General features: G+C 34.4%; 1 protein-coding gene and 2 pseudogenes across 8 annotated transcripts; all 3 read left to right on the top strand.

Moving 5' to 3' along the window:
• Nucleotides 1-50,301: 50,301 nt before the first annotated feature.
• On the top strand, nt 50,302-820,768 carry UNC5D (unc-5 netrin receptor D). Of its 8 annotated transcripts, none has more exons than XM_074287224.1 (17): nt 50,302-50,776; nt 451,615-451,833; nt 491,507-491,650; nt 513,937-514,040; nt 660,915-661,095; nt 661,767-661,934; nt 666,828-666,992; nt 697,881-697,913; nt 713,828-714,013; nt 718,225-718,602; nt 726,681-726,765; nt 747,544-747,712; nt 752,056-752,283; nt 771,787-771,936; nt 781,968-782,132; nt 786,805-786,983; nt 813,253-820,768. In XM_074287224.1, the coding sequence occupies exons 1-17, from the start codon at nt 50,488-50,490 to the stop codon at nt 813,455-813,457; spliced, it is 3,048 nt and encodes a 1,015-aa protein (XP_074143325.1). In that variant the 5' UTR covers nt 50,302-50,487; the 3' UTR covers nt 813,458-820,768. The 8 variants fall into 8 exon arrangements, with proteins under 8 accessions (XP_074143325.1, XP_074143327.1, XP_074143326.1 ...); XM_074287226.1 differs by having other exon boundaries at nt 713,828-713,974; XM_074287225.1 differs by lacking the exon at nt 697,881-697,913.
• LOC141554868 (pleiotropic regulator 1 pseudogene) lies at nt 71,660-123,845 on the top strand (annotated as a pseudogene).
• Nucleotides 820,769-1,049,919: 229,151 nt separating the features above from the next.
• LOC141552679 (influenza virus NS1A-binding protein pseudogene) lies at nt 1,049,920-1,051,005 on the top strand (annotated as a pseudogene).
• The last annotated feature ends 102,428 nt before the right edge of the window (nt 1,051,006-1,153,433 follow it).

Raw genomic sequence — 1,153,433 nt, forward strand, 5'->3', positions numbered from 1 at the left:
GGTTCTTACTAAGTGCTAAGTAGGTACTTAACAATTCTCTAGTTCCGGCCTTTACTGGGAGTTTCACTTGTGAACTCCTGGGGGTGGAGCTTGCATGCTTAGGAGGAGCAAGTTCATTGGTTGAAGTAATTTTCCCCAGAAGCCCTTGCGTTATCCCACGCCCATTCTCTGGGAAGATAAAAGAGAGCAGCACTCGAGAGATAGGGGGTCTCTGCTCTAGGTCAGAGTTGAGGCGGCTCTCTGGAGGAAGAAGTCTCTCCTCTAGACCAGAGAGTGATCGGCAGTTTCTGGAGACAACGGCACATTACAGTGAAGGACTGTAAAAGAGGATGAATGTTTGAGGGAGTGGGTGGTCAGAAGCACAATACTAGGGTGGAGGGAAAGGAGGAAAGGAAAGAGAAAAGTATAACTGCAGGAAAACAATACAGAGCTAGTAATTTTAATTGTGAATGTGAATGTAATGGACTCTCCCATAAAATGAATGCAGATAGCAGACTAGATTAAAAGCCACAATCTTATAATTTGTTATTGACAAGAAACACATTTAAAGTAAAATGATTCATTAAAAGGCTAGAATACAATATATTATGCTTCAGCTGAAGTAAAAAAATCTGGGAAAGCTATTCTTATCTCAAATCAAACAAAAGCAAAAATATATCTAATTAAAAGAGATAAGGAAGGAAACTACATCCTGCTTAAAGGTACCAAAAGTAATGAAGTAATATCAATACTAAACGTATTTGCACCAACTAGTATAGCATCCAAATTCCTAGAGAAGTTAAGAGAGCTGCAAAAAGAAATAGATAGCAAAACTATACTAATGGGGGATCTCAACTTTGCTCTCTCAGATCTAAATAAATTGAACCACAAAATAAATAAGAAAGAAGTTAAGAAGGTAAATAGAATTCTAGAAAAGTTATATATGATAGACCTTTGGAGAAAATTGAATGGAAAAAGAAAAGAATATGCATTTTCTTTACAGTACAGAAAACATTTTTTAAAAAATAGCCATGTATTAAAATATGAAAACCTCAAAATCAAATGCAGAAATATAGAAAGGAGTGGGTGAAATGACAAATCATACACACAATTGATAATTTCATCCAAGAGAATAACAATAATGAGACAACATAAACAAAATTTGTGGGATGAAGCCAAAGCACTTATGAAAGGAAATTTTATATCTTGAGATGTCTACTTCCATAAAATAGAGAAAGAGAAGATCAATGAATTGGGCTTGCAACTAAAAAATCTAGAAAAAGAAAAAATTAAAAACCTCAGTTTAATAACAAATTTGAAATTCTGAAAACAAATGGGGAAATTAATAAAATTGAAAGCAAGAAAACTATTGAATTAATAAACAAAACTAAGAGTTGGTCTTAAAATAAATAAACTTTTAATTAATTTGATTAGAAAAAGGAAATAAAATTGTGAATACATCCAGCCATTATGGAGAGCAATTTAGAACTATGCTCAAAAAGTTATCAAACTGTGCATACCCTTTGATCCAGCAATGTTACTACTGGGTTTATTTATATCCCAAAGAGACCTTAAAGAAAGGAAAGAGACCTGTATGTGCAAGAATGTTTGTGGCAGCCTTCTTTGTAGTGGCCAGAAACTGGAAAATGAGTGGATCCCATCAATTGGAGAATGGCTGAATAAATTGTGGTATATGAATATTAGGGATTATTATTGTTCTGTAAGAAATGACCAACAGGATGATTTCAGAAAGGCCTGGAGAGACTTACATGAACTGATGCTGAGTGAAATGAGCAGGACTTCAACAACAATACTATATGATGATCAATTCTGATGGACATGGCCATCTTCAACAATGAGATGAACCAAATTTGTTCCAATAGAGCAGTAATGAACTGAACCAGCTACATCCAGCAAAAGAACTCTGGGAGATGACTATGAACCACTACATAGAATTTCCAATCTCTCTATTTTTATCCGCCTAAGTCCAATTTCAAAGTCCAATTCTTTTTGTACAGCAAAATAAATGTTTGGACATGTATACATATATTTTATTTAATTTATACTTTAACATATTTAACATGTATTGATCAACCTGTCATCTGGGGGAGGAGGTGGGAAGAAGGAGGGGAAAAATTGGAACAAAAGGGATGCTGTAAAATTACCCATGCATATATCTGGTAAATAAAAACTATAATTAAAAAAAAAAAAGAAAAAGGAGAGGAAAAAAAATCAAATTGTTGTATCAAAAATGAAAAGGGAGAACTTTCCACCAATGAAAAAGAAATTAGAGCAATAATTAGGAGTTATTTTGCCAACTATATGTCAATATATCTGATAATCTAAATGAAATGGAGGAATACTTACAAAAATATAGATTGTCCAGATTAATCAAAGAGGAAATAAATTACTTAAAGTGTCCCATATTAGAAAAAGAAATTGAACAAGCCATTAATCATCTACTTTTAATTTTTTTTCAGCACTAAATGGATTTACATGTGAATTCTAATAAACATTTAAAGATTGATTAATTCTAATTCTATACAAACTATTTAGAAATATAGGGAAAGAAGGAATCCTACCAAATTCATTTCATGATACAGATATGGTACTGATATTTAAACAGGTAGAGTGAAATTTATAAGAATTCAAGCTATTTTCTATACCACCTAACTACCAAATTGTAAGGATTAGAAAATTGGTATAACTCCAATGTAGATTGCTTGGAGGAGCAAAGATAAGAAGAATCCAGGTTTGTTGTCAAGTATTTCATTCCAGTGACAGTTTTTCTGAGGTACTTTGATATTCATTGAGCAAGACACAGGACAGCAGTTTGATAAAATACCAGTTATTATTAAATGTTCTAGACTAGACAATTTACCTATTTATTAAATACCTCTAGAAAGTAATGTAGCCCTAAAATTGTAATACATCACAACCAGTTTTTCTTTTTTTTAAGTTAGACTTTGATAAATAAGACAGGAAAAAAGTGATCAGCAGTCAACTTAGCCAACATTATGGTGAGGACATCTAAAGCTCTAGAGAAACTTTGTGTAATGGATAATAGCATGAAAGATGGCATTTCTATTGGAAATGATAGCATATTGTAAGGCAAATACATTGTTTTGAATTTAGAGAAACCTGAATCCAGTGAAGGTGTAAAACCCAAGCCAAAAAGCAATTATTTTCCCACCACATATTCATATGAAAATTCAGCATATAGAGAATAACCTTACTGATTTCAAATACTGATAGCTCAGGTTTGGGAATTCAGGACTAAAGGGATAAGGGTAGTGATGATCAATTTGTGCCATTGGTCAGTTTAGGTATGATGAGTTTTGAGAATGTAGTAATTTCTGAGAAACCTTAGGGCTATCTGGCCTTGGAAATGTCTGTTAGTCAGTAAACCATTGAATTCCATGATGAGAGCTACTCCACCTTTCTTCAGCACTTTTTAAGAAGCCACAGAGTTCCGTAATTTATGTGACCCCATTCCTAGCACTCCTCAATTGTACTTCTAAGCCATAAAATTAGCATATCTGTGACTTGAACCTGAACTTTGTTTCTCTTTTCTAGAAAATTATTGTCTTGTTTTTGGCTCTCTTTGCTAAAATTCCCTGGGAACTTTAGTCTGCTATCAAGCAGAGTAATAAATATTGGCTCCTTCCTGGAGATAAACTGAGTTTTCAAATTCTTTCATCAGACCTGTGACAATGACCTGGGGACCCTAATATAGTTGGGACATCTTCTGCCTCTACCAGTATAGCTGTAGATCATTTAATAATTCAGGAAGGACCTAGAATTATCAAAATATGAATAAAATTAATTTATAACATCATAGGAAGAATAGATGTACTAATTTTCAGAAGGTATCATTAATGCTTATGTGTATGATGCATTTTCTGTATTTAATTGACTGGAATATGATAATACATTAATCAATTATTTCTATCAATTAAAGTGTGCTATTGGTTTTCTCTTTTTTTTGTTCTTATATCAACAATTGTTTCATTAAATTGTGAACTGTGTGACTAAAAACTGTTAGGTTTTTTTCCCTTTTCATTTTTTTGTTTTCCCAGAACTTAGCACAATGTCTGCATATAGGAGGTACTTAATAAATATTAGTTGACTTGGTGACTTGTTTAATGAATAATTGTACACTCATTGATACTATTTATGCCTCATGCTAGTTATGAATTTTTGCTACCTAAGAAAAATTTTCTTATGCATGTGATACACCCTGCATAAAATTTAGACATATAGTCATTGAATCATGATGTTAAGAGAAGCTTTGAATTGTGCTGTTCTCATTATTTTGAAGTTAGAAAAGGAACCCAAAAGATTGGGGTCACAAACTTCAATAAGTACTTCAGGAAAATAGGAAATGGTAGCAAATGACTTAGATTCCATCAATCTGAAGTTATATCCAACACAAGTAGTGTAATCATCAACTGATGGGCGTTGAGGTCCCTTTAAGATTCCTTTCTAATTGCCCAACCCATGGCTCACCATGATTCACAAATCCTGGTCAAAGGGAATATCCAGGCCCAGCCCCCATCAGCTCAGCTTCCCCCAGCCATCAGCTAATCTGAACTAACTGAAAAGCTCTACCCCCCAAGAATTTGGGGGGTACCGCCCATCATCTTCTAGGTATAAAAGAAATGAGCCAGAATGCTCTCTTGGCAGGAGCCCTCCCAGCCAACACATGGTATCCTTCCAACCATGTAAGGGTGTAGTGAGCTGTCGTCTCTAGAAGCTGCCGGATCACTCTCTGGGAAGAGATCTGCTGTGTCTTCTACTCAAATCTCTCCGACAGATTCTTCTTCCTGTAACGAACCGTTGTCTCCAGGCAGTTGCTGTTAACTCTTGTCCAAAGAAGTGACTTCCCTTCCTGCAGAGAGCCCCGTCAAGCCTGATGCAATTCAAAGTCTTCCTCTTTCTCTGAGAGTCCTCTTCTTTTATTCTCCCAGAGAATGGGCGTGGGATAATGCAAGGGCTTCTGGGAAGAACCACCCCAGCCAATGAGCTTGCCCCCTCTATCAAGTCAACCTGAGTTCTCACCTTGTAACCGTCCAGAAAACCTGAGTTCTCACCCAGTAATCCTAACATAAGGGTTCCTGCCCTCCCAGCAGCCACCTCTGACCTTGGTGCCTTTCTAACTGAACTTTAGTTCCAAATTTCTACAATAAATCTTTTATTTATCAATTTAGGTTTTGGGGCCTGCAAATTCATTTGACAGGGGACACTGCACCTCATGGGATTATCTTATTATCTATGTGTGAGAAATGGGGTTCCCCCTTTCCTTTCCTTCATTAGTTGGTGGCCCGTATAGGGACCCTGAAAATTGTTACCCCGAAAACTAACCTTAACCTTTTCAGGTCTTTCAGAACCAGTTTTCATCCTTAGCAGTTCAAGCAGCTTCCAGGAAAAATATCTGTGTTCCTACCCTCGTCTCACTCTATCTCTAAAATATAGGGCACCAAGACCAGGTTTGGGGTGCAAGACAAAAGAGTCCTGTGGAGACTGCATTTCAGGCAAAAAGTTCTCTTTGCGTCTTACTCTAGAGGCCACTTCTAGAGCCAAGGCATTTCTAATCCCTTTATCTCCCCAGAAAAGCCTGCCCTGAGGCTGCAACTCCACCACACTGGAGAGCATCTCTTCACCCCTCCCTCCCCACATGGCCATCCTTCTCGGGTCCCAGGCCAGAAGTCTGCTTGATCTCTTCTGGGGGAGAAATCTGTATTTGATCCCCTCTTGCACTCCACTGTAGTGGTCAGGCTGTAGCCACAAGGAGACAGTCAATGGATAGGGGCCAATTTGGAGATGAGTCTCTACCCAACTGTGTGAGCCTTCACCTTCACCACCTGAGAAGCACTGGGTAAGATAACATCTCTCCCTTCCCCCATTCTCTCTCTTTTCCAACCTCTCCCATGTGGCTTAACCTGCTATTTAAATGCTCCCATCCTGTACCCTTCTTGGGGTACAGTGGGGAGATTTGGGGACTCTTCAAGATCTCTAGAAAAGTCTCCTATTCACTTTTAAAAGATGCTCTGCCACACCTCTGAAATCCCCTCCCATAACTTCTAGCTAGCTCTCTCTAAAGAAGCCAAGGCTTCCAGTGCTCTCAGAGAACTAGATTTGTCTTATATCTTTTAAAATTATTTAAACGCTCCTTAACTACTTTTAATTTAGCACCTTTCTAGAATCTTTCTCTGTTCTGGTGTGGGACAGTTCTTTTTTACTGTCTCAGTTTCCTTAAACTGTCTCTTTTGCCTCAGTTCCTCTGGCTTTAGTCCAGGAAGTCCAGGGATATAGAATAGGAATAGACTCTCCCTCAAGCTGCCTTTTAGAGAATGGCTAAATTAACATCTGAATTCTATGTAGAGTTCCAATCTCTCTCTAATCGACCAATCCCCAACTTGCTTCAGGAGTCACTTATGTCTAATTAGGGCCTGACCTTTCTAAATGCCCCAAACGCCCCCACGCCCTAATCACTAGAAGATGGGTGGGAGTAGGGTTTTTGTCCTCAACTCAGCCACTATTCTCTGCATTAAGTACCTGCAGTCTGAGGCTAGCTGCCTTCCCCTCCCTCTGCCTCTTCTAACAGAGTAGGGAGGGGTCACGTGGGATTTCTCTTCTGAAAGGAAGGTTTTGAGGTGGGCCCACTCATTAAAACTGGGGGACTTGCATAAAACTGTTTGACTATTGTTCTGTATGAGAAAAACTTTTAACTATTGCTGTATAAACCTGTTTAACTATTGCTGCATAAAACTGTTTGACTATTGCTATTTCAGGAAATTTACTAGTCTATTATGTATAATCTGATAATTTCTGCAAATAGTGGAGGAAGGAAACTGAGATTTCAACTGGTCACAAAACTGGGAAAAACTGATGTCTTTTTCAGTTCAGGCTCAATTGGAAACTATTTTACTCTTTGCTTAAAAATTTGCTAGACTATGATTTGCTGAGTTATGTTTTAACTTTGAAATCCCTTATTCAGTCTTTGGGATTATTCTTTAAAAACAACCAAAAATCAGACACCTGTCCAAGGACTGGCAGCCTCTCTGATCTGTTTCTCCACTCCTGCTATCCCAGTTCCTTAATTATTTCAGAATTTTGATATCAGGACTCTAATGGTTTGGGGTGGCCTGTCTTGGTCTAATTGCATAATTTACTCAGAAATCTGTCTGAGAGAGAGAGAGAGAAAGAGAGAGAGAGAGAGAGAGAGAGAGAGAGAGAGAGAGAGAGAGAGAGAGAGAGAGAAGCTCTCAAACTCCATTTTTTGTCTCTCGGAGCCCCTGACTTGGGGTGCCTTCTCAGGGCAGCAGGACTGCCTTGAGCACTGCTACACAGCAGAGGCTGAGATAAATGCACAAATGACCACAGACTTAAAGACTGTACATCTCTGGCTGAGATGCCCCCCAACTGCCAAGAATCAAACAGGGAGGCGTGTGTCTCTCTGAATAAGGAGTGCTGTTCTATGCTAATAATTCTGGGGTTATCAGGGAAAAACTGGTCCTTGCCACAAGTCCTTGCATTTTCTAGTTTTAATTTCCCTGCCTCTTAGTTCTACAAAACCTCCCCCTGCCTCTTTATCAGAATACTTAATAAGATCTTATATTTCAGAATAGCAGAATGCCTCTCCCATTCCAAACTATGGGAATCTCTTATGAAGATGCTGTCTCCACTGACTATGTTATCTCTCTAGAAACCTACTCCAATATTGCTCTCACCTCTATTTCAGTTTTTTCTGTTCATGAGGTAACACAAACCCCCACCCTCTATCAGCGAGGTGGGACAGCTCAATTTCCTGGGACTTGATTGACACTGTCTGGAGCTCTACCTCAAGCCAAGCATTGCTTATTGAGAAATCATGGCACAGCTCTGGCAAAATAAAATGTTTTTGTCGTATCTCTCTCCCTTAGTGACGACTAAAGGGAATGAAGGCTATAGAGTTGGGGTCCAGTTACTGCCTCTCAATAAACTCCACTGAACAGATTAACCTATCTCCACCCACCTTGGCAGGCTTCCCTGCTGTTAGGACACACCCAGCAAAGCTAGCCCATTTGAAGAGAAAAGATTGGGAAAAAGAGCAATATTCAAACTTAACCTGAGTTTCTGTGAATGCCATCCATACTTTGGTAGGATTTATCTCTAAAAGTTTTACTGCTAACTTCTTGAATTCTCTTATGTGGAATTAGACATTCTGTATATGATTATATTTGCATTAGGTATTTTAAAGCAAACTGATTTATATCTACTTGGATATGAACTCATTGGGGACAAATTCCTTATTATAAATATAAGGTTATGATAAATATTTGTTTAGAATTTATGTTCTTGCATTTTTTTCCTCATGTAACTGGTTTTAAGATCAGAGCAATAGTCAATAGAAATTGTTAATGCAATTCAATTATGTCATACCTTGCTGTTTCTAGCCTGAATATATGTAATCATTGTATCCTAAATGCTTGGGCAAATAAGCCTTTAGCCTGGTCTTCTGTCTGCTACTGGACAACTATAGAGATCTGTAAGAACAAAACTGATTTCTAACACCTGTTGGTTTATCTAGTTAACCTGAAACTCTCAGTTCTCTTCTCAGGGCAACTCCTGCCTCAAGACACTCAGAAAGAAGCAGAGATGCTCTTTTAATTCAAATCTCTTCTAGACTTAAGCCTTAGAAGACCCCACTCTCTGCCCTGAATTCGAGCAGGAGGAACTGACTTCTCACCACCACAGAACACCACAAGGGTTGAACTGGCTCCCCAGCGTCCTGCTCCCTAGTAGGAATTTGAGGTCTGGCCCTATTTCCCTTTTATCTCAGGACAGCTTGAACACCTCAGGGGCCAGTAAGCTGGGTAGGCTATGCTGATACTTTTCACCCCTCCTCCATAAAGAGTGGGGAAACTAGGAAGGAAAAGATTCAGGATTTTTGTTTATTGAATAACTAACTCTCTTCAAGAAAAAACAGCAGTTTTTCCAACATTTCCAAGAGCTTAAACCACATTCTTATCTTGATCTGCAGCTTTGACAACTGGGGATACATATCCATCCCTAGACCCTGACTTACAAAAGAGCAGTGGTTCATTAAATCTACCAGATATCAAGGCCTATTGCCTCCCCTGACTTCTGAGTCCACACCCTTAATCCCAACCCCAGGAGAAATTAGCTATCCTGGAAATTAAGGGTGAAAGGGCTAGGCTACAAATAATCTTTCTCTCAGCATTTTCTCCTATTTCTCTTTGATAATTAGGTGGGCCATCAGACAAGCAGCCCACAGAAGGGACCTGATGCATTTCTTTCTAAAAGCCCCATTCTCCTGAATGTCACCATTTCTACCCTGGATGACACCCCACTTTTAATCTGTTCCCAAGATCTGTTTTCTCTAGGCTTCACACTTTGGATTCTCAGCTGGCCTTTCAGCCTGGAGAACATTGACTGGGGACAACTGATCGGGACACCCCCTCAATACCCTGGTGCCATCCCCCACACCTCACGCCTCACCACCTGGCAAGGAACCCCAAATCTCTACGACCCTTGTCAGCTCAAAGCAGTTAAGAGGAGATCGACGCCCCTTCCCCCACAGGCAGCGATGGTGGCGATGGTTTGAGCAGGGAACAAGACGAGGGGACCTCTCTACTTTGAAGATCTTTGGAGAAAATCTTCAACCTTGCCTTAAATGAAGGACACTGCCCCAAATTTTCTTTTTTCTTAAATGAATTAAGTCTCAACTGTTTAAGGGGGAAACTGATGGGGGTTGAGGTCCCTTTAAGATTCCTTTCTAATTGCCCAACCCATGGCTCACCTTGATTCACAAATCCTGGTCAAAGGCATCCTTTGAATATCCGGGCTCAGCCCCCATCAGCTCAGCTTCCCCCAGCCCTCACCTGATCTGAGCTAACTGAAAAGCTCTACTTGGGGGGGGATACCGCCCATCATCTTCTAGGTATAAAAGAAACAAGCTGGAACACTCTCTTGGCAGGAGCCCTCCCAGCCAACACATGGTATCTTTCCAGCCATGTAAGAGTTCCTGCCCTCCCAGCAGCCACCTCTGGCTCTGGAGTCTTTCTAACTGAACTTTAGTTCCAAATTTCTACAATAAACCTTTTATTTATCAATCTAGGTTTTCGGGCCTGTAAATTCATTTTACAGGGGACACTGCGCCTCATGGAATTATCTTATTATCTATACATGAGAAATGGGGTTTCCCCTTTCCTTTCCCTCATTACTCCTACCACCAATTTAAAAAAAAATCCTTAATAATAAAGAATTCAGCTGAATCACTACCTAGGGCCCAGAATTATGAGTGAATGAATGGTTTAAAGAATCAACCCCTTGCTTCAAGCTTTGAGTCAGGAGACTTCAATCCTCAGCTCTTTTCAACCTAGAGAGAAATACTGTGGCTTAGGGGTAAAACTAAACACTAACCATCTCTTGGAGTTCTTCTGTTCTCTTAATATTCAGCTCAAGCACCATCTTCCATTTAAAGCCTTTCATGATCACAACTCCCAACTATTAGTGTCTTCCCTCCCAAACTACTCATTATTTACCCATAGTATAAAGTTCTATTCACTCACTTTATATTTATGCTTTATACATTTTTATTTCTATTTGCTATTGTCTCCATTGTCATCTAAATTACTTGTGAGTATAAATTGTTTTATTATTTATTCTTGTATACCTAGCACATAGCATAATCATGGGTGTATTTTAATTTTAATTTTGATTAATTGATCGATCTCTGTGAAGATGTCTCCTAGATCTTTATTTTTTGTTCTGCTGAGTTCCAGCTCCACATATCTAAGGGCCTATTAGATATAATACACTAGGTGGCCTCTCTACATCTCAAATTCAGCATGGGCAATTAAGAATTCATCCTCTTTCCCCCAAAACTTACTGCTCTTATAAACTCCTCTATTTTAGGGGCAATAATGCCTTTCTATTATTTCAGGTTTGTAACCTCCAAATCACTTTTTATAGCAAATCAGGTGCTAAATAATTTTATTTCTTCTTCCATAGCATCTCACTTTATCCATTCATATGGCCATGACCCCATCTTAGTTCTTCATCACTTATTCTCTAGATTATTGCAACAACCTTCCTAATTGTTCTCAATAACTAATAGCTATTTATTTCTCCAATCCATTTTCTACATAACTCTCAAATTGATTTTCTTTTCTTTTTCCTTCTCCTTTCCTTTCTTTTTTTTCATAATAATGAAAGCAAAAGGAAAATAATAGGCTCTCACATTATGAAATATAAAATAAGCAGACCTCATCAAACATTTATTGGTTAATAGCTGAGCATGTAATTAAATATTATTAAATATGCTCCATGAATTGACAAATATCAAAAATTTTGAGAAAACTGGATAGAGTTATGTAAATTGATGCGAAGTATGTAATAGTAAAAGAATCATTTACATCATCACTAAAGTAATATAGTGGAAAACAATTTAGAAAAACTCCCAAACTATAACTGATGTTATGAACAATCTTTACTTTTAAAGAGTGGTGGTAGAGAGGATTCTGGGAAGAAGTCAGAGTAAGTCACAAAATTCCAAGCTGTCCAGATTTCCCTCAAAAACAAAACAAAATTGCTCCTCAAGGAGAACATAAACTGGTGAAAAACAAATAGGACTTGTGACTGAATGTCTGGGTGTTCCTTGGACAATCTGGGAAGACCTGAAGAAAGTCAGATTTAACCTGTAGGAATTGTAAACACCTTCAGGCTACCTCCACAGAAACAGCTACTATGGATCCCTGGGGCTAACTGGGTTCAAAGACAGTCTCAGCCACAACAATAGTCAATTTCACCTCCCTGATGGCTTGGGAAGTTAAAGGTCTGAGTCTGAAATGCCCACAGCCACCCTGTCCAACGCTTCTGCATTGTCAGGGTGTGATGGAGCCTTTTTGACCCGAGCTGCCTCTCTGCTGGCTGTGGGCATTTGCAGGAGGTTGGAGCTTTTGGTCAGAGAAAGTGAAGTTTCAGGCACCTTCCCCTACCCCATGATTCCAGGTGCTTCAACTAATGATTTTCTTTAAAAAAAAAAAAAATAAATAAACAGGGAAAGAAAAAAGGACACTACCATAGACATGAACTGTGGGAATAAGAAAGATTGGAGTTCATCTTCAGAAGAGAAGACTGAATTAAAAAATATCTTTTCTACCCCAAAGAGTAATATCAAATGACTACCAGCCCAGAAAGAATTTATAGAGAGTGTGGGACAATATTGTCCATAAAAACAATCAGAGACTCTCAGAGTAAGAAAAAGCAAAAAGGGGTTTATTACAATCCAGCTAGAAAGAACATCTTCTGTCTGACAAGGTATTTGTCAGCAAAGAAGTGCAAAACATAAACTGGGAAACAAGATTAAATATGTTCTTGAACACAGAAGCCATCCCCCCAAGTTCCGACCCCCTAGGTTGCCCTTTTTTCTCCCATTGTTTGGGGGAGTCCAGGCTTACATTCTAATCTTCGAATTCTAACCCCAAAATCTAAACTCTGAAAAAAATATAAGTCAATAATAACATTATATACAAACAGATATAATTCAAAGCCATCATCATCTTTAAAAGAAGTTCTTAAATGCTAATTATGAAGTGGTAAGAAAACAGAAGGGGACAATCACCTGTAACTTTTAGTTATAGTTCTATTTACTATTTTAAAGTCTCAAGTCCCAATTAAGCCTATTTTCCCATGAGACTGTCTCAGTTACTTCTTCACTTAGAGGAATTAAAAACTTTCACAATCAAATGAGAGAGTTTGAGGTAAAACAATTATTAACATTAATACTAAATGTATGTTATATTACATAGAGAGGTCTGTGTGTATTGTGCTATGATGTTCAAGTTCGTGTCAAATAATTTTTCAGGAATTGAAAATTTTTGAACTGATGAAAACAATTCAAACCATATCCACATCTTGACCATTTATCTCTAAGAATTTTTATTTTTCTCTGAAGTTAGGCGGGCTTTTCAATTAGCTTAGATCAGATGAGGGCTGGGGGAAGCTGAGCTGATAGTGGGGCTGGGCCCTGATATTCAAAGGGTGCCTTTGACCAGGATTTGTGAATCAAGGTCAGTCATGGGTTGGGCAATTAGAAAGGAATCTTAAAGGGACCCCAACCCTCATCAATTGCTTGCACACTCTAGAATCTTTGTCTATATCTTGCTATTGGAAATTTGAGGGCACAAATAAGACTAGAGAGGGAATGAGATATGAATATCATACAGAATAACTTCATAATTTTGTCTCCCACTATCATTGAGATTTCAGCTTTCCTTATTGACACAGATAGTTTAGATGTTTGACAGCTATAATAAAATCCAGACATGATGATCATTACGAAGTCATCTGCAAGTAGTGATGTAATAAGGACTCAGTGTCTCCCTGATCTTTGTGAGGCACGGGCCACCTGGCCTGGGAAAATTCCTAAAAATGATTCCCTCCCACCTGTATCTGCCCTGGAAAAACTATTTGGTTTCCATTGGGAATCTCCCACTCCCAAATGATCTATAATCACTTTGGTCTGGAAAACAATCACTACCCTTTATTGAATTGAAAATTAGTCCCTCAAATTCATCAGAAGATTACTCCCTAGCCTGGTTCATAAAAATCCAACATAATCAAAGGTTGTATCCCAAATCTTTGCTAAAATTCCTTTTAGGATTTGGCCCACTGAGGAAGTTGTTCTCAGTGTAAACCCATCTTTGCCAAAAACCTACTTTTGCTAAATTCCTTTGGAGTTAGCCCTCTGGGAAGTTGTTTCTCAGTGTAATAAACCCATTTTTTGCCAAAAACTTCGCACGCAGTTCACGTCTGCAAATTATTTCCCAAAAAAACTGCCACACAGGCCTGGGGACCCCATTGCTGGTAGGGTAAATCTCTCACACTCATTTCTCACACCTCAACAGTAGCAGCTGCAATTAATTTGAATTGCTGATTTGTTTTTAAGAAAATAAAATGACCAAAATAACTATATTTTTCAACCTATAAATTCCTCAATAAGGCATATATTCTAGGAGATCATTGAAAATAGAAAAGCTCCATATCACTGTAATATTTATAGCTACACTTTTTGTGATAGCAAAGAACTCCAAACAAAGTGCATGATCATTGATTGGGGAAGGGCTAAATAAATTGTGGTAAATGAGTACAATAGGCTATTATTGCACTATATGGAATATACAGACATATAGGGGAAAATGTATATGACCTGATTCAAATGAAATAGACTAAATCTGGGAAACTATTTATAAAATAACTAAACAAACAAAATAAATATAAAGTTAGTCAATTAGTTTACAGGTATATTTATTCAGTGCTTACTATGTTATAGGCCCTGTATTAAGATATAGGAATGAAAAGAAAGGCAAACAAGCAGTCCTCACAATCTCTGCTCCCAAGGTACATACATTCTAAATGAGGAGAGAACATGTAAAATTCTATATATGCACAAATTAGATATAAAAGGTATTATGAAAGAGGAAGACATACATAATTTGAGGTACCAGATAAAGTCTTATGCAAAATGCGTTTCCAGTTGTGTTTTAAAGGAAGCCAGTGAAAATAAGAGTTAGAAGTCAGGAAAATGCATTGCAATCGTGAAGGATGGCCAGTACAAAGTTTCAGAGATAGAAAATGGAATGTTCTGTGTGAGGAACAAGTAGTGCAGGCTAGCTGGATTGTAGAGTATGTATATTAAGAAGTGTATTAGATGTGTGAAAGGACAAGAAAAGGCCAGCTCATCAAGAGATTTAAAGACCAAAGGCAGGATTTTAAATTTGTTTCAAATGGGAACCAATGAAACTCAGTGATTATGAAGGAAATGTAGAAAGAGTAACTGAGGCAAAATAATTTTTAAATGAATGTTGCAAAATTATATAGAAAAGCTTGGAAGTGACTCCACAGGTTTTGTGATTAATATTGCTGATGTTTTCCTCTTTTTTTTTTTTTTTTTTTTTTTTTTTGAGAAACAAGTTTTATTATTAGGAATGGACTTCTAAGAGGAAGGAAAAGTTGGCAAATTAGGAGAAATTGAAGTGATATAAATACAAAGTATACCAATTAAGTTGACCAGAGTAATAACAACTTTGGCTATGGCAGCGGCTATTTATATCACCTGCCACATGAAACTAAGTTTCCTGAGACAATCTATAAGGGCAACATGGATTACAGAGTAGATACTGGGGCTGAAGCAATTGGAGCAAGAATTCTAAAACCTAATCCTGGAAGATATTAAAATGCTGCCAATTGATGAGTAAGGAAGAAAAGATTCTTAATCCCTTTTCACTGTTCTGATCCTACTTTTACTTTTTTTGAAAGGTACCAGACACTTTTTATCCCTATCCCTTTTTTCTAGAAGCAAGCTGGTTTCTCTGTAAAATTGTATGACCACACCCCAAAATCTGAGGGAGAGTTAGGAGGAAGACATTTGAAAAAAAGTATATGGAAGTGGATGGTTGTATATTAGAGTGTATATACAGCAAGCTTCCATTTTTACCATGTTTAATACATTATGTGATTGATTGTATTGCATTGCCTAGTATGAGTTCTGTGAAGGGAGTTGGGGGTGGAGATTGGTCTTGTCAAGAAAAAAGAAATCTAGGCCATAGTTTTGTAAAATCTGGACTTCTGAATGAAAACCACATGAAAACACTTGAAGCTCTTTAAGCTGCTCTTTCTTGTTTTTCAGTCAGATCTATTTATGACTACATTGCTGTAACTTCTTTCTGAATAGCCTACAAAAATGATACAGTAGAAACAGTACTGCTTCTGAAATTAGAGGATCTAGATTCAAATCTTATTCCTGTTCTTCTGACCAGTATTATCTTGACCAAATTATTTTCTCTCTTTTGATTTCAGTTTCCTTTTCTAGGAAATGGGAAGGGGGTAAACCAAATGACTTCCCAGATCCTTTCCACTTCTAAATGTATGATCTCTCTTGAGCTAATTTAATTTTAGCGCATATTATCTTTTATTTGAAATCTACTTGTCTAAAGTACAGAGCACACATCAGAATATATTTAATATTCTCCTGCACATATTTTACAAACTGGAATATAATATGGTTCCTCTTTCAAAAGGTACCATCATTTCAACCTCTGCAACTATGTACAAGGAAGAAGACAAAGTAGAAATAAATTCTTATGGAGAGAAATTGTATCACAAAAGCCCAAATTCTAGATGATTCTTTTGATAAAGTTCAGTCTATTCTATAAAGGGGTTTTAATTTTTTTCTATCATAATCATTCATTTTATATTTAATCTGTTATATATTTATAATTTTCTATATTTTCCTATAGAGTGGGGAATAATTTAAAAAATCATTTTGTATTTTGAAGAGAATACTTTCATGGCTAATCTAATCCATAGGTTCTATCAGGGAAGAAGGAGGCAATTATACTTAATATAATCCTACAATGAAAAAACATTGACTCCTGCCAACAGGTTAATCTTCACTCACTGGTTTTGTCAGTGAGCCAAATCTGATTTTTATGAGGGGATTAAGAATCAAAGTTTGTGAATCTTAAATATGTATGTATGAATGTACAAGAATATATGTATATCAATATATTATACATACATATATGTATGTATATATATATATATATATATATATATGCACATACACATATTAAAACATAAAGGCCTCCATTTATTAGGACTAGAAAACATAGAAGCTACATGCTTAAAGTCAGGTATATACAATATGCTCCTGCAACAACCTGCATGAATGAAAACCGTCCCTGAATTCAAAGTTGGGATCTCCTTGTTTTTTCTTGGGCCAGTCCAATCTTCTTGGAGAGGAATCCAGCCCAAATTAAAGAACAATAATTAAGCAGGAATTATAAAATTCATTTGGAAATTGAATAAATATTCAGATGTGCAGCTACAGTATGTTATTCCCTCCAGATGCCCTAATTACCTTACAATGACTACATTCACCCTGATATGACATCTAGTTTGCCCTGATGTCCTTGTTCTAGTGATAATGAAAAGGTAAAGACAAGAAAGGACAAGACATTGAGTGATAAGAATTGCATCCATGTGAAGGGGAATAGTTTTAGAATTGGAGACCAACAAATCTTATGCCCCCTTTTCCCACTACCTCCCAGTACTTTCATTGTTGGCATTGCTGAGCAGTCAAAGGATTTAAATTATGACTGATATACTATGATTGATCTTTTTATGTCAGTGTTTTTATAAGAAATTTAGAGTTTTCAGTTAAACAACTTTAATGAAGAGAAAATATGCTATTATTACACCTCAAAAGGGAACCACAGAGTTATACCATTCTATTCTTTACCTCACTTCCTCCCTCTTCCCTCAAGACAAATATCCTGCACCTGATTTTATAATATTTATCAAGTTGTCATTTGATTTAAAAGATCATATGGATCCTAATAGATGCTTAAAAAGGTCAAAGAATTCACAAAGAGCAGAATACCCTAAAGGAATACAGGGAAACAGGAAGAAAAGGAACTATAATTATTCTATAGCAAGCTCCAAGTCTTTCATATACTATGTATGCAAAGGTCAGTATGGTATATGGCAAAGAGTAGAGTAAAAAGTTAGAAAGAATATGATATTTGAATCATGGATACAAATCTAGGTTCTGACATTTCAGACTATGAGCAAATCATGTACCTTCTCTGAGTCTTAATTTTCCTCATGTATAAAAGGGGCATAATAATAATTATACTCGTATTCACTGGTTCTGTCATTAGGAAAGTTTATTGTAAATCTTAAAGCACTTTACAATATGTACTATGTATCTGGGAGTGGGGAAAGTTGATAAATAGAACCATACATAGAATGACTATATATATATATATATATATATATATGTATATATACATATATATATATATATGTGTATGTATACACAAATACACATACATGTACATTTATATTTACCTATAGCCATATATATCTGAATCTGTTAGCCATCCCACCTTTGGGATGGAGGGAAGAAAAGAAATTAAATTTACAAAATAACATCTCACACACGTGTATATTTACATATAGATACAATAATATTGTACATAAAAGATTTTCAGTTTGCTATGTAATAATTTTTCATCATACTGTGTTATAGAAATGCTTATTTTATCCCACAAATTAGAAATAAAATAAATAAAAATTAAAAAACTAAAAGTGTGTTTATTATTAACATAGATGTTTTAGAAATTTTTAAAATTAACTATGTACTCAAATGTCTTGGACATTATTTTTAAATATTTTATCATCTTATTTAATATTTTATTTTTCCAATTATTTGTTAAAGCAATTTTAGAGTTTTTTTTTCAAATTTTGGTCTCTAAATTTTCTTACCTCCCCCACTATTCCTCCCTACTGAGAAAGCAAGCAATTTGACACATGTACAGTAAGAATATAGAGAAAAAAAGAAACAAAAAACTTAAATAAGTTAACTAGTCTGTATTCAGGTTGTAAGAGCACCTTTGATTTTTAAGTTCTACAAAGTTTATAGCTTTGATCGCTATATTGCTGAGAATAGCTAAGTTATTCTTGGTAAATCATCTTACAATATTGCTGTTACTGTGACCAATATTCTGATTCTCGTCATTTCACTATGCATCAGTTCATATAACTCTTTCCATGTTTTTATTGTTGTTGTTTTTCCCTGAGATGATTCTGCTAATTATTTCTTAAAGTATTCCATCACAATTATGTACAACTTCTTCAGCCTTTCTCCAAATAATGGGGAATTTTCTAATCCTTTGCTGTCACTAAAAGGGTTACAAATATTTTTGTACACATAGGTCCTTTCCATTTTTGTGGGGGTTTTTATCTCTTTGGGATATAGACCTAGCTGTCTTTATTAAGTTGTATTTTGGTGTTTAATTTTTCCATATCCCCTCCAAGATTTATAATTTGTCTTTTCTTTCATATTAGTCAATCTGATAGGTATGAGATAATAGGTCAGAGTCATTTAATTTGCATTTCCTTCATCAATAGTGATTTAGAGAATTTTTATGTGACTATAGATAGCTTTGATTACTTTCTCTGAAAACTGTCAAATCTTTTGACATTTATCAAAAAATGACCCTTCTTATATGTTTGGTAAATCAAGTCTTTATCAGAGAAACTCACTATAAATTTTTAACAGTTATGATTACCAACTATGTATTCCATCCATCCTATCCCCCCATTTTTTATTTTATTTTTCTCTTTCATTTTACCCTTTCCATTCTCAATAATGTTTTGCATCTGACTTTTACCTCCCCAAACTGTTCTCCTTTCCCTGTTTCTTTTATCCTCTTCCCTCCCTACTTTCCTGTAGGGAAAAATAGATTTTTTTCTACCCATTGAGTGTGCATATCATTTCTTCTTTGAGTCAGTTATGATGAGAGTAAGTAAGGTTCATATGTTTCCCTCACTATTTCCTCCATTTCCTCCTTTGCTTATAATGTCTCTTTCAGGCCTCTTTTACGTGAGATGCATTTTACTTCTCCTAGTACATTCTTCTTTCTCATGCCTTAATTTAATTTATTTTTAAAAGATAATCATACTGTCACATTCAAGTCACACCTCTGCTTTCTATATATTCTCCTTCAAACTGCTCTAAATATGAGAAAGATTTTAGGAGTTATAAATTTTCCCATGTAGGGAATATGAATAATTTAACCTTATTGAATCCCTTATGGTTTCTCTTTCTTGTTTATTTTTTATGCTTCTTCGCATCTTGTATTTGAAGGTCAAATTTTCTATTCAGGTCTGGTCTTTTTTATCAGCTTGAAAGTCCTTTATTTCATTGAATGTCTATTCTCCTTCTCTCTCCTCGCTGCCCCTGCAAAGATTTGTACTCAGTTTTTATGGGTAGGTGATTCGTGGCTGCAATCCTAGCTTTTTGCTCTCAAAAATATCATACCTTTAAAAATCATTTTCCAAGCTCTCCAATCCTTTAATATAGAAACTGCCAAATTATGTTATCTGGACTGATTCTATAATATTTCACTTATTTATTTTTGTCTACTTGCAATATTCCCTCCTTGACCTGTGAGCTCTAGAAATTGGCTACAATATTCCTGAGAGTTTTCATTTTGGGATATCTTTAAGAATGTAATCAATGGATTCCTTCAATTTCTATTTTATCTTCTGGTTCTAAAATGTCAGGGCAGTTTTTCTAGATAATTTCTTGAAAGATGATGGCTTGCCTCTTTTTTGATTATGTCTTTCAAGTAATCCAATAATTTTAAAATGGTTTCTCCTATTTCTATTTCCTAGGACTATTGTTGTTTTTTTTTCCAATGAGCTAAATCAGTTTGTCTTCTATTTTTTCATTCTTTTAATTTTGTTTTATTATTTCTCTATTTGTTATGTTCATTACCTTCCATTTTTAAAATCCTAATTTTTAAATAATGTTCTTCAGAGAACTTTTTTGCCTGCTTTTCCCATTTGGCCAATTGTGCTTTTCAAAGCATTTGCCTCCTCAATGTTTTGTTGTTGTTGTTATTATTGTTTTGTATTTCTTACTATGTGGCCTATTTTATTTTTAAGTGATATTTTATTCAGTATTTTGTGTGTATGTATCTCCTTTACCGAGCTGTTGACTCTTTGTCCATGTTTTTCTTGAATCACTCATTTGTCTTCCCATTTTTTTCCTTATACCTTCATTTCATAATCCTTTTTGAGGTATCCCATAGCCTGGGACCAATTAATATTTTTCTTGGAGGATTTAGATGTTAGGGTTTTGACTTTGTTATTTTCTTCTGAGAGTGTTTTTATCTCACTTGTTACCATATTAACTTTCTTTGCTCAAAATTATTTTCTGTTATTTGCTTACTTGTTCAGTCTATTTCTTGACTTTTAAATCTTCATTAAAATAGTTCCCTGTTTCCAGGGTAAGGGTCACCTGTCTTAAGAATAAGGATTTTGTGCAGCTGTAGTTCAGAGATGCTTCTAGGAGCATGTAGGTTTTTAGTTCTTTTAAGGTATCATGACATAAAAATATAGAGACTTAATACTCTTCTGGTCTGTGCTCTAATCTGTGGGTGGACAAAAATACTCCTTTCTGCCCCAAATTGTGAATCCATGCTCCACTACAGTTGTAAGTTCTTGCCTCCTCTCTGCCAAGGGGTTGCCACTTAAGAATGTGAATAGATCTGAATATGAGCAAAATAACAGAGTTCTGCCCCCAGTGCTAACAAAGAAACCCCTGTACTCTTTTTCTGTTCAATCCCCTTGCTATCTGTGAGCTGAGTTCTCCCATAGAATGCATTGTTTTGCTGATTTAATGGTTCCTTAGGATTGCTTCTTGTTTGCTTGGGCCTGGGTCTGAGCTGAACTGTGCTATAAGCTTATCCTGGTGTCACAGACCTTCTCATTTGCATTTGATTGGAAAATTATTTTGTCTTTTTTATAGATTTTGTTGCTCCAGAAATTGTTTTATGGCATTATTTAAGGAGATTTGAAGGGGCTTGGGAGAGATTTCCACCATATTGATTCTATCTTCCCCTTGAATTTTTTTATTTATTTTTTGCCTTTTTAAAATTTAATTTCATTTTAATGCTATTTTATTTTTCCAAATGCATGCAAAGATAAGTTTCCAACATTCACCTTTGCAAAGCTTGTATTCTATTTTTTTCTCCTTTTCTCCCTTTTCTCCTCTTTCCCCAACACAGCAAGTAATTCAATATAAGTTAAACACAATGCTTATAAACATATTTCTATATTTGTCATATTGTACAAGAAAAATTCATTCAAAAAGGAAAAAAATTATGAGAAAGAACAAAACAAGCAAACTAACAACAATATAAAGGTAAAAATTAATCCACATTCAGTCTCCATAGTTCTCTCTTCAGATGTAGATAGCCCTTTCCATCCGAATTCTGTTGGAATTGTTGTTGAAAAGAGCCAAATCTGTTAGAGTTGATATCACATAATCTTGTTTTGTGTAAAATGTCCTTTTGGTTCTGCTCATTTCATTCAGCATCAGTTCATGTAAGTCTTTCCAGGTTTTTTCTGAAATCAGCCTGCTCATCATTTCTTATAGAACAATAATTATTTTCCATTACTTTCATATACCATCATTAATTCAATCATTCTCTACCTTATGGGCATCCACTCAATTTTCAGTTCCTTGCCATTACATAAAGGGCTGCTACAAACATTCTTGCACATGTTGGTCCTTTTTCTTTTTTTATGATCTCTTTGAGTTACAAATTGGGTAGTGAAAATACAGGATTAAAGTTTATGCACAATTTGATAGCTCTTTGGATATAGTTCCAAATTGCTCTCCAAAATGGTTAGATCAGTTCACACCACCAACAATGCATTACTTACCAAGTTTTTCCACATCCCTCCAACATTTATTATTATATATTCCTGTCATTTTAGCCAATCTGAGAAGTGTGAAGTTGTCTTAATTTGCATTTATATAATCAAAGTGATTTAGAGCATTTTTTCATATGACTAAAATGGCTTTAATTTTTCTTTCTGAAAATTGTCGATTTGACCATTTATCAATTGGGGAATGGTTTGTATTCTTATAAATGGAGTCAATTCTCTATATATGTTATAGATATATTTAAATGAGGCATTTATTAGAAGTACTGGCTATAATTTTTCCCCAGCTTTTTACTTTCCTTCTAATCTTGGCTGCATTGGTTTTGTTTGTACAAAATCTTTTTAATTTAATGTAATCAAAACTATCCATTTTTCATTTCATAATGTTCTCTACTTCTTTTGCCACAAATTTTCCTCTTTGTCCACAGATTTGAAAGATATGCTATCTCTAGTTTTCCTAATTTGTTTATAGTATCATCCTTTATGTCTAAATTACAAATTATTTTGACTTTATCTTGTCATATATAGCATTCTAGATGTTGGTCAATACCTAATTTCTGCCATAGTATTTTCCAGTTTTTCCAGTGATTTTTGTCAAATAATGAATTCTTATCCCAGAAACTTGAATCTTTGGATTTATCAAACACTAGATTACTATAGATATTGACTATTGTATCTTGGGAACCTAATGTATTCCAGTGAATCAACATTATTTTAAAAAGTCTTCACTGGTAATATAACTTCTATCTACCTCCCACTATAAGCAACCATTTTCCTGAATTGTTATCCATCTTCTCTATGAATATGTATGAGACCCCAAAATGAGAGATTAAGTTAATTCCCATAATTTAAACATATCTAATTTCTTCATCCCCTTGATTCTTTTTTGAACCAGAAACACAACCCTTCTCTCATAATAATAAAATGAGGCTATCCCTAATTTATTTTTCTGATATTCTGAAAACAGATGTGTATCCATCCTTCTATGTTAGATTCTATAGAAAACTCTATGCTTAGGCAGCCACAGATTTGTTCCTTTTTGACAGATACTATTCTATAACTTTTCAGACTCTGCTTCTAAGGCCTCTCCATTACAAAAGTCTTCCACAGTTAACACCTCTGTTGTTCTTTTATAGATGCCCTCTCAGCCCCATGTCCGAGCTTTTAATGTGCAGGTGGGTTCTATGGCCTTTAAGAGGGGAAATTTAATAATCCCTCAAACTGTCTAGTTTCCCTTGAACTAGAGAGGAATAGTCTCTAGGGCCCTTGAGCTCCACTTGAAGCTTGAAGGAGGTAGTTTTAGGATAAATAAAAGTAAGCACACCTTTACATACTTTGAGGCAACAAGGATGTGCAATTTTGTTAGTATGGGTACTTGTGCCAGTCTATACTGATTTCAGACTCTCATTGATAGCCCTTTAGGATCATTGAAAGTAAAAAGTCCACAAGTCTGTGCCCATGTGATGAGATTCTCTGGCCTTAGCAAAGATTCTTCTCAGAGACTCAATCACTGAGTTCTTTCTCAAATCCTTTTGAGCTTATAAGACCTGTTAGTGCTAATACTGCACTGGCAAAACCTTTGAGAACCCAGGATCATCTGTCCATTAATAAAAAAACATGAACAACACCTCAGTGAACTGGTTCCTGAAACAGGAGAGAATGAACATATGGAATTTGTTAATCCCAAAATACTATCAATGTCAAAGTGGAATCAGAGTTAAAGGCTATAGATATTCTTAGGAGAGAGAGATCAATATGGGGTTATTAGAAAAAGTTAAAAATTATTTTCTAGCAATTGACTTTCTATATAAAAAACAGAGTTGCATAGTAGATTTTTGGCTTGCATTTGTATTAGAGAGATCTGAATTCAAGTGTGTGCTTGAGTCAGCTTGATTCAAGAAAGTGGATTATTAAATTTTTCAGTGTGAAAATTTATACTTTAGAAATCAGCAAACATTACAAATCAGAGTTTGGTTTATATTTTATTGATTGTTCAGACTTAAATTGATGGATAAAATGTTGATAATTTAGATTAAACTTAAAGTAGTGTTTTATATAATTCCCACCTATCCTAAAAGGTAGATTTTAAATATTTACTTACCAACATAGTGTTATCTGGATTCCAATATTAGTTTGTATCCATGGACAAATGACTTGAACCTCTTAATGTACCATATAGCTTTCTAAAATTCTAAATTACAAAGGAGTTGTTAATCTTAATAGGTGGATTTTTTTTGATATTGTTGCTGTTGTTTGCTTTTTCTGGGAAAATGATTTATTAGACTTAATGGGAAAGTATAAAAGCTATTGTAAGATATCAATGTACACTTAGAAGCCATAAAATAGAGGCATCAATGGGTGTGATATTTCTCCGTTTTATTTTTTGTGCCTGATTTGATATGTTTTCTTGGTAGAACAGGCAATGCATGACCTCATCCACTTCATCTGAAGAAACAGGACCAACAAACTTTGTCAGTAGTGGTACCAAGGAACTTTGAATCTTTTCCATCATCTGAACCTCACTGTTTCTTCCATATACAACAGTGAAATCCTCCATCCTATCCATCTCCACTTCCAATCCCAAAATGATACTCCTATAAAGGAAAGTAGATATCACAGTCACCCAATAGATATTTTTGGTGTCGCCTTCAGAGAAATAATATTGACATAGTCCTTATTATTTAAATACCTATACACATTTTATATATAATATAAAATAAATAGATACAATTGTTTTATAATGAAAGGAAGAGAGACAGACAGACACATACATACAGACACACAGAGAGAAACAGAGAGACGGAGGGAAAGAGACAGAGATGGAGGGAGAGACAGAGACACGGAGACACAAACAGAGACAGAGAGAGAAAGAGAGAGAGAGAGTGTGTGTGTTGAGTAGCTAAGTTATACAATTGAGCCCTGGAGTGAGAAGAACTTGAGTTCAAATTTATCCTCAAACATCCTCAAAATCCTGTTTGCCTTAGTTTCCTCATCTGTAAAATGAAATGAAGAAGGAAATGACAAGCAACTGTAGTATCTTTGCAAAGAGACTCCCAGATAGGATCTTGGAGAGTCAGATATGACTGAAACAACTCAACAATAACTATATGTATAGAAATGTGTGTAGGTGTATATATACACCCTTGTTCCTATACATAAGGATGTATATATAGTATATACAGAGAGATGTAGTTGTATATTTGTATAAGTACATATATAGTTATGAAATGTTATTTATGTATATATAGGTAGTTATATTTTTATAGATAGACATATGTGTGTTTAGATATAGACATATATAGAAATAGAGATATAGAGTCTAATTCTTAAGAGGATCAGAACTTACCCCTCTATCTAAATAGATGAGAGCAATGCTGGAAATAAACTTCCCATCTCTATCCACATTATTTACAGAAGAAAATCCAGGCATTCAATCAAAAGAGTCTTATCCATTTTTCATAGTGAATATTTTCTCTTGTAGCTGAGCACCTTGGATTACTCAGCATTAATTCCATGTGGGTAATTAAATAACTATATTGAAAGGGGGGAAAAACAGCAGATGTTGCATATTCAAGGAATGTCTTTTCTGCTCTATTGATAAAAACAGTATTACTTTAAAATGGAGAGCCGTCATGTTCACCGTGCATATCCCTCTTGTATTTCTACTTTGTCTCGCCTACACTGTATATAATCTAAATCTTTTATTTTATTTTATTTTATTTTTAATTTCTGTGAGTTCCTTATGCATCTCTAATCTAAGGATGCCTTTGAATTTCCTGTTTGGAAAGCCTTTTTGGATTAACAGCAACTGAAAGAGTGATATATTTATATGTCACGCCATCTAGCTGTGGTTTGTATTTCACATTTCCAGAGAACAGAATATTTGCCTGTAAGTATATATGTACATAATAAATGTTTCTAGGTGAAAAACTTCACAGTATTGTAGAAAGAATTCTGCTTTTGCAACCAAGAACTTTGAGTTTGGGTTCTAGTGTGTATATTTACTAGCCATAGACAGGTCAATTAAGCTTTTGTAGACTCATTCTCATCATCTATAAGGTGGAAAGAAGGAAACAAGAATTTACTAAGCACCTACTGTTTTCCAAGCACTGTATTAAAAATAATTTACAAATAATATAACATCACTTCCAAAGGACCTATGATGAATATTGCTCTCTCCATCAAAAAAGATCTGATAAACTCTGGATATAAATGAAGTATTTTTTTTTTGCACTTTCTTATTTTTCTTCTTTTTTCTCTTATTTTCTCTTTTGTTTCCAACATGACTAATATAGAAATGTGTTTTACACATGTATACTTGATATCATTTTGCTTGACTTCTCAATGGGTTGGGGGGAATAGAGAGATTTAGACTTCTTTTTTAATGAGTGCTAAAAAACAAATAAATAACAAACTCTTTTCTATGGGATACTTATAATAATTGGGGTAAATAATGCTATTATTATCCCCATAATCCTCACAGTTAAGGAAACTGAGGTAAAGAGAAGTTAAGTGACTTGCTCAAGGTCACACACCTTGTGTGTGTATTTAAGTGAAATTTGAACTATGGAGTCTTCCTAGCTCTAGGTTCAGTGACGATCTACTATACAATCAAGCCTCCTTCAGTCCCCAAGTAAAACCTGAATTGGGTTATTCACAATTTTGGAGTAAAGAAAACAATTTTTAATGGTATGGCGCTATACAAATGTGATAATTCTCTAGATTTGAGCTTTTCTCTTACTTTTTTTGTGTTTTTTCAGGAACTTCCCTCTTAATCATTCAAATACCTATGTACTTTGTCCCTTTTTATGCTGATAATAATAACATAGTATAGCATCTGTTTCTAAAATTATTGTCCAAATTTGCTCTCACAGAAAGGAGGAAAACCACCTAAAATGAAATCACAAAGGGTTGAACATGACCTAAACGACTGAACAGCAAAAAAAGTAATTTATTAAAATAGGGTAGTAAAAGCATATTATAGCAAGTATAATTGAATAAAAATCCAAAGACCAAGAGAAAGACTGAGGTCTAATCAAAACAGGGAGGCATAAGTAGGTTACCTGTATAGTGACTATATCATATAACTTCTAATGCTTTATTACCAGGAAAAACTATCTTCTTTTCACTGTTGATATTCATTTGCAAAAGGGGGTCAGACTCATTAAAGCTAGTCCCTTATTCAGTAAAGAATAATTTTCCTTCTTGCTTTTTCTGTTTTTTTCTTCCTTTCTTTTTTTTAAATTTTTTTTTAGTTTTATATTTTGAATTTCATATTTTCTCATTTCCTTCCACATCATTGCCACTCTTCGAGAAGATAAACAATATGAAATCAATTATACATGTAAAATTATGTAAAATAAATATATTTTCATATTAGTCATATTGCAAAAAAACAAAGCAAAACAAAAAACAAAAAAGTGATTAAAATTATATTTCAATTTGCACTCAGATTTCATCAGTTCACTCTTGGGTGGTGTACGGCATTCTTTTTTTCATCAGGAGCCCTTTGGAATTGGCTTGAATCACTATATTGATCTGAACAGTAAAGTCTTTCACAGTTGATCATCATTACAACATTGCTATTACTCTGCACATTGATCTCCCAGTTCTTCTCAATTTACTTTGCATAAGTTCATATAGATCTTGCCATTATTTTTTCTGAAACCATCCCTATCATGTCTTATAGCACATTACTCCATCACAATTATATGCTGCAATTTCTTCAGCAACTTCAGAATTTCCAATTTTTGGTACCACAAAAAAGAGCTGCTATAAATAATGTATATAAATAAGCATTTTTCTTTTATCTTTTTGGGGTGCAGACCTACTAGTGATAATTCTAGATCAAAGGGTATGCACAGCTTTATAGCCCTTTGTGCATAGTTGCACATTATTCCTCAGAATGGTTGGAACACTTTACTACTCTACCCATAAATCATTAATGTTCTTTCCGCCCTTCATTCTCTTCAACATTTATCATTTATGTGTGAGTTAATTCCTTCGAGTTGTTTTAATTAGCCTTTCTCTAATCAATAGTTACTTAGAGATTTTTTTCTATATGACTATAGGTAGCTTTGATTTTTTAATTCTGCATATTGGCCATTTATATCTTTTAACCATTTATCATTTGGGGAATGACTCCTATTTTTTATAAATTTGACTCTGCTGTCTGTTTTTTCAGAATAAATTTTTATATTAATTCATTTGCAAAATGTTTTATCTCTTTCAATTAGGTTCAATTTTGATTTTACTTTGTCTGAGATCATGATTGCTTCTATGCCCCATTCATTTCAGCTGAATAGATTATGCTTTAGCCTTCCCTTTCAATTTCATGTATATATCTTTCTATTCCAAATGTATCTTCTATATGCAATGAATTGTTGGATTCTGATTTCCAATCCATTCTGCTCTCTACTTCTCTAATATGGATTAGCTCATCCCATTCACAGTTACAATTTCTAACTATATATATTTCCCTCCATAACACTTTCTTCTGTTTTTCCTTTTCTTTCTCTTTTTAAAGTCATAGTCATCCTTAAAAGTCTATCTTGCTTCCAATCATTGCCCCACCCAATTTTTCTTCCCCTTCATAATCTCTCAGTGTCTCTTAACCCTTTTTCTCTATTATATTCTTATTGGGTAAGAACGATTTCTCTCTCTCTCTCTCTCTCTCTCTCTCTCTCTCTCTCTCTCTCTTTCTCTCTCTCTCTCTCTCTCTCTCTGTCTCTCTCTCTCTCTGTCTCTGTCTCTCTGTCTCTGTCTCTCTCCTTTCTCTCTCTCTCTCTCTCTGTCTCTGTCTCTCTCTCTCTGTCTCTCTCTCTGTCTCTCCTTTCTCTCTGTCTCTATTTTCTGTGTGTGTGTGTGTGTGTGTGTGTGTGTGTGTGTGTATGTGTATATATCCTTCTCATTTTGAACCAATTTTTATGACAATGAGGTTCAGGGATTGTCTGCCACTTCTCCCAACATTTTCCTATCTATTGAAAAAGCTACTGCTTATGCACCCTCCTTTATACCAGAAAATTTGTACCATACTTCTTCCTTCTCATTTCTCCCAGGGCATCCCTTTTTCCTACACCTCTTTTGCTTTTTCCGAGATCATCCCAACATAAACCATCAACTCATACCCTTGCACTCTGTCTATGCAGCCTTCTTTTAACTGCTTTAATAATAATAAAGTTCTTAGGAGTACACATGTACCATCTTCCTTCCCATATAAAATAAGTCTAATGAATCCCCTATGATTACTTTTTCATGTTTATATTTTTGTGGTTTTTTTTCTTTTCTTCTGTTTGAATGGAAAATTTTCTATTAAGTTCTGTTCTTTTCATCATGAATGCTTGGGAGGAGGCCAAGATGGAGAAATAAAGGCAGGAATTCCCCTGAACTTTCCCAAGTTCTATTACAAATAACATTATATTAATTCCTCAAAATGAATTGTAGACTGGCAGAGCCAATAAAAGGACTTTCCAACTTAGAAAGTCAACAGGAAAGGTATCTCACTTGGGTAAGAATGGCGCAGTTCAGCACAGGACAATCCAGGGTAGGCAGAACCCTGGCAAGATATCAGCAGGCCTTAGGGGTGACTGAATTCACTCTGGCGTCAGGAGCTATCAACAAATCAGTAACTGTAAGGGAATTGAGGAATGATCAGAAGACTGCAAAGGACCCTCTGCTGGTCCTGGATACAGAACTCTGTTGCATTGCATAGATGTGATTTCAGGTTACAGTTCCAGGGGGAGGAGGAATACTAGCAGGAACAGGGGACCTATTTGCAGTTATAGGGCCAAAGGGAGTGTTTGCAATCACTCACAGACTAAATCAAAGGCCAGGAGAACACTGACCACACCTCTCCATAGATCATACCCTTTGAAGAACTGAAAACTTACAGACCCCCAGAGCTAGCTGTGAGAACAGAACAACAAAAATCATGATATTTGGGAAAGTTCCAATTCTACCCCAGGAGCAGAGCCATACCTTAACATCAAGTTAAAGGCAAGAAACAGGCTTGTAAAAGGAAAAAACAAAAAACCTGACACAAGAAATTTATTATGATGACAGGGAAGATCAAAATACAAATTCAGAAGAAGCTAACAATGTCAAAACAACTATAGGCAAATCCACAAAAGGAAAGACATGAATTGGTCTCAGCCTTCCAAAAAGTGACTGGAAGAACATAAAAATAATATTAAAAATAAAAGAGGTGGAGGAAAAATGTGAAAAAGAATGAGAATAATTTAAGAAAATTATGAAAACATAATTGACAGATCAGTAAAGGAGGCATGAAAATACTGAAGAAAATTATATCTTGGAAGTGGACTAAGATGGTGGAGTAAAGCTCACTAGATATTATAGATACAGTGGGGTGGGGACACTCCTAACAGATCGAGAGCAGAAAAGAGTTCTTGTGGTCAGGTTCATACAAGGATCTCTGAAAACAGCTATAAAAATCCCTGAAACTTGGGACAGTACACCCTCCACCCTGGAAACAGAGACCTACTTTAACAAGTTAAAAGTCAAGTAATAGGTTAGGAAAATGAGCAGAGAAGAAAAGATATTTCTGACCATTTAGATATGGTGACAAGGAAAATTAAAACATGCAATCAGAAGAAGATCACAAAATCAAAGCTTCTACATTCAGCACCTTTAAGAAAAATAAGAATTATAACAGAAACTCAGCATGGACCCACATTTAACACCACATACTAAGATAAGATCAAAATCGGTCCAAGATTTAGGCATAAAGAACGAAATCATGAATAAATTAGAGGAACATAGGATAGTTTACCTCTCAGACTTGTGGAAGAGGAAGGAATTTGTGTCCAAAGGAGAACTAGAGAATATTATTGATCACAAAATAGAAAATTTTGATTACACCAAATTAAAAAGTTTCTGCACAAATAAAACTAATATAAACAAGATTAGAAGGGAAGTAACAAATTGGGAAAACATTTTTACAGTTAAAGGTTCTGATAAAGGCCTCATCTCCAAAATATACAGAAAATTGAAATTAAAACTATTTCCACTCATATGAAAGTGTTCCAAATCACTATTGATCAGAGAAATGCAAATTAAGACAACTCTGAGATATCATTACACACCTGTCAGATTGGCTAAGATGACAGGAACAAATAATGATGAATGTTGAAGGGGCTGTGGGAAAACTGGGACACTGATGCTTTGTTGGTGGAGTTGTGAAAGAATCCAACCATTCTGGAGAGCAATCTGGAATTATGCCCAAAAAGTTATCAAAATGTGCATATCCTTTGACCCAGCAGTGCTACTGCTGGGCTTATATCCCAAGGAAATATTAAAGAAGGGAAAGACACCTGTATGTGCCAAAATGTTTGTGGCAGCTCTTTTTGTAGTGGCTAGAAACTGGAAAATGAATGGATATCCATAAATTGGAGAATGGTTGGGTAAATTATGATATATGAATGTTATGGAATATTATTGTTCTGTAAGAAATGACCAGCAGGAGGAATACAGAGAGGCTTGGAGAGACTTACATCAACTGATGCTGAGTGAAATGAGCAGAACCAGAAGATCACTGTACACTTCAACAATGATACTGTATGAGCATGTATTCTGATGGAAGTGGGTATCTTCAACATAGAGAAGAGCTAATCCAATTCCAATTGATCAATGATGGACAGAATCAGTTATGTTGTGGTCCATATTCATTTCCCAATATTCTTTCTCTGGGTATAGCTGATTCTGTTCATTATAGATCAGTTGGAACTGATTTGGATCCTCTCATTATTGAAGAGAGCCACGTCCATCAGAATTGATCATCATATAGTATTGTTGTTGAAGTATATAATGATCTCCTGGCTCTGCTCACCATCAGTTCATGTAAGTCTCTCCAAGCCTCTCTGTACTCATTCTGCTGGTCATTTCTTATGGAACAATAATATTCCATAACATTCATATACCACAATTTATTCAGCCATTCTCCAATTAGTGGGCATCTCTTCAATTTCCAGTTTCTAGCCACTAGAAAAAGGGCTGCCACAAACATTTTGGCACATACAGGTCCCTTTCCCTTCTTTAATATCTCTTTGGGATATAAGCCCAGTAATAACACTGCTGGATCAAAGGGTATGCACAGTTTGATAACTTTTTGAGCATAGTATAACTCATTTATTTCTTTAACTTTTCTAGGAATTCTTGCAAGCCTTGGGTTCAATTAAAGTTTTTCTTTGACTTTTTCAATGTAGCTCTTTTTCCTATTGTTGTCTTCTTCTAAGTTTCTATCTTGGTTTTCCCTGCCATCAAAATAGCTTTTTTATAGTGAAATTCTTATTTTGTTGTTGCTGTTGTCTATTATAGTTTGCTCATTTCTCCAGATTATTTATTTACTTTGAACTTTAAATTACAATTGAGCTCTGCTCACCTAAGGACAATGATGCACTGTTGGGGGGGTTCTATTTTCAGAGCAAGTTCTGGGGGTCTGCAAGTTTTTTTTGGTATTTCCAAAGTGATGCTATTGTGGGAATAGTATGGTCATTGCTCTCTTGTCTTGATCCAGGAAGCCTCCTGTTACATTGAAACCACAAGTTTCAGTGTTCTTTTTGGGCTCTGGAATTGTGACCTGTACTACTACTCCCTTTTAATCAGTCACAGGTACTCCTCTCTCTCCTAGAATTATGACCCAAAATTGCCAGTCACTACCAGCTGCACACAGTGCCAGCAGAGGCTCTTCTGTAATCTCTCCCTGACCAGTTGCCCGATCCTCTTACCACTTCTGGACTGGGCCACCTCCAAGATTCACTATTCCTTATTTCTGAAGTTGGAGTCCTTCTCAATTTGCCCAGTTTACTTCTTTACTGCAGACTCCAAAATGACTTGCTTATTATAGTCCAAGTACATAACTTAATCTCCTCAAGATGTTTTCTGTGTAAGTCATCTACTTTCAACCAGTGGTCAAAGTACTACAATATTTAAAAGTTTATTAAGGGATTATTTACTCATTAAAGATAGCTGATTGTAGGTCATCTTACATAACAGTAATTTCTAAGTTGAATATATTGTAAGTTACACAGAGACAAGGACAATGTTATATTATTTAAATAAATAATATACAGGTAGCTCCTGAATTTGCAAGACTGAGGACCAAATTGTAAGTGACCCTCTTATAGGACAGACAGCATAAGGTTTTGCCTGAAATAGACAGCAACTAATCATTTTAACTACCACATCCATAGTCAAAATGTTATCAAAACCATGCAGGCATAAATAGCAAGCAGTTTATATACTAAAATTTAAGTTATACAACTAAGTCACAATTTTAGTTTTTTCTCCTTTTACTATATTGATTTCATAGAATTTATAATCAGTTTCAATATTGCCATTTTCCCTAATAAAATGTTCCACTGAATCTTCATTAATATAATCATAAACCAAACTGGATTATTTATTGTATCTCAGACTCATCCCAAACTTTTTATGGTTTCTTATAATTACTATGAATATCATTCTTGCTAACTCTACCTGTTGAACTTGTACTTCTCTTATAACTTGACCAATTGATTTATTCTCTATAAACTTTTTCCTGATCCCTATAGTATATATATAATAATCTTTCCACTATGGCTCATGAAAATGAAACCGAGAGTTAGGAATGATACATAATTCACCTACAATCACATGGCTATAAAATAATATTAATACTAACAGCTAATTTATATAGAACTTTGTGGTTTATAAAATGCTTATATCTTATCTCATTTGAGCCTCATAACAATCCTGGAACATAAAAGCTATTCTTATCCCAATTTATAAATGAGAGATTAGGACTGAAAGAGGTTTTAAGTGACTTACCTTGTTATCATCATATAGCTAGTAAGAGTCTGAAGCAGGATGTAAACTCAGATCTTCCAGACTCCAATCGAGGGTTTTTTCCTACTATGCTACAGTTCTAATACAGTACTTTATTTGTACTTATCTTTAGTACTAATTGTATGTCATCTTACATAAGAGTAATTTCTAAGTTGAATATATTGTAAGTTCCACAGAGACAAAGGTAATCAATGTCTTAGTTAAGCAGAAATTTGATTATTTGTTGAATTGTTTTGAATGATTTTGGTAATGATGATGAAATGACAACAACCTTTGATCATAAAAAAAAAAAAAGTGAAAGAGTCCAATAAACTGTTCCTTTTTTTTTTTTTTTTTTTCTTGATTGTGTTATCCTGGTGCACTGCAATGGCCAGTACTTGATTGTGGTCTCTTAGTGAGATTTCTAAAGTTTTTTTTTTGGTTTTTTTTTTTTTTTTTTTGGTCTACAACTGGGAAAAGAATCCTATACTAGGGAGAAGTCCATACTTGAAAGGAATGAAGTCATTACTGCCTCTGGCAAAATGAGTGGTACTGTGGGAAACATTTAATTATGAATGGGACTATTTTAAATTTTATTTTCAGTGAAATACTACTTAGCATGAAAGGCAGGTCTTTTTATTTCAAAAAGAATGGCAAGCATTAAGTAATTAATGTTTTAAATCTACTGCCTGAGACTTAAGACATAATAAATAATAATCATAGGATTCCTTGCTTTATATATGAGGGAAAGTGAAGTAGGTTATAGGATTTAAACTAGGAATATTTGCTAAAACTAGGATTAGAAAATTGGACCATGCTTCACTGAACCTAAAAGTTTTCCTCCTTTTTACTTTTCAGACATTGAGATGGAATGCTTGGAAAACATTGAAACTCAACATTAAAGATACCATGCCTCTAAGAAATAGACTAGTTGATCAGTGGCATAGGTTAGGTTCACAGGACAAGATAGTGAATAAAAATAGCAATCTAATCTTTGACAAACCCAAAGATCCCAAATTTTGGGATAAGAATTCATTATTTAACAAAAACTGCTGGGAAAACTGGAAATTAGTATGGCAGAAACTAGGCATGGACCCACATTTAACACCACATACTAAGATTAGATCAAAATGGGTCCAAGATTTAGGCATAAAGAACGAAATCATAAATAAATTGGAGGAACATGGGATGGTTTACCTCTCAGACTTGTGGAGGAGGAAGGAGTTTGTGTCCAAGGGAGAACTAGAGACCATTATTGATCACAAAATAGAACATTTTGATTACACCAAATTAAAAAGTTTCTGCACAAACAAAACTAATGCAAACAAGATTAGAAGGGAAGTAACAAATTGGGAAAAAATTTTTACAGTTAAAGGTTCTGATAAAGGCCTCATCTCCAAAATATACAGAGAATTGACTTTAATTTATAAGAAATCAAGCCATTCTCCAATTGATAAATGGTCAAAGGATATGAACAGACAATTTTCAGATGATGAAATTAAAACTATTTCCACTCATATGAAAGAGTGTTCCAAATCACTATTGATCAGAGAAATGCAAATTAAGACAACTCTGAGGTATCATTACACACCTGTCAGATTGGCTAAAATGACAGGAACAAATAACGATGAATGTTGGAGGGGCTGTGGGAAAACTGGGACACTGATGCATTGTTGGTGGAGTTGTGAAAGAATCCAACCATTCTGGAGAGCAATCTGGAATTATGCCCAAAAAGTTATCAAAATGTGCATACCCTTTGACCCAGCCATACTACTACTGGGCTTATACCCCAAGGAACTACTAGAGAAGGGAAAGGGTCCTGTATGTGCCAAAATGTTTGTGGCAGCCCTTTTCATAGTGGCTAGAAGCTGGAAGATGAATGGATGTCCATCAATTGGAGAATGGTTGGGTAAACTATGGTATATGAATGTTATGGAATATTATTGTTCTATAAGAAATGACCAACAGGAGAAATACAGAGAGGCTTGGAGAGACTTACATCAACTGATGCTGAGTGAAACGAGCAGAACCAGAAGATCATTATACACTTCAACAATGATACTGTACGAGGATGTATGCTGATGGAAGTGGATTTCTTCAACATAGAGAAGAGCTAATCCAATTCCAATTGATTAATGATGGACAGAACCAGCTACATCCAGAAAAGGACTGGGAAATGAATGTAAACTGTTATTTTTACCTTCTGAATCCAATTCTTCCTGTGCAACAAAAAATTCGGTTCTACACACATATATTGTATCTAAATTATACTGTAATATATTTAACATATATAAGACTGCTTGCCATCAGGGGGAGGGGGTTGGGGGAGGAAGGGAAAAAATCTGAATAGAAGTAAGTGCAAGGGATAATGTTGTAAAAAATTACCCATGCATATGTACTGTCAAAAAATGTTATAATTATAAAATAAAATTAAAAATTTAAAAAAAAAAAAAAAAAAAAAAAAAAGATACCATGCCTCAATAGCTACAAGAGGAAGCATCATGTCCCATCCTATAATCTGGGGCTGGACAAAGTTTATTATACTAATTCAAAACAAGGAAATGTACATTATCAGCCCCTTCCTGACTCAAAATTCTATATCTCAGGGGAGAAAAAAAAAGTCCTGCTCCCCTTTTACAGGGAATGGAAAAACATCAAATGTACTTACATTGTGTGAATTCACTTTAATTCAGCAAAACTGAATTAATTCAACATGCCCATGGAGGCCAGTCTTTAATTAAGATCAACTAAGACTGTTTCTGACTCCTCCCCAACCCCTCCAACATATTTCCAGTTCCCCCAAAGGCTGAGACTAATCAGTGGGTAGAACAATGAATAGGATGGCTCAGTCTTGGTGCTTTCATATCTTAGGGGTACTCTGTTTGAAAATATCATCTCTGACTTTTTCCTCCATCATGGACTTAGATTTTCCTATATTTTAACGAGTGCAGAGACATAGTGCTTAATGGATTTTGCCTCTGTTACTTAATCTATGTCTTTGGTTTTGGGGTTGAAGATAGGCAAGGATATAAAAAAAGAAACCTTAGCTCACTTATAGGCTGTTCTATAACTACATTGTTCTTATTGGCTTTGTTCATATGTAAATATAATTCTATAGGGAGGCCTGAAACATTAATTCACCTTTAGAAAGCTTACTAGTTAAACAGGAAAGTAAAAGTGATATAATATAGATATGTTTGTGATGTTTAAATATTTAACTTGCTACCAAAAGTGTCAGTGTATAAAAATATGTATCTATGATCTCCAATGAATTTTTATCATCACATGAAACATCCTATATAAGTATTCTTATGTTTACCTTCACATATATGCAATTGCATGTATTTGTGCATATATATATGCACTGATGACAGATATATAACTATGATTTATCATCTATCTAGCCATCCATCCACCTCACTTTTGGATCAAAATTCTGATTTCATTGATATAGGGTACCCCCAGAAAGAAGCTTTTTGTCTAGCAGCTTTTAAACATTATGTATAAGAGACAGGAAGTCTTAATTCCAAGTCAGAGTCAATATCTGTACTGTCTTTCATATATATATATATATATATATATATACATACATACATACATACATACATACATACCTATACCTATATGTATATCATCTTATGTGCATATGCTGGTGGCACATCTGTATAATACATGTTTGAATATATAACATGTCTTGTAGATACATATGGATATTATATTATATGTATTACACACACACATATATAAAACTCATGCTTGAACTAATAGTTGTTCATTTGGGGTAACATTTACATTTTACACCCATACAACTATGCTAATGTCAGTCAGGTATACAGTTTTCCAGTATCTATCACTAGAAATGTCGGGAATACAATATGTAACTTTGCTTAACCTCTGGTAGACCTTTTCTTCTCTTCTTGTGAGAGGATGGTGGTGACACAAGGTGACTGAGAAGCAGATGCTGTTCTCTGACCTCTCTGAGATGCTGCTGCATTGTCTGACTGACCTCTCCCTTCTTCCCTCTGCCTCCAATTTATTTTCCCAGCCCACAAGTAATACCTGTGTAAAGGCTGCCCTGCAACTGCCTCAAGAGTCACAATCCACAGCTGTGGAGGCTCTCTGAGAATTGACTTGCCCCTTACAGAGCACTTAGGCATGGTCCTTAACAATCAAACAAGAAATGACGATGTATCTTACAATGTTTCTTGCAATCAAATACATTTGTAATTATAAGATACTACAGAGATGTGAGTTATTAATAATATGATTTTATTTAATTGGATTTGTACTAACTTTTCATAAAGCAATATAGCTCAGGATTCTGTTCTGTTGAGAAATGGAAGAAACCTTTGATCCATTTGAACTAGTACAAGACCTCATTCAGAGGTTCTTAACAAATGTATTTTGCTAGAGTGAGTGCTGAATTTCCAACCAGAAATATCTAAGTTCAAACCCCATCTTAGATATTTACTAGTTAGTTGTGTGGTCCCCTACCATGACACCTGACCCAAGTAATCATGATTTCTTTTTTGTACTGGGGGAACTCAGAAGCACAATGGATAGACTGCTAAGTCTGAAATCAGGAAGATGTCAGTCCAAACTTGGCCTCAGATATTTACTATCTATGTGAACCTGGACAAGTCACTTAAATCTATTTCTTTCAGTTTCCTCATGTATAAGATGAACTAAAAAAAAAGGATAAATCACTTTAGTGTCTTCCCCAAGAAAACCCCAAATGGGGTCATGAACAGGTAGGCATATTGCAAATAGTGAATTATAGCAACAATAAACAGGGTTAGCATGAGGATCAAATGAGATAATGCCTACAAAATGCTTTGTCAACATTAAAACCCTATACAAACATAAACTACCATCCTTATTTTTATTAGTAGTACTTGTATTGAACAGGTGCTTGTATTATACAACAGGTAGTCGTAGTGAATAACCTTCATGTGAACTAGAGATAAATTTACTCTTTTTTCATCTTTAGTTGGCATTTAGTTAGCTATTTTTTCAAGTGACTTAAGCTAAACCCTGTGGAAAAAGGATGACTTCACCACTCTCATTCTCATATATTTTGTTCTCTTGTTAACACATTGTTCCAGAGGAATAGTTGGGTAGCATAATTAACTCTTTGGGGTCTTGGCCTTTTTTTTCTTGACAGTAATTCTTTATATAGAAATAAATAACAAACAAGAATGGACAGAATAAAAAGGTCTTGGTATTATTGTTTGATTATTTTTTTTTCCAAATAGGTAGAATCTCTTCTCTTTCTCCCACATTAGTCCACCACTGAGGAAAAATTAATAAATGTAAACTCTTAAAACAAATATACTTTGTCAAATAAAACAAATTTCCAAATCAATCATGTACAAAATGTATGTCATATTCTGCATATTTATTCGATCACTTTTCTGTCTGGAAATGAGCAATATCTTCATCATTGAAACTCTGGAATTATGGTTTATCATTTGCCCTGATCAAATTTGTTGTCTTTCATTTTTTAAATGTTGTGGTATTTTTGTCTTGGTTCTACTCACATCAATCCATATCTCTTGATCTCAAGAGACAAAGAACTGGAAGCTTAAAACTCTTTTTAAAAAAAATGAAGACTCCCTATAAATCCTCAACATTTTTGCACATACTTCTATCAGTCTATTACCACCCAAGCTTTGTTTATAGGGTCAGAATTGTAATGAGTTACTTAGGTGAGGAAAAAAGAAAAGATGCATTCTAGGATCATGTAGTCCTAACTATAGAGAATATCTAAGCCAATGCCCTCATTTTCAGATGAGGAAGCTGAGGACCAGAAAAATAAACCATCTTCAGAACTTTACCCCTAGGATCACTGTCACACTTATGTCCACCTTTTGTAAGATCTTGGACAGGCAGTACAAGAGCACTACCATCTTTAACAAACTTGTTAATGGATGAGTTGGCAATATTTTTGTAACTTGTCTCTAGATTTCGAGTTCTATGATTCCAATCCCAATTAACAACCCGTCAATGATTCCTCTGTCTATTTCTATCTGAAGACAGTGTTAGTCTTACAGGGAACCATATAAACCATTAATAATAATAAATGGCAACTAAAAACTAAAAAAAAAACTATAATAACTACAAGCATACTAATACCATTATTTAATCACACTTTGAGAGTGATGGCATGTTTTTTCTCATGACTTGGTAGCCATAGGTGGAGTTTCGAAGGTGCAGATAAAGACATATGCTCAAGGCAAATGTGGAGCTTGCTTCTCCATCTATTAAAAATAGAGGTCTCACGACCACCCTCATCCCTGAACCTAGATGAACTGGACTGATATAACTCAACAAAAGCCAACTTTGTGCATTTGCTTTGGTATTATGGTTTTCTTTATTCTGAAAGCTATGTGATATAATGACCATACAAAGTTGCATATTTTAAAAGAAAGAAAATAAGATCTATTTTTCATCAATCCCTAAAAAAAAGGGAAAAAATGCATATGGGGGAAAGACTTTAGCTTTGTATGTATACATAGTAGCTGAAGTTACTCCACCATCACCTTCTTATTATTTTAAAATCCTTTTATTCATCTGTGCCAGCAGCTGTGGCAGAACTCCATGAGGCTGACTTCCAGGAATAATCCCTAGGGTACCAAACAGGGAAGGCAAACTTTCCCTTTCAGGGAAAACCTGTTTATTTTGAGTCTTATCTTGCAGCCCTGCTGCCCTTTTTAAACAAATGGATTGGATTTGTGCACTTTATTGCTGCTTCATAGCCCAATATCTAAAATAGACTTCTCTAATTTTGCGTGTGTGAGAGAGTTTATTTAACAAATGATCCCATATTGCCTTTAACAGGAAGGTTGTTAACCTGGATTATTGTACACAGATAGAACATAGTCCATGGAGCTCTCATAGTTACCTCCTTTTTAAACTTTTTTTTTTTCCTCCTGCTGCTTCCAACAGCTTCATGAATCATGAGATGGGCCCTGTGCACACAGTGATGTATAAAATTCGGCCTGCTCGGCTCACTGCGAGAGGCAAGGATGTCTGAAATGAGCTACTCCAACTGAAACAGACCTTCCCGGAGAAATGACTGGCACTGAGTATTCCACTGGAAATATCCCTTGAACAATAGCTCATTTAATTGTATCTGTGAGTTTACCAATTGAAGTTGCCAGCTGTTGCCCTTTTGCCCACTTGATTTTTGGTTCCCCCTTTTTGTATTATCATAATTATATGATTAATAGCGACAGCAGCTTTCATCTGAAGCATCAGGCAGTAGCAGAGCTGGAAATGGACAATTATTTGGGCTTTTGGTGGTGATAGAGAAATGTTAAGAAGATGGAGATACACAATATAAACACCTGAAAGTTCTGAGCTAATAGATTCAGAGCAAAAAAAATGGGTCTTTGAGGGAAGCTGCTACAACCCACTTTCATTTTAGGAAAACTGATAGGGATGTTAAGTTACTAGTCTGTAAAATCATGCCAGAATTAAGTGGCAGAACCAAAATTTAGGCTCAGTTCTTCTGCTTTCAGATTCAAGACCCTTTCTATTGGAAGAGAGGCCTTCCGAAGTGCCTTTATTCTGCTTCTAGCATCACTTTTTATCCCGGCAAGGGCAATCTATAAGTAAGCAAATCATTTTAGACAAAGCAGCAATACACCCTGAAGGAAAGAGAAAAGCTTAGGTGTGGGCAAAGCCACCATCAATAGCACCTAGATCATCACACCTACTCAGCCTAATACCTCTACCACCACCCCAACCTCCTCACCCCCCAGGGCATCATTTTCCTTAACTCTTCACTGTTCAATTTAATCCCTTTACAAATCTCATTCTGCAAGCTCCACTAATACCTCTTTCTCTCTCTCTCTCTCTCTCTCTCTCTCTCTCTCTCTCTCTCTCTCTCTCTCTCTCTCTCTCTCTCTCTCTCTCTCTCTCTCTCTCTCTCTGTCTCTTGTCTCTCTCTCTCTCTCTCCCCGTCTCTCTCCGTCTCTCTCTGTCTCTCTCTGTCTCTTGTCTCTGTCTCTTGTCTCTGTCTGTCTGTCTGTCTCTGTCTGTCTCTTGTCTCTCTCTCTCTCTCTCTCTCTCTCTCTCTCTCTCTCTCTCTCTCTCTCTCTCTCTCTCTCTCTCTCTCTCTCTCTCTCTCTCTCTCTCTCTCTCTCTCTCTCTCTTCTCTCTCTCTCTCTCTCTCTCTCTCTCTCTCTCTCTCTCTCTCTCTCTCTCTCTCTCTCTCAAAACTCCAACTGACACTTGCTTAGTAGATAAGGTGTCAAAAACCCAGAAAGGAAAGTTCTATACCAAACTCTTTAGCATTGTCAAATGAGTCAAGATCAGCAATAAATATGATTTTATTAATGAAAAAAGCACTAAAGAAAAGATACTACCATTTTAAAATTTCTGTTGTACTCAATAATATTATTTACTAAACCTTTCTTCAGCTTACCTCTTATGTAAAAAAAAAAATGTGAGTTGTTTCAAAGAAAGAGCTGTTTTAATTTTCTTTCAGAATATAATTGTTTCTAGCACATTCGTTTTTCAATAAATTTTTGATTTATTATGGTGTGTGTTATTATATGCTGTGTGATTTTGGACAAGTTATTTAACTTTTATTTGCCTTAGTTATCTCAAGTGTAAAATGGGGGTAGTAATAGCACCTATCTCCAAGAGTTGTACTGTGAAGATCAGATGAGATATTTGTAAATCACTTATCACACAGTTCCTGGCACACAATAAATAGATACTATTATAAATGCTAGTTGATATTATTGATTACCTTTTCAGACTTATTTCATGTTATTTTCTTTCAGAGATCTTATAACTTATATAACTTAACTCACATGCTGTACTCTATACATGACATTCCATTTTCTATCTCCATGCTTTTTTGCATGGACCTCTCCCTCTTCACCATGACCTGTTGAAATACTCATCTGCCTTTAATGCTCAGTTTAGGGGATCCCCTACCCACCACTTCTTTCCACCATTATTTATTAATGTTTCTTCTATTCAACCAAAATTACTGTACATATTTTTCTGTATTTATCTGTGAATATATTATTTCTCATAGTGGAATGTAAACTTTGAGGGGAAACATAAGTTTTTGGTGGTGAAGGTGTCAAGGAATAATTTCTCTTTTTTATCTTTTCCTTTTAGCACCTGGCACATATTTTGTACATAGTAGATGCTTAACAAATACAGATTGAACTGAATTGTGAACTTTTAAGCACAATAAAAATGAAAATTGCATTTTTTACTGGAAATTTTGGGTTTTCATTTTCACCCATTTATTAAAAAAAGAAATAACTATATATCACAGAATATTGGCATTGGCAATATCCTTATAATATCCCTAAAACTTTAATATCTTCCTATTTTGCCTTCTCTTAGATCCAACCTTTTACTTGGCAAATACTCAGTAGTCATAGTGAGAATTTACCATCCTACCTCCCTACTTTCCTCCCTACCACTCCACTTTCTTTCTAAACCTCTGCTTAGTTGTCTGGGAAGAAGATAACCCCCAGTATGCCCCTCCCCCAGCTTCCAGGTTTTTTGTGTATGTTGTCTTACCCCATTAGATTGTAAACTCCTTGAGAACAGGTTCCCTTTCTTTTTCTCTTTTGTATCCCCAGCATTTAGCAGAGTTCCTAGCACATAGTTGGCACTTAATACATGCTTATAGAATATCTCTTTCATTTTCTGCCCCCCCAATAATCTTTCTATCATGTATTTATCTATATTTTACTATCACCATGCTTTGTCTTTCTATCTACTATGCTTTCATAATTTATCTTTCCTCTCTCTCCTCAGTCTCTATCTCTGTCTGTCTCTTGCATTTCTGTGTCTGTCTGCTTCTCTCTCTCTCTCTCTCTCTCTCTCTCTCTCTCTCTCTCTCTCTCTCTCTCTCTTCTCTTTCTCTCTCTCTCTCTCTCTCTCTCTCTCTCTCTCTCTCTCTCTCTCTCTCTCTCTCTCTTCTCTCTCTCTCTCTCTCTCTCTCTCTCTCTCTCTCTCTCTCTCTCTCTCTCACACACACACACACACACACACACACACACACACACACACACACACACACACTTTCTTTACAATAGTCATGATTCTGGAATAAGCATAGCCAGTTTTGTTATGTGGAGCCTAAGTGAATTAAAGTCTCCCAAATTCTGATGAAATCAGAAACCTTCCTTCTCCATGGTCACTGAGTGAAAAAATTGAGAAATGGAAGTCACCAAATTGGCCCACTTATAGATAAAAATGCAACTGTACTACTTCTATATATTTTATTTTTTACTGTCTTACTGCTTCCAGTTCCATGGCTAAGTTCCCTCAAACTTTACTCAAGTACTGGAAAGTATGTTTTAAATTCATAATGCTTGTGACAGAACTATTCTAAGGATATCTAAGAAAAAAAAAATTGGTGGATTTCTCAAGCCATTGGAATTTATCATTTCTTTATAGATCATGGTCCTTGGATCAAAAGGCTTAGCATTGAAATACTTTATTGATCACCTAGTCTTTTATTTTACAGATGTAATAAAGGATGCTCAGAAAAGAGAAGTGACATTTTTTTAAGCTAATGAATTTTTAAACTAAGTTTACAGGCAAGAATTCTTCCGTCTCTGATTTCAATTAATATCTCCCCATGTCACCTGCACTCTATAATATAGTTTTATTTAAGACTTATTAAGAAGGAACCAATCTGTATGGGTTAGAACCCATAAACTAATACCTCTAATGGAATGCCCCACTCACAACTTCCCATTCATAAAACAATTGGTTCAGCTCCTCTCCTATACTTTTCTTGAAATACTTTATATTATAGTTATTTACGTTACTTACTTTGTCTATCTGTTAGACTCTAGGTTACATAATTTCAAATTTCTATATTTTGTTTTTACTTTGTATCTCAAATAGAATTTGGTAAAATGTTTATAAACAAAATCCTGCAAATAATCTATTAAGAGGTATTTATTAATTGACTATGCATCAAGGATTGTGCTAGGCACTACAGAGACCAAAGGAAAACAGCCCTTGCCCTCAACAAGCTTATAGTCTATTGGTAAAAATACTTGCACATGGTTGTTGTTCAATCATTCCAACTCTTCATGAATCAATGGACCATAGCATGCAAGGGCCTTCTAACTTCCACTATCTCTCAAAGTCTGTCACAGTTTATGTTAATTGTTTCCATAATACTATGTACCTATCTCATCTATCCTCTCTTGCCCCTTTTCCTTTTTGGCTTCCAATTATGATCTTTTGAATAAGTTTTGTGTTCTCATTTTGTGGCCAAAGTATTTGACTGTAGTCACCATCTGCACTATTCTTTGATCCCAATAGTATAAAATCTGACAAGGCTTCAATTTCTTCTCTCTACACTTGTCAGGTAGTGGTAGGATCAGTTCAAAAGATTTTAGTTTTGTTTGTTTTTAATGTTAAGCTTTAAGGAAGCTTTTATACTTTCTTTTTTCACTCTTATCTAAAGGTTTCTTAATTCTTCTCTTTCTGCTTATATAAATTAAATAAATAAGGTGACGATATATAGCCTTGGCAAACTCCTTTTTTCATTTTAAATCAATTATTTGTTCTCTGTTTGGTTCTAACTACTGTTTCTTGGACATAGAGATGCCTCAGGAGATAAGTAAGATGATCTAGGATTTCTATTTCTCTGAGGACTTGGAATATTTTGTTGTAATCCATACAAGAAAAGGCATTAGTGTAGTCAATGAAGCTGAAATCTATTTTCTCACTGAAATTCCCATGCTTTCATCATAATCTATCGAATACTGGCAATTTGGTCTCTAGTTCCTCTGCCTCTTCAAAACCAAGTCTGCTTTCCTATAATTTTCAGTTTACATGTTGATGAAATATAATTTACAGACTTTGAAGCATAACCTTGCTGGTTTATGAAGTGAGTACAACTGTTTAGTAATTTTAAATGCAAATATATTTGGAGTGAATATAAGCTTATTTTGATAGGTATGTACTAGACACTGAGAGAATTAATGCAAGTTTCATGTGCAAAGTTCAATCTTGTAGAAATTTTAAGATTCTAAGAATGGGTTGTGAGGAGGGAATATATTTCAGATATGTAGGATAGTTAACTAGAAGTCAAGGAGAGAGAAGATAGTATTGCATATGAAGAAAGGTCAAAAGTATATAGAGTAAGGCTAAAAGGTTATCTGGGACTAGAATTTGTTGGATTTTTAAATGCCAAATTACAGAATTTGAGTTAGAATCTCAGAATTTGAATTAGGAATGGCCTCAATGATCATCTATCCCAACTCATACATAGAGTAAGTATTACTATAAAACCTATACAGGTTTTTTTATACCCATTCTCTGCTTCAGAACTTTACTATCCTGGTTGCCTTCATCTTAACAGTCTCTTCATTTTAAACCTTGATACCTACAACTGTATAAAATATTCCAGATGGGGTAATCACTTTCTCTTCCTACAAGTTTTGACCTTCTTTATCAAGCCCAAGTTCACACTAGCTTTTTTTTAAGCTACTACATTATGACCATGCTAATTCACATTAAGATTGTAGTCTACTAAAAACACTAGATTTTTTTCTGAACAATGTTTCTAAACATTCCTTATCTATCTGATACTTGTGTGAATGGTTTTTAACTTACTGTTATATAACCTGCCAAGCTCCTTTAGGATTTGGATTGTATTATCCAGTGTGTTAGATATTGCCCAAATTTGAAAATTTGATAAACAGCCATCTATATATTTTTCAAATCACTGATAAAAAATTTTACACAGCAGTGGGTCAATATAGATCTCTGAAATTCTTTGATGACCTCTTTACAAATAGACATTGAACCATTAACAGCCACTCTGAGTCTGGCCATTCTTCAAGCTTTGAAGACACTTGATTTTTTTATCTAATTTATTTCTCTCCAACTCCATCTTTCCCTTGGCTAGGAGTAAGTAATTCAGTCAAAAAAATGAAATAAGGTTACTCTGGCATCATCTATTGCTGATTAGTTCATGTTGCCTCTTTGTAATCACTGCTTCCTTTTTGAGATTTCTTAAGCCATCTCTTAGCATCTCTAAAATTTGCTGGAACAAAAAAAAAGTGTAGACTCTGTCCTTTTGTCTTTTTAAAAAAATAAATACAGTTGTCCTACTCTAATATGGTGTCATCTCATCTGTCTTTCATAATCTTTTAAATGTCATTTATAGTGGCTCAATAATCACACTTTTAAAAATTCTTTTGGCAACTGAGGATATAGTTTATTTTGGCCAAATTTCTTTATCCTAGTGGCAACAGAGAGAATAATTCACTTGACTTTATTGCATAAAGAAAGAATGTGGTTAGAAAAAGTATCTGCTTTAGAAAAATCACTATGGAGATTATGTATTGAATGTATCAGAGAGGGGGAAAGACTAAGGTAGAGGGAACAAGTGCCATTTTAGGTGATAGAACCTGTTCCAGTAGGTACTATAAATACATGTATGTCTTCAGATCCATAGGTCAATGGTATCAAACCCAAATTGAAATAATCCCTGCTGGCTGCAGTTGGTTTAAAAACCCACAAATTACCATTATCAGTATTGTATACTATTTTATTTATTACATTATATTTTAATCTTTTTTTTTTTGCTTCACTCTGGAGCTTTGTTGGCATGGTATATGAATCTAGTACTTCTGGTCTAGATCACCCTCTCCAGAGATCATAGTGAAGGCTTAACCTATGTATGTGGGTGTTCTAATGAATTATTTAGCAGTCACTTCATACATCTTTCTTCCTTCATAGAAAATCCAAAGGTTATAATCCATCAATGACAGTGTTGGATAACAAAAAGTATGTATTTCTTGTAATTTGATTTTATCCCAAGGTGTTTTAGGCAGAAGCTTTATCAAATACACTTGCCCCATAATGAAGAGGAAGCAGTGACTCTCAGTAGCACCTACAAAAGAGAATCTATCTTGCTCACTACTTCTAGAAAATTTCCATCACTGTAATTACCAAAAAAAATTTTAAATGCTTGTCTTGAAGAGCAGGATAAGTAAAAGCTAGGACACACTTATTTTCCAAAAGAATGAGATGATTTCAGTATAATCCATGAGGTTTTCTTCACAAAGATAGTCTTGTTGTTTGCCATTTATGGAATACATTTTGTCAGGATTTTTCAGAAAGGTCTGATGTTCCATAGCTCTTATAGCTCTTTCTCCATAGATTCATTGTCAGGACCACTGCTCATCCTTTTGTTCTGACTTCTTCTATTAATAACAATTGCTAGTCAAAATCACCTGACCAGTGAGTCCTTAATATGATCCATCAGTTCATGAAATATCAGTACATGACTGAACAACTGAGCAACAAAATATTCTAGTATGCAATTCCACTCTATCCTCATTTTCCTGGATCATCTTGGAGGAACAGAGTGAAGCCTTATGAGGTCTTAGATACTTCTTCTAAGATTCTAAACAGATTTTCAGCTAATCCCCTGTATGTTGCTGTTTGTAACTTTTAGATGTTCTGCTTTCTTGACCAAGCCCATTTTAAAAGCCAATAGAAGATACAGGAAACAATTGGCTCATTCTTGCTGACATTCACACATCTCTGTGGCACTCAGGAGAGGGGACTGCATGTGTGCTTAACAGGGGGAATCAATCTTCCTGCCTATCATCCTCTCTTGTCTTCTGAACAAAGTGTGTTAGTGCAATTACCTCACCCAGACCAATTACCTCACTGTAAACTGTCTTTTCCCCTGAGAAAGTTGTTTTTGAGCAGGTAGTGTTTTGAGATGGGAGATAGATTCTTCTTTTAAAAAAAAAATCTCACTTGTATATTTAACAAAACTGAGTGAAAATAACAGGGAAATGGCTAACTATAATAAATTCTAACAAATGTTCAGGGGGAAAAACAGAAAAAAAGAAAGAGAAAAAGAGAAAGAGAAGAAGGAAGGAAGGAATAAGGAAGGAAAGATAGAAAGGAAGGAAGGAAGGAAGGAAGGAAGGAAGGAAGGAAGGAAGGAAGGAAGGAAGGAAGGAAGGAAGGAAGGAAGGAAGGAAGGAAGGAAGGAAGGAAGGAAGGAAGGAAAGAAGGAAGGAAAGAAGGAAGGAAGGAAGGAAGGAAGGAAGGAAGGAAGGAAGGAAGGAAGGAAGAAAAGAACATAAGGAAAGAGAAAATCAAATTATCAAAAGCTAGTTTTTTCTTTTAAGATCAAAACCACACGAAGGTAATGTTTTACCCAGCTGTACCTTTGGCACCATTTGGATAACAGTATATGTGGCTAGTTAATAGAGCAATGTAATATGGCCTTGGCCCATTTCTCAGCATTTTAAATTTCTTCATGGGAAGAGGAAGCGGAAGAGAAAAACAAGAACAACAACAAGAAGAAATACCTCTGAAGCAGTCCTGGATTAAAAATACAAGAAATACAAGATTAAAACAAAACAAAACAAAACAAAACAAAAAAAAAAAAAAAAAAAAAAAACAAACAGCAACAACAACACAAGAGTTTTAATCTTTAAACAATAGGCGGTTAACCTTTTTGGTTTCCTTTAATTATATATAGCAAGCCAGCCTGATTGGTGATCTCATTGGCACTAGAGATTAAATTGAAAGGTAATATCCAAGATTTCGAGTTAAGAAATAAAGGTAGTCCTTATAGATAAGAGGAGTATCTGTTGAAAAGTGGGAAATTCGGAAGTGATTTTTGGTCCCTCAGGGAGAGAGAGTTTACGGTAGTAAGCAGAGACAATGCTCAAAGTTCATAAAACAAATGGAGCCGACTTTGAGAGGGAAAATTCATACCCCGTGTCAAAAGTGAAAAAGCTAGAGACAGCAGGGCATCCTTTCCCGCCCCCACTGCATCCCCCAGTGAGCGGACCACCAGGTTTTCTTATTACCTCAGTCTCCTTCCGCAGTCCTTTCCCCCTTCATTTATTCCTCAGGGCTTATTACTTCTTGTAGGGTATGGGAATAACCTGAGGAAAGAGAAAACTGTTAGGTAGGAGAAGAGGAAGGAACTCTTTTTACTGGAATGAAAATAACTGTCCTACGCACCTGACCCTCCCTAACTACATAAAGGTTGGGGTACCAATTTCTGTTCCTTTTCATCCTCTTCCTCCTCCTCCTAGCCAGTCCCGCCCAGGCCCGGCTCATTGGCTGCTGCTACTGTGGGGAGGAGAAGAACTTGGGGGAGAAAAGGGGGGCTCTCATTAGGAATGCGGACTCCTTCCTCCGCTCCCGTAGTCTGAAGCCCAGCAGCAACGTGCGGAAGCTGGGAGATGCTCAGCGTTGCCGAGTAGGGGAAAGGCAGCAGCAGAGGCGGGCGGCAGCTGTAGCGGTGACGGTTTCCCCGCGCAGGGGAAGGGATGGGGGCAGCGCTCCTTTTGGGTCTTCAGCCAGCATCGAGCTCGGGTGTCCATGTCCTGTAGCCTCAGGGAGAAGCTGAGGACCATAATCACTGGAGAGCTAAGAGAGCATTCACACTCTTCCATTTCTTCATCTCTCTCTGTTTGTCTTGCTCTCCTTCCCGTTCTCCCCGAAGGAAAAAGCAGGAGTGCTGAAGAGGAGTCAGGAGGAGGAGTACAGAGCATGGGGGGAGCAGCCCGCGGAGGAGGAGGTGGCGGCGGAGGCAGCTGTCCAGCGGAGCTCTGCCGGCTCCTTTTGCTGGGGCTTTGCTGCTGGGTTGCAGGCGCTGCGGCTGTCCGAGGTAAGGGAAGCGATGGGGAGGCAAAGGGAAGGGATGGAGAACCCTGAGAAGGGAGCCAGATCTGAACATGCAGCGTGTTCTTGACAAGTTGGGTCCCGCAGCTCCGGGAGCAGCTAAGCGGCTTGCGAGTGCAACCAAGGCTGTCGGTCCGAGGGGACGGACAGACCCTAGCCTCAGTGCCCAAGTTTGCCATCTGCGGCAATCCTACAAGTTGCAGCAGCCTGAACATCTGCCCAACCCTCTCTCCGCGACCCTTTCATTTCACCCTTTACTTTCCTTCCCAGTCTGGGGAGAAGAATCACTGCAGAGAAGGTAGCCCTAAAAACTCCTGTTTCCCGACCCTGGTTCTTTCTCTTCTTCTGATGGGAAAAAACGTACGGTACGAAGCCCTGCGAGGAAAAAGACTCGGATGCTCCCAATCTCCTTGACCCCTAGTTGAGCTACCCAGGACTTTCTACAGAGAAGAGGGGAAGGAATGGGGGTTAGTTAGCTTTGGATAGAAAGGTGGTCTGAGAGGATGACTTACACTCCAACCTGAACACTCCCCTAGATTTGGTTTTCTGATTTTGGGCGAAGGTAAACGGAGCTTCCAGAAAGCAATGTCAATGCAGGAGTTCCTTCTCGCCGCGCCCCTCCCATATCTTGTTCATCCCCTGTTCCCCTCCAAAGGTACAGCATTCTTTAGGGCACCCTATCCCCCCCCCCCCAAGCTTAGCAGAGGTTTTCTCCGAGGTTGGGTGTGTGCCTGTGTTCATTGGATGGTTCCCTGCCTGGTTCAACAGACCCTGCCAGGCAAAGAGAGGACCAGGCAATTGGCCTGCCAGCCCAGTGACCTGGCCTTTCTTTTCTCCGTATTCAACCCCTAGTGGTCTTGTCACCCGGGATCTCAGTCCTTGCTGTGTAGTCCCGCCGCCTTATGGAAAGGCAGAGAAACCTCGGCATTTCTCGAGCTGGAGATGCAGACACCTTTTGCTTGGAACTGTTGGGCTCCAGCTGTGTGTCATTTTGCAACTGGTTTCTGTTCCACCTTAGGGAGGACATGGAAAACCAACTTAAGGGCAAGGCAGGGATCAGTTTAATAAATGAGCAGCTTGGGGTAATAAATAGCTAGGTTTTCTATGCTTCCTCTCCCATCCAAATAAAATTACTAGGAGTCTACTTTTCTAATGTCTCTTTTCCCTTCCCCTTCTCCCCCCAAAGCGAGTTCGGCTATCGATTAGGCTTAGAAAATGTTACTATTAGAAATAAATTGTCCTATAGTTGTCTGGTGAGTGATGGAGCACAGCTATCCCCTCGCCTTCTCTTTTGTTTCACTAAACCTCATGTAAATAGCAGGGACGTTGGAAGACCAGCCACAGTGGTGGAAAGGGAAAGCCTGAGTACAGAAGAACGGATATAATACATTTTTTTGTTTGTTTGTTTTTGTTTTTGTTTTTCTAAAGCTCTGGCTTGAGTCTAGGTATTATTTCCTAGAATGGAGAGGAAGGAGGAAAAAGTGTTAGATCAAGCTAGCAAATTTATAATCTTTTGCATTACATATTAAAAAGTTTTGTTTGTTTGTTTTTAATGGAGCAAGCTTTTAGAAAAGCAAAGAAAGTTAAAAGAGTACCTCTGACACTACGGAGCATGCAAAAGTACAATTGCTGCAAAAAAACCAGAATGCTTTAGCCATTCTATTCACTATGGGGGGATAAAAATAAAGTATGGAGAATACTTCTAAGGTTTCTTTCCCTCTCTTAAAAAAAATTGGTATTCTGTGGCGGAAATTCTACTCTTTACCTTGTTTTTGGTTTGTCATAGAGTCCCATCTGCTCTAGCCATTTAACTCCAGTAACTGACCCCTTCAGCATTAAGATCATGGTTTGTGAAATTGTCTTCAAGAAAGCTCTAAACAAGGGCAGGGAAGGTATCCAAGAACCTCCTGGAGTGGAGTTTTCACTGACTGAAACTCAGGCTAGCACCTCTTATCTTCAAGCTGTCCTTTAAAGGGCTTCTGGAAAACATACTGCACACTCTACAGGCTTTTATTTACAACAAATGTCTTGCACAGATCATAGTAATGTTCAGGCCACATGGGATGGAATGATAACTCTGACTAATAATTCTCTGGTAACATTTCACTCACTGGGGCATGTAGCCCATTCTTCTTGGCCTATGTCAGAGATCCCTGAAGAAATTAGCAAGGAGATAGCTTCTGAAAAACACAAAGCTATGGTCCATTTGGTTCTTAAACAATCAAGCACCTGTGCAATGTATTCTATTGGTGTTTTCAGGTCAAAGATTATGTCTGTGTTCTTCAGGGTCTCTGAAGCCCCTGGTGATTTCCCAATGGTTTTATATCAAAGAAAGGAACACACTTTTTTGATGTTAACAAGGAGGTCATTACACTTGTGTGAATCTTGATAAACAAAGGTCTGTCATTAAAGGTTGTCCAAGAGAAATGCATTTTGTTCTGAGACCTCTATGAACTCCAAGGTATATGCCCATTGGGACTTTGTCTTCGCCAATGACCAATAATAGAATACTAGAAACAGTCAAGTTGGGTTATATGATCTCTAAGGTCCTTTTTGCCTCTACTAATCTGTGAAGCTGTGATTCTATGACCCATTTCCCCATTTCATTTGAGGAATGTTTTGACAAAGAAAATATCATTCAATGGCATTTCTCGCTTGTGACCTTTGTTATCTTTACCCAACACAATATCTGCTTGCAGATTTTTTTTTCTTTTTGTCCCACTCCTTTTGCTTTTTTTTCCTTTTCTTCCCCAGTTAGTTAATAAATATTTCATTGAGAACCTATAGTAATATTTTTAGATTGTTCATATTAATTGGTTTTAAAGAAGCCTTTGGGAGGAGAGATAGGATGCATTGAAGATAGGAGCACAAGAGAAACATACTGCTTTTCTTCCTTTGTTAGTATGAGAATTGCCTAGTCAGGTTCCTATGACTGCCAGTCAGCATGCTGAAGATGCATATTAGTTATTTGTGACTACTATGTATTTAACACTTTCCATCTTAAAAGCAGAATGTTTAAAAGTTATTTCTGACCTGCCAAGTGTTAATTGAATCCATGTCTAGTTGTCATGCTGATTGTTTTTGTTCATCACTTTAATATATGTGTGTGTTTTAATCAGATTCACTGGTACATCTAACTATGATTCCTGTACTGTATTTAGAAAACTGCATCAAAGGCAGCCAATTCATTGGACATAGAGAAGAAAAAAACCTAGGCAGTCAGTATAGTTTATAATTACTTTATTTTAATTAGGTTACCTATTTCATCACTTTTCCCTCCCCCATAGGGTTCCATATGTACAAAAATTGATAATCCCTGTACTGTTTAATAATTTTTCAATATTTCATGAAAATCAGGATTCTGATGATATGCACACTATGTCTACATACCCATATCATAGCTCCTGCAATTGTTTTTCATGAATTTCTATGACTAGAAACAAAAGCAAAAAAAGTGGCCAACCTTCTGAAAAGCTTCAGCTGTGCACTGTATGTATGCTATTGGTGTTTGTAGGTCAAAGAGTATTTTCTTCAGGGTCTCTGAGACCCATGGTGACTTCCTTTGGTCTTATATCAAAGAACAGTTGCATTTCTGTGATGTTGCCATAGAAGTTATTAATTCAGATGATACACAATATCCATTTGCAGTGAAAACCTGAAGTTTTGGAGGTTTTTTTTGAATTGGGAGGACATCACAACACTTCTGTTTGATGATTATAACTCAAAGTTGTAAGTATAGCATGATAAGATACCAGAGAAGAATTTTTTGGAGGATGAATGAGGTTGACATCTAAAAATACACAAGTACATCAATCCATTTAGCTTTGTTTATTCTTTCATCTTTCCATGTTTAATATCTACCAGTTATCTTACTCCCATTACACTAAATATCCCTTTCTTGTGGGGCTATGTGGGATTAAAGTTTCTGCATATTTGATTATGCCGAATACTTTCCAACCCCTTAGAAGGTTTTACATCCTAGCAGCCTCTAACTTTCCCTACTTTTATCAGTGACTGCATTCTAAATCAGGATTTCTTTGAGCTCCTTATACTTTAAGAATAAGAACTTTGTCTTTAATTACATTCTTTTACATCCTGACATCTTACATAGGAATTGCCTCTTCCTCTGCTATTTCTTATATCTAATTACTTTCTTTATGGTGATTTAATTTCATCTAATGTCATGAGGAAACCAAACCCCATACTTTTCCCAGATATTGTGCTTCCTTCTAAAGGGGATGACATCTGAAAATGTGAGGTGGATCCTATGAAGTTTCCACAGAGAAATATCATTGAAAGTGTTTCTGCTATTTTTTATAGTACTACCTTACAGTTCTTAAGTTGTATTCATCTCTTCCCCACTTTTCAACACTGACCTTAGTTTATGTTCTTAAAACAATGCAGATTCATTGTAACAGAAAGTATGATAGGAGAGACAGAATTGATAGAGAAAGAGATGAGCATCAGATTCCCAGTTCCCAACAGTAAATTTTCTTCATTAAATCTTGATCATCCAGGGAAGTGAAGTTGATGTTAACAAAAGTTTTATCTTGAACAGAAATACATGTAAGATTCTTTTGAGTTCCATAGCATACAATAAAGTGTGTGTGTGTCTGTGTGGGGGGTAGTACAATGTGAATTGTAGGATTATATACTTGCATTATCAAAGAACTTTAGGTGCACTATCTTACTATACTCAGATCACTCCTGATCTATTAGGGCATATATCCCATTAAATTAGATTGTTCATTTTGACCCACCTGTAATGGAATAATACATTTCCTATTCTTTTCTCTTTGCCTCTTTGTACTAATGCCAGCATAGAAGTAATGTGAGTCACTTTCTCCAAGTATTCTACACCATATACTCTAATTAGGGGATGCCCTTCCATGACCAGCTTATCTACTTCCTAATTCACAGGATTGTTGTGAGGAAAATACTTTATAAATTATAAAGCACTATATAAACATTAGCCATTGCTATTAAAATAGCATTTATCAGATATCTCTCCTGCAGTCTTGTGATACCCAATTATGGCACAGTGGTGAGCCTTGGTTCTCCAAATACATTCTAGAAAAGTGTAAGCTGAAAATATTTGGAAGTACTTCAGAGGGACAGGCTGAATATCTTTGGTCCAACCGTGATAGCCTAGTGAAATAAAATGGAACTTGTCCCGAGAATGCTGGTTACAGAATGATAATTGTTGTTGATGTTGGTGTTTTTGTTTTGGGGGGATGACAGGTAGATGACTCATGATAATCAATTACTAAGATATAGAGGAAGTTCCATTCTGTGTCATCAGGGGCACTGAATCACTCATACAATCCCTAATTCTTTATCTATTAAAGTATAAATTAACATTATTATAATTGTCACTATTATCAATACACATGTCGTGATAAATAGAAAGAGTTACCTATCTCATTGCTTACTGAAATTTGAAAGTATTAGTGTTAACAGGGAAAACTCAATAGATCGGATTGTTTCAGGTTTTATTTCTTTTTTTTTTTTTATTTTAACTGGTGGTTATAAGAAAAGAAAAAAATGTCAAGAGAATTGCATGTGAACATCAGACAGTAGATATGTGTATGTATGTATGTATGTGTATAGATAGATATAGATAGATAGATAGATAGATAATCAGATGGTAGAGGGTTATATAAAAGATTAAAGAAATCCCTAGATGTATTCAGAATGCCCTCAGAGGTTGGCCATGTGGTATAAAAAGAAGCACTTGATCAGCATCCAGGGTGATGCACTTTAGACTTGGAGTAATACTTACAATTCCGAATTCTGCTTCCTAATAAAACCTCTGTCTCTCTCTGTCTCTCTCTGTCTCTTTCTATTTATCTGTCTCTGTCTCTGTTTCTCTCTCTCTCTTCATTTTCAAATTTCAATAGGAAATAGTACTCTCTGATTGAACACTCTATCCGTGCAGTGGCAGGTCCCTGGGGACTATTTGTTGTATCTCTTATATTTTTAGGCTTATTTGCTGGGGAAATATGGAGCATGAGATTTGAGAATAGATTGTTAACACCAGAGGCTGCTGTTTCTGCTGTTTTGGGTACTCCTGCTGCTGCTCTTGCGAGGCAGATGGCTTGATTCATTTATAGAAAATAGATATTCGTTCCATTTTGCATTTCTACTTTCCAAAGAACTTTTAATTGTTTGTGCCACATTGCCTCATATGGTCTTATTGTGTGTGTACACATATACATGCTGTGTGTATAGATAATTTTCAGAATTAGACGGGTGTTGATGTACTCAGTTTGTACTGTAGCAGAAGTCCGTGCAAAACTCAGCCGTGATTTTGGAAAGTGCTTTTTAAAAGGAGGCAAGGAATGTTTAGAGTTACAAGTTTACTCAGGAAACTTTCCTCTCACTATGTTCTTTGTCCCTTCCTTCCACTTTCCCTCAGTGAACTCATAAGCAAACCTTTTGGAGTTTTTGTTTTTTTCTCTCCCTTTTTCCTTCTCCTTCTCCCCTCTATAGTTCCTTCTCTTGCCATTGGCAAAATGTTCCCAAATACAAGGATCCATGCAAAGTGGGATAGAGAAGATTTAGAATTCATAGCAATAGAGAGAGATATCATCTGAAGTCTTTATCTCTCACTTCCCCAAATTTAATTTGTCCCAGATGTTCACAAGAGGATCTACTTTTGTGAGAAAATCAGAAAATAATGGCTTCTAAGGCTGGAAAATGTTCAGTAACTTTGGACAACTATTTTTTCAAAAATGAGGAAAATGAAATACTATACATGATAAGTAACAAGTATTTATCTTGGATTTTGACTTGCTCCAATTTTCTAGTTGATATAAATGGTATCTAGAGCTAGTTTGTCATAGGGGATAGAGAGCTGGCATCTAAGTTAAGAATACGTAGAATCAAGTTTCATCTCTCAGTGTTCTTTTGTTATTGTTTTCTGTCATGTTTATCAATTTATGAACCCATTTGGGATTTTCTTGGGAATGATATTCAAGTATTTTTCTGTTTCCTTCTCTAAATCATTTTATAGAGGAAGAAACAGAGGCAAATTGGATAAAGTGACTTGCTCAGAATATTGTCTGAGGTCAGATTTGAACTTAAGAAAGATGAATCTTTCTGAATCAAGCCCTGATACTCTATCCACCTTGCCTCCTAGCTACCACAAGTGTTGTAGGCACCTTTTTTAGAGTATAAATTGTAATAAAGGTATTGATCTATATTAGTAGAGGAGATTCCTATTCAAGAGGGCACTATTCTGGTGAAAATCTTATATCTATATCATGTGCCTATTAAAAAAAATAAGGGAAATTTCTTGTTGGATTAGAACATCTTGGAGAAAGTATTCTCTGTTGATTGCCAATCAGCCCCTGAATTTGTGAGAATCCATCAAAATGCATTGTGATAAACGCATTGTGAGAAAGCATCCCGATAAGCATATTTGTATAAAGAAAAGACTTTATGGAAAATTCAGCTGTTGTTTGGATTAAAATTTCTCATTTGGGATGAGTTCAGAGGGAAATGGCATTATAGAAGATGGGTTATAGGCCTGCAAATAGAGCCAGGAAATGAATCCAAGGCAAAGCAGTCATTATGATTACTTGAAGTGTCCATCAAGCTCTTGGATAATGGTATTTTGAATATTATCTTCCACAATTTAGAGTTCGGTTTTGATCTTTCAGTAATTTGGAGATTCTTAACTTCTGTGTATGTGTGTATCGTGGTCTTTTGATAATCTTCTGAAGCTCATGGATCCTTCTAAGAATAATATTTTTACAAATATAAAACAAATAAAAGAAAAGGAATATATTTGAATACTTATAATATATTTAGATTGAAGGTGGATTATATTTAAAGATAAAATGTGGAAGACAGCTTATAATTGTTTGAAAACCATTGGGGACTTATTTACTTCTCTGATGTATGTGTTTTAATATTGCTTGAGGGAAGGAATTTATAGATATTAAAATCTTATTTGTAGATTAGAATTATAGAAGTTGTAAGTGGTGGCATAGGTATCAATACTTTGAATTTAATATACTATAACATGTTTCATTTACACAGGTAGGCTCTAACCTTTTCACCCCTGATAAGGGAGTTTAATGAATCTCTGTGTGCTTTCTACCATCTGGTGATCATCCTTCTGGGGATGAATTTATCTGTGTGTACTGAATTCAGTTTTCATATGCAATCCTTCATCATGCTTGTTCTTCAATCCTTTTTAGTCTAGTGGGTACCTGCTAGAGTTTGCTTCTCTCTAAGCACAATGTCAAGATACCTAGGTCACCTCTACACCTTAGTAATTCAAATAAGACTTTAATGGAAGTTCAATAAGATAGTAGCAAAGTGAAAGGGCTCCTTCTTGGGAATTGATGTCAAATTGTGATTGGCTTACATAACCTCATTTTTACAGATTTATAGAACCTCATATGCAGTCGGTAGACACCATAAGGTAAATTTTTAGACAAGAGAATTCTGGATGTATTCTAAATGTATTCTAGATGTAATTCTAAATGTACAAGAGAGAAAGTAGGTAGTTCTGTTTTCTAAAAAAAAAAAAATGTCTTCAGAAAAAAAAAAAATAACTTGTTCATAGTTGAAGTTAACCTAGTTAATCTCTTCACTGAAATGGAGAGGGTATTTTACCATTGAGCCTTTTTAAAGAACATTCATTAAGCCAGTTGCATTTGGGAGGCTCTGTCAGTTATAGAAAAATGACTAGAATGAAATAATTCAGATTTATTATATAAGTAATAATAGTTCCATCTTTCATTTTTATTTTGTTCTGTTATATATATTAAGCTATTTCTTGAAACAAACAAACACTTAATTCATCTTTACATCCTGGGAGAGAGCTATTATTATGACTATTTGAAGGAAAGAAGAAGAAGAGTGAGTTGGATCTTGGGATGAGGGTAAAAAGAGTCTGGGGGGACACAAGAAATAAATTGTTTTCAAATCTGAAAACATCTTGTTTTATCTTGTTGCTCAGGATGTTTTTTTGTTGAATACCATTCTAAATAGCAACCAGTGCTGTGAATAAAAAGGGCCACAGAGAAACTGTTGAAAGTGAATGGGGAAAAATAATCATTTTTAGTATGTAAAAACGGCATAGTAAAATGGAAATTTTGTTTTTAATAAGTTTGAGATTGATATATAAAACATTTCTAAGATAAATACTAAGTAGTAGTGGTTTCTTTTTTTTTAAGCAAAGAAATTGAGGTAATTTATTCAGATAAGTGTGAACATAAAATTATTCATTCCTTCCTTTTTTAAACAACTTTAGAGACCTAAAACTTTGCACAAAAAAAAAACAAAAAACTGGTTTGCATAATGTATTTCCTCAGTTTGTTTTACTTTTTAAATAGCTTGTTTTGTTATCAATTTGTGTGCTTCTTTTCTTTCACTGTACTGTTATAATAAAAGATTAAAGTATACTAAATTGGGTTTGAGTAATACTGCTTTCTGGCTTTCAAATAACAACTTCCATGAAGTGTGTCCTAAGGAATTATTTCACTTTTTTTTTTTTTTTTAATGAGACAAAGCTGTTGACTTTTCCTATGTCAAAAGAAAACTCTATAGTACAAAAACCTACCAATACAAATCAAAAATAGGAAAAAAAATACTTCTCAGAAATTTTGGTAGGGTAGGGAAGTTAGGTGGGGAGAGTATTCTAAACAAAGGATCATTTTAGTTTGCTTAGAGACTTGAAACTACAAATTGTCAAAAGGGAAAACTTCTACTTATGACCATTTAAAAGTCTCAGAAGGTTCAGAAGTTTATCAGTGCATTATATGGGTAGGTAGTATTAGGGGTTTTCTTTTAAAAGACAGGACATAGCATTTTCCCAACCCTTAGAAAAGCAAGAGCTCATATGGTTTTTGTTTGATTGTTTTGTTTTGTTTTGCTTTTATTTAAAAGCTCGATGTATATATTGCACCTATTTTCAATCAAGAAACATTCCTTAAATACTTATTATGTTCCAGGTTGTGCTAAGCCCTGAGGACACAAGGATCTAAAGAACCCCTCTAAGAGTTCACTGTCAAATTTCTTATTTCATCTACTGAAGAACTCCAATTGGTTATATAGAGTAGAATTGTGTCCTCAGTCTCTGATGGAAGTTAACATTCAAAACAGGAAAAACATATGCATATATACACATATATTGTGTATACATGACAGAGAAACAGAGACAGAAGCAGATAGAGACAGGCAAAGAGAGACACGGAGAAATTTCATTATAAGTTCTTGAAGAAGTCCCTTTCATGTTATGCTTTATTTATAATCTTAAGATTATAAATACTCAATATAATATCAAAAATTTATTCCATTCTTTTCAATCATTCTTCAAGCAGGACAGAGACCAAGCAAAATTGTGAAGTTGGCAAAGTTTCACTTTACAATCACTTTTTTTTTTTTTTACAATCAATAAATGTCTCCCCAAGTTAAAACTCTCTCCTCTCCCTGCCTCCCTTTAAAGATGTTATATAGATTAATGTCTGATCTTAATATAGTATTCTACTTAATTCAATATTTACATTTTAACATATTTAAGCACATTCAACTGTTCTGTTCTGTTACTGGATTTTTGTTAATAGTAGCTAAAGAACATTTGTGAGGATTTTGAAAGTACTTTAGGTCCTGACTATTAATGTCCTTCCTATATACCCCCCAAATTGTATTTATATTTTGTCAAAACTTATTCATAAGTTTCCTTAAGGTGGGGATTGTTTCATTTTTGCCTCTATGTCCCCACACTTAGCATAGTGCTTGGCACACACACATGTGTATAATAAATAAATGTTGATTCATTGATTCAAGTGTCAACTTCCAGCCCTGCCCCAGAGCTCCTTGAAGCAAGTGCAAACAATGAAAAGAGCTTGTTCCTTATGACCTGATCTCTCTTAAATGAATGTCTAGCTCACAGTTTAATCACAAGAGGGAATTGATCAGGTAGCAATTGGTCTTGTTTGAGTTATGGGAGTTTAAAGACTTTTCACTAGGTGGCACATGGTTTATTGGCCAATATAGGAAAATAGGACATTCTTAAAAAGCAATAGACTCAGAATCCAGACCTAGGCTCAGAAAATGCTTAGCGTGTGGTGTATTGGAAAGGGAACTAGAATTGCAATCAGAAGAAATGGGTTTGTAGCTCAGCTTTTCTCTTTAATAATTTGCTGATTTCGTGTAGATAGCTCATTCGCTATAAGTCTCAGTTTCTTCTACAAAATTAAAGGACTGAATTAAATGATCTTTAAGTTTCCTCCCAGCTTAAATATTCTATTATTCTGCTCTAGCTGACATGACATGACTGATTCATTTTGGCTGATTCATTCACTTTATAGATGAAGAAACTGAGGAAGTGACTTTCCTAGTATCATACAGAAAGTTGGTAAAGAAAAAACAGTAGCTGATTGTAGACCAAAGCTTTCTAATCCATCAGCCTCTTGTTCAATGACTAGGTCAGTCAAGAAACATTCTATGAATTTGCTTATGCTTCCCTATAATCCCCAAATATAAAATAGTGAATTTTGTTTCAGTTTCATTTCTTCCTTAATCCTCCACTAAAGACCATTTCTGCTAAATTTCACTGAGCCAGAAGACTTTGGCCAAGAACTGAGGAAAGGGCTGCCTGTATAGTTTCTAAGGACTAGCAATACAAATTTCAGGGATGTTCTTTATCAGAGGGCTGGCTATCATAGTGTGCATTTTGGACATTGTAAGGACTAAGACCAAAAGGATTTCAGTTTTAATTGTTCAAGAAAGTAACCACATAGAAGAAATTACAGATATTTGATGCAGATAATATCTTCTATATTTTGAGGTACACATATTGAATTGAAGCACAGCATGGCATAGTAGAGAGCCCACCTCAAATACAGGAAAAGCCGAATTTAGTTCTCACTTTTGACATAGTTCCTGGGTGAGTCTAGGTCAGTCTCAGCTTCTCAGTGGTTCTGGGTAATATTCTATGACTATAACTGGCAAAGAAGTTGCTGACATATTGGCAAAAGGAATTTCATTACCCAGGTGTTCCTTTTATCAATGAAATCACAGGTCCAGTCCCTGTCCCTATAAATATTGAATTATTGCCCTTAAATACTAATTGAATGAAAATTATAGACTCTAGAGAGTACCTGGATTACAGAACTATCATTAATCCAAAGCACTATATAGCACTTTATTTTTATAGCTTTAAAGTACAAATTATGTAATATTTTATATTATGGCCATTTGTAAGGGATAAAGACTGAACATGCGATTTCATTGGTATAGAGAATTTCTGGGTGAGGAAATTTCTCTTCTAGTGCAGGTTTGTACCTTTTTTGACACTTATTACCTTAGAAACTTCATAGCTAAAAGGTAAAGGGACTTGACCAGGATCCTGCAGATAGAATTTGTCAGACCACCTTCCAGACTGTGCTACATTTAACAGTCTGGGGTCTGATCCTCCAACAGGAATGAATATAAACTATTGAGAAGGGATCAGGGCTAATCTAAAATGTGTATCTCCCTCCAATGTCTGGCATTGTTCTCTTCACAAAATAAGTGCTGCTTAATAATTGTTTATGTAGGATTGCAAATTGATTTATTATCTGCAGACTCTATCTTGTGTATGCTAAAATTAGACTCAGGCACAGCAGTTTCCATCCTACTCTGATACGTGATAGATATATGATATATAGTACTGGGCAAGTCATTTAACCTGCATAAGCCTCAGTTTTCTAATCTGTAAAATAGAGACAATAACATCATGCATGAGGTTAAGATATGCAAAAAGGCTTATGAATCTTAAATCTCTTTATAAATGAGTTCTTAAGCTCTTATCTGTCATGGTAAAATCTATGTACACCTTTTAAAAACAAATTTTTTTAAATAATTTAAGGAAATACATTTAAGCATTAGAAAATAGTGAAAACATTTAGATAGATGATTGATAGATGAGATTTAAAATATGTATATAATATCGGTATGTATGTAAATAGGTATACATATGCATATACATATACATATATAGTATGTATTTAATAGTGTGTATATATTACTTATATATGTATATATGCAAGTACATAGGTATTTAGATAAATATAGATATATAGGTATACATGCAAGTATATATATGTGTGTATATGTAGGCACATATATATACATACATACTATATATATATATATATATACATGCGTATATGACATATGCATGTATACAGGTATATATACACATACACAGAGATACACATACATACACACACACATATATATATGTATGTATGTATGTGTGTAGTATATCTGTGTGAAGAGATATATCTATTTGTGAAACATTTTATGTTATAATGATTTGTAAGGTGTGTCTATATTTTGCAAACATATTTTCTGCCACCCAAATTAACTGATTCCCTTAAATCCAAATCATAAATCCCAGGTTAAGAATGTCTGATATAAATGTTAGCTATTAATTTATATTTATCATTATCAGCATTAAGAACATAACAAAATATTTTAATTTTCAGAATCCTGTTAATATTCTATCTAAAACCTATTTAAAGCACTGGATTCAACAGTGCTAATAATCTTTTGCATTAGTGTCCTGAAACAAAATATGTAGCTTCTGATAACTGTCATTTCAACATGAGTTAATAAATGATATTTACAAATTTCTTAATCTTCCATATTAGCCTTCAGAAATTATGTTCTGCTGTGTGTTTGTGTGTATGGAGATTGCATATGTTGTCAACTGTTTCCAGTTTCTGAACATGCAGTTTCTGTATGAGGTAGAGTGGACCAGCTTTGATGGATTGTTGAGCCTGATTGTTGAGCAGTTACAAAGGGATGCAGTGGTCATTTAGAGGACACTAGGTGGTGCAAATTTTTAATATTCATCTTATGCTGTGCTTTCTGGTAAAGTCTATTCAGTGGTGACTGAACAAAACTTATTCTGTAACGTTGAAAGACTAAACTGGTTGGGATAAACTTGTAAGAGTCCTTAAGTCTGCAAATTCTTGGGCTTATCCTACCCCCAGTCTCTCTTTTCTTATCAAGAGAAAAGAAAAAAACTTGAAATTTGTGCCTGTCTTGAGAACAAGTAATAACTATTCTTCTCATTTGAACCTCAGCATGTAGAGTCAGCAAAGTACATCATAGTGATTATTCCTACAGGAGCCACCTTGCTGGAGAAGGTATTAGACACGTGGCATTAAGGACTTGGGATTCTTAAAGATTAGACACCAAAATATTCAGGCTTTAGATATTTTTAGCAATGATTTGAGGAAGAAGCTTATTGGGAGAAAGATGGACAGTTGAGTTGCTCCCAGCCACTTGCCCAAGACATTTCTCAGATGAAAGTGTTCGGGGGAGCATCTGTAGTACTGTCACACAGAATTAGGTGAGGAAGACTGCCGACAGGTGTTTTGAACACATGTGGGAATTAGGATTTCACAGCATAAACTGATATTTAATTGTTGGCATGTTTTTAAACACTTTTATTGATTCATATTAGTTGAAAAGATGAACACTGAAAGTTTCAATTAACTGCTGTTGATCAAGACAATTAAAAAAAAATTCTGACAAGGGACACTAGAAGTAGTTTTGATTGATGTGTCATTTGTGTAAATGCAGTAGAAGGTTCCTGGAGCAATAGTCAAGGTTATTTCAAAGAAGGCATTTATAACAAAAGGGTATGGCAAACAGCTACTGATTCCTTGTCCCTGTAGGGCATCTTTCAGTATAGGATCTCAAAGGACTTTATAAATACTATCAAAGTTTCACAAATCCCTTCAAACAGCTAGGATCTTAAGCATTATCTGCATGTCACAGAAATGGGAATTGAAGCCCAAAAAGGAAAATTGGTAATAGAATCTTCTAGGAACCCCAAAGTGAAGAATTATCCCACAAAGACCTCTATATATCAGATCTAGATGAGCTGCTAACTAAATGTAATAAAAAGTGGAGTTTCTTATATTTTCTTTTAAGCACACTGCCTGATTTCTGTTGCTTACTGATCTATCTTTGGATTTTAGAGTGTATTTTCATGACAGGATCAGAAGCTATCCTTTTGACTATCTTTTCCTCAAATTGACATTCAAATAAAGGAAAGTCCCATGGATACCACAGCTTGGAGGCTCTGGGCCACCAGGGAGCCAGATGAAGTCATTTGCTATTTAGAATAGTATTTGAAGGGTAGGTAGAGGTTGCAAATAGGAGGGGGTAAAGGGGAGAAGGAGTGGAAGGACATCAAAGCCATACTTTGTCTACTCTCATTTTTCTCAAAAGCAGCATTAGGAAAAGTGTCCTTGGTTGCTCAAAGCCTCAACATGAAGATTTTCTAATCGTGTCAGTTAAATGTTGGACATAAACTCAGAAATCCTGATTTTGAGTCCCTGTTTTTTTAAAAATCACATGACAATGATGATGATGGTGATGGTGGATTTCCTTATCTCTAAAATTAGAATTTAGGTTTATATAAACATGATTTCCTTTCTACTTTAAGTACCATAGCATCTCAGTTCTTTCAATCATAATGTACTTTTGAGTAAAATGCCTATAACTTCTGCCATCCCATGGGTCATCTTAGAAATATCACCCTCAAGTAGAGATTGGGATTTCGAAGGTTAGGAAAGGGACTGATGGCTAGCCACACAAAATCTAGCCTATTTACAGAGATGTGACAAACAAGCTGAAGGCTATTTAAATTGGACATCTTATAGGCACCTAAAGTCAACATGTTAAAATAGAATTCATATTTTCCCCAAAACCCAACATTTAAAACTTCCAATTCTAATTGAGGACATCACTATTCTTCCCCTTAGCCAGTTTCACAAGCTTTGAATGATACCTTCTTAGTTTCTACCACCAAATTCAATCAGTTGTTTAGTATTATTATTTGTGTTGCCTCTATAAGTATTTTTAAAATACATACATATAACATAAGAGAATGGTTGAATGGCTAGTAAGGTGAGGAATCAGGAAAGTTAGAAAGCAGATCATGCTTAAGTTGTGCTTTCTTCTTGTATTTGTTCCCCAGAGACTAGCACCAAAATAGCCACATTGTAGGTTTTTAATAAATCTTTTTTTAATTGTTTGATTGATTGAAACTATGGATTCATTCAAAGATACTGAGGTATGAGGAAGAGAATCCCAGGTAAGTGGATTATTCAGACCCTAAGATCCACAATACCTTTTATATCTGTGAGCTTTTTTGACTGATAGTTTTATATATTGAATGTAAACTAGGGATCTACAGATGCAGAGGTAAAGAGGAAAAGGATTTCCAGCTTGGGGAACATTCAGACTAGAACATCCACAATAACTTTTGTATTTCCCCCCTTCTCTCAACTCACATGGATGTTATCATGCTACAAATCTTTATTATGTTTCACTTGGACTATCTCAGTAGTTTTATAATTAGTTTTTCTACAATCAGTACCTCTCCTTTTCCATTTTAGCAAATGCACTAAATCAGATTAAGGGTAATCAACAGGACTTAAATCCATCAGTGAGTTAAGATACTTTTCCCATCCAAATGGACAGATGAGATCAATTTGTTCAGCAAGGCTGTGGTGAAATTATTGTGAAGTCTTATGAAGTCTCTGTGAAATGCTGAGAGTCTGGTCAGGCATAGAAGCTGGTCATGCATTGTATCCTAGTCAGATGCTGGTCATCTTGACTTTTCTTGCTACTTGTCCTTTGATGACTAGAAGAGAAAATGAGGGTGATGACTTTGTGAAACTGCATTTCACTCAAATCCAATTCATTTGCATATCAAGGCATCATCACATAATGAAAGATGAAAAATAATGACATCTGTCTTCTTCAATCTATCTTTCATGAAACAAGGTATGACCATGTCATTCCCCTACATAATAAACTTTAGTGGTTCCCTACTACTTCTATGATCAAATACATATTAACTCTTCAAAAGCTGGACTCCAATTTACTTTTCAAGATTTATTTTATACTACTTCTCTTTAAACACTAGCTTTAAATTGAATTGGCCTTCATGCAATTTTCCTTCCTTCTTGTATTTGTTAAATTCAGTGAGAGGAAGCTGTAATGAGACTGTCTTCCCATTCTTGCAAGGATGGTATTAGCAAATGAGGGTAACTAAAGGCAAACTGGGTGTTCCAGATACAACTTGTATCACTGGCTCTGTGGCAGTACGTTCAATAAATTGACTTCTTTCTGTTTGCCTCCATCAGTACATTTCTTCTAGTACCTGTATATTGTAGACTTATTAGCTTCTCAAGAGTAACCTTTTTATTACTGTTCATTTGTTTCCATCACTTTTGAATCTCCATGACCCCCATTTAAGGTTTTCTTCACAGAGATACTGAAGTAATTTGCCTTTCCTTCTCCAGATTATTTTATAGATGAAAAAACTGAGGCAGACAGCATTAACTGACTTGCCTAGGGTCTTATCTACTGAATCGTGTACTTGACCTCAAGATCATGTACTAAAGGTTTAAACAAAGCTTGTAAACAGGAGTTTTATAAATGAATTTGAGGTCATAAAATTATGATTTATTATCAGCTAATATTTTATTTGTATATCTATTTTTTATACTTACATACCTAGTATCATGTAAAATTTTTTCAAGCTAAAAGATATCAGAAGTGGAAAAAGTTTAAGAAGCTCTGGTTTAGAATACATACACACTACTAAAGTTTGCAAATAATTTTTCTTCTCAATAACCCTCTGAGGTCAGTCTTTTCTTTCTTTTGCATAGTACTCTGAAGGATTTGGGTACTTAAGGAGCTGTTATCCATCTCCTTGACAGTGGCTTGGATTCAGGCAGGAGCAGGCTCTTTAACTCCAAAAGAACACATTTATAAAGCTATAACCTAGATCATTGTGTTAATAAAAAAATGAACTTAAATCATTTTATCTCTCAGGATTAGGCAGATGAGTGAATAGAATTATTATACTGTTATTCAGAATATATTCTTTTTACCTCCCCACCATAATTCCCCCAGAACAATCTTGTAGCTTTGAACGATTATTAATAGTTTTGATTCTCTTCATAATTTGTTGATTTACTCTTTATTTGAGAATGATTCAGAAGTTCAAATAATGGAAGCTATTCACATTTTTTTTAAAAAGGAAGAGAAACAAACATTTATTAACTACTTGTTATATACCACATAAACTGTGCTCTGAATATTGAAATACAAACAAAAAGAAGTCATATTCTGGAAGAAAATGCACAAAAACTGAAAAGGGGTGGGTTAGGGACACAATGAAGGTACTTTGTGTGAGGCCATGGTGCTGAAATCTGGCAACCAGGATTAGGACCAAGAAGGAAATAATGGCAGATTAGGTCCCTTTACAAAGTGAAGGATCAAGAAATAATTTACCAATGGGTAATTGGGGAGAGAGGATTTACAAAGGGATATTTTAGTTTGAAAAGTCCATAAGGGGATTGGATGCTCCAACTCAAAGAGTTTCAGGTTCCGAGAGAATTAGTAGAATGAGACCACAGCAGAAGCATACTTTTTAAGTCCAGAAGACCATTAAGAACAGGGCCAGTAAGGAAAGATTAAGGTTTTTAAGATTGAAATTTTCTTTACTTAATTGGAAATTTCAATTTTCCTGACTTCTTAGATGCCATATAAGTCTGTCTTATATAAGATTGTCTTCTTTTTTATTTAATTTTTATTTTATTTTATAATTATAACTTTTTTGACAGTACATATGCATGGGTAATTTTTTACAACATTATCCCTTGCACTTACTTCTGTTCAGATTTTTTTCCCTTCCTCCCGCAACCCCCTCCCCCAGATGGCAGACAGTCTTATACATGTTAAATATATTACAATATATTCTAGATACAATATATGTGTGTAGAACCGAATTTCTTGTTGCACAGGAAAAGATTGTCTTCTGATTAAATAAGGTTGTGGTCTTTATGTTGAGAATAAATACTAAGGATTCTACAGAAAGCTCAAATTCTATTCTATTTTCTTTTTCCTTCTCCCTCTCCTTCTTTTTCTTCCTCTCCCTTTCTTTTCCTCCTTCTCCCTGTCTCTGTCCCTCTTCCTCCCTCTATCCCTCCTTCCTTCTCTCCCTCACTCTCTCTTTTCTCACTCTGTCTCTCTGTCTCTGTCTCTCTCCTCTTTCTCTCCTTTCTTTTTCTCTACCTTCTATCTCTTTTCCCCTTTTCCTCCCCCTGTCTTCACCATTTATAATTGAAATAGAAAGAAAAGCACTAGTGGAATTTTCAGAGGCAAATTTAATTAAGATTAAAGGAGTTCCTCTTCCAGTCTCCTATTCACAGTGAGTTATTAATAAAACTTATCTTTTTTCGTATTTAAAACATTGTTTCTTTTTCCACTTTTAGATTGGAAGTTCAATGTTAGACCATCAGACCATGTAGAATATGGAGACCCAAACTTACCTAAAATGAAAATAGCAGAGTAGATTGCATCTGATAAAATATACAGCAGCAAATTGTATTCTAAAACAGAAAAACATCTTTTTAATACACATACTCTCCCAGCAATAGCTTTGAGTCATGAATATTATCATCTTCAAAGTAATAAAATTGTATGTTTACCCAAAGAGCAGAGGAGAAACACATGGTATGTATAAGTAGCCTTTAACATATTATTATATCATTATATAATGATTTGCATCTATACATAAAGCATCATAAAGAGAACAATTCGAGAAATATATAATAGGAAAATTAATTTCCTGCAAATATTAATATTTATATAGTCTTAAATATAAATCCAGTAAATATAAGCATCATTATAATAATATAATATAAATATTTAATGAAGTAGGTAATACTCATGTATAAAAAAGAAAATACCTATGGAAAGACAAAAGTACCAGATAAAGACTTCTAGTGAGCTAAGTAGATACTTTATGGACATCTGATAAAAGAATTTAAAAGAATAATTTTCCTCCCCAAAAAGGTTTATGGATAAGTTATGATCTGCATCCCTAGAGGTACTACTAACTCGAATGAGATGACTGGTTCATTGATAAATTGAGGTTTTATTGTGATTGTGATGAAGATGATAGCTATGTTAGTTCATATTGTACAGAATAGCTTGTGTAGCTTACTTTCTAATGTTCAACTTCCTGCTTCCTCTTCTAACCAGAATACATGTAGAGTGTTATAAACATACTTTCTAAAATACCACAGACATTCTCCATTCTATGATATGTTAATATACATATATTTCTTTAAAATATAATACTCTATTTTTCTCAATTGCATTTTAAGAGGATTTTAAACTTTTTTCTAAAAACTTTTTTTTAGTTTTTAGAGTTCCAAATTCTATCCCTCCTTCCCTCTCCCATCCTTCCCTGAGAAGGCAAGAAATATGATGTTATATATGTTCAATAATGTAACATTTTCATATTAGTCATTTTGTACAAGAAAACTTGAAGAAAGAAAGAAAGAAAGAAAGAAAGAAAGAAAAAAAGAAAGAAAGAAAGAAAGAAAGAAAAAGGAAGAAAGAAAGAAAGAAAAAGGAAGAAAGAAAGAAAGACAAAGAAAGAAAGAAAGAAAGAAAGAAAGAAAGAAAGAAAGAAAGAAAGAAAGAAAGAAAGAAAGAAAGAAAGAAAGAAAGAAAGAAAGAAAGAAAGGGAAAATTAGTATGCTTCAGTCTGTATGAAGAAAATGTCAATTCCTTTTCTGAAAGCAAGTAGCATTTTTCATTATGAGTCTTTTGTGATTATCTTGTATCATTGTATTGATAAGAATACCTAAGTTATTTACAATTCTTCATCTTACAATATTGCTGTTTCTCCTGATTCTGTTCACTTCACTTTTTATCAATTCATGTAAGTCTTTCTAAGTTTTTAAAAATTATTCATCTTGTCATTTTTATATTACAATATTAGACAATTACAATCACATATCAGTTTTTTCAGTCTTTCCTAAATTGATAACTCTCCTCTCAATTTCCAATTCTAAGTCACCATAAAAAGAACAATTGTAAATATTTTTGTACAAGTAAGTTTTTTCTCTTTTAAAACTTCTCTTTGGGATATAGACTTAATAGTGCTATTGCTAGATCAAAGATTATGCACAATTTTCTAGTCCTTTGGGTATAATTCCAAATTGTTTCCAGAATACTTGTGTACATTTAAAACTACACCAGCAATGTATTATTGAACCAGTTTTCCAACATCCTCTTCACATTTTTCATTTCTCTTTTTTATTACATATGACATTTTGATAGGTGGGAGGTGGCATCTCAGAGTTATTTTAATTTAAATTTTTCTAATCAATAGAGATTTATAAATGTTATGACACATAGGATAATCACAAAATATGAGAGCTGGAATGTATCTTTAAGGTTTCAAAATATTTTCTTTTGTGATTAAGGACACTGAGTCCTGCTGTTTAGAAGCTAAGAGTACTTTTTAAATTAAATTCATTTAAAAATATTTCACCATTTATTTTGTTTTTCAGTATCTTAATTCTGTTTATGTGTACATGCATATGTGTTTTTAGATTGAGCCCTAGACTGCTTTGCTGTATTTGCTAGTTATAATAAAATGGGAAAATCAATGTTCAGAGGGGACCTTGTACATGACATTGCTTTTAAAGAGTTGCTTAGCCTCTTGAAATAACTTTGTAAACAAGATATTCCTAAGAGGCTACTCACCAAGGTGAGTTGACGTTATTTTTATCTTTTAATCAACTTTCCAACAAATGTAAATTTTGTCATTGATTGTGAAGACATCATTGTAAAATGTAAAATTTTCAATCACAATTTCTCAGACTGGAAAATGATTTCTACAATTTGGGTTTTGTTGTTTAGCTATTTAGGCCTCATATTAGTCAGATGTCTTGATCATCTGTGGGTGAGGTTTGATAAATGAAAGAAATCCATTTCCTTTTTCTTCCTCTCTGTCTTTCTCATTCTTCCTAATTTGCTTTCTTCTTCTTTCCTTTCCTTCCTCCTTCCATTCACATCTCCATCTCTGAGAGGTAGCATAGCATAGTAAAGAGTGAGTTTCTGTTTTATAAGATCTCCTGCAACATTTCTATCCATCCATCAGTTTTATGTCTTCAGCAAGTTACAACCTCTACACGTTCTAGACTGATGGTGTCAAACTCAGAAGTGAATCCCTGAGGGACACATATTAATTTAGAAAACCAAAAATTAACATTAACTATGTTATAATATGTTTTAATTTATTTTGATAAGCATTTCCCAAGTACATTTTAATCTGATTTGGGCTGTATTAGGATTTTGCTAGTTTTACATTGTCTTTGCACAGCAAATTTGACACCTCTTTTCTAGCAATTCTAAGAATATAGATTGCAGAGAAGATACTGACCTGCATAAGTAAATTTCTCACCAGAGAATTCTCTGTACCAGTGAAATCATATTATCAGTTTATATGCCTAGTTGATCTTTATCACCTTTATCACTTTATCATATTATTAAAATAGATCAGGACTCTATTTTGTCATTTCAATATGTTTCCTAATCTCTTTCCCTTCCTTCCTTCCACTGTAATTGCCATATCGAAACAATATAGGATAGTAAATAGCATCAGAAACTCTATTAACATGAGCAACTCATTTAACACAATAGAGCTTCAGCATTTATACCTATAAAAGGAGAATACTAATAGCAGGAGTGTTTACCCTATAAGATTTTTGTGAGGCTCAAATGAAGTAATGAAATAATGAGTGAATGAATTTTTTAAAAAGTTTGCTCTGAGAATACAAAAACAAGCAAGCAAAACAATTCTTGACCCCAAAGAGCTTACAGCTTACATTATAATTAAGGAAGACACAAAGGGAAACAAGATTTGGGAAAATGGGACATGAAAGATTATATATATATATATATATATATATATGCTGGAATGTCTTGTGTATGACTAGAAAGTGACATGCTGTGGTGATCCTGACAATAAGCAAAAGAAAGGAAATATTCAATAATCAGAAATTTCTAGTGGCAGGAGTTTCAGTTCTTTAATTTTTGTGGGAAAAGACCAAAGAACAAAATTATATAACCTAGAGACATCATCTGATAAGGGGCGATTTTATGCAGGACTATGTAAGATCAAACATAAACTCTGTAATCAGAACCATATAAAGCACTTTAAAAACTTTAAAATACTATGTAAATATTGATCACTGTTATTATGTTAACCACTAAGGTCCTCTGTCTCCTCTTATCCTATCCATAGAATCAAAATTTAGAGGATAGATAATTCCCTTTCTTTAAGCATAATGCATTGTTAAATACTTACTTTACTATATCTTTTGAGACCATTTCCTCCCATCTAACCCATCTCCCATCATAGATCCAAGAACAACAAAATCTTTGAAAGACATTTTTATATACTATTTTACTAGTTTTATGCTTATGGCTAGTTCCTGTGCCTTGCCTCAAAACCAGACTAAATTACTTTTTATTTTTATTAAGAGTAAATAAAAGAAAGGTCAAAAGCTGGAAAAGGAAATATCTATGCTGTGCATCCAAGGAATAATTCTTTATTACAACAACATCCATTGAAGTAAGAGTAATGAAGCTACCTTGTCTGGTGGAAATATTGAACTTGAGTTTATACTATATCTTTTAATATTAATGTGAATTATTGCTCTGAGTTCCTTTCTTTATGATAGTGATAGAGATGAGGGGGCAGTGGGACTCATGACCTAATTACCCACCTTAAGGTAGAGTTATTTATCATTTTCTATATGATTCAGAAATATGAGAATATTGTATCACTCATTCCTCAAAAGACTCAGCATTCAAACTAGAGCAAAAAAGATTTTGAAAAATACCTATAAATTCATAAATGTACATTTGGCATTAGAAATATGATATCTAAAATTACTATAACAAAAGACAAAAGTGATGTGGTTATACCAATCATTCAACTGGGAATTAGAAAAATTGGATTAAAAGTGTAGCTTGCCTATTAGTTATACATTTCAATCTTTACTTCATTTCAAGGCCTCAGTTTCCCTGAGGTTTTATAATCCTTTCCTTCCATGACTAAGTATTATAATATCATAAATTTAAAATCATTAGAGAACTGAGAGATAATCTAATCTTATACGTTCATTATATATAAAAACTGAGGATCAGAGAAAGGATTATTCAAGAATACACAAGAAGTAAACGATTTATATCAGATAGGGAGTCAGGTCATCAGTCCTGAAATAAATCATACTTAGAAGTGGAGAGGAAAAAAAAAAGAAAGAGGACTTTTACTTGGATATAAAAAGGATCATGAGTCTGAGTCACCCATATATCTGAGTACATGGATATCTACCAAGAATACTTGCAGAAAGAATGTTTATACTTTAAGGAGGAGAAAGGGGAGAGGGGTCATATGGGAGAGAAGCCTGGACGTGAAGCCCCAAATACTCTTGGAAGTCTAAGCAAGAAAACCCACCTCCTTTGAGTTGTTTTACCTTCATGACATTATGAGTCATAAATCTTAATGAAAAAAGCAAGGACATTGGAAAGCTGTGGCTAGCTCAAGCTAGCTCTATTTATAAGATAAATAAGCCATAAAGATTCTCAAATTGAGAATAAGCACTCATAGAGCAGGAGTATAAAGACATCACTAGGTTTATTTAGAGGGAGAGGAGAGAATAGTACATTTGATATTAACAGTGTTAAAATTAATTTCCCTGTCAATCTTTTTCTTATAAATTAGAGATGTGACTTCAAGTGAAAATATTCCAGGATAAGGTAATTTCTTGATTTAAAACTGAAGTTCACATTTAAGTATAAACTGCTTGACTTAAGAACTTTACCAAGATTGCATTTTGCCACTAACGTTTCTTGAAAGGTAGATGAAAGAGAGGAGATGAAGAGAGTTCCTTAAAGACTTTGTAAAAGGATGCCATGGAGATATGGAGATGGGGAAAGGACCTAGCAAAGGAAGGTCTGGGACATCAGTGACATCCTTCACCAGCTTTATGAGCTTGCTTGGAGAGGGTCAGTTAATACCAGCCAAGTGTCAGTAGCACAAGGAATGGGCTTGAACTAACAATTCCTTTAGATCCCTATAGACACAAAACACATTTTTTCCTTTGCCTCGTCTCTAATGTTTAGCTTTCTTGCTGTAGTTTCAGAGTGCTATATATAGTACTTTAGGTAGTGACTTCTCTCCATCTCACTGGTAGTTCATTTTCCCCTTTTATTCCAAGAGAACACTTTAGGCAGACTGATTGTCTCCCTCCCCTCCTCCCGGAAATAGAGGCGTGCTCTTTAGCACTTCTACCCTTTGGAAATATAAAATCACAAAAGAGTTTTCATATTTTCAAAGGGCAGAAGTGACTTTAGCAAGAGGAAAAGAGTGCAAAAACCTGAATGATCTTTTTTAAAGTAATATAATGAAAATATGTATAAAGTATATCCTCTGGTCTCCTATGAATGAATACTGATGGAGAAGGAGGTAGAAAGTATACTCTGAAATATTGATTTCATGATCTGTTTCATGATTGGTTGCCTGTTTTTGTTAGAGAAGAAAAAAATGGATTTGTTGTTGTTTGTCTCCCCATGCCTTCCAAAAATAAATGTAGCTCCTCAAGATGTGAATTCAGAACCTTCATTTTTTTCCTCTTTTCCATTATTAGCCAACTCTTGACTTCCTAGTAAATGCAATCACAACAATCAAGAACCTGGGAGGACTATTCTTGACTGAGTTTTGCCTTCTGAGAAACAGGTATCATGTCTCCTGAAAATGGCAGAGAGAAAGGTATACCTGTTATCTGAGCCACAAATAAATGAGCTACTAGACAGTAACGTTATCTTAGGTCTCTGCTGCACTATCACACAACTTCAGAACAGTTCATCATCTTGGGGCTGCCATATTTCACTTCTCAAAGACACTTACTATGAGAGTACAGAAATAAGGAAATAACTCAGGAGTTATTGGCAGCACCAGGCTATGACATTCCATGTTAGAATAGGCTATGAGCAACTCTTTTCCAAAGTATATTATGTCTTTCAAAGTATGATCTCTTTCAGTATGTTTTCTTCATATTCTGTTCAATTATTGTTCATGTGTTTTAGTATACTTATTCCATATAAATGGAAACTATTATTATCATTACCAATTATAATGATAAAAATCACCACTGCTATAAGCAATTGTTTTTCTTAGTCATATCTGTAATGAAAGCATTAATCACAGTACCAGAAGAGATAATTTGATGGCACATTCTCTTGTGACTATCCTCCTAGCAGCTGACTTCATCAGAAGAAATTTGTTTCCTGTGTTACCTTGAGTTAGGCCCTGGTCGATATGCTAACAGCATTGTCACTTTAGTGACTTGGTGGAATCATAATGACTCTCCTTTTAAATCTGCCTTCACAGGCGACTTTGCTTCAGAACAGACTAGAGTCCTCTGGGCAGTAAAGTCAAGCTTTTTCTTGAGTTTATTGCAGAGAGACAATTAATTGTGAAACCATGTAAGAGTTTATGATGCTGCTTCAGATGGACTTGCCCATCAAAGGACCACTTAAAATTCATGCAGAGTCGCAACTGTGAAGGAATACCTAAGACTCATAAATAAGGCAAACCTATCTTAATTTATTGCTGGTACCTTCTCTACCCATTGAGCCATTCAGAACCTTGCACAATTGATGTTTCTTTCCTCCAGTTATTTCAGTAAAAAATGAACTCTATTTTATGCCACACAAGCATACTAATAAACTAGTGTTTTGCTGCTTATAAAGGCAAACTGTCACCTGTTAAAATATGTAACTGTCATAGAAAGATAAAAAAGGATCATTTAATCATGATGAACAATGTGTATGTGGCATAAGTAGAATCCCAAAGGTAAACAGCAGTTTATTATGTTTGGGCCAGTCAGAGCTATTCTTCAGGGGAGAGAGGGGTTTCACTGAACCTTCTTGTCTTGCCCTTTTCTGGAGGGAAACCATAGCCAGCATTGATAATGATTTGTCACTTTTTTTAATGATATCTGGTTAATGGTTCAGAATGTGAACAGCAATTGTTGCAGAAGGATGCATAGCATTGTTGTAATTGTTGTTGTAAGGGGTGGGGTAGATTTTTTTGAATACACTGATTATATAACTGAATATTATGCTGTTTTGAATTATTATGCTGTGTAATGAATATTATGCTCAGTCTCAGTAGTATATAACTTGATAATGGTTACCATTTGATTTGAAGATTTATGGTGACAATGGTAAGATAAAAGAAAGATTTTTAAGGTACTATTTAGGATTCTTGAAGCTCAATGTTAACAGTAGATTTGGACAATACAAACTTGAATCCATATTTGTCTCTGCCAATTCTAAATTGTGTGACCTTAGATAAATATAATCAAATTAAGTCAAATGAACATTAATTTATTATGCATTTACTGAATACAGGGTATTGTGCTAAATTTCCGGTAAGTCACTTAAGCTTACTTTATATTGCCTCATTTTATTCAGTATAAAATGAGAAGGTTGAATTAAATTCTCACTTATACTCCTTCTAACTCTACAATCCTATGATTCTAAATAATAATTAATCTAGTGCTTCTTAGTAAATATAGCATTTTACTTTTCAAGAGAGAGCTGATAGAAGGGTCTTGAACTTTTATAATTGCTCTATATGGTCTAAGTATCATAGACAAAGAACTAGAGGGAAAATTAAAGATTATCACACTCAGAACCCCTCATTTTACAAATGAGGAACTTGAACCCAGATTCTTTGACTCCCAAGGTAGTTTGTTTCCTATAGTACCAGGTCAGTATAACTAAAGGAAAGTTTGAATGGCAAAACAATATTTATCACTGAATATATGTGCATTGGGAAGCTAATACAGTGCTGACTTTGGAGTCAGAAAGATTCCTGAGTTCAAATTTGTTCTCAGATACTTACTAGCTGTGTTATCCTGGGCAAGTCACTTGCCCCTGTTTACCTCAATTCTTGATGTGTAAAATGAGTTGAAGAAGGAAATATTAAACATCTTGGTGTCTTTGACAAGTAAATTGGAAATGGGATCATGAAGAGTTGGATATGACTGAAACTACTAAACATTTTTATTGTAGTATTTTTATTTATTTTTAATACACATTCCTTTATGAATCATGTTGGGAGAGAAAAATCAAAGCTAAAGGGAAAAACCATGGGAGAGATTAAAAAAAAAACAGCAAAAGAGTGAGCATAGCATATGTTGATTTACATTCAGTCTTTTTCTGGATACAGATGGAATTTTCTGTCAAAAGTCTATTGGGATTGCTTTGGATCACTGAACCACTAAGAAGAACCAAGTCTTTCATAGCTGACCATCACCCATTCCTTACTGTTATTCTGTACAATGTAGTATTCTTGGTTCTGCCTGTTTCACTCAGAATCAATTACTGTAAATCTTTCCAGGTCTCTCTGTAATCAGCTTGTTCTCCATTTTTTATAGAGCCATAATATTATATTACTTTCATCTTCTATAATTTATTCAGCTATTCCCCAAGTGATGAGCATCCACTCATTTTCCAAATCTTTGCTACCACAAAAAGAGCTTCACCAAACATTATTGCACATGTGGGGTCTTTTCCGTCCATTATGATTTCCTTGAGATACAGACCCAGTAATGGCACTGCTGGGTCAAAGGGTATGCACAGTTTTATAGCCCTTTGAGCATAGTTCCAGATTGCTCTCCAGAATGGTTGGATCATGTCACAACTCCACCAACAAAGTATTAATGTCCCAGCTTTTCTCACATTCCCTCCAACTACTAAACATTATTATGCATTAGCACTTACATAAGAATTATTGACTCTTAGAATTCCAAAAGAGCTTTAGAAGGCATCTAAATCTACTAGAGTGGAAATCTTTTGTATGACATCCTTAACCATCCTTAACCTACTCTACACTTAAAGAGAAGCATTGGTAGTGGGATAAATATTTTTAAAATTTTATTTGTTTTTGTGTTTGTTGTTCATATTCCTGAAGGGTCTTAGGAACAGGTACTCTTAACTAGGTGTTCATCTGATTTCTGCTACATAATGATCAAGTCCCTGAGATAATATTATTTTACATTAAAAAGGTCATATAGTATGGAGATAATCCAAGTACATAAAGAGTGAGACAAATAACAAGCCATTCTCCATAATGCAAATGCCTTTCCTCTCTCTTCCAATGTATCTATTCTTCTCCTTTTCAATGAATATTTGTTTACATTACATACAGTCTGCTGAATAAACACTGAATATCTTAAAAATGTGTAAATATTTCCCTAATGGCTGGTCTTGCTTTTTTAAATATTTGGCCTTATTATTGAAAATGCAATTTAGAAATGATTTAAACACTTTAATATCTATATGACTAAGGAAAACACTTCCAACTAAGAAAGAATAATCCTTCTCATTAACCAAAAAATGCTAATATTTGTTTGTAGTAGGAAACTTGGTTCTCCACTAAACCTGGGGAGGCTAAGAAAGAAGTAGGAGAGCTAAGCCATATTTCACTTCCTTTGTGGAGATTCCAGATGGTGTGGTCTCCAAAAGGAGAAATTAGGATCCCTTAGGTTTAGATGGCTGTACTCTTCCAATAGCTTCACTGTTACTTTGCCTGGAGAAAGTGAAAATAAAATCCTCTGCTTTCCTTCCTTACAAAGAGATTGAAGACTATGTTGATTGTGTCTGCAAATAATTTTGAAAGACAAACATCATAAAGATATTATTTTTAAGGCCAAGTGTTATGGGGATTTCAGCAAAATGACACAATAATGAAATCAATCAGTTGCAAAATCATGTATGTTTCATTTAAGATTCATGAGCATAAAGATTCCTTATTCCAAAGGTATGCATGGAGATTCAAAAATAGAACCTGGATTTAAAAATAAGGCTTATTAATAGAAGAATGAATGAAAAAGAATTCATTAAAAGGATTGAAACTTAAGAATTCCCCAAAAGACCAGGTTTCATCAATTAACTCACATATTAGAGATTGTCAAATGAAATATTTTATTTTGAAGTAAATTGTTATATTTTAATTATTATATTTAAAATAAATTTGTATAAATATGGGAAATTTTAGTAACAATATCATTTAATATTAATATAGGATATTATAATATAATAAACTCATTTAGAAAATATAGTATGAACTAGGTAGGGCTCAACTTTCTAATGTTAAATGTTTATTATGTGCTCTACTAGTGAAGCTATGAAGCACTGGAGTGTAGAAACAGAAGACTGAGATATTCCTTAAAGAGTTTGCATTCTAATGGAAAGGGCTAACATAGTAAATGGTTATTAGCTAGGGAAGGGTGTTTTGGTTTTTGGAAGGCTTGGAGACACAGAATGGGCATTTGGTGAATTGATTTACAAATGCTTTCCAATATCAATGATAGTATTGATTTATTTGGTTATGAATCCAGATGTTAAAGGAGAGAGGAGAAAACTTTTTAAGCATCCTACTAGACATTAATTATGTAGAATTAACAGAGAAAGTTACTGAGAAGATGTTTTCTGGAGGTAGAATGGAGCAGAACAATATTCTTTACTTTTTAAAATTAGAAGTAGGTAATAAGAAATGAATATAAATTTGTCAAAATTTAAAAGAGGATGAGGGAAATTCACAAAATAATGGGATCTCAGACTTATGTCCTGAAATCTAGTCTAATTGATACCATATCAAGGATCCCTTCTACAACTATAAATGCTTACAGGCTGGGGAATCTCAATGAAAGTAATAAATGCAGTGTCAAAGGATGTTGAAGAAAGGGTGAAACTAGATAGCATAAATTCAAGAAAATTGATATTAGTCCAAAAGGAAAATTATGCCACTTGAGATTTGAGCAAAACTCTTAGGTTTTGTATGCCTGTCTGGCTATGGGATAATCTTACCTTTTTTTAGTCCCTCCTCACTAACTCCTTCCCCCATACATTTTTAGTAAAGAGCTAAGGTATCTTCTTTTATCTTTTATTCTCTTTATGGTTCACATCATTTGATGATAATCTTCAAATAGAAAGTTGAAAGTGACTTCATACTTGAAGCATCTATGCTGAGAATCTAGATTATACTGAAATTGTCAATATAAACAAAAGTCCATTATACACCATACAGCTACAAATGCTGATGTTTTAATTCCGCATAGTGAGGTAGATGCTATTTATTAGGGAAAAATCCCTTTGCTGTGATGATTTTTATGCTCAAAATAATAAAATCTCAGTGTGAGGAAACTTCAGAAATTATTTAATCTGGCATGAATCAGAATCTTCTCTACAATATATTTGGGGAAAATAGTCCATTGAAAAGTCTCTGCTCAGAGTTTCCATTCCCGCTCTGGTTACCTCCTGAACTAGAAGAGAAGGAAAAGAGGGGAGACTTTGACACTAAGTTCTCCCTCTTGCAGGTGCTATCAGAGTAATTAAGCAATGAAGTCAGTTTTATGGAGGTACAGAAGCATTCTGTGCACACCCTTGTCTTCAGATCTTTGAAGAGGACCCATGACATAATTGTGGCTGATCACGCAAAGCCAATAGAGTGGGATGAAGAGAGTCACAAGCCAAAGATGTCTGCCAAACGTCATTCAGAATATGGCCCTCTATTGTACATGCCTATATTGGAAGAAAGTCTTAAAGAGTTTCAGAGTCTCTGCGTGGAGGCAGGAGTATCTCACCAGTCAAGTACAAGAACTTGAAGGCATATTCACCAGGGCCTTTTATGCCCTTGACTGTAGCTACTCAGCTACTCAGATTCACATACTACCAAGGGACGCTGCTGCACAATTCTTAGCTGTGGTCATATGTCATTCAGATTCCAGGCTGGAGCCCAAATTTGTTTTAGCTTAAGTAGGTAGTTTTTTCCCAATCATCTGGGCTTCCTGAACCTTCACAGATACCTGACTTAGCTATGGCCATGATGGAAACTGGTAGCACTAAAAATGCTGCAATGGTGGCCAAAAAGACCTTTCCCATGCTTAAACCATAGTGCCATCCTCCATGGAAACTGTACAGCCATCAGCAGATGGGTTCTGTCTTGCTATAGAACCTGGTGATCAGTAATTTGTTACAGGTTTGTTGAGAGGATTATAAAGATTTGGAACCTGGCTAGTGGCAGTTAAAACTGTCATTGACTGGACATATTAGTACTGTAGAGGGGTGATGTCCATACATCTTATCCTATGGTAAAGATGAGCAGGTGAAATGCTGGGCTCTTGAGTACAATAAATTCCACTGCTTAATATCTGGAGAACTAGATACAAATGTGTAAGGTCTTAAGTGCAAAACTGCGATTTCTTAATGTGATCTGTGTTTTTCCAGCTTGTGTCATAGCTTCCTGTAATGATTTGTGGTTCTGCAGCTTGACACTTTAGTGTAGCCACTGTATTGGGTTGCCCCGCTAGTGTATGTACATTGGTTTGTGTCTTTACATCCCATACCCTTGCAGTTGAATTTCTACCACAAGTTACAAGTGCATGCAAATCCAACACATACACTGCACTTGGATGTCCATGATAATATCTGATAGCTTTATTGTATTCAAGAGCCCAGCATTTCACCTGCTCATCTTTACCATAGGATAAGATGTATGGACATCACCCCTCTACAGTACTAATATGTCCAGTCAATGACAGTTTTAACTGCCACTAGCATCATTCAGAGTATGGCCCTCTATTGTACATGCCTATATTGGAAGAAAGTCTTAAAGAGTTTCAGAGTCTCTGCGTGGAGGCAGGAGTATCTCACCAGTCAAGTACAAGAACTTGAAGGCATATTCACCAGGGTCTTTTATGCCCTTGACTGTAGCTACTCAGCTACTCAGATTCACATACTACCAAGGGACGCTGCTGCACAATTCTTAGCTGTGGTCATATGTCATTCAGATTCCAGGCTGGAGCCCAAATTTGTTTCAGCTTAAGTAGGTAGTTTTTTCCCCAATCATCTGGGCTTCCTGAACCTTCACAGATACCTGACTTAGCTATGGCCATGATGGAAACTGGTAGCACCAAAAATGCTGCAATGGTGGCCAAAAAGACCTTTCCCATGCTTAAACCATAGTGCCATCCTCCATGGAAACTGTACAGCCATCAGCAGATGGGTTCTGTCTTGCTATAGAACCTGGTGATCAGTAATTTGTTACAGGTTTGTTGACCATGATGCTATAATTAACAGTTTAGCAGTGAAAGCAGATGGAGTGCTAGTAACTGGAGCAGTTAATACCACTATGCATCTTTGGGACTGGATAAATGGATACAACTTCCAAAGAGTGCATACAGCTCTGAAGCCTGGATCTTTGGACAGTGAATCAAGAAATACTGGCATGTGCTTTTTGACCAGTCTGGAAGTTGATTACTCACTACTTAGGATGACAAAATCTTTAAAGTCTACAGAGATGATACAGCTTAGCTCAAGGATGAAGAGATTCATCCACTCAGCTGAAAACCAGATATGATCAAGAGAAGAAGATTCTGAGGTGGTGAAGTCTGCATAATTGGGCCATTCTTTTCTTTTGATTGTTTCAAGTTCATTAGATTATATTATGCTCTACAGGCTTCTATGAAGCAGAAATTCAGTAGAGTCCATTACCACTTCATCCCATTTTACAATAAATTCCCTTTTTCTTAAGCAACAGAAAAAGAAAAGAAAAAAAAAAAAGGAAAAAAAATGGTCTATCATCTTTTTTTGGGGAGGAATTTTTTTTTGGTGGAAATCAGGGTTAAATGACTTGTCCAGGGTCACACAGCTCATGAGGCCAGATTTGACCTAAGGTCCCCTTGACTCCAGGACCAATGCTGTATCCACTGTGCCACCTTATTGTCCTCAATACATTGTTTTCAATTTGTGGTTGTATACATATCATATTTATGTTGATATATGTTATAGAAGGCCATCTCTATTAGCTATAAGTAATAAAATGGTAATAAATTTGATTAATTTGCTTCTAGAATTTTTGCCCCACACTTTATTGTGTGTGTGTGTGTGTGTGTGTGTGTGTGTGTGTGTGTGTGTGTGTATGTGTGATGTGGACTCTTCTGGCAATCTAATAAAGACTTAGGTTCTCTGTTGGAGCTTAAATGAAATTCAAATTCCATTACCTATTTCCCTCCTTTTTTTTTCTATCTTTGTTTTTACATGATCTGAGATCAGGATTCCTACCTCTGCTTTTATGTCCTTCATCTGAAGCATAATATATTCTGTTCCAGTCCTTTACCTTCACACTATATGTGTCACTATGCTTTAAATGTGTTTCTTGTAAACAACATATTGAAGGATTCTGACTTTTAATTTAGTCTGCTATCTGCTTCCATTTTATGGGGGAGTTCATCCCATTCACATTCACAGTTAAAATAATTAGTTTTGTATTTTCTGCCATCTTTTGTTATACTTTTCTCTTTCCTATCCTCTTTCCATCCTCTCCATTATTTTGCTTTTGATGATCATCTCCCTCAAACAGTCCTCCCCCTTTACAGCCCCTCTCTCTTTTTTACACCTTTCCCCTAATTCTTCCATTTTCCCTTCTATTAGTCTTTCCCTTTCTTTTCCTCCTTTCTCTCCCACTTTCCTATAATGCTAAATATATTTGATATTTTATCTTTGAGCCAAATCTAATAAGAGTAAGATTCACACAATGCTCATCCCCCTCCCTTCTTTCCCTCAATTATAATAAATTTTCTTTGCCTCTTTTCATATTTTCTATTTTTTTCATTTTTTTGTTTTTGAGTGACTGATTGTTAAAATCTTATTGAGTCATTCACTTCCACTTGTTCGATTCTAATTTTTAGTGTATTATTTTCTTCAATTACCTTTTTTACCTCCTTTTGCAATTGGCCAATTGATTTTTTTTTTTTTTGTTCAATGCATTCTTTTTCCATTTTTTCCATTTCTTCTTGCAGTTATCTCATTTCATTTCCCTATTTTTCTTCTCCCTTTTAAGATGTTTTATACACTCTTCAAAGAAAGCCTTGTGAAATAGGGACCAACTCATATCTCTCTTTGGGGCTTCTTCTGGAGTTGCTTTGCCTTTAGGAACTTCAGGATTTGAGATCTGTTCTTCTCTCTTCATAAAAACTGTCTGTAGTGAGAATTTTTTTTTTTTATTCATTTTTTTAAGGCTTGAGGTCTGTTCAATGCAGAGGAGCTACAGATGTTTTAATTTGTCCTGGGGTAGTTTTGCTGATTGATTCCAGTGCTGGGTAAAGGCAGCTAGGCCCAGTGTTCTTCCAGTGTTCAGTGGTTTACAATTTGTCTCTTTCAAAAGGCAAATCTGCTAAACCACCTGCTTGCAACCAGGACAGAGTGGCCTAGGAGGCTCACAGAAGATTCCCAGGTGTGGGGAAGCTCCAGTTTCTTGCCCCAGTCTCCCTATGTTGCCCTCTGAGCTCGGCAGACTGTCTCTCTGCCCAATTGAAACAGACCTGTTCTGAAGTTTTTCCAAGGTATCTTCTTCTAGAAATGCGTTGTACTCCAAATATTTGTGGATTCTTTGACTTCAAAATCAATTTAGAGGCTTAATCTGCTGTTGGTTTGAGAGAAGATTAGAAAGGTCACAAAGAGTCCTGTCTGCTCTCCACTGTTTTGGCTCTGTCCCCCTAGATTACTTATAATTATTTTAACAGAAATGGATTAGGGTTCCACTTTGCATACTTCTAGGCCATTTTCCTCTCTTCAAAGTCAACTAATGTGTATCCAGAAATTGAAAATCTGATCCATAAAATCCAGTATAAATCCAGTTACTGACAGATATGATAGAAAAAACACCACATCCCTGTTTGACTCAATGAACAAAGACCTGTCTCTGTAATCAGAGCATGGGAATGGGATCTCAGTTTGAGTACTTATAATCTATGAAACCTCATATAAATCTTTTTTTATTATTTTTTAATATTTTTTTAAAATTTAAATATAAGAATCTGCCTGAAACTCTATTTCTGTAGGAGCTAGACCTTCCTTAGGCCATTTCATCTGTCTTTCAATGTAATTACAATTTTAATATTGCCTTTTTATCTTTATGCCATAGTCATTTTCCCTAAAACTTTGCCTTTCCTTTTTTCTCCCCTTGAGGCAATTGGGGTTAAGAGACTTGCCCAGAGTCATACAGCTAGGATGTGTTAAGTGTCTGAGGCCAGATTTAAACTCAAGTCCTCCTGACTTCAGGGCTGGTACACTGTGCCACTATGCACTGTTCCACCTAGTTGCCCCTGCTTTTCTTTTTGAAGTTTTTGTTGGAACAAAGGAAAAGCAATGCTTTGTTCAAAAAAAAAAAAAAAACCCAACTTTTCCATTTTTATAATGGTCACTCTTCCTTACATGGTTTTTATTTGATTGATTACTTTATTTCTGATGCTGAATGACCTTTTGTTATATACAAATAGCAATAATAAGACCTTTCAAAACATTGATTGTATTATGTACTTCATTCCATGGACTGGTAGCCTGGTATGTGTGTGTTCTGTGTGTGTGCATGTGTGTGCACATGCATGTGTGTATGTGTACCTGATTATTTGCATAGGAGATAATGGTGTGCTTTGGTGTTTTGCTCAAATTAAAAATAAAATCTTTGTGTCCTGTCAGATATTGAGTTATAAGATGTGAACCCAGGCTTTGCTATTCATTTGTATTTTTATGAACCTCTTAGTTTTGTACAAGTCTATAGCAGACACCTGTTTCATGGCCATTTAAAACAGTGCCTCATAATGTACAGTAAATTTATAGACCATCAGCTCTTCAAGCTGCCAGCTTATGCCACTGTACTTGTGGCTGCAATAAAAAAATAGCTATTTATTTCTTTAACTTTTAACATTGAAATGTGCCCCAAAGGTATATTACGATATATTTCAGGAAATGGCTGACTGCCATTTCTCATCAATAGAATACATCCATTTGGGTTAGTCATATTTTTAAAATACACATACCACAAAACCCCAAGTGATTCATCAAGTTAGATTAATGACTTTTATACTTCTATTTACATGATGGGAAATTGGATCTTGTCATCTCTTTGACCAACTAGATTTGAAAAACAGATTTTGTGTAGATATTTAAAAAAACTTAGTTATTAAGATAACATTCAGAAACTTTTAACTACTTGTATGGGTAAAAACTGTTGGGTTGGCAACAATAAGGATAACAACTCTTTTTAGCTACATGTATTCTTCAGTCTTACCAAGGTATAACATATGGTCAATTTGCCCACCACTGAAATACAATCATGTCTCAGGGAAAACTCAGCATCTGTGGAATGGAATCAGATAATGTTATTTTTGGCTAAAAAGTACCAACTTTTGCTTTTAAAAAAGCAACAATTAGGTGACTGTAGATGTTCACACATATAGCAAGTAAAGAGCTATATTTTTTTTTTTATTTTAATAGTTTTTATTTACCAGATATATGCATGGGTAATTTTACAACATTGACAATTGCCAAACCTTTTGTTCTAATTTTTCCCCTCCTTCCTCCCCCTCCCCCAGATGGCAGGTTGACCAATACATGTTAAATATGTTAAAGTAGGGGCAGCTAGGTGGCACAGTGGATAGAGCACCAGCTCTGAAGTCAGGAGGATCTGAGTTCAAATCTGACCTCAGACACTTAACCCTTCCTAGCTGTGTGAGCCTGGGTGAGTCACTTAACCCCAATTGTGTCAAAAAAAAAAAAAAACTATATATATTAAAGTATAAGTTAAATACAACATATGTTTATATGTCCAAACAGTTGTTTTGCTGTACAAACAGAATCGGACTTTGAAATAGTGTACAATTAGCCTGTGAATGAAATCCAAAATGCAGGTAGACAAAATTAGAGGGATTGGGAATTCTATGTAGTGGTTCATAGTCATCTCCCAGAGTTCTTTTGCTGAGTATAGCTGGTTCAGTTCATTTCTGAAGAGCTATATTTTTAAAGAAAAAAGGTTATAGTAGATTATCAGCAAAATATATTTTCTCTCAAAAAATTTTAATGGACCTCTTTTCTCATTGATATGGAAGCTCCCCCTACTGGTAAAGACTGAACTTAACCCATGTTATCTCAGGGGTTTTCAAATTACAGTGCAGATTGAATTATCTGCCTATTTTTGTATAGCCTTCAAGCTAAGAATGGGTTTTACATTTTTTAAAATAAATGTTTATTAGATTTAAAAATACAGAAATGATTCTTAGCTCCTGGGACAAACCTTTTCTCTAGAGATCCTACCAACTAATTAGAGGCTTTATTCTAGTTCTTGAAATTTAGTGTGGATACTAGTGATAGTCAAGCCTGCCTTATTTCCAATTCATTTGTAGCCTCATTGATATAATTATGCTACTCACTGAATTAAAAGTTACTTTCCACATATTTTGCTTTTATCTTTATATAGTGATTAGTTACATTCCCTCCTTTATTAGAATGCAAACTTCTTGAAGGCAAGGACAATTGTTGCTTTTCTCTATTGATTATCAGCACTTAGCACAGTACCTGATACATAGTAAACATTTAATAAATGCATATTAATTGTTATTCTGATGGATTATACTTGTGTCCACCATACTTTTTCTTTGAGTCACCCTAATTTTGATTCATCTGAACTGATTATCATTTTTTAGCAGAAATAAAACAAAGCCAAGAGAATATTATTACTTTTTCAAATGAATGATAATGATGATGGTGGTAATGGTAGTGGTGGTGGTGATGATGATGATGATGACAAGAAGCAGTGTGTAATGGGCAGGAAATTAATTTTTTGCCATGTAAATCAAATCACTACTAGCTCTTCAACCACCATCCCCCCAGGATCCTGAACCTAATAGCTTTGGCAATAACAATGTCCCCATAACCACCAGCCCTGTTTCTAGTGCAGTTCCTATTGACATCATTGGAGGGAGAAATCATAGTGGAAAAGGGCCTATGTTTTTAATCACTATCAGAAATAATTGCTGAGCAGCTGTTACTAACAGACTGAAGAGCACAAGAGTCTTAGGAATAGCAATGTAACCCAAGCCACCAGTGCTGCTCCCAGTCCAGGTCTCACAGCCAGTATCAGGAAACTATTGCAGTGCAAAAAGAATCAGCCATCTCCACTAAATTACCAATGAACTTCCACTCACAGGGCAGGAAAGCCAACCTGCCCGAAGCAGTAAGGTACCCTGAGGGAGAAACAAGAACTAGCATATGCCAGGAAAGTCAAACCACTAGCACTGTAATTAGCATCCCCATGGATCCTGGTGGAGACAGCCCAGGACCCTGAACCTAAAAGCAATGAGTGCCCACGGAATTATCCTGAAAAGCAACCTCCTGTGGAAATAAAACCTGACAACTACTCCTGCAGGTGCTGTAGCCTCATCAATAAGAGACCTTTCTAGAAATGTCAAATGATTTAGTCTCAGAAATTGATGTTATTTCTAATGGAAATGACATTCATGATGAAGTATTACTTTCTGTTTTGTTGCTGCACCAGAAGAACAATGGGTCCTTTCCATCTAACTTGTTTTTGAAATCTTCCATTTGTGTTGTCTACCCCATTAGAATGGGAACTCCTTGGGAGCAGGCACTTTTCTGACTCTTACATTTATAGCCTAACACTCAACATAGTACTTTGCATATGATAAAGTACTTAATAAGCGCTTCATTCATTCATTCATTCACTCATTCATTCCTACCTCTGACATCTATATGATGCTGGACAAATTATTGAACCTAAAAGGATTTCAGGCAACATTCTAAGGATATGCATATGAGTTACTTATTTTAATTGGTAGAATTAATTTCCTCTTTGGAAGGTACCTTCATGAATGACATCACAGGCTTAGGAGCAAAAAATAGATATTTATACATTTTATAAAATATAGCATTATAAAGTCAGAAAAATGTGCTTTTATTATCTTATCTGAGCCTCTTAAAACACTTTTATTGACTTTACAAGTGAGGAAATAAAGATGGAGAAGTTAATTGACTTGCAATACAGTCCTATACCTAATAAGTGTCAAAGGTAGAAATTGCATCTGCCTTAGCACAATCAGCCTACCACTTCTCTGGAAATATGTAGGGTTTCTAAAAAGAAAAATTCTAAATTGATTAGCCAAAGCCAATTAAATCAATTATGATAACTGCACAAACGTATATATCTTCTGAATGAAATTGGATTATTCTGGTACTCCGCATAACTTAAGTAGATAAGGGCATCAGCGCTTTGAAGGGCACTCAGCTTCTCAGCTGGCTGGAAAAAAAAATAATAAGTTCAATGGCTGATATTTATATTTCACTTTAGGATTTACAAACCACTTTATATTATCCTAGTTGACCCTCATAGCAACCCTGTGAGCAACAGTGTGACTATTATTCAAGTGTTATAGATGAGAAACTGAAAGGTTAGTTGTTTGCCTAAAGTCTCTTTTCTTCCTAATGAGTATGTAGTAGATTCAAGATTGAGAGTTATTATAGCTTTGGATTAATTGTTTTTTTCCATTACACCACAATTGCTTCTCATATTTTGCTATGGGTGGAGGGTTCATGATAAGAGGATAAGGGAGTGGAAAGGGAATAAGCATTTATATGTTCCTTACCATGTTCCAGAGGCAGTCCTAATTTCTTTTTTTTTTTTTAACCAAAAAACAACAACAACAACAACAACACACACACACACACACACACAAAACAAAACACATGCAAATATTATCTATTTTGATCCTTAAAGAACCCTATGAAGTAGGTACTGTTATTATCTTTATTTTGCATTTGAAGAAATTGAGGCAAAAAGATGTTATACTCTTACAGAGTATAAGGAAGATCATGATTAAATATAAAGAGGCAGGAAATTGCAGAGGGTGTTGAGGGTATAGGGAATAAATATTTTTGATTGTGGTATAGTATATATAGAGAAGAGAAAAAAAATGTCATAAGGCTGGAACATTTCTCAAAATAATGTTTTCAAATGCATAACATTAAACATATAGAATTACAAAAGAAAACCATTTTATTGAAATACAATCATCAAATCCTATTTTAAAAATAAATTAGAAAGATACCAAGTTGAGTACAAATAAGCTCATAGATTACCATTCTCCATTAAAAGGGAGTATATATCCTGAGATATGACAATATATAAAGTTCTAGATTGTTGAGTATTTGAATTTGTAGAAAGGCAGGAATGTGGAGAGACAGAGTTCGTACCAGTGTTGAAAATGAGGAGAAAAAATAATTTATTTTTCTTTTCAAGTGGTTTAAGAGAGCTCTAGAAGGATTTTCGTTAGGCCATTTCTTAGGTCCATCCCTGAAGTAGTACATCACTAGATGCCAAACTATCTGAGAAAGGGAGAGAAAATGGCAATCTGGGCTCCAATCAGTTTATAACCTGTTTACCCAACAAATATTGGCAAAGATTCAGTAACTGGTTTTCAAAGAGCAACTAACTCTTTGTGGGTGTGTTGGTGTTTGCCAGTGGATAGACTTGACATATGGACACATGGAAAACCTGTTTTTCAGCCAGGAATATTACCCCCCAAATCCCTTTGCTAGTGACATCCCTGTGTGCTACAAAGTAGTTTGTCTTCTAGGGGTATGATTAGAACATTAATTCATTGCTGTAGTTATCCTTACACACATATGGAGTGACCAGCTGTCAGGATGCAGCCTCACAGAGATGAGATTATTTTCTAAGATGCCCAAGTGTTTGTAGTATCCACTGCCTGCACCTCCATCAAAAGAAGCATACAAATCTACCCCCCCTTTTTTCTCCATGATTTTTTCTTAGCAAAGGTCCATTCTTGCAATTTTTACATGGCTTCATTCTGATTCTGACCCAAGCTCTCAACACTAGAGTAAAGACGGCTTTAAATTGAATTCGAGTTTTTTACCTCATTAATCATCTTGATCTATGTGTTTTAAAACTGGTTTCCCATCATGCTTATTCTTGCTCCCCCCAGTCAGAAAACCTCCACTTTCCCTAATGCATGATGATGCCAAACATAACTAAGAATTTTTAAGCTAGGAATACTTTTGAATCCCCCCCCACACACACACATTCCTCCTTCTTCTACTATGGGGAAAATACAAAGGACGATCCAACATTGGATATTCTTACAATGAGAAAGAGGCAGCTTTATTTTCCTCAGAGATTCCAGATTAAGGCTTCTTAACTGTTTTGTATTTTACATTACCTTTTGGAAAATGGAGGAAGTTCTTGGCCCCCTTCTTTGAATAATGATTTTAAATGCACAAAATAAATACTTAGGGAGCAACAAGATAGTGCAGTAGATACAATATCAGCCCTGAAGTCAGGAGAACCTGAGTTCAAATCCAGCCTCAGACATTTAAGACTTCCTAGCTGTGTGACCCTGGGCAAGTCATTTAACCTCAGTTACCTAGCCATAATAAACACCATGTTGCTCAACAACAACAACAACAACAACAAAATAATAATAATAATATTGAGGAAGGTAATACAGAATAGTGGATAGAGTATGAGACAGAATCAGGAAGCTCTGGGTTTAATATCTTTTACTTTCAGAATGGACAATCTCTCTCAGCTTCAATTTTTTCATCTGTAAAATGGGGATACTTATATAAAGTGAGTAATAGTTTGGTCTAATTGATAAGAAGTCAATTAAAATTCATTTATTAAGCATTTGCTATGTAGAGGCATTGAGTTCTGTGTGGGGGATAAAAGTTAGTCAAGTTTAAAGCTTACCTATAAAACTAAGTTTTTTGGGGATATTCTAAAAGCAAAACAAACAAACAAACAAAAAACATTCCCTCAGGGAGCTAACATTCTAAAGGAGAAAACAACAACCAAACAAGCATGCAAATACAAGATTTATGCAGGATAAATTGGAAGTAATCTTAAAGGGAAGTTCCTAGCAATGTGGCTCTTAGAAGGGGAACAGGAAAGATATTTTTCAGAAGTAGAATCTGAGCAGAACCTAGGAGGAATACAAGCAAATCAGAAAGCTGAAATAAGAAGGGAAGGTGTGCCAGATATGGGGACAGACATTGACAATTAATAGAATCAGAAGATAGGGTAGCATGTGTGAGAAACGGTTCCTGGATTATAAAGTGAGTAGAAGTGTAGGAAGGGGCCAGATTGTGAAGGGGTTTGAAAAGCAAACAGAGCATTTTATATTTGAACATGGATGCAATAATGAGACACTGGTGTTTATAGTGTAAGGCAATAGCGTGATCCGTTCTGAAATTCAGTGATCTTTGTCAACTGAATATAAACTACAACATATACAATATAAACTATAATATATACAATAAGTACTACAATATGTACAATAAAATGGAAGATAAACTACAGTGGGGAGGGATTTAAGCAAGGAGGAAAGCTAGGCACAAGTCCTACCTGAGATATGTTCTTACTGTGCAATCCTAGACAAGTTGCTTACCCACTCATTGTGCCCACACAACTTTCTAAGTCTATAAATTGCAGAGGAGATTACATTGGTGGAAAAATTTCTTAAGAGGAGTAACCTATAACAATGAAATCATAGATTCAGTACCATCCCCCACAGAACTCCCTAAAAAAATCTTTTCACTTCTTTACAGGGTTATCATTAGTCAGGTAGATGGTATCATAGATAGCTAGAACCAGAGTAAGGAAAAACTGAGTTCAAATTTGACTTCAGACATTTACCTTTATTCAAAAAGCAGACCTCTAAATGGTTCCTATCTGTAAAAAGGGGTTATAATGGCTACTCTCCAGAGTTATTGCAAGGATCAAATGAAATAGTATTTGAAAAGTAAAACACTCTATAAATGCTAGCTGTTATTATGGTAAGAAGGAAAAAATGAGATAAAATATTTAAAACATTTTGAAAACTTTACAATAGTATATAAATTCCAGCTGTCATTATCATCATCATCAATAATATTCAAAAACATTAATAATCACATTTTCCCTCAGTTACAACTCCAAGGAAAGAAAGAAAAAACAAACACAACAACAATACTTTCATATCTTTTTAAATGAAGTTCTGCTTTGTAAACTGTGAAACACTATGTAAATATGGGCTATTATTATTATTTATGATGATGATTACCATGGTTCTTCTAATATAAGAGTTTTATTTGTAGGAAAAAAAAGCATAAAAATAGAAATACTGCTACTTTATCTTGATCATCCTCAGTTGAGAAGTCTAAAAGCTGGAATAAAAAAATCTTTCTCAAAGTACCTTTGTTCACTGAACTTAGATTGCTCTTATCACAGATAAAAATCCCTAGGAGTAAATTGGTGCTTTCTGCCTTACAAATGTAAATCTTAAAAACAACAACTATTCTCTATCTTCATTGTAGAAGGACTATAAAATGGATTCAAGGAGAAGCTGGAAAGAATTAAATATAAGATGCTGAGGGTTTCTTGTGAGAGTGAGGTATTAGATATTTAAGTGGAATAAAACTACACCATTGATATATAACCCTGTCCCAAGCCTCATTGGTGTGGGACTCTTGCATTATTAGGGCAGATGAAGACCCTGCCCTATCTGAAGAGCAAGAATAAATATAGTGGGAAGCAAGAACTTCAGTTCTTAGGCAGTTTCCTTTTTGGGGACTTTTCAAATAGAATTCCCATGTTAATTAATAGCATGCCCCAAGTTAAGTGTTTTGGTTCCATTTTCAAGACCTTTAAAAACAAGATTGAATTCCATCTTCCTGGGATGGTTTAATTCCAAATCTACATGGGTCAGGGTATAGGGAGGGTGGAGTGAGGATTCTAACTCCCTTCTAGTGTTCAGACTTTTTGATATATTCTTTCTTAAATGCTATTTTATTTTTCCAAGTACATGCAAAGATAGTTTTGAACATTCACCTTCACAAAACTTTGTGTTCCAAATATTTCTACTTGTCCTCCCCCTCTCCCTACTCCCTAAGATAGGAAGCAATAAGATAAGATGCTTAGATACTGAACTTTCAGAACATTAGTTTTGGATAGAAAGAGGGGTGTGATAAGATGGTGGAGGGAAAAGAGATTGGCTTCCAGGCATTTTGGTCTTAGACCTAACTTTGTCATCTTTGTTATTTGCTTTCTTTATCCATAAAAGGGGATAATGGTGCCTGGAAAATAAATACTGTGAAATCAAATGTGTTAATTTAACATACTTTCATAAACATTATCTAAATATCAACAAATTCCTGTAACACTTACAAATTGAACACAGTGCTTTCTTTGTAAAAATAGTTAAGGTAGTTCTTAATTCTCAGTTTAAAGATAAGGAGAATGAGGATCAAGAATCAGTAGCTTGACCAAGATCCTACCCAAGATCTTCTGATTTCCATCTAAAATCTCTTTTATAGCACCACGCAATACCACACCTCTTATAATTAACCATGTAACTTTGGACAAGTCGGTTATCCAAAAGCAAATTTCCTCTTCTGTAAATGAGAAGGATGTCTGTGGAGCACTAATGTGGTACAAATTAAGGAGTTCTGGCTCTGTAGATAGAGGAACTGGGTTAAAATTCCACCTCTGATGCTTTCTCCACTGCTTGCCAACCAACTTATCAATGTGATAATAGATCATTTAAACCCCTAATTGCCTTATCAGTGGAATGACAATGCAACAAAGATAGGGGAAAAAACAGAAATCTTCTAAAAGGGATTAGCACCTGAAGAGGGAAAGGTGCAGCAAATACTGGAAAAGGACAAAAAGAGGTCAAGAGCAGGGTAATGGCAAAAGAAGCATTATTTTTCCTTTGGACATTGCTAGATCATAAAGATATGATGCTTTTTTGCTTTCTACAAAGGTCCTAGCTGCACAAGCTGTTTCTCAGCAGGGGATCCCTTAATATTTCTTACTACCCACTCCACAATTCTACCTTTCCCTCTCTCCCTCAAGTGGTCATCCAATCTTTGATTAAAGATCCCCACTATGAAGGAGTCCACTACCTCCTCTGGGATCTCCTTCCATTTTTAGATATCTTTAGTAATTGTTATAGTAATAATTCCTAAAAACATTCAGTAATACTTGGACGAGGAGCCATCAATCCCATGGATTTTTCTAGTTGAGAAAATTAACAATATACCTCGTTCATGTAACACAGTGCCTTGTACACTGATTTTGAGAGTTAAAAGGAAGCTTAGTGACCAAAGCATATCCCTAAAAGCATCCCTACCACGATGTTCTCCACTAAGGGTTATCTAGTGTCTGATTTAAGATGGCTATGGAGAGTGAATTTCTAACCCAAAGAAGCAGTCCATAACATTCTTGGATAGATCTAATTGGTAGAAAGGTTTCCTTATAGCCAACTTAAATTTACTTCTTGGCAAATTCAGACCTCTGATTTTGGATTGCTTTCAAAAGTCTAATCTTTTTTTCCACATGACAGCCCTTCAAATATTTGAACAATGATAGCATGTTTCCACTGAGTCTTCTCTTCTCTAAGCTCAATATCCCCAGTTCCTTCATCTGATAAATGCTTGTTGGATTGTTTTAGGTATGAGTTTGCCTAAATAACCCTTGAGATTTATTCCACTTCTGGGATCCTGTATGAACAAGAATAAAGATGATGATATTTGTATAACTTTCCAGGACTCTTGAAAAGTGCTATAGAAATAGCAGTTATTAACTTCTGATTTAACCAAAATAAAAGTCTGTTGAATGAAAATTCTCTCTGCTGCCTATGAAAAATACCCAGCTTGCAGGATCTCAGATATCCACTCTTGCTTGTTATATGGCGCTTTCCATATTGTCAGTCAACCAAAACAAGTCACTGTAAACCAGACAGACACCCTTTGTAATTCATTATCAGTCTTTACTGATGAGATGCAGTGATAAGGTAGACCACAGAGCCTGAGTTCCAACAACTTCCAAAGAACTTCAATGTCATATAGACTCCTTTCTCCATTAAGCTCTTAATAGTAAGCACCTGATGCTGATGGAGTTGACAACTTGATACTTTTTTATTGACAGAATGTTAAATAAGGGAGTAAAAAATTGAGTCAAGTAGAAAAAACAAAAGAGGAGGAAAAGAGAGGGAGGGAGGGAAGGAAGGAGGAAGAAAAAGAGAGAGACAGAGAGACAGAGACACAGAGAAGAGAACATTGGTGAGTAGTCTTGTTAGGTGATATGAGTTTGTGTACATTTGAGAATGGGGAAGCTCAGGATAGTTGAATATTAAGACTCAGCTACCTCTTGGATTTTGTTCTGTACTTGTAATACAAAGAGAAGAGCATAAAAAAAAAAAAAAATCAATTTCTTATGGGCTGTAAATTGCTCCCAGGCTGCCTCCCCCTTCACAGAGTAAGAGGCACTTGCTTGTATTGTATTGTAGTTTCATGTCACAACAGTGATTGATGAGGTGGGATTTCAAGTGTAGAAAACAGAGAAATCAACATTCTCTTAGGTGGCTATTTCCTGGTTGCATCTTCATGGATGTTGGTTTGGTCCTCTCCTACTCCCTATATGTTTCTCTGCTTATGATGAACAACTAGCTCTTCAATGACCTTGCTTTCTTATAGAAAGATGGGGTCTTGCGGAGGCCAACTGCCATTGCTGCAGGCTTTCCCATAGGCAAAAAATCTCAGACTCCTAATTAACTGTAGAAAAACTCAACTGTTATAGAGAGAAGAGAAAGCATCACTGGTCTCAGCTTTATAAAATCATGACATATACTGGGAAAAATAATAGTGGAGATTGACAGCAGGAGTTAATACTTTTAATAATTCAAGCACAAATGTCACACATGCAAATATTATACATATTTGAGTGAATATAGTCATACATGTATGCTTATGTGTCTACATGTTTATGTATATAATATGTAAATAATATATAAAAATATCTTCCAAATGATATGAACTGTTTCTGTAGATTTCCTTTCATATAAATCTACAGAAACAGTTCATATACTTTGGAACACAGAAAAAGATAAAGAATATAACCTTTCCTTGGTCTCTGCAAGAGGTTTGGATTAGAGAACATGGTTTTGAATGTGTGAAATCCAGGCAATTAGATATACCTTTAAAAAACAATTCTCCTTATTTTGGGGAACATTGTGGTGTAATCAAAAGAAAGCAAACTGGTCTGAAGGAAAATGACCTGAGTGTCAATTCCCCAAATATATACTGTTTAGTTGTGCCCTATATAATTTGGGTCTCAATTTCTTTATGGGAGAGGAAATTATTTCCAAAATGGGGCCTAGAGTTCCCTACAACTCTATGGATCATCAAGTGTTTATTAAGTAGTTATTATATGACAAATACTGTGCTAGACATTAGTAATATAAGCACAAAGAAGGAAAACATATCTAAACATATCTATTCAGATTGGGTTTTTTTGTAAATATGTTATTTGTAATAAGTAATATACACATAGCTATTTGTAATGTACCTACACAAAGGGATATAGATGTAGGAAAAGTGATCCCACCCCACTCTCATAGCGATAACTACTTCTGCTACATTTGTCCAGCATAAATTAGCCTTGCATACTCAAAAATTGCTTATTAATAAGGGTACATATCAAAAAAAAATTTCAGGGATTAATTATTCAAGACCACTCTTGCTATCCATTTCTAGTCATCATCAAAGAACAACATACTTACCCAAACATCCCCTAATGTCCACCCTAATGACACCCTAATGTTGTCGAGATCCATATTACTAGAATATTGTCTGTATAATTCCTTCTTTCCACATGTTTAATGAAATATCTATAAAAAACCAGAAAGGGATTATGTGAATTAAATATAATACATCTTTTTCTCTTATTATAGAGAAAAAATTGCCTTGTGATCCCTCTTAAATAGAATTTTTATCCATATTGCCTTCTTACATATTGCTTCTGTTTGTCACAGCTCTCCCTTTCTGGCCTCGGTGTATATTATATATATGTGATGTATATATGTGCTATAAAAACTGCCGTTTATATTTTTAACTCTGAAAGATGCCAATTTTGATAACTTGAAACAATATCTCTCACCTCTTCCATACATGTTTCTGTTCCCACATCATTATATTGGAATATAGTATGAGTAGCCAGGTGTTTTTTGGCTATAGCTTGGGGCCTAAAGTAAGAAAAACCTGAGTTCAGATCTGCTCTCTCTCTGTGACTTAAACCTGTTTGCCTCAGTTTCCTCATCTGTAAAATTAAGTGGAGGAAGAAATGAATGTCAAAGCAATCTATTATCATTGTTAAGAAAAGCTCATTACTATCACATAGTTAGACCCAACTAATAACAATAAAAACAAAGGTGTTAAGGTCAAGTAGAAAAAAACCCCACTATCTGAAAAGCAGGGTTCAAATAATAGGTCTGCTTCTATTTGTGGAGCCCCAAGAAGGTCAATTCAATTCTTGGAGCCTTAGTTTCCCCAGAAAAATGAGGATAATAATTTCATTATCAGTCTCACAGGCATGGGAAGAATCTTTTGCAATCCTAAAATGCTATGAAGGTTAGAATTATTATTAAAAGGGGCTCATCAGTATTGACTGCCCATGCTTTCTAATAGATCACTACAAATAATTTCATTTCTGCCTTCCCAACTTGATGTCCTAATATCAATCAACTAACAGGGAGCTGAGGACTTCAAACAGAATTAACTGAACTTTCTAAGTAGACTGATTATTGATTAGGCTTTCAAAATTATAGTGAGAGATTTTTTTTAAAAAAAGAATTCTCTACTTCTTCAGGCATATTTGTGATTGCATTAAGATATCAATAACTTTATCTATTAGATTTTTCAGTTTAAGTATGACAGTGCTTCATAAGCCCCTCATTTTGCTCTTCCTTATCTAAAAACTAATACCTAGAATAGTTCATTTTTCTACCAATTTTCAATTTGACTTTAGAAAATGAAAGTTTTCTTCAAAATAATTAAGACCAAAAAAATAGGTTGAACTGCAGAAATGCAGAGAAGCCTTCCAGGGTAAAGAAGAATCCATAATTTTCCCTAATTTAATACAAATGGATTTTGAAAATTATAATCAAATATTTTTTAAAAACTGTCAAAATTCGTTATTAAGAATCTTATAACATTCTTAAATGTAAATTTCATATAATACATGAATCTGAAATCAATCTTTGAGAAAAAATGAAAATAAGTTCTTGAGATCAGGCATCATTTCATATTTTATTCGTGTCCTTTGGTGCTCAAAATGGTTTTTGGCTCATAGTTTATGCTTATTTGATTAATTGATTAATTGCTGCAGAGCTTCAAATACAGATACATAATGCAGCCAAGATGGTGTACTGACAAAGAGTTTTAGATCATTGCAGAATGCACATGATCAAGTTTCTTCTGAAGTAGGAGGTAGAGCTTTTAAATGTCCTCTTCTTGCTTCCCTTCCTTCTGATTGGTCACTTTCTACCTTTCCCTCTTCTTGCTTCCTGCCCCTCTCTTCCTTCTCATTGGTCACATTTATCTTTCCCTTCTCTTCTAGTGAGGAAGAAGTATCTTGGTCCTCCTCTGGCCGTTTTTCCACTACTTGAGTCAAGTGAAGGAATAGAAGCTTAGCTTTTCTCTCATTCTTAGTCTTTTCTGCCCAATGGATAAAAGACAAGACCACCTGACCTTATTGCTCTGCATTCTTCTTTCTTTCTTTGCCCTGCTCCAACTCTTAGCATGGATGTACCAGAGGAACTGAGATACATACAGCCCCTTTCTTTTTCCTTCCTTTACTTTGTCAATATTATTCCTCTTTCATCTATAATTCTTTCCCTCTTTTTTCATTCTCACTTCTCAATTCCCCCTCTCTCCTCTCTCTATGTGTCTCTTTCATCCTACCTTATTCCCTTTTCTCCTTGTTCTCCTTTCCATGAGCTGGGCCTCTAGCAGAAGTCCCAGATTTTTTGCAAGGTGATTTGCTGAGGGACACACAGCTAATAAGTGTTAAAGTATCTTAGGCAGCATTTGAATTTGGTCTTCCTGACTTCAGGGCCTTTGCTTTATCCACTGTGCCACTGGACCCATAATTTCTATCTGTATGACCTAGGACAAGATTTGGGACAGATAACTCTGTATTCCTTCTAAAATCTTATAAGTTGTCTGCATGGTGTTAGAGAAACTGCATCAAATGTTCATTGCTGATGAGCTACAGAACTCAATTTTTGGCAGCAAAAGAGGAAATCATGACTTCCAAAGCAAAATTAGATATTCAAGTGGTAGGAGTACACAGAAACCTTAAAATTATTTAGTTCACAATTATGTTTGGTATGTGATGAAAGTATAAATTATTTTACAAATGAATAAAAGAAAACCCCCCAAATTTAAGTAACTTCTCTATATTCATACATTTAAGTGGAAGAGTTAGTATTAAATTCTGAAAGCTCTAATCTATACAATCAGTGTATCCCTCCTAAGTTAGCGGAATCATCCCATATTTAATATTGCATATTGATTTTATAGAAAATCTTTTTGTTTTACTACTATGATATTTCGTCATTTTGCAATTTTAATAAAAAAAATTGGATGCATTTGTTGGTTAAAAATGATTATTTTAAAATAGAATTGTGTAGAAAACACAAGCTTATTGTTTTAATTCAAATTAAACCCAGTAAATATTTATTAAATACCTATTAAGTCAAGCACCATGCTAAGCTTTGGGAATACAATTAATAGAAAAATAGCCACAACTCTCAATAAGTTTACAATCAAAAGAAGGAGAGTCAAAATGTAAAAAAAGTTAGGAAAGGTGGGAGAGGAGGAATATACAGGGGTGCATTATGTTCCATGGAGTTGAAACCAAGCAGACAGCAAAGCAAAGTGATTGCTTTAAAATTGCTTTTTAAAAAATTAGTTATTCTTACCCCCATCAATAATCAATTAATTTATAAATCATTTAGCCTGATAATTTTGCATGTATTGACTTCAATTATTACTGGGAGATAAATATAGGTTAGAGACTTGGGATTTCATTGTTATAGGAAACATCTGGGTGAGGAAATTTTCTCTACTAATGAATCCCCAACCATAGAAGAAGACAACTTTTTCTTCAATTTTTAGGCTTAGGGAATTGCCTAGAGCACTGTTTAATTGACTTGTCCAAGACCTATCCTTCAGGATGTGTCAGAGACATAACTTGAACACAGGTCACCCCTCATCTCTCTATCTATTTTACCTTTCATAATATATAAATAAATATTTTAAAAATAATTATTTTCCAATTTTTGCTGTGGAATTAACATGAAAGAAATAGGAATTAAATAAATATGCAGTATATGCAGGAGAAATAGTATAACTTTTTTCAATAAAATATTTCACCAAGTCTCTCCAGTTGTTGATGTGAAGAAGATAAAAAAAAAAAAGGCTATATGATAATATAATCTAGTTGAATTAATAAACTAGTTGAATAACAGCCCCAAAAGAGGAGTAATTAACAAGGATACATAAATATGGAAGAATTTCTCTTTTGGAAAACCCTAGTGATTTTTTACAGGAATACTTAAAAAAAATTTTAGTGACATCGATGAAGATACAGATAAAACATTTCTCTACTTTTCAGATAACATCAACTTGAAAAGGATTGCTAATATGCTAGGATTTAAGAGATCCTAACAAACTAAAATAAAGATCTTAAGTGAGCAAAATGAACCCTATCAAATGGCATGATATAAAAATATGGCCCCTGTTTTATGTATTCTGGGCAGGCCACTTGGTTTCCTCTGGTTTGGGAAATGCACGTGGAAAGGTAGGCATTTCATCTGAATTATTTTTGTTGTTTTCAGTAATGCGCCACTTTATTTTTTGTAATTAGAAAATCTATTATATTATACTTTAGAGTACACAGATATCTCATATTTTTATTTAATTTTATTTTAATTTTATGGAGTTAAACAATCATTTCAATAACAGAGAATAATTTTTTTATAAGGATTAAGTGCATATGAAACTGAATCCATGCCTGGGTTAAGCCTGCCTGAACTAGAACAAAGGTAAAGGTAAAGTTCAATACTTAGGTGAAAAAAATCGGCCTCAGAAATACAAAATACTTAAAAGTGACTAAATAATACTTCTAAGGAAATGAAATAGCTGGTTCAGTAAATGGGAAGCAGAATGGTACAGGAACTGGATGTTTTACTCCAGAGGAAAAAAAAGAGTTATGAAGGACATCATAGTTGTTTTAAATATTCAAAGAAACTGGCACGTGGGATAAGAATGAGATTTGTCCATTGTAGCTGGGAGAGGACAGGATTGGAAAGAGTAGTTACCTTTTAAAACAAGTTCAGGCTAAATATTAAAAACAAAAAACAAAAAACAAAAAACAAAAAAAAAAAACTTCTTAACAACTGAACCATAAACCAGAATGAATTAGGTTATTAATTTTTTATTACTAGAGATTTTCGATTAGAAATATATATTCAGAAATATAATTTTAGAAATTTAGAAATATTTTAGAATAAATATTTGAGTTGGAATAGGTGGTCTCAGTGGTACCTTTCACTCTGAAATCTTATTATAGTACCTATTCTATTTCTGCTCATTTTCATTTCAACATATGGGTCTCACTTCCAGAGAAGTAACAATTACTTCTTGGTTTCAATGTTTAGTCTATGAGTTAGATCCTAAAATTCCAGCACATGAGTCCCCAGTAGTGTTATTATCTTTAATAATTAGCCAGTAAAGTAATTCAAAATAAAGACATTTACAAAAATAACATAATAAGAACAATAGCTAGAGCACACTTCTTCCAAAAATATACTCTCCTGCAAATACACACAGTTTTTTGTCAGAATCGTGGGCACAAATTTAGAGCACAATTATACTGAAGCACATATGTAGGGAATGCATGTGGCCAAGGAAATTCATACTTTTTGTACTTGAAGGCTATGTTAGTTCTTCCTTATGGAATCATCTGAATCTCTTCAATTCTTGAGAGGATCTCTTTTCTGCCATTAAATCTCACATTGTTTGAAACTAATTTTTTCTGAGAATGACTACCTCTATGTGTCCATATCTGAATGTTTGGGCTCTTTCAGCTGTACTTCAATCTCTTTTGAAGTGAAAAACTTTTAAACTGATGGTTGGTAAATAATTCCACTGCTATATGAAGTGGCTTATGGAGGCAATATTCTTGTATAGGCATGGAGGTCATACTCTACATGGTCAATGTTCAAATCAATCCTAATATCTCCTAATATCTAAATCAAAGAAACATTTAAAAGCTTTGTAAAGGAAACACTTCACATAAATACATCTTTATAAGTCAGTTCAATTACCTTTGTTATCTGACCTTATTTACTATGACTATGTGTCTAAGGCATATAGCAGTCACATGACAAGGCAACCAGAATCATTTGGGGAAAGACCAGTTTTCCTTTCATAAAATAATTCTGTGGTTAGTTCTAAAATTAAAACATTAAAACATACTTCTAAAACATCAAATTTAAATTAAAGCATTACAGTCACCCCTTTCACATCATTACTGTCCCCATCATGGTTTCAGTATATTGGCATAAAACATTAAATGGGAATTTTTTGCGGGGCATGAGTTGTGGGAGCCATAGATGACATGCAAAGGCCTATAGATGACATAGAGCCTGTGAGTCTTATTATAGTCATAGGCTAAATATTTAACCAAATTTTTACAATAAGAATCTGTAAATACCACATATAAGAAAAAGAAAGAAAACATAGATTTCTCTTCTATAAAGAGAGCACCAAAAATTTTTATATATATTTTCCAGATCTCAGGGGTGTCATATCTTATTCCCCACTATGTGGAAAAGATAACTGTAGTTCTTAATACAATTTGTGAAGAAAATGCATTAAGGCAATATCTAATAGGCATTAATTAATATAAAATAAAAATACTTACTTTTATACTAGGTAAATATTTTAATAAATTGTATCTTTTAGATTAGTGACTTAAAACATTCTCATGACAGAGATAAATGACAACTTAAATGATGGGGGGGAATCAAACTCAGTGTCAAAGTGGCATTAGTTTCTAAGAAGTTACAAGTAATAAGAAGCACAAACATCTGTCTCCAGTAATATGTCATTTTACCTGGAGATATTTACTTGAATATACCTAATATATTTACATTATAAGTGGACTTATTGTTTCCCTTACTAAAACAAAAATATCTTGAGGCCAGTTTCATATTTGTCTTTTTATTCCTGATGCATAGCAAAGTATATGATAAGAGCTTTATAAATATTTGTTAAATTGAAGATTAGGAGAATAGATTGATTATAAAGAAATCCATGATGAACTTCAAACTCAAGGATTCTGGGAATCTTTTATATAATCTCCCAACAGATAGCTGAAATAGATGTTATAGATAGGAATGAGTAAGCTTTATAGGGAATATTTACTTTTAAAATTCAAAGAGAAAATGAAACTTCTTAAATCAATTGTGTTTATTCATACCCTGACTAAGAAAATAGTTCTTCAAAACCAGTGATCAGAATGGAGTAAGAACAAGAATGGACATATAGATAGCAAAGCTTTTAAATGGTAGGAAGTGGTAGAGTATTCTCCTAAGGGAAATGGTGGAAACTTCTTTACTTAAAATGGTTCAGCATAGACTGGACAGAGCCCTGGGGAAAATACTATATTGCCTCAGGCAGAGAATGAACTACATGAATTTATCCTTCTTTTCCCCTTCTACATTTCTGGTAATGAGCCTATCAGCATTGCAAAAGAGTTTTATAGCTGTCTAACTGGAGTTTGGATTTCAGGAGCAGCTGAGATGGCAATAACATAGTTAAGAATCTCTCCACCTGACAGGTTGTGTGATTCAGTAGAAAGAATGCTTCATTTGGAATCAGGAATCCTGGAGTCTAATCCCTAATCTAAAATTAATTGTGTGGTTGTGACCAATTTACTGCTTCATCTTTATGAGCCCCAATTTTATCGTCTGTTAAATGGGGGTGATATATTACTTTTCTAACATTTTGTTATGAAGAAAACACTTTTTAAAAATTCAAAGCATTATATAAATATAAGTAACTACTATCAAAAAAGAGAAGCAATGCAATTTCATAGGGGAGAAACAAATTAGAGGGGACCAAGTCTTTAGAGAAACATGAAAAAAAACAAAAACAAAAAAAAACAACTACAGAATTATTAACTACCATAGTCATAGTTAAATCTTTTTTGACAACTGTTAAAAAGCATTATTATCAGAAACCAGACCCCATTTCACTCTGTCAATATCACAGAAATAAACTCAGCACATATTTCAAGAAAGTGTGAAGATAAGTGTCTAGAGTGCTTAGAAGGAAAGACTCATAACCAGTTACTTCTGGCCATATTGGAACCATTAGAATATCAATGTCCAGGAAGTCAAATAGAGAGATTGGGCTGCTTGAGCCTGAGTCTCAGAGACCAGGACAATGAAATAACTTGCATTGAACTTGGTATTTTCCTTATGGCTTCATTGATGAGTCTGAAATTGAACATTAAACTTGTTTTTAATACCAGGAAGTTGTATCACTTCTTCTTTTAGGATTCTAGATTCTCTCCTGATGATCTTGGAAAAAATAGATCTACTAAACATTTAAATATGAGTACCTACCCAAATTCCAAGATACTTAAGGACTATTTTTGAGAATTTAAATCTGATTTTAATGATAGAAAACACTCTGAATGAGAAGTTAAGTGGTCTGGATTCCATTCTATTTACTTCTTTAACTATTTATATGATCTAGTACAAAGTGATTTGGGGTCCCTCTTTGGGATTTATTTTCTTCCTTTATACTGAATTTGTTAGTACAAATGATTTCTGAAGACTGTTCTACTTGATAATGCCACCCAATGTTTTATGATTGTTTTATTTATCTGTTATTTGAAAGGCATATAAATCAACCATGGTGCCACTAATGCCTTTTCCACTTTGTGAACACTTAGCACTTTGTTTAGTATGTTTCTAATTATTTCCCAAGCTGGCAGAATATTTTTTGTTTTTTGTTTTTCCTGTAGGTTATTTGGGCCCATACCTATACACTATTATGGTATATTAAAATTATCTGTGTTGATTTCTTATCTTCTTATTAGATTGTAAATTGCATGAGACAGGGACTAGGATATATCTAAATTATTTTATCTAACATATTACCCAATATAATGTTCTGCTCACAATAGGCACTTAATATATTTTTGTTGAATGAATGAATGGTGGAATTACCATACATATTTTATGAATTTTTAAAAAATAGAAATGTCATATAAAAACATTTTATTGCAAATGAGAATCATTAATATTATTACTTAAATTATTATTTTTATTTCATCTCTGACTTGGGTACTTGTTAATTACAATCATCATATATAAGTTCCTAGTGAAGCTACGTCAGAAAGGATGAATTTTGCCTAAAAAGGAGATTCTTAACATGAATTCTATTATCTTTAGACTATATACATAATTATGTGAATATATTTATATACACATAGGCACACACATTTTTCATTACATATGCATATACATATATGTATGCAAATATACATATATCTCAAAATATACTTGTTTTTGGTATAACAGTTTTTCCTTATCTCAGTGGATTTATAAATCAATTAAAGGACAATCTTCAGAAAGATCAGGGAATGTGAAATTATCATGGGGAATTTTGAGAAAAATACATTAGAACTCAGAATCCCCATGAAAAGCACTGTCTTTTGCTTCTTTTTGTATCCCCAGCACTTAGCACAGTGTCTGGCATATCACTAATTATTGACTGATTAATATGACTAGGATTTGGATTTCTTTCCTAATGTTGTGTTTCTTTTCTTGTTTTCTGTCTAAGATGGAATAGGAAGTAAATCCTTTCCATATAGTCAGGTAAGAAAGATTTTTTTTAAACTTTACCTACACCTCTAATTAGTTTTTATCTCTTATGTTAAATTTTACTGACTCTGCTGACTTTTACTTAGTTACAAAGCCCATTAGGGAATCTGTTAGCCCAGGATGAGCATTCAGTGCATATTCAAAGCACAGGCTATTTGTCTGTTTGCAGCAACAAAGTTTTGCTCCAATTATTGTAGTGATACATGGATAGGCAATGGACAGTGTCTCCTAGGATGTCAAGGTAACATCTTCACTTTAAATAATTCTTTCTAAATGGATTGTTTTCTAGTGACTTACAAGCAAATAACCAAAATAACAAGAAAAAACCCCCACAAACCCTCAAACCCCAACTTCAATTCTATCATTACCCCTTTCGGGGTAGATGGATAGAGGAGGCTTGAGATACTGTAAAAGAATGCACAAATTGTGGTCAGAGAAACAAGCCAAATCCTATTTATGCTATTTGGAATCTGTGTGACCTCATGAACTCATTTCCCTTCTCACTCCTTCATATTCCTCATATGTAAAAGAATGGAGATGGAGTTGGTATAAATTCTGCTATTTCAGTGTCCATGACACAGTAGACATTGATAGAATTAAAGAAATTAAAAGCTGCAGGGGATCTTATCAGAAATCAAGCCTAACCTCAATTTTTAAATGAGTAAATCTGAGTAAAAGAGTAGAGACAAATTCCCCAAGATCACTCGGGAATATAATGGCAGAGCAGTACCATTTCATGTCTTTCAATTCCCAGACAAGAAGTTTACCACAATATATAAATATATTGATATAATTAATATAAATTGATTAAATATAAATTAAAATGGTTTATTTTGTAAAGCTGGATCAATCAAAAGAAATTTGGGTAGATTATCAAGTGAATAAGAATGTAAAGAAATAATATGGGAGGGAGAGAAGGTTTCAAAAGGAGAATTTGATCTTTCAGATTTTAAATATATTGCATTTGCTTTTTAAAAAAATTTTTTTCTTAAAATTACATACAGAGGCAAGTTATTAACACTTCTTGGTATTGAACCACATACTACTATTAAAAAAAAAACCAGGAAAGTAGAATTTAGAATTCTTATAGTAGGCTTTCAGAATTTAGAGTTCCTAGCTCATGAGAAATCCACATAATCAAGAATACTTTTTATCTATGCAAAATAATGCCATGGGTTGTTTTCTATTGGTCTAACTTTTAAGAATTGGGATGCATTAAGACCTCAAATTGACAGCAGTATTGCTTACTTTGTGAAGGCATGTAATAATAGAGTTATCTAACATTACAACAATCTTGACTTGGGATTGTTGTAGGAAGATCAGAGAACTCTGGACCAAATTTAATTCACCCAATTAGCATAAAATTTTGAATATAAGTACTCCAGGTCAAGAATTCTGTACTTTATCAGCTTAGCACTGTTAAGTTATGAACAGAAAAGAAGGGAATGCACCTAGATAGAACTTGGCAAAGGACCAATCTGTAAAATACTTTCATAGCAGGAATAAAATCTCACTACCATTTTCTTTTTTACAACATTAGATGTTCCCTGAATTGAAAGCAGGAGACAAAAGCCGGAAGCCTCTAAAATGCAATGCTGAGCAATTACGTTGTTATCAAATGAAAGAATTGCGCATTTCATGTTAGTAATATACATATTTTCTTTCCAGAGATGCTGTGCAGGCTCATGGGGGCTTTTAGAGGATTTTTACAAGCTGCTTTGAAACATATACACTTCTGCATGGGTTATGGTCAACAAATATAGCAGAAGCAATGTAATTTGTGTGTGTGTATGCATTTGAGAATATATGTAAAAACATAAATATGGGTATTCTCTGGATGTGTGGCCTTAAGTCAGGAGAATTGAATTTCAGTCCATTTTCACATTCTTTTCATTCTTTGGCAAGACACCCTAAAGGTAGTATAGACATTCACCTATGTATTGGCAGGTGGATTACTGAAAGGAAACTCCTGTGAATTGGCTCAGCACCGAGTATCATATAAACATAAAGGGAGGGTAATAACATTTAAAGAGGGATGAAGCTTGATTTTAAGAGATGTCTTCTTCTGAATTCTTAAGATAGTAAAAAATTCAGTTTCAGAAAGAAACCTGAGATAATCAAAGCCAGTCCTCCCAATGACTTACTGGACAAGCCCTCTAGAAGAGAGAGATGGTGCAATATTACCCTAAACCAACCTGGAGGCATTTAAGAGAAAACTCTTGTTAAGAAGCTATTTCTTATATTGAGTTGAAAATAGTCTTTTGGAAGCTCTTCTTGCTCAATATTCCAAGTATTATGCCCTCTGAACTTTGGCAAATTAATCCTGAACTCTTCAAATATTTTAAAACAGTTATCCCATCTTCTTTTAATTCCTTCTTCTATTCATACTAATTAGATTTATTTCCTTCAATCTCAATTTCCTCAGATGCTATTGTTTCAAATAATCTTGTCATCTGGCTATCTTTCTCAGTATTCTATGTCAGTCTGAGATTTTACTTTTTTTAAAAATTTTCTTTCTTAAAATTACATACAGGGTATAGTGTAGCTGTAGTTCTTTGCAGTCTAATATTTAACATTTGCTTCATCTTAAAGCAGTCACTTCCCTTTGTGAGGCCTAGTTCATCTGTAACAACAAGGGAATAATACTCATGTTACCTTTGCTGCAGATTGTCATGATAGAAGCACTTTATAACCCTTAAGGTATATTTAATACATGAGTTATTGATATTGTTTCCTAAACACAGTCAGTCTTTTCAATAAAGTAGTGCTAATGGTTGGAATTTTGATGTTCTTTTTTAGCATCTCTCAAAAATTATTTAGAAATATTCTAGAAAAATTTTATGGGTAACCGCTTGATAAACAATTGAGAGAAGTGGAAATAAAAATGACACCCTAGAAACATCTTTTATTCCACAAACAGACATGCTAATGTACCTCTTATTTAATCTTGATCACTACTACAAATGAAATTGGAACAAAAATATAAATGGTCAGCGAAAACATTTTCCTCCAGAGTCTCATTTCACTTTAGTAAAATTCCCTAGTTGGACTTCATTAACAATCCGAATTGTTTGTCCTTGTCATGGCCCTTTTAATTTTGTTTGGTACATTTTGGGGCCCTTTCATGTTAAAAAACAAAGGCTATTAGTCTTCCCTTCTCGGGGGAGGCATATTGATCTCCTCATGAGGAGGTTTGGCTTATAAAACAAGTACAATCCAGCTAAAATCCTTTGATTGGCAGGGAAAATTGCCTTGGACTTGACTTTTCTTCCTACAGCCCCACAAGAGGATCATTTTGATGCTGTCTTATTTCCCACTAATATAAAAACAAAACTTGCTGCATTTCCCAATAGCTGCCTATCTGTTACAGATGAGGTCCCCAGAGGAGACACTTCCTTGTTAGTGATTTGCATTTTTGACAGCCGTTTTTCCTCCACTTAAAACTGTGTAGGGCAATATCTGTTGACAAAAACAGAAAACCCTTTTTCTTGACTTGACTTTACTTCAGTTGTCAGAATTTTTTTTCCCTTCCCCCACTCCCCTGCAAAGGGGAGCAAAGGAAACTGAGAAAGGTAAGAATTGACTGACATGCATACTATTTTAGCTAATTTCATAATAACTTAATCTATGTCAGACAAAGCAAAATGAATCAAAGCCTAAATGGAAATGACTTTTTAATGAAAATAGTTCAAGCATGCTACTTCCAGAATTTGTGTGTGTGTGTGTGTGTGTGTGTGTGTGTGTGTGTGCATACATACAGCTATTTCAGTGAACAAATCAGTAGAACAAAGAAAAGGAATGAATATTAAAATGCTGTAGTGATTTTCCAAATCAGGGTTATGTTTTTCTTTTTAGCTTTATATATAAAATGCTGTATGCAAATTATAAGGGATAAAATAATTGTTCTCTCCTTGAACTATGGTCACACTGTGACCCATCAGACTTGCTCTATTTACTGTTTCTGTGGCATAATTATGAAGACTTAGCTGCTTTCCCAAACAGTTACAGATGTAGGGGAAAAATAAATTACTTTTGTATGCCAGCCCTAGAAGTCTTGCTGTTGTAATATAATGTAATCGGCCATGAACAAAAGAAAGTTATTATACTCATTTATATTGGTCTGAAAGCCACAGAAATGTATTAAATTCATTTAAGCTGAAGGAGCCAAGCAACACCATTGATGGTTTCTTCTAGAAACAACATGCTTCACCCTAAAGGTCATATTCATCTGATAGGAAAGTTTAAATCCTTTAAAGCTTACTGAAGACTTAGGTTTATCTGCTATTTATTGAAAAATAGTATGCAACAAATCTGGAATGAGGAAAATTTTGAGTCACTTGGGTTCTGGTATTGGTTCTTACATGGTTCTGACAAATCATGACCTTGGGACAAGTACTATTGACATGTTATCATATCTGACTTTTCATGACCCCATTTGGGCTTCATTATGGTTCGCCATTGTCTTCTCTAGCTCATTTTACAGATGAGGAAACTTAGGCAAATTGGATTAAGTGATGTAATAAGCAATGTGTCTGAGTCTAGGCACTCTATCTACTCTATCATCTAGCTGCCCCTATTCTTGATATTAGTCCCCAGTTTGTAAAAAGTTGGGGAGATGAAAGAGGAGGAAAATAATACATACTTTGGCTGATCTAACCTAATTAAATGATCTGTTAAGCAAATTCTCTGGGGATACAAAGACAAAGAAAAAAAGCCCCTATTTTCAAGAAATTTGCATTTTACTACTTGGTTCTTCAAAGGAATATAGTAAAGACTACTATGTGAAATGACTGAAAAGGTTTATTTTTATTTTTGTTTTTCTTAAATGAGTTTAAAGTAATTAAAGTACTTTACATTAAGGTTTTCTTTTTCTTTAGTGTTTATATTTTGTAAAGTAGTTTATGTTCACATCTTTATGATATCACCAGATTGTCTCCTGGGCAATGAGCTATGTGACCTTAACCAAGTTATTTATCCTCTCTTGGCTTCAATTTCCTCATCTGTAAAATGAGGGGGCTGGGTTAATTGATCTGTCAGTTCCTTCCAACTCTACATCCTCTGATCATTGACCTTTATCTTGAGGGCCAGTTGCAAGAAGGTCATTTGAAAAGGATCCATTTGTTTAGTGCTTTCAGGTACTATGATTTCACCAGTATTGCTACTTTATTACAAATTTTCTTGAAACACAATAGAAAGCTTTTTAGGACTACATTGACTGAAGGATTCCTCATTCAGTAGCCAACTTGATGAGGAGCCTTTCTAGACCTGGTAAAACTAGTTCTTGGACAACAAAGATAAAATGTATGCTATCTTTTTTCTTTTTATTCTTTCTAATTTGGTAGGTTTTTTGTTCTGAAAATATAGCCTTCAAGTGCACACACACACACACACACACACACACACACACACACACAATCATCATCATCATCATCATTTGTTTTGTTTTGTTTTCCAAAAGTCAGAATTTTTCACATAGGATTCTCTTTACAGAAGGAATTGACAAGTTTTACAAATATACATTTACATAAGTCTAAAGTGCCATTTATTTGTTGAACATTTTAAAAATAGGAATGATTAACATCATCAGCCAATCAGGTTAATTCAGTGTTTTTTGTTTATTTGTTTTGCTTTTTTAGCAGATATTGCCATATCAATCTGGCACTATTCTACCTTTATGGTTTCATCTTATTCTACTCCATTCCATCAATTTCAATTTGTCATTAAACTAGATTACACCAAAACATTCTTCCTCTATACTTTTGCTCACACTGTTTCTGGTGACTGGAACGTACTGCCTGTCAAACTTTATTCACCATAATGACAGAATTATAGAATATGAGAGATAGAAAAAACTTTGCAGCTCATCTAGTTCAACCACCTCACTTTAGTATTAAAAAATTAACTCCCATAGACTGTCCCAGGAAGTGGCAGAGGGAAATAGGGACTGAAGGTTAACTGGTGATTTTCTTGGTGAAGAAATAACTCTTCACCAGTACAAACCAGGATATTTTCAGCAATCTGCATTGTTAGAGAACTAGAACACTTGTAAGTTAAATAACTTGTCCTTGATCATGCAGCCAATGTATCTGAGGCAGGACTTGGAATTCAATTATTTTTGATTTCAGTGCCAGATATCTATATTTTACAACATACTGCTTCTCTGGCAGGAGCAAGACTAAAAATCAGTTTTCAAATGCATAGGCCATCATTCCTTTCATAACATCATCTTCCTTTAAAGTCCAACTCACCGGATATCTCTTCTATTTATGAAGTATTCACAAAGATACTTAGCCCAAACCTTGCACCTCAAACTTTTCTTTGAACTCTTCTAATTTACTCACCATGTATAGTGTACTATAATTAAATTCTAATGCCTTTTGTTATGGAATGAGATTAAAAAGTACTTGAAGGAAGGGACAATATTTTATCTGAACTTTGTATCTCCTTTGACAGTTAAAATCTTATGAATATGATAGGTGCTTAATAAGTGTCTTTTAAATATATAAATGATTGAATAATATTACTAGAACACTTCTAGTGTTCATAGATTTAGGGACTTGGAAGATATCTGGATCATGCTCTACTCCATATGTAAAGAAAATACAATTGTAATATCTATGTATTCATCCATCATTGTTTGAAGATTTCCAAAAAGAAAAAAGTCATTATTTTTGAGGTAACCCAGATATTTTATTTAACAATAATTTAATTAATGTCAAATATCATCAATGGGAACATAATAAGAGTTGGTAAAAATGATACTATAAGACACCTCTATGTATTATTATTATATGTATATGTTTCTGAAATTTTGAGTATCAATTTTGAAATCAATGATATATTCTGAAGACTTCTATTTTCTACTAGTTTGAAGAAGAAATCTAATCTGTGTTTTACGTTGTTCACTCTTGGATCTTTCTAAAGGACTTGGATGAGAAAGTGAGAGAAATTCTAGTTAAGTCGATACACATTTCAGTATTGACACGATACTTATTATTCTGTCATTAGATAATTATTAATTAATTACTAATTATAGTCTTTAGTAGGACTATAAGATGGGTGTCCTATAAGCAGTAGCTTTTTTTTGCTTTGTTTCGTTTTTAATGTGAATAAATATGAAAGGATATATAGGAGAAGAGGAGAGAGAATGTCTATATTCAGGGAGAATTATTTGAATTGTGGTAGGACTTTAAGGAAAGAAGACAACATAATGTACAAATAATAATTCTCAGTGAATTTTAATTTAATTAACCTTGCAAATACCATATTTATTATTCTTTTTATGGGGAGGGAGAATACTGTTGGATAAAAATTAAGCTTAGCTTCCTACATACAAACACATATGCACACATACATCTATGCACACACATATATACACATAAATATACATGCATAAATGTCATGCAGAGACTTTACAATTAATATTGGTTTTCTGTCAGAACAGAAACATTGATTTCATTGGAAAAGACAATAGAGGGGAACCTCCTGAAATTTTCATCTGGAATGCATGAAAGGACAAGTCCTAATTATTGACTTATGCAGGGGTTTTAAGATCTGGTATTGAGAGCTATGAAAATTCAGTACTTAAGAACAATAGAAACAACCTTTTCCCTACCAATTTGATTGTTAACTATTTTATTAATTAAATCACATCTTTATCATGGCTTTATTTTCCCAATCTATAAAAGAAGTGTATATTTGTGTATAGAAAACATATAAGGTCCTTTCATATTCTGAGTCTAAATTTGTGATATGTATATATATATTAAATGTTCATAGCTAGAATCTATATATGTATGCACATATAGATAAACAGATGTATCTACATATATAATGCATGAAAACCTCTGTCATATAGAATTTCGAATACCATGTTATAGGGTATGTAGATATAGATTATGTAAATATTATAACTCTATACCAGCTGGGCTAGGTCACAGCAGGTAAGACCAATTACCATGGATCCTATTTACAACTCTCTTGTCAACTCTAATTATTTCTTTAAGATGATTTTTTTAATTCATTAAAGTTACTATATGAATTTAAAAGCTCAAATCCTGCTTCATCTACAGGATACCATGTTGACTTTGGTCAAGTCCCTTCATCTTTCTGAGACTCCACTTTTTCATATATAAAATGGAAATGATAAGTTAATTATCCTGTCTAACTCAAAGAACCATATAATTTAGAATTGGAATCATAATGGAAATACTTCATTCACAAATGAAGAAACAAATTCCTTTAGAATAGAGGGGATATGTCTAACTCATAGAATTATAGAAATTAAAACAGAAAGGAAATTTGCAAGCCATATAATTCAAACCCTTCATTTACAAGTGAAGAAACTTGGGCCTTGTAAGATAAAGTGACATATTTGAAGCCACATTGGTAATAAGCATCAGAGTTATGATAAGAGCCATAGTCTTTAATGGCAAATATATGTTTCTGCCATATAGTCTATACCATGTGGTTTCTCACAGGTTATTTAGAATAAAGTATTTTGTAAATATTAAAGCACTAGATAAATTATTGCTCTTAAAAAATTCAGATTGAATTCCCTAATTTTTATATAGTGGCTATAATCTAGTCCCAAGGTCTCCTTTATCTACTCCATTTCTTTCTTTCTAAGTGGTGGACAACCTTTCCAGAACTCCAGCAATATATCTCAGAACAAGGAAGCTATACAATGTAATAGAGAAAATGTTCTGGATATGAAACATAACTCTTATGCTTATTTCTTTGATCTCACACAGATATTTTCCTGTCTAGATTTCAGTTACTTTATCTAAGAAATAGGTACATTTGTCTAATTTATCTCTCCAATTCTTTTCTATCTCTAACCCTGATAATCTTATGAATCTTGCCTGGAAAATGATAGGAGAAACAGGAAGAGGTACACCCCAGAAAGAGCTTCAGGTATATAGAATGTCTATTCATTCTTACCTTTTCAATTCTATTCTAAATTAGGTTTAATTAGTAGGTTTTCTCAGTTTTGGCACATTCCTGATATTTATTATTCTACCTGATGGTTAGATTAGATTAAATTAATGAAAATTATAGTATTATAGAATTTATACCTAGAAAATAATTAGATTAATTAATTAAGAATTAATTAAGACTTAATCCAGCCCAGAAGATGTATCTTCTGAACTTCAGGCCAATATAATAGAGTACTACCTAGTTGACCCCAGTTACTATATACATTTTGTACAAAGCATTGTGTTCCATGCTAAAGATGGATTTTTTTAAACTCTTACCCTCAGAGAATTATAATCTGGTGAGATGGGTGATAGTAGTTGGTGGCTTACATGTTCACAAATAAGCAAATACAAAGTAGGTACTACTTGCAAGGAATACCCAAATTCCTTCATTGGAGAAAGAAAGACTTTGCAAAAACAGAGTGGAAGAGGACATATAGCCCAGAGAATGGAGTTAGCTTGAGAATGATTTGGCCACTTGGAAGAGATTCACAAAGAGATGTGAAACTTTCAACAAAGACATAGCCTAGATTATCCTATTCTATAATAGGCCACATATATTACTATCCACACATACACATGCTAGCCTATGAGTTCACAGTTAGAAAATGCTCTAAGCACAGTAATTCAAAAGATGCACTGGTCGTAAGAGGTGTGTTTTGGGAAAGAGTGGAGGACAGTGGGAGCTGGTAAGTTACTAGGAGAAGAGGACATGATTAGGAAAAGAAATAATGAATTTGAAGGATATTGGGCAAGTTTTGTAAGAGGCAGTTTTCTCCATTACCTATGGGGTTGATGGAATTCATTAGCAATAGATGATGATAGAATATCTGTATATTCTATCAGTGAGGGAATATGGGGTTAATTGAATCTGAAAAAGGGCTAGATCCACTAAAGAGCTGAGAGCAAAGGGAGTAGTGATGTGAAATAAGTCTTTTTTTGCCTCATAAAATGGTCTGGGTTAGATAGGAATTCTGAACATTGTCTCCTGATTTTCTCAGGGGCTAGGCTCTGTCTTCTTTTGTTGGCTACCTATCTTAAGGAAACATCAGTCACTGGAGGTTGATTAAGGCTAACTAATGTTAAGCTCTATACTCCCTAAAAAATAAAACTGGTAGCTTGTCTATGTTTCGATATACAGTTAGGGCAATTTCAGCCACCACACAGGTTAATTGTAGCTTTTGCCTAGAAAGATTACTTATCTATTTTGGGGATCAATATTGTGAGTTAACATTGTACATGATAGTGATTGTACAGCAGCTGTTATTATTTACTCCCTGAGCTTTAATGTTCACAACTGTAAAATAAAGACTGAACTAGATGACTTCTGATGTCCCTTCCAAGTCTGAATCTGTGTTCCTATGTCACATCAATGATCCTTGAATCAACACAGCTGGAATATATACTGTCTGTATATCTTCTAATCTTGTTTCCAGAGTAACAAAAGAACCACCTTAAAAAAAAAATTACAACTGAGCATTTATGCAAGTGCTATACCCTGTTCAATCAGCATTTCATCCTCAGAGGTAAAGTCATGTTCTCCAAACCAACATTGTTTTTCAATTAATTAAAATCAGTTAAGAACAATTTAATTGAATGCAGTCACAATCACCATAAATCACTATGATGACTTGCTGTCATTCCAGCCCTTCTGCAAACCCCTCTTGTGGCACAATCCTACACATCTTACAGGAGTATTCAAAATGTTTAACTAGGATGATATAATTGTCAAATATGTAATTGTGCTTTTACTGCCACTATCATTCACTGCTACTTGAAAATGGCAGGTCTTACTGCTCTAGGCTTGGCACACATTTAAGTATCTGTCCAGAATGTGGTCTTTGCTGAGATCAAACAGCATCAGTTTTCCTCAGTGACTTTAAAGTTTAATGCCCTATGTATCAGTAAATGTCTTCCTTTCGCTTCATGCTTCATTTCAAGTTTGGAAAGAAGGTAGCTTACTTCAGATCAGTCTGCGGAACTCAGAATCATTAGGTGTGGAAATTGGATACAGAGAGCTTTTGAAGGGGCTAAGGAAAGGGCTTGTCACAATGGGTAATATTTTAAAATGCAATTTTACAGATAGAATAGCCTTCAGAACAATTGATTAGTATTTCTGAATACATGTGAACTGAGACACAAGCTCACTTCTGAAAGATAGCACCAATGGAACGATTCCTTCAGTAACAAAGGAAAGTCTTTCCTCTCCCTTCTCCTTTCCTTCTCCTTTCCTTTCTTTTGTCACTCCTGTTTGGACACTATGAAGACTCCTCCTGCTAATGAGAGCTTCCATTAATATTTAATCATTACCTAATTGTTCTTCACACTTTAGTTTGATTTCCTGAGTAACTGCCTTATAGTTTCCTTCAGGTTTTCCCCACAAAAGAGCCTAGACATTTTCCCTTCCATTTGACTTGTTTGATTATTAAGATTAAATTATCAAAACTGTTGGATTCTATATTCAGATAACTAATTCAACTATTCAGCAAATATTTACTAAGGACCTGTTATGTGCATGGCATTGTGCTGTGTGCTGTGAATTTAAAGACAGAAGATGGAAAATTCTCCACCTTTAAGAAGCTTAATTTGTGAAGTATAAAAGGGCATAGGTTGTCAGTAATCATCTCCTTAATAGGACTACCTTATTGATCACTATGATTAGTTCAAAGTTACTTAGCTTGCTTAGTACTGGACTCTTCTCAAGCTTTTAAATAAATTAATAAAAAAGAAAGTAAACTTACCATTTAGCATCAATTATATTAAACTTCAATTTCTTCTCAATATTGGAAATAATTTTGACATATGTTTATTATGTTTAATCCCAGCATTTCAAAAGATCCAGCCCCACAGGATCTAGCAGGCAATAAGTAACTATTAGGGTCCTACTATGAGTCAGATACTGTGCCAAGTACAAGGGATACAAAAGAAGGACAAAAAATAAAGAAACAAAACAGAAAAATACCCTGCTTTTAAGATCTCACAGTTTTCTCAAGGAAAGAATATGCAAAATAATTGAGTACAAACAACAATTATGTAGGATAAATTGGAGATGATAAATGGAAGGAAAGGGCTAGCTTAAGGGAGATCAGGTAAGGTTTGGTGTAGAAGGTTGCTCATGAAGGAAGCCTAGAAATCCATTACACAGAAGTAAGGAGGGAGATAATTCCAGGTATGGGGGACAGTCAGTGAAAATGCATGGAGTTAGAAAATGAGGTCCTTTGTTCAAGGTACAGCAAGTGGTAAAATACCTACCTGGATATCAATGATATTCCAGCAAATATTGTGTATCCCTCTCTCATCATTTAGAACATGGTTCATGGAGATTTTTTCTAAGTCATCAAGCATAATGATACTTTTAAATATCAAAAGGCATTTTCACTGTGATTCTGCATTTGTCTCTGCTGAACTTCAGTAACCAAGAAACATTTGAGCATATTGTATACTGCACATCAAATTTCCTCTTCCATGAAATGAAAGAGAAATATGTCCCATGTGATGGAAAATTACTATAATTATCCCATTCATATTGGAGTGCCATGATTGCTCATAGGAAAAAGAAAAGACAACCTTTCAAGCCAGAGATGGCCAGATTATTCTGATCATGTTCATATGACACTGCTTCTTGGTGAGTTTTTACTAAAGTTTTCATTCACCAAATAGCTGAATGGTTCAAGTGACAAACAGCTGTTCTTTGGGTTAGATCTTGTCTTGTAACTTGCCTTGTTCAAATATATTCTATTATCAGTGACCCTTCCAGGTAATATTGGAGGACCATTTTTGATCATTTCTGAAGAGATATTAGAAGACTCATATGAATAAATGTCTGCATTTTCTAGAAATTATAGATGGATGATATTGATACCAGCTATTCTCCAAATATTCATTCCAAAGTAAATCTAATATGATTCTGGTTATATTCAGAAATATAGCATGTGGTAATAAAGAAGCGGTAGTTCCATTGTACTCTGCCTTGGTTGGAACATGTAGGAATATTTCATTTATTTCTGGGCATTACAATTTAGGAGATACATGAATAAGCCAGGTAATGGCCAAGCACTATTCAACAGAATAGTGAAAGGTCTTAAGTCTAGGTCATAACAGGATAAATCTAAGGAAATGGAGATGTTTCACCTGAAAAAAAGAAGCTTCAGAAGGAATATGATAATTGTCTTCATTATTATTTGTCATTCATTATTAAAATATTATCTTGCTCCATTTGACATAAGAAGATACAACCAGGTTCAATGTGTGAAAATTAAAAAGAAAGAAATTTAGAAATGCCATAAAGATAACAAACAAAAACAAACTTTCTAATCATTACAGCTGACCATTGACCTTCCTTGAGAGTTTGAATTGTTCTTCACTGCACATCTTTAAGCAAAAATTGGATGATCAATAGTAATAAATACTATAGTAAGTTTTTTCCTTGGATGAGGCTGGACCACGAAGCTGTTGAGATTCTTTTTGATTCCAGAATTATATGATTCTAGCATAGTTTATTAAACCTTGTATGTGGACTTAGAAAAATCACGATTATCACTTGTACACAAAAAAGAGTTTAGTAAGAGCATCATCATCTCAATACAAATTCATTTCTCGTTTTAACTTGTTAGACTGGTAGATATGGTGAATAGTAATTGTAGCAAGGCATGTAACATATTATTGTGGCACTTTTAGGGACAAAGCAGAAAATGAAGGCAAGTGGTGATGAAATAATTTACTAGATTTGAAGTTGTTTGGGTAACTGTATCCATAGAATACTGTTACAAATGCTAATTGAACAGACTAACAGTAATAGTGATGTCTAGTAATATGTTAAAAGGTCTCTATTTGGATCTGTCTTCATCAAAACCAATATAACTTGGATAAATACATGGAATATTTATAAAATTTGCAGATGATATAATTTTGGGAGTGATAATGAAGATTGATGACTAGGTTAACATTAAAACAATAAAAAAAAAACCTAAAGGCTCAGAACAAAATAATTTATCACACTCATCAGTTAATCAAAAATAATTTTTAATCCCAGAATGGGGAGTGTGTAACTAATATTAGAGAGAGTGAAGCTCCTTTAATAGGAAGGTAAAGTGGTTTGATCTATAGTGTACATTAAGGATATTGTTTTGGTAATTATATAAGGGTAGGAAAGAGATTTGGGAAGATTAGAAATAGGGAAACAATTAGGAAATCATTTCAATTGCCAAACAAAAGATTTATAAAACACAAATTAGTGTTTTGACCATTTGAGTAGAGAAATTGGGAGCACTATAAAAGATGTAGGGAATATATGAGATAGGGTGAAGAAGGATGAAATTAGATGTCAAGAAGTAAGAGATAGGAACCAATTCAGGAAGTAATATGAGTTCTTTTGTGGGTATAATGAGCTTGAGATATCTAAAATTCAATAGAATATTGAATGGAATATTCGAATGGAGATATCCAGAAGAATGCTGAGGTAATCCAAAAAGTGATGAGGGTATGATATTGAATTTATACATCATCTGCATGAAGATCATAAATGAAAAGTAAGTCCTGATGTATTCAACAAAAGAGTTAAGAGAGTCATGACAGAGAGAATTAGGACATTGATGAGGATCCTGTAGAAGTGATTGAGAAGGATTAGTCAGGCAGGCAGAAGGGATCAGGAGAGATCAAATTCATAATAACCCAGAAAGGACATCGGGTGTCCAAAAGGAGAAAATAGTCAACAATGTTAAAAATCACATAGGGCCAACAGAGATGAGGATGAAGAATGAGAAAAGACAGTTGGATCTAATAATTATAAGACTCCTGACAACCATGTACTTGTGAAGTTAGAAGCAAGATTAAAAGGAGTTATGAAATAAATACTAAAAGCAGAGACATAATCTTGATGAAAAATATATGTATAATCAAAGCTATGTTTGTTATTTCAATCACAATGTTTGTGAAAGTTGAACTATAAGGATAGCGGAACACTGCCGAATTGATGCTTTCAAATTGTGGTGCTGGAGAAGACTTTTAAGGGTATTTTGATGTCCATACATTAATACTATGGCATATGGATAACAAACAATAAGAAAGCTACATATAGACAGAAAGATTAACACAGAGAGAGAGAGAGAGAGAGAGAGAGAGAGAGAGAGAGAGAGAGAGAGAGAGAGAGAGAGAGAGAGAGAGAGAGAGAGATTGAGAGATGGATGAATTGGTCTATGGAAGGCCTAGCTCATATAAGAACTAATTTGAGGTGTTGATTGGAAAGTCAAATACTGAAGCTTAAATACTCTGGCCACTTGATGATCAGATGAGATTCATCAAAAGTTTCTTGACGGGAAAGATTAAAGACAAAGAGATTGTTTAGGACAAGACAGATAAATAGTATCATGGAAACAATGAGCATAAACTTGAATAGACTTTGAGAAATAGTGAAAGATAGAAGGTGTTGGAGCACTATGGTCCATGGGATCCCAAAGGATCAGAAAGGACTGGACAAAAAGTAAACAGGAGATAATAAAATAAAGAGAAAGTATGAAGGCATTTGATTTCAAATAAGACCATTTATAATAATTTGCCATTAATTAACAATCAAATAGGACCATAACAAACATCACAGATCATAGAGCCAGAGTTTCCAGAGATCTCAAAAGTTATACAGGTCAAGACCTTAATTTTATGGAGAAAACAAAACAAAATTGAAGACCAGGGAGCTTAAGGTTGTTGCCTAACTAGACCTAGAGCCAAGCTCACTCTTTTAATAAATATTATTGCCAAGATTAGAACCTTGCTCCTTAGACTCTATAAGTAATCTCTCTTTCTATTTAATATACATTTATTTATCTCCTATTTTGTACAGGTATTAATGGCTCAGGACATGTAAATGGCAGTTAATATTTGGTGCAAATTCAGTGAAAATAGACAATTTTCTTTATACTGGCTTGTTCAGCTAATGCAAAATGTATGGAGATGATTGTTTCATTTATTTTTTTTTTAATTCTCAGTATACTGCTTACTCAATATTTTGGAAGAAATTGGATGAATTCTCATAACTATAAAAAAAGTGTTTTGCACTGTTATTTGATTTAATGATTCTTGGACATTTGACTTACAGGATGCTTAATGAGAATCTAAATAAAAATTAGTCCTAAATCAAATTATTGAATATCCTTTTTTGTGAATAACACTTTGCTATGTTTGCAATATAATGTGGAAATAAGGGACTGTTATTATTTTTTTTTTCTTTCTCCCTCCCCCCTCCTTAACCATTTTTAAATATTTCCCTTTTGTCAGATGAGTTAACAGCATTTGGGACATCTAATTGACAACCATTTAATCACTGAAATATAATGTATAATCTGTTATCTAATGTTTTCAAAGAAAATGCCCCCATATAACACAAAATACCTATACTGACTTATAAAAACCTTACTACAACTTTAACATATAATTTTAGAATCTTGTTCTTGAATGATCATTATTATAATGGACTTTACAAATATTAAGATCTAGTCAAATCTCTTGTTTTATAGTTTAATTGGCTCTAGAGCTATCAAATGCCTTTTTTTTTTTTTTTTAAGATTTCTCAGCTGTTTGATAAGCAGATAGAGGTAGGAGCAGTACTTAGGTATTTTAAGGCACAGTGTTGCACTCTTTCTACTTATACCAGTGACTACACTGTCTATGAGTATAAGTCCCACTTTTAATAGAGTTTCATGGACTCCTATTTGTCAGTGGTTGGGCTGTTAGGAGATACTAATTGAGAAAATATATAATGATAAAAGTTTGCTTTGTTTCAGGTACAATTTTAAACTTTACTTTTAAAAATATATAAATGTAGATTGAATTCAACAAACATTTATGGGATGCCTACTGTTTATATATATATATATATATATATATATATATATATATATATATATATATATATATATATATATATATATATATATATATATATATACATATATATATATATTTTGTTAATCACAACTCTCCCTGTATATGTGCAAAAATTAGTAGTACCCATATTGTGACATAGTATTTAGTCAGTCTACAGATGGTAGGCTTGCTTATTACTCACAGTGAGTCATTAATAAGATGGCTAGGGTACACATGGATTTGTAGACTTCAGAGTCCAAGCTGGGCAGGTTGGAAACATTGTATTATACCATGCTGCTTCCAAATTTTCAAGTGTAGGGTTATTCTGCATATATCATTCAGTATTTTATAAAACCATTCTCTCTGCTGCAAGCCCATCTGTGAGAAGTTACCCATTTGGAGCTAAATAAGCCTCTCCGTGAATGGCCAGATGAGTCTGCCTAGATGTCAAAAATTGTTAAGGGCTTATAGTCCTAACTAAAGTGTCAAAACACTTTGAAAGAGGGCTTTTAGTAATGCGAGTGACAAATCACCTCTGACATAACTCACAGAAGGAACAAAGCAGTGAATCCATTATAAAGCTTTGAGAACTATATTTTGGTGACTTTCAAAGCCGGAGAAAAGAAGCTCCCACTTGGGAAAGAGTTTCTGCTAATTGGCTTAGTGGCTTTGAATGTCAGTGGTGATTCTCAGAATTTGGCCATTGTCCACCTGACACCACACATTCAATAAATGTCAATTGAATTATATAACATAAATATATATGGATATAAAGAATTCTGAATAATAATAGTTAACATTCATATAGCACTCACTATGTGACAGGCACTGTACTAAGCACTTTGCTTTTATCTCATTTGATTTTTACAGAGAGGTGCTAGCTATGATTATCCTCATTTTACATATGCAGAAACTGAGGCAAAGGGTAAGTGACTTTTCCTGGGTAATATAGCTAGTATGTTTTTGAGGCTGAATTGGAACTGAGGTCTTACTGACTATAGATTCATGTTTCTATCCATTTAATAATCTAGCTTTCTCAATATACAATGTAATACATAGCAGTGCTTGGTACATTATAAGCTCTCAATGAATGTTTATGTACTCATTTATATAAATTGTCATCCATCCATTCTTTGCAATACATCCATTATGGTGTTCTGTGTCAGAATGTGTATACTCACATATGTGTAGATATAGATACATAACACATATATATATATACATATACCTATAAATATATGTCTATACACATTTATGTCATATATATATATGTTGTATATATTCTTATATACACATATATTTTTGCCCTTTGGTGTCCAAAATAATTTATTTGTAATCTTAGGTCTTGATAAGGAAAAAACTTCTATCTAAAAGATATCATGACCAAGGCTCTCCTCAAAGCATATCTATCTACTCTTTCCTTTGGCCTCCAGAGAAATTTGGTGATTTCATTTGGTCTTGTGTTATCACTTCTATATTGTCAGTGTGAAGTGGCTTAAGTTTAAGGCTGTAGTGTCCTAAGGTATTCAGTCAGGATGATAAAGTACAAATTTTTCCCTGTAGTAGAAGTGCAGTCGCATCATTACTTGCTATTATAATTTACCTACAAGACCAACTCTAATGTCTCATTTATACAAACCTGAGCATGTATTTCCCCCTCTCTCCCACAAGCCTTGACATTGTTGACTCATTACAGTTTCCAAGCTGTATTTTTAATTTGCTTTGCTGCTTGTCAGTAATAGACCACATTTTGTTTTCCTTGTTGCATGAGCTTCAGCCAAGAATTCTGAATGGTTGAATGTGAAACTGTCTGAATCCTTGAGATAATAGGCACTTGGATAAAGGGAGGATTAACCTCCTTCCTTCAGTAAGGATGTATATTTCCATGTGGAATATGGTGCACTAGGATATGAATTTCTGAGATTGTAAAGACCTTTATCCCTTGTGTCCAAATAGATTTTCTGCCTTTTTCTATTTGAAAATGGCTCTATACTTGAAAGAATGACCAGATCCTGCTGAGACAAGATACTCTTAAGTTAAAGATAGGAGTCAAAACAAGGGTCTTTATTGATCCCATTGTGAATGGAGCACTGAGAGAGCCTTTTCCAAGGAATTATCCAGGGAAATCCTGGGTTGTTCACCTTCTTCCAAAGGGTTCATGCAATAAAAGGTAGTAATTAGATAACAATATGCAGTTTGCTTTCAAATTATAATTGCTCTATTTAATCAACTCCTAGTGATTCAGGACCTGATTGTAGAGTAGGTGGATGATTCAAATTTGCCAAATATCCTCCTATCACTTTCTGTCTATAAACCATGAGTCATTTTTCTGCCCATCTTAAAGTAGATAAAGAACTAGGGTTAAGGCAGGATAGGGAAGAAGTTAGATTTCATTGGTGGTGATGTTGTTGACTAAAATCTTTTACAAAAGCTTTCATTTGAGACATAGTTAACTAACTGAATAAAGTATATTTAGGATTTCTTTGTAAAGTCTTATTGCCCATGATTATCTTAGGATGACTGAGAATTTTACAAAGAAATATTTTCCTCATGATATAGGTAAAATTGTATTTAATATATTGTACTTATGATGAAACATATGTTTAGATTTTGTTGCAAAGATAGTGACTACACAGAATAATCTTCCCACATGAAACTATTTCTCTGCTCAAGGATTTGTCCCCAGATGATATGAATCCAATAAAACATTCCATTGCATTGTATAACATAATTTATACAATCATTTCCCAGTTGATGGGCACTAGAGATTTTTCAGATATATTCAAGATATATGCATAAAAGTAATTGCAGTGTCCTTTTGTGATTAAGAGAAAGACCTTAACAGTTAACAGAACATAAAGATAGGCTTTCATTGGAAGAGTTGACTTGAATAGAATAGTTTTCAAGTACAAAGGAAAACCCATTCAAAGACAGAAATGATATTTGATATTGTGTATGAGTGATTATAAATAAGCCAATATGACTACTACACAGTGTAAAGAGGGGAAAACAACATAAGTAGTTAATATTATTGATAAACAATAGATAAACGATGTTAAAATATAGGTGTTACTTATATATCACTCATTCACATATATTATATTATTATGATGTTTATAACTGAAGATACTGATCACTAGATGTACACAGCAAGACAAAACAAACTTTTTGCTCCATCCTGAGAGCACCATTTGACAATAGAGAAGGGGGGAAAATCACAAGAGTCTACTACATATGTCAGTAACTATGCTAAAGTAATTTACAATTATTTTCTCAATTAATTTGAAAATGCCATTTTTGTTGAAATAACATTCTTCACATAACATATATTGAAATGGATGAATAAACTATAAGATAAGAATTGAAATACATTTTCTTCTTTTGGTCATAAATAGATGAAATTTTCATCTTTATTAGAAGTGTAGTTACTATGACTCAGTGTTCTTCCCAAAGTAGAAGAAACATTTATATCATCTAAGCAAATAATCTTCCCCTCTCTTTTAGGTTTGACCATAATTCTTAGCACTCATTAAAAACAGAAGAAAAAAAAAAGGCATCTGTGGTGGAATAGAAAGCACATGTTACTAAGAAGAAAGAGATTTAAATTTTAGAATTAGAATTGTCTCTCTTTAAGTTACTTAAATTCAAATGCAACTTAACTGAACAAACCCCATTAGCCTGGTTTTTCTTGTAAAATACTTGGATATTTGGAAACACCTAGATTGTAGGTTGAAAGTTCTCTACTGAAAGAATTATAGAATCTCAGAGTTGGAAGATATTTTATATTCCATCTTCTAACTTGCTTCCTAGTGTAAGAAGTCCTTTTTTTCTGTTATGATATAAATACAGTCATACTGTAATGAACAGAGCATTGGTTTTGGAAGCCATGAATCTGAGTTCAAGTTACAGCTCTGCCACTGTCCACACATCTGACTTTAGGCATCTAACTTCTCTAAATTTCAGTTTTCTTACATGCAAAATTGGACCAGAGGCAGCTGGTGCTTGATGCTGGTGCTAATAGTATCAATGACTAAAATAAATGTTCTTAAAGAACATTCCATATCTAATGTTATATGAATTTATGTTTTGCTTTTGTTTCCACAAAATGCTCTCTGCAATGGCAATAGCTTCTTAGAATGAAAAGTAGTGTTTGTTAAGTGTATGTCATACATGCTCACCTTTCCAGCTTCTAAAGATTTTTCTGTTGTAGGCATTTTTGACACCTTATACTGGTTGTATCAATCTGTTGCTTTCACCTAATGGATTCTTGGAATCCGAAAGGGCAAGGAGGAAGGGTTGAAAGTATATTTTAATCCCCTCTTTGACCCAGTGTTCTTATTTGAGCATTTGATAATGATGTGAACAGGGAATAAGTGGATGTTTATGCCCTAATTTGCAATGCATGTTGTGTCTGCGTCTTTAAATAAAGTAAAGGTTAATATGTTGATTTCCTATTTATAGTTAAGTTAATGCTTTTAATTTCTCCTAATCATGGCACAAGGTTTTGGATCAGTCTCTATGATTTTTTAGATGATCTTTCTAATTCACTATAATGTTTTGATGAGTTTAGTACTCTCAGATGAGGCTTGATTGGCAGGCTCAGGAATTTCTATTATTCTAGGCCATTATATAATGCTTTATTTCAGAACAAATATATTAATCTATATCTTATTCATGCTCAGGTTTGATTATAAACCAACCTGGTATAAAAACTAATATCTTGATAAGTACTTCTATAGACATTTCAAAGTAAGAGCCAAGTGTGAGAACTAAATGAAAGGCATAAGTTCTTCTTATTTCCAATGACCTATGATTGCCAGGGCCCTATGACTTCTGACACAAATGTAAATAGAAAACAGTAAAAGTTGAAAAGAATTGTCAGGGATGTGTCTCTTACTGACCTCATGACAGAATCATCACAGCCTAGACTCTATATATTCAATACATAGGACTCCAGGAAAATTATAGTAGCCCACTGTACAAAACTTTTCCTGGAAACACTTAAAATACATTTATCTAGTTAAAGCAAAAGAGATTCCTAGACTCCCTTGACTTCACAAAAGATGTCTTACTAGGACTTTTTTTTTTTCCTTTTTCCTTCCTATTAGCAAATTCATATAGGGCTCATAAAGGAACTCCAATCCAAAGCCTAAACTATATCTAAATGAATATGTTACATACAGGCAGCTTCAAAGTAGAATAAATTTTAGTATCTGATAAGAGGTATTTACAGCGATTGATTCTGTTCCCATTGTTCAACTTCCCTGATCCCTGATTTGGCCTAGGCACCTTAGGAAAAATGATACACAGATTTTTAATACATAGATTAATATAGAGCATTGCATGTGGTGCTGAAGTCATTTTTATGAATGTTCCCCTTTTTTTTTTAACAAATAAAAGTTATATTAGGTTAGGGGTATGTTGTGAAAGAACCATAGCCCAGAAAATTAAATATAATTAAAATGTTTCCTAATAAGTCAAAATAGTTACCATTTCACCATGTGGGCTCCAGGTATGTAATATATTATAGTTTGTCAATTATTTTTTCAAATATTTTTGATGGCAATTTAGCAATCATATTTATGGTTCTTTTTATACATTGAAATTTAATTGATCTGGGCCTAGTGATATAAAGTATTTGAGGGAAGCTAGTTACTTTCCTATCATATCCTCATTTGTATTATTTCCTAGTTTCTGTTAAATATTCTGTTTTATTCGTCACAGTTTAAGAAATCATTGCTTTTTCTGTATTTTCAACTAGCTGTTCAAGAGCATATTGAGATTTTCTCACAAGTAGTGAGAAAAGCCAATCCAAGTCTCCATGGATAGGCTTTATGAATACCTGCCAAAGATATTGAATTAAAGAGGAAATTCTAACTTATGACACTAGTTGAACTACATAGACTCTGAAGTCCCTACCAACTCTGAATTTCTATCATTTTACTTACCTTTAAAAATGCAGTATAGCCATTACTATCTTACATAAGTTTTACATCTATCTGTCTTTCCATTTTTCCTTTTTTATATATTTTGTGATTAGGGAGTATGATAGTACATATTTATTCTTGGTGGACAGAAGACTAATGGTAATTATTAATAGGACAGACATTGCTTTTGTTTGCTTGTATCATGCACTATGTAATTGTACTCTTTGATATGATTTCATGAAAGTAGTGATAAAGAACTATTTTGGTTCTTTTTCTCATTTACATCATCTTTCTCAAAATTAATTTTTCTCCATATGGGTCTACCATTTTTATTGAATAGCATCCATGCAACTTGTTTAGTCTACATCTGAACCAATTCAGACTCATCAACCCTTAATGGACATAATGGGACAGAAAACATGAATTCCAAGTGTCTTTGATCAAACAAAGCATTATTATCAAACTTTAGGGAATCATTTTTTCAGGCTCCAATTCACTGCCTATATTTCCTGAATTCCACATGACTTGTTTTTCTATGTCCCTGTTCTGTTTCTTTCTTGTCTCTCTAAACAAGATGTTTTATATTGTCAAGCCTGATTTCAAATGAAATATTAGTAGGCTATTTGCCCAAAAAGTTTTGCACTATTTAGATCAACTCTAACATTACTTCAGGAACCATTCCTGCTTCATACTACACTAAATATTTTTAACTCAGTTCACTCTTCCAGTCCAAACTCTTGCAAGAGTTTGTGGCTCTCATCAGCCATAGAACATCTGGGGTCTGCTTTTACCCTCTATTCTCTTCCTCCAGGTAGGAGCAGAATCTGTTTTCTTCTTTCAGTTGCATTCCACCTTAATGATTAAAGTTGGTGGTTGTGGCTTGTGGTTATTGTGTGCAAAGATGCACATTCAATTAAATATGTAAAACTAATATTCAATATTATACAGGCATGTTACTTAATGAAAATGAATATTGTATGATGAAGGGAAGTTGAAAATTTACTCGGATTTTTCTATCACATTAGTGACTTGCCTGTTACTTAAAGTGAATACTAATTAATTCAGGAAATGGCTGATAACATCCCACACCTGCCCCTGTGTGGTGTTTCTGAAATAGGCTATTTTCTTTTAGAAGCTGATTTGTTTGTATCACCCTATCATCATGAAAAGAATGCTTACTTCTGAACTGCTCAAGTTTCTCAAAATGGAAGCCAACCTTAGAAATCTTGGAAATCACAGTTGAAATAAATCATGATACTAATTAAACTATCAAAATACACAATAGATAAGAGAGGAAAGCAGAGAACTAGAAATCAGGGCTAGTTCAACTAAATAAACAACTATCTAAGAATTCACTAGCATAGCCTATTTATTGGTAATGATGCCTAATTTAGTTGTAATAGCTAGTATTTATCTAATATTTTAAAATTTATAAAATGTTGTGCATATATTATCTCAATTGACCATTACAACAATCATGGCAAATAGATGCTATTACTATACCTATTTTCCAGACGAGGAAACTGAAACTTGCTCAGGTTCTCAAATCAAGTCAGTTTCGGAGGTAAGATTTAGTTCCAGTTATCCTAAGTTCAAGTCTAACAGTCTTTCTATCAAGCCACCCAATTGACTCTAAATAAGCCTCTGAACTTAAAGGTTATCAGACTAACTTAAGATCAATTAAGCAAACATGTACCACCTGTGCAATAGAAGAAAAAATGAAATGAATGACTTTATATATGCAGTTTAAATTCCTGAGTATATTAGCATTTTTAAAAAAAAAATTCATTCATCTCAGTTACTCTTCATATTATTGTGTGTCATTGGGAAAACGGGGGGTTATCTCTTGTCAACAGAACAGAATGGATGGTCATTTGAAAAAATAAACTCAGAATAGGAATTGGGAATGGGGAGATTCAGGGATATATTACTTGAAGGCAATGAGATTATTTGGGGCACCATCAGCCAAATGATAAAGTAGAAGTCCAAGTACAAATGCAACTCAAAGGTCATATTGAAAAAGAAGTAATAAAGAACTTGTAGAAGGTATGGAGTAGGTCAAGAACAAGAAAAGGAAGCAAACATCTAATCCGGGTGAGTAATGGTTTAAAGATTAGACAGAAAGGAAGAGAACAATAAAGCAGTCATGCATATTGATAATAAAGAAAGTTCTTGACACCTAAATCCTTGATATTGTCAAATGGTTTAACTTCAGAAAAAATATATATATTTTTTTACCAGTAGAAATGACATCAAAGAGGAAACATAACTATCTATTTTGTTACTGTAGCCTAAGGACCATGCGACCTATCCATTTGACTTGAAGCTAAAACATCTAATGTGTGTTTTCTCTCCCATTAAAATAAGAACTCTTTGAGAGCAAGGACTCTCTTATTTTTCTTTTTGTATCTCCAGCCCTTGTTACAATGAGTGCTTAACAAATGCTCCACTCATTCATTCCTTTATAGGCTTCAGAATTCATAGATTTAATGATTTATTGAATGTTCATATAGTCAGGAGTAAAGATAGTTACACAAACTAAAGGCTCAGGCTAAGACCGGGATGGATTTTAATTCTAAAGCAAGGTTTTGACCCAGATGCCTCCCTCTTATACATTTCCTACCAGGAAAAGGATCTCCTTAAGTAGCATGCAATATAAGCTCATTTATTATGGCTCTGTGACATGTCAGTTAATTTTTAAGTTGTCTAATTTGTCTCTCTCAATGATTATGGTGTCTCTTCTTATGGAAGTAAAAACATTTCTTTCTTATTCAGCTATCATTTTGTTTATATACTCTGTGGAGTCTTATTGGAATAATGGTACACATTGAAATTTGATGAAAAAAGTAACTAACATATAAAAATTCTGTTTGTGAAATGATTTCCATTGCTTCTTTTGCCTATTTGTCTGAAAATATGAAGCTAAAAGGCACCTTAATAATCAAGTGGTTCAATCTGTTCATCTTACTGAAAAAGAAACTCAGTCCTAAAGTGGTTAATGCCTTGCTGACCATTATTTAGAAAGTACCAGCAAGAATCAGGTCCTTTGACTCCAAAGCCACAACTCATTATACTTTATAACATTTCAGTGATAAACATTTGACTGCCTGGCAAGGTTTCCTGCCTAAGAAAAGTGGTTTTTTGTTTGTTTTTGTTTGTTTAATTTTGTCTTTACTGTGTAAATGTCTATTTTGTACAAAATTCATTTTTATGTTAGATTGTAGGGGAGAACTAAACTGCTTAATTGATCAAGACTCTTCTTGGAAGAGACTGTCTGGGCTCCACCTACAGCACTTTAACCTTCCCCAATCTGCAGTGATAGGTGGAAAATGACAATATGAGTTAAAGTTCTGAGATCCCAGATGGTCAGTTGGTTTCACAAGTACACTGTTGCAATAATCATTGTTAGAAGTGTGAACTAAGAGACTAGGATGTTTTAGATGACAGCTCTTCTACTAACTACATGAAAAATAATTCACAGAAGATTAAGATAAGAGGATCTTTGATGGATTAAAGGCTATATTTCTGTGCCCCCTCCCCACCCAGTGAGATTGTGAGTTTGTGGGTGAATACAGTTCTTCATATATTTTAAGGACATTTAAATATCAGAATTGTCTCTTTCTTTTTAATTAGTGGGATAACAATAGAATTTCTTTCTGTCTGCCTGACCCTAGGGATGTGATCTTCATTTGATGTGTGTATATTAAAAAGAATGTTTAAAGTCACTGAAGAGAACCATTGAACTCTTTTTCTAATAAAAGTTCTATTTATTTTCAGTTGATGTTTTAGTAGTTGTAAATGAGAGAATAATGTTTGATTCTTTTAAATCCTTTCTGAACACAGAAATTTCTTCAAAATGTATTCTCTGTGTATAATGTTGAGAGACAGACAGAAAGTGGAAAGAAAGATGGAGATAATCAATGTGCTCATGTCTGTACTTGGGAAAGACAATTAGCAAATTTATCATTTGGGATTCTATTTACTTGCCTTTTATCAAGCCAAATCATTTGTTTGAAGTGCTTATGAATTTCACAAATGGACTCCAGATTAATAATTGTAGTCAGGACATAATATGTGATTTAAATTATCGTAATTCACAATACAGGTATAAAAAAGTACCACAATTAATTCATGTATTCTTTGTTTTTCTTACTATTTGGTTAGACTGATTTAGCTGTAGCCCATGTCTTCAAGGCAGATAAACTGATTATGAGATGAAATGTTGATGTAAGACCTCAGATATCAAATTTTAATTTAATAAGGTCAGTCTGTCCCAAAGGGTTAATTTTCTTCCAAGGCAGTCAATCTCTATCCAGAGATGTATTTTCTCTTTCAAGACACAAGGGCACTGCTCTGAAACATCCCTTTTAAGGTGAACTGATTCTTTCACAATATATTTCTTGGGGTTTTTGTTTGTTTGTTTGTTTCCCCTCCTTAGATTAATTTCTCCTTGTCTCTTTCTCTATCATTTTTTTGTTTCTTTCTCTGTATGTCTCTCATTCTCTATCTCCTTATTTCACTTTCTCCCTGCTCCCTCTCAACTTCTGTTCACTTTAATATTTTTCTTCCTTCCTCTTCTTCATACTTTCTCTTTGCTTCTCTTTCCTTTTTCTTCTTCCCTCTTTCCAATCTCTGTCTCTCTCTACTCCTTTGTCTCTATCTCTCTCTTTCTGTAACTCTGTCTCTGTCTCTGTCTGTCTATCTGTCTGTTTCTTTCTCTCTCTTTCTCTGGTATTTGGGTTCATCTTTATCCCATGCATTTCCTGATAAAGGCATTTAAGTTATTTTGTAGAGACAAATAAATGGGGTTCTTCTATAGTGGAGATTTCTTATATTTTATGTCATTAGCACAAAGGTGCCAGGAAGCTGAGAAGCTGGATTTTTTTTTTTTTTTTTTTTTTTTTTTTTTTTTTGGTTCATGCACAGAAGATTCATAGTGTTGCGTTGGGGAGAGTGATTCCATAGGAGAGTCAAGGCTACAAGGCAGTGGGGAAGCAAACAAAGAGTGTTTCACAGAAAAGAAAAAAAAATAACATTGCCCCTTCACCACAAAAAAACCAGAGCATTTCCTGGACCACAGAAGATATGTAGAAGAGAACAACAAAAGAAAGGCTAGTTATGCTTTATCTCATTCCTCCAAGAGATCATCAGGAGAGAGGTGACATTTAAGGAACAATGTAAAGCTGTGCATTTTGCCACTTCTGTTATGCTAGCTAGAAACTCACAGTCTAGCTAACTAAGAATAGAAACCATATATATCTTGATTTATATAAAATTGTACCATAAAATTTCTCCTCATTGATGGCTGGTTATGGGTCCATAAAATATATTATAAAAAGAGCTCTCAGTGTCCAGTGGGCCTTATTCATAAGATTGATAACCTGTGGGTTAAAACTTTTGTTCTGATTTTTATTTATAACACTAATAAAGATTGTTGGAGTAGCTTCTGAGAAAGTAAAGTTGGACTCACCTACCAATTCTCTATGGTAGGCTCTGTAAACTCCCTCTTTAGCTGTAGAGAATACATCTTCCTATGATGAAGAGAATTCAGAAGCAATTGAGATATCTCACACATTGCTAAAGAAATTAGTCATATTGTAATACACTGAGAACCATATGGCAGAACCCCAATTCAGCAATTCACCTTTCTTGTCACACCTTATCAAATAGGAACTTGAATCAATTTAGACAGTGTCTGTGTATGCAAAAATGGAGAAATGAATGTGAGATGTTTGAGGTAGGCAGGAGCCTAGAGGATATCAAGTCCTATCATTTCATTTTAGATGGGAAACTGAAGCTCAAAGATGCTAAACTAGTTGCCCATGTTCACATGATCAATAAACTCTACATGGCAGTTTAGAACTTAATTTTCCTTGTTCCTACTCTGATATCATTTCTGTTCTCCCACTTTAGGGTAGAATAATGACTCAATCTTATAGTTTCTTTGGAATTGACAACTACCAGGTGAAGAAACTAACTACAGAAGCATATTGCCATCTTCTCTGCAATTTACAATCCTAGAAAATTGCTAAGAGTATTGAGAATTTAATTGACTTTCTCAGGATCACAAAGTAAGTATGTGTCTGCGATGGGACTTAAACCCAGGTCTTTGAGATTTTAAACAGCTTTCTAGCTATCTTACCTGACCCCTTTTAAAAGAGGAATTCAGTGAAGGGCTTGAAAAGTTTTTTAGTGTTTTGCCTAACTAGTACAGACTCTCCAACTCTGCCCTGCCTAGGGAAGTAATCTTCATCTTCTTAGGTATAATAATCAAATCAATAAAACCAGTACTTCCAGAAAAGTCATGCAAATTAAATTTCCTTTTGGCCAACTCATTATATCTTAGATTCATCAAACTCAAACACCATCTTGTGTTCAGCAGCTTTCATGAGTTTCCTCCTATTGGGACATAAGCATGGAGATAGCAGAGAGAGCCTAACTTTTGTATTTTTGTACCCAGAACTTAGAATCATGTCTGGCATATATTAAGTACTTAATAAATAAATACTTATTCTCTCACTCATTCATCACATATTTATTCTGAAAATTTGCTTTCCCCTTTAAGAGCAAATTCTATTCTCATCACAAGAGGCTTGAACATTCTGGTAAAAGGAAGTGTAGGTGAATGTCAGTATTCAAGGTCAAGCATTAATTAATTAATCCAATAAATATTTATTAGCTTCTCTGATGCATAAGAAACCCAACCCCCAGACCTAATCAAGTATCCAGAAAAAAAAAAAAGCAAAATATACAAAAAATTATGAATATTACTTTCCTGGAAGTATTTCAAATCTAGTAGGTACTAAAAATAATATGTTTTCTAAGCCATAAAGAATTGGAATTTTTATCATATAATGCTTTGGGTTGGCATAGGGAAGACTCTGTGACATTGTGCAGTCAATGTGATAACTTGGGGGTCTACTCTTGTACTTTCTGACCCTGGGCAACTTGCTGAACCTGTAGGCAATTAATTTTCTTAAGACTAAGTTGCTGAGCAAATCCTGATCTATAATGGTAAAAAAAAAAAAAAAAAAAAAAAAAAAAAAAAAAATCTTCATTGGGAGCTATGTTGATAAAAAACATTTTAGCCTTCACCTATATTAAATGAGAAAAGTCTCATGATTTGCCTAAATTTTTTGTTGTTGCTGTGTTGTTAGTTTTTACTTATTTTCTACCTTGGTACAATCATACCAAATGAAAATGATAATGACAACTTACATATATATGGTGCCTCCTTTTAGCCAGGCACTGTGATAATAAGTATTTTACAAATATCTTCTCACTGATCAATTTTGATGAGTTGACTTTTTTCAACAATGATGTGATTCAGGCCAATTCCAATAAACTTGTGATGGAGAGAGCCATTTACAAACAGAAAAAGGACCATGAGGACTGAATATGGATCACAGCATAGTAGCTTTACCTTTTTTGTTATTTTTTTCTTGTTTTTTTTTTTCTCATTTTTAAAATTTCTGATCTACTTTTTCTTGTGCAACATGATAAATGTGAAAATATATTTAGAAGAATTATACATGTTTAATCTATATTGGATTATTTGCTATCTAGTAGAGGGGAGGAAAGAAAAGGAAGGAAGAAAAATTTGGGACAAAATTTTTCAAGGGTGAATTTTTTAAAATGTTATTTTTTATTTATTTTAACACTCATTGCTTTATGAATCATGTTGGAAGAGAAAAATGAGAGCAAAAGAGAAAAAAAAAACAAAGGAAAGAGAAAAATACAGGAAAAAAAAAAAAAAAAAAAGAAGTGAACATAGTATGATTTACAATTCAGTTGCCTTAGATCTTTTTCTGGATTCAGGTAGCAATTTCTGTCCAAAGTCTATTGAGATTGCTTTAGACTGAACCACTGAGAAGAACCAAGTCTTTCATAGTTGATCATTACAAATTTTTTTCTGTTATTGTGTACAATGTATTCCTGGTTCTGCTTGTTTCACTCAGCATCAGTTCATGTAAATCTTGCCAAGCCTTCCTAAAATCGGCTTATTCCTCATTTTTTATAGAACAATAATATCTCATTACCCAACTTGTTCAATTCCCCAATTGATGGGTATCTACTCAATTTCCACAAAAAGAGTTGCTACAAACATTTTTGTACTTGTGGATTCTTTCCCCTCCTTTATGACTTCTTTGGGATACACACTCCATAATGGCACTGCTGGGTCAAAGAGTATGCACAGATATGCCCTTTGGGTATATATAGTTCCAGATTGCTCTCCTGAATGGTTGGATCATTTCACAACTCCATCAATAGCTCATTAATGTCCCAGTTTTCCCACATCCCCTACAATATTTATCATTATATTTCCTGTCATCAAGGATGAATGTTGAAAACTATTTTGCATATATTTTGAAACTAAAAACTATTATCAAAAATTTTAAAAATAAAATAAAATATTCCCCCTAAAAACAAATATCTTACTTAATCTACTCAATGATCTTTGAATGTATCATATTATTATCCTCACTTTATTTGAAAAAACTGAAGTAATTAGAGGTTAAATGACTTGATCAGGGTCACACAGCTAGTAAGTATCTAAGCCAGATTTGAGTTAGGTCTTTCTCATTTCAGGCCTGCAACTCTATCCACTGTGTCATCTAGATAGCCATGCCTGAAATATTTTATTCAATAGAATATTACATTCAATACTAAGGGACTATTTTAGGAAAGACAACAAGCTAAAAAAGAAAACATGTTAACATGACCAGGATCACAAAAACACTAGAGATAATACCATAAGTAAATCCATTGAAGAAATTATCCATCTTTAGTTTGTAAAAGAGAAGAATATGACCATGATCTCTATTTTCAAGTATTTGAGGGGATATCATTTAAAAGATGGATATGCTTAAAATGTTGGAACAATGGGCAATAATTGCAGAGAGGCAGATTTTGAATTGATATAATCAATACATTTTATACCATATAACACTTAGACCTTTCAATTGCAAAGAATTGATTGCCAAAGTTTCCTAGTGAAATCTGGATAATTGTTGGAAAAAGTCCAGGATGACTTCTTGATCAGTTTTGGGCTGGGCAAGATTGGTGACTTCTGATATTCTGGTAAACTCAGATAGTTAGTAGCAGAATTGGGGCTTAAACCTATGAAGTTCTAAGCAACACAGCTAATGAAGAGTAGATTTAGGTCTTAAAGCCATGTCTGCTGATTCTCTTCTAAAGTCTTTACTACTATGACATACTATGATGTATTTCCCTTACCCTCCAATGCTGTTTTTGATTAGTTCATGTCACAGCTGAAAACAGGTTGAAAATACTTATGGTACCTTCCTCCTCCCAAGGGAAATGATGAAGTAGGTGGTAGTCCCAGAAGGAGGAAAAAAGGAGAATCATACTAGAAGATGCCACAAAAGTGATTTCACATGAAGAGGTGGTCAGAAGGAAAGAGTTTGGACTTAAAGGAATAAGAGCAGAGGCAAGAGCGAGCAAAATGACTCAAAATCAGTTCAAGTTCAAAAATGACTGAGCAGAGACTTCTGCATAATTCCATGAGCTCTATCTGCTAGGCAAAAGTAGCATCATTCCATTTAGATCTAATCTAGATGCGTTTCTGCCAGAGCACTATCATTTCTTTAGAGTGTTTGAAAAACAAAATACATTTAGGCTTCTAACCCTCCGTCTGAAAACCTGAAATATACATAGGCTTGCTCATATCATTCAAACTTTGATTACCATAGAGTGGTGGAGCTGGGGGCTGTAATATAAAAACCTATAAAATTGAACTTGATATGAACCATGACAGGCCTCCTTAACGTGCTGATGCTCTAGCTTTCAAGTGGAATCTTTCACTGTATTACTCCAAATGTGGATGAAGTGATAAGTGAATTTTAAAATGATTGTATAAGTGAAGTGCATTGTCATTCTGTAAAGCATTTTGCCCTGGGGGATCAGAAAAAATAGAACAGGCTCATTTCCTTTCTTCAAAGTGCCTAAGGTTTTAGAATTAGAAGAAAGTTTTTTTGGATATGTGTGTGTATGTGTGTATTTGTGTTTATGTTCGTGTGCACTGTTGCATTTCTTATAATAAAGTATTTTTGTTTCAGTCCAGACTATTTGACAAATATACAAAGGAATACGGTGGAACAGGAAAGAAGAGATAGAAGAAGAGAGAGAGAAGGAAAGACAGTCAAACAGACAGGCAGAGACAGAGATATAGGGAAGAAACTATAGAAAAAAGGAGAGAAGAAACATCAATTTAGAAACTGAGGGTATGTGAAAATGCATTCCCTGTTTTACAGGTAAGCATACTGAGATCCAGTGAGGTGAAACAGGTTTGCCAATATCACATAGTTATTAAATATCAGTGTTAAGCTTTGAAGCCTAGCACTTTGCATTCAATTTAATGTTCTTTCTATTTTATCAGGGAAGAGCCAATAAATTGATTTATGCGATAAATTTGGAGTAGGGATTTGAGAAGGGACAAGAAACATCAAGGGAGAGCCAGAAAGAGGATAAATACCAAAGCTCAAAAAAAAAAAAAAAAAAAAAAAAAAAAGCATAAGAAGGAAATAGAGGAAGGGGAAGGTAGAGAAAGGCACAGAAATAATGTGAGAAGGAAATAATTTGCTAAAATCTATGTATAGATCTATTTGGAATCTATCTATAGATCTATTAAGCAAAGAGAACATTGAATATTTCTTAATTTTTTTTGCCCCCATCAGAAGATCACAATTTCTCATTTAAAAAACAAATGATGAAATCAGCTTGGGAATAATCAGAAACTTAAATACTTATTTTGGGTAGAAGACTATTTCTGTCTATTCCTAACTCACCATGAAGATTTAAGTTTGTGTCCCCTAAACTCATATGGCAGCCCCAGTAAAACTTAGACTGTAATTCATAAGTGGATCATCTACCCTGTGATGGAAAGGCTGGTTTTCTAATTCATACCTAAATGTTCTAAAATTACCTGAGATATGAATGACTATAATGACCAGACCTTTAAATCAATAAGTATGTAAACTTTTGGGGGTGGAGCTAGGAAGTTGCTTGAATTCTCCCAGTTTCTCTCAAAAACAACATGAAACCCAAGCCTCTGAATAGAGTCTGATGGAATAGAATTATTCTCCAGCTCAAAATAGATTGGAAAACCTTCAAGAAAGATCAGTATCACTGAGATGAAAGGGGTTTTCAGCATAGCTCAGACAGATACAGGAAAGATTGTGAGAGGGTCTTAATCACTGCCCATCAGCAACTGAGGCTCTCAGTCCTGGCTCAGGAGAGGAGTAGATCAGTGAGGCATCCTCCAGTCCTAGCTCAAAAGGTAAATTCAGAGAAACAAGGCTGTTTCCTGGAAAAAGCAGATAAATCTACCTTCAGCAAACACAAGAGGACCCTCTGCTCAAAGCCAAGTCTCAGAGCTACTCAGGAAGCTTGGGACAGCTTCCCCTTTAGTGTAGCTCAACCATAAAAGTAAAAAAGGGGAAAATACAAAAAGAAAAGGAAAGGAAAGGAGCAAGAAAAGAAACTTTGACCATAGAAATTCTACTCTAGTGACAGAGAAGACCAAAACACCAACTCAGATGAGGACAAAATATAATGAACTGAGGATGAAATCTCAGAGTGATATGAATTGGTCTCAAGCCCAAAAAGTCTTCTTGGAAGTGCTCAGAAAACACTTCCAAAGGTAAATAAGAGAGGTAGAACCAAAAATGAAAAAAGAAATGAGAGGTATATAAGAGTAAGAAAATAGATTGGAAAAGGAAGGCAATTATTTAAAAACTACAATTGTTCAAATGCAAAAAATAAATAAATAAATAAAAATCCACTAAAGAAAACAATACCTTCAAAACTAGAATTAATCAAACAGAAAAAGAAATACAAAAGCTAATTGAATAAAATCACATGTTAAAAACTAGAATGGGGCAAATGGAAACTAATGATTGTATGAGACATCAAGACAATCAAACAAACTAAAATCAATGAAAAAAATAGAAGAAAATGTAAAATACCTTAGTGGGGAAAAAAATCCTACCTGAAAAATAATTAAAAAAAAACAAAAAACAATTCTACCCAGTGGTCATAATTAAAAAAACAAAAAAAGAGCCTGGATAGCATCCTTCAAGAGCTATTCATAAAAACTGTCCAGATATTCTAGAAATGGAGAGGGGAATACTAATTGAAAGAATCCATCAATCATCTCTGGAAAGAGATCCCAAAAGGAAAACCCCAAGGAAAGTTGTTGTAAAACTCCAGAACTACAACCTTAGGGAAAAATAAATTGTAAGCTGTCAGATAAGAATTCAAATATCAAGGAGCAACAGTCAGTATTACCTAGGATATGGAAATGAGAATGAACATCATCTTTCAGGGGAGGAGATGGATCTTCAATGAAGTGAGAGACTTTCAATCACTTCTTTTGTAAAATCAGAACTAAATAGAATATTCAATGCTCAAACACAGCAGTCAAGAGAAACACAGAAAGGTAAACAAGGGAAAATATATATATTATTTAGAGGTTAAAATGTTTACATCATTAGATGGAAAAAATATCTATAACTCTTGAAAGCTGTTTCACTTACTGGAGCAGACAAAGGGGATTATCATATGAACAGAAAGTGTGGTTGTGAATATATTCTGATGTGATACTGTCAGAGAAAAAGCCATTAAGGGTTTCGAAAAGGACTATACAGGGAGAAGAGGAAAGGGGAGGTATAATGGGAAAAAATTAGATCACATGAAGAGGCACACACACAAAAATAATTATTACAATCAAGGGAAAGAATGAAGAGGATGAGCATTATCGGAAGCTTGATCTTATCAATTTTTGCTCAAAGAGGGAATAATTTAATTATTCCATTGTATATAGAAATGTACCTAACTCTTATAAAAAGGACAACAAAGAGAAAAGAAAAGGGAGGGGCTACCTAGAAGGGAGAGCACTGGCACTTGAGAGAAAAGGTAACAGAGGGCCCTGGGGTGAAAGAAGATAAGGTAATCCATGGGGAGGGTTAAACAAAACACAATTAAGAGAAGGGGGAGGGGTAATAGAAGATGAGATAATAGGTAAGGTGAGTCAAAAAACCCAAGACACTACTAAAGACAGAATGTAAAGAGATAACAAAAGTATATGCAAGGAAGAAAACAGGATAAAGGGAAATACAGAATTGGTAATTATAACTAGGAATGTGATTGGGATGAACTCTGCCATAAAATGGAAGTGAATAGCAGAGTGTATTAAAAAAGAGAATCCTGTAATATGGTGTTTATAAGAAACAGAGAGACTTATACAGAGTAAAGGTAAAAGACTGGAACAGAACTTACTATGCTTCAGATGAATTAAAAGAAAAGCAGGGGTAGCAATTCTGATCTCAGATAAAGCAAAAGTAAAAATAAATCTAATTAAAAGAGATAAGAAAGGAAAGTACATCTTAATAAAGAGTACCATAAACAATGAAATAGTAATGATATTATATACATGCACCAAGTGATAGGACATTCAATTCCTAGAAAAGATAGTAAGCTAGTTATAGGAAGAAATAGATAGCAATATTATATTAGTAGGGCACCTCAACCTGCTCTTCTTGGAATCAGACAGACCTAACTACAAAATAAACAAGAAGGAAACTAAGGAGGTTAATAAGCTCCTAGAAAACCTAGATATGGTAGACCTCTGGAGAAAATTGAATAGAGATAGAAATAAATATGCCTTTTTTTCATCAGGATATGGCATCTACACAAAAGTTGACCATGTATTAGGGCATAAAGACTTCCTATTTAAATGCAAAAAGGCAGAAATAGTATAATGCTTCCTTTTCAAGCCCATGATGCAATAAAAATTACAGTTAGTAAAGGTCCAAGGAAAAAGGGGAAGAATTTATGAATAAAGAAGAGTTAAAGAACATTATAAAAGCAAAATGGACAACTTTGATTACATTAAATTAAAAAGTTTTTGCACATAAAAAACAACAGAATCAAGATTAAAAGGGAAGTACATTCTTTACAACCAGCATTTCTGATAAAGTTGTCATTTCTGAAATATATATGTAATGGTTTTAAATTTATAGGAATACAAGTCATTCTTCAATTGATAAATGGTCAAAGGGTATGAACAGGCAATTTTCAGATGATGAAATTAAAGCCATCTATAGTCATATGAAAAAAATGTTATAAATCACTTTTCATTAGAGAAATGAAAATTAAAACAACTCTGAGGTTCCACCTCACATTTTTCAGATTGGCTAAAATGACAGGAAAGGTAATGATAAATATTGGAGGGGATGTGGAAAAACTGAGACACTAATACATTGTTAGTGGAGTTGTGAAATGATCCAACCATTTTGGAGAGCAATTTGGAACTATGCCCAAAACACTATGAAACCGCATATACACTGGCCCAGTAGTTTCATTACTGGGTCTATATCCCAGGAAGTATAAAGCAGGGGAAAGGACTCACATGTGCAAGAATATTTGTAGCAGATTTTTTTTTTTTTTTTTTTTTTTTTTTTTTTTTTTTTGCAGTAGCAAAGAATTAGAAAATGAGTCAATGCCCATCCATTGGAGAATGGCTAAGCAAGTTGTAGTAATGGTATTATTATTGTTCGATTAAAAATGTAGAAGCTGATTTTTAAAAATCTTGGAAAGATTTGCACAAACTAATGCTGAGCAAAACAAGCAGAACCAGGAATACACTGTATAAAATCACAGCAAGAATGTCGATGATCATCTATGAAACATTTGGTTCCTTTCAGTGGTTCAGTGATTCAAGGTAATCCCAATAGACTTAGGATAGAAAATGCCATCTTCATCCAGAAAAAGAAAGAACTAGAGAAATTTAATTTAAATCAATAAGTTATGTTCTGTTTTTTTCCTCTTCACATGGTTTTTCCACTTTTTTTCTGATTTTTCTTTCCCAACATGATTCATAAAGCAATGTGTATTAAAAATAAATAACTAAGCAAGTAGATAGATACATAAGTAAAAGTTTAATGAATCAATGAATAAAAAATGAATTGATATGTACCTTAGTCCAGTTTTTGGTCACTACTTCAGTCTAAATAGATTTCTCTAGGTTTTCAGGAAATCATGATATATATGTACTTTCACACATATATACATACATATTTACACACATATACACATGAACACACATGTGCCAGGTATGTGTGTTTAAGTGTGTATATATATATATATGTGTGTGTGTGTGTGTGTGTGTGTGTGTGTGTATGTGTGTGTGTGTATGTATGTGTATATTTATATATATACATATATACACAAAACCAAATATTGATAGATATTTTTATCAGTTCAATTAGGTGAATGCAGAAAATTAGGTTGAATAACAGCTTTGTTACAAAGTTCTCAAGTAAATGTCTTTCAACATAAATCTCCAGGATAAAATTAAAGATTTATGATTAAAAAAAAAAGTCTGATAATTCATTTCAATTGATAAAAAAATTTGGCATATGACCCAAAAATGAAAATAAAAATCACTTAAACTGCTTTCTTTATATGGAGACAGTCCTTGGGCTTTATTTGTCACCTATGTATTTCATTAAAGTCTCAATTTCAAAAACAAATTATTTTAAAAGCTGGGTGAATGTGATATCTTAGCTTATAATTTTTACTATGTGGAACAAAGACTTGATTTTTGAAAGATTGATGAAGAATTAAATGGATTTTTTTTAAAATCATTACTTAATTGGCTTCTGTCAAATGACTTCCATTTAACTGTTTTTCAAAAGCTTTGGATCTAGAATGGAACCTGTTGTTACCCTTACAGGAAAATTTGAGCCTATTAAATTTTACTGTTATAATACTCTTGTACTTTATTATATAGGAGAGGTATGACCCACTCTTGCTTTTTCAGATATAGATCCATTATCATCTGATTTTGCATACATCATAAGACAACAGTTTCCTGAGACAGGTATATGCATGTTTTTAATAAACTTCAGGGTTTTTTTTTTTTTGTTGTTTGTTTTTTTTTTTTTTTATAAATGAATAGATTAAATGTTCATGCTTAATGGGCTAATTCATAACTTAAGAAACAATTATTAATGGCCTACTAAGTACAAGGCAATGTGTTTGTCACAAATATAAAAACAAAGACATGTATATAAACATTAAGATAATGTGAGATACAATATGATAAGAGCAAAAGTAAAATCTGGACAAAATGCTCCAAGAAAATCTAATAAGGGACAATTCCATTCAACTGGATTTCTCAGGCAAGATTTTATAGACTAAGCTGAGCCTTGAAAGAAAAGTGTTTTTCAAATAGGGACCCTGGTTACATGTACACAGAGCTGGGGCATTTTAGCATGAGCCTGGAAGATATAAATATTTAAAAAGTAAAAATGCAAATAGTTCTGTAAATATAGATTTTAATAAGACTACAGAGGGCCCAAAGATATATTATAGGGAACCACTGAAGGCATTTCACTGGAGTAATGAGATATTTGGGGAAAAATGATTTTATATAATATATATATATATATATATATATATATATATATATATATATATATATGTGTGTGTGTGTGTGTGTGTGTGTGTGTGTGTGTGTGTGTATATACATATATATATATATATATATTTAATACCTCATTTTTGAGGATGTTAAATAAATAAAGTATTGTTGAACTGAGAAGGCATGGTTATTTGTAATGTGAACTAAAACCAAGGTAATTAGATAATGTAGCAAGTTAAGCCAAAGGACAAGCCTTCTGGAAATGATAGATTTCATTTTCCAAGTAACAGATATTTTTATATTAAAATATGATGAGAGTGAATCTAATTAAATGCTGGCATTCCTGCACATCTCCCTAACCATTCACAATCCCCAGTTATTATTTTCATGAGCAGCCCACAAGATGAAACAAGCAAGGGAATTCAAAGCATTGGGCTAAAGGATGCTATCTGAGGCAGTTGATGATACAGTAGAGAGCACACAGGACCTTAATTCAGGAAGACCTGAGTTCAAATCTATCCTCAGACATATACTAACTGTATGATCCTGAGAAAGTCATTTACTCTCTGTTTGCCTCAATTTGCTCAACTTTAAAAATAGAGATAAAATGGCATCTCCTTCACAGGATTACTGTGAGGATCAAATGAAATAATATTTGTAAAAACAGTGCTTAGAACATTACCTGGCACACAGTAGGTACTACATAAATGCTTATTCCCTTTGTTTACTTTTATCAAGTAATAGCCAAAGAATCAAAAAGCCAATGAAGAAATATATGATATATTTTCATGTTACAAATAATATGTATGTGAACTGATAAAGTAGTTGATGTGGGAATATATAGTCAGAAAATTCACTTATTAATTTAAAGTGAGGGAATATAGATCAAAAGGTACTAAATGAGTTTGGTCATATGGTAAGAATGAGGGTCGACAACTCAGCTTGAGAAGATATACTTAGTAGTGTTGGGAAAAGATAAGGCCCTCTAAATGTTTGGGGAAGCTCTGAAGAAAAACTTGTAGAAAAGCACAGACAAGAGTTTCATATGATGGGAAGGTATTGATGAGTTGAGGCATGTCTAAAAAAAAAGGAATAGACAAATAAAGTAAAATTATAGACCTCTCTGAGTATTTGAATTAATCTATGTTATGCCCTTTGAAAGCTTTATTATTTCCAAATGAAAGATGTAATGCATCATTGATATCTTTATGAACATATTTAGTATGTCAAAACATGGAACACCTCCAGACTCCTTAGAGACTCCTTGACATACTTGAGGTCCTTACTCAGAGAAGGTTTAGAACTAATTTGAAATCTCAAAATTCAGGATAGTGGAATGGAAAGAAATTAAAACTTGGAGTAATAATAATATTTGGAGACAAATTTAGTCTGTGTTGCTAACTTATTATGTAACCTTGGACAGATTATCTCTCTCATCTCAATTTTTTCATCTGTAAAATGGACATCATAGTTACCCTACCTGCCTTCTAGGGTTGTTGTGAGAACAGCACTTTGCAAGTTGTGAAAGGAAAAAAAAAACAAACCTAGAGAAATTTGAATAATGTGATTATTATTCCTTGCTGCCTGTATTTTAGGGCATCCTAGACATTATAATATTTGGATACCCTTCCTTAAATACATGCAAAATGTGTTAAAAGAAAATACAACCCCCCCTCTATAAAATGGTATGTTTTAAAGACAAGATTGATGCAGTTACAAGGCCCTTCTGACTAATACTTTAGTTTTCTTTTCTACCTCTTCTCAGCAGTATATAAAGTTAACTATAATCTTGAATTTAAATTGATGCCTTCTTTCTTTCTGCTCAACTAACAGCTGCCTGAACAAATGCCAATGAAGAAGTAAAGTCCAATAACATGAAAGGCTTGATTCTGTCAGGAATGGCATTTACATTCTTTTCATAGTTATTTTTTTATGTATACATCTATTATTCTCCAAGTAACATTCGAAATGCTGACCCCATCATATGAGTGTAATGATTTAGAAATACTGCAGTGGTTATAAATTTTGACTTTTAGTACATCAGAGACTTCAACTGCTGAATGATATGAATTTGGGCTTCCTTTCTGATATGTGCTTGAGGAGACATCAGTTTATTTGATACATTTATATTCTTTGCCCCACCTTTTATCATGCCATACACCTTTTTTCCCCTATCATCCAGTGGTGTTTAAGACATCATTTTTTGGTAATATTTACCAAGATTTTACTGGTGTCTCGTAAATAACAAGCAGGTATGTTTTTTGAGATTTTATTAATGAAAAACACATTAGATAGAGTCTCACTTGATTATTGCTTTAAACTGCAGTCTTGTTTGTCATACTGAAATAGGAGAAAACAATAACAGTACAATTGTGGGGCCACCATTGAAGTGTTTCTTAGGCAGTTAATCTATTTGAGAGAACTATCTGGACTAGGCATCTATATTGACATGAGATTTCAATAATTACATGAAATTGTCCTTTTTTCCTATTAGGTTAAAAGAATTTGCCCTCAATTTGTGTGTAAATCTGTCTCTATAATCAGCAGTAGATGCATCACTTGGCAAGCACTGAATTCTATTCAGTCCTTAAAGAACTTCCTTTGGAAAAATCATCATTTCCTTTATCTAGAAAAGTTAGCTGGGGTTTCCTTACATAAATTTTAGGTTCTGATCTTCTTTTAGAATATGTTAGAGGCTAACACTCATTCAGCATTCATTTTCCATGAAAATATAATAAAACATTTCTGTGTTGAATTTAATTATATCTCTCCCTCTGTTTTGAAAAACTTTTTAAAAATTGACTTAGCTAGATTTCAATAATTTAAACATGGAAATCTTATTTTCAGTTCTTAGAGAATTTAATACACATATATATGTATGAGCATAGAATATACTTATATATTTATATATGTAAATGTAAGACATATTATGTGTATAAATGGTATATATACACACATATACAAATATATGTATATAATTTGTATTACTCAATAATAATAATTTAAAAAAACACCAATAAATAACATTTCTATAGTGCCTACTATGTAGCAGGCACTGTGGCAAGTGCTTTAAAATTAATACCACATCTTATCTTCACAGGTACCCTGGCAGGTAGGTGCTATTATTATCCTCACTTTATATATGAGAAACATGAGGCAAAGAGGTTAAATCACTTGACCAGCCTTACACAACTAGTAAATGTCTAAAGCTATTCACTCTACCACCTACTTGTGAAAATGAACGTTTTTAAGAGGCTATTATATTCCAGGAACTGAGTTAAGTGCTAGGGACACAAAGGAAGGTAAAAGTCAATCCCTGTCTCCAGGAGCTCGTAAAATGAAAGACAAAATGTAAATAACAATGTTCTAACAACCTTATATACATATAACCTGATAAATTAGAAGTAATCAAATGAGGGAAGACTCTATAATTAAGAATTATATCTCCTGTAGAAGATAAGAATTTAGTCATGACTTGAAAGTAGCAAAGGAAACCAGGAGAGAGATGAAGGAAGAGAATATTTGAGGAAGAATCCATCAACAGGCAAAGAAAATATCCAGAATCATTATATGTATTGTTATGATTAAGGAACAGCAGGGCTACTGAATCTGGATCACAGAGTACCTGGCAATGTAAGAGGTAAGAAGACTGGAAAAATACGGGAGGAAAGGGTTTTATAGCAGAATAGATGATTTTATATCTGATCCTGGAGTTGAGAGGAAGCCACTGGAGTTAAATGAGTGGGGGAGGAGAGAGTGAAATAGAACAGTGATTTAGGAAGATTACTCTGACAGTTGAAGAGAAGATGGATTTGAATGGGGAGGCACTTGTAGGGTGTGTGTATGTGTGTGTGTGTGTGTGTGTGTGTGTGTGTGTGTGTGTGTGTGTGTGTGTGTGAGACATTTTTCTTCTCTTAGGGTAAGTTCCTCATTTACAAAATGCAGAAATTCTCTGATTCTCTGATTTGATGATCTTATGGAAAATATTGTCATATGGAAAAATTATAATCTTCCTTTTGATCATAAACAAAATAACTCTTTGAATTGTTATGATAATAATCTGCATGTATATCTTAAAATTTTGGATGAAAATGCATATAAAAAAGGAAATGCAAATCCTTGGCAAGCACCTTTCTCTATGAGACCACATTTTCATAGTTCACAATTGATTGAAAGATCCTGGGGCATTTATTGTTGTTAGTGTTACTGATATTAAGAACTTTGGTTAGTATTCTGAGACATAAGAGTATCAAAATGGAGGACTAGACAATTTCCCTTATCTTTTGACCTCTTAAGCTTCTTTTAAATAATAATTATGCTCGAGAGATAAAACAACTTTCGCTATCTTCATGGTCTAACACTAAGAACACTAAAAAAAGGAAACAATATGATGAATTACTAAAAGTATGTTAATTAATTATCCATTTACTTAACAACACCAATGAAATACCACACTGGAATAGGAATGTATAAGCTAACCTATAAGCATGAAAAGAATTAAATTCTGTACCCCCTCTCTTCTCTGGATTGTGGAAAGACAAAAAAACAGATTTTTGCACAACAGAAGATAGCAGTGTAGTAGTAGATGTGCTGCTACAATGCTTAGCGGAGATGGAATAGGAATAGATGGAAAATGAGACTGGACATCGACTTATGTGGATCTGAAGCAAAGAGAACTAGCATCTAGTTAAAATTGGTTTCTCCTCCCCCTAACCCAAAAATCAAAACATAAACTGCTTGGAGTAGGGAAAGCTGAGATGATTTGGAGAAATAATCCCTGGGAAAACTTACATCAAAGGAGGAGAAAAAAGTGAGACATGGCAGAATATAAGGAGGAAAAAAAAATCCTGAAATTCCAAAGATCTTCCTCTCTCTACCTGTGTGTGTGTGTGTGTGTGTGTGTGTGTGTGTGTGTGTGTGTGTGTGTGTGTGTGTGTGTCTGTGTCTGTCACACACACACAGATACACACATCTTTGTAAAACCAGTACTTTTCTGGTAAAAAATATATGGCCACAGATCATAGAACTCAATAAACTTGATTTTATTGTGTATTATTTGACTATTCTAGTCATTATCCAAAAATTAAAAAGACAGTGCAGAAATAATGCGCTAGACCTAACATACTTTCAAGCATAACTTGTATTCAACAATTTTTTAAATAAATTATTCAGAAATATGTTATCAGAAAAAAATGGGCTAGTCATGAATTGATAGTAGGGACAAAAGACACAGTGCATGACTAAATCATCCACTGATTATTAAAAGGAAGTATGGATGGCTTCCAGCATAGTGGAAAAAGTCTATATGGGCCACACTTGTGGGAGAACATAATCAAATATAATAGACTAAGATGGTCAAATTCAGACTGGGTGACTGATGGTTGGTATTGTATAGAGATTTTTGTTTAGGTATGGGTTAGACTAAAACCCAGCTTCTTAAACTGTGGATCATAACCTTATATGGATAACCAAATGTGGAGTTTGTGAAATTATGATTTATTATTGGTAGTATTTGATCTAAGTATCTATTTTATATACATACATGACTAGGGTATTATAAAAATTTTATAGGTGAAAAGGGGTCACTAATAGAAAAATTTTAAGAAGGTTTTAACTAGAATACCTCTGGTCTTTTGCACCTCTGAAATGAGATATTTTGCAAATGCTTGGACAGGTAGCAATCTATACCATTGGAAGGAGTATTCATATTGAAAATCATCTAATAAAGATATCCTTTGATTTCTTATGAAGGTATAGGCTCTCAGAAGCTTTGTGAATAGAAATACAAGCTTTGGCAGGTTTACCCAAGCTGAGAAGGTGGTTTAGGTACAGTAGTAAATTGCATCCTTTTTCTTTTCTTTAAGAACCAATCAAAGTGATATCCTCATTTAAAAAGGCTCATAACATTAATCTACTTGGCTACAATAAACTAGGAAGACCATATACCTAGATAAGGGACATTTCAAAGATCTGACCATAGATCTCTTCTGTAGCATCAAATATTGCAGCAGACACACCTCACCCTTCTCTGCCCCCAGTCACATAACAAACATAGATCAAGATGTATAGAATTAGAATGGCTCTATTCTGATGAACAAATAATAACAATAATAATAATATATCATATCATTATTATTACCTGTTATTGTCATATACTCTAAGCAGAAACCTACTATATTTCTGAAGCTAGCCTTTTGACCACAGTTCATTAAGTTGGGTGATTGAACTTCACCTTTTATGTTAAAATGATAATGATATTAATAATAATAGTAATTATTATTTTTATTTTATTTAACTTTTTCGTTTGCCATATGGCTTCCTCACTGGAATTATATATGGTACATAGATGAGAAGAACTGAAGAATGTGGGCTCTATGTGTATATGTTTATGTATATATAGATGTACATATGTATGTGGGAGTGGAAGGGGCAATAAATCCTCCCTACTTTCAAAGAAGTTACTTTTTATTAGAGGATGGAAGAGGCCTTTTCAACAAAAGGCCTATATTAATACTTAAAAGGATCCATCATGGTAGAAATGTGGAAAGAGAATACTCTTTGGAATTCCTCCATGCTTTCTCATCGTATATGATCCTTGTTCACGTTCTTCCACATATATTATATATTACTTACATATTATAGTCTTTCTTAACTTTTAATAGTTTAGTTTAATACTAATGTGGAAGACAAGTTAGGTAGGTAGAAAGCTAACTTTACACTTTCAACATGTGTCCCTTAGATGTAGACCATTCTCTTAAGTTTTCATGACTTCCAACCAAGAAAATAGTTATTTGTTGGTCTGTATACATAGGAAAAAAAACAAACAAACAAACAAACAAAAAACAGATTTTTTTTTTTATAAACCAGAATTCACAACATTAAAGTAATTCTTTCCCTCTTACAAAAACAAACAACAACGAAAACAAAACCTAAATTGCAACATTTGAACAGTCTAATTGTTACCTCTCCCATCTCCGTTAGACTACAACATGTCAATTATCTATGAATTTAAGAGGTGGAGAAATAACTGATAAGTCTGTCTGGTCAGGTTTCTTGCAGACACAAACGAGGAAGAGTATAGATGCTATTACTAGGGAAATGATGCAGTGGCACAGGTAGATGAATATAAAAGGCAAAGCTTAAGTCATATTTATCCAATTCAATGACCTGAGGTCAAAAGACCAGTCTCAGAAAGAAGCTCTTTGCTCAGTTCAGTTGACAAATGTATGATTTATTTTCCCAATCTCTTTTTATTTAGGAAGAGGGGAGAAGGGCACAGTATCAAATCCTTCTGTTTTGCAATATCCTTTATGGCATGGCTTTGAAATATCAATAAATAATTTTTTCCTCTTCAAGTCTCTGAAATCACTCTTACATCATGCCAAAGAACTTAAACTACAAATTAGGATATTAATTCGCTGTCCATATAAGTCTTTCATAGCATTTTTGAGACACAAGGGAGTTCACAGATAGGCATTTTGTAAATAACATAATGTTGTGTGGAACATGTCCAACATGAAATGACCTCTCTGACTAACCTCAGAATACAAGTTAGGTCAGATTGTGCCTCCTAGACAGAGAACAGATTAATTCATGTTCTCTAATAAATGAAAGTTGTTCTTATTCATTTGTGATGGAGTAGATTCACTACTGACAGGCAATGCAAGAATTTATGAAATTATTTGCTAAATTACCTTCTAGATTAAAAAAAGAAAGAAAGAATCACCTAAAATATATGTAGAAAAAAAAAAGCGACTCAGTGGTCACATGAGAAGTGTTTTAGAGTCATGTACTGACAGGAGGTATGGGCATGGGAGGGACAAGAAGTGGTAAGAAAAGCATCCACCTTATTGAATCTGTCAAATCTGAAAAGCTTCTTATCCCAGCTGGAGCAGGACTTTTGTTCCCACCACACTTGTCATCTACTAAGATCTTACAAAAGTAAAAGAGAAAAATATGGTCAGATGAAAATAGGTTTGGGGGATTTTTTTTGGTTTAATGATCTCAAAATATTTCTTTCTTGTTCAATCTCTTCTTGGTTTAATTGCTTTCTCTTGAACCTTTTGTGCCTTCTTGTTCAGCTATTTAGATTTGAGAAGACAGGATCTGTATGCTTTGGCTTTTATTATATTTTTAATTTAAACTGTACTAATTTCTATTGTCCTCAAAGCAACCATGTTAAATAAACAATGAATCAGGAAAAGGGAAAGTTTACTATAATTTGGGATGAATTTTGAGAGTATTTTCTCCTTTATTTTGAATAATTGTATAGTGAAAATTAGCAGAATATCTCACATTCTGTTTCAATAATATCATAAATTAAATTAATTTTGATGAATATTGGTGCTCTACCAAGGTATATATGGTATAGGTATATGTGAAAAGAGAAATATAATACGATACATAAGATTTATATAAACTATAGAATATGTTTGATATATAAAATATATTTGGCATATATATTATATATATATGTGTGTGTGTATATATATATATGTGTGTATGTGTATATATAATTTATAAGGTATTCATGGAAAAATGAGAAATTTATAAAACACTCTAAAAAGCTTAAAATGATATATAAATGTCTTTATCATCATTATCATCATCATCATGTGTTTGGTATGACACTAGATATAACATAATCATGGAAAAGAAGTGATAGGACATGGGCACTGTCTTCTGTCAGTGTAGAATTTTGCATAGCTTAATGGTCTAAAAAACTTCTTATTTGGCAGGAAGTAATCTATGGTTTCCTTTCACACTTTCAGCCACTATTGTTGCAAATTTATATCACTGCTAAAAATGTATGTAGTGTTGTAGTGTTGGTCTGGATATTTTTATTTTCTTTTTGTATTTGATTTATTTATTTAATATTTCCCCCAGTTATATTTAAAACATTTTTTACATTTGTTTTTACATTTGTAAGTTCTAGGTTCTCTCCTTTATCCCTACCCACAATTAAAAAACCATAAGTGAAGTTATACAAAACATTTCCATAAAACTCATGTTGTGAAAGAAAACATAGATCTCCTATCCTAATGAAAATAAAACCCCTCAAGAAAAATAAAGTTTTAAAAGAAGAAAGATAGAGAAAGAGAGAATGCTTCAATCTGTATTCAGACACAATCAGTTTCTTCTCTGAGCATGGATAGGATTTTTCATCATAAGTTATTCAGAGTACTCCTGGATCATTGTACTGCTGAGAATTTCAAAGTCGTTTACAGTTGGTCATTTCAAAATATTGCTATTAGTTTGCATACAGCATTATTTTACAGATAAGGAAATGCCAGATACCCTTTTTATATTACCTATCATCACAAAATTAGGAAGTATCTGAAGCATGTTTGAAATTTAAATCTTCATATTCTGTACTCAGAACTTGCTATGCCATTTTGCCACATGAAATAAAAGAAATTTCCTTTCTTTAATGTTTAAGATTTACAAAGCACTCTCTCAGAGGTACAACTTTTATCATTTTGAAGATGAAAAAATGTTGTCTCAGACAGTTATCATTTACTATGGCCATGAAGGTAAGAAGTAGGATTAGAAGAACAGAGGTCTTGACTTTGAAATCCAGGATTATTTTCTCTCTGCCAAGTGCCACAAAAAGAAATAAGCAACAATCCAGAATGTTCATATTTTTGGGGTAGGATAAGGATAGCAGGCATGTGTACATATACTGTACAATAATTATGTGTATATATACTGTACAGCCTCCCTAGCAATAGCCATGAAGCAATCGAAAAAAATTTTAAGGGTATGCCTTGAAAACAGTACCCTATTTGACATTGTCTTTGAGAAATTTACCTTCAGATAAACTAAAACAAAATAGAAATAAGAATGAGAATAATAAATATAACTTGATTTATCAAATATATAATATTTGTAAAACACTTAGCAGAATGTCTTATACATAAGTACTAAATAAATTTGTATTCCTTTACTTCCTACCTCTCATATCCTTATGATGGTTTTAAACACATTTCTCGTTTCACCACCAATGGCATTGGAGGTAGACATGCTACAAACAATCTGCATTGTTTCTGCTTATGAAAACTGAATGATGTTTTCCTGGTCATTATGGATTTTGGTTCTACCAATCATGGGCTCTTATTCTCTTGACCTCAAAAGGTATTTTTTCTCCATTGTTCTTAAAATGTAAAATATAAATATACAATTCAATTTCTTTCTTCTAGATTAAATGGCATAAGATTGTAGCAGAGTGCTACTTTATGCCATTGGCTTTTATAACTTTGTTAAATGATTTTCAATTGATTATTCTACTTCCAATATATAGATCATTGTGGGGTTTTGGAGAGAAACATATGTGAGAAAGGGTAGTGATATTAGCATACATGAATGATTATAATTATTATACAAATAAGCAGTGACATTCTTTTGTTTTAGTATATATTTTAAATCTTCATTTATTTATTTATTTTTACAAAAAATGTATGAATAGGTAATTTTCCAGCATTGACAATTGCAAAACCCTTTGTTCCAACTTTTCCCCTCCTTCCCCCCACCCCTTCCCCCAAATGTCAGGTTGACCAATGCATGTTAAATATATTAAAGTATAAGCTAAATACAATATATGTATTCATGTCCAAACAGTTATTTTGCTGTACAAAAAGAATCAGACTTTGAAACAGTATACATTTAATCTGTGAAGGAAACCAAAAATGTAGGCAGACAAAAATAGAGGGATTGGGAATTCTATGTAGTGGTTCATAGTCAACTCTCAGAGTTCTTTCAGTGGATGTAGCTGGTTCAGTTCATTATTGCTCTATTGGAACTGATTTGGTTCATCTCATTGTTGGGGAGGGCCTCGTCCATCAGAATTGATCATCATATAGTATTGTTAATGACATTCTTTTTTTAAAGAACATAGTCTATAATCAAATGATGTAGTTTCTGAAACTTGAAATAGGATGTCAAAGATTTTAGATTTTATTGGTTAGATAATCTCATATCCCGTAAATATCACAGTCATTCTAGTCCTCATTGATTCACTTTAATAACAAAAATTAATCAGATATTCCCACTTTATTGCATGCTTTTTTTCTGTTCTTCCTGAGCTTTCTAATTACATTTTGATATTATTCATTATTTCCATATTCAAAGCCTTTCCATTTGGATATAACCCTCTGCCAAATGTTGCTTGTCTTTGAGACCAAAAGGTTAAGGATACTGATGATAACTCATCAAAATTGCAATTTTGTAGAAAGACCATTTATTCCGTTTCTTTTTTCTGATGACATTTGTGGATTCAGAATTTAGGTAGTAGCCATCATAAAAACAATAAATCAAAGCACTTAAGGAAGACACTGAATGCAGTGAAGTACCAAAATTGATAGTATAGACAGAACATTGCTAGAGAAGTATATAGGACTAAATATTTAGCGCTAGATGAGAATTTAAAGATTTTATTCAGACCCCTCATTTCTCATGTTATAGATTAAGAAACTGGCCCTTTAGTGGGGAAATGATTTGCCTAAGATCACAAAAGAAGTAGTAAATGGCAAAATTGGAATTTGAACCTAAATCCCTTATTGGGGAAAATTTATTAGTTTGTGGATTTTGGTTTCTAAAACCAGCAGTTTTTTCAATTAGCACAGAAAGAAATCCACTCAGTACAAGCTGCAGTCTTTTGTGGAAGAAGCCCTTTTAGGTTGAAACTTGGCACGGGGGTGGTACAGGAAAACAAGCACTTAGAAGGCAGCATTCCCTTTGCTTCATACATAGTGTACTTTCTATGACTTTATATCACACATAATGACTTACACATAGCAAGAAATTAATAATAACATATGTAAGTTTTCTTTTTCTTAATTCATTCTCTTCATTTGTTTCTAAAGAATAGAGGAGGAAAATCAAAGATGCATATAATGGACAATTAAAAAAAGCTGCAAGTAAATCCCAAGGGCATCAAAACATTATTTTTATAATATTCCTAGCTGAGCCCATTCACTGTATAGAAATATCAGCAAAATATTCTAGGGCCCTTCTTTGTCATATGACATAATAAACATCGAGAGCTATGGACTCTTGTATATTTGGACTTAGATAATCATACCATGTAACTTTTGAATATTTTAATTATATTTTTGATATGCCAAATAGCTATGTTGACATATAAATAATATTTATGAGGAAGTTGAGAGTGCTTTAAATATTGTGAAAGTGCTGACTTTGACACATTGGGGATAATGATGCAGAAACAGTAGTCTCTTTGTAAACTGTTTAATAGCAACAATTTTCTAAATCAAAGCAATCTATCCTTCCCCATTTACAATCTCATCCCCAACTACTAGTCTCATAAAGGGCTTTACAACAGTGAATCTTGTGCTTCTCTGAATGGCTATCTGGAATTTAGGGGCTTGAAACTATGTGCTGTGTTTTATCTTTTCCATGAACAGAAAAGCTCTTAGGAGAAATTAGTGGTAGAGATGGGGGAGGAGTAATGTATGTATTTATTTATGTTAGTATTTACTTTTTTCATCTTTGCTTTTTGCAGACATGTTATTATTAAGACATACAGGATTTATTTAAGAAGCCCCATATGTTAAGGATATGAAATGATCTCCTAGTTTATGTTACAGTGTTTAATGCCCCAGATAATGTTAGATCTTAGTATAAGTAGGTTTTCCAGTTTGTATACAAAATAATATAATTGTAATCTTTGGATGTTTCTGGCCTATTGGATAATTTGGATGTTGTAGGAGCAAAATGCAAAAAGGATTACTGCAATGCAAGTCTATTACTTTTAATGTAACACTCATGGCAGAGTTTAATCTGTATATTAACTTTTGTATTTGCTAAGTCCAAGACATTACCACAGAAAACATTTTTCCCCCAGTGGAGACATGAATGCTTTCTATTCTAATTATATTTGATAGTAGCCAATAATGTTTGGATTTCATATTGCCTATATTTATTCATGACCTACTGTATCTTCTGCTAATGTGCTTCCTCTTAAACCTTCCCTAATACTCTTTTCTTCAATCAGAGTAGGAAATAAAGTATCTTATATACATTATAAGATTGAAATTCCAATGTTTTTGGAGGTCACACTAAATTCATTCCCAGGGAGCCAGGGATGGGATGTTGACTCCTGACTAGAGGATTATGTACTGGCTTTTGAAATACCTCTGGAGATAGAACTTGCTTGAGCTGCATTTTCTTTTCTGCAGTTCAATATGAAAAAGTTTCTTGGGTTCTGCCTAAATTTTCATTTACAGGAGGCTGATATCTTTCAATCACAAAGGAAATACACTGCATTATGTTTGAAGTATTTGTCATCTTTGGCAATATAAGACACAGAAAGACTAGTAAATCCATTTTAAGTACAGGCTAGATGCTCAGCAACACAATCTGCTGTCTTTATATTCTTGGGACTTCCCTTTAAAGTTTTTAAATATCCTCATGAGTACTCACAAAATAGGAAAAAAAAATTAGAGACTATACATTAGATTTCTTCTTTAAAAATGGGGGATAAAAGAAATGCGCACAAAAGTGTCTAGTAAAACTAATATCATCCATAGTTAAAAATGGGAATTTTATGACTCTAATTTCATCCTGTCAGAAAAATTAAGTTTGAATAGCAAATTCAACTGTTTGTGAAGATTGTCAGACCAGTGGAGGTTAAAAAAGATTTGTGCTTTTAATTTTCACAGTTAACTATAGAATCTTTGTGTAGTCCATCTTTCCTCCATGAGAATTTCACTTGCTTAGTTGCTGAATTCATTTGGAATCATTTTCAGGTTGAAATCATTGAAAGGGGCTAGTTCCTCTTAGTTCAAAATGCACCCACATTTCTTGCCTTTTAGTTTATTTAGATCCCTGGGGGAAAAAACGCACTGAATCTTAACTCAGGATGTAGTAAGCAAAATTTGTCTATGGTGTCAGATTTTTTTTAGTTAAGCTGAAAAGAACCAGCAACACTTGGTGTAGAATTACCTTTAAATTAAGAGGCTGTTATAGTGATAACAATTAATTGCAAGTATTTTTAAGTAACAAGAATTTATTTTAAATTGGAAACCTTTGTACATTAAAAACACCTTGGAATATTTTTACCTAGAATATTGAAAATTTAGAAATCTAAAGGTATATAGTTATTATTAAATATATAGTCTTTTCTTCTCTAGAGAATGGCTGAAAACAAATCAATACAAAATTGATATTAAGGCATATTTAATAAGCAAAACTGCAGAGTTTAGGGAAGAAAATTATGTGTGGAATTCAGAAAGATACTTTGCTCAAAAATGTTAGAGAACATAGATCTAAGAGGAGGAATATGGTTTGGGACAAAGAATATGGATTTGGAATCAGGAAACCTGTTATGATGTCTACCTCAAATAATTACACAGTATGACAATGGGAATACATCACATCTCTGAAGACGCATCTGTAAAATGTAGTGAGTGATATTTTTGCTAACTAACTCACAGAGTTGTTTTGATGAAAAACACTGTTTAAGTCATAAAGTGCTATGTAAATATGAATTCTTATTAATTTTATGCTGCAGCTATATTTCATTGGTACATAAAAACATGAAAAATTGAGTATAAGCATTTTAAAATTTGAGATTGTTGTTCTTTTGTGTGAAAATCCTATGACATAAGCAATCCCTGAAGTGATACCTAAATGAGTGTAATATTATTTCTTTAGACATAAGTCTGATATACAAACTAATTGTAGAGGAAGAAAGAAAAAATTTAAAAGCATTGAAAATGTCAGTCTATTTTATATAATCATATACATAATTCTAGTTAAACAAAAAAGAAAGTGAAGCTTCTACCTATCTGTAATTTGTCATTTAAGTATCTCTGTGGTAAATACATCTAAGAATGTGACAGATTAAGCGAGTGTATATTTAAGATCCTATTTGTTCTTCTAACTCTAGAGACATAGTTAAATATTGTTCCCTCTTTTAATCCTATTTTAAAATGTGTATGTCAGAAATATTCAAAATTATATAATTTGTAAACTGAAAGGTTTTAGGCAAAGTTTTTCTGCTATTTTGTGCTTTCAATATGATTCCATAAAGCAATTGTTTGTTAAGGTATTCTATACTAAGGACTATATTATATAGTAAGGACTATACATATCCCCCCCACACACACACACATACAGAAGAATATGATAGATACTAAGAAACAAATTCAATTTGAAATAGTTCATATCTTCAATGAGCTTGCATTCTGTTGTAAAGAAAGGAAAATAATAATGCATATTCATGGAAGCAAATTTATGCATAATATAAGCACATACAAACACAAACACACAGATATGCATAATTGTTGTGGATGGACTCTGATGCATCAGTTTTGTTAACCAAAAAAAGAAAAAAGGAAGCTTCAAAGGGCACAATTACAAAATAGCAATGGAGGAATGGTATTGAGATGGATAGATTAGAGGGAACAGGGAATGGAATGAAGGATGGGGAAGGGAGCTTTGTCCTAGTCATTACATAATTCTTTCTGAAAAGCAAAGATTTTGTTGATCTGATTATCAATCTGGAGGAAAAAAATAAGAGTGATAAAGAGATAGGGATGAAAATGGTATGTTTGCAATTTCATAAAATATATTAAGTTACTTTTCTCACTTTATAATCAAGGAAGGGGTTAATGGGGTTCTGAAGCTAGGTTACTTAAAGGGAAAAGAGGCATATTTGAGGTTTTATTCTCTGAGATAGTTCTCCAGCCATCTTTGCTTCAGAACTCTAATCATGCTCTTGCAATAGACTTCAAGCTCCTTAAAAGCAGGTATTATTATTATTATCATCATCATCATAGTTGTTGTTGTTTTGTTTTTGTCACCCCAGTTCTTGGTACATAGTAAGAGTTTAATATATGCTTATTTATTTGTTAATTGACAATGTTTATTAGATCATCTTGCCCAGGTTTGGGGAAATGGTGGCTTTTAGAAAAGATTTAGACACATCATTTTTTTCAATACAATGCTTCACAAAGTCAAAATGATGGATGTTCATTCAAATTCTGCCTCAGAAACTTACTAGCTGCATCACCATATGCAAGTCCTTTACTCTCTCTCCAATCCTAACTGCTTCATGTGAAAAACTAATATCGTTAACAGCACTTATTTCACAGGGTTGTTTTGAGAGTAATGAAGAATAATATTTTAAAATTATGTTGAATCCAAGAACTATAAGAACACAATTACAAAACACTTCTCACATAAATAAAGTCAGATCTAAACAATTGGAAAAATATCAATTGTTTATGGGTAGGCCCAGTCAGTTCTGCTTAAATTGGTCTATTTGTTCAGTGCCATATTAATCAAAGAGCCAAAATAGTATTTTATAGTACTAGAAAAATAATAATAAAGTTCATCTGGAAGAACAAAAAGTCAAGAATAGGAAAAATTTAAAGGATAGCAATTTAGCAGTACCAAACCTAAAATTATATTATAAAGCAGCAATTTTCAAAAACATTTGGTATTGGCTAAGAAATAAGAGTGGTGGGTCAGGAGAATAGATTAGATATACAAGATACAGTAATGAAGGCCTATAGCAATCTAGTATTTGATAATCCCCCAAACTCTAACTTCTAGAATAAGAATTCAGTTTTTGACAAAAATTACTGGGAAAACTAGAAAATAATATATTAGAAAATTGCCATAAACCTACATCCCATACATCTTACCAAAATAAAGTCAAAATGAATACATGATTTGGCATAAAGGATGATATCACAAGCAAATTAGAAGAACAAGAGATAATTTACCTATAAGATCTTTGGAGAAAGGAGGAATTTATGACCAAAGAAGAACTAGAGAACATTATGACTTTGATTACCTCAAATTTAAAAGTTTTTGCACAAACAAACCCAACAGAAACAAGATAAAAAGGGAAATACAAGACTGAAAAAAAATCTTTACAACCAATATTTTTAATAATGGTCTTATTTCTAAAATATATAAGGGACTGTGTCAAATTTCTGAGAATACAAGTAATTTCCCAATTGTCAAAGGATATAATAGACAATTTTTAGATGTTATATGCAAAAAAATGCTCTAAATCACTATTGAGTAGAAAAATGAAAATTAAAAAATTAAAAAATCAGAACAGTCTGAGGTACCACTCTATACTTCTCAGATTGGCTAAAATGACAGAAAAAGATAATGATAAATGTTGGAGAGGATGTGGGAAAACTGGGGCACTAATGCATTGTTAGTGAAATTGTGAAATGTTCCAAACATTTTAGAGAACAATCTAGAATTATACCCAAAGGGCTATAAAACTGTCCATACCCTTTTACTCAGTGGTGCCATTACTGAATCTGTATTCCAAGGAAATCATAAAGAAGAGGAAAATGTGCAAAAATATTTGTAGCAGCTCTTTTTGTGGTAGCAAAGAATTTGGAAAATGAGTTAGATGTCCATCAGTTGAGGAATAGCTGAACAAGGTGTGGTATATAAAGAGACTGGAATATTATTGCTCTATTAATAAATGATGAACAAGCTGATTTTATAAAGGCTTGGGAAAATTTACATGAACTGATAGTGAGTAAAACAAGCAGAACCAGGAGTTCATTGTACACAATAAGAGCAAAATTGTGCAATTCAAAGCAATCCCAAATTGACTTTGGACAGAAAATGCCCTCTGCATTCAAAAAAAAAAAATTAAGGAAACTGAATGTAAATCAACATATGCTATGTTCACTTCTTTTTTCTGATTTTTTTTCCTCCCTTGGTTTTTCCCTTTTGCTCTGATTTTTCTCTTCCAACATAATTCATAAAATAATGTGTCAAAAATAAACCAAAAAAAGAAAAAAGGAGAAAAAATAAACTACTTCAAAAACATTAAAGAACTATATTAATACTAACTTTTATTATCATTATAATTCCAATAATAATATCACTGAGAGAAGAAAATTATTTGGTACAGGCATGTAGGATTGAGCTCTGCCTGCTAGAAACCAACATTGTCCTCTAATTTGGGTCATCTCTAGAACTCAATACTATATAGGCAATACTACTGGGGAGAACCAAGCAGTACAAGTAATACAGATACTAAAGTCAAACGATCTGATACAACTATGGATTGAAATTATAAATCTGAGACTAGTATCATGTCCCAAGTCACCCCTGTTCCCATAATCTGTACCAGCAGAACCATTGTGACTACTGTTCCCAATCCATCAGATTCCCATGCTTGGAATTCTTGTTTTCAATATTGTTTTCCTAGTTTCCTTCAAAATATAGCTCAAATCCCACCTTCTATAAGAGGCATTATTTAGTCCCCTCCAGCTCCTATAGCTTTCCCATTTGAAATTACCTCCATGTACTCTATGGACAATACACAGAGTATACTATTTATTTACAGGTTGCCTTCACTGTTAGAATGTGATTAACTAGCATTAATGGAAAGAGTAATGGACTTAAAGTATGAACAAACTAAGTTTATATCTAGCATCAAAGTCTTACGAACTGTGCCCTCAGATCTTATACCACATTTAACTTTTAAAACTTTTGGTTATAATTTCTAAAATGGAAAGATAGATAGCAGATACCTTACATTGTTGTTAATATGTTCAAGTGAGAGATAATAAAGTACTTTTTAAATTTTAGAGTATTATATATCAGCTATTGTTATTGGTCTGTCCCAAACAAGGAGGACTGATATGTATGTGGGAGTGGGTGGGATTGGGAGTACGAGTGGGGTAGTGGAGATGTTGTGTGTGTGTGTGTGTGTGTGTGTGTGTGTGTGTATGTGTGTGTATGGGTGTGTGTGTGTGCACTATGTTAAGAAAAAAAATCCATAATAAAAATATAACAACTATAATAATTACATGTTTACGTATATAGTATTTTAAAGTTTGACAACATTTTACAAGTAATAACTAATTTTATTCTCACAGCTACCTCAGGAGATTAGGTGTTGTTCCCTCCATTTTCAGATGAGGAAACAGGCAAAGATCAGACGTGACTTACCCACATCTGCCTGCTCAGGCAGATCTGATAGATCACATAATTTGTAAGTGTGTGTGGATCTGAACCTCTCTTCCTGATTCTAAATCAGTTTTCTATCCACTGTATTACCTGAGTGCCATGAAGACACGTAGATGAATATCAATGTCAGAGGAAACAAATAGAAGGAACTTGGAATGATTAACTTGAAGAAGTGAATAGTTGTGGAGTCATGATAGCCATCATCAATCATTTGAAGTCTTGTCATGTGTGAGAGGGATTAGATTTGTTCTGTATTGCTTCAAAGGACCATTGGGTGTTAATTAAAGGGAAGCCGATTTTGCTTGTTAATGATTAGGAAGGTTCAAAAATAGCATCCTTTTTATCAGAATTTCTTTCCTAGAGCACTATGTCTAGATGTCTCTCCTTTGCCCTTATCTCATCATACTTGTTTCATATTTTTGTGTCTATATGCCATAACCTCTATTAGACTGGAGACTCCTCGAGGGCAAGGGCAATGGCTTATTGTATCTTCAGTGTCTGGTACACAATTGATGTATAATAAATTTTAATTGAATTGAATTTTCCACAAGGCAAAATGATAGATCTACCCAAAACAATCAGTGTTAGGAGCCAAGGTAGTAGGATATAATAAAGCAATCAAGACTGAACACTGGGTTTTAAAATTTACAGATAACCATTTCTTGCATTTTCTTTTCCTCCAAAACAAGTGGCCTTGTCAGCTTTGCAGTTGAATGGCAAGGTTATAAAAGCAATGAAATTAAGGACCTAGGTAGTCTCCTTTCAGGCTGAGTTTGAGACAAGCTAAGACTTAAAATAAGTCACTCCTCTGTATTCATCAGCTGAAGCTGAAGCTTGTTTTTTGCTATTTAGCTCTGACTCCCCCATGACTCAAAACACATAATTCTAAACCATACTCCCCACAGTAGGAAGAATTTGATAGGGGGAAATGGGTTGCTGTGTTAAGGATTCACCTTCATGTCCTTATTCACTTGGACTTCTCTGTCTGCTTCTCTATTTCCAGGGACACTTGAATCCTGCCTGTCCAGATCTGATAGATCATTCCAACCTTAGATAACACTCTAGTCTGGAATTGTCTGCCTAGCTTTGGATGTCAGCCTAATTCTCTTTGCCCTATATACCTCTCTGTACTTCACCCAGTGCCTTTTTGACCTGTGATTCCTGCCAGATTCTACTTGCTTAATTGGGCTCTTGGTCCTGGCCCCTCCTAGGCAGCCTTGCCCAGCTGCTATCCCTACTGCAGCATGGTACAAGATGCCAAAACAACCATTCAATTTGGTTGATTTTGTTCAGGGCAAACAAATCAGTCCAACTGGCTGGTTGGTATCTTGTAAACACCTGGTTTGTTAACTGAATTGTTTGTCTTTCCAAAATTTGCTTTGGCTCACGTAGACAGTCTAAATATCTGTACTTTTCCTTAACACCAGTCCAGCACAGGAAGCCACAACTAGCTAATTTATTCCTTCCCAGTAACAATCCCTTCAAGATTATAGAGAGAAACTTTCTTATATTCCTCAGCTGTTCTAGTGAGAGGACTCACACACAGCTGGTTGCTGATATTTTTTTTTTAACATGATTATGAACTCTCCTGCTAGTAGACTGATTCTCACACCCCATTTCACAGGAGATTAAAAGACTTTAAGGAGACAGCAATAATTCTAGGACACCACTGTCCTTGTTCAAATGTAAACCTGCGACTTGAGAGACCCCTGTAGTTTTATAGATACTTTAAGAGCATGATTGTCAGTTAAAGAAGCAGACCTAAGGGTACAAAACAAAATTTTTTTAAATAATTCCCCCCATTTATAGAGTCTTAAAATTTTAGAGCTAGAAACGACCTTGCAGATCATTTGGCTGAACCTCTTCATTGAAACAAGGAGGGAACTGAGGTTTATTCAGAAAAAAAAATGATTTAAGGTCACACAGCAAGGTAAATGCAGGACTATGAATAGAACACAGACAATTTTAATTTAATCCATTAGTTTTTTGAAATGAACAGTTTCCCTTTTTTTCCTCCCTTCCCTTCTCCCTCCCTCCCTTCCTTTCTTTCTTTCCTCCCTCCCTTCCTTCTTCTTTCCATTTCTGTCTCTGTTTGTCTCTGTCTCTTTTCTTTCACAATTTCTCCCAATCCTTTACATTGACTAATGGAAAGCTTTTAAGGGAATTGCATTTAAGTCTTAAAGGATGATTTTTAAATGCGTGCTTACAAATATCTGTTTTCAACTCTTGAAGGTGAATCTCAGCTAATCAATTGAAATGTCTGTCTAACTGAGGAAGAGGAGAGGAATAGTAGCAGTAGCAACTTTGATCTCCTTTTTGCTACACATTATCATTTCATAAAATTACTAGGAAATAACACCTAGATTTTCAGGGCTTAAAGTTGAAAAAGGTGTTTCATTTGCTAAAGATGAGTCATGTAGAGTTTATTCTAAGGATTCATTCTAAGAGTTAGCAAGAAGGAAGAAAAGATGAAAATGAGGGAGTGAAGGTGAAGATCAGAGTATGGTCTAGTTTGGATAAAATAATAGTTATGTAAATAAATTATAACAAAGTTGGGTAGGTAGGCTTGAATGGTCTTGAAAGCCAGGGTTAACCACTGTAACTTTATTCCATGGAGAAATAACTGAAAAATTACAGATTTTGAGTAGAAGAGTGATAATTGTCCAATACATTAAGAATACTACATAGATACTAGCACGGATGAACTATAATGGGAATAATATAAAGTTGATCTTTGGGAAAAGTAAGATTTCAAGCAAAAGACCATGGTTACTAATCAGGATCATTGTTGGAGACACCTTAGATGTCATGGAATCTAACTCCTTCATTTTACAGATGAGGAAACTGAGGCTGAAAGAGGTTCTGTGATGTGCTCCTGATTTACAGACTCAATGTCTATGGTAGAATTCAAAAACAGGTCTTTTTGACTCCAAATTTAGCATTTTAATTGCTGTGCCACCAGGATTGTAAGCTCCATAAAAGTGATTATAATGTCTTTATCTGTGTCTATGTTTGTATGTGTGTGCATATACATATACATGTGCATGTGCTCACCATTTGGATAAATATAGACAGAGGTCTGAGTGTGGGTGGAGGGGGAGCACTTTGCATATGAATTGCCAGCCTTCTTTAAAGAATAGGTCCTTTTCATTGCTGGCACGCCATACTTCAGAACCAGAATCAGCAGGAAAAAAAAAAAAAAAGACCTAGTGTATATTTTTTTTGACTTTTGATTTATAAAATTGACATTCACAAATAGTTTTTAAAATTTCACTAAGTAGAATATTTAATTAACTTGAATAACACCTAACTCATCCTGGAAAACAAAGATATAGAAGTTATTCAAATTGACTCATTTAAATTAAATATATGTGCATTAAGCATGAATAATATAAAAGAGAAGACAGTATACCATAGTGGGTGAAAGGCAGGTTTTTGTGACAGGAAAATAGGTTTGGGAAGACTTCTATCTCAGATACATAGAACTAAGTGACCATGGACAAATCAGTTAATCTCTTGGTACCACAGTATAAATTATTGAGAAGCTCCAATTTGTACAGGGGAAAAAAAATCTATACATTGATAGTTCCCCACACCAATGAAATGGAAGATGTAGACTTTGCCTTCATTTCTTGCAATATAAAGAACATCCTCAAACTCAAGGTGCTTATGGTATAATAAGGGAGAGAAAACATATATGCAAATAACTATGACAAAGGAGAGTGAAGTAAGTAAAAAAAAATAAAGGCAAAAATACTTACGAATTTCAGGATAGACCATTTTCACTTATGGATGAGATGAGGAAAATGTGAAGAAATGATTCACTTAATATGCAGCACATGGATTGAGCTTAAAAGGAAAAGTTATTTTGTCTCTATAACCAAACTTTAGTCTTTGTCAAGGGTATTAAAAAAAGATGTGATATGAGGCTTGTATTATTATCAATCAACCAAATACCAAGCATTCATCAAGAATCTACTATGTGTCCAACAACCAATTTTATCTAGATCAAAAAAAAAAAGAAAAGAAAAAAACTTCTTTAGGAGAAGTTTTTATTCTAATGGGAAAAACATAAAATCCATATATAAGCATATACAGTATGCATGCACACATACACATACATATTTATGTTTATGCAATGAGTGAATGCAAAATATTTAAAAAACAAGTTAGTCTGGCAAGGAAGGAGCTAGTCTTTAGAGGAATCAGGAAGGGCTTCCTGCAGATGATGCTTTAAAGTTACAAGAGGCAGACATAAAGGGGAAGTCCATTGGCAGAATGAATGAAAAATGCATTTATTAAGCACTTACTGTGTGCTAGGAACTGTGATAAGTATTTTATACAAAGATAAAAGGCTAAATATTCCCTTCTTTTAAGGAGTTCAGCACTGGAGTTGGGGAAGAAAGGATAATACATAAAAGAAAATTCAGCTTTGGGGAAGGTGGCATTCCTTGGTATGCTAAAGGTATATTGAAAGGATAGATGGGAATGCCCCCAAAACCATGTATTGCAGGGGTTCTCAAATTATGGCCTGTGGGCCAGATGCAGCCCTCTGAGGACATTTATGCGGCCAGCCAGGTTATGGCAAATGGGCTGAGGGGCGGAGACAGAGTGTGAGGTTTTGTTTTTACTATAGTCCGGCCCTCCAAGTCTGAGGGACAGTGAACTGGCCCCCTATTTAAAAAGTTTGAGGACCACTGATGTATTGCTTAATTAGTTGAAATGACAGTTCATGGTAATTACAGGGAACAGAAACAGAGAACATGGTGAGACTTGGTGATCTCTCTCTCTATCTCATCTAAAAGAAAGGACTTTCTTCTCATTAAAGACAAGTGTCAAGTACGCCCATGAAAGGAAGGGATGCAGAAGCAAAGAGGTAGTTACCCCACAGTGGTGGTGATTTTTTGCTTCTTCCTTCAGGATGTGTCTGTCACCTAGACATCCAATACATAATATTTTTTGTGAGAGAGAAAAAAACACGATTTATTGGATCACAGTGGAGGGGAGGAAGTAATTTATGATGAGGCTAGAAATACAGTCCAAGTCCAATTTTAGAAATGTGGAAACTGAGGAGATGTATTTATTAATTTTACCTTTCTGAGCCTCAGTTTCCACATTTCTAAAATGAAAGGACTTTAACTCAGGTCTTTTGGTACAGCATTTGAAAATTATATTTGTTTCAAAATATCAATATTGGGCATACGCACATGTACATATATATATATATATATATATATATATATATATAGATCAGATCAATAATGGACATATATATATATATATATATATATATATATATGCATACACAGGCACATGCACACCATAAGCATCATATGATCAGATTTATAAATAGTCTCAAGTGATTGTAATCATATAAAATACTGAAAGTATGTCTTTTGGTTTAGATATTTTCTCTCCACAGTGTGGCTATATAGGCTCTCTATGCTTGTCCATGAATTTTTTCTCTCCAAGACATTCATTTCATCTCTGGTCACTCACTGGTCCACATCTATACTTTTACAGCAGCATGTATCTCCTGAGTTTTGTTTTTTGTTTGTTTTATAGTTCCTATTCCATCTATGGGAATAACCAGCCCTGTCCAACTCAGGAAATTCCTCTGCCTAGCATAGAACTTTTGCTTTTACAGCAAATGCTTTAATTAGTGAATCTCTGAGCTTTAAATTTGGCTAAAATGTTCTTGCTTCTAAATTGCTTTTCTGTGAATCACATTAAATTAGAGTTACGACAGATTCAATCTCTGAGTTTGGACTTCACTGGAGTCATGGATTGTCCTGATCAACTCATGCCACGGTCTCTGAATGAGGAGAATGTTTAGGGTTCTCTATTCTGTTTTGTTTAATGTGGTGTCTATAGGTTACCAGTCATTTATAGGAAATAAAATAGTTCTGTCTGCTCAACAGATTTGCATTTCAACTGCAATTGCCTGATAAATCTACTATATATAGCCTGCATTATTAATTTCTTCTTGATGGTAAAATATTTCACTAGCATGAGATCCTATAGGACATCTGTGTGGGCATTGTCATGAGTGCCGATAATAAAGGAACTATATATTGTTGGAATATATGAGAGGCATCCTCATAGCCATTTGTATAAACATATATCTATATCTACATGTTGATTGAAATATGATAAATGACAAACTATGGTTATTCAAAACATATAGCATAAAATGTCTCTTTTCCCTGGCTGGCCTATCCAATTTTTTTTATTGGAATTTGTTTTCTGGATTGTTATTGCTTTGAGGGTTTTATTTTCATAAAAGTCTTTAATTTTTTTTAATAATGGAAATTCCATTTAATAATAGAAATAATGAAAAGAAAAACATCTGGGCTGATGTTTTTGGTTTTGTTTTAAAGAAAAATAAATGCAGTGAATCACAAAGATTCTAGGAATAATTATAAGGGATATGATCAGTTGGAGAAGGAAAAGAATATTCAGCAGTTATTCTACTTAAACAGGAGATAATAAAATGAACACATGGGACTTATGATGGTTCTATTCCTGTGATGTATTATAAGATTCTGAAGACATCACAGTCTTTCTGAGTCTCAGTTCTTACATCTGAAAAATGAGTACCTCTGAACTATCTTCCAGGCCTAGAAGATAAATTCAAAATGGTGATAATCTCTGGGCCAAATGTTGGTACCTATAAAATAACAGGCTTTAAAGAATTAATAATTAGAATTAAAATTCTAAATCTAAACTTTTTTTTTTAATATGACATGTTCTACCCTGAAATTACCAAACTATGTCTACAAAACAGCAACATTAGATTTAAAGGTAGAAAGATCCAATTATTGATCTTTTTATTTTCCATATTAAATTCCAAATAACTGTGTAGTGAAAAAAAATGCATTTTTCAGTCTAACTGTTGATTTTTCTATAGACACACAATGTCTAGCTGACAACTCAAATAATATTTTTAGAATATTTTTGATTTGATTTTGGAAAAAAATATGAGTGAGAGGAAGGAATGCAATGGAACAAGGGTCAATTGAAATGATTGGTTTCTGCCTTTTCCCTTTTATTTTCACTAATAAGATAGAAATAAAAGACCATTATCCATTGAGTTCAAGTACATTCCAGTATCTTCTGAACCATAGTTCACAGAATGATATAGAGTAAATCATCTCCTATCTCAGTGTTAGCTGTTTGTGTTTTCCTTAGAATTAAAGGAGGCTTTTCAGAAACATGAGCAGTTTTGAATGAGACATTTTGGCCCTTCTTGCTTAATTTATGTAGCTAAACCTTGAGTGGACACGATTTAGTTTCTAAATCCTTGGTCATAATGTTATATATGTTTTGTGACAACTGAGTGATGCAGTGAATAGAGCACTGGGACTAGAATAAGAAATATCTGAGTTCAAATATCATCAGACACTTGCTAACTCTGGGCAAATCACTTAACCTTGGCTTGTATCATATATAATATTTTACAAGTTTCAAAATACTTAAATGTGCTTAACAGAGTGCCTGACATATACCAAGTGCTTAGTAAATGTTTATTCCCTTCCTTTCACTCCTTCCCGTTCCTTTTACCATTCATGAATATGTGTATAAACCTATAAACTTCCTTGCATCAACTTTCAGTAACAACAGACTACACTAAATGAGGCATGGAATCAAAATATCGGCAGTAAGTAGACTGTTACCAATGTCCTGCTCTTGATTGATAAACAATTTGAGTATGATATTCAGTTCTGGAAACCACATTTTAGGAAAGCTGTCGATATGCTGTAGAGAACATGGAGAAGAATAAGTAGGATGCTGAGGGTTCTGAAGTTCATGCCATACATTAGGAATGATTGAAAGAACTACACATATTTAAAATGTAGAGATATGGCCTTCAAGAGATGTCTTGCTTTAAGCATTTGAAGAGAAGTCATTTACAAGAGGTACTAATCTTTGTCTCTTTGGCATCAGAATACAGTTTGCTCACCTGTCAAATAAATGGTTTGAACCAGATAACTTTTAAAATTCTATCCAGCCTTCACTCTATGATCCTACACAGAGAGAGGAACTTTCTGGAAAGGCTTAAATGTTTATGGCTAGGTTAAGGTCAGATGGCCAATGATCTTTTCATGTAAGTTTGAACTTTACTATTTAATCTTTTAAGCCACTGTTCATACATGAGTATAAATGTTGTTGTCAGATTTTGACAAAAAAGGCAAGAAATTATTCTGAGGAATGTCTACAGAGGTAGAAAAGAAGGGGAACAGAACAGAATAGGGAGACTGGAAGCAGTAAATTAATTTCCCTATTCACAAAGTTATTAAAAGTCAACTCTAAGTCTCAACACATTTAAGTAAACTCTGTATCTAGACATGACATCTAGAACTTGATACAACTATGAGTTTGTCATTAGCTGCTCATAACAAAATTAAAAGTTAAATGAGTAAGATGTTAAAAAAATTCTGCACATTAAAATTTAACAGATTGTTACTCAACAATTACTTTATTTATAATAGTTTAATTCTAGGGTTAAATGTTCTTCATTTTGGCTTCTAGACCAAGTTTGTTCAGAGCTATTGATCTATTGAGCCTTGCATTTGCAATGTCTTTATTGTGTCAAATGCAGAAGAGAAACAGAGGAATTCCTTGTTAATGGACTTTCAAGTTTCTGAGGAGTAATTTAAGCTATAAAATTGTTTAATTTTTTTTATTTGAGTTGGAAGGTACAATAAATTTTAGCAAGGACAATCTGCTCATTTTGCAGACAAGGAAATCACATGGGTACTAAATAGGAAATATGTGATTCAAACCCAGGTTTAATCTTCTACTCTTTCTACCCTACTATCTATATATCACTGTAATATAGTTTTATATATATATATATATATATATATACATATATATATATATATATATATATATATGTACATATAGATATATATATATATATAGTGTAATACATGTATATTCACATAGAATTAGGCTTTCTACATCACACAAATACATATAAATACCCAAATATACATATATATACCTATCTCTGTTTCTAACAATATCTCTGTCTGTATTACCTATCTACCATAATCTGAATTTAACCAAGTAGCTGCCACTGTAGCAGCATTATTCCATTTGAGCTGTGTTCTTTATCAAAGGTCCTGACAGTATGAAGATGCTTCATTTCTTCTTGTTTTATTTTTCTCTCTGTGCCATTGGCTATTCTTGGGTAAAGATGCATATGATTTGTGTACCAGAAGACTAAACCAGTAGCTAGAAGGAGAAAGAGAATATGAGAAAAACTAGGAGCCCTGAAAATCTACAGGTTGAAATCTAATTACTGTTTGATGGCAAAGAAACATTTATGATGAGAATGTATTGGAAAACAATTGAAAAAGAAAATAGGTTTCTTAGTGCCAATTAGTATCATTTCAGATACATTTCATGTTCTCCAATGTGGCAGAGTAGACAGGTTGATAAAAGCCTAATAATCACCTAAAATTAATAGAAATTATTTTCTCAGCTTATGTCATAATAGAGATCATCAGCCTTATGCATTATTCTTTATACAATTCCTAATGGGATAAGCTGGAAGAAATCATTTTAGATCTATAGATACTTGACATTCTTGTAGTGACTCTAATTTACCAAAACAGGAAGCAGTGACAAAGGACCTTAGGTCTCTTTATTTCCAAGGTTCCAGCCACTGATACCTTATACTCTCCAAGCAAAAAAAGCTATGTTTTATGACATGGCGGTTTATGCGATATTGAGGAAGGAAGTAGTCTCTGCCATTTCTCATAGGTCTCTTTACTTGCACAAATGAAACCCAATAGCTTAACATTTTGACTTTGCTTATAGTCAGTCCTTTGTGACATAAGATTGAATATAAAGACCTTCATGCATATATTTGTGTGAGCCAATTCTTGTCCTAAGCATCCTTCCACCTCTTATGTAACTTCTTCTTTCCCCTTCCTCTTACTTTTTTTTATTTAAAAAAAATCCCCTGCATATTTTATTCAGTATCTAGTATCAAATCAAAGAACAGATCCTTGGGTAACAGGGATCATCACACTTTAAACATATCTTCTGAACAATTGTATTAATATAAAGGTAAAATAATCCATTAATATACAGGAAAAATCTATAGTATTGAGAGTAAAAGAATGTATTTGAAATACATTTTTTCTTGATCTTAGATAACTCATTAATCTTTTTCAGAGACTCAGTTTATTCAATTATAAAATGGGTGCTTCATACCAAATGATTTTTAAGCTCCTTTCCAGTTTTGAGTCGTTTGGTTTTCCTTAATTAGAATTTTAAAAATTCTCATTGAAAGGATTTTTTTTTTTTATTTTACAAAAATGCTGGTTACAGTGAGAAGTTCTTTCAATAATGTCATAGACCATTAGACCTTGAAGGAGCCTCAAACCACCAGCATTTTACAGATTAGTAATGATTTGCAATTGAAATTAACTTGTCTTAAATTACAAAGGCCTTAGAGTTTTATTTGACTTCTTGAAGAGGAGGGACTATCTTTTTCCTCTTTTTGTATTCCTGTTGTTTAGCCCAGTGCCTGGCACACAGTGAGTACTTAATAAATGTTTATTGAATTGAGTTGAGAATGAACATTGTACATATAACTGGGGGATATATATGTTTGAATTGTACTTTGCTGTGTGATCTTGAGAATATCACTTCCCTTCATCTCTGGGACATACTTTCCTCATCTTTCAAGTGGAATTCTTAAGTCTTGCAGTGAAAAAGCTCCAGGATTTTATGAAATTTTCAAATAAAATAAAATACAATTTCCACAATTAGTTGTATACACAAATGCTATTTCAGAACCTAGAACAACTATTATTCACCTGAGTTCGAGAGGATAGATGGAAGTTGGATCAGAAATATGTCTTTCATTAATTTCTAACTGAAAATTTTTCCTTTCTGTTATGAACAGAGGCAACAAGCATAGTGCTTCAAAGGGTTCTAGAGGCTTTATAAGGCATTCATGAGCTCCTGACCTAGAAGACTCCCTTATGTCTATATACTTCATTCCCTAAATTTGCTGAATTTGAAACTTAATACTTAGGGTTATTCACTTGGATTGAGCCAATGTAAGTATTGTATCCCCTGTTAAAAATGCAAATATAGTAACTACTCTCTAGGTAATACTCCCTGGTTATTTACTCTTGCATTGAATGAGTTTATCAAATTATTTCTTTGAAGTACTCTTTAAACGTTCCTTTAGTATTGGGAATGGTAAGAATTATGAAATAAGCAAAATATGACCAGTGAATGTCATAGGATTTAGATATCTGGTTCAGGAGGAATATCCTTTTACAATGACTCATTGTTCTTACTACCCATTTACCTTGGACATTTGCCAATGTCTTATTGCCTTCTTATGAAAATGGAGAAGGTGAGGAAAGTTGCTGAGAGTCAGAACAGACACCTAGTCTCATTGCAAATACTGTTTAGGGAACCAAGGAATCATTTTCTTTGATATATATGGTATCACACTCCAAGTACTTGCTTTTTAAATTTTCTAAAACAGGTGGAACAAAGGGTGTGTGTGTGTGTGTGTGTGTGTGTGTGTGTGTGTGTGTGTGTGTGTGTGTTTGTGTGTGTGTGTGTGTTTGTGTGTGTGTGTTTGGGAAGGTTAGATTTCCTTTTTAGGCAAAATTAGAGTATCCTGATGCAATACTAGAAATTGGAAATGTCAAAGTAGAATTCACATGGAACCTTAGAAGACCACCTCTGGTGCAAATATATATCAGACATGCAGGTCAAGTAAAGTCAGGTCATGACCCTGGTGCCCCAGGATGATTTGTCTTCATGGAGTGGCAACAGGGATTCGACTTTACAGGATAATTATAGGGGGGAAGCCAAGATTTTTCTCTCTTTTCCCAAATGTTAGTCAGATGGTTAGTCATGACCAGGCTTTGAAAATTATTCCTAGGGGTTATTCTCCATTAGAAAAGCCATTTTTAGTTAATAATTTAGTTAGTCATGGTGTGCTAATTAAGTAATCTAAGGTGATAGAAAAGAGAGCCTTATAATGACCAGGAGGAACCATTATTTTTTTTAATTAATTTTATAATTATAATTTTTGACAGTACATATGTAATTTTTTTTACATTATCCCTTGTACTCACTTCTTTTCCAAATTTTCCCCTCCCTCCCTCTACCCCCTCCCCTAGATGACAGGCAGTCCCATACATGTTAAATGTGTTACACAGTATAACCTAGATACAATATATGTGTGTAAAACCAAATTTCTTGTTGCATGATAAGAGTTGGATTCCAAAGGTAAAAGTAACTTGTGTAGAAAGACAATAATGCAAACAGTTTACATTCAATTCCCCAGTGTTCCTTCTCTGTGTGTAGCTGATTCTGTCCATCATTGATCAACTGGAATTTGATTAGCTCTTCTCTATGTTGAAGATATCCACTTCCATCAGAATACATCCTCATACAGTATCATTGTTGAAGTATATAGTGATCTCCTGTTTCTGCTCATTTCACTCAGCATCAGTTCATGTCAGTCTCCAGGAGGAACCATTATGACCTCTGAGCAGTATACCTTAGTAAGTGGGCCAATGGTCTTTACAGCAGTTAAAGTTCATTTGGGCATTCTGGATCTTTTCCTGTTCTCCGAGAAGTTATAATTCTCAAAAAATGTTTGTTAATGCTATTGTGACATAATTGAAAGGACCTTGAACTGTGGATCAGCCTTTCTACTTTCTTCTTGGGAGACTTTTGATAAATGATTTCATCAACTACCACACCTGTTGAATGAGTGCGCTAGTGATGGAGTGGAAGAATAATGGACTTGGAGTTAAAGGACTTGGATTTGAATTTTGGTTGTCCTACCTAATATCTCTGTGATCTAAGACTTACACTCTCCATTCTTTTTCAGTTGTTTTAGTCATGTCCAACTCTTTGTGCCCCATTTGTAGTTATTTTGCCAAAGATACTGGAATGGTTTGCCATTGCCTTCTGCAGCTCATTTTACAGATGAGGAAACTAAGGCAAATGCGGTTAACTGACTTGCCTAGGTCACTTGTAATTATCTGAGCCAGATTTGAATTCATGAAGTTTAGTCTTTCACAGAGAAGCCTGGCACTCTAGCCACTGCTGCCCAAACTTTCTAGGCCTATTTCATTTCTAATGAAAGGGATGTAGACTAAATCAAAACTTCTTAACCTGTGGGTTATGACTCTCTATGGCATCCCAAAACTGAATGTGGAGGTCATAAAATTATGATTTATTATCAACAATTGCCTGATTTGTATATTTATCATACACATACACACACACACACACACACACACACACACACACACACACACACACACACCTAGAATCATGCAAAAATTTCTCAAATGAAAATGGGCTGTGAGTGGGAAAATGTAAGAAGTCCTGGACTAGATAGCATAAAAGGTGACTTCAAAAAGTATATAAGCTCAGCTTGTATAATGTCTCAGATAGCTACCAGTTCTAACATTCTGTAGTTCTCTTATTATTATGAATCTGTGTCATGATGGTGAATGGACCTGACCCACAACTATGGCAGACAAATTAATGTAGAATAAAGTTGCATTTCTTTTATCAGTGGTGTCCAACATATATATAAAGATCCCTGCCAGTCACACATTGACTTAGTTTTTAAGTGTGACATTACCTCCGTTTTATTGAATTTTTATTTATTTTGTTAAATATTTTCCAGTGATGTTTTAATCTGATTCAGCTGCACTGGGGAGCATTGTGGACTTTTTGTATTCTACATCTTCTCTAGACAAACATGAAGATTTGGTGATTAGATACTCATACTAAAATCAAAATAACATTTAAGCACATCTTTCATCAGTCTTGGTATAATGCAGAGAACTCACTTCAGAGTTAAGAAGATGTAAGTTCAGGTACCACCAGTGTGTAACGAGCTGTCGTCTGTAGAAGCTGCTGGATCGCTCTCTGGGAAGAGATCTGCTGTGTCTTCTACTCAAATCTCTCCGACAGATTCTTCTTCCTGTAGAGAACCGTTGTCTCCAGGCAGTTGCTGTTAACTCTTGTCCTTAGAAGTGACTTCCCTTCCTGCAGAGAGCCCCGTCAGGCCTGATGTAATGCAGAGAGTCTTCTTCTTTCTCTGAGAGTCCTCTCTTTTATTCTCCCAGAGAATGGGCGTGGGATAATGCAAGGGCTTCTGGGAAGAACCACCCCAGCCAATGAGCTTGCCCCCTCTATCAAGTCAACCTGAGTTCTCACCTTGTAATTGTCCAGAAAACCTGAATTCTCACCTTGTCACTGTCCAGACAACCCCAGTTCTCACCTAGTAATCCTAACATCTCCCCCTTTCTTTTGATTTAGAACATAGGACAGTCATGACCTTGAAACATAAATCCATCAATATGGGAAGTATTACAGATAATTACATAAATTACATAAGCATATAGTAACATAGTAACATAACACATGCTAGAAGTATATAACATAATCAAATAATCATAAATTGAAAATTTATAAATGTCCATAAGTCCATTGTCCATTATTCTCATCTTGTGTGAGGAAGTCCAATGATTCCTGCTGGTTTTTAAAGTTCTTTAACAGTCTTCTTGTTATCCATGCTCTTTCAGTGTCAGATGTTTCTTAGATCTTCTCCTTTATTTTGAGGTCTTTCTCTTTTTCTGTCTCTCTCTGGTGGACAAGGCGAATATGACTCGTTGGCACCCATCTGATTCCTTCTCCTGCTGAAGAAATACAAGCAAACCCTCTCTCCCAGGCAGTTAACCTATCTAATTTCCTTCTATTTACCACTTTCTAAATCTCTTCTCATCATCTGACAATTACATTGGAGTTGTTTGCACTGAACACAGCCCTGTTGGTTTAAAAGGCCTGTATTCTCCCCAAGTGTAATCCATTTTTGCAATCTGATTGCCTTTTGGCTGACTGATTGGGTAATCCCTTTCTGCCATGTGATTGCTTTTCTGCTGGTTGATTAAATCAGAGTCCTGGCCTTCTAAAGGTTCTTTGGGTGTAGCATTAGCTGCCATCATACGCCACGTCTTTTTTGCCTGGGGCCCTGGACCTGGGCCCCTCATCCCGTTTCCCTGAATTATTCTACACTCTGATGCCCAATGGAGTCCTCTGTTGCATTTTGGACATGGGGTTTTAGGTCTTCTCTCACCCTGTCTTCTCACTGTATCTCCATACCTACACTGAGCTCTTAGATGTCCAATTTTTCCACATTGAAAACATCGCCGAGTTTCTCTAGAAGGCCCTTGCCAGGAGGGACCCTGTCTTTCCACATTCATCATTGCCCGGGTGTAAAAAGCATTTGTTCCCACTGTAGCACAGCGTCTTATGATCTCCTCTAAAGGAGCATCTTTGTCTAATCCCCATATAATTCTTTTGCAAATCTCGTTGGCATTTTCCTTAGCCAGATGTCTGGTCATTATTTCTGTAGCTGAATTTTCTCCAATAGTTCTTTTGACAGCAGTTTGCAAACGTCCCACAAAATCTGCAAAAGGTTCATTGGGACCTTGCTGTATTTTAGTGAAAGCCTCTCCACGATCTTTCTGTCCAGGAAGGACACCCCAAGCTTTTATTGCAGCCTTAGCAATTTGCTCATATATTGTCATGGTATAATTAATCTGTTCCGAATTCTCTCCATACTGACCTTCACCAGCTAAGTGCTCAAAAGTGAATTGTGTGTTAACTCCTATTTCCAAATTGCATCTGACTTGAATTTTACATAATTCATGAAATTCCGCAAGCCATAATAAATTTTCTCCAGGTTCCAGACATGTCCTTGCTATGGATTTCCAATCATTCGGGGTTAGGACTTCATAAGACAAACCATCTAGTAACATTTTGACATAAGCTGATGTAGTCCCATAAAGGGTACAACCTTTTTTCAAATCCTTAATTTTATTCAAATCTAAAGGTGCATATCTTCTCATTTTATGACCTACAGAATCAATATTTTCAATCACAGGATATGCATGTATAAAATCACTTATATCCTGTCCTTCTCTCTTAGCTTTAACCAATGCTTTTTCTAATCTTGTCATAGGCTTAGGCTGCTTCACAGGCAATTCTGTTTGTGTTTCTGCCTCTTCCTCTCCTCCTTCTTGCTCCACCCATGAAGGGTTAATTGAGGGAGGAGATGGGAGGTGCTCCTGTTGCTCAGAATTGTACTTAACTTCATTGTTATCTGATTCATCCTTTTCACCTAGTTTAGTTGACACTTCCCCATTTTGCTCCTTCATCTCTTCCTTTAGAATAACATTGTTTAAAGCCATTTGGATTAAATTGTAGGTATGAATTGTATCTTTGGAAACTGAGTTTGACCTGGAATTATAGTGTTCACCTAATTGCTTTCCTACTAATTCCCATTCATCTGGATCCAATTCTTCTTCCAGAGAAAAAGAAGGACATATAACCTTCACAGTTCTTAAAAGTTCAGTAATCTCCTCTAAAATTATAATCAATCCTTGGCTTTTCATAACCTTGATAATGCTCTCTAAACATTTTCCTTGAACAGAAGGTGTTTGCCCCATTTCACTATAAGAGATTCCTGGTTTAGCCCTTAACAAGTTAAGTTCCTTATTTATCTATTAGCACGCTCACTTAATCTTTAACAAAGTTTCCTCGTTACTCACGGTTCTGGGTCAGAGAGACTGAGATCTAGATTGGAAGCTTTTCCACTGGAATCAGGACTGTGTCTGTCCCTGTTCGGGCGCCAAATTGCAAAGGTCTGGTCTAGCTCCTCTTGTCAGGATAAGTAAAAGTCCTTGCCCCACGTTGGGCGCCAATTGTAACGAGCTGTCGTCTGTAGAAGCTGCTGGATCGCTCTCTGGGAAGAGATCTGCTGTGTCTTCTACTCAAATCTCTCCGACAGATTCTTCTTCCTGTAGAGAACCGTTGTCTCCAGGCAGTTGCTGTTAACTCTTGTCCTTAGAAGTGACTTCCCTTCCTGCAGAGAGCCCCGTCAGGCCTGATGTAATGCAGAGAGTCTTCTTCTTTCTCTGAGAGTCCTCTCTTTTATTCTCCCAGAGAATGGGCGTGGGATAATGCAAGGGCTTCTGGGAAGAACCACCCCAGCCAATGAGCTTGCCCCCTCTATCAAGTCAACCTGAGTTCTCACCTTGTAATTGTCCAGAAAACCTGAATTCTCACCTTGTCACTGTCCAGACAACCCCAGTTCTCACCTAGTAATCCTAACACCAGTGTATTCTAATTGTGTGGATTTAGATAAGGTACCCATCTACCCATTATCCAAGAACTTAAATTGATGAATTTTTGCTAATCATCAATCTTACAGGGAGTTCCAACTTCCTATTTAAATTGCTGCTCCCCTCCTCTTTCAAAAAAGTCCTTTTGTTAAATTGAAATTTATGTTCCCATTTAGTTATTTTGTTCCCTTTTATTTTTCTTGTTTCTAGTTTTCTTGCTCTTTTAATATGGACAAGGCCTAACAAAGTTATTGATTTTCACTTAAATGTAGGTTGAATGAAAATCCTAGATCTAATGTTTCTGGCTCTGGACTAGATTTCTACCAGTAAAGTTTAGACCTAGTCAAGTCATAATATAGAGATGGCTAGTAAAGATGTTGAATCTGATAAAATAGTCTTAAAATACTATAAAATTTTTTTAGCCTGACACTTCCCTTCTAATTCTTCCTTGCCTAAGAAAAAAATAGGTTGAATTTAATTACAGTAGTAAGCTCTCTATCATGGTATTCTAGCTCAAATTGAACGGCTGTCTTTCAGTAATGCCATAGAAGATATTTTTTCCCCATGATGGATACTTGCATTAAATTACTTTTAAGTTCCCTTTTAACCCTAAATTTTATAATATTGCTGATCAGTGATACCAATTAAGGCACAGAGTTTTAGAGTAAAAAGGCTTAAGAGTACCAGCTCTGAGGTCAGAAGGACCTGAGTTCAAATCTGGTCTCATACAATTAACACTTCCTAGCTGTGTGACCCTGGGCAAGTCACTTGCCACAACAAAATAAATAAATAAAGTAAAAAGATTCAGGAAAATAAAGTCAAAACCTGACATATCAACCTTATGAAAGTGCTAGGAGAGAGCAAAGCATTTTTGTAAGTAAAAATAAAAAAAGAAGGCATTAAAATTGTGATTTTTTAAAATGTTGCTTGGAATAAAAGTTTGAGGTACCATTTATGAAGGGAAAAAATAAAAATCATGAAGGCCATTAACTGTGTTTTGTACACAGTTATATGATAATTCTTAAGAAAACACAAACCACTTAATGTTTTCTTCTTTTCTTTCTAACATATAAAATAGTATTAACCAAACTGAATCATTTTCTTTTTTCTTTCTTCTTTCTTCCCCCCCCCCCCAAGGCTGGGGTTAAGTGACTTGCCCAGGGTCACACAGCTAGGAAGTGTTAAGTGTCTGAGGTCAAATTTGAACTCGGGTCCTCCTGAATTAAAGGCTGGTGTTCTATCCACTGCTCCACCTAGCTGCCCCTAAACTGAGTCATTTTCAAGGGCTCCTCAGATTACTTAAAATTCAGGGCAATTCAGTTGAGATAAAAAGTGGCTTCAGTGATCAAAATAAATATCCATGACTGTTGGTATCTTATCCATTATTTCACTCATTCACGAGGACATCACATTTAGTGAAGGAAAAGTGTTGTAGAGACAAATCTCATTCAAGTGTGATATTATTAATAGGTGATATTATCTTTACCTTCCATCCTTGAACATTCTATGACTCAATCAAATATGAAAATATTGGACTCTAATAGTAAGGGCTTTCTTTGTGTTTTAGCTCCAAGGGTATAGAAGGGAGTTGGAGTAGTGGAAGAATGTAACTGGCTGGGAGGTAGCAGCCAGCTCAGCCAGCCAAACTCAAGGCATGACCTACAGTTATACTCATATCAAGTCTAAGAAAGAGGAGAAAAAATTATGATATATGATTTTATGTGTATCTGTGTATATATCCAAACATGCAACATGCATGTACACTATTCTTTCCACAAAGTTCCTACTTCAAACAAAATAGAATCAGTCATAGAAAGATAGGATTAAAAGTAGTCAAGGACTTTAAAGATGATTAAACTGACACTTATTTTATTGATGAGAAAAGGGCATTTCAGAAGGGGAAAATTAATTTGCCCAAGGTCACATGTTATAGGTTCCAGAGCTAGATAATTTCGATTTAGGTCTTCTACTCTATATCTAGCTTCTTTCACTACTCCATTTGATTCTTCTGTATTCTTTTAAAATCTGATTGAGGCTTTGGCCTTCTTCGCTTGAATCAAATGGGAAAAAAAAAAACATTCATTGAAAAACACTTTGCAGAATGTTTGTTCTCTGTTAAAGAAGAGGAATTCTTTATGTGTCTTTTAACAGTGACCATTCATTTCTAAGAGAAAATTACAAAATTGAGTGCTGAAACAAGTCTGATGATTGCTCCGTGGCATATGGCTAAATGAGGATAAAGGAAAAAATATAGTTTGTAGTAACAGATGGATTTGAACTATACTTGGGTCTGTTGAACATTTTTTAATATTTAATTTACAATGAATCTTTAATATAACATTTAAATAAGTATTCTGTCATATTCTTTTTAAATGTATGAAGCTTTTTTTCCAATATAATTGTGTCTAGAAGAGCATATGAATATTGAGTGGTTAAAATTAAAACCGTCATTGGGAAAAAATATATAATTTCCTTGAAATTTTTATGGTTCACTTATATTTGTGCCATTTAGAATGTTGTATATTTTTTTAACAGTCTGTCAGATTCTTCTTTATTTCTTGCAAGCTTGAAGGGGGGGAAAGAGAATGCAGCAATGAAACTAACTTTAAGCTCAGAAAATGCAGAAAAGAGGAAAGTCATAATTAGATTGTTGAACCATTTGTGTTTATTGGTCTGGAGCCAAATGCAATAATAGTTTTTAAATGTCAGAAATGATAGTTGGATTATAATCATAGTGGCTATCCACAGTGGAGATTCAGAGTGTAAATAAAGTCACTTAGTAAGCATTAAAACATACTCGTCAATCACATCTTAAGAAACCCATGCATAATTTCCACAGAATTACTTACAAGACACTTGTTAAAACATTTCATACAAAGTTTATTTTTATTTTTTAAAGGAGAGTATTAAACAGGAGTTTCTGAGAATTGGGTAATTAAAGCTGGATTTTGATTCATACCTCATGCTGCTTTGCCATTGGATTTCTATGTCTTAATCATGATGGTAACATTTGGGTCCCATTAATGTGGCAAAAAAAGAAAGGAATTTAAAACAGTGTGATTCTAGGCCAATCAATGTATGTTAAATGACATTTTCTCTTGCATCTAATAATACTCTTTATTTTGGCTGGGAGCAGGGTTAGTGTGTTGTTGTTGTTTTTTTTTTAATATAAGAATATTATGGAAATATGCAGGCATGTTGACAAGCCTCAGCCTAGAATGGAAGACAAGAGATTGATTTAGGAAAAGGTATCTTTCCTGAATAAGAAGAAAAACAAAACAAAACAAAACAAAACAAATAAAACTATACCTTGAAAGGGACTGTTTTGTAGTTAGACCACTAAAAGGGATTAGAAGAATTTTCAGATGGCATAATTATCCTCATTTTGAATATTTTGTATACATTATTATGTGTAGACATGTTGTCTTCCCCAATAAAAGGTAAACTTCTTGAGGGCAGAGGCTGTTCCATTTTTGTTTTTAATGTCCCAAAACCTGGCATCATTCTTGTTATATTATGGGTATTTAATAAATCTTTAATAATTGCTTACTTTGTCCAGATATTGTCATGTCCTACCCTAGTTCAAGAAGTCTGTTTTTCCTTCTTGATTCAAAATAAAGAAAAATTCCTTTGTTTTTCTTTTAATACCTTTCTCTATTTTCCTTTCTATTGTCATACTATTTTCTTTCACATACTCTACCAAAACTGACAAACCTGCTGTTCCATATTTATAGTGTATCAACATTTTCCTTGCTCTTGCCCAAGGATTGTGACCTTGTATACATTCCTTGTGCAGTGGAAAGAGTGCCATGTCTGAAGTCAGGAAAACTCACCTCCTGAGTTCAAATTTGGCTTCAAACACTTACTAGCTGCATGATACTGGGCAAATCATTTAACCCTGTTTGCTACTATAAAATGAACTGCAGAAAAAAATGACAAACCACTGCAGTAATTTCTTTCTTATTGTTTTATCTGTTTAAAACTTAAATGGAAACTAGAAAAACAAAACATGTAAGGGAGAATTTAAAATATGAAACAATAAATTTCCTTTTAGAGAAAGTCTGTATAAAAAATGCTGAGTTATATTCAGAGCTATTTTATCTTTATTTTCTTCTACATTTTCTTTTGTTCCCTGATGTATACTTTTTACTTTATTCCTTTTCTTCTTCCCTTCCCCCTAAGAAAACTACAATTATCTATGGATATATACACACATATATGCATATTTAGATATATACATATATATTTATACATGCATAGATCTCTATAATCATGCACGTATATACATGCATTCATACGTGTCCATGTAAGGCTGTGCTATGTATATTTATATTCTGTTTCTCTAAAGGTGAATAAGTCCATGTCTTTCTACATTTTTTCCGCATGCATGAACTCATCATTTTCTATAGCACAGCAACATTCTAACCTTATACTGTTTAGTTATTTTAAATAATTTAAAACAAAATTGATTAATATAGTTGACATGTAGTGCAACTTCACTATTTTTCTTTTTGATTGAATCTATTTTAGCTTCATCTTTGGCTGAGATCAATGATTACTAGCTCTACTTTTTTTGGCTAATGAATTCTACTCTACTCATTATGTTTGTGTGTAACTCTTATTTTTTATCCTTGCTGATTCCTGGGTTTTACTTCTACCTGTTACTTTGCTTTGCTATTACTTAATCTAGCCACCTCCAATGATCCCTTCCTTATCCTTTACCCCATCATTTTCCCTCTTCTCTCTTTATCCTATCTCTATAAACCTTTCTATATCCTCTTTATCCTATTCCCTTCCATTCTTATCCCTTCCCATCTTATTTTTTTTTACAAATTTAGAAAACATATATATATATATATAAACTATCCTCTGAAAGGAACTGTTTTGTGGTTACACTGTTAAAAGGGATTAAATTAATTTTTAGATGGTAGAATTATTCTTATTTTCTTATTTTGAGTGTATATTGTATACATAATTATGTGTAGACATGATGTCTTTCCCAATAAAAGCTAAATTTCTTAAGGGAAAAGGCTATTCCATTTTGGTTTTAATGTTCCAGTACCTGGCATAGTTCCTGGTCTAGAGGAAGAAGAGAGTAGGATTCTAGAACTATTAGATCTCCTCCCCCATCTAATTCATGTGTGTCAGTTTTTCTGCTTGTACCTCATTTGTATAGCATATTTACTCTTTTTTAAAACTTTTTCCTATATAGTTTTGCTTTTTAGAATCACGTCATACCCAGTTCTACCCCTATTTTCCATTTGTTTTAGTCAGGTGATCATTTAACATTACCAAGTAGAAGAGCCTTTTTTGTGTTTTAGTATCTTTCTTTGAAGATGAGTCACACAGTCTTCTCTATTCCCACAATAACTTTCTATGGTTGTGTTCTTTCTCTTTTCCCTGCTCATTAAAAAAAAAAAATAGCAGATTGTTAAGTGTTATCACCTCTAGTCCTGGGGTATGGAGGATGGTGGCTCTGGCTTCCTGTCCTCCTTCTGTTTTCTTTTCTGGTCAGGAATGAAAACCAAGAACTACACTCTCCTGAGATAGCTGGCAGACAGCAGAGCCCCTGACTCACTGTTTTTGCATTAACTAGGTGGACACTGATTCCTTCTTGCCCAGGGCCACCTATAGACAGCACAGTGGGGCTGGTGTTTGTTACCAGTACAGGTTCCCTCAGTCTTCCCTCACTCAGATCCCTGACTCTCCATACTGTTTGGGAGATGAAAATTTCTGTGGCTGGAGCCAGGCTACCTAACAAGCCTGAGGGCTCCCTACTTGCTGTTTCAGAGAAACAAATCTGGAGGTATTTACACTTCATACAGACCAACCTGTTTGGTATCTTTCTTCAGACCTTCTCAGATTCTCTCAGGAGGACCATTTTTCTACCCAACTCAATTTTTACTGCTTTACTTCTGCTGTTAGGAACTCTTTTTTTTTCCATATTTGTGGGGGATATCTGAAGAGCTTGGGATTTTCTGACTTACTCTACTATCTTCTCTGAATCCTCTCCCCACTCCAGTATTTTTAGTAAGAAAACATGTAAAGGGGTCATGAAGAGTTGGACCCAGCTGAAATGACCAAAAAAAGATTTTTCACATATAATTCACTCCCTAAAATATCATATGAATCATAGCAGCTTATCTGTGTCTTTAAGTGATACTGAGTAAACCATTTGATGGGAAACTTATGGTGAAGTAGAGAGGCAGTTACCTGCTTTTGAAACCCATCTATGAATGTCAAAGCAGGTAGTAGCCTTGCATAGCTGGAAAAGCCATGCTACCTCACAGACTCAGTTTCTACTATATAAAAAGGGAAACACTAATGTACTTCCTAATTCATAGCCTCCTTATGAGGAAAATATTTTGTGAAATGAATTATGATACATGATGTAAACATAAGCTTATAAAATCAAGATCCGGGTCCTAGTTCCAGCTTAGGGGAGTCACTTCCCCTTTACAAAACTGTGTATTCATATCAAGAATATAAGTTTTAGGCTAGATGATCTATATGGTTCCTTTATAGTATAACCTTGGGAACATGACCAGATAGGATGGGTCATGATTACTAAATGAGGTGAAGCATTTCCCTTTACTGTTTATCATTTAATTGATAATGACCCCATAAGGTTTTTTATTTGACAAATATGATATTCTGTTGCATTCTTGATAGTAAATATATTTAAAAGGCTTTTGACTGTCTTTTTTCCACCTTTTCATCTTTGTTTTTCAATTCCTTCCTTTCATCAATTCTTCTTTCCTCCCTTTATCACTTTTCTCCTTTTCCTTTCTTTGCTTTTTTTCTTTGCTCTGCCTTCACTTATCCTGCCACTTTCCTTACCTTCCTTTCTTTTCCTTTTTGTTTCCTCCTATTTCTTTTCTCTTCCAATAGCGGCAAACTTAGACAGAATAAAAGCAAGATCACACATTCACTGTCATCTTTCCCCATTCTACCTTTCTAACCATACCACTACTCATTTTCATAAATATGACATTCTAGCTATTCCTTAAACATGTCCTGTGTTTGCCTTCTTCTGTCACCTTTATTCCAACATTCCCTCCAGCCACAATAGACCTCCTCCATAAATCCACTTGTCTAGTTCTAATGAGACTATCTCCTCCATGATGATTTATTTGATGTCCCTAATTAGAGTTGTTCCCTCCATCTTTTGAATTATTTTACCTTTGCACCTCTTATATTCATCTTCTATAACAGAGTAATTTGTGTGATTTCATCTCCATTTTAGGAAGATATGCATTTATGCCATATTATATTACAAGCCAAAATCTTCAGGATGGCAGAGGTATTGTCATATCTAAACCAGTTATATCTCCTATCATTAAGCCCAGGTCAGATGTTTTATGAACATTTATTGAATTGAACTGAGGGCAAAAATCTTGTATTCACATATTTTTTTCAGCATGTCTGTTATGTGCAAATAACTATATTATTGGTTTATATCCCTCCCCCAGGGTACAAGGTAAGTTTTTTTTGTCCTTGTAGGTACTTAGTAGATGATCATTAAATACATGAATGAATACATTTAATGAGGATTCCATCCAATTCAATATATTTAGCTCCTCATCCAAACTTTGAGCCAACCAACAGATACAAAACACTATTTCAAGTATAGATGAAATATTGTATGGACTGAACTGGTCCTTATGTTTCTTTTTCCTTGTTTCTTAAGTAAAGTTTTTTTTAATAGGGACTTAGTGCCTATTTTAAAATATTAAAAATTGTTAAGTGAAGAAAGACTTATGAACCTTCTGTTTATTCAGAACCCAGAATTAGGAACAAGAAGTAGAACTTACAAAAAGGCTTGACACAAAAACACACTTTTTAAAAATGATAATTTTCCTAAAGTGAAATGAACATCCTTGGGTATTCTACTTAAATCCAAGTAAAGTCTAGATGATCACTTACTGGTTATGTTATAGAAGGGATACTTAATAAATATGTCTTGGATTCCATGGCTACTGAGATCCCTTCTAACTTTAAAATTATTTTGTTATATTATTAAAGAAAATGGAGTGTTAAAGCACATGCCATCCTGTAACTCAAATACATTGACATCGGCTCCCAAATTTGACATCACCTCACTTGGTGGTCCAGTAGGTAATCTACCTGCTTTCTGCTTTGATGTCATTCTTTGTCAAAATAGACAGAATCACCCATGTTCACCCTATCTTGCTTCTGTTACAAATGAAATGACAGACTCTTTTTGCTATTTAAACAAACAAGACTACAAAGTGAAATGAATTCAGATTTATTTGTGCCCCACTGTTCAATGACATTAGAGCACCATATGGTGTAGCACTGAATGATTTCAAACATACTGGGAAATGTTACCTACTGTACAGTACAATAGGCTTTACTTTCAAAAATATGTAGCAGCAAAATGGGGTGTTTATTTATCTTTTTCTTCCCCTGCCAAGCACATTTTTAACACAGCTTTTTTTTCCCTTTTTAATAAGGCAGCTTTTCTGTTAATGAGATAGTTTGGTGGTATAGTGTGTAAGTATTCTGGATTTGAAGTTAGTAAAAACTGAGTTAAAATTCCAGGTAAGACATTTACTGAGTATGTGACCCTGGATAACTCAAAATTATCTTTAAGCCTCAGTTGTCTTATATGTAGAATGGAAATAATAATAGCACCTACTTCCTTGGGTTGCTATGACTATCAAATGAGATACAATATGTATTGTAATTTGCAAACCATAAAGCTTCATATAGTGATCATAACCATACATCACCACCACACAATTTGAAGCAGCTTTGTTGTCCCAGTTGAGTTGGATATATCCATGAATTTGTGAAGATTTTACTTAATAATTCTAGTACAATAAAGCAGACAAATAATGCATCCAAGGGCACTTGAACAAGTTAGAAGATGCTTTGATTCTGTTTGTCTTCTTTGGAAGTATTTTTTTTAATGCATTGAGGATTAGGTTTGGGCTTTCACTAAAAAAGAATCAAGACTTGAGGGATGAGCTGTTCAGTCATTCAGTCATATCTGATTCTTCATGACTCCTTTTAACGTTTTCTTGGCAAAAATACTGGAGTGGTTTGCCATTGGACTCCATGGCTATTGAGATCCTTTCTAACTTTAAAATTATTTTGTTACATTATTAAAGAAAATGAAGTGTTAAAGCACATGCCATCCTGTGACTCAAATACGCTGACATCAGCTCCCAAATTTGACATCACCTCACTCGGTGGTCCAGTAGGTAATCTACCTGCTTTCTGCTTTGATGTCATTCTGATGACATCATCAAATGTCATCATCTGATTGATGGTTTTCTTCTCTATTTGGGGAGGAGTTGTCCTTCAGTTTGTGATTTAATTTGTGGTTTTCTTGGTAAAAATACTAGCTTGTTTTTCAGATGAAAAATTTGAAGTAAACAGTGTTAAGTAACTTGCCCAGGGTCACATAGCCAGTAAATGTGTGAGTCCAGATTTGAACTCAGGAAGATTCATATTACTGATTCCAGGGCCAGAATTCTATCTTTTGTACTACCTAACTATCCATGACTTGAGGAGACAGAATTTAAATATATGCAGCTGTATACATCCTAGAATTTGAAACTACTGAGTTATCCCAAGGTGCCTGAGTTTAAACATATCATTATTTTTGTGTTATCATCATGTGGAAAAAATAATGATGATGGATTTCACAGCACTGGCATTTCCTTATCTTGGCTAGGTACCAGGAGTATAAGGACCCAGATGATCTTTCATCTTCCACTGTGTTTTATTTTTCTAAATGGGTTGTATTTTATTTTTTTCTTAAGGACAAACCAAGTTGGGGAATGAACAATGTGGATTTAAAAGGCTAATTTTTTACAGGTTTGATTTGTTTTGAATGATATTGTAAATGCTATAGAGAAATAATGCATTTTTGGGTGACATACTGGCACTTTAGTACCAATCTCAAATATGTATTAATGATCTTGCACTCCAATTCAGAGAAATTGCCATCACTGCTCATTTTGTTTTTTACTGTAAATGGCTCTTTTGCTTTTTGGTACTTGAAGTAATTCACTTAAATGATGACAGAAAGCGTCCAACACAATTCACCGAGTGTTCCCAGCCAGGTGTCTGTTCATGATGATGTGATATTAAAGGTGGTGAATAATTTTGATATTCTGCAGTCAAATTATCTAGTATTAGACATAAAAAAAGAATGGACAAAAGTAATGAGAAAGGAAAACGTATAATGTATGTTGTTGGGATGATAGCTGTAGCTTAAAGTGTGTGGAAGGGAAGATATTGCCAGACAACAAGCATTGACTAAACTTGTGCCAGGCTTTGTGAATGATTCCATTGTGGAGAGATTTGAATGCATGGTAAAAAAGAATTTGAATTTTTAGAAAAGAATGCTAGTCGTTTCATTCCATTGTTAGAGGGATACTTTGAACCAGGAAATGGAGCAATTGCTAACTTAGAATGATGTCAACTCTTTACTCATCCTCATCTACCTTCCATTGATTACAGTGATATGTAGACTAAAAAGCTTATTGATTTGGTCTGATTTAGTGAAATGACTAAAGTATATGTTTTTAAAGAAATGCCCACTTTAAATTATTCATGTAATTTATTTCAAAACTTTTAAATTGTGCTAATGAAATAGGAATTGTTTCTGATATCTCAAATAATAGATCACAATAATTTGTAATCAGAATATCAATTGTACAATGATTCTAAAATTCTCGAGATCTGATCTTTTAGTAAATAAACATTTCCCTTCAATTTTACATACCTTAGAATAAAATAAGCAGATCCAGGAATGTAGTATACATGATGAATTTAAGTACGTAAATAAAAAGAATAAAAATAATACTTAACACCAGTGTAATTATAAACAATAAACTTGGACCTTTGAAAGTAGGATGGAAATGGACTCTCTCTCTGCCTTTACTAGAAAGGTGGGGACCAGGAGTATGGAATGTTGCATAAATAGCTGTTCTATGATTTAGTTGGGCTTATTTTATTTTATTTCTTACAAGGCTCAAGGAGGGTGGAATATGTGTATAAAATTACTATGATACATAAAAGTATCTTTTAAAAATTTCATTTTTATCTTTTCTTATTTTTAAGAGCTTCCCCTTCTTGATAATGCAAATATAAACTTTAGCCTAATCTTTCACAATATTTGTACAGTTTCTATAAGTATATAAAATAAATTAGTTTCTTCATAGGATAAAATAAATTGAGAACAATACAAAGGGATAGGTAGGATCTCAGAAAGTTCATTAATGAATGTTTTTCTATTTTTTGGGTGGGGAGAGGGATGGAAAGTAGTTGTATTCCCTGGACTATATGTGCTTTCATTGTATGCTCCAGCTATAGAAATATCATATCCTTTGGGAAGCAGGTATAAATTATCAGTCATAGATACTTAGTAAAAAGTCCTTCCTGATGTTAAATACACTGGTGATATCCACTCTTACTGTGTGTAGTATAAACAATTCAAAGAAATAGCATATCTAGTAAATTACACATTTCATATTTTGGGATGCTGATGTTATGGTTTAACCTATGTTTAAATGGAATAACATATTCTTCATTCAATACAATAGTAACAAATAAGATTAATGGAGTTGGCTTTGCGATCTATATTCAATTTTAACAGTGGGAATTCCATTTGTTAGAAATGTACCTTTTTTTTTTCCTTTTAGAAAGCAATAGAATAAAGAAAAGGTCACTAAGTTTCCTATCTCTCCCCTCATCCACTCCTTATCTACACTTTCCCCAACACAAACTGTTGATTGTGCTGGTACTACTTGGAGCCTGTAATTCCTAAACTATAGAAAAATTACTCAACAGTTGAATCTGTTCTGTTCAGGAGTAGTTTTGAAAACAAAATGTTTTTATTTTAATCTCTTTAAAATAAATAGAATCCCAGCACAATGTTTGGAACAATAATAAAAAGAACCTCTGAATCCAGAGATTCTTGACCATTTCTACCTCATGGATCCCTTTGACTGTCTTGTTATACCTGTGGATCCCTTTTCAGAATTATTTCTGTTGAAAGAGACAGAAATTTCAGTTAAAAATTATGAAAATAAAGATGTATTTCTCCCCTAAGCTCAAGAACCTTTCAAAATCTATTTTCAGATAGATTTAAACTGAACATCATGCTAAAAATCCCTGTCTTAAACATTATTATATTTTTCTTTAAGATGAAGTTTCAAGGAACAAAATATTTAATTGAACTGGGCCTTGTTGTAGTCCTGGAGCTTTTTATCTATAGGTGAAATGTTAGATTGGATTAGCTTCCATGTACCATCTCTGGTTGCAAAGCTTTATTTCATAATGGAAAGAATACTGGGCTTGGAGATTGGAGACCTGAGTTTGAAATCAAATTTGGTTAACTGCATTGGTAACCATTGTAATGCTGGGCAAGTTTCTTCACTATCCTGAATGATCAATATTCTCATCTATAAAATGGAGAGAATAATTCCTGTACTGTTTAAATCACATGATTATTGTCAGTTAAGAGTTTTGCAATCCTAAAGTACTGTAAGTTTGTAAGATATTATAGTGTCAATTGTATCCTCATATTATGAAAAACCTTCCTTTGTTTCTGGGAAAATCACAGAAGTGAAATGGAATAGAACAATCAATAAACAAACAGTTTAAGTCTGAGGTACAGAGCCCTAAGAAACATATTCTCTTGAGAGTATTTCTTAAAATAAATCCACATGAATCATTGGCATTTCTCTGTGTTAGTAGCAAGAGATAAAAACATAAATTCCATATAAATAAATATAGATAATATAAAATAGTTGGGAGTCTACCTGCCAAGACAAATCCAGAAACTATAAGAACACAATTACAAAAAACTTTCCACACAAAGTTAGATCTAAACAACTGGAAGAATATCAAGTGCTCATGGGAAGGCTGAACTAATATAACAAAAATGACAATTTACCTAAATTAATCTACTTATTCAATGTCATGCCAATCAAACTGCCAAGAAATTACTCTATAAGGCTTGGGAAAAAAATAAGAAAATTTATCTGAATTTCAAGGGAATTAATGAAAAAAGATATAAAGGAAGATGACCTATCTGAACCAGACCTAAAATTATTTTATAAAGCAGAGATCATCAAAAACTTTTGGTACTGGCTAAGAAGTAGCGTAGTGGTTCAATGGAATAGATTTAAATTCACAAAATACAATAGTCAATGACATAGTAATCTAGTATTTGATAAACAGAAACATTCCAGGTTCTAGGATAACAGTTCATTATTTGACAAAAATTTTGGGGGACCTTGGAAAACAATATGGCAGAATCTAGACACTGACCAACACTTAATGCCCTATACCAAGATAAGGTGGATGGATTCATAATTTAGACATAAAGAATGATATTGTAAGCAAATCAGAAAAACTAGGGATAATCCATCTCTCAGATCTATGGAGAAGGGAGAAATTTATGGCACAAAAGAACTAGACAACATTGTAAAATGAAAAATGGATAATTTTGATTATTTTAAATAAAAACCTTTTTTTACAAACAAAACCAATGTATCCAAGATTAGAAGGGAAGCAGAAAGCTAGGGAATTTTAAAAAACTTTTTTAGTGTTTCTGATAAAGGCTTTATATATGTATGTATGTATGTGTGTGTGTGTGTGTGTGTGTGTGTGTGTGTGTATATATATATATATATATATATATATATATACATATATATATATAATTTAGAGAGAATTCTGAAATATATAAAAGATTGACTCAAAATTATAATAATGCAAACCATTCCCCAATTGAAAAATAGTTAAAGGATATGAACAGACAATTTTCAGCAAAAAAAATTAAAGCCATTTCTATTCATATGAAAAAATGCTCTAAATGAGTATTGATTAGAGAAATGCAAAGTAAGACACATTTGGGATACTACTTCATACCTTTCAGATTGGTTTAGATGCAAGAAAAAGATGATGAATGCTGAAAGGGATGTGAGAAAAATGGGAAAATAATACATTATTGGTGGAGTTGTGAACTGACCTAACCATTCTGGATATAAATTTGGAACTATATCCAAAGGGCTATAAAATCGTGCTTACTTTTTGATACAGTAATGTCTCTACTGGGTCCAGTAATGTCTCTACTGGTCTCCAAAAGAGATCACAGAAAAGAGAAAACTACACTAATGTGCAAATTTGTTAATAGCAACTCTTTCTGTAGTGGCAAGGAACTGGAAATTGAGTGAATACCCATCATTTGGGGAAGGGCTCAACAAGTTATGGGATAGTAATAATGGAATATTATAGTTACATAAGAATTGATGAGCAGGCTGATTTCAAAAAAGCTTGGAAAGACTTTAATGAACTGATGCTAAGTGAAATGAGTAGAATCAAGAGGACATTGTATATAGCACCAAGATTATGTGAAAATGAACTGTGATGGATTTGGTTCATTTCAACAGTGAGGTTACTCAAGATAATTGCAATAGACTTATAATTGAAAGTGTCAACCACTTTTAGAGAGAAAACTATGAAGACTGAATGTAGATCAAAGCATAATATTTTCACCTTTTTGCTGTTGTTGTTTGCTTGTTTTTGTTTTTTTTTTTTAATTTCTTTCTCATTTTTTCTTCACTTTTGATCTGATTTTTCTTCTGCAGCATGACAAATGTGGAAATATATTTAGAAGAATTGAACATTAGCCTATATTGGATTGCTGTTTAGGTGAGGAATGAGGGGAGAAGGGATGGAAAATATTTATAATACAAGGTATTGCAAAGTTCAATGTTGAAAACAATCTTTGCATGTATTTGGAAACATTAAAAGCTGTTTTTTAATTTAAAAAAAATCTCTGATTTAGTCTGATTCTGATGCAGGGATACCATAAAGATTTTTCTTTAAAAATAGTTTATAAGTCCCACTAAGATGTTGTTGGATTGATTTAAGAAGAAATTTCAGAAAAAGAATAAATAATGTGTTATAAGAATCTACAATGCAAGTTGACTCAGGAGGATTCATTTAAGAATGAATGTCTGAAAAATTAAAGAGAAACGATTTTATTGAGGGTAGGAAGGGAAAGTTGTCTATATAGATTTATGTAGGTACGATGACTAATTTGAGTTTTTAAAAAGTCATTTCAAAATATGGAAGCAAAGACAGATGAAAGAAAATGAATTATTTGAGTCATGCTAAAGTTTCTCATGAATAGACTACTTATGAAAGCTAAGGACAATAATCAGAGTGGTGGTGGTGGTGGTGATGATGATGATGATGATGATGATGATGACGACGACAACAATGGCAATGATCATGTTGTTATTCAATATATTCTGGAGGCGAGAAGGTCAAGGAAGGCAAAAATAAACACTTCTGATATGGATAGTAAAAGGATAACATGAATAAGGAAATATAAAGTTTCTCAATATTCATTTTCCTTCTCTCTCTCTCTCTCTCTCTCTCTCTCTCTCTCTCTCTCTCTCTCTCTCTCTCTCTCTCTCTCTCTTTTTTGCTCAAGAGAATGTATAACCATTGAATTGGACAAAACTGAGTAAATATGGCTAAGAAAGAGTTGCTCTCTAAAAATAATTAAGGAGATAGTAAATTAGCACTTTGTTCATGATAAATTTGGGTCATCTGGTTCAGATGACATACATCCAGAATTAGCACATGTGGTACTTAATAGAATACTTGGAATATCACAGTAATAATTGGTTCCTCCTATCCTCCCCAAATTTAATTTTATTTCATGTGTTTGTTGAAGCCCTGTCACTGATTCATGAGAGAATATGAAGAATGGAAGAGGAAGAACTGGATTTGAGAATGACAAGTGTTCCTATTTTCATAAAAGAGAAGAGAATGGAATGTGCAAATTATAGGCCTCTGAGCTTGACTTACTAACAAAAATGTATTATTGTACAATATATAATTGTAATCTATTATTAATGGTATGGTTAATGACTATCTAGAAGATGAAGCAGTAATCATTAAGAGCTAGCAGTGTTTCATCAAGAACAGGTCATGCCAGACTAAGCTTATTTCCTTTTAAAAATAAGTTTATGAGGCTAATAGAAAAGGGATTGTTATGAATATATCTAGGTTTTAGAAAAGTATTTAATGCCATCAATTTTGATTTAGAAGAGATGATACAATATTAGCTAGATGAGAATAATTAAATGTAATAAGAACTAGTTGATCTGCAAGAACAGATTGATGTCAAAACTGTTTTTTTTCCTATGTATTTAACTTCTGTGTCTCCTCTCTGTTTATTTCCTAAATGCTTAATATGGATATCTTTGATATTTCTTTGAACTCTTTTTCTCTTTTAATATCCCATTCAAGTCTCACTTACAACTCACTTTCAAGCAGAGAATTCCAACTTAGTATCATCACCAGTCTATAGGGTATCTGATTTCACCATTTCCGTCAGAGCTGTAATAGTTGATGGTTTTCCTATACCATTGTATTTTACTTTCCTTTGTACATTGTATATTCCCTTTTCCAAATGTAAGTCCTTTGAGGGAATGTAGTGTTTCTTTTTTGAGGTATTTTCTACCCTTCATATATAACAAGCAATTAAGAATCATGTTTGTTGGGTTTTTCCCCCCAAGTGAAAATTTTTATATCTTCTTTTTCTTTCAATTACATGTAAAAGCAATTTTCACATTCTTTATTTTTTCTAGTTTTGAGTTCCAAATTATCTTCCTCCTTCTCTTTCCATCCCTTGAGAAGACAAGTAATTTGTTTTAAATTATAAAGGGGAAGTCATTAAAAATGATTTTCATATTAGCCATGTTGTAAAAGAAAACACTTGCATGTGTTCACACAACACACACATATCAGAAAAACCCCAAATAATTTTTTTTAAAGTATGCTTCAAATTTGCATTCAGACTGTATTAATTCTTTCTCTAGATGCAAATACCATTTTTCTTCGTCATTCTTTTGGAATTGTCTTGGGTTACTATATTGTTAAAAATTAAGTTATTCATACTTGATCATTATATAATATTGTTTTGTATAATTGGACAATGTAATGTAAAATTTGAAAAACAGATGTAATCTTATAATTATGGGTCAAAAATAAATTTCTTAAGTAAAACAACATGATGTTTAGGTGGCAATTAACCAGAAAAAAGATATGGAGATTTTAGTTGTCTCCTAGTGAATCATGTACTGGGCTTGAAATAAGGAAGACTCATCTTCCTAAATTCAAATCTGGCCTTGCTAACTTGCTAACTGTGTCATCCTAAGTGCATCATTTAACCTGTTTGCCCCAGTTCTACATGTTTAAAATGAGTTGGAGAAAGACATGGCAAACCACTCCAGTGTCTTTGCCAATAAAATTCCAAATGGGATCAAAAAGTTGATACAATTGGAACAATTCAACTACAATAACAATACTCAGTATAAGCAAGCCAAGAGAGCTAATGTGATCTCCAACTGCCTTAAGAAGTATCCAAAAATCATCTTAATTACTTTGTTCTGTATTATTATATACATTTCTGGACAGAAGACTATTTCCAGAAGGACACAGATAAGCTGGGGAAGACAATCAGGGTGGTGAAGAACCTTAAGTACCTGACATAAGTGGATTAATTGAACTGGCTGAAGATATCATTTTGGGGAAAAGAAGCCTTGGGGGTGGGATTGTGGGTGTGGGAGTGAGTTTTTAAGTATGAAAAAGCTTGTAATAGCAATCTTTAAATATTTGAAGAATTGTAATTCAGAAAAGACATTAAAGTTGTTCTGCTTGGCCACAGAGAACAGAATGTGAAACAATGAGGGGAAGTTATAAAAAAGCAGATTTAGTTTCCTTAGAACTATCAAAAAATGTACAATGAATTGATTTCAACAATACTTACGAAGCGGCTCAGTTTTTAAGTAATTAAGTGAATTATAAGGAGAAATAAGCAAGAAATATGTAAAAATGGGAGAAATTAATTTTTTCCTTTCAGCCATAGATACATCTATCAAATAATAATAGTAGTAGGAGTAGGAGTAGGAGTAGAAGTAGGAATAGGAGTAGTCAAGAAAGAAGTTTTAAGGGTTTGACTAGAAATTTATCCTGACAAATTTCTCAACTGTCATTGCCTTTGCCTTTAAGAATCCAGGTCCCATGCCATGCTGTCATGAAATATCAGGAGAAAAGACTTTATTGGGGTATTGTTCACAACAAAATATTAATGTGGATGAGGGGGGGCAGGGGGAAGAGACAACAAATAAACAAAAAAACTCAATGATCAAGTTCTACTTGTGGCATACTGGTATTCATCACCTTCTGAAATGAAAGTAGTACCATTTGTAGAAATGCATCCAGTTTCATTTGTGTGGACTGTGGCAACATAAGTTACCATTTGTATTATGTCTTCTAGCAGCCTTTGGGTGCATTTAGTGTGGAACTTGCTCCCTTTGAAATCAGCCATCCACAAAGCAAGAAGTGATCAATGTATGTCTGCAGAGCTTTAGCTTGAGGTTGTAAAGTTGAATTGTTTTTGTAATTGTGACACCATGGGAGAAATGTCCACATCTGGCTTCTGGACCATTGATTCTGGCTCCCCCACTAGCCTAGAATTATAATTCTCCACTATGGAATTTCAAGGGCAGATTACATTTCCTGTTTCCTGTTTTTGTTCTGGTTTCATTAGGTTTAAATGGAGAAATCAAGGTGTCAATGTGAACCTCCTTGCCTATTCTGACTCATTGTTCTCATACGACAGACACTGGCACGATCAGCTTCCTATTTTTTATCTAATTGGAATGATCTTGTGAGTGAAAACATCAGAGTGATGTGGGAAATGCAAGCATCCAATTCCTGCACCTGGATTGTAAAGGTCTTCTGGGCCAATGGGATGACGGCAGATGAAAAACAGATGATGGAATCCTTAGTCAAGGCAAGGTGCCCTGGCCCAGATTTGGACTGTGCCAGTTCTTAAGGCAAATCTTTAATACAGCTCTTATTCCACCCATTCACCTGCATCATAACCTAAGCCAAATTATCTTTTTTCTTGCTGGGTTTTTTTTTTTTTTTTTTTTTAATAAATTCTGGGCATTAACATTATGTGCCCTCATTAGTGAAGAGGCCTCCCAGTAGGGGTGCACATTCAAGGGAGGTCTTTTTGCAGTAAGACAAGGGTGCTTTATCCAGGACTCCTTTAAAGTCTAATTTCCTATCCTTATGTCTAGAGAACAATCATTAGTTCTTTGTGTACTGTCTTTTAATTTGGATAAATATGAGTGATTAAATTAGAATTAAGATATAGAGATGAGTTTAGTGTTAAATTAGATGTTTGGGTTAGAAAGGGCCTTTAAGATTGCATAGCCTAGCCCGAACACTAGTTTGTAGAGAAGGAACCTGAATCTCAGAAAGGACAAGTGCCTTGCCCAAGTTCACACAACTAATTAGCAGCAGAGTCAGAACTAGAACCTGAGTCCCTTGAGTCCAAGGTTAGTGTTCTTTCCACTACTCCCTACTGCTTTCCAAATTGCTTTTATTTTAACTATAACTTTCAGAAATGGGAGCCAAACAAGAGTTTGCTTGTGAGAAAGCCAAAACCTATCTACATGGAATATCTCAAGGGAGTCTTGGGAGGGGGAAATACCACATTTGGAGCTTTATAGCTGAGAACTACAGCTGAATTTAATTGTGATTTAAAGGAAGGGAGTGAAGGAAGGAGAGGGGAGGAGATGAGATGGGTGAGTGAGGGGATAAAACCAACCAAGAGCTGAGATTTGCACAATGTTTAAAACTATGGGCATAAAGCAGACACAAGAGAAGTGTTGCTAGTTGCAGAAAGAGTAAAGAAGCCATTTTAAACAAAAGAAAATACAAGTTTAAGTTATTTCTTAGATAGTCTTTGGCCAGGCTGTGCCTTGTTATATTGAATGCAAGCTCATTTATAGTAATTGTGAAGAGAGAGGAACTAAGCCAGTGATATAATTTGTATAAGAGGGATCTCCCCATTTTTTCAACTGCTTTATCTGTCCCTTTAAATGTACAGTTGAAAACTTTCTGTAACATCTAGTCTTAAAGAGTTGCTTGAACACTGACTGAAAGGTTAAGCAACTTGTCCAGAATCTCACAGGCATTATGTATTAGAAGAAGAAATATCAGTTGTTAAAGGAGTTTTCCTGTTTTCAAGGCTAATTCTTTATCCATGAAAGCACACTCTCAGCATCATAATGGAGTGTGATTACAAGTATTATTCTGCACACTGCACAGGTAAAGTGTGGTATTTAATTAGGAGGTTTGCTGATATGTGTTCAGAAGATGCAACAAAAGAGGTGTTACCTAGAAAAAAGATAATTCATTCAAATGAGTCATCATTGTCCTGAAGGTGTTCCTTTAGGATTAACTTTTGATTTTATGAGCTCTAAGATTCCTTCTCATTAACTGAAGCCTTACTCCTGTGGCCTATGCCAATGGAGTACAAGATGTAAGAGGCCCCATTGTAATGAGAAATTCTTGTACTGTAAACTCAAATTTAATTGAGATATAAACAGGGATGCTATGAGACAGATACCTGTTTCTGGATTAAGGTAGACACATCTTCCTGAATTTGGATTTGGTCTCAGATATTGCTAGCTCTGCACTGGAAGGGCTATAAATGTCATTTAACCCTATTTACCTCAGTTTCCATGTCTATAAAATGAACTGGAGAAGTAAATGGCAAGTAATTCCAGTATCTTTGCCAAGAAAACTCTGAATCAGGCTCAATGAAGATTCATACATGACTAAAAAACAAAAAACTGAACAAATATCCTTCTTCCAGTCGAATCCCTACTATCTTCAAACTCCCTGGCTTTTAGGCCTTGTATTAAGGGGTGGTCACACCTTCAATACCTATTCTCATTATTCCACCACCTATCCCACCTCAACTGAATGACCATGGTGGAGAGATGTTATGAAAGTGCTAGTGGGGTGCAGTAGTATGCATGCTGCTCCACCCTGCCTTGTGTTAATTGTGTGATAGAGTTAGCAATCTGCCTTGGAGGTACCAAGAGATGTTTCCTTCTGGAGAAACTTAGATTTCAGTGAGCTCCAGAAGATTAGATAAAGAAAATTTATAGGATCATCAATTTATAGCTAGAACAGAAGAACTTTGGATGTTGTCTAATTCAATGCCCTCCTTTTTCCATATGATGCAATGGAAACCCATAGAGTGAAGCAATTTGTTCACTGTCATATATGGTGGAATCGGGGCTGAAACTTAGAGCCCTTAAGCAAATATAGCAATTTTTTATTTATATTACAGCAGAAGTAGGTTCTTAAGACATGATGAAGAGGGAGAAAGAAGACTTAGGAAGGGCAAGGATTTCAATAATTAGCATTTGAAGCAGATCCCATTAGCTGTTTCTAGGATCTGATGTGAGCCAGGTGACTCCCTAAGGTTGTCAAGACAGATGGATATTTTTTGGAAAGTGAAGAAGACTAGTCTATTCTAACCAATAAGAAGAGCTCTGGGAGAGGGGACATAGTAGCCAAGGATGATTTTACACAGGCCCCTGATGGGATATCTTAGGGCTTTCAAAGGGGGGAGAGAGAGAAACAGAGAGAGAGAGAGAGAGAGAGAGAGAGAGAGAGAGAGAGAGAGAGAGAGAGAGAGAGAGAGAGACAAACACAGAGACAGAGACAGAGAGACACGGAGACACAGAGAGAGACAGACAGACAGACAAAGAGAGAGAGAGAGGCAGAGAGAGAGAGAGGCAGAGAGAGAGAGGCAGAGAGAGAGAGACAGAGAGAGAGAGACAGAGAGAGAGAGAGAGAGACAGAGAGACAGAGAGACAGAGAGACAGAGAGAGAGAGAGACAGAGAGAGAGAGACAGAGACAGAGACAGAGAGAGACAGAGAAATAGAGAAAGAGATGGAGAGACTGAGATTATAGGAGAAATGCCACCTCCCAAGATATAGGTATGTAGGATGTAGCCCAGATTGACTCATGCTAATTCCACCTGTATGAGCAGATGCTAAATAGCAATCTGGAAATACATCAAGTTAAGGTTGTCAAAAGCCTATTTTCTGTCATCTGTGGCCCAACTATAACTCAATCCAAAAAGATTTTTTTTTTATTATGTCTATCTATCAGGTGGCCATTTTTCACCAAGAATAGCAATTCCAGATCATTATCTCTTAAGATATAGAGGAGTCACAATTTTCAACCTCTATGAGGTTCATACTCTATGAATAAAGAATTTATACTAGTAAACATGGGTATTTAAGTGGAAGTCCCTTCCCAATTATGAATTTATGATCCTAAATGATGTTTTAACTGTATTTTTTACATTATAGGAATGGAACTCTAAACCTTAAAGTTTCCAAGATCAAAAGCTTTACCATAAAATCTAATTCTACATGTGGGATGAGATTCTTGGATCAAATTTTTCAGTGAATCAAAGAAACCATTAATGTTAATTGTACTTATTAGCCACCTGAACTACAGCATGCTTAAAGTTGTGGTGCATAGGATTCTTATTTTTGTTGTTCTCATCACCTCCCATGAGGATATATAATTTCTCTTAATAGTGAGTAAAGGAGAGACAGAGACACAACAACAGAAACAAAGAGAGAAAATAGATTTCAGCCAAGATGATATTTCCTAATATAGGCAGCAAGTTTGGGACAGGATCATAATAGAGATTCTTACCATACATGATAGCTTCTTTCCAAATTCTCTCTTCCTTCAGTTAACAACTGTGCTCTACTCTCACCAGCTCTACCTGCCTTTCACATAAGCTCCATTTCTTCCCCGGAAAGATGATGCTGAGTCTCTGTGGATAATTTAATGGTTTTGACTCTAGGCCATTTGCCTTACAGAATATGATATTCCAGCCTTTATGATTCTTTATTGTAGAACTTGCCAGATCCTGGACAATCCTGTCCATTGCCCCTTGACATTTGAATTGTTGTTCTCTGTCAGTTTGCACCATTTTTTACATGAGATTGTAGTTCTGGAGTTTCACAACAATATTAGTTTTGCTTTACCTTGTGGATCTTCTAAAGGTGATTGATGGATTCTGTGAATGAGAATTTTTCCCTCTGTTTCTACAATATTGGGGCAGTTTTCCTTCTCTTGAAGAATGCTTTCTAAGCTACATCTTTGGTCATGGCCTTCAAGTAGGCCAATAATTTTTAAATTGTCTCTTTTATATCTATTTTTCAGGTCAGCTGTTTTTCCAGTGAGATATTTCACATTTTCTTCCATTTTTTCATTCTTTTTAGAATGTTTGATACTTGCTGTCTCACAGAGCCATTAGCTTCCATTTGCCCTGTTCTAGTTATTAATATGTGATTTTCTTCAGTTGGCTTTTGTATCTCTTTTTCCATTTGGTTAAATATACTTTTTAAACGAGTTGTTTTCTTCAAACTATTTTTCCCCTTCCTTTTCCAAGCTGTTGACTCTTTCATGCACACCTCTCATTTCCTTTCTCATTTTTTCTTCTATCTCTCTTATTTGTCTTTTAAAATCTCTTATGAGCATTTCCAAGAAATCTCTTTGGGCTTAAGACCAATTCATATTACTCTTTGAGATTTCTTCTGTGGAATTTTGTCCTGGTCTGAATTAGTGTTTCAGTTTTCCCTGTCAACACAGTAGCTTTCTATGGTCGTTTCTTTTCTGTTTCTTGCTTATTTTCTTTCTTTTTCTTTTAGTATTTCCTCTCTCTCTCTCTCTCTCTCTCTCTCTCTCTCTCTCTCTCTGTACTTTTATGGTGGAGCTCTGTTCCTGAGGTAAAAGGAGGCACTGTCCCAAGCTTCCTGTGGAACTCTGAGCTTTGCCTTTGAGCACAGAGACCTTGTGTTTGCAGGGGATATAGCTTTGCCTGCTCTTTTCAGGAAACAGCCTGGTTTCCCAAAGTTGCCTTCTGAGTTGGGACTAGAAGCTGTCCCCCTGATTTGCTTCTCTACTGATCCAGGACAAGGGGTCTGAGTTACTGATTTTGTGTGATTAAGACTCTCTCACTGGCTTTTCCAGACTCTATCCAAGTTGGGCTGAATACTTTTTCACCCCAGTGACACTGACCTTTCTTGAAGTTTTTCCATTCTATCTTGAGCTGAAGAGGAGTTTTATTCCATCAGATTCTTTTCAGAGGTTTGGTTTCATGTGGTTTTTGAGCAAAAGTGAAAGAGCTCCAACAGCTTCCTGGATTTACTCCACTGTTTTGGCTGCACCCTGTAGCAAAATCCACTGTGCTCATCTTGAATCAACTAATCATCAAATATGTGTTTTGCCTCTCCTACACAAAGATTCTGAGCTCCAGCCTCTGTTGAGAGCAAAAAAAATATGTGATCATATCTGCTTTATTGAATCTCCCCTAATCTATATAGAAAAATAAGGGTTTTATATAAAAAATTAAGTACCAACACCTTAAAAATAGTAATTCAAGTAGACAGTGCTTTTTTTCAAAACTTTTGTGAGGTTGGTAGAGTGGGAAGTATTTTCTCATCTTATGGATAACTAGATATCCGAGAGGTTATTTGACCATAGATAATAAGATTATATGTTTAAAATTATAAGGTTCTTTAGCAGTTACATAGTTCTAAGAGCATAGTACCATAGAGTAAGAAATGGAAGGTATATTATAGGCTATATAGTTAAATACTCTCATTTATATAGCCAGATGGTACAATAAATAGAGCACTGGTAAGAAATATCTGATTTCAAATTCAGCCCCAGACATTTACTAGTTGTAGTGAGTGAGAGAAATCTCTATTTCTCTCAGTTTCCTCATTTATAAAATGCAAATAATTATAGCACCTACCTTTCAGTATTGTTTTAAGGATTAGATAAAATACTATTTGTCAGGTGTGTAGCAGAGTAGCCACATATATGTTTTATACATACTATGTCCAATATAAAGGAAAATTATTTATTATTATTATTGTTATTATTTTCAGATGAGAAAACTGAAGCCCATAGAAATTGTTGTCTCTAAAAATATGGGGATCATAATAAAAATCTACATTATGGAATTTTGTTAGGCCCAATTGAGATAATGTGAAAAGTGATATGTGTGTGTGTGTGTGTGTGTGTATTAGTTGTTATTTCTGTTATTGTTATTAACATCATTATCACTGAATAATTTGTCAAAGACTAAATGAGTAGTTATAGTCTTAAATATAGTCTGATTTAAAATTTGGTGTTTTAATTGGATATGTTTTATTTCTAATGTTTGTTACATATTTCTGCTACACTCTCATTTTTTAAATATCAAAAATCTATATTCTCTCAATCTTATTTCCTCCTCATTGAAAAAGAAAAGACAAAGAAAAAACAATCTTATAATAAATAGAAGTAGTCAAAGAAAACAAATTCTCACATTGATCATTTCCAGAAAATATATGTCTCAGTCCTGGGCCCATCACTTTTCTTTTGGAAGTTGGGTAAAATGTTATATCATGAATCTTCTAGAGTCATGATTGGTATTAGGCTTAAGTCTTTCAAAGTTGTTTATCTTTACAATGTTGTTATTATTGTAAACTTTTTTTTTTTTAATTTTAGTTTTGTTCACTTCACTCTACCCTGGTTCATGCAAGTTTTTCCATGGTTCTTCAAAAATATCTCCTTCATTAACTTTTGGAGAACAATAGTATTCTATTTCATTCATATACCATAATGCATTCATTCCCTAACAGAAGGGACACCCCTTTGCTTCCAGTTCTTTGCCAACACTAGAAGGGCTGCTATAAATATTTTTGCACATATGGATCCTTTTCTTTTTTTCTTTGATCTCTTTGAAGTTTAGACCTAGCAGTGCTATAGCTGAATCAAAGTATATGCAGAGTTTAATAACTTTGGGAGCATAGTTCCAAACTGTTTTCCATAATAAATGGACCAGTTCCCAGCTTTACCAACAGTACATCAGTATATCAATTTTCTCACAGCCCCTTCTGTCTCTGCAAATATTTTAGTCAACATTTTTTTTTTCAATCTGATTGGAATAGATAGCAACTTAAGGTGTTTTTAACTCTCTTTGAGAGTTACCTATGCTCATACCATCAATAGTGGGATTAAAATCCAGTCTCTAAGATACTTTCTATTTTATGAGGAAAGCAGTTACTGTCAACAGCTTCTTCCACTATACCAAGCTGCCTTGGATGCTAAGTGTTCAACAAATAGTATGGACACATTCTCTTGGAAATTCAAAATCTAGTAGTTATATTGACCTAAAATTTAGCAAAGCTTCTGATAAAGCAGTTTATGATATTCATGGGAAGACATGGAAAGATCGGAACTAGATAATATAACTAATTCTGTGGATTCACAACTGTAAGTTGGATTTAAAGAACAATCATACAGTATCAGTGTAGCAAAGGTCTCCTGTGAGTTACCCCAGGATTTAGAGATGGCCCTCTATTGTCTAACATAGTTATCAATGATATTGATAATGGAAAAGGTGACACCTTATCAGTTTCATTGATGATACAAATCTTGAAGACATAGCTAATACACTGTAGTCAGGAATAAAAAAAATCCTTGACCTTTAAAGCATTAGAATGAATTTTAAAAGATGAAATTCCAAAGGGAAAAGTTAAGGTCACATATGTATGTGTGTTATAGAAAAAAAAAAATCAACTTCATAAGTACAAGAAAGGAGTGGAATGGTTAGATAATAGTTTCTCTCTCTCTCTCTCTCTCTCTCTCTCTCTCTCTCTCTCTCTCTCTCTCTCTCTCTCTCTCTCTCTCTCTCTCTCTTTTTAGGTTGGGATTAAGTGACTTACCCAGGGTCACACAGCTAGGAAGTGATAAGTGTCTGAGACCAGATTTGACTCTGGTCCTCCTGAATTCAGGGCTGGTGCTGTATCCACTGTGCTACCTAGCTGACCCATAGATAATAGTTCTAAAAGAGATTCAGCAGTATTAGTTTGTAAACTCAACATAAGTCACTTGTGTGATATTACATCATAAAAGCTGAGGTAATCTTTGGGTTCATTCAAAGGCATGACTTTCACAAATATAGGGATGATAAAGCTACTATAATCTGATAGTCCTCCTCATCGGACCTCATTTTCAGCATTGTGTTCAGTTTTGAATAACATGGGTTAAGAAGTTCATTGAGAAATTGAAGAATGTCCAAAAGGGGCAACTTGGTAGATGGAAAAGCCTTGAGTTCAGGCTCCATGTTGTGTAAGTTGGAAGTTGAAAGCACTGGAAAAATCTAGAGAATATAAAATAATAGAGTGGGGTTTAAAGAAATCTGATAATTCTTTTCATGTATTTGAAGAGCTCTCATGTAGATGAGATATTAGATTCTATCTGTTTTCATGGGCAGAACAAAGATGGATGAAAGTTGCATGTTTGCCTATTTAGACAAATTTAGGTTTAATGTAAAATGAAAACACAAAGTCTTAATAATTGCCATTATCCTAAAACAAAATGGGTTAATCCCCTTCCCCAAAAAAGTGTTCTCACCCTCTCTCTGTCTTCCTCCCTTTCTATCCCTGTCCCCTCTCTTTATCTCTGCCTGTCTCTGTCTCTCTGATCTTTCTCTCTTCCTGTCTCTCTTTCTATCTCTGTCTCTATCTCTGTTTCTCTCTATCTGTCTGTCTCTCTCTTTCTCTTTCTATAGGGGAAATGGTGGTCTTGGTCTTGTTGAACATCTTCACTCAGAGACTTGAAAGCTACTTCTCAAATATATTATAGTATATATCTTTTGGATATGAATGATGTCTCTTCCAGTTCCCTCAAATTCCAAAAAGTTGCTGTTGCTTTGAAGTCCAAAAACACTTTATAGAGCTTGTGGGACTTGAGCTTGCCCTTTCACTCTCTCCACAATAAATAACAGCAAACATTTACCAGTGACTTAATCTGTGCCCAGTACTGTTAGGCTCTGAAAATGGGGAGGAAAAAAACAGTTCAGGTTCCTTGACCTGAAAGGAGGTTCAACATCATTTACCTAAGCACTTCCTTTCTCCAGTTTTTACAGAACCCTTGAATAGTGGGGATTTTAATAACAGATCTTGAAAATCCACAGGAAAAAGGAGAGGTATATGTATGCTATCTATGTTAAAAGGTCCCTTCTAGCTCTGAGAACTTATGATTCCCTAACTCACTGATTCAGCCTGGCTGTAGCCTATTACAGCCACCCACAAAGCTGCTAATCCTTCTCCAATTCTCAGACGTGGCTCTTTATTCTTCACTCTCATTATTTAGGGTGAGTTTCTTAATTCAAGAGAAACTGATCTATTTTTTAAAAGTTTGATTAAGTAGTCATTAAAATGCCTAATCTCATGCATCTTTTTGCCAGTCTGAAGCACTGCCATTAGTTTAGACAGCACTTATTAAATTCCCAGCCCTGCCAAGGCACTGTGGTTGCATGAAATATTGAATTTTTGCTACTTTGATTCCAACATAAAACCTTCATCATAAAGCATGCGGCCAGGGTATGCTTTGCACATTGGCCTAGAATGAAATGAATAAAAGTAGGCATTCCTTTCCTTCTCATTGCCCTCCTTGTCATGCATTTCTGTTGCTTTTGTTTCTGAGTTGATGTGGCTCAGGATTAATGACAGCATGGTATCTTTGAAGCCACAACTTCTTAATAACAGAAATTAAGATTACAGAATTTTACAGGAATCTTGTTAGTCTCTTGAGCTTTTAAAAGGACATTGTAATAGTGGCTCATTTCAGACCAACACTTTCAAGTAACCAATGTCCAATATCTATCTACAGTAAATTCTGCACAAAGCAATCTCAAATAATCTTCCAGAGTTCTTCCCAGTTCTGCACTGAGTAGGATAAAATACATCAAGGTGAATTAAAAGGCATTAAGGAGTTCTGAGTTTGAGGCCCTGTTTTTCTCCCTACAGCTGTTGATGACACTTTTGATACCTAATGCAGACCAGACAACTGTATTTTTTATCCAACTTTGAAGTGACTATGATTTCCTTAGACATAATAGAAAAGAGACCTAAGATGAAATTCAACATTATTTGCTGCAAGTCAGCAAAATATAGTGGAAAAGGCATTGGAATAAATGTCAAAAGATGTGTTCTAGTTCCATTTCTGCAACTAACAAGCAATGTGACCTTGACTAAATCTCCTCCCTTTTTTAAGCACCAATTTTCTTTTCTGCAAAGTGGGTGGTAATAATCTTTGCCTACATCAGGGAGTTGTATCAGACAAGAAGCAAAAAAAAAAAAAAAAATGATGAGTAGGAAAATGCTTTGTAAACTGTAAAACACTACATTGGTAGAAGGTGACATGTTATAATTAGCATAATAATAATTAATATTAAAGACATAATTTTATTTAATATCCCAGGAAGTTTGAAACAGAGAAATTTATTTTAAAATCTCTGGCTCAAAATTAACTTGGTCATATGCCTTGAGTATTGTCTTGCTTTATAAATGCATGCTGAATTGCATCAGGATACATAACATATTTCTTCTTGCTGATATAGGTTCTAAAAGTGATTTTATTTTCAAAAACTAAAGTTTTCCATTCACCTTAAAGTTTATTGGCTCAAGTATTTTATCTTCTGTATTGTCTTGAGACAGAGCTTTAATATTTCATTGGTAATAAATTTCAGAAGATGAATAAGATTCCAAAAGGAGTTTTTTTTTTTCCTTGTATATTTATAGTGATTCCAGCTGAAGTTGGCTTGCAGTATTACACCTCTTAGAGCTCCAGTGCCATTTGCCAATTTAAACATTGCTTATGTATAGAGCCAAGATCTCCTGGTAGAGTGCTCACAACTATGTGTGGTGGCTGTGGTTTTGATGCCTGTGAATTGTAAGTAGGCTAGAAGAATATATCATGTTTTCAGACTCTTGATCTCAAGGTAATATTTTGGCAATAATCCCACCATTTTCACTAACTTGTAGTCAAAGTTTGATTGAAATTCCATGGGATTCTCTCCTGGCAAACTGGACAGACCTTCTGTTCAATAAGAATTAGTCTTTGTTTCAGCCCTCCAGCGACTAGGAAGTAGGAGAATAATGAAGAATAAAAAATCTTTTGAAGTCAATTTGGCATAGCCATGCTGAAACTTGCCAAGAATAGCCCGGACCAGATTTTCTTTTTCTTTCAGTTCTCTCCTCTCTTCTATCTTTCCATCCCCCTCCTCTGCTGTCCCATGGGTAGTTTAGGGGAAAAAAAAGAAAAAAAAAAAAAAAAGATTTTGAGTTTGACAATTCAGGGATGAGTATTGTAAAACTGCTGTGTATTTAGCTGAACATCGGATATTTTAGCTTTGCAAATAGTATGTCATTTTTTTTTCCCTTTTTTTTCTCATGAGTGAACTGGCCTACTTAGGAATCTGTTCACAGCTATGTGGCCACTGAAGGTAAAAGGTCAATTTAAAAGATGAAGTCATGTATTCTACATTGTTTCCGTCCTTCATGGTGCTTAACAGAACTGAGAATAAAAGTTCAACTTATTTCAAGCCAACATATATACATATGTATGTGTGTGTGTGTATACATAAAAGCATTCACACATATACATATTCAAATACGGCATGTAAAACATGTGTATATAAATTGCCCACTATGTGCAGACAATGATAACAAGGTTAAAAATGGACATGAGATCAGAGGTAAGAATAATTAACTTACAAATTTATTCTGAGAAAAAAAATTGTTGTCTTTAATGCTCTTCATCAATATGTTACAAAATAAATGGATTACATTCAAAATACAATACATTATAAAGTTTAGAGAGGAAGTTAATATCAGCTCAGAAGAATGAGGGAAGTTTTTATGTAAAGTAGGAATGCAGAAAGGTGAAAATGAAAAAGGGAAGATGTTCCAGTTAATAATGTGAGTAAAGAGAGAGGAAATATTCTAGGCAATGAATAATCTAGTCCAGCAGAGAATCTTGGGGTACATGGAAAGGAACAGCATAACATAAAGTTGAAAATGTGAGTTAGTGAAATCCTTTAATTCTGAGAAAAGAAATCTAACTTTACTTACTTGAACATAAGGACTCACAGCAAATTTATTAGCAGGGGAGAAATATGATTAGATAATTGACAATAGATACTTTCTGTTTAACTGAACCTCATAACCTACATATTAAGTTTCTCTTCACTCAAAGAGCCAAAGTGAGTGATAATGAATGGAAAGCCCATTTACCACAAAATTATATTCAGGATTTCAAGAGAAAGGCCTCCAGAACATTGGTTGAATCCCCTAAGTGAATTTATGGAAGAACTTGGAAAAGAGCCATCTAGGAGGGGAAGTCATGGATATTTGCATTGCTGGAGGGAGTACACAAATTGATGAGATTGAGGTCAGAGATGTTTTGAAGTAGTGCCATGCCATGTCATCCAGGTGTAGATGCACAAAGATAAGACTGGACTCATTCCCAACCACCTGTACCATATCTGTTTCCTGTTAACTTGCAAACCATTTCCATTTTCTTTCTATTAACAACTAAACTGATGGAGTCAATCTTCTGGGCCAGTGTTTGCCCCTTATTTAAATTCTTATCTTTTGTTTTGACTCTGCAGTTGCTGGCCTGTTTCCCCCAAGCACTTTTGTCTTAATGAAATGCAGAGTCCTTAATCAAAGATACAGATGGTGGCAGTTGCATAAACCCAAACTGGGACATCAAGAAGAAATAGGGGAGCCACTGACCCAAATTTAAAGATCCTGTTAATTAGCAAATGCAGAGTTTCAGAAATTTCATCCCATATAATTTTTTTTTCTTTTAATTTGAAAACCTGGACAGAAATATTTAACCTCTCCCCAGGGGGTGTTTTAACTAGCAGAATTGAGGTAATCATCATTGGAGTGGGTAACCTTACAAGGTTATGCATGACAAGGTCCAAATAGTATTGGAAGTCTTGTCATTTAATGCTTGGTTGTTAGCTTTTTATGTAATTAGTAAACTGCACAGGAATTCTTCTGGACAGGTGCTGAGGTAGAAATGGTCAACAGAGCATAGTTGTAGATGTGGAGCTAAAAACTCACACAATCAAAGAAGTTGGGGAAGGGGGGATGGAGGAAAAGGATGCACTGAGAACTCCAATGTGAACTCAGAATAGTGCTGGGCAAGAAGCCAGTGCTAACAGGCTGCCGTCTTAGTGAAATTATCTTGGCTCTGATTGTGCTGTGAAATCACAGAAATTAGAGATGGGAGAAGGTCTATTGTCCATCCTCTTCCTTTCTGGCAATGTGGAGATTGTTCTTTCCAGTTTAGTTACCAGTGCTCTTAGTTGCTTTTTAGTGATTCTTGTAATAAGGTATTGATCTCTCTTGGTACAAAAGTTCTTTTGATTTTCTCCCGTTGTCATATTGTACAAAAACTCATATTTTATCTTCAAGGATTCCCTCTTCCTCACCCCCGCCCTGGGGGAAAAAAAATCACTCTAGTTGCCAAGCTTAGAAGTGAATTGTGGCTTTAAGAAGGATCATGTCCTTTAATTTTAATATTTTTTCCTCCTTTTCACAATTCTGCTGAATTAGCTGTAAGTTCCTTGTTCAGACTTATAAGCATATATGTAATGGAAAAGGAGAATGGGTATACTCTTGGTTGGATTATTTTATTTTTCTCAAAATTTTGCTTTCTCAAGCTAACTCCAATTAGATCTTTTTTATCTTGATTTAATAAATTGTTTTAACTTCCAAAAGACCCTCCTGTCTTGAATACACTTTCTTCTTACTTTTAAAATCACTGGATACTTTCAAATCCCAGCTCATATTTCAGTTTTAAAGTGGACCCTTTCTAGTTCCTAATAGTTACCAGTGACCCCATCCATAAAATTACCTTGTCTTTTTACATGTCTTTAATTTACTTCCACATTTTTATTTCATCTCCCTTAAAATTAAGACCATAGATTGCCTGTCATCGGGGGGAGGGAGTAGAAGGAGGGGGGGATAATTTGGAAAAATGAATACAAGGGATAATATTATAAAAAATATATAATAAATAAAAAAATTAAGACCATAAATATCTTGCATATGACTAATTTTTATTCCATCTTCAAGCAGCCCCTCTTATAGAGCTTGGCACAACAGGTATTTAATAAATAATTATTTATTAATAAATTCAAAATATACAGATTCTTTCTGGAAAATTTCTTCTTCATGTGATGGTCTAGCATATCTTAATATTTGAATAGGAAGTAGAAGGCAGGAACCTTAAAAAAGTGACACTATGTAGGAAATCAAGTTGGAGGAAAGTCAGAAGAAAGTTTAAAGAGTGGCATTAGTATGATAGAAGATGCTTTTTTACCCAAAAAATGCTAAGAATTCTCTAACTTTCAACTGTCTCACCTTTGGAGAATTGATAGATTACAATTGGCCCTAGCAACTGCACTGATTAAATAATAATTATTAGTCAGAATTATAAAGAAGATTGTCATTTTAAATATCAATTCCTGTAATTTTTGTGTTTTTTTCACCATGCCACATTATTTCCAGTAAAACATGTACTCTGTGATTCAGCAGTCTCATCTCCTTGTTATTCCTCAGTGAGATTCTTCCTATTTGGGGGCATTTTCACTGACATTACACACTTATATGTGTAATGTTCTCCTTAGTCTCTTTGTCATCCTTGAAGTACCAGCCAAAATCCCACCTTCAACAGGAATCTAGCAATCTATCTTAATCCTAATCCCTTCCCTCTGTAAGGGATATATCTTATATATAGTTTATTTATATATAGTTGCTTGCTAGTTGTCCCTCCGTTAATCTCTGAAGTCCATGAGACCAAGAAATATCTTTGGCTTTTCTTTGTATCCAACAATATCAAAGCTCGATGTATAGGGTTGTCTAATAAATATGTAATGATGGAAAGGCAGTATGCACACGTAGATACATATGGGTGTTTACACATACAGACATGTATATACATATATATATACACACATATACATATATGTATATACATACACACATACATATATTAAAAACCATAGAAAGATCTCTGGCATTTTAAATAGTTTCTTTGTGAAGACTCAATAGAAGAATGTGAACAGGAGTCATATTAATGAGAAAACATAGATGAATTGTGATCTATACTAGCAGATTCAGCACTCATGCCAGTGAAATCACTAAGTTATTGAAATATTGACATATTTGGTCCAATTCTGAAGTAGAACACATCACATTCAAATCAAAGGAAATTAAAAAATAATAATAATAATACATGTACTACACACTGCTGAGATTAAACCAATCCAGAACAGAACAGAAAGGCATCTTCTTCAATTTTAGAAGCATCACTTTAAGAATACTATCTCTGAAGTCAAGAGGACCTGAGTTCTCAAAATCTTTCTCTAACACATAAGAACTCAGGCAAGTCACTAGAGATTTATAAGCCTCAGTTTCCACATATGCAAAATGGAAGAATAGGAGTAAAACTTATTGGAGGTCTTCAAGGAGAGGCTATCAGTACTCATTGGTTAGTTAGAATGGGGATTACTTCCCAAATTTGGGTTGGACTAGAAGGTCCCTTCAGATTTTACTAATTCTAGGTCTATGAGTCTAGGGTCCTATGATTTTTTAAAAATTCTGTGTGTGAGCATCAATCTAGAAATGTATCATTTCCTGTTCTGGAGAGGAACAAACACAAATAGGATATAAATAAGAAATTCATTCAGCACAGTAAGCTTGTAAATCATTTGTTTGCATTCTCATCACAGTGCCCTCTTTTGTTTTTTAAGTCTAAAACTAACTGGTTTTATCTGTTAATTATTTCTGTAAAAGGAAATAACATTGTGAAAAGGAAATCTAAAGAGGAAAAAAATACATGTAACTTTCCTTGTGTATGTATGTGTATAGGTAGGGTGGATTTTTATATTATATGTGTGTGTGTACATAGATATATAGGTAGATAGAGAGATAGATAAATGGGGCATGATTGAATTATTAACAAAACCCAGCTGTACCAGGTGTTCCAAATCTCTGACCTATGAAAAATTGTTTGGATTCCCCTCATTTATCTTGTTTGAACAGCAAAGAAAATTTAATTGAGGATATGGCATTGAAAAGTATCTCAGGTTACTCTTCATTAAGATGGCAAATGGTGGATTTTTCCATATTAAATGTATAAATCAGGAAAGGCATTAAATTTGTGAGATTGGAAAGGGACAAAATAACTTTGCTTTCTTGTTGAAAATATTGGTAGAGGTAGAGAGTATCTTCTTCCCCCTCAGTCTAATTTTAGATGCTGGAGGTGGGAAATTACATCAGTAAACCATTTCCTTAATTGTGCAAAATAGGAGAATTGGAAAATTATATGTGGTGAAATAAAAAGTTTGTTCCATGAGAATGACATGTAGGTGGAGTAGGTGGTCACATATATGGTATCTGTGGGGAGAGCCTTTCTGTCCCCCAAAATATATGCTTGATCTACTCAAAAAAAAGACTTCTTCCATCTGCTTACTGATTCCTGAGATTTCTTTAACAGGGGACAAAGACTTTTCTTTCAGAAAAAGTCCCCCCCCCATTTTACTTAAAATATAAAAACCTTCAATAGAGTTAAAATATTACTGCAAGGAGTACATAGCCATTATTATTTCCTTACTTTGACACTCCTAAGGACTAGTTATATCATTGGCCTAGATACACATGTCAAACTATTCCCATCCTTTCATCTTATTTTGCTATTGATGATCTCCCATAAATATACCATAAAGAATTTACTCAACATGCAGAAGATTCCCTAAGCCTTCTAACAGTTATGTGGGTAATAATATAGTATATGGGTGGTCCATTACTTGCTCTAACTAATTGATTAGTCCATATCCTTTCTCATTATTGTTATTATTTGTTTTATCTTTGGTCTTTTTAATCTTTTTAGATATTTTGCCTTGCTGCTTATGTATCATATTCCCAATGATTTTTGACTCATTGGTAATAGTGATGTTCCTCTATTACAAATAGTATCACCAGATTAATATTTGGCATGAATTTTGGCAATATTTATGAGATCATTGGAAGCATTGTAATTTTTTTCAGATATTCTACATTTCATTTGTATTATAAGTCAACCATATTTTTCAACTGGATTCATTCATTCAACAGTATTAAACTGTACTGGATATTGTGCCTTCGATGTCAAAAATCAAACAGCCTAAGTACTCCAGGAGGTCACATTCTAATAAGAGCAAAGAAAATAAGCATAATTAAATAAAATCAAAACCTTTTTAATAACATATGAAATAGGAAAAATGATAGCAGTTAGTGTATCAGGATTGGTTTCCTGTAAGTTGCATTTAACTCTCACTCGTGGTAGATACTAGGAACTATAAAAAGTAGAGATGAGGATAAAGGTGGTAGTCTCTAAAATTATGTGAAGAGGTGAGATGTAAGTAGTAAGAAAACAGTATAAGTATAAGAAGTATAAGAAACAGCAAGCAGAACACTTTGACTAGATTGCTAACTAGAGAACACTGTGGGTAGTATTTGAATTCAAGAAAACTTTATTTGAAAACATGCCTTACTTATTATGTGAGCTTGGTCAAGTTAATTAAGCATTTCTTCATCTATAAAATAAGGATAACAATAATCCTGATAATTTTGTTGTGAGGATAACATGAGATTGTACATGGAAAGTTCTTTGTACATATTATACTGCTATATAAATACTATATTTGTCAACTATGCAGAGTTTGTGAGAAACATACGGTAAGCCTGGAAGCTGGACTGTGAAGGGTTTTAAATGCCAAAGAGAAGTTTTATTAATGAAACTCAAGAAGTATTGAAGAGAGTACCTATTGTTCTCCACCAAGAATTGTTATTGGCATTCTATCTAATAGCCAAGTCTGTTAATAGCTAATGTTCTTTATATCTAGGAATATTTCCAGTAGAGAATGATAAAACAATTAGAATCCAAGAACCCTAAGAAAAATATAATTTTCCTTGAGATAGAGAAAAATATCATTTAAATAGAATTATTTAATCTTGTAGATTATCAAAAAGGTTTCTAACTTAATGACAATCATTAAAATCCATTGATCAATCAATAAACATTTACTATGAAAAGCACATATATATATATATATATATATATATATATATATATATAAAGAGAGAGAGAGAGAGAAACTAATACAATTTTAAATTGAAATTCTGAAACACAATACTCTTTTTGTAAAAAGAGTAGAAAACATTATCAATTAGTATCTGTTTTTAAAAACTGATAAATCTTTCTTTGTAGTCACCAGTGAAAAAAATCTATGTTCAGTTCATCAGAAGTACAGAAAAGGAAAAGAAAATCTTCCAACCTTGCAGATATTATTATATCAGGCTGTTGAAAAAGTTTTTCATTCACACTTTTAGGAAACTCTAAATAGTAGAATTCAGTTCAATGGAGAGAGATTAGAAAGTGAGAAATACAGATTGCAGTGTGGTTTTGGAAAAAGAGTAAGAAAGGCCAATGGTGTCACTCAGAATTCTGTAGTCAATATGGTAATTGGCATTTATATATAGTCACCTTCTAGAATTCATAGCCAGACACTGATGGTGTGAGGTTAAAACATTTTCTTACCCAAGTTTCCCTTAAACTCTTTTCTGTTTATGGAACTAGTACCTACCTCTATTTATGGAAGTAGTTGTCTCAGCCAGGAGATGAGCTATTGTAAATCCTCAAACGGTTTTTTGAACATGAGTTAAATGACAGACAGTAGGACCAAGAAACCCAATAATAGAATATAACAGAGTTTGGGTTCAAGTAAGACAGAAAGACTTAGGTATAGTAGAGAAAAGCCAAGAACAGCTGAGAAGAGTTCAGAAGAAGAGGAACATTTAAAAGAATATAAGAAGTAGTTGAAAGCAGACCTCATTTTGTTATAAGCTTTTTTACTTCCTATTGTTTAGCCTGAATGAGAACAAAAATCTTCATAATCATTGGTTGATATAAGCATCAATGAGAAAAAATCTTCATTGATACTATCTGACAAACCTGACTGAAAGAGCTAAGAATTCCTGGGAGAAAACCATAATCTTGCCTGCAGGCTGAAGATGGCTTAAAAAGTTAATAGAAGCAGTTTAACTAAAGAACTTTGTTTTAAGATTTAGGTGACTAGAATTGATTTGAATCAAAAGTAGTACCAGCTTTAAATGGTCATGTATATCAACATGGAGAAGATGGCAGGTAAGAGTGGTAACTATTGGCAAGAAGCAATGCCCAAACCTGGCAGGGAGCAGGTTCACCTACTAATGTGATAAGTAGAAAAAATCTTAAGCATTGAGGGCCTAGTTTACTTCTCCATGTGTTTACCCTGGTTGTCCATGTTCCCTGTGTGTGTCTTTCCTCCCAGAAGTTCCCTGGCTACATATATTCCCCATATATTAAAAACCCCATGCATGGGTAAGCCAAAGTAGTATGAAAAATGACAATACTACCTAAATTAATCTACTTTTCAATGCCATACCAATCAAAGTCCCAAGAAAATATTTTACAGATCTAGAAAAAAAATTAACAAAGTTCATTGGAAGAACAAAAGGTCAGGAATTTCAAGGGAATTAATGGAAAAAAAATGCCAGTGAAGGTGGCCTAGATGTGCTAGACCTAAAACTATAATATAAAGCAGAGATCATCAAAACCATTTGGTACTGGCTAACAAAAAGAGTAGTTGATCAGTGGAATAGATTATATTCATAGGACAAAATAGTTAATGAGTATAGTGATCTAGTATTTGATAAACCCAAAGACCCCAGCTTTTGGGATAAGAACTAACTATTTGATAAAAACTGCTGGGAAAATTGGAAACTAGGATGGCAGAAACTATTCATTAATCCACACTTAACATCATCTACCAAGATAAGGTCAAAATGGGTTCATGATTTATTTATAAAGAGTAATATTATAAGCAAATTAGAAGAACAAAGAATAGTTTGTTTACCTCTTAGATTTGTGGAGAAGGAAGGAATTTGTGACCAAAGAAAAACTGTATCTCATTATTGAAAAGAAAATAGGTAATTTTGATTATATTAAGCTAAAAAGTTTTTGTACAAATCAAATTAATACAGACAAAATTAGAAGTAAAGCAATAAATTGAAAAAATATTGAAAAAAAAAGGGTTCTTATGAAGGCATCATTTCTAAAATATATAGAGAATTGATTCAAATTTGTAAGAATTCAAGCCATTCTCCAATTGATAAACGGTCAAAGGATGTGAACAGACAATTTTTGTATGAAGAAATTGAAACCATTTCTAGTCATATGAAAAGATGCTCTAAATTACTATTGATCAGACTAATGCAAATTAAGACAACTCTGAGTTACCACTACACACTTCTCAGATTGGCTAAGATGACAGGAAAAGATGACAAATGTTGGAGGGGATATGGGAAAAATGGGGAACTAATACATTGTTGGTGGAACTGTGAAGGGATCCAGCCATTCTGGAGAGCACTTTGGAACTATGCTCAAAGGGCTATCAAACTGTGCATACCTTTTGATCCAGCAGTGTCTCTACTGGGTTTATATCTGAAAGAGATCATAAAGGAGGGAAATGGACCCACATGTGCAAAAAATATTTGTAACAGCCCTTTTTGTAATGGAAAGAAAATGGAAACTAGGTGAATGCCCATCAGTTGGAGAATGGCTGAATAAGTTATGGTATATGAATGCTATTAAATATTATTGTACTATAAGAAACAATTAGCAGGATGATTTCAAAGAGGCCTGGAGAGACTTACATGAACTGATGCTAAGTGAAATGAGCAGGAGCAGGAGATCATTGTACAGGGCAACAGCAAGCTTATACAATGATCAATTCTGATGGACTTGGCTTTTCTTCCCAATGATCTTGTGATGAAGAGAGCCATCTACAACCAGAGAGAGGACTGTGGGAACTAAGTGAGAGCACAATATAGCATTTTTCACTTCTTTTGTTGTTTGCTTGAATTTTATTTTATTTCTCATTTTTCTTCTTTTTTGGTCTGTTTTCTTGTACAGCAAGATAATTGCATAAGTGTGTATGAATATAATAGATTTACATATATTTAATTTATATTTATTACATATGTTTAACATATATTGGATTACTTGGAATCTAGGGGAGAGGGAGAAGGAAAGCGGGGGGGGAATTGGAATACAAGGTTTTGCAACAGTCAATATTGAAAACTTATTCTTGCATATGTTTTGAAAATAAAAAAATCTTCAATATAAAATAAAAAAAAAACATTCCATGTGTGATCTTCATGATAGTCTTTCACTGAATATATATGTATTTTTAGAATAATCAATTCAAAGTTTATGGTAAAATATTTTTATACTTGCTATTAATTATTTAAATTCCTTTGCTATGAACTAAATGACAGCTAGGTGGTAGAGTGCCAGATCTGTAATGAGGAAGATGAGTCTTTCTAGGTTCAATCTGTCTTCAGACACTAAATACCTGGGTGATTCTGGTCAAGTCATTCTGGGCAAGCAACTCTTGTTGCTTCAGTTTCCACATCTGCAAAATGAGCTGGAGAAGAACATAGGGAAAATACTCCATCATTTTTTCTAACCAAGAAAACTTCAAATGAGGGGGAGAAGTGCACAGAGTGGAAGATGACTAAAAGGACTGAATAATAATAGCAAATAAACTAAATGTGTCATCTGGTTGACCTGTATGAGGAAAATTCATGATTTGGACCTTGTAAACTATACCTGAGACAATTTTGGTCTGTGAAATAAGTACAACCAGAGAATCTTTATGCTTAGCCAAGAATGAGGGACACTCACAAGTCATATCAATAATTATTTATTAAAAGTCTGATATATCCTCACCTTTACTTTAAAATACCTATTTTTCTTCAAAGTTTTACTCAAACAAGACTCTCTGAGGACTTTACTGATTTCCTAAGTGGCTAATAGCTCTCTTCTCAATGCTTTATATTTATCTTTCATATGTCTTCAATATAAATGAATGTGTGTTTATATCATATGAGTATGCATTATATAACATGTGTATATATATGCATAGAGATTATATTAATGTAGTTGGTGATTCCCTTTATAGAATATTAGCATGAAATAATTTATTTTGTCTTTAGGCACGGAGTCTGATATAGTTCTTTGCACTTAGTAAGAACTTGATAAGTGCTTGTTGATTTATCAATTTATTTGTTTGGGGGCCTGCATTATGGGGCATTCCCTATACATTGGAAATACAAAAGACCAACAAAATCCAGTCCTTAGCCCAGAAGGACTTCTAATTACCTGATTTGTTCTAAGGAAACTTTTTGTAACCCTAGAAGTTGTATATTTTGGGGAATTCTGTGAATTGATATTATGCTTAGCCCATCAATTCCATCATAAAAATGATGTCTAAGAATGTATTATAAGAAACTCTCTCCTATTGCCAAAGGCACCAACATATTTTAGGAGTAGTAGCTTTGCCAATCAGTTCTGGGCTTTTTGTTGATTGTGGCATTCATTTGTTAAACATATGTTGCCTTGACTTCTTTTGATGTCACATATAATTATTAGGGGATAGGTTGAGAGATATAGTTCAGTGAATCAATTCTAATAAAGAGAATCTCTAGAAGATACTGTGCTAATTTCCAAAATTCCTGAGAGATTTCAGTTCATTGTTTTTTTACATCATAGATTCTTGATCAATGTTCATTGAAAGATTCAATGAATGAATTCACTTTTCTCCTCTAAGAGTTGATGATGCTATTATTGTAAAATAGATACTAGCTACTGGTTCTAAGTCTGACATTAATCTGCTATGTGGTTTGGTTCAAGTCATTTCTGTAGCATAGAAAGTATTTATTTGGGGATTTTCAGCTCTATTTTTCATCTAATATGAAATCTATAGTATGCAATGAAAATTTTCTCTCACGAAATTCATATTGATATTGTAAGGACAAAAGGATTGTGAAATAACTGACTTTTTTTCTGAAATAGGTAGAATCAGGATTCTTTGAGTCTTGAATGCTGAATTGTTATTTCTTCAAGGGTCTTTTGAGGCATTAAGAGACAAATAGGGCATTATTTGCACTCTGGCCAAATATATCACTGATTATAAATGAGTAAGAATCTCTAGTACCACTATTTAACCCATAGAAAAGGTCATGGTTTTTCTTCTCTCTTTTTATAATGAACAGAGATGAATACTTCCTGCTGAGGATAGGCATTTTCTTTTTTCTTTACACACTGAAAAAATAACACTATAGTATTTGAGAACTATAATGCACCATATCAAGAAAGTTGCAACCACAGTTCAATTTCTTAATAGAATGTTGGAAGTTATTGTCTCAGTTGGTAAGAAACTCAGTTTTGTTGGATGCTAAAAAAGGATAATCAAAAGCTGAATCAAATATTATATGAATATGTATGTGTACCTTGAAGAATTTGTGTATATTTACAAATCCATGAATATATATATATATATATATATGACAAATATGTGGGTGCATAGATGGGTGTATATATACATATGCACAAAGATATCTATATCTATATAGACATATGTATGTATGTACATATACACATATAGTACAATTGTGGATTTGGAGAAAACCTGGTTTTAAATTCTACTTCATATACTTAATATCTGTCTAAGACTAGGCATGTCACTTAAACTTCTCATCCTAGTTGCCTCATTTGTAAAATGGGCATAATGATATATCTGTAATATTTAAGTCATTGGGTCATTATAAGCATCAAATGAGATAATGTATGCAAAAGTGCCTTGTAAACCTTAAAGCACTATATCAATGTCAATTATAATCACATTACACTTATACTTAAAGGCCTCTTGCCAGTTTAGAAAACCGTTTTATTATATTCAATTCCTCTCAATGCTTTTGACCTATCACGAGGGCTCACCACTATTCTGAAAAGTATTATATTGAGGATTCAAATGATTTAGGGTAGCTCAGTTTATATAGTATTAATGATATTATAGGTAGATAAGTGAACAAAACACTGAATATGCAATTGGAAAAATTCATTTTCCTGAGTTCAAAGCTGGTGTCAGACCCTTAGTAGCTGTATGACTCTGGGCAAGTCACTTAATCCAGTTTGCCTTAGTTTCCTCATCTGTAAAATGTGCTGGAGAAGAGAATAGCAAGCCATTCCAGTATCTTGGCCAAGAAAACACCAAAAATAGGTCACAAAGCTAGACACAATTGAAATGACTGAAGAACAATAATATAGCAAAACACTTTCATTTTAAGAAACTTTATGTGAGATGTACTAGAGATAAAACTAGCCTGCAGAAGGTTATTCAATAAATTATGTATACTAGAGGCATTGAGTAATTGTGATAGGTATAGGTAGTTAATAGGTAGATAGATAGATGATAGATAGATAGTTATTGGTGAAAGGAGTCCAGGTATCTAGGAGTTATTTCAGTGAGTATCTATCTATCTATCTATCTATATCTATATCTATATATATCTGCAATCACAGATCTTTGAAATCTTGAAATATCGCTAAGTATACACTCTCATATAGAGATACAGATAGAAAAAATAAAAATAGAGACAGAGAGATAGAAATACAGAGTAATAATATATTAAGACTCCAAAAAAACCTTTGGTTTTAGGAGTACATGAATCTTTAGACATCTGATTTCATTGATAGAGAGAACTTCTGTTGTAGAAATTCCTATCTTTTCTACTTTTCACTTTTGGAAATAATCGACAAACTTATAGTTTATATTCTTAAAGATTTCCTAAAGTACTGATAGAAAAGTATTTTGTCTATACTCATGCAATATTATGTGTCAGAAGCTATATTTCAATTCAGTTCTTCCTGACTCCAACATTCTATGCACTATACCTTGCTCTCTCTCATGACCTCTTTATGGGACTAAGTCTGGTTATTGCAGGAAAAAAGTATCTTCAGTAAGAAAAGAAAAGAAAAAGAGAAGCAAAAGCTTCACAGTGAAAAATCCAAATTAAATAATAATACTAATAGTAATAGTAATAAACAACTCCATAAAAGGTAAAGTTGCTTCTTTTGATCAGTAAACAAATCCAAAGAAAAGAGCTTTCTAGTGTTGACAACATTCCAGCAGTTCATTAATCCCAGCAAAATCTCTCCTAATTTACTGATGCGTGGATTCCATTTTCAAATATCTCATTAGTTCCCCTTTATGGATTAAATGCTGATGTTCACTGGTGAAAGCCCAGTGCTTCAGCTGACAATTGTAATTGGCCTGTAATGGATTTTAACTCCTCTTCGTTATCATCTAAGCTGGCTCAAATACTACATCAAACCATTCTTCTGGGTAGGTAAGAGGGAGGGTAAGGAGTCTGCCAAGGGAAAGTCAGCAGATTTTGAGGGGTTTTATCCAAACTTAATAGCCTCTTTAAACCTTTTGGTGTTGTTTACAAATAGAACATGTGTAAAGAAAAATTACCGTATTTTCCTTTCACGTTTGATCATTTAAAATTCCAAGATGCACAATTGGAGATTATAAATAAGATGAAATATAGGAGAAAGAAAGAAGGAAAAAGGGGAGGAGAGAGAGGGAGGGAGGAAGAGACTATATGTATGCAATCATAAATCTTTGAAATCTTAAAATATAGCTAAGTATATACTCAGATAGAGGGTGTTCTTAAAACAAGATCAAATAATTCATTGATAACTTGGTTCAGAAAATGCCATCTGCATCCAGAAAAAGAACTAAGTAGATTGAATGTAAATCAATATGCCATATTCACTTCTTTTTCTGTTTTTTAATCTCTCATGATTTTTCCCTTTTGCTCTGGTTTTTCTCTCCCAACATGATTCATAAAGCAATATGTATTAAAAATAAACTCACAATATAAAACAAATAATTCGTTGATAAATCTTCCATCGTATTTCATATCTGTGATTATATCCCTATGCATGGATATTCCCTCCTCCAATGCCTATTATAATCTTATAGGTATCTTATAATACAATTATGAGTCTCTGTGGCCAATGGATTTCAGTCTCTGGTCCTCAGGAGACTCCCTCTACACTTAGCCAGGCTGGCTAGATAGTAGGAGGATCTGTCACTAATTCTGTACTTGAAGCTTTTCAAATTTGAAAAGACATGCCAAATATTATGTTCTCCTGGAATAGTGTTTGAGAATCCAGGGTCACCTCAATGCTGTTGACCTGCACTATGTTATGGATCTGCCTTATTTAAGAATTGGGGCTTTTGATGTATCACTGTGCATCACATACACTTCACTTCCTGTTGTACACATAACAGAGTTTTAATGGGGAAAAAGGAAGAAACTCTGCTATTCTTCCTATTTATAGGATTCTTCTCCTCCTTGCCAGTAGGATATTGATGGTTATAGCTTGACTGGCTGTTTTGATTTTCATACCCTTACAAAATGGCAATGTTAGGATGCACCTTAAATCATCATCTGGTCCAAACCTTCAATATTACTAATAACTACTAAGATATTAATGTCCTATTCAAGGTCTCACAGTTAACTGGGGACAATGTTTTGTGCCAAAGTCTCTTGACTCCTGGTCTTTATACTCTTTCAAATAGAGCATATCCATTGCAGAAAAGACAGTAGAAAAAGCATTGAATTTCAAGAGTAGAGACCCTACTATGAATTCTGATTATGTTATTTACTACCAGTGTGATGTTGTAGAAATCACATTAGCTTTCTGTTCTTTATTATTTTTATTTAAAAAAAAAGTGGTTGAACTTTTATTCTAGATGATGATACACACTTCCTTTGATGGAGAAATGGTTAATTTATTTGTAGATTGTTGTATAAAGTGCCAAATGTGGTCATTGTGATAATTTGCTTAAGTGATTTTCTTTACTTCAAGGGATTCCATGGAGTAGTAGATTAATATTAAAAGATGATATCACTGTAAAACAAACATAGGATGATTAATTTCTGGGGACTGTGATGAAATATAGAATTTCAATCAGGTGTAAAATAATGGTAGAATTCTTAGCACTGAAACTCCTTTCTCTTAAGAACTAATTCATTTGTCAAAGCCTTTTTGCCTTTCTACCTACTGCTTCAAAGCCAGTCATCTTGATCTGTATCCTGTGAGTGGACTTAGGTGACTGTGAAAGGGAAAGGGAGACAGTGACTTTGCACAGCCCTCTCTCACTTAAATCCAATTCATTTGCATATTATGGCATCACCTCTCTAATATTGTGGTCCTCTTTGAGAATGCAAAACAAACAACAACAATCTGTGTGTGAGAGAGGGAGTGTCATGTCCAACAAATATGGAGTCAGTGTTCTAAATACATCATTATTATTAATGACACATTAATTGATTATTAAGTGCTGATTATATGCTAGGGACTATACTTAATATTGGAGATATAAATACTGGAAATCAAGATAAACACTGACTTGGAGTAACTTGAGGATGATATGGACGTCTGGTTGAAGACAAGATATGGTAAAAGTTAATTTGTCAGAGTCCAGGGTCCTAGGGCAAAGTCCAGGATTCTGTTGGAATAAGAATGAAGAAATGACACTAAGAATAAAATTCAGAATGAATTAATAAATATGGGGGTTAGACTACATATGCACATGTTCCCTTCCAGTCAGTTTCTATGAAATTTAATAATCTTTTCATTCCAAAATGTTGCAAATCATCATACTTGTTTGAATGTCTTTATTAATAATTTTTTTTTTCTGTGTAGAATCAGGTATATGTAGTCACCGACTCTTAAAGGACTTGCTTAAAGTAATTTTGGTGATTCATTTTTTTCTGGTGGTAGATAAACTCACACTGCCTTAGAATGTCTCTGATGAACACTATTAATGTTCTTTTGGTTTGATCTAATCTCAATTGTGCTGATGGAAGAGTTGTGCTGAGTCAGGTAACCCTGATGACTGGGAAGGGAAGATGAATGTCCCAGCCATGGGAACACCTCATCTTCCTGCAGCATCTGGCTGCCAAAATGACCTTGAGGTGTCTATAACTCCCTTGGCAATAACCAGAATACATTATTTATATGTGTAGAAAAGAAGAAATATTATGTGTCTACCTTTTAGAGAAGGGATAGATGAGTCTCACGTGACATAATTAATTAACATTATTTTTTTTCTCTTAAAAGTTTGAGTTTACAGTAGCTTTTTAGGAAGAACATTTTCATGTATGTATATTTTATATATGTATGTATATATGTACAAATATGTGTTACTTTATTTGTTGATACATTTCTTGGTTGTCAAAGCACTATTCTACTTTTTTGTCTTGCTAGTTGGACCCCAGAGAACAACACAACCTACTTTACATGATTATGCAAATACAACTAAATATCTGAATACCTGTTCCTACTTTTTATCCTCTATAATCTAATGTCTCCCTTGACACGATACTGTTTCAAATTATCTTCAGTGAGTAATGACTTGCATTTAGCTTTTTATATCAAACTGTCGTATAGATCATTTTCAGTAATGCTTTACATAAATTAGAAGTCCTCCCCCATTGCAAGCTCACTGGCAGCAGTGGGTCTCGCCAAATTAAAAGTGCAAACAGCATGATCTGGATGTAATTTGGAAAGCACCAATGACATATATGGAGCTGTGGTCTTTTCATTAGTTGCAAGAAATTAAAAGCACCAGTGTTCATGGTCATGAAATGAAGACATCTTCATATTCTCTTCTTTTTTTTTTTTCTTTTTCTCTAATTTCTTTAGTGACAGTATGCTTTTTTTACCCAGTAGATGTTCCAATAAATAGATGCCCAGTCATTTCACCATTACTATATCAAATAAAGAAGACCTTTCTTTGACAGTTTAACAGACAAGCTTAAATTATTGCACTGAAATCAAGTATAGCAGCAAATTTTGGCCTCTTTAAGTGATGATTTGGATGAGAAATGAATTAAAACCTAAATAGATGTTTGGATAGCATGGGAATAAATTGCTTATTTCTTATTGCTAGTGTTCTAGGTCCTATTTTGAATAATCCTCTATGCTTCATCTTCTCCCTGTTAGAAGTGTAGAGAATAATACCACTTGCTATACCTTACAATAATAATAATAATAATACTAACAATGGGTAATAATGCTTAGATTTTTCAAAGGTCAGAAATTTTGTAAACAAGGGATTTTCCTCTACTGATAAAGATTGAAATTATCTCTATGCTTGGTCATGAAGATATACTGAAACTTTGAAATGAGACATTAGTGGATACTAATTCCATGATAGTCTACTTGTTTGTCCTTGGCCAACTCATTTTAAGTCTTTGAGCCTCAATTTGCCCATTTGTAGAATAATGAAATTGTACTAGGTGGCTTAAGGTCCTTGTATCTCTACTATAAATTTCACTTTCAAAAAATGCTTGTCTTTCATAAAACTTCAGGTTTTAAAAATGCCATCGACACATATAGACATAAATCTAAAGTAGTACATATAATCATTGATTGAAAGGGACTGAAGTTTTTAGCTTATAGCTGTAGGTAGAAAGGCAAAAAAAGCTTTGAAAAAGGAATTAGTTCTTAGGAAAAAGGACACGACAGCTGTCTTCCAAGTATTTAAATTGTCATATGGGAAAGCATTAATCTTTTAAAAAATTATTTCTACTTGGCTTCAAAGGATAGAACTAGGGACAGTGAGTAGAAGTTATATAAAAATAAATTCAGACTAATTCTCAGAAAAGTTTGGTACTAATCAAAAAAATGGGCTCTTTGGGAGGTAATGAGTCCATTGCTATTAAGTCTTCAAGGGGAATTTTGCATAACACACACTTCATACATGTGTCTTCACTTGAAATTAATGAGACATCGTTTGAGGTATGGTAAAGGAAGTTACAATTAAAGAATGGGTAAGAATAACTGTAGTAGTTAAAAAAGAAGAAAAGCTTCTGTGGGATTCAAAAGAAGTATTATCAGTAGCATCATTTTTCATCCTAAAACTCAGTAATGAGGGAGAGATGAAGTCGTATTTGTAATCTTTCAGATGAATATTAAAATTTATATTTGGATCCTAGTTCAATTTTCTAATTGTACAATATTGCTAAGTCCCTTCTTTGCTTCTGTTCCCTCATCTGCATAAAGAGGATAATAATAATAGCTCTGGGGGCAACTAGATGGTGCAGTGGTTAGAGAGCTGGCCTTGGAGCCACAAAAATTCACTTTCCTAATTTCAAACCTAATCTCAGACTCTTATTAGTTGTGTGACCCTGGGTAAGTCACTGAATCCTGTTTGTTTCAGTTTCCTTATCTGTAAAATGATTTGGAGAAGGAAATGTTAAACCACTCCAAAATCTTTGCCAAGAAAATCCCAAATAGGATCACAAGGAGTGGTCTCAACTGAACAAGAGGTAATATTTTAAAGCAATTTGCAAACCTCAAAATCCTCTTTTGGATTTTACTGATTTACTTTGGTTCATATAATGGGAATGATTGATCTTTCTTTCTCTTTTATTGGAATGAACAGTAATTATAGGAAGTTCTTTTCCGTAGATCAAGGAGAGATTTCTTCCCTTTTCCTGAAAAGCGATGGTAACCTTTTTTAAATGGTGAAATTCTGGAACATGTGGTAGTGTTGTATAGTGGTTAGAAGGCTTGTTTCAAACTCAGGAAAACTTAGATTCAAGGCCTGCTCCTGTCACAGAATATCTATTTGATCACAGTCAAGCTATTTCGTCTTTCAGTGCTCCTGGCAACTCTATGACTAGGCATTGCAGCAATGGTGCCAATCTTCATTAGGGGTGGAGGGAGTCTCCCTAAAACATTTTTGGAAGGCATGGGGTTTGCTCCTCTGTTTAAGTGCTGTCTCAAACAGCAGCTGAGCCCAGGAATGTGCATGTTTGAACACAGTAAATACTATTTGATGACAGCCATGAAGAAGTGATGTTAATATTGTCTTTCCTGAAGATGTGGTTTCCAGCAGTCTCTAGGGTTATTTTTAAAAAGCATTTGCAAATCCAACAGACTAAATGGGGAAAAAATCCATTTGTTTCATTTAAAGAGAGAGAGGGAGAACTGGTGTGTGTCTTAGCATAATTATATTAGTCTCTGAATTTGGTTGGATCCTCTTTTGTTGTTGTTTTGCATTTGAAATCGGTTTTCCCAGCAGAATACTTTTTTTAGATTGAGTGCCAGAAAATATATCCTTTCTCTGAGTGGTAGTAATAGCGGAGGAAACAGAACCTCCATAATCAACACTGCCTGCCCAATCTACTCATCTTTATGCCAGCTCCTGTCCTGGAACAGCCCCACAGAATCCACGGGCAACCTCTGACATTCTCTTGTTAATCATGATTAAGATGAGATAGCAACTCCCACTCAGCAAAACATCTAGAAGTCCTTCTTTAGCAACATTTTGTCTTGTATTTTAACTAACCTTATTCTTCCACCACCACTAAATGCTGTATTCCTCTTCTGTCACTATTTTCAAATAATGCTTTGTATGTAGCACATAGCTGGAGCCTATAAAACTAGATTTTCCCATCAACTTCAGAGTCAGAGACAGAGGCCTGAAGTTTTGGGAACATTTCTGCAAAGAAGAAAGAGGGTTTAGCAGACATAGCTCTTTGAAGGATGGAATCATCTTCCCAAGGGAAGAAGGGGTCAACCCTGACATCTAAGGAGTCAGTATTTGGGGGATCTGTAAGCAGCTCGAGTACCTCAGAAATCAAAATTCTGCTCTCATTATTTTCTGTAGTGAAACATTTGGTCTTCAATTCTAATTTCTCTCTTACCTTGTTTTCTATCAGATTTATCTTTATTTTCTTTTATTACATGTTGTGATACTCAACTGTCTTGTGTACTTTTCAATATCAGTCTCATCACAGCCCCCCCCCCAATTTTTTTAAACCCACAGAAACTAAAAACTCATCATGAACAGGGCATTTTCATGTTTAAAGAAGCAGCCTGGTTTAGTATAAGCAAGAAAAGAACTTGGACTCTGCAATAACTGAACTATAATCCTACCTTTGACACTAACTAGTTGAGTAATTATACATAAGTTACCTGACTTCAGTCAGCCTCCATGCAGAGGAGAGAGTAATACCGAAATTACCTATCCATGCTACCCAGTGCTTAGCAAAGTGGCTGAAAGTGGATACTTAATAAATACTTTGTTGATTTGTATTAATCACACATGGTCACAGTGAGACCCACTGTGTGGATATAATAGAACACATAGAAGAACTATATTTCAGTCATGAATGGCTCTTTGTGACCCCATTTGAGGCTTTCTTGGTTGCCATTTTCTTGTAGAGCATTTTGTGCAAATGAAAAACCTGAGGCAAACAATGTTAAGTGACTTGCCCAGATGAAAAAGCCAGTAAATATCTGAGGCTGTATTTGAACTCCAGAAAAGGAGTCTTCCAGACTCCCAAGACTCAGAAATATAAGAAGCACCATACTAGGTACTTCATAGGGACTCATAGCCATGTATTGAAATTAAATTGGTCAGTTTATATTGGTCCTTTCCTGGGTGATGCCTACTGAATTATTTTCCTGATCTACCAGCCTTTTTTAATTTATTTTTTCATCTCTACTGGTAATTGAGAAGCTTTTAAATAAATTATAGGGCTTCTCTTTCAGGTGGTGGTTTGTTTAGCAGCACTGAATAAATAAAGTATTAATTTGGTGATATGTTAAGGACTTAGTGATGAAATTTTGTACCTCTGAAGATAAAAAGGGGGGGTGGGCATATGGTTTTGAAAGAGATTTGTAAATCTGTAAGTAATTTCTTTAAGGACCCAACACATAAATGAATAGCAAGGCGGAGGGTCCAATGCATAATTTCCATGCCTGAGTAATCTTGCTTATTTTTCATCTAAGCACTAGCTAATAAATAAAGCAGCTATGCATACTTGTAAATGGGACTAGTACCTTTAAAGCATATTTGGTCTTAAAGGAAGGGAAATGCCCTCAGTGGGAAGCCTCAGACAGGCAACCATCAGGTGCATCTATCTGTATTCATCTCATTTTATAGCAAAAAAAAAAAAACTGCCTTCCCCTTGGCACACTGGAATACTAGAAGTGATTGTTTCTATTACTATAAATATGCAAGGGATTCTTGCATTTGTCCAGTAGCCAGAGATGCCATAGCAAGACGCAAAAGAATTAAAAAAGATATAGAAGAGAAATGTGACTACAATAGCTATTTCCCTTGAGGATGCTACTCCTTTGGAAAGTCACAGGTCCTTTGTTCCTCAGTTTCCTTATTTGTAAGATAAGAATCATTTCAGCCTTATAATAATCAATCTATGATTTGAAACATGGAACAAAGAATCATAATATAGAGCTAAGAAGAACTATTTAGAAGTTATTTAGGAGGAATTAGTCAAACTCATTCTTATACAAATAGAAAATCTGATGCAAGAGGAGGTTGCAATTTATTCAAGTGTCCACACAATTGTCAGAATTGGGATTTGAAGCTATGCCTTCTGACTTCAGATTGCCTACTCTTTCTATCATACATACTTTCTTCATTATTTATTATCCTGTCTTTCATCTAGTTTCTAGTGGTATCCTTACTTGTCATTTAACCTGGTAACTAGCATTTAATGTTAAGCCTTCCTTTTAACATAAATAATACTACCTTGTATTTCATAGTGTTTGCTTTTTTTTTTTTTTTTTTTTTTTTTTTTCTTGCTAAGCAAATTGAGTTTAAGTGACTTGCCCAGGGTTACACAGCTAGGAAGTGTTAAGTGTCTGAGATCATATTTGAACGCAGGTCCTCCTGAATTCAGGGCTGGTGCTCTATCCATTGTGCCACCTAGCTGCCTCTATAGTTTAAGCAGCTAGGTAGTGCAGTGGACAATTCTAGGCTTGGAATAGGAATACCTGAGTTCAAATGAAGCTGTGGAACTTCCTATCTATGTAACTAAGTCACAAAATGTTTGCCCCACAAGAAGGAAACAGCAAACTACTCCAGTGTTGTTATTAAGAAAACCTCATGGATATAAATCCATGAAATTACGAAAACTTGAAAAACTGAATAAGAGCAATCGCAAACTTTATATGTTTCAGTCAGATCCCTTCTCTCAAAGACTGAAGCTTTACTTTTCCTGTATTCTCTTCTAGTGATCATACTACACCAAAAGTGTGTTTGAGCTTGAATCTATGGGTGCTCTTTATAATGTTTTTTAACCTATGGAATAAATAAGCATTTCCATAATATAGTATAATAAAAATATTATTCCACATGAAACTGCAGATCTACTATGTATAATTTACTACTGCTTTCAAATACACCACAAAATTATGTATTTTTTCTTTTTTTCTTCCCTCTCCTGAAAAGATGGCTATCATTAGATATAAGTAGGTATATATGTGTGTGTGTATGTATACATTTTTTCTATGCATACTTCTATTTATCAATTCTTTTGCTGGATGTCAATACACTCTTTCTTTATATGTCCTTTAAACTTAATTTGGATATTTTCTTTTATCAGCCCAAATCAAGATATGTTGACTTTCCTCAGAAAGACTCATCAGACAGCATTCTTGATCAATTCCATCAGGGATCAATAGTACAAGAAGAATCTCAAACTTATTGAGAGTCTCATTGGTTCTACTTGTCCTTTGACTCATGATTGATATATGTCAAACATTGTGCACTAGTCGTTTTAGTAAGCCTCTCCAACTGAATAAGATAATATGTGCTGAAAGAAAACCTGTTGCTATAAGCTCTATCTTCAGCATAACATTGTGGTCTATTGGTACTTTCAAACATTCAAATGAGTCAACATGTATTTATGCACTGTCTATTTTACTGGGAATAAAAAGAAAGACAAAAGAATTAGCCTTTTACACCAGAGACAGCATTAAATAGTTACATACCAAAGGTACAGTGAATAGAGTACTGGGCCTGAAATGAGGAAGACTCATCTTTCTGAGTTTAAATCTGACCTCAGACCCATAGTAGCTGTGTTACCCTGGGCAAGCCACTTAACCAGTTTGTCTCATTTTTCTTATCTTTAAAATATAGAAGGAGGAAATGGCAAAATGATGGAATATCTTTGCCAAAAAAAATCTAAATGAGATCATAAAGAGTTGGACATGACTGAACCGACAGAATTACAACAACAAAAGATAGATCATTATGTTAATGCAAATCTTTATAGATTTATAGAGACAATGATATATTGAAATGTACATATTTTAATTTATCAGTATTAACTATAAAAGCCAGATATATGTAATGCTTATATATTAATATATCAAAATATCTAAATCAATATCTGCCTCTGTATGCCTACTCATACATAGCAGATAGAAGGGAATCTTAGAAATGAAGGCACTAGCATTCAAAGCTAGAAAAGTTCTCTTATAGAAGATGGGATTTGAGCTGAGTCTTAAAGAAGCTAGGGAAACTAATAAATAGGGCTGAAATGGCAGAACATTCCAGGCATAGGGACAGCCAGAGAAAAGACAGGAAGACAGGAGATCAAGCGTATCATAGAGTTCATAAAGGGAAATTGGAAAGGCAAGAAGGGTAAAAGTAGTGAAGAGATTTAAATGCCAAACAGAGGCCTTTCTATTTAATCCTTGAGGTAATAGGCAACCACTGGAGTTTGAGAGGAGACAAGGTCAGCTTTAGAAAAAAAATCCCTTTGGCAGCTGAGAAGAGTAAAAATTGGAGTAGGGAGATTGTTGAGGCAGGAAGATCGATGAGAAAGTAGCTGTGATAGTCCAGGTAAAAGGTGACATGAGGCATGAACTAGAGTGGTATAAGTAGAGAGAAAGGGAAAATAGGAGTCGTGTTGTGAATCTGTATATAAGATCAAGTGCAAGAAGTAATCAACTACTTGCCTGTCACTTGTACCTATCATTATAACATTTCTTTTCTTATATTCAAATATAGTAATCCTTTCTACATCATAGGGATTAGGGGACCAGTATACACCAAATATGGAAAATCCATGTAAAAATTTTTGGCTCTACCTTCAAACCACAGAAACCTGAATTATTATGGCATTAAAAGATAACATGCTGATCTTATATAATACTAAACACAAATTTTATATATTTCTGAGTTTCTAAATGTTTTGTGCATGTCTGCTAGTCTTTGTATGTCATCTTTGGCTTCTACCAAACTCCCTCAAAATTTCCATTTAATTTATTTTGCTTAACTGTGATATATTGTAACAATGATAGGAAAAAATTGCAGTATGGAAGAAATTACTGTGTAGTGCTGGATCCAGGCCTATATCAGCTCATAATTGGAGTATTATAATAACCTGCTTGTGGGTCTACCTGTCTCAAGGTTCTTCCCACAGCAGTACATCTTCCATTCAACCACTAAAATAACTTTCCTAAAGCATAGGTCTGACTATATCAGCACCCCCACCAAGTCCAATTATTTCCCTATCTCCTCTAGGATTAAAAACAAATTAGTCTGTTTGGCAAACAAAGCCCTTCATAACCTAGCCATCTCCTACCTGCCCAGGATTCTCATACCTTACTCCCATATCTCCCTTATCCTCCATCATGTACTTTTATATATAGTGGCATTGGCCTCAGGCCAATTTTGCAGTTCCAGGCATTTGATCTTACTGTATACCATGCTTGGAACACTCTCCTTCCCCAAGCTTACTTATTATCTTCCTTTATTTCCTTTTAAGACCCAGATGAATTCCTATATACTGCAGGAAGCCTTTTCTAACTCCTCTTCATTCTAGTGCCTTCCCTTTATTAATAATTGCCTATTTATCCTGTATATAATTTGTTAATACATATTATTTGCTTCCCATTTTCCCTATTAGAATGTGAGCTTCTTCAGGGTAGGGAATGTTTTATCCCTTTATGTATCCCCAGTCTTTAGTATAGTACCTAAAACATACTAAGCAAGTAATAAATATTTCTTGACTATGTGGCTTACATACAAGATAAAAAGAATTAAGTTCACAAAAAATATATAGAGTATTCTAGACAAATTAGATATAATCTCAAAGGGAAGGCAATTAAGATAAAAAAAAACAACTGGGATTTTAGCTGGAATCTGAAAGAAGCCAGGAAGAAGAGATAGCGTAAGGAGGAAGAGGTCCAGACTTTAAGGACAGTTTGTGAAAAAGTTCAGACCTGAGATAGAGTCTCAAATTTGAGGAACAGCAAGGAAACAGTCATTTAAGTTCTCTGGAACTTAACTCATCCCCTTTGCAAAATGGGATTAATAATATTTGAAGAACCTACATTTCAGAACTATTGTGATGAAAATATTTTGCAAACCTTAAAAACACTACAGAAAAATGAGCTATTATCCTTACTTCCCAATGCCCTATATTGGACATATATGGGCATATATATGCTCATATATGTGTGTGTGCATAAGCTACAGGAACATTTGTATGTACATATGCATAAACATATATGTGCATGTGTATATACTTATAAATATATATATATATTGCATGTGAGAGTAATGCATACATATAGACCCATGCAATATATAAATATTTGCTATATACATATAAATATTAGTGTTTATATATATATTTTATATATCTATAGAAAACATATACTTACTAAATATAGTATATATAGATATATATTTATTATACATAAATATAATTTTGTATGTATTTACTATGTAAATGCTAAATACACACTTTATATCAAAAATACATATACACAATGTATAAACTTACTATGTCAATACTTTACATATATTATATATATAAATACAGATGTATATATCTATATTTCTATTTATATATAGCAGAAATTTTTGAACTGTGTTGTATGGCACATTTTCCCACCTGCTTTTCTCTTTACTGCTGACAATAAAAGAAATTCTTCACAGTTTGGGAGGAAATTTTTCAGCAGGAGAACATCACATATTTTACATATCAATTAATGAAACCTCACAGCACCACAGTTATGAATTCTCTGTGATCTTATGACTTATAAGTGGTCAGCCTCAGTATATGTCCCAGAAGCCCAGCAATATACTCAAAATGCTAAGCAGGATGGCACATTTTCAAGCCATTTGGTGGGAAGATCGAGACAATATCCACCCTGACTTCAAAGGCACGCAAAGATAAAGTGCTTTTGTAAGCTGTGATCAGAATTAGAATTTTGTTGAACATCATTTCTCTGGTATAGCTCTTCTCTAGAGAGTGAGAGCTCTTGTTCTGTTCATAACGAATCAGCCCAAAATGAAGAGGTGAGTATGCATAGTCTCAAATCACATTTCTATTGCAAGATTTGAGTGCTGAGGTATGGACATGTTTGCACATGTGTACACCATAGGGATGTACACATATACACACATATCTCCAAAATGAACTTATTCTATATGTTATCTCCCTTGAAGGATACTAAACTTGGCTCATATGGAGAATTTCAACCAAATTAGTATAGAGGACATTTACAAGTTGTAAGGAAGAAATATAACATAGAGTGGAATATTGGAAAGAACATTGTTCCTGAATTTTAACTCTGTTATTGACTCCCTGTGGTTTACTGTACTTCAGTTGTCTACATGGTAAAATTTGGAAATCTTAATAGATGATTCTGAAGTTTCTTTAAGCTATAAGATCCTATGAGATCAATAATGTAAAGTGTTTTCCAAAATGTAGAATTCTATATAAATCCCAATTATTATCACTCATTATTATTGATTCAGTGCTTTTAAAAAGAAGTTAATTAAGAAAAAATGCTTTTTTGATGAGCTTTTTAAGTCTTAAATAAAAAGCCAGAAGATTCAAATAAAGAGATAAATAATAAACATAAAATTTTGCCCAGTTGGAAGCTTTGACCAGAACTTGGCAGCAGCTGTCACAGATTACCAATGTCTGATTTTAGATATTGTGGAGGAAAAAAAAATCTCAATCCTCAATTTCCAAACAGAACTCACCACAGCTTCCAGTTCATGCATTCACTTTAGATTCAGGTGATCAGAGTTCGAAGTGTCACATTTTCTTACCATCTTTATTTTACCTTAGGCAAGCCAATTCCCCTGTATTGGTCTCAAGTTCTGTAAAACAAAGAAACAAACAAATTACCTTTTAAAAGGGAAAAAAAAAAGAGAACTATGACTTAAATGCTTACTAGGGTTTCTTGAAGTTCTATATCTTATGATCCTAATTGCATTTTCTCTTGTCCTCTAGCCATTTGTATTAAATCCACTCCCTTCTCTAGCTTCTAAGTTTCTTAAAGCTAGGAACAATATTGTATTCATCTTTTACATGTTTCTTTACTTGTGCATTTTATATTTTTCCAATTGCATATAAAAACAAACTGTTTTCTTTTTTTTTCCCCAAATTGTGAGTTCCAACTTCTTTCCCTCTCTTTTCTCTCCTCATTGAGAAAGAGGCAATTTTACATAGGTTATATATGCATAGTCATGTAAAGCACATTTCCATGTAAGTCATTCTATGAATGAAAACACAAATGAACATTTAAAAAGGAAATAAAAAAGTATCTGATTTTTCTTCAGGGTCTATCAATTCTTTCTTTGAAGATAGTATGTTTATCCTAAGTTCTACAGAGTTTTCTTGTATACTTGTATAGAATAGCTAAATTATTCATCATAGATTGTCATACTATTTAGCTATCATTATACATTTTTCTCCTGATTCTGGTCACTAACTTTATAACTGTTTATATAAGTCTTTCCACATTTTTTCTGAGAGCTTCTCGCTCATCATTTCTTAAAGCACAATAATATTCCACAAAAATCATATATAATGGGGCAGCTAGATGGCACAGTGGATAGAGCATCAGCCCTGAAGTCAAGAGGACCTAAATTCAAATCTGGCCTCAGACACTTAGCACTTCCTAGCTAGGTGACCCTGGGCAAGTCACTTAACCCCTGTTGCCTCCAACAAAACAAAACAAAACAAAACAAAACAAAACAAAAAAACACCAAAAAAAAACGAACAAAAAACAAACCATAAATAACTTGTTCAGCCATTTCCCAATTTATGAACATTGTCTCAATTTCTAACTCTTTGCTTCCTGTAAAGGGTCAGCTGTAAATAGTTTTTGTATTACAGGTCCTTTTTCTTTATTTTTTTTTATTAAGTCTTTGGAATCAAGGCCTAGCAGGAGTGTTACTTGGTTAAAGGGTATGCATGGCTTTATAACCCTTTGGGCAAATTGCTATTTAGAATGGTTTAATCAGTATAAAACTTCACCAATACTACTAGAGTGTTTTAATTTTCCCGTATCCCTTCCAATATTTCTCATTTTCTTTTTCTGTCATATTGGTCAATCTGATAGTTGCAAGATCAAAGTTGTTTTTATTTGCATTTCTCTCATCAATAGTGATTTAGAGTATTTTTATATAACAATAAATAGCTTAATTACTTTGTGTGAAAACTTGCTGTGCCTTGCTTCCTAGAGTCCCCAAGTTGAGGTGATAAAATGTATCATGCTTTCTAGAGCCCCCATGCCAAGGTGATTAAAATATACCACCTTAATGAAGAAGTGATGAGGCCAGACTCCTGAAGATGGTGGAAATATGGAGTCTATTCTAAGTTATTTCACTCTTATATGCCTTCATATCCTTATGTAACCAAAACAACACTGCTCATGCAATAAGTATATACTGTGCATGTGGGACCACATAAGCTACTTGCTATTGTATGTAGTTTGCCACCTGGTATCACTCTGCTTCAATCACAACACAGGCTGTCACTGCCCTGACTTCTCAGGAAGGCTGAATGCCCTTAGGGGAGCCGGAGAGCCAAACCAGACATTGTTAGCAGTTTCTCTCTGGACTGAAGGGTCTTATACCTCACCCAGAGTTCCCCCATTGTCTGTGACCCTCTACAAAAACTGCCTTTTCATATTATTTTTCCTATTGTTTGCTCATTTTCCAGCCTAATTTTTTAACTTTTAATTCTTTCCTAAAGTGGGACTCTGCCTTCCAACTGGAAGGGACAGTTTCCCAAATTTAATGTTTTCTGTATAACTGTTTTCAGAGGTAACTCTGGGCACTTGTAAGTTTTTGAATCTTCCAAGTTGGTATAATCTAGAGAGAGATGTGTTTACTACTTTCCTGTACTGTGCACTGCTTTGTGGATGACCACAAACATTCTTTTCCACCCTGATACTGTGAGCAGAATCCTTCTCCCCTGGGACCATAAGCTTTGATGTGCTAGTGTTACTTCTCCTTACACTGGGACAAAGACTCAGGACTGTGACTCAGATCCAAATATAAGCAATGCAAGAAAGTCCTGCCTCTAGTCCCAGGAAAGGGAACCTCTGTAAATCTCTATTTGACCATTTATTGTATATAATCACTTGACTGTGGGCTGAGTGGTCTGGTCACCACTACTGCCACTGATTCAGTTGCTCCAAGGTCTGTGCCTGGTTTGGTAGGACCAGTCTCTGATCTCCTCTATGTTGATGCAACAAAATATAAATTCCTTGAAAGTAGCAAATGATTCATTTCATTCTTAACACCTAAAGCTCTTAACATGATGTCTCTCATAGTAGATACATAATAAATATCTGTTGAGTTGATTTGATTCATTGTTGCCATTTGAAGTACAAAATGGTCAGATGATAATTAAAATTTCTATATTATTTTAATGAAGTTCTTTCCACACAATAAGTGTGTTGAAAGTTTCTTGAAAAACTATTACCCACTCCATTTTACAAATAAAATGATGGAAGCAGGAAGAATGACAGCTCTGGATCTTGAATCCAATATCTCCAACCTCAAATTCTGTGTCATTGTGCATTTCTTCCTTTCACTTGGAATTAAATTCTAAAGTTTCTTCAGTAAGAGTATACCCTTCACAGAGAGAGAGAACACATCCCCTTTCCAAATTAGTAAATGGTCTCATGAATTACACAAATTATCACAGAATAATTACAAATTAACCAATAATAATAATATTTTGAAAATCATTACTTGAGATCATCTCTCTGGTAATGTACATCTATATATTGAGGCTATTTCTCAGACAGCAGGTACACAGTCCATTGTTGCGCCTATATGTAAAATCTTCCTAGTTTTACACAACCTGAGTGTTTGCCTTTGGCCCACAGTACCTTGCAGAAATCAGGATAACCTCTCCATCACAGTGAGACAAGCATTGGACTAAAAGCACATTTGTTATAGAGGGGCAGTTTCTCTCCCTCTTACTTTCTTCCTTGTGAGCTTCCTATATATCTAAAAACATTTACTCAAAAACAGAAAAGAAAAAGGACAGATTTTACTCCAACATCTCGAAAATTTTCTTAATTCAGCTCCATTTTGATCTTTATCATGGAGGTGTGAAACAAATAAATCAAGAAATATGGGCAACATGGATTGTTTTAAGAATAAACGATGCCTAATTTCATCCCTGTATGGAATCAGACTAGATTAGCATTTCCCCCTCCCCCAATCAGGTGAAGAGAAAAATGTGTCTACTGTCAAGGAGCCTCCCAAAATGTTACACTGATAAAAATATGCGGCAAGGATGCCCACCAAATCAACACATGAAGAAATCAGCAACGTCTGCATTATCTTAGACAAACACCATCATTCTTAGCTCTTGCTTTCAGCAGTTTCAGTGTTCTCTTAGTGAAATGTGAGGAATATTGATCTTAATTTTGTCTTATAAATAATGGATTTAAGCAGAGAAATATATGAATCCTTTCTTTGTGTCTCTGTCTCTCTCTCTTTTATCAGCCTCTTTTAACATTGCTTTTCTGCTCCATTACCTTACTTCAGTTGGGTCATTGGAAGGCCCAGAAAGTGTGTAACTTTAAATCTAACCTTTCCCTTTATGTTATTCAGAATGATTTTTAGGGAAATGTGATTCCCCATCTGATTTGTTTTTTCCCCAATCTCACATTCCATCCTAAAGTCGAGTCTAAAATTAATGCAAAAAGAATATCCATGGAAAACCTTACCACCTAAAAGTAGGAAAAAAGCTAGTAGTCACCTAAACCACTACATGGACAAATAAACTTCAATGACCCCATTCATATCACAACTTCCTCTAATTATAGAGAGTGTGTTGTTTTTCAATTGAGTTAGCGCCAAAGAGACAATGAAGAGATTACTAATCCAAGAAAGTTATACAAGTACAGATGCATGATGGATCTCAGAGATCAGACTAAACTTCATGTTCAGATCAAGAAAAGAGATGGTTCCATTATACTCAACCTATCTTGATCAGAGTCCTTCTAAGATATTATTTTCCAATCTGGGAGTCACATTTCAGGAAGTACATTATCAAGAAAGATATTATCCAGAATGTGGTGACTGAGAGGTGTAGATTATAAACTCTGTCATAGAAGGATCACAGTTGGATTTTTAAACTGGTAAAAGAAGATTTAGCAAGGGATAAGGTAAATTTATTCACCATTTAAGGAACTTTTGTGTGCAGAAGAAGAATTAGATTTACTTTAGTTAGACCCAAAAAGAAAACAAGGCAAAATTTGCAAAAGAGGAGCACTGGATTTGTAAGAAAGGAAAACTTCCTCACAATGGAATGAGTTTCTTCACTAGGTATTCAGTTGCCCTGTACTAATGTGGTTGAAATGTGATTGGAGATTCCTAATTCAATTACAGGTTAGAATTAAATGACCTCTGAGCCCTTTCCTCTTGGTAGTTGTATTTCTTGAGTTTGTCTGAAATCAAAACTATACTTTTGATTCTTATCAAAGCAGCTGCTTTTGTCTTCTATATTGAGCTTTTGAAGATTTATCTAGCTATTTATCCTGCTTTTTCCTTTTCAGGATTCATGCAAAGTATCAAGCTATATGTTTATATTATTAGGAAGGCCAATCTTTACACACATACACACACACTCACTCACACACACATACTCACTCACTTGTGAAATACTTAAGGTTAATTTAGTGTATCATTTTCCTAAAGCCTCTCATTTTCTTTCATCTTGACCTTGCATTTAATTATATCATTCTGGCTTCTGGCTTCTTCTTGTAGTTCCTCCATACACTCTGATCTCTACTCCATTTCTTGTCTTCTTCCTCACTGTAAAGAAAAGTGTTTAAGGGCAGAAATTCTTGCCCTGTAGAAGGCCACTTGAAGAAGAAATTTCTGTAAATCCTTCAAATGACATCATCCAATGACTACTTATTTAATATAGAATCTCTATGTAAAGCAGAATTGGGGATTGATGGTGCTAGAATATACTTTGAATTCTTTCAAACCTTTAGTATCACATTTCCTTGGAAAATTATGCCTCGTTGCTTCCTAATTTTGCCTCATTGACCAAGACATTCCATTCACTTCCCCTCCACTCATCCCTTAATTCAGTAGATAAAACTGTGGCTGCGTACATACTCGTCATTATCAATTTCTACTAGTCAGTCGGTACATGGCTATTTCTTGAGTTAACATTGCCCTGGTGTTGCTGCTTCTGCTCCCTGTCACCTATATTTATTAATCAGCCTAGGCCATCACATTACACAGTGTAAATCAATGAAGGGAAAGTATGCCATTTATAATACTCTTGTCTCTGAGCTGAGGCAGGCTGGCCTACAAACAGTGTCACAATGTCACATTTATGAAACCTGTATTCAGGGCAGGCACCTCCTCAGAGAAAGGAGCAGAATAAAAAACACTTAAGTTCCCAACCTACATGAGCCTTTTTTTCTTTTTTTTTTTTTTTTCAGGTGACAGCATTCACGGTGTCCTCCATCTAGGAATACAAGTCAATATAGACTAAGGAGGATGTAATTAGAAGAATAAAACATATAGTACCTTGGTAGTAGAAAGAGATGCAAAAAACATGCCTCCTCATTTTAGGGGCAGTGATATGAGAAAAGCAATAATGATAGCAAGAGTAAACTAATTCTTTTAGTTGTATGAAATTTTTCATAAACATTATCTCAGTTGATCTTCACTACAATCATGGGAAATATATTCCTTTAAGATGTTTATCCTGGTCAACCAACATATAAAGAAAGTGAAGTTCAGAAAGATTAATTTGTCCAAAGTCTCCCTAATAAGCACCAGAGAAAGGATTTGAACTCATGTCTTTCCCATATGAAATTATATCTGTGTCATCCAGAATCCAAGAATTTGTTATTACAATTCCATATAGATGAGAGCAGATTAATTGATGTCAAAGACAAGAATTAGAAAATGAAGCCTGCCTGGGCAAGAATAGAATATTAGGGGCAGCTAGTTAGTGTAGTGGATAGAGCACCATCCCTGAAGCCAGGAGGACCTGGGTTCAAATTTGACCTCAGACACTTAATTTTTCCTGGCTGTGTGATCCTGGGCAGGTCACTTAAGCCCAGTTGTCTCAGAAAAAAAATAATAATTATAAAGAATAGAATATTAAAGTCATTTAAACTTCTTTACTTGAATTCAGTCTTTCCTCATTTTTATGCATCTTTCAGAGCCACCAAAGTGATCTTCCTCATGCACAAATTTTCCTATACCATTCCACTGTTCAAATGAATCAAGTCATTCCCTATTATTTATAGAATAAAAATTCAGGCTTTGTAGACTAACATTCAAGACTTTCTAAATTTCAAGCTACATTTCCAAATTTATTTTATATTTATTATTATATATTATCTTGCTATAATCTGTACTACAATCAAACTGGGCCATTCATTCATTAGTTTGCTGTCCCACAACTCTATTGCTCTGTGTATATAATTCATTGTATCTGTAATAGATATAACCTTCATACTTAATTGACCAAAACTTCAATTTTACCTAAGAAATCATATTGTTCCAGCTGCACATTTTACACATGGAAAACCAAAGTTTAGATTTTAGAGATGTGGTCTCTTCTTATATACCATTAGTGGCAAAGCTGGCACTTGTATATAACTTTTAAAAAATTCGATGAAGGCCCATTTCTTACATGTTTGTATATTGTGATTAACTTTAAATGATTGTGAAAATAAGCAAATTGTCTTTTATTTGTTATATACTGTGTATTTCTCTGTAGTAAGAACCTTAAAGATACCTTACAGAAAAAAAGAAAAAGCACAAGTGAAAGGGAGATATATATTTCTGTCTTTTCCTGCAGATAAAGTTGTGGCATTAGGAAATTAAAATTCAGAAAAGAATAGTAGTCAGAAACAAGGGAATGGTGGGATTGTGGATAGAAGCAAAAAAGAAACATAGAAATGAATGATAGTGCCATGTTACCATATGCAACTGTACCAAATTTCTAAATGTCTTCTAATACAAAATATAGACTGACAGTTAAGTTATATTTGCCACAGTCACTCTTTTTTCAGAAATAGAATGGCTTCATTCTGACAAATTGTAACCCTACTAAGAAAGACAAGACTGGGAATAAGAGAATTTTGTTCCATGTATTTAAGAATCTATAGAAAAATAAGAACGTGAATGGTTTTGGAAGAAGTCAGAAAAATTAACAGAAGAACTGGAGTGCTATATACCAAAACAGCCTCAGAATTAAACTATGACCATTGCTGCAAGGTAATCACAATGAGACAGAAATAGGCTTTTAATGAAACATGGAGAGGTCCACCTTATTTTATGCTTTGTCCCCATATGGTAGCCTTCTCTAATTAGTGAACTGACCCTCTTCTTCTTATAACAAGCTGTTATATTCATTCTGGAGAATATTGAAGGACTATGAGTATGCTTCAGAATTATCATATAGCTTGCCTTTAAGAAAGTGTATGTTTCAGCAAAATTGGTAGTAAATTATTTAATTTGAATCCAGTTTTGTCACTATTTTCTATTATAAATTTAGAGCTGTATTGCCATTATGTTAAAACAAAAATGCCAATACATTGAGTCAATTCTATAGAAGGACAAGAGAAATGAGAAGAGATTTTTAGACTAGTTTCCTTTCCACATGGAGTTATCATTAAAAATGTGAAAAAGCAGAGGTACAGAAGAAAACCCCACAAAAAAACAACTGACCTATCCTTCTGTTATTCGAGTGGGTATCAAAGAGTTCCCACTAGGAAGGACCACACTGATATCAAGAGTAACTTCAGACTGAAAGGTGATAATAAAACATCTTCTTCTCCAACTGGAATATTTAAATTGTTGAAAAACAGGGTGTAGAAATAAGAGCTAATCTCAAACTTAAAAAGGTTCTCATGTGAAAGACAGATTAAACTTATTTTGAGTATCCTTGAGTGGAAGAATTAGGAAAAGAAAAAAAAAAAAGATGGATATGACATAGCAGCATATTATGGTTCAATGTAATGAGAAACATGTCAACAATTAGAATTGTCCCTAAGCAGAATAAGCTATTGTGGTGAGTTGTAAGTACCTTGTCACATTATTGAAAATGTGAATTGTGGATGAGATTACAGCTTCAGGTAGGCATTGTACTTGAATTCTGAGCTCTATTTCAAACCTGAAATCTGAGAGTCTGTGTCTAGTCAGTCAGATAACCAAATATTTCTTCTCTTTTAGTCAGCATAATTTCATCAGGGAATTTCTATCCTCCCTGAATTTGCTCTCTGAAGTTGTGGTCTGGGACACTGTGAGTTCTAGGTCCAATAAGAATGAAACAGCATGGGGTTATCTTATATGTTTATGACTTTGATCTATCCCTCAGAGCAGATCAAATTTACACTCTAATCATTCATTCCTATTATTTTGAAATTCTTTAGGATTGATTGTCATACATCTTGTAATACTTATAATTGAACTTTGAATCATCCTCAGTCATATAATATATATATATATATATATATATATATATATATATATATTAGCCCTATTGTATTTTCAGAGTATCAAAGTTGTTCTGCCATTGAAGACATGTATTTTCATTTGTTTGTTTTTGTTTGTATATGTATGAGTACATATCTATGTACATATGCATATTTTTAAAAATATGTGTGTATGTATACATATGTGTGTGTGGTTTTGATAAGTTAAAAATAAATAAAATGTCCATGAAGCTTAACATATCTTGTGCAAAACATGGAATTTGGTATGGATATATTTTCTGATATTGGAAATACGCTCAAGATAAATATGGATAAAAATATTATTGTACAAATGTTGAGATAACAAGGTTGGTAGAATTCTGGAATAATGAGATTACTGAAGTTAGTAAGACTGTGGAATAACCAATCAATCTAGATAGTGATTTGAGATTATGTGAACAATTGTAGCAACAAAAAAAATAAGTAAATATTTTCAGAATTTCTTACAATTCTATTGCTAGCACAAATTCATAAGAGATCAGTGATAAGTAGGAAGGCCTCAAATACATCAAAATGTTTAGAGAATAATTTCTTACAATAGCAAAGAACCAAAAACAAGATAGATATCTCGATTAGAGATTGCCTAAACAAAAGGATACATGAATCTAATGTAATAGTTTTGTGCTTTAAGAAACAAGAAATATGATGAATACAGAGAAACAGGAGAAGTCTTATATGGTGTGATGCAAGTATTTATAATTTTCAGTCACCTTAGCAATCATCTAATCTAATAACCTCATTTTATAGAAAAGGGAACTGAATCTCAAAGAAGTAAAAATTTTTGCTCCAGGTCTTTCACTTGGTAATGATGGGATGTAGTGATTAAAGGAAAGATGTGGTTGATTAGAGATATTTTATTATTTATTCTTGAAATTTTGAGAGTTAACTAGTCACACATTTTCTTAGAATTTGATGAATGTTTTAATCTCCAATACAATTATTTTGGTGAAAAATTAGCAAAGGATGAAAATTATTTTAGGTAATTTCCAAAGTTTGTTGAGTATTGGTTTTAATAAATTCAGTAACTCAATCAGGGGTCATTAATTACAGATGAAACTAAGACCTAGAAAGGTGTCATGATGTATTTAAAATTATACAATTTATGACTAATAGCTTAAGTGTGAACTCAAGCTGATTCCATGACTTTTTATACTAGACTACAGGGAATTTCATCACTATAGTTCTCCCATTATGATGTGTTATGTTCCTTAATTCTTTTTTTTTTCTAATTCAGTTTGGGTTAAGTGACTTGCCCAAGGTCACACAACTAGGAAATGTTAAGTGTCTGAGGCCAGATTTGAAGTCATGGTCAGCTATCAAATACATAGTACTCCTGACTTCAGGGTTGGTGCCACCTACCTACCCCTCTTCATTATTTCTTAGACACCTGACTGTCAGCTCATTTCTTAGGTACTGTTTATGAATGCTGAAAATAGAAAAAAAATGTGTTAAGATTTGTGGGAGGTTGGAGGTTAATATAAAACCATCACTACTATTCATCCATAATTTAGATGCTTCATTCTCAAGTAGAATACATTTCTGAGTGATAAATGAAAAGGAAAAATAACAAGGAATTGCTTGAACTATGGAATCTTAAGAGGGATTCACAGGAAGAGGCTCATTGTGCAAAGGACACATTCTTCAACTATGCAAAGAATATAATTCTTAGAATTTAGAACAAAGTCCCAATTACATATAGAAGTACTTCATACTAAAATTTGCATCATGACACAGTATCATTGAATATCCACTAGACTTGACAAAATATGTAAAGCAATTCACTAGGAGGTTTAGTGGATGAAACTCTTGAGCTAGAGTTCAAAGATCTCTAGTTTTGAGATCTGAGTTCATATTCAGCTTCAGATACTTATTAGCTATGTGACTTGGGCAAGTCACTTAATCTCTGTTTGCCTACATACCAATAAAATGGGGATAATACTAGTACCTACCTCCTAAGATCATTGTAAAGATTAAAGTAAATAATATTTATAAAAGGTTTTGGAAATTGTAAAGTTCTATATCAATGCTGCTTACAATAATGATGAAGATTTTTGTTATTAGTATTGATATAACCAGCATTATAAAATTATAGAAGCCCCGAATCTTACTTTGTTCATAGATTTTTAGATATATAAGGAATTTCAAAAGCTATCTACATTAACCTGAAAAAGAATTCCTCTATAATCTTATCCAGCCTCTGTTATAAGACCTCCTTCTGGGGAATAGAATTTTCTGCCTCCCAGGATGTTTTAGAATGAGGTCACTGCTCAAAAAATTTTGTGATAATGTATATCATTCTCATATCTGATTCATTTCATGATGTGGAAATGTCAGTAATATTGTGAGGAGGGATAGACTTCTAGATCCATTTGATAGCTAACCATGAAATAAATGGTTTGGTGGCAACATGCGTCTTCCACACCACCCTCTTTCTTATTCAGACCCAAGTTAAAAATTCTTAAGAGCTCTTTCCCACTTAGTAATTTTCCTGATTTCCCCCCCACCATTCCAATCATGACAGGATAACAACAAGCCAGGAATAAATTCACTCATTTTAATAATGGAAGAGTCTGAATTGATATCAAGTGAATGTTGGACAAAGCTATATTTTGAAAGGCTAAAAGTCCATTAGGGAAGCTTGCTTTGTGAATGAGTGTTATTTTCTTACATTGGAGTAAATTGTGATTACAAGAAAAAGCCAAGTGACAAAGAAGCAAATGATTTGCCCTAATGACATTCTCTTACACTAAGGGTATTTGCTGCTCATTCACACTTTTTATCAGTGTGGTTAAAAGGTGTTATTGAAAGAGAAAAATAGCTTGGAAATGTTTCACCTTTTATGCTGAAGTGCATGAGCAGTCCCTAAAAGCTCCCAAGACACCATCATTTTGCATTTTCTATCTCTATCTCTCTCTTGTCTTTGTTCCTCTGTTTTTGTCTTATTCTCTTACATACACAGAGCTTTGTGGAGAAATACAGTCAATTTCAAGCCAGCAATAATTTATTATGCACTGTGCTAGGTACTGGAAATAAAGAATCAAAACAGAATAATCCTTGTGCTCAAGGGGTTAACATTCTTCTTGGGGACATCATATATGATGTATAATTTAAGGAGGCAGAGAGCAAACACTATCTCAAGGGGGCTCAGGAAAAGCTTCATTCAGGACAAAGCAGATAACCTAAAGCTTGATGTAGGTTAGGGTGATGAAAGAAGGTATCCTCTGTGTGTGTGTGTGTGTGTGTGTGTGTGTGTGTGTGTGTGTGTGTGCTGGGGAAAGCATTTTGTATGAGGTCCCCTAGTTAAACGAATACACTCTAGCATCCTTACCTCAAGCAGAGGTAAAGAATTTAGTTCGTTGGATCCTTTGATTTCAAAGCTTTCTAATAATCAACCTTCTCGTTTTTCCTTTTGTCCTATCTCTGCGCATCCCCTTTACTTTTGTTCAACTAGATGACATTGTGCATGGAGTCAGGAATCTCCAAAATCAAATTTAGTCTCCGGAACCTTGTGATAAAAAAAAAATGAGATGATATTTGTAAAGTACTTAATGTGCTTTTTGCCTTCCTTTCTTTACCTTTTTGCTGAAGGAAAATAGGATTGAATGAAAAAGAGTGGAGGAGGGAAAATGAAATGTCTGCTACCTGGAGCAGTCATAAAATTTGAACTTGGATATTGCCTGAGAAAAATCTGCATGGTGTATTTAGATAAATGCCACAGACAAATGTGTTCTTGGTGCTCTTTTCTTCAAGGCTCAGCTCATGTATGGTGTTTGCATGAAGCCATTTCTTTTCCCTCTAATATTGCTGATAACACACACATACACACACACATGGATGCATGTGTATGTATGTGCATTTATATATATATATATATATATATATACATATAGGAATATACATATCTATATATCTACAGATATATAAATGCATAATACATATGTGTATGCATACATATGTTTATATAGTCATATATTTACATATTGCCCCCTACAATGAATTAAAAATAAGCTTTTCAAAAGAACTGATTACCCCTAAACTATGACACTCAAATGGAAGCTCCCACAGGGGCTAGTGTATAAATGAAAAAGGCTTCCTATATAATTTTGGCAAATTCGAAGAGACGTTATCAAAAAGTTGGCTATTTGGCTATTTGATATGATCTTTAAAAATATATTTCTGTTTATTTTGTATTGTATTTGCAAAATGTTTTATCTTTGTACTACCAAAACCAAATCTTGCATCTTGTACACATTAAGTAGGTATTTAGTAAAGATATGTTGTATTGGATCCAACATAGCAAATAAATAAGCTTCAAGGAAGGATGCTATCCTACCCAGACTCTGGGAAACAACCTGATGAGATAGATTTAAAAAAACACAACCTACCATCATTATCAACCACTACAATAACTCCACATACAATACCAAAATAAAACAAAACATCCTATACATCAACAGTCAAGAAAGGCATGAGTGTTCTGGGAATTTAGAGTGAAAGAAAGCCAAGTTTTATTTCAAGCAGAGGAAGGAGGAACCTGCGAGAGTAGTTAGTGATGGACAGTGTTCAATATTTTGTTCTATTAGCAATCAAAAGAGAGAGAGGATGGAGAAAAGGAAGGAAAGAAAGAAAAAAGGAAGGAAGAAACAAAGAAAGGAAAAGAAGACAGGAAAAAAGGAAGAGAGGAAAGAATGAAAGGGAGAGGGAGAGGAGGAAAGAAAAGAAAGAAGGGAAAGAGAAAGGAAAGAAGAGAATAAACCCAAATTTATTAAGTGCTTAGTAACTTCCAGATGTTAAACACTACAAATATCATCATTTGATCCTCATAAAAGACTTGGGATATAAGTAGTATTATTATCCTCATTGTTTACTTGAGGGATCTGAAAGAAACAGAAGTTAATGATTTGTCCGGGGTCACATAACTATTAAGCATCTGAGAACTCATTTCAACTTTGATCTTCATGATTGAAGGTTCAGAGTTTTCCAGATAGAGCCACTTACCCCAGTTGTAGGCAAAAAAGGAAAGAGGAACAGAATAAGTGATTGTTTCTTTAGAAAAATGAAATAATATGATAACATGAAAATATTTAAGGAGATTTGCTGCCTTATGAAAGATCTAGTGGCAAAACATCATAAAGAAGCCAAGAAGAGCCTCTATGGGCTCCTTTCCCTCCGTGAAGTTCTTTCCCATTATATTAGGCTAATCTAATTTTGTCTAACTGGGAAATTAAGAAGAAGCAGCACTGACAATAAATCATTGTATGCTATATCTTTTACAAGGCACTGGATTCATCCTTCAATAATCTGTACCTTAGCAGATAGTCTTTAAATTCTGGTGACTGGAGAGAAAGAGAGAGAGAGAGAGAGAGAGAGAGAGAGAGAGAGAGAGAGAGAGAGAGAGAGAGAGAGAGAGAGAGAGAGAGAGAGAGAAGAATTTAATTATCCAATACCATTCAATGCCAGATAAATCTCAAATTTGCCAGAAAAAGAAGCCTGGGGGAGATTCCATTAGAATGGCATGGTTTGGGGAAGTTCAGGATTATAGTAACCCTTTAGAGATGAAATATATCATATTGTCCTCATTTTAAAAATAAATTTCCAGGATTCAAAGATACAAGGATCCTTGATGATTATCTAGTTTAAATCATTTGTTTTCCATTTTTCCTAAAGAAATAAGTTAAAAACTAGAGAAGTCCTTTTTCCAAGTTCACAAAGCTAGTTGATAGTAAACAAACAAACATATATGTATATATATATATAATATATATTTATATGGTATATTAAATATATGACATATTATATATTTATATATGTATACATATAATACATATATAAACATATATATATATATAAACATATATATATATATATATATATATATATATACACATATATTAGAAATCCAGTTCTTCTGGTTCTGGATGCAATGTTCTATCACTAGTGATTTTTATAAATGCTCTGAATAGGATACTATATATCTTATATAATTCGTTTAAGTTACTTAGAAATAGATTCTTGAACAGTGTAAGAATAGGATAAGAACTATTTCTGGATTTTTCAGTCCTCTAGTTTTACATAACAATGGCAGGATGCTGTTGGGGTTGATGGAATCTTAAGTTATAACAGAGAAGTCACATTCTTCCCAAAACCCTATCCCAAGGTATAGACTCCAAGGAGATTTTCTACAAGACCCAGGAAAGAGAATAATTTTTGTGTTAGATTTGTAACTATTCACAATTTAAAAACAAAACAAAAACAAACTTTGAGTTGCAGTTTTTGTATCCCTGCTGATTGTTTTCTCTAGGACACTGTTAGAGCCTTTTTCTGGAAAGGCCATACCTGATATTTTTGTGCTTTGTAGTTATCCAAAGAGTGAGGCTTATAGTATGTTTGGAATGAGGTGTTCTTGAATTTCCTTTTGTACCCAAATATCTCCTTTTACAGATGCCAGATATTCTACCTTTAGGTACTTTAATCACCACCCTCTGTTCCTCCTATTTTTAAAATGTCAACTCCCCCTTCCCCACATGTAATACATTGTCTTTGACTTGAGAATGAATAAGTTTTCTCAGAATTCTAAATTTCTGACAGGAAAGATAATGCAACATCCCAGGATAAATCAGGGTTGTGTGGAGAAGGCATCGAAGGGGCAGATCAAAAACAGTGAGAATTGGCAGGTATACAGGTGGCTTTTTTTAACCCCCTGAATTGCATGCTGATTCATCCCATAGATGAAAGGATATATATATATATATGGGAACAAAATGTCTAAATAAATATTAATCTGTTGTTATGTTTCTGCAGCCTGCTCTAAAATTTGGAGACTTGCTTGGGGTAGTTAAGAATTGTTTTGTTCTTAAGTAACAAAAAATTTAATATATATTTGTTTTTGTTTGTTCTTTGCTTTTCTTGCACCTCTTCAGAATACCATTTTTAAATGCAATTATTCATAAGATGACTAAGGAAACAAATTATATTGAATTATACTTATCAAAATATAAAAGTAGTTCATGGACCCCTGTTTTAAGTAGAGAAAACTTATGTTAATATCGTAGTTCATATGGAAAACTATGATTCCTTTGCTATGGAAAATAATACAAGGAGCTTCAGTCTTTGATCTACTTGTGCTTTCTTCTGATCTTGCAAGGTTAGCTGACATTCTCCCTCGACTACATTTCTTCTCTGTGATGTGTGTGTGTGTGTGTGTGTGTGTGTGTGTGTGTGTGTGTGTGTGTGTGTGAAACAGCTAGATGATACAGTGCACTGTCTCAATTTCCTTAATTGTAAACCAGGGGTAATAATGGTACCTACCCCTGAGGGTTACTGTGAAGATCAAAAGAGATAATATTTATAATAGTATAGTGCCTGGAAAATAATTATGCTTCAATAAATGCTTCCTTTTTCTGTATGAGGACCTTCCTCCACCACTGCAGACCCCTTATTCATCAATTTAATTATCTTAGAGACTTGTCTGGAGAAATTATAGCTAAATTACCAGCCCAGGGTCACACAACCTCATGGTTGTGATATATATGATATATATGATACAGGACATGAATCCACTTCTTCCTTACTTACAAACTGTATCCACACTCTACATGCTGATTATGTTGGTCATGCTTTAAATCTTATGCTTTTATTTTACAAACAAATAAAATTGCTGTAGTGAAATGAGTGAGCTGATTTGTGACAGAGCCAGTACCAGATTTCACAAAGGCTCCTAATTTCCAGTCAGGTAATTCTCCTTCACCTTAGAAGTACTGGGACTACTAGGGACAGATTTCTGCCCAACCAGCAATCTTACACATGCTAAATGAATGAGCATTTTGCTCTTGGCTAGAGGCTTGAGGGCTGAGGCTCCAGGGTCTGGCCTCTGAATTTATATATATCTTCTCCTTTGAGGCTTTTCAATGACCCAGCTTAAAGCATTTCTTAGAATTGGTAGAAGGTTTGGAAGAGAGAGTGACCAAGATGATAGAATAATTATGAAGAAGGACTTACAAGAAAAGGTTAAGAAGTTATTTATTCCAGAGAGAAAGGCACTCAAGTACCTGAGGACAGTGAACAGCTGCTCTCCATTTTCAGTGAAGACAAAATAAAAGGAAATGGCTTTAAGCTGCAACAAGGAGGATATTAAGTGATATAAGGGAACATCTCCTGGAAGTGAGGGTTGTTAAATATTGGCCTGGTTACAAAAGGAGTTTATGGAAGCTCCTTTCCTGTGAGGGCTTTAAAAATCGAATGACTTCTATAGCTTGGGACAGTTTCTGTGTGGTCCTACTAAAAGACAAGGGATTTGGAAAAGAATTGCTTAAGATGTTTTCTAGTGCTGTTATTTTGTAATTATACTGATGGAAAAATGAAGAAGCATCCCCTTTGTACCCTTAGTAGGTGACTTCAGCCTAATTCTTGTCAAAGCAGACTGCCCCATTTCCTGTGTCATCTTAGATATGTTTTCTCACAGTTGCATTAACTCTAAGATTATCTGTTTCTGTGTCACTGTTTTCCTAGTGCCATGGCATCAGGATGTAAAAGAAGATGTTAGCCTCCCTGGGTGTGTACCTTTGTTACTATTCTGAGACTACACTAAAATGCAACATTTAGGTGTACTTAATTTATCCATACTGACACTAATGGAAATAAAGTATTCTAATTGTAACATACTACTGGCTCTTCTGCTCTGCTATTCTAGAAAAATAAGCATTATTGCTTTCAGGAAAGCATAGAGAGTATGATAGAGAGGGAGTAGAGATGCCCCCTAGAGCTACAGAATTTACCCACTGTATATTGACCAAGCAGTGAACTTTTTCTGCTCCTTCAGGGTATTAATGTGAGTTTCTGAGAAGAACCCTGACCTGAGTTAGGAAGGTAAAATCGTTTATTGACATTCAATCTACTTCCTGTAGAATGTGACCTAAGGTTTTACTTTTGTCTTTTTGTCCTAGCAGAGTACTTTGTTATTTAATTGTCTCAGTCATATCTGATTCTTCATGATCTTTATTTGCGGCTTTGGCAAAGACATTAAAGTGATTTGCCATTTCTTTCTCCAACTCCTTTTGCAGGTATAAAAACTGAGGCAAATGGGGTTAATTGTCTAGGCCTAATTTTAACTCAGGTTTTCCCAACTTTATGCCATACACTCTGTCCACCACACTTCTTAACTGTCCATCACCATATTATTTAATAAATGCTTATTTAATTGAAGTTATAACAATTAAGTCCTGGTTCTCAAAAAATTGTTTTTCTAGCTGCCTGCTTTGCTTCTTCCTTATTTAGTTTGGGAAAGGATTTTAGTCATTTTGATATAATGGTATATTTCTATACCTCATTAAGATGAATACATTTGGAGTTCTGGGAGATGATGAGACTGTAAAATGGGTAATCCAGATATTGTAATCCTCATTTCAATGGTTGGAGAGCAGACTTCAGACTAAATATAGTTGAGTTCAGATGATATCTCTGGCACTCATTGGCTGTCTGACTCTGGTCCATCTCTGGAGATTTTAGTGCTCTAGGCAACTTTCTAAGACTGAGCCCTGAAGACAAGATAATATATTTCCTACTAAAAAAGGGAAAGGGACCTATATGTTTCAAAATGTTTGTGGCAGCCCTTTTTATAGTGGCTAGAAACTGGAAAATGAATGGATGTCCATCAATTGGAGAATGGTTGGGTAAATTGTGGTATATGAATGTTATGGAATATTATTGTTCTGTAAGAAATGACCAACAGGAGGAATACAGAGAGGCTTGGAGAGACTTAAATCAACTGTTGCTGAGTGAAATGAGCAGAACTAGGAGATCATTATACACTTCAACAATGATACTGTATGAGGATGTATTCTGATGGAAGTGGATAGCTTCAACAAAGAGAAGATTTAACTCAGATCCAATTGATCAATGATGGACAGAATCAGCTACACCCAGAGAAGGAACACTGGGAAATGAGTAAACTGTTAGCATTTTTTTTGTTTTTCTCCCCAGGTTATTTTTACCTTCTGAATCCAATTCTTCCTTTACAACAATAACAACAACAACAAAATTCGGTTCTGCACATATATATTGTACCTAGGATATACTCTAACATATTTAATATGTAAGGGAATGCCTGCCATCTAAGGGAGGGTGTGGAGGGAAGGAGGGGAAAAATTCAGAACAGAAGGAAGTACAAGGGATAATGTTGTAAAAAATTACCTATGCATATGCACTGTCAAAAAGGTTATAATTTTAAAATTAATTTTAAAAAAGAAAATATATTTCCTTACAAGAGTGTCTTAAACCAATAAAATCATAGTTTTCGTCCTTATTCCTATAAATGAAAAAATGGAGGTCCTGAACCATACTGAGTACATTGTAAATAACATTTGGTCTGATTCAGAATACTTGACATCACATTCTGTCTCCAGGTCCCTAGTTGAGCAAATTAACTTCCTTAGGCCTCACTTCAATCAATCAATAAACACTTATTAAAGGTCTACTATGTGCCAGACACTCTGCTCTGCACTAGGGATACAAAAGACAATCTCTGCCATCACGGAGCTTGCCATCTAATAGACTGACAACTTGCACACAAATATGTACAAAGCAAGTTATATTGAGAATAAATATATAGGATAAATAAAATATCAGAGAGAAACATTAGAATTAAGATGGGTTGAAGAAGGCTTTTTTCTTTATCTCTATTAAATGAAATGCTTGGGCTAGGTGATCTCTGAGATCTCTTTTAGTTCTAGCCCTAATTGATAATATGCATCAGTTCAGGCGTGGATGGGATTCAATACTGCAAATGTTTGCTGAATGCCTGCTTTTATAGGCTATGAGGATACAAAGACAGAAATATAACCTGGCAGATATATATTCATATTTAACTAAATTCAAAATATATACAAATTTGAATAACTTTTGAGAGAGTTCTCTAAAAATTAAGGATATTAGGAAAAGTATTATGGTATATTCAATAGAGAGCAGGGAGGAGCACCTGGGCTCACTCATCTAATAAGTAACAATGGCGTGACCCTAGACAAGTTGCTTAAACTTTCAGTGATCCTGGAAAATCTTTGAGAAAAATTACTTAGAACAAGGTATCTATCTGCATTAGCAAAGGAAGTTTCTTTATCAGCAGTTTCCAAAGTCAAGTAAATTGGCAGGTCTGGTCCAAAACAAACAAACAAGCAAACATTATCAGTGACAGTCAGCAAGAGAAAACAAGGCCTTCTTCAAGAAGTGAAGAAAGCTAGGGGATTCCAAAAGTTAGAGTTGAAAAGGAAAAGCATTACAGGTATGGAAAATAGTGCAAAAGCATAAAGACAATATAAATGGACAATTCTGTATATAGGAATGATAAGTTGGTCATTTTGACTAGAATTTAGAGCATACTGGGGCAGAGTGAACAATAGGAATTCAGTCCCTAAAAAAGATTAAAAATGAAAAATTGACACACTAGGAAGAAAATCATCATAAAAGCCCAATAAATATGTGGAATGATTCGTATGTATCTTTGATTGCTTTCCATTACCTACAAAAGAGAAATCCCTAATTCTGAATTTAAGCACTTACATAGTTTTGTTCCAGTTCAGCTTTATAGCTATGTCTCATAATAGCATTCACATGTGTTAAATTTCAGCCCATTTGGAATAATGTTTTTTTCCTGTCATCTGACATGCCCTCTCTAGTTTTCATGCCATTGTTCATCCCTTCCTCCTAAAGGTTGCTATCTTTTGAAGTCTCTACTTTCTTTAATGGCTGAGACTTGGGCCTACTTGCTTGTGAAATCAATCTTCTCGAAACTCTTCAGGCAAAATAAAATTTTCTCTCATTAATATTCTGACAACATATTTTCTAGGTATCTTTTTTGCTTTCTTTTATTCTCTCTTTCAATTTGATTTTAGTTTTCATGTCTTTTTTTCCTAATTGACTATAAACTTTTTAAAAATTTGGTTTGTAGCATGAGTTTCTTCATTGATGAGCCCTGCACACAGTAGACACTTAATATATGCCTTCTGAAGTGAATTAAATTGAATTGCCCACTGTTTTTGCACTACATCCCCTGACTAGGCTACTTGTTCTCAGGTACAGCAGGAAAGATCTACTCTTTATCATGCACAACTGGTTATGTGTATTCTACCTTGCAGGACTTGTAATTTGGGAAATGCACCTATGTCTTGTTTCACTGAGGGCTTTGGAAAACTGTTTTGCAAGGAAAGGTAGGCATGAAATCTTTAGAGAGAGCTTCAAAGAAAGAATGCAGGCCTCACTGGATTCATCTTCAGCATATAAAATGTTCCAGTGCAATTGAGTTTCCTTGTCAAGGCACTCACTTGTTTACGTTGGGTGGCTGCAAATGCACCATGTCGGGAACTTAGGTTTAGAGCTGCATACAGAATTTTTCAGCAATGGTTTTACTAACATCCAGATGTAATTGTAAGACTGGAAAGGTAATGCCAAAAAGTTAAGTGTTCCTTAGAGATAATCTACAAAAATATCTCTGATTTTTGAAGCTAGTTTCTTTTAGTTCTATTTGCTTGTTTTTGTTTTTATTTTTTATTTATTTGTCCTTCTGAGCCATTTGCAATGTCTTGTGGTTAAATGGAAATTGGCATTTGGAGACTAAGGTTTTACAATCTTGTTGATGAGGGAGAAAGGGAATTGTGAAATCTATTCTGGTCTCCTTCTCCTTTTTGCAAAAAAAAAAAAAAAAACCTGATGCTACCAGAAGACTTTAAATCCATCCTGAATATCAAAGCAGCAGCTAACACCATGTGTCCAACATTAAAACCCTTAATAAATTTGGGGAAGAGAAAGAGGGACAAGAATGTCCTTTGACATTCTGCAGCTATAGGAATCTTAGGAGAAAATTAAAAGATTCCTAAAGCAGGCTTGATGAAAGAGTCCCACTGCTCCAAAAGTTGGCAATAATGAACTCAGCCTGAAATAATTATTCAAAGCACCCTGAATCACCTGTTCAGCTTTAAGAATGTTATGATCATGGCACAAACTATGTGATGAAAGACAGAGAGAGGACAGCCTTGAGAATGATAAAAAATTCACCCATAAAAATTTCAGTTCTTAGATTTATAATAAGAGCATTATTTTTCTTCCTTTTTCCACATTGTACCCCACTTCATCTCTAATCTTTGCCTTTCTATCTGGTGAAATATTACCTGGCGTCAAAGGTTAAATGCAAATTCTATCTCCACCAGGAAGCCTTCCCTGATCCACTACCATCAGCAGTGATTTATACCTCTTTTTTTCCTATGCTCTTAGCATTTCATATTTCTCATAATTGAAATTTTATTTCATTTTATCTAGATATCTACATATGTACATGTATATCTCTATAATGTATATAAGCCTATATATATATGTATATATATATATATATGCAAACATACATATACACATATAATTATAAGAGTATTAACTTTTCAAGGGAAAAAGATCATGTCTTTTCTTTTCTATCCATTGGTATCCAGCATAGGTGAACAAATTACTTCTCCATTTTTTTTTGTTGCATTTTGCCTGAATTTCTCCTTTGCTCTTTTTTCATCATATATATATTTCCTATTAAATAGTAAGTGCCTTACCTATCCTTTTAGCCTCATTATTTAGCACATTATCTTGTATAGATCAGGTTTTTAATATGTCTGTAGAATTAAAATGACTGCCTCTAATGGGGCAACTAGATGAATGCAACTGCAGGCTTAGAATCAAGAAGACTCTTCTTCATGAATTCAAATCTGTTCTTAGATACTTATTAGCTGTGTGACCCAGTGCAAGTCATCTAACCCTCTCAGCTTCCATTTCCTCATGTATAAAATGAAGTGGACAAGGAATTACAAACCATTTCACTGTTTTTACCAAAAAAACAACCAATAAACAAAAAAACCCTCAGGAGCAACATACTTAAAGCAATGGAACAACAAAAGAGAAACTAATAAATATTTGCTCAATAAATTAAGCATTTCACTTTTAAGATAATTGTCTAATCATTATTTCTGAACAGGAGATCTGTAAGGGAACTTGGAGGACATCTTATTCAAAATTTCCTGAATTTTACTTTATTGTTTTATGTTTTGTTGATGTTTTTACTACCTCTTCTGCCATACATACCCTCTTTAAATAATATAGCAAAATAAAACACATTGGCTGTGCCTTAAAATGTGTATTTCATTCTATAATTCTTATCTGCCAGCTTTGTGCTAAGAGACAGGAGGCACATTTCCCCATCAGCCTTCTGAAGCAATGATTGGCTATTGCATCCATCAACCATTTACTGTAGCAAAATGAAAAGAGAACTGGATTTGAATTAGAAAGACCTGATTTCAAATCCTGTCACAGTCATTTACTGTGTGTGTGACCTTTTCTCAGCATCATTATTTTCATCTTCACAAAGAAAATATAAATTGCACTTCCCTAATAAAACATTATTAGAATCAAATAAAATAAGAGACATAAATTACCTTGAAAATTTTAAAGTTTTCTAGGTCCAAACAGCTAGTGTCTTTAATAGATTTTGAATTCAGTTTTTAGGTCTCCGCAATATGGTAGCTATGATTATTATTATGATGACCATCATATAATTCTCCTAGTTCTGCTTAATGTACTTTGTGTCAGTTCAAAAATTCTTCTCAAATTTCACTAAATTCTTAATATTTATCATTTATTTATACCATGATAATATTCCATTTCATTTGTATAGCATAACTTGATTATGCATTCCCCAAAAGATGATCATCTACCTTGTTTCCAATTCTTTACTGTTACTATTCCTGCTGCTGCTACTACTACTGCCACAAAGGGCTAGGGAGCAGCAGAACTATTGGGTGTATATTTACAGCTGATAGATTCCCATCTTCATCTTCACATATGAGTCAAAGAATAAAAAGACACTGAGCAGTTCATATGACTGTCAATAGTGGTTGAGCAAGAAGAATAGGTGTACCTCCCAGTGCTTGGAACACAGAAGATACTTAATTCATTCTTATCAATTGATTTACTATGAGCCCTTTTGGACTTAAAAAAAAACATTGGACAACAAAACACAGAATGTTTCTTCACATGCTTATATTTCAAATATTTGTCTTGGTAGGATATGTTGGAACTACTGATATAACACAATGATATAGAATCTGGGGAATGGCTGATTGCCTGTACTTTTTTTTTTTTTTTGCAATCTACCTTAGAAGAAATTTTCTTAGCAATTTCTATCTGCTTCTATCCATGCAACTTTCTTTAATCTCTGTTCAGTATTTGTGAATTGGCAGTAAAGTCAATAAGGTGTATTTTCCATATCACTCCAGTGGACATGTAAAGTAGCATTGGATCTAATATTGTGTACCTTAGGGGAAGTATCAATTTTTCTCCCACCCACTGATAATTTTACTGTCAAATAACAATGGCTCTCAATCCTGCTTACAAATGGAACCACTTCCATCTGGCCATTTCCACCCAAAGGGGAAAAGAAAGTTGAATTGTAAGTGTACTGATCTGAATTTTAAAAGAAAATGACCATTTGAGGAAATATATTTTGTTGTTTATTTCAATTTTCAGTCCTGTCCTTCATGACCTAATTTGGGGTTTTCTTAGCAAAGATATTGGAGTGGTTTTCTGTTTCCTTCCCCAGCTCATTTTATAGATGAGGAAAGTGAGACAAAGAGAATTAAGTGACTTGCCCACAGTTCATACAGCTAGTAAGTACCTGATATCAGATTTGAACTCAGGATGGATGATAAGTATTCCTGGCTCCAAGTCTGCATGTATCTATTATGCCACTTATCTGCCCCAAAGTATTCTCTGAATTTGTTTTCAAATTTTATTTGTCAAAAAATCAGATATGATAAGTTAATTCTTGGAGGCAAGTTGGATTAATGATAACTTTACAAATGGCTAATTGAATGAATATGTAAACAAAACACAGGTGGCTTGACTGTCTTTTCCTTAGTATATAATAAATTATTGCATTCTTGACGGTTTTTTTCATAAAGAAGATGTTATAAAAATTAAATATTGAGTTTTTCCTGTAAAAACTATGACAACCAAAAAGAAGAAATATAAGTGACCTTGATTTACCGACAATAACAATGCCACATTTAGTTTTGCCTTCAAGTTATAGGCAAATTTATGTCAAGTGCTAGGAAGATAAATATAAGATGGTGATTTGATTGTCTAATTCTATGACTCAAGAATCATACCAATCATTCATTTACTTTTGCTGATGTTGAGAAGAGTCTTATTTCTTGGAAGTGTCTTTGAAATTAACTGTTTGGAGAAACGTCTTTAGATATTAAGGAGCTTATCCCAAGTGATTTGTTGTTGAGGACAGATGGTTTACAGGAATTCTCACATGAGATTCAATGGGGGCACAATGAGGTCTGCTACTTGCTTTAGGTTTGGATCTATATATTTTTAAGTAGGATTGATATGGCCAAGGATCAAAGGCATACAAATGATTTATTTTCTCCAATAGACCTATTTTTTTAAAAGTTAGTGTGCAGAAAAGTAATATAACATGAAATGAAATAGCTACTGTAGCACTCCATTCTGATTTTGTTTGAAATGCATAGTCAAGAGTAAGTAACTGGTCAAGATTTTTAGAATTTTGAGTTTAGAAGTATGCTATTTTTAAATGGTGCTTGCTAGTCTATATTAGCTAAATACAGTGTTTCCTTTACCTATAAATGCCTTTATTATTTATTGTGACATTAATTTACCTTTCAATTGTTTTTACTTTCTCAACATGGAAATTGTATCTTTATTTTTGCATGATGATTGATTGAAAAGACAGAGCCAGAAGATTAAGCTTCAGTTTTCATAATTGGAAAGAAATTGATAAAATAATCTGTCTTGCAGTTTCAAATATATGAAAGAAGACAGGAGGAGTTAAGGGAGAGAAATGATGCTCAAATCGCTGGACTTTTGACTCCTGTTCCTGTATTTTAAGCATGCTTATTTTCTACTCCAGTGAACAGTGCACAGGTGGCTAGGATGAAATCAAGTTAATTTTTCACAAAACACTGAAAACTCTCTCCATTCTAGACCAACTGCTAGGTGGCTACTGATTGCATCAGCTGGAGCTGGGAGAAGACTTCCCTTTACCTCCCTTCCTAGCAAAGGGATGAATTATCTTAGCAGGAGTACATTCGACCATAGTGTCTGTATTGTTTTATTTGTATCCTGTTCCTTCTTGCCCCATTATCAGATCTCAGAGCCTGCTCAAACCCATGGTGTTCCTGAAATAATCTCAGTAGTTTATTATAGTAACCCTTGCCCCTATTCGTTTGCTAACAGCAGTCTCACTGCCCCAAGGGAGCAATTGCTATCAGAGACTCAACCTGTTCCCTTACAGGTCTAAGAGTGCTGTTGCTAGCATTTCATTTCAGTCTCAACTGCCAGTTTCAGGAGCCTATTTCACATGACATTTGATGGTGTTTGAGATACTTTTTTAACTGTTAATCTAAATATGTATATTAATAATCATTTAAAGGCCCTTTCCAGTTCTCATTTTTACATGTCATCTTCCCATTTGAAAACAGATTTGATTTAATATGAAAAAAACTTATCTCCTCTTTACTAGACTGGGGTTTGGAAGGTTGTTTTCATCTCCATGAAACAGCCTCTTTGGGATTCCTATATATGCTGCAGAAACGGATGGGGAAAAGCTTAAAAGTAGTGATAAGGAGGGAATGTGAAGATGTGATGAAGAATTTCTTCTTTCTCTAAATCATTATTCAGATTTTTCCTTCTTCCCCTTTTATCTACCTACTTAATGTACTGCATATCGCAACACTGGCTTTCTTTTTTCTCCCACCAGTAATACATCAATGTGACCCAATGGATAGAGCATTGAGCCTGAAGTCAGGAAGACTTGAGTTCAACTATGACTTTAGACACTTGCTAACTGTGTCTCAGGGAATGAATGAGTGACAGACTTTGTGTAGGCTAGAAGAAATGAATAGAATTGATGAGAGTTAGGGCATACTGGGAAGATCTTTAGAAGAAAAGGAATGCAGTTGATAAGCTTGTCATTACCAGGTGCCAGACAAGGGACTCTTCTCATAATTGAGTTACTGGTGTTGTAGAAAACAAATTGCAATTGTTAATAATTTGACCCAGATATTATACTTCCAGGAATATAACCCACAGAAACTTTTGACAAAATATATCCCTCAAAATACATTATTTTCATAGCAAAGAAATAGAGACAAAATCAAGACTGATTGATTTGTGAATGGTTAAACAAATTATGATATACACATATGATGAAGTATTACTGGGCTGTAAGAAACAATACACATGATAAATAGAAAGAATTCCATAAACTGTTGCTGAGTGAAACAAGCAGTACCAAGGAACAAAAACGCACATCTAAAACAATGTCAAAGGAAAGAAACACAACAAAATAATCAAAAGTGAATGTTGTAAAATTATAAAGAATTTGCTAGATTTACAGACCTGTTCTTGTCCTTTCTCAAAGAGTGAGGTCCTTGAGTTTTCTATTGCATATTATTGATTCTCTTCTTTCTTTTTGTTCCTTTTTTAAAAAAATAAGATAGTGGTGTCTCTATCTTCCTATATCTATCACAATTTCGATAGATAGATTTATTATTTGTCATTCATAATCTAGAAAGATGGATATAGAGATATGGATTAATTCTATGTGAAGGAGTTATTAGTAGAAATCTAGATGGTGTGAAAACAAAATATCCAACCTCTTTTTAAAAAGAAAGTTTTTTTTTCTTTTTAATGGAACTCTTAAAACCACACAGAGATAAACAATTACTCTCTATTAAGCAGAATAGAGAACTTGAAAAATTTGCTCTCTCAAGAAGTCACTCACTCCTTTTTTTTTTCCTCATGGATGAATCCATGCTTACTTTCTCCTTTGTACTATTCTGACTTGTACTCCTGCAGTTGATTCCTGATACAGCTACATAGTCCAGGTGGGACACTCTGTGAACAGGCTGTTAATAAATCACAGCAGTGGCTTGGGAATCTTCAAGGAACACTTATTAGAAGAATCCCTCCACTCCACATGACTCCCAAAATACAGCTGTGGGGATCACAACAAACTGACTCATTAGCACCTACTTTCTAACCAATTCACTTCATAAACAGCCATCACTGGCTTGCAGTAAGCCCTGCACAAATTGCATGTGAATTTCTGGACTGCTGAAATGCTGTAGCATCACCAGTCATGCCAATTAAATGGCTGACTAGACTTCCCATGGGGAATTATATTTCACATCTTTGCAACCAACTAATGAAGAGTCATTTGGCCAATCTTTTCTTTTCATCTGACTTTGATTTTTACTTAATTTTTAAAAAAAGAAAAGTGGTTAAAATTAAAGAACTACCCTGGAAAAGCTGTAGAGTTTGCATTATTATACTTTTTAATAGCATTCACAATCCTGGAGAATGGTTCATACAGGCTCTCTTGATTAGAAATTTAAGGACAAGCTCTGACCTCCTAGGAAACACCTCATTATAGCTCACTAAAACAACTCTCTTTGCTTTTTATTTCTCTTCTATTAATGCCTCTCTCATTGTACACAGGGGCGCTTGCTGTTGTGGGGATGGCACATGCTGCTTTGCAAAGCACTGAGGAAAGAGTATGAAAATGAATCTCAGGGTAAAGTGTTTATAATCCCCATTAATTTGGATACAATTAGTTTTGAGTCTGGGGAAGTAGTATCTCAAGAACAGAGTAGCAGATGCATTTGTGAACACACCACTTTTCCCTTAGGGAACCAGATGCTCCTCCTTTCCCTCCTCAACCCTCTCCCCTACTGTAATAACCTATAATTTAGGATGTAAATGAGTGGAAAATCATACTGATGCCATCTTAATTGAATGACTGGCATTACTAGTATGGAGCTTTGAAGGAGATTGGTGTTCCATTTCCTTGGAAAGGAGTCTGTGTATTTCTTTCATGTTTTAGTACATAATGTGTAGACCCAGGAGATCTATAAAAATCACCATTATATAAAGTACCTGACAAGTCAAGTGAGATTCAGGACAGAAGTGATAGGTGATTATTTATTTTTCTGCCCTTACCTGAGACTGAAACTTAAGTTATAGGTTTCCTGCTATTATCTCACTGATTAGGAACAGCTGTGGGCAAATCTGTGAAGAAGGCAAAGCCAAATCTTGTCTTCTCCTCAGGCATAATTTAGTCACTAACTTCATCCAACTCAAATTTATATACATTCCTTGACCCTGTGCTTTCCCTATTCTCCCCATCAAATCCTTCTCTCACAACACAACCCAGTTTTAAGTCATGAGCTTCTTAGTGGGAATTTCAATGAATGTGTCCGTCCTGGGGATATTATGTTTAAGACTGATCTCTGTAGGGAAATCCAAATTAGAACTACTCTGAGTTATTTTACCCTATCAGATTGGCCAAAATGATTGAAGAGCAAAGTGACAAATGTTGAAGGGAATGTTGAAAAATTGAGATGCATTCATTCACCTTTGGTAGATGTTGAAGTGAATAGAACCATTTTGAAGAGTTATAATAAGAATTATGCCCAAACTATTATTAATTGCCTATTCTCTTTGATCCAGCAATACTAATGCTAGGTCACTTCCAATAAGGATTAGGGAAAAAGAAAAAGAGCCTAAATGTTCAAAATATTTTTAAAAGCTTCCTTTGAAGTATGAAAAAACTGGAAATTAGAGAGATGGCCTTTAGTTGTGGAATAGTTAAACAGGTTGTGGTATGTGATGGTGATAGAACAGTATATAGTGCAGTAAGAAATGATCAGCCTGATGATCTTGTTTTTTAAAAAATGCACAGACTTACATGGAATAATGAGAAGCAAAATGAGCAAAACCAAGAAATTTTTGTATACAGTAAGAGCAATACTGTTTTAAGAACTACTTTGAGTGACTAAGTCATTTTCACTGTTATAAATATACATATTGACTACAAAGGACCTATGAAGGAAAATGATATCTGCATCCAGAAAAAGAACTGATAAATAGAAATGCATATAGAATTATTTTTCTACCATGCATACATACATATACATACATGTGTGTATATAGAAATACACATATACATATACACCTATATATCATACATATTTGTATCTAATGGAAACCATCCCTAGGGCAGGGGGAAGAAAAAGAAAAAGGGAATGGGAAGAAAGTTACATAATAACTTTAAAAGGAATATTAAATTGTACATAATAGATTTTCAGTAATGTGCAATATTTTTCTAGCATGTTATGATTTTTTGTTTTATTTCTTAAATTCTGAAGAAAATAAATAAAATTAGAATAAAAATACTGGACTCTAATTTAAAAATTACATTGTAATAGATGGAAAGAGATTTTTTGTTTGTTTTTAATTTTTGACAGATCTATGGAAATGATGAGGGAAATTTTCCCATTGGGAATGGTCCATATCCTCAAGTTCATATTCAAAGTGAAGGAGGTTTGAAAGGGAGATTATAATCCTGCAGGAAGCATTGCAAATTCTCTTGTCTGGGAATTAGGAATGGGAATGTACTACTTTAGAATATAAGCTCTTTAATGATAATGACTATTTTATTTAGTCTTTATTTCCTTTCTTTCTTCCTTTATCTAGTTGTGTATGGCTAGATATGTATATGGGCATGTAATAGATATTTAATAAATGATTGTTGAATTGAACTTCTTCAGATGTTTATGAGAGTATGCAAGGATGAATACGAATACAACGAACAGGAAAAATAGAAAGCATCTGTAAAAAGTTTTATAGCAATCTATTTTTTTTTCTCTTGAAGACCATTGAGGTACTATATATGAATTTAATGTCATAGTCCCAGATTTTCTCATAGAAGAGGTAGAAAAGGGGACAAAGATGAGAGAAGAACTTATTCTGGATTGTCTACATTTCAAAAAATATTCATGATGGAGGTAAAAAAATTGGTACAATAAAAAATTTTTGAATTAGTAGAGTACTAATTTTGAATTAATTCAAAATTAGCAAAATCATAGAGATATTAAAGACATGGGGGCAGGAAGTAAAATGCTATCATAAAACCCAATACTCGAACAAGGTTTATCTTAATTATATATCATAAATATTCATAAGAGAAATAACTTTGTTCATTAACTCTAATGACAAATATCAAGTGAGGTATAAATCCAGGAGATACATTCTTTCCAAAAGATCACACCACTCTGATAGAGGAGATCTTAGTGCAGTCTAAATTAATAATGAATTCCTGGTGGATGTAAATTCTGCTAAATTCTCTTATTGGGGAATAGCATTATTTTTCTGTTTTCAATCATAAAGATAATGAAAAATCTCTTGGAATAGATTAGTAACCATTCAAAAAATATCCACAATATATGTAAAAGGAACAGAAAGTTGTACATAATAGGTTTTCAGTTTCATGTGCAATATTTTTTTCTATTTTACTGTGTTATGAAACTGCTTGTCTTATTTCTTAAGTTCAGAATACCAATATCCACTCAGAAAAGATTAATATGAAGAGATGAAGAATGTATATTCCCTATATTGGAGCATGTAGTTAGATAGAAAACATGTAGAATTTATATAAGCATGTATATCTGGGACACACAGTAAAGATGAACCAGAAATTTAACCTAGAATTAAACAGGAGAAGAGGGAGCAGGACTATCTTAAGAAAATCTCAAATGAGCAAATATGCTCCCTTTAATGACTCTAAATGTCTCTCAAAGGATCCTTTTTAGGACCAATATTTTACTAGTGATGTTGAGTGGCTGTTAGTAATAGAACATAAGATACTTTAAAGAAGTAAAAATGAATATTACACAATGGATGTTGCAGAGTGAGTCTGAGAAATCTGTAACATAAAATTAATGAGTAACTTTAATCAAGAAAAGTAAAAGATATAATTAGAAAAAAATTAATGGTGACCATGAGTAATGGACTAGTCAACATGACAAAATTGAGGAATGAAAGATTGAACGTTTAAGTCCTCCAGTATTAGGAAAAAGGGAGGAAAGTGTCACAACATTGACTGGATGCTGTGTGGAGACCATGGCCATAAGTTGTAAAGGGCAATCGTGAATAGACTGTGTTATGAATTCTTGATGACACTATCCAAAGCTATAAGAAGACAGTTCTATTTCTTTAATTGAGTAATTAGTTTACTCAACCAATCCTAATGGAAACAGCCCAGGATTCTAAGCACAAGAACCTTGTCAATAGCAAATAAATAGCAAATAGTGTTCAAAATCACTACACCTGCTTCCAGCTGAGCCCTAGAAAATATCACTGAGAGTAAAAATTATTGTGGCAAAGGGTTCTGGTTTTTTTTTATCGCCACCAATAGCAACTGTTGACCAAATGCCAACAGTCATCAGAGGAATGCACAAAAACTGGGAGTGGTAGATAACATTTATCTCACAACCACTGATTCTTCTTCCAAGCCACCCAGCATCTGAGGAAGCAACTTTCAGAGAGAAAGATCCAAATCCCCACCAATTATCAACTAACTGCTATTTACAGTGAAAGCAAGCCAACCTAGGCAAGATAATGGGGTACTTTGAAGAAGAGACAAAAAACAGTATATTCCAGGAAACCAAAATCAAACCATCATTCTAACTTTAACTATCTTTCCTCAAAATCTGATGGAAACAGATCAGGAATTTAATCCCAAGAGCCTCTGGATTAATCAGTGCTTCCAGCTGATGTTCACAAATGTCATCTTTGGAAGCAATATCTATGGAGAAGACTGACAACTTATGTATACTACAACCATATCTATTGAAAATCAAGAAAAGAAAATTGTTATCAATATTTTGGCATAGTCAAAGTCCTCAACTTCAGAAACTAATATGATTTAATTAGTGGAATACCTAAAGAAGATTCTTTATCATTTCCTTTGCTAGTGAAACCTAAGGATCACAGAACTTTTCTGTCTTTTTTCTGAAATTTTGAGTATATGTTGTTGCATTAGAATGTAAATTCTTTAGAACAAAGACTGTCTTTTCAAAGACAATTTCCAGGGTTAAACACAATCACATACACTGTATCTTAATAATTACTCCCTTCATTTATTTGTCTAGCTATTATATCTCTTGGGAAAGTAATACAAGTATGCCAAGCCACTGCTAGTAGTCTTTCACTAAGCATAAAAAAAGGGAAAGAGAATTATGAAAAGTATATATCCTAATTTTAAAAATGAAGGAAAGTGGAAATTGTAAAGTTTTGGCTAAGGACTTTTAATTTGGTTCTTCATAAGATTCTAGAAAATATTAGTAAAGAAATGATTTTAAAAGATCAACTAAAGTGGAGTGATCCCTCCCCCTGTGTCTCTCTGTCTGCCAATCTCTGTTCTCTCTCTCTCTCTCTCTCTCTCTCTCTCTCTCTCTCTCTCTCTCTCTCTCTCTCTCTCTCTCTCTCTCTCTCTCTCTCTCTCTCTCTCTGTCTTTCTCTGTCTCTGTCTTTCTCTCTCTCTCTCTGTCTCTCTCTCTCTCTCTGTTTCTCTGTCTCTCTCTCTTCTCTTCTCTTCTCTTCTCTTCTTCCTCTTCTCTTCTCTTCTCTTCTCTTCTCTTCTCTTCTCTTCTCTTCTCTTCTCTTCTCTTCTCTTCTCTTCTCTTCTCTTCTCTTCTCTTCTCTTCTCTTCTCTTCTCTTCTCTTCTCTTCTCTTCTCTTCTCTTCTCTTCTCTTCTCTTCTCTTCTCTTCTCTTCTCTTCTCTTTTCTTCTCTTCTCTTCTATCTCTCTCTCCAGCATATATTAAATGCATTTATTTTCTTTCTTCCAATGTTATTATATAGATAGTTTTTAAAATGCTATAGTTATTATTAAACTATATTTAAAGAAAAAAATTGATAAAAATCAATTTTTATGAACACAATGAAGGTGATAAAATTAGGTGGATTCAAGTTCAACTAGTCTCAAACAACACATTAAATTATTTGTGTCCACTTGGAATGAGTTCTATAATAATGTGTATTCTGTGATCTTGATTGAAGATGTTCACTAGCTTCTGTCAGTGACTTTGTTAAAGCCATTGATAGCATACGATGGTCTATAATTTGTAAATTACACGTTTTGAATTTGATTTATTTAGAGTTATAAGCACCTATCGTGTTCAGGGGACTATTTTAGTAGGAATTGGGGATACTTAGATTAAATATATTAACAAAAAAAGTATAACAACTCCTGTCCCCCAATAAATCTACTGTATAATTTCTAGGAAATTTCTTAGAAATTCTAGGAATTTCTATGTCGAGGAGCAAGGGAGGTTGCACAGAGAGATAAATAAATATGAAGTAATTTAGGAGGTGAGAGTGAACAGGAATGATGTCAGTAAGTAAAGATGGCATGCTAACTGAGGCATTAAGTGACTAAGGTCTCTAAAAGGAAAAGATAAAGACAGCTTGCATTTTCAATTATCCAAAACAGTTTTGAAAAGATGCATGGAAATTATATTAGATGTAAAATTCAGGAAAAGATTGTAGTTAAGTTGGAATGAATTATATAGTAGTGTTTGCACGGCAAAAATAATAAAATAAAATGTAAATTAGATCTAGAAAATAGGAAGGAGCTAGATTATGGCATTTCCTAGAGCAGGAGTGCCTATATCATATCATATGGTCATTCCCTTCCTTAAGAAAGGTGAATTGACATCTCCCATTCACCTTATCCCGGTATTTGAATCAAAATCTATTGAGACAAAAATATTTTCTTCTTCCAGTTCATCTCAGCCCTACTTTATTACAGTCCATATAATAAACTACTATGCAAATGTATTGAACTCTGTTGAATGTTTATTCTGTTAACAAATTCAGGTTTTTAAAATACCAGATGACAGCACTTCAAATTATTTCTCTCCTCAAACAATGGAAAGCTTGATTCTAAGAAGACAGTATAACTTTGGTCTCCCTGTTCATAAATTACTGCTTCATTCATGCCTCCTCACTCTTCCCCTCAAAGTATGGCCCTGGGAAAAAGAGGAAACAATGTTTTTTGCTCCTCATTATCATTTTCATATGATCATTTATCATTATCACTCAGAAATCTACTTTCCTTTTGATGTTCATTCAATCCATATGTATCATCCAATCTAACTTCTCATCAGAGTTATCAGCAGACCTCCTGATTTCTCAAGTATATAGTAATGTTTAAATGAAGTATTTTCTCAGTTCCTAACTCAGACTTCATCTTTACTATAACCTATTACACACATATACATATATATATACACATACATATATATCTATATATGACTTAAATATACATACTAATGTCTCCTTGAATATCTTTAGTATAAATTTCCTCAAATAGTAAACTCCTGTGGCTTTTATATTCACTATATTACACCTATATTAAGAATGGGCATAAATGGATAACTTTCATGATCTAGAATTCTGAAATTGTACATTACCCTGATAATCTTTTAGATATCCAGTTCTTTTTTCTTCTTCATTTCTCATAAATATATTATTTTGGGGGCAGCTATGTGGTACAGTTGATAGAGCACCAGCCTTGAATTCAGGAGGACCCGAGTTCAAATCTGGTCTCAGACACTTAACACTTCCTAGCTGGGTGACCCTGGGCAAGTCACTTAACCCCAGCCTTAAATTAAAAACAAAACAAAACAAAACAAACAAACAAACAAACAAAAATAAATATATTATTTTGTTTTTCCTTTTCTAATCTCTCCACACTTCTCTGTTCTTCTATTCTATTCTTCATGTTCTAGTCTCTTTTTCTTCTCTCCAGTTTATATACTATTATTAACTATATACAATAAATTATCATTTCATTTCCTTCCTCTTTATTCTATAACTATTAATTCATTGCCAAATTCCAGTTTTATTTTCCTCTATCTCACATCTTTGTTCCTCCTCACAAGCTAGTAAACACTGATTAGAAAATCTGTCATAATACCTGGGCTCAATTACAAAGTCGTACTATTTAAATTCAACTAGGCCCTCACTATTTCATGACATTCATTTATATTTTCCTAACTAATTCAGTACAGGTGAATTGCAAATCTCCTCTCTAAAAGATCTTCCTTGTTTCTGACTTTGAGAGAATAGAGGCCAACTTTCTTGAAATAGTACTTTTAAACAGGTTCTCAAATCCCACCCTTTTAATTCCCATGCTCTTCTACATTGCTCTAGTCTCACAAAACAATTTTCGCCTTTTTTTTTTTCATAAGTTAAGTCATCTTCTTATACTCATTCCTTCTGGTCTTCTCTAAAAACTCACCTCCTTTAAATTTTCCTTTCTTTCATCTGTCTAAAATAACTGATTCTTTTTCTTTCACCTGTGAACATTCCAAGTCCATCATTATTACTAAAATTACTTTTACTTACCCTGCATTTTATCAATTTGTTGCCTTTTATTTAGTTTACCTTTCATTGATAAACTCCTCAAAATGTTTCTTTTGCTCCTCTACTTTCTAAATTTCTAGGCACTTCTCCATACCTTGCCATCTAACACTTCTCCAACATTGTAAGTGATTTTTAACTGTTAAATCTAAAGACCCTTTCTCAGTTCTCATCCTTCTTGACCCTCTAGAGCTTTTGACATTTCCACATGATTCTCTCCTTCTAGATGATCTTCTGTCTGGATATTTCCTTTCTATATCTTTTGATGGATAATCATACATTTCCTATTCCCTTAGACTAAGTATCTCATAAGACTTTCTTCTCTGTTCTTCACTTTCTACATGCATTCTCTCCCATGAAAATCTTATTAGTATTTATGAATTATATAATCTCTATGCAGATGACCATTAATCACATATATAACTTAAACCTATGTCTTTGATTCTACTATCTTGATGGACATATCTATATTCCCAATAGTATTCTAAAAATCAACATTTTATATTTACTCCAAAACATTCCTGTTGTATGCTTTTCTATTTGTTTTGGTGGTACAAGCATTCTTCTAGTCATCCAGATTACAAAAATTAGTGATCTTGAATCTTCCTTTTCTCTTCAATTCCTACATGCAATCAGTTGACTTATATATTTTACCTCAACAATATAAATGAATGTGCTTTCTTCTATGTCCTCTTACATTATCTAATTAGTACAGGGCCTCATTCTCTCTTGATTGGACTACTTCAGAAGCCACTTAATTAGCATTCTCTTTTTCTTTCTCCTTTCCAATCTAGCCTTTACAAATATTATTTCTAAAACATAGATCTAAACATGCAATCCCTCTGCTCAACTCTTCAAGGATTCCCTAATACCTTTGAAAAATGTTTTCATTTCAATCTCTTCACACCTGGTTCCTACAGATCTTTTAATTTTTATTTCATATTAATTTCTTTACACACTTTTTTCGAGTTTAATTAGTCTTTCATTTCTTCCTTCCATGTTTTTTCACAAATAATTTCCTATGTGTGCGCTCCTCCTCTCTGCCAGATTACAAAGGGTTGATAAATGGATAGAATATGAAAAGATGGAAATAATTTATGCAGAATTATTCCCCTCCCTGAGAAATCTGGCCAAGGAAAGAATGAAAGACCTAAGTTGAGAGTTTGAGGGAATGAATGGCAACCTTTGAAAACATATGTCCCCACTTATCACAAATACTTCATTAGATAGTTTGAATTAATGAAGTTAGATATGGAAATTGATGAAAAACCAATTGAAAATCCTTTTGCCTTTGTTAACCTCAATTAAGTGGAAATTCTCATAATGATTAACATTCTTCCAGTTTAACTTTACATAATTACTTACTATCCTGTATGTAGTGATGTACTTTTATTTAATGAAAGTATAAAATAAACTGCACAAAGATATTTCTCTGAATATAGAAGGAAAACAAAATGAAAATATTTTTGAAAGGAAAACAATGACACGAATGTTCTTTTCTTAATAATTCCCCGACATTGTCATAATAATTTTATTGATATTCAATTACAAACCAGATTCAAATTTTAAATAAAGAATATTTAAGATAGAAATGTAACTATTATTTAAACCAATGCTACATACTTTATAAGTTGAATCATCTGTAGAATGTGGAAGGACCATAAGACCAAAATTTTGTCCAAAATTTTGAAAAAGAAAAACTTATGGGTAGAAGATGGGGGATTATTCTGTCTATAGGAGAATGAATTTTACTTAGCTTCTAGGTAAACCTTGTACATATTATTTTTGGAGTGATGATAAATACTTGGAAATGAAAAATAAAAAATCTTTGGGGGCAGCAGGGCTGCCACTGGCATGTAGATGACACAGTAGGGAAAGTGAAGAGCCTAGAGTCTAGAGGACCTGCCCCAGACACATATTAGCTGTGGCCACATCACTTATTTTTTGTATTTCTCAATATCCTCAACTATAAATGGAAATATTTAGCACCTCTCTCACAGGCTTATTTTGTTACATAAACTCATATTTGTAAAGCTCTTTACAAACTCAAGAGGATCTCATAATTATGATCATATAAAGATTGATAGATAGAATGAGAGGTATTTAATGGGATTTCATTCAATCCTTTTTAAGACAGAAGATAGATGACTTGGATGGAGGAATATTCATTGTCTTCATATATGTGAGAAAAGCTTAGAATCATTTTGCTAAAAGGTAGAAGGCAGAACAAAAAGAAGTAAAACTCATTGAGAACCATCATTGTACATTGGAAAAGGCAATGAATGAAAGCTAACTTCAACTCTGAATGAAAGGTAACTTCAACTTTAAGTCTGGAATGTGGTGTGGTATATACAGCTTTTGACATGAAATCAAGAAGACATTCTCGAATTCTGCCTCAGACATTATGTAACTCAGTTCATATTACTTAAACAACCTCAGATTCCTTATTTGTTAAATAAAAGAAATGGACTCTAGGGACTCTAAGATATCTCCTACCTTTAAATAGAAGATCCTATTATCCTAGAAGAGATATGCAAAATAATTTCTTTATAATACAGCTACGTAAATAAGGAATGGAAGTCTTATTAAGAAGTATGTTCTCCATCATTTTATATCCTCAAGCAAAATTGAAATGCCTATTAGTGAAGATAGTATAAAGGGGATTTGTTCAATGAGAGAATGTCTTTCTATTTATCCATGTGATTTCTTTGAATCTTAAGATTCTATGGCTCTCTTTGTATTCAACTATGATTTCCTCAACATATAAGGGAAGAACCACTGAATGCTTTCAGCTTAATTAGGGTTCAAAGTTGATATATGAAGAAGAATATTGTATCCACAGCATATTGAAGGTGATACATTCAATAAGAGGATTTTATTCACTCCTATACATACTTATATAGGCATTCATTAAGTGATTACACTGTACTAGGTAATATGCTAATCACTGAAGTTAAAAAAAAAAGAAAAAAAAAAAACAAAAAAGAAAGCAGTCTCTCCTCTTAAGAAGCTCAGAGTCAGAGTCTATTAGGGGAAACAACAAGCAAACAACTATGCATAAAGCAGAAATAAACAAGTTACAATTGAGACATTTAGCAAAGGAAAGGTACTAGAAAGAAAAAGAACTAAGAAAAGATAACTGTAGAAGTTGGGCTTTTAGCTGGGACTTGAAGGGAATTGAAAGCCTGAGATGAGGATGGACAGAATCTCAGGAATGGAGGACAGCCAGAGAAAATGCCTAAAGTTTGGAGAAAAAGAGGTTTTTGTTTTGTTTGTTTATTTATTTGTTTGTTTGTTTGTTTGTTTTTATTTTTATTTTTGCAAGCAGAATAATGCAATGAGTATCACTGGATGATAAAAGACCCAGGGAAAAGTAAGTGTCAGAAGACTGGAGTTAAGGAACAGGATTTTTAAATACCACGGTTTTATATGGTGAAAGGGAGCCAGTGAAGTTTATTGAATTTAGTAGTTATTTGGGAATATCTGCACTTCAGATAAATTAATTTGAAAGCTGAGTGAAGAATGGACATGAATAGGGAGAGACTTGAAGCAGAGAACACATCCAAAGGTCTTCTGTAATAGTCTAGACATGAGGTGATGAGGCATGCATTAGAATGGAGAAAGTGACAGAGGAGAAAATATTTTAAATAAGATATTTTGAAGAAAATCATCAGGAGTTGGCAACAGATTGGCCATGAAAGAGTAAGAAAATAAGGTGGCAAGAGTGATGCCCATGTTTTGAGCCTCAAAGTACCATCAATCTGCTCTGTCTCAGTCTCTTCTTTGTCCTTTCCTCCTCCACATTTGTATTCTTTTCTATCTGCTTCTCCTTTTCCTTTTCTTTTTCCTTCTCCTTTTCCTTTACTTTCTCTTTTTTTATATTAATTATTAAGTATCATGCAGAGTAAATTGACTTTCATACACACACATGCTAATATTAATACATTTTCATAGTACTGAATGAATATACATAAAACATTATAATACATAAATGTTATGCATTATGTATTATATATTGTTACATTAACATCATATTATTATATATTGGCATACAGGCATATTAGAATAGCACTGACAATATGGAGAAGTGTTTCTTCTTTTTATAGATGAAGAAATTGTGACTCAGAATTCCCCCCCTTAGAATCTAACAGGTAACAAGGATTAGATCTAAGACTTTAAACTAGATATCTTGATTTTTCATTTCAATTTATTATTTGTAATACATATTGCTTTATGAACCATTTTGGGAAAGAAGGGAAAAAAAACAATGGGAGAGAAAAAAAAAAGAAGAAGTGAACAAAGCATGTGTTGATTTACATTCAATCTCCATTCTTCTTTTTCTGGATGCAGATGGCATTTTCTGTCCAAACTCTTTTTTAGGAATGGTTTGAATCACTGAAACACTGAAAAGAACCAAAGCTTTCATAGTTGAACATCATATAATCTTGCTGTTATTGTGTATGATGTATTCCTGGTTCTGCTTGTTTCACTCAGCATCAATTTGTGTAAATTTTCCCAGGCTTTTCTAAAATCAGCTTGTTAATCATTTTTATAAAATAATAATATTCCATTACCTTCCTATTCCATAATTTATTCAGCCAATCACCAATTGATGGGCATCTACTGATTTTTCAGTTCTTTGCTACCACAAAGAGAACTGCTATAAACTTTTTGCATATGTGAGTCCTTTTCCCTTCTACCTTCTTTATGATTTCCATGGTATACAGAACCAGTAGTGGAACTGCTGGGCTAAAGAGTATGCACAGTTTTATAGCCCTTTGGGGAGATTACTCTCCAAAATGGTTTCATCATTTTACAACTCCACCAGCAATGTAATAATGTCCCACTTTTCCCATATCCTCTCCAACATTTATCATTATCCTTTCCTGTCAACTTAGCCAATCTGAGATGTATGAGGTGGTACCTCAGAATTGTTCTAATTTGCATTTCTATAATCAATTGTGATTTAGAGCATTTCTTTTATATGACTGTGGATGGCTTTAATTTTGTCATCTGAAAATTTTCTGTTTATGTCCTTTGATTATTTATCAATTAGGGAATGAACTGTATTCTTATAAATTTCACACAGTTCTTTATATATTTTGGAAATGATACCTTTATCAGAAATGCTGGTTGTAAAGATATTTTCTCCAGCTTCTTGTACTTGTACTTCTCTTTAATCTTGTTTCTTTGGTTTTGTTTGGGTAAAAACTTTTTAATATAATCAAAGTTGTCCATTTTGCTTTTCATAATGTTCTCTAGTTCTTCTTTGATCATAAATTTCTCCCTTCTCTAAAGAACTGATAGGTAAATATCCCTTTTTCTCCTATTTTTTTTAATGATATCATTCTTTATGCCCAAATCATGTATTCATTTTGACTTATTTTGGTATGGCTTGTGAGATGTAGGTCAATGCTGAGTTTCTGACATATCATTTTCTAGTTTTCTCAGTAATCTTTGTCAAACAGTTAATTCTTAATCCAGAAGCTGTAGTTTGGGAGTACTAGATTATTGTGTCATCTGGATCTATTCCAATGATCCACACTCTATTTCTTAGACACTACCAAATGCTTTTGTTGATTGCTGCTTGATAATATAGTTTTAGTTTTGGTACTGCTAAGCCATCATCCTTTGTAGGCTTTTTTCATTAATTCCCTTAATAGACTTGATTTTTTGCTCTTCCAGATGGTTTGTTATTATTTTTTCTAGTTCTATAAAGTAAATTTTTGTCATTTTTATTATATTAACTAGGCCTACTCATGAGGAATTTATATTTTTTCAGTTTTTTAAAATATGACTTTATTTGTTTGAGAAGTGTTTTGTAATTATTTTCACATAGTTCTTGGATTTGTCTCAGCAGGTTGACCCCCAAATATTTTATTTTGGCTACAGTTATTTTAAAAGAAACATTTCTTTCTATCTCTTGCTGATGGGCTTTGTTAGTAACATATAGAAATGCTAATGATTTGTGTGGATTTATTTTATATCCTTCAACTTTACTGAAGTTGTAAATTGTTTCCAGTAGGCTTTTGGATGATTTTCTAAGATTTTCTAAGTACATAACCATATCATCTGCAAAGAGTGATGGTTTTCTTTCTTCATTGTCTATTCTAATTCCTTTCATTTCTTTTTATTTTATTATTGCTAAAGCCAACATTTATAGTACAATATTGAATAACAGTGATGATGATGGGTATCTTTGTTTTACCCCTGTTCTTCTAGGAATGTGTTCAGCTTCTCTTTATTATAAATATAGTTTGCTGTTGGTTTTAGAGAGATGCTATTCATTATTTTAAGGAAATTTCCCTTTTCCTGTGCTTTCTATTGTTTATAATAGGGTGTTGCATTCCATCAAAAGCTTCTGCATCTATTGAGATAATCATATGATTTTTGTTGGTTTTGTTATTGATATGGTCAATTATGGTAATAATTTTCCTGGTGTTGAACCTTCCCTACGTTCCTGGTATAAATATCACATGGTTATAGTGTATTATGCTGCTGATAAGTTCCTGTAAGATCTTTCCTAATATTTTTTAAAAATGTTTTGCATTGATATTCATTAGGGATATTGATTTGTAATTTTCTTTCTCTGTTTTGTCTCTTCCTGTTTTAGATATCAGTACCATCGGGATAGTAAAATATCCTCAATGTAGAACTGGTCTTCTTACTAATTCTTTCTTGATGCTTCAAGATTCATCAATGTGAACAATAATCAAATGCCTACAATTAACATTCTCCCTATATTTTACCAGACAAACCTTGGGGGTTCTGTGATCAAACATAAACCTAATGCTAAGCCTCCCTGAATTTTTGTAGGCCAGTCAATTAACAAACACAATTTGCTACTGACATTATCCTTGCAGCTTTTGCTAACTGATATGGCCTGGGAGATATCTCTCTGATTACTAGTCTTTGAATAGAATCAATATGAAATTAGAGATTAGAAGGTTAGTACTTTATTATATTTTTGAATGAATGTGTGTATGTTTCTGTCATTATTAGAGGAATAATGCATATAGTATGAATGAATAAATGAAGAGTTTATTGCATAAAAATAATTTTGAGTGTTGTATTACCTCCATGCATCTGGAAATGTGATTTTATTCCCACAAACATCCAAGTCCTTCTCTATCTTATGATATGATTTTACAATGTTGTTGTAGTTTGAAAAATAATCATCACTAAGTGACTAGCCTATTTCTATTGTTGCTGCTGCTACTATACCTTTCTATTCTTTTCTAAGTGGGCTTGAGGCCAACCAGTATTCAGTCTGTCACCGAGCCAATGTTGTACTCTTGTATATATGTGAAGAACAAGATGTGGTCTGTTCCCTTCAAAAATCTAGTTGAGGAAATAAGATCTGCAATCATGAATTATTGGCCATATAGTGTAACTACAAGAGTTCCTAGACTAAATAGATATAACTCTTGGATCAAGTTTCAAATAATGCAAATAATTTTGAAGTGGTCACATTATCTGAATTTGTACTATGCATTCCTATTGAGCTTGAGCCAATTGACATATTTTACATAATTGTATCTTTGAATAGTGTGAATTCAAATATATACAACCAATTCACTTGGATTCATTATTTGCCCTAATCAAGGCTTAATTGAACCATTTAGATCTATTTATATTTTGCTTCTTTGTTAGAATCTTGGTTCTGACAGTTACCAACTCTGGAACATTGAGCAAATGATTTTATATTTCTATGGACATCGGGGATTTTTTTGTTTTTTTACTTTTAAAATGACAGTAATCTTTGTACTACTTTCTTCACAGAGCTGATATAATGATCAGATCAAATAAGGTATATGAAATGACTTTGTGAATGTAAAGTATTCTATAAATTCAAGCCATTATCATTGTCATATTTATTAAGGTCATTCTTAATGTCTTTTTATTATTATTGCTACTCAAGAGCTGAAAAGTTCACAGTTTGAAAATGTTGAGATGAAGTCTCCTTGTTTAAAGGTTCAGTGTGTCTCTGTTTATAAATATGTTCTGAGCAGGTCAAAAAATAGGATTATTTAGTAGCTCATTTCTTCATAACTCCAACATTCTGTATGTATGTATGTAAAATTTTCTTGGCAAAGATAGGTTTTCCAAATACTCTTCCAGGTGACGATGTTGACGAGGATGAGGAAATTGAAACAAATTGTGTCAATTGATTTATCCAGGGTCATACATCTCATAAATGTCTGAAGTTAGATTTTAACTCAGATCTTACTGTCTTCAGATCCAGCACTCTACCTAGCTATCCCCTTTTAATCATTGGAACTGTTCATTTAAGACTAAAAAGGTTTTGGTACTCTTCAAACAAAGTAATAAAATTTTGACCTGGAATTGAAAGAATTGAGTTTGAGTCTTAGCTCCACATCATACTTGCTGCACAGCAAATGCAAAACACTTGATCCTTAATTGATATATCTAGAAAAATAGAACAATAATTCTTGTATTCACTATGGAATATTTATTATGAAGTAAATGCATTGTTAAAAAAATACACAAAGCTGTGTGCTTTGTTATATTTTAGAAGACACTATGTTCTTACTCTGTGAAATTTCTTAAACCACCTTTCTTTCATGTTGTCTCTAATGACAGTGTATCAGTTATGGATCTGGAGTGTTTTAAGTATTGTTCACTTGCAATGAAAAGGTTAGAAGAGGTATGCTATGGAAGACTTTCCTTTCTATGTCAATATTATCTACCAGACTGCTGTGATATAAGGATGCCCTGCAGAATTAACTACTTAATGAGTCAGCCTCTCTAAGACTCAATTTGCTAATCAGAATATGGGCTAATAATATATTTTATGTGCCCCATTGGAATGTGGGGCTGTGATGAAGCTCAATTAAGATGATATGTGTAGAATATTTTACAAACTTGAAAGTACTAGATTAATTTCAGTAACTGCTCTTATTGTTACTTCTTTATACATGAAAAAAAGATTGCAGTTACTGTTTTGAAATTTACTGTGGCTCCAAACCCTTAAAAAATAATTCAATGCTGTGGAGGTAATTAAAGAAAACTTGTTAGGATGAAAAACAGAGGCTTAAAATTAGTCTATAGAGGAACCATAGCTAAAGATGTTGCAAACTATGAGAGAAATACTGTTCTTCCTTGCTGCCTTATATTTCATTCAAATATTCATGATATGCGAAACATATCCGAACACCAAAAGAGCTGGTTAGAAGTTAAAACTTCCAACTTTATTTCAACCTAACTTCTAGGTAAATGTGAGATCTATGCTAATCTGTTCAGGTGACTTTGCTTATCCAGCCACAAAATGAAGTAAATTCTGACTTACACACCATCTGAAATCCCAAGGTTAAAAACACTCTTTTGCTCAACATACCATGCAGAGGCTTATGAAGCCTCTACAACTAACCCATGGATTTGGAAATGTCAAGTGCCTTAATAGTTTGGAGCATGAACCTTGTAAGACCTAGATAGCTTGTCCCAGAACACCCAGTTAAATGGTAATAGAACTAAATTGTGAAAATCTCCTGCATATATCCTCTGTTTTCTTGGGGAGACAAGAAGCCACCCAACATCTAGTTCCTCTTCTATAATGAATGTCCCTGAACTGATTCTTAGAAAACCAGTGAACAACAGTATACAAATCTTCAGCTTTCTGTATTTCTTCATAATTAATGTACTGAGAATGTTTTACATCAGATTTTAATAGTTAAAGGAGCTAAGAAAGAGACAAAACAGCTGGACAATAACCATATTTATGAAGGACTCTATTTCTTATCAGACTTCTTGATAATAGAAAAAAAATATATATTTTAAATAAATAGTCTTACCTAAAGAGCATAAGTGTATATGAGCACTCAATTTAGAGCCTGGAGAATAAGGGCTTGAATTTCCCTTTTGACACTAGTTATGTCACTCTAGACAAGTCATTTCACTTTGGTGAACTTCATTTTCCTTATTTTTAAAAATATAATTACTATATCTGAGCTTTATACAGGTTTGTATAACGATAGAACTTCATAAGTCACAAGTTAGGGACACATACATCATTATTGTTGTTATTATTGATTATTATTGCCATAATCATCTTTATTTATTATGATGATGACTTATATAGCCCTTTTACCCAATCCATTTTATTTCCTCATAAGATCTAGGCAGAATAAAATTGTCCCTCTACCATCAGTCAAAAATTCCTTTTTTAGTTAAGCCATTAAGGGAGTCATTTTGAACTCTACCTGATTTAATTAGCAAAAATAATTTGTGAGAATCTCATGAAGATATCATTAAGCTTGTGTTCTTAGCTTGAAGATTCACATTTCTTATTTGTACAGTTAACAGATTTAAAACTATAAAAAGGGCTATATTTTTAACTTCACAGTTTTGTTACCCCCACATGCCCCTTTTTAATGTTTGAAATTAAACAGCAGGGAGATTTAGGCTGAATGTTCTAGGGCCATTAGAGTTAGCTAGACCTCTGAGATGCATTCAGCTCTGCAGAGCTAACAGAGCACTTAATCCACGTCATTCATGGACTCTAGGGTGCATGCCCAGTGGAAGGCATTTATTTACCAAATTAAAAGCACAGCAAGTAAAAGCTAGGGCATTATTTAAGCACATTTATCGACTCCTATTCTGATGCTATTTACTAAATTTCTCACTGATGGAAGATGATGAACGAGTTGATTCTCACAATCACTTTGCTCTGCTAAAGGTGAAATACATCTTCCATGATTTATTCGTCTTCCACTGACAAAACAGCTTTTGGTTGAATTGGAGAATATACAACTTTAAATGGATACCTTATGAAGGATTCAGGGATGTGTGTGTGTGTGTGTGTGTGTGTGTGTGTGTGTGTGTGTGTGTGTGAGAGAGAGAGAGAGAGACAGAGACAGAGAGACAGAGAGAGAGAGAGAGAGAGAGAGAGAGAGAGAGAGAGAGAATGTATATGTGTCTTTTTGAATTACTCTCTATCAACTTGAAGAATGAGATTGTGTAATAATAAAAGTATATGTTTGGGATGTGATGACAATTCCGTTAATAAAAAAAGATTCACTTGTTCTTTTCTTGCCTCTCTTAGACACAACATTTCTTTTATCAAGAGAAAATATGCATATGGACAGTTACACACACTATATTTATAAGCCTAACCTCAGATTGGAATAAGGAAATCTTAAACATGGTCTCAGATATATATATATATTAGGTATGTGATCCTGAGCATGTGATTTAATATTGTTTCCCTCATTTTCTTCATGTGTAAAATAAACTGCATAAGGACATGGCAAATATCTTCACTGTCTTTGCCAACAAAACCCCAGAAGGAGTCAGAAAGAATTGGACATGACTGAAACAAATGAACAATAACATATAGACATAAAAATAAAGTGGGAAAGCCAGATAATATCAAAATATAAGTTTATTATATTTCTACGGAATAAATGGCTTTTACCCTCAAAGAAGAGTCTGAAGATACTTCAGAAAATTATTGAAAAGTAGAGCTTAAAGAAATCGTGATACAGTGGAAAAAACAATCAACTCTATATTTCAAGGACTTGGGTTCAAATTATCTCTCTGTGGTTTACTGCTGTGGATGATCTTGGTCAATAATTTCACTTCTTAGAGCCTTGGCTCTTCCAGCTCCAAATGTATAATTCATCACATGTAATACAGTCAAACTGTTAGCTACAGCAGAAATCCCCTTTACAACACAAATAGAAAGTAGTAAATCTTTGTTTAAAGGTCTCAATTGATAGGTTTTTCACATCTTTTTCAAAGCAATCTAGATCTTTTGAATTTTTTCTGATGCCTGAGAAGGAGTTGTTTCTATTTGTTGGTTGGTTGATTTTGCTTTGCTATTTTGTTTTCCTTTCCATCATATTGAAACTAATTCACTTTTCCTTAACTGCCAGCCCTATTCTTAATTCTTAACTCTGGAGTAAAAAACAAGCAAAGCAACAACAACCACTACCAAAGGTGTATATATATATACATACATACATATATATATATATATATATATATATATATATATATATATATATATATATATATATATATATATATATATATATATATATATATGTATATATGTATGTATGTATATATGTAATTTTACAAGTCTTAAATTGCTGTATAAAAGCTATCTATAATAATAACTTTAATTTACTTTATTATGATTATATGAAAATAGTAATTTTTTTCTTACAAGAGAATACTGATGACTGATATTTTTAAAATAGATAGAAAAAAGTAATAATACTGAAGCAGTTTAACAATTAAGCAAAACCACACAAAAAAGTGATTGTGACTCTTTAGTTATCCATGCAACTAGACAATTTTATAATTATATGATTTATTAAAAGAAAGTAAAATTTAAAGCTTTAAAAATATAAATTGCATGGTATATTGTTTTTAAAGTGATTTTTAGCCTTCTAATATTGTCTTCATTTTCATAGTTGTAATTTTATTTTTATTTCCTTTCTCTGAATTAGATTTCTTCCAATTAGTTTTCTTTGCATCACAATATTTCACTCAACTAATGACCAGAATTTATTCAGCCATCTCTCATTGTTGAATATATAATTTCCAAAATTTTGCTATTACAAATATTTTATTTTGACATAGAAATATTAATTTATAATTTTGTTTTAATGTGATTTATTATGTTATGTATTTTTCTAATATCAAAACACCCTTTCTGTTATAAGTTTAAATTGGTCATATATTGGCCGTAGTTTATAGTTCTAATTTATCCATCTCTCCTTGGGAATCCAGACATTATTTATATTACAGATGAAATTTGATTTAATTCCATATTTCTCTATTTTAAAAAATAATATAGCATAGAATTTGTTGTTCTTTAAACAACTGATAGAATTAACTTAAAAGACCAGGGGATTCTAGAATTGTTTCTTATACCTATTCCATAGAAAGTTGTTTATCATTTATCACTTAATTTCTTTGTAAAATAAGGTCATTTTCTTTATAAAATAAGGTCATTTAGGTTAATTAATTCTGTTTCAAAAATTTGAATATTATATGAGATTTACTTTTAAATATTTATCTAATTTTCCCATAATATAATGCTTATAACTTGTTACTGAAACATAATTGTGTATGTTTCTGAATAGTTTTATTTGTTTCTCCTCTATTTGTTTTGCTTTTCTCTTACTTGAGATTTGGTTAATTTTATTTTCCTCTCCCTGTTTTTTCTAATTAAATGAGATGTGCATTTTATAGTTTTTAGTTAATTAGTTGAATAAAAGAGATACTTCAGTTTATTTCACCTATAATTTTGAAACTCTCATCTACTTCACTTGCTTTTGAATTTATTTTGTTGATTTTGTACCCTGCTAAAATGAATGCTCATTTCATTAGACTTCTTTTTTTTTTCTTTTTCTTTTTTGATTATATAAGTATAAAAGGTTATAAATTTGTTTCTAAACATGGATTTAGTTATGTCCTATAAATGTTGGCAAATTGTGTCTCTCTAGTCATCTGCTTTACTATAATTTTTATTGTTTCTGTGATTTGGTCTGTGATTTACTCATTATTTAGGAGATTACAATCTAGTTTTCATTTAGGTCTGAATTTTCTTGTCATATTTCCTTTTTTATATTATAACTTTATTATGTTGTGGTCTATAAGAGATTTCTTAAGATGTTTGTCTTTTCACATTAATCTTGTAATACATTCTGGTCAGGAACGTAATCATTTTTTCTAAAAGTATCTTACATGAATCCCTATCAATATATTTTCTAAAATATGTTTTCATGTCACTCCATATTTCAATGAAATACAGATTTTTGATCACTCAGTTTGTCTGAAATTTCTTATTTATTTTTCTGTTAGATTCATGAATTTCTAAAGGAACCTAAATTCATTACTACTTGGATTTGTGGGTTTTTATTCAGCAAAATTTTCTTCTAATTGCATGGTTGTTATGACATTTTTGACACTGACTCTTTATTTGTGCATAATTTATGTATTATATACTCCCTGTTTGTCTATATGTTATCTGTTATGATTTCTGATCAAATCTTAATAGAAGTTCCTACTTCTATATTTTTAGCTGAAGTATAACATTTTATTACAATATTTACTCTCAAAATTATATATTTACCTATGTTTATGTTGATTACCTATATGTAAATATGATTTATATTATCCTGATCTGTTCTTTACCTGTTAAATCTGTTCCCTTACCATTCAATGTCATGATTACAGTTTGTTTTTACTTTTGTTGGTCAGTAGTATCCGACACTCCATTGCCCATTTGAGGTTTCCTTGGCAAAAATGTTTAAGTGGTTTGCCATTTTCTTCTCCAGCTCATTTTACAGATGAGTAAACTGAAGCAAGCAGGATCAAGGACTTACTGCTAGTAAGTGTCTGATGCCACATTTGAACTCAGGTTTTCCTGACTCTTCGCCTGACTCTCTCTAACTGTGCCACCTAGCAGCACTCTACCCTATATACTGCTATATAACTAGCTTTTCATGTATAGCCTCTAGCATAGTACATCTTCTTTTGCTAATTTCAATGCAATTTCAAACATAATAGACATATAGAGAGATAAAACTTTGCCTCACAACACCCACAGAAAACACTTTTACCTGGTGTACTTTTACATATGTATTATGTAAATGTATGTATGTATGTATGCATGTATAAACATCCCATCCCAGTCTTAATAATTTTAGAGTAGAATGGGATAGCTTAGAAATCACCCACTCTCTACTAGCCCTTCAATATCCTCCTCTTTATATGGAACAGAAGTGAAGGTTTAATAATTCTCTTTGTATTCCTACACTCTTTTCCCTCAGAGTTATCTACTTTTAAGTCTTTCTATCGGTTTTGTTCCTTATAGCCATTATTTTCTTAGTGTCATTCATTCTTACAAGATAATAGTGCAAGTAGACATTAGCTTTTTTATTTCTGATTGCATGGAAACATTATTAGTAAGATCTTGTTCATTTCTTTCTTCAAAGTTTGTTTATCCTGTTAATGTTTACATGTCAAAAATAAGTACCAAGAAATGGCTTCTTTTGTATAAAAAGGTCAAGAAAATTTTGATTATACAAAAATATACATTTTATAGTGAAATATTTAACTTTAATAGCAAAGCAACCTGGGATGGTCTCTCTCTCTTTTTTTTTTTTTATAAAGATGAATCAATATTTTTCATTTCTCATATTCTGAAATTTTGAATTGCTATTTTATCATATGGAATCCATTTTTTCATGAATACTAGTAGAATTTTCTCATTTTTAGGTAAATAAAATCCAGATTTCCTCTCTGACATCATCCTCTCATTTCTATTAATCTATACTGCTCCCATTTAAAAGAACTATTGACAATTGCTTGCATGATTGTTTAATAATGGCATTCAAAATACTTATCTCTTAGTGTGATTTTTTGAGAAATATATAATTCTTGGTTATCTCCCTAAAGTCTATTGTGTAGCTTTGTTTCAATAATTTGCAATTTGTTTCAAATTTTCTTTATGCTTTAGTGTTTTTAAATTTGAATTTTATTATTTATTCTTCAATCTTCCCATTTTAAAAAGGTATCTAGTTTTATTCGTCAAATAATTTGTTGGTTTTCCATTTATTTCATGCTATTGAGTCATATTCATCTTTTATTATTGTCATGTTGATTTTATTTTTCTCTTTTCCTTTATCTACATTTATACACATATATATGAATATATATGTATATATTCTTTCTTTATGTTTTAAAATCAGTTTATTAACTATTCTGAAGGCCCATATATTACATAGTGCTGCTCACTTAGGCATCTTTCTGATTCTCTTGAAATTTAACTAATTTTTAGTTGTTTCCTACTGATACTTTCAAGCAGTTTACTCATTCATAGTAGATTCGCCATCTCTTTCTAAGCCTAAATTTACGACTTCCAAAACTTCTTTGGACTTGGGAGATAATTTTTTAACTAGATGAGTTCCCTTAGGACGACATTGATATTTTGGGATTGATATATGGATGTTAAGAGTTGGAGTATAGTCGTTTGGAGTGATCAGAGGGATGAGAATTAGAGATAAACAAAAGATATTTCTTACATATCCAATGAGAATAAAAGCAAAGCAAGGCCTGGTATCTAGTATACCCATATTTCAGAAAAAGTATTCATCATATTGTAAATAAGAAAAGATAGGATCTTGAAATTGAGAATGGATAGAGGACTAACTTTAGAGTTAGGCAATCCTACTTCTAACATGAACTGGTTGTGTGATATGGAAAAATCACTTAGTCAGAGAACCCCTGGACAAAGACCAAATACTATGTCAGCCATTCCAAAACTTTAAACTCAGGAACCCTGAATACTTTCAAAAATAATTGAGGATACCAAAACTCGGTTGATTATATGGGTTGTATCTATTGGTATTTACTGCATTTTTAAATTAAAACTGATCATTTTAGAACATTAAAGTAGAAATAATAAAGTCATTTGAAGTTAATATAATTAACACAGTTTATAAAAAATGGCTTTTCCAAATCTAGCATTTTACTGAAAAGAATGACATTGTTGTACTTCATTTTTTCATATCTTTGCAACTTTCTTAACAGAAATCAGTTGAATTCTCAATTCTCTTTTTTATTCAATTTGTTATATTATTTTATGCAAAAATACCTTGCTTCTCCCAGTAAGTACTTGGAAAATAAAGGAGGATTTCAATGTGTAAATTGAAAAAGTCTTCCATACGTTTTACACTTCATGTCCTGGAGACTCCAGCTTCTTCCCCAGAAAATGTCTTTAATTCCTTAACTTGACTGAGGCATATTGCAAATATTTAATCAACACCCCTCCAATAAACAAGTAAGCAAGTAAAAATTCTGAAATCAAGCATGTCTATAAATCTATTTGCCCTGAAACAACTGACTTTGACCAGTACTTACTGGTTAAAAAGAATAATTTCAAAGGAAATATGAAAGCAATAAAACGGCAATTGCTTATTATTTCATATTTTATCTTAACTGTGGAAAAATAAGCATATTTGTTGATTTTAAGAATGCAGAAGTAAAATTGCATCCAATTCAATATCTTTTTTTCCTTTTTATTTCTTATCTTTGATCTATATTACTGATATAAAACTGGCCCCAGGGAGAAAATAGAATGGTTAACCTGTGCAAACAAAAAGATAAATATGGAGAAAACTTAGTTCTTTTAGAAAAATGGACTCCTAAAGAATATAAAATTTTATGTTTAAGAAACATTGTGATCTATCTAGTTCAAACTTCTCATTTTATAAATGAAGAAACAGATTTAGAAACTTTAGATGACTTGCCCAAGTTGGGATAGGCAGCAGATGGCAGAACCAGTATTCAAAATCAGGTCTTCTGACTCTGACTACAAATTCAGTGATCTTTCTATTGTATCACAATGCATCTATGGAAAAATGTGTCTATGTGAAATTGTTCATATATCCCTGTTTTCTCAATGAGCTCTCCAATCATTTGTTGTCATAAAATTTACAACAATTTAGTTTGTGATCTGTGATCATGGCCCCAAGGGACAACAATGAAAGGCTATCCTTTTCTTTGAGTAAAACATAAAATACACTACAAATATATCTACAGATTTTCTTGAAAGCTCATTATGATTTTCTCATCCAATAATTTATCCAAACTACTTTTAAATCTATTTTTGTTTTCAACCTTTTAGGCTTGCAAATGCTGCTTGAGTAATGATTTACTAAAGCTCACTATATATTGCATTAAAGTAATCCGACTTTTATTTGTCCTAAAACTACTTTTTCAAGCTTCAAAGGCTAACCACTTAATCCTAGTGTTTTTGGAATTTGGGAAAGAAATGCATTTTCCCTGGCCATAACCTTCATGCTTAGGTAGGCTTTTATAATTTCCCTTCTCTGCCTTAATCTTTCTAGAGTTTTAAGATAAGCTGTTTCACTCAACAGATGCCCAATTCAAAAAAGAAAAAAAATGATAACAGTACCTTAAAGATAAATGTGGGTTTTATTTATTTTTATTCTCTTTTGTGTAAGTCCGTTATGAATGCTTTGTATCTCTTAGAAGAAACTTTTAGCAGGGTAAAATATGTCAAGAAAAATTTCTGTAGAAATACTTGCCATTTTTGTTCCTAAAGACACCAAGCTATCCATGGTGGTATATTTTCACCATTAACAGATTTTTTTTAAAAAAATCATTTAATTTTAAAGATACTGGCTGATGTATTCTACAAGGCAATTGATTGAATATCAAAAAGAAACAATAGATAAGTAAACAATTAGTTAAATTCTGTTATGTAGGGGGAAAAAAAGCTTCCTAGGGACAATTTGATTAATGTTACATATCTGATGTGTATAGGGGGCAGGTCAAATGAGGAAAAATGGGTCAGTGGTAAATGAAATATCAACTCACTTAATGATTCTATATTTTCACCAAAGTAAGAACTTCAAGGATCTTAGGGTTTTGTTAAATTGTTAAATTTAATTTATTTAGTATAATTAATTTAAAATTACTTAATTCTTAAGATGAATAAAATATATGAATTGAGAAATTAAGAATTTCCTAGTAAGAAAGAAATCCTGTTGTAAATTCTAAAAAAATTCTATTATTTAATGTCCATTTAAGGCAATTTAGTAGAATGGAAACATTAAACTTGGAGGCAAAAAATCTGAGTTTAAGTATTTGATCAATCCTATTCCTTCCTTCCTTCCTTCCTTCCTTCCTTCCTTCCTTCCTTCCTTCCTTCCTTCCTTCCTTCCTTCCTTCCTTCCTGAAGTCGAAGATACATCTCCCTCCAAGACTCAAATTCTTCTGGTCTCTCTCTCTTAAAGTCTCGATGGCAGTGAATTTTCCACAGCTGATCAGTCTCTTCAGTTAACAAATGAAATCAAAACACAATGACTTTTACATTTTCCTTCATTTTGTTAGTTTTTTCATAAAACCAACATTTAATTTTGTTTTTTAATTCAATAGTTTTCCTACTCTATTTTATTAATCTCTCCTTTTGAGTTTCAAAATTTCTAATTTGGTATTTAATTGGGGCTTTTAAAAACTTTTAGTTGCATGCCTAATTCACTGATCTCTTCTTTCTCTATTATTTATGTAGCTATTTAGAGAGAGAAAATTTCCTCTAACAACTGCTTTGGCTATATCCCATAGGTTTTGGTATGTTGTCTCGTCATTTTCTTGGATGAAATTGCAGATTGTTTCTGTGTTCCTTCCTTCCTCCTTCCTTCCTTCCTTCCTTCCTTCCTTCCTTCCTTCCTTCCTTCCTTCCTTCCTTCCTTCCTTCCTTCCTTCCTTCCTTCCTTCCTTCCTTCCTTCCTTCCTTCCTTCCTTCTTTTCTTTCTTCCACAGCCCTTTAATAGTAAGTTTAATGGGTCTCTTAGCATCTATTTCTGGTATATTTTAGAAGTTAATTTGAATATGTTTGACAAGTTACAGAGGGGAAAAATGCCTATTTGGAAGTAAATTAATGTTGCACATATAATTTCTCATCTTTCAGTAGTGACTAATTATTATTGTTCAGTCCAGTCATTTTAGTCCAACTCTTTATGACTCTAGTTGTCCCCCCCACCCCGCCTTGGCAAAAATAGTTGAATTGTTTGCTGTTTTCTTTTCTAGTTCATTTTGCAGATGAGAAAACTGAGGAAAACAGTGCTAAATGTTTACCCAGGTTAAATTTGAGCTCATAAAGATGAACTCACAAAGTCCTTACTCCAAGTTTGATACTCTGCCTACTGTGCCACCTAGCCACTATTTAATCCATTCCTGTAATTGCACTTTATTAATAATGATGAAAGTGAGAATGATGGTAACAACAGCAATAGAACTAATAAATTTACATTTCAACAACACTTAAGATCATAGCACCTACAGAAATCTGGATTCAAATTCAGATGCTTATTTTACAGGTTTTGTGACCATTGGACAATTGCTCATCTTCCCTGAGACTTGGTTTCATATGAAATAAAATAGCACCTGTCTGTTAGGGTTGATAGGAATATCCAATATCATAATATAAATAAGGTGATTTCAAAACTTGGAACACTACATGAATAATCAGCAACTGCCAAATTAATTTTCCTCTGGCTTAGATCTAACCCCATAATTCTCTGACTGTAAACTCAAGTAGTTTCCTATTACTTTCCATATAAAATAGAAACTTGTTATTTTAACTTTTAAAGTCCTTCAGAACTTCTTTACAACTTACCTTTCTAGACTCATTGCACATTAATTCTCATTATATACTCTGAAATCCAGTGAACTGGCCTTCCATTTGTTCCTCACACATGACACTCCATATCCTTTCTCTTCATTTTAGCACTTGTCATCCCTCATGCCTGGAATGTACTCCTTTTTCATCTTTACTTCACAAATCCTATCTCTTCTTTCTAACTCAAGCATAACTTTTTCCCTGAAGCCTTTTCTCAAGACTGCCCAAATCTAGTGTTCTCTACCTACCTTTTATTTAATTGTTTTATGTTTATTTATATTTATTAATTTTGTATTTGTATGGATATGTGTTTATAATATACAAATGTATATCTGTACATATCTCCTTCATTAGAATTTAAAATTCTTGCAACTAGGATTTTTTTCCATTATTTGTACTTGTATCTTCATCTCCTAATGCAGTATCCAGCAAGTAATCAGCACATAAAAATGCTAGATTGATAATCAATTGATCCTCACAATTTTGAACATCTATATTGTTGAAACATGGTTTTATGTAGTATTGAAGCATGATTGAAAAACACATTTTTGCTTTTGTACTTATTGTTCAGTCATATTCTTTGTTTTATCAGTTGAGGTTTGCATGATTGTCATAATTTGGTTCATATAACATTTGGTAGGTTAGTATTATTATCCCAGTTTCATAGGGAGAAAGGAAAGGTTCAGAGAGAGTATTTCCTACAACTGGTGAATGGAAGATCAGAATAGATCCCCATCCTATGATTTCAGGTTCTCCTCATCATTAAATATCACTACATCTATTGGCTCAGATAACATTAATGAACAGTCACCCCGGGATTAAAAGCTTTCCCCCCTAAATTAGCTTCTTTTTATTGAAAAGTAAGCAGAGCAAGGCGCCAAACAGGCTGTGCTAAACACTCTTCTTTAGATCAAGTTGCATTTGAGGGGTGGAGAGAATCTCTGCTTTTTATGTGAAAGGGGTAAAAGGTTTTTATTCAGGCAGTCTAGCAATCCAGTGTAAAGACTATGTTAATTATTAATGAAAAGATAGGAATCAGCACTTTGTTGTTGAGTCCTTTTTCATGCTACTTCCCAATTCTGAGACACATATAAACATTTCTTAGCTTAATGATGGCAAACAGAAAGCTCAAAAATTTGATAAGAACATTTAAAATATAGAGTAATTTTGCTTTTGCTTTGTCATGGATCTCTTTTGGTGATTAGCATTCTGGTTTCATCTTAACAATTAACATCAAATAGCTTAACAAAGGAGTATTGAAACACTATTTCCTTTATCCCTTTTTGGTTTGCATCTCTTCTTGGGTCATCTTTTGAAAACATATTTTATTGATATATTTTATTCTTTATACTAATTAGCTTTCCTTGAGTATCCCTTTCTGTTTCCCTCCCAGCAAACTATTCCTTATAACAACAAATTAAAAAGTACAAGTGAGATTGAAGAGAAAAATTTAAAAATGCATAAATATTTTGAAAGAAATATGTTATCATATGCAATATTCACCTTCATGTACTTTTCACTTCTGAAAAATAACAATTGTATATCTCTTATTTGGGGACAAACATGTTCTTTATAATTTTACAGTGTTTACCTATGGTTGTTTTTGTGGTAGTTGTTTTTTCCATTTGTATTGATGTCATCATTATTTATAGTTTCTCTATCTTTCTTATTTTGCTTTTTATAAGTTCATACAAGTCTGTCCATATTTTCTATGTTTATCATATTCATTATTCCTTTATATATTCTGTATTATATGCATGGACCACAATTTGTTTACTTATTCCCAATCTATGGGGAATGCCTCCATCTCTTTGTTGCCAACCACATCCACAACCATATACAATATTGCTGTAATTAGGTTGTTGTATGTTGAACCTTTCTTTTTGTGAATGACTTCTTTAAGGTATAATAAAAGGAAGATGGTGGAGAAGGCACACATGACTTTCTAAGCTCCTCTCATGCCCTCACTAACAATCTTTGAATTCAGCCTCAAAAATAGCACTTGACTGGTGAAATTCATCAAGATTAATGGTACAATGATTTACCAGCTGAAGATAATCTGGAGGACAGCCAGAGCAGGTTTGTCCTGAGGGGCAGGAACAGACCAGTGGCAGGCAGGGAGATAGGAAAGACTGGTGTCCTGAGCGGACCAGGGTCCGGGGTAGCCTCTGTGGCTAGAAAAGTAGTAGAAACGACTCTGCCATAGGCAGACTGCTTTGCCTTGATTGTAAAGCAGTGGAACAGCAGAGAGATTAAAGCCAAAGGTACAGCATACTCTAAAAACACCAGAACTGTACCCCTCCCAAACCAGAAGTGACTCAGCATAGACCAACACAACTATGTAGCTGCACTCTGAAGCACAGCCAGGGCAGCTGCAAATCTACACAGCAGGGGGGATGCAGCCCCAGGAAGCCTCTAATCTGCACAGTGGGGGGCTCATCCTGGGGAAACAAAACTTCCACAGCCCAACTGTGCTTCAGGGACAAAGACACTTCTGATCTGTGTAGGGCTATCCGCTGGTCAGCTGTTAATACCCACAGCTGGCTTTGGATTGGGGTAGTGACACTTTCACTGCTCAGCCTCTTGCCTCAGGGCAGTCGTTTAATCTGCACAGCAGAGTTCTTAGCAGTGCAGGCCTGAGTCACTTCCATTCGAGGAACTATTTCCCAGAGCACTCCATACCTGGCCACTCTTTGTAGCTGGTTGACAGGATGTCCCTATACTTATGCCTGTTCTGCAGAGGAAGCTGGTAACCTCCTGGTCCTGAAGGCAGACTCTACAGGCTTTAAAAAATGAGTAAAAAAAAATTAAAAGGATGATTGATAGCTTCTATACAGAAAGGGAGCAGGTTTTCAACCCTGAGGAGACTAATAGCAGACAGTCTCCAGACAACTGTTGATCCCTAACACAAAAGGCTCTCCTTGAAGAGACTATTAAAAATCTTAAAAGAGAGCTAGAAGAAAAATGGGGAAAGGAAAGAGAAGCTATACAAGAGAGTAACAACTTCCTGAAAGGTGAATTGGAAAAGGTAAAAAACTCCCAGGAAGTGTAGGGAAACAGAATTTGTGAATTGGAAAAGTTAAAGAACTCCCAGGAAAGAAGGATTTGTGAATTAGAAAAAATAAATAAATAAATCACTAAGAAAAAAATAAATAAATAAAAAAATTAGTGAAATGGAAAAAAATTCCATACAACAAAACAATTCATTTAAAAACTTAATTGGACATATACAAAATAAGTAAAAAAATCTAATGAAGAAAATAACTCATTAAAAATCAGAACTGAACAAATAGAAAGGAATGATTTCCTGAGACATCAAGAATCAGTCAAGCAAAACCAAAAAAAAATGAAGAAATAGAAAGAAATATTTCATATCAACTTAGAAAAACAACAGACCTGGAAAATAGATCTAGGAGAAATAATCTGAAGATTATTGGACTTCCAGAAAATTATGATGAAAAAAAGAGCCTAGATACGATTTTACAGGAAATCATCAAAGAGAACTGCCCAGATGTAACAGAAACAGAAGGGAAAATAGGCATTGAAAGAATTCATTGAACACCTTCTCAAAAAGACCCTAAAAAAAAAAAAAAAAAAAGGTATAATCCAAGGTATAGTTTAGGCTGTGGTGTAATTATATTATTGGGTGGTTTGAAGATTCTGCTTGGCAAAACTGGATGTGATAAAGATGGTTGGGGTTTATTAATATCAGTAAGAATTTATTTGCATAATGGATATTAGGTTCTCTGAAAGAAATTTTAATATTGCTTTGGGGAAATTGAAAAGTTCCCCTTCACAATTTTTAACTTTATTTAATATATTAGACACTCTAAAGCACAATTGTCAGGGAAAAGAAATAGAAGTAAATAGCCCCACATAATCACTTTCTAGTTTTATTTTGACATGTCATGGCATTTCTATTGTGATTCTTCAAGACAAGTATAATAATTGTTTGAATTTTCAAGAGCTTTATCTTTATAACTTTTAATGAGCAATTTTAATTGATCTTAATATTTCTTTTCAAATATTTTAATACTTTAACTATGAGATCTGAGTTTATTTGAGAGTTGTCTTTATAGATAGTGTAAGATAGTAGTAAAAGCATTGCCCATGGGATTGAGAGATATGGGGTCAAGTTCTGTCTTTGATCTTTTATAACTAACATTTATGTTTAAGTTTAATACTTTTCCTGCCACTTCTAAAGTAAAATTCAGACTCCTTAGTTTGACTTCAAAGCTCACTTCATCCTATCTTTGCATACTTACTTAATACTTCTCTCCTTCATCTATTCTGCTTTTTTAAGCAAACTAGTATATTAGGTTGTCACACATGTCAGGTATGCAACATATCTCTTCATTTTTGCCTTATAGATTTCTTAGCTTCTCTCAACATTCCTCTCAAGAAACTTTTCTTGTGAAGGGACTCTTCCCTGGTACCCTATTTTTAACAGGGAATTTCTCAAGTGATTTTCTATTTTTTTATCTACAAAAAGTCACAAAAATATGTCTCCTCTCATCCTAATAGATTAGCAACTACTTAAAAGAAAGACTAATTTTTTTTTGGTCTTTATACAAAGCTCTTCCACTTCAAGTATAGAATTATTTATATTCATATATATATATATATATGATATATATGTATATATGTGTGTATATGTATATATGTATACACATATATGTGTATGTATGTGTATACACACACACACACACACATATATATATATATGTATGTATGTATGTATGTATTAACTTTTAAAAATCACATTGGGAGAGAAAAATCAGAACAAAAGGGGAAAAACACAAGAGAGAAGGAAAAAAAAAACAGAAAAAAAAAGACTTGAACATAATATGTTGATTTGCATTCAATCTCTATAATTCTTTTTCTGGATGTAGATGGTATTTGTTTTCCAAAGTTAATTGGGATTGCCTTGGACTACTGAAGCACTGAGAAGAACCATGTCTTCCATAATTGATCATTGCACAATCTTGCTATTCTTGTGTACAGTGTATTCCTGGTTCTGCTTATTTCACTCAACATCAGTTCCTGTAAATCTTTCCAGGCCTTTCTAAAATAAGTTTGTTCATCATTGCTATAGAACAATAATATTCTATTACCTTTATATATTACAACTTATTCAGCAATTCCCCAATTGATGAGCATTTACTCATTTCCCAATTTTTTGCTGCCACAAAAAAAGAGCTGCTATAAACATTTTTGCAGTAGTTATATTGTTAGATCAAACAGTATGCAGTTTATAGCCCTGTGGACATAAATTTAAAGGTTAAAATAAATGTATATGCATTATCTCCTTTGAACCTAACAATAATCTAAGAAATGTAGAGCAATTGTTATTTTCATAGGTGTGAAAACTGAGATTGAAAGAGATTAAGTAGATTACCCATGACCACATAGTAACTGTCAGGATTTACTGACTTTAACTCAAACTGGCTATATCATATAACTTTGTATAATTAAGTGAATAACTTTAACTGAGATTCAGTTTTCTTAACTACAAAATTTGGCTAATAATTGCAATGATTACCTCCCATAATTGTAGAAATCAAAAGACATAATTTAATTTAGAAACTTTGTAAAGCATATTCTATAAGTAAAACATTGTTCTAGGTACTAAGGGAGATATAACGTTTGAGGAATGACAATATCTTTCATTATGGAATGTCCAGATCTGCAGAATGATAGGACTATATACATAAAGTACTGTATATACACACATGTATGTATATATACACGCACATTTGTGTGTGCTTTTAATAAAAAATAATGCTTTGTAAGTGCACAACAAAACTTTTAAGGTGTACAAACTTATGATTTTTCTTTATCTTCTCTTTCTCAAACCTGTAATATTCAGTCTCTAGAATATCTCCTGAAGCAGCCTGCAATGCTGCTTCTCTAATACAAATCTTCCTCAAGCCCCCATTTGGATTCTTGCCATAATCTTCCAACATATCTTCCTATCCTTGTTATATTATCTTTCCAAATTATTATGTTTTATCATTGTCAGAAAAAAATAATTTTGCATAAATTGGATCAAGTGACTCCCTGCTCAGATATTCTTGGTGGCTTCCTATTGTCTCCTGAAATGCCCAGGCAGCAAGTTTTTTTTTTTTCCTTGAAGACATTGGCATCCCACTTGATTGGAACCTCTGCTCAGAAAGTCAATTGGATTTTATTAGAGCTCTAATTTTTAGGTACTTTTAAGTCTAAATTAATTTCTTTTTAATTTCTACCTATCATTCCTTGTTCTGTTGTCAAGGTTCAGATAACACAAATTCAATTCCTCTTCTTCATTGCAGCCTTTAGTCCATGGCAGCTCTTTAAACACTTAAAAGACAATTACCATGTTCTCCCCAATTCTTCTCTTCCTTAGGCTAAACACTCTTAAGTGGTTCAGCTGATCTTCATAGACCTTTTCTATAGTAGATAAAACATTGTTCTACCACCAGCATTTAATAGTAATTCTAATTATTATAAAATTATTTAGGTCCTATTGCCAAAGTCAGATAATGTTTGTAAAATACCTTAAAAATGCAATATAAATTTGTCAGCATAAGCAGAAATAGATTGCCTGTATGTTCTATTGATATGCCAATAGAATAATGCCTTACTAAGAAAAGGCATATTTTTATACATGATATATACATGATAAATATATCAGCAAGCCAGAATTTATCCCCTTCCTTTTGTGCTTATTATCTATGTAACCTTTGGTAATTCACTTAACCTACATTTCTCATCTGTGAAATAAGGGGGCTTGGACTACAAGTCTAAAGATCTATCATCTCATGGATAGGAATAAAGCTTAGACATGGGAGTTCATTAGAATAAGAAACTGCTGGGTGAGAAAACTATTTCTATCAATATGGCATGACTTTTTCTCTGTAATTTATACCCTTAGAGAATTTTCTAGAACATCATAAATTTAAATGATTTGCTTAGAACCTTCTAGGCAATATATTTCAAAGATGAAATTTGACCAGGTCTATCTAACTTTCAATTCAGCTCCCTGCTCTGACAAACTGCCTCTTTAGAGGCCTAGGATCTTTAACATTTTGTAAAGTAACTAAAAAATTCACTTAAAGGCACTTTAAAAATCAGTTAAAATGCATGTGCATATATACAAGTATTCATTCACCAAAGCAAATCTTTTATTTTTCTCAGTGCCTAAATATGTAAGTTTAGTCAGGTCATCAAAGTCAGTCAATGCTTCAGAATAAAAACTGTGCCATAGGAAAGTTGATGGAAGGGAAATGGTCATGTTTATAGTGAGGAAAAGAAATGAGTGGGAATGTGAGAGCTACTTTCAAGTGTTAGAAGAATTGCCATATGGATGTAGGATTATATTTATTCTGCCTCATCCTAGACAACAAAATTAGAACAATTGGATAGAAGTTAGAGTGTGAGATTTTAGCTCATTAAGGATGTCCTAACAACCAGAGCTGAGGAGTGGACTGCTTCAGATGAATAATATATCACTGAAAACCTACAAAAACACTACCCTTGTCACTTCTCTGCAGTGTTGTACAAACAAATAAGTGATTTTTGTCAGAGCTTGTATTGGATGTCATCGGTGGTCCATTCTAAATCTACCTTTATACATAAAAATATCTTCATTTTTTCTGACTCAGACTTCTCATTGGTAAAAAGGCCATAATGAAATTTCCATTGACTATATCATAGATCTATTAACCATGAAAGAAATAGGAGGATGTGTGCTGTAGCAAAACAAAGACCTTAAGTCTGTAAAGCAGCTTTGAAATGTGAAAAATAAATCTTAGATGATTAGGTGGCACAGTGGATAGAACAGTAAACCTGAAATCAAGATCTGGGTTCAAAGCTGCCCTATAATCATTTGATAGCTTGGTGACCCTGAGTCACTAACTTCTTTTTGCCTCAGTTTCCTCATCTGTAAACTTTAATTAATAATAGCACCTTCTTCCAAGATGAAATGAAAGTTTTATAAAGTGTTTAAAGACTTAAAATGAGATATAAATATTATTCATGTTGGTAAGTTTTCTTGAAATCTCTATTAGGTATATAGCTTTTTCTCAATTTTATACTCCTATCTAAGGAAAATACAGTTGTTGATGGCTAGTCAATAGAAACATATACAAATAAATTAAGGGTACTAAGAAATTTTTGAAAGGTCTAATGCAGTAGTAGAGAGAATGACAACATAATCATGAAGACCTGAATTCAAATACTGCCTCTGATACATACCAACTATTAATATTGTTTAATATTTTAATGCCTTAGCCACATATTAATATTATGCATTGAAGATTAAGGATTTATTTTCATTTGAAGAGATAGTGTCCTCCTTGAAATTTTCCTATTCCAATGTCATTACAAGTCTGCCAAACACCCAAAAAAATGATTATTAAAAATGACTTTGCTCCCCAACAACAAATAAAGTTTAAGATCTGACAAAAATAATAACTGGAACACAGTTTTTGTAACTATTGCCCATCAGAAGGAGGTCAGAGGAAAAAGTAAACATTTTCAGCAAAAGCCCCAGAATTTAATTTCTTGTGATTTTATGATTTAGAACTGGAAGAAACCTTAAAGTTCATCTACCATGGCCCTTCATGATATAAACAAAGAAACTGAAAAGCCTTTTTTTTAGAGATTATTTTCCCAATGTCAAAAAAGTTGTAAATGGCAATGCCCAGATTGACTCCCCAACTCCTCTACTGCATAAACAGTGCTGTTTTCCCTCCATCAATCTTTCTTGCTTTATTCTAGCAATTCATTCTGAAAATGTGTCTTTATCTCAGTGTGAAATTTGTCATTACTTCTGATGAGGTAACAGGGAACCTCCTAATGATGAGGTAACTTGAACCAAATCATGAGGTAACATGATGAGCCAAATCATCAATATATACCTCAATAGGATTAATTAAGGTCTAGTGGCAGGATTCGAGGTACAGGGAGTCACATGGAGCTCCCTTGCAATTAATTCCTTTAGGATTTGGCACAAGGATACAAAGTTAAATCAGGTCTAGTGGCAGCGAGAGTCCCCTGTAAATGAATTTACAGGCAGAAAACCTAGATGGGTAAAAAGATGTTTATTGCCAGATTTGGAAGCAAGGTTGAGGTCTGGTTAATAAAAGGCATTTGATAGAGGAAGAGAGGAATATATACGCTGAAAGCGGTGGGGACATAGAATCTCTTATGCAAACATCTTGGCTGGCATCTTTCAAATCTGTCACCAAAGATGATTCTAGCTTTGCTGTTTTTATCTGCTTGAAGAAGCAATGGGCGGAGCTCAGGTTAATTCCTTGAAGGCCAGATTTTTGGGGGGCTTTATCCAAGCCAGCTCAGATCCAGTGGGGGGGCTAGGTACAAGCCCAAACTAGTTTGACCAGATCTTGTATCAAAGGTAGATCAGACAAAGAATCTTAAAGGGGCTACGCCCACAACACTTCCTTACTAAATTCTTAAGGTTTTTACTTTAGAGCCTTTCATTTCAACCTAAGTTCTCTTCCTGGAATTTTGATGATGTCATCAGGTGGTATCTGCACTTAAAAATTTCTTGACACAAGATTAGTATTGAATATAGAAAGAGTCCTTAAAAATTAACTACAGCAGTATTCAGGTGTAGGCTGAGTCTAGCCTCCCATTTGCTTCCCTTTAACTATAAATTATATTAAAAAATTAATTATTGTGTTTGTTGAGAACTGACAATGAACCTTGTGAATGTTCTATCTAAGTTACATTTTCTTCTTACTGTGTAAATGTAGTCAGAAGGTGGGGAGCTACATTGTAAAGCAATTCCTTTTTTTCTGAATGAACTTCCCTCTTCTCCTTCCTTCTCTCCTCTCATTCTCCTTCTCCAATCAAGAGAGAGTTGCTTTACAAACAAAGCTGTCTTGGGAACTATGTAAGCTTTTCTTTTCTTGTGGTATTGATTTGTTAAGCATCTCTATGCAATTGGTTAAACATCCTTCTTAACTACTTCCCTTAGCAAATGAGCTTTGCAACCTGGATTTTTTAATGACTAATGATCTTTTAAGAAGTTGATTCATTATTCAGTTAAATAATTTTTTGTTTTATGCACCTCCTATACTTGTGTATAGAATCAAGTGATAGTGGAAACTTGCAAAACAGAGAAGACACACTTCCTAATCTTTTGGAGCTTATTTGTTATAGAGAGATGTCATCAAATACAAAATAACTATAAGATTGCCATAAGTTCCATTACTATGTGAGATTTGAGAGATGAAAAACTATTCTATTTGAGAGACTTAGGGAAGACTTCTTGGAGGAAGTGGCAGAATTTTAGTTGGATTTTAAAGAATAAGTAGAAATTGAACTGACTGGGCCTAGAGAATGGTCCTCATTGCTTTTCGTTTACAGATGCATATTGTTTTAAAGTCACTTTATTTATGACTATATTCTTTCTATTCCATCCCAAAATTGATCTGTTCCTAATTTTAAACACGTTTAGAAGAGATAAAAAATACTAATTTATCAAGATTGGTCATTATATATATTGTTATATTCTATCTATCTATCCATCTGTCTATCTATCTTTATGACATATGTCACATTCTACAACCTACACCCTCTCTAATAGTCACTACTTTTTATAATGAAACAATATACATTTTCTCAAATTTTCTCCAAGTCCATGATTGGTCAATTTAATTATACACTGTTCAGTTTCATTTTGTTTCCATTAGTAATATTGCAGTCATTAGGTAAATTTTGTTTCTTGAAACTGATTATTTCTCATAGCATCAATTTTTATAAATCTTCTCATGCTTCATTAAATTCCTTCATCTTCATTTTTTTTAGTTTTTTATGGTACAGTAATATTCTATTAAATCATATAGCTGTGTTTAGCCACACAGCTAATTTTTTTTTTATTTCACAGGACATTTATTTTGAGATCCCCTAATTTTCAGTGAAAGCTTATTGAATAAATGTTCATTGAGTTTCTGGTTGGTGCAAGGCACAACTTTAGATGCCATGTATATAAGGATTTGAGAGGAGGACAGTTCAGAACAAATGAAGGAACAGAGAGGGAATGGCTAGAGAAGTAAAAGACTAATAAAATATAGTCTCAGAGAAATCAAGAAAAATGTCATCAGTAGTGTTAAATGCTACAGAGAACATGGGGAATGAAGAATGAAAATAATTATCGTTCATCATTAGGAGGTCATTTGGTGACTTTAAAAGGCAGTCTGAGGAGCTGTAATTGGAATAGGAGTTTTGTTTTGTTTTTTACAAAGTGTTGAAGAGATAGTGGGTGATGAAGTATGTTGGAAACATTCACAAAGTTTGACGATGAAAGATAATATTAGAAGCTACATGAAGTTATAGAAATTTTCTTCTTGTTATTTGTGTATGTATATACATATATATGCATATGTATATTACATATATACATACATATGATATTATATTTTAAAGGACAATTAAACATAGCAATACAGTCTTTTAAAAGAGAGATCTTTAGTGATTGCTTTACTTTCAATGGTCAGGTGTTGTTTTCCAAAAATAAATTGACTGGGTGAGTACTGTACAATGAAAATTCAAGAGGTTTAGTTTTTAAAGGGTTTTTTAAAGGTGTGCTGACAAAGTAATTCTTCCAACTGAGAACAATTCAAATAGCATTTCAGTTATAGCAAAGGAGATATTTAGTTTAGACTTGAGGAAGAACTTTTCTGTGTTTTTGGTGATTATATGGACAGTCACACTTTTAATTTGTTTCTAAAAACCACTTCCACTTCATTTTTCCATATTGGTGATTCTTTTGATTCATTGATTCTCTCTATATTTGAAAATAAACTCGATGTGCTCTCTCTGTAAATATGGTCAGCATCTTGCCTTACTGATCCAGGAGTGCTATCTGAAGATGAATAAATATGAGTATTATTATTAAACCATATTTATACATATATTAAACCATAATTATACAGAAGCTTAAATAAGTAAAGTTTCAATAGATATCCAACTTAGTGTCCAGAAATATGTTGTAGAATATGCTGGACTCAGACTCCTGATATCTGTATTCAAATTCTAGCTCTAACACTTACTCCTCCAGGTACTATTAATGAGTTGCTTTACAGCTGTTAGATCTTTAACTTTTGATTAATAGAACAATAAGAGGACTTGGATTCCTAGGTATTCTATGATACAGAGACTTACTTTATCTTAGGTCTTTGACCTCAGTTATTTTTTTTTAACTTTAAAAATGAGGTGTTGCACCAAATGGCCTCTGAAGTTCTGTCCAGCTTTTGCTCTTCAGACCCATGATGATGCATGACTTTTTGATTTGTAAAATAAAGAACAGAGATAATTTTACTGGTTATTTTACAAGGTAATTGTAATGAAGGGGCTCCAGAAAAGATAAATAGCTACATAAATATGAAAAGTGATGATGATAATGATGATTGTTGTTGTCATTATAGAGGATTTAGTCAAGAGTTTTATTCATTGGGTAAGAAGTTACTACCTTATCCAGAGTAGAAGGGATTCCAAAAGGCAATCCCACCTCTGTGCCAGTTCTTATATGAATACCAGCAGAACTCATGTTCAAGTTAATTGGAATCATAATTTTAGAGTACTTCTATGATTAATAAGGTTAAGTCCTTTATATTAGTAACACTTGTAAGGTTGGCATAAAGGGAGTTAATTCCATTTATCAGTTGGACCATCTTGCCTCTAAGATCTCTTCCAACTCTTAGATCCTATGATTCTCTGATTCTCTGATCACTATTATTACCTTGTTCTAATTATCAAATACAACTATTTCATCTCTAAGATACAGAACTCTGAATTTCCTCTTGTACAAATTCATATCTTTTTGTTCTTCTTGTATATCACACCTTCAAATCCTATTATTTGTCCTCACTTTTTTATCTTCCCTATTTTCTTAGTTTATCAGCACTTTTTATTCTCTTAATTCTTTTAAAATTTTGAATTAGTTTAAATTTACACTGCTTTTTACCTTGAATGCCTTACCTGATTTTATTATCCTGAATCATCACTTTTCAATCCCTAAACCAGCTACTATCTCCACCATTTATCTTATCTACTTTTATTCTTCTACTACCAAACTGTTCTGGGGGAAGTCATACAATCCTGCTGACTAGATCCACTATAAATTTATGCTATCTAATTTCAATTCAGTCCTCATGGCTATTTGACATTCCTTTTACTTCTCATTGATTGACTTTCTACAGCACTTTCTTCAAATATCTTTTTTCTAATATTACATGCACCCCTCTTCTTGAGATCACTCTTAGCAAAGTGCCTCAGCTCAAATGTAATATAAAAATAGTGCAAAAATTGGGGCTATCTACCATGAGAGCTCCCTTTCCCCTCAGATTTCAAATTCCTTTAATAGCATCTCTCATTTTCTTTTCCATTACTGCAAACTCTGATCAAGGTATAGCCCTCGTCCTTGCAAAAGCCAAATCTTTCATTTGTATACTTTATGCAATTTATTTTCCACCTTCTTTGGGATACAGGACTGAAGCTCAGAGGAGACAGCGGAGACAGAAGTGTACATGTGAAAGTCATCTACATGGAGAAGGTAGTTAAACACATTGAGGCTCATGAATTTACCAAGAGATTAATGGAGAGAGAGAAGGTCTAGGACAGAACTTCAGTATATATCTGTAATTAAGGACAGGATGTTATGATGTACTAGCAGAGGAGATGGAGAGCAATTGGTTATATAGATAAGAACACAACTAGGAGATTGTAGTGTCAGAAACAACTCAGAGAAAAATGGTGGTCAATTGTTACAATTTGAGTAAATGGTTAAGAAAAAAAATGAAGATTGAAAAAGGACCAGAATCTTTTACATTTAAGGGATTACTAGTAATTTTAGAGAGAGAAGTTTCAGTAGACTGACAAAGCTCTCTGATCCTATTGCAAAAAGTGAGTAAGAGAGAAAAAGCAAATGAGGCAACAAATTTAAAATGCCAACTGTAGGAGTTTGTGAAAGGAAGAAGACATCTAGATTGTATGTAGAGCATGTAGAGAAGAGTAACAATTAAGATAAACAAAGATAGAAAAGTGTTTTTAATCTAATTATTGATTGCTATATATTGCTTTGATTTTAATGTCCTGACTTTCTTCTCATTCCATGGATTCCTCTGTTACCAACAAAACACATACTGACCTTAAATGACTTGGCCACTTAAACCAAGCCAGTAGATAATCACAAATTTCTTAATGTTTACTGCAAGCAACAGAACTGATCAACCAGCAGTCTTTCTTGAATCTATTTAATTATCTTTTTTAGTGAAGGAGAGGATTCTTTCCTGTAACATGTTGCCAACTGAAGGGGGAAAGTCCAGATATATTTCCTGGCTAAAAGCAAAGCAATGACTTCTCAGTTTGGCACACAGAAAAAAAGAAAAATCTTCGGGGTAAACAAGATTTGTTGAGAATAGTTTTCCAAGTTGAAAGGATCATTACATCTTAACCAGGGTATATCCATATGCATTGATTTCTTTCTATCCTGACCCAGCATTAATATAATGCTTTTTTGCTTTTCCACCAGAATAGTACAGATAGACAACTCCCTATGTCTGGTGACCTACAATTCAACTGAGTAGCAATAGTTCCCAAATGGATGGAAGTGTTTGTTGTTGTTTACATTTTGGAGACACTTCCTCTTGGGAAAGAAAAAGAACCATATTCATTTGGATTTCTCTGTCACAAGAAATCATGTGAATATGTGTTCCTAATCTTATTTTGAAATCCCAGGTTCCTATTTTAGCATATCACAAAAACACAAATTATTTTTTCTGCTCCAGTCAGGATAAGTGATTTTGAAAGTACATTTATTTTCAGACTGCTCTTGCTACAGTACTTTCAATTCAGTACAAGACAACATGCATTTATGAAGTGCCTACTATATCCCAGAGACTGTGCTAATCACTGGGAATATAAAGACAAGCAAGAAAATACCAATTATTACCTTCCAAGAAGTTAATGAAGAAGACAATGTGAAAATAACTATGTACAAATAAGATAAATATAGGATCAATCAGAAGTAATTACTGGGGGAAAGGCACTAGCATTAAGTGGGATTGGGAAAGGCTTCATTCATGTAAGAGGTTGAATTTCGCTGGGATTTAAAAGAATCTAGGAAAACAAAGAAACAGAAATGAGGGAGGAAGAAAATTCCAGGCATATAGTAAAAATGCATAGTCAAATTTTCTTTAAAGTAAATAGAAGTTTGAAATATATTAGCTAGGACCCTTGGGAAAATGCCTATCATAAATCTGAGATTGGTTCTAAGAAGCTATAATGCAGACAATTCAGTTGCTGAATCCTTGTGATTACTTCATGTTGCATCATAGGGTTTAAAATGGATAGAATCCTAGATACTACTTCTAGTTTAGCTAAGCATCTAGTTGCAATGGTGGCTGATAGAATGTTCAATTGAAATAAAAAAAAGACCCAGTTGCAATCCTCTCACACTCTTACTGCCTAAGCTTCTCTCTCTCTCTCTCTCTCTCTCTCTCTCTCTCTCTCTCTCTCTCTCTCTCTCTCTCTCTCTCTCTCTCTCTCTCTCATCTCCCCTCTGCCATTGTTTCTTCATCTATAAAACTAAGATGATAATATTTGCACAACCTCACAGAGTTTTCTGAGAATCTAATGAGTTACTGAACATAAAATTCTTTGAATATATGTTTCTTATTCTCCCTGTGATCATAAAATATTTGTCAAGGTTTGAGAGTGAGAATGATCTAATTATTTAAAGAGTTGGAAAGGACCTTAGAGGTTGTCTAAGTCCAAGTTCTGCATTATACATATGTGCACTGAGGATGAGAAAGTTTTTTTTTTTCTTGTCCAAATTCACAAAAGTATTAACTAGTTAAGCAGGAACTTAAATCTATACCATCTGACTTCAAATTCTTCATTGTTACTGTGACATTAAGACTAGAGAATATATGGAACCCCCCCAATCACTAAATTTGACTGAAAGATACCACCACTAGGCTTGTACTTGAGATTTTTAAAAAAGAGTAAAAGGCCACAAATATGCAAGAATACATTTAGCAGCTCTTTTTGTAGTGTAAAGGTGTGTGTGTGTGTGTGTGTGTGTGTGTGTGTGTGTAAGTTGCAAAGTAGAAAAAATAAATACCTTTGAATTGAAAAAAAGGAGGGATTTGAAATTAAATTTTTTTCTATAAAATGTGTTCATTGTTATTGGTAACTATTTTTAAAAATCTTTATGTGTTTAATTCACTCAAACATAAGTTTGAGTCTTGAGTTACCTTCAAACTTCCAGCTAATTGTTTTCCCTATAAATGAGATAGGGAAAATCCCTTCTCAGCATCTGAAGTTTTATCTCAGATATATAGTTTAATAATGTGATGGATATTTTCTTCCATAGATGGGGGAAAGGAGATGCTAATTTTCATATTTTATCACTTGGTTGCTATTTTCCTTTAGGTAAATCACTTTATCTATCTGAATCTCAGTTTCTCCTTCCTCAAAATGGAAATAATAGTGTTGCCCTGGGTGTCTCACAGGAATATTATAGGAATTAAATGAGATAATGGCTTTGAAAGCTCATTATCCCCCTTTAAACATTATATAAACAAGTTTTATTGGGATTTTTATGTCAATCTCAATCTAGTATATAGAGAGGAGTATGAAGACCACTTTCTGAGCCTGTTGGGTAATAGATACATTCTTATAAGCAGCCTGAATATGCATTATTTTTTAAAGGCTTCTCTTCTTCATAGCCTGGGACAAGATCTTCATTAATTAACCTTTTTAGTTAAGGAAACATAAGGGGTTTGTTGAATCACCTAAGAGTATAAAGACCAATAGTCTAACTGGTTGACCTCTCTTTTTCGTGAGGCTTTTTTTTTTCTAGTACAATTATGATGAATGGGGCCAGGTCCTTGACCTTTTAAGGGATCAGTAAAGAATAACTCACTGAATTTTGAACCCGGAGTTTCTTTGAAGAGAGAAAAAAGTCATAGTACTTATTTGCATATTCTTTCAACATACTTTATTTTTATTTATACATATATGCTATGTATCCCCTTATGAAAAGGTATGATTTTTTGGTAATTAATGGTTATTTTGTTATCATAATTAAGTCCCAAAAAAGAATGCCTAGCATACAGTAATCTCAATAAGTATTTATGCAATTGGATATATGAGACTGTATATTAAAATAATTATATCATAGATTAATAAATTTTATAGATGGTGAGGGATGGATTAGATTGCAGGAAAACTTATTCCTTGAGAGGACCATTAGCAAGCTATTGGAATAATCCTTGTGAGAGGTGAAAAAGGACAAAACTAATGTGGCTATCATGTGACTTAAATGAAGGAAATGTATTAAGGGATATTAAAGATGTAAAATTAAGAGGATTTAGCAATGAATTAAATGTGGTGGAAGAGAGAGAATAAGAAACTGAGAATGATTCTGAGATGATGAACTTGTAGGATTATAAGTTTGCTACTTCCTTCAGTAGAAATAGGGAAGTTTGGGAAAAGGGCACATTTTATAGAAAAGGTAATGAGTTATATTTTAAACATCATGAAAGACTGGTGAAACTCTGCTATGTCAATAGAAATACTCAGGCAATAAAAGAACCTATGATGCAGGTTGATCAATTGATATTATATTTAAAGTATTTATAAAATAATATAGTTGCCAGCTGCTGTCATTATGGTCTTATCTTCACATCTTTTGTGGGGTTCAGATAAAAAGAGTTCTGAAGCAAATAACTATTCTGCTATTATCTTTTTCTGCTTAATGCTTTACAAACCATTGCACAGACAGATAAAATAACTACATTTTATAGTTGGATATGAAAATTATAATAGAAATGTTTTCTCTAGGATCAATGAAAGAATCGTCAGTACAAGCTCAATAGAATGCAAGACAGCTGTAATTATACATATTTCTTTCCGTTCCAATAGAATTTTTATCTTTTCCTAGGTCTCTATATCTTTTTTCCTATGAAACTTAAAATATGGTTTATTGGTTGAGTTTGTTAAGATATTTGAAATGTATATTTGTATTATGAGACTATGATATAGAGTTCTAATTCCTTAATATAATTCTTGCTCTCACCTTATATCTCGCTATATATTTGGTTAAGTGCTAACATTTTTACAAGTTACAATATTGCTATTTACACAACTTACAAAGTTTTAATAAATACTAATAAGTCCTCTTGTTTCTGCAAATCAAAATTTGTTTCCAAAAACAGTGTGATATAGCCAAGTTCCAAATTTTTCTCTTAACATATTATTGGCTGCATTCATATTATTATTGCCTATGGAATACCTTTTGATGCTCATCTTTAGATCTTAGCCCTTTCATAAATTTCATCTAGAGGTTAAATACTTTCAGTTATATTCATCAGATCCAATGTATATCTCAATTATCAGCTTATATTACCATTTTCTGAAGTGATATCTTCTTGTTTCTAATATTTGTGTAGATTTTGATCTGTACGTTATATGCCCTTAAGCCTATGAATCTTCTTCTTCCTTTTTAGTGAAGAAATGTTACTATTTCCTTAGCTAACTTAGAGTAATGGATCATTTATTTCCTATTATATGGGTTTTAAGAAGAAATTATTCTTGTTATTTAAATGTGTTAGAGATCAATTTTATTATATATGTAAATATACTCATATATATAATACACATAAATACGCATGTACACATACCTATATATGCATATATATGCACTTGGGTCTCTCTATGTGTGTGTGTGTCTCTCTCTCTACACACACACACACACACACACCCCTATATCCAAGTATGATAACAATGTGAATATATTCTGTGTCCACATGGATATATGCATATGTTTGTATTTATCCACACATTTATGCAGTATATGAATAATCCATGAGTATAGGACTAAGATGATGGTTTTGTGATAATTCTAAAAAAGGCAATATATATGTTGTAGCAGTTTTAGACAACTTGTTCAACAAATGTCAAATCAATAATTTGCTATTTAGCTATCCTAAGACTTTTTGGCTCACTTGTTTTTGTATTTTACCCAATTAATTTTTTTAATGTTTTAATTGACTTTGTTATGTGATGACAGCTGAGAATGCTTGTCCATTAATACAATTGGCCCAAATTTGGAAGGTTTGGTGATAGAATCATACTTTGATAATAGCTATATGATACTTTCTAATAATAAAGAAGATAACTGATAAAATACCTTTGTTTTAATTCATATCCACTATGAAATATTTTAGCTAATAATTACCAATCTAATCTCTACCTCCTAAACCCCTTCATATGCTGTCCAATTTTTCAGAAAAAAAATGGAATTTTAATTAATGTTCTTGGCGTTATTTTGGCATTCATTATATTATTGGTGTTTAAGCTTTCTTTTTATTTAATCCATCTTGCATTTTTGTGGTGCACTCCTTACCCCATAGGAAACAATTCTTGGGAGTTCCCTTTTTCTATGCTTTTATTGTTTTTATCATGCCTCTATAGTTAAGGTTTTAGCTGAAGAAGTTTATTTCGTTTTTATTTTTTTTCCTGAATGTGCTGCTCTTATTCTGTAGCTCCTTTAATCGTTTAACTTTTGTTTTCCATTGTGATAAAATGAATCTGAAATTTTTAATATGATTTTGTTATTTGGATTTTCTTTTTGAATGCTATTTATTACTCACTTAGCTGTTCTCTGATGCAACAGATCAGCACAATATTTTTGAATAGGGCCAAAATGTAGCACTATGCCATTTTTTCTGCTTCTTAGGTTAAGAAGAAATTGTTCATCTCTTGTCTGAATCATCAGTAACACCAGAATACAACTGGCAAGTAGTTCAGGGTTTCTACCAACTTCTTAAAGAAAACATGGAGTCCCTAGTGTGAGTTACCCTGACTGGCATTCTGCTACCTTATCACTTTACTAACCCCCACAACACTGTAGAGGTTTTGGGCTTTGAAGTCATTCTTACTGTTTGTTGTTATTGAAAAATCATCTTGTTATTTGGAGTTCACATAGAAATATAACTGGGACAAGTTGCTACCCTGCTATTATCCTATCTTTTGTGTATATTTGATGTTATTTTTAATATCGCACAAGTGGATAAAATACCTTTTTGTAGTTGAGAAAAAGTATTAATAATATAATTTTATCTTCTATGGCTTTCCTGAAAGCATTTTCTGTGTGTAATCATTTAATAATGTTTTTGTTGACACATTATTATTCATTGATTTTATTATTTTATCCTTATGTTTTAATCCTATTCATTAATATCTAATTATAAGAGTGACACGAACTAAGGGCAGTATCTGTACAGCAAGAGTTGATAATGGTCCTCCAAATGTCTCCTTTCCTTTTAGTACAAATTGAATAGTTGTATAAAATTTGTGGAGAGGCATGGTGGATAGACAGGACAGGACAGGACATAAAATGCAATATCTGATTCCTGAGTAGAGATGGAGATACTGATCATATATTCAATTCCAATTCCCCGTGAAAACTTTGACAGTCATTTTTTAAAATCTTAAGTTTCCATAGGATGTTGTAACTGACCCATATACGTGCTCTTCAGCTTTAATATGCATAGAAGAGATTCTGTTTTATATAGTCTGGTACAGACCAGGAAAAAAAAAAAACTTTATTTTTGTGATTTTCTTAAAAAGCCTTATTCATATATGTTTTAGAAATCATTACTCTTTCTTTTTATTATTGTTAGCAAAAAATATCAAGGAATTGTCAGGCAGCAATAAATAAATGTATCAATTGTTGCAATTTCTTCTAATTTTAATGTCAAATGACCATAATATTATAGGTGAAAATGTGTTGATTCAATAGTAGCCATGATCTCAAAAAAGCAAGCTACAATCTCTGAAGGAAATCAGATGAAAGAGCCAACACAGTAATATTTGAATATTTAAGGGACCAGAGTACATGTACCCAATCACACAATCAGATACTGGGAGTAAAAAGACAACTTGGTTTTGCATGACTTATCTGAGGTTTGGGTGACGATTCTTGAGGTTGGAAGTTATTCATTATTTTAAATGTAGATCACTGTTAAATTGTTCAAATTATTCAGTTCTAAAATTGAATTTTAAAACAATCACACCCAGGTTTTCACAAGCCAACTCCCACCACTATGAAATGCAAACACTGACCCCAAACATTGCTTGTTCCCACTGATCTAGCGTAATTATAGTGGTTCAGAGGAAGAGTTTTCTCAATGAATAAGCAAGTCAAATGAAACTGATTGTATTTTGGCAGTAGTAATCTATTCAGGGGTCTGTAGTGATATATATGGAAATAAATTCTGTGTTTGACATGTGAGTTTTATATGGGGTGGTTTTCATTCTCCCATAGACAAACAATAGAAGCCAATGGGACAAACAGTAAGAAGCAATGATCTAGGAGAGTTTGGCTTATTGAAAACATGAAATTAATACCAAATATTTTATGTTCAAAAAATATATCTGAAAACTTATAAATATTCAGGGGCATCCCAAAAGGACATTATTTGGATTGGGTGATTATTTGCTGTGTTTCTATCTGAACACTGATTGGAAGAAGACTAGAAAAAATTGCTAACGAATGGTGGTTATATTTATGAGATGGAATTATAGGTATAGATTTGTTGGAGTCATTTGCTAAAGCTGTGATTATTATCCTAAGTATATCCATGGAAAGGAGTCTAGAATTGAACTCTCCCATGACCATCCATGTGTAAAATGTAATTAGAGTTAAATGCTAACTGCTTCTTCTTTTAAATCATGTATAATAATCCTTAACAAAAATAGTCAAGTACACAAAATTGAAGGATAAGAGATGACATAAAATTGTTAGTATTAACAAAGTAGTACCAAATTAGTTGGACAACAACTATCAGTCAGTCAAACATTTATTAAGTACCTAGTATGTGCCATGCATTGCACTAACTGCTAAGGATACAAAAAAGGGCCAAAAAATAGTACTTATATGGAATCATGATGGAGATGAGAGATCAGGAAGTAGCCTGAGCTCTCCACAGATTCCCTCAGAAACAAAATTAAATCAAGCCAATAAAATAATTTTGGAGAAAGAATTCACAAAAAGACAGACTGAGAAAGTTTTATAGATCAAGAGAACTTAGAAGGACTTTAGGGAAGATCTGTTTCAATTAAGCAAAAGGAGAACACTGCCTAAAGCAGTAAATATTCACACAACTAAACAGGAGGCTCTTATCCACAACACAGATTAGCAATGGAGGCCTGAACCATTGCTCAGCAGGTCAGCGGGATAACAAGCCAGTTGTTAGAACTCTAATCCCAGCATTGCAAGCAAATTGGCTGTTCTAGAGCCAAGGGCACAACAGGCACTATTAGTTGGGCTATCCTGGTTCAGTGTACAAACTGCAAATGCCCAATACCCCAATGCAGGAAGCCAGTGACCAAACCCTTGATCCTCAATACAAAATATTTGGCACAATTCTCCCTGTGTCCCAGGAGCGAGATCATTGTTTTTAAATGAGTAAAAATATGAAAAAGATCCCTGAGCACAGAAAAATGCAGGTGAAGTTCAAAACATAAATTAAGAAGAAAACAATGTCAAAGTGTATACATATGAAATATCAAAGGAGAATATAAATTAGTCTCAATCCCAAAAATTTCTATAGGAAGAGCCAAAGAGGATTTTTTTTTTTAAATTAAACAAAAAAGGTAGAAGAAAATTTGGGGAAAGAAATGAGTTATGCAAAAGAATTGTGAAAAAAGACCTAGAAACTATTGAGAAAGAAGCACAAAAATTGACTGAAGAAAACAATTTCCTAAAAAATAAAACTGGGGGCAGTTAGGTGGCATGTGGATAGAGCACCAGCCCTGAAATCAGGAGGACCTGAGTTCAAATCTGGTCTCAGACACTTAACACTTCCTAGTTGTGTGACCTTGAGCAAATTACTTAACCCTAATTGCCTCAGAAAATAAATAAATAAAAAAAAAGCCATTGAAGAAAACAACTCCTTTAAAACTGAGCAATGGAAAATGATTTACAAACAAAAGCTAATTGAAGAATATATATTTGTTCGAGCCAATATAACTTTTATTTAACTTACATCAACATCTACATCACTTGGGAAAATCAATGAGCCAGTATGTTGTCTTGTAAGATAGCACAGGTCTCTTACTAACTAGCTATCACTAAAGTCATTCCTACTGTTGAACAGTGGTATGGCCCTGTTAGATGTTCTAGAATAGAGAAGAACATAATTTCTTAAAAATTAATAATGGCAAGTGGAAGCTAATGATTCTACAAGACATCAACAATTAATCAAACAAAATCACGAGAATGAAAAAATTAGAAAAAAAGTAAAATAAAATGATTAAACTAGAAAACAGATCTAGGAGAGATGATTTAAGAATTATTGGACTATCCAAAATTCATAATTAAAAGGGAGCCTGGATAGCATAAAATTATCAAGGAAAACTGCCCTGATGCGCTAGAACCAGAGGGTAAAATGGTCATTGAAAGAATTCACTGATCACCTTCTAAAAGTGATCATAAAATTAATACCCCAGAGAAAATTATAGACAAATTCCAAAACTATCAAATCAAGGGAAAAATACTGCCAGCAGATAGAAAGAAACAATTCAAATATCAAGGAGCAAGTCAGGATTGCACAAGATTTAGCAGCTTCTACAGAAAGGATCAGAAGGCTTAGAATATGATCTTCCAAGAGCCAAACAAATTTGAATTACAACAATCAAGAACCAACACCCAGAAAAATCTAGAGTGATCTTTTGGGAGAAAGATGGAAATTCAAAAATAAAAAAATAAAAAAAATAGGGGACTTTAAAACTTTCCTGATGAAAAAAAAAATTAACAGAAAATTTGATTTTAAAATATTGATTCAAAGTGAAGCACAGAAAGGTAAATCGGGAAGAAAAATAAAACAAAACATGATATTCAATAAACTGTTTGCATTCACAGATGGGAAAATGATATTTGAAACTGTTAAGAATTGTATCTCTTTTATGTCAGTTAGACGGAATATACTTAAACATAGAGTTTGAAAATAAATTTACTGAGAATAGCACATACACACACATACATATACACACACAGAGTTTTTAAAAGGATGGTACTGGGAGAAGAGCAAATGGGAAAGTAGAATGGAGTAAATTACATGATATAAGGAGGCATGAAAGACCATTATAAGAGAAAGAAAGGAGAGGTTGAGCCCTTTTTGAACTTTGCTTTCATCATATTTGACTCAAAGAGAAAATAACATACATACTTAGAACTCTATTTTTATCCTAAATGGAAGTAGTGTGGGAATGGGAAAAGAAAAGATGGAGAAAAAGGAAGAGAGTGAGAGGGGAAAAAAAGAGGATGAAGAAGAGAACAAAGTAAAGTTTAATTAAACAATTGATACACATGGGAAGTGGTATAGACCATATAGGTCACTTTGTATACCTTTGGTTGCATATCTTGAACATTATTTTGTAAGCTTTTTGAGGACAAGGACTATATATTTTTTTAAGGATATACATGTACAATAATTTAAAAAAAAAAGAATATCCATGTGCAATCTTGGACACATATTTCTACATTGGTCATATTGTGAAAGAAGCAGAACAAAAGAGAAAGGCCACAAAAAAGAAACAGGCAAAGAAAAATTGAAAAAAAAAAAAAAAGTATGTCTGATTTTCATTTAGACTTCATCGTTCTTTCTCTGTGGATATTTCCCATCACAAGGCTTTTGGAATTGTTTTGGATCATTTTGTTGATGAAAAGAGTTGAGTCTATTATAGCTGATCATTGCACAATGTTACTGGTACTTTATACAATGTTCTCATGGTTCTGCTTACTTAATTTCTGTTCATAATTTCTTATAGCATAAGAGTATCCCATCACATTCATATAGCATGATTTTTCAGCCATTCCCAAATTGATGTGTATTGCTACAGTTTCCCATTCTTTGCCATCACAAAGAGAACTGAGATAAATAATTTTGTACATATGGATCTCTTTCCCTCTTTTATGATTTCTTTGGGAAACACATCATATTGGTGGAGACAACATGAAGACAATTTACACAAAGTGACCTTGTGATCTGAGCCACTTTTCATGTCTATCAGAAGTTTAATTATATTTCATTTTGTTCTCTTCTCCCTCTTTTTTCTATTTCTCACTCTCCTTTTTCTCCCTTTTTCATTTTCTTACTTCTTTCAAATAGCTTTGTTCTCAATCTCTCCCTATCCTTCTCTCTCACTTTTCCTTTCTCTCTTTTTCCCTTTCTTTTTTTTCTATAAATGTATTCTCCTACACTTCTTTTTCAGTCATTTTTTCTCCCTCTCTTTCTCTTTATACTTTTTCTTCCTTTTTTTACATTTTACTCTTTGTTGCATAATATTAGATTTCCACTGATCTTGCTATGTGTCACATATGATCATAGATTCACAATTGGAAGAGACCTGAGAGGTCATCTGAATTAACTTACAGAAGATGAAACAGTTTCACACAGAAATGTTAAAAGACTTGCTCATGGTCACTCAGATAGTAAATGCAGGAATTAGAACAGAAATTCAACTATCCTGACTCTAAAAATTCAGTGGTTTTTGACATGAAATTGTCATTCTGCCATAATGACATCTATCATATATTTTATGCTTAATATTTATTTTAATAACCTGATCCCTATCTTGTCATATAATTTATTTAGTCATTATCCCAATTGTAACATATAGATAGATATAAATATATGTGTACATGTACACATGTATGCCTCATATAATTAGTAATTTATTTTAAATTATATCTTCCTAAGGCCTTTCCTTTTTTTTTCTTTCCTTTACTACTTTCCTTCTTAAAATTACTATATGAGCACATTGTAATTGCTTTATAAAAGATTTATGTACCCATAATGAAAATAAGCCCCTTGAAGGTAAGGAAATAATTTACCTCTTGTTTTTTCTAATCTCTATTATTTTTAAAGCTCTCTCTTTTTCCCCAGACAACATCAAATATAGCAATAATAACAGGACTCCATATTCTTATCTCCAGGTCTATCCCATTGTGTGAGGGGCCCTATGAAATATTTTTGAAGGGAAGAAGCTATTTATATAAGCAAAATAATTAAATATATATTACATGATTCATGATCTATATGGAAATATTTTTATTTCTCAATGAAGGTTTTGAATAATTGGAACATTTGCCTTTTCATAAGAAGTATTATAATTGTATGTACTGAATTGTAAAGCTGAAATCATTCTCTATATTAGGATTTATATTATATTTTAATCCTAAACATTTTAAGGACTTACTATGTATTAAGCATTGGGGTTTAAGATACAAAGAAAGACAAAGAAAACTTCCTACCTTTGAGTATCATAGTTTTAGGCACTCACATGGAGACACAACATGAAAACAATTGTGCATAAAAAATATACTAACAAGATAAATTAGAAATAATCAACAGTGAAGTTAGATAGATTTTATCTTCTTCAGACTGATTCTCTCTATATCATATTTTTTCAGTCTTTATCCATCTGTGAATACATTCCCACTTTCTAGTAAAGTATAAGTTCTTCGACAACAGGAAATTTCTCACTTTTGTATTAATTGCCTATAATTAGCACAATACCTGGCACACAGAAGGATTTTGATGTGCACTTAATCATTAGGCACTGAGACTACAAAAATATAGAATTTCTGCCTTCGTGGAGATTATGATATTAATTAATTAATTGAAATTAATTAATTAAAATGCAGTGAAAGTTACAATGAGTGCAAGATTGAAATACAAAAAGTGCAAGAAAAAAGTATGTGAGAAAAAACTTGTAACTAAATATCAGGGAAGGTACCTAAATTGGTGTAATATGGCTGCATTGGTGGATAAAGCTGCCCTTTGGAGATAGAAGAAATAAGTAGCTAACTCTGTGTCTAGAATAAACTCAGCTCCAAAGCAGTGTGTCTTTACTCCTAGATCTGTCCAGAAAATTTACTGAGGCTGCTTCAGATTTGTTCTTTAAGACACTCACTCTGGTTTTCTATTGCTTATCCATTCCAACTGAAGGGAATAACATTTTATATATGTAAAACACAATTTCATAACATTAGGCTTCTATTTTAATATTTTATAGAAAAATGAAATCATAATCTATATTAGATTACTTCCTATCTAGGCAATGAGGTAGGAGGGAGGGAGGGAAGACAAAAAATTAAGAACACAAAGTTTTGTAAAGGTGAATGTTGAAAAGTATTTTTGCATATATTTTAAAAATAAAAAGCTAATATTAAAAAAGAAATAATCAAATTGGAATATTTTTAAAGATTTTTAACCTGTTATGGGCCAGAACTTGAAACAAGGTATTAAATGGTTAAATCTAGTTTAGCATTGATTTAATCCTACAACAAATAATGGTTTCCTAGTGATATAATGATTGCTGTATACTCAGTGTAGAGCATATAAGTGTAGAGAATATTTTGAAGATCACAAGGTTCAGCCTCTTCTTTTTCTTTTTTTTTTTATTTTATTTAGAATTTTTTTTCCATAGTATATATGCATGAGTAATTTTTTAAATAATATTATCCCTTATATTCATCTTTCCAAATTACCCCCCCTCCCTCCCCTCCCTCCCCCCGATGACAGGAAATCCCATACATTTTACATACGTTACAATATAACCCAGATACAATATATGTGTGTAAATACCATTTTCTTGTTGCACATTAAGTATTAGCTTCCGAAGGTATAAGTAACCTGGGTAGATAGACAGTAGTGTTAACAATTTACATTCGCTTCCCAGTGTTCCTTCTCTGGGTATAGTTATTTCTGTCCATCATTGATCAACTGGAAGTGAGTTGGATCTTCTTTATGTTGAAGATATCCACTTCCATCAGAATACATCTTCATACAGCATTGAAGTGTACAGTGATCTCCTGGTTCTGCTCATTTCACTCAACATCAGTTGATGTAAGTCTCTCCAAGCCTCTCTGTATTCCTCCTGCTGGTCATTTCTTACAGAGCAATAATATTCCATAACATTCACATACCATAATTTACCCAACCATTCTCCAATTCATGGACATCCATTCATCTTCCAGTTTCTAGCTACAACAAAAAGAATTGCCACAAACATTTTGGCACATACAGGTCCCTTTCCCTTCTTTAGTATTTCTTTGGGATATAAGCCCAATAACAGCAATGCTGGGTCAAAGGGTATGCACAGTTTGATAACTTTTTGGGCATAATTCCAGATTGTTCTCCAGAATGGTCGGATTCTTTCACAACTCCACCAACAATGTATTAGTCGTCCCAGTTTTCCCACATCCCCTCCAACATTCATCATTATTTGTTCCTGTCATCTTAGCCAATCTGACAGGTGTGTAGTGGTATCTCAGAGTTGTCTTAATTTGCATTTCTCTGATCAATAGTGATTTGGAACACTTTCATATGAGTGGATATAGTTTCAATTTCATCATCTGAGAATTGTCTGTTCATATCCTTTGACCATTTATCAATTGGAGAATGGTTTGATTTCTTATAAATTAGGGTCAGTTCTCTATATATTTTGGAAATGAGACCTTTGTCAGAGGTTCAGCCTCTTCTTAAACAGTAATTTCCTTGCAATATCCCTCATAAAGAAATATTCAGATTCATCTTGGCAACCCCTAATCATATAAAACTTACTCCATAATATACCTATTTTACTTTGGGACAAGTTTAATTAGGAAGATACTTTCATTATATTGACTCAATATCTACCCTTTTAATTCTATCTATTGGTCCTAGTTCTATCCTCTGAGGTCAAATCGAATGTGCTTGAGCAGCTTTTTAATAACTTTTCAAATAGTTAGTGCTTTCAGATTGATTTCCTATGAAGAGGTAAGAGGCTTTTGTCTGCCTCATTTCTTACCTAGCCTTGATCACTGATTGGTTGTTATCTCAGTCACACTGAGACCTATTAAAGATCTTAGCTTAAAAAGACCAAGGTCTTCCACTGCAGTTGGAAATGTTGGTTTTGATTAGTAGAGTGCAACATCTCCAGTTGTCCTAATTTATAGCTTGTTATTGCACCCAATTGCTCTGGAGGAGAAAGTAAGGCTGGTAATTTTGCACAATCCTGCCATACTTAAATCCAATTCATTTACATGTCATAGCATTACTTTTCTGATGTCATGATCCTCTTCAAGAATAAGGGACAAAATAACAAATATTTGAAGATATATTCTATGTCCTAAGTATTCTTTTTTTTTTTGCATTTCTTGGTTTGATATTCATATGGCATAATCTCTATTCCTTTCATCATCCTGGTCACCATAGTCTGGATGCTTTCATCTTGAAATGTGGATCCTAAGGCTAAACACAACATTGAAAGTAGTGTCATTACAATGGGGGACTAGACAATTGTGTCTAGAAGAGCTAGACACAATTCCAGCTAAGTCTACAATGAGCTCTTCAGAGAATTTGTTGATTTCAATTTTTCAACAAATTTAATTTAAATATACTCCAAATGTGGCAGGGAATGCTTTTCCATGTAAGGTTATTCATTCATTTGAATTCATTTTTTTCTTTTCTTTGTTTTTGTTGTTGTTTTGCACTGTTCGGATGCTTTTTTCTCTAGTTGGTAAGCAAGGGGATGAACACACATGGAAACACATGAGTATATGTATTCTTAGACAAACACACACACACACACACACACACACACACAATCACAAGTCCTCCTCACTCATTCATTCTTTAATGTAGAAAGAGAGTAGTTTGTCCTAAATTTGCTGACCTTCAGAACATGTGATGAACAAAAACTTTCGGAGAGTTTGCAAAAGAACATTATCAGATCAACACCATAAAAATCACTGTCATCACATAAACCTCCTTGGAATAGCTTGCTTTAAAATAAATAAACAAAAATATTTATGTTACTTCAGTTTTCAGTGATGTTACTTAAGGGAGTCCAACCCATTTCTAAGCAGTAGCCTAAGGGAAGCAAAAAGAAGTGTAGCATTCTGCTAAACAAAACTAATCTTTTTAGTTTCAAAAGTTTCCCCAGGCTTTCTTTATTCTAATATTTCTAGGAAGTTGAGTGGTTAATGGCAGAATCAGAATTTGTTTGAGGAAAGAAGACATAAGACCTGATGATACTTTAATTAACATGTAGGGAAATTGTTATGTGCAGACTACTGATAATCCAACAGAGATATGGGTGGGAGATAGGACTCAGATGAAGCTTCCTAGTGAATATTATCACCATTTTTAATATTAAGGGATAGTGTTAACTTGGATACTTTGTAAGAATTCAGTGTTTGCTATTGCCATTAGACATTACTGGTCATTCTCATCCCCTCCTCCTCGATTTTATATTGCTTTAGTTTAGTGATAAGAAGAAAAATTCTCCAGATCTGTTATTATAAAGATCATAAAAATATCTTTGTAACTATATGAGCCCACTTCCTTAAAGTGTGCTGTTTGAGCTTCATCAAGGCACAAAACCACCTGGAACTCAGAAATAAAGATTGTGGCCTGTCCATATGTATTCATCCATTTTCCAACACATGGTACACTGTGATCATTTTGCACCTTTTTTGTATCGGGGTCAACTCATCAGAAAGATGTGTGGTGCACAGTAATTTAGATTCAGCCTACATTGCATATATGACAAGACAAGATAACACTGTTTTATTCCCAGAGGGCCTATTTGATTGATCTCCAGATAGAATAGTGGTTACTCTAGGTTATTGAGATATATAACAAAGGGAAGGGGGAAGCTCAAATTAAACTTTGATCAAGTACTTTATTTTCTCTAGTAAAGGAGATTTATTTTTTAACCTCGATTTCTCCCTTCTTTACTTTCTGGCTGAATCAGTGCTACAATCATACTCTTTCTTTTCCATTGATTATTTTGGATATAAATTTAACAGTGGAAGAAATGTCAAAGGTAAATAGCTTCAAATGCAATCTTTTTATGAACATTTATAGATAGTTGTAATTGAAAAGGAACACAAATTTTGGGGTTGAAATTTCTGTTTTTAGCTTCTTGCTTTGCTACTTACTAAGTGTATAATCTCAGATTAGCTTCTCAATCCTTTAACCTTAATTTTTTTTATCTGCAAAATATAGATTAAAAAATGTGTTGCCTATTTCATATAGCTTTGTTACATCAAAAAAGATAATGTATGCAAGGGACTGTGTAAACTGCTAAGCATTAAATAAATGTCAGTTATAATTATTTGTCTGAACTTTCCCCAGAAAAAAATGTGAGCATTTTCTTAACTGTATCTAAATTTCTTTTATATGGCTGAGACAAAAAGATTATTACTCATCTTTTCCTTTCACTCATCCCCACTCTGTTCCATTTTGGAGCTGTTACTTCCAGTAGATTTAACTTATAGACCACATCATAAGAGAATATGCATTTCCTAAAAGTTTTTGATTCTTGTTCTTATCTAATTCTAGAATGAGCAAAGGTTGGTGTCTCCATCAATTTAGCAGAGGGATGGAGTGGATTTGAAAAAAACACAAGGATATAATGGACATATTGATGGGAAACTCAAGTTTATCTGAAGTTTGAGAATTAGGTAATTGCTCAACTTCCTGACCCCTTGACTCTCCACAAAATGATATAGTTATATGATGAGCTGATACCACAATATGCATTTCACTGACCAGTCTCTGTATTTTTGTTGATGTTCATATTTTTGCTAGAACCAAGATTTTCTCCACCTCCTGAATGTCTTTTCAAATCTTTGGCATCTTGTAGGCAATAGAAAGATGACTAAATTTCTCCAAATCCTCTAAGTCCTCCAAAACCAATATTGATTTCCTCTTCTTCTGTGAAGTCTTCTGTGACATCCCTTGAATTCCATTGTGAATTTTTGCTTTTCTAAACTACTCTATCACCTTTTGTCTAAAACCTCTATTCCTTAGCCCCATGACATTTCTTTTATTGTAGCACAGAAATATAATTTATTGCTTTATTTTTAAACTTTTGATATCTATCCTTTAGTTAGAAGATTATATGATGCATGATAGTAGAGACTGTAATTTAGCCATCTATATTGCCTCTGCACATCCCTACTTAATTATCTAGCACATTGTAGGCATTCTGATTATCATAACATAAAAGATTTTATGCTTAGGTCTAACTAAAATCTATGCCTCCCATTTCTGATTTGTCTTTTTTGTAATTTATCTTATACAATATTGGACCTTGAATGTGTGGATTACTTTTATTTAGTTGATTTTAACTTCCTCTTGCCTTATAGGATACTGGAAAAGAGCATGGATTTGAAATCAGAAAGATAAGACGAGTTCTAGCTGTGGAATTTACTTGTCTGAGACAAGTAAACAGTTTTTTTCATCTAAAATTATAGAATTAAATAGTTTGACTTATAATCAACACATAAAAATCAGAACCACAAAATCTCAGAGTTGGAAGGGCTCTCAAAGGGTATTAATCTAATTTATATGACTCCAAAATTTCTCTAAGACTTACTATTCATTTTTCACTAGAAGACTTCTAGTAATGCTGGAGTCCACAACCCTCTGAGTAAACTATTTGCTTTTTGACATCTTCAATTATTAAGGAGTCTAAATTTGCCTGTTCAAATCTCTTCTTCTTACTACTAATTCTGCCTCAAGAGCCAGGATTAACAAGTTTAATCCTTGTTATTCAGTCAGAAGACTAGCATTTATTACCTACTTTGTGCCAGGCATGAGATGGAAAAAAAAATAAATAAATAAAAAAGGCAAAAACACTTCTAAAAGGCAGAGTACGACATCCACCCTTAAGAATCTCACGTTTTAATGAGGAAGACAACATGCAAAAAGTCACTATGTACATTGAAGAATTGGAGAAAGACTTCACAAGAATTTTTCCAATAATTGAAGATAGCTACCTTGTGCCTTTCCTAGTCTTCCTTTCTCAATGCAAAATGACATGGTATTAAGAGGAATTATGAGACCATGGGAAAAAAAAATTAAGTTAGAGACATAAGACTTGAAATTGAATCTCCCCCACTCAGAAATTTACCTCTATGACCTTGAGCAAGGGACTTTATTACTTTCTATTATCTCATATTGAACTCATACAATTTGCTTTCCACATTGAGACCTGAACTTGACTTTTAATGGGATGGTGATAATAGGATTATAAGGAGGCAAAGATTTTGTAAATCTTCAAGAGAAATACACGTTAATTTTGTTATTTCAGGAAGGGAAGAGTAGGTCTGCATCACCATCATTAAAAAAAAAAAAAAAACAACACACCTAGTTATACATGTTAAACCATGTGGGGTGCCATACAAAGTTCATTCAGTGACCTTATCCCTGCTGTTTTATAGTGATGAACATATGTTGGTACACATACAAAGAAAGAGCATTGAGAAGGAAAATTAGTTATCAAAAATATTAAGCTTCTCATGAGCTGTGCATATTTATTACTTACAGGAAAGGAGATCTAACCTTTTTTAATCTGTGAAAATAATCTTTCTTTTTTTTTTTTTAGAAAATCACTGGGCCCTTATGTATTAGAATATGTAAAAGTCAGAAATCCTCCCCCCCAAAAAAAAAACTGCTAGAAAGCAGGAAGGAAGAATGAAGGAGAAAGGGAGGGAGGGAAAGAAGGAAGGAAGGAAGGAAGGAACGAAGGAAGGAAGGAAGGAAGGAAGGAAGGAAGGAAGGAAGGAAGGAAGGAAGGAAGGAAGGAAGGAAGGAAGGAAGGAAGGAAGGAAGGAAGGAAGGAAGGAAGGAAGGAAGGAAAGAAGGAAGGAAGGAAGGAAGGAAGGAAGGAAGGAAGGAAGGAAGGAAGGAAGGAAGGGAAGAAGAAATAAGGAATCTATTTGCCCCATAGGCTTTGGGCTCCAACATGTATGTAAAATAAATAAATAAATAAAAATTTAAAAAAATGAATGCCCACTATCTTTTTTGGGAGGCTCTATATCTTTTTTTTAAGCTACATGATCTGCTTTTGATTGAATTTTTGTGATTTAAGAAGAGTGTGTATTTCTACATTTGAGCTTTTTATTCAGGTTAACAGCTGTTTGTTCAACCAAAAGAGCAGGGAAGCAGAGGTTAAGGAAGTACAAGGTGTTTTTAAGGCTTTTTGTAGGCTTGGGGCTTAACAGTATACTTCTCTTTACTGCATTAAATTATACAGCAAAGTCTTACAAAGTGAGAATAGTTTGCTCTGATATGTGAAGTGAATTTAACAAACATTTGTTAAATATGCACTGTGTGGTAACACTAAGGAAACAGAGAAAAATGAAAAGGTTTTAACTCTTCAAATCTTTATAATCTACTGCAGATACAGTCAGATAAATTATACAAATACTACATACATGGGTGTGCATATAATCATATGCATATATATATTTGTACATATATACACATAGATATGTGTTAAATACATATGTGCAATGTAAAGACCTTTATATGCTTTGTGAAATTGGAATTAATCTAAAATAATTTTAGAATTGAAAATAGACAACTGGTATGATCAGAAAGAGCATTTTAAAAAAGAAATTCACAAAGCTGTTACTAAAACTTCTCTTTCTGTGCTATTGAGTATAAAGTATTACTTATCAGTAATGCTGGTGTCACTTTACAATACTAATCTTTTGAAGTGGAAATTCTAGTAAATGGAGAATGTATTATCATGTGGTATCACCTAAACTTTTGAACAGTTGGCAATTAAGAGAAGAACATGCAAGGAATTGAGAGATTCTGTTCCTTTAACATTTAATTTAAGAATTGTGTCAGGGGTGGGGATTGGGGCACAGAAAGAAGGGAGGGTAAAGCCTTCCAGCATTTTCTCAGCTAATTTTTTCTCCTAATTGATGTTTGGCCTAGTTCCTTTTTTTGTCTACAATCTTTCCTTGCAATCTTCTTCTGTGCCGTCTCTCTCAAGGATAGCACACGTTTGGGTCTCTACTTGGGAACTCGGGTTTCTAAAAGGCAGAGTAAGACATCTGCCACCCACCCACTCTTCCACCCACGAGGACATTCCTTATCTTCCTTTAGTTTAAGTGTAAAATTAACCTCCAGCCCACACACAGCAGACTAGTCTGACTTTGTCTGTCCTAAGTGTTTTGGTAAGATCAGAAAAAATATAGTATTGAGGAAAAATAGAGATTTATGGAAGACTTTTGTTAAAACTGAACTCTTTGTTTTTTACATGGTCTACTAAACACCAAGCTAGGAAGAAGCCATATATTTTGAGCCAATTTCTTATTGTATTAGACAAGATTTTCCTCTTTGTATCAATTTGGATGATAACAGCTTTATGGTATATCATCTGGAAGAATAATAGTTGTTCCCCCTTAGTTTCTTCTGGACCATAGTACTATGACCTTCTCATTCTCTAGCACTGCCTCATTAAGAATAGTTTACAAAGATAGTATTTTACTTTTCCAAGTGTTTCTCCCGAACAAGATTCTGAACTATCTCTATTTAATAAATGAAGGGATTGACATTCATTGATATCTTATCCATGGTCACAAAGCTAATATATATTGGTGTAGGTTCTTTAATCATCATCATCATCATCATCATCATCATCATCATACTGTTGAATATCACCAACAGCTATATGGAGTGCAATAGGCTTGCAGCCAAATAATCTAAAAGGGAAAAGATGCTTGTTGTTTTGAATTAAATTGAAGAGGACATCAAGAGATAGCGATAACTCCATTCATATCATATCAACCTCAATAGACACAGTTACTGTTAAAGAACAACTTGGAGCTCCATCTCTTTTATCTCCTGACTCTTTTAATATTGCCTTTAAAGGTCTCATTCTCCAAATGGAAGAAATGCTTTTGCAGGGATTCTATGGAGATAAATTAAGAGATCTTAGCACCTGCTTTGCAATTATAACCTAAGGACCATGAGACTTCTCCACCTGGCTTGCAGTTGAAACTTTCCTTATATATTGTCTCCTCTAGCAGAATGTGAGCTTCTTAAGAAGAGGGGTTTACTACTTTTTTTCTGTGCACTTAGCCCACTGTTTTGAACATAGCAAGCAATTAATAAATGTTTTATTCATTCATTCATTTTCATTGATTTTCTCAAAAGTAAGATACATTCTAGTATATGTAGCATTTTAAATCATTTATAATAATTGTAACTTATTTAATGCTTTATGGATATTATCTATCTTATATTATTTGATTTTCCCAATAACTTTGTAAGGAATACCACCACTTGATAGATGGGACCATTGAAGTTAAGAGAATTTTAAGTAACTTGTTAATTCCAGAAGCAGTAAGTACAAACAGTCAAAGAATTGCATTTGGTTTATAGACTAGAGCATCTGACATATTATCATAAATGCCTGATTTTATTTCTACCTCAGACACGATCAGCTGTTTCACCTTGGCCAAGTTATTTAACCTCAGTCAGGCTCAGTTAGTTTATGGAAAATGGGGATAATATTAGCACCTACAATACAGAGTTGCTGTGAGGCTCAAATGATCTACTACAATGTGTATAGCACTTTGTAAATATTAAGGTGTTATCTTATATGCTGCTATTACCATATTCCACTGAGGAAATGCATGCTGAAAACACAAAGTAAAAAATCATAACTCAAGATATCTAACTCATATGGTTTTTCATCTCTCATTTTTAACTTTCATCTATCAAGAATATTATTCTCCCTGGGTCAGCAAAAGAAGACTAAGAGTGGGTGCTTGAAAATGAGCTACTTTGTCTTGCTTTGTTCTGATGTCTAGCTTCAAGCAATGGATGTCTGGTAACCTAGTCTGCTTCTGTAAGACAATGAGAAATGACAGCATGGAAACCCTCAAAAAGCTTTGATTTTTCTGTCACATTCTGGAGCAACTCTTTATCCACTAATGAAAAGTGGACTAAGTGAGGCAAGACCACCCATAGTATTCCAGTCAGTAGGAGGAAAGGCTTTCTATATAATTGACCTTATCTGTCAGAGCATGGGGTGAGAGTTGGCATTTGTTACACCTAATAAAGCCTCCTCACTTCTCTTCAGGGGAGGGACTGAATCAGGAAGATGGGTTTTAATGCCACACTCCTTGATAATTTGCTCTGACTTGTCAAATAAAGGATGATGGTAAATGTGGTTTATGGTGTGGATCTTGGCCTAGCAGGGACCTAATTCCGATTTCATATACCTTAGTACTTGACAAAGAATATGGATTTCTCTTAGTTTTCTTTGAAGCTGCCAAATCTACTAAGTAAAATGAAATAACATAACATGCATTGATACCTCATTACAAATTTCTGCCTGGGTCACTTATATTTATTTCTCTTTTGTAACATATACATAATGTTAAAAAAAAATTCAGAGGCCTGCCCATTAATAAGGTGAATGGAATTGCTCTTACCTCTGAAGAGATTTCCAAATTTTTCATGTTATGTTTCTGAATAGTATTCTAAGCTTGGTATGAGGTTTACTTACATTGTATGTAATAATATATATCATACTATATACAGTACATATATACATATATGTATATACTATATATACTATATATAATATAAAACTATGTAAAATAATATATATTTATATATAATACTAGGAAAGCAGCTTTTTGTCAGAATCTATCAAAACAATGTCAGAAAAAGATGAGAATTAGATTAGTGATAATAGTAAAAAGTTTTATAGGAATAGGATTTTAATAAATATAACCATTGAAAATGCTTATGACATTTATTCTACATGGAACTGTAAGTCCTACGGAGGAAAGCAAATATGTTCCAGGATGATTTCTATCTGAACTACACTGAAATAAGTTTTGGTTTGTATTTTAAGTTAATGATGATGATGAGGGTAATCGTATAGTAATAATAGTTGCCATTTACATAGTGCTTTAAGTATGGTGACACATTTTACATGAATCAGCTTTCTGATGTTTAGGACAAATTTTTGGATTAAGCCCTATCATTATGAGGATTTTACAGGTGAAGAAACTTAAACTGAGAGAGGTTAAATAATTTTCTAACAGTGATATTATTAGTGTCTGTCAGGATTTTAAATCATGTTTTCAAGACTCCAATTCTGTGGTGCTCTATATGTTCACCTTACCATTAATTACAAACATTACCATAAAAAATGAGCAGATAAGAAGTAGATAGAGTGCCCAAACTGAAAAACTGAGTTTGAATTCACTCTTATTTACTAGTTGTGTGACCCTGAATAAGTCACTTAACTCTGTCTCAGTTTTCCTTTCTGTAAAATGAACTGGAGAAAAAAGTGGCAAATTACTCCGGTATTTTTGCCAAGAAAACCCCGAATATGGTCATGAAGAGTCAGACACAACTGAAAATGGCTAAGCAACAACAATATAATAAAACCTACCACTTATACATAAACTATATCATTTGGGTCAAACTACAATCCTATATATTAGAAGCTCAAAATATTGTCATCTTTATTTTATACCTGAGAAAACTGAGTTTTAGGCGTTAGCCAATAAGCCCTTATTATGCTCCTACTATATATGTCAGTAATTGTACTAAGCACTGAAAGTATAAAGAAAGGCAAAGGAGACTTCTCTGAAGAAGCTTATGAATTACTTGGCTGTACATGGCTAGTAAATTCCAGAGGCAAAATTGCTCAAGCACCCAGCTGTTCCTGAGTCCAAGTGTAGTATTCTATCTGCAGTCCCACCTGAGAATGAATTTAGCTTCCAATGCATTTGTCCATTGTATGTTTGCTTTCTTTATTTTAATCTTCTAAGCCTTGAGTCATTTCCCCCCCCAAGTAACAATGCAATAAGTGCCATTCTCCATAACTGTTATATGATTATTTCTTAGCAATCATTTGAAAGCCTGTCAGTTTTGAAAGTGGTAGTGATACCCTATAGATGGCAAGATCAGATTCCTTAACAGCAGGACAAGAGATAGAGGAATCCAGTCATTTAAGTAGCTGTAGTCTGGTGGGGAAAAAAATGAGGCACAGGAATTTCATCATTAATGCTAAACCTTCAGTCAGAAATGAACCTGGGGCCAATAATGAAGGAAAGCAGCATAGTAACATTTCAATTCCATAGTTCTTGGACCTGTTTTTTTTTTTTTTTTTCTTCATGCTTAAATGTTATTGAAGTATAACTGCTTGTTGAGCACACATTAATTCTAGAATTCATAGTGAATCAAATCATACATAGCTGAATTTGCTGGGTTGACTGCACAAGCCTTTTGACATTTGAGGCCAGATGTTCCAATCACAAGGCTGAAGGTTGTGCCATGTATTAGACAGCGCAGCATTAAGGAGACAGGAAGCCCCTCCAATCTCAGATACACAGCTCATGCTAAACTGTCACTATTCCCAATGTATTATTCATCAGATTAAGTGAAGGAAATATTTTATTTTGGGGAATGTAGAAGTGTAAGTATATGGGAATGTATGTATGAATATGTGTATTATATATTTTAGGAAATAGCCTGTCAAATGGAGAAGCATCCCCCCCAAAAAAATTCAGACCTTTCATGTTGCACTAATGAGCCTCTTGTTTTGATTTTTAACATGTTGTTTCATATATTTTTAGCTCAATTTAATGCCATTGGACCATCCTTCTGTAACTGACAAACATTCCCATTAATGTTGCTCATTAGATATTTTTAGATCTGCTGTGTCCTTTAGACACACTTAGCAAGCTAAAGCTTTCCCCAGTCTGGAGGATTCAGCTCCCTTTTTGGAAAACATTGGAAATGACAGAATCTAGTGTATATCAGTATCTAAGATGGTGAGTTCTTGGAGGTTCAGGAGGAGGACAGAAGAGAAATTCTATTTTGTTTTTATAACTCCCAAGTTTGATTTTTCAGCTTAGCTTATCAGATTGCATCTATTCAGGGGAATACAGGGAGAATCTTAATTGGGCAGCAGGGTCTTGCCAATTTCTGAGAACCAGAGTAAAAAATATTCCTTTTAAAGAATGTTCCTTAGGCTTGTGTGAGTCTCTTCTGCAAGAGGTTATAATCTCCCCAGGGAGTCTGGCTTGACAGCTTGAGAGACACCGGAGTTGATGGACTCAAGATTCTTCATTGAAATATAGGTTAAAACAGATTTCACATCAGGTACAATTCCAGATGCCGCAAATTTAAATGCGAATTTAACTTCACCCACCATTCTTTGAAATTACACAAGACCACAACACACAGAACTACACAAAACTTCATCAAATTACTCCAAATCTCTGGGGTAGATAAAGTTTAAACCATGGAAATGCAATGGCTACAACACTAAACCACAACAGAAGTTACTTTTTTATTCATTGATTTAAGGAATGTGTTTTATTTATCACCCACATATCTTTTGCCCTCTTTTTCTTCTACATTGTTCTTTTATATTTGTAAGTCTTGAAGTCAACTAGAACTTTTGTACAAGGATTTGGGCTATTTTATGGGGGTGGGGTAGGATGTGGGTTCTGTCTCTCGGCCCCTCGGCCTCTCTGTAACTCTGTGTGTTTTCTGTGTTTCTCTGCTTTCTGTCTGTGTGCATGTCTGTCTCTGTGGGTGTCTCTCTATCTCTGTCTCTCTCCCTCTTCCTCTCTTTCTCCCTATCTCTCATTATGTCTCTATGTCTCTCACTTTTTCTCTCTCTCTCTCTGACTTATTTCTGCCTCTATCTTACATGTGCATTTACACACACACACACACACACACACACACACACACACACACATCTCCATACTATTACATCTTTAAAGCACTCCTGTACAATTATTTTTTTTTGTTTTTGTTTTTTTTTAATAGTTTTTATTTACCAGATATATGCATGGGTAATTTTACAACACTGACAATTGCCAAACCTTTTGTTCTAATTTTTCCCCTCCTCCCCCCCCCCCAGATGGCAGGTTGACCAATACATGTTAAATATGTTGAAGTATAAATTAAATACAGTATATATATACATGTCCAAACAGTTGTTTTGCTGCCTGTACAATTATTTTAGAGGATTTTGAAGCCTTTCATATACCCTTTCTATGAAAACTCTCTGAATATTAAGCTGTGTAACACAAAGGTTTTTTTTCTTCAATTTTTTTGATTTTACTATATTACTATACTGTATTACTATAAATAGGACCATTTATATAACAATGTAATTTAGGAAAATTGTTGCATATATTATTTCATTTGATCCTTTTTTATAAATCCTTTGTGATTGGAGCTTTCATTATCTTCATTTTATAGATGAAGAAACTCAGGGAGGATCAATGTCTTCAAAATCACAAGAAGTAGCATTCTAATCTAGGTCTTTCTGATTCCAGGTTTAGCACCTGCCTGTGACTATCTTGTATACATTCTAGAAGTGGAAGCGGAGCAGGTTAAAATTTTCTATATCAATATAATGAATGCATATTGTTGTGTTCTTAAGCTTCATTTTGTGTGTCCTGTGACCCCTGCTTACTCAAGAGTACTGAACATATTCTGCAGGTGACTTTGGGAAACTCAAAGTTCATTATCTGTGGACAACAAGCTTGAAATGTACACATTGATTGCTTTTATCACATATGTTGAAAATAAATACTATCATGTCCTAATTGTGTGGTAAAGTCCTATTCTTCTGCATGCTAAAAAGCTTGAGACTTACCCCAACTCCTGTGCCTGAGTTATAGGGAAATGTTTAGTGCTAAGCCTGGAAATACTCCAAGAGAAGGAAAGGGGGAGAGCAGTGTGCAGTGTTACTGAGACCATTCATCACCTGGAGGAGGCTGATAAAATCCAATATACAGAACCATTAATGGCTCGTAACAAATAATAATAGCAATTCCATTCCTGTTGGAGAAGAGGTGCATCCATCCCACCTTTAAACATTGTTCACACGAACCTTTTAGCATTGTAGAAACAAGCAAAAGAACACAAGGATGTTAAGAGCTCATCTCCTAGAGCCTGCAGTTTATACACACTGCTTCATTAATCCTCAAGGCACCACTGTGAACCAGGTGGTGGCAAGACTTTTCTCTGGGGAGAGAGAGAATGGTGTTACAAGGGAAATAACATGCCTAAGGTCACAGAGCCAGGTCTGTGACAAGAATTAAAATCAGATCTGGATGCTCCTCCAGGATACTACATTGACTACTACCACTGACACCAGTGGTAGAAATCTAACAGTGAACATTCTGTACATTAGACAGAGCTCATTCGATGGTAGAATTTAGAGTTCATAGTGCTTTAAGCTTGATGGGATCTTAGAGATCTTTTGAGCCTCATATCTCATTTAATAGATGAATGCTGAGGTTAATAGAAATTAAGTAACTTCCCTGAAATAACAAAGAAAGGTTGTAGTAGAACCAAAGGATTCCGAACATTTCTAAATCTAATGTTCATTATATCATTTCTTTATAAATCTCTCTTAGAAAATGTTTTTAAAGAAAAAAATGAGGCAGAAAAAAATTAATACATATTTATTTCCAGCTGAGAAGCTAAAGGGAATATGAAAACTTAAGAACATCAAAGTCAAGTCAGTTATTATCATAGCAATAGGGAATTGGAGAGCTATCATGTTTTAGTGGCAGTTCATAAGGCAGCTCCAAAGGCCATATCCCTTGGAGATTTCTAACCCAACAATAATACATTATGAAATGATTGACTAATAAGCCTCACACTATTAATTTACTTATTTTAATACTTCAAGGGTCTCTAATTTCATTGGTACATGTCCTTCTTTCATCAACTCATATCCCGAGTCCTCCATCTCTTCACACATTGTTTTCACGACAATTTTGCAGTGGCAAAATAATTAAATAAATAATCTGAAAATAAATAAATCCACGATTTAGAGTCTGGCTTTTGGTAATAAGCAGATGCATAATTAGCTAGACTTGTCTTTAGAGGACAAACAGATAGTCTGTCATGAAGCCAAAACGCAAAAGCTTTCTCGCTTGAGAGGTCTCACTAGAACTGTCTTTGAAAATGCAATCACTTCTATGTCGAAGCATCAGGACAATACAATAGCAAAGATTAAATTTTAGTTTATGCCAAATTAATATGAATAGTGGTAAGATCAAAGAATTTCTATATGATAAAAGAAAAAATCTTATACTTGGTTTTTAAAGCTCTTCATAAGTCCTCTTCCTACCTTTCCTCTTTTGTTTCACCTTAATTATTTCCATCCTTTCATATAGTCCACAATCCAGTGACACTAGTTTCCTTGTTGCTGCTATCAAAAAGCCTCTCTATTTCCCAACTTTGTGCAAATTCACTGGCTGTCCCTCTTTTCTGGAATCTTCTTTACTTTAGCCTGAGCTTCTGCAAGTTGCCTTTCCTGGTAGCACTTAATACTACCATTTTCCTTTAGAAATCACTTCCAATTTTTGCTATATGTTCTCTTTATACGTAGTTGTTTACTTGTTGTCTTCATCATTAAACTGAGAGGTATCTGAGAACAGAAACTATTTTATTCCTTCCTGTGTATTTCTAGTCCTTAATAATGTAATAAGGCATATAGTAAGCTGTTGACTGCCTAAGACCTTAGAGATCATCTATTTCAACACTAATTTTACAGAAAACAAACTGAAATCACTAAGATCAAATAACTTTGGCATAGTCCACACTCTCATCACTACACCTTTGCTCTATAGAAATAGTCTTAACTAGGGACCGTCTCTCCAGTCTGACATGTAGGTCAGTGTGTGTCACCTCATTAATCAATAAACTCCCAAGGTTCTTTGTTATCTCTTAATGTAAAGATCATTTAAAGCCAGCCCCCTCTATCTTTCCATTCTTCTTATGCTTTACTCTTCTTTACAGCCTCCATACGAGAGAATTTTAACATTTTCCCTCTCATGGCATAGACCCTTTCTAAAAGGTAGTGGAAGTCTATGGAATCATTCATGCTTTTCAATGCATGAGAAAAAAACAGCCTAAGATTAGAAAAAAACAAATTATATTGAAATACATTTATATTTCTAAAAATCCTAATTATGTCCAAAGATCTATCAAACTGTTCACACTCTATGATCCAGCAGTGTCTCTATTAGGTTTGTATCTCAAAGAGATCATAAAAGAGGGAAAAGTACCCACATGTGCAAAAATGTTTATACCAGCTCTTTTGTAGTGTCAAGTAACGGGAAACTGAATGGATGCCCATCAGTTGGCGAATGGCTGAATTAAGTTATGGTGTATGGATATGAGAGAATATTCTTGTTCTATAAGAAATGATAAGCAAGCTAATTCCAGAAAAGCCTGAAAAGACTCACATGAACTGATGCTAAGTGAAGTGAGCAGAAATAAGAGAACACTGTATACAGTAACAGCAAGATTATGTGATGATTAATTGTGACATACTTGGCTCTTTTCAACAATGATGTGATTCAAGGCAATTTCAATAGATTTGTTATAGAAAGTGCCATCTATATCCAGAGATAAAAGTATGAAAACTAAATATTGATTAAAACATAAGATTTTTTGTTATTTGTCTGTTTGCTTGTTTTTGTTTGTTTTCTCATTTCCCCCCTTCTAATCTGTTTTTTTTGTTTTTGTTTTGTTTTTTTGTTCAGAATGACAGATATAGAAATATATTTAGAAGAACTGCACACATTTTACCTACATCAGATTGTTCATTGAAAGAGGGAGAGAGAGAAAAAGAGAGAGGGAATAATCTTGAATAAAAATTGTTAAAAAGTAAATGCTGAAAACTATTTTTTCCATGTATTCGAAAATAATAAAATACCATTTCAAAAAAATTAAGTTGAGGAGGAAGGAAAAAAAAATCTAGACCCATGTTAAAAATATTCTCTTCAGGCTAGCCATATAGGTCTACTTGTTGGCCCTCCTAAAGATACTACATATCCTATGTCCAAACATTTACAATAATTGTTCTTGTTGCCTAGCATGATCTCCTACTACCACCCTTACCTCTGCACTAGGTGGACCAGTGGGCACAATGGACAGAGTACTGGATGAGGAGTTAGAAAGACCTAAATTCAAATATGGCCTCAGAAATATTATTATGTGACCATGGACAAATGTTTCTGCCTTATATTCCTCAATTGCAAAATAGGGTTAATAATAGCATTTATCTTACAGAGGTATTATGAGGATCATATAAGATAATATTTGTAAAGTGTTAACTTAGTTCCTGGTACATAATAGGCATTTAGTAAATTATTATTCCCTTCCATATCCTCTCCCCTCTTATAATCTCTAGCTTCCTTTAAAAGAGGTCAGTCATCACTTTCTCCAGGATACCTTTCCTGACTCCAGCCTCCTTCCCCTCCACTGTTATTTTTGCTGTCTATATTGTTTACATCTGATGTATATCTGTTTATGTGTATCTTGTCTTCTATTTAATTATAAGCTCTTTGAGCTAGGGACTATTTTGTTTGTTTCATTTTTCTTCATGCCATCATTTCTTAGCATAACATCTTAACAAATATCTATTGATTGATTCATTGATCACAGAAATCAGTTATTTCCCAAGATTTTAACCCATACCCCACATTACAAATCTAGCTCTTGTTTTGCTTTTTAAAACATCATTATCAGATTGTCTTTGAAAAAATGGAATAATCATTCATACGTGGCTTTAGAATACACACATGCACATATATGTGTATATGTATATATTCAAGTACAAATCCTCATGTTCCATTTTCATATATAGTATGTATATACTATAGATTTTCTCTATATACTATATTTTCTTTCTCTTATATGCACATAGAAACATACATACACACACAAATATGTGTATATGTATAAATATATATATGTGTATATATATATATATATATTAATGTATATTTTTTCAGGAATAAATTCTTATGTTCCATTTTCATCTGTTGCATATATATATATATATATATATATATACACACACACACATACAGACACAGATAGTCTATATTCACCTGTATTTGTGTGATAATGCATGTATTACAGGTTCAAGTACTTCGTGAGTGAATCAAGCTTGTTTCAATGCTCAAATAATGGGGCTATTATTTAATTGAAATTGATAGTTGCAGAGAGCTCTGAATGTCTATAGTTGTGAAAATGCAACACAGTCAATAAGGTCTTGAATGGCAGTGCCATCAATATCCACAAGATGGGAATGTTTCCCTTGGAATGTAAATAATTCAGTACTACAAAATGAGTGTATCTTTTTTCTGCTTTTTTAGCACATGAAAATTTCTTGGTTCTATTTTTTTTTTCTATTTAATTTGAAGACAAGACAATATTTTCCAAATGGCACCAACAATTTAAAAAAATAAACTTTTGGCATTTTACATAATAAATAATGATAATAATTTTACCAATTTACTGAGGATCATATTCTAATCAGGCTTAAAAATATATTGTTATCTTTTGAAATTAAGGATTAAAATGTTCCAATTATTCTTTTATTTTTGGTAAATTGCTGAATTTTTTATATAATGATTCTATAACCTAATAGAGCCCTCACAGATTCATGTCATACATTGATAGATAGATAGATAATTTTTAAAAAAATTTTCTCTAAGTTCTTATTAGGTGCAAAGCACAGTGCTAACTGCTCAAGTTGCAAATATAAAGATATAAGATAGTCTCAAGGCTAATTCTTCTGGAACTTACTTTCTGATGGGGAAGATAGTACATACAAAGGAACTGTAAGTGTGGGGAAAGGGATCATGATGCATGCATTAAAGTATTATCAATGCCTGGCCCTAAGAAAGTCAATTCCAAAATCTCACTTATTAGAACTAGGGAACCTAAAGGTGATATCAAGATTAGGGGATGGGGATAATTATGTTATGGGAGTAAAGGCAATAAAATGGGGAAATAGCAAGCAATTCATATTTTGATAAGTGTACCATTTATGCCCTCATTCATGTCACTGTCAAAGTTCTTAAATTAAATATGGTCAATAAAAGAGTGAATTCTCATGAGGACAAAATCAATCTATGAGCCACCACTTGTTAGATTTTATCTTTCCATCACTGAGTATACTTAACAGTCCTATCTATTTTATAATTCTAAAATCTATCCACAAAGGCAACAACACAGGCTATATCAAATTATGATATCCATGCCATTGACCTGAATTAACAGGTTATTAAAATGGTTAGCAATAGAAATACACAATGTTAAAAAATGTTATTTTTTGAACCCATGATGGCTAGGAATCACACTTTGTTTTTCATCTCAAGTTAGTACTCAATTTTACTGTCAAATTCTTTGTCTTGTGAAAGTAAGAAGAAGAATATTGGAGAATACACATTGATAGTTGGACCTGAAGTGAATCCAACAGAAAACATAAATTAGTTTGTGTAACCTAAGTTGAATAAATCTAAATTGTGGACAAAAAATAAATCACTGAAATTCAGGACCCATCTTTTTAGATATCTAACATTATAGAAAAAAAGATTACATAAGAACATAATGTTTAAAATCATTTTCCCCCCATTGGTTTGGAATAGTTCATTAATGGTGGTATTTCATTATTTCAGAAAATCAGAGAAATTGAGTTTAAAGGGTCTTGGAAACTAAATAATCCAACTTATTATCAAAGAGATATCGCCTTAACAAAATATCTGCTCAGTGGCCATCAAACTTCTTTTATCAGAATTCCAAAGAAGAACACCCAGCTGACCAAAGGAGCACTCCCTATTTTGGGGGAAGATCCTACACTTGTCTTCCTTTCCCCAAAAGTCTAAATATGAATTCTGTAAATTTACCTAACTTCAAAATCAATCTAAAACATACTGTTATCAACGCAACATCTTTTCAGATGCACAGAAGGTTAGTATGAAAGTTTTTTGTCATGTCATCCTGAAATCTGGGGATAATTTGTTGCTAACATTTCTGCTAATCTACCAATATAATAATCCTGTCAAAAAGGAAATGAGGTTAGTCTGCTATGACCTGTTCCCTGATGGTGTCTTTAAAACTTTGAATGATCACCTGGTCCTTTTTAAAAATAGTCACTAATGATTGCTATAATCAAACTTGCCAGGATTTTTATCAGAGACTGAAGTCAAGCTCATTGCCCAAAGTTCATGGGTTTCATTCTTTTACATTTTCTAGAAATTACAAAAATATTACACTTCTCTTATCTTTCCTTATTTATGAACTTCCATGGATCACTAACATAAAGAAAAATGTTTTGCATGATTTCACATGTGTAACTGATATCACATTTCTTGCCTTCATAGTAAATAGGGGAACTATAGGATGGAGAGAGAGAATTTGGAATTCAATTTTTAAAAATGACTGTTAAAAATAAATAAATTTTAAATTAAAAAAATTTGACAATGCATCAGAATCAGAAATTATATTTGCTTGCTCTTTCAGAATACTGCGCTCAAATTGGTTATGTAGAACATGCCCTAGATGTGCAAGTATACCTAGCTCACAGTGTATGAATTCTTTGGATACATTTTTAACACACTTGGTGACTTGAATTTTTTGAAGGTAACTTTGTGTCATTACTATAAATCTCAATTAGATTGGAATGAATTCTCAATTAAACCATTTTATATTCTGCCATCCCTAGCTGAAAACTCATACTCTCTAATGGAGATGATAAAAGCAAAGTTAAAGTTGGTTAGTTCAATTCCCCCCCCCCCTTTCCTTTTTTCTATGATCATAGTCCCATTTATTCTCTGCAAAAATCCTACTTATTCCTTGAGTTTTTCTCTTGCTAATAAGCATAATTTTAAACAATTTGTATGGTTGCATATTGTTTTCCTCATCATCTCTTCTCCTTCCAAGAAGAATTACATATTAATTAATCTAACATTTAATCAATATTAATTAATCCTATACCGTGTTCTAGGCACTGTGCTAAGGATAGGGATTCAAAGGCAAAAAAACATGGCACTTGCCTTCAAGGAGCTAACATTCTAATGTGAGATAAGTTGCAAACAACTGTGTACATACCAGATATATTGAGTGTAATGGCACATAATTCTGGATGGGCAGACACTCAAATATTCTTGAGAAGAGAGAAGAGAAAGGACTCTCCCAGAAGGCAGAATCTGATCAAAGTTCTAAAAGAAGCAAGGAGATGAAGGTGAGGAGAACTTTCCAGGCCTAGAGGATAAGAAATAAAGTCATTCATTAGATAAGATATTGTTTACATAAAACAGCAAGAAGTCCAGTGCTACTGGGTTATAGATGCATGAATGGGGATAAAGTAAAAGAAAACTAGAAAGCTAGAAAAAGGCCAGATAGGTAAGGGTTTTAAAAAGTCAAAAAGAAAGTTTAATATTTGATCATAGAGGTTATCGGGAACTACTAAATTTTATTGAGTTGGAAGTTGATAGGAAAAAAGCACTTTAGAAGGATAACTTTGTAAGCTAAATGAAGAATGGATTGGATTGAGGAGCAAATTGAGGCAGAGAGCTAATTAAGAAAGTTATGGAAATAATCTGGCCATGGGGGTGATGAGAGGATACACAGAAACCATGCTTATCTTTTATATTTATCATCCAGGATCTGACCTTGCCTTCATCTTGTATACAGAGGCAGTGTATTATGTCATAGGGAGTAGAGTACCAGATATAAATCCAGAAAACAGTTTCTGGAAATAACTAGCTACTCATTTGACAATGAGGAAACTATTTTATTTCTCTAGTCCTCAGTTTCTTCATCTGTAAAGTAGAGTCAGGAAAATCTACCTCTCCTTATCCAAAGCTCAAATAATATATATTCACCTAAAATATTTTTCAACCTTTCAACTATTATATAAATAACAGCTACTATTATTATGCACACCTTTGCAAAACCAAAGTTAACTATAAAATTATCCTCATCTTTTTTCATCTTCAGAATTGTTAGCTTTTTTCTTGATTCTTGCAAGCTTCCTATGGATCATCTGCTATAGGACATTTGACCAAAGGATTAGACTCATTCATTCTCTAAATAATATGAAGTCTGCTCTGCCAAAATCACTCAGGATTATATCATAACATATGTGACTTTCATCCACTTTTTATCATTAGTTCTAAGATGCAGTGGCTGCTTTCCCCAAGGTTCCCATCATTTCTATTTCAGTAACCAGTCCCTCTTCTTGGTCAAAATTATGTCTTGACAATTATTTCCCTGAGCTGCTTCCTCCATCTGTTGAAGAATGAAATTTTCATTAGGACCAGTCATGGATTTGCCCACTGTTTACATGAAAGAAAGAGTGTGGCATGTAGAGACAAGGAGAGACAAAGAGAGAGACAGACAGACAGAGAGATTGAGACAGAGACAGAGACAGAGAGAAAAGATAGAGACAGACCTATAGTCCAATCTTGTCTTCTGAATATTTTTAATCTCCTACCATGATAATATCTCCCAATACTGATTCTTACCCAGTTATTCTCCAGTATATTTTCCTGTCATTTCTTCAGTTGCTTAGCTTCAATGGATTTTCTTAAGTTAATGCTATACCTCCATCCTTTTTTAAAATGTTATTTTTATGAATAAAATATAACATATATCTTTATAAACACCCTCCTTTTATGAGTTCTATCTTAGAGTCTCAATACTCTCTTTTAAATCAAATTTTGTCCTTGAGATAGGATTGCTACTTAACTATTTTGTGCATTTTAATTTGGAGATCAGATTGTGAATTTTATTGCTACTCCTCTCACTGGATATTTAGTTCTTCATATTATTATTGGCCCTTTCTTGTGTTATTCTTTGTGTAATGCACTCTGTGGTATGGCTTGGCAAATGTATCTGGGCCACCTTTGTTCTCTTCCTCCTTCCTTTTCAGGGGAGATTTAGAAGGACTGTGTAGTTGAGAATGAATGTGATTTGTTCTGTATAACTATAAAAATTGGTTTACAAAACTCCTTTGAATCACTCACTAATATAAGATCATAGGTGAAGAGCTGAAAGATACTTTTAAGATTATTCAGTTTAAGAATGAGGAAAATTCAGATCTAGAGTTATAAAATGACTTGTGTAAAGGTTCCATGGATCACAAATAATTTTCCTAATACCAAGTGCAGTAATCTTTCTACTATAGCATATTGTCTTTCTACATTTTTACATAATATATATATATATATATATATATATATCTGCCTTATTATATTACAGGTCACTGCATGAAGCAGGAAGTTTACCATTATTGGGAGTGTTAGTTTATCACCTGTCAAAGTTGTACTAAAAAGAATCAAAAGTTGAAATAACAATAGTACTAACTAGTACTGCTGAAACTTTTAAGATTTGCAAAAAGTTTTACAAATATTGACTTATTTTATTCTCATACCAAGCCTAGTAGATAGGTACTATTATTATTTCTATTTTATAGTTGAGGAAACTGAAACAGACCAAATGATTACACCAAATCAGAGAGTGTTTAAGTGTCTGAGACTGAATGGAAAGCAGTGCTTCCTACCTCCATGTCCAGCTCTCTAACTACTGAGAAACCTAGCACCTATGTTGCTTGATGAGTGAGGGTCAATGAGCAAATCTCTTGTACTCTTAGCTTCAATTTTCCCATTTGCAAAATAAGGATTCTCGAATCAATTACCTTTTGTTTTCCTACAGGTCCCAAATCAAGAATCCTATAGATTTCTCTTCTTCCTTAAAAGATGAGAATTGTCTATTGAGAGATATGGCTTTCTCCAATTTCAATTTCACCCTCAGTTAATTTTTGTGAAGTATTTTGCTTTTGACAATGAGAATATGTACCAACAATTCTTAGGGCAGATTTTCAAAGCTACATTATTATTATTATTATTATTATTATTATTGTTAGTGGAAGTTAGCACAGTGATTACTGTCAATTTACATACTGTACCTAGTAAATATAGATATCACCACTTCCTGGAATGCTGGGACAATTAGTTCCATGGAGTAAGTCTATTAGTGATTGCATTTTAATAGTTTAAAAAATGGGTTATAGGACAAGCAGAATGAGGCTATAGAATGTCATATTATAGTTTCTTAATATCTGAGATTTATTCAAGGTTCAGTCTCTGATGCCTCTTTCGAGAGCAAGATAGCATTAAGTAAATACCATTTGATGATGGTTATCTCAAAGATGCATGCTGAGAATAGAAAGTATCTTTTAATTTACTTAATTTCGAATACTTAAGTATGATCATATATAGTGGCTGAAAGTTTAGAGTGTTTAGTTACTACTTGACAATGATATGAGGAAGGAACACTATTTTTTTTAAATAAAGCATTCCTAAAATAATAGTTTTGTTTTAATTTTTTTTTCATTTTAGTCATTCTCTCATGCATTTCCCAAGCCTTTGCCTCAAATTGATCTTACCAAAAAATAATAAGTAAAATGAGCAAATAAATAAATAAGTTTTTAAAAAAGGTAAAAATAATAGGTATTAGGAACAACAAAGAGACTATAATACACATTTCAAAGCTTTCCTTCATAATAAGTTTGTGAGAGGAGTGGTACACATATTCTTAACTCAATTTGCAGGAAAGGAAGTAATATTTGCTGCTCTTGTTCAGTCATTCAATCTTGTGCAATTCTTCTTGACCTCATTCATTATAGCATGTCAAGTCCTTGTATTATCCACTATCTATCAAAGTCTGCCCAAGTTCATATTCATTGTTTCCATGACACTGTCTATCCATAACATCCTCTGCCTCCTCTTTTGCCTTTTGCCTTTACTCTCTCTGCGCCAAAGAAATATTAAAAATTCACAAGGGATTTGTAAGTTTGCCAAGATAGGGACCTTCTGGAGGGGGGTTCCTTCACACTCTATTGATTGCTAGGTGACTCAGTGAATAGCATATGATCCATTTAGAAACATTTGAGTTCAAATGTGGTGTTATATATTTACTAGCTGTGTGAACTTAGCAAGTCACTTAACTTGTCTTTCTTAGTTTTTTCAACTATAAAATGGGAATAATATCATCTCTTTGCTAGGGATATTGTGCAAACCAAATGAGGTAATATTTATGAAGCACAGAAGGCAATGTCTAATACATCACAGTTACATAAGAAATGGGTTTTCTCTTATCCTTCCATTACAATTTAATTCACTATTCCATGACAAATCTTGGGACACTGAGATGACACTGTGGATAAAGTGCTGGGGCACTCATCTTTCTGAGTTCAAATCTGGCTTTAGACACTTACTACCTGTGTGATCCTGGACAAATCATTTAAAGTTTGTATGCCTCAGTTTCCTTGTATGTGAAATGAAGTGAAGAAGAAAATGATAAATTACATAAGAACACCAAAGGAGTCACAGTCAGACATTCCTAAAATGATTGAACGGATTGGTTTTGTGTTTTTTTTTTTTTTTGTTTGTTTGTTTTTGTTTTTGTTTTTGTCTAGGATCCTACAGGTAAGTTTCAGATAAAAGAATCAAATCTGGACTTCATGACTCCACATCATGTATGCAATCCATCACACCATGCACTTTAAGTAGACTGAAAGATACATAATTTTTCAAAGCTAACAGAGCTAGAAAATGATAAAGGCAGGACTTGAACTCAAGTCTCTTAACCCATAGTGGCACTCTTCCCAATCTATCCCATCATTAGAAAATGAAGACTTGAATTATTTCAGTGGAAATAAATTTCTTCCTTCAGTTGCTCGCATCCTTCCCTGAAATCTCTTTGTACTTACAATGTAGTTGTTTTATATTTACATACCTGAATACATATAATCGTTCTCATTAAAATATAGACTCCTATAATATTTTTGTAGATATTGGTTCCTTTTTCCTTTTTGATTGATTTCTTTAGAGTGTAGACCTAGAAGCAGTATTGATGAATCAAGAGTATGAGTCAAAGTTTTATAGTTCTTTGGGCATAATTCCAGATTGTTCTTTAAAATGGTTGACTAGTTCATAGTTTTACCAAGAGTGTGTTTTCAATTGTTTCAATCATATTCCACTCTTTTCAATTTCATTTGGGTTTTCTTGACAAAGATACTAAAATTGTTTGCCATTTCTTTCTCTATCTAATTTTACAGATGAGGAAACTGAGACAAACAAGATTAAGTGATGTGTGCAGGGTCACATAGCTTGTAAGTGTCTGAGGCCAGATATGAACTCTAGATGATGTCTTTCTAATTTCACCCTGACATTCTATGGATTTCTTCATTCAGCATCATATTGCTTGTCTTCATAGTGGTTAGGGGAAGCAGGAAAGGGAAGGAGAAATTTTGGAACTAAAGATAATAATTAACAATTAAATTTTAAAATGAAAAAGAAAGCAGTTTACAGTTTCAGAGTTTGTTTTGTTGTTGTTTTAATCTCTGAATTCTCAAAGCTAAACATTATACCGGGCACATAGTAAGCATATAATAAAGGTTTGTTGAATGAATAGGAATGGGGGTACAAAACCAATAACAGAATATCATAATTTTTTATCATTGCATTTTAATCATTGCAATGGACTTTGACCTGTAGGTCATCATGCTGATAATGCAAATAGAGTATTGTTCACACTTTGAAAAAGAATACAAATTTCTCTATGATCATTCATTTATTGGTACCATGGTCATATTAGCACAGGTAATGTTCTTTACTAATATAACCACAAAACTCAGTGTCATATTCTGAAGTAAATAGTCAGTTGAGCAGATTTAGTGCCTAAACTAGTGAGAAAACAGTATTCTTCCTATATCTACTGTCTAGAATTTCTCCACAGCTTTTAATGATCACTTTACACATTTTAAAGCTATAAATACAAATATAACATTGGCCTATGGCCTCATTAGCTTTCTTATCTAATTCCCATATTAGCTGGTTGGACTACCTCAGTTTCCCAGTTTCAAGATGAGGTTAAAATTATTAGCTTTTCTTCTATTTCACAGTGATGTTTTTGAGACAAATGAGATTTTTTTTTAATATTTTGTTTCATTTTGTTGAAGGACACATCAAAGATACCATAATGTGTTTTCCTGAAACACACTGATTAATCAGCATCAACATTCAGTTTCAAGTCAGATTTCTTTTCTTCTATTACTTCATAGTTGCCTGACATCTATAAAGTCCTTCAATGTAGTCCTACCCCCAAATATTATCTGGCTTAGAACTAATCATTGGTTTCTGAAGGCAATCACAACTCAGTGAAAGATCTGTCAGTTCTTATCTACTTAGCTTTAGCCATAGCATGGTCACAACATAGCAACAACAATAGCAATAAGAAATAATGATATTTAGCCTTTATATAATGCTGTATGGCTTTCAAGGCATTGTATACACATGGATATCATATGTATAAATGTGTGTATAGATGCATGTGTGTGTGTATATATAGAGGATGTATATATGTATGAATTTATGTGTAAACATACACATATATGTGTATATTTCTTTTATGTGTGTGTAAATATAACAAGTCTGTAAGAAGGCACTATTAAATTCATCATACAGGTGAAGAAATTAAGACTAAAAGAGATCAAATTACTTTTTCAGGATCACAAAACTAATAAATGTCTGAAACTAGATTTGAATTCAGGTCTTCTGTTTGCAGGCCCAGCACTCAATCAATAAGATAATATCTTTAAAGCACTCAGTGCAATCTCTAGCACATAATAGATATTCTTAATCTATTCCTCTCCCTTCCCTTATGCCTCAATTATTATCTAATAGAGGGGGAGAGGATTTTAATCTCTGCCAGGAGTGTAAGGATACATTACTTCATTGAACATTGCTTGTGGAAACCATTTCAATCTCTAATAATATCGTCATTAAAAATGCTTTTCAGTTTTATATATATATATATATATATATATATATATATATATATATGTGACTCTCAAAAAGATTTTGTATAGATGAGAGATTAGGCATAAATCATTAATTAGTAAGTGACTTACCCAGGGTCACAAACTAGGAATTGTTAAGTGTCTGAGGCCAAATTTGAACTTAGGTTCTCCTGATTCCAGGGAGTTTAACAATTCTTGATGGAGAAGCATAACTCTTTTTTTTTTTGGCCAAATCTTTTCCATTTTTTCTATTTGTAATCCTTCCATTTTCATCTTTGAATGCCCTGACATGACTTTATTTAGTTGGATATCTTGCTAAGCTTTCTTTAAAATGGTGTTATCCTTTACTGTTTCTCTCTTGCATTATGAGATATCTTTCTGGCTAGTAAATAAATTAGATGTTTGTCAACTAAAACATTTTTTCTGGGCTCTTTTATTCTCCTTGAGGCAATTTATTTGTATGCTAATCGTTTTAGATAAATTTTTTGTAGTTGATATCAAAGTCATTTCTGTTGTCTATTCCCTTAAGTTTCCTTATTAAAGTTTATAAATCAATAAGCTCACTTGTAAATATTATCATATAATATATAAAAGCTTATTGATATTTTTATACTGCCATAATATCACAGTGTCACAGATTTGGAAATGAAAGAAACTTTAATTGTCCCTTGTTCTTATAGATGAAGAAATTAACATCCAAGAAGATTAAAACCCTTTCCTGTGTTCACATAGTTCTTATTCAGCTGAAATTCAAACTCAGATTGTCTGACTACAAATTCTGCCTTTATTTTGCATAGTCACTCACACATTATTGCATGGTGATCATCAATACAGCTTCCTAAAGTTGTTTTGATGCATTAATTCATTTGCATATGTGGAAACTCTGGCTTTGCAAAATTAAGTGACTTGATTAAAATTATAATGTAAGAATCAGAGAAAAGATTCAAATCCATTTAAGTCTTGATTACAAGTCTAGTGTGTTTTTTTTCAATAGATAACTCTTTTCTTTTATTTCTTCTAATTTACCTTTTCAGTATATGATATTGAAAGCACAAATCTAGGTACATAAAAATTTAATAAATGACAAGCAGCATTTACATAGCACTTTAAGGTTTTTAAAGTGTTTTACAAATATTACCTTTTATTCCCACAACAGCCCTAAAAGGCAGATACTATTATTGTTCCCATTTTACAGATAAGGAAAACAAGGTTTAGAGGGATTGTCCAGGATCACACAAGAAATAAGTACTTTAGGGAAGATTTATACTCAACTTGTTCCTCACTCCAGATCCAGTGTTCTATCCCATTTAATGTTTAGAAGAAATGAAGCTGAGCATAATCTTTAAGCTTCAGTCTCATCTTTCATATTTGTAGTGAAGGCTTCAGATAGATAATATTATAAAATGGCTCTGCATTTGACAAGAGGACTTAAAATTACTGCAGTCTGTTCTTTAAAATTATCTGTTATGTTTTAATATAGGATATATTGCATCAACTGTAAAGCATATTCTAGCAGTGTCTAATTTTCATATTCTTGTTACTGGTCTAGAGACAACAGATTATTATTCACCAAAGCAACCTGATGAAATGTCATTCCCCTTTTTTATAATCCCATCTCTATTCTGGATAGTTAATTGGCTTAGTGGTTAGAGCTCTAGGCCTGGAGTCAAGGAGACCCAAATTCAAATTTCGACACTTACTAGCTGTGTGATCCTAGGCAAGTTATATAACCTTCTTTGCCTCAGTTTCCTCATCTGTAAAATGATTTGGAAAGAGAAATGGAAAATCACTCAAGTAAATTTGCCAAGAAAATCTCAAATAGGAACATGAAGAGTCAGCCATGATTGAAATGCCTGAACATCAAAATCTCTAATAAATTTAAAACTTATGCAAGCAAGGAAAAACCAAGATTAGACTAATGCTGTAGTCACAAGGTAAGGAGTTTCCTCAAAGCTTATCATATTTAAGGAACCATTTCTTCTTATTGATTGAAGTTTTCTTATTTATTGAAAGGAAATGGGGAAGGAAGAAGTGAGATTGAAGGCTTGGACATAACAGAGGACATAACAGAATGTCGCTGCAGTTATGGTGGTGTTCTTGTTCTTGACACAAAATGCAATGAAAAATTTGCCACACAATATTCAATTAATTAAATAAAAAGGATTACACAGCTATCAAAATGAAGGATTGCCTATAGTATCTTGTAGTCCTATTCTTTCAATGTCCAGACGAAGGAACTATGGTACAGAAGATAAGTAACCATTCCAAAAATCACACAAGTTGACGATGTGAAATTTAATCCCTATCTTATTACTCCAAATCCATTGCTATTTCCTCTATACATCTATACTACATATTTTTGAACAGTATTCTCTCCAGTTCTATGTGTTACATTTGGAACAAAACAAAATGAAGCAAAAAATTTCCTCTAAAGGAAATAGGGTTCAGTGAGAGTTAATGTAGATTATTGAGAGGATGAGAATCATAATCGACATCCTTATCATCCCCCAAAATAACTTCAAGACTGGTAGACTGGGAAAAATGAAATTGTATAGTCATTTGTGGAGTCATTTCTCTCACTACATAATGAGGTACAATGAAGCTGATTATCAAAACAAAATCAAAACAAAAAGCCATGAGTAGAGTTCTATATCTTGTTCATGAGGGAGAAAGGAGCCACATGGTGAAGACTGATTAAGGCAAGAAAAAACAATGCACAAGTATACCTGGGGGGGAAGAAGCAGCAAACAATCTCAGTTGAAAAGAGTTCTAATCCAGTGCTTCAGCCCTCAAATTGGTTATTGTTCAGTTATTTTTTTTTTATTGCCCTGAGATATGGAGGTAAAAAAACTAGGTCAGATGAAAAGCCTTGAGTCTTAACCTTGGTTTCTTTTTGTTTGAAGCCTAGATGAAAATTGAACTTCAGCTAGATGGTACAGTTGCTTAGTCCTATTTACCTCAGTTTTCTCACATCTAAAATAAACTAGAGAAGGAAATGGGAAACCACTCTGTTTTCTTTTCCAAGAAAACTCCAAAGGGGGTCAGAAAGAGGCACAGTTGAAAATGGCCCTGATACTGGGAAAGATTCAAGGCAAAGACATAATAAAGAATGAAAAGAAATAGCAGAGTATGAATGGATAGAAAGTAGAATTGAGGAACAGCTGTGTCAGTGCATTGAGTTAACTGTCCATTCTTTTCGCTCATGTACATAAATGTTGTTCCATAGAGCCAGCTAGATGAAGCACTGGGCTTGGCAGATCCGTGTTGAAATTCATCCTCAGATACTTATAGTTGTTGTGATCCTGGACAAGTCACTTAGCTTCTGCCTGCTTCAGTTTCTTCAAATGTAAAAATAGGGATAATAACATCAGTTATTCTCAATTAATAATAGCATCAATTACAACAACAGTGCCGTTATGAAAATCAAATGAGATCATGTTTGTAGTTTTTAACACAGCACTTGGCACATAACAATAGTAAAAAGTGGTGCCTGTTGAATGTTTATTCCACATAGAAGCATCATTGTCTCCCATTTATTTTTTTCTAAAAGCAGAAAAACTTTTGCTTTTTGTGAAATATATATTTTCAAGGAAGTAGGGAACTTGTCAGGGAATTATGATGATGAAGATCAGTCTTACATTAACATTGTTTTTTTTTTTTCAGCAAAGGATTCCTCTCTGAGGGGGTGCTACCTAATTCTACTTAACTATAGGAGGTGTGCACAAATGAGGAGATTCAAATTTATTTTATATGAGTGTGAAATGAACATTTAGCCTAGGGATGTTTTATCCTGGAGAAAAAGACATGCTTGTTGATAGACATATTCATTATCTTGAAGAAGAAGTTCTAGGAAAACAAATTTCTAAGTTCAACATATAATAGAACTTTTCAATTCTTAGGATTGTTTCAAAATAGAATGAGCTGCCTTCTGAGTCCCTAACAATGTTATTGTTACTCATTAATGGTATTAATGGAGATTCTATCACTAAATAAATTTATTTTTCATGAATACTGGATTAGATAAAGTCATTAGATATTCTCTATAGTTCTTTCTGATTCCAATGTTATATATTTCCATGATTGTTGTGGAAACAGAGGGAAAGGAAGGGAAGGGGAAAGAAAGAGAGAAGGGGAAGACAAAGGAAAGAGAAGAGGAAGGGAAGAGAAGAAATGAGGAGAGGAGAAGGAGAAGGGAGGGGAGGAAAAAAGGGAAGGGAAGGGAAGGGACAAAAAAAGAGGAAAAGAGAACAGAGGAAAAGAAGAGAAAAGACTTGAAAGATATTTCCAAAAGATCAAGATTGTATGACATTGGTTGCTAAAGATTCCCACAGTGTTTTTCTTATCTACCCTTTCCAATCAGCAACTCATTAATTGGCCACCTAGGATTGAAAGTTGCTGTATTTTTTAAAGGCTTTTTTTCCCCCCCCTGAGCTGACAGAACTACTTCTCTTGAATAAAGGGCTCCACTGTGGTTCCAACAATGAAAGGAGGTAAATGTGATCTTTCACCTCCTTATTAAATTGGCATATTCAGTTGAGAATTCAAATTGGTAGAGGTTTGAAAGCACTATGATGATAATTAGCCTCCGTGTGCATTCAGGTACTGACATGGAACCTGCCAGATGTGCAGGGCACTGACCATATAACAGAACTATTTGCAGTAAAACTTTTATTGGGGGGGGGTGAGAGATGGTGGAGGGGAAGGAGAGGTATTTTTGAGAAATTTTTTTAAAATTAAATACATAAAAGATATATTAAGAAGCATGTCAACTTTATATGTTAATTTGTGACATGTAGATAACCCTCTTTTCCCTCACCTTCTCCTGTTTAAGCTTGATGGCTCACTTTCATTTGCCTTTATTCTCTTGCTTAATCCCCAATTCTCTTCATCTATGTGTCGGATGTGATTGCTGCACTTCAGTTTTTTTACAAAGGAGAAAAGCTGCTCTTTCTGGCTATTCAAATTTTTCTTAAAAGCCTTTCTTCAAGGTTACCTCATGTCCAGAAGTGTTAACCCTGTGGTCCTGATCAGAAAAACAAGAAGACTTGCCTCTCTGTAGCATAGAGATCCTTACTATTAAAGGATGGAGATGGTGAAAAACTGATGAAGCACCAAAGTCTGCTTCTGTTTCTGCATAAGCTTTATTTGCCAATGTATACCTTTTTTCTCTCCTCAAAGATCTATCTTTGCAACAATGGGGAAAAAAAAACAACAATTCAGCAAAATTTCCCAACACATTTAACTGAGCCTGATACATATAAACTGTTCTGCACTCCACCTTCACAAACAAGAGAGGGAGGATGACACTAAATTATTTTTAAAAAAAAATCATTCCAAGCAACATATTTTACCCATTTACATTTATGACAAGGAAGAATCAGCTCTGTCTATATGTTTTGCATCTATTAAAATTGTACAAATCAGACTATTCCTGAAAAAGTATCATTATTTCCATCTATTATTGAAATGTATTGAGTACTAACTTACAATGCTCTAATACTATCATTGCCAGCTAGTGCCAGCATGCAATGCCAACTGAGTATCCGGTCTGGACTATTTGTTCTGAACAGGTCAGAGCTATATCTGCTCTTTCTAATAAGTCTCATTTGTATGACACATAAATGTTTATAAAGCCCTTATCTCAAAACATTGACAGGTAGCATATATCTCCACCTAATTCTATTCTAAAGCAAATGGTCTGTTTCTGCTGAGATATTTTGTGACTGACCTGTGGTCATACAGCATAATAAGAGTCAAAAAGAGGATTTGAACCTAGAACTTCTGTCTCCAAGATTATCCCTTTATCTGGTATTCCAGTATCTACTTTTCATTCTCATTTTACAAATGATGAAATGAGGCTGTGAGTTGCCAACACTCAGATGTATTTTTGTTGTGAATTATCTTCTGTGAAATGGGACTGTTTATCTTTCCCTCTTCCCCTGCTTTAGCACAGGATTTTCTCGGAAAGAAAAAAAAAATTTTTGAAACTATAGATAAAGGACACTAAATAAGAAGAAACCAGGTATCTTTTTTCCATACATATTGGCCTTTACTCGGATACTCAAGGTCCTCTGTCAGAGAGCCCACCCTGAGCAGCTGCCACTGACAGGTATTTTCTGTTGGTTTATTCCCATACCTAATGTTGATTCTGTCCATTATCTTTTGCCCTGTATAGTTTCTATATATTGTTGATCTGCTGCATGAAGGTCTGGTAAGATTCAGACCTGTGGCGGAAAATGAAGAAAAGATCTATCAACAGACAACATCCTTCTTTTATTTATTTTTCTTCCTTTAGTCTTCAAGTTCATAAGATGTTTCTCCTCTTTAAAGCATCACAGTCCTGTGGTTTGGCAATTTGTTAAAATGTTTTGATCAACATTTCTGGCATTGATATGATTTCCATTCTGCTTCTTATACCCTCCAAACTCCCACTCCCCTTCCCCAGTTTTCTGGAAGTCTGTCAACAGCTCCAATGTTTGTATCTCTTTCTTTTCTCTGATCACTATGCCATGACACTCATTTAGATGGCTAGCCAAGTCCACAGAAAGCAGATCCCCTTGTTCCCCCTTCTCTTGTTTCTGATGTGCTGTGCTTAAAAAGATATGCTTTATTTGATCCTCTTACATCATTTTCTTTATATTATATTTTTCTTCATATGCTTAATTTTTTAAAACTTCTCTCCAAATTTTGTAGTCCATCTAAGGGCCTATTTGTAGTATGCTCCCATAAGCTGGGCTGGTTTATTGTTTTTCTCCTTCCTTTTCTCATCCTTGATTAGCTTTAAGACTTTTCCTTTTCATTCTTCTTTAAAAACGAATCCCAGTGTCCTCATTTTGTCACACCATTAATTTCATTTCTTTCTCTGTTTTATATATTTTTGTGTGTTTACCTGTGTGATCCTTTTCCTCTTAAGTTTTTCTCCTTAGTGTTTCTCAGTTGAGCTTCCCCCTAGCTCCTTTCAAGGTACATTGCTTAAAATCAGTTTTTCTCTCTTAAAAAAAAAAAAAAAAAGATTTGTATTACATTTGATAGACAAAGATGTTGCTACTATATTGATATTTTAGGAGGGAGAATTACAAGAAGAAAATACACTTGATTTGAAACATCTCAGATGTCATTTGATCCATTTTTCAATATAGAAAGTAATCTCTTTGAGGATAGGATATAGTTTGGTTTTATATGACCTTTCTAAAAAGTACATATAATCTGTGCTTAATAAATGTCTCAATTTTTAACAAAGAAAAATGGATGTGATCTATAAAGATGAATATTTAGGTTCAATGTGAGAAAACAAATTCTAATTAAAGCTGTTTCAAATACTGCCTGACTTGGGAAATGTAAGCTCCCTTTTATGAGAGGTATTCAATTTGGAGTTACAACATACATCAAGTATGTTGTAGTGTATATTTTGTGTCTGGTTTGTTGTAGTTTGTCCTTAATTCTTGAATAGCACCAATAACATGGAAAGTGATGTTTTGACTTGCAAGTGAATTGAATTTAAGTGAGCGAGGACTTTGCAAAGTCATCAGCTTCATCTTCTTCTCCAGAGGCATTGGATTCCAGTGGCAAGACATGAGTCAAGACAACTGAAAATGGACCCCATTTCCAATATAGGTTGAAATCAACAGTTGTTGAGATCTCTTTTAAATGTAATGTCGATTTGATGAGTCTAGAAATTTGTGCTTGAGCAGGTTCTAAAGCATTCCTGACACATAAACATTTTCACAAAGTTGTCTAAGACATCCCATTCTACTTGTGGGAAACTTTAATGATAGAAAAACTTTTTTTTATGGTTTGTTTTTCCCCTTAATATTTATTTATGTTTCCCCAAACCAACTTTATTCCTCCTTCTTCCCTGAAAGGCAAGAGAAAAATGAATACCTCTTCTAAATGAACCTTCAAATCCAAAAGATAGGAAATACAGTTTCTTTAAGTCTAAAGTTCTTTAGGCTAAACATGCTGCAAAAGTTACTAGAAAAGATGAATATGGCATCTAAATGGTAGATTAAAGAGAATCATGAGTTTACAGTTGAATAAATTGAGTTCACATCTAGTTTCAGACACTAACTAGTTCTGTGACCCTGAGCATGTCATGTAACCTCTTCTTTCCTCAGTTTCCTCATCTATAAAATGAGGATTATAATAGCACCTAACAACAATATTGTTGTGGGGATCAAATAAAGACAATAATTATAAAGTGTTTTGCAAGCCTCTTAAAGCTTTATATACATGATCTTATTGAAAATAAAAGATAGATGGGTAAATAGGTAAGCAGGTAGAGAGATGATAGAATATTTTCTAAGGGTTTACTGTGTTCTAATTACTGTATGAAAAACAATATAAACAAATACAAGTAAAAGGAAGGACAGCCATAAGGCTAAAGGAATTTCTATTATAATGAAGAAAAAAACATAAAAAGAGGGCTCAAAAATTGGGATGGGAGGGATTGAGGTAGAAAAATCAGCAATAGGATATAGAAAGAAATGAGCCAAGACTGGTCAATTTTGTCCCAGTTTGGCATTATTTCCATAAGCTCATCAACATTGTTTCCCTCTTCTGAGCATGAAATAGCAGCTCAATGTCAGTCCATAAACATTTATTAAGCACCTACCATATGCCAGGCAATGTATTAAGTGCTAAGAATACAGAGAATACACAGTCCCTGCACTCAAGGAGCTTACAGAGATAGGTAGGAACAAGGTATATATAAGCACATAAATGAATTATTCCTGCAACAATGCTCACATTAAAAAAAATCCCGTTTTCATAATGACCTTCCTAAGAATTACATCATCTACTTCTCATAATGTAACATGGTAGGTGAAAAAATATAAAGGCAAAAGTAGCTTGAATTTTCTATAAACTTGTCAGATGTTTCAGTTCATTTACTACATTAATTTTGAGTAAGAATCTATGTAGTTCCACTTTTTAGCCTAGATATGCATTCAGATTTCAAGGGTAAGACAGTGTTTAATTAGTACAGTTGATTGTTCTAAGAATATATCCTTCCTTTGCCAGAAACCAGAGAAATTCTTTCTTTTGTAAGAACTAATATTTCTCATTTCTCTAATGCTTTAGGGTTTATAAGGGCTATGTTCACAATAGCTCTGTAGAGTAAGCAGTACAAAGAGGAGTATCCTCATTCTGGAAATGAGGAAACTGAAACTGGGGAGAGATGAGTGAAATATGTCAACTAATAAGTGTTCAAGCCAGTTTGTGAAATAAGACGTCCTGTTTCTCAGTTTAGCTCAACAGCTATTCTAACCTGGCTGCCTGTGTGGAGATTCTTCATTTGGATTTAATTTCTAAATGGTTCTATAGATCACCCTAGGAAGCAAAGCCATTGAAATGTGTGGAAAATGTGTGAAAAAACATTAAACACTCTCTGTTTTTTGATCCAGTGTGAGGTACCTGAGGAAGTAAAAAAAAAAGTGAAGTACAGTATTATTTAACACACTTTTAATTAGAACATTAGGGATTTAGGCTCTGTTGGTTGAATTTTCACTCACACTCACCACTAGTGAGTTTATTTAAATTATATTTCCAACTGGGCATTAGAGAGGAGAGCTTAAGGAAATTATTTACATGAAAATAAAGAGCATCTTTTAGGAGAGTTTGATGTTTTTAGCTTGAGAGCTTTGGATAATGGGTTGTACTTATGCAAGGATCTTGCTGGTTTGATTACATCTAGAAGAAACTTCACCTGAAATTTTGTTTGATATTGTTTTGCCTGTCTGTCACATCGTATTTGCCTGTTTATATTTCTAAACAAGTTATCACTGAGTCCCTTTGTAGGAAGATATTGAGAGGATATTTTGCCTCAGTCCTCTGAGTCACCATATTCACATATTCACAGTTGAATATGGTTCATTATATGTTGAAAAAGCCATCAAAAATCTCTAGACATAAAATTGCTGTTAGAAGTAATTTTAATGACCTTAATATAACAAAATGAAGATTAGGTCATTTTTCTCTATATTGGATAATTGAGTAAACAGTACAGATAATATGAAGGTTGAGATTGTGTCTTATTCATTATGGCAACATCCACAACACCTAGGATAGACATCCAGAAATATTAGTTAAATAAACCTTGAAAAAAATAACAATACTTTAATAGTTGCTTTGCCCTATATTCCATCAACACAAAGTCTTTTTACTTGCACCTACATTCAGTCTTGAAACCTTGGGATTAATTTTGACTATTTATGTTTTTTTGGTTGTTGTTGTTGTTTTTTTTTTTTTTTTTTTTTTTAATCTCCCACTTCTGCAGAAAAATTGCTGAGTATCATGAATTATGCTTTCCCATGACTCCTCAGAAATAGCCCCTCCCCTCTTTTTTTTTTTAATTTAACTGACCAGACTTTAGTTATGTTCCTCATTAGTTCTCATCTGAACTGTAACAATAAGCTAACTGGCCTTCCTGCCTCTTATCTCACTCCTTCTATAATCCAACCTTGACACCACTGCCAGATATTCTTCATTATGCATGGGATTTATTCCCTTGTCACTACCCTACTTAGAAATAACTTAAGTGTTTTCCTTGTAACCCACTTAATAAAGTGCATAATGCTTAAGTTAGTATATGAAGTTATTTATAATTTAATATCGATTTGCTTTTCCAGCCTTGTCTAATACTGTTTCCCTTTTTTCATTCTACTAATGGATTATTTACTATTCTCCAATTGGGTCTTTGACATTCTTGCCACCACACCTTTGTCCAGGCTGTGTGTAAAGATGCACTTTTTCTTTGAGGACTACATCTCAACTACCCTGCCTCCATGAATCCCCATTTGGTCTCTCTAGCTAAAGTGAAATTTTCCCTCCTCAAATCTTTCAGATTCAGTTTAGAGCTCTCCATGTATATACTTTTACTACAACATAAAAAACATGAGTATATCCTTTTTAGTAGAATCAGTTTATTGATTCACGTTTGTGTCCCCAGTGTCTAACCTGATTCATTGCATATAGTAGTAGTCACTTAATAAATGATCATTGAATTGAATAGTACTGATCACCCATGAGGCACTGTAAAATTCTGAAGAACATTCTAAATAAATCATCAAAGATTCAACTATGTTCAGTAGAGCTTCAGGAGTAAATATATTTTCTCAGTTTGGTGATAATTCCAAGTGAGTTATATATGATTATTTTAATAACCAATATATATGATTAATTGAAATAACCCAAGTCTTAAAATATTCTGGAAAACACATTTTTAAAATTTATTTATGTTATGGACATGAAGTAATAATAATTCTCTATCCTTTAGTATAAAAATTATGCTAAATAAAAATTGTGTTAAAAATTGAATACACTACTTTAAAAAGGAGGAAGAAAAGAGGGAATGGAACAGTAGGGAAAGGAAATGAAGGGAAGGCAAGGGAAGACAAGGAGAGGGAAAACTGGAAGAGAAGGGAAGAATAAGCATGAAACTAGGGAGAGAAGGAGGAAATATTGCCCACAGAAAGAAAAGCTCTAAATTTTAGCAATATTTGGGTGAAATATTTTGTTTTCTCACTCACACTCAGATCATTTTACCCTAAATGTAGTGTCCCCCCTGTTTCTTTGACTCTAGTATCCTTTTCAGATGCCATTCTACCCCTTGCTCATTGAAAAATTTCTATAACTAAGAGACTACATATGTTTTCAATCTATGGCATTATCTTACCTTGATTCCTCCCACCCTCTTCCTTGCTGTCTTCATTTTCTCTCTCTCAAGGTCAGTCTAGAATCTCTCTACATTTGTCACAGGCTGTCATCCTTAAAATACTTCTATTTCTTGGATTATGATACACTAGAGCACTCTAACTGTTTAGATATAACTTCTCTCTCATTTCACAAGTCACTTTTTTTTCTTTTAAATGTAGATGTAGTTATTCCTTAGAATTCTCAAATGGTTACTCTCTCTCCCTCTGTTTCTGTCTCTGTCTCTCTGTCTGTCTGTCTCTCTCCCTCTGTTTCTGTCTCTCTCTCTCTCTGTCTATTTCTGTCTCTTTTTCCCTTTATATAATTGACTTTATAAGCTAAATGACACGATGAAATGAAATGTGGATATTAGATTTATCTTCCAAATAATGATCCACCATGCCATAGTGTGTTCCACTACCACCTTTCTCTTTAACTCCATTCCTACCCATCAAATAGCTTAACGAATAGCCTTCTAATTGTAAAGGTCGTGATCATCTCAAATTCAACATGCCTCAAAATGAATTCATCATCTTTTGTCTAAAGTTATCCCTTCTCTTAGGATTCTCTTTCTTTGTAAAAATGGAAACAAGATAAGTTGAAGTAAATGGAGCTGGGGAAGTGACAGTAACTGTACAACTAATACAGTGAGAAAGGATTTGATTGTAACATAGAAAATGAGTCAGGAAGGCAATTCATACAGCAAGTTTGTCCTCTCCCTTAAAAGTAGAAATAGACGTATTATATTAGAGTAGAGAACACTGGTGGGTGGGACAGGTACACAAAGCAGTTCAGTTGTCCTCACGAATGTGAAGATTTATTGGGAGAATCACTCAATAAGCATGTATTAAATGCCTTATTTGTTTTAGACACTATCGTAAGTACTTGATATAGAAAGAAATGAAACCAAGGCCTTGACAATCTTTTGAAAGAAATCACATGTATTTATATAAGCATATATAACAAGTAAACAAGATAACTTATTTTTGCCTCAGGGAATCAGAATTTGGAGTGATGTTTTTAAATTATAAGGAGTCATCTTCTGCTTTATATATAGAAGTGTCTAATAATTAGAGGCATCCAAAAAGTTAAACAGGATGCCTCAGTACATATATATGGTATTTACTTTATCTGGAGGTTCTTTAGCAGAGGATTTTGTTGGGAGTTTTTAGGAGAGATTCCTGATCAGAGTAGATGTCCTCTGAGTTCTCTTCCAGTTTTGAAACACAATGATCCTTTGATTCTTCTACAATTCTGCTTGGACTGCAACATTTGGGTTGTGTGAACTTCAGTTCCTTACCAATGACAAAACACATGAAAGGGTAAAGTGACTTCTTGCTTTTCCCTCAAGCATAGAGGTGTAATGGTTCAGAGACAGGATTCAGACACAAAGGGGAAATGACTACATTAGCTTAAGTGGAGAATCAGGACAGAAGATAACATTTTAATTATTTTTCTTTAGGTATGCAGTTAGAATGCCTCTTTGACTTTTCAGAGACCTAGAAAGCAACTAAATATCCCAGTTTGCCAATCTGAATTTGTAAAGGAAACAACTACTGCATATAAACACTGAAGATAGCAAAAGCTGTTTTGGTCTGATTAATCGATCAGCTGTCTCCAGAGAAGTAGTTTCCATTTATGATATAATCATATGTGAATAATGACCCTTAAGCAGGGACTGAATTTCTTTATCTCTGCATGAAATAAATTAAGCACACTTGTATTCAATCAGTCAAGAAGAGAAAGAGAAAAACAGGAAGGAGGAAAGATAGAGACAGAGAGAGAAAAACAGAGACAGACATAGATAGAGATTCAAAGAGAGGGGGAAGGAGGGTAGAAGAAAGGAAGAAAAAAGGAGAAAAGAAAGAATAAAAAAGGAGGAGAGGAAAGGAGAGAGGGAGAGACGAAGAATGTGGAAGGGGGCAGAAAATCTTTATTTTTGAGCTGAAGCAATCAAGAAAAAAAAAACTTCACCTTTAATCATCTCACACCTCTATGTTGGTTTCATATGCTATTCATTCAGAAACACATTTTCTCTGCATTCCTTTCCTAATAGTATATAACAATTCAGCATTTTTTTAAATATGTATTTTATCAATGAATGAGTATGTGTGACAAGTGAATTTATCAGATGACTTTTCTTTATGATCAGGATGGGGAGCTAGGGCACATGAAAATACCACATGTTTGTAATGGGAAACTTCATCTTCCATAGATATTTATTAAGCATCTGCTATGTTCAAACACTGTGTTAAGTACTCAGGAGACTACAAAAATTAAATGACACGATCCTTGCCCTTATACAGTTTGCTATCTGGGAGGTAAAGGGATATTACACCAAGAAAGTTAACCAGCAGAAAGAGATAGGTTGATGGAGCACTTTGAAGACTAGTGATTTCTTCATAATTTGGTCTAGGATAATTTCTACCTTTGATGACACTAATGATCATGATGATGGTAGAGGTGGTAGTGGGTAGTGATGGAGAAGTTCCTATTTACTTTCTGATGGTAATATATAAATTAACAGCTTTTATACTATTGGAGGGGAAATACTTTAGAAAGGGGTAGACATTCAGGATGGCAATATTTAATATGGCAAACATTTGTTAAAGACCTATGTATTTCACACACTCTCCTTATGTTGGCATAATGTCTACTCTTACAAAATTTGCAATCTTATAAAAGAATTGGATTGTCTGTGTCATCTCTTCCATTATCATCCTTTGTTACCACATAGTACTCCCCCAAAAAAATTCCTTCTCTATGCAAGAGTCTATAAGGCCTCTAATATGAGGTTCATGTTTCAAAGAAAATGTTGATGTGATTTCATGTATTTCTGGTCCATTTGTAGTGTCAAAGTCCACTGATTTCCTGTGACTCTGGAATTGTACAAATGAATTTCTTGATGTTTCCCAGTATTTTAAATACTATATTACTTCTTTTCCAGGAGGCAATTTATGTTTGACAGTGATTGACTGTTATTCTGCTTTGATTCATAGCAGGGCTTCCATATAAGGAAAGCATGGCATACCAATGAGTAGCTCTGGTGTTTTAAATATGGGAAATATTTTCAGTAATTTCTTAATTAGCATGTGTAGGTATAAAAGCTATCTCAGTACTCAGTGACTGATGTATTTTAACACTCAGTATGAGTACATGCAGCTGAAATCTCTCTGCCAGTCAATGTAGATATCAGTGGCACTTTATCTATTAATTGGTACCAAATGGGATAAACTAGTTAGAAGAACCATGAACAGAAATTAGAAATCTGCCATCATCTTACAATAGATCCTATAGAAAGACAAGTAAACTCTCTATGTTTCATTCATGATGTTCAATTAGGATGGAGGCAGGGAGTGATGACCATCTTTATTCATTGGAAGAATATCATAATAACACTCCTGTAAATTAGGAAGGCTTTAAGATTTACAATAGTGAAATACACACACACACACACACACACACACAAGAAAGAAAACTGGATCTGAAGTTAGGGAATAAAGGTTAAAATCCAACCTATAAAGCTTATTGCTTATGTGACTTTTCCCTTAACTTCAAGATGCCAATGTTGAACTGGATGAATTTTATCCCTTCCAGATGGACATTATGTGACCATATAAACAGGCTCTAAAAGTTAGGGATGAAGTGTTTGAAATTTAAATTCTCTAAGGTGCCTTCAAACTCTCAATTCCATAATCCTTGTGAATATATGTTAATTACTTGGCTTTCCTTTGTAAGCTAAAACACATATATTCCTTAACCTTCTTTAAAAGAATATACTATATCTAATTCAAAATTTTCTTGATGAGTCAAGATTTTCCATATGGATAATAATTTTTGCCCTAGACTGCAATATGCAAATGCCTTTAGGAACTTCCAGGTTTTATAGAGTTTTGCATATTTAGACCAAAGGTCCCTAAAGTAGTCTGTTTATAAGTGAAGTAAACAAATAAATAAATGAGCATATGGCCTACTCAAATAATATCCCAGTACTTGAAAATGGATTGAAGGTGATTCTGAGATCTAAGAGGTCATACTGACTATAAGTTTTTGTGGATTTCAGAAGGATAAAAACTGATTATAAAATTACATACAATTTTCTTGCTTAGATTTAGGTAAATCTAAACAACTCATTCTGTCCCTATTGTTAGGAATGGTGTAAATGCTCAATTAACTCAACCGATTCCATTATCAACCATAATCAAACACAAAGGGAAGTCAATTTCCTAGGATTGTCTTATTATCATTTTTGAGATAGACTCAATTTTTCCCTTTTGTAGCTAATCACTCATCATACAACTACCCAACAGAGTATATTTGCTAGTTTGTTCTTGACTAGGCTCTTCCCTTACTACTCACTAACTCCTCTCCAATTCCTCCCTAACTCTTTACATCTGGCCCTTACTTCCATGCCCCTCTTCCCTCTGGCTAAAAGTTCACTTCACTCAGAAAATGTGGTCTCATATTTGATTTAGCTTTGCTTAATCATATTTGATTTAGTATGTGAGCTATTTCATATCAATAAATGGTATTTTTTATGACTGTAATAAATGCCTCACAAATTCTTCACCTTGTAAACTACTCTCTGACCAACTGGTACCTGGGTATTTCATGTGTCTGATTCTTGTTCAATGACTACACTTGGTATTTCAACTTATGAGACCATTTCTCAAATATTCTTCTTGCTAATGATAGAGACCACACAAATCATCCATGCCTGCCCATCTTATTTATTTAATTATCCATGTTTTCTAAGATGTTTGCTACAGAGAATCTATTCAGTTTACTGAAGGCCTCCCTTAGTTTCTCCCCAAAACATAAGGACACCAATCAAGCACTCTGGTCATTTGCTTGTCATGCTCACTCCACTTAATCAGAATCACCTTCTCTTTCTCTAAGACTTTCCAGTGAAAACATCCCATAATATTATATCTTGTAATGTAGACAGGTGGGCAGAACAAATACATTGATAGGGAAGTATTATCAATGATTAACCCTATTATCTTATTTTTATTCATATCTCTTGCAATTTCATTATTATTCACAAAATGAGTATAAGAGAAAGCTGTAGATTCTATTCCTTTGTACATCATCAAACTTCAATTTAAAGGGTACACAGTATAACTTCAATTCACAGCTATGTGCCACTGATTACAATAGCAATTGGATAAAGTGTTAATAAATAAGGTAGAAAATATTACCTGTTAGGATTACTGGGTGAGAACTCAGGTTTTCTGGACGGTTACAAGGTGAGAACTCAGGTTGACTTGATAGAGGGGGCAAGCTCATTGGCTGGGGTGGTTCTTCCCAGAAGCCCTTGCATTATCCCACGCCCATTCTCTGGGAGAATAAAAGAGAGAGCACTGGGCGCAGAGAGAAGATCGGCCTGGAGAAGGATAAGAGCTGGAGGAGATTCAGAGCCAGGATTCAAGAAGAAAGACTCTGCATTGCATCAGGCTTGACGGGGCTCTCTGCAGGAAGGGAAGTCACTTCTAAGGACAAGAGTTAACAGCAACTGCCTGGAGACAACGGTTCACTACAGGAAGAAGAATCTGTCTGAAAGATTTGAGTAGACACAGCAGATCTCTTCCCAGAGAGCGATCCGGCAGCTTCTGGAGACGACAGCTCGTTACAATTGGCGCCCAACGTGGGGCAAGGACATTTGCTTATCCTGACAAGAAGAGCTAGACCAGACCTTTGCATTTTGGCGCCCGAACAGGGACAGACACGGTCCTGATTCCAGTGGAAAAGCTTCTGATCTAGATCTCAGTCTCTCTGACCCAGAACCGTGAGTAACGAGGAAACTTTGTTAAAGATTAAGTGAGCGTGCTAATAGATAAATAAGGAACTTAACTTGTTAAGGGCTAAACCAGGAATCTCTTATAGCTGAAATGGGGCAGATGTTAGCTATATTCAATCCCTGGACCTCAGCCGACTCATCCCCAGCCCCAGAAGCAACCTCAGCTCCACCCCCATTCAGGAGTGGTACTATAGAGAGTATAATCAAGATAATTGAGGAGCAGAGTTTACTTGTAACCTGGGTACAGATTGCTAAACTCTTGGCTGCATTAAGACGCACATCCCCTTGGTTCTTAGAGGAAGAAAAGATAGATGTAGATAAATGGAAGCTAGTGGGATATGAAATGAAAGAATTTCAAGCAAAAAATGGGCCTCGTTCAATTTCTGCAGAAGTATTTTATATCTACAACATAGTTCAATTAGCCTTAAACTACCAAGCAAGTTGTAGGAGAAAGAAAAGTTCTAAAAATGAACAGAGGAGGAAGTGTGAGGAAAAAAGGAAAGATCAAGATCTTTCCCTAGAGCAAGAGGATTTAAATGAGGAATTATGGTATGATTCTCTTGAAGAAGCTTCAACCCTGCCTAGAGAACAGATTATTGACAGGCCCACATCAACCCCACCTTCAGAGATGGAGGAAGAAAGAGGGGAAGAGGCAGAAACACAAACAGAATTGCCTGTGAAGAAGCCTAAGCCTATGACAAGATTAGAAAAAGCATTGGTTAAAGCTAAGAGAGAAGGACAGGATATAAGTGATTTTATACATGCATATCCTGTGATTGAAAATACTGACTCTGTAGGTAAAAAAAGGAGAAGATATGCACCTTTAGATTTGAATAAAATTAAGGATTTGAAAAAAGGTTGTACCCTTTATGGGGCTACATCAGCTTATGTCAAAATGTTACTAGATGGTTTGTCTTATGAAGTCCTAACCCCGAATGATTGGAAATCCATAGCAAGGACATGTCTGGAACCTGGAGAAAATTTATTATGGCTTGCGGAATTTCATGAATTATGTAAAATTCAAGTCAGATGCAATTTGGAAATAGGAGTTAACACACAATTCACTTTTGAGCACTTGGCTGGTGAAGGTCGGTATGGAGAGAATTCAGAACAGACTGATTATACCATGACAATATATGAACAAATTGCTAAGGCTGCAATAAAAGCTTGGGGTGTCCTTCCTGGACAGAAAGATCGTGGAGAGGCTTTCACTAAAATACAGCAAGGTCCCAATGAACCTTTTGCAGATTTTGTGGGACGTTTGCAAACTGCTGTCAAAAGAACTATTGGAGAAAATTCAGCTACAGAAATAATGACCAGACATCTGGCTAAGGAAAATGCCAATGAGATTTGCAAAAGAATTATATGGGGATTAGATAAAGATGCTCCTTTAGAGGAGATCATAAGACGCTGTGCTACAGTGGGAACAAATGCTTTTTACACCCGGACAATGATGAATGTGGAAAGACAGGGTCCCTCCTGGCAAAGGCCTTCTAGAGAAACTCGGCGATGTTTTCAATGTGGAAAAATTGGGCATCTAAGAGCTCAGTGTAGATATGGAGATACAGTGAGAAGACAGAGTGAGAGAAGACCAAAAACCCCATGTCCAAAATGCAACAGAGGACTCCATTGGGCATCAGAGTGTAGATTAATTCAGGGAAATGGGATGAGGGGCCCTGGACCTGGGCCCCAGGCAAAAAAGACTTGGGGCATGATGGCAGCTGATGTTACACCCAAAGAACCTTTAGAAGGCCAGGACTCTGATTTAATCAACCAGCAGAAAAGCAATCACATGGCAGAAAGGGATTACCTGATAAGTGAGTCAAAAGGCAATCAGATTGCAAAAATGGATTACACTTGGGGAGAATACAGGCCTTTTAAACCAACATGGCTGTATCCAGTGCAAACAATTCCAATGTAATTGTCAGATGATGAGAAGAGATTTAGAAAGTGGTAAATAGAAGGTAATTAGATAGGTTAACTACCTGGGAGAGAGGGTTTGCTTGTATTTCTTCAGCAGGAGAAGGAATCAGATGGGTGCCAACAAGTCATATTCGCCTTGTCCATCAGAGAGAGACAGAAAAAGAGAAAGACCTCAAAATAAAGGAGAAGATCTAAGAAACATCTGACACTGAAAGAGCATGGATAATAAGAAGACTGTTAAAGAACTTTAAAAACCAGCAGGAATCATTGGACTTCCTCACACAAGATGAGACTAATGGACAATGGACTTATGGACATTTATAAATTTTCAATTTATGATTATTTGATTATGATTATGTTATATACTTCTAGCATGTGTTATGTTACTATGTTACTATGTGCTTATGTAATTTATGTAATTATCTGTAATACTTCCCATATTGATGGATTTATGTTTCAAGGTCATGACTGTCCTATGTTCTAAATCAAAAGAAAGGGGGAGATGTTAGGATTACTGGGTGAGAACTCAGGTTTTCTGGACGGTTACAAGGTGAGAACTCAGGTTGACTTGATAGAGGGGGCAAGCTCATTGGCTGGGGTGGTTCTTCCCAGAAGCCCTTGCATTATCCCACGCCCATTCTCTGGGAGAATAAAAGAGAGAGCACTGGGCGCAGAGAGAAGATCGGCCTGGAGAAGGATAAGAGCTGGAGGAGATTCAGAGCCAGGATTCAAGAAGAAAGACTCTGCATTGCATCAGGCTTGACGGGGCTCTCTGCAGGAAGGGAAGTCACTTCTAAGGACAAGAGTTAACAGCAACTGCCTGGAGACAACGGTTCACTACAGGAAGAAGAATCTGTCTGAAAGATTTGAGTAGACACAGCAGATCTCTTCCCAGAGAGCGATCCGGCAGCTTCTGGAGACGACAGCTCGTTACAATTACCAATATAGCTTCTTGTCATGGGCAAGTCACTTTTTCAATTCTCAGTGATCATAAGCTATAAACAAGATGCTGAACTTCTTGCCTCAGTTTTTTCATCTCTACTTAATGGCCTTACTAAATGGTTCCTATAATTTCTAAATCTAAATCTATGATACTATTATTTAATATCATCTGGCAAATCCCCATATTGATCAAATCACAAAGCTGGATGACTATTCCTCTATCTAGGGCCTCAGCAATCAAAATAGAATTCATCCAACTTCCAGGAAATAATAGATAATCTAATGAGTTCAGAGATTTTAGAATCTGGTCAATGGGTATTGGTATCACAATAGGAAAAATATATATATACCTTCTTCATGCAGTAGCACATGGGCTTCATAATGATAAAAGAGCTCTACTTTAGTAACATTTTCTATCAGATCCTTTCTGCCAGTTTACATAAGCTTCCTGTTTGAGACTGGGTGGCTAAAGTGTAAATGACAGTCCTTGATTGTCCCCTTGTCCTCTGGCCTACTTTAACATCACAATGAGTGATGATGTGACCCCAGGCAAATTTCATAATACATTTACATTCAGTGGCAATTAAATCTAGCACAATTGTTTCAGTAAATGCTTTGTTGAAGATGTAAATGTTTTGTAGCTTCAAGAGTCAGTAAATAGGCTTCAATTTTTTTTTTTTAATAGACTAGAGGAAAAAGAAGAGAGCAGGGAAAAAGTGCTTTAATAGGCTTTAATAAAAGAGAGCAAACATGTGCTTTGCATGCAAACATTGATTTTTAGCGATCACAAAAAAATATTTTTATATAGTTCTGAAGTCATCATGCAATTAAATAAAATGCAAAAAAGCTACTATGATATGCCCTGAGCTAATTGTTGTGGCTACAAAGACTAAATGAAAAATTAACCCTGTTCTCAAGTTTACATTCAGCTACAAAAACACATACAAATAAAAATAAATCTTTTCCTGATAATTTGAGGAAGACAAGAGTATAAACAGCTGGGAGGATAAGGAAAAGCAAGCCCAGAAGATAGAATTTGACCATATTGAGGTTGGGAAGGGGACCCCAAAAGTTTTGGGTCACAGATTGGTGTCACAAGGAATCTCAAAAGAATATGCAGGGTTGAACCCAGTGAAGGGGCAAAGTTTTATTGCAATTGTAATGCCATTACAAACAAGGTAAGTTCCAAAAGAAATTAGCAAGGAAACAGAAGCAAAGAGACCCCTTTATCCAGCTTTCTATCACTGACATGCTAATTCTATAGCCCAGAGGCGTGGGCTCCAGAATTTGATTATCACTGACCAACATATTATCTATCTGACAGTCAGCAATTAATTGAGGAGTGGTCTATTCCCTATTGTCTCAGGAGTTTGATCTGTGGGATTATGCTGAGACCAGAAGCTATCTGACTGAGGAATGGTCTATTCAAAATCAGACAGATTGAATGTGGAAGTTTCCTGAGACCTACTCCAAAGCCAGAAGATTTAGGAATACTGATTTATTGTTAGAACAGAAGCCCCCCTAAAATCAGGGGATCACAAAATCATTGTTGTCTCCCCTAAAAGCTGTATTACATCAAGCTCAACATGAAGGAAGCTAAGGATTCAAAAGGGCAGATTGTAGGAATACTACCCTCTAGGAATGAGATCTTCCCTTTGCAAAGGCACTAAAGACAAGTGCCTTGAAAGAGAGGCAAGATGTAATTAGGGGAACCTTACATAGGCAAGTTCAGCAGAGACATATAGAATACATTAAGGGGAATCATGGAATAAATTTGGAAAGGTGAGTTGGAATTAGTGAAGTAAATCTGAAAAAGCAAAACTAATGATTTTTTATTTTTATCCTAGAGGAAATAAGCCACTAAAGGTTCTGTGGTAAAGGCAGTTATGTAGAAGAATTTTCTTTCAGACAAAGAATTTGGCAGCAGCATATTAGATGGATTAAGGAGGGAAGAAGTGGGCTCCAGTTAGGAGGTTTGGGTGATCAGTACTGGTAGTCATGTAAATAGAGAGTATAGAGCACATGCAAGAAAATATTGAGGAAGTAGAAAAAACAAGACAAACTTGTCAACTTACTGGAGATAGGGAATAAGACAGAGGGAAGTATCCAGAAAAAACTTTGAGGTTGTGAATCTCAATGACTAGATGATTTTTAATGTCCTGGATTGAAATACGGGGTTTTTTAGAGTTGTGATGAGTTTGGGGGAAATAGAATTCTGTTATGGCCATGTTAATTTTGATATATCTATGAGATATAATGAGTATTCTTTTATATTTACTCTGTATCTAATTACATATGCACTTGTCTCTCATGATATTGTGAGCTACATTTAATAGGGTTTTTGTTTTATTTTGCTTTTGGCATTTGAGACAGTGGGATAGCACATTAGATAGAGTATTGGACCTGGATATGTGTTCAAATCTGACTTTCATACTTGCTATCTTTGACCTGAATAAGTCACTTAACTCCTGACTGCTTCAGTTTACTCGTCTGTAAAATATACATACCAACTAGCATCTATTTTGCAAGGTTGTTGTAAAGACTGAATAAGATAATATTTGTAAAGTTCTTAGTATAGGGCCTGACATATAACCAACCCTAATTTTTCCTCCTCTCTTCTTATTTATATGTATGGTGCCTAAAAAAGTATATAGCATGTAATGGGTTCTAAATAAATGATTGCTGGTTGGTTGAGATGTGTAGCAGGATTTCCAGAAATAGTCTGGGTCTGTGTATATAGATCTTTGAGTAATCCACAAGACTGAACCCTTTGGGGATTGTTAAGATGAACTAGAGAGAAGGAAGAGGGAAAAGAGTTAAGGGTCTGAACAAGATCCTTTGGAGATACCCAGAATTCAAGGATGAAATATTGTTGAAGAATGAGACTTATTACATCTGAGTCATTCAATTGTGTCTGACTATTGATACCATAAACCATATAGCCAGACCCTTCTATCCTTTGTTCTATCAAAGTCTGTCCAACTTTATACTCATTGTTTCCATGACAGTATCAATCAATTCCATCTTTACTCCTTTACTCTCCCCTTTTCCTTTGCTTTCAATCTTTCCCATCATCAGAGTCTTTTCTAAAAAGCCCTGTTTTCTTATTTTATGATCAAATATTTAAGTTTCAGCTTCACTAAATGATATTCAATAGATGGTACAAGAGGAACATTATCTAATACCTTCAATAATCCCCAACTCCTTAAATATACCATAAAGTAAAATAATAATAATAATAATAATAATAATAATAATAATAATAGTAATAATAAATTTAGGGTCAAAGTGTTTTATTATAAAAGGTAAACTACATACTGCATTTCTAAATTTGTCCAGGCACTCATGCATTGACTATTGATTTTTAATGATAAATAATTTTGGTTTTGAGTCATCAGATCTTTTCTTTTCCCTGGAAACTCTGTGAAAATACAAGCAATATATTTTCTTAATCATCTCACATATTAAGGGAATAGAAAGTTTCAAATAAATGAATTTTTCAAAGAACTGAAGCATGTTCCCTTATGCAAGCAAATTACAGAATTTAGTGATGTAATCCAATCAACACATGAAATACTCACTGTAAGATGCCCGACAAATTGTCATTCAGACTCCACTTGAAGAACTCCAAGGAGGGGAAATCCATCATTTCCTAAGGCAAGCCCATTTCACTTTTGGCTAGCTCTGATTATTAGGAAAGCTAATTTCCTTCCTAACTTCAAGACAAGATTTTCTTCTCTCCAACTTTCATGCATTGTTCTTAGTTTTGGCAATGATTGTGTTTTCTCTGAGTCTTTTTTTTTCTCTAGGCTAAAAATGCTCAATTCTTTGAATTCATCTTCAAACCATGGACACATGACATTTTGTCATCCTCATTGTTCTCCCCTGGGCATTCTACAAATTAGCAATGTCCTTTTAAATCATGTTGCTCAGAGATCCAGAAATGAAGATAACAGTCCAAAAGAGGTGTGGGAAAAGTAGACTACAACTGGGACTATATCACCTCCCTATTTTTGGAAGGTATTCCTCTCTAAATGCTCTTTGAGATCACATTAGTTTTTTGGATTTGTTTTTTTTTTTTTTTTTTTTTGGCTGCGCCATCACTTTACTGACTCATAATAAGCTGGCATTCCACTGAAACCCCCAATTATTTTAAGGACAACTGGTGTGGTAGCATGCTTCACCCACCTTGTACTAGGAAAATTGATTTAATTTTTAAAATTAAGGAATTTAGATGCATCAAATATATCTCCACTTTCTTAAAGAGAGCATTTAAAATCCAATTTAAATTTTTTTGATGATTCAGATTCATCATCATGAATGGCATTTATGACATTATGCTTGAATGAAGCTATATAACTCAAGGCTATTTTATAGGATGCATGCTTGAATTAACACAAAACTAAAAGACAGTAACTGTCTCTTGAACCTGGGTAATGTTTGAATCTATAATGTACCTTTCATTAAGCTCTTACAGCTAGGCCCACTGCAGTACAGGAATTGCAAGATTATATATAGTTACCTACAGCTACTTTATGGTTTAGGGTAAAAGATACACCTGTTGTAAATCATAACTTCTAACTCTGATGATTGGCTAAGGCCAATTGGTTTTTTTATCATGGACAAACATTCTGGGTATGACATACATGACTATATCAACTTTGATGGTTTCTGCTAGTTTTAGGGGTGGATATAATATCCTTCCTACCCAGTCCTCTCTACTTCTCTTCTTTTGGAAAGAACAGCTGCTATCTCTCTATCTCTTTTTTGTTGGCAATAGCAATAGTGTTGTGTGGATAAGAACACGCTTTCACCACTCTGTCAGTCCCAGATTAGCATCAGAAGCCCACTGTCAATAACAATCTGTGGACTGTTTTCTGTTAGAGATAAAATGTTCTCTGAAATTCTGTCATGTCTCTTTAGTATTGTCAGTATATTTTCCAAATTCTAAAACTTTTTTTCTTGCCTTGATCCATGGCATAGATAATTTGCATAAATTTCCATGTAATATAAAGAAATAGCATTTGTTGAAATAAAACAGACAAACAAACAAACAAAGTAGTCCCAGTTGAAGAGTTGGTTGTGTCTTCAATCTTATAGCAAGGGAATTTTTTTTTTAATACTTTGTTGCTTTGATGGATCTGTCATTTTACTAACATAAGTATTTCTTCCAACACCACAGATCAGAATCCATCCACTTATTCTCCTGTTGTGTGATTATTATTCAAATCCTTAAGAAAATCATCAAGTGCTTGCTACTCTGGCATGCTAGAAATTTACCCTAGGTTCTTCTGAAATTGAGTGGATAGGAATGGAACAAATGGGGTAACATTTAAGCCATACTCTTACCACATGATCTCATCATCTATAAATAATCCTTTTTTTTAAGTAAGAGTTATGCTAGGCATTATACAGGACTACTAGCACACAGTTTTGTAAAGCAGTGAAAGTCAGCATAATAGTCAGCTATTTTATATTTTCTTAGGCTTTTGGAAGGTGAATAATAATCTCTGATTTTTCCTATGATTTTGATACCATCTTTTTTCCCACCATCTCTTCAGAAATCTATTGTCTCCATTACAGATCATCATTTGTCTAAAATTAGTCTAGATGGAATAAATCCTTTCCCATCATTGTTTTCTTTAGTTTCTATTTAGGAGACAAAGGGACATTAAATTGGCCATTTAATTTTATTTGGTATTTATAGCTCTTCTGTGATCATTTTAATTATCTTGGATTTTAGCTCCTTCTTCAATAATATATATAAATTTTACTTAAATTCCCAAACTTGTTTAGGTAAGTTTGATAGTGACTGTGAATTTAGGCACAAAAATACCATGAATGATCAAACACAAAAAGATACTTGATTATAGTGGTGATCATATGTGAGAAAAGGTTTGTTCCACCTGTCCAGATGTGTGTTGCACAATTTTCATTCTTTAAAAAAAAAATTAAATAATTTGTTGTACTATTTTTCTCAATGTGCTAGCAACAACAACAAAAAAATCTTGCCCAAGTTAACCGATAAAGAGAATAAACACTGAATAATCAAATTCATGTGACTAAAGCACACTTACAAAAATACACAGTTCAGGCACTGTGACTTGAAAAGCACACCTTTCCTACCTTAAACTGGTGAATTAAACATGAGCAATTTTAAAATAGGAACTATATAAGTATATAATTATGTAGAATAATAGAGATACATAAGTGGATAGATGATTCAAGATAAATCACTAGATGGATACATAACTAAGTAGAGATGGTAACAAGATAGTCACAAATCAATGAATTCTTTTAAAGTATTCTCTGTGTGTCCTGCACTGTGCAAAGATCTAGGGATAATCAAACATACGAAGACAGTCCTTACTTTCAAGGAGCTTTGTTCCTGTAAGGAAAGACAACTCATAAAAAGGCAGTTGAAAAGACAGGGGAACAGACTATCTAGAATGGGGATTGGTAGCTAAATTTAGAGAACCAGGAGTGGCTGGCCTGGGGCTTTTTCCCAGAATGTAGGTTCTGGAAAAAACCCATCAGTGGCAAAAGGGACCCATATAAGCAGTGTCAGAAATTAACTTGAAGCATGGTGGTTAAATCCAGAGAAGAAGGTCTTGTTTAAGAGACAGACAGATAAAATGGAACAAGTCAGAGGAAAAAGCCCTGGTTATTTATAAGAAGAACTTGGTCTTTTGTATTGAAAACACAAAGTGGGAAGAGAGTGATAACTTTTAAAAAAGAATTTTGCCCCTAACCAAGAATAAGCTATTATAGGCCACTGAGCTTTGGGCATTAGGGGCTCCCAGCACCATTCTGTGTATAATAAAGCTGTGAGCATTTGCTCTTATTTGCGTTAACAATTAAGATTTGCTTCAGTGAAGCCTGTGACAAAACACAGTTTGCTTTGTAGTTAAGCATCTGTTTTTGGTCTTGAGAATAGAAAATATAATATCAATTTCACTTGTAGAAGCGTCTGGGTTGTGTATGTTATGAGACGGGGTGTCAAAGTGGATCTGGAAGGCAAGAGCTTTAAAATTGGGTAGAATATCTGAATATCTCCAGTGCTTTTTAAAAATCAATAACTATTTCTTTTTGGAAAGACAATATGAGATTGCAAAACAAAACAAAACACTGGATTTGTAATCACAACACCTGGGTCCAAATTTCTGTGCAACTTCAACCAAGTCATTTAATCTCTTTTGACATCAATAACTTCCTGTAGAAAATTATGAAATTAGATTTAGATGACTCCTAAAAATCTGTCCTGATCTAAAACTTTTTTTTTTGAAGTTTGAATCTTTGTTAATTTTTTTTCCTTTTTAAAATCACTATAAATTCCAATTCTTTGAAACAAAAAATAAAAAAGAGGAAAAAAAAGCAACATCACACAACTTTAGACCCTTTTACTTCTTCAAAAAAGAAAGGAAGATGTGTTTTCTCTTTTCTTGGAGTCTAAGCTGGGCATTAAATTTAGATAACTTTCACTTTCACATTTTATTGTTATTTGTATGCTTTCCCTTATGTTTCTTTAGTCATTGTAGATGTAATTTCCCTTGTTTTTCATACATTATCTACATCAGTTCATATCAGTCTTCTTATGCTTCTCTGAATTTTCAACTCTTATGGCATATCAAATATTCCTTGCAATCATAAACATATCAGATTAAGTAATTCCCCAGATTCTGAGAATTGTTTATTTATAATTCTTTGCTAATATAAAGGTAGCAATATGTATATATTTTGTGAATATAGAATTTTTCTTTATGTCTTTTGTCTCAGATATATATATACATACATACATATATATACATACATATATATATATATATATATATATATATATATATATATATATATATATATATATAGTGGGAAGATTTCGGTATCAACCACTATATCTATTTTACTCACTCTTTGAACAATTACAATTTGTTCTAGTAGATTGGAGCAACTCACAGCTTTAATGTTACTAATATGTCCATTCTTTCTAAAGAAATTATGTGATACCATCATATATTATTTTTGCTGATTTTCTTGAATATGAGTGAAACCACAAAGTTATTTGTATTTGAATTTGGATAATTTATTCACATGATTGCAAAGAGTTTGAATACCTAATTTTGAGAACTATATCCTTTGATCACTCTTCCTTTAGAAAGTGACTCTAGTTATATTTTTTCTAAACTATATAGAAATAAATAAGAAATATGTATATATGAGTGTATAAAATATATATACTTCTATGCCTTTAACCATGTATATACATATAGATGAATATAGTTTATCAACTTTTTAAATTTTTCAATATTTTATTTTTCTAAATAATTGTAAAGATAGTTTTCAATATTTACTTCTGCAAGACTTTTGTGTTCCAAATTTTTCTGCATCCTTCCCTTATCTCTCCCTCCCCAAGATAGCAAGTAACCTGATATAGATTAAATATATGCAACTTAAAAAAATACATTTCCATGTTTCTCATATTGTATAAGAAAAATCAAATTACATAGGGGGAAAAACATGAAAAAGAAAACAAACAAACAAAAAGGTGAAAATACTAGACTTCAATCTATATTCATTCTCCATAGTTCTCTCTCTGGATGTGGATGGAAATTATGATCCCAAGTTTTTTGGAATGTTATCAATGCTTATCCAAGTTATTTGATGCAAAAGTTTCCTTTAATTGACAACTTCCTTTCTCATTTTACCTGTGCTGATTTGATCATATAAAACCTTTTAAATTTTATTAAAATAATCTATTTTATTTTTGTGATTTAATCTATCTTTTATTGGTAAAATACTCTATTCTTAGCCATAGCTGTGAAAGTTATCTGTTGAAAATTTTTTTAATGGTGAATCTTTAACAAGTTTAATAGGGGCAAACTGTTCATTTTCCATTTAATCAAGAAACACTTAGTCAATAAATATTTAATAAATGCTGACTGTCTAAAAGACTATGTGTTAAACTCTAGCAAGGCAAGTAAATGCAAACACACACATATACTTACATATATGAACATATACATGCATACACAGATACATACACATATGTGAAAGATATTTAGCAATGTGGGTTTAATTCCCAGCCAAAGAAGTTCTCTTCTCCCTTCCCTTCTGGCAATACATATTCAGATAAGGAAAATGGCTTTGTAGTCATAAGCATTTATCTAATGCTTTAAGGGTTGCAAAGTACTTTACAAATCTGATCTCATTTTATCTTCATAATCAACATGATAGTTAGGTGCTTATGATTCCCATTTTACATCTGAGGGATGTGAGAGAGACTCTGATTAAATGACTTGGACAGAGCCAGATAGTAAATGTCTGAGGGCAGATTTGAACAGACTCCACTCTCAGGAACTCTAATCACTTTGCAACTTGGTAGAGAAAAGAATGTCTGCTGGATTTGACATCAATGTATTTGACATCTGATATGAACTTCAGCCTCCTCCTTTGTCAAATAAGAGACTAGAAATATTTAACTTATAAGGTCCCTTCCAGTTGCATCTACTCTGAATAAAATAAAAGCTTCACTAAAGAGCTAAATGGAAATGGAGGCCTAATAAAGGCATATGATTAGTTTTTGTTTTTTTCAGTAGGTATCTAGGTGCTACATTGGATTAAGCACTGGGCCTAGAATCAGAAATACCCACGTTTAAATTTACCCTGAAATACTTAATTGACTGTGTGACCTAGTCAAGTCACTTAAACTGCAATCTGCCTCAGTTTCCTCATCTGTAAAATAGGAATCATAATTGTGCTCTTTCCCAGGGTTATTGTGAAGATCAACTGAAATCAGATTGTAAAACACTTAATGTGCGACATAGTAAAGCCCTAATACATACACATTTCTTCCTTTCTCCCATATTTTCTGGTTAATTATTAGAAGAAATAGCCCCAACTCTGTTGGCTCCTGTGCTAGTGATTTGGTCACTACATTTGGTTATGTTTATAGTTTTCTTTGCCAGCAGCTGCTTTCCTCCTTCCTCCTCTCTAAGCAGAAAGCATATTTGAGCCACTTCTCTATGAGATTCTTGGCATTTGGTAGGAAATAAAACAAGCAAAAAAGAAACTGTGTAAAATGATGCAATTCTTGCTAATAATCTTTAATTTTAGCTGTGCCATCCTGTCAGCATCAGTCTGGCCAAATAATTTCGATTAAAATGTTTAAATAAATCTAAATAACTTATTGATCATCATGGAAACTGACAGAACTGCAAGCTACAGACTGCCATTAATAATCCTTGACATTTTGTGCATTTTTCATCTTTGTAGACTTACTTGCCACTTACTTACTTGGTTATTAAGCAAATGGGGTTCTTAGTACTAACATGAAAATAATGACATTACCTTGATTTTTTTCATAGTACTTCTTCCCTACAATTTAAAGCTCTTTTACCTATCTTATTGAATCCAAAGGAAAGAGTATTATATTGTGATGAGTTCAAATACTATCCTTGACACTTTCCAGCTGAGTAACCACAAGCAACTTATTTAGCTTTTCTAAGCTTCAGTTTCCTCATCTCTAAAATGGGGCTGATAATACTAATAGTAGCACCTCCCTCAAAGGATTTTGGTGGAGAAAGTACTTTATAAATTTTAAAGTGCAATCAAAATGTAATTTATGCTTTGTCCTCACAAATGTCTTTGAGTTTTAGAGGTTAGGTATTAACATCTGAATTTATAGATGACAAATCTGTACCCTAGACAAGCCAACTGATTTCTCAAGAGTAACTCATGGACAGTAGCCAGGACTAAAATCAGGTCTTTTCTAATTTTGTATGGCAATCTAAATTGCACTGGCCTAATTCTATCCAAACTCTTTTTTTTTTTTTTCTTTTGCCTAAATTCGAAATAAATAAGTTGAGTTACATAAAAACCTGAATCACTCCTGAAATTAATATGAATCTCCTAGTTCTGAGAAGGAAAAGGTTCTTTATGCTTGTTTAGGTGACTCATGAATCTTTTTACTCTGATTAAGTTTTAGAGTTCAAAGAGATGTTGAATTTCATCTAGTTCTTCTCTCTCTTATTACAGATAAAGAAACTGAGTCACAGAGAAGTTCAATGATTTTGACTTGTTCACAGTCATTCAAAATATTATATAGGGAAACTAGAATCATAAATTTGCAGCTGCAAAGGATTTTCCAGGCTATCTAATCTAAATTCTTCATTTTAAAGAATATCAGAGGCAGAATTCAAATCCTGCTCTTTTAACACTAACACTAGTGCTCTTTTCATTGTATGATGCTACATCTGACCCAGTTTTTCCAGCTCAATTGCTTTGGATTTTGGCCTCATTCCTTTGGAAACAGTTCCTGGATATTAAACCTGTGACAAAAGATTGCCAAACATGTTTTTGTTCATTTTAGGTTCACGCCACTTCAAGTTCATTTGAAACTTTATTATTTGAAGAGAGGCTGAGCCCTTTTTTCAGAACTGCATTCTTGATTTACTTACTTGGGCACAATAAACTACTACAGGATGTTAAAATTATTGCTTTCTCTGCCTAGCAAGTTTGGCCTTAAAGAGCTCTTGGATTTGAGCTAGGGGGATAAGGAAGCCTAGGAGGTTTGTCAAGCTCTTTCACAATAGTATTGAAACAAGCTGCCTCAGAGTACAGCCCAAGGCATGGAAAAGAATGACTGAAAATTGGGGCTGGAAACTTGACAGTTGAAGTTGTTTCTAGGTGATAACTAGGAGCTAGTTTTTAATCACAAGAGGCTGAGCCTGAAGGATCTGGACTTGCCTTAGGTGCTGTCACCCTTGCCTCTGAGCAAGAACCACTGGGAGAAATCAAGGACTATGGAGATAAGGAGGCAATGTAAAAAAGAAAATAAATAAATAAATAAAGTTTTCCCCCTTCCCCACTGGAATTTTGAAGAATTGTAAACATTTTCCTTTGGCTGGTGATACTTTTAACTCAAAAGGAAAGGAAATAGAAGTTGATCCTTGCATGGACTTTAAATTCTCTCTGCCACAGCAAATGCACAGAAAAGTACCCAAAGTTATTTGCATAATGGCAAACTAGGGAGGGGCCTAATCTCTTCAAGGTTACTTAAGTACTCTGTGTGTGCCCTTTAGCAAGCTTAATCTCCATTCATTACAGATTTTGCTTGTTGTACGAGGGAATTAAGAAAATAATTTATCTGTCTTATTAAAGTTAAAAGATAACACTATGTTGGAAATGAGTAGTAGGGAAATAACCAGCATGTTGGAGAATCTAAAACTATGGTACTTAAAACCATTTGAGAACAGGTTAAAGGAAGTGATGGTATCTAGTCAAGAAATCTAGGAAGACTTACTTGAATTCATGCAAAATAAAATTACCAGACTCAGTAGCACAAAACTAATAGTAACTTTGTAAACAAAACAAAACAATTTGAGGGAATTTAACTAAGATCAACACAGAGACTGTACTAACAGAGAAACTGAGGCAAGCAGAGATTGATTTTTAATCTTAAATGTGGAGTTTAAGCTTGCTGACTGGATGGGACTCTAGTCCAAAGCATTCTATGCAGATAACTGAGGCAGGGAACTTGTATGGGGTTTTAGCTAACTAGGGTTTACAAATAGAATACATAACCCATGTATATAATCTTATAGGAGAAACAAAGGCAGATAAGGGGGTGGGGGGCAGGACACTAGCAGGACAGATAAGCCATAATTCCAGAAAAGGATCATAACTTAATCCTGACAGGATGGGGGTCAAGATAAGAAGGTGTAGGACAGGTGACAGCAAAGCAAGAGGCAATACTCAAAAGGAGGGGGAGTTATCCTAGCTAGGATCAAGATAATGCACCTGGAGTTTATGACACAATGGTATGTAAAGCAGGTCAGAGTTTCAAGGATTTTCCTGAGTTCTTTTGTAAATTCAATTTTTCATTCCTAATGGCAAGGAAGAAGGGGTGGCTATGATTTTTTTATCCAGCTTTCAATAAGACAAACCATAATTCCAGAATTCCAGTAAGGAAACATGCCTACCCACCTTCTAATAGACAGGTAAAATGAGACATAATTTTTGGACAAGGTCATTGTGGAAATCTATTTTGCTTGACAATTCAAATTTAGTACAAAAATTTTTGTTTCTTTAATTTTCTTTTTTTCCCCCTTCAATGGGGGTAGGGGGAGAGAAAATAAATGTTAGTTAATTTGGGAGAAAAGTATTTTTTATTAAAGCTTTTTATTTTTCAAAACATAAGTGTGGACAATTCTTCAACATTAGCCTTTGCAAAATCTTGTGTTCCAATTTTCCCTTCCATTCCCCACATGCTCCTCTAGATGACAAGTAGTCCAAAATATGTTAAAAATGGTAGAAATATATGTTAAATCTAATATATGCATACATATTTATATAATTATTGTGCTGCACAAGAAAATGCAAATCAGACGATTTAAAAAAAAAAGAGGAAGCAAAATAAAATGCAAGCAAGCAACAACAACAACAACAAAAAGAGTGAAAATGCTCTGTTGTGAACTATATTCAGTTTCCACAGTCCTCTCTCTGGGTGTAGATGGCTCTCTTTATCACTAAACATTTGGAACTGGTCTAAATCATCTCATTGTTGAGGAGAGCCATGCCCATCAGAGTTGATGATTTTATAATCTTGTTGTTGCCTTGTATAATGATCTCCTGGTCCTGCTCATTTCACTTAGCATCAGTTCATGTAAGTCTCTCCATCATATCATCTGCAAAGAAAGATAATTTGGTTTCTCAAAATAGATGCTACTGACTATTTTAAGGAAAAGTACATTTATTCCTATAATCTCTACTGTTTTTAATAAAAATAAGTGTTAGATTTTATCAAATGCTTTTTTTGGTATCTATTGAGATAATTATATGTTTTTTTGCTAATTTGGTTATTGATGTAGTCAGTTATGCTAATAGTTTTCCTAATATTGAACCAGCCCTGCATTCCTAGAATAAATCCTACTTGGTCATGGTGTATTATCCTGGGAATAATTTTCTGCAATCTCTTTGCTAATATTTCATTTAATATTTTTGCATCAATATTTATTATGGAGATTGGTCTATTATTTTCTTTCTCTTCTTTTGCCCTACCTGGCTTAAGTATAAGTACCATATCTGTGTCATAAAAATAATTTGGTAGGAGTCCTTCATTCCCTATTTTTTCAAATAGTTTACATAGTATTGGAGTTAATTGTTCTTTAAATGTTTGGTAGAATTCACATGTAAATCCATCTGGTCCTGAAGATTTTTTCTTAGGGACTTTATTAATAGCTTGTTCTATTTCTTTTTCTAAAATAAAACTATTTAAGTAATTTATTTCCTCTTCTGTTAATCTGGGCAATTTATATTTTTGTACATATACCTCCATTTCACTCATGTTATCAAATTTATTGGCATAAAGTTGAGTAAAATACCTCCTAATTATTGCTCTAATTTCCTCTTCATTGGTGTAAAGTTTTCCCTTTTCGTTTTTGAGACTAACAATTTGATTTTTCTCTTTCCTTTTTCTAATCAAATTAACTAAAGTTTTATCTATTGTGTTGGTTTTTTTCATAAAACCAACACTTAGTTTTATTTATTAATTCAATAGTTTTTTTTTTTTTTTTACTTTCAATTTTATTAATCTCTCCTTTTATTTTTAGGATTTCAAATTTGGTATTTGATTGAGGATTTTTAATTTGTTCTATTTCTAGTTTCTTTAGTTGCAAACCCAATTCATTGATCTTCTCTTTCTCTATTTTATGCAAGTAAGCATTTTAGAGATATAAAAATTCCCCTTATTACTGCTTTGGCTGCATCCCTCAAATTTTGGCATGTTGTCTCATTATTGTCTTTCTCTTGGATGAAATTATTAAAAGTATCTATGATTTGCTGTTTCACCCATTCCTTCTCTAGAATGAAATAATTTAATTTCCAATTACTTTTTGGTCTATTTTCCCTTAGCCTTTTATTGAATGCAATTTTTATTGCATCTGAATCTGAAAAAATGCATTTATTATTTATGACTTTCTACATTTGATTTTGAGTCTTTATGTCCTTGTATATGGTCAGTTTTTGTATAGGTTTCATGAACTGCCAAGAAGAAAGTGTATTCTTTTCTGTCTCCATTCAATCTTCTCCAAAGCTCTATCATGTCTAACTTTTCTAGTATTCTATTTACATCTTTAACTTCTTTCTTATTTGTTTTGTGGTTCCATTTCTCTAGCTCGGAGAGAACAAGATTAAGATCTCCCACTATTATAGTTTTGTTGTCTATTTCTTCTTGCAGCTCTCTTAACTTCTCCTTTAGGAATTTAGATGCTGTACCACTTGGTGCGTATAAGTTTAGTATTGATACTGCTTCATTATCTATGCTACCCTTTAGCAAGATATAGTTTCCTACCTTATCTCTTTTAATTAGATCAATTTTTGCTTTTGCTTGATCTAACATCAGGATGGCTAACCCTACTTTTTTTTTTTTTAACTTCATGTGAAGCATAATAGATTCTGCTCCAGCCCTTTACCTTTACTCTGCATATATCCCTCTGCTTTAAATGTGTTTCTTGTAGACAACATATTGTAGGATTCTGGCTTTTAATCCAGTCTGCTATCCACTTCCACTTTATGGAAGAGTTCACCCCATTCAAATTAATAGTTAAATCTACTAATTCTTTATTTCCTGCCAACTTATTTATGCCAAATTATACTCCTCTCTTTCCTTTTCCCCTTTCCCTCCTCCCCAGTATTTTAGTTATGAGCCCCACTTACCTAAAGCAGCCATCCCCTTTTAGAGTCCCGCCCCCTTTCTTATAAGTTTCCCCTACTATTTCTGTTTTCCCTTCCATTTATCCTATCCCTTCCTTTTTTCCATTTTCCCTTCCCAAGGGTGAGAGAATATATCTCTAAGGTGAGAGAATTTTCTCTGTGAAACCATATATGTTTAATATTCTCTTTTTGAGCCAAATCTGATTAGAGTGAGATTCACACAATGTTCACCCCCTCCCTTCTTTCCCTCAATTATAATAAGTTTTCTTTGCATCTTCATGAGATACAATTTCACTCATTTTACCTTAACTTTCCCCTTTTTGTGGTACAATCTCCTTTCCACCTCTAGTTTCTTCTTTATATTATAACAGTAAAATGAAATTATACATGCACTCTTTATGTATACCCATAAGAGAAGAGTTCTCAAGAGTTCTTTTCTTTTTATCTTTTTAAGTTTTTCTTGAGTTCTATATTTGGAGGTCGTTTTTTTTTTGTTTTTTTTTTTGTTTTTTTTTTTTTTTAAGCTCTGGTCTTTTTGTCATAAATAAATGGAATTCATCTGTTTTATTGAATGTCCATCTTATTCCTTGAAAGAAAATTCTCAGTTTAGCAGGGTAGTTTATTCTTAGCTATATTCCAAGTTCCTTTGCCTTTCAGATTATCAGATTCCAGGTCCTGTGATCCTTTAAGGTGGAAGATGCTAGGTCCTAGGTAATCCTTATTGTGGCTCCTTGGTATTTGAATTTTTTTTTTTTTTCTGGATGCTTGTAATATTTTTTCCTGATAGTTCTGAAATTTAGCCATATTTCTTGGAGTTTTAATTTCGGGGTCTCTTTCAGGAGGTTCTTGGTGAATTCTTTCAATGGTTATTTTACCTTTTGATTCTATGACATCAGGCAGTTCTCTTTGATGATTTCCTAAAAAATAGTGTGTAGGCTCTTTTTTTCATCATCGTTTTCAGGAAGTCCAATAATGCTTAGAATGTGTCTCCTAGATCTTTTTTCCAGATTAGTTGTTCTCCCAAGTAGGTATTTTGCATTTTCTTCTTTTTTTTTTCTTTTTCATTTTTTTTGGTTTTGCTTGATTGATTCTTGATGTCTCATTGAGTCATTCATTTCCATTTGTTCAGTTCTGATTTTTAGTGAATTATTTTCTTCATTTACTTTTTTGTTTGCTTCTTTTTGTATTTATGCAATTGAATTTTTAAATGAGTTGTTTTGTCCTATGGATTTTTTTTTCCATTTCACAAATTTTGTTTTACAGGGAGTTGTTTTCTTTTTCCCTTTTGTCAAATCTATTTTTAAATGAATTATATATTTTTTTTCCATTTCACTAACTCTATTTTGTAGTGAATTTTCTTCAGATAAATTCTATGTTGCCTTTTCCAAACACTCTTGCAAAGTTCTCATTAATTTCCCCATTTTTATTCTAGATTTCTTTAAGATCTTTCAAATTTTCTTTTAGGAGAATCTTTTGTGATAAGGACCAATTTATATCACCCTTTGGGGCTTCATCTGAAGATGATCTGCTTTTAGTATCCTCAAGGTTTGAAATCTGTTCTTTCCTTTCACCATGAAAACTAGCTATGGTCAGAGTACTTTTTGCTTTTTTTGCACATTAAAAAAAAAAATGTTGAGATCTGCTTTTAGGGCAAGGGAGATTGTCTAAGCTTCCTCTACAAGTGATAGTGGCTGTGCTGACTTCTGATGCTGGGTGGACATGGCCAGATCCCATGAGATCCTGGCATTTTGGGGTTCTCTATTTACAATTTTTGTTGGATGTTTTATAATTTCTCTGCTAATTTACTGGCTTGCAACCAGGGCAGAGCAGCTAATGCTGCCATAGATTCCTCCTTGTAGATTCTCCTGCAGAACCCACCCTACCCTGGGTCTGAGCTGCCTGCACTCCTTGACTGTGCTCAGATTGCTTGTTCTTGGCCCACCTCCCTCTGTGACTCATTGAAACAGATTTTTTGGGGTGATCTTCAAAATTGTCTTCTGCTGATAATTTGTTATACTTCCAATATTCATGGGTTCTTCCAATACAGAACTAATTCAGAAGCTGGATCTGCTAATTAATTTGAGGGATGTTTCATGATGTCAGAAAGAAACATTTGTCTTCTCCACCATTTTGGCTCCTAAAAAAAGTATTTTTTTTTTAAAAGAAGGATTATTGGAGATAACTAAATTTAAGTAACTGATGGCTACTCATTTCAAGAAACATTAGGTAAGTTTTACTAGGCCCCAAAGAACAGAAATAGGACCAAAAGCAATTTTAAAGGAAAATTTTCTGACAATTAGACACATCCAAAAGTAGAACAATCTGCCTCGAGAAGTAGTGATTTTTCTTCATTGGAGATCTTCAAGTGACGACTATATGGCTACTTGTGGCTGTTGTAGTAGGGATAGCTTTTCAGGTACCAAGTAGACTGAATGACCTGTGGAGTTTCTTTCAACTCTTGAAATTCTATAATTCCTTGATTAACATAATAGTAACAGTGGATTGAGTGTTGGGAATGGAGTCAGGAAGACCAAGTTCAAATCAGACCTCAGACAATGTAATTCTGAAGAATTGTAAATATTTCACTGTGGATTATAATAGCTTTTAACTCAAAACAAAAGAAAATGGAAGTTGATACTTTCGTGGATTTTAAATTCTCTCTACCACAGCATGTTCATAGAACAGTACCCAGAGTTATTTTCCTCAGTGGTAAGCAAGGGGCTTTAACAAGCTTAGTCCTTTATTTATTTATTTAGTCATTTGTATCCAATATCAGTATCTGTATAATCCAATGTTTCTGCCAAGAAAATATCAAATGGGGTCACAGAGTCAGACAACACTGTACAACAACAAAAGAGTTAAAAACACAAAGAAAACACTAACATTTTACTATAAGGGTCCTACTCTGTAACTATATTTCTATGAAAGAGACTTCCCTTATAAAATAAAATAAAAAAAAAAAATAAAAAAGACAATGATAAACCTAGAAGTATGCTCAAGCCAACTAATATCAGAATGATGATTGTAATTTTTTAGCATGAGCATTAACTCCTTAAAAATTGGAAAATACTAAAAATCAGGATTTGATTTATTGTTTTGTCACTTGTCTAGACTTGTGGAAGTGACGGAGAAAATATTAATAATGCATATTAAACTTAAATGTACTTTTTTTTGTTTTTTGGTTCTGAAGATTCAGTTAATTATTTATGAGTGCACAACTGAATCTATTTATGAGCAGTAGTTCATTCTTTGGTTCAATCTGCAATGTTCCCAAAGGCATCTGGCTATTCTCAGGGGCACTCTTTAGCAATGAATCAGAACAGACCAAAGTTCCCAATATAGGTCTGGTATGCAATATACCATCATGAATACTAGCACTAACCATAAGTTATGTGTAGTGTAGTGACAAGAATATTAGGTTAGATATCAGAAGATACTATCTCTTATCATAGCTTTGTAAGTAACTACGTGGACATTCTGATACAACACAATTTTAAAAGTAGTAATGGCAGTGCAAAAACAATGGAAACTACACCAATAACTTGAATAGGGAGCAAACACTATACAGATCATCAATGAGTGTGTGCTTACTATAAGAAAGGTTATGGACTAAAGCTTGAATGAAGTTGGTATTCTAAGAAGCAGAGTTGAGTCAAGATATATTGCAACAGAATGTAAGCTTGGCAAGGATTGGGTTGTTATTCTTTTGTCTTTATTTGTCCACTTCTAACACACATAATATTTATTAAATTGAATTGATTTGGACTTCAAACATGGAGAATAATCTTTATATAGGCCCAGAGATTAGGGATTTAATACCAAGTTTGGGGAACACTTACTAATCCAGTTTGGCTATAAGATAGAGTACATGAAAGGGGACTTAAATGAAGTAAAGCTTTAAAAGTAAGTTGGTGCCAGATAATAAAAGACTTTAAGTACCTAAAGTGTTATGTTTTTTGTTTGTTTTATCGCAGAGGCAATGAAGAGCCAAAGAATTATTCCTCCGAAGAATGGCCTGTTAGATTTATACTTTAAAAATATCAAAGAGAATGAGAGACTCAGAACAATGTCCTGATAAGAAAACTAGTTCTTCAAGTAAGAGATGATGGTGACCATATGAGTGAAGAGAAGGGATGAAAGGTTGTAGGAGAATAGGTTCTGACTATGGAAATTTGTATTTACTTGTCTTTGAAATGAGAAAGTATCATCTAATGCCTCTTCCATATTTATGACAGACTTTCCATTTGACTTCATAATACATTGTGGAATTTGGAAGCCATAACTCAGCCTTTCCGCTTTTTTTTATTTTTATTTTTATTTTTTTGTCAATTGGAATCATCATATAAAATTATAAAGTTTGTTAGTTGCTTTGGACTAATGATTAATGGTCAGTTAACCAAGTGCTCCTTTTGGCTGAAGGATAAACACCATACATACCACATCCCAAACACACTTTTGATCTGGATAGAACTGGTCTTATACTTATTACTACCTTCCTACCTGGCTGCATATTCTCAAATCAGCAAAACAATTTAGGTTTAGTTCCTTATAAGTAGCTGCTTTAAGTTAATAATTGCACTTGGAACCGCACTTTGTAATCATTGTTTTGAATATTGGCCTTGCTACTGGATTAGTTTTTCCCCATGGAAATGCAGCTCTTTGATACACCTTAAGTAGAACTACTCAAAGAACCATAATTTCCACCTACTAATGATTCTTTGACAAAGTGAAGTCCAGATGTTGGGTGGACTTTGCTCTCTAAGACAGAAACTTTCAAATAAATACTTCAGAGAAAATAGATCTGTTCTCAACCTGATTAGACATGGTAAACATTTTCTATAGAGAGCATTTATTTAAGCTTCTCTTTTAAGGTTCGGTTTTAATGTTGCAAAGCTACTCAGAGCTTGAGCTGTGGTTCCAAGGGAGAGAGGAAGGGGAGGGCAAGAAGGATGGGAGCTGTACAAGATGTTTATAATCAGCATGTAAAATGCCTGTCTTAATTCCCAAGCAGTGCATTAATAATATGTAACAGTTAATACCCTATATTGCTTCTCAGCTATTGCTCATTAGTCGGCACATTACAGGATGTTCAGAAACATTGGTGAATCACATAGAATCAAACATCTCATTTTCTCATTTCCCCCCATCTTTTCATTAATGCCTATGCCAGGAATGCAAAACATCTGATACTCTAATTGGATTTTGTGAGAGAGAAAATATCAAATTGGGAAGAAGTAAACATCATCTTGTATCACTTGGCCCAAGACAGCATTTTTTTTTAAAGTACTACCCTCCTCTATCACCCTCCTTTTTAAATAATTATCATCATTTGTGAAAGGCACTGAGCAATGTATTGTGTCAGTATCACTTAGTTTCTCAGAGACAGGTCCTTACCTTAGTTACTGAGCAAATTAAGCCCTTGAGTTGCCATGTGTAATACCGTAAATGCTACAGCTAGAGATTCAGACTCAGACCCTTGAGCTGGGCGATGCTGGAATTCAAGGCTTCCTATGTATGTTAGAGGACTATATAGTTTGAAAGGAGACTATTTCCCAATAATGTATAACATCTTCAAGGGCAGGGAAGTGTTCTTGTATTCATTATCCCTACTCAATATCTAATGCAGAGGTTTATGCATAAGAAAACAGGATTGAGGCACAAAACACTGATTATATACTGGTAATAGTAACTCGTATTTGAGATACAATATTGCTTAGTATAGTGGTATCATACTTAAATAGAAATTGGGGGCGTGAATTACTGTACATAAGAATCCCTGAGGACTGCATATTGACTTAGAAAAAAGACATTAATATAATCCATTTTCTATTGTATTTGTATTTATAAAGTTACAGGAGGCAAGGGAACTGCTGGTGTCTACACATATGCCAGAATATCATTACATAAGCTTATACAATATGTAAATACAGAGGCTGGACAGGTGCTAGGTAGGGAAATTTTTAAAATAGCTTTTATATAGAAAATGGTGCTTGAACAAAATCTTGCAGACATTCTAAAAGGTAGAATTGAAGAAGGAGGATGTTTCAAGCAAAGGGGAAAGTAAGTAAAAAGAATTATTCCAGGAATTAGGAATATTTAGAAAGATGGTTTGACTATTGGTCCTAAGATTATATAAAGGAGTATTATTAAATCCATTAAATCACTTTAGACTGAAACCTTGAGAGCTGGGGCTGTTTTGGGGGGTGTTGTGCTTGTTTTTGTTTTGTTTTTCTTTTTATTCATAGTACCTGTCAACCTGGCTAGTTGACTTAATTATGTGATCCTGGGCAGGATTTAACTTTTCAGTTTCTCATATAACTCTTTTTTTTTTTTTTTTTTAAATATATATATATATATATATTTTATAATATTATCCCTTGTATTCATTTTTCCAAATTACCCCCCCTCCCTCTATTCCCTCCCCCCGACGACAGGCAATACCATACATTTTACATGTGTTACAATATAGTCTAGGTACAATACATGTGTGCGAATATCATTTTCTTGTTGCACAATAAACATTAGAATCCGAAGGTACATGCAACCTGGGCAGACAGATATTAGTGCTAACAATTTACATTCACTTCCCAGTGTTTCTTCTCTGGGTGTAGCTACCTCTGTCCATCATTGATCAACTGGAAGTGAGTTGGATCTTCTTTATGTTGAAGATTTCCACTTCCATCAGAATACATCCTCATACAATATTGTTGTTGAAGTGTACAGTGATCTTCTGGTTCTGCTCATTTCACTCAGCATCAGTTGATTTAAGTCTCTCCAGGCCTCTCTATATTCCTCCTGCTGGTCATTTCTTACCGAGCAATAATATTCCATAACCTTCATATACCACAATTTACCCAACCATTCTCCAACTGATGGACATCCATTCATCTTCCAGTTTCTAGCTACAACAAAAAGAGCTGCCACAAACATTTTGGCACATATATGTCTCTTTCCGCTCTTCAGTATTTCTTTGGGATATAATCCCAGTAGTAGCGCTGCTGGGTCAAAGGGTATGCACAGTTTGATAACTTTTTGGGCATAATTCCAGATTGCTCTCCAGAATGGCTGGATTCTTTCACAACTCCACCAGCAATGTATTAGTGTCCCAATTTCCCCACATCCCCTCCAACATTTGTCATTATTTGTTCCTGTCATCTTAGCCAATCTGACAGGTGTGTAGTGGTATCTCAGAGTGGTCTTAATTTGCATTTCTCTGATCAGTAGTGATTTGGAACACTCTTTCATGTGAGTGGATATAGTTTCAATTTCTTCCTCTGAGAATTGTCTGTTCATATCCCTTGACCATTTATCAATTGGAGAATGGTTCGGTTTCTTATAAATTATGGTCAGTTCTCTATATATTCTCTATATATATATTTTGGAAATGAGACCTTTGTCAGAACCTTTGTTTTTAAAAATATTTTCCCAATTTGTTACTTCCCTTCTAATCTTGTTTGCATTAGTATTATTTGTACAGAAACTTTTTAGTTTGATGTAATCAAAATCTTCTATTTTGTGATCAATAATGATCTCTAGTTCTCCTCTGGTAATAAATTCCTTCCTCCTCCACAAGTCTGAGAGGTAGATTATCCTCTGTTCTTCTAATCTATTTATTATCTCCCTCTTTATGCCTAAATCATGGACCCATTTTGATCTTATCTTGGTATATCTCATATAACTCTTAAGACTTTATGTTGAAAAACATTTCTGATATATTGTTATAGAGATAGTTTCCACAGTGGGAATTCCCTCAACTAAAAAATTCCAGGGCTGAACCAAGACCAAATACATTTATGTAATATTTTCAATTTTACTAGTCATGTGTTCAATTCAATGTCTTTAAACTAGTGCATGTGTTATGTTCACTTTATATATAAGGGAACTGAGTATCATGGAAGTGACTTGCTTATAATTATTCCTAGGCACTGTAAGGATTAAAATTATTCCACCTGCAATAGAAGAGACTGTAGCAGAGTCCTGAGCCAATGGCACATTATCAAAGAGTCCATAGTCCCCCTTTAATGAAATGGACTTCATATCTTCCATACTATATAAGATGCTTCCTTTCAGGGCCCTATTTTTATAGAACTATATTGTTGTCATTGATTGTTCTTCATTCTCAAAGAGGACATCAATGAGATGTTACCATAACATGCAAATGAATTGAATTTAAGAGAGGCAGGTGACCTTGCACAATCCACCTTTTACTTAAATCCAACTCAAAACTAGATATCCATTCAAGAAAAGTTATACCAAATATAGAATAATTCCATTAGTTGACATATAATCCATAGGCTAAAGTAAGCAAAATACTGTGTCAACATAATCACATTTGAGTGAAACAAGGAATATCTCCACATAAAATTTCTCTTTAGTTTCGGCAGGAGGAAATGGCACAAGATATCACAGTCAATGACCTAAGTGGTCATAATATGGTCATCTTTTCCTATTGGGTAAGAGATTGGTCTGGAGGGGCAAAAATATATTGGGGGACTTTCTATGTAGATGAGGCACCTCCACCATTGTGGGCTTAGTTACCATGACAAAGAAAATCAAGGGTAGAGGTTCTTTAAAAGATATAGCTTCCAGCTCTGGGGCCTTATCTACAGAACTATCAAATTGATATTCTATCAAATTGATTAATATTGAAGAAAATAGAATATGGGTTCTAAATGAATTAACAGCTAGGTAGCCCAGTGAGTAAAGGCCAGGACTTGGATTTAGAAAGACCTGACCTTTAATCCTGCTTCAAACATTCCTTGGCTATGTGATCCTGAAATTCACCTAAACATTCTGTGCCTTAGTTTCTTTATCTGTGAAATAGAACCTACCTGATTATTGTGAGGCTCAACCAAGGTAATATAAGCAAACTGCTTTGCAAAATTTAAAGTGCTATATGAATGCTAGCTTTTATATCATTGTTCTTCTTATTGTTGGTAGATATTAGATCCAGGATCTCTCTCTCTCTCTCTCTCTCTCTCTCTCTCTCTCTCTCTCTCTCTCTCTCTCTCTCTCTCTCTCTCTCTCTTCTCTGTGTATATATATATATATATATATACCAATTCCCAGTCCAAGATTATTTTTACTATATTGTATCATTTGGACAGAGTAGCTAGTAGTAGATAGAACACTGGACTTCAAGAATCTAGAAACACTGGAGATCAAGAAGACACCTCTTCCTGAGTTCAAAAAAAAAAAAAAAAAAAAAGGAAAACAAAAACAAAACAAACAAAAAAAACAAAACAGCAAATGAAGTCACGAAGAGTAGAATATGACTAAACAATAACAATTGTTTTGAACAAATTATATAATCTATCTAGAATATGTCTCTCAACTTCATTTGGAGTCAGAATTTGCCTGAATTCAAATCATGCCAGATTTTTATTATCTGAGGAACTTTGAATAACTAATATTTTTCATCAGGAAAATGACTAAGCAGGTCTACATGGGCAATGCTTTGATAAGGTAGTATAACTTTTGAGAGGCTTTTCAATATTAATATATTTCCAATTATGTGCCTTCAATGAATTAATCTTTATTGAATGAATGAATTTCTACAAATCTCTTCTATAAAGAATTTTTATATTAGGTTAATAAGCATTTACTAAGTGCCCTTTTTGTGTCACACACTAAGCTAATAGCTGAGGATACAAAGAAAAACAGAGTCCCTGAAATTTATGATTTTACAATCTAACATAGGGACAACATAAAAACAATTGTGTATAAACAAGGTATATATAGGACAGTTGGAACTAATGAACATAAGTTGTTCTAACATTAGAACAGAAAAGGCTTTTTACGAAGTTGGGATTTTATCTGGTACTCAAGAAAAGGCAGACAGTGAATATGAAGTAGAAGAAAATGTCAAGCATAGAAGAAAGCCAGGAGAAATCAGGGAGTTGGGAGATGGAGTAACTTATGTGAGAAGCAGCAAGAATACTAATGTTACTGAGAAAATAAGATGTATAGAATACTGGAAAAGTACAGAGGGATCAAGTAATAAAGGGCTATGAGTGGGACAGAATTAAATATTTCCTCTTGGAAATAATGGGAAGCCACTGTAGTTTATTGAATGGATGGTGTTGAGGGTGAGGGTGAGGGAATGGTAATATGGTAAGTTTGGCAGCTGAGGGGAGTATGAACTGGAGTGAGGAGAGAGACTTGTGGCAAGAAGACCAAAAAGCAATGTATTGCAATGTTCCAAGCATAAGATGAGGGCTTGCATCACAGTGTGATAGCAGTGCCACAAGAGAGAAAGGGACAGATAGAAGAGATATTAAAAAAATAAAAATCAGTAGCACTTGGCTAGTTTCCTTATATTCAAAATAAGGCTGGCCCTAATGTTCACTTTATGTTTAACACTATATAACTTCTTTTCTGGTATCTTAGATCCAACATTATGCAAACTGGAAGGAGTAGTATTCAATTACCATTTTTACTTTTGATTCAGAAAGGTCTTTTTGTTTTTCTCACTGTTAACTTTCCCTCCTCCCTCCATGTTTTGATGTGCTTAATATCCATTTGAAGATTTTAAAAAAGAATTCATAATGATGTATATGTATGGACATGGCAATAATAGCATTTTCTAAAAATATACTTTTCATTAGGGTTATTAGCTGGCAATAAAGCATTAACCTGGACATGTTCATGGGTAAAAGCAGTAAGAATTTCTTTTTACTCAATGAATCAGCTATAATTTGGTATATTCAATTGAATTTCATATTAACAATCTACTACTAACATATTATGCGCTAATCCTGGAGAAACAAATGAAGAATTCCTTTCCTCAAATACTTTTATTCTATAAAAGACATATTACTATGTAGATAAATACAATTTAGATTGAGAAGAGAAAGAATAAAAGCAATTAGGAGATTAAGAAGAAGCTTTACAAAAAAAAAAAAAATCAAAAAAAAAAAAAAATCAGTGATTTTGACCTTTAGACAGAAAAGGGTTTTGAGAGATGGAGATGAGGAAGGGATATATTTCAGATATGGCAGAGCAGTCAGTGAGAAGGCTCACAGATGGGAGAAGGTATAATAAATTTAAGCTATAGTTAGTCATCCAATATGGTCAAAAGGTAGATTACAAAGAGGGAATGATGTGAAATATGGCTACAAAGTGAGTTGGAATGGAATTATACAGTCCATTAAGAACCTACTTAGAGTTTGTTTTGTTTTATTCTGTTTTTTCTCTAAAGACAATAGGGACTCACCATGAGTATTCTAGCTGTGGGATAATTTGATAGTTTTCACCACAATGTTTTTTTTTTTTATTTAAAACATTTATTTTTTAAACAATTTTCATTTAATTTTTAAAACAAAAACTGACATCTTTTGACATTATTATTTCCAAATAACATCAACTCATTCATAAAGTAATCACTTATGACAAAGAATAAGAGAAAAGAAGAAAATAAACCATTTCAAACAGCTAATTATACAACTGAGTTATAGTATATGCAATATCCACATAATAACCCCATCCCTATCTTTTCGAAGAGAGAGACATTTTTTCATCTCTCCTTCAGAGCAAAGTTTGATCATCATATTTAATATTTGGTTTCATATTTTCCCATAATATTTTAGTTGTAAGAAACTGCATATTTTTCCTCACTTTGCAACATATGGTTTTCATGTATTTCTGTATCCTTCCTTTTCTTCCCTTCTTACATCAAAGTATTTTATTATATGCATCATTCATATGCCACAATTTGTTTAGCCTTTCCCCAAAAGGATAGTCTTCCACATTGTTTGTAGTTTCTTGCTACAAAAAAAAAAAAAAAAAAAAAAAAAGAGCTACTATAATACTTTGGTATATATTGTACTTTTCTTTTGATTTTTGACATCCTTTGAGTATATACCTAGCAGCAGGATAAGTGAGTCATAAAGCATGACATTTTATCTGCTTTATTAACATGATTTTAAACTGCTTTCCAGAATGGTTAGACCAAGTTATAGCCCCACAATGGTATATTGGTGTTCATGGAACATTTGTTTTCAGGATAGGTGACACAATGATTTCCCTTATAATAGATGGATTGCTTTAAAAATATATATATATATTTATTTTGAAGTCTCTAGGTTCCTTATGGATTTTTCCCCACCCCACTTGCAGATTTACCAAATATTTACTCATATTTTAAAGTCTAAGGATTGATTAGAGTAGCTTTTTTAAAAAATGTGTTGCATTTTCTTTAAAAGGTATTTATCTCAAAGATGTTCATGTGGTTTAAAATAGAATCTTTTCTATGGTGAAGCAATCACACAGATTTTATTTTTCAATTTTTGCTTTTATTTTCTATAACCCCATAAAGGCCCATGATACTATGGTAAATGAGAAAGATCATTAGCCTAGTGTTTAGATTTTTTTAAATTTTCATCTCAGCCATGAACTATACTTATATGACTTTGGAATAGTCATAAACTCTTTTGGCCACCTTGAAGGAACAGTTAAATCATGAAGTGGAGAAGGTGCTACAGTTGAAGTCAGGCAAGATTTGAGTACATATCTATCTTTCAACACATATTGCAAATCACTTAGTCTTTGAATGCCTCAGTTTCTTCAACTACAAAATTGGAATGATTATATCATTTACCTTCCAATGTTGTAAAGATTAAAAATATATATGCCTAAAGTAAACTTAGCACTTATTTTTGCCATTTAATTTTTTTGACATATAAAATCGATATTATCCTAATCTCCAATGACATTTTTAGCTCAATACTAGCTTTAAAATTCTATGATTCTGAATATATTTGCTCAGAATATAGGAAATATATTCATTTAGAAAAGAGCATCATGTAGTAGAAATGGGTCAGAAAACCAGGAGCTAAATTTTGGCTTTATCACCTGAGTAACTGTGTGAATTCTATCAATTTATTTGCATAATTATTTATTTTTGGAATGATGGAATGATGTTTCTCTATACTTCCTTTCATTGTCATGATGGTTAAATAACAAAATGTTATCTAAGGTGATTTTTAAAAATTAAAATAGTGATGGTAATGTTGATAATCATTCTTTTGGAGTTTCAGTAATCCCTGTAGTGTGGGTTCTTTTCTGGCATAGATGCCACTGCCTATGTCTACCCCTGAAACCATGCTTTTTTAAAAACTATCAGTAGAAAATCCATATAAAATAAGAATTATCATTATTAGGTATAAATTATCAATAGCAACGATGATGATATGTGAAAGGTTACAAAGATCAGAATTGTGCTTGCTCTTCCATTTTTAAACTCTAAAATTTGTGCCAGTGTAACTGTAGATAAAATATGGTATAGTGCAAAGCTTCTTAAATTATGTGTTGCAATCCCATATAGTATCATGTACCTGAATGTGGATGTCAGGAAAAACTGGCAACAGTAAAAGGTATCAAATATTCTGTCCAGATTTAATTCTTGATTTAAAAATAAATAAACATACTCATCTCATTAGCATGCAATTTTTTTTATTTAATTAATGGTAAAAAAAAAGTATGCCAAAAATTGTTTTAAAATTTATTTATGATTTATTATCAGCAAAGGTTTGATTTATATGATTATTTTACTTACCTCTATATTGAATATCACATAATAATTTCTTAAGCGAAAAAGGGTTGCAAGTGGAAAAAGTTTAGGAAGCCCTGGTATTAGTGACTGTAGTCAGTAAAGCCTTGTTCAAAACATCTTTAATATGTAAAAATCTGTGGGACCCACCAATGGCATTTAAAGTGCATTTAAAGTATTTTAGAGAAGTCTCCAGGACTTTCCTAGTCAAGAGATTTTCCATACCACAATTTTCCACTCTAGGAGTATCCCAAGATAAACTGCCATTCCCTAGAATGTAAATATAAATGTAAAAAAAAAATGTCACACAGAAACAAGAGATAGGAATTGAATCCCCAACTCCATCAATCCCACCTCCAGTGTTACCAAACAATGGTCCTTTAGTATTTGTCTGACAGAACCAAATGATTTCAGGAGTTCGCCTTTTTCACTGAGATTTCTCTAATTGTTAGGCAGCATTTTTCACATGTTTTCATTCCCCACAGTCTCTGATACACCTAGAATTCTAACCATGAACTCAATGGAAGTAGTACCCCATGTGAAATATGAACAAATTAAAATCTGTTGTTTATTTTGGGGTAAGATTTATATCCATAGTCCTTGTTTCTTCTCTCTCTCTCTCATTCTTTCTCTTTTTTAAACTCAGTTTTAAATAAATGTGGGGATGATTCTTAGAGATAACTTGCAGTTCACTTAATATTTAATATGTGAATATTTTATAAATATGTATAACTAAAATATAGATTTAAAATACATAAGAGATTGCAACAGTGTGATGCATTCATCACAACCGGCAAAGAAAAGGCTACCAGTGTTTTATGAGCATATTAATCCTCCTTGGTTGAGATAAATGCATTAGCCTCCTGCAACCAATTATAAGCATGTTTTATAGGAAATTGCCCCTTTTCATTTCTGCAATTTCAGTTTAACATGGCACTAGGGGAAAGGAGGATACCAAAACCATAGTTTGCCTAAAAGTGTACTGACACCTTTTTGATATATACTTAATGCTGAAGTCTTAAGAGGTGGAAGTTACAGTGGGGAATTAAAGGGAAGATTTAAGTTTCATTACCACTGGAAACAAGAACTCCCTAGAGTTAAATAGTGTAGAGACCCAAAGAGCCATTAATTTCTAGTCAGAAGACCTTGATTAATTTACTAATATTGTTGCACTCAATCTGTGTGATTTTGGATAAGTCAATTGCATCATTTCTATGGGCCTCAATTTCCTAATGTACAAAAAAAGGTTGGACTAGATAGGTTCTATGAATCCTTCCAGCTTTAACATTCAGTGATACTAGCACAGTGTTTGAAACATAAAAGACAGTGAATAAATGCTTATTTATTGATTCTGTATACTACACAGATAGAAATTCCAACACCTCATTTTAGAATGCTTAAATGCATTTTCAAGTCATATTTTAGAAGGTGGTATGGCTTAGGAATGGGCCAGACCTGGGTTGAAAGAATTTATCATCCAAATTGAAACCATAATCCATACCCAAGGAACTTGGTTCATGATATTCATACATAGAATTGAAGTCCTATTACTGCAAAGGATCTTAGAAATCACTGACTTTTATCAGTTTAATAAAGTATATATATTTATGTATATATGAATATATATTATATATATCAGTAGAAGAAATTATATTTATGAGCAACCATCTTTTCTTTACCTCCTTGTCTATTGTTCTTTTGTTCTCGTTGTGCATCTTTTTAACTTTTTTTCTACTCTTTCATTCCCCACTCCTATCTCCCTCAAGCAGGTTATAGTTAAGAAAGATATATTTATGTGTATATACTTATATCTATAGATATAGACATACACATACATACACATACATTCTACCCCTCCCATATACATACACACAGGTTTCCATCTCTGCTGACTTTTTGCTTTAATTCTGCTCCATAACTTTCCTTGCTATTACTTAACCTCCCTATACCAATGGATCCCTCCCTTGTCTTTACACTTTGCTTCCCTGTCCACTCATCCCTCCCATCTTATTTCTTTATATATTTTTGAAAGTATTACAGGATATATATGTAGAGTTGCCTATTTAACCCATCCTTAATGTGAGTAGGTTTTTAGCTCTCCACCCCTCTCCAGTGCCTCTGTGTCTATTCTTGCTCTGGACCTCATTTATATGACATAATTACTATTTTTACTTTAACATTATTCCAATCTTTCTTCTGAGCTACATTATTGCTGTTATCAATCTTAAACATATGGTATAAATTTCCCATATTTAAAAAAAATAAACAATTTGTCCATGTTAAGTTCCTTGAAATTGATCTTTGTTATTGCCTCTTACATATTAAATTTTCTATTTTCTGGTTTGGCTGATAAAAAGACCTAAAAATCTGCAAGTTTGTTAAATATCCATTTTTTTTTTCTCATTCAATATCATGAATAATTTTGCTGTATATTATTTTTTTGGTGATAGGCCTTTTAATTGTCTTTTTCGGGACAGCTAGGTGGCGCAGTGGATAGAGCATCAGCCTTGAATTCAGGAAGACCAGAGTTCAAATGTGATCTCAGACACTTTAATACTTCCTAGCTGTGTGACCCTGGGCAAGTCACTTAACCCCAGCCTCAGGGTGTGTGTGGGGGGAATCTATCAACATCCTAATTGTCTTTTTCTTTTTCTTTTAATTGTCAGTATATATGATTCTAGGACCTATGGTCTTTTATTATGTCTGCTGATAAATCCTGCACAATTCTAATTGTAGCTCCAGTCCAGTTCTAATTTTTTTTTTTCTTTGAGACTCTATCTCCTTCTCTAATTGGCCAACTTTTTTTTTTCATAATTTTCTTGTTTTTCTTGGATGATTTTTTTTTTTTAATTTTTTCCTTAATCTCTCTCTCTCTCTCATTTGATCTTTGAATTCTTCTACAAATTATCTCTGGGCAGGGAGCTATTTCCTATTACTCTTTAGGGTAGAAAAAAAACTTTTTTTTAACTTCAGGGTCCTCTTCTGAAAATGAACTTCAATTTTCCCTGCTCCCACAATAAGTTTCTATGTTTGGGTTCTTTCTTTTTTGCCAGTTCAATTTTTTTTTTTATTACATAAGAAATATTAGTGTAAGCAACTCATTGTTCAGGGAGGAGATAGTATCTGTAGCTTCTCTTCAGTTCTCCCCTCTAACCTGAAATCCCAAACCAAGGGCTCCCCTCTCTGACAAGTGATCCCAGCTGTGTCGCTGCCTCACTGCTTCTGCATTTACCAGGTATGCTGATGCCTTCTCATACAGGGCCATGTCCCTAAAGCATAGGTAGGTGTGGAGTTCCTAATCAGCCAAGCTTCCCTTAGTCTTTCACAGACTCAGACTCCCAACTCTGAACACAGTCCAGGATGTGACAGTTTCTGTGCTTCCTTCTGAGGCTCCAGCCAAACCCAGCTAGCCCCAAGGGGTCCCTACTTGTTGTTTCTGTGGAGCTGACTCCTAGGTGTTTGCATATCACAATCCTCAGCCTGGGGGCTTTCTTTGAGTCATCTTGAGTTGTGTCAGGAGGACTTCTGTTCTACCCCAAATCTTCTTCATTTCTCACCAGTCTATGTCCTCCTTTAGGCACGAATTTAATCTCTTTGTGGGGAAAATCTGGAGAGCTTCAAATTTACCAACCTACTCTGCTATCTTCCCAGAATCCTGGAAACCACTGATTTTAACTGTCTCAAACTAAAACTAAGGGACATTTCATTCTATAACATGCACAAGAATTAACATACAATTTATTCTATTAATTGTGAATCTCTCTAAACCCACTCCTAAAGTAATAGATATCACTGTCATTGAAAAGTCTTTGTTAGTTTCCTAATAATGTGTATTTTATGTTAAGTGGTACAATAGTTTAGCTCAATCAACATTAATAAGTGTTTACTATGTACAAGGATCTCTGCTTTATAGCCAGTATGTGATAATCATAACATCCCTGGTTTTAGAGCAAAAAAAGAACATAGCATCATAAATCTACCCCTGGAATCTCCAATGTAGTAATTATCTCAACTACAAAGATGAGAAAATTAAGGTCAAGGAAAGGGAAGCTAATTGTTCAAATTGACAAAAGTAGTCACAAGTTGGGAAGAAGGAAGGAAGGAAAAGAAAAGAAAGGAAAAAAAGGAAAAGGATGGGAAGGGAAAGGAAGGGAAGGAAAGGGAAGGAAAGGAAAGGGAAGAGAAGGAAAGGGAAGGGAAGGGAAGAGAAGGAAAGGGAAAGAAAAGGGGAAGGAAAAAGGAAAGGGAAGGGAAGGAGAGGGAAGGGAAGAACAGAAGGAAAGGGAAGGGAAGGGAAGGAACAGGTGTAATGCCAGAGAAACCGAGGGAACATAGAGATTAGAGGTTTTTAATATTTTATTAGAGGGAGAGTTTGGATTGGGGGCAAAACAGGTTCCATGTTGACCCCAGCCAGATGGATCAGACTTGTCTAAAACTATCCAACAAGGAGTGAGGGATTCCAGAGAGTCTTATAGAGCTCCAGTGATCAGGGAAACAAAGGCAGAGGGGACCATAAATTTAGTTCTGATAGGTTGGGGGTGAAATAGGATCATAAATTCTGATAAGTTGGGAGGCTAGGAGCCAAGATGTCTGAAGTAGAAGATATGCCCAAATATTGAGATAAGCATCTGGAGGTTTATGACTCTTTAGAACACTAGTGGTCAGGGATCCCAGCCCTAATTATCTCAGTCCTAATGGCCAGGAATAAAGGTTACCATCCTGAGGCAGAACAATTCAGAGAAACTGAGGCATAATACTTTATGGAAACTGAGGCAGAATATTTTATGGAAACTGAGGCATAGCAGAGGGAAGGAAGGTGAGAAGGAAGGAGGGAAGGAAGGAAGCAGGGAAGGAAGAAAACAGGGAAGGAAAAGAGAAAGAAGATTTATTAAGTTATCTACTATGTAACCAGCCAATATGTTAAGGATTTTATAAATAGTATATCAATTGATAGGCATAAGAACTCTTAGAAGGCAGGTACTATTATTTATCTTATCTACATTGGAGGAAATGGAATCAGAGAAAGGCATAAGTAACTAGGCCTGGATTGTAAAACTAGTAATTAGCAAAGGCTGAATTTGAACTCAGAACTTCCTGGCTTTAGGCACTCTACTCAATCTACTGAGCCTCTTTGCAGCTTTCATGGGGCCAAAATCAATAAGTCTTATACCTTTTCCACATGTCAACCCTTGGTATACTAGACCACAGAGCTAACCAAGGATGATCTAGTGGCTCAGATCCAAGTTTGAAACAAATGAGACATTCATAGGTTATTAAACAGTTAACTGAAGAAGGTTTGTTTAGCTCTAGCGGGGAAGGACATTTAATTCAGGAAAAGAATATTCATCAAGAGTACAGCCTTGATTCAGCTGAGCTTAGCTCTCCAGGACTGCTGATTGTCATTCTGCTTGTCTGTGGTCAGGGACCTGAAGGAAGAGCCTTAGTCACTCATGGTCTTGTTTTTGTACTCTTGTTACTAGGAAATGATATTAGTAACTGAGGCCTTAGTGCTATGGTCCAGTTTCAACTCATTAATAAAAAAAACTAGCCTAATCTGTATAGCTATTGGACCTTAGGCTATTATTCCCACTACAAATATTAAATTATACAGAGGATATTTGCATGCATATCTTCTGATTCTCAATTCTATTCCATTACACCATAGAATGAAAGAAAACATCTTCCGTAACAAGCATAAAGTAATAAAGGAATATTAAATATATATTATGACTTTAGGTAAAAATTATAAATAGAAATGAAAGATCCAGATGAATTCATTTAAATGCTCTCTGACTCAGTTTACTCCTGTGTAAAATTAATTGGATCAATATGATTATTGGATTTAGATGCTCTTTCAAATCTTGTCTTGCTCTGACATTTCTTCATTCTTTGAAATTTATTTACTTGTTTTGGAGTTAACAGAAAATGACTTAGAAAATTTATGTGATTTAAAGAAATGCAGAGAAAGAAAAGATTTGGGATAGACATTTGGATGTCTCACAAGCTCAGACATGCATGGCTATCTGTCACTTTGCAAAACAGGTCCCACTATGGCTTAAGAGATTTGGCAAATGCAATCAATACAACTTAGTCTTCACATTGGATTAGCCTTGAAATTGTTCTTTCTGCCCACAGTCGCCATACTTTTCCAATTTATCTTCCATGTTCCTGTCAAATTTATATTCTTAATGTATACCTCAGACCATGTCACTTCCCTGATGATGAAGTTTTAATCAATTTCAAGTCAAAAAGTATTCATGAAGTACTTACCAAGTGACAGACAATAGGTTATGTATTGGGGACACAACAAAGAACAACAAAAAACAAATAAATCAAAATAACCCCTATTCTTTAGGAGCTCAAAATTTCATGGGGAAGATAACATGCAAATAACTATGTACAAATGAAATATACACAGGATAAATTGGATTAAATAGGCACTAACACTAAGGGTAATCTGCAGAAGGAGGCATTTTAACTGGGACCTGAAGAAAGTAAATGAAGTCAGGAGACAGAAATGAGGAGGAAGGGATGGGGGAATTGGGCAAAATTTCAATCAGGAGATGGAATTTCATGCTCAAGAAATAGCAAAGTAATCAGTATCATGGGACCACAGTCTACTGAAGGGGAGTGATCTGTAGGAAGAACAAAAAACATAGGAAAGGTAAGTACTTCATGAATACTTTTTGACTTGAAATTGATTAAAACTTCATCATCAGGGAAGTGACATGGTCTGAGGTATACATTAAGAATATAAATTTGACAGGAACATGGAAGATAAATTGGAAAAGTATGGCGACTGTGGGCAGAAAGAACAATTTCAAGGCTAATCCAATGTGAAGACTAAGTTGTATTGATTGCATTTGCCAAATCTCTTAAGCCATAGTGGGACCTGTTTTGCAAAGTGACAGATAGCCATGCATGTCTGAGCTTGTGAGACATCCAAATGTCTATCCCAAATCTTTTCTTTCTCTGCATTTCTTTAAATCACATAAATTTTCTAAGTCATTTTCTGTTAACTCCAAAACAAGTAAATAAATTTCAAAGAATGAAGAAATGTCAGAGCAAGACAAGATTTGAAAGAGCATCTAAATCCAATAATCATATTGATCCAATTAATTTTACACAGGAGTAAACTGAGTCAGAGAGCATTTAAATGATTTAATGATCATTTAATGATGAATTCATCTGGATCTTTCATTTCTATTTATAATTTTTACCTAAAGTCATAATATATATTTAATATTCCTTTATTACTTTATGCTTGTTACGGAAGATGTTTCCTCACACCCCTCAGCCTGTTCAGCAGATCTCTTTGCTTATTTCTTTCTTTCATATTAATTTTTATTGATTACTTATGACATAGGCAGGGATATATATGAATGGTGACAGAATCTATGTCAATCCATGCTTTGTTCTAAGTAGACTAAGTTTTCATGTAAGAGGTAGGGGCTAAAACATGACAATAACAACATTAGCCTTTGAGTAGGCAGTTCTGTGACTGAGTAAAAGATCATTAATTGGAGAGAAAAGAAGGTGGTAAGCATATGCCAATCAACTTTATCTATCTAGAGTGGAGTATGTGCCTCTAACAATTAGTATATATTAATTCCAACTCAAAAACCAAAATAAGATATTTCTACATTCTGATGCTGGGAGCAATGTTGACACTATTTCCAATTACTTATTCTGTGTAAAAGTTTGTCTCTGTGATTCTGAGATCCCTTGTAACTCTTAGAGTCTGGTAGAACAAAAGATCTGGAAGAAGAAAAAGCTAGAAGGTGCCTTTTGCTGGAGACTTTCCTCAATTTATCCTGACTTTGCTCAGATATTGGTTGGCCCGCTAGCTAACTATCATCACATGACCAGTCCATTTTCTCTTCAGATTATATAATTCCATAGAGACATCTTTGAGTTTCCTTTTGGGTTGTCTGTCTCAGCCTACTTATATTCAACATATACTTCTTCATTTTTTCTATTGGATAATTCATCTTTATTTTTTTAGCAGACCATTGTATCCTGGGGCTCACCATGCAGTAGCAATACTCACAGAGGTAGGATAAAACAAAAAGGGCCTTTAATTCCATTAAAATTGAGGGAATCATTAAAATGAGTTTGCAATTTCCAGAAGCTAGTCCAGGCAATTATCCTCTTTACTTTTGTCCTCATATGTTTACTCAATCAATTAAGATCAATTTATTAAGTGAATAATATGTAGCAAGTGCTTTTTTGTAGAAAAAAAAAGGGACACAAATGTACTGTTTCTTGCCCATAAGGAATCTAAGTTTTATTGAAGGAAACAACATACCTGTTGACTATCTTAGTGAATTAATTGACACATAGAAAAGTAATTTGGACTCTTGCTTAAGTGCCTCAGGGCCTGATGTTTAGATTTTATAGTAAGATATCACAAATGCCACAGTGGACTGGTATCTGATACTTCTGTGACTCCATGATTTCCTTTCAGAAAGCAGCATGACAACAAGGGGAAATCCAAGGTCTTTTAATTTTCTCTTGAATTATCCCTGTGAACACTACAAAATAAACAGAGACTGGCCCACCCAACAAGACAGATTGTATTATGCATGAAGGTTTTCCCAGGAAAGAGAAACCTGGCATTGTTTCTACTCCCTTGTCCTTCTCCTAAAGTGAATTTCTGGTAGTGAAATGCAGCAGCGGACTACCAATCTTGTTAGATTGGCAAGGGCATCAAGGCAGGTAACAGTTCCTATTGGAATGCCAATTTAGTATTAACTTTCTTGAATTATAATATACTGCCACTAATCTTTAACTCAGGAAAGAAAGGGACATTTTGAAAAAATAAAAATACAAACTCATAGCTTTTCCCTCTATAAATGGACTGGAAATACCTCTGTAACTGTAGATATTTTTGCAAATTGATATTTATATCTATATGTGTTAAATGATTGTTTGGAATGACATTTATTCAAAACATTTCAAATAATTGTTTGACTTATTAAGAGCCTTTAATTTGTTAATGCTTCAGGAACTTATAATATAGGGTCAGGACATAGGCTATCTGTAATTATGGTGCTTTTTATATCACTGCAGAACAAACTGGCACCAGTCAAGATGGCTTTCAATAAAGACATTAGGACTCTCTCTATTCTCCTTTTTTTGTTATAAAGCATATACCATTTAAGTAGTGGTAAAAGATTAGATACTACCTGCTATAAGTAGGCACCTATCAGATATATAGCGGGCTGCTATAGTGGTTTAAGCACTGAACCTGAAGTCAGAAAGACCTGAATTCAAATCTAACCTCAGATTGTGACTCTGGGCAAGTCATTCAATTTCTATTTGTCTCAGTTTCTTCATCTGTAAGACGGGGATAACTCCCTCTTCCAATGTTGTTGAGATGATTTAATGAGATAATATACAATGCTTAGATTAATGCCTAGTATGCAGTAAGTACTATATAAATATTACTTAATGTTAACATTATTATTATTATCATTAATCATACCTTTATCTTTCTGGTGAATGGAACCAGAAGGAACACTGACCTAATTTACAAAGAGGCTGGGAATACAGAGTACAAGTAACCACTCTATTTATGGTTAAATTCAAATTTGCAAATATTGGAATAAACAGCTATATAGGTGATGGAATTTCAGCGATGAGAGGAAAGAATCCACCATTTCCCCAAATATATCCTTACCTGCTAAGCTATAAGTGGAATTAGATAACTATTGAAAAGAATTATATAATTACTCTTTATGAAGTGGTAAAAGAAAGTCTTTTTCAGATACTATTTTAACTAGAATAACTCTGAGTTCTCTTTTTCTACTTTTGATTTTCATTGATGTTTTAAATCACTTCAACAAGTCACAATGTCTTTCTATAAGTAGGGGAAGATATTAAAATGCATGTAGATTTTGATGCAATAACTGATTTACATAATATATTCACTCCCAGGTGCAAAGGAATGATGACCAGAACTAGAGTTTTAGAATTAGGCAAAGGAACATAATGTCCATATCCACTAGACCAATCCCCTCATTTTTCAGAGGGCAAAATTGAGGTTGAGAAGAACAGAGAATTTATAAATAACAGAACTTAGATTCTAGTTTTGGTACCCTGAACATCCAGTTTTCCTTCTACTACACAGATTGTGCTAGAGGGGAATTATTGTGCTACAAAGGATTAGTGACATGGAATGAGGATACTTAAAGAAGTAGGAAAAGGGAAAACATCAAATTCAAATAATAGCAATAAAGGAGACTGAAGCTGCCCATAGACAAGGTATATTTGCTGTATGATTCTGTGTATGGAACTCCATTTTCTAGGTATTCTTTGGATACTTAGTACTGACCTCACTGTTCTTTCCAAACAAATGTCTGTACTTTTCAAATAAATGAAAGTCTTATAGGAGTTGATCATCTGGGAATAGAAGTGACACTGAATAGGGAGACATTTTACCTAAAATAAAAAAAGAAACAAATTATGTGGTAACTAGTTGGAGGGGAAAACTAATAGAGGTGTGTCCTTGGATGCTGAGAAGATAGAAAGATGGCACTGACGTACAATAGCAAGAATGTTTATTACATTCAAACCTTGCTTTTGTTACTTGCTAATCGTGTTTCTCTCCTTGAGCAAGTTGAAATGAATGGTCTCTATAATCACTTCCAGGTATATAATATTTATTATTTACCAATGTTTTCCTATATTCTAATAGTAGTTTTAAAATATTCATTTCAAAGAACCACATAGTAAAAGGGGAGCAAACATAATAACAACAAACAAGACAAGGTTTGAAGTCAGTGGACCTGTTTTGCTATTTACAATCTTGGAAAAGTCTTGGAAACTTCTGTTTCTTTCTTTTAGGTGATGCACTTATAAAAGGCTCTTTCCAGTTTTAGAGCTTATCTTTTTTAAGATAATCTTGCTCGCTCATTTCTAATTTTTACTGCAAAATTATGTCACCAAAATTAATGGATAAAATAATGTTTTTGATGACCCTAATGAATCAATATCTATTTTTTATTTAACATTATACATAAATTATTGATTCCCTTATATTTGACACAAATATATTATGAAATTCTCTAATTTGAACAAAGAGGGGAAAGAGAGAGTATAGTCAGACTGATTGTTGTTCAACTGTTTCATTGTGTCCAACTCTTTATGAACCTGTTTGGTTGTCTTAGCAAAGATTCTTAAGTGGTTTGTCATTTCCTCCTCAAGCTCATTTTACAGAAGAGGAAACCAGCAAACAGGACTAAGTGACTTGCCCAAGATCACATACCTCTTAAATGTCTGAAGTAAAATTTGACTTCAGGTCTTCTTTACTCCAGATCTAGGGGCTCTGTCCATAATTTTATCTAGTTCCCTTCTAAGTCGGATGATCCACTATTTTCTCTCCTGCACTTCCTTTTTTAAGAAAAATGGATTTTAAAGAAATAGAATAATATTATATATTGAGGTAAAAATACATTAGTAATAATGTCACTTTGAAGTATGCAAAACACTTTATATGCTTTCCTTTCCAGAAAGGCATAAACAACTCAAAGGGTCTATCTTGTAACATTCTTTGAAACTAAAAGAGCAGCATCTTCATCAGTATGTGTGCTCCCTCCACAGATGCAAATGACATACAACCTCACTTGCTTTATGAGTTGCTGCAGCAGTCAAATTTCTGGTGATGAACCCCTTTAAATTTAACTAGTCTGGTCACTGGACTAGAGAATTGAAGTTGGCTATAAGGCCATCATCATACCATTCCAGTTTGGTGCAGGGCCTGCCAAAGTTTGTGTTGTACAGAAATAGCTTTTGATTTCTTAGGGTCCCCTTTTTCTATGATAAGGCATTGAGATGGGACTTTAATAGAGGAACTTTCCACATTTTATATTTGAAAAAGAATAATTAGGGGTCCACTATTTTCATTAGTTACCTGCTTGCAAGCTCCTTTGTTCTTTAAAAAAGATCACCATTATTCAAAAGAAAACTAATTAGATTTACCAAGTAGAATTTAAATTATACTCTTTCCCTACGAAGTTCTGAGGTAGGATTTGAAGAATCCGGCCAAAAGCAATTTCTTGAACTTTAGGGGGGGGATGTTGCAAACTGAGGGAGAAACTCTGGCCAATCTTATTATTCTTTGGAGAAAAATATCCCTTCTGTTTTATTGAACAACTGTCTAACCATGGGAAGTACTTACTCCCTTTAAGTTACCATCCACAAAGCTTTAATTAATTGCCTTACTTGATGACTAATTGTTGTTCTTTTATTCCTCAGACTGTTTTTTCAACTCTTGACACTCTACAGGCTTTGTGAAAATATATTTAATTTTATTCTCTGAGATTATTTAAAGTGGGTTTCCCTCTTTAATTTTCCGAGGGAAAACTACAAAAACCATACCAATTAAAATTTTATATTGTGTAAAGTAGATATGTTGAAGGAAGTAGCAGAATGTTACAGCAACATAATGCCCTAGGGGGAAAAATACTTCACTTGGGATCAGAAGAGCCAGGTTCAAATTCTGTCTGTCATAACTTGAGTGGCTTTGTTCTCAATTAACATCTAAATCTTATTCTCACCTATAAATGAGCAATTTGGATTAGAGGTACCTGAATTTCTTTCTTGGAATTAATCAGATGGTTTTATGCAATAATAATCTCCTTTCTACTGTGAAAAGTAAGTCTTAGGAAATTGTTGAAGGAATGAAATGAAAGTTATTTGATTTTAATCAGGACAACTGATTCACTTTCATAGCATGTGGGAAGAAAACTTGTCTGGGAAGCAAAATCCTAAGGTTGTATTCCTAGTTTGACTTTGAAACAAATTTGAATACTTATGTCAGTGAGAGCATGAAGCTTAGAGACAGGGGATCTAGAATAAAATCCTTGTAGCTCTCCTTATTAAATGTAGAATTACAGTCAATTCACTTAAGCTATATGAGTATAAGTTTTCTCTTCTTTAAGATAGATGTCATTTTTGCATTGACTTTATCATGAAAACCTTAAAATCCTACTACAAAGACAAGTTCAATATTTTTCTACTAAGTGTATTTATTTTTAATACACATTACTTAATAAAACATATTCAGAGAGAAAAATTAGAGTAAAGGGGGGAAAAGAGGGGATAAAAAACCAGAAAAAAAGAAGTAGATGTGGTTTTTGTTTTTCAGCTTCTTCATCATTTTTATAGAAATTTTATTCCATTATCTTCATATACCACAACTTGTTCAGCCATTCCCCAGTTGATAGGCATCTACTCCTTTTCTAATTCTTTGCTACCACAAAAAGAGTTGCTACAAACATTTTTGCACATGTGGGTCCTTTCCCCTCCTTTATGATCTCCTGGATATAGCACTGGTCCATTCAAAATTTAAGAAAATTTTAAGTAGTATTCTCTAAAAACAACAACAACAACAACAACAACAAACTCATTATCTCCATGATATTTGTAATGAAATAGTTTAAAATTATATCAGCCTACCAGAAGAAATAAAAACTATGAAGTAAGAGAATCATCCTTATATTCTTATCTACTACTGGGATTATTCTAAAGATACTTTCAATAAGCAACAGAAAATAAGCTTATTTCCAAATAATTTTGTTCAATACTAAAAAGTCATGTCTTTTATCCATTTGTGAAATAACTTGCAGAATGTTAAACATAAACTATTAATATTAAGATGATTTATTGTAGAATCATTTACATCTGAATTCCATTAGAAAAGTTGAGAAAATAAGATCAGCATCATTTTCATTAGCTTCCTCATCTTTCAAATTGTCCATATTCAAAAGTGGAAATGGGAGAGGGGAAGGAGGAAAACTATTTATTAAGAGTCTGCTATAAACTAGGCACTTTGATGAGCACTTTGCAAATAATATCTCAATTGATTCATTAGAACTATCAGATTGTCCTTAGAGGGCTTAAATGCATGTCAAATAAAATTACAAAATTTGAAACCTGGAAAATTCCTTAGACACAAATTAGATAAGATGCCTTTATTTAACACTTAAGAAAACAGAGATTGAGAGAGATCAAATGTCTTAGTTACACAGATAGTTTAGACCCAAGTTTATTAATTTGTAGATTATATGTAAGAATGAACTTTGAGCCTGAATGAATCTTTTTCGTTTTTTTTTCTTTTTTAACATAATGAGGTCAGGAAAATGAGAGCAGATATATATGGTAAAGAAGTTTGGATTGATAGACTCAGGAGGTGAAGCTCAGAAGCTCCTGCACATCATAAAGAAAGACAAAGTACTGCTATAAAGTTTTATGGTACCATGGGAACCTGAAATTATGAAACTGTAAAAGAAAGAAAGGATTACTTTTCCAGGAGTCTTCAGGTTTGACTGTAGATGAACAATATTTGATTAAAGTATTTCTACAAAGAGCAGCAATCAATGAATCAACAAGAATTTGTCAAGCACTTACCCTTTTGCCTTTGATTTTACTACATGTCGGGTTTGCAAAGACAAAAATGAAACAGTCCTTTTCAACATATTTATATCTTGTAAAGAGGAATCATTAAATATGAAATAAAAATTAAAAAATTGAATTTTAGCCTGATTTTTTTAAAAATGTGCTTAATACATTTAAAAAATGATATATATATATATATATGTATATATATATATACATATATATAACAGAATATAATTTGAGAGATACAGTAGAATGTTTATACAAGGCAAAAGCTCCCCAGATTAGTTTTTTGTGAATGTTATTGTTACACAACTGTCAGAATTGATAAAATGCCAAGATGTAAGACTACATTATTGTCTATTCCTATATTAACTAATCAATAAAATGCTTGTTTTTTTAATATTAGAATACAATAGAGTATCACTAAATATGCTTAATAAGAGGAAAGGTTAAGAAAATTATCGGAAGTCCAATTTATTTTTTAATGTTTTAGAAGTATTCTTACTATTGACTATAAGTAGCAGCTCAGACAAGGCTAATGAGATGTTGACTATCAAAGGTACTTTGATAGAATGTTTTAATGAATGGATAATGATTTCTAATGAGCATTTTCTATATTTTGTGTAAAAGAATATACCTGATGAATCTGGTGTTTTTAATTTTCTTTTTTTAATGAGATTACTCAATTCTTCCATATTCTTCTCTATAATATCTCTTTGCAAAACAAAGTGATACTGAAAAATTCTGAGTTAATAGTGGTCATATTTCTAAAATCTCCTTGTAAATAGAAATAATTATGAGAGAATAATAAAGGCAAAAAGAGGAAAATGGACAACCAAACATAAAATGATCCATTGTTGTTCATGTCATATATATATATATATATGTATGTATATATGTACACACATATGTATATATTGTAGGTATGTATATGTATATGTCTATATCTATCTATATCTAGGTATGTGTATAGTTATATGCATATATATTTAAATGTATTTAGATATGTGTGTATGCATTCCAATAAGATCTGGTTATATGTGGGAAATAGATGGATGACTCCCTTCATTTCTGTATCTTTCTATACTGGATGTACCATGTATCTTGAACTTCATAATGTCATGTGATTTTTATAAACACCCTGTGGAATACAATGAGTTTAGATGTAAAGGTTGGAGACTATATATACATATATATATATATGTATATATAAATAGATATATAGAGATATAAAGAGAGAGAGAGAGTCCTATGCCATCTACTCACTAAGAACTCTTTTAGCCTCACTATACCTTCATGTATCCATCCAACACACAGTTCCACTGCTTCAAGATGAACAAATGAGAGGGGTTAGTGAGAAACCTTTAAAAGAACCATTAACAGCGAAGCCAATGTAATCCATTTCTGCAGCATAGAACAGATGGAAATAGCAACAGCCAACCAAAAGGAGGACAAGACCGTTTTAATTCCCTTGCCCTCCATAGGAAGGCAATAATCTCAGGTATTACATTAGTAGAGTGTGGTAGGAATGAGTTAATGACAGAAAACGATCTTTTCATCTTGCCCCAAGAGATGCAGCTGATACCAAGAAGCATTTTTAAAAACAGTTTAGTTTATCTTTGAATTTAGCATTCCCTTGGTTGTTTGCATCTAAAAATATTATTCATTTCTCCGGTACCAATTCAAACACAAAGAGAAACCAGCATTTTAAAATTCTGATAAGCAGGAGTTAGTTTACAGTTAGAGATTTTGAGCACACTGCTTTTGTGTGATAATATTTGAAATTTATTTCCACAAGTTATTGCACATTCATTTCTGGAGTTTTCATTGCAGAAAATTGCCAGAAGGAATGGATTTTGTCTTCTTCAGCTGGCAGAACAATTTTCCACCTGTCGCCCAAATATTTGATGAGAAGGATTATGTTGCAGACTCTGAAAGTTTATATTGTAGATCCATAGGAAGCGAGAGGGTCTGATGAAAGTACTATCCTGATATCAGAGTCTGGTGTGGTAAAGTACCTCAGAAGCAGCATGTGGATTTCCAGGGTTTAGAATAGTTTCTGATAGACTGGGTACAAATTTGTGAACAACACAGTAAAAAAAAAAAAAAAAAAAAAAAAAAGACCCTAACTCACAGAATGGCCAATATAGGGTTTCATGCTTACAATAACTACTTTCTCCTGAGTTTTCACATAGTGCAATTGTGGCCTTGCCAAGTATCTGAGTTAATTGCCTTCAAGGATTGCAGTTCATCATCTTACTAAACAGAAACAGAAAACAACATTGGTGCAAGAGTACAGTTGGAATGATTGTGAGCACCATGTTGAAGTAATTTACTATTTCCATTGTCACATAATTTTTTTGTATAGTTTGTCTTTGGGGAAACTTCAAAAAACAGACTTTAAATATCTTCAAACAATGGCAGCAGCCTCCTAAATTCTCAAGAGAAAAATGTAAGGCTTTCTCCACCATAGAAATCCTACATTATTTATTGACATCATCATTCTCAACAGCTTCATTGTTAACATCAACATCATTATCACTAGCTAGGTGTCTCAGCAAATAGAGTATTGGGAAAAGAGTCAGGAAGTCTTGAGTTCAAATCTAGCTTCTGTCACTTACTGTGTGAGCCTGGACAAGTCACTTAATTTCTATTTCCTTTATTTACTTCACTGGAAAAGGGAATGGTAAACCACTCCAATATCTTTGTCAAGAAAACCCCACAGAAAGTCTTAGGATGCTATAGTCTACAGGGTCACAAAAAATAGGACATGATTGAATGATGACATTTTTCTTGATGGGATTCAGATGGAAATGATCTTTGGGCAAGACCCTACATGGCAGAGGAGAAATTTTCAATTTTTTTTTTTATCATGAATACTTTTGGTATTCTCATGAAATATATGGGAATTTTCTCAGCATAATATTTTTAAAGGAATATAGCAAAAAATTATGTTGAAATATATTTATCAAAGTATTTTTAAAAACAAGTTAATGGATCTTAAGTCTAAAACTCCTGCTGCTGATATTCTTTCATATTCTTTCTTAAAGATTATTTCACAGAGGGAAAAAAAAACATTCTTTTTTTGAAATTAAATGAGATTTTTGGAACAATTACTTGTAGTTGACAGAACAATAGGGATGAAATGCACATTATCCTATTGTACCATGCTTTTAATTTCTTCTCCTAGGTTTTGAAAGCTTTTCTTGGTTTATGAATATGGCGTCATTTATCAAAAATATTTTTCTTAAATTTGTTTTGAAAAGGTTTTTCATAAATGGAACAAATGTCCTTATATAAAAAGAGGGAAAGCATCAAGTATTTCTAATAAAGATATAATATCCAAATTATATGTTTTTATTGTTTTATGCCTATATGGCTTCGGATCTTGCCTTTTAATGATGTTAAATGATGTCCAGAAATTAATTTATTAAATTCTTAAGGATATTTTGATTTTCATATTGGTAACAGAGGGATTTTTTACTCTTCATTTATAAGAAATAACAACATTATGATGAATAATTCTAACACCTTATGACATCTTTCTAGGTAATAACTTATGCTTATGAACTACTGTTATATGATAAAACGTTTCTACAAATAATCCAGACAGGGCATCTTAATGATAACATATCTGTAATTGTGGCAACATTCTATATCTTAATTACTATGCAATGCTCGCAATTTCTACTTTAAAAAAAAAGAATGGCTGAGCCTTTTGTTTAATTCATTTTTTTTTTTTTTGCATCATGTTGTTTGAATTCATATGGATGTCTTTAATGGTGTACCTTTTAATGCCATGTTTATATCTTAATCATTTGATAGGCTCCTCATCAGAGATAAATAGCTTTCAATGACCATATATAAAACCAATGATGTGTACCTGTTTTTAGCTTTGACTCTTTGTGAATAAAATCTATTTATTTCAAAGGTATTTCAACAAACTTTTATCCTGTTTATCAAGTGCTCTAAAGAAATTTCTCCTTCTCCCTCCTTGTTAACAGAGAAATTTTAAGCTTTCTATAACTACCTTGGAAGTAATCATTTCTTTGATTTATTAGCATTATATAGGATTGTTATTATTATTATCAATTACATTTTACAGTAGTGATGTTGGTGATATTTTAGTCCAGAATTGTGATTCCATTTGCCAGTCAGTCAACAATATGTTTTTAGCTATTTACTTTATGCCATGCACTATTCTAAGTTCTGGAAATATAAATGTAGACAGGAAGACAGTTCTCCCTAAAGAAGCTTACATTATAATGAGGGTTATAGCTAACAAAAGGAAGTTACAAAGAATAGAAGTTTAAGGTACTTGAGATAGAAGAATGATAGATAAATCTAGAGGAGTGGATCCTGGTGGAAAAGTTTGTGCAGATAATTTCCAATGAGATCACTCCATAAGATCAGCAGCTATACTTTAATATTTTTTAAGAGGTGCATGGAACTTTAAGAAATTAAGTGACTTGCCAAATTTATAAAGCCAGCACAGATTAGAAATATACTTTAAAGATAAATTTATGTGACTGTGAGTTCAGCTCTCTATTATGACATACTGCTTCTTACAATTATGATTTTACTGATTATTACTATTGTTATTGCTTTATTTAAAAATATGATTTTTTCAATATAGAAATTGCCCATATAGGAACTTAACTATAGATAGCTTAAAGATTCCTAACTATAATTTAGGAGCTAAATCCTAGGAAGTTGAATGAGACAATTAGAGATTTAGAAACTCACCCACTATCGCAAAGCTAATAAATGTCACAGTTAGGATTTAAATGTTTTTCTTACTCCAAGCCCCAAATTCTACAAATGTACTCTGATGCATCTACTATTTTTCTAATATAGCATCTCATTATTATTTCTGATACTGTTATATACTTATATCAAAAAGAGAAGGGCAAAAATATGTTTTTTTTATTTCCCATAAATAATTTGTAGGCAGGTGAAAGGTAAAGCCATTCCCAGAGTCATAGTCACTCAGAAGTCAAGCCAGGAATTAAAATTAATTCAGGCTCTGGATACCTGCCAATTGGAAGACATCAAACTTCTCCCTAAAGGTTTATAATATTCCCTCTCTGAGCTCAATTTTACATGTTTTTTCCCTAAGTCTCAAATCTTATTAATGTCATCTTGACCCTTTCTTCAATTCTGCAGGGGCTACTCGTCTCTCTGAAGCAAATCACACTCTTCACCCTGTCCCCCTTGATTCCCTTTTCTATATTGTCTGCACTTCAGCCTTCAACTCATGTTTCTATTTCAGACTTCACACCTTCCCTTATGCTATATGTACTTTTGGAAAGCCTCCCTTCCCTATTTGACTTCACCAATCCCCTCTTCCTTCCCCATTTAGAGGACTTCTAAAAACAAAATTCCACCTCCTCCGCAAAAGTCTTTCCTGACTGTGTGGAAGTGAGGTACAGAATTTCCACCCCCATTTTCAGTCTCAGTTCTGCGATACATGTTTCCCAACTCAGAAACACACTCAAAATGCTTTTCATGTAATTTCCTTTGTGATTAGGAATAAGAATCACTCCAAATTGTATAATATGCTGCAGAATTTCAAAGCATTGTCCATGTCTGCCTTCTCATCTGATCCTTACTCCAAACTAGTGCACATGGCAGAAAAGCTGTTATTATGCCTTCTTATAAGGAAACAGAGGATTAGAGGGGTCAAGTGATTTACTTGTGGCCATAATGACCTCAAAAATTAGATTTCTAGTCTATTGCTCTTTGGCGTATTTCATGAGAATGTTTATGCCTTCTCTCAGTTACTTCTTTAAATCTGCAAGTTTCTGACTTTCCATATTAAATACATTTTGTCAAGTACTTTCCACCAGGCAGTGGCTATTCTGGTCTGCATCAGAAGTCAGCAATGTAGTTTTGTGGGTTGCATGTAGCCTAGAACCTGTTTTTATATGGTCTATGTACCTATGAATGATTTTTACAACTTTATTTTTAAAATTACAAAATATTCTTAACTCATGAGCCATCTAAAAATAAGAGTTAAGCAGCAGTATAATGTAGTTTCCTGATCTCCAATTTAAAGATGATTATGACTACAAAATTCTATATTCTCTTAGATTTTATACTGCTTTTTTCTTCCTTGTCACTTGTTTTTCTTTTTCTTTTTTTTGGATATTCATCATTAAGTCCCAATTTTTTTTTCCTCTGTTGGGGGTTAAGTGACTTCTTTCAGGGTCATACAACTAGGAGATGTTAAGGGTCTGAGGTCAGATTTGAACTCAGGTGCTCCTGACTTCAGGGCTGGTGCTCTATCCAAAGCACCACCTAGCTGCCCCATTAAATCCCAATTTTTAATAGAAAGACATCCCTTGTCATTTTAAGAAGCATCCTTTGATGATCTCTGGAAGAAATGAACAGACATCATTTTTAAGGTGAATTATAGTCAACAAAATGAGTTTCCTCAAAGTTCCAAAGGAGTCCTTGTTTTTGTGTAGAATTATACTACTGAATCTTCCCAGATAAAGTATTTGGTACCTCTTAAACAAAGGCATCTTAAACCATTAGAACTTCTTTCTGAGCTGTCTCCCAAACTGATTAGGTGTGAACCTATAAGGGGTCATCCCTTCAATATTTATTATATGCACTATATGTATAGAGCACTATGATAGGAACTGAGTGAGAAATAATGTTTATATTAGATAGAATCACTACTGTCCATGAAACTTTTAATCAGTAGCCATAAATATATATAACAGTAATACACATTAATTAATAAGGTAGAAAAAATGAAACAAATTTATATGGAATTTTCAAAGGCAAATTATTATTAAAACTTCATGGATTGAATAGATTTTAAATGAAATTTTAGTAATGGTTCATAATTCTACAGGCAGGTATGGAAAATGAGGTCCTTTTAAATATAGGATATTATATGGTACAAGAGAGGACTTCAATCAATTAATCAAAAGACATTTATTGAGGACCTACTATGCTCTAGACACTGTGCAAAGCACTAAGAATACAAAAGGATGCAAAAGACAGTTCCTGTACTCAGGAAACTCACAGTTTAATAGGAAGACAATATGGAAAAGATGGGTGTTTGGGTGGGGAGATATGGGAGTGGGTATATACACAAAGCAAGCTATAAACATGATGAATAAAAGATAATTAACAGAGGGAAGGCACTGAAATAAAAGGACTTCCTATTGGAGATTATTGGGACTTAAAAGAAGCTAGACAGATTAGTAGACATGAAGTAGGGAAAGCATTCTAGGATTTGAGGACAGCCAGAGAAAATATTCTGAGCTGAGAATGTCTCATCCATGCAATAGCCAGGAGACTAGTGTCACTGGATCAAAGAATATGTGTCAGATCAAGGTGAAAAAAGACTGGAAAAGTAGGAAGAGGCTACATTATGAAGGATTTTCAATGACAAATAGAGATGGGGGAAGGGATCATGGACCACTGAAGGAATACACATTTTGACTGAAACAAAGAATGCATGCATAACAGTGGGAAATAAAAATGAAAATAAATGGCAGTGTAAAATGATGGAAAGTCTTGAGTACTAATCGGTGGAATATTAACAGGAGAGATAATAAGGTGCCACTAGAGATTTTTAAGCTTCATTGGATAATTTTTGATTTAACATCATATCCTTTTCCCTCTCCTACTCAGAGATTTTCTCTAGGAACAAACATTAAAAAAAAGAAAGAAAACAACAACAAAACCCACTTGATCAAAAGCAGCTAACACATTAACCATGTGTAATAGCATAAATAGTATCAATATCCATAACCTTCTCCATTTTCTCCGTAGACCTGATGAAAAGAGAGAAATGCAATTTCTCACCTCTTCTCCAGAGCTAATCTTGATCATTATAATTAATCACAATTCTGTTGATCTTTGCAATGATTATGTATATTGTCCTACTTCTGATTATTTTTCTCTTTACCAGTCCATTTAAGCCTTACCATGCATAGTTCTCTGAATTCTTCATCGTTGTCATTTTTGATAGATAGTAAAATGCCATTATATTCATATAAAAAGATGCAAAATGTTATAATGGAGAGCTGATCTCAGAATCAGGGAGATATCACTTCAAATCCTGTCTTCAATACATACTGAATTTACAAAGTTGGCCAAGTCATTTAACCTATAGGTATCCTCAATCAATTTCCTAACAGTCCAGCTGTTGATCTACTTGGTCAATCATGTTTCCCCATCTAGGAATATCTATACCACTGAAACCACAGATTTAATCCCTATTCTTTACATTCATGTACCAGAATTTATTTAGCTATTCCTCAATCAACAGTCATTTACTTTGTTTTGAAAAATTTGTTTCTATAAAATTCTCCTCTGAATTTAAATATAGAACCTTTCTTTATATAAATACTTTCAGGGATATGGCTATTTGTATGATCTTTGGGCCAAATATCATAAGGAAATTTTAGGATTTTTTAAATCATAATTCCAAATTATTTTCCAGAACTTCTGGGTTAATTCACAACTTCCCCAGAAATGTAATAACATGATTGTTTTGAAAAAGCCCTATCACTAAAGAGTTTTTATAAAACCTTAGAATTATTTTCATTTGAATTTCTCATTTAATTAGTGATTCAGAATCATCTTTCATATAGTTTTTAATACTTTCCAATTCTTTGAGAATGATTCATATCCTTTTTTCTACCATATATCCATTGGGAAATGGTACTTGATTTTACATATTTATAGTAATCCCTACATAATTTTGATATTATACATCTATTAAAATATTTGATATATTTTTCTATCCTATCACACAGCATTTCTGTTTTTTGTAATTTATTTTCTCAATTGGATGTATTCTGAATCATCTGATTTACACTTTCTGATCTCTTCTGTCCCTTGTATATACTTAAGAAGGCTTCCCTTTAGTCATTTTTGTAAAAGATCACTCCATTTCTCTCGATTCTTCCATTTTATTTTTTTTTTTTTGATTATGCAAATGCTCATATTTAGCTTATCTATGCTTCTAGAACTATTCTGGTATAAGAAGCTGATTTAAATAAGCTTCCCCACCCCAGACTGCTTTCCAGTTTTTTGTTTTTTTTTTTTTTTTTCCCCTAGAAATTCTTGTCAAGTAGAAAGTCTGTCCCCAAAATGCGACTAGTAAAATTTTGGCTGAGGAATTAAATGACTAGATTATGTAGAAAGAAGAAATTAGCAGAAGAGAAACAAAGGAAAGGGAAGGAATTCAGCATTTATATAGTGCTTACTATGTATATTATGTCATTTGATTCTCATAAAAATCTTGTGGGTTAGTGCTGTTTTTATCCTTATTTTATAGTTGAGGAAATAGAATGAAATTGAGGTGAAATGACTTGCCCAGGAACACAATCAGTAATAGTCTGAAGCTGTATTTGAACTTGGGTATTCCTAATGCATTGTGGTACAAGAGAAAGAATCTTGGACTTACAATCAGAAGACCTGAGTTTAATTCTTGACTCTGCCACTTCCTGATTATAAGACTTTTTAAAAATCTCTTAATCAATCTCAATTTCAATTTTCCCAACATTTAAATAAAAAAGGGAATAAACTACCTAACTTCAAGGATTCTTTTTGATTCCAAATTTATAATCCTGTGATCAGCAAGAAAAGCCAATAATTTATTGGTTATTAAATCCCTAATAATTAGATAAATAACTTTTCTATGATAGCTATATTCTATGTTCATGTCTTGAAGTAATTTTGCATTCACAACACACAAAATTCTGTGCATTAAAAGGAGACTATAATAATAAGAGACTTAATTTCAAGAAATTTTGGATTGAAAGGTTTCCTACTCAAACTTCAATCCTTTAGTTTGTGTTATCCTCATTAGGCCTTTTTTTTTAACCTGTTAAAAAATTATGCCTTTTGTGTTAATTAACAAGGAAAACTCCATCTAAAAAAGTTCTAAATTTTCAAATACCTACATTTCTTAAGAATTAATCTTTTTCTTTCTCTTCCTCTTCCTTTTCTTTTTCTGTCATGTTAGCTAATCTAATAGGTGTGAGGTTCAACCTCAAGGTTGAAATAATTTCTCATTCTATATCACTATGCAATCCATTTTTAAATCAACTTAACATTTTGGAAGTCTGAGATTTGTATTCTGTTGTCTTCCCAAATTTCATTTTAATTGGATGGAAAAGCAATGAATTACATCAAATGTATATAGTTATAGTACAATTAAGTTTAGTTATTTAAAACACACACACATGCACACATATGCACAAAACCATCCAGTTCTATCTGTCCTGGTATGTTCATAAAAACTTACAAATATGGTCTGTTATATTTTATGCGTCCCAAATATAACTGACATTTCATTAGACATTACATTCTTCTGTGAATCACTGAAATGTGACAATTGCCCACTGGTAAAGTTGTTGCTTTTGATGACTGGGGGAGGGAGATGGATCAGGGAAGGCAAACCTTAGAATTAGCAAAGACTGGGTTGAAGTCCACATTATCACACCTCCTGACATATAACTATGGGTAAGTTAATGTCTTATTATTCCTGGTAACTCTCAATAGTAGTTTTGGAAGGATACCCATTTTGCATCAGTGAAAGGAGTTTCCATTGGAAAAAACACATTTACATCTTAGATTGAAGGTAGACAAATAGATAGATGATAGATATGTACACAAATGCATATATCTGCATTTGTCCATATATAGAGATATATAATATTAGATATGGATGTATACATACACATATATTTGAACTGTATTATATAGCATATAAGCACTATAGAGTATACATGGCAGTATGTTAAATGTATCATATATACATATATGTATATATATATATTTATATTTATGCTTACATGCATATACATTTATATGCATATTTCTAGACATGTGTATAATAGGTATGTGTATATAAATTTATATATATATATGTATATATATGCAATAGATATTAAACCAACTTCTAGGTGTTGATGAATTTCTATTTTTTTAAAGAAAGAGTTTACAACCTGCATTTGTAGCAGACCAAGAACTTCAAGCAAATCCAGGGCCTGCATCCATCTTGAAGGTTTGTTCTTTCCCTCCAGTCATAACAAGTGCAGCACATTCTTCAGAAAGTGACTCTTGGAGTCCTTGGACACTGGAGTTATAATAAGAGAGGGAGTTTGCCTCATCAATCTCACATGGTTCTATAATGTGAATGCTGTCGAAGAAGCACTTAGTACCTCTGAAGCAAGTGAATTCTGAGATGGGTTGACCATTTTGCCTGCTTTTCCCCTTCTTTTATATCTTTAGAGAATGGAGGATGTTTAGAAAGGAAAGAAATGTTTTGAGCTGTGATGATATTTGCAGTCTCTGGTCTTAGTTCTAAATAGAGATAACTGACATATAATGGAGAGAAGGATTTTTCCAAGAAGACTTAACAATTGAAACATGTAGAATTAAAAATAGGTTCCCCTTTTTCTCCCAGTGTGAAAGACTCTGATTTTTCACACTATGACACTTAGCAAAAGTGAAGAAATTAACAAGAGGGGTGAAATATTTGTTATATAGAAATTCACATTTTTTGAGTTATCAAATATACAAAGTATTTTTTTTACTTGCTACTCTGTGTGTGTGTGTGTGTGGAACTTTTGGAAGCTGGGTGGTCACTTAATCATCTGTTTTATATGTGTAAAATAAAATACATGGACATATGAAGGGCATTAATTATATTAAAATACAAGACTTCAAATTAAACAATCTTGGCTTAGAAAAATATAGTTTGTGCCAGTGAACTTAATTTATGTACTTCAGACATAAACCTCAGAAGCTTCATGGAGGCATGAAGGTTACCGTGGTTTCAAAAATCTTTGCCAGGCAAGTGAAAATTTTAGAAAGTCTCAATATCTTGAAAGAGCTTTGACTACAGATCCAGTGATAATACCAGTGTCAATGAATATGCCTATTGTCCATGGGCCAACTTTGCTAATTTCAAAGGTTTTATCAGATTTGTTATTTTACTTTTTTGAAATTACAGAAGTTCACAAAGGTGATCTCTTAATAAACTGTTGGCTATATATCCCCAAGTAAAGTCAAAAGTTGTAATTATGAAAGTTAAGGCTCTCTGCAATCTGAATACTTTAACTTAACTCATTCTTTAACTTAACTCCTCTACTTCATGCAATGAAAATCAAGTGGTATAATAGGTCCTTAGCATTTTTTCTGGGATCAAGATTGGTCATTATAATTAGTGTTCAGTTTCATTTTCTATTCTCTCTATTTACATCATGGTAATCATAATATTCTGACTAAATTCAGAAAATGGTTGCCAAACTTTTAATTTACATGATTGAAGATAAGATATATTCTTTCTGGGCTTTAGTATCTTCATTTAGGAAATAAGGGGAATGGACTAAATGATTTTTCATATCCTTATTTGCTTTGCAAGGGAGTTTGTGTGAAAAATCTGGACTAGTGGACTGAAAGCTCAATATGAACAAGTACAGTATCATAGCAGTCAAAAAGAAGCCAGTATTATCCCAGACTTCCATATAAGATGTAGTTTCTACAGTGATGGAAATGAAATTCTTTCAGTACTCTGACCCAATCAGAAAACACCTAGAATTTCATCTTCATTTCTGAGTACCTTATTTTAGGAAACACAATGACAAGCTTGAGTGGATACCAACATGAATTTTCATAATAAGGGGCCTGGAAACCATACAGAAGAAAGATTAATAAAAGGAACTCATGACTCTTAGCCTGGAGAAGAAAAAACATAGGATTCAGTCAATAAGCATTTATTAAGTACCTACTATGTGCCAGGTACTGTGCTAAGTGTTAGACAAGATAGGAAGAAAGGGAGGACACATTTTTTTTTCAAATGTTGAAATATTGAAGGGTTTTTCTAGGAAAAGAGGTATTAAAGATAGTCTTAATTTCAGAAAAGAAAACTAAATGAAGTTCTAGTTGCAAAGAAGTAGATTGTAACTTGTTAAAAGAAGACAAAAACCAAAGCAAAACCCTAGCTATTAAATATATCTAAGTAGGAAATGAATTTTCTTGTAAACTAAGGGGACGCTTTTCACATACAAAGGTATCAGGAAGAGGCTAGATGGCCATTTGCCAGAGATATTCTAAAAGGGATTCTTGATCAGATAATGGTTGCATTAAATAGCTTCTGCAGTTCTAACCAACTTTGAGATTCTGTGGTCTACCACACTATGAAAATCTCAGGTCTTTCAAAGAAGTACAAATTTAAATCATACATCTCATGCTTAAAAAAGTTTGGTTCAGGATTTTCATCAGAAATATCATGAGTCATAACTGAGAACTGACTTGAGGAATTGTAAAAACTAACCCAATTAAAGTATTTGAACACTGTAAGCTTTCAGTTTATTTCGCACTGTTGTCTTCACTAGGACTATTATAAGTAACATGGAACATCAATACAGCTTCCATCTTGATTTTATGAGTAGTGATTATAATGTCATTACTGCCAATACTGATAGCATTATCCCATTTTATACCTTATACTATCATATTGCAGATATTGATTCTACATATCTGGGCACTGCAATTCTGTCTTCTTAGTCATACCCTACTATTGTCTTATTTATCATTTATGCTGATTTTGGCTGGTTTTCTTTCCAGAGCAAGAAGGGAATTCTCTGTCCCTGCACTGACATTGGCTTTTGTTGGGTCTTGACACTGTTACTATCACTTCTGATTCCATATCATTTCCCACTGGACTGTGCCTTCCTACAACTAAAATTGAACAATTCTAATGAACTGGTTAAAAAAAAAAAAAAAAAAAAAAAAAAAAAAAAGCACAATGGGGACCATCAGAGGCAAGATGGGTTTTCAAAATGCCTTTCCCAAAATGAAATGCCATGGCAGCAGCTTACACAGAATCGTTTCCTAATATGTGTTAATTAAATTAGATTAATTAAATTTTTACATTTCTTTAATTTAAAAAAAAAATCTCTTCAACTGCCTACCTCACAGAATAAGTGAAATGAAGTCTATGGAAATGTTTTGGGAATTGTAGAGACTACTACCACGTATATGGACGTTATCTTCCATCTGCCAATCGAGGCTACTCTGGTTCCGTACACTTCCAGGGTATTGAGGGGGTACAACTAACAGCAGAATCCCTATGCTAATTACCCCTGCTCTCCTCCTGGATAAGCACTGATCCTTTTTTCTTATTCTTCACTCTGTAGGAGGAAACAAAAGATCTTTGCTAGCCTCATATCCTTATGTATACTTCTCATTCATGTAGGGTCCCTCCATCCTGAATCTCTTTCCCATAAAACATAACTGTTGAATTTTACTGCTGGATAAACTGGAGATGTCCAATTATAAGCACTTTAATAAGAGGGAAGACTCTCAGACAAGACAATTGCCTTGCCATTGTATCCCAAGGTGGGCATTTCCACTTACCTCTTAACACTATGACCATACTTAGTGATGCATACTAGAGACTTCTATGCTTTACCATATACCCTACAACTAAAACCATAGGAGTTGGAACCTTTTTATGCTCCCTGTAGCTTATCCTTCCAATAATTTTTGCTTCTCCAATATGAATGTGAGCTCCTTAAAATCAGGAATTTTTCTCTTTTTATTGCTAGTGAGTGTGATACATAGTTAAGCCCATAATCATGTTTTGTTTTTCTCTTATTCAAATCTTTTTGAGTTCACATGCAGTTCCCAAAAAGATTTGGAGAAAGAAGAGAAGAAATGGTGATGTGTTCCCTGAAATACCACTTGCTATCTAACCCCTTTCTATCAAGCAAGCCTGGCTCTGTGACTTCTACTTCCTTTGACGATCACCTTTAAGTCCTAGGCAATGGTTCTGCCCTTGGGTAGCATACTGGCCCATTTGATTGATGGTTTAATATCTCTCCCAAACTACCAATGAGTGTTAGTTCTTTCTTTTAATTTCAAAAATGGCTCACTAGTAATATAGGTCATTACCGATCTCCTGACCCAGACCTGGATGTCAACAAAATTAAATGCTCGCTATAAGAGGAAGATTCTTGTGAGCTAACAGCCTGGTGAAGATAAATAGCAAAATGCGGGTGTGTTTCCCAGCCAAAGCAAGGTAGATGTAGTTGTTTCATATTCATTTGTATGTAGCTCAGTGGTGGGAGGATGCTGAGATCGCTAAATCATCAAATCACATAATGCAATTACACCTACTTTGTTAGAGTGCTCTTTCTCCCCCCCTTCTTGCTGACAGCATTCATACCACGTTTCACCCCAGTGCAATTAAGCTGATTAGGTAATATTAAGCAACTCAAGTATTTTTTTTTTCCTTATTTTAAAGTAGTCAAGTGCCATATCAAGTACAAAGTCAGTTGCCTTCATTTTGTTTATAATATGAAATGCAACAGTGACACTGACCATCATATAAAAGAAGAAATTTCATCCTTAAAGGAATGAATAGGTTTTAGCATCTCCTATTTCGATTGATGATACTGTTTTTGAATAGAGAATAGCTAAAATATTAAGGCATTTACTGAAGTTTTTCTCCTCATTGCTATCCTAATTTAAAAAAATATCACATTTGTAGTAGAAGACATATGATTTTAGAGAGTCAGAATACAACAAAGAAAAAATTGTTGGAATTACAGTTAGAGGAGCTGGATCTGCGTCTTTGTTATTTATTCCATTTATAACCTTAGACAATCTGTATTACCTCAGTGGGTGCAGCCAGGTGGCAGAGTGAATGGAGTATTAGATCTGGAATCAGGCAAAATTAAAATCAAATTTGGCCTCAGACACTTACTATCAGTCTGACTCTGGGCAAATTATCTATGCTCTGCCTTCTTCAGCTTCCTCACTTCTAAAATAACGGCATCTATCTCTCAAGGTTATTGTGAAATTAAAATGAGATGATATTTCTAAAGTACTTGACAAACTTTAAAGCACTATATAAGTGTTTGATATTGTTAGCTAGTGTTATTACCTATTTATAAAAATAAGGGAGTCAAGAGTTTTCATGGTTTTCAAGTATTCTTCCAGCTTAAAATCCTATATTGTTAAGTTGGGCCCTTTCTTTGGGCCTCTGCTAAAATTAGGGTATAAGACAGACTAGTCTCAGGTTCTGCTGGCTCTTTTCCAGTTTCAAAGCAAAATATAAACAAGGAACAAGTATAGCTATTTGTTCTAGTCAGATATCTAATACATTGTAGTGACTCCTGTTCATTGATTTAAGAATGCGAAATAGCATCTGTATCTCTCATGGTCACTCGGGGAGACAAAGTAGAATCTGCCCTTCAAGAAAATGTCATGTGTATCTCTGGGTCATGCTTGATTCTTTCAATGCAGCTCAGTGCACCTTTCCTTCTTGAGTCTGCCCCCGTCTCTCTGTTATTCCAGCTGAATGAGATGTCTTCTCCCAGGGGAAAGAGGAAGTGCATTGTCCTTTATTGTGCAGGTTTCAGTTACATATCAAGTGTCCACATGGAGTCAGAGAGCATCCGACTCTCACTACAGACTGCTGGGTATATTGTCAATCCTGACTAAATACCAAGTCCCGACAGGCTTCACTAAATCTGTGTATTAGAGGAAATAACAAAGGAAATAAAATATTTCACATGGTATCAACACCTCATCCTCACATGCATGTTTTGTGTGGCTTCCAAAAGAGGCATTCTGTTGTATAAAGGAGGTCACTTCATTAAGAAAAGGGAGATAAATTCTACTTCAACTTTCCTTCTGAATTCCTCTGAAGAAAGCAGTTTTTCCTTCTCTCTCTTTCTCTCTCTCTCTCTCTCTCTCTCTCTCTCTCTCTCTCTCTCTCTCTCTCTCTCTCTCTTTCTCTCTCCCACCTTTCCTCCTTCTCCCTCTCATTTTCCATCTCTGTGTCTCTCTGTGTGTCTCTGTGTCTCTGTCTCTCTCTCTGTTTCTGTCTCTGACTCTCTCTGTATCTCTGTGTATGTGTCTCTGTCTCTCTGTTTCTCTTTCTATCTCTCTCTCCCCTTCCTGTTCCTCCCCCTCCCTTTTGCAAACAGGGTCACAACCTAGCCTTTTTGAAAAGCCTTTCATGAAAACATTGGGATTAGGCATTTCACACTCTGCCAATGTGTTTAATCTCCCAACACAACTCGATGTCCTATAGGAATAAGAGAAAAACTTTCATCTCTCAAGTTTGGTGTTGTTTGTATATGCTTCATAAAAGACTCTCTCTCTCTCTCTCTCTCTCTCTCTCTCTCTCTCTCTCTCTCTCTCTCTCTCTCTCTCTTTCTCTCTCTCTCTCTCTCTGTCTGTCTTTTTTCTTTCTCCCTTGCCCCAAGAAATATAGAGCTCCCCAAATTCTTGAATGTATGGATCAATTTGACAAAGATAAATTGCAACCAGTGCTGGACCTAGAGTTAGAAGACGAGTTAAAATCTGGTCTCAGCCACTTATTAGCTATATGATCTTGAGTAAGTTATTTAATGTTTGCCATGGTTTTCTCAGCTGTAAAATGGGGATAATAGGATCTACCTCTTACTATCATCATGAAGATCATCTTTACCATGAAATAGTATTTGCAAAACACTTAGCATAATGCCTATAACATAGTAGATGCTTAATAAATATTTATGTCCTCCATCCTTTCCCTTCCTTTCCCTCTCCTTCCCTTCCCTTCCATTCACACAGAAGATATCTCAGAGACAATCTAATTTAATATCATTATTTTACTTTATTTTTTCTTTTTTGTTTTAATAAGTTTATTTTTAATACACATTGCTTTATGAGTTATGTTAGGCGACCAAAAAATCAGAGCAAAAGGGAAAAACTATGGGAGAGATAAATAAACAGAAATAAAAATAAACATCGTATATGTTGATTTACATTCAAGCACCTTAGATCTTTTTTTCTGGTTGCGAATGTCATTTCTATCCTAATAATATTGGGATTGCTTCAGATCACTGAATCCCTGAGAAGAACTGTCTTTCTTAGCTTTCTTAGCATTGAACATTCTTACTGTTATTATGTACAATGTATTCCTGGTTTGCTCAGCATCAGTTCATGTAAATCTTTCCAGGACTAAAATCAGTTTATTCATTTTTATAGAACAATAATATTTCATTATCTTCGTGTACCATAGCTTCTTCAGCCATTCCTCAGTTGATGGGCATCTATTAATTTTCTATTTCTTTGCTACCACAAAAAAGGGCTGCTACAAACATTTTTGCACATGTGGCTCCTTTTCCCTCCTTTATGATTTCCTTAGGATACAGATCTAGTAATGGCATTGTTGGGCCTTTTATAGCCCTTTGGGGCATAGTTCCAAATTGCTCTTCAGAATGGTTGGATCATTTCACAACTCCACCAACAATGTATCAGTGTCCCTGTTTTCCCACATCCCTCCAACATTCATCATAATCTTTTTCTGTCATCTTAGTCAATGTGAGAAGTGTGAGGTGGTATCTCAGAATTGTTTTAATTTGTCTTTCTATAATCAATAATGATTTAAAGCTTTTTTCATATGTCATATAACATATAAATGGCTTTAATTTCATTATCTGAAAATTGTCAGTTCATATCCTTTGACCATTTATCAACTGGGGAATAATATGTATTCTTGTAAATTTGACACAGCTCTTTATATATTTTAGAAATTAGACCTTTATCAGAAATACTCCCTGAAAAAAATTTTCCCAGCTTTGAACTTCCCTTTTAATTTTGTTTCTATTGGTTTTGTTTGTGCAAAATCTTTTTTAATTTATTGTAATCAGAGTTATCCATTTTACTTTTCATAATGTTCTTTTGTTCTTCTTTGGTCCTAAATTCTTCCTTTCTTCAAAGATCTGAAAGGCAAATTATTCCTTGTTCTCCTAATTTGTTTATGTTATCATCCTTTATGCCCAAATCATGTATCCATTTTGACCTTATGATGGCATGGGGTGTGAGATGTAGGTCTATTTTGATTTTCTGATATATTATTTCCCAATTTTTCCAGATATTTTTGTATTTTTCCCATTAATTCCCTTTGTATTCAAAAGAACCTTTTGTTCTTCCAGATGAATTTTGTTATTATTTTTTCTAGTTCTACAAAGTAATGTTTTGGCAGTTTGATTGGTATAAAACTCTAAAAGTAGACCAATTTAACCAAAATTGTCATTTTTATTGTATTAGCTTAATAATCTTGATATTTTTTAAAAAATCAAACTTATGTGTTTTTCTTTGGCTGCCTACATAGTTGGTTGACTTCACTATACCAGTTAATTCTTTGGTCTAGAAACTCCTGTCTTTATCTACAATTTCTAGGTTTGTAGAACAGCCAAGAGAACTGAGAGACTGTTAATTCCTGGGGGCATATATTTCTCAGGCATGGTTGAACCCATGTGTTCCTGATTCTGAGGTCAACTATGTCTCCACTCTGTATACTTTATTTACTAGCATTTTGTGATTTTAGAAGTACTTTATGTACATTAGTATTTGAAGAGTTTATATAGTTGTAGAGACTTACTAAATACTCTCCTTACAACATCCTTATAGGTATTCTACATAAGTATCATTATCCCCATTTACTAGTAATAAGGAATCAGAGTCTTAGCCTAAAGATGCAATTTTTCTCATGGTTACATACGTAGCTAGTGAATACCCAGATCCTATATGTCAATTAATATCTTGGGACAAGTCAATTAATCTTCCCGGTCTCAGTTTTCTCATCTGTATAATGAGAAAATGCAACATGATGAAGTCTATGGCCCTTTCCATTTATAAATTCCAAATTCATATCATGCTAATCAGTACAAGAGCCGGCTAGGTCTCTAGGCTCCAAATGCAGGACTATTTCCAATATATTTCAATAAGACTTTTTGAAATCCTTACAAGGAAGGTATTCTTTCAGTTCAAGGTCTATTAAATGATATTTATATTTGGAAACAGCCCTTCCTTATAACCTATCTACTTTTTAAAAAGAAAACACAACATTTTATTTTGACCACATTTACTTAGTATGCTTGCTGGATACCAAATTAGCTTAGAGGAAGATTTAGTCATGTTTTAATCCTGTCAAAGATTCCCCCAGAGTATATACAAAAGCTTTAGAAGGGTGAAGTTCTACATCTTATCTCCTTTTGCAAATGTTTTTCCCAATAAGGTTTCTCCTGTGTATGAGTGTGTGTGTGTGTGTGTGTGTGTGTGTGTGTGTGTGTGTGTGTGTGTGTGTGTGTTTGCTTAGGGGGTAAAAATGGGTCATGCTAAGCATTCCATTCAACTTCAAAAATGACATGTCACTCTGATTCAAATTTCAAAAGTTGTATCTAGAAGCTTATAATCAAGAGTTTAAAAATATGACCTGACACAAATACAACTCTATTTATATCAAAAAGGAATGTGTCATTTGTTCCTTATGGTTTCCTTCCTCTTTCTGTTTCCTTTTGAATGTCTTAACATGATTGAGATTCTCTATTATGATGTAGAACATAGAATAGACAGCTTTCCAAAGAGTAATTTCTAAGAATGGAAAATATGAGAATGGTGTTTGATTATTTTGATTATTTTGTTTTCTGATATTCATAGTTTTATTAAAACAACCATTTTAATATAAATTCCTTATTCTTGAAAACTGTTAGTCACAAATAAAAAAATGGAGGTAAAAACTTTCCAAAGTTCCTCTAGATTTCAGATGAATTTGAAAACTTGTCAAATACATTCATACACACACATTAAAAAAAAAAAAATGGAAAAAACATGTACACATGTGCCCATGTAATACAGTATACAATGGAGTACTATATTAAGAAACCTCTTTGTACCCATTGTGATCAATAATTTAGGCCAACAAGAATCATGTGACTCATTTGAAAATTTGGAAATAAATAATTTTCAAAAATGCTTCCTTTTTTCTTAAGATTATTTTTGCACCACCTGCCACCTGCTCTAACCTATAAGATTTCACACCATAAAACATTTACACTCCTTGTTTTCTAGGCATGTTTTCCAGAAAGGTCAGCTTTGGATTCTATCCTTGGAGTAGAGAGAATGTTTTAAGGAGAATTACAAAGCCTCTATCTATGTGACTTGATGGTTTCCCTCAATGCCTACAGGCGCAACAGCTTTACTGGATTGTCTTTGTAATGAGTACTTCGTGTTTCAAGACAGAGGTATGGCACTGAAGAAGACGATACAGAGCTATCGCCATTATGGTTTTAATTCAAAGAATCTTTTTGGCTGTAATCTTGGGGGATACGACCCTCTGCCTAGAGAGAAAAGAAACAGAGAGGAAAAAGGAGCAACTCGGAAGTATTTATTAAGCATTCACTCTGTATCAGATACTGCGCTAAACCCTAATGCAAGGACAATCCCTCAAGCAATTTACATGCTAATGGAAGAAGACAGTACATAAAAGGGGGTACAGTATAGGAAGCAAAGATATCCCTTATGGAGAAATGGCAGATGACATCAGCAGCCTAAAACTCAAATCAGAGTGATCTGAGATCCTACTCACCTGGAGGTTCTGGGAGCAGCTTTCTAATAACAGGGAGAGACCACAGGGCTAGAGGGTACTTCCAATAGGTTAATTCTAAAATTAAAATGAGGCTTCATGATGAAAAGTTGGGCTAAGGTAGAGAAAATCTAAAATACAGAACGGAAACGTGCCCACCTTCCCCACTAACTTTACCTCAGTTTAATACACACACACGCACACACACACTCTTCCCTACAGACCTTTCCTTTGAAATCCAAGATATTAGTCTACCTTACAGAAAAAACAAACAAACAAACAAACAAACAACAAAAAAAAAAACACCTTTCAACCATTGTTTCTTTTTTTTTTTTTTTTTAACCATTTTACTTAAATCTCTTGGTTGGGGATTGGTTGTACATGAAGGCAAACATTCTTATGCTCTATTTGCATCTAATGTAGTGTTAGGGGAAAATGCAGCTTCCTGTACTATCTGTTACATCAAAAGGAATAGCCTTCCTGTCATTCCTATGGCATTTTATTATTTCAAAGCTCTTCCATGTAACAACATTTCTCTTGATCCTCACAATAACTCTTGAATGCAGGTAGAATAAGGATCACCATACCATTTTAGAGATAGTGAAAAATTAGGCTTTAGGAAGTGACAGAACTAGTAAGATGAAGAACAATGATTAGAACTACTCTGATTTTGAGTCTATATGTTTTTGTTTGTATTTTATTTTTTAAAATATTTCAATATTTATATTGAATTTTATGTTGAAGTTTTAGGGAAAGGGAAGCAAGCAGTTGCTCTGAATGCTAGCATGTAGCCTACATTTGTACTTGGGAAATCATATATTTTCCCTTCAAGGTTTGTTCTCAATAGTACTTATGCAGGGTTGGAATCATAGACTATTGAGGGACCTAGTATATAAAAGGAGGTTCCAATCCTAAGGTAACATAGAACTAAAGAGCTGAACTTAGGTTTGAAGCTAAATCCAAGACACTTTCCACTATATCATGCTGTCTTATTCATTTTTTCCTAAGCATCCCCAAAATCTTGAAACCCTTCTTTAGAATAAGAGAATGGTCATTCAAAGTTTCTGTTTCATTTTGTTTTAATTTCCCCTTCTTAAGAAACATTCTATAAGGGTTAGAGATATGCTCAGTTGACTAGTATCTTAGGTTAGCTTCATATGAGATCTAAGACAAGTGAAATATGCAAATATACCAATATAAAACATTTTCATTTTATTAGAGAAAAGAAAGGAAGCAAAATGATTTCAATGCTCAAAAAGAAAAAAAAATAAGAGTTTTAATGGGGCCTAGGGAAAGAGTATATGTTTCATAAATCGCATTAAATATTTTGTATGTAAAATTCCGGCTGTTGTAGCACATTAAATGGGTATAAATGCATTCCCTATCTAATTAAGTAACCATATGGAGACAAGCCACATTTACATAAGCAAAAAGCAAAGAATGTAACTCCTTTGTGTTGTCTTTTTAGGTGATGCAACTTGAGTTTTGCAGAGATGATTTCTAGGCTGAGATTGTAAGTCAGTAAATTTCCAGACAATGAACTGTAAAGTACTATTTTTGAAGGCCATCTAAATATGCAGTTTTAGAATTTCAGGAAGGGTCCAGGAAAAAAAAGTAATATGTTTGAAGCCTAGAAAGCATTCTTGTTTTGAAATATTATTTTTAGTTAATTGAGCAAAACTAAAAATGATTAACTTATCCATTATGGACAAGTTATTCCCATCCTCTTACCCCATGGCCCAACTCCCTGTTCTTATTAAACCCTAAGCGTTCAAAACTAAAAAATAATTCTACCTGGATTCTTATCTTATGGAACTTACAGTAAAACATGAGAGAAAGTCTTATGCACAAATTTCTATGATACAAGGCTAACAACAAGATACCCTAGCTAGAGAAGTAGGGGAAGAAAGGAAAAGGAAGGAAGGAAGGAAGGAAGGAAAGAAGGAAGGAAGGAAGGAAGGAAGGAAGGAAGGAAGGAAGGAAGGAAGGAAGGAAGGAAGGAAGGAAGGAAGGAAGGAAGGAAGGAAGGAAGGAAGGAAGGAAGGAGGGAAGGAAAGAAAAAATTGAAGGAAGGAATATGGAAGGGAGAAAGAATGAAATAATGGAAGGGAGGGAGGGAAGAGAAAAAGGAAAGGTGTATTTATTAAAGACATTATCTTCCAGGAATTATGTTCACTCTTTTACAAATATTATCTCATTTGTTTCTCCCAATAACCTGGGATATAAATGCTACTATTATCTTTATTTTACATTTGAAGAAACTGAGTCAAATAGAAATTAAATGACTTGTCCGGGTTCACACAACTAATCTGAGTCTGATGCTAAATTTGAATTCATATCTTTTCTTCAGGACTAGTATTCTATCCATTGTATCACTTAGCTTCCATGCAGGGAACTCTGAAGTAAAGAATGTTGATGTATTAGGCAGGTCAAACCACTACCCAAAGAATAAAGCCCTGTGTCCTCATCCCAAGAACCTTAGGAATAAAAGTTCTACCCAGACCACTTACTCTGCTTCAAGTCTGTTCCTTAAAGCCATTATGGAAGGGAATAATCACTAAAGAAGGAGCCCAGCTTCCATTGACTATATAGTATCAGCAGGTAAACCCCAGAACTAAGGGAAGAATTGTGCCTTGTATTATTAGCCTGGCTTCATTTCCATTTCCATATTATTATTCTGTAAAAACAAACTTAAGAAGATGCAACCTAGCAATTCCTTCTCCAAGAGATGTAGCTACAGTTACTGTAGTCCTGGGAAAGGAAATTTCTCATTACCTAAGTATTTGGCACTCTCAAATGGTTCAACATTAAAAGCCAAGATGATTTCATCAGTGGAAATAACATTAAGAAAAATTCATTACAATATTCTCAGCTGCTGCGCCTCAAGGTCCAGGGGACCTTTCCAGGTGACCTGTAGCTGAAATCTTCTATCTATATTGTCTCTCCCATTAGAAAGTGAATTGCTTTATATCCAGGGCTGTTTAACTTTTTACCTTTAGCCTCAGTGACTAACAGTGTTTTTCACATAGTAAAGGCTTAATGTGTTGTTTATGTTGTTGTTGTTGTTGTAGTTTTTTATTTGTTTGTTTTTCATATATTCTTTCATAAATGCAATAGAGAGCTATGGGCAAAGTTATATGAGAAACTTGAAGGAAGAAAGATCATTTCCACTTAGAAGGTCAGAAGGGATTCATGCAGGAGGCAGCATGCAAGCTGATTTGAAGGAAGAGAGAGATTTGAACAGCTGCATTTTTGCAGCAGTCCATTTTGGACTTGGAAAATGTATAAACCAAACACAAGGAGGTAAGAGAGGGCTGAACAACAACAGAAAAAAAGAAATAGTATTTCATTTTGGATGAAATATAATGTGTTTAAAGAGAGTAATAGGATCATAGATTTAAAACTGAAAGGGACTTTAGAGAACATTTATAATAATCTAAACCCTTCATTTTGTAAATATTGAGACTGCATTTTGGAGAGGTAGAATCACTTGTTTAGGGTCATCTAGTATCAGAGAAAATATTTTAATCCAAATCTTCATTATTTGCAGTCTAATGGTTGTTCTAATACTTTGTCTCTGCCACACAATTGGAAAGGTTGACTAGAACTAGATTGTGGAAGTCCTGAAATATCACAGTCAAGAGCTTCTAATTTAATTAGTAGGAGATAGAGAACCACTGAAGTTGATGAAGTTTGAAGGTGATGTAATTAGAGAGTTGCATTAAGAAGATTACTAAAGCTGAAGTGTTAAGCAAAAATTGGAGAAGAGATAAAATGGAAGTAGGAAGTCCAATCCATGAGCTAGTATAAATGTCTAAGCAAGAATTGGGACTTGGATTAGGAAGATTGTATGAAAAGAGGGAGACAAGTGAATGAACTAGACTAGCATTAGAATATAGAAGGTGTTAGAACAAATGGTGTATGTAAGTTAAGGGAGAGGAAGAGTCAAACTGATATTGTGAGGCAACATAAGAAAAAAAGGCTATCCTTTTAGCAATAATTATTTTTGTCAACTAACCACCCATTGTGCGAAAGCATACTGTGTACATGTCACACCTTTAATAGTTAATATTTAAATATCATTTGAAGTCACAGAGAACTTACATTAAGAAATAAATAGAAAATTTAAGTAGTGTTTTAATTTTACATTGCAACTGGTAATAGAAATGATTTATGCTTCAGAGTTTTTGCTTTTGTTTTTGAGGGGTTGATATTAATAAGTAATTACTTAAGGTAATAACTGAATTTAACTTTCTCTAAAGTTGACGAAAACACATAATCAAACTGTGCAACGGGACAGATAGATGGCTCAGTGGATAGGGTGTCAGGCTTAGAGCCAGGAATATTCAGTTTCTCAAGTTCAAATACAGTCTCAGATACTTACTAGCTTTGTGACCCAGGAAAGTCATTTTACCCTGTTTACCTCTGTTTTCTCATCTGTAAAATAATCTAGGGAAGGAAATGGCAATTCATCTAAGAATCTCCATTAAGGAAACCTCAAATGCCATCACAAAGAGTTAGACATGACTGAAAAATGATTAAACAAAAAAACAAAAACAAAACTATATCTCATATCTATACAGGTAAATCATTCAAGCACATAGAAGGAGGCTTTGAATTAGCCTGGATTGTTGGATTTAGAACTCAAAGGGACATAGTACATAGTCTGTTTTCTAGAAATGAGGACATAAAGAATCAAGAGAAGTTGGGTTTTGATCAAGGTCATGTAGACATCAAGTAACATAGCTGGAATTTGAACCTAATTTGTCTAATTTCAAATCTAGTTCTCTTCCCACTAAATCCTACTCCCTATATCTACTGCAGACATTCATTATATAGGTAGTCAAGGAAACAGGGCCAGAATTGTGCAGATCAGGTTAAATAATATGTAGGAAATGTCCAAAATTTTATGGGTTGCAAACTTCACTGTTGAAAAAAGTTATACTTTTAGCATCACTATCTCCATTCTAGAAGTCTTTCACAGATGGTTTATAAGAAAATATGACCTAAAATTATAAAAGATGAAAAGTTATAAAATGGTTGTGATCTGTATCCTTAAAAGCAATACTCATCCTTATGATATAGATCAAGGGAGTGCAAACGTTCAAATCAACAGACATTTATGATTGCCAGGGTCTTGCCAATATCATAGCTTTAAAAGTCTAGACTACAATGACTGCAATGCTATTATAATAATTTTATATTATTGCTTCTTCTCTATCATGCATATCCAAGTTGTTACTAAGTCCTATCAATTCTTCTTGTGAACTATCTCTTGTATTTGACTTAAAATTTTAATTTAATAAATATTTACTAAAGACAAAAAGTAGATATGGTGATAGATATGGTATGAGGGAAAGTATATTTATGGGGTTACATGGGATGATGGAAATAAACATCTCTGTCCTTAAGAAGCTTACAATCTACTTAAAAGATATAGTGTTTATGGATAATTTTAGAAGACAGAATTTGAATGTCTGAACATAATTCATATCTGAGCTAAGCTGTGAGGTAAATTAAATATTCAAAGGCAGAAGTGTCAAACACTTGTCCTGCCAGCCATATTGCAGAGATTAAAATATAAATGGCAAATATGTAAGAAAATAAATTAAAATACAATAAAAATAAAAATGTTATTGTGTAGTTTTCTAAATGTTTTCTATGTGGTCCCAGAAATCCTTTTGTATAGTTAATTTTCCCCATTTCTATTTGAGATTGATATCTCTTAACTAGGGGAAAGGGATAAGAAGGGGAGTACATTTCAGGATATGCCATGGAAACTTGATTTAAAATATACTGTTTCAGGAATATCTTGGTCAGGATGACTGGCAAGTAGAATGTGTGAAGAGGAATAATATGAAATATGTCTGGAAAGTTAGGGGGAAGACTTGTTTGTAAAGGGTTTTTACTTGTCGAGTTAAGGATTTTGTATTTTATCCTGAAATGATAGGGAATCTTTATGAGTTTTGAGTAGGGGAATGACATACTCATATATGTGATGAAGGATTATTAACTTAGAAACTGGATGGATGATGGATTTGAGAGAGGAGAAACTGGAAACTGGAGTGGCCCAGAATGGAAGTGAACAGGGTCTGAAAGGATTATAGTTGTGTAAATGGAGAGAAGGTCCTTAAATGCACACAGACATTCACACAGACAGTAGAATATAAGATACTTAATAGGAATGTATTATTGTAGTGAGGACTTTAGATGTGGAATCAGAAGACCTGGTATGACACTTACCATCTACATGAAATCATTTTCTCTTTCTAGGCCATGTTTTTTCTTTCCTTTGTAAATTTAAGGAGGTAGATGACTAGATAACATCTAAAATCCCTCTTAGCTTAATTCTATGAAGCTGGAGCTGTTTTCATTTTTGTTTTTCTATTCCCAGCATCTAGCTGGATTTAACATAAATGTGAGTATTTAAATGAATGTTTATTGAATTGAATTGTGGGATAGCCTAGGAACTGAAACACCATTTGTAATGTTTTACTGGGTGTGGATAAATGTATTAATGGTTTCAACCAATTGACTTCCAAATAAACTTTTGCAACATGTCTCATTTATTGGTTTGGGACTGCCTTCATATTCTCATTCCCACATATTGTATTTATTTATATTCTCTTTCTCCATCCAGATTGTGAATTCATTGTTGCAGAAGTTCAATCTTGTATTTCTCTGATATTTCCTTGCCCTAGAGTTTTTAGTACCCAGCAGTTACAAAAGAAATGATTTTTGATTGATTCCTGAGACATGTTATATTACATTAAAGTTTCTTAGCAGGGTGAAGATATTATTACTCTGTATTTTCCAATTGATTCCATTTTTTAATTGGTATGGAGATCATTCTTCTATTAAATTCTTACTCTCATACCTCTTTATAGTGTGAAGTTATCCTAAGTGATCACAGTCAATTCTAAGACAGAGCAAATTCTGACAGATCCTACCAAAATGGAAAACAAAAAAACCAAAAAACTTCTTGTACAGACTGAAATCAACTATGCATCTATGGTATGTACACAAGCCTAGTTAAGTGCACCAAGGAATATAGTTATTTGGCTATGGCAAACAGTGTACATTTACTTCTAGAGTACACAAAAATGCTTTTAATTAATTACAAAAATAATTATAAAGTATTATAAAATGTAACTACATATATTAACTGTTATAGGTGGTGTTATCATAAAATAGTAATAGTAACTCATATTTCTTTTTTTCTTTTCTAAATTATTCCTTTTGTCACTTTGTAACAGAAAAATAAACAGGTATCATTGGGTGCTGAGTCTAACATAAATTATGGCAAATTAAACTAAACTGGAAAGATAGCGTATAAATATAAGGCTGGGTTCCATTCCTTGTATCTGAGGACCAACCTCCATATATTTGGGGAAGTATATCATCAGATATGTCACCATGAGATCAAGTTATTATTAGCTTAACTGCCACCATCAGTAGATACCATTCATCAATCACCATTGTTATTATCACCACAACTGATAATATATTCCTAGCTTAGAAATAGACTATACCAGTGAAATCATAATTAAGTTCCCATACCTTATTCCTATATTTATATAATGATTTAAACATAATATTTCATTTGATCAACATAGGAAGATTTATCGGCTATCTTCATGAGCATAGGGAGCATTTAAAGAAGTGAAATCATGTGTCTTTTAAAAATATATGGATATATTTTAATATATGTATGTTATGTATACATATATATATGTATATGAAAAAGATTAGTTGATTAGTCCATCTAAAGAGTATTTATATTGGGACAGCATAAGGCAGCTTTATGTGAGGAAGGCTTCTGTAATGCTTTGCTAAATGGATAGTTGACACTTCTACTTGTCAAATCTTATAATGTATTCATGTTCCTACTCTGACATTTTCTTCATGCCAGACTGTACCAGGCTTCATATTTACCTACTCACTATTGTTTTACCCCCTTTGGTTTCATGTAGATTTTCAGGTTGGTCATGCATGAGATGATGCTAATAGTGAAGCAAAACAATATCATTTGCAAGAGACTCTGCTGGAAACTTAGCACTGTCACTGCTCATTAATGCTACCACTGTATAGTTTATGGATATCTTCTTTATCAGATGACCCCTTTATGCAATAACGTGCTTGCTGCTCTGGAAGAGACTCAAGCTGATGATGGGAGTATGAGGTTTTGATGTCCATATAAAATCTTTTAATACCTTTGTCATTTCCCCTAATGCATGGATTTACTAAAGCCTGAAGGGACTTGGTATTTATAAAAGATGGAAATTGGCATGAGCAGTCAGTAATAAAGTGATTTAATGTGTGATGTATTATATGAACTTCATTGTAAATATAATTTTTAAAGTCAGAAAGAAAACCCTGTTTTTATCCTGCATCTCTTTTATTCCATGAGAATATAAAAAAATTAAGTGACTTCATTGTATTTGCATAGTATATACTCTGTCCTGTCTTTAGTATTTAAAACATTCAAGACTTATTGATTCCTTGGTAGTACCAATTAATTAGAATAGCATTAGCTTTTCCAATATAAACTTTGATTCCAGGGCTTCCATTATCTCCTGTTATTTGGCAAAAAGTCTTTTTATTTTATAAGTAAGTAGAGTTAAGAGGGAAATCATGTTTGGTGGATTTAAGCTATTGTTATATGTTTAATTTATTTCAGTGGGGAACAGTGTTTGCATGTACTGGCTTGCCAAAAATCTCTTTCATAATTCGGAATCCTTTCTATTCTCTCCTCCACAAAATATAATTATAGGAATTCATACTTTATTGAAGTACCAGCCCCCTTTTGGTATTTAAAAATGGTCCCAAAACAAGCTTGAAGAAAAAAATAATATCCCTTGTGTGAGGTGTGTGAGGTTGACTTTTCACAATGGCTTGCTGTCTGATATGGGATGTTGACTTTAGCAGGAATAATAAGAAGCCTTATTTGTCTGAAGAAAGGAGATTTGGGGTCATATCTCGTCCTAGTATTCTTTGCCCATTATCTAGTCAGTTTTCAGGGAAGCTAAGTATAGCAATCAAAAATTACTTCCAACATTTGCATTCCTTAGTCCCTTGTGCAATATATTCCAGAAAGACTTTTGGTAACTCCCATTGCAAGGATAGGAAGATACTTTTTGTGTTCTCTGATTCCCCCATAGCATGTAGTGATCTCTTTCTTTCCTTTCTTCCCCTCCTTTATCCTGATCTCTCCTCTTCTCCAGGCCTCTCATCTTCCCTCTACTCCCCTCCTCTTCTCTCTTATTTTCCCCTCTACCCTTCCTTTCCTCTCCCCTTTTTTTCTCTCCTCTCCTGATCTCTCTTCTTTTCTTTTGCCTTCTCTTTGCCCCCTTCCTCTCTTTTCCCTTCCCTTCTTCTTTATCTCCCTTTTCCTCCCTCTCTCCTCTTTCCCTTCCTTCCTCGTTCCCTCTCTCCCTTCCACTCTCTCTATTTCTATCTCTCTTTCTCTGTTCTCTGCCTTTGTCTTTCTCTTTATATCTTTTTCTCTCTCTGTCTCTATCTCTATCTTTCTTTCTGTCTCTGCTTCTCTCTCTCTGTTTCTGTCTGTCTCTGCCTCTCTCTCTCTCTCTCTCTCTCTCTCTCTCTCTCTCTCTCTCTCTCTCTCTCTCTGTCTCCCTCTGTCCTCTCTCTCTCTCTCTCTCTCTCTCTCTCTCTCTCTCTCTCTCTCTCTCTCTCTCTCTCTCTCTCTGTCTCCCTCTGTCCTCTGTCTCTCTCTGTCTCTGTCTCTCAATCTCTCTCTCAATCTCTCTCTCTCTCTCTCTCTCTCTCTCTCTCTCTCTCTCTCTCTCTCTCTCTCTCTCTCTCTCTCTCTGTCTCCCTCTGTCCTCTGTGTCTCTCTGTCTCTGTCTCTCAATCTCTCTCTCAATTTCTCTCTCTCTCTCTCTCTCTCTCTCTCTCTCTCTCTCTCTCTCTCTCTCTTTCACACACACACACACACACACACACACACACACACACACACACACACACTCTTTATTAAGTTTTAAGACCTTTGAGGTAAAGGGTTATCATTATAAAGCCTTGCCCATTTTAGTCAATTAATATGATTGTGGGAGCTTTCAAATTTGATTTAAAAAAAAGTTTTATACTATTTCAGAATCACCAGAAGGGTCACAAGAGGTCACCCTTGTTCCTTGAACTAGAGTATCCTCTATAGTATACCCCCCAAATAATTATGTTCTCTGTCCAATTGAGGGGTAACCTTTTGTCTTCCATTTTACTTTTGTATATCTCCTTTTTTATTTCTGCCTCAGTTTGCTTCTCTGACATGTCTGTCATTGCTTCTAGCTCTTATGGAACCAATCAAAGTAATATAATACTTGTTCCCAGTGGCAACTTGAAAGCAACTATCATGAATTTTCTCTTGGTTCAAAATGCCCATTTCTTTCTATCTTTCTTTGCAATACAGGAACTCCAAGCTCTCTGCCATATGAGTTTGATTCTTTTGATTACTCTCTGACTTATATCTGTCCTTCCTAAAAAGCTGTGTCCAGACATAATCATCCAGAGATGAAAACTAGAAAAAATGTAGCCTTCTATCCTTTTGAGAGAAGAAAATGATTTTACTTGTCTTTCCTCATCAGTTTCCTAAATGTGATAAGAGAATCACATCTGTTTCTTCCTACCCTTTACAGAATAAGTTATAATTGTAGCTTTCAGGCCATAAGCATGGGTCTGTTTGAGTTTGGTTTGTATAGTTAGTCCCTGGCCTATTTAGTACAATTTAGGTTGTGTTTCTGTGTGGGTGCAGTGGGAAATAAAATATATTTGGATTATTCTGAGGAGGGGTGTGAAGGGACTGAGATGCCAGATATAACTCTATCCATAGCACGAAGCATACAGCCTCAAAAGGTCTTCATGGGGTAGGTATAAATTCAATTTAAACTCTCAAGGACCTTTCCTTACTCAGGCATTTAACCATGGAACTATGCCTAGGTCTTTTTTTGAACTCAAGGGCATCTATTTGGACTTTAGGTCACAGAAGATCCTGGAGAACATGTTTCTCACAGTGTACTATGTTATCTTAAGGCCCCATAATAAATAAATGATTATTTGCATATAAGTGTACTGGACAGTTAGGTACTCCAGTGGAAAGAGCACTGAGACTGAAGTCAGAAAGACCTGAGTTCAAATGTAGTCTTAGATGCTTATTAGTTATGTGACACTATCCTATTTGCCTTAGTTTCCTTATTTGTAAAGTGAGCTAGAGAAGGAACTAGCAAACTAGTCCAATTATTTACCAAGAAAACCCAAAATGCTGTCAGGAGGAGTAGGACACAACTAAAGAACAAAAAGAAATACATGTATACACATACATACACACACATATAGATAGATACACAGAGAGAGATAAAAAGAGTATTTTAATTGAGAAAGACATTCTAAAAGGTATTTGGGTACATATATATATATATATATATATATATATATATATATATATATATATATATATATATATATATATATATATATACACATATATACACACACATATATATGTTATGTTAGGAAAAAGGAAGCCAGATTATCATAGTATTATTTTTGATACTGAAGATATTTACTTACCATTGATATTTCTTCTGGTTCTAATTATATTTTTCTGCATTTGGGGAACTTTTGAATTCTTAAGTCATTATCCTTTCACCTATAAATATGTTATATTTGATAGTATGTCTTAGTTTTAGTTTCCAAATTGTAAAATATGTCCAATACCTCTGGTGCTACCTTTTCAAGGATTATTTTGAGGAAAGCACTTTTAAATTTATAAAGTTCTACATAAATATCAAAAATTATTATCATTTTTGTCATTATGAGCCAATGATATTTTCTCAGTCCTCATCTTCTTTGACATGTTTTGATATTGTCAACAACCACCCCTGCATCCCACTCCCCATGGATTCAGTTAAATGTAATGGTACTTTTTTCTTCTTAATCTTCTTCCTACTTTTTGGTTGCTCCTTCTCAATTAATTTTGCTGTAATATTGTTTAGACCCTGCCCTCCAGTTATAGACATTTTCCAAGACTCTATCTTGGATCCTCTTCTATTTTACCTCTTTTATTTATTATATCTTTACATATATATATATATACACACATATATATACACATATATATACATATATATATATATATATATACACATTATATCCTCTTCTAGTTTCCCTTTTTCTAGCGATATAACTAACTTCCATAGGCTGAAGTATAATTTCTATGCACATTATTCCCAAATCTATATAAATATCCCTTTCTCTCTCCTATTGTACCCTCTCCTATCTTCTTATACCCAATACTCCTACCCTTGTGTCTGTCTGTTTAGTGAAATTGGTTTTCTTGCTGTTCCTTGAACAAAACATTCCATGTTCCTACTCTTTCCCTCATTCCAAGAATGTCCTCTTCCCCTTACCTTTCCAGTCTGGTTTCCTTGACTTTCTTTAGGTCACTGCTAAAAGTCTCTGCTAAAAATTCCAGCTTCTTCACAAAGACTTCCCCAATTGGCCTTAATTCTATCATCTTCTCTTTATTGATTGTTTTCAATTTATCCTTTATATAGTTTGTTTATATGTAATTATTTTCTGGTTATATCTCCCTTTAGACTGTGACTGTCTTGAGAGATGAGACCTTTTTACTTTTCTTTGTATTCTTATTGCTTAGCAGAGTATCTAGAACATAGTAAGACTTTAAAAAAATGTTTATCAGCTGACAAACAGATAAATGAATAAGGATATTAGTTTTGTCAATTAGTATATTTACAAAATTTGGATTGACAGTTAAGTTGAATGATGAGAGCAGAATGTCTATTGAATTAAACCAGTATACCTAGTAGATAATTAACCCCTTCATGGAATATTATATTAAACTCTACTGAACTGTCACCATCTTTCTTTACAACAAAGTGAAAAGTTGGTTTTCCCTATAACATTTATGTGACTAATGCTGGTTCTGTTCTGATTTGCTTTTCATTTTCTACAGGAAGTGACAATGGTGATACACTGCCTGAGTCCATCCCATCAGCGCCTGGGACACTGCCTCATTTCATGCAGGAGCCTGATGATGCATATATCATAAAGAGCAACCCAATTGCCCTGAGGTGCAAAGCCATGCCTGCAATGCAGATTTTCTTCAAATGCAACGGGGAGTGGGTCCATCAAAATGAGCATGTATCTGAAGAAAGCTTGGATGAGAATACAGGTATGACTGCGAACCAAAGATAGATAACAGCATAATTCCTTAACACAAGAAGTTGATTATATCTGGAGAGGACAACTATTTCCACTAAAGTCCTCCTCCAATGCTTCATCACTGTTTTAAGTTGACTCTTGGCCATTAAGGTTATGCAAGCACATTGAATTATCTGGTAGGTAAGACCATTCTGCAAGGACTTTCTGTATGAACTGTGCTTCTATAGTTGGGCCAATCCAGCCTAGTGAGAAGTTAATTCCAAAAATATAGTGTTAAAACTCTTAATATTATCTTCTTCAGATTGAACAATACCAGTTTCTTTCTCTTTTTTCATAAATCTTGTTTTCTAACATTTCAGTTCCTCATCAAAACTCATTATCTCCTGATGTACCATATTACACATTTTTATTATAAGTTTAAGTACATTGTTAATTTATAACTTATTTTGTTTTTTAGCCACTTTGGACTATTTATGATTTCATCTGGGATTTTTCTTAGCAAAGATACTGGAGTAGTTTTCCATTTCCTTCTCCAGTTAATTTTACAGATGAGAAAACTGAAGCAAAAAGGAAAAAGTGACTTGTCTAGGGTCACACAGCTAGTGAGGCCAGTTCTGAGGTCAGATTTTTAACTCAGGAAAATGAGTCTATCCACTAGGACATATAATTGCCCATACATTGTACCTTGGACTAGATATAGTTGTTAGAAAGTTTTTTTTTTTTTTTTTTAATATAATTAAGCTAAATCTAACTCTATAGCATCTACCCAGGTTCTTCCCTCTAGAATGATCAAGTAAAACAATTCGGTACCTCTTCCACACAGCAGCCCTTCATATATCATCTCTTCTTTAAGGTCAACATTACAGTACTCTCAGTTGATTTTTGGCCTAATATTGTCACCTCACATTTTACTGACACTTATGTGGGAATCTCCAAGTTCTTAGTGTCCTTCTTTAAATCTTGAACTTAAGAATAAAACCAAATATATCCCAAAGCTCAGGATAAGAATAAGTAGCATTTATATAATGCTTTCAGTTTTACAAAGTGCTTTAAATATGATAGTTCATTCAACCTAGTAAAGAGATAGGTGCTATTATTATCTTTAGCTTACAGATGAGGAAATTGAGATTCAGAGTGAATAAATGATTGATCCAGGGTCACACAGATCAAATTAGGCAAAATTTGAATTCATGTGTTCCTGATTCCCAAGTTTTACTTGTTTTGCCACCTAGCTACTTCTAAAGGTTGCTTTTAGGACTCTAGTTATATTTTCCAATGCATTCCCTTTCCATAGCCTTAGACCAGTTAAATATATTCCATGTCTTCTCATTAACACCAAGATGACTTTCTACCCTATTTGGAAGGACATGCAGTTCCCATGGTATTCCTGCTGTGCATTTACCTTTCCTTAGTGCATTATCCAAATTACCCAATCTTTGTCCTTCTGGAATTTTATTGTTTGTTTTTTCAGTTTATTTAAGAGCTAATTAGTGCTTATTAGAATGGTGCTGAACATGGCTACATAGTTTAGAAGACCAATTAGATTGTGTTAGGATTGCAGGAGAGTAAAAGGAAGAGAGAAACAAAGACAGACAGAGACAGAGAGAGAGGGAGGGAGAGACACAGAGAGAGATAAAGAGAGAGAGACAGAAAGAGAGAAATTGAAAGATTGAGAGAGATTGTGTAAATATATCTGAGTGAGTGTGAAAAAGCAAGAGGTAAGGGAAGGAGGAAGTGAGACAGAGAGACAAAGAGATAGAGACAGAGAGACAGAGAGAAATTTCTAGAATTAGAATGGTGGACACAGTTTCATGTTAAAAGAGTTTCACAAGTTTCTGTCAAAAACTTCATGAAACCAAGCTTCTAAATAGAGTCTGACAGAAGAAAACCACTCTCTACCTCAAGATAGATTAGAAAAACTTCAAGAAAGATTGATCTCATTGGGGTGAAAAGGGTGGTTAGCCTAGGTCAGATAGACTCTGAGAAAGTGGTGACAGGGTCTAAATCACATCAAATCAGCAATTAAGACCCTCAATCCTAGCTCAGTAGAGGAACCCAAAGGGGGACAGCTTCTAATTCCAGCTCAGAAGGAAAACTCTGGGAAACCAGGCTGATCTTTATCAGAACAAGCAAAGTGGCTCCCTGCAAACAAGGGGTCTCTGTGCTCAAAGCCAAAGCTCAGAGCTGCACAGGAAGTTGGGACAGTACCCCATTTACCCAAGGAGCAAAATTCAACCATAAAAGTAAGAAAAAAAAAAAAGAGGAAATGCTAAAATAAAATGAAAGAGAATGAGCAAGAAACAGAAAAGAACCTTGACCAGAGAAAGCTGATAGAGTAACAAGGCAGACCAAAACACCAAGTCAGATGAGGACAAAACTTTCACAAAAGAAATCTCAAAGAATGATATGAATTGGTCCCAAACCCAAAGAGGCTTCTTTGAGTGCAAATCAGGCAAATAAGAGAAGTAAAAGAAAATGAGAAAGGAAATGGGAATTATTCATGAGAGAGTCAACAGCTTGGAAAAGAAAGGAAAAAAATTGTCTGAAGAAAACAACTCCTTAAAAAGTAGAATTAACCAAATAGAAAAAGAGATACAAAAGTTAACAAGAAAATCACACATTAAAAACTAGTACAGGACAAATGGAAGCTAATGACTCTGTGAGACAGCAAGACTCAATCAAAAAAACTAAAAAGAATGAAAAATGGAAGAAAATGTGAAATGCTTCATTGGAAAAACAGCTGACCTGGAAAACAGATAAAGAAGAGACAATTTAAAAATTATTGACTTACCTGAAGGCCATTACCAAAAATAAAGAGCCTGAATAGCATTCTTCAAGAGATAATAAAGAAAAACTGCCTAATATTCTAGAATATTAGAGGGGGAAATACTCAATGAAAGAATCTGTCAATTACCTTCAGAAAGAGATCTCATAAGAAAAACCTCAAGGAACATTACTGCAAAACTCTAGAACTACAATTTCAAGGAAAAAAAAAAACTGCAAGCTGCTAGACAAAAACAATTCAAATATCAAAGAGCAATAGTCAGAATTACTGAGGATCTGGAAGTTGGTACAATAATGGAATAGAGGGCCTAGAATACTATATTCTGGAAGTCAAAGGACCTGAGGTCACAACCAAGAATTAACTAGTCAGGAAGACTCAACATCATCTTTCAGGGAAAACAATGGAGCTTCAGTGAAGCAAGAGACTTTGAATCATTTCAATTGAAAAAAAAAAAAACAGAACTAAACCAAAAATAAATTTAATCTACAAACACAGGACTCAAGAAGTATAGAAAGGTAAACAGAGGAAAATATATATTATTTAAAGGTTAAACTGTTTACAACCCTAGATGGGAAAAATGATATGTATAACTCTTGAGAACTGTGACTGTCACTGGGACAGAGAAAAAGGGACATCATATGGACTGAAGGTGTGGTTGTAAATGGACATTTAAGTAATGACATAAAAAAATAGACATTAAGGGGTAGAGAAAGGTCTGTACTGAAAAAAGAGGAAAGGAGAGGTATAATGAGACAATTAGTTCACATGAAGAGATACAAAAGATCTATTATAATGGAGGGAAAAGAAGAGAGGGGGGATGAGCATTATCTGAAGCTTGATCTCATCAGTTTTGGCTCTAAAAGGGAATAACTTATTCAGTTGCATATAGAAATTTATCTAATCCTATTAAGAAGTAGGAGTAGAAAGAGGAAAGAAAAGGGAGGGACAGGAGAGAAGGGAGGGCAGAAACAATAAAGAAAAAAAGAAAGACAAAAGGGGAAGGAGTAATAGAAGATAAGGTAGTGTGTTAAAAAAAAAAACACTACTAAGAGAAAGGGAGAGGGTTGATAGGAGATAAGATAGCAGGTGGTAAAAAAAAACATGACTAAGGAAGGGATGAAAAAAGAGAACAAAAGCATATATATATATATATTTATCAGAAAATAGGATGGAAGGAAATACAAAGAAGGTAATCATGACTGTGAATGGGATGAACTCTCCCATAAAATGGAAGAGAATAGAAGAGTGAAGTAAAAAACAGAATCCTAAAAGAAAGAAAAACAAAAAAATAAAAAATAAAAAAGGGTTTCACAGATTTCAGGAAAGCAATTAAAAAAAAAAAAAAGACAAAGGAGAGTCCTAAAATCAAAGTCATTTCAAGGTTCATGCTTAGGAGTTTGGGGAAGAAAGAAATTAAAATAACTGATTTTAAAAAATTATTAAAAAATGTGTTTTTGCCTCCATATAATCTATTTAACTTGGTGCAGTTGCAAGTGGAAAAGTTTCAGTGCTCTTATGTGGTGTAGGTGTACCCCACATACTTTCCAGAGCATACTTTCAAATTCAAATGTTTATTGAAAAAGGAGTAAGAGAAATAGTGCTGCATGAATTTCAGGGACCAGCTCTATGTCTGCATCTAGACCAGTGAAAACACTGAAGAAATTTGGAGGATTGAAAAGAGATGAGGCAGTATTTTGGTACTCTTTTCAGAGATTTTACAATGATTTTACAATGCTGTCTTTCCCTTGTGGTTCTTGACTAACTGTTTTCTGGACCTTGGACTCTCCTTCCCATCCACCACATCAGTGGTGACAGCATAGCCCACCTAAAGCAAATCTGTCCATGCTGAACCTCAAATCTTTCTACCTTGCTCCTCTTTCTTCTTTCCTCTTATCATGAGCGATGAGAGAAAAGAGATTGCCATTTTCAAAGGCTATTTTTCCTCATTCTATTTCTCAAACTGCATGATCCTGGGAAAAATATTAATTAGGAGATAATAAGTCATAATAGTACAGTTCTTTGGGGTTCACAACATGTTTTCCTTAAAATAATAGTGCAGGAAAACTTTCTATGGAACTTTTTTCTTCACTTTAACACCTTCTGTTTATTTCCCAATCCTTTTATTCTGGCTTCCATCCCCACCAATCAATTAGAATGCTTTCTCCAAGGTCACCAGTAAACTTTTTATTGACAAATTCAGTGGCCTTTTCTCAGATCATCCTTTGTTACCTTTCTATAGTATCTGACAATACTATAACCCATCTTTTGGAGACTCTTCTCCTTGGATTTTGCAATATTGTTCTATCATGGATTTCCATTTATTTAATCCTCTGTCCTTCATAGCATTATTGTTACTGTGCTGTCCTTTATTGAATGAGTGTATTCCAAACCTCTGTTTGGGTAATTTTTCTCTTTTTTCTCTGTACTTTTTCTTTTGTTTATCTCATCAGTGACCGATAGATTCCAGTTATCTTCTCTTTTGTAGATGACTATCCTGTTTATACATCTAATCCTCATCTCTCTCCTCAGGGCTATTTCTGAATCTCTGACATGTCTAAAAAAGAACTTATTGTTTTCCTCATTTCTTCCCCTTCCTGTAACTTTCTTCTGTCTATTAAAAGCACCAACATTCTCCAAGTCACCCAGTTTAAAAATCTATGTGTCATTATTTTACTTTACCTACAATCAACCAAATGAACAAATAAAATACTAATGAATTTTTTTTAATGAAGGAAAATTGTTAAAGGGTTGAACATTTGAAAGAAAACAATTTTTTTATGAGTTAGTGCTCTGAATGACATTTAGAGATGTTAATTCCACTAACTCATCATCTTTCATTTTCATCCCTTTCTCTTTTTTTACACAATTAACATGGTGCAAACACTCATCATCTTTCTTCAGACCTCCATTTGTTTTAGTTAAATAGCTTATTTTTATCTTTTTTCCCCATTTAATAGTATTTTCCAATTATATTTAAAGCAGTTTTCAACATTCATTTTTATAATATTTTGGATTTCAAAATTTTCTCACTCCCTTCCCTCCTCCTTCCCAAGAGAGAAAGAAATCTGATATATATTATACATGTATAATCAAAGCATATTTCCACATTATACATATTGTGAAAAAATAATCTGAACCCTTCCTCCACTTCAAAAAAAAAAAAAGTAAAAAAAACATAAGAAATAAAAAAAAATGAAATGCTTTGGTCTTCATTCTGACTTCACAGTTGTTTTTCTGAAGGTAAATAACATTTTCCATCATGATTCTCTTGAAATTGTTTTGGATCATTGTATTGCTGAGAAAAGCCAAATCTACCATAATTAATCATTACTCAGTGTTTCTGTTACCGTTTCAATATTCTGCTAGGTCTGCTCAATTCACTCAGCATCAGTACATGTAAATCTTTCTGAATTTGAATCTTTCAGATTTTTCTGAAATCTGCCTGCTTATCATTTATTTTTCTTTAATATTTTATTTTCTTTGGTTACACATAACATAATATGTAACATTTGTTTTGAAAATTTCGAGTTCCAATTTTTTTCTTCCCACTGTACCCCCCATTATTGAGAATGTATATGTGGAAGGCAGAGCCAAGATGGCAGAGTAAAGGCAAGAACTTCCCTAACCTCTATCCCCAAACTATTATGCCACAGTCTCCTTGAGCTGTTCTACCTCAGTTTCCCTGCACTAGTTTTCTTTATTGTCCTGACTGAGTTTCCCTGAATTGTTCTATCTCAGTTTCCTTAACTGTTCTCCCTCAGTCCCCTTAAATTGTAAACCCGCCCTGGTTCATTAAGACTGAGGAACATTTCCTCTAAGGTTATAAATTGTCAATGGGAGAAGAGGAGCAGATCAGAGGAGCAGATCAGACATCCTGGCTCCTAGTTCCCTCTGCCTTCAAAGAATTTGTGACACTGTCCCTCTAAAATATTCCAAAAGATAAGACCATCCCGGATACTTCAATTGACATCCTTACTTCTGTTTATTCAAACATCCAGACTTTGGTTTTCAGTAAGATTTTCTTGCTCTCCCCATCCTGACAGAACCAAAAGGTTCTGTAAGAACTTTTTCCATTCTTCTGTTCTTTTCTTGGTTTGAAAACTATAAAAAGGTTTGGCATTCCCCCATTCATCACTGGAAACTTTGAGACAAGACTCTATCTAGTCAATTAAACTCTCCAATTAATAAAATATTAAAAACTCTCTAATCTCTATCTTGCCTCAGTTTCTCCAGCATTACACAAACCACTTAAAATTCCTTTTAAAAATGACTCTAAATAAATTTTAATGCATCAGAACACCCAAAAAAGGTGGAATAGAATATTTTCCAGGGGGAGGCTGCTTAGAAGTTCAGTATAAAAAGTCTGTGGAACCAAGATGGAATCCCAGGGTACAATCTCAGTGCATGTTATGTCAATGCAACCCCAGACCCAGCCCTGATTCAGGACTGGGACCTGGACCCAGACCTGGACCTGGCCAGTGTCCCAACTTCTGAATCAATGGCAATACAGAGAGATACCAAAGAGGACTTCAAAGGTCAGGAGATAAAGTCTGTGAAAGCAGGGTGGGAGCCCAGTGTGCTATCCCAGCACAGATCACTGCAGCACAGCCCCAGTCTCAGACCCAAACCCACCTCAGTCCCAAACCAGCCAGGACCCCAGCATCAGTTAGGGCTTAGAGGCTTAATTAATTTTTCCCCCTTAGGATACTTGGAAAAGCTCCAGGAAACTTCCTGAATTTTCTCTACCATCTTGGTTCTGCCCTCCATTAAGGATTTTCTAAAATGAAAATGACAAGAAGCAGCTAGGTGGTACAGTGGATAGAGTACCAGCCCTGAAGTCAGCAGGACCTAAGTTCAAATCTGGCCTCAGACACTTGACACTTCCTAGCTGTGTGAACCTGGGCAAGTCATTTGACTCCAATTGCCTCAGCAAAAACAAAACCAAAAAAAAAAAAAAAAAAAGAAAGAAAAAGAAAAAAAAGTGTCCAAAAAAGATGGATAAGATCTCTCTCACTGGAAAGATAATGATATAAAATAGCTAATATTTACAGATTAAAATATAATTGAGAAATATTTAAAATAAGCAAAAATCTAATAAAACATGGACAATGTTAATAAGGCATTTTCTAATCAATATACAGTCATCAGGTATACTTAAGCAGAGGTTTGAATGCCCATTTTTAAGTTTGACACCACTGAAATAGATGATTTCTCACTTTGACTGAAGCTATACCCATTTAATGATTAAGGCTAGGTCACAATTAGCCAAGAGTTCCCGTTGCATCCAGATCCATCTCCAGTCATCATGATGTATATTATCTGCCCACTGGACCTAGATGGATCTGTAAAGGAAAATGAAGCAGGTGACCTTGCACAGACCTCCCTCATTTAAATTCAATTCACTTGGATCACCTCCCTGATGTCATGATTGTCTTTGAGGGAAAAATAGCAAATATTTACAGATAGAGTGTCTCCAAACCTTGGAATTAAGAATCAATAATGAATGATTAAGAATTAGTAATAAATACCAGTTAATGATAACTGTTATTTATATACAAGGTATTACATGTATGTATATGTGTGTGTGTGAAAACTAGGTTTATTACAAGAAAAATGAACATGCATATAGAACCAAAAGAAATGAAAGTCCTTACAAAAGTTTGCTTATTTATGACTGTACAACAAAAGGAGGAGAAAATGGGAAGGGGCATTGCATGAGAGGGGAAAAGTGCAGAAGGTGGGGAAAAAATACTTTCTCAAAGTAGAGGAGCATGGTGATGGCAAAAGCCACATTCTTTTCTTTTGAGAACCTCTAGACCATGAAGATAGGAAGGTCTACTTATCTGCAAAGACCCTCATTGCACAATAATTTTCCTAGTCTGGCACAGACTGGATGGCAGCTGTCTTGAATACCAAGGACAGCAACTGAATCCAGCTGGGGATATAAACAACAAATTATGTCATTTGGGAGTGGTGAGTGGGCAGGAGGTACTCTGTCCTTGATACATTCAAGTCCTCCTGCAAGATCAGGGTCCAGTGTTTCTGGATAATATGGCAACTCAAAAAGACAAGTTCAAGGGACCCCTTAATAGTCCTTAACAAAATTCAGAAGTATTATTAGTATTACCTACATTATTTTTGCAGAAAGAACAGACTAAAAGAGGACTAATTCTTTGATTAGAGGCAGCTGGTAACACAGTGAATACATTGGAGGGAGACCTGGGTTCAAATCCAATCTCAGATACTTACTGGCATAATGAGAAAAATCACTTATTTCATGCTTTCTTTAATGCCCTGGAGAATTGAATAGTCAACAACTCCATTATCTTTGACAAGAATACCTCATAGAAAACATTGGTATGCTCTGGTCTAAGGATCATGAAGGGTCAGACCTGACTGAACAATGGCATGGCCTTTATCATGGTCACATGAAGTATTAGAGGCAGGTTTCAAAATAAGATTTCTCCTGAATCCAAGGCCAGTACTCTTTCCATGCTACCACGTGGAAACTACTAATCTATAGGGCTAAGGACCTAGACCTGGATGGACAGTAAATCCAGTGTCCATGTTTAAAAATTATTGAAACTGAAACCTAAAGAGTGGTTTGCAAAAGTTAACACAATTAGTTAAGTGGAAAGGCTATAATTTGAATCCAGACATTTTGACTCCAAATTTGGGGTTATTTCCCATACACCAGACTTGAATTAATAATAGGAAAGTTATCCATAGATGATAGATTTGATTTGATTTTCTTTATTTTTTTCTGAAGATCAGTGTATTTATCATGTAGTAGCATATATGTTTCTCCCCAAATCTCTCCTACCCACAAGATAAAATATAATGATATAATGTTCTCTGTATGATCCTCCATGATGTCTTTGTGGAAGAGATGCTGCTTTCAAGTCAGTTCCCTAAAAACACAGTCTCTTAGCATCTGTACTTCCATCTTCCTATATCCAATTCACAAATATGGTTCTTTATTTGACTTCACACTTTTCCATGAGGAGAATATCATACTATTAAATTAATAATTTTGACTTGCTGATCATTAAAGTCTTCTTTCTTGTCCTACAGCCTCATTTCCTTGTTCCTAGGAGTAGTTAAGCAATAGCTTCCCATATTCCAGTGCATCTGTGATGCTGGTGATGTGGGCATTCTTGCCAATGATGCAATTCATGAATGCCAATTCAGTTAAAAGTGAAAAAAAAAAGTTGTTTCATCTTTACTAACATTCATAAGCCCTGAAAATAGCACCTGTGATGTCCTTGGTCATTTTTTAAAATAAAGTGCAAATAACAAATTTAACTTCTCCCTTAGAAAGGAAGAGTTTCTGAAATTTAAGGGAAAATGAAAGATTAAATTTGGATTGAGGAGAACTGGGCTTAAATTCTGGATGTCCAGTTAATCAGCTGGGTGACTTTAGATAAATCACTTCATCTCTGGCCTAGAGTTTCCCTCTATAAAATAAGCCATTTCAACTGGATGATTTCTGCATTCTTTTGTGGCTCTAAATCTTGGGGTCAAAGAAAACTAGAAAACAAGTCAACCATGGACTTTTGTATCTCAAAAGCCAACTTTCTGACTCATTGATGGTTTTGTGGATCAAGAAGTCCTGTTTTCAAAAAGTTTTTGCCCTAGATTTTTGGGCTGTTAATGAACTTGAAATTCAAGAATTCCATTGGGTAGAACTGTACCAAACAAAAGACAGGAAGAACATTGAAAAATGATCAGTCGATATTTATCATGCCTCTAGCAAATCCTATATCCGCTCTCACTTAAAGACCTTTTGATAAGTATTGCAAGCCAATTTGCTGCTGTACCCTTTTGTAATTTCACAACACTCTGCTCTGTTATTGCCTCCCCTCTTTAATTCCTGGCATTGCTAGGCAACCCCATGTCTTGAAAATAGCAGTGTTGATAACGCTCTTTGCTACCATGTGAAAATTCCCTCCTCCCTCCATCTCTTCAGAAAAAGACTAATAAAAAAGTCACATATTTCAAAGTCACAGAATAGAGCAAAAATACACAAATGACAGAATCTGAAGAGATTATATACTGATTTTTTAGAATGCTGATGTGGAAGAATTCACATTTTTAACAGTTGCCTTTTTGAAAAGAATTTAATAAGCATAACCTTTCCTTCCAAGGCATTTTTGATTGAATCAATAGGAAAGAAATGTCTCTCCCTAAACATTTTTTTTCCTTCTGTGTAGTTAATGAAAATCTCTGTCTACCACATATTGCAATTATGTTTTCCAAACTCTGTATTAATAGCGGACCTGTGAAAAGCAGAATGAGATGATCAAGGATATTACACACAAAAAAACCAATACATAAAAAACAATTTTGCTTGGAGACTACTTGGCCCTAAAATATTGGAAAATGGATATATGACCACTCCCCCCCAAGGACTCTCAAACAGAATTGTAGAATAGGTCTTGAATATCCCTATAAACCTGTGGTCTTTTGATATGAAATGAGTTACTGACCTATGGTTGTTTCCTGGCAGGGGGTGGCCATTTTAGATGAGAGGGATTATTATTATTATTATTTTTAAAAATTCCATTCATTCAGTTCATGAAAAATGTTTTATGCACCTGCTATGAGCAAATCATTTTCCTACATAATGGATGTAAAAAGACAAAAAGTAATGTGGTCTCTGCCATCAAAGAATTTACATTCAAGTGAGGAGTTATGTACACAAATAGGTAAATAGAAAGTAGTATTAAGTAATTTTAGAGAGTGCAGAATACTAATAACAAGATATATGTATTTATGATGTACATTGGAGTATGAATAAAAAAAATCAAGCCAGGTCTCCTTTATAATGTATCTTTTGAAAGAATTTAGGAAATATTGAAAATATAGAAAAAGAGGGGAGTTTATTTCAGACAATGAATATTACTTGTTCAAGAATATAGAAACAGAAAAAAAAAATAAAAAGAATACTGTGTATCTTAGGAAATGGAACTCTGTATAGGGCTCCTGATGGCGTCCTTTCCATGTGGAGGAGGTGATATAGTCTGCTTCTTGTTATGATGAGAGTCATGATAAGGTTCTCTGTGTGCATCATAGTACCTATGAAATAATCTATGGGCATGTCTGAGTGTAAACTGAGTGTATATAATAAGAAATAATATAATAAAAAGCAAGTTATAGAGAGCTTTAAAAAGACTGGCACTCATGGTCACATACATTTGGGAAACCAGAGGTATTCAAATATTTCTAGATCATATTGAAACTAATTTCTTATATCCTTAGAGGAAAGCATAAAAGCATTTGAATATGAACTCCTTGAAGGAGCTTTCCTAAAATACACCTCCTTCTCTCCCTCTCCCTCTCCCTCTCCCCATGTATTTCTTAAGCTTCAATAGCACTCTATTGTCTCTGGGATCAAATACAAAATCCCCTGGAAAATTAAACCCTTCATAATCTAGCCCTTTCCTATTTTTCCAATCTTACACCTTAATTCTTACATCATGTTCTTTAATCCAGTGAGACTGGGCACCTTACTGTTCCTGAAAAAAGAAACGATCTCTCATCTCTGAGCATTTTCTCTGGCTATGCCCTATCCCTGGAGTAGTGGAACTTTCACCTCTGCCTCCTGATTTCTTTTAAGACTCAACTAAAATTCCATCTTTTACAAGCAGTCTTTCTCAATTCCTTCTAATTTTACTTCTATCCCTTTCTTATTTATTTCCTATTTTCATCAAATGTAGCATATTTGTACAGATCTGTTTACTTGTTTTCTCCCTCATTAGATTGTTTGTTCCTTGAGGGAAGAGACTGTCTTTTGCTTTTTTTTTGGGGGGGGGGGTATGGCACATATTAAGAGTTTAATAAATGTTTATCAATTGACCAGCTAATTGACTAAAATGGTGAAGTAAGGTTACTTCTAGTAAGATGATAAGGGATTACTACATATTAGATATATGAGTATAAGAAGCTATTTTATCTTCTTGGCAAATAACTTCAGAATCTGTAAATGTGAATAAATGTCTTTCTAAATGAACATAAATAGTCATTATGAAATAATTAGGTAATGTGATTATCTTCAAATATTATGTCCCCAACTAAACTGTAAGGTGTACATGGGCAGAAACTATCTTATCAAAATCTTATAGTTCCTTCAATATCAGTGAGATTTGTTTTTCTTGAGTTACCCTTAAATTTGCTTCTATCATCCATTGTATAGGGTAAATACTAAGCATTTAATAAATGCTAGTTGATTTAATTGACTGAAGATGCCGTTTCATGGATAGTTTTAATTTTTTTTTGGTTTATTTAATTTTGTTTTGTTTCTTCTTTTTTCTATGCATGGATTGGCATCTCTGTCTTATGGGAAAACCATTTGTGCAGAGTAGAATCAAAATCCCCTGGGCTTAGAATTGGAAACAAATAAATTCAGTCAGTTGTTAAGGGCTATAAATTGACTTTGGTCTTTCTGGAATCTTGGTCTCATCATCTAATGGCTCAAAACAAAAGCAAAAAATGGAATTTTTAAAAATGTAATTTAGCTTCAAAAACTCAGAGCCAAAGTTCCATCTTGGGGGTAAAAATAATAACAATATTTGAAATGCCTTCTGTGCTTTGATAGATATGTTTTACCTCTTTGTAATACATTCATGTAGAGATGCTTTAAATTTTCTCCAAATAGTCCATTGGAGCTTTTCCTTTTTGTTTGACTTCAGAATCTTTGGCATTCTGAAGCTGCTCCTTTCCTAAATTCCTATTCTGGCAACAACATGGAACATGAAATTAAGAGATAATCCTCATTTTGGAATTTTTAGCCTCCCAAGGAAAAGACTGATCACACCACAAAATAAAAATGAGGTAAGTGGACTAAAACATTCAAGAAATGAAACAAAACAAAATCACTTGGCAGCTGAACTAATATTGCCTGTGGGAAGCTTGATTATCAATAAGCTAAACCATTCTTTATTGTTCAATAAAAATAGAAGATCCCCAAACAACACTCAATGGCTCTTATCTTATTCTGCCTCTGAGATGTTGTTCTCTAATGAGTGAACTAATGTGTATTACAGTGTGTTATGGGAAAAAATGTAATCTCCAGAAAACCAGTATTATCCAGCTTGTAAGAATATCATTTGTGGGATTTCTTTGTGTTTTTAGTTTTTTTTTTCTCCTAATTAAAATCTATCTCTAGAGATAATAAAAATATTAATAGATAAAATGAGTACTGGCGAGGTAAAGGAGATGGGAAATATGCCAAATCTTCCAGGTCTTGATTCAAGGCCTTTGAAGTATTTATGATGAGCAAATAAGCACAGTATCTTTCAAAAACTGTCAATAGGTCAAGGAGAAGTTTAGATTCAATAATTTCCAAATTTCCAAATTCCAATTTCATTGAAAAATGTGGCTAGGATTTTGATTACTTTGATTAGTGTGAATAAGGAATTCTTTAAAGTGATTGCATGTATCTAACTCTGCAGCATTTGAGGCAAATACAGTTATTGTTTCCAATACAATAGAAATAAGTATTATAAATTCAAATAATGCAAGTATTTCAGAAGACTCATTATTTGCCCTAATCAAGACCTAGCTAAATGTAAAACCATGACTAAAAGCCATTTTGCTGCTTTGCTAAACAGAACAGGAAGGGGCTGCAAAGATTCAGAACCCCAATGATTTTCTTTAGGATGAATGCTCATTTTATTTTACATGTCAATTAGATGAGACTTAGCTGTTTTTAAAATGATTGAATCATAGAATATTAACTTGAAAAAGTTGCCAGAGGTCTTATAAATCCAACTTGGATCTGAGTAATAATGTTTTATAATATTTTAATTTCTTGACTATGGTTTAAGAGGATAAGAAGAAGATGGTACTCTTGAAAAAGATAGAGTTCATCTACCAAGGGTGGCTATAAATGTGTGTGTATATGTATATTAAAATATACATGCATATATATATCTTCATACATATACATTTACATAAATATATATTCACACAAAAATTCACTGTGAATTTTGGAAAAGCTTTTGAAACAAAACGTTTAACAAATCTGCAAGCTCATATATGAGTAATGCTATCACATTAAGGCTTGTGAGATTTTTGAATATTTTATATGTGTGTATATATTTGTGTGTATTTGTGTATTTATCTAGAATGATAGGCATTAAATAGAAAAGGGATAAAGGAGGAAAAAACTTATTGAAGAGATCTAATAAATATGGTAACAAAAAGAGGAATGTAAACAAAATGGTAGGAAGAAAAACACAAAAGTGTATAAAAGGTATTATATAGATGATGTCAAATAGCAGATTTGATGATAAAAATCATGGACTGAGATATCCACGTACAAGTGCACGCTTTACTTATAAATAGGGGAAACTCAAGATCTTAACGCAATGAGACAAAAAAGTACTTATAGGATATAACTGATTGGATGGGACTAGAATGAAGATTGGTACTTGAAGGGCATATCTTATACAAATGGAACAGAATAGGTTAAAATAGGGGACAATGGAAAGAACAGTACAGTACTTTAAGAATACATTCTAATGTAAGCAAATTTATAAACTTGGATAAATATGAAATAGAATATTTTGTTGAGTATTAGGAAATAGCAGTGATAGTCTTTTAGGGGACCACAAGCCCCTGGGAAAGAAATGGAATTAAACATGTTTGGAAAACTGACATGAAAACACAAAACCACAGTGATTGGGGATTTCAATTATTTGGACATCTGGTGGTATGTTCTCTGGCAAAAACAGAGCAGATGATAAATTTCTGACTTGCCTTAATTATAATTTTATCCCTGAAAAGGTAGAAGGAGTGACAAGGAGAACAGTTATCCCACATATGATACTCATGTTGATATGGAAATGACAAAAATCATTTTTCCCTTAAAGAACCTAATAATTAAACATTTATTACCTCACACTTGTATTATTCTATTAACACTGCTTGATCTTAGCAGATTTGAAATAAAAGGAGCAGGAAATGAAATCTTCATCATATTGGAAGCTTAGTGACTCTCTGATAATAATTAATGATAATAATAATAGTAACTTATACTTATATAGCACTTTTAATATACTTTAAATATATTTATTTAAACATTGCTTTATATCTACTATCTCACATGAGTCTCATAAAATTCCTGGGTATAGATGACAAGCTTGTGAAATTTTCTAATGAAAGTATTAACAAAAAGTCTGAAGTATTAACTGATACAATAATTGACATGGTATAGGTTTTTTTAAATATACCAACTAACTAGAATGATGAACTTAATTATATAAAATGAAAATTAATAAGAGTAACCATGAAGTTCTACATATTTTTACTTAAAAGCAACTTCACAAATAACAAGATGGGGATGATGTGACTAGATAATAGTTCTAATGAAAAATATCTAGAAATTTCAATAGATTTTCACATATTATATGAAAATTGTGGCATCTCAGTCAAAAACAACTAAATGATCCTGGGCAGCATTAAAGTAACCATGGTGTCCAGAATAGGGAAATTACTAGTTCTGCTATATTCATCCTTTACTTTATAGTCAGGCACAGCACTAGAAATGAAATCTGTTTATCACTTTTTAGAAATGGCATAGATCCAAAGGGTACCATGTAAAGTCTGGGCTAGCTCCCTGGAGGCCTCAGGGTCAGCCAGAGTCAGGATAAGCCAAAGTCCTTGGTCTTTAGGGGGAGAAATTAAGGAGATGGACAAATTGCCAGGAGTTTTGCCAAGGATCCTTCCTTGATTATAGAGTCCAGAATCTCCACAAATCTCCACACTTTTCTCTTCCTTGTCCTGAGGCCAAGTGAAGTTCTTTCCTCTCTCTCACTCCACCCCCTACCTACAGGACCATGTCTAGAAGTGGGCTAAAAAATCTTGAAAGGACTTGGGAACATGCTGCAGGGAGAGCATCTGAGGATATTTAGCCTGGAAGAGATAAGACTGAGGAAACAGCAATCTTCAAGTGTTTGAAGGATTTTCCTAGAGAAGAGGCTTTAGACATGTTCATAACCTGGGGAGATCTAAGTAGGAGCAGTGAACAGAAGTTGAGTGAGGCATATTTCAGGTCTACATAATGGGGTGAGAAAGGGGAGACTGGAAAGTGAACAGATAATATATTTTCTTGCAATTTAAACAAGTCCAAAACTCTAATGAGATACTTCCAAAGGTGACAACCTTCAAGAAGAAATTAGACAATGACTTATGGGACATATTATAACAGGTTTATGGAAACTTGTCTTGTAGGCTTCTGAGATTATTTTTTAAATTCTGTGATTTAGTAATCCTTGACAAATGACCACTTAACTTTCCAGAGATAAGGAAGTCATTATTTTCTGAGTCAGTCAATTCTGCTTGTGGACTGTGCTAATGTTAAGAAGCTTAATTTTATATCTGGCCAGAACCAACTGTTCTTGTTGATATATGGTGGTCAAATATTGCTCATCTTCTCTATTGATAGAAAAAAGGCAAATAGCCTTAAATTGTCAGTAGGAAAGATTTAAGTTATTAGACATGGACCATCATTAGATACTTGTTCCTTCCATGAAATTCCAACTCCTTGATCCTTATTCTGTCCTCTGAGATCAAATGAGTAAATGCAATCCCATCTTCTCAAAGCTTCTTCTAAGTACTGAGAAAATAGGACTTATATATTTCTTCTCATGGCTTGTCTTATCCAGGGTGAATGACTTTATTTCCTTTTAGTGATAGTTTTTTATAAAAGAACTTACTGGAGCTAGCTCCTACTAGCTTAGGAAAGCTAGTTGTTAAATTTTCATTGTATTTATACATTGGAAATTGGTAAAACTACAAATCAGAAAATGTGTTGTGCTCCATGAGCAAAGCAGAATTAAAGCAGCTCAAAAGAAAAGCAAGATGTGCAAAGTTAGAAAGTCTACTTCTAAATAGTCACATGAACTATTTGTGCTCAGTTTGTGGCAGAACATTCTGAGCTCATACTGATCTGATCAACCATAGTTGGACATAATCTAGCTTGACTTTAATATGATGATATCAATTTAGTCCTCTTGGAGAAGGAAGGACAACAATCAAGAAATAAAGTATATTTGATTGCTTTGTTAATTATCTGAATTTTAAAAAGTTAAAGAAAATGTTAATTATGTACATTAAGCTTAATGATGTGACCATCAATTAGCATCAGTTTATGTTAAGTCTCTCCAGGCCTTTCTGAAATCATCCTGCTGATCATTTCTTATAGAACAATAATGTTCCATAACATACATATTCTATAACTTATTCAGCCATTCCCCAACTGATGAACATCCACTCAATTTTACATATTTCCTTATGAATCATGCTTGGGAAAGAAAAATCAGAAAAATGGGGGGGGGGGAAATCACAAGAGAAAAATAACAGAAGAAGAAAATAAATAAAGTGAACATAGCATATACTGATTTACATTTAATTCTTCATAGTTTTCTCTTTGAAAGTGGATGTCATTTTTCCATCCAAAGTTTATTGCGATTGTCTTGGATCACTGAACCACTAAGAAGAACCAAGATTGTCATAGTTGATTACCCCACAATCTTGCTGTTACTATGTACAATATATACCTGGTTCTGCTTGTTTCATTCAGCATCAGTTTGTGTAAATCTTTCCAGATCTATTTAAATTCAGTTTGTTTATAATTTTTATAGAACAATAATATTCTATTACCTTCTATATCATATCTTGTTCCGCTATTCCCCCACTGATGGATATCAACTTATTTTCCAATTCTTTGCCACAAAAAGGGCTGTTACAAACATTTTTGCATAGGAGTCCTTTTCCTTCCTTTATGATTTCTTTGAGATACAGACCCAGTAGTGCCCTTGCTGATTCAATGCATATGCAGTTTAATAGCCTTTTAGGCATAGTAACAGATTATAAATTGCAAAAAAAAAAAAAAAATGGCAATGAGGTAAAGGAGACTTCCTTCCAAGAGGATCCTCCACACTAATACTATAACTAGTAAAATAATACTTTTTATTCAAACTCTATTGAACAAAACACAACTCCAATGAACTGAGTGCATTGTTGCCTACAAGACTGTTTTACAAAGCAGTCATACAAGGCAAGTGATCACATGCTAGTAAGAAGAAGCAATACAAGTACACTCTGAAGGTCTGCCTAAAGAACTTTGGAATTGATTGTATGACAAGAGACACATTGGCAAAAATCTACCAAGCATTATGTGATTACATCATAAATGGAGGAAAATTGAAATAGCTCAAAAGAAACATAAAATGTACAAATTTAGAGATCTCAAGAGAGAGTCAAAATAGTGGAGTGAAGGCAGAAACTTCCCCACCTTCTCCAAATTCCTGTAAATAAAGACCCCAAACAAAATTTAGAGCATCAGAATATCCCCAAAGATGGGATAGAATATTTTTCAGCCAAAAAGAACTTGGAGGGTCAGAAGAAAAAGTCTAGAGAACCAGGGTGAAAGCCCCGCCTACAATCCCAAGGCAGGCTGCATCAACCCAACTCTGGCTCCAGCACCAGCCCTAGCCCCACCTGGACCCAGCATTAGTGAGGCAATACTTCTGAATCAGCAGCAGGGCTGGAAGCTTCTAACCCTCTCAGCCTGGAAACACTAGGGAGGACTCAGAAGGTCATTGGAGAGATTTAGTGGCAACAAGTGGGAATTGGTTTGCAGTCCAATGCATCCAGCCCCAACTCTGGAGCCTGAGAATCAGCAAACTAGAACTCTGTTGTTTTAGCACACTAGATCTTACAGCTTACAGGGACATCCTAAAAGCTCCAAGGCAGCAAAGAGTGGTTGTGGTCAGGTCATAGAAAATTTGCAAAGAGCTGCACAAAACCCCTGAAGTTTGGGACAGTGCAACCTCCCCTCTGGAAACAGAGCTTTACTTTAACAAAGAGTTAAAAGCAGAATAATTGACTAGGAAAATAAGCAGACAACAAATAAATATTCTGATCATTGAAAGTTATTATGGTGACAAGAAAGATCAAAACACACACTCAAAAGAGGATAACAAAGTTCCTGCATCCAAAGCCTTCAATAAAAATAAGATCTGAACTCAGGTTATGTATATGTATGTAGGTATATATATGTGCATATGTATATGTAAATAGATAGTTTCCTAACTAAAGCTTGCTTGGGAGTGGTAAAGGGGATGAAAGGGAGGAAAAGAATAAAGTAAAAAGGGTGCACAGCAGAGAACAAAAGGGGAATTTACAAAAACTTAAAGAAAAGAGGGACAATCATGGATATAATTTCTTCTACAGATATATATGTTCTTGAACTTGTATTTTTGTTATATATTTTGAAATGTTTTTCCTCAATGATGTTTTCGGCATATGACAATGTTCTTTTTTAAAATTTTGTTATGTGTTCCTTTTCTATTTTTCTGTTTTTCTTATTGTTTCTTTAAATAAAAAAAATTGAAAAGGAAATTTTAAAAATAGTAGTGTTATAGAGAAAGTTATTTGGTTCAATAAATTAAAAATAAAAGAAAAATTGAAAATCAAAACCAAAATAAAATTAGGCAAACAGAAGCTAATAACATTATGAGAAATCAAGATACAACAAAACAAAACTAAAAATAAAAAATTTGGAATAACTCATTGGAAAAACAACTGACCTGGAATATAGATAGATCTAGGAGAGAGAATTTAAAACTATCAGTCTACCTGAAAGTCATGATTGAGAAAAAAGCCTAGACATCATTGAAGAAATTATTCGGGAAAACTGTCCTGATATTCTAAAACCAGAGGGTAAAATAGAAATTGAAAGAATTCACCAGTCATCTCCTGAAAGATCCCAAAATGAAAAGTCCTAGGAATATTATAACCAAATTCCAGATTTAGGTCAAGGAGAAAATTTTGCCAGCATCCAGAAAGAAACAATTCAAGTGTAGTAAAACTACAGTCAGGATAACATAAGATTTAGCAGCTTCTGCATTGAAGGACCTGAGGGCTTGGAATATAATATTCTGAGTAGCAATGGAGCTAGGATTGCAACTAAGAATCATCTACCCAGAAAAATTGAGTATAATCCTTCACTAGAAAAAATGATCATTTAATGAAACAGAGGATTTTCAAACATTTTTGGTGAAAAGACCAGAGTTGAATTGAAAATCTGGTTTTCAAATACAGGACTCTGGAGAAGCATAAGAAAATAATCAAGAATTTGATATCATAAGGGACTTCATAAAGTTTATCTATTTATATTCCTTCATGGGAGGATGTACTTATAACTCAGAACTTTCTCATTATTATGGCAGTTAAAAGGAGTATATATGGACATAGGGTACAGTTGTGAATTGAAAATGAAGAGATAATATCTTTTTTAAAAATGATGAAATTAAGGGTTGTGAGAGGAATGCCTGGGAAAAGGGGACAGGGAGAAGTGGAGTAATGCAGATAATCTGCTGTTTAAAAAAAAAAAAAAAAGAAGAAGAAGCAAGAAAAAGCTTTTACAATAGAGCATTAAAAGGGAAGAGAAGGTCAGAGAGTGAACCTTACTCTCATCAGAATTAGCTCATAGAGGAATAATATAGATATCCAATAGAAGTATAGAAATCTATTTTACCCTGCAGGAAAATCGGAGGGGAATGGGATATGTAAAGGGGGGAAGGGTGATAAAAGAAAGGGCTTACTGAGGAAAGGAATGGTCAGTAGTAAAACACTTTTGAGGGAAAGGTTGAAAAGACAGAGAGAATAAATGTGAAAAATTACAATTAGCAATAGTAATTTAAACAGAATTTTGAAGCAAGTTTCATTTTTCAAAAAAAGAGAGAACTGAATCAAACAAAAAATAAGAGCCATGCCCCAATTGATAAATGATCAAAAGATCTGATATGTGCCCAAATTGATAAAAATCATGTATATCCTTTGACCTAACAACATCACTATTTGACATGAACATCAAAAGTGAATGGGGGGAAAGAAAAATGATCAATGTGTACAAAAAGTATTCATAGCAACTCTCTTCTCAGAGCAAAATAATTGAAAATTGAGGTGATACCCATCAATTGGGGAATGACTCAAACTGTTATGTGGGTTATGAAGGAATATTATTGTTTTATGGGAAATAATGAGCAGTATGCTCTCAAGAGAATTAAAAAAAAAAAATCTGGAAAGTACTCCAGGAACTGAAGCAAAGTGAAATGTACTGTATACAAAGTAATCACAGTGTTCCTGGATGACCACCTGTGAATGAGTTTGCAAAATTAGTACTATCATTCACAACTACTCTAAAGGACTTATGAAAAATTCTATCCATACTCAGAGAAGGAACTGATTATGTCTGAATACAAATTGAAGCATTCTCTCTTTTTCTCCTCTCTTTTTTTTAACTTAATTTTTCTTGAGGGATTTTATTTTCTTTAGGATATGATATCTATTTTTTTTAACAACTTGACTTTTATGGAAATGTTTTGCCTAGCTTAGTGATTTCTTAATTGTGGGTAGATATAAGGGAGAGAATGTAGAATTCAAAACTTTTAAAAACAAGTGTAAAAAAAAAAAAACACTTTTATTTTAAATGTAACTGAGGGAAATATTAAATAAATAAAATAAACCAAAAACTATTTCAGAGTTTAGGATTTGTTCTTGTGAACAATAGAAGCTGTAGTTCAAGCCCAGCCTTTGACACAGACTATAATTTGAGGCAAGTGAATTAATTTCTCAGCTCTTTCAGGTTGTAAACTGAAGAGAATATATCACTGAAAGACATTTTATCCCAACAAGATAAAAAATGGCATTATTTTTTATTGTATTTTAATTGTTTTGAAATGACTAATCAGCTTAGGTTATAATGAATTATTTGTAAAAAAGAAAAGTTAGACATCTCTATTCCAGATATTCATATAAACTAGTTGTACTCAATCTATTGTAGAGTCTTTCAAGCTCATATTAGTGTGAACAGCCGGTTGGACATACTGTGTCTTGATCTCAACATGATATGTCATTTTGTTCTGATTTGAGAATGAAGGACAATAACTTTTATGGAACTAAAATTTTAATTTAAAATGTCATCCTGAATTTGGAATCATAAGACATAGAGCTGAATTCTGACTTTATTTTTTTATCAATCCTATGCTTCAATTATTATACTCCAAAACAGTGGTCCTGTGTGTAGAAAACTACGTTGTTAATTCTAATTTTTACAATAAAACTATGTCATCATCTTGATATCATTTATTATCACAATTTCTTATATTTGGCAGACAATATTATATTATTATTTTGAAGATGAACACTATTAATGAATATATACTTCGAGTCAAATAAAAAAGACTAGCTAGTCACAAATTCAAAAAGGACAGGAATTATTGTTTAACATTTGATAAGCAAAGTAATTATTTTGAACTTCCAATTTAAACCTTTTCTGTCTTTTTTATGTTTCACTTATTCATCTAGCAAATTTTTTAAGAACCTAATTAATCAGTAATACATTAATCAATAGTACAAGTCATTCTTGTAGATTTCACAAAAAATATAAATGCTATAAACTGCCTTCATGTAGTTTATATTCTAAGTTACAAATGTATGCAGACCGCTGAAGACATAGCACTATTTTATTTTGCAGGATTTGGAAAGTGAATTGATTTTCCATAATACCCATTAGCAGCAGATAGGGCCAGAAACATCCATGAAGGATAGTCCCCTGTGTCAGCCTTTCTTGTCTTCTGTTTTTCCTTTAGTATGTCAAGCAACGCTGTCATGGTAATTTGCTGCTTTCCTGGAAGCATCTCTGTGCTGATTAATTCTGCTCTCTTGTGTAAAAGAGCCTGGTAAACTTAGGTTTAGTTCCTTGTTTTGGTACTTAACGTTGAACTTGTACTACTGCTGAGCTACATATGTTGAGTGATTATTATTCTGGGAGAAAATAAGATCATATTTTCTAGATAGAGAATATGTGAAGATCTGATTTTATTTTTCTTTTTTTTGGAGGGGGGGATAAAACACATTTTTATCTTCTCACTAAGCTAAAGCTGCATTAGTATTTTAATTTTCATTAATCATCTGCTTAGAAAATAGAAATTTTCTAATTACTCCCACTTAATTTACTATTATGTACAGTATGTTATCTTGAATACTTCTAACTTCCCAAGGTGAAGGCAATTGAGCTTCCTTAAAATGGCAACCCTGTGTGCACCAGAATAATAAATATTTAATAGAGACTGAGATTTTACTTCTCAGTACTTTCTAATTAATTTACTGAAGACAGTCCTTTTGGTGGCTCTAAGACTTTGAGACTACATAAATATGACATTGGGATGACAGCAGCTAGAACCAAATTGGAATATTTCCAGCACAAAATCTAGATGTATTTGTTTTGAGCCTCTGTGTTGTTCATGCTAGATCCTCTTGAAAATATATCTCAAAAAAGAGAATCGTATTTCTCCTTACAACATTGTGGACTTTTTTTGATCCCCAACTTAACCTCACATCTGGACACTGAGAGCAAAATTACCTTTGTAACTTTGACTAGACTCAACCTTTTACTCTGTACAATGTCCTACCAGAGGAAAAAAGAAGGAAAGGTTTTTTTTTTCCCATCTTTTCTTTAAGACCTTGTTATTCTATTTAAATTCAACTGGTGGACTTGATATCAATTAAGAGCGTTTGAATAAGATTAGTAATTGTTCCTCCTAACAATTTTATCATTTTACAAATGTGGCAGGAATAATATTATATAGTAAACATTCTTTGCTAACTTAATACAGTTAACAATTACTAATACCAATAATACACCTAAGCCATGGATAAATTCTCTGGGCTCTGGCTGCCACCCTGTTTTTGTTTTTGTTTGTTTGTTTGTTTATTTATTTATTTACTTACTTACTTACTTATTACCAATTTGTGACTCAGCATGGAAAAAGTTAATGAAGGGGTAGATAATGAAATGTCATTCTCTTTTGCTATAACTTGTAAACCAAGGACCTCAAAATCATAAAGACTCTAAGAAAAAAAAAACACAACTGTCCCAGTCCATGCTTAAGCATGTGTCACTTTTGCAGCATCTCCAACAAGTGGTCACCTAACTTCCTATTTATTATTTTATTTATTATTCCTATTTATTATTCCTACTTGAATAATAGGAAATAGGTGAACTCTTCTTCTGTCTGACTTCCTCCATTGCTTTAATTTCTGACCCTTGGGACCAAGTTAATTTAAGCCTACGGCCTCTTCAACATGATAAACTTCCCAAGTGTTTGAAAATAGCTTTGTCTTTCAAAATACTTTTTACTTCTTTAGTGAAAAACTCCCAATTTCTTCACCTAATCTTTTACATATCTGGTATGGTTTCCATGCTATTCCATGCTCTTCTCTTTTTCCTATATGTGCTTCATATTTTCAGCATTGTCCCTAAATTTAATCACCCATAGATAGACACAGTCTTCCAGACATAGCCTGTTGAAGCAAAGTATATCAGGACTAAAACTGCAATGTTTTGTATACTTTACTTTTTGCAGGACTTGGGATGTTATTGGTACAGATTGAAGGAAAAACCTTTTAATAGAAGAATTCAGCATCTTTTCTCCTATTTATAGTCTTAGAAAATTATCTAAAGACACTGAGAAAACAAGGGACTTGCTGGGATCATAGAACTAGTATTTGTCAAAGGCAAGACTAGAATCTATTTCTCATTCAAAAGGCTGTCTGTCTGTCTACTCTTCCTTGCAACTTCTCAGAGTCCTGAACAACGTGTTTTCATTAACACAGCCTAATATGGCAATCAGTTTGAGAACTGATGAGCCCATTGATTCATACCCAGTTTTCAATCTCCTTCCCCCTTGAGTTTTTCCCCACAAACTCTTTTCTGTCTTGTTTAATCACCAGTCACCTCTGAGAATGTTCCAAGAATTGATATACATGGGGTATTGGAAGAAGACATTTCAGACCAATTTCAAATACTTTTAGTGCTCCTTACCAGGTGTATTTGGAAACCAGTTGGCAACAGTACTGGAAAAAAATGATGTTACTGATGGTCTTTGTGTAAGTGTGATAATGAGCTGTAGATAAAAGACTTGGGGGACAGCTGTTAGTAGGCACTGGGCTTGTGTTGGCATGGTAATGAATTTTAAATACCATTCCAGAATTTTTATGTCCCTCCTGCACAAGTGATAATCGTAAGCTAAGGCAGCCACCCTTGTATTAAAGTTGCCCAGAAAGAGCCCATTTAAAAAAATATTTCTTTTTTCCTCTCTCCATCTTTCTTCCTCCATTTTCCATTTCTCTTCTTTTGAACATTGAAGCATATACCTTAAATTCATTTTAAAATACTCTAACTTTTGGGCTCCCAATAGGATTAGGCCTGCTAAGAGTAACTAGCATTTTCTGTCTGATAAATAAGGGGATTACAGCAATAACTTCTGTCAGCATTTTTCTCATTTAAACAAATAAAGCTGACAAATGATGAAGTTCTGGGCTGCCCTGTTATGTTTAGTACATGCCGGGCAATTATTCATCTGCTGCCAACATTAGTCTATCTGCAACTAAACTATCCAACAGCACAGAAAGCTTATTAGCATATCAGGGCCATAGACATCATTTTACATTCTGTAAGACTCCACTGTATAACAAAGGCTGATGGTTATAATTTGCACAATAATTTAAAGGGTTGGACTTTTCATGCTTATTAGAGTTATATGTTTTCAGGTACAATGCTGCTCTTACTTAGGGCATGTCATATTTTATTAGTCTAGAGTATAGGTTGCTTGGTGCCAATTTTTATGAATAGCTTTGCTTCCTTCTCTGCAAATGCAAAAGTGAGCAGCTGTACTCCAAATTTCCACCTTATACTTAAAGGAATTTCATTAGAAACAAAAAAACAGAAAACTTTCTTAAATCTTATTTTTAAGATGTTTGATTTTCATGTGTATATATGTGAGTATGGAAAAGATGTGTAATGTTTTTTAATATCTTTTCTTTTCTTTTGTGAGGCAATTGGGGTTAAGTTCTCCTGACTCCAGGGCACCAGCTCTAGCCATTGTACATCTAGCTGCCCTAATCTATAATTTTTTTTTAATCTTACACCCATGACAACCTTTCCATGATTTAGCAAGTCTTAGAAAATTGCTTGAGGTCAATAGAGGTTAAGGAAGTTGAGCAGGATCATAGAACTAATAATTATTGGAGGCTTGCTGTCAACTAATATGTTCTTAATTTTAAGTCCAGTATTGCTGTATGCCAAGATGTCACAATTCCACCTTCATTAAATCAGTGTTTGTGTGAGAACTATCTTCTCCTAATTCACTCTGATGCCTCCTGGCATAGTGTAGAGGTAGTCTTAGTCTCTGCTAGATAATCAATTCCAGCAGCCTCTACCAATTCAAATGGCTCCAAGTGAGGGATCAATAGTAGATTGTGTGTCTGTTTGTTGTCCAAGAACCAACTTAGTCACACTTAAAGAAATACTACACAATATTGACCTCAAAATACTATAGCATTTAGCAATTATCTATGACAATCAACTATTCCCTATTCATTATGATTCGATTCAATAAGTATCTTCTAATCACCTGCTATATGTCAGGTATAATGCTGAAGATGTAATGATAAAGACAAATACAAAAATGACTTTGCCCTCAAGGACCTTATATTCTTTTCTGGGGTGGGAAGTGGGGGGATATTTGTGGGAAAAATATGCAGTAAAAGACAATACAAACTATAAACAATGTAATTTGGAGGGGAAGGAGATAAGCATAACATGAATGACTATAATAGAATGAAGAGAGCCCAGGGGAAGCATGATGTAGACTAGAGGAAAGTTGTGTGAGGGATAGAGCTCATATGAATGGGTATGCTGTTTTTGTTTTTGTTTTGTTGTAGGTTAAAGATATGCAATCATTTTAAACATATTTCCATATTAGTCATGTTGTGAAAGAAAAATCAGAATAAAAGGAGAAAAAAAATGAGAAACAAAGAGATGAAAACAGGATACTTTGATCTTCATTTAGTTCTCTTTCTGGATGCAGATGGCATTTCCATCCCAAGTCTATTCATATTGTCTTGGATCACTGTATTTCTAAGAAGAGCTAAATCTGTCATAGTTGATCATCACATAATCTTGCTATTATTCTGTACAATGTTCTTTTCATTTCACTCAGTATCATGTCATGTAAGTCTTTCCAGGCCTTTCTGAAAACCACTACTTTTTCATTTCTTATAGCACAATAGCATTCCATTCCATTCATATGCCGTAACTTAAAAATCCATTCCCCAAATGATGGGCATCCACTCAATTTCCAGTTCCTTGCCACCACAAAAAGAACCACTATAAACATTTTTGGACAGGTGGGTCCTTTTCCCTCTTTTATGGTCTCTTTGGGATGTAGACCCAGTAGAGACATAGCCAGATGCAGTTTTATAGCCTTTTGGACATAGTTTTAAATTACTCTCCAGGGTGGCTGGATCAGTTCATGACTTTACTAACAATGCAGTAATGCTGGATAGTTATATTATAATGAGGGGGGTTGGTCATCAGAAAAAGGAAACTTGGTTCTTAGAAATCTACAAATTCAGACTAGCCAAGATACTAAGTGGAGCCACAGAGAAGTAGATTGTCATAGCTTTCAATGTTGTGATATTAATGTCAAACTGATTATTTGTCCTTGAGCAAGACATTCCTAGAGAGATTACAATCTCTGCCACCTTAATGAAAGTACAAATTCCTGAAATATTGGCATCTTAAATTATATGATAAATAATATATTGCTTGGCAAATAAATTCCAAACTCTAATACTAACATTCAAAATCTTTTATGACCTGGTGACTACTTCCTCTTTTTTTAGTTTATTTATTTTAATACATATTGTTTTATGAATTATATTGGGAGAGAAAAAATCAGAGCAAACTATAAAAACTATGGGAGAGATCAAAAAAAAAAAAAAAAGAAAAAAGAAAAAAGTAATGAACATAGTATGCATTAATTTGCATTCATTCTCCTTAGTTGCAGGTGACATTTTCTGTCCAAAGTCTAATTAGGATTCCTTTGGATCACTGAACTACTGAGAAAAAACAAGTTTTTTATACTTTTTCAACATACATTGTTATTGCTATTGTGTACAATGTATTCCTGGTTCTGCTTGTTTCTCTCAGCATCAGTTCAAGTAAATCTTTCCAGGCCTTTCTATAATCAGCTTGTTCATCATTTTTTGTAGAATACTAATATTCCATTACTGTCATGTACCACATATTCAACCCTTCCCCAATGGATGGATATCTACTCCTTTTCCAATTCTTTGCTACCACAAAAAAAGCTGCTATAAACATTTTTGCACATGTGGGTCCTTTTCCCTGCTTTATGATTTCCTACAGACCTAGTAGGCACTGCTAGGTCAAAAGGTATGCACAGTTTTATAACCCTTTGGGCATAGTTTCAGATTGCTCTCCAAAATGGTTGAATCATTTCACATTAGTGTCCCAGTTTTCCCACATCTCCTCCAACTACTAAACATTATTATGCATTAGCACATATGTGTGTGTGTGTGTGTGTGTGTGTGTGTGCATTAGCCAAACTTATATAAGAATTGTTGGACTCTTAGAATTCCAAAAGAGCTTCAGAGGGCTTCTATATATACTTGAGTAGAAATTTTTTATATGGCATCCTTAACAAAGATTACATACTCTATGTCCATAAATAATGATTACCTACTCTACACTTGTAGACAAGTAATGGCAGTGGGATAAATGAGGATTTTTAAAATTTGTTTTTGTTGTTCATATTCAATGGGATTATTGTAAGGATTAAATGATATAATATATTTAAAAATTCTTTGCAAACTTTAAAGCCTTCTACAGCAGTTATTATTATTTTCACCTTTATCTAAGTGTCCTATACTTATTTTTTTTTTCATTTTGATTGAACATACACAAACCCCATCTTTTTTTAAAAAAGTGTTTTTTTTTCCCCTGTTGCAGCCCAATTCTCTTTTTAAATATGATGGAGACATTTGGCCAGTAATAAATTATGCAGCTTGATTATCCAGAAGATTACCAAATAGAAGGCTAATTTGATAATACTGAAGAGTTCCCATTAATGAAGACAAGCTAAGTTAAGATTCAGCAGGATGTTTTGCATGGAATAACAATACAATTTGCTGTGCTTTAAAGGAAGCTTAAATAAATCAGAAAATAGTAAGGGGGGCAGGATGGATATTATACATACTACTTCAGATACTAGTGGAAAGATCTTTTGACTGAGCCACATTAAGGGTGCCTGATAATAGGTTGAAAGTTAGAGTTAATCTCAGGGTTTTGTCCCCCAGCATCTGTTAAACTGCCTAAGTGGAACATAATATTACATTAGGACCAGAAAGCACATGAGGGCAGTTATGACCCTGAGTGGAGTTTTTCCCTGCTATTTATTGGAGAATTGGCTGACTTCTTAATGACTTCCAAAAGCAAAATGCCCAGCTGTTAATGATGCCTGAGATTAAGTGGCAGCCAATTTGGGAGGTTCAGTTTTGGAAATTTCTTCCTGCTTTATAAACTTCATAAACCCGAAATTTTTCAAGATTGTGCTTTCATTCATTTCCTGCCAAGGAGAAATGAGTATCTTGGGAATGTGTAAGAGAAGAAAGTGACGAAAAATGAATATGTTCCCTATTTTCAAATCAATAGTCTGCCTTTCCTCTTATTCTCATGCTACCTAATTCAAACCAATACCTCTGCTTCCTGGGAAAAGCACAATTCACATTTTTGCAGCCCTGCTGGTGAAGTGTAGCACAAGTCAGTCTCTCAAACTGGGTGCTTCACTCATCTGATGAGATCATTTTGTATGATTTTTCTTGACCTTTATTCCTTGAAATAGACTCTCTTACCATTGGTATGAATTTAAAAGAGGGAGAGAGAAACCAGAAACAGCTGTGGGAGAAATAATGGCAACAGTAGTAATAATAATAAAAAGTATTAATGGTAATTATGATGATAGATGTGATAAGAGAAAGTGAAGAAGTCTGACTTAGAGTCAGGAAGACCTGGGTTGAAGTCAGAGGACTGGTTAGAATACTTGTACTATGACAATACCTATGGATTTGAAGGAACTGGCAAACCTCTCTCAGTATTTTTGGGTTTTTTGTTTGCTTGTTTGTTTGTTTCTGTTTTTGTTTTTCATCTTCAAAATGGGAAGGGTAGTGATTGAACAACTAACCTTTATGATTTTTTTGAACTCTAAATAATTCTATCATCCTACCTGTTATGTATAAATGCTGTGTGACCATGGGCCACTCAGCTTACTTCTTTGTCCCTTCAGGAAGCTCCAAAGAATATATTATTGGTCAGTTGTAGATCTGCTTTTATGGAGGAAATTTCCCTACTAGGACCTTCCATTTACTAACAAAAACACAAATGAGCCTCTCCTTTATTCTACTTATAATGATAACTAAATATGAAACATTTTATTTTTATATAATTTATTTATTTAATATTTCCCCCAATTTCTTTCAAAACAATTTTTTACATCTTTTTAAAAAAGATTTGTGAGTTCTAAGTTCTCTTCCTTATCTCCATCCTCAATTAAGAAACCACATTTGTTTGCAAAACATTTTCATAAAAGTCATCATAGAAAAAAAAACAAAACATAGATCTCCTTCCCTAATGAAAATAAATTCAGACAATTTATATCCACTTCCTTCCTTCTCTGGGTATGGATAGGATTTTCATCATAAGTCCTTTAATGTAGTCTTGGATTGGTCAACATGCTAAAGTACAGCTCTGTTTCCAGGGTAGAGAGTGCATTGTCCTAAGCTTCAGTGGTTTTGTGCAATTGTTTTCAGAAATCCTTCTACGAATCTACTATATAAAAGCACTTATTTCTGTCCTGGAGCTTAGTGTGCCCGTGCCCCATTGTAGCTATGAGATCTATTGTACTAGTCAGGTCTGGGGTTCTGCTGACTGGAGTTGAGGTGAGACTGCACAACAGACTCCCCCCTGGTTGCCACAGACCCTCTCTGCTGACCTTCCAAGTCTTCCTGGTGTCCCTGGTGTCTGGAAGCCACCAGTACTACTACTTAGGGCCAGGATTGGGGCTGAGCCCTGGGGTGTGCTGGAGCACTGCAACTGTATATTGGATTCCCACCCTAATGTCACAAATCTTTTCTACTGAGCTTATAAATTGCCTTCAGATGGAAAATGTTCTTTCCCATTTGGGGGGTGATTGAATGCTCTAAAATTTGTTTAGAATCATTATTTAATGAAATTTGGAGCAGGTTGGGGGAGAGGCTAGGCAAGTTACTTTTGGCTTTGCCTCCCCAAGATCAGAATTCTTAAGTTTTTCAACATTTTTTTTCATTTTAATCTTGCAATCCTTGTATAAATCATTATACTTTTCTGCTTACTTCCTTCTGCATCAATTCATATTACTCAGAATTCTCTGAAATCATGCCTTTTAATACTATCTCATTATGTCCATATATTGTAATTTGTTCACTCATTCTCTAAGAGGCAGCCTAAGCTTCCCCACCTTATATCCTAATATTTGTCCCCTACTTAATAGGGGCAGCTAGGTGGTACAACTGAGTGCCAGGCCTGAAGTTAGGAAGAGCACAACTAGAAGCTGTCCCTTCATTTTATAAATGATAAATCTGGAATAAATTTATAAAAAAAGAAGAAAGGAAATAGCAAGGAAGCGCATGTTGATGAGTGTCCATGGCAAGATGAAATACATAACAGGATCCCAGAGACTTGCACTTGTGATGTGTTTGATGTGATGAATGATCCCCTGTGGGGGGCGAAGGGGAGGAGGGTTAAGAATAAAAGAGGTGTTGCTCATGTGGAGAGAAGCAAATGGTAACCCAATTTTCAAAAAGGTTAAGTTTCTTCAAACTCTAGGACAGTGAGCTTGACTTTGATTCCTTGTAACATTCCAAAATGCATTATTAAAGTCATAGTTAGAAAGGGCATTGCTGATTCCTACTTGCCAGCATGGGTTCATCAAGAACAAGTCAAACTAGTCTCATCTCATTTTCTGTTCTGAAAGGGTTAGACTAATAGATCAGTAAAACTGTAAAGACAGAGTCTTGAGATTTCCACAAAGAATAAGATACAAAGGTTCACAATATCCTCATGCACAGGACAGAAAGGCAAGCTTTATGATAGTCTAATTGGATAGATCCTGAACTGCTTCACTAATTATACCCCAAGAGTAGTTAACAGTGTTATGTTGTTACTAATATTTGCCCTTTGCTTCATTCTCATCAGCCCTTTTTAAAAAAGAATGATTAAATTAAGACATAGAAGGCATGATGAAATTATATAAACACTTGGTATCTGAGGAGAATTGCTAATATAATATATGACAGAAGGCAGCTATTTGACACAATGAATAGAATTGCTAGAATTATTGTCAGGAAAATCTGAGTTCAAATCCTATTTCAGAGACTAATTATGTGACCATGAATAAATCATGTAACCTCTGCATCAATTTGCTCAAATGCAAAATGATAATAATAATAATAGCATCTGCCTCCCAGTTTTGCTATGAGGATCAAATGAAATATTGCTTAAGACCTTGGCACAGTGTGTTGGGTGTATAGTACACTCTAGAAATACTAAATATTATTATATTATTACTTTTTGACCTTGGGCAACTTAGCCTCTGCTTGCCTCAGTTTCCACACTTGTAAAATGTGTATAATAATGATATATGTCTTCCTTACTTGGATTTTTTAAGCATTAAAAATAGATATTTAAAAAGCGCTAAGCACAGTGCTGGTACATGGTAGATTCTAAATAAATCATAGCTAATGTTATTGATGGTGATGGCTATGATGATAATAATGATGATGATTTTGACTCAAAAAGATTTTGACAGACAAGAGCAATGGTTCAACAAAAACAAAATTAAATTTAAATGGAATTATTATAAATCCTTTACTTAAGTTTTCAGAATCAGCAATCACGTACAGAGATGGGGACTTTCTACTAGATTAGAATTCACATGAAACCGATCTGGGGGTTTTAGCTTTCTCATCTGCCTTTTGGATTCCCTAGTTTCCTTAAGGACTTAGACTTCTAAATAAGCCTTTTTCAAATTCTCCTGGCTGCTAGTGCTCTTGTTCCTAGAACTATCAGCTATGCATTTTGTATATATATATATATATATATATATATGTGTGTGTGTGTGTGTGTGTGTGTGTGTGTGTGTGTATACATATATATATATATGTGTGTGTGTGTGTGTATACATATATATGTATATATATATATATTCTTATATTTATACATCTTGTCTCCTTATTAGAATATAAGTTCTCAGTTCTATGTTGTATTTTTTTCTATAATGATGTGTTTTTTTTTTCTTCTGAGCAAATACATTTATTAGTACCATAGAATTTCCCCCCTCATGTGACATCCTATATTTTATTGCTTTATGTGCACAAGTTATATTTCCTTAAACCAGATTATAATTCCTAGAGGTCAGGGATCGTATCTTCTTCTGCATACTTCATAGGTTCAATGCTTAGTAGATTTATAATGGATCAATTGCAAGGATATGGTGAATCTTATTTGCAGTCCTCTCTATTAATTCTTTCTCTTTTCATTTTCTGCACTGTCAAGTTGCATAGCTTTACACATTTACTGCTGGAACTTATAATTTATTTGGAATGCCAACAACTAACTTTGTTTATACTTCCATTTCATTTTTCTTGGGATGCAACAAAGATGTCTTTTTCTGAGAAAAGCCTGATTTTGTTGCCACTAAAGTTTCTCATATCAAAGGAATAACCTTTCTGACCCTATTCCAACTACAGGCAACTACAGATAGGTGCTTTCTTGCTGCTTCTAGTTGAAGTCTTCAATACTCAGGGAAACTCGACAGCTCAATATAAGTGGAAATACTTCTGGGCTGGAGTTTTCCCTACTGAATTCCCTAATTCCCATTCTTTGCAAGAAAATGAGCCAAGACAGTTTTTTGCGGTGTGTGTTTTAAATTTTTGCATGGTTTTCCCATCATTTTTTCATTCCTGGTCTCTTTTTCTATAGTAAATTATGGGACAAAATAAACAACCGGTTTTGGCAATCTAACAACTTTTTTAAACCTTATTTCAACTTTCTTCCCTATGTATTCTATGTTCCAACCACACTGGACTACTTGCCATTCCCCTTGCATACCCTAAGCTTTCCAAAGGGCTGTATCTTTCTTCAAACAATTCCCTTTGCCTGGAATTATCTACCATGATTTCTAGTTATTAAAATACTAATCTCCCCTCAAGACCCTGGTCAAATCTCATATTTTCTGATCTAGTATCAACACTACCTTAAAATGCATTGCCAATTTTGCCTGCAGATTCAATAAAGGCCCTGGAATCCCAGATGGTCTTGACTCTATATATGGCAAGGTTCAGTCTATAAAGTACAAATGAACATGCTGTAGGATTCAATATGTGTTATTTAATGTTTGATCAGAGTCTCGGCATCAGCAAGGACCTCAAGGCTATTTTCCTCCCCTAATCTGTACCTGAATCTTTTCTATGGCATACTTTATAACTCGTTATCTGTATCTTACTTGAAGACCCATAACCCATCCAATAAGAGGAACCATAACCTGCTGAAGCAGTCAATAATCCACTTTTAGAATAGCTGTAATTATTAGACTCTTCTTCCTAACTTCAGGTCTAAATCTGTCTCTTTTAATTGTCTGCCCATTGGTACTAATTCTTCTGGGGTGATACAGAACAATTTTTAATCTTTACTCTCCCCTCAACCCTTCGGCTCAAATACCATTTGAAAATACTTTTCTTCTTCAGGCTAAACATTCACATTCCCTTCAATCCATCCTCATATGACAAGATCTTAAAGATTTTTTTTTTCCTATTTGGGTTGTCTCTTCTGTATACTCTCAAGCATATCAATGTCTTTCCTGAAATGTAGTCAGAACTGAACAGAAATGCAAGTAAGGTTCAGAACTGAACATAAGGATAAACTGGAGTTTGTGTCAAAGGGAAGGAACTGAAAACAAGGACTGGAAAGGCAAAAGATTAAACTTTAGGTAAGACTTGAAGGAAATTAAGGGCTGGGGAGCCAAGATGGCGGAGAAGAAACACACGACTCAGTGAACGTCCTCACTCCCTCACAACCAATTAGATAAATTAAGTCTCAAAATTAGCTCAGGACTGATAGATACCACAAGGACTGGAAGCACGACTTACCAGCTGAAGAGAATCTGGAGTTTCAACAGGAAAGGTCAGTTCTCAGGGGAGGAATAAGAAAGACCAGCACAGACGGTGGGGTAGGGGCACACTGCGCCCATTGCGCTGGGAGGGGCTCTGGGATCAGAGAAGCCACTGAGGTAAAGGAATCTGGCACAGGCTGTTAGCTCTTCTCTGCTAATTATTTAGCAGTTCAGAGGAGAAAGCCAAAATATTTTAAAACTCAGATTAGATTCCCCCTCCCCCCACCCTGGGGGTGACTCGGCAGACTCGGCACCAGGGGGTGTGGCCTCAGCTACCTCCTGAGAATAGTTAAGAGACTGACAAGTGGGTGGATACGGCCCAAGGCAACACACACTGCCTAGCTTAGCTGGAGGGAGTGGAACTCAGCTCCAGGAAGTCCCAGAGAAGCGGAACCTTTGAACTAGGGACCGCGGTTTCTGGCAGACACTTCCAGTTTGAGCACAGGGGCTTCTCACGTCACCTGCTGCAGACATCCACGCCCCACCCGGACACATAGACTGGGCTTCCTGCAGTCTTCACTATTCTACTCCCTCAAAGCACAGCAGTGCTAATCACCTCTGGGGCACTTCCAGGGAGGGGGGTGGGGAACTCTCTCCCAGAGCTCTATCTTAGCTCCGGCGCAGGGGCCGCTGCATCCATCCGGTCTGGGAGGAAGCTGGTAAAGAAGTAAATAATTTCCTACCCCAGAGACAGACCCCAAAAGATTTTTTTAAGTATGAGCAAAAAAGCTAGAAAAACTATAGATTCCTTCTATACAGAGAAAGAGCGGGTATCCAACCCCGAGGAAGTTAACAGCAAAGATTCAGAAGATAACAACCTAAAGGGGAACGATTCCTGCCCCCCATCACATAACTCTCTCCTAGAAGAAGCTCTTAAAAAATTGAGGGAGATCGAAGAAAAATGGGGAAAGGAAAGAGAAGTTATGATAGAGAATAACAATGTCCTGAAATTGGAGTTGGAAAAAATAAAGAATTCACAGGAGATGCAGGGAAACAAAATTAGTGAATTAGAAAAGGTTAAAAAAACACAGGAAAGTAGGATTTCTGAATTGGAAAAGATAAAAAAGTCTCAAGAAAATAGAATTTCTGAATTGGAAAAAGAAAATAATTCTCAAAAAAAAAAATTAGGGAAATGGAAAAAAATTCAATAGAGCAAAATAATTCATTTAAAAACGAAATTGGGCATTTACAAAAAGAACTAAAAACTGTGAAAGAAGAAAATAACTCCTTAAAAGTCAGGATGGAACAAATAGAAATGAATGATTCACAGAGAACCCAAGAATCAGTCAAACAAAACAAAAAAAATGAGAAGCTGGAGAACAACGTCAAATACTTACTGGGAAAATCTATAGACCTGGAAAATAGATCTAGGAGAGATAATCTGCGGATTATTGGACTTCCAGAAAACTATGACCAAAAAAAGAGCCTAGATTCTATTTTACAGGAAATTATCAAAGAGAACTGTCCAGAGATAATAGAAACAGAGGGGAAAGTAGATGTGGAAAGAATTCATCGAACTCCTTCTGAAATAGACCCTAAAAAAAGAACACCACGGAATATTGTGGCTAAGCTGCAGAATTACCACACAAAGGAGAAAATCCTGCAAGCAGCTAGAAAAAAACAATTTAAATACCAAGGTGCCACAATAAGGGTCACCCAAGATCTGGCTGCCTCCACATTAAAAGATAGAAGGGCCTGGAACCTGATATTCCGAAAGGCAAAAGATCAAGGACTGCAACCAAGAATGAACTACCCAGCTAAGTTTAGCATCTTTTTCCATGGAAAAAGATGGTCATTCAATGAAACAGAGGAATTCTATATGTTTCTAAGAAAAAAACCAGACTTAAACAAAAAATTTGATCTACATCCACAAGACTGAAGAGAAACAGAAAAAGGTACACAGAACCCTTGAGAACTGTAACTCTGTTGTGGGTATATAAAAAAAAACTCAAGGATAATTTGATTTTACTGATATAAAAGAAAAAAAGGGGGGTGTAGTAAAGGGAAGGAGGTCGGTTCAGAAAAAGAAGGAAATTAAGGAAGCTAGGATGGAGAGATAAGAAGGGAATGTGTTCCAGGAGAGGAGCTAGTGAAAAAAGAGTTGGAAAGTGAAATGTTGTGTTTGGAGGAATTTTATATAAGCCAATTTCTTGCATATCTTCTTTTATAAACCATTCATCTATATTTTTTGTCCACTTGTCTATTAAGAGTCTAATATTTGGTCTAATATTTATGCTATACGATGTTAACCAAAGATACTTATGCAAAGTTTCTTTTGTCCTCATTGTCACTTTCCCTACACACATAAAAGCACACACAAATGCACACACATACACACAGATATATGTGTATATGTATATATATATATATATAATATATTGTATATGTATGTATGTATACATGTATATATATATGTATATATATATATATATATATATACACATGTTTGTCCATCTATCTATCAAATCATCCCCACCATTCAATTTAAGTTCTCTCTTATCCAAAAAATCTTTCTAGAATAATCTAACTTACATTTTTTTATTTAATCGGCATGTCAGGAATATTTTTGAGGCAATGCTACACAATTAACACATACTTGATCCCAGTTCTTCTATATATATTAGGCTTGGCTTCTCTATTATAACAGAAACACTTTGGGATATAACAGTGGCTAGCATATAGGAATTACTTAATAAATGCTTGTTAAATCTATATTTTATTTATGTAGTATATATACATCTATATAAATCTATATAAATAAAATTTAATTTGACATATATGTAGATATATATGTGTATAAATCTTATATGCATATATACATAGTTAAGTATATATATATGTATATATATATATATATATATATATATATATAAAATGAGTTAGTTGTTTAAATAACTAATAAGAACTTAGATTTATATAGTGATTCAAAACTTACAAAACACTTCTTTTCCCTCCATAGTAGCCATGTTAAATAGGTTAGAATTAAGATTATTATCCTTATTCCACAGATTAGGAAACTGAAGCCAGGAGAGAGAAAATAACTTGTTCAAGGTCATATAACTTTAAGTGTCAGAATTGGAACATGATCTCATATCTTTTAACTCCAAGTTCTGTGCTTTTGTCATTAGATCACATTGCCTTCAGAACCAAGATCTCTTCAGAGATTACATGTTGCAGGACCATGGTATATGTTTCTTCTGGGTTGATCTAACACTGGATTTGTTTGGCAATCAGTGAATTTGGATATAAATCTTAGTTCTGACACCAGATGCATGTTGGACCTGATAAAGAATAATTAACCTTTAGTTACACAATATTTAAAATTTTGGTGTAGATATTATTATCCATTCTTATTCTAAAGTTTTGATCCTATGAACTCTTGGGACTAAAATTTTATATTGGCTGCTTGGGGACTAGTTCTATATCTATTACATGGAGATTAACTTGAATATTATGTTTGTTACAACAGTTGGGGAATACATGTGTAAAAAGTTAAGTTTCTGAAACTTCAACAAAGCCCCCATTGGTTGATAATTCTGTGTGTGTGTGTATGTGTGTGTGTGTGTGTGTGTGTTCTGGCCTATTCAGCTGTTAGAATTTAATTATCAGTAATATATTATTGTCAAAGTAATTAAAGCTTTGCTTTGATTAAAAACAGAATTGTTTAATTAAAAAAGAAATGGGTTGGCTCACCTTAACTTTCTGCTGGGATAAGATATCCATATCAGATGATTCTCTCTATCTTTTTTCGTCAGGTCTGAAGGTCCGAGAAGTGTTCATCAATGTCACCAGGCAGCAAGTGGAGGATTTTCATGGACCTGAAGACTATTGGTGCCAGTGTGTTGCATGGAGTCATCTAGGTACTTCCAAGAGCCGGAAGGCATCAGTTCGAATAGCCTGTGAGTAGATTTGTCATTTGTCTTTTTGTTCCTCCCTCCCCCTCACTCCTAAGAGGAATAGATATAGATTTTTAAGAGAGTCAATTGTTTTCATGTATGGGTTGGGCAAGATAGCTTCTGAGTCCCCTCAAATTCTATGTGAAATATTTTGATTATCTATGTACTGAGCTTGTGGCCAAAAAGACCTGGGTTCAAAATATTACTAGCTGTGTGATCCAAATCAATTCATTCAGCTTCTAAATTTCTCATGCAACTTCCTAGGAATTATCTATCAAATTAGAGAGGGTTTTATTCTGTGTTGATAGAAGAAGTTCTCACACTAGGAATTCCCTAATTTGATGCATATACAAATTTTTTTTTGTATGTGTGATTTTTTTGACTACCATATTTTTCTGATGTCTCATAGAGAATTAGAAGTGGCCCTAGACTCTGTAACTCTGCTAAATGGGAACAAGTTCTGTAGGTCACAAAAATCTGAAAAGATTTCCAGTATAGGCCTGGCAACAAATTGTTTTCCTGCCATTCTAGATCATCTTAAATGGGTTCAAAGTGGTTTATTACCACATTGGTAATAGAGTTTTTTCAGCTGTTGTGATTCTTAAAGACCTGTTACCAGTTCATGGATAGGCTGTGATCTGCATTGGTGGGGAGAGTGGTCTACATCAGAAGCAATATTTGAAGATCCTTAAAATCATAAAATATATTAAGAGATTTCAAGAATAAAAGCAGGGATTGGGGTGATTCTACATGCCTTTTTTCAGGGATCTAAATTGCTAACAATGAGACACAGATTGACTTGTTTGCTTCTTTATTAGATTCATTTATTTCTTTTAAATCCTTTCTTAACTGTTTCATAATTTCCTCTGGAGTGTATTCAGCAAGTCTGTTTGGCTAAGAGATTCTGTTTAGATTGTGAACACACGAGTGTCACAGCAGTGCTTGATAAGTACTGTTCATGCAAGAGAAAAAGATGTCAGAATGGGCTGCTGTTTATGGCACCCAAAAGAAACAGGAGTCATTTATATAAAAGTAAAAGCAATCTTGTGTTTGTTTTTTTTTTTAATTTCCTGTAATATCCATGAAAATCCACAAACAAATAAGAAGGCATTAAAGAATCTTTGTGTCCCATTGTTAAATCTACTCTGTGAATCTTAAAACATAGAAACTGGTTTTAAATATGCACTAGTTTGATGTAAAAGAAAACAGAGACAGAAATAGGCAGAAATAAGAATAAAAAGTAAGTGTTCCCAGGTGGCTCCTAATGTCTTCATGATTTTTCTATTCCAAGATTCTATGACTTCTGACCCTGGCCCACCTAAGAGAATAAGAGAAAGTTCAAACAGTATTATGAAGCACATTGCTGACCTGACACAAGATTATCGCTGTTCAACTCTCAGGTGTATACTGTACTTAATCTCTTACACAGTTTATGGTACAGCCCACTGTCTAAAACTCTTCCTAGAGACAATCTTGAGATGGCGAACTTTAAAGAAAAACACCAAGGAAAAGCTGCCTAGTAGTAAGAATTACTAGAATCACCCTGTTCTTCCATGCAATACTTAACTGGTTTTCTAGTTCTCCCTCCTGACAACCCAAATGATTTACAATAGAAGGACAATCTTTCATGCACTGGCCCAGAATCTTGGACTTTATGCTTTATATTATGTCCATAGGCAACCTCAGTTTGGAATGGAGATACTGGTGTCTACCTCAAGGTTTATAACAGCAGCTAATGTCTTTATGTCTCACAGAAAAATTGCCCTGCTTTCCTGATTGTGATGACATGGAGCATTTTCTCTCCTTTAAAAATAAAACAAAAGAAAACCCCTCATTTCTCCCTGTAAGTGGTTTCTCTCTAGAGGAAGTCACAATAAAATGCACAGAAGCTTTCTAGTAAGTAATCTAGACACTGAGGACAGTGTCAGTTATTGCAGTTTTATTCAAATGACTTTTTGTGAAAGTGGCATAAAAATATAGGGCAAGTGGGATTTATTTGAGAACTCATGGAGCCTGTTCCCAGCATATGTCAATAGTATAGGGATTATGAGGAGAACTGAATTGCTGTTTGAAAAGACATTTACATTTCTTAAGAAGTGAAATCTTCCTCTTAAAATATAAATTTCACTCTCACTATTTGATATGGGGTGAGGGGACCCAGATATCATAGCAAGGTATTGTGGCAGGAGAGAGGAGTTGGAAGTAGTGAATGGTGGTTGGAAACACCTAATAAATTGTGTTGCTCACATGTGATACATGTGATTCTTCTTTGTAGTCTTTTTCTTAAAGTTTTTCAAAATAAAGTTTCATTATCTAAAATTAAGAGAATTTTAACCTCTTTGTGCATCAATTTACCAAAATAAAATTTCATTATCTAAAATTAAGAGGAATATTAACCTCTTTGGGCATCAATTTACTTAGCTTTAACCTGATGGTGATGAAAAAAAAAAAAATGACCTTGATTTTGTTCTTTATTACCTTTGTGATTAAGGTGCATTACCCTTAGTGTAAAGTTCTGATCCTCTCTCAGTTGTAATCCTTCTCTGGGAGGAGGTTTCTTTTCTCTGTGAATCTTTTTCTCTGTCCTCTTCACTTGCTAATCCATGGGATGTCTTCTCCTTGATCCAATCCAGAACTGACTTTGCAGACTCTAACTTCTTCTTTTATCCTCCCAGAGAATGGGCTTGGAATAACTCAGGGGCTTGTGGGAGAAATACTTCAACCAATGAACTTGCTCCTCTTAAACATGTAAGCTTCTCCCAGAAGTTGAAAGGGGTAAAACTCCCCTTAAAGGCTGGAACTAGAGAATTGTTAAGTACTGACTTAGCACTTAGTAAGCACCTAATATCTCATTATCTCATTAGCACTTAGTAAGAATCTAACACCTTAGTCTTATTTTTTTCATCTCTACCAAAAAGGAGTTCAATTAAATAATCATTAAGGTAATTTTTTCAATAATTTTTGGTTCAGTATTTTCTGGTATTAAGATTTATTAATGATGTTTATTTACTGTCTTAGAAAATCCATTCTATTTCTTTGTTGTCCATCTAATAATCAAAAAGCTCATCTGGGTCCTTTGGATCTAGCCAAACCAATAAATACAAAGATGCTTAATTATGACTTTGTAAGGAAAGGATAATAGGATTTAGAGGAGGAAGGGACCTTAGAAATCCTTTAATTGGTTAATTTTACAGATAAAGCAAAAGAGGCCCAGAGAAATAAAATGGTTTGGTCAGGTTGACACAGTTAACAGATTTTATGCAAAGATTGGATTTAAAAGCAGGTTGTCTAAAAATATGGTATTTTCATCTGCAATCCTGTGCTTCTATATAGAGTATCTCAAAAGTCTCAATAGAGTGTTGAAGGGGCTTAAAACTTAACTAAGACTTTTGGGACATTTTATATAGTGCTTTCCTAAAAGACTTCTCTAGAAAAATATGAGTGCTTTTTCTTAGCCATAACATTGCAAGAAAAAAGTTCACTCTCCAAAAGGCCAGTCATGTTTAGCTATCATAGATTTCTCTGGAATAATAAAAGCTTAATTGATGCTTCAATAATGACTACATTTTAAAGATAACAAAACTATTTTTTTTTAAAATGAGAGTTAAATGCCTTGCCTAGGTTCATGTAGCTGATTAGAGCAAAATTAGACCTGCAACTTAATCTCTTGATTCCCTATTTAGATCATTTCCTTTTAATTATCAAACTAAGAAATACTCTACTTTTCTTGATCAAGCAGCTGATTGGTATAGTGTATAAAGTGTTGGATCAGAAGTCTGAAAGATCTTCATTCAAGTCTAACCTCAGAAATTTACTAAGTGACTTAACCTCTGTTTGCCTCACTTTGACCATTGCAAAATGAGGATATATTTCCAAGGATTGTTATGAGAATAAAATGACAATATGTGTAAATAGCTTTCCAAACCCAAACATTACAGAAGTGCTAACTACCATCATCATCATCATCATCACACTTAAAGCAAAATGAGAATGTCAAACACAATTCCAGTGGATAGTTATAGAATCACAGCATTTCAAGGTTGAAATAAACTTCAAAGACCATTCTAGCTCAATTGTGCTTTAAAAAATTCTCTCTACAACAACCCTCAAAAAGTCATTCCACCTTTCCTTGAAGAACTACAATTAAAGAAAAATTATCACCTCCCAAGAGAATCTACATTTAACTCTAATTGGCTGTAATTAGTAGAAAGTTTTTCTTTAAATTGACACTGTATTTAACTCTTTACAAATTCCATCTATTCATCTTAGTTTATTTTTTTTCCTTCTGAAAAATAATGGTTGTTTCCTTAAGTAATCTCTGTGTAAATTAGTGTTGCTCTCATGGTAAAGTGATAGCAATTTATTATGCAGTCATGCACCAATCACCACCTGAGTGACCAGCAGCCAATACAGGTTTTACTCTAAAAGCCAAAGTATTCTATCACCTTGAATTTTCATTACACCATCACAGTTACACATTGGATGAGGGAAATGTTGACTCTTCAGCCAGCTGCCAGGGACTGAGAAATACAATACTGGAGACAATGCTGCAAAAAATGTGAGTGGGTTATGTGTCTGTTTTAAGGTAAAAATTAAAAAAAAAAGAAGTTGAATTGGTCTAAACCCTCACAAAGTTGGCACAAACCACTCTGTGGGGAATTACTCCCACAGGACCTCACAAGTCAGTTTGGTTCAATCAAGCCGAAGTTAGACAAGCACACTGCTGCATCTGTTACTTCTGTTGCTGGACGGTTGTCAAGAGTTGAAATATTCAATTATTCGTGGTTGTTTATTTCTGTGTGTGAACATTTGGCCACTTTGCCCAAGTTTTCCTTCCTCACATTCTCCCTTGCATGCTTCTCCAGCTGCCTGCAAAATATTGAGCCTGTTCCATTAACCCTTAGGTAGTTCTACTCTCTAAGGACATTTGTCTTTTTCTGCTCAACCATTATGGGGAAACCAAGGAATAGTCACACATTCCCTACCTATAGCATAGCATGTGAGAGGAAAACAATTTTGTTAAAAACCTACTGAAATGTGATAAATCCTGAGCAGAAGCATGAAAGAATCTCACTTTATGGAATTTAAATATGCTGCATGCTTCAGACAGCCCTAAAATAACCCGTGAAATTATGCTAAAAACTAGAGGAAAGGGAGAAAGAAGATACAGTTCAAGTCTCATTTTAGTTAGTGAAATTCCTTCCCTACCTTCATCAGCCAGCAACAAAAATACCTGATGGCATGTGATTCTGGAAGCAAGTAGGAAGAAGAAATTGAGCACGATTGTATTTGGAAAATAGAACAGTGCTTTCAATGATCCCAGATTGCCAACTGTTAGGAGAAAAAAAAAATTAATATCAATATTCACTCAGTGAGAATATGGTTTTATGGCTATGAATCATGGAAGACCACACTCTCAGACAAAGTAAAATTATAAATAAAAGCAACTTAAATGTAAAGATGTCTTGGTGGGTGTATGCAGGCTGCCATATGTAAGCAAAGATGACTTGGTGTTCAGGAAGTGGCTTAATAGACATTATCAAAGACGTATATGTATAGAAAGCAAGTGGGCCTTATGCTATGAGAATGAATATTACTCATAAAATCTCAGAACATTTCTCGTATATGTTTCCCTTTCTTCTACTCATACAGCCACAAATTTAATTCAGGGTCTTATCCCCTTTCTATTGAGCTTTTGAACAGCCTTATAATTTAGTCCATTGGATTATTGAAACAGTCTTATAATTAGTCTCCCTGCCTCAAGTCTTTCCTTATTATAATTCATTCTTTACTCAGCTGTTAAATGATTTTCCTAAAGCACAGCTATCCCCTCTTCCTCCCCCAACTCAGTAAATTCCAGTTGCTTTATATTATCTCAGGTATCAAATATAAAATCCTCCGTTATTTCACATTCCTACATTTTCAGTCTTCTTACATGTCATATACTCAACAATCCAACAAAACTAACTTATTGTCTATTCCTCCTAATGACTTTCAATCTCTATTTCCTTTTCATGAATTTCCAGTGACTATGCTCTATGACAGACATGCTCTTCATCCTCTCTTTGACAACTTTTAACTTTCTTCAAAATTGAGCTCCAATCACACATTCTATAAAAGGGCTTTAGTCTATAGCCCAACCTCAATGCCTTATCTTTCATTTATTATATATATATATATATATATTTTTATTTATTTATTTATTTATTTATTGTTAAGTTATTTTAGTCACGTATGACTTTTACTGAACAATTTGGAGTTTTCTTGGCACAAATAATGGAGTGATTTGTCATTTCCTTCTCCAGCTCATAAGGAAAATGAGGCAAATAGGATTAAGTGACTTGCCCAGATTCATCCAGCTAATAAGTGTTTGAGACTAGGTTTGAACTTTGAAAGAAGTATTCCTGATATCAGACCCAGAACTTTATCTTCTGCATTACCTATCTGTCCGTTTTACATATACCTAATTATTTAAATGTCGCCTTTCTCTGTAGAATGAGCTTTTTGAAAGCAGAAACTCTTTTTTAAAAAATCTTTGTTTATATCTCCAGCAATTAGCAGAGTAAGTACATATAATACACACTTAGGGAATTATTTTTGAAGTTGGGCAAATTGGCACATGAATGTAATCCCTTCTATCAAGGAGACTGAGGCTGATGGAATACTTGAATATAGGAATTCAGAATTGTAGTTGGATAAAGTCAGTCAAGTATATACTAGCCGTGGCACAAATATGGTGAATTTTAGTGATCTAGTGACTTTAGTGACTAGTGACCAGAGATCACTACGGTGCCTAAAGAGGGACAAACCTATTCATATTGGCAAAAGAACAGGTGAAAACTTCCATGTTGATCGGCAATGGAATCAAGTCTCTATGTGGCAGCTACACCTCCAACCTATGCAAGATATATTTCAAGTAGGTTTTTAGATTATTTTTAAGGATTCTCTATCATATCATCTGCAAAGAGTGATAGTTTTATCTCCTTGTTGTCTATTCTAATTCTTTTTTTCTTTTTTTATTGCTAAAGCCAACATTTCTAATACAATATTGAATAATAGTGGTGATAATGGGCATCCTTGTTTCACAACTGATTATATTGGGAATATGTCCATCTTCTCTCCATTACAAATAATGCTTGCTGATAGTGTTAGATGCTGCTCATTATTTTAAGGAAAAAATCCCTTTATCTCTATGCTCTCTAGTGTTTTTAATAGGTATTGTGTTTTGTCAAAAGTCTTTTCTGCATTTATTGATATTATCATATGATTTCTTTTGGCTTTATTATTTATGTGGTCGAGTATGTTAATATTTAATCCTAATATTGAATCAGCCCTGCATTTCTGTATAAATCCCAGTTGGTTATAGTGTATTATCCTGCTGATAAGTTGGTATAATCTCTTTGTTAATATTTTATTTAAAATTTTTGTATTAATTTTCAGTAGGGAGATAACTGTAATTTTCTTTCTCTGTTTTTGGTTCTTCTTGCTTTAGGTATCAGCACAATATTCATCTCATAGAAAGATGTCAGGACCTTTATCTGTTTTTCCAAATAGTTTACATAGCATTGAAATTAATTATTATTTAAATATTTGGTAGAATTTACTTCTAAATTCACTTGACCTAGGGATTTTTCTTAGGCAGTTCATTGATGGTTTGTTCAATGTATTTTTCTAAAATGTAACTATTTAAGTAATTTATTTCTTCTTCTGTTAATCTGGGCAATTCATATTTTTGTAAAGATTCATCCATTTCAAATTTATTGTCAGACTTGCTGTCAAAATAGCATCTAATTATTGCTTTAATTTCTTATTCGTTGATAGAAAGTTCACCTCTTTCATTTTTGATGCTGTAATTTGTTTTTTTCTTTGCTTTTTCTAATCAAATTAGTTAAAGGGTTATTTATTTTGTTAGTTTTTTCATAAAACCAACTCTTAGTTTTATTAATTATTCCAATAGTTTTCTTAATTTCAATTTTATTAATCTCTCCTTTGAGTTAATTATATCTACTGTGCAAGATATGATGACTAAGTCTCTCCCCAAAAAATATAAAACAAAAGAAAGTTCTTATTAATGGCTGGGTTCATAATAAAACAACCAAAATAAGGCTTCTTTTGTATTAGTCAATGGAAGATTGGTTTTTTGGAGTGTGTGTGTGTGTGTGTGTGTGTGTGTGTGTGTGTGTGTGTGTGTTTGTCTGTGTGTGAATTAACAAATTTTGTAAATTAAAAAAAAAGTTGAGTTATTGTGATCTGCAATTTTAGAAGTTGAAACACTTTTTTAAACTTTACTCTTTAACTGTTAACTCATATCATTAAAATGGAGTAGAATGAAATGAAATTGAAAATCATTTTTAAAGTGCTTGTCATATAAGTACTATGCTAAGTATCAGTGATACAATTTTAAGAGTAATGTTTTTTTGTTTTTTTTTTCCTCCAAAGGCTCACATTTTATTTGGGGGTAATAATACAAAAAAAGGAGAGTTCATTAGCAAATTACATGGGAAATACCTGTGGTCTTTAGATTTTTAGAACAGGTTGGAAGGCAGAGCCAAAAAGTCCTTAGGGTTGAATAGTATATAGCAGACGTCAGTGCTAGTATGTTAGAGAATATACCAGCAGAGCAAATGTTAAGACTTATGGTCCTTAGAGGCCTGTGGTTGGGAATGTTGTAAAACCTGGTGATCTTCCATCTTTGTTGAAGAATTATAATCATTGATTGTTTCCCTCCTTATCAAACAGGTGGTATGAAGTCATATCCTTTCAGCATTCAGAGATCTAGAGGGACCTCAGATAGTGACCATTGGTAGCATCTCGGTAAATGGCTATCAGTCTGAAAACTTTAAAGAAAGGAGTCCTGTGCTAATATTATGGACTCTGCCTCACTTGGAGGTAGGCTCTGTGTGGGCAGGAGTTGTCTGAGACTCTGGGTAAGATGTCTCTCTCTGCCCTGATAGAATGGCCCATTAAAATATTCAAGTTAGAATATGGTATAGCACAAACATATACATTTTCCTGTCCTTCCCAAGAAAACAGGTTTGTAGTTCTCCTGAAAGTTTAAAGAAGAAAACAACCAATTGAGAATTACAAAGAAAATTTCACCATGGAGTTCTCTTTATGAATCTCCATCTGTACAATGTCCTTCCACATCAGGGTACATCTTCTGGAAAGGACATTTTGCAGGTAATGCTTCATAGTGGAGTCATGTGGCTAACTTAGCATCTGGCTTCACAGTCAAGCCATAGATCAAAAGGACAAATCCCAGTAAATATGTTGCCTAAGGCAGGGTTATCATTGTCTTTCCTTCCCTGTCCAGATGCTCCTTACAAGCTGGAGTTTAGTCAGAAAAGGACGAGAAGAGCATACAACAAATTGTTCCTGACACTAACATTTCATAAAACACAAATTGTTCTACAAATTCTACCTGCATGTTTCTATACAACTTTTGTTCACTTGGGAAGTAACCATGTAGACTGGTCTAGATAGAAATATATTTCTAAATACTTTTCCATAGAAGAAGGCTGCAGAACCCAAGGGAGACTGTTATTCTGCTCTGCCAATGTTCAAAAAATACTTTTGAATTGATTTAAAATACTTGAACTGAGTTGAATGTAATTGGAATGAAAGATAAAGACCAGGTCAGATGACAAACATTTGAAACAATGGAGGCAGTATTATTGAATTTCTTCAGGAGGGTGGGAGTTCTTATCACAGAGGATGATCACTAGTGAAGAATTTTGTACAGAGGATTCATGCGCAAATAGTGTTTGGATTAATAATTTCTAAGATTTATTCTGTGACTAAGTCCCTAATATTCAGTCTATGCTATTGTGAAGAGGGATAAAGGACATAACGTAATACTATTCTGCTTATGATAGTGTGTGGATATATGCTTTGTGATGCCAGGTATGTGTATATATTAATATATATATATATATATATATATATGTTATAAATATATAAATGTAATAAATATATAAATATATATATGCATATATATATATATATATATATATATATATATATATATATATATATATATATATATATATATATATATATATATATATATATATATATATATATGAAAGGACTAAAGTCAACACCAGCCATACTAAGGAATGACATATTCAAAACTTGCCCAAGGTGACTAGGATAGTAAGGGTCAAAATTTTGCACATGAGGGTTATTTGAAGAAACTAGGTATCATCAGCCTGGAGAAGAAAAGACAAAGTAGAAACAGAATATTTGTTTTAAAGCGGTTTAGAGACCTGCCATTTAGAAGATACATATATATTTACATATAATCGTTCCCATCTCTGTACCTTTGCACAAGCAATTAATCATACCTGGAGTGTATACCTTCTTCATTTCTGCTTAATATAATCTCTTAGCTTTTTGAAAAGTTCAGCTCTATAGCCACTTTCAACAGGAAGTCTGTCTTGATTCCCACATCTCCAGGCAGTAGTGACCTCCCCCCAAATCAGTAAATGTTTTCCCTAATAGAAGGTAATCTTCATGAGAGCAGAGATTATTTTAGTATTGTGTATCTTTTTTTCATTTCTGGAATGAATGCAATCAGTATCCATTTGTTGTTGTTCTGTCATGTCTGACTCTTATGAGGAAATTGAGACAGACAGGGCTGTGACTTGCCCAAAATCACATAGCTAATATGTTCAAATCTTAGAAAGATGAGATTTCCTGAATCTAGTCGCAGAACTCTACCATGTGCCAGATTCTGAGCTAACAGAAAATTAATGTAATATGAATTAGAGAGAAGGTACCACGTATAAAAGAATAATAATTCTATCTATGAGAGTATAATTAATAATAATAAAAGTATCCAAGGAAGATGGATTCTATCTATAATATTTGTCATGGATGGAGATACAAAGTAAGGGAGCTAAGAGGAATCTTTCACTACATGGATACATGTATCTCCCAGCAAAGTTCTGCTTAGTCTCTTCACCATTTCATTGAAAGAGGAGAAAGTATTCTTCAAAGAGTTATTTGGTTACTACAGTAGCATCCTTTACAACACAGAGGCAAGGGGAATGGACAGGGCTTTCACCAATCATCCCTCTACAATGATCTCTGCATGGTGCTCAAATAATGGCTACAGTGGCAGCTCTGAACAGCAGTCTTCCAAGTCTTTATAGGAGAAAGTAGAGAAGGACAAGTACATGACTCTGGAAAGTCCTTATGGTGTCAAAATGTAGGATGAAACATGAAATGTCAACTTCTTGACCCAATTTCTTCTCTTCCTTGGCAGAATTTTCTGCAATCCTAGATACCTTAGTGTCATAACATCAGTAATGAGGGGTCTGACACATTATCACAGACACAATGTGATACATTTTTCAGGAAACTAAGAGATTATATAAAGTAGAGATGAAGAAGGCATATACTCCAGGTATGGGTAATTGCTTTGCAAAAGTCCAGAGATGGGACTGCTTATATGTAAATACAAATGTATCTTCTAAGTGGCAGGTCTCTTACACACATTAAAGCAACTATTCTGTCTCTACTTTGTCTTTTCTTCTCCAGGCTGATGATGACTAATTTCTTCAAATAACCCTCATGTACCATAATTTTGATCCTTACTATTCTAGTCATCTTGGGCAAATTTTGAAAATGTTATTCCTTAAACACAAAGTTTCTCCTCAAGAAGCTTACATTCTGCTGTCATAAAGGACAGAACTAAGAAAATATGTGGCAGTTGCATAGGGAAATTTCAACTCAACATCACTTTTTTACACAAATGGAAATTTCAATTCAAATTGGTTTTCTCTTACTTTCTAACAACCAAAGCTGCCAAAGAGTGGTCTGATTTGCCTGAGGTAAAAGCTAATCATCATTGGAATTATTCAAACAAAAGCATGATTCACTGGACATGTAACTATGCAATACAGATATGTATATATGTACATATGTTTGCATATATAAATGAATTGTATATATTATGCGTTGTATATTGTGTAGGTATATGTACATTTTTACATACACATACATACCTATCTTATTAAAGCATACTTTAAATTCGTGTTTCATAGCCTTTTGGTCCCTTTATGGTATAGGAATCAGACTGAGTCAGAGACTAAGGAAGCTAGAATTTTCAGTGTTTTTTCCTGGCAATTTACACATTCCTTTACTTAACACATTGTTCTATTGGTCTCAATGGCTTAGAAGGGGAACAAAAAATGGTGAAAAATAGAAAGCTAAAAATGTTGCTTTTAAAATGCATTTTATTTCTTCTTGTTGCTGTGTTGGCTTTTCCTTTCTAAGCTCTTCTTTTATTTCTTCCCTTTTCCTTTTCAAGTGTGTTCCTGAATCCTAATGAGGCAACCAGTACTAAAAACCTAAGGTTATTTTTAGGTCATTCTTTTTATAAAATGCTTTGCAGGTTTGTTTTGCCCTGATTACCCGTAGAGAGTTTTTCATAGTATGGAGAAAAAAGGAAGGGGTTTCCCAAAGCTAATGTTGTCTTAAAATTTCTGCCTTTGTTTGTAACTGATTTCAGTGTATTGTCACCCTCCACAATCATGTGAAAAATGCCAGGATTGTGGTAACCCATTGATACTCACTCAAGACCAGTTTGCTTTGATCATAACCTTGTTATTAATTAACCCAGAAGATTTTGTCACTTTGTTATAGGAAGGGAAGTCCAGAAGACTTAAATAGCTTAGTTCTGCATGTAACTTCCTTTGACCTCCACATCTTCATGGACATTATGAATCATGGTAAATTACTGACTGCTTGGTAGAAGATGCCTGTCTAAGAAGTATCATGGATCAGTCATCAGAATGTTAGCAAGATGGCCAGGCAAAAACAAAAAATCTGAGATGATAAAAAAAATTGATTTCTCTTTCCCTTTCCTTTAATGGCTCTCTAGAAAAATGGCAACAAGATAATAATGATGCTCACATAACTCTTATGCTTTACACTTTATAATATAATTTATTCTCAAGAAGGCAATGAGGTAAGCATTGTAGGTATCATCATTTCCATTTTACAGATGAGAAAACTGATTCATGCCTAAATAAAGTGACTTTGAGGTTATATAGCTAATAATTATTAAAGTTAGGATTTAAAGTCTGGTATCTACATTTTGAGACCTGTGCTTTTACCACTACTACATCATGCTGGTGTGGTGTGCTTAAAGTTTGCAAAACTCTTTATATTTATTATTGTTGTCAACTTGTTTTAAACCATGTCTAACTCTTCATGACCCCATTTGGGATTCTTTTGGTAAAGATACTGGAATAGTTTGCTATTTCATTCTCCAGCTCATTTCACAGATAAGGAAACTGAGGCAAATGGGGTTAAGTGATTTGTTAGGATTACTAAGTGAGAACTGAGGTTGTCTGGATAGTTACAAGGTGAGAACTCAGGTTGACTTGGTAGAAGGAGCAAGCCCATTGGCTGGGGTGGTTCTTCCCAGAAGCCCTTGCATTATCCCACGCCCATTCTCTGGGAGAATAAAAGAGAGAGCACTGTGCCTGAAGAGCAGATCGGCCTGGAGAAGGATAAGAGCTGGAGGAGATTCAGAGCCAGGATTCAAGAAGGAAGACTCTCTGCATTACATCAGGCCTGACGGGGCTCTCTGCAGGAAGGGAAGTCACTTCTAAGGACAAGAGTTAACAGCAACTGCCTGGGGACAACGGTTCATTTACAGGAAGAAGAATCTGTCGGAGAGATTTGAGTAGACACAGCAGATCTCTTCCCAGAGAGCGATCCAGCAGCTTCTAGAGACAACAGCTCACTACAATTGGCGCCCAACGTGGGGCACAGACTTTTACTTATCCTGACAAGAGGAGCTAGACCAGACCTTTGCAGTGATTTGCTCATTATCACACAGATAGTAGGTGTCTGAGGCTAGATTTGAAATTGGGAAGATGAGTCTTCCTAACTTCAGGCCTGTTACTACAATGTGCCACCCAGCTGCTCTTTTTCTGTTACATCATTTGATTTTTACAACCACCCTGTGAGTCAGGTGCTATTATTACACATTTTACAAATGAGGAAAATGAGGCTGAGGGAAGATAACTTACCTTGCAAGATCATGCAGCCCATAAATTATCATTAAAGGATTCTGAGGTCCTCCTTATGTAAGTTCAGTCCTATACACTTTATATCACCAGACATCATATATCATATATGATGACACAATTGATATGTACTTAGCTTCTTAAAGTTTGCATGCATGTTTATATATATATATATATATATATATATATATATATATATATATATATATATATATATGTACATGCATGTATATAGATACCTGCTTATATGTGTATATTCTCTTATTCAGCTCTCCCAGGCACTGTGTAAAGCAGATAGTACCTTTATTTTTTTAATTTGATTTTATAGATGCAGATCATAAGCTCTAAAGTAATGGCTGACTTTCCTATAACTATTAAGTGTCAGGGGTAGGAGTCTCCACTTTTTATCCTTACACTGTTCAGCTGTGCCATGCTTTGTCATTTTTTCCCCAGAAATGACATTGAACAGTCATTGATATCAGAGATATCTGATACTTCTTGCATGGATCATGCTTTCATTTGTGATGAGTTTGTTATTCATATAGCAGGAGCCTAAGAAACAAAACAAAACAAAAACTCATTAAGAAAATTACTAAAACAGTAATACTTCACCAAGAAATAGAATGTTTTTGGAAGAAGGGTGGTGTAAGAAAGGATGAAATCAGAATGTAAAGTTGCAGAATATGTTTTGTTATTTTATAAAATGAATTATGCAGATGAGAATAAAAGTTTTCTAAATAGTCATGTAATATTATGGTCTTTTTGTTTGGGAAATATGCTGCTTTGCTGAAATTCTGAGTATTTCATTATATGAAACCTCATTTTCTTAAAAAACAGTTTTTGGAGAATTTATTATTTTGAAAATATTTCCACATGCTTCAGATGATTCTTTCAATGATGTAGATTACAACTAGGCCCCCATTTTCACAATACAATTCTCACAAATACATAGCTTCAGAAATTACTGAGGTAAAAAAAATTGCAACTTGCTGGGTAACTACCTTGATCTGAACTTCTCCAGATAAAGCTGCACTGTTTCTTAGACTATATCCTACTTCTGGGCCTGTATTTAAAATTTTTATAGGATATTAGGATTTACTGAGCTATGGTTATATTGACAACTTTTGGGAACTCAGCACTACCTTTGTGTAAGAGAAACATAAGAGTAGGACTTAGTGAAGAACCCAATGCATGCATACATACATGCATATGTATGTATATATTTTTATATATATATATATATATATATATATATATATATATATACATTACACTAAATTAACAATTAGAAATGAAAAGCAAACTGAAAAAGATTGTGTTATCTACAATATTTTGCCCAACGGGTTTGTCCTGTTTATGTATTCTTGAGAGGGAGATGAGTTGATCACTTTCTCTCTATATATTACTTTCTCTATATATACCTCCAGTTATATGAAATCAACCCTTTTCATTTTTGGTCAGCTCACATCTCCCAGATATCCTTTTTTATATAAAGTAAAATCCTATCATCCTATAATTTTGATCTATTGATCATTTGATTCAAGATACCTTTCAAAGTCTTTTCAAAATCTCATGGAATAAGGCTAATCTAATTTCCATAATATAGTGCTTCAGAATAATAACCATTTATATAGAATTTTACAATTTGCAAAGTGATCTATACACATACATACACAGGTATCTGTGTGCATATATGTATATGAATGTACATATATATGTATATATATACATATATATATATATGATGAGCATATACACACATATATACATGTCATTTGAGTCTCACAACTCATCAAGGTAGTTATTATTTACCCCCTTTATAAATGGGACTGACAGATACTAGACATCTAAAGCATGATTCAAATACAGCTCTTATTTACTCAAAATCTAACATTGCCCAATTTGCAACCTAGCTTTTCCCAATTTGTACTATGTGTGTTTGAGTCTAAATATTCCCAATTCCTTCAATCAATGTTCATTAACAAGTATTTATTAAGTGGTAAATATATTCAAGAGGTAACTAGGGGTACAATGGATAGAGGGCTGAGTTTGGAGGCAGGAAAATCTGACTTCAAATCTGGCCTCAGACACTTACTAGTTGTGTGATCCTGAGCAAGTCATTTACCTTTGTCTCAGTTTTCATATCTGTAAAATGGGCTGGAGAGAGAAATGGCAAAGTACTACAGCATCTTTGTCAATGAAACCCCAAATGGGGTTACAATAAGTCAGCCACAACTGAAAACAATTAAACAAGAACAAAACAAAACAAACAAACAAACAAACAATATATATATATATATATATATATATATATATATATATATATATATATATATATATATATATATATATAAGCTTCTATGCTACAGCTTTGCTTCCTTATTCTGGGAATATATTTCTATGAGGAAATGTAGTTAGCCCTTCAGAACTTTTGATACTACTTCTTTTTACCAGCTTATCTGTCTTAACATTTAAGTAAATACAAAAGGATGGGTATACTAAAAGAAGGGGGAGAACTGATAAAATGGAGGATATATTGGGGAAGATGGTGATCAGAGGTAAAAGAGTGACTTCAATACAGTTTTTGTCAGTCCAAAATTGCTGCTGAAGCAGTAGTCTTGCAATGACATGGAAGAGATATCAATGTTCCTAAGGAATCCTAAGAATAAGAATACATATGTGAATATAAGGAAATTAGGAATTCCATGTAAGAAATTTTCCTTTATAATTAACTATCAGTCTAAAGTGATGGGCATCAAGCATTTGAGGAGAAAGTCATAAATGTTGTGAGCAAAAGATACAGGGCAAAACCTGGAAATATTTCAAAGCCAGAGGCTGACACTGAACTGTAAGTCAAAGCTGACCAAACATAACTGCAGAGGCAAACACAGTACACCAAATGCCTTCACAGAAATAGGTGAAATGTCCTTGTCCATCACTGTGTATCCTCTGACCTAGAGGGAAGAGGACTATGAAATCAAACAAGACCTGACTTAAAAAGTTATCTTTTATGCACATCTTGCTTCAGCAAGGTCTGATCACTATCTTCTTAGAGCATTAATAAGGCCAGTTATAAATGCTCAGATTTATACATTTAGAAGTAGAAGGAACCTTTGAATTCATTTCTTTTTTTTTTTTTTTAATTTTTTTTTATTATATATATATATATTTTATAATATTATCCCTTGTATTCATTTTTCCAAATTACCCCCCCTCCCTTATTCCCTCCCCCCGACGACAGGCAATACCATACATTTTACATGTGTTACAATATAGTCTAAGTACAATACATGTGTGTGAATATCATTTTCTTGTTGCACAATAAACATTAGAATCCGAAGGTACATGCAACCTGGGCAGACAGATATTAGTGCTAACAATTTACATTCCCCTCCCAGTGTTTCTTCTCTGGGTGTATCTACCTCTGTCCATCATTGATCAACTGGAAGTGAGTTGGATCTTCTTTATGTTGAAGATTTCCACTTCCATCAGAATACATCCTCATACAGTATCGTTGTTGAAGTATACAGTGATCTTCTGGTTCTGCTCATTTCACTCAGCATCAGTTGATTTAAGTCTCTCCAACCCTCTCTGTATTCCTCCTGCTGGTCATTTCTTACTGAGCAATAATATTCCATAACTTTCATATACCACAATTTACCCAACCATTCTCCAACTGATGGACATCCATTCATCTTCCAGTTTCTAGCTACAACAAAAAGAGCTGCCACAAACATTTTGGCACATATATGTCTCTTTCCGCTCTTTAGTATTTCTTTGGGATATAATCCCAGTAGTAGCGCTGCTGGGTCAAAGGGTATGCACAGTTTGATAACTTTTTGGGCATAATTCCAGATTGCTCTCCAGAATGGCTGGATTCTTTCACAACTGAATTCATTTCTTATAGTCTCAGTCTGATTCAGACCAGTCTGGTATTCAGGATAGGAACAGACTGAGATAAATGGGGACCACATAACCCAATTTACAAAAAGAAGTTCATCTAACCTTTGCACTGAAAAGATTATTTGCTAGGGATACATCATTGGTGGGGTACAGCTTCTCTGCCTTTGTATTGGCTATCATCAGAAGTGAGGGTTGGGGAGGCAGTAAAAAGGGAGTGCTTCTTCTTTCTCCTATGCTTGGTTTTGGTTTTTCTTTTCTTTTTTTTTTAAGATACCAGGAAACTATGGCATTCATTCAAGTCCTGGGCCAATTATATGTCAAGGATTGTTTTCCAGCATCTTTTAAAGAACAATTAAATTAGTATACCTGGCCTTATGATATTGCTGGAGCCACATCATATAATCTAATACCTTCATTTTAAGATGAAAGAAAAAGGCCAAGAAGTTGTACCCAAGGTTACACATATAGTAACAAAGCTGCAGAACTTTCTGTTTCTCCATGTTAATTGTTGTAGTTCAGCAAATCATTGATATTCAATCATTCCAGTCATGGCCAAATCTTTTTTGATTCTATTTAGGTTTTTGTTTCTGTTTTTTTTTTTGTTTTTTTTTTTCGGTTTTTTTTTTTTGTTTGTTTTGTTTTTGTTTTTGTTTTTGTTTTTTGGCAAAGATACTGGAATAATTGCCATTTCCTTCTCCAACTTATTTTATTAATGAGGCACACAGAGTTGTACCCTTTTATTGAGGCAAACAGGGTTGAGTGACTTGACAAAAGTTACATAGGCAAGTGTCTAAGGACAGATTTGAACTCATGAAGTTATTATGACTCTTCCTGACTCTAGGCTGGTTCTCTTTACTGCGCAATCTAGCTGTGACTTAGTCAGTGATTACAACTTGATACCAACTTTGTTGAAATGCATCATTAAAATGCATCTCTTCTGTATTTTGAGGGCACTCATACATTAAGATGATCTGAAGCTAATATGAAAATCTCTTTTTATGAAGATAAATGTAATTTTGTTGCTCTGTGAGGCCAAAATGAGGTGGACAAATTCCACAAATGATTTCAATGCAATGAGCTTCAACCACTCATATGAATTTGTGTCATCTTTCCTGCAGACTTAACAAATGACTCTGACTTTGACTATAAAAAATGACTATAATTTTTCATTGGCTGATTTGGTTTGAATGAGTAAATTATTTTTATATCATTGCATTAACTCCCATAACATTGAATGAGCTGATAACTCCCTGGTGTTGCTGAGCAGCAAAGGACTATTATTCTGAATTGAATTTTTATTGATTTTCTTGTGCTACAATGAACTTCCTAACATAGTAGCATGAAAGGAAAATGAAAGCTAGACCAAATAGCTTTAGAAAGAGCATTCTCCTGTCCCATGTTCTGACCTGACATAGCACCAGAGTTTCTACTTATTGGCCACTACTGACTTCTCCAGTTATTGATTATGTGATTTTTATGTTATCAAAGTCCCTTGCTTTACCATGTCCTCATCTGTTGGGGGGAAGGGGCATATTATCCTATCTTTTTTTCTGTATGAAGAACTACTCAAATCAGATATGGGTTAGAACAGGAGTTAGAAAGAAACAAAAAGAAAGGTATTAATATTCTAAATAATTGCGTCTGAATAATTATTGTCAATTCCTTATGGAGGTGGGCATTAAGGGACTGTTGTTCTACTTTCCAATTATCTTGGGTATTATTTGGAAGAGTTAGTATAAAGAACAGAAGACAAATTTTAGAATCTGGTGGCCACAGAAAAGTCATTTATCTTCCCAATGTCCCAAGGCATCTTTCTAAGATTATAAGTTTCAGAAGACTTACCATCTGAATTTACAGTGCTAAGTTTCCTACACTATTAGAATTTTAAGTCTAGTATCCCTTCTCCTCCAAAAACATTGGTTTTTAATGTTTTATAAAATTGGATGTTATATAGATAAAATTAATGAGAATGCATTCATGATAATCTTTACTATGCCTAGAATCACAATAGATGGCTTTAGGATTCACCAAAGTTTTTGACAGACTTTTCTTATTTAATTTTGTATAACACATGGTAAATTTGGAATTTGGCATATGATAATTTAGATTAAACTGGCTTTTTTTCTTCTATGGATTTGTATTTAGTTTGATATGAGAGGGAGTATCCAAGTAATGCATCTAGTATTGAAATAATCTAGAATAATGACTGAGCTTATTTCCTAATTCCAAGACGAACATATGTTTATGGTTATTCTATCCATTGATTTTGTATGTTGGACAAAACTACTTTAGTATTATCCAGAGTGACCATGTTAATTGTGTTGAATGATACTTCTCTTGGAAGATGGAGCAGTCAGTTCAAATAAAAGACTTTCCATTAGCAGACTCTCTTAACATCTCATGGGTAAGAGTAAATATCACTTTCCAGCTAGATCCATATTTATCCCTTTCTGCTGAATAACCCTTTAGTGTAATCTGGAGCATGACTTTTTGACTTGAGAAAGATACCCCCAGGGGAGTAGTAGATAAAAATTTCCAGGTTTAATATGTGCAGAGAAAGCTGAGTATTCCATATCAGTGCTCACTCACAGTACCTCTTATTACATCAATTTATGTATGGCTTTCCACTATACTGCAAGCCAACTGAATCATAAGTTTAAAGGGATATGACAGTTCATGAATCCCTGAATAACAAAAAACTGTTCTTTAGAACTTAAAGAATAGGGAAGAAAATGAGAAGATGAATCTCATTATATGTGCTAGTAATATTAGTTTTTGGTGATCATTTATATCGCACCAACTAATGAATAACTCCATAAATATTGCTCTGGAAAAGAACAATGATTACCTGCAGGAGAAAAGAAACATGAAGATGAAGAAAAAATGTAAAGGCAGAGAATATATAGAGTGCTGTGCTTTAAAAATTTTCCTTCTAAATTTTTGATTTGCTAAAATCAAGTTTAATGTATTTATAACATTTATAAAAAATGTAACATTTGGGGTAGCTTGGTGGCTCAGTGAATAGAGCACCAGTCCTGAAGTCAGGAGGACCTGAGTTTAAATCTGGCCTCAGACACTTAATACTTCCTGGCTGTGTGACCCTGAGCAAGTCACTTACCTCCAATTGCCTCAGCCCCCCCCCCCCCAAATAAAAAGTAACATTTAGGTTAGGTCTCAGATCCTTTCTTGGGAATCTTCTTTCACATTATAAACAATGAACAAAATTAATAAATACACAGTATGTAATTTGAAATACTCAATTCAAACAAAAATTGTATCATCAAAATGAGTAGGGAGAGGGAAAATAGCATCTTTTACTAAAGAAAGTGTTGTAAATAAAATTCCTATTTGAGCATTCCATATAGTTCAGTGACAGCTGGAATTGTAAATGTGCTATGAAATTAGCAAAATGTTCTTCTGGTCTTTCAGTAGCAGGAAAGGCCAAAACCCCTTAAAAATAATATAGTACATAATCACATGGTAACCACACCAACAATACTCCTGAAAGAGGTATGCATGTGTATGTGTGTGTATGTATTTATGTGTACTCTTTGCCAAAATAAGAGAACTCTGCTGGTTAGCAATCAGACACTAGAAGTCAGGAATCTCAGGTTTTGTTCCCAGTGCTGGCATGGATACTCTCTGAGACCAGTGGCAAGCCAATTAACCTCACCATGCTCCAGTCCTCCATGCGTCAAAGGCTAATGGTACAACTTGTTTGTTAAGTGCCTTGAGCTCCTAGTGACGGGCATCACACTAGTGCAGAACATTTCTATTGGACTGGAGGGCATTGTATTTTTTAATTGTATGTTTGGTTGGATAAGTTATAGATTTTTGTTGTTGTTTTTGTCGTTGAATGCCTCCCTTCTCCCTGGTTACAAATAAAAAAGCTATTAGGTAATCTCACTCTATTACTATTTTCTAGGGTCTCCAAAGGCCCAAGAAAATGGCACAAATTACAGATTAATAATATATTCTTTAGTTAATAATAATAAAATATATTACATGAATAAAGCCTACTGTAGCTATGTATTTGCATGAATTCATTAGGACAAGTGTTACATTGTATGTTGTGTAGATGATCCTAGTATAAACTTATGGACCAATGAAATCTTGTTTTTTTCTTTGCCAGTTATTTTTCTGTCTCTTTTTTAAGATCATGAAAAATTAAAAGAGCTAGAAAGGGAAAGGCAAGAATTAAAAACTGAATCATAATATTTGAAGCAATTCTGTAACTCAGAAAGCTCCTACACCACACAATAGTTTGCTTTATTTGTATGTTGAACAAATGTATACAAAGTTGCCTTCTCATATCTGACTATTTTTCTGGCCTCTTCACAGATTTAAGGAAAAACTTTGAGCAAGATCCCCAGGGAAGGGAGGTGCCTATTGAAGGGATGATTGTCCTACATTGTCGTCCCCCAGAGGGTGTCCCTGCTGCAGAGGTAAGATGCATCTTGAATTTGACTCCAATGTTTTTGGAGGAGATTGTGCATAAGCCCAGTGGGTGAGATCAATTAATTGTTACAGGTGTATGTATCATGGGGAACTACATATCCTAGATGTTGAGTAAATACTTAGATATGAGAAATACAAAAAAGTAGAAAAAGAATATTTGCCTTTAATATATCAGATCTGTTGCCTCGTTGCCACAAAATCTTACACTTGAAGAGTGTGAGTATTGATTCTGTAACTTTGCTTTCAAGATCGAGCTTCCTAAGTGCCTTCACAAGAAAGTGTTATCACTGCCCGGTTTTTTCTATTATTTCATACAAGTTATTGGTTTTGATCATTATCTACAAAGCATCAAGGAAAGGTAAAACCATGTGAGAGGAGTGACTTAGTGGTGTCCATGAAGGAAATGGAGAGTTCTTTTCTGATCTCCATGCTGGTATTATGTTACTATATCTCTAATGTGCTTTCTTTTCTATGGAGTAGAGAATTGGAAGCACAGAGTTGTTGAAGGCAATGTTCTTTTGAATGAATGAACTTTTAAATGTTCTTATATGAGGCAGCAAGGTGGCTCATTGGATAATGTGCTAGACCTGGAATTCATAAGTTCTGATTTCAAATTTGAGCTCAAACATTTATTATGACACTGATCAAATCATTTATTCTTTACTTGGCTGTTTATATTTATTTTGTACGTTTTTAATATTATATATATATATATCTTATACATATATACATATATATATATTACAAATAAATTCAATAACACCTATAGCTTGAGATTGTCATGAAGCTTGAATAAAGCACTTAGCAAATCTTAAAATACTATGTAAATGATAGTTATTATTATTGTTGTTGTTATGGTAAGGAAAAGGAAGATGAGGATGGTGATGAGGATAATGAGGATGTTCTCTAGATCCTTTATTGCATTATAGGGATATATCAGCATTATAACATAGGAGTTATACCTCGGTTAAATGATTCATCTGGCTGAGTGTCATTTTTTCTTATCTGAAACGTGGTAATATTAATACTTGTACCACCTACTTCAACAGGTGTTCATTTAAACCAGATAAGAGAATTGCATAAAGTTGTCAGTGGTTTAGCATGGATGACTAAATATGTGTAGGTTAACATCACTTGAGTAATTATTGCCATGATGATGTTTTAGATCTTTAAATAAACAATTCAGGTGTGGCTGTGATACAGACAATACTGTGATTATTCAGAGAATAAGAGACTGGTTATAGTTACCTAGCACAGTTGGGATTTGTTTTAGAACAGTAGGTTCTAGTGTAGTGTTATCCAGACCATTTATATTCCTTTAATATTGTAAGCCATGAAGTTGTCTACAATGCTGTTATTTAATTCCCAGTGACCAGGGGGAAAAGATTAGTAGCAAACAGAAGCTTTTCATTGCTCTCTTCTCTCCTCATAGTTTTATGGTTATCATGTAATTGGAGGGGCAAAGGAAGAAAATGAGGAAATTGCAAAAGAAGAAAACATGGGGGGGTGAATGTGGTGTGTGTGTCTATGTGTATGTGTGTGTGTGTGTGTGTGTGTGTGTGTGTGTGTGTGTGTGTAAAAGCATGCTGAGTGAGATATCATCTAAAGCCCAGAGAACTCAGAGAAATGAAGCAAAAGGAAAATAAAACTAAATTGAACATTATATGTATGTGATATGAAATTTAAAACTATTGGGAAAAGAATCTTATTTCATGTTTTTAAAAGAAATATTTTTGCAAATGACTCATCTTTGCCCTTGATCTTATATGAATATAGTATCCCTTCTTAGACTAGTTGAAAAACAGTAGTGTCTTAGTAGTTTATTGAATGTAGAGGTAGACACCTTCTTTCTTCTATGATGGATATAAAGGAAACACTCCAATTAGTAAAGCAAGCATTGATCATGTAGTTTGTAGTAACTAGATAGTACAGTGGATAGAGAAATAGGTCTAAAATCAAGAAGACCTGAGCTCAAAATTGTTCTCAGATACTTAGTAATTTCATATCCATGGGCAAATCACTTAACCTATGTCTGTTCTCATCTATAAAATGGGTTTAATAATAGCATCTGCTCCAGAGTATTGTTTTGAGATCTAATAAGATATTTATAAAGCACTTAGCACAGGATCTTACACATAGGAAGCACATAGTAAGTGGGAATAAACCTTTTAAAGGTACTGCTTCTAAGATATACCAGCTGAGTAACCTCAGGCAAGTCACTTCAACATTTTGGGTTTCAATGATCTCATATGAAAAAAAAAAAAAAAAGAAAAAAAAAAAAGGAAGTTGGACAATAGCCAATATTTATTTAGAGCTCTAAGTTTTGCAAAGTACCATATGTGCTATTTCATTTGGTCCTCACAAAGTTCTTAGAGGTACATACTCTTATGGTTCCTATTTTACAGATAAGGAAATGGTAATTGAGTTGTTACTTGCTTATTATCTCACAATTATTAAGTGCCTGAGTCAAGGCTTAAACTCAAATCTCCTGATTCCACGACCAATATTGTAAGTACAAAATCATCCACTTACTTGCTGATGGATGTTTCTTACAACTCCAAAATTCATGATTTTAAGTGAGAGTGAAATATTGTATTGTACATTTGTAATTATATTAGTTCTTATTATGGATCTCTACAGTCTCCAGTCCTAAATAGATCCATAATACTATCAACATGGGTGCTTCTTCTTATCATCCTTTTCAATTCAATAAACCTCAATAAAATGTCTATTATGCAAAAAGCATTGAGATTACAAAGGTTCAGACAAAATAGTTCCTGCCCAAAGAAGCTTACATTCTGCTTCCAGCGTTGGGGGAGGGTCAATATGTTCAAAAAGCATCATGGGAAACAGACAAAGCTTTATCATGAAAATTTTATCTGATCTCTTGAGGGAAACTAATGATTCAAGGAAAAATAGATGATGAAAGGTGACATTATAAGCACAGAGAACAAACCACTAAATTGGATGATAGAAAGCTGATTTAGGGGAATAGCATGCAGACCAATTCACATGCCCTATAAAGTTATTGAAGGGAAGCAATATGAAATTATGCTTAAAATTTAGATGGGAGCCAGAGGGCCTTAAATGCCAAGTTAAGGAGTTTGTCTTTTATCCTCTTTGCAATAGGAAGTCATTAAAGAATTTTGAACAATAGTGTGATGTGGTTCAGTCAAGTTAAACAAATCTATAATATGAGAAAGAGACACAGCATGGATAAATAGGAAAATAATTTTGGGAACTGTGTAAAGGATGGATTACACACACACACACACACACACGAAGATAGAAAATAGGGAATTAAGTGTGTTATAGTAGTAAAGTGAGAGGTGATGGGCACATTTCAGAGAATAGCAGCTGCATAAGTAGAGAGAAAGTGACATATTCAAGAAATATTTTAATGTCATTGATTTGGCAGGTGATTTGATTTGGGAGATGATGACAGAGAAAAGTCAACAAGTACTCTTAGGTTACAAACTGGAAGACTAGGAGAAGAATGATGTCCTCAACAGAAATAGCAAGCCTTGGAGAAAGATTAGGTTTTGATGAGGAAGACAATAAGATACATTTTGAATAAGATTAACTTAAGATATCTTGTGGTACATATGGACAACATTTCACAATCACTAATTATGGGATGTCATTTATAACCAATCCACTTTTTTTTTTTCATGCTGCAAAATACCTATTCTCATCCCCTCATAAATCCTTCATAAAGTATTTATCCAATTTTCCTCTTATCTTCCTTTAGATCTTTTCACATTCTCTGGAAATCCCTATGACTCCCCCCCCTCCTTAGTTTAACTATTTCTTTTCTTTTACTTCACATAAGTGAATTACTTTATCTTCTGATCAGAAATTTTCAAAAAAGCTACACTTTTGCAAATTTTCCATATGTCCAACTCAGCAAAATGTTTTGGAGTATACTTACCATATCTACCATATAGGTCTCCAAAGACTTTTTTGAATCACACGCAATTAAATGTCTTTAAATATGGTAGTATCCAGTTTTCTAAAGCCCTATGACATCTTTGAAAGAACATCGCTATTCCAAAGGTGGGTTTCTGTGTCTCTGAGCACTTTGAGATCCTGCAAAGTTCTATACGATTTTCCAAAGGAAATTCAGGCCATTTTTTATATAATAGGTTCAGAATTTCCCATTTACACTATTTATCTAAGATTTGTTCATTCTGTATATATTTATATACGTATAAGATTGGAGAGATGTAGTTTATAGAAATCTTAGAGAAATTATATACATATGTATTTTTACACATTTGTATACATAACTAATATGAACATATAGGTGGAGAAAGAGGGAAATAAAGAGCATTTCATTTTTATCTTTCTAACCTTAGTGAGTAGCACAATTCCTTGCACATGAGGTAATAATAGATGTTTATTACTGCTTGATATGTGAAAATAATCCACCCACTTATGTTGTTAATCAATCAGTTTATGCCAGAAAGTTTAAAGCAGGGATGAAAGTTAGATATCAAGTATCTTTATCTTTAAGAAAGTAAGATATAAGTTATTGGTCATTCTTTAATTTCAAAGAGGACTAATTAAATCATAGGGTGATATATTGACTCATCAGTGAATTGTATTTAAGTGAGGAAGAGTTATACAAAATTATCAACCTGAATCTTTCTTCCTGAGAGATCAAAGACTAATGACAAGACAAAAGTCAGAAGGTCCGGCAAGAAGTAGTGATTTGCCACTATTGAGTCTGTATTCCAAGGACATCATAAAAGAGTGAAAAGGACCTGTGTACAGCCATGTTTGTAAGAGCTCTTTTTGTGGCAACAAAGAAATGAAAAATGTGTTGATGCACATCAATTGGGGAATGACTCAAGATTGTGAAGGTAATGGAATATTATTATACTACAAAAATGATTAATATACTTTTAGAAAGGCCTGGAAAGATTTATATGAACTGATGCTGATCTAAACAAGAAGAACCAGGAATACAGTGTACACAATAACAAATTTGAGATGATCAATTATGAAAGAATTTTTGTTCTTCTCAGTAGTTCAGTAATCCAAGGCAATCGCAATAGACTTAGGATAGAAAATGCCATCTGCATCCAGAAAAAAGAACTATGGAGATTAAATGCAAATCAATATATGCTATGTTCATTTCTTTTTTTTCTATTTTTTCCCTCTCCCATGGTTTTTCTTTTTTGTCCTGATTTTTTTCTCCCAGCATGATTCAAAAGCAATGAATATTTTAAAAAAATAATTAAAAATAATATAAAATTTTTAAAAGAATGAGAAAAAAGATGCAGTAGAAGATCTTGGCATCTTGATGTCTGACCAAGCTCTAGGTGCTCCACAGCATTTGCTTCAATCCCCTTTGTGACTATTGGAATAAAATGTCCTTGCTGGCTCTTTCTGCCAGGGAAGTCTTCATATGCTTGGGTAGACATCCACTCCCCCAACTCACTAACAGATTTGCAATCATTTCTTAGAGCCACAAGTGAGAGTTGAGTGCCAGGTGGACCAGTAAAGGTGGATGAGAAGGAAAAGAATTTGGGAAGTCTTCCCAATAAAGGTGCTAGTTCTCCTTGAGTGTCCCATACATGAGTTGTGAACAAATGGCCAAAGGATGGAAATGGCTTCTTTAGCAGAGAATATATTCTTTACCATTAGATAAATATGAGGTGTCAGAAGAGATGAATTTGAAAATCATTTCTTTTTGATGGAATTGTAAAATGATTCAATCATTTGAATTTGGAAACTCATTTTTTTATTCTACCAAGTTTTTAGTCCAAGATAGTGAGAAGCTTTTGGGATATGGTCCATTGAGAAACTGTGGGTTGCTTGCACCTATATAACCTAAGAAACTTCCACGACTCCTTCCAACTCAGAAATTCCTTGGTTCTCTGTAAAGAAGGAAGTCATAGTGTTAATACAAGATATTTATAGAATAAATAAAGGCAGGACCAGAGATTCTCACTGTAGTCAGGAAGACCTGAGATCAAATATAGCCACAGAAACTGACTACTTATGTGACTTTGGACAAATCACTTAACTTTTGTCTTCTCAGGTTTCTCATCTGTAAAATGGGAATAATGATAGTACATAACTGCCAGGGTTGTTAATAGGATCAAACAAGATAATATTTATAAAGCATGTTGCAAAATTAAAAGAATCAGATAAATACATAGCAATAGTAGTTGTAGTTGCAATAATAATAATAGAAATAGTTGTTCAACAAGTTATCAGCTTAATGAATGCTAGACATTATTCTAGATACTAGGTATACAAAGATAAAGTGAAACATTACCTGTCTTCAGAAACCATGCAATTTACTGAGGAAATATAGCATACCCAGATAAGTTCATATATTTTCATAATAAATACAGAATAATTACATGAGGGGGTATTATCTAAAGATATAGATAGATGGATAGATGATAGATAAATATAAATAAATGGATATTATATATACACACACAACACACACATATATGTTATACACATATACACACATATATATATATATATATATATATATATATATATATATATATATATATAATATGTGTATATGTGTATATATTTTGTATGAGGGGAAATGGCCCCTCAACTGAGTCTTGAAATGAACTAGGGATTATAAAAAGTAGAGGTAGAATTCCAGATATGAGTAAAAACACTGGAGGACAAAGATGAAATGACTAAAAATGGCCAGTTTGTTTGGAATACATGATGTATGAGTGGAAGTTATGAGAAATCATCTCAAAATGCAAGTAACCTCCATCCCAAAGTCTGTTAGTCTGATTATCTCTCCTTGTTGATTGTTGAGGACAGGGAAGAATTGGTGAGACACTGTACAGCTCTAGTCTTCACTAATCTTCTCTTCAGGTTTTTCATGGGCAGTCTCACTTTGGGACTTTTGGGGGCAAGGGCTAATAATTACATCAGAGTGCTCTATACTTCATTAGTTAGTAATCTGTACTTTTGCACTTTTAATGTAACTGAGGAGCAAGTAGGAAGCCCAATGGATAGAAAATTGGCCTTGGAATCAGAGGAAGTGAGTTCAAATAAGTCCACAGAAACTTACTACCTTGTGTGAGCCTCGGCAAATCACTTACCCCTGTTTGCCTCAGTTTTCCTGTCTTTAAAATGATCTGGAGAAGGAAATGGCAGGATCTCCAGTATCTTTGCCAAGAAAACTCCAAGTGGAGTCATGGAGATCAAGTATTATTGAAATGAATCAACAGCAAAAAAACAACCAGTACCAGAAAAAAACCTAGCCAAATAGACTTTCTCTGTTTTTCACACATGACACTATCTCTTGTCAGCATGCCTTTGCAATAGTTGTCCCAGAATGCCCTGCATACATTCTCTCCCTATCTCCTCCTCATACAGGTTTTCTTCCGTTAGAAAATACTACCTTTTATATGAAGCCTTTCTTGATCTAATCATCACAAATACTAGTCATCCCTCCTGAACTATCTTATATTTTACTACTTTGTATGTATTTGTATTTATTCACTTTATATGTGTGCTGAATGTATCTTTATACTTATTTGTCTCCTCTCTTGAAATATAATTTCATTGTGGATAGGAAGTGTTTCAATATCCATATAAATAAAGGATCTGAAACATAGTGTTTAATAACTGTTTGTTAACTGATTGACATTCTAGGAACAAGGGGAAGCCACTCACTGATGTGCCTTCTGTTATGTTAATGTAGGCAAGTGTGTGTGTATTTATATTTATATTTATGTGTGTGTGTGTGTGTGTGTGTGTGTGTGAAAGGCAGACAGACAAAAGACAAAGACACCAAGAAACAAAGATAGAGAGCTAGAGAAAAAGAGACAGAGTCAGAGATTCAGAGAAAAAGACAGAGACAGAGAGACAGAAATAGAGACAGACAGAAAGATATATAGTTAGAGAAATAGCTATTCTCATGCTTTCAGGTTGGGAGCTGTGTGGCTAATGAATCCATGTGGGAAGAAACTGGAAGTTAGCAGTACCTCATTCAGAAGGTTGAAACAATATTCTGATCCCATAAAGAATTGAAGTATCATCACAAAAATTGTGTGAATTAAGAGAAGGAAAAAGTATTATAGAGGTTAGATCTGTAAGATATAATGAATTGAGGGTGGAAGTGAGAAGAGGTAGATATATTTTGTTGTCTCTCAGCCATAGTAGTTGTTACTCAGTATGACAATGAGGTGAGTATAACTGATTCTCTTAGGTGTCTTACAACTCCATGGAGGAAGGATAAATGAAAAAACAACATATGAGGGAGCTAATTAAGTAAATCCAAAAGGGACAAAGTATTGTGAGGAATTCCAGGAAAGAGGAATTATTTTTATCCAGAATAGGAGAAGTAAGGATTGACTGAATTAGAATTCAAACCAGGTTTTAATAAAAGAATAAATATTTGGACAACAAATGACAGGAGAAGTTCATCCAGAAATGGTATGAACAAAAGTTCATAGAAGTTATAGGAAAGGGGAATAACAGAATTTATAATAATAAAGAACAGAAAAATATCCAATGTGGTTGGAACATAAAATAAATGAAAGAGTAGGGTGACATGAGTTAGGTTAGACTGGTGATTTGTCACCAGATTGTGGAGGGCATTGAATGCCAAGTTCAAGCATGACTACTATAAACTGTCACTGTCACTGATAGTTGATTCCCCAATAGTACAATAGTATTACATTAAGAATCAGGCATTTTTCTACATGAAAAGGAGCTTTGAACCATTACTTCCAACTAGCAAAGTCCATTGTGTTGGAAGGCCAGCCAAAATAATCTCTATTGCACACAATTAATAAACACATCTATAGGGAGAATCTATTGGGAGGATAGGCAGCCAAATCTCTAAGCCAAAACTGAAACTACAATTAAAAGAAGAGTTCCAACTCTGCGTAGCCAGAGCCAAGAGAGACCCAGTTATATTTAAATCAAAAATTCACCACAGCAGGGGATTATCAGATGTTCAGCTCAGAATGTTGGATGTTTCCTCTGGAAGCTTAGCCGATACAACCAATTGAATTTGAGTTGGAAAGTAACGTTAGCTATGCATCTGCTAGGCTAGGGAAGCGTGTATCTAATCCTCTACAGGGATGGCTCCACTGAGACATATACCTTCCAAATTCCATGACCTTCCACTGGAACAGATCTGCTAATGTCCTTTACCCAGGGGAGATGTTCAGATGTTTCAGGAGATCACAAGATGAGAAGGATGGCTGAGCTTACCTAAAAATGCATCCATTAGGGATGTGTGTGTATATGTGTATGTGTGTGTGTGTGTATGTGTGTGTGTGTATGTGTGTGTATGTGTGTGAGTGTGTGTGTGTGTGTGTGTGTGTGTGTGTGTGTGTGTGTGTGTGTGTTTATGTGGAGGTAGGTGAGGAAGAAGGAGGAAGAAAAAGAAAAGAAAGCACAAGAACTGAAGCAAAATTGTAGCATCCCACCTGGATGCTACACAAATATGTGTGGTATCTTGGGCAGGTGCTTGCTCTGCATGTCTCTTCACTACCCCGCAAGGCCAAGATGGGTACATTCCGTGAGACGAGTGGGTGATGCGTGGATCCCCTACAGTTTTACTGCACATTCACACTGCCCACAGTTAACTAAAAGCAACAAGCATGATTCAAAGTGGTGTTTCTAAGCAAGCTGATAGGATATAAAGCAATTAGAATCTTGGGATTGCATCAGGGTTTTAAAAGAATAGGTTTGTTCATCTCTATTTGAGGGAAGGGAAAATGTCTCAGCTGACAAAGGCAGCCCACATTTGCTGCTAAATGAATCAGGATAGTACGGTGTGTTTCAAAGCAACATTAAAACAAGTGCTGTCTCAGCAGGATTGGGAATGCTTGATTCATGCTGGTGTAACATTACTGCTGAATTACAGTACTGCAGTTCCTTATTTGTAGGCCTCCCAGACTGTTTTTACTTCTGTGTAATTCAGGATATAAAGCCTGTTTATTGCCGCTAAACTGTGTGTAGAGACATAGGACAGAGAAATAGCTTCTTTAACTTCATTAAGCTTATTCAGAAATTGCCCTTTTCTGCTATATTTAATAAAAATATGATGCACAAAACAAGGGAGGTTATTATAACTTTTTCCTTTTCCCTGATCAGACCACATCTGGGGTATTTTGTTCTATTCTGGACACCTCATTTTAGGAAGGTCATTAATAAACTAAAGTATATCTAGAGAAAAGCTACAGGATGGTAAAGAGGAGAGGATTATGCTACCTGAACATCAGTTGGAGGGATCTGTACTGTTGTAGTGTAAAGGAGAGACTATAGTAGGGATCAAATGCAGTGTTGAAATATTAAACATGGTTCGCTAAATAGTGAATATGGAATTAGGCTTGTTTTGCTTTGCCCTATGGACAATGTCAAGAGAAGGATATATAGAAATTTTATATATATATATATATATATATATAAAATACTATATATATATATATATATATATATATATATATATATATATATATATATATATATATATATATAATACTATATATATATATAAAATACTAAAAATAACTATAAAAAGTCAGAAGAAAAAACTTCCTAATAATACAAGTTATGTGAAAGTAAATGAACTGTCTTACGTGATTGAGTTCCTCCTGAGTTGGGGATTCTCAGCTAGAGACTAGATGGTCATTTCTGAAGATAGTGTAGAGGGAATTTTTATTGAGGCAAGAGTTGGGGCAAGATGTCTTTTTAGGTGCTTTCTAAACTGGAAATTCTCTCAACTCTAACTTTAGTATGACCCAACCCTAGGGGAGGGAGAATAACTGGAAATGAATATGTAAACCTACTTTGTTACTTTGGAAAGATATCACATTATCACAGACTTTTAATATTAAAGTCAAATACACTGTAATAGGTAAAATAGTATTGATATTAGTTGGACAGACTTTTAATCTTCTTCCATGAATAATATGTAACCACCACATATAGTAAACAAACTGTCAAGTATGCACTGTAGTTCAGTGGTTGTTGTAAGCCCTGATGAGAGGACTAAGACCATTTATTTCAGATTCTATATGTGATAAATAAGGAGATCAAAGGAATTAGGGGAAAAGTAGCAGTACTCAAATCAGATCAAGATGAGGAAAGCAAGGCATGGGATGGGCATCTCTTCTTGAGGATGTGAGTATGCATTCATTCAACCAAGTTTTGTTCAGTGCATACTGCATACCCCATATTGTTTCAGGTACACAAAGAATGATCATAGTAACAGGACTCAAAACTCCCCTATAGAAGGATTGTTTGAAAGATGAACTGGCAATATTTTAGCCCTACTTTCCAAGTTCTTAGAGTCATGTGTGTGTGTGTGTGTGTGTGTGTGTGTATAAATATACACACATACATATGTGTATTCGTGTGTGTGTTGTCACAGGCATGCAGGTATACACACCCACACAGGGTGAACTAACAAAACAATAATATGAAAAACTATAATTAATGATTGTGAAACATTTTGGCCAAAACAAACCAGTCTTACTAGTTCCTTATTTGAAACCTGAGCATGCAGATTTTTAATTCAAAAACCTGTCAATTTCCCCATCGTTTCCTCTTGCTCCCACCAAGTCCTTCTACCTTTTAGTACCTTTAAAATGTTCCTTGAATATAAAATATTACCTTGCAATTTTATTTTTTAATTAGCTATCATTTTATATTATAGTTATTTCTGTATGTATCATGTATATCTACTAGAATATAAGCTTCACTAATCATTCAATTAACAAACAACAATTTATTAAATGTCTGCTATGTGTCTTATAAGATAACCCCTGAATACACCAAAATAAAAGGGAAAAGGTCTTACCTCAGTAAGTCTTACCTCTATTGAGGAAGGTTATATACATTTAAATAAATATACATAAACTATATAAAGGCAATTTTGATGAAAATATACTAATAGGGAATAGAGCATGGATACAGAAGGGGGCAGTTGAAGTGAGTCACAAAAAAATTAATATATCACTTTCCCCAGCACTTATCATAGAATTCTGCATGTAGCAGAAAATCAAATGAAATTCTAGAATAGAAAATCATTGTGGCTTTGAATTGTCAATAAAGATTTCCATTTAATTTAATTAAAAAATAATGTATTACATACCTACTTCCTAAGTACAAAACAATGTACTAGATATTGGGGGAAAAATCAAAATGTCATAGTTTCTATCTTCAAATAACATATAGTCTAATATAGTGATGGGAAAGTAAACTGTACACAAATAACTGTGATATGATGTAGCATGAAGTATAAGTACAAAGCAGAAATCAAGCATTTATAAAATACCTACTCTCTTCCAGGTACTATGCTAAGTGCTTAGGATAAAAAAGATATATAGGAAAAGAATGGTATTTGCCCTCAAGTAGCTCACTATCTAATGGAGTAGGAAAATATGTACAAGATATATATAGAATAAATAGCAACTGGTTAACAAAGGGAAAACAGTAGAGGGTTTGGGAAGTCAGGAAATCTGAGAGATGGAGATGAAGAAGGAAATAATTTCAGGGATAGAGAACAGCCAAAGAAAATGCCCAGAGCTAAGAGATGGAGTAGCTTGTTCATGAAAGAGCAAGGGAGCCATTATCATCAGATCAAAGAGTACATGGCAAGGAACAAAGTATAAGAAGACTACAAAGGAGTGGAGGAAAGTTATAAATTTTTTGATCACAAACAGGATTTTGTAGTTGAAGCTGGTGGTGATAGGGAGCCACTGGAGGTTGTTGAGGAAAAGGTATGACATAGTCATACTTAAGGTTTAAGAAAATCATATTGGCTGCTGAATGGAGGAGAGAGAAAGAACTATAGCAGATAGCTCCTACAATAAGCTATTGAATAATCCAATCATGATGTGATAAGGACTTCATCAGGGTGATAACAGTATCAGAAGAGAGAAGGAGACAGAGGTAGCATGCTTTGAGAAATTCAAGAATCAATTTTCAACCTGGGGTTAGGGGATAAGATGAAACATATCAGGGAAGACCTTATTGAAGAGTTTGCACTTAACTTTTGTTCTACAAACGTGCATAGCAATGAATGGGGAGTTGACATCAGGAATGGGAGGTGTAATGAACAAAAGTTTAGAAAAGAGACAGGACAAGATGAAACTATGAGAGCAATCCAGTTTGTTGAATTCAGAGGGCATAAAGAGGGACAGTATGAGGTAAGTCTTAAAAGCTGAGGTGAATTCAGATTGTGTAGGGCCTTGAATATCTAGGAATAGGAATTATGTCTTTATTGACAATGAAAGAAGCAATGACAGTAAAGCTTTCAAATTAAAGAATTGACATAATCAGAGTCATTCATTAAGAAAGATTATTTAGGCAGTTGCACAAGGATATATAAGAGAAAGGTTTTTGTTTTATTTCTTCCCCCATTTGGCCAGGGCAGGGGGGAAGGTAATTACTGAAGAAAAGCCAGTGAGTTAAAAGTTATTTTCTAGCTGAAGAAAAAATGGATCTCTGAACTAGGATGGTTGTAGTGGGAATGGAAAGGAAGTAGATGTAAAGATGGTCATGATTATTTGATTGAGTTTGGATTTGGGGCATTGAAGGGGAGTAAAAAATTAAAATTGATTTGGCATAACTAGCTTAGGAAACTGATGGAATGATAGCACAAACAACAAAACATATATTTGGAGCTAAGTCCAGCTTTGATGAAGGAGGGGAAAATGAAGATTTCAGTTTGTGATATTTTGAATTTAATGTTTCCAAACATTTATTTCAAGGGAAAAAAATGGCAATAAGACTAAAGTTTTTAGGGAGAGTGTGAAGGTATAGATAAGGATTTTGCAGTCATTGACAAGGATATGATCGCTGAAACCATGAGAGTATTCATCATGAGAAGATACTTGAGATGGGTAGAAATTAGAATGATCCTAAAGAACAAATTGGGGAGGTATATTAGGTGTAGGGAGCAATATGGAAAAAGCAGCAATGTTCCTGTGTTCAGGAAATAGTTTAAAAAGGTAGTGATAGTTGGAGGAGGTGTGAAACTGTTAATTTAATTTATCTTAGATTTATACTTTTTCCCTAAAAAATCAAAAACAAAAGAAAATTATATAAAAAAAGAAGGGAATGAAGGAATGAAGAGGGAAAGGAGGAAAAGAGGGAGGGAGGAAAGAAGGAAAAAAGGAAAAGAGAGAGGAAAGGAGGAAAGGAAGATAGGAAACAAGGAGAGAGAAAAAGAAAAATAAGGAGAAAAAAGAAAAGGAGAGAAGGAAGGAAAGTCTAAAACAAGAATACAGGTAACATTTTCAGTGTTTTAAAATCAGATCTCTATGTTTCATGGTCAGAAAAAAATGAGAAATAAGAGATATTAGACATTATTCAATCTGTCCCTATCATTTGACTAAAACCAAGAGAGATCAAACAACATGCCATGAATCCCACAGGTAACAGACAGCAGAACTAGAATTGAAATCTGGGTCTTTAGAGACCAAATCCAGTAATCTTTTCATGCCAAAACAGATTTGTACCCTTCTCCACTGAAAAATGTAAGTCTAACTTCACTACTAACTTGTCTTTTAGAAATGCAACACAGGCTAGACTTAAAAAATAAAAACCTGCCTGGAAAAATGTATGTCTTCTGCCTCTTATTCAGAAATAAATAAATAAAATGTTAGGGTTATAGGTATGGCAAAAGTCAGAGTATACATGATCTTCACTTATAGACTGATATTAATGATCAGGGCATTTGGGCTCTCAATGTTCACTTTTTAAACAACTCATATTAACCACATTTTTTTCTTCCTGTCACTGTTACAATAGCATTCTTTGCAGCAATGTTTTCCAAGAAGTAATTTGCTGACACTTAATTACTACTATTTAACCAGTTCAACATTTCCCTTTCTTTCAAGTCCATTAGGTTTCTATTACAATATCATACATTCTAAGCAAATGTGGCTTTCTTCAAAGATTCTCATTGTCAATCTCCTCAATGCAAAGTTTATCTGGACTATTAGACATCCTCTCTGGTTTGACTGCACCAAATTAGATTAATTATTTATATCGAGGTCTATTGCCTTAGTACTTGGGCACTTCACATAACTTTTCTCTAGTAAATTGTGATTAAAAATCATAGAATGTCAGGACTGAAGAGTTCTCAGAGGTGACTTTTTCTTCTCAAAATCAAGGTGGTGTAGTGGACAGAGCACTGGTCCTGAAGTCAGAAATACTCATCTCCCTAAGTTCAATCTGGACTTAGACATTTACTAGCTAGATCATGCTGAGAAAAATTGCCTCAGTTTCCTTATCTGTATAAATGAAGTAGAGAAGAAAATAACAAACCACTCCAGTACCTGTACAAAGAAAACCCAAATGGGGCCATAGGTTGTCAAAAAATGACTAATAACAAAATCTCTCTTCTACAGAATCCTCTATAGTTGTATATCCAGCTTCTGTTTAAAGACTTTACAATAAGGAAATATTCAGTATTTTTAGATACCATGCAACTTTTGGATGACTCTAATTATTAAGAACCTTTTTTTGGTTATATGTAAGGAAAATTTCCTTCTTATAATTTTCATTCATTAGTTCTAGGTGTGCACTCTGTAGTTAAGCGAAGTCTAGTCCATTGTAATCACAGTATCCTTTCATATATCAATGAATAACCAATACCCCAGTCTTTTACAAGCTAATGATCCCCTGGTTCCTTCCTATAATTCTCCTTTAATATGTCTTCCTATCCTCACATTATCTTTGTTACTTTCAACTGAATCTGATCAAGCTTATTAACATCCTTCCTAAAATATATTGTCCAAAAATTAATATAAATTTCAGATATCTCAGTGGTGAAATCTATCTAGAAATAGGAGTCAAGAAGACCCATATTAAAATACATTAGACGTATGATCTTAGGCAAAATGGGAATAATAAGCTCATGAAAGAATTGTGAAAATCAAGAGAGATAGAATATGTTGAGCATTTTGACAAACCTTAAAGCCAGATAGCAGTGACAGTGGTGGTGGTGTTAGTAGTAATAGGTAGAAGTAGTGTAGTAGTAGTAACCAGGATAGAGTACACTGAAATAATCATTGCCTCTTTTTGAATTAGTATATCTGCTCATATAGTCTAAGATAATTTCAGTTGTTTTTGATTGTTTATTTTATTGTATTATTTTATTTTATTTTTCTGGCAGTGGTATCAAACTTCTAACTCACATTGAACTTTTTAATTCAGTAAGAACCCCAGATTTTTCTCATACAAAGATATTTTATTTAAGCCATACTCTCCTTCTATAGTCTTAACTTCTTCGGTTTAATTTTTGACCCCAAATTAAAATTTAATATTTTCCCATGAAATTAAAATATCATTTCATTGTATGAAATCCACAATTATTGAGATATTTTGGCAACTTGAATCTCTCATCTTATTTGTTACCTATCTTCCCTGTTTCATGAAATCATGAAAGGGAATTCCTGGGGGCAGCTAGGTGGCACAGTGGATAGAGCACCACCCCTGAATTCAGGAGGACCCGAGTTCAAATCTGGTCTCAGACACTTAACACCTCCTAGCTGTGTGACACTGGGCAAGTCACTTAACCCCAGCCTCAGGGGGAAAAAAAAAAAAAAAGAAAGGAAATTCCTGCCTTCATCCAAACTACTGATTTTTAAAATCCCATTTTTTGTTTTGTTTTGCTTATTTGTTTATTTTAATATACATTGTTTTATGAATCATGTTGGGAGAGAAAAACCAGAGCAAAAACATGGGTGAGATTAAAAAAAAAAAAAAAGATGTGAATATAGCATGTGTTGATTTACATTCAGTCTCCTTAGTTCTTTTTTTGGATGCAGATGATATTGTCAGTCCAAAGTCTATTGGGATTTCTTTGAATCACTGAACCACTGACAAGAACCAAATCTTTCATAGTTTATTATCATACATTCTTGCTGTTATCATATACAATGTATTTCTGGTTCTGCTTGTTTCACTTAGTATCAGTTCATGTAAATCTTTCTAGACCTTTCCAAAAATCAGCTTATTCTTTATATTTTATAGAACTAAAATTCCATTTAAAAATATATCTCATATTCATTCAAATGCAGTTAAGATGCAGACTTTTGCTTCTTTTAATTTAATTCAGTCAAATTTTCCTCAAGTAGGCTTTGATGGGATTATAACATATAGACATTCTAATAATAATGTTGACATTTATTAACCAATAATAGCCATTTGACTTAAAACAAAATAAAACAAAACAAACAAAAATATCAAACAAGAATCAAGGAATTGAAGTGGAGCTATATATTCTCAGAATAAGGGAACCTGTATGGTTCAGTTAAAAAAGTGTTAAAGTACTTCTCTGGATTCAGAAGATCTGGGTTCTGTCACTAACTATATATATAAAACCTTAGGGAAGTAACTTTCCCTTAATTATCTCAATTTTTGAATCTGTAAAATGAAGGTTTTGGTCTAGATCAGGGCTTTATAAACTTTTTCTACTTGTGATCCCTTTTAGCCTGAGGAATTTTTACATGAGCCTGGGTATAGAGATATATAAAATAGTGATACAAATCAGACATTATGATAATAAAACATAATATCATGACCCATACATAGTTATGTGATCCTATATGGAGCACAACCCACAGTTTAAGAAGCTTTGGTCTAACAGGAGAAATACAGAGAGGCTTGGAGAGACTTACATCAACTGATGCTGAGTGAAACGAGCAGGACCAGGAGATCATTATACGCTTCAACAATGATACTGTACGAGGATGTATGCTGATGGAAGTGGATTTCTTCAACATAGAGAAGAGCTAATCCAATTCCAATTGATTAATGATGGACAGAACCAGCTACATCCAGAAAAGGAACACTGGGAAATGAATGTAAACTGTTATTTTTACCTTCTGAATCCAATTCTTCCTGTGCAACAAAAAATTCGGTTCTACACACATATATTGTATCTAGAATATACTGTAATATATTTAACATATATAAGACTGCTTGCCGTCTGGGGGAGGGGGTTGGGGGAGGAAGGGAAAAAATCTGAATAGAAGTAAGTGCAAGGGATAATGTTGTAAAAAATCACCCATGCATATGTACTGTCAAAAAAATGTTATAATTATAAAATAAAATAAAAATTAAAAAAAAAAAAAAAAAAAAAAAAAGCTTTGGTCTAAGGTCCTTTCTCATGCTAAGTCTATGGCACATTTCCAGGTCCTTACTATTTTTCCAAGATTTCCTTTGGGTACATTTTGAATGTTATCTACTAAAAGTTAGAATCAATTTAAATTTAAATCAGCAAATCAGCAAGCATTTGTTGAGTTCTAATTTTGTTCCTGGCACTATGCTCAAAGTAGAGATAAAAAAGAGAAGGAAAAAAAATATCAGGATCTGCCCTCATAAAACTTATATTCTCTTCCTCCTTTCCCTCTCTCTCTCCTTCTCTCTCTCTCTCTCTCTCTTTCTCTTTCTCTTTCTCTCTTTTTCTTTTTGTTTCTCTGAAACTCTGTGTGTATCTCTCTTTTTGTCTCTCTTTGTGTGTCTCTGTCTACCTAGATATACATAGAAAGATATAGACAAAATAGACATATAGATAGATATATTGTGTGTATAACATGATATTTGCAAGGGAAAGTCTATTGATAAGAAGAAAGTTTCCTCAAATTTTTAAATATTTATAGTAGTACTTTTGTAGATAGCATGAAAAATGGAAAGAAAATAGATGCCCATCTACTGGAAATGGCTAAACAAATTGTGGTACATGGAAAATTACTGGTCTGTAAGGTATGATGAATTTGATATTAAAGAAAAGCATGGGAAAACCTATGTGCTACAGAATCAAATAAACAGAGCTAAGAAAACAATATACATAATGGCTACAATAATGTAATGAAAATTAAAAACCAAAAACCAAAATCAAAAATTAATATAAAATTGTAAACCGCAAAAGTAGACATATGAGAAGAGCACTACATCCCTTTGCAGAGGTGGGAGGTCATCAAGAATGGCACATTATACATTTTAAAGATTATTTTGGTAATGTATTGATCAATTAAATATATATTTTTTCTTTTTTTTTTTTCATCTTTTGTCTTTTAAAATATTACTTGTTATTTTAGAAGACTCTCTTGAGTGAGAGATAAAATCATAATGATATATACATTGATTTTTTTCCAATTTCTACAAAACTCCACTTTGGTATTTGGGTAGAATTGTTTTTGTGAAATGTCCATTTTGTAGCAGACATTTAAAATTGCTGTCCAATTTGTATTTGAGGTAGTAATTTGGTGTTGAGAATTGAAAGAAGAACCTTCCTTCTTAATCAAACAACTTCCTCTAAGAAACTTTCTTTTCCTGAGTAGTATTTCTTGGGAGGCCAGGCTTGTCTCCTTGGTGAGGTCAAATTCAAATAGAGCCAGACATACTATTGCCCAAGGCTAAAATCTGTCAATTGCTCAGCTTTGGGCGCCCTAATTCCCAAAGACATTGAATTATTTTGAGTAGGCTGTTTACCTTGATGTGAACAGAATTAGCCTTAGACACTAAGCCTTTATGGCAAGTTTTATTGGCCAAGGCAAATATAACCTGTTAAGATTTACAGTCTTTATTAACAGCAATAACCATTTTACAACCAACATCAGTAAATCAGGGTTTATTGAGAACTCTACAATTTTAATCTGTGGAAAACTATTAAAATGTCGGATTTTCATTGGACATAATTCCTAACTTTTATGAAAGATAGATTTTCCATTTAATTGGCAAATATAAAAAAGTGCAGTCCAGAATAATGAATTGTTTTGAAAACAGAAAATTGGTTTTGGTTAAACAACAAGTGTCAAGCATCGAAACTGTTATCTTTAGTTAGAAGTGTTCCCAAAGTTAAGGTTAAAAGTAATTGCAATGATAAATAGATTCTTGCATGCTCTGCCTATAGGATGAGCTCATGTCTTTTGGCAGAAATGTGAACCATCAAACTCCCAGGCCTTAAGATGGTTTAGGAAGAACTTATTTGACCTATTAGCTCATCCAAAATACTTTCTCTACAAGTATCTTATTTGCAATGTGTGTATACCTAGGATATTGTTTATGAAAGCAAAACTGCATATTTCTTTATCATACCATAAAACACAGGACTTGTTAAATGATGTCATAAGGCTTAATTTGTAAATATATATATTATTTATATGATAAGTACTTAGGATGGGATTGATGGCATTTGATGAGTGACATCTGATTCTAAATAAAAGAATAGAGCTATTTTTTGTTACTGTCTCCTCCTGATTCTGTGGTCATTGTTTTGTTTGTTGGGATTAAGAGATCTGGTCAAGATAGGCCATGCTGACTCATGTGGAAAGGTTGAAAAAAGAAAAAAAAAAAGAAGAGGTCAAGATGACATCCTCTCTACAGGACTCCAGAAGGGATAGATTGCTTTAGGGAGAAATTGAAAAATGTATATTTGAATTCTAGGACCATATTATGTTCCTATGTACTCCAAAAGGATTAAATGTTTCATTCAATCATAGAGAATGGGGCACTTTTTATATTTCTGTTCCATCCTCTGCTCTAATTCCATAGTGGTTGGAACAAACAGTATGAAAAGTATCCAAGGTTTACTCACCTAAATAATTTTTGGGGCAGCTCCTCAATCTTTGCTGTCATCTCCCTCATTACTATCTACTTCAACACTATCACTACCACTATGTACAACTCTAGATCTTGCTACCTTTTCCAATATGATCTCTGGAATTTCTGTTTAATAATTAATATTAATCCTCTCTTCTTAATACCACTTCTTCCATTTTTTGGCACTCACTGATACCTTATCCTCCCTAATTACACTGTATCCCTTGCTAGTCTTTCCAGAATTCTCTGTTCTTTCATTTTTATTCCCAATATATTTATCCAGGATGGACTCAGAACACTACTAAATCTCCCACTGCTGCTTCTTGATTCTTCCTGTAATTCACCCAATAACCTTTCCTTCTTTTGATGTTAATGCAGTTATTATATCAACCAATGCAGAAACTGGTAACTCTTATCCCATTTCTACATCACTTTCTTCCTTCTTTCAAAATGAATTTAGTATCTGACTTATAGTTCTTTACCTTTCTTATAAGAAACTTTGATTTGCATGGTGAAATTTTTTTCAACTATTCTAGCTTCCCAGTAATTGAATCTACTCAGTCCCTATGACTTATTCTTCTATTCTATCTTAAGTATTCCAATATATAATACCCATGATCTTCCCTATGTGGTTCTATATATAAGAACTACATTATTTCTAATCATAATCTTTTAAATTCCACTTTCTACCCATGCAGTTTTCATCCTAAATATAATCTCTATCCTAATGATCATCTCTAATTCCCCCTTCTCTTAGTACAACCCAAAACTCTAGCTATCTCCTCCATGTTTACCCCTGATCACCCTGTATTCTTCTCTTTTTAAATGACTGACCCCTGAGCAAATCATTTCAATTCTACATCATAGTCTATTAGGGAATTCATTGTTTCCTTAAACTATCATTGATCATGATTTGAAAAATCCCAACCTAGGTTATTTCAACATCTGTCTTTTTTTGTTTTGATGGAACTAGAATAAATCGTGAAACCATTCTGACTTGGTCAATTAATTAATAAACATTTATTAGTCTTGGCCTGGCATGGGCAACTAGATGGAGCAGTAGATATAGTAAAAACCTGGAGAAGGAGGAGAAGGAGAAGTTTCAGGTTTTGTATTTGTTTCATCAGCATCTAGCATAGAGCCTGGCACATACTAGTTTCTTAATAACTGTTTGTTTATTGATTGTTGTTGAGAGAGCAGCTGTTGAACTGTGACCTTTTGCCACTCTGGAAAATTTTGAACTATACTTTTTGTATCTCTCTGTTGCATTGCTCTTTGGGACCATAGTTAGTCTTCAGGCATAGTGTGGATTATACCCCACAAGAACAAGGGTGTGCCAATAATTTAGCTTATAATTTTATGAATTACATTTTTGTGATGTAGACGCATCAAGCTTCAGTCAGCTAGCTAGCATAATGCTTATTGTTCAGTTATTTTTCGTGACTTCTTGTGATTCCTTTTGGAATGCTGGAGTGCTTGCCATTTCCTTTTCTAGATCATTTTATGGAAAAGAAACACAGGATCAAATGACTTGCCCAGAGTCACACAACTAATAAATATCTGCGCAATCTTAGGTAATTTTTTAATTCTTGAAATACCTTGTCTCCTCTGATGTAATTCATTTCATCTAACCATTATATTAATTATGACCATAATTTTTCTTTTAATCCTTATTAACCCTTGTTCTGGGTTGTCACTTTGTAAAATTCCAAAAAGTCTTAGGTTAAACTTTGATAAGACACTTTGATATCTCCCATCATGCTTCTTAAATTTCATGCACCTCAAAGGGATTAGATTTAGGATTAATAAACCTAGGGGAAGAATTAAAGAATGTTTGAGGGAAGGAGAAAGGAAGGGGAGAATTCCATTCTTGACAATCAAATTGGCACATGAGAAGAATATTCTTTATTACAAATACACTGGAAATAGTAAAAAAAAAAAAAAAATGACCAACTCCTACTACTCCCTAGCTAGCATTTCTCAATAAATAAGAAAGCAGAAGAATTGAATCTTAGAATTTGGGCATCAAAAGAAATGATAACAATATTTATTAGTTGCCACTAATTCTGAACTTTGTGGCAATGTTTGGATAATCCCCTCCCAGGAAATCCCTATGTCCCTGTGGTTCCTTTCTTCCATTGATGAGTTCCTTCAAGAAGTTTTGTTTTGAGGAATAACCTAGGTCAGTTATCTATCATTTCTCTACTTCTGACCATCTAGGTTTTTTCTACCATGCCTCAGTTCCCTTCCTACCAAGAAAGTTCCCTTTTTAAGTCAAGTAAACAAACATTTATTAAGCTTTTGTTATATATGAAGCTTCTGCTTCTGACTCCCCATACTTCCCACTAAGCCACTATTCTGACATCTCCCTCTCTTCCTTCCCACCTCAATTTCAGTTGAAAGACAAGGAGAGTACAATGGGAAAATCATTGTACGTAAAAAAGGATACCTAGATTCATAGTTTAACTCTGATACTTTGTAGCTATTTAATTATATATAAATCCTTTAAACTCTTTGAGACTCAGTTTTCTTCCCCTTAAGTTACCCATCCACAAAGTTCTCTACAAAGTCCTATTCTAATGATTCATCATAGCATGAGGCAAAATTGGATTTTTATGGATAGGGCCAGTGGAATGCAAGAGACTTATCTTAGCAACAGACTAAACAAGAGTTTGTTTTCCCAGGATCAACCAAGCTGAATACAAAAGGGTTCATCAGTAGTAGATCAATGATGAGTTATGAATTTGGTTGCTACCTTTTCTGAAGTGTCAGAAACTTACTGGCAGACTTCAATGTCCCCTGTCATTTGGCTATTCCATATTTTGGTGGTTCTGTAGGCATACATTATCTTGATCTGACCAATTTTTCCTGGCACAATGCTTTCTAGCACTTGGGGCTTCTGGATAACTGGCTTCTGTTCTGGTTGTCTTAAAGTGCTTGCTATAACTTCTATAGAATTTTCTCTTTCCTCTTGTTGTACCTTTGCATTGCCCATGCTCCATGACTGAAATTCTCTTGCTATCACTTTTATTCCCCTTTATAACTAAACTTCTTAGTTTAGAGCCATCTTTATTCCTTGCCTCTACTTACTCTTCTCTTACTCTTTTTAAAAACTGTCAGCTTGCCCTACAGCAAGAAAAACTTGGTTTCCAGGCTCCTCATTCAAGTCTAACTTTTGTCTCTAAAGTTATCAATGATTTTTTTTCTTATTAAATCCAGTGACCTTATTTCAGTCCTCATTCATCTTGATTTCTCTGCTACATTTGAAACTACTGAACATCTTCTCCTAGATACTCTTTCCTCTCTGGAATTTGTTTTTTCTCTTGCTTTTCCTTCTATTTGTCTGACCACTCCTTTTCCATTTACTCTGCTGGATTTTTTGTTGGTCATGCCTACTGTGGATATGCTGCAAGGATTTTTCTAAATCCCCTCGCTTGGTTATCTCATCAATTCCCAGTGATCAAGGCTTAATTTGATATAGAGAAAGAAGGCCATCTAAGCAGAAATTTCAAAATTGGAAAGCAAGCAAATGAAAGAAAATGGCCCCTAGCTCTTTCAGTGGCTAGGGGCTAAACTAGGAATATCAAACATAGCCCCTCCCCACCCAAAGCATGAAGCACACAACACTCTAGTGCAGACAGAACCAAATTAAAATGTAATTGGGAAATATTTAACAAAATAAATTAAAATAAAATACATTTAATATGACGTTTTAAAAACTAAGTCAATATGCAGCTGCAGGGATCCTTATGTGTGATTTAGTGTCCCTGCCCACCCAACTTTCTATTTGAATTTGGTAACCCTACACAATTATATATATATATATATATAGCTGGTTTTTAGAAGTGATTGAACGACCAGTATAAAAGAATAGTATTGGATCTCAAGTCACCTAATCATTTCACCCCATTTTAGGATCTGTGTCCTCAGAACATTATCTGCCTAAGATTTCATGTATAATGATTAGAAGCAGCTTTTTAAACAGGTTCTCTCTGAGGAAATAGATTGATGACATTATAGAAAGAGGTGTCTGGGGAAATCTGTACATGGGCTTGTCCTTTTATATATATGTATATGTATATACATATATATAATTAAGATTAATTAATTAAAATAATATTAATATAATTAAGATATATATGTACATATATACATATATATCTTAATTATTTGTATAGAGACATAAATGATATACATATTAAACTTTCAGATAGCAAAAAGCTACAAATATAGTTAACATATTAAATGACAGAAGCAATATAAACAATGATGTGACAAATTAAAATATTAGAATCTAATTAGATAAAATGTAATAATATGTAATAACTATACAAGTTCAGTAGGAATGGGAATAAGCATTGATATATCTAGTCAATGAAATAAGTGCTTTACAAAATATACATACAAGATGAGAAATGTAGCTAGTGAGCAGCTTATCTGAAAAAATGTATGTGTCTTATTAAACTGTCAAGATGACAAAACAATACACTGGACAATAGTTTGAAATGGTGACCAAAAATACATTGTATGCTTAGAATGCATTAAAGAAAGTGAAGTACCCAGAATTAAGAAGGTAATGGCACCAATGTACTTGTTCAAATTAAAGTATATACAGTCTGGTTTCCAGTTTTATTGTAGATCAATAAACTAAAAATATTCAAAAGAGGTGGTTTAAAATGGTTATACTGTAATATGAAGATTAGTTAAAAGAAATGGACATGCAATTCCAGAGGTCATAAATAGCAACCAATGGAAGTTGCATAGAGGCAGGTTCTGACTCCATGTAAGGAAGTCTTTCCTATAATCTCAACTGTTGGGGGTACAATGAACTATACCAGGAAATAGTAGTCAGTCAAATAGTATTTTTAAAGTGGCTCCTATGTGCCAGGCACTATGCTAAGTACAATGATTTCTGCTTCATTAGAAGTTGTCAAATAAGGGTAGAATAACCATTATTTTAGTATGTGGTTGAAGGAACTATGTTTAATTGCAAATTGCATCAAGTATTCACTGAGGTCCTTTCCAACTCTGCGTTTTTGTTATTAGTGAGATGAACTTTTAAAAAACAGATGATTTGAATTTGAGATCACAGTTCTGAATCATAAGTAGCAAGCAATCCTATGCTGAATTTACAGGTCATATAGAAATTAGAACAGTTGTTTCTGAACCTTATTCATCTCCCCTTATTTCCTATATATCTTTGCTCAGTCTGCCTTTGAATTGTGCTGAACTCTCTGAAAGTATTTGGGTCATAGGTTTTGGTCCTATATCAGTTTAAATCTGGCCTCTTTGAGTGACAGCATCTGTCCTATTGACCCTATGCAGTCTATCAAATAGGTGTCCTTTTTTCTCTGACACAGCAAGAAAGCAGTAGCTGAAGTGTTAAGTTAAAGAGCTGGATGTCATTAGAATCCACACACCTCCCAACTTCCTCTACCTATTCATTCAATCCTGTATTCAGCTTGAACTTTGAGAAGCACTTGAGGTAGCTTTTGAATGCTTCCATTTCCTTCCTTCTGTTTGCCTTCATATTGTCCTTGAACCCTGCTGAGATACATCTATTTGCCAGTGGCTTTGATCCCATTAAAAGCCTGTATAAGGCTAAGAAGTCATAATGCAGCCCTCTGCACCATCTCAGCTCCTTCTATCTAGCTGGCTCAGATTTCCTCCAAAACCTGCTCAGAGGGCAGACAAAGGTTGGGGGAGTTTGTATTGTTTCAATGTGCTGGGCTCCTTTCAAGCGGATAATGTAGGTATTCTATCAGAAGGTTCCTTGAGATTAAAGGCTACATGAAGAGTTGTTTTGACTTCTTTCACCTCAGAGCTGCTGTTCATGCTGTGACCTTTCCCTATTGTCTCAATGACCCCGTGCTTCCCTTGCAGTTTGTATGCATTGCTTTGGTCAGGGTTCTTTCCATCACATCACTAACTCTAGTATGTCTTCCCTTTGCTCCAGCATGGAAAGAATTAGGGTTATTTTTCTCTTTCATTTGCTTGCTTTAAGGTTTTACAATTTCTGCTTGAATGACCTCCCTTCTCTCTACCAAATTAACCTCTGATCATTGAGTTCCAATTCCTGGGTTCTCACAGTTTGCTATGACTTCTCAATTGCTTTCAAATGAAATTAAAGATATTCCGTCCAATCCAATCTAATACCATTCAGTTAAATTACTATTTGAGGAGCTTCTACTATAACGAAGGTAATGACTGAGTTGCAAAAGATGGTGGGATGCTCCAGTGGAAAGCACATTGCTTTTGGAATCAGAGGACCCAGGTTCAAATCCTACTTCTATTGTTTACTGCCTGCATGATCTTAGTCTAGTCAATGACCAACAGAAAACTAAAGTCTTAGTTTTTAAATCCTCATTTGTTAAACATAGGACTAGATAGCTGAAGTTCCTTCTAGCTATATATCTATTATACTATGAGTGAGATCCAGAGATTATAACATTTCTAAATCTTAGTGCTAGAAGCATTCTTAATAATAATTTATTCCAGGATTCTAATTTTACAGATAATGAAATGGAAAGAACAATAAATATGAAGCAAGAGGGCCTGGGTTCAAATCCCAATTCTGTCAAGTACTATTACCTATTTCATCTTAGGCAAGTCATTTATCTCCAGCCTCAGTTTCCTTACCTGTCAAATAAAGGATCAGATTAGGTAACTTTTAAAGTCCTTTTTGGCTGAGAAAATTCTGGAGTTGATAAGGAAAGAGATTTTGTTGAACATCTACAAAGAAAAGGATAATTTCAATTTCTTTTTTTTTTCCTTTTCTTTTCTTTTCTTTCTTTTGTTTCCTGAGGCAATTGGAGTTAAGTGACTTGCCAGGATCACATAGCTAGGATGTATTACATGTCTGAGGCCAGATTGGAACTCAGTCTTCCTGACGCCAGGGCTGGTGCTCTATCCACTGTGCTTTGTAGCTGCCCCAAAGGATAATTTTTAAAAGCCTTATTGGTTTCATCAAGAACAGGTTATGGAAGACTATCATTGTTTCCTATTTTGGCATGATTATTAAAGTAGTAGATGAAATGAATGTATGAATATACTTTTTGATGTTTTTAACTATGCTATTTATAAAGCATCTCATACTGTCCTTGTAGAGAAGATGGAGATGTGGGCATTAGATGCTTAAACAAATAGATGGATTCAGAGCTGGTTAGATGGCTATGTGCAACAAAGTTCATGTTAATGGTTTAATATCAGCATGGTGAGAAGTCTCTAATGGAGTATCCTAGAGATCTGTGCTTTGCCTCATACTGTTTAGTAATTTTATCCATTATTTAGATAAAAGCATAGATTGTATGCTCAACAAATTGGGAAATGACACAAAGCTGAGTGGCAGCGCTAACACACTGGATAAACTGTCTGGATATTTAAAAAAAAATCTTGATAGAATTGAGCTGAATCTAATAAGATGGCACTTAAGAAAAAGAAATACAAAGTTTTACACTAAGCACAAAAAATCAGCTTCCTAAGGATAATGTGGAGGGTGAATTTTTTTTCAGCACTTTTTCAGTGGGTTTGAAAGAGATCAGGGAATTTTAATAGACTACAAATTCAATATGATAAGCATTTTGATGTGCCAGTCAACAAAGTTAATGTGATTTCAGGAGAAGGGATAGAAATTAAGAGAGTTTTAGTTTCTAGGAATAGTGAAATAGTAACCTCACTGTACATAGCTCTCATCACACCTCACCTGAAGTATTGTGCTTACTTATGATTTAAGAAGGATATTATAAAGTCAAAGTATCCAAAAAAGGTACATAGCATAATGAAGTACCTGGAATCCTTATTATATAAGGATTAATTGAAAAAGCTGGAGGTGTATAGCCTGGTAAAGAAAATACTCAGGGAGACATGAGAGCTGTCTTCAAGTATTTGAAGCTTTGGGATATGGAGGAGGGATTGTATTTCTTCTTTTTGGACCCAGAGGGTAAAACTAGGAAAAATGGGTAAAAAAAAAAATGCAAAAAAGAAAATCTATGAGGAGTATTGAATTTAAATTTCCTTGAAGAATTTAAAAAAGAGTGACTGTTTGAGTGCCTGTAGGATATGTAACTATGGAGATTCGATGTGTATATGAGTTAGACTAGATGGTTACTAAGATTCCTTTAAATTCTCAATTTCTATGATCCCTTCCTAATTTCACATATATGATCTCATGATCCTTTCAAGATAAAAATTGACTGCTCTCAGTAATTAAAGCTGGAGCTCAAATCTCTTGACTCTGAGTATATATATGTATATATATACATATATATATATGTATATATATATATACATACATACATACATATGTGTGTGTCTGTATGTCTATGTGTGTGCATGTGTGTATGTATGCATATAAGAAGAAATTAATGTTTGATAAGATAAAATCTCTGATGTTCTTTCCAACTATGAAATGATATGATTATTCTATTTTAAGTAAATGGGAAATTGTACTATTTTCCATACCTCCTTTCTAAAAATAAGCCCTTTATCCATTGTCTCATCAACAAGTCCTCCATCAATCAACATTCAACAGGTACTTCATTATGCTATGTACCTTTTTTGGATACTTTGACTTTATAATATCCTTCTTAAATCATAAGTAAGCACAATACTTCAGGTGAGGTGTGATGAGAGCTATGTACAGTGAGGTTACTATTTCACTATTCCTAGAAACTAAAACTCTCTTAATTTCTATCCCATATACCATCTTCCAAATGAAAGCAGAATATGATAATAGTTAGGATGCTGAGCTGGGTTTGGATTCAATATAATTAATAATTCAAAATAATTAAATGCTAGAAGAGTCTCTTTGCATCCTGTTTGGATTCTTAATGCTGATATTCTTGTGTCCTGGGTTCTCTTTTCATTTTTTTTTACTCTCTGACTCTGATATTTTATCTATTCTGATAGTTTAAATTACCTGCTCTACAAAGATGATTCTCAAATTCATATCCCCATCTTGACCTTTCCCCAATCCAATCCATAATTCTAAGTGCTAACAGTTGATATACACCTGTGTTTTTAAATCACTTCAAACTCTACCTGTCCTCAAATGTAGAGGGTTTTTTTTTTTTTTTTTAATAATGCTGTCATAGGCGTCATCCCGTCTTACGTGTTCAAAAACTTGGTGCTATCTTTGCCTCTCTTTGATCTTATTTGATGGGTTAAGCTATCCTTTTCATAAAATGTTCCTCTTTCCTTCTTGCCTTCCTTGTCTTGGCTCTCATTTCTGGGCCTTAGGCAAATTTAAAAATTTTTGCCACCATGGATTCCCAAAGCTAGAAGTTTAGAAACTTTTTTTCTAAATGGTTTTCTAGAGAATGGGTTTTCTAGAATTATAATTATATTTATTAATGGAAGGTAATTTTAAAGGGTTTCTCTCTGTACTTGTCCTGTAATCCTCCTCTTCTCAGTTTGTGCTACATCCTACCTTGATGTCTAACATGCTTGTAGGTAATCTGGAATCTGAACATAAGCTCTATTTAGCTTACAGTATTACAATAGCCTTTTAACTAACATGTCAATTACAGGACTTCCCCATTGCAGTAGATCTATAAAAGTAATTTTCTTGCACAGACTTGTTCATGTCATTTCTTCAAAAAATTCCTTCAAGTCTTCCTTATTCACTGAGATAAGTTCAAATTCTTTAATCTGTCATTGTTACAATGTTCATCAATAACCTGATTCTTTTGCCCCAGAATACAGACTAAAAATGAGGAGTGAAAGCTATAGAGAAGTCATATTAGGCTACATCTTAGTTAATGTGATATCCAGAAAATATGAGGAAGAGAAAAGAGCTTTGCTGATTAACTTCCTCCCTGTTATTATTCAGTCATCTTTCAATTGTGTAAGACTCTTTGTGACCACATTTGAGAACTTCCTGGCAAAGATACTGACATTTCCAAACAAAAGGAGTATTCTAAAAGTAGGATGGACTGCTTCCATTGCTGGTGTCTTCACCCCCTTTGGAGTTCTCAAACAAAAGTTGCAGTACTTAATGAAAATGTTGCAAGAGATAATTTCTTTTCTTCCTTTTCCATCTGATTTTACGCCCTTTAGACATTCTCATAATATCCCAAGAACCTCTTTATCCTGCAAGATCATATCAGGTCAGAACTCTGATTGTAGGGAGGGACAAAGAACATCTTCTACTAGAATATCCACTGAAGGAGGACACTCAGGCAACCCATCTCTTCTTTTCACACACTGCTCTATTCCTTTATATAGAGCCCCTTCTCTGGGTTACTAACCTCCCTCACTCCCCTTTCAGCTGCATTTTGTATAATGTCTTACTCCCATTAAACTGCAAACTCCTTGAGAATAAGGACCATCTTTTTTTTTATTATTATTCCTTGTATTCCCTGGGGTTAGCACAGTGCCTGGCAGAGAGTAAGTGCTAAGAAAATATTGATTGACTAGCTGGTTTTTCCTTTGTCTTTGCCATCTAGTGGAGACTCAGAACTATGCTAACTTAGATATTATATCAGTGAAGATATTGGCTCTGTACAGGTTTTCAGTTACTTAGCTAGATATACAGATAGGACCCACATGACTCCGGAGTGCTGTGATCCATACTTAGTCTGAAGTTTCTGAAAAGCCATACCCAGTGTTTTACTTTGAGAGCTTTCAGACTGTCAGACATTGATAAGGCTGACCTCTAGCACTGGGGCTCCCCAGTTAGTCCATTTACATAATATTTATGTAACCCTCCAAAGCAATGAAAAATGAATTTATTACCTAAACTTATCTAGGATTTGACTGGCACTTGGATACATTCACACAATCATGTATATTAATTTCCTACTTAAAGCAATGCATATATTCTCAGGTATATAGAGTGACTCGTGTCCATGTTGGTAAAAATAACCACTGACAGATTCTACCAGAGGCACACAATTTGATTCAAAAAATATTTATTAAATACCTACCACATGCCACACACTGTACTAAGAACTGGGGTATAAAAAAAGAGACAAAAAACAATTTCTGCCCTCAAAGAGCTTACAATATAATGAAAGAAACAATATGCAAAGCTATACACAGGATGATCAAGAAACAGGAGGGGTAAAACACTGAAATGAAACAATCACATGAAGTAGTCTACAATTTTCAAGTTTTCACTGTGAAACTTACTTTATTTGGTAATAAATACCAATATCAACATGAAAGTATATCCCTTTATTGTATGGAACTGGGGGATAGGAACATGGATCACTCATGTCATGGGGCTAATGTTGATCTCGTTCCAGCTATGTCTGCAGTTAATCATTCTACTTCACATTCAAAATCCTTACCAATGTGACATTTATCTTTGCCATGTTCTAGTCAAAGCAAGCTAGTCACTGTCTTTAATAGATTTTCCCAGCCTTCTTGCTTCTGCGTCTTACTCACAATCCCTAGCTTTAGTTACTTTATAAAATTAATCAACAAGAATGTGTTACACACCTGTGTTCTAGACCCTGCTCAGGATGCTGAGTCAAAATTAGAAGAAATTCTTGTTCTCAAGAGGCTTTCATTCTATCATTGGACACAGTATCAATCAGTGAGGATTTATTAAGTATGTATGTTATGAGCACTGTGCTAGGCAATGAGAATACAAAAAGAAAAAAAGACAGATCAAGACTTCAATGAGTTCATATATTTATGAATACATTTACATGTATGTATGTGTGCACATATATATGATGTATTTAAACTTAGTACAGTGATCAGTACATTATAGGTACTTAATAAATGTTTATTAAAATAGATCTATATCATATATATTTTTCCATATATCTATATATATAATTTATGTACTTGTTTCTATGTGTGTATCTACTTATACATAGATGTATGTATATATTATGATATATGCTTCTGTGTATGTAAGTAGATACATACACATACACACACAAAATAAATAATTTAGTAGAAGGTAGGCTTGAGTTGCATTTTGAATAATGTGACAAGAGAATATATTCTAGGCATGGAAGATGACTAGTGCAAGGTAGGAGACAAGATGGGAAGATCCCACAAAAGTAATAAAAGAGGGAAATTTAACTACACAATAAAGTGCAGGATATGGGATGTTATTATCTTATCGGACACACACACACACACACACACACACACACACACACACACACACACACCCTTTGGCTTGTTTAATTCTTACCCATCCTTTAAGCTACAGACTATTAACTTGGAGATCTCAAGTATTATTTTGCCAACTCTATTTCACATGTATTGCTTTTCCTTGTTATACTATATATTTTATTTGATGTATTCACAAAATGTATTCTCAGATGTCCATAAGCTTCAGCAGACTACAAAAGGAATCCATGACAAAAAGATAAAGACCTTTAAAGGTCTAGCTTAAATTCGTACTTCTACATGAAGTTTTCCAAAAAGCTGAAATTATCAATGATATCTTCTTCTGCAGACTTTCCAAATCACTTCTTTCAAGTCTGTTTGGTTCTTTACTATGCTCCATTTAATGTTATAGCTATTTGGGTATGTGTCATATCTTCTGTACTTCCCTACCCCATTAGGGAGTATAAGATCCTAAAGGGCAAAGACAGGATTCATAAGAGTCTCTGTATTTTTCCCCCTTGTCTAGTATAATTCCTTGTTCATAAAAGATGCAAATAAATGTCACTTTGAATTTCATCAGAATTTACATTAAGGAAAACACTATTCCTTCTTTGAATATGGAAAAAGGATTAGAATTCTTATTTATCAATATCTGCTAGCTTCTGCCATAAGTCCTGGGAAAAAGGAGAGGTTTTACAACTGACTATTGAGGAAGCAGCTATTGTTCACTATACAACCTAGATGCAGCACCATTAAATCTCTTTAATATTTTCTGAACCTCAAACCTCATTCTGCTCACAACAGTAAAATTCCACCATGTAAATAAATGGAACAGAGCACATATGTCCTCAGAAATAGGGACCTTCTGGACCAACCAGACCCTACAATCGGTGTGGTCTTCTGCAACAAGAAAATCATCTCTCTCCCTATTTCAACATTATAAAGTTCTATACAATCTATACAATATCATGGGTACAAATTTTTAAACATTGTTTTCTTTTTTTCATTTGTTTTTTTTTTTTTCCCCTCCAGCCTCTACCAGCAATTTTTATAAAGAACAAGTATCTTGATTAAGGCTATGACTAAAACTAGTTTGAAATAAATGGCGCTTTTCCTAGGCCACTGGCATCCAGGGAGGCATACTTCTTCCTTCTAGTGACTATTTACCCTAAGCTTCTGTTCAATAATCTTATAATTTCCACTGCCATGTGTTGCAGGAATGCCATTTCCTAGGGTCCTGTTAAGATCTTTCTGATATAACTGTATTATTGAATGTCATTCCATACCACCATTTCAGTCCCACACCCATCTTTCTGCTCAACTGTTTATGCTCCAAGTAAAAAAAAAAAAATTCTAATTACAATTGTGATTGGAGTTCCTATCTTCCAATCCCTATAGCTTATTTGTTCTGGCTTCCTTGCTGTTCTTACAACATGCTCCACACACATTTTTTCCCCCATATAGTTTCCAAGGATTTGGTATATGGATATTGCAGTAGATATGTATTTAGTTTGCTTAGAACACAAAGATAATGAGACCAAGATTTCTGGATTTCATCCTGCCCTTGTCATCTCTTAGCTTCTGAAAGAGAAAACAAAACAAATAAACAACTCTGTCACACAACTACAGATAATAGACTAGCTCCTGACAGCTCTCAAAAATATCTACCATTAAAAGGTTCATGTGAACTCATTTTAACTATTAGAAAAATGATAAAGGCATGTGCAATATATCCTGCACTATACATCTGGGGGGGGGGGGAGGGAGATGCAAAGAAAAAAAAGGCAACAATGAGGAATTGCTTTCAAATGTGTTTTTTTTAATTTTTACATATATTCATCATGCTAATAATTCCACTCTCTCTCCAGAATAATGAATCCCTATTACTTTTAGTGGAAAGCAGCCCAAATAGGAGCAAACTTTCGTGGGATTCACATTCTGTAGTCTCTGCTGTCATATGACTTTATCTTACTAGGAATGGGACCGGACCAGATGATCTCTTGAAATTTCTTGGAGTTGTTACATACTTGTGCACTTCCCCTATTTCTTCTGAGAACCTGACCCATGGTCTTTGGAATATGGTGGAATTGGAAGTGAATTGAATCATCTCTGCCTTCTTTCAGCAGCATGGGAAAGATTTTTATCCAGAACCTAATACTGAGACTGGAATTAGAGGATGGAATGTCATTGATTTGAGTCAGTGTAGATTCCTTCTTTCCACTGATATTGTCTCTGCTTTTTAGGGATGTAGCAAATGTAAGACCTGTGGTTTCTCTGTGACAAACTCATTTACTTTCAAGCAAAACAATGAAGAATGTGACCGACTTGATTTTGTCATTGGCTGTTCTCAGTACCAGCCAGGGTGGTATATTCAGGATCAATATGACTAATGGACACTGGCTCCTGGTGATAGAGTCAGTAAACAGGATAAATTATCACATCCCCTCTGTTTCATTGATGATAATTTCTTCTTACTGTCTGATCCATGGAAGCCAAGATGTTGCTCTCAGTAGCAGCTGTCAAGCCAATCTCTAGCCACCAGCTAGAAAATACTTGGTCAATACATTCAGAGTGTCAAATTTTGAGTTCTCTTTAAGTCATTTTATTTTCCCATACTGCCTTCTTTGGCTGAGTAAAATATCTATTATTTTGGACACAGAGATGGAAAATGTATTATGAACAATCCATGCATTTTTAATTTGATTTTTATTATGTGTTTGTAATGATGCTGTGATGTCCCACTTGCCCATTTTTTTAATCAAATGATTTCTTGCACTTTCCTATCATTCTCTTTCACCTGCCTGAACACCTTGTCATATTTCTCCAGTTACTTATGTAAGTTAAAATTAATTCACTCATGAATTAATTCAACAAACATTTAATATTTCCTAAGTTATATAGCAATTCATGTGCTTGGAATTCAAGGCTCTCTATCACCTTTAATTCGCAATCTTATATCTCCCTCTATACGTGATCTATTCCAGTTAAACTTAAACTCTAAAATTGATACTTATTTTTCCTGCTGTGTATCTTTATTTATGTTGTGTCGTACACCTAGGATTTCCTTGATTGTTCTCTCTCATGGAATTATAACAATCCTTATCATTCTAACTCAAATACACTTCATTCATAAAGACTGTCCTTTTTGTGCCACATTTCTCATCGAACCGAATATGTTTCTTTATTTTGTGCTTTTCTGATTGACTTATTTTATATTATTTAAGATGGTAATATAAAGAGCATATTTACCAAATTTCCAAGAGTTTTAGCTTTACACTATACTAGCACTTTGAGAGAATGACAGAGTAGCTACTTCAGGGTATATATCAGGGTAGTCACCAAATGATAGGTTGGGGTGAACTCAGAACTATCAGCTTCAGTAACTGCATATACTCTAAATCCTGAATTTGTAATCTCTATTCTCTAAGTCCATTATTTTATATCTATTTTTTCACTTTTACTGTATTGGTGCGCTCTTACCTACTCTATGATATGATTATTTCAACTAATAATTCATAATTTATCAAATGTATCTAATCTCCAATTTCCCCCAGATTTTAATCTTTCCCATTTTCATATGATCAAAAATATTACTAGCATATTATTATTTGTATAATGGATTAAATCAAAAGTAAAAGATAAAGAATCAAGAGCTTTAGTGTCTTGAATAAAGTACAGCCATTGCTATGAATTTGAATTATTAAACTTGTGCCATTCTTTTCTTGTTCTTTGTTTTTTATATTCATTACTAAAATAAAAGAACTCCGAAGATATTTATTTCTAGGATTAGGGGAAAGAGGTTGTTGCCTTATCAATGCCCTATCAATGCTTTCTCTTTGAGTAAATAGTGACAATGATTCACTTTCAACATCTAGTGATATAATTCATATCTTAACTCATATTTTGAGGAAATCTTTGGGCTGATGCTTCAGTTGGTCCACAGTTTCTGACACTATGTGCCATTTCCACATCTTTTCAGGGTCTGTTCCTTCATACCCTCCCAGGAGACCCCATTCTTAGTTAACCATAGTGTCAAGTGTTGGTTTGGCCTTCTTGTTGGCCTCTGGAGTCTTTAATATCTTTCTTTTGTGACAACTCAAAGGGTAGGTTCTAAGTCATACTGAAAGAACAGTCACCGACTAAATATAGAACTACAGCCACAAAGCTCTGGATCATGTGATCTCTGGTACATCTGGGATCTTTTTTGTAAAACTAGGAGACACCATATATCCTTAGACAACTCTTTATATCAGGCCCCTGAGGCCACTCAGTCCCACATAGTCTATCTCTGTGGCATTTTAAAAATGGTTGGGAAGTTGGTGGGAAGCATGTATCTTTTATATAGAAGGAAACTTTCAAGGCAGGTTTTAACAGAATTAATTTTTTTTTTTCTCTCCTAGAATATAAGGACCATGAGAGTAGAGAATAAATCTCCTCTAAGTTGATAACTTGGTAACTATCAGCACCTAGGCCAATGTTTTACACATAAAGGGGAATATGATGTATATGTGTTGAATGAATGAATAAAAATGTCTGAAGTGTAAGAAGTAGAGGGGGATATGTATGTTTCCTGACCTCAGAAAGCTTATAATCCAATATTATACTTTGTCTTTTGTTTTCCTAGAGAACTATTGGCATTACAGTGGGAAGAGTGGGGACAAGAGGATGCTTTTCTCTCTTGTGAATTCAGTGAAGCAGAGTTGCACAAAGTCAGCCTTAAGCTCTCTCCCAGAACCATCAAATTTTAATGGTACAACAAAAGCCAAGACTACTGATGATGGTCCAGAATGCAGGAAATGTAGTAGATGACCTTGGGTCTTTGATGTCTGTTTGAGTTTTAAGTTCTTCACAGAATATAATTTATCTGCCATCAGTTCTGTTAGAATAAATTGGTCTCATACACCCATTTCACTGGTGAAAGGCTTCACATGTTTGGGGTACATATTCCCCCAGCTCACTGATGGGTTTGAGGCCTGTCAGTTACCACAAACTCAGTTTACTTGTCTGCTAAGATGTTTATTGGTGTGTGGCTGCTGAATATGTTACAGCTGCTTGGAGCCACAGGTGAGAGGTAGATGACTGATTGAATACCAAATATGGATAAACAGTCCCAAAAAGGGCTAAGCAAGGCCTCATCCCTGGGGTGCTCATCCTCTCTTAATACTCTGTACACTCTAATACAATATCTTATGGACATGAAGGCTGATCTCCTCAATACCTTTTTGTCACAAAATTGGCTGTAGTCTAGGCAACTGCATACCTCAAAAAATAAAAAAATAAAAAACTCGTCATATAGTAGAAGCAATGAAAATTACCTTTATGTCATTTCATTTTAATGTTCTTTTTCTTATTTTTTTTTTACTGAAAGTAGTAGGCAAAAGACATTTGAGAGACTATTTGTAGCCATGATCTCAGAGCATTGGTGGTTCCAAACCCTTGAATATTACTTTCTAGAACATATTTCATCTCAAACTTATATTTATGAGGTTCCCCTACATTTTGAAATGCCAGTCTAAATAGGCTGACTTAATAACAATTGATAGCTTCTTTTCTTATTATCAAAAAGCAAATGCATCATTTCTTATACAGATTTATGCTGCCCCTTCCAATGGAAGTATTTAACTACCTAAACCTCCTTGTCCTTCATAAAACTAAGTGAGAATTATTCCATATTTCTCTCCTAATCTGAATCTCTGCTATGCATTCACATAGCCTTCTCCCTTTTTGATTCCTGGAATGTACCCACTCCCTACCTGTTGAAATTCTTCTCTTCCTTCAATAGACAGCTCTTCTATCAAGACTCTCTTGATTCCCTTTCCCCCCTCATCGTTACCTTCCCTGCCATGATTTTTTAGAGAAAATTGAATGCATCTCTTTTGTTCCTATCCCATTCTATCTTGTTTTATCATTAGTACAAAACCCCTTATTAGCTGGTAAATACCTTGACCACAAGGGCTATACCTTTTTTCATCTTTGGATGTCTACCCATGGAAAACAGGTATTAACCATAATTAGCCTTATATATACATTTGCTGATTTGAGTTGAATGTTTAAATTAGAATTTTTCCAATTTTGAGTTTCTAATTATTATTTATCACCTCCAAATTATTGTAGTTTGCTACTCACTTCAAATCACTCTCTTCCTTTGTCTCTGTCTCTCTGTCAGTCTTGGTCTCTCTCTCTGTGTCTCTGTCTCTCTGTCTGTCTGTCTGTCTCACATCTCTCTGTCTCTGTCTCTGTCTCTCTGTCTCTCTTTCTCTCTCTCTCTCTCTCTCTCTCTCTCTCTCTCTCTCTCTCTCTCTCTCTCTCTCTCTCTCTGTCTCACATCTCTCTGTCTCTCTGTCTCTCTCTCTCTGTCTCTCTCTCTCTCTCTCTCTGTCTGTCTCTGTCTCTCTCTCTCACTTTCCTCCCCTCACTTTCCCTAGTAATCTATGAATTTCAGCAGTCTATAGTCACCATGTATTCAGACATCCAATGTCACAGTTTTAGCTTTGACTCTGAAAGGGCATCTGGCAGTGATGATCTGTATAGCTACATTACAATCAAACATAAACTTGTGTTGATTTTTGAGTGTTCTGCAGTGGCTGGAGCAGTATTATAAAATATCTTTAAAACTCTATCACTTGGAAAAAATATTTGAAATGTGCCTTATAGATCCTCTTTTATCAAATGTTTAACACTGGGTTTGGCACTTTAATAGGCCGCCCTAGATGTTTGAGTGGGTATCTACATAAACTCTGATGGTTTATTTACAACTGTAGCTTTTAATGGAAATGTAAAATAATTTCTCTTCTGGGCAGTCCACATTTCATTGCAAGCACATCAACAAAATGTGAAATTCACATAAAACGCCAAGTTGCAAGTATCATGAAAGCTGGGAGAGGCATTGCTGCATATTTTAGACGGCCCCATGTATTTATGGTTCGGGTAGACATATTGTAAAGCCTAATATGTAGTATTGCTCTATTGTAATAAAACAATATGGTGTTTGAGAGGAGGGGGGGGGGGAAATGTTGGTGAATTATAGCAGTCATTGTACCTTGTTTACCATTATTGAAAACAGAGTATGATTATCAAATGTGAGCAGTGTGCATTTTACACACTTAGTTATGGATCTCACTTTTTATGTGTGCCTGGAATATCAATATTTGTTTTACTTTTAAGGAACATTAGTTACAAATACAATAAATGTATTTCATTTTTCATCTAGGACATACTGTCTCTAGTTCTTGAGTCAGGGCAGACAATATTTGTCTCAATGATTATTGATCTAACAACTAGTTGAGAGCAAGTAAGACCGCTTTGTAATAAGCCATTGCAGGAGCTCTTTTTGCTCTCTGAAACCCATGGAACTGGAGTGAGTAGCAATAAATAAGAGCTTAATTAAATTGCTCCTTGGCAGATTGCTGGACTGTCTTTCAGATTGGGCTTGGAACCCGTGGGGTCTCCTTTTCCCCTTGATGTATGCGTAGAGTTCTCATTAATGCTAATGGGAACTATGTGCAGTAAGGGGAGGCTGACCCCACATTCTACTGTGTCAATGAAATACCAAAAAGGATTTTTGTTTCTCCCTTGGGCTACTCGGCGATGGATTAAAAAATAAAAAAAGCCAGGCTGAAGCAGAAGAATATGTAGACTATGGTACCTAGTCTCTCAGTGCTCTCAACATATGTTTAATAGGAGCAATAATGGTCATAATAATAACAATATTCCTAAAAATATATAAAAATGCCATGCTGTATTTTCTGTGCTGGTTAGTTATAAATTGTAATTGTGGACCAAAAGATTAGACTGTTAGCTCCCCTTGGAAATATCCTCACTCTCTGTTTAGCTCCATGTGCACTTGATTATGGTGCTTAGTAAACCATAGAAACTGTGCTCCTAGGCTAGAAATGAATGAAAATGATTAATTAGATCTTTTAAGGTATTGCATTTACAGGAGGGCACATGTAGCCTTCAGCTCATTTGGGTTCAAAGCCATCTGAAAGATATGAATGCTTGAAAATGAGAAAAGATAAGACTGCTAGGCACAATTTCAACTTGTATGCTGCTATTGCTTTCTCCAGTCTATGCATTGCAAAGGAATTGTCAGTCTCATCTTTCACAAATTCAGTGTAATTCAATATCAAAACATTTACTTGGTATTTATTATGGGCTAGAAAGTGTGTGAGGCACAGGATACAAAAAGACAAAGTCCAAGAGCCCTTTCCTCAAGGAGCTTTGTATGTATTGGTGGATGGGAAATGAGGAGGAAACAACACGTACATAGATAAATAAATTCAAGATCAAATTAATAAGGAGAGGATACTGCAATGAGGATAGAGCAAAGAATGTTTTGCCAAAGCTATAACATCTCTCCTGACTCTTGAAAAAGTATAGACATTCTAAGAAGCAGAGGTGGAAAAGATGGAGCACAAGAGCATGGAGATAAGAGATGTAATATAGTGATGAGACAGCTTGTGTGCAGTGTAAATTGTGTCAGGGTGCCATATGAAAAGACCCTGAAATGATGGGAAGGTGACACATTGAGGAGAACTTTGCATGTCAGGCTGTCAAGTGTGTATTTTGCCTGACGCAATGGGGAAATCACTTAAGATTTTTGAGTAAGCATGACACGGTTAGAACTGTATTGTACAGCTACTGATTTGGCAGCTTTTTAAAAAAGTTTTTGCTAAGGAATAGCTTTCTGATCCCTTTGAGAATGTGTGCACATTTTCTGGAAACCAAAATAAGCATGTATTCCTGCATTCATTTGTTCAATTGTTTTCAGTTGTGTCCATCTCTTTCTGACCCAATTTTGGGATTTCCCTGACAAAGAAACTGGAGTGGTCCTTTTCCTTCTTTGGCTCATTTTATATATGAAGAAACTTAGGCAAACAGGGTTAAGTGACTTGCCCACAGTCACTTAGATAATGAGAGTTTGAAGCCAGATTGAAAGTCAGGAAAATGGGTACATTCACTGATGCTCTATCCAGTGCACCACCTAGCTTCCTTATATTCATTCTTTATGCATGGAGAAAGTAGAAGTGGTGGATATACTAGTAGAATAGTAACAAAGGACATTTCCAGGATCCTGATTTATATCTTGCCATTGGGCACAGATGGCTTTGATGACTTTACATAATCCTGCCTCACTTAAATCCAATTCACTGGCAAATCACAACAACAGTTTCCCAATGTCATGATACTTTTCAAGAATAAAAGGACAAATAATTATAAACAGCAATAATAATAACAACAATAGTATTAATATTGGTGATGGTGTGGCAACAACAGTGGTATTATCAGTAGTGGTGGTAATATATATTTATATAATACTTTAAGGTTTGTAAAACACCATACTCACAATATTCCCAAGAGATAGGTATCATGAGTATTATTATCTTCCTTTGGCAGATTAAACTGAAACCTAGATAGTTTAGATTGTCTAGAATTTCCAGAACCACATAAATATAAGTGATAGAACTGGAATTTAAAAGAAGTCTATATTAATATCTATGATCAGGCATGGCTACAATTTCCTAATTCTAAACTAACTACCCTTGAGTTTATCTTTCATTTTTTGTTTGTTTGTTTGTACTTTGCTTTTTTAAAACAAATCTTACTCTTTGGAGCTGGAAAGGATCCAGGAGATCAGCCAATTCAGTTTTCTCATTTTGTAGATGGGAAAACTGAAACAGAGAGGTGATATATCTTCATTGACCAAGGTCACAAACAAATAGGAAATGACTTAGGTTCCCTAAGTCCAAAATCTACCATCTTGCTTCACTGTCATCTTTTGTCAGTCAGTCAACCAGTCAATGTCAGTAAGCATACAGATATGTATAGTCATACATCTGAATTGTCAAATATAAAAGAAAATAGTCACCAATTTAAGTTAACATTAAGTAGGTTTCCTTGCCATAGTGGAAATAAGTAGCAGATATTGATTTTAAAGAAGATTCTAAGATGTCACTGCCCAGAGAAATGAATAACAATTTTAGTGCCTAGGGCATAGCTTACAAAATAGCCCAGAGCTAGCTAATAGCAAGAAAATAAATCTCAAGTCTTTTATTTTCAGACAAATTCACTTTGTTGGAGGTGATACCTCATACTGTAGGACTCAAGATTTAAAAGACCATGGAATCACTGATGGAGAAGAAATTGCCAAGGGAAGGAACAGGAATGGGCACAGTAAAAGAAGAGCTTCCAAGATGTATAGTATTATATGGACAACCTTAGTTGTTCCTAACTGCTGAAGAAATAAAGCTTATAGGACTCTCTAAATTGCAGCCTCCTGAGAACAGTCCCCATTCCCCACCTTAGTAACAGTTATGGGCAAACCAACATTGTTATTCATTCTTTACACTATTATTTTACCAAACCTTCATTGTTGTTAATCCTTTACATTATTACCTTTACACTATTAGCTAGTTCATTTTCTTCTCATCCACTTTCCAGGAGACAGATTATTTGGAAAAGCAAAACCAGTAACAACATTTCACATATATATATATATATATATATATATATATATATATATATATATATATATATATATATATATATATATATATATATATATATAAATAAAGAGAGGGAGAGAGAGAGGGAGAGAGAGAGAGAGAGAGAGAGAGAGAGACCATATGTAGGTATTCAGGAAATCCTTTCCAGATTTCAAACTAAGACCAAAAACTAGTGAAAAGGTCTTTCAATAGAAGCCATCAAATTAGTCCTTTCTTCCTTAATTCCTTTATCAGATATATATACACATCCTACAGAAGAAAATGTGATGGCATTTAAGGTACTGTGCAATCTCAATAATGTCCCAACAGAATTACCAATTAATTATTCTAATAACTTTTGTTCTAATTTGTTTGATTTCTCATCTTGGTGTGATAGAGAAGCAAGGCACCCCAAGTCCTGAGAACACTCAAAGATTCTTTATCTTGTTAATTTGACTTCATCTCCAGAATAGTATCTGCATTCTTGCCAGAGTGAATTATTTACTGCCTGTTGATTTTTGAGGATATTAGTAATAATATGTGACATCCATTATTATTAGCTACATTATCTCATTTGAACCCCACAACAATACTGTAAATTAGGTAATTCTGAGAACTAATCTCCATTTTAGAGATCAGGAAGCTAAAATTTCAAAAGATTGAGTTCAATGCCACTGATCAACCAAGGTTAGAAATACATTTTAAGCCTTCATCTGGTTGATTTCATATAGTTTATTCTATCTTCCGTGTACTGAGTGGATGGAGCCCCGGATCTGTAATTTAAAAAGCTGAAGTTGAAATCCAGTCTCTGACATTTAATTTTTAGCTTGTGATTTTAGACACAGAGATGTCTAGGTGACACAGTGCATAAGATACTTGATTTAAAATCAAAAAGTCATAAGCCTGAGTTCAAATCCAGCCTCAGACACTTAGTAGCTATGCAACCCTGAGAAAGTCACATAACCCATTTATCTCAGTGTCTTCATCTGTTTTCTTATTTTTCCCTTTTTTCTTTCTTTTTTACCCAAAACCACTCTGAGAATATCACTCTCAACTTGGGACTAGGTATAACACTACCTAATATTGTATGAGCTCTGGAGTGATAGTTTTTTGATGTTCAAGAAAAAAGTGGCTTTAAAAAGAAATAGCTTATGATTATTGATACTTATGGAAGTTGTTATAATTCTGCATCACCATATAATAAAATACTAAGCCTAAGATTTGTAGTGAAGATCAAATTGTCAGAGCTTTCCAGATGTTTTAAGTGATATTAAGTTTCACATCTCTTGAGGTCTTCAAGTAAAGAGTTGATGATCATTTATCAGAAATATTTGAAAATGTTTTAGGTGCACTTTGGGTATATATTGGACTATCTGAGTCCCTGGTATACTTTGGGTATGGATTCTACTATTCATTTACTACAATAGTCTTATTTTGCACATGAGAAAATTAAGATCAATTAGCAAAACCAGGATTCACTCAAAATGCTACACAATTCCAAATCCAAAGCTATTTTCATTTTTTAAAGTCAAATGTAAAGAACTAATAACCCTAACACATCCAAGAATATTCCCCTGTCTATATATAAGCACATATACATAGGTACTAAAACAGCTTTTCTATTTTTTTTCTTTAAGAATGTGAGAGAGAAATAATAATTTCTCCATTGCCTTACAATTTTTACCCCAAGGAGAACATGCTATTCATCCTCTTATAGCTTCTGAGGCAAAAAAAAAAAAAAAAAATTAGGAAAAATCTAGACAATCATTAATAAATATAACTCCTGGAACCTTAGATTAAGCTATTGCTTCTTGAAGTTATGAATTAAATTTTAAGATTCTGATTTACCTGCCAACTACAGAATGACTGATTTGAGTTATGAGTTAGCAGCATAATTTACCACAAGTGTTAAAAGTATCTATGTCTGTGCTTTGTCACTAAGTATGTGATCTTTTAAGAGTCTCTTAAGTTTTCTTGAACTTCATCTTCCTCATCTAGAAAATGGGGACAATAACGATGTATCACTCATCTCAGAGTTATTGGCAAGAAAATACTCTGAAAACCTCAAATTGTTTTTTAGTGGTTTTTTTTCCCGTTAAAACATAAATATGTTGACTGTGTTTAGATAGAGAACTCAATTGAATAAAAGTAGATATTCCTTGTAAGAAGTAAAGTTTGAAAGGTTTTGTTCAGTGGAAACTGATGAATGTAGTCAAATGTTGCTTCCACTGGAATGTAAATGGCTTGAGGTCACAGACTTTTTTTTGTTTATTTTGTTTTGATTTGTTTTGATAAATATCCCTATAACTTAGCATACTAGTATGCTAATTATTATTAATTATAAAAATTTCATAAATATTTATGGATTAATTGGCTAGAATAGGCCTTTCCAAATGCAAAAAATGAATTATACTTTATGGCCAATAAGAGCTTCTACACATTGTATCCTCAATTTTAAGATTTTTTTGTTTTGTTTGGTTTGGTTTGGTTTTATGGAAAACTCTATTGTAACAGATGGGGTCAATAGAGAAAGCAATGTTAAAGTTTCATTAAATATAAAATTTCATTCACTTATACACAGAGAGTATATTTTTTATGCATGCACCTAGATAGTTGCAAGGATGTCAACTTGGGCCTGTATTTATAAATTAATCTCCCAGTTAAAGCCCCATTTGATAAGAGTAAACTCAAACTAGATCTTTAGTAGATAAAATGACTTCTTTGGAATACCAAAGTCTTTGGTATATGAGAATGTTAACAATTGAAAGAAAACTGGAGAGTCTCACCTAGGGAAGATTGCACAGAATCAAGAGACAAGAATATTAGTTAAATGACAAAATGACAGATGTATGCTTCCAAGCCATGGTGCCATTTTTTTTGTGGTGGCAGGAACCATTCCTTACACTGTTCAGGTTATAACATGCTGAAGAAGCTATGAGAGTGAATGCCTCCCCCTTTTTTCTATTCTTCCAACTGATTTATATTGTCAGTATAATTCAGAAGTTCAACCAATGTCTGATGAAATACTAAAAAGGTCAACTCCAGAAATCCAGAATGTCATTATTAAAAGTTTATAAGGACATCACCAAGTGGTGTCATTATGGTAATTTGATCACAACAGAGGTAAGGAGGTAGGTGTAGGGAAGTCACTGAGTCTGGAAAATTAGAATGTTATTTGGAAAGTGACTTAAAACGCAATTAATCTACACAAACACAACTCACAGCCCAATATATGTGTCCTCTCTGAAATATTTTTACCACTAAATAAGTACAATGATGGGCAAGCCAGATAACATCTCTGGATTTCAGTTTCTTCATCCAAAAAACTAAGATGGTTTCAGGGATCCCTTTTAGCTGTAGATCTATGACTTCTTGATCTTTCAACTTCCTCTTGAACACCACTAATGATAAAAAACTTAATCAGCCCCTCCCCAATGAAACATTCCATTTTTGAACAAGGTTGATTGCTGCAAAATTATTTTTAATGAATTGAAATCTATCTTCCTGACATTTTTATCCATTCCTCTATATTTATATCTCAGAGCTAAAAAACAAAAACAACAACAACAATAAACCTATTCCTTGTTCCCATTCCTTCAACTAGTTATGGACAATTATGACATGGCCAATGATTATTTTCTTCACCAGGAAAAATATCCTCAGTCACTTTATTTCTATCATTCTTTTTATGATGTGTTTTCTAAATTCTTGTCCATTCTAATTGTCTTTTTCTGACAATTCTTATAGTTATTCTCACCCTTTCTGAAAGAAATTATTAGCCTAATATTCAACTTTAGCATAGCTAAATTTCTGAAAGACAAGAAATAGAACATCCTAAAAGTCTGGGTACAATTTTAAGCTTTAGTAATTTAAAGGTATACTAAGACTTTGGTAACACTAAGTATCATGACTGGGAAAACCATCTAGTAAACAGCTGAGCAGTCCAGCATGCATCATGGAGTTATACTGGACATTTCTGTTATAGAATGTTATTTCTGACATTTTTTTTTGGAAGTCCAACAATTAAATAAAAGTAGATATTCCTTGTATTAAGTAAAGTTTGAAGGGTTTTATTCAGTGGAAACTGATGAATGTAGTCAAATGTTGCTTCCAATCCAAATCTCTCTTATCCTGCAGATTATAATACTATTAATCTAGTTAATTCATTGATTATACCATCTAAGTGTCAACATTCAAATTATTTGTCAGAGAATAATACTAAAGATGATCTCAAAATGCTAAATTTAATCCTAAATTTGCTTAGGATAGTTAAAAAACATATTAAGACAAAGTCAAAACTGACAGGCAAGGGGGGGAGGTGAAATAGCAAAGGCAACCAAAAAGGAACAAATAAAACCCTCTCTGTTCTATGACCATGAATTATACTCTTAGCCAGTCAGTGCCTATAAATCTAGACTCTAACCCACATGTAATATAAAATAGTTGCAGTTTATGGAGTACTTTCCCCAAATGAGATAATGTATCTAAAGTGCTTCCCAAACATAAAAATACTTTACAAATGTCAATTATTCTTGTTATTGTTATTATTATTATCATTTCATTCCTTTCATTTTTATGTTCAATGTAGTTAAAATAGAAATGATACTAGGGAAAATCACTTTCCACCAGTATTGTCCTTTATGTTCAGTGTTAGGTGAGCTTTTCCAAATATTGTAGATTTGGAGGGGAGTAATTGAATGAAAGTATTGAGTTATATGCTCATCTTCTGTAGATTTGCTGAAAGCATCTTTGAAAGAACTCCAACAATATTAAGACAATGAGAATGATATCTACATCCTCATATTCCTACATGGTTTTTACGAGTGTGTGTTCTATTAATTTTTATTTATTGATTTTTTAACTACATCTCTATTTTTTGAAAAAATTTGTAAGTAATTCAAAATAACTTAGAAATTATGAGTATTTTTATAGTAATGTCTAATGAAAACATTGTTCTTAGATTTTTATGGATTAATATGTCTACAGTATTATTGGCAATAGCTTTGATAGTAATAATTATCTTGTTCTAGAACAGTTTATTGTTTGAATTCTCAAGTATAACTTTGAGATCTATATTTGTAGTAAAGGATTTCTTCTTTGTTAATTTATGAAGGAGAAAGCTTCTAGTATATAATTCCAACTACCAGATTATGCCTTCTTATGTTAACTAAGTACCGAGTATTGGCACCCTGGAATGATATGTTATACAGTTTCTACTCTTTTATGCATAATTCAGATTGATGAACAAATTCAGGTTCCTTAAGGATAAACTTTCCATAATTTTTGGTGGCAATAACCTGGTCTTATATCAGTTATAAACATTGATCAAATTCACGTGATCAGGCCATTTGTTTGACTCATGTCCACATTTTGTGAGTCGAGTTCACATGGAGGTCACCCTTTTAGGGCCTACTGAGTCTACTCTTGGATCTTAGTTGTTTTTTTTGTTTGTTTGTTTGTTTTTGTTTTTTGGTTTGTTTTTTTATTTATTCCCCATAGTGTCCATCCAGAGGTAAATCATCTTCATTTGCATTCAATAAATCAAGCGGAACAATCCTAATGTGTCTTCATAATTAGTCTGTAAAATTATGTCTACTTACTCCAGACATATTTCTGTAAATTTTTATCCTGTTCATTTTCCTCTGATTGTGAACATCTATCAATGTTCTTATTCCTTTTTTGACAAGTAAATATTAATCTTTCCACTCTTACCTTAAGGGTAAGTAGCCTTATATTTATTGTTACTGTTGTTGTTTATCTCATAAAATAGTAGGGAACAATACTATTTTAAAGATGAAAAACATTAACATCATCAAGATTATTTTACTTTTCCAGGATCACATAGCAAGTAGTAGAAACAAGACTCAAATCCAGAAACCCTGATTTAAAAGTCAATGTACTATCCATTGTACTAAACAAGATAAGTGATCATCAATGGCTCAGTGGAAATCCATCAATAGTAATAATTCAGGAACCAAGGCCATGATGAACGATTAGTGCTATCATCTACTGGCTGGGCAAAATAGGACATACCCCTGTCAAGAAAGTGCTGACTTGGTCACTTATCTTATAAGGTCTTTGAATCAGATTCTATTACTGCAATTGTGAGAGAACTAGGGCTATGACAGTATGCTCTCTACAAAATATTATTATATTCACCTTGAACAGAATGCAGTAAAACTCAGCTATGCTTAATCTGATTCTGTCCATGCCTGGTCATGCATAGATGTCATAATTCAAAAATTATGCCTGTCATTATTATTTTTATTTATCCAATCTCTTCAATCTAGTAAAAAATTCAGTTCCTCAGACTCTCAGCATTGAAATGAGTCCACAGTCGTGCTTCAAACTACCTTTATAGGGACAATTACATTTTTCTCTCTCATCTACTCTGCATGCCAGTCAAATCAGCTTTATAGTTATTCCCTGCATACAGTGTCCTATGGACCGATTCCTGAGCCTTCACAGAGTCATGATTGGAATATATATCCTGATTACCTCTATTTCTTAAGATGATAATCTTGCTACAATACACATCTCAAGTGCCACTTCCTAATACTCCACCTAATGGATTAATTATCTTTCTTTCCTCAAATTACTTTTTTAGAAAACTTTTTCTGTGTACATATTGTATCTTAACATGCTCTCTATCCCCAAGCATAAGATAGCTCCTTGAGAGTAAGGACCTTTTGTCTTTGTGTTCTCAAGACCCAACAATTTACGTGCCCTACATTAGAAAATATTCAGTTATTTAAACTAAATGATAATAATAATAATAATAATAATAATATGATATATAGTTTTCCTATCATAAAAAAGTATTGAGAGAAAAGCATTTTTTCACATTTCTATTAAATATAGGGTTGTGGCCTACTAAATGTCCAAACATACAAAGAGAAAAGATTTTTTTTTTTTAATGACTGCCAATCTTGGACTGCTATTATACTCTGATTTCTGGGAGACCTTCAACCCAGAATTGGGATCATTATAAGCCCACATGTCACTTTTCATAGGTTTTAAAAGACAATAAGTGCCCTATACTCATTGTGGTTTGGCAGACATCACATAAAACCACCCTAAGTCATGATCACTTTATTTTTAAAATGAAGAGATTCCAGTTCCTAAGCAACCAATCAAACAATTGTCTAGCATTTGATATAGAAACTAAATAAAACAAGTAAATTAAGAAAAATATGATAAAATTAAAAGTAGATTTGGATTAAGAATTAGAGTTGGATTTTGATTATTTTATGCTACTTGCTACACTGATGTATGTCATTTCAATTCTCTGGGTCCAATTTCCCCATCTAAAATGGAAATAAGAGACCAAGTATCAAGCCCTACTTCTGAATTTACTATGTTTATACCCTTAGCCAAATCAGTTAATCTGCCTTGCTTCAATTTTCTCAATTTAAACATAAGAAAATTGAAGATATATAACTCCTGAATAAACTTCTAGCTCTGTATCTAAGATACTATATGAAGAAATAATAGTTAGGATCCCTTGTTGCTCAAAAAAACAAACAAAAAAAAAAAAAACATGGTTTCATGAATAGTATATTAGTGAATTGTTATATCTACAGAGCTTTGATTTTACTATCCCATTGTTCTTGACCTTCATACAGTACCTATTTAAATAACATTTTGATATAAGTTTTCTCCTGTTTAATATGGTTTCAAAATAGTTAGGAAAGAAGCCTCATTGCAATATTTGTCCAACATACAAATTGTAAGCTGGATTTTTTAACTGGGGGCTATAAAAAAATTTGCAATCTGCGTGCATCTGGCATTTTACACTTTCCTTCATGCACATCATAAAAGTCTTCACAATCTTATCAAGTTCAGGCACAAAAATCTACTGCATTCCCACAAAGCAATCAGAGACTTCTTACACTAAAGACCAAGAATCAGCCATAACCAAACTATTTATTCTAATATCGGTGCATGTTGGATGAAACCAACTGCATGAATCTATAACCCTCTGTCACTGGTTCTGAATTTATTCAGTTCCTGAAAATCACTCTTTTTTGTCAAGTCAAAATTCAGTCATCTTTCCAAGATATATTTATTTCCTCCTTGGAAATGATCAAATTAGCCTATGACCTATTAAACATGCATGTCTTTAATATCATAGATGCTCCCTGAGAATCTGTCCTTTGGGGCCACCCCAAATCCATTCTTCCTCATGCATATGATATAGTAGTAGATGCCACCCTTTGTCATGGAAAGCACACATTTGGTTTTGATTTCATATGCTTCTCTTATTCTAGTATGAATAAAAAAGAGCTTGTGACTTTTAAAAGGGTTTTTTTATGGTGGAATAATAATGTTTCTCCTTGTCACCTTATAATGATGTCCTATCACTTTAAATGGGCCTATTATTAGCAAAGTCCCTATTTGCCCTGAATCTAGCCTTTGAATTTAGTTGTTGGAACAATTAAAAAAAAAAAAAAAAAAAAAAAAAAAATATATATATATATATATATATATATATATATATATATATATCAAATGATAAAACAATGTAAATTGGAAGAACAGTAAGAAAGCAATGAAATGTTTTAAAATTGTAAAACTATGTGAAATCCAAGAAAAGATATGAGAAGACCCTTAAACCCTATCCCTTATCAGGTATGAAACTGCATATATTTTTAAGGTTTTTAGTGTTTTGATCAGTTTTGTTGACTGTTTTAATTCTCTCCTTCCTTTTAAGACTCTCATTGGAGGGGGATGGGAAAGAATATAAAAGATATAATGGTGTAAAAAATAATATTCATAAAAATTTATTAGCAATAACAAAAAAGTCTACTTTGTATAAATAATTATCAATTTTGAGATAAAATAATTGAAAAAGGAGTTAAAGGAATTGCAAAGTTAAGGAGTTTCAAACTCTAATACTGATATCTAGGTATCTTTGAATGAAATCACTTAATTCTCTGGGTGTGCTTCTTATTCTATAAAATATTTCTGATAGTCTCCTTTAAATTTCTCTTCAGTTCAAAATCCCTTGTCCTTAAAAGAAAAATTATGGTATAATGGAAAGAACACTAGATTTTTTTTTAAATGCACTTGTATTCAAAAGCCTTATAATGACATTTACTATATTAGTGTCTCTGATTTTTAATTTCCTTATCAATGAAAAAGATTAATATGGTGTTACTAATTTCATAAAGTTGCTATGAGGAAAACATTCTATAATTCTCAATAAATTATAAGTGAGATAATAAGCCATTATTATTCTAAATAATGTAGACAAGTGGACATGTTCTGTATTTACTAAGAAAAGTTTTCTACTGATAATTTCTTGGAATAAGCAGTTTATAAATTATTACTCCTGAATGTAATTCTAAGGACCATGGGATACTAATAACTCAACAAAAATATGTTAAACATCTACTATGTGCCAGGCACTATGTTAACTGCTAGGGATTTAAAGAAAGCCAGCACCAGGCCTAGAGTTAGGAAGACTTGAGTTCAAATTCTATCTCAGACATTTCTTAGCTGTGGGACTCGTGCAGGTGAATTACCTTTGTTTGCCTGTTTTCTCATCTGTCAAAAGAGCTGGAAAATACCAAGTATCTTTTCCAAGAAAATCCCAAATGGGGTCATGACAAGTAAAGACACAAATGTAAATTGATTGACAATGAAATATAGTCTCTGCTCTCAAAGATCTCACAGTTTACAACAGGCAAACGAATATTTATAAAGATAAATCTGAGTTAGTCTGAGAGATAAGAGCATGGCATTAAATAGGGCTGAGAAAGGCTGCTTGCTGAAGGAAAGAGACTTAAAAGAAGTCAAAGCTAGGAAGCAGAGATGAAGAGGGCCAGATTTTCAGTCATGGAGGAAAATCATTGAAAATGCTACAGTACATTTACAAAGTGCCAAAAGTTGCAAAAGAGAAGAAACAGAAATAACACACATTCTCACTAATAGAATTGCAACATCTTTGAATCACAGAGTCCCCTAGAATTGATAAGATAGTACCTATTAGAGCTATTATGTATTCATTATCAGGTCTTACAGTGATATAAATTCATCTTTTTGATGGAATTAAGCATTGTTAAAGAAACATACTATCAAAGGACCAGAAGGCAAGTCACTTAGTTTGGAAAGATGACACCTAATGTGAGATGTTAGGGGAGACAGGAAAAAAGATAAAGGAAAAATAACATAATAATGATCAGATAGTTTTTTTTCCAGAATTTGATATATAGGCCACCTAATGGACTAATTTTTGGCCTACTTTCTACCTTTGGGTTTCATGTAGAGATTTTCATATCATCATGGTTTTGTGGAAAATGCACTGCATGAAGAGTCAGGAGCTCTCCCTTTGGAAGAGTGCTGGATTTATCACTTTCTTTCTATATGACTTTATTCTCTCTGACCCTCAGTTTTCTCATCTTTAAAATGAGAGTGTTAGATTAGGTGATCCAAAAAAGTTCCTTCCTGTTGTAGTCATTTGTGTTACAAGAAGCTAAGTGCTGATATAGAAGTTTGTACTGCACTCTTGTCAAGACATGGACACTATGCTCTGCATTTTGGTATGGGAAAAGTAGAAGAGCCCTTCTCTAATTCTTTGACCTCCTCTTTCCTGAAGCATAATTTCAAGATATAGAATTTTGAGAAGTTATATTCTAAAGAATGTGTCTGAATATCAAATGGTCATATTTAATTGATTGATCTGTTTAACCAGGTTTGGCAGGCATTGTCAGGTTAGTTATATAATAGAAAAGAATAGGGATTTAATAATGTACTAGAAATGGAAGTTTTAGCAATAAGAATAGAAAAAAATAAATTGAAAGAATAAGCATGGACAATGAGAAAATAAAAGAATCACTTTTTACAAATTATATGAGTATATTTAGAGAACCTAGAGAATCAATTAAAAAAAAAAAAAACTAGTCAAAACAATTAACTTACCTTAGCAAATCCTCAGCATTTCTATCTATTACCAGAAAAATATATAGCAGGAAAATATAGAAAGAGAAATTCTACTAAAATTACTTTAGACAGCAAAAAATAATTGGTCATCCCATTCTGGAGAGCAATTTCGAACAATGCCCAAAGGGCTATCAAGTTGTGCATACTCTTTGACTCAGCAGTACTTCTACTGGGCTTGTATTCCAAAGACATCATAAAAAAAGTAAAAAGGACCCACCTGGACAAAAATGTTTGCAGCAGCCCTTTTTGTAATGGTCAAGGAACTGGAAACTGAGTGGATGATCATTAGTGTGAGAATGGCTAAATAAGTTATGGTATATGAATGTTATGGAATGTTATTGTTCTATAAGAAACAATTAGCAGGATGATTTCAGAAAGGCCTAGAAAGACTTACATCAATTGATGCTGAGTGAAGTGAATAGAACCAAGAGAACATTGTACACAGCAACAAGATCATGTGATGATCAAATGTGATGGACTTGGCTCTTTTTAATATTAGTTGATTCATCTTGAATTCCAATAGACTTGTGATGGAGAGAGCCATCTGCACCCAGAGAGAGGACTATAGGGACTGAATGTGGATCACGACATAGTATTTTCACTTTTTTGTTATTATTTGCTTGTACTTTGTTGTCTAGGGAAGGGAGTGGGAGAAAAGAAAGGTTTTGCAAGGGCAAATGTTGAAAATTATCTATGTGTATGTTTTGAAAATTAAAAGCTTTAATAAAAAATAAAACATGTAAAAAAATTTGGTTGTCTACCTGCCATGACATCCAGGAACTATATTAGTAATCTTTATATTAATATAGATCTAAATGATTGGAAAAATATTAAATTTCTCATGGATAGGCTGAACTGATACAGAGTAAAATAGTCAGAACCAGAACAGTCTATATAGTAATATCAATATTATAAAGATCATCAACTATGAAAGACTTAGTGACTCTGATCAGGACAGTGTTCTACCATAATTCCAAAGAATTCATTATATAAAATTGTATTCTCCACTAAATAGAGAATTGATAGACTTAGGTAATAGAATAAAGCATTTTTTTTCTTTATTGTTCCTCCTTTTTAGGAAATGGGAAGAAAGATTATTGATATGAAGATATATTTTCCATGACTTCATTTGTAAAATGGATATCATTTTTTTTTTGCTTTTTCAGTGTATGGGAGTGGAAATAAAAGAAGAAAAAAGTTTGGAACTGAATTTTTTTTTTTTAATTCCTTTTCCAATTAATTAATTAATTAATTTTATGTTTTTCCCCAGATAACATTTGAAGTAATTTTTTTACATTTTTTTAAACTTTTGAGTTCCAGATTCTTTCCCATATCCTCACCCCTTGCTCCCATTAAGAAACCATATATATACATATATATGCATATATGAATACATATATATGCATACATATATATATAATATGAAGTTATGCATAAAAGTCATGTTGTGAAAGAAAACATAGATCTCCTACCCTAAAAAAAATTCAGGAAAAATAAACTTTAAAAAAAAAAGAATGAGTGCTTCAATTTTTATTCAGACACAATCAGATCCAAATCCAGTTTACTATTAAAAGAAAGAATAAGGAGAATAAATTATTTTGTTTCCTTTCCTCTCTAAATCAATCAATCCACACACATTTACTAGTACTACTATGTACAGGGCACATAGATAGATGCACATACAAATAAACGAGTGATATTTTCAAAGAACATGCTTCTCCCCCCCCCCCCCAGGCAATTGGGGTTAAGTGACTTGCCCAGGGTCACACAGCTAGAGAATGTTAAGTGTCTGAGACCACATTTGAACTCAGGTCTTGCTGACTTCAGGACTGTGCCACCTAGCTGCCCCTAAAAAACATGCATTTTACCATAAAGATAAAAATTATTGCTTCAAACTTCCTAGATTATAATTGAAAACTAATAAACTAGTAATAAGAAGTCTCAGTTCTGTTAGTTTTGTAATCTTGGACAATCCTTTAATCTTATAAAGTCTTAATAAGTATCTGAGGTCATATTGAACTCATAAAGACAAGTCTTCCTGCCAAACAAAAGGGTTTTTTTTTTTTGTTCTAGAAATAACAAGAGTCACTGAAACTTCCTAAGGAGGGAATTGACTTGGAAAGATCTTTGCTTTAGGAACATATATAATATATATATATATATATATATATATATATATATATATATATATATATATATATATATATATATATATATATGTGTGTGTGTGTGTGTGTGTGTTATATTATGTTATATTATATAATCATATAATATATATGTACATTATATAATATATATAATATATATTATATATATTATATATGTTCCTAAAGCAAAGATCTTCATCAAAGATATTCAAAGATATACATATATATGTGGAAGAGTTGTATGAAATATGGACCAAAGTGGGGTGAGACTGGATAAAGAAAAACTAAATAAGAGACCATTTCAATAGTCCATGTGAGATGTAGTGAGTGCCAGATTGGTAGTTGTGTGAATGAAAAAATGGGAAGAAATATGGTAGATACTGAGAAGACAGAATATATCAGCCATGGTATTCAATTGTGAATAGGGCTTGGAACTTAAGAGGAATTAGAGGAATAACTACAACTCCAAATCTAGGACTTTTTTTCACTAAACTATCATAACTATATTTGTTGCCTCCAATCTTCTGATGACCAGCTTTTCCCATCTTAACTAAATTAGGCCTCTGACAAAACAGATATAGAGTTTATTTTTATTCTTTGAAGATCTCATTATTGTTGCTTATTTGTGCCCAATTCTTCATGATCCCAGGGATCATATTGTCCATGGGATTTTCTTGACAAAAATATTGAAGTGGTTTGCTCTTTCCTTCCCTCCTGGATTAAGGCAAATAAGCATCAAATGACTTGACCAGAGTCCCAGAGCTAGCAAGTTATCTAAGGCTAGATTTGAATTCAGGTATTCCTGACTCTATGCACTAAGTCATCTAGCTGCCTCTTGCTAGATCTTATCAGATTCCATCAACTATTAATAAAGAATAGAAGGTCATCTCTATACCCTAATTAAATCCTAGAATAGATTTTAGTGGATGAAAAATTGGTACGGAAACAAATAAATATGCCAATGGTCTTTGTAAAATTGTTTGTTTGTTTGCTTTCCTAATTTCACCCTCCCATTTCCTCAAGGAAATGCTGGATGACCACTTAATTAAATACACTGAATACAGGATATTGGCTATAGGTTGGACCAATCCTGAGGACCTGTAATTCCATAGTAATTCTTTCTTCTGACTTGCAATATAAATATGCTCAGAAAATTTTTCTTCAAAAACAATATGAAGACACACTATAGCTATAATCCAAGTCTAATTATCACAAGTAGAATTAGCAGAATGTGATGATAATCTATATAAAAATCTATAGTATCATTACCATCATTTCATCTTCTTTACTTTTCATAAGCACTGCCTCCAAAAATTAAATCACCATTTACTTCAGCTTTCCCTTTCTGCAAGTTATACAGCAGACTTGCCTTCCAGCATATCTATAAAGGAAGTGAAAAAGGAACATGTCAACCAACTCCAATTTTAAAATAAGACTAAACTGAGAGTCATCTGGGTTAATAATTTACTCATGGGGCAGAGGGGTAACAGGGAATGTAATCCAAATGTTTTTTAACTCAAAGCAGTAATTTCCATCTAAAACCAAAACAAAACACTCTCACTTATATTGTTGGTCCAGGAAATACTGTAGACTAGCAGAATAAAATGCTAATCATTACACACACATGTATGTGTGTGTGTGTGTGTGTTTATAAATAATCATTAGAATGCAGCATACTTCATTCTAATTAACAGCTTTGACTTTTATTGTTTTGTGATTTTTTTGTTTTAAACTAAGATAAGAAAATGGTATTCTCCCTTACCTACGAAAGGTCTTACCCATTATTGACTGGTAATAAAGGAGTTTTCAAAAGACACTCAACTTCTGATACTTATTCAAGAACTGGTGTTTGAACTGCAAGGATTGCTGACCTTGCTGTTTAGTCCCCCTGTCACAAACTAAAGTAGAACATGATAGACCATGTCAGTCTATTATGTTTTCAATTCCACACCAGATGTCACTCTGGGCTCCTAGCTGTCATTCAGTTTGTCTCTCTCAGAGGATGCTGTCTGGGTTCTGAATAGGATGGCAAAGAGAAAAGAAAACCATCAGTGGCAGATCTTTGATTAAAACTTCTTTTTCTATGGTTTCATTCTGAGATATTATGCAAGTATGGATAGAACACACCAGAGAATTTCTTCTAATTAAACCATAGGATGTCATTATCTTCTGCAAAAGAAATGGTTAAGAGTTTTCATTTATAATCACAGTGATAAAGTGGGAAGAATAGTCTATCCTAGTTATTTGTCACTTCCTTTTGATGCAGATATTTGTCAGTATTTTTTGTCGCACAGAAAGCATCCCCATAACCCAAAAATACAGAAGTATTATTGTTTTAATATTTAGAGAAGACTCTCATTACTACTGTAGGTAATATGTTGAATTCTTTTTTGTACTTTGATTTTTTTTTCTTACTTTAGTCATGTCCAATTCTTTGTGATGCCTTTTTGGTGTTTTCTGGGTAAAGATTCTAGACAACTACTGAAGTAGTTTGCTATTTTCTTCTCTAGTTCATTTTAAAGATAAGGAAATTGAGGCAAACAGGGTTAAATAACTCGTCCAGGATCACACAGCTACTAAATGTTTGAGGCTGAATTTGAACTCAGGAGGATGAATCTCTCTGGTTCTAATCTCAGGGCTTTATACACCATGTCACCCAGCTACTCATTGCTGCTGAGAATGGGTATATGAATAAAGGCCTATTCTTTGGCTAATTTTATACACCATGCTGAGAAAAAGATAGTTTCCAGACCAAGGGAACTTAATAGCTCTAGCCATGTTCTGTCCTCATTGGATCACCTAATTTTTGTTGAAACCAAGGGACTCAAGCATGTTAGAATTTTACGTCCCATCTTTAGTATTAGGCTTTACATTTTATAAAGGAAGATGACAAATTGTGAAATTTCTAGACAATACCAGATATTATTCTCTTCCAGGATCAGTTAAAAAAACTGGAGATGTTTAACATGGAGAAGAAAAAAAAAATGAGAGGAGAGGATAGTTTTCTTTAAGTATTTGAAGGGCTGGCATGTAAGAAACAGATTAGACAGGTTCTATTTAGCCCTCATGGGTAGATGTTGTTGCAAAAGGTAAATGTTGAAGAAAGAACAACTTCACTCCAGATAAGGGAAAACTTCCTAATAGTGTTCTCTACAATGGGAATAGACTAGTTTAGGAGGTAATGTATTCTCTACTAAAGAAGTTGCATGGGACATTGTAAAAAAAACTATGGACCTTGGAATCAAGCCTAAGATTGAAATCTTGCTTCATGTATAAACCATTAGATTGGCTAAGTTATTTACCTTCTCACATTATTTATTTCCTTATTTGTAAAATGAAGACAACAATAGCACCACCTTAACAAGACTGCTTGAGCATCAAATTATATATATGTAAAGTATGTTTTTTTTAAAAAAAATCTTTAATTAGAAGTTGAATGGTTTTTATATTGTGATTTTATATTATTTATATGATTCTTACATTCAGATCACTTACTTTAAGTTTATTATGATCTATTATATGAAATATTGGCTTAAAAGTTATTTCTAGTTGATTTTGTTCCAGTTTTCCAGTACTTTTTGTTTTACTCTAGTAGTTGGTATCTTTCTGTCTTGCAAATCAAAATGCTGCTATGTCTAATTGCTTCTGAGTTCTACTTACTTAATATGTTTCATTGGTCAACTTTTTTTTTGTTTTGTTTTTTAAGCACTATCAAATAGTTGCGATGATTACAGTGTTTTTTATTTATAGTATAGCTTGGGACCTTATACAGATAAATACCTTTGCCCTGGATTCCTACATCTTTTCATTATTTCCCTTTATATTCTTGACTATATGTTCTTTCACATAATCAACTTCACTTTTTTAAACATTATAGCACTCCTTGATTCATATCCGTAAAACATCACCAGACAAATGATTATTTTTAATAAAATAGTTTTTTTTTTTTTTTTTTTTTTTTTTTTTTATCGAGAGAATCTTGGGGTCATTAAAAAGTATGGTTGTTTCCCAAAAACAATTCAGTTCACTCTCTTCCTCTTCAATTTAGGGCTTAGGTTATTAATATCTATTATATAAATGAAAAGGAGTTGTAAGTTTTCTGTGTATGTTTTGCTATTTGTCAGTATATTTATTGTGCCATTCCTCCTCATTTCACAATCCTTGGTTCTCAGAGGCTATGCTCTTGGAGCATATCCTCTGACTGGCCTTCAAAGCTAGAAAAACTTCAAGCTCTGTTGAGATCCTGGATATCTTAGAATCAGCCAGAGTCAGAATAAGCAAAAGTCTTTATTCTTGGTCTTTTGGGGTCTCCATCAGGGGATTAGATATAGCAATCTCCACACCTCCTTCCTCTCTCTCAGCCAAAGAATGATCCTGCTTGTCCTACTCCACCCTCTTGATCTCTCTTCCCCTTCTTTGTCCACACCCACAAATCCAGCCAGCACAGAATAGTTAAATAGGGTCATCCCCCAGCATATGTTAATAGAGAATTGCCCAATTGGTAATTGGCCTTAAGTGCTAGGTTACCTTATGTTAAGTTCATCTGCTCAGTTCTAGCCCTTTACAAAGCTCCAAATCTTGTAGAATTTATCAGCAATAGATTCCCCACTCCCCTATCCCTGCATGTAACTCATCAAATCTTCTACTAAGGCATAGAAAAAAGTTATCTATATGAGAAAAGGGAAGCATTTGCAAATTTTGAAATCACAGAGATTTTAATAATATTATTCAGATAAGGCTTGCATTTAAGCTTCATTTTGCTTTATGTAGGATACTGTTAAAAAAAACCTAGTTCCCACCTTTCAGGCTTAAGTCCTATAATTATGTACTGGCAAGGATGCAAAAAAGAACCTTTAATCTAGAATCTTGTTTGTAGAGAATATAAAAATTAGAATTATTTTATCTATACCATCCTTATCCCATTGAATTCTTAGGTCCTATATAACTTGTTAAACTGGTCTTAACACCATCCTGGACATTATCACTGCCTTTATTTTGGATTTAAAATCCCATTTGAAGATATTCCCAACCATGATTTCACTCACTGTGAAAGTCTGACTACTTCCTCGGCACTAGCTCTCTGCTCTCTGAGTTACTAAATTCTATTGCCTATTACTGGTGAGTGGGGTGAAAAGAGGAAAGACAAAGCTTTATCTATGAATTTCTAAATCATACCTCATCCCATATAATATTTAGACTGAGTATATAATGAGGTAAGATGAACTAATTTGTCATCCTCTAATGGTATTATAATTTTGTAATGTTCCAAAGGATATTTATTAAGTGTCTATTGTATACAGGACTTTATATAAACTGGGAAATACAGGAAGTAAATAAGATTGTTTTTAAGCTCCAAGTATAAAGAACAATGATCTATAAATAGAATAAACATAAAAATGTAATGGTATAATTCATTGACCATTCATTAGGCACTACTTATAATATATATATATATATATATATATATATAATTCCTATGCTAGGAGCTGGAATTATAAAGATGAAGTACAAAATTCTTTCTTCTAAGTGTCTTACTATCTTATAATAAGTTGTGTGCTATGATACTAGATAAAAAAAAATTACTACTGACTAGAAAATCAAAAAAATATCTTGGAGGCAGCATGTCTTATTGAATGTTCCTGAGTAGTCTCTGAGCATCACTTTCCACATTTGTAAAATGAGGATTAAAAATGTCTATAAAACTTGACTTTTATGGGGTTTAAATTATATATATATGTATATACACATATATATGTGCGTGTGAAAATGTATATGTGTGTATATGTATATATGTGTGTATGTATATATAAGGTATATAAAGTAGTGGGTGATTTTTGAGTATCTAAACTCTGAAAGTCGCCTAATTATTTTCCCTGCCTTGTAGTATACTTCCGAAAATGTCACTTGACTTCTTAGGAAACTGTAGGGGCTCCCTATTATCTCTAGGATCAAATATATGGTCCCCTGTTTGGCACCTAAAACCATTCATAATCTGTTCCAAACATACCTTTCCAGCCTTATTATTTATTGTCTTCTTTTACATATTGCACAGGCCTCTTAAAGTTACCTTAAAGCAAAAATCTGGGGGGAAATTTTTACAGCTAGTATTTCTGATAAAGACCTCATTTTTTAAATATATAAATTACTGACTCAAACTTTAAGGAATGCAAGTCATTCCTAATTGATAAATGGTCAAAGGACATAAACTGAAAATTTCCATTTGAAGAAGTTAAAGCCATTTCTCATCATATTAAAAAATGCTTTAAGTCATTATTGATGAGAAATTCAAATTAAAACAAACCTGAGGTACCACTTCATACATCACTGACTAGTTATGATGACAAGTGAAGATAATTATTGGAGCAGATGCAAGAAACTGAGACACTCATGCATTGTTAGTGGAATTGTAAACTGATCTAACCCATTTTCAAGAGCAATTTGGATCTATGCCCAAAGGGCAATAATGATACATACCCTTAGATTCAGCAGTGTCTTTACTGTGTCTGTATCCCAAAGAGATCATAAAAGAGGAAAAAGGACACACATGTGCAAAAAATATTTGTAGTAGCCCCTTTTTTGTAGTTCAAAAAAACTAGAAATTAAGTGCATGCCCATCTGTTGCAGAATGTCTGAATAACATATGGTAGGTATATAAATGTAATGGTATATTATTTTTCTATAAGAAATGATGAGCAGGCTGATTTCAGAAAAGCCTGGAAAGACTTACTTGAATTAATGCTGAGTGAAGTGGACAGAATCAAGAGAATGTTTTACACAATAACAAGAAAATTACATGATCAACTGTGATAGACTTTGTGCTTTTCAGCAATGTGGTAATCCAAAGCAAATCCAATAGACTTGGGATGGAAAAATTTCATATGTATCCAGAGAGAGAACTATGGAAAACTATGAATATGAATCAAATTATAGTATTTTTACTTTTTGTTTACTTGTTTTTCTTTTCTCTTTTAGTCTGATTTTTTTTTCACAATATGGGAAATATAGAAATATGTTTAAAAGAAGTGCACATATTTAACCTATGTCAGATTTCTTGTTGTCTTGGGGGGGGGGGTGTAGGATGTAAAAAGGATTGTTGAAAATTATTTTTACATGTATTTGAAAAACAAATTATTTTTTAAATTAAAAAAAATTACCTCCTTGCTATTCCTCATGCATGAAAATTGATATCTTATTTCCATTCCTTCCCCTTGACTTGGCCCCCATATCTAGAAAGCACTTCCTCCTCATCTTCCTCTTTCAGAATCCCTAGTTTTCTTTCAAGACTGAACTCAGGAATTTCTTTCTACACAGTCCTTCCCTGATTCCCCAAGCTACTATTATTTTGCTCCCAAGTGAGTTTGTATCCATTTTGTATAAACTTGTACTCATACATTTGTCTATAAGCTTCTTGAGTCATTTTTAGTTATATCTGACTCTTTGTAGCCCCATTTTATTTTTCTTGGTAAAAATACCTTTGCCATTACCTTCTCCAGTTTATTTTACAGATGAAGAAACTGAGACAATCAGGGGTGTGACCCAGAGTCACACCAATAGAGCATGTCTGAGGTTGAATTTCAGTAATTGCTTTCTTTTCTGTATGTGTATTCCCAAGTGCTTTGCATTGTCCCTGGCAAATGATAGGTTGATGGCTTTAAAATGCTTTTGGATTTATTGATTATTGAAAGTATTATATAATTATCAATTGTTATTATCATGTGGAACGAAACTCCTGGGCTGGGCTTGAAAGATAAGTAGGATTTCAACAGTGCTTGATAGAAATTAGTGATTAGAATGGGTGAAAGACATTCCAGACACTTATATGCTTAAATGCATAGGTGAATCAGTGAATCAGGGATATTTATGTGCCCCCTCAAAAAAAAAAATAAGATTTAAAATTAGCAGCTCTTCATATTTATTTTTTGCTACAATGTGATAGGAAATGAGTAGCATAAATCCTGAATATCAAGTTTAATCTCTAGTGGATGACTTGCAAGTATGGTATTAGAGATGTTAGGATGTTCACTGTATCAAAGGCCTATTTTGAAAGAGATAACCTAAGAGGAAATTGCAGTTGAAGCTAAGGCTGGAAGCGGAAATTCTGCCTTGTTTTGAAAAGTGTGTTTAAAAAAAAAAAGAAACAACAACCACCCCCAAAAAAACAATCACAACCACTTGCAAATAAAAATAGTGTCATGGCCCTGAACTTAATTATCCTGCCTGAGTCAGTGATCCATTCACTCAAGCTTAATTTATTAGAAATGACTTTAAATAAATGTTCTTCTCCTTCCTACAATGATCTATCCTATGCTAAGCAGCACAAATTTCCTCCTGAATCATATTTCTTTTGAAGGAAGTTTTTCTTTATTTCATTTTGTTTGTTTTAAGATTTATTGTCTTTATTTCTTGAGGTGCAAACTCTGTTACTCTAAAAATGTAATTGTGACATCTCTTCACTCCTAGTTCCCACCTTCTCCGCTATATAGAAAAACACTACCTTGTCCCCCATACACACACATCAAACTGCAAATTTCTCTTTGATTATTGATCACTTCTAAAATGTGGAAATCAGATGTTTAATCTGTTTAAATAGTCACAACATAGGTGAAGGCAAAGATGAAGAATCTCTTTATCTGAAATTGGTGAGTCATTCCAGAGAGACTTGGGGAAAAAAGTACAGGTTACTGCAAACAGTGGGGAATAGTGTGTGTGTGTGTGTGTGTGTGTGTGTGTGTGTGTGTGTGTGTGCTTGGATAGATTTTCAAATTCAAAATTTTGGATTTTCCTTCTAATCCAGTCCTTTTCTTGCGTGATACTTCTCCATTTCTTACTGTAAATCTTTTTCTAAGGAACTTTAGTAAAATCAGGATCTTCTTAGTTTTTTAATAGTTTGTAAGGGTATGGGGAGGGAGAGAAAGGGGTACTTTTCTGAATAAAGAAGTCATACCATATGGGTGTAGATTATCACATACATCATCAGATGCAATTATGTGAGATAGTTGATTTTTGTTTTTATAAGAGAGATTTCTGTGGGATATTGGGGTTATGTCAAGGAGTGACATTTGTAGATGAATGGAACTCTCTGTCAGTCCAGGTATTATTACTCTCTTTTACTTTATAGTTCCTCTGCTTTCTTTTCTGTTTCTATGCCAAGTGATGGATCCTTTCTCTCTTCCTTATTGTACATGTGACCTTGGATAAAGCCGTAAGTTCTCTGAGCCTGCATCTCCTAATTTGAGAATAAGGAAGTTGGAACACATAGCTGGAGTCCTTTCAAGCTCTACATCTTATGATCATTTATATGTGTTTTATGGTACTTCTTGTGTAAAAGCTATCATTGGTAATATGCTACCATCTGCTTATACTCACATATCCATTGCTCTTTGAGTCACCTGCAATTGTGATTATTCTAAAATCATGTATTCCATAATTTGATGCTACATATCATCACTAGGAGAATATTGTTGTTTTAAATGTTGTTATAACAGTCAACAACAATTTGTATCCCTAATGGAAGACATTAGTTTCCCGGATGTCAAGCACCCTGGTATTTTCATCTTTTTTTTTAAGACTACTTTATCTTTCTATAATGTCTAATAAATGTATACTTATGTAGATGTGTATATATATATATATATATATATATATATATATATATATATATATATATATATATATATGAGTGTGTGTATGTATATAGAGAGATACATATACACATGCATGTATAATATACCTGAATACATTCATATATATGTTTTTTTTAAATTTATTAATGAACAATTTCTAGGGATTGTTCTTGAATAGCATGTCTGAGCCTGTGCAATGTACAATATTTATTTACTTTTTGCTATGTTGATGGTTAGACTAATTTTTTTTAATAAATATGAATTACAATATAGAGGCTCTTTTAGTGTTCCAGGACCTCATGCTATCAGAACAATGTGATAACTGAAAAAGAATGTCTAGTTTTCCTTTTTATTGATAGAGAAAAGGGAAAAGAAAACTTTTATGTAATACCTACTTTGTGCAAAGCACTGTATAAGTATTTTCACAAATATGTCATTTTATTCTTACAACAAATAGTGAGTGCTATTATCATCTAATTTTGGAGCTGAAGAAATTAAGAAAAAACAAAAGTTAAATTATTTGGGTTATATGGCTAATAAATATCTGAGAGCTAATTTGAACTTATGTCTTTCTGATTCTAGACCCAGTATTATCCATTGTGCCACCAACTTTGGGAATTATAGAGTGAATTACATTTCTCATTTGTGGATCTATTTCTTCATTAAGTAACTTTAGGTTATTCATATGAAGTTGCTCTTCTCTATTTCTTCACTCATTATCCATCTTGACATCATCCCCCAAATTAATCTCTTTTTCCAAAAGTGAGCCTTTTTATATGTATTCTTACATCTGTCCTCTCTCACATTATCCACTAGATTGAATCCTCAATCATTGCTCTCTCCCTCCCCCAACTCCTCCCTACCAGACCTTCAACTCTTTCCCTATCTACTGATCCATTCTTTAACACCTTCAAATATGCCTAAGGTTCCCCCACTCACAAAAAAGCTTTCATTAGACCAAACCATCCCCATAAGGAATCAACTTAAATAATTCCTCCCTTTTTCAACCAAACCTTTTTTTTAAGCTGTATGTACCAGAAGCCTCTATTTTCTCTCCATTTACTTAAATCTCAGCCATTGAAACCTACTTTTCAACCTCATTACTCAACTGAAGTTACTCTCTTCAAAGCTATCAGTGATCAAGTTTTCAAATCTGATAATTTCTTCTCAGTACTCTTTTATCAACCTACTCGTGACATTTAGTAACAGATTATTATATGTTAAAACACACTTATACACACATATGCATATATACATATATGTATACACAAAGACTGTATGTAGAAATACATATATATATGTGTGTAAGTTATATATATGTACATAACTTTATATGTTTACATATGTGTGTATGTATATATTTACACTCTATATATAAATATATATATAGTGTGAAAGAGAAACTGAAATGGTGTAAATAGACATGCAAATATATGTGTGTATATGTATATATTTACTGTCTATATATGTATTGTGTGTGCATTTGTGTAAAGAGAAACTGAAATTGCATTCTGTCAAAGACCCTGCCATCCTTCTACTACCCATATTTGTGACATTTCCCCATCTTCAATGCTTCCTTACCTGTCACCTCATTTCCATACCTGGTCCTTTTTATCTTTGTATCATCACTTGTATCAGATTCATTTTCTCCATTCACACATTTTTGAACTTAATTCATTGCTTCACCATGTCTTCTGTAGATTTTTACAACAACCTCCTAACTTTTCTCCCTGCCTCAAGTTTCTCCCCACTACAATCTATCCAATTCACTGCTGCCAAAGTAATTTTAACTAACGACAAATTCCAATGGTTTATTATTACCTCTAGAATAAAAAATAAACTCCTGTGTTTGGCTTATTAAACTCTTCACAATTTATCACCAATCTCTCTAGATCCTTTGATCATTGTTCCCTTTGCCTCACTTTTTGTTCCTAAAAAATAACCTTCTATTTCCCATCTCTAGGCCTTGTGTGGCCACTATCTCACATGCCTAGAATGAACTGCTCCCTTTTTTCTGACTCATGGAGGCCCTCTATTTCTTTTAGTTGAAGCCTCAGCCTCATCTTCTGAATAAAGCTTTTCCTTGTTCCCCCATTTGTGAGTACCTCCTTCCCAAACTACCTTGTTTTTAACTGTTATATATATATATATATATATATATATATATATATATGTATATATGTACACCTATGTATGCATGTGTGTATATATGTATATATTTATTGCCTTCCCCAATAGTATGTAATCTTCCTGCAAGTAGAGATTGTATCATCAATTTGAACTTGCATCCAAAGCACCAATCGTAATGCCTAGCACATAATTGGCATTTCATAAATGCTTGATGACTGATTGAATGATTGCATTTTCCTCTTAGTGTATATTATACATATGTGGATAAAACAGTAATGTTGCATCTTTTTGACATTTACTGAAATTAGAATGTGGTGAAAGCTAACATGTTTGTGATAGCTGGGAAAAAAACATAGAAGTAATTTTGGTTTTGGCAGATATGAATATTAAAAACAGAAATGTATTTCAGGGACTCCTTGGTTTCCTCTTGTATTCAAAGTATACTTTGGGAAAGGGTCATCATCACACAAGCTTCCCACACTTTTTCTGTGTAGTTTGAGGGATGGAGTAACTGACATGAATTTTGGAAGCACTGACTAAAAATCAAGAATTTAATAGGAAGAAAAAAGGAATTTTTAAACCCTAAATCAGGTTGTTATCTCAGAGAAAGAACTTAGCTTTGCCCTGAGAGAAAGGAAGCCAAAGAATAGACTGTCTTTATCTTTGTCTTCTGCTAAACACAGATGTTGACAGGTAAGTTGAGTTTGTTAGCTCATATTCAGAATTAATCACCAAAAGACCAGTAAATTGTGCTATTCAGCAAGAGAATTTTTAGCCACTACACTATATTAGGTGGTTTTTAGAGAGAATTGACATACCTTAGGAAGCTAAAGAGTTAAAGTCAAGTGGATAGAAGAATGGAAAGTCAAGCAAACAATAGAAGAATAATAGCATGATAGCCATGATATCAAGAAGATCCCCAGGAAAAAAAAAAAAAAAAAAAGACAGAGGATAAATACCATGTAGTCACTGTTAAGTGAAGATGAAATGCCCAGTAAGGAGACTTGGCACATGGGTTGCTCCTGGGAATTGCTGCATTCATATCTACTCTGGGGACACATATTTAGTGGATGTTATTCCACAGAGAATTTTGGACCTGGAATAGATTATCTGAGGGGCCACAAATGAGAAAATTCCAGGGATTACCAAGAAAAGTCCTTAGTTAATTAAGATAATTTTAATGGTTTTGTTTTGAGGTTTGTTATTTTTGTTTGGCTGAGTTAGTATGACCCAGAGGCAGGGAAGGAACAGATCTGATTGTTGTGAACTAAGAACTTGATGTTTTGTTCCAGCACTATTGTCTTCAACTTTAATTAGTTTTCAACAGTATTAAAAAAAAAAAAAAAAAAAAAAACCTTAAAAAAAAAAAAAACTCATAAAGTCAGTTTGGCACAGTAGATATAAGTGTTAATTGCTTTACACGTTTTACAATGTTGTGTTGACTATTATTATTACTAATGGCATTTGTATTATTATTAGCATTAGAGAGGCAGGAAGAAGAAGGAAAGAAGCATTTATATAATGCCTACTACATGCCAGACTCTATGCTAACCACTTTACAAATATTATGTCATTTGATCCTCACAATTGCTTTGCAAGATAGGTGCAAATATTATCCCCATTTTACAAGTGAGGAAACTGAAACAAACAGAAGTTAAGTGTCAAATGTCTGAGGTCACATTTGAATTCAGATCTTTTTTTCTCCCAGCCCAAAGCTTTATCTGCTGTCAACATCTGCTTCATTGTTATTGTTTCAATGTTGGAGTTTGAATTAGGAGGACCTAGAATCAGAACCCCTTCTGAAATCTGCTAGTTGTATGATACCAAATGAGTCCAAAATTTATGTGTGAAGTTCTCTAGAGCTTGCTCTCTGCTTCAGTGCCAGGGATTCCCACACAAGAGTTCCTCAGGCTGGCAAAGGATACCCATACAGATCCTTCTTTTAGTTTTCAATGCATGCAACTTTCTATCACTATTTTTATCAAAATCACAATTAAGTTTATGTTTCTTTAAATCATTTTGCAAAAAAAAAAAAAAAAGTTGTCATAAAAGGCATTAATATTTCCTGAACATAACAAATATCACATCACTGGCTTAGCATATAAAAATATACGTATTTTCCAAAACGGCAAATTTTTCACTTTAGGGAGGCAATATAGTATCATGAATTTGTAACAAAGACTTGTGTTCCAGTTCCATTTCTAATACTAGTTATCAATTAATCCTATGCATTTAAAAGAGCTTATTATGTTACAAGAATCATGCCAGGTACTAGAGTTACAGAGACATGATGAAACTGCCCCTTATCTCAATGAACCTGCAGTCTATTGGAAGATAAAACATCTTCATGCCTAAATGAACTGAAAATATATATGAACTAATGATTTGGATTGGAGCTGTGATTTCATTGCTATGGGGAACTGCCAATTCAGGTCTATACCTTTTGTGCAATTTTTAAACTTATAGATTAGTGTACTTATAGTACACTAGAAATTTAAGTGACTTACCTAGGGTCACACAGCCAACATGTATCAGAGATAAGATTTAGACATAGATATCCTTGGCCAGTTTTTTATCCACTATCCCAATCTATTTTTAATAAAAATAAAAATAAGATATTTTGGTGGGAGAAAAAAAGAGTGTTAACTAAGGATATAAGAGAAGGCTTCATGTGGGAGGGAGCACTTGAACTTTTTTTAAAGACAAGGAAACATTCCAAGAGGCAGCAGTACAAAAGGACTGCTCCAATAATGGGGAACAGGCGTGGAGACCTTTTCCTATTTGCCAAGGCTAACTTTCTACACTATCTTTGATTCAATCTCCTCCAAAGTTTCCTAGCAGATTTCTCCTGCAATCATCTCCATTTTCTATGACTTAACAGTTCTCCCATTTTTTGTTTTCAGTACCCCTTTTCACTAGTGAAAATTATTGAGGACTCCAAAGATCTTGTGTTTATATGAGCTACATCCATCTATATTTACCATATTAGAAATTGGAACAGATTTTTTAAAAAAAGTCTATATCTATATCTATCTGTTCAGTTCTTTAACAATAATAAATAACAAATTCATTACATTACCATACATATGATATTTTATTTAAAGTACCTATATTTTCCAAAACAAAAATATGATAGGAGAGTGGCATTATTTACATATTTTTTCAACTCTCTTTATCTTCTAACTTAATGGAAGTCAGCCAGATTCTATATCTTTTTCTGCTTTCACTCTGGTACTATATGTTGTTTGGGTTGGAGTATATGAAGAAAATCAGGTTTTACATAGACATGTAGTTGGAAAAAGAGAAATTATTTTAATAGACAAGTAATATATTCATAGGCAAATAATATAGACAAGTAATATAATTTAATAGACAAGTAATATCAGTATAAAAATTGATTTCAAGGATTCCTCTGAAAAAGTCTTAGAGTTTCCCAGAAGTATACAGACCCCAGAAAACTGTTACCCTAATCTTTTTACTCATTCTTTCCTTATTACCTATAGATATCCATAATTCTTTCTTATCCTCAGTAAACTTTCATTAAACCTGACCAACTCTTTAAGCTGTTATTCTTTATTTCTACTGCTTTTTCAGAGAGAAACTCCTTGAAAAAGCTCTCCATATTTGTCTTCTCCAGAGATTTTTAATGGAGAAAATAAAGAAACTAAATATTCAGTACTGTCTTGATAAGATATAAGAGCCCCCAACTTGTTGAGCCTCCAACTATGTGGCCCTGGACAAATTATGTTACCTCTTAGAATCTCAATTCTGTCTCCTGTAAAAATAAGAATGATAATATATATTTCATTACTCACCTCAATGAGTTGTTGGGAGGAGGGAAGAAGAAGAAGGAGGAGGAAGAGGAAGAACTAGATTAGTCTTTATGACTTATGAGCTTGGAATTCAATTCAAAGTACCATCTAGTTGCCCCAGTTCAGGGAGTTAGTTCCCAGTATAAGCCCTATGAATTTTTTTTCAAGTATCATTTGGAGACAAAGATAAAGAAACAAGTTAAGAAATCAGTTCCAGCTGCCCCTAAATTCCAAACTTCCAAAATTTCCTTTTAACTTTCAGTGTAGGCCCTCCCTAAAGGACCCATTTGTGATACCTTTAGGCAAAGATAAATAAATGACATTTGTCTGAAGACATGAAGAAGAATGATCTGATTAGATCTCTGCCAAAGCCTAAGTGGATGGTCTACAAGGGAGTAATTATCTTTCCTAAGTGAAATCACATATCTTCATTTACAAAATATTGTTAGCCTTCATTAAGAATTGGCTCCTTATAGGCATGTGGAGAAGTGGATTTGGAAAAAAGAGACTTGGACTCCACTCATTGCTTTTGCCAGTCATTAATTGTGTAACCTTAGGCAAGTGGCTTAAAGTCATGAAGTTTTTGTTTCTTCTTCTATGAAATGAGTAGAGTACTCCTTTTGAAAATGCTAATTTCCATGGTTGTTGTGATAATCAAGTAATCATAATGTAACTGTATATATGTATGTTTGTATGTATGTATGTATTGGGGAGAGAGAGAGAGAGAGAGAGAGAGAGAGAGAGAGAGAGAGAGAGAGAGAGAGAGAGAGAGAGAGAGAAAAGAGAGAGAGAGAGAGAAACAAACTTTATAAATACCTGCATATGCTATTATTATTGTTATTATATGGTTATATAACATGGTTTCCTTGAGATGTCTCTAGCATACTATATAAAAAATTAGATAGTGATCATTTTAGGATTTTAATTCATTTTTTTAAGGTGACAAAGCTAGAACTTACAGCATGGGAATGCTCAGAGATCTCTACACAGGAAGGCTATCAAAACTGCTGGTAAATGTTTAACAATTGTCTCTCTAAAAATATTCATGTCACAATTTTAAGTTTAATTTGCATTATTACCATTCTCTCCCTTATTTTCTCAAATCTAGACAATCCCCAAAACCTAAAAACAACACCATTAAATCAAGCTCTTATTTTTAATATTAGCTGATTTCTATATCAGCTAATTTGTATTAATTTGTACAGCTAACAGTATTTATACTCTTCCTAATAATTTAACAATCAGATGTTGTGAACTCATTTGAGCTGGCTGCAGCACACCCTTGAATCACCACATCAGAGTAGGTAGGTATAACTGTACTTTTTAAAATTGGGGTAAGATGTAGGAGAAAAATTATAAACCTTGAAGAACTGATTTCAAATTCTGATTCTGCTAGTTGTTCCCATGGTATTATTGGGCAAGTCATTTAACCACTTTGATTCTCAGTTTCCTCGTCTGATTAAAAAAAAATGGGGAGAGATAGAACATGATTTTTTAAGGTCCACTTGCTCTACATCTATATAAGGGGTTTTAGAGCATAAAATGTCAGCTCTATATGAGATTATAGAGATTCACAGGGCTAACCTTTTTTTATTATAAGGAAATTGAAGGCAAAATAAATTTCACCATAGTCCCTTAGCAACTGCAGTAGTGACATGACTGACATTCCCAGCTAAGTTTTCTGAGCCTCTATCTTTTCTCTTTCTATCATTCAGTCTGCCCGTTATTTCTGTTTCTACAAGTTCCATCAAAGTGGCAAGTGGAGAAAGATGCAAATTACATAATGCCAACTTAGATTGCAAAATCCTTCCCCATCAGCCTGTGGGACTAAATGTATATGTCATAGCCAGTTCCCTATTGTCTGATGTAGTCTTGTCCACCTGTTGAACTTTTTTCTCTAGTGCCCAATGGCACATAGCTCAGCATGCTCCATCCTATGAGGCCGCAGAGGTTCCAAAATTGTGCAATCTGTTCTTCCAATAAAGATAGATATCAGAAAAGAAAGTGTCTTGGCAGATTGCTTTCTTAGCTGGGTTCCTTGCTAATCTATACACATTTGCTAAATTTAATTAGTGCATACTCCAAAGATTACTTGAAAGTACTGGTTTTTTGGCAGGTGAAGATTTAATTTTAATGAGACATTAAACACCTATAAGACATTTTAATGATGCATTAAGCACAAAGCAGAGCTATTTTTGCATAATGACAAAACATGAGAATTTTTTACAATTGTTATTTACCATAAAAACGCAGTCCCCATTTCCCTACTTACCAGTATTGTTCCAAGTTTAAGACAAAATGAATCAAGGCAGCTTCTGTACCTGTTCATTCAAATCACTCAGGATCAAGAATATGCCAGCAAGGATAAGAACTTGATAATATTTCCATCATATTTCCATTTGTCACCTTCCTAGGACCCTAATTAAAGATGTGGAGACTTCCCTAATTCATTCCCTGATTCTTGATAGGGAGAATTTTCCCCTTTCAAAAAACAATTTGGGGTTCTATGGGAACTGTGGCAAATAAGAAAATATATTTCATTATCTTGAAAGGCAAGATACTTTGGTCTGAATACAACTGTCCCATTTCCTGGCTTTGTGACCCTTGGTAAACCACAAAATCTTAGAGAGATAAAGCTCAGAAATCATTTTGTCCAAATCATCTAAGCAAGAATCCCTTCTAACTCATGCCTATGAAATGGACATTCAACTTTTGTTTGAAGATTTCCAGTGAAGGGAAAGTCATTAATTCTATTAGTAACCCATTGTGTTTTAGATTGTTTGTAAGATCATAGCACTTTTAAGCCATAAGGTATGTGGGAGGGCAGGGAGAACTAAGTGGTAGAGTGTGTAAAGATCCAGACCTGAAGTCAGGAAGATTCATCTTTGAGTTCAATACTGACTTTAGACCCTTATTAACTGTGTTACTCTAGACAACTTACTTTATCCTGTTTACCTCAGTTTCCTCATTTTTAAAATGAACTGGAGAAGGAAATGGTAAAGTATCCCAAAATCTTTGCTAGGAAAATCCCAAATGGGGTTGGGATCAGGAAGAGTCAGACATAGTTGAAACAACTAAATATCAATAATCCAATCTTACCTTAGAAATGAAGAGGCTTCTACAGGTTAAGTGACATGCCCAAGGAAGAAAGGAAACAAGAATTTTTGAAAGACCTATTATGTGCCAAATAGTATACTAAGCACTTTACAAATACTATATTATTTGAACCTCACAATAACTTTGGCAGGTAGCTATTGATATCATCCCCTTTTTACATTTGAGAAAACTGAGGCAAATAGAAATTAAGTGACAGCCAGTCACTTAGCTACTAAATGTCTGAGGATGGATTTGAACTCAAGTCTTTCTGTATTCTAGTCACTATGCCATTGAAGTTATTCTAAAGTCATATAAGGAGTAAGTCAAGGTAGCCTTTGAATCTAGCTCTTCTAACTACAAATCTAGTATCCTTCCAAATGTTACCATCTATGTTTTGCTCTACTCACTAAAAATTAATAATTTTTACTTCTTGCTTATGGTTTAATTTTCCATGGCCAAACAAAACAAATCAAATCTCTCTTCCCTTCAAATGTTTGAAGTCAGCTGTCATCCATACAGGCCTTTTCCTCTCCAAGATAAATATTTCCATTTTCTTCAACTACTATTCATATGAAATTAACATGACATCCTCTAAAATTCTGATTGTTTTCTTCTAGATGATGTGCCATTATTCATGTCAATCCTAAAATATGGCGTCTAGACTTTAGACTATCATTTGTGGAATGGCTGAATAAGTTGTGGTATATGAAGGCAATGAAATATCATTGTTCTATAAAACATGATGAACAAGCTGATTTTAGAAAGACCTGGAAAGATTTACATGAACTGATGCTGAGTGAAACAAACAGAACCAGGAGTGCATTGTACATAATAACAGAAAGAATGTGCAATGATCAACTATGAAAGACTTGGTTCTTCTCAGTTCAGTGATCCAAGACAAAGCCAATAGACTTTAGATAAAAAATGCCACCTGCATCTATAAAAAGAATTATGGAGATTTAATGCAATTTTATTTTTACTTCTTTTTTCTGTTTTTTTTTTCTCTTCTATGTTTTTTCCCTTTTTTATGATTTTTCTCTCCCAACATGATTCATAAAGCAATGTATATTAAAAATAAATTTTAAAAAGAAAGAAAAATAAAGAAAATGAGAAAAAAAATTGAAAAGTGGCATCTAGAACTGAGTATTCTACATGTGTTCTAACTAGGACAGAGTATTGAGGAATGAATCTTCATAGTTCTAGATCCTTATATTTAATACAGCCTTGCATAGCATATGTCATGCATATTTGAATATAAAGTTAATCAATAAAAGGTTTTTTTCTCCTATAAGTGACCAAATATCAGAGCCGCCCAAATCTCTTGAATTATAATTCCTCAAGAATTTATTAGACATTAAGTATGATAATACACTTTTACTCTCTATAGAACCTTTCTAATCACAATGTAAGTAGTTCTAATAGAGGTACTTTTCTTGACCTGCTATTTCAGGCCCCAGAGAACAAGTTTCCATGAGCTCAGATCAGTGGAGTTATCTCGACTGGGTTACAGACCAATTATTTGGGATTAATTTACTGTATTTCAAGAAGCTGAAGCAGCAGTATGGCCTCCCTAATTAATCAATTACTGAATTCATTGGGCGTGCATTGTGTTCTATTAAGAAGATGCATGCTTGTTGCCTAATATGCAATTTTAGCCTACAGGAGATCCCTTTAATGAAATAAGAGAAGGGGACAGAAATCAAAAACACCCACACTGTTACTTAAGTCATTTGTTGTTTGTCCCTTTGATTCACATTTTTTATCATTCACTTCTGTTGCCTCCCTCCTCCCCTATAATTTGTATCATCTTGGTAAGTGCTCTAATGCTGGGTAGGTTACCTAGCAGTAAGAAAACAACACAGATCTTTTTCTGAAAGGCAAAATTGTATGGTAGAAGGTTCATGCAGCTAGTCATCAGGACACTGGATTTGGAATCTGACCTCTACTGGGGCTACTAGGATGACTTTAATTAAAAGATGCTGCCAGGAACTCCAGGAAGTTTAAGTCAAAACAGCTCCTCATTTCGCATATGGCTGAGATATCTCTGAGTTCTCTAACCCTTCTCTCTTTTTAGCTTCCTTACATATGTGATTTCTTCCTCATTAGATTATATGCACTTAACACAATGAATGGGACATAGTAGATACTTGTTAAATGTTTATTAACTATTGATTATCAACAACATTTGGATAAAACACTCTCAGGTTATTTCTCTGTAAAATGAGGATACTTGATTCAAAGATTTATAAATTCCTTAAATCCTTTTAAGTTCTCAAATAATGATGTCATTATTGTCTGGCAGTTAGCCCTACTGGTATCAAAGGGTCAATTCAAACCAAGACTGTCTGACTCACTGTCCAACATTTTCTATTTTCTATGCATCTCATCTATTCTCTATGTGATCTCAGCCACAGTGTCCAAATCTTTGTGAACCCATTTGGGATTTTCTTGACAAAGTTACTGAAATAATTTTCCATTTTCTTCTCCATCTCATTTTACAGATGAGGAAACTGAGGCATACAAGGTTACATGACTTCTCCAGAGTCACACAGCTAGTAAATGTCTAATGTTAGATTTGAGCTCAGGAAGATGAATCGTCCTGGCACTCTATCCCTTCACCACCTAGCTGCCCTTCCTCCAAACTATCTCCAACTTACCATGCCTAAAGAGCTATCAAACTGTGCATACCCTTTGATCCATCAGTATCTCATACTGAGATTGTAAAGGAGACAAAGGGACCCATATGTGCAAAAATGTTTGTGACAGCCCTTTTTGTAGTAGCAAGAAACTGGAAACTGAGTGGATGCCCATCAGTTGGGTAATGAATGGCTGAATATATTATGGTATGTGAAAGGCCTGGAGAGACTAACATGAAGTGATGCTGAGTGAAGTAAGTAAAACCAGGAGATCACTATACACAGCAACAGCAAGATTATATAATAATCAATTCTGATGGATGTGGCTCTTCTCAGCAATGATATGATTCAGGCCAGTTCCATCTTTTGATGGAGAGAGCCATCTACACAGAGAGAGGACTATGGGAACTGAGACAATAACATAGTAGTTTCACCTTTTTGTTGTTGTTATTTATTTGCATTTAGTTGTCTTTCTCCTTTTTTTTCCTTTTTGATATGATTTTTCTTTTGCAGCATGATAATCGAGGAAATTTGTTTAGAAGAATTGTACAAGTTTAACATATAGTGGATTACTTGTCATCTAGGGGACGGGCAGGGGGAAGGGAGGGAAAAATTTGGAACACAAGGTTTTACAAGGGTAAATGTTGAAAATTATCTATGTTTTGAAAATAAAAAATTTTAATACTAAAAAAACTTTTTAAAGTATCCTTCCTTACCTGGGATTTCCCAAAGTGAATACAATATTTCAGATGAAATCTGACAAGAGTTGAGGACAGTGGGATTATCATCTCCCTGTTTCTTAGAAGTGACATACCCCCTAATGTTTCCTCATATCACTTCACCTTTTTCAGGTGTTATACAATATAGCATTGTACTTGTAATCCACTAAGATCCCCAGATTCTAATCTGAACAACTATTCTCTTCCTATTTTGGTGAAGTGGAATTTTTCTACTCAAGCATAAGATTTTCGCCTTTTGAATTCCAGGTAAGTTAAATACAGTAAAAATACAATACTTGTACACTAGAGGTTCTTTTGGGACATTTTATACCTACGGGGCAGATGGACCTGGAATAATTAGCTATTTAGGCTACAATATTTGTGTGAGCTAGCTGATTGATCTCAGAATTGGAACTGCTATAAAATAGGGCCTTTGGGCATATGTGAATAGGCCATAGGTACTTCAAATCCTGAGAAGCTTGTAAGTTTTTCTTGTATATGGGCAAATACAATTTGCCTAGATTCTATTGCAACTTGTATCCCAGGTTAACTTGTTATTATTGTTAATGTTGTTTTCCTTTCCATATTGTACAGAATTCCCTAAATATTTATCAACACAACCCAACTCTCCTTTTCATTTGAGATTCTCATTTTCTTTACTACTTCATGTGACTATAAATGACCATACATGTATGGGGTAGAATATATTTCCTGGATAAGATTAAAATGGAAAGGGATAGCATTTAAAATTCTGAATAGCTGACTGTTTCTACTCACAGAGAGGTCTGAAATCTTAACTGTCTATCTTCTCCATTAAAATGAAAAGTGAAAGAAAGGGAAGAATTTATTAAGCACTATTACTATGTGCCAAGTAATATGATAAGATTTACAATTATCTCACTTGATCCTTATAATGAATCTTGGGAGTTAGTGCTATTATTATCCTTATTTTATAGTTGAGGAAACTGAGGCAATCAGATGTTAAGTGTGACTTGACACATCAAGTTCAAATTTGGCCTTGTTTCTTCCTGACTCCAGACCCAGCACTCTAAATAATCTGTCACCTACTGGTGAAGTGATTATCCCTCAAGTACTTTCGATTTCCAATTCTTGGAGAGTAGGATCAGTCTCGTTTTTTGACTATATTTACAGTAGACATATAAAATATGAGGATTGGATTGAAGTGAAACTCCATGTAGTGACATTGGGGGGGGAATTAAAATGGCAATGTTCTTAAGCATCTAAATTAACACACACACACACACACACAAGTATGTATTTTAGCTGAAATTATAGTGGACAGTAAGTGGATAAATCACTGAGTTTTTTTCTTAATCCAAAAGACCTAAGACAGGGTCCTGTTTAGTATTCAAATAATGATATCCCCCAAAAGTAACACATTTGTTAACCAATAATTGTATTTCTTCAGATATAGATATAGCATTGAATTCAAACACTTTTTTCCTAGCATGCCTTGGAGGAAGATTCATTAACAGAACTTAATGATGCTTCCATTGGTCTGACTTTACCTGCATCATATAAACAGAAAAATCGATTATTTTTAGGTTACATTCACTAAGGGAAACCGAGTTGTATCAGGAATCTTCACCATTCCCTGTATCACCAAACATAATCTCATGTAGGTTTTTGCTTCTGCATAAGCTATAAAAGTTTGCAAGTTGCTGTGGTAATCAAGACTGAGGACCAGGCAAGCAAGCAGCCAACTGGAAGTAATTTATTGCTCCGGGGCATGGTGCATTTATCATGATGCTTTCTTATGGTTAACAGCCTCTCATTTTGAGTGCCAGGTGTGTGAGTGTATAATTTGTGTGTTTTTGTATATTCCCAACAATGATAAGTATTGATAACTCTTTTTTTTCCATTTATTATTCTGCTTCAATAATCTATTATTTTAGCTTTAATTGAGGGGAGTAATGGGGGAAATAATGATGAGATTTAGTAACAGCATAGAGGGACTTTATAAATTTATATTAATTTTTCTTTGATTAGACCCTACATACTCATCTTTGGAAACCTTGCTATCAGAGAGTGTCCTGTAGCCAAGTGCTATCTTAGCAGCACGTCTTCAAAAGCAACCAGCCAGAAACCTTATCTAAAAACATTCCTGTGTCTGCTTTATCTATTGGCAATGAATGGGCCTTTACTAAGTAATTATAAATGTAGTCGAGCTAGAAAAAAAGCCATGTACAGCACTACTCATTGAGCCTACTGCTTATCTTTCAATCAAGCCAGAGGGAAATCTGCTTAACTCACACAAAAAAGGATATGCTAGGCCCCTGTCAACCCTCACACCTCCTAGGTTATAAAGATAAAACATGTCAAAGTCATCACAAAAAAATGAGCTTCTCTCTCTCACCTGACCTCTTATAAAGAGCTCAAGGTTACAGCACAAGCCAAGACATTGTTTCTCATTCACTAAAAAATTATTGAAGGCAACTGATCCATGAGCTGTGTGTTACTCAAAGGCATACCTTAGCTACCTCCTGAACAATCTGGAGCTCCTTCTGTGCTCAGTGAGTCATGGTGCAGTCTTCCAGCAAGGGAAGGGGGAGTTAGAAATCCAATTAAAATAGGGAAAGGGGAAGTACTGAGTGCTAACAACTTATTCTTCACTGGATGCTGCTTTCCTTAGCTCCTGGATCCCTACTCTGAATCATAACATCATACCATGGCACCAAAGCTTATCTTTGCTGTGTTATATTTCTCTTACATGTTCTCTACTGTTCCCCACTGTTACCTAACCAGATACCATAGTTCCTGAGAGTTAATAAGAGGTGCCTCCAACCCCAATGCACAAAAGGCCTAAGTTAGATCAATGTTTCAGGTATTGCAAGTATTGTGATCTGTTATTTGAGACCCAAAAGGTGGTTTATGCAGGAGACAATTCAGAAAGGATTGATGATGGGCTCTTTTATGTGCTGTGTTTAAGGGAATTCCATGTGGCTTAACTGGAAAACTCCCAAGGCAAATAGAAAATGAGGGCACGTAGGAGAAAGAAATGAGGGCTCCTAGAGTAATATCCAGCCCTTCTCCCACCCCAAATGGAAGGAAGTAAAAGAAACATTCAAAAAGAGAAAACCATTTCACTTCAAAGATAGTATCCAGCCTCTCCATACCAGGGCAGAAAAGAGTTTCAGTGAGATAAACTAAGCAGTAATCTCTTTGGTTACTATGTGCCAGGTATTGAACTAACATAAGCACTTGTAATCAGTGTGCCTTCCTCAGAGCCCTGGCTATGATGGTCTTCAGGACAAGGCAAGGAGAAAGTACAGAGTAACTTTGTGAGTTACCAAGTTCATATCACTTATATGAATGGGGCACACTTGAGTCAGTGATCAGGGAATGATTAGGGCAGTTTGGGGATACCAAAGAGGTGACAGGGTTTCGGGTGGGTCATTCTCAGTTGGGCTTAATGAGTTTCTCACTTCTGAGGACATATAAGGAAGAAGCAGCCAACTAGGAAGCTGGATGCTTTTGGTTTAGAATGTACCTAGGTGATACCAGAAATTAAGTATTCCAGAAAATAGGAAAGGTAAGCAGGAAAGGATAACAGTCAGAAGGGAATATGGCTATGATAAAGTTAGTTTGTCAGGGAAAGAGTAAGCCCTTCAAATCAGAATTTTCTGGACTAGAACAGCAAGACAAAGGATTTCTTCTCTATTTCTACATATGTATAGAACAATTAGGAGTCTATATCGAAAAGAACACTGTATGGGAAGCCAGAAGGCATAGAGTCAAATTTTGCCATTGTTTCTTTCTCCCTATGTGAACATGGATACATCATAACATCCTTGAGCCTCAGTTTCCTCATCCAGAAAAGGATTTTGGATTAGAGACAATAAAAATAACACTGCATTTAAAATAATAGGACATGAATTTGTTGGCCAGCTCCACAATTTATTATCTCTTTGTGAAGCCAGAGCTCCCCTACTCTTCCAACAACTTGCTTTTTAATGATACTATTTAAGTTCTTCTCTATTCCTAAACAGATAGACATAACCACTTGCACCTCCTAATTGAGGAAGCATTCGTAGTTTCTCAATTTTAGCATCTATAAAAATAAGATGCTTAAACAAGATCTCTTTTCCAGTTCTATATCTTTGGTTCCATTGAACTTTGAAAAAAAAAAATTTATGCCATCAGATAATTTTCAAGATGCCAAACTAGATACAAATTCGAACATGTATCACATAAAAGAGAGATCACACTTGTCCTACTTGGCACTCCAAGGGAAAAAGATGAGTAGATGGACTTTGCAAAGGAGCTGATTTCTTATGTCAAAATGATTCACTTGGTGACATAGAAATGGACATTCAGCAAGTATGGTAAAAGTTTTAGGGAAGCAGATTTCCTCATGAGAAAAACTTCCTAACCAACAGAACTATCCTAAATTAGAATAGACATTAAATGAACGAGATCTCTTTAAGCAAAAATTGGATGGCCATTTGTTTAGGAAGCTTCAGAGGGGGTCAATCTTACATGTGAAATTGGACTTCATAGCTCCTCAAAGTCACTCTCATCTTTGAGATTCTATGTCTCCATGACTAAACTATATGAAGTAATTCCTTAATCCAAACCCCAAAGAAGGTTCTGTAGCACATGGACTTTAGAAGAAAGGGTAGTTGAATTTGGGGCTTTTATCCAAGTAAAAGGAACCTTAGATATCAGTTTGTTTAACTTTCTTTCTATGGATGAGAAAACCAGAAACCAGATAATCCATCAAGGCTTGTGGGTGTTTTGTGTCTTTGCCTCATTTTCCCCCCTCATTAGGATAAGGCTGATTTACTACAAGTGTCTAGAATCTCCATTTGCCCTGATAAAGCAGTTTCTCATTGATTGGCCTCAGGCAGGATTATTTTGTTATTATTTAATGATCATTGCCTCGAGTTACTAAGTAAGTGAAGGTCCCTGATTAAGAATTGCTCTCCTAGAGAGATGTGTTACTAGTCTGTGGCTTAGATGCTTGGGCACTTGCATTTGCATTGCTAATACCCTTGAGCATCTTTACTTTCAGAATGATTGTCCATTAGAATTAGGTCCTATGTCAAGAAAAAAGTTTCTTTTTATTTGCTTTCCATGCTGCTTTCCAACTATGTTCTTGTCACACATGCTTATTAGACAGATTTATTGATGATTTCCTGGGCATGAAGTTAATTCTTGTCCTGGGAGAGACCTTGCAAACTAGGGCAATAATTATGAATGTTAGCATATGGGTCACATTCCTTTGGGAGAGGGGATGGTTTAAAGTGAGCTACTCCATCCGTTATTGATTTAGATCAGAGACAAAGGCAATAGGAACTTGGGAGGTTGAAGAACTGAGACAGCAGTATTGGATATGATTTGGGGGTTTAAATGGCAAAAAACTGTAAGCCAAGTATTGAATTTTGGGGGAAGGAAGGAGAGTGATTTGGAGACCTTTGGCTCATAATAGCAAGCATCTGGAAAAGATGGAGTACATTTAAAAGGAAAAGAGGTGATGGTGAAAAGACAATAACCATGAAGGACTCTAAAAGTTTTGTTTTAAAGGGCAGTGTTATGACCATTGTTCCTTTTGATCCTCTGAGTTTAGGATGTGAAAAAAAGGAACAACTAGGCTTAGAGATGACAAAAGATAAGGAAAGGGGGGGAAAGGGAGTTTATTATACTTTAGGCACTTTATTAAGCATTGAGAATAAAACTATAAAACAAACAATATAGTCCCTGACCTGGGGTGGGTGGGTGGAGGCTGTTACCTAAAAGCATTTATCTTATATTGATATTTTTAAGTCAAATGAAAGATTTCATATTTATCCCTAATTTTTAATTTTTTTCATTATCTTACTAGTTTACTACCCACATTTTTTTTTTCACTTTTCTCTTGATCATGTATTTATATAGGTTATCAAAATATAATTCTTACTGGAGCAGCTAGGTGGTACAGATAGAGCACCAAGCTTGGAATCAGGAAGACTGAATTCAAATCTTGCTTCAGATACTTACCAACTGTGTGACTAGAACAAGTCACAACTCCTATTTCCCTCAGTTTCCTCATTTGTAAAACCAGAAAGTTTGTAATGACCAAATACAATAATTGTTAACCTGCTTAGCACATCGCCTGCAGTATAACAAATGCCATATAAATATTAACTGTTTTTATTGTTATTTCCTTGACCTTAATTTGTTCAATAATTAATATTGTATTACTCCCATCATCTCTGCCTATACATTACTATGTCTAAGTTATCAAGAAAAGTCAGGAAACCAAGTTAAGGATCTTACTACAATTCAAATTACCCAATTTTATCTCAATCCTCATATTGGAATTTTTGCATCAATGGTTTCTGCCATAGTTCCCAATGTTGTTGTTCCAAACTTTCAGTGCCAGTCTAAGTCATTTTTTCTTTGTAAATAAACTTACAAGGTCATCTTTTGTGAGATTTACTCAAAACCTGAAATCCTCCCTTTTACACTTTCAGCTAGATTTTTCTTCATTTCTTTAATTGCAAATTATAACCATTATATCACTATCCTTCATTTCATATCCTCTTATCACTTTGGTGAATCCTCCCCTATCAATTGTTGCATTTTATTTATGCATTTATTATTTATTTACAGAAAGTAGCTTGCTAAGGAGAGATAATTTAAAAATGAAATGAAGTAAAAACAAAAGCATATTAATAAAATTTTTAAACTATATCAATGACTAACTTCTGAGCTCTTTTATTGTTTTGCTGTTATTATATTATTGTTTAGATCACTTTTTTATCTTTTTAAATAATAGTTTGGAATCCTTTTTAATTGAAAAAAAAAAGATTTTTGACATTTATTTTTAAAGTATCAATTCCAAGTTCTCTCTCCTACTCCAGCCTCATCCCACTCATTCTGAAAGCAAACAATATAATATCAACTAGACATGTGAAATTGTGCAAAACATTTCCAAATTAGTCATATTATAAAACAAACAATTAAAAAAAACATAAAGGAAATAAAAAGGAAGATTCACTCTGTACCAGATCTCTTTTTTGGAGGTAGGTAGTATTTTTGAATCCTTTGGAATTGCCTTAGATTATTGAATTTGTTATAAGTAAGTCTTTCACAATTGATCATACTTAAAACATTACTACTACTATGCACAACAAACATTCTTTGATTTGGCATACTTCACTTTGAATAAGTTCACATGTCTTCCTAAGTTTTTTGTTTTTTTTTTTTTCTGAAATGTGGGATACTTTTTAAAGTAGAAATAGCTTAAAGTTTAGCCTTATGATTTTATTGACATAGGGAATGAGAATTAAGGATGAAAAAAAAACTGTTCTACTAATGAGGATCAACAGCTTCTACATATGTCTGCTCTTATAGAGTAACCTAGAACATTGATAGATCAGAGTGTTTTGGCCAAGCTCTCATAATATGCTTTCTTGAAAACAGGTCTTCCTTGCCTTTCAATCTGTCTCTGTACCCTCTGTGCCATGCAACCTTTCCCATTTATTAAATGTTGCCAAAAATCTGGTTAACATTCCCTTGACCTACCATTTTAGCAAAAAAAGTGAATATGTCATGACTTATTCTTAGTGAAGCCACACTATTTCTTATTAATTACCATTTCAATATTCTAGATATTAATTGACCATTTCTCAAATAATGTATTCTAGAATTTTATTAGGCATTGTAGCCAAGCTCACTGATTAACGGTTTAAACTCTTCTTATATTCTTTTGGAGTTCAACACATTGTTTGTCTTTGAACCCACAGAATCTTTTCTAGTATCTAAAATCTCTCAAATATTGTTAACAGGGTGGGATGGTTCCCAGGGTTTTTCCCGTACTCAAAGATAAAGTTTATCTAGGCCATGTATATATAGATTCACCAGCTAATTATTTTCCTACTTTCATCTGATTTATTTTAGATATCACCTCCCAGTTAGCCAATCAACCACTTCAAGTCTTATTTCAAATACAATAGCAACAAAAGAGAAATCTTTTCTCTTTTTTTCTCCAGCTCTAACCCATTTTAACTATAGCCCCTTTCTCTATCTCTCCTCCCAATACCCGTTGGCATAAGGGCCTTGTGGTGGCAGACCTGAGCACTAAGGAATCCTCAACATCTCCTCTTACTTTATTGCCTCAGATAGAGTCTTAGCTGCTGATCCCTGTTAAAGTTCCATACAACTGACCCACTTTCCACTCAGTATGACATCATGATCTAGTAAGGAAAGGATAAGGATCTAGAAATTAGAATATATCTAGAAAATTTGGTGATGATACCACAATAAATGGTCCTAATTTCTTCAGAGGGACATAAATTTTTATTAAAATTATTTGAACTTTTAGAAAAAGAGTTTTTTATGTATATAGTAGAATAGGAATAGCACAATTTTGAGATTTATCTGCTTTTAACAAGTTATAACTTTGGGCATTAGCCAAGTATATTATTATCATCAATCACTGAGATTAAAATCTTCTAATTATGTGACAAGTGTTCAGATTTCCTGCCCATAAAATTGGTGACAGTTTGTAAATTTGTATTTCCTCAAGATTTTTCTTTGCCCAAAGAGTTAGCTCAGTTATGCTTAGAAATAATGGACTTTTAATAACTTCCAATTACCTCTTTCTTCTATCAAAATTTCTTTTTTTCTCACCATATGTTCTTATACTTATACCATCATCAAAAAAGAACTGATATTTATTTGTAATTTACCATATTGTTAACCACTGTAGGGGATTTAGAAGATAAAATATGATCCTTGCCCCTCTTCAACAATAGGATGAACCAAATCAGTTCCATAGAGCAGTAATGAATTGAACCAGCTACACCCAGTGAAAGAACTCTGGGAGATGAGTGTGAACCACTACATAGAATTCGCAATCCCTCTATTTTTGTCCACCTACATTTCTGATTTCCTTCACAGGCTAATTGTACACTATTTCAAAGTCTGATTCTTCTTGTGCAGCAAAATAACTGTTTGGACATGTATACATATATTGAATTTAACTTATACTTTAACATATTTAACATGTATTGGTCTACCTGCCATCTGGGGGAGGGGATGGGGGGGAAGGAGGGCAAAAAGTGGAATAAAAGGTTTTGGAATTGTCATTGCTGAAAAATTACCCATGCATATATCTGGTAAATAAAAAGCTAAAATAAAAATATATATGATCCTTGCTCTTTAGGAACTTATGATTATTAGTGAGAGAGTATATGCCCTATGAAAAAGCGACTAGATTTATTCCTGTCTTTCATGGTGGGTGCTTAATACAAGTTGTTATTGAATTTCCTTTTCACCAAGGTCCAAATAGGACAGTGGGTGAGAGTAACTTGGAGATAGATCTGGCATGAGTATAAGAAGGCATTTCCTACAGTTAGAGTTGTTAGAAAATTGAATAAATCATTTCAGGACATAGTAAATTCCATTCCAATATGGAGTTAAATCCAGGCTGTATGACCTCTTGTTGAAGGTATGTTACAAGTTATTTATGTGTAAGAGATTGCACTAGATATCCCATAAAATCCATTTCATTTTTTAGATTTTATGATTTTATATATTCCTATCTTGCCTCCAACACTTGCTAGATATGTGGCTCTGGCCAAGTTACTTAGTTTCTGTTTATTCAGGCAATACCTGAGGGCTTACCTATTAAATTCTATACTGGTTACAGTCTGATTTGAAATGAAGTTTCCTATGCTGACAAATCATAGCTCATTTGAGTATTCTTGTGTTTGTATATAAAATAGATTGTTGAATGGGTGGATTGGTGGATGGATGGATAGATAAATAAGATAGACAGATGATAGATTGATGGATGGATAGATGGATCTAGACAGATAGCAATATACACATATATAGATATATCTTGATTGAATCATGATCACATCATATTTTTTCATCCCATTCAAATTTTGCCCTTAGGTTTCCATAGTCTATTAAGGATTTACCAGTATGCTAAAGTGTTGTTGTTATAGTTTCATTGCTTCCCTTCCATTTTGAAGGTACTCAAACTGTCTATCTTTTATTACTCTTTCCTGTTACACAATAAGCCTCTCTCCTTTCTTCATCATACCTATCCTCAATAACTATACATATTAATAAAATACAGCACAAAATCAAAACATCAAAAACATGCCCAAAAAACCCACAACCTTCAAATATGTAAAGTAAATGGTAAAAGATAAAGATACTTTAAAATAAAGAATTCTAAAAATCCACTGTGGACAAGTTCCATATGAAAAAAGAAAACTAAAATCAAAGGAATCATTCTGGTCCTATTCCATCTTATTGTAGATATCTTCTAGCACACTTTAAGGTCCATGCTTACCAATGATAAGATATAATAAACATTCATTAAGCATCTTCTATGTGTCAAGCACTATTCTAACAGACAGGAATGCAAATAAGAGAAGATGGTTTCGGTCCTCAAGGAGCTTGTAATCTAAATGGGGAAGATAATATACAAAAGGAAGCAAAAGGAGAGGTAGGGAAATACAAAGGGTACCTAGCTCAGGGCATAATAAAGATAAGATGGAGTGAAAACCAAGTAAAGCAGCTGGTGGCAAATGAAGTGGTGGCTGAGATTTTGAGCCCTTTCTAAAAAATGGATATGAAAGGAATGTTTTTGTCCTTCTTCAGTTCTCCAATAAAGACACAGAAGCAACACAGAGTACTGATGAGGTGTGAATAGCAAAACTAAAGCAAACACCATGTTAATGAGTTTCATACTGATAAATTTATCCCAAATGTAATATTATGAAGATGATAGTAGAGTAAAAAACAATCAGAGAAGATGGTTTAAGAGTCTTATGAAACAATGTCAATACCTAAACAAACAGCAACCCATTATTTGTTGATTTATAATCTCAGAAAAAAATTTTTTTCCTTATAGGATCTAGAGATCCTATGGAAAGTAGTCAAAGTAGATTTTCTATTATCTCAAGGCTGAAAACCTAAGTATCATCCTTGACTCCTCAGTCTCTCAATTCTTCGCTTCTCCTAAATTTGATTACACCTTTAAAATATCTCTTTAATAAACCCCTTATTCTCCTCTAATACTGCCATCATTCTGCTACAAGTTTCCATCACTCCACTCCAGTAATATTGCAATAACCTGCTTCCCTCAAGTCTCTCCATATCCCAATCCATCTACCATTTAGTCACCAAAGTGTTTTTTCCTAAAGCGCTCTCTCTCTCTCTGTCTCTCTGTCTCTCTGTCTCTCTGTCTCTCTGTCTCTCTCTCTCTCTCTCTCTCTCTCTCTCTCTCTCTCTCTCTCTCTCTCTCTCTCTCTCACATAAACTCCAATGTCTCCCTTTCAACCCTCAAATAAAATACATAATTCTCTGGTCGACATTCAAAGACCTTCATAGCTTAGTCTAATCTTTATATACCTTATTCACCTCTCTAACCATATTTTTTTGATATATAGCATTGGCACTGGTCTTCTGGTTACTCCTCAAACCTGGCACCCCATCTTTTAGCTCTGGTATTTTTTCTGGCTGTCTCTCATGCCTGGAACACTATTTCTCCTCCATTCTGATTACTGATTTCCCTGGCTTCTTTTAAGTTCCATTAAAAATCCTACCTTCTACCAGAAATCTTTCCCAACTTATTTTGTTTCTATACTTTCCATCTTGCTTAATTCAGTGACTGAAACATAGTAGGCCCTTAATAAAATTTTACTAACTGACTTACAGAACATCTGTCAACATGAAAAATGCTTTATTGAAATTTCTTGAATCTTACCAAGGTCAGTTCTCATACTCAGATGATGCAACATTCTATAATATATTACTAAACTGATGATTAGTGTATATCTAGGGAAAAAAAAAAGTATTAAAAAAGAACCAGAGTAAAGTTATCAAGAACTATCCATGGCAAACCAGGCATATTTCTTTTAGTCAAACTATAAAACTTGAGAGAGACAGTATGATATATCAAGAGAGGGTAAGCTTTTCCCTAAATTCAAACCTTCCTTCTGATAATAAATAGTAATGTAATTATGGGCAAGTTATTCAGCCTGTCAGTGCCTCCAGAGAACTCTCTAAAAGCACAAAGTACAATTGAATTGCCAATTTTATATCAATGGAATGAAATGAAATCAAAAACCCAACAAACAAACAATCACATAAGAACATAAGAAAGCTCTCTTATAATTTGGGATCTTTGGAACTAAGGGCTACACAATTTTCCAGATATAAATCATGCTCATTGCCCTGTTATTCAATCCTAGGCCCAACTTTTATGTCCAGTTGTTTCATACACACACAGACACACACATCTATCTATCTATCTATATGTATGTATATGTTTGTATAATATATGGATGCATATACATCTGCACCAATCATATATGTAGATATATATGACTTAACAGCATCAATCCATTTACATTTCATAATCTGATCAATGTGTTTTTTTCATTTATTTTGATTTTTCAGTGTTCATGAGTAGGTAGATCTGCTACCTTTAAATATTTGTAGAACTTTCATGGAGAGGAAGGATTGAACTTATTTTGATTATCCCTAATGAGCTACACTAAGAATAATGGGTAGAATTCACATTTTTAAGAAAAAAAAGAAAAAGAAATTTTTAAAAAAGAAAAAAAGGCACTTTTAGGCTTGATACAACAGATATTTCCCAATAATTAGAGCTGATCAGTAATAGAATGGGCTGCCTTGAGAAATTATCAATTTCTCACCATTAGAGGTCCCTGGACAGAGGTCATAGTATTGCATGTTGGGTAGTGATCATGAAGATTAGAGTAAGGTTATGAGGATTCCCTTCATATATATATTGGATTCAATTTGCCACTGAAATCTCTTCCAATTCTCATCTTCTGTAATTCATTATTTTACTTAGGATGGTTTGGAGCATTCTGGGTATTAGTGTCCAATTAGTATGGTACCACCTATGAATGGGAACAGTTGAAGTAGTATTATTAGTATTAGGGAATCCCCAAGGTAGTTGAATTTAGATTCTTGCTACCTTTTCAATTTCTTGAAATCTTAATCTCCTCCATGAACTTCACAATCCAATGACACTGCCCTCCTTGTTCTTCTATATTCAAGGAACTAGGGTCTTTTCTGGCTGTCTTCTGTGTCTAGAATCCTTTCCCTCCAAGTCACAACTAAAATCCCATCTTCTATAAGGAGCTTTCCCCATCTCCTTTAATGCTAATGCCATCTTTCTGTCATTGTTTCCAATTTATATTGGAGTCAATATTTATTATTAAATAAATTTATATTTAAATTGTCTCAGTGTATCTTGTATCCCATTAGAGAGATATTTAAGAACTGGGACAGATTTGGGTCTTTTTGCTTATTTGTTTTGGCTTTCAATCCTGGTGCTTAACACAATTCTTGGCACACAATACATGCCTAAGAAATGCTGTTGACTTGATTGACTCTGCATAAGATATTTTTCACAATTATGGCTAATAACTTTAGGGAGCAAACATCCTTCTTTTATGCCTCTCCTACTGTTCATATTCAGAAGGTTGATGAATATATTCATTTTTATTTGTCATCATTAATAAGCTTTTAGATGATTTTAATATATGTGTGGGATAGTCTTCATTTGAACAGGATCTTTAAAGCTACATTTCTTTCTCTACTTAGTAAACACTTTCCCAAAATCTAAAGAGATTGCACACATACCTAGATTTAATGTTCTTTGCATTCCTTGATCAGTTGTACAATTTTGAAGAATGTAATTTTTTTGACATTCTGAAATAATTTACTTAGTTTCATTCCTAAGTGTGTCGTCCAGGAATCATAAATGAAATGAGTTCATAGAATTTCACAGCTGGAAGGAACCTTATTGTTGTTCAGTCATTTAGTCATTTTCTACTTTATGTGATCCTATGAACATTGCCCATGTGGTTTTCTTAACAAAGAAACTGAAGTGATTTGCCAAATCCTTCTCCAGTATGTCCCTATTTTCCAAATGAATAAAAGAGACAGATAGAGTTAAATTATTTGTCTAGCATTGGTAAGTTTGAAAGTTAGTAAGTTAGTAAGTTTGTGAAGCCCAGTTTACACCCAAATCTTCCTGATTCCAAGGCCAATGGAGACCTTAAAATTCATCTAATCCATTTTTTTTAAGTGACAAAATTGAGATCAAGAGTATGAAAATGATTTACCTAAGATCATATCAGCTAATGGCAGCTAGGAACAATCTACCATAAGAAGAGAAGACTAAAACGAAAGTAAAGGTATCCGTAAAAAAATAATAATAATAATAAAAAATCATTTGGATTCATAGTACAATTTAAGTCTTGTTTATGTATGACACTGGCATAGTACCATGTGGCTTGTACTTCAGCTTATGATTACTCTCAAATGTCTCATAACTTTGCTACTAGTGAGTGTGGAAAAGCTTTACGATACTTTGTGGGCATTAATAGATTTTTTTTTAAATGTAGTTGCTTTTAGCCCTGAATGGATATATATCCTCTTGGAATGATTTAAGGATGTCTTTTTTTGGAGGCAGAAGTATACAATAAATGTCCTTTGGTTGCAATTACTTAGGTGTTAAAATGAGATAACAACTAATATTTGGTTGTACTAAAAAAAATCACTGGGTTACAAATGATGTATTATTTTAAGGGAAAGTAAATTATGCTAATAAATAGGGTTTCCACTGAATAGGCAATATGTGAGCATACCTATCCATATGTGTGCGTTAGCATAAACACTAACACACTTGCCAAAACTATTTAGACAAGACTATGTTTCATTTTGAAATTATGCATTTTTTTACTCATTAATTTTCTGAGTCTGTTTTTTTGTTTGTTTGTTTTTTGCTTTTTTTGACTAGCTTGTTAAGTAGAACTAAATCTTGATTTCTGGAGTTCTTGATTCCAGTCCAGACAGGGAATCAGTATGAATTTGTAGAAGATGTTTCACTTATCTGCTCTTATTGTCACATCTTTTGAATAGGAGTGAAAGTACTTATATTGCTTCTACTATTTAAGATTATTGGGTGGCTCAAACATGTAAAGTACCCAGTAACATCAAATCTTATATTGTGTATTATTATCACTGGGCTTTTTGAAGCAGAAGTCATGTTGGCTGAGTCACCCCCATCTTTGTTCCCTTGCTCACATCATCTCTCATGCTAGTTTGCTACTCCATGTTCCAATTTCTATGTGTTACAGGCCATAAATTCTCTCAAGAAATGATGGAGGTTCCCACTGCACTTACCTCCAATCTGACTATCATATCTCTTTTTACTCAAGCTTCCACTAATTCTATGGAAATAACATTTCCCTTCTCAAATTTCTTACTCAATTTAACAAGTACTTATCAAATGCTATCATTTTCAACACACAGTGCCTCTGATATGACCTTCTCTTTTGCACTTACCCCATTCTACCTTATTCTATATAATAAATATTTGTGTAACTTTTCTTCCTCTTATTACATAGTAAGCTTGTACAACAGCTATTAGTCCTCTCTCTCAGGCACAGATAGATGAAGAGATTTGCCACATCTGTAAAAATATTTTCTAGAACCATGTTGACATGATGGAAGAAGCATTGTGTGTAGATTGAGAAGAAATATCTGGTTTTGAAAAAAGGCTTTGCAGTTTAATAGCTCTGGCTTTGAGTAAATCATTTTACTCTTTAGGATGAACAACTTAGGCCATTTATTTTTTTAAAAAAGGGTAGTTGGTACAATGGAAGCAATGATCCCATAACATAGAAGCAGATAATAAAAAAGAGGCTTAGAATGCATGAGCAAAGAAAGCAACAGGCAAAGGCCCTATCCTGCTTTATTAGAATGGTTTCCATAGTGTTTATTACAAAAACACATTTCACCATAAAATGCATTGTAGATTGCTCCCCACTTCCACCTCCCTTTGTGCTTAAAAGTAAATGTGTAGAGTGATTTATGATTTGAGAGAGTTAGTATGAGAGTGTCAGGTTTCTATAATGAGATTATATATTAAATCTAATGAAGGGAAAATATGCTTACCCAACTTGAATGGCAGCACCATGATTAAGCAGCTCAAGAGCCCTTGATAGATTTGTTTAGACAATGCTGCAGGTAAAGTGACCTCCTCCTTCTTCTAGTGTTTGTGATCAATTCTGCAGAATGAAGATTTATGTCTTTGGTTATGTTGATGACATAACAATGTATGGAGGATACATGAATGAAGCAAAACTAGGAAAGCATGTGTGGTGATAGTGGGTTTGGGGGAATGTTAAATTAATCAATGATGTTATGTTTTATGCTGATGACAGATTTTATTTTCTGCCCATGCCTTCTTCCTGCTATGTTCCCAGAAGATCAATTTTTTTTCATGTGTTCACTCTCATTTCCACACAGGTCTGTGTGTATGCATGTATGTATGTATGTGTGTGTGTGTGACATGAATGTCGGTTGAATTTCATGGTACAGGAAAGAGAGAAAAAGCACTTGGTTGAGCTGTTCAACTTATACTTCTTTTATAGTGGGAAGGACACTGAATTTGGAATCAGGTGATCTGAGTTTAAGGTTCAACCCTAACATTGAAAAGCTAATTGGCCTTTAACAAATGTCTTTGTGGCTCAGTTTTTTTCCTTTTATAAAAAGAACATAATAAGCCAATATAATGCCAACCTCATAGTGCACTTGTGAGGATCAAAAGAGTCAATGTTTATAAAGTGCTTCAAAAACTATTGATCACAGGATCATCATATGTAGATAGAGCTAACCATCTAGTCTAAACTCTTCATGTTACAGATTAGGAAACTGAGTCTCAATGAGATAATTAACTTGACCAAAGTCATTTAGATAGTAATTATTAAAGGCAGGATTTGAACACTTATCTTCTGATTTTAGAGATAATATTCATTACTGCAGCACATTCTTCAAAGATCTGTGGGTGCATTGGTGACATATATCAATATTCCATACTTTATTGGAAAGACTTAATAGGTTACTATTTCCCTCCCCTCCAAAATTAAAAAAAAAAAAAAAAATCTGACAGGAGGGTGAGGTAATGAGCCTTATCAATACTTAGTTAAGTTGGTGTTCAGGTCCATACAGGGGCCATACTTAAAGCATTCCAACTTGTACAAATCACTAGATTTCACTTTCCACTGCTATAGCCTTGGCCCTCCCTCTGTGCCAGGTGAGCTTTTATGACTTCTTTTTGACCCTCAAATTTTTACGTGACCTCAATTATATGGGAATATGGAATAGTTATACAAATCAAACAGTTACTAATATTAAATTATAATTTCAAGACCATCACATTCATTTATGTGACTCCATAGGGAGTTGCAAACCATTTTAAAAAGCTGGGTTCCATGCCACCATGGAGGATGGGAGAAGGAATTTTGTGAAGGAAAGTGTTATATGTATTTTAATTGAAACTCCAGCTGGCCCTCAAAAATTCAACTCACATTCCTTTAGCATTTTAAGATATATGAAGCAATTTTTTTTTTTTTTTGGAAACCCCAGGAGGCAAAGAGTACAAGCTTTATTAGGATCATTGGAGATAAACTCACACCCAGAGGCTTTAATTCAGTTGTCCAAGATCACATAGCTAATATGAGCTGCTGCAGGTGTTCACAATCTGACTCTCCTGAATACAAGTCCAGTCCTATTTCCTTTATACAATAGGAAAAGGGAGGAAGCAAAAGAGTGAGGGAGAGATACCCAGGAATGGAAAAGGAAGGAGATCACATTACAAGAGGGCAAATGAAAAGGGGGAAGAAGAGGGAAGGAGCCTGGAAGTACTGGATAAGAAAGCAGGTAAACTAAGGTAAAGTAGAAAGGGCACTGGCTCTGGAAATAAGCAGACCTGGAATCTAATGCCAGTCATGTCACAACCTAGCTTTGAAATGTGGGACAAGTCGCTTCCCACCCTGGGACTTCAGTTTCTTCATCTATAGAATGAGGGGATTTGGCTAAATCATTTCTGAGGTCATTTCTAGCTGTGATTCTCTGAACTCCTCTACTTGAGAGTTTTGCCTCAGGTCCACCCTGCTGATAGGAAGTCAACCCAATAAATGTGATTTTTTTCTTTCTATACATTTATGTGTTCAATCTAGTTGTCTCACTGCTGTTTTCCTCTTTAATATTAATGCATCTGAGGGCTGTGATATGTATCAGAGACTTCATGGTATTTAATGTTGCCACATGCAGATACTTTTAAAAACTGTTCCATTAAAGATCATTCCTCCTAGAGCACATCCTGTGCTCCTTGGTGTTGTTTATCACCAGGCATTTACTTTTGATCCCTTTAATGTGTACAGCACCAAGGAGACTCCTTTATCACTTTTAATTCTGCAGAGAGTTGGTTTATGATGTAAAATGTGCAAAGGAAATGGGAGAGAAGAGAGCTAGGAGGAAAACGATAAGTATTCATATAGTAATCCATCGAGATAAAATAATGCCATGGGACTATGTAGCTGGGGAAGAGGTTTAGGGATAGATGGAGTTTCTCCTCCTTAGGCCATCTATTCAGCTCCAACTCTGGTAGCAGAGGATCATAGCATTTAAAGCTGGAGAAGAAATGAATCGATTTACTTTTAGTCACAGAGTTAAGTTGAAGAGCCAGAATTCCAGTAGAATTCCCCTGACTATAAATTCAGTACTTTTCCTATTTTATACACATGATGGTTGATAGGAAGTGAACCCAATGAATGTCTTTTTCTTTCTATATATGTATGCTTCATCTTAGTTGCTCAATGCTCTTGTCTTCTTCAAGAAAAGATTGATCTTTATCCTATCCAGGTATGGCACAAAGTAAAAAGAATTTGGGGCTTTGTAAATGAGATGACTTTCCAGTAATGGATATGAAGAAGTTGAGTTGGAAAGGACTTCAGAGGTCATCTAATTCAAACTGAACTGAAAAAGTAATACCCACAACAGTATTCCTAACAAGTGATAATCCAAGATTCTACTTGAATATCTTTAGTACTGAGGAACTTAGAATCTTAAAAAATAACTTATTTCATTTTAGAATAATTTTAGAGGGTGGGAAGTTTTCCCTTAAGAAGAGGGAATGAAGAATAGTAGAAAGAGAACTAAATTTGTAGTCACAGGAGTTGAGTTCAAATTTTGCCTTTGTTATTTGGTGTCTTGTGCTTAGCTTTCTCATCTTTAAAATTAGTTCTTTTCAATTCTAAATGCATGTTACTATCACGGGGGAAAGTATAGAATAATAGATCAAAAGCTGGCTGTACAATTGCCAAGATCTGTATTCAAGACTCATCTTTGACTTCTATTGGATAGATGACCTTTGGTAAATCATTTACCTTTAATAACTCAGCAACTTTTAACAATTATAAAGTGTTGTACTGCACTGGCAGAGGGTATTATTTTATCTGGAAGTACTCTTTAACACTGAAATCACCAACAGGCCCACTCTCTAATTCCCTATTAGAGAAAATTTGTGAGTTTATCAAGAAAGTAGACTAAAATTGGTATAATAAGGAAGGACTTTTTATGGCAATGAAATGCTTGGTCTCTTAGTGATCTCTTATTTGTGAGATAAATATATCCTTTTAATGCTGGACTTAGAAAAAAGCCAAGATAATCTCAGATCTGTCTTAAATTTTGCCAACTTTTAGATCCATTGACTGTTTTTGTTGCTGCTGCTATTTTTTTTTATTATTATTGTTTTATTTAATTGTAGGTTGATGAATCAGGGGAGAAAGAGCTAGAAAATGTATCCATGGCTGTTGGAATGACTGAAGAGAGATCAAGGAAAATGGGAAATCAGATGGTTCTCTTTTTCTTTAATTTAAGTCATTCAAGCCTGTAATTACTTTCTTGGCTCTCAGCCTCTACATCTTTCAAAATTTTATGATTGAGCCTATTTACCTCCACCTGTAGGTTCAGTTTTTCTTCAGATCTGGGACCATATCTAGCTGGCACAAAATCCAAAACAGAGAGGCTGTTGGGAAACCTGGAGTTAAAATATGGACCTTGTGAAAACTGGTTAGACAGTATAGGTCTGAGGCAAATAGAAAAAAGAAACATCTATTCAGTCCTCTTAAAAATGACTTTTGCCTTTTGGGGAAAGGAAATGGGTTAAATGAAGTATTTTATACTTTTTGTATGTGTTTATGTATATCTGTGAGTTTAGTTATAAACATCTCTAGTGATGGAGGAAATGAATAGGAGTCCTATACCTGGCAAGGGGGAACCTGGGTCAGTTGCTCACTTGTTCAGCATTAGGTTAATCCTTTCTGTCTTTCTATTGCTCTACTAAAGGTTCCAATCAATACTCTTTGTTTGCTTTATTTTTTCTCTCATTTATATGGATCCATCTTGAAACGTATTGCCTTGCTTCTCTGCCTGATATTAAAGTCCTTATATAACTTGTATACTTTAATACAAGTTTAAATAGTGACTGATGTTGAGGATTTTTAGTTCAGAGAGATAAGCATTTACTAAAGGAAACCTGAAGTATTCACAGGAGTTTTAAGAAGAAATATACAATTGATGAGAGAGTAAATTGAAAGGAAATAAAGAAGAGATGATAGCTCATTCTTTTTCCTAAACTTAAAGAGTCAGGCTAGAAAGAATCAGAAATACCAAAGCAAAGGAAAGAAAAAAAAAAAGGGAAGGAAGGAATGAAGGAAGGAAGGAAGGAAGGAAGGAAGGAAGGAAGGAAGGAAGGAAGGAAGGAAGGAAGGAAGGAAGGAAGGGAGGGAGGGAGGGAGGGAGGGAGGGAGGGAGGGAGGAAGGAAGGAAGGAAGGAAGGAAGGGAGGGAGGGAGGGAAGAAGGAAGGGGAAAGGGAAAAAAATTGAAGGAAGAGTGAAACTTTGGCAAAGAAGGCAATATGGTGAAACACTGAGCCCATGCAAAAATCTTAAAAGAGAAGACTAAGAATGAAGCTACTAAAGTGAGTTATAGTTATATTCACCCTTTGAAAGGCTGAAAAAAATAGAAAAAAGGTACAGGACACAATTTCTATTATAGCAGATACTTTAACATATCTTGCCCATTCTTTTTACTTAAGCATTTACCATATCTTGATTTTTGCCTACAGTATAAGAAGCCAGGGGTTAGCTGAGAAACTACAATACAAATTGGGTAACAAGGTGACACAGTGGATAGAGCTCTGGCCCTAGAGTTAGCTTTAGACACTTACTAGCAGGGTGACTTTGGACAAATCACTTAACCCTATATACTCCAATAAGCTGGAGAAGGAAATGCTCATTTTTACCAAGTATTTTTACCAAGAAAAACCTATATTAGGTCACAACAGTCATATAGGACTGAACAACAATACAAAACTTAATTAGAATAGACAACTAAATCTCTGTCCATTTGTTAGGAATTGGGGGGTTTGAGCTACTCTGTTTAAATTAATATTTTCCATAAAGTAGTGGAGAAAGGGATCATGTGGTACTGAGGACCAATATATCAACCCTCTTTTTTCCCAAACCACCATCAAGCTAGCTACAAGGGAACAGATTTTTATAACAGGGTGTGAGTGGGTAATTCAATCTTCAATTTGTTGTGAAAAATTGAAGAGGGACACATTAGAGATAGCTAAAGCCTGGTAAAACTCACCCTCCCTTCTTCTAAAAGTAAGGAGAGATCTACTATAATTCTATCTTCCTTATCCCTCTAATTCTTTCAGAAACTACAGTCTTATTCTGTTACTCAAGTCCTTTTGTCTAGATTCTTGCTGTCTTCAACTTTGATTTCTTGACACCTGTACCTTAGAATAACTACTTCCTATGATTAAGACCTCCCAAGCCTTCTTGCCTCACATATATTCTACTGGTTTAGTTTCTGAGTCTTTGACAACAATTTTAAAATGGTCCTTCTGATGTTCCTCAGAACAAACACCTATTCACACAATCACGATTTTTTTTTTTTTTTTTTTTGGTCTATTTTATTTTGTTTACACAAGACTGAATGAGGATCATATACTATATGTTTTTTCTAGTCCTTTTCTCTCTGCACCTCTTTAGCTATAGTCTTTTGTTAAGTGAGGATTAGAAGATTTGGCAGGGACCTAGGATCAGGATTATAGATTTAGAGCCAAAATGGAATGTAGAAGTCATCTAATCTAAACTTTCCACTTTACAAAAAGGAAAAAGCCTCATCCAGACAAGGAAAGTTATTTCTCCAAAGTTGTTCAGATTCTATTTTTCAAATTTCATATCCAGTACTCTATAATGAGACTTTTTTAAATGTTTCCACTCATGATCCCTTCCCTGTCCCAAGAAATTTATATCAATCTCCAACTTGAATCTGAGCTGGGGTGTAGTATTCATGCACATGTAATGCAAAGTGCTCATTTTGTGTGTTCAGAACCAAGACTGCAATGAAGTATGATGCAGCATGTACCAGCACTGTTAGAAACACCTGAGATTCATTAGACATTTGATTCTGAATCAATTTTTGGTCATTGCATTCAGAAACCTTTTGCCACTTCCAAATTTTTCACAACTTCCACATTTAATTACACAGTCCATATGAGGTTGAAACCCACAGTTTAAGAAACAATGCTATTTAGCATATTGACTTAGTTTCTTAGATTTTGCTGCTTTATGTATCTCCTAAATATTTCTATAAATCAACCAATGTGTAAGTATTTATTTAGCACCTACTATGGGCCATGTTCTGCATTGAGGGCTAGTAATACAAACATAAATGAAACTGTCATGCCCCTGATTTCACATTCTATCTATATAGATAATAATCAGGAAAAATTAATATTGAAAAAGAGAGGAATGAGGTGCTTGGGATTGGCTGAGGTAGGTTAGAACTGAGCACCAAACCATAGTCTAAGGCTGGCTCTTTTGATATAATACCGAAATATTTCACATTTAGCATCTGTGATGTGCAATACAATGTACTTGAAAAGTGGATACCTTGTCTTCAAAGACCTTAGAAATTTTTATTTTTATTTTTTTTATTTTTAGAAATTTTTATTAAAAGGATGCAATCTGTTCACAAACAACATGCAATAAAGCAAAGGAAAAATCTAGATAGCAAAGTATAAGACAGTTTGAAAATAGAGAAATCACTTTCAATTTGGGCAATTATGCAAGGTTTCATGGAAGTATTGTATTTTGATTTGAGTTTTTTTTTTTTTTTAATAATTTAAAAAGGGACAAGATGAAAAGGAAGTGAATGAAGAAAGAAGTGGAGAATGCACAGAAATGAGAAAGTACAAAAAGATACCAGGCTAGAACATAATGAAGTATATGAAGGGAAGTGGTATAAATTAATATTGGAAAGGTAGGTTAGAACCAAATTATAGAAGGATGTTAAGTTTTAGACTGAATAGGTTTTGTCCAATTTGATTTGTGTTTTGTTCTCTTTTGTTTTGGAGTCTGGACCTGTGATTTCACTGTCATAGAAATTTCTAGTTAAGAAAAGTTATCAGGCACTGCTTCTTGGATCTCAGAAAGTTGGTGAGGGAGGAGGAAGAAGGCACCAACATAGCTTAAGGGCCGACCCAGGAACACAAAAACTAGAGCAACTAGTTCTTTCTGACTCCATGGTTGACTATCTATTAAAGTCATACTTAGCACCTGTTTTGTTTGTTTGTTTGTTTTTTCTTCTAATCAATAAGGAGCCATTTTGGCTTCTTGAACTGAGGAATACTGCATCATTGGTTCACCATTTTAAGAATTAGGATCAATCCAGATTAGTGAGGAGTGCTCTTCTTCAGTACTTCCACCCTCATCTTCTAGTTTTAGATTCAAGTAATCTGGATAGAATGGTTACTGGAGAAAACTGAGGACTGCTAAATTGGTGAGGGGGGAGAGAAAGGAGAAGGAGTTGTTAATGAGTTAAAAAAAAAAAAAAAAAAAAAAAAAGAAAAAGAAACTTCTTGTGTCAAAGCCAATGAAACTGAATGCATTCCACTGCTGGTTGCTCAGCTGCTCGCAGTTAGTTTTGAGGATGGCCAAGTATGTGGCTGCTTCTCTTTGGCATTATTTTCTCCCAGAAGAAAAGACAACTTGTAGGAAGACCCACTTCCTATTGCCAGGGCTGAATAATGTCTTGGACACTTGTAAGATTCTGCCTCTTCTCAGAACAAACTGTAGAAGAATAATAACTCTTTACACCTGCTTTCACCCAAGTCCAAGGGAAGATATACCTCTTTATTTAAACATGTGAATTTGTGTGTTGAAATATATTTGTGTATATTTAAACACACTAGTTCACTAAACACTAACTGGGGCCCAGGAATAGAATGTACTTATGCTATACTCTTTATCAATTGGTTTGGGAATAGTGTGGATGTAGAAGATAATAAATAAAAAATAAAACAAACATAAATAGCCTTTTAATACTGAAAGTTCATTAAAACAAAACAAGGCATGGCTCAGAGTGAGGAACTTATACATTTTTATATCACTTTTTCCTGTCCTTCCATTCTTTGACTTAAAGGGGTTTTTTTGCTTTTTTTGACAAAAGACTAATGGGAAGCTACATAACACAGTGGATAAAATTTTTGGCCTGGAGAAAAGAGTAACTGAATTCAAATGTGACATCAGATTCATAAAAGCATTGTGACCCTGGGCAAATTATTGAAGTACTTTTGCCTCAGTTTTTTCATTTGTAAAATGAGTTAAAGAAGGAAATTACAAACCACTACTACAATATCTTTGCAAAGAAAAATACAAATGGGATCTGGAAAAATAGGACAGGAATGAAATGACTGAACAACAAAGACAAAGAACAAAATACTGAACTTTCCTACTCCAGGAAACAATTGGTATTAGTTAATTGGAAGAATTCCTTCCTTCCTTCCTTCCTTCCTTCCTTCCTTCCTTCCTTCCTTCCTTCCTTCCTTCCTTCCTTCCTTCCTTCCTTCCTTCCTTCCTTCCTTCCTTCCTTCCTTCCTTCCTTCCTTCCTTCCTTCCTTCCTTCCTTCCTTCCTTCCTTCCTTCCTTCCTTCCTTCCTTCCTTCCTTCCTTCCTTCCTTCCTTCCCCTTTTTTCCCTCTGTCCATATAAGGCATCATACCCTTACCTACAGATTCTGTTAAAAGCATTTTTTCATCTCTTTTGTACCTCTGAACCCTCCCAAAATAGCTTGGGATTTATTGGCTAAACTTTCTTTCTTGAGGACCTGGCCTTAAACTGAAACCAATCTGATTCTCATTGGCACCAGTAGGTCTAAGGCCAAGCCCCATTTGGTCTTTTTAAGGATCCTAATTGACTCAGATTGAATGTAAATAGCAATCTTTTTTGCTTTGGCCAGGTCTTTACCTCCTAGATTTCTTACTTTCTTTGTTATTTTCTTGCTTTCTTTCCTTCCTTCCTTTCTTTTTCTTTCTTTCTCTCTTTCTCTTTATTTTTTTCTTTTTGGACTAGATGAGATTTCTTGCCTCAATTACTACCTAGTCTTAATCACTGAATAGGTGTGGTCTCCAACAAAATGAGACCTATTGAAGACCTTAGCAGTAGCTATTTCCAGGACAGAGGTACTCTCTAAAATACCTTTCCTCTCAGCTCCAAATGCCCTAAATTTCAGTCTTTTGCAGCTATGAAGTTCAGAGGTACACATTTGTCCTGGTCTATATGGGTTGAAAATCACTATTGCTAGCTGAATTAGTGAACTCCTGTTACTCAGTACACTGCAGTCCTGCTGTTGCCATCTACAGTAACAGAATTTATTGGGAGTGGAAAGCAGTGGTTCTTCTTTTATTGAAGCTGAGGCAGTTCATAAAGCAGATGATGCCCTCCGGTGATATTGTATTGCTGCTTAAGTTGATAGCAATTGCAGATGTGTGGATGAAGGGTGAGCAAGTACCTTCAGTCTGTGATTTGTGCAAAAAATATGGGCTTGTAAGAAACAGTTCTAGCTTATAGCAGAGAAATGATTATTAGGGCAGGAAGGAGGGGAATCACAAACTCAATGAGGCTGTGGGACTGATAACTATGTCAATCTTCAACCCCAGAATTTAGGTAATACTGATCTACGAGGGCAACTTTAAAAGAGAAAACAAGGCAGAACCCTGGAATCTGAGTGGGAAAAGGTCTCAAGGTACTATTTATTGCAGTCATCTTCCTTCCTACAAAACTGACTTTCTAAAGAAGAAGGAGCTTACATCCTCCCACTTCAGTCCATTCTTTTTTTGGAAAACGATTGAAATAATTACTTCATATTGACACCAAATCTTCATCTCTGCCATGCTATTTTTCACTTGTTCACGCTATGTTTGTCTGTTAAGGACAAGACAAACTAATTCCATTCAAAGGACATTTATTTTCTACCATGTACCATGCATTGTTGTAGGACCTGAGTATAAAGACAAAGCAAAAAGCAGTTCCTGATTTTAAGGAGTTTTTGTTCAGACCCATCTGACTCTTTGGGTCCCCATTTAGGATTATCTTGGCTCAGATATTGAAATGTTTTATCCTTTCCTTCTCCAGTTCATTTTACAGATGAGGAAACTGAGGCAAACAGGGTTGAGCGATTGGCCAAGGGTCACACAGCTAGTAATGTCTGAGATCACATTTGAACTCAAGCCTTCTTGATTCCATAACTGGCACTCTTATTTATTGGGCCATCCAGTTACACAAGGAGCTCGAATTTTACATTTTAAATGTCCATAGATATGTAAATACATAATCTTCAGCTAGCTAATTACCAATAACTTTTCACTTCTACCAAGATATAATTTTCAAAAGAAGATAGGAAGTCAGACCAGGACATATTTATTCACTCTTCCACATTCTCTTTCCCTTCTCAAAATGTTCTTTAAATTAAACACAAATAATTCATCCTATTGAAAAGAAAATTCTTTATTTGGCCTTTGACCTTGATTGATGAAGCAAAATTCAGGACAAAAATAATTTAAAAGGAGTGTTATAAATATGTCAAGGTAACAATACAATGACATGCTGATCACTGGAGATCCATGATGGCTTCAAAGTGGACCAGCTTTTATTGGTAATTTCTTAATGAGATAAAAAAGCCAAACTTAACAAAAGAGGTTGGGCTCTTGAATCTCAGTTCCTCTCTAAGGTAGCAAGTAAGTGACAATTTCTAGGTACATACAAGTACAGGGTGACTTGAGTATGTAAGAAATATCAAGGGTCTTGGTGACACCCCAACATTGATTGACAAAAAGTAATGGGTCAGTATAACTTTCAAAAACCCCATCTATTAATGTTTATTAATTCTCTGCTACCCGGGTCTGTCTAGCTCCCATCTTTCTCGGTCTTGAACAATTCAATTGGCTTGCTTTTTTGAAAGCAATGATAGTTATCTGCAGGGTACAGACAATTAGTAGTTACCAGGAACATAAGCTGCAGGTCATTAGAGATTGGCAGTGGGATGGGAAAAGACAATGGGATAATAAGATGAAAGATTGAAGCATATGTGCTTATAATCATTCCCAGAAGATTCAAGCCCAGTTTTAGGAAGTCAAATAAGGGATGAATTAAAATACCCTCTTGGGGCAGAGGAGGAAGTTGGCTTACCTGAACATATTCCTGTTGCAAGATTGACAAGTTGGAACCTTCCAGAGAAGGTCTAGACATTCAAAATCTACCACCACCAGCACCACCAGAAGATGGGGTTATCTTATATACTAAAATGGCCAACAAAGGAACTCATTTGCAGATTTGGATTTTTACCTGCTAATGTCTTTCTCTCATTCCTGTGGATGGTTATGTTTCTGTCCTGTGTCTGTGTCTGTTCTTTCTCTTTCTCCTCTTAGTCGTCTTTTTTAATTATTCAAACTATCTTAGAATTGGAAAGACAAGAGGTAGCATGTTACAAAAGGAAGGACATTGGTTCTGGACACAGAAGATACAGGTTTAAATCTAATCTTGGACACTACTGAATGCCTATCTTTGTGACTCTGATGAACTAATTCGACTTTGTTGCACCACATTTTCCCAGAAATAATATTATTGGACTAAATGGCCTCTGAGGTCCCTTCTAATCCAGATATAAAAATGTATCTGATCATAAAGTAAAAGATAACATTTAGGTAGGCAACATTGAATATTTTTAAATAATTTATTAGAATGGTTAAGAAAAAATACACAAAAGTTAGGAAAATTGAATGATCCTATGAGAAAAATGGGAATTGATTACAATGACTCCCCCATCAAAATGTTCCTAGATCCAAACCTTATATCATCTATAACTCACCTACTTCGTTTCACCCCCAACCCCCCAAAAAGGTTTTCTTGGGATAACTATATATATTTATGTGTCCTATTTGTATTGGAAAACATTGATGACAAGCACTTGTTCCGGAATGTATTTGAAAAGGGAAAGCAGGTTGAGAACCTATTAATTTTCCTTTTTAATGAGAGTGTGAGTTAGTAAATGAAAGGTAGAGGCTGTAAGAAAATTGTTGTGACTGTTAGCCAGATATTGACCTTTCTTATATTAAACTGGCCACAGTTTTATCTTGCATCTAGAAGACAATTGATTTCTCTCTTCAAGGAGAGCTGACATTCTAGATGCATTACTTCTGATCCATGCGTGTGTTCTCTGGTTATTGACCACACTAGAGAGTCAGAAGTATTTAAAGGGCAGAGTGGCCTCATCTTAAGTGCCAGACTATAAAGTTGTTTTGTAGCTTGACCTATAAAATTATCATCCATGACCTAAGGATCGGAAGCTCACATTGCTTCTGTTGATTATTACCCTATGGAGCCTGGTGTCATAGGCTTTTTATTCTCAAACCAGAGATATCAGAGAGATGTTTATATGCTATTCTCTGTAGCACTGGATAGATGTTATAATTAATAAAGAGCTCTTAAGAATGACCTCTGGCATTCTTTTTAATGCATCTTTCATAGATGGTCACTAATGATGCATCCACAGTTTGAACATTTTATTTTCAGTACATACATTTTGTCAGTGAACAGACTGAGTTTCATAGACAAGTGACTTGCCCAATATTATAAATTTAGTTGATGACAAGGATTACAGTAGAATCCACAATTCTTGATTTCCTATAGGATATCCTTTCCACTACTTTATACTGCTTTTGCATATTAAAAACATTATATATTTATAGAGGAACATAACTGCATCATCCCATATCTGGTTCACACACCACATCTCTGCCATGCTTTAGATATTTCCTTATAGTAAAGTGTGCTCATTCATTTGAAATGGATTAACCCAGGAGAACTAAGCATCTGTATCTATATAAAACATTAATGCCCTGCTAACAGCCACCAACTAGCAAATGTTCACTAAAAATTAGCCTATCATTGGATTATACTTGTTTTAGCAAACCCAGTAATTTATTCAACAAGTCAACAAGCATTTAAATGGCTATTATATTCCAGGCACTATGCTAAGTATGGAAATACAAAGAAAGGCAAAAATAATTTCCTCTGCTCTCAAGGAGACATGTGAACAATTATGTCTAAATGAGACATATACATGATAAATTGGAACTAACCATAGAGGAAAGGGATTAGCATTAAAGGGGATTGGGAAAGGCTTTTTATCAATAGTGGGATTTTAGCTCAGACCTAAGGTAGCCAGGAAAGCCCAAAGGGAGAAATGAGGGAGAGAATTCTAGGCATAGAAGATAGCTACAGAAAAATGTTTGCAATCTAAATTGGAGTATCTTTTGTGAAGAACAGCAGAGGGGCAATTGTCCTTAAAGAGTATTTGGAGGAGCGTATGATATAAGAACACTAGCAAGATAGGTTATTAAAAAAATTTAAGCCAAACAGGATTTTATAATTATCCTGAAAGGAACAGGGAGTCACTGTAATCGATTAATTAGGGGTAACTGGTCACACTTGAACTTTAGGAAGATCAATTTAACTACTGAGTGAAAGATGGATTAAAGTGTGGAGAGAATTCAAACAGTGAAGGGATAAGAGCCAGTATTCAGGTGTTGGCAGTGTCAGAGAAGAGAAGAGCGGGAGTCTATATAAAATAAAGGTAGAATCATTAGTACTTGGCTATTCGTTAGATTGTGATACATATCTAATTGGATATTGGAATAAGAGTGAAGAATTGAGGATAATAACATCTAAGTTGCAAGCCTGGGTGGTTTGGAGGATGGTACTCTGAACTATATAATAAGGTCCCTTAGGAAGAAGGGAAGAAGTCTAGATAAATGTTTAGGACTAAATAAAGAGAACTAAGAATCATCATCTTAGATATGATCATTAAAACCAGTAAATTGAAAACACCAGTAAAAATATTATAAAAGCAGAAAGAAGAGGGATCAGGACATATTCTTTAAGTAAATTTTCATTTCGTGGGCATATCTTAAATAGAAATGCAGAAAACAATACTAAGAAGAAATCAGAGAAAAGAACCAGAAAATAATTATGTGATAAATGCTTAGAGAGAAGGGAATATCAAGAAGAAGGGAATGATCAACATTAAGGAGAAAAGTACTATAGTGAGGTCAAGAAGTATGGGAATTAAGAAAACCATTAAGTTTGAATCATAAAATTTTGGAGATAACTGTTTCCATTGAATAATGAGGGAGTCAGAGTATAGTGTTAAAAAGACAATGAAAGGAAATAAAGTAGTTAGTCTTCTCCAAGAATATAGCCACAAAATGGAAGAGTATAGTAAACAGTAGATAGTGGGGATCAAGTGAGGGGGTTTTTTCAAGATGGGAAAAAAATAGGCATGATTTTAGTCAGAAAGACAGTAAGACTGAAGATTTATAAAAATAATAATAATAATAATAATAAGGATGATAGAAGTGAACTGCTGAAGAAGACTGGAAGGGAGGGAATCACTTGAGCCTATAGTGGAGTTTGTCTTGACAAAGAGAAGGGCCTTCAAATCTGTGACAGGGATAAAGGAGCATATGGTGGAGAACCATCCAAGGGCTTATTAATGCTAATATTTTCATATTTGAGCATAACTTTTGCCTTATAAGAAAGTTGTGTTCATTCATTTAAAGTAGATTAACCCAGGAGAAGTAAGGCATTAGGAAGGAGAGAAAAACTGTTAGCCAGATACTGAACTAATTGAAGAAGGAGACAGGGTTTCAGTGGATGATAGCTACTAGAATTTTGATTTGGTAATAAAAATGAATGGAATGAGCCTAAAATAGGCTCATTTTTGTTTTAATCTACAACAGGTATTACAAAGAGTAGAGTGGCAGGAGTGGATAGTTTCAGAGTGAATCAATAGGGGATGGGAATCTGGGACTGGTCAACAGGGGAGAGAAAATGTTAGAATTTAGAGATTATCAGGCGCATCATTTACTAAACACAGAGAGGTAAGATAATTTTTGCATACTTAGTGATTGGTAGATTCAGCATTAGAGATCAGATGAAAAGATAGTCTAAAGCAGAGCCTTTTTCATTATGCCAGACTTTCTTGTCTTAGAAACTTGTTTCACTTAACAGCTGCTATCTTCATTAGACCTAGTTAACAGTGCTGATTGATGTGATATGATAAAGTGTGCTTAGATTAACTCTTTAGTGTCTCAAAGCTATATTTTAAAAACACTCTGAAGTGCTAAGAGTCCCTAATGACAACAGTTAAATAAGCAGGCTATTAACATGCAAACAGAATTGCTTACCCAGGCTAAGTCTACTGAATGGCTGATAATTGATGAGTATTAACTATGGCACAGACCCTATCACCAGCCAATCCAGGGAACCTCTCTTATTGGTCCTTTAATAGCAGTCCACCCACCCCCAAGAAAATTCTGTTTATACAATAATTCTTAAAACATTTGGGTCCTGTCACCTATTAAAATTCAAAGCAGCCCCAACTAGTTGGTAAGATTTCTGTATGGAGATTGACAATGCAGAGAGCACATATGCTAGCTTACTCAACCCTGGCTAGCTTATCTGAAGAAAATATCGCTTATGCTGATTTTGGAACTATCTGAGTTCAATAAGAAAGTCCTTAATTATCTACTCAAACCATATTTTTTTTGTTAAAACACCCACACAGAAATTTTCTACGTCTGCCCATAGCTTCCTTGCCACACAATTTGGAAGTCTTGTTTGAGACATAGGACCTACAATATTTGTTGATGCAGTTGTCTGTTTTTCCCACCTAAAACTATCCCTGTTTTCATGTATAGCATTTATAGCACACCATCACATTAATACATACATGTTTAGCCATTTCCCAATTAATGGACATTCCCTTGATTTCTAATTATTTACCACTATGAAAAGAACTGAATAAATATTTTTGTACATACAAATGCTTCTCTTTTTTGATCTCTTTAGTATACAGAACTAGTAGTAGGTTTTTTGAGGATTTTTTTGTCCTTTGTTTTTGAAGAGGACCAAAACTTCAGGGAAGTTATGCCTTGACATGCAATTGGATTTTATTTAAGTGAGGGAAGGCTGGGAAAAGCTACCAATCTTACAATCTCCTCCAGAGGAATCTCAGTTCAGTGGCAAGATATAGATCAGGATGACTGGAGATGGTGTACTGGATACAGTGAGAGAGTTTAGCCTCTCCCCTGACCCCCACTTAATAGCATTTTATTTTTTCCAATTACATGCAAAAATTGTTTTCAACATTTACCTTTTTAAGATTTTTGATTTCCCATTTTCTCTTTTTCCTTCCCCTATCCTTTCCCCAAGACAGCAAGAAATCTGATATAATTATACATGCACAATTATGTTAAATATATATCTATTTTAGTCATGTTGTAAAAAAACAAAAACAAAAACAAAAACAAAACAAAACAAAAAACAAAAAAAAATATGAGAAAGAATAAACAAACAAAAAAGTGAAAATAATATACTTTCATTCATTATTTTCATTCAGACTCCATTGCTCTTTCTCTGGATGTGGATAACATTTTCTATCATGTCTTAATGATTAATTGTCTTAACACACTGTATTACTAAGAAAAGCAAAGTCTATCAAAGTTGATCATTGATAATGTTGCTGTTACTGTGGGGTTGACAGTTTTTTTTTACCTCATTTTCCTTCACTTCTTTTTCACTAATGAGTCAGGGGACTTCCATGATTCAAGGAGAGAGAGACAGACAGAGAGACACAGAGACAGAGACAGAGTCAGAGACAGAGCCACAGAGAGACACAGAAAGAGAGCTCTGAGAAATAGAGAGAAGAGAGATAGAGAGACAGAGAGAGAAAAAAAAAAACAGAGAGAGAAAGACAGAGAGAGAGAGATAGACAGAGACAGAGAGAGAGAGAGACAGAGACAGAGAGAGAGAGAGACAGAGAGACAGAGAGAGACAGAGAGAGAGACAGAGAGAGAGAGACAGAGAGACAGAGAGACAGAGAGAGACAGAGAGACAGAGAGACAGAGAGAGACAGACAGAGAGACAGAGAGACAGAGAGAGAGGCTGATGACTTTGCACTGTTCTGCCTGATTTATATCCAATTCTTGAGCAAAACCAAGTAAGGCATCATCCTGGTGATGTCATTGTTTCTTTTAGAAAATGAGAATGAATAACTGTGAAGACCGAGTTAGCACCTTGGTTATCTTAGAATCAGCCAGAGTCAGGATAAGCAAAAGTCCTTGGTCTTTATTCTTGGTCTTTAGGGGTAGAAGTGAATTGGATAGACATAGGATCTACATGACCTCTCCTTTCCTCCTCTACAGCCAAAGTGACTCTAGCTTGTCTTATCTACCCCCTAGTCTCTTTTCCAATTCTGTTACACCAAATGATTGAGCCAGCACAGAATAGTGGGAAGGGCCATTTCCCAAGCATATGCTAATAGAGTATTGGCTGATGGGTAATTAGCCTTCAGTGCTCTGTTGTCTGACCTCAGTGCATCAACTCAGAATTTCAGCCCTTTACAAATAAGGAGCACTAGCAGTTGGCTAATTCTGGCTCCTCATTCTAAGATTTCATTGCTTCTACCCCCAACTGTCCCCCATGATGAGGTCCCACACATCAAGAGCTGAAAGGCATACAAGACCCCACCTTTGATTTTTTGCCCTGTTCTGTTTCCTAAAATTAGAACAAAACAATTAGTGTTTTTAAAATTATTTCTCCCATAATATGAGGGATTTCAAGTTTCTAAACAAAATGAAAAGTTATGAATTTATAGGAAAATGAGGCTGCTATTTCATGCTAAAATTTAGATTTGGAGATTTTATATATATATATATTTCCTTTTCTGTGTCTAACCCTTCTTTTCTTGATTCTGTTTCTAGAGTCAATTATTTTTAGCCTGGTTGAGGGTTAATCTAGCCTCCTACTCTCTTGGCCCTAGTCACATTCTGTTTTAAAAAGCTGAATATGTTTCTTATCCCTCCCAGAACCAGTTTCAAACTTTTCTTTGGACTTATTATTAATAATATTATTAATTATTATTTTATTTTTGTTCACATTATTTTAATAATTAATATGTATGATATTAATTTATAATATGTAATAATATTATTTGTTGATTATTATTAAAATTAAAAATAATGATATTTATAATAATATTATTGGGACTTACTTCTCTGACCCTTTTCAAGATTCTTTTCATGGTCTTTATAATTTCATTTAAGGTTATTTTGTTTTCTTAAACCAATCCTAGTCCCTATGATGAGGGAAGAATAAAACAAAACACTATGTGGTCTCCAAAGAGTTATATTTTCCAATATACATATACACATACATATATTTGTGTGTGTGTGTGTGTATATATGTGTGTGTGTGTATGTGTAATTTTATCATTCTCTCATGAGCATTTTACTTGATAAATGCTTTTTGACTTGATTAGTTCATTATCACTGAATATGTTATTTTAGAATATCCTGTCATATTCTTCATGTATTTTTTCTACTAGTCTTTGCAACAAATGTTAGCATATTATCAGTAATTACCTTTGTGGTTGTATTTTTGGTGATGCTTATTATGAGCACTAAAAGACAAAATGACCAAAAACATTATGAAATGACATTTTCTGTGCTTTTAGACCTATGAGAAAATCTAGTCTGACAACTCACTTATTTGCCTCTCCAAAGAGATCATGTGAATCATCTTTCAAGTTAACTGACACTTTCTATTTTCTGCTTTCAGTTATATGAAGAATGTTAATATTGATATGGTTTAATTTCTTTAATTGTATGGCAATATCTCTGGGCATGATGTAATATTGAGAGTATTGATAGATTATTATTTTTTTTTTAATAGAAGACAAAGGTTGCAGGACTGAGCTTGAGGCCAAGAAGACTTGGGTTCAAGCCCTGCCTCTGACAGACACTAGCTATGTGATCTTTTGCAAGATATAGGATTCTAGACCTGGGACTGTGTGGACTTAAAAAATATGTATTTTGTTAACTTTTTTTTTTTTTCAGTTAAATTGGTTTCCTTTGTATTTTACTTTATACATTTATAAATCTTATTGTGAGAATTTTGTAGACTTCACCAGGCTACCATGGGGATCCATGATACACAAAAATGTTTTAAAACGGTTTTTATACAATAAGCTACAGGGAAGGTGCTGAACTTTTTTAGTAGAACAAGTTTTCACCTAGTAGTTCTCTATACCAATGAAATTGTTGGAGTTCAAGGGAGATCCCAAAAAGATTGGGGTTCCAGACAGGCATCCTGAGATATCTCAAAAGAATTTGTAGGCTTAAACCCATCTCTAAATCAAATGGAAAAGTTTATTATAATTGTAATACCAATAAAACTGACTAAATTTCAAAAGAAGCTATAAAGAACCAAGAACAGGAAAGAAATTTATTAGGGAAAAGTTAGAGAAACCAGGTGCTTTAAGTGACTGATATGCAAATTTTATGGCTTAGAGCTAGAGTTGAGGGGTGGTCTTGTTCTGGCTTTGTATTCAGACCCTTAATCTCTGAACAGAGATGGGGGGAGAGTAAAGGAGGGGTTGAAGAGGTGTGTTTTTAGGAATAAAACATCACTAGATAAAGTGGCAGATAACCAATTTTGTTCTACACCTACATTAAGCACATTCTTATTATTGCTTATTAGTCTCAGAAATTCTGCCATCACTGGCTTGCAGGCTATTATCTCACAGTCCACAATATTTGTGGCCTTAACATCCTATTCCTATAGAGTAAACTGGGGCAGAATAGATTAGGGGAAGAAATATATTCCAAATACATCAATCCCAAAGCCAGATGGCTTCAGGGCCATTGTTGCATCTTCCCTAGGAGCTTCACCATGTCAAAATCACAGGTCATATCCCTAACTCTAATAGATAGTCCTATTTAAAGAAGGCCTAAATACTGTTTTTCTTAAATGCCTCCTTTTCTAACACATTCACTAATGCTGAAGACACAGAAAGGAAACATACAAGGGCCATTTTGTATTTTACTTTATTTCACAGATTACCATGGCCAAAGATTTCATCACATACTGGCCAAAACGTAAGATCAATAGACATCTCTATTCTCAACTAGGCTAGTCCATTTATGGAAAGCATATGTAGTCCATCATTAGAATTGTATTAATACTCTTCCTAGTTTTGCAATGTCTGTGTTCTATCAAAAGCCTTTATGAGTCCTGGTTGATTTTTTTTTTTTTCCATGATGAAGCATTTCTCAAGATTTTATAAATACTTTTTGAAAAATAAATAAGGTTTCTCTTATTTTTTTATGATTTTTTAAAAAGTTTTGTCAAATTTTTTACTTAATAATATTTTTTCTAATTACATATAAAAATATTTTACAGCATTCATTTTTGTGAGATTTTGAATTCTAATTTTTCTCCCTCCTTTCCCACCCCAAGACAGTAAACAGTCTAATGATTTGTTTTGTTACAAACATTTACAGAGTATCCCCAGTGTGTGAAAGGCACTTGTGACAAAGTAAAACAATTGAATAAAAGTAATAATGCAGTGACTTCATCTAAAAATGCATGGACATTCCACATCCATAGCACCCACACACATATATCTCTTATTTTTAAAAAAACTAACACATCTATTTTCTCATATGAATTGTTTCTTAAAAAGTCATTTTACTCTCTTAGTCATCACTTCTCTTTTCTAAGTGCAGATGAGCCATTCTGTTAATAATATGGTCAAGATTTGTTCTGGAAATTGAAGGCAAAATTATTATGAATGTTTCAGCAGGAGCATCTGACAATTATTTCAATATTGAACTATAATTGGTCATAGTGACTTGAAGTTGTCAAGGAAGCTAGGTGTTCTTTTAATCTTAAGTGAAAACTTTCTATTTTATATTTATATTCTTATATGCCTGGTCAAATAATAATAATAATAAAAGAATCCCTTCCTATCCATAAGTTTACCTATATCAGTCCTAATAAATAATCCTCCTGCTGAAGACTCCCAGGAATACTGTTCATCATTATGTTTAGTGATTGTAGTCATTCTCTCAGATACCATATGCAATAGAAAACCAGCAACAAACTGACCAATCATAGAGATATCTGCATCAGCCTATAATGCTTCCATAAAAGCTTTGGTTCCAGACTTTGCTATTGTACCAAGACTGATGATTAAATCAGCTTTAGTCATTCCAATATCAATGGTAAGGCTAGGATCATCTTTATTTGGAAAGATGGTAATGTTCAGTTCTTTCCCAGAGTCTAGTTTACTTGGATCTTTCAGTCTCTCATATCTGATTTTGGCCAGGACATCAGATGAATTTGAAATTAGCTCTCTCAGAAGGATTTCTTTATTAAAGTAGAATGTATTAATGATCAAAGACAGCAACTCAGTTACTTCTGCCTGTAAGGCAAAAGTCTCCCTTTCTCCTCTTCTATAGGTTGGTCCTATTCTGTGGTTCCTCAGGCATCTTGGCAGAGAGAAAAAAAGTCTTATTTCTTCCTTAATTTTGGGGGGAGTGTGTCTCAAGAGTAGCTTTAAAGGGCTCTTTGTAATCTTTAGAACTGATCACTATCTTTAAGCCATTCTGAACATTAACAACACTCTCCTATCATCTTAAGTTCTTATACAATCTATTCATTTGTTTTCCTTCATCCAGTATTGCTTTATCTTACTACTTGGTTTAGCAGCCATTCAAAGAGAGAAAGACAGAGAGACAGTGAGCACTTAAGAGTAACACAAAGTGACTGAACTTTCTAAAATTACTGCTCTGGAGACCCATTCATTGTGCTGCTGCCTTGCACTCAGTCAACTTGTTGAGATCAAATATTATCTGTTTGCATGTCTTGGTCAATGAAGTCTCTAGCACCTAATGTTTAAATAAGTCTCTCTTCCACACTGCATTTTTTTCCCTTCTCATTAGAATTTTATTCTTGAGAGGTCCTATTTACTTTAAAGCTTCTTTGCTTTAATTTTTTCCCCCATGAGATCCTACCAATTCTTTCTTGGGATTCTTTGGAATCTGCTCATCAAATGCTTTATGCTTCATTAGAGAGTTGTCACATTTTGGGGGCTATGTGGATCATAAGACCACAGAACCAAAGTTTAGAGACCAAGCTAACACTCATATTTCCTCAATAAGTAGAGTGTAATACTTTGTTAGCAACAATATAACATAAGAAGTTTTTAAATGTTAGACTTCTTCTTTCCTTCAGGATAACCAGGTAAATTCCTCACTGGCCCAATCTCACCCTAATGTCTGCCCAATCTAGACTTTCCCCAACAGTAACTGTGATGTTTCCAGTTGTCTCTATCCTTAAGGGCTCATGATCTAGAGTTGTACTCTCCTTATAGGGCAATATCTCAGAATATTTCTCTCTAGCAGTTATAAGGTTTTTGTTTGTGTTTTCTTTCCAATCCTTTTCTAGAGACCAAACCATTCTACCCTCCCTATTTTTGCACTGTATGTGAACTATCTTATCCTTGCTGATATAGACACTCCACATATGTCCCCTGTTTTATGCCTCAATTTCCAGGGTAATATTTGATTGAATACTCCCAATTTGAATTGTTCTATAATGTTCCCTTAATATTTAGAGTACTCAGTTTGTTCCCCTCCTATTATATAACAACTGGCTCTTGATCATATGACAGTCCCAAGGTATTTCTAGACTTTCATATTTCCCTTTGGCCAGGAGAAATCATCATGGATCAGAAGTCACATGGCTGATTAATTAATTCATTTATTTATTTATTTTGTGAACAGTCAATGCAAAATGAGAGGGAAGGTAGACAGGTAGTCCTTTTTTTTTCCTTCTCCTTTTAATAAAAAATAAGACTGAACCTATTAATGTTTCATGCACAGCTATATGCAAGGCTAAGATAATGTAATAATAAAAAGAGAAGGGAAAAAGGAATGTGGATTTTAGAATATTCTGTCAGCAGCAAGGGAAACTAGTGTTTCCCTTCAATGACATTAATGGAACATTGTAAGCTGCTTTTAGGACCAAAATTTAAATTAAAAAGGTGGAATGGGGAAGGCATGGGAAGTAGAGGAGGTTGCAAAATCTTATTTTCACTAGGTTAAAAAAAAAGTATGAAAGCAATTGAGTTTGTTTTTTAAACATTCCCTGCAGGGTTGTGAAAACTAAAAGGAGCTTTGTGTGAATTCATGAAAATCAGAATGCAGAGTGGAGAAAAAACTGGCTAGCAACAAAGATGAAACTATCTGTTTTAATTGACCACTGATTAAAATGAGAAATGTGAACACCTTCCCCAAAGAATAAAAAGCTGAATGTGTGAAGTTGGTTCAGTTAAATTCCACTTGGGATGTGAGTGTCCCCATGCAATTGTATTTTTTTATTCAAAAATATAAAAGCAAAAGTGAATATGCTATTAATGAAAGTATATGGTCAGCTAAAGTAAGTATGACAATGTCAAACAACAGAATTTCATTTATTTGTGTCTTCAGTGGAGTTACTGTAATTATCCTTATAGTATAAGATCACACTAAACTTGATGTTTATATAGGCAACTAATAAATGTTTAACAACTGACTCTGGGGTGTGTGTGTGTGTGTGTGTGTGTGTGTGTGTGTGTGTGTGTACACACACATATATATATATATACCATAAACACAGATATATGTATCTGCTTATGTAAAACACAAAATATTTGTGTACGTATATATGTGTGTGTGTGTGTGTGTGTGTGTGTGTGTTTATACCCCTGTGACATTTTAAAGTTTAATTTGCATTATTATTAACATTTTCTCCATTACTTTCTTAAGTCTAATCAATCAATGAAACAATAAATCAAGTCCTGATTTCTAATGTTTGCTGATTAAAAACATGTAAATGTTCACAATGAAAATTTAACAATCAACTCAAAAGCCATAGAATTTGTTTCCAGAATATCATTGAGAGGAAGTGTGATTCAGTGGAATTCTAGACAAGAAATCAAAGACTCTTGGCTTGATATTCAATCTTGCCACATGAATATATGGAAATCATTTCCTCTCTTTGGATTTTAATTTCTCCCTGTCTAAATAGTGGGACTAGACTAGATAATCTCTATGCTTTTTCATTGCCAACATTCTGATTTAGAGTGAAATGATCAGATAAGGATAGGTCTGCAGATGAAATAGAAAATTGTTATTTGTATCATGGAATGGTCCCTTGATCTAGCTAGGAAACTGCCAGTTAAATAGAAATATGGATATTTTATATTCCAAAGCAATGGATTGTCTTACCAAATGTCCTCTTGATGGGCATCCACTTCCAACAAAATATATATCCACATCCCCATGCTTTCCTCCTCTGTCAGTTCTGTTTTAGACACTTTTGCCATTAAAGAAAGGGCTTTGATGTCTTATTTTGAGGATTTGGACATTTTTTAGAAGTCCATGCCCACAGGCTTTCATAGATCAGGATGGTATGACACAGACTTAGTGCAACTTGAGTAAATTTTATCTCATTTGCATTGAAATTGGAGAAGTAAGCCTTTGTTATTTTGGCTGGAGTTTCTCAGATACTGTTTCCTTTTGAGATATAATTTTATAAGGATACTACCTGAATATGCCTTAATAGAAAGTGAAGAAGTGACTTCTGCTTCTATTTAGTAAAAATGATTAACACAGGCTACTTTAAGTTCCTTGTACAGATCAAGGAACTCTTCTTAGAGGAAAAAGTAGAAATAAAGTAGAATATACCCTATAAATTATTGTGTGAGTTAATAACAAGTTAATAATGATCTATAGAATCAGAAAATGTTAGAACTCAAGGGATCTTGAGAGATAATGTAGTCCAGGGAATATTAACCTTTTAGTGAATGTCATAGACTGCTTTGGCTATCTATTAAATATTTTCAATATTGTTTAAATGCATAAAATAAAATATATAGATTACAAAGAAAATCAATTTTACTGAAGTATTGTTTTCTATCCATATATGTTAAAAGTTTATAGCTTAGATTTTAAGGACACTTGACTAGCCCCATTTCTTCATTCTTTCATTTACAGATAAGGATGATATCCACTTCAACAAAGCCAACATTTCAACCCAAGTCTTCTTTTTATATTTTATTATTTTTCTAATTACATTTGTAAAAATAATTTTTAGCATTTAAAAAGATTTGAGTTTTGTATTCTCTCCTTCCCCTTACTTGAGAAGATAAGAGCTTTTCTATAGATTTTACATGTGCATTCATACAAAACATTTTCATATTAGTTATGTTGCAAAAGAAAACAGACAAAAAGAAAAAAGAAAGTGCAAAAATATATTTCAGTCTTCATTCTGATTTCAATTCTTTCTCTGGAAGTAAATAGCATTTTGCATCACAAATCCTTCAAAATTATCGTGCATCATTGTATTGCTGAGAGTAGCTAAGTCATTTGGTCATCATACAATATTACTGTTACTCTGCAGAATTTATTGTGATTCTTCCCATTTCACTCAGCATTAGTTCATGTAAATCTTTCCAGTTTTTCTAAAAGACTCTGCTTGGGGCAGCTAAATGGCATGAAGATAGAGCACTGCTCCTGAAAGCAGGAGAACCTGAGTTCAAACTCAAACTTAGACACAAAATTTACTAGCTGTATAACCCTGGGCAAATCACTTAACCCTAATTGCTTCCCCCTTTCCCTCCCCCCAAAAAAACAAACAAATAAACAATTAAAATAAAAGCATTTTGCTTGCCATTTCTTATGGCACAAAACTATGCCTTCACAATCATATAGGACAAGTTTTTCAGCCATTCCCCAATTGATGAATTTCCCCTCAATTTCCAATTCTTTCTTTGCCATTTCAAAAAGAGATGCTATAAATATTTTTTGTACATATAGCATATAAATCCTTTCCTTTTCTTTTCTTTTTCTTCTTCTTTTTTTTTAGTTGTTGTGCCACAGTTTCCTTTTAATGTCCTGACCCAATTTCCCTAATTGTCCTATTCAGTTACTCTGCCTCAGGTTATTCCCTCTTAAAGTTAGGATGAAGGTCTTATATCTTAGAGCTTAGGCTGTAGTCATTCCCTCTTAATGTTTGATGGGATTAAGGTCTATCCATTTTAGACATCATTAGGATATCAGTAGCCTCTCCAGTACCTCCCTCCATTATGTCATCCTAATCCTAGATTCCTCCCCCCCATTAGGTCATTCCCATCCAGGTACCTCTCCCATTATGTCATTGTTCTTATAACCCAATAAAAGAATCTTGTATCTGACATTTATGGATGGATTCTTGGAGACAATAGTCTCATTCAGCCCTGGGACCAAACCATGGATGCATTGGTCCCAGTAAATCTCTCCATTTAATAAATTATTAACTATTCTCTAATCTCTATCTTGCTCAGTTTCTCTGGCATTAAAGAATCTCATTGGAACATTGGAACTCAGGACTTCTAGGTGTATGTCTATGAGAGAGAGGAGGGAGAGAGAGAGACACAGAGAGAGACACAAAGACGGAGAGACACACACACATAGAGACAGACAGAGAGAGAATTTGTGTCATTTCTTCCAGAATCATGGTGTTAATCGTGTCCTCATTTAGCCCTGAAAAGAGGAAGGCTGAATTTTACTTAACCTGGCTGACTAATGAACTATCTAAGGAATAAAAGGAAGACTCAGGGATATATTTGTATATGCCTTCACCTAGGGCAGTGAAGAACCAAAATAACTTAACTGATGGGCTCAGAGATTGAGTGCTAGAAGGGACAGCATAGGTAATCTATTCCAACTCCCCACATTTCACAGATAAGGAAACCAGAGCATTGAAAGAGGTTATGTGACTTGCCCAAAGTCACAAAGATAGTATACAACACTGAAGAGATTTGTTCCCCAGTTTTATGATTGCAAATCCAATCTTATTTTAACTATCTAACAGTCTCACCTGGAGCTATTTGAATCTAGCCCCAGAGGTAATTGCTAATGCTAGAGAGAGAAAATAAGGCAAAATATTGTGTGTAGCTTTAATAGATACATCACTATCTTTGCAAAACAGTGCTTTGTTCTCAAAATATAGCACCTTTATTGGGAATAGAGAACTATACTTCTCATTGTTTATTGCCAATCAATATTTTGAGACTACTACTATTTAAGTAACATTTAAAAGTACCATGTCCTAGCTCAGTGACCTCAGTGAATAGCCATTCAATATTCATAGAAATTTGGTAGAGTTGCAAAAATACTGGACCTGGACTTGAGAGGTGTAGATTCAAGTCCCATGTATAAATTTTTTACTAGCTGTGCATTCGTGAGCTCATCTCTTTTTAAATGCCAGTTTTCTCAAAAGTAAAACAAAGAAAATATAATATTCTTCTTGGCAGATAGATGGATGGATCACTCAACATGAATTCAGCAAGACTCACCTTCTTGAGTTCAAATCCAACCTTAGATACTTGAAAGCTCTCTGACCCCACAGGAATGAGTCCCTTTAATTCTGTTTGTCATAGTCTTTTTTGTTTGTTTGTTTTTTGGTTTTGGTTTGTTTTTTTTGTTTTTTTGTGCCTGAAAAATGAGCTGGAGAAGGAAATGGTAAATTACTCCAGATGTTTGCCCAGAAAACACTGAAAGAGATCATAAAATGTCAGACATAACTAAAGCTATTGAACACAAGAACAGTATCCTTGGGGCAGCTAGGTGGCACAGTGGATAGAGCACCAGCCTTGAAATCAGGAGGACCCGAGTTCAAATCTGATCTCAGACACTTAACACTTCCTAGCAAATCACTTTAACCCCAGCCTCAGGGGGAAAAAAAAAAAAAAAAAGAAAGAAGAATAGTATCCTTCTCACAGGGTTTAGGTCAGAATCAAATATAATAATTTGAATATCTATGGAAAAATAAAATTATGCAGGTTAATCATTTCCCTTGGCCTCAGTTTCTTTTCTTGGAAAATTTATGGAGGTGGATTAGATGTCCTAAAATTTTACTTTTATCCTCAGCTTCTAGGATTTGGCTCAAGAATGTATTTTTTTTTTCATATCTTTGTGTCTCTTTAGTAAATGGAATTTTATTTAGAGTATAGAGCAAATAAATGGACCTAAAATGAAATAACATCAAAAAACAAAACACACTGTCCCCTAGAAAACAGGCTCATAAAGTCTACTTCATCTACCTGGAATGCAGATGTACTTATCTGATTTCATTTTGCTAATGCTGTAAGCTGGACTCTGATAATTGCCTTGTGTAATTGGAACAAATTTATGATTATGCTAATTCATTCCTAGCCACCCAATATATAGCCAAGCTAATCCATATCTGTCCCTGCATTTCTTTTGTAGATCATTACATGATTAGCCTTTTCCCATGGTTGATGGCAGCATTCTGATTCTGAACAGATTTTATTTCTCCAATGTGTTGTGTGTCAGGTGTTATATCTAAATGGATGGCACACTCTAGACAGCAGCTTTCAAACCTAGTTCATGTTGTGAACAGTCAAGATCGTTCAAAGCTTTCATCCTTAGCAAGGTAGCTATTTTAAGCATGTTATGATCTGTTTTTGTGACATCCATTGATAAAAAATGCGAAGTTAAATGTTAATGAACTTTAATCATCCTTTCAAAGAATCCTCCATGTAACCCACTAATGCAGAGAGGAGAGATAAATGTGGAAATATTGTGAATATTACCTTTAGAAAACTATCTATAACTATTGGAATGATGTTCAAACCCATCTTTGCTATAAAGAACATTGTCTTTTTTTTTCTTATAAGAAACATATTTTATTTCATTTTTATAGCTTTTTATTTTTCCAATTACATGCAAAGATAGTTTTCAACATTCACCTTTGTAAAACCTGGTGTCCCAAAATTTTTCTCCCTTTTTCCCCCTCAACCTTTCCCATAGATAGCAAGCAATTCAATATAGTTTAAACATGCAATTCTGCTGATCACATTTTTATATTTGTCATGCTGCACAAGCAAAATAAGATTAAAACTGAAAAAAATGAAAGCACCAGAAAGAAACACACACACACACACACACACACACACACACACACACACACACATAAACAAACAACAGTGACAAAAAGGTGAAAATACTATTCTTTGATCTACTTTCAGTCTTTCTAGTTCTCTCTCTCAATGTGGATGGCTCTTTCCATCACAAGTCTCTTGGAATTTCCTTAACTCATCTCATTGTTGAAACAAACCACCATCACAATTGATTATCACATAATCTTGTTGCTGCTGTACAATGTTCTCTTGGTTCTTACCACTTCACTTAGCAAGAGTTCATGTAAGTCTTTCCAAGCCTTTCTGAAATCCGACAGGTCATCCTTTCTTGTGGAATAATAATATTCCATTATATATATTTTTTTACCACAACTTATTCAGCCATTCCCCAACTAAGGGACCCCCACTTAATTTCCAGTTCCTTGACATTACACAAAGGGCTGCTACAAATATTTCTGCATATGTGGGTCTTTTTCCCTTTTTTATTATATATTTGGGATACAGGCCCAGTAAAAATGCTGCTGAATCAAAGGTATGCACAGTTAGATAGCTCTTTGGGCATTCCAAATTGCTCTCCAGAATGAATGGATCAGTTCACAACTCCACCAATAATGCATTAGTGTCCCAGTTTTTCCATATTTCTTCCAACATTTATCATTATCTTTTCCTGTTATCTTAGCTAATCTGAGAAGTCTGAAGTGGTACCTCAGAGCTATCTTAATTTATATTTTGAAGAGCATTGTCTTTAGAGTGGCATGGTGGATAGTGCATAGAGGATTATCCTTGGAAGTAAAAGGATTTAGGTTCAGGTTTTTGCTCCACCCATTAATTAGACATCTCTGGACAAATTGCACATCTGTCAACACTCAATTATCTTGTTATGAAATGGGGATAATAATGCTTGCACTTCAGGATTGTTTTTAAGGATCAAATTAATTAGAATACACAAAACACTAAATAAATTAGAGGTTTTTGTTTTGTTTTTTTAAAAAACAATTTTACCATTCAGCAATCAGGAGAAAAGTATTGAATTTTTTCCTGCATCTCAAAGAAGAAACAATTTCTAATTTTCCACCAAATGATCATAAGAAATGTTCAAAATATATTCTTTAAAGACTTCTAAGGAAAGCTCACCCTCATCTATCCCTGGAATTATGGACACTTATGAAGGTGATGCTAGTAGAGATTGAAGTATTATATGGGTTTTGATTATGTTTTGTAATATAAGATAGGTTGAGAGATAGTCTATGTGATCGTGTACAAGAATTACCTTAGCCAAGAAGGCTACGATATAATGAATATGGTCTGGAAGGATACCAAAGTTGGGTGTATCCTTAGAAATTCACCAGCAGATTATGTTTTCCTTGAGGAAATGAAGACAAGCAAGCAAATGTAGAATAAAAAAAGAGAGCTATTCATTAAATCAGGAATTTTTAACCTTTTAAGTGTGTTTTCTATTTCATGGGGTAGCTAGGTAGTATAGTAGATAGAACACCAGCTCTAGAGTCTGGAAGAAAGCTTCCTAAGTTCAAATCCAATCTGAGATAATTTATTACCTGTGTAGTTCTGACCAAATCATGTAATCCTGTTTGCCTCAGTTCTTTATCTGTAAAAAATGAGCTGGAAAAAGAAATGCCAAACCACTTCAGGATCTTTGCCAAGAAAATCCCAAATAGGGTGATAAAGAGTTGGACATGACTGAAAAACAACTCAACTATTGTTGACAGGTGTGCTTCATGGATCCATTCTGGCAAGCCAGGGAAGGCTATGTACTTCATAATATTACTATATTTTCTAAAAAAACACACATAAAAATATATAATATTACAAAGAAAAACAGTTACATTTAAGTACAGTTATTTTTTTCTTTTTTTCTTTTTTCTTAAAGAAGGTGACAGATCTCAGGTTAAGGACCTCTGCTTATATTAAGAAATCCTTGGCCAATCATCTTTAGATTTCCTATCTCCTTCTGTTCCTGCATTTATTTTCTGTCTGTTTAATGCTCTCCTGGTCCTCTGCTCCTCATTCTTGTAAGGATTTTACATTAATGTAAACATGCTTCATTTTTTATACCTGGTAATATTACAGCTTCAGTAAACAATGCATCAGGGTACTCTTTCTTCCAAAGAACATTGAGATGTCACAAAGGAATAAAAAGTAAGATGAGACAGTACCTGCACTGTGTGTCCAGAGCAGAGAGGTGAAAGGAAAACATCGATCTAGTGAAAGGGGTCAGAACACAACATTTTCCATCACCCGAATTTGGTCTTCTCTGGAACTACATGTGCCTCTCATTTCATTGAACCTAAATGAGTTTAATTCTGTCTGTGATTGTTAGGTTTCCATCTTTTGACTGCTTCTGCTATGATAGCTTCATAATTAAGCTGAATTTCTGCCTTCTTTTGTGAGATATAATCAAATAAGTAGAGCTAAATTGCAGAAACTGCAATGTAGGTGGTTTTGAAATCAATCTATACAGTCTAGAAAGAAAACCAAGAGACAAAGGGGAAAACATGATAGCAGTGTTATAAATAACTTGAAACGAATATTATCAAGAGTAGAGAGTAAGGTGCTCCTCATATAATCTGAAACTGGTTATAAGGAAGTAATGATGGCCTAAGGCTGGATTTAGAAAAAAAGAAATGGGACCCAGTGTTAGGAAAAGAATATCACATGGCTGAATCCTAATTTGGGTTTGGAAGAAAATTCTAAAAAATTGTTCAGCCATTATTATTGCTAGTATCTTAATAATAACATTTTATAACAGTTTTTAAAGTACTTTACAAATATTTTCACATTTAATCTGGGTTAGAAATTTGACCTCAGATATTTATTAGGTGTGTGACCTTAGAAAAATCATTTGACTGTTACCTGCCTGTTCCCTCAGCTATGAAATAGGGATAATAATAGCACATACTTCTCTTGGTTGTGGTGAGGATCATTTGAGATGATATTTATGAAATACTTAGGACAGTGCCTGGCACCTAGGACATATATAAATGCTGTGGTGTAATGCTGGAGAAACTAAGGCAAGATAGAGATTAGAGAGTTTTTAATATTTTATTTGAAAGGGAGAGATTTACTGGGACCAAATGGATCCATGGTTTGGTCCCAGGGTTGTACAAGACTATCATCTCCAGGAATCCAGCAGGGAATGTTGGATACAAAGATTCTTTTATAGGGTAGCAAAAACAATGACCTAATGGGGGGAGGCACCTGAGAAGGGGATGACAAAATGGAGGGAGGTACTGGAGATGGGGAGAGGTTCCTGATATTCTAATGATGTCTAAGATATAAGACCTTTATCCTATCAAACATTCTAATGATTAAGAGGGAAGGGTTATAGCCTAAGGCAGAGTAACTGAGGTAGGACAATTAGGGAAACTGGGTCACAACATTAAAAGGGCATAAAATTCCATATTCTTTTTTCTGAATATTCAAATCATTGAATTACCTTCATTTAGAAGGTTTTAGCACCATAATTTTGACCAACCCTATGTGAAGTAAATAAATACCAAATAAAAACCAAAATTAAGCTAGAAAAATGTGAAGACTTATGGCAAGGACAAGTCTCTCCCTGATAACTCCAGAGTTAATCAGCAATACAAAGGCTACCTGTTGCAAGTATGTCAGGTCCTCTGCAGTTCTGGAGAATCTTAGCCAGAGAATCCAGTTTGAGATGGACAGTTCACTGTAAGTTAGGTGGTCTGCAGTCATTTGTGCATTAAACTCAGCCTCTCTGTATAGAACAGCAGGGCTCAAGACAGTCAGGCTTCCTATTCAGAGGGGAAACCCACTCCCTGGAAGTAGCTCCACCTGTCCCCACCCAGAGGAACAGACAGGGCTGCAGAAAGGATCCAGATTTCTGAGCAGAGTGCCAGAGTATGCAAAGTTAGATCAAGGTAGGCAAACCCCAAATTTTTAGAGGCCTGATACTAAACAACAAGATCCTTTGAGAATGTTGAAATACTAATTAAGGAACTGGGGTTACAGGAGTGGAGAAACAGATCAGAGTGATTGACAGTTCCTAGACAGGTGCCTGATTTCTGGTTGTTTCTAAAAAATAATCCCCAAAACTGAGTCTGCCAGGGCATTTCCAACAGAATAAGGGATACAAAAGTTAAAGCATAATTAGCAAATCATAGTCCAATAAATTTAAGCACTTCCAATTCAATCTGAACTAGTGAAATAGGGGGTGGGGCAAAAGTGTTTAAGGCAAAGTGAATAGGAAGTAGGGGTTCCCATTCTTTCAGGTATTTTGAGAAAAATACACCACTTTCCCCAATTTCCTATCTCTTCCTCCCTTTTTTTTTTTTTTCTCGCAGAAAGGAATTATCAAATAACAATCCCACATATAAATTCCAAGAGTGAATCAAAATTCCTATACATAACAGACTAATATAGTAGGGTTTCCTAAAAAAATCCCTCAAACATAACAATTTCCATCCCAAATCTTAAACACACAGTAATAGATGTCCCAGTCAAGGTTTAATAGTCATTCAACCATTCCCAAATTCCTCATATCAGTCCAAAGAACACTAGGAGCAGGGTCCATGGTCTTTTCAAAAACTGCTTCATGCTGAGGATGAGTGGAGACTCTCAGTCCAGGGAGCGGGATGGGTGTGGTGTGGTGTGCTGACAATCAAAGCTAATCTAGGTCCCACATATGAATGTAATTTGACCAAGATCTAAAAAAAACCACATCTAACAAAGAAAGGTTAGAACAGTCTGAGATAAAAAGACTGGTCCACAAAGACTGCCACAAGATGTGGGGAGGCCAAAATAGATTGTCCAGCAGCTTAACAGGTTTTCTTCACAGGACAGGCAAATGGCTGTCAGCCATATTCCCAATAAATAAAACAGCAATTAGATTTCACAGAGCACTGTTAGTTGTCCTCTCATTAGTTAGAAACCTTTAAAAAAAACTTGAATATCCAGACACAATATCCAGTAACAGACAGATATTTGCCCAAGTATTTAGGATATATTGATTAACCAGGTTGGAAACAGCAAGGTATGACATAATTGAATTGTACTAACAGTTTTTTATTGACCATTGCACTGATCATAGAAATCAATCAAAGGTTGAAAAAAAATGCAGGGACATAACTATAATATAAGCAATCAAAACTGATCCCTAAGCTCATACAGGATAAATAGCCACTTTAACCCAGTTTTTATTGATAATTGTCCCAATGGAGCTTTAAAACTCCCAAATATTAACTACAAGCTCAAGAATTTTTACCTCCAATAACAAATCGCATTAACCAAAGTTTCAGATAAATCCTAAACAGATATTTACCATGACCTCATATTGATAAAAATCAGTTTGCTTTTAAAATACCCAATACATAGACAAATATACCAAATTGCATATTGTCCATAACAGAAACATTTTCAAAAAAATAAAGAAAAAAACCTTTTATTTTCAGAAGCCCTTTAAATGATGGGCATAACCTCAAGATGCAATCAATACAATCAGGTAAAATTTATATAGAATATCCCCGAGCTTTCTGAAAGATTCTAGAAATAGCCCTACCAAATTATGGATCACATGTATGACCATATTCCTTAACCAAGGAAACCATTATGTATCAAAAGAAACAAATATTCAGTCAATTAACTTAAATCATAGTTTGCTCCTTTTATCCAAGAACCAGGTGCAACTTGATTTAAAAAAAAAAAAAAAAAAAAAAAACACACACAAAACAAAAAAAAGGGCTGGAACACACTTGGGGGGGGGTGGATTCCACATGGCCACCCTTCCCCCCACTCCACCTCCAAAGAGAGGGGGGGGAGGGAAAGCAAGCTAAACTGCACCCCTGGACAAAAGATTCCCTCCTGTTTCCCACTCAATTTTCCCCACACAGAAATCCTTCCATTAAAAACTTTCCTCTGTACTTAACTCTTCTCTTCCCTTAGATACATAAAAACTATGTTAGAAAGTAACTAGATGCTCTGTTGCTAAAGTAACAGAGGGGGCGGGGGATGAGTTTAATCTTCACCTTTGAAGGCAAAAGATCCTCTCTCTTTCTCCCTTCCCCACCTCTTCTTTTTCCTCCCAGATACTTTCCCAATACTTTCGTTTACTCCCTAAAATCATGCAAACCTTTAATTGCTCCTACAATCAATCCTTCATTATTCACAGTGTCCAGTTCAGCCATGTTATTATGTTCTAATATGACAAATTACCCAAAAAGGATACTAATATGACAAATTACCCAAAAAGGATACTTTTTTGTTGTTTTTGTTTACACTTAAGTTTAAACTTAGTTCTCTGGGCAGCTAGGTGGCACAGTGGATAGAGCACCAACCCTGAATTCAGGAGGACCGGAGTCAAATCTGGTCTCAGACACTTAGCACTTTCTAGCTGTGTGACCCTGGGCAAGTCACTTAACCCCAGCCTCAGGGGGGAAAAATGAATAAAAAAATAAACTTAGTTCTCCAAAATCTTTCCCCAAGTTTCAAAGCAGTTAGGGTAAACTCCTTTGTCCTCAGAGGCCTTATCTGCTCAGCCCAGCCTAGGCCAGCTTGAATTTTATTGCTTTTTTTCCTCCTCTCTAACTACCAGGCTGCGTTTTTTTTTTTTTTTTTTTTTTCACTTAGATTTAAACTAGTTCTCCAAAACCTTTAGCAGAGCTCTTTAACCAACAAAACAGACAAGTCACACAGAACACAGACAGAATGCACAATTACAACATTAAACAAAACATTTAACACATATAACCAGAGAGTGCCCAAAAAGGTACTCAGAGTCAGATCAGACCAGATGGGTTTTAGAAGACATCCAAACCAGAGGGGACCATCCATCATCCTGGAATGGCATCCTTCTCAGAATTTAATGCCCGTCGGCATTCTATTATTCTGAGAATCCAGATGCTACCATAGATAGAACAGGTAAATAGATCAGATTATGTCCTAAAACATTCAGACTTACTCTCCAGTGGCTGAAACGGAGTGTCCACCGTCGGGTCATGGTTGTGGCTGAAAACTGCTCTCTTTCCCAGAGACTCTGGAGAAATCCAGAGGGCCAGCCTCTCCAGGTCAAGAACCCAGATGCTCTATCCAGTATAGATAGCTGACTCGCCAAAAATAAATAAATAAATAAAAGAAAAACACTTTAAAAAAATGGATATTTTCTGAGTTTTATATCATCATGGTTTCCCATGTATTCCTCCTCTTCCCTTCCTCTGTAAGCTATTTCATGTGGCAAATAATATTTTTTAGAGAAGGGAGAAAGTCAGCCAACTAATCAATGAATTTAGCAAGTTCAAAAAAAATGCAATGTATAAAACCAGACTCAGACAGTTTAACAGTTTGAGCCAGTTTGAGATGGCTCCAGAATACCTCCTGACTCAGGAGAATATTTTTCTACTGTAGAGTACCTGACCCTGAGGTAAGAAGCCCTGAGTTCAAATCTAGTGTCTGATAGGTATTATTCTTCCTCTCTCAGTCCAGGTCCCTATCTGTGGTGCCATCTTATATTCATTATAGGTATTATTGTTGGAGAGCATATTACATGATAAATAAAGAATGCCTGCACAGAAGTCCTGTTCTAATTCCTCATTGTAGTTTGGAGAAGTCTCTGAGTTAGGCTTTACCTCGAATATTGTGAGTATTTAGGTTAAGGAGTACCTTGGGTGGTAGATATGCTAATTTTTTTTTTTTTTTTCTTTTTGCTGAACAATTGCAGTTAAGTGACTTGCCCAGAGTCACACAGCCAGGAAGTGTTAAGTGTCTGAGACTAGATTTGAATTCAGGTCCTCCTGACTTCAGAGCTGTTGCTCTTTCCACTGTACCACTTAGCTGCCCCTAGATATGCTCACTTTAAAATGAATTATGATAGAATTTTTTTTATAAAGATCATGGTATAGAATTGATGAGTTTTGACATTTTCCCTTGATTTTTCTAAGAACTTTTTGATTCAGTAATGTTGGTCAGTCATGATGTCACATGAATTCAGCCAGACTGATTGCATGTTCATATGGGTCATCTGCTAAGCGTGATGACCCCACAGGCAGTGATTGCCAATGTGCTGGCAAAATTTTAACAAAAGTTTCTCCAAAAAACCCACAATAATCTTTAATTTAATCTACAGTATTAACATTTTCTTTATCACTGTCTTAAGTTTAAACAATCAATAGAATAATAAGTAAATTATTTCACTTAAAAAATTGACAGTTGAGTGTGAATTAATGTGAGGTGGCTCCAGAATTCCTATTAACTCAGGAAAATACTTTCCACTGGTGTTACATGTATGGATAGAATTTTGAACCTTGAAGCAAGAAGTCCTGAGTTTAAATCCAGCATCAGACACTTACTACTTGTATCAACTTGGGGAAAATTGCTTAAATTCTGCCTGCCTTTCTTATCTGTAAAATGGGGATAATAATAATGTCTACCTCACATGGGAGATAAAACAATGTATTTGAATATGAGGATATATTTGCATTTTTGAAATGATGTATTTGTAAAGTGTTTTGCAAAACTTAAAATACTATATAAATACAATGTCCTAGTTGTTACTGATACTGTTGCTACTATTAAATCAAAATTCAAATTTAGGATATTGGACTACTATTTTAAGACTATAATAAATAAAGCCAAAAATGTCTCTGAAAGGGGTTGTCATTATAGACCCAGCAATTATGACATCATTGACCCCTTTCCATGCACAGATGATCCCAAGTAGTTTACAAAGACTAAACACACAACTCCATTAACTTCCTGGCTAAAATTTCTTCTTAGGAAACAGAGAAAATGCAGGGACATCCTTGCTTATTTGGGTCTTATTCTCCCTCTGAACAATCTAAATTGTCTTGAGGTACAAAGGTTGGCTACTTTAATTAAATCACCTGACTAGAGCAATAGCCTTTCCTACTTATTCCATACTTCTAATAATCTACCCTTTCCCATATCCACAAGAGAGACATGATAGAGTAATACTAAGGCAGTTTTAATGCCATCACAAAACTCACAGGGATAGCTTCTCAATTTAACAACTATTGAACAAGGATTGTGGTCTCTGGTGCTTGCTGCTTCTCTAACAGGGCTAGCATTGAGCCTTTTCCTGTGTGTGTGTGTGTGTGTGTGTGTGTGTGTGTGTGTGTGTGTGTGTGTCTGTGTAAATATTTGTGTGAAAGAGAAGAAAGAAGAGAGGGAGAATATAGAAGGAGAGAAAAGAAAGGAAAAAGAAATCTCACTAGAACTAACAAAAGGAGTCACTGCTTTTAAAGAGACAGCAATGAAAGAGTCTATTTAGTCTATTTTTTCATTTAAGTATCTTAAGTTAATTATAAATTCATGCCAGAAACAAAAGGCTTTAAATCATCATAAAGTATAACTGATTTTGCCAAACAGCATATGTTTTACTTCTACATAAAAAGAATGTTATTCTCTTCAAATTATTACCTAGGGAAACTATACATTTATTCCAGTGCTACTACCATTGCTAAAACAGATTTCATTCATTCAACAAATACTTATTGAGTTTAAGCACTTCTTTTATATTTACCTTTAAGCCCTGTGGCATTTTCTTTTGAATATCCTTAATCATGGCAAATCTTTTTCATTTGGGTGTAGATGTGAATTTTAGTAGTCATCCAACACATATTTGTTGAATGAATGAATGATTTATTTAAGCAAGTATCTATTTTTCTATAGATTTAAATGCTGCTAAAATAATAATAATAATAATAAATCCAATACAACTTGACTTTGGGGGAATAAAAGTAAATTTTGTGAAGTTTGTGGACAACCAGGATTGGACCTTAAAAAAATAAATTAAAACAAATTTCTGGCACAGTGTTTCTTTTAAATGATCTAGAAACAGCAAATGGCATCTAAGTAATCTGTAAGACTTTTTCTGTAATATTTTTTTATATTCATATATTCACAATAATGTACAGTTTTCCTTAACATGAAAGAAAGAGTATCAAGGTGGCATTCAGTATATATTTGCTAAATGAATGTATAAAATATATTTTTCACTGACTGTATGTCCATTAGCACCATGCCACCTAATAGACATGCCTATATACCAGTGTTAGATAGAAAATTCATCTGTCTATCTGTTCTTTCAACAAATATTTACTGAGCTGCTATTGCTTGAAAAATAATTTTGTTTGGCCTTCGATGCCTTTGGCATTTTTGTAGCTAATGAATTATCAGATCCACCTCTGGAAAATAAGGTGTGTGGTCAAATTGGGCAATACTGGTTTTGGCCCAAGCAATAACAAAAAAAGCAGTGTGACTATAGAATAATAAGATCTGTTAGAACAACATTTTTACAAGACTTGTAGATTCACTTCAACTATATAGAATTAATATTTACTACTCCCCAGGGGAATATGTGAACTTTTAGAAATCTTTATGCTATGGCATATAGTAGGAACTTAATAAATGTCTGTAAGACCTCTCATGAAAACCCAAAACTTATTCTCTCATAAGTTTTAAAATACAAACACCATATTTAAAGGGAAACACTTATGCCCACCAATTTTAAGCAAAGGATTCATTAATTCAAATGTACTTATTGAGATCTATCCTGCACAGGGCAACTAGGTGATGCAATGGATAGAGTTCCACATCTAGAGTCAGGATAATTCCTGTGTTTAAATCTGGCCTCAGACACTTACTAGCTCTATGATCCTGAAATAAGCCACTTATCTTTGATTGCCTCAGTTCCCTCATTAGTAAAATGAGCTAGAGAAAGAAATGGCAAACCAGTCTAGTATCTCTGCCAAGAAAACCCCACATCTAGTCATGAAGAGGTGAATAATTGAACAGGAGAAGGCACTGTATTAGGTGGATGAAGTAGAGATGACAAGAACTCTACCCTCTGGAAGCTTTATGACTCTAGGGAAGTAAGGTATGTAAACAGATACCATCCTCATTTGAGGGCATTATTGGATTATTTGTAAAATTTCCATGTTTTATTGATTCTAATAAAATTGATAAGGAGATTATTGAATTGGAAAACTACAGGTTGTTAAAAGTAACTTATCTCCCCCGATAAGTTTCAGTTTCATCTAAAAAATAATAATTCTCCATGATCCCAGTATGTTTGCTTGTATGTAGAACAGGGTGCTGGACCCCATTACCCAAAGTGACTACTCAGAGGCATCTTCAGATACAAGCAATAAGCATTTATTTGGTCCTTGCAAGGAGATGCCCAAGCACTCCAGCTGAGCAGACCCAGAGCCTCTTAGCTCCCATCTCCCAGCATGTTGGCTGGCCTAGAGAGCAGGAAAATAGTGAATTGGTTAAATAGCAAAAGACCTGGGCTCATTAGATGGACTGAAAAGGAAGTGACCATTGACCAATGGTCAGCAATGTTGTCTACTTCCTGTGGGTCACCTGAAGCTTAGACCTACTCCATCTCATAGACTTTTTGAGAAATCTTCCCCTGATCCCATTCACTCCCTCCTCTTTATTTCATATATTTGAAGGTTTCTCACATCAATCCTGACATGTTTCTTCCATTAGGAAGGAATTCTAGTTATCTCGGCCTTCAGCTTCATCCCTTTCTTCAGTACTAACTGTAACCCTCCCTCTACCATTTAGAATCAACCCCTGCACATCAGTGGAAGCTTCAGGAACCAGTTTAGCTAAGAAATCTCAAACTATTCTAGTGATTAAGTGCATAAGCAAGTGGGTGACAGTATATTGTTGCTTAAAGCAATGAGCAGGAGTCAGAGACCCTGCTTCTACCAACTCCCACCATCTGTCTTGGAAACCCAGTCATCCCAGATCAACAGATTGGTGCCTGGAAGCTATAGAACTACAACACTGTGGAGGCCCAGGAGCCTCAGGGCCATTATGCCATCATCCCCACCTCAAGTAGTCCAGACCCAGACTCATTTGGGACAAAGGGATGAAGGTCTCATCTCCTGGAGTTGCTTCAGGCCCATAAAGGGTGTACAGCTGTCCCTGCCCAGTAGGAGGAGAGCAAAGGTAGTGTCAGCATCCTCCAGTGCTGAATGTTAGAATGAGGTTATCAGTGATTTCAGGCTGATCAAGTAGTTCAAATTTCATGGCTTGGAATCTGGAAAAAGCAACTGTTATAAGTAAATTAAAAACACAAGGAGTAAATATGAGCAAAAGAAAAAGAATAAACAAAAGTGGAGTTAGTATGGGGGTTATTAGGGATGATAACCAAGGACTGCACCCAGAGGAAGACTGGAGGAGGTAGAGGGAGATGAGACTATCATGAATGTCTCATCCAGAATAAATTTCCTAGAATAAATACCAAAGAACATCTCCCCCAAATCCTGCTTTTGTTTGTTCAAAAGGAGCAGGGGCAATGGGTGGAACATTGTGGCCTTCAGTGAGTATGATCTCCCCCAGAAAAAAACTCTAGAGTCTTTAGTCTTACAGTGGGAAGGCTTTACTCAAATTGTACCAGTGTTAACAAAACCAAAAGCAGTTTGATGCCAAGGAGGCAAATGTGTAGGCCTTTTGAACAGTCCTTTCAGAATTTACTTGCCTGGGAGCTATATGAGGAAATGCAGGAGTCAGGAATTAGGAAATTAAAGATGCCATAGTCGGGCAATCAGGCAAGCAGCACAGGCAGCTTAATCTGAAAGCCTGTTTCCCTTGGCCTGAAGTGAATCCCCTTTCTGGTTACAAGCCATAATAGAAACCTCTTGAGGTACATGGACAGCTTGCAGTAATTGTTCCCCTGCGTACTTAATGGGGGAATGTTTGACTGTTAAAAATCCCCTTTCTTTCCATATAGCCCCATGAGATATGCAAAACATGTTGGAGTCTGTATAGATGTTCACTCTCATTCCTTCCCCTAATTCTAAAGATCTGATAGAGGCAAAAGTGCTCAGAAGCATTTGTGGGGAACCAGAATCTCCAACAATTGGCTCAGGATGAGCTTAGGAGCTTCCTCAATTAGAAGGGCTGGGACAGCTAGCTCTAAGGCAGGGGGTTCACCCCAATGACACTAAGCTCTTTTGAGAAGTAAGCAAAGGGTCTAGAAGAGTGTTAGTGACTTCTAGGGCCTGATCCCACCTTCCATCAATGTACAGTGTAAAAGGCTCTAGGTAGGGCTAAAGCCCAGGCAAGAGATTAGTTTAGCTTTCAGAATCCAAAAAAACGACCTGATCAGGGCATGCTAAGATTGTCTGCTTCCTCTCATAGTGAGCAAAGGGAGGTGGGAAGTGGCCCAAACCATAGGCAAAGTTGGCCTTCAAACAAAGAAACACTTGCTCCAGGAAGCAAGAGAGTTAAAGATTTTATAGCAGCTGCCAGAAAAGCCTCCAGGACTGGGCTGCAATTTTATATTGTGTCTTATATCTCCCATTGATCACTTAATCTGATTACAGTAATTTGCCATAAGAGGAAAAAGCAGGGACATGATTATAGCATAATATAATCAATCAAAACTGATTATTCAGGACCTCAGTATGAGAGTACATACATGGACCGAATAAAGTACCTTAGTTCTGACAACATGCAGTAACAATTCCACCTCAAAGCCAGACTCAGGAATAATTAAATGGGAAGCAAAGAAACAGAACTGGGAAACTGAGTCAGAAGGATCCCACCTTAAGCAGAGGCTAAGGTTGTGCTCCCAGCTCTTACCCAGATAAGACATCCATCTGTAAGGCATGCCTCTGAATAACTTATGGAATTTCTCTGGAACAGTGGGTTACTGACTTATGATCTATCAGGCCATCATATCCAAATTCAAAACTCAAAGCAATGTTAGTTACAATCCCAAGAGATGTCATCTCAATAGCAAGTTTTACCAATCAGGGGTTTTAGGTCCACCTAAAAACAAACAAATCTTACAAACCATAGCATATAACCTATCAAATGTGCCTGTAAAGCACAGTCAATAGTGCAGAGACATCAGGCTAAAATTCTGCTCTAGGTACTTCAAGAAAGCTATAGATCATATTTGTTATCATATTCACTAAACAAGGAGACCATTATATACTTAACTAAATATTAAATAATTTGCTGAAGAGAGATGGGAACTCTGGTAAAAATAATCATTTTCAGAGAACTTGCAGTTCTAACAAACCTCTTAAAGTTTCTTGTATTACTAAGCAGTGGAGTCTTTGATACAGCATCAAAAATGACCTTGCTTTAAAGTAGCCATAAACTTGAAAAATGAAAACCAATATTCAGTTATTAACACCATGTAAAGGGAAGCTATTTCTTTAAACAAAAAAGCATTTAATCTTAAAGTAATTGCATTTAATCAATGGGGGAGAAGGTGGCCAGGTGAGTGCCTGCTCTTCTCTCATTTCTAAGTAGCAGCCACACCCAGTGGGGAGGGAGCGTGAGTTAAATTTTCACCTTTCCAAGCCCACAGATCTTTCTCTTTCGCCTTCCCCCACTCCATGTGGAGTCTCCCCTAACTCCACTATGCTTACCCACCCCATTTCTTCTTATAGCTAACTCTTTTAGGATGCCAAGTTCCCACCATGACTCAGCCCACCAGCCAAGGACATGCCCCAACCTCAACCTTATGGGGTGTTTCCCTTCTCCTGGCAAATGGTAAGTTCCACTAGGAGCTTGCCCCTTTCTATAATAAATCTACCTTTTATCAAAGATAATGGCCAATACAAATTCCCCACATGACTGAAAACTAAATTTGGTTCCTGTCATCATCTGGTGTCTACCATAACCCATGTAATACATAATAATTTTTAGGTTTTAATATTATGACAGTAACCCCAAATAATTTAATTAACAATTTAACAATTTTCATAAGTGATAGCCAAATAAAGATAACAAAGCTTATCACAAAAATGGATAGAAATCTCATGTAATTTACAGTTGTTCCCAATTTTAATATACAATTAAAAGTTATTTTAAAAATCAATACTTTACCTTGTGATATTCTATCTAAATGTCCCATTCAAGCTATCAATTGCTTTTGCAAATCAATCTTTCTTGTCCCTTGTTTTTAAAATCACATCTTTCTTTTTTTTTTTTTTTAAATAGCTAATATCTAAATAACTTTGAGCAAAATTTCATAAAACTTATACATATGTTGACCAGAGCTGATGAAATTTTAAAACATTGGTCATAGTTTTATAAATTATCCAATATACATTTTAGAAAACAACATAATTCATCTAATTAGGGGATATAAGCATGTGATCCACTAAGGTTAGTTACCAGAATTTTGTTTTAATAATCTATTTTTTAAAACTTAAAATCAAATCAAATATAGATTTAAATTTCCAGCAGTAATGTATCAGTATTTGCACACAAATTTCTAAGATCTTTTCTTAAAGTAAACAAACTCACAATTCTAGCACATACCATTTAATAATGATTATCTCTTATAATTGTAAGAGATTATTCATACAAAATTTACAACTCATTTTGATATCTGAGGAGTTCAACATTCCTGATGTAAAAGCCAATCGTTCATTATAAGTTGTTGCAACTTAATAATGATGTAGATTATCAGTAAACTCATTCCATCATTGGGACCTATCTAACTCAAAACAAGTTATTTCTCCAGAATAATAACCCTACAAAATAATAATTAACAATTATTACAGCAATTATAACAACAAAAATTAACAAATTAACAATTTAAGAGGAATTCCAGAAGAAGATTCCTCTTTACTTCCTATCACTTTACTTTCTTTGATTGAAATCAGCTTTCTTTGTTCTCTTTTACCTCCCCCCATCTCTTTTACCTCCTGATTCAGATAAGGTTTTGATTTTTTTTTCCTATATGAATCAGAAAAAGGCTTGTGGACTAGGCTGTTTGTTTTAAAAGCAGCCCAACACTTTTTTTTCCCCCTCTAAAGTCAGTGCAAAATGATTACAATTTGTATAAAATGGCTTTTACTGTCATATCTCAAATGACAAATTGCACTGAACTGAGTGAGTATATTTTCTCTTTCCTGTTGATCTCTTCATCTATGTGTCTCTGCTGCAGTCAGGGAATGAGAAAGGGGGAAGAAAGAGAAAGAGGTTCTCTTTACTCTATGCATTATCTGCCTCAAGGAGGCCTTAATTTAGTTGAATTTGCTTCCAAATTATTTTATACACACATAAAATTAATTTATTTCAACATTGGTATTGTATGTTGGTCACATATAAAGTTACTAAATTTGAAGCAATTTAATCCAATAAAGAAGTTTATACTCATATAGCATTTGTTTTGTGCTTGGCACTTTTTTTTTTCCCCTGAGGCTAGGGTTAAGTGACTTGCCCAGGGTCACACAGCTAGGAAGTGTTAAGTGTCTGAGACCAAATTTGAACTCAGGTCCTACAGAATCCAGGGCTGGTGCTCTGTCTACTGCGCCACCTAGGTGCCCCCTGTGCTTAGGACTTTCGGAATCTTGAAATAACCAATTGCCAAACTCCCCAATCGTTACTCTCAAAAATTAGCTAACTTTTTCTGCAGCCCCCAGCTTGGTCAGAGCTGAAGGAAAAAGTCAGACTCTTTTTTCTTCCTTTCTTCCTTTCTTCCTTTCTTTCTAATAAAATCTGGCTCACAGAAAAGACTAGTCAGAGATATTCTGCACAAAGATACAAACACAGCCAAAAATTACATGGAAGAGGACCATCCCTTCCCCACACAAAAGACAGTGGTTAATACTCTGGTGATATTTTAGAATTTTTTGCTCTGAAGATTTGGTTTGGACTGCTCTTTTCCCTTTCCCTCTGAGGAAAGCAGCTCCAATCTTATGCCTTGTGATCCTGTAATACACAGAGCAAACCTCTTGACTCAGATCCGAAAGCCCAGAGGATTCATCTCTACCCAGCAGTCATCCATAGTGCCCCTGGTTCTGTGCTTCCCTTTTAGGCAGCACTGTTTAACCTTGGATCACCAAGCCTTGATCCCAGGGTCTCCTTCTGCCTAAGGGAAGCCCAAGGACAGAGGCAGTGCCCTGAGGAGAGCAGCTTTGATCTAGACTGCTCCTTCTCCTTCCCTCTGGATTATACATGCATAAATTACGGGACTGACCACTTGCCCTCCACCTTCTTCTTTTTCAGAGACTGTATTTGGATGCCTCTCTTCAAGCCCATTCTTCTCAGAGATGGGGCTAATCCCAAGGATGGTCAGAGAAAATCCAACCCAGCCATCTCTTGGGAAGGCACAGATCCTAGAATGAGCCCTCATAAACTGTGTGGGATGGGTGCTAGACCCCCTTACCCAGATTAACTACTCAGAGGCATCTTCAGATACAAAGAGAAAGCATTTATTTGCTTCTTGCAAGGAGAAGCCCAAGCACTCCAGCTGAGCAGACCTAGAGCCTTTCCCAGCATGGTGCCTGATCTAGCAAGCTGGAGATAGTGAATTTGGATTCATTGGATGGACTGCAAAGGAAGTAACCATTGGCCAATGGTCAGCAATGCTGTCTACTTCTTGTGGGTCATGTAACTTCCTGAAGCTTAGGCCTAGGTCCAACCCACTCAAGACTTTTTGAGAAATCTTCACCTGGTCCCATTCACCTGGAGAATCTGTCCACTTGTGATAAGAGAACATAACAGGCTTAGTGTGATCCCCAGCTTATAACAGTTATTTAATAAACATTATTTGACTGAGTGATCAATCAAACTATTCCTTTATAACATCTAAATTTGGGTTCTTCCAAGAACTGTTTCTAACCATTTGCTATTCCTCTTTGGGGTAGGAGTGGCCTTTTTTTTTTTTTTTTTTTTAACTTCACTATCTTCCTCTGAATACGAATTCAGATACTCCTTTATACCAAAGTAGTTATCTATTTTTCCTTTGTTTACTTCTTATTTTTATTTTGCTTTATTTTATATTTTATTATTATTTAGAATATTTATTATATTTTGTTTATTATAATGAAGTTTTAATCCTGAGTTGTGGGTCCTCTTACTCTTTTTTTTTTTTTTTAAATTGACCCTAGGGACTCAACCTCAGGGACTCTTTTCCTTCCTAAAGTGACTGTTATTTCCTGGAATTTTGACCCACTCTAATTTAGGATTTAAGAGTTGAGAAGAATTTTTAGGATCATCCAATCCAAAAATCACATTTGATAAATGAGAAACAAGGTCCTTGGAGGTTAAAGGAAAAAAAAAGACTTTTCTAACATTTCACTATTAATAAGTAATTGAAAAGGAGTTTGAAATATGTTAATCCTTTGAGAGTAGAATCTTGTGGAAAGATATATAAGGATGAATCCTAATATAATCCTTAGGAAAATTTGTAAATAGTTTTTTTTTTTTTTTTTTTTTTTTTTTTTAATGAAGCCAGAAAGATTTATTTAAGCACCATTTAATATTTACCAGTGATAGCCTTGACCCCTCCAATTGCTTTCTGCATCATTAGCCTATAAGAATTTTCTGCCCAGGAACACAGAAGAGAGCATGTCAGCAAGAGAATGTTTATTAAATTTCTAATTGGCCTACTGACTTATTTGTTTTGATTCCAACCTTATTTCATTCAGCCAAATACTTGCCTTCTCCCCCATCCCCACCCCTTTTGAGGTTTTATGCTGCTAGTAATTCAACACTGTTCATAAAGCATTCTGCCTACATGCCTGGAAAGGCTGTTGACAAACAATTCAAATTTATAGAACAGTTCATGTATCATGCTGGAAATCCACTACTATAACACAGTCAGATAATGATGGTAGGGGAATAGGGAGCCACAAATTCTTTCAGCATACTGCAGACTTGCTTAGGGCTCTACAAAAATTCTTTGCCTCTCTGTTTCCCAATTTTTTCATCTGTCATAGAGATAGTAATACCACTTGACATCTCTTACTCTCATGAGGTATTGAAGACAAGTAAAGTATTTGGGCAGGCTGTGATATAGTATCTGACACAGATATGCATGTATGTGTAAATTCTAAGGGAGCCTTCCTGAAACATACAATGTTCTATGCACTGAAACATTCAAATTCAACCCAAGATCTCATGCATTTAGGAGCTGAGCTTCCCATCTGAGTATACCTTGCTGCACTTTTTTGGGAAACTCTTTGAGTGTCAGTTGTATACCTTTTATACCCACCTAACCACAATGACTGATGGCCCTGGAAAAGGAACCCGTTGTCTGGCATAAAATGTAATTGGCTTTGATGGTCTGCCTTTGCAGATTTGTTTATAAACTGGAAAATCTACAAATTGCAGACCATCTGCACATAACACTGTGCTAATGAATGCCTGCATTCTGCAAATCCATAAACTCATTAAGTCAAAGTTACTAGTCTTTCCACAAGGTTCTAACTGGGATTATCCATTGGGAAGCAAAAGAACATAAGGAGGAGGAAAATCTGTTTGATTGTGGGGGTGAAATGTCCCCCACAAACTTCAGGACAACTAACCCCCATTATCAAAGGGATAACCTGCAAGCAAAGGGTCACTTAGATTACTTGATATATACATCTGCTGTCCTTTGTGCTCAATGCATCGATCCTATAATGCTAATTTGCACTGCCTTAGTTAAGTGGATAATTAGAGCTTTCCAGTTTGGAAGCCTCCTACAGAGTAATTTCTGGATGAAGCATGAATATTATAACATTATACCTCTTCCCTATAGTAAGCATCTGCAAAGCAAGTTCACTGGCTCATTCTAACCATTGCTATCTGAAAGAAAACCTTCATGGTAGGGCAACTACTTATAAATTATTCTTTTCCTCAAACATAACAGCATAAAATAATTTTCTATTTTTCCTTGCTTATACTACTTGGTGTTTTGGGTAACAGCCAAATCTAAGATTTGATTAAAAAAAATAACATTAATGAAAGGCTTCAAACATTATTAATGTATGTGATAATGCCCATCCTTGATCAAATTAGTATTTTGTGCCTCCAGAGCAATTTATTTTTTATCTTTTGTTTATTTGACTATTTTCTTTAAGGTATCTCAGTCTATCAAAAGGTATTTAAACATTTAGCTTTGGGGACAAATGAACAAACACAAGCACAATCTGTCGTTTTTCTAGGTTCAACAAACTCCAAACAGATGTACTAATGAAGTTAAATGAGTGAGTCATTTTAGTGAAGGAAATAAGCCATTAGGTTAGAACACAAATATTAGCACACACTAAAACTGCCTAATTTCCTAAGGGTTGATGGAGGTAGACCACAAAATATATAAACATGTAACTTAATACTCATTTTTCTGATGTCAGAAAATGAAGAATTATATACAATTTGGCCAGCTTTGACATTTTATTTTTAATACCTAAACTATACTTTTAATCTTGATCCATCATTTTTAGTAAATTTTAGTATATATCTGTGTATGTATACATACACACATATATAGATATATAATATACACATATATAAATGTATATATTTATGATATTTTCCTAACATAGGGAACATAATTTTATGCAACTTTTAGTTTACTTTTTTATATCAACAAGCATTTTTTCTGCCTTTATCTCATATTCCTGCTCCAAATTAGAGGAACAAAAAACAAAAATAAAACCCTTATAATAAATATACATAGTCAAACAAACTACATATCTATGTTTATCATATCCAATAATGTGTGTTCTTCATTTTGCATCTTGGGTCTATCACTTCTCTTTCTGAAGATTGCTAGAATACTTGAGCCTTAGTCCTCTAAATCAAGGTTTCTTAAACTTTTTCCACTCATGACCTCTTTTTGGCCAAAAAATTTTTACACAACTCTGGGCATATCTGTATAAAAATAGGTATACAAATCAAGCATTTCCTTATAATAAATCATTATTTTTCAACCCCCACATTCAGTTATGTGACCCACCCCATGGAGTCATGACCCACGGTGTAAGAAGCTTTGCTGTAAATCACACTTGATCATTTCTTTGAACACATTGCTTTCATCCTTTAAAATTGTTGGTATATTGGTCACAAATCACTTAATATTGACATCATTAATCATAAAAATAATGAACATTTTAACATTTTATAAAAATAATAGTGTGCTTTTTTTTTGAGCATTTTCCACTCACCCCAAGGGGAGGTTGAAGAGTCAACTTCAAGTCTTTCATTGTTTCTGTGGGGGTCACTCTTGGCCTAATATAATGGGAAATGGGATCTATCAAGAAAAGGTCAGCAATGTAGCATTCCGAGTTTGTGAAGAATCACAGGCAGAGAGGAAGATAGATGATGAGATCAAAGATAAGTTTGTCATTTAGCAAAGGCTAGAAGGAAAGAGACATGTTACTATTTTGTGGTAATGCACTCAACAGGAAAAAAGTGGGAAGGATCCAAGAAAGGAGGAAAAATCAATAGCCTAAGATCAAAGGGAAGGACAGTAAAAACTGCTGTCTTCCACAAGTGCAAGAAAAGGCCTGAATTTGAGCAAGAGATTTTCAGTTTTTCACATTCAGTAAACAAAATATACTTGCAATTTTATAATCAGGGATGTTGGGGGAAGTACCTAATTTTGCCATGAGTTTGTAATGAGTTACAGCTATGGAAATGAGGAAGATGTTGAGGGGAGGGGTTTCCCTACCAACTGACCTCATCTATCTCCTTTGGAGATAGTTAGATTGAAATTGATATACTAAATGGCCTTATATTGTTGAGCTTTATGTCAAATTAACAAGCATTTCCGTACTAACACCCCAGGCACTGAGCTAAATTCTGGGAATGTAAATAAAAGCTGCTGGAAAAGGATCCTTGTTTTCAAGTAGCCAACGTGGAAAAGCAGAAGAGATAAAGGGGAAAGTATCCACTGGTGACTGGTAGAAAAAAATCTAGAGAATCAGGAGTGATTAGGGAGAAGAATTAAGATGTGGCTATCCTAAGAATTTTTCTTAAAATGGAGTCTGAAAGGAGCCAACCAATCAAAGTAAGGTGTTGCAGCATTAAAAAATAACTTTAGTCTGTGAAGGCCAGGATCATTATAATCCTTTGGTCAAATTTTAACAATGTTTTTTCTGTCCCTACCCTTTCTTGCTAAATGTCATTTTCTGAGGGAAAAAAGGTGAGGAGTGCTAGTTCTAATTGTCTGTCTTATTTTATATATAACTATCATGATATGGACCAAAGCACAGTTCTACCTTTCTCACAGTGTAAAGTTCATGAACTTTGTGACCACAATTTGTTACCAATTAAAGGTCCATTTAAGTCTATCCATCCTTCAGGGTGTCAGAGGTGAGGAATAGAAGGGGAACATTAAATTATCTGGCAACTCTTTTATATAACTTACCTTACTCTTCCTTTATATTGAAGTCATTTACTTACTTCTCTCTTACCACTTCAACTAATTTATACACTTTCTATATCTATATCTAATTTCATCTTTTTCATTCCTAGAAACATACAATAGCTTATAATACATCTTTACTGAATGTTCACTGAATTGAACAGATGAAATAGAAAAGAATAAAAAGACCTTGGTGCATTTAGATCTAGTTGAGATGACATGACATAAATTTGTATTGGTCCCAGTTAGCATGATTTCATTGAGAAAAAAGGCAGAATATCCTGAAGCTTGGTAGGTAATAGCCACAAATACAAATATTCTTTCTATTTTAGAATGTAAATTCCTTGAAGGCAATATCTATTTAAATTTTATTTTTATATAACTAGAATTTATCAGAGGGCCTGGTAAACAACAAACATTTAATAAATGCTTGTTAAATGATTGACTAGTTAATTGACAATTCTATAGCATTTGACACTTTTGGCTTATTTCCCAACATGGGTATTTTCCATTTCCTAGCACTATGCCTTTGCTTTGTCTATTCCTAACATCAGGAATCAGTTTTCTTCTTTCTTGTACCTTTGAGAATTCTATTTTCTTTACAATCTGTTCAAAATCACGCTCTAAGGAAGTCCCCCCAATTCATTCAGCTGTTAGTGTCCTCTCTCTTGAAATTATCTTATGTTCATCTTTTATGCCATCCATAATTAAAGTATAGTTTGTCTGAAGGCAAGAACTGTTTCTCTTGTGTCATTGTTATCTCCAGCAACATTGAATACTCCTTAGTCTTTCACCAAATGATCAACCAAATCGTTGATCAATTGAACAAAATATTAGACTTGATTCTTGTCCTGGAAGAAGGGTCTTAAACCTGGGCTCTATGAACCTTTAAAAAAAGAGTAATATTTAGGTAATTGTATCTCAATTTATTTGGTTTTCTTTGTAATCTTATCTATTTTATTTTGTACATTTCATTTAATTTAATAAATCCAAAAAATTCATAAGTTTTACTCAATTGCCATAGGCGTCTATGAAAGAAAGAAAGAAAGAAAGAAAGAAAGAAAGAAAGAAAGAAAGAAAGAAAGAAAGAAAGAAAGAAAGAAAGAAAAAGAAAGAAAGAAAGAAAGAAAGAAAGAAAGAAAGAAAGAAAGAAAGAAAGAAAGAAAGAAAGAAAGAAAGAAAGAAAGAAAGAAAGAAAGAAAGAAAGAAAGAAAGAAAGAAAGAAAAAGATTCCCTACCTAAGATAAATTAAAAATCCAAAGGGAGAAAAAGAAAAACAATCTAGCTCAAAGTCCCTGTGAATTAACAAACACTAAAACCATATATACCAAAGTGCTGAAAAAGTGCTGAATGTTGTTGTGGTACAGACCATTAGTGTTTCAGCATTTCTTTACCCTTATCTTTGTATCCTTCCCCCAACTAGGTGGAGTGGCTAAAGAATGAAGAGCCTATTGATTCCCAACTGGATGAGAACATTGACACCAGGGCTGATCACAATTTAATTATCAGGCAGGCTCGCCTCTCTGATTCTGGGAATTATACCTGCATGGCTGCCAACATTGTTGCCAAGAGAAGAAGCTTGTCAGCTACTGTCATTGTTTATGGTAAGGTGAAAACAATAGCACATAGTAGTTAAGAGGGATTTGGGAATGGGGGTGGTGGGGAGAACATGCAGAAGAAGGAAGAGATGGGTCCACATACATGAGAATCATAGCAAATTTACATTAGAAAGGATCTTAAAATTACATAGTTTGACCCTTTTCTGTTTCCCTCCCTGTCCCAGACTAAACATTGGTCAGTAAGCCTAATTATATATAAAATCCCACTGAAGACAGACAATCTTGATTATCTGTGAATATCAGCTTTTATAGATTAGCACCCTGGTGCTATTAAGTGAAAGTGCCCCTTCCCCCCAGTTGATTGCCAAAGATGAAGACTCAGCTACATCAAATCCTTGCCTTGGATTACAAAGGACTTCCACATTCTTTTGTCTATTTCCCTTCTAGTAACATCCCTGTGAAGAAGGTTGGTATTGCTTTCCTTATGTTATAATTGAGGATGTAGATAGAGAAAAGCTAAGTGGTTCGGTCTGCAGGTCAGGGGGAAAAGCAGTTTTAAAAACGTTTGAAGTTTTGGAATGTCCAGCAGCCTGTCTTATCCCACCAAACATTTTGGGTGCCTTGCCCAGAGTAGGCACTTAACAGCTCCCCATTGGTTCAATTTAATTTGATACCTTTCTCCTTCCTTTCTGTCCTCCCTTCTTTCTCTCTCTCAGTGAATGGAGGCTGGTCTTCCTGGACAGAGTGGTCAGCCTGCAATGTTCGCTGTGGTAGAGGATGGCAGAAACGTTCTCGGACCTGCACCAATCCCGCTCCACTCAATGGGGGTGCCTTTTGTGAGGGAATGTCAGTGCAAAAAATCACCTGCACTTCTCTTTGTCCTGGTGAGATATACATATACTTATATGCAAATCATGTTTCCCCCTCTGACCCACCCACAAAAGCTAATGAGAATGAAATCAATGCCATCCTTCCTCTTCAGTGATGTATTTGTCTTCCCCATCTTCCCTGATTAATATATATATAAACACATACATACATACATACACACACATATGTCCAATAAAGGCAGGGAAGAATCACAACTAAATGAAGTATATTATCATCACATAATGCATTGATGCCCTTGATTAGAAAGGTTTTTACATTAGTAATAAATTTCTCTTGAGTTGTCCTTTGTTTTTTCTCTTGTATATTACTCTATCTAATACAGAATAGATCCCTAATAAATGGTTATTGCTTAATTGGTTGTTTAGTATACATCTTTAGGAGTAAAAACTAGTGGTAATGATTTAGTCTCTCTTTGTTTTATTTTTAAAATCTTTATGAAAATCCTTCATTTGTTCTGGAGGTGGTGGTTTTTTGAAGCAATATCCTCAATGTACGGAGCCTGGCAATTTCTACCAATATAGAAAGGCTTTTGACTATTGGTTCCACTAACAACTGTCTGTTATCTAGCACAGGAATATTCATCTCTTTGACCACAGGTCAATGCATTTTTTAAAGCAATAAAAATGCATGAAAGTTATTTAAGAAGCTATAGAAAGGAGAAGGGGATGGAAAAAGTATCCATGATGACAAAATCATAGAGTCCTTGAATTATCAGAATATTTCAAAAATCCTTGCTGATTCAGGACATCTAGGTGGCGCAGTGGAGAGAGCACCAGCCCTGAAGTCAGGAGGACCCGAGTTCAAACCAAACTCAGATACTTAACACTTACTGGCTGTGTAACCCTGGGCAAGTCACTTAACCCCGATTGCCTCAGCTCAAAACAAAACAAAACAAACTTGCTGATTCTTAGTATTATCAATATACAATTCTAGCCCCATCATATCACCTTTTTCTAACAATTTGACTCAGCTTTCTAATTCTAAGTTTCTTTACTATGAAATCACTGAAAATATATATATAGATATTATAAGTATGGTCCACGTATTCTTGAATCAGCCTATGTTTACCATTCTTTCTTGATAAATAAACACTGTAATTAACAAAAGTGATCTTAACTTTAGTTTCTTGCCTTCTTGTCCAGTTTACAGAATCATAAATTTAATAGTATGAAGGGTCTTCAGTTACCATCTATTCTAACCTATACACCAAAGAAATCCCCATTATTACAAACGATGCAAGTAATCACCCAACCTTATTTGTTATTATTGTTAATATTAATAATAATAACAATTAACTCATTTGATTTCACAACAGTTCTGTGAAAGTGTATAACAACAAATTGTGTATATCTAACAACCAATCAATGAGACTGCGAATAGCTTTTTCTCCTTTGGAGTTCATGTTCACCCACTGAGAAACAAATTGATCCCTAGTTCCTAACATAGTCCTATAGATCATTAACTCCAAGGACATTGAAGTAGAATTTCTCTTTTCTACATTTTAATTTGATTTTTAGCTCTGAGAGAGAAACTCTAACTTATTTCATATTCATAGTTATATTTTGGAAGAGGAAGATTCATTGCCTTAAGTAGTCCCAGAAAGCAGGGTTGCGCTTATTTAAGGGGACAAGTTAGCATTTTGTAGGTTGGCCTCCAAAGTAATCTGTTCTTTGGAGTCCTTATAATAAGAATTGGGGGTGGGGAGGAGGAATAATAATGACTTATCTACCCAGGAAATCTAACACAAAGTAACATGTATTAAGAATTTCACAATGTACAAAGAAAATGCTGGGAATAAAGCTAGAAATATAAAAGTAAAAATATAAAAGTGCCATGGAAGCACTCACAGCTTAGGAGGATATAATTTCTATCTCACTAATGATAATGCAATTTAGAAAGACAGTATTATGTAATGTATGGAGAGCTGGTCTCAGGGTCAGGAAAACCTGGATATACACTCTGCCACTGTCACATACTCTATATCACTCTAGAAAAGTCACTGTTCAAGGGAACTTTACAAATGGCACAAAGGCACCAACCTGTGTTACTATAGGAAATTTACTATTGAAATAAAAGGTCTAGTCCCTATCCCACTCTTGTAATTGAGAAAAGTAGTATGTGCATAAAACGTCAAAAAGAATAGCCTAAGAAATTGAAGTGGGATAATTGAAAATGGGGTCATTTTTAGTTAAGGGGATCAGGGAAGGCTTCATAGAAAATATGGAACCTGAGGAAGGACCCTGAAGCATTTATTAAATGCCTACTATTTGCCAGACACTGTAATGAGGAGCTTACATAGATGATGTCATTTGATCCTTACAATAAATAACACTGTAAGGCTTCTACTATTGTTATCCTTATTTTATAGTTGAGAAAACTGAAGTAGACTATGGCTTTATGGATTTACTCAAGGTCACACAGCTTGTGTCTGTGGTCAGAACTGATTTCGAGTCTTGAAGACCTACTACCACTTAAGAAAAGTGGGAAAAAGGGGGAAAATGTCAAAAGATAAAATGAGAACTAGAGATAGGGGATCTAATGCTTTTCCATGGATGGTAAATGGTACCTACAAAGACAGAAGAGTACAGCATAAGTGAAGGGAGTGGTCCCACATGACTGGAGCACAAAATACATGAAGAAGAAAACCATGAAATATAGCTGGATAGGTCCATAAAGATAGGGAAATGATGAATTGCAAAGGGCTGAAACTCTGAATAGGTGCACTGGAATCAGACAACTGAGCACTTAAGGCCAATTACCTATTGGACAATACTCTATTATGCTTGGAAAATGGCGCTTCCCACTATCTGTGTTGGCTCCATCTTTTGGTGTATACAGATAATTGTAGGAGGGCTTAGGGAGTGGAGTAAGACAAGCCAGGGTCACTTTGGAGGAGGACTAGAAGGGAGGCTGTGGAGAGCTTGTGGCAGTTTTGTCCATCTCCTTTACTTCTCCCCCTAAAGACCAAGGACTTTTGCTGATCCTGACTCTGGCTGATCCTGAGGTCAACAGGGAGCTAACTCAGACTTCACAATAAATAATTGGTGATTTTTGAGTAAGATAATTACATAAACTCAGAGATCTAGAGCCACAAGGCATATTAGAGACTATTTCTAATTTTTCCTTTTCTAGATGAGGAAGCTGAGGCTGAGTTGGATTGGAACTTGGCCAGTGGGGATCAGATGAAAGTAATCAATCATTCAATCAACAAGCAAAGTGCCTGGTATATATTTAGAAACCTCTGAGATCACTGAATCCATTGTTCTTATTTGCCACATGAGGAAACAGAGGTCCATAGAGAGAATAACTTGCTCATGTTTCCACAACTGAACTCAAATGATAATAATGCTGTGTGTTAGAGTTGGGATCAAACCCAGATCTTACAGCAACTGATGAAGTGGTCTTCCTGCAAAATCACATTAGAATAGACAGATTACTTTGTCAATGTGTACAGTATGGATTGTCAAATTCATCTAAATTCATGTACTTCTATTTGGTAGTGTTATTGAATTCATTTTTTTTTATTTATAATTTTTTTTCACAGTATATATGCATGAGTAATTTTTTTAATAACATTATCCCTTGTATTCATTTTTCCAAATTATCCCCTCCCTCCCTCTGCTCCCTCCCCTTGATGACAGGCAATCCCATATATTTTACATGTGTTACAATATAACTTAGATACAATATATGTGTGTAATACCATTTTCTTGTTGCACATTAAGTATTAGATTCTGAAGGTGTAAGTAACCTGGGTAGATAGACAGTAGTGCTAACAATTTACATTCACTTCCCAGTGTTCCTTCTCTGGGTATAGTTATTTCTGTCCATCATTGATCAACTGGAAGTGAGTTGGATCTTCTTTATGTTGAAGATATCCACTTCCATCAGAATATGTCCTCATACAGCATTGAAGTGTACAGCGATCTTCTGGTTCTATTCATTTCACTCAGCATATTGAATTCATTTTTAAAAATCAGATTGGGGTTTTATTTTGGGGAGATTATTTTATTTATGTGTTTTTCACTTCAATCTAGACTGTTCCATCCACCTCCTGTGTAAGTCCTCAAACCAGAGCTGACTCAATTTTGGGAGTATCTGAAGGCAAGTGTGGGAAAGGAGAGGTATTAGACTGACTACCAAATGGAAGGTCTACAGAGTTGTTGTAATGAACTCATTGTTGTATGCCTATGAAACCTGGACAATGTACCAGTAGCATTCCAGGAAAATGGAAGCTTCAATCTGAAGAATTGTAGGAAAATTCTGAAGATCACTTGGCAGGACCAGATACCAGACACTGAGATCCTTTCTTAAACTAAACTTACTTCCAAGCATTCCATCTCTACTGCAGAGAGCACAACTCCATTGGGCTGACCACATTGTTCAAATCTACATTTTCCAAAAAGACTATTTTATGGAGCAACCACACACAAGGTGGTCAGAAAAAGCATTACAAGGTCACTCTCAGAATCTCTCAAGAACTTTAGAATTGATTATATGACAGGGGAGACACTGGTACAGATTGCCCAGCATGGTGTGTCCCCATAATAAAAGGTGCTGTACTCTATGAATAAAACAGAATTTAATTATCTTAGAAAAAACGCAATATGCACAAAGTTAGAGAATTTATCCCAGATGTTCACAGGAAATATATATGTCTACCCCTTGGCAGAGCATTCTGAGCTCATACTGGTCTAATCAACCGCTTGACTTTAGTGTATTGCCACTTTGGTCTTCTTCAAGAATGAAGGACAACAACTTATATGTGTTTTGTGTACATGAGTATACACACATGTGTCAACACAAACGTGTGTGTGCATGAATATGTACATGTACACAGACAGATTTTTTTTTTTTTTTTTTTTTTTTTTGTCTTTCTCTTCTAGTTGATGGAAGCTGGGAGGTATGGAGTGAATGGTCGGTGTGTAGTCCTGAGTGTGAGCACCTGAGAATACGGGAATGTACTGCACCACCTCCAAGAAATGGAGGGAAATTCTGTGAAGGCCTGAGCCAAGAATCAGAGAATTGCACAGATGGGCTCTGCATTCAAGGTAACAACACATGTTTTTGTACATTAAACAAAGAAAAAGTCTTCAATCTTTCACTACTTTAAGCCATGCAGTTGAACTTGGACCCCAGCCCTATGGCTGAAAAAAAGGGATTTAAAATATAATGATTATAGTGACAATGGCAATAATGATGAAGATGAAAATATGGGCAGAAACATAGAAATTGTATACAGACAAAATAATACACATATTTTTATGTAATATATATCTATATATTTATACATATCTGTGTGTCTATCTATCTATCTATATACATATATTCATACATATATATACACACACACTTGTTTATTTGTCTTGGCTCCCTAATAGTTGAATCATTTTACTCGTTTAGGAGTTCATTGGTTGTGATTTTTTTTTAGTTGAACAGATTTTTTTTTTAAATAAAAATAATTTGAAAGACCAGATAATATAATAAAGAATCAGTCTTACAGTCAGAAAGACCAAAGTCCAAGTATTCCTCCTGACACATTCTGGTTATATGACTATGGAGCATATTACATGACCTCTCCTTGCTCCAGACAAAACCTAAACACTATAAATTATAGGTGAGTGCTAATCTACCTTCATATAAAATGTCTTCACACTGAGTTTTCCCTATCCAAATAGTATTACAAGTCTGAATCGCTTTGAACTAGTTAGTACTTTAATTAATCAGTGCTCTTCAAACCATTTTGAAAAAGGTTGAAAAACTTCTTGATAACCAGATAGGATTCTGGTGCTGAACACTAATTCCTTTCTTTTAAGAACATTTACAAATGTTCTTTAAAGAAAACATTTGGCAATCTCTCAAACATGACTGAGTACTAAAGAACGGCCATTATTTCTTCAATTTTATAAACAGTCTAATAACAGTGAGAAAATCTGGTATACCCAGAAAGTTAAGAAGCAGAAGGGCTGAAACATTGATCTCCAGACTCCAGTCCTTAAGCCCTCTAGAGATAGCACTATTTCAGGTCTCTAGGTGATCATGTATTTGGTAGAACTATCATGGATTATTTCTGCTTAATTCTATGAGGCTAATTAGTTAGAGTCATGAAGATCTGAGTTCAAATGCAGCCTCAGAAATTTACTTTGGACAAATCACTTTACCTCTTCATGCCTCAGTTTCCTTATTTTTTTGAATGAGGATAATAATACCTCCCTTTTAATGTTAAATTCAAACAAGATAATAATTGTAAATAGCTTAGCACAGTATCTGACAGTTGGTGCTATATAAACATTAGTTATCATCATCATCATCATCATTATTTTTGTGTCAGGCTGAGAGTCCTAATAACCAGAATAATAACAACTAAAATTTATGTGAATTATCTCATTTGAACCTCATAACCATCCTGTCAGATAAATCCTACTCTTATCTCTGGGTTGATGTGAGGATTAAATAAAATCACATGAGATACTTTGTAAGCTTTTAGGTGCAAATAACTTTACAAATGAGTTAAGTCATCTAGATGTTATTATTATTCCAGTTTCATAGATGAGGAATCTGAGGCAAATCTAAACTTTTTATCAACTGTCAACAATAGTATTCAAACCCAAGTCTTTCTGATTTTGTGACAAATATTCTCACTATTGAATCTTTATATTTTATTTATTTCTCCAAACTAAATTTTTTTGAAACACATGTATAATTTATATTATCATGATAGAGACTTTACCTTTCACTAACGTATCTTCAACAGCACTTGGTACACAATAGGAAGTTAAAATTTGGATAATTTCAATACTTACATTCATATAAGTTTTAAGGTTTATAAATATTTTTATAAACATTTCTCTCACAATAATTTTTCAGGTAGATACTATAAACATTATATTACCATTTTATAAGATAAGGAAATTGAGGCTCAATGAAGTTTAGTGACAATTTTTTTTAAAGTAAATATTAAATCTAGAACCCAAAGCCAGATTTATTAATTCTGAATTTTATGCCCTTTCTATGGCATCAGGTTATCAACAACCTGATCATTGCCCATAGATAAGGTCCTTCACACCTAGCTATAAGTTTACTTTAAATATGAATCCTTATTTTTATTGAGATTCAGCCCCTACATTTTCATAAGTTACCATTTGGTGACAGAAAAGCCACCAGCTAATTAGTGAAAAAGAATTATGTTGACAATTTTGTTAAGTATAGTCATTCATTTGTGACTTTGAAAAATCAAATAATCTATTAGTCAGCAAGTCATTACCAAGCATAAGTGTTGGGGACCTGGAAATATAAAGGCAAAAAAAAAATGAATGGGTCCCTACCTTCAAGAAGTTTTAGGTGAGAGAATATGTACATATACAATTGTGGACAAACAAATATAGACAGTTTACACTTTACGAAATAGGACATTCCATATATCTCTACACAAAGCAATTTTTATATAATACAAATTTTTCCCTATTCACCCATTTCACTCAGTTTATATAACAAAGGCTTACACAAAATAATTTTTGTTTGTTAGGTTTTTTCATTTCACTATCTGTGCTTCACGTTACCACAACAAATCTCATCTTCATGATCATGTGTTTTGCTTGTATAGAGATCATGATTTCTTTTACTTTTTCTTCCTTCTCTTTATCCTTTACTTCTGGTATTTCACACCCTCAATCTGTTATTTTATTTTTCATTTCTTTGATAATATGCCAGCATGGATTAAAGAGGATTTTTTTTTCTATTCTGTCAATTATTTCTGGGATATAGACCATAAAATTCTGGTTTCATAGCTCTTATTTCTCCTTTAAAGCACTGAGGATCATCCTTCTGGAGTCCCATGTTCTCTTGAAAATCTAAAGGGTCCTCTACCTTTTGAGGTATTGGTTTCTTTTCCTTTATCTTACAGTATTTATTCACAAGTGCCAGGAATCTTTTACCTATTCTAGAAGCCACGTTTTCTTCTGTTATTAATATGTAACCTTTTGTTTTATTGCTTATGTTCAAGATTTTTCCTTGAGTTTTCTTTCTCATGGCATTATTGATAATTTTATTTTTCTTTTATATTCACCATTTGTTAACTTTCTTATTTTTTTCTCAAAGCATGGTCAATCTCCTTACATTCTGGGTAATATAGGTGTCTTTAGTTTCAGTCTTTGCTCCAAGTAACTATTAAAGACATAGAGCTGACTAAACTTTTTCTCTCAGGTTAAGCAGAGTTATATAATCACACACCCAAATTCTGTTTTTCTCTCATTTCTTTGTTCTCTGAGATCTGTTTCAGCAAATAGCTTGCTATATTTCTCTCCTGTTCTAGACAGCACAAATTTCTACCTTTTGCTTTCTCATGGTACTCCAAGGAACTTAAATTTTATATTAGTTTTGTTTTTACAACAACTAGATGTGTTTGTGCAGCTCTAGTATCCCTAGCATGAAGAATGGTGGGGAATAGGCTGTGAGTGCTTTAAGGATTATGTATTAACCTTTACTGTTAGTTTATATAATCGTTATCTTTGTAGAAGATATCCTTGGTATCCTAGACTCTAGAAACTTTATTGGTCTAATCTCCTACTATAATTACTACTTTGCATAGGATGGGAGAAAAATCTAGTCCTCCTTGTTCTTTCTCTCTCTCTTTTTCTCCCCCTTACCAATATAAACTTGCATCAGCAATTTAGGCTCTCAGAGAGTGAACAGAGGCACAGAAAAGTTAAGTGATTTATTTAAGATTACATAGCCAGGATATGTCAGAGGTAGTATTTGAATTTTCTAGGTCTTCTTTGAGGCAATCTCTCTATCCATTCTCTTATGATGGCTTTCAAAGTTCTCAAATGTACATACAAATATGACAGCATATATACACAGAAATATGGGTTTTTGAACATAAATATAAGGTGATATTGTTATTGTTATTATTAATATTACTATTATTACATTTTCATTTTGCTGTAGTAGAAATAATAGCTAGAGAGTTTTAGAGGCCTGGAATTATGTATATGAGAAGACAGACCTCTACCACCTCTCCGCAATCCCCACTACTGAAAATAAAGATGCTGCTCATGCTATTGCCATTCTTTCATAAGCTGAATTCCCCAGTGCACTAGAGCTTGTTTTTCCTAGCATCCTTTGGATCTCTATACTGTGTACATCCTACTGTTCTTTACTTTTCACCTGAGCCTCTTTGGGAGTTGTAAATGAATGGGTTATTTGAAGAGGAGTTAAGCCAGAACCTTGAGTACTATAATCCAAAGAAATATATATCTCCTTAAGGTGAAAGTGGGATGGTAGAAGCAGCTATACGGGTAGGAAGGAAATTTGGTGATATTTGTTCATGGGAGACAGAAGAGTTTATCCTGCCTGTTTAGACTAAAAGGGAGTGATGTCAGTTAATCTGAAAGGTCAGGAAACAACATTCCCCCTAGGTGTGTGGGTGTGGGTGTGTTTTCATGTGATCAAAATGACAAATACTACTTTATAATTCTGATTTATGTTCTGTTGGAAACACCCTAATGGAAGTCCTATTGTCATTTGAGTGGCAAAAACTAGTGGACAACTAGGTTTAATCAAAATTATGTTAGACATCTGCTTTATGGATAATTAAGTTTGATAAAGGAAGTTAGTAGCATCATAGAATCTCAGTGCTTGAGAGGACACCAGAAGTCATCCAGTCACAATGAAGTATATCTGCAGCTGCCCTTCATTTCTTTTTAATACTAATTAATGGCATTTATATAGCACTTCAAAGTTGGCAAAATACTATATGAACAGTATTTCATATGTACATTAAAACACTCAATTGAGGTAGGTACCACAGATATTATTATCTCAATTTTAGGTAGGAAGGAATGTCATGGCATTCAGGGAAATTTAGTACATTGTTTGTGATCTTTCAGTTATTTGATGTTAGAAGTAGGATCCTTATCCAAGTCTTATATCAATACTCTTTTCTATTGGACTTGGAGTAAGGAAAACCTTAATTCAAATCCTGCCTCAGATATTTACTAATTGTATGATCCTGAGAAAGTCACTTACAATTTCTTAGCTTCAATATTCTTATCTTTAAGATGAAGATACCATCACCTTCCTCACAGGATTTTTGCAAAAATCAGATGAAATAGTATCTATAAAGTGCCATGCAAACTTGTAAGAAATACATTAATGGTAGCTATTGCAACATTTTAAAAGTTTGAGAAATATTGTACCAGGATAATTTATCTTTTATTAAGAATGCTGGTATGTTTATTAATAAAAAAGGTCAGTAGCAGCAGTCTCAAATTCCTAAAATCCCTCATAGTGATGGGCTCATAGTTTATACACCTTTAGAAGAGTATATTTTCCTGAGGTTGTCAATCAACTATAATTGACTAAAATTTAATAAGAGGATGAATATTATAAAGAAAGGTGGGTTATATTTAAATGAGGGTATTGAGGTATATGACACGGAATACTCAAACACTGGTCAAATTTCTTTATCATCTGCCTAACCAAGAGGAAAATCCACATTTTCCTAGATCTATTTGAGTAACAGTAAGCACAAATCTACTCAGTCTCATAAACTTAGAATTTATTTTACTATCTTTGGTTAGATTTTACTCTAGGTCTTTGCCCAAGATTTCCTATGCTGGTTGATTTCTGAATAAAGAAATAGAAAAAGAGAAAAATTTGGTCCTAATTCAATAGTTAGTAATTCATACAAGAGAGAGATAATAATTTCTCTCGGTTTTACTAATATTTATATTAGTCCATTCTCCCTTATCTTTTGGATAGAAATTGTGATTCCATTGTACTATAGACCAGGTGGGCCCCTGGCTTGATACCTCAGTCTCAAACTCAACAAGGCCAGAATTAAAGTCAGAATGTTATCCTCTTAATTCATACTGTTTGTCTGGAGTTGATTTCTGCTTAGCTTTTAGACAGTGTTCTGAATTTCCTCTGTGGTTAGTGAAAGCTCCTCTAAGAGACAGAGCTATTGGTTCTGGATGATCACTTTAATATTTGGGGTGATTGCTGTTTGGTCATTTGTGACAGGAGCATGGAACTTTGGTGTTCTGCCATCATGGATGGCCACACCTAAATGCCTTAAGCTTTGCAAAATGTCCTCAGAAATAAGAAAAATACTCTTGAGTACTAAGCTTTGCAGAAGAGCCACAGTCTTTGAAAGAGACAGGACATTTCTTAAAATTTTATTTTATGTTTGCTTGTACTAATTCTTTCATTCATTCACTAATTTTAATTTATCTATCTTTCTTCTATATCTATTTACCAAGTTATCTTAGCAAGCAATATCAGAAATCCTGCAATAAAGAAGGAAAAATTATGAAAAAATACAGTAAAAAGAGGAAATCTTGAAATAAGGGTGTAGTTCTGCATTGCTGTACTTAGAATTAGGATGACAGATTTGAGTCCCATCTTTAAAAATTTACTATCTATGCATATAATCATGGATAAGTCATACTCAATGAGCATTGATTTGATCTATAAAAAAATGTAATAATAGCTATAGAATATAGTATCTATATAGTGTTATGAGGTTCAAATGAGGTAATACTTGAAAACTTAAAATATATTATCACCAATTGTAAGTGCTTAGTGCTACTTGTTCATTATTTTTACTATTATCTAAGAGTCACAAACATGTTGTTTTCTAATAATTTACCCTTCTATCTTTTGAGTGTTGAAAATAACTGGCACTTAGGTCTGAATATCACAGTCAAAAAGATATAATAGCCAAAAATTTCACTAGAAGCAACAGGGGATAAAAATAATGAACCTGATAGGAGATTAGTAATTGTCTTATTCTTGTAGCAGATAGCAAACCAGTAGTTTTATATTGTTAAAAATTAAGAAAGGTTCCCTATGAAAGGATTACCAACTTCAATTGAGTTAGAATCATAGGTTTAGAGGTGAATGAAGTCTTGGAGGCTGTCATGTAAAACTTTATTTCTTGTTTGACATATTTGGAAGATGAGGCAGAGAGCAAGTTAAATGATTCAGCTAGGATCACACAACTAGTTAGCTTCTAAGATTAAATTTGTAGACTAGAGTCCAATGCTGTATCCACCATATTATATTCTGAATTTGAGAGCAAAATATGAATAATAAAACCATCACCACAATAATAACAGCAATGATGACATTTATGCAGTGTTTATGGTTTGCAAATTGCTTGACATATATTTTAATTCATTTGGAAATACCAGTGGGATTGGAAAGAGAGAGGAAAATATCCATACTGAGAAACCCTGTACAATCCCTCTCTTCTCATTGAAAAATAAGATAGATCAGCTAAGCATTGGCAATTTAAAGAGCAAAACACCATTTGAGAAGATAATTTCTTTTGCTTCTTAATGAGAAGAGTGAACACTGAAACCAAAGGCATTAGATGTATACAGATAAGCGGCAGTATCCTGTGAATTCTCCTATCTGAAGCTGCTATCACTCTTTCTCTTTAACGGCCCATTAAAAGCAGCTGGAGAAGATACTGCAGAGAAAGAAACCATAAGCATAGTTTTAGTCTAGAACTATGATATATGGTTGGTGCAGGGAATTCTCTGGTGAAATTCCCTCTACCAGTGCTGATCACCAGCTCTTCTAGAACTTCTACAATTCAGATTCTTGGAGAGTGGGAAGGGGAGTTTAAAGAACTTGCTTGGAGTCATCTGGCCAATTTGTGTTGGAGGCAGAACTTGAACCCATTTTGATCTGACTGTGAGTACAATTCTCTATCCACTCTGCATAGTTGCCTCTCATAAATAAATTAGGGCCACTGTGGGATCCCTGCTAGGGAGGTTGCTGCAAAGAAATAAGCTGGACCAGTGAGAAGCTCATGGGAGAATAGGGGGAAAGGGAGGGGAGGAAGCAGGCCATCTGTTAGCTTCCTCTTTTAACTAACTCTTGTGGCTAAATTAGATGCTGAGTTCTGTTTCTAGGCTGCTGAAGGACAAGTACTTTTAGCGTCCTCTAAATTAGACACCTTAGGACAAAGCTTAGATTTTACTCTCCTTTTCCCCATCACAAACCACACAACTAGTTAGGGATCCAGAGATACAAGAGAATGCAAGTAAGCCTTTTGTAGGCAGGGACCATTTCATTTTTTTTTGTATCCTCTGCACTTAGCCCAGTGCTTGTCATGTAATAGTACTTAACAAATGCTTTCAAAGGTCTGCTAAAATCCGAGCTTCTTGATCCCTCTTTATTCTAATGGCTTCCATCTGTTGATCATTTCTAATTTATACTTAGCTCATTTGTGGGCACCTGGGTGTCTCAGTGGATAGAACATAGGACCTAAAGTCAGGAAGTCCACAGTTCAAATCCAGCCTCTGACACTTATAAACTATGTGACTCTGGGGAAGTCAGCTAATCCTATTTGCCTCAGTTCCTATCTATAAAATGAACTGGAGAAGGAATGAAAGACCACTCTATATCTTTGCCAAGACAACCCCAAAGAGGGTCGTGAAAAATTGGACACAGCTGAAAAAACACTCAACAACCAGAAGTTCATTTGTAATTAGTTATTTGCTTGCTATTTCTTCCATTAGACTATAAACTCTTTGAGATGAAGGATTTCATCCTTCTTTCTATTCCTAGCCCTTCACATTGTGTCTGACTCATAGTGAGCTTAGTATATGTTTAATGACTAACTGATTGGTTGGTTATTTGATTGATCAACAAGGATTTATGAATAATAATACTCATGTGATGATTCTCACTGAGAAAAAATTGTAAAGTGCTTAGCACAATGTCTGACACATAGTAAACGTATAAATGCTATTTATTATTATCAATTATTATTGTTACTTGAATGTGTGTTTATATTTTGCAGTGTGAGTTTATATTTCAGATCTTGTTTAGATTTCAGATACTATGTAGTACAATTGCTTAATCACAGACCAGTGCAAAATATAGCAAAAGAATTATGGGTTACAGGCAAGGAAATTAGCAAGCATGGTATGTATTCATGTTATCACAATGCTTCCTGCTGGGAGCTAATTATCCCAACATTTAAAATACCATTTCCCATCTGTTTGCAGTGCATAGTAGGTGCTCTATCTTCAGACTTACTCTGCTTAGAAATACATTTTCTTAACATACTCATACCTGCTTAGCAAACAAATGATGAATTAGGAAAATCCCTCTACAGTATCTCAGTCATTCCCAAGGTCTGCCATGATCCCACAGGCTCACAGGCTCCATAAAGGCAGAAGATCTGGGCACACACTGTATCAATAGCAGCTTAGCAAACATCTCTCCTCCATGCCCCAGTAGAAGCATTACCCGTTATGGGTCATAACAACAAGAGGAGTGAGTAATAACCTTCAAAGGGACAGAGTTAAGTGGCTCAGGACTCAAATTTCCATCTTGCTTAATTAAAAACAAAAACGAAGCAGGGCTTTCTGAATACACCTGTGACTCAAAGAAAGATTTTTTTTTTTTTTTTTTTAAGTTCTATAAGGCTGAACCTATTAGTGGTGTGCTGCATATTGAGAGTTAGGATAAGAAACCATGCATTCCAATTTTCCTTTCTGAATGGAATGAAGGGTAATAATAATAATAGCTCAAATTTCAATTACACTCAGAGGTTGGTAAAGTGCTTTCCTTACAATAAGCCCAGGGAGATAGTCAGTACAAGGATTGGTACCACCATTTTATAGACACTTCACATTCATGTAGGACTTTCTGTGTGGTGTCTGCATAGCCGTCCCCTACTTTACAGGAGACACTAAAAGTGTCTAGACAGATAGGCTCCAGAAATATAGGATCATGGATCTATACCCGGAAGGAAACTTAAGAGTTCACCTAGTCTAACATTTTTTCTTTTAGAGAGATTCAGGTGAAGTGATTGGTCAAATTCCCAGAGGTCATTATTCTCAAGTCTTAGTTTCTAACCTAATCTTTCACTTCTTCCTCTGTATCACAGTCACTCTCAAACACCAAAAGTGACACTGATAAGTCACATTAAATGTGACAAAGTCCATCATAAACATGATCTCACTTAAACTTCACAATAATCCTGTGAGGTTGGTGCTATTAATATTATTTATCCCCATTTTGAAGATGAAATAAAGCCTTTGCTAGTGTATTTTTCCTTGTACCATACTTTCCCTCATGCTTTCTTATCAATAGTCTTGAGAGGCAAACATTACAATTGTGTATATAAAATTTATACACATATAAGGAACACACACATAAGTAAATATGCATGCTTGTTATGTGTACATGTATGTTTGCATATTGCCCAGACTGTGCTCTCTCCCATGTTTCATTAACAATCGTCTCGTGAAGTAAGAATTACAATTGTTTGTATATATATAAAGATGCACATACCCATAACTGTATGAATATGCCTGTTGTGTACACATCCATAGGGTATAGGGAATTCATCATGAGGAAACTCCTTCTTTCAATGTAGATGAACATATGCTTGACAACTTAGACTTTCAGAATTAGTTGCTTTGGGGCACTGAGAGAGTAAGTGACTCTTGGAGTCATATAATCAGCATTTGTTTGAGGTGAAACAGCCCCAAGTCTTCTTCAACATCAATTCCCTAAGCCCTGTAGGTGCTCAGGAAAAAATATGAAAAGGCAAACAAAACTTAGAAGGGTGCTGATTTTCCTGATTTAACACTGCAAGTCAAAGTGGGAGCTAGGATGTATATCCAAGGGTTCAGCCTGTTAGACATGAATTCCATTCTCTATGATAAGCAAAAATAGCAAGATAGACCAAAAGTGGAAGTTACTACAAAACTCTGTAGTATTTTCTGGGCTCAATACTATCTTGTTCATAAGAAGGCAATGATGTTTCTTTATATTTTCTAGAACTAATTCACACTTTCCTGGGGATTAGAAATCGCCCACAAGATAGTACACAAACATGTATCACATGCCATTTTAAAGTCCATTCGCTGTCTTATCATCCTGCTCTGAATCATTTTTGTGCCCTTTGTGTTTCCAGAGTATACCTCCTCATGGATTCCTACTCTCTGTACATACTGTAGTTATAACAGATTAACATCAGAATAAAAATTGCTTTTTCAGCTAATAGAAATGGAGAAAATGATTCCGCCTGTCTTCTTTCACCTTTCTGTTTCTAAACATCTTTCCTTTCCTTTCTTCCCACCTCACCATTCCCAGTGGTCTTGTGGCTGTGTTTTGCATTTCATCAGGGAATTGGGGAGAAAACAGTGCAGTGCTTCAGAAAAGTAATCTCTGGGAGGTTATTTATCTCAGGCATAAGTTTATAACTTTGTTCCTTTCATGAGGGAGAAAAAATAAAAATGAAATGCCTCTACTGTGAACAGGATAGATTCCTTAAAAGGAATTTGGTGTAAAAACCAGGCTGCCTATGACTTTGGATAACTTTATTGGGGGGAGGAGGTGGAAGTTCTTTGTGATGGTATGAACCAAAGAGAAAAAAGTGACTGGATAGTTTAAAAGCACTGCTTAACAAATTGAAATTTTAGTTAGTAGTACAAAGTAGCAGAAGCTGAACCATTTCACAAGGTCTGCAGGGGGCTTTTGTAAAAGACATGTCTAAACCAGGCAAAGGATGAGTCTCTTGGAATAGACAAATTGGAAAGAAAATTAAAGAGATTTTTTTTGGGAGATCAGACTTTAGGGAGAATCTGAGGGGTTTATATTCAGAGTAATTTCACAGAGCTTGAAAGGTAGAAGGGATTTTAGTAAAAAATTATATATGTATATTATATATATGTATGCATATATATGCATATATATACATATATATACATATATATATATATATAATCTTTTGCAATATTTCTGTTAGGAGATCATGTAACTGTGAGGTAGAAGCAGAGATGGGCTGAAGCCAAATCAAATTGGCCAATTGTTTTATTTTTATTGTGAGCATTTACAACTTGGAAATTGGAGAATGCTACAAATCAGGGCTTGATTTGTTGTTTTGTCTAGATTTAAGAAAGTGATGGATAAAATGTTAATAATTTAGATAAAACTTTTAAAATTTGTTATATTTATACCTGTTTTCTGAGACCTATCTCTTAAACATTTACTAACACATTCTTATGTAGAAATCTATGCTATTCAAGGTATATTTTTGGTTGCCTCTGATTTTAAAAAGTGTTTTGTTTTTGTTTGTTTGTTTGTTTGTTTGTTTCTTCCTCCCTTCTTGCCTCCCTCCCTTCCTTCTTCCCTCCCTTTCTTCTTTCCTTCTTTCCCTCCCTCCCTTCCTTCCTCCCTTTCTTCCTTCCTTCCCTCTCTCCCTCCCTCTCTCCATCCCTTCCTTCCTTTTTTCATTCCCTTCCTTTGAGGAAATTAAGAAGCACAGATTCAAAGGGGGAGGGGAGACAAAGTCATCATCTCTCATCAGAGTCATGAGTAGATGTCAAATAGGCAAGTTTAGATTTGATGAATCAGAGAAGGAAAGTAGAGAGAATATTTCTTCTTGGACTCTTGTCCCTGACTCTGGCTCAGGGTGCCATGAACCAACCAATGGTAGATGTTCTCTTTCTATTCCATCTGAATCATTTCTTTGATATCTAGTTTTTAGAAACAGATTTCTTAGGGATATGTTACAGGATGAAAAAATGTAAGAACCTTGGCATTTCTATCTCTGTGGAAAATTAAAGCCTCTAGGTAACCCTTACTTTAATTGGTTCAGAGCTTTTCCTTGAGAGAATGTCATTTCTTTACATGGTTTTACACTTTGTCCTCTTGAGAATCAACTTTTCTATTTTGAAAAATCCTGGTAGAAAGAGATGAGTGTTGGTGTTTTTCTTCACAGGGTAGTGCTACATAGTAGGTAGCATGCTGAACATGGATGTCAAAAACTTTGTCTTTGACGTCTGTCTTGGACAGTTGTTTTCTTTGTCAACGGATAAATTGTTTAATGTCTCTGAATATAATTTCCTCATCTACATGTCACATAGGGAGAGTAATATCTATAATACCTACCTCAAAGAACTGTAGGGAAGATCATATGACATAATAATAAGGTATGTAAATCTCTTTGCAATTTTGAAAGAGAACTTCAGGGATTATCATTGTTTCCTAGTAATATGCATCAGGTTATTGATTATTTTAACCCAAGCTTACAAAATGCAAATGATCTAGTTAAAGTAAACTAAAATTCACAAAGTTGACATCAAGTGCAAAGCTGCATTTATTTTAGCTAGATAATAAATTGTATTTAACCTACATGTAAACCTCCTCCTAAAATAGATTACATTGAAGATAGACTATTTGCAAACACAGAGAGCATGCTGTCCCACTGTTATAAAAGAAACTAGAAAGTACATTTTTCCAAATGGACACCAAGTATTTTCTTTGACTAGAGATAGCTAGGTAGTGAAGTGGATACAGCACTGGACTTGTAGTTTGTAGGATGAGCTTAAATCCAGATTCAAACACTCACTAGATCTTTATACCTGGATAAATCACTTAATCTCTGTCTCAGGTTCTCCATCTATATAATGGGGATACTGTCTACCTTTCAGATTGCTATGAGGATAAGAGAATTCATATTAGTAAAGTTCTTTGTAAATAACACTAGTTATTTGACTAAGGGACAGCTCTGGAATGTCTATGCCATTAAAAGATTCTCTGGTGAGTCATCTTGCCCCACTGTGAGTCTGGCTTGTTCTAATTAGCAGAACTGAAGCCCTGAAACATTTTGAGGTGAAAGATGTCGATATATGTGACCTTTATGTACTAATGTGAATTTTACCTTTAGCTCCCACTGCAATGGATGCTTTTACCATTAAGCCCTGGGACTACATTAATTGCCCAGCTACTTTCAGAGAGCTCAGAGCTTCTAGGACTGAGGCATTAGCAACTAGACAGATCTAGGAGGCTCTGAAAACTTCATTCTCTTCTCTTTCCTTATGGACTTGATCAGATTATTTTTAAAAAGGAAAAATAGATCTTGTGAAATGTGTGGAGTTGGTAAAGTGGGGAAAAAAAAAGCAAAAATGCCCAAATCACACCAGTAAATAATAAAATATGAAAGGAAAAAAGAAAAAAAAAAAAGGAGCTTCTGAGGTTAAGTTCTATGGAAGGATTTTTAAAAATGAATCTACAAAGGTGAGGGAAGAGGGTTCAGAGGAAGAGGAAAAAAGATGAAAAACTACAAAAATTTGTCCTGTTAACTTGAGGTGGAATCTTTTCTTTGCCCTCTTTAAATGACTGATTTTTTTGTTGCTATTGTTTTTATTTTTGTGAACACCGAAAGCTCTTTATGTATGAGAATGTCTCTGTTTTACCATAGAAGTGAACTTTCCATTTCATCACATCCAGGAGAACACAATCTCCATTTGTCATCTTCAATACCTTCCTGACATATTTGAGTGTGGTGGCACAGCTAATGCAAAGCAGGCCTTGTGGTTGCCTAATTATCTTCCCATGGTAATACAAGGCATATTTGCCAGAATGTGGGATTTCCAACAGTTTTGGATGGCTTTCAGAGGGCATAACACAAATTCTCAATTATCTGTGGTAATAAATGAGAGAGAGAGAGCATGGCAAAATGAAATCCACTGATAACCTAAAACTGTCTTCTAGCCAAAGACTTCAATTTCCTTTTCTACCAGAGAAATTGAGAAATAATATAGTCAATCAATGTGAATTTCCTCTCTATCTTTTTCCTCTACTTAATATCTAGTCATATCAAGTATCTTTTATAAACTCAATAATAATTACCATCATGAACAATTTTCATATGACTCCTCTGCTCAAAGACCTTCATTGGTTTGCCTATATCTATATGATAAAATATTCCTAGCATGTCATTCAAGTTGTGGCATCCCACCATGTCTTTATCTTCCTTTTACTCTATTCCTTTTCACACTTACTGAGCTTTGTCTAGCCAAACTAAACTACCTTCAGTTTCCTATTTTTATTTTCTTCTCTCTTGCCTCTATTAATGGGCACAAATTTTGCATTGTATCTGCCCAGCACTCCCTTTATTTGTTAAAATATTTTACTTCTTTCCTTCAAGGATCAACTAAAGTAAAATTCTTCTAATAATAACCCCATTTGAAATCTCTCCCCTTACTTTATTGTAGTATCTTTTGTGTATATAACAATCAGTCTTACATCAAACTTATTTGTGTATATTACTTACGTCAAACTTAGATAGTAATGTCCTTGAAGGTATGATTTTATTTCTCTTCTTGATATTCCCAAAGCTGCACACAGGATTTTTTAAATAGCATGTATTTATTAAAAGTTCTTTTTGCTTAAATAAATCAATAAATATTATTTATTAAACACAAAATAGGCAGATGACTCTAGTTCCTTCTGACCTCCCTTTTATGTGATATCTTCCATATTTAGAATATAAATTACTTGAAGACATCTGTTGTGTTTCTACTTGTATTTATCTGCACAGTACTTATCTTCACAGTACTTAACACAAGGCCTGGCAGATAGTAACAATTATTCTTAATAAATGCTTGTTGCCTCTTTCCCTGTCCAATGCTAAGTACCATGTTTGGCATATAGTAAGTATTTAATAAATATTTAGGGCAGCTGGGTGGCAAAGTATATAAAGCACTGGGTTTAGAATCAGAAAAATTCATCTTGATGAATTTAAATCTAGTCTCAGATATTTACTAGCTATGTGACTCTGAGCAAGTTATTTATCCCAGTTTGCCTTTCTCATCTGTAAAATGGGCTGGAGAAGTAAATTACAAACTACTCCAGTACCCTTGCAAAAAAAAAAAATGGGGTCATAAAGAGTTGAACAAGAATAAAATGACTCAACAACAACAACAACACAAAACAAATATTTGTTGTTGATTTTTCTTGCCTGGTACAGGTCCAAACAATGTGGGGAGGGAGGAGGAGCAACTGAGAGAATAAAATGTGTTTTTTTCCTTCCTTCATTAAAGAGAAGAAAAGAGCACAATCTACAGATTTCATTTTAAAGTCTCAAATAATTGAAACTGTAACCATATCTTTCTTTCATTTATATTGTAATGCTGGAGAAACTGAGGCAAAATAGAGATTAGAGAATATTTAATAATTTATTTAAAAGGGAGAGGTTTACTGGGACCAAATGGATCCATGGTTTGGTCTCAGGGCTGAATGAGACTATCATCTCCAAGAATCCACAAACAATGTGAGTTCTCAATGACATATATACACATGACTCAGATTCAGGGGGTAAACTGAGGCAGGGGCAGAGTCAGGGTGCTGAGAGTGGGAATGGAACGGGTGGAGTGAGCCACCGGAAATGAGATGACATAGGAGATAGGATGACCTAATGGGGGGAGGAATGCCAAAGATGGGGAGAGGTATCTTTATAAGACGGTATCTGACATTCTGATAGCTTGGGATGGGGAGAGGCATTGATATTCTAAAATATAAGACTTATCAAATATTCTGATAAAGAGAGAGGGGAGGTTTTGCAGGACTGAGCTTTGAGTTGATAATTATAAACTGAAACAGAACAATTAGGGAAACTGAGTCAGGACAATAAAAGAGAACTGTGGCATAACAGTATTTTCAGTTCCAAATTCTTTCCCTCCCTCTTGCCTTCTGCTACCCCCTTGAGATGGTAAGCAATATGATCTTATTATACATGTGAAGCCATATAAAACATTTTCTTATTAGCCAAATTACAAAACAAAAAAGGCAAGAAAATTTTTTTAAATTAAAAATTGTTTCAATCTGTGCTCAGACTTCAAAAGTTGTATCTCTGGAGGTAGATAGCATTTTTATTTTAAATCATTAGTCCTTTGGGATGATTGGGAATCATTGTATTGATCATAGTAACTAATCCTTTCACAGTTGGTTATTGTTACTATATTGATGTTATTTTGTACAATGTTTTCCTGAGCTGTTTGCTTCATTTTGTATCAGTTTATAAAAATCTCTCCAGGTTTATCAGAAACCATCCCCTTTGTCATTTCCTACAGTATAGAAGTATTTGATCACAATCATATACTATGACTTTTTCAGCCTCAATAGCCTCAATTGATGAATATTCCCCAATTTCCAATTCTTTGCTATTAAAAAAAAAACAACCTACTATAAATATTTTTATACATGTGAGTTCATTTCCTTTTCCTCTGATTTCTTTGAGTTACAGACTTGTTAGCAATAATGGTAATCTAAAGGAAATGCATAGTTTTATAACCCTTTGAGCATACTTCCAAATTATTTTCTAGAACAATTAAACTCATACACAACTCCACAATAGTACATTAGCATTAGTGCACCTATTTTTCTATATCCCCTCCAGAATTTGGAAAATTGATCATATATTGTGATCGAAAGAATTTAAATTTGATTAAATTCAATGAAATTATGTGCCTTTTATGTACAAAGCATTTCTCAAAGTTTAAGACAATTTCAATATAAATATGTAAACTGTTTTGTGAAGTTTAAAACATTATTAAATGCCAATATTTTCATCAACATTACTTATAATATTATTTGTAATAACATCTAGCATATTTTAAATAAATAATGCTTCACATATATTCTTTTATTTGATCTTCACAATAGCTCTATAAGATTAAGAGCTATTATTGTCACAACTTTAAATATGAGGGGACTAAGCATAACAGAGTATATCTAATCCAAGGTGACAATGCTAGTAAATGTTTGAGTCAAGACTTGAAATCAAGATTTCCTGATTGTAGTGCTCTATCCATTTTACCATCTAGTTATTTCATGATTAAAATAAGCTATGTGAGTGATTGAAAGAAAAGAAAACATAATTTATGACCAAATTATGGTCATTTAAAAGAAAGGTATGAAATACCTAATTGAACATTATCCTTAATGGTCTGGTGATTCAGTGCTTGAGAAGAAATATTCAGCAAACTTACTGTCATTAGAGGATGCTTCACAGGGAATTTAAAGTTGGTTGCCCGGGCGCTTTCTATAAATGACAAGAAATTATGATTCAGAGATATATGTTGATATGGGGGGGGGGAGATCTCAAACTGCACAGACTTTATTATTATTCAGTCATTTTGCAGTTGTGTCCAACTCCTTGTGATACCATTTAGGATTTTCTTGGAAAAGTTACTGGAACAGTTTGCCATTTCTTTCTGCAGCTCAGAATTACAGGGCCAGATTTTAACACCTAAAGGCATCTTCCTGACTCTAGGACAGGCATTTTTTCTTCTGTGGCACCTAAGTCATTAAAACTCATCTGTGTAATTAAACAAAAAATACCAAAACTCATGAGACAGACTTCAGATTAACCCAATAGACATTGAAGGTTATTTTTGTTTCAAATTATAATTTTTTTTTAAAAGATTGGGATTTTTTTTTTCATCTACTATTCAAGTATAAAAGAGATTTGAACTTTCTTCAAATTTGGCTACCTGTGATTCCTGAGGGAAAAAAAAGATGGGCAGATGCATATAGAATTCTTGTTACTTAGTTGTAACTTCAATTCATATCATCAAGAAGCCCCCTTGAAATATGTTTGTTAACAAAAAGCATCAAATATAGAAAAAATGTCAGATAAGGATAAAATTTTAAGAGTAAATATCCAAAAAGGGCAAAAATAAGTAGTAAGAATATTTTGGCTATTAAAACTAAATGTGCAAAGGAATTAGGGGGACAACTAACTTAGATGTAAACTCACAGAGACTGGAGAAGATCTTCATATCCCTAAAGTTTCTTTACTATAGTTTTGTTTTCAAAATCTTCAAGTTTTGCAAGGTAGGATAGAATCCAATTATCCAGGTGACAAAGAGACTGAGCTGATAATGAGACTAGCTGAATGGTATAGTGAAAATAACCCTGCCTTCCGAAAACAACAACAATATTTAAATTCTGTTGGTTTCACAAGCTGTGAGAGCATGGACAAATCATTTAACCTCTGTGAGTTCTCATCTATAAAATTCATTTATCAATTTATTCAACAGATATTCAAATATCTTTTCTTTCCAGAGACTACTGTAAGCCCTGGAAGATTCACAATTCTAGCTAAAGATGTCACCACTGCTTTCATGTATCTTTCAGTCTAGTGAATACCAGAGCATGCTGGGATAACCCATTATATACAATACAGCTAGAGAATAAGAGTTAGATGAGTGATTTCTTTGGTACTGGAAACTCTTGGGTGAAGAAATTCTAACAGTATAAATCAGCTGATGTCTTGCCTTAAAATTTTATTTGGGGAACTGGGAAATTAGGTGACTTGTGTGTAGGATATTGCCAGTATGTGTCAAAGGTGAGACAAACTGTAGTTTTGTGGTTCTAAAACTAGCTCTCAAACTAATACATCATGTTCCATTACTTTATTAAATGTATAATATTCTATAATATATAATAAATATGCTAGAGAGTTGCAAAAGAAAATGCCATGAGACATTCTACAGTAGTCATATATACCCAGGGATAAGGAATGAATTTTTAGAGAAAGTTGCATTTCTTTGGGCCTTTACAAAATGGGTAGGAATTCAACTGGCAAAGAGAGGGACAGAAAATAATCAAAGCAAAGGCATCTAAGCAGAAAACAGCAGATCATATTAGACAACAAAGAATAGACCAGATTTGCTAGACTTCAGTAAGTGTGCAAGGTGGCAATATGAAATAAAGCTTTAAAGGTAATCCTGTTTCAGATTGTTGACCTTTGCTGTCCACCTCCAGAGAAAAAACTGATGGTATCTGAATGCAAATAGAAGCATATTTTTTTAAACTTTATTTTACTTGAGTTGTGTGTGTGTGTGTGTGTGTGTGTGTGGTTTTTTTTTTTGGTTTGTGTTTCCTTTCACAACCTGACTAATATGGAAATATGTTTTGCATGGTTGCACAAGTGTAATAATCTTAATCAAATTGCTTAACTTCAAAATCCAGGAGGAGAAGAAGAGCAGGAAAGAATTTGGAGCTCAATTTTTTTTAATGTTAAAAAATATTTTATATATGATTGAAAAAAATAAAAGTTATTAATTTTAAAGGATCTTCAAAACATAACAAAACCTCTGCATTTGAACTTTAGAGGGGAAAACTGTTGACCTTCAATACCAGACCAAAGAAATATGAATTTTATTCAAGAAGCTGTAAGGAACTCCTGAAAATCTGTAAGGAAATGTTTGATATGATTAGAATTCAGAATACTTTTACTACCTACCAGAGTTCTTATGAGAATTTTTTTTTATACTAAAGTGTTTTGTAAATGTAAATCATTATGCTCAAGTAAGATACTATCCTTTTGATTTTTGTAGTTTGATTGCTGAAAAGGGCAGGAAAAAATACTTATAATTAAATCAATTTTTGAAGGATGGAAGGCATTGTACTTTTTATATGTAAACAGTTTGGTCTTTTTCTCTCACACACACATTCTGTCTCTCTCTCACACACACACATATACACAAATTGATAACATTTAAGAAGAAATAATAAAGATCAAAAAGAGAACTGGGAACTTTTTTGAGGACAAAAATACCTGAGACTACAGAACTATGTGATCCATCAATTAATTTGTATATAACAGTTGTTATAGTTTAAGAGATTAAAACTTATAGTCTTAAACCAAACAATTGTATAGAGACTGTGGGAAAATTAAACAAAGACACTTGGGTTTATAACTAACAGAAAGAACTTCATGACTTTTATTGCATAAAGAAAAGATGAATCATGAGCAAATGTAGGTTATGATTTGATCCATCTAGAATGATGAATAAACCAGCTGAAGTACTATAAACAAGTAGCTAGAGGCTGCTGAGTTAAAAAAAAAAAAAAAAAAAAAAAAAAAGAAAAGAAAAAACAGAAGCAGACAGTTAAGAATAGAGATAGAAAGTCAGTTGGCAGAATTGCTTCAGCTGTAGGATTTCGAGTTATTGATTGACTAAGTGAAGGTCTAAACTTAGTGGAAAAGAGTTGGATTCTTCTTCTTGCGTTCTATAGCTTGAGGGAAGGGAATCCTCAGAAGCCATGGATGCTTACTTTATTTCCATCTCTTCTTTGGCCAGGAAGAATAAAAATGGACAGAGAGGCTCTGCACTCACTGTGTTATAAGAAAATCTGGAAGCTGACTAGTAAAGAGAGTATCCTGAGGAACTATGTTTGCTAATATTTCCCAAAGAAAAGTTTTGCTATGAGAAAAGCTGAGTTGATTAGGTGAACCAGCATTCCAATGAGTGGAGAGCTGGCTAAGTTTGTCTTCTTTGCTCAAATTGCTGACCTGAGGAAACTTGTGATTAATTCTCTGGTTTTAGGAGATTGCTTATCTTTACAATAGTGGAATACTTTTCACCTCCCTTTTGAGGATAAATATGAATAAAACTCTTGTCATAGTTTTATTCAAGAGAGGTAATCACACCCCTCCCCCCAAGTGACAAAATACATTGTAGAAAGCCTCAGATAGATACTATATTTATATTACAGGAAAAGGAAAAACATTACTTTATATAAATTCTATTTTCATAATGTAAAAATGAAAATGTTTACATGGAGGACACAATTCAGGTTAGCTGAATTATTAGATTAAATTAGAATTCTTCTTTGTAACTTTGCTTCTATCCAGAAGGAGTTTCTCAAGGCAGGCCAAATCTAGGGAAAGGTTGCTTTAATTTTCAGGCCACTTACCAGCTGCTACAGGCTCAATTTAGCATTTCAGTGCCTGCCAGAGATAGGACTACCTTCCTTCCCCTAGGACTGGGTGATTGTCAGGTGGCAGACCAAAGAATTATTCCATATCAAAGATATTCTCTACAGGGAGTAGCTGCATGCAGTAACTACATTGTAGGAACTTGGCTCAGAAAGTTAGTAGCTGAGAGTTGTGTCAGACTTGCAGAGTCTATAATTACAATGGCATAAACAACACCAAGAAATTGTCAATTCCCTCAGTAGTCACAGTTCTCACAATCCTACTCCTCCCCAGTAGTAGCTCCCCAGTTTAAGGTAACTATTCTAGTTGGTGGAAAACTCAAATTCATTCAAGTAGTAGTTTGCTAAATGATATTCTAGTGACCCATAAGCATAATGGCTCCTCCCTAAACTCCCAACATGCTAGGAAAAGCTAGGTGCTAGGAAGATATAGTTGATTCCTGCTGAGAACATGACAGACCTAGATAAAAAATGCAAACAATTATGCAAATATGACCACCAGGGGGGTGATGGAGGAGGTACATAGCAAATATAGAATTCTCCTGCTGTCAAGTCTCTCAAGTGCTCATCTTCAGGCAAGGGAACCACCCAAGATCATAAGAAACTAAAGAGTGTGAAAAACACTTTCACCCCATCAAATTTTCACCATGGCAGCATCTTTGTGTCAGTTTGATTTTTGCCAATAAAATATACTAGATAGCCATTAATACACTGAAAATAAATGATATAGATTGCTTTCTGCTTCAGTGGGAGTGGTGGGAATATAAAGGGGTGATATGATCTTTAAATCTATAGTACCACAAAATGATAGACCAACTTGAGACCAACATTACTCTCTGTGGGCTAGATTTTTCTTATCTATAAAGTGTGGAGTTTTATATTAGATAATCCTTATGGCACCTTCCACCTCTGAATCTTATGAAAACTTGCTATAACACATGCTAAGCAACCTTGATTTAATTTTGTTAAATCATTAAAGATTTATTTTTGTGAGATGATTTTGGTATTCCTTCCTTCCATCTCTTTTCCACCCATCTTTCACCCCCATCACAGAATGTGATTCCATGGGAGATCCTTTAAGATATAGAATGCCAGAAGTTTTAAAGGAAATTTAGACATGGAAAATCAGAGGTGAAGGTTTGTAATTTGAAATAAAGAGCACAAAATATATGGGCTAGAAATAAACAAAATATAGGATGTTGAGGTGGAGTATAGAGATCTAGCTGGACAAAATGGCACATGATCACAGAGCTGGGTGCTAAGACTCAGGCAATATGACCTCTATTCCAGTGCTCTTTCTATAACATCACATTATTTCAATGTTTTTTTATGTTTATGATTTACTCTTCTTGCAATATCATGACCACTAATATTATACTCAGTATTACAGAGGTCTAGAAATTCAACACTTTGGAAAATTATGGAATAATGTGGATGTTTCTTTAGGTGATGTAACTTGTAACTTATTCACATTTGCCTAAATCATGAACTCTCTAGCCGTAGCCTCCCATAAATTCACTATAGTTTTACCTAACAATGAGAACTTCCTTACTTTTTCTTGATATCACATGATTACAGATGGAATGTGTTAGCCAAGCAGTTCCTTTTTTCTATTACATGACCAGCTCAACATTTTTCTGATCTTACATTTATTCAGAGCATCATTTTCTCCAATGCATTTTAGTTGTTGTTTCTTAAGTGTTATTCCTGTTCATTCTTGTCCTGTACTTCTTTCTTGCTCTTTGCATTGTACTTAGTTTTAATTATTTGAAGAATATTGCATTTCATAACTGTCAGATATACAATATCCATATGACCCATGTGAGCTGTATGATCATAGACACGTTATTTAAATTCTGTTTGCCCCAGTTTCCCCTATTTTAAAAGAGGGTGCCTAAAAACAAGTGATAAATAAAATGTTTATTCACTTCCTCCTCCTATCTCAGCTTGGCACTGCTATAATGGGGAGGATGCAAGCAGTTGACAAGATCAGAAAATAAGGGATGGATAATATATGATAAAATGTTAATATTTTAAACTGTGTAAAATATGTGTATACCCTGTTATCTCTTATGAAAAGTTTCCTGATGGAATTATAACAACTAACTATTGGAAAGCAAAAGATATACCATAAAGCTAAGCTTTCCAGCCTTGGAGAGAGTCAAAACATAGTCACAGAATGAAATAGTTCAGTGGAATACAGCCATTGAATCTTTATTCGGGACACAGAATTTTGGAAAGTGGATATTAGATTTCTCTCCTCTCTCCCCTCTATTGGTCATGGCACTTTATAAGGAAATTAGTCACAAGAGTAGGAGAAAGTACCTCCAAAAGAAGTGTGTGTGTGTGTGTGTGTGTGTGTGTGTATGTGTGTGTATGAAAGAGAGAGAGAGAGACAGAGACAGAGACAGACAGAGAAAGTGAAGGATAGGTGTATCTTTAAAGATCACAACCTCTGGCAGTAGAGAAGAAAGCTGCCTATGGATTCAAGAGAAGACTAATTATGGTAGTTAATATTTGAGCTGTGGAGAAGAACAGACTGAAAGACTTCAGTAGAGCAACCCACTCAAAAAAGATACCACAGCCATAGGGGTTTAGTATGAAGATACCATAAAAAGAGAAAGGGCATTTGGGCCCTGAAGTTGTCTGGGTCATATTTGTTCCTTATGTGTGCCTCACTATGAGTATACTTAATATTTATTTCCACTCTTCTCATTGATATTATGTGCTCTTGTGAGAAAATATACTTTCTGGTGTATAGAGATATGGGAAGGGAATGTTTTTGAAGATACTACTCTTATATTGCTGAGTAAATTTAATGTTTGTTTTATGATAATTTTAGCTATTGACTGACTTCTAAAGTTAAGCTCACCAGAAGGAACTATATAATTTTAATAATATACTCCCAAAGAGTACCTTCATACCCAAAGCAATAAATACTCCTTTGGGATTCAAATTCAAGTTTAGGAATACTGAATAAGGGTAATAGATCCAAAGATTTCCTACACTGCTATTTAAAAGAGGGTACTTCATTTTAGGAAGAAATTCAATGGTAAATAAGTTCTGCAATTTTTCATATATTTCATATATAAAGTATATTTCATACATTTCTTGTTCATTCTCCTCTTCTAGTTCAATTTTAAGTTTAATTCCTTGTCCATTTGCAGTATTTTCCCAGATTATAGATAAAGCTGAATAAACTTTATAGATTATGTAGACCATGATCTTCAATTAGGTGAATAACAGGAAATCTTCATCCACTCTATTTTTCCAGTGTGAATAGTTTACTTTGAGTGATTATGAATCTCTCCCAACAGTCTGAGCAATTGCTAGGAGATGATTCAATAAGAATCATATCATTTGTAAAAGGAGCAATTGGAACATATAAGTATAGTGAATTTCTCTTACCTTTGGAGTCTTCAAAGGATTCCCTCCAAAACAGAGTGGAAAAATCTTTGCCTTATGATGATCAGAGTTTTATTTTTGTTGCTACGTTTTTTCAAATAGTTTTAACTTAATTCTGATTTCTCCATGGGAGACATCTTGTGATAAAAGAGTCTTTAAGATGGTGTTTCATTCTGTCAAATTAAAACTAATTTTTTGTAGTCATCAAATTTTTGTTACTGTGGGGGCTTATTTATGTCTTTTACATATGTCAGTCAATTTCATGAAGGAAAAGACATTTACTATATCTTGAAACACCCCTATTAAAGCCTTCAACATGGATTCCACCAATGAACATGAAGATAATGGTGATTTTAAAAATTATACAGATGACAAAGAAGGCATCAAGATTGGTAGATATTAGACTTTTCTGGCTTTAATGAAGTCTGTATTTTTTTTCCTCATGATTTTTATATCTTTTTCTACTTCAGATACCCTTTTCATTGATTTCTCAACATCTGTGCATTGATGCCAATTTCATTAAACATCACTGCTATGTAAATGCCATTCAATCCAGCTGTTTTTCCCTTTCTGTTCTCTATCTTTAGTGTTATTTCCACCTTCTCTATAAGCACATCAGAAACTGTAATATTATATTTAAAATATAATGTCTCTATTTTTTTCTATGATGAAAAGTATGGTTTTGGTTTTTGTTAATACTCATTTAAAGATCTTTTTTTTTTATTTGTTTATCTACTTCCATTTTTACCCTTGGTGTGTCCTTGGGGTGACTTATAAAAGTCACCCAACTTTCCTTAATCAGTAAACATTTCTTAAGTACCTAATATATGCCAAAAATTGTATTAAAGTATTTGGGATAAAAAAAAAAGAGGCAAAAGACAGTCCTTACCCTCAAGGAACTTATGTTCTAATAGAGAAACACTTTTCATGCTCCTGTGCTCTGAGAAATTACATAACTAATTATCTATTATATTATCAGAGAGAGTATTCTTTATTTTAAAAATCCAATTTTTAAATCGGTCTCTTTCTACTAAATTATTTTTTTTTAGCTCTTTCCAGATAGAATTCCTTCAAGTCATCTTTTAATAGTATCCAGAAAAAGTAAATAGCAAAAGAAGAAAAAGCAAAGAAGAAAAAACAAACAAAACAAAACAAATAACCTATGATTATCTATTATACATAAAGATACAAGTAAGCATTTCAAATAAAGAAAATGGAAATGCAGAGCTACTTCCTTGACATCCAAGATAGTAGGATCATCTGTATAGACACTATGCCTTGTGCTCAACTGGTCCCCACAATCTTATTTCTAGAGACTGGTATGGGATGGCCTCCCTTAATCCTAAATCAGCAGTCTGACTTTATTCATATTCAGCAATGACATCCACATCAGAAGCAAACCATCTCCTTCACATTACAATATCATCAATTATATTTTTGGATGTTATTGTATTTTCCATAGTGCCTTCTGGAATTAGGCTATCAGTTCCCTCATCCCTATTGCTACTGCTGTAGCTAATAGCCCTACCACTATTTCTATGAATATAACTAATAAATGTTTGGACCCTTGTGTAGTTAATAGAAAAGTGAACCTGCATGAAAATAGTCTTTACCTATTATTCCATCTCTAAGTCATTAGTTGTTCATCCAGAACTTAGGGCCTGTATTCTCACTGGACTATACTCACTATAACTCACTATAACTACTCTAGTTCAAGACCTCAATTTACCTAACAGTCAATTGTCTTCTTGTAGCTAGTTTGCATATCTTTTTCATTGCTGCCTGAGAAATCTTAATTTGCTGCTAGCTTCATTGCCCTCTGTTGATTATTTCTTACTTATTCCATATATAGCTTGTTTGCATATGGTTGTTTGAATATAGTCTTCTCCAATAAATCAGGAACTATTATTAGGCAGGAACTACCTTTTACTTTTCTTTATCTCCTCAGTGCTTAACACATTGGCTGGCACATACCAAGTACTTAATAAATATTGACTTATTTACTGCCCTAAAATAAATAAATAAGTGAAAATAAAAATAAAATAAAATTTCAGTGGCTCACTATTATCATTTCAACTGACAATGAATTACTGATTGGAAGCTGGTATTCAGGATCCTCCAAAATATGTTTTCATACCCTCTATATAATCTTGTCTCATATTATTCCCCTTTATATAGTTTTATCAGTCATTGAACTTTCTTCTGCAACTGATTTCCTGCTCTTTCTCATGTCCATGCCTTTGCTTCATGGTAAGAAGAAATTACCCTCCTTGTCTTTAACTTCATATATTCAATTTCCTTCTTTGTCTTAAGGTCCAAGTCAGATGTCACTTCTATGAAGTCTTCCCTCACCAATTCTGGTTGAAAGTGATCTTATTCTTCTCTAAGTCCTTACAGCATTTTGCCTAAGTCTCTCCTTTTCTCTATCGTCTTTTACTTTATAAATCTTTGCTTGCATATATATCAATTCTCTGTCTCTCACTTTTTATCTCTCTATATATCTGTTTTCTCTGTCTCTTGTCCATTAAAGAACAAGCTCATCTGAAGGCATCTTTATATTTCCAGTGTTTTGTGCATTGCCTTGCATGTGATATTCTTATTTTTCTAATGAACTTATTTTAAATTCCATTTAATTTTTTTATTCGTTGAAACTCTTCTTCCCTCTCCTCAACCCACAATTAAAAAACAAAATTAAAAAAAATTAAAAAACAGAACCACTGTTACAGTTACATGTATATTCAAGCAAAACAAATGTCTACATTGACTATGTCAAAAAGAAGAGGAAAAAAGATATTTGTGGAATGGTGACAATCAGAACTGCTCAATTCTTGGAGGGAGCTATCTCCCCAGGTAGATTCTGTGACTTACAACATCAGATTTTACTTAGGACTGTCATATAAAGGAGACTATATAAGGGGAAAATAACAGGGAACAACAAACATAAGTATATTTTGAATGTATGGAAGGCCTTCCCAACAAAGGAATTATTTAGGGTGGCAATGGATTATCAAATAGGATCTTCTCCCCTAGAAATCTTAAAAGATAAATGTTCATATCTCTCTAAAAGCAGTCATTCAGTCAAACAAAATTTATGAAACTCCCACATGTGTCCAGGGCCATGCTTGGTTTTTTATAAAACTTAATCTAAAATGACAGGGTCTTGTCCTATGAGGCTTATCTTCAGGCAAAGGGAAGGAGGTAGCTACCTAAGGTGACCTTTCAAGGTCCCTGTACAATTGTGGAGCTCTTTGAAGTTAGGAGAAAACTCTACCTTGATAGTCTAACATCAGAGGGCCTAAGGGAAAAGAAATCACTGAAAAAAAAAAAGAAGAAGAAGAAGAAGCAAGGTAAATAGCAAGAGCACTGGATTTGCTGTCAGAAAACCTAGGTTGAAATAATGCCTGTATCATTCACCTTTTGTATGACCTTTGATGAGTCAACCAAATCATTTTCTTATTTTATACATTAAAGGATTGGGGGAGATGATCTTTAAAGTGCCTTACAGATAAGGGGATGCTAGTAAATATTTAACATCTGCCTCTTCAGGAAAAAAAATACATACATACATACATACATACATATATAAAATATGTGTGTGAATATGTGTTTTGTGTGTGTGTGCGTGTATGGCACACTTTAAAAGTTTAATTAGCATTGTTGAAATTTTTTCCATCACTTTCTTACATCTAGACAATTAATAAAATAGTAAATCAAACTCTGATTTTTGGCTTTTTCAGATTTTTGAGGTGTAAATAAATGTTTAAAAATTTGACAATTGCCTCTCTGATCTGATTGTGCTAATTTCAAATATAAACCATGAGACAGATCACCACAAAGAATAGGTATATTCATAGGTTGGCAGAGATGGAACTTTCTACTACAATTAAGTATCCTTTTCAAAAGTACCCACTTTTTCAAATATCCCCAGTTTATGATGAACTTACTGTCTCATATCACAATTCATTGTATTTTTTAGACAGTTGTAGATTGCTATTGTTGTTTTCTTTATTTTGTTGTTGTTGTTTTCTTTATTTTGAGCAGAAGTTTTCCTTCTTCTAACATTCACTAGCTGGTTCTAATCTCCTTTGAGCCTTGTAAGTCTGAGAACATTAAATTATAATGAGTAAGAGAACTTATGGTGGAAAGGATGACCTGGATTGTATGGTCTTCAAGAGAAAGCCAGATTTACATGAATGTCAAAAGATGGACAAAACTGTGTGTTAAAGAAACCTAGAATGGAAGGACAAGAGCACAATGAAACAAGTAGACATAGTAAGAGAATTATGAAGAGATGGTCCGTTCGTTAGCAATGGGTGTATAGGAAGAAATAATTATTATGATAAGGCTTAGCAACTAGGGAAAAATTCAGAGGGCAGCAAGCTATTATTGTCATTAATGTTTCTTTAAGAAAAAGTTGAATGGTGTTTCTCCATTTAACATTAATCTGCTGGGATAGTCAATTATATTAAATTGTAACCTCACTAAAGGTAGGAGCTATACCTCCCTCTACTCCCATGTCTCCCAGCACTTTGTTCATAGGAGGACAAGGACTACACTGTAATTTCATTCGCATAGAGAATTCCTCTGAGGGGAAGCTCATACCCCAAAAGGTGAGCATCTCTAGATACCAGAAAGTTATGTTACACTTCCAGAGTTACATAGCAAATATGAATCAGAGTCTAGAATTGAACTTTGAGCTTCCTGTTTCTGAGATTGTTTATCCACTGTTCTATATTTTACTACTTTTCAACATGGAAGGTGGTTAACTGATATTTATTGAATAGTATGAGATTTAAATAGTTCTTTCTTGCTTTTAAAAACTTTAAAATGATTTGGAGATGGGGTACAGAGATTGAGAATTGAAGTTAGCCTCTGCTCTAGTTAGCATGTCCTAAGTGTAATATCACATGACAGCTATAAATTGTTGTTCAGTCATTTTAGTCATGTCTGACTCTTTGTAACCCTAATTGGGATTTTCTTGACAAAGACACTGGCTGGAATAGTTTGCTATTTCCTTCTCTAGCATATTTTACAGATGAGGAAACTGAGGCAAACAGGGTTAAGTGACTTGCCTAGAGTCACATTACTAGTAAGTATCTGAGGCTAAATTTGAACACAGGAAGAGAAGTCTTCCTGACTTTAGCCTTAGTATTCTATCTAGCATGCTATCCACTTTACCAATTAGCTGTCTTTTCAAATGACCTTTATTTCAACCTAACACCTAGATTAAGCATTATATTCAGAAGTGGTCATGAAATGATACCATTTCCTACTGAGATAGACAATATATACATATGCATACACACACACACACACACACACACACACACACACACACACATATATATATATATATAAATATGTATATACATATACATACATATATATGTAATAGATATTGGGAATATGAGATAGAGAGGAAAATTTCTTTAAAACTAAATAAAATCAAAACCAAAATTCAAATATATGCACACCTGTTTGCTCCAACTATTTATATGTACACGTGATTTTGAAGTAGTTCATTTATTTTTTTCCTCAGTGATTATTACAGACCACTGCAGGATTCCTTTAAATATTTATTCTTTGCTATTTACTTATATCATCATATAGAGTGAAATGATATCCTTTACCTGAGCAGATAGCTATCTGAATGCATATAAAAATCAGCAAGCCTACTGCTAGTAGCAAACTGGCAAAATTTCAAAAATATAACAGAGAAACCCCAAGAATTCCTCAGGGTAAAGTTAGGGTTGGGGAATGGGAGTGGGGTAAGCAAATGAATCTCCAAGGAAAAAAATTTGGAGGTGAAAAAAAATGAAAACAATTTAAGATAAGAAAAAGAAAACCATGAACAACATAATTCACATTTTCTGCAAACAAGGAGAAAATGTTTCATTTATAGCGTTAGACAGAAGTGATATAGGAAATATATCTGCTCCATGTAAATTTATTAAGTGCAACTTTCTTTCTCTCTTTCTTTCCTTTAGATAAAAAACCTCTTCATGAAATAAAACCCCAAAGTAAGTTGTTTTTCTTCTTGTGAATATAATTTATTCTTATATTTGCTGCCTCACTGTTGTTATTTGCTTAGGAGCTGAGCAAAAATTGAAGGTTGTATGAAAGGCATAGGGCCCTATGTGATTTGCTCTTGCCTATTGGTGATTTTAAATTGAAAATAAAGATACTCTCCTCTCTCTCTCCCCACCCCATCCCCCAATGATAAAAGTAAATCCTTCTCCCTGCTTCTAGCTACTTCAAAATTTATTTCTTGTCAGATGCCATGTGGGATTCTTACTGCTTGTATCTCTGACTTGGTAGCTCTGAAATTAACAAATATTTGGTGATGGATTTTATAAAAACAGTGTCCTAGAACTGACTAATCACAAGACTTTCATTCCTTGAGATAAAGTAGGAAAGGAGGAAGAGTCCCAGAAGATGTGGCTGAAGTCTAGCTTCCCAGTGCATCCATGATAAATGGATAGAAGGAGCTCCCACTGTAGCAGGAGAAAAGACTGCACTCTAACAATTCTAGAGATGTTGTGGGAGACCCTAATTCACAGACTTGCTTTCTAATAGAGGTGAGGAGAGTTATGATGGTATCATTGAAAGTTAACCTCATGAAATCATTCACTGATTTTACAAAAATGCTATCATTATATAATTAGATTTTTGTCACTGATTTCCCTGGAGAAGAGAGCATGAGTTCAGCAATTTGACAGAAAAGAGGGGGCTGGACATTCAGCTGGTTTAAGAGCAGGTGTCCACTTTTATTGGCTCAAGTCACAGTGTACTAGGGGTGAGACTCAGAGGAAATTTATCAAAGACCACAGGATTTGAACAGGAAGAAATTTCATTTTGAAGATATTCAGTACCGGGAACATAGTAGGGAGCACTGAGACAAGGAGAAGGAATCACAAAGTCCTAGCTAGGTGTCATCAAACCACATGAAAATCAGAGAGTAAAATGAAAGGATTGATCTTAAGTTAAGGCAATTAAGTGAAGGAAATGACATCATCATGAAGTTAGCTATTGAAATACATCTAGGGACTATGCTTCAAACATGGACTAAAGTAAGAGTAGAGGTCTTCATGAGTCAGAACACAGGGATCTATGGTTGAGAAAGGAAATAAATGCATTTTTAACAGGCTGAAGTCCAGAAACAGAACACAAATCTTTGGAGGCCAGTTTTGATATAGGCTTTCTCATCAGTAGAGAGAAGGAAAGAGAGAGAACAGGACTCCCAAAGGTATCAAAGGAAAAAAGTCTAGGATGAGGAAGATTACTGTATTATCCTGACATAACAAAAACATATAAAAACTTTCTCTGCAAGGTTAGGTTGAGAGAGAAGAAAGATGCCTTTTGTATCTGTTCAAGAATTAGGAAAATAGATTCCTTATGTCCTGAGATATTTATAAAATTTTCCAAATTAAAACAACATTAGCTAGAACTTGAAGTGTAAGCTACCATTCGTTAAACATTGGAATGGGCCTACATTTCAGAACTAGGTTTTAAGACAAAGGAGAAATGGGAGACAAAAGATTGAGTTAATTCTTGTGTGTGTGTGTGTGTGTGTGTGTGTGTGTGTGTGTGTGTGTGTATGTGCGCGCGCCCATGAGCATATATGTGTATATAGAGGAGCTGACTTAATTGATGAGACTTTTACGAATCTACAAATTTTCCTTAATTGTTATTTGCCTACTTTCTAATCTAGTCCTTTGTATTTTTTGGTGTTTAAGAATAAAATCCTAAAAAACACCTAAAAAAGAAAAATCTTCTACTGGAGTAGTAGGGAAGCTGGATTCAGACAAAAAAGTGCTGGCAGTGAACCAAGTCCTAAGTTTGCTGGAGGAAGAAAAGAGTAAGATCATGGAGTGAACAAGAATAGTAGTTTTGGAATCAAAAGTCTTGAATTTGAATCCTCGCTCAGACAATAGCTATGTTACCAATGGTAAGTAACTTATCTAGTTAGAAAGAACATTTAACCTAGAGATTTAAAGATAAAACAAAAGAGAAGAACAAAGATAACAAAACCACTGCAAGTTCTTCTTAAAGATTTTGCATTCTAATGAAGGAAGATAACACTTATCTGGAATTGAGATCAGTATGGCATGACATAACTCAGGTCCTAATCTAAATCAGGTAAAAAAACTTCCATATCAGAAATAGGAAACCTAGGTAGTAGCTCCACAGTTATGACAGGGTTAAGGTGGGGGTGGAATTGAAAGATAATGTTAATAGTCAAATTGTTGGAAACATGATGAAAAGATAGCCAAGAACTGGCATGGAGGCCTGGCACCTAAAATAATAAAGCAGAAGTTTATCTATGAGTCTGGAAATAAGTATGAAGTTCTGGATTGATATTGGGGAAATCAGGAGAGAAGGAAAAAGATGGTATGGGAATAGCTGGAATTTGACAACTAACAGCATCAGTATGCTAATCTGCAGAATGGGGATAATTATCATACTATTTACTATACAGGGATTCCAGGAGGAAAATTTTAAAACATTAAACATATTAATAGATATAATCATTGTTGTTTCCAGTATTATTATTAGCAATATAATAGGAAAATAATATCCATTGTTTGCATACAATTAAGTTAAACTCAAAGAAGAGTAATAGAAATAGCACTGTATCTTGGACTGGTGTAGACTTTGACTTTAGGTGGAACTAGACATAATAAGGACCTTCACAAGACTGGATCCTATCTATATGATATAATTAAAAGAACAGAGAAAACACATAAATTGCCCAGTAACATCTTCTTCCGTGGGCTAAAATCCCAACATTAAAGATTTTTGCTTCTTTGAACTTCTAATTATTTTCAGTCTTCAAAAGAGCTTTGAAAAGATATAAATATCACCTTATCAATTTATATCAACAATATTCCTCCCAAAAACTGATGTGTGGTTCTACAGATATAAGAGATATACTTTGGGGTGAAGTGGAGGTATAACCCCAGGAGAGATAAGAAGAATGCTGGTAGTAGAGGTAAATGGTTAGGTGAAAGCAGTATAGTAAAAACTTTTTTTTTTTTTTTTTTTTGCTTTACTATATTGCTTGATATTAGCCAAGTATAACTTTACTTTTATAGAAAGATAAAATTATTTAATATTTCTTCCAAGCCTTTCATTTAACTAATTAGGAAACTGAGTCCCAGAAAACACAATTAACTGGCTCAATGTCACTCAGATAATAAGTGTCACAACTGGGAATAAGCCCAGATCTCCTGTCTTAAAGTCCAGTGCTCTTTCCATTATAGTATTTCTTCAGATATTCCTTGGGGAGCACATCCTAGACAACAGATATTATCAAATACTTCCCTTGAGGAAACTTAATTTTGGTGGCCACTTACAAAGGGTGGTCAATTTAGAACTAGAAAAGGCTTTAATATTCAATTAGACTAACCCTATTGTTTTATAGGGGAGGAAACTGAGGTCTGGAAAATGAAATTGACTTCCTGAAGTCACAGATGTATAAATTTAGTTTTAAATTGTTGCAATAAGGTTGTTACTGTTCTCCGCCTCTCTCTGAAGGTTATCTGTTTTGTGCCTTCCTCTGTGTGTGAGAAGAGCCAGGATTTGACCCTGTAACCAGGCTTATATACATCCTGTTCAAATATCAGAACAAGGGACAGCTCACCTCCTGCTGGGCACTGTGTAGATGCCATCTGCTGGTGCAGGTGTAGTGCACATTAAACATCATGAGCATCCGTGCAGAAGCCAACATGAGAGTTACTTAGGGGATGTGTTTGTTTTGTTTTTTAAAATAATTTCATGCTTAGTTTGTATGTCCTGTGCCATTCTAATTTGGTTACATCTGTACTTCTAGCTCCAAACCCCACAGTAACTATTCCTAGTCCTTGGGGACTGCTTGAATTAGCTTCTGCTTGGGGTTCTCACTCCTAAACATCATGTTTAATTGCTAGATATTGAAATAGAGGCATTTAAACTATTTTAATTTGTGATTTTCTAAAAATAAAATATGCACAGAAACAATGTGACTGCAAAAGACTTCTCAAGGGAGCCAGCAAGATTTCTGAAGCTGCAGTGGGTTAAGAGTACCGATCCATGGCCCCTCTGTGGAAGCAAGGCTTGGCTTCGGATGCTGTGAATTATTACTGATGCAAAATCAAAGTCAATTATGAAGATAATTGAGAAACAACCTGTTCCTATAAATAGCCAAACACTTGGTCCTCTAAAACCCTTAACAGACAAGAAAAATCTGTCAGAATCTTGTACAATGAACACCTCGGAGGACAGAGAAGGGCCCAGCATGGATTTGCTAGAAAGTCTAAAACAGAAAAGTAAAGTCAAATCTTATGTGATCTGTGAGCAAACTGTAATGACAAACTGGGGGAAATATGTGCACTGCGTAGCTCATGAAAGCACTTATTGTAAATGAGATAATTTAATCAATTACGTTTCCTAATGTACTAAACCGAATGTTTCATTTTCTGCCTCTGCACATCTTAAATTATCTTCAGGTGCTTTATGAGATTTAATCATAGTTAATAGAAACTTCATTACCATCAAATGTGCTTTCAATAAATGTTGTGTAACAATGTCAGGAGGTGCAGTAAAATATGGCTGGTTTGGAATGGCAGGCGTTACTCACCCCCGGAACCGGACTAAGAAATGACTTTTTGCAGAGGTTGGACCTCTTTTCTGAGTCACAAGAAGCTGTCTCCCAAAAGGCTGTGTGTACTCTTGGTTATCGGCCTATTTAGAATAATCACCCTAGGGAAGAAAACTGTTCACATTCACTGAGTAAAATAATTCAGCAACATGTAGCCTTACTTTAGTTCAGCTCCCACTTCCCTAAGGGAAGGACTTTTTGTTATATAACAGGGCCCAGTGTGATGGATGACCCTGTTTGACCCACACCAGTCCAATGACAACCCCTGTTGAAACTGAAAGTACACAGGGAGTTCATCAGACAAGGCATCCTGCTAGTTCCTTAAAGAGCCCTGTGTCACTTGGGTGACAGAAGCCAGTCATCTCCCTGCTAACCAGCTCAATTATTAATTTTTTTCCAGAAAAACTAACTGCAGGAAGGATGACATGAATGAAGTAATTGGTGAAAAAAATCAGAAATACACATAAAGAAAATTCAGTTATAACATCCTCAGGCACAGCATTCAGCATTTTGGCTCAAGCCCTCTCTTGCTAAGTGTTTCTGCTGCTGCCGAATTGCTTTTGTCCTACCATTGAGCTACCTTATTCCCTTCATCTCTGGGGTGACAGCTGGCTGTTCTTTGTCTTTTTGGCTTTCTTCCTCCATCCCTTTTAATAAATATTTATCATGTGGATACCTGAGTACCTCACTGCCTTTTTTAACCACTCACATATCATCTTTGCTTTGGGGGCAGGGGGAAATGCAGTAATCAAGCTCTTTGTGTATGTTGGAAAAGTTAGAAGACAAGGCTGCATTTCTGAAGGGCACTTCTAAAGATCCTCTGCACACACAAAGACATTTCTATTTTTATAACATGTTTGGAAGCATGTTTGAGGCAATAGATAATATTTATAAATCTATTACATACTAAATTGTCCCTAAATTTGGAATATGGATAAAAAAATAAATAGTGAAAAACAAAAGAAATGGAACAAAGTTTGTTATTTGCTCTGTCTTTAAAGGGTAATAATGATCATTTTGAATAATTGAACATGAATCTAGGGTCATAGATTTCGTGCTAATATTCTTGATTTCTTTTTTTTTTTTTTCCCTGAAGCAATTGGGGTTAAGTGACTTGCCCAGGGTCACACAGCTAGGAAGTGTTAAGTGTCTGAGACCACATTTGAACTCAGGTCCTCCTGACTTCAGGGCTGGTGCTCTATCCATTGCATTACCTAGCTGCCCCAATGCTAATATTCTTTAGGGATTATTTTACACACAAAGAACATAGGGTCTAGTGTGATTAAATCAATGAGCAAAAGGGAAAAAAAGGTTATTAATAGCAGAGGAGAATTCAAACACAGGCCTTGACTTGAAGATTAATGTCCTGTCCACTGTACCATATTGTTGTATGGCAGAAAAAGTTGTCATATTTGTCAATACAATAGTGTAGAATTTGGAGAGTCGAAGTAGTAATTAGAGGTCATGATGGTGAGTCAGCAAAGATCTTAGATGAGATGGAGTATAACTTCCTCATTGAACAGGTAAAGAAATGCAACAGAAATTGCTCTGGATAATGAGTTAGAGAATCTGGGTTCAAATTCCTCATATGACTTTCACTCTCTGCATTCCCACAATAAATCACAATCATACATTAAAAAAAAAAAAAATTGGTTAGATTAGATGGTCTCTAGGGTCTATATCAATCCTAAATCTATAATCTTATCAAACTTGGGCCCAGAGAAGAAATAGATTTGCCTGATTTAGACACAAGTTGTAAATAAAATAACTCAACACTACATGCTTTGCCCTCATTCCCCTTTCCATAGTGATAAGTATACCTGCTTTAACCCAAACCCTTAGAAATCAATATTAGTTCTTTATATATACTTTAAATTAGAAGATATAAAAGTTTTCCCTTAGTAATGAATTTTTAGTTTTTAATAATATTCACAATAGAAAAGATATTTATTATATTTAACTAAAATAGAAACTATTACTAATAGTGAAAGGCCACTTTTTTTCAGGTCCTGCTTTGCAACCCCTAATTCTATGCTTATCATCTTTCACCCTTTTTGTTACCATTAGCATCACTCTCACCCACAACTATGAGCTTTCAGTCTTCTGTATAATAAGCCTTTATGGTGTGTAATCAACACATTTTATAGGTAAGGAAACTGGGAAGCCCAGCAACATAAGGTAAGCTACTCATGGTTACACAGGTAACAACATATATAGAAGAAAGATTGTTGGACTTGAGTTTGAATTCTACCACTTCCTACTTCAGGATTTTGGGCAGGCTGTGTTCTTTTTCTAGTTTTTCTGGCGTAGGTTCTTTTTCCATTACTTTACATTGCCTGCATTTGGAGATCCTTACTAGGTCAAATTTTCTCCCACCAGAATAAATGACTTTAGGTTCTGCTAAACCAATAACACTGCATTTTTCTCATAGATACTAGTGCCAAATCTCCAGTCCTTTCAATGATTCTCCTCTGAATACATGGCATAATCATCTCAGATATTAAGGACAAGGAAAAGAAGGTTTTAACCTTTTATTGAATATTAGAAGTTTTCTCAGTCTAATTGGGACAGAATGTCTTTTCTTTTTCATATGAGGAAATAGGGCTCCAAATAGAAGGGGGATCAACTTTTGTAACTATATAATTATTGTGTAGTTTTTTCAGTTTTTCTGTTATTGATTTTTTTTTCTCAATATAGATCCAACATCATATAAGATTCGTCATTCATGTTACCAATTTCATTTAAAGATTAGTAAAATCTTTTCTTGTTTGCTAAGTATTATCCCTTCCATAAATACCAAATTGGGGTCCAGCAAAATACATCAGAAGTAGTAGGAAATTACAGGGTAAATATATGTTTTTGTTTTTTTTTTACTTCAGCTGCTAGACACTAGGTAATTACATTTGATATAATCACTGATATTCAATTAAAAATATCATTTTATCCCTGAAGAAATGGAGGCAGAAAGAAATTATATTTGCTTCCCATGGACACTTATGGGAAACAAAATTGTCAGCAATGATTCCCAGACTCTTTTTGCCTATGCTATCTATAAATGATTGTAAAGTTCTGTTGTCTCCAGAGACTGCTGATTGATCTCTGGGAGGAGATCTTCTGTCTCAAGTCACAATCTCTTGGCCAGATTCTTCTTCCTGTAGCGAGCTGCCAACTCTGACCTAGAGTAGAGATGCCTCTCCCTTGCTCAATGCTTCTTTTATCCTCCCAGAGAATGGGCGTGGAATAACTCAGGGGCTTCTGGGAAAAAATATTTCAAACAATGAACTTGCTCCTCTTAAACATGTAAGCTCCTCCCCAGAAGTTGGAAGGGGTAAAACTCCCCTTAAAGGGCAGAACCAGAGAATTGTTAATTACTGACTTAGCACTTAGAAAGAACCTAATATCTCATTATCTCATTAGCACTTAGTAAGAACCGAACATCTCTCCCTTTCTTTTGATTTAGAACAGGGTGGTCATGACTTGAAAAATAAATCCATCAATATGAGAGGTATTACACATAATTACATAGATACATAAACACATAGTAACATAGTAACATAATACATGCTAGAAGTATGTAACAAATAACATGATCAAATAATCATAAATTGAGAATTTATAAATGTCCATAAGTCCATTGTCGATTGATCTCATCTTGTATTAGGAAATCCAATGATTCCTGCTGGTTTTAAAGTTCTTTAACAGTCTCCTTATCGGGGGCAGCTAGGTAGCACAGTGGATAGAGCACCAGCCCTGAATTCAGGAGGACCTGAGTTCAAATGTGGTCTCAGACACTTAACACTTCCTAGCTGTGTGACCCTGGGCAAGTCACTTAACCCCAGCCTCAAAAAAACAAAAAAACAAACAAAGAAACAAAAAAACAGTCTCCTTATCAGCCATGCTCTTTCAGTGTCAAATGTTTTTTAGATTTTCTCCTTTGTTTTGAGGTCTTTCTCTTTTTCTGTCTCTCTTTGATGGACAATGTGAACACAACTTGTTGGCACCCATCTGATTCCTTCTCCATCTGAAGAAATACAAGCAAACCCTCTCTCCCAGGCAGTTAACCTATCTAATTTCCTTCTATTTACCACTTTCTAAATCTCTTCTCATCATCTGGCAATTACATTGGAGTTGTTTGCACTGGACACAGCCCTGTTGGTTTAAAAGGCCTGTATTCTCCCCAAGTGTAATCCATTTTTGCAATCTGATTGCTTTTTGGCTGGCTGATCAGGTAATCCCTTTTTTCCATGTGATTGCTTTTCCACTGATAGATCACATCAGAGTCCTGACCTTCTAAAGGTTCTTTGGGTGTAACCTCAGCTGCCACCATGCCCCAAGTCTTTTTTTTGCCTGGGGCCCTGGACCTGGGCCCCTCATCCCATTTCCCTGAATTATTCTATACTCTGATGCCCAATGGAGTCCTCTGTTGCATTTTAAACATGGGGTATGGGGTCTTGTTCTCCCACCCTGTTTTCTCACTCTATCTCCATAACTACACTGAGCTCTTAGATGTCCAATTTTTCCACATTGGAACATCGACAAATTTCTCTAGAAGTCCCTTGCCAGGAAGGACCCTGTCTTTCCGTGTGCATCATAGTCTGGGTATAAAAAGCATTTGTTCCTACTGTAGCACAGCATCTTATGATCTCCTCTAAAGAAGCATCTTTGTATAGTCCCCATATAAATCTTTTGCAAATCTCATTGGCATTTTCCTTAGCCAGATGTCTGGTCATTATTTCTGTAGCTGCATTTTCTCCAATAGTTCTTTTGACAATAGTTTGCAAATGTCCCACAAAATCCACAAAAGGTTCATTGGGACCTTGCTCTATTTTAGTGAAAGCCTTTCCCTGATCTTTTTGTCCAGGGAGGACACCCCAACTTTTATTGCAGCCTTAGCAATTTGCTCATACACTGTCATAGGATAATTAATCTGTTCTGAATTCTCTCTATATTGACCTTCACCAGCTAATTGCTCAAAAGTGAATTGCGTGTTAACTCCTATTTCCAAATTGCATCTGACTTGGATTTTACATAATTCATGAAACTCCGCAAGCCATAACAAATTTTGTCCAGGTTCTAGACATGCCCTTGCTATGGATTTCCAATCATTCGGGGTTAGGACTTCATAAGACAAACCATCTAGTAACATTTTAACATAAGCTGATGTAGCCCCATAAAGGATACAACCTTTTTTCAAATCTTTAATTTTTTTCAAATCTAAAGGTGTATATCTTCTCCTTTTTTGACCTACAGAGTCAATATCTTTAATCACAGGATATACATGTATAAAATCACTTATATCCTGTCCTTCTCTCTTAGCTTTAACCAATGCTTTTTCTAATCTTGTCATAGGCTGCTTCACAGGTGATTCTGTTTGTGTTTCTGCCTCTTCCCCTCCTCCTTCCTTCCTTCCTTCCTATGTTCCTTCCTTCTTTTCCTCCTTCTTCCTCCACCCCTGAAGGGTTAATTGAGGGAGGATATGGGAAATGCTCCTGTTGCTCAGAATTGTACTTAACTTCATTGTTACCTGATTCATCCTTTTCACCTAGTTTAATTGACACATCTCTATTTTGCTCCTTCTTTTCCTTTAGAATAACAATTTTTAAAGCCATTTGGATTAAATTGTAGGTATGAAGTGTATCTTTGGAAATTAAGTTTGGTTTGGAATTGTAGTGTTCACCTAATTGCTTTCCTACTAATTCCCATTCATCTGGATCCATTTCTTTTTCCAGAGAAAAACAAGGACATATGACCTGCACAGTTTTTAAAAGTTCAATAATTTCCTCCAAAATTATAATCAATCCTTGACTTTTCATAACCTTGATAATGCTCTCTAAACATTTTCCTTGAACAGAAGGCATTTTCCCCATTTCAATGAAATTCTACTTTAGCTCTTTAACCAAAGTTTAACAAATTAACAAAAGTTAAAATTTAACAAAGTTAAACAAATTAACAAAATCTATAAACTTCAGGAATATGATGATTACAGTATTTAGAGGAAAGCATTGGTTCTTTACTAAATACTTTTCCATTATATGAAGTTTAGTTGAAAGAAATGAGCATGTTTATTCTGGTGAAGAGAAGACAAAAAAAAAAACAGGAACATTGTCTTCAAGGGGTATCCAGTAGAGGCTGTCCTATGGAGACTAGTTCTGTTTGGCCTCAGAAGCAAAATCAAGAATAGTGAGTGGAAACTTCAAAGAAGAAAATTTAATCCAGTTATAAGGGGAAAATGTCTAAAAAATTAGAAATATACCAAAGTGAAATAGGCTTCCTTTAATGAAGGCAGGTTCTCCCTCTTTGGAAATAGGCTGGGTAATCACTTGCATATTACATTATTGTGGTGATATTCCTTTCCTATGTGCATTGACCAGATGGCTGCTGAAATCCCTTCTAACTTTTAAATATTAAATTTTTGTGTTCCTAAAAAATAATCTAGCTAAAGGAGCCTCCCAAATTTTCAGGGCTATTCCAGACAAGATGATTCTGTTGTCATTTTCAGTATCATCATTGTCATTGTCATCATTATATTTGTAAGGAATTCCCACTAATTTAGTCTTTCTACTGGCTTCTGATGGAATATGTTTCTGGCTAAATAGGGATAAACTTTAGTCACCAGACAAATCACTAAGTAACATATTTTGTTTTGGTCATAGAAAGTCATGAAAATTACTACTTATGTCATAGATTCTTTCTGTCTTTTTCTTTTCTTTTTTTGAGGCAATCAGAGTTAAGTGAATTGTCTAGGGTCACATAGCTAGTAAGTGTTGGAGGTTAGATTTGAATTCAGATCCACCTGCCTGCAGGGCCAGTGCTCTATTCACTGTGCCACCTTGTTGCCTCCATACATCATGGATTCTTGTAGCTTCATTACCTTCTTTTTTCAAAACAGCCAGTGGGTAAGAGGGCTGAAATGGGAGGCAAGACTTAAATTCAAATCCCACATCAGACAGACACTTAGTAGTTGTGTGACCATGGGCAAATAATTTAATCTCTCCCAGCCTTATAATTTAAACCCTGAGAATAATAATAATAATAGCACTTACCTCACAGAATTGTTTGGAAATACAGCACTTTGTAAAATTCAAGTGCCATATAAATGATAGCTATTATTGCAGTATCATGAGACAGTGAATCATTGCTATGTGAAAGATAAAGTTTGGCTTGATATTATGACTTCAAGTTTTGATGCATAGTGGCAGGGTCATCCTTTGGAACAAACTGTGGTCTATGTAGATATATTTCCAAAGTTTCTGTCCTCAAACTCTCTCTCAACTGACTACATTCTTATGCCATAAACGAAATCATCTTTTTTATTCTTCAAAAAATACAAAAAATATTCCACAAAAATTACTATTTCAATCCTTACCAATCATCTGAACCTCAAAGTAAATGAGTTTATGAAATTCTTTGTTTTTCCCTTTAAAAACTATTATTATTTGTTTCACTCTTTTCATTTAGCATTCACCCATTGTCTTTCTTTTCTACTCTCCCAATTGGAAAAAGAAACAAAAAAAATTTAACTTTTGTAACACATATGTATAGTCTAGCAAAACAAATTCCCAAACTAACCATGTTCAAAATGTATATCTCATTCTGCATTTTTGTCCATTGCCTCAATGTCAGAAGCAGCTTTTGTCTAATCTGGGAAGAGGATGGACTCCAGAGGGTTACAGTGGGCACAAAGTCGGGGCATTAAAGATAGACAAAAGCTGACTCTGTCCCTTGGCTGTTTCTGCCAGTGGTATTGACTCCAATAAGTAAGCACCTTTTAATTCTGATAAATCCTTCTTTATTGCCAGTCCTGCCTTAATACTTGGGAAGCCAAAAGTTTCTTTTGAATTTTCCTCTTAGACATCTCAGCTGCATTCACCAGGGCTAGCTGTCAATATGCTTTCAGCTGTGACCCAGCTGTGTTATCCCTGCATATAGCCTCTCAGAGGGTGTCAGCATCATGAGTCAGCAGTACCCAAGGATTTGGAAGGCAGAATGAGGGGGGGAAAATCTGACAAATGTGCTTCCATTGAATTGCCCTTATCAGTTCTCAGCCCCTGGCTTAGTGTGTCAGTTTTTTCAGTCAGTTCACTGCTCTTAACGTGTTTTGTTTCCTATGTCCTTGTCTTCCTCTTCCAGAGGGCATAGCTTTGGGAAGAGAGGGAGAAGCAAAAGATAGGGAACAGGAACAGGGAAAAATTGTTCACAGACCTTGCCAAGACTGACCTTGTGATGTTTCTGAGGTACTAAGATATATAAATAAGGGGCAAAAGAGAAAAACGAAGAGACTTGGCTCTTCAGTCAAAGGACATAGATTCCAATCTTTGTTCTTCCTCCCTGTGTGACTTTGAGAAAACCATTTACTCTTTCTTTTTTTGGGCCGTGGTTTTTTCTTCTATAAAATGAAGGAGTTATTCTTAACCAGTGCTAGCAAATCCAAATAAACTGGAGGTAGAGGAGGCACCAAACCAAGCATAAGGATACCTGCAAACCACAATTTGACCTTGAAAAAACAAACATTAACAATTATGTTTTATTATATTTTAATTTATTTTAGTACATATTTCCAAATTACATTTTAATCTTGTTCAGGCTATTCTCAGGAGTGCTATGGGTTGCCCCTGGCCATGTTTGACACCTCTTTTCTACATGTTCAGTAAAGTCCCTTCTAAATTTAAGACCCATGAACTAGGTTTCCTACATGTTTGTTCTTCAGACTACTTTGTTTTGCAATCATATATTTCGACAAGACTGAAGAACCCCACCCTCACACCTCTCCTGCTGCCTTCACCTTTTTGTACTATTTTGGGTGGAAAAAGCACCAAACAGGCCACTACCCCATAACTCCTGTTCTCTTTGAATACCTTGCTATACTCTATAATGTCCTCTTTTTTCTTTTCTTTCTCTTCCCCCTTTTTTTCCCCTCCTGTTTATTGCCCTATGGCAGGAACTAATTCTGCTTGAATTCACTCTTAATTTGGTAACACCTTATTTTACAGTCCAATGACTTTGTTTAAAATAAATTCACTTTACTTGTGTGCTAAGTGCTGCTCATTTGATAACATAAGTACCATATTAGGGTGCAGTAAAATGCATAGTAAGTGGCATACAATTACAGGGTAAATATACGATGGGTTTATTTTATCCACTGAGCCAGACTTTGGGTGACATGGTAATTACTTTTGGCCCTATTAAGTCTACTTACCAAGTAATCTGTAAGAAGATTAATTATATAGTTAGGTGGCACTTGCTTCCTTATATTTCCATATACCTCCCAAGATTATGTCTACTTTCAGAGACCATAGTCCAGAGTAAGTAAAATTAGGTATGCTGGATTTAAAGGGTCATTTGGAATCTTCTTTAAAATGGAACAAAACTCTGTAGTTGATCTAGAGCAGGTGTTCTTAACCTGGGCTCCAAAGAAATATCCAAAGTGTTTGCAGAAACTTTTTTTTTTTTTTTTTTTTGATGGGGGAGTGTATCTACAGATTTGAATGGGAAATATATATATATATATATATATATATATATATATATATGTGTGTGTGTGTGTGTGTGTGTGTGTGTGTGTGTGTGTGCGGCGCGCACTAACATATATGTATATCTTTATTTTCACCAAGCTATAATTGATGTTTTTTTTTAATATTCCAAGAAGTTCATATACTTCACTAGACTAGAAGAAAGGTCAATGGCACACATCCAAAAAAACTAAGAATCTAGTCTAGTAAAGGCATAGACTCTAAATGTTTTTAGGAGGGAGAAGGGAGGAAGAAACAAAATACCTGTAGTTTCAATCTAAAGCCTTATGATGTTTTTGGCTTGCTTTACAGAATATCTCACCTCTACCCTAGGAGATAATAGGAAGTACATTATCTCAACTAATCTCTTTTACAGGTTGCACTTGTAAAATAAGCCATGAACTCTAGTTAGAACGGAGAACTCCTTTGATAATTTTTCTAGTGATATCAGTTTGTTCACGAAATTGCGTGGCTCAGTGAAAACAAATATTTGATCTGGAGTTGATTACCTGGGTTTGCATTGCAGCTCTATCAATTTCTTCTGGTATGACCTTGGACAGGTCCTTCACCTCTTGAAGACATAGCTTTGTCATCCTTAAAATGAGGGGGTCAGAGTGGATAACTCCCTTAAGTTCCTTCCAACTATAAATCTGTGATCCTCTGAGTCATCAAAAGATATATAGCTTTGCTGGTATTCTCAAATAAAAGCAATGGTTGTGCCTTGAGCTGAAAGCTTCAATATCCTCTCAAGCTGAAGGATTCTAGCACAAAAGTAATTGTTATAGTTTGTGAGCTGAGGTCAAATTTCAATGGCCTACTAAGCCTGAAGGATTTAGGGTAGTGGTTGTTGGCACAATGGGGGAATGGATGTTTCATCTTCTAGCTCAGTAGTTACAGTCATAGCAATAAATGGATATTCTGTGTATCCCTTGTTGGGGGGAGGCAGTGAGAGAGAAGGAAAGAGGTTGGGGGAAGGGGCTACATAAAAGGAGAAAGAAAAACAAATAGTAGATTTGGAATCAGGAAATCTGGACATTTACCAGGTCACTTCCCACTTTGGGACCATTTATAAAACAAGAGGGTTAGACAGTGGTCATTAAGAAACCTTCTAGTTCTGAATCCTATCCTTTTTTTTTCAAACTCATATACTACATATCTTCCTCTCCAAGTATATGATGCAAATGACCCTTCATACTAATTTAATACATACATGGATACATTTATATACATGCAAATATATACATGTCTAGATAGATAGCTAGATAGGTAGATGTGCATCTGCACACAGGTATGGTCTTTTCCATCTCTTTCCCACTCCAGTACAAGAAAAGTTAGCATAAAGATATTTTAAAATCAAAACATTTAGAGCTGGAAGAGCTATTTGATCAATTTATTCTAGCATTCCCATTTTACTTATGAGGAAACTGAGTTTCACTGAATGACATTTGACTTGCCCAGGGTCACAAAGGTATGACAGCGTTAGAAAGGCAAATAGCAAGGGGATTATTATCTGTACGACAAAGAGGTTCTTTCTGTACAAAAGAAAAGGATTCCATGGAGTATTCTTTCAAATAAGCCCTCCCTTAAAAAATGTGTTTCCATTGAAATTATTTGATTTCACCGAAAGCATGGTAAGCTCATGCTTTTCCTCATCCTTCCTGGGTTATCTTCACCAATGAGCAGGGTCAGGAGGCCCTGTGCCCCTTTCCACATTTCCCCCTATTTCTTTCTGGGTCCTCTTCTCTGTTCATGTGCCAATAGAGGGTTTGTCTTTCTCTCCTTTCAGGCATCGAGAATGCCAGTGACATCGCTCTCTACTCAGGATTGGGAGCAGCAGTCATCGCTGTGGCAGTTCTGGTTGTTGGAGTGACTCTCTACAGACGGAGCCAGAGTGACTACGGCGTGGACGTCATTGACTCCTCTGCACTGACAGGTGGCTTCCAGACCTTCAACTTCAAAACAGTCCGTCAAGGTCAGCGACGGGGGCCTTCCTGACAAGTCCTCCTCAGAGCCAGAGTCTATGTTCTCACAAGAGCCTCGGATTATGTTATTGCTCTGGTGTGAATATAGCTGTTGGGACTGAGAGTGGCCACCAAATTGTCAACATCTATTAGGAGACCAGGCTCCTTCCATAAGTATGCTTTAAGTGTCCTCTGCACTGTACAAGCATGCAAAATTGTGAACTTGCTGCCAAGAATGAAGAAATAAGGAGCCATGACCAACTTACTCATTTGCTAATTTCTCATTTTGCAATTTTGGCTTCTAAAAAGTTTCTTTGGGAGCAGCATAGGGTATAATGGACAGAGAGCCAGCCTCAAAGCCAGAAAGATCCAGGTTTAAGTCCTGTTGCTGACACAAACTAGCTGGGTGACCCTGAGCAAAAAAACAAAACAAAAACAAAAATAAGCAAAACCAAAGAAAACCTCACTTAATCTTTCAGTTCTCTGGGCAACTCTTTTAAGGCTTTAAGATGAAAATAAAGATAGCCACATGCGTTCAAAAAAGCAATTTTCTCTCTCAGGGAGCTCCCTATACCAATGAAATTACAAATCCACTTCTCCAACCTCATTAATATATTCAAATTTTAACTCAAGCCCTAAGCTTAATGTCTAAAGTGACATCAAGCCAGTGAGTGGACTTTACAAATCTTGTGATGGGTCATTTCCTCATGGAGGAAGTAGAATCTTTGATCATAACCAACTCTCAACTATCTCCAAATCAGCAAAACACATTTTTTCATTTTTTCATTTTTTTGGCAAGTAAAAGAAAATCAATTTTATTGAAGCAACATACTAATTATATCCAAAGCAGAACACCATTTATTTTCTTTACTATGAGTCAAAGCTGGAACTGATGGAGCACTTAAGAATGAAGCATACTCACATGTACATGTACACATATATATATACATATATGTTCACTCATTTCTCTTTCCCTTAAGCAAAAGCAAGTTTCAATTTCTATTTATCAAAATGAATTTATGTTTGAGAGGGACTTATGGATAGAGCCTAATTGCTTCAATAGCCACAAGAAAGAGATGGAAAGCATCAGTCTTTATACAAATATATACATTTATGCATATATACACATTTTAGAATAATAATAGTAATTAGGCATGTATAAATACACACATATGTTATTTTAGGATAACAATGTCTGTTTCTCAAGGACATGACATTTTGCCTTCTTTAGTATCATCGTCTTCTTCTGAGTACCAAGTGCTTGTTTCATAGGATAAGCAAAAGAAGGCAGCATGGAGAGAAGTAGCACTGGAAGGTTTTAAGCTGGAATTATAATATTTACTACCTGTGTGATTTTGGATGAGTTACTGTTCCTCTCTGACATTCTTTCCTCATCATTAAAATGAGGAAGATCAACTAGGTAATCTTTAAGATCACTTCCAATTTTAAATTTTATGATCCCATGAGGGTGCAAATTACCTGGCAGAGACTGAGTAAAGACAGGTGTTTGGAGGAAACCCAGGGCATACTGGGATGTTAAGCAGGGAAATCATATAGGATTGAAAAGAGGGTTCATTTATTTCACCACACTGTATTTTATGAGATTCTTTGCAATGAAGTGTGTTTCAAGTTTCATATCTTGGCTCTTGCAGGCATTTGATTTTATAATGAATTTTTAAAATTAAAGTATTTTTCATATTTCAAAGCCATTTCAAAACCTAAGTCAACCAACACATAAAACAATAGCATTGTGCCTCTTCTGTAAATTATGACTTTTGGAAAAATGTTTTGTTTCACAGATTTCAGAGTTCAATTCAGAAGTAAATTCCAATCCTTTTATTTCACACTTAAGAAAACTGAGGGGAAAGTATACTTCAGTGAGAGTCATAGGAAGTAAAGTCTATAGTAAATGGTAACGTCTCAGTTGTGTTCATTATGGCCCTATTAATCTGGCCAGGTTCACACAATTAATAAACAGTAGAACTGGAATTCAAACCCAGATCTTCAAACCTCCAAATCTGTGATCTTCCCACCTCACTGGGCTGCCAGAGCTGACGTTTATGTGCACTTGAAAATTATTTTAAAATGCAATTTTCTAAAAATTTCATTACTTTCCCATTTCCATCTGCATAAGTGTGTAGATAATTTCAAATTCCACTTATGGAAAAAAAAAAAAAAACACTATTCTTCTGTCATTGGTGTATGCTGTGTTGATGGTCCCTGGCAGGTGAGAAGTGAAAAGGCTTAAATAAAATATAAGAGCCCAGAGGCTAAAGATAAATAGCTTTTTGGGAAGAGATGATAAGTATAACCTAGTGAACTATCCCTTGCTGGACAGAAGACAAGTTGTCAATTAATTCTCTTTAGCAGATAGCATCACATAACAGACCATTTCCATCTGAAACCAAAGTCATCTTCCATTTCAGTGTTGTGTGAACTGAAGAAAAGAAGTCTTACTTTTTTCTTTCCCCCAAAGCAAGTCATTCATTAGACAAACTTCTTGAAAACTTTTGAAGTTCTGACAATTCAGGTAAAAAATAATAATAAAGCTAGAAAATAACACCAGAGCTTGCTGGAGGCTACTCCTTTAAGACTGGGACCAACTTTCTCCAGACTGTGGTCAGCTATTAGTTTCTCCTTGCCTATAAAGACACTGAAAAAAAGCAAGGCTCCAACCTCTATTCACCCAAACAAGTTTGTGTTTGAGATGGACTCCTGGGCAGGGCCCAAGTACTACAACAGCTTCAAGCAGAAGAAGGGAAGCATCAAGCAAGCTTTAGATCTACAACATTGTTTCATCTCATTTGGCTCAAATTCCTCTATGATTCTGGTTTCTGAGAGCATCAGAACAGGGGGTGAAAGAAGTCAGGGTTGTGGGTGTCCTGCTGGCTTTCAGACAAATTATGACAATAGAAGACAGAAAGAGGGAAAACACATTAGAAGCTGATATACTTTGTCCTGGAATTGCAGCATTTTCAAAATATCCTGCTTTGAAGAATTTTGTCAGGCCCCAAAGGAAAATTGTTTAATGCGATCTCTGTTTCAATTTAAGATGTCACATTGACGGACTGGAAACAGTATTGTGGGAGAGGTTGGGAACAGGGAGGAAGGGTTATTTTGTTATTTACTAATACATGAAATTACTTCATCACAAAAGAGTATCACAGCACTTCCTTTTACTATTTGGCTTTGAAAACATTCTTGAACTGGTATGGATGACAGTTTCCAATTTCTTTCTCTCCTTTCTTCTTTCCTTACTTCTTCTTTTTCCCTTCCTTTCTGTTCTTTCCCTTGCATTCTTCCCCCACCCCATCTCTCTCTCTCCCTTCCTTTCTCTGTCCCTTTCTTCTTCCTTTTTTTCTTTTCTCTTTTCTTTCATTTATTCTTATTTTTTTTCTCTGCCTCTTTATTTCTTGCTTTCTCTTTCTTTCTACTTCATTCCTTTCTTGCCCCTCACATTCCTCTTTCTTTTATTTTCTTTTTGAAAGCATGACTTTGTCCTTTTTTTGAGGCAGAAATAAAGACATCTAAGCTTTTTGGGATGTCCTTATTCCTCTTCTTTAAATGCATGAGTTCATCTTGGCAATACCGTGTGCATTTTCACACCTTATTCATTAATAAACCAGCACAGCAATCTGGAACTGAATTTTGAGAATCTAGCTAAATCTGATGTTATCTGTCCCCAATCCTGATCTGGTCACACATGGTTACATTTCTGCACCCAATTCTTGCCATGTCCAAATGTCCCTGTTGACTGCCTTGGAACTGATGAAGCTTTGAGTTGTAAACAACTCTGCCAAATCATCTTGCTCTGTCATCTCTTGCCATTTTAGAAGAACAGATGTTATTTTCCTCCTGGAGCTGGTTTTTTTTTTTAATCCTTTTTATTTTCATTTTTCCTCTCCAGTTAAAATAATAATAATATTACCTGAATTATTGGCTTGAAAGAGAGCCAGAAATATTTGTTCTACCCACAGACACCCACCCACTGACACATTTTGGAAGGTCTTACCGAGAGAGACAATTTTCTTTTTTTTTTCAAAGTCTCTGATTGCTAATGACCAGACTTTTCCAATCACTCAGAATGAATGTGGGTAGCTTGATCTGTTGGAAGGAACTGCTGGATGTGTAAAGGTTTGTGCAGATTTAGTAGAGACAAATGTAATGTGGTAAGGGAAAAGTCTTGTGGTTTCAGAATGACAGATCAATTTTCTCTTGCCAGGCAACTCGCTCCTATTGAATTCCTCCATGCAACCTGACCTGACAGTGAGCCGTACCTACAGTGGGCCCATCTGCCTACAGGACCCGCTGGACAAGGAACTCATGACAGAGTCTTCACTCTTTAACCCATTGTCGGATATCAAGGTCAAAGTCCAGAGCTCATTCATGGTTTCCCTGGGAGTATCAGAACGAGCAGAGTACCATAGCAAGACCCACTCTGGGACATTTCCTCATGGGAATACCAGAGGTTTTAATACAATACATCCCAGGAATAAAACCCCCTACATCCAGAATCTCTCATCACTCCCCACTCGAACTGAACTGAGGACCACTGGTGTTTTTGGCCATCTGGGAGGGCGCTTAGTGATGCCAAATACAGGTGCGTTAGTTATGATTTTAGCATTCTATTCATTGTATATATTGTGGGGCAAGATCATAGCAAGATCCCAAGATCCCAAGTTGGTTGTCTCATATAATGTGACCAGTAGAACAAATATAGGACATGAAATCTTGAAGATTAGGGTCCAAACATTTCTAAAACATTGAATAATTATATGGCCATGGTCAAGTCAGTTATTCTTTCTAGATCCAAACTTCTTTATTTATAAAATTAGAGCAATACTTGAATCTACCTTGAAAGGCTGCTATGAGGCTCAAATGAGATCATTTAAAACATCTTTTATTCCTTAATACACAATACCAATAATAGGTATTGCTATGGTTGAGATTATTATTATTTTTTAAAACAAAACTACAGAGTCACAAAGAGTCCATTTGAGTTAGCAACAAAACCAAGATTAGAGTTATAGCTCCTGCTATTTCAGAATTAAAGAATCACAAAATCAAAGAATTTTAGAGTCAGAGGTGCCATCTAATCTAATCCATTAGGCTAAAGGAACCCCTACTGTAACATACCCAATAAATGGCCATTAAATCACTTAGTTTGACTTAGTGCTTGAATACAAACACAAGGAAGGAAGCTTATGGATAATTAGATTAACATTTGAAACTGGGGATTGTAAAGGATCTCTAGAGTTTAAACACTTTTCAATTTCACTTCCTAGGGTACTGGAAGCAAGTGCAAAGAGAATCTTTTTCTAATACTCAAAGATGGAAGTAATAGGAAGGAGAAAAGGAAAGAAGCATTTATACAGCACCACTTATGTCTTGTTCATCCTTTATTCTTTTTTTTTTTCTCAATAGTATTTTATTTTTCTAAATACATGTAAAGATAATTTTCAACATTCATTTTTGTAATGCTTTGTGTTCTGAATTTTTTTTTCTCTCCCTCTCTTACCTCTGCCTTATCCAAGACAGTAAGCAATCTGATATAGGTTAAATATATGCAAATCTTTTAAAACATGTTTCCATATTTGTCATGTGGCACAAGCAAAATTAGATCAAAAAGGAAAAAAAAAACCATGAGAGAAAAAAGCAAACAAAACAAAAAAATGAAAATGCTATGCTTTGATACACATTCAATTTCCATAGTTCGTTATGTAGAAGCAGATGGTATTTTCTATCTCAAATCTATTAGACTTGTCTTTGATTCCATCATTGCTGAAAAGAATCAAGTCTATCATAGTTTATTATCACATAATCTGACTGTTACTGTGTACAATGTTTTCCTGGTTCTGGTCACTCATGCAGAATCAGTTCATGTGAGTCTTTCCAGGTTTTTTCTGATCATACTTTATTTTTGAAGAGGATCAAGACCATCACCTTACTTTATCCTCCAAAGTCATTAAAGTCCAGTGGCAAGACAAAAGCCAACATTATTGAAAATGGTGCAATGCAATGCAATACCTTTCTAAACTTATATTTTTCCCAAGTCTCAGTTTGTCTAAGGCAACACCAGTGCAATTATTAAGGGCTAAATAAGAACTGAGATACAAGATTCCCATTAAGAAATTACAAAAATATCACTCTGGGAATGGCAGACCCTCAGAGTTTAGGGCCACAACAGGAAATAATGATAATTATTTCTTATTTTTATTCTAAATCATCATAATCTAAACTCTGAGGCTTAGGCTGGGGGCTCTTATTGGCCATTCAATGAAAATCAGAGTGATATGGAGTTACAACCATAGTCAAGCAGCTCCATTTGAAGCATAAAGAGCTTTTTAAAATCCTGTTTTCTTCAGAGATACAATTCAAAAATTTCATAACAGAAAACTTCATAGGACAAAAATAAAATTTCCCCAATTTTTTTTGGGGGAAAATTTATTCTTCATAAATAATGTTTCATTTAATTCTCACAACAATACTATTATTCTACCCATTTTACAAACCAGAAAACTGAGCTAATCAGAGGTTAATGACATGCACAAAGTCACATAGCTAGCAAGGATTTAAGTCTGACTTCAGGCCCACAATTCTATCTATTGAACCATCTAGCTGATAGTCAACTAGATTATAATTAAAGGTAACTTATACTTCTAGGTAATTCAATTATACAACATTCAAAGTCTAATTTGATCAATAGCTAATATAATAAACTAACCAGGTATCCAGCAACCTGCTGTGATATCACATCTGATAAGTACAAAAAAGGATTCATTGTAAAACTATTTAGGATAAAGTCTTAGTTTTTGGGGTTGCCTTTGTTAGAATAATTTGTTTTTTTGTTGAAATGTTTGTTGGTTTGAATGATTTTTAATAGATTAAACATTTTGAGCCTTCTAAGTTGAGATAAATACTATAAAGGTTCTTATTTCATTGGTTTAAGCCATATGCTAGAAGTCTAAGACCTAAGTAGACAGTCAGAAGGAGTTAGAACTCTTTTCTGATTCTTTGGCTAAGAAAATGGCTTTATTACCTGCTGAAATGAGAGTTCCCTCAAACTGAAAATGTTATTAAGCACCAAGTTAGCATCAGATAGAAGCCATTAAACTTACCTTCCTGTGGTAGCTTTCTCAGAAACTAATTTGAAAATATACTGTTTTCTTTCATTTGTTTTTTGTTTGCTTGAATTTTTTGCATCAGGCATTTTATCTTGTGAAATGAAATTTATAACAGGACTGACTTTTTTGCCACTAGACCAACTAATTGGACACTTTTGGAATCCAGTGATTTTTTTTCTCAGATAGTCACTTGAGGCAAGAATTTGATTTCAAAATATTTTCACTAAATGGAAAGAGTATTTTCAAAGTGTCTAACAAGACACTTGGGTACTTAACAGACATGAAAGATATGATTCAAAAAGAATGGACAAGAAGAAGGAAAGGGAAAAAGAAGCTCAAAAGTAGTATTTTGAAAACAGAAATGAAAATAAATGACATTTAAACAGCACTTTATAGTTTGCAAAATATTTGGCCATACATTTTAACTTTACAACATTCTATGAAGTAGATAGTACATTTATTATAATTCCTCTTTTTCCAATAGGGAAATGGAAGATCAGAGAGTGACTTATTTGTAATGGCCTGTGTCTAAGACACCAACTGAACCCATCTTTCTGTCATTATGTCCAACACTCTAACCACTCTATCACAGTGACTGAAATATTCTCTGAGGTGCTAAAGAAGTTAAGAGAGAAACCAATGCAAGTCAATACACAAATGGAGTTTTTTCATCTTTTTCATCATTAAAAGGTCTCACACTTTGGAAAGTATTTGATATGCAAAATTATGAAATGGAAATATTGATTTTTAGGTTATTGTTATTTTTTTAAACCAAAGACTATCTAAATATTCTTTCTTTGAAGATCTTCTCTTAGAACTTAAAGTAGCACAGAGAACATCTTGGGTCATCGAAAGCCATAGCAATTGATCATAAACTTTTAAAAGTCCTAAGATGCTAAAAGAATTTCTAGTACAGGGTAGTATTTTTGTCCTTAAAGGACCAACTTAGCTATGTACAGAGAGAGGTTTAAGTTATAGAAAGCTGGTTACCATTTTGCCATAGTAATCCATAGGTTAAAGAAAAAAAAAAAAAAAAAGGACACTCCTCTAAGTCATTGAACAGAATACCAACATTAATGAAATCATGGATCTCAAAAAGATTAAAGCCAAGATAATCAGATTCTTTGTGGAAGTTTTCATTCAAAATGCCACAAGAGTTTTTCTTTGATGATTTTGGGTAAGGTCAGCTAATAATGATTTTTTAAATTCTAAAGAGCTATTTAAATGTATGTTCTTATAGTGGGATGGGGAGAGAGAGAGAAATGTTTATCTGAAAAAAGTACTTCCATTATTAGAACATGGTAGAATGACCTTGGTAATGGAAACTTCTTTAAGGAGACTTAAACATCAAGTTATCAATTGGTGCCTTAAGAAATAAAACAGGGGCAACAAGGTAGTATAGTGGACTGGTTCTGCTATCAGGAAGGACCTGAATTCAAATCCAGCCTCAGAAACTTACTAGTTTGTATGACCCAGGGCAGCCACAATCCTAATTCCCTGTTTAAAAAAAAAAAAAAAAAAAAAAAAAGAAAGAAAGAAGAGAAAAAAATAAGGCTAAACTTTGTATAATGTCCCTTTTCTTTATATAGAAAGAATTCTATATTCTATTGACTTCATTGACACCATAAAAAAAAATCTTGTGCATTTAATAGGATGGATAAAGAAGCTGAAAGAAAATGATCAAAATTTATATAGTATTTTCTCAAAAAAAATCCAAGTTAGTACAAATATTATCATTCTAGTTTTAGTATAAGAAATCAGCATGTTAATTGATGTGGTTTTTAAATAATAATTTTACTATGATATAAATGTAATATAAATACAAATAATTAAAATGAGGCATTTTACTTTGAAATAAAAATTTTCATCCTACTCTTACTATTTTATTTACCTTATAGATTAAAAAAGAATTGATGCATCTTGATCATTTGAACTATTCCTAAATTTCTGTTCTTAAAGGTGAGGATAACAACTATCTGAGAATATAAAAAAAACTTTCAAATATCTATGCATCTACCAAATGCTTGTAGTGCTTTTGATCACAGAATCCCTGAATTCAAGTCCATGGCTCTATCTACTACTTTGTGCTGACTCTCAATTGTAAAATTGAGATAATTATTGAGATAAATTTGAGATACTCAAAATTCTCTTTAAGATCTATAAATTCAGGCAGAACTTCAGGATGAATATAAACACTTCATTCTTAAGCTGGGAATTATGTAGTGCATAGACTTTGTAAAAGTTTTCTCTTTGTTATTCAAGAAAAGATACCTTATCAATTATGAGAAGTCCAGTATAGAGAACCCTGTGGGGTGTATACCCATGTTTTATTTTAGTTTTGTTTTTCCTGCATATCAGAAGTTTTGCTAGGAAAAAGAGTCTTCACTGGTTATGCGATTTTCACTGAGCCTCTAGGTATGTCTAAAAAGCAAATTTACAATAGATTATAAAATAGCAGCATCCAGAATAATGAAACAAGATGTTAGGTCCTTTCTGTATACAGTTCTTCCTCATGTAAATGCTGACATGCATTTTTTGACATTCCTTTTTTGTACCAAGAATCTGCCTGGAATCTCCAATGATCTAAAAGAAAAGCAAACCCCAGAACCAGGCCTTTCCATGGAGAATTCCATATCTTATTGTCTAGTCCTACATGTGTACTGACATAATAAACCAACCATCTATAGATAATTGGGATATCTTTTCAGAACACCAGTAGACTGAGCTGCCTTGTTGTTAGGAAGAGCTGAAGGATTAAAAAACAACTCTAAAGGATATATTACACAGAGAATTCTAGGTCAACCTAAATAGAAGGGAGCAAATGACTGTGGTCATGTCTCTACCTTAAGTATTTTACTCTCTATGTAACAACAGGAGATATGACTTGATGAAGGACACTTTTTTTTTTTTTTTTTTGGCAACTGCATTTAAAGAAAAGTAGGACAGGGAAGGAGGAAGTCAAAATCAGTCACCTAACTATTGCAATTATAGTTCTTGACACTGTTGACATTAAAATCTGGTTTATAAATGGATCTCTCTGTCAGGAAGATGTAAGCAAGATTTAAATGTTCCTCATTCTTAGTGCCAGTGAAAGGTACTGATGATAACTAGCATGTTACTGAATAATACTCATAAATATGAATCGCAAATAACTTGTATTGCAATGAATCTCAGATTGCATGACTATACAGTGGCTAACAGGCCGATAGGAGTGTATTAGCAAAGGCTGCCATCTCTGGATTTAAATTATAATCACCAACCTGAAAGCTTTTTTGTGCTGTTGCCTTGCTTCTAATGGAATGAAAGGTAAGAGCTACATTATTCAAGGAGGAAAAGGAAGTTGCTACGAGGTTTTATTTTGTAAAGTTGTTTTTAATGTATAACCAGTTCATTTCTTCTTATAAATGAGACAGTACTTTAAAGAGAAGCCCTGCCCTTCCCAGCCTCTTACATCTTGGCTGTGGGAGAAGATTTACTTTAGTGCATCCAGGACATGAAGGGAGGAAAACTGAAATATTATATAATATAGAAGTTGAATTGGTGCCTTATACAGTTTATCCTGGCATTGTATTATTTTACCATGGTGAGGATTCTTGAATTTTCCATTTGTCATTGAATTGGGTAGTAGTTAAGGAGTAAATATTTTTATTTCTTGGCTGAGGCTAAATTTTTGTTTAAAGTATCCAAGAAAAAATAAGAAAAGAACATGCAAAATACTAAATATGAACTTAAACAATGATAGTTGTCATTGCCCATACTGATTTCTGTGACTAGATCCAAGAAAAATTCTCATAGCAGAGATTAGACATGATTTTTTTTTTGGAGAAATGCATGGTTACTGAATAATACATTGCAGGAGCTATGTATTATATATATGTATGCTTATATGATGCTTCCTTTTTAATGTTGATGACCACCTCCTTTTCTTCATCATCCCACATGCATTCTTGCTCTGTGCATTTCTTGTCCATGGCTTCCTGTATAGCAACCAAGAGGATCTACCCAGTTTACTAAAGAGTTTTGTCTTGTCCATTAGCATGATGTAATTATCAATGTCCTACTTGACCTGTTCATTTACTGATTCTCTTCCCATTATTCAGCTAGCCAACCTTCTTTTGCAGTTATACATATCCTCAATCATGTCTTCTCTGCTACTTCTTGCAGGAAAGTGATCATTTTGCCTTGGACCCAACCTATATTTTTCTATTGTCCATTAGATTATTATGTGTCATTTTAATTCTAAGATGAATATATTCTGGTTTTCAAAGCCATATGGCTTTGATGGGAGACTCTTGGTAATAAAGATATATGTTTCTGCCCCAAAATATGACTAAATGTCTTGGGATTATAATCTCATACACTACTTTTTTTTAAACAAAATGTTTGAAAGATTTGAATCTTCCATCAATATACAAATAAAGTGCTTCTTACTAGTACGCCCATTCTAGTGTTCCTAAATTAGATGATCATTTTAGCACGGTTTTTAAGCAAAGCTTTAATAGCTTTATCATAGCTCAAATTCTTGGCTATTCTAGCTGAGGAATTCAAAGATTGAATGGACATGGAACTTCCTATAAGCAGAATTTATATGGAGGTTAATGAGCTGACTCCTTCTCTACCTTGATATGTTCTATGGTACATCATTAGAATAAATATGTCAAACGTGCCATCATCACACGGCAGCACTGTGGTCCACAATATTCTAGAGTGCAGGGGAACCAGATTAAAAGGAAATTAAGGAATTTAGACACAATGAGTAAAAAAAAAAAAAAAAAACAGATAATGTTAACATGTGGTTTTCTAATTCAATGTTTTCTAAGCTAATATTATTCCTTATATACAGTTTGGTAGCCCAATTTTTTTTTTTTTTTTTCAGCTTGATGACACTGACCTAAGTGGCTTTAACTGTTCTTATAACACGAAGCGAATACAAACATTTATCTATCTATCTATCTGTTTTTTTTTGTTTGTTTGTTTGTTTGTTTTTGTTTTGGTTTGTTTTGTTTTGGTTTGGTTTGGTTTGATTTGGTTTTTTTGCTGAGGCAATTGGGGTAAAGTGACTTGCCCAGAATCACACAGCTAGGAAGTGATGAACTCAGGTCCTCCTGACTTCAGGGCTGGTGTGCTATCCACTGCACCACTTAGCTGCCCCCAAACATTTGTTTTCAACAGAAGTCTTCTGTTTTGTTTTTGTTTTTGTTTTTGTTTTCCTTAATCTTTCCCCTTTCTCTGTAACTTGCCCCCCCCCCCTGAGGTTGGGGTTAAGTGACTTGCCCAGGGTCACACAGCTAGGAAGTGTTAAGTGTCTGAGACCAGATTTGAACTCGGGTCCTGAGTTCAAGGCCGTGCTCTATCCACTGAGCCACCTAGCTGCCCCTCTGTAACTCTTTTTAATACTATTTCTTTCTAGTAGTATGAGCTTTGTGTTCGTTTACAAAATTCTGAAATATAATGAATATCTGTTTTGTTTGTTAGTTGAATGCCAGCAACATTTCTACAAACTTTCACATAATCTATAGATCTAGAGATAACCTTTGACCTTATTCTGTTTTAGGGGTGAGCTTACTCATACCACATGGAGCTATCCCTGAAGAGAGTTCTTGGGAGATTTATATGTCCATCAATCAAGGTGAAGCCAGGTAAGAGAAATATAAAATGTGATGGCATTGACATATCTGATAGTGAATAGAAATTCCCTGCTAAGGGAAATGATTCAAAGAATAGGACCGAGGGGGTGGCTGTAGGTGAGGATGCTTATGAAGTTCTGCTCCATATTGTGTAAGGGGAGAACAATCTCTAGAGGCTGTAGGAAATCCAAGGAGAATGCAGGCATGTAGAGCTTCCCATCTCTAATTGTGGGTCAAGATTAGCATTGTCTTAAGGGCAAGGTAGTTAAGTAGAGCAACGAATTGATGGATATTGTTTCAAGCATATCATTAAGACTCAAACTGACTGCTTCATATCTTTTTCTCAAAGGAGAGGAGACAAATAGATAGAAAGAGACAGCAACAAAGACAGAGAGAAGACAAAGATACATACAGACAAAAAAAAAGATGTAAATACAGATTGACAGAGACTGAAACAGAAAGACACAGAGATAGAGAGCAACAGAAATAGTCACAGAAAAATAGACACACAGGCAGACACAGATAGACAGAAACAGAGACAGAATGATAGAGAAATAAAAACACAGAAGTAGAGGGGCGCAGAGACAGAGAGCAATGGATACAATCAGAAATAGAACAAGAGAGAAAGATAGAAAAAAAGGACAGAGTAATAAAGACACAGAGAGACAAAAACAGAAAAAGAGAGAAGGGGGAAGGGAGAGAGGGAGAGAGAGAAGGAGAGAAGGAAGAAGGGAGAGAGAAAGAGAATTTCTCATTTCTTCTCTAAAGCCAAAGGAAGTCAAAGACAGAGTGGAAACACTAAAATGATGGATATTACAAAAATACATTAAAAAATTAACTTCTGCCACCCTTCAAGGTCAGCAAGAGAATTTACTATAGTTTGGAAGAAACCCTTCTCTAGCCCCTATAACTCACTAGATAAATTAAGTTCTGAGCTTTAAGCTTTCATTTGTGGAAAATTCCAGCAGCAATTAGGAAAACGGATACAAATCTTGTCCTATGCCATTTTAATGAAAGGGTAGGTTATTTTCTTTCTGCAACTATAATATTTGTAGAGCCATTTGCTTCTTTCTCCACTCAAGATGAACCAATTCCTCTTTAGAAAGGAATTTCTCTCTTAAACTGGATGTGTACCTCTGGCGTTCTTAGTCATAGCATCTTGGTTATTTTAGAATAGTCTTTTTTTTTTTTTTTTTTTTTTTTTTTTTTTTTTTTTTTTTATTGTTAGGGAAGAGCCCATGAAGGAAAAACACTTGAAGGAAAAACAGCCAGAGAAACAGATGGTCTTAACAGATTTTGATAGCAGTGCCCATAAAAGAATTTGTTGGTTCCCAATGGTTTTAACTTTCTGCACGACAGGGATTGTGAGGGATTGAGAGAAAGGCTCTACCAGTCAGTTGTTGCTGAGGCTGTTATGGGTTTTGTCGGTATGCTATACTAAGTTGGGCTCTCATGTTATTTCCTTAGGTCAGCAGAGCTAGATTCTTCACTCGGGCGCCTGAAAAAGGTGGTGGTGTCTTATAATCTTCATTTGACAGATGGGAGAAACTGAGGCTCAGAGAGGTTTGAAGGGTTTGCTCAAAATCTCAGATAAGTCAGTTTACCAGATTTGAAAATAGGAATTCCCTGGGTGGGAAATCACCTCACATTCATTGTCACAGTTATTTTGCATCAAAAATATACCTACATAAGAATATAATCATAGTCAATTATGTTTATGCTTCCAGATTCATCATCTTGCAATTGTTTGTTTGCACATCTCATTGGGAAACAAAAATAAGGCAGAATTCTGAGACTTTATCCTCATCAAATTTCTCCTTTATCACCTTGCCTTTGAATTTACCCCTTGCCAACCCCTCTCCCTTTACTCCAATCTAAAGAGCCTACATTTAGCTTCCTCCTTTCAATACCATCACAAAGCTCTGTACCCTGTCATGTATCTCAACATACTTCCCATTTGCTAGGTCATCTTCCTTACAATGGAAAGTTCACTTCTATTCCACTCTCCTTTAATAAGCCAGTCCTTAAGCTGTGTCATGTAGCCATCCATTATGGCCATACACCAAATAGGATCAAATTAAAAAAAAAAAAAAAAAAAAAAGGTTCCAAAGCTTATAAATTGAGAATATCCTGAGATTTTTAAAAGAAAGGATTCACCAAAAGGATTAAGGTGCACTGAAAGTCTACCTGAACTTACAGTTGCCACCTTATAGAAAATGTTCAGCTCTGTGCACCTTGCTTAATAGACCATGCTCATTCACCTTTTTATAGCCCTGGCAGAAGCTGGGATTCACTTATCGAACAGGCAGTTTCATTATTGCTCACTCTGAAATGAGCAGACAAAAGGAGCTGCTTGTTCTAGAAGTTAGATCTGTGAACTATGCCTTTCTCTATCTATTACATTCGAGAAAGTAAAATTAAGTTTCAGAGAGCATGCATTCTTCTTCAGTTTCCTGAAAGCTTCCTGGATATGCTCTCTAGCTACTAAAGAAAGGCCAGTCCCTGGGGAAAATGCCATTTAGTTTCCTTAACAAATCTAGTCTCTTCTGAGTAGGTTTAAACCGTGGACAAATGAGTAAAGCCTACAGATGTCCCTCTGACACCTTGCTGAAGGCTGGATCCCATTTTCTTTTCTGCTGTCCCTGCCAGGAAGCTGTTGAGATTTGAGATCGTGTGTGTGTTCCTATAACTAAGCCCACAGAGTTGAGAAAAAGAAAAGGCCATTTACATAGCAGCTCAGTGTCATCTATGCTTTATGATGTCACTTGAAAACCCATTTTCATACTGAGCTCTATCACAGAACTAAATTCTATCATTCTGAAATGCTGCTCAAATAAGACCCATTTTCTTTAGTTTCTGCTGAGCAGACAACAGCACTGATCTATTTCTCTCATCTTTGCCTTAGGGCCACAAGAATCCATCCCTACCCACCATTGCTCCTCCTCCCCCCTCTTTAACTCTGTAGGTATGAGTATTAGATTAACTGGGCCCTCTATCTCCACTACATTTCAAAGATACACAAGGATTCTCCAAACAACATTTTAATGCTATAATTAAATGAGTGTCTATCCCACTTTTCTTTTTAGGATTCATTTTCTAGTTACGCCTATTGCCCTTTTTGTAATTTATATCACCAGTGTTGTAGAACAGTCATAATACTGAGATTGTACTAAGTATAAATGAGCCAAGGCCTGAACCAGATTCTTAGAGACTTGGTGGAGCTGTGTACTGATTATAAATGAGCTGAGCCCCGAATGAACCAGATTCTTAGAGACTGTTGGTGCCCTATGAATCAAACAGCAAAAATAATCCCTATATTTAAATACTCTCAGATGGCATGATTTTGATTATTTTTTAAAGTGAGTCCATTAATATGACTGAATTTAACATGATTTTTTCAGAGTATTCTACATGTATTATTGGTAGGCCTGTAAGAGAACACTGTTCTCTGCATTGTGTGGTAGCATTTGTTTGTTTGTTTTGTTCTTCAATATTTCTTTCCCTATCTATTCTCAAATTTTCACTATCATAGTGAAAGATCTCATGTCCATGTTTAAAGAGTATTATTTGAGGGAATTTGTATATTTTTCCTGGGTGAAGGGAAGAGTTGAGTGACAAAAAAAAATAACATTTGTCTTCTAATATTTGAAGGGCTTGTGACATAGAAAAGGGTTAGACTTGTTCTATTTGACCCCAGGTGGCAGAACTAGGAATAATGGTAAAAGTTGCACAAAAATATAATCTTTGAGACCAAGAAAAATAAATACATTTCTAACAAATAGAACTAGATAAAAGTAGAATGAACTGCCTCAGAAGGCAGTGAAATCTTCCACTGAAGGAAATAGAGGAAAGCCAAAGCTGGTTTACCAATAGTTAGGTTAGGTACATTGTGTGTGGGAGGATGGGTGGATCTTTTGGAAGTATGGATTGGAGTATATAGTTAATAATGTCCCTCCATCATTAAATTCTATAAGATTCTGATTTTATATCTAAAGTTATTAAGGAGTCTCATCAATATATTTTATCAGCACCAATTATTTGGCAGACTCTTAAGTCAAGATTTGTGTCTTATCTTAACAGTATCTCATTTAGTACCTAGAAGAGTACTCTGAACAATGTGGTTCTTAATAAATGTCTGTTGGCAGTGATGATCAAGGCAGTCAGAGAGAAAGATTGTGTTACTGAACATTTATCTTTAGTGTTCTTGACATAGTAAGGGCCTTGGCTATCTTCACAACACTAAGATTCAGGAAGTCAGTTATTCCAAAATTCAAGAATAAGGGTGATCCATTTTTTGGTTTTGGTCAATGTGTTTTTTCCCCACTTGCAGTAATTTATTGATATGTGGGGCCAAAGAAGTGGCAGGGATTTTCTGAGAAGCAGATTAGAGCTAGGTGTAAAGAAAATCATATCATAAACAAAAAAACTTAGTAACAATTAGGGCTATCCTGAAGAGGAATGGACTGCCAGAAGAGGCGGTAAGTGGAATTTTCCTTAGTGAAAGCCTTCTGGCAAGGGTGCCTACTTGTTGGTATACAGAAGATTCTAGTTAGGTATAGAGTCAACATCCTTTACAACTCTGAGATTTTTAATTCTGTGGTTGATTTAGTAGATGAAAGCAGAGTTCAAATGATAAATCACCAGTCCAAAGAACTCCCCTCCCCCATCCCTAAATATTACTAATTGTCACCCAGAATTATTTTCCCTCAAACTTAATTGTATTGCCAAGTGGAACGTCTGTTAGTAAGATACTAAGAAATATTTTCTGTGGTCATTAGTCCATCTCCACCAGCTTACTTATTTCTCTTCATCATTTTCTCCAATAGAATACAGTGTAAGTGACAAACCCTATAGTAGGTCACAGAAAATCATAGAATCTCAATATTGAAAGAACCACAGAGATCATCTCATCAATTTATGTTTGACTGAGAATCCCCTTACTCTTAAAAAATAATCATACATCCATTCATTGAAACCTTCAGTAATGCTTCCTATGATGGCTCATAAATTTAGTAGATCAAATTATTAGGAAGTTCTTTTATATTGAGCAGTCCCCTGTTACTCCTAGATTTGATCTCTGTGGCAAAACAGGTTAACCTTTTCTACACAATGGATATTCAAAGTCCTCTAGGTTGTATCTGCTTGGGAGAGTTCTTTTTTTTTTTTTTAAATACAAACCTCCAACCCCACTCCCAATGTAGTCTTCTCCTTAGGGCTGCAGATGGGGTGGACTATCAGCTTCCTTCCTCAGCTTGCTTGGTCTTGTCATAGAAGATAGTTTGAACAGTTGGGTTTCTGTATTCACAATGAATATGATTCTTAATGACATGACAGGAATAGAAACTCCAGAGGCCTTATACCTGAGGGAAGACAATGATATGAAATCATTATTGCTGAAAGAACCTTCTTCTTAGATACTTATGGGCTCTTCTTGGATAGCAGTCATTAGGGGACCAGCTAAATGTCAGTCTATGCCTCTTTAAAAAGGAGCCCCTCTGGAGGGGAGGAGAACAATAGAGATGGTGCAAAATGCCAATCTCTAAAATATTTCCAAAATTTGATTTGAAGGGTTTTAGTTCTCTCTGTGTGTCTCCCTAGGCACATTTGCAAAAATTTCCATATTCTATGCCCATTTCCATGACAGGGTTTTGATGAAAAATTAAGATTAATACAGGGAAGGGATTAAAAAAAAAAAAAAAAAAAGCTCTTCTGTTACAGAGATTCTATGTTGATTCAGTAAGATAAATTAGTGCAATTCAGATTGTGTGCATTCCTTAATCTAGCTCTCCACCGTTTCCCTCCAATTTTAGTAGAATATAGTGAACTGGACCAGAAAATTATTGTAAGGAGCTTTCTTCTGAGAAGCAATAACATGAAACCAAAGACAAACATTCATTTCTTTTTTCCAATTACACTGCTCTATGGATATTTCTGCCCAGTTTTGGGGGCTGGAATCGGCAATGTCAAAAACAGTCTTACTGCAAACTTCAGTCTTACTGAAAAAGTCCATGAACACATGTATAATCGCTTCATCCTTCTCTCATAGAATCTTCAGCCTTCTAACCTTTTCTGATTCTTGGTAGGACAGGAGTTAGGGCTGGGTAATACTCATTTTCTACATATACCAAGGAAAGGATTGCCCTAATATTATTATTCTAAGGCTTCTTCTGACTTTAAATTCTACACTATAAGAAAAATGTCCAGTGTCAAGAAGTAAAGGGGCTGGTTCCACAAGACCTTGACATTGCTTGGAAGATTTAGAGAGTAGAGTTAATTTAAAATAAGAAGCAAAGCATGGAATAAAAGCCAAAACAAGGATAGAAGGGAGTGAAATGATACTGTTTAGAGAAATAGAGAAAAGGATGGAAGAAAGAGAAGAGAAGTCAGTGCCCAGTTTAGTAAAGAAGAGGTGGTAAACTGAAAGCAACTACATGCAAAATCAACTTTTTTATGGCAAAATTGAAAGAGGTCAGTTCTGCTGTATTACCATTTTGCATCTTTCCATAAAAAACTGATTTTTCTCACATTTTTCTTTAAAAAAAAGAGGAACAAAGGAATAAAGAGAGAGAGAAGAAGAAAAAAAGAAAAGAAAGGAAGGAAGGAAAGAAGGAAGAAAGGAAGGGAAGGAGGAAGGAAGGGAGGATGGGAGGGAGGAAGGAAGGATGAGAGGAAAGAAGGAAGGAAGGAAGGAAGGAAGGAAGGAAGGAAGGAAGAAAGAAAGAAAAAAAGAAAGAAAGAAAGAAAGAAAGAAAGAAAGAAAGAAAGAAAGAAAGAAAGAAAGAAAGAAAGAAAGAAAGAAAGAAAGAAAGAGAGAGAGAGAGAGAGAGAGAGAAAGAAAGAAAGAAAAAGAGAAAAGGAAGGAAGGAAGCAGTATGGACCAGCTTTTGTGCATTAAAAAAAAGAAAACCTAAAACTAAAACTACTGTGCAGCAAGGGAGAGGTTTTGAGGCAATTCTGGACTTTAGTCAGTCATATGATGCTCCAAGAGATAAGACTCCTTGTTCTTGGTCCTTTACAAACTACATGGGCCTTCCTCTTTCAATGTAAGAGTTAGAAGATTTAAGTTTTGTTTTCTGTAAAAATATTTATATAAACATTCCAAATTTTACTCCACCCATTTGCCATATAGACATAGTCCAGCTCAGGACAACAATTTCTTGTCATTCATTTCCCATACCATTGTGGTGTCATAGAAAGACACAGAATCTAAATGCCAGACCCATATTTGCTTGGACAAGTCTCTTAAATTCACTGACCCTCAATTTTCTGTAAACAAGTACCTGTATCCTCTTATTGTATATTAATATTCCAAAGAAAGTGCTTCACAAATCTTTAAGTGTTACATAAACAATAGGAGTTAGGTATAGGGAGAAAAGAACAGGATTCCTTTTTAAGAGAATCTAGGTTTAGGTTGCAACACATAATGCTACCCTAAACAAGTCATTTGACCTACCAATGACTAAATAAATTAGATAACAATTACTTACCTGAGTACAGGGAGTTTCTACAACTGGGACTTATGAATTCACAGTTCTATATGTGTGTACACACATATACATATATGTGTACACACATATATTCATCTATGTGTTTTATGTGTCTACTACATGACTACAATTTGTATAATATACACAATACCTATATACACACAACATGATATTCACAATTCATATCCTCCTGACATCTGAAATTTCTGGAGGGAGCAAAACATGTGTCTATGTTTATTACCTAAATTTTCCCTTGATTCTGCTTCCTGGTGAGGCTTTCCAGTTAGAACTTTTCTTGATCTTGCCCTTACACTCAAACCTATTCAAGCAGAATGGTTGCTTCTCAAAAAATGTTTGATGTCACCCTTTAAACTCAATGATGAAATTATTTTCTCAATGTCTAGTTAATAGGCTTGGTGAAATGGGATCTAAGGAGATGCTGTAAGAGTAATTACAGTAATCCAAATGATTTGATGAGCATGAAGACCCTCAGGTTTTAGAACATAGCTTTTGTTTATTATCAAGAAGCATACATTGCCCTTTGAGTTACAATTGAAAAATAGATAGTTATTCATTCAACAAAATACTTACTATTTGCCAGAGATTGTGTTAGGTATTGGGAGTATAAGAAACAGAGATTAAAAAGTTTCAGCCCTCTGCAAGGTTATATTCTAAAAAGAGAAACAACACATGCATACAAATACAAGATTTATTCAAAATTTTAGCAGGGATGATAGCAAATGAATGTATCAACAAAGGATTTATGTAGGAGGTAGCATTTGAGCTGATATTTAGCTAGGAATTCTAACAGGCAGAGGTGATGAGAGCTAAGGTACAAAGTTGGGGACAAGTCTGAGATCTGATGTGGAATGTGAGAAAAACCAAAAACATTTCCATTTCAGAAAATGAAAATGACTTTGTAAAATATTGCTGCTGGTATGAACTACCATGACAAAGGCAAAGAGGAAAAAACTTCTGAATCTGATAAGGTAGTGTAGAGAAGCATACAACTTATTTAAATCCAGCATTAATATCTTTCTTGTTAAAAATGTACTTGGAGATTTATAAATTATAAATCTTAGACATAGTCTATAAATACTTTGGGGCATATTTTAATAATTTTAAAATTACTATAGGTTTTAAAAAATAATATAAAAATCCTTTTTTTTTTTTTTTTTTTTTTTTTTGCTTAAAAAAATCAACCAGTGACATAAATGCCTTTATTTATAGAAAGTAAACGAATTTGCAAACTTATGTATATTCATGTCAAATTCTTCACAATGACATTTGGGGTTTTCTTGGCATAAATATTAGAGTGGTTTGCCATTTCCTTCTCCAGATAATTTTACAGATGAGGAAACTGAGGCAAACAGTGTTAAGTGACTTGTTTAGAGTAACACAGTTAGTAAGTGTCCTGAGTGTGGATTTGAACTCAAGAAGTGTAATATTTCTATCTCCTGTGCCACTTAGACCCAGTGAATACCCAAGTAAACTGGTCTTCCTCAATTTGCCAAAGTTTCTCTTCTCCAAAATATAGATCCTGTCAAGGAGAATAAGAATATTATCATCTGCTCAGAGCAAACTCATTAACAGTGTCCTCCCTGAATGGATTTTCCATAAAATAAAAAGGGAATAAAGGCAGAATAGGGTTGATTTTTCATGAGCTCACTCACTGCCTCTTTTCCTTTAAGTCTGATGTTGTTTCTTTTGACTTTCCTGGATGTGAGTGAGCTTGTTGAGTGATGTATTCCGGGTGTGTTCATGATTAGATCAGGACAGCAAGGCCAATTCTCTGCAGGCAAAATGACCACTCTTTTCTGAGAAAGTATTTTTCCTAATTTTGGCAATTTACAGGGATTGCAGTCAGATCAATCCAATTGCAGTGATCAGTAAGCACTGAAAAGAATATTAGATCTGTAGGCATAAAATCTGGGATCAAATGCCAGAATTTCCTATTATTACCTCTGTAGTTGTGAGCAAATCACTTTTTCTCTCAGAGCTCAGTTTACCTATATGTCCAATGAGTGATATTGGACTAAAAAATGTTTAAGGATCTTAGTAGCTCTAAATACATTAAATGGTGAAGGCTATCACAATTAATATATCTCTTTTGTCCATTCTTGTTATGTAATACCAGAGAAACTGAGGCAAGCAAGAAATTGGTTTTCAATCATTAATGTAGAGTTTAAGCTAGCTGACTAGATGGGATTCTTGTCCAAAGCATTTGGTTCCGATAAAATGAGGCAGGGAACTTATATAGGATTTTAGCTAACTAGGGTTTGATAGGGAAAACAAAAGCATATAAGGGGAGCAAAGTCACTGGGAGTATAGGCAAGCCATAATTTCAGAAAAAGATCATAACTTAATCCTGATAGATAGGGGTCAAGATAAGAAGGGGCAATGCTCAAAAGGAGGGTTATTTTATCAAGGATTGAGAGTTTATGACACCATGGTATGAAGAGCATCAAGATTTTTCCTGTGCTCTTTTTAAAAACTCAATTCTAGTCCTAATGGTAAGGAGGAGGGAGTGGTTATGATTTTTTATTCAAGGCTCAACTGTTAGGACATCTGGATAATTGTGGAAACAATATATAGGAAGAGAGAGGGAGAAAAAGAGGAAGGAGAGTTTGGAATCTTTTATTCTCATTGCCTAATGGATAGAATATGAATGACAATCCATGTGCATAACCCACCCATCCCATGACAAGGAGTTGTTTTCTATTTATGACTCAAATTTTCTGTGGTCTCCTAAAGAAAAGTATCTTTCTAAATAACAAAAACCTGTTGCTATTAGAAGGAAGAGAATAAATTGCTTCCATTTGGGAAATACATTAATTCTTCCTGGACACCCAGTGCTATTCAGTGTAATGGAAGAGGCAATTTACAAAATGGCATTTTAATGGTAGGGAAGGGTTAATGCACCTTTGTAAAGCTGCCATCCTTCTCTATAGTAGAATCAGGTACATTATTTTACCTAGTTACCTTGGCATAATATTATTACAAAAAAAAGTAATAATTACAAAAGGGGATAAAATAACATTTAGATCTTCTGAAACCAAGGATCTATGTTATTTGGAAGTGAACTTTACTCCTCCCACACTCTAAAATTCTCTTTATATTATCTCCCTCACCCCTTCCCCCACATGGGGGAAGGAAATACAAATTGCTGTCATTTTCATCAAAGCACATTTAAAGCCCCAGTGGTTCACAATGTAGAAGTGATTAAAGTGGCCCAAATGAGGCTTTAATTAAAGATTCAATTGACAAGATAACAATGGTTTGTGAGTGTTTGCTAATAGATTTGAATGGAAGGTGCATCTCTCTTCAATAAAAGAAAAGTCACTAGGAGACAAACTTGATTGCATATTGTAAAGGGGCCTCCAAATACTGTAATTATTTTTGTTTTTATGTTTCATTTCTTTTATTGCCCAGACTGAATAAGTAGTCCTATGAAGATATTTAAGGTAGATTATAATTTCCATTCTAGATAATCATTTCTTAATAAAAATCCAGTGAAAAAAAGGCACACTTCTGCCTCACCTGTGGTCTCCTCAATGGTCAGTGGAAATATTTTCCTCCTTGCTTATGTATTTTTATGATAAATCCAAACTAATTTCCAATGTTTCCTCTCCTCCAAGATATGAGTACATATGGGCTTTTATTTTAGAGATAAAATACAATCAGGAGAGATGAGAAAGAAGAAAGAGGAGAGATGGAGAACAGAAGAACTAATCTGAATTAGATAAAATCAGACCAGACTCTTTGAAAACCAAGCCTTGAACTGTGATTTAAGATTTCATGTGAAGCTTCATAACTGAATGTAAGGATCATGACATTTTGATTTTTTTTATTAGTAAACGTTTGATTCACATACGTATTTTATATATGTATATGCCTACGGTCACATAAAATTTTCTCATGTGAAAAGGAATCGAGAAGAAAAAGTTTAAGAATCCCTGTCCTAAAGGATATCTTCCTTCCTTTTCCTCATGTTCCCTAAGACTAAGATTTACTTGTACTCACACTAAGGATGATGAGGGATGAAAAATAGAATAAAAAGAAATCTTTTAGGAACTAAAATCTCATAACCACAAGGCCCCCATGCCCCAAGCTTTGTTCTCCATGTGTTTTTGTTGATGTATCCAAGAATTCACTAATTCATATTAAAGGCTTGCTCCAGGTTCCTTTAATATAGGACTAGGATTCAGACAAATTTCATTGCACATTGTAAAGGAGCCCCCTAAATGCTGAAATTATTTTTATGTTTCATTTTTTATTGTCCAGAATGAATAACTAGGCCTATGAAGATATTTGAGATAGATTATCATTTTCATTCCAGATAATTGCTTCTTAATATAGGCCTGGTGAAAAAAGGCACACTTTAGTCTCACTTGTGGTCTCTCAATGGTCAGTTATACATTTTTATGATGGATCTAAGCTTCCTGCAAGGATTCAAATTGTCTATGTCTCTCATTTTCACCAATATTTTTCCAGATCATAAATATTCTAAACAACACAACAAAACAAACAAAAACAACCTTAAGAACTTATTAGAACTAAAAGCTGCAAAAATCTGAGTGATTCATTGCTAGTCATTGCTTCCACTCCTCCCCCACCATCTTATTTTTCTCTATTCTAAACTGGCTTATTTTCCAAGGAAGTGTGATGATGGTTTAGTGACAAATACCGACTCTGACACTGCATGAAAGATGAGGTTTAAATTGTATCTAGGAAGTCATGATTTACACATGCTTTGTGATTCCTTTGATTTATTAATGCATAAATACCCTGTGAATGTGGGTGTAAACTATGACCATTTTACATATGTAAACAATTTAATCTTTCAGTTTGACTTGACCCTGTAAGTTTTCACAGGCATCTGATATTTCTTCCAAGCTTTCACCTAACTTTTGCTACCTTCCATTTTCCTACCTCTGCTTTTGTCCATCTTACAGATAAGATAAACAGAAGCTATGCTTAGGAAGAATTAGGCTAGTTAACTCAGCATTGTTTGAAACCCTGAATGGATGAACAATAAAGCACCTATTAAGGGTTTATCTTGCTTCAATACAAAAATAAAAATAAAAAAATAAAGTAAATGATCTTTCCCAGCAGAGAGTTTACATCTTAATGAGAGAAAACAACACATAAAAGGGAGCTAGAAGAGGATAAGATGGATTGATAGTATCATGGACACAGTGATCATGAATTTGGACAGTCTTTAAGGGTTAGGGAGGATAGAAGAGCCTGAGGTTTTATGGTCCATGAGGTTAGGAAGTGTCAGAACTAAATGACTGAACAATAGCAAAAAAAGTTAGAAAGTAGGATTGTCTGTCTCCCAGACTCCCAAGACTAAGAGGCTCTCTCCAAAGCCAAAAGTCAAGAAGTCCAATAAGATAAAGTAAAATCTGACTCACCTGCCAGAGCCTAGAATCTCACATGCAGAATCCATTGTATTGGGAGGGGAATGAAACCATTTGTCTCTGAGCTGTTCTATTGCTTTACTCTTCAAAATTGACCTTTCCCCTTCCTTTAGTGCCCCCAAACCACATATTTTCTCCCCTTTTCCCCAAGAACTATAATCCAATTATTCCTACCTCTTGTATACAAGAGATACAAGATACAAATAATACACTCCTTGAGGATGATGACTGCCTTGCTTTTGTTTTTGTATTTGCAATGCATTTAACATGTGTTTGATACATGAATAAGTAGGGCAGATAGGTGGAGTAGTGGATAGAGCACCAAGCCTGGAATCAGGAACATCTGAGTTGAAATGCAATATCAAATGTTTACTAGCTATAAAATCCTAGGCAAGTTATTTACCCCCATTTGCCTCAGTTTCCTCATCTCTAAAATGAGCTGGAGAATAAAATGGCAAACTACATTCTAGGTATTTTCACCAAAAAAGTCCCAAATGCAGTCATGAAATGTATACATGACTAAAATAACTAAAGAATGAAAATGTATATTATATCTCCACAGATACTCTCGAGCATCTTACACAAAGAATAATTATTGATCAGTGATTCAGGATCTGTAAAAGCTTGTATAAAAATTAAGGGAAGCAAATGGTCATTTCCTCTGCCAATCTCTTCCCCTGATCCTGTTATATTTACCTTTTTTCCCCCCTTCAATTCTCATTACCTCCTCCAAAAAATATATATATATATAAACAAATGAATAAATCTTCCCTCCTTAGCATTCAGATAGGTAAGTAAAAATTAAGTTAATCTTTCACAGAAGCCCTTAAGAAACTTCTATTAGCAATAGTATCCTCAGAATCTAAGTAAATTGGACTATCATAAAATGGTACAGTGGAAAGAATGCTAGATTTCAGTCACAAAACTTGGGTTCAAATACTGATTCTGTATGACTTTGAGAAAATCACTTAATCTTAAGCCTGTCTCCTCTTCTATTAAATGAAAGGGCTAGTCCTGCTAGCTACAAATGAAGTACTATTTGTAAATTACTTAGCAAGGCTTCTGGCACATAGTAGGTATGTTATAAATTCTTTTTTCATCCTCTCACTTCCTCTAAAGTCTTTTTCAGCTCTAAATCTATAATCCTATATGATTCTATAATATATCTTGATGGAGCTTATCCAAATTCTCTAAATGGGGCTCATAGGTAAAGTAAATGTTCTGGCTGAGAGGAAAAAAATATATAGATGAACCGGAAAAAAATTTGAGATTTCTGCAGAATTGACACTGTAGAAAAATACTGGTAAGTTTAAAGGCAGTAGAAAAACAGCTAAAACTTGGTGTCTACTTTTGGATTGGAAGTGGGAGGATAGAATTGCTGTCTTTCTTGAGCTCCTCCCCATCCTCCCCCATATCCAGGGTTATGACTAAGTACAGCTCCCATCCAACTGCCTTTTTATGCTCATTCTATTAAAATATGATTTAATTATATATTGACCTGGGGTTTGACATTGTAAAATGATCATTAATTGCTTGTCTTAATTTCCTAAATGATCTGCTGAGTAAAGGTGATCAAACCAAAATTTATCTATAATATAGACCCAATAACATATAAGGAGGAAAGCAGGGAGGAATAATTAACTAATGGAGAAAATCAATAGCAATGGAGGCAAAAGAAGTCTAGAATTTAGGAATTGACTCTCCTGCCTGCAGGAGACAACATCTTGCATATTGAGCTACAGCCTCCTGAATCTTAAGAATAGAGGCAAAATCTGCTTTGATGCCCTTCTAGATATCTTATTAAGCAGTTGCTTTTCTAAAGCCAGCCCTATATAAAGTCACATTTTTCACCATTACTATACTGCAGAATGTACCTAGACATATATAAATTTATCACTTGACTTTTACAATATAACTCTGAGGTTTACACCAATTTCTTGTCCTGCTTTATCCCCTTTAGAACTATCCTAGGGAGAGGGATAGTAGAGAGACTCCTTCTTATAAAGCATGTCTTTTTCAGTTTGAGCAAGGTTTCCTCCCCTTCCTATCCTGAAATATGTCTCTTTTCATTGACCCTCTCTCAGAATTCCTTTCATTACTCACCCCTATGGTTTAAGGTATCAGAAATAGGATAAGAATAAGGATTAGATTTGTGGTTTCAATGCTATGGGGAGGTCCCTTACCTGGGAGCTATCAATCAGGTCATCAATTCTTTATAAACTGTCATCTTAAAATGTTGCCTAGTGCCCTGAATAGTTAAGTGACTTCCCCACAGCAACATAGTCAGTATACAGTTTGTTCCAAAACTCTGTACAGTGTTAAGCTTTAATTGCTCAAAGGCATATAGCTCCCCCTTCCCTCACTCAACCCCTGTCCCTCCATGTCTAAAGCAGAATTAAATCCTGGTCTTTATGGTTTCAGGCCTAGTTCTCTACCATGCTCTCCTTCAGAAGGCTCCAAAGGAGATTCTTAAAATGTAATTATATTAGATGAAAAATAAAAACAGGAAGTTTCACCTGGGGTCAAAAAAGTTAGCCTTAATTCTCTCAGCCTTGCAGGCTGCTTTTTTCTGTAACTTGGGGCAAATCATTTAAATCCTCCAAGTATCTTTATTCCACCAGTAAAATATGATTCCATATTTATTGCTAATTCCACCAATAAAATAATGTTTGCCTTGTTTGTCCCTATCTGACAGAGTTGGATGAAAATCATTAGACAATTTATATGAAAGGGCTTTGTAAATCAACATAGGCCTTATAGATATAAGATATTTTTCTTTTTGACACTGGTAATCCTACTCTTAATGCTTTGATTAGTGGTAATAATACTAACAACATCCTGGGAAAGGTATATCATTAGTAAGGCATTATCAGTTTATTGACACCAGATTTATTTGTCATATTATTCCAAGCAGGAAATTTGAATGGGCCTCAGAAAAAAGCGTTATTTTTTTTTTTTGTTATTGTTGTTTTTGGTTTTGTTTTGTTTTGATTTGTTTTCCCCAAAAAGGAAGGATTGTCACATTCTGATAGGGAAAATAGAGTACTGTAGATCCTAGAGGACTAAAATAACAGAGGCAATGTCTCATTGGACATTGGAACAATGGAAGGTTGCTTTGAGATGCTTTCCTTAACACTAGGAAATAGGAGAGAACTAAGTAGCATTTGATTATGCTGGCATTTCCTCAGAGGTATTCAAGGGAGTTAGATGTTATAAAGGAGGATAGTAAATCTTCTCTCCAACTGAACTATACTTGATGGGGAGAAAATACATAGTAATTTCTGCAGTGAATTCAGAAGAAACAATAACTGAGAATGGTTAGGGCAGTAAAAATAGGAGGCCTGGATTCCCTTCATAAGTGTTGGTACTTGAATCTCCTCTGTTTGTGTGGTCACCATGTAGAGTGGAGATCTTCATACTAAGACTGGGAAAATGATGAAAATTATAGTCTGAGCCACTCTAAAACTGCTCCTATGAATTTTATCAACTTTTCTTACTCAATATTTTCTATTCATAGTGAAAAGGGCCTAGCAGTGGGGATCAGTATTGAGATAGGAGTCAAGGAATTCCAGTCTTTAGGAAACTAATAAAGAGGCAAGACTTGGCCAGAACTGTCCAAATCAATCCTCTGGGCAATAGGTGGATTTCATAAAATTGCTGACTGAGACAAGAGGAGAATGATCTATAAGGAAATGAAGGTTCAGTTGAATAATATACCATCACAAAGCCCATCACACAGTAGGTACTTAATGCTATGTAATTAAATAGAATTAGACATCTCTTGCCTGCTTCATAATTTTTCCTAGTGCTGTCCCTTTCTCAGAATTCTGGTATCCATAAAGTATAACAAATGTCAGCATTTCTGCAGCACCAGTCATGGTAGCTCCCATATGTTTTCATAAGCACATTATTCTACCACTTACTTTTTTTAAGATGGAGAAAGCCAAGTATAGGAACATGAGGCAATTTCCTCCAGGACATTTAGCAGCTCAGTGAGGGTTAGAATTTAAATTTACAAACCTTTCCTTTCTAAGCTAGCCTATAAGAAGCCAATATCTCCACCAAGACTGGCTTTATATTAATTATAGTTTTTAGAATCTGAGGTTTACACAATCAGGATTTCCCTCTAGGTCTAGAATAATTCTCCTTCATATGTGCATTGTATCCTACAGATTGGATTACAGAGTCATCCTGATATAGTGGTACATGTGCTAGATCTGACATCAAAACACTTGAGTTCAAATCCTGGCTTTGCAACTGGAGATGACCTTGGTATTTAACCTTTCTTGGGTTCAGCTTCTCTTCTACAAAACTAGGGCATTAGACTGCAGATTTTTAAAGATAATTTCTAGTGCTAGGTATTTTACATTGGGTTGCTAATATAGTACAAATCTAAGACTTTTGGAATACTGTTTTACAAAGGTGTTAGTTTACAGATAACAGTAATTCAATTTATACTATCTCAGAAAGCTTATACAATGTCTTTTTCTCTCTCATGTTAAGAAAAAGCATACCAACTCCATTATGGTTTTCATTTTTCAAATGTTTAAATTTTTAAAAAATCTCCCTTTGTTTATATATTTCACTTTTGCTTTTGCAATTAGGGATTTTTAATCTCAAATTTTCAAACTCTCTACCAGAAAAACATGGCCATGTTTTCCTCATTCATGACTTAGAATATGAAATATGATTCTCAAGTTTAGTCTCATTGATATGGTTATTATTGTTATGGTTTTGTTTTTCCCTTAAGAAAGTCTAGGTGGCAGACTATTAGACTGAAACTCCTGGGGTTAACCTTTTCCAGATATTTTTAATATAATTTTATTTCATTGCTATGTGCATTGGTAGGAAGTCCTGAGTTGCCTAAGCCTGACAAAAATGCTCAGAGTAGCTTCTTTGCTCTTGGACAACAGACACATCTATCACCAGGTCTACCTTCAGTGTATTTCCATCTTAGGCAGACTACTCAGAGTAGCTCCTTCAGGAACTCAGGGTTACTTGAAAGCCCAGTAAGGCATCAAGGCAGAACTCCAAGAAGAAAGCAATAACAGAGAAGTAAAATATAGTACTGTACTACTCCAGCAGGAGAGTATGAGTCAGGCATTTTGGGTTTTGTTCTTATCAGTTTGATTGACTTCTCTGTGACCTTATGCTTGAAACACCTGCCTCCACAGGTGTGTGATGAGTGTTAATTAATATTTGTAAAGCCCTCTGATTGCCACAGATAGAAGGAGGCAGGAAAGGGCAAATTATCATTAATCATGGAAAAATGGAGAGATTATATTTTGTTCCTTCACTGGAGACTCTACACCCACTCACATTATTTTCACTGTAGGGGGATTAGATATAAATCTTGATTTACTTACTTTGCACTTATGGAAATAGCCAGTATCTGCTTTATGCAAAGCTCCCATCCCATGCTTTGCTTAATACCCAATATGTACTGCCTCTGACTCCTAATGCTGTTTAAGTTATTACAGAAAGGAGCCTTGCTATTCACAATGAGTGTGAGAGTTCATCTAATTAGCTGATTTCAGTTCATTTGGCATTAAATAATTCCCCAAATTCCCATATGTTTGAACAATATGTTCAACAAGGGGGATGATTCTCTGAAAGCAATTAAATAGTTCTTTTAGGAGAGCTTGTCATCGGTCACTCACAAGCATCCCTGCTATTCCTGTACATGATGAATGCAGGCACCAATTACACAAAAACTGCTTAACCCTCCCTAATGGCCCCTGGCAATGGTCCACGCTTCTGCCACATGCTGGTTATAGCACATATTTAAATTTTACGTTTTTCAGACCTCGAGCACATTGTTCTAAGCTGTTCATGAAGACTTCCCAATGGCTAATGGACTACTTTCCAAACCCCCTCTTGCTTGCCCCCCTCTAGTCCCCTCAAAAAAACCTTTGTTTTTGCCCTTCCGCTCCAAAAGCTCAGCTTACTTCCTTTGGAGACTCATCACCTGTGGCTCACTTAATCTGATCATGGTGCCTGAGAGTCAATGCAGGATGATTTTCAGCTTCACCTGTATTTTGCCTCCAGAAAGGGGTGGGAATTGTCCAACTTGGGACTGTAGTTAACTTTAAGTAAACCTAAAAGCCTTTGTGAGGCAGTAGTGAAAAGGTATGTGCCAGTTGTTGATTTGATAACTACCATAGGCCAGAGATGATGGACTTACTGAGGTAAATATCTTGTTTTCTGCAGCTGCAAATCACAGATAACAAGATACAAGGGCAATTGCTTAACATGTGGGGGAGTGAGAGAGAGAAAAAAGATAAAAAGAGGAGACAGAGAGAAAGTGGTTGAAAGAGACATTGGCAGAGAGAAAGAGAAAAAAGAAGAGAAAATCATTAGAATATAATGTCAACAAAATAATTTAGAGACTAAAGTGTGAATGACCTGTTTCATGAGCTTGTATAAAAGCTATTATAAGAATATTGGAAACAGGATTTCTATCTGTTATCAAGGAGGAAGCCTTTTCAATCACTGGTTACTGATCGTTCATACCTGCTGGTATGGAAAGAGTGATGATTTAATCATATATTCTGTGTTCAAATCTGATTCTGACAGTAATTACCTGTGTCATCTTGAGCAAGTCATGTAAGCTCTTTGGGCCTCAGTTTCTTCATTTGTAAAATGAGTTGGTTGGATTAGATCATATCTAATTATATATCTGTGAATCTACAACTTTAGGAACCATAATATTTTCATACTTCAAAACTTCTAAGAAGTTTTCATACTTCTTTCCTCCAAGAGCCTCAACATTAACTCTATCCTGATGTAAGCCTCTAATTTTATAAATTTAAAAAAAAAAAAAAGGCAAGGAAAGACAATGCAAATTATCCAAGACCCTCTATCCAGGAATTGAGAAAAGGGGCCGATGGGGAAAAGAACATCCTAGGATCCTCCATCTAACTATTGTACTAGAACTCGCAATTACCTCCCAAGAGACAAGGAAATAGAAGAAAGAAAAGGAGAAATGAAATAGGAACTCATTCAGTGAGGTGGATTTTTTTTTCCTTCTGTTAACTGTCATTTTCTTTCATCTGTCTCATGACTCTGCATTCTCATTATGAATTATTCACAATACAGAGAACAAAATAAAAAATGTGAACACCAGGTTTGTGTGGGATGACGTTAAATTTAGACACCAAACGAGGGAGATTTGAAAGATCTATATTCATGTATTTGAAAATGCATATTTATAACTGTCTGCTGTGCTGTCAATATGTATAACCTATATATTTGTGCATTGGCAGAAAATACATTTTCAAAATGAGGAAAGTTAACACTCAATCTGCACATAGCTGAAGGGCTGTTTTGTTATATAATAAGTTATTGTCATTATTTACTACTATGAAAATATTGTCGATAGTATTATTGGAAGGAAAGAATCTGGTGGCAACATTGTCAGCATCAGCTGTTTTCATCATGTTTGAACATTTGGACTTGGGTGTTCCATCAGTAGGGCTCTTGCATTGCAGCTGGGAGAGGGGTTTTGGTGGTTCTGCCCCCTGATCCCCATCCTTTCTCCAACTCTGCACTGCAAATATGAGTAGGCATTTGTCAGTTTCCCCTTTCCCTACATCCTGGATTGAAATGCGGGCTTTAACTCACTCCGTAGGCATCAACTATTGAGAGCCTTGTTCAGCTGTTCTACAGCAAAATTGTTAGGCATAAATATAATTATTTTGCATGTGTGTGACCCATCTTCTGGGCTGTGAGCAGTGCAGAAAACTTGGTTTATGTTCAACCCTCAAGTACCACTCTTTTCTGCCCAACCCTACTTGTTAATACATGAGATATGACTGTGCTATGCTGACTCACCCTTCTTTTTGGCTCATGTTTCCTCTTTTCCTCCAATGTAAACAAAGCCTCCAACCAGATGGATCAGAAGTTCTCCTGAGTCCTGAAGTTACCTGTGGTCCTTCAGACATGGTAGTCACCACTCCTTTTGCCTTGACCATACCCCACTGTGCTGATGTCAGTTCGGAGCACTGGAATATTCATTTGAAGAAGAGGACCCAACAGGGCAAGTGGGAGGTGAGACCAAGTTTTTTTCCCCAAAACAATAGTATGTCTGGTGAGGAATCCTAACTAGGAGGTGAACTTAACCTCTATTGCTTGTTTCATGATTTTTAAATATTTCTTCTCTGGGGTCATATATTATATAAACCCTTTACAATCAATCCTTTCAGCGTTGACAATGGGGGAAAAAGTTACAGTTAAATATCTACTCAGATATGTACCTCTTTGTGCTCAGTTCTAATCCTCTCCTATTTGAACTTGTATTTTGGAATTAAATAGATCAGAAACAATAATTTATCCAAACTCCTGATTTGCTTTCAGAATGAACTGTGAATTACCACACATATTCCAAAAAACAAGAGCATACTACTAAGTACTATGTAATTCCCTAATGATGAGTATGATCCAAACCTTGTAATAAACACCCTTCTCTTCTACAATTTTTATTTGGTGACATTTTCAGTTTAATTATCATTCACTTGAAGATGACTCCAAGATCTTTATATCAATTAGTCATCAGTAAGCATTAGGCATCTATAATGTATCAGGCCATTGTGCTAAGCACTAGAAATACATGTGTGAGTGTACATAATGGATTTGCAGTTTCATGTGCAATCAACTTATTTTTTAAATCATCCTACTATGTTAGAGAAATGCTTATTTATTTCATAAATTAAAAATAAAATAAAAGATTGAAATAATTTTACTCAAAGAAAGCCTAATTTCAAATGGGGAATATAACAATTCACACACACCACACACACACACACACACTACACACATCACACACACACACAATCATGAATTTAAAGGGAACAAGTATAAAAGAATACAAAATATAAAGCAGTTTGGGGGTGAGGATTCTAGCCATTGGCAGGATCACAAAATAATTCATATAGAAGATGGGGCTTAAACTGCATCTAAAAGGAAATGAAGATGTAAAGAGGGAGTTCAAGCATAGGGGATGGCAATACAGAAGCATGGAGATTGAAGATGAAGTGTTGACTGTGAGAGAGCAATGTTGGCTATTTAACAGCAAAATTGTTCAGTGAGGTTGAAAAGAGAGGTTGGAAACATGCTATTTAAGGCATAGAAGCTAAAGAGAGGTGTTCATAGGTTGTTCTTTAAAGCAATAGAATTTTTTTTTTTTTGAGAAGAGTATCATATGGTCAGATCTACACCTAAGGAAAATCATCTATACTGTTTTGGACAGCAGTTTGTGAGATAGACTGTAATGGTGAGATTTGAAGTGAGGCGATCAATTAGGTGACTGTTGCATTAATTTGGTTGTGTGATAAAGGTCTAAACTACAGCTTCTTAAGCTTTTTTCATTAGCAGTCCTTTTTCCCCTGAAAAAAATTTTATGTGATCCCCCCAGGTATATTGCTATATGAAGTAGATATACAAATCAAACATTTACTGATAATAAATCTTAATTTCACAACCTCCATTCAGTTGGAGACACTACGGGGTCATGAACCACAATTTAAGAAGCAGGGATCTTAAATAAGTTTATAGTTGTGTGATTGGAGGGAAAACCATGGATATTTTGAAAGAATTGGAAAGATTTAGCAAATTAGATATATGTGGGATAGATAGTCAAGAGTAAGTTAGGGACTTGGAATACTGAAGGAGTAGTGATTCTTTTGACACAAGGAAATTTGGGGAAAAGGTTGTGTTTGGAAAAAAAAAAGAGTTCATCTTTGAATATGTTGAATTTGAATTGTTTCTGAAACATACAGATTGAAGTATCCAACAAGTAAATGGTGGTAGGAACCGATGAAGATAATGGATGAATATGTAGATATGGATGGGATGGGACAGATATATCTGGCACTTATCAACACTGAAATGATTGTTAAATGTAAATGTCACCAAAAGAGAATATAGAAAAAGAATAGAAGCAAGCATAGGATGAAAGCTTGGGGAACATCCATAATTAGGATAACCCAGATGATGAGGCAACAACAGAAACTGAAGAGTGGCCACATTGTATGGAGGAGAGTGAGAACAGAATAGAGCTACATAAATACAGAAAGGAGAATATAAACAACAGTGTCAGAATGCCAAATACAAAAGATAGAGGATTGAGGATGGAGAAAAGGGCTGCACCTGCATGCCCGCACACATAGCTTTCTTTGACTTATCATCTGAATGTCTGATCTTCACCCTAGTCACTATCCTGAGCTCCAGTCCTTCAAACGACTATTGACATTTTGAACTGAATACCCCATATGTATCTCAAATTCAGCTTATCCAAAAGAGAATGCAGTGACTTTCCCCCCAAAATCAAGCAACTTCTAAATTTATCTATTTTGTTGAGCCTCCAACATCCTTATACTCCTCCAGGTTCACAATTTTCTGTTATCCTTTCCTCCTTCTCCCCAACCCTACACAATCAAAGGATGCCTAAATCTTAGTGTTTCTGCCACCACATTATCTTTTGAATGTGCTGCCTTTCTTATCTCCTGCAGCTTTTCCCTTTTTCTTTCTTTTTTTATTAAGGCTTTTTTTATTTTCAAAACATATGAATAGATAATTTTCAACATTCACTCTTGAAAAACCTTGTATTCCAAATGTTTTCGCTCCCTTCCCCCCAACTGTTCCCCTAGAAGGCAAGTAAATCAATATATATTAAACATGATGCAGCTTCTTCCAATTGTTCTTCCTCCCTCAGATCCATTCTCCACCCAGCTGCCAAGAGATCTCCCTAAAGCATGTCTGAATGTCATTCCTTAGTCAAACTCCAGTTATTCCCTATGATCTCTAGGATCAAATATAAATTCCTCTGTTTGTCATTTAAATCCCTTCAGAGCCTAGCCTAGTTTTATCAGCCTTGTGGTACTTTACTCACCCCCTCAAAGTATATGGTCCTGCTAATCTTACAGTTCTGTGCACCTTTCCCCTCAACTACACCCACATATACATACATCACACACACAGACACACACACACAGACACACACACACACACACACACACACACACACACACACACACACACACACTGCTATTTTGTATAATCTGTCCGTGGGTACCCAGTTTCCACCTGAAGTAGGTTGCTTTCAGGAGAAGTTTTCAGAAAAGGAGGGAAGAAAAGATTACCTATTTAAAAAAAAAATTTATATCTTCAGATGATGAAGAGCATCCCCAACATTATAGCTATCTCCTTATTCAGGATTTTGTTTCCTGGATCCATACATACATCCTATTTCCAAGCCCTCAATACTTTTATATTTGGAAGAAATTTCCTTGGAATTATGGATTTTATGAATTTCCTTAACAGAACAGGCAAAATTATATCATGGAGAAAACACCAGTTTGAGTAGCAGTGTGGCATGAGTATTGGATTTGAAGTCAGAGAACTCAGTTTAAAATTGTGACTTAGCTACTTGTTACTTGTATGTACTTACATAAGTTACATCCCAGGGCTTTAATTTCCTCCATAAACACAGGTTCAATAATCTTTAAGTTATTTCTAGATCTACAACCTAGAATCATTTTGAATAGGCCTTCTATTTTTAATAACCATATAACCTTGGACAACTTATTTTATTATTTTGAGACTCAGTTCCCTCATCTGTTAAATAAAAGCAGACTCCATAATCATAGCTCTAAGTTTTAAATTTTATGACCCAATATATCAATTCATTTGGCATTTTAAAAAATTTTATTTTCTTTACTTTTTTACTAACTTAGTTTCCTTTTCCCTGTATCGTTTCACTAGTTTATCAGTAATTTGTGTGTGTGTGTATGTGTGTATTTGTACTGAAGATTTGTTGTTAAGGAGATGGCATTGGGTTCTGGTTTTCCAGCTCTAGCAAATTACAAATAGCTAAGAGCTAAGTGGTGAAATTTAGCAGGAAGAGCTACTCAAGCCGAGTGTTTAATGGGGCTTCATGAATGGTTCTGTTATGCTGAAGGGCAAAAACAACCTATGATGAAAATATGAATTATCTTGATGAATAACAGAAAAAGGTAGTTAAAAGCAGACCAATATAAAAATTTCCCTTATTGATTTTGATATTCAAGACAATTTCTTAACTTGACATTGAAAAAATTAACAAGGAATATTAGGACATTTTAAATGATGCTGAAATTGCTTATATTTTGTTATTATTACTTAAATAGAAATTCATTGTACCATAAATAACCATAACTACAATTGCTGATTAAAGTATTTATCATGATTGATGAAAGACTTGTATTAAGCATCAAGGCAATTAGAAAAGGAAAAATATTCTGGGGGGGGGGCAGGAATGTGAACTTGTAGAATGAATCTTAAATATTGCATGTCAATAAATTTAAAAGGTGTTTGTGTGTGTTTGTGTATGTGTGTGTCTTTTATTTCCATAACAGGAGGTGATGTCAGTGGAGGATGAATCAACTTCCTGTTATTGCCTCTTGGACCCATTTGCATGTCATGTCCTCCTGGACAGCTTTGGGACATATGCACTGGCTGGAGAACCCATCACCGATTGTGCTGTGAAGCAACTCAAGGTGGCTGTCTTTGGCTGCATGTCTTGTAACTCCCTGGATTACAACCTGAGAGTCTATTGTGTGGATAACACCCCTTGTGCATTTCAGGTTAGCCTTTTTTCTATCTTTTCTGTGTTTTCATAACAACAAGGGGATTCTGGTCAAGAGAAGTATATGTAAAATGCATTCAACAAACTTTTGTTACCTACCTATTGTATGCAATCTCAGTACCTAGAAAAACACAAAATTAGGTAAATATGATCTCTATCCTCAAGGAATTTATAGTTTTGGGAGGAGATAAGAAATATACAGAAATAAATATAATAGACAATTTTATGTAGTACAATATCAGACATAAAATGGCAAAATTTAAAAGATACAGTTGTTGGCTTGGGATCAGGGAAAGTTACACAAATGAAACTAAATTGGAATATAAAAGAAAGGTAAGATTTCAATGAGTGAAATGGACTAAGGACAGTATAAGCATAGGAAATAGTGCCTATTGATCACTATTTTTGAGCATATAATAATAAATACATATATATATATATATATACATACACATATCTATAGACAGTCAAATATATGTACATATATCTATAAGTATACATTAAAGTATATACACATAAAGCATATGTGTATGTATATAAATATACAAACATATACACATATATATTCATAAAGTGATACCAAACATATATATTTGTATTGTGTATGCATACAAGTATGTGTGTCATGCGTGCCTGTACTTCTATATATATTCAAATATATGTGTATATGTGTGTATGTCCACCTGTAAGTACATATACGTACATACACATATAGAACTTCATTCCAAGGTGCTCAATTCAGACAGCACTGAACACATTCCTGCTGCAATGTAAAAGCTACATTTACCATGACAAACTAAGAATAACTGGGTAAAATTGGAAAGTATTTGTGAAGTTCCTTAACCCCCTGCTTCATTGTCTTTAAATTATTGTTCCCCAGCAGTGATCCCTAAACCATCAACATTTATTTCTCTCTGTCTCCTTCCTAATGTCTGATTGACCTTTCCTTTGTCCCATTTGAAAGTTTGCTTCCTCCCACTTACTCCAGGGACAATTTGTAGTATTTCCATAGAGAGGTACTTTTCTACTTAACAGCTCTGCTAAAAACCCAGACACAAATGAGCATGGCAAGGGGAGGTTGGTGCAGGGACAGTGTGTATGTGTGTGCTCATGTATACATACATATGGGTATGTTTTTTTTGTTTGTTTTGTTTTGTTTTGTTTTTTACCTCTGCAAAGTGGAGGTATTAGGTCCATAGGTTTTGTATTAAATATCACAAATTTTGCCTATAGCTATATCGTCATTTTATGCATTGAACTGAGCAATGGACACCTTTCATTTTCATCTGTGTTGTTTTTAATCATGTAAGATTCCTCTTAAATGAGCTAGTCATAGAAAGTAAGCATCTTTTAATAGCTCCAATGATAATATGAAAACATTCATATATGTTTAGTCTCTCCATAAAAGTTATATCTTTTTTGTTATCCTTATTCTGTATTCCTACTATTTTAGGCTTGGATCATTACATTTGTCTCAAAAAAAAAATTTGTTCAATCTGTGATTTTTAAGACAGTGAGCGAGAAAACACTTGTTTACCAATAGAAATGAAGCAGTGCCTGAACACTGAACAGGAGTAAAGGAAGGTGATGTGTTAGTGTTTTCTGTTCTCCAAAGCTGTTACTTGTTTATTTTCTAGCTTCCATGTTTTTATGTGAAAGTTGTATTAATTATTCATTTTTCAGTCATTGGCATATATATTTCTAGCAAAGGCACCATAGCTTAGGAAGCCTCAAAATCAGATGATAGATTCTCACATATATTTATTGTCTTGGAACTGCCACCTTCTATATTAGTCTTCATAACTTAGAATCCAAGGGCAATTATGGAAATGTAGAGATGAAGAAGAGACGCCTTTCACAAACAGTAAGGATGGAGTATTTTGCTGTGTAGTAAGTACAAAATAAAAGCAACAATCATAACCATCACCACACAAAAATATTGAATTGTCAACAAATCATCTTGGAGTCACTATCACCATAAATATCTTATATAACCATCATGAAGAAACTATTAAAAGCTCCATAACTTTAGCTTGTGTAAAATAATAGAAAAACTTTGAAAGACTTAAAAAAGATTGCGGTAAAAAGAAGCAGTCTGTGAAGGAATTCTTTTTCAATTTAGATGCCCCAGTATTTGTTTCTGTAGTCATCAAGCAACTGTTTGCAGCCCTATAGTTCTTGGAGACCAGTTGGGGAAACTTTTCATCTTTCCATTATGAGAAACAATGGTTTAAGGCAGAGATCAATTTCAGAATATTTTCAATAATTTTTCCTTTTTCCTTTTAATTTTTAAATGATGTCCTGAATGACCAGTTATAGACAGATGGATTTGAACTTTGGCCAAATGGTATGATTTACCAACATCCCTCCATCAAGATTACTAACTCCTAGCCATCTTCAGTTTAATTCAAAAACCATGGATTTTCTGAATAAACTGCTGTGGAATTTATACTAATGAGAAATCAGAAATAGTTTTTCTTCCCAGGACCCATTAACATTTCTTAAGTATTAGTGCTAACTTAGTACCAGGAAAAATAATTTGCTACTTAATCATAGTACATATGTCTTAACCTCTTTTTAAATATCTTATTAATAATAATAACTATAATACCTTTTTATAATGCCGGTAATCAATTAATCAACAAGCATTTATTAAATATTTACTATATTCTAAAGTACTATGCCAAAGACAAGGGATACAAAGAAAAAGCAAAAACAGTTCCCTGCTCTCATGAAGCTTACATTCTAGTAGAGAAAACAAATAAGAATATACAAGATAAAGGCAGAGAAAGGGAAGGAAATAAGCATTCTCTGTAAGTCAGACACCATTCTAAACACCTTTCATTTCTAAGCACTTTATATCTATAACCTAAGGTTAAGGGGTCCCATATAATGGCCTTTGTGGCTCTGGTTACATCTCATATAATCCTCACAATAACTGTGAGGTAAATGCTTCAGAGAAAATGCAAGGTAACCTTAAAGGGAATGATAATGGGAAATTGAAGCAACAAGTTAAGGGGTTGGACTCAGAAAAGACTTCTGAGTTAGGTGGCATTTGAGCCGAATCTTGTAGGAAGGTAAGGATTCTAAGAGTTAAGAGGTTGGGAGCAAGAATATTCTAAATATAGCAAACAGCTGATGAAGAGGAATGAAAACTGAAGATCCTATGTGGAGGAGAACAAATAGGCAAGTGTGGCCGGATCACATAATACGTGCAAGGTAACAGAATGTAAAAAGTTTAGAAAACCAGGAAAAAGACAAGTTGTAAATAGCTTTAAATGTCAAACATTAACCTTGAAATTATGGGGATCCTATATATTTTATTGAGAAGGGGGTAGCATGGGCAGACATAGCTTGAACCTCTTTGTGGAGAATGAATTAGATGGGGGAGGAACTGGAGATTGAGAGAGCAAATGGAAGTCTATTTCAATAATCCAGGAGAGAAGTGAAATCTTGAATTAAGGTGGTGACCGTGATTGTAGATTGTAGATTGTAGGCCGGATGAAATTGATATTGTAAAGAATGGAATTTGGGGAAAAAATTGTGAACCCCCATATCATTAGAGATAAGAGTGAATGAGGAAATAATGGGACATGATTTCCCATGTGTAGGAGACAAGGAGGAGAGAAGGAGATCTTATCGAATACGTCTCTCTCAGAGCTTCTCTCTAAGTCTCTCTCACAATCTCTCTGTCAGTCTCTGTCTCTTTCTCCCTCTCTGTCTTTGTTTCTGTGTGTGAGTCTCTCAGTCTCTCTGTGTGTCTCTGTCTCTCTCGTTCTATCTCTGTCTCTCTGTCTTTGTGTGTCTCTTTCTCTCTTTCTCTTGGTCTCTATCTATCTCTTGCAAGGCCAGGGATATTCAGCAGAAAGACTTGGGTAGATTAAAGTAGAATGCTTCAGGAGAGAAGAAAAGGTTTAGAACTGCTCATTAATGATGACCAAGAAAATGAATTAAGTAGAAGTAAAACTAGTCTCCTTGCTCAAACTTATATCAAACTCTATCTTCAGACATCTTATTTTCACATTTTGTCCCAAATGCTTTATTTCCTCAACTCCATCTCCTGGCTTTCCTAGTTTCCTTCAAGCACCAGATAAAATCCTACATTCTCCCTGAAGCTTTTCTAGATTCTTCCACTCCTTTAATTCTAATGCTTTTTTTTGTTGTTGATTATATCCAACTTATGTATAACTTATTTTTATATGGTTGGTTGCATGTTGTCTGCTCCATTAAGTTATGAGCTCCTCACAAGTTGGGACTATTTGTTTTACTTTTCATTATATACTAGCTCTTAGCATAGTTCCTGAGGGGAAAAAGGTGCTTAATAAATGTTCATAGATTGATAGAAGAGTAGGATTTTCTAGTTAAAGTAAAAGCTTAGTTGATATTAACTAGCACACATTTATAAATGGACCTAGTCAGTACAGTTTTGTGATGTGTTGCAATTCTGTTCTTCAACACATTAATAGAAGTAAGGGAGATAGTTGTTGGGAGTAATCCAGATTTGGGGTCTGTCAGGGTGTGTTTCGTTATTGGATAAAGGAACAAAAGAATCAAGAGCAGAAAACTGCCCAGTTGAAATGGTTTCTAAGGGATCAAGATTGCAAGGGAAAGAATATAGACAGGACAGAATGTCTGACAGGGGAGAGAGAGATGAAGTGATTAAAGGTAAGGATAAGTATGAAAAGTCATTTTTAGGAGAGAAAGACAAAGGTTATGATCAGATAAGAGAAATGAATAGTTATTTAATGTACAAAGAAAACAGTTTTAGATGAATATGAGGCAAGTTAAGTTAGCAAAAAAAAAAAAGTTGCTTAAAATTTTTAAAAAGCATTATAAGGATTTATTATCGGTGAAGCATTGTGCTAAGTACAGAGAATATACACATAAGCAAAAATGACTTCTTTAATCCCAAGAAGCTTACATTGTAATGAGGGAAGATAACACAAAAAAAGGAAGTTCAAAAGGAGCCCATGAGGTAAATTAGCTTCACAGGATCACAGTAGTGAAAGTCAGGAGACTATATCCTGAAGAGGATTGATGACATAGTTTAGCTGGGCATATTCCTTAAAATGGAGGTTTGGGAGGAATCAGCCAGTCAGAAGAAGGGAACTGAGGAGTGGAGTACACCTCCAATGTGAGAAAATGAATGGAGTGAACTTGCAGAGTGAAGCAATTTCTGTAGCATAGTAGAGAAAGCCTGGACAATCAGGATAGAACAAAAAGTGCAATATCAGTTGTATGGCTATCCCATGATGTATTTGAAGTAGAATGGAGCAATAGGTCATGGGAAATGAGTAATTTCCTAAATGAGAAGTTATGATACTTGAGAAAATTTTAGCATGTGTAAATTTAGAATAAGGGAAGGAATCAGAATGGAGAGCAAGACTATATAAAGTCAAGCACTAAAAATCATTGAGGAAAGAACAATAATGTGGTAGGGGAGTAGATAATAGCTACCAAATTCTGGAATAGGTAATAACATTTGAATTAAAATAGCTAACTGAGTCATAATGATAGTGGTAGAGAAAGTAGAAGTGTCAATATGGACAAGGAATATTCTGAAATTTTGTGGCCACTATGGGTGGATTGGCATGGATGAAACCAGGATTATATATTACCAGCATTAGAAAGATTCAGTGAAAGGAATTGGCAGGAATGGGATGTGGAGGTAGAGATGGGGAGGGAAATGGATTGAAGAAGAAGCAGCTGAAGAGATAGCATAGTCCAACCTCATTTTATTCTACCTATCTACTAGGGAATGTCAGAATAAAAATTATGTCCTATGATAAAGATAGGTAATTAGAAGGTTCAGAGTCAAGATTTTATGTAGGCACAGGTTTCAAATGCCCCATCAGCTATGTTGCTATAAATTAGGAGCAAGTTTGCTGAGCCCCGGATAGTGTCAAGTGGTGATCTGTACTAGCCCTGACTTTTCTTCACCAATTTAGGTATGAAATCTAATGAAGAGGTAGACTTAAGATCTGTTTCCAATTGTGTCATCCTGTATTGGGCTCTTGGTCTTATCCTCAAACCATGCAAGGAGTATGGTATGGGATAGCAGAGAAAGTGCTGACCCAGGAGTCAGACCACCTCTGACCTAGTTGTGTAACCTTGTGAAAGTCAAATAAACTCTTGGTGTCTCAGCCAACTCTCTAGAACTTGACAATTGACATTATGACCTATATGGCTAAAAAAAAAATTCCCAGTAAGTTTCCTTTACTGAGAATATTTTTTGGCATATTAATACCATCCCTTCTTTTAATTTCAAGATCTTATCCCCATTATGTATTGGTAGATTTTATTTATTCCCTATTTTTGCTTGATGATTTTTGCTCTGTCCTTCACCTGCTTATGGCAATTTATTTTAAAAGAAAAAATTGACGATTAATTGACATGCCTGACCATTATCATCAGCAGACAAAGACAGCCCTCTACCTCCCTTATCCCAATGCATAAGAAAAGCACTATTAGTTAATTATTCACTAAGGGGTGAACAACAATTTAAGAATTTCTACCTTTTCTGGCTCAGAGATGAATTATTACATCATACAATCAAAGAAGCTCAGAGTTAAGAAGGACCCCAGAGAAAATCTGGTACAATCTGTACTTTACGCTAATATTCTTTCTACAATTTCCTCAGTGAGTGATCATACAAGCCTCTAATTGAAACCCTCCAGTGAAGGAAATTTACTCTCTTCCAAGGTCAGCTCCTTTTGGAAAGCTAATTAGTAAAGTTCTGTCTTCTCCTCCTCAGCATCCAACTAAAATTTCCCTCTCTACAACCTCTACCCTACTCTGTCCCTGGATGTACAATATTTGATTCAATGGACCATTGAGGTCCAGAGATTTTCATATAAACACTTTTCTAAACATAGGTACAAATGAGTACAGCTTCACTCTATCTAAACAAAACAAATAAAAGTAGCCTAGAGTCTCAAAAGCCTCCTACTTAATATATCAAGTGGTTTTTATCTAAACTGCCTTGATCTGTTTCACAACATTCTAATTCATAAAGGTCTTGGTAATTGAAGTCTTTCTCATCATTCTCTTGCTTTTCTTCCATCTTTGTCTTGCTTATTTCCCTTTCCTCTCTTCCCCATTCCATCCTTTTTTTTCTTCCCCCCCATTCAAATCTGTGATTTCATTGCTGCATAAAACTTCATTCCTGACATAGAAACTCCAATACAGATCTGTGACCCATCTATATCTTACTTTAGAGAGCAGCCTGGAAATATGAAAGATGAAGAGATTTGACCACGATCACAAAACAAGTGCTTGCCAGATGCAGGACCTGAACACACAATTTCATGAATACAAGACCTGGCTCTCGGTTTCTATTTTTCTGAAAACTGAGAAGTCATCAACCTTGTTCTAGAATCATTTATACAAATACTGTATTTTATACGAAGTATTTTCTTAAAAAAGAAACATGGGCTATGATCATTTGAGCTATTAAAACTGCTATAATATGTACAAACCTGGGAAACATATTTCATTTTGGAATATCAAAAAGCCCTGGTAGATTGGCATAAGTTTGTTATCTCTCTCTCTTTCGGAGAGAGCTGATGATTGTATAGCCAGTACTAACTCATTTTCTACAACTCCAATGGAGCCCTTGGGTATTTAATCAAAATTAGTATGTATTTTTCATGGGACATTTCTGCAGAAATTGTCTGCATTAGATTTTGCCACAACTCTAGCTGTAATGAAATGCTTGTCATCCTTTGGGAATAGAGGAAAGGCTGGTTATGACAGCTGATTTTCTAATGCAGGGGATATTTTATATCCTAAAGAAATAGGCATCTGAACCAAAAATATGTCCAGCCAGAACTGTGCTTGCCACAAAGAAGAAAATTTCACTTGGAAAGAAAGGCTAATAATACCAGTTATTAGAACATTGATCTTGTAAGAAGAGCTGAGTATGAGTCCTGGACTTGATATTCCTAGCCCTTCATGGCCAAGTGAGCATGGGAATGTCATTTAAACTGTGCCTCGGGTTCCTCATCTATAAGACAGGAATAATATTACTCACATTACTACTACTCCCAAGGTTATTAGACATAACACTCTTTGGAAATCTTAGAAACACATTAGAATATGAAAAGTTATCCTTAAAAGATCATTGTACTGCATGAAATTAAGAACTATTACACCCTAGTAATTCTAAGCAAGACATCAGTTCATCAATAATATCCTTATTAAAATGTGATGTGATAGCAATTACTAACTTTGAATGGTTAACATTAACACACTGTGCAATGAAAGAGGTCAACCCAATTAATCATAGAAGATCCAAATATCTTGATTAAATCAATCATTCAACAAAATGAATAATTCATTGGTTATTTTGAAAGTATCAAAAGGGCTTGGGGGGGTCATTATATAAAGGCAGATGATACCACCCAGGAAATGCCTTGTGATTGGCAAATGAAGGTCAAGAATATTAAAAACCAGAAAGTTAGTTTGGAAGCAATTAAGTGAAAAAAGAATCCAAATTTAGGAGCCAAAGTTTCTAGATGCTTGAATGAGAATACCTTTTTAGGAGAAGAGAATTTGCTTCTTTCTCTTTCCTTCACTCTTTCCATAAACTATTTTACTGGAGAAACTGAAATAGTAGGAAACAGTGCATCTAACTTGAAGAAGGGAGAGACTTAATGAAGGCAATCAAATACTAGAATTAAAAAAAACATCAAGTAGGCAGAGACAGTATGTATTTGAAATCTGAAAACTTTAAAAGGCAGAAGATCTGGAGGTGCAGTTAGATGAGAAGCAACATCCCAGGAGAAACAGTGACTGAAGTCAATATCTGCCTTAGGGACTGAGAGACACTGAGGATAAACTGGACACACTCAGGAAATGCAGTTTCAGGATTCTAAACAGTCAACAACCCTAGGGGTGTAGAAGTGAATGAAAAATCCCAAAGGGAATAAAGTTCTTCCAGTAATTAGGAGCTATGAATTACACCTTTGGCAAATGGCTCCCTTCCATATGTCCATTACTGATATTTTGTTGTAGATTTGACAATACTCTTTTCTGAGACATTATATATTTAAAAAGAGAGTATACCAGTAATTTGGGAAAGGTGAGTTTCCTTGCTATATCCACTTAAGAGATAATCCTTTTTAAAAGGGTATTATGAAGTTTGACTGATGGAAATGCACCAATAGAAGCTTATGAACAGTAATATTAGAAACCCTAGGAACTTCCAGGATTACTTCTAGAACTCTGTGGGGATACTAGTCTAAGCCCCTGGCTTGTGAATGAGAATTAGGATGTAGTCCCAGAAGTCAGATAGTCAGTGAAATAGCATTGACTTGTGCCTGCTTTGTGCAAGGTATTACCCAAAGTATCGGGCATACAAAGAATGACATAGATGTATACACACATTTACATAAATATATGCATAATACACACACATATATGTTTAAATTTTGAGTAGTCTCAGAGGAAACATACCACGTCTAAGTGGGATGAGGGAAAACTTCTTGCAAAAATAGAATTTTAGCTAAGACCTGAAATAAAATCAAGGAAATCAAGAGACAGAAATGAGGAGAGAGAAAGTTCCAAGTAAGAAGGATAGTCAGTGAAAATGTTCCAAGTCTGGAGATGGGATCTTTTGCAAAACAAAAACAACAAGGATCAATGGATCATAGAATAATAGAGGATTTTAAGATGAAGGGAAACTGAAAGGAAGGACCCAGATTATTAAAGGCTTTATACACCAAAACAGAGAGCTTTATATTTGATCCTAGAGGTAATAGGGAGCTATTGGAGTTTATTGAATGGGATGAGTGGAGATGTCCATATCTGCCATTGGGGAAGATCAGTTTCACACAAGGAGTGCTACATATTCTTATAATCTGTTTGGGTGAATCATTCATAGTTTGTATAATGTTGATTCATTCCTTGAGATAATTATAAAGGTTTTCCTATTTGTGGAAAACTAGTGCCTTTTTTTGCTGCTTGGAATACTTAAGTGATTATGCCTGAAGATGAATAGTAGTGAGAGGAGGAGTTCTAAATGACCTCCCATCTTTTCTGGCTCTATGAAAAATTAGAACTGTCTTTTTTTGTTATTATTGTTTGATATCCCTTTCTTTTCTTTTGATAAATTCATCTCAGAGGTTGAAGAATGATGGTATATTGTGACACTTGCAAATTCTGAGTTTTTTTTTCCCCCTTCCTTCCAAACCCAAACAAATCCTGACTTACTAGTGTCAAGGAATTAAACACTCACCCTGTCTTATAAAAGAATAACTAGATTCTGTCATCCATCTCTTGTACTCCTAGCCATGCCTCTTGATATTCATTACTTACTTGGAATTAATGTGGATTTAGAATCTAATTTCAAAGGATTTCCTAGAGATACATTTCTTGTGTTTATCAATAATGCAACCTTGGGAAATACTATTCAGGTAATTCATTTAAGGGAAAAAAAAAACATCACAGCAACATAATATTTTGTTGTGTTTTTTTTAAGAGTTGAAACAGTTTTGTCTTATAAATATGTAAATTAACCTTGGCTATTTCAACCTCCCCAAAGCAAGTTCTAATATCTATGTCCATCTCTCATTCAATCAATGTGAAGAGCTTGGTGAGGTTACCAAAAATAAGGTTCTGCTGCCCAGGTTTCTTGAATGTAACCAGCTTTTGCCCAGAAGGATTTTAGAAAGCAAAGCTTCAATGTTTGTTACTGTTCACTCTGCCAATCACAAGGCTGTTATTGGTTTCAGCTTCTAATTTCAATAATTCAGATGTCCATATTTGAACTGAATTAACAAGAAGTTAGGCATAGAATCTCAAGTAGCATCACATTTTTAAAGATAGGAAACCTCAAGAAAGGCAGCAATAGCTTTAGAGATACCCATCTTCCCCCTAACAGCAAATGCCTGGAAAATGGGGACCAAAATCAGTCTGAAAATTTGAATTTGAATGTTATTTCACTTAGCAGCCACATTATCTTCCAAGAAATCATTTTATTTCTCCTTTTTATCACCTATAACTCTCCTCCAACTTCATCATTCTTCCCTATCTCATATGTTCTCCATTTAATGCTTTCTGGGCAACACCAGAGATCTGATCTAGTCTTAAAGATGGACCTGATCTCATTAGAGAATGATTTTCTCTTCATGACTAAGACAAGAAAGTCCTTCAAAGGCAAGAAGGACTTGGCACTCTCTAATTTTTAAGATACTTGTAATCTGATTTATTTTTACATTCACTTTAGCCCTAGGTGCTAGAACTGGAATAAATGTAAAATGGAGCATGAGTCTAGGACCCTGACAGTTATTTAGGCTATTCTCTAAAATGTGTAGTTATGACCTAATCCCCCAAAATATATATTATTTTTAAAAATATGAAATGACGATTGAGGAGAAAGTGGTCTTGTCCTAACCATTTTCACAATAACTCTCACATAGCAGATAAAAAGCATTGTGTTAGATATAAACTAAGAGTTTCCTACAGCTTCCATCCCTTGCTCTCTAAACTCCCATTATTCCACTTATGAGCCTAGAATTAATACTCCTAGCATCAATTATAAATTATCAAAATTCCCACAGCAGCAGCAGTGTTAAGTATCATTGGTAAAATTCATCCTTCTCTCACCATACTTACCATTAAAACCATTCCCATCATCACTGACTGTGAAAGCACTCTGTTGGAGGTAAGAGCTCCATTCTGGCAGAGGGAGGCAAACAAGATGGTTAGGCTTGGATGCTTTGATATTAGTACCATAGACTGACTTCATACAGTAGACAATATAGACATCCTTGTTCATAATGTTAGCATCATCCTATATTCCTAACTCTATCTTGTCCAATCAACTTTCAAATTTGTTGTTTTTATCTCTATCACTTGTATCACATCTGTCTCACACCTTTTATCTCAGTAAATAGGACCTCGTCATCTTTCTTTTTTAAAAACAATAATAGCTTTTAATTTTTCAAAATAACATGCAAAGATAGTTTTCAACATTTACTTTTGAAAAACCTTTTGTTCCAAAATTTTCCAGGTCCTTCCCTACCTTTCCCCTCCCCTAAGCAACAAGTAATCCAATATAGGTTAAAAGTGTGTAATTCTAATATTTCCACATTTATCATGCTGTGCAAGAAAAATCAGGTCAAAAGGGGAAAAATGAAAAAGAATATAAAAAAATCAAACAGCAACATCAACAAAAATGCTGAAAATAATATTATGATCCACATTCCGTCCCCACAGTTTCCTCTTTGGGCAGATAACTCTCTCCATCACAAGTCTGTTGGAATTGGCCTGAATCACTTCAGTGCTGAAAAGAACCACAATCATCAAGTTGATCATGAAATCATGTTGTTGCTGTGTATAATGTTCTCTTGGTTCTGCTCACTTCACACAGCATCAGTTCCCGTTAAGTTTCTCCAGACCTTTCTGAAATCAGTCTACTACCTCATCATCTTTCACCTGGACTCATAACAATTCTCCATATGGGGCTCACTTCCTCAAGTCTTTACCCACTTCAAACTATCTTCTGCCTATATCACTCACCAACTCATTAAACTGCAGTGGCTTCCTACTAAATCAAGAATCAAGAATGAAACATTATTTTGTTTGTAATTTAATCCTTTCAAAATTTCTTTCATAGAAATTTGTATAAATATATTTATATGTATAAATATATATTTATATAATCATGGAATAAATAATTATTAGCTTATTAGTATATCTAAATAATGTATAAATAAGTAAATATAATCATATTACAGATTCATGTTCTTAAAGAAAATCTGATCAGGACTTGTGATTAATTTTTTTTTCAAAACCACTGATCTAGTCTGTGACTTCTTTGATACATAAAATTGTAGCTTTTCCTATAGCTTATGCTACAGAATATACATTCACTGAGAGAAGGTATGTGTTTGTACATTTTTAGAGTAAAACAAACTATAAATACTTTTCTTAAAATATATAATCAAATAACTGACCTATATTTAAAGGAATTTGTAGCATTCTTATCTTTTGGTAATAAATATGTGACATTTTCTTTTCAGAAAGATGGGATCAGGCTTTCATGAAAGAGAAATGCTTTGCTAGTAATATACCTTTCTCTTCTACATTATGAAGGGTAGGTGAATGGTACCCATTCAATCTAGAAAATCTACATAAATTTTTTTGATCCTTGCTTTGCACCAAAAATTTTTTTTCTTTTTTTCTTTTATGGGGTGTTTACAGTACTCATTGTAAATTTTGGGCTAAACATTTAGTCACAAGCTGTATGTCATCTGCTGGCTTTAGCATGTTGTCTAAGTCCTCCACAAAACTCCTCCCAAATTCCCATTTAATTTTTATGCTGGCCCATGGTATATAGAAACCATGATGGGGAAGGTCTTGATATGATAAATCATATCTGTACAAGATATGTACAAATGATAACTGTACAAGAGTCCAGTAATACTCTAAAGCTAGCCCATATCTGATCAAGTACCATTTTTAAAATATTCTCTGTGAGTATTTATACCTTAGAAATAGGCAAATGTCCCAAACTAGAATTGTTTTCTTAATTTTCCAGACAAAAATGATGAAAATATTAATATGCAAATTAAACTTAGAAGTATGTTGTGCTACTTCTCCCTTACCTGCCATCCCAGCCAAGACCTGATTGATAAATATTTATCATCACTCATATTTTATGATTTTTTTTCCCACAGTTGCCTTTGCATATTTAGCATGGTACTTGGCACATGGTAGATATAAAAATAGGGACAGGACTCTTAATTTCATTGCTATAGGGAAATCCCAGGTGAGGAATGGAATAGACATTTAATAAATCTTGGTTAATTGATTAATAAATTCGCTTATCCTTTCTAACATTTTACAAGTGAGTTTGTATTCTGAGCACTATTGCCCTTGGCTACCATTTTTCTCTACTTGGCAAAAATATTAAATGCTTGCCTGCCAAGAAGGTTTCTAGGCTCGTATGGTCTCTTCTGTGTGATGACCTTTGTATCTATTAAAATTTTATAGGAAATGATGACAGCTCAGGTCATTATTTTTGCATTTATTCATTTTTCACTTTTGCTATGAATAAAGTGTTAAAACGAAAAAGAACTTAAGTCACTATATAAATGTAAGATATCATTTTAACCCATGGTTAAGATTCCTTTCTTCTCCCCTTACTTATAAAACTTTGGGCCCACATGAATCCATGTCTGATCCTAGAGGCTTTAAGAGAAGAATTTACTATTTTTGTCTTATTTCTACCAGCTGAAATTGTTCTGGAAATTTTTCATAATATATTTAATATATAATATATTCAAGGAAATCTGTCTATTTTCTCAACTAAGGCTAACCATTTAGCTTCTCCTATCCCTAGCTTCTCCTCAATCACTTAAGAAACTACACACACACCAAGTAACAATGCAACTTTAATTTAATCCCATATAAATACAGAAGATATGAGAATCCTATAACATTCCAAACACTGGTACAAAAAAACACATTTCTTGTTGTTCAGTTGATTGTTACATCTGACTCTGTGATTACATCTGATTTAACCTTATTTGGGGTTTTCTTGGAAAAATTACTTAGAGTGGTTTGCCATTTATTTTTCCAGCTTTTACAGGAGAAACTGAGGCAGAGGCAAGTGACTTGCTCAAAGTCACATAATAAGTTTATGAGACTAACTTTGAATTTAGGTCTTCCTAACTCCAGGCTGGATACTCACTGCCATATGAAAATACACAGGGCACTTAAGTAGACAATCATTTCCCAGTGACAACAACCCTTTAACATTCTGGTGAAATTTCGCCCCCCTCTCCCAATCCTATACCGCTTTCCCAAGACTAACAGTACCACTCTGTGTTTCATACTCTTCTTCACTATTCAAGTTACTCTTTTTTTTTTTTTTTCTTTTCATTGAGTAGCTTCCTGAATTATGCAAATGCTCTTCTACATTCTTTGAGGAGTATTCTACATCAGGACATATCCTTCCTTCTTTAGAAGATCCAATTTCAGAAATCTTAAGTTTAGGATGTCTCAAACTTGAGAGTTTTCCATCCAGTTTTTAGTCTTAGTTTTCTTTTCTCTCTTCTGAGCTAGGATCCCTTCCATACTACCTTACAATATATGTTCAATAAAGGCTTACCAAATATAATTGCACCTATAGATATATACCATTCCTTCCATAAAATTCTCTAGAAGGTTTTTAAGAGTTCATGCAACTAAATATGTTGATACTAAAAATATTATCTATATCTACATCTATACTTGAATCTCTCTCTCTCTCTCTCTCTACATATATATATATATATATGTTTTATGTATATTATAAATGTTATGAAAAATTCCTCTTCCTATTATTTTGTAATACTAGTCAGAAGTACAGTTCTACTGTATTCTAGCCTGGAGGGCTATGAATTTCAATGTGATCAACAGTAATAAAAAAAAAAAAACAATTTAATACACATATATTTAATAGGAAATTTAAGCTACTCAGGCAAAATCTGTGCCATTTTTGCCTTTATGACCTCAGCATCTTATGTAAAGTAAATACTCACTGATTATTTGTAAAATTCATCAAGATTAGAGTTAACATCAAGATTGAATTAGAGAATTGGAGAATAATACCTTTTATGATATTAAGATAACTGGTACATCTTTGGCTGACTTTCAAAAGGGAACAATAAGTAATAGTCTATAGGTAGATAATAAATAAATAGAGATGAAATTCTCATTGGTCTGAAATTGTGGTGCAATGGGAAAAAAAAAAAAAAAGACTAAGCAAGATCAATCTTCCAGGTATGTAAATTCACATTTCTTAGGCCTCAAATCCTCAAGTAAAATGCTAGTATGTGAAATTCAACAATATATGTGGAAAATTGAAATATTAGAATATATATGCTATATGCATACATATATCTATAGTATATATTTTCATTATTTTGTTCATTTTAAACATGAGGATTATATAATTTTAAAAATAATTTCAACTCTCATATTCTTTTTTTTATTTTTATGATTAGGTGGAAATGGTTTGGTCATAAATTTTCTGATACTAAGCAATGAATGGGATGAAATAACAAAATCATGGTACCTAGAATTTAAGACTATGACTGAAAGCAAATGAGAATCTTTTTTTTTAAATCCAAGAAAAACAAGAAGACTATTTTTAAAAAATAAACCAAGTAGAAAAGGAGATCCAGAATCTTAAAGAAGAAAATGACTCATTGAAAATTAGAATTGGGCAAGGGAAAGCCAGCAAAGTTATAAGAAACCAGTAAATAATAAAATAAAATAAAATATAAAGAATGAAAAAATAGAAGAGAATTGAAACATCTATAAGAAAAACAATTGATCTGTAGAACAAATCAAGAAGAGAAAATGTGAGAATAATTAGACTACTGAAAAGCTATAATCAAAGAATATTTATATAATAACACAAGAAGTAATTAAATAAAAATTTCCTAAAGTATTAGAACAACAGGAAAAAGTAAAAATAGGAAAAAAAAAAACAAAACAAAGAACCAAAAAAAACAAGTCACTACTTTTAAGAAATCCTATGAGGAAAACTTACAGGAATATCATAGCCACATTTTGAAACCCCCAGGTCAAGGAGAAAATATTATAAGGAACAAGAAAAATAAATAATTCAAATATGATAGAGCCACAGTTAGAGTCACATAAGATCAAGCAGTATCTTCATTAAAAGACCACAGGTCTTAGATCCCTGTATATTAGTGGAAAAAAAAACTGGGTTTGCAGCCAAATATGTCATTCCCACCAAAGTTAAGCATAATCCTGAATGAGAAAAAATAAACAATAAATGAATTTACAGAGTTTCTGGACTTGTTGAAAAAAGACTTGAACTTAATAGAAATTTTGACATACAAGATTCAAGAGAAATATAAGGTAAACATCAAATTACAAGGGACTTAACAAGGACAAACTATATTTTATAACATATATAACATAACATAAATAACATAGGTATTTGGAAGCTATAAAAGTCTTCTAAATTCAAATAAAAACAAGAGGGCAAAAGACAAGGGTGAGGGAAATGGATAAAGGAGGAATTGTTGGAAAGTGGGTAGATTAAGTAATAGGGCAATATAGCAGGTAGAAGTAAAGCAAAAGAGTTATGAGGGATAAGAAATAAAAGATACACACAAACATAAAACAAAAATCATGAGTAGAATTTATTGTATAAAAAAGAAGTGGTAATAATCATGATCTCAGAAAAATTAAAGCTAAGATAGATTTAATCAAAAGAGGAAAGAAATAGGGAAACTAAACAATATGTCTGCCATATTAATCAATGTTATTTTAGACTACTTAAAATAACTAGATGGTATAAATTTAGAATATTGCTGTGGTATAGAAAATGATAAGTTGATAGATTTAGAAAAATATGGAAAGACTTGGATTTATGAAGGAATTTTTTTTTTTTTTACTTTCAGAGAAACAGGACAAATGAACATATATGATCTACATAGATGCATATGAATGTATATGTGTATATATGTGTGTGTGAGATTATAAATATGTGTATATCTATGTATGTATGTATAAGTATTTTATATATATATGTATTGCACACGTGTATGTTATGGATATACATATATGTCTTGTATATATGTGTCTGTGAAATCTCTGCACTTAATTGTAATCTTCTTGGTGAGGAGGAGAATAAAGGAAAAAGTATACAGCAAAGATAAAAAGAGAATCTACAAGAAAACAAAGAAAAGATGGACAGCTCTGACAATGTGTGATATTTACTATATAGGCTTTCTTGAAAAGAAAATTTCTTTCTTCATATTTTTAATTCTCTCATGTTCTGCTGTGGATATAGCAATGTTGTTTTTTCTTTTTCTATTTTGTGTTTGAATATAAGATAAATAAATTTTAAAAATTAAATAATAACATTTTGTTTGTATTTTTAAATGTCTTGTATAAAGTTATTGAGAGATTTTGAAGTCATTACCTTTTTAAAAAAATGACTAGCATTTATGTAGAATTTTGAGGTTTGTTAAATATTTGACAAATGTTATTTCACTTGATCCTTACAAGAACTTTAGGAGGCAGATGCTATTATTATCTCCATTTTACTGGTAAGGAAAATGAAGCAGATAGGGGTTAAGTGGCTTGCTCAAGATCATATAGCAATATGTATTTATGATTGAATTTGAACTCGTCTTCAAGTCTTTAGGTATTGAGCACTAGCTACTGCATCATCTAACTGCTAACATGATTAGAAAATTTCTTCAAGTTATGTTGACAAGGAAATTTCCATTGCAGTGCAAATCAGACTTGCAATGTTCTGGTATCCTTCTGCTGGCCAAACATTAAGTATATTTAACTCTATGACTTGGGTTTTCCTGATTCAGCCCACAGTTGTCAGCCAAATATAGGATACAAATGAAAGTATTACTAAAACATTGTTTTTAAAAGATCCCTAGTTTCCTATGCTACTTTTAGTCAAAACCACACAGTTTAAGGCATTTAGTGTCATACCAAACATCTCATACCTCTTCAGTCTCCCCTGATGGGTTAAGCACAACTCTAGAGAAGTTAGCAAATAACAATTTATATATTGCCTGTGCTATGTCAGAATATATGCGAATGTACCATAGAAATAAAATAATGTTCTTCCTACCTCCTTCCTTAAGTAAAAAAAATACATGTGAACATGATGACTATATTTATATTTTACTTTACCTTTCTAGGAAAAATATCTTTTTTGCTTCTAAGTTAAAAACTGGCTAGAGAAATACTTATTTTTCTTATTCTTATTGATTTACTGCCTTTTGAATATGTAAATATGTAAAGATTTGCAAATGTTATAACTTTTCTTCCCAAAAATGACCATTAATCACTACACAATCTGTATAGTCCTAAAAAGATATTAGAACCTATTAACACAATATATTTATACATATGTGTATAAATATATGTATATATGTATACATATAAATATATTAACAATAATAGGAATAGGGAGTAGACATGATTTCATTGATATAGGGGAATTATAAATGAGAAGATTCTCTTTATCAACACACATAAGTTGAAGATACATATTAACATGAAAGTGTTGATCAGAACTGTCACTATTATCAAGTGAAATCCAATGTTACTTACAGAAATATATCTACATTATTGAGAATTCTTGAGTTCCAGTATCTTTAATAATAACAGTGATTTACTTAAACAAACAAACAAAAAAGGAATCATCCTTGGCAAAGGAAGCTATTATTGTGGAATGGGCAATTATTGCCCATTATTACTATTGCTTTCCTCAATTACACACAATTGTCAGTCTTCTGAATTTAGCTTTAGTTTAGATATAGATGTGTAAGGAGCATGTTTCCATTTGCTTTCTGCTCATTATGACAGTTGGTATAAAAATTTATCAATGAAAAATGCTTATGAAATTAAATTGTTCATTCTTTCTCCCTCCCTCCCTCCTTCCTTCTTCATCTCTCTTTCTCTCCCCTCTCCTTCCCCCCCTCCCTCTCTCTCTCTCTCATAGGAAGTGGTTTCAGATGAAAGGCATCAAGGGGGCCAGCTACTGGAAGAACCAAAGTTGCTGCATTTCAAAGGAAATACATTTAGTCTTCAGATCTCTGTTCTCGATATCCCCCCTTTCCTTTGGAGAATTAAACCATTTACTGCATGCCAGGTACTTACTTACTAGTTGTTTTGTTTTGTATAAGGCAAGCTGTTATATTTTGACCAACAAAAACATTAACAAAATTTCAATGAAGATCCTCTTGATCCACTCAGTCCTTGCTCTGTCACCTTATCAAAGGTGTGGGTTTAATCTCAACACTGTCCTGGAAATGTACCAATTTTAGAGAAACAGCAGGAAAAAAAAAAAGTGTTATAAATTCAGAGGCAGTAAATGCATTTAAAAAGCGGCTGTCAGATAAAACATCTCCCACCCTCTGGTTGAATTTGCTACTACATTTCAATTCATATGTCAACGTATCTAATAGTGAGATGTTTTGTAATCTATCTATCCATCCATCTATTTCTTTTTCTAGCTTTACTGAAGAGTTGAGAAAGAATATTGATGTAGTCATGAGCCCAAGTAATGACTGTTCTGCTTTCTTTGGGTGGGAAACAATAGATATCATGTCAGACTTTTGAAAGGTTTGCTATCATGTGAAATAAACAATGGAGGAAGGAATAAATCGAAGGAAATAAGAGGGAGCAGGTCATTTTCTAGTCTTGTATTGCCCAGTGAAAGAACTAGAGAGGTAAATATATTATTTTTCACTGAGACTCACCCTAGAACAGATTCTGGGAAGGGTCTAAGCTACACAGGATATACATGATTTAACTTCATATCATATTGAAAAGCTGCTACTTAGTATGAAAGTTATTTCACATGAACCCCCCCCCCCTTCTCATCTGATGAACATGCTAGTAAATATCAAGAAACTCCAAAAAATGATCATTAAAGTCACTGCAAAGTATCAGGGAGCCTGACAGTCACACATCGTTAAAACTGAATGTCTCAAGCAGACTTACTTGGGTACTGCTAAACTGGCGTCACATAAAGACTTCTGATCTCTTGGCTATGCCTTTCACCATTACCCGCATGGGACAGTGCTTTGGCACTGTTTTCACTTTTCATATCATTCCTTTTCCTAAATCACGTACAAGCTATGCCAACTTGTCAGAGTAAAAACAGACTGAACCATGAAGAGAAAACTCTGCCTGGGCCGTGAGATTGAGCAGAAAGGTGAATCCTTCACCTTCTGAATGTATCAAATTTAATATTTCCATATTTGACAGTTTGCCAAATACAAAGTTTATTTTCTGTTTATTTCTATAGACATCATAAATTATTTTGGGGAATTGTCACCTTATCATGAATTCTTAGTGTATTCAAAGCATCGAGAACAAATTTAGCCTAGAATATTTTTTTTAATGGATCAGCACATTTCCTTTTAGAACAAATGGTTTTCTATGAATAAATGTATTATTTGTGGAGTATGAGACCTGGATGTCTCTGTTCTCTGTAAGCATTATTCAGAATTTCTATTCCTAATCGAACTTCAGGGTATTGTTAAAACAAGTCTTGATAGTCATACAAATCCTTCTGTATTAACTTTTATGGGTTATAAGGGCCATATGTCACTGAAGCTAATATGAATGAATCAATCCAAAGTAACCATGAAGTTTAATGCTTAGAGATAAAAATTCTGAAGAGAGAACCAGTACCTTGTAACAGTTTTTAAGCATAATGGAGAATGGAGTTTTTGTTTTTGTTGTTGTTGTTGTTGCTGTTTTGTTTTAAGTTCTCACTTTAAAAAAAAAGCAAAAAACAAAAAACAAACTAGGAGGATGTAAAAGTTTGATAATTTTAGAAGAGACACTCAAAGCCAAAAAAATCAGACCCTTGCAAAGCTGCTCCATATATGTTTACAACCAGAATAAAGAAATCTAGGGGCTGATCACGAGCAGGTATAAATATTTATATTTTAAATTATATGTATTTCCTTCGGAGGGCTGAGCTATAGTTTGACTTTTTAAGCAAAGAGCCATGTTCTGAGATTTCATTTTCACTGTATTTTCTTTTTTGGGGGTCCTGATGGTCCAGCATACTCATCCTCACTCTCCTCCTACCTCCACCCCAGTCATACAATCTTCATTTTATCAATTTCTGGAAGGCATCTCAGCTTTGGGAAATCTCAGTTTGTATCATCCTTCATGTTACTGTGGCCTTTAAACCTATATAGTATTTACTTCTAACGTTAGGGAATCATAGAACACTTTCTGTAGGGAATCCATGAGCTTATTGGCTTTAACCTAATTTATACACAAGTCACTTAATCTCTCAGTGTCCTTGAAAACTCTCTGAGACTATTAATTATAAGTAGATGGACAATCTGGTTCAGTGGAGGTCATTTCCACACAAGAAATTCCCCATACTGATGCAATTAGAGATCTGCATTAAAAAAAATAAAAAAATTAAAAACACTCAATAGCAATGATGATAATAGCAAATAATAATAACTCATACTCATATTTATAGTTCTTGGAGGTTTATAAAGTACTGCCTTCAAACCAACCTTGTGAAGACAGTAGTCTTATGTATTATAGTACATATAGTTTATGTACTATAGTGCCTAAGCACTGGGCAAAAGCTTATGCATTATGGTAATTTTTTTTTCTTAAGAGCTTAATTATTTGTAACAGAGTTCATGAATAAACAGAAAACAAAGAGAGATTCTTAAACTCCTATGCATTTATTAAATAGATCTTCCCTTCCCTTTCAGCTGACTAGTTACTACCACTTATATTTTCACAGACAACTGTTATCTCATTTGACCTCATAAAAGAAATGATAAATATAAATAAATAAATTATCTCCATTTCCAGTTGAATAATCTTATTATCAAAGAAATAAATAATTATCCAATGACTAGATAGCCTAAATGTCAAAAGCCAAAAATAAACTAAGATCTTTCTTTGGAAGAATTAATAAAAGAGTGAATGAATCAATTAAAAAAAATTATTGAACATTTACTATGTTCCAAGCTTATATCATATATAACTAGAAAAATGCTGAGAAAATAAAAAGTTTGCTCTGTCACAAATCAGAAGCCCCTGGGAAATCGAAGATGGCCATGGAGATAAAAAATATTGCTGTCTACTTGGAAAATCTTCAGGCCAAGAATTCTAAAGAGGGTTTGAAGAACAAGAGACCAAGCAACTTCAGAGCTGGTGGAACAGTTACACAGTAACTCTTTGGGACAGAGTACATTGTTACTCAAGTTCTTAGAGAGAAGATGAAAAAAACTGGAGGTTCCCAGGATCTTATGATTTACATCTAGAAAGAACTTTAGAGATCATCTAATCTCAAATCCACTGAATCATAGAATTTAGAACTAGAAGAGACTTCAATATAACCCATATATAAAAATATTCTCTATTGTAATTCCCCCAACATGAGATCATCTAGTCTCTCATCAAATATCTGCAATGAGGGGGGAAAACAACTTCTCCCAAGAAGGCCTACTACACTTTTGAATAGATATAATATTTGGAACATTTTACCTAACAATAGCCTAAATCTGACTTTGCTATTTCTACTCATTGCTTTTACTATAGTTTTGCCCTCTGGGACAAAACAACAAGTATAATCTTCTATCAAGTATTTAATGAAACATATATAGCCCCCTTAATCAATCTCCACATGCTATGGATCAATTTAATCTCCATTTATATATATAGTATATTTGTATATTGTCTAGTTTATCAACTCCCTTTTGTAAACTAGAATGTGGTTTTATCAGAGTAAAATAAAATGAGATTATCACTCTCCTATGCCTAGAAGCTATACTTCATTTAATGAAGCCTACTTTAATGATTTTTAGTTTCCATATCACATTACTGACTTTTAGTCCATTAGAACCTCATTGTTTTTAGAAAAATTACAGACTAGCAATGTAGTCTCCATCCTTGACAGTGATTTTATTATTTTTAATTCCAAGAGTGAGATTCCATCCCTTTTGGATTTTATTTTATTAGACTTAGCCTAGTGCTCTAACCTAAGATTTTTTTGGATCCCAGTTCTGTCATCCAATGAGTTAGAAATTCCTCCCACCTTTGTGTTGTCTGCAAAGTTAATGAATATTTGTTCTAGTTATCAATAAAAAAGTCAAATAGCACAAGGCCAAGAACAGATCCCATATCACTCTACTGGAGAACTCCTAAAAAGCTGATACTGAATTGTTAATATCTACTCTTTGAGTCCAAATATTCAACCAGTTTCAAATACATTTAGTACGTCCATATCCCTCCATCTTTTCCACAAAAAGAGCACAATACATTTTATCAAATACTTAACTAAAACCTAGCTACACTTTATTCTGAGCATTTGTCAGGACCTACTAGTTCAATTACTTCCAAAAAATGAAATGATAATCTGGTATTTCTCATCTTGATATAGCCATGTTTGTTTTAATCTCTATTATTTGTCATTGCTTCCATCTTCCATTTTTTAAGTCGCTTCAGTTATGTCCAACTCTTCATAACACTATTTGAGATTTTCTTAACAAAGATATTGGAGAAAAAAACCCCAAAATATTGGAATGATTTGCTATTTTCTTCTCCAGTTCATTTTACAGATGAGGATAATGAGGTAAACAGGTTAAGTGACTTACTCAGGATCACACAAGGGTAAGGTCAGATTTAAACTCAGGTCTACCTGATTACAGACTTGGTACTCTTACCTATTTTCCATTGCATACTACTCCATTCTCTGTCTCTGTTTCTCTGTCCTTGTCTCTCTATCACACACACAAACATGTACATATACATATATAAAATTGAAAAGGAAAATCTAAGTTAATTGGTGTAACCAGTGTACCCCAATGTTTTCTTATTAGTTATTTGATATAATACCTATTTTTCCTCTTCATTGAAGTTTTCCTTTTTGTATTAAGCACATCATTTTTCTAAGTTACTCATCCTTCCTGATCAGACTTCCATTGTAAAACCTAAAGCTATGGGAATTTACCTATCCTAATAATGGACCAGAACAATTGAAATCTCTTTCTTAATACTTAAGGTACATACCAAACAAACTAGATTTCTTCTGTAGTTCTATCACAAGTTCTAATATTATTCTTCTTGATTCTCTGCTCTCTCTAATGCCCTGTCTTTTCTACCACAGCAAAAATAACAAAATACAGTAAAAAAAATTCCCCCTTGTTGATTCTTCCCTCTTTAAAGAATAGTATCATCATTAGGATATGTAAAGGACTTTTTTGCTTTTCTGTTGTCTCTAGTGTGTTCTAGCTTATGTTTGAATAATTGAAATTTCTTATCATTGCTATATCACACCCCTGTGCCAGACTTGTAAACTGTTTCCTAAACTCATTATCTATTTTTTTCTTTCTCATCAAGTTATCTAAGAGTTTACACCAATAATGAATCAACTCCTATTTCTTCCAACACTGATTTTTTACCCATTATATTTCCAATACATGCACTCCTCTAGCTTTTTAAAAAATTTCCTTCCATAAGTTGACTTGCCATTATAATATTACATGCTGTCCTCCTACCACTTTTGCCTATTTCTCTTTAATAAGTTATACCTATTTAGAGCCATATTATAGCTCAGTTATATTCTACCAACTCTGAAAGAGATCTATGATCTCAAATTAGGCAATAATTCCTATATTTTAAGTTTTAGTTACTTTTGCTTGTCATCCCTGTCCATATGTATTTGCCAAGAGAAGATCATGGAGTATAAAGAATGCTCCTGAGCAAATGCTACTTCAACACTCCATGTTCACCACCAGAAATAGACGTATTGGTACCTTTAATCAATCAACTCACTTAATAAATGCCTACTATGTTCCAAGCGTTATACTAAACACTAGTAATACAAAAATAAGCCAAAAACAGGTACTGTTCTCAAGACCCTTACAATCTAAAGGTAGGCTCAACAAACAAATATATAAAAGCAAGCTACATACAGAATAAACAGGAAATATTAAGAAAAGAATGCCCAAAAGTCAGAACCCTCCTCTGGAAAGAGAATCACATTATTCTCAACAGATTTACTGAAACCTTATATCTATTTTAATCATGTTTCATTTGATCCCTTGTTGGAGGGGATAAGAAGGTCATTTAGTGCAGAGAATATGTTATACATAATGTACAATAAAATATTTTCAAAATATGCATTAAGCCAGAGAAATACAAAGCCAGGCTGTCACCTCACAAAGATAAAAGCAGCTGTCTTTTCCAGCATGCTCTGCATCTTAGAGAACCCAGTGCTTGTCTCCTGCTAAAAGATGATTTACATTCTCTCCATCTGCTAGGAACCTAATTATAATGGGAATCAAAATGAAAACATTTCCGGAATACTTTAAACACCCATAACTTTGCCACACTTTATCCTCCCATATTACTTTCTACATATTTCCTTTCAATTCATTGAGCTTCTTTTTTCTACTTTTTTTTTTCTTTTTAAATTTTTAAATAAATGAAAGCAAAGATGATTGCCCTGGAAAAACAGTAATCACAGCAGCTCTAATTGTATTATTTGTTAATGTTTTGTTTATAACTTTTGGCAGCTGCTACTTCAGTCAACAATAAAGAAAATTCCTTTGATACTATCTTAAAATAGGATATTCAAAATATTTTGATTTTGTAGAGAAAGAAGGAAGGCAAAAGAGAGGACACTAAAAAAGAAAAGAAAAGAAAGGGCACTAAAAATTCGGAAAAATGGGATTGATCTCATGAAAGAAGTAGAACTTGACTTAAGCCTTGAAGAAACATAATTTGAATATTCTATGAGCCAGAAGTGAGGAGCAAGTGCATTCTAGGTATGTGTAGGATGGCCTGTGCAAGGCTTAGACAAGGAAACTAGAATGGTCTTCACAGGATCAGTAAGTAGACCAATTTGACTCAAACTGACAATATATAAAATGGAATGATATTCAATAGCCACAAAAGGATAAAAGACAGCATGATTATGATTTTTCAATAATAAATATGAGTTGTTATTTTTGTTTATTTTTGTTTAATTTTATTTTAGAGGTAGGAGAAACATGCCTTGGTAATATTATTTTTTTAATCTTTAAATTTTTAAATTTCATTTTATTTTTAATTTAGAAAATAATACAAGAATTTCCATTGCATAGTAGAATATTTAGAAGATTATTGCACATGAAACTTCAAATCTATTAAGTACAACACTTTTTCTTTTAAATATAAAATAAATCTAACATATAAATTTCTTTTTTCTTCTTCTTCCTTCTCTACTACCCTAGAGATACTGTTAGATATTATAACTATGTGTGTGTGTGTGTGTGTGTGTGTGTGTGTGTATATATATGTATATAGTATATATACATATACACAAACATATATATGTAAACTCATTCTATACATACATACACATCTAATATGTGTATATATACATATATATATATACATATATATATGTATTCATTCTATTCATCAGTTCTTTCTCTGGATGCAGATAACATTTCATTCATCAATCTTTTGTAGTGAATTAAGCTATTTATGATAACCAAAATGACTTAATAGTTCAAAGTTTTTCCTAAACTAATATTGCTTTTATTGTATACAATGTTCTTAAGTATATTCATGTTTTTCTAAAATCAATTAGTTCATAATTTCTTACAGCATGGTAATAGCGTTCCATCACAAACATATACCACAACATGACCATTTCCTAATTGATAGGAATACTTATAATTTTCAATTTTTGTCACCAAAGAGAGAAAGAAGAGACTAGATGCAAGGAGACAGATTAGGATGCTACTACATTTGCCTAAATGAAATGTGATATGAGCTTCTAATAGGTTGTGTGAAGTGAATGAATAAAAAGGGAGAAAATTAAAAATGAATAAAAAAGGGAAAGATGAAGAATCCATGTCTTGAAAACTTAAGGTATAAATTTATATCTCTATATATGCATATTTATACATTATATATACATACATATATATATATATATATAAAACAAATTACAAATATCTCTAAGAGGTAAAAGAGAAATGTCAGTAATAGTAATAAAATATTGAACAGTTATTGTTAGAGCATTTATTAAGTGATTTTTATGTACTAGGCATCCTTCCATGTTCCAGGGTTTCAAATACCAGCTAGCAAGTCAGCTCCTATCCTTAAGGACCTTACATTCTACTTAGATAAGGGAACACATAAATGAGTAATGGAAAGGAGAAACAGTAAGACAAGGATGAGAAAATGTTAAGGTCTGGACTCCATTAAAATAAGGTAAAAACTCATCTATCAGAGTTAGGAGATCCAGGTATAGAATCCAGGTTTTCAGTGGATGAAAGATCAGGATGATGGTCGAAGAATAAGAGACCTGGTGTGAAGATAGTATCAGTGTATGTACAACTGGACATGTATGTTTAGACCTTGTTATATAAAAGTAGCAAATTAACATATAGGATTATATGAGGTGGAAAAAGAAAACTGAACAATTGAACTTAAAGGATATTCATACTTCATAGCTAGCTTGACCACAGAAAGCTAAAATGAGTGACTTGCAAATTTTTTCTTTTTTCCTAGTTTTGTTTGTGTGTGTTTATTTTGTTTTTTTAAGAGGGCGAAAGAAAGAAGCAAAATAAGAGTAAATCATTTGAAAAGAGAAAATTAGATAATCACAGCAATAATTGAGCATTTAACCACAATATATGGTATAAGGGAAAGGGTCCTAGTTCTGGAATTGGATATTGCGGGTTTGAATCCCTTCTGTTCAATTTACTATTTCTATGTCCTTACATACATCCCTTTCTCTTTCTAGACATGACATTATCCTTATAAAGCTCTATCTTGGTATTATGTGGTTTTCCTTATTTACATTATATATGCCTGTTTATTAAAAAAAATCATTTGCATCAGTACATTCCTATGCATTCATATTAATGTCTTTAAACAACTTCACATTTTCATCTTTATATGAATGGTTATTTTAGTGGTTCAAAATTTCATTCTTCAAAGTTCCCCATTCTTTTAGGAGTAACTTTCTCTGTAAAATTATAAGATCCTATCTGACTTTTCTGAAAATCCTTGAACATCTGCCTTCTCCAGTACCAGTGGGTATGCTAGACTATGTGTACCTTTCTGCTCTTCTGTTACAAATTTCAACATGATTAAACAAGATTTTAATAAGCCTTGTAAGGAGAAGTGAAGATAGGAGAGGTAGCTTGTTTCAATTTGTGAAAGAAGAATAGATGCATGAAATCACTGCACATCTCATCTCTGGACTTAGCCCAATTGGTTCTAAATGTTTGTAGAGGTCAGTGATCCATCTTAGTGTTTTATTTCTCATGACTGATTACACTCTGAATACTGTTGGGAAGATTATGAGGAAGAGAAGGAGTTGAGACTTTTATATATTTGGATGAAACTGGAGTAGAAAAAAGAGCCCATTGTATCTATGTTTGCATTTGTTGTACATGGGCATGTGTAAGTATGAGTTTCTAATGCCCAATATTATAACTTTGTAATAGCTCCTTTTTTAGTTGTACCGCCTATGAATTGATATTAGTTGTTAATGGTATACATTGGATAAGGGTGGTCTGTATATGATGCATGCTTGTGAAGATCATTGCATTCAGAGCCGGAAAAGGCCTTAGAAATCATCCTATATGAATCTTTAATTTGTTATAAAAGAGAATCAAGGCTCAGAGATATACTTACCTGAGAGCATGCAAATAGCAAATGGTAAAATGAAGATTTGAACTCAGTTCTTTTATGGCAGATCCAGTTTTTTTTTTCATTGCCTTTTGTTTTGAAGTGAAAGGAATGCCATACTACCCTAAGTCCCTGAACTATAACCATCCTGGGATAGAGATTCTTATAGTCCTTTCAAAGGAAGCATTCATGGAAAAGTAAAAGGTGATTCATTACAGAGGGTTTTTCTCCTAATCATTTGTGCCACAGAGTAAAACTCAAGCTTGTGGTAGCCTTGGAATACTAATAGTACCAATTGGAATTGACATTAATTAGTTTTGTGCTACTTGGCATATGCTCGAACATTATTTCAAAAACAATTCCATCAAAGGCATGTATGCAATTATCTTTGCTGCCATCATTATTATAGTTGCCATTATTTTTCCTGTTCTCTGCTCACATCGAATGGGTCCACATGTCATTTGCCCCTTCTCTCTTCCATCTTGCCTGCAGGAAGTCCCATTTTCTCGGGTGTGGTGCAGTAACCGACAACCCCTGCACTGTGCCTTCTCCCTGGAGCGCTACACTCCCACCACCACCCAGCTGTCATGCAAGATATGCATCCGGCAGCTCAAAGGCCATGAACAAATCCTCCAAGTGCAGACATCCATCCTAGAGGTAAGATGTTGGCCATCGTCGTTTCGTCCTTGGACTACTAATATTTGTAATTAAAAAAAAGGATGATGATGGAAAGGAAATGCACATTTATTTAGCAATACTCTGTAGGTAGGTATAGCACTCATGCTTTTTCCAAATATTATCTCATTTGATCTTTACAAAGATCAAACTGTGACATTGGTATTATTATTGTTATAACCGTTTTATAGTTGAAGAAATTGAGACAATCAGTTACTGAATGACTTTCCTAGGATTATGTAGTAATAACAACACCAGCAACAACAATAATACAGAAATGGAAAGGTACTGGGCCTGAAATTTCACTGAGATAGGGAAACTGTCATGTGAAGAAAGTTCCTCTCCTACTGCAATTTGGCTCCCCTTCTCTGCAATTTATAATCTTAGAAGGTTTGTCTTGAACACTAAGAGTATAGTCAGGTCATGTGTCAAAGTCAGGACTCGAGCCCAGGGTTGGATTTGAGGCTAGCTCTCTCTTCTTTATATATAACCACCAACACAACAACATTCTCAACTGTGAAGACTTTTACTGTTGATAAAAACAGGTACATACTCATTAAATCATCTCAATCTTATGGCAACCCTTTGGAGCAGGCAGGATATAATACTCATTTATATATGGCTACATGACCAATAAGGAAGCAGGCTGAAATGTTACAGGATTTATCCAAAATAATACAGCTATTTATTAGTAATAATAATAATAATAGCATTTAGATAGTAGTAGAAGCTTGTAAAGCACTTTAAGTATGTTTTCTCACTTGATCTTCTCAACTACCCTTGGGGACAGGTACTATTATTATCCACATCTACAGATGAGAAATGAGGCTGAGAAACATTATCTGTCCTAAGTAGATGCGTAAGTCAGGATTTGAATCCAGATTTTCCTGATTCCAAGTTTAGTACTTAACTGCCTTAAGTAATAGAGGCAAGATTCCAACTCAGATCTTTTGATGTTTCTCCATCATGGCATCTTTCTTAGATTCATCACAGGAAATATGTGACTTTTTTTTTTTTTTATTTATAAGCTCAACATGGCAATAATGTTTCTAAGATGTAGCACAAGACAATGTATGTGTGTGTATATATAATGTATATGTATATAAATGCAGTATATATGTATATATATATACACACACATACATGTATATGTATACATGTGCTCACACACACACACACAGAGTTATCCCTTCCACATTGCAGAGATTGGGGCATGTTGTCTCCCCAATTACAATGTGAGCTCCTTGTTTTTCTATTTTTATACCTAGTGCTTCATTCACTCATAATAGTGGGATAAAACATGATCCTTAGAAAGTTCTCTCTCCATATATCTTTGATAAGAGAATAAACAACTCTCCTAGATTTAGATATTGACCTACCCGAAAGAAGAGACCTCTATAAGATGGTCTCTTGTAGTTCAATTTATTTCATATCATTTGTTGGTAGGTAAATGCTTTGTTCATAGATAAAAACTGCTTGCCTCATTACCTCATCCCTCAGCAAAACCAAGAAGGCTTTGGGGATTATTTCCTCTAAACCTTTAATAAATAATTTGAACAAAAAAGGCAAAAAAAAAAAAAAAAAAAAGCCTAGAATCATTAAATAAACCGCTAGACTTAGGAGAAAGCTCTGTTCTGCAGAAGCTCTGCAGAACAGAGCTTCTATGTGTAGCTCTTCATCTGATACCTTTTCTTTCTGGTTGTTGAGATGGCATTCAAAGGTTAACTTTTTAAAGGGCATCATTCCCTTTTCAGAATCCTAAGTCAAAAACAATTTATCATGCAGATTTAGGCAATGTTATACCACATGATGCACTATTTGCTATTCTACCTAATAGGGAAATCAAATCCCTGTAGGGCAAGAACAATGTGGATCCCAGGTTTCTGCAGCTCTCCAAACAATACCAATGGTAACATGAATATATTGATGAGGATAAAGATACAAAGAAGATTCACAGTTCTATAGTTCTTTAATATTTACAAAGCACTTTCCCTACAATATGCTGTGGGTTGCTTTGTATTTTATGGATGAGAAAACTGAAATTTAGAAAGGTGGAGTGACTTCTCTATGATAAAACAAATTTGTTGTTGCTGTTTGTACATTTTCAGAAAGACTAGTGACATCACAAATAATGTCCTGACTTGTAGATGAATTGGATTTGAGTGAGGTAAAGTAGCACAAAGTCATCAACCTTATTTCCTCTTCCTAAATTATCAAAGTCCAGTGACATGACAAAAGTCAAAGCCATTAATGATGGCCCAGGATGCAGTGGCTAATCTTGGCATCTGCCATCCTCAACTAAGGCCTAAGAGTTTTTCCACAGTGCAGTAATGATGACTGTTAAAACAAATTGTTTTCATCTGCCCATTTGGTTAGGGGAAGTCTTCACATGCCTGAGGTACACTTCCCTAACTTATCCATTGTTTGGCAGTCTGTCAGTTACTCTCTTCCTGATTTATCCCTACTGTTGAAGCTTACTGGGTTTATAGCCACTGCTTACGCTACAGCTTCTTGAAGCTACATTAGAGAAACAAGTGACAGAGGCTGGACTACAGTCCATATCCTCTTATATCTAATCCTGTCCTTTTGGACATTGTTTTTCCTGTTCCAGAATGAGAACTTGAACTTTTTTGGCTTAAAGTGCAGATGCTAAGTTTCATTAGTTGATCTAGCTTCTGTGGTCCACAGATTCAATGCAAGACAAGAAGAATAAAAGATTTGCTTGGTCAGTCAGAGTTTGATCTTGACTTTGAATACACAAATATCAATGTTTCATTATGTCTAAGTAAATTTGGTAATTTAGTTCCTCATGGACTACCTCAGATCTACCATCATCTTCCATCCTGCTAAATGAAATTATTTTCTAGGGAAACCATCCCTCTTGCCTTCCTACTTTAATATTATTTCATGGATAGAAGAAGAATTTGGTCTTTGTTTTAAAAAGTAAGATTAGTATCAGGCCAAGTTTAAAACTTTCATTTTCAGAGGGTGTCCTTTAAACATAAATCTCTTACTGGCCTAGAAAAGCCAATTGAATTGACCAAGGACTAGTGGTGAATGATATCTTTCGGAGTTATCAGTGATGTTTAGTACTATAGATGGTAAATCTGGGCTGTATAAAAAAGGGAGGCATCTCCAAGCAATTTCTCTCATCCTTGTTCTTCAATAAATACTGCAGTAGAATATATTTTGGGGAAAGAAGTTTAAATGGGAATTTTACATGTTACAATTTTCCCTTCAAGCAGATTCAATCATGTGGCAAGTTTTCTTATCCCATCTCCAAAGGTGATGGAAGTAGGGGGATAATTTGACAAAATAGACTGAATACTTGGAATTCCTCATTGCTTTACAATTCCCTCAGCTAACCAGGTAGCAACTGCTTATCTCAGATGTGCAGGGCATGAAATCTACTCTTCCCTCTGCATATTTAATTTAAACAATCAGAAAATGTGATGTATCTACAGGATTCTTATTACCTGGTCCAGATGCTTTTTGGAATACATCATAAATGTTATATAAAGTGACTGGTGGCATCTCCATCCTTGTGCAATGAACTGATTTAAAATAGAAAAGTTTCTAAGTGAAAGGGGGAAGTAAGGCCACCCATCAAACTGCCATTAAAAGTCAAAAACTTTCTCTTTTTTTGTGCTCTCACAATCCATATTTATTCATTTTAATGCTTGTTTATTGTCATTCATTCACCTGCAAACCAGCCTGCTTTGTTAGTTTGCTGCTGTTGTTAATTAATTCCACCAGGTGCCCAGGATCACACCATCCTGGAAGTTGGGGTGGAAGTGGGGCAAACTTCTACCAGAAGTAGAACCAGAAGTAGAATCAAGGTTTAGAGGATTTTTTATAAGTTCCATAAGAAAAGTACATTTTTATGCCTTTCTGACACATTATAGAAATACTTAATCAAAATATCTGTGTCACAAACACATGACAAATGCCATGCATATCCAATTCTTTCCCACTTCTATAAAAAGCAAAGCTTGAGCCCTTAACTGCCAATATTTCATTGAATCAACATTTTAAATCTATAAGGAACTTGAGATATTATATAGCTTATCAACCCTCATTTGATATTTATAATTATTAGGTAGGCCTTTCATATATTGAACACTCTCAAAAAGGATATAAATCATATGGAACTCTGTAAGAAATGGGATCCTCAAAAGATACCATCATATCCCAGAAGTGATGGGGTTTATTTGACAGTCACCATTTTGAGATAACTCTCTGTAGCCTGAGAGAGGAATCATTGTGAAATTACCAGTGAGATTTGCCATAATCACTAATATTTAAAATTATCAGAACAATATGTCTGTGTCTAACTACATACAGTTATAACACCAAAAGGTGCTACCTATTTTAGTACTTAATGAATTTGTAATCCCAATCAATTAGGGGTATAGAGAACTTCTAGATTGAAGATAGCTAGATGAAGTCAGGAGATGTAGATTTTTAGGAGGTATTTGTCAGGATTGTGAAAGAAGACTCTGTTATTTTAAAGAAGAGGAATTGCCTTCCATGTATTCAATGCAATTAAATAGTAATGTGTATTAAGCGAAATTCCTCATGTGAATTGATTTTCATGAAATTGTGATGCTAATAGTTGGGTCTGATCACAATTTTCTTTTTTTTTTATTTATAGAGTGAAAGAGAAACCATCACTTTTTTTGCACAAGAGGACAATACGTTCCCTGCACAGACTGGCCCCAAAGCCTTCAAAATCCCCTACTCTATCAGACAGAGGATATGTGCAACATTTGATACTCCCAGTGCCAAAGGCAAAGACTGGCAGATGTTAGCACAGAAAAACAGCATTAACAGGTAACAGTTTCTTGGAGATAATTACCAAGGGGATTGAATTTTTTTAGATATAGAGTGATAAGTAAATGAAGAGGGGAAATTTGTGAAACTTATCACTTACTAAATTCAACTATCTTGCTGGAGGGGCAACTAGGTGGTACAATGAATAGTGTGCCAGATTTGGAGTCAGGAAGACTCCTCTTCCTAGTTCAAATCTAGCCTTAGACATTTATTTAGATTATTTATTATTATTAGACATTATTGCCCAGGCAAGGCACTTAACCTTGTTTGCCTCAGTTTCTTAATCTGTAAAAAGAACTGGAGAAAGCAATGGTGAACAATGGTTTCTTTGCCAAAAAAAAAATGGGGTCATGAAGAGTTGGACTTAACTCTAAATGACTAAACAACAACCACCTTAATGTATTCTTCTGGCAGATATTCTAATGTGGTTACCATTAGTGTACTTTCCTACTACTATCTTTCTTTATTCTATATTTCTTTATTCTTTATTCTATTTATGTGTGTTGGAAGCACAATGAGAAACTTGTAGTAATCTATATTCCATTAGCAAGTTTATTCATTGCCATATTTACTCACACTCTGCCATCAAGTATGTAAGGATGTTTGAGTTGTGTATGTTATATGATGGACATGATATTTTCTGGATGTATATAATAGAACACAGGGACACATAATTAGAATGAATAAGATTGTCACCCACAGAGCAATGATAGATACAAGTTGTCTATATTTACTTTTTCCCTCTTTCCCTGATAACTCTTTCAGGAAATGTTCCTTATCTCACACATACATATTCTATAAATAGTAAGCAGTAAAGAGACAAACTGGGAATTGCAGTACTCAGACAAAAAAAGATTGAATATGTGGCAACAAAACCAATATGAAGTTTAAGGCAAGGGAGAATTTAAGAAGTTAAAAGCTCATAGGAATCATGCATAAGGGACTTGCCACAAATTGAAAAATTGTATTGCTAGATAATGGTTAAAGATGAATGAGGTGGATTTATTAACAGACTTTTTAGTTTATATGTGAAAAAGCAGTGGTAAAGATATCCAGAATGAATGTGATATATGTATTATCTGGTAAAATTATATTTGTTTGGTGTTTTGCATATCTCCTTGAAAGGATTTAAATTAGAGAAACTATTTGAAAGTGGAATGGACAGCTTACTGAGGTTGTAAGTTCCCCATCATTGTAGGTATTTGAACAAAAGTTGAATTGCCACTTGTTAGGAATGCTAAATAGAGAGGAGATTCTCAGTGAACCATAGGTGATGTGATGTAAGAGACTTTTTAAAGAACTTTTAATGATTCTGTGAATTTCCAAAAACTTGAGAGGTTTTTTATTTGTTTGTTTTTGTTTTGGTTGTTTTGTTATTGTTTTTGTTGTTGTTTTAGTGAGGCAATTGGGGTTAAATGGCTTGCCCAAGGTCATACAGGTAGGAAGTTTTAAATATCTGTAGTCAAATTTGAACTCAGGTCCTCCTGACTTGAGGACTAGGTACTCTATCCACTGTGCCACCTAGGTGCCCCCAAGAGTTTTGTTTTTTGAACAAAATTCTCTCTAAAATAAAAATAACCAAATAAAAGAAATCTGTCTTTACCAATCTTTTTTTTTTTCTCTTGCTCTATTATTTTACTTTTCTCTTTGAAGAAATATTCCTTTCCTTCTTTGTTATATATTTGTTTTCCAGCAGAATCCTATCTTTAAAAATGAAATTTTATTAACAATTCCAAATCATTGATTGTTTTGTCTTAAAAGAAAAGTCATATTTTGCCAAGAATGATTTTAATTTACTTTTCTTTAAAACATGGAAGAAAGGAAAATCAAGCTTTGACTAAACCATAAAAGAAAGAATGTTCCAATTTAAGGGTAGCATACATACAAAGGGGAGTGATATTCAAACCAAAAGAGGAAAATATTTTTTAAAAGAACAAATGAAAAATGTATTTGTTAAGCACTTACCATTCTTTTAAGTATATATAAAGACAGTTTTCAACATTCATTTTTGTAAGACTTTGTGTTCCAAATTTTTCTTCCTCTCTACTTTCCTTTCCCCCTCCCAAAGACAGCAAGCAATCTGATATACGTCAAATATGTGCAGTTCTTTTAAACATATTTTAGTATTTGGCATATTGCTCAAGAAAAGTCAGACCAAAAGGGAAAATACACTAGACAGAAAAACAAAGAAAATAAAATAAAAAGGTGAAAATACTATGCTTTGATCCATATTCAGTCTTCATAGTTCTTGCTCTGGATGTAGTTGGCATTTTTCATTCTAAGTCTATTGGAATTGCCTTGAATCACCATATTGTTGAAAAGAGCTAAGTCCATCACAGTTAATCATTACATGATCTTGCTATACAATGTTCTTTTGGCTCTGTTCACTCAGTTAATGTAAGTTTTCTAGGCTTTTCTGAAATCAGCCTACTCATTATTTCTTTAATAGAACAGTCATATTCCATTAAATTCATATACCATAACTTATTCAGCCATTCCCCAACAAATGGGCATCCATTCAATTTCCAGTTCCTTGCCATTCCATTGCCACAAAAGAGTTGCTACAAACATTTTTGCACATCAATCCTTTTCCTTCTTTTATGATCTCATTGGGACACATACCCAGTAGAGATATGGCTGGATCAAAAAGTATTCAGTTTCATAGTTATTTTGGTATAGTTCCAAATTGATTGCTCTCCAAAATAGTTTAATCATTTTATAGTCATTTTATGTCCACCAACAGCATTTTAGTGTCCTATTTTTCATACATTCCCTCCAACATCTATCACTATCTTTTCCTGTCATCTTATTCAGTGAAAAATTTGAGGTGATTTTATCTGGGAAATCACAAAGAAGGTCAATGGCTAATTGGGTCACTGAGCAATTGATTAGCATATCCTTTCTAGGAATGGTAGTGTTGATTTGATTATTGTTTCAAGGGAAAGAGAGGAGGTGAAAAGTTGGAGGAAGGAATGGTTGAAATGCGGCTGAAGTTTATTGTGGTAGGTGTAAGGGATCCCAAATATTATAAATCCATCAGTCTAAACACAGTGTCTGAGAGTAAGTGCTATATAGTGTCAAGTGTGAAAAAATATTGAAAATATAAAAGTATCAAAAATAATGAGAGAGGAAAAGAAAAATATTTTGTTCAAATATAATCTAATATTTAGGATTAAGGATATATATTACAAATTGTGATATATTTAATATAAAGCTAATCTTCTTCTTTTATATCCCTACTTCTGGTCATTCAGCAGTGCTAAATGACCATGCATCATGGCTGTTTTTATTAAAATAAGGATAAGTTGGATTAAAAGACCTCAGGGTCCATCAATTAATTCAATAAACTTTTACTAAACATCCTAACCAGCGTCTAGGTCCTGGGGCTACAAAGATATAAAAGGACAGTCAAGGATCTGCAAGGAATTTGAATCCTACTGGGGGAGAAGAAAATGTATATGTATAGAATGGCATAATGCAAGTCAGGCATTGATGAGAGAAAATCTAGAGGAAAATCCAGAGGAGAAAAAAAATCAGGAAAAATTCTGCAGGAAAAACTAAGGAAGGAAGAAACATTTTGGACTGAATGAACCTGGAAAGACTTTCCAGAAGTAAGGACAGTTAGTTAGTATAGGGGTTATAGATATGGGGCTGGAGCTGGGAAGACCTGAGTTCAAATATGACTTCAGCCACTTATTAGTTATGTGAGCTGGATAAAACATTTAAATATTTGCTTCAGTTGGAAAATAGGAATAATGTAGCACCTACTTCACAAAATTGCACCTGGCACCTAGTAGAACTTAATAAATTATTGATTCTTTCTTTCCTTTTGATTGGGTTAATGGCCAATGCCAAAGTAAGAAAAGACTTTTGAAGCATGCAGATGAAGAAGTGTGTTATAGTCATGAGAGGAATATAAAGTTTAAACACAATTACTAATCTGACATGACATGCCATATACATATACATGCAATATATATAAAGGAGAAAAGGATAATCCCTTGGTTTGTGATTTCATTGGTAGATGAACCTTTCTGGTGAGGAAAAACAACATTTACTAATGCAGATTGACACCCTTTCAAGAAGACTGAGTCATGAAGAATTGAATGGAATAGTGAGAGATTAAATTACTTGTTCAGGGTTACACTGACAGTATATTTCAAAGGTAGGACTTGAATCTAGGTCTTCTGAGCTTCAAGGGCCTATGATAATTGCTTTTCTGCTATCTCTCAACTAAGGGGAGAAATGTGAAATAAATCTCAGAAGGCAGGTGGTTTCCAAGTTATGAAAAACTTAAATGCCAGACTGAGGGATTTATAATTTATTCAAAATGGAGACTGATTTAAATTATTTTTAAAGAGATTATAAAAAAAGAGAAGGTAACTAGGCAATGTTGTGGATAGAGTGTTGGGAATGGAGTCAGGAAGACATCTTCCTGAATTCAAATACAACTTATACTTATTATCTGTGTGATTCAGGAAATTCATGTATCCCTGTCTACTTCCCTTTTCTTATCCATAAAATGAGCTTTAGAAGGAAATGGCAAACCTCTTCAGTATCTTTGCCGAGAAAACACCAAATGAGGTCACAAAGAGATGAGTGAACAACAACAATAAAAAGTTAGAAATGAAAGTTTATGAAAACTTAAATGAGGGGTCTAGTATTCTGAGTGGAGAAAAAGAAATAGAAATGATGAGAAGTAGTGTCAATAAGCTTTGTAGATGGGGTGTAGGTAGTAAAAGAGAGATTAGAAATCAAAATGACTGAAGTTTCTAATAGGGATGATTGGAAGAATGGTGTTTCCACTCACGGAAATAGGGAACTTGGAAAGATAGACACATTTAAGGGACACATTCAGTTTAGACATATTGAATATAAGGATCTCCCAGGAAGTTTATTTCAAAATAGGTAGGAATTAATTCAAAATATAGGGAAATTTCTCAGGAGATAAATTAGGGCTGAGCAGATATAAATATAGAGGTACAGATATATAGATGTTTTTATATTTGGTAGTAATCTACATGATAATCCATAGGAGTTTATGAGATCACAAAAATAAAGGGTATTTATATATATTTGTATACACACATATATACATGCAAAGAGAGACAGGGAAAGAGACACAGAAAAACAAATAGAGAAAGAGAGAGACAGAGGCAGAGGCAAGAGAGGAAAATAAAACAAAAAAAGACAGAGACAGAAGAGGAGAGTATCCAGAACAGAGTCTTATGGGACTCAAAGATGGAAGCAGGATAAAATGAACATTGAAGGAGACTAAGAAAGAGCTGTGACACAAGTAGGAAGAGAATCAAGAAAGATCAATGTCTTGGAAGTCAGGAAAGGAGAGTGTATCTCAGGAAAAAAAAAAAAGAGAGAGAGAGAGATAGACAAGAGTGTTAAAAGCTATAAAAAGATCAAGCAGGTTGAGAACTGAAAAAATGCCCAACTTTTTGCAGCTGAAAAATCATTAGTGATCCTTGAGAGAATAGTTTCAATAGAGCGTAGATATCAAAAGCCTGACCATAAGGGCTTGGGGAAATTAGAAACAGCAAATGTAGGCTATTTCTTCAAGAGTGAAAAGTAGAAAATATAAAATGTTAACTTGAGAGGATAGTCTCATCAAGGCAAGTTGATTATTTGTAAATTTATTTCTTTATTCACTTATTTATATATCAGCTCATTGTATGTATGTATGTGTACTTATTTTTTAAAATGGGAGACCCTAATAACATCTCTAGCCAGTAATGAAGGAGCATGTTGATATAGAATCAGTAGTAGTAGTGGTTGGAGGGAGGGGTGTGCTGAAACTAGCTCATCTGGTTTGGTGAAATCCCATTGTTAAATTTTCAGTATCTCAGAAATTTGCAAATGCTACAAATTAGGGTCTGTTTTGTTGATTTTTTAGACTTATGAAAGTGATGGAGAAAATATTAATAATGTACATTAAATGTAAATTTTTTCCTTCACTTTTTTGGAAAGCCAGTTAGATCTGACTAGGCTAAATATTTACCAGCACTCATCAGGAGGGAGCACAAATGTATGGAGAATACTAAGTCTAGGCTTCCAGAAGAGAAAACTTAGCCTTGACAAGGTAAAGGGCTGTCACATACTCTGAAAATGGAACAAAGGAAGAGAGTTTGTGAGCATTCAAGTGCCTTCCAATTCAGAGATTCTATGAATCACAAAACACTTTTCATTATGTCCTCTTATTATTATTGCTAGGTTTAATATATATGTAAAAAATATCCTAATAATGAACTAGTCTTCTAGAAATATTATCTCACTGTACCTCAGAAAGCTCAACCAGAGGCTAAATGACCATCTGTCAGGGATATTTTAAAAAATTTATGAATTGGTTGGGTTAGCTGCCTTCTAGAGTTTCTTCAGATTTTAAGATGATATGCTAATTCTAGATTGTACCTGCAACCCAATCTTCCTTTGCTAACCTTTCTGGGGCTCTCTATCTATCCATCTGTAAAATGAGAGGGTTGGATTATATGACCTTTAATGTCCTTTTCTGTTCTAAAATTTCTGTTCCTATAATGTACTCCTCTGATCTATCAAAGTGACTGTAATTATGCCCTTACAGATTGCTATCTTTAAAACACCTGCAACATCTTCAGAAATAACTTGCTATAGTGCAAATTCCTATCATTTAACACATTTCTGAGGATTAGTCAGAAGTAAGAGTAAATGTCTGTAGAAATAAATAGGACAGAGGATAAATGCAAGTACTTGAATTTAGGGAGGGCTTTTAATAACTGTGGTGGAGACTGTGGGAAACAAGAGAGAAGAAGGAACTAAAGGGAAAGCTAGAAGAAAAAATTTGGTTCTACTTAAGAATTTTGCCAAAGGTTAGGACTACATTATGATATATCTGCTTGAAGAACTTTAAGTTTTGCCTTCTGGAGAAATTTCTTATTAGTCAACTCTGTAGCATGCAATGCAGATAATTCTTGAATATTAATACTGATGGGAAATAGAGAACTTTGGACAGATGAAATTCACTGTAATGGCAAAGTTATATGACTTCCTGTCCACCAGACCTATTACCAGAGTCCTTATCAAGAGCAAAAATGATCCATTTCAGGGTCATTTCCTTTTATTCCCCCTGCCCAGCCTCTAGCTACTTAGCAATTAGGTAGAGAAATAGCCAAAAATGTGGTGAGCAGAGACAAAAGAGGAGAGTAAGAGAGTCTGAAAAAAATAAACCCCTGGAAAACTAAGAGGTCACTGAATTTTTATTTAAAAGCAGCTACTGAACTAACTGCTTTTGGTTGAAAAGGATAGAGAGAGGGAGGAAAAAAAAAGAGAGAAAGGGATGGTCTCCGTGCATCTTTTAGTTCTACATTATTTAGATGGAGCACCAAGGGCAGTGCATTAGTGACCACTGAGACTAGACATTTTTATTGTTGTTTGTCTGGTTTTGCTGTGATTATACCAAATGAGTCCCTGGCTATTCTCCTAGCTACAGGCTAGAAAAGATTATAATCACTTAATAATAACTCCAAAAAAATATAGTAATGCACTCTGCGAGGGGCTAAGTCATTGCAAGGTTGAGTCTTTCTGATGCCATAGGGGAGAATTAAGACTTAGGGGACATTGCATAGCTACATTACTCCCTGTGGAAAGAATAACTCAAGACCCTAATTAAGTTTTCTACAAGTGAGCCAAGAATTCATGTAATGAAGGTCCCTTCTTATCAAGACAGGAAGACCCAAGGCAAAGATGCCACAGAGTAAGAAGTAAAGGGTGGACCAAAGGGAGTATGTGATTGTGGAACAGTCTGTTAACTTCTCTGGAATTTGTTTTCTTCACCCATTATACAAATAGCCCTAGAAATACTAGAAATAGTCTGGTCACATATGGCATATTGTGTACATTTCTGAACATTATACTTTTGAACTAGCATGTAAGTAAAATGAATAGTATAGAATTATGGTTTTGCAAGAAAAAAAAATAATCCTAATTCTGTTTAGCTCAAAGAGGATAGACCCAAGAACAAAGAGTTCAGTTTTCATGGGGTGAAAATATTTTTCAACCCTATGCATCCCATATGCCTATATTCTATGAAAATACCTCAACAACTAGAATGGCTGGGGAGTAACATAGACAATTGAATTGTAAATTTTTCTTTTTCATTTAAATTAGAGCTATGACAATATGGAATGGGCTAACTTAGGAAGGAGAAAAAAACACATCAGTAAAGGTCTATTAATATGACACTTCTCAGAAATATTATAGAAATTATTATCTGCACAGACTAGATAACTACTGAGATTTATTACAAATCTGGATTCTATGGGTATGAGTCTCCTACTTCTGAGATCTCAACCAAATCTGAGAATTACTTTGGCTCTAAAATCCCCTGATTCTAATAAGTCTTGAGCACCACGCTGCTAAGGACAATGACTTATAAAATTGTATGCACTAAAAAAAGGAAAGAATTTTGACTTGAAACAAATTACTAATTAAGTCACAGAAGTGATAGTACCTAGAAGTGCCTAGATATGCACTCACTCCAAGGAAGCATATTTCTAGATGAGGGAAATTAAGTATATTATTAAATCAAGTTCTATGTACCATAGTGAAAGAGATTGTACTTTTTGAATATCATAGGTAAATCCTTGTTGGTCCCTGATAAAAAGATGGCCCTCTTCCTGTGTACTCCTCTTTTCTCCTTATAAGGCAATTTTCAGGACATCTGATTTGCTGCCAAACTATCCTTTTCTCTTATATTTAGCCCAAATCTTTAGAACTGGATGAGTGTCTCAATATGAACTGAAACAGTCATTTGGAAAAGTATGTTGAAAGTTGTAGTATCTGGTGAAGTGTGAAGTATTTAGTTCAGTTTAATTGGAACATTTTAATGCACAATATGGTTCTATTATGAATATGTAGTTTCACAGACTTAAGTCTCAAATAATTTTTCAAATCCACAGATTCTTATACAAACATAACAACAATAAGAAAATAGAATTTATTAGGGGAAAAAAAGTAGGGAGAGTAACAATCTAATACAAAGTCCAAGTTTTTTAAAAAATTCAATCTAAAGAGAAATCTAAATTATATATCAGTCATATTAATATTGTTTTAGATGTTTGTGTACATGTATATGTACACATATGTATTTATATCTATGCATTCATGTAGGTATACATATGTGTGCTTCTCTCTTTGTGTATACACACACATATCTCTATTTAACTGTAGCTTGCTTGGGGGAATTGAGGGGAAAGAAAAAGGAGAAAAAAATAAGTTTAAAAGTACATGGCAGAGAACAAAAGAAAACCTACAAAGAAATAAAGAAAAGATGGATAGTTCTGAATACACTGTTCTCTATTATTATATAGAAATTCACATATTCCAGTTCATCACTAATTTCTTCTCCTCTGAATCAAATGAGGTTCAAATGAGGTTAAATGCCTTCACAAAATTCTCTCTTGCTCTCACAGCATATATTTATTCTCTTTTTTCCCCTCACATATTCTAAATCCAGCCCTCATCACCTCTTACTTCTCACCTAGACTATTGCCATAATCTAATTGGTATCCTTGATTCAAATGTTTCCACACACTAATCTGTCTTTTGTCCACCTGTCAAAGTGGTTTTCCTAAAGCATAGGTTTTTTGTGTGATAGTTAGCCCTAGTTCTTCTCAGCAATACAATGACCTAAAACCCATAATGGAAAATGCTATCCACATCCAAAGAAAAAAATATGGAGTCTGAATGTAATTTCACATTTTTGTAATTTTTTTCTTTCTCCACGGTTTTTTTCCCCCCTTTTTGTTCTGATTCTTTTTCACAACATGACTAATGTGGAAATATGTTTTGCTGGGGCCCCATGCTGAAGCCCTATACCCTAAACAAACATCCTGCTTACTCAACAAAGCATGGGAACATCCTACCTCAACGGTCATAAAGACCCAGATACTAACAATAAACCATTCTTTCTTAAATATCCTGCCATAGGATAATACAAGATCCGCCACAGATGTTTCCTAACTAGCAAAAACTCCCCTAGTCACGTAGTCACAGAATTGTTTTTTCAAACCTATACTCTGGAAACATATAAAAACCTTGTATTTCCCTCTAATAAACGAGAGTTTCTGCATAACACAGAATCGTCTCCGCTTCTTTCTTTTCTTCACCCATTCCCAGGTTGTAGCCTTACCTAGCATTTTGCTTACAGGTTGGCACGGGGCTTCAGACCCCCCTAGTTCTAGACCCGCAGGTCGGGTCAATGTTTAATATGATTGCATATGTATAACCTAAAAAAAAAAAGCACTGGAACACCCATGTCATATATTCCATACCTCAACAAACTCAAATGAGTCAAGTAAGTCTTTTGGTTGGCATTTACAGCTCTTCACAACTTGGCCCCTTCCTTTATTTCTAGTCTTAAATTTCACTCCTCTTCATATACTCTATAAACCAGATATATTTTTTGTTTACATTCCTTGAAGACACTATCCCTGATCTCCTTATTTTTACATTGACTTTTTATCCCCCATCCCATCCCTCCAGTTTACTCTCCCTTTTCTCTTCTACATTTTAGCTTCCCTATTTTCCTTCAGGACTCAGATCCAGTGCTATCTTCTAAAGGAGAGCTTCTAAGTCTTTCTCACCCTCCCTTTCCATCCCAGATGCTAGCTCTTTCCGTTCTAAGTTTACCATCCAACCACTGTGTACAAATGTCTTATGAGGGCAGAGTCCTATCTTTCTCCTTCATTAGCATGTGAAGTCTTTGAGAGGACAGATATCCTTCCTCAGGCAGATGTTTCTTTGTTTTCTCAATTCTTAGCATGGTGCTTGGCACATAGTCACCATTTAATAGTATCTAAGTAGTATTAATTTAATAGTATTTAAATAGTAACCATTTAATAAATACTTATTGACAAACTGTTGTAAGGTTCACCCAACCTTAAATATTTCAGGCAAGATCTGAATCTAATTCTTCCTGACTCTGGGTTCCCCCAATCTATGTGCTATATCAGGGCCTCATTTTTCAATCATATATCAATTATTCATGGAATATATATTCTCACATTAGCCATGGTGCAAGAAACAAAGCAGGAAAAAAAAAGAAAACTATGGGTGAGGGAGTATGTTTCATTTTGCACTCAGAATTAATAGCCCATTCTCTGGATAGCATTCTTTTCATCATGAGTCTTTTAGAATTGTCTTGCTTGATTGTATTGACCGGAATTACCAACTCTTTCACAGTTGATCATCATTACAATATTGCCATTACTCTGTACAATGTTTCAGTTCTAGTCCTTTCATTTTAGCATTAGTGTGACTTTGGACAAGGTCATTTCAATTCATCTGTCTCAGTTTGCTCGGCTATAAAATGGAAATAATAATTGTATCAACTTCTCAGAATTCTTGTCATGATAAAGTGAGAATTTTGTGAAATGCTTTCTAAACCTTAGAGCTATGTAAATTCTAACTATTGATCATTTAGTCCATTGTGATAAGATTTACAGAGGTAACATTCAGGCCTGAGTCAGAGTATGACTGAATAGATCTACTTTCTACTCTAGCCTTGTGAGGAATTTCCGGTTAGGAAGGAAATGGGAAAATTAAGCAAGTTCCCCAAACCTTTCTCTGAAATTTCCTGATGAAAAAAAAAAATGGGGCTTTATTTAACAGATGATTTCTTTTTACTCTTTGATTAGAAAAGACAATCTTTTCATTTCAAGTTTTGAGTTATGTAAGAGGACCCAAATTATCTGATGAAACAGACAGAAGCCTCAGAAAGAGCTTTGTCAAGAACTAAATGGTAGCTTAGAAACCTTTTGCTTTTCTTAAATTGGTCCAAATATAAATTACCTTTTTCTCCCTCATCTGACTTGTATAAAATATGACTGTGGCCTATTGTTGATAGGCTTTGTTCTATGAACATCTTCATAGTCTGTTTAAAAAAAATCTCATTTTGAAGTAGGAGTATATTGGGTAGTCTATATTGCAATATGGCAACTGATGGATCAATCTAGTTTTGTAAATCATGGAACAAGATGCAGTTTGGTATAGCACAGTGAGAATAGACATTAGACTAAGAAATAAAATAATAGTCCTGGAACATAGAAAGCTTTACTAAATGCTTTGTTGATTAACTGATTAATAGTAATGTTGATAAAATGCTCTAAATTTTACAAGATAGTTTATACATTGGTCCCTGTGATGTGGTCACATTCTTTGAATTCATGCTGTATCTTTCTGTTGTTCTGGAACCAATTATCCTATTTTACATAATTATAATTTTGAATAGTTGGATTCTAATACATGAGAGCACTTCACAGAACTCATTATTGGCCCTAATCAGTACCTAGCAGTACATATATTGTCCCTGGAGTCTTACCTCTGACATATATCAGTTTCAGGATGATGGGTAGAGCAAATCACTTAACCTTTTGGTTCCCCCCCATTACCACACCAGTGTTTCCAAAATTATAAATTACAGATGAGTTGATAATCTGAATCAGTGGAGAGAGTTTTCACATAGGGAGTTCTATATATTTGATAATTTTACAAGTTGTTTTCCTGTCTTCAAAAACAAAACAAACTACTCATGAAAAATAAAAAAATCTTCAAGATTTTAGAATCATTGTATACTTTCCAAAACAGTGACTGTCCTTGCTGCCTTTCCTTTACCCTTCTATTGATTAATGGAAGGCAGAATGAAAAGAGAGTATTCTAAACTCAAACCTGTGACTCTCAATTGTGTGAAAAACTGACAGGACTGAAAAATGGAAAAAAAGGGATCTCAGTGAGATAAAGACACTGGAGAATATTTCTTAAATTCCTGGATTCCTAATATTTTAGGACTAGTAACCCTATTTTAGGAGTAGAGTGAAAATCTGTATCTAAGGAACTACTTCTATTCATCTTATAAAATCAATGAATCACTAAGGAAGACTTGCTATAGTATAGAGGTTCTTCACTTTTTTTATTATAGATCTTTGGGACAGGATGTTTTAAGCCTACAGACTTTATCAAATAGTCTTTTTTTTAAATGTAATTTTAATAGTATTTGATTTTTCAAATTATACATAAAGGTAGTATTCAACATTCATTTTTGTAAGATTTTGAGTTTCATTTTTTTCTCCCTTATCTCCCCTCTCCCCTTTTGAAACAGCAAATAATCTGACAAAGTCAAAGAATCTTTAAATGAATAAAACAAAGTATCCAAACTTAGAAAGAAAAGCAATGATATTGAAAACAGTTATCCAAAATAAACTGATTTCAGAAATCCCAGTTTAAGAATCTCTGCTATAATCAAACAATTCAGCAAATCTTAGATTTGCTTCTTATCATGGACAAATTAGTATCCTTTGTTAAACCTCAGTTTCCTTATATCCAAAGTGAGTCTGGAGAGAGAAAAGTCATTGCATTTGTAGACAGAGGTTGTGGTTTAGAATCTTTCTTTTACCACTTAATCTGTATGATCTCAGGAAAGAAATATTGTTTCCTTATTATAAAAAAGAGAGAATTGAAATACATGACTTCTTAATGAGAAAAAAAAAATTACAAAGGATGGTGGCTTAGCAGTACCAGACCTAAAACTACATTAAAAAGTAGCAGTCATCAAAACCATGTGGTACTGGCTAAGAAATGGAATGATGGATCAGTGGAATAGGTTAGAGATATATGACACATTAATCAATGACTATAGTAACCTAATATTTGATAAACCCCCAAACTCTAGTTTCTGGGATAAGAACTCACTATTTCACAAAATTTGCTGGGAAAACTGGAAAATAATATGTGAGAAACTCAACATAGACCTACATGTCATACTCCATACAAAAATAAGGTCAAAATGGGTACATGATATGGTCATACAGGGTGATGCCACAAGCAAATTAGGAGAGAGAGCAAGGGAGAGTTTACCTATAAGATCTTTGAAGAAGGGAGGAATTTATAACCAAAGAAGAAGTAGAGGACATTTTGAAATGCAAAAAAGACAACTTTGATTACATTAAATTAAAAAGGATTTGCCAAAACAAAATCAACACAAAGAAGATTAAAAGAGAAGTACAAAGCTGGGAAAAAAGCATTATAGCCAGTGATCTGATAAAGATTTCATTTCTAAAATATATAAAGAACTGTGTTAAATTTATAAGAATACAAGTCATTCTCCATTTAATAAATGGTTAAAGAATATGAAGACAATTTTTAGATGATGAAATTAAAGCCATCTATAGTCATATGGAAAAATTCCTTAAATCATTATAGATTAGGGAAATGCAAATTAAAACAACTCTGAGGCACCACCTCAGACCTCTCAGATTGGCTTAAAATGACAAGAAAAGATAATGATAAGTGTTGGAGAAGATGTGGGAAAAGTGTTTTTGGTGCAGTTGTGAAACGATCCAACCATTCTGGAGAATAATTTGGAACTATGTGCAAAGGGTTATAAAATTGTGTATGGCTTTTGATCCAGCAGTGCTACTACTGGGCCTGTAGCTCAAGGAAATCATAAAAGAGGGGAAAGGACCCATATGGGCAAAAATGTTTGTAGTAACTATTTTTGTAATGAGAAAAAATTGGAAAACAAGTATATGTTAATCAGGGAAATTGCTCAGTAAATTATGAAAGTAATGGAATATTATTGTTCTATTAAAAATGATGAGCAAGGTGATTTTGGAAAGGCTTGAATTTACACAAATTTTGCACAAAATGATGCTGAGCAAAATAAGTAGAAGCGGGAATACAATATACACAGTAATAGCAAGATTGGGCAATGATCAATTAGGAAAAACTAAGTTCTTCTCAGTAATTCAGTGATCCAGTGCAATCCCAATAAACTTTGGATAGAAAATACCATATGCATCCAAAAAGAGAACTATGGAGAATGAATGAAATCAATATCATGTACACTTTTTTTTTTTCCTTTTGCTTCTGTTCTTTTTTTTCTCTTGTGGTTTTCCCTTGTGCTCTTATTTTTCTCTCCTAACATGATTCATAAATGTATATTTAAAAAATTATTGTATATGTATAGCCAGAAAAAAAGGAAAGCAATAAAAACATTTTTTAAAAATAGATGACTTCTAAGGGCTCTTATAATCCCATGTCTAGATAATTTTTAATATCCCATCCAGCATCAAATTATATGAATCTTCAGAATCTCAGAGATGGAAGCAATCACAGAAGTCATCTGGACCAATTGGTGCTTATTAAGATTCCCTTGGAAAACAACCAAAAGTATAAATCATTCAATCACCTCTTGAAGACCTCCTGTGATAGAAAACCGACTACTTATCAAAATAGTTCAATATATATATATATATATTTTAATTTTGAGTGCTAGACTATATGTCCTCACATTGACCCCAAACTATACTAGAATACTATCAAAATTCAGAGCAGAAAGACTTAAATTGAGGAGGAGAGCTATACCATCTGTATGATATGGAGGCTCAAAATATTCAGCATTCATAGTTTTTTTTTTTTTTTCTTTCTAGTATTCTTCTCTGTAATGTGTGTATGTGTGCAGTTTTCCTTCATTTTTATACCCTGAAAGACACAAGGGAACTATTGGCAAGAGTAGATTCAAGTAAGATGATATAGCTCCTATTCTGATTTTCTCCAGAAAAAAATAATTAAAAAGTACTGATTAGCTATACCTCAAGGCTGCTTATGTTCCTTAGATACCTAATGAAATTACAGTTTGGGAATGAATGCCTGATGAATGGGCCCAATTCAAATAGGGTCTCCAATTGCTGCTGTTGAGTATAAATGACTTTTTCCTTCTATTTGCATTTAAAGATCCATATGGAGAGTTGATTTTGGTCACATAAGAGGTTTTCATTAAATGAGACAATTATGATGATAGCAGAGATATTAATACATTCCATTATGAGTGTGTTTCAATTCCCCATTTGGTACTACACAGTAGGATTATGTACTGTTCTTGTAATGATATTTCTCTATTTTTTACAAGAAGCTTAGTTTTTACTTTTTACAACTGCTATTACTGAAGAAATGCATTTTTAAGAAAAGCTCTTTTTAGCTGTTAATAAAGGTAGAATTAGACCAACTAGTATAATCTTATGTTTTGCTCATGAAAGCACAGCATCAACAACAAAGGGGATAATAAATTCTATCATATCTAAAGTAAGGTGTTTAGTTCAGAGCACTATGCTTTAGAAACAAGTTGGAACACATTCTTTGGTTGGAAACTAGTAGAGTGAACATGCTCAAAAGTATACTAAAGGAAGATTGGCTTTTTTGTCAGTAGGACTCAGGGGATTTGGATTCAGTGATTTCAGATACTAACTTTTTGACCTTGGGATTGTACCTCTCTGGGGCTCAGTTTCCTCATATGTAAAATGGGGATAAAATTATACTTATCTCATATAGTTGATGCTCAGATCAACTGTAAAAAGATAGTAGTAGTAATAGTAGTAGTAGTAGTAGTAGTAGTAATAGTAAAAAAAGTAGGTGTACTTTTTCTAGAGAAGGGAAGACAGTGGGAATAAGAGGCATGATTAAATATTTCTTACTATTTGAAAGTCTAGAACATAAATGAGATAGATACATATACATAGAGATAGAGAAACACAAAGAGATGGGGGACATGGATAATAATAGTACCAGGGGATTATAAAATAAAATAACTTTTATGGTGCTTTGAAAACCTTAAAGCATCTATGTAAATGTTAACTTTTATGAGGCAATTAGATGATACAGTCAGTAGAGCTCTGTACTTGGAGTTAGTAGGTCCTGAGTTCAAATGTGAACATACAAGCTTACTACTTTTGTGGCCCTGACCAAGTAATTTAGTATCTCCTAAACTGTCTCCTCATATGTAAAATGGGGATGATAATTGTACTTATCTTCCAGGATTGTTGTGAAAATAAAATGATATCATATAAAGAACTATGTAAGCTTTAAAATTTATGAATGCTAAAAATTAGTGATGGCAAACATCCTATTTTTAAACCACTTTCCAATATCCAATATAATCAATTACATTGATCCTTTTTGTTGATTTGAACTCTAACTCCTTATAACTTCCTCCTACTTTGTCCAAGTTCTGTCCTTTTGGGTAAAGGAGATAAGTCTTATCCTTCATTCATGAAACCCTTCAAAAATTTGAAGGCAGGGATCATTTTCTTATTACTCTCCCACTGCTAAATATGTTCTTCTTAAGACTAAAACTTCAACATATATTCATGTATGATGTGAGGATTGGCCATCACCTTTCTCTTGAGAAGCTCTCACAAAGAAATGAAAAGTGGGGAGCCCACAGTTTGATATCCACAGAGGCCATTATTAAGTAAGAAAGGATTATTGGGAATATAAATAAATAAATAATGGAATTACAATTATCAAAGACCTGCAAAGCATTTGTATGCATTTATCACTAAAAGTGTAGGAAATGAGATGCATTTTCTTTGAGACAAAAGGTAGCATAACATCTTGAAGTGCCTCCAGGTAATCATTTTGAATAATATTACACAATAGAAGTGGAGAAATTCTGCTTAACAAGATGCCAAGTAGCAAAGAGTCTGCTATATTTTTGCACCATAAGGCTGACATGACATTATAACTTCATCTATTAAATCTAGGCAGCAAGTTAGCTTTTCATATCATGATGCCTTGTTCCTCTGTAAATGCAAAGAGTGAAGCTAATACTTGCCTGTGTCGGGGAGGGGAGAAGAGGAAGATCAGCTGAACACATTATAACACTACTGCTGCAAAGCCGAGTTGTGTATTCCTATCTCTTGGGCATTCATCACCCACAACCACCACTGGGGCTTTTTCTAAGCTTAGGATGATTGTGGAGGAATTCATAGATGGCATGCTATTTTTATCATGCCTGCCCTTGGTCTCTAAACAGTAGTAGACTTATCCAATCCTCCATTAATAGGTGCCTTCTATTTTAAGTTCTTAAGGAATTAAGATCCCAAAGGATACCCTACTGACTCATTATTGCCTCTTACAATGCTCAGCTTCTATATTCTTTCTTATTTAAAGTTTTCTTGCTACATTTTGAATCCAGTAGTCTCAGTCTTCAATTGAACAGAAGTAAATGAAAGAGACCCGAATTATATGATACATGAAGATATGAAGCATACCCATAGCCAGAACTCTTTCTCACTTCAAAGGCTGAAGGTGTCAAAATAAGTCAAGGAACTACTAAAATAGCAATGACTTTCAAACATCTGCCATGTTTGGCTCTCTCACAGGGACTGAGGTTTCACATGTGTTAGAAGGAAAGGACAATTCTAATCTTCTAGCTACATAAGTAGTCTCCTATGGTACAGGTCTAGTGCTGAACATGGAGTCAGGAAGGTCAAAATTCAAATCTGATCTTAGACATTTGCTAGTATATGACCTTAAGCAAGTGACTTATTATCAGTTTCCTCAATTGTAAAATGGAGAGGGGATAACAATAGCATCTCAAATGATCAAATAAGATTTTTATAGAGCAATTGGCACAAATGTTTCTTTCCTTCTTTCCTTTCTTGCTTTTTCTCTTCCCTCCTTCTTTCTTTTCTTCCTTCCCTTCTTTCTTTCCCCTTTTCTCCCCTTACTTCATTTCCTTTCTTTCTTTTCTTTTCTTTCTTTCTTTCTTTTTTCCTCTCCTCTCCTCTCCTCTCCTCTCCTCTCCTCTCCTCTCCTCTCCTCTCTTCCTTTCTTTCTTCTTTCTCTCCTCTCCCTTCTTTCTCCTTTCTCCCCTCCTTTCATTCTTTTCTTTCTTCCTTCTTTCCTTCTTTTCCTACATAAAATGTATTTTCTCAACCTCAGCCTTCTAAAGTCACCACTGCCTTTCTTCAAACCTCAGCTCAAGTACCTTTTTCTTGATGATGCAGTGTGATATTTATAGTAGCTACAGTACTTGACTTTGAACCAGGAAGACTTAGATTCAGATGTCACCTCAGGCACAAACTAGTTGTATTGTTCTTATCAAGTGACTTAATTTATCTGTGAAATTTCTTTCTTTCTTTTTTTTTTTTTTTTTTTTTTTCCCCTTGCTGAGTTAATTGGGGTTAGGTGACTTACCCAGGGTTACATAGCTTAGAAGTGTTAAGTGTGTGAGGCCAGATTTGAACTCAGGTCCTGCTGACTTTAGGGCTGGTGCTCTATCTACTATACCACCTAGCTGCCCTTACTTAATTTATCAAGACCCCAATTCTCTCATTTATAAAATGAGGGGGGGTGAACTTGATTAGGTCAAAGGTGAATCTGCTCTAGATTTATGATCTTATATCATGCCTATCCTGGTTATTCCCCACCCCCCAAATTTGCTAATGTGTTGCCCTTAAAATGACCTTGTATTTATTTTACACATACATGTTTTACCTTTGTTTTTCCAACACAGTACAGGGCCTAAGGCATGGTAAAAGCTTAATAAATGCTGGTTGACAACATACATTGGTTGTCATAGATTTTCAACTATAGATCCCCATGTAACAATTTAGAGTAGCTCAATCTATGACCAGTGAGCAAACTCTTAAAACTATATGAGGATATAATCAGTGTGTCATGTATTAAGTATCTGTTGAATAAAAAGAAAAGTGCTAGTTGTTGGAGATATGATGGCAAGAATAAAATGGTTCCTTCTCATGTGTTAAATCCTGTACTAAGTGTTGGGAAAACAAACAAAGGCAAAACAGTGCTTGACCTCAAGAAGCTCATAATCTAATGGGGGAAACAGTGTTAAGAACTATGCACAAACAAAATATATATAGATAAATTAGAGAAATCTCAAAAGGTAAACATTTGCAATGAGAGAGCTTAGAATAGATTCCTTGCAAAAGACAAAATTTTAGCTTAGATTCAAAGGCAATTAAGATATGTAGACAAAAAAAGGAAAGCATTCTAAGCATGAGCAACAAGCAATGAAAAAGCATAGAGTCAGAATAGTGAGTGTTTTATATGAGGAAAAAGGAGCTCAATACTACTGGATCACTGAGTACATTGAGAAGAGTAAAGTATAAGAGGGCCACTTTTTGGCACAGTGGACAGAATGCTGGGCCTTGTAGTGAACTCAGGAAGATGAGCTCACATCTGATCTCAGACACTTACTAGTTGTGTGATCCTAGGCAAATCCCCTAACTCTGCCTCAATTACTTGTCTGTAAAATTAACTGGAAAAGGAAATGACAAATCATTTAAATATCTTTCACAAGAAAACGCCAAATGAAGTCATGAAGAGGCATGCACTATTGAATAATAATAGCATCAACAAAGAATAAAAAGTATGAAAAAATAGGAAGTGATCAGGTTGTTAAGGACTGTAAAAGCCAAACAGAGAATTTTATATTTGATCCTAGAGGTCATAGGAAATAACTGAAGGTGATGTGGTTAAATCTGTACTTTATAAAGATCACTTTGATCGATAAGTAAAGGAAGCCTAGACTAGAATGGGGAAAGGATTGAGGCAAGAAGACCAACCAAGAAGGTGATTACAACTGTCTAGGTAGAAGGGTCTATACCAGGGTGGTAGTAGAATGGGAGGAAAGAGAAAGACATGAGGAAGCTGGTAATATATTGCATAGAATACCAGGTCTGGAGTCAGGAAGGCTCATTTTATAAATTCATTTGTGACGTCAGATACTAGCTATGCCTCTCAGTTCCTCATCTGTAAAAAAAGAAAAAAGGCAAACCATTCTAGTGTCTTTGCCAAGAAAACCCCAAATGGAGTTAGGAAGAGTTATATATAATGGACAGAAGCAAAAAACAAGAAAATAAATGCCAGTGATATTAAAAGGATTTGGCAAGGGATTGTATTTGGGGGAAGAGGGAGTGCTGGTGAATAGAGAGAGTCATTCCAATGATGACATCTAGGTTTAAATCAGTGTGATTGAAAGAATGGTTGTGACTTCATAACTATAGGGTAATTAGAAAGAGAGGAGCGTTTTGGGGAGAGATGATGAATTAAGTTTAGACTTGTTGACTTAAAATGTCTATGGGATATCCAGTTCAATATGTATAATAGACAGTTGAAAGTGAGAGCCTGGAGGTCAACAGGGAGATTAGTACTGAATAAGTAGATTTGACTAATTATCAGATTAAAATAATAATTGAATCAATGAGAGCAAATGAGATTACTAAGTGAAATAGTATAGAGGCACTTAAATGTTTCTTTCACAAAATATACATAGAAAAGTACCTCGTGGTGTAGAAGGTGATTGACAATGTCAAAGGCTAAGCAAAAAGAATGGAGTCTGAAAAAAGGGCCACTAAATTGGGCAATAGATCCTTGATAACTTTGGACAGAGTAACTTCATTTGAATGATGAGATTAGAAGTCAAATGACAAAATTAAGAGGAAAAAAAAGGGGAATGGAAGTTGTGGTATGAATTGTAGAAGGCATTCTTAATAAATTATATATAGTTGTGTATATGCTGCATGATGCAGTGAATAGAGTGTTGAGCCTGGAGTCAAAATGACTTTTCTTCCTGAATAAAAAATCTGGCCTCAGACACTTATTAGCTATTAGCTATGTGACCCTAAGCAAATCACTTAACTCCATTTGCCTTAGTTTACACATCTGTAAAATGAATGAATAAGGAAATGGCAAAAGTCTCCAGTACTCTGGCAAGAATGGAATCACATACAAAAAAAATCTACACACGCTACTGAAAAACAACTGAACAATAAGGGAGCATGGGCAGGTGTAATGAGAGATTTGGGGGATTAGGGAAGGAAATATGGTATGTTTTTTAGAGATTGAAAGATTATTGAGAAAATAAGAAAGCCATAGAGGCCAATCTACTAGAGAAAGTAGGAAGAAATGTAATCAGTTGTGCATGTAGAGGGGTTTATACTGACAAGAAGGGCCACCTTTTCATGTGATATAAGAATGAAGGAGGAGATAGTTCCAGAAGGCATCAAATGATTGTGAAACAAGGTAAAGTCAGTAAATAGAATTCTCAGTAAATAGTCTTTTTTTTTTTTTTCAAGTGAAATATGAGTCAAGGTTTTTCTCTAAAAGAGCAGGAAATGAAAGCCATTGGGAAAATTTGAGAAAGAGTGAAAAAGCTTAAAACAACTGAGATGAATGGAATACTGAATCAATTAAGGAGTTATAAATGTACTGCCTTGTGAAACTGAGGGTCTAGTTGAGACTGTGTAATCTAAATTTGTTGTGGAACAGTAAACATACTTGTGATTTTCTTCACCTTTAATATGTAACACTTTTAACAGAGGTAAAGAAGCAGGTAATGGGAGTAATCCAAGTCCTGAGCTTGGAAAAATAAGATTGGTGATAGAATAAATATGTACTTTAGTTTGAGGAGATTATCTCTGCAGAACAGTAGTTTTCAATATTTTCTTTTTCCATAGAATTCTTATGCTACCATCTTTCAGTGGATATATCAAATATAAAAGTCTCATTAGAATTAATGTGAAAACTAATATTGCTTTTGATGAGATACCAGTGAGGAAGATGTTTAGGAAAGGTTTAACTCATAGTATAAGTATGAGAATATAGTTTAATTTAGAAAACATTAAGAATAATAGAAAAAGAAAATAGGATTTGTGATTAGAAGTCCTGTTTTCTGATCCTACTCTAGCACCTGTGACCATGGACATTTTTTCCCCTTGATGTCAGAAAACTTTTATTTTCCTCTTTATATCTTCAGCACTTAACATACTCAGTGGTATATTCAGTGCCAAATAGATGCTTGAGAGATTAAACAGAATTTCATGAACCCCAATTACTTCAAGAGACCATTCTTTTATACCCATTTCATAGAATAGTTGCAAGGTAAACACTCTGTTAACCTGGAAAAACTCTATAATTATGAGCTATTAGAAGCAGCCTACCATAGCATTTAAATATGGGATCTGGTTTTAGGGGACTCAGACTGTGTAACTCTGAGCAAATTAAATAACCTCTAACTCACAGACACTAAGGAGCGTAGAAAATGTTGATATGCATTAGAAAAGATTTTTTTGTTCTTGTTTAAGAGTTCCCTGTAGCAAATCCCAGATCTGGTGCCCTCCCCATTATCATCATCAACATGAAGAGCAAATGGATTCAGATACAACCAGGGGGCCTGAAAATCTCTTAGTGAGGTTCCCTAAACTCACCCCTTTCCTTTTTCCTTTGCTGTTTGTTTTGCTGGACATACATTGTCAGACGAGATCCTGTCCAATTATTCTGTGACTTACAGAATTGAGAAATACCTTTATGAAAGGTACAGAAAACCATCTTACAAGCAATATTCACATGACCAATTGTAAATGGCATCATTCCCAACTTGCATTTAAACCAGGGAGTTGAGGTATATTTCAAATTCACAAACAAGTAGTCCAGTGACATTTCTATTAGTGTAGAAGTAAATAAACACAGTAGAATCAAACTCAGAAATAGATGAAAAGGACATTGTAGGGTGACCCCTCTTCTCCCTATTAAAGATACACATTCAGGCAAGCAAAAAGTATAAACACTGCTTCTGGTATTTATTATAGTCAGCTACTCAGCTTTGAAGAGCCCTTTGGGATCTTTGAGTAAAATGTCATAACCTTCTCACTGTTGCTTTGGTTTGCCTTTTGAGTGAATCATCAAACAGTATAGATGAACAGTAATGTGCCATTAAAACCTGGTCACCTCTATAAGAAACTATTTTCTACATAATTTTATGTTGCAATCAGTTATAAAAAAGCGACACTTGCCTGACCTCTACCAATCTTTGTGGTGAGAGACCTAAGTAGGAAACCAGAGTTGGCCTAGAGATGACATTTTTTTCTCTCTTTGGTGGAACAGAATCAGGTCAGAAACAGGCAAACAAACAAAATCAAAACTTCTCTTCCTTTTGGTAAAATCCAGATGCCCCTTTTAATTCTCAAAGGTACCAGTATGTTCTTCAGTGTTACTATCAGAAAAAGTACATTGCCAATAGATTTCCACATATAGTAACATATGTGCCAATAAGTGATCATCCTAATTGCACACCTACTTCTGCTATGCCCCTGTGGCTACCATACAGTGAGTGATTGATTACCCTCCTATAGGGAGAAATGAAAGCTGCTTGATTCGTGCCAGGATTGCATTGTGTATTGAATGATCATCTACTTAAATTTTAAATGTATAATAATTTCTCTTTTTATACATAAGGAAAATATTTGTGTGAGTTAAGTGATTTTGTACTAGTTATATTGCATTGATAATTCATTTTGAATTTGAAGTCCATTAGCAAAAAAAAAAAAAAAATTCACTCAATCTTGGAAATGGAAAGACTGTGCTAAGAGATGGTGGTACAGATATAGATACAGATATAGAAAACAAAACAAAAAAAAAGACAATGCCTATTCTCAATGAGGTTGCATTCTAATGGGGTAAAACAAAACATGTAATAGAAGAGAAAGGGTGATCGGGTCTGAGAAGTCCACAGAATTAATGAATAAAATTACAGGAAAATTCATTAACATATCTTTTCTGTGAATGAAAGAGCTGATTTGAATACTATTGTCAGGAAGAGGTTGAAAGTAAGGAGAAATAGACAAGTAATAAAGAACATGAATGGAACACATTTCAACATTCAACAGTGAGCCAATGACAGTTTTTAAGCAGGTATAAATTACATGTTTAGAAATATATATTGGAAAGATTATTTTGCTAGCTTTAAAAACAAAGAAACAAATATACAGTAGACAAATAAGAGGAAGGGTTAAAGATGATTATAAGGTTCCTAGCTTTGGAGAGAAAGTAATGGTAGAAAATATAATAGTTGCTTCAAGAAAATCATAATAACTCAAATTTCTAGAGTGGCATCCAATTTGCAAAGTACTATTCTAACAATAATCTTATGAAATAAATAGTATATATATATATATATATATATATATATATATATATATATATATATATATATATATATGTAAAATCAGTAGCAGTATGAGACATTTGATTGATGCCACATAGAATTTCAAATTCAGATCTCTGACCCCCAGTCCAAAGGAACACAAGCTTTAGAGAAGAAAGGGATCTAACTCAATCTCATATAATTAAAGAAACTAAGCTACAGATCAGGCACATGACTTAGGCAAATGGAATCTGAACCCAGATACTCTGAGTCCAAATCCAGAATTTTTTTTCTACTACACCATGATGCATCAAGCTCAGGCTCCCATGCCAATAGTTTGCAGTTGCTGTTAGCTTCCCCTCTTTTTTTAAATTTGCTCAATGAACAGAGTGTTAGGTCAGGAATTAAGAAGACCTGAAATATGTGTTCATTTATTTGCTAGTTGTGTGATTTTGAGCTAGTCACTCAGCCTCTTTCTACCTCAGTTTCTTCAACTGTAAAACGAGGAGAATAATAGTACCAATTTCACAAGGTTGCTATGAAGATCAAATGATATAATATGTATAATAGGTTTCTTAGCACAGCACCTGACATAATAGGAGCTTAATAAATGCTTATTTCCTTCAATGCTACATCTTACCTTCGAATATCTGAGCCTGAAGTGACAGTAAGACATCTAAGGAAAAATATTCCGTAATCTTTAAAAACAAAAGAGAGTCTTGTGGTCTTAATTTACCACTGTTGAGAAAATAATTGAAACCCAGGATATGAAGGAACTTACTAAATGAGTCTAGAGAAAAAAAAGATAAAGGTGTTGGCCATAATGTTTTTATAAATGTTCATGGGAAATAATACTTTTGTAGGAAAGGAATGATGAGAGACTTAAAACAAGAACCAGAAAGAGACAGTGTCATAGGAACATTAGAAACAAGAATGTTTCAGATTGGCCACCACAAAATACCACACAGAGATCAATGTAGGTGAAAAATGCCTTTCAAAAAAAGGAAGTCTCTAGTTATCTTTGAAGCAGCCATTTCAATAGAACTCAGAACTAAAAGTGGGATTCAAGGAATAAACATAGAAAATGCAAATATACACCATTATTTATTTATTTTATAATTCTATTTACCTTCCTCTCAAGCCTCTGAAATCCAAGAGGATATGGTTTCAAGAATCTAGGATTATCAGAATAGGAACTCCCCTACCCATTAAACACAGTTTTGTTTTATTTTGTTTTTGAGGCAAATGAGGCTAAATGACTTGCTCAGGGTCTAGTAAGTGTTAAGTGTTTGAGGCTGGATCTGAAATGTGGTTCTCCTAACTCCTAGTGCTCTATCCACTGTGCCATCCAGAACCCAGTTTTAATAAATGTGACTTTATATCTCTTTTGTGTCAAGCTGTAGTATTCTTTCAAGCACTCTCACTGTTCTTGTGTTCTTCCCACAATCTTTTTTTTTCTTTGTTTAGCCATTTATTTAATTAATCTCTCTTCTTATCTAGGAATTTATCCTACTTTGCTACCCAAAGTAGCCCATCTGCTGTCATTTTGAACCTGTGGGAAGCTCGTCATCAACATGATGGTGACCTTGACTCCTTGGCCTGTGCTCTTGAAGAGATTGGGAGGACACACACAAAACTGTCAAACATTCCAGAAACTCAGCTTGAAGAGCCCGACTTTGGCTACAGCAGACAAAATGGACTTTAGTCCATCTCTTCTCATGGACAGACCGATGGCCAGCTTTGTGACTTTTTTATTAGATGGGGAGGAAAGAGGTGACTTTCAGCCCAATGGTATTTGGAAAAACTCAACATTTATAATCAAAGAAGGACATCACTTAAAGAAATTGAAGGCTGCCTTGGTAAACCAGTTAATTTTGGGAAGGTCCAGCTTGCTTTCAAAAAGCCCCATTTTCCCATCTAAATTAATACTGTCTTAAGGATACCAATTCTGCAGAGTTGAAGTGGATAAACACACACAGATACACACACACATACAATTGCCTTTAAACAGGCTCATTTTTTTGGAATTGTTAATGTATGAGAACATATCAGGTGCCAACAAAGCAAAGATTGAATAAGTGTAGGGTTTGGAAAAAGTTCATACAGTAATGATGTTCCCCAAGGGCCAAATTATTCTGATATCAATGTCAGATTGTTGGTTTCTTTTTTTTAACAAGTTGATATTTGCAATGTGGGAAATGAGTATAAAATTAACCTTTATAAGTAAAATATTGCCAGTCCATTTTTGTGCTTTCAACCATATCACAAGCAGGAAATGAGCATTTAGAAGTGAGAATCTAAGTAAGTCACACCAGCACCATCTCCCAGCCTAGCCCACATCCCCTAACTCAGAAAAGGGCTGCCAGGAGGAATGAATGGGATGATTAATTGGTTAACTATATTTTAAAGTTGCTTCCTTCCAAAAGCCAGGATTCACCTCACTCCCTCCTGCTATGCCCCTCTATGCAGAATAGTAAGGGACTCTTTCCAGGTACATAAATGACCACAATTAATCATCACTGCACGGTATAATAGCCATTGCTCACAATCTATAGAGCAAGGCCCCCAACCCCACCACCTCTACTCATATCTGAGCCACACAATTACAGTAAAATCAAATCTATTATAACACAGCTAAATACTGGATTTGGATGCATCACAGGTCTGTTTCCCCTCCCTCCCAGGAAACATTCCCCCATAAGCTGTAGATCTCAAAGAACTTGTTAAGTTTTTAAAATAGTGGATGTTATCTTGTCCCCTAATACTACTGTAAGAAAACTAACTTTCACTATGTTTTTTGATGAATCTTACTGAAATGTTTCTTGCATTTTTTTCATTAAGAACCCGACTTTCCAGGAAATTATTATTATTATTGTTGTTGTTGTTGTTTAGGAATTGCCAGGGTCATTCACTTTGGATAGTACCTGGTATATATTCCATGTAAGTAAACAAGTATTTATTAAGTGCCTATTAAATAGTAGGCACTGTGAATATAAAGGTAAAAATGAAATAGCCCCTGACCTCAAAAGGACCATTTTATAATATAAGCTATAACAATGCCTTTTTCTGACAACACCATTATGGTGTGGTGAATTTTCAGTCATATGGGGGAAATAGTGGAAAAAATTAAAATCCACAAGAAATTCAAGAACTTTATTTTGATCTCTTCCCCAATAAATCTTTTTGACCAAAGCTTCATGCAAATAGTCAAATGGATTCTATTTAGGTTGACCTCTACTCCATAGCTATCTTTATGAGGAAATACTACCTGAAAGAGTAATATTCGTAGATATGATAGCAGAAGAGAGGAACAGGTAGAGGAGGCAGGGAGCTGAAAAATGCCATAGATTGGATAAGCAGACCCTCACCCTCCTGAAGGACTTGGTTATACCAGCAACAGGTGGAAAGGGGAAATTTATTATATCCAAAGAGATGAAAATAGCTAACTATATAAATAAGTTAGTTTATCCAAAGAACATAGTCCCTGAACAATTATTAAAATGCATAATCATCTTTTTTAGAGCCCTTTAAAAATTCCAAAAATAGTACCACAAAGGAAATGGTCTAAAGGCTTGGAATTTATGATGCCATATTTAACCCAGTCTGGTGCATATTGACTCCTGCATTGGCTTTGCTACATGAAATTCAGCAGCATAAGGCTTTTCTCAGGAACTGAATGGATTATTGTACAGAACAGACAAATCCACTTAGAACTGTCAAACCTATTGTCTGAAATACTGTCTCTAGATCAGGAGAATGTCCTTTCTTATAGTCTGTTCAACATGTTTATCCCTTATAGGGAACAATGGAGAGAATCCATGGGAGTATAAGTCATTTGAGATCTCTGAAATTGTTTCTTGAAAAAATAGCATTTGGGAGAGTCAATCATCAAAGCAAATACAAAACTGACTTGGAAAGAAGAATTAAGAGACAAATTGCAGAGCAGTTGTTTTGGGATCCTCAGAAAAAATAGACACTACTACTATTTTCTCTTTTTTTCTGCCCTAAAGTAGGACATTCAAGATTTTTCTCTTCTTTCCTGAATGGACTTCTAAGCATTTCATCCATTTACATGAATTAAGATAGACCTTGAATCAATCTCAGCAATTTTAGAGAACTTTTAGATTTGACAGCAGACTCCAAATTTAAATATTTTAAACATTTAAAGATAAATGAGACCATTTTTACCCTCTGAATGTTAACTCAATGACCTTTCTTTTTTTTTTTTTTTTTTTTCACCAGGGGCATAAACTCAGACTCATCTGACAAAAAGATAGACTATTCCTTAAGATCACCAAGTCCAACTCTCATTTTAGAGATAAAGAAACTGAGGCTGAGAAAATGAATTAAGATGCACTAAATCATTTGAGGCAACAACAAAGGAAATAAAATATTGGTTGAATTTTAGTCAAATGTTCAAATTAATCCTTTGATTGATTCTTTCTCCTTCCCCCTCTATACATATTAATTTCCCTTCTTCTGATATCAGGTACAAAAAGGGTGAAAATGAATTCTTGCTGTATTTAGAGTCATTTAACAACATAGCAAATGGATTTCCAATAAGAAAATTTGCAGGATTTACAGAGCAATGGACTTTAGGAGCAGATCATTTCTTAAACTCCTAAACCTTAGATCACCCTTTGAACCTTGAACTTAACCCAACCTACTTAACCCAGTCTAAAAACTCTTGCATTGCCTTTGATGTTTGGTTGTCACTGCTTTGAGACTTGCCAAGCAAATGCCCCTCTTGAAAGAGATTTCATTTGTTATCTTAAGGTCTTACCTTAATAAACTGTCTTGCTCATAGGAGTATGCATAGGAGAGACAGAAATAGAAGGGGGAGAGAGAGAGAGAGAGAGAGAGAGAGAGAGAGAGAGAGAGAGAGAGAGAGAGAGAGAGAGAGAGAGAGAGAGAGAGAGAGAGAGAGAGAGAGAGAGAATGAATGAATTACAGAAGTACAGAAAGAGAAAGAACCCTTTAGTTTTTGGTGGTCTATTTAGAAAATGTCATGATGTGTCCTACCTTACCCCCTGCCATTTTGGGACCTATGAGTAATTTAAGACTAATAGCTGTACTTTCAAAATGACTTACAATTATGTCACTAAAATGGTATACTTCATAGCTTTGCCAGACTGCAGCATCATAAAATTAATTTATGGACAACATTGCTTGTGCAGTCTGACTAGTTTACATTAAAATCCTTTAAGCTGAAAGGAAGCTTGCTCTGTAGATTTAAATGCAAACTTCATTTACCGGTGCACGAAGTCCCATAAAACTAGGATGTACTCCCACAAAAATTTTATTGCCCTTTTTTGTAAGAGATGAAAAAGAATTGACACTGTTCTCTTTAAAGAGGGGAGAACTTTTTATTTATTATTATTTTTATCTCCAAAAGCAGCTGTTATCCTTTGCTGTGGCCTATACATTTTTCTTTCAGGAAATTCTAAGAGAGGCTATTAAATTTAAATCACTAAAACAGGGGTTTTCTTTGGATTAAAATCTCTGGACTTGAAGACTTGAAGAGCTTGTCTCTCTGAAAGATATTATCTTTAAAAAAAAAAAAAAAAAAAAAGTAGAAAGGCATGGCATATTCATTCCCTTTCAGAAAGCTTTCTCCAGATGCCAAACTTCTAGCAAAGGTATCTGTGAAGTTAGAAAATGTTGTGAAATATATCAGTGCAATGTTCTTTTTTTTCCCCTTTTAGTCATTTCTTTTTTTTTTCTGTCTATTAGTAGTGGGTCAAGCTGCCCTCGGTAAATGTCTTGAATAATATAGTTGACAGAAGCAGTAAAGGAAAAGTTCTCCCAGAGGCTTTTGTTCCAGCTATAGCAAGTTCAAAAGAACTGCAGATGAGCTAGAAATGTGCCTCTTTGGCCTATTGTATGGCTTACTTTCCTTATTTTTTTTCTTCATGTAACATTGCAAGATTCTATCTTTTTAGTAGCTCCCATTGTCTTTATTAGAGATAACAGCCGAATAGAAATGGGAGAGCAAAATGTTGTCCTAACAATAGTGGCATTAAAAAAAAAAAAAAAAAAAAAGAAAAAAAAAAAAAAGTAGCCCTTGGTGTTAGTTGCCATAGCACTGTATTTGAAAATCAATGCTTTAGCTAAATGCTGAATGGGCACAATTTCCACTGTTTTGTCCCTATAGAAGTTTTCAGAACAAGCAAAAGTGTGTTTTGTCAACTGTCACAAAAGTGAAAATGTTAACTGATCTTAAGTGTGTTTGCATTTTTTTTGTGTGTTTTTAATTTTCAAATAATTTAAAAAGCTGCAGTTTACCAAGCTGTTTGGGTGTATTCAACAGCATGTGGTGTTTTTTGCAAGCAATTCTAGGCTGGCAAGGGTTCACCACATAATCATGTGGTCTTTTTACAATCCCCACAATAGAGCCACCTCTCCCAACAGGATGGCACTAGGAAGAGAAATTTTTTTTTTTCTCTTAAAGAAAGGAAAGGGGATTTAAGACCAGCCCTAGCCAATTAGTCACTAGTGTGTAGTGTTGTAATCTGAAGTAGGAAGTTTAATGCACATAGAATAATTGTAGTTTCTTAAGCAGCTTAGCCTTTTTTTCCTCTTGCTGTGAAGACCATGGATTGGAATGTCCTCATGAGGTGGGCCTAGGAAGTGAACATCACGCTTCATGTCTTAAAACCCACCGACATCTGAACCCAAAGATAAATGCAAGCAGAACGCTTCCCAGTTAGACTTGTGCTTTTAGGAGCATCCCCCCTCCCATTTTAACAAATAAAATTAAAACCTAGAAAAAGTAGTTCAATATGAACTATGCCACTGTTCCTAAATGATGCAGCATTTAAGGATAATGATAGCATCTTACAGAAAAGCATGCCATTCTTTTCATGGATGGCTTTATGGTTTTATGTTAAATCTTGTTAAAATGTGAGGGAAAAAAATGTCCTTTTAACTTTGGTTTCCCAGTGGTCACATCTTTCAATTAAGATTCATTATAACAACATTTTAGCACAACAGAAGAAAATAGAACTTTTCCTTGGAGTTTAATGTGATTGGGTTTAACATCAGAATCCTACATCTTTAATGGTGAGGGGGAAGCACAGCATGTCAGAGATGGGAAGTATGTCCAAGGTCATATAGTTTGATGATTTCCAAGCAGGAATAAATTTAATTCAATTCAGTCTATTTCAATAAGCATCTTAAGTATGTTCTTTGTGCAAAGATGCTGGGGAAAATAAAGTATACTCTTCCCCCCCCTCAAAAAAGAAAAAAAAAAAAAAGGTGTATTTCCTGCTTTCCATATTCCATCTTCTACCCTATATTTGAAGACTCCCTATCTTGGCCAAGTTGTGTTGAAGGTAATATAATTGACTATATGATCTCTTTGGGGTCTTCCCAGCTCTGTGATTTAAGAATCTAAGGGCAATTTGTAAGCAAAGTGTTATTCCTCAAGACACATTTACCATGGCAAAGAGAACAAAGTTGAGAATAGCTCCAATGGTATACTTTTTCTATTCTCTCTTCCTAAACAATTGGAGATTCAGTGGCATTAAACAAGCCCTGCACTGAGATTTCTCTTAGAGAATCAAGAACAAACATTTTTACAATTTGCCATCCCAGTGTGGCCTTGCCTTTGGCCCTCCCATGCATTAGGGACAGAACAATATGGAAGAAGAATAGCTCCAGGTGACCAAATTTCTGACCAACAAATTTTCCTTGCCCTTTCTAAAAAGTAATCAAGCTCTTATTTCCTCTTGTCCATGGCGCATATAATTGTTTTTTGGGTTTCTATTAATTACCCCCTCATGCACAAACACACACACACACACACACACACACACACACACACACACACACTCCAGTGTGTGTGAAAAGGCAGAGGTAAAAAACATCTTATTCTCCTGACTCAAATATAAATATTGAAATCAATCGTTTTTCATTTTTTCTCCATTTCTATATTGAAGAGGTTTGAGAAGGCAGTTTTTTTCCTTCTTTTTTTTTGGGGGGGGGCAATTGGTTTTTATTTCCCCTTTGGTAATGGTGTGGTATAGGGTTGGTCTGCAGACACTTTCTGAACAAATGACTCAGATCTCCCTCCCCCACTCTATTACATGTTTTATTTAAATGGATTAAGAGCTAGAAGAAAACAGAAACAACAAAGATCTGGTTGAACTCTTGGTTTGACATGAAGCTGAAGGAGCAAGCAAGCCAGAGAAGATAGCTTGAATAAAGCACGGCCTTGGCTTCATACCACACTTTCTGTGCCTTGTACTATCAATGTAAATTCTGAATGTTGTACAGTAAATACTTGGATGGACTCCTTAGAAAAGGCTGCACTGGCTTCTTTTTCAGCACATGTACATATATATAAATATATATATACATATATATATATTTGGTAATGCCCAACAGCTGTGTTATATTGTATTGAAAAAATGGACAGTTTGGATGTTTTATGTAGAGTTTGCAGATATTGGATGGCTACAGACTTTTGAAGAAAAATGTACAGACATAAATTACTGCATATCGGTTATTTATGAATAAAGAGTCTTTTATTGACATCTTAGATTACTATATGAGTGGCAACTTGAAATCCTAATGAGGTTTTTTTCTTCACAGGGCTAACAAGACAAAATACTCATCACTACAGTAACAATTTTCAATGAAGTAGAAATATAAATATCCTGACCTCATAATGCCATTTCTCCTCTGCTACATCCTCAGAAAAATATAAAGCCAAAAAAAGAAAATTACCTTTCCCCACAATATTCTTATATTTCTTGAAAAAAGAAAAAGTAGATAGTTGAGCAGATACTTTTATAAGAATCCTAATGGCTGCACATTTTCCAGGTCTTTCACGTTGTTGCTCCCTTGAAAACTTGTGAACATTTTTCAGGTTTTAGACTTGGGATAAACAACATTTTACTCTCTTGGTTTGGAGGGCAAAAGAAAAAAAAAATAAATAAAAGGCATTTGCTCCTTCCTCTGGTCTCTAAAATTAGATTGTAGGACAGGTCCAGATATTCCATTTGTCCTACTTCCAAGCTACCAACCTCAAACTCATTTACAGAAAATTTTATTTATACATGTGTTTTGAGAAAAGAGAAGCAATGAAGGAGAAACAAAACAGCCCGCTCTACTTCCCAATAATCATTAATTTACTTTAATCTGAAAAGAAAAAAATCTATGTATATAAATGTACATATATACACAAAATTTTACTTGCTTTTAAATATATATATATTTATGTATGTATGTACATATATTAAAAAGATTATCCATCTTTTAATTTAGAGCTTCCAGACAATATAAAAACTTGATATTTTAGACCAAGGGTTCAAATGTTTGTCTTTTTCTTCTCTCCATTCTATATAAAAAAGTATCTTACTTGCTGCTACATCTTTGCTTTCTCTATCATGGGTAATAAGTCACACAGCCAGAAACTTGAAATAAATCATTCACATCAAATCATTTATGATTGGTATTAATTTAAAAAGGCAAGGAACCAATTTTAATGAAAAGAAAACTCTGACATACATTCATTCTTCAGACAAAAAAAAAAAAAAAAAAAAAAGAAAGGGTTTTGGAGGAAAGGAGGCACTTTTACTTTCCACAAGAATTCTAGATAAGGAGAAAGTTCACTAGCAATCAGATAAGTTCCATAGTCTGCTCACCACACTAATATCTACTTGGTGATTGAAAATCCCAGCTACCATAGTGAAGTACAGTTGTATTCGATACCAGCCATGGCCAGCCACTACTCTTCAATGGCCCCTCAATGTCTCTTCCTCTTTCGAGCATCTAATCATTTCTCCCAACTTTCTACATGTGTCCTCATGCATATCTATTCTTCTGTGAATGTCTGAGGTTCTCCCATGATGGAGAAAAATGCTCTATGTTTTGAAATATAATTCCTGGACGTATGAAAAAAATCTTCTCCCTCTACCAATATAGCAGAGGTTCCTAATTTGTGTTTGTGGTAGAAGGCATTGGCAATCCATGAACCTCTCCTTAGAATGCATAAAATAAAATACACATTATTAAAAGAAAAGCAATTGCATTAAATATCATTATCAAAATCATTTTTAAATAAATTTCATGAACTTTAGGTTAAATATTTTTGCCTTTAATTCATTCTCCCTTTAAAATTTCATTACCCAAACAATAATAACAACAAACAAAAATACCCTGGATTTAGGGTGGCTATAGAAAGCAATAATTTTTTTCTTCAATTAATTCAAGCCAAATTACCCTTTACTTTTTCCTTCTCTTTCCTGTATACTGCATTATCATACTTCTCTAGGAAAACATGGTTTGATCAATATTATATCACACAGTGGTTAAGTCACTTACTAATAATCAACATAATCTGACTTCCTATAGCAGTTTCTTTCCAAAACCTTTTTATACTTTGTCAGATTTGACTTGGTAATACATTGATGATTTTATCTATGTGGGTGCACCATTCACCATTGCTTGGAGACTACAATTCTTCCTTACCTAAGCTACTTTCTTTTATGAGTTTCTATGGCAAATGCTAAAAATAACACTTCTGACCATCCCTCTGGGTATGCATATACTCTTTACTTAGTTACACAGATTCTCTGTGATCTCTGTAATAAATGTAATCCTGCTTCCATGGAACAGCTCTTCATGTACTTCCTAAAACTACCTCTCTAGGCTGTGCATTCCATGTTGCTCCAATTGAGTTTTACATGGCAAGATACTGCAGTCTTTCAGCATGCTGGTTGCCCTGCTTTGGTTGCTGCTCAGTTTATTAAAATCCTTCCTACAGTCTGGCTCCCAACACTGATCATAATAGCACAGGTGTGGCGTGACCAAATCACAGTATAGTAAAGTTATCAGCTTCCTAATCCTAAGTATTATGCTTTTATGTCCTATCTCTCTATGCCTTACTTCACCCTGCTAGACTACAATATAATATTTTCCAATGCACAAACTATAAAAAAGAGGAGATTTGGTTTTAAAAAACAAATTATGTGACATTCTAAAGATTTGTTGGGAAGTTGATTTAATAAAAACAAGATAGATGAATGAATTCACGTCTATATAGACTCCCTCATTTCACATCAGAAACAATGTTCCATAGACCTCTGGCATCAAACTGAAATATCAATGGGGTCTTAAGGATCCCTGTGGGTCTTGAATTAAACTTAGTTTTAAAATGTAATGTTAACTATGTTTTTTTTTAATATTTCTGTTTTATTAAATATTTACCAATTACATTTTTATTTGGTTTAGACTCCCTGAAGAGTGTTGCTTGGCACATTTGCATGTTTGATACCCCTAATGTAAGAAAATGGCATTGGAGAAGAAATTGAGTTCTCCTGCTGACTCTACTTTATATGCTCATAGAGTTGATCAAGTTGATCTACCAGTTAGATGTCCTTTTGCAAGTTTTTCTCTCTACACCTCAATTTCCTCATGGATAAAATAAAGATAATAGTTGCTTTGCCCACTTCACAGAGTTTTTGTGAGGAATGTCTGAGGTGACATCTTATAAAATATAAATTATTATAGCAATGAAAGAAAGGCCCTATTATGATTGTCATTATCATAATTACTACATGATTCTATTTGAAAATTTGACAAACATTCCTAGGAACTAAAATGGAGGAAAAACAATAGAGCAATTAGTCCCTCAGGTGAGTATGCCAAATACTTTAAAGAATCTCCTTGTGTTGTGTCCAACTCAATTCAATTCAAATTGTTGGTCTTACTGCAAACCTCATCCCCCCAAAATTGTTATATATATATATGTAAATATATATCACAAGTAAGCATATAGTTCCCCAAATCAGACACTGTATTCTTCTCTGGGTTGACCACAATTCAAATACTGGATTCAATTATCACATTTTAAAAATATTTGAAAGTCTATTTCCCTCCCTGCAGAAAAGAAATTAAAATTGTTCTATTTGATCTAAGCAGACCTATAACATGGAAAAAAATTTTAATGTAGGATTATTGCATTAGAAAGTATTGGGTCTGTCATTGCTTCTTCAAGAAGAGGTTAAATGTATTATGTTGAACCTTGGATGTCCCTTCTAATTATGTGGAATTTAACTTAAATATTTTTGATCAAGAATATCAGAATTTTACTCGTCTATAGGTATAAATAACAAAAAGGAAAAGAAATAATTTTTAGCTTCCAAGCAAACACTTGGACTTATACAATTTCAGACACAGAAAAGTCTTTATTTAATCTATCACCTCCCTTCTTTCACCTCCTCCCTTCCTCAAAGAAAAGATCCCCTCAACTTTTCCGTTGCCTGTGAACCACCCTTCTCTCTCATTCTCTGGATTTATAGAACTATTCTAGCTATCTCCCATAATCACACAAAGTCAAACAAACATTTATTAAGTGACTATATTTGTCATAGAACTGTATTAAGCCCTGCAGATACAAGAATGAAAAATAATATAGTCCCACCCCAAAATCTGTTCATTTATATAGAAAAAGGTCAGGAAATCTATTTGGGATTCAATTTTACATATTCATTCATGGTATTTCTTACCTCAGCAATGTTCAGCAAACTCCTGTTCCTTGGTGCTACCAAAACCCCAGCCTCCAGATCTTCAGTACCCTTATCAATGATCATTAGGATAATATGTATATATATCCTGAAGTAAAGGGAGAACATCCTCAAAACATAAAGGAAATAAAGAAAACCTATGAGAGGAAGATGGACATATTGGAGAATCTATGATGTGCTCAAACTGTAAAATAAGTAAATTACCTTTACTTATGGAAATGTCAAGCATTTATGTCTGCACAGATTGGGACTGATGATACACAGTGGATAGAGCTTTGGGGCTTGAGTCAGGAAAACCAGAGTCTAATCCAGCCTTACACACTCACTAGCTGTGTAATCTTGGGAATATTGTTTAACCTTTGTTGCCTTCAGTTTCCTCAAGTACAAAACAGAGATAAAAATAGCACTTACCTCCAGGTTTGTTGAGAAGATCAAATGAGATAATATTTGTAAAATACAGTTAGCAGTGCCTGGCATATAATAGATACTCTATAAATACTTATTTTCTCTCCCTTCTTCTTCCCAATGCCCTCTTGTGAACACCATGGGAGGTTCACCCATGCTTGGGTCTATATATTTTCTCATGACATTGTAAGATATGCAGGAAAGAAAATTGGTACAGTAGAAAGAACAGAGTCTAGTATCAGACTAGCTTGATTCACATACTCAGTTTCATACTTATCTCTGTGACTTTTGGCAATCACTTTACCCCTTTGGACCTCAGTTTCTTTATTTGTAAAATGGGGGTGGGGGTTTATATAAAGTTAAATCATGACCATTGGGACATGGACTATCTACTCTTATGCATTACTTTAAACAAACATTAAATCTAACCTCTTGTTCAATTATACCTTTCTATGATGACATCCTTTACCTCAGTGCTTTCAAGTTAAAATAGAAACGAGGACACTAATGACAATGGACAGCATATTGATGGTTTTAAAATGTAATGTTATCTAAGTTTTATTGTATATTTATTTATTTTGTTAAATATTTTCAAATTCCATTTTAATTTGATTAAGCATTTGTTTGGAGGCTTATTTCCCTCCCTCCACCCCTCCCCCCTTAATGGAAAACCTTGGAGGGAAAAAAATACTTCAAAAGCAAATACAGGGACAAGCTGTTTGAAGCTTCTTATCCCTGAAATTATGTTCAAATTTACACCTAGTTCTTATATTTCATAGTCCTTTTTCACAGTGTTCCTGGGTAGAGTCATAAAGTAATGTAGTAATGACTTGAAATGATCTAAGAGGTTATCTAGTTAAACCCTCATTTAAGAGATGAGAAAGCTGAAAGTGAGAACACTAATGAACTAAATCATAGCTCTATCTCTCCGTTTACCAAACAACTCCACTAGAATTCTACTTTGATGTCCACTTGTGGAATAGAGAGGACTCTTGGGATCTTGAAGGTTATGGCAATGGAGATCAGATCCTTGAAGGTCCAAAAGCTAGAAAGATTTCACATATAAGCCCAATAATAAACTACTTGTTCATTTCCCAGATAAATGTGTAGTCTTTACCAGATTGATCACAGCATAATGTTTGTTGTTGCTATTTTATTTTGTTTGTGTATCAAATTCTCACACACTATTTACAAAGTTACCAAGAATCTTTGTCAGTGGAGGGAGGAACTAAGAGAACTTAAGTTATCAAAGCTGAAAGTAATGGATGAGAAAACTGACACTTCATGAGTTTCAGTGACTTGGGGATGGACTTAAATCCAGGTTTTCTAGATCAGTGATATCAAATTCAGTAGAAATGGATCCCTGCAGGCCGCATATTGACTTAGCAGATGACAAATTAATGTTATCTAAGTTGCATTGTGTTTTTATTTATTGTGCTAAACATTTTTCAATTATATTTTAATCTGATTCTGCCAAGTTTTGCATCCCATGGATTAAAAGTTTAACATCTGTAAATCTGGATCTAACTTTTTCTAAAATATTCCATTATGCCACCTACCCCCAACCAAAATAATTAGAAAATAAAAAGATGAGCACTCAATTCAACTAATTTCAGTGAGTTCATACTAAATACAAGGTAAATCTTTATGAAACTATTCTTTTTAAAATTTTTAAATTAATTTAATTTTTCTTAATAGTATTTTGTTTTTCTAAATGCATGTGAAGATATTTCTCAACCTTTATTTTTCTAAGATTTTTGTATTGTAAATTTTTCTGCTTCCTTCCTTTCCTTCCCTTCATTCCCAAGACAGTAAGCAATCTCTTATAGGATAAATGCTTGCAATTCTTTTAAACATGTATCTATATTTGTCATGTTGTTAAAAAAAAAATCAAGGCGGGGGAGACACAACAAAAAAAAAAATGTGAAAATACTATGCTTCATTCCACATTCAGTCTTTGTACTTCTCTCTCTGGATGCAGATGACATTTTCCATCCCAAATTATAGATCTATATTCCACTCCTAGCCCTCCAGTACTTCCTTGTGAAATAGTGTATGCAACTTAATATTCTATGAAATCTAAGCACTTTTGTAGTGGTGTTTCCATCCAGGTGAGGGAGATTGATATGAATCTTTTGTACAGCTTCTCTTCTCCCCAATTGGAACTTGAAGGAAGGTGATATAGAATACTGACAAAAATCCTTTCTGGAGTTAGGATGGGCTTTTATCTGCTGTTCTCAGATAGCCTCTTTAGGATAAATGGTTCTACTGTTAGCCCCACTATCAAGTTTGACTATTGGAGTCAGATTATTGCCCAATAAAAATGGAGCAGCCCCTAGTATAGTCACCCATTTCAGCTTACAAGTAGAAGATATTACAATGAAGACATTTTCTTTTTTATAAGATGCATTTAAAGAGTACTTCCCAGAAAATTTGGTAGCATTTTATATTAATGATGTCCATGCAGGTCTAAAAAAATGAGTAACACAAATTTTCAATGAAGTTTCCAACATGCCTTTCAAGGAAGTTTTAGAAGACAATCTTGTGGTTTCAAAGAACCAACAATTTTTTGGTGATACAGAACTTTAGAGCTAGTGTAGAAGAAAAATAGTTGGGCTTCAAATGTCATCTCCTATAGGAGGTTCTTCCTTATCCTTCATCTGCAAATGCTTATTCCTCAAATTATTGAGTCTTTATTTTGGGAAAAATTCTGTACATACAGCTTTCTGTAACATGCCCATTTTTCTAACAAAATGTAAGTTCCTGAAGGACAGGCACTATTTTTGTTTCTATCATCCTTAGAATCAGCACATAGTAGGTGCTTAATAAAAGCTCCCTATGTAATTGATTGATTGAAACCAAGAAACATTGGCTTAAACCCTGCTTCTGCATAATAAGACAGGATCTTGAACAAATGTTTTTTGCTTATACCCCTTATTTTCCTCCACTAAAATGGAATTGAATGATACTTGCTCTATGAATTTAGCTCTTTTAAAAATTTCTATGTAGTGTAATGCCATTATAATTACAATATCTTGTAATGGAGGGAAGTTCAGTCATTCTGATCTGTACTCCCTAATCTACTTCTGAGCAATTGTTTGTCAGGTTCTCAAACATTTTGATTTTTGAACATCTTTAGCTCTTAAAAATTATTGAGAATACCCCCAAATATTTTTTATTTATATTGGTTACATTTATGATAGTTACCACATTAGAAATGAAAAGATCTTAATATTATTAGGACTGCTAAGTAATAAAGTTGATAAAGTAGTTCTTGAAACAAGAACTCATCTTCCTGAATTCAAATACTGCCTCAGACACCTATTAGCTATGTGACTCTGGGCAAGTTACTTAACTCTGTTTGCACAAGCTCTCCACTTGTAAAATTGAATTGAAGAAGGAAAGGGCAAACCACTCCAGTATCTCTGCCATGAAAACCCCAAATGGAGTCACAAAGAGTCAGACATGACTGAAAAACAACTTAACAAAGGTATTATTATGAAAATTGTTTTAATTAAATGCATTCACTGAAAGGTTCTTAAGGACCCCCTAGGTGGTGTTCTTTGAGAAACACTAATCTAGATGCATTTTAAATAAAACTTCCAACCTAGAGAAAGAAAATCAATTGGAACTTTTTTTTTTCTGAGTCTCCACCTGTAGTAAAATATTTCATTGTTCAATCTATCTTCATTGTTTTTTTTTAGGTTTCTCTTCTCAATTGCTAATTTCTAGCCTCTATTTCTATAAAGTTCAACCAGTTGCAATGAAGGCCTGTAATCAACATTTTATGGAGAATAAATAAATGTGAAAACAAATAAAAGTAAATGGACTTTTCTATTACTCGGAGGAAGAGGTTCTAGGTTAATATGAGAGAATACAAAAGAAATAAGATACAAGATTATTGCTGAGGTGTCTTGTTTTAGCAACTGTATTGACACTGCATTCCTGGTCAGTTCAAAAGTGCCTTAATCTTTCTAGTACTTTATTCCAAAATGTCAGAGGAGGTCACATACAAAGAAGATGTATTATACATGATAGAAGTATTCAGTTTCTGATTCTGAATCCCTAAAAATAAAAGTCTTTCAATTATAAGTTTAAAGAATTGTATAATTCCCACTTGGTTAGGAGGAACATTTTCTTGACCATCCATAGACTTAGATATGAAAGTTTTCTGTCCTTTTTCAGGTTAAATAAAAAAAGTCTTAATTTTATTCCTTGAAAATCTGAATACTTGTAACAGCAGAGAGCCCTTAAAATAAAAGGAACCTTAATACTCATATTTCAATATTTTGTTGGTGCGAGGAACAATTCATAGGATTGTTGATGAAAATTTTTCTCTTTATTTTCCCAGGTACTGGAATTCAAATAAAACATTGGTTCTTTACGGAATTTTTTTTTTAAATGCTCTGTGCCAGTAAAAACTGTGTTGAGTTCAAAGAATATTAATTTGTAGTAGATCTAGACACATGTTTAAATCATTTCCTCAGATGGTAATCTTCAACACTAGAAGAGAAGTTAAATGGTAATGCTTATTTAGGTTGAGAATGACTGGGAATAGCATGAACAGCAATATAAAGAAATATGGGATTTAAGAATGGAGGACAAGATGTTTGAACTGATTAACCATAAGCTCAAGACTATGAAAGGAATGTGAAGCTAGAGAAAGAAATGGATAGAGAGAGACAATAGGGAGGGGTAAAAGTGGTGACAAAAATCTTAGGTTTAGGAGGATAATCATAAAGGGAATTTTTTTTATTAGATTGTGATTAATTTGGTGAATTTCAGAATTCAAGTTCATAGTGAACTATATATGGGTGATAGTGAGATATAAGAAATGACCACCCCTATGGACAGTTAAGATGGAATGAAGATAGAGGTAAAGGAAGATAAGAAGGCTAAAGTTTGGGGAAGTTAGACTATCTATAAAGATCTCTTTCAGATTAATCTCCTTAACACATAGTATTGATAAAATTATTCCATATTACTACTATTGTTCAGAAACATTTGATTTTTACCTAACAGAGTCTAAAATCTTTCAAGGACATATCTTTATAATTATTATCCAAACAATTGTTCAGTCATATCTTATGATGATCTCTATTATGTCTTTTATACTCAAGTTTCTATTCTCTGAACACTTAATGAGCTTTCCTAATATTAAATTTGATTAAATATTACCTAAATTTGAAAATTTTACTTCATATGCATTTTAGGTGCTGGGAAAGATACAAATCTATATCTATATCTATATCTACATATATATTAAATATTATATTTGCCTTCAAAAAGGTTAAAAATCTAATAATGAAGATAAGTGCAGTAATAAATGAAATGGAAAAGAAAATATCATTAAGCACATGCAGAACACAAAGTATTAGAAGAACATACTATCTCTGGCATAGAAGATTTCTTATACTTTCTGTCCTTATATATTTTAATGGAAACGTTAATTCTTTATCATTTATTATATTCATTCCTTTACTATCTTTATTTACAGAGGCAGAAAGGCAGAGTGGGTAAATAACTGACTTCAAAGCCAGCAAAACTTGAGTTTATGTCTAGCCCTTGGGACATACTGAAGGAATTACCCTGGGCAAATTATTTAAGCTCTCAATGGTCTGAGCAACTAATTCTTTTAGTAGAGAAAAAGTAGTAACTTTGGACTTCTAGAGAATTTCTCCTGAGAGTTTCCTATATTAATGAAATTATAGATCCAGTCCTTTCACATTTTCAAAATATATAACATCATCCCCCTACCCAACCCCACTAGATATTAAACACTTTGAAAACAGGGATCAAGTCTTATTTACTATTCTATTTTACCCAGCTGGAATACTTAATCACACCTTGAATTAATACCTATTCAATAAGTTAATTAAAGTAGAATGTGGCATCCTATTATTATTTACATATACATTCCTTAGTCTGTTGATAATGATAACAACTAATGATAAAATGTATATGTATATGTACATGTATATAGAATTTAAAATTTGCCAAGTTCTTTTAGGTATATTCTCATTTTATCCTCCCAACAATCCCGGAAGGGAGGGGCTGTTATTATCTTTGTTTTTGGGGGGTTTTTTTGTTTTTGTTTTTGTTTTTTAGGCTGGGGTTAAGTGACTTGCCCAGAGTCACACAGCTAGGAAGTGTTAAGTGTCTGAGACCACATTTGAACTCGGGTCCTCCTGAATTCAGGGCTGGTGCTCTATCCACTGCACCACCTAGCTGCCCCATTATCTTTGTTTTTAGATAAAGAAATCTCAGACTTATAAGTGTCTAAGGACACAAATGAACTATCTTCCTGATACCAGGTCCAGATCTCTAGCCTTTGTACTATCAGGCTAACTCTGTTAAGGAAGACGATCCATAAATTATCTATATCCTTCATTTATATGACTTCCATGCTAACTAGACTGATAGTTGTCTAGGAAATGTAACACAGCATTCCCCTTAGTCATTTCACTCCTATGGGTGATCCACCATGCTTAGCATGTATTTCCACCTTAGTAGTATGAGTATCAAAATGAGTAGTATGAGTATCAGCTTTCCATGATTCCCCATGTTGAATGTGCTCCCTCCTTCAAATTTCCTTGGGATATTTTGTAGAAATCTCTACCTTGTATTATATTATCAGAATATATATTTCCCTTGGCCCTATAAAATTTAAGTTTCTTGGAAACAGATAAGTCATTAATTTTTTTTTTTTCTTATACCTGGTAGCACCTCCTTCTTGCCTTTAAAAATTAGGCATTTGATAAGCATTTGTTGAATTAATAGAATTCTGTTACGTTATCCAAAAAGTTTGAGAGACATAGCTTCTGTGTAATTAATCATGCTAGTTTATAATTAACAAAAGAGGTCAGTAACACTTTCAAATACCAAAGAATCCTCATGGAACCAACTCAATGTTTACATGTACTTGAAAGAATGGGTGTTCCTGAGGTGAGCAATCAACTTGGATGAACAAGTAGTAAGAGAAAAATGAATATTGTAATGAAAGCTGTACCTATTCTAGTGAGGGATTAGGGGATGTGACTTTGGTGATGTTATTTATTTCCAAATCACTCCAGCCTTTAGCAATCTAGACAAAGGATTTACCCTCCTGCCAAACCTTGCCTGAATGGAACACCATGTGTCAGAATTCATCTTAATTTTTTTTTTTTTTTTGAATTCTATTAGGGTAGGGCAACAATGCCACTCAGATAAGATAGTCTAGAAAGGATTTATTTGGGGAAAGGTCCTCAATAATTTGTTATTTAATAATAATTTCTCTCAGTATAAAAACCTTCCAATCATCCAAAAATCTAGACAAGGCATAATACTAGGTTAGGAATACATAGACAGAAACAAAAGGTACCTTTTGGGGTCACCCTGTCCTCAAAAAACTTACATTCTTCTAAGATGAATTATTTGCTCCAAATTTGAAGGGAAAACTGCTTAATCAAACATAAATGCCTACACATTTAAAAATCCTGATTAACAAAGATGAAAAACCAGCATGTGACTAAAGGTTAATAACATGAGACTCTGCTTTGAGGCTTTTCATCATTTCTCACTTCCATTTCTCCAAGCACAGAGGAAGGTTTACAAGGCAATTAAAATGATAATTACTCTCAACCTACAGCTTCTAGTAAGGGATCAGTAGATGTATTAAATCTGATTGTAACATATGTGATGGATAGATGGCTGTTTTCACCCACAGAAAGCTCATGCCAGTGATGTGGTATATGTCAGGATGCATAACCAACACAAGTCTGACCTTAGAGCTCTGTTGAGAAAGAGAATTCATTTAAAAATACAATGGAGCTATAAATCAGAAATGCAAGGAACAAAATAAAAGGAACTATCTTTAACACAACAGATAACTCTATCCAGATTAGCAGGTGTTTCCACAGCAGACTGCTAAATAAACTAATTGCAATGGAGAAATAGAAGCAGTTCAGCAAAGGAATTGAGTTAATTAACAAACATTTATTAAACATATATTATAGGAGAGGAAGACATGGCTCAATCATATTAGCTGCATTCCATTATTTCTAAATTTTCTTTTGACTTTGAAAAATAGAAAATGGACAAAAGGAAGGGAATTGACTCACCCTTTAAACTACTACAAAACTGCTACAAAACAATTTTCAAAATTTAAGAGACTCAAAATGCACAGAAACCACCTCAACCAACAAATTAATTAATTTAATCTCTCTGCTAAGAAGAAAAACAATGGTAGTCAAAGACAATGTTTAGAGTACAAATGTACTTATCAAGTGTACTAAAAGACAATGATGGACCAATAATGTTGTTTCATTAATCAGCAAGTAGTTTTAGATAAATGAGCAATTTTGTTACTGTCAGTAAATTATAACAAAGGTATTCATGTAGAATGAATAAATTAGAGCAAAGGTGGCCAACTCCCTTGGCTCCTGTCCGGACCTTTTAATCTTGCTCCAAGATAATTTGCATAACATCCAAAGAAGCTGTGGGTAGTCAAAACAGACCTTCCTTATTAACTCAGTTCCACCCACCTCCTTTATAGATTTGATAAGTAGAGTGTTCAAGATATTTTGAAATAATACAGACCCATAATGATCAATAAATGATAAACAAGTATTTTAAATGCCTGTGATGCCCTATATTTTTATCTAGATTTTGAAGTTACAAAGATCAGAATTAAATAGTCCTTCTCTGAAAGAAATTTACATTCCATTGTTGGAAGCTATAACTATATTTACATCTGTATGTGTATTTGCATATACAAATATGTGTACACATATATGTGTATATATACAAAATAATTACACAGTGCCAGGTGGGATGGAGTGAGAAAGGCTCTTCGGGGAATCAGTAAGGCTTCATGCAGAAGCTTTGAAGGATCAGGGAATTTATAGTAGTAAAAACAATTTTCTAGCTTCAAGGCAGATCACATCTCTCTCTGAGAACCATACCAAACCAGAAAGAAAATAGTTCAAAAGACTAGCTTAAAAAGCCTTAAGAGCTTCTCTAGCCTGCTATTTATTTGTGGCTGGCTGGGGTTTGCATCATAAAATAACTATGGTCTTTCTATCTAGCAAGTTAAAAGCCAGTAAAGATCAGCATGATAAGGAGACAAAAATAGCAGAAGATCCAAGTTCAATGGAGAAATCAGTTAGCTAGATGATACCCTTTGAGTCGTGTTTTGCAATGATTTCACCTGGCCATTTTTGTGAACTTGGGATTTGATACAATCACATGCTATATCCGGCCATTTGTTCTTTGCTTATGTGCTATTTTGTTCATGTTCCCTACACATCTGTCTGCTTGCTATGTGTGCCATTCTATGTGAGTTTTATATTCACACCCGCTTTCTCCCATTTGTAGCAGGCTAACCTAGGAAAGTTTACTGCCAGATATTTGCAGAATCTTCTCATCACTTATCTTGAGATTCTGCTTCCTTATTAATTCAGTTTCACCCATTTCCTTTATAGATTTGACTACTAGACTGTTCAAGATATTTTGAGGTAGTACAGATCAATGATCAATAAATACGCATTTATAAAATGCCTATGATATTCTATGTTTTGTTCTAGATTTTGAGATACAAAGATCAGAATTAAATTATCCTTCCTTAAATAATCCTCCTTTGACTTTTGCTTGAAATGAATGTTTTCTATTTGACAGACAAAAGAGAACATCTGTATGAAATATGATCATTCCACATCTGCCAGTAAGGAGATATGAAGAGTCTCCCTCACCTCTTCCTCCATGGTATCGTTTTGTTTTTTAATTCACAATTATGTATTTTCTCTATATCTGATCCACCCATCCTCAACAGTGATATATACATAGTTGGTGAGTCATCAACCAATCAATCAGAAAACATTTAATTTTTTAAGTTCCTATTCTGTAAGTTTCTGTTTTTAAGTACTAGGCATGATAAGAGTGTAAAAACAAAAATGAAAAAGTTACTACCCTTAAAGGACTTCTCATCCTGTGTCTATGTAAATTAGAAAATAAATAGAATAAATAGATGGTAATTTTTTTGGGGGAAGGAATTGACATTTAGATTTTTTACCATAGATTTTTTTTATCAATTTAGAAAATTGGGGGGAATTCCATGCTATTAAAAGCCATATTGCAGCAGCAAAAACTTTTCTTAAGCATCAAAAAATATAAGTAGTAATAGCAAAGAGTAATCATATCAATATACCTCTATAGTTTTCTGTCTGTAAGGGGACCTCTGTTTTGGGGTAAAAATTTCACTGAGACTTGAATATGGTAAAAAAACAATTTTAATTTTAGTTACCAGGAAGACTGAGATTGATAGATCTCTTGAACTCAGGTGTTATAAGCTGCAGTGGTCTATAATGATAAGGTGTTTCACATTTTGGTATTAATAGAGTGAGACCCAGGGAATTAGAGGGTAGCACAAAGCTTTTTAAAGTACAAACTAGTCCAGATTTTTTAAATGAGCAGGCTTAAATCTGCAGGCCAATTAGAATTGTATCCAATTATTGAATAGCACCTATACTTTTGGCTTGGAAGAGATGGAAGACTCAGTCTTCCAAAGAAAAATGTTTCCCTGACTTGGGCCAGACCAGAGCTTTTTATAAGAAATTGCGTTTTATGCCTAGATACCAACTCAGCAGTTGCATGTGAGGCTATAGGTTTTAACTGGTAGTTTAGCTCTGGGATGTTATACAACACATAAGTACAAATAAGGGAATTTCAGTAACTAGGTTCAGGTAGAGGTCACTACATTGCTGAGACTGGAAGAGACCTTTTGTTAAATTTGCTTTACATAAATCAACTCTTCTGCTGATTCTGGGTTTGCTACCCTGAGAGTTCAGGAAAAGCTTCAGGTATGAAGTTTTTTGTTGTTTTTTTTATTTGTTTTTGAAGGATTTAAGAATATAGGATCAAAGATCATTTGTAGAGAAGTAGAGGGCATTTGGTCCTCCCCATTCCACCCACTCCTATGCAATCATAGAAATAAGAGACAGATAACCAAGGTAACTAAGCAATATGTTAATAAAGGGCAAAGACTTATCTACATACACAGTTTTTATAAAGTCAGAAGAAAATTTTTCTGATTTAAAAGGAAAGGGAATTTGAGATTGGATACCCAAAAACCAGTCAGGCTACTAAGGGCCTTTTAAAAAGTAAGCCTTCCAAGTTTTGAAATGAGTTTAATGTGTAGACTTATTCAAGGCAGAGAACATGATCATTCCACATTTGCCAGCAAGGAGAGGTGAAGAGTCTTCTTCACCTCCTTCTCAATGGTATCTTTTATTCTGTAATTCTCAATAATTTATTTTTCTCTATATCTAGCCCATCCATCCCCACTGAAAAAGAAAAAAAGAAAAAAGAAAATACTCAAAAAATATGCATTGTCAAATACTATAAATCCCTATATTGACCCAAAATGTCTATCTCATTCTCAATTTTGAATCTTTCACCACTCTCCCAGGAAATAGAGATGATTCCCTGTTAAAAAACAACAATAACAATAACAACAACAAAACAACAAAACAAACACACAAAAATACACCCACATACAAGCAGAAAAAGATAGAGGCAAAAATTAAGTTAAAGAAGTATGAGCCCCTTGGCAGCAGTTACTGTCAGTCATTAAATATTTATTAAGCAAACAACAACAACAACAAAAGTGAAAATATTTTGTAGTGATTCATATTCAGTCCCTATAGTCCTCTCTCAGGATGCAGATGGCTCTCTCCATCACAAGTCTATTGAATTGACCTGAATCACCTCATTATTGAAAAGAGCCATGTCCATCACAATTAATTGTGCACAATGTTCTCTTGATTTTACTCAAACTTCAGCATCTGTTCATATAAATCTCTCCACGCCTTTTTGAAATCAGACTACTATACTGATCATTTCTTTTTTTCCTGAGACAATTGGGGTTAAGTAACTTGTCCAAGGTCATATAAGTAGGAAGTGTTAAGTGTCTGAGACTAGATTTGAACTCAGGTCTTCTGAGGTCTGTGCCACCACTGTGCCACCTAGCTGCCCCCTACTGATCATTTCTTATACAAAAATAATATTCCATAACATTCATACACCACAATTTATTCAATCATTCCCCAACTGATGAGCATCTACTCAATTTCTAGTTCCTTGCCACTAGAAAAAGGGCTGCTACATTTTTGCATATATGGGTCCTTTGTGATATAGACCCAGTAGAGACATTGCTAGATCAAAATGTATGCACATTTTGATAGCCCTTTGAGCATAGTTCCAAATCGTTCTCCAGAATGGTTGAATCAGTTCACAAATCTACCAATAATATATGTGTCCCAGTTTTCCCCACATTTCCTCCAACATTTCTCAACATTTTTTCCTGTTATCTTAACCAATATTAGAGATGTGAAGTGGTAACTTTGAGTTGTTTTAATTTGCATTTCTCTACTCAATAGTGATTTAAAGCATTTTTATATGACTAGAAATGGCTTTAAATTCTTCATCTGAAAATTATCTGGTCATATCTTTTGACCATTTATTAATTGGGAAATAGCTTGTATTCTTATAAATTTGAGTCAATTACCTATGTATTTTTAAAATGAGACTTTTATCAGAACCTTTGGTTATAAATTTTTTCCCTGCTTCCCTTTTAATGTTGGCTGCATTTGTTTTGTTTATACAAAACTTTTTTATTTAATATAATCAAAATTATTCATTTTATTTCATAATGTTTTCTAGTTCTTCTTTGGCCATGAATTCCTTCATTCTCCACAGATCTATGAGATATGCTATCCCTTGTTTTCCTAATTTAGTTATAGTATTAACCTTTATGTCTAAATCATGAATCCATTTTGATTTTATCTGGGTATAAAGCATTAGATGTTGGTCAATACCTAGCTTCTGGCATACTATTTTCCAATTTTTCCAGCAATTTTTGTCAAATAGGGAGTTCTTATTCCAGTCTTGGATTTATCAAACACTAAATTACTATAGTTATTGATTATTGTGTCTTATGAACCTAACCAACAGGTTCATAAGACGCTAATCAATAGGTTAGGTTCATAAGACACAATAGTCAATACATACATATATATATATATATATATATATATATATATATATATATATATATATATATATATATATATATATATATATATATATATATAGGTCCTTAGTTGAAAGAATAGGAAGGAGAAGGTACTGCAAGTTAAGAGATATGCTAAGTGCACAGAAAGATGGCACAGTGGACCTAAGCCCAGGATGATTCATTTTCCTGAGTTCAATTCTGGCACTTATCTGTCCAATGGTGGGCAAGTTACTTAACTCTGTGTATCTCATTTTTCTTCTCTGTGAAATGAACTAGAGAAGGAAAAGGTAAATCATTCTATATCTTTGCCAAGAAAACCCCAAATGGAGCCACAAGATGAGTAAATTCTTAGGGATCATAAGAACATAGCCCTAGTTCTATCAGAGGCAGAGGGTGGTGGTAAAACAATTGAAGTTATAAAAGCTAGGTTATAGCAGCTAAGATGTCAAAAGTGTTGTCTGATGATGGAGTAACCAAAGGTAATTATGGTCCCAGGCCCAGAAGTCATCCAGTCTCTCTGGGTTTTTCTCATTTGTGAAATGTAAATAAGACTCCATCTTCTTTAGAAGCCCCTTCTTTTCTAAATCCTTTTTTCTATGGCTTATGATGTCTTTAAGTTACTAAATTGTGGGGATTATTCAAGCTACCATAAAGAAGAAAGGCAGGACTCTGAACCAATGACACTTTAATTATTAAAGTATCTATGAACCCTATTTTAATGAAGTGGACTTTAAATCTTCCTCACAATAGAGATGTTATAAATTAGAAGAACATAGAATAGTTTACCTCTCAGACCTGTGGAGAAGGAAGGAATTTATGACCAAAGAACTAGAGATCATTTCTGATCATAAAATAGATAACTTTGATCATAAGTTTAAAAGTTTTTGTATAAACAAAACTAATGCAGACAAGATTAGAAGGGAAGCAATAAACTAGAAAAACATTTTTACATCCAAAGGATCTGATAAATTCTTCATTTCTAAAATATATAGAGAATTGATTCAAATTTATAATAATTCAAGCCATTCTCTAATTGAAAAATGATCAAAGGATATGAACAATTTTCATATGAAGAAATTTAAACTATTTGTAGCCACATGGAAAGTTGCTCTAAATCACTATTGATCAGAGAAATGCAAATTAAGACAACTCTGAGATACCACTACACACCTGTCAGATTGGCTAAGATGACAGGAACAAATAATGATGAGTGTTGGAGGGGATGTGGGAAAACTGGGACACTGATGCATTGTTGGTGGAACTGTGAATGGATCCAACCATTCTGGAGAGCAGTTTGGAACTTTGCTCAAAAAGTTATCATATTGTGCATACCCTTTGACCCAGCAGTGTTTCTATTGGGCTTATATCCCAAAGAGATCTTAAAGGCAGGAAAAGGACCCACGTGTACAAAAATGTTTGTGCTTTTTTTTTTTTTTTTTTTTTTTTTTTTTTGTAGTGGCAAGAAACTGGAAACTGAATGGATGCCCATCAGTTGGAGAATGGCTGGCTGAACTGGTATATGAATGTTATGGAATATTATTGTTCTATAAGGAATGACCAGCAGGATGATTTCCGAGAAACCTGGAGATACTAAAAGAACTGAAGCTAAGTGAAATGAGCAGAATCAAGAGATCATTGTACACGGCATCAACAAGACTATATGATAATCAATTATGATGAACATGGCTCTCTTTGATATTGAGATGATTCAAACCAGTTCAATTTGTTCAGTGACTAAGAGGACTATGGGAATTGAGTGTAGAAAACAACATAGAAGTCTCACTCTTTCTGTTATTTGCTTGCATTTTTTTCTTTCTCAGTTTTTCTTTTTCTCCCTTCTTGATCTGATTTTTCTTGTATGTATACATATATTAGATCTAACATATATTTCAACATATTTAACATGTATTGACTACCTGCCAGCTAGGGGAAAGGGTAGGGGAAAGGAGGGGAACATTTGGAACAAAGGGAAAAAGGAAAGCAATAAACTAGAAAAACATTTTTATATCCAAAAAATCTGATGAATTCCTCATTTCTAAAATATAGAGAGAATTGACTCAAATTTATAATAATTGAAGCCATTCTCCAATTGAGAATGTTGGAAAATTACTCATGTATATGCTTTGTAAATAAAAAGCTTTAATAAAAAAAATTTAAAAATTAAAAACAACAACAACAACAACATAATGGATGTTATGATGGCTTGTTCCTCCAGGATCCTAGACATTCTAGAATAGCTATACCAAATGCAAAATAATTCCACTGACTACATATGATACATTAGCTAAAATAAGCAAAATAGTATGTCAATAAGCTCACAAGTCGGGTAAAGCAAGAAATATCTTCACACAAGTTGGGCAGGCTTCTCCTTTTGTTAGACAGAAGGAAATGGTACAAGCTATCACAAAGACCTAAGTGATCATAAGATAGTCACCAGCTCCTTATTGGACAAAAGACTGACCAGGAGACTCAAAAATATTTGGGGAGACTTTCCATGTAGTTGAATCAATTCTACCATACTGGACTACTTGATCACTATGACAAGGCAAAATAAAGGTGGAGGATCTGTAGTTAACTGCCTATAATTGAGCACATCTATGAGAGGCACATGGTGCCAAAAATTCACCTTCCCTTTTTGTCCTTGGAAATGTTACCTAAAGGTATTTTAGGGCCCTTCTGTTTCAAGATGAACAGTCCCAAATAATAAGTGTCATCTACTCAGCTGTGGAATGAAAATATCTCAGGAGTTTCATCTACTTTATATGAGAATGAGGAATGGCAGAAGAGAATACTGTATTTTACCTCAGGAAGACCCAAGTTCAAATCCAACTTCGAACAGAACACTAACTAGCTGTGAGACCCAGGGCAAGTAACTTTAATCTATTTGCCCTCAGGTTCCACAAATTCAGGATAAGAGTAGTCCTTAACTGAGAGGTTGCAGTAAAATATCACATGAGAAAATATTTATAAAGTGCAAAATATGGTATCTGGTACATAGTAGGTACTAAATAAATGCTAATTATCATGATGATGAGGAAGAGGATTATAAAGAGAAAGAAGTTAGGAACAGGAGAATGATCATTATGATGATTATGATAATAACCCTGTCCAAATAACTTTAGGTCTCTATTTTTTAATTTGTAAAATGAAGATGTCAGACGATTTCCAAAGTATCTTTGAGTTTTAAATTTACAATCCTATAGGTTTTTGCATACATTATATATTTAAAAATACACAGATATATACACATACATGTATATATACATATATTATCTCCCACATTAGAATAAGATCTTCCAGAAAGCAGGTAATATTTTGTTTTTTACTTTCTTTCCCCCAACACCTAGCACAAAGCCTGACATATTCAGCACTGAATAAACATTTGCTTGTGTGATTGAGGGATTGAAAATCCCATTAAAATATGTGTAGATCTTTCTCATTAAGATTTTATCAAGGTGAGAAAGTAGGTATATGTATCAGTGCTAATCAATGTTCTCTTGATAACTATTATAGGGATTTGCGATGATAAGATTTTTCCCTTCTTCCATTTTTTTTTTTTTTGGCATAACATTTTTTTTTAAAATAGCTGACAACTTTATAGTACTTCAATTTTTAAAAATGTTTTTATATACATTTTCTCATTTGATACTCATAAAATTTCTGAGGGGAGTACCATATTTATTTCCATTAAACCAATGAAGAAACTGAGGTTCATAGAGTTTAAATGGTCATGTACTCAAGTAAGATTTAAAGGTGGGGGCAGCTAGGTGGCACAGTGAACACTTCCTAGCTGTGTGACCCTGGGCCTTGGGGGGGGGGGGGAAGATTTGAAAGTGAAATTCAAATATGGTCTTCTTTACTTTTGTCAAGCAAACTTTATCTCTTTATCTCTTTGGCAAATCTTATAAAATCATCCCTCAATGTTTATAAAGTTGTGTGGCTTCCAGTTAGGATTTCTTCCATATATATTTATTCTGATTCAGTACTCTTCCTGCTGTCATCTCCCTAAGTATTATTTCTACTTTATATGGCATTTCTGTTGTTCTTGTGCCACATGATAATGAAATAAATGCAAGCAAATTCTGGACTCTGGTTAATTAGAGTTTTATATAATATGTATTATTCAGAGAAATTATCATGGTACAGATAGAGAACTACTTTGGAGTTAAAGTTCAATTAAATATGTAATGTTTGTGTGAATGTAGGCAAATCACTTTTATTTTTCTGTGTCCTAGACAAACTTCTAAAGCAAACACTAACCTACCCCAGAACTTCTTAAACTATGGATTGTGACTCCATATGGAGTCATATAAAACTAAAGGTGGGGAATTGTAAAAAATTCCATCATGATTTAAATTTTTTGGTAACCTCGATTTTATTTTATTTTATTTTTTAAAAATAGAAAATCTAAAACCAAAACAGAACAGAATAGAACATTGTCAATGCCCAGAAGAACAAAAGGGAGAATTCAAAATATATAACAATAAAAATACCAGTTAAAGAAAGTAGAAAAAATTATATTCATGAATGTCTTTTTTTTTTTTTTTGCTTCCTTATAGGTTATTCTTTTGTTCTCTGTTGCACACTTTTTTTTTTACTTCATTCTTTTTTTATCCTTTCATCCATCTCACTTCCCCTAAGCAGTCTATAGTTAAGCACAGATGTTATGTGCATATATAGATATATACATATACATACACACATAAACCCTTCATACCCTGATACATACTCACACTTACTTAGTATCCTCCACATATTTACATATTCACATATCCATTCACATATTCACAAAGCCACTCACAAATATCTATACACACATACATAGAGCAACATACACATACATGTCTATATATACTCTGATACATATATATACACACACACATGCATCTACTCACATGCAAACATGCATCTAAAACAACATCCGAATGGATGATTTATAATGTAGATTTTTCTCTTAATTGAATCTTTAATTGATTTATCTCTTCTTTCCTATCCTAGCTAATTTTTCTGCTATAAATCTACTCCTGAGCTTGTCTTGTTAATGCTTAACCTCTTCCTGCCCTGCCCATGGATCCTTCCTTTGTCTTCTCACATCTTTTTCCACCCTCTCTGCCTATACATCCCCCCTTATTACTTTATAAATTTCAAAAAATTCTATGCCTTTCATAGTATTTATATTCTATTATCTATTTAACTCATTTCCATGTGAGCAGGTTTTCAGAATTACAAACTCCCCAACCCCTCTAATACTTCTGTGTCTATTCTTCCTCTGCACCTCATTTGTATAATATAATTACTATTTTTACCCTTTTTCTAGGTGGTTTTGCTTTTTTACAATTTTTTTTAAGAGTCAACTCTACTCCAATATGTCTTTTCAGCTACCCAACTGCTGATATCAATCTTAAATATATGGTATGCATTTGCATGTAAACAATTTGTCCATGCTAAGTTCCTTGAAATTGATCTTTGATATTGGCTCTTATATACTAAATTTTCCATTGCATTAGGGTTTAGTTTAGAGGAAATCCTAATAATCTGCAAGTTCATTGAATGTCCATTATTTCCCCATTCAATATTATGGATAATTTTGCTGGATATGATATTTTTGGCCACAAGTCTGATTCTTTTAATTGCCGGTATATATATGATTCCAGAACCTGCAATCATTTATTGTGGCTGCTGATAAGTCAGTACAATTCTAATTGTGGTTCCAGCATATTTGAATTTTTTTTCTTGTTTCTTGCAGAATTTTCTCTTTGAACTGGAGGTTTCAAATTTGGTAATAATGTTCCTATGTGTTTTTCACAAAGGATCTCTTTGAGGTGTGGTGATGGATGAATTTTTTTTTTTTTTTCCATTTCTACTTTCCTCTCATCCTCTATCACTCCAAGACAATATTCTCATATTATTTCTTGCATTATTGTATTTCGGTTCTTTTTTTTTTTATTACACTTTCAAGTAGTTTAATTATTCTTATATTTTCTCTTCTTGATCTCTTCAGATTTGTTGTTTTTCTTAAGGTGCTTCACATACTGTTCTATTTTTTTATTCTTTGTATTCTGTTTTGTTACTTCTTGGTTTCTTATAGTTTCACTGGCTTCTCCTTGCCCAATTTTAATTTTTAAAGTTATTTTCATCTTTAAGACTCTGAATCCCCTTTTATAGTGGGTTAACTCTTTTTACATAAGCTTCTAATTTTTCTTGAATGGTTTTTATTTATTTATTTTAATTTTGCCTCAATGTTTGTCATTTGATTTAAAAAAAATTGGAATTTTTCAATAAATTATCTTTGGGAAGGGAGCTATTTAATGTTGCTCTTTGGGATAGTAGTTATTTTTACTTCAATGTCCTCCTCTGAAGATTAGTCCCATTCCTCCCTGTTCACATAGTAAGTTTTATAGTGGGGTTCTTTTGTCTTTGAAAGTTCATTTATTTTATTTTATTTTATTTTGATGAGAAGTATTAGTGTAAGCACCTCTAATCATGGGGTGTGGGGATGGTATTTCTAGTTTCACTTCAGCTCTTCCCTATGCCTTGGAATTCCAAAACAAGAACTCCCCAATCCTGCAAATGGCTGCAACCAGCAATATTTCTGGCCCATTACTTATGTATTCATCAAGTGTGCTATTTCCTTCTGGACCACAGCCATATCTGCAACACAACTGGGCCTGCTCTTATTCAGCAGAAGTTCACTCACTCTTTCCCAACTCAGACACACAATTCCATACAGTGCCCAGAAGGTAAAAATCTCTGTGGTTCTTATTGAGGGTCCCTTCAGACCCAGCCAGCCCAGTGGTCCCCACTTGGTGTTTCTGTGGAGCTAGCCTGTAGGTGTTTGCACTTCTCACTAGTTAATCCTAGCCTGGGGTCTTTCTTTGGGTCTCCTGGGGTTGTACTGGGAAGACCCCTGTTCTACCCCAAATCTTCTTGAATTTTCATCAGTCTATATTCATCCTGAGGCACAAATTTGTTCTATTTGTGCGGGAAATCTGAAAAGGTTGAAATTTGCTGACCTACCTCTCCAAGATTTAATTCTTTATATAAAAATTTAAAAGCACATCCATCTCATTAGTATGCAAATTTGTTTTGGTCTTTGATAAATGGTTAAATTATATGTATACCAAATAATTTTTAAAAAATAAATTTCTTTATGATTTATTATAAGTACATTTTTGATAAGATATATTTTTATACATATATGCTGGGGTCACATAAAAATTTCTTGTGAGAAATAGGGTCATGAGTGGGAAAAGTTTAAGAAGTCCTGTTTATATGCCAGTGGAAGTAATTTACTCAACAAAAGTTTTCTATATGGATAAAGTCAGTGAGCTTAACCTAAAAGTCAATGTCCAACACCCATACCTACATAAAATGTTGGACATAAAATATATGTGTGTGCTATAATGACATATAAAATATATGTATACACATATACATACACACATATAACTATTTCTTGTGTAGTCCCCTCTTTGTGATTCTAACCCACACTTCCATTTGTATTTGTGGGCCAGGTCCCTAGAGAGAAATTTTTACTTCTATTCAGAATTCTAGGGATAATTTCGAAGGATTTGGTTTCTATTACTATTGCTCATGTGTGTTTCCTATTTCTATCAGTTAGCAAACATCTGTGGGTTTTTTTGTTTTGTTTTGTTTTTAAGCAAAGGCATTTACTAAAGTAGTATAGAAAGAACAATTGGACAAAACATGGTTCCATAGTCTTGGGGATCTTTCCTGACAAGGACAAATAAGTACAAAAGAGAGTGTGTTCTAATTATAAAAAATATGTGAAATGAATGGCTTACCTCTCAGCTCCTGGTTATTGGAACTCCTGTCATGAGTCCATAGTTACCATTCTTCTCTCTTTCAAGGAACCATTCTCTTTGAAATCTGCTTCCTCTTTTGGGATGCTATTTTCTGTATCCATCACTGTCCTTGTTTAGTCATCATTTGGGGATTTTTTTCACCCCATAATATGAACATAACACATATGTGTTTATCTCCTCCTTGCCTGATCCTTCCAATAACATGGTTCTTGATTTAGTAACATTTAGGTTGAACTTTGAAAGAACCTAGGTATTCCAAGAGGTAGAGGTAAGAAAAGATTGCATTCTAGATATGGTAGACAGTCTGTGCATGGAAGCATGGAAGTGGGCAATAACATAAAACAAACACAAATATAGCAGGGTGGAACTTAGATTGATCTTCCTATTAGCAAGAATTTGAGAAGAAAGAGGAAGAAGAAAAAGAAAATGCATTTCTGGAAAGATAGGTAGGAACCAGATAATAAAGAACTTTATATACTAAAATTAAAAAAAAAAAAATTAACCTGATTGGGCACCTAGGTGGCACAGAAAATATAGTGTTGGGCTTAAAGTTATGAAAACTCCTCTCAGACCTAAGTTCAAATGAAACCTCAGATAATTACTGTGTGATTCTGGGCAAGTCACTCAAGCATGTTTGCCTCAGTTTTCCTATGTGTAAAATGACCAAGAGAAGGAAATGACAAATCATTCCAGGATCTTTGCCAAGAAAATACCTAATGGGGTCATGAAGATTTGGACATAACAGAAAAATTACTCTACAGCAACTGACATTGTTTGATCTGTGTTTTAAGAATATAAATTTGGCATCTGAGTGAAGGGTATATGGAATAAGCTGAGTGAAGACTTGTTAGGATTACAAGATGATAACTATTGATTGTCTAAACAATTCTCTAGCTCAGAGTTCACACCTTTAGACTTCTGAAAAGGAGTTTACACAACCTTTAAAAGGAGCATTGGCTGTGGGAGTTCCCACAGGTGCCTGAGAATTCTCATGGGCCGTTCTCTTCGAGGATAAAAGAGGGCAGCATTGGGTCTGGAGAGCAGTCTAGACTGGGACATTGAGTTGGGATGGCAGTCTAGACTGGGAGAAGAACAAGACTTCCTGGGAGAACTTCAGGGAAGCTCCAGGAGATTCAGATCCAGGATTCAGGAAGAAAAGGATTCAAGATTCTACCTTTGCTCTGGCTGGAGGCTCCAGAAGCCTCCCAAGAAACCTGCTCACAGAGGAAAAGATTATACAGAAAAGAAACCTCCTCCCAGAGAAGGATTATAATTGAAGAGCCTATCAGAACGTTACAATTTGGTGCCCCACTTGGGTCAAGGACTGATTCTGAGCCCTTCAGAGGAGCTAGCCCAGACCTTGACAAAGACTCTTATAAGGATGTAGCTTTGACCTGTGTCCTAATTATGACTGAAAAATGCAATAACAAGTTAAGCTATCATTAAAAAGCTGCAGGTGTTTGGTTGTCTTGAATGAACATTTCCCTTCCTCTTTCCTACCTACCACATCTTAATTAGCATTTAAGTACTTCTTTTAAAGGCAATTTATCATTTCATTTCTAGGATAGATTTCCATCTTTAGAATATAAGCCTGGAATCCTCCAGACAATGGGAGAAAATATCAAGGGTGGAGGGCCTTCTTAATCTTGTGTTTTGCAATTTGTGCTTTGCACTTTTTTACTGACACCTTGTCAGATGGGAGTTGCCTTTTCTCACAAAATGTAATAAACCCCTTTTTGCTTTTTCTTACTCTGAGAGTCTCTGATTGTTTTTATGTACCTGTCCCACAGAGATACTTTGGAGAGAGGAGAGACTAGGAGGTAGAGATTATGATCAGATCTGATCTGGAAGAAGCATGAGTGTTCTTTTTGCGGAGAGAAAGCAGAATGTACTATTTTGGCCATGATAAGTTTTAAATGAGATGTTCATAAAATATAATCACCATTATTATAATTATATATATAAAATAATTATATATAGTATATAATTATATAAAACATATGCATATGCATAGTAACCTAACATGGAGGACTGAGAAGGAATAGTCACACAAATAGGAAGAGAACAAGAAAAGCAGTTTCTCCAAAAGGCAGGGAAGAGACAGTGCCCAGGAAGAAACTACCATCAACAATGGGAAACATTGAAGAGAGATCAAGTAGAATCAAAGAAAAGATTATTGCATTTTGTAAATAAGAGATCATTGATAAAAAACCAAATCAAAACAAAACAAACAAAAAACCTAACTTCTTTTACCTTTATGGTCCCATTATGTGTCAATAACATATGAAGTCCTGAGTTCACTTCCCAAACTCAGTCTTCAGGGATTGAAGCTTCTTTAATGGTTCTCACAGGGTTGTTTCTCACTAACAAAGAAATACCACATTAATAGGATCAGCAAGATTGTTGCCTACTGTATGGGCCTAATCTCTCCTTTGTAATTGAATGCATCTTTGGAAAACATGGGGAGTTTTGGATGACAGCCTTTCCGGGTCCCCTTTGGTGGGATAACCAGCTCATTAAATCCTGATGTGAAGGGTATTTTATTATAAAGTGACAGATTCAAAGATTTATTTTTCCATTTTTCACCTGCCTTCCCCCTCCTGCTTATGCCTTTATATTTGTTAATGGCCTTTCCGTAAGTTATATAATCCTGTCAAGGGTGGAAAAAAAATCACTCTGAGCTGCTCATTTGGCCTAAATCACTCAGCCTTTAACTGTGACAGGCAGTATGTAGGCCCTGCTCAGTGCAGGAGGACAGCTGTCCCACTCCCCAGCCATTGTCACAGTGTGCTAAGGAATTGTAAGGTTTTAATAAGATCTTAAAGGAGAATGACATGAACTAGCATGATAGGTCATTTTCATTAGCATTCAGAATATCTGGGTTCTGGGGGATAATGAATTAGAGCTATTGAGCAGAAATGGGCAATGTGATGATTCAATATTTTTTACTATACCAGCAAATGAAGTTAGACCTAAGCAGTTCTATTTGCTGGACTCCTCACCATATTGTTTGGAAGCATTCCCTGCCCTATTTTTCACTTTTCTTTTTTTTTCGTTTAAGGGGAGAATGTCAAGAAACTAGATAACACTATACATGAATATCAATGATAAAGAGGAAGAAGCCTTCCTAGGTTTTCGTGTGCAAGCATATAGACCAAGAGTTCTTATCCATTTCTGTGTCCTGGGACCCTTCAATTGTCTCATGAAACCAGTAAATTCCTTCTCAGAATAATGTTTTAAAATTAAATGCAGAGGATCACAAATGAAGTTACTTAATTATATTGAATTGCAATTATGAGAATATATATGTATCTATGTATGTATGTGTGTATATGTGTTTAAGAATCCTTGTAAAAAATGAAATTTCCTTTAAAAGTATCCCCTGAGGATAATCATTAATATAGTGTTGGTTTAGGAGCAGCTAGGTGGTGCAGTGGATAGAGCACCAGCCCTCAATTCAGGAGGACCCGAGGTCAAATCTGGTCTCAGACACTTAACACCTCCTAGCTGTGTGACCCTGGGTAAGTCTCTTAGCCCCAGCCTCAGGGGGGGAAAAAAAAAAATATATATATATAGTATTGGTTTCATGTTTCTGATGAGGAATATGTGGCCTTAAAAAAGAAAAAAGACTTATGATCATAGATTTAGATGGGCTTTTAGAAGCTACATATTCCAATTGCACTCATTTTATACATTTTTAAGGTCATAAAGGTAAGAGAAAAGAGATAGAAGTTAAAACGAGATCTTGTGATGACAATTCTAATCATTTTATGTATTTTGAATATGGACTGTGAATATTCTAACTCTTACTGAGGATGACATTCCCAGAAATACATATTCTAGGTTAAAATGGTATTGAATTGTTTCAGTCATGTCCCACTCTTTATGATCCCATTTGAGGTTTTTTTGGCAAAGATACTGAAGGGGCTTGCCATTTCCTTCTCCAGGTCATTTTACAGATGAGGAAACTGAAGCAAACTAGATTAAGTGACTTCCCAGAATCACAGAGCTAATAAGCATCCAGGCCACATTTGAATTCACAAAGATGAGTTTTACTGATTGTAAGCCCAGTGCTCTATTATGTCACCTACATATTAATAAAATCTGTTTTTCTCATAGAAACAGTAGTAATAGTGGAAGTTGTGTTTCTGATTCCCACTGGTAGGAAAATGAACACATAATCTTTCATTAACTATAAAAAAATATTTCAGGTGACTACTTTGAAGGAGACTGTAAGGGTCCAAAGAAAGGTCAGGCAAGCTCAATTGAGATGTAAGTGGACCAATGGTCTTTATCCCCATATGTGCTTAAGAGTTGAATACTTAGGGACTTCCTTCATGGGTGGGACCTCCACCCATGGCAGGAACCTAGATCTCACTCTGAAGTCTTGGTCAAGTTGGGGATGTAGCCTTCATCTTTGATTGGCTTATGTCTGTGACCTCATTGACCCTATTTAAGCTCAGAACAAGAAGAGTTCCCTCCCTTTTTCTCCCCTTTTTTCTCTTTCCTCTTACCACCTGGAGATTGGACTGGGAGATCACTACTAAGGTATGTACAGGAGGTCATAGAGTAGATGTGATTTACAGGAATAAAGTTTAAGGTTGCTGCTCATTTAAACTCTCGGGTGCTCTGTTATGCTCAAACTACTTTCTATGAGATAGTAGCTGGAGGAGTCTGAAGACTTCAAAATAGAGATGAGATTGATGATATTATATTTGCCAGTTTTTCTCTGATAGACCTAGGAATAAGGACCACTTAGCATCAGTTAGGGAGAGTAAAATAAACCCTAACATGGCACTAGATGTGAGGCACAATATTTAAAATGTTAAGCCTTGATATATTAATTATTAAAATTAATATCCAGGAAGGCATAACAGTTCCTTGTCCAGAAGAGAAGGTAAAGATAACACTATTGGTCAATTTGTGACCAGACCCAAGAGTAAAGTTGTGAAAGAAGAGCAAGCTTATGAATTACAAACCAGAACGGGTTTCTTCATTAGGTTTATCAGAATATGTGCCTCCAGGTGATGAAGATAATAAAGAAAACCATCTCCCCCATCCTTTAAGTACTGCTCAAATGAAGAGAACAGGTGAAGGGATTAAGCACATAGAACAAAAATCCATGATTTGGAAATCCATTTGATTTGGAAATGAAGATGATAGGTTCAGAAGACTGTTATAAGGAAAGCACTTTTACTATTTGAAGTAATAATTAAATTAATTCTTATTGCATGAGAATTTCTTGAAGGAAATCTTAAAAGTTTCTTTAGAATAAAAGATTTAGAAGGAATCATGGATTTGGGCCTTCAAGCAAAAGTAGGCGATAAAGCAAAGGCCGTGATATAGCAATTAGACCAGGAAATGCAACAGTTCAGGCAGAGAACTGAGGTAGAAGACAAAGAAAAGGAAGGGAGCTCTTCTTGTACTAAGCTTAAATAGGGTCAATGAGGTCACAGACACAAGCCAATCAATGATGAAGGCTACATGCCCAACTTGACCAAGACTTCAGAGTGAGATCTAGGTTCCTGCCATGGGTGGAGGTCCCACCCATGAAGGAAGTCCCTAAGTATTCAACTCTTAAGCACATATGGGGATAAAGACCATTGGTCCACTTACATCTCAATTGAGCTTGCTTGACCTTTCTTTGGACCCTTACAGGAGACAACATTCATTTATAGGTATAAGTTCTGAGAGATTTATTCCAATTGCTTGATTGCTTGACTTAATCCTGGGAAATAAAAGAGTATTATACCATTTAGTTTAACAACTCTCAATGTGTCCAAAAGGTTTACCCAGTGTCGTAAAGTTTATAATTAGTGGTAAAGTCAGGATTTGAATCAAGTTCTTAGGACTATTTAGAATTGAATTATGATATAATTTATTGGACTGAAATAGCTCAGGCAATAAAATACAGGACAGCCAAGGTAATTGCAATTTAGAGAGCAGTTTATTTACCGGCTGGGAAGGATCTCTGGATTGAGTTCCTTCTTGAATCCAAGTAGAGACAGGCTTATAAGCAATTCTTGTTCTGCCTTGCAGTTGCAAATTTTGGGAATCACTGACGCAGTTTCTCTTATATAATGGGGAAGTGTCTGGACGAGAGTGAGCACACAACGGAACCTGTCGACATGTTTTGTAATCTTGTCTTGACTCTGTTAGACACATACTTCTCGGAAAATCTGGGGTCTCATGATCTGGGGTTGAGGCCCAGTCTGAACATATCACTTCCTTTAATTTAATTTAAGCAACATTTTCTTATAAGCCTGAGGCCCCTTGACCCAGGGATGAGGAGGCCAGTCTTTTGTCCATTTCAGAACATTCCCTTATGTCATATTGCCTCAAAAATTGAAGGACACTTTCCTCTGAATCATGGAATTCAGAAGGTCTTTGAGGGGATTTTTACATCTTTAAAGAGATGTTTAAAGCCTTCTGGAAATAGAATGAAATTGACTAAACACGACAACCAATCACAGAAACTTAAAAAGATAGAAGCTACATCATAGAACACTGTACAAATTTATAGTCTTCACTTTTTCTGACTTTTTGTAGCCGTAATGTTTCATAATAACTTATATTTCTAGTTCACCTAAGAAATGTGATAGTTCTGCTTTTTTTTTTTTTTTTTTTCCTGGTCAAACTACATCTAAAATAATATGTGAAGGTTTTGTTTTGTTTTTTCCCCAAAAATCATTTTGGGAAACAGACCTGGTAGTGATATTTTTGGATGAAAAAATATAGGTAGTTTAATAACTTTTTGGATATAATTCCAGTTTGTTCTCCAAAATGGTTGGATCAGCTCATAGTTCCACCAACAGAGAATTAGTGTTCCAATATTTACACATCCCTTGCAATATTTGTTGCTTTTACTTCAAGTATTTTAGTCAGTCTAATAGTTACAAAATCATATCTCAAGTTTGTTTTAATTTGCATTTCTCAAATCAATATTGATTTAGAATTTTTTTTAATATGATTATAAATAGTTTTGATTTCTTCAATGGGAGGCTGCCTGTTTATGTTCTTTGACTATCAATTGAGGAACGATTCATATTCTTATACATTTGACAAAGTTTTTTTATATATTTAAGATATGAGACTTTTATTTAAGAATTTGTCCATCAATTCTCTCCCTCCCCAATTTTCTGCTTTCCTTATCTTGGCTACATTTTTTTCCATATAAAAATTTTAAATTTCAAATAATTAAAATTATCCATTTCATATGCAAACTGCTTTCCATTATTTATTCATAAATTGTTTGCCTGTCCATAAGTTTAATAGATAATATATTCAATGTTCTCCAGATTTTCTTGTAATATCTTTCTTTATGTTTGTCATGTATCCATTTTCATCTTATTTTGGCAAATAGTATAAGATACTGTTTTGTGCTCAATTTCTACCAGACTATTTTCCTGTTTTCCCAACAATTTTTACCAAATAATGAATTTGTATTCCCAAAACCTGTTTTCACACTTATCAAATAAAATGTTGCTATATATTCTAAGTGATGCATTTCAAGGACACTGCTAAGCTGAAGACTATCCAAGGGAGGATCAGCAAGGTGACTCATGTGGTATTGTGGGAAGAACACTGGATATTGAAGTAAGGAAATTCCCTTCTCCTGAGAGCTCCACACTGATATTTCTAGGTTTTGTGATATTGGATAAATAACTTTGTCTCTCTCTGAGTTCAATTTTCTTCTCTGTGAAATGAAGATGATAGGAAAGCACTTTTACTATTTGAAGTAATAATTTAATTCTTATTGCATGAGAATTTCTTGAAGGAAATCTTAAAAGTTTCTTTAGAATAAAAGATTTAGAAGGAATAAGTATATGGAGAATTCTATTTATTTGAAGGCTGTTATCTAAAAGACATACTAATGCAGCACCTAACTCAGCTCATTTTGGCCACTCACAATGGTAAATTGGATTTCCAGAGGACAGTTAAATATTAATCTCTTCAAGATTCTAGGATTGTTAGTGTTTCTAGTATAGTCACTTATAAGTTCCTATCTGATGTGCCTATCCATTATAAATCAATAAGCAGAATTCAATTAGTTTCTAGAAAAGAATATTTACTTTATGACAAACATTTAAGGGTCTAGTATGTGCCAGACATTTTTACTAACCACTGGAGATAGAAAAAAGAAAAAAACTTTCTTGAATTTAAGGAGCTTGTAATCTAATATTGTAATATAATTACAATAATACTTGTAATCTAATCTAATAATACTGAAATGGAAGCTATAAACAATGGGAAAAGAGTGGTATAGGGAAAGCACCAGAGGGTCTCCTGCCTTGATGGTGGATATCATGCAATTGAAACTAAGCAGAAGGGAGTCAATAAGAGGAGTCTGTTTTCTCTGTCCTCTGGACATAAGCAATTAAGGGTACTGATGAGGTATAAGTACCAAAGTTAAGTGGTCTCCATGAAGATGAGTGATATACTTGTCAGAGAAGGGGGATGTTAATGTTGATGTTGATAGAATTGAAACCTAGTAGAGCAGCTAGAGGCAAATAAGTATTTATTGAGAAAATATAACAAGAAAACTGTAATAACAAAACATCTGGGCCCCACCCCTTGGAGCAAATTATCTTTTTTGGACAAGCAAAGTTCCTAGGGAGAGTGGAGTCAAACTGAAAGTAGAATGAGAATGAGGCACTTGTGTAGAGAATATACATGGCTGAATGAAAATGGAAACTGAGGACTTCTCAGAATAATAACTTAGGGGAAATTAAAGACTCAGCACTAAGGGTCTGTTAATCATTAAGGCTCTGGGAAGAAGAGTAAAAGACTTGCACTTCTACCTGAGATAACCTCCTGGACCTTTACTTAACTGCTTAGAGAAAAATATGACTATTTAATGGCCTGGAGATATTCAAGGAGTCTCCAAAGTAGCTAATTCTCTTTGTTGATTGAAGAAGCTTGAGGTAAATGAAGTCTCCTGTATTAAACCTTCTAACTCCTCTGGTTTAATGGATTACTTAACTCTAAATAAATATCCTTATTGTGAGGGATTATGTGGTTTCCCATAAAATTATTACCTAAGGTAGATTGAGTCTGTAGCCTAAATTTATTTATGAAGGTCTGATGGATTGGAAAATGAAATTCTTTGTGCAAACCTTGTAATAGAATACTTATACTACCTCAAGTACCACAAACTTAGGTAAACACATCTGCAAAGAGCCAACTATATCAGTTTCATTAGAATTTAACAAACCTGTGCTACTTCTAACTAAGCAGGCAGTGAAAATTAACCAGATAAAGGGAGGGGATCATGGATTTTTGGGGATTATGACTACATAATTGCCCTTAATTTCTGTGAAAATGACCTTCTCTCACTGGAGAACACCAGTGAGTGGATTGTCTGCTTTTCAAGAGATTCTAATAAAGCTTCTGTTCTTCACTTTGAGATATCTCTAAGTATTTTAAGTTTGTAGTTGCCATACTACACAATGGCAAAAAATAATTTATTTTCTAAGACTGTTAATTCTTTTTCTTCATTCATAGAATATTTAGCTCTATTGACTCCAAGTATTGGTACTTTTCAAGGCTACACAGCCAATATTTCTCTCTGTCAAAAGTTGTCAATCCCTGAAGCTGCCAAATCCTGAAAATAGTGTTTTTCCACTATCATCTGTAGGCACATTCTTTAGCATTGGCTACTACTGCTTTTATGGAATACTATCAATTCTGTTTTCTGTTGGGGCCTCTGATGGCTTGATATATGTCTCAATCTCACATATTTGTCCAAGTATAAGTGTCTCAGGATAATCATTCATTTAAGATCAGAAAATGTTAAATGCAAAGAACAAAGAAACTATGTATTCAAGGACATAGATGGGGGCAAAATAGCCATCGTTTCTCTTTTACCTTAACATTCAAGGAAGGGCTTTCCTTGAAGGTGACCAGCAATTTACTACAGTAATCATATGCATGTAGTAGCCAGCGCCTAAGAATATGACCTAAGACTCCACAAATAATGTAAACTACCTTGAATAAATTTAAGCAGCAAAAGAAGTTCCAACTATCCTATGGGAGAACTTGCACTTGACCCTGAGTCATCCCTGACACTTTGCTTTCTTGGCTGTATTTTTATATAATACCTGGCCCTGTCTGGGATTGATGTTGGGGATCTATAGTGTTATATTGTCTTGCTGCTGCACAAGATGACTGGCCTCTTGGGTAAGTAAACTCCCCAATTAACTAATCAACCCAAATAAAATGTATTAATAACCAAACTGGCATGGATACCTCTTTCTTCAGTATCTGAGTATTCTTTCAGAGGGTATTCCATTGCACAATTGACATCATTAGGGAAGAATAGATCTGACCAATTACATTTTACCTATTTTCCTGTTTTCCTTCTCTTTGTTTTCCTTTTTCAATTTTTGTTCTTAAATGCCCTTGCAATGACTTTATTTGGATCTCTTGGTAAACTTTATTTAAACTGTTTTTAACCTCCACTGCCTCTTTCTGCTTTATGACATAATACTACTCATGGCTGCCCATTCATCCTTCTTCAGAGATTTAACAAAAAAGTTTATATGCTAAATGTCTGTTCCCTTTGGCAGTCATCTGTCTCTGCTTGGCAAGCGAGTCCAGTGTTTATTTGAGAGCTTTCTGAACTTTGATTTTTATATTGTACAATAGATTTGATATGGTTAAACTTCTATATGAAGTTATTTTAATCAGTATTAAGGTCTGCCCCATTTTTCATTGCTAGTTGCTTGTTTAATTAGTTTAGAATCAAGTTGTTGCATTTATATTCAATGTCATTCTATTTTCTTTATTCTGACTAGTTCTTTATTTGCCCTGAAAAGTCAGTAATCTCACTGTTCAAAGATAGTTGATTCATGGATTACTGCCACATCAACAATTCTTTCCCTGACTATTAAAAGATATTTTCTTCATTTTGTGGTGATACTTGCCATTTAATATCATCAGTTCTTACCACTTGCTTTTTCAAAAGAATATTAATGTTAACAGGAATGTCTTCTGTGTGGCCTATAAGAGCCTCTCATTTCTTTTTTCCCCCTGAATCATGCCTTCTCATTATTTCTTCCAAGTACCATCTTTCTCTGTCTTTGCATTGATATCACTGTATCAGAATATATTTTAATTTAATTCAGAGGGTTTTATCCAGAATTCTATAGAACTTCTTTACATCTTCATTCTCAGCAATTGATATTGGTTCATAAACTACAATTACTTTCATAGTGTTCTTTTTGAAAGTACTTATCAAAGTGAATAGTCCCTGAAACAAATGCTTTTGGGGAAACTTTAAAGATTTATAAGGAAGTGACAGGGCAGCAATTGTTCATAACATCAGTTTCCCAATGGTGTAATGGATACAAGTAATTACTCAGAGGTAGCTAAGTGAGAGTAGAACCAGAAAGACTTGGAAGGAAGCAATTACAGAAAGTCAGAATCTATAGTAGGATAGAGATAGGGAGAATGGAAAAAAGGAATGAGAGAGACAGACAGACAGACAAACAGACAGACAGAGGCAGAAACATAGAGACAAAAATATTGAGGGGAAAGCTTTATTACAATGTATTTCAACACCTGAAACCTCTTCAAAGCCCTCTGTTAAGGACTAAGGATGATCAATTAATCAATCAAAAAATTTTTAAGCTCCCAGAGAGGGATTAAATGAAGACTTAAATACAGAAGATAGTCCTTGCTCTCAAGGAGTGTACATTTCATAGTGCATTTGGAGAGGATAGAATCATTCAACAAGCATTTAAGTTTTTATTTAGTGCTTTGCACTGTGCAGTGCACTGGAAATACAACAACAAATAAGAATAAAGTCTATGACCTCAAGGAATGTATATTGTAATGGAGAAGAAAACATTTATAAAGAAGCTGAAAACAGGTGGGAAGGGGGAAAGAGTAAGTGGGAGGGTAAAGGGACACCATGGAAGAGGAGATCCAAAATACAATCCAAGCCTTGTTCTTGACTTTAAAAGTATTTTGTCCAAATATCTGTTATAAAAGATTAGTAAATGTTGATAACTTAATTCCTAACTGACTGTCTCTATTTTAGCTCATTACTGGCACTAGGGTTGTACTCTTTTGCTCTGTTGCCACACTTGAGAAAACTGGCCCTGCTGTGACTGAGCACTATAAGTTATATTGACCCTTTCCTGCATTCTTACCTCAGAATCAAGAAGTTGAGACCATTAGCTGAAAAAGACTTACAAACCTACACCTAAAGTAGTCATTGATAAAACTTAATACAATCCATTTCTTACCTCTTGGCTCATTTTCTTCCCCTGTAAATTGAAGTAGGGTTAGACTTTGTCTAGGTTTCCTTGCCATTCTCATTCCTATAATTCAAAGTGCAAAAAGGAGTTGTAAGACAAAGTACAGGGGGTGCCTGGGAGGGAATGATGGTTGCCAACACATGGGATATTAGAGGAGGCTTCTTGACACCACTTTTATCACAATAAAAGCACTGACTGGACTAAGAAAGAAGCCTATTGGATAATCCAGCTCTTCTGGAATCATTTTTTCTCTTGAGGAATTAAGATTCAAACTCAATTCAAATTAAAATTTAAAAAAGGGGAGGCCAATTGAAGAGGCATCCAAATCAATCACTTAAAGAATCATATTTGGGGCAGTGAAGAGTACAACAATAAAACAGGTTTTTGGGGAGTAATTGTGTTGGAATAGATTCTGGGAATGTTCCCCCTATGGCATAGTAGTGAGAAAAAGATTTGAGGATGGTTAAGATTGCTCGATAGATGAGAACTCTATGGTGTGTTTTGGTTTTTGCCTGTTAATATTTAAGAGTTGTCGATGTCAATACCTGGGTTGGAATCCTGACTCTAGTGCTAATTAGCTCAGTGAGCTTGAGAAAGTCACTAAACTTCCCTCATTTAACAGTTCCCCCATGTAAAATGAAAAGGATAGAATAAATTAGAGCTGAATTTAAAACCAGAAGGGAGATCATTTAGCTCAACTCCATAGCACCATTTTTCCCCCCATTTTTGAGAATGCTGAAATATGGATGACCTTTTTGAAGAGGTTACTTGTACATTGTCTTTTTTTGTTCAATTGTTCCAGCCCTGTTTGATTCTCTATTAGCCCTTTTGGGGTTTCCTTGGCAAAGATCCTGAAATGGTTTGCCATTTCCTTCTGCAGCTCATTTTACAGATGAGAAAACTAAGGCAAATAGGGAAAAGTAACTTACAAAAAACTCACACAGCTACTATCTGAGGTCATATTTGAACTCAGGTATTTCTAAGTCCAGATCCAGTACTCTTTCCACTGAGCCACGTGGTTATCCTTATCCAAGGTTATGTAGATTATTAATACCAGAGCAGAGATTCAAATAGCGTGCAAGTCTAAATCCAATGCTCTTCTATCCTAGCAGCCTACCAGCCTGACAATAGAAGTGGGATTAGCTCTAATAAAATAAGATCTAATGAGGTCAAACTCAAATAGAAGTAGAGGATATTAAATCATATATAAGGATTCCTGTAGGTTTCATATTGACTTAGAAAACTACATTATCTGGCCACATGAGGACCATGTGTGTAACACCTCTAAACTTCTATAATTTTTTGTTGATAATTATTTCAGGAACTGGATTTGTATTGCCTGAAGGTGACCTCTGCCCAGAAATAGCCATACAGGGTCATCAAATTTTTAGATTATCAGGCCCTTTCATGAAGAATGAAACTCTAGTCTATTGTTGATCAGTCATTCATTCATGCTGGTTTCTTCATGACCCATAGATCATATTATCCATGTAGTTATTTCTTTTGGGGGGAGAGGGGAGTTCTAGTCCATAAGGCCATTGAAATTGCTCTCTGCTTGCTATAGATCCCCCAGTGCTCTTAAAGTTTTATTTAGAGCAAAGAAAACCTTAACTGACAAAGTTGCTAATTAACATATAAAAACTGAGGGAGAAATGGATAGATAGTTGCCTTCAGAGACAGAAAGAGATAGGTGTCTTGTCTTCAAAACATAGTAAGTGTGGGGTCCTGTGCAAGTCACTTAATTGCTTAGTTTTCCTGGTATCAATCTGAAGTCTGAATTACAGAAAATGTGCTGACAACCTGGACTGGTAGAGAGAATTTCCTCACTTATGTAGATATAATCACATATCTCATCTTTATCTTCATAAAAATTGAAATGTAGAAGGGAAAGTGTCTTATGGTTAGGAGTTTCTAAATCAATAGCAAAAACAGGGAATTGAAAACTGACACTAACCACTTTATCCATGGGGTAAGAGAGATTTTTAAGCCTTCCAGTAGGAGGAAGCTAGGTAATCTGGAGATTAGATCCTATGCCAGAGCAAAGAAATGGCCTTTTTTCTCCCCTGAGTCTGCCACCATAGGTAACCTGACTCCTGAGGGTTATTATTCCCATTATCTCTTGTTCCATGCAGCCTCCTGGCCACTGTCTAACTGTTCTCTCCTGGCATTGTAGATTGTGTTTATTGAATGACCTCAGCATGTTCTATTCTGCTCTGTCTCACTGTTTCCCTCACAGGGCGACAAAAAGCCTGCCTGTACTATATAACTTTCCTTTCAACAGCTGGCAGTTACAAATTAACTTTTTGACTTCATTAGGCTAATCTGCTGAATTGTCCCTAATTTGGAACACCTGAAAACTTCCCTCCTGCTTTCCTCTGCTCCTACAGCTACCTTCCCTCATCAATCAGAAACTGAGTAGCAGAAAAATAGCATATGGAGCCCTGGGCAGACTTGGTCAGAGCCAGAGTTTGTTTATTTTATTTTATTTTTTCTATCTCCTCTAAATCATTCAATAATATAGATGGCATGAACAAGTTAGTGCCCTATCTGCAGAGGCTTGGAATGGATATGGACATAAAATGTCACTGTGGTTGTCAAGGAAGCAATAATTTTGCTGAATGACTTAATGATTAACCAATCAATCAAGTTATCAATAAATAAATAGTAATTAAGTACCTACTATGTGCCAGGCACTGTACTTAGTGCTAAGAGTATAAAAAGAGGCAAAAAGTAGTTCTGCTATCAAGGAGCTTACAATCTAGCCAAAGTAACTAGGTAAAATTTCAAGTTCTTATACTTTGGATGAGTATTCACAGGGAGAGAATTTCAATGGCAAAGTAACCTAGGAATAGTTTCTAACCTTTCCTTTTGATATCATATGGATAAGAGTTCTTATAGAAGAAATTCCAGAAGAATGTCTCATATTGGAGAGGTCCTCAGATCCTCCAGATTTGAATAGGAATCCCTAAGATAATACCCTGGACAAAAGATTATTCAGAATCCAATCAAACAACCTCCAGGATAGTGAGCTCACTAATATATTCCACCTTTGTGGAGCATTCCTTGCTAAATAAAAATTTTCCTTACTTCACTTAAACAAATATTTGCCTCTCTATGACTTCTATCAATTTCTCCTTGTTCTGCTTTTTAGGGACAAATAGACCAAGTGAAATGTCTCTTCTTCAGAAGGCACCTGTAATTCCAGAAAACAAAAATCATGTCTATCCTAAGGTTTGTTTTTTTTTTTTCTCCTGTCTTATTTTTTTCTTTTTCTTTTGGGTTCTCCCCCTCAAAGAAATTTAAATTTAAAGATTTATTAAGAACAAAGATTACATGCATTATCTTCCAATACCTTCAGTACACACTCCTCCATATTTTGAGTCAATAAGCATATATTAAGTGTTTACTATAAGTATACAAGTGTATGTTTCAAAAGAAAGGTTCCAAACAAAATATCAGTCCCTCTTCTTACTGGGAAAGATGACATGTAAACAGTTGTGTACAAAAGAAGACATGGATTGGAAACCATTTCAGTGTAAAGAAACTAGGATTAATGGCAATGGAAAAGGCTTTTTCTAGAAGGCAGGATTTTAGCTGAGGCTTGAAGGAAGCTGGGAGTTACACACCATGTCCAGTTCTTAAAGAATAGGACTAACCCAGCTTCTACATTGTATTGATCATACTGAATTTACAAAGGGAACTTCACTGCTGAATGAGTTCTTTTAGCTTTTATTAGAAAGGCTCTTGAATTTTGCTTCTGAATATCATTCCTTGTGATGCAGGTAAACTCTAATAAAAAACTGTCCCTTTTTGATCTGTAAAATTAAATCTCTGAATTTCTGTCCCCTTTGATTCCTGGCCTCCCAGATTCCAGAGAGTCTATGAGAAAGAGCATATCCTTCTGGCTGACTTTTTCTAAGGCAAATCACCCCTTTCCCCCCATTGCTAGCCAGATCCTCATTCAGGAAGCCTTAAAAGTGATTTCCATTCAATTGGATATCTGGGTCTGATATTGATAAACATCTATGCCTATGGACATTGGCTTTCTTTTCAACCTGAAACCTCAGCCTCAGATTTCTATAAAGGACATTTCTAAACTCCTGATCTTGCAGAAGTTGGTGTAGGGCACAGCTGCCTGCAAGAACTCCTGTTCACTTGAAGACATTCTCTTCTCAGTGAAAAACCTTTTGTTATTTCTCTGCCACTGAGGAAATCAGTCTACTAAAAAAGCTGACTTCTCATCTGACAGTAAACTTCCCTTTTCCCATTCAATATTTTGGATTCGTGAATTCTTTCACAAAGGAACTATGCCAACCAAAAAGGGAATTCCCACAACTCTCTGCACTGCCACTAATCTCATCACTTGCTCTTCAAGACATGGGCTGCCTATAATATATACCTGGTCCTTATTCCTACTAGCACATTTCTATATCCCATCCATCCTTTTCTATAATAATCTTCAGCCCTTTTCCCATGAGGCCATCCTCTGAATGTACCCTGAATTTAGTGGGACAACAATTCCTTCGGTTACCCTTCTCAGAAAGAAAGCAGTATTTTATTTTGAGAAATCAGACAACTATGGATAGTGGATAGAAGCTCTACTTTCAGGCTCACAAATTGTGTCCACTAATGAGAAGCTCTCCCAATTACCACTTTCAGATGACTTTTCTTTAAACCTTAAAGCAGTTCAGTCAAATCTGTAAAGTCAAACTAAAATCATCTAACTATCCTCTCAGGTACAAGTGCCAATTTTCTTCCTAGTATTCCCTAGAGGACGCTGATGGAAAGCTAGCACAAACATGCAACTCTTCAAATGTCTTTAATATCCATGATGCATTACTCTCTGTAGATTTTAAAAGATAAAATTCTTTTCATCATACGATGCTCTAAGAACCTTCTTGTCCTAAAAGCCCAAGCTGGAGAATTAGACTGGGGGAGATTGGAAAGGCAGATAAAAAAAAGATTTGCTAGATCCAAAAAGCCCAAACATTGGGCCTTATAATCTTAATACAGAAGTTAAACTGTATAAAAGCAATCCTGATACATTTTGTATATGTAGTGCCTGTAGAAATAGTTTCTTAAAACTGGAGCTGAAGCTTAGCAGGTAAACATAACCTTTAGAACCTTAACTTGTGTATTGCCAGATAGTTTTTAGCCATTTGTTTGAGCTTTGGGGATGATTTTGCATATGTCTTTATTTCTTATGGTTTACAAATTTACTACTTCTTTCTTCCCTCTATCTCAATTTTCATATACTTGCAGATCCTTAAAATTAGATGAGGTTTTAGAAATTACAGAATTTCAGATATTGAGAGATGAAAGTAACTCTGGCCATTTAAGCTAACTCCTGAATAGGAAAAAAAAAAAAATCTCCACAGTAAACCTAACTTTAGGTGTTGTGCCTATAGGCAACTAGGTGGCACAGTGAATACATTGTTAAGAAAAGTCTGAATTCAAATTTGGCTGAACTCAGATCCTTCTATCTGTGTGACCCTGTAGAAATCACTTTACTTCTGTCTGATTTAGTTTAAATACTGTAAATGATAGCAGCCTCTTCTTATGGTAGTGAAGATAAAATGAAATTATATTTCTGAAGCTTTGCAAATCTAAAAGTGTTAGATCATGTTATTGTTGCTTTTGCTTGAAGAATTCTAACAAAATAGAGACCAATCCCTCTTGAGGCAGTCCATTTCACTTAGGTCAACTTTAATTATTAGGGAATTTTCCCCAACATCAAGCTTAAATCTGCTTCTCATTTTATGTCTACTGGATTTCATACTATCCTCCAGGGCCAAGCAGTACAAGTCTAACAATACATCTTTCAAACAATGCCCTCCTTAAGTCCATTCTTTTCACTTGGCAGATAAGGAACTTCAGCATCAGAACAGTGAATGACTTGTTGAATGTCCCTTAAAGAATGGCTGACAAAAATATGAGTGAACCCAGCTCTTCTGACACCTACCTCTTGATACACACACACACACACACACACACACACACACACACACACACACACACACACACACACACACATATCTCAATCTTGCCCTCCTCCTTCAAGGATTTCTGCCAGAGAAGAGTAAGAAAGTAGAGCCATGAGTCTGGAGCTATTCTGCAATTGTTGGAGAGTTATGTTGTGCTTGAATCACATCTATCTGTCTCCTAGTAGTCTTATAGTCACAGGAGTTCTCAAACTACTGCCTGCTGGCTAGATATAGCCTGCTGAAGACATTTATGCAGCCTGCCAAGATATGGCAAATGGGCTGAGGGGCGGAGACAGAGTGTGAGTTTTTGTTTGTACTATAGTCCGGCCCTTCAACAGTCTGAGGGATAGTGAACTGGCCCCCTATTTAAAAAGTTTGAGAAAGAATTTTCACATTTATGTCACTTTTCCTGGTCACAATTCCTTAAAAGAGAAGTGACTCAAGTTCTATCCAAAGGTATGACTTGCTCTCTACTGATTCCAATTATATAAAGGTCATTACATAGTAAAAAGCAAATAAATCCACTTATTCAAGTTCATAGGAAAAAGAAATCAGAGAAGTTGTACAAATTAGAATGTACTTGACAACACAGAGAATATATCAGCTCAACTGTGAGAAACACTTGTCAGTCTTTACTAAGAGCAAATTCTGCAAAATATATAATGTGACAAGATGGGGGGGGGATGCTCAAGGTATTGGCTTCTCTAAATCTCTTTTTTCTTCTATAGTTTTTCTTTTGCTTTTAAGTCTTCTTAAACAGAGCCTAAAGCCATGTATCTCTTTTCTCCAAGCTGTGAGCCAAAGAAAAAAATCTCTTCCTTTCTAAGTTTTCCTCAATTTCCCCTCATGTAGGCATAATACATTTTTCTATTAATGAAGAAATTCTTATGCATATGAGAAACTAGAGCCCAGGTTTCACTGCTATATTTTTAAAACATAAGATGGAGAAACAGAAGACAGAGAAGATATGGGTTTTGTAGTTAAGAAACTTAGAAACCAGTCCAACTAGAGGTAGGTAACAGAAGAACTGACTTGGATATTATAATTGCTTCATGCCACATAGGTGTTAAATTTTTATCAGAATATTAGAAATGATAATTTAGAAGGACTAAGGAATAGCAAAAAAAGCTATATAGGAAAAAAACACACAAGTTACATTGACATTAGAAGACAGTGAGAGGGAACTAAAAAGACATATTAGGAAAGTAAAAAGAAATTGGCTTGATTTATGCTAAAAGATAAGGAAGCAGCTTAGAATAGTGCAAAGAACTCTGAAATGGGAGCCAGGTGACCATATTTGATTTTTTGATAAGAATACATCTATGTTCCCCTCCAGCTCTGGCCTTTTTTGTGGTTAATATAATCTCTAAGAATACAAAATTTTAGTAGGAAAAAAAAAAGTCTGATGATGTTTCTGTCACCAATCAAAAGGAAAAAATAAATTCAAAGAGGAAATGCTTTTATTGGATTCAAGGGAGAATGTCGTGCTTCTAAGGGGAAATTTGAGAAGATCCTTTTCCAAGTCTAGAGTTTTATGAAAAGTGTAATGGGTATAATCCTTCAGGAAGAAAGGAGCTAATAAAAATTCTAGGGAATACCACTAACTCTCAGATTCTTGAATACTTTTTTCTATTGCTTGATAACTCCAAAGTCCTATAAACTTTCCTTTCCCTGTGTTTTCATGACACTGGCCTCTTCTGATTCTCCTCGTATTCACTATTCCTCAGTTTTACTCTATTCCACACACTGCCTTGCTATTTCTCATATGTGGGAGTCTGTCTTCCATTTCTGTGCTTGAATTGGCTAAATCCCATATCTAGAATATACCCTCTCTTCTTCTAAAGTACTTATGATGCCTGTTTTTCTTCAAGACTTAGACTAAGCTACATTCTACATAAAATTTTTCCTGTTCCCACCAAGTTGCCATTGGCTTCCTGTCCCAAATTAACTTGTTCTCATTTTTGTACATGTTCTCTAAATGCCTATTTGCATGAATTATATCTCATCATGAAAATGCAAGCTTCTTGAGAACAGACTTTCTGTGTGTTTAGATCTCCAGTGCTTAGCCCAGTGCCTTGTACATGAATTACTCACAGATGCTCATTGATTGACTGATGATGTGAATGTTTCAATCATCCTAAGACTTCTCTTCTTCCCCTAAAAATAACAACAGCAAACAAACCCCAGCAAATAAAAACCTTCCCAACAGCTTGTTGTTGATATTTGGCCATGTCTGACTCTTTATAACTCTATCTGGATTTTTTTTTTTTTTTTTTTTTTGGCAGAAATTCTGGAAGTTTATCATTTCCTTCTCCAACTCATTTTATAGATGTAGAAACAAAGGTAAATAGGATTAAGTAACTTGTCCAAAGTCACATAATTAATAAGTGTCTGAGGCTTTCCAGGTACTTTGTCCATTGGACCACCTATCTGCCTAATATTTATACGTCTCCAGAAATGGAATATGCTTCTTTGTGAGTTGACAGTTTTCCCACTCATTGTAGATTTTCAGGGAGTGGCTAGATAATTATTTGTTATTTGGGAATTGCTTTTGGGCATGAACTGCAGAAGATAAGCAATCTAAATCTAAAGCAATAGATTTAAAATCTAAAGCAATAGAAGATAAGCAATCTAAAGTCTAATTCTATTACTCCTTCATCATTATCAATTGATGTCTTTCCCTCAAATGATCAGACATATTCTTAGCTGTTTGTGTAAAGTGCAAGCTTTTTGAAGGAAAAGTCTTCTTTCTGATTTACCTTTGCATTCCCAATGACCAGGGGACCTAATATATCTTTATTGAATTGAATTGGATTAAATAAAGTAAATGTAAAATATAAGAATCAGACACATTTCCTGCATATCTTTTTCATGTATTTTTACACATTTGTGAAGAAAGTAAAGCATGGAAATTATAAAACCACAGTAGGATTATTGTTCTCTGCAAAGAAGGGATTTGGGGATTTTTAATCAGTGGGTGCATAAAGCCCTGCTGTGATGAGACTGTAGCATGAGATGTAACTCACACAATGGGACTTAACATTTCACATTTCCAGTTTTGGAGCCTGTTGGCAGCCTCAGTCTACTTTTTCTCTTTTCCCTTCATCAAGCTGAATACAAATTAAAACCAATGGATATAAATAAAGCAAATCAACAATTTGTAAAAGTCAGCAATGGATTTCCCTTTTAGCAGTCATTTCATTTTAATGTGTCAAGATTAATATTTCACACATACTAGCTCATTAAAAAAATAACCCTGAAATATGGTGTCATATGGAGATTTTTTTCTTTTCTTTTCTTTTCTTTTTTAAGAGATCTGCTGACAATTATGCAGCCATAAAGAACATCCCCACTAATTATCTTGGAGTGCACACATTGTGCTGACCAGTTTGTCATCTTGTTGGGGCTGATAGTGTTAGGTGAGCCCTTCAGTCCTATCTCAAGCATTGCTTACCTGTATTTGCACCCACATTCACTTTCTCCTGCATAAGTGAGGTTAATATGTATGCAAAACAGCTAATGAAACTAGTGAAGGTTATTCAGAGGTACAGAGGTCTGGGGGATGATGAGAGTTCTGGTAACCAGGGAGGCTGACCTCAGGCTGTTTGAAATAGAAATTCAGGGGCTAAATTAATAACTCAACCTGAGAACATGTGGTTAAAAAGTATATAAGCTCCAGGGTAAAAATGATAGCTTTTGACATAAGAAGATCCCTACCTGTGAAGGAGGAAGGGGCTGGGGAGGAAACTTGGGGAGAAATGATCAAAGGCCAAAGGATAATTTTTTTTTTTTTTTTTAACTGACACAGCACTGCCAGCCATGAGTGGGCTTGGCAGTGGTCATGGTGGGAAGCCCCATTATACAGATGCTTTTTAAATGTGTTTCCTAACTCCCTTTTAGAACTTATGCAATTTGGTACATTACCATATGAAGGAATGTATATTTAATGACACAAGGTCTTGGACCTTTCTCTTTTTTTCTTTCTGTGTGTTTGTGTGTGTGTGTGTGTGTGTGTGTGTGTGTGTGTGTATGTGTATGTCTCTCTCTCTCTTCTCCTCCATCCCTCCCTCTCTCTCTTTCTCCCTTCCTCCCTCCTTCTCTCCCTTCCTTTCTCTCTCTCTCCTTTTCCTTTCTCCCTTCTCTTTCTCTCTTACCCAACCCACTTCCTCCCTTTCTCTCTCCCTCTCCTTCTTTCTCTCTCTGTCCTCTGTCTCTGTCTCTGTCTCTCTGTCTTTCTGTATCTCTCTCGCCTTACAACAATAATACCACTATTTATTTTGCACCTTAAGGTTGACAAACTACAAGCAACATGTGAACATTATAACAATCCTGGGAGGCACTAAAATTTTTATTTCCATTTTGATCATGAGGGAATAGGGTTTGGGAGATTGACTTATTTAAGGTCACTCCTAGCTTTTGTATCTGGGACATGGTTCGAACCCAAGTCTTAACTGACTCCAAGTCCAAAACTTTTTCTATCACATCATATTCTGTGTGTGTACATATGCATTTGTTCATGTGCATGTTGCATAAAACAAGATCATTCTTTTCATGATCCTGTGAGGATCAGTATTATTCAATTACTGATCAAAGCCAATGAAAGAGAGAAGATATAATGACTGAATAGTCAGCCATGTATGGAAGTTTCCTGTGCATTTGCTACTTTTAGTTCCAGAAACAGCACAAGTCTCCTACTAGATATGATGTGGTAGGGGCAGCTAGGTGGCACAGTGGATAGAGTACCAGCCTTGAATTCAGGAGGACCGGAGTTCAAATCTGGTCTCAGACACTTAACACCTCCTAGCTGTGTGACCCTGGGCAAGTCACTTAACCCCAGCCCCCCCCCCAAAAAAAAAATCAGGATATGATATGTAGATACATTATTGATGTATGATAGTTTGGTACAGTAAATTTAATGACAGATCTTTCTTTACCATCCTGGTGTTGGCTATCATCCCTGCTCACATGAACTGTTGAATATATTCTTCTTTGATCTTCCTTAATGTTATTTTTTTTCTTTTATGTTAATCATTTACAATTCCTTCAAATAATCCCTGTGATCATTTCCTCCAATGCTCTCATCATTTGCTCATTGTCTTCTGAAAACCCACCCTACTTTATTTATGTCATCTCTAATGTGTGGTACCCAGAACTCAGTTAACCATTCCAGATATAGCTCTGACTTACAGCTGTTCTTAATGCTGTTATAGCATTACTTGTGTTGACTTCTCATAGATGCATAGTAAACCTTGAAGTCCACTAAAACTCTAATCTTTTTCATAGGAATTATTGTCTAGCCATGCCCCTTTCATTCCCTATCTGTCGCCTAAAGCCAAACAAGTAGTAAATAGTGATGGAAAACTAGAATAATCTAGTAGGGAGAATATTGGTCTTTGACTTCAGAAACCTAAGTATGCCATCTAATGCCTGTCAACTTTGTGACCCTTGGGATGCTACTTTATCTCTCTAAACTTCAGTTTCTTTATCTGTAAAATTGGGAGGCATCTCAACCTGGATTATTTACCTTACTAGGACTATTAGAATCAAATGAGAATAAAAGTCCTCTATAAATGATATGCAGTGTTTTTGTTTCTAACTTGGAGTCCCGGCAACCTAAGTTCAGACTCCCCTCTCTGATACTTGCTCAAATGGATGACATTGGGCAAATCACTTGAACTCACTAGGCCTCAGTCACCTCATATTTAAAATGAGAATCTTAGAATGGATAAGCTTAAGATCCTTTCCAAATCAAGAACTCTATATTAAATAGATACCACACCTAATAATACCATGATTATTATCAGTAATAGAGTCTGGATTTAACCACTGATTTTCTGACTGCAAATACAATGTTCTTCCCACTATACTACATTATCTATTCATTTTATCTATATCCATATCATCTCTCTTTTCTTTTTCTGTTTCTTTCCGTGTCTGTCTATTTGTTTCTATCTGTCTATTTCTGTGTCTGTGTCTGTCTGTATCTGTCTCTTTCTCTATCCCTCTGAATCTGTCTGTCTCTCTCATATACACAACACAGACATAGACACACATCTATCTGTGTCTTTATCTTTCTATACAGGACTTATATGAGGAATGTTAACTCCTTCCTTGTCATAGTGAACTTAGAAAAGATTTGTATGAATTGTTCAGAGAATTGAGTGTTTTTTGTAAAATATTATATTGTAAGGAGGGAATATAATCAACTACTTCCAAAATATGGCATTTATTAACACTGGAAAACATAGAAACAATAGCAGTAGGGGTCATGGACAACATAACTTAGTGATGCAATTTTTTTTATATTTGTAAGTCTTATTATAGAGTAAAAAGATTGGGATAAAGTAATGTCTTTAGCAAGTTTGTATTCAGTAACTCTACATGTTTATATAATAGGCAATAGTCATAGAAATAACCATTTCAGGATTGCAGCTTTTTTTTTTTTTTTTTTTTCTTGTTAGAAAGAATTAGGATTTGTCATACTCAAAAACTGAATCTTGGAGCTCAAGGGAGCACACATTGGGTTATGCTACCTAGTCTTTAATTCCAAAACACATAGTAAGGGAAGTCTTCTGGGAAATCTTTTATGTATCTGTAATTCTTGTCTTGCAGATTTATAGCGTGGGATGCCTAAGGAATACCTTCAGTGATTAACCTGATATCTTACTGAGTCTTTTTTTTTAATGCCTACAGAGGTGCTATAATGAAATCATCATCCATCACTCTCTTGGGAAGAAAGAAGAATCATTATAAAAGTGTGATAGTATAATTCAAGATACAATCCATCTTTGATCTCACTGATATAGATATTCTTTCCAATGAGGCAATTCACAACCTATCCAAGCCTATCCTTCCTATGTCATGACTCTTGATGGCCCTCATATATTTTCCAAAGAGACCCTCTTAATATGTTACAAACACTTCTCTATTTCTCCCCCTAAAAATATAATGCTATCTCTTGACCTATGCCTGACTCAGATTAATTTTCTGTAAAAAGAAGTAATACGGTACCTCCTAGGCTTGTGGTGAGGATAAAATGAGATAGCTATAAAGTAATTTCCAAACCTTAAGAGACTATATAAATACTGACTATTTGAGGCAGCAGGGTGATGCAGTGGATAGAGCATCAGCCCTCAAGTCAGGAAGACCTGGGTTTGAATATGGTCTCAGACACTTAACACTTCCTAGCTGTGTGGCCCTGGGGCAAGTCACTTAATCCCAATTGCTTTAGGGGGGAAAAAGAAAAGAAATATTAACTATTCTTATTCACATTATTATAGCCTTCAAAGTGTTTACTGGTATGTGACCAACCTATTTTCTTTTGTGCTCACTCTCTAGTTCTTATTCTCTCTCTCTCTCTCTCTCTCTCTCTCTCTCTCTCTCTCTCTCTCTCTCTCTCTCTCTCTCTCTCTCTCTCTAAAATAAGATGCTTGTTTGATGACATCATGATCCTGCTTTTTCTTCCTGTCTCCTTGCTTATATGTCATGGTCTGCTCATACCCTTTATAAACTTCTATTACTTGTTGTGTGATCTTTCATCTCAATGCCTTGGATACTGAAGATGTTCCTTAGCTTAGTAAAGAACATCAGCAAAAGAATATTGGTATTAAAAGATGGGCTTTTGTTTCATGAGAAAAGTATGGGGTTAGTAAGAAAGACTCTCTTTGTCTCGAAGATAAGGCAGACAAGTCTCTTTTTCCTATTCAGTTTCAGATTTAACTAATTGGCCACAAAATACTGGAATTAGGAATAGAATACCCATTTTATCAAATTCCTTTAATTATGCAGAAGGTCATTTCTGTACTTCCTTATAAATATCACTTACCTTGTGGGTTTAATTTCTTAAACTCAAGTCAGATTCTCATTAACATGAGGCAAGAACAAGACGATTCCAGAAAAGGTTATAAAATATATATATTTTATTGTAGTTCCTTATTTATGGAGAAGAAGATAGGGGAATAGAAATGATGAGAAGTTTTGTTTTTTTTCCCCCATTTATTTAATATTTTATTTTTCCCGGTTACATGTAAAACATTTTTTAACATTTGTTGTTAAAACTTCAAGTTACAGATTCTCTACCTTCTTCCCTCCCCATGCTTTCATCATTGAGAAGGCAAATGTGAAATTATACAAAACATTTCCATAAAAGTCATGTTGTGAAAGAAAAGTTAGATTTCTACACATTCTCACATACCCTTAAAAAAATCCTCAAGGAGAAATTGAAACTATATCCACTCACATGAAAGAGTGTTCCAAATCACTACTGATCAGAGAAATGCAAATTAAGACCACTCTGAGATACCACTACACACCTGTCAGATTGGCTAAGATGACAGGAACAAATAATGATAAATGTTGGAGGGGATGTGGGGAAACTGGGACACTGATACATTGTTGGTGGAGTTGCGAAAGAATCCAGCCATTCTGGAGAGCAATCTGGAATTATGCCCAAAAAGTTATCAAACTGGGCATACCCTTTGACCCAGCAGCGCTACTACTGGGATTATATCCCAAAGAAATACTAAAGAGCGGAAAGAGACATATATATGCCAAAATGTTTGTGGCAGCTCTTTTTGTTGTAGCTAGAAACTGGAAGATGAATGGATGTCCATCAGTTGGAGAATGGTTGGGTAAATTGTAGTATATGAAGGTTATGGAATATTATTGCTCTGTAAGAAATGACCAGCAGGAGAAATACAGAGAGGGCTGGAGAGACTTAAATCAACTGATGCTGAGTGAAATGAGCAGAACCAGAAGATCACTGTACACTTCAACAACAATACTGTATGAGGATGTATTCTGATGGAAGTGGAAATCTTCAACATAAAGAAGATCCAACTCACTTCCAGTTGATCAATGATGGACAGAGGTAGCTACACCCAGAGAAGAAACACTGGGAAGTAAATGTAAATTGTTAGCACTAATATCTGTCTGCCCAGGTTGCATGTACCTTCGGATTCTAATGTTTATTGTGCAACAAGAAAATGATATTCACACACATGTATTGTACCTAGACTATATTGTAACACATGTAAAATGTATGGGATTGCCTGTCATCGGGGGGAGGGAATAGAGGGAGGGGGGGTAATTTGGAAAAATGAATACAAAAAAAAAAAATCCTCAAGAAAAATAAAATAAATATTCTTTAATCTGTATTCAAACAAATTATTCTTTCTTTGGATAGAAATATGATTTTTCAACATAAATCCTTCAGAATAGCCTTAGATCCATATATTTCTGAGAATAGCAAAATCATTCAGAGCTGATCATCCCATAATATTGCTATTACTTTGTATATAGTATATTTCATTTTGCATTAGTTCATGAGGACTTTCCAAGTTTTTCTGAGAGCATCCTGCTCATCATTTTTTTTTTTTTTAATTAAAGCTTTTTATTCTCAAAACAAATGCATGGATAACCTTTGTAAAACCTTGCATTCCAAATTCTTCCCTTTCCACCTCCTTCCTCCCCTAGATGGCAAGTAATCCAATATATGTTGAACATGCTAAAAAGATATGTTAAATTCAATATATGCATACATATTTATATAATTATCTTGCTGCACAAGAAAAATCAGATAAAAAAGGAAAAAAATGAGAAAGAAAATGAAATGCAAGCAAACAACAACAAAAAGAATGAAAATGTTATGTTGTGAACCACACTCAATTCCCACAGTCCTCTCTCTGGGCGTAGATGGCTCTATTCATTACAAGATCATTGGAACTGGTCTGAATCATCTCACTATTGATAAATGCCATGTCCATCAGAATTAATCATCACATAATCTTGCTGTTGCTGTGTACAATGATCTCCTGGTTCTCATTTCATTTAGTATCAGTTCATGTAAGTCTCTCCAGGCAACTCTGAAACCAACCTGTTGTTCATTTCTTGTAGAACAATAATATTTCATTACATTCTTATACCATAATTTATTCAGCCATTCTCCAATTGATAGGCATCCACTCAGTTTCCACTTTCTTGCCACTACACAAAAGGCTGCCACAAACATTTTTGCACATGTGGGTCCCTTTCCTTCCTTTAAGATCTCTTTGGGATATAAGCCTAGTAGAAACACTACTGGGTCAAAGGGTATGCACATTTTGATAGCCCTTTGGGAGTAATTCCAAATTGCTCTCCAGAATGTTTAGATCAGTTCATGACTCTACCAACAATATATCAGTGTCCCTGTTTTCCCACACCCCCTTCAACATTGTCATTATCTTTTTCTATCATTTTAGCCAATCTGAGAAGTATTAGTACCTCAGAATAGTCTTAATTTGCATTTCTCTGATCAATAGTAGTTTAAAGCACCTTTTCATATGACTAGATATGGTTTCAGTTTCTTCATCTGAAAATTGTCTATTCATATCCTTTGACTATTCATTGGAGAACGGCTTTAATTCTTATAAATTTGAGTCAATTCTTTATGTTTTAGAAATGAGATCTTTATCAAAACCCTCGAATATAAAAACATTTTGCCCATTTTGTTGTTTCCCTTATAATCTGGTCTGCATTAGTTTTGTTTATACAGAAACTTTTAAACTCAATATAATAAAAATTATCTATTTTGGGCTCAATAGTGAACTCCAGTTCTTCGGTCACAAATTCCTGCCTTCCTTATAGATCTGAGAGGTAAACTATCCTATGTTCTTCTAATTTGCTTATAATATCACTCTTTATATCTAAATCATAAACCCATTTCAACCTTATCTTGGTATATGGTGTTAGGTGTGGGTCAATGCCCAGTTTCTATCCCACCAATTTCCAATTTTCCCATCAGTTTTTGTCAAAAAATGAATTCTTATCCCAAAAGCTAGAGTCTTTGGATTTGTCAAACATTGGATTACTATAGTCATTGACTCTTTTTGTCCTGTGAACCTAACCTATTCCACTGATCAACTACTCTTAGGCAGTACCAAGACTCCTGGTCTTCAGTACAAAAAGATTTAAATAGTGCCCCCTATATCCCAAAAGCAGAGCTTAACTTTTAAAAATGAGCAAAAAACCTCAAAAAGAGCCCTGACCATAAAAAGCTGGTAACTGGGAAAATCAAAACAAACTCAAAAGAAGACAATATCAAAATGCTTATATGTGAAGCCTCAAAGAAGAATACAAATTAGATTAGGCCACAAAAGTCCTCTTGGAAGAGCTCAAAAAAGAATGTTAAAAATCAAGTGAGAGAAGTAGAAGAAAAATTAGGAAAAGAAGTTATAGTTATGAAGGAGAATCATGAAAAAGAGTCAATGGTTTGGAAAAGAATGCAGAAAAACTGACTGAAGAAAACAACTCCTTAAAAAATAGAATTGGCTGTGAAATGAGCAGGACCAGGAGATCATTATATACTTCAACAACAATATGTATGATGATCAATTCTGATGAATGTGGCCCTCTCCAACAATGAGATGAACCAAATCAGTTCCAATTAGAGCAGTAATGAACTGAACCAGCTACACCCAGCAAAAGAACTCTAGGAAATGACTATGAACCACCTCTAATTTTGTCCGCCTGCATTTTGAATTTCCTTCACAGGCTAAATGTATACTATTTCAAAGTCCAATTCTTTTCGTTCAGCAAAACAACTGTTTGGTTGTGTATACATATGTTGTATTTAATTTATACTCTAACATATTTAACATGTATTGGTTGAGCTGCCATCTGGGGGTGGGGGGGAAGGAGGGGAAAAATTTGAAAAAAAAAGTTTTGGCAATTGTCAACGTTGTAAAATTACTCATGCAAATATCTGGTAAATAAAAACTATTATTATTTAAAAAAAAATAGAATTGGACAAATTGGGAGTAGGGGAATCCACTGAAGAAAATAACTTCTTTAGAAGTGAAATTGTCCCAATGGAAAAGTAAGTACAAAATTATTGCAAAAAAAAGAATTCCTTAAATTAAGAATTGGACAAATGGAAGTTAATGACTCTATGGGTCAACAAGAATCAAACAAAATTAAAAGAAAGAAAACATTAAAATAAAATCTAAACTATTTCACTGGCAAAATCACTGACATAGAAAATAGATCCAGAAGTGAAAATTTAAGAATTATTAGACTACCAGAAAGCCATAATCTGAAAAAGAGTCTGGACTATCTTTCAAGAAATTGTTAAGGAAAACTGCCTTGATATCCTAGAAACAAAAGGTAAAATGATCACTGAATGAATCCACTATCACATCCTAAAACAGATACCAAAATAAAATTTCCAATGCATATTTTAGCCAAATTCCAGAATTATCAAGTCAAGGAGAAAATACTGTAAGAATGCAGAAAGACCAAGTGGTATAGCATCTAACTTTCTAAAGGAAAAGTTAAGAGAACTGCAAGAAGAAATAGACAGTAAAACTATAATAGTGGGAGATCTCAACCTTGCACTCTCAGATTTAGACAAATCAAACCACAAAACAAACAAGAAAGAAATTAAAAAAGTAAATAGAACATTAGAAAAACTAGGTATGATAGACCTTTGGAGAAAACTGAATGGCAATAGGAAGGAATATACTTTCTTCTCAGCAGTTCATGGATCCTATACAAAAATTGACCATATATTAGGACATAAAGATCTCAAAATTAAATGTAGGAAGGCAGAAATAATAAATGCCTTCTTAGATCACAATGCAATAAAAGCTACATTCAGTAAAAAGTTAGGGGTAAATAGACCAAAAAGTAATTGGAAACTGAATAATCTCATCTTAAAGAATGACAGGGTGAAAGAGCAAATTATAGAAACAATTAACAATTTCACCCAAGATAATGATAATGATGAGACATCATATCAAAATCTTTGGGATGCAGCTAAAGCAGTAATAAGGGGAAATTTTATATCTTTAGAGGCTTATTTGAAGAAAATTGAGAAAGAGAAGATTAACGAATTGGGCTTACAACTTAAAAGGCTAGAAAAAGACCAAATTATAAACCCCCAACCAAAAATTAAACTCGAAATACAAAAATTAAAAGGAGAAATCAATAAAATTGAAAGTAAAAAAACTATTGAATTAATAAATAAAACCAAGAGTTGGTTTTATGAAAAAGCCAATAAAATAGATAAACCTTTGGTAAATTTGATCAAAAAAAAGAAAGAGGAAAATCAAATTGATAGTCTTACAAATGAAAAGGGGGATCTTTCCACCAATGAAGAGGAAATTAGAGAAATAATAAGGAGTTACTTCGCCCAACTTTATGCCAATAAATTTGATAACTTAAGTGAAATGGATGACTTTCTCCAAAAATATAGGCTCCCTAGATTAACAGAGGAGGAGATAAATTGCTTAAATAGTCCCATTTCAGAAAAAGAAATAGAACAAGCAATTAATCAACTCCCCAGGAAAAAATCCCCAGGGCCAGATGGATTCACATGTGAATTCTACCAAACATTTAAAGAACAATTAGCCCCAGTGTTATATAAATTATTTGAAAAAATAGGGGATGAAGGAGTCCTACCAAACTCCTTTTATGACACAGACATGGTACTGATACCTAAACCTGGTAGATTGAAAACTGAGAAAGAAAATTATAGACCAATCTCCTTAATGAATATTGATGCTAAAATCTTAAATAAGATATTAGCAAAAAGACTTCAGAAAATCATCTCCAAGATAATACACTATGATCAAGTAGGATTTATTCCAGGAATGCAGGGCTGGTTTAATATTAGGAAAACTATTAATATAATTGACCATATTAATAATCAAATTAATAAGAACCATATGATCATCTCAATAGATGCAGAAAAAGCATTTGACAAAATCCAACATCCATTCCTACTAAAAACTCTTGAGAGTATAGGAATAAATGGATTATTCCTTAGAATAATCAGGAGTATATATTTAAGACCGTCAGTAAGCATAATATGCAATAGAAATAAACTGCAACCTTTCCCAGTAAGATCAGGAGTGAAACAAGGTTGCCCACTATCACCATTACTATTCAATATAGTACTAGAAACGCTAGCCTCGGCAATAAGAGCCGAGAAAGAGATTCAAGGAATTAGAGTAGGAAATGAGGAAATTAAACTATCACTTTTTGCAGATGACATGATGGTATACTTAGAGAACCCCAAAGACTCTGCTAAAAAGCTACTAGAAATAATTCAAAATTTCAGCAAAGTGGCAGGATACAAAATAAATCCACATAAATCCTCGGCATTTTTATATATCACTAACAAAATGCAACAGCAAGAGATACAAAGAGAAATTCCATTCCAAACAAATGTTGAGAGTATAAAATATTTGGGAATCCATCTACCAAAGAAAAGTCAGGAATTATATGAGAAAAATTACAAAACACTTGCCACAAAAATAAAATCAGATTTAAATAATTGGAAAGACATTCAGTGCTCTTGGATAGGCCGAGCGAATATAATAAAGATGACAATACTCCCCAAACTAATCTATTTATTTAGTGCTATACCAATCAGACTCCCAAGAAACTATTTTAATGACCTAGAAAAAATAACAACAAAATTCATATGGAAGAATAAAAGGTCAAGAATTGCAAGGGAACTAATGAAAAACAACTCAGAGGAAGGTGGTCTAAGTGTACCTGATCTAAAGCTATATTATATAGCAGCAGTCACCAAAACCATTTGGTATTGGCTAAGAAATAGACCGGTAGATCAGTGGAACAGATTAGATACAAAGGACAAAAAAGGGTACATCTATAGCAATCTAATCTTTGACAAACCCAAAGATTCCAACATTAGGGATAAAAATTCATTATTCGGAAAAAACTGTTGGGAAAACTGGAAATTAGTATGGCAGAAATTAGATATGGATCCACACTTAACATCATATACCAAGATAAGATCAAAATGGGTCCGTGATTTAGGCATAAAGAGGGAGATAATAAATAGATTAGAGGAACAGAGGATAATCTACCTCTCAGACTTGTGGAGGAGGAAGGAATTTATGACCAGAGGAGAACTAGAGATCATTATTGATCACAAAATAGAAGATTTTGATTACATCAAACTAAAAAGTTTCTGTACAAATAATACTAATGCAAACAAGATTAGAAGGGAAGTAACAAATTGGGAAAATATTTTTAGAAACAAAGGTTCTGACAAAGGTCTCATTTCCAAAATATATAGAGAACTGACCATAATTTATAAGAAACCGAACCATTCTCCAATTGATAAATGGTCAAAGGATATGAACAGACAATTCTCAGAGGAAGAAATTGAAACTATATCCACTCACATGAAAGAGTGTTCCAAACCACTACTGATCAGAGAAATGCAAATTAAGACCACTCTGAGATACCACTACACACCTGTCAGATTGGCTAAGATGACAGGAACAAATAATGACAAATGTTGGAGGGGATGTGGGGAAATTGGGACACTAATACATTGCTGGTGGAGTTGTGAAAGAATCCAGCCATTCTGGAGAGCAATCTGGAATTATGCCCAAAAAGTTATCAAACTGTGCATACCCTTTGACCCAGCAGCGCTACTACTGGGATTATATCCCAAAGAAATACTAAAGAGCGGAAAGAGACATATATGTGCCAAAATGTTTGTGGCAGCTCTTTTTGTTGTAGCTAGAAACTGGAGGATGAATGGATGTCCATCAGTTGGAGAATGGTTGGGTAAATTGTGGTATATGAAGGTTATGGAATATTATTGCTCAGTAAGAAATGACCAGCAGGAGGAATATAGAGAGGCCTGGAGAGACTTAAATCAACTGATGCTGAGTGAAATGAGCAGAACCAGAAGATCACTGTACACTTCAACAACAATACTGTATGAGGATGTATTCTGATGGAAGTGGAAATCTTCAACATAAAGAAGATCCAACTCACTTCCAGTTGATCAATGATGGACAGAGGTAGCTACACCCAGAGAAGAAACACTGGGAGGGGAATGAAAATTGTTAGCACTAATATCTGTCTGCCCAGGTTGCATATACCTTCGGATTCTAATGTTTATTGTGCAACAAGAAAATGATATTCGCACATATGTATTGTACCTAGACTATATTGTAACACATGTAGAATGTATGGTATTGCCTGTCGTCGGGGGGAGGGAATAGAGGGAGGGGGGGTAATTTGGAAAAATGAATACAAGGGATAATATTATAAAATATATATATATATATATATAATAAAAAAAAAAAAAGAAAAAAAAAAAAAAGAATGCAGAAAGAAACAATTCAAATATCAATTTGCCAGTCAGGATTACATAAGACTTAGCAGCTTCTACTTCAAACTATCAGAAGGCTTGGAATATGATATTCTAGAAAGCAGAAAATTTGGATTGCAACAAAAATCAACTACTTGGCAAAACTGAACATAATCTTTTGGAGAAAAAATGGATATTTAATGAAATAGTATACTGTCAAAGTTTTCTGATGAAAATACCAGATCTGAACAGAAAATTCAATCTTCAAATAAAGGCTTAAGAGGCTCTAGGGGGAAAAGCAAACATTATTCAATAAGATTAAAGTGTGTACATTTTTACATAATAATATGATACTTGTAACTCTTAAAAACTGTATCTCTTTTAGGGGAGTTAGAAGAAGCACATATAGATAAATGTTGTAGGTGTAAGTTGACTTTGATATAATGAAACACACACACAAAAAAACAAACTAAGGATTGAAAAAAAGGACTATACTGGAAGAAAAGGAAGAATAGGGTAAATTATATCACATAAAGAATGCAAAAGACCTAATGCAGTGACGGGACAAAAGGAAAGAGGTAAGCATTGTTTGAATTTTACTCTCATCAAATTTGGCTCAAAAGGGGAATACCATACACATTCAGTTGAGTAGTAAAAAATTATCTTACACAGCAGGGAAAAAAGAAGGGAAATGAGAAAGAAAGGGGTCAATAGAAAGGAGGGCAGGTTGAGGGAGATGGTGGTAACAAGCATTATAGTGGTAAAGATTGACTGGATGAAAGAAAGAGAAAAAGTAGGGGAGAGAGATAGGATGGAGAAAAATACACAGGCAGTACTCATAACTAAGAATGTGAATGGGATGAACTCTCCTATAAAATGAAAGCAGATATTAGAGTGAATTATAAACCAGTGTCCTATTATAAGTTGATTGCAAAAACAAAAAACAAAAACAAAAACCAAAACCCAAAGAATATTTGAATCAAAGAGATACAAAGTAAAAGATATTATACTTCAACTAAAGTTAAAAAAAAAAAAAAGCAGGGGTAAAAATTTTGATTTCACACAAAGCAAAAGCAAAAACAGATATAATTAAAAGAAATAAAGAAAGAAACTATATATTGTTAAAAGGTTAAAAGAAAATGAAGTGATATAATTAATAGACATATACACACCAAGTGATTCAAAATATTGCAAGGAGCCAAAAAGAAACAATTAGAGCATCATGCAGACATAGTCAGGATTATACAGGACTCAGTAGTTTCTACATAAATCAGAAGGCTTGGAATATGAATATTCTAAAGGACAAAAAAACTAGGATTAAAACCAAGAATCACAAACCTAGCAAAACTGAATATAATCCTTCAGGAGAAAAAAAAATTCATTCAATGCAATACAGGATTCAAGTGTTCTGGATGAAAAGAACAGTGCTGGATAGAAAAGTTGACTTTCCAATATAACACTAATGAGAAGCATAAGAAGTTAACCCGGAAAGGGAAATCATAAGATACTTAATAAAATTATACAGTTTAAATTATTATTAATTGTTATAATTAAACAGTGAGATAATAATACTTGTGACTCTATAAGAATCATAATTAGAGCAGTTAGAAGGGATATATATCAACAGAGGGCACAGGTAAGAGTTGAAGATAAAGGAAAGATGACTAAAAATATAAAATTAAGGGTTGAAGGAGGAATGTACTCAGAGAAAGGGAAAGGTGAGGTAGAATGGGGGAAATTATTTCACACAAAAAAAGAACAAGAAAAAGTTTTAGCAGTGGAGAAGAGGGAAGAAGTAAGGGCGAGTGAGTCAAATTCATCAGAGTTGGCTTATTCTCATCGTAATTGGCTCAAAAAGGAAATAACATACACAGTCAATTAGATTACCCTACAGGAAAGTAGGAGAGGAAGTGGATAAGAGAAGGAAGTGGTGATGCTAGAAAAGATATCATATTGGTGGAGAGTGTAATCAAAAGCAAAACATTTTTAAGGAGGGATAGGGTCAAAGGAGAATGAGTAAAATAAAATACAGTCAGCAAGAAACTGTGAAACAAATTTTGAAATGTTTTTCATGCTGCACATGGAGAACTGACCCAGATTTATAAAAATAAGAGCCATTCTTCACTCGATAAATGTTTTTTAAAAAAATGAACATTTTTCAAATGAAGTAAGCTATTTCTTGCCATATAAAAATGCTTTAACAGTATTTATTGAAGAAATATTAATTAAAGCAATTCTGAGGTATTACCTCATATCTATTACATTGGGATATAGGACAAAAAAGGAAAATGACAAATAGTGGAGGGAAGGTGGGGGAAATGAGACATAAATACGTTGTTTCTGAAATTGAGGATTAATTTGATGATTTTGTAGAGCAATTTGGAACTCTGTCCAAATGGCTATAAAACTATGCAAATGCTTTGACTTGGCAATACCACTACTAGGCATGTAAAATTTTACATATATATTATATATATATATATATATGTATGTATGTATACATACATATATACATATATATATATGTATACACACAAAAAAAATTATAGAAGTTCTTTTCTGGGGTGAAGAATTAGAAATTGGGGGAATGTGCATTTGGGGAATATCTCAACAAATTGTATTGATAATGGTGGGTTTGCTATAAGAAATGAACAGTATGCTGTCAAAAAAACCTGGAAAGACTTATATGAGCTGATACAAAATAAATTGTACTATATAAAAAAGTAATAGCAATATTGTAAGATGATCCACTGTGAATGACTTATTTTCAGCAATGCAATAATCCAAGACAATTTTGAAGAACTTATGATGAAAACTGCTATACATCGGTAAAGAACTGATTGTGTCTAAATACAAATTGAAGTATACTTTTTTTCCTTTATTTTTCTTGAGTCTGTTTTGATTTTCTTTTTATAACATGAATATTATGAAAATGATTTGCATGTTTACACATGTATAATCATATAAAATGGCTTGCCTTTTCATTGAGAAGAACTAGGGAGGGAGGAAGAAAGAAAATGTGGAGCTCAAAGTTTTAAAAGTGAATGTTAAAAATTGTTTTTACATGTAACTAAAGAAAAATAAAATACTAAATAAAATTTAAATATATAAAAAAATCCAATCAATCACTAACTTCTGGTAAAAGAACTCACTATTTGGCAAAAACTGTTGGGAAAAATGAAAAATAGCAATGGTTGAAACTAGATTTAGATCAATGTCTTTCAATCTGTAGCAAAATAAGATTAAAATGGATACATGATTTAGACATAATAGATGACAACTAAGAAAATTAAGAGAGCAAGGAACATTTACCTGTGAGATTTATGGAGAAGGGAAGAATTTATGATCAAAAAGGAGAAAGAGAACTTTGTGCAATGCAAAATTGATAATATTTTTGCATAAACAATAAACAAGATTATAAGGAAAGCAGAAAGATGGTAATCAATTTTTAGATCCAGTGTTTCTGATAAAGGTCTCATTTCTCAAAAACATAAAGAAGTGAGTCAAATTTGTGAGAAGAGCAATTATTAAATAGTCAAAAATTTATTGACTTATGAATAGGAAGTTTTCGATGAAGAAATTAAAATTACCTATAAAATGAAAACAATGCTCTAAATCACTGTTGATTAGCCATTTTGAAGAACAATTTGAAACTATGTCTAAAGGTCAATCAAACTGCATACTCTTTGATCCAGACATATCACTAACTCGCTATATATCCCAAAGAGATCATTACAAAATCAGGGAAAGGACCCATGTGTATGAAAATATTTATAGCACCTCTTTTTGTGGTGGTAAAAAAAATGGAAATTGTGGAGATATCTAGCAACTGGGGAATGGCTGACCAAGTTCTAGTATATAAATATAATAGAATACTATTATTCCATAAGAAATGATGAGCAGGTAGATGTCAGAAAAACCTGTATTTATATGAATTAATGATGAGTAAAATGAGCAGAATCAAGAGAACATTGTATATAGTAACAGCAACATCTTATGATGATTGTCTATGATAGAATTAGCTCTTTTCAGCAAAACAATGATCTAAGACATTCCCAAAAACTCTTTATGGAAAATACTATCCACATCCAGAAAAAGAATTCTGGAGTCTGAATGCATATCAAAGCATACTATTTTCATTTTTTCATTTTCTCTTTTTCATGGCTTTTCTTTTTTTTCCCCCCTGATTCTTCTTTCATAGCATGGCTAATATAGAAATAAGTTTTATAAGATTGTATATGTATAACCTATGTCACATTGCTTGCTATAATGGGGAGTGGGAAAGAAAGAGGAGAAAAAAACTGGAATTCAAAATCTTACAAAAGTGAATGTTGAAAAATGTCTACATATGATTGGGAAAAAATAAAATATTATTAAATAAGAAAAATTGCCCTCAGACACTGGCTACCAAATCACTTAAACCTCTATTTACCTCCTCAGTTTGGGTTTTTTTTTTTTTTTAATCTATAAAATGTAGCTTTTTCTAACCTCTACCTTCCAGGGTTGTTGTAAAGATAAAATAAAGTAAAAGTTGTAAAGTACCACAGGCATGTAGTAAACCACATATAAATGCTGCTGTTGTTATTTGTATGGAGATGACTTCAAATGCAAGTTTTATTTTAAGACCCTTTAAAGATGACAACTTTGTATTTTATCTAATAATTGTTCCAATATTTCCAGTTATTTCAATTGATGTTTCCATTAATTAAAACTGTCTGAAGAATATTTTTAGAATTGTCTTCACAGGTTGCAGGGCAGCTAGGTGATATAGTGGATACAATATAGGGCTTAGAATTAGGGAGATTCATCTTTCTGAGTTCAATTCTGTCCTCAGATATTTATTAATTGTGAGACTGTATTTAAACCTCTTTGCCTCTATTCTTCACCTGTAAAGTTGACTGGAGAAAGAAATGGTAAACCATTCCAGTGTCTCTGCTAAGAAAAACCTCAAATGGGATCATGAAGAGTCAAACATAATAAAATCACAATCACAATCTACTATAACCTAAGTGTTGACAAGAATATTCATTGATGAGGTTTGATTCTCTGCACAACTAAGAGTCATCTCTGAAGAATTAGGTGGCTGTCAGTATGAGGAATATAGTGTTTGTTTTTTTTAAAGAGGATTGATAATTATTAGGTTATTTTGGGTGTGGGGTGGGAAGTAGGGGTGGCTACGACCTGAAAATTGCTTCCTGTGGGAAGGCAACAGACCAGAAAGTTGGAGCTGCAGCAATTGGCTTGTCAAAGATTCACTCTCAGAGTTGGGAGACCTCTCAGAATCCAACTAATCTAATTCCTGTGTGAAGGAGGAACTACTTTTATAATATCTATTACAAGTGATCATTCAATTTATAATTTAAGGGCCCTTAGAGTTTTTGTCTCATTGATTCCATTGTCAATTTTTAATTTTTTTTGTTTTTAGTGTTTAATTTTTTAAATTCATAAAATTAAACACAAAGTAAACAAACATTGAAATATGTATAAATTTGATGTTTTTCTTGTTTTAAAAAAAGGTCATGGACCACAGGTTAAAAATAATTTTTCTAAGTGAAGCTGATGAATAAAGAAGAATCTATTAGCTCCTTGGGTTAATCATTTTACTTTTGAAAAATCTCAAATTTAGGAAATTATTTTCTTATATTGAGCCAAAATCTGCCTTGATGTAATTTCCATTCTAGAAGACCAAGTAGAACAAGTATAATCATTCTATGACATGACAACCCTTCAGATTTCTGAAGATAGTGATAATATTCTTCACAAATATTTTCTTCTTCAAACTAAAGATGCCCAATTTCTTCAACAAATTTTCCTTTGACTTGGTCTTGAGGTGCCCCTGCCTCTCAATAGACTAAATCTAAAATGTAGGCATATGCCATACATAAATGTGACAGTTCTGCTCTCAGGACAACAGAATTAACATGTCCCACATTCTGAATTTTAATCCTAGTCCACACACTCAAATCTGAAATTTCAAATAAAGGAAACCTTAATTTTAAATATAATTCTATGAATTACTTCATGCTTAATGTCTTATATGTTTGTGATTGTTCCTCAACAGAATATGAGCTCCTTGAGGGTCTGGACTGTTTCTGCCTTTCTTTGTAAATATGACATTTAGCATAGTGCCATAAATAGAGTGAGAATTTCATAAATTCTTGTTAACTAACAAATTTTTATTTACTTCTTTCTTCCTTTCTTTGTTGGCCTCTGTCTCGATCTCTTTCTATTTCTGTCCCTGTCTTCTCTCTCTCTCACTTTCTCTGTCTACTCTATATCTGTCTCTGTGCTCCCCTGTGTGTGTTTGTCTCTGTCTCTCTGTCTCTTTCTCTCTCTCTCTCTTTTTCTGTCTCTCACATACACATGCACGCGCACACACACATATACACACACAAATACACACACACATACATATACACCTGGTTTCTGAAGGAGCCTTTGTCACTAGCTATATGAATTTCTTTTTCTATAGTACCATTTCCTCATCTGTAGGCAGACACAGAGGCATGGAATAGGAGGTAGAATATTAGATTTGGAGTCAAGAAGACAAAGAGTTTAAATTTAGCCTTGGACACTTATTATCTTTGTGATCCTAGGCAAATCGTTTAATCTTGCATTGCCTCCATTTCCTCATCTTTAAAATGGGCATAATAAAAGCACCCAATTCCCAGTGTTGTGAGGATCCAATGTATTATTTCTAACACATTTTGCAACAATAAATCTGAAAATATGTTTAGAATAATTGCATATATTTAGCCTTTATCAGATTGCTTGCTGTTTTGAGAAGGGAAGGGAAAGGAGAAGGAAAGAAATTTAGAATGCAGAGCTTCCCAAAGGTGAATGTTGAAAACTATCTTTGCATGTTATTTGGAAAATTAAAATACTATTAAAAATAAAGTTTTTAAGATGGAAAAATACATTTTGTAAAACTTAAAATGCTATATAAATATTATTGTTATGTAAAATGAAAAGACTGAACTAGATTATTTTAAAGACCTTTCCAACTCTAACTTTCTTTGATTTTATTCTAGATGGCTGGCTTGGTTATTCATTCGCATTAGCCCTGTAAAATGATTTCTCTGTATCTTTTGGGATGTGTTTCAACACTTTTCAACATAAAGCACTTCAATACAATCCAATGCAATAAAATGAACAATTATTAACCATTCATTGAAGGATAGGCATAGACAGGGATATGTGAAAATTGAGGAGATATACATCATTTGGATTAGAAATGGTCCCAGGCCTCATAGGATTTTTAATTGAATGACATATATATTATTATCAAAACACTGATAACTCTAATGCCCAACATCATGTATGTACCTGAGCAATGTATAGAGTGAAGGCTATCTGAAGATTAAGACTGCACATTTAGAGCTGGAAGGTACCTCAGAGACTCTCTAATCTGACTCTCTCACATTACAGGTGAGGACGTTAAGGTTCAGGGAAGGTAGCAACTTCCCCAGGCTCACACCATTAGTAAATGTCAGCTGAACTTCAGGTCCTTTACCTATGGATAGTGCTTCTTTTCCACCATGCTAAGGAGGATATTCACCACTGATTTTGGTAACTCATTTTCCATTTAGGCTTCAATTTCTTCATCTTGAAATTAGACAGTTTGAAACCACTCCAGGATTAGCATTTTAGGAAGATTCCTAGTCATGTTTCACCTCACTCATGAGTAGACAGACTTCAGATCTTTCTTTTCCTCTCAGGTAGATTTGTCCCTTTAAACCAACACTAATACCTTTTTCCTTACCCTGGAAATTATCCTTTTCCAGTTTCTTTTTATGTGCTGCCTACATACTTTAGAATATTAAATTCTTGTGGGTAGATACTCTCTTGCTTGCTTTCATTGCATTCTTAGAACTTAGCCCAGTCATTGGTTCACATGTAATAATGATTCTATCTATCTATCTAGGGGGGCAGCTACCAGCCCTAAAGTTAGGAGGATCTGAGTTCAAATGTGATCTCAGAAACTTAACATTTCCCAGCTGTGTGACCCTGGGCAAGTCACTTAATCCCAATTGCCTCAGAAAAAAAATGCATTCTATCTGTCTGTCTTTATCATCATCATCTTCATTTTTTTTTTATCATCATCTAACTGTCCTCTATGATCACAAACAGATTCAATAGTAGAATTTCTACATGTGTAGTTCAAAAGGAAAAGAGGGAATCACCTGTATGGAGAAGTGAAAGCTTCTTAGAAGTTACACTGAATGGTACTTTTAAAGGATGTATTGTATTTGAAAGATTATTATCTTTTCACTGTAAAGTCTCAAGACATCTCAATTCAGTTCAGCAGATGCACTCAAAGGGAGACATTCCTTTCTATTTCTCAGAGTAACCCTAAATTGGAGAGGCCTGGGCAGTTGGATGGCACAGTAGTTTAAGCTGAGGGGATGGAGTCAGGAAGGGCTTTACCCCATTTGCTCCAATTTCCTCATTTGTAAAATGAGCTAGAAAAGGAAATGGCAAACCGCTTCAGGATCTTTGCCCAAAAAACCCAAAGGCAGTCATGAAAAGTTAGACATGACTGAACAGCAATCACAGAACTTTCAAATTCCTGTCCCTTTTGGTCAATTTCCCTTCCAGTAAGGAGATTAGTAGCAAAATGGGCATGTTCCCTGCCTCTTTATGCTCAAGAAAGAGTACAAATGTACTGTCCTCCTCAATCCTAACGGTAGCAACTCTAGCTTATCTCTCAGCTGACCACTGAAGTGTGCTCAGTTTCTTAGAACACCATGCGGCTTCTATGGTGTGTATGTAGTGCATCTTGTTCCCTTAGCCATTATTCTCTTAGACTTTAATGATTTTCTGAGGTTGTTTAGGATTAATGAGGCAAATGTCCTCAATCAAGAAGCAATTTAAGAATACACTGCTAATTTCAATGAGTTCTGTAAATGAACTAATTTAATACTAGTTGACCTTTTTATTTGGAGGAATGATTTGTTGCTATATTTTTCCTGATTTGTGTCCTTAAGCTTTGACAGTTGGAATGGGCATTATGAGCCTGGGGGTGAACATTAATCATGTTACAAGGACAGTGGCCTTGTATATTGAACATGGAACATTCCCCTCAGGTACAAATTGGTCCACTGCCCTCAGACACGGGTGGTGTAGTTAAATCAATTCTGGACTGAGAGTTACAAGAACTGATTTGTTGTATGCTTTCATGTAAATGACTTTTCTCTCTGGTCCTCAGTTTCTTCTTCTGTAAAATAAAGATATTGTGCTAGTTGATGTCTAAGAAAAAAGGAAGAAAACCATTATTTATTAAGTACCTTTAATGTGCCAGATATTTTACAAATATTATCTCACTTAATCCTTATGAGAATTCTGGGAGGTAAGTACCATTATTATTCCCATTCCACAATTGAGGAAACTGAGGTAGACAGAGTTAAATGACTTGCACAGGGTGAAACAGCTAGTAAATATCTAAGGCTGGATTTGAACTCAGGTCTTCCTTACACTGTGTGCATCTTCCTATTGGACTAAGTTTATGGTCCATGTTTATCTCATGGCTTATTACAGTCTAGATTCCCTCAAAATCATAGGGGGCTCATTTTATCTGTTGTTTTTTCAGTCATTTTTCAGTTGTGTCCAACTCTTGTGATCCCATTTGGGGTTTTCCTTAATAAAGACATTAGGGTGATTTGCTATTTCCTTTTCCAGCTCACTTTATACATGAAGAAACTGAGGAAAACGAGAGTAAATGACTTGCCCATTGTTGCACAGCTAGAAAGTATCTAAGGTCATATTTGAATTCCTGAAGATGAGTCTTCCTGACTTCAGGAGCAGAATTCTATTCTTTCTGTCCTTTAGGCACCTTACATGTAATTTAAATATGGCTTAATGATGATTGCTCTTAGCGCACAATAGACATCTATCAAACAACTGGTTTTTTTGTTTGTTTTCCCTAGAAGTGTAGTGGGCCTGACTGTGATTATCAGATTAAAACAAATATAATAAAGACTTGAGAAGAACTTCTTTGTGAAAGAAAAAAACAAAAGTAAAGGGGGAAAGAGAGAAACAGACAGAGTGAAAGATAGACAGAGAGACAGGGAAGGGGGCAGAGAAGAGAGAGAGGGACAGAGACAAAGAAAGAGACAGAGACAGAGAGAGAGTGAATGGAGGGGGGAATGCTTAGCTAGCAGAAGACTTTTCTCTTTAATGGTTCACTACTTTTCTTTTTTGATTTATCCTTCCAGGAATTTCAGAAATGATGGAGGAGTGAGAAGAGAAAGAGGAGATAGTAATGCTTAAAATTACTAGTACTGAAAAGGGATCAATGATTTATAGTCAGAGATAATGGAAAGATTCTTTGATTTCTCTAGTTACTCTGAATGATTAGAGCAAATATGACTCCAACAACTATTAGTTGTTTAAAGATGGGTAAGTTATTTCCCTCTGAATTTTCTCCTTTGTGAAATCCAGGTCATGATACATGCAACATACTTATGATTCCTCAAACAGGTACTTCATCTCTTATCTCCATGACTTTATGCTGCCAGTCAGTCATTCTTAAAATGAACTTCTACTTCACCTCTGATAAGGTCAAAAAGAGATAGCCCAAGATAAAAATAATTAACAGGAAATTCTTGTCTGAGAAGAGGTTAAAGGAGATAACGAGACAAATAATTAATAGAATTTTAGAAATTCTTGCCTTATTTACAAATCTCTCTGGAACCTCTTGGAAACATCTCTATATAAACTTTGTTTTATGGCCCTGTTATGTATAAAATGAATTTCTAAAATTGTATTACTTGCACTCAGTATCCTTGCCTTGTGCCTGCCAACTGGCGTCCCCTTGCCAGGCAGTTTGGCCTTTCCAGAGGCCTTTACTATCAATAAAGACTTTGTTTTAACACAGCTTTGAGTAGCGAATTCATTCACTAATGGGAGCCAGTCTTGGTACTTTGGGGAAGGAGAGAGAGGTAATCACACCACCAGAAAAAGAGCTGATCCATCTCAGCTTAGAGCCTCAATTTCTCCTCATCAACCTCCACTTTCTTAGAATCCCTTATTTTCTACAAAATTCTTTTCAAGTGCTATCTTTTAGATGAGACTTTTTCCACAGCAAGTACTGACTAAGCCCTTCCCATTACATTGTGTTTATTTTACATATATTTTGTATCTATTTGTTGTCTTCCCTATAGAATATAAACTCTTTGAGAGCAAAGATTATTTTATTTCATTTTGCTTTATTTTTTGTATCAGTAGCATTAAGCACAATCCTTGTAACATGGTAGACAATGAATGATTTTTCTTTCACTTATTTTCATATTAAAAATTGAGATTAAATCCTAAGTAATGTGATATTTTTTGGAAGATACCAGTGGGAGTTCTCATTGTATTGCTCCTAAATGATATGTTTAATGTAGACACCAGATGATGGTGGGCGCTAAATGTTGGGGTCTGATCATATGAAGAATTCACAATGGTCATTCTTTTTAGCAAAAGATAGATTTATTTAGGGGAATATGGTTGCAGACAAAATGGTCAAATATTATAGACAACAGGAATGTTAAATATGAAATGGAGTGTTAAAACATAGAAAAGACTTTTAATAATTAATGATGTAAAAGGCAAGTTCCCTGTGGAACTTGCCATTTACAAGGGAAAAGGAAATACCCCATGAGGTTGGGGAATGCCTTTAGCTGATAGGCTAAATCCTGAAAGGGACCTAGCACCTCTGAAAGGGACCTATCACCCCAAAAGAATTACCTAGCTATAAGGAGAAGTGGGATCAGGAGATACACTACAAGAAATAGTGGGGTTAGAAGATACTACTTGGCATGGGGGGAAAGGTAAGGGGAAAGCACTCTGAGGCAGAATGAGGCAGAGAAGCACTCTGCCTCAGGGTGACATGGCAGAGTAATGCAAAGGAAGGCAGCAGTTGTGAGATGACCCATAAATAATTTTTCTAGGAGAAAATTTAATTTTAGGGACATGACTGGAATTTCTGACAAGCCATGGCAAGGTGAGGCTGCTTCCAAGATCCCCATAGAGGGTGGACTTTAGGATTTGCCATAACTTGGATTTCTCACTGGATGACCTCTTTAATGGGTAGGACCACAGAACCAGACTGATCTCTATCAGTGCCTTCTCCCTGCCTCCCTCAGGGATCAATTCTTCAGTTTATTTGTGCCCAACATACCCATTATTCAGGACCTCATCACTGAAGATATTTTTTTAAATGGTGGGAATTATAATCCCCACCATTGCCCCAATGTACTGTCATAGTCAGAGTAGGCAAGGCAGGTTGGCTGAAACATCAGGACACCATAGAGGATAGACAAGAGTAAAGTGTGAAAATTGATTCAAAACAATTTTCCTACCTTAACCTCCACTTCCTTTCAGACCTTAATGGAGATAGTCCAGATTACAGAGCTCAAGAGGATCATAATATCATCAACCTTTCCATGGCCTCAAAGATTCTTGTCCTCCACAAGGGATAGCTCCTTTAGTTGAGGAACATACTTTGTAAAGAGGTGACCTTTCATCTTCATCAACCCAAAGGGCTTACCCATTGCCACCAATGGATAAGAAACGCCTGGTATTTCTTCTGGCCTAATCCCCTACCCAATGGTTCAGAAAACAGCCTCTCTCTACCTGCTATATGGCAGCCTCTGCTTCCTCAGCAACTCTAGCTACTGAAACTAGTAAAATAAAGCACTTGGCACCAAAGTCTTTGTCATAGTCCAAAATTCCATCGTCAAAAACAAATATGATTTTGTCAATAAAATTACATTAAAGAAGAAGCATTATCATCTGCCTTGCTTATATTTCCTAAGGACACCCTGGGCCTTTTCATTTGGAAACCAATTGAAATCTCTGCTAGGGATCGTCACAATGATAGCTTCTTAAGAACAAGCTCCATGTTTCTTTTCTGTTCCTATCACTGGTGCTGCACACTGTTCAATATACAGCAAGCCCTTAATAAATTATTTTTCCTTCATTCATTATTATCAAAGAATTTGGTCCTAAGTCCTAGGTAGAACTGTGTTATTTTAAAAATGATACTTTCCCAGACTTTACCATTTTTCCTCTTCTCATTTCTTCCTCATTTTCCTCCTCACCAAGTGAGAAAAAGATTTTTGTAGATTTTTATCTAAAACAGTGAGAACTGCTATTATTTCTACTAACTAGAAGAAATATAGAATATTAATATGATAAAAATAAGATAAGACTTTTTATTTTATTTTATTTTATTTATTTATTTTGAAGATGTGGGTCTGTCTCTACCACCTTGGGCAATTCATTGTGTATAGGGCTCAGTTTCCTCCTTTACAAAATGAATTGGTTGGGTTAGATGGTTATCTTCTGAGACAAGGGGTAGAAATCACAATAGAAACAATGCCATTTTATAGAATCATGGGTTTAGAACTAGAAGGAATTTTATAAGCTTTGTTGTCAAATCATTTCATTTGAAAGATGAGGAAACTGAGTGTCTGAGAGGTTAAGCCAATTATCCAAGGTTACAAAGATGGTGAGTTAGAATTTAAACTAGAGTTTTAGTGTTTTTAAGTCTTTCTAACTCCAGTAACATTTCCATAGTATATTGTCTCCATTTGAGGGGACTTTTTAAATCTTATAGTTTAACTCCAACTATCTGATATGCAATTCCCTCTTGCAATATCAAAGAAAAGTTGCTGTTCACACATTTCCAACTATTTATGACCCATTTGGGGTTTTCTTGCCAGAGATATTGGAGTGGTTTGCCATTTTCTTCTCTAAGTTATTTTACAGATGAGGAAATTAAGAGAAAGGGGGTTAAGAGATTTGCTCAGGATAACACAGCTAGTAAGTGTCTGAGGCCAGATGTGAGCTCAGATCTTCTTGATACCAAGTTTAGCACTCTAACCATTATACCACTTAGCTGTTCCCAGGGAAAGTAGTGCCCTCTCCTATCAAAAATTGACCCTATGCTTATTGTACTTATATTTATGTATATACATGATGTTCCAACTCTATTTGGATGTAAAAGATGTAGAATGCTTGAGTTTTATCTCTATATTTCAAGCCCTGAGGACAATGTCTATCATAGGGTAGGCATTTAATAAATATTTTTGATTAATTGGTTGATAGTCATTCACTATTTGTTCGAATATCTCCACTGAAACATTAAAGAAGGCAAATAGATAACTAAAATAATTAAGATAGTGACATATGAATGTTAATTAATTGAAAAAATAATTGTAGATTTTGAATGGAGAAAATTAAGGAAGGATCTGAGAATTCTTCAAATATTTAAAGAATTGTTATGTGGAATCAATAAATAATTTAAAAAAACAGACATTTATGAACTATCTGTATTGTCCCAGGCACTGATAGAAATATAAAAATAAGATAACTTCTATCTTCAAGAAGCTAACATTTTATAGAAGAGATATTAGACATATTTTCTTGGCTCCAGAAGGCAAAACTAAATTAAATGTGTAGAAGTTAGAGAGTCACTTTTTAGTTAGAAGAAAATCTTCCTGATAATTAGAATGATGAAAAAGTACATTGAGCTGCCTTGGGGGGAGAGTATTAGGCTACCCCACACTGATACTCTTCAAACAAAAAGTAGACTACCACTTGAGGGGATTTTGAATATAGGCTACCTGATCAGGATCTGGTGAACTCTGAGCTTGATTACAATTTCTAGATTCTGTAATTTTGTGCTTTCCAATGATGAAGAACTTATTATTTGACAAGGCAGCCCATTTTACTTGAAAACAATTCTAATCGACAAGAAAGCCTTTTTTATTAACTTAAAGTCTGTCTCTTTGTAACTTTTCTGACTGGCTGTAGTTTCCCTGCTCTGAAAATCACAAATTCCTTTTTCAGATCAGAACCCTTCAAGTATTTGGTTACAGTGATCATCCCTATCCACAACCTCAAGTTTCCTCTTATGCCAGAAAAGATACATCCCCCCCAAAAAAAGTAAATTCAAAAAAATTTCAAGAACCACAATGAAAACAAGTAAACTTCAATGCTGTCACAGCATTAGTGTCCAAAAGCAACTTCAAAGTCCTTTTGGCTTTACCTTTATCTAACCAAGAGTTCATTCTACAACTTCCCCAACCAATGATCACCCATACTTCATTTGACAACTAGTGAGAGAACTCATTCTTTACTTTCCAAGGAAGAGCATTCCTTGGATACAATATAAATATATTATATTAATAATTCATTGCATATAATATAATAATAAATAGAATAGAATATATAATAACATAAAATAATATAATATAATATAAAATATAAAGATATTTCTCCTTTCATGAAACTTAACATCTGCATATTTGTAACTTTTATCCATTGCTCCTGGGTCTGTTCTGAGGACAAACAACATATGTCTAGCCTTTCTTCTATGAGACAGTGAATCATTCAAATATCTGAAGGCAGTTTTCATGTCATCCCTTAGTTTTCTTTTTTTTTTTTTTCAGAATAATTCTATCCTGTCTTTCAATTGATTATTATATGCCACTTATCTTTGGATATGCTTCAATTTGTCAATGCATTTTCTAAAATGTTATATCTGGAACTAGATAATTATTTCAGATATAGTCTTGAGGAAGGCAGAGCACAATAAAGGGACTACCTTCAGTTCCTTGATGAGGTCCCACTGAGTTCTGATATTCTATGTAAAAATACTTCTGTTGTCTACTTTTTGTTTGTTTGTTTCTTTTTGCTGAGGTAATTAAGTGACTTGCCCAGGGTCACACAGCCAGGAAGTGTTAAGTGTTTGAGACCAGATTTGAACACAGGTTCTCCTGACTTCAAGGCTGGTGCTCTATCCACTGTGTCACCCAGCTGCCCCTCCTATTGTCTTCTTACTGCTCTCTATGAGAAAGAGGCATGGAAAAAATCTGGCAATGGAGGTCTGTATGTTCTGATTTGGAGGCAATTCAAAGTACTGTGAGGGGAATAATGCATAATAGGAGTGGGAAAATGTATAGAGAACAGAGTTTAAAGATCTTAAAAAACTAAACAGAAAAGTTCATATTAGGTTGTGAAAACAATAGACTTCTACATTAAGCTTTCCTGTTTCCCTTAATGTTAGCATCCTTTCTCCCTAACTTCTCTGTATTTTTTCTTTTTATTTATATATTTTTGTGCATATATTTGTTTACTATTTGTTTCAATATAAGGTAATTGTTTTTGAAAATAGGGATGACTATTTTTGTATTTATATCCCTAGGACTTAGGAGAGTATCTAGTCTTGAGGAGGTGCTAATCAGTGCTAATTAATACTTGATAGATTGATTGATTAATGCAAGGATCTTTGATTTCACCATTGTGTTCACTCCCCCTATCAATGAAGATTGAAACCATTCTAAACATCACAGAAAAAGAATCTATGGCATCTTCTCTTACTCTTTTATAGAGACAAAGAATACATGAGTGTAGAAGATTACATATATGTTTAAATTTTTTAAATTATTAATTGGTTTTGCTGATTTTTTTCTCTTCTTTTTTTTCCTTTTGAAAAAACGATTAAATGTAATATTTCTCTAGAAGGAGAGAGTGACAAAAAAAGAACATTTAGGTTATATAAAAATCTATCTTTTTTTTTTAAAGCAATAAGTCTTCATAAGCAATGATTCATCAACTGTAAGTCTTCTGGTCCGGAGCATTTCACCTTTCAATAATGATATTGTACCATTACACCTTTATCTAAGCCTTTCATGCTTTGTAGATCCTAAAAGAGTATTTACCCTCCTGATGTCTATGAGACATCAGGGCTATCTTTTTGCCCCAGTGAGCTATTAAGGTAGGACTTGGGTAAAAGGACAGACCCTATATATTTTATTCTCTGTATATTTTTACTGAAAACTTGACTAGAAACTAGGACTTTGGGATACAGTGCAAGCACTGACAATGATTTATCATGTGACTTTGTCCAGGATGCTGAATGTTGCTGAGCCTTAGTTTCCTCATCTATTGAATAAAGGTGCGGCATTAGGTAACCTTTAAGGTCTCTCCCAACTCTGTGATCCTATAATTCTATGAATCTAAGAGTCTATTAATTTTGCCACTGAATAAGTTTACTGTTTCCTGGTACTTGTTCTTTTAAAACCTCATTTTCAGATATGATTGAGTTTGCCAGGAGGTTGTAAACTGCTGATTCAGCTCAAACACAGAAAAATATTTAACACAGACATGAAGGGAATTTCTCCAAGGGCATTGAATGGATGAAGGCAGACTCTAGTTATGACAGAGCTTTCATTGGGACCTGTCAAAACTGGAAACTTAGTAAGGAAATATCCCTAATCCCTCAGAGAGAAATGTTTGGACTTTGGGCTTGCTTTGTCTACTAGATGACAAACCACTTCCCCAAGTGGGGTATCTAACAGGAAAACATATTAGCAAACTGCACCAGCGAACATAAGCTATGAGAATGCGATTCCTGAGAAATCAACATTGGTATTTTTAATGGTCAAACGCCTGAAATATTATATTCAAAAGACCTGGGTTCAACCATTGTACTCTGTAAACCTTGGAAGTAACTTTTCTTCTATGAACCTCAGTTACCTATAAAGCTAAATCCAGCTCCATTTCCCACAATTCTATGATTTTGAGAAAGATGAGAGAACTTCATAAGTACCTAAGGTATGCTAGAACAAACCTGGGAGTTAAGAAACCAAAATTCTGATGGGGCTGAACATCATTGTGGAACTTTAAGAAAGACAGTGTGTGTGTGTGTGTGTGTGTGTGTGTGTGTGAGTGTGTCTGTATCTCTTCTCTCTTTTTCTGTCTCCCCCTCTCTCTCTTTGTGACTTTTTATCCCTCCCACATTTCCTCCCCTTCCCCCCCCCCCCCCCCCCCCCGCCTCTGCCATCCTCTGCCACTCCAATCCTCAATTTTCTAATCTCTGAAATTAGAGGGCTGGATTGAATTATTTTTAAGGTCCTTTTTAGCTTGGACATGCAAAACCTTATTCATCAAGGATTATTAAAGCACCTTCTATGTGCAAGGTACTGTGCTGGGACTACTACTACAAAAACTGAGATAGTCTGTGCCCTCAAAGACTTCTCACTGATAGGAGATGTAATGGGAGGTCATAGGGTTAGAGAGAGAGAGAATAATAACAACAATTACAATAATACCTAAATGTGAAGGGCTGAAACTCTTGAGTCAATTCATTGGAGTCGGACAATCAAGGACTTGAGGCTAATTACCAATTGGACAATACTGTATAAGAATATGCTTGGAAAATGGCCCTTCCCACTATCCTGTGCTGGCCCAATCATTTGGTGTATACAGAGAATTGTGGGAGGGACTAGGAGGTACAGTGAGACTAGCCAGGGTCACTTCTGCAAGAGAGATGAGGCAATGAGGTCCCAGAGATTCTACAATTCACTCTCTTCACTTCTATCTCTAAAGACCAAGAATAAAGACTTTTGCTTATCATGACTCCAGCTGATTCTAAGGTATCCAGGGTGCTAGACAGTCGCCACACCTAAAACTTATTTGGTAATTATAAGATTTGTGAAGCACATTAAATATATCATCTAATTTGATCCTTACAACATTTATGTGAGAAGTAGATGCTATTATTTTCTCTATTTTATAAATGAGAAAATTGAGATTGAAAGATATTAATTAAGTGACTTGTCTGGGGTTACATAACTATTAACTGTCTGAGGTAAAAATTAAACTAAAGTCTTCTTAATTCCAAGTTTAATGTTTTATCCATTATGACACTAAGTTGCCTCAAGACATATAAATAAATAAATGTTCTCCAAGGAAAAGTGTGTCAAAGCCAAATGAGAGTGCTATAAGAATCATGAGTGATGTAAAAAGGCTTCTAGTTGGTGTTATTAAGGGAACTTTCATGGGAAAGGTGGCATTTGAAATTATAAAGGAAGAATAAGTTTTCAAATGGTTACCATTAGGAGGAGGAGAATTTCAAAGAATAGAGAAAGTATAAAGGCTGAAAGTGGCAGAATGTGATTAGAAAACACAAATTAGTCCAGTTTGACTGGAACATAGACAACTCTGACTTTAAAGAGCTTCTAATCTAATAATAATAATAATAATAATAATACCTGCACTTTAATTCAGAGAGTTGTTAGGTGCATCAAATAAAATAGCACGAGCTGACCATCACTGGAAATATTGACTTATAGAACAGATAATTACTTATTAAGGGTTCTATTGAGAACCATTTTTTTCCCAGCATGAAAATCATATTAGTTGATATATGAATTGAATCCCAATATGCATATTGTGATTCTTTTTTTTTTGTATATTCTGTGATTCTAATCAAAGATGTTAAAGTGCTTTAAAGATCATAAAGTCGTTAATAATTTTTCTTATTATTTAGTTGTTTTCAATTGTATGAGTCTGTGACCCCATATAGAGTTTTCTTGGCAAAGATACTGGAGGGATTTGCCCTTTCCTTTTTCACCTTATTTTTCAGATGACAAACTGAGACAAACAGAATTAAGTCACTTGCCTGGATTTACATAGTTGGTAAATGTCTGAGGTAATATTTGAACTTGGGACGTTGACCATCCTAGAGTCAGGCCTGACTGTGCCACCTAGCTGCCTCACTAACGGAAACATGTAAATATTAAGACTCCAAAGTTCTACCTCAAGCCCATCCGACTAGCAAGTATGATAGGAAAAGAAAAATATTAAAATAGGAAATGCAAGAAAACAGACATGCTAATGTACTATTGGTGATCTGTGTATTAATTTAATCTTTTTGCATGGCAATTTGGAACTGTGCCCCTCCAAATCACTAACATGTGCTTATCCTGTGATGTGGTAGGTGACCTCACTACTATATGTATAATCAAGGAGATGAAAGAAAGAGAGAAGGGATCTATATGTACAAGAGTACTTACAGCTACTCTATTTGTTATAGCAAAAAACTAGATATTAAGAGGGTGCCAGTCAATTGAGAAATTATATATAAATTGTGGAATGTAAACATAAAGGAACATTATTATGTTATAAGGAATCAGATATGAGTAGTTTCAGAAAAAAATCTTAGAAAGCTTGTATAAATTGATGTGGAATGGAGTGAGGAAAAGAGAGAAATTTTTTTTATAATAATATTGCAAAGCAAAACTTTGAACGATTTAAGAATTATGTTCAATGCAGTGACCAACCATGGTTCCAGAGGACAGATGAAGAAGCATGCTATTTATCTCCTGACAGAAATAAAAAACTTAAGGTATAGACTGAAACATACATATTTGGACATATCCAAAACAAACATTTGTTTTATTTGTCTCTGCATGTATTTATTTTTCACTGTGCAAGAGGAGAGGGATAGAAATAGAGTTGACCATTTTCCTTTCCCAGTCTCCCTGAAAAAGAAAAGAGACAGGAAAGCACAATTTTCATGCACAAAAGAAAAAAGGAGGTATAGATAAGCTGAACAGCTTTTAAAATTATATATTTAAATTATTGTACACTTAAAAGGAAAAAGAAGCTTCATAGAATAGAAATGAACTTTTAAGTATACTTTTATTTTCTTATTTTACTTCATATATGGAAATGCTCAGTTGATTCAGTATTTGGTAAGTTCTGATTTAAAGGAAATAAATTTTTTTAAAAATAGAGAAATATGTTTAAGTGTTCATTATTTTTAATATAACAGCAGCAGCAGTGATAGCAGTGGTCCCAATGATGTAGTAATAACTAGTAGTAGCAATATAGTTGTACTTGTAATAAGTAGTAATAATACTAGTAATAAATAGTAGTAGCAATATAGTTGTAGCTGTCATTCTATTATTAGTGCTGGTGGTAGTTTTGTAATAATAGAATCATACACAGTGACAGAAGTTCTTGAATTAGTATAATTATAAATTATAGTGATGTTAGTATCCATGGGACTATTTTGGTAATGGCTGAATTACTAATAGTAGTGTCAGGGAGCTATAGGAGGTAATGAATTGTGTTGATGGAAATGTTTCTTCTTTATCAGTGGGGACTCCAACTACCAACTAAAATCATATCCCACTGCTATTGCTATCATTATTGCTACCTACCATGATGAAATAAACTATGGATCTCTGAAAATATTAAGCTCTCTGCTCCCTGCCCAGGAAGATAAGGAGAAAGCTGATCTAAAGTTAACTTGAATCTCTTTGAAAGTTGAAAGACAAGTTTCAAAATCACATGATTCCCACACTCAGTGTACCATTCTAGTGTCAATCTCAGCTTCTGCTTTTTAGGTAACCCTTCCACCTAAACAATTCAGCAATTCTTAAAAGTGACACAAAAATCCCCCATGCTAAAAGCAGTAACTATTGTCAAATGACAGCAAGCTGGTAGTGCAATCATTTTAACCTTGAGATGAGATTACAAAGATGATCTTAGGGAAGCATAAGATGTCCTTAACAAGAAATGCACAATAAATGGATTTTCTGAGAATGCTTTTTTTTTTTTTTTTTATTTGCTTCTTGAGTTGAGTAATAGAAACCTCTGCCCAGTCTCTTTTGTGCTAATACAGATTTTTAAAAATTCATTTTAAGTTTGAGGGAGCTACAGTGACAAGAAATATCTGAGTTGCAAATGTTCCTCAAACAAGAAATAACAGTGTTATACATTCACACATCAATAGACTAACATCTCAAGAATAAAGGGTTCAATGGGACAACAGACGTGTAAAAAGCAAAGATGTCAGATGTATTTCCTTTGTTAGTCTTTTTCTTTGTTACTGCTTTCCCTTTCTTCCTCTTTCTCCATTTGGGACATATGATTGTTGTTATTTTTTTTTCCTTCTTTTCTTTTCTTTAAAAGACAATTGAACCAGAAAATGGAATTCAAAAAACAGACTGGTGGACTTTTGTTTTCACACTTTTTAATGCAATGCCATTCACACAAGACATTAGAATTAAGAAATCTGATTTGATTCTGTCTCTGACTTCTTTAATAATACCAGATGAATTGCTTAGTATAATAGAATCATGCATATGAAGATGAATCACCAAATCTAACCCCTGTTTTACAAATTAAAAACTTGGAACTTGGAGATTGGCTCAGAGATTAACTTTCCCATTAGCTGATGAGTGGCTAAGTCACCATTCTCTCCCAAAAACTTTCTACTTGAAGACCACAGGTTCATTGGGTAGCTGTAGGAAACTTAGAGATCATCTTACTAACTCCCTCTCTTTAATAGATAAAGAAATGAAAGGCAAGAGAGAATAGGTGATCATTCAAAGTCACGCAAGTAGTATCAAAGAAGTTTTCTTGAACTCAGTCTCACCATTGTTTCCCACTCTGATACTTCTATATTGTTATTACTATTGTAAAGAAAACAAAAACAAGGCAATGCCTATGATCCAATACACACAAAGCACACATATAAATGATTGGTCATATATTCAGTTGTATCAAACTCTTTCCTATCCTTCACTATTTCCCAAAGTCTATCCAAGATCATGTTCATTGCTTTTACAACATTGTTTATCCAGCTCATCCTCTGTTGTTCCCTTCTTTTGTTTTCAATCTTTCTTAGCACCAGGTTCTTTTCCAATGGATGTCATCTTCTCATTGTGTGACCAAAGTATTTAAGCTTCAACTTCAGTATTTTACCTTCCTGTAAATAATCTGAATAATTTTTAAAAGTATTACTAATTTGATTTCCTTGCTCTCCAATGGACTCTCAAAAATCTTCTCCAGCACCACAGATCAAAAACATTAAATTTGTAGTACTTCTTATAGTCCAACTCTCACAAACACATTAAATTTGTAGTATTTCTTATAGTCCAAATCTCACAAACAGAATACTACCGGAAAAACCACTGTTTGACTATATATACCTTTGTTGGCAAAGTGATGTCTCTGGTTGTTAGTATGTTGTCCAGGTTTGCCACAGCTTTCCTTCTAAAGAGGCAACAGAAGTATAAGAAACAAAGATGTCAGATATGTTTTATTGTTGGTCATTTTCTTTGTTGTGACTTTCCCTTCTTTTCTCTTTTCCCATGTGAGACATATGATTACCTCCCATCCCCTTTTTTTGGAAAGACAATTGAATCCAGAAAATGGAGTTCAAACTCCAGATTGGTAGATTTTGTCTTTTAATTTCATAGCATCTGTTGCTATCTACAGTGATCTTTGAGCCCAAGAATATAGAATGTGACATTGTATCCATTTTTTCTCCCTCTATTTGCCAATACATTAGCTGCTATGATCTTAGATTTTATGTGTGTGTTTGTTTGTAAGCTTCAAGCCAATTTTAAACTCTTCTCTTTATCCCTCATCAGAAGTTGTTTAATTCTTCACTTTCCACTATCAGAGTAGTATCATCTGCATTTTTGAGATTGTTGATATTTCTCCTGGCAAACTTTATTCCAATTTTTGTTTCATCCAGTCTGGCAGAGATGTACTATGCCTACAAGTTAAATAATTAAGGTACAAATACACAACTTCATCATATTTCTTTCACAACTTCAACCAATCAGTTGTTTCATGCTTTCTTCTAACTGTCGCTACTTGATCTTCGTACAAGGTCTTCAGCAGATAAGTAAGATGATCTGGTACTCCCATCCAGGTTTTTGAAGACTTGCCAAATTTTGTTGTGATTCACACAATTAAAGCTTTAGTGTACTCCATGAGGCAATAGTGGACTTTTTCTGGAACTCCCTTGCTTGGTATACACATACACATATACATATACACATATGTCTGCATATAAGTATACATATCTTGGATATTATATACCTATATCTGTATTTATTTTTCTCCTCTGGTCACTATAAATAAATTATGAGCTAGGGACTGACTTGGGAAATTAAACAATTCTTTTAATGATCTCAAGTTTCTCATTGAAACAAATATCCACCATGTTTTTAATATCAATATTTTCCCAGTTAAAAAACACTGTACAAATGGGGAGCAAGTTATATGATTGCATAATAGACAATGGAGAAATAATACTAGACATGAGAAGTGCAGAATGCCTTACACATAACCTATTACAAAAAAGTTGTGTAAAGATGCAGAGGGCAATGAGGGAAGGAAAGAAAGATAGAATTTGAAAATGCTTCAGTCACAAAGACAAAGTTTATAATAACTCGGGCAGCTTATATGAATTATATGAATTATTATTATTATTAATATGATTCCAAAAGAAATTGGGAAAAGACTGCTAGAATATTGTATTGGATCCCAGTTTTACAGTTATGGAAGACTCTAGACAAGCGTGACACAGAATGAATAGGCCTGAATAGATTGGGATTAAGGAATATTCACATTGATGACATAAGAGATCCAGTAGAATATTGGAGGATTTGTACAGTGCTTTAATATTTGTAACATCTTTCCTTGCTAAAAATTATTTAAGGCAGATAATGTAAGTATAGTATTATCCCCTTTAACAGATGATAAAAATAAGACTTCAAAAGATTAAACAATTTAAAAAAGCAATTTAAAATAATTACACAGCTAATAAGTACATAGAATGATTTGGAGCTGACCTGAAAGTGAAGCAGTGATGTACTGTTGTATGAAGCAAAAAATATTTACAGGAAGCATAGGCCATGCCCTCTAGAAGCTCACCATACAGAAGGAATGTCAATCAAATTACATACACCACACATCTGCAAATGTGAAATATTCTATAGGCTAGAAATGCCAGTTATATAGAGGTCAAAGAATATAATATATCAAGAAGCAGAGAAAAACTATAGAGGAGTAGTAGGAAGTAGAATAGTAGGAGAAAATATTAGAATATTGTGGAGTCTCTTTTAGGTTGAAAGCCATAACAAGGATATAGTAAGCATGTGCAAGTTATTACAAGACATGAGGATACAATGACTGGAACATAATCTTCACAGTGTCCACCACATAACCTTGCATGTCTAGAAAGTCACCCAATAGTACTACCATGTTGTCCAAGTCCTAGGAGCTACCCAAAATTAAAACTACTTGCTAAGAATAATGTAAATCCACAATGACATATGCAATGGCATTTTGTAGCTCCTCCTCCTTTTGTTTGATTTCTACAATTACCAAAGGACATTTAGGGGGTCTTTGCAAGGATCTGAATGAATTGAAAGTCTTTCGGCTGCCCTAGACCATGTTCCTATGTAAATAATTGATATGATTAGTGGATTGCATAATCATACTGGAGTTTCCAACCTTTTCCTTCCATACCATTCTTAGGCAGAGGAGTGCCCCTTGTTTGGGGAACTCTGGACTCTAACAATACTAAGGAAAAGTCAGATTATAAAAGATTCTAAATGACAGAATAAAGTGTTTGAATTTTTACTTGGCAATCAAAGGGGAGATATTTTAGGAGATTGAGCAAAGATTGATTAGATCTAAATATAAGACCAGCAGTGTTGTAGACAATGAATTGAAGGATGTGAGTGGAAGTAGAAAAATCTATGTATTTATTGATCAGGAGCAGCTAGATGGTGCAGTGGATACTCTTGTCAGGAGTACCTAAATTCTAATCTGGCTTCTAACACTTTTCTAGCTGTGTCACCTGGGCAAGACATTTAACCCAAATAGCCTCACAAAAGAAAAAAAAATCATAAAATATATATATATATATATATATATATATATATATATATATATATATATGTTGATCGTATTTATTCTTCCCTTTACATATTTAAACAATTTTTAATATTTGTATTATTTTTAAGTTTTGAGTTCTAAATTTTATTCCTTCCTTTCCCCCTCTCTTAAGCAATCAGACTTAGAGGATATATAAGCAATCATGCAAAATATCCCCACATTAGCATTTTGTACTACTCAAATAAAAGAAAAAGAATAAAAGTTAAAAATAACATGCTCCAGTTTATATTCAAAGAACATTAGTTCTTTCTCTGAAGGCCCATAGAATGCTGTATCATTAGTACTTTAGGATAGTCTCATATCACTGTATTGCTGAGAATAGTAAGTCATTCAGAGTCCTTCATCAAATAATATTCCTATTACTGTGTACAAGTTCTCCTAGTTCTGTTCACTTCATTTTGTATCAGTTCATGAAAGTCTTTCCAACTTTTTCTTAAATCACCCTATTCTCCCTTTCTTATAGCACAATAATATTCCATTATAATCTTTGTTTAGACATTTCCCAATTGATGGGTATTCCTTAAATTTCCAGTTCTTAGGGGCAGCTGGGTGCCTAGTGATTAGAGCACCAGCCCTGAAGTCAGAAAGACCTGAGTTCAAATCTGCTCTCAGTGAACACTTCCTAGCTATGTGACCCTAGACAACTCACTAAAGCCCAATTGCCTCAGCCAAAAAAAAAAAAAAAAAAAAATCCAGTTCTTAGCCACTACAAAGAGAATTTCTATAAATGTTTTTGTATTACAAGGTCATTTTCCTTTTTTTTTTCTCTCTCTTTTTTAATGTCTTTGATGTATAGAATTAGCAGTGGTATTGTTAGCTTAAAGGGTGTGGGCTGTTTTATACCCTTCTGAGCATAGTTCCAAATTTTCTTTCAGAATGGTTAGATAAGTTCACAAATCCACCAATTTTCCCACCCTCTAATATCCATCATTTTCCTTTTTGTTGTTGTTGTTCATATCAGATAGATGTGATGTGGTACTTCTGAGTTGTTTTAATTTGGATTTTTCTAATCAAGGAAGATCTATTTAGATAGGAATCTTTCGCAATGGATCACACATTTGGTTGGAACTCATAACCAACTGATGGTATCAGGCATAGGAAATATTTTAGAAGTGCAGCTGACAAGACCTGGTAACTGGTCAAATGCAAGCAGTGCTGATTAAAGAAGAGTCAAAGGTGACACCAAATAAATTGGGAAAATGGTGATGCCTCTAACAAATAGTCATCGAAGGATAATCAGACTTGGGGGACAGATAACAAAGTCAGTCCCTCCTCTGGGATTTTTTCTCCTTCCTGATATTTTCTGATATTTCTTTCTCTAGTTTGTATAGCTATTCTTCCTTGGTCCCATGTCTCAACTCTTTAAATATTAGTGTTTCCCAAGGCTCTCTCATGTGCTCTCTTCTTTTTCTAAGATTTCTCTTTTATTGTTGTTTTAAAATTACAATTCATAAGTAGCTGGCTTTGAAATCTATATATCTAATCCTTGTTTATCTATTGAACTCCTGCCTCCTATCATCAACCATCTTTTGGACATTTCAAAATGAATTTTGTATAAGTATCTCAAACTTAGCATGTCAACAACAAAACCAATTATTCCCCCTCCAGGCAAATCCTAAAGCATTTCCTAGTATCATCAACTGCTAATTTCAACCTAATGCCCTCCCTCACAAACTACCTTGTATCTAACTTAATTTATACTATATAATTTAATTTATACTGTAGAGATATTTGGATTTGTTTTTTTTTTTTTAATCCTGTGTACATTTTTCCACATCATTTTTTCTTCTGTCAGACTATAAGCTCCTTATGCAGTGAAGGTTTCATTCTTTGTGCTTATATTAGCACTATTTTGCTTGGTGGTGGTATTTAATAGACACTTAATAAATACTTATTGATTAATTGATTGATTTAAATTAAAAAAAAACATTTATTGAGCACTTACTATGTGCCAAGAACTATGCTAAGCACTAGGATAACATATAGAAAATGAAGGAACTGACTTTATTTTCAAAAAGCTCACATTTTAATTAGATGAGACAGCACCTAAACGAGGCCTCATGGTCAATTTCTAGTAGCTGGAAAATCCAGGCAGCATTTTGATTCTTGAGAGCAAAATAATGTTCAAGAGAACGAGACCCTGAGCACCTTGAGGACAAAAGCCAAGTAAATCATCAATGGCCAAGAGAACAATGAGTCCCAGTTTCAGAGGGAATTGGGATCTGGGATACCTATCACAGACATGGGAATGAATGACATCTGCATCCAGCTAATAATGAACAATGTGTGCCTAAATAAAAATTGGGAAATGAGGCATCAAGAGTGAAAGTGGGGAAGGAATAGCTCCTGGTTTCTCTTCAGTGGTTGCAGATGTTCATGGTCTGTGTTCTGGTTGCTTGTTGGGGGCTTGAGAGGATGAGGAACAGAGCTTTCTAGCTTGTATGGTTTGCTAAATTTTCAGTGTGAGCATTTACATGTTGGAAATCATAAACTCTACAAATCAGGTCTTAATGGTTGCTTTGTTGATTGGCTAGACTCAAGAAAGTGATGGAGAAAATGTTATTAAGGCAAATTAAATTTAAATATATATGATGAAATTTCAAAAAATTCAGAAATTTGTTAAATTTATCTCAGCACCTCTTGGGGAAGGGGAGGATAAAATTCCCAGATCCTCTTAATTTCTGTGAGTAAAGTTGGCTGGTCCTGGTAGAATACTTATGAATGAACTGAAATGGTCTTTATCTTTAAAAACTTTTTTTTTTTTGACGAAATGTTACAATACTATAATATTCAAAATAGAATTTTCCTCTTGACTTATGCTTGAACTATAATTAGACCTTGGAAAATAATTTGATTAGATACAGATCTTAGTTCTGAAGCTTCAATGTAGATAGAAATGTCCTGCAAGGAAATATTTGTGTTTATGTGTTTGATGGACTATGAAAACTCATATAGAAACTTCACATTGGATCTGATCACCAGAGGCAGAACTAGAAACCATGGATGGAAGTTATAGAGAGGCTGGTTTAGAATTAATATAAAAAAGAAAAGAAAAGAAAAGAAAAGAAAAGAAAAGAAAAGAAAAGAAAAGAAAAGAAAAGAAAACATTTCTTAATTATTAGATCTGTCCTGTAGTGGAATGGTTTACTGCAAGAGATAATATAGTCTTCAGGCAGAGTCTGAGTAATTAATTTTAAATCAAGTGTGTCATAGAAGGGATTTATGTTTGGGTATATGGCATTGCCTCTCTCACCTTTAGGGGCAGCTGGTTGACACTGTGAATTGAGCCCTGGGTATGGATCAAATTTGTCTTCAGATACTTATTAGCTTTGTGAGTTTGACAAGTCACTTAAATGAGCATAACTATAATACTTATCTGCCTGATTATTGTGAGAATCAAATGACATAATATTGATAAGCTCTTAGCACAGTGCCTGGCACATAGGGGGCAATATAGAAATGTTGTTATTGTTCCATAGATTCTCCCCTTTGCCTGTCATATGGAAACCTATTAGGTCAAATCACAATGATCATTTTCATTTATTTTGTAATATTTTGTAGTGATATTTGAATAATTAGATGTCTAATATTCTGAAAGTTGAAAGAATTTTAGACACAAATTGAAACTATACTCTGGAGACCTCACCTGATGAGTTATCTAACTTCCCCATTCAGTTTCCATGTTCAGCTCCTTCCCTGATCCCTAAGTTTGGACTCTGATACCTCTTAGAACGATTAAGAAACTATTCCTTCCCTACCCAAAACAAACAAACAAACAAAACCTCTTTATTTTTCAGAAATTATTGTTTGATTTTCACTATGAGTTTATTTATATAGTATCTTAAAGTTTTTTGATAATTCGAAAGAAATAACCATCTTGGTTATATAAGCAAAAGATCATCATAGCTAAGAAACACAAGTAAGGAATTCTAGGTCTTTAGAGCTGGAATCCAGTACGTGAAAATTCCTTACTTTCAGGGCAGGAAAGTGAAAACCTGTTACTTGACAAAGATTACACAATTCTTATTGGAAGAGCTGGATCTAAATAAAAAGAAGAAAAAAGAAAGAAAGAAAGAAAGAAAAGAAAGTCTAGCTCTAAACACTAATAACACACTGTTTCCAGTGACATTTGCTATTTTTTTAAAGCTAAATTCGAGGTGCCTTTCTGATAATCATACTACATTTATTGATGATCCAACAGGGTAAATTTGGAAGTCTTCTAATACAGAGTTATCTATCAAGGTCCTCCCTCATTGTGACCTGGAGATATGAGGAACCATGTTAAATTATAATTAGGAGATATTTATCAAAATAATAAAAACACAATAGAATAAAATATGTATTTTCCCTCCTAAGTTAATATGCAGGCTCCAGGGATCTTTATGTATGGTTTAGTAGCCTTCTCCCTGTTTAAGTTTGACACTTTGCTTTACTGCCTCTAGAACATTCGATTTGTTAAAGTCTGTGCCACGTATGGGCCAGATCCTGCCATCTTAGAAAGGCCTACAGCATAAGCTGAATAATGGATGATGTGTGTCTTGTCAAAGAACCAGACTGGCTAAGTGGGAAGTGCTTTGGTCATCAGGTGTTGATTTTTATTTTAATTGTTTGCCATATTAGCATATAAAGGCCATTTATTTACTAAGGCATAAAGTGATTGTGATCTATTTCAACAAAGAAATTACTTATACTGATGAAATTTTAGATTCTTGGAGGATATAATCATGATAGGAGACAAATGTCCTGACCTGTCACCTTGTGGAAAAACCATGGCAAAGAAATAAGAAATAGACATACATTAACAGAATAATCACTCTGGAGATGTAGGTTGAATACGCTATTTTTTATCATGTTGTTTGAGGTTAAAAGAAAATGGACTCATTCACCCCTCCCATCTCCCATCATCTGTTCATAAGCCCAAGGGGACTCAGGATAGGCTTTTCAGAAGAAATGACTTGAAATTCAAATGGACTAGAAATTAACATTGCTCTTTGGGCTCCTGGCTCTCCCTCTCTCAGTATAATGGATGATGTTGTCAATGATTCACTCACTTTTAGGAAATAAGTTCTGTCACTTAAGGTGTTCTCTCAACTGGTTCATGTTACAGGCTCATGAATACTGAGTGGATTATGGGTTGTCTATTTGGAAAAGAGTGAAATTTGGAGCAACTTTCTTCCATTCTCTGCTCTGATAGAAATTTTATATTTTATCTTGAGCAGGACATTTCTATGTGGGGTAAATAATATCAAACAGATTATGTCTTATTGGAAATTAGATTGTGTACTTTCTGGAGATTTCATGGAAACTTTAGTACATAAAGGATTAATTTTAGGCCAATCAAGTTAATAGTACATTCAAGATTTAAAATTGCCTTTGCAAAATCCCAATCACATGGTTTGGTAGGGAACTCCTAAATTCATTTATTCATAGAAGAGTTGGAAGAAAATAGAAAGGACATTAAATCAATCAGTAGTTCAGGAAGATTTCTCCACACAATAGCCTCAATGGTGGTAACTTTTTTTTTTTTTTTTTTGAGGCTGGGGTTAAGTGACTTGCCCAGGGTCACACAGCTAGGAAGTGTTAAGTGTCTGAGATCAGATTTGAACTCAGGTCCTCCTGAATTCAGGGCTGGTGCTCTATCCACTTCGCCACCTAGCTGTCCCCCTCTCCCCCCCCAACTCATTCTTTATTCAAGCCCTTTCAATGATCAAAACTGATGTCTTTTTGGCAATGCATTCCACCTTTGGGCAAGTTTAGTTACTATATTTGGAAGCCTTTTCTTACATTGAACTGCAAGGTGCTTCTGAAACATCTATCCTTTTCTTTTGTTCTGTGGTACCCAGCAGAACAAAGCTTTTTTTCTCTTCCATGTAACTGGTATTCAAATATTTGAAGATATTTTACGTGTATCCCTTAAATATTGTCTTGTCTAGGCTAAACATCTCTAGTTCTCTCAACCTTTTATATTATGATGAAGTCTCTAATCCCCTTACCATCTGGATCTCTCCTGGGATGAATTCCAATTTGTCAATAGCATTCTTAAAGTATGTCAACCAGGACCAAATTCTAGCTGCGTCTGGCTGGGGCAGAGCACCACACCTCCCTGGTTATGAACACATTACTGCTATTAATACAACTGGCAATCACAGTAGTATTTTGGAATGCCATGCCATAGCCCTCAGTCATGATCAAATGTTTACAAAATTCTTAGAGACTCTAATGGTTGGTACCATTAGAAGTTCAACATACTGCAATAAAAATGGATGGAATGATTTCATGTCTTGCTCAAATGTCAGGAAGTTTAATTCATTAGTAGTTTAGAAAATGCTTTGAGTTGATAGGGGGGGAAAGTACTGGAGAAATGTGAGCTGCTATTCTTAATAATGAAAAATTGCCCATGAGTGATTTATTTTCCCCAGAAAAAAAAGTCACCAATATTGAGTTGTGTGATGCCAAAGCAACCGAATGGAAAGTGGAAAACATAATCAGTCTTCTAGATGATCCATTTATATACAACCCAATAACTTACTTGGACAAATCATTTTTCTACTTTGGCTCTCAGTTTCATCATCTGTAAAATGGGGAAAGGAGAGCTATGTGGAAGATGATCTTTAAAATCTTTCCTAGTTCTTAATATTTTATTACGCCTTTTTCTCCAAATAAACTGGAAAATGTCTTCAGTCATATAAAAATCTGGAGGTTGGTTTTTCTGTGGACTAAGTCTGACCTGAAATCAGAGACTAGAGTTTCTTTAACTAGCCAGATGTAGTTTGTTCTCCCACAGCAATGAATTTGCAGTTTCCAGACATCCTTCCCCACCCATCCTCCACCCAACCCTTTAAGACCTAAGAGCTCTTTCTAAACTAAGAAAGCTTCTCTATTTATCTCCCTTTGCATTGTAATTAAGATGAACTTGTCTGAAGAAACAGTAATGGATAGTTGAATATTTTTGCAGGTTCCCAGAAGATGAGGTAGATTATTGCTTTGTTCACATTTAGTTTTCTTTTTCTTCCCCCACAATAATGTTGGACTGAGAATTAATGAACACAATTAGAGCTTTTTTGATATGGTAAACCATTGAAACTATTCATTATTCGGTTAAGGGAAAGTTGATAATTTTCTTCTAAATTAATGTATTCCTGTTGTGATGTAGATTGTGTTTTATAATGCAATTGAGGTGGCTTTCATTCTGGCTCCATTGTTCATTGATTTCAATCTCTTTTGTTAGTAATGTCATTCAGGTGAGTAATAAATGGTAGTAACATTTGCTCAAATTTCAGAAGAAGAATTGCACTTTTCCCCATTGATAACCATTTATCATTATATTGCCCATTTAAAGCATTACCAAAATGCCAGGGTGGAGAAGAGGGGAATAACAACCCTGATAATGACAGTGGGAGAAAAAAAAAAGTTCCTATTAAGTCCTCTTTTCAATGGCACTGAAACTCCCAAACTCCTTCCTCCTTCTGGTTAGTCAATAAATTACACTTAATGTCATCTGTCAGAGTTCTTAACACAACTCATATTTTGTAATTACTTTGTAAAGGCAATGTAAACTGCCAACAGAAACCACAGAATATGAACAATCGAGTCTCCAGACATATATTATGTTGATGCTTTTTGGCCTCAATAGCAAATAATTCTATGTGGAGAATGGAAAGGAGCAAAGGTTAAGTGTTTGACTTTCAATAAATTCCAGCTCTGAGCAGACCTCACTGGATCTTAATACAAAAGTGAGGCTGGTTCATGCAAGCTCACAGACACTTGGACTTCCAGGGGGAAAAAAAAAAATTTATTCCTGATTGACTGATATTAATTTCATAAATACTTCAACCAGTTAGAAGAGCAGGCAGCCCACTTCAGATAGACCTCTTAGTTTCTGAGACTGAACTCCTAATCAATAAGATTGAAATTTAGAGTTAAAGTAAAGCCAAGAAATGACTAGTTACTATAGTTGATGTCTCTATGGGGAATGGGAGAGGAGAAATAAAAGATGTTGTGAAGAAAAATGTTTTCCACAAAATGTAGGAATGTATTTCCTTGGGACTTGGTCTTTTGGTCTCCTTTCTCTGTCTCTGACTTTGTCTCAGTTTATCTCTCTATCTCTGACTTTTTCTCTGTCATTGTCTCTCTCTGTTTATCTCTCTCTCTTTCCCTCCCTCTATTGTGACCCAAAAAATATGAGATTTTAGACCAGTGTCACAAGGTGTCTCAAAAGAATCTGTAGATTTAAACCAGTTCTAAGTCGAGGCAAAAATTTTATTAGGCTGCTGGCAGAGAGCTAATTTCTAAAAGAGAGTTTAGCCATTAATAAGAGGAACATAGGCAGTTCCTAATGAACTTGTAAAACTATAAGGTACCTAAATTTCTAAAGAGGTTAGTAAAGAAGAGGGGTATCAGTAAGTTCTTTAATATGAGAAAAGCAACCTTGTGGTTGATGTCATGATTTGATCTGATTGGATACAATAACTGTGTAGTCCTGATAATTTTGTCAATGCAAGTAATTCAACAAGAGCTTACTAAAATAAAGGCACACACAAGAATAACAAGAGGCTAACTTAGGAACAAAAAGCCTGCCAGTGTTTCTCCCAGCTTGCTTTAAGGAATATTTGGATTCCTGACTGTTTAAAGTAATTCTCTTCTGTTAAAACCACATCCTATGACGTATCAAGAACCTGGGATCTTTTTGTTGGGGTCTTATTCACTCCATCACCTCTACGTCTGTCTCTATTACTTTCTCTCTGTCTCTATCTCTCTCTCTCACTCTCTATTCTTGTCTCTCTCCCATTCTTTCTGTCTCTGTGTCTGTCTTGTCTTTACTTGCCTTTTTCTATATGTGTCTATTTGTCTCTCCTCTTTCTTTCTCCCTCCTTCTATCTCTCTTAATCTCTGTCTTTGTAACCCCTTCCTTTTTTTTCTTTCTTTCTTACTCCCTGTTGCTCTCTCTCCCTCCCTAATTCCCTCCATCGCTCACTCTTTTTTCTCTCCCCCTCCTTTTTCCTTTGTCTGACTCTGTCTCTCTCTATCTCCCTCTGTCTCTCCTTCCTTCCCTCCCCACTTCTTTTGTCCTTCTCTCTGTTGGTTTGTCTGTTTCTTATCTTTTCATCTCCTCTCCCTCCTTCATTAATGGCATTTTGTGAATGTGTTCAAAAATGCAAAGTGTCAATGTTCAGGTTTGGAGTGGGACTTACTCCAATTTCCTACAGTGGATTTCTAAACTAACCTGGAGAAAGAATGATGCTGTTTGAGTGGTCTAGATTAGTGGCTATAAGAGAGTTGTTAAGAATCCCCTTTAAATAGGCCACAGGTTTTAGGAGTGAAAGAATTCACTCATTCCTGAATTATTAGTTGCAAAATAAAGTTTATTGTTAGAGAGAAATCAGTTTACAAAGAGACTTACTTCTATACTGGCAGATCTATGAAAAATGGAGTTTTGTACTGAGAATGCAGTTCTCAGTGGATAGCAGGTCCTGGCAGCAAAGGGAGCTACCAAGATTCATCTGCAAAAGACCTTCATTGAAGGAAGCCATTATATTGGGTCTTAGTGGGGGCTGGCTCATCTACAAGCTGGGTTTCAGCTTGAGCTGGAATTTGAATAGAATTGAAGAGTTTCTTTAATTCAATAAGGTTGGAATTCTTTTGCTCAGAACTGAACCAACCCCACCTAGATAACAGAATGAAACTGTTTGTCTTGTTTCCCTCACATAGGGTCCCTCACTGAGGCAGAGTTGAAGATTTTCTCCTTCAAGGAGTTTTAGAGTTTCCGGCTCCCTTCTTCAAGAACACTGAATTTGAAATCTATGTGGCCATGAAAATGTCACAACATTCCTAGATTTTTCATTACATACAAACAACAACAAATCAAAGGATTAGGATCAAAGATTTCTAAATTCCATTCCAGTTCTAACATTCCATGGTTCTTTGGTGGTACATGAATGTGTATGCATGTGTGTGCATGAGTACATAAGTTGTTTGCATGTGTTTGCATGAACTGGACTTCTTTTCATCCAGCTTTAATGACTTGAAATCTCTGGAGTGTAATCAAATTTAAATTCAGTAGAATAGAAAACCCCACTGAGGATTAAGATTCATGCATTGTAATAGCTATACTGAGCTTTTGTCGGAGCAGAGTTTACAAACGTGGCTCTCAATGGGATCCCAGGAAATTACCTTCTTACAAAAAATTCTTATGGTCATTTAAATTCTTTCCTTTTCCTGTTGATTACCAAAGATGGCTTAAAAATGCCAAAGATGCTATGAATGCCAAATGAGAAGGAAAGAGGCATAAGAGAGGAGGAGGGAACTTTTAAGGTTGGTGTCCTGAATTCTGCTGTTTCAGGAGGCTGAGAGTAAGACTAACCTTAACTGACTTAGCTTTTAAAAATGAATACTGGCTCGCCAGCAAAATGTCAAACTCAAGGAAAGAAGTAAAGAAGGTCTAAGTCCAATAATTAGACATAGATGGAATCAGGCTTTTTCTCAATAAACAGCTAAGTTTGGCTGACATTAGTTATTTTCTTTGTAGAAGTACAGAAATTGAAGGCATGTGCAACAAACTCATGAGGCTATTGCACATTTTTATACAAATATTATGTCGTGTAATTGTTTGCATATGCATTTATTCTGCATTTGGTATTTTTCACAACTTTTGACTTTCTAGGTCCCATTTAATTTATTATTATTATCATTTATTTATATATTTATTTTATTGCTAAGGCAGTTGGGGTTAAGTGACTTGCCCCGAGTCATACAGTTAGGAAGTGTAAAGTATCTGAGGTCAAATTTGAACTCAGGTCCTCCTGAGTTCAGGGCTGGTGCTCCAATCACTGTACCACCTAGCTGCCCCCTATTTAATTTTCAAGACAGTTTCACAATAGGTCTCATTATTTTCATTTGGTAGATGAGTAAATTGAGTCATAGAAGACATATATAGATATTCAGACACCATATTCACTTTCCTATTTTACAGATAAGGAAATTTTAAAAAGTTAAGTCCCTTGAAAATATTAATGAAAATATTAAAGGAATATAAATCTTCATGCTTATGTTATTATCTTTGTCTAAACTGTCATGAGGAAAATGGTTTATGAACTTTAAGAAATTAGTTGAACCCTGTATCTTGGAAACCAAATTACCTTTACAGTTAGATGGAATTTAAACCAGAAAGGGGTCTTAAAGAGAATTGAACACAACCCCTTTATTTTACAATTGAGATAAATGAAGTGGCCCAATCAAGTTTACAAGGATACTAAATGTCAAAAGAACAATTTGAATCCAAGTCTTCTGACTCCAAATACCAAACTACTTATCTTAGGTTAGACTGCTCCTAGAATTTGTATTAAATCATTCAAGTTATCCCACAGCTATATTACAATATTATAGTAGCAAAAGACTTCAGAGATCATACAGTCCATTGTGTACTGGAGCATGAATCCCCTCTAATATATAGTTCATCCAGCCTCTGGAATGGCTCTTCTAGGAGGGTAATAGAATATAAACTAGGTGTTATGATTAACAGATGGAATTAAATGGCATGAATTTCTAGTGGATCCAGTTGGCATAATTATAGATGTCATAGAATTTCAGATTTGGAAGGAAGATAAAAGGCCACGTAGTCTAATACATACCTCAACATGAATTCCTTTCTACAGTATACTATGAGAAATGATTCATTTTGGACCCTGACTCTACTGCAATCAACATTAATCACTTTGACATTTTACATAAGAATAATTTTAAAATATAGGCTCTTATAGTAGATCTTTATCATAAGCCTCCAAGTTTAATCTAGTGTTCACCATTTGTTTACCAGTTATGAAACTCACTTGTGCAATCACAAAAATGCTGACAAAGGTATCCTCATACTGTTTTGCTCAAATTTCATGTCCAAGCTTAGTATGGATAAGAAACTGTGGAAGGTGCCCCTAGTTGTTGTTGTAGTATTTTTTAACTGCTGAGCTATCCTCTTTTGTCTAACATGAGTGACCACTTTGTGATCACTTAATGGAGATGACTCTTTCCTTGCCTATCTTCTAACCACTCATGTTGATTCATCATTTCTAGGTCTCTTAAAGAATCAAAATCAAGGTCTATTAACCAACCAATGAGATTCTGTATTTTACCATGCTTCTTTTGGGTATCTAACCTCAAGAAAGTAAGGCCCTGGGGAAAGGAGACATCTCAGATCATGAGGGATATCTGAGGTTTGTTAGAGGGAACTGTAGACTCTTTAGTAAAATTTCACTTATTTAATAAAATACTTGGAGCTCCTTCTCAGTGGTTTTTCTTGCAGGTTAGATCATTTTGTCTCAGTAGTCACTCCCTCTTTGATTAAAAAACTTCAGTGAAAGAGAACCCACTATCTACTATTCAATAGCTCTAATTGTTATTCTTCTAGTAGCATGGGGAAGTTAGTGGTAGATGTGATGGAATAAAGGGTCCATGACTGAATATTGGTTGGACATGAATAAAAGTAGGATAAGGTGTCAAGTGATTCAAATGTGTAAGATATTATATGGTAAGGCTGAACTCAAAAACTAAAAAGTTATGTCTCTGAAGAGATGAAAGTAAAGACCTGGCAGAAGTGATAGATTGGCAAGTTTAAAGGGGATGAGGAGAAATAAGAAAGGAAATTATAATTAGAAATTGGAATTTTATAGTTTGAGATCATGGAAGTAACTGTGGGTAGTGTTAACATGTGGCTATGATGATCCCTGTGAGTTTCTGAGATAGGACAAAAATGTAGGTTTGGGGAGTTAAGGGGTTGAGCAAATTGATGGACCAAACTGTCTGAAGTGACATTAATATGCTTATTGAAGTCCCTGAGTACAATGATGAGAGTTGACATGGAAAGAAAGACAGTAAGTCAGGTAGATATTGCATTTCTTTTTTTTTTTTCCCTGAGGCTGGGGTTAAGTGACTTGCCCAGGGTCACACAGCTAGGAAGTGTTTGAGTGTCTGAGACCAGATTTGACTCCGGTCCTCCTGAATTCAAGGCTGGTGCTCTACCCACTGTGCCACCTAGCTGCCCCTGGTATTGCATTTCTTAAGAAAGAAATTAAAAATAATTAGACAAATGCATAAAACAATTCTGAACTACTATCACATACATATTAGATTGACAAAGATAATAAGGAGGGGCTAATGCTGAAACAGGCAGTGTTGGTGCAGTTTTGAATTAGTCTAGCCATTATGGAAAGCAATTTGCAACTATGCTCTCAAAGTCATTAAAATGAGCATAATTCCTAAACCAATGATATCTCTACTAGTTCTATATTGCAAAAAGATAAAAAAAATAGAAAAAAGACCCATATTCACAAAAACCATTAATAGTACTTTTTTTTTAGTGATTAAAAAAATAAGAACTAAGGGGTGCCCATTGGTTGAGGAGTAGCTGGAGAAATTATGGAATATGAATGTAGGGGAATAATATTGTGCTATGGTGATGAGTTCTGAGAAAACTGGGGAGACTTCTCTGAATTGATAAAGTGACCAGAAAATAACAATAATACATGTATATATATATATATGTATGTGTGTGTGTGTGTGTGATATATGCATACATATGTATATATATATATATGAATATATAAAAACAGCATTTTAATGACAGACAGCTTTCACTTTGAAAAATCTAAGATCTCCTATTAATCCAATGATCAATAATGATTCCAAAGGATTGAGGAATGGTAATGATCTATTACTTAACTGATATGATATTCAAGATTCTGATAAGTTATATATTTTATGAGATAAACAATATAGGAATTTGCTTGACTATGTTTATTTGAGACAAGGGGAGTAACCTGAATGTTAGTATATTATGGCAATGAGGGCTTGGATCAGGCACTATATGAGCAGGTTTGGCATGAATCTGAAAGAAAGAGATGTTGTAGATTGTTGGTAGCTGTGGCAAAGTCTGGAAGTGTCAGTGAGGAACAATGAGTGTCCCAACCCAGGAGAAATCCTGGATGTCTTGGGGAAGAGGGGAGGAAAGATGAAGGAGAACAAGAGTCAGGAAAAGTTTATGAAAAGCAAGAAAGTTCAAAGAGTTCAATGGAATGAGAGAGCAGAGGAGGATATGGACTAAGGAGGAATAGAGCTCAGGTAGATTAGGAGGAGCATGTGGGGAGAAAGAATAAGGGAAAATAACTTTACCTTAGCAGATAGAAACAGAATTGTAGAAATAAAGAAGCTCTCCTGCTGCAAAAGTGAGGAAAAACAAGGTGATTAAGGAATTTTTTCTGTTTATTTTTCATTTTCACTTTTTTCTTTCAGAGACCTATTTAACCCTTCTATATAAGTTGATAATATCACCTGATAATTTTTCCTTCCTTCCCCCAAGAGGTTCTTAAAGAGATAGCTTTCTATCTCTTTATCCCTATCCCTATAGGGAAAAGTTCAAATACTTTACTCTTCTATACCATGGTTCAGATCGTGAATGCATATTCTTTCATCTCTGGGATCATGTGATAATTTAGGAATTCTTGTCATTCATTTATCTCAAAGTTTAGAGATATAAAAATTTTTACTACTTCTCCATGAATCAAGGAATATCATTACTTAAATAAGTGTGTTTCCTTCTCTATGTTTGTCATTTCTTTTGCAGAGAGGTTATGCCTCTGCTTCTCAATGGATAAGGCAAGGAATTTTGTAGTGTGGGTGAGAATATTCAGCCAGGTTACTAGGGCCCCTGGAGTAGAAGCTTTGTGAAAGCACAGGTTCTGTCCTGCCTCCAGGTCCAAGTTCAATCTTAATAATAGCTTCTTTTTCAGAACAAGTAAAAAAGTTCAGCAAGATGATTAGGGAACTATTCTTGGGGAACAGGGTGTATATATTTATGTTATATATATTTGTTGTTCAGTCAATATAGTTAGGTATGACTGTGACCCCAGTTAAGTGTTTTTTTTGTTTTGTTTTGTTTTCTTTTCCCCCAGAGATACTAGTTTGCCATTCCCTTCCTCAACTCATTTTGTCGATGATGAAACTAAAACAAACAGGGTTAATTGATTTAACTAGTAAATGCCTGAGGTCAGATTTGAACTTAGGAAGATGAATCTTTCTGCTTGTAGGGTTATTACTCTAGCCAAGCTGCCTCTATATGGATATATGCATAAGTATATTTGTGCAAGAATGATAATAGCAACTATCGCCCAGAGTTGTGAGGATCAAACGAAATAATATTTACAAAATATTTACAGTGACTGTGAGCAATGAAGATGATGGTAATGTGCTTGTATATAAGCAAATATGCACATATATACAACATGTATGTTCACATTTCTAATATATACATATATACAGGCATAAATATCAATATATCAATGCATCCATCTATATCTATATACTTATACATAGATCAAACCACCAAAAAAAAAAACAAAACCCAACTATGTTCATTTGACAGGACAGTTACTATGCTGAAAAAAAGTTAGACATACATTCTTTCTATCTCTAATTCCCAAGAACAATGTGAGAGAAAGCCTGAGTAAGATAAAGATATTAACATGAAAATTTCCTTTTACTACCAAACTTGTATACTATTGGAAAAAAAAAAAAACCAACCTGTTTTTTTCCTGTTCTGATCAATTCTATACGCTTACATTGTCCAGTTGCTAATTGCAAATTCCACAAGTAGATCAACACATTTATATGTATGCAAAGAACAATTCCTGTCCACAAGGATCTTACAATTTATAATCTTATAGGGAAGAAAATACATAAAAAATAAAATTTATACATTACATATATATATATATATACATGTACATACATAAATATACATGTAGACATACATTCACAGAGATAGAGACAAAGAGACAGGAGAAAGAAACAGGGAGGGAGGGAGAGAGAGAGAGAGAGAGAGAGAGAGAGAGAGAGAGAGAGAGAGAGAGAGAGAGAGAGAGAGAGATGGAGAGGGAGGAAGGGAAGGAATGACACTGAGTATTTAGGGTTCTCTTCCTATAGAAGATGGGATTTTAATTGGAACTTAAAGAAAGTCAAGGATATCAGTAGTTGAAGCAGAGGAAGGAGACCATTGCAGGCATGGGCTACAGCCAGAAAGAATGCCTGAAGCTAAGAATTCATGGAAAAAGCAGCAGGCCAGTGTCATTGAAGGGCTTTGAATGCCAAATAGAGCATTTTTTTATTTGTTCCTATAGCTTATTGAGCAGAGGACTGATATTTCCCTTGTAGCATCAGCTACTAGCCGCAATCAAGCATTTACTTAATTAATCTCAGCAGTCCCCACTTTTTATATCCTCGACCCCTTTGATCCCTTATAATAATAATAAAAAAAAAATCTTTCTTTTGGGTTGTGGGATATTTGAAGCCAGAGTCTGTTTCTAGGGGGGGAATAAGATTCAAGGGAAATCAGTATGAACTCAATTCCCATACTCCAAGAATACAATCTAAGAATAGGTACATTTCATACATTTATTGGAAAATGTGCTCTTCTCTAATCTGTCTGTGACTCTAGATTATTATTCTTTCTTATAGCTATACATGTGTCCACATCTGCATGTATACAGCCACATAAAATGACTTTGTTTTCTCAAAGAGTTATGCAACAGACTGGACTTTCTATGACTTTGCTTTTAATCACACATGCTGTTTGTTATGAAACCATACCATGTTGTCACAAGTGGCCTCCATGTTGAACTTTGCCTTGTCAAAATAGTTTTATCATTCATAAATATTTCAATGAGAACCAAAGGCTGCTTATGAATGATTGATTCTTTATAGTTCATTGACCTTTCTGTAAAGTGTTTTATTAAAATTCCAGTATCCCATCCTAAATCTGACCATTAATTGTTAATAATGTGGTTATTGAAACCCAAGTCCTTCAAGAAATGAGAAAGTAAATGGGTAGCAATAATAGTATATAAATGTAAAATCAAAAGAGATCATCACAGTTCACATCAGTTCATCTTAATCATGATACCTCAGTTAAGAATATTGGAGGGTCCAAATTAAATCAGGCAAGTTTTGTGCCTGGAAGGCATCTATAACATCACAGAATCCCAAGAAACAATGGGATGAAGGACACTTAGAGCTGGAAATTGAGTAGTTGCCATCTATATAGTCATAACCTTGAATTTTAGAAAATTCAAATTCTGTGGTAGAGGACTACGGGGGTTATCAGTGAATGATACCATTGCCAATGCTCCCAGGCATCCTACATTCATGAATACAACCCTAATGATGTAGCTCAGATATCATGACTTGGTGTAATCATTCACTGGGGCCTTGAATGCACCAAAAACCAAGGTTGATCAGAAAAGCAATCATTGAATTTAGAGTAATATAGGGCCAGGTGAAGGAGTTTGGTCAGAGAACCACTTCTGAGAGGAAATATATACTGGTCACTCTAATCCAGTCACAATCATGACTATGTGTTTTCTCTTATTTTTGAATTTAAAGCATTATCTCTGAACTAATCACAAAATTTGGGGAGGGCTCTAATGGACAAACATCAGTTAATACCTAGGCTGAAAAGCATTGAATAAATTATCTTCATTAAATAGTTGAGTGAATTTTTGATTGAAAGGACACTAACAAGTGTCCTTGGGTTTGTTCTTTTTACTGTGTTAAAATTATCTTAGGGTTTGTGGAAAATCCCTCCACTAGAGAAGTTCCAGGTCTTACTTAAATTGAAGCTATTGTTGGATTAAATTTATTACTGTCAAAGTCCAGCCTCCCTTGGATATATTTATGAATACCAGATGGAGTTTTTTTGAACGACAGCACAGTAAAATAATGGCAACCCATTAAGGTCATTAAGGGAAGACAGGGTAGAATTTATGATCAGTGCACTCCCATTTATGAAACCAAATAGGATCTATAAACTACAAGATAATCTGACATTGATTTGATTTCTAATCTGAGTGATTGCATAGTTTGGCATAGGAACCCCTGTGATAGTATATGTCCAGGGATTTCTGGGCACTTTGCTAGGGCTATCCATTTCCAACCTCCCCCCTTTCTATTGATTATCATTTTCACCATGTTTTTAGGAGATAAAATAAATTACTAATTACTAGGATTCCTGATTTCAGTCAGTTAATGGTATAAATCTATTTACTGCCTGCCAGATGGTTTCACAGTTCCATGGGATGGGGCAGATAACTACCAAACAGTGGCTTCTCATTTTCTTTTGTGACAACCTAAGCTTCCAAAAACAGTTGTGAAGGGCCCCCATACTGAGATCTGAAGCTGGAAAAGAACATTGAAGTGGGAGAGGAATGAGGAAGAAGGAACAAGGGAAATATAAAGACAAAAGAGGAGTATCTCAAACAGCTATAGGCGATTTCTTTAAAAGAAACACTAACAAAAATAGGGAATAGCAGAGTCTATAAAAATCAATAAATTTCTGCAAAAGTCCTATCCTTTATTCCTTAGACAGTGTGCTGTCATGGAAACAATGCTGTATTTGGAATTAGTGGCCCTGCATTCAAATCTCAGTTTAGCTGAACAAATTACTTAATGATTTTAGGCTTGTTTTCCCATCTATAAATTGAAGAGGTTGAACCTTTAAGAACCATGGGAATTCTAAATCTCTAATTTTATGAGCATCTTCCTTACCCTGACCCTTCCTGAGCTCACTTCCTCCCCCAATTTTGGCACAGACTGGATAGGAAGGAGAAAGATTAGATGGACAATAAGGAGTTTGGAGAATGACAAAGAAACAACCAGGTGTTTTTGGAGAATCTGTCATAAAATTTTACATGTATTCATCACTGACTTCTTAAAGGGACTGTCCCTCACTTTCCTCCATGCTTTCTGTGATGCTAAGCCAACCCAAGTGTTCATGGCCTATTGCAATATGTCATCATACTGACTGATAGGTAGTTAAGACTAAGGAAGAACTTGTTTTATTTTTCCCCCCATGAATTAGCAAATTTAGAGGGTGCTGAATTTGGAAGGCGTACAGCAACAACCAGTCTGGCACATGAGAGGTTTTGGTTCTCTGTGTTCATGTATTGGATGTGGAAGCAGTAGAACACACAAAATCAATTCCCTACCCCTGTCAAAACAGCCAGCTCTTTTGGAGACTGATATTCACTTGCTACTGGGAATACTACCTTTCCTCTATCAGGCATCTTTTCTTCCTGCCGACACAATCCCTATCTCATCAAAGAGTAGACTGCCACTGAGGCAGGGGGGTGGGAACCACGGAGCACTCATGAATCTTTCAATCTCTTCATTGAGCTGTGATAATTGTCTGAGTATGGAGGAGAAGACGGGTAGCAGGGGATTACAATACCAGAAAGTCAATGACCTTCAGCTATTAGTCCTTTTGGTATTGACTCTAACCAGCCTGAGAATCTTACATTGGAATGAGGAAGAATAAAATGAGATTCATGTAGGAGACCAAGACTTGAGAATCTGAAGACCCAGAGTGCTTGATCACAGCAAGGCAAGAAGGAGAAGACACTGAATTGACACAGAGGCACAATCACCAAAAGCTCTGTCCCTATCCATTTTCTCAAGTATCCAGGACCTTTGTTTCTGTGGTAGGATTTCCCAGAACTACTGAAGGCTGTAACAACCACAGAAGGACATTTATAGATATTAGAGTGCTGGCTCTAGACTTGGGACTCTTCTTCCAGAATGAACTCCATTCTGTTACTAGCAATCCTCCTAGATATGATTTAACAAAGCAGGTGCACACTTGATGGTGTAGATAGGATGAATATTGTAAGTGCCACTACCTCCCTCTGTGATCGCCATGGAGAAATGTTTTTAACCTTTTTGCTTCATATCCTGGACTTCATGTGAGCAGAAAGGGATGGAAAGACATGGAGGTGTTTGAATAAGCATATGTTATTTTCCCCCCACTTTATGTCCACCATTCTAGCTAAATTAGCATTCTTTCACAAAGAATTTACAAGTACAAAAATGGATCTGAGATCTTATAAGTTTGGAAGTTCCCTTCCATGGTATAAATAACAAACCATTCAAATGTTCCTAAAAGCTCAGTACAGAGGGTCTACTCAACCTACTCTAGGTCTTCTTTTTCTGCTGACATCATCAGGAACCAGTGGAGCATTCTGCTGTAACTCATCATCCCTCATTCTTGAAATGTTACTGATTCAAATTCCCTTTTTAATATTCAATCCTGTGATGATTTTTACTTCTGCTCTTCCCTAGTTAACTTCATTGATTGTATGCTGTAGCTTCATCATACCCACTCTAAGTCTTTCCACCATTGCCCTCTATATGCTTAGTTCTTCAGGCATACCATTGTTCTAGGTCTCAAAGCCATATAACATCAGGAAAATTTTTGTATGGAAAAATATGGACCTTTGATATTATGAAAGGTTTGGGGACAACAAAAGTGTTTATCAGTTTTCCAAAGTAATTCAAAACTGCTCTTTTTTTTTTCTTCTTTAACTCCAGACCCAGCTCATTATCTATCTGCATTGTCTGTCTCAGATATGCATATTTTGGTCAAATTCTAAAGCAAAGATATTAACTCAAGTTACCTCCACCCAACCCTGTGAGTTATAAAACACTTAAATGTGGCTGAAAGGAGATAAAATATAATTGGAAAATGTTAAATAAAATTAAAATACATTCCAACACTTTTTATGTTAATTTATGGTTTTCTAAGTCAATATGTGTTTGCAGGAATGTATTGCTTGAAAGGATATTCATTCAAAAGCATGTAGAATTCTGAGCAATAGACATTTTTAATTCATTTGAACTTTCCTATGGGGATGGATAGTTAAACTTAATTCTTATCAGTACATACAGATTATTTCCAGGAAACTGTGTTGTCTGGGGCCTTGGTGCAATCAAAACAATATTATTCACAACCAAGCGCATTTGTAGGAGCTCACTATCCACAGTGAATCTTTTTTTTAACCTCTGGGCTTGATTTTCTCCATTACTAGGTAAAGGTTTGGGATAAACATATATATTTCTGATTTATACCTTCCTTGATTCTTATTGCATTATTAGAGAATTATTCAACCAGGTTATTTCTATTGTTATAGTTTCTTAATAACTGTTCACTCATTTTTCAGTTGTGTCTGATTTTTTGGGATTTTCTTGGCAAAGATATTGAAGTGGTTTACTATTTTGTTCTCCTGTTCATTTTATAGATAAAGAAACTGAAAAAAACAGGGTTAAGTGACTTACTCAGCATCACCCAGTTGGTAATTGTCTGAAGCCAAATTTGAACTTAGAAAGATGAGTCTTCCTGACTGGAATCCCCAGCATTCTATCCAGCTGTTTCACATTTCACAAAGAATAGTGAATAATCTTGATGTATGAATAGGAGACAATTTATTGTCAACATTTGTAGTAATTATAGAAACCTACTTTAACACTGCTGGCCTAAACATTATTTATAACATTGCTCTTATGTCATAGCTATAGCTAGAAAAATAGCCATAGCTATAGCTCTCCCCTTTTTTAGACACATATTAGGATATGCTTATACTTCTGAGTTTCTTCCAGTTGTACTACAATGGAGTCAGGAACTCTTCATAGATTCACATATTTAGAATTGGTGGGACACTAGTACATTGTTGGTGGAATTGTGAACTGATCCAGCCATTCCTGAGAGGATTTTGGAACTATGCTCAGAAAATTATCAAACTTTGCCTATCCTTTGACCTAGAAGTGTTTCTACTGGGCTTATATCCCAAAGAGATCTTAAAGGAGGCAAAGGGACCCACATGTGCAAAAATGTTTGTGGCAGCCCTTTTTGTAGTGGCAAGAAACTGGAAACTAAATGGATGCCCATCAGTTGGAGAATTCATATGGCATGTGAATGTTATAGAATGCTATTGTTCTATAAGAAATAATCAGCAGGATGATTTTAGAGAGGCCTGGAGAAACGTACATGAACTGATACTAAGTGAAATGAACAGAACCAGAAGACCATTATATACAGCAACAACAAGATTATATGAAGATCAACTCTGATGGATGTAACTTTTTCCAACAATGACATGATTGAGGCCAGTTCCAATTATCTTGTGATGAAAAGAACAATCTCTACCCAGAGAGAGGACTGTGAGAACTGAATGTGGATCACAACATAGCATTTTCTCCCTTTTTGTTGTTGTTTGCTTGCATTTTGTTTTCTTTCTCATTTTTTTTTCCTTTTTGATCTGATTTTTCTTGTGCAGGAAGATTGTTGTGTGTACACACACACACACACACACACACACACATATACATGTATTGGATTTAACATGTTTAACATATATTGGATTTCTTGCCATCTAGGGGAGGGGGTGGTGGAAAAATTTGGAACACAAGATTTTGTAAAGTTCAATGTTGAAAAATTATCCATGCATATGTTTTGAAAATAAAAAAGGTTTAATAAAAATACAGAATTTTCAAGGACTAATTTATAGGTTATCAAATTCAAATCTGTAATCTTATAACTGAGGAAACTGGGGTCAAGAGAAGTTAAATAATTCACAGAAATGAGATTAGTCTGATAAAATTCCTAATTCAAAAAAGATGTAGAAATGGAGACACAAATTAAGAATCAGATTGTTAAGTACTCTCTTTTATTGAGTGAAGAAAAGCTGGAGAATGAAGAAACTCTAATGTAATTTTGTTGGGATCTTAGAAATGTCAGAAAAAAGACAAATTTATAATACCATCTCTTTGGATAAATACCTATTCAGATCTAGGATTCTTATATTATTATTTGTTAAAATAAAAAAAATTGAAATGTTTTTGACACCTTTTCAACATGAATCTTTCTCCACTGATCTTCTCCCAATGTAAGCCCTTTCTTGTAAGATTCAGTATTTTGGGTTGCACACACACATACCTTTCTTAAAATTCAGAAATATAATTGAAAATTAGGAAGAACTATTGTTACATCTTAACAAATCACTCAGATTAGTTTACTTCAATCAACATTCTAAGGAATTGGGATCTAAGGAAAGACTTTTTAAAATCATAATTCTTACTATTATTATTTTCGGTTGCACTTATATTTATTAAAGATGAATATAACAAATATCAGGTTTACTTTTTTCTCCCATGACTCTATTTTGTCTTTAGGATTTTATTTGTTTTGACTTAAATGATTTCTGGCCTTGATTGCCAATACATTGTTGTGAAAAAGACTTGTAGGTACTATTGACAAAAAACACTATGAACCTTTGCCTGTAACTGGTGATATCTGTTTCTAATGTTGTTATGACTAACAGCCTCATAGTGACATATTCATGTCTTTGGTCTAAATCATGTGAATGCATGGTTTCCTTGCTTTAAGGTCAGCATACAATCTTCACTGAAGTATTTTCAGCAAGAAGAGTATTAGTATTCTGATTGTTCATTTGAATCTTGTCTTTTGAGAATATGAAGCTAGAATATGAAGGAAGGCCACAAACTTCACTATACTCTTTGTGTTAAAGTTACCCTATCTTGGTGGTTTTTCCAAGGGCTATCCCATAACACTATGTCACTTGCTCTATCTCTTTGACTTGTGAACTATTGTAACACACTAGTCAAGTGGTAATTTAAAAATTGGTACTAATAGACCCAATTTTTCATTTTTTTGTGTGTGCTACTGATAGACTATAGCAATGATAACATGCTTTTTCTACATCACCTTTCTTATTCCCTTATTCTGCTGTTGCCCCATGACCTTTATAGCATGAAGATAGGTTCGACTTTGAAAAATTGTTGTTTTTGTTGTTGCTGTGAGTAGGTATAGCTACCTGTTCTGCTATTGATATTACATATCCTCTAAAGTTTTCAATCAAAAATAAAAATAGACATATATACAATTTCAGTTGACCCTCATAATTACCATGTGGAACAGGCTCTACAATTATTATTTTCAATTGGGTAATTAATATATTGTTGGTGGCATTTTGAACTGATCCTACTATTTTCTAGAGCAATTTAGAACTCTCTCCAAAAGGCTGCAAAACTGTATATATCCTTTGATCCAGAAATGCCTCCCCTGGATCCATATCCTAAATAGATTAAAAAAAAAAGGAATAAAAGCCATATGTATAAAAATGTTTGTAGGAGCACTGTTTGTAGTGGCAAGGAAATGGAAATTGAGTAGATGCCCACCTGTTGAGGAATGACTGAATAAGCTATGGTATATGAATGCAATGGAATATTATCATTCTTTAAGAAATTATGAGCAAGCTGATTTCAAAAAAGCCTAGAAAGAAATACATGAACTCATACTAAATAAACCAAGCAGAACCAAGAGAATATTGTACACAGTAACAACAAGATTATGTGATGACTAACTGTGATGTATGTATTTGACTCTTCTCAACAATGAGGTGATTCAAGGTAATTCCAATAGACTTGTGATGGAAAGAGTCATCTGCATCCAAAAAGAGAACAGGGAGACTGAATGTAGATCAATGCATAGTCACCTTTTGTTGATGTTTGCTTATGTTTTTTTTTCTTTCTCATTTTTTTTCCCTTTTCATTTTTTTCCCTTTTCATTTTTTTTTTTTTGCACAGCACAGTGAATGTGGAAATATATTTAGAAGAAATGAATATGTTTAACTAATATTAAATTACTTGCTGTTTAAAGTGAAGGAGGGAGGGAGGGAAATTTGAAATTCAAGGTTTTGCAAAGGTAAATGTTGAAAACTATCTTTGCATGTATTCAAAAAAATGAAAAGAAAAAACAAATTCTTGTTGATTGACCAATTTTACATTTGAGAAAATTAACATGCTGAGAGGTTGATTTTTTTTTTTAATTATTCAGTTAGAAAGCAGCAGATATGGAATTCAAACACAGGTCTTCCTCTTTCTAAGTTTAGCAATATAATCATGAGTCAAAATCGGACATACAAATAGTGCCACAAAGATGAGTTCTTAACATCTAGGAATACTGAGAAAGCATAACACTTGTACAATTACTACTAGTAATACTAATGATAAGTAAGAGACAGGGAGACTTGATCAGGAAAATGCTAATTAATTGATTTGCTCCCAGATCTGATGAAAAATACCAAAGACAAAGGATAGTTTGAAAAGTTACTAAGGTATTATAGCTTTAAACAAAATGAAAAAGAAAACAAAACATCTATGCCTTGCTGCTTCTTTATACTTCAAGAAATTCTTCAATAAAGCCTTATGGAATTAGGGAAAGGTACACCAATGGCTGGTCAAAGGGTAGGTCATATCCCTGGGATATGCTTTAAAGAGCAAGTGTGAGTCAAGACAAATGAAAGCTCTGAGGTGTGTGACTTCTAATAGCTAAGAACAAAGCCACTCTGAAAAACAACTTAGCTCATGAAAGTGAATCATCTTTCTTCTTTTTTCCCTAGTGTTTCTTTCAGAGACAGCAAGAAGGAAGAGGGATTTTTTTTTTCTCTTCTCAATCTCCCTTTTCCAACTTCAAATGCTATATCTTATACTGGAATTATGAACCTATTAGGAGCTACCATATTCAGAAGAGAGGAGGATTAAGAAGTCTATTCAGAAATTAGAGAGTTAACCTTGGAAATTGAAAATTGAAGTGTAGAGAGAATGTCTAGTTAAGTAACTTTTGCCCAACTGAAATCAGATCTAGAGAAGAATGAGAATACCAGGAGGAGAGAAAGGACCTCAGAGCTTAACATTGGAAACATGAGTTGACTTGGCTCCACATGTTTCCTAAGGTGTATGCTTCTTTACTAGTATCATCGATGTGTTCACTAATGCTATTTGTATTTATGGGAAAATAGTCCCCAGGGTTACAATAAAATATTTTGCAATTACTAGCTTTCTTTGTTGCTGTTGTTTGTTTTTGTTTTTGTTTTCCACTTTTCTGTCTTGTTAAATACCTTTGATTTGACTGATTTGTGCCAGCTGGCTCATAAGTTGCAGTTATAGGAATACTAAGCTCCAGAGCTCTTGTTCCATGGAGTATCTTGAACTGAGGGCAGGTATTCCATTGAGACAGTTTTCAAGTGTGAGTTGGGTAAATATAGCATAGAAGAGATGATATAGTAATTTGCCTTTTTTTGGGTACTTTAGAGTTTTGTAAAGCTTTCCCCTCACAGTCCTATGAAGTAAATAGCCCAGGAGTTATCTCAGAAAAATTAAGTTGCTTGCCTACAGTTGCTACAAATGTAACAGTCATTAGAAATAGGAACTGAAATAACAGAGGAATCAGAGTTCAAAGAAGATAACCTTCATATCCTTCACCAATTCCCCTGAGTTCAACCTTGTTAAGGACAGTTTTCTCTATGTTGTATATATTTACCCCCATCACTAGTAAATTGTAGATGTTTCAATGAATATTGATGAATGATGATGAGAAATGTATAAAGATAACCTAGGATTTCTAGAAAGACTCAGAACATTATTTTTTGATCAAATTAACAAATGAAATGTCCCTTCACATAATCACTTTGAAGTTATCTTATACTCCAATTATCTAATATTTATTTAGGACCTAAGTAATATTTTTGCATTTATAATTTAATTAGTTCCATCAACTCAGGAAAATAATGACAGCTATAGAAAGCCTTCATCCTTAAGCCATTAACTAAAGGCTGCTGGTGGTAGGTATAATTTATAATTCCTTGACTCTATTTCATACTGCTGGTTCAACTTGGATAGAAATCCATCTATATTCAAAGGATTGAAGCATTAACTTCATCAATATCAGCTCTGCAGTTTAAGAAGAAGATTGAGTTAGATGTTGCAACAGGTTTGTCAGCTCTGACACCTGGAAATACAGTAGAATACAAATGAAATGGCATATTTATTTGTTCCATTTTTGTACTTATTTGTTTATTTATGTTTGTTTATTTAATTAATCATTAAAAAAAAAATAACAGGTTGAAGCTTTTTTATCATGGACCAGAATATTTTCTTTCTGATGAATGACTACTTTCTATCTCTGGATTACTCATGCATGTTTTGTTTTGTTTTGTTTTCCTTTTTTTTTTTTGAGGGAAATATCAGGCTTTTGAGATACCAAGGCTTTTATGATGAGACTATAGACACTAGAAAAATCTCATTAAGTTAAGGTTCTGTTTTTGCTATTGTTAATATTGATAGAATTTTGATTTTTATTTTTAAAAATCTCATCTTTTTTTGTGTTTCTTTTTTAATGGGACATACTATGGCATGATAGAAAGGAAACTAACTTTGGAATCAGGAAGTATTAGGTTCAAGGCCTGCCTCCAATATATATTGGTTGTATGACCCTGGACAAGTCATTTAGCTACTCAGTGCCTAGGTAAATCTAGGTAAATCTAGGACAATCAGTTGCAGAGGAGATGCTCATTTGCATAAGTATAAGAGGTTTTCTTATTGGACAGCACCTTTAGCAATTAAAATACATATCCTGTTGAGGGTGGGCAGGTAGAAAAAGTCAGAGACAGAGACAGAGAGATTATTTTATAACATTATACCATGATAACATAATATGTGATATTATTTAGCAAACAATGTAAAAATAATATCTGCCCTAAAGAAGCTTACATTATAGTGCATTGCATTTCTACAGCACTGAGCTTGGCAATGTCTTCCCCTCATACCAATACTAAGAGCAAAGATATGATTAAGACTTTTGGCACCTGGGGCAAATTCAAGAGAGGGAGATGAGACTTGTGATTGAGAAAAATTAGAGACATTGGTCATTGCCACTGAAGGAAGAGAAAGATTAATGTGTCCTGAGAGTGTAATGTGGAGAGGTTAATGTGGAGAAGAAGATTATGATCCAGGTATTCACATTATTTGAGAGAAAGCAGAGTGATTCAGATAAAAGAAACAAGAGTCTGGAATGGATGGAATGAACAGGAGAGATTGTAGCAAAGGGAGTGTGTGCATGTAACCGTAGGAGGGGGAAGCAAAGAAGATACCAACTCTTCCTCCTAGTTTAATGGAGTCATAAAATGTGAGAAAAATAATTTATTTTAGGGTAGATATCACAAAATAGTTTATCTTCAGGAAAAAGTTTGATTTTAACCTGGATGTGAAGGTGGAAGGGATGGAAGAAGAAAGGATCCTTGATCCTTACCTATATTTGTACCTTGGGTAATGCCTCAGCCATACTGTACATACAACAGATAACTATTTTACAAGTAGCAAGGTTGATAGATGAAAGCTGATTTTCCTATTCATCTATTATAAGCAGTAGATCAAGAATTTGAACAAAGATCTCTGGACTTTGTCATGTTTTCAAATTAGTTCACTTCTTGGTGGGGGAGAGGATCAACTTAAAAATTAAAACATGGGTTATGCATTTAATTGTCAACATATGTCCTTAATCTCAAAATACTAGGAACAATCTAAAAATCAATATATGGGGGCGGAGCCAAGATGGCGGAGAAGAAACACACGACTCAGTGAACGTCCTCACTCCCTCACAACCAATTAGATAAATTAAGTCTCAAAATTAGCTCAGGACTGATAGATACCACAAGGACTGGAAGCACGACTTACCAGCTGAAGAGAATCTGGAGTTTCAACAGGAAAGGTCAGTTCTCAGGGGAGGAATAAGAAAGACCAGCACAGACGGTGGGGTAGGGGCACACTGCGCCCATTGCGCTGGGAGGGGCTCTGGGATCAGAGAAGCCACTGAGGTAAAGGAATCTGGCACAGGCTGTTAGCTCTTCTCTGCTAATTATTTAGCAGTTCAGAAGAGAAAGCCAAAATATTTTAAAACTCAGATTAGATTCCCCCCCACACACACACTGGGGGTGACTCAGCAGAGAATCGGCACCAGGGGGTGTGGCCTCAGCTCCCTCCTGAGAATAGTTAAGAGACTGACAAGTGGGTGGATACGGCCCAAGGCAACACACACTGCCTAGCTTAGCTGGAGGGAGTGGAACTCAGCTCCAGGAAGTCCCAGAGAAGCGGAACCTTTGAACTAGGGACCGCGGTTTCTGGCAGACACTTCCAGTTTGAGCGCAGGGGCTTCTCACGTCACCTGCTGCAGACATCCACTCCCCACCCGGACACATAGACTGGGCCTCCTGCTGTCTTCACTATTCTACGCCCTCGAAGCACAGTAGTGCTAATCACCTCTGAGGCACTCCCAGGGAGAGGGTGGGGAACTCTCTCCCAGAGCTCTCTCTTAGCGCGGGCGCAGGGGCGGCTGCATCCATCCGGTCTGGGAGGAAGCTGGTAAAGAAGTAAATAATTTCCTACCCCAGGACAGACCCCAAAACATTTTTTAAGTATGAGCAAAAAAGCTAGAAAAACTATAGATTCCTTCTATACAGAGAAAGAGCGGGTATCCAACCCCGAGGAAGTTAACAGCAAAGATTCAGAAGATAACAACCTAAAGGGGAACGATTCCTGCCCCCCATCACATAACTCTCTCCTAGAAGAAGCTCTTAAGAAATTGAGGGAGATCGAAGAAAAATGGGGAAAGGAAAGAGAAGTTATGATAGAGAATAACAATGTCCTGAAATTGGAGTTGGAAAAAATAAAGAATTCACAGGAGATGCAGGGAAACAAAATTAGTGAATTAGAAAAGGTTAAAAAAACACAGGAAAGTAGGATTTCTGAATTGGAAAAGATAAAAAAGTCTCAAGAAAATAGAATTTCTGAATTGGAAAAAGAAAATAATTCTCAAAAAAAAAAAATTAGGGAAATGGAAAAAAACTCAATAGAGCAAAATAACTCATTTAAAAACGAAATTGGGCATTTACAAAAAGAACTAAAAACTGTGAAAGAAGAAAATAACTCCTTAAAAGTCAGGATGGAACAAATAGAAATGAATGATTCACAGAGAACCCAAGAATCAGTCAAACAAAACAAAAAAAATGAGAAGCTGGAGAACAACGTCAAATACTTACTGGGAAAATCTATAGACCTGGAAAATAGATCTAGGAGAGATAATCTGCGGATTATTGGACTTCCAGAAAACTATGACCAAAAAAAGAGCCTAGATTCTATTTTACAGGAAATTATCAAAGAGAACTGTCCAGAGATAATAGAAACAGAAGGGAAAGTAGATGTGGAAAGAATTCATCGAACTCCTTCTGAAATAGACCCTAAAAAAAGAACACCACGGAATATTGTGGCTAAGCTGCAGAATTACCACACAAAGGAGAAAATCCTGCAAGCAGCTAGAAAAAAACAATTTAAATACCAAGGTGCCACAATAAGGGTCACCCAAGATCTGGCTGCCTCCACATTAAAAGATAGAAGGGCCTGGAACCTGATATTCCGAAAGGCAAAAGATCAAGGACTGCAACCGAGAATGAACTACCCAGCTAAGTTTAGCATCTTTTTCCATGGAAGAAGATGGTCATTCAATGAAACAGAGGAATTCTATATGTTTCTAAGAAAAAAACCAGACTTAAACAAAAAATTCGATCTACATCCACAAGACTGAAGAGAAACAGAAAAAGGTACACAGAACCCTTGAGAACTGTAACTCTGTTGTGGGTATATAAAAAATACTCAGGGATAATTTGATTTTACTGATATAAAAGAAAAAAAGGGGGGTGTAGTAAAGGGAAGGAGGTCGGTTCAGAAAAAGGGGAAGGAGTGATAAAAAGAGGGAAACTACATCCCAGGAAGAGACATAGAAAATACACCATATCTGAGGGAACTTAGTGAGGGGGAGAATCATTGTGTGAATCTTACTCTCATCAGAAGAGGCTCAAAGAGTAAATAATTAACATATTTGTTTTTCAGAGAATTTTCTCTCACCTCATTAAAAGGGGGGAGAGGAAAAGGGAAAAGGAAAAGGAGAATAAGTGAAAAGACTTGGAGGGAGGGGGGAGGGATCCAAAAAAAAAAGAGGGAGGGTTGTGCGGCACAAGGGGGGTCTGTAAATTAAATATCGGGGAGGGGGATCAGGGGGGTCAAGGGAAAAAAGCATAAGCTGGGGATAATACGATGGCAGGAAATACAGAATTAGTAATTTTAACTGTAAATGTAAATGGGATGAACGATCCCATCAAACGGAGACGGATAGTAGATTGGATCAAAAAGCAGAACCCTACAATATGTTGCCTACAGGAAACACACTTAAAGCAGGGAGATACATACAGAGTAAAGGTAAAAGGTTGGAACAGAGCCTATTATGCTTCAGGTAAAGCCAAAAAAGCAGGGGTAGCTATCCTTATCTCAGATCAAGCAAAAGCAGAAGTAGATCTTGTTAAAAAAGATAAGGAAGGAAATTATATCCTGCTGAAAGGTAGCATAAATAATGAAGCCATATCAATACTAAACATATATGCACCAAGTGGTATAGCATCTAACTTTCTAAAGGAAAAGTTAGGAGAACTGCAAGAAGAAATAGACAGTAAAACTATAATAGTGGGAGATCTCAACCTTGCACTCTCAGATTTAGACAAATCAAACCACAAAACAAACAAGAAAGAAATTAAAAAAGTAAATAGAACATTAGAAAAACTAGGTATGATAGACCTTTGGAGAAAACTGAATGGCAATAGGAAGGAATATACTTTCTTCTCAGCAGTTCATGGATCCTATACAAAAATTGACCATATACTAGGACATAAAGATCTCAAAATTAAATGTAGGAAGGCAGAAATAATAAATGCCTTCTTCTCAGATCACAATGCAATAAAAGCTACATTCAGTAAAAAGTTAGGGGTAAATAGACCAAAAAGTAATTGGAAACTGAATAATCTCATCTTAAAGAATGACTGGGTGAAAGAGCAAATTATAGAAACAATTAATAATTTCACCCAAGATAATGATAATGATGAGACATCATATCAAAATCTTTGGGATGCAGCTAAAGCAGTAATAAGGGGAAATTTTATATCTTTAGAGGCTTATTTGAAGAAAATTGAGAAAGAGAAGATTAACGAATTAGGCTTACAACTTAAAAGGCTAGAAAAAGACCAAATTGTAAACCCCCAACCAAAAATTAAACTCGAAATACAAAAATTAAAAGGAGAAATCAATAAAATTGAAAGTAAAAAAACTATTGAATTAATAAATAAAACCAAGAGTTGGTTTTATGAAAAAGCCAATAAAATAGATAAACCTTTGGTAAATTTGATCAAAAAAAAGAAAGACGAAAATCAAATTGATAGTCTTACAAATGAAAAGGGGGATCTTTCCACCAATGAAGAGGAAATTAGAGAAATAATAAGGAGTTACTTTGCCCAACTTTATGCCAATAAATTTGATAACTTAAGTGAAATGGATGACTTCCTCCAAAAATATAGGCTCCCTAGATTAACAGAGGAGGAGATAAATTGCTTAAATAGTCCCATTTCAGAAAAAGAAATAGAACAAGCTATTAATCAACTCCCCAGGAAAAAATCCCCAGGGCCAGATGGATTCACATGTGAATTCTACCAAACATTTAAAGAACAATTAGCCCCAATGTTATATAAATTATTTGAAAAAATAGGGGATGAAGGAGTCCTACCAAATTCCTTTTATGACACAGACATGGTACTGATACCTAAACCTGGTAGATCGAAAACTGAGAAAGAAAATTATAGACCAATCTCCTTAATGAATATTGATGCTAAAATCTTAAATAAGATATTAGCAAAAAGACTTCAGAAAATTATCTCCAAGATAATACACTATGATCAAGTAGGATTTATTCCAGGAATGCAGGGCTGGTTTAATATTAGGAAAACTATTAATATAATTGACCATATTAATAATCAAATTAATAAGAACCATATGATCATCTCAATAGATGCAGAAAAAGCATTTGACAAAATCCAACATCCATTCCTACTAAAAACTCTTGAGAGTATAGGAATAAATGGATTATTCCTTAGAATAATCAGGAGTATATATTTAAGACCGTCAGTAAGCATAATATGCAATAGAAATAAACTGCAACCTTTCCCAGTAAGATCAGGAGTGAAACAAGGTTGCCCACTATCACCATTACTATTCAATATAGTACTAGAAACGCTAGCCTCGGCAATAAGAGCCGAGAAAGAGATTCAAGGAATTAGAGTAGGAAATGAGGAAATTAAACTATCACTTTTTGCAGATGACATGATGGTATACTTAGAGAACCCCAAAGACTCTGCTAAAAAGCTACTAGAAATAATTCAAAATTTCAGCAAAGTGGCAGGATACAAAATAAATCCACATAAATCCTCGGCATTTTTATATATCACTAACAAAATGCAACAGCAAGAGATACAAAGAGAAATTCCATTCCAAACAAATGTTGAGAGTATAAAATATTTGGGAATCCATCTACCAAAGAAAAGTCAGGAATTATATGAGAAAAATTACAAAACACTTGCCACAAAAATAAAATCAGATTTAAATAATTGGAAAGACATTCAGTGCTCTTGGATAGGCCGAGCGAATATAATAAAGATGACAATACTCCCCAAACTAATCTATTTATTTAGTGCTATACCAATCAGACTCCCAAGAAACTATTTTAATGACCTAGAAAAAATAACAACAAAATTCATATGGAAGAATAAAAGGTCAAGAATTGCAAGGGAACTAATGAAAAAAAACTCAGAGGAAGGTGGTCTAAGTGTACCTGATCTAAAGCTATATTATATAGCAGCAGTCACCAAAACCATTTGGTATTGGCTAAGAAATAGACCGGTAGATCAGTGGAACAGATTAGATACAAAGGACAAAAAAGGGTACATCTATAGCAATCTAATCTTTGACAAACCCAAAGATTCCAACATTAGGGATAAAAATTCATTATTCGGAAAAAACTGTTGGGAAAACTGGAAATTAGTATGGCAGAAATTAGATATGGATCCACACTTAACACCATATACCAAGATAAGATCAAAATGGGTCCATGATTTAGGCATAAAGAGGGAGATAATAAATAGATTAGAGGAACAGAGGATAATCTACCTCTCAGACTTGTGGAGGAGGAAGGAATTTATGACCAGAGGACAACTAGAGATCATTATTGATCACAAAATAGAAGATTTTGATTACATCAAACTAAAAAGTTTCTGTACAAATAATACTAATGCAAACAAGATTAGAAGGGAAGTAACAAATTGGGAAAATATTTTTAAAAACAAAGGTTCTGACAAAGGTCTCATTTCCAAAATATATAGAGAACTGACCATAATTTATAAGAAACCGAACCATTCTCCAATTGATAAATGGTCAAAGGATATGAACAGACAATTCTCAGAGGAAGAAATTGAAACTATATCCACTCACATGAAGGAGTGTTCCAAATCACTACTGATCAGAGAAATGCAAATTAAGACCACTCTGAGATACCACTACACACCTGTCAGATTGGCTAAGATGACAGGAACAAATAATGACAAATGTTGGAGGGGATGTGGGGAAATTGGGACACTGATACATTGCTGGTGGAGTTGTGAAAGAATCCAGCCATTCTGGAGAGCAATCTGGAATTATGCCCAAAAAGTTATCAAACTGTGCATACCCTTTGACCCAGCAGCGCTACTACTGGGATTATATCCCAAAGAAATACTAAAGAGCGGAAAGAGACATATATGTGCCAAAATGTTTGTAGCAGCTCTTTTTGTTGTAGCTAGAAACTGGAAGATGAATGGATGTCCATCAGTTGGAGAATGGTTGGGTAAATTGTGGTATATGAAGGTTATGGAATATTATTGCTCTGTAAGAAATGACCAGCAGGAGGAATACAGAGAGGCCTGGAGAGACTTACATCAACTGATGCTGAGTGAAATGAGCAGAACCAGAAGATCACTGTACACTTCAACAACAATGCTGTATGAGGATGTATTCTGATGGAAGTGGAAATCTTCAACATAAAGAAGATCCAACTCACTTCCAGTTGATCAATGATGGACAGAAATAACTATACCCAGAGAAGGAACACTGGGAAGCGAATGTAAATTGATAGCACTAATATCTGTCTGCCCAGGTTGCATGTACCTTCGGATTCTAATGTTTATTGTGCAACAAGAAAATGATATTCACACACATGTATTGTACCTAGACTATATTGTAACACATGTAAAATGTATGGTATTGCCTGTCGTCGGGGGGAGGGAATAGAGGGAGGGGGGGCAATTTGGAAAAATGAATACAAGGGATAATATTATAAAATATATATATAATAAAAAAAAAAAAAAAAAAACAAAGGCTTGTGAAAATGAAATTCAAATAAAGGAAACTTAAAGGACAAAAAAAAAATCAATATATGAATGTTGAATCATTTTTATAATATTCATTATTCAATAATTTTTACGGTTATATAAAGTTCACAAAGTCCAGCAAAATACTTTCTGTGGAGATTTGTGATTTATGTATGGTATACAAGCTATTCAGGAAGTAAAAGCACCTCTGGCATGATTGCTTGCTGAGTTTTGTTCAGGACTGCTTATTCAACCTTGGTGTCTACTTTTGCCCCAACTCTCACCTGTGGTGCGGAGGTTACACTCTTGGCAAACAGGCTAAATCATGCTGACAATAGCTGACAGTCCTCAAGCCTATTTTGAGATGTGGGATGTTTACTTCAATATATGGAGACTCCCCCTAGATGCTATTCCAACATCTGAAAGAGGTGCTGGGAAGCACTTAAGGCTGGGGATGACAGTCATCCCCTGAATCCTGGACTATCACAAGGCATCCAGATTTTTGTCTTGCCACTGGACTTTGATGATTTTAGTTGAGAAAGAGAGGTTGATGAGTTTGTGCAACTCTGCCTTACTCAATTCAGATTCACAAGCAAATCAGTCATCACTCCTTGATGTTATTAGTTCTCTTAGTGAACAAAAGACAAAGAGTAATAACAATGGCTTTTAAGTAGAGAAGTCTAGTAACCCATGGTAGAAGTACAATTTACAGACCCCAAACTTGGTTAGTTAAGGCAATCAAGCCATAAGTATATATGGACAATATGCTAAGGGCTGGGAATAACAAAGAAAGGCAAAAACAATTCCTCTTATAAAGGAGTTTATCTTCTAAAAGTGGGAAAAAACATTTAAATAACTAGATAGATATAATCAGTCAGTAAGCAAGCATTTTTAAGTGCCTACAATAAGCCAGGCACTGTGCTAAGCATTGGATATACAAGAAAGGCAAAAGGCATTTTTTATTCTCAAGAAGCACATAGTCTAATAGGGAGACAACATGAAAAGAACAACATAAAGACAAGATACATAAAGGGTAAATTGGAGATAATCACAGAGGGAAAATACCATCTTTCTATCTATTTGTTTATACACACACACACACACACACACACACACACACACACAGTGATAGAGACAGTCAGACACATACACATATAAAGATCAAGGAAGAAAGAGAGGCGGATAGACAGATAGAGGCAGAAAAAGAAAGAGCAAAAGAGAATTGATTGAAGATAATCTGAGAGGGAAAGGCACTGGCAATTGGGAATTGAGCTAAAATTTGAAAAAAAGCCAAGGAAACCGAATTTTCATAGAAAAGATGGTTGTTCTTTTTTCTAAAGAATTTATAATTTACATATGTACAAAGAATTTAGAAAGGCTGAGATCAAGAACAATAGAATACTGAACCTGGAGTTAGGAAGATCTAACTTGAAACATAACTTTGTAAATCCTGAGTAGGTCATGAATCCTATCTGTCTCAGTTTCCTCAAACACAAAATTGGGATAATCATAGCACCTGCCTCTCTCAGAGTTTTGTAAGAATTGAATAAGATCATATTTGTTACAAGTGCTTTGCACAGTTCCTGGCACATAATAATCACTATATAAAATCTTATTCCAATCCAACATTCATTTCATGAATAAATGTTGTTCTCTGACAAGATACCTAGGCTTTGGTTATAAAGCAATAGTGAAAAATACTTCCTTCCCCAGGAAGTTTATATTCTTTTGGAGAGATATAATATATGTGTGATAATTTGGGGAAGGAGATAATATTAACAAGTAGAAGTAGCAGGAAAGGCTTCTAGTAGGAGCTGAATCCTGAATTCTAAGAGGTAGAGGGGAAGAGGGAGTCCATTCTACTATAAGGGATGAGCTGAGTAAAAGCAAGCATCTCAAGCCTTCTCATCGTTTTAAAAGAGAAAATAAATAGACAACTAGTAAGTACCAGGTCAAAATTTGAACTCTGTCTGATTCTGAAGTCATTGTTGTTTACATTACATCAAGCTCCCTCTATCATGGAGATTTTTGGGGGAAGGGACAGTAAAGGAGAATGATTTGTTTGTTTCCCAAGATCTCATTTATTTAAATGAGGCAAGTGAAATATGTGAGAGAAAATCCCAAATGGGGCATCTTCCACACATGGTAAAAGCTATTTTAACATTCAACTTAGCGTATAGTGCTGCTCTTGGACAAAGAGGAGTGAAGCAATGAGCTTCTTTCCAATATTGCAATTAATTCCACTGAATGAACTCCAAAGGTATGTTAAGTGGTAATGTTGTGGATCATTAAGTTTAACAATGGCACCATGTTCTCACTATTACATTTACCCTAATTAGCATACAGATTATGTAATAGCAGTGATGCATGGACTGCCAGAGATCTTCCTGGCAGCTGAATCAATAGTGAAAGCACTTTTATCCATTGTCAGCCCAAAGCCAACTTTGCCTTTGGACCACTACTTAGAGAAGTTGATCTTACATGGCTCCCAAACTGGATGAACAGAAAATTACAAAAATCCTGAATTAGAAGGAACCTCAATTGTCATCTGTTCCAATTCTATCATGAATCAGAAACATCTACGTGGCATCCTATGAACCAAAGTCCATTGAGAATAGCCCTGGAGCTTCTAAGTTATATGGAGAATGTATTTGCAAGATGTGGATTATTGTAACTTTCATTCTTTTTAAAGTATTAATTGTCACCTTTAGACCTAAAAGAAAACCAAAAACTCTTGAGATGAATAGGGTAATAACTTAAAACCTTAATGAGACCAATAAAGTAACAATGATGAAATTGAATAATGATCTAATAGTTAACATTTAGGGATTTTAGCCCTGGGTAAGGCACTCAACTCTTTGACACAATTATCTCATTTGTAAAATGAATTGGAGAAGGAAATGGCAAACTAGTGCAGGATCTTTGCCAAGAACACCCCAAACGGGATCATGAAGTTTAGAGGGTCACAGATAGTGGGAGAAGTCTGGGAGAGTTAAGAACTTCCAGCCCCTTTAGGAAACCTACTGACATGTGATTATCCCACCTAGGGGCAGCTCAGCCTTTCTGAGAAGTCAAGGGGGCATGACAATCTGTGTTGTAATTAAAGCAGAGAAACATCTGTACACAATTGCAAGTTGTTTATGTGATCCTGCATGAACAGTATATAGCTAGTGCATGCACAGAGCTATAATGATGCAAGTGTACTAGGGTATTTAAGGCTGAGAGAATTTGCAATAAGTTAACTCCATATTTGACCATCCACATGAGTTCCTCTCCTTCACTCCTCATCCATGATCAGGATTCAGGTTAGTACCAAAATCCTCCAGTGATCAGGTCCAGACATAACAATGAAGTGTCAGATATCATGGAACAAAAAAAGCTAACATTTGTATCATATTGTGTTTTTGGAAAGCCTTTACATGTATTATCTCAACTGATCCTCAAAATAATTCGTTAAATAGGAAAATATTTTTATCCCCTTTTTATATATTTGGATTCTGAAATTTAAATTAAAGTTACTTTATTATTATGACACAATGAGTAAATGTCTGAGGTAAATTTTAAATACACACATTTCTGACTCTAAATCTAGCCTTGTATATATTCACTGATGAGTTAAATTCTCACTCAGTTGAGAATTTGGAGTAATAATAATAATAACTAGTGTTTACATAGTATTTTAAAGCTTATAAAGTGCTTTATAAATATTATTCTCTTTTTATTCTCATCACATCCCTAAAAAATAAATGCCATTATCTGCATTTTATAGTAGATGAAACTGAGGTAGAGAGAGGCAATGTGAGTTTGATTGGTATAGCAATAAATAAAAGATTAGTGCTATACCAATCAAACTCCCAAGAAACTATGTTATTGAATTAGAAAAAAATAACAACATCCACTTGGAGATGCAAAAGGTCAAGAGAAGAGAAAAGCAAAAGAAGGTGGCCTAGCTTTACCAGATCTAAAACTATGTTATAAAGCAATGGTCATCAAAACCATTTGGTACTGGCTAAGAAATAGAGAAGCTGATCAGTGGAATAGTTTAGGTTCACAGAACAAAATAGCCAATGACTATAACATATATATGTGTGTGTGTGTGTGTGTGTGTGTGTGTGTGTGTGTATGTAAACTTTTGGGAAAACTGGAAACTAGTATGGCAGAAAGTAGGCATAGACCCATATCTTACCCTGTATATCAAGATAATGTCGAAATGGGTTCAGGATCTAGACATAAAGAATGATACTATAAGCAAATTTTTTAAAAAATAGGATAGTTTACCTCTCAGATTTGTGGAGGAGGAAGGAATTTGTGACCAAAGAAGAACTAGAGATCATTATTGATCACAAAATAGAAAATTTTAATTATATTAAAAAGTTTTTGTACAAACCGAACTAATGCAGACAAGATTAGAAGGGAAGCAATAAATTGGGAAAAATCAGATACATCCAAAGTATCTGATAAAGGCCTCCTTGACTCAAATTTATGAGAATTCAATTGATTAATGGTCAAAGGATATGAACAGACAATTTTCAGATGAAGAAATTGAAACTATTTGTAGCCACATGAAAAGATGTTCCAAATCACTATTGATCAGAGAAATGCAAATTAAGACCACTCTGAGATACCACTACACACCTCTCAGATTAGCTAAGATGACAGAAAAAAATAAAGATGAATGTTGGAGGGGATGTGGGAAAACTGGGACACTAACACATTGTTTGTGGAACTGCAAACAGATCCAACCATTCTGGAGAGCAGTTTGGAACTATGCCCCAAAAATTATCAAACTGTGCATATCCTTTGTTTGATCCAGCAGTGTTTCTACTTGAATTATATCCCAAAGAAATCTTAAAGGAAGCAAAGATACCAACATGTGCAAAAATGTTTGTGGCAACCCTTTTTGTAGAGATAAGAAACTGGAAACTGAATGGATGTCCATCAATTAAAGAATGACTGAATAAATTATGGTATATAAATGCTATGGAATACTATTGTTCTGTAAGAAATGACCAGCAGGATGATTTCAGAGAGACTTGGAGAGACTTACATCAACTGATGCTGAGTGAAATGAGCAGAACCAGGAGATCATTATACACAGTAACAAGAAGACTATATGACGATCAATTCTGATGGAAGTGGCTCTCTTCAACATTGAGATGATTCAAACCAGTTCCATTTGTGCAGTGGTGAAAAGAGACATCTACACCCCGAGAGAGAACCATGGGAACAGAGTGTGGAACACAATATAGCATTCTTTCTGTTGTTATTTGCTTTCATTTTGTTTTCTTTCTCAGTTTTTCTTTTTCTTCCTTCTTGATCTGATTTTTCTCATCTAACTAGATAACTTTATAAATATGTATACATAAGTTGTATCTAAGATGTATTTCAACATATTTTACATGTATTGGACTATCTGCCAGCGAGGGGGGAGGGTGGAGGGGAGGAGGGGGAAATTTGGAACAAAAGGTTATGCAAGGGTCAATATTGGAAAAATTACCCATGCATATGCTTTGTAAATAAAAAGCTTTAATAAAAGAGAAAGAGAGAGAGAGACAGAGAGACAGAGAGACAGAGAGAGAGAGAGAGAGAGAGAGAGAGAGAGAGAGAGAGAGAGAAGCAATGTGACTTGCACAATATTACACATACAGGAAATATCTTAGGTGGGATTTAAACTCAATATTTCCCGATTCCTAGTCAAAAGTGGTCTCTACTTTGTGCCACTTAGCTGAAGAAGAAAAAATAAAAAAAAATAAAAGATGTCTATGCAAAAGAGAATATAGCACTTGCAGCAGGAGTAGCAACAACAATTGTAATTCATGCTTTAAAGTGTATACTGTTTTTTCCTACCTGTGAAAAAACAGGTTGCATTCAGAAGATTTGGGATTAAGTCCTGGTCTACAGTTATAAGGCCAAGTCATTTTTAGCTGCCAATATGTTGTGGTTTAAGGAAGTATCAAACTGGACTTCTTTCCATAAATATCAACCCCAAATCCCATTCATCTTTATGATTTTGATTCTAAAATCCAAAATTCTAGATTCCTCATTAAAATGAGACAACATGAGGTATATTATACCTTGTCAGTTAGTATTTAAATTGTTAATGATATAACTGATATATAGTCTGATAGTGATCAGATTAGCTCGAGGGAAGGACTTGCAGCTGAGCAATGGTTATCAAGTTAAATGATATCTCCTCTCACCTTCCTGACTACAGGAGAAATAAGCAAATGTAATTTGTTACCCTTGCACTGTTGACTAGATTACCAAGCAATGCCCTAGGCAAATGAAGCAGTGACTATGTAACTGATATAGTATATGAGATAGACTTTTCCAGTTATGTATATTGGGTATTCCAGGATAGAGGATACCAAATATAAATTTCATTTGCTACACATTTTTTTTTCTTGTTTATAATACCTCACTGGAATTTGTTAATGATCCATTAAGGAAAGTGCTAGAAATTTCATTAATGTTGAACTTTTAGTTAGCATAATAATTTCCTCACAATAATCCTCTGAGATAAATAGTACAAGTAACTGGCAAATAGTAGGTGCTTAATAGATGCTTTTTGATTTGATTATACATAATCCCATTTCATAGAAAAAAAGAAGCTAAGGGGCAGGTGCATAGGGCAGTGTATAGAGCCAGCCCTGAAGTCAAGAGGACCTGACTTCAAATTTGACCCAGACATTTAATTAACTGTGTGATCCTGGGCAAGTCACTTAACCCCAATTGCCTCAGCAAAAAAAGAAACTAATAAATGGTTATATAGCTCTCAAGTTCCAGAGCTGCAATTCAAATGCAGATATTCCAACTATTTTTCTACTGCATCAAGATGGGTCCATGTAAGATCTGTCTTTGGCCAATCTCCCTTTCCTTTCCAAATCCTGTCCTGTTTTGGGTACTTATTTGGATTTGTAAGCTCACATATGTGAGAATTCTCTTAACCAGCGTAACTGGTAGCATATCTGTGCTTTGTGATTTTGTACATGACTTGCCTGCATTCTCCCATAAATCCTCCAAAAAAAAAAAAAAATCTACCTAATTTAAGGACATTCTAACCTTCCACAGATATGAGTATATCATTCTGTCCCTCTCTGATGTCTTGCTCTCATGACTGTATTCACCCAGTCTGACTTCTTTCCAATCATAAACTTGTATGGTCTTGGAAATATATCTTATGTCTCTTTCTTCCTCAAGTCATTGTTTCAGATACAGACTCACTATTCTGTTTCCATTGCTCTAAAAACTGAAAATTTTATGTATGTATGTGTTTTCTTTTTTGTTGGGATTAGTGACTGAAACATCCTTGACTCATCAGATCTGCACTTTTCCTGAAACAATAGTGTTAAGTAATTGCTTGAAATACTTCAAGGTTAGTGACTTGTACAGGGTCACAAGGACAGAAAGTATTAGAGAAGAGACTTGTACCCAGCTCTTCTTAACTCAAAAACAGTCTTTTTTTTTTTTTTTAAATCCCCCCCAATAGATTGTTTCTTCAAATAATATTCTATTGTGAGTTTAAAATAAACTAAAAAGGTTTGATTCTTGGAAAACATCTCTCTAAAGCCAACATAATCACCAGATTCAGACTTTTTTTTTTTTTTTTCCCAGAGCTGGCAGTGAAAGTGAAGTAAGAGATCTGGGGGCACTGCCATTGGGTTTCAGAATTCTTTTCCTTAGTTTAAGAGGAGCCAGGGGAAAAAAGCCAAGAAGCAAATGCTATTATCTTGTTACAGATCACATCTGCCATGAGAACACAGCCCTGCCACAGAGTCATTAAGTGCTGGGATTTGAGGCACGATTCATATATCCTGCAAAATGTCTTAGCTCAGTCATTCTGTGAATCAACGCAGTCCCCTAAGACACCCCCCTAAGAACTGCTGGAAGAGAAAGTGAGCTGTTCACTGCCTCCTTTGCCCACAGCATTCCTGGTAATCTAGTCAACAGTGCAAGGGTAACAAATTACATTTGCTTATTTCTCCTGTTGTCTGGAAGGTGAGAGGAGATATCATTTAACTTGATAACCATTGCTCAGCTGCAAGTCCTTTCTGTGAGCTAGTCTGATCAAGCCCATAGTGGTGATGGAACGTCCTTGGGTGTTATAAAATCCATCAACACCAACAGTGAAAAACCAGAGGACACTGGACTCCATTGACATGAGGAAAAGTTTGTATCAGAATTTTTATTTTGGGATTAAATTCTCACTCAAATGATTGAAGTTTTGGTTTGTATTGGTTTTCAAAATCCATGAGTTTAGGGATAATTAAACTTCCATCTAACCCCTTGTTCTTCAGGGTTAATTACAGGGGTGTGGAAGTGGTGTAAAGGCAGAAGGTAAAAGCATGCTTTCTTTTGTTTTGTTTTTTTAATTTCTTTCAACATATAAGAAGTATTTGAACAAAGAGAGACAGTAAAATGTAAGGATTACACAGAACAAGGGAGGGATGAGTAATTCTAATAGTAAAGTTGGAAAGTTTAATGAAGCTGGAAAAGGATGATTTAAAGACTAGTAGAAATACCCTCTTGTTCAATTCAATAATATTAACCAAAAATGCAGCAAGAACTACACTTTACTGTTTAGGCCTTGGGGATACAAAGATTTTTTTTAAAAAAAAGCAATGCTTAATCTCAAATAACTACTAATAAAAAGGCAAGAATAATATCACAAGATGTTAATAAAACAGGCAGATTGTGGTAAATGCAAAGGGGAAAGAGCACTGGGTTTGGATTCAGAAGATCTAGATTAAAGATTGGCTCTTATTCTTACTCGCTAAGTGATCTCAGTCAAGTCAGTGTAACCTTTGAAGGGTTTCAGTTACATTAAGACAAGGATGGGGAATGTTTTTTTCTGCCTAGGGTCATTTGGATATTTATAATATCATCCAAGGGCCATGCAAAATTGTCCATTCATAGAACTCAAGCAATAGAAGATTGTTCTATCTAGTTTTCACTTTATCATAGCCTGTGGTTGATTCTGCAAATGATTTGCAGGCTTTGTATGGAGGAGGGCTGGATATTCTCTCTCTTCTCTTCTCTCCTCCCTAGATGCTTCCCCTGCTTTAAGAACTTCTGTGGTTCTTTTTTGATTAATATTTAAGTTTTCAAATGAAAATACTTGTCTCAGTTCTTTGAAGCCTCAATGAGTCCATTAATGTGGGTACTTCCTCCATTGGTATACTGTTGGTACAAACCCTAACTCCTCCAGAACCTAGTGGATCAGTTGAAGCTCTTCCTTCCAACTTTCTTTCTATCACTTCCTTTCCACTTTACATAGACAATGAATTCATTATCCCATCCTCCCATTCTCCTAACCTCTAATGCTCTCATCCCCATCACTATGGAAGGAAACTCAAAACTCTTATTCCATGATGGCATTTAACTCCATTTCTTTTTGCTCATTTTTTATGAGCCTGGCCTCTCCAATCACAATCTCCTACCTCTTGAAGTGAAATATATATAACTATTTATACCACTCGAATGAGCAATGAATCACTAACTATAAATCTTTGGGTAAAGAGAAGGACCTTTAGTACCTGTCCTGATTCTATGTTTTCTGGACTTCTGGAATGGACTTTCTCATCTATCCGCAGCTGATTCTTTTATTTATTTTATAAATTTTGTGTCACCTAATTTAGACAAGTTTCTTGATTGTAGTATAATCATTCTTTTTTCATTATATCCCAGGAATTTAGTACAATCATTTGTGTACAATAAGTGCTTTATAATTACTTATTCATTTATTCATGGTACAGATCACAACAAATTTATAAGATGATATGGATTGTGAGAACCTCAGAATTGGTTTAATTTGCATTTTTCTTATCTTTGATGATTTGAATTTTTTTCACAAGACTTTTGATATTTTGAACTTTTTCCTTTGAAAACTGCCTATTTATATTATTTGACCATTTAATAGATACAGAACAGTTTTTTATAGTAATGCATATATCTTGAACATCTAATCTTCTTTATTAGCCAATATAGAGATGTTAAAATATGTGATATTTTATCTTTTCAATAATTCAATAGAGATCATCTCTGGTGAATGGAAAGAGAGCTTTATAAAATGATCATTTCTATTATTTTTTTTTCCGGAGGCAATTGGGGTTAAGAGACTTGCCCAGGGTCACACAGCTAGGAAGTGTTAAATGACTGAGACCAATTAAACTCCAGTCCTCCTGATTTCAGAGCTGGTGCTCTATCCACTGCACCACCTAGCTGCCCCTAAAATCATCATTTCTAAAGCTACCTAAGTAAAGGTGACTTTCCAATGCAAGCTCATCTTAGTAGCTTTAATTCAGGATGGCATAAAAAGTTACAGATATAATCTGCTTCTACAAAAACTGGATTTCCAGTTTGAGGATATAGGCCCAAACTCCAGCTGTACCACTTAGTACCTGAATGAAATTGACTAAATCATGACCTCTCTGGGTCTCACCTGGAAAATGAATGGATTATACTTTTACTCCAAATTTCTTTTGGTCTCTAAATCTAGATGGCCTTCTAAATAGTGGTCCTATTCTATAGGTACTCAACAATATAATAGGAGATTGCATCCATATGGTGCTTTCCTTCTCACTACATCCCTGAGGAAGAGACATTCATTATAAGTATTATTCTCATCATTTTACAGAGGAGGAAACTCAGTTTCATAAATGTTAAGTAACATTTCCTCCTCTCCCATTACATTGCTAATAATAGCTAATCCTATTACATTGTGATTTGAGAACAATGATGTAAAAGTCAATAGATCTTTCTTTGATGTTTTTTAAAGGATTGAGTAGCAAAACCTATTGTGATGGGGTAGGAATTAAGGAATTGAGGAAGAATCTAGTAGACTCAGAGTTACCTGAGAGAAGAATTACCTGGATGTCTAAATCTTTCCAGATCTCCTGAGGAATATACTGCCAGTCAGTAATATATTGAGAGAGGGTAGGCCTTGGCTGAGATGATCTTTGAGCCAACAGGAAGAAAGGGAACAATAATCATGGGATATATTGTCCCTAGAAATAACACAGGCTTTTTCAGATTTTTAAAAATCTCTTTCTAGTTAATTGAGGAAATACCTTCCTTAACTCATGTAACAGAACTGATTTTAGATTCAGAAAGAGCTAACTAATCCATAATTGGGGGCAAAGGCTTGCTTCTATAAGTTTTTTTGGTTTCTAATTTCCTTTCAATTTTTCTGCTATCACACATATACAAATACACATATATACATATATGTAATACACACATAACATATATATGTATATATATATATGTGTATATATACACACATATATATATGTATGTGAATGTGTGTGTGTGTGTGTGTGTGTGTGTGTGTGTGAATTTAGCAAGGAAGGAAAAAAGCAGTATGGTTTGGTTACGAGGCATTAAAAGGTTGAACAAGTATCAGTTTCATAAAAATCTGTTTCAAAAAAAACAAATCAAAACTAATTTTGAATATGGAGAACTATTTAGACCAATATCTACCAAGATTTCCCCATCTTCCTCCCTTTCCTACCCCCTTAATTTCCTTTTACCTTTGCCTCTAAAACATGAGAACATGGATCAAGCTAATTTTTCCTAAATTTTCCCTCTAAATGGCAACAAACTTGTCTCCAAATTTTTTCAATATTTAAGCTATACCTCACTTCTTCCAGTTTTTCTGGCCACCTAAGGGCATACAAAGATCTAACAACATAGAGGTAGTCTTTCACATTTTGTGAAATATCAATAATCAATATCATAAATTATCTATGGCCAAATCCATTTCTTTAAGGAGATATGATGGTGGTACTGGGACAATATATAACCATATGAAATTCCATTTTATCCTTGTAGAATGTCCAGTTATAGCTTTGGTTACCTATTTAAGGAACTGAGTATCTCATTCTTTCCCAACATTGAAGATGAATGAATAAGCGTAGGGCATCTTCTCAATAGCATCAATGGAAAGGAAATTATTTGGAGAGTTAGAGAATTGAGGCAGCAAATCTCCATATTGTGCCAGCTACTGATATGACCCTAGGTAATTATTTGTTCTCTTTTAATCTTAGTTTCTTTATCTGAAAAATTAAGAAATTGTTCTAAATGGGCTTTGACTTCCATTCTAAAACAAGAACTATGGTCAAATGATCTAATAAATCAAAAAACATTTCTTTAGCCACTCTTGTGTAATGTACTGTAGTAGACATGGGAGTTACAAAGAAAAATGAAATTGTCCTTGAACTCAAGAAATTTACATTCTGTCAGAAGAAACAACATCTGTTATATAGATACCAGGTGTTGTGGAGAGGGAGTATCTAACAGCTGGTACCAGAAGACTTCTTAGAAGCCAAATGTCTCCTTCAAAGTCTTGTTTTATTTTCGCTGTGTAATGTGGCCTCTCAAACGTAGGTTTTCTCAACTGCAGAAGAACTATCAAGATCAACAATGTATTCATCAAAAAATATATATCCAGATAAGTAAGTTCAAGTCCACATGATCTGGGAACTCTAAATTTGTCTGACCAAGGGAAATGCTAAGGTTGTATCAAGTCAAAGTTTTTGTAACGTGAATTTCTCTAGAAGCAAATATGTTAAGAGTACTTGGCCATAGTTTGGGTTACCTTTTTAAGCTCATAGGCTAATAGTCACATTGCTGGGAACCAGAAACTGCATGTATTTGGCTGACTCTGTTACCTTTTGACAACTTTAGGGATGGTATGATGTTCTGGAAGATTCAGTTCTAAGACTGTATTCAAAGAACAGTTTTGTTTCTTATTAACTAATGTTACTTTAGAGAGTTAAAAAGATTACAAGGGAAAAAGTGGCCTGCTCTGATCAAACCACATCTGGAATATTGTATCCAACTTTGGGATATCATCTTTTAGGAATGATACTAATTAATTGTAGCACCTGAAGATGAAGACAAGCAGCACACCAAAGTGTTTGGAGACAAAGACATGAAAGAACTGGTGAAATAACTGGGAGAGTTGAACATTGGGAAGAATAGACAGGGGAAATCTGGGCTTCAAGAGGGAGACCTTTATTTCATCATTTGAAGAGTTGTCAAGTGAAAAAGGGATTAAACTTGTTCTAATTGGTCCAAGAAAAGACAAAAATTATGAGCAATTAATCAAAGTGACATGGAGACAGATTTTGGCTAGATATAAGTGGAAAGGGGAATTTTTCTTAAGAATTAGAACTGTCCATAAACAAGACAAGCTTCTCCAGAGAGAAATGAATTCCTTTCCATAAGATCATATATTTATTTAAAACTAGAAGGGCCTAGAGCTAAAGCTAGAAGTGATGAACCTCAATATTTTGTTACAAATGAGGAAACTGAGGCTGAGAGGTGTCAAAATATTTGTCTAAATATTTGCCTATCTTTTATCAGATGACAGAGCACTGATGTATTATTAAGTTAAATGCCTACAAATCAAACAACATTTCCACTATATCAGGCTACCAGAGAAATAATTCAAGATTAGATAAATTGGCCACTCATCAGGGATGATTTTCAGGAAATTCTTTCTCAGTTATGGGTTGAGCTACATAACCATTATGGTCCATTCCAAGCCGTAATATAAGATTCTACCACTTTTATATTTTGCAAAATATGGAGAATCAAACACAGAATATCTCTCACAGAATTGTTGGGAGGTTTAAATGAGAGTATGAACATAAAAGTGCTTCATAATTGTAAAGGACTCTAGAAATATGAGCTGTTATTTGACTTGCAAAATTCTTTCATTGCTATTATCTCTCTTTATCCTCACAAATTCTCCCTGTTGGGTTTAGCAAGCTTAAAAAGTAGAAATGAGTTATTGGACTAGCAAAGGCCTAGAAAGCATAGTGTACCACTACCTTCTATATGAAAAAAAAAAAAAAAAAAAAAAAAAAAAAAAAAAAAAAAAAAAAAAACTATTCAGCAATTTTATGGAATAAAGAATGGCCCTTTTTATTCCTTCTTTAGAGTCTTCAATTAGATGATTTTAAAAGGTGAGCAAAGAGAATATATTTAATAAGTTACCTGAGCAAGGACACCAAAGAATGTGTGAATGTTAAGTTACAACTTTGAGAAGTGGGGCAGAATAATTGAGGTAACCAGCTTTGTAAATTCTCTCATCCTGGGAACAATTGTAATGGCAGCATTTATATAATCCCTACTATGTACTAGGCAATATGCTAAGTGTTTTATAATTGTTATCTCTTTTGAGCCTCAAAACAACCATGGGGATGTCCTATTATTACCCCCATTTTACATATGAGGAAACTGAGGCAAACAGAGATCAAATGACTTACCCAGGTCACATAGCTAGTATCTGAGGCTGCATTTGAACTTGGGTCTTTCTGACAAGCCCAGCATTTTATTCACCACACCACCTTGCTGCTGGAACTATTCTGGGTCAATTTCAAGAAGATAAGATGATAAAACTTGTTTAAATAAGTAAAATGTTCCTAGTGTGGTGAATTCATTTACTGAATTGTTATGTGTCTTTGGCCTGTCACATAGTAAGAGCTTAAAAAACATGTTTGTTGGCTAACTTGTGGACTTCAACTTTCTGAGCCAAGACTTATGATCTTTGAAACAACAAAATGCTACTTGTATTGAAGAATTCATGAGACTTTTATGAGGATCAAGTGAGATTAAATATGCAAATTGTTTTATAGTATATTATGTAACCATTAGTTATTATACAGCAAAAAAGGAGATGGTGGTTGTTCCCTTAAAACATCATGGGATAGGTGGCAGCTAGGTGGCAGCTAGGTGGCGCAGTGGATAGATCACCAGCCCTGAATTCAGGAGGACCCGAATTCAAATCTGGTCTTAGACACTTCACACTTCCTAGCTGTGTGACCCTGGGCAAGTCTCTTAACCCCAACCTCAGAAAAAAACAAAAAAAACAAAAAACAAAATAAAACAAAACAAAAAAATATCATGGGATAGAAAGCCCACTTGCTAATTAGAAAATTAAGAAAGCAAGAGAGAATTTCTACATTTACTTATTGGTTTATATCAAGTCATAGAGCTTGAAGGTAACTCAGATGCCATATAATTCAGCATCTCCATTTGACAAATGAAGAAACTGAGGTACAGGGAGCTTGAGTGTTTTTCCTGAGACCAAAGAATGAAAATTTGAACATAGTCCTGGAACCCAACATTTAGTTCTCTTTCCTCTATACCACATTAAGTGCATATATATGGAAATTTCTGTATTACTGATTTGGCCTTCCCATGTCCCAGCAATAACAATAGCAGGCCCCAATAAATGCTCCCTTTAATGACTTTTATTAGTGAGGATATAAATCTGGATTATCAAAGACACTATCATGACAGCATAAGAGTTGGAAGTTACAATGGGTGGAGTGAAGTATTTACAAATATTTAATAATTTGCTCTCTCTCAAAAAAAGAAAAAGTATGCACAACAGATATTTAAGTTTAATGTGCATTATTAAATTTTTCCTCATCGCTCTTTTAAGCTTAGTCAATCACGAAAATAATACATCATTCTCTGATTGGTAGCATTTGCCAATTCCCCAAAATGTGAATACTTACATAGAAAATTTAACAATTAACCTTCTTGAACTGGTTCAAGTTAGTTCCAGCACACTGCTGGTACATTCAAGGTGGAAAAAATATTTTGTTGTCTAAGGACTAGTTCTGCTAAGTGCATAGAGATTCATAACTGTCTGATAGTTAACTGATGATTCTATTTAGCATTTACATATTTTTCAAGTTTCTTGGTTGGAAGGTACAGGTTTAAATTGAGAAAATCCCTTTAAAATGGAAGTTAGTCCTTGGCAATATGAGAGAGATTCTATCAAAAGTATTAAAAATTCACTACGAAATGGTATGTAGTTACATTTTGTGGCAAAGACAATTAAAGAATGTCAATATATAATATAATGTGGATTATGCAGGAATGAAAAATGAATAAAAAATAACGAGAATTCTCAACAATGTGGGCAGGAATTATTAGGAAAATCTTCAAGCTTTTGCCTCTGACACATGATATCTGGGTAACAAATGCATAGTCAATTAACATAAGTCTCATTGTCCCAAATTGGGAAATTTGTAAATTTTAAATTGGGAATTATCTACCTCACAAGATTGTGAGGATTGAGTGAATTAATGTATGCTTTATAAAGCATAAAAAAATCATGGAAACCTAAGATCTAAGTTCAGATCCTTCCTTTGACACATAATGACTGCTTGACTCTAGAAAAGGCATTTATACTTTTAGTGTCTCAAAGTTATTTGGAGAAAAGTGCCCATCTACATTACTAGAGGGAGTTTTTTCTCTGGAAGTATCATTTGTCAAGATAGTGCTATTTTATTGTTAATAAGAGGGATGAAAGAACATGAATTGGTTCTTGAAAGAGAGATAGGATATGAGTAGACAAAAAGGAAAGGATGGGTTTTCAATTAGAGGTGAATAGCATGAGGGGATATATCATGCATATGGATGCAAAAGCTGAGCCATTGCTCTTTGCAGACTGCAGATAGGAACAAAGATAATATGCATCCCAGTGACAGTAAGAAGATTGGATTAACTAGGGGCAGTAGGGAGGTATCATAGATTCTTGAGTAGGGGAGAACAGAATCAACAAATTCTAAACCAGTAAACTTAACTTTGATTCATGGGAAAATTCTAGAATATATTATTAAGCAAGCATTGTCAACCATTTAGATAGGAAAGCAGTAAATATAAAGAGGCAGCATGATTTTAACAAAGCAAGTAATAGAATAACTTAATTTCCTTTCTTTTTTGGCAGGATTACTAAATTCAGATGTGAGGAATGTTATGGAAATAATTTACCTACATTTTGACTAGTCGGTCAACACTTATTTATTAAGTACTTATTAGTTGCAAGATACCTAGCCAGGAATGAGGAAGATTCATCTTCATGAGTTCAAACCTGGCCTCAGAAGACACTTATAGGCAAATCACTTAACAGTTTGCTTCAGTTTCCTCATTTGTAAAATGAGCTGGAGAAGGATCTTTACCAAGTTGGATATTGTTATGCCACAGTTCCCTTTTAATGCCCTGACCCAGTTTCCCTAATTGTTCTATTCAGTTACTCTGCCTCAGGTTATAACTATTCCCTCTAAATGTTTGATAGGATAAAGGTCTTATATCTTCAGGCTATAATCATTTCTTCTTAATATTTGATGGGATAAAGGTCTATTCATTTTAGACATTATTAGAATATCAGTAGCCTCTCCAATACCTCCTCCCATTATGTCATCCTAGGTGCCTCCCCCTGTTAGGTCATCCTCATTAGATCATCCCTATCTCAAGTACCTCTCCCATTATGTCATCGTTCTTGTTACCCTGTAAAAAGAGTCTTGTATCTGAAATTAGATGCTGGATTCTTGGAAATGATAGTCTCATTCAGCCCTGGGACCAAACCATGGATCCATTTGGTCCCAGTAAATCTCTCCCTTTCAAATGAATTGTTAAATTGTTCTCTAATCTCTATCCTGCCTCAGTTTCTCTGGCATTACAATATGATGTGAGCTATGGTGTGGGTTTGTCACCAAATGATGGCAGGCACCAAAAGTTGGGCTTGGTTATGTGAATTCACAATGGCAATTCTTTTTGGCAAAAAATAGATTATTTTAGGGGAATAGGTTGCAGACAAAATGAAGAGATACAATAGATACTGGCAGTGGTAAATATGAAATAGAATGGGAGAGCTTATGAATAAACTCACAATTACCCAGTAAAAAAGGGAGCACCCCATAATGTTGGGGCATGCCCTTAGCTGGCAAGCTATCCTGAAAGGGACTTAGCACCCTAAAAGAGTTAGTCACCTGTAAGGAGAAGTGGGGCTGAGAAGCACAATGCAGTTAGGGGAGATACCACATGGCATAGGGGAAGGGAAGGAGAAAGATAACACAAGGCAGTGTGACATGGCAGCTGTCATGGACCCAAAAGAAGACAGCAGCAAAGCCATGGGCCATAAGTTGTTTTATAGGGAAAATTTAGCCTTAGGGTCTTGACATAACTTGGCTTTCTGATTAGATTACCTTTAGAGAGTGGGATTAAGGAACTAAATTGATACTTATTATTGGAGCCTTCTTCCTGCTTGCCTAAAGGATTAATTTTTATGAATTCTTCTGCTAATTATACTTAACATTGGAAAACTCATTAGATACAACTGAAAACAACTGAAGAAAAATAACTAGATGCAAGAATTATACTAAATGCTGGGCTACAAAGAAAAACAACCCCCCCCCAAAAAAAGAATCCTCAAGGATCCTAATAATTCTAATTTTAACATTCTAATAGTCATAACTATTTACATATTATGTCATTCTGCTAATTATACTTAACATTGGAAAACTCATTAGATACAACTGAAAACAACTGAAGAAAAATAACTAGATGCAAGAATTATACTAAATGCTGGGCTACAAAGAAAAACAACCCCCCCAAAAAAAAGAATCCTCAAGGATCCTAATAATTCTAATTTTAACATTCTAATAGTCAAAACTATTTATTTATTATGTCATTTGATCCTTATAATACCCTGAGAAGAAGGTTTTTTTATTATCATTATTATTATTCTATTTTATAGTTGAGAAAAACTAAGGCAAACAGGGTTAAGTGACTTGCCCAGTGTCACAAAAATAGTAAATATCTGAGGCCAGATCAGGTTTTCCTGATCTCAGGCTCAGTGCTTGACCTAGTTTACCAGACACTGAAGTCCTTTCTCAAAATAAACTGCCAAGCATTGCAGTTCTACTACCGAGAGCACAACTCTGTTGGGCTGACCACATTATTTGAATGTCAAATGTATACTTGCCAAAAACAATTAGAGAACTCACATAGGGCAAGTACTCACAAGGTGGACAACAACAACAATAAAAAAGTGAAACAAGAACACCTTCAAGGTGCATCTTAAGAATTTTAGAATCAATGGTATGACATAGGAAACACTGGCATAGGATCGCCCAGCACAGTGTGCCCTCATCAAAGAAGGTGCTATACTCTAAGAGCAAAACAGAATTGAATTACCCCAAAAGAAACATGAAATATGCAAAATTAGAGAACCTATCCCAAATGTTCATAGAGACTATTTGTATCTGACCTGTAGCAGAGCATTCTGAGCTTGTATTGGTCTAATCAACCAAGATCAGACCCACTGTAACTTGCCTCTGACATAGTGATGTCATTTTGGACCTCTTCAGTTTTGAGTGTTGAGGCAGAAGACACCTGAACAAGATTAGGCTCCCTGGTTGGTGTTGTGGGTTTGATGAAAGAATTAACACATTCAGTTTTTCTCCAAGTTAAGGGATAAAAATTTATTATAATTGTGATGCCGAATGAAGCAGGCTAAAGTTCCAAGGGATTTTAGCAAAGAGGCAAAAAATAAGACAATTTTATAAGAAAGAGAAACAAAGCTTGGGTCGCTGTGCTAATACTATGGTTTAGAGGTAAAATTGAGGAGTAATAGGGATGGGGTAGTTTCCAGCATTGAGTTCCACAGCTTACTGACCAACAAATTGGCCAGCATTGTTTGTGGCATTCCCAAGACCAGCTTGTCTTGGGATTTCTCAGGAATTGCTACTTTCTCACACTTCATCAGGAGGACAACAATCAACTATTTATATACAACATATAAGCAGAGTAAAGAGCAGCTTACCTAGAAATCAAAGGATTTTTGTTGTTCTTCATTTGTTCTTGAAGAGAATCAAAGATATCACAGTGAATTAGGCTTAAGTGAGAGAGAGTTGTGCAGTTATCAGCCTTATTCTTTTCTGCAAGTGATCTGACTCCACAGACAAGACAAGAGTCAAGATGACTAGTGACAGATAGGATACAGTGGTTGACCCTCACCATTTTAAATTAAGATCTTTCTCAGGTCTCAGTTTGTCTGAGGTCAGGAATTAAGACAAAAGATAGTCTAGTTTACCATCCTAAAAGAAACAATCTCTGAAAAAAGATCCTCAGGGTTTCTGATTAGAATAGAAAAACATAGCTATTAGTGCTACCTAACCACCTAATTCATTAATCTAAGCCATCAAAACCCAAAGAATAAGAAATCAAGGCTGAGTCTGGGGCCTATTATTGGCCATCCAATGAAAGCCAAAATGATTTGGATTTGAAGGTATAGTCAAGTAGCTTCATTTGAATAGCAATAGACTTTTTTTTTTCCTTTTTTTTTTCCCGAGGCAATTGGGGTTAAGTGACTTGCCCAGGGTCACCCAGCTAGGAAGTTTTAAGTGTCTGAGGCCACTCAGGTGCTCCTGACTTCAAGGCTGGTGCTCTATCCACTGGATCATCTAACTGCTCTTTCACAATAGACTTTTTTAAAGTTTGTCATTTTTTTTTTTTTTTGAGTTGTATTTTAAGAATCAAATCAAAAGCATGAAAGACAGAATAAATTATCCCAGATTTTTGAGGAAATAATAATAATAAAATATATAACTAACAAATTTTAAAAGAAATCTACCAACCAACCTCCAAACACCAAGATAACTTACAAAATATAAATAACCAAAAATTATGTTCCTGTAGACAGAACATGCATATGTAAGGGTATGACACCTCAAGTGAAGAGAGGAACCACGCGTGGTGAGGGAAGAAGAAGGAGAAGGAGGAGGAAGAATAAGGGAAGGAGCAGCAAGAGGAGAAGAGAGAGGAAAAAGAGGAGGAGAAAAGTGAAAAGGAGGAAGAAAAAGAGGACAAAGAGAAATAAAAGGAAGAAGAGGAGGAGTAGGAAGAAGAAAGAAGGAAGAGGAAGGGAAGAAGAAAAGAAAAAAGAAGGGAAGAAGAAGAGTGGGAGGAAGAGAAGAGGGAGTAAGATGATGTAATAGCTTCTAGGGGAGACAACAATAATTTTAAGGTCCCCGGACATTAGGGAGCTTTTATTCTAACACTTTGTCAGTGATTCTAAAATCCTCTAGCTTTGAAATCTGTGACCCTGAAGTCCCCCACCTCCAACCCAAGAATGCTATTGTTTTAAAAATATATCTGTCAACCAACATTACTGTCTGTTGGAGTGTTAAACAAATTCTAGAGACCACTTCTTGGTTCTACTTATAGGTCATAAAATTAGCATATCAATGAACATGAAGAATTAGATAAATATGACTCCTTGCTTCTGTTTCTTTGCTAAATTCTCTTGAAATTTAGACTGCCTCAATTGGCATTATAATTACAATAATCTTTTCCCCTTGACTTAGAAATGGATTCAAGCCTGTAAATTCTTTTGAGACACCTCATGACACTGGTCTGTAACCCCAATCTTTTGGGGTCCCTTCCCAAGCTCAACAGAGAGATAATAGGGAGTCTCTAGTATGTGTCAGGGAGTATGCGACTTCCACTAGACTCCTACTAAGTGAGAAAGTCACTTTGGAGGTTGAATTGAGGATAGATAAGAGAGTTTGGAGAGGCTTAAGGGACAGAAGACTGTTTTATAATAGTCTATATGATGAGATGTACTGCCTGGAGATGTTGAGAGTCTGTCTATACTAAAAGAATGATGCCTTGGACTCATTCTTTCAAAGCTAAATTGACTGCTTCTACCCCCTCAGGATTTGAGGGATAACTCCAGAGTTGGGATAATTCTTCCTATTTCTCTCAGTTCAAACCCCCATTCCAGGGGATTCTCTTCACTATTAAGTTAACAAATGAACCCTAGTTCCATTTAGCCAATTAACATCTATTAAATTTTAAAAGAGATACTTATTTTGTAGCTATAGCAAGAACAGAAACATAACATTTCATCCACTCTCACACATCCCTAATACCTGAGAAGGGCAAATCTTCAATTTTCTACCTTGGTTCTTGAAGAGAATGAGCTCACACTTAGCACCAAAGGAAATAGGCAAAATAGGCAAAAAGACAGGCTCATATTAATAGCTTAAATGCTTGAGTTCATATGGCAAAGGCTTGAAGTCTATTGAGTTACATTGTCTTTCCCATCTGAACAAGAGCTATGTAAGAAAAAGCCAGAATTAAGAGACTGACCTTGGCTGATTAATCCAATTTGAATTGTCCCATTTTGAATTCAATAGCCAATCATCTATGTTCTCTTCACATTGTTAGTTGGCAAGAACCAGATTCAGAATATTAGTGCCTGCTCCAAAGTCTAAGCATTGCATCAGCTGAACACTTTGTATGCTCATAAGGTTTCTTGATCAGTTACTCTGTTTTTTTTCTCCTTTCTTCATGTAATAAAAATTCTGTTCTAGGTAAATCAATCAGGATACTATTTGAATATATAGTCCATTTCTCCAATCCAGAATAGTTATGTAAATGAAAATTAGGTAATATATAGGAGATTTTGTGAAAATTGATATGACAAAACATGACACCTATTTGGATATATAGGGTAAGTGGAATTTAGGAGTTGACAATTTTTTGTTGTTGATGGTGGTGGGTTTAGTTTTTATTGTTTTTGTTTGAGAGCAAGGGAGAAATACCTGAAGTAAGAGTGCCAGAGTAAATTTAAAAAATTACATGATATAAGAATTACATGAGGGAGCAGAGATTCTAATTATAAAATAGGATCCTTGAAACTGAGGAGATATGATTCAAGGATTGGTGAAAATGCTCTCCTGATCAATTCAATTTAATTAACCAAAAATATAATGAGCAACCGTTATGCACAAGGTACTATTAGGCACTACAGATATAAAGATGAAAGAAAAATAGTGTCAACTTTCAAAAATTTATATGCTGTTCTTATAGTTTAATACACAATAATATCATAACACACAAACACAATAAGAGGCAGATTGTTATAAGTACAAAGGAGAGAGATGAGTTTGGTGTTGGGGAAAGCACATTGGATCTGGAAACTGAGTTTGTATGCTAATTAAATATCTAACTATGTGACCTTGGGTGAATCAAGATAACCTCTCAAGGTTCCCAGGTTCATAAAGTTGATTTCTAGATTTTCTGGGATTCATATTTAAGAACTTAGTAAAGCTTTTAGAGTTACAAAGGATCTTCTAGCAAAGGATCTCAAAGGCAGAAGGGAATATGCTTCTCTATGGAGTCATATTCTTTTAGTCTTAAAAAAACAAACAAACAAACAAAAAACCTACATATACAGTGAAGATAGACCACATCTTCCTCTAAGAATTTGTGTCCTCTAACATTGTGTTCAGCATCATTATTAATATAAATAAATAAATTAATATAATGATAATTTACATTTGAAGTCTTCAAATTTTACAAAATGTTTTCCTCACAAAAAGACCCCATTTTTGAAATGAAGTGAAGCTTCAAAACAATGGGGTACTTAGCTATGTATGTATCTGTGATGGGTCCACACTTGGACTTTTGGACTCTAACAAAAGGGCTCTTATATACCATGCAACTGCATGTTGTCTTCACGAAACCAAGGATTTATCCTAAAGTGATAAAAATTAAACAATGTACAGCTTTGAATGACTGGAAAATTCTGATCAATGCAAGAATCAACTTCAATTGCAGAGGACTAATAATGAATAGTACTCATTTCCTGATAGAGAGGTGATAGATTTGGAGTGTTACAAAGGTGTATTTCTTGGGTTTTTCCCCTACTGGGAGAAATGTGTAAAACAAAGATATTTATATATATATATATATTTGTTGGTTGAAATTGAATTGCTCACTTACTTTGAGAGCATATATCAATATACATGTATATATATCTATAAGTATATGTGTGTATATGTATGTGTGTGTGTATATATATATATACAAATTCTATGAACCATCTTCAACTATATGTGTGAAGATGAATATAGTTCATAAATTGAAATCTGAAAGGGACTTTTGAGATAATCCAGTCCAATACCTTCATTTTATATATGAGAAAAATAAGACCCCAAGATGTTAATGGCTTGCTCAAGGTCAAATTCATAAAACTAGTAGAGTTAGAAATTGGTCCTAGGTTCTCTGGGTTTCTCTAAGTCACCAGAAGACTTTAATAAGGATTTATCAGTACACATTGCTGTTAGATGGATTGCTGCCATGATCCAGAATGTTTTCTTGTGTACATGTCCTGTTTCACCAATTATAATATAAGCTTCTTGGGGATAGAAATTGGCCCTATAGTGCCCAACACGTGACAGGGCACTTGACTGATAAAGTGAAAAATAGAGCAAGCCTCCAAAGCAGCTGCATGGCTTTGCCATGTCTCATGGCAAAGAAAGACAAACAAGCCAAACCTCATAGAGACAGTGCTTAGTAGTATTCACATAACAATTATAGGATCATAGAGATTTAGAGCTCGGAACATCTAATCCAACTTTCATCTTCCATTTATAATTTAGGAACCAGAGCTCAGAGAAATGATGTGATTTTCCCAATGTCTCCCCAGTTACTGAATACTAATGGCAAGGCCAGGGTTTAAACCCATGTTTTCTGGCCCCAAACTTAAAGCCTAAAACAACAACAACAACAACATATAATAATATATTCTATAGTTTCTAGCACTTGATATCATTGACAATGATTTTTAGGCATTATTAAAAACCTCAAAGAGAAGGGCATGATTTGTTTGTGATACAAGTGAAATAAGTTAAAAAATTCAATACTGACTAAGAGTACTTGAAACACTGAACAGGGAATACAGGACATCCGGAAAAGAATATTATCAACACAATGGGTTTCTGTTGTGTTTTTATTTTTATTGTTTTGAAAGTAAGATATTCCTACTAATTACCATAGATTTAGAGCTTATAAATTCTATGATTTTTTAAAAATTGGTTTTAAAAGTGGGGTAGAGTTTAATGTAGGAGAAAAATAGACTTTCTTCTTGCCTAGAAGATCTTGTATGTCACTTCATCATGGTTAAGACTTGTCTCAAAATCTCCCTAGCTTATTAAAATCTCCTACACTCCCTTCCTTGGTAAATAAAAAGTACTTCCCACCTAGGGAAAAAAAAGGGAAATGATTTTAAGGATTCATCTAATTTCTGTTTCCCTTCCCCCTCCCTAAATCTTGCCTCTCCTTTCTCTCCTGCTGTGACTTCAGTTCTTTGCACAGAAGGACAATCAATAGTTATTTTTAGGTCTTTAACACACCATGAGATTGGTAATTAACCAAGGCGATGTCTTTGAGAAGGGACTGTTTCTATTGTATATGAGGATGATATTTGCAAGAGGATTTTTTCCTCCAAAAGCAAATGTTTATTAGCTCATTGCTGACTTTAATTCCTGACAGCCTTGTACAAAGGTCATGAACAACCCTCTCAGTAAATTGTCTCTCTGCCTCATGCGTAAGCCTTGTGAATTGGAAGGAAATTTGAGTAGAAAGTCTGAGAATGGGGAGTGGGTGACTATATTATTGCATTGTCCTTTTGGGAAAAAGAGGAAAAATTATACATTCATGCATAGATATTCACATATATATGTATACATACACAAAAATACACATGAAAAATATAGAAGAAACAAGAAAAGAACATAGCTGGTAATTCTATGTTTTAGAGAGGAAGGGAAAAAATAAGCAATATTGTGACCACTATTTGAGGAAGTGGAATTTAAAAAAAAAAAAAAAAAAGAAAAGAAAAGAAAGAAAAAAGAAGGACCTCACTTGCAAACCAGCTGAGCTTGTTCCATTTAAAATGATTAGATTGTTCCATTTTAAATTAACAAAGATGATTATCCTATGTTTAGCAAGTGACAAATGAAAAACAAGTAAGATGATTCCTTTTGTTCAAGGCTGTCTATAGATGCAATTTCTTTTCCCTTCTCTGGATCGGATAGAGTGAAAAGAGAATTGGAATCAGAGGCAAATGACCTATATTGAATTTTAGTTCTAATGATTGCTGCTTTAATGGCATTGGGCAAGTCACTTAACTTCAATTTGTCAGTCAATAGATATCAAGTGCCTACTGTGTGCTAGACACTGTACTAAAATTCTCAGGGTACAAAGAAAGGCAAAAGATGGCTCCTCCTAGGAACTCACAGTCTAAAGGAAACAATATATAAACACTACATACAAACAAGCTATATACAGGATAAATTAGAGAAAAATCCAAAAGAGGAAAGACACTAGAATTAGAGAGGATGGAGAAAAGCTGCCTCTGGAAGATGGGGGTTTTAGCTCAGATTTAAAGGAAGACAGTAAGCAAAGATTAAGAGGAAAAAACATTACTGACAAGAAGGAAGTCAGAGAAAATGTTGGAAACTAAGACTCAGAGAGTTTCATTTGGGGAAAAGCAAAGAGCCCAGTGTCTTTAAATTAAAAAGTGGGCAGGGTAGCTTGGAACTATTATGTGGGGGGTTTGGGAAGGGATCAATTGACAGTGTCAGAGGAGAGAAATGGCTGTATTTGAGAGATGTTACACAAGTGAAATCTTGAAAATCCAGGCATTCATTATTCAAAATGAGTGTGAGAGAAGAGTTGAAGATGACTGAAGGATTGCAACCCTGGTTGACTGGAAGGATGATGGTCAGACCCAGGGGAGTTATTGGTAGTAGAATTTAAAGAGTCCTGCTTTGGGAATTGTTTACCTTAGTCAGCGAGGTTTCCCAATGGTTAGAGAACCAGCCCTGAAATCAGGAGGACCTGAGTTCAGATATGACCTCAAACACTTAACACTTCCTAGCTGTGTGACCCCAATTGCCTCAGCCAAAAGAAAATATTTAGCTTGAGATTCCTGCCATATTGAAAATGTTCATAAGATAGCTAGTGAAAGAAATTTGAAGCTAATTGAGAGACAGGATCACTAAAAGAAGGGTGTAGAAAAAGCAGTACAAAAACTATGATAGAAGCCTGAATTGTACTTACACAAGGGGATAAATGAAGGAATTATGATATATACTCATACAGGAAGGAGAATCAGTAGAGTCAAAAAATAACCCAGGAAGGATAGAGTATGTGAACAAGGAAATAGTTAACAGTTTAAATGTTTAGAAAAGGTGAAAAAAGATGATGTCTGAAAAAAAAGTAGATTATTTTTGGCAAGGAAAGAACCATTGGTCAGAGAAAGTAGTTTTAACTAAATGGGGAAATAGTTATTAGGTTCCAAGGAGTTAGATATAGTGAATGTGTAACCATTAAGTTTTACTGGATTCTTCTCACTTCCTCTTCCAACAAGAGAGGGGCAGAGGTTATGAGATCACAGTGACCATAGAGGATTGGTTTGCTTAGTTAAAAAGGAAAAGAAATAAAAGCCCCAGGTCCCAAAAATTCTACCTTTTATGAGAGTTGTGAAATAATTAAGAGAAATAAAAAATCACTATCAACTCATTTTGCCCTCAGGTAACAATTACACCACCTAGTTAGAAAGGTAGTTCAGCTATTTATACTCTGTGAGCTGAACTCTCCAGAGCTTTAACCACCTACATAGCTGTCAATGAATAAGCACAAACACGGAGAAAACAATTGGAATTGACCTCAACTTTTTTCCAAAGAAACCAGATTTAATTATACTATTGAAACAAGAAAGAGAATTAAAAGGGAATCCTGAAATTGAGATTTAAATCTTCATCTGAAAGGTGAGAGCTGAGATAGAAGGGAAGAGATACCTGATTGCTTTTGCAGAGAGGGACAGTTCAGTTGATTTACAAAAATATTCCATTATGATTGGAAGCCATCATGAGTGAGTTCATTATAGCCAAGAATAGTCTCTATTCTTTCATAACCTCCTAGGGTACCAGAGAAAGGAAAGTACTGGTTGCTGTTGTTATATAACTGCTTAGGTACCTTACCCTTCCTTCTGCTACTCGTTTTTTGTGTTTTGTTTTGTTTTTTTCATTTCATAAATATTGCATTTTTTACAAATGTAAATGTTTAGAAATGTCTGAGACTAGATTTAAACTCACAAAGATGACTCTTCCTGACTACCACCTAAAGTATCTGTACAAAGAAGGAAAAAAAAAGTATACTTGTCTCCCTGTGTTGAATATATTTATACTTTCATTCAGCCAACTCTGTTAGTTCCAAAATTTTGTGAGCATGTAAACAATCCCACCCTAATTCAAATCATTCAACTTTGTCTTCACATTTCACACTATATTTCCTAAGTAGTTTTGCATTTACCCCCTGAAGAATTATCCAAAATGCATGGAAAGATATAAAAATGCTATTGATATAGAGCAAGCTCTTCTAGGAGTTAGTCTCTGAAAGAAAAGAGAGAGAGGATGATAGCTTGTGGGGGGAAGGTTTTGTTTTGTTTTTAGATAAAGAAAAACCCAGGCATGGTACAGGAAATGGGAAATAAACATTTAGAGACTAATATGGGAGAAGTATGGTAGAAAGATGAAGGAAGATAGGATTCGAAATGGTAGGCTTGATTGGGGTTGAGGTCCCTTTAAGAACCCCCCCCCCCCATGGCTGAAGAAGCTAGGATCTTTTGATTCACAAATCCTTGTCAAAAAGCACCCTTTTGAATTCTAATGATATCCAGGCTTTCCCCATCCCCCACCAGATATGAGGTAACTTGGGTTTTCCCAACCCCCTCAGTTTAAATCCATTGAATTCTATTCAATGCTGACCTTGGCTGAAACCCTCTAGGAGCCTGGGACTCTACCCACCTTCAAGATCATCAAGAGCCCCCATTATAAAAGGGGCTACTTTGTAGTCCACATTTGCAGAAGTCCTAAGCATGGCATCCTTATGTCAGTCATGTCAAGGGTTTCTGCCCACAGGACCTATTGACCTATTCTGATGCCCTTTTATTTCTACCCTCAACTTTACTAACTGAACTTTACTTCCAAATCCTTACAATAAACCTGTTTTATCAATCTAGGTTTTTGGGCCTGTAAATTTTACAGGGGACTCTGTGCCCGCACAGGACTATCCTTGTGCCGATCTGAAAAGGGATTCCCCCTTTCCTAACTCTCATCAGGCCCAAATACAGGGCTTGGCTTTAAAAAAAAAAAAAAAAGAGGAGAGATGCTATCAGATACAGGAGCAAAAGAATAGAGAATAAGAAATCATGTAAAGGAATTTTGAGATATAGAATATGGGATAAAAGAAAAATGTTTGGATTAAGGAAGGATATTCTTAGATTTCTATTATTCTAATGAGATAACATTCTAATAAGCTTACTTTATCTCTTTCCATGTCACTAAACACATGTAAAAAAAAGCACATCTGGATTATAGATTATGAAACAGAGGGACAGGGGAGGATGAGAAATGGAGGTTTGAAGCTGTACCTCTTAGCCTGGGAATATTTAGGGGTTCAGCCATGGGAACAGAAGGAAAGAATTTTGAACTGTAATCTAGACAAGATTGTAGAAAGGATGACAATATTAATATGTAAAAGAAAAACCCAATGCCCATCACAGTGTTTCTGTGAGGTGAGTCCAGAGGGTGACCTCATTTTTCTCCCCAGGAAGCTAAAACTTTCAGCAGGATGTAGGATCATTAATTTCTCCCACCTACTTGCTTCATAATTAGTGGATCTGCTTCACAAGCATACAATCCATGGGAAGAAGATGCCAAGACATTAGCACATTGTGAACATCTGACCCTTGATTTGGGGAAATGATGAAAAATTAATGGATGCAGATGTGCTTATCTCATGGTGGACAGATGTTTGCTTTACACACCATTTAGAATTCCCTGCCATGGCTGCCTATAGGATGATAAATAAAATGACTAAATGATATGAAAATCAACAAAAGTAAGAAAATAAAACATGTTCCAGAGTCTGCTCATGTTATTCTTTATAGTAGAGGCACTATATAAAATATTTTGCCACATTCTATACAGGTGCCACACCCTAACAAACTGAAATACTGTTCCTCTTATCACAATTTCTTGTAAAAGAGACACCTTTATTTCTCTAACTAAAGTAATATTCAGATTATTTGTGTTTAGGTTTAAATTAAATGATCTTAGGATACATTCTGTGTCTTTTAATCAAAGGAATCCCTGTGTTTAGCTTGGATTTTATTTACCTTGTTGAAGGGATTCCTTCCTGTTTCCAGAATAATGTCTAGGTTAAAAACAAAGGATGCCTTCATTAATCAATATATACCCACTAAACTTTAGACACTAGGGATATAAATATAAATAATGAAACAAGTACTATTCATAATGTACTTATGATCTATTAGATAACATGTACATGTAAAATATATACTATATGTGTATATATATGTATATATATACATATATATATAAGTTATTGAATACAAAGTAATTAGGGAGAGAGGTCATAATAGCAGATGGGAATAAGATTAGTTAAGACTTAATGCTTGAGTCTTATTTATCCTTCATGCTCAAGATAGAAAAATTGACATTATGATGTCAGAATAATACTTGAGATACATCTTGGAGGAAGAGAAGATGTACATTATAGTCACAGTTCATGGTCAGAGCAAAGGCATGGATGTGAGAAATGGAATGCCTTATGTTTGTTAACAAAGGGCAGTCTGGATGAATTTCTGAATTTAGGATACCGAGTGATATCCAATGATTCTGGAATAGTAGTTTGAGACAAAGTTAGATGTGAGGTCTCCAGACCCAGCAAAGTAAGCAAAATGCCAGCCCTGGAACAGGATTAAACTAGATTGGGGGACCCTAGTATAGGGGGTAAGCTGCCAGCCCCAGAACCCCTACATCAAAATGTCAGGGACCAGATCCTTGATCTCTGGACATTAGACAGTGCCCCTTATACCCAGGGGAGAGATCAATTTTTAAAAAATGAACAAAAACAAAAACAAAAAGGGCCTGACCATAGGAAGCTCCTATAGTGACAGGGAAGATCAAAACACAAATTAAAAAATGGACAACAATGTCAAAATGGCTACATGGGAAGTCTCAAAGGGAATATGAATTGATCACAAGCAAAGAATGTCCTTTTGCAAGAACTCAAAAAGTATTGTTAAAATCAAGAGAAGTAAAGAAAAAATGGGAGAAGAAATGAGAGTTATGCAGAGGAATTACAAAAAGAGTCAATAACTTGGTGGGGGGAAAGGACAAAGATTCACTGAAAAGAAATCTATCTAACTGTAGAGAGAAGTAGGAAGGGAAGAGGAAAAGAAAAGGCTGGGGTATCATGGTGGGAAGATTGAGGGAGACCATGGTCAAAAACAAAACATTTGTGGGGTGAAAAAAGAGTGAATGAGAGAAAAGTCTAACCAGGGGAAAACAAAATGGGAAGGAAATACAGAATTAATAACCATCATTGTTCATGAGAATGGGATGAACTCCCCCATAAAATGGAAGTAAGATATCAGAGGGATTTAAAAGACAGAACTCTACATTATGTTGTTTAAAAGAAACACATTTTAAGCAGACACAGAGTAAAGGTAAAAGGCTAAAGTGAAATATACTATACTTGAGCTGAAGAAAAAAAATCAAGAGTAGTTATCTATCCTAATCTCAGATAAAACAAAGGCAAAACCAGATCTGATTAAAAGAGACAAGGAAGGAAACTACATCTTTTTTTTTTTTTTTTTTTTTTTTTTTTTTTTTTTTTTTTTTTTTTTTTTTCTGAGGTTGGGGTTAAGTGACTTGCCCAGGGTCACATAGCTAGGAAGTGTTAAGTGTCTGAGACCAGACAGATTTGAACTCAGGTCCTTCTGAATTCAGGACTGGTACTCTATCCACTTTGCCACCTAGCTGCCCCCAGGAAACTACATTTTGCTAAAAAAAAAAAAAGAGAGAGAGAGAGAGAGAGAGAGAGAGAGAGAGAGAGAGAGAGAGAGAGACTATAGACAATGAAGTAATATCAATATTAAAAATATATTCAACAAGTGGTATCGTTTGGCCACATGAATGGAGAAAAAGCAGATCAATGAATTGAGCAGATCAACTAAAAAAAATCTAGAAAAACAAAAAATTATCCCCTATCAAATAACAAATTAGAAATTCTGAAAATCAAAGGAGAGAATAATGAAATTGGAAGTAAAAAACTATTGAACTAATAATAATTAAAACTAAGGGGTAGTTTATGAGAAAAAAAAACAATAAAACAGATAAATGTTTACTTAATTTTGTTTAAAAAATAAAGAAGAAAACCAAATTACCAGTATAAAATAATTAGGAAAGATAAATTCACCAGTAGTAAAGAGGAAATTATAGCAAAAATTAGGAGCATTTTGTCCAGTTGTATGCCAATAAATCTGACAATTTAAGTAAAGTGGATGAATATTTACAAAAAATGGAAATTTCTCAGATTAACAGAAGAGAAAATAAAATGTTCGAACCCCTTCTCGAAAAATAAATTGAATAAGATATCAATTAACTCCCCAAGAAAAAATCTTTAGGGCTCATGGATTTACAAGTGAATTCTACTAAACAATAAAAGAATAATTTAATTCCAATACTATATAAACTATTTGAAAAACTAGGTGAAAAAACTAAATTACTTTTATGACAAAAATATAATGCTGATACATAAATCAGGAAGTGCTAAAATAAAGAAAATGATACATCAATTTTCCTAATGGACATTAATGCAAAAATTTTAAATAAAATATTAGCAAAAGGATTTATAGATAGGTTGATACATTATGATTAGGTGTCATTTATACCAGAAATTCCAGACTGGTTCACTCTTAGGAAAACTATTAACATAATTGACACTTTTGATAAATTATAACTCTCATTCCTATTAAAAAACAAACAAACAAACAAACAACAACAACAACAACAACAAAAACAGAAAACATAGGAATACATGGAACTTTTCTTAAAATGATATGTAAGATTTATCTAAAAGCACCAGTAAGCATTATGTGTCATGGGGGTAAGCTAAAAGTCTTCCTAATAAGATCATGGGTAAAACAAGGAGACTACTATTATTCAATATTGTACTAGAAATGTTAACTTTAGCAATAAGAGAAGAAAAAGTAGTTGAAGGAATCAGAATAGACAATGAGGAAACAAAACTAGCACTCTTAGCAGATGATATAGTAGTATTTTTAGAGCATCCTAGAGAATCAACTAAAAAAAAATTGAAAGTATTAACAACTTTAGCAAAGTAGTACAATCTAAATAAATCTGCATAAATCATTGGTATTTCTACATGTTTCCAATGAAGTCTAGCTGCAAAAGATAGAAAGAGAAATTCCATTTAAAATACCTGTAGACAATATAAAATATTTGGGTGTCTACTCACCAAGATAAATTCACCAAGATAAACTATATGAACACAATTACAAAAAAATTGACAAAAAATAAGTGTGATCTAAACAATTAGAGGAATATCAGTTGCTCATGGGTAGCCTAAGACAATATGATTTAAACAACAATTCTACCTAAATTAGTTTACTTATTTAGTGCTGTAAAGGGCTGAAACTCTGAGTTGATGCACTGAGGTCAGACAACCAAGCACTTACGGCTAATTACCAATTGGACAATACTCTATTAGTATATGCTTGGAAAAGGCCCTTCCCACTATTCTGTGCTGGTTCAATCTTTTGGTGTATACAGAGAATTGTGGGAAGGATTAGGGCATGGAATAAGACAAGCCAGACTTATTTTGACAGTAGAGGAGGAAAAGAAAGGTTGTAGAGATCCAGTGTCCATTCCCTTCACTTCTACCCCTAAAGACCAACAATAAAGGCCAAGGATTTTGCTTATCCTGACTCTGGCTGATTTTAAGGTATCCAGGATGCTAAGTCACTCTTCACATTTGGTGTGCCCAAAGTGTGGACCAAGGACCCTAATTTCACTGAAGAAGTCTTCCAGTGGATAGAAAATAGGGTATTTTAATAAGACAAATAGGGAACTTACTTTGTTAAGGGCTAAACTAGTAACCTTTTCTAGCTGAAATGGGGCAGATATTAGGAAAATATTCTCCCCCATCCCCAGCCCCACTCCCACCCCCGCCCCAAAGGGGCACTATAGAAAGCATACTTAAGTTGATCAAGGGACAAGGCTTAATTATAACTTGGTTGCAGAGCACTAGACTCTTGGGTACATTAGAACGCACATCCCCTTGGTTCTTAAAGGAAGAAGATATAGGGTCAGATAATTGGAAACTAGTAGGAGATCAGTTATGTGGATACTACAATGATAAAGATTCTCATTCAATTTCCAAGAAAACATTCTATATATACAACATAATACAATTGGCCTTAAAGAATCCTGAAAGTTATAAAAAAAAGAAAAGTTTTAAGAATAACCAGATGAGGAAGTATGAAGAAAAAGAGGAAGACAAAGAACAGATTAATGGCAATATCACTAGAGGGCATGAGGAATTAAGTGGGGTTCAAGGGTGTGGTGATTCTTCCCCTCACAAGGCAGGTTCAACTCTGCCTATGGAACAGATCCTTGACACATCCCCATCAACTTTACCTTTCTGGATGGAGGGAGGAAGAGAAGTGGGAGGGGCAGTAATATCACCAGCACCTCCCCCCCAGCAATCACCCCCTCCTATGACTAGAATGCAAAAAGCACTACTTAAAGCCACAGAGGAAGGGTAGGAATTAGCTGATTTGAAAATAGGAATGTATCCTGTGATTCAATAGTTTAACTCTTCAGGTCAAGAAAGTAGAAGATACACTTCTTTTGATATAGAAATCCTCAAAGACCTGAAAAAGGCTTGCATTTTTTATGGTGCTACATCAGCTTATTCTAAGATGTTATTACAGAATTTGGCCTATGAAGTCTTAACTCCTAAGGACTGGAAATCTATAGCAAAGATATGCTTAGAACCTAGACCACACTTGCTGTGGCTTTCTAAATATAGTGAATTCTGTAGGATACAAGCCCAACAAAATAGTTATATGGAAGTTAATCCTCAAATCACCAGTGACCAACTAACAGGAGTAGGTTCTCATGAAGACATTTCAGTACAGATTAATTTACCCCATAGTAGCATATGAGCAAATTGCTGCTGCTGCTATCAAACCATGGGCTTTTCTCCCCAGTAAAAACAAGGGTGAGTCATTCACAAAAATTGCACAAGGGCCAAATGAATCCTTTGCTAATTTTGTGGGATGTTTACAGACAGTTGACATACAAACTAACGGTGAAAATGCAGTGACAGAAATTATGATAAGGCAACTTGCTAAAGAAAATGCTAATGAGGTTTCTGGAAGAATTAAATTAGGACTATGCAAAGATGCTTCTTTAGAGGAGATCATAACACGCTGTGCCACAGTAGGCACAAATACTTTTTATAGCCAGGCAATGATGCAGACTTCCCAAGATCTGAACAGGGTCCCTTTTGGTAAAGGACTTCCAGAGAGACTAGTTAACACTTTCAATGTGGGCATCTGAAAGCTCAATGTTGGCATAGAGAGAGAGTGAGAAAACAGGGTGGGAGAACAAGACCCAATACACCATGTCCAAAATGCAACAGAGGGTTCCATTGGGCATCAGAATGTAGACTGATTAAGGGAAAGGGAATGAGGGGCCCAGACCCAGGGCCCAAGGCAAAGAATACTTGGGGCATGATGGCAGTTAATGTTACACCTAGAGAGTGTCTAGAAGTTCAGTACCCAGACACAATCAATCAACCAGAAAGCAACCTGATGGGAAAAAGGGATTACAATTGGAGAAAATACAGTTGTATGCAGCTGGGACAACTGAAATACCTCTAGAGAGGTGAAATCTGTTCCTCTCTAGTTGCCTCCAGGTACAGTAGGCTTGACCATTTTACCTCCTGAGAGTACTTACAAAACAGTGTCCATCCATACACTGATGTGGGAAACTGGGGAATGTGTAGATAATATCCCAGTCATAATACAGGTAGACAATGTGTGACTTATGAACCAGGAGAAGTAGTAGCATCAGGTTTACTGATACAGACTCCTAATAAGCAATCTGGTGACAGTGGCCCAGATTCTGACTCCAAGCAACAAAATCTAGGAATATACTGGACAGCAGCTGTGACAGCTGACCTATCTATGCTCACTATTTCTATAAATAGCATACCATTAGAAGGATTAGTAGACACTGGTGCAAATCGTACAGTCATTAGATGGGCCAACTTGACCAGTCACTGGCCAAAGATTAAGGCAGACACCTATCTGGTGTAGGAGGATCAATAGCAGTTTTTACTCCTTTTATAATTGAAAAAAATCCACATCAATCTGTAGGGAAGAGACATTTTACAACAATTGGGATTAAAAATGAGTACTTAGGTTTTTTAGGCAGGGCAGCTATTGAAGGCCTGCCAACACTTTCACCTGTTCCTATCCAATGGAAAACTGATACACCAGTGTGGATAAAACAATGGCCCTTAGGTAGAAATAAAATTCAGGCTTTATGAGATATAGTACAGAAGCAACTTGACCAAGGATACTTACAATGTTATTACATTACATGGATGATATATTGAGATGTGCACTTGAGGAACAAATGTTAGAAGCATGTCTACAAAAGACCATGGAGTAAGGAACTACAAATTGCACATAGTTCCAGAAAAAAATTCAAAGACATGCTCCTTTTCAATATTTAGGATATGAAGTATACCCTAAAGTACTTACAGTGCAAAAACTTTCCTTAAGAACAGAGAAGCTAAACACCTTAAATGACTTTCAGAAATTGATAGGAGATATCCAATGGATGTGTCCAGTGTTAGGCTTGACTACCTATCAATTGCAACCATTATATGACATTTTAAGGGGAGACAGTGATTTAAACTCACCACACCAGCTTACAAAAGAAGCTCAAGAGACTTTGAGAGAAGTTGAACTGACTTTATCCAATGTGGTTGAAAGAGTCACTCAAAAACCTTTGGAAATATCAGTTTTTGCTACACAAGAGGCACCCAACAGCAGTCCTTCATCAAGGAGACAGTGTGATAGAGTGGGTGAACCTCCCAGCACAACCAGAACAAAGCCTTACTCCTTACCCAGTGCTTGTGGCTAGAATTTTATTAAAGGCCATTAAGCAAGTAGTACAATTATCTAGGATAAGACCTGACAAGATATACACTTTTTATACTAATGCACAAATTAATGTATGCTGTGAAACCATCCCAGAGTGGCAAATTTTATTAACCATGGCTCCAAATGTTACACATGGGTCTCCATTAAAGATAACCAGACTATTACATAATTGGCGATGGATTCTTGAAAAAAAGGTTCCTAAAGACCCTTTTAAAGGACCAACTATCTTTACAGATGCATCCAAACATAATATTTATGCTGTGTACTCTCATGACTTAACTATAAAGAGAGTAGTCAGAACTCCTTTTCAGTCCACTCAGCAGAATGAATTGTATGCAATCATTCTAGCTCTTATTATCCAGGAGATATAAACATAATATCTGATTCAGCCTATTCAGTAGGTGAGGTATAAAGAATTGCCACAGTCCAAATAAAATTTGTAGCCTCTAATAAATATCAGCTCTTTAAAGAACTTCAAAAGCAAGTGAGAAAGCATCCAGGTAAGATTTATATCTTGTATGTCCACTCTCATAGTAGACTTCCAGGTCCTATTTTTGATGGTAATTCAAAGGCAGATAGCCTTCTAACCATGTTGGCCAATACACCTTTATTTCAGGAAGCCCAAGAATTTCATTTTAAATATCATCAGGCTGCTTAAGCTTTACATTTACAATTTGGAATAACAAGAGAGGAAGCTAGGAACATAGTAAAAGCCTGTACAGCTTGCCTTCCTTTCCAAGCTCCTACACTCCCTCCAGGGAAGAACCCTCATGTTGAGACCCAATGAAATTTGGAAAATGGATGTGACATATTATAAATCTTTTGGTCATCTGTCTTTTATCCTTGTTGTGGTAGACACTTTTTTAGGATTCACTTTTGCAATACCAGCAGCAAAAGAGACAGCCTAAGTGGTCACTGAATTCCTTATACAAATATTTGCAATTATGGGCGTGCTACAAGCAATAAAAACAGACAATGGACCTGCATATACTTCTAAACATTTTGCACACTTTTATGCATAGTGTAAGATTTTACACACTACTGGCATACCTTTTAATCCTCAAGGACAGACAATAGTATAGAGGAGAAACAAAGACATTAAGACACTCCTCCATAAACAAAAGAAAAGGGGAGCCACAGGTAACCCTGGAGAATGTATAAATCTAGTTCTTTATACTATTAACTTCTTGATTTTTGACAAAGATGAATTGGCTCTGGCAGACAGGTTTTATAACCCACCAGAAGGGCAGTGTCCAGGGCGAGCAGTTCCACTATCTTTAGATAATTGTCAGGTGATGTGGAGAGACCCAGAAAATGATGAATGGAAGGGACCAGACAGGTTAACTGGTTGGGGGATAGAGTTTGCTTGTATCTCCACAGATGGAGAAGGAATCAGATGGGTGCCAATGAGCCATATTTACCTTGTCCATCGGAGAGAGACAGAGCAGATCCTTGAAATGAAGGAGAAGACCCAAGAAACATTGGGTGCTTCCATTGCTGACTATGCCCACCACTGAAACAGCATGGCAATTATGATGTTGGACTCATGGACATCAAAAATTGCTGGACATCAAAATCTTCAGAAATCATTGGAATCCCTGAAACATGAAAAGATTGTTGTGGGACTTCTAAACCCTCAGAAATCATTGGATTCTCTGAGACATGATAAGACTGTTGCAGGACTTCAAAATCTGCAGGAATCATAGGGGTCCCTAAGACATAAAAAGACTGTTGCAGGACCTCAAAAACTTGTAGGGACCATTGGATTCCCTGACATGTGAAGCTATGGACATTAGATTGATTTTGGAGTATCTCTTGGCTGCTGAAGAAGGCATGTGTGTGACTGTTGTTTACATATCCTTCTAGGACTTCTGGAAATCTTTTACAATATCATGTCGATTTATATTTGTTATATCACTACTTGCATGTACAATTCATCACCACATTGATCCTGTACTGGCTGTGGGAAGAGTCATCACTAATAGCCTGTGAGTTATTGCTATGTGCTTGTGTAATACCTCCCATGCTGATGGTTTTGTGCATACCTGTTTCCAATAAGACCCTTCAGCCCAGAAACCCACTAGCAATACCCATTTCCTTTTGGTGCTTTTAATCTCCCTTCCTAAGAAGTCGGGGAGGGCATGATCACCTTCTTTTTGGGGTTCTCACCTCCCTGAGAAATCAAGGATGGTGTGACCACATGTGTTCTAAAACAAAAGAAAGTGGGAGATATAAAGGGTTGAAACTCTGAGGTCAGACACTTGAGCACGTAAGGCTAATTACTGATTGGACAAATACTCTTTTAGAATATGCTTTGAAAATGCCCCTTCCCACTGTGCTGGTTCAATCTTTTGATATATACAAAGAATTGTGGGGAGGATTAGGGGGTGGAGTAAGACAAGCCAGACTCACTTTGGTGATAGATGAGGAAAAGAAAGGTTGCAGATATTCTGTGTCCATTCCCTTCACTTCAAAACCCTCAGGAATCATTGGAATCCCTGAAACTGAAAAGATTGTTATAGGACTTCAAAATCCTCAGGAATCATTGGATTCTCTGAGATACGATAAGACTGTTGTAGGACTTGAAAGGAATCCTTGGATTTTCTGAGAAATGATAAAACTGGACTTTTGCTTATACTAACTCCAACTGATTCCAAGATATCTAGGGTTCTAACTTGGTCTTCACATAGTGCCATATTAATCAAACTACTTTTAAAAAATATTTTATAGAACCTGAAAAAATAATAATAAAATTATCTGAAGAACAAGAGGTCAAGGATATCAAGAGAATTAAAAAGAAAATACACAAAGGAAAGTGACATGGTAGAACTACATTTAAAAGTATATTATAAGCCATAATCATCAAACTATTTGGTAACATTAAGAAATAGAGTGGTGAATCAATGGAATAGATCAGATATAAAAGACATAATAGCCAATGACTATAGTAATCTAATTTAAAATAAACTCCAAAACTGCAACTTTTGGGTTAAAAACTCACTATTTGACAGAAATTGTTATGAAAACTGGAAAATAGTAGAGGAGACATAGAGCAATATCTCATATCATATACCAAGATAAGGTCAAAAGAGGTACATGATTTAGACATAAAAGGTGACACCACAGGTAAATTAGGAGATCAAAAAATACTTTACCTTTCAGTTCTATGGAAATAGGAAGTATTTATCACTAAGCAAGACAAAAAGAATATTATGAAATGCAAAATGGATAATTTTGAATACATTGAATTAAAAAGGTTTTCTACAAACAAAACCAAAACAACTAAGGCTAGAAGGAAAAGAAAAAAGCTTGGAAACAATTTTTACAGCCAATGTTTCTGATAAAGGTCTCATTTCTAAAATATATGGAGAATTGAATCAAATTTATAAGAATACAAGTCCTCAATAGATATAAACAGGCATTTTTCAGTTGAAGGAATTAAATGTATGTATAGTCACATAAAACAATCCTCTAAATCATTATTGATTAGAAAAATGCATGGTGGGAACTGAGTGTGGATAACAACATGGTATTTTCACTTTGTTGTTGTTTGCTTACATTTGGTTTTCTTTATCATTTTTTCCCCTTTTTGATCTGATTTTCTCGTGCAGCATGATGGTTGCAGAAGTGTGTTTATGAAAATTATACATGTTTAACATATATCAAATTTCTTGTTATTTAGGGGAGGGAATGGAGGGAAGAGAGGGAGAAAAAATTTGGAACATAGGGTTTTGCAGGAGTGAATGTTGAAAGCTATGCATGTGTTTTGAAAATAAAAAGATTTAAAAAAGAAAAAAGAAAAGTGAAACTTTGAGCTATAACTTCACAATTATTAGATTGGCTAATATGTTGAGAAAAGGAAAATGATAAATATCATAGAAGTTGTAGGAAAATTACAGCACTAATGCATTGTTGGTGCAATTATTAACTTATCCAAACATTCTGGAAAACAATTTGAAACTATATCCAAAGGGTAATCAAACTGTGTATAAATTTAAACTAGAAATACTACTACTAAATTCATATCTTAAACAAATCATAAAAAGGGGGGGTAAAGGACCTCATCTACAAAAATTTTGTAGCAGTTCTTTATGTGGCAGCAAGGATTGGAAATTGAGGAGATGCACATCAACTGGGGAATGGAAGAACAAGTTGTGGTATATGAATATAAAGGATTACTATTTTGTTTTAAGAAATGATGAGCAGGTAGATTTCAGAAAAACCTAGAAAGAGTTACATGAATCAGTGGTGAGAGAAGTGAGCAGAACCACAACACTGTACAAAATTTTGAGATGAAGTATAGGGGAAAAGCAGAACAAATGTCAAATGGCCTCCATTTTTCTTTTCTTTTTTCTTTTATAGTTCTTATTAACCTAATATATGCATGGGTGATTTTACAGCATTGACAATTGCCAAACCTTTTGTTTTAATTTTTCCCCTCCTTTCCCCCCCCAGATGGCAGGTTGATCAATATATGTTAAATATGTTAAAGTATAAATTAAATACAATATATGTATACATGTCCAAACAGTTGTTTTGCTGTTTAAAAAGAATTGGACTTTGAAATAGTGTACCATTAGCCTGTTAAGGAAATCAAAAATGCAGGCAAACAAAATTAGAGGGATTGGAAATGCTATGTAGTGGTTCACACTCATTTCCCAGAGTTCTTTTGCTGATTGTAAATGGTTCTATTCATTATTGAACAAATGGAACTGATTTGGTTAATTTCATTGTTGAAGAGAGCCATGTCCATTAGAATTGATCATCATACAGTATTGTTGTTGAAGTATGCAATGATCTCCTGATCCTGCTCATTTTACTCAGCATCAGTTCATGTAAGTCTCTCCAGGCTTTTCTGAAATCATCCTGCTGGTCACAACTTATTCAGCCATTCTCCAATTGATGGGCATCCACTCAGTTTCCAGTTTCTGACCACTACAAAGAAGGCTGCCACAAACATTCTTGCCCATATGGGTCCCTTTCCCTTCTTTAAGATCTCTTTGGGATATAAGCCCAGAAGTAACACTAGTGGGTCAAAGAGTATGCACAGTTAGATAACTTTTTGAGCATATTTCCAAATTGTTCTCCAGAATGGCTGGATGTATTCACAATTCTACCAACAATGTGTCAGTGTCCCTGTTTTCCCATATCCCCTCCAACATGCACATTGTCTTTCCCTGTCATTCTAGCCCATCTGACAGGTGTGTAGTGATCTCAGATTTGTCTTAATTTGCATTTCTCTGATTAATAATAACTTGGAGCATCTTTTCATATGGCTAGAAATAGTTTCAATTTCTTCATTTGAGAATTGTCTGTTCATATCCTTTGACCATATATCAATTGGAAAATGGCTTGATTTCTTACAAATTAGAGTCAATTTTGTATATATTTTGGAAATGAGTGGCCTCAATTTTTCAATGAAAATATGGAGTCTTAGAGAATCAAGGAGGCAAAAGAAAGTTTGGAATAAATTTTGTGGAAGGTGAAACAAGGACTCAACTAACTGCATTGAAGGCAAAGTTGAGATATAATGACCTTTAATATATTCAAGCAGTATGATTATCTTTGCTTAACTGCTTGTAAGTAGGAGTGAAGTCTAGGAAAATGAGCAGAAAACAATAAAAAAAATCTAACTATTGAAAATTATTATGGTGACAATGAAGATAAAAACACACTCAGTAGATGATAATAAAGTCAAAGCTCCTACATTCACAGCCTCCAAGAAAGATAAAAATTGGACTCATGTTATGGAAGAGCTCAAAAGGAACTTTTAAAATCAAGTAAGAGAGATAGAGGGAATTAGGGAAAGAATTGAGAGAGGTTCAAAATGAAATACAAAAAACTAATGATGAGAAGAATGTCTTAAAAAACAAAATTGGTCAGTTGAGAAAGGAGGTATAAAATTTCACTGAAGAAAATAATTCCCTAAAAAATAAAATTGAGCAAATGGAAGCTAATGACTTTATGAGAAATCAAGATACAATAAAGCAAAACCCTCAAAAAAATGAAAAAATAAGGGAAAATGTGAACCCTATCACTGGAAAAACTATCATGGAAAATAGATCGAGGAGAGATAATTTATAAATTATTGGTTTACCTGATAATCATGATCAAAAAAAAAAAAGTCTAGGCATCATCTTTCAAAATTATAAAGGAAAATGTCCTGATGTTCTAGAACCAGAGGATAAAATAGAAATTGAAAGAATTCACTGATCACCTGAAAGAGATCTCAAAATAAAACATTTCAAAATAAGAGCTCAGGAATGTTATAGCCATATTCCAGAACACTCAGAGCAAGAGGAAATATTGCAAGTGTGGAAGAAACAATTCAAACATAATGAAATCACAGTCACTATAACACAAGACTTTAGCAGCTTTTACATTAAAGGACCAGAGGGTTTGGAATATGATATTCTAAAGAACAATCGAGCTTAGCTTGCAACTAAGAATCAGCTTCTCAGAAAAAGTGAGTATAATCCTTCAGAGGAAAAGGTGGTCATTCAATGAAATAGAGGGTTGATTTGAATATGATAGGATAACACTTTTTTTAAAAAAAATAAAGAATTTACCCTTTGACCCAGCAGTGCTACTACTGGGCTTGTATCCCAAGGAAATACTAAAAAAGGGAAAGGGACCTATATCTGCCAAAATGTTTGTGGCAGCCCTTTTTGTAGTGGCTAGAAACTGGAAAATGAATGGATGTCCATCAATTGGAGAATGGTTGGGTAAATTATGGTATATGAATGTTATGGAATATTATTGTTTTGTAAGAAATGACCAACAGGAGGAATACAGAGAGGCTTGGAGAGACTTACATCAACTGATGCTGAGTGAAACGAGCAGAACCAGAAGATCATTATACACTTCAACAATGATACTGTATGAGGATGTATTCTGATGGAAGTGGAAATCTTCAACATAGAGAAGAGCTAATCCAATTCCAATTGATCAATGATGGACAGAATCAGCTACATCCAGAAAAGGAACACTGGGAAATGAGTGTAAACTGTGAGCACTGTTTTTTGTTTTGTTTTGTTTTGTTTTGTTTTGTTTTCTTCCCAGATTATTTTTACCTTCCCAATACAATTCTTCCTTTGCAACAACAACAACAACAACAACAAAATTCGGTTCTGCACATATATATTGTACCTAGGATATACTATAAGATACTTAATATGTATGGGAATGCCTGCCATCTAGGGGAGGAGGTAGAGGGAAGGAGGGGAAAAACTCAGAACAGAAGGGAGTACAAGGGATAATGTTGTAAAAAAATAAAAAAAAATTACCTATGCATATGTACTGTCAAAGAAAATGTTATAATTATAAAAAAATTAATAAAAAATAAATTAAAAAAATAAAGAATTTAAAGGGTGAGAGAGGAATAAGAGGAATATATTAGAAGAAAGGGAAAGGGAAAAATAAAATGGTGAAAATTATCTGACATAAAAAGATGCAATAAAAAGCTTTTACAATGGAGAGGAAAGGGGAAAGGAGAGAGGAAATGAATGAATCTTAATCAGAATTGGCTTAAATAGGAAATAACATCCTCAATAGGCACATAGGAATTAATCTTACCCTTCAGGAAAATAAGAGGAGAATGGGATATGGGAAGGGGGGGTAGGATGATAAAAGAGAATTTGGGGGGAGGGAGTGGTCAGTAACAAATCACTTTTGAGAAGGGAGAGTAAAAAAAGAGAGACAATAAATGGGGGGAAATACAATTGTCAAATATAATTTTAAAAAACTTTTCAAAGCATGTTTTTCTGTTAAGGTCTCATTTCTCAAACATAGAGGGACTAAGTCAAATTTATTAAAAATATAAGAGCCATGCCTCAATTAATAAATGATCAAAAGATGTGATGTGTCTGAAGGGCTACACATTCATGTATATCCTTTGACCTAACAACAACAACACCAGGCATGAATATCAAAAGAGATTAAGGGGAGGGAAACAGAAAAAACAAAAGAAAAGTACCTATGTGTACCTAAAAATATTCATAGCAGTTCTCTTCTCAGGCCAAAAAATAGAAATTGAGATGATGTCTGTCAATTGGGAAATGGCTAAACAAACTGTGGTATGTGTTTGTGACAGAACATTGTTGTTCCCTGGGAAATGATGAGCAGGATGCTCTCAAGAAAACAAACAAATAAACAAACAAAACAGCAGTGTTCTGGGATGATCAGCTGTAAATGACTTTGTTATGCTCAGTAGTATAATTATCCACAACTATTCTGAAGGACTTATGATGAAAAATCCCATCATATACAGAGAAGGAACTGATTTGATCGGAATACAGATTGAAGCATGTCTCTTTTTGTTTAACTTAATTTTTCTTGAGGGTTTTTATTTTCATTAGGGTAAGAGATCTATGTTTTCTTTTACAACTTGACTTTTATGGAAATGTTTTACATAACTTCACATGTGGTTTCTTAATTGTGGGTAGGGATAAGGGAGAGAACCTAGAACTCAAAAATCTTAAAAGCAAATATAAAAAATGTTTTGAATGTAAATGGGAGAAAGTATTAAATAAATAAATATGTTTGAAGAAAAAAATCCCAAAATGGAGTCATGAAAAGTTAAACTTGATGGAAATAGATTCAACAAGAAGAAATGTTTAAATTCTAATATGGGTCTGTGTGATATTGGATAAGTCATTTCTTGTTTCTGAACTTTGGTGCTCGATGAACAAAGAGGGATTGGTCTAAATCAACTTGATGTGAGTTGAGATCCCTTTAAGATTCCTTTCTGATTCCCAACCCCCACCATGGCTGAAGAAGCTAGGATCTTTGATTCACAAATCCTGGTCAAAAGCACTCTTTTGAATTCTGATGAACTTGGGCTTTCCCAGCCCCCACTATCTGCTCAAGTTTCCCCAATCCCCACAAACAGCTTCTTCCTTATCTAAAAATCCATTGAATTCTATTCAATGCTAACCCGGGCAGAAATCTACCAGGAGCCTGGGACTCCACCCATCTTCAAGATCACCAAGAGCCCCCATTATAAAAAGGGAACCCTGGAGCCCATTCTTTGCAGGAGCCCAAACATGGCATTCTTATGTCAGCTATGCCAAGGGTTCCTGTCCGCCCAGGACCAGCTCTGGCTCTGGTGTCTTTCTACCTTTACCCTTACTTCCAAACCCCTACAATAAACCTTTTTTTTTTTTTTTTTTTTAATCAGTCTAGGTTTTCGGGCCTGCAAATTCCTTTACAGGAGACTCTGTGCAGTCACTAGACTGCATTTAACTATGTATCCTTTGTGCCAAACCAAAAAGGGTTACCCCTTACCTAATTCTCATCAAACTCTAAGTTCCTTTCTGGATGTAGAGCAACATGATTTTGTGAAAATAGAAGACTGTCCGAATAAAAATGTATAAATCATTTCAAAATTACAAATAAACACAATATGGAAGGGTAAAATACTTTGGTCAAATAAATTTGGCCAGTGTCAGTAATGCAATATCTAATTTAAATGATGCATCTCTCTTTTCTTTTATTATACTTTTGAGGATATTATATATTAAAAGGTTTGTTTGGAAAGGATTGCCTCATCAAAATAAATTTTAATACATTTATATGACTATATCTTAGCCTTTGGAGGAGAAGCTGAATTGTAACAGGAAACCTTGGGATATAGTATGATCCCCATCTGTGGGATACAGGTGGATGATACCCTGTCATGGATGATATAGAGGGGAAGAGGGGATTCCTGCTCAAGTCAGGTTGGACTAGGAGGCCTATGACATCTCTTCTGTTTTTGAGAGTTGTGTTTCTTTGAGCAATCAAACTTTTGGATGACAGCCTCTTCAGTCTTTTTAAAGGTGAGAGGAAATCAGGGGAATGGGAAATCATCCTCTAAATAGAAAAATAAACAAGCCACCCAGATATAGACTAGGGCTTCTTTATCTATCTGCCCATCATTAGGCACCACCCAGTCTGCTGTTTCTTGCTTGAAAAATTTGCTGTCTTTTCTCAGCTTCTTCCCCCCTCTATTATGCTTGTCCGATGTGGCACTTATACTTTAATACCTTATAGATAAAATGGTCTCTGTCAGTCCGCACTTCTCATGCCTAGAGAAAGTTTTACTGCTTCATAAAATCCTGTAATGCCCCAGTGTTTAAAAAAGATCTATCACTCTATCAGTGAGTCTTTATGGTCTCTGTGTACATTCTTTGCAATGCAAGGTTGGTTCCTGGAGCAAAAAAGGAACAGAGATAAATGGATTGGTGTGTGCTAATGAATGTCAAGAATTCAGCTCAATTCATATTGAGGGTGTTATTAAATAGCTAAAGCAAATTGTAGAATTTCTCGCATAGAATGGTATTAAGAACCATGAAAGGAGAAGAAATACAAGATTTGTAAATGGTAGAAAGAAGATAGTTATTTTAGACACTTGTTTGGTTGTGGCAGTCGGGGCAGGGAGAGAGAGAGAGAGAGAGAGAGAGAGAGAGAGAGAGAGAGAGAGAGAGAGAGAGAGAGAGAGAGAGAGAGAGAGAGAGAGAGAGAGAGAGAGAGAGAGAGAGAGAGAGAGAGAGAGAGAGAGAGAGAGAGAGAGAGAGAGAGAGAGAGAGAGAGAGAGAGAGAGAGAGAGAGAGAGAGAGAGAGAGAGAGAGAGAGAGAGAGAGAGAGAGAGAGAGAGAGAGAGAGAGAGAGAGAGAGAAGAGACAGAGAGAGACAGAGACTGGGAGAGGAAAGGGGGCGGGAGAAAGGAGTAATTTTTCAAGATAAGAAATAAGCTTAGTGAATAGAGATATGGTCTTGGAGTCAGAGGTCCTTGGTTCAAATCCTAGATCTGATACATATTGGGTATGTGACCCTGGACTAAATCAAACTAAATCATTCAATCTCTCAATTCCCCAGACAATTCTGGAAATAGTTGCTGATCTGCTTTAGTAGGGAGTATTTTCTTACCACCAGTTTCCTATGCTAATAATGAAATCTGAAGACTAGACCAAATCAAACAAACAAATACACATACACATATACACAAAAAAGATCAGAGTTACCATATATACTGAGTTCAGTACATGGACAAAGAATAATGGGAATGGATGAGATTATTATAGGATATAGAGATTTTTTTTTTTTTTAATTTTTGAACTTTTATTATATCTAGCTTAATTCTAGATCCATCCTATTATCCTTTGGCCTCATCTGTCTCTTTTTCTCTCTGTGTGTACATACATATATACACACACATACATATACATATAAAACATATTGTACATATGTGTATCTGTATGTTCCAGGAGCACAACAAAACTCATACACAATGTTTGTTGATCAAATCAAGATCTTTGATATCATTGGTCATGAGAGCTTGTAAAAAAATTATCAAATTTAGTTTCTAGGAAAAGTTCATTATTATTGTATGTCAGCTTTAATAACAACGTGGTTGAATGGGTTCTGGATAATGGATGATGCTCTGCCATTTTTCCAGTTACCAAAGTAGTAAAGCAAAAACTCTGTGCTTACTTCCATGCTTTTTAGCATGATGTTTTCAGTAATGTTGTTAGATACTTTCAATGAAGACAAAAACATCATTAAAGTCAGCTATCACAGTAAACTAGCTAACTTGAAATGGCTACAAGCCAAGACTAAAATGGAGGAAAAGTTAGTGCCTGTTTTGTTTTGTTGTTATTTTTGTTTGCAGATACTGTGCACTCAGTGTAACTCCTAGGCAGAGATTCTGTTCTGCTTGAGTTTATTTTATTGTAACAATTAATACCAAGAAAACACAGATTCTCTATCAGTCAGCATCACATCATCCCTATGTAGAACTATTGGTTACAGCAAATAGAGAAATATTAAATGTTTTGAATTAATTCACTCACCTTGGCAGTATACTTTGCAGAAATGTCTACATAGATATAGAGATTGGTGTAAGCTTTACCAGGGCTAGTCCAGAAGGTGAGTATGGGAAAGAAGAGGTATTGGACTGCCTACCAAACTGAAGGTCTACAGAGCTGATGTGCTGACCTCAAGGCTGTATGTCTGTGAAACCTGGATAATACGTCATTGTCATTCCAGGAAAGTGATTTGTTTTTATTTGACTTGTCTTAGGAAGATTGTAAAGATTACCTGGCAGCATAAATGGTACCAGATATTGAGATCCTTTCTTGAATGTCAAACATTCAAACTCTACTATTGAGAATGCAACCCCAATGGTCTGGCCATGATGTTGAATGCTAAATGTATGCTTCCCTAAACAACTATTTTATGTAGAGCTCAAATAAAGAAAAAGCTTACATAATGATCAGAAGAAGACCTAAAGAACTTTAGGATCATTTGTGAGCCATGGGAAGATCATCCTGCTTCGAGAAGTCACTGTGCTCTGAGAGTAAAGCAGAATTGAAGTAGCTCAATTGAAACGTGAGCTGCACAAATTTAAATCCATCTATACTCTAAATCTCCTATATCTGACTTATATAGGTGAGATAGAGCTTTCAAAACTCATATTGGACTGATCAGTCACAGCAAGATATATTGTATCTTGATTCTAACATAGCAGTCATTTTAGTTCTCTTCAAGAATGAAGAGCAAAAAATCAACATTATATGTGTGTGTCTTTCTGTATATATGAGTATATGTAGGTATATATATATGTGTGTGTGTGTATATGACTATGTATGTGTATATACATATGCATACAGATATAATTTTGGTTATACACTTGTCTATATATACATATATGTATGCATATATATATACACACATGTATTCAGATTAATATAATGAAAGTAAAACTTATTGGCTGCCACTCTTCTATGTATCTTACTTTCCACTGTTTGAATATTAGTTCTTATCATGTATAGAATTTTTTTCTTTGCTTTTATTTGCATACCCAGTATATATTGCAGTATCTGAAGTCCAGAAAGTGCTTAATGTAGATTTTGTCATTCTTTTTTAAAAATTTTATCCAACCCATTCATTTTGTCAATGAGGAAACTGTGTCTCAGAGAGGGTAAGTAATGTTCCTAAGATCACTTAGGCAGTAATCCAAAGAGCCAAAGATTAAATTCTAGGGTCTTACTTGTTCTTGCAAGACCTCAGTTGTACTCTTCTCTCAAGTGCAGACCTGGATTACAAAGCAGACCGACTTTATCCTTTACTCAATGTTACCAATGATTCTGTCCATGGACAAATGTGTCTGTTTGCTTCTGGTGCAAATCCAGGTGCACTGGAAGAAGGTTTGAGGTAGTGTTTTTAATGCTAACTCTCTACTTCAGCATTGATGAATGACTGACAGATCCTTTCTCAGTAAATCTAGTCATTCAGTCAGTTACCAATCCCTGTTCCTGTGTCAGGGCAAATCAGAAAACCTCTCCCTCTTTTCTAATATCAGGTCAATGGGTCATTGATACTCAGTCCTGGTTGGATAGTAGAAACCCATTGTCCTTTCATTTCCAAAGTTTTCTGGAGCTATTTGAGCATCTGTTTTGCAACATTGCACAATTTGTTCCATTATGTCTGGAAAGCATTTACTAAGTTTATTTATGCTCTGTGTCTTGATAGCAGCTATGATGAATAAATATACATCAACAGCAACCAAAAATGGGAGCTGATGCAAGGATATTTTGTCATTAACTTAAAGAAAATAACATAAACACTCAATGAAGAAAGATAGAAAGAAGAAGTCTGATACTTCCTCTATTATCCTGCCTTAGGATATTGTCATACATATTATCTTCATCTTTACATTAAATAAAAAAAAAAACTCAGGGGTTTATACAGTACATAAACTGGATGAAGAGGATGATCTGAGACTAGGTACCTTTCTTCAAGGAGTTTATTACAGTCCTATTCAGGAGACAACTTCAATAATGACATTAAAATGACAATATCTTATATTTCTGTGAGGGGTAACTCTATAGATGAGTAAACTGAGTCCAAATACTCAGGAGCTGGATCAGCATGTATAACTTGCTATTGTTTCCCAAAGTAAGCTTGCTAATGGAACTGAGATCAGTGTTTGGAGAAGGTCATCTATTTTATTCTCTACTGATATTTATTCACCTATGGCTGCCATCCTTGTACACTAGTGTTACTCTTGGATATTTCCCCTTTTATTCTGAACTTTTCCCCTGGAAATCAGTTTAGTGCATTTACCTGCTACTGTCATCATTAGGTATGTTACATTCCCATATGGGATGGAGCAGTTAGATAAATCCTTGCTTATTAGTACTGCCTTTTGATTTTCCTCCAAATTCCATCACATATCAACATTTTTTTTGAGGAGGAGCTTTATAAACATCATCTAATTGAGATCTGAGTGGCCTTTATTTATCAACCCCCAGAACTGACCTTCTAGATTGTTTCAGTTTTCTCTCTACCATTTTCCACCCCTCATACTAGGGAACTTCAACATATATATTAATGATCCTTCAAAAACTATGACTTCTTGGTTCACCTAATTTCCAGAACTTATTCCTCCACTGCATTTCAGCTGCACAGTGATGGTCATACCTTTGATTTGTCATCACCTATGACTATTCTACTGTAATGTTTATAAATTCTAAAAGTCCTTTATCTTATAATAATCTTTTATGAATCCATATTTCTGTAAGCTCCTTTAGAGCAAGCATTTTGTTTGTTTATTTTTTATCTTTCCTTGTGTTCTCAGCTCTGAATACAGTGACTACTATGTAGTAGGTTCTTAATAAATGCTTATGACTAACTGATTTTTTCCCTATATAATCTTTTCCTCTTATGTTGATAATCCTATTTTTCATCCTTATTCTACCCTCCATTTGCTCTTGGTTCCTTCTTAGGATATTGCCTCCAAACTGGTTATTCTTACCTTCCTTCTCGAACTTGGTTCTTTGGTGAATAAATCCCAGTAATCTTTAACCAATTGGCAAATATGACTTTGCCAAGCTACAATATTTGTTGAATAATTCCCAACATCTGGGCCCTTTATTCCTATTTGTGTGTTTCTTACTGTAGCTGGAAAAACTTATGAAAATTTACTAACTGGGCTCATCACAAATATGCATTACATAGTCTCCCTGGAATTTCCCTATATCAAGGCAAGTCTTTTCCTCCTCCACAATGAATTTGCTGTTGTAATTATCACAGTGGATAATCCAAACTTTTTTATCTTTTTTTTTTTTTATCCTATCATTTGATGTCTTATCTCCATCTCTAGGCTCTAATCTCTGAGAGAAAACTTTACCTACATGATCTACAAAGGCAAATCCTGTGAGCTCCTTTAGATTAGTTATTTTGTTTGTTTATTTTTGATTTTCCTTTATATCTTCAGCTCTTAATATAGTGACTACTACACCAAAGATGCTTCATAAATGTTTGTGATTGATTTTCTCTCCTATATATATATATATATATATAATTTCCCCCTATATATTCTTTTTGGACAGCTCAAGCTGTACAGAATTGTTTTCTTATATCAAATCTACACAAACTTTCTCTGCTTCCTACTACTCCAAATTTTATACTTTGGGTCCAAGGAAAACTATTTTTGAAGCTTCTCTTTCCTTTTCCCATTTTTCTTCTAGTTCTCTTTTAAGATTTTTAAAAATAATTTCTTCTAGGAGAGCCTTGTGTGATGAGGACTATGTTAGGTTCCCCTTTGGGGTTTTGGCTGGAGACTGTCTGCTATTTGTCTCCTGGGGTTGAAAACCTGCTCTTTTTCTGTATAGAAGCTATTGATGGTTAGTGTACACTTGGCTTTTTTACTCATTTTTTTTTTAAAGCCCTTAGGGTCTGCATTCAGGGCAAGGGGTTACCAGCTTCTTCTGCAGAGCAGGGATAGATATATGGACAGTAGCTGTCCTGCAAATGGGCAGCTAAGCTGTGGAAGTGCTCTGGGAAGAGCCCTGCATGCAGATTAGTGACTGCCCTGGGACTAGCCTCTGAAAAGCCAAAGTATTACTACCTGGGGCAGAACCTCAATGTGCAGATCAACAGCTGCCCTGGGAAGAGTCTCTGCCCTGGGAAGCACAGCTTCACTGCAGAAGTTCTATTGCCCCAGGCAGAGCCCCCTTGGTGTGCAGAAGTGTGAGTGCCTCGGGCAAAGCCCTAGGCTGGAGAATGAGTCTGCACTGCTGTGCTGTGGTCCATGCTGAGTCACTTCTGGTGTTGGGTGGGTGTAGCCAGATTCTGTTAGATTCTGGCATTTTTTGTAGTACACTCTACCTTTGGCTTTAACTTCTCTGCTAATCTACTGTCTTGCAACCAAAGCAGAGCAGCCAACCTGGTGGTAGAATTCTCCTTGCAAAATCTCCACCCACATGGAGACCCCCCCACCCCCCCTGTCTGCTCAGTGTGCTAGCCTCTGGTTCTGCCTCCTTGCACTGGCCTGCTCCCACCACCAATCAGGACAAACCTTTTCTGGCAATCTTCCAGATTATTTTCAGCTGGTAATTTGTTGTACTCCCAGTATATGTGGATTTTACCAGTCAAGAACTATTTCTGAGACTGAATGTGATAATTAAAGGTGAGGGTATAAGAGGAGCTTAGAATGAAGCATGTATCTTCTCCACCATCTTGGCTCCGCCCCCTTTTTATGCTTTTTAAAAACTCTAGGTAAGTGTTAGAATCCTGCTCCAGTGAATACTAAGAATGTGATTGAATATTAAAGCAAGGTGGAAGATATGCTTTGCAATCTCCATTTATTTATCTGAGTGCCAGGTTTTATATCCCTTTTAGGCTAGTGTTACATTATTACTAGCTATCTTCAGGTCATATCATATACCTTGCAGGGTTAATGCACAATCCATACTTTGACATTTCAGTATCCACCATAACTATCAATACCAGGATAATTATCATTATAGAAATAGCAGAGTAGTGATAATCATCAATACCCACAGAATAGTTGCAATTTTATCAATACCAAAGTACTTGTCAAAACAGAATAGTGAATAGCAGAAATGATCATACTGATGTATTTCCCTCAAGTATATCTTTAATTCATTGTTAAGAAGTAATAGTATACTTAAAATGTCTTTTTCCTGTCACATGCATTCTTCATCAAGATTATCCTAAATTTATCAAGTATATCTTTATAATTCATTGTTAGGGAGATGGTAAGCCAATAGTTTGAATTGCTTGCCCTAACAGAAAGCAGGTCTCAAGTAATACCTGTATTACATCTTTCCTTTGTCATAAATTCTAAATGGGAACAATTTCTTCCTGTTTCCTAAGGTTCCCTTCACTTCTATTTTGGTTCGCCCTCATTTCTCCTCTTTTAAAATTTTCTCATTCCTTCCTCTACCTTTTGATAGAAGTATATATGGTGGAATAGAAACAATGAATTAAAGGTCATTTCTGGGTTTGGATCCTAGTATTATTAGGTACCTCATGCCTATATTATTGCAACAGCCTGCTGCTGAGTTTGCCTGCCTCATGTCTCTCCCTCCTCAAATCAATCCTTCCTTCAGCCACTAAAGTGATTTTCCTAAAGAACAGGTTGGATTACTTTGCAACATCCCTTCTGTGACTCAATAAACTTCAGTGGCTCCCCATAGCCTCCACAAGCAAATATGAAATGTTTTATTTGGCATTCAAAGCCTTTCATAAACTCTCTCCTACCTTTTCAGTTTTTATGTCTTATTATCTGACACATACTTCTCTATTTAGTGTTGATGATCTCCTGGATGTTCCACTATGTCTTTCAACTGCAAGAATTCTTTCAAGTTGTTCCACATATTTGGAAAACTTTCTCTGTTCTGTTTGGGATACTGAACTTCCTGATTTTTTAAGTCCCATCTAAAATTTTACTTTGTAAAAGCAGTTTTCCTTCTCATCACTTTTACTTCCATTGCCTTCCTTCCATTAAGTATTTCCTATTCAGATGTAGCTTGCTTTGGATATATTTGTTTATAGGTTATCTCCCATACAGTTTGTAAACACCTTTAAAGCAGACACTGTATTTTTTGTTGTTCGTTGTTGTTTTTTTTTTTTTTTTTTTTTGGTTATCCCTACCTCTTAATGCAATGCTAGTAAATAAAAGGTACTGTAATGAATATTTGGGTTTTTTTAATTGATTGATTCTTGGGCAAGGCCTTTAACTTCTGTGGGTCTCTATTTTCTCCCCTGTAAAATAAAGGGGTAGACAGTAAGTTTTTAAAGCTCTAAATCCTATGCTCCTAAATGTTGATTGATATTTTCATTTTCTTTTTTCTTTCTTTTTTTATTTTTTTCTAGTTTCATGTAAAACAATTTTTAACATGTTTTTAAAACTTTGAGTTTCAGATTTTCTTCCTTCTCTACTCCTCCACATTGAGAAGGCACATGTGAAATTATGCAAAATATTTCTATGAGTCATATTGTGCAAGAAAATATAGATCCCTCCCCTAAAAAAATAAAACTCTGAGAAAAATAAAATATTTTTTTAAAGTATTCTTCAATTTTTATTCAGACTCAATCAATTCTTTCTCTGGGTACAGGTAAATTTTTCATCATAAAGTCATTCTGAGTAGTCTTGAATCATTGTATTGCTGAGAATAACTGATCCTCTCACAACATCGTTATTACTTTGTACACAGTACATTTTATTTTTCATGAGCTCATAGAGGACTTTCCAGGTTTTTCTGAGAGCATTTTACTCATCATTTTTATAGAACAGTAGTATTCCAACATAATCACATACCACAATTTATTTAGTCATTCCCTAATTGATGGGTATCCCCTCAATTTTCAATTCTTTGTCCTGAGAAAAAGAGCTGCTATAAATATTTGTGTACATATAGGTCCTTTTCCTTTTCTTTTAAATCTCTTTTGTGATTCATGGCTAGTAGTGGTATTGTTAGATCAAAGGGTATGCATGATTTTATTGCCCATTATGAAGTGAGAAATAGCTCTTATTCTTTATAAATTTGCCTCAGTTTCCTATACATTTGAGAAATGAGGTTTCATTTCAGAGAAACTTGCCTCAATTTTTTTTCACAATTACTATTGCTAAATTCATTTTCATCCTTTTAAATATTATTCTCTCTCTCCTTTCATCCTATCCCTCCTCAAAAGTGTTTTGCTTCTGATCATCCCCTTCCTTAATATGTCCTTTTTTATCACTCTATCCCCTTCTTGTATTCCTTTCCCTTTCTATTTTTTCCTCTTTGAGTCAATTCTGAGAAGAGTAAGATTCAGTCATTCCCTTCAACTCCTCTTCTTTCCCTTCATTATAAAAACTTTTTTCAATCTCTTTTATGGCAGATAATTTATGCCATTTCATCTCTTTTTCCCTTTCTCCTAGTACATTCCTCTCTCACCCCTTAATTTTATTTTTTATTCATTATTGTTATTTCTTAATATTTAATTTACATTAATGCCCTCTATCTATGTATAATCCTTCTAACAACCATAATAATGAGAAAGTTCTCATGAGTTACAAGTATCATCCTCCCGTGGAGGAAGGTAAACAAATAAACTTTATGAAAATCCTTATTATTTCTCTTTCCTGGTTACCTCCTTATGTTTTTCCTGAGTTCTATATTTTAAAATAAAAATTTTTATTCAGCTCTGATTTTTTTTCATCATGAAACCTTATAAGTCCTCTTGAATATCCAATTTTTCCTCTGGAAAATTATACTTAGTTTTACTGGATTGATGCTTCTTGGTTATGATCCTAGCTCCATTATTTCCTGAAATATCATATTCCAAGTCCTTCCATCCTTCAATGCAGAAGCTGCCAAATCTTATGTTAGCCAGACTGTTTCTCCACTATACTTGAACTGTTACTTTCTGCTTGCAATATTTTCTCCTTGACCTGGGAATTCTGGAATTTGACTGTTTTGATTTTAGGATCATTTTCAGGAGGTGATCTGTGGATTCTTTCAATTTCTATTTTACCCTCTGGTTCTAGAATATCAAGACAGTTTTCCTTGATAATTTCTTGAAAGATGATTTGTTATGACTTTCAGGTAGACCAATAATTTTAAAATTATCTTTCCTATATCTATTTTCCAGGTCAAATTTTTTTTAATGAGATATTTCTTTTTCCATCATTCTTTTTTTTTTTTCTTAATTTCTTATAAAGTCATTAGCTTTCATTTGCTGATATATTATTTTTAAGGAATTAAAAGAGACCTCTTTCTGACCAACTATTTCATCCTCTTTCTGTAGGCTTACTATGGGTTGAGACATCAGGTTTCCTAAGGCCCTCTTGCTCTATTGAGACAACTAACCTTCCAGTTGTCCTTGGTGTCTATGGGCTGAGCTCTGGAAACCAATGCTGCCATTTCTGATTCAGTCCTGGTTTGCTGGGTCTGGTTCTGGGTCTATTTTGGCTCAATTTGCACCAGGACTTTAATATTACCACCCTTTCCTTCTGACCTTCTAAGTTGGTCTTTGACTGGAAAAATTGTTCCCTTCTGCTTTTTTTTTTTTTTTTTTCTCTGTGGCTTTTGATACTTTAAATTTGTTTATAATCATTACTGAAAGGTATTTAGAGGGGTAAACTTCAGGGACATCCCTGCCTTTACTCTGACATCATACTTAGCCTATGATATTTTCATTTTCACAACATATATATAAAAAGAAAAACACAACTTAATTCTCTGAAGAGACTGAACATAGAGTTTCTTCAAAGCTTTAGATAAATTAATGTCTAAATTCACTGTGCTTTATTAAAGAAAATTAAGACATTCCAGAAATGTAACCCTAACTTATGAGGTTGATATAAAAAAGGGGATAATTATGTTCTTCCATAGATAGGCTTGATACAGTATAGAAACATAATATCTTTCTGGATGAGGCAAGGTTCTGATTAGTTATTCTGTTATGATAATGGTAGCTAACATTTATATACAGACTTCTTTGTATCAGGTACTATGTTAAGTGCTTTGCAAATATTATTTCATTTCTCTTATAATAACTCTGGGAGGTCAATGATATTATTATTCCAATTATCTAGCCTTTAGGAAGCAGAGGCCTAGTGACCGGCTAGGTACACAGCTCTAGTAAGGATCTGAGGCCAGATTTGAACTTATTCTTTGACCTACCTCGCTCTCCCCAATGATGTTCTTGAATGAATTATAAAAACATGTTATGGGCCATAACTCTGAACTTGAAACAAGGATGCTTACAAAGTACTAACTAAGTGGAATTGGTGAGACAATGATTATTTAGTTTAGCAAAGAATCTTACAACAAATAATAGTTTCCCAGTGATATAATGATTGGTTTATACTCAGTGTGAGCATATAAGCTAGGAGCCTCAACCAGGTTGATGGAGATTCAGAGGCAGAGAAGACAAAGGACTAGAGGAAGGAGAGAGAAATTCATTTCCACTGTCGGTCAGGCTCCTGGTGGCAGGCTCTCCTCCTGCATTTCTCCACTGAGACCAAGGCTGGTCTAAAAGACTCTCCAGAAAGCTGCCCAGCCTCAGGAAGGAGATAATAAAGAATCTGGACTTTAACCCCTGGCTACTCTTGTGGTGATTACTGAACTAAAATGAAGGCTGCTCCCAGAGACCCCAAGAAAACCAAAACCAGAGAACATTACAAACACACATAGTTGTAGATTTACAATGGAAATAATGATTTCCTGCATAAAAAATTTGGATTCTAAACCTTCATTCATAATGGCTTTCAGTAAATACAGAAATTGCCTAGAGAACACTTGGATTTTTAGAATTATTTTATTCAACCCATGAGAGGCAGTGTACCATAAAGGATAGAGAAGTTTTAGAATTAATAAGACCAGTGTTCAAGTTCCATCTGAGACACATACTGGCTACATGATCCTGGGCAAGTCACTTAATTTTTTCATGCTGTGAGTGAAAATTTAAGGATAAAAATTATAGAGGAGGTATAAATCTACCATGATATTTTCCCAAAAGGTTAAATTCCTATATCAAAAGGTTAAATTGTACCTCTTTGCTTCCTTCTCTCCATCAAAAAAAAAAAATAGGAACATACAATTCTGGTTAAAAGTTATGAATATAGAGTCTAATTCTATGCATAAAGAGTCCCAGTTCTACTTTCTTTCCTTCTGTAAGATCTCTATTTAGATAAGCCAATCCATTTCTTTTTTTGCCAACAGATTATTTCTCCTCCTTTGCCACTCCCTTAATATGACTTCAAATCAATTCTGGGTGTCTGTTTATGTTAATTAAATTATATGTGCACTACTATAATGGAATGCTACACACACCCCACCAAATATTGGTGGAGATGTCTCTCTGTTGTCCTGATATACAAATCCTGCAGTTTTTTATTAGCAACTCATATTACCTTTTTTGGTCTCTGATGATTTAGCATTCATGAGGGCCTGTTGGTTTCCCTCCCACCATCTTAATGTCTGGTGAGATGTCTAGTGAATCCTATTATACTAACTCTTCAAGGACTACTACTTCCACCTGACTTGTCTCTTCATATATTCCTTAATACATAGTAGAGTTGAAAAATGAGGCTATACATTCCAAAAGATAAAATTGAATGCAGCAAGGTTATTGCAAATACTATTGATGGGCCTTGTATTTTTCATGGTTGGAGGTGAGCCCATTTCTTTCATCACATAGTTTAATCCCCTTAGCTAATAGAACAAAGATCTAATACATACAATTTATAACAAAAATCCCTTCCCCTTTTTCTGTCTCCTATCTGAGGTAAAACTGTCAAAAATCCTATCCCAACACCTAGACATCAGATAGTTTTCTCCCATGTTTCCCTTGGGGATATAAGCAATACTTATTGTATTATAGTAATATCTACAAAATTATTATATCTGTGATGGGGGTCTGGAATTCATTTCCCAAATAAGTAAAGCAAGAGCCAAACTTTACTTACCAAAAAGTTTACTGTGTCTGGTCATGTGACAAATTAAGTAAGGGTTGTGTCTCACTATCTCAATACCTCAAACAGATCATTTATCTCCTCATTATTCAAGTAAACTCCATAGACATTGGGTTTCAGTGAATATGCCAACCCATATTGGATGCCATCCCACACAAGGATGTTGGAAAAAGGTAATAATTTGGCTAAAATGGCCACAGCAATCCCTTTTAACTCTTGAAGATCTGGGATTCTGTGATATTGAATCAAGGCAACCTTCTAATCCTACACTATTAATATTATATTTGGAGGAAGTTGTTTAAAAGATAGCATAGCAGAATGGATAGAGAGTTGTCTTTGAATTCAGAACTCTAACACTCTGATCCATATTGGATGCGTGATTCTAGGTAAATCATGTAACCTCTCAGTACTCTAGGAAACTCTCTATGTTGCAAAATAGGTGGTGATCCATACTGGTAGAAAGAATTTTCTCTCCTAATAGCTCCCTATAACAATTCTTTATTCCTATTTGAAATATAATTTTATGGCTAAATCAAGCTAATCTTTGAGGCTTGGTACCAGGGACAGAAAATGTTCATTCTGTTTTTGTACAGAAATAGAATATTTTATACTGACTTTCTACCATGTTCTTTTTTTTTTTTTTATATATATATATATATTTTATAATATTATCCCTTGTATTCATTTTTCCAAATTACCCCCCTCCCTCTATTCCCTCCCCCCGACGACAGGCAATACCATACATTTTACATGTGTTACAATATAGTCTAGATACAATACATGTGTGTGAATATCATTTTCTTGTTGCACAATAAACATTAGAATCCGAAGGTACATGCAACCTGGGCAGACAGATATTAGTGCTAACAATTTTCATTCCCCTCCCAGTGTTTCTTCTCTGGGTGTAGCTACCTCTGTCCATCATTGATCAACTGGAAGTGAGTTGGATCTTCTTTATGTTGAAGATTTCCACTTCCATCAGAATACATCCTCATACAGTATTGTTGTTGAAGTGTACAGTGATCTTCTGGTTCTGCTCATTTCACTCAGCATCAGTTGATTTAAGTCTCTCCAGGCCTCTCTATATTCCTCCTGCTGGTCATTTCTTACCGAGCAATAATATTCCATAACCTTCATATACCACAATTTACCCAACCATTCTCCAACTGATGGACATCCATTCATCTTCCAGTTTCTAGCTACAACAAAAAGAGCTGCCACAAACATTTTGGCACATATATGTCTCTTTCCGCTCTTTAGTATTTCTTTGGGATATAATCCCAGTAGTAGCGCTGCTGGGTCAAAGGGTATGCACAGTTTGATAACTTTTTGGGCATAATTCCAGATTGCTCTCCAGAATGGCTGGATTCTTTCACAACTCCACCAGCAATGTATTAGTGTCCCAATTTCCCCACATCCCCTCCAACATTTGTCATTATTTGTTCCTGTCATCTTAGCCAATCTGACAGGTGTGTAGTGGTATCTCAGAGTGGTCTTAATTTGCATTTCTCTGATCAGTAGTGATTTGGAACACTCTTTCATGTGAGTGGATATAGTTTCAATTTCTTCCTCTGAGAATTGTCTGTTCATATCCTTTGACCATTTATCAATTGGAGAATGGTTCGGTTTCTTATAAATTATGGTCAGTTCTCTATATATTTTGGAAATGAGACCTTTGTCAGAACCTTTGTTTTTAAAAATATTTTCCCAATTTGTTACTTCCCTTCTAATCTTGTTTGCATTAGTATTATTTGTACAGAAACTTTTTAGTTTGATGTAATCAAAATCTTCTATTTTGTGATCAATAATGATCTCTAGTTCTCCTCTGGTCATAAATTCCTTCCTCCTCCACAAGTCTGAGAGGTAGATTATCCTCTGTTCCTCTAATCTATTTATTATCTCCCTCTTTATGCCTAAATCATGGACCCATTTTGATCTTATCTTGGTATATGGTGTTAAGTGTGGATCCATATCTAATTTCTGCCATACTAATTTCCAGTTTTCCCAACAGTTTTTTTCCGAATAATGAATTTTTATCCCTAATGTTGGAATCTTTGGGTTTGTCAAAGATTAGATTGCTATAGATGTACCCTTTTTTGTCCTTTGTATCTAATCTGTTCCACTGATCTACCGGTCTATTTCTTAGCCAATTCCAAATGGTTTTGGTGACTGCTGCTATATAATATAGCTTTAGATCAGGTACACTTAGACCACCTTCCTCTGAGTTTTTTTTCATTAGTTCCCTTGCAATTCTTGACCTTTTATTCTTCCATATGAATTTTGTTGTTATTTTTTCTAGGTCATTAAAATAGTTTCTTGGGAGTCTGATTGGTATAGCACTAAATAAATAGATTAGTTTGGGGAGTATTGTCATCTTTATTATATTCGCTCGGCCTATCCAAGAGCACTGAATGTCTTTCCAATTATTTAAATCTGATTTTATTTTTGTGGCAAGTGTTTTGTAATTTTTCTCATATAATTCCTGACTTTTCTTTGGTAGATGGATTCCCAAATATTTTATACTCTCAACATTTGTTTGGAATGGAATTTCTCTTTGTATCTCTTGCTGTTGCATTTTGTTAGTGATATATAAAAATGCCGAGGATTTATGTGGATTTATTTTGTATCCTGCCACTTTGCTGAAATTTTGAATTATTTCTAGTAGCTTTTTAGCAGAGTCTTTGGGGTTCTCTAAGTATACCATCATGTCATCTGCAAAAAGTGATAGTTTAATTTCCTCATTTCCTACTCTAATTCCTTGAATCTCTTTCTCGGCTCTTATTGCCGAGGCTAGCGTTTCTAGTACTATATTGAATAGTAATGGTGATAGTGGGCAACCTTGTTTCACTCCTGATCTTACTGGGAAAGGTTGCAGTTTATTTCTATTGCATATTATGCTTACTGACGGTCTTAAATATATACTCCTGATTATTCTAAGGAATAATCCATTTATTCCTATACTCTCAAGAGTTTTTAGTAGGAATGGATGTTGGATTTTGTCAAATGCTTTTTCTGCATCTATTGAGATGATCATATGGTTCTTATTAATTTGATTATTAATATGGTCAATTATATTAATAGTTTTCCTAATATTAAACCAGCCCTGCATTCCTGGAATAAATCCTACTTGATCATAGTGTATTATCTTGGAGATGATTTTCTGAAGTCTTTTTGCTAATATCTTATTTAAGATTTTAGCATCAATATTCATTAAGGAGATTGGTCTATAATTTTCTTTCTCAGTTTTCGATCTACCAGGTTTAGGTATCAGTACCATGTCTGTGTCATAAAAGGAGTTTGGTAGGACTCCTTCATCCCCTATTTTTTCAAATAATTTATATAACATTGGGGCTAATTGTTCTTTAAATGTTTGGTAGAATTCACATGTGAATCCATCTGGCCCTGGGGATTTTTTCCTGGGGAGTTGATTAATAGCTTGTTCTATTTCTTTTTCTGAAATGGGACTATTTAAGCAATTTATCTCCTCCTCTGTTAATCTAGGGAGCCTATATTTTTGGAGAAAGTCATCCATTTCACTTAAGTTATCAAATTTATTGGCATAAAGTTGGGCAAAGTAACTCCTTATTATTTCTCTAATTTCCTCTTCATTGGTGGAAAGATCCCCCTTTTCATTTGTAAGACTATCAATTTGATTTTCCTCTTTCTTTGTTTTGATCAAATTTACCAAAGGTTTATCTATTTTATTGGCTTTTTCATAAAACCAACTCTTGGTTTTATTTATTAATTCAATAGTTTTTTTACTTTCAATTTTATTGATTTCTCCTTTTAATTTTTGTATTTCGAGTTTAATTTTTGGTTGGGGATTTATAATTTGGTCTTTTTCTAGCCTTTTAAGTTGTAAGCCCAATTCGTTAATCTTCTCTTTCTCAATTTTCTTCAAATAAGCCTCTAAAGATATAAAATTTCCCCTTATTACTGCTTTAGCTGCATCCCAAAGAATTTGATATGATGTCTCATCATTGTCATTATCTTGGGTGAAATTGTTAATTGTTTCTATAATTTGCTCTTTCACCCAGTCATTCTTTAAGATGAGATTATTCAGTTTCCAATTACTTTTTGGTCTATTTACCCCTAACTTTTTACTAAATGTAGCTTTTATTGCATTGTGATCTGAGAAGAAGGCATTTATTATTTCTGCCTTCCTACATTTAATTTTGAGATCTTTATGTCCTAATATATGGTCAATTTTTGTATAGGATCCATGAACTGCTGAGAAGAAAGTATATTCCTTCCTATTGCCATTCAGTTTTCTCCAAAGGTCTATCATACCTAGTTTTTCTAATGTTCTATTTACTTTTTTAATTTCTTTCTTGTTTGTTTTGTGGTTTGATTTGTCTAAATCTGAGAGTGCAAGGTTGAGATCTCCCACTATTATAGTTTTACTGTCTATTTCTTCTTGCAGTTCTCTTAACTTTTCCTTTAGAAAGTTAGATGCTATACCACTTGGTGCATATATGTTTAGTATTGATATGGCTTCATTATTTATGCTACCTTTCAGCAGGATATAGTTTCCTTCCTTATCTTTTTTAACTAGATCAACTTCTGCTTTTGCTTGATCTGAGATAAGGATAGCTACCCCTGCTTTTTTGGCTTTACCTGAAGCATAATAGGCTCTGTTCCAACCTTTTACCTTTACTCTGTATGTATCTCCCTGCTTTAAGTGTGTTTCCTGTAGGCAACATATTGTAGGGTTCTGCTTTTTGATCCAATCTGCTATCCGTCTCCATTTGATGGGATCGTTCATCCCATTTACATTTACAGTTAAAATTACTAATTCTGTATTTCCTGCCATCGTATTATCCCCAGATTATACTTTTTTCCCTTGACCCCCCTGATCCCCCTCCCCGATATTTAATTTACAGACCCCCCTTGTGACGCGCAACCCTCCCTCTTTTTTTTTTTTTTTTTTTTTTAGGATCCCTCCCCCCTCCCTCCAAGTCCCTTCACTTATTCTCCTTTTCCTTTCCCCTTTTCCTCTCCCCCCTTTTAATGAGGTGAGAGAAAATTCTCTGAAAAACAAATATGTTAATTATTTACTCTTTGAGCCTCTTCTGATGAGAGTAAGATTCACACAATGATTCTCCCCCCCACTAAGTTCCCTCAGATATGGTGTATTTTCTATGTCTCTTCCTGGGATGTAGTTTCCCTCTTTTTATCACTCCTTCCCCTTTTTCTGAACCGACCTCCTTCCCTTTACTACACCCCCCCTTTTTTCTTTTATATCAGTAAAATCAAATTATCCTTGAGTATTTTTTATATACCCACAACAGAGTTACAGTTCTCAAGGGTTCTGTGTACCTTTTTCTGTTTCTCTTCAGTCTTGTGGATGTAGATCAAATTTTTTGTTTAAGTCTGGTTTTTTTCTTAGAAACATATAGAATTCCTCTGTTTCATTGAATGACCATCTTCTTCCATGGAAAAAGATGCTAAACTTAGCTGGGTAGTTCATTCTTGGTTGCAGTCCTTGATCTTTTGCCTTTCGGAATATCAGGTTCCAGGCCCTTCTATCTTTTAATGTGGAGGCAGCCAGATCTTGGGCGACCCTTATTGTGGCACCTTGGTATTTAAATTGTTTTTTTCTAGCTGCTTGCAGGATTTTCTCCTTTGTGTGGTAATTCTGCAGCTTAGCCACAATATTCCGTGGTGTTCTTTTTTTAGGGTCTATTTCAGAAGGAGTTCGATGAATTCTTTCCACATCTACTTTCCCTTCTGTTTCTATTATCTCTGGACAGTTCTCTTTGATAATTTCCTGTAAAATAGAATCTAGGCTCTTTTTTTGGTCATAGTTTTCTGGAAGTCCAATAATCTGCAGATTATCTCTCCTAGATCTATTTTCCAGGTCTATAGATTTTCCCAGTAAGTATTTGACGTTGTTCTCCAGCTTCTCATTTTTTTTGTTTTGTTTGACTGATTCTTGGGTTCTCTGTGAATCATTCATTTCTATTTGTTCCATCCTGACTTTTAAGGAGTTATTTTCTTCTTTCACAGTTTTTAGTTCTTTTTGTAAATGCCCAATTTCGTTTTTAAATGAATTATTTTGCTCTATTGAATTTTTTTCCATTTCCCTAATTTTTTTTTTTTGAGAATTATTTTCTTTTTCCAATTCAGAAATTCTATTTTCTTGAGACTTTTTTATCTTTTCCAATTCAGAAATCCTACTTTCCTGTGTTTTTTTAACCTTTTCTAATTCACTAATTTTGTTTCCCTGCATCTCCTGTGAATTCTTTATTTTTTCCAACTCCAATTTCAGGACGTTGTTATTCTCTATCATAACTTCCCTTTCCTTTCCCCATTTTTCTTCCATCTCCCTCAATTTTTTAAGAGCTTCTTCTAGGAGAGAGTTATGTGATGGGGGGCAGGAATTGTTCCCCTTTAGGTTGTTGTCTGCTGATTCTCTGCTGTCAACTTCCTCGGGGTTGGACACCCGCTCTTTCTCTGTATAGAAGGAATCTATGGTTTTTCTAGCTTTTTTGCTCAAACTTAAAAAAATCTTTTGGGGTCTGTCCCTGGGGTAGGAAATTATTTACTTCTTTACCAGCTTCCTCCCAGACCGGATGGATGCAGCGGCTCCTGAGCCCGTGCTAAGATAGAGCTCTGGGAGAGAGTTCCCCACCCCCTCCCTGGAAGTGCCTCAGAGGTGATTAGCACTACTGTGCTTCGAGGGCGTAGAATAGTAAAGACAGCACGAAGCCCAGCCTATGTGTCCGGGTGGGGAGTGGATGTGTGCAGCAGGTGACGTGAGAAGCCCCTGCGCTCAAACTGGAAGTGTCTGCCAGAAACCGCGGTCCCTAGTTCAAAGGTTCCGCTTCTCTGGGACTTCCTGGAGCTGAGTTCCACTCCCTCCAGCTAAGCTAGGCAGTGTGTGTTGCCTTGGGCCGTATCCACCCACTTGTCAGTCTCTTAACTATTCTCAGGAGGTAGCTGAGGCCACACCCCCTGGTGCCGAGATCTGCTGAGTCACCCCCAGGGTCCGGGGAAAATCTAATCTGAGTTTTAAAATATTTTGGCTTTCTCTTCTGAACTGCTAAATAATTAGCAGAGAAGAGCTAACAGCCTGTGCCAGATTCCTTTACCTCAGTGGCTTCTCTGATCCCAGAGCCCCTCCCAGCGCAATGGGCGCAGTGTGCCCCTACCCCACCATCTGTGCTGGTCTCTCTTCTTCCTCCCCTGGGGACTGACCTTGTCTGTTGAAACTCCAGATTCTCTTCAGCTGGTAAGTCGTGCTTCCAGTCCTTGTGGTATCTATCAGTCCTGAGCTAATTTTGAGATTTAATTTATCTAATTGGTTGTGAGGGAGTGAGGACGTTCACTGAGTCGTGTGTTTCTTCTCCGCCATCTTGGCTCCGCCCCCCCTCTACCATGTTCTTAATGTAACTAATGAAGTTGCTAGTTTAAAAAAATATCCTTGAAAACAAGGACATTCCACTCCCAGCTTTGCTTCTAACTTTTGGAACTTTTCTCTCTGTAGTTAGACTCTTTCCCACCCCCCCAAATATGTTTCATGGTCTACATTTTGGGGAGGAGACCAGACAGATCATCTTTCAGGACCCTCCAGACTTTACTTCTGAGCCTCTAGACTATGACAATATATGCTCAAGCAAGTATTTCTCCCGTTTATTTTTTAGCTTCCTTCCTAGTGTTATCATTTCCCATTAGAACATAAACTCCTAGAGGACAGAGCTTATATTGCTTGTATGTTTATCCCTAGCACTTTAATATAATGCTTGACATTATTCATGGCAATGTTTAATACATAATTGTTTGCATTTTCTACCTGTATGGATATCTGGGTTTGGGGTAGGTATGTGGTAAAGTACTTATTAAAATGTTGCTTGCTGAATTCTTATCAAATTGCAAATAAAAGCAAATAGGTTCATCATAAGAAGAATCTGCATTATTCTAGGATTAGTTAGATTAATCATTAATAAAATAAAATTGATTTTCACTGATCATGTCTACTTGAGATAGGGGGAAAAACTTTATCAATCTTCAAGATAACTTGTAAATTGAGGGATTGATAGATATGGGGTAGTTGGTCTCCTAAGACATCCAATAAGAAATATAGTCCAGTGGTACCATAGAAAAAAATCATTGTAGAAAAACCTTCAAAGAACTTAGGGAAAGAAAAGGGAGAAGGTATATATCTTTTATTTCTTATTATACCTTTCCATCTAGATCTTTTTGTTATTGACTATGTATTACTAATGCACAGAGTTCTCATATTATAAATCAAAAAACTGAGATCCTTGACTTTCCTACAATCTTACAATTAGTTATTGGCAGAGCTAAGATTAGACACCTCTTAGTTCAAATCTGGGTGCATAAATCAAATCTGTGCTTCTGATCTTGCTTTGTAACCAATATTGTCCCCAATTTAACTTCCAAACATGGTTGTTTGTGTCATAGAATAATTCTCTACTCTCTCTGCACTCACCCCCTCCATTTTGAGATAGAAGAAAAGGGTAGAAAAGAATCTTGTATGCCTGTCAAGAAATCTAATAGAGTGGGATACTATGGTCTGAAATGCAATATTTTACCTATTCCATATTCCTTGGATCCTTTAGAGGGGAAGAATGCAGTGGAGGTGACTGGCATCCAAATAAAATCCCTTAAAAATTTTACTGCTCAAACACATTATATGCTGAAGGATCCTTTGGTATTTATTTTTGTATAAAATTTACTTGAAAAGAAACTCATATTCAGGGAAAACAAAACATAATAAAACAAAAAATCTTTCCAGTTTCTGTTGACCTTTATCCTTCTGTTGATTTCTTGAAAATAAAATAAAATAATGTCTATAAGGTCTGCAGGAGTGCACTGAGGTATCAAATGTTATCAGGTATGCCATTACCACTAGTTCAGCCTCTTTTATGGTATATTAAGCAATGATCTAGAATTGCAGCCAGAAATCACCTGGAAAAACTCCAATTTATACCCATTTGGCTATAGAAGTTCAGTCAACATTAGTTCTTGAGTATTATGGGAGAGAAATGATGATTTATTTACCATTAAAAAATCACCCTATTTTTCAATGGAGGATGGGGGGGGGGACTCTTTGAGCATAAACAGATTGCACTATTTATACTTGAAAATATTTTCTGCATTTATAAACTTACTATACCCAAGTATTTTAATTAATTGTGGTGGTTGCTATAGAAACCCTTCCTAATGCAATTATAGGTCTGCAGGAAGGTGCAGTGTATTTATGACTATGATACAGGTAGCTCTGTACAGAAACAAAGCTGAGCAGATGCTTAAAATGCTTAAATTTTCTAGAGACTCCGGGACATAAGAATGGCTTTTCTTTAAAAAAAAAAAAATAATTCTGATCCATTTTGTTTTGAGCATAGAGTAAAGAGCATGGAGATAAATTTTAAAGAACATTGTTCAATAGAGGCTCTGAAATCAGAATCCATAGGAAACGACTCAATAACAGCCCTATGGTTCTGGGTCTGCATGCTGTTTGTGGCTTGCTGGTTGATTCCCTTATGGACAAACAATCCAGAAAGGGAATGAGTGCTTTGGGACTCAGATCACTGGAGGGACAAGATGAATTTACCCCTATTAAGGGGGTAAAAACCATGGTGCTTCATTAGGCTCTCTTTGGGGGGGAAAAAAAAAGTTCAGGATTAAAAAAAGCTGATTTTTTTATAATATGAAAAAGACATTAAAAAAAAAAAACAACAAAACACTGAATTTGTAATGAGGGGAAGGTTTTGAATCTTGGTTCAGTTACTTCCTACTTTCATGTCCCTGGTAAAGTTATCTCATTCCCAGACCTTTGTGTACAGGGATGTAAAATCATCAACACTCAATAAACATTTATTCAATGCCCATTATTGTCCAAGGTACTATGATAAGTTCCAAGGATTTAAATTACAAAAAGAAAGTCTCTATTCTAAAGGAGATTACAATCTAATTGAGAAAAATAATAAGCAAAAAATAAGCAAAAATAATAAGCTGAAAAGTGGGAGTAATGTAGGCACCTCAGGATACTCACCAAAGGGTATTCGATGGAATTGATATTAAGTAGTTAACTTTTGGGACATGGTTAGCTGGCAAATTCTGAGCATTCTGTAAAAGGAGACTTTGAGAGGTGTCCTTTTAAGGAGTTCACTAAAATTCTTTTCAAAAGCTGATTTTATCATGAATTTCCAATGGGTTATTTCTTCTGAGGAAAAGGTAGGCTGTGTGAAAAATTGGGCACGTAGGTAGTATAGTTGATGGAATGTCAGGTTTAAAGTCAGGAAAACTCCTTTCGTGAATTCAAATCCAGTCTCCAACATTAACTCATATAAGACTTGGGCAAGTCACTTAACTCTCTTTCCCTCACTTTCCTCATCTGTTCAATGAAGTGGAGAAGTAAATGGCCAACCACTCCAGGATTTTTACCAAGAAAGCTTCAAATGGGATCACAAAGAACATTTTCATGACTGAAAATGATTGAACAAAGATAACAAATTGAGGTAAACAGAAAATGATTGAAATTATTGCAACTGAGAATAGAAGCAGATGTCCAGCTTGTCCTCTCATATAAATCAATAAATGGGGACAGGAGTTTCAAGGGTCCAGAGAAGAGATCAGAAATGTGGGTGGGAACTTAAGCCTGGGATCACCCTACTAAAAAAAAACAACCTCTGAGGTTAAGGTGATTTTAGTTCGCTATCTGGCAGATTTTGTTTGACAGGATTTTGATTTTGTGATTTAATCTCCCAGAATCTGCTTCTCCAGACCTAAGGAGGCTTTTTAATAAGGAAGAAAGAGCAAGCTAAGAGGAAGGCCTAATTCCTTATACTTGATGCATAACATCCAGCTTTATTCTTTAGGCCATTATGATCTTTTAAAGTTCCCCTTTAATCTCCTTCTTTGTATCACTCATATTCAATTCCATATAGTGAGTGGAAGCAAAAACCTTAAGAACAATTAAGAAGAGACACTGTTTTACTGTGTTTTACTGAACAGGACAAAGGAGGGGGGGGAAATGACTGCCCCCATCCAGTAGTGGAATAATCATGCTAAGAAATAATTCCTGTAGTTCAATTTATGGTAAACTGATGTAGACACACCTTATGGCAGAATAATATTCTTAGAATATGCTATTGGGGATATACATTTTGCTGTACCTGTAGTACAGATTTATTACAGAGCTGTGCTTAGTACATAGTAAATGCTTCACTAATGTGTATTAAATTGAATGGAGTTGAACAATTCCATGGTTGGTTGTAGTACCTACCCTGACAATGAGCCAGTTCAAAAAGTGGTCATCTTTGATCTCTGGGCTACTCTAAGTCACAAATTTATGACCCTGAATTTCCTTATCTGGAAAAACAGCAAAAAGTACTATTAGCTGTATCTTCCTCAGAGGAGGAATGTTAGCAGAGTAGAATAACACACACAAAGGAAAACGCTTGCTGCAGCCAAAGAGCACACTCATGGTGGTAGTGAAATGTCACAATGTGGAGAAATTTTTTCCCTGCCCACATTTGATCTATCCCTCTTGTATCTGCTATTTTTTGCCTATAGACAGTGTAAAAATCAAAGAATCAGTATTTACAATTCTAATTTCTATCTTTCACTAAATATATAGAATGAGTGATTATCACTTAACTAGTATTTATAAAGCACCTACTTACTGCCAGGCAGTGGATGTAAACAAAGAATAAGTCCCTTCTCTCATAGAACTCATAGTCTAACTAGGGATAACAATATGTAAAAAACAACAACAACAAAAACTAGCTAACCAAATAAACCAAAAATCATATACAAACAAGATAAACGCCAGATAAATTGGAGATAGTCTTAAAAGCAAGACACTAAGAATGGTGAAAGTGTTCTTGCTGAATTTGAGATTATAGCTGAGTCTTGAAGGAAGCTTGTACAGCTGTACAATGGTCACAACTATTTCATTCTACCTTGTAATTTCATAATATGCATGTTTTGATCATTTACACATAACATATATCAAATTGTCTTCTCAATGAGGATGGAAGGGCAAGAAGGAAGGGAGAATTTAGAACTCAAAATTAAAAAAAAACAAATCTTAAAAAAATTGTTTTCACATGTAACGGGGGGAATAAAATATTAAATAATGTAAGAAAAAATTCATGTTTATGCAAAATGAATTCCTTCACTGACATTATATCTGTGCATGTGTGTACATGTTTAAACACATACAAATTATATGTGTATGTATTCACATATATACATAAACAAATACATATGCGTGCACATATAGAAATTTGGAACTCTGAATGTCCTGAATATCTATTGCCTCTGTCAGGAGGTGCTAGCATGATCACACCTTATCATTAGTCCTTTGAATTTGTGATTGGTCTATGAAATTATCAAATTCTTAAGACTTTCAATTTGCCAGGAATCTATATCAATGAACCAATTAATATAATCCTTGAACATGAGAGTAATACACACACACATGCACATATACACAAACATATATATGTAAATGCATTCCTGTATATGTGTGTGTATATATATATATATATATATATATACATATATATATAGATACAAATAAATACATATATACATAAATATGTATATGTATAAATTCATTTTCCTTGAGCATGACTTTTTGATTTGATATTTTTGTTAGTGGGTGTTTTTTTTTTTTTTTTTTTTTAATCTCCAAATTCACTCTCTTAATGCTGCCCTTCTACCTTCATTGAGAAGACAAGTAGTTTGATATATGTTATATGTGCATAGCCAGAGCATGAATATTTGTAAAAAAAGATTTTTGGGTTTGCTTGTTTGTGTTAATTTTTCAATGAGTGAACCAAAAAAAGAAAAAAAATTCTTCATTGAAAAAAATTAATTAAAAAAAATAAAAAGATATCCCTTTGCTGCTACTATGTCTCCTTTTGATAGCCCAATGAAGATAAAATTACAAATTAGAATGAAATAGTTGTGACCATTGTGCACCTGGCTTCCTTCAAGACTCAGTTAAAATCTCAACTTCTGCAAGTTCTTAGTGCCTTGCTTTTAAGACTATCTCCAATTTAAATAGCATGTATCTTGTTTGTACATGATTTTCAGTTTATTTGTTTAGTTGGGTTTTTTACATGTTATCTTCCCTCATTAGACTGTGAGCTCTTTAACAGAAGGGACATATTTTATCTTTCTTTGTATCCACTGCTCTTAGCACAATATCTGGCATATAGTACGTCATAAATACTAGTTAAGTGATAATCAGTTATCCTGTATATTTAGTGAAAAATAGAAATTAGAATTATAAGTATTGATTCTTTGACTTTTACATTGTGACTTTTGGCAAAAAAATAACATATACAGAGATCAAATGAGGGCAGGGAAGAAATTACTACACACTTCCACATTTTACTACCACCATGAGTATGGTTTTGGGCTCCAACAAGAATTCTCCCCTCTGTACTCTGCTAACATTTCTCCTTTGAGTAAGATACAACCAATAGTACTTTTTGCTATTTTCCAGATGAGGAAATTCAGGGTCATGTTTGTGACCTAGAGTAGCCCAGTAGATCAGAGATGACCACTTTTTGAACTGGCTCATTGTCAAGGTACGTACTACAACCAACGATGGGATTTTTTAACTCCATTCAATTTAATACACATTAATGAAGCATTTACTATGTACTAAGCACAGCTTTGTAATAAATCTGTACTACAGGTACAGCAAAATCTACACCCTCAATCGGATAGTCTAAGAATATCATTCTGCCATAGGGTGTGTCTACATCAGTCTACCATAAATTGAGCTGCAGGAACTATTTCTTAGCATGATTATTCCACTACTGGATGGGGGCAGTCATTTCCCCCCCTCCTTTGTCCTGCTCAGTAAAAAGTGTGTCTTTTCTTAGTTGTTATTAAAGTTTTGCTTCCACTCCCTACATGGAATTGAATATGAAAGATACAAAAAAGGAGATTAAAGGGTAACTTTAAAAGATCATAATGGCCTAAAGAATAAAGCTGGATGCTATGCATCAACCATAAGGAATTAGGCCTTCCTCTTAGCTTGCTCTTTCTTCCTTATTAAACAGCCACCGCAGGTCTGGAAAAGCAGATTCCGGGAGATTAAAACACAAAATCAAAATCCTGTCAAACAAAATCTACCAGATAGTGAACTAAAATCACCTTAACCTCAGAGGTTGTTTTTTTCAGCAGGGTGATCCCAGGCTAAAGTTCCCCCACACACTCACACTTAAGTATTAAATGCCTACTTTGTTTCAATGTGTTTCAGTTTCAACATTTCATTAAAATCCTCTGCCTTGCTACACATATATTTGTTGTAATATGTTCCTTACGACCCATCATGAATCAAGGCAATTGATCAAATTTAGATCTGAGGTTTTGGGAGAGATTTTCTTAGTCTCTAACAGGACCCAAACATATCTATCAACTCTCTAATGTGTCTCTCTGCACAGCTCAGCTGTGTGTTTTGTTTCTTCAGAAACAGATGATGGCAAGCAGGGTATTATCATTTCTACCATTTTCATGAAGCACCAATGCTATCTTCCCCTGGACAGTTGTGTTGCCAGAAAAACATACACATGCACAAATATACATATGCATGCACTAGAATGGATTTTATTGCCTGATATGCCCATCAGTTCTCTTGCTTTCTGAAGTACTTTCTTCTCAGCTTTATCTGAAATTCAAAAGGAGAAATGGGAATATTGTTGGCATGATAGGAGACAAATGATGTGACTGTGTTGTCCTCCTAATGCTTCTCCCTCTAGGGACATTATCCAGAGAGGAGATTTCTGTTCTTGGTAACCAGACCAGTCTGTCTTGATACCACTGCACATGGTGCCTTTGTCAGCACGAGAGCAATTGAAAACAGAATCATAGCCATCAGATGTCAAGATATGTTTTAACATTTAGTTTTTAAAGGCCACACTGCTCCCTTAGAGAAGCAGCTGGAGCATTTAGCCTGACATTCGTAATTTGAGCTGAAAAGTCCAAACTGAATCAGGAGAGGAGCATGACTGATGAGTGAAGGGTTCTGATGCTCAGCAGAGGCCTCCAGGGTGGGTCTATACTAAGTCAGTAACTAACTTTTAGTTTCCCAAAGGTTTTCTGCCTGATTTTTCATTTAACCAAATAAAACTATCTATTAATAGTGAGAATAACATCTAGCTGATGGACATCACCATTCAGAGTCACTTTTCCAATATATTCTTTCCATTGCTGCCAGAATAATCTTTCTAATGCCCAGGTCTGACTGATATTTCTTTGCTTAAAAAGTTTTTCAGTTCCCTGTTGTCTAATGAATAAAACACAAATTCCTTAACTGTCATTCAATGCTGTGCACAATCTGGCTTGCACCTGCCTATCTTTCCAGGCTTTTAGCAAGCAATTTCCCTTCACAAAGTTTGAAATCCAGTCAACTCAACTGATTGGACTTCCATTTTGTCCTTTCCTGATATTGTGCCCTTGATCACAAAGACTGCTTGCCTGGAATGGTCTTCTTTCCTATCACTCTTTTCCAGAGCTTGGAGGGACACATGAGACCATCTGTTTCAATCCTTTCATTTAAAGATCAGGAAATTGAAGCCCAGAGAGTGAAAAGAATTCTTTGTTCCTTCCCAGTTAGAAGCAATTTTATTATCCCTCCTTATTCCATTTCGATCTCTCCTATGCCAATATTATACTATAAACCTGGATTATAGTTATCTTACTAAATCCTCTTATTAGCTTTTTGAAATAGGAAAGAATATGTTACTATGCCCATTTACCAGATGAAAAAAGTCACAGTATAGGGAAGGTAAACATGTGATAGGCCACTGTATGATTTATTGTTTTAGCTATAGATACTCATAACTTTCTGCTATATAGTGGATTTTTATCTGTGCTGGCAGAAAGTGAATTTTGATGAAATCAGGAATCTTTTGAAGCATTGAAGTAAGTGCCCAGAGCACTCACCCTTGCCAGTTGTGAAAATAAAAAGTTGAGCAAAGACGTTTGATGACACTGTAAATCCATTGCTAGGTTGGTAAAGGCTGTGTGTGTGAGGTAAGCTTTTAAGATGAGATCTGAAGGAGTACAAGGATGATAAAGGAGGTTACATTGACAAGTTCAGTGAATTAGTTGATGGCATGCAATCTTAGAAGGGACAAGTTATGGGAAACTGAGGGATAAGGGAAGAAGCTGGCTGGACTAGAGAGAAAGAGGATAAATAGATTTGGAATAGGTTATATGGAAACTCTGAGGATCTGGGAAGTCATTGGTTGAATCTAAGATTGCATGGGGAATGAGAAATATGAATCATCAAGAGGTTCTGGAAGACATGAAATATTGAGAGAAATCAAATATTTTGACAATGATGTTTAGAATAGGGGTGTATAGGAGAAAGCCCCAGATTCTGAATTGGATGAACTGGATTCAAATTCTGACTCTACTGAATACTACCTCTGGATTTCTTGGAAAAGTTCTTTCACTAGTGATGCTGAGTGAAATGAGCAGGACCAGGGGATCATTATATACTTCAACAACAATACTATGTGATGATCAATTCTGATGGATGTGGCCCTCTTCAACAATGAGATGAACCAAATCAATTCCAATAGAACAATAATGAACTGAACCAGCTACACCCAGCAAAAGAACTCTGGGAGATGACTATGAACCACTACATAGAATTCTCAATCCCTCTGTTTTTGTCCACCTGCATTTTTGATTTCCTTCACAGGCTAATTGTACCCTATTTCAAAGTCCAATTCTTCTTGTGTAGCAAAATAACTGTATGGACATGTATACATATATTGTATTTAACTTATACTTTAACATATTTAACATGTATTAGTCTACCTGCCATCTGGGGAAAGGGGTGAGGGGAAGGAGGGGAAAAATTGGAACAAAAGGTTTTATAACTGTCAATGCTGAAAAATTACCCATGCATAAATCTTGTAAATAAAAATCTATAATAAAAAAAAGAAAAAATAAAGAAAAGTTTTTTTCACTTTCTAAGGCCTTGGTTCCTGCAAATAGTGTTATATAAGAGATGGTATGTTGAGTTTGTCATCAGACAACCTATGTTTTAACCCTGACTTTTCTATTTGCTCCCTGTATGATCCTGGGAGAATCATTAAATTCTCTTGACCTTAATTTAGTCACTTACAACATGATGGAGTCAAACTAAATGACCATAAGAAATAAAAGATATAAATCTGTAATTTTTATATAATCTCTAACACTCTTTGTAACTTTAATCACTATAAGCTTATGATTTTCTGAAAGTAATCAAGCAGAAATGTGACCAACAACTCATAGTGTTTCAAGATTTAACAAAATTTCCCTATGAAGTAAGGGGAAAAACTTCCCACCACCACTCTTCGTTTATGAGACAAAGAAGGTACAGGGAGTGGAAGTGAATTTTCAATGGTCACATACTTTACCATTTCCAATGGTAAGTATCAGAGTTATGACCTCAATCCAAGTATTATAATACCAAATCCAGTGAATGAATTTGTTGACTTTGACCCTTTAAAACTAGCCAAAGACCTACTAAATTCACTCTCTTCCTGCTTAGCATCGTCAATTACCCTCTACATTTGGAAAGAATAGACATGAAAGCAAAGAACAATTGCAAAGGTAGAGAGACATAACCTCCTTTCAAGACAGAAAAGGCACAGACTACAAGAGATTCATGTCTAAACCTTAAATGCAAAAAATACATGACTTTTTTTTCCTGTTAAAATAACAACAACAGCAAATTAAAAGTGAAACCCAGTGTATGCAACCAGATTCTTCCCACTTAGAAAACATATTCCATACATCGACAATGATATTATCATGTCAGCATGGTAATAATGTCCTAATTGTTTTAGTTGCCTTCATAAAAGCGTCACCTGACAAATGCATTTTTTCCTACCAGATGTGTCATTTTCTTATCGGCAGTTATGGAGGCTATTTTTAGCCAGGGATGAGCTTTATCTTTTCTTCCATTAAATAAATTGTTGTTTTGTCTCTCTATAATTCACTTTTGCTTCCATGCTTAAGAAAAAAAAAAAAAGCAAGGAAAAAAGAAAAATAAAGTCCTATATGTTTATGTGTATGTGTGTGTAATTTTTAAACATTTCTCCAGCATGATCCACAGTTTACATTTTTCTTTTCCACTAGTCAAACTAGAACTAGCTACAAATAGTGACTTTCTATTAGGATTGTTACAAGATACTTATGTACTTAATTTATACCTTTAAAGGAGTTCAAACCTTTAAAGGAGTTTACACCTTTAGTTCCCTCATTGGTCCACACATTAGATTCACACCTTTAAGAGAACATACTTTTAAGGAGTTATCACAAGCCCATTCTCTGGGAGGATATAAAAGCCAGGATTGAGTCAAGGGGAGAATTTTCAGGATTCAGTGGATTCCCAAGTCCAGGAGATTCACAAGTCTAAAGGAAAAGCCTGATCATGGACTTCTGGGAGCTTCACAAAGCAGAAACCTGTCACAATTGGAGGCGGAGTAAGATTTCATCCCAACTTCAACTTTCAAGCTGGCTGGAGATATTTGGACAAGAGCTCTTGGGAACCAAAGAGAGAGAGAGGCCTCTAAGAATGCTAGCAGAGCCCCAAGTGAAGGAGAAAAGACTTGAAGGAAAAAATAAAGGATCTGGAGATAAGATTTGGAAAGAGATAGTAAAGGACTTTAACTCCTGGCTACATTTTGGGATTATTGAACTGAACTGAAACTAAGGCTGCCTCCAGAAGCTCTTCCAGAAATCCCGCTCCCAGAGAATTATTACAATCTAGAGAAACAGAGCATTGCAACTTTCATCCACTTTCTTAAAGGTTATTTTAAAATTAAAGGAAAATGTCTGATATTTGATGATAATCCCATCCATTCCAAATAGCCAATATTTTCCTTTCAAAATGGAGGAAACTGGAGCCAAAGTCCAGATGGCAGAAAAAAGCCAGAAAATTGCCTGATGTCGCCTTAATTTTCCTCAGAAACAATACTAAATCAAGCCTCTAAACAGATTCTAGAGTGATAGAACCTATAAAAAAGACAGTGAAACAATTTTCTGGTTTAGTAAGATGAAATGACTTCTGGAAAGGTTTATCGCAATTGGGTAAAAAAGGGATCACAGCCTAATGCAGACTATGTCCAGGCAAGTCTGCAGGCAGTAGTTCTTAGCAAAGGTAGAGATTAACAACTGAGGTGGTTGGGTACTGGCTCATCAGGCCAGAACACAGCAGGCCAGCTGTGAGTACTCCAGCCCCAGAACCCCTGGCATAATAGGCACAACTAGGTTGAACTGTATCAGAGTAGTGGGCAAGCTGCAACATGTGAAGCTCTTGGCACAGAAAACCAGGCACCAGTCTTCTGGATTGCAGCACAAAAAGCTTCAAACTGTGTCTCCTATGGCCTGGGATCAAAGCTCAATTTTAAAAATTACAAAATAGACTAAAAAAGAACAAAAAACACAAAAGAGTCCTGACCACAAAAAATTACTATGGTGAGGGGCAAGATAAAACCATAAACTTAGAAGAACACAACAATGTCAATTTACCTACTTAAAAAGCCTCAAAGGGGAATATAAATTTATCTCAACCCAAAATTGTCTTCTTAGAAGAGTTCAAAAAAATTTTCAAAATCAAGTTAAGAGAGATAGAAAAATAATTAGAAAAATAAATGAGAGTCATGTAAGAGAGAGTTAATGGTTTGGAAAAGGAAGGACAAAGATTGGCTGAAGAAAACAACTCCTTAAAAAGTAGAATTGGCCAAATTGGGGTGGAGTGGGGAGAGGATTACAAATGAAGAAAAAATTCTTAAAATTTGGAATTGGGAGGATTCTGGGAATATGGCAGATTAGGTCAATAAATTTCAAATTCTACAGAATTTCTGTACAAATAGAACAAATTTATACCTTAGGGCTAATATTGGTGAAAAATCAAGAACACTTGGGACAGAACAGTAGTCTTCCTGGTACAGGTACAACAAAAAAGATCTGAAGACTCCAGTTGAAGATTAACCAGTGTGAAATGCAAACACCTTCAGGCTAGCTTCTCAGAAACACCAACTGGGGACCCTTCACTTCCCAGACTGACTACAGAGATATGGAGTCTTAGTTTGGGAAGACTGAGGGAACCAGAGCTAATTGGGAATGTGAGGTCAGAGTTGAGAGCTAAAGTGAAGCTAAAGAAACCACCCCATGATTAGAGATACTTCTCATTCAAAAAAAAAAAAGGAACTTACAAAGAAGAATACAACCATAGAAACTACTATGGGAATAAGGAAGAATAGGATTCATTTTCAGAAAAGGACACTCATGTAAAAAAAAAAAAAAAAAGCTTCTTCTACCCCAAAAAGTAGTTAAATGGCTCCCTGCCAAGAGAGAATTTATAGAACTAAAAAAAAAAAAAATTAAATTAAATTAAAAATCAAGTGAAAGACATTGAAGAAAAATTTTAACAAATAAATAAAAATCATCCAAAAAAAATGAAGATTATGGAAAAATAAAAGTTAACCAATTAAAAAAGGAGATACAGAATCTTAAAGCCAAAAAAAAAAAAAAATCTCTCTGAAAATTAGAATTGGGCAAGGGGAAGCCAGTGGAGGTATAAGAGATCAAGAATTAACAAAACAATATAAAGAATGAAAAAATTGAACAGAATATGAAATATCTTATCAGAAAACAAAATTCTGGAGAACAGATTAAGAAGAGAAAATATAAGAATATCTGAAAGCTGTGACTAGAAAAAGAATATTGACATAATAATGCAAGAAATAATCCAAGAAAATTGTCCTGGAGTGAAAGAACAGAAGATGAAAGTAGAAATAGAAAAAAAAAATTCACCAATCCCTTGTGGAACACAAATAGGAATATTATTGCCAAATCTCAAAACTCTCACATCAAAGAGAAAATTTTACAATAAACAAGGGGAAAAAAAACCCTCAAATACATTGGAGGTATGGTTAGAATTGTATAGGACTTAGCAGTCACAGTAAAAGACTGGAATCATATCTACTGAACAAGCAAAATAACTAGGCCTGTGGCCAAAAATATCATATGCAGCAAAATTATACATAATAGTGAATGAAAAAAGAAATAGGTGGTTTAATGAACTTCTAGAATGTCAGGACTTTCAACAAAACCAGATTCAATAGAAAATTTAACTTATAAGAGCTAATATCAAATATCCTTTTTAAGAAACTTAACGTGAACAAACTGTTTATTTTCTTTTACATGTGAATGTGTGCCATATGTTTAAGGTTGACACTAGCAATTGGGTAGCTGAAAAGAAAGATTGGGGCAGAATTGAATATGATCTGACTCTAAAAAGAAAAACTGCCTATGAAAAGATAAAAATAGTAATTATGTTAATCAAATGAAATGTAGAGGAAGTATTAGAGGGAGAAGAAGGCTCATAGTTCTGATAAACTGCTCACATCAGAAATGAGTTAAATAGGAATCATTACATATATACCATGAAGGGAGCACCCTCCAAAATCTATAAAGAAATAATGGGCAAAGGATGAATGGAGGGGAATGCAAAGGGTAGGGGAAGAAAAAAATAGAGAGATCCATGGTTGGGAAGAGGTTAAGTAATAGCAAGACAAGTTAAGGAGAAGAATTAAAAAAGAAGAATTAGCAGGGATAGGAAAGAAGAGATATACACACAATAATGGGACAATATTCTAAAATTTATGGTATGTAGCAAAAAAATTTAAAGGGAAACTATATCTCTAGATGCTTACATGAATAAAATAGAGAAAAAGCAGAACAATGAAGTGGGCATGCAGCTAAAAAACTAAAAAAAAAAAAGGGATAAATAAAAATCCTTAATTAAATACCAAATTAGAAATTCTGAAAATCAAAGGAGAAATTAATAAAATCAAAAGGAAAAAAATCTATTGAACTAATAAATAAGAGTAAGAACTGATCTTATGGAAAAAAATGAGATAAATCTTTGATTAGTTTGACTTTTAAAAAATAAAGAAGAAATCAAATTACCAGCATCAAAAATGAAACGAGTGAATTTACCACTAATAAAAAGGAAATTAAAATAAAAATTAGGAACTATTTTTAAGCTAACTGTATGCCAAAAATTTGTCAATTAAATCAAATGGATAGGTACCTACCAAATAAGTACCTACCAAAATTGCCCAGATTAGAAGAGGAAATAAAATATTCAAGTAAACTTATTTAAGAAAAAAAGTGAACTACCCATCAATGAACCTCCTAAGAAAAATATCTCTTGAGCCAAATGTATTGACAAGCAAATTCTACCAAACATTAAAAGAACATTTAATTCCAAAACTTGATTAACTTGGAAAAAAGAGGTGAATAAGTAGTCTTGCCAAATATGTTTTATATAACCAATATTTTGCTGATAGCTAAACCAAGTAAAGCCAACACAGAGAATTAAAAAAAAAAATTCAACAGCATTTTATTTTTCCAACTATATGTAAAGATAATTTTCAACATTCATTTTTGGCAGGTTTTTTAAAAAATTTTTGTTTGTTTTGTTTTGTTGAAGTTTTTTTTTTTTTTTCAAAACATATGCAAGGATAATTTTTTCAACATTGACCCTTAAAAAATTTTGTGTTCCAATTTTTGCCCCCTTCCAACCCCTCCCCTAGATGGCATATAATCTATGTTAAACATGGTAAAAAAAAATATGTTAAATCTAATATAGGCATACATATTTATATAATTATCTTGCTGCACAAGAAAAATCAGATCAAAAAGTTAAAAAAGTGAGAAAGAAAATAAAATTCAAGCAATAAAAATAAATAATATTTACTTATGATAAATAAAAAGAGTGAAACGCTATGTTGTAATCTACCCTCAGTTCCCAGTCCTCTCTCTGAATGTAGATGGTTCTCATTATCACAAGATCATTGGAAGAGGTCTGAATCATCTCATTGTTTAAAAGAGGCACTTCCATCAGCATTGATCATCATATGTTCTTGTTGTTGCCATGTTTTGTTTCTGCTCATTTCACTTAGCATCGGTTCGTGTAAGTCTCTCCAGACCTCTCTGAAATCATCCTGATGATCATTTGTTATCGAACAATAATATTCCATAACATTAATATACCACAATTTATTCAGCCATTCTTTAACTGATGGGTATCTACTCAGTTTCTACCAACATTCATTTTTGAAAGATTTTGAGTTCCACTTTTTTCTTCTTCCTTCTCTTCCCTCCTAAGAGAGCAAGCAATATGATATAGGTTATACATATACAATCATTTTAAACTTATTTCCATTGTAGTCATGTTGTGAAAGAAAAATCAGAGCAAAAGGGAAAAACTATGAGAAAGAAAAAGTATACAATAAAAGGTGAAAATAGTATGCCTCAATCCATGTTCAATCTCCATACTTTTCTCTTTGATTATGGATGGCATTTTCATCCTAAGTTTATTAGAATTTTCTTGGATCACTGCATTGCTAATAGCTAAGTCTCTCCTAGCTGATTATCACATAATCTTGCTGTTACTGTATACAACATTCTGTTCTGTTCACTTTACTCAGCATCAGTTCCTAAAGTCTTTTTTTTTTTGGGGGGGAGACCAATTTCCCTAATGAATACTGATGAAAAAAAATAAAGCATTAATAAATGAATTACAGCAATTTGACATGACAAATAACTGCAGACAATATAAGATATTTGGGATTCTACCTGTTAAGACAAACCCAGGAACTATATGAGCACAATTACAAAACTCTTTTTATACAAATAAAGTCAACTCTAAATAACTGCAAAAAAAATATCATTCTTGGGTAGGTCAAACTAATATAATCAAAATAACAATTTTATGTAAATTGGGATATTTATTCAGTGCCAAATATAACTAACAAAAAATTATTTTGGAGAGTGAGGGGAAAAATAGTAAAACTCATCTGAAAGAACACAAAATCAAGAATATCAAGGGAATTAATAAAAAAGAATTTGCAAAAGAAGTTGGCTTAAACAAATCATATCTAATAATATAAAGCAGCAATAATCAAAAATATTTGGTACTGATTAAGAAATGGAGCAGTGGATCAGTGAAATCGATTAGGTACAGAAAACACACTATCACTATTTGGCAAACCCAAAGACTCCAGCTTCTGGGATAAGAACTCACCATTTGATTTAAAAAAAAAAAAACTTGTAACATGGCTCTTTTCAACAATGAGATGATTCAAACCAATTCCAATTGTTCAGTGATAAAGAAAGCCATCTACACACAAAGAGAGAACCATGGGAGCCGAAGGTGGGCCATAACAGTATTCTCACTCTTTCTGCTGTTGTTTGCTTGTATTTTGTTTTCTTCCCCAGTTTTTTTTTCCTTCTTGATCCATTTTTTCTTGTGCAACAAGATAATTGTATAAATATGTATACATATATTGGATTTAACATATATTTTTAATGTATTTAATGTGTACTGGACTACTTGCCATCTAGGGGAGAAGGGAGGGGAAAGAAGGGGATAATTTGGAACAGAAGGTTTTGCAAGGGTCAATGTTGAAAAATTACCCATGCATATGTTTTGTAAATAAAAAGCTTTCATTAAAACACACACACACACACACACACACACACACACACACACACACACATGCAAACTTCAGAGAAAATTGGAAAATAGAGGGCAGAAACTAAAAATAGACCTATATCTCACAATGTCTACCAAGTTCAGGTCAACATTGATACATGTCTTAGATATAAAAGATGATACCATAAACAAATTGAGAAAAAAGAATAATTTGTCCGTCAGATCTATGGAGAAAAGAACTGATTACCAAACAAGAGACAGAGAACATTATAAAATGCAAAATGAATGATTTTGATTACATTAACTTAAAAAGATTTTGCACAAAACAAATGTAATAATAGTAGAAGGAAAGCAGAAAGATGGAAAACAATTTTACAACCAGTGTTTCTGATAAAGACTTGATTTCTCATATATGTAAAGAATTGAGTCAAATCGATGAGAATATAAATCATTCCAATTTCTCTAGTGACAAATAATAGCTTCACAACTTTGAACAAGTTTTATCCTTCAAGGAGCATTTGGACTTTAAGTTTCAGTCACATGTAGAAAGGAGTTTCCCCAAAGGAAGTTCCACATCCAAAGAAATGGCAGATTTCTTATCCTCACTCTTTCATACATAAACACATATTAGGGACCTCCCAATGTGAAAACTCCTTTTACCAAGGCAGTTGCAATCAGTCAGTGATTTAGAAGATAAGTCTTCACAAGTTTTGTGAGGAACATAAAAAGTGATTTCTTCAACATCAAAAGTTATTTGCTTTATAGGTAGAATTTGGACTTAGATCTTCCTGTTTCCATGATTGGCAATTTTTCTCTTGTTTTATGCTACAACCATATTTATAAATATATGTGTAATGTTGATATGAAAAGAATATACAAGGTATTCCAAAAGTCTTAGTGCAATTTTGTGAAGTACAGGCTCACTCCCTGGAGGGCCTCGGGGTCAGCCAGAGTCAGCATAAATTAAAGTCCTTGGTCTTTAGGGGGAGAAGTGAAGGAGACAAAGTGCCACAGGCTCACCGCCAACCTTTCTCCTCCTAGTTCTGGTGCAAAATGACTCTGGCCTATCTCACCCCACCCTCTAATCTTTGCCTACAATTATCTTAACACCAAAAATTCAGTCAATATCAACTATGAGAAGAGCCATTTATCCAAACATATGTTAATAGAGTCATTGTCTCATATGGAATAGATAATTAGCTTTAAGTGTTTGGTTGTCTGATTCAAATATACCTATTCAAAGTTTCAGCCCTCTACACAATTTTATTTTATTTTTTAATAGCAAAGATAAACATACATACCTTTAAATGTGTGAGGGAGGGTGAGTAGATATGAGATCTATAATTTCAGTGATATATGGAAACCCTTTTGCAAAAAACTTTCAATAAAAATGTAAATACATTGTGTCTGCATCATTAAGTCCTAGAGAGTCCTCTAATTAAGTCCTCTAATAATATACATGTAATATGTAATATATACAAATACACATTGCATTTATGCATATACATACATACACACACATATATCCTTAGGATTGTATATGCCATGTATCGCCAAAATATGTGTCTACACACACATATATATATGTTTTTATATATATACATATACATACACTCATATACTCATACCTATATTATATGCATATATAAAGAAAACATATACATACACACATGCCTATTTTCACTTGCCTTATTGTTAACACTTCCCTCTCTTCTTCTTCTGCTTCCCAACTCTTTCACTGGTATAATAACCAAATAAACATTATCATTGCTACTAGAAAGTGTTGTGATCCACTGCCCAAAAGCTACTTCAAATTCTTATGATTTAGGATTGGCAACTGTTTCTTCCCTAGCTACCTATTCCTTGATACCTCATACTCATTCATATCAGCCTAATCTTTAGTGTCCCTATCCTATTCTATCCTTCCCTTTTTTGGTTGTTCTATTGTTCAAAATCTTTGTATTAGACTTCATCTGCTGTTAAGGACCAGGCCTAAGTGTGAAGAGACAGGTCAATTCTCCAAAAGCCGCCACAGCTGTGAATTATAACATACTTGGAGGAATTGCAAATCAGCCTTTACAGACTCAGATGTTGGGAATTGGAAATGAAATAAATTGGAGGCAAGAAGGAAGAGGAAAGAGTCAGAGAATGCAACTGCCTCTCAGTCTCCTTTTATCATTGTTATCATCCTCTCACATGAAGGGATCTATTCTGCTGGTCAGAATTAGATCCCCAGCAGGCACCAGCAGAGAATGCCCATAACAATCTGCTGTTATTTTCCCATCTTATCTTGAAACTTCACTTCCTCTAAAAGATGTCACATCAATAACTTTCTTTGCCATTACTGGATATATATCTTCTCATATCTTCAACATAGACTTCAAATTAAATGGGAACTTAAAAGTCATCTAATCCTTCTACCAAAAAAGAAACAAATTCAAAGACATTGGGTTCTTTTCCCATATTCTTATGACTAGCAAGTGGCAAAGCTTGTATTCACATTCAGGCCTTGAGTGAACATACTTCTTGGTCTTACCTTCACTTTATGACTTTCTGCTTGCAATTATCTTCCTTCTCTGAAATTCAATCTATTCTTGTATATTGTGTAGACACTGGTGGCTTTTATCTGTTGTCTGATAGTACCCAAACTGATCTTCTTTTTCAAATTCATTTTTGGCTCAGATTTTTCTCTGTTCTTCAATCACTTCCCTTATACTTTAGTATTTCAAATTACATATTGATATCCCTTCAAATATACTTGTTTCCTAGGTTATTAACTTACTCAGATCCCATTCTCAGTGCCCTCACACCACTTTAGCACACTTATCCTTAATTTCATTCTTATAATTCCATTTTCAAAATGCTTACCTCTGAAATTTTTCTGCCTCATTTTAACCTTCTGTCCTTTCATCTTTCCCTGTGCTTTATTTTAAAATTCTATTCTCTGTCCTCTCCACAACTTGCAGTCACTCTTTTCACCAATGACCCTGACTTTTCTCCCTTCATAATCTTGACCCTGTAGTTAATCAGTTCAACTTTACATTATCTACTCCTTAATCCCTTGGCTAATTGTCCAGTCACTGTTCATCACTTTCTAAACTCCAGCCCTGGAATTGTCTAGTACCTTTATTTTTTATCCTTATTTTAAAGCAGTGAAGTTATCAATCAGTCATTCAAACAGTCAGCAAAAACTCAGTAACACAGTATTTCAGGTACTTTCTTAGCACAGAATCCACAGTGCTAGATGCTCAGGATATAAAGGCAGAAAATAATGGAGGTAGTTCACCCAGTTTCAAATTGATGGAAAGTTTTTCCTGATATCATGTCTAAATTTGCTTACTTTGTGACTTCCATCTATTATTAGTCCTTGCTTTGCCCTCTAAGGCCAAACAAAATAAGTCAAATCACTGTTCTATATGACAACTCTTCACAAATTGGAGGACAACTTGCCATTGTGTCCCAACTAAGTCTTCTCTTCTCTAGGTTAACAATACCCAGGTCCTTCAGATGATTGTCAAGTATTTCATCATCCTTCATCATCCTAGATGGTCTCTTCTGTATATCCCTCAGTTTATCAATGGTCTGGGAAAGACATTAACTTAAAAAGAGCAAGGTTTCCCACTGTATCTGAGACCAAGAGTTGTCATTCTGATTTTCTTACTATTGGATTCCAGTGACTCTGGAGGAAAGAGTAAGACTGATGACTTTGCACAGTTTTGCCTCATATATATTCAACTCACATGCCAGTCAACTCTCTTGATGTCACTGGTCCTTTTCAAGAATGAAGGATAAACAGCAATAATTATTAATGTCTTTTTACAATATGGTGCCCAGAATTCAATACAATATGTCAAGTGAGTTCTGATAGGAGCAGAATATATTTGGATTACTACTTCCCTCTTTTTATAGACTGTGTCTCTTAGATGCAGCGCATACACACACACAACACAAACACAGTGTGTGTGTGTATTATATGAAATTAAGATTGCATATATTACAGATAGAAATTACATTAACTTTCTGTATATGTACATATATATTTATACATCTGCATGCTATATTTATCTATATCTATATCTATATCTATATATACAAATACATATTTTGGAGTGAAGTCTATGGAGGATTTAATAATCGTACATGTAATATTTTTGGTAATATATCATATATACATATGATATGAAGCTTTATTTTTTCACCTAGGACTTGGCAGTATGAGGAAACAACATTTGCTATTTGGTCTAAAATTATTTAGTCTTGCTCTGCAGCTAAAGATGAACGGCTTTGAGTTTGCTGATGCTCATTTCAGCTATTTCCAGATGATCAGAGTGGGAACACATACTGTTTTTCACATTATAGACACTTAGAAAAGGCAGTTGCTAAAAAGCCTAGTTCACAAATAGGAACTGGAAAACAAAAGTGAAAACCGTCAACTGTACCATCTTTTATAGTTTGAAAATGAAGCCTTGTGTTTTCTTGTTTTGGAAATTCTCTTCATCACAGTGTAATTCTCCTAGATACTTAGCAGTTAAAGCTCTGATAAGGAAATTTACATTTTCTTCCTTTCAAATGTTAAGTTAAAGTTTGCAGACTTTGAAACTCCAACTAGCACAAGCCTGAATCATGAACAACTATTTTCATTCAGTTTTTGGAAGTCATTTGCTCTCCTTTGCAACATTTCAAAGTCTGCCAGGATAATTTAGAATGGAATGGCTGCTTACTTGCAGCTAGTAGATAATGATATAAATGTTAATGGAAATTAGAGACTGAAAGGGATGTTTAAAATATTCTTAGACAATGGTAAGATGTTCTCCATAGTCTAGAGCACTTATTTACTTAGATGGATCTGTGATTACATAAATGTGGGCTCTTCTATTGGGACCATGTTACAGAAGCACTGAACTTTGAACAATACATTGCGGGTTCCAATACTTTCCCCATATGATTCACCAAATATTGGGGAGTGGAGGTCGGACCATAAAACTATATTGGGGTTTGAGGCCTATGTTGTGAGGTATCTCAAAAGAATCTGTAGACTTAGGACAACTTCAAATCAAGAGGCAAAGATTTTATTACTCTGCTGACAACGGGCTAATTTCCAAAAAGGAAGTTTTAACTATCACCAAAGGGAAAAACTAGGGCTAAGTTCCTTAGTGGAACTCACTAAAAAGGGGAAAAGACACCATTAGGGGAGACTAAGACCTAATAGAGGAGTTTCAACAAGGGAAACTATGCCATAAAGCAGGCAAAGTTTCTAGAGAACTTGATGTTGCAAGGCAGACAGTTCCTAATGAACCTGCCATAGTGAAGCTTAGTAAGAGGACTAACCCTAAAAGGAATTAGCTTCCTAAAAAGATTTAGCAAGGAAGTGGGGTATAGGTAGGTTCTTTTGTAGCAGAAAAATAACCTCAGGGGTTGATATCATAACTTGGCTTTGTGATTAGATATATTAATAGTGGGTTAATTTCTTTCAGTGCAAGGAACAAAAGGCATGTTGGAGAACAAAAGGTCCATACACCTCTCTGCTTGCCTTAGGGAGTAGATACAATTAGGGCTCACTGAAACAAAGGCTCACTTAGGGGAAAGATTGTATTGTCAATCCCCTCCTTAAGGCCCATCTGGAAACTGAGTTGCTTACTGTGGTTTTATTTTTTCTCCCATAGATAAAATAAGACAAAAATAATACTTGGAGATTTTTCTTGCTCCAAACAGTAGAAGAAGTTGCAAAGAATAAGAATAACTTGGAGACAGCAAATTATGGACTTTTAGTTCTTGTAGAACAGTATTCAATATGTATAATCTATTGTTTTAGTTATTAGTGGTCTGATTACAAATGTTTAAACATAACAAGAGGATTGATAAGGCATTTATGACTCTTAACTGTGGTCAATACTCAAACTAACACTTTCTAGGGGCCTGAAGGCAGCAGCTTATTGAATGTGCAAAAAGGGGGTTAGGCTAAAACTGAAAGCTCTTCTCACTTTTGGCTAATCTCACTTTGAGAATTTGGACTTTTAAAGTTACTTTTAGAGAAAAAATGAGATCACAAATAATTTAGAAGTAGCCATTTTGAATAGTTTTGCTCTGGTTAAGAGTTACACTTGATGATATTCACTCAATCATTCTACAGAAAAGATGGAAGCTCCCCTATGCCTTCTCATCTTTGCAATTCCTGCCCTTATTTTTTAAAAAAAATAAATCCTTCATGGAATAGCCAATCCATTGCTGAAGACTTTTCTTGTTCTTTGACTATCTCTAGAACAGAGTACAAGTTGATGTTTGGAGATGCAGGAAGAAAATAATAGCATTTCTATTTGTGTGTTTGTGTGTATTTATATTTATATAAACATGCATATATGTATATGTGTATATATATACTTTACTCTAAAATAAGTATATATATATATGTGTGTGTGTATTTGTGTATATATGTGTATGTATGTATGTATATATATATAACTGAGGGATTGTGTGATTTCTCATAAAATCACTAAGATAGAACTTATCATTAAGATTTTAATTATGAAATAAATTGATGGGTTTGGGAAATGAAATTCTTGGTATAAATATCATGGTAAAAAACTTAAAATAGTTTAAGTAATGTATTGTGACCAGCTAAGCTTGAGCTAACATTTGTAATAAATCAACCATATCAGTTTGAGACTGGAATGTAACAAACATTGTAACACTTTATAGCACTTTAACTATGGGTGAAAGGGAAACTGAGGATTTCCTCAGAATAATAAGACTCAGCACTGGAGTTTAATAATTAGGCTTTGGGAAGAACAAAGACTTTCTAAGAGAAAACATTTAACAGATAACTGTTTAGGGAAGAATCAGACAGATTAACTAATGGCCTGAAGATATTCTAGAGGTCTACAAACTGGTTAATCTCTATTTGTTGATTGAGAAAAGCCTCAGGTAAAACTAATTCTCCTTAAACTATTTTAATTGATTACTAACCTTAGAAGCAGAATAAACTCTTTTGGAACATCTTGCATAACTAAGACCCTTGTGCCACAAAAAGTCCACCTATACATAAATAACAAATAAAGGTCAAATTTGCCAATGATTTTTGGAAGGTTAACAGAAGATGGGTGGGCAAATAGTTTCTGTAATTTTTTTTTTTTTTTTCTGATCATTTAAATTGTCTTTCAGCCTTTGTGAAACTGACCCTCTTCTCTCTGAGTCAGTGAGTGGACTGTCTGCTTCTCAGGAGATTGTACCATGCAGCCATTTTGCCCACCAGCTCTCTGGGGTTTCCATTCTAATCAATAAAGACTATGTTTCCATACAGCATTAAGTAGCAAATTCCTTTGCTGCCGACCCGGCCCTTGGATACTTTGGGGAAGGAAGGAGAGAGAGAAAAGGAACTGACCCATCTCGGTTTAGAACCTCAGTTTACTCCTCATCAGACTGATTTCCTATAGTAAAGTACTAAGCAATGTGTTTGTTCATTTTCATTCAGTGTGAAGTTTGTGGAGGCTGCAGTGAAAACTCTGAATGTGAATAAGTGCATGACAGTTTGTTTTTGTTGTTGTTACTGTTTTTTGCCTAGTCTCTCATTTGGTTACTAAAGACTCTCCTTTCTTAGTCTTTTCCTTTTCACTTCAAGATTGGATTTGATTAAAATGGTTAAGGGTTTAAGATGTGCCAGTGGTATATTCTTGAGGGGGAGGGAGAGATAGAGATAGAGAGACAAAGAAGGGAGAGAAGAAGCAAGGCAGGGAGAGAGAGGAAGGGAGGAAGGAAGGAAGGAAGGAAGGAAGGAAGGAAGGAAGGAAGGAAGGAAGGAAGGAAGGAAGGAAGGAAGGAAGGAAGGAAGGAAGGAAGGAAGGAAAGGAGGGAAGGAGGGAAGGAAGGAGGGAAGGAAGGAAGGAAGGAAGGAAGGAAGGAAGGAAGGAAGGAAGGAAGGATAAAAGGAAGGAAGGAAAGAAGGAAGGAAAGAAGGAAGGAAGGAAGGAAGGAAGGATAAAAGGAAGGAAGGAGGGAAGGAAGGAAGGAAGGAAGGAAGGAAGGAAGGAACTAAGGAAGGAAGGAAGGAAGGAAGGAGGGAAGGAAGGAAGGAAAGAAGGAAGGAAAGAAGGAAGGAAGGAAGGAAGGAAGGAAGGAAGGAAGGAAGGAAGGATAAAAGGAAGGAAGAAAGGAAGGAAGGAAAGAAGGAAGGAAGGAAGGAAGGAAGGATAAAAGGAAGGAAGGAAAGAAGGAAGGAAGGAAGGAAGGATAAAAGGAAGGAAGGAGGGAAGGAAGGAAGGAAGGAAGGAAGGAAGGAAGGAAGGAAGGAAGGAAGGAAGGAAGGAAGGAAGGAAGGAAGGAAGACAGTTCTTGTCCTCAAGGAAATTACATTCTGAACTCCTTACATTCTAGCAGACTTGACCTGCTCAGAAAGCTGGGACTTTGATACTGAGGCAGATTCATTCTATGGCTATAAAATGCTATTGTTTTCTGACCCTTTTAGGAACCCAAGGAGGTTTAGTTTAGAGGTTGGGGAATGATAGAAGAATAAATAATCATTTATACTGGTGGACTGAAAGATGTAAAATTCAAAAACATTTATTAAGCATATAAAGTAGAAGGCACTGTGGCTATTTCAAGCATTTATTAAGCATATAAAGTAGAAGGCACTGTGGCTACAAAGACAAAATGAGAGCAATGCCTGCTCTCAAAGAACTTATATCCTATTGGAGAAAAGTAGCATATTTATAGATTAATAAATATTAAAACCACAAAAAAAATTAGGTATAATGTAAGTTTTGGGAAAGGCTACAGGAAGAGTGTCCAGAAAGAATTCTTGTGAAACGTAATACTTCTAGGAACTAAAGGCATTTTTGTTATAATTGCAGGGTTAGTAAGGAAACTTTTTTGAGTATAATTAGATGCAAAATAAAATAATACTTTTTCAACTACAACTTATCTTATTTCCCTTAAAGATGGCATTTTCTAGATTTCAATAATTATAACATGTAAATCTTTCTCATTTCCTCAATGATAGTCATTGAAAGCAAATAGCAAAATAAACTGAAATTTGAACCACATGTTTAGATCATTGCATGAGAGAATTTTGACCAGATTTTTTTTTAATAATTTTTATTTACCAGATATATGCATGGGTAATTTCACAACATTGACAATTGCCAAACCTTTTGTTCTAATTTTTCCCCTCCTTCCCCCCGCCCAGATGGCAGGTTGACCAATACATGTTAAATATGTTAAAGTATAAATGAAATACAATATATGTATACATGTCCAAACAGTTGTTTTGCTGTACAAAACTAATCAGACTTTGAAATAGTGTACAATTAGCCTGTGATGGAAATCCAAAATACAGGCGGTTAAAATTAGAGGTATTGGGAATTCCATGCAGTGGTTCATAGTCATCTCCCAGAGTCCTTTTGCTGGGTGTAGCTGGTTCAATTCATTACTGCTCTATTGGAACTGATCTGGTTCGTTTCATTGTTGAAAATGGCCATATCCATCAGAATTGATCGTCATATAGTATTGTTGTTGAAGTATATAATGATCTCCTGGTCCTACTCATTTCATTCAGCATCAAATCATGTGAGTCTCTACAGGTCTTTCTGAAATCATCCTGTTGTATTGACCAGATTTAAAAAATCATAATAATAAAACATAAATAATTGCATTGCTAATGCTAAAAATATTATTTTTAGAGAAAATAAAAATATTTTGAACTCTTAATAAACCAAATAAAAGAAATTATTTAATGCTTTTATCTTTATCTCATTTTTATTTTACTTATGGTTTTTGTATTTTGTATGATATAATTGATATGTATGTTTGATATATACCGTGTTTCCCCGATAATAAGACCTATCCTGAAAATAAGACACCCACATACTCTTTAATATTCCGCTAAAATAAGCCCTCCCCCGAAAATAAGCCCTAGCGAACTTACTATGAAAACGGTCATCATGGTGATCCCCTGCGCTATATGCTGCATAGCGGTACCTTCAGTAAGCAGCGCCGCCCTCCCCTCCCGGGTGAAACGCACGTCGCGCTCCGAGCTGCATCCAATCAGAGCTGCAGCAGTGAGCGCGTCATCCTCTTCTTCCCTGGTGATTTGCTTGCTGGCGCTACTGAGAGCAGCGCCGCGGAGTAGAGCTGAGACAGGACCATCTAAAAACTCGGTAAGTTCAGTAAGCGATGGAGAATAAAATAAGCACTCAGGGGGCATGATGGAGGCTAAAAGGGGCATGATGGAGGCTAAAATGGGCATGATGGAGGATAAAAGGGGCATGATGGAGGCTAAAATGGGCATGATGGAGGATAAAAGGGGCATGATGGAGGATAAAATAAGCCCTCCCCTGAAAATAAGCCCTCTGGTGTTTTTTAGTCCCAAAAAAATAATAAGACAGTGTCTTATTATCGGGGAAACACGGTATATGTGTATCTTTGCAAATATACATACATATATACATATGTGTATATATAAATGTATATGTATGTCTATATATGCATATCCCCACCCACTCCCACATGCATACTCATGTATATATGTATATATGTATATATATATATATATATATATATATATATATATATATATATATATATATATATATATATATGTTTGTATGTATCTGGGAATGTGGATACATTCTCTACAATATGCAACCAATTAAAGTCAATTCTATGGTTAGAAAACAATCCAAAGGATTAAGAATTATGTCCATTCCTCTTAGATGGGAGAAACAAAAAGAATCATTTGATAGTTTTCTTTTTAAAATAATTTTTCCTATTAACAAGTGCTAAGTTCAGTTGTTTTTTCTGCTGGGGGAAAGTGATGTCATTGCCTTCTAAATTTTGTTGCCCAAGTACAAAGCATTGAGTATCCTACCTGAGTTAAACTGATGAAGACAGCATTCTTATTATAATCCTAACAACCCTACTACTAAAGGATTTTTTTTTTGTTGTTGTTGTTCCTACTTTACCAAGGCCACTTACATTTCTTGATAAGGAATAGTTTAGAAATTATATACTAAGTCCAATATCTGTTAATTTTTGTAATGCTTGTTTGGTCACTTCTCTATCACCACAAATCACAAATTTTTAGAGTTTAGGATTTCAAATTAAAAGAAACAATGGTAGGCAGTTTGTGATGGAAAAAAAAATGCAACCATGGTAGAGGGGAGGACAGGGGGATGTATGTCTTGATTTGGGATGAGCAGAGGCAAATTGTTAAAAAGCAGCAAATCCACGAAAAATTGATTCCAGAACTCCCAGAAGGGGGCTTGAGGAAGGTATGTTGAGCAAAATTACATTCTGTTCAACAGAATAGGAAAGCCAGTACCTATTGACTATACATACCTATACAACTTTAGGTGCCTAAAAAGATAGAAGAAAAAAAATCTTTAAAAATAAAGGCAATAAATCACAAATGAAAAACACCAATATGTTTACACTGACATACCCACAGAACTAAAACTGTCTCAGGAATTCTTCTCTCCTTTTTCAATTTTTTTAAGCTTAAATAGCTTTATAAGTGGAGTTGAAGGAAAATGAAATACTTGCATATTTCCCCTGAAACATTCTTCTGATACCTTATTTTAAGAAGTAGCAGAGTTAACACAGAGAATAAACTGTAAGAGTTCCTGTTAACTTGCATAGTCAGGTATGGTAATGCTCAGAGAGCCCACTTAACTAATATTGAGAAGTTCCTTAACTAGATAACTACCAGTAGGTAAGCTTTAGGTTTTCTTGGATTTTTATTTTATTTATTTATTTGTTTGTTTGTTTATTGCCATCACAGACATAATGATTTTTTACTAAGGACTGGAGTACTGCCCTGTTCATGATCATCTGAACAGATGAGATCAAAGGACCTGGAAATATGTAAAAAGCACAAGATTACAAAGTAATTTATCTTATTCTGTGCTGTTAGATTCTTATGATGACATAGTTCATAATTTCTTCTGTGCATCTGATATATATTTGTTTCTAATACATACTTTTAACTCTGAAACAGAAATGTGATGTTTGTCTCTTCTTACCAATGAGAAGACTAAACAAAATAGCTGGATATCAATATTCCTGGGTTTAGGGATGTGCTGGTAAATGTTTAAAACAACAACAACGTTCTGGCAATGTGTGACACACTTTTAAACTGAAGCTATAATATTACTGTTTCTCTACCACTTTCTTAAGTGTAGATTATTAATAAAACAAATCAAGTTCTAATTTGTTATAGTTACTTATTTCTAGGGGTAAATGTTCACACTGATAGATTTTAGATGGCTCCAACAAATCTCAGACCTGGTTTTAATCCCAACTCTGCCATTAGTTAGCACTGTTATTTTAGATGTGGCAAAACAACAAAGTAGATACACCAACTTTACAAAAGAGAACAGCAGTAGCTATTGCAAATTGTTGCAGTCTTTTCAAAGCAACTGGAACAAATTGCACAAGGAACTTCTATCAGTCTGCAAAAATTAATATTATACTATTATATTAATGATAAATTATTAATTTGTGATCTACTCCTTTCCTTTTATTTCTGTTAAAATTCATCCTTTGAAAAGGTCAGTCAGTCTCTGAAGGCCATGGCTAATTGATGAGATTACTCCTAGCTCTCAAGGCACATTCTGCCTAACTGAGAGACCTAATTTCCATTTAGCATATAAAGAGAATCCAGTTTTGGTGAGCTTGGAGGAGTAATCACCTATATCCGTTATATCTAATGGTGCTTTCCATTAGAATTTAGGGAAGTTTAGCTCATGAAATAGTTAGAGAGTTAGTTAGAGAGGTCAGCATGAAGATGGCTTTCCCTGCCTGAATGCCTTGAGGCTGTTAAGTCTCATGATCAAGCCATGTTCTCAGCAGGAGGAACTGAAAACTTTTAGCACATATTCTTATTAAATGTCCACCAATCAGCTTGATTTCCTTTGTCAGGTGAATTTTTAAAATCTCCCTTGGTATTTTTACTTATGGAGACAATCTACTGACATTCAATATAATGCTTGTTAGCTAACCTGATTATAATATATATTTTTTTTTATTAATTGCCCAGAAACTATCTTTCAAGGTTTTCATACATTTCAAGATTTAAAAACTAGAAATATCCATGAAATGATCTGAAATCTATTGAGGCATCTGGAAAGGTCAAGAACTTTCTAATCTAATTTTGGTGTATGTCATAGAGCTAGTATAGAGATAGCCTTAAGGGCATGAGGGTGTTATTGATAATGAGCCCTCAATGGTACAATGCCCCATTGATAATTGGAATTATACACAGAATGCTGAACTTTTGAGTCAGGAACAGTAGAGTTCAAATCTGACTTTGGTCACTTACTACCTATGCGTCTCTGAGCATATCACTTTTGCATTCCAGGTAAGAGGTAGATCCTGGAGTATAGGTCACATGGTATTGAGATGGTGAGGAAGTATTCAAAGAACAGAGACGGAGCTGAAGGTCAGTTCTAAGGACAAAGAGTAAGAAAGAACAAGAAAAACATATATAAAGTGTAGCTGCAAAGGCCAGCAATGTCTGTATATAAGGATGCTATCACAAAAATTGAAACAGAACAATTTAACTGCAAGAAACAAGAAGGTAGCAACTATTTCCAAGAACTCTGAGGTGAAAACCAAATCCCACCTTGAACCCAAAGTTTCCTTTATTCAATAGATTATACCAAGAAAAACCGGGAACTCTTATAAATTAATCCCTAAATTATAGAGGCAGAATTTATTGATTTTACAAAGGAGAAATCATGTATCATCTCTTAGTGTAACAGCAATATAGCTCTAGAAAGCATGTTTACATATATGATTTTCTTTTTTAAATCTATGGATATGTTGTAGATTATGCTGAAAATTGCTCAAGATTTTACATACAAAGGAAACCAAAAAGGCTAGACAATGATTGACATTCCAAAATTGACTACCATAACTTTTATAACATTTTCTGAGCTTTTCCCTCTCCTTTTAGGCATGCCTGTACCAGAGATTGTAGGAACCTGGAAATCAAAATTTGCAGGAATATTATAAAGATAGACATTTGAAAAGTTTATTCTATAAGAGCAGACAGCTACATTTATACTCAACTTGAAAACAAGATTTGGTTTAGCCCAGGCAAGATTGGGCAGGCAGACAATGGGTCCTCATCAATTCTTCTTAGATCTGTGAATCTCTTAGCCTCAGTTTTCTTACCTGCAAATAAGGAGGCTTGTTTGTGACAAATGATAATCATGTCAACAGGGTTTGAATGCTGGAGAAGAGAAGTTTTCCCTAAAGGATATAATAGCTATCTTTACATATTTGAAAGGCTATTGAAGAGAGAAGAGAGTTCTGTTTAACCAGGGAGGGAAAAGGTGGATTTTCAGAAACAGATTTACAATTGGCACAGGAAAGAACTTCCTCACAATAAGGGAAGTTCTTTGGTGGGGTGGAAGTGACATCTACTTACCTCACCAGAGATTTTTCAGCAAAGGATGGATGACCATTGTTGGACATAGTTTAGAGATTCTTTATCACATACATTTTAGATTAGATAGCCTCTTAGTTTTCTTTTAATATTTGAAAGACTATGGCTGTAAGAAACAGATGATCAAAAGTTATAGCTTTAATATTCTATAATTTAGGGATTCCAAGATGAAATAAAGAAGTTGTGAGACAACAAAGGAGGAAATAAGAACAAAGCCTTGGTCTTAGAGTCAGAAATAATTAACAAGATCCCTGTAAAATCACTTTTATACTTTTAAAAAATAACTTTCATCTAATGCCACCACTCTCAATTTCCTGTGAGTGATCTGTGTATTCTTTTGGTTATTGATTTAAGTTCTATAAAAATTTTTTTTTTATATTTTCTGCATTTTGATTTTCAGAATTTTCCATTTGTCATGTTCTTTTGGGAGATCTATGATCCTTAAGTTATGTCTATGCATCCTGTCTTTAAGATCAATGGTTTTTACTTGTGTAGAGATACTAAAATTATTGCTCTTAGCTTCTTTTCTTCCAGCTTGTTCTTCCCTTCTGTATGTTTTGTTCTCTCTTTTCCTGCTTCAGAAAAACTTGCTACTGATTCCTAGTTTCTTTGTCTGCTAATTAGTTCAACCATAAAAACATAAATTCTGTTATTTTTCTTTTCTGATTTCCCTCAAGATTATTATTTCTCTTATCTGGAACATTTTGCTTGTGGATCCATGTTCTACAAATAATAGTGGTTCAGTTATCTATAGTATTTTTAAAATGACAAAGTGGTTTCCTTGCTATTGGTCTGTGAGATAGGTAGCAAAAGTATTAATATCCCCACTTTACATTTGATTAAATTGAACTTCAAAAGAAGAAACTCTTTGTCCAGATTCACCCAAGTCTTCTGACTTCAAGTCAGGTACTCTTATCATCTCCAACTAATTTATGAGAAAACAGGCAAACAGAAATTAGTCTGGGTCACACTAGTAAGACAACTACAACTTATCAAGTATCTAAAGTCCAGCTGAGAGTTCAGTCACCCAGTTACCTCTCCAATCTATGATGTTTCCACAAGAGAAGCTGGAGATGTGGTTATATATCTAACAAAATGACAATATTTGTGTTTACTATGTAAGATATGCCTTGTGTCTAATTGCATATGTTTATTGATGCATGTGGTAATTACTGTATATTTGTGTTCCATTGATACATTTGCCTGGTAGCAATGCATAATTTTGTAGTTTGTCTATTTGCATATATGCTTCTGTTTATGCATATTCTGCTATTATGTAGACCTACAGATGTCATTTTTGCATTGCTTTGTTTTGGTGATTATGCATATTAGCTTGTATGCATATACTATGGTGAAATGTACTTGTAATATGGGTCACACTAGAGAGCTATTCAGAATTTTAGATAATGGATGAATATAGCCCTACAGTTGATTTTCTGGAGATAACAAAATTTTAACTAAGGGGAGGTTATCAGGGTATGTCCAAATAGATCTGATTTTGTACCTTGTAAGGAATATAAAAGGTTTAATAGACTCCTTGACCTTTGTTAGGGATGTGAAACTTCTATAAACTCATCTGCATGTAAAAAAGTTAGGAAAGTATTTGGATGATCAGCAGAGGCTATGAACTTTCGTATTAGGTCACAAATTGCCTCTGAATCTTTTTGCTATACACTTTTGTATGGACCAACAAGAAATAATCATAGTTAAACAAGTGAACCATTATCTCCTGAATGTCAGATTATTGAATGAATTCCCATTGCTTGATCATATTTTATCTGCAGAAGTGAGTATAGGAGAAATGTGTTAAATAGTTATCATAAGTCTATCACTAGTTATTCATTAAGATGACCAAATAAGAATCAGGAAGTTGTTAAGCAAACTTAGGAACATTTTGTTCCCCTACCTCTTGAATTAGGCCTTTGGGAAGAGTATTTGGAAGTTTCTAAAAATTCTTAGGAAAGGATTCCCTCTCTTTCTAAAAGAGAACAAAAGGGCCCCAATTAAAAAAAAAAAAAAAAAAAAAGACTGACTGCATCTAGAAGCGGTAGAAATTATAGATACCAAATGAGATTAGTTTGTATGGGCCAGGGAAAGGGAGCATACTTAAAACATGAACAAATTCTTAAGAGATTAAGGTTAGTGATGTAATTCTGGAGAAATTGAGGCAAGATAGAGAGTTATTAATATTTTCTTTGAAAGGGATCTATGGTTTGATCCTATGGCTGAATGAGACTATGGTCTCCAAGAATCCAGCATCAAATATTGGATACAAGATTCTTTTATAGGGTAACAAGAATGATGATATAATGGGGAGATACCTGAGATGAAGATGATCTAATGGGGGGAGACACCTAGGTGGGGATGACCTAATGGGGGAGGCACCTGAAAAGCTCCTGATATTCTAATGATGTCTAAAATGGTTAAAGACCTTTATCCCATCAAACAATAAGAGGGAATGATTGTAGTCTGAGGGCTTGGAGCTGAGTAACTGAGGTAGAACAATTATGGAAACTGGGTCTGGACATTAAAAGGGAACTGTGGCACAACAGTAATGTATGCCAAGGGTTCCAGCAGTGAAGCTCTTTGGAGTGAGTAGACATGAGGACATTTAAGGCAGAAACTGTATTGCTGAAATTCTTTGAATTGTAAGAACCCAAGGTTTTAAATCTATATTACTTCTCTTCCTTTGGTTTTCCCAATGGAAGTCTAAAGACTTTTTCTCTAGGCATCGAAGTGTGGGGGAGTTATAAGTTTTGTTTACTTTTGTTTTAAGCACTTTGTCTTCATAAAGCATTTTTAATTACAGACCTTTGCTAGTCTGCTTGTTCATTTGTTAAACAACTGGGAGGAGTGTGGTGATTAATAAATGTTTTTTGACTGATGTCATCAGAAGAGAGGGAAAAGACTAGAAATTTCCCCCTCATTTCTTTGGGAAGATTTGTCAAATAAAAGGAAAATAGCATAGAGACTCACTGAATTAAGAAATATGTCTTCTTTGTTATATAGAACCATGAATAATGTTAGGAAGCTTCAGGGAGAAGAGGAAAAAAGAAAGGAAAGGAATAGAAAAGAGATGAGATGACTATCCCTCCTAAAGTGTCAGAGAGCATTCAGAGAATAACTAGAATGCATAGAATTAATAAGTAAGGACCATGGCTTGGAAAGCCCTCTTTTATTCAATAGGATGAAGAATTGGCTATTTATGTAAATTTGGGTGATTTACATAAATTTATATTACATACCTTGAACAGCATGATAGTATAGTGAAGCTACAAGGTGTAGTCAGACCCTTTCCATACCAAGCCACCAGAATAATGAAGTTAGTCACCAAATGATGAAGTATGGTGTGATACCCCCCAAAGTATATTGCAGTTATGGGTTGATGTTACCAGTCATCCCAAAATAATTTTGGAAATAGAGCTCTAAATCAAGGAGCAAAGATTTTATTACACTCCTAAGAGTAGGCTCCAAGGAGTTAGCAAGGAAAGGGGATTTTTGCAAATGACAAGGGAGAAAAACAAGATTCCTAGTAGAACTCACAGCTAGCGAGGAAGAAAATGTCATTAAAAGCAAAGACACCATAAAGTGAGAATAAAACATTGACTGGTGGACTGTACTAATCCATTGACTAGTGAGCTGAACTCCGAGAAAGAAGTTAGCAAAGTTCTACAATATGAACAGATTTTTGACAGGGGAAACATAAACTGGTGGTTTAACAATATAATGACTTTTTGAGTGGATAAGTAAAGGTAAAATTTCTAAAAATCTCCACCTGGGTTGTGACTATATTCAAAAGTCTACTTGAACCAAAGGCTTACTTAAGAACAAAAGACTGATTTAAGACTGACATAATCCCATCAGTACCTTTTCCTGCTTGTCTCAAGTAGTATTACATCCTACGCATGACTTCAGACTTTCTCTGCTAACACCTACCTTGATATCCAGGACTTCCTCAGTAGCAAGTGTAAATATCAGCTGTCAGATAGGAAAGGTTATGTGTGTGCTTTCTTGGAGGCTTTTCTAGGGGAGCTATAAGCTAAAAATGTGAGAAAATCTCCTTTAAAAGTTTATCTATTCCATTTGCATCACAGGTAAGCCTCTGACATAAGAATCTATTCAAGATAAAAAAGGGTCCAGTTCTTGTGCTCATAGAACTTGTACCAGATAGGGAATTAGAAGTATATGCAGAGATTAAGATGCTGCTCACTAAAATGTGATTCCTTCTTGGACAGTGCCTGTTATTTCAATGGTATAGGGAAATTCTCTTGAGGAAAATCTTTAAATTATATCACTGCATATCTTTACCAAAATATCAATTCAGATCTTGATGTACTCTATTTTCTAAAATCTCAGAGATTTGTTTGAAGTAGTGATAGTAGGTTATTTGCCCAGAAACACACAACTGATATGTGTCAGAAGTTAGACTTTAACCTAGGTCGTCCAGTGCTTAGTTTGGCTTCTCTTCTATTATGTCATATTGCTCTTTTTTCATTTGATGCTATATAAGAGTTCAAAAGAAAGGTGTATATATATATATATATATATATATATATATATATATATATATATATATATATATATATATATAATTTTTCATGAGAGGGAATCAGAGGTTTTATGGGAGAGAAGTCTTCTGTGTGAAATAATGAAAAGAGAGCTTGTTTTACCTTTGGAATCAGAGGACCTAAGTTTAAAACTCATTACTGATGCTTACTTTTGGAGTAAATTTTGGAATGTTACTTAATTTTTTAGCCCTCAATTTCTTCATCTTCAGAATGGTTGAACTTTATAGTCTTAGATGTCTCTTATTAACTCCAGATCTATGGTGCTCTGAAATATGTCTTTGATGGAAGACATTATATTTGCATATAATAAAAATTCTTGTTTGTCTTTTGTTCCCAAAATGCACTGTGACATCAGGGAGATGATGCCATGACTTGCAATTCAATTGGATTTAAGGAAGGGAAGGCTTTGTAAAGTCCCTATCTTCATTTTCTCCTCCAGAACCATTTGGGCCTAGTGGTAAGATATAGATTTGGATGACTAGAGATAGCTCCAAATGTAGTAGGAGACCTTGACTTTTTTAAGCTAGGGTTTTTAACAGCTCTCAGTTTTGACTGAGGCAGCATGCACACACATATGTATCTCTCTGTGTGTATGTGTGTAATGTGTATGCATGTAAATCTGGGAGGGGAAGATACTCAGAGTTTCTGGTCGAAACAGAAACAATTGATATTTGGATTCACTCTGGGTCACTCAGAGCCTAAACAATGACTGTAGGGCTTGGCCTTGTGACATATTGTTGGTCAATTAATGAGAGCCAACCTGGGCTCTCTCTGATTTTCCAGCTCTATATCTTACTGCTGGACCCAGATGACTCAGGAGAAAGTGAGACTGGTGACTTTGTCCAGCCCTCTAGCACTTAAATCTAATTCACTTGCATATTATGGCATTATCTCCCTGATGTCACAGTGTATTTTGGGAGAGCTTGTTTTAATTCCTATATCAATAGAAGCCACTGAAAGTTGTTGTGATATGATCAGCCACATGCCCTAGAAAGATTGCATAGACAGAAGTATGAACTGGAGAATATAAACTGTGGTCAGGGACATTAATTAGGAGGTTGTTATAATAGTCCAGATGTAAGAAATAATGGAATGGAAAACAGGAGACAGTTGTGAGAGTCACTGATAAGGTAGATAGAATTGATAGAACCTGGTAATTGTTTAGATGTCAGGAATGATGAAGATTAGAATATTGCTCCCTTAGGAACCAGATTGGATTCATTTTTTGTATTTGTAACCCTGGCATTTAAAACATCTGGCATACAGTAGGCACTCAATAAATGTTTATTCAAATGAAGAAGAATGGAAAAACTTCCGAAGTTTCAGACCTTAATGATTTGTAAGATTGTGGTGCCATCAATAACAAATAGGAAGAACAGAAAAAGGACAGACACTTTTATGCATAATGTGATACAAGGTATCTAGAATATAGTGAAACAAATCCTGGTTTTGAAATTAAAAAAAAAAAAACAAAAAAAAACTAAGTTTAAATTTTGGCTCTATGACAAGTTTTCTTTTTCTCAGTTTCTTCAGCTGGAAAATGGGAAGAATCATACTTGCACAGCAGTATCTTTACAGGGATTCAATGATCTAATGAATGTGAATCCCTTTGCAGACCAGAAACTGCTACATAAACTCCAATTGTTGTTACTTTTTCTTCCTAGTTCTAGTACACTTCTTATTTAGACACTTTTTTATATACTGTCTAGCATTGCTATCATTTTGTATATATATATATGCTCTATGTTTTTAGCAAATCTATAACCTCTGACAATTGAGAACATCATCTTTTTTCTGTGCCTTTAATATTAGTTAGTTCAGTAACTTACACATTTAGCATTGGGCTCTTAGTAAATACTTGCTGACTAATTTAAATATTAATTCAGGAAAATGTAAAGAATTCTTGACATTTAAAAAAATGTAAATATATTGAGATATCAGGAGTTAGTTCCTGCTGCACTTTTTTTTTTTTAACCTTTCCAACAACACAAGCTTAAATATTCAAAGCTATTAGCTACTGCTGAGCCCAGAATGCCAGATAAATGTACCTCCATCTCTGTATTCTCAGTATCCAACTCATTATTTTGTAAAGCCCTTTGGTCCCTGTAAGATGCTATACATATAAATCTAATTCAGCTTGTCAGTAAATTTGTATGTGTTCTTCCAGCCTTGCATTTGAGTCTTGAATGAATTCCATCCGATTATCACTTACAGATCAGATGCCTAGGAGAGGATAGGAAGGAGTGATGGTCCTGGTGGGGGGCTTGTTGCCCTCTGAGATTTATATTCTGTGCCTTTGTTCTATTTTCCTTGCTCTCACTGATATACAGTAGCTAAACATTAATCTTCTGGGCTAAGTTTTACCAGTGTGACACAGAGAACCTTAGACTCAAGGGATAACAGAAATATAAGGGACCTCAGAGATGGTGCAGTACAGCCCTCCCATTTGACAGGTGAGGTAGCTGAGTCTGAGAAAAGGCAAATAGAGTTTTCTAGGTCAAGTTAGTACTAGAGGCCAGTTCCTTTGCATCCCTTACTATATTTCATTCACAAGGAAGCATAGCTTGGTGGAAAGATCACTAGTCTTAATACATTAGCCCAGCTTTGAGACCTTTAATAGTTGTGTGATCCTGGACAGTTTATTTAAATTTTTGTTAGCCATTAATTTCATCACATGCAAAATGGAATATTTACTATTGCTCCCTTTCTTTACCTTAGTAAATTGAAAGAGCTGTATAAATGTGAGCTATTACTATTATACCTCATTCCCTTTCTCCTTCCCCCACCTCAAGCTTTAATTTCTTATAGGATTCCTTATGAGGATTTTTTATTCAAATCCTGCTGCATAATTCCTACTTTCTACCCACCCCTTTAAATCATGATAACTCATATGTGCGTAGTTTTTCCTCTCAATACTTGTCAAGTAAGTAGCACTGAAAGATGTTTCTATCTCTTTGCTGCGGACACAGAGAAATTTCAAATTCTCCACCTCCTTTTCAAAGACCCACTTGTCCAGCTAGCAAGAGGTCAAGGAGGCTGAGGGATTTTTTTTTTTCTCAAGAGAAAAAAAATATTGCTGACTCTTCCCTCTGTGAAAAAGGCAGCTAAGAGGTGAGACTGTCATCCTTGAATGCATAAAAATAGCCAAATGCCATGGTTGATCCTTACAACAGATTAGCTCTGTCGTTTTTAATTGCCTAAGCTTTAACACAATAAAAAGTACCTTCCATCTCACACTCTTTCCCTATACATGTCTTCCAGTCTGATGTCTCTTGAATGCCTTAGCAGTGCTTCTCAAGCCCTCAGAGACGTCCAGTCATGTATAATGCACTGTAATGGAACCAGCTGCTAAACTAACCCAGATAATCCTGGCCCTCTGAGACCACATCCATGCTAGCAAGGCATGGATTAATTCCTTTTCAGATTCTAGCTCAGCATTTGCTGCTAGGGTAAAATCATTTCCAATTACTGACATTGTCTAAAGACAGTCATGCACACATTTGCGTGCACTTACATATACACATACACACACATCTTAATGCATAGAAGCAATACTTTAATGCCTTGGAAAAAGCTAGAAAATAATGAGGCATCATGTTTTGTACTAGTAAAAAGAGTGATTGGTCCAGAGTCAAAAGCAAGCTGAGCATTGTCACCTTAGTCCTTTTCATTTTAATTTTATTTATCCTTAGAATATAGTCTTTTGTTTTGTTTGTTTTTGTATATATATATAATTTTTCCAGTTACATGTTGAAACAATTTTTAAACATTTTAAAAAAAGTTTTGAATTCCAAATTTCCCCTGTCCCTCTTCCCAAGATAGCAAGCAGATATAGGGTATAAATTGGCAGTTATATAAACATTTCTGTTTAAAAAAAAAAAATCAAAAAAAGAAAAAGAATTTAAGAAAGTAGAAAATATGCTTCATTCTAAATTCAATCTATTATTCTTTCTTTGGAGGTGGATAGTGGGCTTCATTATTAGTCCTTTGGGGTTCCCTTGAGTCATTGTGTTTTTGAGAATAACCAAGCCATTCACAATTATTCAAAACACAAGATGGCTGTTATCGTGTCCAAGTTCTCTTGGTTCTCACTTCACTTTGCATCATGTAAGTCTTTCCATGTTTTGTAAAATCATCCTTTTTGTCATTTCTCATAGCACAATATAGTCATAATGATGTTGCTATAACCAAGGGACATCGTAACACAAGAACTCAGCTTTGCAAACCAGTATTCTCCAGGCACTGCTGTGTGATTGAGAATCTTAAAATACTAACATCTCTATAGAACGAAAATGATTAATCACCCAACCTTTGTTTGAAGATCTCTAGTGAGAAGGAGCTCACCACCTTCAGGTATGATTTGTTGTCCTACTTTTGAACAACACTAGTGATTTGGAAGATTTTACTTGCATTAAACCTAAATTTGACTCCTTGTACTAAACTTCATGATATTCCTAGGACTTCATTTTTTTCTTCCTGTGGGTAAAGACAGAGTTCAGAGTATCATAGATCTATAAATAGAAGGGAACTCAGACCCCACCTACTCCAACTTCTCTCTCTCTTCTCTCTCTCTCTCTCTCTCTCTCTCTCTCTCTCTCTCTCTCTCTCTCTCTCTCTCTCTCTTTTATAAGTAAAGAAACTGAAGGACATGGAGATTAAATGATTTATCCAAAATCATGCAGATACAATATGTCAGAGGCAGGATTCAGGGTCATCTTGAAGCCTGATACTATAAATACTTTAATTATACGGATGGTCAACATAATTCTCTACCAAAGCCAACACTTAGTGCCTCTGATGAATATGAAAATGGAATTGAGACTACCATTAATAATAATCATGATGGGAATAAATGTTACTTTTTAAGGTTTGCAAGGCATTTTAAATTTATTATTTCATTTCATTCGATGGACTCAAGAGATTATCTGTATAAGTACTGTTATCCCCATTTTACCAATGAGGATAAAGAGAGGATAAGAATTTTGCTCATAGTTACATAGGTATCATGAAGGGATGTGAACTCTAATTTTCCTTATCCCAAATTTCTTTCTGGTACCCAATTTTGTTTCTGTATCCTTACTCAAAATGTGTTCATTTTTGTATATATACACATATTCCTTAATATTTCCTTTATCCCTTAATTACAAAAATAAAATGCTCTTCATTAGTAAATTTTGTTTTTTCTTAGTAAATATTAATGATTGGCTCAAATATAATTTAACATATTAAACAGAAAGTATGGAATATAAATTAAAAAGGCATGGTAATCAGTGAAAACCAACTAGCAAACAAACAAACAACAACAACAAAAAATTAGGCCTAAGAGACCTGATTTCTTGTCTTTGGCTCTGCCACCAAACTAGCTATCTGACATCAGACAAAATATCTGATCTCTTTAGATAATAGTTTGCTATTATTGTTTAGTCATTTTCAATTATATCCCAACTCATCGTGATTCATTGGGTGTTTTCTTAGCAGAGATATTTGATTAGTTTGCCATTTCTTTCTCCACCTCATTTCACTGATGAGAAAACTGAAGCAACCAAATGACTTATCCAAAATCACATAGCTAGTAAGTGTCTGAGGATAGATTTGAACTCAGGTCTTCTGATTCCAGATGTTGGGCTCTATCCACCATGCCAGAAATTAGAGAGATATGCAAACAGAATTTGAGGATTTGATGCGTAGTGAACATGAAGGGTGAGAAAGAAGAAAGAGGTAGAAATTTACCAAATCATAGATTCAAAGCTGGAAGGAATCTGAAAGATTATTTGCTCCAATTCTTTCATTTCACAGATGTGAAACTGAAGTTCAGAGAGATTAAGTGCCCTGGAGCTCACACTTAATAAGGGATAGAGTCAGAAGTCACAGATAGTTTCAATCCTGGATTACTGGAAAGATAATGATCCATTCAGAAGAAATAGGATGTTTGGAAAAGAGACAGATGAAGTGATATAGGCCTTTTGGACATGGTGAGTTTGAGATATATCAGTATTTTTTAAAATGTTACAACCTGACTTCCTGGAAAATCTCTGAGCCTCCACATCTAGGTCAACACGGGAGCCCTTGCTCTCCTAAAATAAACAAGTTTCTATCTCAGGAGAAGAAAGCAGAAAAGACCATTTAATGCTAGGCAAGTCCTGTTCCAGGCAGTGTCAGACTATGATGACACATAAGGACAGGATAATTCTGGAAACCATTCTAATTTGAACATTTGAGTTAACCAACTGACATTTTCCATTTACATGGTGGTGTGATCAACAAGAGTCTAGAAGTATCAGCTATTCAAAAAGCTATGATAGACATCCACTTACATGTTTTTAACTGAAATTATTGCTTCAAAAGTGACTAGAACTGTCCTGACAACTGAGGAATCCAACACAAATTTAGGGTACTCCAGCAAGTGGAGACTATATTGTAGCCTAACTTGTAGGACCAGAATAGCTGATGGAGGAGAAAGATGGGTCAGCTGAGGTGTTTGGCAGTGAGGATGACCACATTCAGTTTATGCAGAAAAAGCCACCACGTGAGAATGGCCACAAGCAGATAAGTAGCAGTTCAACTGGATGTGTCTCTTCCCCAAATGCTAAAGTACAAAGTCCTAAGCATGAATGGAAAATTATTGCTTCAGAAAAGACTTCCAAGTAATACTTGTGTCTTGCTGTGCTGGATGGTGTATTCTGTGTAATTTTCCTTCATGGAGGCAACAGTCCACAGAGTTCACCAATAAGTACTCCTTGATGGATTAAAAGTTTAAGTTTTGAGTTGCAACCAAATGGCCCAGTAGAAAAACCCATGCCTCCCATGCACTATGCTTGATTTGGTCTAGGAACAGCTGAATTGAATGGCAAACTGATAGCCTCAGGGGGCTACAACAGAGAAGAATGTCTTCACGCAGTTGAATGTGTATGATCTACATACAGATTATTGTACCTTCTTGGCTCCCATGAGAACACCAAGAGCCCCGTTTCAAATGGCATGTTAATGGGTCAGCTCTATGTGGTTGGTGGTTCAAATGGCCACTCTGATGACCTGAGTTGTGGAGAGATGTATGATCCAAACATAGATGACTGGATTCAAGTTCCTGAATTGAGAACCAACCATTGTAATGCAGGGGTTTGTGCTTTGAATGGAGAACTATACATCCTTGGTGGCTCTGATCCATATGGTCTGAAAAGACTAAAAAATTGTAATGTATTTGATCCGGTAACAAAGTCATGGACCAGCTGTGCTCCCCTTAACATTCGTAGACACCAATCAGCAGTATGTGAGCTTAGTGGTTATTTATACATAATTGGAGGAGCTGAGTCTTGGAATTGCTTGAATACAGAAGAGTGCTACAACCCAGAGAATAACACCTGGACACTAATTGCATCTATGGATGTGGCTAGACGTGGAGCTGGAATAGCTGTTCATAATGGAAAGCTATTTGTTGGTGGAGGCTTTGATGGTTCTCATGCTGTCAATTGTGTAGAGATGTATGATTCAGCTAGAAATGAATGGAAGATGATGGGAAACATGACTTTGTCATAAATAAAAAATGTTGAGTTCCCCTGCTCTAGCCATGAATTAAGCAGAAGCAATGGAAAGAAGATCTGCCCAAATATAGCAGTCTTTGAAAGGGAATTTGATAGGTGGGAGGAAACAAACAAGGGGGAAGTTCTTCTCTAAAAACAGCTGCTTTAATTGTTGATGGAGTTGTGAGATGATCCAACTATTCTGAAGAGCCATTTGGAACTAAGCCCAAAATGCTACAAAACTGTGCATACTTTTTGCTCTAGCAATGTCTCTACTGGATCTGTATTCCAAAGAGATTATAAAAATGGGAAAAGGACCCACATCTGCAAAAGCTTGTAGCAAAGAACTGGAAATTCAGTGGATGCCCATCAGTAGGGGGATGGCTAAGTAAGTTATGGTATATGAATGTAATGGAATATTATCATTCTCTAAGAAATGATGATTAGGCTAATTGCAGAAAAGTCTGGAAAGACTATGCAAACTGATAGTGAAGTGAGCAGAACCAAGAGGACATTGTACACAGCAACACAAGATTACATAATGATCAACTGTGATGGACTTATCTCTTTACAAGAATGAGATGATTCAAGGCAATTCAAATAGATTTGTTATTTTTTTCTCCCCCTGAGTCTGGGGTTAAGTGACTTGCCCAGGGTCACACACCTAGGAAGTGTTAAGTGTCTGAGACCAGATTTGAACTCAGGTCCTCCTGAATTCAGGGCTGGTGCTCTATCTACTGTGCCACCTAGCTGTCCCCAATTCAAATAGACTTGTGATAGAAAGAGTCATCCATATCCAGAGAAAAATCTGGAGACTAAATGCAGATCAAAGTATTTTCATCTTTTTTTTGTTGTTGTTGTTTGCTTGGTTATTATTATATTTTTTCTTTCTTAGGTATTTTTTTTCTTTTGATTTGATTTTTCTTGTGCAGCATTATGAATATGGAAATATGTTTAGAAGAATTACATATGTTTAACTTATATTGGCTTGCTTTCTATCAGGGGGAGGGGAGAGGCAGAAAAATTTAAAACACAAAGCTTTATAAAGGTGAATGTTGAAAACTATTTTTGCATGTATTTGAAAAAAATACAATACCATTTTAAAAAAATTGCTATAGTATTACAGAGTGGATCAGCTGAAGGAGGGAGATAGAGAGATTTTATGTAGATGAACACAATAAGAGAGAATATAGCTTGCAGTCTAAGTTCCTGAAATTGTTGAAAAGGTTGTTAATAGATTGCAAGGAAAGGAACATAGCTTACATTCAAAGAATTTAGCTTATTTCATTCTGTGAGAAGGCTTTGTTTTCTTCTAGGCTTAACTTAAGAAGTCTTTTCTGATGAATAGTGCTTAGTGTTCTTCCCCTTCTCCTCAAATTGTCATGTATTTACTCAGTTGAAGTAGTGATATGTTTAGAGTTAGGAAGACTGGAATTCATATATATCTTTTGATACTTGCTAGTTTTGTGATGCTGAGCAATACATGCATCCTACTTTATTTTTAGTTTTCCCACTTTTAAAATGAGAATAATACTAGCCCCTACCTTCCAGGGTTTTATAAAGATAAGATGAGATCATATTTGCAAAGTGCTTTACAAATCTTAAAGGATTATATAATTATGATAATTGTGACTTATCAATACTACCATCATCATTATTCTCTGTTTACATGTTACATCTTTGAAGTTCCTTGAAGGAAGAGATTTGGTTTGTTTTGTTCTATTTTGTCTTTTTTTTTTTTTTTTTTTTTTAATCCCTAGCATTTAGGACAATGTTTGACATGAGTGGTAACTGTTATGTATTGATGTCAGAAGATAGGAAATAATAAAGACAAACATATTTTGTGATATGGTCATCTTTGAGTTCCAGCTTTTTGTTCTGATCCTAAGTTAAGTACCTTTAATATCTCATCAAAAGTTGGCCATCTCTGATATGACTTCAGAATGAGTCTTACATTTAAGTTAATCAGAGAATGTTATTATTCTTACAAATACACTAGTGAATATAAGTGAATAAAGGAGGTGGCACAGGTTTTTTTTTTTTTGTTTGTTTGTTTGTTTGTTTGTTTGTTTTGTTTTGTTTTATTTTAGTGTCTAGCAAATACTCCTTTTGATTATTCCCACTATTTCTTTTGTTTTCTGTCAACCTGTTTCTGTTTCCTCATAGGGGTGGGGCCAGTTAGTTAAAATAAATGGGAGAGGAAAGGGGAGTGAAGAGAATGATCTTCAAAACCCCAAAAAGTCATTGATTCTTAGTTTATCAGAACTTGGAACTTGTAGAGGCATTTTATTATTATTATCTAACAACCTTATTTTATAAATGAAGTAACTGAGGCCTCAAGAGAGAAAAGGACTTATCCAAGATTATAAAAAAAATATGTTAGTGACAGAAAAAGAATAAAAAACCAATCTTCTGGTTTCCCCTTCTTTCCTCCCTTCCCCAACTAACAAAAAGAGAGCAGAGAGAGAGAGAGAGAGAGAGAGAGAGAGAGAGAGAGAGAGAGAGAGAGAGAGAGAGAGAGAGAGAGAGAGAGAATGATTTGGTTTAGTTGGTTGGTTTTAGGGTGTTTTGTGTGTGTGTGACTTTGGTCTCTTTACCTAGCAAAATGGTTAATCATGAACTAATTATCCTGTTGATAGGCATGGAAGTTTCAACTTGTTCATTTCTGTTCTGGATCAATTAGAAACTTCTTAGGTAGCTTGCTGCCCCTTAGCCCTCAACATATTGACTTTAGCCCTTCCAAAGCTCAGAATTCCTGAATTCAAATTCTCACCATTCTCAGATTTCTCTAGTAACAGGACTATAAGCATGTATTACTACCCAATAATATTATTGAATTGTTCTTTTCTATTTTTTAGACACAGCCTTTAGAAAAGAAATGATAATATTGTAGATGATAGGTGGGAAATGTAGATGGGAGAATGAAGCAGATTAGTAGTGAAAAGAAATCTCAATGAAACTGTTCAATCATTCACTGAAAATATTCCTCCAAAGCCAGCCACATATATACACATTTGCCTTATTGTATCTTCAGTTGGTGATTTTAGCTATTCTCTTAATCTTCTTCATTCCCTAACACAGTGTTCTGTGTATAGTACGCACTTAATAAATACTTGATAAGATTGAAGTTGAAAGGGACTCAGCTAAAAATCATTTGGGCAAGAGAAGGTGTATTATTAAGGACTGTGTGGCTATAGATGCTTGTTTGTCTGCCTCTAAAAAAAAAAAAAAAAAAAAAGATGCAGCAAGGCAGAGATTAAGGTGAGTGCAAATATTCTCAATTTATGATCAAATGAAATACTAAAGCCCAGAGGCAGAAGGCAGAATATTTTGGGAATGAATTTGTTTCAGAGACATAGATTTAACCAGTTTCTCTCTGTCTTCCACTCTACCTAAATCTTAACCTATGAAATGTCCTGATTAAACAAAATGCCTTCTTAGGTCTCCTCAGTTTGCCAGTCTTTGAACCTATAATACTTCTGGTTCTCAAATTCTATAATTCAGCTATTACAGTAAGAAAAAGAATACTCTGCTCTTTAATAGGAAATTTGTATTTAATCAGAAGAGTGGGACCGCTATGTCTGACAATTACTTTTCACATAAAAACACTTCTTTTTAAAGTTGTGTATATATATATATATATATATATATATATATATATATATATTTTTTTTTTTTTTAAATTATATTTAACATATACTGAAAAGAAGATTTTGGTGAATTTGTGTCAGGAATGATAAACCAGATATCTATCTGCTACAAGATCAAGAATCACAATACAAAAAAATGAAAACTATTAGTGTACATTTGTAAAATGATTTAGTTTACCAAATATACTCTCTACATACATTGTTATTTGTTGTGTTCTTGCCACACCCTCAAAGTTAAACACTAAAATATCCAATTGAAATAGAACATCTTGATGTGTATAGAATAATTAAAAAAATTTAACAGAGGGCAAGGAGTGCCTTCCTTCCTAGCCTTCTTCTTCTCTGCCAACATCCTTTGGGCAACATAGAGAAACAGTAATCAATTGAATGCAATTCCATGAAAATTAGTTAAATGATTTGCTCAGTCATGTAGCAGCGAAGTGAGGTAAAGTCTGGATATATGCCCAAGCTGTTTTGTGGAAGAGAGATTTGATTTGAGCATAGCTACCTGTAATATTGTAGAGGGGCATCTTATAGAAATTTTATGGGTTGGACTAGGTATCCTTTCCATCTCCCAAAATCAGCGACTCTGATTTCACCAACACTGCTTATTCTAACGTCATTCTGCATCTAATCTCAAGAATTTTATAATGAGAATTAGAAGATTATTCTCTTTGAGAGTAGGCATTGTTTCACCATTTATTTATATTTGAAGAACCTAGTGCAGTGTCTGCAATCAAGTAGGTGCTTAATAAATGCTTCTTGACTGATAGGTTGATGTCATCACTATATTCAGTTTAAAAACTAGAGATTTTACTTTAGTGTCTATAATTAATAACATCTTAAAAGCATAATAAATGTTGTTGCTGTCTTATCTGTTTTACTGATTTGTCCTGTATGTGTTTTTTGTACATAGTTGTTGCTACATTGTCTACATATTTAGGCTATGAGCTATTTGAGGGCAGAACTAGTTTTTGTCTATCTTTCTATTCTCAGTGCTTAGCACAGTTTCAGCCACATATTAGGTGCTTTAAAAAGTGCTTTGATTTGATGGATTTGGATTGTTCCTGTCAATCAATTACTTGTATTGATCATTCAAAAATCCATTTGGAAATACCAAATAAAGAGAATGTACTCATAAAAAAAATAAGATAATAATAATCTACTCTTTCTGTTCATTTTCTGAGTTCCGGCTATATAAGTTTATGATATCCCACTCTATGGCAGATAATCAACCAGATTATGAGCTCCTAAAGCAGTCCATTACATTTGCATGCAGGTGAAATTGTTAGAGAATTCTTCCTTATACTGAAGAAAAACCTGCTTCCCTTTAGAGAACCACAACTCTGAAAAGGTATACTTAAATCTAAATCAGCATGGTGCTTATAGTTAAGTATCTATTCAATGTGAAGTAATGGTTCTCTGTGGTGATGTAATGGTTGCAGGTGCTCAGTGTGGTGTAATGATGTAACAAGCAACATGAATCAAAATAGTGATATGACTAACAATATGAATGTACATGTCCATAGTCCTAGAAGGAGGGTTTATAAATAACAATTACATATACATCTCCTTCAGCAGCCAAGAGATAGTCTAAAATCAAACTATTGTCCATTACTTCACGTGTTAGGGAATCCAATAATTCCTGCAAGTTTTGAAGTCCTGAAACAGTCTTATTATGTGTTAGAGAATCCATTGATTCCTAAGGGTTTTCAAGTCCTGCAACAGTCTCATTAACAATTTTTTAATGTTCATAAATTGCCATTACTGCCATGCTTTTTCAGTGGTGAGCACCATCAGCAATGGAACCACCCAATGTTTCTTGGGTCTTTTTCTTCATTTTAAGGATCTGCTCCATCTCTCTCTGATGGAGAAGGCATCTGATTCCATCTCTATCTGTAGAGATACAAGCTAACCCTCTCCCCCAAGCAGTTAACCTATCTAGTCCTTTCTATTCATCACTTTCTGGATCTCTCCCCATTACCTGGCAAATATCTAAAGATAGTGGAGCTGCTCACACTGGACACTACCCTTCCAATGGGTTATAAAACCTGTCTGCTGAAGCCAGTGGATCTTTATCAAAAATAAAAAAAATTAATAGTGTAAAGAGCTAAATTTAAAAGTTCTCTAGGGTTAGCTGTGGCTAACTATAAGCACTATGCTAATCTAGATTTAAGTATACCTTTTCAAAGCTCCAACCTTCTACATTTCTCCTTAAGTTTTAACCTATAGTTTTAGTTCCTATAGTTGGAATCTCATAAAATAAGCCACATATCTTTTCTGTATGGTAGCCCTTAAAATATTTGAAGATCATATTCACAGCCCACTCGCTTTATTTTTGTTCTGAGTTTAGCATCATATGACATAGTTTTTAATTCTTCTTCCTTCCCATTTACATTCCTCTGGATATACTCAAGTATGTTTGCCTGCATCTCTCCTAAAATCAGAGAATCCCAAAATATTAGAAACTTTATGTGTCTCCACATTGTGTAGTTTATTTCATATCTTAAAAAAGAAATCCTTTGACAACATACCTGACAAGTAGTCATCTAATCCCAGTTTGAAGACATAGAAAGTAGAGTATTTTATCCCAGACTTTTATAGAAAAAGAATGTCAAACTTACTAGGAAATTTTTTTGCGGAATCTAATTTCTTTTTTGTTTTGAAAATCAAGGTATCATTTGTCTCTTCACAAATATGTAAGATTGCAGGAGCATAAATATGGAGTGACAGCAAAGTAAGATAGTGGACAGAGTGCTGGATGTAGAGTTAGAAAGATCTGAGCTAAAATTCTGTCTCAGATGCCAACTTATCTTGGGCTAACCACTTAACTTTTGTCTGCCTTAGTTTCCTCAAGTGTAAAATGGGGATGTTATAATAATAATAGTATCTATTACTCAGGGTTGTTGTGAGATTAACATCAGAAATTTGTAAAGTATGGTGCAAACTCTAAAGTCCTTTATAAATGTTATCTATCATTATAAGTTTCCACAATTCTTTGATGGAAATTAACAATGGTTCAAAAGTCCTATCTACAAATTTTTCACGGCCTTATCATCTGATACAGGTGACTTGAGATTTACAAAATTTTGTCTCAATTTTCAATTCTCCTGAATCAATTTTTTCTATAATTTTTAGTCTCAAGAATATAGACTAAATAAAGAAGGGATTTTTAGACTGAATGATTAATGCATTATTAAACACTGGCTGAAAAAGAATAAATTATCAAATCACAGAATGTCATCATCACATTTTTGTAATGATAGGCAATGCCAGAAGGATGTTTGACCCTATTAAGTGCTATACCTGCCAGATTGGCTAGAATGACAGGGAAAGATAATGCACAATGTTGGAGGGGATGTAGGAAAACAGGGACACTGACACATTGTTGGTAGAATTGTGAATACATCCAGCCATTCTGGAGAGCAATTTGGAACTATGCTCAAAAAGTTATCAAACTGTGCATACCCTTTGACCCAGCAGTATTACTACTGGGCTTATATCCCAAAGAGATCTTAAAGAAGGGAAAGGGATGTATGTACAAGAATGTTTGTGACAGCCCTCTTTGTAGTGGCCAGAAACTGGAAACTGAGTGGATGCCTATCAATTGAAGAATGGCTGAATAAATTGTGGTATATGAATATTATAGAATATGATTGTTCTGTAAGAAATGACCAACAGGATGATTTCAGAAAGGCCTGGAGAGACTTACATGAACTGATGCTGAGTGAAATGAGCAGGACCAAGAGATCATTATATACTTCAATAACAATACTATCTGTTGATCAATTCTGATGGACGTGGCCCTCTTCAACAATGAGATGAATCAAATCAATTCCAATAGAGCAATAATGAACTGAACCAGCTAACCCAGCAAAAGAACTCTAGGAGATGACTATGAACTACTACATAGAATTCCCAATCCCTCTAATTTTGTCCACCTGCATTTTTGATTTCCTTCACAGGCTAATTGTACACTATTTCAAAGTCTGATTCTTTTTGTACAGCAAAACAATTGTTTGGATATATATATATATATATATATATATATATATATATATATTATTTAATTTATACTTTAACATATTTAACATGTATTTGTGAACCTGCCATCTGGGGGGAGGGGGAAAGGAGGGGAAAAATTAGAACAAAAGGTTTGGCAATTGTCAATGCTGTAAAATTACCCATGCATATATCTGATAAATAAAAACTATAAAAAATACTAAAAAAATTAAAATTAAATTATGTGCTAGATTATTAAATTGAAGTTTTTTGAGGACTTAGGGTTGTGGTGATTAGTAGGGAGTAGTATAGGTTCATTCAAATCCAAAAGTCTCCTGAACAAAAATAGAAAGAGGAAAATGTGACCTGGTATCAGTTCCTATAAAAAGACATTTTAATTGACTATAAATTTTTGCCTAACTGTACTTTCTGTCCTGGATATCTATAGTAATTGACTCTCTTGATGGTGTGTCCATCTAATTGTATATCACGATCTTGGCAACTGATGTTCTTCATCCACTTGGACTTTTCTATGTGGACAGTAAGGACAAATTTTGAGTGATTAAAAGTTAATAAGGGAGTCTCTAAAATGTCTTAGGATTTAATGCAAACTGACTAATATTTCCACAAAAAGGAATATTTTTAGTCCTCTACCTTCCATAGAGAAATTTGGACTCTGTATTAGAACTCCTCCAGTGAAAAATCTCTTGGACCATTATGTCAAGACTTTGTGCTCTTAGAAAAATAAGCTTTGCTGAACTAACTATCCTATATGAAAAGACTGTACCGATGATCAGCCAAACAAATTGAAAAAGAGAATGACCCCGTTATCAACATGGATGTCCTGTACCAGAGAGAATTTCATAAAGCTTCTTTGGAGAAAGAAAGGGTATCCATGGCTTGCTTGCTATTTCATATTTATGAGTTGCCTTGGCAATGTGTGTTCTCTTACAAATTTCTCATTATTATTGTACTTTAGTTTGTACCCACTCTCCCAAGACCTCTCTATGTATTTATAGAAGGATGTGCTTTGGATTTTTGTTTTGGGGAGGAAAAGGAAATACTTTGTAAGTACTATTCTTACATAGTATTCTTACTATGCCATAATGTAGATTTTTAAAAAGCTAATTGAATCTTCTAGCAGATTACTAAAAGGGAGCACACCCACTGGGACTCCTGAATTGTGTATATTTGGAACATAGTAATCTATCTGCCACTCTATGTTGTTGATGAATTATTCCTACATATCACATATGGAAAGGGAGAAGTCACCTCTCTTGGTCCCAATCTACCAGTGTCAGTATAAATTGGTAGAATGAAACCAAAAGAATCATTAAACTTAGTTGGATATTTTTCCAGTTTCTTTTAAAATTGATTTTACCCTATATTGCTTCTCTCTGCTTTATGAAATAATACTGCTTATAATCTTCCATAATCTTTCTTCATAAGGTTTTACAAATGATTTTTTTTAAACACTGGTAGTTATCCCTCTCTACCCAGAAAGGAAGTTTACTACTTAAAGCTCTTCTTAGTTTCTTTTGGTTTTCTAGTTGTGGCAAGGAGATTCACATGATAACAATAACTAGCGTTTATATAATACTTATTATGTATTAGACTCTGTGCTAAATGCTTTCAATTATTCTTAGTTGATCCTCAAAAAACCTCTGGGAAATAGGTTATTATATAATATATATATATCAATTAATTAATTAATTAATTAATTAATTTTTTTTTTTTTTTTTTTTGCCTTTGCCTTGCCACTTACTTTAGATGACTCTGGAGAAGAGAATGAAGCTGATGACCTTATGCAACTCTGTCTCACTTCAGTCTAATCCAGGCACAAGTAAAGATGATAGCCTCAGGATGTCATTGGTCTCTTTTGAGAACAAAGGAGGAAGAACAATATTAGCATGAAGGCATATGATAATATAACAATTATATAATATTATTATCCCCATTGCACAGATAAGGAAACTAAGGTAACTACATTATAGTGATTTGCTCAGGGTAATTTTCTGAAGCTTAACTTTTTCTTCCTGACTTAGGCAGAACAATAGAGTCATCCTGAAACCTTCTTCTGTAAAGAGCTCAGAACTTTCCAGTCAGTTCTTCATTTTCTATCAGCTGTTCTGCTTGGTTTTGACCTCATAATCACCATGCTACTATGTCACTACCATAATTTTCCTCTGGTGGCCACTCATTTTCAGCTTCTTTTCTGTGTGTTATCTTCCCCCCATCCGAGTATTAGTTGCTTGAAGGCTGGGATGTCATTCTTTTTCTCATTTGTATTCGCTATCCTTAGCACAGCATCTGAGCACATAGTAAATGCTTAATAAATGCTTATGAACAATTGACAATATATGGCTCAGCCAACAACTGAGTAGCTATGCGGTTCAAGGTCTTTTAAACATAGGAACTGGAATTGTTTCCTTAATTATAATATGGTAATACTTATAATAATAATAATGTACCAGCTACTACTATGTAAGGTTATTGGGAGGAATCAATGAAACTATATCAGTAATGCACTTTGTATAGTGTCTTTTATGTGTGAACTATTATGACAAATGAATATATGTTGCAGAGTCTATGAGAGAATGTCTTATAGTGGTAACTTGGACTGAAGTATGTTCTAAATTTCTACAGTCATTCTACTGAAAAATCATATACAATGCTCCACAAAGACAGTATGTGATATGTAGAAACCATTTATCAGCAACATGTAGTGGCAGATAGAGAGCAGAGCTTTTAGCTAGATCTGAATCTTGCCTCATCTACTCACTAGATGGTTGACTGTTTACCTGCTTTACAAGGATATGATGCTTTGCAAATCTTAAAGTGATATGTTATTAGTTAACATTGTTATTATGTATTTTAGTTTTCAAAATGATCTAGTTGAATATGTCTATGGAAATAGTTACATTAATTATAGCAGGAATGATGGGAACATTGAAACATTGAAAGGAAGTCTGTTGTTAAATTTAGACCATCATCTCTCACATGGGGCTCCCCAATAATTCAATTTCCCTGATCTGTCTACCCTCTTCAATCCATCATCCATAGAGTTATGATTGTCAAAATAATATTGCTAAAGCCCAGGTCTGACCATGTCATTCTCATGATCCAAAGGCTTCAATGATGGCCTCTTTGGATTTTTTTTTTTTTAGCATAAAATACAAATACTGGCATTTAAAGCTCTTTACAAGCTGGTGAAACTTCCTTTTTTAGGCTTATTTTTCATTATGTCCTCTTCATTTTTCTCTATTCCAACCAATCTGCCTGCTTGCTATTCTTTATACAGTACCATCTATCTGTAATCTGTACCATTGCATAGGCTGTCCTTTGTGTCTGTACCTTAGCTCTGCCACTTAGAATGCTTATCTTTCTGTAAGACTCAGCTCAGATGCTGGTTCCTACATGAGTTTTTTTCCTGTTCCTTCCAGCTACCCGGGCCCTCCAAATACTCTGCATAAATTTTGTATTGACTTGAATGCACATAATTCTATGTAAATCTCCTGACAATAGGGATTCTTTCACTTCTGGTTTTGTATGCCAACAGGTAACACAGAACAATCTCAAGGGTCAGAATAGTCCCTAAAAATAAATTATTAATTGATTAAGGATTTTCATTTCCTGAGAAAATAAGGCAAAGAATTCCAAGATCTGGTTTTCTTACATATGGCACTGGAGCAAGAAAGTCAGGGAATCTATTATTGTTCTTCCTCCTTTGTTCTCAAAAAGGACCAATGACATCCTGAGGCTATCATCTTATGCCTGGATTAGATTGAAGTGAGACAGAGTTGCATCAGGTCATCAGCTTCATTCTCTCCTCCAGAGTCCTCTAAATTAAGTGGCAAGGCAAAGGTCAAGGCAAAGGGTGATGGCCCAGGATGTTGTGGGTGACCTTGGCCTTTTTAAATTAAGGTCTTTCTCATTTCTCAGTGTGTCTGAGGCTACCTCCATTCAATGATTAAGGAATAGCTATGAATTGGGACAAAAATGGCCTAATTTGCCATCACAAAAATAACAATTTGGGAGAGTTGATTTTTCAGAAAAGGCAGGGGAGGCAGAGTAAAGAAGGAAAATTATTTGAAGCATGAGGCATATCCTGAGGAAAAGCACTGAGATTAGTTTATAGAACATCTTGTACAAAGAATAGCAAAGTATCTAGTACATCTGAATTGAAGTGTGTGTGTGTGTGTGTGTGTGTGTGTGTGTGTGTGTGTGTGTGTGGAAGAAAAGTATAAGAACAATGGGTAATTAGGAAGAAGGAACCAGATTATTAAGAGCTTTATATACCAAAGGGATATAACTTTCTAATTTATCCTAGAAATAATAGGAAATCAATAAAATTCCCACCTTATTGGGTGGAAGGGTAACATGACCTGGTCAGTTGAATGAAGGATGGATTAGAGTAAGGAGAGAATTGAGACATGGTGAGGAATTCTGAAGAAATAGCAATGATGTCATTGTTTAACACCTCAAGATGACTTCAAAGTAAAAATTATCTTTCCAAAGATATTCTCTATCTAGATTTGAGAAGATTAACTCAGAAGCACTGATGTTCCTGACTCTCAGCATCTCATATTTTCTTAAAGCTCTTAACATAATCTGATTGGAACCAACATGAAAATTTAGTTTCTCAAAGAAGAATTAAGAGATATTGATCAGGAAGGACACTGGTTGAAGCGACTACTATCAGTCAATCTCCATCTCTATCATTGTGAGTCAGTAAGCAGATTAATTTTAAAAAGGGAAGAAAGACAAGGTCTTATTATAAAGGTGGGCATACAAAGCTACGTGCCTATGCTGCTCTAACACTGACAATTATTAGAAACTTTTTCAGCAGTGCTTATGGTAATATTTATCTAACTCAGAACTGATTTTGACATTGTCTTACACTCCTGCTGCATGTGAAAGGATTTTTTCTTCCACCTTAAAGAATATCAGAACCTAGCTCAGAAAAGAACTAATTGAAGAACACTTAGAGAGTTTCAGGCATACAAATGACACTATTTTCCCTCTGCCTTAAAATATGAGGAAATCATTCAAGGCATCATAGCAAGGAGCTAAATCCTGGGGGAGCTTTTAAAAAATTTAGGCTTTCCAGTTCATGTGAGAAAGTGAATTCCATTTCCTGAAGAGACTATTATAGCCATGTAACTGTGACAGCACGGTGAGTTGTATAGCTCAGCTGGATATCCCTTGAACCTATTACTATATGAAGTTAAGCAAAATAAATGTCTTTTGCATAAGCTCTATATTGTTCTAAGGCAGCATCTTCCATCAGTGGGTTAGAATTAGAAAGGCTTGCACTTTTATTAATCAAAAATTATTAGAGGACTTTGGGAACTGAAGATACTATAAAGCTTGGACTTTGGGGGACTTGAACCCATCAGAAATGGAGAATCTAACGCATGTTCTCCCAATTACCTTGAAGCCACATTCCTCCAATCCATCTCATTTCTACTTTTCTAAAATTCCTATCTTCTTATACCTACTTACTTCATGCCTGTTCAGCCCTATTAATCTATTTCTCTTACAGTTTTCCATCTTCTGGTATTCACTAAAACATGCCTAACATTGAAAGAAGTATTATCCAGTCAATGTACTCTATCCTGGGTTTCTTGGAATATGTCTACAGAGTAGGAACTAGATGTGAGGTCAGTTTGACCCTGGGGGCATAAAACCACTATTTATTGATGCAATGTTGAATTGAAAATCCATGGAAAAAGAAATTAAGGGGATGTCCCTCAGTTGGGGAGTGTCTAAACAAGTTATGGTATATGAATGAAATGGAATGTTATTGCTCTATAAAAAAATGATGAACATATTGATTTCAGAAAAGCCTGAAAAGACTTATATGAACTGATGCTGAATGAAGTGAGTAAAACCAGGAAAACATTGTACACAGTAACAGCAATATTGTGCAATTATTAACTATGATAGACCTAGCTCTTATCAGTAATACCCTGATCAAAATAATTCCAGTAGATTTGGAATGGAAAATGCCATACAAAATTATGGAGACTAAATGCAGATTAATGCCTACTATTTTCACCTTTTTATTTTGTTCTCATGGTTTTTCTTTTTTATTCTGATTTTTTCTTCACAACATGGCTAATATGGAAATGTTTTTTAAATGATTGTATTTTAGATGTCCTTTGGAGGGGGGAGGAAATGGAAGGGAAGCAGGAGAAAGTTAGAACTCAAAATCTCACAAAAATAAAATTTGAAAACTTTACATGTAATTGGAAAAATAAAATACTATTGAGGAAAAACAAAGAGGAAAAAAAGAATAAAAATTAATTTAAAAAAGGATAGAGAATTCATAGAAAAGAAAATGATATCACCCTGGCAATGTCATCACAAGATCCTTGAAGGTGGTGGGCTAGAGCAACTGACTCTTTCCTAAGCTCTGGCTGAAGAATTCACCTTCTATTTCATTAATTCTTGTGATCAGTCCTCTTCTAAGGCAAAATATGTTTCTCCCATTTACCTTTTTTCCACATTCCTCCAATCCATCTCATTTCTACTTTTTCAAAGTTCCTATCTTCTTATACCTTTTCATTTCCTCCCTATTCAGCTCTATTGCCCTAGATTGTCTTTTCTCACAATCTTTCCATCTTCTGGTATTCACCGAAACCAGCCTAGCATCAACAGATAACACATTCCTGGCTACTCTCTTTAATGAATATCTTCCATCTCCTGCAAATATTGTGCTAAACAGAATAATTGTCATATTCTTATTTACCATTTTCAGTTTCAAATTGTTTCTCTGATTAATCATCACAAGAACCTTGAGGGTGGTAAGACAGAACAACTGAGTATTTCCTAAGTTCTGACTGGAAAATTCACCTTCTACTTCACTAATTCTTGTGATCAGTCCTCTTCTGAGGCAATAAATGCCCTAACCAAAAGTCTTATCAGTTTTACATCTACAACATTATTCACTTCTGCTGAGGGTAACTGGAAAGCTTCAAATCTTTTGATGAGTTAGGGATATGTTTACCCCAAGCATATGAAAACTACCCTGGTGGAATAGGCAGTTTTACCCCCAAAGTCCATGAAGGTAGCTAAAATAGGCCCTGTAAATGTTTAGAATTTAACCAGATATCAAAGATGCCAAGGTCATCCACTGTATCTCAGGCTATTACCAGTCTCCCTGATTTTTATCTTGCCACTGAATTTTGATGATTCTGGAAAAGCAAGTGAGGATGAAGATCTTTTGCAACTTCTTATCACTTAAATTCATGAGTTATTATCATCCCCTTATGCCATTTGCCCTCTTCAAAAATGAAAGACAAAGAACAACACCATGGCAGGATTAACATCTTCACTTTAACACATAACTACAAAATGTTCCTTTGACATGTTAAAAAAAAAAAAAAAGATTTCTTTGACCCATCTATAAAGCCATGTTATAAAGTAACATTGGTTATGTCACATACATGCTGTTCTCTATAGGGTTACCTAAGGGGCACCATGTTTAATGGAAAGAACACTTGATTAGCATTAGAGGCTTAGCTCCATATCCTGTTTGATTTTTACTCTGTTCATAACCTTGTGCAAATTATTTCACTTTTCTCAGTCTCCTTCCCCCTTCTTTAAAAAGAAAATAACACTCTCATTCATATAATGATTGTAATGGGAGTAGTTTGTAAACCTTAAAGGGCTATGTAAATGTTAACTGTAGTAATCAGACGGTGATGAAGAATCAGTTTGTACCAAACAGTAAAGGGAGGAAGCAGGATGTTTTTATGATAATGGACTATGGAATTTTAGTACTGAAAAAGATGTTATAGATCTCATTCACTCTGACATTCTCATCTACAAAAGAGAAAGCTGAGTTTCAGACTATTTATACAAAACCACACTAGAACTCAGGTTTTCTGACTCTCAAATTCAGCATTCCTGACACTACACCAAACCATCCCATTGGAAAAAAAGATGAATATAATGGAAAACTAAAACACCTTCCTAGATCCATGTACATTAACTTAATTAATTTCAAACATATATATATATATATATATATATATATATATATATATATATATATATATATATATATGTGTGTGTGTGTGTGTGTGTGTGTGTGTGTGTATGGAGAGAGAGAGAGAGAGAGAGAGAGAGAGAGAGAGAGAGAGAGAGAGAGAGAGAGAGAGAGAGAGAGAGAGAGGACATTTCAAAGCCCAACCAGCAGAGAACTTTACTGCTCAAGCTCTTTCTATACATGTCTTTTGCTTCAAACACCCCTATAAATCCATTGTTTCCATATCTTTAGACCCAGGTAGCTCCAAAGAAATTATATAACTTTGGCTACAAGATTTCTGAATGGGATGTTCAAAATTGTTGGAGATGATCAGATAGTCAATGTTGAAGCGCTTACAAGAATTCAGGTATGCTCATACACTGCTGACACAATTGATCTAAATATTCTGGGAGGAAACACATAGAAAAAACATAAATATTATACTATCCATTCCCATTTAATACAGAAATTTCACTACTGAGTATACAACCTAAAAACCCTGAAGACAAAAAAGGGACTGATAAATAGCAAGATATGCTTAAAAGCACTTTTACATAAAACATAGTAGTGGAAAAGAAGTGGGTACTCATTAGTAGAAAGATGAGCAAATTTAGTATATGGATTCACTTAAATAACCCAGTAAGATTCTTATTTTGTTATAGGAAATTATGAATATAAAGAATTCAGATATAACTTAAGATACCTGCACTAATTGATAGGAACTAACAAAAACTAAACTAAAAGAATATGAGCACAATGAGTATCATTAATATTAAAAAACCCAACAATGCAAAGCAGCTAAACTGATTTATTTTGGTGCTGGATAATAAAATGCATTAACTTCCTCTTGGGAAAAAATAGGGGGATAGATTATGGGTACAGAGTGTTATGTATATTGTCAGATATTTTCATTTTGTCCATTGGTTTTAGTTAACTGTTTTTCCTTTGATTTATGAGGAGGCACATTTCAAAAAATGATTATAGTATAAAAACCATAAAAACTGAAGAGACTATTACTATAGTAAGTAAGGAGGCCTATGGAGAAAACCTGATTTAGGGTCAGAAAGGTTTGAATTCAAAATCTCTCTCTGTCTTTCATACTGGTTTATTGATCTGGTCAAATAACATAATCTCACAATGCATCAGAAAATTTTCTAAGACTATAAATTGTAGCAAAGGACCAATCTTCAAGAGTTAAGGAAATTTCCTTTTTTTTTTTTTTGAAGTTTTCTACACGTGAAATCAAGTCAAGAAAATTAACAAACCAAAGGAGAAAAATAGAAATAATATCAATGTCATGGTGAAAGAACCATTGTAAGATGGAAAGAAGCTAGCTCTAGAATAAGATTACCTTGTTGTGTCACAATTCCCTTTTATTGTCCTGACTCAGTTTCCCTAAATTGTTCTGCCTTAGTTACCCTGGTTGCAACCCCCTTTTCTGCTTATTAGAATTGAGATAATTAGGACTGTGGAGATCTGATATTCCAGAAGATTAGATTCCAGATGTCCTATCTCAGATACCTGATTAGCATTGTATATAACTTTAAGTTTCAAACTTCCTGGCTATAGCTGGAAACCTCCTTAACTCCCAATTTGTTAGAATTTATGGTCCTGCTCCCAAGTTGTCAGAACCAGATTGATGGTCCCTGCCTGGAGATTCCCGCTCACCAGAGTTTGGACTTCACCTCCCCCCCTCCCTGCCTTTGTTTAGCTACTCTAGCTTGGAGCTACATGTGTATATATGATATTGAAAACTCCCATTCACTGCTGGATGCTGTGGACATCAACCCTGGGGGTGTCCTGCCTCCAGCACAATCTCTCCTTCTCAGAAATCCAAATAAAATATTAAAAACTCTCTAATCTCTATCTTGCTTTAGTTTCTCAGCCATTACAACCTGAGTTCCAATGTTGCCTCCAACATTGTCAGATTAATGGCATAATAGATAAGTCATCAGACCTGGAATCGAAACGATAAGACTTTGCTTGTTTCTCCAGACACTTATTAGTTAAGTAACACCTGGAAAGTCATTTAATCTCTGTAAGCCTTTATTTTCTCATCTGTAAAATGGGATAATATTGTGAAGGATCACAGAGATAACTTATGTAGAGTAACTTGTGAATCTTAAAGCATTAGGGGAATTGTAGTTATCATTATTATTTACTACTTATATGACCTGAGACAAGTCACTGAACCTTTCAGGGCCTCATTAAATGAAAGGGTTAGACTCTCTGGCTTCTATATTCACTTCTAGTTCTAATCTCCGATTTTGTGAGTGATTTCAATAACTAACATTTATATATATTCTTTAAAGTTTGGAAAGTACTTTACATGTATTATCTTATTCAAGAACACAAGTAGTTTGGTGAAATTAAGCCAATATCATATTTCCAATATGGATATAAAAGTATTTTTATTCTCTCTGTATCTCTGTTTCTGTCCCTTTCTGTTTGTTTCTGTGTCTGTTGCTCTGTCTCTCTCTCCTCTTTCCTCTTTCCTGGGCTCTGGGTCATATATGGAATAATAAATATATAAGAAATAACCAGCATGAGTCAGCTTTATTATACATGAATAGTTTATCTATAATGCATTTAGCTCGAGTTCGCCTTGTTCTAATGAATTAACTATCCTTTAGTGGACTGCAGCTGAGAATGTGTTTGGGGAAAATAGCCTTGCTACAAATCCCTTCCCTAATAAGCCCTCCAAAACATGAACTACTCAACCAGCTTATTCTTCCAGGGCCATTGTCAGCCTCATAAGGGAATGTAAACATCTCATAATGAGTATAATTTTTTTTTTTTTGTGGTATATGTAGATTGTTGCTTATAAGAAGTAAAAATAAATGCAAATAGCCCATACAATAAAGTACTTGGCCTCCCTCTTTGGTTCTGAATACAGTGTTCCTATATGACTTAATAACTTTGTAGAGAAAATTCCATGCCAAAGCTTACATTGGTTCTGGGGTTCTAAGGGAAAGCCTGAGAGACTAGGATCTAATAAATATAATTTATGAAATTTTATTTTGTATGCTCTCTTCTCCCCATCCTATATTAATCAACCAATTGATATTAATTGCTTGTAGAAAAGATTATTAAGTGAGAAGTTATGGTAAAAAAGTAGTTCTAAAAGAATTAGAACAATTCTCTTAAATAGGGAGGTATTCCTTACCCTCCATGTAGAGAATATGGATCACAAGCATTTTGGTGCTCAAAATCAAAGCAGTAAGAATGAGAAGTACAAGACACAGCATAGTGGGTCTGGAAAGTGACTTCTGCTTCCTGACCCTGACAGTGTTTTTCTTTCTTTAAGAAGTCCCTACCAAGACTTTTAGGTCATATGAGCAATAACATAGAAGAACTAGACATTCCTTTGATTCCCCATGACCTTTCAGATTTCTCCAAAACAGAAATTATGGTCCAAAGATAAAGCAATTCCAGCTGTCTCCATGGTCTGGGATATCCAGAATTCAAAAGGATGTTTAAAAAAAAAAAAAAGAAAATGGATGCCCCAAACACTCATGAACTGATGATGCTTACTGACCCTGAGTTCACTCAACATTTCTCTTCTCTTTCCACAATAGTAGCTTGAAACTTCAATAGCAGACTCAAAGTCCCAATAGAAGTTTAGGAACCCACTCTTGTACCCCAATCTCCTCTCTTTCCCTGCCTTGAAGGAGGAAACTTTGGCCCCAGGACACAGAAGTTTGACTCAGCCTAATAAACATCCAGCATAGCAATGGCCTTCAGGAGCAAAAACTTGATGGGTCCACAGCCTTATAGTTCCAACACTGCAAAACACTGAAATGTGGGGACAGGACTATAGCAGCTCTCTGAACCAACAAAAAAACTAAGAAGCAGAGGAAATGGGTCTGGACTCTGTGTGTGTGTGTGTGTGTGTGTGTGTGTGTGTGTGTGTGTGTGTGTGACTTGGGCAGAGACCTAGGCTAGTGAACTTTGAACTGCCCATAATGGGAGGAAGATGATATGTTTCAAAATCAAACCAACATTAGAGGGATTGGGGTCGGAAAGTGAATAAGGATAAATCAGGAGATTTTTTTTTTAAAGATACTAAAAAAAAAAAAGTCCCTATCCAGTTCATTTCATTCCATTATATGAATGATGTAGCATTTCTTTCTCAAGTAGATTGGTTCCTGACTAGAAGTTGACAAGTTGGACAGGGTTTGGATGAAACAGGTAACTCATCCGACCTGAGTGCTGTTGCTCATAGTTCATTATTTTGATGGGTCTATAGAACTCAACTACCACCTACCTTTCTCCCCTCTTTTTGTCTGAAGCAATATTTACTTCTACCAGAAATGAAAAAAAATTAAAAGCCCAAGGATAAAGCATATAAAATTCTTTGTAGACAAAAGTCAAGAAGGACTCTTCTAGTGGAGGAAAAGTGCAACCACCTGATTTTCTTTTCTTTTCCTTTTTTTAATATTAGTGATCTGCATGTCCTTGTGTTTTTGTATCACTATATAAACGTCTTATCTCCTAGTATAACCTATATTTCAAAATGAGACATTTGAGTAGAACTTTAATAGAGAAATTCAATGCTCTTAAAAAATGTGGTACCCTGAATTGAAAATAACCTTTTAGATGTGTATATTTTAGATTTTTATACTCATCAATAATTACAACAATAATAGTAATAATAGCAACAACCACAACAACTAGCATTCATATGGTTCTTATTATGTTCCAGGAATTGTACTAACACTATATAAATATCCCATTTTATTTTGTATTTTTAAATTTATTATATATACTTCATTCAGTTATTGTATTCATTTTATTTTAATTTTATAGTATCTAATTTTCTTGTTACATTTACTGTGTTTAGTCAGGGTTGTTTGCATAATCAGCTTTCCAAATCATGGCCTGAGTAAATACTAGAGCAACACAATTTATCAACTATATAAGAACTATAGATGAAATAGCAAAGCATTTAATTAAGACATAAAAACAATGTGAATAAGTAGAGTGCTAGAATAATTTTGTCACACTATAGCAATGTGTGCAATCCTTTGAAGAGTATTAGAGATTATAATTTTCTCTCTTTAATTATTATTAAATCTACCAGAATATTAGGAATGGTTATAGATGAACTAGTGGATTGGGTCCAGAGGATCAAACATATACAATCTAATTCATTCTACCTCATGGAATTCTGCTGCAGCCTCCTGGATCTAGAGTCCATTGAAACTTCTTCATTTGGCAAAAAGTTTGTCAGCTTTCCTTTAGAACTCCTTAGATCCTGATTAATCAGAATATATTCCAAGCATACTCTAGTGCTTCTCAGCCAGCCACACATCTCTTTGTTGTACATAGTTCAAATAATTTCTCCTACAGGACAAGGCTTTAAGTTTTAAGCATCATGGAAAATGAAGTTCTGTGTCTTTTTCTCTATAAATATAGAAGCAATAAATATTTTGGGATTTTGCAGTGATGATTATTATACACTGTAATGAACTAATGAAAAAATATACTCTCTTTTTCTATAGATATTTACTACTCATGATGCTAGGTGACTTTTAGTATAATTTTCAGAAGCAAGAGACTTGCTGGACAATCTTTTAATTTCTTCTTCATCGTTGTCATTCCATTCAACCCAGTGCTGACAGAGCAGTTCCCTCTGACACACCTTTCCCCTTCACTTACCATAAAAGTTTATTTATCTGGGAAGGTTTAGTCCTGCCTAGAGGAAGGAAGATAAATTACATTTTTCAGTTTAATCTATATAGGTTCCCAAGGTTAAAAAAAATCACTCTTTTAAACTAAACAAAACAAAATCAAAACTGAAATTCTGAACATCTATTTCCCTTTAAATTCAAACCCCATGTATTTCAAATGGTATAAATCATATTTAAACATAAGTGTCTTTAACTTACTATGTTGTTTATTGTCTTCTCAGACTCCACTAACACTAGAAGTATACAGGTATTGAAATAAAATCATTAATTTTTATTTCTTTGCTTGCTGCATAAATTAATCTTTATATTATTTACAGGACCAATCTTTATCTTCTTTAGTGCTGCTAGAAAAGTGCTTTTGGAAAAGAAGAAGGGAAAGATTTCACTGGCCATACAGAATGAACTTGTGGTATATAAGATCATATAACTCAAAAAATACCAACATATGTTACTTTTCTGGTCATCACACCAATTGTATTACCTTATCCTTTGTGAGAGGTGTAGTAAGTATGTCAGCACAGAATGGAGAATTGCAGAAAATCACTTTTCCAATGTTTCATCAGCAGTTTTTTGTTTTGTTTTGTTTTTTCCCTTCCCTCAACCTGAAAAGCCATGGCAGTAAATACCGACTACAGAAACATCACTTTATGGAGGCAACTCTAGCAAGATTCTGTAAATAATGGATCAAAGTCTCAAATAGCATCTCTAGGATACTGTTGAAGGAAGTACGACACACTTTATATATAGCTCTGTGATGTGCTTAACAAATCTTTAACATTGTCCTATAGTATTATTCATAATTTAGTCTGCAACATTTAGTAATTTCATAAACTTTGCATCCTGACTCCAAAGTGAACCTTTGGAACAAAGCTGAAATGTTAAATGTGTTTTGGGTAAGTGGAAGTGATGTGAATTCATACGTTACTAAACGTTTTTATACTTCTTTCCATTTAACAGGTAATGCTTTCATCTTATACCACCATCAATTTTTATTGTAGCCAACAGATATTAAGGCTCTTCTCTCTCTTATATAATGAAGCCCATAGATACTGCAAAGTTAAAAAAGAATGGGCATTGCAGTTTTATTACTGTTTTTTAGACACCTGGTAGGGACAAATGCTATTGGTAATCACATAGCAAAAGGCAAATAAGGATTTCTTTATTCTTGGGATTGTTGCCATTAACTGCTCAGTAATATCTCCCATACTGTCTGGGACATTCAGTTTGAGAGAATACAGTAAATGCTCATGGTGGTTATTGAATCACTTGTAGATCTTTTGAAGCCACCAGAGATTTCTTCCCTCTCCTCTCTTTTTAAAATTCTCTTCCTTTTCTCCCTTGTTTCTCCACTTTATCCCTCTTCTTCCTTTCCCTGTCTACTTCTTTTTTCTCTCTTACTTTATTTGTTACCTCAGGCTTTCCCTTTCCTCATTCTCCATATTAGTTCCTTTCATTTACCTTCCTCCTGAGTCAGCCATCTTTTCCCCAGGTAGTGAGTGTCAGCAGCTCATGGCTCACCTCGGTGTTCACACCTGATGCTTTTGTCTTAGCTCCAGGCAGGCAAGTTGACTAAGGAATAGTGTAAGTAATAAGAACTGTGATTGAGTCTTGTATCATTGTTTAATATCCATTTCCAGCACAGCTTGCTCTCAGTGCTTTAATCTACTATCTCATTTTAGGAACCATCTTGTATGTGTCTCTGAAAATGAAATTATAATGCAAAGAAAAAAAAAAACATCAGAGGTATTTGGAAAGTTACTGCCTTCACATTTTTTGAGGCAATTAACCTATGATTTGTGAGAATTCTTTCTCCTCTGCTTTAAGGTAGTGATATTCAATTAGTTTATTTAAAGTCAGGACGCAGCAACCTCAAAACTTGGTAGAAAAATTTAATGCATTAAAACACCTACACACGTTAGGCCATTTCTTGGCCTTTCCTATCTTTGTAATGTTGTAGCTAATTAATTTCCCATCCATTAATGGACAATCTTATTACCTATAATAGTCATTTACTCTCTTTAGGCCACAGTTCCTTCATCTTAAAATGATCAAGTTTGGAATAAACAAATGTAGTGCCTCTTTCAGCCTTAGCTGAAAGAACATTATGATTACAAGTTTGTTATCCATGTTTATTAGTTTGGACTACCCTAATGCAGCACTTGTCAGTCTGCATACATGTTTGATAGGACTTTTCTAAAATGGTACTCTGTTTACTGATCTTACTTAGTGAAGAGTGTCTGAGAAAGTCTGAGAAAAGTTGAATGTCTAAGTTTAAAAAAAAAAATCACATGACTTTTGAAGAGTTCATCAGTCCTTCACCTTCTTTTCACTGTCTGTCTTTCAAGATGAATGAATAAATGAATTTATTTTATTTATGAGTATGTAGCACAATGTGCTGAAGGGAAACATGGTCAGACCATTGAGGGAAAGAAAATTTACTTTTGTCTTTCTATATCCTGTATCCACCATAGTTGCTGGCACCTTCATGCTTGCTTGCTTGATTGTTTGATCTCTAAGGTTTCTCCTCATTCTCTCTCTATAAGATTTTGTCTACATGTGTCTCTCATTTTAATAAAAGGAAAACATAAAGTCCAAATTTAGGACCAAAATCAATAAGTTAGGGAGTGATAAATCACAAAGTTTGTTTGCTGTCTGAAACAAAGTAAAGGAGTGCTTTTAAATAATGAATTAACCTGATGATTTTAAAGTGATACAACATTCAAGATACAAAACTTCTAAAATATCTTTTACCTAAAGCAAGTTATTAAGAGTTTGGAATCCCACAATTGGCTTTGTCTCATCCCCTTCCCCGCCTTAGCCAAGATCAGCTTTCTGGAGAATTAGTTCATGCTCTTAAAATGTGTCTAGATCTTTCACTCTTTCTTTCTTTCACGTTACTAAACTTTCTAAGATCTCTGAACCCACATTAAGAGCTCTGAGACTCCTATCTTTTTTAGTCTCTGAATTCCTACTTCTGAACCTAAATGATTTGTTCTTCTTTCCTTCCTAATTCTCCTAATCTTTTCTTTTGCCACTCACTCTCCCTATCTCTAGGCCTCCTGGATTTAGAACTTGTTCTCCTCCCCTCCCTTTTTTTTTTTTTTTTTTTAAATTTCCTTTTCTCTGCTTAACAGAGATCAAAAGCAAGCATTTCTAGAGTTTACCTGTAAGAAAAATATAATATACAAATTAGAAGTCATTCAAGTTAAGGCAATTAAATATATGGAAATATGAAATATTCCCTAAGATTTCTAACCTTATCCTTACTTGTGATTATCTAAGTTGAGCAAGGTCTATGTTGAAGCATGCTGCATGAAACCTTTTCTGCTCCCCCACTTTCTTACCTTTCCAAATCATCATATATAATTATTTTGAATTTATTTGTATTTTTCCTTTTACATTTATCCTGTGCATGCACACACACAGACACACACACACACACACACACACACACACACACAGACACAGAAACAGACACACACACATACACACACAATGCAAGGTCCTTTATAGTAGGGTTTTTTTTTTTTGTTTGTTTGTTTGTTTTTTTTTGTTTTTTGGTATTTATGTATGCAGAACCTAGAGCAGCACAAGGCACATAATTGGTGCTTTGTAAATGCTTGTAGTCACTGATAACTCTTGAGAGGAGCATATTTTTCTCTTTTGTTGTGCCAAGCAAGAAAAAACAACAACAATAATAAAAAAGTTTCTTTTTATAAGAAACAGAAAACAAATCTGGGATTTATCTAATTAGGTTCTTTGGACCAGCTATATTAGTCTATTTTTCTAATCCAGGTTCATTTTCAGTCAGACAGAAAATCTCTTGTTGCCATGTCAAGCTCATAGTCACCTTTCTCCCATCCTAAATTATTCTACTTTATAGTATTTGACTATCTTTTCCTAATACCAGTGGAAAGACAACAAATTATAAGTAGCATTCCTATCATTTGAGAAAGATCAGAAAGGGTGACCAAATATAAAGAATATGCCCAAAGTTGGCAACACTTTACCTTTCAAACTGTACTACCCCTATTATCTTCTCTATGCAATCTCTCTTCTAAATTGCATAGTTCTCTGCCATGCAAAATATACTCTTTGTTTTTTTGCTTCCATACTTTTACATTAATTAATTTTTTTCCATGGAACACCTGCCTTTTCTCCCTCTTTAAGAATATTGAATCCAATCCATTCTTTAAAGCCTAATTCAAATATCATGCCCTTCATGATGGCTTCCATGGTCTCCTTAGCAACAACATTCTCTCTGGACTTCATATTGTACCTTCCTTTGTAAAGCTCTAATGCACCATACTCTTGTATGTTATCTTATTGTTGTGTCTTATCATGCTTCATAGACAATAATCTTCTTAGGGACTGAAGACATTTTTAATCATTCAATAAAGTTTTACTAAATGTTTGCTATGTGATGCTGGGCACTATATTAAAGTCAAATATACATATATATGCATACACACATATCTAAATATGAGATACAGAATGCATAGCCAGTAATCTTAGAAGGAAAGGTATTAGCAGCTGCTGCAAGGATGAAGAAAGGCCTCCAGCAGAAAATAGCCACTGAGAAGAGCCTGAAAGAAGTTAGAGATTTTCAGAGGCAGAGTTTAAGAGGAAGAACATTCACCCATACCCATTGTACAAGTATTGCACAAGTATGGGAAATAGACCACATAAAGCTATGGAGACAGGAGAGAGAGTATAGATGGAGAGAACAATGAGTTCTACCATCCTTATCTAAATTTTGTGTTTCATTTAATGATTTTCATGCAAATGATGCTTGATAAATGATTGTTGTCCTGAACATAAAACACTTAGTTTTATACATAGTTGAGATTTATTATATATTTGTTGTATATTAAATGAAAAGAACTTGGCAGCCAATACATCATGGAATGTCTCACCCTACAAAGGGGGTAAGTTTTCATTCAGGTCGTTTATGATCTCATTGGTATGAGGTACGAGATATGAACCTCATTGGTTTAAGGTAAATGGAACTTGCTTTAAACCATTGATTCTATGGCATGCACAACTTTATCAACACTAAAGATAAATGAAGAAATTGGGAACAAAATAGAGCAAACAATCACATAATTATCATAGTTGTGAAAGGGAAGTAATGCTAACCAGCATCTGCGTAGGTTTTAGTGAGCTTTTCCAATAATCTGCATTGCTTGCAGGTGTCCCAGATGAATTACAGCCTCACAGAGACATAGCTGACTTTGCATAGCACTATTTTAGAAGGGAAAAGAAAGAAAAATGTATCTGACAAAAATTATCCAAGGAATTTAGGAGGAAGAGTAGATACAATATTTCTTCCTCTACTATCAATCAATCAGCAAGTATTTGTTGAATACACTGTTGAGCAGAGTGGTTTGGTGGAAAGATGTTGAGGCTGGAGTGAGAAAATCTTAGTTGAAATCCCAGCTCCATCACTTACAAGCTGTGTTGTCTTATAAAAGTCACATTTTCCTTATCTGGTCCTCAGTTTCCTCATCTGCAACATGAGAACATTGTACTAGCTAACATCCCTTCCAGTTTTCCTAGTGTATGATATTGTATTACATTTGGGAAATATTACATGGAAGGAAAATTGTACATAGTTTCTATCCTTCAGGAAGTTACAGTGAAGCTGGGGATTCATTTATAATAAACACAAATAAACTTTGAATATCAGGAAACAATATAGACTATTTCAAAGACTTTGAGCTTATAAAGTCTTTGAGCTAATTCTAGAACTTAATTATAAAGAAAATAATTTTCTCTTTAGAATCTTATAGCTCCCACACTAGAGTCTTACTCTGGGGAAGTCTCCAAAGTAAATGTTAGTGACAATTCACATTTATGTATCTTTTAATTCTACTCAATATGTTATGTGGATATTGGGTAGTATTTGATGTGCCGAGTTGTTTCATTCATGTCCAACACTTTGTGAGCCCATTTGGGGTTTTCTTGGCAGATGATTAGAACTGTTTTCCCTTTCCTTCTACAGCTCATTTTTCAGATGAGGAAAATGAAATAAACAGGGTTAAGTGACTTGCCCAGGATCATACAATTAGTAAGTGTCTAAAATCAAATATGAACTCAGATCTTCTGTTCTAATCATTGTGCCACATGGTGATTTCACATACTCTTTATACAAAACAGGGACAGAATTGTGCACAAACCATTCAGAATTCAGCAATAGTTACACTTTCTTATGTGAAATTCTGTGATCCTGTTGTGAGAAAGATTCCATTGAATTTACATGAGTTCGATTTAATAAACACTTATGTTTTATGTGCAAGGTAACATACAAAACACAATAGACACAATTTCCAAATAACAAAATAAATGAATAAATAATCAGAGCAGACTTCTTGGGGGAGGTAAGAGTGATGTGGGACTAAACATTATGTAACAGTTCAGTGGAAAAAGATGACCTTGTAAGAAGAGAATCTGGATTCGAATTACAATGCTGCCACTTTATAGTTGTGTGATCTTGAGTACATCACTTACTCAGTTTCTTAATATGTAAAATAATAGGTTTGGACTAGATGATCTCAACTTTTTTCCCTACTCATTCACACTCTAAACTTGGAATCCTATTATCTGTAGCTAAGCAAGTCAGTGCTTGAAAAGTATAAATTTAACAGCCTTTCAAAAACAGCTTTCTTTCTGCATTTCAAGGTGAAGCCCCTATGGAAATAGAAGATGATATGAGGATTTTCAAAAACTTCATCCAAAAAGTTCTCTCTGTCTCTGTCTGTCTGTCTCTCTGCATACATATGTGCACACACACACACACACATACACACACCACCCACACATATACACACACATATATGTCTATCTCTGTCTCTGTTGCTGTCTTTCTCTGTCTCTGTTTTTCTTTCTCTCTGTCTTATTTTTCTCTCTGTCTCTTTGTCTCTATCTCCCTCTCTCTATCTCTCTGTCTCTCTGTGTTTCTCTCTCCGTTTCTGTCTCTTTCTTTCTCTCTGCCTCTCTCTGTTTTTCTTTCACTCTCTCCATTTCTGTCTCTTTCTTTCTCTCTGCCTCTCTCTGTCTGTTTTTCTTTCTCTCTCTCCGTTTCTGTCTCTTTCTCTCTCTCCGTTTCTGTCTCTTTCTTTCTCTCTCTGTTTCTGTGTGTGTATATGCATCTCTCTCTCTCTCTCTCTCTCTCTCTCTCTCTCTCTCTCTCTCTCTCTCTCTCTCTCTCTCTCTCTCTGTGTCTCTCTTTATGAATCTCTATCTTCTGTCTCTGTGTTTCTCTTTCTCTCTCTGTCTCTTTCTCCCTGTGTGTGTATCTCTCTCTATCTCTGTCTCTCTGTCTCTCCTCCCTCCCCACCTTCCTCTCTGCCTAATGGAGCATAGAAAAAAATGTCTTTTTGAATGACACCAAGCATTCTCCAAAGCACATGGGGCTCCTTAGAAGGCAGGTTCAAGCTCCTGTAATATGATTACATTGTTGTGACATTTCATTACTTTTTCATTTCAATGAATATGAAACCTGGAACATTAAAGCTGCAATGAGGATTGGCATCTAATGACCTGGCTACAGAAGCGGCTCCAAGACTCCGAAGAGGCGTGGACAACTGGTCTTTCCATCTCTTAGCAAGCCGTTTTGCAGGTGTCTTAGCTCTAATCACATTTTGCAAGTGATGGTGCATGAACTGTTCCCCAGTCATTGTTATTCATCTCCATCACCTACCATTGTCTGCAATCTTAAATTGGCAGCCTCATCTATCAAACATTCCCTTCCTACACATGCTCTATCAGGAGCAAAGATGCATGTAAAACCATCCCTTCATGGGGTCTGGGTGAAGTTCTTGCTTCCCATTCCATACATGTACTTTAAAAAAAATTTATGTTTTATTTTCCCTCAGAAGACAATTTATAGCCTGTTTTGCATTTGATTTTTACAAACACTTCCCCTTGGATCTAATGAGGACCCCCGGGATTAGAAGAATGTAGTTCCCTTTCTCTGATGCTTCAGTGTCTGCAGTGTCATCCCATATATATAATCCCAGATCTTTCCTTCTGATACATATGACAATATAATATCCTCTAATTGTGGCTGTTATGTCTTTGTACAAAGTAGGGGGGAATACTTCATAGTTACACTCAAAAAAAGATGCACAATTACCAATACATTACAATATTAAAATGTATGTTCTTTCTTGTTAGGAAATGAAATAACCCAAAATATTTTAAATACTTTTTAGTATATTGGATATCAGAAAGGTCCATGACGGGTTAATTTATTTTAAGGATGTTTCTTTATACTTACATCTCATTTAGAACTTCACAAAATACTTAACAGTGAATACAATTAAATAGACCTTTCAGGTTTAATGTTAACAGAATAATGATAATAGCTGATGTTTCTATGAACTATAACTAGCAAGGAAACAAGGGTCATGCCTCAGAGCACCAGCATGGGGTATGTGTGCTTCTTCACAGGGTCACCATTATCTCCATGTTTCATCTCATAGTCTTTCCCTGACTAATGACATGGAACAACACAGCACAATAATCCCTGGCTTGCTGCCTATCTGATCTTTTCATCATTGCATCCAGTTCCTAGGAATCATCTTGCCACCATTTGCAGAAGAGATAGATTAGGCCATTTCCTCTCTCTATGATTGTGCCCAATCTCTCTTCCCCTGTACTGAATTAGGTGTAGGAACAAAAATTCAAAGTTACAGTTCCAATTTATATAGTGCTTTAAGGATTGCAAATGAAATTATATATTTTATTATAATTTTCATATTCATTGATATTCATAGAATATTCATTTTGTGTAAAAGGAAATTGAGTATCAGAGAGGTTAAGTGACCTGAAGTCATCTGAAAAATGCCAAGACCAGAACTTCAACCCACATCACCCAAATCTAATTTCAGTGATGTTTCTATTGCCCCCCTGTAGGGGGGGTATTTGTTATTTAAAAAATATTAATGAAGTTTTTTAAAAGGTTATTGATTATATGCAGAAATACAGAATGGGATCAGTGATCTCATCAGTTCAAAAATCCCCTCAACTGATGCAGATGACAACACATTTTATTCCTGCAGTTCCCATGAAATTCTTGTTCACTTTCCCCCACAAATTCATTGAAAAGGCTCCACTCAATGTGATGGAGACCTTTCTTCCTTCCCTCCCTTTTCTTGACAGAGTACTTATGGAACACAGTGGTAGGTTGTACATCTGTCCCACCTTGCTCTTGCCATGTGACCAACTCATCTTATCTTCTTGTCATATTCTTTTTTGATGATGTCCTCTATTCCATTCTTGCTGGTTATGTGTTGAACTCTACTCACATTTTGCTCACATTTCATAGTTCTCATCATACTTCTCTTTAGATCTTAGAAGTCAGTAGTACAGCCCATGACCATTAGTAGTACTAGTATAATGTTAGTATTAAAAAAAATAAACAAACAAACAAACAAAAAAACTAGATATTTGATTTCATGGTAATCTTAGGGTCAGTAAAAATGCTTTGCAATTTTCCAAAAGGCAATCACACTTTCTTCTCTCTCTCTCCTTTTCAGCTTTAGGCTCAGCTCATTACCTCTCTATATTGTCTTCCCCATAAACCAAAGCATTCAGAGGACCACACCATCCTCAGTATGTCTCCTTGACTTGAATCTCCTTTCTCACAATGGACAATATTTCTGTGGACCATACATCTGTTATGCCTTGCTTAATGTTTGTTATTAGAAGGGTTTTAAACAGGATTACTTTTGTTTTTACATACAGAATAATCTTGATGCATTTGTAATATAGACATAGTCTACAAAGTGGTATTTCAGTTTATGGTAATTTTTCATAATTAATGAAGATGCAGTAGGATTATATATATATATATATATATATATATATATATATATATATATATATATATATATATACACATATATAAATATATGTTTCAATTAATCAGTTAATATTAAGTATTCACTGTGTTCCAAGCATTGTACAAAGTCCAAAGGATACAAAAAAAAGTCCAAAAACATTGATTCTTCTTTTTCAAAGAACTCATCTTCTAATGGGGGAAAGAATATGTAAATGACTGTAAATACAAGATATATACAATGTAAGTAGAAGTCATCTCAGAAGGAAGAGACTAGCTCTGGCAGGAGTGAGAAGGGCATCTTAATTCTACTTAAAGTAGAATCTGAGCTAAAGGAAAATAGGAAAGATAAAAGTTAAAAGGTGAGGCTTTTCAAGCAGGAGAGACAAATTCAAGGTACATACAGTGAGTTGGATAATGGAATGTCATGTATGAGGAACAGCAAATGAGGGGAAGGAAATAAGGTCTATGAAGACTGGAAAAGTTGTGAATGGCTTTAAATGTTTAAAAAAAGGATTTTATCTTTGCTCTAAAGGAAATAGGGAACCATGGGAGTTTATTGAGTAGCAAGATGCCTTGGTCAGATCTGTACTTCAGGAAAATAATTTTGTGTACTTAAGTGAAAAATGAATTGGAGTGAGGAGAGACTTGAGAGAGCCAGACCAATTAAAATGGTATTTATATAGTCTAGTAATGAAAAATCGAAGGTTATTGGTTATTTTAGTGGAGAGAAGAGGATGTATCTGGGAAAATTATAAAGGTAAACATTATAGAATTTGAAAGCAGGTTTGTGGGATGAGTGAATGAGGAGTCAAGGGAAAAGTCTGAGGTTTTGATTATATTTGAGAGGATTACATTGCCCTAAGTAGTAATAGGAATGTTAGGCATATATTGGATTACTTAATGATTTGGGGAGGGGATGAAGGGGAAAGGAGGGAGAAAAATTTGGAACACAAGATTTTGCAAGGGTGAACATTGAAAACTATCTTTGCATGTATTTTGAAAATAAAAAAAATACTATTTATTATTTTAAAAAATAGGAATGTTAAGAAGATATTTGGTTTTGGGGAGAGAAAAAAGAATATAATCATTCTGTTTTGTATATGTTGAGCATGAAATTCTCAAAAGGGATCCAATTCAAGGTGTTTCAAAGGCAGTTGTTGATGTGGACTTTAGTCAGGAGAGAGAGATTAAGACAAGATATGGGAATCATTTGCATAAATTATTAGTTCATTTGATCTTCACAACCACACTGGGAAGTAAGTGCTATTGTTGTTTTTCAGTTGATTCAGTCATGCCCAACTCTTTGTAAATACGCTTATTGTTTTTGTTTTTGCAAAGATATTACAGTAATTTGCCTTTTTCTTCTCCAGCTCATTTTACAGATAATGAACTGAGGTAAAACAGGGTTAAAGGATTTGCCCAGCTGTCTGTGGCTGGATTTGAAGTCAAATCTTCCTGACTTCAGGCCAGGCATTCTATCCACTGTAACATCTACCTGCTCTGGGTAATATTACTATTTTCACTTTGTAGCTGAGGAAACTGAGGGAGAAGAAGGTTTAGTTGACTCACTAATGGTCACACAAATGCTAAGTATCTGACGTTTCATTTGAATTTAGGTCTTTGTGACTCCAGGTTAAACACTTATCTACTCTACCTCTTTCCTAGCTGCTCTAGAAAATCTAGTGATAGTAAAGATGTGATCAATTACTGAATATCACTTGTGAATATTCCCCACTAATACCTTCATTAATAATGCCCCCAATTTATATGCAATAACTTTCATAAAAAATTTGTATTTCCCATGAAATTCTTGTTCACTTTCCCTCACAAGTTCATTGAAGAGGCTCTACCCAATGTGAGCAAAACCTTCCTACCCCCCCTTTTTTGATAGAATACTCATGGAACACTCTGATAGATTGTACATTTGTCACGCCTTGCTCTTTCCATGTGATCAAGTCATCTTATCTACTTGTCATTTTTTTTTTTTTTTAATGATGTCCTCTACTCCTGTCCTTCTTAATTGTTCATTGTTGGGTATGTGTTAGAGTCTGTTCACATTTGCTCACATTTCATTGCCCTCTGCAATGCTTATAGTTATTGCTAACTTGATCATGTTTTTATATAGAGTATATCTTAAATTATTTTGATTCCTTTAATATATCTTTTCTTCCTTTACATACTTGATGTATGTCTGTTATTGCCTACCCAATTGTAACAGCTACAACATTTATCTCTTCTTTATAAACTTGATCCAACACAAATATTTTCCCCTTCTTTGTTGTTTTTAATGTTGTTTCTACTTCATTTACAAACAGTTCAGGAACTGTGATGCTAGGTCCAAGAGAAATAGTTCTGCTGTCCTTCATGGAGAAAACAGTTTGTATCAATCTATATCATGTAATATATATGACAAATATTTTATATTTTTTTCTATTTGTAGCCTTTTCTTATTCCTAATTGATCTTGTGATGACTGTTTTGTTAGAAATTTTGTACACTTTTCTTTAGCTAGGTTTTATTCTAGCTTATATATTTTTAAAAATTCAAATATATAAATTTTTAAAAATTTCATTTCTACTGGTGTATATGTGGTGAGTTATCATTTCCATATAATGTTTCATTCAACTGATTCATTTTTGCAATACATATTAAATATATAATATGTAGAAAACTGTATAATGTACAATGGATGTAAGAAAGGAGTACAAATATATCGTTTTTCCCCAGAAATCAGTTCCTCTGTCTTTGAAGTCACTTATATTTACTTTGTGTCTCTGTGTATTTATGTGTATGTGTTCTAGTTTCTTATGTCTGACCTGTTGTTTTCTGTCCCCTTCCTCCAAATACAAGTAACATATAAGCTCACTGAAGGCAAGGACTGTTTCATTTTTTGACATGTATCCACAGTCTCATAGGGCTGCTGCTTTTTGAAGTGAATTGACTATATAAGAATAGATTTTTTTTTTAAGTGACTTACAATCTAATGAAGTTGAGGGAGAAGATATGTACAAAAATAACTACATGTGATGAAAGGGAGAGTGAATAGAGTTCAAAAGAAAGGTTCAGAGAAAAGTGCTCTGAGAGATTTGAAGAGGTAGAGATGAAATACTAAGTGGCTTTTCACAAACAATAAAAGCACTTACATTCAGTAAAGTTATCAATCATTGCAGAGTGCACAACTGGTGTCAATACTTGGTCCTTTCTGCAACTTCTTTCATGCTGGCTAGGAGCAGAACTTAATCTTGATTAGCTCTTTCCAATTTCCTCATGAGGGATGGTTTGAGGCAGTGATGTTAAACTCAAATAGACCTGGGGCCCTTGAACATTCATAAGGATCCCTGAAAGTGGCAATTTGATTTAGAAAATCACAGATTAGCATTATCCACAATTTATTGTAATTTTTATTTGTTTTTAAAAGAGATTTCTCAATTTCATTTTAATTTGGTTCAGTCTCACCTGGGAGAGTGCAAATCACATGAGCCACCCTTCTGTTTGATAGCTCTGGGTGTAATCATTTTTTCCTTTACTACAGTTTATTTCCTATTCTTTTTCTCTTGAAAAGAATTAAACAAACACAACCTATTAAAACACTTAGGTTTCTTTTTAATCTACAGGCTATGAAATATCCTTTTAGGTCAACAAAGTCCCGCTCTATGCTGTTTTATAGATTTTGTATCAAATGGAAAATATAGTACCATTAAAATAGCTAAGAGCCCTTAGTTAGGATTATTAATATTCAGGTAGAAGTTAGACTTTCTATTCTAATTTTAATTTATCTTTGGCTAACCTCTGCCCTCTTTTCATTTCAGGTAAAAATCAGGTAAAAGAAGTGAACAGAGTATATTCTTTTATCTGCTACCATACAGGCCTGAGTAGGGGAAGTTGGGGAAAGAACAAACCTTTGGGGGGCTTTCCACAGGCTTTGAAAAGTTAGATAAAACTGGAAGTCTTCTGCTTCAAGATGCGTTAAGGAAATAAACTCATCCTCCCCTATCTCTACCTTTTAGACCACAGTTCAACCATAATTTTATTTTTACCTTTCAGTCTCTCATTTTCTATTTTCAACTGTAGTCCCATTACTTGTCATTCTTTCTGGCTTAGTTCCTTAAATTTGTAGTATGCTTAGGGATGCTGTCTCCCACTGATATTGATATTTCTCTCTTGGAAGCCCTTCCTTTCTCCTTTTAATGTGTGTTTCACAGATTCTGTGTGTATATGTGTGTGCTGTGTGTGTGCACACATGTGTGCATGTGTTTGTCCCTCTGTCTGTCTGTCTGTTCCCCCCAAAAGTGATCAACTCCACATTTTGGGTCAAACATTGCAGTAGCTCCAAATGACATCACCGAGTAGACATTGATTTTTCCTTTGAACTACCAATCATAGGATGCTAATTATTTCACAAGACCCTGCTCTATAAGTATCAGAGAACAGATTTGAACCTAGGTCTCCTGACTTCAGAGATAGTGTTTTGTTGTTGTTGTTGTTGTTGTTGTTGTTGTTGTTGTTTTTCTGCTGTAGCATGCTACTTGACCAGTAAGCTGAGTATTACAAATTTTGAAGTCTCTTGCAATATACTTTATAAATTATATTTCATATTCAATAGGGTAAGTAGCTATAGTTTCTCTATTTTCTCTGTCTCTTACCTTGTTGTCTCATGTAGAACTAAGAATCATTTGGACATTTATTTCCTGATTCCCTAAAATACTAAGGCTTTAATCCACCATTTTTTTTTTACTAAAGCTGTTTATTTTCAAAACATATGCATAGATAATTTTCAACATTCACCTTTGCAAAACCTTGTGTTTCATTTTTTTCCTTCCCTTCTCCCCACCCCATCCTCTAGACAGCAAGTAATCCAATGTGTTAAACTTATGCAATTCTTCTGTACATATTTCTATAATTATCATGGTGCATAAGAAAAAATCAGATGAAAAAGAGGAAAAATGAGAAAGAAAACAAAATGCATGCAAACAACAATAAAAAAGGTGAAAATACTATGTTGTGATCCACACTCAGTCTCCACAATCCATTCTCTGGGTACATATGGCTCTCTTCATCATAAGACCATTGGAATTGGCCTGAATCACCTCATTGTTAAAAAGAGCCACATTTGTCACAATTGATCAACACATAATCTTCCTATTGTTGTGTACAATGTTCTTTTGGTTCTACTCAATTCATTTAGCATCAGTTCTTATAAGTTTCTCTAGGCCTTTCTGAAATCATCCTGCTGATCATTTCTTATAGAACAATAATATTCCATAACATTCATATACCATAATTTATTCAGCCACTCTCCAACTGATGGACAGCCACTCTATTTCCAATTCCTTGGCACTACAAAAAGGGCTGCTCCAAACATTTTTGCACATGTGGGTTCTTTTCCCTTTTTTGTGATTTCTTTGGGAGACAGGCTCAACAGAGACACTTAAGCCAAAAAAATTTTTTTTTTTAATTACACATAACACCACCACCATCACCACCAAATAGCTAATATTTAGAGAGCATTTATGTGCCAGGAATTGTGCTAAGTTCTTTAAAATTATTATCTCACTTCATCCTCACATTTGTTTATTTTATTTTGAACTTAAGAAATAAAACAATTATTTCCATAACATAATTGAATGAGAAAAAAAAAGATGACTGTAAATGAAACTGCAACTGGTAGGTGGATGCTATTATCACCCTCATGTTTTAGATGAAGAAACTAAGGCAAAAGTAAGTTAAGTGAGCATTATGAAATGCAAAATGGATAATTTTGATTACATTAAATTTTTTAAAATTTTTGAACAAACAAAATCAATGTGACCAATATTAGAAGGAAAGTAGAAATGTGAGAAGCACTTTTTTAGCCAGTGTTTCTGAGAATAGTCTCATTTTCAAATGTATAGAGAACTGGATCAAATTATAAGAATATAAATCATTTCCCAGTTGATAAATGGTCAAAGGATATGAACTGGCAGTTTTCAAATGAAGAAATTTTTTTTTTTTTTTCCGAGTATTTTTTTTTTAATTTTTTATTTTATTTTATAATTATAACATTTTTTGACATTACATATGCATGGGTAATTTTTTACAACATTATCCCTTGCACTTACTTCTGTTCAGATTTTTTTCCCTTCCTCCCCCAACCCCCTCCCCCAGATGGCAAGCAGTCTTATATATGTTAAATATATTACAGTATATTCTAGATACAATATATGTGTGTAGAACCGAATTTCTTGTTGCACAGGAAGAATTGGATTCAGAAGGTAAAAATAACAGTTTACATTCATTTCCCAGTGTTCCTTTTCTGGATGTAGCTGGTTCTGTCCATCATTAATCAATTGGAATTGGATTAGCTCTTCTCTATGTTGAAGAAATCCACTTCCATCAGCATACATCCTCATACAGTATCATTGTTGAAGTGTATAAAGATCTTCTGGTTCTGCTCGTTTCACTCAGCATCAGTTGATGTAAGTCTCTCCAAGCCTCTCTGTATTTCTCCTGTTGGTCATTTCTTATAGAACAATAATATTCCATAACATTCATATACCATAGTTTACCCAACCATTCTCCAATTGATGGACATCCATTCATCAAATGAAGAAATTAAAGCCATCTATAGTCATATGAAAAAGAAAAAAGCAAAACAACACAACCAAACAACAACTCTAAATCACTATGGATTGGAGAAATGCAAATTAAAACAACTTTGAGCTATTACCTCACACATATCATATTGGCTAACATAACAGAAAAGGAAAACGATAATGTTGGAGAAGATGGAGGAAAACTGTAACGCTAATGCATCATTGATGGACTTGTGAACTGATCCAACCATTCTGGAGAGAAATTTGGAATTATGTTAAAAGGTCTAGAAAAATATGAATATCCTTTGATCTAGTACTACTAGGTCTGTATCCCAAAGAGATCATAAAAACAGGTACAAAAATATTTACCTCAGCTCTTTTTGTAGTGGCAGTGAATTGGAAATTGTGGGGATGTCCATTTACTGGGGAATTGCTGAACAAGTTGTAGAATATGCATATAATGGAATATTATTGTGCTATAAGAAAAGATGAGAAGACAGATTTCAGAAAAAAGTGGCAAGACTTATATGAACTAATGTTGACTCAAATGAGCAGAACCAGGAGAACATTTTATATATTAACAGTGACTTTTCCAGTGTCACACTTTTAAGAAATGTCTGAGGCTGGATTTGAACTTAGATCTTCCTGTCTTCAGACTTGGCACTCTGTTCACTATGTCACCTAACTATATACATATGTATATATATGTTTATATCTACACAAACATCCATATCTACATATGCATAGCTACATATACATATATATACATATATATATATATATATAAATCTATGTGTGTGTATACATTTCTTTGACACATTCTAAGTTTCTTTAAAGTGGAAATTTTATTTGCCTTTGTCTTTTTAGCCTCAGCATCTCACATATTACCTAGCACATGGTTGGCATCTGGCAAACATTTATTGATCACTAAATAAGTGCAATATGAATCCCACATAATCCCCCTTAATAATTGTATATGAACTGCCCTTTCCCATTATGATGCTTTTGGTCATTTGATTCTTCCATCCTTCTCAGTGTCTTTCCTAGTGCCCCAGTGTTGGGAATAGACTCTCTCTTCCAATTTCCATTGAAATCATTCCCTTTCTTCAAGGTCCAATCCAGGTGGAATCTCTTCTATGAAATTTTAGTGACCTCTCTGGTAAAAAATGATCTCTTCCTAATCCAATTTCCCATTATATTTTGCCTGGATCTCACCTTCACACTTTTTTACTTATCCTACTCTCCTGGAATTTAAAAGAAATTTCTTAAAATAGAAGTTCCATTTTCCCCTGACACCTTGAACAAGGTTTTTGTTTATATTCACTGATTTATCTATACATCAATATCTCTGTTTACAAACATATAAATATGTACATATATGTGATATCTAACCAAATATATATATATATATATATATACATCTATGCATATATACATATACATACACACAGATATATCTGTATGTCTATATGCATATAAACACACGCATAGCAAATGATAATTACTATTGCTCCAAATAATTGCTTTATTATCAAAGAAAGCATTTCTTAAGCATTCATCTGCCTATGAATTGATCATCACAAATTTAGAATATATACTATATATATAGTCCTTATGTCCTTGGACAAATGATAGAGTAGGAAGTACTTTATTATCTGTAGACCTCAGAAAAATCAGAAGCTAACATTTTACTACAAGGGGTTATGGAATGTGTTTAGCTATTCTGAATAGTGCTACAAAGAGGACATGGTAATTCGTGCTTTGTTCCTAGTGTGATGAATTAAAGGGCACAACAATTTGACTCTTACCCTCCTTCAACTAAGCCTGAAAGGTAGCAGAAACTTACATACTTATCAAAGTGTGGGGGAAAAAAGGAATTTACTTCCAAGCTGTTGAATAGAATTAGCCTTTTACTTTCTGCCTTTCTCTCCATCATAAAAAGAAATTCCTAGTCTCTCTTATGCTCTACACTTTTCAGTGTTTCCCCTTCCCTATGTTATTTGCAAGTAGATTAATTACACTTAAACTTTTTCTCCATAATCAACAACACCTTATTACAATAAATAATTTCAGGGCTTCTTTTCCTGACTTGTCACAGTCTTTCCATGGGGACAAAATTTAAATACTAAATAAAATTCCACTCATTGGAGAAGGGGAAATACAGATCCAATTGGTGGATTAATCTAAGATTCTATTCTATCTCCTTGGCTACTCTAGTAGCTAATTCTAACTCCTATTCAAATTATATATCTTAATTATTTCATAATATTTGTATATATTAAATAAAAAGTTGATTTAAGTTTATATTCTCCACTTGTACCTGTTGGTACTTCTAAACTCAGGTAGCTAAAATGCTAATTATATCTCTGACTGACTACCTAGATCATTGTATAAGAAGGCCTAGGTTATATGAGTCAATAAAAGAGGTCATTCCAGCTCTAGTTATCAGCATTAGTCATACCTCAGCATTCTGAAGATTGTGCTCAATTCTGCCTTTTGCAGGAAATTTCCTGATTTACAGCTGCTAGAGTCTTGTCCAATAAAGTTACTTCCCATCTTCTCTGTATATATCTTATATGTGCCTAGTGATTTACATGTTGTGTTCCCCATTAAAATGTGAAGTCCATGGAAGTAGGTCTGATTTCACCTATCTTTGCATCCCTAGCACTTAGCACAGTGCCTGGCATATAGTGCATGCTTCATAAATATTTGTTGACACATTTAGAGCTTGTGAAATCTTGCTGCATTGACTAAGATTAGATTATTACATAATTTATTAGCATGTAGAAACTCGCCGTGTAATTCTCTCTTCTTTGTACTTAGTCTTTCCCCACTGGGCCTTAAAGATTTATATGTATATGGGGGCTTCAGGGAAGTAGCTTTTGGTAGTGGTTTATTTGGACCACTCCTGGGTGACTGGAATTATTGTTTTTCTCATAAGCAACTTTGTTGTTTTTTTCTAAATCTTGTCAGACTAATATAGAAATATGTCTAAAATGATTGTACATGTATAACCTATATCAGATTGCTTGCTGTTTTGGCAAGGGGGAGGAAAGGAAGGAGGGAATAAAAAACTTGGAACTCAAAATCTTATCAAAATGAATTTTGAAAACTGTCTTTACTTGTAATTGGGAAAATAAAATGCTATTGTATTAAAAAAAAACCCTATGTTTTCTGAGGAAAAATATTTAAGTTGCTACATTCATTTACCATTTCTTTTACAAAGGTTATTGTGGTTTGTCCTTCATTCTCAAGGAGGATCATGACATCAGGGAGGTGATGTCATGACATGAAAATGAATTGGATTTAAGTGAGGGAGGGCTGTGCAAGGTCACCTGCCTCACTTTCCTCCCCTCACCCCCAGAGTCATCTATGTCCAATGGCAGACATAGATCAGGAGGATGGAAGATGGCCCTGGATACAATGGGAGACCTTGGTCTTTATAAGCTAAGGTCTTCAACAGGTCTCAGTTTGACTGAGGTCACACTCATTTAGTGATTAAGGTAGTATTGAGGCTAAGAATCTCCTCTTTCACCTACTCCAAAAAAAAAAAATCTAAATAAAGAACTGCTTGAATCTGGGAGGGGAAGACTTTCACTGTTTCTGAAGGCTACTTACATTCAATCTGAGTCAATCAGGACCCAAATAATGACTAAATGGGGTATGGCCTGGGCCCTACTGGTGGCCAGTTAGAATCAGACTGGTTTTGGTTTAAGACCTGATCCTTAAGAAAGAAATCTAGTCAGTAAACCAAAAGAAGCACATATTAAGCACCTATTGCATATCAGGAATTATTGTAAGTGCTTTGCTCATTATGTTCCCACATCTCTCAGAGATTTGTACTCTTATTATCCTGTTTTAAAAATGGGTCAGGTGAGGTAAATATAGGTATTTGCTCAGGGTTACAGAGCTAATAAATATCTAAGGTCACATTTCCTGGAGTCAGGATAAGGGCTTTATCAACTCTACCACTTAGCTGGCCTGTGGAAGAAATAGATGAGGAGACAAGAAGTACTACCATTGCACTTGCTTTCTAAGGGATGGTTCATTTTCATTTTCAGTACATAATGATGACAAAGAAAATCTTTACAATAATAGAGGCAAATTTATTTTAAAAATAATAACTATTGCTCAGAATGTGATATAACACATAAAGTGCTTTACATATATAATCACATTTTAAATGCAATGATATGATGGGTAGGTACTCTAAATATCATTATGAATTTTTTTCAGATGAGGGAATTGAAACTGAGAAAGGTGAAGTATCTTGGCAATAGTCACATGGCTAATAAGTATGAGATGTAGAATAATCTAAAATCTAAGTCTCTTTTAAATCTAATTGGTCTCGAGATTACAATTACTATTGCCATTTTGTCTTTCATCTAAAAATTACATTGTCAAAAACAAAAGATGATATAAGTATCCCTATCAACAAAAATATAAACTTTTAATTGGAGGACTTTTTAAATTAGTGAAAATGAATTTGAACTGATTCATCTATCTAGATCTTCTTTTCAATCTTCTTTCTAAGTGAATAGTAAATTAAGTACCTTTGGTTACAAGTTCTCAAATCAAAACTTATCTTCCTTGTGGAGAGAGATGACTCTTAAGGAGATCTGGCTTATCTATAATTTTCAAAAACATTTAATTCTAGTTCAAGTGAGTGGACATACTAAATTGAATAATTGCCAACCTATCTTCTAATTCTTCAATGATTCTCCAAAGTACTTCTAAACCATCTTAGAAGAATCATAAAATATTCCAGTCTTGAGCATTATTGAGGAAAGAATACATTTCACATTGGAAAAAAAGTAAATAAGGTTTTTTGGTTTATTTTGCTTTGTTTTCCCTTGGCTTTGACAATACACACACACACACACACAAGTGTACACACACACACACACACAATACTGATTACGAATTATTGACTTCCTCTTGGGTTTGAATAAGTATCAGGGAAAGGAGATGAGGGATTAAAGAAGAATTGTAAATGAAGCAGGTTTTAGATGTAATAGTTACAACAGTAATGTCTGAGACAGATTACAATTAATATACTTAATGAGAGAAAGAAAGTATCTTCATGAACTTCCTTTCTTACTTAATCTTCCTTAGCTCTAACTGAAAAAAATAATTAAAATACAGATTAACACTTTAGAGCTCACAAATCAATAATTTCTTATTCAGATGTGACTAAAACAATTCAATAACAATATGTGTGAGGCTGGATTTGAACTCAGTCATCCTTAATAGCAGGCCCAACATTGTATCCACTGTACAACTATTTGCTTCAAGAAAAGACAAAATAATCATGTATTACATCACTCAGGGTCCCAAACAAAGCTAGTTCCAGCATGCCAAGTTGCTAATTCAATTCAATTCATATTCATTAAGTAGCTGCCATCTTCTATACATTGTACTAGAGACTGAGGAAATAAGAGAAAAACAAAATAATCCTTTCCCTCAAGTACACATTATCCTGGAGATAAAATGGGTGCACATCTTTTATTGTTGTTGAATTGTACTGTTCATCAAATATCTGCTCTTCTGGGTCTTCTCTTGACCAAGTGTAATTCTAAGATCCAACTCTTGGTGACCCATCACTTGAGGCTTATATTTCCTGAATTATGGTTGTGCAACTCCATTTGCCTTTTGGGCATTTTGAAATAGATGTTCTTTAGTCACTGCAAATGTAACACATCCAAAATAGATTAATCTTCCTCTTGAAGCTTCCTCTCTTTTGAACTATTCTCTATTACTTTTGAAGACAGCACCAACCTCAGTTGACTAACCTTTTTTCTACTTCTGCAACACTTTTTTTATATACCCTATTTTCTGTTAATCCAGATGCTACCTTACTTCAGGGTCTCTTCACCACTTGTTTAACTCCCATAGCTTTTTGATTAGTGCTTCTCCTCTTCTTACTCCAACCTATCCTACAAATAGCTACTAAAGTGATCATCTGGCTATGTAAACCCCTTACTCAATAAACCTCATTGATTGTTATTGCTTCTAGGATCAATATAAACTCTGCTTTTTGGTATTACAAGTTCTTCATATTTCAAACTCTTCCCAAATTTCCAATCTTTTAGGATTTGTTCTCTTCTGTGTAATTTATGAGTCAGTAGACTAGCCTAAATGTTGTTGCTCATATATTATCCTCCATTTTTTGTACCACAGTTCCCTTTTATTGTCCTTCCTCAATTTCACCAAATTGTTCTGCCTCGGTTTCCCTAAATTGTTCTGCTTCAGTTCCTTGAATTGTTCTGCCTCAATCCCCCTTGTTGCAGCCCCCTCTCCTGTTCATTAGAGCTGAGATAATTAGGGTTGTAATTTGACATTCTGAAAGATAAAACTCCTGATGTTCTATCTCAGATACCTAATTGGTATCTTCTATCTCTAAGTTCCAGACTTTCTGTCTCTAACTGACTACTCCCTTTGTTCCAATTTATCAGAATTTATGATCCTCAACCTCCTACCCTGTCAGAACCAGATTGATGATCTGTTTTTGGAAATACCCACTCTCAGTGTTCGGACTCCACCCCCTGTCTTTGTCTACCCTGATTGCTTAGAGCCACATATATAATCATTGGAATCTCACATCCCCATGCTGATGCTGATGCTGATGCTGATGTGATGCTGATGCTGATGCTGAATGCTTTAAGACAACAGCCCTGGAACCAAAATGGATCTTTTGGTCCCAGAAAATCTCTCCCTCTCAGAAATCCAAATAAAATATTAAAACCTCTCTAATTTCTGTCTTGCCTCAGTTTCTCGAACATTACACATCACCAGACTATTTCTGGGCCCCACACCTAGAATTTTTATTTTCTTCCCTTCAACTTCTTGATGTAGTTGGATTCTTTCAGGACTCAGCTCAAATACTACCTTAAGCTGAAGACATTCCTTTATCAACATAGTTATTTCAACCTTCCCCTCTAAAGTTGCTTTCTTTCTTCTATGTATGTTTAATAGATATATTTATTTATTTGCCATTTATGTTGAAGAAAGAGCCTGCTACTGGCTATTTCCTATGTCAACAGTCAAATTCAGAAGAAGTAACTTGTTAATTGATTTATTCACGTGCATTCTTTTTAAAACATAGAAAAATGTTGTCAACTTCCTCTTGCATGTAAGGTACTATACTTAGGCTTAGTAGTACTGAGAAATGTTGTTAGGCATATTAAAAAATCACTAATGTTGATACAATCTTCATTAAAGTTCTCTCATGGCTTACTTGGTTGTAACTCCAGATTTCCTAGAACTGTGACTAGAGAGCACAAGTTCTACCAAGGCTTACCAAGCTTAACCCACTTTGGAAGTTGTTCTAATGATGGACTTTGTCCATTAAGTAAAAGATATTCTATCTAGAAAAGCTGGAGGCAACAGAGAATGTCATGTTAGAGTTGAGTTTAAACACCATTAGGATTGGGAAGGAATATCAGCTATCTGAAGTTATTAAATTTTCATTTTCAAAGAGGATTAATGACATCGGGGGAATGACCTGTGTGTGAATTGGATTTAAGTAAGGCAGAGTAGCACAAAGTCTTCAGCCTCAGTCTCTCTTCCACAGTCATCCAAGTGTAATGACAAGACAGGACATGGCAATAACTTGGCAATGAATGCAATGAATAGTCTTAGCATTTTTAATGCCTAATTAAGCTCTAAGAGCTCTACAATGCCCACCTCAGTCACTTTATGACCAATTAGAACCAATGCTTCTTATTTGTCCATTACACCAGGGAAAAGTTGTTTTGAAGTATGGATTAAAGAGAAGGAAAAAGACAATGACTTCTCTAATATGGTGAGAATTCTAAAGAAATAATGACTAATGAGATTGCCCCAGCCAGGCAGAGGAAGACTGCAGTGAGATAGCTTTAGCTGCTTTCAGGTACATTTGGAAAGTTATGATGGAGAAATAGCATGGATACTGAACTTGAGCTCCAGGTCAAATTCTATCTCAGAAAGGGACAGTGATGTCAACTTGGGCAAATTACTTAACCTCTTATGTTATTTTTTTCCTCATCTGTAAAATGATGAATTTAGAATTGACAATCTCTAAAAACACTTCTAGCTTTAAATCTATGGTCTCACTTGAGGGAATTATGATTAAAGAAATATATCCTCCAAATACAAGGCAGCTAATGGAAAAATAATGTGGTAAAAAATTATCTTATCTTTGAATGTCTTCTTGACCATACAATCTTTACTATGACAGTTTACCCCATCAGTTCATTACTTAAATGTTTAGGGACTCTTGTCTATCTAGGTGATAACCGTAGGCATCAGGAAAGTTCTATGTAGAAAAGTGTGCTGTAGATAATTCAGAATAGGATTCTATGATGCAAAGATGAAGCTATTCAAAACGTGGAGAAGCATAAATATAGGAGAGGAAGTGTTGCGTGAGGAACAGGAACAAGGGTGGTTTGGCTTGATCACAGGGTGAGGGAAGGAAAACAATGAATCTAGAAAGAGAGGTTGAATGAGGTTTTAAAGGCTAAGCAGGAGTTTATTTTTTTCTTTTTAAAAAAAATTAATTAATTAATTAAATTTTATAATTATAACATTTTTTACAACCTTATCCCTTGTACTCCCTTCTGTTCTGAATTTTCCCCTACTTCCCTCCACCCCCTCCCCTAGATGGCATGCATTCCCATACATATTAAATATGTTATAGTATATCCTAGGTAAAATATATATGTGCAGAACCGAATTTTGTTGTTGTTGTTGTTGTTGCAAAGGAAGAATTGGATTCAGAAGGTAAAAATAACCTGGATAGAAAAACAAAAGAATGCTAACAGTTTACACTCATTTCCCAGTGTTCCTTTTCTGGATATAACTGATTCTGTCCATCATTGATCAATTGGAATTGGATTAGCTCTTCTCTTTGTTGAAAATATCCACGTCCATCAGAATACATCCTCATACACTATCATTGTTGAAGTATACAGTGATCTTCTGGTTCTGCTCATTTCATTCAGCATCAGCTGATGTAAGTCTCTCCAAGCCTCTCTGTATTCCTCCTGTTGGTCATTTCTTACAGAACAATAATATTCCATAGCATTCATATACCATAATTTACCCAACCATTCTCCAATTGATGAGTATCCATTCATTTTTCAGTTTCTAGCCACTACAAAAAGGGCTGCCACAAACATTTTGGCACATACAGGTCCCTTTCCCTTCTTTAGTATTTCCTTGGGACATAAGCCCAGTAGTAGCACTGCTGGATCAAAGGGTATTCACAGTTTAATAACCTTTTTGGGCATAATTCCAGATTGCTCTCCAGAATGGTTGAATTCTTTCACAACTCCACCAATGCATCAGTGTCCCAGTTTTTCCACATCCCCTCCAACATTCATCATTATTTGTTCCTGTCATCTTAGCCACTCTGACAAGTGTGTAGTAGTATCTCAGAGTTGTCTTTCATATGAGTGGAAATAGTTTCAATTTCATCATCTGAAAATTGTCTGTTCATATCCTTTGACCATTTATCAATTGGAGAATGGCTTGATTTCTTATAAATTAAAGTCAATTCTCTGTATATTTTGGAGATGAGGCATTTATCAGAACCTTTAACTGTAAAAATGCTTTCCCAATTTGTTACTTCCCTTCTAATCTTGTTTGCATTAGTTTTGTTTGTACAAAAGCTTTTTAATTTAATGTAATCAAAATTTTCTATTTTGTGATCAATAATGGTCTCTAGTTCCCCTTTGGACACAAATTCCTTCCTCCTCCACAAGTCTGAAAGGTAAAGTATGCTATATTCCTCTAATTTATTTATGATCTCGTTCTTTATGCCTAAATCTTGGACCCATTTTGATCTTATCTTAGTATGTGGTGTTAAATGTGAGTCCATGCCTAGTTTCTGCCATACTAATTTCCAGTTTTCCCAGCAATTTTTGTCAAATAATGAATTCTTATCCCAAAAATTGGGATCTTTGGGTTTGTCAAACACTAGATTGCTATTTTTATTCACTATCTTGCCCTGTGAACCTAATCTATTCCACTGATCAACTAGTCTATTTCTTAGCCAACACCAAATGGTTTTGGTGACTGCTGATTTATAATATAATTCTGGGTCAGGTACAGCTAGACCACCTTCATTTGATTTTTTTTCATTACTTCTCTTAAAATTCTCGACCTTTTGTTCTTCCATATAAATTGTGTTGTTATTTTTTCTAGGTCATTAAAATAGTTTCTTGGGAGTCTGATTGGTATAGCACTAAATAAATAGATTAGTTTAGGGAGTATTGTCATCTTAATTATATTCATTCGATCTATCCAAGAGCACTTAATGTCTTTCCAATTATTTAAATCTGACTTTACTTTTGTGGCAAGTATTTTGTAATTTTGTTCATATAATTCCTGACTTTCCTTTGGTAGATATGTTCCCAAATATTTTATACTATCGACCATTACTTTGAATGGAATTTCTCTTTGTATCTCTTGCTGTTGGATTGTGTTGGTAATGGATAAAAATGCTGAGGATTTATGTGGATTTATTTTGTATCCTGCAATTTTGCTAAAGTTCTGAATTATTTCTAATAACGTTTTAGCAGAGTCTTTGGGGTTCTCTAAGTAAACCATCATGTCATCTGAAAAGAATGATAGTTTGATTTCCTCATTACCTACTCTAATTCCTTGAATCTCTTTCTCCGCACTTATTGCTGAGGCTAACGTTTCTAGTACAATATTGAATAGTAATGGTGATAGTAGGCAACCTTGTTTCACTGCTGATGTTACTGGGAAAGATTCCAGTTTATCGCCATTACATATGATGTTTACTGACAGTTTTAAATATATGCTCCTTATTATTTTAAGGAATAATCCATTTATTCCTATACTCTCAAGTGTTTTTAGTAGGAATGGATGTTGGATTTTATCAAATGCTTTTTCTGCATCTATTGAGATGATCATATGGTTCTTATTAATTTGATTATTGATATAGTCAATTATGCTAGTAGTTTTCCTAATATTGAACCATCCCTGCATTCCTGGTATAAATCCCACTTGGTCATAGTATATTATCCTGGGGATGATTTTCTGTAGTCTTTTTGCTAATATTTTATTTAAGATTTTAGCATCAATAGTCATGAGGGAGATTGGTCTATAATTTTCTTTCTCAGTTTTCAGACTACCTGGTTTGGGTATCAGTACCATGTCTGTGTCATAGAAGGAATTTGGTAGGACTCCTTCAATCCCTATTTTTTCAAATAGTTTATATAGCATTGGAGTTAGTTGTTCTTTAAATGTTTGGTAGAATTCACATATAAATCCATCTGGTCCTGGGGATTTTTCCTTAGGGAGTTGGTTAATAGCTTGTTCTATTTCTTTTTCTGAAATTGGACTATTTAGACTACTTACTTCTTCCTCTGTTAATCTGGGCAAGCTATATTTTTGAAGGTATTCTTCCATTTCATTTAAGTTATCAAATTTATTGGCATAAAGTTGAGCAAAGTAGCTTCTAACTATTGTTCTAATTTCCTCTTGATTAGTGGTGAGTTCTCCCTTTTCATTTTTAAGACTAACAATTTGCTTTTTCTCTTTCCTTTTTTTAATCAGGTTTTCTAAGGATTTATCTATTTTGTTGTTTTTTTTTTTCATAGAACCAACTCTAAGTTTTATTAATTCAATAGTTTTTTACTTTCAATTTTATTAATCTCACCTTTTATTTTTAGAATTTCAAGTTTCGTGTTTGTCTGGGGGTTTTTAATTTGTTCCTTTTCTAGTAATTTTAGTTGTAATTCCAATTTGTTGACCCTCTTTTTCTCTATTTTATGCAAGTAGGCCTCTAGAGTTATAAAACTTCCCCATATTACTGCTTTGGCTGTATCCTACACATTTTGGTATGATGTCTCATTGTCATTTTCTTGGGTGAAGTTATTAATTATGTCTATGATTTGCTGTTTTACCCAATCATTCTTTAGGATAAGATTATTTAGTTTCCAATTATTTTTTGGTCTATTTTCCCCTGGCTTTTTATTAAATGTTATTTTGATTGCATTATGGTCTGAAAAGGATGCATTTACTATTTCTGCCTTACTGCATTTGATTTTGAGGTTTTTATGTCCTAGTATATGATCAATTTTTGTATAGGTTCCATGAACTAGTGAGATGAAAGTGTACTCTTTTCTGTCTCCATTTAGTTTTTGCCAAAGATCTATTATATCAAACTTTTCTTGTATTCTATTTACTACTTTGACTTCTTTCTTATTTATTTTGTGGTTTGATTTATCTAATTCTGAGAGTGCAAGGTTGAAATCTCCCACTATTATAGTTTTGCTATCTATTTCTTTTTGCAGCTCTCTTAATTTCTTTTTTTAGAATTTAGATGCTGCACCACTTGGTGTGTATATGTTTAATATTGATACTGCTTCATTATCTATGCTACACTTTAGCAGGATATAATGCCCCTTCCTTATCTCTTTTAATTAGATCGATTTTTGTTTTTGCTTGATCTGAGATGAGGATGGCTACCCCTGATTTTTTGGCTTCACCTGAAGCATAGTAGATTCTGCTCCACCCTTTTACTTTTATTTTGAATGTATCACCCTGTTTCAGGTGTGTTTTCTGTAAACAACATATAGTAGGATTCTGGCTTTTAATCCAGTCTGCTAACTGCTTCCTCTTTATGAGGGAGTTTACCCCATTCACATTTATGGTTAGGATTTATCATTACTAATTCTATATTGTTTGCCATCCTGTTAACCCCTGCTTATGCTTTTCTCCTTTCCTTCCCTCTTACCCTCCTACCCAGTACTAAACTTATGAACAGCACTTGCTATTTTACCCCTTTTCCTCACAATTTCTGTTTTCCCTTCCCCTTAGCTTACTCCTTCCCTCTCACTTTTCAATGAAGTAGAAGAAGTTCACCATAAATCGAATATGTCTATTGATACACACTATGTTCATCCCCCTCCTTTCTTTCTCTCAGATATAATAGGTTACCTTTGCCTCTTCATGAGATGTAGTACCACCACTTTACCATTTTTTATGATATAATTTCCTTTCCACCTCTAGTTTCTAGGACAAATCATACATGTGTTCTTTACATATCTTTATGGCAGAAATATAGTTCTCAAGATTTCTTTTTACCTTTTTAGAAATCTCTTGAGTTCTGTATTTGAAGATCAAAAATTTTTTATAGATCTGTTTTTTTCATCAAGAATATATGGAATTCATTTATTTTGTTAAATGTCCATTTTCTTCCCTGGAAAACAATGCTCATTTTTGCTGGGTAAGTTATTCTTGGCTGCGTACCAAGTTCCTTATCCTTTCGGAATATCATGTTCCAGTTCCTTCATTCTTTTTATGTGGATGCTGCTAGATCCTGGATTATCTTATTGTGGCTCCTCCATATCTGAATTGCTTTTTCCTAGCAGCTTCCAATATTTTTCCTTTGTCTGATGGTTCTTGAACTTGGCCATTATATTTCTTGGCGTTTTGATTTTAGGGTCCTTTTCAGTAGGTGATCGATGAATTTTTTCAATGTCTATTTTGCCCTCTGTTTCCAAAACATCTGGGGAGTTCTCTTTGATAATTTCCTGGAAAATAGTGTCCAAGCTCTTTTTTTCCTCACATTTTTCAGGGAGTCCAATTATTCTCAAATTGTCTCTCCTGGATCTGTTTTCCAGGTCTGTTGTTTTTCCAATAAAGTACTTGACATTCTTTTCAATTGTTTCATTTTTCTGGTTTTGCTTGACTACCTCTTGGTTTCTCCTTGCGTCATTCACTTCTACTTGTTCGAGTCTAATTTTCATTGATGCATTTTCCTCACTCACTTTTTTTATATCTTTTTGTAATTGTCCAATTGAGTTTTTAAGTGAGTTTTTTTCTTCTATGGAAAATTTTTTCCATTTCATTCATTTTATTTTTTAGAGAGCTGTTTTCTTTTTCCAGCTCACTAATCCTGTTTTCCTTGGAGTTGTTTACCTTTTCTAATTCACTAATTTTATTTCTCAATGATTTGATCTCTTTATCCACTCTGGATGACTTCTCCAGGCTCTCTTGCCAAGCTTCCTTTTCTTTTTCCAATTTCTCTTCTAGATCTCTTGTGAGAGCCTTTTTTCATTTCCTCTATGAGAATCTTTTGCATTGAGGAGCAGCTCATATCCCCTTTAGGGGAATTCCTCTGGAGACAGTCTGCTCTCTCTCCATACAGAAGCTGTCAATGGTTAGAGCCCTTTTAAATTTTTTGTTCATTTTGTCAGAGTGGGAATGGAAGAAAACAAATTGATAAGAGAAATAATTGGTCTGTTTTTGGGGGGGATGGGGCTGGATAGTGCTACCGGGCTTCCTTTAAAGACTGAGGGAAACAGGCGAGGTACTAACAGGACAGAGATGGCTGTGCTGGGTCTGCACTCTAAGGCTCTGAGAATGTGCTGAGTCACTCCTGGTAGGGGTGGGGGTGGCAGTGTCTGGAGAGACACTAGCTTTCTGGGGTTTTATTCTTTTCCTCAGGTGTTTACACCATCTCTGCTGCTCCTGGCTTGATGCCAAGACGGAACATCCACACTAGGGTAAAAGTCTTTTTGCAGAAATGGAAGAGATTGCACCCCTCCCCCCTTCGGTCCAAGCTGTGTGAGCTGCCTATCTTGTTCTTGCTGCCTGCCCTCAATCTGGGCCCAGTCTCTTTGACCCTCCCCGGAGCAAACATAGACCTTCTCTGGCGAATTTCAAGGATGTCTTCTGTTGGTGATTATTTGTGGGGTTTTTTCCCAGTCAAGCATTAATTCCGAGGCTTGTCATGAAGTAAATCCTGAGAGAAAATGCGGAGCTCAAGCAGCTGTGCGCCTCCATGTCGCCATCTTGGCCAGAAGTCTTATTTTTATCTTAAAGTCAGTAAGAAGCTTCTGGAATTGAATGAATAAGGATAGAGATGTGCTTAGATCAATGTTTAAAGGAGGATCATTTTGGGCAGCAGTTGAAGGGATGGATTGTATGGAAGAATTTCCTTGTCCTTGTGCCATCCATGCTTTGCCAATTCTCATCACTGGGCCACTCTCATCACATGCTTTTTCTATTCCTGCCCTTCAAACTTTTGAATCCTGCTAGAGAAAGTTACAAAATCATACTGAATGGGTCCACTACAAATTCTTGTGGTCTGACCTCAACTAGATGCTACAGGATGCTACAGGATGATCCTTTAATTTATCTCTGCCTTTTAGGGCACACCTTTTAGCAATTGTTTCCAAATCTTCCTTTTTTCCTTCTAAATCTTCCATCATTGTCCCTGTTTGATTCTCTCTTAGAAGATTACTTCAAAATTGAAGCCAATTCTCATAAATTCCCTCATCTTCTTTATTGTACCTAAAGGCCTTTCTACAACTTTGTCAGATTTTTCCTACTTTGCTTCAAGCAGAGAATAAGATCTTTAGCCTTAGAAAGAACAGCATCCATCAACCTCTTGATTCTCATCTGCTTCAAGGACTTGACCCATATCTTTCTTTCATCTTTAATATTTCAGTATTTATTAAATCTTTTCCAACTGACTGGAAACAGATATCCTCCTTTTTAAAACAACAATTAATAGAACATTCTTGTTTTTCTTTATTAAAAAACAAAAAAACTGTCACAACAATCTTTACCACTACTAATTAACTAAATATTCTCTTTGATCAATTTATATATAGACATAGTCGTTGTATATTTATGTTTTATGTAATTGTAATGCATATGTATTTTATTAGTATGTAATTATTGTGCATTATAAAATATAATTTTATTATGTAATATGTAATGTAATACATATGTATTTATATATGTATATGTGTGTGTGTCTCTGTATGGTATGTTTGTGTCTGTATTTTAAAAGTATTCATCCATTCTATATAAATATTAGTTTTGTTGTAATATAATTATAGATATCTATTCTAATAATTTCCATTACCCTTTTTATATGTTGTAAATTAGTTTTATTCGAGTTTCAGTTCATTTTAAAATTAAATTAACTGTTTGCCTATATAATTTTTATTCTTTTTAAAAAAATAACAAAACCATAAAAACAAACCCAAACAAAAACAAACAAAAAAAATGCCCAAAATACCTGCTTGAGTTATTTATAAATTCAATAAGTTTTTGGCTTTCAGTTCTGTTTTATTTCATCTTTAATTTTCAGGATGTCCATGCTTATATAAGCAGATTTTTTTTAAGGCATTGATTTTCTAGTTCTAGTCTAGTGGGACTAATTTATTGACTTATTCTTTCTTTTCTAATGAAAATGTTCATAAATGCAGTTTTTGCCTAGTTACTGTTTTGGTTACATACCAAAAGTTTTGTATTTTGTCCATTTATAACAATTTTCTTTGAGAAAATGGATAACAATGAAGGCTTCTTTGGCTTGTGCCATGATGGGATAATAGGGCTCGGACTTTGGTGGACTGAATAGGCTTCTTACTTGATGGGGGCAGACAGTTTGCAGGAAGGTGGGGTCTTGCTGGTGGATTTCCCAAAGCTTGAAGCCTTACTGCAGGCTCCCTGTTGTGAGGCTAGTGGCTACTGCTAGTGCTCTTTGGTCTTGCTCCCCTCACATCCCAGTGAGACCAAGCTTTCCTGCAGTCTAATAAACATCTCCCTTGATCCTAGACTAATTCTGAGACAGTTTTGTAGTTATTTGGAGCAGAATTTGGGAAGGCTTAGGGATCCTTTATCACTCTGCCATCTTGGCACTGGAAATCCTTTCGTTTATTTTTAGAATCCTTGTGGCTAAGCCATTCTCTTCTGAAACTACTTCAGCCTACTAGTTGGTTATGCTTATCTTTTGGGTCCATTGTATTTCTTCATTTGATTTTGTGTTTTCACCTCCTTGAGAGCGTTCCTTTCAAAGCCAGATAAATAACTTGTGTTATCCTGTGAAACTGACAGCAGTAGTATCCTGGGAACTGTATGAAAAGTGGAAATTACTGATATTTACCTTTGGTTTTGTTGGTCATCATTTGAAATAACTGCTGAGCTGTTTATTGAGGGAGTTGTTCTAGACTAGAAAGTTTCATGTTACCATGTGAACTAAGAATGGTTTTACTATATCTTTAAGCATTTAACCTCCATGCTTTTTTAGACCCAATTGTAATCATCTTTTGATTGCTCTATTGTCTGTTCCATGCTTTCAATAGTCACCAAAATAATCTTCCTCAGTCATAGGACGGACCATGTTATTCTTCCATTCAAAATTTCCAATAGTTCTCGATTTCTTATAGGTTAAAAGACAAACTTCTTATCCTAGCATTAATGGACTCATTTGGCTCCCACATAACTTGTTGTTTTCTTTCCTATTTCTCCCCTTCATCTACTCTCTGCCCTAACTAATCTGGATTACTGTGTCTTCCCTCAATTCTAAATGCTGTCTCCTGTTTAAGAGCAGTAAATACAAGCAAATCCTTTTCTCTGTTTGGAGACTTAACTCCTCCACTTTGACTTTCAGACTTATGTCTTTGTCAAAGTTCAACTAAGGCAGTCTCTTCCTTTGGCTTTCCCTGATTCCTTCTCCTGAATGGTCTTTTTAGTTTTTACATTTAGTTTTTATAATTTTTTTTTATAAACCTTTATGTATAAGTTTATATATATATATATATATATATATATATATTTGTTTTTATAATACATTTGTTTTTATAAGTGTCTCATTTTGACTACAGTGACCCATCCCTTAGTTTAAATACTACTAAATAAGCCTATATAACCTTCTCCATCTCATTTTACAGGTGAGGAACTGAAGCAAACAGGGTTAAATGCCAGGGGTCATATAATTAGGAAGTGTCTGAGATGGGGTGTGAATTTATGAAGATGAGTCTTCCTGATTCCAAGTTCATTGCTCTATCCACTGTGCCACCTAGCTACCTAAAAATATTTATGTTTGATGTTTGTTCAGTCATGTGCAACTCATGGTGGCCCCATCTGGACTTTTCTTGGGAAAGATACCAGAGTGTTGAGACGCAGATTTAAACAGGTTTTTCTGAATCCAGGTCCAGAATTCTATCCCCTTTTTGTTTCCATGCTGAATTAGTATTTTTCTTTGAAAGGTAACCACATGGAGTCTTGTAATTTGCTTGATGAAAGTACATTTCCCTTCAAAAATGTCTCTAAGATTTTGCTCCCTTGTAACCTCCTCCTCCTTATCCCAGCTCTAAAACAACAACAGGCTCTATCAATGCCGTTCTCAGAACATTTGTTGAGTATTTGAGTGGAGCAAACTGCCCAGTTTGAGAGAATTGCCTCTTCTCAACATCATCTACTGTACAACATCCTTATTTTAATTATGAGAACCAGATCATCATAGATTTCTCCTGAACAACCGAAACTATATCTAAGGAGACCAACAGCCTTGACTATGTCCCATGGAAAAGTTGACTTTGTGAGGAATTAAGATCATGTGGAAGACTATGTATGATCTAGTCTTCTGGATCCTTAGTGCTCACAAAACATCGCAGGCCCAGGTGTGTATCTGTTGGCCAGTGGTGCTTATGGGATTGGAGGCCTTACTGATGAGGAATGGTATCAGAAGCAAAGCTTTATTCCTGTAGTGAGAACTATTCAGTCTCACATCATTTTTCTCAGGCACATTGTGGATGTCAATTCTCACATTAACATAAAGATAATTAATGTAGGACTCAAATTCTGCAAGAGTTCTCAACTTGAAGTATAGAAATATGCATATTTGATGTTTTAATAAACTTTTATTTTATAATTATATATATAATTTTAATGAATTTTATATTATGCATGTAAAAACATTATTTTGAGAAGGGGTCCATATACTTCAACATACTGCTATAGGAGTCTATCATTACACACACACACACACACACACACACACACACACACACACACACACACACCCTAGTGCTCTAAAATCATGTAGGAGTATCTTTTATTTGGAAATGTTCAAGAAGACCGTGGGGAGCATGAACACATTCTACATGTACTATTGATCTGAGATATAGAAAGCTATAATTCATCTCCACAAGAACTTATATTCTTCAACATATCCATTGGAATAAATGAGAATTGTACCGTGGGTTTTGCTTTCACCTTTGTGTAGTGTGAGGATATCATTAACCACAAAGCTATTAATTTAGAAAGCATTAGCTGCTAAATGGTGGGAAATGGATAGTATTATCTTTCTAACCCTTAGAATTAGGCCCACAATTTTATCTTTACAGATTCACATTTGAATCTGCTTCTCCTGAGTTCAAATCTACTTTTATTATCTTGTGAACTCACTCCCTGCTTGTCACTTTTTTTCTGGATTTTCTGGATTATCCAAAGCAAGGGCCACTCATAGAGCAGTAAACACGGCTTCATTTCATTTATTTTGATGTGCTCAAAGTCATCGAAGAAGTCATAGCTTCCCTCCATAGAATTTAAGCAAGAGACAGATAATCAAAATAAATTGAGCTCTGACTGTACCTGGCAACTTAAATACTGGCAGGGAAAGCTTGAAGAATTTGTTACTACAGATTAGTTTTTATTATAATTGTTTAACACAATAATGCTGGCACTTTTTTTTTGCCCACTTTTCTCCTTTCTGTGAGTAGATGCTTCTTTGGGGAGGAAGGAGAAATCTTCTATTCTACTATCCCTCAACCCCTGGTGCCCCCAACACTGACATTTCTGCCCTCAAAAATATAACACATAAATAAGAGCAGCATTTTTTTCCCTGCTTATAGGCTCCAAAGCATAGTTAGAACATACTTAAGAGCTCTCTACAAGGTGATGTTTTTATTTCATAATATTCCTCACCTCCCACAGGATGTTAGTCAAACTGGTCCCATACAAAACATTCCATGTATTCCATCTCCTGCCTCTATGCTTTTGAACCTGCTTTTTCCCCTAGACTCATGCCTGGAATATGTTCCCTTGCCACTCCTTTTATAACCCTAACTCCCTTCAAGATTCATCTCAAATGCCATCTTCTTAATTTTTCTGATTCTGGCGGGTTACTTTCTACTTACTTATCTCTGGATATGTGGTTGCTGAATTGCTGGACTTGAAGTTGGGAGACGTGTTTGAATCTTGGTTCTAACACAGCCATAGCTTTAGGAAAGTAGGCAAGTTAAATGCTCTGACTCTGTTTCCTCTTGTAAAATGAAAGGGCTGGATTAACTGGCCTCTAAGGTCTCTTTTGCTTCTAAATCTTCCATCTTATGATGCCCTTAGAGACTACAAAGTCCCGGAGGACAGAGATAGCTTTGTTGTTGCCATCATATTCCCAGAGACTAGTGTGGGGTCTGGAACTATTTTTGTGGCTATGGTTTGAACCTGTGATTCATTGGTTGATTTAGGAAACTCCCAGTAAGGAAAGGGAGTTTCCTTTACCAATAACAAACCAATAACAAACCAATAACAAACTTATATAAAGAATGATTTTTAGTGAATTGCCTGGATTATCAAGAAATTAAATGAATTGCCCAGGAGCACTTCAATATGTTTATAAAGTTCAACTTCATTCAGATCTTCTCGATTCTGGACCAACTATCTATACATTACACCAAGATTTTTTTCACATGTCAAACAGTGACAATCAGGATCCTAGATTTAAAAAGGAAAATGGACTTCAGAAGCCATGATCTAATTCAACTATCTCACTTTACAGATGAGGAATTAGACTTAAAGGGAGTCTAGAGACTTGACCAAAATTATTTGACCAAGGTAGTAAGGGTCAGTGGTAGTATTTGTATGATGACCTCTGGCTCTAGAACCAGTGTTCTTTCCACAACAACCCAATAACTTCATCGTGTTGGGTTGAATAGGACTGAATATTTCAGTAGGTTCACTGTCAAGGAAAAATTAACTCCATGTCTTGGACCCTTTTCAGGCCTACTCATGTGGGTCCCAAGCAGTTCAACACTATGCAAAGTTGCTCCAATCAACTTTGTTTGACAATAAATTACTCTATAATGAGAACACAACACTAAATCTCGAGACAATTCAAGTAGACTAGAAAATGGGAAGGTCATAAGGACTCTGTTTGATGGAGAATGAAGTCTGCCCAATCAATGAATGGGTCCGATCAGGGGAACTCCATTGAGTCACAAGGGGAATCTTCTAATTGATTCTACATTATTTGACGATGTACATGTTATGCAAGCTCTTTGAGAGTTGTTTTATTTCTGTCTTTTTCATTCCCAGATCCTAGCACAGTACATAGTAACTAGGAGAAATTTAATTAATTCTTGTTGATTGATCAGCAGAAATTATTAAGTTCATCCAGTTAGAACATCTATTAGTTTAATGCAGAGAATTCTTTCCACTATCACTTCTCTCCCACTCTTAACCCAGAAAAGTAGTGAAAATAAAGCTCACCCTGTACTAGCAAATAGTGAAAATGAGTAAAGAAGATAGGCTTATAGAGGTGGAAATATGAAAAGCACAGAATTCTTTCCTTTCCCTCACCTCCCCCACCAAGGAAGTTAGGTTGTTGAAGGAAAGACTGAAAAGATATATATTATAAATAATAATTCTTCTCTCTTTAGAGTTGAAGATACATTTTACTTGACCATAAACATATTGGTGTACATTATTCTTACCATGAAACCATTCCCCTCAATCCCTATCCCTCAGCATATTAATTTTATGTGAAGTCCTCATTTTACAGGAAAACAATCAATCATAGAAGATGCTTATGGACAGCCTGAGCCTTTAGGTTAAGGGGAGCAAACATCTGGGAGAGGAGGAAGGGCATTAAATAAGAATTAATAGGAGTATAGTTTTCTGCTTCCTACTGCAGGTGAAATTCTGCAATTATTGCAAGCTATCCATGAACCTAAAGAGGCTTTGGTTATGTTTTGTGAAGGACACCAGAAGGGAAACTCACTTCAGAACAAGGGAAATACGCTTGCAGATTCAGTTGCCCATGCTACTGTCTGTTTGCCTCTGACCATGGCACTTTTAAGTCCCCAACTCCTACACTTTCATGTAGCCCCCAGAAACAGGCCCTTTACTAAAGAAAGGGGTATACCCTTTCTCCTTCTAGATGATTTCAAACACCTCCAGGTCAACTTCTAATCCCAAAGCCAGCCAAAGGGAACTTCTCTATGTCCTACACCAAACTACTCACCTGAGAAAATGCTCTCCAATCTCTTGTGAAACCTATTTTCACTGCATATAAGTTAGGAGAAACAATTAAACAAATCTGTCAGGTCTGCCTGGTTTGTGCCCAGGAAAATCCTGAAAGGGCTTTTAACCCTCCATCCCCATCCTGAAGTCTATCTGAAGGAAGGGTACATTGTAAAGCTGGAGAAACTGAGGCAAAGTAGTGATTAGAGAGTTTTAAAAATCTTATTTGGATTTCTGAGGGGAGATATTTTCGGGGACCAAAAGGATCCACTTTTGGTAGGACCATAAATTCTTACAAATTGGGAGGACTTAGGAGGTGTCTAACTAAAGCCAGGAACTCTGAAACTTAGAGATATAGAGGATAATAATTAGGTATCTGAGATAGGACATCTGAGTCTTATCTTTTGGAACGTCAGATTGGCTAGATCTGTACAACCCCAATTATCTCAGCCCTAATGAACAGAAAAGGGGGGTTGCAACCAGGGGGAGCGAAGCAGAACAATTCAAGGAACTGAGGCAGAACAATTCAGGAAAATTGAGGCAAGGCCGTTTAGGTTAATTGAGGCAGGACAATTTAAAGGGAACTGTGGCACAATAACATATTTAGATAGATTTTATACATATGCCCCCTCTCAGGGACTTCAAGCTGCTTTTGGTCTTTGACACCTTTACTAATTGGGTAGAAGCCTTACCTTTCAAGACAGAAGGCTCAGGAGGTATCAAAGTATTTGCTAAAAGAAATTATACCTCACTTTGGCACACCAGCTCCTTGCAGAGCAACAATGGCCCAGCTTTCACTTCTCAAATAATTCAAAAGGTGGCTTAAGGTTACTTATCATCTCCACCCTGCCTCAGTCTTCTGAGAAGATGGAGAAAATGAATCACCATCTCAAGTAAGTCCTTAGGATTCGGTGAAGAATCTCTCATTAGGACTTCTTAGAATCTGCATTGCACATTAAGCTTAACCCCTTTAAACTTCTGTATGGGAGACCCTTCTTAACTTCCATTTTATTTATTTATTTTAGTAGAACCAGAACATCTGGTCATTCAATTTGCCACATAGCTTGGTGCAGTCCAGAAGGCTCTTTCTGAATATGCAAATGACCATCTCCCTAAGCTCACAGATGCTCATAATCAGACTGTCACCCCTGTAAATGGTGTACTTAAAATCTTGGAAGGCTCAAGGTGCGGGTATAAAGTGGAAAGGACCTTATAAGGTCATTCTGACTACTCCAAATTCAGTCATACCTGAAGGTTTCCCCAGCTGGACTCATGTTTCTAAATTAAAAATGCTAGTCCTATTACTTCCTCTCCCTCAGACATTTCTGAATATTCCTGTGAACCCATAGAGTTCCTGAAACTACTTTTCAGCAGAACTCCTGGAAACATTACAAACATACTGGATAGAGAAGGTGAGATTCTGTCCTTCTCTCCATCACTCTAGTTTTCTTTCTTTCTTGTTATTTTCCACCTTTTTCCAGATGTACCTTTAACAGCACTCTGAGAATGAGAGTTTTTCTCCTAATATTTTCTCCCCAGCTCTCTTGGTATCAGTCTGTGGCCTCTGCCATTGGGGAGATAACTCCTTAGTCCTTAGTCCTTAGTCAGGCTAGAGAACTCTTTGGGCATTCATGTTGGGTGTGCCCTAAGATCCTCAAGGCAGCCCATGTATGAGACCTGATGCATTATTTGCAAAGGCCCCATTCCCAAATGTCACCATCCCTACCATGGATGCCATCCCTTTTGTACTGGCTACTCCCTCTTACTCCCAGAGGAAGAACTTAAACCTGACTATCCTGTTTTCTCACCAGAAAGGATTTCTTATCCACATATCTCAACATTTAGATCACAGGTACAGTAATTGCCACTGTGACCCATAATGGCCATGTTTACATCCCAGATGTTGGGACACTGATTTTTATCACTAATACTTTTGGATTAACTGAGTGCAACTCCTCTCACATCTGCCACAATTTCACCTCGGCAACCTGTACTAGCTGTACGGACGGATCAAGGACTTTCTGTACCCATGACTATCAGCCATCCTTAGAAATAATTGTGGGATATCCATTCTAAAATTATTCTATCAAACTCACTCATAATGATTCTATACCACCTTCCTTGAAACTTCTTTATAACCTCTTGAGAACCAACATTCCTACTGGTATAATGTCATATAATTATAATCATCCTTGGGGACAACTAACTAGGAAGCTACTACAAAACTTGACCTCAGATACTATCTGTATAGCTGAGGGATATGCTTTTCTTTGTAAAATGGGTTTTCTAGTCTACTTTGATGTTTCTGAGGGACCTGTTAAAATGAATGCCTCTGACTGGAACTCTCCTCAACCTGTCATCCTCTCTTACCCAATGCTTAACACCTTTTAAACATTATGGTGCTTACATCCTAGGTCACCTAAGTGCTCCTTTCACTGTGTATAATGTCACTCCTTTGAACACTGCTCCCACACCTTCAAGGAGACAAAATCATGGATTTGGGGAAAATTTTTTTTGGTATTTAAGGAAAGACACATCAATGCTAGTTCCCTGAGTAGGATATTTAGAACATGAGAATATCCTTTCTAACCTGACTGTCACAATTAACCAGCTGTCTAATGAAACTGCACACTCTCTCTGAGAGATCTGAGAATCTCTGGACTCTCTTGCTAACATGTTTTAGATAATAAGCTGGCCTTGGATTATCTCCTTGCTTCTAGTGGTGGTGTCTGCACCTTTGCCGATACCTCCTACTGCATGTACATCAACAATTTAGGGAAGGTTGAGCTTCACATTGAGAGGATCCTAGAGAAAGCTGGCTGGGTGCGAGACATTCATGAAAATCTCATCTCATCCCCCAGCCTTCCTCTGGATGGGATTCTTGGCTATTATCCCTATTAACCCTTATATTAGCTCCACTTTTAATTATTCTTTTCTTGCTCATATTTTGCCTCTGCACTTTTAACTTACTTATGAGATTTTTTTCCTCTAGACTCTATACTATCATTTCCTTATTTGGGAAAAACAGACAAAGTTCTAATTTTCTGGAGCTGCTTCATGCTGATAAGGGGTATAGAGCTATCTCTGCCTAGAGAGGTTCAGAAGACTGGGGAGTATTAATAAGGCATTATGGCTTTATTTTATCCTGATATTGGAAGTAGAGATCACTATTCCCCCTAGAATTCAGAGAAAAACTATCATTTGGAATCAGCATTGAAGGATGAATAAATAACTTTTCAAAAGTGTGAAAAATAAGAGAAGACATTATTGTATGGATAGCTAATGTTGTACTAAGTTGACCTCAGGTTCCTTTCATCCCTCTAGTTTCTTTATTTGCATGATTAAGGAAAGCCTTTTAGAAATCAGGACTATAATTAAAATTGCCCTCCTCACAAACTAAGCAGTCAAACCTATATTATAAAATAAAGTCCACACACTTTCTATGGGTCCATTACATATTCTTATTAGGCGTACTCACCTCAGCAAATGATTATTTGCAAGGTGAATTTGTATTTTGACCTTTGACTTAAGGAGTGCATCCTCTCTTTTTCATTGAGAAATGGTTTCACCAAGAAGCTTTTGTTTCATGTGAGAAAGGCACACGGGGCAAAGCAACTCTTTCTGACATGCTTGCCCAGACTAAAGTGAATCTACTTCTACTCCTGGGACTCTTTGCTTTTTATGGGGTCTGTCAGGCTGTTTCATTTTTGACTGACTTAAGTGACAACATTATTCTTTTTTTTATTATTAGAAACAACAAAAGTGTCAAATCCTTTTCATTATTTTTTCATAAGTTCCAGCATTTAGTCTTGTTTTTCTGCTGCAGTCTTTGATGTTAAAATAACATTTACCCTGAAGCTTTCATCAAATTTTCAGAACCTCTTTATTATTTTTAACCCATTGCCACTGGCATCTCCTCCAGGAGACCATGCAAAGGCTGTTCCAATATAGGGTGCAGATTTTACAGATTCATCTGTCCTTTCAGCCCCTCAAAAAAAAAGTTAAGGAATTTTGTGGACTCTGGGGAAAAGAGAAGGACCAGTTAATGTTGTCTCTGATACTTAAAAGGGAAACTCTTTTAATCTACAGTTCTTTCAGGCAGATCCTGATGACCCTAATCAGAAGAATAAAAAAAGTAGACAAAGTTTATTTCTCATGCTCTCCTCTCTCAATTTCCTTTAAGCACCAGGTGCCCATTGTGTTATTGGTGCCTTCAGACTGCTAAAACCCTAGTTCAGAGCCTTATCACTTTTCACTTGAGCCTCCCAATTGCTCTTTCTGCTTCTAATCTCACACCTCTCCAATGCATCCTCCACTAAACCGCCAGACTAATATTCCAGAGGCAGAGGTCTGAAAATGTCACTCTGCAGCTCAGTATCTTCCCTGGGCTCCTCATTAACAATAGGATCAAAGAAGAAAATTAAAATAAACAAACAAATAAAACAAAACTTCTTAGTCTGGTATTTAAAGCACTCTACAATTTGACTCCTGTTAACCTTTTTTTAATGTTTATTTTCTATTTTCTAGCCAAAATGACTACTAGTCATTTCATGCACTTCAAACTCTCTTCTTCTTCCTCCATGTGTCTCTACAGAACATTCTGCTACCAATCCCATGCTTAAAATTGAGGACGGATCATCTTGATCTTTTTTGATAAGTTCCTCCATTGATTTGATGGTTGGGATTTTGTTTCGAGGCATCTAAGTTTGGCTGTATCATTCCCACATAGTGTGAGTTTGTCCATTAACATAAAGTGCTGAGAGCACCCAGGGGTACTGACTTAGTAGAACTCATTAGGATAGACTTTTGTTAGTGCTCCACCTGTCTCTGAGGTCCCAAAAATCAAGTTGACAGCTAGCTAGCTAGCTCATTCACTCCTTTCCCATTGCCCTCATGAGTAGATGCACTGGTACACAGCAGAGGGGTTTTGTATCCTGGATTGGGAGAAAGGAAGGGAAATTTATTCAGACATCCCATCTCTTCCCCTAAAAGAACTAAAAATAGCTATTTTAGGTAATGCAAATGAAACATGGGAGTGCTATGTGATTGTACATGGCCTTAGGAAAAAGATCCCAAGAGTGGATTTTACCCACACAAATGATAGTAGCAGTCAGAGCACTGAAAGTTTCCTGGAAGAATCATACACTAAGGCAGGACTTTGCATGTGATTAACAACAATTAACTGATAACCTAAATTTCAGCAATTTCTAAGTTTAAGAATTTGGGAATTGAATCTTCTAGAGAGGTGGGACATCTAGCCAAATGTTTTGTATTTATTGAAGATAGGATCTTTCTGCATAATTCCCAAGATTTTCATTTCAGAGATAAGCCAATGAGTTATTCAAACCACATAGAAAGACCATATAGAAAGGAAATTGCTTGTTTAGCTGTCTCAAATTATGTTTGCTTTCTTGAGGACTGAGGGAAGGGTGTGAGGTAGAGGAGAGAATCCAAACTATAGCATGACACATTGAGTGTATGAAAATGAATATTTGAATTCTAAGGAGATGTACAAATATCTCAATGGCAAACTCCAAATTCCATTTTTCTTTCTAAGGAAACTGAGAACGTTAGTCATTTTCTCTGTGTGTTTATGGGTTTCTGTGAGTTTTGTGTGTAACTTTCATTTTAATATGGTGAAATAAAGGCACGCCTATTAATGTGCATAGATGCCTCAGCTGCCTTTATGAGAAAAGAGACCCTTATCCACATTTTGGGAATTTTAAACCTGTGGCAAATATAATTTTTTTTTTAACTTTTTAGCTTTTCTTGGAGCAACCCAAGTTGAAAACAAAGAATCAAAGACAAAATAACTCTTGAGGCATAAGTCCCCAGTAATTCTTTCCCATGTGATGCATTAATTGTTTATGGTCCTGGGCAACAGAGTTTACACTTCAGGAAGACTTAACCTCCATAATCTAATCAAATTGATTGTGGAACTCATAACATTGATCAGGGACTTCCTTCTTCTTTTTCTCTAAATACTTGTCTTCCTATTGTAATGCTGGAGAAACTGAGGCAAGATAGAGATTGGAGAGTTTTTTAATATTTTATTTGAGAGGGAGAGATTGTGCTGTGGATATGTAGCCCATAGGGCTGATGTCTCAAAGCATCCAGCAGGGAATGTGAGTTTCCCATGAAATATCTATCTATCTATCTATCTATCTATCTATCTATCTATCTATCTATCTATCTTATATATGTATACATATGGCTCTTAAGCTATCAGGGCAGAGCCCAAGGCAGGGGAGTAGAGTCCAAACTCTGCTGAGCAGGAATCTCCAAGAAAGGATCATTAATCTGGTTCTGACAAGTTGGGAGTAGGACCATAAATTCTTACAAATTGGGAGTAAAGGACATAGTCAAACTAGAGCCAGAAAGTCTGAAGAGACAGAGATAGACAATGCCAATTAGGTATCTAACATATGACAGCTGGAGTTTTATCTTTTGGATGGCAGAGTGTCCACAGCCCTAATTATTTCAGTCCTAATGAGCTGGAGGGGGAGGTATTGCAACCAGGGGGGTTTAGGCAGAACAATAAAAGGAACTGAGGCAGTTCAGGGAAACTGAGGCAGGACAATGTGGCACATCCTTATCAGGCTTAATTCAGTTCTCACTTCTTCCATGAAGCAATCCCTGATCTCTCCTCTTCTAGCTATCAATTAACTCTCTTTCCTCAATTCATTTTAACTCACTGCTCAATTTGTAACTTCCCAGTTTAATGTAATCTTGTTGAGGGCAAAAATTTCTTAATTTTTGGCTTTGCATACTTAGCATTTCATAGTATTTTGCAGTACTTTGCAATAGTACATGGTTGTTAAGCTAACTTAAAAAAATTCAATGTTTTTTTTCTTCCTATAGTCCTTTTTCTCTATCATATCCTCAGTCTCTCATTTCCATATCATATCCTTGCCTCCCTCAGAGGTAGGTATTAGAGTAAAGCTATCTGATTAAATTAATTCATATTGAAGAGTAAATAAGAGCCTTACCCGTGGTTAATGTTTAACAATTGCCTCTGAAAAGCTGGACACACTTAAAATTTGATGTGCATTATTAACATTTTCTCCATTACTTTCTTAAGTCTAGACAATCAACAAAACAATAAATCAAACCCTGTATTGTATTGTTTGCTGATTGCAGAGGTGTAAATACTAACACTGAATATTTAATAATTGGAAGGCCTTTCCTGATGGAGACCATATGATCTAGCATCTGTCCAGCACACCCCTAGTATCACCCTGGAGCTCTAGTTCAGTGTCTCTCATTGCTATATGTAACATCTTCATTCTCAACTTATCATCTCCAAAAATGAATTATTATTCCTCCCCCAGAAACCTGCCTTTTTCCAAACTTCTATTTCTGTTGATGGTATCATCATATTCCTAGTCATTCAGATTCTTCAGATCCAACCTACCCTTTAGTCTTCCTTCATTCATAATCTCTGCATCCAATCACTCAACTGCTTTGTTGATTATTATTTAGTCAAATAGATACTAAAATGGTTTTCCATTTTCTTTTCCAGCTCATTTTACAGATGAGAAAGCTGAGTAAAAGAGGGTTAAATGGTTTGTCCAGAGTCACACAGTAATTGTCTGTGGCCAGATTTGAAAGCTTACTGCCCCCTGTTGATTATATTTTAAAAATTTCTCTCATTTGTCAAATACAAACTTCCCTCATTCCTTTTTTCCTTTTATTGTCATAATAATCTTTTAAATAATTATTTTCTCAATAGTATTTTATTTTTTCAAATACATGTTAATGTAGTTTTTACATTTATTTTTAAGATTTTGTGTTTCAATTTTTTTTCTTTCCCTCCTAAACTAATCCCTTCCAAGCAATATGATATAGGTTATACATATCATTATACATTCTTAACTGTTTTTTTTAATCTAGCCCAATCTATTCTTGAGTAATTTTCCTAATATTCTTCTATCAGTTTCTTCCAAATTTGTCAGTAGCCAAGTAAAGTCCAAACTCTTGGCCCTAGCTTTGAAGATGATCAATCCATAGGTTGACTTTTCTAATTTTATCTCAAAATATCCTCTGGATTCTACATTCTAGGCAAATATAATGCTCTCTACTGGCTCAGTACACTTCCATGTATATTTCATGGAGAGGCTTCCATGAAGCCTTTTTTGATTTATCCCATGACTATTGTAGGTGAAAGCAATCTTTCTCTTCTCAAATTCCATAGAACATTTTGCATGGGACTTTCTTAAACAAATAGCCAGTTTCTACCTTATATTATTATTCTTTCTCTGTATGATCTTTCCTTTATACCACCTCATACCGTCTTTGAAAGTAAGGATTCTATAACAGGTATCATTGTACCTAGAATACAAAGCATGGTTGCATTCACATTCGCATAATTATATATTTATTTAATGGAATTAACTCTTCCAGGTAATAGTTACATTCAACTCTTTAAGAAAATAAAATCTAATTGATGGAATTTCAGGCAGTGTGTTAAAGTAAAAGGGCTCATTTTGGTTTTTTTCAGGTAAATAATCAGGAAATGTTTACTCTAGCATTGTGAAGTACGATGATATATCACCCTAGAAATTAATTTTTTGAGGGCTAATACTCCTTAATTAAGGAGTCTAAAATACTGCAAAGCATGGTAGGGATGGAAAATCTGGAAAAGTAGCTGTGATATAATAGAAAAAGCCCACTCCACTTCTACCCTTAACTAGCTTTATTATCTTATTCAGGTTACTTATTGGTCATTCTGAGACCCCATTTTCTCACTTAAAAATAGAGTACTAAACTGCACGATCTCAAAGGACCTTAAACTCTGAGACTGTCTAACTTGATGAGGAAGGGGCATTTTAACTATGATTCAGCCTTGTTGACAGAATAGTAGATTAAAAATTAGAATAGTTTCAGAGAAATCAGCCTGGGATGGTGCACAATTGAGTATTTTTCTCCTCTTTCTCCTTCTCCCTGACTCTCTTCTCTTACTTAACTTGCTCTCGCTCACATACTCTTTCATCGGCACTGTCTTTAAAATTTAACCCTCCCCAAGAGATCCATTACAAAAATGGAATAGCTAGGACAAGTGGGAATAGTCAAAGTGAAATGGATGGAGATGTCCCCAAATAAGAAGGACTCTGGGATAGTCCTTTTTTATGTTGCCTCATGGTGTGATGAGTGTAGGAGCTATGAAGTGATCAGACAGTAAATTTAGGGCCAATAAAAAAAAGACACTTCATGGGGTGTGTAGCTGTCTTGCCAGAGCTGCTGACACTGAAGGTCAAAGAATTAAATACTAGAGTTGGATTTACACTAGGGCTGGAGGATTTTTTATGGCCAATACAACATTTATTGGTATGCTAAGATAAAGTTAATCAAGTCTATAGCTTCTTGGTGGGGAGAAGAAAAAGATTACCTTTGAAGATTTAGGAAGAAATTTCTTTCAGTGTGTGCTTGTGTGTGTACATGTGTATGTATATGTATATATACATACATACATACACATGTACACACACACACAGTGAATTTAATTTTCTTGTTTGTTTTCTCTAAAGGTTATTGGAAGTTCAGATTCTTTGAACCAATGTGCTGTCAAGAAAACAGATTGTTTCCCTGAACTAGCACTATTCATAATACATTTCTAGCATTTTTCTATAATTCTTTCTGATAAGACCAAACTCATTTTCCCCATTCCTAAGCAGACCCTGGGAAGAGGGTCTCTAGTCTATGCTTTGCTTTTGGCCATAGGACTGGAATTGAAATATTGATAGTTCTATTTCTTGTCTTGGGGGACACTATGGAGAGACTCCAAGTTTTATGTTTCTCAAGTGTATACCAAATCCAAAATAATCAGGATATAGTTCCTAAGAATCCTTCTGCTCATGCAGAACCACAATTTAAAAAGTCAGTGTTCCAGATTTGAAAACAGAACATCAGAACCACCTTAGAGATTTGGTGAAAACTTCTCATTTTCCTGATAAGGAAAACTGAAGTTTAAAACTGAGGTTTAAGAGGTGGTGATATAACATTGCAAATGCATGTAGCTAGGTATGGGATAAAAACGGAAACCAGAATCTCAGTCTTCAGTCCTTTCTCCTATTAGATCGTGAATACCTTGAAGAAAGGGATTGCCTTTTTTTTTTTTTTTTTTTTTTTTTCTGTGTATCCATAGCATTTAGTACAGTGTTTGGCACATAAATGCTTTATAAATGCTTAATGACTAACCAACTGTGTTCAGGACTTTTTCTGTGATACTGCACTATCTTTTGAATACTAGAGTCTCAGTCAATGGTTGATGAATTTGGCATTTGTTTTTATATTCTGATTTATCAATAAGTACTAAATCTACAACAACTGATTATTTACTATTATATTATCTGAAGGACCAATGTGAGGAGGACCAAGTCATTGTTAACTCAGGACAATGATAGCTGCAATTTACACTGAGGTAATTTTTTTGTACAACGTATAGTCTCAAGAAAGTTTCTTTATGGCACTGAGAGGATAAGGAAGTTGCCCATTGTGATATGTGCCACAGGGGTACATAGGAGAGACCCCAAGTCAATTCTTCCTCATTCTATTATAATATGCTGCATAGTATAATTACATTTATTTTACAGAAGAGAATACTGAAGTATAAAGACATTAAATAACTTCTCAGAGTCACACATATAGTAAATCATGGGATTCAAATTAAGACCTTGGGACAATATGACAAGAGCTTTTCCTGATAAACCACACTGACTTTTTCACTAAGGCTGCCATGCAGAAAAGAAGGTAAGATTTTTTCAGCATTTGCTAGTATTAGAGTAGACATTTGATTGTATTTCAGAAAACATGAAGTTATTTAAAAAAAAAACACAGATTAAAAAAGGCTAATTTAAACCATAATATGATTTGAAAAAGAATTGTATGTAAACTGAAATTTAGGAATTATTCTTCTGGAAGTTCTCATGAATTCTGAGAAATGTAGTGTGAAGCTGTATTGTCTTAATTAACAAGGGTATGAGATGGTTAACCTGAACTGGTAGCCAAGGACTATGCACTCTGAGGTTCAGCTAAATTGGTCTTTCACCTGTTTTTCATACATGATACCATCTTTCTCCTCATTTTGCCGTTTTATAAATCATCTCCTATTCTTAGGATTCCTATGTTCCCTATCCCGATTTTTAGAAACTCTAATTTTATTAAAGCTTGTCTCAAATATCACTTTTCTCCTGAGACCTCTCTTGATCTATGGTATGGGCTAGAACTTGAAACAAAGTGCTAAGTAAGTGGAATTGATCTAATTTAGCATGGTGCTTGACAGCTCTCTAGTTCAGTGCATATACTTAGTACTTAATGGAGTTCTACAAAATTCACACCTTTAAGAGAGCATATATAAGCTAGGAGCCTCAATCAGGATTCAGTTGGGGAGTTTCAGAACCTAGAGAAGGCAGGCCTCTGAAAACCAAGAAGAGAGATAGGCCTCCAGAAAAACTAGTCAAGCCCCAAGTGAAGGAGACAAGACTTTGAAGGAGACAATAAAAGATTTGGACTTTAATGCCTGGCTCCATTTGGAGTATTACGAATTGAAACAAAGGCTGTTCCCAGAAGCCCCTCAAGAAACCTGCTACCAGAGAATATTACATTTTAGAGAAGAATAATACACATCTACCCAACTGCTAGAGATTTCTTCCCAAAAATTTAAATTGTATTTATATGTTTTGCAAAAAAGTGTATTTATATATACTTTAATTTGTATATGGTATTTCATGTTGATAGAACATAAGCTCCTTAAAAGACACAAAGTTCCTCCCTCCTTCCTTCTTCCTTCCTTCCTTCCTTCCTTCCTTCCTTCCTTCCTTCCTTCCTTCCTTCCTTCCTTCCTTCCTTCCTTCCTTCCTTCCTTCCTCCCTTCCTCCCTTCCTCCCTTCCTCCCTTCCTTCCTTCCTTCCTTCCTTCCTTCCTTCCTTCCTTCCTTCCTTCCTTCCTTCCTTCCTCCCTTCCTCCCTTCCTTCCTTCCTTCCTCCCTTCCTCCCTTCCTTCCCTCTCTCCCTCCCTCCTTCCCTCCCTTCCTTCCTCCCTTCCTTCCTTCCTTCCTTCCTTCCTTCCTTCCTTCCTTCCTTCCTTCCTTCCTTCCTTCCTTCCTTCCTTCCTTCCTTCCTTCCTTCCTTCTTTCCAATGACTAGAATAGTACCTGATTATTTTTGGCTCTCTTGATGAACTAATGGAGAATTAAATCAAGTGGGTGAAAAAAAGATTATGACAAATGTTGGAAGAATTGTGGGATATAAAAGGAGTGAAAACCTTATGTGAAAAATATTTATTATATTTCAAAATTTTTGAGATAGCAAAAAATGCTAGAAACTATCAACTGGGGAATGGCTAAAACAAATTATAACATATAAATTTAATGGAATACCATTGTATTATAAAAATGATGAAAATAATTTAGATTCCAAGTGCAAAACAATGTTACTGACTTCCATGAAAAATTATTTCCAACATTGAATGGAATACAGATACATTTATCTACTAGGTAGTACAATTAAATATTAGTCTGATCCTAATAAATAAGAATGATATTAAGCTGGATACCCCACATTCAATGTAGGACCTCTTATGTCTTCTTCAGGGCAGAGCCATTCTCTTACTCAATATAACCAAAGACTTCCTTTTGATTCTGGAATCAAATATGATCCTTTCTGTTTAGCTTTGATAGTCTTTCATAAATTTGTCAAAATGTATCTTTACAGGCTCATTGAACTCCTATGTTCCTCATTCATATACTCAGCAACCTATAGAAAAAAATAGTAAATTAAAAAAAAAAAACTGGCTTTCTATATATTCCTCAGATGTGATACTCCATCTTTCCTCTCCTTTCCTTTAAAATGTATATAATGTATAACTACTTTTTCCTCTCTACCTCATAAAATCCTTCTGTGCCTCCAAAATGCAGTTTAAACACCACATTATACTTAAGAATTTTCTTATGGTATCTAATGCTCTCTCTGTCTAAGTCATTTCAATTCAGTTGTGTCCAATTCTTCATGATCCCATTTGATATTTTCTTAGCAAAGCTACTAGAGAGGTTTGACATTTCCCTCTCCAACTCATTTTACAGATTTTACAGGCAATTGGGGTGAAATGACTTGCCCAAGATCAAAGCTAGCAAGTGTCTGAGGCCAGATTTGAACCCTTAAAGATGAGTCTCCTTGACTTCAGTCGTAGTGCTATATTCATTGTCTTGCCTATCTGTCCAAACTACTTCCTATTTAATAACTTTTTATGTATTTCTATTAATTCTCTTTATATTTATCATATATATATGATAAATATAAAGAGAATTAATAGAAATATATATATATATACACAAATGTATATTGTTATTTTCCCCCATTCAGAAATAAGCTCCTTTCAAATGGAAGTTTTTTCATTATTTGCTCTCTAATGCCCCAAATAAACTAATGGTTAATTAATGCTTTTTAATTGATTGATTATTTATTGTAGAGACATTTACCTAATCAGAATTTCTCTTGAGCTCTTTCTGACAAACCATACTTCTTCCCTGAAATTTTTGTTTCTTGGAGCCCTGGCACATGACCTTGGCATATGGTAAGTGATTGATCATAATGATGGATAAGCATGCCCAAATACTACATGTAGAGATTTTATCTTTATCATTGGATAATAAAACTAAGGAACAATTTATAATACAAACATCTATCACCTCTGCACCCACCTTTTTCCTATACCATAGTAATTCTCATGCAAGACATAAGTCAGTCTTAACCCAGGAGTTCTAATGAAAGTACAGTTTGAGTTTATTTAGTCCCTCCTCGGCCATCCCCCAACAGAGCTGGGATATGTAGGCAAAGGGAATATGGACAATACCTGGGGTTTGCAACTGTTGCTTGTTTACATATCTAGCAGGATTTAATAAATAACTAAAGGAAGGATCTCTCTCAAAAAGGGGCAGGATTTTGAGTTCTGGTAAATTCATAGGATACAAAGAAAGCTTCTGGAAAATTATTTGGTGTGGAAAGAAGGTAATGAGGTTATTTTCAATGAATCCATGTCGATTTACTATGATTTCTTTATCCTTAAAGTGTTTAATATATTACTTTTAAAAAATTATTTGTTCTATAATTTTGCCAAGATTTTATATGCAGTTCACCAAAAATATAATCCAGTACTGTTGAATTTAAATAGAATTATATCCCTGTGCTTCAAAGAGACATAGAAAACCACAAAGTAACATTACTTACATAGTACTGCATTATATTAAAGTCAAATTCTGGAATTCAAGGAGAAAATATTGCAAACATCCAGAAAGAAGCAATTCAAGTATAATTGAACCACAGTCTGGATAACACAAGATTTAGCAGCTTCTACATTAAATAACTGGAAGTCTTAGAATATGATATTCTGAAGAGCAATGGAGCTAGGATTGTCACCTAGAATCACTTACCCAGAAAAACTGAATATAATCTTTCAGGAGAAAAAGTGGATAGTCAGTGAAATAGAGTACTTTTAAGCATTGATGAAAAGACAAGAGCTGAATAGAAAATTTGATTTTCAAGTACAGGTCTCAGGCAAAGTATAAGGAAGTAATCAGAAAAGGAAAGGGACATAATAAGGTTTATCTACTTATAGTCCTAGAGGGGAGATCAGAATTTTACCATTATTATGATGGTTAAAAGACATATATGCAGAGGGCACAGATGGGAATCGATTATGAAGACATAATATCAAAAAAATTAAAGGGTGACAGAGGACTACACAAGGAAAAAAGGAAAGGTGAAATAGCATAAATTATCTGCTATGAAAGAGTCAAGAAAAAAACTTTTATAATAGAGGTAAAGAGGGGTAGGAGAGGGGAAGTGAGTGAACATTACTCTCATCAGGTTTGGCTCAAAAAAGAAAAAAAAATGCAAACTCAATATGAGTATAGAAATCTATCTTTCCCTCAGGAAATTAGGAGGGGAAAGGCATAAGGGAAGGGGGGGAGCATGGGAGAAGAGAAACCATATTGGGGGGAAGAGTGGTCAAAAGCAAAACACTTTTGAGGAAGGACAGGATGGAAGGAGATAAAGAATCAAATAAATGGGCAGCAAATACAGTCACTATTGCTAATAGTAATTATGAAAAATAATTTTGAAGCAAGTTTCTTTGAAGAAGGTATCATTTCTCAAATGTATAGGGAACTGTGTCAAATTTTATAAAAAAAAAAAAAGAAAGAAAAAGCCATTCTACAATTGATAAATGATCAAAAGATATGTGCTATGTTTAAAAGGCTATAAAATTATCCATATCTTTTGACCTAACAATACCACTATATGTATGAATTCCAAAAAAGATTAAAAAAAAAAGAACCTATATGTACTAAAATATTTATAGTTGCTCTTTTCTCAAGACAATGAATTGGAAATTGAGAGGATGCCCAATAATTGGAAAATCACTAAATAAATTATGGTTTGTATTAAGATGGAATATTATTGTTCTAAAAGAAATGATCAGGAAGATGCTTAAAGAAAAAACTTGGAAAATCTTCCATGAACTCAAGGAAAGTGAAATGTACTGTGTACAAAGTAATAGCAATGTTGTGGATGACCAGCTATAAAAGACTGCTATTCTCAGCATTACAATGATCCAAGAGTACTCTGAAGGACTCATGATGGAAAATGCTATCCATACCCAGAGAAAGAACTGATTGTGTGTCTGAATACAGATTGAAGCATTCTTTTTTCATTTTATTTTTTGAGATTTTTTTTCCTATGTGTATGGAAAAGGATGTTTTCTTTTGCAACATGACTTTTATGGAAATGTTTTTTATAACTTCACATGTGCCTTGTGAATGGAGGTTTGGTATTGAGGAGAGAGGAAAGAAGATAATTTGGAACAGAAAGTTTTACAAAGAAATGTTAAAAATTGTTTTACATGGAACTGGGAAAAATAATATTAAATTAAAAAATGAAATGAATACAGATGTCGATGTATAAACACTTTATATAGTTAAGTCAGACAATAATAATATATTGAATATTATTCCTCTATGTATCCTCATAATCTATTTATAAGATTTTAAATAAAAATTTTTGCAATAATAGTTTTAGTTTACAGTTGAAGGTCTATGAAACTACTGGTTATATCTATCTATCTATCTATCTATATCTATCTATCTATCTATCCATCCATATATAGATAGATAGATAGATGGATAGATAGATAGATAGATATAGATAGATATATCTTTTTGACCTTTGTCTTTTAAAAAGCAGAGTTGATTAGAGTATTTTTGTAGTCATACCAGTCTGTTTCAAAATATTTTCTTTTCTGTCTTTATCAAGATACTTTTCTCTCAAGTTTTGTCAGTTTCATTTTTACTTAGAGTGTGAAGGAGATCAATCACCTTTCACATTTTTGAAGCAACATTCCTTGACGTTTGGAAAACCTGGATTTGAGATTGTAAGTGCAGAGGTGCTAAACTTGTGATTTAAAAAGCTCCAGAATGGGCCCCTAAAAGATTAAAATGTTGGGAAAGGATTAATGGAATAAATAAAAGTACATACACATGTAGATAATGTCAATTTGTGGCTTTTTAATGGGAATGTGTTTCTATTTGCATTTGATGCCACAGTTAATGTACTGTAAAGAACAGTGGATATGTTTGTTGTTATTGCTTGATCATTTAGTCGTATTTGACTCTTCATGACCCCATTTAAGGTTTTCTTGGCAAAGACACTGGAGTGGTTTGTCATTTCCTTCTCTAGCTCATTTTACAGATGAGGAAATTGAGGCAGACAGTTAAATGACTTATCCAAGTCATATAGCTTGTAAGTGTGTGAGACCAGATTTGAACTTAGGAAAATGAGTCATTCTAATTTCAAGTTTAACACATTATCCGGGATACCAAAGGGTTCAAATCACAGTTTTGGCATTTATTGCCTATATGACTTTTGGGAAAGCAATCCATCAGAAACATTTATGAAAAATCTCCTATGTATGAGGTCTTATGTTAAGCACAGGAACTTAGAAGTAAAACAGCCCTACTCTCAACTATGTTACCTTCAAATGTGAGTCCAGTTTTGGGAATGACATAGTAAGCAGATTTTTCTAACTATTCTAATTCAGCCCCACCCTACTCCAGTTTCTAGATAAATTTCCTAGTATAAATGTTCTCTTTCTACTCTGGAGAGTTCTTTTTCTTTTTCTTTTCTTTCTTTCTTTCTTTCTTTTTTTTTTTGAGGCTGGGGTTAAGTGACTTGCCCAGGTCACACAGCTAGGAAGTGTTAAGTGTCTGAGACCAGATTTGAACTCCTGAATTCAAGGCTGGTGCTCTATACACTGCACCACCTAGCTGCCTCCAACTCTGGAGAGTTCTAACAAAATAACATAATACTCTATGTTTTTATTGAGTCCCAAAACATTGCTTTAGCTAGACATAGTTTTATATCTTTCCCTCTATCCTTTTCTGAGATGTTTCTCCTTTCAGATATTTCACCTCTTTTCAACTATACCTAATAAGTATACATTTTAAAGAAACAGACTTTCCTGTACCCAGATGAAATCCTGCAGATTCCACAGAGGAGGTATAAAGGAAAAAGAAAATGCAGAATTATTGCCTTGTGGTTTATAATTTGGTGCTAGATTTTTGGCAAACAACCTGTGATCCAATATATCTTGAGCCTAATCAAGCCTAAGTTTCTCTTTCAGTGTCCTTATCCACTTTTCATAAAGAATTCCTTTATCAGGTCTCATTTCCAAAATATATAGAGAATTGACCATAATTTATAAGAAACCGAACCATTCTCCAATTGATAAATGGTCAAAGGATATGAACAGACAATTCTCAGAGGAAGAAATTGAAACTATATCCACTCACATGAAAGAGTGTTCCAAATCACTACTGATCAGAGAAATGCAAATTAAGACCACTCTGAGATACCACTACACACCTGTCAGATTGGCTAAGATGACAGGAACAAATAATGACAAATGTTGGAGGGGATGTGGGGAAATTGGGACACTAATACATTGCTGGTGGAGTTGTGAAAGAATCCAGCCATTCTGGAGAGCAATCTGGAATTATGCCCAAAAAGTTATCAAACTGTGCATACCCTTTGACCCAGCAGCGCTACTACTGGGATTATATCCCAAAGAAATACTAAAGAGCGGAAAGAGACATATATGTGCCAAAATGTTTGTGGCAGCTCTTTTTGTTGTAGCTAGAAACTGGAGGATGAATGGATGTCCATCAGTTGGAGAATGGTTGGGTAAATTGTGGTATATGAAAGTTATGGAATATTATTGCTCTGTAAGAAATGACCAGCAGGAGGAATACAGAGAGGGTTGGAGAGACTTAAATCAACTGATGCTGAGTGAAATGAGCAGAACCAGAAGATCACTGTATACTTCAACAACAATACTGTATGAGGATGTATTCTGATGGAAGTGGAAATCTTCAACATAAAGAAGATCCAACTCACTTCCAGTTGATCAATGATGGACAGAGGTAGATACACCCAGAGAAGAAACACTGGGAAGTGAATGTAAATTGTTAGCACTACAATCTGTCTGCCCAGGTTGCATGTACCTTCGGATTCTAATGTTTATTGTGCAACAAGAAAATGATATTCACACACATGTATTGTACTTAGACTATATTGTAACACATGTAAAATGTATGGTATTGCCTGTCGTCGGGGGGAGGGAATAGAGGGAGGGGGGGTAATTTGGAAAAATGAATACAAGGGATAATATTATAAAATATATATATATATATATATATATATATATATATATAAAAAAAAAAAAAAAAAGAATTCCTTTATCTTCATTTCACTCTGCTAGCCCATTTTGGCTTTTTGAGGTCTTCTCTCTTCCAGTTAGGTAGGGAGCAGGGTTACTCCCCAAACTTGACTCCTACATAGAATCACTCAACTAAACTCAATCTCTAATTGCTATAACCATTTTTTATTTATTTTATTTTATTTTTTTCTGAGACAATTGGGATTAAGTGACTTGCCCAGGGTCACACAGCTAGGAAGTGTTAAGTGTTGGAGGCCACATTTGAACTCAGGTCCTCCTGACTTAAGGGCTGTATCCACTACACCAACTAGCTTCTCCTATAGCCATCTTTTAAGAAATAACCAGAAACAGAGCTAATTATTTATTTATTAGTCAATATCTAGATTGTTTCTTATCTAAAGAATAAGGGGATCACTAATAATATAATTCCATTTTTATAGTTAACTTAAGACATAATTTGTGCCATTTGGTATTATTAGATTCTGTGCTTTCTGGATTGTGGGATTGGTCAAAGACTACTATTATAATATATGCAGAATATATTTTAGAAAATGAGCATATAGTAGTTTGGGGAGTTCATTAGCACTTGAGGTGAACAGAAAAGGCTTCATGTAGAATATGACACTTCAACCAAGTCTTTAAAAAAATCGAAATTTCAAGAGGTTTAAATGAGAAGGAAATGTATTCCAGATACATTGCAGATGCTTTCCAGAATGCATCTAGCAGTGTAAAGAGCTCAGCTTTATAATAGTAGTAAAGGAATGGAGATCAGAAATGGAGGGCTATGTGTGTGGAACACGGATTAAGTTAACATGGATTGATTGCAAAGAGAGGAATAATGTATAGTAAACCTAGGGAAGTAAAAGATTTTAAGATGTATCAGAAGCAATAAGAAAATACTCGAATTTATTATAGAGGTTATATGCACCAGATGTGGAGTCTTGAAGAAAAAGTTGAGTGAACAAAATCAATTATAAGAGAATTGCATTACTCTAAAAAAGAGCTAATGGGGCCTTGAGCTAAGAAGGTGGCTATGTGATCAGTGAGAAGGGGAAACATGTTAGAAAATTTTGTAGCAATAAACAAGATTTGTCAAACAATTATGGAGTAAGAATGAGGTTATGAATATTAAGATAAAATACTGAGATTGTGAACTTGATTAATTGGAAGAATGGTGAATTCCTAATACTATAAATTTTCAGAAGAGGGTTGGTTTTTAGAAAAGATAAAGAGTTATGTCTTAAATATGTTGAGTTTTGAGATTTCTAGAGAACATCCAGTTGGAAATATCTAATAGATACTTTGTAATGCATGAATGAAACCCAGAAGAGGAACTAAAGATGAATATATAGTTCTAGGAGTCATTTGCACAAAGATGGTAATTGAACCCTTGAGAGTTATCAGATCACTAAGTGATACAGTATTTAGGGGGGGGTGCCATTGAATATACACAGAATTGACAGTCATGTCCTGTATGAAAAAAAGGAGCAAAGAATTCTGAGAAAAATGAGATCTTAGAGGTAACTCAATTTTTCTTGGCACCTGTTTATTTATCTGTAAAGTGGGAGGTTTAGGTTATATGATGTCTAAGGTGGTTTCTAGCACTAATTTCATGATCTCATGGTAGTCCAAGATCACTCAGATAAATCAAGTTTTGAACAAGCCACTTAAGGATCACATTTTCCTTAAAAATCAGCAAAATGGGGAAGATGATACAGTATCTGTCCAGTATGTTGATTGCAATGATTTTCATAATCTGACTGAAACCAGAAGTATTATCTGCAAAATGATCTTGCACTAAAACATTGCTTTGCCTCTGAAAGCATTTGTTTGGACCATAATATTGGCAGCAATAGATTCTTGAGGATGTCAGAGGGTATGGATAAATGATGGCTGATGATACTCATACAGACCTTTCTTATTCTATGTTAATCACTCTAATGTAAAAAGCAAATACAAAATCATTTAAAGGATTTGATGAGGCAGAGGTTGAAATTCTATGCCAAAAAAAGAGGTTTGGTTGTAGTTTTTATTTTTTTAGTTCTCTTTTATTTTCTCCATTGTCTTGGGTGAAGAAAGGTAGTAATTATCTCCTTATATGACTTATTTTTCCTGAAATAAACCTAAACTCAGACCATCCATGTTCCTTCAAAATTTTTCTGATTGGTTTAGATATCAAGAAACAAGTTAATTTAACCCTCCCAATGCTGATCCCTGATCTATTATATCCATTTTAAGAGGATAGAGCCCTGTCTTTTTCAGTTCCCTGTGGCACTTAACCTTCCCAATGGGCAAGACTGGTTTGTCTTGTAAACAAAGATGGAGACTCTTTTAAGTAGTTTGCTTAGGCCCTTGCTAGGGCACAAAAGTCTAGCAGTTAGAGAGGATTCAAAAACCAGGTCACATGTGTTGGGAACTGGAACAGAAGCAGCGATTGCTTTTTAGATCTGTTTATAGATTTTTTTTTTTTTAAACTCTGGAAATAGCTTTCAAGAGCAGAAGGCAGAGGGAATTTGGCAAAAAAGAGACTTTACTATTTCTTTTCAGCAAATTGCTCCTAGATAGATCCTTGGAAATATGCTGGACCAAAGCCACCTGACAATGTGGCCTTAGATTTTGACAAAGAAAATTGAGTTATGAAAAAACATGACATACTCTATCTCACCTCAAACTTAAGACAATCCATTCAACAAATATCTATTTATTTATATCTGTAGTAACAGTTATTCTAAAATATATTTAGTTTATTAAATATCTCCCAATTATGTGTAAAATGTTTAACATTATTATTTTTTAAATTTGAGTTTCAAATCCTTTCTTTCCCTCCCATCCTTTCCTCATCAAGAAGGCAAAACAGTATGACTATTGTACATGTGAAGTCATGTAAAACATGTTTCTATATTAGCCATGTTGCAAAAGAAAACACATGATACTAAACAAGAAAAAGAAAGTAAAAATTTAAAAAAGCATGTTTGTCTTCTCCAGAGTTCATCAGAGTTCACCAGTTTTCTCTGGAGGTGGACAACATTTTTCATCATGCATTCTTTGTATTAACTTTATTAAAATAGCTAAGTCTTTCATAGTTTATCATCTTTACAACATTATTGTCACATTGTATGATCTTTTCCTGATTCTATTCACTTCACCCTGAATCAGTTCATATCAGTCTTCCTGGGTTTTTCTGAAACTGTCTTATTTGTCATTTTCTATGGCATAATTGTACCCCATCACAGCTTAATCATTCTCCAATTAATGGGCTTCTATTCCAATTCTTTGCTACTCAAAAAGAACTACTATAAATATTTTTGGATAAATAGATTCTCCCCCATTCACCCCCCTTTTAAAAATATTTTTGAGATACAAACATGGTAGTGATATTTCTGGGACAAAGTCTATGCACAGTTTTATAAACTTTGGAGCCTAGTTCCCAATTTCAACAAGAATCTTTCAAGCATCTTTATATATATGTGTGTGTGTGTGTGTGTGTGTGTGTGTGTGTGTATAGCCATATAGTCAGTGTAGCCTCTGATGCTGAGATGCAATAAAGTATGGATTGATTCTCTCTGCTGCTTGTGCTAATTTTGACCTAATAATTAATACCAAGAAAATATAGGTACTCCACTGGCCAGCATCATACCATCCACATGTGGAACCATCAGTTATATTGATGAGAACTAGATAAGGAGTACCTAAATGAAATTAGGTTTAATTGAGGTCTACTAGCAGGTTCTGGGCACAGGGAGTCAAATGGAGTTCCCCTGAAACCCCTTTTGATTCGGTGCAAGGATACAGAGTTAAATGAGTTCTAGTGGCGGTGCAGAGTCCCCCGAAAAGGAATTTACAGGCCCAAAAACCCAGATTGATAAAAGAGGTTTATTATGGGGTTTGGAAGTAAGGTTAAAGTCTGGTTAATAAAAGGTGTTAGGTAAAGAGAGAAGTACACCAGAAGTTCCAGTGGACAGAGAGTCTGTGGTACAAAGCATGGTGCTAGCATATTTTGACTCTCTACAAAGAGAGGACTCCAGCTTGGCTCTTTTATAAGGAGAGATTTGGCTAAAGGGGCCTATGGGTGGAGTCCCAGGTTGGTTCCTTGCTGGGTTTCATTAAGAGCTAGAATTTGCTAGGTGGGGGTTGGGAAACCTGAGCAGATCATTAGAATGGGGGCTGGGACAGCCCAAGGTGGCTCAGATCCCATGGGGGCTGGGAGAGCCCGGATATCTCCCATTGGAATTCAAAAGGGTACTTTCCACCAGTATTTGTGAATCAAAAGTCCTAGCTTCTCCAGCTATGAAAGGTTGGGAATCAGAAAGGAATCTTAAAGAGACTACAACCCGCATCATTAGCAGCTGGAGAAGTTTTGAATACTGTGCATAAGCTACTTTTCAGGGATATACACATGAATGATGAAGTTGACAAAGACATTGCTAGAGCCAGCTCAATGTTTGGGAGGTTCTGAAGGAAAGTAAAGGAGAGAAGACGTATAGAATCATCATTATGTCCTCACTGTTATATGCCTGTGAAACCTGGACAGTTTGTCAGCAGCATGCCAGGAAACTGAATAGATTCCATTTGAATTCTCAGGAAAAAAATCTGAAGATACCCTCGCAGGATAAGATACCAGATACTAAGGTCCTTTCTTCAATTAAGCTGCCAAGCATTCAAATTCTATTGCAAAGAGTGGAATTCTTGGCTTGGCCATGTTCAAAAGCCAAATGTTCATTTGCCTAAAAGACTAGTTTACAGAAAACTCATACAAGACAAATATATAGAAGTTAGAAAAAGAAGTCCTCAAGGTCTCTCTGAAAACTTTGGAATAGATTACACGAAAGGGGCAACACCGACAAGAGATAGTGTGATGTGCTTGCATCAAAGAAAGTGCTGTGATCTATGAGCAAAGGAGAATCCAAGTAGCTCAAAAGAGATGTGAGATGTGCAGATTTAAAGATCTCTCCTCTCCAAATGTGTGCACAATATGAGCTCATATTGTATTTGCCAGTTGCAGTTAAATACACTGTATCTTGAGTGTAAGATAGGGATGTAATTTTGGTCCTTTTGGAGAATGAAATACAATAACCATAATCAAGTTTCTGTTCCCACCATGATGAGCCCTCATGAGGTCAAAGAAAAATTTTATAAATCATCCAGAGACTCTTGTCATCAATTTGCCAAAAAAGAACAAGCTTATAATTCTGGGTGACTTTACTGCTAGAGTGGGCACAGATTGAATTCAGTGGGAAACCCTGGAGCTTTTTAAAGCTAAGGTCTTTAATAGGTCTCAAGTGTGATTGAGGCAGCCACCCATTCAGTGATTAAGGCTAGGTAAGAAAGAAATAAGGCAAAGAAAGCTCTTTTTTTTTTTTTTTTTTTAACTTAGAAAAAAAAGAAAGTAATCAATCTGGGAGGGGAAACTCTCTGGGGATTTGGACAAAGGAGAAATATTTGTTTTGAGGCAATTGGGCCAAACAAAGAGCTAGTAGATTTAGGCTGAGACATTTTGTTGCCCAATCAATGAGAGCCAGAGTGACTTGGGTAAGTCATGATCCTTAAGAGAGAAATTTATCATGTGAAACGCAAGAAATCAAGGAAGGAAGCAAGCAAGCAAGCTAGCTGTGCTGCTCTGTCCTCAATGGACCAGTTAGAGAGACTATTGATTTGATGACAGTTTCCAGAGCAAGAAGTAGAAAGTTGTGAGTGTGGGATTGGATTGGGAGTGGAGTTCATGAGTTGATAAGAAGAGGGGTAGATGTTCAAACTGAATATTGAATTTCTGCCTAGAATATGAAATATGGATCCAACTCTGTGTAATAAATTTTGGTGTGTGTGTCGTTTTTTTTTTTTTTTTTTTTTTAACAATCATGATAGTTCAGCTTTAGGACATATTCCCAAAGCCAAGTGGTATGAAAAAGAAAACCCAAAGTGTTGTGAGAAATTTGAGGAGAGATAATTTTCATTTGGGAAATGGGGATGATGATGAAGTCAGGACAGGCTCATGAAGGAAGAAGTACCTAAAATTGGGCCTTAAAATAAAGGAAAGATATTAATAGGTACAATGGGATATCCATTCTAGGAATAGTGTGAATAAAGGCATAGGGGATGAAAAATGTAGAGTAAGTAAAGGAGAAATAGATGAGAAAAAAAGGGCAAAATTCTAAATAAATGGAAGTGAACCTTGGATGCTAGTTTGGAGCTCGCTCTTTCTTCCATAGATAATGTAAAACTACTGAAGGTTTTTTTTACTAAAGAATAATATGATTAAAGAGCAGCATTGAAAAGATTACTTAGCCAATATTTTAAGAATATCCTGGAAGCAGGAAAAAATCTAATGAGAAGCTGTTACATTAGAATAGGTGAGAAGAAACCCATATAAACTACTGGCTAACCATGGAGTGACAATTTCCTATTGCAAGCAGGTGAGAAGATTTCACTGAGAGCTAAAATATCCTGCTTTCAGGGTACATTATTATGAAAGGCTAATTTTTACAGGTGTGGAAGAGAATTTAAAGATAATTTATTTCAATTTCCTCTTTTGATAAAAAGGAAACAAAGAGGAAATGTCTTCCTTATGGTCATATTTGTTAGAGTTGATGATAGATTTGACTTAAATAATGATTATTCTGTGACACAAACTGACTGTGTGACCTTCAGCTCTAATGCTCTAGAAAACTCACTACAACAAGTTGTAAAGAAGATGCCAGCCTGGAATGGTAGAGGAATTCCTCATTTTGAGCTCTATACATCTATGAAATCATATTTCTGCAGTTTATTTTTATAGAGGGCTACACAGAATGCAAAGGTCTTTACTCAGAACTCAAGGAAATGAGTAGAAAAATATTACTATCATCTTGTTACAGATGTGGAAATTGAGATTCAGATTGGTGAAGTAATTTGGTCAAGTAAGCAAACCAGCTTCAACCTTTTTTTTTTTCCTTTCTACTTTATAACTTCAGGAATTTCTGTTGAGTTAATGTCTTCTTCCAATGAAAAGCAGGAGCTACAATAAAATTTATAATCCTAGAAAGCTGCCTGGTGACCTGGAGGTTAAGTGACTTTTCCATGGTCATAGTCACTATATATTGAATCCAGGCCTTCCTGACTCCATGTCTAGCTTTTTATCCATTATATCATTCTGCCTTTTTAAACTCTTAAAGCTTGGGAAATATTTTCTGCAAACCATAAGATAGAACAAATATCATTTCTATTTGACAGATGTGGAAACACAGATTCCAAATGGTAAAATTATTTACAAAGGCTGTTTACTGTGAAAATTTAAATAACAATTCATTCTGATTTTAATTTTATGATTGAGTTTAATTCAAATTCTCTCTATTTGTCAAAAATTCTCTCAATTTTTTGCCTCTTTATCACTGTTATAGACATAAAGTCAACCTGTAATCTTTTTCAATTCAAGCATCTGATTGCTCTTTACACTTCCATTTTGAATTTGGGAAATATTTTTAAAAGTAGCAAATGTACTGTAGAGAGAAAGGGTATAACAATGGTTAAAACATAGGACCATTTAAATTTAGCCTCAGACACTTCTATCTGCCTCAGTCATTTCATCTGTAAAATGAAAATAATTATAGCAGCTCCATCTCAGAGTTATTTTGAGAATCAAATAAATCAATATTTCTAAAGTGTCTTATAAACCTTAAAGTATTCTATCAGTACTAGCAATTAGAAAGAAATGATAATCTGCTTGTTAGCAAGAGAGATAGGAATAGAAGTTAGGGCTCTTAGAAGCCATGTACTCTTTTCACTATGAAATGAACATAGTAGGTGCTCTGTGGATCTGTGCTGATGACAGCAGTGATAATTATAAGAGAATGTGTATCCAGCTGGGAACAAATCTCACTTCAAAATACCCATACAGACCCACAGATGCTACAAACCTCAACGTTCACTTTATCCTCCCAAAATAGAAATGATCGCACATATGATCATTAAGGCATACAAAAGATTTGATCCACATAGTGCACACACAGGGGGATGTTAGTTTGGGGGAGAGGCACAGTAGAAATTTTAAAATATCAGGAAATGACAGTAGTTACCACTTTAACCTCTTCAGCTCTGGTTGCTAAGCTACCATGACATACCACAGTGTGTGTAAGGCAGATTTTTGGTCTTGGGCCTGACAGTTTGATTAATCCTCCTGGATGCAAAATCTGCACATTAAATGTTTAAAAATTATACACACACACACGCACACACACAGAGAGCGCTCCTTTATTGTCTATGATTTATACAATGTGTTTTATAATTAAACTGACACAGATGTAGGTGGAAATCTGAAGTCATTACCCAGCTTCAGGGAGTAGATGTACCTTGCTGTTTGACACTCCTTAAAGAACTGTCTTTTAAGAACACACATTCTTTTCCTTCCGGAGAGCAAGCATCTTTTCCCCTAATAAGTATACTTAACCCTCAACTCTGTGCTTACAGGTGTGGAAAAGCAGGACAAGTGTTGCATAAATATTTGTCACTTCTCTCCTTCCTCCTCAACATTTGATTCTTGGTGTGATGGAGTTCAAAGGTGTCCATATATATTGTTGTAAGTCTGCCAACAGGCCCCTTCCCTGTCAGTTATGTCTGTACAAAGACAAGTCAGTATTAGCAAGTTTTATCCAGGCCTAGCTCCACATTTCAGAATCATGCACTGGAGAGGAGTCAACTCGAGGGAATCAAGGAGTCTTGGACTAGGAGCTAGAGAATCTGGGCGGAATTTTATCTTTGTTACTTATCGACCTGTGTGATCTTGTACAAGTCACATTCCTTCCCTGAGCCTTAGGTAACTCATTTTTAAAGTAAGAAAGAGGAGTTAAATGATGCTCTAAAATTACTTCAACCTTTACATTCTGTGAAATAGCTTATTTATACATACTTTGTAAATAAGGTTTTATGACATAAAAGAAAGCCATCTGATCCCGTCAGTTAACAACAACAACAGCAACATTCCATCAAGTCCCCTGTGCCAACCACTAAGAAACAAAGAGATACCAACGACATTATATGATATATACCATATCACAATCTGCCTCTGGCTAGTTATCATCATTCTCATGATCATAATATGCAAATCAAGGAGTTTTATAACAAAATATATACGTTTATTCTGGATTAGACACTTACAAAGAGGAGAAATACTAATTTTTTTTGGGGGGGGAGGCAAAGTTTACTCAACTGGATAATGAGAGAGTTTCACCATCATTGTCATTATCACCACCAACTTATCAGCATATATTTCATATTTTACAATGTGTTTTCTTTGCAATGAAAAGAAGTGAAGGAATGGATAGGAAGCTTAGGAGTCAAAAGAACATGCATTTAAACCTTCCTTCTGACATACTGGTGACATACTAACTACATGCAAGTCACTTAACCTCTTAGTGACCTGGATAACTTTCCAAGATAAGTTGCGATCTGCATTATTGGAAGAACTTTCCTATCTGGGAGTTTTACACATAAATGAAACCATGAATCCATAAAAACTTCCTCCCCCCCCCCCACAATCATCCAAAAAAGTAGGTAATTGTAGGTCTCATTATCCCCTTTTAGAAATGAAAAAAACTGAATGTCAGGTGAGGTGACTTTTCTGAGTCAGACATGGGCTAATAGGAATTGTATTGCTTAGGCTTGTCATGAAGAAATTGCTTTGTAGGCCTTAAAAAACTGAAAAAATGTGATTATTAATAACAATGATAATAATAATGATGATAAAGTATGCCAGATGGATGTGGGCTGGGAAGGGTTAGAATCCAGAAGCTTCAGTTGGCATTTGTGCCAAGATACAATGAGCACTGAGTACCTCCTCTATATTTCACTCTAGCAAATGCCAAAGTGAAATACTATAAAGAAGGCCATTTCAACACTCCCTGGGGATGCCATTTTATAGCCCTTCCCTTTGGAGTTAATATTCAAATTTCGACAGGATAAACTCAGTAATTCATTATTCTAAGGGAAGGGGGAGGAAACCTGATGATTTTATATGTCATTGATTTAGGGGTATGATGAAAAGAGAAGCTCACTATACTCTTCTCTGTCTGCCAAGGACAATCAAAATGATAACATACTTTGGGCCCAAACAGATGCAAGTGAGATTTCCCTTCTCTTTCTCACCACTTTCTCTTTCTATAGAAAGAACATTGACCTTGGAATTTGCAGAGTTGGGCAATTCTAGAGGCCTACTTCTGGCACAGCCAGTTAAGCTAACTAGTACTTAGCAGAGTACTTGCACACACTAGGAGCTTTGTTATTATTTAGTCCTTTTGCAGTTTTCCTGGCAAATATACTAAAAGCATTCACCATTTCCCTTTCCAGCTTATTTTATAGATAAAGAAACTGAAGCAAACAGAATTAAGTGTCTACGCAGAGTCACATAGCCATAAATGTCTGTGGCTGTATTTGAACTAAGATCTTCCTGACTCTAGATCACTCTGACCACTGTAATATCTAACTGCTAGTTGATGCTTAATAAATTATTTATTGACTGACTGAAAAAACACTGGGTAAATCATTTCATCTCTTGAAGCCTAATCTGGAAACTAGGACTCATAATAATTGAATTATTTTCCTCACAGAATGATTATGAGGAGAGAAGTTTATAATTCTCAAAAGATTTTTAAATGGGACTTATCATCACTTCTTTGGGAACATGTGAAGAATCTGGTGTTTCAGCAGGGATTCAGTTAATTAACCAATAGATATTTATTAAGCACCTCCTTTTTAAGTGTCACAACTGCTAGAGTTTTCAGATACAATGACAAAAATGAAGTGGTCCCTGCCTTTAAGGAAATTCTATTTTATCAAGAGAGATAACATATCCATGCAGAAGATCAAAGAACCTTAGAGGAGAGTTAGAAGGAGATCTTAGAGACCATTTAATTTAATACCTTTACTCTACAGATAATGAAACTGAGGCTTAGAGAAATTAAGTAACTTCTCCAAGATCTCGTTAATCAGTGGCAAAGGAGGGATTTGATTCCAGTTTCTTTATGTTAATATTCAGCATACTTGCATTGTATTTTCCTTAACAGTTCTGTCTTTCTATATTGACATATATATGTAAAGGACTCTCTGTCTTTCTCTGTCTCGCTCTGTTTCTAGTTCTTTCTTTCTCTTTATCTCCCTTTCTTCCTTCTTTTTTTTTTATCCCTCCCTTCCTCTTTCTCTCTCTCTCTGTCTGTGTGTGTGTCTCTCTCTCTATAACTGTCTTTGTTTCTGTCTGCCTATGTGTCTATTTCTCTCTCTCTCTCTCTCTCTCTCTCTCTCTCTCTGTCTCTCTCTTTTTCTCTCTCTCTGTCTCTGTCTCTCTGTCTTTCTCTCTCTCTTTCTCTGTCTCTCTGTTTCTCTCTCTGTCTCTCTCTCTGTGTGTCTCTCTCTGTGTTTCTCTCTCTGTCTCTGTTTCTCTCTCTGTCTCTGTTTCTCTCTCTCTCTCTCTCTCTCTCTCTCTCTCTCTCTTTCTCTCTCTCTCTCTCTCTCTCTCTCTCTCTCTCTCTCTCTCTCTCTCTCTCTCTCTCTCCATCCCTCCCCCCCCTCTCTCTCTCTCCAGTATCTTTATCAAATAAAACCTGAATTGGGTCACAAAGAGTCTGACATGACTGAACAAACAATAGGATGTGTCAATTCATCTAAGCTTTGAAAGAAACTAAGAAAGAGGTGTAGAGGAGAGAAGTACATTCCATGCATGGGGAGCTCATCTCCTCTGGGGAAATTCACTCAACCAAAGCAGATTCTTATCTCATTTGTGACTTAGACACGTTTGAAGTACTAGCTTTGTTGTTCAAAGGTTTAGTCATATCTGACTCTTCATGATCACATATAATGTTATTTTGGCAAAAATATTGGAGTAGCTTGCCATTTCCTATTTTAGTGTCTTAGACAAATAGGCTAAATGACTCCTAGCATCAAATGTCTAAGACTGGAATCTAATCTAAGTCTTCCTGATTCCAAGATCAGCATTTTATCCATTCTTCCCCATTCCTCTATTTGTTACAATAACTATATGCTAGGTGAGATGATATACTTTGAGAGAAACAGACCATTGATAATATGACCATAAGACCTGAAAATTAAGAGCTAGAAGAAGTCTTGATCATTGTGGATAAGCAGCTTTGAAATTGTCCTGACCATCCCGTTATTTTTCCAGAGGAAGTAACTGAAGTCCAAAGAGAGGAAGTGAATGAAAATCATAGATGCTCAGGGAAGCATTTCATGTATCTTCAGGAGAAAAACCAGTCTTCACAATGAAGAATTACATATGCACGAAAGGATGCTTCTGAGCTTTTTCAGTTGCATTCATTTCTTTTTTAAATGAAGGACCTAAATTATCTCTGAAGATCTTAAATAAGGGATTTTTACTTACTCAGTTTTCTCTGAGGAATGAGTAAAATCCTTATAATTACTTTTTTTTTCCATGTTGGCTTCACCACATGCTAAATTGTGTGTGTGTGTGTGTATGTATGTGTGTTTTAAGCAAAGATTTTATTGGCATTTTCCAGTGTGAAAAGATCTTGGGGGAAAACCAACAGCCACACACTGTCTACTTAGGTCTTGGCTACATTAAGTCTCATTTCCCCATATTTAAACAATACTCTAAAAAGATACAGATGGTTTCCTTTTCCTTTGGATCTGTTCAGTCAGTAATTGCCCCAGTCACTTCTGTAGGATGAAAATTCTACCACTAGAAATAGAAATGTGCTTTATAGAACCACACAGCTCTGGTGAACTCAATCTGGTACACTCTGCTTCTCATTTTCTGCCTAGGAAAGTAGAGAGTCCTTTTTCAGTATCAGTCTTCAAGCAAAGATTTCATTCTTCTTGGGATCCTTGAAAGACTCTCCAAACTTCCTCTCTATAGACATCTAGAAGTCTTCTTACCTTGGAAGATCACTGTATCCCTCAGGTTTCTTCCACTGATTGCTCAATTGTTCACAAAACCTCCATTTTAAGTAAAATGCCAGGAACAACCACACCTTTATTCCTTTCTAATTCCATTCCAACTCTCCCAACTTCTTTCTCTATCATGACATAATTCAAATATCCTCCTTTCTCCCCCACCCCAACTACCCTTCCTCCTTTGAAGGTTAATATTATTATTTAATATGTCATCTTCCATCATTAGAACCTAAGATCCTTGATAACTTGGACTAACATTCTTTTATTATTTATTTTAATTTTTATTCCCAATGTTAAGCACTAAACAATTGCTTTTTCCTTGACATGTCTTTACTTAGATCACTATCTCTTTAAAATGTTATAGACAAGCTCAGGTATGGATTGGACTGGATTTTTGTTCAGTTGTTTCAGTCATGTTTGACTCTTCACTGACCCACATGGATTTACCTTTCAAAGATTCTATCATTCCTTTTCCAGCTCATTTTACAGATGAGAAAACTGAGGCAAGGCAGTGTTAAGTGATTTGCCCAGGGTCATGCAGCAAGTAACTGGTGCTGGATGAGAACTAAGTTCTGCTCTCAGAACTCTAGCCACTGCCTCACTTAACTGTCTAGCTTCAATTGCAAACTGAAGGTTTTTGATGCTGTTTTCCTGCTATGTTCTTATCCATACCATTCATGAATCCTATTCAGTGATGAAGATGAGGACAAACACAATGATGATAACTGATATTTTCACATTTTGTCCTAAGTGTATGTATTTTGTATGAGCTTAATTATTTGCAGATGTCTCACCCATAAGAATGTCAGCTCTTCAAACACAGCAATTTTTGTTTCCTTTCTTTGTCGGTCCACATCATGCCTGACACATAGTAAACATTTAACAAATGCTGACTGACTATGCCAAAATCATATCTAATTATTCTATATTAACCATAAACATGGAGTATCTCCTGATATTAAAAGGACAGTCCATGTGTCAAATACATCAGCAGAGGTATGGCCACAACTTTGGATCCATGTAGCCTCACTCCGCTCCATGTCTTAGTTTCCTCCCTTTTCAGTTGTTAAGGTAAGAAAATATTTTATCTCTTGAATTATCATCCTGTTGTTTAATTAAATGAATTCATTAACATCCTGTAGTTTTTACAAATTTGTGCAGCCCTCTCCTCTTCAGACAACTGAATTGATCTAATGAATAGAGAATTCATTTACTAATGTTCTTCCTGATCCCCTTTTCTAGATTGTGCCCTGACTTTTTTTTTTTTGTATCTCAGCTTTTCCATCAGTAAAATACAGCTCACATTCATAAATGGAAGGAAAATGGGGCAGAGGAATGGATAAGGGAATGAATGAGAGAATGACTCTGAAGTCTTTGAAATCTCCAAAAAAACCACAAACTTGTATTTCTCTCTTTCTTTCCATTGCCCATTATGTGGAAGTGCCAGGAACTAATTGATTCTCTGCCCATGATCTTATTTAAAGTAATAAAATGTAATAAAGAATATGAGATATTCCCACTAGGCTTTAGACTTTTACTCAGAAGGAAAAAGCAAAGGAACACCTATCCCAAGGCTTTTACTCCTCACCAGATCATGGAATAATAGTGCATGATCTCCATAAAGAATGCTAGGAAGACATACACAATGGCTAGCTATTGTTCTATCTCCTGTCAACTCACAAACAACAGCCAATACATTCACTTTTGAATAGAGACATAAGTTACTTCATAGGAGACTAGACAAATGCTGGATAGTTCTCTGGAATTATGGTTGGGAGTGTGGGGGAGGGAGGGAGAAAGGAAAATGTGTATATGTGTTTATGGTATGTTTAGTCTTAAATTGTACCCCTTGCTCAACCTAAAGAGAGATATAATATTACACAACTTTCACAGTGGTATCCCTAAAACATAGGTCTAACCCGATAGTGACTTTCCCCTGCTCTATTAAATATAATGACTCCCCATTACCTCTAGGATTTAATACAGACTCTACTGTTTGACATTTAAAGCTCCTCACAATGAGGAAGTAATCTACCTTTCTATATATATATATGTACTGAGCTTAACCCTTTATGCTCCAGATTATTTTTCTACTTCCATTCCTGTGGTCTTCTTATGATGGCAGTTCTTACACTACTTTAACCTCTTCTCTGATTGAAACATTCTTTCTGAAAAGATCCATTTGAAAAAGTATTCATAACAGCAATGATCACTTTAAACTCAGTTCAATGTATGGCATTCTGGACTATTTTTCTACCTTTCTTCTTTTTCAGCTGTTTAATGTGTTATTTTCTTCCAGTAGAATGTAAACTCTTCAAGATCAGCTATTGTTTTTCTTTTTCCTTATATTTGTATTCCCAATTCTTAGTAGAGAGTCTGAAACATAGTAAATGTTTCTCTCTCTCTCTCTCTCTCTCTCTGTCTGTCTCTGTCTCTCTCTCTATCTCTCTCTCTGTCTCTCTTTATCTCTCTCTCTCTCTCTGTCTCTCTGTCTCTCTCTCTCTCTCTCTGTCTCTCTGTCTCTGTCTCTCTCTCTATCTCTCTCTCTGTCTCTCTTTATCTCTCTCTCTCTCTCTCTGTCTCTCTGTCTCTCTCTCTCTCTCTCTATCTCTCTCTCTGTCTCTCTTTATCTCTCTCTCTCTCTGTCTCTCTGTCTCTCTGTCTCTCTCTCTCTCTGTCTCTGTCTCTCTCTCTCTCTCTGTCTCTCTTTATCTCTCTCTCTCTCTCTCTGTCTCTCTCTCTCTGTCTCTCTTTATCTCTCTCTGTCTCTCTTTATCTCTCTGTCTCTCTCTCTCTCTCTTTCTCTCTGTTTCTCTGTCTGTCTCTCTCTCTCTCTGTTTCTCTCTCCATTTATATCTATCACTCTTTGTGAACCTTATAATTCATTTTTAATTTATTTCTATAGTTCAGAGTTCTATAGTAGGAATTAGCTGCTAAGTGGTACAGTGGATAGGACATTTGGCTTGGAATTAGAATGACTCATCTTCCTGAGTTCAGCCTCAGATACTTACCAGCTTATGACTCTGAGCAAGTTTTCTAACCCAATTTGCCTCAGTTTCCTTATCTGTAAAATTAACTGCAGAGGGAAATGGAAAACTACTCCAATAGATTTGACAAGAAAAATCCAAATATTACATATATATATATATATATATATATATATATATATATATATATACATGTATATATATATATACATATATATATATATATATATATATGTAATTTATAATTCAGCCAAACTGATACACATGAAACCACCACAAATGTGAGTGTATACATATATATTACACAGACATATATGTATACACGTATATAAATACACATCTATTATGTACACACATATATAAACACACATATACACACATACATACAAATATACATATATCTTACCTTGAGCCAGGTACTGTGCTAAGAACTGTACAATTATTATTTCATTTGATCCTCACAACAACCTTGGAAAATAGGAACTATTATCCCTTTAGAAATGAGCAAACTGAGGAGAACAGAAGTTAAGTGGTTTGCCCAGGATCACCACCTAGTAAGCCTCTGGGGTGGGATTTGAAGTCTGGTCCATTTTTTGGATTTGGACATTTTGTCTGTCTTCCATTTCAGGAATGCCCTCTTTCCTCTGCTCAATCTGCTGACATACCTAGCTTCCTTTAAATTCTAAACTTTCTTTCCTTAAAGCCTTCCCCAACTCTTCTCAATTCTAGTATCCTCCTTCTGCTAATTATAATTCCTATTTAGTATGTGTATATATATATATATATACATACATATATATATATATATATATATATATATGCACATATAACTTATACTTATTTGTTTTCATATTGTATCCTCCATTAGATTACAAACATTTTGAGAACAGGGATTCTTTCTTCTTTGTGTATCTTCTGTACTTAGCACAATATATGGCATAAAATAGGTACTTAATAATATTTAATTCTTGATTGATTTCAGATCTGGCATTCTATCTACTATGTCACCTAGTTGCTAAGTAATATATTTCTTGTCTCTGATTTTTCTCAGATTATCCACTCATGAATGGAATGTATTCATCCTCATGTCTAATAAATGAAATACCTCATTTCCTTCAAAGCTCAGTTGAAATGATAGTTCCTATATAATCATTTTCCTATTCTCTCTAATTGTTAGTCCCTGTCCTGCCCATCCCTCCTCCTCCAACACATTGCCTGATTACATTACCTTATCCAATAGAATAGTTCTTGAGAGCAGGGCCTGAGGTTTCAGTTTTGCTGGTGTAACCATAGTACCTGCTTCATTATTTGGCATGTATTTATTAAGTGCTTATTGAATAGTGGATAGATTGATTATTGGCTAAAATCATTGAGATGACAATTGTATGGCATGTTTAGTGTAGTGCTCCCTTAAAAGATAATTCAGGATGTATTTACATCTCAAAGTTATATCTAGAATTTGGGACTCTAAAACAGCTCTCTAAAAGAGAGTTTTCAATCCTTTCATTTAATAGATGAAAAAAGTGAGGTCTCAAAGGTGGCCACAACCATCACTATACTCTTCAGTTTATTAAAATTTCAAGCAGGGAATGGGGCACAGTAGATAATATTCTCCCTTACTCTCCAATATACACATTTGTGCTTCAAATGTCATCTTTACTCATTCATCATTTCTCCATTTTCTACTGAGCTAAAGAGAAATGGCAAATAGTTCTTTTTGGCAAAATTCACTCTCCTTGAAAAATTTGCCTCTCTAGAACTTTATATATTTATCCGTCTGCCTTGTCCTTATAGCCTTTCTCCACTGTCTAATTATAATTCTCAAAAATCTATTTTAATGGGAGTGCAAGCTCTCATAAATTCTGCCAAACTGGAAGGATTTTGAGCATGCCCTGTCATTGTTGTGGTCATCAACAAACTAGTTTAGAAAACTACAGAGGCTCCATATCAGGAGGTTGGGTCATAGTAATTTATCCTAGCAAACTATGAAGGATCTGTAATTTGTAACTTTAGTGGAAATATAAAGAACAATAAAATTTGGAACTCTTGAAGTATCATCCTATCAATAAGAACTAATTAAACAACTATTTATTAAGCTTCTCACTATATGCAGAGTTCTATAGTAGGAATTAGCTGCTAAGTGGTAGGATAGGACTTGGAATAGGCTTGGAATTAGGACAACTTATTTTTCTGAGTTCAAATCTAGTTTCAGATATTTACCAGCTTATGACCCTGGGCAAGTCACTTAGCCAATTTGCCTCAGTTTCCTCATCTATAAAATGAATCAGAGAGGGAAATGGAAAACTGCTTTTGGCAAAACAGGTTTGGCAAGAAAAGCCCAAATGGCATCACAAAGAGTTGGATAGGATTGAAATGATTCAACAACAATAGGAAGGACTAGATTGATATAAATGTTTATCAAGATACAGTCCTTGGATGTAATCATTTGTGAACATTCATTCATTCATTCATATGATGTCCATTCCTTAGAATCCCTAGCTTTATTCAAAATTCAACTCAAAAGCCTTATAAATGAGGCCTTTTCTATATGTTGACTGCTCTAGCTTCCCATTTTCCTGTTTCCCAATTCCTTGAGTAGCAGTGGCATATAGTACTTTTAAATATTTCTATTTACTTTTTATGTAGAGAGAGCATCCAAATAATATTTGTGCATTTTAAAAAATATTGATTTATTTTTATTTCCCCCAGTTGCACACAAAAATGACTTTATTTTTGGTTATACAGGTACTTTTTTTTTTTTTTTACATATTTCCTTATGAATCATTTTGAGAGAGAAAAATCAGAACAAAAAGGAAAGACCAGTAGAGAAAAATAAAACAGAAGAGAATTTTTTTTTTTAAAGTGAACAGAGCTTATGTTGATTTATATTCAGTCTCTCTGGATGGAAATGGCATTTTCCATCCAAAGTTTATTGGGATTATTGTGGGTCACTGAAGTGTTAAGAAGAATCAAGTCTGACATAGTTGATCATCCCACAATCTTAATGTTACTCTGTACAATGTATTATTCCTGGTTCTGCTTGTTTCACTCAGTATCAGTTCACGTAAATTTTTCCAAGCATTTCTAAAATCAGTTTGTTTATCATTTTTTTAATAAAATAATAATTTTCCATTACTTTTATATACCATAAATTATTCAGCCATCCACCAGTTGATGGGCATCTACTATCTTTGTGCATTTTTAAAAGTTAAAAATATACTAGGATTTTTGGGATATCTTGCATTTATATATGTTCATATTCAGTCTTCCTCTCCAATTCCCATACTTTTCAAATACATGTTTAACCTCTTTGAAAACAGCAACTGGTTCATTTTTTTTCCTATTTCCATTACCTTGTAGAGTACCTGGCACATAGTTAGGTATTTATATCAGACTTGTTGAGTATTTCCTAGAATTTATGTTCTAATATAAGCTAATCAATTATCACAAAAATAAAACAATATTTATGTAGTGCTTTATAGTTTACAATTTATATTCTCATATACATTATCTCCTCAGATCCATAGTGTCCCAGTGAAATTAGTATTGGGTATATTATTATCCTCAATTTTTGAATAAAGGAAGGTCACAGGAGAACAATTAAGTACATTGTTTAAGGTCATTTAGTTAGGAAGTGCCAGATTTGAGAAATAATCCCAGATCTTCTGAACTCCAATCATTTTCCGCTATATTTACTCCAATCCCTGCAATATTACAAAGTTCTAAAAGTAGACAGAAAGATGACTATTCCTATAATAACAGCAGGATAGGAGGGATAAACACAAAACAGGAATTACAGCCATACCCTATAACTTCATATCTCACGAGGAGAAAATGTAAGGATAATGTACAGGTTAACCTTAAAAATAAGATTGCTTTTTGGGGCTAGTGAATATGAGTTGAAGTTTAAAAATCCCTCAATCTAACTGAAATCTTGCTGTTTGGATAGAAGTCAGAATTCCTTTTGTCTGCCTTTATTGGATGAAATGTAATCAAACTCATTGGATAAAATGTAATCAAGCTCAGATATCATTTTATGCATATCCACTCATTCATTCATTCATTCATTCATTCAATTAAAGAAACAAGTTTACATGTCAAAGACTAGAAATAGGAACAAAAACCACCAAAAGACAAACACAGACTATTTCTCATAGTAATGTTGCTCTTTTGGCCAAAAAAGCAAGATTAAATTGAAGAAGCATTATGATGCCCTTGAATACAGTCTATTTAGAGGCAGAGGAGGTAAGTTTGAATCTTGTTTCCATCACTTACTATCTGTGTGATCTTAGATAAGTCACTCACCATCTTTGAATCTGTGGGAAAGATAGTTTCTTATTTTCTTTCCAGTTATAAAAATCTATTTCAGAACCCTCCTCCTCAGAATAATAATAGCAAGGACAGAGTGCTTTGAGGTTTGCAAAGCACTTCATTTTTAATTAGACTCCTGCTTATCATCTGTTCTTTCATTATTTGCATGCGTTATCTCACATAAAAGAATATGAAAGTATGGTATAATAATATATGGATTCAGGAGAGTCAGTAAAAGAACCTGCACAAACAATGCCATCTCTCCAAGAGCACAAAGATCTAGAAAGTTGTTAAAAATACAAGGTGCAACCTTGCTTATCCTAACTCTGAACAACCCTTCTATGACACAGCATGAAGCAGCTGACAGCTACCATTTTAGGTGAAGAAAAGCAAGTTTATTTCCTTGCATAAATATGTTGTTAGCAGCTTGTTAATTGGTAAGATCCATAAGCCTCGAAATTAATTATGAAAGTTCTCTGTGCTGCCTGATCCACTGCTGTTTTTTTCGGGTCTGTTTGTTGTTTGTTTTTAAATTAAATCCCTGGTGCTAATTTTCTGGTAAGGTCTTACAAAGTCTTTGTTTATAACCTTGAGCTTTCTGGCAGGCTGCTCCTTCATTGCCCCCAGTATGGAAAAACAGAGCTCAGCTGCTGGACCCCTGAGAATTTCTCTCTGTTCTAGTCAATGTTTCTCTCGAATTTTTGTGCATGGTTTTTACTGTTTATGTTGCATTGGTAGCTCATGATTCATGAATGAGAAGATGACAGATGATAGGCAGGAGTTTAAGAATCTTAGTGAGTGCAGTCAAGAAAGCCTAGCAGGAGGTACTCAGAATATCATCTGTGGGGATGCTAATGTTCAGGGGCATACTAGAATACAATAAATCCAGTTACCAGAGAAAGTAACAGTTCAAGATAAACACTAGGTCAGTCCTTTAGCTATCATGATGTCATGGGAAGAGTCCTTCACTAGGAATTAGAAGTTCTCTGAATCCATATATCATACTTTCTAATTGTGTGACATTGGATAAAATATTTAACTTCTAAAACCTTGTTTTTTTTTAACTTGTAAAAAATTATTATTTTTATTTTCCCCAAAAACTTTTTTTATTTACATGTACATTCATTTTTTACATGCTTCCATATAAAGTATGTTGGGAAAGAAAAATTAGAACAAAAAGGAAAAGCCATGAGAAAAATAAGATGAAAATGATTTTTGTTGATCTATATTCAGTCTCCATGTTCTCTGTAAATATGGATGACATTTTCTATCCAAAGTTTATTGAGACTGCTTTGGTTCATTGAATTGCTGAAAAGAACCAACTATCATAGTTGATCATTGCACAATTCTTTTGTTGCAGTATACAATGTTCTCCAGGTTCTACTTGTTTCAGCATCAGTGCCTATGAATATTTCCAGATATGTTCATCATTTTTTATAGAACAATAATATTCCATTACTGTCATATACCATAGCTTATTCAACTATTCCTCAACTAATGGGCATGTGCTCAATTTCTAACTTACCATCACAAAAAGAGCTGTTACAAGCGTTTTTGCACACGTGGGTCCTTTTCCCTCTTTTATGATTTCTTTGGGATATAGACCCAGTAGTGACACTGCTGGATCAAAGGATATGCACAGTTTCATAGACCTTTAAGGATAGTTCCAAATTACTCTCCAGAATGGTTGGAAAATTTCACAACTGCACCAGCAATGCATTAATGTCCCAGCTTTCCCACATCCCCTCCAACATTTATCATTTTCTTTTCCTGTCATCTTAGCCATTCTGATAGATAAAAAGTGGTATCTCACAGATCCTTTAATCTGCATTTTTCTAATCAATAGTGATTTAGGGCTTTTTTTCATATGTTTTTATATGGCTTTAATTTTTTTTCATCTGAAAATTTTGAATAACCTTTGACTATTTCTCAGTTGGGGAATAACCTTCAGTTTCTTTATCTGTAAAATTGAGAAAATATTTCTAGCACCTACCATTATAGGTAGATTAAGAAAAAAAGGCTTAAAAATAGGAAGGGGATTTGAAAGCCTTCAAATGCTGTATAAGCATGAATTATTTTTACTGATCTTGAAGCTTCATAGGGTGGCAAAACATGAAATGAGTCTATTTTGAAGAATGAAAAATGAATGGTGCATGGAGGACAAGAAAGGGCATGTGGTGAGCGTGAGGAATCTACAACATATAATCAGCAAGGAACTTCAAAGGAGTGAAAAAAAGTAATCTATTAATTATTATCATATGTAGATAGGATTGGGAAGGTAAAGACAGGATAAAGGCAGAGACTCAGCTGAACTTTCCCAAACTTCTTTACAAAAAAACTTTTAAATGATGCCTTAAGATGAATTTTGGAGTGGCAGACCAACAAAAAGGATGAGGTGAAACCGTTTTCCACCCCAAGACAAATTAACAGGCTCGACAAGAAAGGTTTGTCTCATTGGGGTGAGGGTAGGGCATGCCCCACTGCAGGCCATATACACCAACAGAGTGTCAAACTTTGAAGCTACTGTATTAGGAGCAGCAGGAAATTCCAGACCTCTCAGACCAAGGGAGTCAGTCAGCTGTTCAGAAGGAGATTGCAGGCACTCTTCAGAAGCCCTACAAACTGAACTTTGTTGCATTGCCCTTATGCAGTCTCAAGGCTAGAGGAGAACTAGAATGAAGATCCTGGTGGTAGAACAGAAAACAAACAAACCTTCTGGTCATTCACACATCATAGCATAAGCCAGGGAAAAGTCACCATACCACTCCTTAAATCATACCACTTAGAAAGTACTAAAAACTTACAAACTAGCTCTGAAACAGCCTCATGAAAAACATGAACCTTGGAACAGTGTCCCCTCTACCCTGAAATCAGAGCCAAATTTTAACATAACATAAAAAGTCAAGAAATGGACTAGAAAAATGAGCAAACAACAATAACAAAGAGTTCAACCACAGAAATTTAAATGGTAACAGGCAAGAGTAAAACAAAATCTCAGAAGAAGACAACCATGTCAAAACAGCTATGTCCAAAGCCTTGAAGATAAATGTGAATTGGTCTAGGCTCCAAAAATAATTCCTAGTAGAGAAGTAGGGGAATAATTAGGAATAAAAGAGTAATGTGAGAAAATCATGGGGAAAAAGTTAGTAGCCTGATAAAGGAAGGGGGAAAAGTATTGATTGAAGAAAAAACACCTTTAAAAACAAAAGAGTAATGCCATCCACATTTAGAAAAAAGAACTATGTAAACTGAATGTGGATTAAAGCATACTATTTCATTTTTTCCCCATTCTTGTGGCTTTTTCTTTATATTCTGAGTTTTCTTTCACAACATGAATAATATTGAAATATGTTTAAAATGAATGCACATGTATAACCTCTATCATATAGCTTGCTGTTTTCAAGAAGGGAGAAGGAAGGAAGGGAGAAAAAAAAAATTGAACTTAAAATGTTACAAAAATCAATGTTGAAAACTATCTTTACCTGTATAATAGGGGGAAATTGTAGTAAGTGAAAAAAATTTTAAAAAGTAACAATAAAAGAAAATCAAAAGAATGAGAATATTTTTTAAAATGTGGAATTTCTCCTTGAAATACAATTGCCCTTGAGTAGCTTGAGGAAAAATAATTTAAAACTT

The sequence above is a fragment of the Sminthopsis crassicaudata genome, chromosome 2 (assembly GCF_048593235.1).
Source record: "Sminthopsis crassicaudata isolate SCR6 chromosome 2, ASM4859323v1, whole genome shotgun sequence".
Classification (NCBI taxonomy): domain Eukaryota; kingdom Metazoa; phylum Chordata; class Mammalia; order Dasyuromorphia; family Dasyuridae; genus Sminthopsis; species Sminthopsis crassicaudata.

Excerpts from the sequence above, each read along its gene's own strand:
- UNC5D (XM_074287224.1), top strand. The coding sequence starts at position 50,488 with ATGTCCTGTAGCCTCAGGGAGAAGCTGAGGACCATAATCACTGGAGAG. Across the intron at positions 661,096-661,766 it reads AGCTACTGTCATTGTTTATG|TGAATGGAGGCTGGTCTTCC; the intron begins GTAAGGTGAAAA and ends TCTCTCTCTCAG. Across the intron at positions 718,603-726,680 it reads CTTAGTGATGCCAAATACAG|GGGTGAGCTTACTCATACCA; the intron begins GTGCGTTAGTTA and ends ATTCTGTTTTAG.